At 38.4% G+C, this 1153433-nt stretch overlaps 5 protein-coding genes, 1 long non-coding RNA gene and 1 pseudogene across 19 annotated transcripts; 2 read left to right on the top strand and 5 right to left on the bottom strand.

The window, feature by feature from the left end:
• Window positions 1-529: 529 nt before the first annotated feature.
• INSL5 (insulin like 5) lies at window positions 530-7692 on the top strand. The gene is given in 3 exon segments (XM_027058928.2): window positions 530-1562; window positions 3450-3898; window positions 3900-7692. Coding segments are annotated over 2 exon segments (378 nt in total). The 5' UTR covers window positions 530-1562; window positions 3450-3632; the 3' UTR covers window positions 4012-7692.
• A 7370-nt stretch (window positions 7693-15062) lies between these two features.
• On the bottom strand, window positions 15063-46897 carry DYNLT5 (dynein light chain Tctex-type family member 5). 2 transcript variants are annotated; one of them, XM_015082739.3, is made up of 5 exons: window positions 45581-46897; window positions 43490-43611; window positions 25697-25788; window positions 18165-18289; window positions 15064-17295 (listed from the first exon to the last, which is right to left on the bottom strand). In XM_015082739.3, the coding sequence occupies exons 2-5, from the start codon at window positions 43606-43608 to the stop codon at window positions 17092-17094; spliced, it is 540 nt and encodes a 179-aa protein (XP_014938225.1). In that variant the 5' UTR covers window positions 43609-43611; window positions 45581-46897; the 3' UTR covers window positions 15064-17091. The 2 variants fall into 2 exon arrangements, with proteins under 2 accessions (XP_053070172.1, XP_014938225.1); XM_053214197.1 differs by lacking the exon at window positions 45581-46897 and having other exon boundaries at window positions 15063-17295.
• A 2289-nt stretch (window positions 46898-49186) lies between these two features.
• Window positions 49187-249402, bottom strand: SGIP1 (SH3GL interacting endocytic adaptor 1). Its single transcript, XM_027058950.2, has 25 exons — window positions 249054-249402; window positions 165608-165671; window positions 161088-161112; window positions 154387-154443; window positions 149960-150014; window positions 149054-149229; window positions 135547-135558; window positions 130425-130436; window positions 127122-127146; window positions 126133-126184; window positions 124742-124827; window positions 121354-121446; window positions 118111-118185; window positions 115537-116037; window positions 108776-108903; window positions 107671-107797; window positions 102122-102187; window positions 101143-101202; window positions 73779-73890; window positions 66801-66956; window positions 62367-62499; window positions 57976-58178; window positions 56728-56792; window positions 55986-56150; window positions 49187-54933 (listed from the first exon to the last, which is right to left on the bottom strand). Exons 1-25 carry the CDS (start codon window positions 249061-249063, stop codon window positions 54911-54913), a joined length of 2481 nt encoding a protein of 826 aa, XP_026914751.1. The 5' UTR covers window positions 249064-249402; the 3' UTR covers window positions 49187-54910.
• A 75695-nt stretch (window positions 249403-325097) lies between these two features.
• Window positions 325098-325202, bottom strand: LOC113599707 (uncharacterized; annotated as a pseudogene).
• Window positions 325203-366888: 41686 nt separating this feature from the next.
• Window positions 366889-372944, top strand: LOC128313883 (uncharacterized). The gene is made up of 3 exons (XR_008294931.1): window positions 366889-367517; window positions 370328-370424; window positions 371872-372944. It is a non-coding gene; the product is annotated as an uncharacterized LOC128313883 (long non-coding RNA).
• Window positions 372945-374182: 1238 nt separating this feature from the next.
• On the bottom strand, window positions 374183-896270 carry PDE4B (phosphodiesterase 4B). Of its 5 annotated transcripts, none has more exons than XM_027058961.2 (17): window positions 896119-896270; window positions 800288-800400; window positions 794744-794982; window positions 499815-500009; window positions 490978-491014; window positions 490785-490855; window positions 480388-480440; window positions 415490-415602; window positions 392468-392561; window positions 386452-386630; window positions 385117-385215; window positions 384815-384979; window positions 382877-382976; window positions 380598-380752; window positions 380364-380486; window positions 379476-379658; window positions 374183-376499 (listed from the first exon to the last, which is right to left on the bottom strand). In XM_027058961.2, the coding sequence occupies exons 2-17, from the start codon at window positions 800327-800329 to the stop codon at window positions 376134-376136; spliced, it is 2214 nt and encodes a 737-aa protein (XP_026914762.1). In that variant the 5' UTR covers window positions 800330-800400; window positions 896119-896270; the 3' UTR covers window positions 374183-376133. The 5 variants fall into 5 exon arrangements, with proteins under 5 accessions (XP_026914762.1, XP_026914761.1, XP_026914763.1 ...); XM_027058960.2 differs by lacking the exon at window positions 896119-896270 and adding an exon at window positions 895538-895670; XM_027058962.2 differs by lacking the exons at window positions 794744-794982; window positions 800288-800400; window positions 896119-896270 and adding an exon at window positions 733294-734578.
• A 97082-nt stretch (window positions 896271-993352) lies between these two features.
• Window positions 993353-1128949, bottom strand: LEPR (leptin receptor). 9 transcript variants are annotated; one of them, XM_053214191.1, is made up of 23 exons: window positions 1098103-1101327; window positions 1095923-1097274; window positions 1084468-1084653; window positions 1083331-1083379; window positions 1082224-1082268; window positions 1066620-1066678; window positions 1061832-1062161; window positions 1058691-1058814; window positions 1041556-1041764; window positions 1036691-1036836; window positions 1034534-1034678; window positions 1027564-1027854; window positions 1027289-1027406; window positions 1024173-1024372; window positions 1022213-1022361; window positions 1020815-1020974; window positions 1020613-1020695; window positions 1019236-1019452; window positions 1016909-1017091; window positions 1015390-1015485; window positions 1013638-1013743; window positions 1012380-1012455; window positions 993353-998020 (listed from the first exon to the last, which is right to left on the bottom strand). In XM_053214191.1, the coding sequence occupies exons 6-23, from the start codon at window positions 1066657-1066659 to the stop codon at window positions 997193-997195; spliced, it is 3501 nt and encodes a 1166-aa protein (XP_053070166.1). In that variant the 5' UTR covers window positions 1066660-1066678; window positions 1082224-1082268; window positions 1083331-1083379; window positions 1084468-1084653; window positions 1095923-1097274; window positions 1098103-1101327; the 3' UTR covers window positions 993353-997192. The 9 variants fall into 9 exon arrangements, 8 of the variants coding, with proteins under 8 accessions (XP_053070166.1, XP_053070167.1, XP_026914768.2 ...); XM_053214192.1 differs by lacking the exons at window positions 1095923-1097274; window positions 1098103-1101327 and adding an exon at window positions 1128851-1128949; XM_027058967.2 differs by lacking the exons at window positions 1095923-1097274; window positions 1098103-1101327 and adding an exon at window positions 1091659-1092039.
• Window positions 1128950-1153433: the final 24484 nt, after the last annotated feature.

Genomic DNA, 1153433 nt, shown 5'->3' with positions numbered 1-1153433 from the left:
CCAACCAGAGATCACACAAGAGGAATCAATTTAAAAGACTAGTTTTCAATTTGCTAAAAAGTGAGTCAACAACTCTTTAAGATCTCAAACGCCAGCTTTCCTAGTTTAGGTAAGAGCTTTGCCAGAATGAGCACTTTCAGAAAGTTTACAAGAGAAATTTCATTATTTGGCTCATTGGGAGTTTATGTATTCAGGTTTCTGTTATAAAAAATATGTATTGATTAATGCATGCCTAAGTCGTGGGGTGAAGGATAACAAGGAAGATTCTAGTCAGAGAACTTCCCCTGTATTCTAAAGGAAAGTTATGTTTTCTAGTCCATCCCAACGGTGAGGGAAGAAGATAAATGTTTATATTGTCAAGCAGGACACGCGTTATCTCATTAGTTTTAAGAAGCAGTTATTGGGGCGCCTGGGTGGCTCAGTTGATTAAGCGTCTGACTTCAGCTCAGGTCGTGATCTCACAGTCCATGAGTTCAAGCCCTGCGTTGGGCTCTGTGCTGACAGCTCAGAGCCTAGAGCCTGTTTCAGGGTCTCTCTGTGTCTCAAAAATAAATAAATGTTAAAAAAAGAAATTAAAAAAAAGAAGCAGTTACTATCACAATTTTACAGAGAAGAATTCTTGGAGAGGTTAAATATTTTGGTTAAGATTCTAGATCATCTAAGTGGGATACGAAGATTCAAATTCAAAACACAAGAATGCAAATTTTTAAAAATTTTTTTAAACGTTTATTTTTGAGAGACAGAGTGAGAGCGGAAGAGGGGCAGAGAGAGAGAGGGAGACAGAATCTGAATCAGGCTTCAGGCTCAGAGCTGTCAGCACGGAGCCCAATGCAGGGCTTGAACTCAGGAACTGTGAGATCATGACCTGAGCCAAAGTCAGAAGCTTAACTGGCTGACCCATCCAGGTGCCCCAAACACAAATTCTTAAGTTAGTTTTCTCATGGCTTTGAGAAGGTATTGCTTTCGATACTGAAAAACTCTTACAAGATACGTTTTCGCACTCTAAAGGTATGCTTATCAAAGTTTAAAGGGTTTAAAACTTGCCCCATGTCACTTAGTAAGTGACAAGGCTGACATTGAAAGTCCGACTTGGCTACTTCCAAAGCTTGTGTTTTTCCAGATGTCTTCCAAGAGAGCATCCTGTTTATTATCTCATGGATGCCGCTAATGGTAAGTGATGGTGTTCAGAAGTGACTCAATAACTAGCAATAATCATAAAGGCACATTATCAAAACTTCACAGTGTAACCTATGTGCTTTGCAAATATTGTTAAAATGAGATTCTGACCAATAAAATGTCAGGAAAGCTAGTATAAATTGGGCAAGTGTGAAGGTAAGTTCAAAACTTGATTTGGCAATATTCACCACGTCAGATTCTTATTCAGCAAGACGAAGGGCTCCATTTTGACTTTTGTTTCTATTTTCTGTCCTTCTTGCCATCTCAGAAGTGAGGCTTGAGGAGTCTATAGAAGCTCTGTGGACTAGAGTACATAAAAGCAGTCATCTATACCTGTGCTGGCCCCAGGTAGAGAAGGCACCCGGAAGGAATCCCTCAAAGTCAAGGTAACATTAACTCATGTGACTTCTTCATTTTTTTTTCCCCCAGGCTTGTTTTAGTATGTCTGTAATTACTGCTAAGCCACTTCTACATCAGTTTCAGGGGTTAATTATCAAAATAAATTGAATTTGGCTTGGGAAAGACGTGAGCTTGCTACCTTTCAGACAGTAAAGACCTTGTTTTCTTTAGTCTCCAGCTTGAAGTCATTTAATTGCATAACTACTTTGATGATCTCAACATCTATGGCAGGTGCTATGGGGAATAGAAGCATGTGATGCTAAGGGACATGTCGAAGTAGCATGGATAATTTCATACATGGACAATTACAAAATATACAAATAAGTTGGAATTAAGGCAGGTGCTAAATAAGGATGCAAGGAAGGAATCTGTTATTGAGCACTTACTAAGTGCCAGATAGTTTCATGTACATTTCATTCAGTCTGACGATAAGCATCCTGTGAAGTAATATTGCCACAATTTACCATTTTACTGGGAACAAAGTTGTTCACCCAGCTGGTAGCTAGTGTGGCTAGGGAGCAAACCAAGTCTATCTGGCTTCAAGAGCTGAGGTCTTTGTTTATACTGTGTCTCAGATGGGAAAAAGAAGATGGTGCACTGCTGTAATAAATGATAGAGGCAGTGGTGTTTGATGGAGGCCCTAAAGGACGTATAGGATTTGGGGAGTTATGGCAAGTGGGGTGAAGTGAAATTCTAGTGGGAATTCTAGTAGGAATTGTTTGCTCAGAACGTTGAGGTGGGAATGAACCTAACTAACATATTTCAGGAATACTGAGGGGACTGATTTCACTGCTTTTCTTCATTAAAAAAAAATGTTTATTCATTTACTTTGAGAGAGAGAGCGCGCGCGCATCCATGTGCGCCCATGCGAGTGGGAGAGGGGCTGAGATTGGGAGAGAGAGAATCCCAAGCAGGCTCTGCATTGTCAACACAGAGCCCACGGTGAGGCTTGGTCTCACCAACTGTGAGATTATGACCTGGGCTGAAATCCAGAGTCAGACGCTTAACGGACCAAGCCACCTAGGCACCCCTCTTCATTTTTCAATTCAAGATGTTTAACTGGAATTCTTTCTGCTAATCCCATATTAAAGTATGAGGTAGAATTTATTTAAGGTTCTATTTTAATAATTAACTGTTGGTTATGTCTTACAATAAAAAGTTAAAACAGGAAAATGTGATCACATAATAAATGTCATAACCACATATATGAATGTAAAAGTTTCAATGCAGTTGCAAATGACTTTGGTAAATGAAAATATGTTAGCAAATGACCCACGGTTTTTATATTTTGTTGGGCTAATTTCTTGAAAAATTATGAACTCATCACTCCCACATTGAGTGGGAGTTACATAGTTACTAGATGTTAGCAGATATAATAAGTGCTTTCAATCTCAAGAGAGTAAGCCTAATTTACCAGACTTAGCATAATTTATCCATCTCTGGATTAGCAAGCCAAAATGCACTAGAAAGAATGCATTTGGAATATCTATGAAACACATCGGGCAATTGAACGGATGTTTGTGCGAGGCTCTGTTTTAACACCACTGACATCAGAATACAGTTTATTTAATCTTTCACAGAGTACTTTTCGGAGTATTTTCTCATATATTATTTATTCAATCCATTACTGGCTTATTAATCAGCATTCATTCATGTAAGTTTTCTTGGAGCTTGCCAGTGTGCTAAGGTGCTGATAAATAAATTGGAATGTAGTTAAATTGAGGGAGGACTTTGGGAACAACACCCTAATAGCAGTGGGAACCACTTTTGGTTTTCAGACATAGAGGTTTAAATCTCTCCACTTCCTTCCTTACTGATCAACTTTGCAGGGCATACACAAGGGTTATTTTTGTTTGTGTGTTTTTTATTTATAGCATGTAACGAATACCTTGGAGGCTGCTGGTCATGGAGCAGTGGTAGCCAGTACAACAGAAGGTGAACTTGGACTTGGCTCCTCATTGGCTGCAGGACACAGGTTGTTGTCACTCCTTCTCTCCGCTCTGATGTTTCCTCTCCTGCAGATCCAGGAAGGTGGAGATGACTAAGTTCTCCCCAGAATGTCTAATCTTTCCGAAGCCAGACCAACATTTAAAGAAAATGATGTGCAGGACTCAATTTCCTTTAAAAACACCCAGTGCACGTCCCCAAGTGCAGAACTTGGCTACAACCTTCCTTCTTTGTCGAGACTCTCTTCCGTACAGCTGAGAGAAGAAACTACTTCTAACTTCCAGATGAGCACGAATGAAGTTTTGGAGGAAAGCCTGGTGCAACACTTTCCGCAGGTGGATTCCTCAGGAGAGAAGAGACTTCAGGATGAACAGCTGGCTAAGGGCTTTGGGGCTCAAAGAAGCTTTGGGGCTCTTGTCAGGACAAGACTTACAGACATTGTGCTGCACTGATGGCTTTTCCGTGACTGATTTGCACGCTCTTTGTTAAGACAAGAGTAGATGCGCGATGAAGGTAGAGCTTTGAGCATGCGCTTAATCACGGTGTTTTACTGCTCAGTACAACACTTGCATTGTGTTATGAAAATAATAGCTTTGGGCTAAGCAATCTTTCTTTCCTAAAAGTTGTGGATCAATAGTTAAAACCACAATGAAGTGTATTTTCTCTCTTTGCCAAAGTGAATGCACTGTTCTTTTCAAATTTTAACTAATCTTTTGAAATTTTAAATGCCGTGCAAAATTGCAGTTAAAATGCCATAAACCAAGCTCACTGTGATTTTCTTCTTGTAAAAAATTTTAAAATAACTTTAAAACAGTAAGCAGATTATGCTGATGGTAGGAAAATGTTAAAAAATAGGCATAAAAAGAAAATAAAAATCAACTCTTACCTCATCATCCAGAAATAACTATCCACTCTTAACTTTTGGGTTGCTGTATATTATTAACTGAGAATTTAAACATTGTTTCGTGGTCAAGTATAAGAATCTAAACAAAGTACTTTTTCTCAAAACATCTTTAAGTGCTCAATAAATGTTTCCTAATATGCAGCCCTTCTACTTGAGGATAGCTGGAGACATATGTGTATCAGTTAGATCTCCCTAAAACCCAGAGAATATTTGAGTAATGAGCTCCTTCCTATAGTCTGGGCTGCTTTGGTTTTGCCTTCCTACTGCTGAGATAAAAGGACATTGTGTTGGGGCACCTGGGTGGCTCAGTCGGTTGAACCTGCGACTTCCGCTCAGGTCATCAGGTCATGATCTGACAGTCGGTGAGTTGGAGCCTTGCATCAAGCTCGCTGCTGTCAGCTCAGAGCCTTGAACCTGCTTAGGATTCTGTGTGTCTCTTTCTCTCTCTCTGCCCCCCTCCTTGTGTTCTCTCTCTCTCAAAAGATAAATAAAAATAAACATTTTTTTAAAAAAGGACATTGTATTCTCCTTCTAGAAATTAAGAAACTGAGACCTGTATAGCCAAATCTCGTGACACAATTGGATGTTTTTACAGACAGACAAAGTAAGGAAATCACGAAACTATGTTTTCATTTCTAAGTCTGACATTCAACTCCCCAGTGGTTTGTAACAATACACTCTCTGTTCATCTGTGGTGCTGGTCTTATTACTACTACAGTCTGTATTTGAAATCTATCTACTACATTCTGGGCACTTAAACTGTCAAAGCCTTGTGCATGGCATTTAAACATTTTAACACATTTGTTGCAGGAAACCTATGAGTGTGGACAGTACATTTCATCACCATTTTGCAGATAAAGAAACTAAAGCTCAGTGGAATCAGGTAAACATGTCCTAAGTCACAGGCAGCTAAGGAGGGTGGTGTTACTGGATTCAAACTTAGGCTGCTTAGCACGAAGGCAGTCACATCAAACTGTACTGGTGGTCAATGTATTCTTCACCACCAGGAACTCCCCGGGTGTTTTTGTTCGTTTGGTTTTTGGGTTTGCGATGTGTGTGTGTGTGTGTGTGTGTGTGCGTGTCACTGGAAGAATGTCCATTGATGAAGTGGTGAAAATCATATTAAGTCTCAGTCTTTGAATACATGCCTTTTCAATACGGGTGGGTGTGAAATGGGGAGACTGCATGAAGTGCTTTTGCAGCATACTGGAGTGTGATGGTGATCTCATGGTAAAGCACTTACCTGATTGAATTGTGAACTTAAACTAGCTGCTTTTCCCGTGAAGCATCTTTTTTCTTTTTTTTAAGAAAGACTGAAAAACTGTAGTTATTCAGATATGGTATTTGAAATTAAACAAAAAAATGTGAAAATGAACAAAATGAGCCTCACTTCAAGAAAAACAATTGACAATATTTATTGCTGATGATAAAATTCAAGCTTCCAAGCAATTTTAAAAAACTTTTATCCTCTACCATGGGCACCAGTGGTGATATTAATGAATTTTACTTTTTGATATCGTGTAGTGAAATGCGTTAACATTTGGGAGATCTGCATAACTCAGTGAACCAATATTTTCCAAATGATGGATGCATGATATTACAAAATCATGAGTGGGGAAAAGACCCATTTAATGTGTAAAATAAAGATTTTAATCTAACGGTACAAAAATTCATTGATGTGATTTCAGATTCTACATTGCAACTAACCTTTAGTAAACAGCTACTTGTCAAGTTTTGGTATAATATTAAAAAAGAATATCAAAATGATCTAAAAAGATAATTTCATTAAATAAAATTGAAATCATCTTAAATTAATGAAACAAAATAGTCTTTTAAAATAACCTTCCCTTTTTCAACTAAATATCTGGATTTTCTGTGAGGCTGGACTTTTCTTTTCGTATATTCAATCAACATAACACACAGTAACAGACTGAATGCAGAAGCTGATAAGAGAATTGTGCTGTATTTTATAAAGGCAGTCCTTAGAGACTTGTAAAAATATAAAACAGGGTCACTCTTCAACATATGTATTTTGTTTTGTGAAAATAGATATTTTTCATAAAATGTTACTGTGTTAATATGTGGTAGGTTTATTATTTTTAAATGAGTTAATAAATATTTTTAAGTTTCTGTTTTAAATTCCAGTATGATAAATCTGGATAAATTCAACCCACATAAACAAAAGCCTTTGAAGTTCTTAATAATTTTTAAGAGTATAAAGAGTTCTGAGACCAAAAAGTTTGAGAGTTCCTATTCTAGAACATGTATGTTTTTAGATTTCATCAATAGATATTCAAGTTGTTTGCAGTAGTTGCCATTATAAATAAAGATGAAGTAAACAGCCTTGTTCATGTACCCTTACATACTGACACTTTTACTTTAACGGGATAGCTTATCAAGTTGCTAAGAAAAAAGGCATGTTTATTTTTTCAGGATATTTGTAGTAGTTACTATTTATTTGATATATACTTATAGTTATTTAAAATGTATCTATATAATTTAAGTACATGGAGAAACAAAAAAGAAAAATGAGACCTACTCTCTTCACTTAAATAAATCCCATAGTCAGGATGGGTGAAAAATATATGTATCAAGTTAGGAAATGCAAATAATCCAGAGAAGTGTGAAATAAAACAAAACTTCATTGCCTTCCATTTGGTTCTAAAGTAATAGTATAACCCTTATGAAGAGTTTCTTATAATTTCTGCCAGAAAAGAAATGTTTATATTGACTTTATATAGTATAGCTACAAATACAGTTAGATAGCTTGCTCTATATCTGTGTCTATCTCTCATCTATCTACCTACCTATCTGCCTATCAATCTATCTATAGCAGAGATTTTTAGCTGTCCTCCAAAATTTCTCCTCTTCCTTTTGGTCACACAGCTAGACTACATCTTGGTCTCCTTTGCAGGTATATGTGGTCACGTGACTAATTTTGGCCAATTAAATGTGAGTAGTAGTGATATGTGCCACTCCAAGACTAGCCCTTAAAATCATTCATACTATTCCTCAACTTAGCAAGTAATAGCCTTTGAGTTATTTTATGTATTTACATTTAAAAAATTTTTCGTTTTATTTTTCATTTTTTTTGAGAAAGTGTGCAAGCAGGGGAAAGGGAGAGAGAGAATCCACCCAGCATGGAGCCTCACATGGAGCCCCACCTGAGCTGAAATCAAGAGTCAGGCGCTTAACCAAATGAACCACCCAGGCACCCAGTTGTTTGATGTTTGATTCTTTTTTTTTTTTTTACAGGAATTAACCTACTCTAATACAATACCTACTGGGTTTATCATACTATTTAAAAAAGATTTTTTAATGTTTATTTACTTTTGAGAGAGACACAGAGCACAAGCAGGGGAGGGGCAGAGAGAGAGAGGGAGACACAGAATCTGAAGCAGGCTCCAGGCTCTGGGCTGTCAGCACAGAGCCCGACACAGGGCTAGAACCCACAAACCGTGAGATCATGACCTGACCCTTAACTAAGCCACCCAGGTGCCCCTATCATACTATTTTACACAGAAAGTGACTACCATACTACTTGCATCCTGTTGTTGTATGTAATATATCTTGGAGATATTTCAGTAACATTTTGGTATGTGTATTTTAAATTTAAAAACATATATGAAGAGGGCCACGTGGGTGTTTCAGTCAGTTAAGCGTCCAACTTCGGCTCAGGTCATGATCTCGCAGTTTGTGGGTTCCAGCCCCGCATCAGGCTCTGGGCTGACAGTTCAGAGCCTGGAGCCTGCTTTGGATTCTGTGTCTCCCTCTCTCTCTCTGTTCCTCCCCCCTCACACTCTGTCTCTATCTCTATTTGTCAAAAATAAATAAATATTAAAAAAATTTAAAAAAAACATATACCAAGAGATTACCATTTAAAAAGTTTGTATTAATCCATATTCCTACAAGAAATTCGTGTGAGTACATATTTCTCTATATCCTCACCTATTCACAGTGTTACTGCACTTGCTAAAAATTTGCAATTCTTAAAGGTGAAATACTGAATATAATTTTTTACTTTATTGGCATTATCATGGCTATGGTCACCTTTGGATTTATTGGACATTTGTATTTTCTCTTCTGTAAATTAGTCTGTTTCTGTGCTTTGCCCATTTTTAAATGTATTTATAATAGTTTTCTTGTTACTTTTCAAAGTTCTTTAATATTAAGGATATTTTTTGAATGTCATCTGAGAAAAATACGTTCCCCCTCTTTGGTATGTCTTGACTTCAGTTAGTCTTTTGTCAATATCTGTCTTTTATAGTTTCTGTATTTTCTGCTTTGCTTAGGAATATCCCCCTTAGTGCGAGGTTGTAAAAGAATTCTACTATGTTTTATTCTGATAATTTTGTTTTATATCTTTTGCATTTAAATTTAACCCACATTAGGGGTGCCTGGGTGGCTCAGTTGGTTAGGCGTCCTGCTTGTTATAGGCTCAGGTCATGATCTCATGGTTGGTGAGTTTGAGCCCCTGGTTGGCTCCATGCTAATAGCACAGAGCTTGCTTGGGATTCTCTCTCTCTCTCTCTCTCTCTCTCTGCCCCTCTCTCGCAAACGCACAAGTGCTCTCTCTCTCAAAATAAATAAATACGTTTTAAAAAAGTAAATTTAACCCACATTACACTTATTTTTGTATAGAGTGAAGTGTTTAATTTTCATTTTCTTCCAAAGGGACAGAACATTTTTCCTGCATTATTTATTAAATGAACCACCTTTTGCCCATGGAAATTTCATGTCACTTTAGTCATATGATTTTTCATTACCTTTGGAACTATTATAGGGCCTTTATTGTGTTCACTTCTCTACTATTGTGAACTAGCCACATACTACTTTGATTTCAGTAATTTTATGGGAAATTTTAATATCTTTTAAGAAAAGCTGTCCATCATTATAGATTAGGTTTCTGGGGGGAAACCTATTATGAAACATAGATTCTTCCATATGGATTTTATAATTATGTTATTTTGTTCCCCAAAAACTTTATTGGAATTACAATTTGAATTGCATTGCATTTATACTAATGAAGGAAATATCATATTCTATGATATTAAGAAATATGTTTCTATAATATATAGTTTTATTCCTTTTAATAACTTTTTGTAATGTTGATTATGTACATCTTGCACCTTTTTTATATTACCTTTTTATTTGCCACTTTTATTTGCCACTGTGAATGAGAAATTTCCCCCATGCTCGTTTCTAAATCTTACTGTGGTACAAAGAAAAATCTTGATTTTTGTACATTCATCTTTTCTCCAGAGCCTTGTCCAGTTATTTTATTAAATTTAATGGCTGCTTTGCTAGTTTATCTTGGGCTTTCTAGGCATACAATATTATCATCTGGTAATAAAAAGGTAATTTTATCTCTTCCAATATTTATTGCTTCATATTCTTCATGCAGCAATGCTTTATTGAGATTAATGCCAGGCATTGTTGTCGATTCTATGGATACAACTGTGAATAAAACAGATGAATAAAGTGTATATTCTAGTGGAAGGCAGACGTAAACAATAGAAATATTAAATAATGACTGATGCTGAGGAGAAAAGAAAGTATGGGAGGGGGATAGGAAGGTTTGGTGGTGGAGTGGATTTGAGACAAGGTGGCTAGGGAGAGCCTTACAGGGAGGGGAACCACTCAAGAATTCTCAACAACAGTGATGATAGTAAGCATCTCTTTCATGTTCCTAATTTTAATGGAAATGGCTTTAACATTTCAGTATTTAAACAGTATGATGTTTGCTGTTTAAAAAATTTTTAAAAATAAATAGTAAAGCAATAGTCTTTACATTATATATGTATATATATTATTGGCCATCTTAAGTGTGTTATTCTATTATATATTGCTTAAGAATTTATTTTGTTATAAGCAGCTTCTCGATTTTATCAAATACCTATTTAACTTCATCATATATTTTTCTCTTTTGTTAAAATGAAGAATTACTTTGATAGTCTTCCTTATGTTGAGATTTCTCTGCATCCTCAGAATAAATCTGATTATGGTGTAATATTCTTTACTTTGATATGTTGTATATCAGAAGAACTGAATGTGTTTTTTTAATTTATTTGTGGCTTTTATTTGTTAATTCAATCTGATAAGAAAATGAAGCAAATTCATGTTTAATGAGTGACATGATATACTTGATTATATTCCATATAATCTAGTATTTATTTTAATATTTTTGTTTGCATTTCTCACTTATTAATTTAGAAATGTTATTGTCTTTTTCTGTGTCATTGCTGGTTACTTTCCACTTTCTGCTAGATATATCAAAATCTCAACTTCCTTATTATGATTCTAATTCTCTTCCTCCACTAAGATGAACCCTTTAGAACAAAGGTGGTCAAACTATGGCCCATGGGCCAAATATCCCCTATCATCTGATTTTGTATGGCTTACGTACTAGAAGGGTTTTTACTTTGAAAATAGTTGGAAAAAAGTCAAAAGAAGAGTAACTTCATGATACATGAGAAATATAGAAAATTAAACTTTCAGTTACACAAATAAAGTTTTATTGGAACACAGCACACTTACATGGTTATTTACTGTCCATGGCTGCGTTTGTGTTTCCATGGCAGAGTTAAGTAGTCAAGAGGGAGACCATATGGTCTACAAAGCTGAAAATATTTACTATCTGGCCCCTTATTGTTTTCTGACCTATGCTTAAGGACATTTCCTAAGTGTCTAATTTTCTCAGGTTGACCCAACTCTCTAGAGTGAGTCCTTAGAAGACTTTTATTTATGTTTTTGAACAAGGATGCAAGTAAGCAACTTAGCTGTATTTTTAATTTTTTAGCTCTCCTACCAAAGTAAAGTTCTTGTTATAGAATAAGTTTTCTTTAAAAAATATAAAGATAATGTATTTTTATAATTAACTAACAACATACAGTTTATTTTTCTCTGAAATGAAATAACGGCTAAGCTTAATATTTCTCATATGAACTTTAAAAATGATTTCCAGCACCCCCTGCACAAATCAGGCTGGATATTCTGTTCTTTTGGTATTTAGATGATCCACCCTCATGGTTTGTGGGAAGCAACAATTTTCCTTTTATGACTACAAATGTAAAGTGAAACTTAGTGTTTCCCATACTGGTTATACTGGTTCCTTGCCTTGCTAAGTAGGGAAATAGCCTAGTGGGTGGGTGGAGAACCACAAGTTTCAAGTTGTGTCCTGCACTAGGGGGAAGAAAAAGTTGTGTACTGTAGTTAAACTGTGATGAAAGCTACCGAGGAGAAATTACAGGAAACTTTAATCAGATACTTAACATATTTAAGCCTCAATAAACCTTATAGTCGTGTTCTAGTATGTGTTCACGCATGTGAAGAAGGGAAGAGAACATATGAGATCAAATGGACACTAAGACAGGAAAAAACAAGTAGCAATAAGCAAAAACATTAAAAGAAACCAAGTAAGTACTGAAGTGGAGGCAAGACATCTGATTGGAAGCAGTATAAAAATAGAGATTAGCAAAAAGAGGTTAATTTGGAGATAAATAGGGTTTCATAATAAATGTGGACTTGAGGAAAAATTACTTGTCAAAGATCTAGCAATAGATGATTAAAACTTTGAGCAGAAAGAAAAAACATCAGGTAATCTACGGTATGACATTATGGGGTGAACCGAAATTGCTAAAACATATGCTCAATTCTTTAGGAAAACAGGATCTGTAGGAAGAAATTGGATGTCCACAATAAAGGTCTATGATAGGCCAGACATTTTATGGATACTTTTCTTCTAAGTCTTCAAGGCAAGAACACGAGCAGTGGTCATTGGCCACAAATCAATAAGTAGTGATCATTATTATAATCATTTCTACCTTTGAAAAAACTGAGGCTCAGGGCACTGGCCACTTTGCCCAAAGTCACACAAGCTAAAAAAGGCTGGAAGCAAAAATGACTATTTGTCAAGTCTGTGCTTAAATAACAAAATAACAAAAAAAACCCAAGCCTCCAAACAAAAACAACTATACCACATTGCTGCTGAAAAGAAATGAATTCAGAACAGAGCTGAGGTGGAATGTGGCCAGAGTAATGTGTGGCCAATTTGGCCTGGAGAACCAGTTCCGCTGTTAGTGAAAGCATCATGGCGGTGAGGATGGGAACAGACTGCAGGAGGGAAAAGCGGAGTAGCAGAGAAAATCAGAAGTGGTGGGTGTACGCCACTTCCTTAAGAGCTGAGAGAGCAAAAAAGCATAGTAAGTTATCCGTAACTATTTAATATTGTTTTCTTAATGTGTTTTTTGATAATATCTAGAAAGACAGGGCAATGGTCCCAACAAGGCAAGTGTTCATTTTCTAAAATGCTAGATTTAAAAGTTCTAATTTCTCAACTGTTGTTTTTTAAATAACCCTCTATACTGGATAATTCCCAACAGTTTTAAAAAATCAGTGAGCTGGGTAGCGCTTAATTTCCCAGCGCGTAATCTATTGGACTCTGTTGCAAGGGCCTCCTATTATATTTTCTTTAAAGTCATCCTATTAACAATGACAACAGACAACAGCACTGACACTTCCATTCAATATGCTGATGTGTTTTTGAGAAAACCTTTTATTTTTTATGATGTCTGACAACAGAGATGGATCATTTAGATTTTTTTAAAAGTAGAAAAAGAAAGGCATCATTTAATTTTGGTGTTGGGGGAAATTTTCCCTGCTGATTCTGGGGGGAGGGTTTCCTGCTGACATTCCCAGAGTTAACTGAATTTTCAGTAATTTGCTATTAGTACTCACTATACTTGCTGCTGCTAATGAATATTTCATAAAGCAGGAGGAAGATGTTAGGTTTCAATCTGGATGACTGCCAAGTCTAAACCTCTCACCTTGATGTAGCTCAGCCCCAGTCCCACTTTTTCAGCTGCCTCAGGCTTTTTCCATCCGAACGTCCCATTATTAACTTAAATTCAACAAGTACAAAATCAAGGTTAGCGTTTTAGTTCTCAAATTCTTCCTTGCTGACTTCTTTATTTTTGCTCACAGGACCCTTGGTTTAGTTGCCCAGATTCAAACTTTCAACTCCAATCATCAGAGTTACTATTGATTGAGAACTTCCCATCTGTTAAGCACTTAGCAAACATGTATTTTCGCTCGTTTTTAGCAAGCTAAAACAAGCTCGTTTTAGGCTGCACCTCCAAGCTTTTCCCTTAGAGTCAGTGTTCAGCCTCCTGGGGCCGGCTCTTAGGCTGTCAGCTCCCCACCGCCTGCCTCACTCCAAACTCTGTGAGGCAGATCCGGACTGGTGTTATCATTGTTTTGCTTTGAGGTGGGGAAGTTTCGGCTTAAGTCAGGTTAGTCATTTATTCATGGTTACTTAACTAGTGACTAGAACAGCAGGACTCAGACCTGAGACTGCAAACGGCTAGAGCTGTTTTATTGTGTTGCCTTAGAACCACTTCTGACTCCTCTTTCCCCTTTGCCTGGTCATGAAGACTTTGCCCTCTGCCCCTCTGCCCTTTGTTCTTAAAAGGTTCCGGACAACTGTCCTCTCCTTTCCATTTCACACTGTTCAGCCTCTCACTACCTCTCCCTTCTTCTAAGTAGTCTTCCTGCTCTTTACTGACACATTCGTCTTCCTAAAGAATCACTCCATATACACCATGAGCTGAATGAAAAGCCTTCGATGACTACCCACGGCCTGAGTGTGGCTTTCTTGCCCAGACGTTAATGTTACTATCCATGGACCCTTCCAGTGTTAGTTATAACCACTTATCTTCATCAATACTGTGGGGTTTTTTTTTTGTTTTGTTTTGTTTTGTTTTTATCCAGTCTAGACTTCTTCCTGTATTCTGAACTCCTCTGTCTATTGAACTTCTACTTAGCAACTTCATAATCTAGGTAAGTGCTACTTCCTTTATGAAGCCTTCCCTGATACCCTTAAACAGATAAAGATATTCTGGACTTTTCTTATGAAAACATATTCTAGCCTGTTCTGTGGTCACTTCCCAGTTCCTCTAGAGTCGAATTGTGTGTTACTATTATCTCTGTTGTTGGTGGTTAGGTGGCACAGTGCAATCAGTGCATGTGATTCCTGCTTGAAAAGTTAAGATGTGTTCAATTTTATTGATAGGTGCTGTCAGGATATGTGGTCCATAGACTCAAGATGTTTTCAGTCTAGTAAGGAAAACAAAACTATTATTCACAAATTAGCTAGAGAATAATCAGGAGCCCAACTATGAGAGATAAAAGAAGAGAGAGAACAGGAAGGAAGGAATGGATGGAGAAGGATTTAGAGAAAAGCCAAGACCCAAGTCTCATGCTGAAAAGTAAAGAGAGTTGCTTTAAGTGGGGGATGGGGCATTCTGGGTAGGGAAAAGCAGGAGTGAAGACTCCACGGTAGGGGTGGAGATCTGGGAAGAAGGATGTCACTTTCAGAACACCTATAGGAAAGGCAAAATACTAGGAAAGTTCAGGGTGTTTCAAAGTGAAACAATTTCCTCAAATTTACAGTGTCATTTCTTTAAAATAAAGTTTTAGGGGTGCCTGGGTGGTTCGGTCGGCTGAACATCCCACTCTTGATTCAGCTCAGGCCATGATCCCAGGGTTCTGGGATAAAGCCCCATGTCAGGCTCCATTTTGAGCATGGAGCCTGCTTAAGATTCTCTCTCTCTGCCCCTCTCCCTGGCTCGTGCTGTCTCTCTCTCTCTAAAAAAAAAAAAAGGGTAAGGTATACAATGTGTTGACCTGATACGTTTATATTTCACAATATGATTACCACCACGGTGTTAGCTAATACCTCCCTCAAAACTTTCTATCATAAAGCTTTCTATGATAACCAGTATTCCTCCAAGTTAGTTGCAATTAGCGAGTTTTTACTGTATATTCTTATGCTACCATAAAATTGCTAGAATTCATCATTGACTGTCTGAATTACAGTACATGGCAGTATGCGGGTAAACTGCTTCCTTTTTTGCTTTTTAACTACCATCATGTTTTAAGGTTTTGATTCCTAACACAGCCTAGGACAGATGGTAAGAAATTATCTCATGGATGAGACTTCAGAACTCTAAAAAAAATAAAGCCATTTTTGTAATGGACTTTCTATGTCCTAAAGAATTTTCTTCATTCCAATTTACTCATGCAAAATTGCAGTATGATTGCCCCTGCTATCATTCCAAGAGGGGAGATGTTCACAAATGTGTAAAGAAAATATTCAGTCCATTTACTTACTGTACTTATGATCTAATCCATATTCAAAACTGGCCTAGGGAGGTTGACAAATATTGGTTGTAGTGAATTATTACATAGTCCTATTCCCACTAAGGCCCTAACAGAAAAAATAATGAAAATTCACCAATTCATAATGAAAAGTTACCTTAAAAGCCAGAACAAGCAGAAGGAAAGGGATTTCAAGTTACATTTTTTTCTTTTTTTTTTAGTACAGGTTGTTTTTGAGAAAAATAAGACATCAATACATTTTAAAAGTATAAAGCATTAACTGTTTTCTCATCTATTAAATTCTTTTTGATATGAATTACACATCATTTTTTCCTTAGAACTATAGCGTTGCTAATTTTCTCCACATGTGTACAATTTGTCTTTGACCTTTAACAAATGTCCTCTGGGCAGTTCACTTACCATCCAGGAACAACGCCTCAGCATCATTTCATATGCACACAAAGGGTTGAAAGCTCCGTAAAAATAAATGATCCATGATACAAGCCACATTAACCAGCAGAATAATAAGCTATTTCAGCCCTGTAAATTTTAATACCATCCATTCAAACCTGCACTGGGTCACTTTAGCATTAAATTCATAGGAACAAAATAGTAAACACACATGTTTTATTTGTTAAGCTACCAGCTACATATTTTGTGTAAAAGTTTGTTAGCCCAGGAAAATCAATTCAAAGGCACATCAGGCAGTGTATATTTAAAAGCAGTGTCTCTTTCCAATACATGATTTTAAGTGTTACAGATACATTTACTATTAAACATCATGTATATTTAATACGATGAGGTCTACTTCAGTGCCCTAAAAAGCCTTTGTTCACTTTACAGTTTCCATTATTGAAGAGCCAACATTCAGCTCTCCCACAATTTTGTAAAGTGCAGGCAACCCACAAGAGCTTCCAATTTTAGCGAGCAGCCCTGTGGGACAACAGTAATTGTTATGAAATCACTAATTCTACCTCAGCAGTTTCAACTGTCAGGTACATGTAACAATAATTGCAGTTAATGAATGCTGCTCAATTTATTAAGTACAAAATGAAAACCAGTATTCTTTTACATGCAGCATTGAGACACATTAACATTTATCATTTGTGTATACCATGTTGAATATTCTTCTGTCGTTTATTGGTCAGGGTATACAGCCATATTTTTTAGACTTGTCTTCATTAAAAAACAATGCAGGAAATTTTAACTGTCTATTTAAAGAGTAATTAAAGTAATTAGTACCAAAGTAATATTAAAAAAGAATCCACGTCTATGAAAAATGATCCAGTGGAACCAAAACTTAGTTCTTCTTTTGGATAAACAAGAGTTTTTCTTGCACCACACTTCCCTCCCTCAGTTCTTAGCAGAGCATGAAAAAGTCCAAAAATGCCAGTTGTTTGAAATATTACTGTTGTTTTCTCAAACTTTTGAGCAGGGAAGCTTTTGTGTACATAGATACAGCTTATTTTGTGATTTAAAAAAGTAAGAACTACATTTCTTATTTTCAATCACTCAAAGTAAACAGCATAGACACTTGCAAGAGCAAAGAGAGAAGAATTTCTGAAAACATAAGATGAAAAGGTATCACTTTTAGGATCCCAGAGGCATCTGCTTCCAATAAAAATGTTCTGACTATTCAGTTGTCCAATGTGAACAATCACAATTAGCTTATACCGTGGAATCATCAGGTCCTTGACCTGGGCTTTAATAACCTAGAAATTAAAAGAACAACAAAAAAAAGGTCCTCCCTTAGCCACATTGAAACTTAGAAGTCTTAATCTTTGTCAAAAATCTGGTGGATTTAAGAAAGTCACATGATGTATTGTAGATATTTTCAGTAATTGTTGTGGAAACTTAACTATGATTTTCTTCAAGCACTGTTCTCATGAGATAGGACATTTAGAGACAAAATTATAGCACCAGCAATATAGCTACATTTTCTAAGTCTCATGGAAAAATTGTAATTCAGAGAACAGGATTTAAAGGATTTATTACATTCTTTGAAAATCTATGTTAAGATGGCTTCTTTTCAAAGAATATTGGCATTAGAGTTCTACCACCGTGTTTATGTCCAATTAAGGGATCATACATCTGGAGTCTCCTGTAATATGACTATTCATGGATGTTTATTAAAGAGTTTGTTTTAAAGAAGAAACTAAAGAAAACCTAATGGAGGGCAACCACTTTAGTTGATAAAAACAGAAATGTATTTAAAGGTTGCAGCATCTGTATTTGACGGCACTCAAAACAATTACCTTGAAGAAGAGAAAATGATCATTAAAATATTGTATCTTTGAAAATAAAAATTTTAATAAATGGGGCAGTTGTATCCATTTTTTAAACAAAATACATGCAAAAATGATGCACATAATGGTTGTTTTAAGGCAAAGGCTTTTTACACACACATACACACACACATACACACACATATGCGGAATATAACCTAAGAAATATTTTCATAAGATATACATAAGCATTTTTACTGCTACTGCAAATTAATTGCCTTCATCAAAAAGTAGGGCGTTGTCCTTTTAGCAATATTCTAATTAAAGTTAACACTTCAGGCAAATCACATATATACCTCAGAAATTGTTTTAGTCATCTGTCTACAGAGCTCTGGCTCATACTGTTCTTCTTGTAGATACTTAGTTAACACATCTTTCAAAATGCGATTGACAATGACCACAGGAAAATGTTTGGTAGGACCTGAAAATACAATGAAATTTCTTGAGTAATTTCAAATGACATCGTCCTCCCCCCCCCCCCCCCCCCCCAGTAGGCTAATCAAAAGAGTACTGGATCATGCGGAGACCTTTAATCTTCTGAGTGGCCTCTATTTCAGGAAAAAAGTAGTCCTAATTAGGTTTCCAGTCAGGTTCTCTGGCAGAGGACCAGAAGACAACACACTCCTACCAAAGTGTGTGCCACACATTTACCATACTACCTGAAGAGTGTACTCAATACCACCGAGGTTTGATATTGAAACTATCCTCCTCGCCAGTGCCAGCTCCCACAATTAATGACTTATTTTAAAGTCTCAACATCTTTCTAACTGACCCCCACCCCCCAGCTCTTATATCTCCCCCTCCAATCTATGTATACCACACTACAACTGGAGGGGTCACTCTAAAACCCAGATCTGGCCATGATATTTCCCTTAGCAAAGTCTAAGGTCTAGCACCTACAGCCCCTTCATTCTCCATCACAGCTCTCTATGTCGATGCCTCCAGCCTCATGGACTTCATCTGTCTTGTACGGGATGCTTGTGTACATTCTTAAAAAGAAGAGCATCTTCCTCATCTTGTTCATCTGAGAAATATCCACTCATACTTCAAGGCCAGCTCAAGTGGTTTTCTTCTCCAGAAAGCCTTCCTCCCCTCCTCAGGTAAAAAAAAATCATCCCTTTCTTCTCTGTACTCCCAATGCTCTGGGTCCCCACTGATCCTAATCTACCTGATAATAGCTCAAGCATCTCTGCCTTTCTCGCCAGTGAAACGGTAAGCTAGATCATATGTTATCCCCCTCAGAGTCTAATACAATGCTAAAGGCATACAAAATGTTTAATGTATGGTTTCTGAATTTAACTACAAGTAAACATTGTATAGGTAATAATCATAGTACAGATAATAACTACTTTTATTGAACTTTTTCTACATGTCATGTACTGTAATAGGTATATATTTATTACCTTATATAATCTTCCAATAAATCATTGAGATGACCCCTACTGTTATCTCCATTTCACAGATGGTAATGCAGAGGTTTAAATACAATGAGTAACTTGCCCAGAATCACACAGTGGCAGAGCTGGGATGTACTTATTTTATCTGACTCGAGAGCTTATATTCTTTTGTTTAAGTTTCTTTTATTCATTTTGAGAGAGGGAGGGAATGGAGGAAGGGGAGAGAGAGAGGGAGAGAGAGAGAATCCTAAGCAAGCTCTGCACTGTCAGAGCAGCCTGACGCAGAGCTCAGACTCAGAAACTGCAAGATCGTGACCTGAGCCGAAATAGTCAGACGCTTAACCGACTGAGCCACCCAGCCGCCCCTAGAGAGCTTATATTCTTAATGACATTTAGTCCACATTCACAGCAAAGGCCTCAGACAGACTTTCTTTATCCTGTATCCCAGGAATCTTCCCTGTATGTCCTGGGAATATTAACCTCATCATCCCTCTGTCATTGTACAACATGTACATGTGCCCAGAGCCTGGTGTAGAGTGGCTCAATCATTATCTGCTGTACTGATATGGATAAAGGAATGAGATCAATAATTAAATTCAGTTGTATTTTAATAGTCATCAATATGTCTTAAGTGTATTTATTTATTTATTTGGCTCCCACTTGGGGCCTGAACTCATGACCCTGAGATCAAGACCTGAGCTGAAATCAAGCATTGGATGCTTAACCAACTGAGCCACCGAGGTGCCCTGTAAGTGTTTATTTTTAATGATGGTATCAGGGTCTAAAGAAATATATAGCACACTAAAATAAGGACAATTCCAGGAGTATTTAATGAAGAGACTCCTTAGGAAATTCTGAGCAGGATGTCAGAACAAAGGACAGTGCAGTATCCCTTGCTAGTGAAACTGAGGGTATTATCCTCAACCCACCCCAGTCTTAGGAATCTGAGAAGGGAACTCTTGATCCCAGAAGAGGCACATGGAGAGGGCTCCCTGGAGAGCAGCTATGCCCTTCCATTGGTGGATACAAACAGCCTGAGATGAACTCACAGTAGGCCATGGGGAATTAAACATTCTAGCTCACACTCCTCCCTCCCTCCTACTTCCTGCTGAAGTTTCCCATTGGCCAAACTTAACTGGAAGGTTACAGCCCATGCCTATTGTTGAGTTAGGTCAGCCTCCTGAGGCTCAATAAGTTGTATCTTTATTTTGATGATTATATAGGAATTGTTCAATTAAATCAGCATGGAGAATGGATCTGGATAGGTAAAAGGGAGACACATCTGATACAATGAGTATAATTAACCCCAATATTTAGTCAGCAGGAATCTATCTTCTACAGGACAGAGACAAACAGTTGTAAACACAGAGGCATATAGGTTTGTAACTTCAGGTTGGTCCTGAGTGTTCCTACTTCATGGGGTCAGAGATAGGGCACCAACCCCGGTGGGCAAGTTCCTAAATACCTACAAGCCTCCGGGTTGTCTTCCTATGGATCTCTTATTTTTTTAATTAAAAAAAATTTTAATGTTAATTTACTTTTGAGAGAGAGAGAGAGACAGAGAGAGAGAACATGAGCAGGGGAGGGGCAGAGAGAGAGGGAGACACAGAATCTGAAGCAGGCTCCAGGCTCTGAGCTGTCAGCACAGAGCCCGATGCAGGTCTTGAACTCACGAACGGCAAGATCATGACCTGAGCCGAAGTCAGAGGCTTAACAACTGAGCCATCCAGGTGCCCCCTTCCTGTGGATCTTTTAGATTTCCACTTGCATTCTATAGAGAAATGAGTCTAAATTTGAGGGTGATTTCCCCTTTCTATTTAAGAAATTTTAAAAAATGATACTACTGGCTTGGACTAAATTAAATAGATTATGTACATTCGAGATATACCTTTCTGTTTTTCACTCCCTCCTACCAAGCACACATATTGTATGTACCTTAACCTATATAATTCACACAGAACTTAATTTGGCTGCATATTACAGTAACTTGTACACATTGTTCCCTTCAGCAAATAGTAAATTCCCTCAATGCAGATATTTGTCTGTGTAGTACTCCTCCCTGTCATTTGGGAACAGCATCTCCCCTCCTGGGAAGATGAGAGCTTTCCAATTCTAACCAAGATGTTTCTTTAGGATCTACCATGACCTCCTTTGAGCTGAAGTTCAGGTTATGGTTGATTGGCTCAGGAGTGGCACTTGTCCTAAGCCAGGCCAATTAGAATCCTTTCTCAGAATTTTGATTTTAAACTTGAAATAGAGGGTAAAAAGTCAGCCTCTTTCTGGTGATAAAAGTTATGACATGTGATCCTTAGGTACTGTGGAAGGCCATGATTCTCATCATGGAGAGGAAGCCAGGCCATAGTGAGAGGAGGAGGCGCACACCTAATTAGTTCTGGGAAGACAGAATCCTGGTGGCACTTGAGTCTCTGTTTCCGGCTCTTACTGTCCAACTGTACCAATGTCCCTTCTGCACTTGGCTGTGTTTTCCTTGTTTTAAAATCTCATTAACCAGATTCTATTTTGAAAATATTTGCAGATATCATCATGTACTTTTTTTCTCACTTGTTCTGTGACCTCTTCCTTCCTGTGCAGCCAGAATCATCTTTTGCCTTGCTTAGGCTGGGATGCTGAGATGCAGAGAGAGAAAGAGTGGATGTTTAATTTTTGACTTCCCAAATAAGCTCCTGAATCTACTTTCAGAGTCAACTAATGGGAATGGCAAAGCTTTTATTCTTTTTCTTTACTTTACTTTATTTTTCTTTCTTTTTTTTGAGTGATTATTTTTTTAGGAGGAAAAAGCAAATGTTTTAATGTTTTTAAAAATAAAAAAGCAAAGACCTGAAGAAGGGTTGGGATGAAAAAAAAAGAAAGGAAAGGAAAAGGAAAAGGAAAAAGAAAAGGAAGAAAGGAAAGGAAGGAAAGAAGGAAGGAAGGAAGGAAAGAAGGAAGGAAGGAAGGAAGGAAGGAAGGAAAGAAAGAAAGAAAGAAAGAAAGAAAGAAAGAAAGAAAAAGAAAAAGAAAAAGACTTGTCACAAAAATAGAATTAAGATAGAATAGATACAAATTTGGTTATTTAATATGTGTGTCAGCTTCTCCAAGTTGAGATAATAATAAGAATCACCACATACTGTTTTTTGTTATGATTAAATGAAGTAAAATATTTAAAATGCTTAGAAAAGTGCCTGCCATGCACAACCCCCCCTCCCCACTATGTATTTATTATTGTTAGTGTGGTTGTTATGGTTGCTACCTCATTTTGAGGGAGGAGATGGGGATTGTTCTTGCTGAGAAGGCACCAAGATCAGCGAGGGTGCAAGTAGGGAGGCAGTAAGACCTCCACAGTTAGGAAGGACCCTAAGGGGTGGAGTGAAGTCAGGGTGGAGAGCTTGACAGTTTCTGTCCATGAGAGCATCTGATGACAGGGCCTGATTATCCCATGGATGCTCGGCTCCAGTGATGTCTCCCTCTCTCTCCATCTTCAGGTTCTACTTTTCATTATGTTGACTACCTTCTCAGGCAGGCTGTCTTAGTGTGGCAGCAAAGATAGCCACCCATAGGTCTTGTCTAACCTGCTTACAGTCAGTGTTTTTAATTTCTTTTTTAATGTTTATTTATTTTTGAGAGAGAGAGAGAGCTGGGGAGGGGCAGAGAGAGAGGGAGACACAGAATCCAAAGCAAGGTCCAGGCTCTGAGCTATCAACACAGAGCCCAAATGCGGGGCTCGAATCCATGAGCTGTGAGATCGTGACCTGAGCCGAAGTTGGATGCTCAACTGACTGAGCCACCCAGGCACCCCTACAGTCAGTGTTTTTAAAGAATCAGATACTTCTTTAACCATTGCTCCAGAAAAAAGTCCTGTGAAGAACTCATTCCATAATTAATATGCAATTAGATTACAGGTCACAGAAGGCCTTTCTTCTTAGTGATTTAAGTAAAGCCCTAGGCTCAGTTGCTTTGAGAAACAAGAAGGCAATGAATAAAGAAGCAATTTAAATGCGTTCCTCCACTTAATTCTCACAACATCCCCATAAGGTGTGGACTATTATCTTTTTTTACAGGTAAAGAAACTAAGATTTAGAGGATGGTGAATTCCTTGCTCAAACATCATTTAGGAATTGGCAAGATTAGTATTCAAATTCAGACACAGTGGATCCACATCTTGTATTTTTTTTTCTATACTCATGTTTTATCAATTAATGAGAAAATGTAAATGGTGTTTTATTATAAGAAATATATTTTGATTTTTCCATTCCCTTTTTGCTTTCATTAATTACACTTATGTTTCATCTCATTCTGGCTATAATTACTCCCTCAAGGGAAGATAAACACACTAAACATTTAAAATATGTTTAGATGAGGGGCGCCTGGGTGGCTCAGTCGGTTAAGCCTCTGACTTTACCTCAGGTCATGATCTCACAGTTTGTGAGTTCAAGCCCTACATTGGGCTCTGTGCTGACAGCTCAGAGCTTGGAGTCTGCTTTGGATTCTGTTTCTGTCTCTCTGCCTCTCCCCCACTCACGTGTGTGTGCTCTCTCTTTCTCTCTCAAATATAAATAAATATTTTAAAAAACTTATAAAAAAATAAAATAGATGATACAAATATTGTTGGATGGAATGAGAAAAATTAGACACAACAATGCTGGTGATTGACAGTTCCCCCCCCCCCACTCTTTTGGGAAGTATTGCATTGTAGATATGAGGAAATCTTTACCAGAGGTCCAAAGAGTACCTTTCAGATGCAAAATAAACCCAGAAACAAGTAGAAGTGGAAATACATTTTTGTTTGAATATGAACAAGATGGTTAGTTGAATGCTTAAGAAATAGATTGTCAAACATAAAAGACTTTAATCACAAAGGAATAATTCACATGACTTTTTGTAAGAAAATATGGGAAATACTTTATACTAAGATATTTCTTTTCTTTTTATTTTTTTAAATATACTAAGGTGTTTCTAATATTACTTTTCTAACTTGGTTCAACACTCAGTACATCTAAAATACGTAAAATTATTTACTCTGTTTATTTGAGGATATAAGTTATGAAAACATATCCTTATGAAGAAGAAACAAAGGGCTTCATATTTTAACTCCTTTATCTTGTCAAAATCTGATTCAAAACCCTTTCAACATGCAGAACCCAAAGTGCTAGGCATTGAACAGTTAAGATCTCTTAGTTATAAGTGGAGGAAAGCCTGACCCAAACATAGTTCATTTAATGAAAAGTCTAAAAGCAGATAGCTGGATTTAGGACTCTAGTAATGACATTGGGATTTGATTCTCTCACGCTCTCAGGAGTCATATGTTGGGGACAAGATGGCAAAAGCTGCCATACCCCTACCTCTTTCAGGTTTCAGAATCTAATCTGCTTCTTCAACAGCCCAAACAACACTTTCTGAGCTGAATCCCAAAGGCTTAGATTGGCTTGACCAATCAAAGGGTCATATGCTATCTCAGAATCAGTCACTACTGTATCTCTAAAGCTAGTGTCAGCTTCAGCAGAATGTTACAGACCCAAAGTGTAATGATGGCAGTGGTGAGGCTTCCCCAAAGGAAACTGGGTAAGGTTACCAGAAGGGATGGCAGGAATATTAGTTGTGTACCCCAGGCACTGTGAAAATACCAGTAGACTGACTAATTATGGAGCCTTGTAATCCACGTAGTCTTGGGGATTACCCTAGAAAACTGGCTACAAGGCCTAATGAAATGCACTGACGGTCTGTAATTTTCCTGAAGTTAACTGGCTGCAGATAGAACCACTGTGGCCCAGAGAGTCCTTCTTTTGGTCATTGGTAAGTCTCTATGGAATCTCTATATAGCAGTAATTATATAAAGTGGGCAGATAATAGTGGGCAGGTACACATTTAGAGAAAACAAGCTGGTCTATGAGAAAACATGAATGGGAAAATGTATTCACTGTGGACTGCGTCTGGGAGTATGGGGGCAGGTGCAAAGATCTTTGTTTTCAAAGACCCAAAACCTCAGTGGAAAGGGATAAACACCTCTGTCAATGGGGGACCAGGAATCATTTGCTTCTGCTTTGAAGGCTTTTTTCTCCACTTATCAACAACATTGGTTGGGTTGCTGGGTAAAACTTGAATGCATATCTCTTTCACTTAACTCAAGTATATATAAAATAACTCCACAGGATAACCCAGAAACGCCCAGAAATGAACTTCTTAATTCAGTAATACACAAGACACATCAGCGCTGCCCAGTGAATTGCTTGGTATTTAGGAAACACTGATAAAGAAAATTAAGCAATGGGTGTTGGTCCCATTTTGCAGAGGAAGAAATTACAACACATCAAATCACTTAATTAAGACCCCTTAAATTGTGCTAATAATGAAGATGATGCCATGTTATCAGATATTATTTTAAGTAAATAATGAGATTATAAGTTTAAAATAGGAATGAGTGTAAAATAACACACCTAGTTGATAGGTGTTTTCCATCTGAACTGTAAGGCGAGAAGCATCATCCCGCTGGCTAGGTTCATCCATATAAGACACAGTACTCATGGAGCTAAAAGCAAGGAAGAAAACAAATTTCAATAGTTAATAATAATAATAATAATAATAACAACAAAACACATTGTTGCTTTCAGCAAAAATGTTACCAAGGTAAAGCTTCCCTAAGAACATTTCAAGCAAGTCACAGGCAAATATCCCGGTGACACATTTAAAGTCAAAAACATTTCAGAGATGGAAACATTAACGCATAGAGAAGTTACTTGGAGCAGGTCTCAATATAGCGGTTGAAGCCCAGTGCAGTCCAGTGAAGCCCAAGGCATCTGACTACTCACAAAGTATTCATGGACTGGTCTGTCTGTGTGGTAATGGAGTACCTGTTTCAAAAGCCATTTCAATGGCATGTCTACCACAATGCAGAGACTCTCTCCTCAAAGTGGCCAAAATTAACAAAAGGGACTGAGGAATACAGGAGGAAGCTTAAAATGTTGGGAAACAACTATATATATACATGGGATAATATACTTTATAAAAGTTTAGTAATACGTACCACACAAAATCCCTTTAGTAGAAAAAAGAAAAACAAGAAACTCACCCACATGGTGAGAGAAACCACAATTCACCCAAACTATTGTAAATCATAAGCATCAACCACCCTTTTCAACATTAAGAAAGGGTTTTGGCTTGGTTACCAAGGCAATATAAGCTTATCCAGGTGCTGAACTGGAGACCCAAGCAAAGAGGAGTCCCTAATGTCCCTCCAGCACCACTTAATTTAGCTTAGTTCAGAGAAAATCCAGTTGTCACTAATGGCAGTCTCAGATCTACCCCCAATTCTCTCCACCTGTGAAAATGGAAGTTAAAACAGATGTCTCTTCAAAGGAGATACTACAATAGTGTGTGTGTGTGTGTGTGTGTGTGTGCGCGCGCGCGCGCGTGTGGTTATGTGTGTTTTCAGAGTGACCAGTTTTCTAAGCAGACTATGTTTTTGCCTTAATTAAATGACAGATATTTGTTTTTAATCTTTTGGGTTTTTTTTTCTCTGCAAGAAGACTAAAATACTTAGTTCTCAGCTGTTTGGAATTAGTAAACTCTTTGCAAATGGTATTTAAAAAATGTTTTTAATGTTTTTATTATTTATGTTTGAGACAGAGAGAGACAGAGCATGAGCAGGGGAGGGGCAGAGAGAGAGGGAGACACAGAATCCAAAGTAGGCTCCAGGCTCTGAGCCGTGAGCATGGACTGTGAGATCATGACCTGAGCTGAAGTCGGACACTCAACCGACTGAGCCACCCAGGCGCCCCTTTTTTAAAAAAATTTTTAAAATGTTTTTGTTATTTATTTTTGAGTCAGAGTACAAATGATATTTTAAGAAAATCACAGATAATCTATTTAAAAATCCTTTAATACAATTTATGCAATAAATTAAGGTTTACTCACCCATCCCGAGGAAACAATGCAAGTAATTATGGCTGTGTTTTCATGATAGATTTCTGGATTAGCGATTTAGTTCTCATTCTTGTAACACCTGCTTTCCTCAGTTTTCTGCTGCCCTTTGAAGTAGCAACCAACCTGCTTGGCCACATTGTCTGCAGGTGTTGTGGGCAGTACCCACAGAAGCTGATTGCTTCTGCTCAGAAAACCCCATGTTGCAAAAGCCCCCTGATTCTAAGATAAAGCAGCCTGTCCCATTATTATATGTGCTAGTTTTCACTTTGCAAATCATTTTCCATCAATTATCTTGTTTTACCTTCACAACTGCCTTTAAGTTAGTCAAAGAGCTCTTATTCTACCCATTTCAGAGATAAAGGGAACAAGGCAAAGGGCTTAATGCCATAGATACAGAAAAGGCAGACTTAGGTTTCAAATATCCTATTTGAGTCCCAGTGACGAGTCTCACATATGACCATATCAGACAGAATGAAAATAGGGGGAGGGACTACTTGAAATAATTAATGACTGCATTTGAAACTTGCATAAATATACAGCAAGTGTTAATAAAAACCCAATTTCTTTTCTCCTAACACCATATTAAAAACTCATAGAAAGAGAGGTAGTGTTGGTTCAAAATTTAAATTCACGTGTTAGAAGTCTCAGACAAAAAAAAGCAAATAAGGATTTTTACAAAGAGTCTTCACTATTGCTTTGTTCCTAGTTATGGAAAAATTGACAATCAGTGCAATACTATTTATCAGTATGAAATTGGAAAGTGTCGTAAGGGCAGTTTAAAAAACCCACTGGCTGAAGATAGGTGTGCAAGCAGAAGGTTTTGGAGACTGGCTTTTTAAATCTTACCAAAGGTGATTTCATTTCGTGCCTTCTTCATCTCCACAGTAATCATGTAAATGGTAAAAAGTTCAAAACATAAAAAAGTATAAAGATTAAAGTAAAATTACACAAAAAATTACTAACCCCAGTGGTTCTCTAACAACCGTTAACATTACAAAAATATCTTCCGACATGACTTTGCATATGGGAGCATATGATAGATGCTTGGCTTTTTTTTTTTTTCCGCTCAAAATGTATCATGGATAACTTTCTATGCTGACAAATAGTAATATACATCAATATTTTAAATATCATGACAGTACTTAATATATGAACATGTTGCATTTTATTTACCCATTTGTTCTCCTGGCCATCTAGGCTGTTTCTACAAATATATTTGTTTTCTTTAAACCACTATTTTTTTGAAAAATTATTATTATAAGAAGCATTAGATATACTGATACAAATTGTTAAAAAAATTTTTAATGTTTATTCATTTTTGAGAGAGAGAGAGAGAGAGTATAAGTGGGGGAGAGGTAGAGAGAGAGGGAGACACAGAATCGGAAGCAGGCTCCAGGCTCCGAGCTGTCAGCACAGAACCCAACACACAGCTCGAACCCATGAACCGTGAGATCATGGCCAGAGCCAAAGTCTGATGCTTAATCAACTGAGCCACCCAGGAGCCCCTATACTGACATAAATTCTAACTGATATAGAGTTTGCTCCTTAAAAGTAGGATGTTGCAAGTACTGGAGGACCAAACTTGGAGTTAGTTTTGGGGAGGAGATAGGACTTTGGGGAGTGAGGTTTCAAATGTTTTATTGTAACCTGGCATTCTTTCTCATGCAGAAGGAAAAGATTTGGTTTGTTGGTTGCTTTTTGTACCTTGGAAGGTTGACCATGTATCCACTAAAATTGTAACTTCATGGAAAATTACAGAAAAATTTTACTTGTTACTTAAAAAAAGCCTCTGTATGGTATTTTTTGAAACTGAGATCTGCTTGTTCCTACATTAAAATGAGATGAGTTGGAAAAAGGGAGAGAGAAAAGAAAAGAATGAGCTGAACAGAAAAAAAACATTTATTCCTTGAAAAAAAGACAGAAGGAAGAGATAAAATATATAAAATTCTTGCAATAGGGGTAACTAACACTAAACCAGAATGTGGGTTTAATAAGTTTTTGGAAATAAAAGAGATTCTATATTTGAGAATGGCAAATGACCAGTATCAGTTCAGAATACTGACTTGGAAAATATGTAGTACATATTTTCCATTGATAAACAGCTTTACTCAAGCCCTTTGAAATTTTTAAAGACAAAAATGTGAGGTGCTAAAAAATTTTTTATAATTTTAATTGCCAGTGCTGTATACACAGCACAAGACATTTATTGGGTATATGTCACAATATCACAATCAGATGTGTTTCTGTTGTCCATGACCAGACTTTCCCTACTTTGTAATAATAATCCTTCTAGATAGATACATGATCTCATTGCAAAGGGAAGACTATAGTTGATTTTATTTTGTGAATGTGAAAAATGCTTTTGCTGTCTATGTGTTTCATCAGTTTGTTGCCATTTATGGAGGAAAAGGACTCAATTGGCAAAATGTATCCAATAAAGTAGTCAAGTTATAGGAAGGAAGGTAGATTAAAAGTAAATGCAGGAAAACTGAAAGTCTGGCAGAAACTACTGGTGAAAACATGGAACAAATCAAGTAATGTTATTCTAGGAGAAGAGTAACAATTTGTAAAGTTTCAGTAATACTTGGAATCATATATATTACTGCTGAGGACAGATGTGGCATTAACTTGGATGCAGAAATAGCTGCATGAAATTGGTCCACAAAAACAAAAGGAGCCCTCCTGTATTGTACTTGATTGACATTGGAAACATCCATGCCAAGCCAACAGTCTGTGTTCTGATTATGCAGAAAAGAGGCAAAAAGAAAATTAGCTAAGAAGTTGGAATATATTTACTGTTTCATGAAATTCAGTTTTCCTGAAAACATCTTACAAAGGTACTTGCTACTCACTCCTTGAATTACACAGAATAAATACAAAGCATGTATTGAAGAGACTGAAGTAATTTCAATTAAGTCTCATCAAAATCAATACTATGTAATTATTATTAAGAATTCATTTCCAGACATTTTCACTGCCATTATTACTTAGATGTTTTGAAGCTGCAGGAAGAGATAATATGTGAATGTATAACTGGTCTTGGAGCCATTAATTTAGTAGATTAAAAATGTCAGAATATCATCTCTCTCTTCTATTTGTAACCGTGAAATAGCTGGAACTACCATATTTTGAACGGTATTGTTGAGGCATGATTTTGTTTTTGTTGTTTTTCTCCCCCTAAACCTGTTATTAAAGTTATGTGCTGCCTCCCAGTGGAGATATTTCAGAACGCACAGAGAAAAAGAAGGCTTCCGGTATACATTATTTCAGGGTATACAATTTGGACATTTGTTCTTTTGTTTGTTTTTTTTTTTCCTCATTCTTTCAACAAATATTTATTGCTCACAGTGGGCAGGCTGGCAACACAAAGAAAAATCCTATTCCCTGTGCTCAAGAAACAAGATATTGAAAACAAGATGAAATATGTATAAAGGCTGACTTGGTTGGGAACTTTCTGCCTCAAAATGTCTAAAGGATGTTTTTATGAATGTTATGTTTAAGAGAAAAAGCATACCAACTCTTCCCCTATCAGTAGAAGGTGGAAGTTGTCTGGTAAGGTAATTTAATTCTGTGGTCAGTTTATAGCAAGTTTGCTGGATTTTTATGTACCTTTGAGATATTTTATTCACATTATTGGCCCCATCTTACTAGCCAAAGGAAGGTTACAATAGAAAGAAAGGTCAAGATTTTCATAATTTTGAAATTTTGAAATTTCATAATTTTCATACATTTTAATAAGTGAAAGAGGAGAGAAATGGTATGTGTTCTTGTAGGATACATTTTTTTAAGAGTAGGAATGATCCTGAAGGACAAAAAATAAACCACACAACCTGTGAAACGTCAAGCTCTGATGTGTTTGAAGATAATCCGGAAAAGGTGTCTGACAAAATAGAATAATTTTGAGTGTGTGGACAGAAAATCAGAGTGTCTGAGGCCCACTAAACTAATGCTTACTCAAGAGAAGGTGAGGTTAAAGTCAAAGACAGCTGATGAAAATTCTGTTGCAGCTCCTGGATGAATGGATAGATTCAAAGTCACATTACCCTTGGCAATCATCACTCAGGTGAGGCTGAGGGTTTGGGTGCCATGGTTACTGCTACAGTACTATGGAGATCATGAAGGAGGACTGTGGTCTATCTCAACAGATTTTCAACACAAATTAAAGTATTATTTCTTTATTTTTCTCTTAAGGTTTGTTTGATTATTTATTTAGAGAGCATGAGTGGGAGTGGCAGAGAGCGAGGCAGACAGAGGATCTGAAGCGGGCTCCACACTGACAGCGGTGAGCACCATGTGGGGCTTGAACTCATGAACCTGTGAAATCATGACCTGAGCCGAAGTCAGCTGCTCAATCGACTAAGCCAACTAGGCACCCCTTTTCCTTCCTTCCTTCCTTCCTTCCTTCCTTCCTTCCTTCCTTCCTTCCTTCCTTCCTTCCTTCCTTCCTTCCTTCTCTTTCTTTCTTTCTTTCTTTCTTTCTTTCTTTCTTTCTTTCTTTCTTTCTTTCTTTCTTTCTTTCTACAAATGCACAATGGAATGTTTCAGTAAGGAGGTAAACGCATGACTTGTTTTAAAAATTTGAAAATTTAAGAATTTTTATTTGCTGTAAATGTATCTTATGTCTACAAGATGAAAGTCCTTAGTCACCTAAACACATATGTGGATCTGTGAGCCTAACCTATCTGTGAGCAAAAGAACCTGTTTGTTCAGGAATTAGTATACTGCAACAATTGTTCATTCAAATGTTAAAAAAAATATTTATTGAGTTGGTGTTATGTTCCAGGCACTATTCTAGGTTCTTAGGATACAAAAATGAAACACATGAACAAGATCTCTGCCCTCATGGAACTTAGTGAGAAGGGACAGAGAGTAGACAATAAAATACAAAACTAGTAAATGATGTACTATGTTAGAAAGTGATAAAAGCTACAGGGGAACGAAAAAAAATGCTTAGTTAAGGGGCCTTGAAAGTAGACGGAAGAGAGGGTGCTGTTTGCAATTTTAAATAGAACAGTCAAGATAGGCTTCCATTAGCAAAGGATTGAAGGAGGTGAGGAAAGGAGCCGGGTGGATATCTGGGGGAAGTGTGTCAGGGAGAGAGAAAAGTATATGCACAGGGTTTGAGACAGGAGGCTGCCTGGTATTTCTGAAGAAGTGCATAAAGGTCAGAGTAGCTGAAGTGGAGGGAGCAAGCAGGAGGGTGGAAAACGAGGTTACAAAGGTTTAGGCAGCTAGATCATGTAGAGCTTTGTGCACCATTGTAAAACCATGGCTTTTACTCTGATCAAGCGGGAGCCTATAGAGAGTTTTGAGCAGAGGAACAGCAAGATCCACTTTATGTTTTACAATGATCACTCCAACTGCTATTTTGAGAATAGGCTGTAGGCTGGCATGTGTAAAAACAGGGAGGCCAGTCAGGAAGCTTGTATAGTAATCCAAGTGAGAGATGACTGTAACTTCTATGGACTAAACTGTGTCTCTCCAAAATTCATATGTGGAAGACTTAATAGCCCCCCGCCTCCCCATGTGCCTGTATTGGAGATACTGCCTTTAAGGAGGTTATTAAGGTTAAGTGAGGTCATAAGGGCTCTGGGTCAAAAATATTGGAGTTCTTACATAAGAGGAAGAGACACTAGGGTTCTCTCTCCACCATGTGAAGAAGCAGAGAAAAGGTATCCCTCTACAAGCCAGGAAGAGGTCAGTCACAAGAACCTGACCATGCTAGCATCCCAAGTTCAGACTTGCAGGCTCCAGAACTGTGAAAAAAAATCCTATTGTTTAAGCTGCCTGATCCATGGTATTTTGTTATGGCAGCTTAAGCCGACTAACACAGTGACTCAGACTGAGATGGTAGTGGTGGGGGGTAGTGGTCAGTAGTTGGGTTCTGGATATATCTTCAAAGTTGATTCAACAGAATTTCCTGTGAATGGGAAGGGGGACATTTAGATAAAGAATTAAGTTGTGAGGATGCTGAGTTTGAGGCGGTTACCATGTACTAACGTGAAAGGTCAATAGGCAGTTAGATATATGAGCCTGGGGTTTGGGAGACACGTATAGGGCTGGAGATATAAATTTGGGCATATAGCACCATGTCTCAGTGACTATCCTGGAGGAGATTCCTGGGGGGATAACTGCAGAATAAGAGAAGAGGGCAAAGGACTGCTCTCTGAGGCATCCAACATTAAGAAACTTAAAAGTGCAGGGAGCAGGAAGACTGACAAGGTGGCCCCATCAGTTAGAAAGAAAACAGGAGAGTGTGTGTTCTGAAGCCAAGTGAAGAAATCTTTCCAGGGGAAAGGAATGATCAGTGGACAGCCTCAAATATTGAGAGGTCAAGTAAGATGAGGACTGACCACTGACTGGATCAGTAGCGTGAGAGTCATTATGATCTTGACAAAAGCACTACCACAAGCCCAGGGACAGCCTGTTTTGTTCACCGTGGTATCTTTAGCACCTAGCACAATGCCATGACCCAGGTACCAAGAATGTGTTTAATGAATACACGAAATGACTCTGTGGTCATTATTATTCTCATTTTATAGGTGATATATTAAGACTCAAAGAATATTAAATAGTAGCTGGTTAAGCAGATCTGGGACTCAAACACAGGCCTCATTTGATTCCAAAGTTCTATGTGATAATAATAGTTAATACTCGTTCTGTTTTTAGATGTGCCAAGAACCATTCTAGGTGTTTCCATATATTGTTTTAAATTCTCACCACACCCCAAAGCAACAATTACCATTTTTAACCCATTTTATAGAAGAAGCAGCTGAGGAAAAGAGGGTTTAATAACTTATGCAAGACCAGCACCTTAAGTGTTCAAGCTGGAACTTGACCCCAGCCAGTCTGTGTAGAACAGATCTCTGAGCCACTCCATTTTCCTCCGTGGTTATGCTGCTACTATTCCATTCACTCCTTTAGAAATACTGCACTAGTTAGCCAGGGATGCCATGACAAAGCCTCACAGACTAGGTGCTTGAACCACAGGAATTTATCATCTCAGTTCTGGAGACTGGAGGTCTGAGAACAAGGCGTTAGCTGGACTGGTTCCTTCTAAAGGCCATGGAAGGAAGGGTCTGTTCCAGGCTTCTGTCCTTGGCTTGTAGATAGCCGTCTTCACATCCTCTCCCCCTACATGTATCTGTGTCCAAATTTTCTTTTCGTAGAAGGATACCAGTCATATTGGATTACAACATGTCCTAATGAACACATTTAAATTTAACTACCTCTTTTGGGGCGTCTGGGTGGCTCAGTTAAGCGTCCAACTTTGGTTCAGGTCATGATCTTGTGATTCATGAGTTTGAGCCCCGCATTGGGTTCTGTGCTGACAGCTCGGAGCCTGGAGCCTGCTTCAGATTCTGTGTCTCCCTCTCTCTCTGCCCCTCCCCTGTTTGTGCTCCATCTCTCTCTCTCTCTCTCTCTCTCTCTCTCTCTCTCTCAAAAATAAACATTAAAAAAATAAATTTAACTACTTCTTTAAAGACGCAGTTACCAAATAAGGTCACATTTGAAGCACTGGAGATGAGGACTTCAACATATGTGTTCGGCAGGGATCAGGCAGTTGGTGTGGGGAGCACACAATTCAGCCCATATAACAAATACAAACACTGTCATGTTGTCTCTAAATTCTAAGGTCACAGAACTACAGATTCTTTGCCCTGTCATCTGGGAGTTGTGATAATTTGGCAAGTCACTTTACCATGCCAAGTGTTGGTCTCCTCAAAGTATGGGAGAATAAGGTATGCACATACTTATTTTTTCTCAATACTGTTAGTTTTATTTGCTGAACGGATATTTGTTTTTATTCTTATTTGCCCAGCAAATACCAACATTTGGCTATCAGTCTCCCGTCTTATATTTTGTGATTCAGATGGATGCAAATGGTATCTTGTTTTAATTTGCATTTTTCTCATGCTAAGGGAGTTCGAGCATCTCTTTATATTCTGTTTTTTGAGTGTCTCTTCATATTCTGCTTAGCCATTTGGGCTTAGCTTCTGCAGACTGCTATTTATCTCCTCTATTTTTTTATTGTCAATGTGCATGATTTAAAAAAAAACACGTATCTTCTGCTGGCCTATTAACTATGTCTATTATATTTTTTATTGAACAGATATACTAAGTTTTATTGTAGTTATGTTTATCAAGTTGTTTTTTTATAGTTTTGTTTTTTCATTTTGGAATCTTATTTAAGAAATCTTTTCCTACCCACAGAACACAAAGATATTCTCCTATACTTTCTTCTTTTCACTTTCTAGATTTCCACATTTCAGTCTTCCATGTAGAATCCACTATGTAAATGGTATAAGGGAAGAATCCACCTCATTTTCCTTCCTCTACTGAGCCAGTTTTCTCCCAACACAATCTATCAAAAAATCCATAATTTCCTCACTGCTCATACATGATGCTTCCATATATTCATGGGTCTATTTCTGAATTCTTTATGTGTTCCATTGGTCTGTTTCTCTGTTCATGCACCTATCTCTCTATTCCTGCATTTATTATCATTTTTACTTACTACAACTTTGTGGTGTATCTTAATACTGGATCACATTCCCAGGGCAGTTTTGACAAAGGTGCCAGTGAAGGATTATGTACAAAGATGTTCCACATGGCATGTGAAAGCCAACCTGGACGCTCATCCATAGAGGAATGGGTACAAACATATGTGATGGATACATATTAAGAACTACTATGCTGCAGTAAGAAGCAAAGAGCTACCACAGTTACATGAGTAAATTTAAAAAATAAAATGTTGAATGACATGTATGAAATTTAGAAAACAAAATGAGGTTTATAGCGCAACACCATTTATGTAAGTCAAAATCTTTGGTAAGTGCTTGTTTTGTATTCTTTTATAAGGTGGTCAGTCAGGTGTGGCACAAAAGGAGACAGAGGAAAACACAGTTTGCTATACTCACAGGTCCTAGAGACCAGAGACATGCCGTGCCGTGCCACCAGAGTGTCAAGATGCAAAGGACAGAAGCAGGGAAGAGACAGGGCTAGACCCTTATTGGGGTTTCAGAGGGAAAGGCAAAACTGGGCATGGAAAGCAGTTCAAGACTGGCTAGTCTGAATAATTTCAATGGGCTCTAAGCTATAGAAGGATCCCTAGTTGCCTGGTACTTGGCTCTAGGCTGATTAAGGCAGAGCAATACTGAATGCTGGATGTCAGGGGTCAGATAGAGGGGAGCTGGCTCTGGGTTGAATAGTTCGCATGTATGTCTAAGGCATGTTCCCTGCTGAGACCTTGGCTATCTTTAAGAATTGGTTAGACCTGAGAAGGGCAGTGTCTCCCCAGTCAGAAAGGTTTTTTAAAATGTCAAAACATCATGGGGTGCCTGGGTGGCTCAGTCTGTTAAGCGTCCAACTCTTGATTTCTGCTCAGGTCATGATCTCACGGTTCGTGGGTTCAAGCCACTTGTTGGGCTCTAAACTGACAGTGCAAGCCTTCTTGGAGTTCTCTCTGTCTCTTTTCTCTCTCTCTCTGCCCTTTCCCTGCTCTCTCTTTCTCTCTCTCAAAATAAATATTTAAATGTCAAAACATCATAATACACAGAAATTAAATACATATATATATATATATATATATATATAATACAATACTTAGATATGTATATTTTTGTAGCATATGTAGTGATGTGTGTACTATGGGTGCCTTTTTAGAGTTGAGAATGAAGTGTGGATGGGGAAGAAGGGGGACAATCAGGTAAACACCAGGGGTCTCGCCCACATTGGTGATGACAATGTGCTATGGAATGAGGAATATTTTCAACTCAACTCTGCTCTGGAGAGAAATAAGATAATAAATGAGATAACTGGAGATCATAAAAGTATCTTCTCTAGTTAACCCACAGGATTTTCATGAGAATCATATGGGTATTGTATGTGAAGCAGTTTAATAATCTATCAAGTACAATGTAATATTAGTTTTTATTGTGGTTTAATTTAGGAATATGAACACTTCTGTTTTCTCAAGCTTCTGTCTCTTTGGAGGGGGAGAGCTATATCTCATTCAGGTCTTTTGGGGGGCTTTAACTTTATTTAGATGGCAACAGCACTTACCAAAATCAGGAAACCGGTCGGGCAACATCATTTTTAACTGCACATAAGCAACTCACAGTAGTGTAGGTGGAAATTGTAGAATAAATTCATCACACTTAAAATTACTTGTTCACCACCTATCCCACCAGATTGTAAACTCCACGAGAGCCAGGATTATTGCTGGCTCCAGGATTATTGGGCTCACTATGCTGGGTTCACCACCCAGCATAGTGCCTAGAATGTACTCATTTGTCAATAAATATTCATTTCCAGTGAAGTAATCAATGCAGCATTTTCCATTTTTTCAGAAAAACAAATTACCTGGTGGCCTTTCAGTTTACTTGAAAAATGACCTTCTCCAGAGTAGAACCCTACAGTTGGTTACCGTTATATGCCTAACATGTGGCACAATAATTGGCACGGAGTAGAAGCCCAGTAAACCTTGAATAAATGAATAAGTGGAAGGACATAGTGTGGCCTAACCAGGGTGTTAGATGCCACCAGTGGGTTTAATCAGAGAGCCATACTCAAAGTCCTTGTAACATGACATCACTGTAATTTTGGTTTGAGACAAAAGAAAGACTTTTTAGTCCCGAGCTTTAGGCTGACCTACTAGTCCAACTACCGGCCTCAGAGAAAATAATTCTGGCTATCATGTCACATTATCCTGGGAAAGTAACTTAACCTCAGGCTTCTGTTTCCATTTTAAGAACACGAGAGTTGCCCATCTGTTCAAATACTGTTTGAAGACTGCCAAAGGCTGAACTTCTAACAAGAAAGATGTCATTGTCAATACCTGCTCTTAACCACGGATGGGAAACAGAAGGTTCAGGTGAATGAATAGAAGAGTTTCATTAATGTAAGTTACACATAGATAGCCAATTTTCAGAGAATGAGAATACTTGCCTGTACACAAAAGCCCATTTTGCCACTTGCTAATTCCGTAGCTTTGGAACCTCAACATTTCTAAGCACCTGTTGCTTCATTTGTAAAATGGGGATGATAATAACATTTATCTTATGAAGCAGGGTTGGCTAACAGTCCTGTAAAATGCCATTTAACAAATATTTTGGCTCCGTGGGTCTGATGTATCTATCACAACTACTCCACTCTATAGTGTGAAAGCAGCCAGAGACAACACCTACATGGAGAGGCGTGGCTGTGTTCCAATAAAAGTTTATTTGTGGATACTGAAATTTGCACTTTTAATAATTTTCACATGATAAAAAATATTATTAATTTTTTTCAATCATATATAAACCATACTTCACTGGGGAACCATACAAAACCAAGTGGTAGGTTGGACCTGGTGCTTGGGCCATAGTTTGTCACCTACTGCTGCAGAGATTCTGTGAGACTTAAACGTTAGCTATTTATCAGCCTCATTACTATTTACTATTTAAATGAAAAAACAAACAAGATTCAAAATTACAGGTGCAGTATGATGTCAACTATATAGGTATACAAAGAAGTTGTGCCAACATGCTAGCAGTTATGATGTTGGGAGAGTAAGAGTCAGCTTAAGATGTTTCTTCTTTTAAAAATAAAACAGGGATGTTTGTGTGGCTCAGTTAGCTAAGCATCTGACTATTGATTTAGGCTCAGGTCATGGTCTCGTGGTTCATGGGATTGAGGCCTGCACTGGGCTCTGTGCTGACAGTGCGAGGTCTGCTTGGAATTCTCTCCCTCTCTCTCTCTCTCTTTGCCCCTCCCCTGCTCTCTCTCTCTCTCTCTCAAAAATAAATAAATATTAGAAGAATAAAAATAAAACATAAAAATTGCATTACAAAGAAACATAATTTAAGTAAAAAGATCCAGCCCTAAAAACAGTTAACAATCCCCAAAGGCAAGGGAAGTAAAAGCAAAAATGAACTACTGGGACCTTATGAAGATAAAAAGCTTCTGCACAGCAAAGGAAACAACCAACAAAACTAAAAGGCAACCAACGGAATGGGAAAAGATATTTGTAAATGACGTGTCAGACAAAGGGCTAGTATCCAAAATCTATAAAGAGCTCACCAAACTCCACACCCAAAAAACAAATAACCCAGTGAAGAAATGGGCAGAAAACATGAATAGACACTTCTCTAAAGAAGACATCCGGATGGCCAACAGGCACATGAAAAGATGCTCAACGTCGCTCCTCATCAGGGAAATACAAATCAAAACCACACTCAGATATCACCTCATGCTGGTCAGAGTGGCCAAAATCAACAAATCAGGAGACTATAGATGCTGCAGAGGATGTGGAGAAACAGGAACCCTCTTGCACTGTTGGTGGGAATGCAAATTGGTGCAGCCACTCTGGAAAACAGTGTGGAGAGTCTAAAAATAGACCTACCCTATGACCCAGCAATAGCACTGCTAGGAATTTACCCAAGGGATACAGGAGTACTGATGCATAGGGGCACTTGTACCCCAATGTTTATAGCAGCACTTTCAACAATAGCCAAATTATGGGAAGAGCCTAAATGTCCATCAACCGATGAATGGATAAAGAAATTGTGGTTTATATACACAATGGAGTACTACGTGGTAATGAGAAAGAACAAAATATGGCCCTTTGTAGCAATGTGGATGGAACTGGAGAGTGTTATGCTAAGTGAAATAAGCCATACAGAGAAAGACAGATACCATATGTTTTCACTCTTATGTGGATCCTGAGAAACTTAACAGAAACCCATGGGGGAGGGGAAGGAAAAAAAAAAGAGGTTAGAGTGGGAGAGAGCCAAAACATAAGAGACTCTTAAAGCTGAGAACAAACTGAGGGTTGATGGGGGGTGGGAGGGAGGGGAGGGTGGGTGATGGGTATTGAGGAGGGCACCTTTTGGGATGAGCACTGGGTGTTGTATGGAAACCAATTTGGCAATAAATTTCATATATTGAAAAAAAAAATGAATGGATTAAAAAAAACAAAAAACAATAATTACAGTGAACATAAATTCAATCTTCCTTTCACAATTCAGAAGGCACTTCAGATATCCATTATGCCCAAAGATCAATGGTAAGAATTAGTTACTACTGTAAAAGACTGTAGACAGAGAAACCAAGAATGGGAGGCTGAATCTATACTGATCTTACATCACACCCAAGAAGCAGCTTTCCAAGTAGGTCTACTTCCTACTCTTCTTTGCCCTCCTTATCGGTGTGTTTACTGCTATAAAGGCAAATAAGTCCATAATCTAACAAGAGCAACAGACAAGAAAACAGCCAAATCCAGTAGCATGTAGAAGAGAAAAGCAACAGGAGCAGAAAGGAAGAACATCCAACTCAACCCAATCACTGGAAGTGGAAGTGGTTGTAGTTGAGTAGTTAGAGAGAGCTTCCTGGAAAGATGAAGGTGGAGCTAACTTCTCGAGGAGGAGGAGAAGGAAGCCAGAGTGTAAGAAGAGCATTTCAGACAAGGGCACCCCATGGGAAAGCAACATGTGACAATGGCTGGAGGCAAGACAGAGCACTGAAGGATTATAAATGTGGAAGTTGAGTATGACTGGAGAGTAGGATGCAAGCAGGATAGTGGAGAACACAGTGCTAGACAAGCAGGCAAGGCTCTGTGGATCTTATATACCTTACTCATGATTTAGGACTGTACCCTAGTCATTAAATCATTTCTTGACCTGTAAGCCTCAGTTATTTGATGGTAAAATGGTGAGAATAAGATCTACCTGGTGGGATTAATGCTGGGGAGATTAAATGAGGTAATGTACATAAAAAATGAGCATATTTCAGGGTAGGCTTTATACTATTGAAATCAGTTTAATCAAAAATTGTTTTTAAATAACTTTCAAATGAAAGGTATGTGCTTTCCCATAAAACTGCAAATTCAAAACAATGTCTTCATTTGATAGCCACTGAGCTTTCGAATTTTTCTAGTACATGAAGACTCATTTTGTAAAGGAAAATCACTTGCAGTCTGGTCTCAGTGAGTACATAGGAGTTAGAGCACAGGATGCAGCCTCCCAAATGGCCTCTGCATTTGCAAAGGTATTTGGAAGCTGGTCATTTGACTTTTAAGGAAAAAGTATTAAAGTAGAGGATCCTTCCTGAATGTTTTGAGAGTTCAAATTTCTAACTTTGAAATACATCAATAAAATTATCAATTAAATGATAGCTAGTGAAAAATCTACCCTAATGTGTTGGTAATATGATTTCTGTATTTTTGTTACTTTTGATTTGTATTTATATTTCATCAATTAAAAAAGAATGCTCTCTCTCTAGGGGTACCTGGATGGCTTGGTCAGTTAAGCAACGGGCTCTTGATTTTGACTCAGGTCATGATCTCAGTGTTTGTGAGCTCCAGTCCTTTGTGGGGCTCTGTGCTGACAGCTCGGAGTCTGGAGCCTGCTTGGAATTCTCTCACCTTCTCTCTCTCCCCCTCCCCCACTCACGTGCAGGGTTCCCCCCGCCCCGCAAATAAATAAATAAATAAACTTAGAAAAGAGTGCTCCCTAATTATTTAAATTTGGCCATGTTCTGATTCTATATGACTTTCTAATTTTCCTTGAAAGGGAAGATGTAAATGAAAAAGATGCAAATAGGAATGACAGTTTAGTCTTCAGATAAGAGCAGGTTTTTTTTTTTAATTGCAGAAACGTGATTTATGTTAGACTATTATAAATATTTTCTTTTTTTTTAAAGGCTTATTTATTTTTGAGAGTGAGAGAGTGGGGTTGGAGCAGAGAGAGAGGGGGAGACACAGAATCCGAAGCAGGCTCCAGACTCCGAGCTGTCAGCACAGAGCCCGACGCAGGGCTTGAACTCACAAGCCGTGAGATCATGACCTGAGCCAAAGTTGAATGTTCAACTGACTGAGCCACCCAGGTGCCCTATATTATAAATATTTTCTTGAAAAAAGTTGAATTTAAGCTAACAGTTATTTTAAAATAATTTTATAAAGAACTCTTACACTAACCATAAGAGATTCTTAAAGATAGAGAACAAACTGAGGGCTATGAAGGGAAGCGGGTGGGGGATGGGCTAGATGGGTGATGGCTAGATGGCATTAAGGAGGGCACTTGTTTATGATGAGCCCTGGGTGTTGTATGTAAGTGATCAATCACTGAATTCTATTTCTCAAACCAATATTGCACTCTATAGTAACTAACTAGAACGTAAATACAAATTTGAAAAGAACAAAAACCTCTTACACTTAAATTGGGACTAGCAGCCAAAAGGGCTTAGGGTCAGAAGCAAAAGTTGTTGAAGTTAATTTTTCCCCTAGCTTTACTTCTGACATTAGGTGAGATTGCTACTCCATTACATCTCCTATCTGTGAAAAAGGCTGTATTTGTAATCCACAAACATCAGGGTTGGAAAGCGGACTTTTAAATAAGTACATTAATACACTCTGAAAGTGGAAAGATTTGATTTCAGAATTATAATGCAAATCTATTCCAGGTTTTCTGGTTTCTGCTCCACAGAACACACCAGCTCTTGCTGCCCAAACCATGGGGATTTCTATACCACATCCTCCAATCCCACAGAAATCGTTAAGAAAGAAAGTCTATTATATAAATTCATTGACCTCTGCGTCAGATAACTTGCTTTGTTTTCTTCCCAATGGCAGTCAAAAAGAAATGCCATGCTAGTATTAAAAATTAATTAATCTTTTTAAGAGAGCAAATGCAATATGCATCAAGAGCCAAAAAAATGTACTTATTACCCTTTGACCCACTAATCATACTTCTGGAAAGAAAACAAGCAGAAACTTATTATATAGTGAAAAAGAAAAAAAAAGTGGAAACAGACTTAAAATGCCCAAGAATTGGGGTATGGCTAACTAGCCCAGAATTATAAACAGACAAAGTATTATGCAGCCATTTAAAGGGAAACTATTGAAAATACATCAAGAAATTTGTATAAAACAATGATAAATGCATCATATATATGTATATATACCCTATATATAGAGAGATTGTAAAATGCAAAATCTATTCATTGATATGATATTGAGGAGAAGAATTTAAGAGACATGTAAGATGCAGCTTATCCACATCGCATATGGCATTTCTTTTGAGTAGATGATTTTTTTGGGGTGCTCCTTGAAATAGTAAAAAGATGCTGCCGGAATCAACATATCACTTAGATTTTCTCACTCTCGTTTTCTTTCTTTTGTAAAATATAGCCCCAAAAGGTGACCCGAATGTTGTACTTGCCCATTTTCTCCCTTTTTATGTCCCAGAGGAATTTGTTTCTTCTGATAAGCATTATGAATCGGTTTACTCAATAATCAAACTTAGGTTATTAGACATTCAGTTACTCACTTTTTGGTGCACCTGTGAAGTTCTTTCTGCCAGAATTCTCGACCACTTAGAGAAGACATACTTCCCCTTTTCTTCACAGAATGAGCCATTCTGTCTTTAGCAATGTCTGACATCATCATAGCCTATGGAAAGCAACTTTGTAAAATAACAGATGGAAGATCTGAAAACATTTTAGTTAGTACAACACAGAGACTCATTCTAGATTAAAAAAACACAGAATAGGGGCGCCTGGGTGGCTCAGTCAGTTAAGCATCCGACTTTGGCTCAGGTCATGATCTTGTGGTCCGTGAGTTCGAGCCCCGCATCAGGCTCTGTGCTGACAGCTCAGAGCCTGGAACCTGTTTCAGATTCTGTGTCTCCTTCTCTCTCTGACCCTCCTCCATTCATGCTGTCTCTCCCTGTCTCAAAAATAAATAAACATTAAAAAAAATTTTAAAAACTACAAAAAACACAAAATAGTCTTCTACAATTTTTGAATGGCGATGTGCACTTTCCTTGAGAGTAATGAGTACATGTTGTTATTCTGATCAGTATAATTGGAAATATGATAACTCCTCTAACTTTTATCTATGCAATAGTATAATTCACATAAGCAGATATTAAGCTTCAGCTAAATGCTTAATAGCAGAAGAGGTTAAGTCACTGAGAAATGATAGCCTTGTGTGGAAGAAAGATATTCCACATCAGAAAGCAATATTTTTTATTGCCTCCCCCCCAAATTAATCCTGATAAAAGTTGGCTAATTAATAGGTGTTGCTGTTGCTAGTACTTTAAAAATTAAAATTGTCTTCCCCAAAGGGTATTTTTTTTCAAGCCAAAGAGATTCACTTTGTATACAGCACACAGAACTTAACCTTAAGCAAAGTATTTTATTAGAAAACCTACTTCCTTTTCTCAAATGCTTGTCAAAAAGCTGCCAGTAGGAATGGATTCCCAGAATTTAGACTGTAGGTCTACTGCTCTATTGCCTACATAGAAATTTATAGTCATTTTAAATTATTTTATAATCTGTAAATCTGAGAGCCCGAATAAGGAGACACTGTCCTAGACACTAAAAAGAACTAAAACAGAGTCCCTGCTTTCAAGGAGCTGGCAGTTGAATGGGTAGGGCAGACAAGTATACAATCTAAAAACCTCAGCGTGATCAGCGGCAGAGTAGAGAGGCAAAGGGCACACAGATTTGGCAGAGGTATTGTGTGCTGGAAGGGAGGCAGTGAGGGGTGTGTGTGTGATTGTGTGCCTGTGTGAGTGTGTGCATGAGCGTGAGCATCTCTCTGTGAGTGTGTGCCTGTGCATGTGTCTGTGGGTGTGTGCCTGTGTGGGCATGAGTGTGTGAGGCTGTGTGTATGAGTATCGGCGTACATGGGTGTAAGTGTGTGCCTTTGTGTACCCGTGTGTGCCCCTGTGTGTATGAGCTATTATCTGTGCACCCAAGTGAGTGTGTGCCTGTGTGCCTGTGTGTGAGCCTTTGTGTGCTCTGTGTCTGTGTACTGACTGTGGGTGTGCGTCTTGTGTGTATGTGGTGTGTGAGTGTGGGCATCTGTGTATGCTTGTGTGTATAAGTGTCTGTGTGTATGTCGGTGTATGACTGTGAGTGCCTACATGTGTCTATGCGTGTGGTAGGGCACACTGAACCTCATTAAGCGGGTCATTCAGGTTCTGATCCAAAGTGACACAGATAGACCTTGGTCTGCTCACTCGTTTCCAGAGTTGGGATCTAGAGGTCCCCAGGGGTGTGGCCGCCCAGTGTTGCCGGGCCTCAGGAAGACTGCAGAGGACTCATCGCTCTCAAGGAGCAGACCAAGCTGGCCAGCTCTGTACTAGGCATCACCCTAAAGCTCAGACATGCAGGAGGTCCGAAGGGGGAGGGGGGTGGATGGGGTGGGGATGAAAGGCCAAGACTTACTTCCAGTGATTTGGGGCCACTTTCTCCCATTTGTCGTGGGGAGGAGGAGGGGTAGGCTTCAGGGAGGCCAAGGCCAGCGCAGACAGGCCATTTCTTACCACAGGGCCCTCCCTCCTCGGCAACCCTCCCACCTGCTGTATCTTCTCCGCTCCCACCCCCAGGCGCCACGGAGAGTGAGCGCTTACCCACCGCAGCGCTGGAGCCGCGGCTCCGCCAGGGGCCTCCTGGACCTCCCTCTCCTCCACTGCGGGAGCCTGCGGCGCAAGGCGAGGCCGCCGCCGCCCGCGTCTCCCTCCGCCTGCGGCCGCTTGCGGCCGCCCGCGCACTCCCCGTGTGCTCCGCGCCGGGTCTCCAGGGTGACTTCCTCAAACAGACTCCTCTGCCCGCCCGGGGAGGGGCATAGTAGCTGCGTGGTCCTCTGAGCTGCCCTAAGGATTAAGAATCTCATCGTCTCTGCCCAGCGGAGGACGCCCTGAGCCCGTTTGTGCCCCGGGGTGGCTGTGAGCTGGAGGGAACCGGTTCATCCTACGGCGAGGTCCTCTGGGACCCAAGCAGCAGCCCACGGAGCCCTCATCCAGGTCCCTTTTCCCTGAACGCCAGGGGCAGGAGTGCGGTTTCCTGGGGCAGGAAATCTGAGGCACAGAGAGAAAGTAGAGCCCCCCCCTTCGCTTTCCCAGATCCCTGAGGCTGCAAGGTACAGATACGCCATCAGAGGGATAATTTGTTGAGAGCTAATATTTACCAGATACTTGGAAAACAACTTCCTTTTTATTTAGTTGTCCCAACAACTCTGTCAAGGGAAGGTTGTTAACCTTTGACAGATAGAGAAAATTGAGATTCTGAGATCTTAAATAACATGCGCAGGGCCGTGCAGCGTATGGATTTATCTGCTGTGCCTTGCAAATACGGCTCCTTCACTTTCCTTAACAATTCTCTTCCCAACCTCTTAAAGTTTAAGAAGCTTTGAAATGGAGGCTGTTTGGGCTTGAGGACCCACCTGCCGTATCTAATAGGCCCTTCGTCCTTAATTTCCTTAATAATGAACTCCAGGCTCCTTCCCTCAACCCAAAGCAAACAAACCAAACCCTTGAAAGAACCTTACATAGTGCACAATCACTGGAGATAGAAATAAAATAATGCCTCTAAGTCACTAGCTTGGCACATGTCCCTTGATTGAGTGCTCAGTGCAGTCAGCATTAGCTTACAATAGCAATACACTGGGATAACCGTAGAGCCAGAGAAAGATCAGTAAAGTGTTCTGGTTCCATCCCAATCCCTATTCATAGACAAATAAGAACAGGAAAGGATTGTTTATTGAGTGTCTACTATACAGTAGGCAGGAACTATTAGGTGACTGATAAAGATTATCTCATTTAAACTGTTCGTTGGCCCCATGATAAAGGGACATTAACTCCATTTTTTTTTTTTTTAAGATAAGAATGAAGAATCATTGAGTAGCATGCTCAAGGCTGTAGTTAAATCACGGAGCTGGATTTGTCCAACTCTAAAATTTTTGCACTGTGCCAAACCTTTCGCCCGCTTTGCCCACCCTAAACATGCGACAGCACTTTCCAGAAATATGATAAAATTTTAAGCGGCTGCTGATAAAAGAGGTTCACAACTCAATTTATTTTTAGAGTTTTCATTTATTTTTCAGAAAAAAAAATCACATGTAAATAACAACTTACTCAGATATTTCATCTTGATCTCATGTATAATTAAACTTTGTTCTGAAACGGGAACCCTTGTTGCAGTAATGTGTCATGATAAATAATTGCATATTCAGGATTTGTGAAATGGGTGATCGGGAAAATTATGACAGAAAAAACATTTGTAAAAATCATTATTTACCAAAAAAATGATATCCACACCTTTTCTAACTCATAAGGCAAGTAACGTTAAAATGTTCTCATGATTATCTTCAAGAAATCAGTACTACACATTCACGTCACCATTGCTCAACAGCGAGCTTTGCTGCAGCCAGCCCTTGCTTCTTTTGCTGTTTCTCTTCTTGAGCACAGCGCAGAAGCAGTAAAGCTTTCATCATAGACAAAGCAGTAACGGCTATCGGAATAAAAGTACTCTCTGTTGAATTACAACATGTAGGAAAAAGAGCCAGGCATCAACTTTTTAACAAGATTTAAAAAATATACTTGAGTATTTTAATCCACAATGTCTTTTTATAAATATTTTATGCTCAAGGAATTTTGTGAAATTATATACTCCGTACAGGTCATAAAGAAATTCAGCTTGCTGTTGCTATAAAGATCATGGGGGGAATTCTAAATAAAGGCTACCACCAACTGAAATTCAAGTATATACGAACAGCGTTTTCCTTGAGAAAGACAACTGACTGAATTTTATTACATTTAGAAACACAGGAAAATTTCTCTGACATTCTTTTCCTAATCTCTCTTATTGTTAAAGTAAAAAAAAAATGGATGACACTTAGTAGGCATGAACATTAAAATCTGATCATTTCATTCATAGATTTTTTTTCCTACGGAAAGTGAAAAATTAAAAAAAAATTGTATATTGAAACCCAACAATATTCAAACAGTTAAAAAAAAAGCCAGCTCTATAAATGACTGCTTAGTCTGTAGTGAAGCTCTACTCATAGATAAGATTAGCATATCATCATACCAACACTTGGCTTTTTCCAGAAAATGTATTCAACAGCAATTTTCCAACTCTCTTAAATTGAGAGAGAAACAGACAGATCAGACAGGAGCCAATCTCTTTCATGCACATCCATTTAACAAAGCAAGAATTCAATACTGACCTGCAAAACCAACACAGCTATAAGAATTATCATCCTATCACCTCTCACAAGGAAAAGAAAACAATCTGGCTTTGGACCTTGGGACAGTGATCCCAGCGATAGTTATTTGGTGTATTATTTAAAATAGTTTAAAGTAATCATGTATGTATGAATAACACTAAACATTAGTTTTGCCAAAAAAAGACAAAAGGTGGAGAAAATGTCAATGAAGTAATATACAGCTGAACAAATGAGATGGAATTAACATTCACATGATACACTCATTCGATGGAATATTTTAAAATGATAAATGGCTTGTCATCTATCAAGCTGATTCACAAACTCTGAATGAATTAAAAATTGAGCTATATTTAGAGAAGTGTAAAGTGATTTCAGCTTTATTCTGAATCGGTTTGTCCAGGAATTTTTTTAAAGGAATTTTGCTGATTTTGAGTAAAAACAATTGATTTGCAAAATAAAGCATAGCAAAAAAAAGAACTGTAAAATGCTTATTAATAGGGTGTCCAGTTCTGCAAAATCCTTGCTAAATAATGTATCCCTCTCATTTAAAAAAATGTTTTTACATAGTTTCTAACAAGATTATGTAAAAATGCTGTCAGTGTTGAGATACCATGATTCAATTTCTTAAAGCTGTTTAATAAAATATTATCAAAGTTTGTCCATTAGCAGTAATTCCACTCTGTAAGGAATTTGGATTGTTTTCAACAGATGGCAGCCTGATGTGCTGGTCATTAGTACAGACCTTAAACATGATACTTAAAAAATTAATATACTAAAACAACTTCATTGTTTTATTTTGAATATTTTAGGGGATAAAGTTAAATTCACTAAGATATACTAATGAAACTTAAAATAAATACTAATTGATTTGAAATGGTAGGGATTTTTCAAAGACCCAGAAGCATCCTTTCAAAACATTCCTGGTTGTATTATTTGCAGTCCTTGAAGGATATGTTAGCTGGTGTTAAAAAGAAAACTTTTCTCAAGTTTCTTCAAGGTGTGTTTGGGAAAAGAAAAGTGTTTTTGTGATTTAATAACTTTCTTAAGCTTCATTAAAACACTGACCTTTATTATCAATGTCCGAGGGGTGGGGACTATGGCATAGGATCATGTATTCGCAGGCCACTGTGAACATTTGTCAGAACCAGTAGACCGGGACACAATTTGGAAAATACTGGAATATAGGTGAATGCAGTAGAAGTTTCCATTACTTATTTTTCTTTCAGTTTCAAGTGACACATAAAAATATATTTGCTTCTCATTGAAACATCTGTTCTTATAAGCTTAAAGATGTATTTAGAACAAGCAATCTACTATCCTAGGGATAGAAGGAGACAATCAAAAATACTATAAGTCAAAGGAAAAATAACTTTAGAAGTTATACGTGGAGAATAAATTATTATACTTATGGTGAATGTCAATAAGGAGGTGCCTTTCTCTCACAAGAATACTCGTTGAAGACAGAAATCAGATATTAAACATGAGGGATAATGAAGAGGTATGACCATGATCACTTTAATAGACCCGAAAATTTGACATTCCTTCAAGAAGAATATTTCAGTTTGAATTAGATATTAAAATTGCAACTCTAGCCTACAGAAGACGACAGAACATCAAAGCAATGACATAAAGAAAAGCTAGTGGGTTTTCGTTTGTTGTTGTTTGTTTTTTAATATTTGGAGATTTAAATATAGGACTCCTACCTCATTTTTCCTCCATACACTCCATGCACAAAATATAATGTAATGGCGTCCATGTTTAATTCATGAGTGAGGGAATGGCATTTAGATGCTGTTTGCTAAATGGGAAAAAAAACCCACAAAAGAAGCAGGAAAATCCAATAAAGCCTCAAGACAGAAGTGCACATAGTAAAAAGTAGTGGGGAGGGGGGGATCATCGGAACACTCTTTAATCAATGTAACATAGATTAATTTGTCCATTTGTATCAACAATTTAATTTGACTTATTTCAAGGAAACATCATTTTTACTTATATTAACTTTTGAAGCAATATTTAGAGATCACCCACCTTTTGATATCATAACAAAATTATACTTGCATTGAAAAAAATTGCTGGTCAAAAAACCATGTAGCAAAATGAATATATTTAAACTGAATGGGATTTTGCTGAAAGCACAATCTAAGGAAAAAGAAGGCTTAAAAAAATAGCAAACTCCACAACTCATCTTCTTAGTAGATATCTGCACATTTTACTGTGTCATTCAAATTTAATTGACAGTGTGGTTATTTCGGAAAAAAAAATAAAGGAAAAATAAAAATGATTGGTGCAACTCCTATAGAATGACACCAGTCCATGCTTATACAGCATCCAGTTCAAAGACCTACAAAATAAATAGGGTCAACTCACAAGTTACATATCTGTCTGAGTGTCTCTTGAAAGGAGGAAGACATTTATTAGGACTTTGTATTTGCAATGAGTGAGAACTTGCAGTCTCCCTACAGTTTCTCTTACTCTTTTAAGACATTGATGAAAAGGACAGAAATATGAAAATGAGAGAATGAATTTCAAGCCACTTTGACACAGAGATAGCATAACAGGAGAACTCTAAGCAACTCTAGAAAAAGCCCTGAATCTTTTTTTTTTTTTTTAAGATTGGAGAAAGTTAAATGGACTGAGTGAAAAAATAAGCTCACTAGAAAAGTGGTATTTGACTTACAGTTAATGCCTAAAATCTGATAAAATGTCATAACTAAGAAGGACCTCAGAGACCTATTAGGGCAGTGATTCTCAAAATTTGGGTGCTTGTCAAAATACATATTACTAAATAGTATCCCTAGAGATTTATTCATTCAATGTAAACTTATTGATGTGCTACTATCTTCTAAGCTCTGGGGATGTGGTGGTGACTGAGCCAAAATCATTGTCCTTTAAATGAATGTTAATGCAAACAGTCCAAAAGTCATAATTTGAGAAACATACTCTTTTCCAACAATTTTGCTATTAGAATTACCCATATTTTGATACTAATTTTTCATAGCACCTTTTAACCTTACAATTCAAATGGAATATCTAGAATTTATTTCCCAGAATGAACAAGCAAAACTGGCCAGCGGCTCCCTCTGCAGTCAAGATAACTGGGTTACTTCCAGCTTCTGTGTCACTTTGGGCAAATTAATTAATCTAAGCCTCAATGTCATCATTTGTAAAATAGGAATTAAAAAGAGTACCTACAACATTTGGGTTGATATAAGGATTAAATGAGCTAATATCTATATTGACTGGTATATGGTAAGCACTCCAGTAAGTATAAATTTTTATTATACATCAGTCAATCACTGTGATTGTACAAGTTTTCTTATGAACCCCCCCAAGTGGATCCATCTGAGTCTAGTAGAATCATGGAACTTCAGAGGCGGGAAAAATTTTATAGATTGTTGATACGTTATGATGGTGTTGAAATAGTGTTGGTTGGGGGGGGGGCACAGATTTAAACTGCTGAAGGAACTCATTCATGGCTTTGAACTGTTTTGTCTAACAGAATTCCATGTGCAACTTTAGTAGAAAAAAGTCCTGCTGTTAAGAAAAGCTTGAAAATCACTGGCAATCCCAATCCTTCATTCTAAGGATGAGAAACCGAGAAGGGTAGTGATTTGTCCAACATCACACAGCAGGAGTTAGTGGTAGAGTTAATGTAGTTACCAGGCTTCTTTAAAGAAGATTTAGAAATGACAATGTGTAAAATTATTGCCTCAAACACTTTGCAGATTAAGATTGAGTAAAAATACATAAAAACAAAAATAAAGCATCTCTATTTACTGAAAACCATTTGAAATGTCGACATTCTTTCTCTATAGGTTAAATATGTTCCCAAATACCATACCGTGACTTTTCAGTTTGGCTGTAAGTGTAGAGAAGAACAGAGCTCTAAAAATAATTAAAAATTTAATTCTTAGGAATTATAAATTCCAACTATGGTAAAATTCAGACTAATTCTTAATAAGAATTTATTTTAAAAATATCAAGAAAATATGGAATTTATTTTAAAAAGAAAAACATACTTTCCATGTTGTCAAAATAAAGCAATATCATTCATACTTTCTATCTTGTTAGAACAGAAACTTTTAAAATCATAAATCTCAGGAAATGGTGTTCTGGTTAATGAGAACTCTTGCTTTTTATTTTAACCCCTGGTATTGAAAATATTACTATATACTTGCCCATTTTGTTTAATTTTAGGAACTGATAATGAACCTGACTTAATGTTGTTGTTGTTGTTTTTTTCAATGGCAGAGACTCTTGCATTGTCTAGGATTATTTTTCCTAATGTGAATTCCTATTGTACAGTACTATAGATACAGGTATAACAGGTATAAACTATAAGTTTGAAAAAAAGCCCACCAGAATCTAAATCCCTGATATGAGTTTATTGTGTTATTCTTTGACCTATTTTCTGAAAGGAGAAAGGATGTATTCTCTAATGAGGTTCTGGTTATTGAAAGTTTAATGATTATGAAGCCAATGACTTCCATCCTGTTTCACAAAGCCTAATTAAGGGATCATAAGAGATCTACATAGTTTCAAATTTAGTTCCTGGAAACATTTGAATATTGTTAGAAATTATTGGAATCTATGTTTTAAATTATATTTTTTACAATATCAACAAAATTACTCTGAAAAAAAAACCCTTGTGCTTAATTACTAATTCACGCTAGAACTATATAAAATAAAATATAAAGAGCAAGACATAAGAACCAGTAATATTTACACATTTTTAATATGCTTTGTACTAATAATATTCAATATGTTTTCTCATGAATTCCTTAAAAACGCATTTTTATATTTGTATGTTGGACAATTCTCAATTATCTTACCTACAACTATCTGCTTATTCTCCATTGGTTTCAGTGTTTGAAGTTTTCCCTATGTTTTATGGGAGTGAAAAGTTTGCATTTTCTATTTTGGTTTCAAAATCAAATTGAGTATCTTTACTTAAAATGAGTATATTAATAATTTGTTCAAAAAACTTCAATACCAGACTATTTGGGGAGCCAACTGAGAGTGTTTGGATAGTAGGAATTCTTCTGAGGTGAAACAGACCTTTTTGAACATTCTCTTGGTAGCAAGTACTGATTGAGAAGTACAAATATTAATTTAAAAAGTTCCACTATAAACAATTGCCAGTCACAATCTCTTTTTAAAAGTAAGACTTACAAAATTTAATTTGATTCTAAAATTTAAAGGGCTAACGATTCTTTGTCAAATATAAGTGAATGTAAAACTTAACAACTAATGATAAATATAACAGCTTAATAATTACAGTTATTTAACAGTGTAACTTAGAATAAGAATTGGTTCATGTTTAAAGAAAGCTCTATGACTTAAAGGGAGTTTTATATTTTCAGATGGTAGAGGAGGGAGGTTTTACAACTGTGACCCACCCCCGAAGAAGTGCTTCTCCATTCTGAATCCCCCCAGTGTGAGGCCAGACTGAGTAATTACAGTTTTAATCACACCTTGCAACAATGAAATCATGACATAAATTTTTGATAACTCTCTTCCTGGTTCCCTAAGAGTGGCAACGATTTATAGTTAGTTACATATGATGAATCTTAGCCAAAAGGAAATTTATTGTACAATAATGTGGATAGAATCTCATAATCTCATTTATAAAGCTTTTTTTTTTTCCTTCCCAAATGATATAAATGATGATGATTAAAATTTTCCTTCTGGACTTAAATAGGGAACTAAATTTTTTTTTTATGGATTTCAATCTTAGTGTTTTGATTCCTGTAGGTAAAGAGAAATATATGTGACCATTCTCCATGCTAGATGGGAGAGACTCTGTTCAGAGTAATTGTGCAAAAGCTGTTAACCAGTTCACCTATGGAAAGTTTTGAAATTTTAAAATCACAATTTTGGCTTTAGTCTGATATTATTCAGCAAATCTCCACATTTGCTAAACTGTAGAGAGAGGGGGGCAAGTTTAAGACTTGAACATCTTCTCTACTCTTGGTTAGAATTTCATATACTTAAACTTTAAATATGAATTGCTTTCCCTTTTTACACAAGTTATAAAAATAAGAGGTCCTGTTTACACAGTTTGCATTTTTATGAAACTTGCAGTTTGAAAAAAAAGCTTTTTAAAAAGTGGTAATTAATGCTTTTCTTGACTATGCTGTAACTTTAGAATTTTTTTTTCTGAAATAGTTTCTGAATTTAACCCACTAAATATTTGAAGATAGAATTTTTATTTAGCACTAGAGTAAAACATACTAAGGATTGAAGAAAAGGAAGTTTTTTTTTTCCTGGTTCCACTTAATTTTCTTTGTATGTGGCACCCCCTTTATGACAGCTATCAATATTATATTTAAATTTTATATATTGACAAAATGCAATCTACCTCTGTAAGCATTGTGCCATTCAACAGTATTACTATTAAATTTACATACCACAGTTGAAATTACATCCATTTCAGGAATGGTAAAATGCTAAAACTCAAGTGTCTAACTGCCTTACTGGAATGAGTACAATTTACAAATACAATAATTACATTTTAAAACCATTAACAATATTACACCTAGAAGTAAATACTGTAAGACTGGTCACCATGGTATTGTGTGAGGGAAATCATTGCTGAAAATCACTGACATTTCCAGCAGATATATCCCGAGTGCAGATTTTGGTTTGTTTTCATCAAACCAAAATTAAAACCTGTTTCTCATACAACAGTTCTCCATTATATGAATCCTCCAAATCCTTGCATATGATTTTATTAGTTATCTGCCAAGTATTTTCCTGCAAAACAAAACAACATATCAACAGGTTACCTTCCATAACGTGATTATTATATGGGGGCAACATTTTTATTCTTCCTGCCCTACCACTAGAAGCTAATCGCTGCATCTTGAGGAGAGCAATACTAGTATCAAATATGTGCAATTTTTTAAGTTTTCAATTTCCCAGCCCAGCAAGTTGTCTTTTCACATTTCCGTGAATGAATCCTTTGCAGAGGTTTAGGTTTTAGGATAGGGTGGAGGATTTGTTCCCGGATGTGGGAACCCAACTTGTTACAGGAATAGTAACCATATAACCTGGGTCATTTTTGACAGTGAAAGGGCCATAACTGATAATTACACGAGTATAGCAGGCATAAAAACCAGCAAGTCATTGATATCTTGTTATCCCAGCAAGTCATTGATAAGTATAATCATCCTAGTATTGGGGACTCCTTTGCCAACCAACTATTATATATGCCAAAAACCTGTCTCACGGCCATTGTAGCTCATGGGCAACCATTGCTGATACCTGGCCTAGATTCTTTAAGGGTACTTATATTAAAGTGAAAGATAGATCTTCTCAGATCTCAGCTATGCCTAACAAGTCTAAAACCCATGAAGTCCTGTTGGAGAAAAAGTTTTCAGTTAAGAGGTAAATTCAAAGGCAAATAGCATTTATTTTGTTTGCCCATATATATATATTTTTTTGTTTGCCCATATATATATATATATATGTATATGTATATATATATATGTAAAAGTAGGATTTACTCCATTAACCGTAGTGTATACATGTATATAATGGGAATGACTGGTCATCCCTGCATAAGAAACAGAACCAAAGGCATGATAAATAGTCAGGGCCTTTCTAATTTCTGATTTCCAGTTTATTATCCCATTTTTACCTCATTCTATAATTGGTTTGCTTTCTAACTGGGATGAGAAATGGGGATTGGGAGTGGGGAAGAGGAAAAGAAAGAAGATGAGCAAATCAGACACTATTCCTTCTTAAGAAAGAGTAGCTACAGCAACACTATTTTTGCAAATGAAACTCACAGGATACCCACTTACCTGCAGCAAATCTTTTCTTGATAAGTGAAAACCGATACCCTGCTCCAACAAGTTCAATGTCACAACCAGAAAGGGTGCTTCCTTCACTTGTGAACTGCACAACCAATGGGGAAGGTTTGCTTGGGCCTTCAGATAACTGAAATCTTGCCAATAAAGAACCCACCCCTAAGAAAAGAGTATCATTACAAGATAACAGTCAACACAACATGATGGATATAGTTTGGGAAATTGTATTCAAAAGTTAACATACACAATCAAACTTACTAGACAATAGTATATGTTTCAGTGACAAAATGGTAATGAATGAAATTAATCATGAAATATTATAAGGAACTCCTTTTTGCACATTGATGAAAGTGTAACTCAGCCAAATGGTACTCCAAAATTTGGGAGCATGATACTTGGAAGGCAATGTATTTTCCAAGCTATGATTAATATCACAAGAAAGTAAGAAATACCTAAACTAGCAGAGAGTTGAGATCTGATACAAAATGAAAACATGTCTCATGAAAAGCTCTTCTCTGAAGAATAGTCTGTTTGATGTGGGGGTGGACAGAAAAGGGGAAGTAGAGGATTCATGCAGGAATTATTTGCTTTTATTGGTTGAAATAAGTATATATCAAAGTGAAGTGAAATATTTTGCTTGTTTTCAATCTAAGTATATTTTTGCTAATAGTTTTCTAATACCTGAAAGTTATTTCAGCCTTAAATATTAATTAAAATAAGCCTACAATGACATTACCTCCATTTTCTGACTTCTGAGAAATATCAGGAATCTTCCACAATATTCTCTGTTGTTCAGCATTCCTAAAAATAAAATAGGTAAAAGGCTTTTGCATAGGCAAAGGTTTTTGTCTAATGGATGCCATATTTTTTCTAGATAGTGCTAACTTAAAAAAATGAATCTTGAAAATGTTAACTACAATTTATGCTTTATCTATCTACCTACGTACCTATCTATGCATCCATCCATCCATCCATGCATCCATCTATCCATCCATCTATAATTCTCTCTTTTTTCTGTTCCTTATTGTAACTAGCCACAACACTGTCAGATAGGAAAACATGTAGAAGACAGGCAGTTATTTGACACAGCTACTGAAAACACAGATGAGAAATGTTAACCAATTAATTCAGGTAACTTAAGTTGGAGCTATCATATGGCTGACTTTCTTTTTAATGTTCTCCTTTTTGCTTCTAAGAATCACATGGAAAAACTAGAGTAATTTTTTCTAAGAGAACAAGTTCTTTTTAACAACTGCTATCGGTACGCAGTGTCTATTCAGTATCTGTTCCCATACCTTCTCTAGTGGTGTCTTTTTATAGCTCAGAAGGCTATAAAACAAAACCCTACATTTCTTAGACACCCCTGTAGTTAGGGTCCTAGATGCATGTTAGGGTCTACCAATTACATGCACTGCTTGAGATTTGGAGGATAGAAGGGAGGCAGAGGCCATTCTCCTGCCACTTTCGTGGCTGTTTTCTGCTGGCCAGTAACCCAACTGAGATGTGGGGGTCTTCTAACAAAGTGCTCCATACAGCCCAGGCTCCAGTTCTGTGAGTGTTGAGAAGTAGTTAAGGCAGTGCCGGTAGGAACTTTCTTATCCTTGGATCAACATGGCAGCAGTGAGTTCTTGAATTCAATGGCTCCATGAGCAGCTTCCTGGTATCTATGCTTCTTGGTTGTGGCTGAGGTAGCAGCTTCCCTGGCAGGCCAGTTCTGCAGTGTTCTGGGAAACATTCTTGGAGATCCAGCCTAAAGCTTATTCCTCTAGCACTTCCACCATCGTGTGAGCATCTGAATCCCTGTGTTAAATCATTTTCTGCTTAAAATAACAGAACAGAATGGTTGCTGTTTCCTGCTCTGAACCCTGACACATAAGCCTGCTGTGATCTCCTCCTGTAGGAAACACAAATGCTAAGAAGTCTGTGATCCCTTTGCCCAGAAAGAGCCCATTGATAAAGAGGAAGGGGACTGGGGTCTCCTTACCAGACTGCTGGTGGGAGAACGGCCTGGAGCTTGGTTACCCCTCCATCTATGGGGACCAGGAACTGCACGTTGTTGAGGGCCACCGCAGTTGTCATTGCATCCGTATTGTATTTGTAATCTATGCGCAGGTCAGTGCTTGCTGGCTCACACCGCCAGTTCACTGCCAGGTTCAGGGGTGTGGACTGAATGCCCTGGGCAGACACCTTGCCAAACGATAGCAAAGAGAATATTTAAGACTCGACCACTAATCTGAGACAAAGCTAGAAGCTCTGACTATCTCCCATGGGAATACTCTTAGCTATAAAATGTCACAATGTTGTCAGTGCTGTTTACAAATGAGCCCTCAATAAATTATCACTGTGAAGGGTGCCCTGTGAAAGAGAGATGGGTGCTACAGGTAAATTGTTATAGGTTAAAAACATAAAATCTCCATAGCACTTTAGAGTTTACAATGAACTTTAGGTCAGTTAGGGAGGTGTTTAGGAGCTGGTTAGGAGCTGAGGCCAAGGAGTTAGTCTTGGATCTGAGTTCTGACTGTTACTTACAAGCAGATCTTGGACCAGTCACTAAACCTCTCTGAGCCTTAGTTATTTCTTCATCTGCCAAAGGGGAATTATAATAATATCCACCCCTAGAGTTGTCAGGAAAATCGAAGATATTTTATGTGAAACAGTCAGCATAGTGCCTAGCACTTAGTAAAAGCATTAGTGTTTTCACACAGATTACCTGCTGATACTCTCGTACTTTCTCTTCACAACATACCAGCCAGTTAGACAAAGCAGATTAGTATTATTCCTTTGGGATCTGCCAGAGTGAGGACTTGAACCCAGGTCCTCTAATTAGAATGGGTACATTCTACCGTCTCCTGCCAATTCTAGCTAGAATCAACGATGAATTTGACCAAGGAAAAGCCACATTTGCAGAATCAACAATATTGTCTTATCTAAAGACAAAAATACCAACTTGATTTCTGGGTCCACAGTGAGTTCACAATGTTATTATGTCTCGATTGTTCACTGTGATGGTACTCTAGGAGACTTCTTTAACCAGCACACATACATATACTGCAGGGTCTGTGTGGGTGATGTCTATGCCCTTGCAGTCGTTTTTGTTTTTAAGTTTATTTAGAGAGAGAGAGAGTGTGCGTGTGTGAGCTGGTGTGGGGCAGAGAGAGGGAGGCAGAGAATCCCAAGCAGAGCCCAACATGGGGCTGTCTCACTAACAGTGAGATCATGACCTGAACCTAAATCAAAAATCGGACGCTAAACCAACTGAGCCACCCAGGCGTTCCATGCCCTTCCAGTTTTTTTGTGTGGAGTCTGAGTTTTGCCAATTTTAAAGACTATAAACAGCTGGCTATTGGCCTAGCATTGCTCACACATAGGGACACCATGGGGAAGGGGCCTGAGTGCAGGTTGAGCTCAGAAGGCAGCAGTGGTTGCTACAGAAACAAGCCCAGATATGGGTTCTTTTATAAAATGACAGACATGGCTTTCAATGACAACTTTAGTTAGATAACTATTATAAGTTTTTATACTTGAAATATTTTTAGCGGCACAAGCCTCTGCAAATGAACTATGCTTTGAAAATGTGTTATATAAGGTAAATCAAAAGCACAGCAGACTGACCCTTCCCTGCCTGCTTCTGCCCTCTATCTCAGTGGTAGTTCTTGACTTCACAGTGGCTCCTCTACCCAGTGACAAGTGCTTTTTGAATTTGTACAGGTGTGTTTTTGATTGGATGCTCCTGGTGGCCAAACAATAAACATGCTGAGATTTTAAGGCAATCCCACAACATGCTTGCTGTGATTCCCACCCAATTCCTTGGATGGTTGGAAAACAGTATGACCACAACTAAACAACAAATGGGATTCCTCAGAGCTCACTTTAAAACAAAACGGCAGGCCTAGGGCTACTTATATTTTACAAATACTTTGAAATATATTAGGCTATTAATCCCTCACAACAACCTATAAAACATCTAGGTAGGACTGTTATTCAGCATAGTGTCGGAAGTCCTCAGAAATCAGACGACACAAAGAAATAAAAGGCATCCAAATCAGCAAGGAGGAAGTCAAACTCTCACTCTTCACAGATGACATGATACTCTACGTGGAAAACTCAAAGACTCCATGAATAGCCTGTTAGAACTGATCCACGAATTCAGCAAAGTCGCAGAATATAAAATCAACATACAGAAACTGCATTTCTATATGCCAGTAATGAAGCAGCAGAAAGAAATCAATTTACAATTGCACCAAAAACAATAAAATACCTAGGAATACACCTAACCAAAGAGGTGAAAAATCTATACACTGAAAACTATAGAAAGCTTATGAAAGAAAATGAAGAAGATGCACAAAAAAAGTGGAAAAACATTCCATGCTCGTGGATCGGAAAACAAATATTGTTAAAATGTCTACACCACTCAAAGCAATCTACATATTCAGTGCAATTCCTATCAAAATAACACCAGCATTCTTCACAGAAAAAACAACCCTAAAATTTGTATGGCACCAGAAAAGACCCCAAACAGCCAAAGCAATCCTGAAAAAGAAAACCAAAGTTGGAAGCATCACAGTTTTGGACCTCAAGCTGTATTACAAAGCTGTAATCATCAAGACAGTATGGTACTGGCACAAAAAACAGACACTCAGATCAATGGATCAGAACAGAGAACCCAGAAATGGACCCACAAACATATGGCCAACTAATCTTTGACAAATCAGGAAAGAATATCCAATGGAATAAAGACAGTCCTCAGACTGGGACCTCATCAAAATAAAAAGCTTCTGCATAGCAAAGGAAACAATCAGCAAAACTAAAAGGCAACCGAGAGAATGGGAGAAGATATTTGCAAATGACATATCAGATAAAGGGTTAGTATCCAAAATCTTTAAAGAACTTACCAAACTCAATACCCAAAAAACAAATAATCCAGTGAAGAAATAGGCAAAAGACATGAATAGACACTTTTCCAAAGAAGACATCCAGATGACTAACCAACACATGAAAAGATGCTCAACATCACTCATCAGGGAAATACAAATCAAAACCACAATGAGATACCCCCTCACACCTGTCAAAATGACTAAAAGTAACAACTCAGGCAACAACAGATGTTGGCAAGGATGCAGAGAAAGAGGAACCCTTTTGCATTGCTGGTGGGAATGCAAACTGGTACAGCCACTCTGGAAAACAGTATGGAGGTTCCTCAAAAAATTAAAAATAGAACTACCCTATGACCCAGCAATTGCACTACTAGGTATTACCCAAAAGATATAAGAGTGCTGTTTCAAAGGGGCACATGCACCCAGTGTTTATAACAGCGCTATCGACAATAGCCAAATTATGGAAAGAGCCCAAATGTCCATCGATGGATGAATGGGTAAAGAAGATGTGGTATATATATACACACACACACACACACACACACATATATATATATATATATATATATATATATATATATATACATAAAATGGAATATTACTTGGTGATCAAAAAGAATGAAATCTTACCATTTGCAACGTGGATGGAACTAGAGGGTATTATGCTAAGCGAAATTAGTCAGTCAGAGAAAGACAAATATCATATGACTTCATTCATACGTGAAATTTAAGATACGAAACAGAGGAACATAAGGGAAGGGAAGGAAAAAGAATATAAAAACAGGAAGGGAGATTAACCATAAGAGACTCTTAAATACAGAGAACAAACTGAGGTTTGCTGGAGGGGTTTTGGGTGGGGGGGATGGGCTAAATGGGTAAAGGGCATTAAGGACGACACTTGTTGGGATGAGCACTGGGTGGTAAGTGTAAGTGATGAATCACTAAATTCTCCTCTTGAAATCATTATTGCACCATATTTTAGCTAACTTAGATGTAAATAAAAATAAATAAATTAATTAATTAATAAATTAATTAATTAAAAAAAACATCTAGGTAGGAATCACTATTATCCTTATTTGCAGATGAGGAAACAGGGGTTCAGGGAGATTAAGTGTCTAAAGTCAGTGGCCAGTAGGAAGCTGACTTAATTCCAGAATTCAGTTTCTTGCCTACACTTTAATACTTTATACCCACCTCATGTTGCAGTAGGTGAGTTCTGTCTGCTTTCTAGGTTCACTTAATGACAAATAGGATGGAGACTTAAAAGAAAAATCCCTCAGGCTTTAAAATTCATAGGATTCAATCTCAATTATTGAAATTTCTTGCAACTTCATTTTTATAATCTCCAAGTAGCCTTTTAAGCTTCTATTTTCTTATAAATTATAGCTTTTAAGTTAGATTAAAAGGAATGTTATTTTATTTTCTTTTATTTAATGTTAGGCCTATTAGAATACAAAATTATAATGTGGAAGAGACACCCTGACTGTATGAATAGGCTTACCTGATACTTGAGCATGTCCACGTTATAATATGTAGCCTGGGGTTTTTGTTCCGACACTTTCTTTAAGTGAGTCATCAAATTTGGCATGTTTACCCAGAATTCCTTGGTATTGGCATCATTTTGAGTGTTATCACTATTCAGTTGGGAAAAAAAAATTGTTGAGTCGCATCTTGTGACAAATATTATCCACTCAAAGAAGCATCTTAGCAAAGTGTCATCTGATTTCTATATCCATCTATGACAATCTATAGAGATCATATTACTAACAGTACTATAGCTTTAGTACAACTGCAGTTCTGAATGGTATTATGTTAAGAGATTAATACACATAAGGAAGTATGATTGTATTGCTATGAATTTCAGTGAGTGCCCAATAATATCAACCAATCCTGATGATAACTGGTTGCTTTAAAGAGTGAATTATTTATTAACCCAAACTTAATAGCTCTTTCTACATGACCACAGTTTCCTCTGAATTAGTCAGTTAATGCAATCAAGGAGCTGGGTACATTGATTTTTTTTTTAATTGACGTGAACAGTAGTTTCTCAGAAATTACTGAGTTAAATATTTGGCCAAATGTAAACACAGTCTTTATCTCCAGCTGAGGAGAAAAGGGTGATCCTAAAACTACCATGGTATTTTATCTGAGAGCATCCAGATCAGAAAATAGTCACTGCACTTACAAGATGGTCTTGGAATTTAAATGATAATAATCATGGTAGTTACAATAAAGAAATGTAGTCGTGATGAATTCAGGAATTTGGTATTCTTTTTTTTTTTTTAATGTTTATTCAGTTTTGAGAGACAGAGAGCAAGAAAGGGTGGGGCAGAGAGAGAGGGAGACACAGAATCCGAAGCAGGCTCCAGGCTCCAGGCTCCGAGTTGTCAGCACAGAGCCCGACGCGGGGCCTGAACTCACAAGCTGTGAGATCATGACCTGAGCCAAAGTCAGTTGCCCAACTGACTGAGCCACCCAGGTGCCCCAGGAATTTGGTATTCTTAAAGATTTGTTAGCTTTGCTCAGGTGTCTCTCTATACGTCAGTCACCCAATGTATCTTGAAAATGCTTGTCTCAATGACAAATGGAATCAGTCAAGAGTGTGAGCAGCCTCTGTTCACTTTCACATAATAAGGAAACTGAGGGCCCAAGTAATTCAGTAACCTGACATACAACTCACTTACTGAATGGAAATTAGAGGTTAAGAAGACAGAAGGATGACAGTAATAAAGTGATGAAGGCAGGCCAGAAGTAAGTTGGTATGATCCAGCCTCCAAAAGTCAAACAAATTAAGAGAATGAGTCAAAAAAACATCAGGGCTTTAAAACTGCTACTGATCTGTTAGGAGGGAGTGGCTGTGGGGGGCTCAGTCTCAGCATGACCCATGTGAATTCTGCTGGGCCCTGGTATAGGTTGTTGAGGACAAAACAAATCTCTACAACTGTGGGCATGTAGGATGTGGATGGAAAAGATTCCCGGCGCCTGAGACACTGCCCCTGGGTAAGCTGAGCTAAGGATGCTGATGAGGGCTGTCTAAACTTGTATTACCTAAGAGCATCCAAGTTACCCAGAGGCTGGAGATAAGAGTGATAGAGAGTCAGTGAAATTAAGTGATTTGCTTATGGGAAACAGCTAATAAGAACAGTCAGGATTCCAGCCCAGGTCAGTATACTGTAGGTCATACTTTCCCACTGTACCAAAATAGAGGTACAGAATGAATATCCAGTAACATGTCATTAATTTGTACTAAGCAGATCTGAATAGTTGGGAAAATTTCAATGACACTATTTTTTACAGAAATGTATTTTCTAAGTTTAATAACAAATTAAGCTAAGTCATATATCTACGATAATTCCTCAGAGAACTTGCTTTAAAAAATATTCAAGAAAGCTTTGTCAATCAGATAGAGATGCCAGTTACTTGGAGAGGCGATTCTTGAATGCTCAAGAAGTCTTGAGAATTCTTTAGTCTTATGATTGGCTTCACGATTGTTCCCGAATATTCTTTATAAGCAAACCTCTTTCATAATGGGAAAGTAGAAGTAAACTTCAATTTGGTCCCTGTCAATGGGTTGCAAACCCAAAGGTGTTCAGGTGCCGAGCTGCGAACCTAAATGAAGTCTTTCAGAACACATAAATGAGAGAATTGGCTGGTCTAAGGCAATAGATATTAAAAGGCTTGTACTGTGATCGAGAAAAATGCTCGCTTATGCTGCCTTTTAAAAACTAGGGCTGGTAGTAGTGATGTTAGAGCAGTCTCGCATAACAAACCCACATAAGCTACATGGCCATGAGTTACCAATCACAGCCCTGACACAATAATCAAATATTTAGAATTTGTAAGGTCCAAATGAGTATTTTTTATTCTTGTTTTAGCAGATAATAATAGTAAGGTAAGGGTCTATATAATATTGTGTCAGGCAAAAACATACTCAGGGTGTTATTTAATTCAATTACTAGGACTGATATATTAATATAAGTATAAAACTCTTGCATATATGATTAAAAACCTGGCCACATAATGGCCTAAAAATGCAACAAAAACTATAACACCCACACTCGTCTTATTAACAAACAAACCAGTGAGATGATGGCACCTAACTCCTAATTTCAGATGGAGGAACCTTGACAAATAAAATTAACTGGCTCAATGTGAACGTCAAAAACAGAGAGGGAGAGTGAAATAACAAGCTTCTGATTTCCAGTCTTGATTGCTTTACGTTTATTTTTCATTTAATGCGTGACCATATATTTCCACACTTTTAAACCTGGAATCAAGTTTACCAGTTAAACCATCACAAGGACCAAAGAGGAAGAGGTGATCTTGGTAGTCACCTGACAGATCTGTGACTGTTTTGTCACCACTGAGTGAACAAGTCTCAGTGAAGAAAGCAACGATGTTGGTCCTTAAATTCCAAATACCGACAACCTTTAGCTATTTCTACATAAATACCCAGCTTGACTAAATTCTTTAAATGATAGTTGAGTTGTTCATTCATCGAACAAATGTTAGTTAAGTCCTTACTAGATGCCAGGTGTAGTGGAAGGTACTGACGATGTGGTGGTGAACTAAGAGATGTGTTCCGTTCTCTCATGGATTTTACAGTCTAGTGGGGGAGATGGATGAATGAAGAAACACAAACAGATATATAATTATTAATTCTAGCAAGAGCAACAAGGGAAAGAAAAGGATACCTTGAGAGGGAATAACAAGAGGGCATATTTGGTTTAAGAATGGGGGTTGGGGGTGGAAGAGGAGTGGAATGGTCCAGGGAGACAAGGCAGAGCTGAAATCTGAAGAGTGAGTCAGGGTCAGGTGAAGAGGGACAGAAATAGTGTCAGAGGCGGAGGAAACAAGCACACAAATCCCAGCCTGTTCTTAAGCCTGGCAAGCCTGGCTGGAGCTACCAGGATTCTGAGGCAGGACGGTGGGAAATGGTAACAGAGAGGCAGGCAAGGGTAGATGACTCTAGGTCTCAAAGGCAGTGGTAACAAGTTTGCATTCAGGTACAGACGCAATGCAAAGCCACTTGAGGATTATACGTGAGGATGGCCTGATTCACCTCACAGAAAGTGACTCAGCTGTTGTGTAAAAAATGCAGTAAGGGGGCAAGCTTGGATGCAGGAAGAGAAGAAGGAAAGCATATTCAGTGGTCCAGGAAAATGACAGTGGTCACTTGGACAGGGAGGTCACAGTAAAGAGAAAAAAATGGCCACTTTAGAGAGAGATTTTTGAGTAAAATATGGACTTAATGATAAGAAGCTGTCAAGAATGACAGTTTTTTGTCTCATTCATTGCCGGTAATTAACTTGTATAGTTGATCATTTTTAATAGCTCCATACACATGTATGTTTGTGTGAACCCACATGCATGTAGGTATGATAGGTCCATGTTCAGATTTAACAGTTAGAAAATGTGAATAGTATATTTATATAAACAAATTCACATTAGCTTCTTTGAATACATGTACAGTTCCATTAAAACAATCACCATTACTGCAAAATTATGTATTTCACGAAAAAGACTTTCAAGCTCATGTGAAGACGAGCTCACAGTTCAAATATCATTTGACTTTAAAAGATGCTAAGACAACAAATGGATTTTATTCCTTTTATTGGGCTCATTTCCCACTCTCTTCATCCATTGTTTACTGATGGCAATGAATAAACAAACTGTCACTGATACAGCTTTTATTACTCTAAATGTCTCTTCAGCCCCTTGAGATGGTTGGCCGTTAGAATACATATAAGCATCTACACACGATTATATACAAAAGATTTTTACAGGTAGCAAACTTCTGGGTTGAATCTACAAACATATCTGAGTAGCAGTAATTTCTCTACCATGCTATTTTCTTGCTAAGGTATATCCTTCATCTAAGTATCCAGTGCTAAGCGACACACATCTCTAAAAAATTTGTGCAAAATATATTTACCAGCAGAGAAGTTGGGGATTTGGCAGGACGTGTTCTAACCTGCTGAAATTTATCACCCGAAAAGTCAGAGCAGCTGGCGATGGATTGTTGGCAAAGTGTCTGGTGATGCCGGCAGGAAAAGACAACACCATCTCTCCAGTAATCTTCACGATACATCTGGCATATCAAAACACATGAGAGGAAAGAGAGAGAGGAAGCCCAGGTCAATAAGCTGTGAATCAAAACAGTTGGGAAAAAGAAATGATTTATGTAACAATAGTACAATAGCAGGAGAGACACAAGGTAAGCTCTTAAACAATTCCGCTGTCAACTACTAAATCATTTCCAAGACCTGAGAATGCAAGGTTTGTGTTAACACTTATCCCAAAAAGTCGCCATCTGTTGGATGTGCTTTTGAACTGTAAGAAAAATGCAGCCTTTCTCTTTCTGTAGAAATGTCTATCTGTTCACCTCACAATAGAACCACCTATTTTGGTGGTTATTTTGGTCTCTGATTTCTGAATCTTTGGCAACATATTTGAAGATAATAAAATCAAACGCACAACATTATCACACTATTGACTGGGTCTTATTTTAGTTCTCAGTAACATGATTGATGTCTTGAATATGTTCTTTTCTGTACTGAAGAGGTAAACTCCTTGCTTCCATTTAACTATATATTTATTCCATGTCTATTCGGTTGAAACTGTAAAAATCAGTCATACAAGTTAGCACAATAAGATAATAATTTGAAAGGAAGAATAACGTTTTTTAAAAGTGTTTTGTTGAGGCACAATTGACATACAATAAATGGCACTCATTTATAGTGTAAACTTCCATAATTTTTTATATATTTTATACCTGTGAAGCCCTCATGCAATCAAGTTAAGGAAAATACCCAGTACCCCTAAGAGTTGCCTCACACATTTCTGTGATCCCTCTCTGCTGCTTTTCTCCTTATCCCTAAGCAATTGCTAACATAGCTTTCTGACACTGCTATTAGTTTGCACATTCTAGAATTTCATGTAAACAGAATCATAAAGTATGTAATTTTTTCATCTGGCTTCTTCCACTCTGTAATTAGAGATTCATCTATGTAGTGTATGCATCAATAGTTCATGACTTTTTATTGCTGTGTAGCATATGGCTAGCCCACAGGGGTTTTGTTTTTTTTTTAATCCATTAATTTGTTGAAAAACATTTGGACTCTTTCCAGTTTTTAAGTATTACAAATAAAGCTGTGGTGAATATGTTTGTACAAGTCTTTGTATGGACATATGCTCTCATATCTCTTGGCAAATAAATGTAGGAGGAGAATCACTGGATCACACTGAAATCAAATAGCATTAATCCACCAACTTTGTTCTTTTTCAAAATTGTTTTTCTTCTGTAGCCCCTTTGCACTTCAATATGAAATTTAAAATCATGGTGTCAATTTCTATATAAAATCAATGTAGTTCCAATTCACCCTTTATTGCCTGCACTGAGAAAATTATTGAGCCCTTTGTATATACTTTTTCTTTGCCAGCAGGCACTATGTTAAATTTTGTCAGTAGAGGGCGCTAAAAAGACATTGCAGGAAAAAGAGATTTTTCCTTCCCCTTTCCCGGGTACTTGCTAGGCTGGCTTCCACAGTACTTAGGGCATACCTGGTGCTAGGCTCTTGCGGTGCCAGAAGCTTGTGTGTGGGACCTCTGCAGAGCATGTGGCATCCCCAGTGTGTGGGTACTGCAGCCCGTGTGGCTTTGATAGTGCCTGGTGGTACAGGCAGCTTCCCCAGCATCTGGCCCCTGTAGTGCATGTGTCTGGGCTGCCCCAGTGCCCAGATCCTGCAATGTAGGTGGGTTCTCTGGCTCCAGTCTCCTGTCACGTGCACACCTTCTTTCTCCACAGCCAGCTTCTGCAGTGCATGGTGACCTGCAGTACCCACCACGTGGCCATTAGCTTCCTCTGCCACCCCCAAGTCAGTTTGCTGTGGAGTATGCCTCGGTGAGACACCTCCTCGTAAACAGCTGGGAGTGTGCTGGGCTTCCCCCGTATCATGTCTGAAAACACTTAAGGAAGAAAGCTAGGCATTCATATGGCACACCTCACCTCTCAGGGGTCACTGTCCTTTACCTGAGATCCAGGGTCTGGCAAATCATTGTTCACATGTTTTGTCCACTTTCAAGGCATTTTCAGGTAAAGAGATAAATCAGTCCCTGTTATGACACTTTGGCCAGAAGCAGAAACCTCAAAAGGATTATTCTTCTTTAGGAAACAGTAAATATTTAAAATGAGTGAACTTCTTTACGACTTCCCTTTACATCTGGATAACTTACCCTTGTACTAGTTCTATAACTTTAAGTTCAGGACTGTACTTTCTAGGGAAATTGAGATTAATAGATGGAAACTCTGCTCAACATCTGAGCACAGGGAGCGCCATTTGCCCCGTAGTCATTTCGTATGCTGTGTAACTGTGATTGTTGAGACACACGTGTCTCAGGGGAGATGGCCTTTGGTGCATAGTTAAAATAGCTTATGGGAAGAATTGCTACAGCCTCTTATGTATAAGGCCAGGTTGAGGTCAAGGGTGGAGGGCAGGAAAGCTTCCTAAGGTAGCCATGTTCCCCTTCTCTCCCCTCATTCAGATATGGTCATCCATAACCCTGCGTTGCTCTGGATGAAAATTTTGGTTTCTGGCAGTTTGCACATCCATCTCTTCTGGAGAGTACTGTCGATTCCCCACTTGGGATACCTGTTCTGCTGTCTTCCTTTTCTTCATTTCAGCTACATAAACCTTGCATTAATTACTGGGGCTGAGCCCAGACTTCCCCTTAAGCTGAGTCTATTCTCAATGCTTTTCAACATGTGGATGTGCAGAATACTATTTCACGACTTCAGAAGAAAACAATAATTAGTCAGAGCATTTGTTAAATCAGAGTTCAGTACCTACCGTCCCTCAGTACATTGTTGTCAGCAGCAGTGGCTGAAATGTTTTTCAATTGGTAAGGGATCTGCTCAGTGACTTTTCCAGGTTGCTCAAAATGAGGTGTAAGTGGTGTCTTGGTGAGGGATAAAGTTTCTCTTTTGAAAGCCAGTCAGCGAGGGGAGGCAGTGGCATTATTTAGTCAATAAACATTTATTGACTCCTAATCATGTAATGTTTGTTTGTTTGTTTTGAGTGGGGAGGCCATTTAAAAATCAGCAAAACAGCCCCGTCTTCAAAGGGCTCATGGTGTTGCGTGGCTGATGAAAGAAGTAGCGAATATAAACCAGTGTAAGAAGCACCAAGCTTCAAGGGGCGCCTGGGTGGCTCAGTCGGTTGAGACCGACTTTGGCTCTTGTCATCATCTCGCAGTTCCTGAGCTTGAGCCCAGTGTTGGGTTCTGTGCTGACAGCTCGGAGCCTGGAGCCTGCTTGGGATTCTGTGTCTCCCTCTCTCTCTGACCCTTCCCCACTCATGCTCTGTCTCTCTCTCTCTGTCAAAAATAAATAAACATTAAAAAAAAATTTTAAAAAAAGAAGCACCAAGCTTCTTCATGTATATTACATTTCTGTACTGCATGTCAACTGTCACAGATTTATAATTTATTTGCTGATTTAGTGATTCATCCATTCAGAACTTTACTGACTTATTAATTCATCCAGTATCTATTTCCAGATCTGAAATTTTCTACACAAAATGAATATTTTCAACCCATACTCACTAAAGGAAAATATTTGTTTAACTTTAACGACTGTTCTTATCAGTATGCAATGTGGCGACATTACACGTGAGCTTGAATTATGGAAATCGAAAATACTGCAATATGGAAATATTAACAAACTCATGTTATGAACAAAGTTCGAAATCATGAGAATCCCCACAAATGAAACATTTGTCAAGAATGGCAAAATTTCAAGGTCACCTGGCTAAGTGACTTCTAAACTGGGTTCTCCCTATTGCCACAGGCAGTACCATGTTAGCCATCCAACAGAAATGCTGGCCGATTTTGGTTAGGAAGTGTGTGAGTTTGACATATGTGAGGTCATAAGAAGTACAAGGCTCACATAAACATGACTTTCATGCACTGCTTTGATAACCAAGCCCACAGTCTCCTCTGTGCATGTGCAGCTGTCCGCCCTTTCATTGGTTTGGGTACTAGGCAAACTCCTTTCCATGTTTCAAGACTCGGTTCAAAGGCAGACCTTTCTGAAGCCTTCCTTCATAGTTTGTTTATTCGGCCTTCCTTAGTTTTTCCTGTATAGGTTCCTTGGATAGATGTACGGATTTTTTTTAAAACAGTTTTGTAGGTTTTTTTGCACATATCTTACCCATGATTATAAAGCGAGCGCTATGTCTTGGGGGCAAATTACACAGAATCTAGTGCACAGTAGGAACTCAATAAAATGTTAAAATAAATTCATACACTTAACATTATCCATATAGAGAGTGTCTATGCAGTGTACCAGCTATTATGTAGTGCCCTAGAATGGGCAGGGAGAAACAGGACAGACATGGTCTTCACCCAAACTTCCAGTTTAAGTGGGGAGGCAGACACTTAGATAAATAATTGAAATATGATGATAAGAGAAGGAGAGCACATAACACAGAAATGTTGCTATTTGCATAGAGTGGACAGAGAAGGGCTCTGATAAATCTGCTGAAGAATCCTGAAAGAGGTGTGGGGGCAATCACCCAGGTAGCTGGAGAAGATTTCACCCAGGCTGAAAGGGCAACAAATGCTGAGACCCTTAGATGCAGACGAGGTTGGCCAAATGGCAGAGAACAGCCATAAACCCAGTGTGGGGAGAGTGGAGTGAGTAAGAATGCCAGTGATGGAGACAAGATCAAAGAGGTGGTAGCTGAAATGGGGGAAGGGTCCCAAAGGACAGATAATGTAGAGCCTCATAGACTATTCTAAAGCATTAGGGTTTTGCTTTGAACAAGACAGGAGGGGTTTGAGCAGAGGAGTGATATTTCGACAACAGATTTTAGGGGGCAAAAATGGAAGTTCTCCTACCACCAATTAGGTCTCTCTGAATAAATTAATGAATGAAAGCCAATGAGTAAGCAGACAAAAGAGAATTCATTCTTGGGTGATTCCCAGTGTTTTTCATGCTGGTATAGACATCTCTCCTGACTACTTTTTACTCTTTCTTATTCTTTTAAAGGTGTGTTTTTCCCACTTTTCTCAAGTCTGATGAGCCTGAGCTTTCTAAGGTATAGGTAGGTCAGTCAATAATAAGTATAATCCTTAGAACTGGTATTACAGAAAGTTATACAAATTGTTCAAAGAAGAGTCTACAGAAATACAAGTATGTGTATATGAAGTATGTATACAACTTAAGCACATGGTGCTTAAGTGCTCTAACAGTTCAAATGCATACTCTGTAAGAGTAGTTTTTAATTCCTATTGATATGTGGATGTGGCAAATTACCATCCTGCTTTGAAGATGAAGGAGAGAAGACATGGGGGAAACCAGAGTGCTACAGGCTGAATATTTGTGTTCTTCCAAAATGTATATACTGAAATCTGATCTCCAATATGACGGTGCTTGTTGGGAGGTGATTAGGTCACGAGGGTAGAGCCCTCATAAATGAGATCAGTGCCTTTATAAAAGCGACCCCGAAGAGCTCCCTAGCTTCCCTCCCCCACCCCCATTTAAGGTTACTATGAACCAGGACGCCGCTGGCTCTGGTCAGATACTGAAACTGTTAGAGCTTTGATCTTGGGAAGTCTTGGGGACTTCCCAGCCCCAAGAACTATGAGAAATAGGCTTCTGTGGTTCAGAAGCCGCTCAGTCCATGGTATTCTGTTATAGCATCCCAAATGGACTAAAACACCAGAGTCCATAGTGTTTGTTTTTCTACAATAGTCTGGGCCTAGAAGAAAATCTAAATGTTGTTGAAAAGGACATAACATTTAGGGAAGTTGATAGATCCCGCTGGCTAGATAGAACACCTAAGGTAGAGTTACTAATCATGTTGCCCAGCATAATATTGTTAGATTTAGACTTAAAAAAAACTAGTGTTTCTGAAGTGTAAAGAGGAATCACAACTACTCATATAAATTCCCACTTAAAATATATGTGGAGATCCAAGTTTTCATTATAGTTAATTATCGCTGTTTCAAAATTTTTCATAAATAGTCTAGGGTCCTGTGTTAACATTTATTATTTTTCTAATTCTTATTTCCATGGATACTAAGATTTTGTAAGTCCTGGTCCTTATAAGTAAAAAATAAAAAGCAATTCTTTCCTCCCTTAGGTTTGTCCTTTGTTTACCCATCACATTCAGACCTGGAATTGTGAACAAACGCACTATGCACACACATAAGATAAATGCTATAATTTTCAGGGAATCCATAAACTTCCTGAACTCTATCTATGGAACTCCTTATAGAAAGGCAAACTATTTAATCATATTATATATGCATTCGGGTCAAGTCTACCTTCAGTATGTACTGAAATAAGTGAAATCAGGCTCATGGAATTACAGAGTAGAGTGGTGCATTTTTCTCAAGAGTTTACTTTGCCGTGATTATAATTTTTTTGGCCAATTTCTCCTTACTTCATATAGATAACATATAACCTGTCTTCTTACTAATCTCTGTGTTATGAACACAGCCATGTGTTTTGTTCCAATGCACCATGTTTCAGCTTATATGTGAATGATTCAGATCCATTACAAACTAAGACAATAAAGACATGATCTAGACATTTACTTTTGTGAGATAACAAGTGTTTTCACTGTCTACGTGGTTGGGTTAGGATTGTCTATAACTTGCATTCACAACTGAACCAGAGATTTCTGGATAGTAAGATAATAGATTATTGGTCCTTTGGCACGTTTTTAAAAAAGCAATGAATTAATATTTCTAATTAAATTTTCTCCTCCATTCTAGGTATGCTGTTATTGTTAACCAATTTTTTTTTCTTGGTTTTAGGATAAGGAATGAAATAGTTATAACTAGGGTGTCCCCCACTGAATGGGATAGAGTTTGGAGAATCCAGTGGACCAAGCCCCAGGCTTACTTGCTTGGATCTGCTCCTTTGAAGTAGGCATTGACTGTTTCTGTAAATGCCGCTGCAACAGGGAGGGTGTCCTGGGCTCCCATGGTCAGGGGGCTGGGTCCCCTGGAAGAACCTGCATGAAATGGAAAACTTTCATTTATTATGGACATAGGAGACATATTAATATGTGTGGAACTAAAAGTCCATTGAAGGATAAAAGGATGAAATCTATTACTGAAAACACATAATGTGCTAAGAACCATGTGTGTATATTTAACATAGAGCTCAAGTATTTAAAAGGAAATATTTGGCTGGTTTACAAACAAACACACTTGAAATTAATTCAATTGTGTATTTTTCTACAGAAAAAAATCCAAGCAGAAAATAAAGTCAGAGGGGGTTTTCAGTGTTTTAAATAAAGCGTAAGGCAGTATTTGAATGACAGTTTGTACAGCAGGTTAGTTACTAAAGAAAAGTTACTAGCTTCTTATTTCAGCATTTACCCTACACAAATGCCCACACACTCAAAACTTCTTGCGTTTCTTTATTTTAAAGAGACAAATGGCCATGGATTATCATGTTACACACTGTCCTTTCCTGGGTTATTTCTGTTTTGAAATGCCCAATTAACTTCAGATCAAGTAGGCTCAAGTTTACATGTCCAAAAACATACATGCCATAAGGTACACCTTGACTTAACACAGACACACAAATGCATCAATTTGCACTATAAACAGTCACAGTGCTGCTCATGTTTACTGAGGACCTGCTATATACCATGTGCTGTGCTAGATACCTTACAAGAATCCCACAAAAGCCCTTTAGGATAACCATTATGATTTCCATTGTATAGAAGAGAAAACTAAAGCTCAAAGCGATAAGGGACTTGCCCAAAGTAACAGTTAAGTGGCAAAACTAAAATTCAAACCTAGATTTGCTGTCCTATAAAGCTCATGTTTTCCCCCATTATACCATATAGTTTGTCTAAAGGAAGCATTTTCTTTTATGGTTTTGATAGAACTTGAGGTTTCTGAAAAGAGCAAAATTTAACGTTGTTTTTGCTGTTTGCTGTCTAGGCATGGTACTGAACAGTAAAGTTTTCATAATGACAAAGTATTTGTGTTGGCGATCATTGCTTCTCCTTCTTATCAAACAAAACACATTTATTCTTCCCCACCCTAAAGCAGATTACATATTCTGCTTTTTTTCTTTTACCTTCAGTAACTTCTGTAATCTTCTCTGGCTATTAAAAAATCTACCCTTTGGGGCGCCTGGTTGAGCATCGGACTTCAGCTCAGGTCATGATCTCACAGTTCTTGAGTTCAAGCTCCACATCGGGCTGGCTGCTGTCCGTGCAGAGGCCACTTTGGATCCTCTGTCCCCCCCTCTCTCTCTCCCCACCCCCTCTCATGCTGTCTCTAAAAAATAAATAAACGTTAAAAAAAAACCCTACCCTTTGTGTATCTTCCCCCTCAATAAAGTTTTCTCTGGCAATTCTCATTCATGCAAGTCTCTTCTTGTGCTATCTTCCCTTAGCTTTCAGTATCTTGGACTTGGTAATCGATCAACAAACATGTGCTTACTATTTACTATGTATAAGACACTATGGTAGGTTCTGGGGATTCAAAGTCAAATTACATATTATCTTTGTCCTCAAGGAGTTACAGTTCAGTGGGCTAATATTATCATCAACAACATTCACTACCAGCATTACCTCCATCACCATTATTTGTTGCATACTTACTATGTGTTTTACATATATTCTCTAGGTAAATGTTCAAAGCAAGTGGAAAGGTCAGGGAGGGTTTCATTGAAAAAGTGATGTTGGAACTGAAGTTTGACAGTGAATACGATCTCACGAGGGTGAGAAGGAAGAAGGCCCAGCATATACATATGTGTGGAACTGAGCAAACATATGGCATTTTGAGAAACCACAGGAAGTATGGCACTGTTTGCATGTGAGTGGGTGTGAATGCAGTGGGTATTGAAAGGGGAGACAAGGGAGGAAATGAGGTTTGGGCAGAGGTTAGAAATTAGGTCATGAAAAGCTTTGTTTATTTAGGAAAATTTGTTGATTTTATAGGTGATTTATAGGCATTGAAATCATAATCACTTTTTGAGAATTTAATACAAAACTATGGATGCTTCTCAAAGCAGAGTGCACCCATACACAGCATTTATATAATTTGAAATAGTCCTTAGGAGTCCTGAAACAGACGTTAAGAACACTGTCTCTAAAAGATGGGAGGCCTCTGAAGTATTTGAACTAGGAAAAAAAAAGAAATAGGGGGGCTATGATGGGGCTTGAGTGTCCATTGCTTTAGTGATAGAGAGGCAGATAATTCAGGGACAGAAGCAAAAATGTAGGTGAAGAGACCTCTTAGAAAGAAAACGATAAAATTGGCAAGCAGTGCAGATGTTAGCAGATAAAGGGAATGTCATAGACATAATGTTTTTCAGTTTTGCAAGGCATTTAATAGTTTTCCATGCTATTCTTGTGAATAAAATTGTGAAAGTTGGGTGGATAATACTCTTGCCGAGTGAACTGGTTAGTAGATGAATCACAATATTCAGTGAGCATGAATCAGTGGTTTTATACCTGTTGCAAAGGAAATCTCTAGTGGAATATCCCAGAGTTCTCTCCTTAGTCTGGGCTCTTCAGTGCCTCTGATAAAACTGGGAGATGCTCAGAAATGACACAGTATAGTGCCTAAGAGCATGAGATTTGGCAATAGACATACTTGGGATTGAGTCTTATTTCTCATACTTGTTATTTATATGACCTTTGACAGGGATAATATAATGACACCCACTTTGTAAGCCCATCAGAGGATAAAATGAGGTAAAACATTTAACACAGTGCTTGGTACATAGTAAGCCCTCAATAATGATTAGCAATTTTTATGATTATTAAAATTTAAGATAATACAGAGGTTGTCTTGAATAATGACAGTCATTGAAGGTGCTAAAAATGATCTTTTGGAATATTGGGCTGAAACTGAGAAGAAAACTATCAGCAAAAACAAATGTGGAATTCTTATATATCAAGGTTAAAATTAATCAAACAATTATGGTTTGTGGAAAGACGATGTGAAAAAAATATTTGGGGGATGGAGTTGATCATCAATTGTCTATTGCTGGCTGGGCTCTAAACAGGTCACCGACTGGACTACATCAGTGGGTGGGTTACAAATGGATCCCTAGAAAGGATGGCTTTACTGCTTTTTGTTTGAGTGCCTAGTTTTAAAGCTCACCAGATGGGGGCGCCTGGGTGGCGCAGTCGGTTAAGCTTCCGACTTCAGCCAGGTCACGATCTCGCGGTCCGGGAGTTCGAGCCCCGCGTCAGGCTCTGGGCTGATGGTTCAGAGCCTGGAGCCTGTTTCCGATTCTGTGTCTCCCTCTCTCTCTGCCCCTCCCCCGTTCATGCTCTGTCTCTCTCTGTCCCGAAAATAAATAAACGTTGAAAAAAAAATTAAAATTAAAGCTCACCAGATGGTAATCAGGTCACTTATCCACAAGCTGAAGACCAAGCTCTTCAGCATAATGGTGTACAATGCCATCTGGGGTACTATGGTCTGAATGTTTGCGTCCCGTCCCCCCCCCCCCCCCCAAATTCATAAGTTGAAAATCTAATGCCCAACGTGATGGTATTAGGAGGTGGGGCCTTTGGCAGGTGCTACAGTCATGAGGGCGGAGCACTAGTGATTGGGATTCAGGCCCTTATAAAAGAGGCCCCAGAGTGCTAGCTTCTCCCTTCCACCACATGAGGACACAGTGAGACTGGAAATCTGCAACCCGGAAGAGGGCTCTCTAGAGGACCCAGCCACTGACACCCTGATCTTGAACTTATGAACTTCCAGAACGCTGTGAAATAAATATATATTGTTTATAAGCCACCTGGTCTGTGATAATTTGTTACAGCAGTCAAAATATACTAAGACATGCAGTCTGACCCATGCCTATCCTTCATGACCCACCTACCCCCATTCCCTCTGGAAATCCTATATTCAAGCTATGTTTCCTATGGGCACTATAGCCCCTATTTATATTTAATCTATAAGGACAGAAGAAAACATCAAAACTTTACAAAGAACCCTTTTACCTCAAAGGATCCAAAGTTTACAATTCTAGGTTTTTCGCATCCTGATACATTGCAATTAATGCCATTTTTTGTTACTTTTTCCATTTATTTCATAATTTTCCTTATTTCTATCTGTTCTCCACACCATTTTTGACAAGTTTGTATTATTCTATGGTCTCCAAATGTTGGGCCATTTCTAGGTAGCAGTTATTCTAAATCCATCTTTGTATAAATTGGTCTTCTTTTCCTTTTTAATTATTTCCATAAGATATATAAGTTTTATTACCACAAGGTGGATGACCAAAACATAAGGCAGATAAATTTTTTATTCCTAACAATGTCAGATTATTGCACATAAAGTTTATACTCAATGAAAATGCTATTAATAAAGAACAAAAGCTTCTGTTCCCCTTCAGTAACTGTGACAGTATCTGTTAACATGATTATTGGAAAACTGGACTAAAACAAGGAGAGTCTAAGATGGTGAGAAATTTAAGCCTCATGGCTTAAGAGGACTAAGACGGCCTAGAAACTATTTTCAAAGATCTCACATAATATAATCAGACAGTGACTCAAGGGACCAGCATTCATGGCCATGGTTCTACAACTTAACAGCTTTGTGGTCTTGGGAAAATCAATTTACTTTTGGTTTTCTCAATCATAAAATGAAGGCAATAAACCAAAGAGTCTCTGTTTCAGGATTCTGTGATTTTAGGTTCTTTATAGGCACTTAATTTTCTTTAACTGTAGGAACAATTTTCTAACACAAAGATAAGCTTCTTTGAAAACAATATACCTTCATTGAAGGTTTGAGCGTATCTGTGAAACATTTACCGACCCTCCACTACGTGCAAAATAGTGGTGGGAACACAAATACGGAAACTTTCAGGAAATAAGATAAACATTTGGAAAATCGAATAACAGTAACATATGCAAGTGAGAGCTTAATAGTTCAGGTGATGGTACTATGAGATTACTTCACTGTGAAATTAATTGCTAAGTGAGCAGTACAGGGAGGCTGTTCTGCGATTTAACAAGAGGAAACTTTAGCTCTGGAGTCATGTACACTTGGGTATGAATTCTGGCTGCTTCACTTACAATCTGTATGACTGGGGGCAAGCTATTTAATCTGTAACTCTGTTTCTCCTCTTTAAAATAGAACAGATAATAGTAGTATCTATGTTGAAGGCTCATGGTGAACATCAAATGGAATAATATTTGTGGAGTCCTTAGCATAGCGTGCACTTGAAAAACATGCTATTGTTGTTGTTTTTGTTGTTATTTTGTCTGGGTGAACTTTCCAAGGTTGTTGAATTAGAGTTGGTTCTTTGAAGCTGAGTAGTTATTTAGGCAGAAAACAGAGAAAGATCATATCACAAATGGTATTCTTCACTGAGCATGGAGATAGACTAGTAATTTTAGGTTTCTTCTATCACTAAGATTCTGTTATCATAAGAACAATGAATTCTGGGCATGCATACTTAGTTTTCTTGCAGATCACACAGGTGACTATTATATATGTGAAAGTTGCTTGATATGATGCTTGGACCATTAGGACATAAAAGCTGGTTGAATGCATGTTTTCCTTTATTCGTTCAAATGTGAATCCCTGTAATAATTAAGCACCCTGCTAAGTGCTGAGTGTTATGACCCTCCCTTCATGGAGCTTATAGTATGGACATAAGTGAAAGATAAAAGGCACTATATGAAGTTAGAGAACAGTTTAATATTATAATTATTATGTTACTGTTAATGATTATTTTTAAAGAATTCAAGGTAAAAACAGTATTTATTATGTATATCTTTCAACATAATAAAATATCAAACACTAAGATGGCTTTTTTTCTTCATACACTGAAGAGATGAACAAGTTCCATATAATTATCTCTGTTTCACTAGCTCAAGTCACCCTGCTAGAAAGCAGTACAGCTAAAATTCGATTCTAGGTCCTGACTCTAACAAAACCAGTCGTAGTAACAAAGAAAACATCTGTACTTATTGCATACCAAGAACTATTCAAGGAGCTTTACTTATATTAACTCTTTATTTTGATAACATCCCCATAAGGCAACCATCATTATTGTCCTCGTTTTACAGATGAGAATTTTGAGATTCTAAGCCACGCAGTAGCCTTGTCCACAGTTACCCAGTTAGTAAGCAGTATGAACAAAAGAGATGCAAACCTAGGATTGACTGACTCTGGATCCCACACTCTTACCTACTCTGTTCTGACAGCACAGAAGTCAGAACAAAATTATGTTAGGCACTTGATGGTGAATCTGTGGTTGTCCCCACTAGCTGTCCCACTAGCTGTGGACTTCTGACAAAATAGAAATTCTAGAGTCTCGGAAAGCAATTGGCATGCACACTTGAGGAGTTATGAGAACTGGAAAAAGACACATAAGGGTCAGTATGTGGTAATATTTTCTCAAAGGCAGTCTTCTATGACTCTTATTACCAAGCAACATTACACACACACACACACACACACACACACACACACAAAACCTAAGGCTAAAAAAGAATTAAATCCTCACAACGATATGATATCTTTAAAAGGTCATTAATTTGGTGAAGCATTTCCTGAACAGTCAATTGCAATATGAGTGTAAGTGTGGAGTATAGATTGTATATGTAAACATATGAAAGGAGGAAGGGGGAGAGAGAGAGACAGATTTTTAAGAAAGATACAAAAAAAAAAAAGGCGAGGAAAAGAGGAAGCAAACTACTCGGGTATAGAAATTGAGCACAAGAAGGTAAACTTTACAAATAAATGAATGCTTGCGTGCCGGGTTGACAGCTGTCTGGTCCCACACTGCCACCAGTCAGTTGTTGGCGTGGAGGTGAGGCATGTAATCAAGGTATGCCCAAAGCAAACCTGAGCAGGGGCTCACCTCCCTTTTCTGTACCCGCTTCTTCATTTTGTGTACAGTGTTTTCCACTTTGCAATATTGAAAGAAGTTTTTTTCACATCAAAACCTGCTCATGAAGAGGACTTTATTTTCAGTTGTTTTAAATGTAATATGAATTTATGTCAAAGTAGTGCTTCCCTGAGTGGTGTTTGTAGCATTTGTCTCTATGTGCTCAATAAATGGTAGTAACTACTGTTTACTGTGTCCTCACTTTGTGCCAAACTCGTGTGCTGCTTCACTTGGACTATCTCCTTTCATTCACACAACTGCCTCAGCAGGTAGGGGCTATCTTTAACAACCCTTTCTTACCAAGGAAGAGTTGGGAGCTTAAGTAACTAGCTCAAATTCAGAGAGCAGGTAACCTATATTTTCAGTCCTGCTGCTTTGCTGTTACAGTGAACAATCTAGGACTGTCAGAGGGTGTGGCATTCAGTCCTGACTGTGCTGCTTAGTTCATATCTGACCTTGGGCAGGTCAGTTATTCCAGCTGAATATCCATTAAACCAGGACACTGATATCCTGACTGTAGCAACCTCATCCGACTGTAGAGAGGGCTTGCACTCGTAAAAGCCCAGGCGTCAGAAGAACAACAAGCTTTACCTTCTGTTCATCGGGGTAGGAAACAGTCGCTCTGAAGGCACAACTTGAAGCATCAATAGCAGGAGAGGGCGGTCTTGTTTGTTTGAAGACCCTTCTACCCTTGCAGTCTAGCAACCCAAATAACTGCTCATTCCTCCAGGCCTGCTGTAGGCAGGAGGGAAATGAGCCTTATGTATGTCTACCAGCAGGAATGTTGGAGATGGAACCAACAGATGGAAGGAACAGAAAGTCTCAGAATGCATAAATGAAGATAGAAGAAATTCCAAGAGTTCTATAAAGTACTGGGAGCTGGGTTAGCTTTTTTTTTTTTTAGGTGGTTCATATTAGTTAGCATTAATAAAAAGATAATTATATTTAATTCTATGATAATTTAATAAAAAGACAATTATATTCAATTCTATGATAATTTGCAGATGATATCCGATGTGGTGTAGTCATAGAGACAAAGAATGTTGGAATCAGATTGAAATACATTTGAATCCTGACTTTACTGTGTGACCTTGAGCAAATTCCTTAACCTTTCTGACATCCAGCTTCATCATTTTGTGAAATGGAGATGGTACCTCCTACAGGTGTTGCGATAATTTAATATGATGATATAGAATGTCCTTGTTATCTAAGGATACTCAGTATCAGAAAAAAATCACTTAAAAATGAATGTATTTATGCGGTTCCTAAAATTTTATAGTGTGTAGTGATAAAAGGCTTGATTGGGACTCAAACTGTCATAGACTAAATTTGTGAAAAAAATCTCTTAACACAGTACAATCAAATAATTACTGAGTTCTTAAAATGAACAAAAATTATTTGTGTTGGTATTTTAAGAAAACGGTTCACTTTTCTGATAAAATTGCATGAGAGATTTACATACCAATCTAGGTTCAGATTCAGCTTTGATTCACGATCATAAAGCGAGCTATTATTGCAGAGGTAATTGAGAGTTTTATAAAATTTCTAAGGGCCTCTCAATGTCTTGATTTTTTTTGAAGTGCGTATGATGTAAGCTTCCTTTTCTTCTTTACTTATTAATAGTTTTATTTTTGCTAAACCCTCAACTGACAATGACTTTGACTATAACCTAAAGATCTTTACACCATTGCTTTCATTGACTTTATAGAATCCTGTATTTACCCTACAATCGGCAATCCCACTTTTCAATAAATGTGCACTGTATTTGCACTGGATGTCTACTGTTTGTAAGATCAGACATTTATGGAGAAACTGATTGACTGCATTTATGTAGTGAATAGGGATACATGCTATAGATGCTAGTGTTCATTTATGAAAAGTGATGTTAGAATTTGGACTAATGTTATAAATAAATACTTTCATGTCATCTTGGTCTTCACTTTCCTACAAAATCCAATAACTGCAAAGATGCCAATAATCACACTTTGGTGAAGAGTTTTCTGCACATAATGAATGCTCAGTAAATGATAGCCATTACCATGAACAACAAGGAAAAATCTGCCTGGCAGTCACAATATATAATACATTGTTTCAGGCTCTCCTCAACACTGCATGCATGTAACACACCAGAGGTGATAAAGAGATTACAACTTCTTAGTCAGTAGAAAGAATTGTATCCAGAGAGCTTAACTTGAGAAGGTAACTTGTGCTCTTGTGACCTTGTGAATCTTAGCTGAAGTGATGATTAACAAAGCAATGTTACTTTTTCCAAAAAATTTAGGGTGGGTTTGTAAGAAAAGGAGTCAAAAGAAAGTTATTACATAAAAAATGTTCTATTTTTTTCTTCTGTACATCTTTGAGTGTTACAATTTTACATAAAGTAGTTGGTTTAAATTATATGAAATAAATATGTGTATATTGTACATATGCATATATACATATACAAATATGCAAGTATATGCAAATAAATATTTGTATGTTGGTTTAAATTATATGAACTATATGTATGTTGTATATATGTTTGTGTGTATGCTGCACTCTATACATTAATTATTTTGTGTATTTTTGGTATATTTGTATGTTTTTGTCTATTTTAGAATTTTTGGTAGCCTAATAAATGCTCTAGCCTAATCTAATAAATAATAATGCTGGCATGAGAGCTAAAATGAGCATACACTTTTGTTCTAGGGACTTCGCTAAATGTTTTACATGTATTACCTTACATGAATCCTCACACTTTTAAGGGAAAAAAACACAGATTATTATCACTATTTTATAGATGATAAAACCAGAGGCTTCTAAAAGGTGTTTCCCCAGTTGCTACTCGGGTTTCTCATATCCCGAGATAAATAGCATCAACTTACTTGCTGCGTGCCAATAAAAAGGAAAAAGGGCAAACCTTATAAAAAAAGGCATCAGTATTACTGAGTACCTGCCCTGAGCTAAACACTGTCTTTTATGCTTTACACATAGCACATCATTTAATTACCACCAGAATCCTGTGCCAAATAGACATTACCACCTATTACAGATCAAGAAAGCGAGTCTGAAAAAAGAGTCATTTGCCCATATTCTCAGACAGTAGATGGGGGAGTCAGGATACAAGTGTAAGTCCACTTAACTTCATGCTTCTTCCATAGAAGGAGCCTCAGAGGCCTAGTCTTGCCTCACAGTGGCATTGTGTGAATTGTATCTGTTACATGCTTTTCAGTGTGCAAGACATTTCCTTTATGAAAATGAGGAACACACTTAAGAAAGTCAGCTTGCACAGAGAAGTATTAAGGATACTGAATTCTGGGTGTGTAAATGGGATTAGAATTATTTTCAGTCTTTCCCCTTGTAAGTCCCTGTTCACCTGCCCAGATATATAAATCAATGCTGAGGTGTATTTCCTACTTTTCAAATTCCACTCAGTCCAGAAACATGATCAGTTGACATTTTTGTCATGTTTTATAGAGAATGTTCTTCAAATTGGGTCTTTGCTTACAGTTCCTAAACCATCATCCAACATTAATGCCATCTTTCATTAACTTCCTAAAATAATATTTTTTACTCAGAAAATAAAAATATTATACTTTGTATTCATCATCAAAGTTACATCAACCATATCCAACACAAGGACTATTGTTAAATATGGACACAAGGTGGGAGACAAAGCCATAATGAAAATGTTTTCAGTATGAGGACTCGCCTGACCAAATCCTAGACAATTTCATACAGACATTACTAAGATTTTGTTTGACCCCACATCTAAGGCTGAGCCAGCTACAGCATGGTATACAAAGAACATGAATAATGATATCAAGAGCTAATTTATATAGAGCACTTAAGTGTGATGGCCACTGTGCTGGGTACTTTATATGCATTTTGTCTTCTAGTCTCAAACAGTTTTTTGAGGTACAATCCATCATTATGTACATTTTACCATTGAAGGAATCGAATCTTAGTAAAATTACATAATCTGCTCAAGGAACTTGCTCTACAGTAAGTAGAAGTGCTGGGACTGAAAATCAGATCTAACTTCAACTGCATTCTTTTTTTCCCTAATTTTATTTTAGAGAGAGAGAGAAAGAGACAGAGAAAGAGAGCAGGGGAGAGGGGCAGAGGGAAAGAAAGAGAGAGAGAATCCTAAGCAGACTCTACGCTCAGCATGGTGCCTGATGTGGAGCTCAATCCCGCAACCTTGAGATCATGACCTGAGCCAAAATCAAGAGTCCGATGCTTAACCGATTGAGCCACCCAGATGCACCCAATTGCATTCTTAAACCCTACCTTATATTATCAATGTTTGCCCATTCGTGTTAGTGAACTTTGCTCCAAGATCCAGCTGGGTGCACAGCATGCATCCTCAGTGGGGTAGTACCACCCCAAAGGGTATGGAAATTGGCTTTTAGGGGAAGACAAAAAAATCTTAACTTTTTATGTATAAAGCACATGGATACACATAGAGTACACATCCAGATGTATAGTACATCTGTGATATTAAAATTCTACTGAGGAGCAATTAGGGGAAAACAAAAATCTAACATGACTCCCTGGGTAAGAGGAGGGGATAATGAAAAGAAGCTTGAGCTCCACTAGTTTCCAGTTTTAAAAGAGCCATGGACGTGAATGTCCTTGTACACCTCATCATCTCTCTTGGGAAAAACTTAAAGCACCAGTTTTGCTAAACGATAACAGTTTTTTTCTTCAAACTTATGCTGAGTAAATAATATCTGCAGTGCCAGAATGATCGTGATTTAGTCAAGATACTTGGAAAAATATCTAGAAAGAACCATACATACAAAGGAAGAGTATACAGGAAAGAAAGGCTGGAGAGCTCGGTCAAGCCCGGAGAGGTATTCTTCCATGAACAACATGAGCAGTCCCTGAGCTGAGGCAGGGAGGAGGTGAATATAGTCGGCGGATTTGATATAGTCAGAGAAGCTGAAGTGAGCCTGGCTCAGGCTTCAAACCAAACAGGAGCAAGGCGAGAATACGATGGTAGGGGATGGCGACACAGGTCCAAGACACCAAGAGAATGAGCAAGGAGTCTATTAAGGAATGGGAAGAGTTAGAGGTTCCAAAAAAGACATTCGAGCACGTTTGGGTAGAGGGAGTACATTTTCCTGTGCAAAGTCCGGTGTGTCTTTTTAGAGAAGTGGTGGCTAGTGTATGGCCTGGGAGTTGACAACATGAGCATTTAGCCTGCAAGAGTCTTTCTCAAGTACAAGCGGGAAACATGAAGATTTTTAAACAGGAACAGGACATTCACCAAAAAACCATAAGTGGCTACAAAAAATACGAAAAGCTCAGCCTCACTAGTTACCAAAGAAATGCAACAGGAAGAGAGAAATTTTTACCCTTTCAGATTAGAAAAGATCTAAACCAACACTTGGTGAGATAGGCACTGCAAAATCATGTTAATGGAAGTAAAAATTGGCATAACCTTTCTAGAAAGCCACTTGACAATGTGTACCACGAGCTTTTAAAAGCTGCACAATTTTGGGGTGCCTGGGTGGCTCAGTCAGTTAAGTGTCCAATTTCAGCTCAGGTCATGATCTCATGGCTCATGAGTTTGGGCCCTGCGTCGGGCTCTGTGCTGACAGCTCAAAGCCTGGAGCCTGCTCGGGATTCTGCGTTGTGTGTCTCTCTCTCTGCCCTTTCCCTGCTCGTGCTCTGTCTCTCTCTGTGTCTCAAAAATAAATAAACATTTAAAAAAAAAGTTTAAAAGCTGAACAATTTTAGCCCATAATTCCAATTTTAAGAATCTATTCTAGAGGCGCCTGGGTAGCTCAGTTAGTTGGGCATCTGACTTCAACTCAGCTCATGATCTCACAGTTGGTGAGTTTGAGCCCCGTGTCGGGCTCTGTGCTGACAGCTCGGAGCCTGGAGCCTGCTTCGGATTCTGTGTCTCCTCTCTCTGCCCCTCTCCTGTTCATGCTCTGTATCTCCCTGTCTCTCAATAATATATAAACGTTACAAAAAAAAAATCTATTCTAAGAAAATATCTTCAGGCCAAAGAATTATATGCAAAGATGTCATTGCATATGGGAAAACTTGGAGCAATTTAAATGCCTAATAACTGAAGTGTAAAAAATCGTGATTCATGACAATGAAATGTTACGCAGATGTTAACAAGTTTTCAGTAATTAAAAATGGAGCGGAAAACAGTCACATATCACATTTTCCCAATTAGGCTGGAAAAAGGGAAAATATTGATATAACAGTGTTGATAAGGGCATGGAAAAATTGTTAATCATAATGGTGGTATGAATTTTTGGAGACACATTTGGCAGTAATGTAGTAAATATATTTAAAATATGCATACCCTTTAATATAGCAATTCCATTTTTAGCAATTTATCTTTAGGATAAATTAAGACAAGTAATGAGGATATAGGTTTACGGCTGCTCATTGCACCATTTTACATAATAGCAATAAAAAGGTAAAAATCTAAATATCCCTTCACAGAAGATAAGTACATGTATATAATAGTATGGAACCATTAGCATGGTTATACAGATGTATATGTACATATACATGTATATATATGCGCACATACATGTATAGATACACACACACTCTGCATATGGTAAAATGCAACTGAAATGGCTACCATTGGGGCACCTGGGTGGCTTGGTCGGTTAAGTGTCTTGACTTGACTTTGGCTCAGGTCACCATCTTGCGGTCCATGATTTTTATAGTTTTAGGATCTTTTTTCCCCTTCAGCTTTATTGAAGTATAATTGAGAAATAAAATTATAATAAATTTAAAGTGTACATCATGATGATTTGATACACATATATATTGTGAAGGGATTCCTTCCATCTGGTTAATTAACACATCCATTGCCTTACATTTTTGTGTGTGTGAGAACATTTAAGTTCTTTTATAAAAAAATTTTTTTAAATATTTATTTTTGAGAGAGAGAGAGAGAGAGACAGATAGAGAGAGAGAGAGAGAGAACGAGCAGGGGAGGGGCAGAGAGAGAGGGAGACACAGAATCCGAAGCAGGCTCCAGGCTCTGAGCTGTCAGCAGGGAACCTAATGCAGGGCTCAAACCCACCTGCTGCGAGATCAGGACCCGAGCCAAAGTCAGACATGTAACTGAGTGGCCCAGCTGCCCCACTATGAGCTGTTTTAAAATACATATTAAGAGGAGCTCCTGGGTGGGTCAGTCAGTTAAATGTCTGACTTTGGCTCTCTCGGGTCATGATCTCATGGTTCGTGAGTTCAAACTCCACATCAGATTCTTTGCTGTCAGAGCAGAGTCTGCTTTGGATCCTCTGCTTGCTCTCTCTCAAAAATAAACATTAAAATAATAAAATACATTTTAATAGCATGGTGGACATTATCATATACTAAAATAAAAGGATGCATAATTATGAAAATATACACTCTACATGCAGACACACACACACACACACACAGTCACATCACATGAAAAACTTTGGAAATGAAATACACCAATGGTAACAAGGGTTACCTATGATTATTAGACTTATTTTCTTTATATTTTTCTGATTTTCTAAATTTTCTAAAAAGAGGCTGCATTACTTTGACATTGTGGCAAAAAATATGAACAGAAATTGGAAGTTAGATCTCAAATATCACTGGGGTTTCTACATTTCTCCGTTATTTATTTCTTGAATAGTTCTTGTTCTTACACTCTGAAAATGGATGCTGGTAATTTTGAACACTACTAAAAGTTATTCCCCTAGAAGGCTGATATTTATGAATGGAGAGGCATGAAAAATATTATTGTAATCTGACTGTCTGAAAGCCTGTAATTTGAACTGCCAGTATCATGGGGAATGGGCCGTGAGCAGAGTCCAAAAAAGGCAAAATCTAAGGAAAGGAGTAATCAACATTAAATAACTCATGATTCCTCTTCCCAGGCTCATGCTTAACAATGACAATGGCAGCTCTTGAAAGTCACCAACACATCCTTGAAAAATTAATGTCACCCTTGCTCCTTTGTGACACTTCTCCAGAATAACCTTTTGTGTTCTCAGAGGCGTATTTCAAGCCTCTAAATCAGATTGTACGAGAAGGCATGCAGTAATTATTTTGAATATGAAACCAAGAAACACAATTGTAAATAGCACACACTGTGTGAATGTGTGCCAGTAGGAAAAGAAACCCAAGGCCAAATTTACTCATGTCCTGGTGACTTAATACAGCATAGCCAGAAGAAGGGGAACAAGTCCATGAAAACTCCTGTCTGCTAACAGTCCGTGCTCTAGCAGAAATTATTACCACATGCATGTTGCAAAATAGCTGAAGACAAAAAAGGGTGGAAATCTTAAGGGCAACAGCTTCTCTTAAAGCTTTGCCTTAAATGCCTTATCTTGATGAGTCCAAATCAATCTCTGAGTTAATAAATGCAGTAATGAGTGCAAAATGCTTAGCACATATTAAATATCCATTAATGCCAATTATTATTTTAGGAAATGATTACATATGTATAGTACTTTATAGTTTACAAAGGCCTTTCACAAATAACTAAAATCTCTTATGGCTATTTGTGGTGCTTATTAAATATATTCATTCCACACACATGAAATAGCTTAGAAATAGGAGATTCTCTTGGGGCACCTGGGTGACTCATTTAGTTGGGTGTCCGACTCTTGATCTGGGCTCAGGTCATGATCCCAGGAAAGTGGGATTGAGCCCCGCGTTGGGCTCCATGCTAAGCATGGGGCCTGCTTGAGATTCTTTCTCTCTCTCTCTCTCTCCATCGCCCCCCACCCCGCCGCCTTTTGCCCCTCTCCCGCATGTACTTGCTCTCTCGTGCTCTCCTAAAAAAAAAAAAAGAAAAAGAAGAAATGGGAGATTCTCTGGAGTCTTGACATGACCTCTTTGAACCACTTCTTCATTCAATATGCCAGCTTTCCTCTCTGAAGGGGTGGTCAGGGGTTATCCTCTGTCTGGGGTAGCCAGAGTCCAGAGTACAATGGTATGGGCAGCCTTAATTTATGGATAGCTCTTCTTATAGGACACATAGTAATAATGAAAAGAAAGCTCTGCAACTCTGCAAAGGTAAAGCAGTCCCCCTGGTGATTCTTAGCTTCTCCATTCTCTTCTCAGGGAATTTGAAATTCCTTGTCAAATATGCTGAAATGCCATGATTTACAAATCCTTTAATAAAAGAGACGGTAACAGATTTTCTTCCCGCATCTCCCATCAGCATTAACATAGCACCCTGAGGAGTGTATCACCAGGCAGATCATTAGTCTCAACAAGTCAGCTTTAATGATAGGCTCTGGACGAAGTAGGGGGTGTATAGCAGGGAGGATGATGCATTCTGCTTCCAAATCATTCTCTTCCTCCATAAGCAGTGGGGGAAAGATTGCTCCTTGTCCCTGCTGACAAGGAGGGAGGCCATGTCAAGTTGCCACATGTTTTGTGTGGAAGAAGACTAGAGTGCTACAACCCAATCTTCTCCAAAGCAGACAAAAACTAAACAAAACACAGCCATGTTACAAGCAAGGGAAGTATGAAGTTGGAGAATAGTGCTAATAGCTAATGGTTATTGAGTGCTTCGCATGCACTGACCTCAGTACTTGACAATTTAATCTTGACAACAACCTTATGCACTAGGTGCCATCGTTACTCCAATTTCCATAGGAGGAAACTTGAAACTTAGAGGGGTTGAGTAAGTTACCTATAGCTGAGCTAATGCCAGAGCCAATATGGGGATTTGCATATGTGCACACACACATTTGCCTCTCTCTCCATATATATGTGTATATACATTCTCTCTCTCTCTCTTTATATATATATATATGTGTGTGTGTGTGTGTGTGTGTATACATATATATATAACATATATTTTCTTTGTGTGTGTGTGTGTGTGTGTGTGTACATGTGTATGTACTGAAAGCAAACGGATATAAGTTAATTGGAAACTTTTTTACTATTCTCAATATCTAGGATAATACCCAATATACCTTTAGGTTAACATTGTTACATTACATAAGATTTTATATCAGAACTCTAACTCAGCAACATTTTATATCTCTTCAAAGCAGACTCTATGTAGACTTTCATCTTTTCTTTTGGAAGCTCTCCCTAACTTCTAGGCCAGGTTAGGTCTCCATCGGGTGCCTCCAAAATACCTATCTCCCAGATATAACAATCTCTGCACATTATTGTAGCTACTTGTTTAATGTCTGACTTCCACGCTCCATGAAGATAGAAACCTGTCTTTCTTGTTCACTACTGTAAACCTAATGCCTTTCATGGTACCATGTACATAGTAGGGACTCAGTAAACACTTGCTGATTGAATAAACATAGTCATAACAATATCTGTTCCTCTAGCAATATTATCAAGGCCTTATTCCACAAATCTGTTCACTCTTTTCCCTATCACATACCTACCTATTGCAGAATTAGTACATAGAGAAAACCATAGCATTTTGCTATCCATCCATCATGATCGATTTTGTATATATATATGTATATAAACATCTGAAGACAGTCCTGACTCCTGCTAAAGAGTATTAACTATGAGCACATCTAGGCATGTACATATTGGAGCTACCATGAAGAGTATTTTGAGTCAAACTCACATGACAGATATGTCTATATGTGTATTATGGGCATAGGTAGGGAACATTACACTATTTTGCAAGAGTTCCTACTATATGGAAGAAGAAAAATGAAGTATCCTACAAAAAAAAATTCTCTTTCTATTCAAAAACAAAGAAATTCAAAATTTATTATTCAATTATTTTTAAGGCTTATACAAGTCATTACATTGTTTTTGATGTATACAACAAATACTGAAAGTATCCTTCATCTCATATTATGTTCACTTTTGAGTGTTCACATCTGTGTGTCAGAAGGAAGAAAAAGGATGTAAAGATAAAAGATTGTAAGACAGATGAGAAGGACACACACCCAAAGAGGACAAAGGCTTTGAAGGGAAGCAGTTAGGGAAAGGAGGCAGTACATCAGCTCTATGTTGACTTGTATTTGCAACAACAGCTATCTGAAAGTTGGTATTTTCCCTCTAGGCTTGAAGTCTGCAATTTTCCTATCTGATACTTAGGTTAACAGTCATGTGCAACTGGGTCAGCCAGTTAGGCATTCTCTTGAGTGTGAACAACTGAGAGACAAAAAAGCAAAAGATCTAGGCATGTAATATATTCTACAAAAACATATCCACTGAATACCATGCATTAAAAATTAATGGAGCACCTGGGTGGCTCAGTCATCTAACCATATGACTTCAGCTCAGGTCGTGATCTTGCAGTCTGTGAGTTCGAGCCCCATGTTGGGCTCTGTGCTGACAGCTTGGAGCCTGGAGCCTGCTTTGGATTCTGTGTCTCCCTCTCTCTCTGCCCCTCCCCCGCTCATACTCCTTCTCTCTCTCTCTCTCTCTCTCAAAAATAGATATTAAAAAAATTAAAATATAGTGTTTGTGTGGCTATTTAAAGAAAGGATACAACAGAGAAAGTTCTAAATCACTATGCATTCTTTTTCCAATATGGCTTCTGAATGCAGGCGTGCCCCAAGGTTAAACCCTTACCTCCATGGATTCAGCCCTTATCTCTAAGCAAATGACTCCCAACGTTCCACAGTCTGTTTACTCCTTAACTCATCTACATGGAACGTGTGGGCCTTAAAGTTGAGAAGTCCCAAAAGCAACTCATTTTTTTCTAACCAAATCCTAGTACTCTTGGAGACCCCTTTCTCCTGGCTTACAATAGCACCCCTCTCTCCGTGTCTCAGGATGGAAGTTTTCACTCCTTTCCACAACCTAGTAGATTTCAAATGATTTACTTTAATTGAAGTAATTCAATTGACAGACAGTTCTGTCTGTCCCTACTACTTCTCTTGAACTGCTTCAGTAAATCCCCAAATTTCTCCCTGCCTCTAATCCTAAAAGTCAAAGATGATCATACCATGTCCTCTCCCATAAAATTCTCAAAAGTTTCACCTTGCATAAGGATTGTATTCAAATTTTTCTCAGTATATAAAGTCTTTTAGAATATGATCTCTACCTATTTTTCAAGATATTTTTAAAAACATTCCTCTCCTCTCCCAGTGTTTACCAGTTCTGAATATAATCTAGACATCACTCACCCAAATGTCTTTGCTCAAGTCACTTCTTCAAGTTGGGACACTCTTAGCTGTCTGAAGCTCTTTCCCTTAACATCAGCCAGCTCAAGTCTCTCTGCTTCCAGAAGTTATCCCAGATTCTTCCTGATTAGAAGTCTATCCGTTATTCATACATTTCCAGCACTTTTTTTACATACTATTACAGCATTTGCTGTAGTTTGCCTTTTATAAGGAAGTGCCTTGTTCCTCTATTTCTTGTGAATTTCTAGAAGGCAGAAACCATATAGCTTTACCTCCATCACTCCTGCATAGGGGCTTGGAGTTATGAAGAACTCATGGAAAGCTCATTAACCACTGAAGGAGGAATGCATGAGTGAATATTCTTTACCTTTTCTATTCTATTCATCGTTGACCTTAGTTCCTTTTTCGTGCTCAAGGGAACAATTTAACTTATGCTTTAGGTTTGAAAATTGTCTACATAGGGCAACTCTTCTTTCTGCAGCTTTGTGCTGACCTCATTAGTTCTCTATTTGGTAACCCCAGTCAGATGGGAAATGCCATCATACAATCTACTTCTGTGCCCAGGCATGTGTAATTCAAACTCTGGGTTCATCTCCTTTGCTGGGGAGTAAAAAATATTCAGTCTTGAGCAAATCAAGGCAATCTAACATTTATGCATTTTAAAGTTATTGAATTATCCATTTTCTTTTGGGTGAGGGACATTTTCAGAAACATCTATGTATTTAGGACTGTTATGGCCATAAGAGAAGAAAATACACCATCAGTGAGTCTGATGGAGATACAAGAGAAACCTCCCAGACTTGGTCACACCACACGCCCACAGGGTTACTTTGGAGAGCGGGAGAATAGTAGACACAAGAAACGAAGTCATCTTGGGTACAGAACTTTTTTGGCCACTTTCCTTAATTCTCCTCATTCAGTTTGAATGCAAACTCAAAGTATGAATAATAAGAACTTTACAGAGCTGTCAAACCATAAGAAGATATGGAGGAACCTTACATACATACTACTAAGTGAAAGAAGTCAATCTGAAAAGGCTACATATCATATAATTCCAATTATATAACATTCTGGAAAAGCAAAAACTGTAGAGACAGCAAAAAGATCAGTGGTTGCCAGGGGTTGAGGGCCAGGGGAGAGATGAACAGAGGATTTTTAGGGTAGTGAAAATACTCTGAATATTATAATGGTGAATATACATCATTATACAATTGTCCAAATCCATAGGATATAAAACACCAAGAATGAATCCTAATGTAAACTATGGTCTTTGAATGATTATGATGTATGATGTATGGAATGTAGGTTCATCAGGTGTAAAAAATGAACCACTTTGGTGGAGGATGTTGATAACGGGAAGCTGTGCATGATGGGGGCAGGGTGCATATGGAAAATTTCTATACTTTCCTCTAAATTTTACTGTGAATCTAAAACTGCTCTAAAACATAAACTCTTAATAAAAACAAAATAAACCAAAAACCTTTCACGTTATATAGTACATTCAAACAAAAAAAATCTATCTTACTTGATTTTCCTGTCTTGCAAAGTGGTTATTATAAAACAGAGGCTCAGAGGCATTAAATTCTCAAGGTTACATGGTTATTGGTCAGTCAAGATTTGAAAATTATAGTAGTTGGGAACATTGGTTTTGTAACTCAACACTTAACTCGCTCTGAACCAATTCACTCACTTACTAGCTGTGTTATCTTGTGAAAGTGACCTAAAATCTTAGAGGCTCTGTTTACTCATCTGTAAAGTGTGAGTAACAATGGTGCCCACATCATACAGTTACTGTGTGGGTTTACATGAGCGTATGGATACTGAGTAATTAGCACAAGATGTGGCCCATGATAAGGCCTTATCAGTGATACAGCATCAGAAGTATTGGCATCAGCAACAGCACCCTGGATATGCTGAATACAAATAAAATGATCTTTTCACTAGCTAGGTATCCCTTGCTTGGTGACTCAAAATAGAAGATACCACCTACTCTTATGCTGTCTCACAACTATTTAAATGGATAGAATTCTGATATAATTCTGTACATTCATGTCCTCCCTAACAACCTGTTCAATTTGGCCTAGACATCAGGGCAAAAACAGGGAACATTTCGCTGACCACGATATTAAGAAATACATATTTGATCTTTTGTTCCAGTTCCTGGCAATAGAGCTCCTAAACTCCCCGTAATTTCTTGAGTAATAAGGGTGAGAGGGGAGTCTTTTGTTATTCCAAATAAGCCTCCTTCAGCCATACTTGAGTTTATACTAATGAGGAGACTCTTGGAGGATGGGGCTCCTTGCCAGAGAGGAACAATCATGTAATTAGATGATTGGAACTTTCTGTCCCATCCCCCAACCTCTGGAGAGAGGAGAGAGCCTAGAGATAGACTTACTCACCAATGATCAATCATGCCTATGCAAACAGCCTCCATCAAACTCCTGAACAATGAGGTTTGGAGATCTTCCAGTTGGATAAACACATCAAGGTACTAGAAGGGTGGCATACTCAGAGAGGGCCTGGAAGCTCCATGCCCCTTCCCAAACCTTGCCCTATCTATGTCTTTCATCTGGCTGTTCCTGAGTCGTATCCTTTATAATAAACTGGTAATAGGATGTAAAGCTCATCTCTGTGAGCTGTTCTGACAAATTACTAAACCCAAGTTGGGGGTTTGTAAGAACCTTCAATTTATAGCTGGGCAGTCAGAAGCACAGGTGACAACCTGGGACTTGAGATTGGCATCTGAAGTCAGAAGCAGGCAACTCATTTTTTATGAAGAAGCAATGTGAATTCTGAAACCCTCAGCAGATCTGCCGGGTGGAACATTTTTATGGTTCAGCTTCACTTGGATGTTAACAAGTTAAGCTATTTAAAAAAGCTCTCTGTGTCCTTCAGTTATTAATTGAAAGGATTTCACATTTTTTATTTACCACAGAGTTTACATACAGACATTAAGAATAGCTAGGGAGTATTATTGTAATATTTTTCAGGAAGATGGTCTTGCATCACTGCTTCTCATGTTTCTATGTATTTTCTCTTTTTAAAAAAATTTTTTTTAACATTTATTTATTTTTGAGACAGACAGAGAGAAAGCATGAACAAGGAAGGGTCAGAGAAAGAGGGAGACACAGAATCGGAAACAGGCTCCAGGCTCTGAGCTATCAGCACAGAGCCCGGCGCGGGGCTCGAACCCACGGACCGCGAGATCATGACCTGAGCCGAAGTCAGACACTCAACCAACAGAGCCACCAGGCGCCCCTCTATGTATTTTCTCTTAACCTGGTTGTACTTAACACTGTACTTAACTCTGTGGTTTGCAGAGTTGGGTGCTCAATAACTTCACCACGTTGTTGACTGAAAAGGGCCTACAGTGAGGTAGGGACAATTAGTGGCCACTTCCCACTTGGAGAATATTGTGAATTTAGCAAAACATTTGCTTTCCAGAAAACTGGTCACGCCTTCCGATTTTCCTTTCCCTAGTGACTCTCAGATGAATAAATTAATATCCTTCCGGCCACACGTAAAACATGTGGCCTGTTTGCTTCTTGCAGGATATTTCCTTACCTAGGTCAGGGTAAGGAAAGTTGAGTGGTCCATCTCTATGACTGCATCATAGCAATGATCAAGTAGGGATATCTAAGACCCTACCGAAGGAAGTCAGAAGTTTAAAATGTCCAAAAGTTCATTCTTTTCACATAGACAACGTAATTCCAAAGAGGGAGGTGTAGCTGCTGTTGGATTATTGGAACCATTCCAGAAACTTATTTTTCCTCCATGGGGTCTAGAAAAGAACTTGAATGTAGGCTAGTGCTAGTGCACTATGAACGGGGTGGACACGAGACCAGGAGTCTCAGTGAAGTCAAAGATAAGGTATAGTCAGGAGACTGGAGAGCTGGAAGGTTAGGAGATTTGGGGAAACCCACCAGAACCACTGACCTCAAGGGACTGTTGTTTATAAGACTGAATGAAGTCATGTGTGCAGAGCATCATCCTAGGTCTCCAGCTAGGCCACCTGGGTTTAAATTCCTACTGTGCCTCTTTCTGGCTGAGTGATCCTGTGAAAGTTATTTATATTCTCTGAATCTTAATTTCTTCATCAGTGAAGGGTACAGATGAAGTCACATAATAGTGGGACATACTTCACACATGGTGAACACTGAGATATTATTTATTATTACTCATGACTTTTATTACTTCAGGTTCCCCTATTTTATTTTTCTCCGTAGAACTTACTACCATCTCCGTGGTACATATTTTCCTTATTTATCTTTTTATTTTGGACTCTCCACATCAGAATGTAAGCTCCATGGTGACAGGGATATTTTTCTGTTTTGCTTCCTACTGGGGAGTGCTTACACAGTACTAGCACATAGCACTACTCGATACATATTTGTCAAATGAAAAAAAAATCACTGCCTCAATGCAGCACTTGGTGTACAGAAAGGGTGACTAACTGTTGGTAATTATGAGGTATACAACGTGATACTTGCCAGTGGGGACCATTGACAAGATGTAGCCAGAGGTGTGGATTACTGAGTGGTGTGAAGAGAAAGTCTGTTGGAGCTGCAGAAGTCAAAGAGACCCTAAAGCCAGGGTCTTGGATGGGTCACACACATCAATCTTTGTCACAGGATAAAGTTAGTGAGCAAGGTGAAGAAGAGGGTGAAAAGGAGCTCCAGCATCTTTAAGCCTGCAGTTAAGGAATATTCTGCAGCTAGTGGACAGCAGTAAGGGGCAGTAGGAGGCGGAATTATCAGGTGGCTCTGGAAGTGGCAAGAAGGTATTGGGACAATTGAAACACCGCCTCTAGTCCCATGACATATGGCCCACAGAAGACTGGAGTACTTTCTGTGAAGAGTGCTACAGAAGTGATGGTCCCTGGAGAGAGCTTGGATTCAGTTAAGGAAACAGGTGGGCGAAGTTGGCAGACAGCCTGCGAATGTAGAGGAGGGTGTTGCTAAGGATGTGACATTCCCGAAGGCGTGATAGGGGTAAGAGCAATCATGGGAGCACAGAACTTTCTAGAGATGAGTGTGCAAGAGCCTCTATGCACAGAGGATGGAGATGATATTCAGACACAAGGACACTTGAGAATGGTTGCAAGGGTTTTTTTTGTTTCTTTGTTTTTCATGACCAGATACAAGATGATTTTGTAGTTAAGTAAGCTAATCAAGGAAAGGGACAGCACATTTCTGGAAACATCTTGATGTTAAAATGCTCTAGGGAATTGTTCAAATACCTAATAGTCCCATCTTCTACTTGTCATGGAAATATCTTTCCCTTCCTTCCGTCTCAGAAGAATACTTGAAAACTTCAATAGGATATACTCTTGGATGAATTAATTTAAAAAGTCACTACCTTTTGTACACTTTACTTTTTTTTTTAAAGCCCAACTTTAATAGGTTAAGATTTTAGTGAAATTGTTTGTAAAAGTGAAACACTAAGAAAAGCTTTGGAACTCTTGTGAGTTAGAACCATTGTTTTAACACTTTTCTATATTTCTTGTTAAATCAAATTTGGAAGTATGAAGCATAGCATGTTTACCTCCAAATAAATTCATAAGCCAATGCTCATTAGTTGGTTGGTTGGTCAGTGGCTCAAACACTTACTGAGTAAGTAAAATGCCTAGAGCACTATAAGAACAAATTAATGAATGAGACCAGCTAAGGTTTTGAACACTATTTAGATGCCAATAAATAATAATTTGAAAGCTATTTAGAACAGATGGATATTTTGAGCTGGGAATCTTTTTTCTTCTTCTGTATTCCCTGAATGAAGAATTGAAGAAAATGATAATATGAATAAACAAATATGGGTAAAAATCAGGGTGCCCTAGAAGAATATGTTAGAAGTGCTACTCAATAAAACATGAATGACAGTCCGTTGGGGTAGGGGCACTATTCTCAATGCAATTTAACATGTCATCATTTCTGTGTTATTTATCATCACAGCGGAAAATTAAAAAAAATCCTTCCACGTTGCACTAGCTAAAAATACCTGAGACTACTGTGCATGAATGGTGAAAACAAACCTTCTCCATTCTTAAGACATGGCCATTCTTGCTCAGGTGGTCAAGTGTCATGTTTAGTTTCTCCTAAGTCCTGAAGTTCATTTTAATGTACTTTGTCTGCATGAACATTTCTTAATGAGATAAGTAGGGACATATATTTGTGATAAGGCTGCTCCTATAGTCCCTGGGGAAGCCTTTTCTATACTTCCTTGACTTGAGCAAAGTCCAGCATGAAGGTAACACAGCACTAGAGATTCTGATTTATTTCTATTTAAACTCCTTGTGGAGCACCTGGGTGGCTCAGTTGGTTAAGTGTCTGACTTTGGTTCAGGTCATGAGCTCACTGTTCATGGATTCAAACCCTGCATCAGGCTCTGTGCTGACACACAGAGTCTGGAGCCTGCTTTGGATCATCTCCCACTCTTTCTGTCCCCCCAGTCATGCTGTTCTCCCTTTGTCTCTGAAAAATGAATAAACGTTTAAGAAAAAAAAAAAAAACTTCTTGCATGACTCTCTTGGTCCAAATTAAGATGCTTAAGAAATTCAGATCTTACTAATTAGAATGGCAATGTTACCAACTTTAGATACCTAATATTATATTTTATCTTATACTACATATTATTATTATATTTTCCTGAAATGGAAAAAAGATGTAGTTCACATTATGTTAGTCTACACAGTTATTAATACTTATATTTATTTGATATACATATTTTAAAAACAAACCAACAGCCTAAAATTGTCTTTAGATGGGTATCTCCAAAGAAGTCTCTTTCTCTTTCTATTTAAAGAAACCCAAACTTAAACACAAACAAATGAGCCAATAGATACTTTAAAACCAAAATAAATGGAAACAACAAACACAGTCCACATTGTTTTTTACTGAGCCCCAAATACTTGAGGGTAGGCAGTAGTGTATTGTTTAGTTTCTTGGTTAAAACAGGGTAAACTACAGTTTCTGCTGTGGCCAAACTGAACCAGAGATAGGCCTTTTACATATGCAGGTATTTGCTGTACTTTGGGATTACCAACCTATTCAACTGTAGCTTTTCCTTTTGAGATGTGTTGATCAGTAAAAAGACACCTGGGCACGTTTTAGTTCCATCTAACGCAAAGAGAAAGTTTAGAAGGTCCTAAGTTGTGGATTTTGCATTATTACAAAAGTAATACCTGCGGAGATGAAGGCTTCTGACATCATGTGGGAAACATGAATCATCCCCGAAAACAACCTTTGCTTGACAATAGCTAGGCCTCTGGTATCTTCTGAGTCCTCTTTAGCATATGAAAGTCCTTTGGGAAGCCTCCATTTTGTCTTTACCTCCCTTAACTCACTCATCACAGCCCCAGTACAGCTCTTTCCGGCCACAGGTCCTGTCCCTGTGCTTTAATAAAATCACCTTTTGCAATCAATCAATCAATCAATCAAATGGTAGAAAGTAGGGGTTTAAGTGATAAATATTTATGGGTAAGAGGGCCCACAAATTAAATTACTTAAACTTTCCCCACAATTAGCTTAAGTAGGACTTTTTATCAAATGCTTGGCCTGTTAAAGTGATTCAGAATTTAAATATAAAACAGAAGATTGCTCATCCTTAATTCACAATATAAAAGTATCCAACACGGAGGTTAAATATCTGACATTATATTTATATATATTCTCCTTAAACTTCTAAAATGGCGGGTCCAGCGACAGTTATCCATCCACCTTACTGCAGCCATGTCCGGTGCAATTTCAGAAGATGCAAACAGAACTTACGAAGACACCCCTTTTTGTTCTTTTCCTCACTTTTCTGATCTCCCATGCAGCATTCCTTGTCATAAGAACATGTATACGTACTTATGTTTTACATTAATGGATATTGCATCAGAAACGTTAATTGTCCAAAACAAAATTAAAAGTCAGTTCCAACCCAAAATATCCTTACATTTGTTGTATTGCATTTGCAAAAGAGTAAGGAAAGGGCCCTGGTTGACAGAGTTAAGTTCCTTGTCCAAAAAAGGTGTTGTTTTTTGTTTTGTTTTGTTTTGTTTTTTAATTTAACACAAGTAACCAATATTAACTGCAAATCAGCTTGGTTTTTTTAATGTGTTTTTTTTTTTAGTATGAAAAATGGAAGATCCCATACAAACCAAATTCATGTTGTATTTTCTTTAGTGTTTAATAGTTTCCAAGTAGCCATAGCATTTGTACACAGAAAGTGGGACCAGGTCTTTTGAAGAGAACTGGGATTTGGAAATGCAGGTGGGAAAAAAGGATGAGGGGTATAAATTAGAATCTGGTATGCTATGTACTACTTACCTTCAAAAGTCAAATAAAACTTTCCTCTGTCAAACCAAACGAGGGAAGGCTGTTCATTCTCTGTATGGCCAGGAGTTGAAGCGGGATGGGAAAGGTTAAGGAGAGGGAGAGAGAAGGACACAGTATGAGTTACAGGTCATTAATCTCACTATGGGGGAGGGCAGAGGCACTGCATGCCATTAGCGTGCAGGAAAAAGGGAAGGCTGGCAATCTATGTTTCGTTTTGTTTTTAGTTCAGGAAACAGAAAGCAAAAGCAAAGCTATGGAGGCCTAAAGGGATGGGCATGTGTTGTTGGTAGCTTGATACTTGGTGCTTGAGCGCATGGAGCAGAAGTCTTCCTGGCCATGCAGGGGCGTCAGCATATTTTAACTGCACTAGTTTGGGCAAACTGTCATTCAGCAATTGCTGTATCCATTTCATCTTCAATGTCATCCCCTGCTATATTTGCAAAAAGATAAACTCGGAGTTATGGGTTATATCAAACTTAGCTTAGGTTTTAAATGACAACAGCATTGCATATCAATTTAAAGTTCGTGGAAGAAGTCACATATCTTCCGTCCCCTCCCCTGGAATCACCTTAGGCATCCAGACACAAAACACCCTTTACCTATGTACCAAAGAGAAAACAGGATTACTAACGGTGCTCTATTATATTTTAAATTAAATAGCAGTCACTGGACATGTAATTCTGAGCAGTTAAATTATTCCTTCCTTTGTAAATTCACAAAGCAATAGCATCTCACCTTTTTCAAACCTTTTGAGAAACTGTCATGCAACCTGCTGCTTTTTAATACGTTCACTCAAAAAAAAATTTCGGTGGCATGATTTCCATGATGAACAATAAATAGGGTGCATCTGAGAGGCACCAGACACTCATGAGGTGAGTAGCATGTCCATGAAGTTTATAGCAGTCAGATGGTATAATGGCTTGGATTTTTAAAGTCTAGATATCTAGAGATCACTTGGCTAGCACCATACCTGCCAGCGTTTCACAGCGCCTTTCAAACGAGGGCAGTTTGTCATAAAAAACATCATCTTCTGACACTACGAACCAAAGAAATATAAAGGAATGGAAAACAAAAACACAAATACAAATCCCAAATGAAATCAAGCAGTACACTTCACGGATTGAAACAAGAATGATATTAATGGAAAAAGGAAACAAAACCTAATATACTGGGATAATGATAGGGTATAAAAAGGTGATGTGTTTATTTCATGAGGGCTCTATGAGAAAAAATTAAAATTTTGAAAATGCCAGATTTCAGCATCTGTGAGTTTGGCTGAAGTCAGCTCTGTGGAAGAAATCACGTCCCCACCTTTTCAGGGAGTTGTTAAAGGCACTATCATTAATAATTGACTCATGTAAGTGTATTTCACTCAGGCACAGTTCTCAAGTGGCCAGACATATGTCCATCAACAGAACCGCTTGGCAGAGTGCGGACAGCTCAACAAGATCACTCGGGATATGCCTTCCCCCTGCCCCAGTGGGAAAGAGTAAGCTTTCAATGAGACCATAAAAAAGGCAACAGTATAAATCTGAGGTTGCTGAATGAAGTATCCCATTTCAAACTCATTGGTATCCAAATTCAGTTTGCCTTGCACCTGTCTTTAGTAGTTATGGCCTGTTAATTTTGGACAACATTACTGTAATTCCGTCTTTGGCTATGGTATCCCGTTATGGCCAAATGTCTTTGTGAATTGATCACAACAGTTGCTCTGAACCCCAAATCGTTCCAGATCTTTGCACATAATCTCCTTTCTCCCCAACTAACAAATGCAGGTAATTGGAGTTCTATGCTATGTGATCAAAAAAAGCACTCAGTTCCATAGTTCTTAAGAGTATTATTACAATTTCAATAAAAAATTGAATAAAATCTGTACAAAGACCAATTAAGGGAGAATCCCCCCTATAATGTAGAGAAGATAAGGTCTATAAACAATGTTTCTTGGAAAAATATTCTACTGGCTTGCCTTCCAGACTTAGGAAGTAAAGTGGGGAAAATACTTCTTTGGCATTTTTTAAGGTTCTAGGATATCACCTGCCAATCAGTTTTTAATTATAGAGGTGGCTTCCTTGGTGGGTAGAACAAGTTAATGCAATGTCTGTAACATCTGTAGGAGAGGAGGAGAGGAACAGGACAAATGGAACTGGCACTAAGAAGGACCCTCCATAATCTGTCCAGAAACTAGGAAGCAAAACAGTTACGCTGGCAGTAACTGAACGTTACAATACTCTTTCATAGCTGTTAGTGCGAAATGATGGAGGATATTGCTTTCTTTTGAAGAACTAATTTCGTATTTACAATCTCCTCAAAATGAGGAACGTGCATCATGATGAGCACGGAGCAATGTATAGAATTGTTGAATCAGTATATTATACACCTGCCATTAATGTAACACTGTATGTTAACTAGACTAGAATTAAAATAAAAAACTTAAAAAAAAATAGAAGGCAAACTTCACACACTGAAACAAACAAACAAGCAAACAAACAAAAAACCAAAAAACACCACTGCAAACACCAAAATGAGGAGCCTCAAATACTGCCATTTGTTTTTTCAGCTGAAGTTACGAAACAGCGTTGAATAACACGTTCACAATTTTTTTTTATGGCGGTTGGACATTGAAGGCTTAGAAGAAAACTTCATAACTAAATTGGGGAACTTAAAAGATGGGTTATTGGATAGTTCTGTGCTTGCCTTAAATACTTCAAGTGAAGTATAGAAGGAAAAATTTCCTTAAGAACTAGCCATGGAAATTGCCTCAAATTGATCTGGGATGGGGAAGCCAGATGTACAGGTTTTTCCAAAACAAATAGTAGAAAGAAAAAAAAAGACTAAAATTAAATGTGGAAATTTTTAATTGAGATCAGGAATATCCATCTCCAAAGGATTTTCTGTGCAATACAAGCATTTTTAGAAGAATGTTTATCCAATTCAGAATTGCCACCCAGCTTGGAGACAAAGGCTTACAGGAAATACTGTATGATTTAGATGCTATGACTAATATTTCAGTACTGAATACAAATCACTTTTGCTCAAAGTTCTTCACCAAATGAGATATCAAAATTTACCTGATATTTCCTTTGGTGCCTGTAAATGGTTACTTTTTATTCATTCAGATGTGGGGGGTGGGGTTAGAGATGCACTTGAAAATGCATAATTAACAGCGAAGGAATATAATTAAGAGTGAATTTAACAATGAAAAATTTGTCTTTATGGTAGTCTTATTGTACTGGGGTACCAAAGAAATATTTTGCAAACATATAAACAAACAAACAAACAAACCCTTATCACCCATAGAAAAAAGAAAAAAGTAATAAAAATCGATATTTAAATTAGAGATAGCTCTGTTTATCTTTAAATGTCTAGGAGTTTGTTTCTTAGAACAATTTTAAACATTTTCTCTATTCCCAGAATATTAGCAGGATTTTTCCCCAAACTCAAATAGTGAAGGGGTATGAGTTTTCCTTGTGCAAAAGGGGTTTCTTATATATTTCATTGATTCTGATATGTGCACTTTTCACATTTTAACATTTCTGAAATTGGGATGGGTCTTAAAATTAACGTGGTAAGAAGGCATTGCATCTTAGCTCACTTGACAGTTTTCCCTTCCTTTTTAGTCATATATAAAATAACAGTGCATCTTCTGATAGAAAGTGTCTTAAAGTCAGTGATATACAGTTCCAGAGGGGTTCTTCGTTATTTGAGTGTGGCAGTGCACACAAAGTCCTATTTTCAGGTGTGGCATCAGATTTACGACTTTGTAATCACAGCTTTCATGAAAGATTTTATGTCTAAAGTCTTTGGGGGCTGCATTTGTACAGGAATTGTGTGGGAAAATTAGGTTGGTCTTAAAAATTTAGTCCTTGAATTACGTTAAACTTTGCCATAAGCCACTACAAATAAATATGCACAAAGTTTCCACCACACTTACCCCAGTTTGGGCTCAAATGTCATAGGAAATGTCAAAAAAGTATTATGTGGTAGGAGGGAAATGTTGAGCCACCAATCTCAAAAATTTGCTGCTGAAATTCTTTATTCCCCCCAATGCCATTTGACTACCTAAAGTTGACATTCCAAGTCAGTCATGAATAGTCGGCCCTTCTGTGCTGAACGACCAAAGCACATTCTCTCCAGAAAGAGATAAACAGCAATACACAGAAGCTGTCGGTTAGTCATTTGACAACGTATTTACTTCAGAGAGAAGTGGCTGTCAGGTGACCCACAGCAACAGGAAGTAAAGAATAGGAGAGTGAGGAAGACGGAAACCAAATAAAAATAACAGAACCAAATGACTTAAGTCAGAATGCTCCTCAGCAATGAAGCAATATGAGTATCCTCTCAGGTGGCTTAATTTTTTTTTTTTAACCCCTGTGTCATTCATCTTGAAAGAATGCATACTGGATGTGCTAAGAATCATGGGGCGCCTGGGTGGCACAGTTGGTTAAGCGTCCGACTTCAGCCAGGTCACGATCTCGTGGTCCGTGAGTTCAAGCCCCGCGTCAGGCTCTGGGCTGATGGCTCAGAGCCTGGAGCCTGTTTCCGATTCTGTGTCTCCCTCTCTCTCTGCCCCTCCCCTGTTCATGCTCTGTCTCTCTCTGTCCCAAAAATAAATAAACGTTGAAAAAAAAATTTTTTAAAAAGAATCAAAGTCACTGGCCAGGATTTGAGATTTCCACAGCAGGGTGTATAAAAAACACATGGTGTAAAACATGGGCACAGTTCAAATTCTCTGTGTGTAATTTTCTCTATGAATCTCAGTGAGTTTAAAGAGTATGTTAATCGGCCATCTGAGGTCACTTCAGGTCAGCTTTCTGAGTGACGGTTTCTTCTTCTTACTTTCTTCTCTGACCAACCAGGAAAATCACATGGGGTAGGTGGAAGAAATGATCTTGAGAAAAAACCAAAACAACGCCCCAAATAAAACAAAAACAAAAACAAAAACCAGAGGAGTGGTGAAATGGCTGTAGCAATCAAGAATATTAGAGAGTGTTCAAAAACACGGGGTGTGCCTGGGTGGCTCAGTAGATTAAACGTTGGGCTCTTGATTTCTGCTCAGGTCATGATCTCAGGGTCTGTGAGACTGAGCCCCATGTCAGGCTCCTCACTGACAGGGTGGAGCCTGCTTGGGATTCTCTCTCTCTCTATCTCTCTCTGCCCCTCCCTCTCTAGTGCTCATGCTCTCTCTCTCTCTCTCTCTCTCTCAAAATAAGTAAATAAACGTTAAAAAAAAATAAGATTGAGACATTACAGAAAAAACGAACAAAAGCCCTAGAGAGAACTGACCTACTGGGCATCTTAAAATAGGAAGCCCCAAATTACCTCATTTGATGATGCAGAGAAAGAATAGACTAGGCTATGTAAATAATGTTAAATATCGGTCTATTAATGAATCTTACAAAATTGGATAGCTAGCTATATTTTTACCAAATTTGAAGGCTTCTTTTGGGGTGGCATGATTGAAAATATAGAACAAATGATACAGTTGAAATTCTCTTTGGAGACCCTACAAGGCACACCCTGCGAAAACAGGTTCTCCAGAAGAGCTTCAGGCTTTGATCCAACTACTTCTCACATGGGCAGGTCTGTAGTGTGTTCCTCTTTGGTAAATAATAGCAGGAATTCATTTAGCTTTGGATTAATGATTCTCCCAAGCAATGCAGGATGGGCTGGCTGGTTTATGATATGGAAGGCTTGGAGGGGAGTTCAGACAATAAAGGAAGACAATGGGAAAAAATGGAACGGGAGAGCCCCAGGTCGAGACACCATGCGAAATGAGACAGCAGCAGCTTATGGAAGATGGGTAATGAGGTATAGAAAGAGATCAGCATTGGGATGAGGGAAGATGCTCCAGGCAAAATGAGGCATTTAAACCTGGGAAAACCATCCAGCTGAGCAGCCATTCTCAACTCTTGACTTTCATCACACCATAAGGAAAGAGGCACAAAGGCATTTACTGAAAATGCCAGCAATGACTTATTTCTCGGGGAAAATTGACCACACATCACTGAAAAGCACTAGAAAAAAATGTCAAAAAGTCTGTTCAAGTCCCACAATGCCAACACTTAAACCATCTGTCAACAAAAGGACAACCAAAAATGATCAAGAAATGAAAGTTTCAAGAAAATAGAAGATCTAAATTTTTGTGATTTCTGATGTGGTACACAATTGGCACTTAAATATTCCTCCTCAAAGGAGAATGTTTTCATTATAAGAAATAATATATCAATTACAGGACCTTATTTGACGATTTCTTCTTTATTTTTATGAATAACTCTGTATGGAATAGCATAAGAGAATTCCGGCAAAATATAGGTGTTAATGTTCTTTTATTTGTTTATCTGCTTAAAGCATTTTGCCTCCTTTGCTGAGAAGGTGCTTTTAAAAGAAGAGTCAGCTGATAGTAGCGGAACACAGAGCAAAATAATTTCAACCAGAAATATAGGGCCTTGAGGTTTTCAGATCATAAAAAAGAGCCAGTCAAAACAACAAACAGATTAAAAGAGAGGAGATAATTTTTACCAACTGTGGGAGTGGTGGCTGCACTCAGGGAATTGGTGGACGATATTGAAGAAGTACTTTCAGCTCGGGCAAGGGGTGCTATCGGAGGAGGACTGGAAGAATGTATGGGAGGGCTAAAAGGTCTGGGCTGCGGGAAAAAGAAAAGATATGGAAAATTAGATACACAGGTGGTAGCACTTTTGTTCCATGTTTTTGACATCTCCCAGCACCAGATACGATAACTCAGGTTCTTACAAGAGTACAGGTGACACCATTTTTGTCTTGAAATTGATTATATCCATACAAGAGCTTATGGATGGAGCTGGAGGAACCGTGAGACATGGTGTGCTACACTCAGCAGCTATATCAGGCTTAGAGAAGCTGCAAACTGTGATGTGGTCAGTGATGTTTCAGGACTGTGAACATACATGCCCTCAAGGACTAAGCAGGTAACCTCATGTGAGAGCTTATACCCATTTAAGGATATTTACATACAATGTACTGAACTATGCTAGCTAAGCCAAATATTGTGGACATCACCAGTTTGTGACTCCTGTGTGTGTGGCTATCAAAGAAATTGACCTCTTCTAGAAGTCTCTTAATCATTCACACAGAATGTTTTCTACCTCTTCAGCCTTAAAACACAATGCAAGAAACACCTGGAACAAATTTATCAGGCTACCGCCCTCCTATGTATTCACATGGTGTGCCTAACACCAGTAAGTTCTCTTAGTCTAGGGATGGAAACCAGGACCTACCTACCCTACCCTCTCTTAGAGTCTTCTGAAAACAGATAAGTAGGATGAAAGGAAACACCTCCCTTTTTAAAGGATTTAGCACAATTGAGCATTCCTATCTTAATTTCCATCAAACCCACTGTAGCAGAACTGACAGCCCCAGCTTCCAATTCCTACCGTTTTAGACCTTGACGTGAAAGATGGTAGTGATTTGGGGAGGGTTGAAATGTACACCCATCCTACAGTGACTGCCTTTCAGACGCCATCTGTCAGGGCCATTTGTACCAGTGATCTGCGGCCGTTGAGATGGCCTGTGTTAAGGTATTTTGGCTTCTGTTTGTCATTCTCACCCTGAGTCTCTGAGCAAGCCAGGGCAGAAGGGAACATACCACATCTCCAACTCCAGGTTTTCCTGGAGGTAGCTTTGGCCGAGATGGAGGCCGGGGAGGAGGCGGTGGAGGGGTGGTGCTACTGCAAGGAACCAAGGGAGTGGCTGGTCGAGCAGGGGATGATGCACCTGAAAGACAAACGGGTATTACAAATGGCTGGAAACGCACATGGCCAAGAGCTGTCATCATGTGACTCCCCTTCCCCATCCCCACAATGCCAGTCCCAGATACTTTTCTTCACCTTACCAGTTAGTACACCCAACACTCTAGCATCTAGTGGTGTTTTTTTTTTAACAAAGAAAAAAAAATCACTCAGAACTATAATTGATGGTAGAAGCTGAAGCTTATTGCCTTTTGTTGTCATGTGACACCCAGTGAAAGGTAAATCCTTTTATTACTCTCTGTGATGGAAAATATGCTTTAAGACCCTTTTAGCTGGGTGGTGAGTACCTTTTATTTTGACCACATGCACACTGAACTTAGAATAAATTCTCTTGTTTTTGCATATTCAGGATTTATGTCCAAGGTGAAAATGGAGGTTAGACCTTGAAGGAAGGTGAACGATTTTTTCTACATTATATATATATATATATATATATATATGCATATATATTTTTTAAAAACATGTATAAGAGAATTCTCCTTTTTACTGTGCATCAAAATATGAGTGCGAGCTTTAATAAATGTAAGTAAACCCTTGATGGCGAGCAAAGGACAGCATAGAAGAAAGTAAATGAGATGTGGCACAAGTATGTTGCATTTAGCATCTTAATAACAGAAACACATTGAATTTAGAGGATTGCGTTTTTTGAAGGAGGCTATTTTGGAATCTGTTCTATGTAGAGTTTGCCCGTGATGATTTTTGTGGTGATTTTTAAAAGGGCCTCTTGGATTTACTTTTCTGGCTGTCAATGACAAGCAGGAGAAACGCAGAAGACACACAGAGGCATGCACACTAATCAGCACACCGGTAGGGTCTCTAGATTCAGGGCTCTGTCTATCTTTAGCCAGATGTCTGGGATATGTGGATAGACTATTTGGCTAAACACCTTAAGAAATTCAGATCAATATTCCAAATAGTTCTTGTTCAGAAAAGTTCCAACTACTCTAGAGGGTTGTCACTTTGGTTGGAAGCACAGATATCAGCTGGTTCCAATAAACTTCTAAGAAACCCTGCCTCGGGAAAATAACCGCACAGGGGTGCCTGGGTGTCTCAATCAGTTAAGCATCAGACCGGCTCAGATCATGATTTCATGAGTTCGAGCCCCATGTCGTGCTCTGCGCTGACAGCTCGGAGGCTGAAGCCTGCTTCCAATTCTGTGTCTCCATCTCTCTCTGCTCCTCCTCTGCTCACACACACACACACACACTCTCTCTCTCTCAAAAATAAGTAAACATTTTTTTAAAAAGGAAAATAGCGGCTTACTCCTATCCTCCTGTCCTACATGCCACAACACGATGCTCTCTGGAGAATCCTAGATCAGCAAGATGCTGATCTCCATCTACAGATTTTGAGATTGTCAGAGAACTTTGACATTGAACAGCAGAGTGTGTTGTGTTTCTTTCTATTTTATAACGTTCTTATTCTTAGTGTGAAACCCTACTAAAATGATTGCCACCTCCATCCCTACTTCTACTGACTCTCCACCTTTACCACTTTTTACTGTATTCTTACTTCTTATTTTATGAGGCCAAGATCTATGCTAGATACTTTACATGCATTGTCTTATCCCCATACTAAGTTTTTCAGGAAGGTATTGTAGTTATCCTAATCAGAGCTAAAGCTCAGAGATATTCAGTAACTTGCTCAGTCACACAGCTCAGATGGTCTACTTAACTCCAAAGCCCAAGCTCTTAAATGCAATGTCTTGTAGCTTGAGGTGGATTGTGGAATCCCATATTTTGCATAAAGCCCACTCTTATGTTTGCATCGACAGATTGCACACATCTCTCTCAACATAAATATTTTTACTCTTTGGCTAATCTGTTTTTGAATAAAAAAAATAAGATGTGCTCTGACAGGTTCCACTACAAACTTTTCTTTTAACTTAATAGATTCACACCCAGGATGTTTTCAGGAAACAGAAGTGACAGCAAAGAGATGAAAAGTAAACCATTAAACAACAAAGTCTTTGTGAGGAAGTTTCATGGGGCTTTTTCTAGGCTCTGTTTCACTGGAAAACCATGCCATAGGAATGGTTGAAAATATCTATCCATGGTCTATCTATTCTGTTTCCAAGTAATAGTCTTCTGAATCCAGCTCAGGAAAAAGTCAGCTGCTTATCCTTCTTCTACATGTTCCAGGAGGGAAAGTTTTAAAAACCACTATCACTACTGCTTGGGAAAGTAATATGGGTGCTGTCATCAAGGCAGTGTGGAATAATGAAAAAAAAAAAAACAACTGGACAAACGCAGTTGCTCCGAGTTCTGACCCTGTCTGCCTCTTATCAGCTGTGGGATATTAACTTCTCTGACCCTCAGCTTCCTATTTAAAAAAAATTATATGCCTCTACCTTACAAGGTAATTGTAACAAACAAAATGGAAAACGCATGTAAGTGTTTAGTAAACTGTAAAATGCTACACAAATAAATGGGACTAGATCATACAGATACAACTAAAAGCCAAGAAAAAAGTGGCTAGTAGTTGACTGGTATCCTTTTCCTTTCACTTTTTCCTAACTGAATTGACTTGATTGGCTTGTTATGCAGTTGGATAGACACTGAGGCAGTGTTTATGAAGCAAAATCCTCTGTACAGAACCCTGAGGTTCAGCACAGGGTATTCAGCACTTGAGGGGTATTTCATAAGTGAACTAAGGCTTCCCATGCTTTTGTGAGGTTGCACAACTGTTCATATTCTAAGAATGTAGAAGGCTGTACATCTCTATCCTTATCCTTTGATCTGGAATTATATTTTCATTCATTCTTCAAGCAGTTATTCATTCCCAACAGTAGCACTGGAAAAAACTGGGTATCACGATTTTAAGTTTAACTTTAAAAATCACGTGTATGTTATTTGACTTTTGTGAGTTCAAAAAAGTTAGCAACCAATGACATGCTCTGAATCCATTTCTGCGTCAACTTGAAGTTCTAGCATAGTGTCTTTGTCAGTCCCTTGGAAACCACATAACTATTGATTCAACTTTCATCTCTCTTTGTTGGCTAGCGGCTTCCCTATTTAGACTCTGCTACTCTAAAAAGACGTGTAGTTAGGAAATATATTTGTTCAATTCAACCTCAGTTAGTTCACACTCATTTGTTTATGTGTGTGTGTGTGTGTGTGTGTGTGTAACATCTTTTAATATTGTCTTCGTTTCTCAAGTTGGAGAATGTTGCACTGAACATTCTATCTTTACTAACATCTCTCTTTCCCTAGTCTTTAAACTTGCTGCAGGCCAGTAAAACTCTTTCTCCCTCCTATCTCCTGGCACATAACCCACAAGAAACCAGAAATGGCCTTTGCCAAGAGAATCATCATCTCCATTCCAATAAAGCAAAGTTCTGGCCAAACTAGGTATTTATAACTTTGCCATAAGGAAATTGGACTTCTTAAAGCAAATTCTTAACTTCAAACAGTTTTTCAACATCAGGTAAAGCAACTGATTGACAAGGCTGTGAGTACTGTCTAACTTGGTCAGTGACCAAGTGAATAAAATTTCAAAAGTGAGCATAATGACACCCAGTTAAATATAGTTTGAAACATACAGGAAAAGCTAGTCTCATCAGGCTAAGTATTATAAAAAGGAGGTCTTGAGAAGCATTGCTAATCTTTAAAACATGTGGCCCTCTCTCATTGTGTTCATCTCTCATTGTGTTCGTCGTAAAATTACATTTCTGCTAGTCTGTGTATATTCCATCAATAAAACATTACATGGCAAATAAACTAGGAATTAATTATGGAGATAATGGTGCAAAGTTTTATTTATTCATGAGCTTCATTGATCGAGTTCAATCTTCCACTTAAAAATTCAATCTTTTAATACCAGCAAAGTATAGTTTTTTTCCAGTTCAATCATTAAGAATCAATAGTCATTGGGGCACCTGGGTGGCTCAGTCAGTTAAGGGTCTGACTCTTGATTTTGGCTCAGGTCATGAACTCATGGTTTGTGAATCTGAGCCTCATGTCGGGCTCTACATTAACAGCGCAGAGCCTGCTTGGGATTCTCTCCCCCTCTCCCCCGCCATGGGCTCTCTCTCTCTCTCTCTCTCTGTCTCTGTCTCAAAATAAATAAATAAACATTTAAAAAAAGAATCAATAGTCTTTACTGGTAACACCTGAAAATAATTTCAAATAAGGGTATGGCAGCTAAACATAAAGATGACAACCAAATTCTCAAAGATTTCAGAAAGAAAGCTAAGGCTCCCTTCTGCAGTCATTAGGTCAGTGGTCAGTTCAATTAAACATCTTCCAGAGTCTTGTGGAAGGGGATGGAAGAAGCGGATGAACAACAAAACTGCCTTGACCTCCCTTTCCCCAACTAAACATGACCATTTTGAGGACAGCACAGTGGCCTACTACTGGAATGAGGGGGTTATTCCTCTAGAAGTCTTTTCAGAAGACTGAGAGCCTCACCCTGGAAAGAGAGTACCATAGAAGACCCTGGAAACACACCCCTCTTTGACATTAGGCAGCCAGCTTCTTTGGGTTTGAAATCTGAACTGAAGGCTTTACCTAGGGTCTCTTTATTACCTTTACAGATAAGCAAGGAGGCTTATATCCCAAAAATGGTCTAAAAAAGCATCAGAGGATGGAAGCGGGTACTCTAACAATCTAGAAATGTAGAGGGGAGAACAGAGAAGTGGGTTTTGGAAGAAAACTTTTGGTAATCTTGTTGATGACACAGTGCAGTATAGGTGGGTGTCAGTGGTCAAGTAAGTTTGGGATATTTTGTAACTAAACCCTAAAAGAGTGCCTGGAGAGCACAGTGATTAAGAACACAGGTTCAGAATCAGACAGACCTGAGCATGACTGAATATCCCAAGTCTATCACCTGTAGCTGTGTAAACCTGGGAAAACTACTTGACATCTCTGAGCCTCAGTTTTCCCATCTGTAAAATAGGGGAAATAAGAGCATTTATCACATGGGGTTGTATGGATGAAATGATGTGCATAAAGCATTAAGATGATACCCAGAAGAAGAAACTATAGCTGTTATTATTGGCAAAATAAAGGCTATCAGAAGTCCTATAGTAAATAAAACCCTGCTGATTTTGTTTTAACATAATGTTCCTGAAACTTGTTTGTGTACCGGATCGTTTTCCTTTTTTATTGGAGGAAGGCACAATGGCACACGTAATGATATAAAACATCGATATAAAACCTGTACTACCTGTGTGTGGTACAGGTGAATCTCCAGCCCTCTCCTTGATCAGCTTGGATGCTTAAAGCACAGGAATTTTCACACATAAAGCAAGCACTGAACTACTCCATTAAAAGAGGCAGCAGTGACTACTGATTTTTAGAATAGAGACAAATGCCTCTCCTTCCTGTCTCTTACTAGATCTAAATAGCATAAACTTGGTCACCTCTTCCAAAGCAAATGTAAAACAAAAAGCACACGGCACCCCCGAGAAGGTGCCCAAACTGAACCCACAAGCACAGAAGGGAAGCACCAAAGGGTCTTGCCAGACAAATGTGAGCACCAGTAGAATAAAAACTATGGAAAAAGATACGTTAGAAAATCTTGATCTTTCTTCGGTTTGCATGGCAGGTGTTCCCATCCTATGAAGCTTCAAATAAAGAAATCCAAAATATCAGATTCAATATCAACATTCGCATATAGAGTCCCAAGTGTACATTTCTGATAGACTTTTCCATCACCTGTCATGATACTTAAAGTTGACTTCATAGGCTGATGAGCTTCTCAAAATCAAATCAGAGAATAGTTTGTCTTCAGTGGCAGCTTGATTAACTTGTGGATGCAGTAAGGTATATTCTTTTTGCTGTCCCCTAAAATCTCCTTTTCAAACCCTACTTCTTTTTTTCTGAAGTAATTAGAAGGATTACTCTAATTGCTAATGGCTCTCCCCTACAAAAAAAGAAAGAAAGGAAAAAGAAAAAAAGTAGAAGAAGAAAGAATACATTCACCTACCAAAATTAGGACCCTTGGGGGAAAAAGTATAAATTTTCAGTTATAAGATGAATAAAGTCTGAAGATCTAATGTATACCCACCTAACCCCTAAAAAGGTAAATATGTGACATGTGATGTGTTAGTTAACTTGATGGGAGGAAGCCTTTCTCTCTCTCTCTCTCTCTCTCTCTCTCTCTCTCTCTATATATATATATATAGTCACATTGTACACTTTAAGATCTTACAATTTTGTCAATTATACTCAATAAAGCTGAAAACAAAGCAAAACAAACTAAAAAATGAAACCCTTCATACAGGCATCTGACAGGGAAATTATACACTTAACATGAAACACACTGGCTATGAAATCTGTCTTTCTAGAACTTTCCCAAATCCCAAATGATGGCACAGCAGCTTCCCTTACAAAACATACACTTTCTATCTGCAGGGTGGAAAGCAGGACACTCCTGAGGGCTAGGAGCACAGGGCAGAACACATCCACAGACTCGTACTATGACAGTTAGCATTCAATGCACTAGGACATGCCATGGGGCCACAGAACACCCACACCAAAGGAGGGATGGCTGAAGCTCTAAAGCCAACTGCCAGGCAGGAGGAGGGTGTTGCTCACACTGCAGCAGCCATGGCCATTCCCGGTCACATGAAGCACACTCAAACAGTAAGACATACCACTGGTGGTCCCCGTACCACTGCCCGAGCCAGGTCCAGGGGATGAAACCACAGTCCTGTAGGTGGGTGGTGGTGGGGGAGGTGGGGTTGCTCTCTGTCCCAACCCAAAATCTTTGGGAGATGAGATTGTTTCTAAGTAATCATCTTTAATGAAGGTCTGCTCAGCGATTTTCTTCTGGACTTCTTCTAAATTGAGCGGCGATGGTACATTGCGAGGAGGACCAGGGGGTCCTGAGGGGCCTGGGGGGCCCGGAGGGCCCGGGGGGCCTGGAGCTGGGGAGTCAGATGGGTTGTCTGATGCAGCTGGTGGGGACACCACCTTTTCCCTTGGAGTCAACTCTGGAGTAACATGTTCCGGGGACGTATCAGAAAAATGGACCCACTTTTCTTCAGCATTAACAGCAACAGACTTGGGGGACAACACTGGGCCAAAAATGCTGTCCAAGTCATTGATTGATGGTAGTTTTTCAATTTTGACCTCTGTGGCTGACTGGTCATTTCCTGTGGTTAAAGTAGTTGATTTTTAACTTTAATTAACTTTGTGAATATTATTTGTATGGGGTGGGGGTGGGAGGGGTGAGGCAAAGAATAGTAAATAGATTGCCTTGTGAGGTTAAAAATAACTAGACCAGAGCTGAAGGGGAGGAGAGAGTTCCCTGTCTCCATAATGTGAGAATTATCATTTTATGTTGTTATTTTACCCTTTTTGCTGGGTGACCCCAGTTAGCTATTTTTACCACCATTGAAAGCGTTGAGCATGCTCCCGCTCTCAAAGGCTGCTCACAAGAGTGCAAAGTGTGATCATTTTGAAAAGGCTGCACTTTGAGAAGGTTCACAGAGTACAGCCTCTGAAACTGCATTCCAAAAGGGAGGTCCCTTCTGAAAGTCTGGCCTACTGAAATATAGACAACACAGTAGAAAAATAATTGATAGCTGAAAATCACCTTCATATTTGACAAAGACTGTCTACTTGAGCATATTAAAATGTTTAGTGAAACTAATAATATCTGTTAGTTTAAAAAATATCATAATTGGCTAAATACACCAGAAACAGTACTACGATTATTTAAAGGACTATCCCCACATATATATTTACAAACACACACATATACACCCCACATACAACACACACAGGTTATTGAGAAGACATTTACTACTTATTAGAACTATCACATATATACTTATTTAATAGGGAGGAAAATTGCAAAAACATCTTTATAATTTCTTTTCTCATCAAGTTCAACCTGTTAACTTCGTAGGCATAACTGTGAAGTACATGAACCAGAAAAGTCTCTGGCCTAAACATTAGCATCAGCTATTCTTTTTAATCCTTACCAGTAATAAAAGGAAAAAAAATGAAAACTATCTTCTGCAGCCTGACAAGGAATGCTTGGTCAAAACAGCAATGTGAGGAAGTGCACTTTTTAAAAACTATTGAAATTAGAAACCATTCCCTGAATAATTGTGGGGCATGAGCAGAAGCAACTTAACCTTTAAAGAACACTTTGGCTCTACGAACTGGCTTAGTACTTCCATATTTCGTGTTTGAAAAGAATTAACCTTCAAGATTCCCAGGCCACAGATAAATGGGGTAGCAGTTTGCATATCCCACAATATTTATAATTTTGTCGCTGGTAGAGTTATTTGTCTCTAATATATTTATGGTAATACAAGGAATCAAAATGATTTGAACTTGGAAACACCCTTACCTATGATACTCTGGATGACTTTTTGTTGGATTTTAATCAGTATAAATTTCAAAAATGACTATGCCTTGCACTTGGTCTTATTGATGAATACCTACTCTGTAGCTCTCAAGCTCACCAGGCTGCATATATAGCGAAGGATGAAACTTCAATAGAATTCCAAAGGTGATAAAAACCATATTCTAAGGGTCCAGACACATAAAATAGCAATGACTGCTTTGCACTTGCTAGTCCAATAATAGATTATAAATTGCATGAATATGTAGTATTGATTTTAATAGAAGGTAAAATGTGCCTTAGAAATATCTGTCTAAAGGCATGTGGCAATTCCTTGCCATATTTCATTATCTTTACACATCTCTTTGCCATGGGATAATATGGATTACTGGGAAAAAAAATTCCCCACCTCCCAAGCTTACCCATATGCTGCACATCCTGGGAGCCATCCTATGTCTTTGTAGACTAGACATAGTTTTAATTTGTAGTTTTAATTCTAGGAAAAAAAATTATCAGTTCTTGGGACAATGAGAATTGTGCCTTGAGATTTTGAATCTGTAAATCATTAAAATGAGATCCAATGAAGTGAAATGCCAATTAAACAAGGACCTTTGCTATTGAGATTGTTTTCTTTCACTTCACACGTAAACGTGGCTCTCATTCAACAAAATGACACAGAGGGAAAATCAGTTGAGAAAGAGAACCGTTTTGTGAAACCTGAGAGTGATACTTTAAGTAAGTGGGAATGGAAGGAACACTGAATGCGAACATTTTCACGCTTTGTGTCTACAGCTTCTGACACATCCATGTTGAGGTCCGGGGCCACCACTGGTGGCCATATCACCCCAGAACAGGAAAAACGGAAGCTCACCTGGTGCAACTGTTAGCGGGGAACCTGTTCGGGGCGGGGTGGCCGGTACATTTTTGGGAGGCAGTGGTGGAGGTGCTGCAAAGACACAGGAAGTCAGGCGTTATTGATGATTTTCTCCCTAAATTACACAGTATTCTGCAGGTCAGCAGGATGTGCGCTTTCATTCACATTCCTGCTGTTGGAAGTTACTGCCATTAATGGTCTACAGATTTCTAAGTTCAGAGCTAAGAAACTGAAGCAGGACCCCTTCAGATTCTTCCATTTTATGCTAATAAGAATTCGTCAAAAGAATGTCAGATAATGATAATGTCTTCATTTTATTTATTCATTCCTTTCTTGGACGAACTTCATGCACCAACAAAGTTCTATATCCTGTACTAGGAACTAGGGGCAAAGGGCTAAATAAAAGAAGCCTCTGTCCTCAAGGAATTTATGAATGAATGGATGAATATCATGTTAACAGATGATTACAATCCAGGGGTGGTCGAGGAAATGAGAATTATCTTGGTGGAAGCTCAGATGAGGGGGTTTTTAATGTAGTCAAGATAGTATTGCCTAGGTTGAGTCTGGAAAGATTTCTCAAAGTCATATATCTTAGGGGCGCCTCGGTGGCTCAGTTGGTTAAGTGTCCAACTCTTGATTTTGGCTCAGGTCATGATCTCACAGTTGTGAGATCAGACTCTACTGTTTAACATTCTCTCTCTTCTCCCTCTTCCTCTGTCCCTCTCTCCCCTCAAAAAAAAGTCACACATCTTAAATTTTAGTATATTTTTGAATGTCTGAAGCAATATGATTTGGAGCAAGGAAGAATACGTAGATTCCCTTGGTAAAAATTATGGCTAAACAAAACCCTTCAGATAGAAAAAGTATTATATTACTGCCCCAACCCAGAGATTCAACCTTCTGAACTAGACTTGTCAATTTGCGGTCAAAGTTAGGGATTACTATTTCAACAGGTACATTTTTTTGTCTTATTCTTTCTTTCTTTTTTAAAAATGTTTATTTTTGGAAGAAAGAGAATGGGAGCAGGGGAGGGGCAAAGATCAGGGGCGGTGCGGGGCGGGGGGGGCGGTTATAGAGGATCGCTGACAGCTTTGGCGCTGAAAAAGCACACCCGAACTCACAAGTCCTGAGATCACGACCTGAGTCAAAGTCTGACGCTCAACCGACTGAGCCACCCAGGAGCTCCTTATTCTTTCTTTAAATGTATGTTTTCCTGTCACCTGCTACATTTAGTAGATTCAAAGAGTTCACACTAATCTCATAAACCAGTGAATCTGAATGTGGCCCAATCTTTCATAACCTAAAAGCAGAGTGGGTCAGCTGGGCCCTGGCTGGAGAGCTCTTACAGTATCCTCTCCCTGCCTGCATTAAAAAGAGCCCCTTTGTGTCACTCCACCCTCACTTGACTTCATTTAATTTCAGAAAGCATACCATCTTTCTATACACCAGGCCTGGCTGACAGCTACCATCCTAAAGCCCAGAAATACCTGGTTCCTAATCTTAGTTATGAGCTTCTGAAAACTACACCTCAAACGGATCGTGTTTTTCTACAGAAGCTGAGAGTCCATCAGGGGCTCTGTTTTTGATTAAGGTTCTCCGCAAAAATTGAGATCATCATCAATAAAAATACACAAAATACCATAAGAGCCTAATAATGTAAAATAGCAAATTTATGCTGCAACCATGAAATGAGCAAACTTATGCAATACATCTCGATCATACAATAGCCTTTGCTGTGCTAAGTGTAACCACAGCACATAAAACTCATAAAACTCTAAAATGTCAATAGTTGGTCTTAAAATCAATATATTATCTACATAAACATTTCATTTATGGACTTTCTTGGCATCTAGGAAAGGTTTTCTAGGAATAATCTGGATGGCTCAGTTTCTAAAGAAAGCTTTTCAAGGAAGTTAGAGCTTTTTCACTGGCTTTGTTTCCCAGTAGCAGACAGAAACATTCAAAATCACACCACTGGGGTTCAAATTCTCTCAAAAACACATCTTTGAAAGTTTAGACATTTAAAATAGTTATTGGTGATGCTGTTTTTCCTATCCTGTTTTATGAGGGAAATACCTTTGGAAGGACTGGATCACCTGGTTTCATAGCACTAATCCCAGTAAACAACCTCTGGGACTTTGATCAGGAATCTCCTCGGTTAATTCCTACGATTATTTTTAAGACCCATAATGCAGAGCCCTGGGAAGGCTGAACTGGTAAAGTATTAATTGGTGTGTATATATAGTATTAATTTCCCACAAAGGAAAAATATTCTCTGCATCCCATCTCACCACCAAACATCTTTTTCTGAGACCCAGTTTTCTTCCTACAGTCATTTTAAGGAGTACTTTCCACAAGCACATGTGCTATGGGAAGTTTACTGAAATGAGAACTCAAGAAATCCATCAAGTGGGTGGCTTGACCGAATGAACAATCCATTCAGGCCAAATAGCTCAACCCACCACAGGTGAAGGGCTATCAGCATCTTCAGGAGAGGGTGGGGGGTAGGGGGCATGCTGAGATAGCATCGCTGATAGCCCTGCTTTAAGACAAGTTTGCCCTGACCTCCTATCTCAGCTTCCCACCAAATAGCATCATTTCTCTTGCTCTCCATTATCCCTCTTTCTTCTCAATGTGTCCTTTCTGTTCTATGCATCCTCCTTGTCCTGTAGGACTAGCAGAGACTATCTGACTTGTTCACTTCTGTGTTGTGTGATAGTCCAGTACCTGGAGCATGGTAGATTCTCTAGCTTACTTGCTTCTCTCTCTTCCGTATGCATGGTGAATGAATGAATGAACAAGCCTATAGGATGTCAGAAGAAGCTGTGATTCAAAGTTAATAATTTTATTATATTATTCCTGCCTTGACAAACTGCCCTAGACCCCTTTACCTCTAAAGCCTATTAGAATAACCTCTTTTCTAGGGTGCCTGGGTGGCTCAGTTAAGCATCTGACTCTTGATATTGGCTCAGGTCATGATCTCAGAGTCATGGAATTGAGCCCCATGTCAGTTTGCACTGAGCATGGAGCCTGCTTGGGATTCTTCCCCATTCCCCCCCTCCCCAACTCATTCTCTCTCTCTCTCTCTCTCTCAAAATAAACTTAAAAAAAGAATAACATCTTTTCTTAATATTATACAATCCAAGTGTTGCTTATGTACTTTCTAAGAGTTGCTTAATTTCACTATGCAGACAGTAAAATGAGTCACTTATTTTTCCAGACAGAGCAGACACAACTTACTTCCAGTGGGAAAAGGCCTTGTTAACTTTGGCGACTCGATGCTTGGATTAATTGGTTGGCCTGAACCCCATATCTCAGGCTGATCTAAAAGAACTGGAAACATAAAAAGAAAATTTCCCAGGGTGAGTCCAAAAAAGAAACATTCCTGGATTTTAGAACTTAAAATGTCAGTTTAAAGATGAGCTTCACAAAATTATCTCCCTCTTGTCTTAGTCCTAGCAAAGTAATTTAGAAGTGTGCTGGTTCTCATTCTTTTCAAGCAAAGAATGGAAATGGCAGTGGTGTGTGTGTGTGTGTGTGTGTGTGTGGGTGTGTGTCTGTGTGTGTGTGTCTGTATCTGTGTGTGGTGAGGGTGAGGGTGTCTGTGTGTGCACACATAGCTAAATAAAATCTTTCAAAATACAGTATCTGCATTTTCTTCCTGGTTGGTCACTTAAGGACATTCTGAATGTTAATACATGTACTGGCTCTGTTTTGGGCACCCATTTGAAGATCCAGGCATTAATCCCATCCATGCATGTTCATTTCAAGTTGGTTTATTTAAAGTTTGGTAGGAATATGCTTCAAAAATAAAAATGCCTGGGTTCTGTGGAGTGGTTCATATCTTTAAAGGATAGTACAGGGTCTTTAAATAAACCTTTTATGGCATCCTAAAGAGAAATGAAATTACCCTAAAAATGTTTGGTAAATATCTTAAGAGAACCAACAAAATAAAGAGGGGCTTCAACACCTAAAGTAAACCAGGGAAATTAGGTATTGGGCCTAACAACACTGAACCTAACATAGCTTCCATTTCTTCTATCTTCTTGTTTTGATTTTTTTTATTGCTATGGTAACAATGTAAACAACTAGGTTTTCTCCATACATATCATTTGCCAGGATCTATGGAAGTACTGCTTGTAATTCATTATGTGGTAAAACACAGGCTGGGTGGTTAGTGGGCTATGAATTTGAATCCAGCCTCTAAGACTGTAGGAACGTGGGCCAGTCATTTCACCTCTGAGCTTCCCTTCCTTCTGTGTAGAGATAGTAAGAGGAATCCAAGAGTTACTAAAAGGATCACAAGAGATAATGCATACAAATAAAACGTACACAAAATGCATGTAGCACACTTATCCCAAGGCCAGAATATTATTAAATATTCTAATCCTTACAACACCAGCCTGTGGTTGATTAGTGCCATTTTCAGTAGAAGAAGTAAAGACTAAAGGGATTAAATAGTGTGCCCAAGAGCTACCTATTGGTAGCTGAGAGGGGCTGAGATCTGATCCTGGGCATGCATACATGACTCCAAAATACAAATTTCGACCCCAGGCCTTATAAGTTAGTGACGGAAGAATCAAGGAAATGCAGTGAGAGTGCGTAGATATGAAAGGTTAAATGCAAATATTGGAAGAGCAAGTGTGCGTGGGCAAATGCTGGAATTTTATAGAACTTTGGGGGATGAAACCACCTCAAGAAAAAGCAAGCCAGGCTCATGGACAAGGTCAGGTGTGTCTCTCCTCTCCACCACAAACACAAAGATGGTCTTGGTTATATTTTGCTTTAATATGAAAGCAAAGATTCCCCAAAGATGTGGAGTAGCATTTTTTCCCCATGGATGTGATGGGGGACACCACCTCAATTTTCAAAGAACTGTTTTCTAGGGGCGCCTGGGAGGCTCAGTCAGTTCAGTATCAGACTCTTGATTTCAGCTCGGGTCATGATCTCACGGTTCATGAGATCAAGCTCTATGCTGGGCTCTGCACTGACAGCACAGAGTCTGCTTGGGATTTTCTCTTTCCCTCTCTCTCTACTCCTTCCCCACACTCTCTCTCTCTCTCAAAATAAATAAACTTTTTTAAAAAAAGAACTGCTTTCTATTTTGTAAATCAGGTTTCCATACAGTTAGGGGATTCCTTTGATAGGTAGATTCAGATGCAACAAATCAAATCCCACCTTTAGTCACTATACAGTTATGTCATTAAAAGGAAAAGTGATCATAGCTGAGTTAATAAGACAACTGATAACCCATCGCAAGGCCACCTTTATTTAGGGATTTTAAGTTGTAGACATTTAAATCCCTAAAGGCGTATTTAGGGATGTTCCTTATACATTTTCCTAACTGTATCATTGAAAAATATTTTGATGTGGTTGACTGCTAACGGTCTTCCAGTATCTATTCTCCGTTTCTTCTATAGTTAAGAAGTTCTAGCTGGCCGTATGGCACTAAATTCTTTCTGATTGGCTCTAGTTAAAGTGATGCCTGTCTCTTCCAGATTTTGCTTTCACGAGAATTGGCAGCGAATTCCACTGGTCCTCCCTATCCCCCACCCCCTCTCCACTTTACTCTCACTGGGGGATGATGAGAGCTGGAGCAGCTCCCGTGGACCCAGACATGAAGACCATGTACTGAGAACAGCAGAACCACCCTACCATCCCTGTATTGTTTACTTTGAGATTGTTAACATAAGACAGAAATAAAATTCTATGTTGTTTAGCTCCCTGCAATTTGGAGTCTCTTTGTTACTACTATAGTTTAGTTTACTCAATATGCTTTCAAGTCCTGTTGTCCTCAACAGTTAAATTTTATTTCTTTGCCCAACGGTATAAAAAATAACATTTTATTGTACATATACAACAGTGCTTTTAAATCAAATGATGTTTTTTAATAAAAACATCCCATATTACCAAACACAGACACTGGAGATGCATGCATTGTATGTAAATACATTTCAGGAATAGATTAGGTCCCTTTAATAAAGAGTTTCATTTAGGTCAGCAAGGTATACATTATTTACAGCCATCCAAAAAAGATGGTTAATTTTAAAAAGTTAAATATCTAATTCTAGGAATAAATGTTTAATGGGTAAACCCAATAAAAATGGCTGAGTTGATAATTTTTTCCACAACATTTTGCTTGTAAGTTGCTCAATGAATCAAGGTCATTCCTGGGTCTTGAGCCTGCAAACAAGTCTGGTGAGCAGTCCAACTGACACCTCCAGTGACAAGGTGGAGAAGAGAGTAAATGTGGTCAGAGAGGCTAGATCACAGTGACAGTGACTGTGACAGGGAATTTAAGGTCTTGGTCCACAACGATAACTGTTTGGACCCCAGGGCACTTATTCCCTGACTTATTCCCAGTGATTTGTATAGATTTGCAGTAATTCTTACTGACCACTTTTGAGGAGTGAACTTGTTAACTATTTGATATTTCTGGAAGCAAGGTTTCAAATCCTAAAATACTAGAGGTTTGCAAATGAAACTCTTATCCCCATAGCACACCTGGATCAGAAATTCTCTTTCACATGAGGATCTGATGGTACATGGCTCAAGACACATGCCTTTCCTCTAGGTAACTTATACTTCAATGAAAAGAAAAATCTATAAAGATACACGTTTTGCCTACCTTCTGTCTTCTGTTCATCAAAAGCTGATTCTAATGGAGGACCAAAGAGGGGAGCAAGGGCCGTAGTGTCATCTGGAGGCTTTTTGCTAAATTACACCCATTAAAACAAAACATAGAGAAAGGGGATATTAATGCTAAAAATATATACAAGCTTTCAAATATTTTTCATGTCAAGGCAGATATATGTGTGCGTATTTGGATACATACATATGCATGTACGCAAGCTCCCATGGGGCCAGAAAGTATGTGTAAGAATGTCAGATGTACTATGGACGAGAGGATTGGTAGGAGATAAGATCCCTAGTTCTCACTGAGGGACCAGCATAATGGTCCATTAGGAATAAGTTGAGAAACTCTTTCAAGTCATCAAGATTCTCTATACTTAGAAGAGATAGTACGAGAGATAACAGTTTATTGCAAAGCATTTAGTTTCTTCAGATCTCAAATATCATTTATATTTGTCTGCATCACATCCCTGTATTGTAGCTAATGCAGTTTGTGATTAGTGAAAGTCAGTCATAGGTAGGTTAAACGAAAGGCACCCAGGAAGTTTGTGTTTAAAGAAGAAACTAGGTCTACTATTTTCTAATTTCCATACTCTCTCTCCAATCAACACTCACAAAGACTAGTTATAACCTCCTAATAACCTTAAATAGAGCACATCTCAGAAAAAGAAGGACATTGAGAACTCAAGGGGAAGGGTGGAAATACGTTACATTGTTATCCTTTCTCCTAATTATTACTTAAAATGATTATTAACAAAAGGCTGCAAAATCTTCATTTCTTCCCAGACTCTATTTCCCTCACTGATCCTGATGAGTTCTGTGTGTGCAATGGGAGTGAGAGGGGACGGGGTAGGGGGCCAGGAGGAGGGAAAATGAAAAGAATCCAGCTTTTAATAGAAATAGTAGTCTTTTTGGAAAACAATGCCCATTTGTACAATACTTAACTCAAAGAATAGACAATGCAAAATACAGCATTTTGCCAAAAACAAAAAAGCAGAATAGATTCTTTTGGTATATGACAGGTGGAATGTATCATGAAATTGAAGCCAACTAAACAGGCTATTCTTCATAGGGAGATATAATCATATGTCAGATCAGTATTCCAAACATCAAAAGATCTGTTCATACAGACTTTCACTTTTGCATTAGTGAGGGGTCTGCACATTCTGATAGTCACTTTGGATGACTATACAGTTCTTCTGTAAGTGTCTGCCTCAGGCTGCACTTGTGAGAAACGATAATACCCTTGAATCATGCTATGGACTCACACATAAAAGCAGTCCCTTTATTAATACAAGTTGAAAGCTGAGCCTAAAGGAGATCTGCTTGATTGTTAACAATGTGTGATACCTTATATAAAACACAACTAATGTCTTCCATGCTCACCTCGTAAGTTCTGGAGTTGGTGTGGAACGCCTGGGTCTTGCCACTTCTTCACCTGATGTACAGGACAAAGAAACTTGGTAGGCATATTTTTACTATTCCTTTCTTATACATCTTATGAGCTATGTTTGGAAACACTTAGAGATTTACGTCCCACCAATAAGCAACTCAATATGAAATTTTTGCAAAACAAACCCTCTACCCAGGCAATGCAACAGCCACATATCAGACATATGTAGTAGCATTTTATCTGGCATTTGCAAAACCTAATTAACCAAGGAATTACCATGATAAGCTGTCAAACAGAAGAGCTGTATACTGCAGAGTTTAGCTGAGTAGCCTACCATTCTTCAAATGTCTGCCGCCTTGAGCAGTCCTGCTTCCCAATTACCGTAAGAGAATACTAAGCCAGGCCATATGTACGTAGTACAGGAATCCAGCATTCTTTGCCTGTTCTTTTCTTGAAATGCCAAGAAAATGTTGTATCTTTAACTAGCAGCCCTGAATTTAGAATTCCCTAGAATATGCTATATGCCACAGAGGAAAATCATGCCCTGCATATATTATAACCTGTATCATATCACTTTGAGTGACTAAAATTCTTATATCAGATAACATTATGAATGGGTAAGTTGCATCTGCCTTCGATTCCTTCCATCCCTCTCCTCTCCCCACCCCCATCAACAAACACTTAATTAAATCCATTTCTAAAGTCAGATGATACAGCAAGAGTTGACAAATATCGGAAGAAGGTAGCAATGCTTTTCCCAAACCATATTCATTTTCAGAATTTAAATATTAATTATTCAGGACCCACCAGGCCCCTTTATCATTACAAGATTTCTTTGCTGCAAAAGTAAAACATTTGTACACCTTAAAAATCAAGCCCAAGAGTGTATAATTGAAATGTATACATATTTATGCTTCAAGATCCAAGGAACTATTTCTTCTTTTAAATTTTACTCTATTTCTGGTAGCTAGGATATACTTACTGGATAAGTTCCTTTTAATTGCACCCTAGAATTAGAAATAGACACTATAAGGTTTAAGACCACATATATGTTATGTACAATATGTATATTTCTGTCATTGCAATTAAACTGAATTCAGAAATGCAGATGGGGAAAAATGAAATTTTTCTCAGAATTGCATTCAAGTTGGAATTTGTAGACACACACATATAAATCAGTTTTTAATTTTACTCAAGGTTTATAGAGAGAAAGGAAGGGTAAATCATAAGTCTTCTGAACCAGAAAAACCCCTTACCTGGGTAGACTTGGTAAATTAAGCAAATATTGAATAGCTCAATTAAAAAAACAACCTTGAAGCCTATCAGACAAATAAATCCAAGTTTCGCATATGTTTGGTGTTTGAAAATTATAGAATGTATTGGGAGTATTGTCTGCTTTTATTAAGGTGGGGGAGGTCCATAAGTTGTTGGTAAAAAGTCATTAGTTTACTAATGTAATTTTTAAAGATATAAGTGGCAAATGTTATAGGGAAGGAAAACTTGGAGGCATTGCCACTGAATGGGCTGTTTTAATCAGGGAGCCAAGGAATTTCATTCTCCTCAACCACCCTTCCCACCTCAATTTCTTTCACTTGTGTGCCATAGGGCTCACCAATCCACCAACTGAAAGTCATTCCTTTAGCTCCAGGCATTGTGGTACAATAGGAATGCAAACAGCCCTGGTAAGAATTATTGGAGAAGGTATGGTCTAGTTTTTATAATACCCTCGCAGAAACTTATAACAGAAACATTGATTACATAAAAAGTTTTGATTCAAAACTGCTGTGAAAGATTCTTAGCCTGGGGTGCTACCAGAAAAGTAGAGCCCTAGAAGGGTGGTATCATGGGCTTGGAAGGGCCTGCCTTAGGAGAATGAGGGCGACAGAGTGGGGCTGGGAAAGTGCAAGTATAGGAAAGTATTCCAAAGGGTATGACCATGTGTTTGGTGGCTGGTCACAGATACGTTCTCTTCTCTCAAATGGTAACATGAACAACTCAGGATCAGATGTAGGGCCTTTATAACAGATCCAGAAGAAACTTCTTACCTTCTTTCCTAAGGATTTCTCAGAATTTTCTGTCTCATTTTGAACTCATTTATGATACAGGAGCAGTTTCAATCTGAGCAAGATTTTACTAGATGTTTTCTAACGAATGGCTCAATCTTTCACTCTGCATTTCCTGGCTTGTCTTGCCTAATAATACAATCTGTGTGTATGTGCCATTATAGAGAATTATTCCATTGTTAGTAAAGATTTTTGAAATAGAGATTAACTTTATTTACTTTAGTAAATGAGCATTTTAAGTTAATATGTCTGATTAAGTTAATGTTTTTTTTTAATTAATAAACATTTAAATTAAATACGGTCATTTAAATCAGCTACAGTCATTATGGGAGTTTGGATACAAATTGGTTTTCGGAAAATAAGACTCTGTAGACAAAAACAATAAGAGAACAAATTGTTTAAATGGAATTAAAATGTTGTTCTAGGTTTTGGAGCCTCAGAGAGTCAGGTTTTTATGGGTCTGAAGTAAAGATACCCAGGCTCTACTTCCTAGTAGTCGATCACGAGGTTGGCATTGAAGGAACGGAATTCTCCTAGAATTGTGAGAACTGAAACCCAAGAGACAGGGGACTCCTGAGGCTGTATCGAGGACCTTTTGGTCTCTCTATCCTACCTCTTCCATTAAAAATGTAATACTCATGAAACCAAACAAGGTACAAAGCTTCTTTTGTATTCGTTGGTTCTCGGTATATCAACTCGTTACTAGACGTTCATTGTTGAGAGGCAGTAAACAAGAAGCCCCTTTAACATTTTTATTAAATACTCCTCATAAGTGAACCATCACCAGTTAAGTGCAAGCAAGATACGGCAGAGATGGGCAAGAAGACTCTGTTGTATAGAAATTAGGAAGAATAATATCAATTTAGAAAGGAACAGATATTCGAATGATCAGCAGCAACAGAAAAGAAAGTCCCATTGTCAGCTGGATCCCGTATACAGCTCTTTGATGGTCTTGAAGTTGCAGCATGGCAATCTAGAGCAAGGTTAAGGCTATGTCGATCACACAAACCACATTCAGGAGAAAGCCCATTGAGTTAAAAACTCTTCTCCTTCCCAAGTGACCACATTTTCCTCTTTTTAATGATTGTCCTTACATGTAGGCTGTGAATAAATCGCCTTCACTTTTAATTAGTTAATTCCCTCTTTTTCCTTAAAAAATAAAGAGTAACTTGTCATAATCTCAGATGTCACCTAACTGCTGGGTAGGAATCAGCCACACCTGAATAGCAGTCCCTGGAGGTGTTATCTTTGATCATCGGCTATGTGATTTAAACAGAGAACCACCAGCTTGTCAGCTGGGCCAGAGGATTGGCCCCAAATAATAACCAATTGATCAAATTGGCATGTGCTCACAGAGGGGATTTCAGAGGGCACTGTTTTCAGTTCCATTTCCTCTCTCAAGGCAGATGGGAGTCATTTCAAACAAAACAAGGACCCTACTTTTTGTTACTTTAAATTCATCGTATATTTCAATCTGAGAAAAATGATGATTTTTCACTTTGAACAACGCAAACTAATACTGATTTGTCTTCAGTGATGAAATACAGACTTATGTGATAACCTAGGAGCATTGACCTGAAAACATGTCTCTTCCTCCCACGATGGAAATTATGATTATATATTATAATTATATATATATAATTATATATATATAATATTAATATTAATATATATATAATTATATATATATAATATATATAATATATATATTATAATATAATTAATATTATATATTATTAGGTATCAGTGTATACTGACCAACATAGATTATAGACCAGGACTTACTTCAAATTCAGGGTTAAAAACAATGTGGCTTAAAAATTGTTTCCTTACTTTCTTCATAGCTTTCTTATTCTTTATTATCACTTTGCTGTAAACTTCTATGGTGCTTTTTGGCCAGTCTCCAGGCCTTGCATACACACACATCCATACTCATGCCTGCACACACACACACACACACGCACGTACACACACATTTTTCAAATTTAGCACTAGGGTTGGGATACTTATGTATTAATTTAGTTTGTTATGGAAAAGTGCTCTGATAATCTTAAAATATCTTGACACTTATATGATCAGTGGCTTCCAACCAATAAATATGATTCATCTGCTTCATTCGTTTTGGGTCATCATAAATTTAATGGGAAGCCAAACCTGGCCACCTCGCCTTGGCAACAATTTTCTCTATACATGTTTAAGGTAAAAATGTTGAGAGTTCTTACCGGGCTGCGCCTCTGTGATCAGCAAAAAGGAAGAGAGAACAGATACCTAGTCAGAGAATGATGGATCAGTCAACAGGCTTGGGTAACAGAAGATTTCATAAACAGCCAACCAAACATACACTCCAAGTAATCAGGCCAAAGAAAGACAGGCAGTCATCATGCCTGTGGCTTATTTAAACCATGAAGAGGTTTTGGAGAACCTTACAGAGAAGCTATCTGTGATATATCATAGCTTTGTTAATGGGGTGTACTATTTCAGTGAAGTGTACAAAAGAAAAAAGACAGAAACATACAAGACAATTTCACTGACAGCTTTTAATGTTTTGTCATAAGGAGTTTCTCTCCAGATTATTTGGGGAGGAGGTTTTAGAGACTAGGTACTATAGAGAAAAGTGTTTCCCACACAACAGGGTGTTAGCAAACACCATAGATGTAATATATTTCCCATGTGATTTGCACTAAATTGGAGCCTCCCCACATCAGACAGTAGGATTAGAAAGACCTCTTGTTTGCCTGGCTCTTCTCTTTGATATCCTATGGAATGAGTGTTGGTGAGGACTTTTTTTTTTGAAGTGTCTGTTCTTGGCCTGGTGATTTGGGCAGTCTCTACCAAAGGGTAGGAATGTGACGGAAAAGACGAGGAGCCCCTGACAAGCACAGATGGCAGTAAGAAAACTGTCCAGCATCAGTAGAACAATGGTGGACCAGATGTTGTCTGTAAGAACACAACCAGCAGACATACGTCTTCTCTCCTTCACTTCTCAAACCTGGTTTAGGGCTGCTATCAATTTACCCCAACAAACTCTGATTACTCTCCCTCTTTAGGGTTTTTCCACAGTAACAATAGTGACTGTGATGTGAGTAGGGAAAGAAGTTTTTCTCAGAGTTTTGGTTTCAAAATATGGGCTACCCCATGAAGTTACTAGAGGTTATCTGTGACCTCTAGTATTGCCCAAATCCCCAAATCCAGGCCGGAAGTGCAAATACGTAAGTATCCAGAAGGTTGCTCAGATGAAGAGGATGGTTCTACTCTCTGGAGGGTGGACAGGAAACAAGCCTCTAGCGTTTTATACCTGGGAGGCCTCCATGGATATCTGGTCCAACTGCCTTTTTAAAAAAGAGGGGAAAGTGAGGCTCTGAGACACACAGCTAGTAAATGGGTAGAGCCGGAGACAGAGTTTAGGTCTCTGGTCTCATTCTTACTTTACATCGTCGGAGGGCTCCTAAAGCAGAGGACGATGAATGCTTACTTCCTGTCTTGAATGTTTTGTGACAAAACTCATCACTTTGAACATGGTTACTCTAGTCATTTTTACTTATAATATTTGAGACTTTCTCATATGCCTTACGTTCCAGGTTCTGCTCCATATTTTTCTCACCTTTCTGATAAATTTGTCTATATGCGTGTACATAATTTACATAAAATCAAAAAGTCCCCTTATGAATATGTATTTCTAGGCTTAAATTCTTTTATTGACTAATTCATACTGTGTTTTGAGAGGAATTCACTAATGAAAATTTAGATTTTATAATTCTTTTAATGACCAGACTAAAACTCTTCTCTAAGAAAAAATGTGGGAATATATGATTTTAGCTTCAATTTCATGGCAAACAATTCACTTTTAAAGGTAGCATAAACTACAGCAAGAGGAGATTAAAAGTGACACAAATTTCCCTAAGATGAAATTATGAAAAAAAATGTAAAAATAAAATGCAGATTGTACCCATACAGAAGCAGAGCCTTACATACAAAGAAACTTTATTCATTTAAGATTATAGAGAACACTTTTCAAAATAATTTCAATTACATTAATCTCCCCAAATTAAGTCATATCTTAATTTCCAATGAGTGAAAAACCTGTATTTTTAATCAACAGTTCCTGCTCGTATTTTTTTTTTCTAGCGAAAGACAACATCATAAGATAGCATTTAAGAAAGTCTGCTTGCAAAATGCCTTCATCTGGGAAAAGCTGTTCAAGTTCATGCAGTCACAAGCTTATCCAGAATCGAGAAGACCCAGCTAGAAGCTGTGGAGAGGTCAGACCCAGAAAGCCTCACAGTCCATACTTAAGAGCTATTTGAAACCTTCAAAAGAAAAATATTCTACACGTCAGATTGAAGGGCTTCATATATGTTAATTGTCACCATTAAGGTGCATAACGCAGCTGTATACTGGTTCTGCTGAACAACAATTCTGACAGCAAAATGTGTATGAGCCAGGAGAGAAGGGCCTCTGTTAAAAGTTTTATTTTACTCTTCCTCATTTCCCAAGAACGTTGAAGCCTTTAGCCTTCTACCTTTGCTCTACCAATATATGGAATTAGCTTCAAAGGTGGAAGGAAACTCATTCGTGTCTGGTCTCAATAGATTCTATAAGCTGAACACTATGCGTTGAGCAGCAAACTCAGATGGGTGCAGGGCAAGGAGCGGGGTGCTGTCTGTAAGGGCACGTGTCTTTCACAAAGCTTTGGTGAACTCGCCACCAATCGGGTGCACCCACGCCTGCCCTGCAAAATGTGGGCCTACTGCTGCCAGATCTTCAGAGAAGCGGCACATCCGGATGTTTTTTTTTTTTTAATTTCAAACATCCTGGCTTTTAAATGTGAGCTAAAGTTGTTTTTAACTACACAAGCAAACAAAACACTTATTCCGTTGTTCAGAACCTGCAGGTGGCCAATTTGTCACTGATTGCAGGCTTCGGGGTCTCAAATAATAAGCTCTCAGTAGATTTTATCTACTGTTCTTATTACTTCACCTGATAACTCAAACAGGGACTTTGCAATTGGCCTATTCATTTTCTGAACAGTTTTCCTTTGTTCCTATTTAAATATTAATTACTCAATTCCTAGATTTCTCTTGATCTTCTGACACATTCTGGAGAAGGTTTTGGAAACATTTTATTATTCCCTCTACTTTTCTGAAAAGAGATAGTTCTGACTTTGTACTTGAGGCTATTTTCGAAGTGGGCATACACTAATAATTTGTGATTTGGTCACTAGAATGAAGACTTTGGTTAGAACATGTTGTATTTCTAAAATGCATATAGTTTGCAACATGAATATGTGTTCCTAAAATAATGTTTCAGCCTGTGTCCTCACAGTTTCCACAGTGTCCTTATTCCACACTAGCTTTGCTTTGTTATTTTTTGCACAAAAGGATTAATTTAAATTCAGCCTACTAGGATACCTTAGTCGTAGCCAATGCGAGTGTTTTAAGATATTTATAAAAAGAAGTAACCAAACACAATATGTCTTGCTCATCAAAATCACTAAATCAGCCTCAGTTTTTGAAGCTTTACAACGTCCTCATTTGCTAAATTCAGGGCTCTGTGGAACCAGAGGAAAATGCGTGAAAAGCTACAAAGCACCAAACAAATATTTTTATACGGGCTAGTCACAGCAAATTCAGTGATTCATGTTAGAGCATTTTCTAGGAACGAATTAGAATATGTGATCATTATGCTTATTATTTTGATTCCAGCCAATATTCTTACTTGCTTTTAAATGCTTATGGTGAAGGCCAGCTATCGGGCAAACACTTCTCCCCCACCCCCACCCCTTGTAGGTGTTTGTGTATATTTAAATTTGTTCCACTGAATACCTATCATATCCAATAGGACTTGGTTGAGATGATCTTCTGAATCTCCATTGGGAAGAGAAACAAACAGCCTGCTGGATGTCATTAAGACTGGACCAGATTGAGCAATCCATAAGATGGGCATTTCCAAAGGAAAATGAGGCAAGGAAATGGGAGGGGGATTCACCCTTAGAAACAAACAGCTCACAATGAAAAGGGTTACTTGGCTATGAGGGTTAATGGCTATGAGGACAATAGGATGGAACCCAATGAGGAACAGGGCATTTTTAAGGCACCCCAGGTCAACTTCAGGCCACATGATTCAGTAACATTTGAAGTGGCCAAATTTGGACAATTCAGAGAAAGACTCAAGGTCAAGAATAAGCACAACCAGCAAAATGTAAAGAAAGGCTACTAAAGCATACCAACACAATTGTATGCCACAAAGGATGTGATACATACTTGACTCTCAATTACTCAGAGGTGGGCCATTCATCTTAGTATGAGCCATAGTGATAATAACAAATGCTTATTTTATTTTTAGAAACGAGAAGACATTGGGTTCGTATTTTGATAAATTGTAATATTTTGATCTCCTTTTTTGTTCTTCTGTATCTTCCACTTCTCCTCCCTCCTATCACCCAGACTTCCCACAAGTGTGGTACCCTGCAGGTGGTACGGAGACTGCCAGGATGGGGGCAAAGGACAGGATGACATGTTACAGCACTTATTGCAGTGTCCACTTAGGTGAGGTAAGTACAACCAACCACCAGCCCCTTCTCGGTGCTCATTAACATGGAAACAGCATTTCCATATTTTCTAGTCAGCCATGTATCAGCATCCTGAGAACGTGTTCCCAATACACCAGGCAACAGAGACGAGAAAGGTGAATTTTTTTTTCTTTAGTGGCTCTGTTTCATTGTTGTCCTAAAATAAACAATGATGTAGGTACATCATAGCAGATTTTTGCTGCCACTAAAAATCACCCACTGATACTAAAACGGACTGTGGAAGAGTTGTTTTGCACTTTATAAAGATCCTCTTTTTTCGTTTCTGACAACTCCAGAAGGGGACATTTTTCTGATGAGATGAAAAATAAAATAAAAAAGACCCTTTCCTAGGCCAGCTTCAGAAGCCTTCATTCACAGATGCTATCATGTTGTGCATTAAACAAGAAATTAACTTAACAAAGTGTTTGCCTAGCTTATGGTATGTATGTGTAGCCTGACTAATCCAAGCAGAAGCTGCAATAAATAACACTTAATACCTAAAATATTTGATCACATGCCTGTTTTTGAGGCAGACATAGATCTTTACAAAATTACCCTGTGGCCCTTAATAACAGGCTTGTAAAATCACTTAGCAACCAACTTCCTTTATTCTGCACGGGGCATAATTAAGCCTTGTCCTCGTTCACAAAGGTTTGTTTTTAAAATTCAAAATCTTGTTTAGGTGTTAAACACAGTCAATCATTGGATATGCAGATGATGAAAGTGAACAGAATAAATAACATTTGGCCAAAATCTGGAAAGGACTTATTCCTTACCGGACTTTTCCTCTAAAAAGCATAGCATGAGGAGGAAAAAGAAGAGAAAAATGAGAGAAGTGAAAAGTATTTTCAAGAAGAAGCAGGTCAAGCCTCAGAACAACCTCACTTAAAGCAGCTCTCAAGGAATTGCTCTTCTAATGGTTTCCCCTGGGTGTGTGACACAGTCATTCCTATGCCACTGGCTCTGGCTTGAAGAACGGCAGAATGTGGCACCCCAAAATATGCTACTTTGGTATATTGATCACTGTGAACTGCAAGCATTTGAAAACGGTAAATGCAGGGAGATGCTTTCTCTGAACAACCCTCATCTGTCTAAAGATAAAGCCTCCAAAAGAATTGTCATCAGTCCCCTTCCCAGGGGTGTTATCAATCAGGAAGGATTGACTCATACCATGGAGAGGAAACCAGAGGTGGATCCCACGCCCTGACAACTTTGTCACAAACTATTCTTTCCATCTATTCTTGTAAGAGCTCTTTTACCTTTCCTAAAGATCAGACACTCTCCCTTCAGAGGCCTACATCCCCTCCCCTAATTCAGAATTCTAAAGCCACCTCTTTGACTTACTTATTTTTCCTGGGTGTCTCCCATGTATACAGGAAGTCTCCCATGTATACACTTGTTAATAGACTTTGTTTTTCTCTTATTAACCTGTCTTTTTGTTAGAGTCCCAGCTGAAAGCCTATGTGGGTAGAGATAAAGTTTTGCCTTCCCTGTAAGTTCCAGCTGTAGAGGGCATTGGTGTGGCCTTCATTTGAGCACATTGTAACCTCTCTTTTGAATGCTTTTATCAAATAGCTTTTATCAAATAGATGTGTGCCTTGAAGATAGAAAATTATGCTTTGTGATTTGGAAGATGACATAATTGCAATGCAGCTGAGCATGGTCATAAAACTAATACATGAGATTATCCAGAAACTCCAGTGTTGCCAGGGAACCCGGTACCCATCATCTTCTCTCAAGATACCCTGGCTAGAATCACCAATTCTTTCATCCCATATTTTATGTCTCCCCACTCCCCACGGACATTAGCAAATTACTTTCCTGGTGAGTGGTTGCTAGCCCCTCAGAATGCTCTTTTATTTCCTGGGCAACTGTCTTGGTGAGGGCCTCATGTCTGACTGATGGTAGAGCTCCACTGGCCTTGTATACGCACTTCCTGGCTGATGGTCCTATTGCCAGTTTTATCTCCTAAATTCATCCTCTGCTCTACCTCCAGAATTATTTTTCAAAATAGTGAAGTGAATATATTACTCTGCCCTTCAAAAACCTCCCAATCATACAAAAATTAGAACGCATGCTCCATTCTATGTCAGTTAGGCCTTCACGATGGGCTCCAATTTACCCTCACGTCTTCACCTTCCACCGCTGTTCTGCATGAAGCTCACACTTAACCTTGGAGGCTCCTGGTCATCTGAATGTTCGCTCCACTCACACACTTCCCTGCCTTCTGCTCAGGCTGCCTCTGTAGACTTCGAGGCCTTCTCCTTCTCCCTCAATTACAATTTTACTTATTCTTTAAGGTCAGGACCTTTTCTTCCATTGAGGCCTTCTCCAATGTTCCCTGTCAAAATCAGTTGTTCCCTTCTCTGGTTTGATCACAACACATTCCTTTTGTTCAAAAGAACAAACTCATGTTGAAGGTTTTTCTGCTTGCCTGGCATTTATTAGCCTCAGAAAAACCAAGGTACGCATTGCTAGCATATTTTTTGCAGTTCTTATTTTGTCCTGTTTTATTTAGGTGTCTCCACTCGATTATTAACTCACAGTAATGGTCATGAGTGGACTCTCTCTGGTCCCAAACATAGTGCTAGGCACACAGGAAGCATTCACACATGTTTAGGAATTCCCTTTCTAGGGGCCATTAAAACACTATAAAATGCATAGTATCTTTTAAAATACGGAAAGATGAACTGGTCTCTGAAATAAAGCTGAATTGTATATGCCCCAAGGGATGTGACCCTCTTTGTAATGGTTCTTTCACCAGCTCCTATAAATGTTTCACTTAACTCCTACTTAACTCTTGGTCTCTCTGCTATTAGTGACCCCAGGGTTGAATACATATTACAAAGGCTCCCAGGAAGTAGCACAGCTTTGTACAAACATTAGTATAGAGCTGTGTGATCAGATCTTGGGGCAGGGGTGGAGAATGTTCTCTCATAGCCAAAAACTAATGCTGCAGAATAACTGAGGGTCAAGATAGGTGCTGACATTCTTGGTGCTTTTGGTCCCAGACCCTTGGTAAGTAGCACAAAGAAATGAAAGTTATTAAGGTCCATGTTCTCAACCTACAGATAAAAAGAAATTCTTGGGTTAAAATCAAATAGCTTTAAAGGAGTTGTCATGGAAGGAGGAGAAGGAGCTTTTGTATATTTAAATCAGCTTAACCCCTTATTCTCTGGATGCTTTTGAGCAGGCTGTACTGCATCTCAATTCCGTAAGGCAGGGATGTAGATTTGTTGCGGAATTGTAGGAATTTGTTGTGGAATAGTTGTAGGAATGTTATGAGAATTAAATGATGTGGATGATATTGAGCTAATGTTTACTGAGCACCTTTACCTTTACCTTGGTGTCCTTGTTATTTCTAATTTAGCAGTGAGGACAAGGAGGCTTAGATAAATTCCAAGGCCACACAGTTACTAAGGAGCAGAGCTGGGTCTGGTTCCCAGCTTACCTACCTCCCCAGACCCTGGTCGAGGTGGGTCTATGGCACAGACCAAGTCCCCTAAACTGATTAACCCATTCTCAGGGCCTTATCAGCATTGGGATCTAGAAACAATACAGGTAAAGGCTCACAGATCGAACATCCTGGAAAATAATCTTGGGTCTTTCCAAAGAAAACAGTTAAATAATATACCAGGGCTATCTATCAGAGCAGGTCTCAGGGAATGAGCTTTTCAGAACGTGAACTTATGTTTCTAGGTATGGTTTCAGATCTTGGAATTAAACTGATTGTAAGGTAAATTTCTCAGCCTTTTCCTAGAATTAAATGTATTGAATTAGAATCACAAATGATAAGGACTCCTCCCCCACCCCCGCCCCACCACCGCACACCTTCCCAATCCAGACTTCATGATGATTAAACCATTTTTATTCAATATGTTGTTTGTTTTAATTGTTAGCAGTTCCAACACCTAGGCTATGAGCTCTGGCTTAAGGACTTCTTCAGAATGTCACACGAATGAACAAAGGGAAAAAAACCCTCTAAGACAATTCTCCTTTGGGGAAAACAAAGATATTAATGAACTCACAGCATCAGAGTTGATTTTTCATTGTAGAAAAGCTACTAAGATAACTGGAAAAGAGATGTATACCCCTGGGTGCACTTGTACAGAGAAACTGAATGAGTGAATTTTTGGACTGGACAAAACATATACCTAAAATACAATCAATGAATCATCTCTCATGCAGGGATTGTCCTGTGCTGTGGCTTGAGAAAGCATAATTCTCTGATTTGCAAGCCTTGTTGAAAGGCAGCTCACCCTTACCCTAAACCACTTTCTAGTGCAAGGAGTCATTCAAGTTAGGTCTTGTTGAGGCCTACATTCTGTGCAAGGGGCTCAAAAGCAACAACATTTACAACTGAACTTAGTTTAAGACCCAGAGCTGAAGCGAACAGAGGTGAATGAAGAAAGTACACAGCAGAGTTTAGTGATCCTCACACAGAGGTTTTGTGCTCTAAATACATCCTTGCACTCTTAACAAGGAACCAGCTGCCATGGGAATTTGGGGCACCAAGTTTCATAAGAGTGGAACCAAGACACGAAAAAACCAAGTCTGACCTATAAGCTTCTTCAGTCTGTAGCCGTTTAACCTTAAAAATAAGATGGCTGTATTTTGGATCTTTATATTTAACAAATGAGATTTGATTATAAATATAACCAGTTCTTATCAGTTATGTATGACAGAAATTGAAAAAAGATAATTCATTTAGATATTTATTGGGTATCTAATAAAGACAAGACACTACTCTAGGTATATTGCTGAACAAAACAATAGGAACAATAGACAAAATGCTCCAATAAGCTTATTCTGGGGGCCAGAGGAAGGAGATAGGCAATAAATAATAAACATAATAAAGAAGCAAACTATCTTGGACTTCAGGAGATGCTAAATGCAATTTTTAAAAGTAGAGCAAATAAAGAGGTTTGGGAATGCCAGGGTAGAGAGTTTTATAATTTTTCAATAAGGTAGTCAGGGTAGGCCATTGAGAATGTGACTCTAACAAACTCCTGAGCCTGAGAGGGACGCCACACTGTGGCCATTTGGAGGAAGGAGGCTCAGCCAGGGAGCCAGGTTAGAGTGGAATGAAAAGGAAGAGTGGCAGGTGGTACCCTGCAGGTTGGGGGTGTCCCCACCATGATGGTCTTGAAGGCCACTGCAGAGATTTTGGATTTGTTCTGTTCCAATGCAGCGTATGGCCGTTACTTAGCAGGAATTCTCTGGTGTGGGGGTTTAGTAACTGTTGGTTGCCGAGAAGAGCCATAGCTGAGACAGATGAAGCAATCTCAGAAAATGCCTGGATGTGACATATGCTGTCATTTTCATTACTCTTTGGAAGCTGATTTTGATTCCCTAAGTATCAAGTTAAAAAAATAAAACAGAGATGGGTTTCAAATAGGTTAGGAAGTGGAAAGGAGTTTGTACTGGGCAAAACAGAGTGAGGCCAGTGCATCTTGCCTTCCATGTCTGTTGGATGCTTCAGGATAAGAGTTCAGATGGGCTCACTGGCCCTGTACCACTGCTATGCTGGTAGCCGATTCCAGTGATGGTTCCTACCTTCCATGGGCAGTGAGGGGCTGTGTGTTAGACAGAAAGAAATCTCACCTATACTATATTCTGTTCATTATGAAATTTCCCCCAGTCGCCGAAGAAACATTTTCTGACATAATGAATTTGAGTGATTCATACTCTAAGAGTTTTTTTTTTCCTAAAACAATTAAAAAGTACATCTATTGCTGTAGATTATTTCAGGCACTAAAAAAAAATTCTCCCTCAAGGGACTTTTTTCTTATATTGTTATACTTATTTTTATACTGTGATTCGTACACTTACAGAAACTTCTTAGTACAAAAATAAATATAATAGTATAAAAAAGATAAGACGGTATGTACCACTAGGTGACTGAAACCTGAGGCTTTAGTTTGGAGAACAGGGGCGCCTGGGTGGCTCAGTTGGTTAAGGGTCCAACTTCGGCTCAGGTCCTGATTTCAAAGTTCATGAGTTCGAGCCCTGTGTCAGGCTCTGTGCTGACGGCTCCAAGTCTCAGAATCTGTGTCTCCCTCTCTTTCCCTGCCCCTCCCCCCTCACACTCTGTCCCTCTCTCAAAAATAAATAAACATTAAAAAAATAGGTAAGAGACAGACATCTCACTGGATATGCGGGTTCAGGGGAAGAGAATTATGACAAAATACTGGCACTCAGAAAAGAAGAACATGTTAAGTTAAACTTTAAAAAAAGAACTTGCACACTGTAAGAGAAGAAAGAGAGTTATTGTTCGTATTATTCATCCATCCAATATTGCAGGAAAATGGGTGAACTGCAAGGGGAAAGATCAAAGAAATGGAGAGCCATAAATCTGCTCTCCTTCTAAAATGTGAGGGATGTACATTGCATTTTGTCATAGCAAAATACCAAGCTCCATTTCATTTCCCACAGTGAAGAACATCCATCCATCCACCCAAGTATTTTCTAAGTACCTCCTACGTGTCACTCAATGTTGTAGGTCTTGAGGGAAAATGTTGTAGGTCTTGAGGGAAGGCTCCACCCATGGGCTAAAAACCTGAGGGTCTGGGTTCTTACTGAATCAATCATAAAATATACTGTTACAAACTTATTTTCCAAATCGATTGCTTCATTACAGAGCCCGATCTACTCCTTTTAGGTCCATCAGGTAATAAAAATAGTTTTACATTCAAACTGTATACCAGAAGGACCAACACAACCAAGGCAGAAGAACATAATGATATAAAAATTAGCCTTTTTGATGATAATTAGCACTGTAATTAAAAGCATGCAATTCAGGAATTTCCTGCCTGTGGTTGAGGACATATTAATATTTTTATGTGTCAAAATTGTGGCTATATTGTCTCACTTAGATTTTAAGCTGGTAACAGAAATTGAGGATGTTAGGCCTCTAATCCTGGTGATCATGTTTCTGAAACCGCCCTCCCCAATCAGATCTAGTTGTCTGAGATAGAACAAGATGGAAGAATCTGGAGTTATGCAAGGAAATTCTAATTCTTACCCTCACAACATGGAACAAAAGACCATGTGGTCAGAGGGCCCAACCAACATTAATTGGCAAAATAATGACGAAGGCAATCCAGATTGAATTCACATTCTGCCCATTTTCTAGAAGATAAAAATATCCAACACACAGATTTCTTCTTACCAGCACAGGATGGGCATGAAAAGTATGGAAAAATGATATTTTTTTTCCTAAAAAAAATTAGTAATAAAGAACAATAAATCTCAGGTATGAAACTAATTCTTCTGCAGTCCATGGCTTATTAGAGTGTAGGAAAGAGAACAGTATGTTTTGAAAAGGGAAGGTCCTACCCATTTCATCATCTATCCTTCTCTGTAAGGCCAGAAAAAAAAAAAAAAAAAGAGTGACATCCTATGTGTCAACTGGATGATTTTTGGTCAGGGTGCCCACAGCTCTGTCTGGAGGGGGCTTCTCAGAATGCATCAGGGATATGGGATCTGGTCACAGTGTTTGCTCAGTATTTGCAGTGGGGTGTGGCAGCTTATATATCTGGTCTAGATCCAACTGATCATGTGTGCCCTGTGAAGCTCTCCTTAAAGAGTAGAATCCAAGCTCACCCTCTTCCCTTCTACCAGCTGCACTTGAGGTCTGTGCTGAGCACTTAGCATCAGAATGCACTCCTTAGCCTCCCCTTGCACCCTGCAGCAATCTTACTGGGAGCGAATGACAGTGTGTAGGAGACTGGAGCTCTCCTCCCCCACTGATGACTCTTTGTTTTTACTGAACTCGATGGGGTGCTGAACCTTCTGCCAAAGTGAGGACAGGAAAGGGGGTGGTGTTACCAAGCAGCGGCAAATTCATGGATTTCACTCACTGGCAGGCTAATTTGGGGGTGGCAGGGTGGGTGGGCCACCTGGAATAGGCAAACAGCACCAGACTTTCTCCAGTTCAAAGCTATCGCCCTCTCCCCATATTTTTTGAATAAATAACTCTGTTATGGATTGCAAAGCACCAGGAATAAGCTTAAACTAATAACTCCTTCTGAATGCCATGCCATATTCTTTAATTCCTTATAGCACTCAATCTTATAGGGGAAGGGGAGAAGGCACCAACATATATGCCAGGTGAGGTCAACACCTGCTCCTACATCATTTTGCATGCCTGTGCTGGGTTAACAATTGGTTTGATATTTGGATATCAGCCCTCTTCTCCTTGACTTTGCTCAAGTCCTCCCTCTCTATTTTTATATTCTTTCTCACTCTTGCAAATGTCTTAAAGAAAAGTGGAGATGAAAGGGGAACTGATACTTATAGACCCCCTCCTGGGAGACAGGCACCTAACTGGGCATAATCTCTTGTTCTCTTCACATTAGTCCTGCAAGAGGATGGATATTCTTGTTCCCATCTTACAGATTTGGGATCTGAAGCTCCACGTTAAGCAATTTGCCCATGGACACAGATAACAAGATATAGACTCAAAAGCCTGTGTTCTTCCTACTCAACCAATGTGCTTTAAGGAAATGTTCTCTTTCTTGGTCTTCTTGCTATAACCCCAAACTGCCCCTAAAACAGAAAGCTTTCCACAGAAGCTCTTGAGTCAGAATACACAGTAGAGTATTCACCCTTAGAGGGATTTAAAGATAATGAAATTATAGACTCTTACTCTGTAGATGAAAATAACCTACTGTGTTTTTAACTCGGCAGAAAGGAGGCAGACGCTGAAGGTCAAGTTCTGGTCCTCAGACTTTCAGCAGCGTCTCTATCTTTCTGAGTTAATTTCTTCTGTAAAATGTGATGATCACCACCTCTCTGCCTGCTTAGTAGTGTGGCTGCTCATTCCATCTTTCTGATTATGACAGCATATATAAACTGTAAACTATTATTATAATAAAACTTCAACATAAAAAATGCTGACTGATTAGGAGAACTGAAAAATGTGAGCCATATAAAAACGAGGTGTCATTCCTTAACATTTAAAACAAAGGTGCCTGAAGTCTTCATATAAAATGAGAGACTTTTAATAAACTAGAAATCACACATGACACAGCAGTAAGGCTGCCTGAATTGTCAGCTCAGCCTTGCTCTCTTGTCACACGGAATGGCCAGGAGGTACTGTAGAAGGTATGTCCGTGGATCGAGGGGGAAGAAAGCTTGGGAGGTGGGCTTCTGAGTTGGGATCAAGAGCCCTGAAGGGCTCATCAAAGTGATAGCCTTCAGAGTGATGGTTTGTGGGTACTCAGAAGTTGTATGCAAAATGTTTTTGATGAGCTAATGAACTTTGAATTTTTCCCCTGGAAAGAGAGCCAATAGCTTTCATCAAAAGTAGTATAACATAGTGGGTAAGAGTTCTGAATCAGAATCAGATCTTCTGGGTTTAAATCCCAGGAACTTTGCTTATTAGCTGTGACATCGTGGGTGAACTTAATTAATACTTCCATGCCTCAATTTTCTCATCTGTAAAATGTGGGTAGTAATAGTACTTAGTTCATAGAGTTGCTATGAGGATAAATGAATTAATATGTGTGAAGCATCTGACACACAGCACTCAAATTTTCACAGCTGCCGCCACCACCACCACCATCAGCATCATGACTTTTCAAAGTGGTCTTAGAGGATGTTGACAGGTATTCGCCATGAATACTCTTGTTGTTCTGATTAATAATAGGTATGATTTACTAAGGTTCTTAGCTTGCCCCTATCAGAGAACTAACTGATGTAGCAGTATAAAGATTATTCACCTCAGTCAAACTCAGGACAACTCTGAAGGGACAGCCTAACTGTAGAGTTCCCATAGGGTCAGCTCAGGGTGCTGTTGGGCATGCAATACAGCTTAACTTCCCCTTCTATCCACCTTACCCCATAGGAGTTGAGCCCAAGGTCACTCCTTCATAAATAAGTTGCACAGTAAACTTGGAGTTGGAAAAGGAGATGGTTTGTCCTTTGTTAATCCTCTAAACAGCACAGCTACAATCAAGGACAAAAGTTACACAGAGATAGCATTCGGGCTTACTAATTTCTTTCAATAATGAAACAGCCTGCCTCAAAAAAGCAGTGTACTTTGCAAGACAGAAGAAGCACTATTACTACTGAAAGGGTCAGTATCAACCAAACAAGTTGGTATTTTAGTGAAATTTGTTTCTGTTTATCTGCTCCTGGCTAGCATGTTGCATAGCATCACTCATATTTAGAATTTAGCGATTAGAAATTTTTACAAGGAAACTTCCTGGGTTCAGTAGAATCTGGGAATAATTTGAAGGTAAATGGGGAAAAAATCCATTTCCTAATGAACTCTCAGAAGTAATCTGAGATTATTTAAGATACAATGGCAGAAATTGTCAATGCCCACCACTGTCCATTTACTCCTTTGTCTTTACCTAACAGAACCCTGCCAAAGACTACATTTCCCAGACTCCCTTTTAGCTAATGTGGCCATGGGACTAAATTATGGCTAGTGGTAGTGATGTTTGCAGACTCTGAGTGAAATCTTTAAAGGAAACCACGTGCCTTTTACTTTCTCTTTCCTTCATCCCAAGGTTGGAACATGGAGACGATTGATGGTAGGTGGTAAGGCAGCAGTAGCCTCAGAAAGGTGAACAATAGTTTCTGGGTTCTTGAATAACCTCTGGACTCGGACTCAATTACCCATCTGAGGTGCCTACCAGTTTTGACTTTTACATGGGAGAAAAGTAAACCACTTATTTTGTTTAAGCCATTACTATTTTGGTCTGTGTTAAAGCAGCTGTACCAATATTCTAACTTGTACAGATACCAAATCAACAACTAAAATCTAAGTGCTGTTCATTCTTTGCCCAATCAGCATAGTATCAGGAGACTACACTATGAAAAGAATAGAAATGAACATACTTGCCTGTGAGTTAACACTTACATCACCCCCCTCCTTTTTTGGTTCTCTGCCTTATCCTGGCCCACATTATATTTTACTTCTGTATAAAAATCAAGGGCCAAGGCAAGATCTGGACTGAAATTATGTTTATTTGTCTATATAGTAGGATTTTTGCCAGCAATTAATAACCCCAATTTTCTATGCTGCTGATGCTTTGTTTTGGGAATGAGAAATTTTCAGATAGGTTTATATTATATATATACATAGATGTATGCATTCATTCATTCAACCATCCATCCATCCATTCATTCATTTATTGAGTAATTTGACCATGTAGTGTGTACAGGGAGCTATTCAAATAAAATGAGAAGCAATTCATGATAAGAGATATCAAATGGGTTAAAATTCATTGATACATATTCATAGATGGCTGAGCAGAACAAGCGAAACATAACTTAATCTTAAAATTCTTTAAAAGAAATAGAAATGAGAAATCCAACATAAGCCATTGTTAGGAATCACTTGCCATTTAGAATTTCCTCTATTTCTATTAGAGTAATGATTGACGCTTCTGTAGCATAAGAACCATAACCAATGTGAAATATACCGATATATTATTAACTAGTGTAGACTCTATTTCTCTTTTTGCACCTGAATTAAGTGTAGACATGTAAATGTCTGATTGCTTGGTTGGAAACATCTAAAGTTGCAAAAGGATCTGCCATTTTTATCATGGCACTAACTGGATTTCAGAAGTTTTTTCTAGTGATCTTGTACTGGAGATAACATACTGCATATGTCATTTATGAAATAAATGGGGTACACGTGGGTTATCTAGAAGAGGTTACGGATTCTAAAACCAAGAATATATTCTCAGTTACAATCTCTCTTTTTACTTATGTATGTCCAGAAACACTCTTACCTTTCCCTAAAGTAGCAACAACAGCTCATTCCCCTACATTAAATACCAAAAATCACAAATATTGGGGAATCCTCATAATGGGCAGAGCCAAGTTCCCACATCAGAAGGAACCTGGGGGTCCGGGGGATGGTGGTGGTAGGGGGATCTGAGAGACCCTTAATTCATGGTGTTGCTGGTATGCAGAAACAGCCTAACCTTGTAATTACTTTCTCTGAGTGCTCCCATCTACATTTCCCACTACCTTCCCTAACCAGAGTTTTAACCACATCATGTCAAGATACTACCATGAAAATAGGTGCTGAGAAGAGCTCAGAATAAACCACTCTTCTTGCTGCACCATCAATAACACAGCTAGTTGGAGGAATATCTGCTAGATGACCCGGCAAACATATTCTTTTTGATAGAGGGGATTTCATCTTTCCTAAATGCAACTAGCTTTTGGCCAAATATATGCTGTATGTCTGCAACAGTTTCAGTAAGTTCTCTTTTCTTTCTTTTTCCTTTTTTTTTTTTTAAGTTTCTTTCACACAAATCTGTTCATTTAATCCCATGATCTTGTCTTCTTACACTTACCCCTAGGTAGCTTCCAAATGCCCACTAAATGTGTTAGACCCTATGGAAAGGTGGATATAAACTGGTTTCAGGAGCTTAGGTAAATTTTAAGTTAATTTAAAACAACAGTTCAGTAAGTGAAAAATGATTTGAAAGATGTCAGCTGAAAAGTCAAAATGTATGCATTTAAAATGCCCCTCTTACTAGAAATCACTGATATTGCAGCCCTAATTGTGGGTTTTAAATCCGTACTTTCCATTGCAGAGGGAAAGAAAGCACATATATTTCATGGCTCCTGTTTTCAGGGAGACATCTTAAAATAGCAAGTGCGTATATGATTAAAAATCACCTGAAATATCATTTCCTGTGGTTGATTATTATTAACAATCATTTTATTCATCACTAACAGCAGTGATAAAGGCCATTATAAGCACTAAGCACTAAGGAAGGCATCATTATAGATTTTATTCATCCCAGGCAGGCAAATACTTATTCTCAGAAGATAGATGATTACAACTTCTTTAGAAATTTTTGTTGAGTTTTTAAAAGCACCTCAAAAATGGTTCAGAATTTATTATCTACCTCTGTCAGGGGGTTGCTGTAGGAAGATCAGATCTTTCTGAAGAAGATGCCAAGAACATATTAGCTGCTAGTTTGAGAACCTTCATCTGTTCCTTACATCTATTTTTAGAAAACAGTTGTAGCATTTAGCAAACACCACTGAGAAAATACTGTACATGTTGGAACCCAGAATTCAGCAACTATAGAAATCTAGTAGGTGGGAACTGGGGGAAAGGAGAACAAATTGTAGAAAAATACCAATTTGAATAATGTAAGTAAGGTCTGCCTATATTTTAGGTGCCTGAAAGATGAGAGTATTTAAAACATTTTGATAATAAAATATAAGGAAGATTATGGGCTTTAATATCTTTATTTTTTTATTTTATTTTTTTTTCAATATATGAAATTTACTGTCAAATTGGATTCCATACAACACCCCAGTGCTCATCCCAAAAGGGGTTTTAATATCTTTAGATTATGATCTGTGACATTAGATTAATGTTTCTTTTGGGAGCAGAGCAATGGAAATGTTGTTGTTGTTGTTTTTAAAGAAAAATAATTTCCTTAGTTTTCTTCCCATGAGTTTCTCGGTGTTATATCACACACAAAAAAAAGACACTATGATGTGTTTTTAAAAATCACTGTTAGGGGGCGCCTGGGTGGCTCAGTCGGTTAAGCGTCCGACTTCGGCTCAGGTCATGATCTCACGGTCCGTGAGTTCGAGCCCCGTGTCGGGCTCTGTGCTGACAGGTCAGAGCCTGGAGCCTGCTTGGGATTCTGTGTCTCCCTCTCTCCCTGACCCTCCCCCGTTCATGCTCTGTTTCTCTCGGTCTCAAAAATAAATAAACATTAAAAAAAATTAAAAAAAAAATCACTGTTAGTAGGGGCACCTGGGTGGCTCAGTCGTTTAAGCATCTGACTCTAGATTTCCGTTCAGGTCATGATCTCACAGTTTGTGAGTTTGAGTCCTGCATCTGGCTCCAAACTGGCAGTGTGGAGGCTGCTTGGGATTCTCTCTCTTCCTCTTTCTGCCCCTCCCCAGCTCTCTAAGTAAATAAACTTAAAAAAAAATCACTGTTAGTAAATATGTAAACCTCATATTATTCTTAATTGCTTCAGAAGTAACTCTGAATAATCTTTTTGTTATTTTTCCTTCTTTTTCAAATGCTTGCAGGAATGTAAGCCAAAAAGAAATGTGGTCCCATGTATTTTTGCCATTTTGCAAAGCACAAAAACAATTACAAAATGAGCATAGTTTTCTAAAACAGAAGGAGCTGTTTAAGGTTTACATAAAATTCATAAAAGGGTGACCACATGCCAGCCTCCGGTTTAAGGGGTTTCTGATCTATTTAGCACGTATGGGCGGAACACAGCTCTCTGTCCAACCTCATCAAAACTTGGCATAAACACCACTCACCACTGGTGATGGGGAAAGTGCAATGTTGCCTATCGATGCCTTCAGCTCATCCACGGTCACAGCACTCTTAAGAATGTCTTTAGATTGTAATGGCTTAATCTTGATATTAAATTTCTTGTGTGATTCTTCTTCCTCTTCCGATTCACTCGAAGAATAAAAGTGCTTTCCTTTGGTAGGTAGAACACAGTTAAAGATACAGAACTCTTTTTTCTACTGGGAAGCAATGATAAGTATAAGACAAGAGTGACTGCATATAGAGGCAGCAAAGGTATCCTTAGATGGCAGGAAATCAAAGCAAAATACACAGACAAATAAAAGAGCAGATTAGGAAAGGGTTCAAATTTATTTACCTTTCCTTGGAACATGATTAAGAATGGTGAATTTCTAGGAGCAGTAGTATAAGGTGCTACATTTTTGCTGCAGGTGGCCATTTGTTATGTCCCACTCAGTACAAACACGGACAGGCCCACGGGAGCTTTCCTGTCTAAGGAGAAAGGAAGGCCACTCTTGGGATGATTTGTGATGAGTTTCCAGTACTTTAGGGATGCTCTGCCCAGAGATGGTTTGTGAGGAGAGCACAGGTAAGAGCTATTTTCTAGTCACGATAAATGACATGGTCATATCAGGTTTTAGCAGACAACCTGGTACCCAGAATTTACACAATCTTTCCTCAGCACATTTTTCTCTTTCTCCTCTCTCTCTTTTCTATGAATAGATCAAGGCAAAATGCCTGCTTGTTAGTGATCAGGCTGTTCTCTGCTGTTTATTCATTTCTAATATTAGGGACAACAGGACTCAGGAAGTTTGGACTATTTCTTATTTCAGCACCTTTTCAAAAATCTGAATTTATATAGTCTTCTTACAGAAAATAAAGATTAAAATAAAAATAAAATAAAGAAAGGATATAGCCGGGTTCCTCGGGTCTGATGCTATAGCCTTCTTCATCCAGCTCAGGGGAGTTCTATAAAATAGAAGTGCACATTAAGCATTTATTATCCTGACAAAAATCAAGGAATTATTAATTTTCCTTCTAGAGCTTTCTACTTAAAGATATAGACAGATCTTTTATTTTAACCTTTGGAAGTGAATGCCAAGCAGTGTATGCTTAGATATTTATTCAAGGATACTTGGAGAGTCTTTCTATCAGAAAAATAAACTAGGAATCAACTGTCAATGAAAGGAAACATTCAAAGAGCATTTATCATGCATTTCTTATAGGCTAAGGACTGTGCTAAGCAATATAGGGGAATACAAAATGCAAATTATTTTTCCTCTGGAAAATTGAAAAGTATTTTGGTAGGCAAAACATTTTAAAAAGATATAAAATACAAAACATCAGGCGCCTGGGAGGCTCAGTTGGTTGAGTGTCCGACTTTAGCTCAGGTCATGATCTCACGGTTCGTGGGTTCAAGCCCCACATTGCGCTCTGTGCTGATAGTCTGGAGCCTTCTTTGGATTCTGTGTCTCCCTCTCTTTCTGCCCCTCCCCCACTCATGCTCTGTCTCTCTCTCTCTCTCTCTCTCTCTTAAAAATTTTAAAAAATAAAAAAAAATCATTGATAGGGGTTTGAAGGAAAAGGAAATTAGTGAAGTCCTGCCTTTCAGGAGAGATGGAGAGGGTGAAGGGGCGGGGGGTGGCGGTGGTAAGGGAGAGGCTGTAAGGAAGAGACACTAAGGCAGGAATGGATAGCATGGTTCAGATGGGGAAAGAGAGAGGCAACAACAAAGATGACTGACTGCAAGGGAAGCTGCACAGTGGGAGAACATAGGAAATAAGACCATGGATGGCCAAAGTTCTGGAGGAAGAGTTCAAACTTCATATGGTTGCTGCAGCTTCTCAGGGTAGAAAGTAGCATCTTAAGGTGTTTTGGAAGCATGCTTCAGGAATAGACTGTGGGCAGAAGAGACTGGAGAAAGGAAAGCTCATTCAAAAACTTGTATCAATCAGGGAAGATGTGCTAAGAATATGGACCAAGTTGTTGTTGGTGGGAAGTGATTAATCTTAGTTCTTTGTAACATCTGGCATAGGAAAAAAAAGGAGAGGGAAGGTTCAAGGAGACTCCAAGATTTCTACTGTCAAATCCTCAGGGACTGCTGGTATTTCTGACTGAACTAATTGTAACAGCAGGCAACTAACATTTTTAAAGAAAGGAAAGATAAAAGAGAATTTGCATGATTGGAATTAGTATTATTATCTTTGGGTTCCTATTATATGATAAGTACTGTGACTCCCACTTTATTTCATTAAACCTTCATTAACAATCCTATGTGGAAAGAATTATCCCATTCACTGAGGAGGAAACCAAGAGAAATGAGATGCCATTTTGCAGGAAAACACACCCCAGCGAATGGCAGACCTGTGCCTGGACTCCAGATATGTGAGACTATACCCTTATGCCCTAGTGATGAGGGTGAAGCCATTCAAGGGTGCCTCTTTTAAAGTTGTGGTTAGAGGCCTGGGTGTGAGAAAGGGACAGAGTTGGAGAGAGAGATTTTGGAGTCACTGAAATGATAAAAGCGCTATGACCATAGAGAGAAAGAAAGCCTGAATGCTATGGAAAAAAGCCACCATTTTAAAAAAAAAAATTTTTTAACGTTTATTTATTTTTGAGACAGAGAGAGACAGAGCATGAACGGGGGAGGGTCAGAGAGAGGGAGACACAGAATCCGAAACAGACTCCAGGCTCTGAGCTGTCAGCACAGAGGCCGACGCGGGCTCGAACTCACGGACCGTGAGATCATGACCTGAGCCGAAGTCGGCCGCTTAACCGACTGAGGCACCCAGGCGCCCCAAAAAGCCACCATTTATTGAGCATTTATTGTTTGTCTCTTGCCCTTCTTCAGTACCTGAGGTTATTTATTTTTTTTTAATTCAAGTGTATTGAGGTCACTTCCCTGATAAAAACCTGACCCTGGCTTCTCACTGCACTTGGAATGAAAGCCCAGGGCCACTGTGCAGCTCACAGCCCTGTCTGACCTGGCTCCAGGTCTGAGATTCCCTTCCCGGATCCTCCTCAGCTGCAAGGCCTTCATTCTATTGTTGACTTTTATGGTTTGAATACGTAAGCTCTTTCCCATTTCAGGGTCTTCATAAGTGCCATTCTCTCTGCTTGGAATTCTCTTCTCTTCAATGTTCAGTCAGTTAACCCCTACTATACTTAAGGGCTTTGCTTAAGGGTCACATCCTCCATGGGGCCTTCCTCACTTTCCCCTCTCTCTGCCCAAAGCAAGATGACATAATCTCTTAAGAATAAAACCTTTCTTATTACTTCGAGAAAGTGATGTCTAATGTATAATCACAACGACAATTCCTATGTGACCTGATTAGTTTTCAGGACTAAACAAATTTGAGGGAAATTATGCTCCATTTAAGCATTCACAATGTTGACCAGGGATAGCGCTAGAGTGTAGGGTTTAGAGGGGGTAATATTACTTTGATGAGTAATTTGGTATTTTTACTGTCATACTTCTTGTTTGCTTACAACATCCCATTTTTGTGTATTAAAGAATCCTACAAAATATAATAGAGGTCTTTCTTGGTAAAGAAGAATTAACTCTGGGAAAAGAAAGCATATTTTCTTAATATTTACTAGCTTCCTTTATAACATTATTTGTGAACAATTTGGATTTAGGGTAACAGAGGGATCGGCATAGATTTTAGGGACTTGAACTGCTAAAAATATCTAAAAGATCCCAATCCCAGGAAACAGATATGAGAGAACCAGGTGATGAGGTTGACAGAGTGACACGTTTTAGAGTGGAGGAGTGGGAAACATCAAGAATGTAACCTGCTGGGGCAGCTGGGTGGCTCAGTCGGTTGGGCATCTGAATCTTGATTTTGGCTCAGGTCATGATCTCACAGTTCCTGAGATCGAGCCCTGATTTGATTCTCTCTCTCCCCCTCTCTCTTTGCCCCTCTCCCACTCTCTCTCTCTCTCTTTCTCTCTCTCTCAAGATAAAGTAATAAACCTGAAAAAATAATTTAACCTGCTGAGCTTTAGTTTTCTTTTCTATAAAAGGCAAATAATATAATGCAAAAAGCATTTGCTTTTTAAGGCTGTGAGGATTCCACGGCATTTAATATTATGACTGACAAATAGGGAATATTCAACAAGTGGTGGTATTATTTACTGTACAAATAAAGTTATTATCAACAAATATGCAAAAGCTTTAACATTAAAATTAGCTTTTATGCAAGGGAGGTTTGGTCAAGACAGTCATCTAAAGAACATACATGCAAAAGCATTTTGTAGGGACTGTGAATTTAGGTACCTACTGTATAATAGAAATGATCTTTGATGTGCATATGATTTACATGTTTTATATGATTAGAAATCCAAGAATCACTGTGGCTGTCCTGTTGTAGTTGGTGAAGTGGGTGTTGATGTAAATCAGTTTCCAGGGGAATCAGGTGGAGAGTTTAGGTGTCAGCTGAGAGTCACCCTCACTCATTGAAAAGCAACAAGTGATTGTCACTTGACCTGGGAAAAGTCTGTACCACGAGGTTCTGTGAATTGTTTTGTGCTATGGTCTGAATGTTTGTGCTCCCCTCAAATTTATACGTTGAAATCTTAACCCCAAAATGATGGTGTTAGGAAGCGGGGCTTTTTAGAGGTGATTGGGTCCTGAGGGAGGAGCCATCATCATTGGGATTAGTGCCCTTACAAAGGAGATCCCAGGAGGTTACAGCTAGAAGGTGCCATGTACAAACCAGAAAATGGGCCCTCAACCAGACACACCAGACACCGAATCTGCCGGCACTATGACCGTGAACTTCTCAGCCTACACAACTGTTAGAAATAAATTTTTGTTGTTTAGAAGTCACTAAGTTTATGGTATTTTTGTTATAGCAGACTGAATGGACTAAGACACTATGAGACCAAACCCCAGAGGTTAACTGATTGACTTGTTTCTCAAAGCTGCTTAGAAATAGAACCAGGACTGCAACATTTGGACTTAATATTTAAAAAGGCATTTTTTTAAAACATGTATCATAGGCTAGGCAGGAACTAAAATAATCTGCAAATAATGAGCTCATTGAATCCTTTCAACGATGTTATAACGTAACTACTGACTTCATTTCTGTTGGTCAGGAAATAACCATCCCAAAGCCACACACAGAGGATCAATCTGTGGAGGGGCTAGGTCATGAACCCAGTCTAACAGACCCTAGGGCTCTGAAACTCTGTAACCACCCTAAGCATGCCAGGCACTGCCTAATGAGATGGAGAATGTTTCACTTATTTCTATGTCTTATTATAAACATAAGAATGCTTCAATTCATTTTCAAATTGTGAAATACTTAATAAATAAAAACAATGTTCTGATACTCACGTATCTTTCCCAATCAATTTCTGCATAAAATCCATTTGGTGCCCCGTTACTTTTCTTCTGCAATAAATTTGAAAATAAATTTAGAAGAGAAACATTTGAATAAGAGACAAGGAACAAAGAACACTTAACTCTTATCTGTATTTAGCAAGAGCTATCAAAATCCAGCACTGGAAAGACAAATTAGAGCAGCCTATTAAGCAACCACACTGGTGTAACTGAATGGTAAATTGAGCTGCCATGAGACTGCATAAAAGAGCTTACATACTTATTTCACAAAAGACTGTAAGATACCTAAGCATAGGAATGGTAACAGCTAGCTGTTCAAATTTTATTGGTTACTAAAAAATTAGAAGCACCTACAGTATAATTTAATCCTCTATACCTTCAGGGGATATAATCAGATATATATATGGAAACATTTTGACTGCCATGTTGTTCTCATATACAATTAGTTCCAACATACCTAAAGAGTATCTCTCCAAGTCATTAACTAATCTTCCTTTAGCTTTTCTAACACTGACTCAACTTTTCCCTAACCACCCCCTTGATAGAATGTAAGGGGAATCAACTCCAAGTTAATTCAGTTCCTAGGTATTAAAAATAGTTTTGTTATTCTTTCCAAGTGGCTTTTCTTATCAAATTATTAAAATAGAATCCAAGGATTGATTGTGGATTTCTGTCATCCGTGTGTTCTACGGCTTCATGAGCATACGTCATTGCAAGATGACTGGATTATCAGCCATTACTCTTTGGATTCTTTTCAAGTTCTATTTTAGCACCTAAACAATCATGATATATGGCCACAAGCATTTGAGTAAGGCTGTGGCATCATACAAACAGAAATTTCTAAGATTCCCTACTTTCTGGGAGCAAAGGACAAAAACACAAATCAGGTTGGTAAGGGAGGGTCCATTCAACAACATTCCTGTGTTTAGCACATAAAACAATGGTATGTTACCGAGAACTAGCAGAACTCAGAACAGCACATATCAAATAGTGAAGCATGCGGCTTGAGGACAGGACTTCTAATTTTACAATCACAGATAAAATCCACTTGAACTATAACATTGAACAGCTAACATCTAATTTGGCAAATAGGTAGGAGAAGGAAGTTTTCATGTATGCATATCACTAGAAAAGCAAATTAGAGGTAACCTAGTAACCATTGTCATTGATTACTGAATGCTGCACTGGGCATTCTAAGAACTAGCCTAGTTTATAGCTAGAGTGAATAGCGGGTAAGGCATAGATATTGTGTCCATGCCCTCTTTCTTCCTCTTCTTATACACCACCACTGCACTAGAATGCACAAATACAAGAACTCTGCCATGCTTCTAGTACCCAGGAACATTGACTCCGTGACCCTCTTTTTCTTTGTTTTGCTCCTGACAAAGATTATATACTTTGTCAGACTACACCATTTTAACCTTTTCACAGAATTGCCTTCATTGAATTAGTGCTTCAGCAATACTCTCCCTACTTTGAACAAAGGGCATTTTTAAAACCTGCCACATCATCCTTGTACCTGTATGAGTTATGGAGTTAAGGACAAGGTCCATTACATAATGTGCCATCTAATAAAAAAAAAAAAAAAAAAACCTCTCCCATGGAGAATGGATATGGTTCCTATTTTCTTTTTGTCATATTTACTCTCTTTTGTAATTCATACTTTACCAATCTATTTCCATATGAATTCTTTGCAAAATTCTCCAAATTCCTTTTAACAAACATCGTAATAAATTCAATATACAGATTTAGTTTATAATAATGAGAAATCAAATGAACTATGTTGTTCCAAAGAATTAAACTCATGAATTTTGTGATCACTATAGTATTACTATTAATATAAAGTTTGCTTCTGAAACAATTCTTAAATACAAAAGATTGTTATCTAAAAATCAAAAAGGTTAGGTAAATTACTGAGTTCAAACTTCTAGCTTGCTTCCATAGTAGTCTCATCTCCATACTCAAAGCCCTTTACAACCAAGATAGCTTATGTGTTCAGCTAAATAAATAAATATGTGTGTGTGTGTGTGTGCGTGTGTGTGTGTGTGTGTGTCTTTCTTGAGAACATATATTCAACATAATGGATAAAAAGTTCCTGATTTTTCGGGATCTGGGCTGAGTGAAAAAATTCCCAGTTTCCATGGAAACCAATGTAGAAGACTAAAAGGAGAGAAAGCAAAATCTATAAAAAGAAAATGTCTTTTAAACTAGGAATCTTTTTAACACAAATACCAAACACAAACAACAAATCATAAACAATACACTTAGAGGCAGCTCTTCAGCACACAAGCACACACAAACATGGCTTTATCAGAGGAATTGGCAATTTGGCCTCACTCATGCTAGCAGATTATTATGAACATATTTGGCTTCACAAGTGGAAATGATCGAGTTTAAGTTTGGCTGGAGCCTGGCTGAATTGTTTTTGGCCAAACCCCAAGAAAAAAGCAATTCTCCTGGTTATACCACCAAAGCAAGGTACAGCTCATAGTAGTAATAGGGAAGGTAATGGCTCTTTTGATTTTTGATCGGAAAACGCTGAAGAAGCAAGAAAGAATATAAGTAGGAAGATATCATTTAAAAACTAGGCCTCATAGTAAAAGCAATATCAGATATTGGCTAACATATAAATAGTGATTTTTCTCTTGGAGTTGGAGTTATGTATTCTTTTACTTCTTTCTTTTTTAAAATTCTATAATTAGCATAAGTCAACTTTTCTCACTTGAATATATGACTGTTACTTAAAGATAATTGAGGCTCATATTAATATTAGTCATGCTTTAATAGGTATTTTACTTTGGTCAGGCTTATTATCTGCTCTCAGATACTATGATGGGCTAAATCAATAAATGCAGTAACAGTTGTGTTCAATTATACATTCATCAAATTTCTCAATTTCTACTGTGAATGCTTCTCTTTTCCAAGGTCAGCTCATGGCCATGTAGTGTTCCTTAGACATGAAGTATTAAAGATACATGGTATTCTACTTAAAAATTATCTTCTTGCCACCGAGGCAAGACTTGACTCACTTTGTAAATAATCCCATAGAACAGTACTGTTCAATAGAATTATCGGTGAAGATGAAAATATTCTATATGTGGACTGTCCAATACGGTAGCCACCAGCCACAATTAGCTATGGAGTACCTGAAATGTGGCAGGTGCTACTGAGGAACTGAATTTTGAATAAGCATATGTAGCTACTGTACTGGACAAGACGGTAATAGTTGCTGTATAGTCTGGGCCTGGATCAGCATCCCTGACTCACCATCGTTTGGCCGAGTATATTCGTTGCCACAAGCCAAGGCCCTGCTGACTTCATGATGTTACTAAGATAGTGTTTACCCTAACAAATGACTACTCAAGTTGTATGGTGACGTTTATATTATAGCCAAAGCTTTCTTATAGACAGCATATTATTTTACAAGTTTGAATCCCTGTCCTTTGTCTAAGACAAAGGAAACACATGTCCTTTAAACCCAATTACTCTTTAAAAAGTATATTCAGACATCAGTATATCAGGTCTATGTGGTTGATTTAAAAATTGGTCTTGGATATTCAAGAATAATTTAGAAATAGCTAAGAAAGTTTTTCTTAGATTGGTTAAATAAATGCCACTGTTTTTTCCAAATTTCAAATTGGGATTTTACTCACTGTTTCTACAACCCCTTGGAAATTTTAAACTAAAATCTGTTTCCTTACCGAAACTTTTTTTCCTCCTTCACGCGCACACTCTGCTTTGTTATTGTAGGGTGGTTCATGTGGGCTGGGCTGCTGGAATTGATTGTTTTCATGTAGAAAAAAGTTGTTAAAGGATCTGTTTGTTCTTTAAGACACATATAAAGAATCACATGGAGTCAGCAAACATACCATAGAAGAAACAATTTCTAGGCCAAATCGTAGGGCCTACCAATCTCGGCAGGGTTCCTTAAGCAAGGAGTGGACTTTGGGGCCCATAATGAGGCTCTATTCAGCAGGCCAGTGTAGCTAGGCCAGGAGAAGAAGGGGGAAGGAGGAAAACGCATCCCAGGCACTAGGGATTACGTGGATCTGGGCCTCATTCATCCAGAACTTAATTTACAGGTAGAGAACAGACACCGGGACACACCAAAGAGACTAAATAAAAATGGTTATATTTCCAATAGGAGTCCAGGAGGTTGAGCTCTACCGTATATCCCTCCTTTTCAAAGCTTTCCTGAAGGTTGTCAATACGTACAGCATGAACTGCTGACAGCTTCAAATCTGGGCCCTTTCCTGCTCACGCGTTCAGGATGAGCAGAGATCTCCTCACAGCAATGGCTGTGATTCCCTGTGCCCCCGGCCTGTGTGGATGGAAATCTAAACTGCTCAGGAAAATGTTTTGAGCGCACCCTGCACACAGGTGAGTTGGTCTCTGGGTTAGAATGCATTGTCACTCGCAGCTGCCTGAAGTCTCAGACATCATGCCAGACAGCTCTGCTGGAGGGACATTCACCAGTGGGGAGTGAGGCAAGCCCACCTTCACACCTGCAGCCTTGCCATGAAGCCTCTGTAGACTAACCCTCAAAAGTGCGGTCACCAGAGATGGGCCTCATTAACTTTTGAGAAAATGAAATTAAATAGGCATCAGTACATCGAACTTATCGCATAGCCATTTATAAGCATTAAGGGGGTGCACCACCACCTGTGGTTTGCAGAACCACATTAGTGAAACCATGCAGTTCAACTTCAGATACCCAGGAGACAATAATTTGGAAGCTAAATCAGCCAGGTAAAAGATAAAAGTGCGCCTGGGTCCACGGACACAAGGGATTAAAGAAATCAGCTTGGGTTTGAAAGAAAATTGAGATCGCTAAGGACTGAATGCAAGCAGAAACTTGACTTCCTACAGCATTGATATGATAAGGAGTTCTCAAAATTTGGTGACCACAGTGAGTAGGAATATCTGGGGAGTCCTTCCAAACGGTAAAACTAGCAGCTGGCTAATAAATGCCAATTACCTAGGAAGCTGCATTTACTTAGAATGTGGCCTTTTTCAAACAGGTCTGTCTGCCTTACTTCCTGAGAAGTCAAAATTAAACAATTCCTCTTTCCTAAAATCACGACCAGTGATATTTATGGCATTTCCAATTAGGGAACAAGGAGGGTGCCACTGCCGATAGATAAATATATGACTTGGATTGGTGGCAGAGAGAGAGATCTCAGGGAGCTCAGCTATGAAGCCCTGACTTAGGGTACACGAATCCACAGAATCACGGCTGGGCTCTTTAATGCAGCACATGCTCGTCATTGCCAGCTGCATGCCAGGGCTGCACCGACATGCCAGGGCTGCGGTTCTACCAGAGATTTAAACTGGTGGTCCCTAGAAGAGCAGAGAACACTGAAGTAGCAATGGGGTAGGGAGTGAGGAGGTGGCGGAGGGCAGGAGGAACAGGGCGTTAGAGAAAAAGGGACAAGACTGAGGTGGTAGAGGGAGAGAAGCAGGAAACAGCAGTCTAGCCTAAGAGCAGCAGGGACAGAAAGCAGAGAATAGCTAACAGAGCCTTGCCGAGGTCAGAATGAAGGAGACAAGAGAACCCAGGGAGGGGACCAAGACAGAAGCAGAGAGAAGACACAGAAGCAGAGAGTACCTGAGACAGAGTTAACGAGAGGGCTCTGAGCCAGAAGCAAGAGGTGAGGAGAAGCTGAGTCTTCTGGGTCTTTTTTTTCCCCTGCTGAATAGAGCCTTGATTATAGTGTTACCCAATGTCTGGTCAATTTATGTCTATTTTCTTAACATTTCATGGCGAGAACTACATGAATGCAAAAGGGACCCCAAAGCTAAGAACCTTGAGTCAAGTATGGAAGAAAAAACTTCTGCTATAGCTGCAATTAACACCTCAATTTGAGTATAATATTATGAAGGGTGATTTTTTAAAAAATATTTTTAACCACCAGATTTATTTTAGTTCCCACTCCAGCCCAATGAGCCTAATGTGAGTCCATTTTTTTTTCAGTAACAGCTGTTCTTTTGAACCTTCTGAATAGGCGTCTGATTTAGATTCAAAGGAAGTCATTTTAGAAGTTGGTACAGACTCCCATAAGCTCAACTCAGATAAATCCAAGCCCATGTGCCATAGACTTCTTTAAAAAAGCAAGAAACCTGGTGGCCAGCAAGAAGTCAGAGTTACTGTTAAACCTAAACCCAGTGGACACATTTTCCTCCTTCAGGCTGTAAATTCAGGCATAAGTGGTTTCAAGACCATTCCCTACTTAGGAATTTAATATAGAAAATGTATCTGCAACTCAACTAAAGGGGAAAACCTTCTTTCAATTTTATTGGATCTGAGCTCCATTATGACTTTGTGGCCTCTGTTGGAGAAAAACATTCTCACATAATGAGCCATTATATCATTAAATTGGAAATGAAATAACAGTTAATGGTAGCAGTCCCTGCAGGAACTGTCTGGCTTTTGACCCACCATATTGTTGAGGTTTGCTCGCCTACTCTGGGGCAGGATTTTAGGTGAATGCAATAAATAAGTTTAACTTGACCAAGACTGCATTTATATGTCCCATGCAATTACTACAGAAAATTACAACAGTGAGAGGTCTGAAAAGTCATTTAAGTTATTTTTTCCCTACAGGAAAAAAAAAAGAAATGGGGCTTCAAGAAATTCAAACATAGTATATATATTGAAATGCAAACCTACTGAAAATGGTCATTTAAATACTTACAATTCCATCTCTATCTGGTGAACCTCTGTAACAAAAAGAAATGGGTAGCTATTAGGAAAATGAATCATTCTTGCTACATAGACTAACATACAACAATAAGAATTGCAGACCACCTCTCTCCCCCTTTCCTGTGTTCCCACCCCAGTGAACCTGGCTAATGAAAACGAAATCAAAACAAATTAGTCGAATGATATTTGAGCGTGGGATGTGTGCCTGTGTGTGGGGGAGGAGGCAGATTCTCGTTAAAAGCTGTTGTCCAAAAGGTACATGTTGCTATCGCGGTGTCTTGGTTCACTTTTGAGAGGGGAGTTTATTAAGAGTCTGTCCCACTCAGCTGGCTCTATTTAAACTACCACAAGGAATGTAAACTGACTTGCCCTCTCTCATCTTCTCCCCTGTGACTGGTCTTGAATCTCTCCCTATAGAAAGGAACTCCTATGGTATTTCTCTCTTTACTTTGAGAATCTGTATTTTCTTCTATATTTATATACCTACTGCTCCTTTGATTTCAGGAGAGCAGGAAATGGAGGACAATGTTTGCTAAATGGCCCCCTTGATGACCTAAGGCCAAGAGAGTTCATCATCCAGGGTGACACTGTGTTGCAGTGCCTAGCAGTAAAGGTTCCAGAGTAGGATGAACCTGGGTGTCCAGACTCCACCACTCATTAGTTCTGTGACCTTGAATACATTACTTAATCTCTCAAAGTCTGTTTAAATAAAATAAAGTATATAAAGAACTTGTAATTAGTTCCTGGCCCATACTAACTAGTCAAAACTGTTCATTTGTTATGTTTTTTTTTTTTCTCTTTCATGGTGTCTCATCACTGAGAACACAAAACTGACCATTTGCAGCCATGTTAGACTTCAAAGCAAGTAATATTATTGTTCCTTTGGGAAACTGAACTGGAGGAGCCAGAGGAAGGTAGAAATAAAAGGGTAGTCACTGTGACTTTATAACTTCCTATTTTAGTTCACTCTGTAAAGAGCTAGAAAAATGTTATTCTGTTAACACAGAGGCCAGAGTTATGCTTAGATGAGGACCTGCATTGTTTGGAAGGTAAACTTAATAAGTGCTTGAGGTGGACTCTGAAGTCTTACGGAGTTTGGTGTGGTTGGAACTGTTCTTTAGGAGGTGGGACCAAGTAACAACATTCCTTATTGATTCATGGGGTGGGGAGGAGGAGAGAGGAGAGGAAGGGAGGGAGAGAGGGGGAGAGAAATGCAGAGAGTTAGGAGCACATCTTCTGGGCTCCATGATGGGATTTCCTTTTCCTACTAACACCCCCTTCAAATTCAGCAAGATATTCCATTTGGATTATAAAACACTTGATGGGAGCACATCATTTTTCGTAAGCAGTTCTGTGTCTGTGGGGATGCAGAGGTAAATCAGCGATACATGGACTAGATGCAGAAAGGACCCAGATATTGAAAGACCCATGGGAGTTGACAGAAATCTTGGGGTCTTTGAACCTGGCTATGGGAATTAGTTGGTTCAAAGAAATTTCATGTAAAACAAAGTGTAGGAAGATAAAAGTTGATAAAAGTTATAATTCACTGAATGAATACTGAGTGTTTATAGCCAGGCACTAGGCTAGAATCAGAGGATAGAAATAATGAAGAAGTCATGCTCATGGTAAAAAGAACGAGACAGGCGAGTAAATCCAGGGGGTTACCAAGGTTACCAATAAGCCAAGGTTGGACAGAAAGCATAGAGGAAAGGTACTGCCCTACATTCATCAAAGCAAACTTCCTTTTTCAGATTTATATACCGCAAAAAATAAGCATTTCTTACCAGGATAGCAAACCTGTACTGAAGGAACTGAGAGAGAGATGATTGTGTCACCTTTAGGGTAGGATATATCCAAAGGTACTGATCCTCACGGGGATGTCTTTGGGGGCAGCACATTATAGATATGAAGACAAGGCTCTGCAGATAGGCCTGGCTGTGGCGTTGCCCACTATTGGTCCAGGTACAAGGGTATATCAATAGGCGATCTAAACGAGAGGCTGCTTGATCTCATGCATATTGCAGCTATAGGGGTGGCATTTCCCTGTAATTGGACATAGCGGCATAGTGTCCTATCCTGCCTCTGTCTTAACCATTGACAGAATGGAGCCTGTGTCTCCTAGTCTGGTGGCTGTAAGCATGGCAGTGAAGACCACTGGCTGTAGTGCCAGACTGCCTGGATTCAGTCAACATAGATTCCTAACTGCATAACCTTGGGCAAGTTCTTTGGGCCTTTTGTGTCTCAGTTTCCTCATTTACTAAATAGCTATGAAAATGGCATATACCTCATAGGCCTATTAAAGGATTCAATGAAGTGAAGAAAGTGAAGAGCCTGGAATAGTGTCTCGAATATAGTAAACACTCATGAAATGTTATCTAGAATAAAGTTTTTATACAATCTGACCTAGGATGGTGAGTGGAGAGATGTTTGCTAACATCTCAGTCTCAGATGCTAGAGCATGTGTTATCAATGCATTTTCTAACCCCCTCTTGTGAAGTTTTATACATATATTTTTAGTAATTTTATTTTCTTTTTAGCAGAGAACCCATTATATTTACTGACTTCTATTTGAAAACTAATCATCTACCATGGGCCTTTGTCGCTATTTTAAGAAGTGTCAGTTCCCTTTTGCAGCTACTGCCTTTTCTCTTACTCCGCTACAGGTCTTGATTAAAATTTTGCCCACCTAGTCTTTTCCTTCTGGGTGACAGAGGATGGGCACTTGATTTGGACTAGAATTCTGGCTCCAACTCTTATCTCCAGATAGCCTTCAGAGAGTTACTTAATCCCTTTTGGCACTGATTTCTCATTTCTAAAATTGAGATATTATTTCTAACCTTATTGAATCGCCGTGAGGATTAAAAAGGATATCAGTGCATACAAAAATACCCTGCACAGGGCCTGCCACTTAGCACAGGCTCTCTCTTTTCCTCTATCAGCCACTGTAATGATGATCAAATCAGGAAGCTCTGGTCCCGACCCCACTCTCTGTCTAAGGAGGTTCAATCAGCTATAGTTGGAGCTGGTCGGCTACTGGAGCAGGTTGCTTGGCAACACTCACAGAGTTGTGACAGTCCTGAAAACAGTTTGCATCAACAAGGTTTCAATGATTGCAGACGAACATAAGCATTACCTAACACTGAAGGGACAGTAAATTGCCAGAACAACTTCCCAGCCTTTTGCAAGAATGGTGCATGACCCAATTCGAGAGCAGGGGTTCATGAAAGGCAAAGGTTTATACTAAACAGCATGTCCTTCAACTATCACTGCTGGTAGAATAAGTTTATGGCTGGGGTGCCTGGGTGGCTCAGTCGGTTAAGCCTCCGACTTTGGCTCAGGTCATGATCTCACGGTTCGTGGGTTCAAGCCCTGTGTCGGGTTCTGTGCAACAGCTCAGAGCCTGGAGCCTGCTTCGGATTCTGTGTCTCCCTCTCTGTCTCTGCCCCTCCCCTACTCATGCTCTGTCTCTCTCTCTCTCAAAAATAAATAAAACATTAAAAAATTAAAAAAAAGAAAAACTTGCAAGACTAGAGTGAATGTCATTTCCCTGAAATAATTATTTACCAAAAGAAAAAGCATACAGAAAAGGTAAGAACCAGAGATTTTAACAAGCGATATCTACACACACACACACACACACACACAAATTGCTTCCTCCCCTTAGAAAACTTTTTACACTATCTGGTTTAAAAGGCTTCAAGGCTTCAAGGTTGCCCATTCCTAAGGAAGGAAGCCCAGACACCTCACCCTAGCCCTTAAAGCCCTTCCTATCTGGGCCTGGTCTCCTTTCCAGCCTTGCCTCCCATTACCACCTTTACCTGCAGCCGTCACGTAGACAAACTGTCCTAGCTATCTTGTCCTGAATGCCTACTGGACTTTTCCATCTCTCTCCCTTGGCTGTCATTGTTTCCTTGGCATGAGATGCATGTCCTCACCTACTTGAAGTCCAAACTCAAGGTTCCTCCCTCTCTGAGGCTTCACTGATCATCTGTCCAAACATGAGTTTTCCCACCCTCAAATTTCCATGAAATTTCATTTTTAACTGCTCATAAGGAACTGACCACATATTAATTTGTATTAGTAAGAGTAAGAGTAGCATCTACTGCCATTTACTGAGCATTTACTAAGCACTAGCTACCATAGGAGGCATTTCAACTATGTTATCTCATTTTATTATATGGAAGATATTTCTTTGGTATGGTAGATATTTTATCCCATGATTTATACGTTCTTGGAGGACAAGGACACAGTGCAGCACTCATACTGTGCTAAAATTTATGCATGATAAAAATATATGGGATGAAAAGCTAAAGGTGAGTAGTAAATGTAGCCCTCTTTGGTTTCACCTGTATCCAAACAACTGTTGATTTTCCCATTTTGTAACTTTCGGGGATTCTAGCCAAATAAAGGGTTTAACGGGTGCTTCATTCTGCCGTGCAGCTGACCACACCACATGGCCACATGTGGTCCCTCAGCTGCAGCTGAGCCGCTGTGCTGTCCCAAAGTACATACGTCGAATCAGTGTCCTTTTCTTTCTTCCGTATTCCAAAGGCCTTCCTTGTACGTTTTTTCAATCCTGTGGAAAAAACAACAAAGGGTCAAGGAGATCAAATTCCTCTTTGAACACTCCTAGCAACATTCAAGTACACGGTATCAGGGCTCCAACTCACGAACTGTGAGATCATTACCTGAGCCAAAGTCAGAAGCTTAACCGACTGAGCTACCTGGGTGCCCCCAAGTGAACGAAATTTTTGAAGTTGCAACACACCAGTTAACTTCGAACATTTAAAAAGCAGTGAAAGTTTATGTAAGTATCTGTGTGTGCTCGTGGACATGATTCATTATTATTTTCAACAGATGTTTATCAAAGACCCAGCACTGTAAGTTCTTAGCTCTCTGAACAATCTAAGAATATAAAGAATGCAAGGGAGATCCGGGCTAGATATAGAAAAGATTGCAAGGTTCTCTTAGATTATTGTTATTCATCACTAAATAGGTCCTTGGTCAAGAAACCATATCACAGATTTATATAAACAGCAATTTTTGGGTGAGACATATCCTGAGAGTAGGACCATTCCAAGGCACAGATTACATGAACAAGAGAGCTACATTGACAGAACACATCTTTGTCTCCCATAGTCCCATCTCATCTTTTTCTAATTCTTCAATTCTGTGGATTATTAACCATTCTCTGAACATACCCCAACATCTGTACTCCAGTATCTCTTTCTTCTATAAGTGGTTCTTACCTCTGGTTGAGGTGCTTTTCCTATTCGGATATTTAGAATTTCAACCATCTATCAAGGCCCAGACAAATGCCCCTTCTGTGAGGGCTTCTCAGCCCTAGAGGTATAAGAAGCTGACTATTCTGTGCCCCCCCCAACCCCTAATGTTGCTCTTAGGTATATTTTTATTTATCAAATTGTTTCACTTAGTTCCTATGTCAGTTTCCCTCACAGGCTGTGAGCTTTTCTACGACACAGACCAAGGATTCCTTCTGTATGTTCCCTACACCTGGTATAGGTACCAGATAACATTTGTTGATTTAAAATATCTTCCAGGAAGCATCATTCAGGAAGTATTGGGGTAAGAAGGCTCCTTTCTTCCATCCTGGAGAAACCAAGCCCAATCTTGGTTCTTCCATTCCTATCCTGTCAAGGCTCTGTCTGGGATTCCTATCTCCTACGTGTTCCATAGTTACATATATGGCTCATGTTTCTCAGTGAGTATTATTAAGATATACTAGATGCCTATATATTTCAAAGACTTAGACTTGTTATTGGTGGTTTGGAAAGTCTTCTTGACAAATTGGAGCTGGAAAAGTCACTGAATTTCAGGATTTGTTTGGCACTAACAGGTGGAACAAAGGGAAAAACATTGACAGAATCAGAGATTTGATGACACCTTCTTCCAAAACATGTGAGTCAGCCCAAACCTCTCAGCTTACGTGAGTCATTCATTATCTGGCTCTTAGGATTCTACTCATATGTGATCCCCAAAATGTCTCTGTTCAGTCTAATTTTGCATTTTAATAGTCATTCCATTTAAGGTGTTTAGGTCTTTAAAATGTCAATGTTTGTTTCAAAAAAAAAATCTCTTCCCACATTAAGCTCTTCATTACTCTTCACATGAGTTTATAGGAAAACTCACTGACATTTAAAACTACCCACCCATAATATTTAGGAACACCTTCCCCCATTAATTTTTATTTATTAATTTTTTTAATTTTAAAGAGAGAGAGAGAGAGTGCGTGTCAGTAGGGAGAGGGGAAGAGGGTGAGAGAGATTCTCCACACTTTGTATGGAGCCTGACATGGGGCTCCATCCCATGACGCTGAAATCATGACCCGAGCTGAAATCAACAGTGGGATGCTCAACTGACTGAGCCACCCAGGCACCCTCATTTTTAATTTTAATCGTTAAAAACTTTCTTGCTTCTTACCTCTAATTGCCTTATCCTCTTATAGGGAAAAAATATCATAATGACAATCATCATTTTCTTCTTGGGTCCAGACCTCTTAATTGGCTTTTCCATGCTTCTAATTCAGGTTTGGGGTCACAGTAAATGCTATATTTTACCAATCACTGCTGGTTTTTATAGGACTTTAAAATAAATGCTATTATTATTTTATGTTTTCAAATCATTTTATTTTCTATAAATTGACTATAAGAGACAGCATGTTCCACCAAACAGATCAGAAAATACACATAAATTCCAGTAATTCTTGTATTAAATTGGTAAGAGAACAGGCAATAGTAGTTTTCCATAGATTCTGTCCTGTTATGACCACCAAATTTGGACAATAGCCAATATGAACTAAATCACAAACACCATGAATTGTCCATCTTCCAGTGAAAAGTGCAAAGGATCAGGATTCAGGGGACAGAGTTCATTTCCAGCATCATTTTAAATTGTGTAGCTTAATACAAGTTCTATCTCTTTGTGTCTCAATCTCTGTCTATAACAAATAAGCCAATAATAAGGGAAGAAAGAATTTGCACACATTCACAAAATGCTATGCCAATCTGTAATTTTAATTTCACTGAAAGTTGCATTTCCCATATCTAGAATACTTTTCTATATACGGAACACATACGGGAATACACCAAATATGTGACATTCCAGAAAAACAGAACTAACCAAATTGTCAAATAAGAGAAAGCATTGGAAACATTTTTCCCCCTCGAGAAAGGTTGGAGAAATTTAGGAAAGTAGGAAGACAACTCTGAAAGACTAAAGCAAACAGTTATGAAACGTAGAAGTTATTTGTATCTTAACAGCTCTTTGAGAAGATCCAGGAAGAAACAATCATACCAACTGTGTTAAAAGTGAATGTACAGGTGTGGTCATACGTTTCAGAGTTCATTAAAAAAAATATTCAAATAAGTTTTTTGAAAGGGAGTAATGATTTTCCACTTCTGACTCCAGAACTTCACGACAATTTTAAAGTCAATTTCTGTAATTGTTTTTAGGTTGGGTCATGAATATTTGTCAACTATTCTTTACCAGAAATGGGAGGGAAAAACATCACTTGTTTTTTAAGAAATGAAGTAACTATTCCTTTGTCAATATCAAAACAAAGAGATATTAAGGGAAAGAATTTTGTTGTCTTGATGATCTTGGGCTAGAACGATTCTCCTCCAAGCTGTGGAGGTGAGAACATCCTCCAGTGTGCATCCAGAACTGCAGCCTTGGGTCAGCCACACAGGAAGTCTGGCCTGTGCCTCTAGCTCCTCTCTACTTAATTTAGATTCTTTTAGTTTCCTTTGGTACTATGAGAGGAGCTAGTCAAGTCTGGGAATAAAAATGAAATTAAAAATAGACTGATTTTTTAAGAGGGTGGGAAAGCTCATTTCAAAATAGGTGATCCTGGATATGATGTTACAAGGTAATAACATAAAGCAAAGAGTACAGAAATTGACAACAGTGATAACATAAGAAAAATATAGAATAAGAAGTTTCATCAGTGTAATATTATTAGTTATTGTTACTGAGGCCTTACCTATAAGCCAGGCACCAGTTGCTTTACATCTGTTGTCTCATGTATGTGCAAAAGTAGGAGGCGTTTTCTTCTCAAATAACTGCCTAAGTTAGGTTTCATTATCATCATTTCTAGGGAGGAAATTGGAGGCTCCCTTACCTCTATTGCTCCCCAAACGTTGAAGTTCTTCAGGATTTTGTCCTAGGGTCCTCTATACCCTCTCCCTGGGGCAAACCCACATGGTTTCACTTGCCATCTGTACATAGATGAACCCTGAATCTATAGGTCAGGCCCAGAAATATCTCATGAGCTTCTAAATATACAGTACTTCTCACAGTCAGGCTTTTCTAAATTGACAAGAGATTTCTTCAAAAGCCTCTAAGCTCCACTTATTTTTTAATTTTTTTTAACGTTTATTTATTTTTGAGACAGAGAGAGAGCATGAATGGGGGAGGGTCAGAGAGAGAGGGAGACACAGAATCTGAAACAGGCCCCAGCCTCTGAGCGGTCAGCACAGAGCCCGACGCGGGGCTCGAACTAACAGACCGCGAGATCATGACCTGAGCCGAAGTCGGACACTTAACCGTCTGAGCCATCCAGGCGCCCCTAAGCTCCACTTATTATATATATGCAATTAAACCTATAAAGGTACGCCTGATCATTTAGTTACAATTATTTTCTGAATAAAATTCTCCTCAAAATGAAATAGTCCTCACGGTGACAGATGGTAACTATACTTATTGAGGTAAACGTTGCATAATACATAGAATTGTCAAATCATTATGTTTGTACCTGAAACTAACTTAACACTTTATATCAACTATACTTCAATAATAAAAATTTTTATAATGAAATTGTTCTCTATCAATAGATAAATGGATAAACAACATTTAGTATACTCATATGTAAAATATATTTCTTGTGAAAGGTCCAAAAAGTTGGAGAGTCTTTTTTTTTAACTTAAAATATCTTTTAAGTTTAAAACACAAATTGTGTTTACTAGTGTTGTTCTCTGAAACTTCCCTGAGATAATTTTAAAAAAAAGTCAAATTACCTTGGAACTTCCTGGTTTTAAGAGTATACAACTCTGCAGGTGAAGAAGAAATAGTAGAGCAGAACATAATGACCTTTACCCATTTTTTTTCTCCTGAGTACAACTGTTCTATAAAAACTCATTAAGCAAATGCTAAATTCTGAATATGAGCCTTTAAATGTTACACTGAAAACAGAATTGTTCGGAGGGAAATTCCAAAAAGAAACATTTGGACTCTATATTAATTTTAGATCAAACATAAAATCTGATAGTCAAAAGAACCTACAGGGTTTTTGCTTGGTTTTATGTCTTCTGTTTTATTTTTAAAAATCCCATTTGAAATTTTGTTCTCCTTAGAAATGAAGACTGATTCTGTAGATGGACAAGTTGAGGTAATCGTCCTGGAATTGAGTCCAGAAAGAGAAACTGAGGTGTGAACATCCTCTAGACAGGAGCTGAGACCCAGACACGCAGAAGACACTGTTGGCCTTAACCAGAGATGCCATCCTCCCATAGAGGAGTCTAAGTGGAGAGTCCTGCCAGTTACATCCTCCTTTCTATCCTTGTCCAGAATTCCTGCCATTCCACTGCTAGCTGTGGGACAACAAGGAGAATCCACATGTAAAATGGTCACAGTCCTATTAGCACATTGGCAGCAACTGGTTTATCACATGAGCTAATGTAAAGGGGCTGAGATGGGGAGAGATGTAGGGATGCAGTAGAGAGGAGAAGAGCCAAAGACAAAGCCAGGTTCTAATGCTGGGGGAGAGAGGGCCCTGCTGGGGTTGGGGGGGGCATATTCTGTGTATTTGATTGTTGAGAGACAGAGCTCCTTTGAAGGTATTGTTTTTTGATTACTTTCTTTACTCATTTCACCATCTTGCTTACACATTGCTTTCACTAATAGCTCTTCATTGTGGTGTTAAAGCCTTCATATAAGCGTATTGCCTATGAAATTGTTGAAAAGGCAGTACTTTTGGAGATCATCTTCCTGGGGTATATTTGGTTCTTCCACTTCCTATCTTTCCCAAAACAGTGCTTTGGAGCAGAGCTTGGATAATGCAAGGCCAGGGCACAAAGCTGGGTCTAGAGTGACCTACTGGTGTGGAAAAGAAAAAAAAAAAGGAGCACGAGGAGGAGGGATGGCAGTGAGCTGTTTAGGGTCAGTCAGTATGCAAAATACAGTTCTTAGAGGGACACAAATCATTCCCTCATGTATCTCGCCCAAAGCATGAAGATTCCAGTTCCCAGAAACACAAGCAGGAGACCTGGTGGGAAGAAGCAGAATGCATGGCCCTCTTTGGAATCCAAAGATTTGGGATCAAATCCCAATTTGACCCATTGGTGGCTGTCATTTGCAGCAAAGAGAATCTAAGAGGCATTATGTTACTTTTAATATAAGATTAATGTCCTCACAGGGCATGAGGTTTGGAGGGATAATCCCAGTTTTTCTCTTTGCAATCACTAAGAGCAAAGGGAGGTACCTCTTATTCACTGAGTACCTCGTATGTGCCAGGCACTGTGCTAAGCACTTCACACAGACTAACCCTTTCAATGAGCTCAGAAGGTATCACCAACCCCCTATCTTATGAATTAAGAAACAGACTCCAAGGGATTAAGTTCTTCTAAGATCACTAAACAAACAAGCGATAAGACCAAGATTTGAGCCAGTTCTGTCTGACTCCAAAACCAAGCAACTTTTTACGGGGTGGTCACGATGCTTCTTGTAGTACGCAGAGCAATGCATGGGACATGGTGAACACACCATCCATATCTGTTTAACATGTAAAAAAAAAAAAAAAAAAAAAAAAGGCCAAAGTTTTTATAATGGTTAATACAAAAACTAATGACTTTTTCTGATCTTTGCAACCTACAATTCCATGGATGTTCAGGTTTTTGATATGCATTTGTGCAAACGGAAGTGTTAGGGAAGAAGGAGCCCCAAACAGCACAGGATGGAACTATCTGAATGAATGCATAAGCATTAGAGCAGAGAATGGAAATGCAGGGTGAGTGGTGTGCTAAGGCCTCACCACATTTTTAGGTGAAAAATGTGCATAAGAGCACATCAAAAGCTCAATTTAGCCCAAAACACATATCATAGTGAAAAATGAATGGAAGTAAATTATTAAGTACTTACGATGGTTTAGGGAATGTATCAGGAAGTTCTTGATCTTACCCCAGTACAACCTCATATGATGGGAGCTATTATCGTATTGATTCTATACCGTGGAGTATGAGGAGTAACTGGTACCAGAACACACAGCTAGTAGCTGACAGACCACATTTCAGAGTCCCTTCTGCCTGACTCCAGAGTCCATGTTCCTCACGTGTCTGTATATCTCTTTGTCAGTCATCACAATTCATTTTGCTCTCTTATTAAAAAACAAACAAAAACCAACTAGATTTTTTTTTAATTGAAAAACCTTTTTAGGAAAATTAAGATGCACATTTCTTACATATGAAGACTGTATTTTGCATGTTTAAATCTTTGTATGCTGCCCAGGGAACACAAGGACACCTAATAAATGTTTGCAAAATCTATTCTTTGTGTGATAACGTAAATTTTCAGCTTGAGCCTTCAGCTTGGAGGGTTACTCAAAGGTGAATCACATGTAATGGAATTATTTATTTTCTGCAGGAACCCAGGCCAAGCACTTGGTCTCAGTAATATAAAACAGACAAATTTAATTGTCCTGGGCATAATGCCGCATATTGACAGTAACTCTAGACTGTCAATATCTATTCATTATGATGGTCGCTGTATTTCTGTCAGGAAAGATTAAGATTCTTTGCATATCAGCTCTTCCTCTAAGTTTTAAATATAGGTACTATAATCCAATTCAGATTCTTTGTCAGAGGGTCTTACAGAACAATGTAAGATAGGTGAAGACAGAGTTCAGCCCTTCCCATGGTTTTTTATGTTTATGATTTTCAGTACTTAGACTACTGCATAAGATACAGGAACTGCTTAATAAAGGAAAGTTCAGTGTCAGGCAGTACTTGGTACATGGTAGTCACTCAGCAAATGTTTGCTGGTTGCTCTATATATTTGCAATTCTCATCAAAATTGTCCAAAATTGATGGGCATGTGCCCTTTGGTCTGAATGTTTTACCTTCATTCTTATGTGACTCAAAGGAAATTCAGTTGTTCTTTGTACTTAATAGGCACAAAGATGGTACCCGATCATTCTGAGGGGAGCCTACGGGGAGAAATGTGCATCCTGATGATGTCCTCCATTAGTATTGGACTGCGAAAGGATGAGAGATGGATGGCACCTTAACATTCAGATTTGATACGTGAGAGTTCATGTTCATGCACTAAAATGGAGATTGCTAGACGGCAATTCAGAACTTCAAGGAGTTAAAAACAGTGATGACTTTTTTTTTTTTTTAAAGAAATATTGGACATTTGGTGACACGGAAGAAAATGTTAAAGAGAAGATGGTCATGGAACGGATTTGCCACAAAAAGACTTAGTGTCTGCTATGCTATTATTAATGTAATGCAGGATCTGAGTAGAATTAGGAGGAATTTTAAGCAGATGAACAACTTCTATTAAGATTTAAGCAGAAAGATCCTTGGGAAGAGTATGCAGTTGTAATGAAAGTTAGGAGGGTTGAGCTCTGAAAGACTTGGATTCGAATGTCGTCTATTCTATGTCCTGGGGCAAGTAACTTAACCTCTGAGTCTCAGTTTTCTCAGCTGTTCATCATAAAAGCTTTGGGTAAAGTTTAAATGAGTATAAAAGTCCTGTATAACACCTACATTATATTGTGCACCACTACATGCAGATTTCTCTTGCTTTTCTTGCAGTTTTGATAGTTACAAAGCATTTGGGAACCAGTTATTTCAGCTGATTACATAAAAGCAACTAAATGCCTGATTTGTAGATCTATTCTTCTAGAAATAAAAATACATCAAAAATCGGTAATAATCAAAATTTCAAAATCTTGAGCTTTCTTGGATTACAGTTTTAGTAGAGAAACCAAACTTGGTCTCAATAAATTTAATCTGGTAACATCTATCACAACAGATAAGTGGGGATTAGAAGACTCACAGTCTTTTCAGGAAATATAACCATCTCCTGTAGCATAAAAATACAGCATTGATGAAGCCTTTACTATGTGCAAGTCTATTACGAACTTAATCAGCTGGTCTTCCCAGTGTGATTTGAGAATAAGCCAATGTCACCTCTACTTGGATTAGTGGTATATTGAATTTGGAGTTTCTTGCTTCCATTGTGATGAGGAGACACACATGCTTTGCTTGGAAAATAACACTTCAAACACAAAATTAATTTGACCTGTTCAATGAGAACCTTGTTCTATAAAATGGCTTCCCTCTTATTCCCCCTTCCTCCCTCTCATTCTCTCTTCCCACATACACTGACTCTCTTCTCTCCCCTCCATCTCCAGTCCCTCCCCTGCCTGACACTGACATGTAAGATTAAATTAAAGTTAATGATCCTGTTCAGATGGACTCTGGTTTTGAGGCATAAACAGAAAAATTCACTGAATCACAATTCACCAAATTTCATTTCCAAAACATTCCATTTTCAACAAGGGAATACATCCCAAAGAAAGCAAACTGGACAGTAACAAAAATCCTTTTCATGTGCCCTTGTCTTTTTATATTTCATCCAGGGAGGAAAAGAGCAAGTACTTTGGTAAAACCTCTAACTTGTTACTACATGTGCCATTTAGTGCTCTGAGTTAAATTTGTCAAAGGTGAATTGAAAAAGAAAGCTGGAACACATTCTGCATAGAATTCTCGTGGTTTAATACTAACCTACTAGGGAGAGGCACAGAGGTGGACAAGGGGAAAGGAGATTTACATGGCACTGCAGAGCCAACCCACCACAGGCCATTAGCCAACTTCACTTACTAAGAGCCCATGAAGCCTACTTCCAAAATAGAATAGAAATGGTCTAAAAGTTAAAAATATATAAAGAAGGAGATATTTAAAAAAATTTTTTTTTCAACATTTATTTATTTTTGGGACAGAGAGAGACAGAGCATGAACGGGGGAGGGGCAGAGAGAGAGGGAGACACAGAATCGGAAACAGGCTCCAGGCTCTGAGCCATCAGCCCAGAGCCCGACGCGGGGCTCGAACTCACGGACTGCGAGATCGTGACCTGGCTGAAGTCGGACGCTTAACCGACTGCGCCACCCAGGCGCCCCGAGAAGGAGATATTTTTAAAAAATAAGATCAGTCATCAGATACACATGCACAAAAAATACAAGTCTCAAAAGGGAACTAAATAGAGAATTTAGCTCTAAGTTCTTTTGAGAGGTCTCAAAGGCCTCTGGGATGTATGTAGATGGATCCCACTTACAAGGGTCATAAAGATCATGATTATCCATGTATTTATTCACCTGCCCTCCATCCATCCATCCTTCTGTCATCCCACCATCCATGCTTTGGCTATAAATCCTAACAGATAACAAAATTCATTGACATGAAATTATTCCTGTGGGATAATATAAATCTATCAAATTGCAATGAAAACCTGATCCCCTTTTGTCTATTCTCATTGGAGGCAGAACATATCAAGTTAAGGCTCTTGGGAAATTAACCCTTGATAGGCTTGCAGAATTATCAAGCAATCCCCTCCGCATGGCTAAATGGTCATACTTATAAATCTTATATGCTAACATTCAAATTGAAGTTTGTTATTCTACTAATGATTCTTTGGTTCTAGATCCTCATTCTTACCTAGCAAGGTCAGAATGGCAATTTTTCCATATTGGTCAGTATTCTCTTCACCAATATCCCAGTAATGGCCAGGGATACAACCCTAGCCTTTTATTCAGTGCTTAGAGTCGTGCAAGTTCCAGACTATTTGTGATCACTATCAGAAGACCTCCTCATCTTCTCACTCAGTGGTTGATAGAATAGGAACCTGCTGAATATCTGTCATGTGCCAGAGATTCTTCTGGTCTAGGGATACTGTATCTAATATTACCCTTGAATAATGTGAGATCACAGATCAGTTACTAAGTAACCCTAAAACACCCACCTTCAATTAAGTAGCTGCCACCCACTTTAACTGTTTATCTCTTCATCAGTATGACATGTATGCATAATTTTGTGGTGTTTGGAGTGAAGAGTGACATAAGATGAGGAAGTGCAAGGCCATGTCATTCAAGTTCTTGAAGGTCAAGTTAGAGACTTTAGATTTTAAGAGCAACAGGCAGTCATTGAAAGTGTTTGAGGGGCGCCTGGGTGGCTCAGTCGGTGAAGCGTCTGACTTCGGCTCAGGTCATGATCTCACAGCTCATGAGCTTGAGCCCTGCGTCTGACTCTGTGCTGATGGCTCCGAGTCTGGAGCCTGTTTTGAATTCTGTGCCCCCCTCTCTCTCTGCCCCTCCCCACTCTCACTCTATCTCGCTCTCAAAAATAATATTTAAAAAATTTGAAAAAAGAAAGTATTCAAGAAGGAAAGTAACATCATCTATTACCTTGTTCCAGAAAGCTCCAAAAGTAATTAAATTGTTTAATGTCACTATGATATGCTAAATAAATGAAATGAGTCTCTTCTAGATCATCAAGAGATAAAATTACACTGTTCTTTTGCCAAAAGTACTATGCTACACTAGTTATTTGAAAACTAACATTTGAGTTAGGTTCTGTATAGAAACTCTAACCAAAGTATTTAAATTTCCTGAATTCCTGAACATTTCTTACCACTTAAGAGTTTACCATTTGTGACAGTATATAAATATATCACTTTTGATAATCCTAATTGAGATTCAACCTAATTAAGAGCCTTCTGTTGAAACCTCCATACTTCCTGAACTCAAACCCCTAACAGAGTTGTGCTACATTTGCAGTCAGTCCCGAAACCAGACTGTAGATTTACCACTAACCAGATATGTGTTGTTGAAAAAAAGATCAATCTCTCCAGAATTCAGCTTCCTGACCTGTAAACTACCTGCTTCCCATGATTATTGTCTTAAACGAGAAAATGGATTTGGATATGTAAATTAAATGCTACCCAAGCAGAAAGCAATATCATTATTTATTTGTGTGATTATTTTTATCATCTTAATTGGGGTTGAAAAACAGTAAACTGTGGTAGTATATATCATCTAAAAGTAAAGTATCCAATCCAGTGAAAATAGTAAGGTTCTTCTCTTTCCTTGTTAATATGAAAAGGGAAGGAAAATGCATTTCCCCTCACAAACCTTCTAGTATATTTTCTGGTTTCTTCTGTTGGATATGTTAACTGTAAGATTCTATAAAATCTTGCCTACTTTTCACCAGTCTAACAAGATAAGGACAAATGTTCACATGAAGCATGGGTAATCGAAAGCTGATCTTCCTCCCAAGCCAGTTTCTTTTTCAGGGGGTTTCTCTCCAAGTAAAATGGTACCATCATCCCCCAAGATGCTTCATCTAGAAACCTAAGAAGCACCTTGCACTCCTCCTTTCCCTTGTTCTCCATAGCCAATCCATCAGGGAGTGCTGTTAGCTCAATTTCATATATATGAATCCTTCTTGATATATATCAAATATGTGTCTATATATCTATATCTATATCTATATCTATATCTATATCTATATCTATATCTATATCTATATCTATATCTATATCTATATCTGTATCTATATATCTCCAATCTGTTCACCTAGGCTCCTTCCATCTCATAAAGCTGTCACCTCTAAGACATGGTCTCTAAGATTGCGGTGGAAGAGTATGAGAAAGGTATCTCAGATATTTTACCACCTCAGCCAGGAAAGAGATAGTCCTGCTTATATGCCACTGGCCAGAACAGCATGGCTTGTATACCAAATAGTCCCACCTAGATGTAAGAGATGCTGAAAAACAGTCCGAGTCTGTGAAACCACGCCCCAGCAAAAGTTTTGCACTCTCACAAAGGAACTTGGTTCTTTGGAAGTCAGCTGTCTCTTTCAATCCCTGCATGGATGTAAGATGCTATCACTTCTCTGCAGCTCTAGTCTCGCATAACTAACCGGTTCTGCCACTAGCTACTTGTGCTAATTTGAATAAATTTACACCTCTCTTAACCTCAATATGCTCATCCATAAAATGGATCTTATGTCATAGGATTGCTATGAAACCTAAATAAATCATGCTTAACAAATAATGTTCTTAGAAAAATCAATGGCTTGTCACATCATTATTTTCTAAAAATTGAGTCTGAATATAAAACTGATCCCAGGTTAAATTCTTAAAATTTTTTGGATGGATAAAAATCTATGGTATGGTTTGCTGAATTACTTTTTCCCCCCTAAAGGTAATGGTTGAAGAAGGCTTTGAGGTTTTTAACCAACTTCCAAATCATAATTTAAGCCAATTTTTATTTTTGTTTGTTCTTGGAAGGGGGTTTTAATAAGCTTCCGTTAAAGGACAAAAAAGAGGAAATAACACAGCACAACTGACAGGTAATTAAGTCACAGAATAGCAGAGTGGACATCAACATTTGGTTTGGGACTAGATCAGCAAAACTAAAGCCCTGAGAGTTGAAAGCAATAGGCCCACAGCCACACAGAGAATTATAGAGGGGACTGGACTCCAACTTTCATGCTTTACTTCAGCTCAAATATGTGTGTATGATATATAGACCAATATAAAAATATAAATATGTGTACCTATATATGTAGAGAGAGAGAACACAAAACTACATATACATCTTCTCTAGTACTCTAAATTACCACATAGCTTTATGTTTGAATATGTTTTTGTTTCCACTTCTATGATAAATATAACTCATTACTTTCTAAATGTCTAGAATAGTGTCATGAACCCCTATTTGGCTGAACGGCACTGCCCTAGCAATCTGAATCACACTTCCAATGACGCCAATACTTTTTTAGCTGAGATCTGGCTTAGCATTTTGATTAAATTTTCTGTTAAGTACTCTAAAAAGACTTTTCACTTTATGAGACTATAACCTCAAAGACAAGGAAAGCAAAAGGTGACTTTAATAATAGAAAACAAAACAAAACAGAAAAAAAAGTCATTAGAAATGGTATCTGTAGAAATGCCAAGATACAAATGCTGAATCTGAATTAAGCTAATTATGTGGTACCTTTCACAAATGTATTTTGTTCTTCCTGGAACAGTCACATTTATAACAGAATCTACACGCTTAATTTAAAATTTTGCCAGCACACTAGTCAGGCTGCCCCAGATATTTCTCCTTTGAAACTCCCTTGAAAACCAAGGCTAGGGGCGCCTGGGTGGCTCAGTCGGTTAAGCGTCCGACTTCAGCTCAGGTTATGATCTCACGGTCCGTGAGTTCAAGCCCCGCATCGGGCTCTGTGCTGACCGCTCAGAGCCTGGAGCCTGTTTCGGATTCTGTGTCTCCCTCTCTCTCTCTGCCCCTCCCCCACTCATGCTCTGTCTCTCTCTGTCTCAAGAATAAATAAGTGTTAAAAAAAAATTTTTTTTAAAAAGAAAACCAAGGCTAGCTCTCGTTTTTTTTCTTTCTTTTTTATGGCCACATAAACACATGCACACACCTTCTCGCCTCAGCCACTTGGTCTAAGTACAGCCCACCTCAGTGATTTCAGTGGAATTCAATCTGCTCTGAAGTCATCAGAAGACAGAACTCCCTACTTCGTGTGGAGGGAGGACCAGGTCTTTCATAGTTCTCCAGTTTTATCTGTCATCATTACTCTTTGAACACTGTGCTCTGCAACCAAACATTCTCCTCATTCCCTAAACAAGTATATTCATGACCTACGTGTTAGCCTCTGTTTGGAGGTCTATCTCTTTGGACGACCGTTTCTTCAAACTATACCCACAGAAACCCCCCCTTCCTCAGGCTGGCTCAGAAGTGCCCACCTATGTCTGTACCAAGTTTTCCTACAGAACTGAACTTTTCCCCCCTTGGGTTCTTCCAAACTTCACTTACGACTTCATTATAGAACTTACCAAATTTTTGCCTCCTATTACAGTTTACATTATCTTTGTTCTCTTAGACTTTAAACTGCTTGAGAACGGGACCGACTTCTTATTCATCTTGTGCCCCATCTGTGAACCTAATTCAGTGCCACATACACAGCAGATAGTCAGTGAACATTCACTGAATTGAAAAAAAAGGTTTCAAGCCAGGCAAAGACTTGAGTGCCAAAAATGACCTTCTCCATCATTATTTGGTATAAGCAACTGAACAAGGAGTTTTCAGGTTAAGACTTTTTCCATCACTGAGAAAAGAACCTCCACTAAATACTCACTTGCAAATCTTTACTTATCTAAGGGCATGAATCATAGATACAGCCAAAGTCCTAAAAATGCAGCAAAGTAAATGAAAAGTAGAAGGAAAGGTGAAAGAAGGTGTCACACTTGGATATGTACGCACAAATAAAGTGTACTCACACTTGTGTATATAACACAGAAGAGACCCTCAGACTCTCCCTCAGTGCCTGTTCCCTCTTGTTTTAAGGACAGATAGAACATCCTTCTTGATCTCCTTTTCCAGACCAGAAGGGCAGCAGTGAACAGATGAGTCAAAGAGGCAAAGTTAAAGACAGGTAGGGCGACTGCCAAAGACGAAACGATGCATCACACTGTCTGGAGAAGGAAAGGGCTTTTATCTTGGGGCCACCGGCCCAATGAACAGTGCCTGATGGCTTTGTTGAAGTAGAGCATGGGGCATTAATCGGGATTCTAAAAATGATACATATAAAAAGCACTTTTATTTTATTTATTTTTTTTAATTTTTTTTTCAACGTTTATTTATTTTTGGGACAGAGAGAGACAGAGCATGAACGGGGGAGGGGCAGAGAGAGAGAGAGACACAGAATCGGAAACAGGCTCCAGGATCTGAGCCATCAGCCCAGAGCCCGACGCGGGGCTCGAACTCACGGACCGCGAGATCGTGACCTGGCTGAAGTCGGACGCTTAACCGACTGCGCCACCCAGGCACCCCTAAAAAGCACTTTTAAAGTTGTCTCAAGTCGATGCAAGAATGTTACCTTCACCATCAAAAAATAGATTCAGTTATGTTTGGTCTTTGCATAAGAAACAGAAGCAATGTAAGAATATTGATTTTTAAGAATATATTTTACATATATATTAAAGACATATATTAAATATATTAATATATGTCTATAATCTACATTAACAGAATAGATTAAAACCTAACTTTTTATATTTCCAAAATGTAATATACATTACATTTTACATATATTATACATAAAAATACATTGTTTTTTTAGAAAATTAAGTTCTGTGGAAGAAGGCTAGCTAGAATTTGTTAAATGCCATCATGTAATTTTCATGGATTATCTCATTAGAACTCACAGCCCCACACTGTTATGTGGGTATAACCATCCCCGCTTTGCAGATGAGGCACACCTCTCAGAGAAGCACCACAGATTTCCAACATGGTAGAAATAGTAAATGATGGGTCAGGGGTCAAATTCAGGCTTGTCGGAACCCAAGGCCCAGGCTCTCGACCCATGTACACATGTCTGCTGGGAGGCTGAGTGGAGAGCAGTTGGTGCACACTGTGCCCCGACCATGCACTTGCTAAACTAGCTCATGAGACCCAGTGATCTTGTGCTTCCCTAGTCTCCTCTCCCAGCGCTCCTGGGAGTATCTGTTCTATATGGTCTGCTCCATTCTATCGCTATCAGTATTACAGAAAAATAAGTTTGTAGTCAGGAAAGCAAAGAGCAATATACAACTAAGTCAGTGGTTTGCATGTGGGATGAAATACTCCCTTTGCCAAACAAGTCCTAACCTTTTGAGTTGGCCTCACCTCTGAAGAAATTAAAGAGGTGGATTAGGCATCTTTGTGACAGAGTGTCCCCTGGTTAGGAGGGGGTGGGGTGCTGGTGGCTTCACTCTAGGTCTTTTAGGGCTCCCCTGTGATAGAATAGAGTCAGCCACACAATCAAAAGGCAAGGGGGGAATGAATACCATTTCTATCTCTGAATTACTGGTTTTCATTTTAGCACTAGAGACAGTGACTTCAGCTTCTTTGCTTCAAATACTCTCAACCATCAGTCGCTAGCAAACTCCCTCCCTCCCACCACTACCACTATGGTGCATCGTCTATCACTCAGCTATGCCCAATGGTAGGTCATGCCTGAAACAGCTTGCTGCTTCACAGCTGCCTAAGGGTGTTCTCCATTATAGAGCAGGTTTTATTTATAAGTAATGCATTCAGATTGCTGGGCTACCTGGCCTTTGGGTGTGATAAAACTCCAAGCCTTGGTTCCTTATCCTCAAGGAACTCATTGTTTGAGATGACCAGTTGATATTTTGTCTTTTGAAATACGAGAGAATGATGGAGAAAGTTCGTGATTAGGAGAAGAGTGTTATAAATTCAAGCATGTTTTATCATCAATTGAAACTCTGGAATATGTTTGAGTTCTGTTGAGAAACTGATGTAGTAAAAGTCCCATTACAAGATAGTATAGGTCATGGAAATAATGCATAGAAACAATGCGTGAAAAACAATCTTGTTTTCATCAGGGTGAATGTTTTAGGATTCCAGGAAAAACATACTCATGAAAATGTCCTAACTATAACAAGAAACGTCTGTTAGTATGTAGCAGTAGCTCTTAACTTCTTTTTGATCACAGACTTCATTGAGAATCTAATCATAGCTATGGATCCTGTCTCCATAAAATACTGGCATGCACATATATCTACCAACCTGTGTGTAGGGAATTTATAGACTGCCTAAATGTATCACAGACCCAAGTTAAGTCCCTTACTATGTAGGAACTCAATTATTTTTTTGCATTAATGTGTAACGATAGTGTATAATAAATGATCTTGGCTGAGACAACCCAGCTATGCCAAGCATTGTGGTGAATCTTCGTCAGATGTTAAATGAGTTATTTAACACTTTAGAAGGAATCAGAGCCTGAGTCAGGCTTAGAATTCATAGTGTTTGTCCTTGGACCCCTGATGATGGATGTCCTAAATTACAGTCAATCAGCCGAGCCCTCTGTTATGTCTCCCTGATGGAGCCTTCCTATTTTTCTTCTGGCTGCTCTAGTCATCCATCTGTTTCTGTTACAAACAGCTCCAGTGCTTTTTTAGACCCACAGCTTTTAAAACTGGGTAGAGGAGGAAAATAAAAACCCATTTACTTCAGGAGCAGAAATAGAAACTAAAGAACTTGGTCATTAGCAGTAATAAGCAAAGAAAAAATAGAGTTCCTACTGTGTGCTAATTACAATGGTAAGCCCTCTCACATGTCTCATGTCACTGAATCCATAAATTCATCCTGCTGGGTAGATGTCATTCATCCATTATTTTACGGGTAGCCAGAGGCTCGAAGAGATTGTATGACTTGTGTAGGACCCCCTGGTTAATAAATTACACTAATATTTAAATATATTTGTGTCTGGGGTGCCTGGGTGGCTCAGTTGGTTAAGCGTCCGACTACAGCTCAGGTCATGATCTCACAGCTCGTGAGTTCAAGCCCCGCGTCGGGCTCTGTGCTGACAGCTCAGAGCCTGGAGCCTGTTTCAGATTCTGTGTCTCCCTCTGTCTCTCTGACCCTCCCCTGTTCATGCTCTGTCTTTCTCTGTCTCAAAAGTAAATAAACGTTAAAAAAACTTTTTTTTTTAATTAAAATAAATAAATAAATAAATACATACATACATACATTTGTGTCTGACTCCAAGTCTAGTATTTTTTTCCTACTGTATAATGCTTTTAAAAGTACTTATTTAAAAATGAGATCTAACTCCACGCTTCCAGTCTCTTAAAATTCCCTATGTCTGAGAGACTTCAAAGCTTCCCCAGATGAAAAGATATGCATGGAGGAGAAAAGATGCCCTGCACCTCCTAGAATACTCAGGTGGATTCCAACACTAAGGTCACATGGTCTTGGCTGAGCCACAAAGCAATTGAAACCTTACCTGGAGAACTGGGCTTCCTTCCAGGAGCATTCAGACTCATGCTGCCTTTTCTTTCAAGATGTGGCTAATTGAGCCACAGAGACAATCAGTGGTATCAGGCAGTAACGAGGAAACTTCATATCCTGTTTCCATTCACCCTTAGACACCAAATTAGCTTTCACCTATATTTTCTTCTAGATCAAAAATAAAAGCCCTAACGAACTATCATGGCAAGAATATCAGCTTGTGTTGGCCCATACAGGGGTCATGAGTTATTGCTTGGCTGTATTTGTTAAGAGCTCTGCGACACACTGACATAGTAATTTTGTGGTCTCTAGACTGACTGCCTCCCCACACATCTCAATAAGACACAGTCTGTTATAACGACCACGGTACCAGTCTCCTGAAATGAATTTCAAGCATCCAGGTTGAAAACAAAGCCACATGACAATCCGTTAGGGACATTTTTAGAAGCGTCACATCTCTTCAGCCTTCTTTGACTTTCCATTTCCCTTCTTTGCGTCTTCAGCTTCCCATTTCTGTGTCTTCTTTCATTTCTCTACCTCTTGGGCAAGGTAACTGAGCAGCCAGTCCAAGGACCTGTGTATACAGAAAACCCTGCCCACGGGGCTCTCTCCACCTGGGGATCCACTGCCATAGAGCAATTGCCTAGTCAGGTAAGAAAGCCTTTAATATCTGCCCATATGACGAATTCCAAAGTCATGCTCAGAACTGACCCTGGCTTCTCCCTTAGTAACTGCCTCCAGCAACCTGAAAACTTTTGGCAGATGTTTACTGGTCACCTGCTACATGCTGTAAATTTTTCTATGTATTGGGGTACAGAATTAATAAGATAGAGCTTCTGCCTTTGAGGAGCACTGCTGAGTGGTATGAGAGATTCACAAATATATGATTTCAGCATAGCATGATATTAGGGTCCACTTATGTGCAGCAGTTAGAGTCCACTAGAGCACAGAGGAAAGGCACCCACCCTAACCTGGGGATTCGGAGAGGAGTCTCATCTGACATGCATAATCTGAGTCCCAAAAGATAAGTAAGAGTCTGGTGAGAGCCAAAAAAGTGAGATTAACATTCCAGACCAAGGAAATCACACAAACATGGCCACAAAAGCATGAAATGGATGATATGTATGGAGAAATAAAAGCTACTTGCTATTTGTTAGTCACACTAAGTAAGAAGGAGACGATGATAGGAGATGGGGCTAAAAAGGTAGGTAAGGATCAGGTCATAGGGTGCCCACATGTTACACTAAGTGACTTGGACTTTGTTCTGTAGGTTATTAGGAAGCAAATGTAGGCTTCTAGCAAAGTATTTACATGGTTAGATTTGCACGCAGTGGGGAAGATGGGTTAAGTGGCGAAGACTAGAAGCAGGAGACCAGTTTAGAGACCATCATAACAATCTAGCCCAGCCAGATAATGGGGGCCTAAAACTGGCAATAGAAACAGAGAGTGGACCAAAAGTTATTTAGGAGACAGAGTAGGGAAAGTTTAGTGAATGATAGATGTTGGATTGAGGAGTGGGAAGAACTCAAGATGACTCATTGTTAGAAGTAAGGGGCTACAGGTTGACCAGGGAAGACTCGACTGTCTCAGATTACACAAACCAGCTAACCCTTTGCTAATCCAATGCAATAATTCACATCTTTTATAGTTACAGAGTAGGGACAGTTTTATGAATTAGATTTTCATCACAATACATATTTTGCCAAGTGTCCTATGAAGAAAATATTTTGTCACAGCTGAGGAGATGGGTCTAGGGAAAGTTAAATGGACTTGGTCAGAATCACATAACAAAGCAGACTCAGGTTTACATCAAAAACCTAGAAAATGATCTTTCTTTTTAAGGCATACTGTATAAAATTATCCATATTTCACGCTTTTGACTGTTTTGGAAATTTCACATGGTTCTTCCATGGAGAAATCTCATTGTCTGAGACCTCCATGACGGAAATGCAGCCTTCCACTTCACTCTTCATGTCAGAATCTTTGTTTCTGTATTCTAGTGGTTTTCCTACACAGACCTTTCTGCCATATTATGAGCTAAAATTCAGATCTGGCTAATTAATTCAAGGAGTAAGCTTTATAGTCTTGGTAACTTTGATGTGTGGAAAAGCAGCTTCTTTTTTTTCTAGAACTTTTTCTTCTCAGACATTTCATTGTACTTAGCTAACCTTAGAGATATTTTCCCAGGGACAGATTCTAGCTATCTCACTAGGTTCCTATGAAGGTCAGATAAGATAATACATGTAAAGGGGACTCATAAACTATAGACTGCTGTCTGACACATATTACTGCATTGTTATTTTCTGGTCAGTAATGTAATAAAAAGGAGGAGGATGAAAAACTTTAATTTCCTTCAGACTCCTTTCTGATTCTTAGTATATTCCCCACATCAGCACATTCCAGCATTCATCTGTGGTTCACGCAGCTCAGTGTTAATTACATCTAGTTACAGAAAAGTTTTAAAAAATACTCCAGAACGACTTTTCTTATCAGGTATTGGGGGACAGCTGGGAAGCAACGGCTCAGATATAGGTCTATCAGAAGTAATGTCAGCCATCCTGAGTACTGTTCTCTATTTCATTTTTCTGTCCTTCCTCGATCGTACCTTAAATATTTCACTTCAAAAGATTAGGCTTTCCTACCCTGAAAATCTATATCAAGCATTTAATAAAGGGTCTCTCAATGTGTTCTGCATGCAGCCCAATTGGTGTGGCCTGTGTGATTAGTTCTTCTCATTCTTTTTCCAGCACAGCTTTACACTTCAGATGCTCTGTCAGAAGCCAGACAAGCAAATATTCTAATTCTAGTCCTTTAGTTTCAGTTCTAAAGTTGTCCTAATGGTATCTCAAACCACTGAGAAAGCATTGATTGCTTATTTTTAAAATGGAAATTTAACTCTTCTGGGCCTCTAACCAAGACAGTCTCTGAATTCACTGACCCATAAAAGTGTGGGGTTTGATATATAAATGCTACACGAATGCAATTTAAAAGAATTTTCTTAATGTTTGTTTATTTTTGAGACAGAGAGAGACAGAGCATGAGGGGGGAGGGGCAGAGAGAGAGGGAGACACAGAATCCAAAGCAGGCTCCAGGCTCTCAGCTGGCAGCACAGAGCCCGACGCGGGGCTCGAACTCACGGACCGTGAGATCATGACCTGAGCTGAAGTCAGACGCTTAACCGACTGAGCCCTCGAATGCAATTTTATATATAAATCCCACTATATGTCCTATATTAGGAAATAAAGATCTATACTTGAGAAACATCATGAAAGAACTAAAAGAAAGCAGTTTGTTGTTGTTGTTGTTCACAAATAGACTGCATAACCTTTAATATCCTCTTCTCAAAGACTGAACACTTCCAGTCCCTTCTAGAAAATTTCTGCTGTTATCACAAACAAAATATTTAAAGTTAGTTTTTTAATGTTTATTTATTTTTGAAAGAGAGAGAGAGACAGAGTGTGAGTGGGAGAGAGGTAGAGAGAGAGGGAGACACAGAATCCAAAGCAGGCTCCAGGCTCCGAGCTGTCAGCACAGAGCCTCATGCAGGACTCGAACTCACAAACCATGAGATTGTGACCTGAGACGAAGTCGGACCCTTCACTAACTGAGCTACCCAGGTGCCCCTAAAATTATTTTAAAAATAAGAATCTTTTTACATACTCAGTTATAATTAATAATTTTCAAGGTAAGCATAGAAAAACATGCAATTAGGAAAATAATTTTAAGCTACTTGCTTTCTGTTGTTCTACACTTGGAAATTTGGGTATATCTATTATTCTCAGCCTAAACATTGCAATTGAATCTGGAATTTCAAAATTCATAAAAGCATTGCTAATTTGCCCAGACTGGTAGGAAAAGCTAGAAGACCTTCATATTGGTACCATGCACCTGTAAGGCTTTGACTGTTTTGGGGGCTTTTACACACACTATTTTATTTATTCCCCATAACAACCATTGCAGAAAGACAGACTATGTGATTGTTCTCTGGAGGAAGAATCCAGGGTTCATAAAGCCCAAATCAGAGGTTTCCTGTCATGGTCACACATGTGGATCATGCAGGGAGCTTTTAAAATGTTCACATTCCCACGCTTCACTCATGACAGTGCTCATAACTCTGGGGTTGAGACCCAAGAATTTATACAAACGTTTCCTAGGTGGTTCTGATGCAGCCAGTATCTTACTCGGGCACTGAGTAGCTTGGGTCACATGAACAAAAAATCTAGGGGTGCTGAAATCCTATGGCAAGTTTCTTTCTACTACCCCAATCTTACACCCTTCCTATTTATTCGGACTCATAAGTGTACCCTCTAGTAGAAAATCCATGCAGTCTAGGATGCTAAGAGTCTGGCTTCTCCAGACCATGGGTTCTCAGCTCAATCATCTCCTCTCTGTTCCCCTGACACCAGGAGTGTCTGTGCGTAGTAAAGGAATTATACAGAGGCGCTTGAGACACTGCATTTCTACAGAGAAAGGGTCTATGCACTGATTAAATACAATGCTTTATTATCTAACTATTATAAAGAAAGGATTTCTACCTCAGAATGGAAGCTGAACTAGATCAGGATTTTTCAAACTGCACGCAATCACTCATTAGTGGGTCAGGAAATCAATTTATTGGGTTTTGACAAGTATTTTAAAAATGAAATGGAATAGAAAATAGGGTGCTACTCCTGTAGGAAGGATAGGTTATTATTTTTTTTGTAAAATACTTTCCTCTAAACTGTGTATGTATGTGTGTATGCCCAGATCCAATGTAACATTTTTTGCTAACTAGGGGGTCAGCATAAAAAAATTTTTTAAAACACTGGATTAGATCATTTAGTTTCCTTTCAATTATAGACTTTAGATGTCTATTTTCATACATACATACATGATCAAAAAATAATCCCCGCCAAAAACTGGCAAAAGCAGTGGAAAGAAAAATACATATGAGTTTTATTAAAGAAGTAAAAAGTTGCTTTTAATAGAATCTTTATATTTCTTTTGAGCAGGACCAACATTTGTATTTGTGAAAGTCAAGCATTCCCTTTATGTTCATACTGAGGAGACTTGCACTGGTAGGCAAAGGTTGGAGCCCTAAATCATCACAAATTGTCAATGATGAGAGTCTAAGTGAATAAGCTTTTACCATGCAAATAGTGTTTGCTATATTCTCTCCCAGGAGGTCAGGTACTAAAGAGGAGGTTTAGAAAGTCATACCACGTAAATAATTCCTGCTTAGAAGAAGAAGGAGGAAGAGGAGGAGGAGGAGAGGAAGGAGAGGAGGAAGGGGGAGGTGAGTTGAGGAGGAGAAGGAGAAGAAAGAGAAGAAGGAGGAGGAGGAAGGGGGAGGAGGAGGAGGAGGAGAAGAAGAAGAAAGAAAAGAAATGGAAAAGGAAAAGAAATGAAAACAAAAAATGCCAGAAAATGTCAGTGGCATTAACAATTAATATGACAGTTCAGTTCAGTTCAGTTCAGGAAGCATTTAGTGAGGACCAGTCCTTATTTCCTGGGCTTGGCAAGGCAAAGAGAGATGTGCAAGGACATACTGACATTTCTCCCACTGAACTGTATTTAGAGGTGTCCCTCCAGCATCTCCCCTCATACCCAGGTTTTCCAGGGTAGGGGTGGTGGTAGTGGTAGATTCAGTACAAGTTACTGAGGGGAAAAACAGGCGGGAAGGGGGGTACATACAGGCAGAGTTGGACAGCGTGAAGACGGCAGTGAGAAATGGCATGGTGCATGTGGGAGCCTAAAAGCAATGCGGAGCAACTGGAATACCAAATAAATCAGGAAAATGAAGCTGAAAGAAATGGCTAAGGTTATGACAAGTTTTATATCATTTATTAAATAGTTCAGACTTCATACAGGAGGCAATGGGAAACCACCAAAGGGTTTTAAGCAGGTATTGACATCATCAGGTGTGTTGCTTGGTAGAAAACTCTAGTGACCGTGTAGGCAAGACTAAAGGCCTGACAACTAAATGGAAAGGACTTTACAGTGATCCAAGCGAGAGAGGATGATGCCCATGATAGTTGAAATGGAGAAGAAGGGATAAAATAAAAATGAAAAATTAGGAGCTAAAATTAGCAGGACCTTGTCATTGAACAGAGGCAGAGGATGGACTTATATTCTATTTTAACTAATTAGGATACATAATGATGCCATGTATTGTGCTGTGGATACAGATAAACAGAAGAATAAGTAAGCGTAATGGGGAGTTCATAAACACGTTAACTTTAAGATGCCAGAGACCAATGCAAATGGGAACATCCAGTTGGCATTTGGGTAAACTGCTCTGAAATTCAGGGATACGAAGTGCTCCAACCCTCAGGGTGGATCAGAGCTCATCCTTAAATGAGTGGCTGTTAGTCCTGTTAGTAGCTGTTAGTCCTGAGCTGTTAGTCTCATAACAACCCTATGAGATAAACAATATAGCCCTTATTTAAGAAGGGGAAAAGCTGAGACCCAGAGAGGTTAAAAAAACCTGTACAAGTTCTCACAGTAAGTGGCAGAGCAGAGTTCCAACCGAAGTCTGACTTCCAAACCTATACTCTTTCCTCTATGCTATGATGCTTCTTGAGAATGGAGTCAACGTAAAATCTGAACCCTGGGGGGAAATTGATATTCGGAATGTTGGAAATGTGGCAGTGGCCAGCTGGATTTCTTAATATAACACGTGAAACATTTTCTGCAATAAGGTGCAAGAAGGGAGCTAGCTCTTAGAGACCACATACTCTATGTCGGGTATTGTACTCTATGTAAGATTAAATAATCTCAGATAATCCTGACCACTACCAAATAGCTAATTATTATCAGCCTTTTACAGACGAGAAAATTTAGAGGAATTAAAAAGCTCAATGAAAGAAGAAAGACATGGATAGGTGATACTTGCACTTTCCACTTTCTGCCTTACCTTGTGGCCTTCTAGCAGAGACATCAGTGAAGGTACCAGAACCAGTCATGTAGAGTGGTCACTATGTCTAACAAGACATAGCCTTGAGCAAGTTCACGGTGAATTTGATTCATATGGCTTTTTAAAAAATACTTTCAATAACATTTAAATTTTCTCACAGATTTACTCTAAAATGCAACTTCCGGTAAGACCCTGGTATAAATCCAGTCCAGTTATTCCTGTTCTTTTCAGTGACAGGAGGACTTCATAGTTATCTCCATAAGGGGCAGCAGGATCCTGGAGTAGGTCTTCCTGTTTTGGGTTTCTTACCTATTCCAAGCTATTCTCCACACTTTTGGCAGAGTGGTTCTTCATATCTGCGAATCTGATCATGCCATGCCCCTGCCTACACCCTGTCATGTTCTTTTCCTCATAAACCCATATTCCTGAATGGTGTACACGACTATTCATCATGACAATCTCCTCTACTCACTAGCTCTACCTCCTGATGCCCTCCTGTGACATTCCACAGCCCACTTATACTCAAGTACTCACACCTCCTAATGACATGCCATTTCAGCTTCTGGTTGCTGAGCACACTCTTCTTTCTGCTTTGACTTCCTTTTCTCAACATGCTCATCCAGCAAAACGCCTCCTCCAGCTTCTGCATAAAACTCAGCCATCACCTTCTCTGTAAAGGTTGCCTTGCAAGCATCACCTAGACAGAACTGGTTGCTCTTCTCCTTGCCACAGCCATCAGAACTTGTGAATGCCTTATTATTACAACTGTCTTATCAATAAAGCTTTATCATTACAACTACTTCATGACTATGACTGCATTTTCATGACTTCCATTTATAAGGGGGGGGTGCTCTGTGCTTGCTCCCCCTTTGCATCTCCAGTTTCTAGCAGAATGATTGGCAAATAATATACATTCAAGAAATATCTGAACAAATGAAGAAGATTCAAATCAAAAAAAAGATGAAGTCTTAGATGCAAAGTTTTGTCTGGATGTGAGTCATAATCACACATCTTTGTAATAAATCTTTTTAGACAATTAAATTTCTAAAAGTTTATTGAAATAAACCCAAAGGTAGAAAGAACTGAATGTGTATCATGCTGTTCATAAAGCTGCATGTTAAATGCCACTGAACAAAAACAAAGCAAAAGCTCACCAAAGCTCTGGGAAGCTGTGTTTTAAAATACCCATTACATGGGCGCCTGGGTGTTTCAGTTGGTTAAGCGTCTGACTCGATTTTGACTCAGATCATGATCTCATGGTTTGTGGGATCAGCTCCATGTGGGTTGGGATTCTCTCTCTCCCCTTCTCTCTGCCTCTCCCCTGCACATGCACATGTGCTCCCCCTCTCTCTCAAAATAAATAAATAAATAAATAGTAAAATACCCACAATAATAGAGGCCAATGTGTCACGTCTTATAAAGGTTCTATCAGCATTCATTGGGGCTTGGATTTTAATATTGGCTGCCCCTCTGGCTTAACAAGATGGTATCAGGGATTGTTTCTGTGAGGACTGATGGGAAAATCCAGACTCTCTTCAGTGTTAAATTGGAGCTCACCAGTCTGAAAATAGATCCCAAGTGTCCAATTCCCTGAAACACAGGATCAGCCATTTAGCTACAGGAAACCCGAGGAGAGGACAATGCTTTCTGAAAGACCTCAAGGTCTCCTTGGTTACAGGAGCCGAAAGTTGTTTTAATATTATTTTAGCATTTATTCAAACTGAACAAAAATCCTCACCCCACAATACGTACATTTTGCTCACAAACTCAAAAATCAAGAGGGGGTAGCAATTAAAACAGCACAAATACTCTTGTAATTAAAAGATACGTAGAATGGAAGCCCACCTCTTTATATAGTAAATTTAAACGTGGAAGAAAGAAGACAAACGAGGATTTGGAAAGAAAGCATGGCTTTGTAAAAAATGTCCCAGGAGGGGAATCAGGACACCAGGATTTTTTTTCAGGTCTGCCTCCAATTTGCTACGCATTTTTAGGCAGGTCACTAAGACCCTGCAGCCCCAGTCACTTACCAGCGGTTTAGACTCGGACAGGTCACCAAAACTCTGTACGTCTCAATTTCTTCTGGCTTAAAATTAAGCTGACTATACCTACCTTATGGGATTTCATGAGGAATAAATGAGGTAGCATGGATGAAACATGGTCCTCAGTGCCCCAAAGCAGAGGTTCCCAAACTCAACTTGATGTCTAAGTAATATTTGCACACAATGGAAATATCTAACAGCTCCATTCATTAAGTTGTTAGGTACAAATAACTTAATGAGTATTTTCTTGTCCTTAACAATTGAGTAATTTTATGAAAAAAAAACACATAAATTGAAATTAAAAAATAACAATTTTATTGTATTTGTGAATAACTACAATTACTTCCTAATGAGATGCGTGTGTTGGGATCTGCACAGAATACTGCCTCCTTCATTTCCTCTTCCACAATGATTTACATGCTATACTTGCTTACCATCTAAAACCAGGTCTGCAAAGATAGTCATCCAAAGGAACATAGCATGGTATAAGGTTAAAAGTGTGAGATACGTTAAGTTCGTTCAGTGTCTGACATATATTACTGTCTTTCCCATGAAAATTTAAAGTGTATCTAGTACCCTGGGGCATCTTGGCACACAGTTTGGAAACTACGACCCTAGCACATAGTAGGTGCTCAGGAGGGATCTCAACTAGATAAATTATCTCTTTCTAAGCAGTTCTACAAATAGGTTTTTTTCAATTGCTTTTCTTATACTAGTCTGGACATAGTTTATGTAAATAAAATAAATTTAAATCACCTATTTTCTCCTTTCTTCTGAAATGAAAGGCATCTTTATTATCAAAAGTCACTGGTGTCAGTATCTAGATACTAATAATCTTTGGCACTGAAGGTTGCCAATATGTATTAATCATTGCAAAAAGGGGCAAATGTATTTAAAAATATGTACATGTCCAAGAGAATTTACTTTCCCCTACACTGGCCAGTTGTGATATTTTTCTGCTTGAACTGTAAAGGAATTAAAATCTGTTCACAATTTGCCAGCTGCATATGGCACTACTTTTTAAGGAATGTTGTATTTAAATACAAAAACACTCAATTGGGGGAATTTTTATTTATGAAAGATAAAAGGCATTTGAGCAAGTATGTGAATCACATTGAGAGGAGGTGACGCTAGGGGAGGAAAAAATGTTAATGTGTATATATATATACATATATATATACATATATACATACACATATATATACACACACACATATGTATATACATACATATATATACATACATATATACATATATTTGGCATGGACAGGGAATAGAGTACACTAGAAAAATCCCATATGCCAGAAAAATCCCATATTCTGGAAAGGAGAATTAGGACCTAAATGTTGACTCTGGGGCTCCATCTTGTGTCACTGGCAACTTACTGTTAATGGCTGTCTGAAGTGTTGTGTTAAGAAGGATTCTGAGGAAAAATTCAAGCTCTTCAAAAAGCAAAGTGCCACGATCCACTAGTGACGCATGCCATCGCCTTAGGAGCAGAGACTGTCAGTCTACATGCTGCATGTTTGTCACTTGTGGCCAAAATATACAGAACTCCAGAACATTCTCCCTCTCCCATTTTTATGGAAAAAGAGCCAGATTGCATTTTTGCTTATTTATTTTACTGTTTTGTATTAAAAATAGAAAATAAAATAAATAACTATAAACTAATATCCTCAAGTTTTAAATAAAGTTCTCAGGCTAACAGAATGTTAGACTAACAACTTTCTGCTATAGTATCAGTGATTCAGGTCAAGTAAGGGAACAAATACATCTTTGAGAATAGTTCCCAAAGTAGCAATATTAGGAAATAGTAAGAACACAGACACGTTAGGTGGCTGAAACACCTGAGCATCATTCTCTCCTACTATTTTAAAGAAATAATTCTTGGGGCACCTGGGTGGCTCAGTTAGTTGAGCATCTGACTCTTGATTTCCGCTCAGGTCATGATCCTGGAGTTGTGGGATCAAGTCCTGTGTCTGCTTCTGGGCTGAGCATGGAGCCTGCTTAAGATTCTCTCTCTCTCCCTCTCCCCTGCCCGATCTCTCTCTCTCTCTCTCTCTCTCTCTCTCTCTCTCTCTCTGTCTCTCAAATAAAAAAAGAAAAGAAACAATTCTCTTTATCTAATACCTAATTTCTATAAGATGCAGTTGCAATTCCCAAAATCTCATTTCAGATCTTTAAAAAAATCTTTTGAGATAATTGAAGATTCACATGTAGTTGTAAGAAATAATAAAGAACCATTTCTCATTCCAATGGCAAATCTTGTATGACTATAGTCCAAGATCACAACCAGGAAATTGGCATGGATATAATTCACCCAACCATTCAGATTTCACCAGACTTACATGCATTGTGTATGTGTGTGTGTGTGTTGTGTATGTACGTATTTTTAAATACAGTTTTATAACGCATGTAGCTTCTTGTGACTGCCAAAACAGTTAAACTACAGAACAGTTCTATTACAAGGACTCCTTGTACTACTTTTTTTTTTTTTTGGCTTAAATAACAGAAATTTATTTTCTCACAGTTCTGGAAGCTAGAAGTCCAAGATTAAGGCTTAGGCAGGGTTGATTTCTTCTGAAACCTCCCTTCTTGTACTATTCTTTAGCAGACACAACCACCTCCTTCTCTGTCCTCTTCCTAACTTCTGGTAACCATCGATCTCTTTTCCACTCTATAATTTTTTTCATTTTAAAAATGTGATATAAATGCAACTGTACAGTATGTAACCTTTTGAGACTGGCTTTTGCAATATAATATAATTCCTCTGAGACCCATCCTGTTTGTTGTATGTATCACTAGTTCATTCTTTTTTTAATGTTTATTTATTTATTTTGAGAGAGAGAGGGAGGGATAGAAAGAGAAAAAGAGAAGGAGAGAGAGAATCCCAAGCAGGTTTCACACTGCCATCACAGAGCCCGACGTGGGGCTTGAACTCACGAAACCATGAGATCATGACCTGAGCCAAAACCGAGAGTTCACACTTAACCGACCAGGTCACCCAGGTGCCCCTCTAGTTCATTCTTTTTTTATTGAGTCATAATATGGATTCCATGGAATGGTTTAACCATTCACCCCTATAGTAAATTTCATGACTAGTTCAAGAAATCCAATGACTGAAAATGCCAATGTACAAACCCTGACATGCATAATACCTGACAGTGGAACTCAGGAGCTCACCAAACTTTTATCTTTATCCTCTCATGTTTTTTGAGATTATGGAAGGTATCTGGGAAGCACCATAAGATGTCTTAGCAAGGTGAAGATCTGATTAATGGAAACAGCACACAGTGATGAGAAATAATGTGTTTTAAGCTAAAAGTGGGGTCAGGTGACTTCATTGTAGTTTATTCCCAGGATGGCATTTCACTTCCAGTAAAAATTATGAGCTATCAGAAGTGGCTGCCTGGAGGGCTGTGACGATGATTCAGAGGATGAGTCCAGGCTCAGGAGAAGCAGAAACCCACTGGTTCCTGCCGTCTGCCCCAGATATTGGTGGTGGTATTGCCACACCTGTGCCAGTTGTTTGTCCGTAGTGGTGTTAGAGTTTAAAGAAAGATCAACAACCCGCATGAAATAAGTAAAACCAATGTTTAGAAAATCAAATCTGGTTAGCATGTCTCTGGCATTGTTCAGGGAAGAAGGTCCCAGCAAACAGGGCGTCACTGGAAAATTTATCTCTGTAGTTGGAAAGGATGGCTCAAGCCAGGAATCCCTTCATTACAGTCTCCTGCCTCCTTTTTATTCCAACTCTACCCACATCAATAAAGTAGTTCATTCTGAGAGAGAAAACAGTGACCAAAGGAGCTAAAAGTGCTCTGTTCCCCTACTATTTGAGTGTTTGGTAAGTGACAAGCAGGGTGCTAATACATTTTATATACACTATCTCATTAATTCTCACCCAATCTTATGAAGTTCTGAGGTTAAAGGCTAGGAAAAGGAAGCCCTTGGTGTCTGCCTCCACTGCCTTTCCTTCCCTTTAGCCTTTGTTTCTCATTATAAATTAATAAATTGGAGTTACGTTTAATACACAAATCTCTTGTGAGTCTGGGCTGCATGATCATTCCCACATTCCTGGGGCTTGCTCACCTGTGGGCACTGGCAAAATCAAGCGCCTATATCCCCAAAGGTTAAAGACTAGATCTGGGAAATGGAGACAGACTTGTGTTTTTTGAAGCCACTTTGTTTAGTCTTGAGCAAGCCTTCCTAAGCCACATCCTTCTTTATCATGCTAACAAACCACAAGACAGATCTCATCATAAATGATAGGAATCTGAAAAAAAAAATGGCTGTGATTATATTTCAGCACCTGCAAGGTGAGAAATTATGTTAATAATAACAGGTCTGGGGCGCCTGGCTGACTCAATTAATTAAGCATCTGACTCTTGGTTTTGGCTCAGGTTTTGACCTCACACGGTTCGTGAGTTCAAGCCCCATATTGGGCTCCACATTGATAGTGGGGAGCCTGCTTGGGATTCTCTCTCCCTGTGTCTCTGCCCCGTCCCCACTCGCACTCTCTCTCAAAATAAATAAATAAACTTAAAAAATAATAATAATAACAGGTCTAATAGATTGGGACACATTTCCCCATGAAACTTACAAGGAAGTAGAAGGAAATAATTTTTAGGACTAAATAAGTATTAGGAATTTAACGGGTAAAACCGTTACATTTAAAAAAACAAAAAGTATTTCTATTTTTTTCTTTCACATATGTTATTTATTCCCACTAGAGCATCCCATGAATACCCTTCATTCTCACTTCTACATTTGGTAGATATCGCAGTATTTTAAATTTCTAAATTTATACTCACATTGCACTTTATAATGTTAAGTTGTGAAGAAGAAAAACACATTCTTGTTATTAGGTAATCATGAATGCAATTCTTTTATTTCCCCTCCCATGATACCATTCATGAGGAAACTTATAAAGCTTATCAGAATATTTGTTTTATTCTCTAATTTTAGAATATTATTAGTGGGACACCTGGGTGGCTCAGTCAGTTGAGCGTCCAACTTTGGCTCAGGTCATGATCTCACGACTTGTGAATTCAAGCCCCACATCGGGCTCTGTGCTGACAACTCAGAGCCTGGAGCTTGCTTCGGATTCTGTGTCTCCCTCTCTCTCTGCCCTTCCCCTCACTCATGCGCTGTCTCTCGGAAATAAATAAACACTAAAAAAACTTTAAGAACATTATTAGATACTCTTTAAATTATGTGGGTATCTCTTAACTTTATTTAGAAGACAAGGAAACAAAAGCATATGAGATTTAAAAAATAATTGGCAAGTTATATGGCAAATGAGGAGCAGAACTGAGTCCTATTTGTGATCTCAAGTGAAATTAACTGAGTCTTATAACTCACACCAATATTCTGCTTTCCTAAATAACTAGAAGACAATCTTATAAGGGAACCATGGACCTAATCAGTCACACATAGTAGTAAGTGCTGTGAGCCAATAGACTCCTCCAACCCATGTTAAAAATGAACAGGACTGTGGAACAAGAGAAACTCTCATCCAGTGCTGGTGGCAATGCAAAATGGTACAGCCAATAGAGCAGTTTCCTACAAAGACACTCTTACCTAGCAACTGAGCTCGTTGGTATTTGCCCAAAGGAGGTGAAAACTTAATATTCACACAAAAACCTATACGTGGATGTTTATAGCAGCTTTACTCATAATTGCCAAAACCTGGAGACAACCAAGATGTCTTCAGTAGGTGAATGGAAAAATAAACCAGGACACCTCCAGATAATGGAATATTACTCAGTGCTAAAAATAAATGAGCTATCCAACTATGAAGATACGGAGGAAATTCAAATGCATATTACTAAATGAAAGAAGACAACCTGAAAAGGCTGCACACTGTATGATCCCAAATACATGACATTTTGGAAAAGGCAAAACTATGGAGACAGTTCAAAGATCATTGGTTGCCAGGGTTAAGCGCAAAGGGACAGATGAATAGGTGGAACACAAAAGATTTTTAGGGCAATGGAACTATTCTGTATGATACCACAATGGTGGATACATGTCGTTAAGTATTTGTCCAAACCCATAGAATGTACAACACAAAGAGTGAACCCCAGTGTCAAGTACGGAATTTGGCTGATAATGATGTGTCAGTGTAGGTTCATCAATTGTAACAAATGTACCACTAGATAATGGAGGTCGTTGATAGTGGAAGAGGCTATCTGTGTGGGGGGGCAGGGAGGATACAAGACTCTCTGTGCTTTCCACTCAATTTTGGGGCAAACCTAAAATATGCCCTATTAAGAGAAAAAAAAGTAAACAGACTGGCAAAAGAGGCTTTATCAAAATGGGGGTCAAGAAGAATGTGTCCATCACCTAGACGTGATCATTCTTACAGACTTATGCTGAGCCTAAGAATCATATTCTTGGCCAAAATGAGGTACAATTATCGAGACAATTGTATTGTTTAGCAATTGGGTGAAGATTTCTGGTAAGAGGAATCTGGCATTGTTTGGAAATGGCTTGATAATATGCTTTAGGATTTTAGTACCAAATCCAAAAGGTAGAGAGGGACTGTAGGATAGACAGAAGTGTCAAAGGCTCCTTTCCCCTGCCTCTGAAATGGTACGGTCCATGCTCAACTTTAGACAAAAACCAACAAACACAGAAGACTTCAAGTTTAGTGTGAGTGCATCATATTAAAATATCTCCATGTCCCCTAAAAAAATATTTAGGGGAGGGAAATGCTTCACTAACGCAGAAGCATTGATGAGAGTGGACTTTCTGTTGGGGCAGACCAAAAAGGAGGACAAGGGGGGGGGGGGCACTGACAGAAAGAGAATGTCTTTCTTATTTTAAAAAACTCAGATATACAGAAAACATACATAAAACCCAGTAATTCAGAAGAAAATTACTTTCTAATGTGTCTTCCCACTTCACAGAGATTTACTCCAGGACACTGTTAATCCAACAGATGTTGACAGAGTCCTATTATTCCTGGGAACACACAAGGAGGATAATATTTGTTTTTATCTTCAGACAGATCAGGATTACCCAAAAGTCCACCTATATATTTGCTTAGGGCACCAAAATGAGAAAAAAAATTTAAAGAATGACATTTCCCAGAATGAGTACAGAGATTTTTGAAATTTTCTAGACTTTCCTATGCTTATTTGACAAATAAGGTCATTTTTATTTTGAGTTAGACGTGCTTGTGGAGAGGATGCCAAAATCTTTTAGTACCTAGGGTCTCTTGAAACTTAATCTAATTTCTGTTCTCAAGGAATTAAAAAACTTGATGGGGAGGTAAAAACACACCCATAATAAAAAGAGAATACACAGCATTCTATCATCATGTGGCAAACTGTATGTTTCTGTCTACAAACAGAATCCAAATTTTATGAGACCTTAGACAATAATTTTATAGAAATTATTGTCTTAAGCAAGACTTAAGCAAGGCCAATAGAACTGGGTAGGACCTTGATATTCAGAAGGAGGTGTGCAATTTTATAGCCATGGCAAGTTTAAACATCCAGCCATTCCCATGATTTCTGAAGATGATTCCTTTTAAAAGTCTTTACTAAAAGATAATGTTTTCAAAATATGTGGTCAAACACCTCACTTGTTGAGTCTTCAGGGCTTAGGAGCATTAGACATAAAGGGATGGAGCATGAGGAGAGTGTTTTTTGGGTTTTCACCACAGGTACCCTTTGGAAGCTCAATGATGGGGAGGCAAAAGGTCCCATCATAAGCTCAGAGGTCCTGGGAAAACCCGTCTTCATGGAATTCATGGACTGGAAAGGCTGACAGTTTGAATTTGCTTTTAGGACTCTTGACCTTCTAGTCCAGTGTTTAGGGAATTTGTTTTGTTTTGTTTTAAAAAAAGAAGAGACATGGGGGTTGATGACTGGGGAAATTTTTGTGCCCAGATGATTTAAGGAAACAAAGTCTAAAATAGGCAGGTCTTAGCTCCTTCAGCAAACATTAAATTAATTCATTCCATTTCCTTCCAGTCATGAGAAATCCCTGAGCCTTTCACCTTTTCTTTATTCTCACTCCCATAAAAAAAAAGTTACTGTGTACATATTAGGAAACTAAGTGAAGAAAATTAATGATAACATATTTAGATGCTAAACAGAACATAAGGTGTGATTTCATATTGATTAAAGCAGGCCTGTGTTTTATTGTTGGGGAAAAAATTAATAAGGTAAGGGTTCTGCTGCTGTTTCTTGTGTTAGGTGGAAGGATTTTTCTTTTCTTACCACATTTTTATCAAATTTTACTCTTTTAAGGGCCAGAATCAGAGAGGTAGTATATTCCTCTTATTTTAAAAACTCAGAGGACACTTAATAATAAAGGTGTTTTGGTTAGTTTTAAGAAAATGTTCAACTCAATCTATTGTTAATGGTCTACAAAGACTAAAACACAAATTAAATGTGAAATCAAAAGGGAGGTAAGAATGAAAAATGAGAATGGGACATTGTGAATGTTAACTGCACCGTCAACTTCATGCAGAGCTTTCTAGAGATCATAGGCTTAAAATGAAATGTGAAATACAGGAAGGAAGATCCACTAGAAACGGTGAAAAATTAACTCTCTTCAATTAATTCTTATTTCTTTTCTATTACAGTAAAAATCAAATTACCATATATTATTAGGCTGAATATATCTCTGCCTTGGATCCCTTGGCCTCAGATATTGAGAAATCCTGCATATTAATGAATCTGTCCTTCACAGTACATCAAAACACCATTGCCTCACTTCCTCTCCAACAGTTCAGTGAAGGAGGGGAGGTTCTAAAATTTTCACCTTTTACAGTTGAAGACATTGAGGGTGAGAGAGGGCAAGTATCTTCTAAGAGACCAACAGTGAGTCAGGGGCAACTTGGGGTATAAATAAACAACAGTCTTTGCCTATTATTTATTTATTTTTATTTATTTTGAGAGAGCGAGCGAGCACAGGGGAAGGGTAGCAAGAGAGGAAGAAAGAGAATCCCAAGCAGACTCCATGCTGACAGTGCAGAGCCTGATGTGGGGCTTGAACCCACAAACTGCAAGATCATGACCGGAGCTGATACCAAGAGTCAAACGCTTAACCAACTGAGCCACCCAAGTGCGCCTCCTTGGCTATTATTTTAATATTGCTCTCTAATGCTTCAAGGGGAAGACACCACTAATCTCTGCTTAGTGGGAAATAAAAGGCCTTAACCAAGATGTAAACAAAATGCAGTGAGACAGTATAAGGGTGCACCTAATAAATGGGTATTTAGGCTCAGAGAATTATGATTATATGTGTTTTTTTTAAATTTGTATTTACATTGAGAGAGATATAGAGAGCAAGTGGGGAGAGGTAGAGAGAAAGACGGAATACCAAGCAGACTCCGTGCTATCAGAGTAGAGCTTGATGTGGAGCTTGAACTCATGAACTGTGAGATCATGATCTGAGCCAAAATCAAGAGTTGGATGCTTAACTGACTGAGCCACCCTGGCGCCCTGCTTCACAAACTCAGGAACTCGGATTTTTATTTATTAAAATAGAAGCACCATCAACTTTTGCAAAGGTGAAACTCAGCCTCTAGGCAAATAGACAGTCCTAATGGTTGACAAACTGTAGGATGCATATGAACAAACAAAGGAGCTTACTCAATACGGTTACTGGGACCCATTCCACGACATGCAGCAGAAGGGGTTTAATCAGAATTTATAATTCCCACTTCAGGGGATTCCAGTGCAAGTAATTCAGGGACCACACTTTGAGAATATTCCCAACTTTCCTACTGCTGTCTGGAGCTGGTGGCTCATTTCCTGTTCAAATCCAGCTTTGTCAGAACTGCTCGGACTTTTCTGACATACCATTATAGCTGGGTGTCTTATTTGAGAAGTCATGTATAATTTGAGGTGCTTATGGGCATATCTGTGTCACCTTCTTCTTGATACATAATTTTAAGGCAAAATGTAAAAAGCCATGTGTAATTCACATATTTACAACTCAATTGATGTGAAACACATAACAGACTTAATGTGTTATTTTATAAATATGTATAAGATAAAATCACTCCTTAATCTATGTATTTTTCACAAATCTGAATTTAAATTTCCTTTGGTTTAAAGTAACATGTACTCATAGGTTAATAGTCTTTCTAGCATAGTACAACTGATTGTCACTTTGTTAAAGTAAACAAAGTCCCAAGGATTTAAGAATGAAATGTGGGGGTTAACTTATCTTACCATAATCTTAGATTATTCAACGTGGGTCATCTTTTTGGCTTATTTTATGTATGGATAGCTCTATTGCTTCCTATGTCTTTGGCTAGAAAGAGTTAACTGCTTTTCCACTGACATAAATTAGCAAAGCCCTTTACAAAAAAGAAAAAAATCATGTTCAGTCTGTGAAGTGTGTTTTCTCCTCGTTTAATCAAAACCAGAGGTAAATGTCTTTCCCCAGATCTTCCAGAGAACAATGACTCTCCATTCATATTTGTAGTCATGGGACCTGACCCGTTTTCATACAGAGTATCCCTAGAAGGGATGCTGAACAGTAAAGTCCTTCTATCTTCACTTGCCAGTTCATTTGACCACTTCCCCTGAGAAAAAATACCTCAGAGCAAAGCCATTCGTTTTCAAAGGCAACATTACACAATAAGTGATGTTTTATATTATCCATCCTGTTACTATTTTAGTCCACTTATTCTCATTCAGAATTTATGAGCCTTTTTAAAATCAAGATGACTTTCCCCAGATTTCTAGATGACCCACAACCTCCTTTACCAGCCCCATGAACAGGCAGTGTGGAAGGAGAGCTGAGCAGACTTGGGGAGACACAGATCCCAATCCTGTCTTCACTACTAACATGACAGGCTCTTTCCTTTCTGGGAAGTGAGAGATTCAGAAGTCATCATTTTCCTCTCTGAACCATGGTTCAATGTTTCTCCTTTTCTTTTTGTATAATTCTGATGCTATAGTAGTTAGTGACCTAATCTTATTTCTAATAAGATACCCATTAGTGGAAATTAGTGGAAATGCCGCAGCTCTTTAAGGTACACATTGGTCACCAGGTCCCACATCAACTGTTACAGGTATGCCACACACAGAATGAGAGGTTGTCCCTTGTGAGCTCATGCAGACCCTCAAGTGGGATGTGGGCAGCGGACGCTTTGTAAGGTAAATTAGATGACGGTACAGAAGCATTGGCCGGATTATAATCTACTTGCTTATTTCTAATTAATGTCCTGGGCGTCTCTTCATTTGCTGAAGTAAGATTTGATAAAAGTCTCCAGTCTTCTTTTTTAAATAATAAAATGTTAATTGTGTCAGTACCAAACTTATATTTGATGCCATGTATTATTCTTTAGTTTTCAGCAGGGAACACAAAACTCCACTATTATACATTTTAAATTTAAAAGAATTCATGGACCCTAACACATGAATTATTTTTATAGAAATCAATGTTAATCATAGTTTTTAATCTATTCTTTGAATCAAGAACAGCAGGACTTACTGGAAAATACCTTGTTGAAAGCTATTATGTGCAACTAAAAAGCAATAAAAACTATACATATATATTTTAATGTTTATTTATTTTTGAGCGAGAGAGAGAGAGAGAGAGAGAGAGACAGAGTGTGAGCGGAAGAGGGGTAGAGAGAGACGGAGACACAGAATCCGAAGCAGGCTCCAGGCTCTGAGCTGTCAGCACAGGGCCTGACGTGGGATTCAAACCCAGGAACTGCGAGATCATGACCTGGGCCAAAGTCCTACACTTAACCAACTGAGCCACCCAGGCTCCCCTAAAAACTGTATTTTATAATAATAACCATAACAATAGCTAACATTAAGCTTTTACTATTTACAAGGCAGTATTTTAAGTGTTTTATGGATATATATAATTAAAGCCTCGCATTGACATGAGGAAGTAGCATATTATCATCCTCATTTATAAACAAGAAATAGAAATGTTAAGAACTTTTCCAAGGACACACAACTAGTGACTGTTGAAGCTAGAATTGAAAAATACAGTCTGATTCTAGAGCCTTGACCATTATATTACCTTGCCTTAAATGAATGAATTGGTAATTTAAACAGAGTGGGCTTTATTAGTCTAAAATAGTGAGCCTTTATCATTTACTCTCATATCTCAGAGTATTTCAGTACAGTGAGAAGGTCTCAAGTTTTGCCATCAATAGAACAAGTAACTATGGCAAGAAAGCCTTAAAGAATAAAATTCCTCCATTTTTCATATTTATATAATATTTCATATATATAATATAAAATATAATATATACCTTATATATTTTTCATATATATATATATTTTAAGACTTTGGTATCTAGGCTAGCTTTTTTATAGGTCACAGCCGGAAGATCACAAAAAATGTACCAAGTACTATACTGGTATTGAAGACATAGTAAAAAAAAAAATTCTTGCTGTATATGGAGAGATAGATGATGGACAAATAAATAATACATCTTGTGCCCAGTGGAGAGAAGTATTCTTGATAGGAAAAAGCAGATTCAGGTGGTAGGTATTTGAGACAGTGTTTGCAACCTCAAATGTGGTATGCTCAAATTATGCGGTATGCTCAAGAAAGGCATCTCTGGTTAGGCGATATCTGAGCAGAGACCTAAAGGAAGTAAGGGAATGTACCGTGTGGTTATCAGAGAAGGAGGGTTCCAGACTGGAGAAAAGCAAGGGCAAAGATCCAGGGGCAGCTAAAGACTTGAAGGTACAGGAAACAGTAAGGATCTTAATGTGGAAGAGAAGGGCAGAAGAGGAAGTGAGGGAGATAGTGGGACTCTAGGTTACATAGGGGCTCAGGAACAATTGTTCAAGTTTGGGTCTTTTGTTGAGCGAGATGGAGAGCCATTTAATTGTCCTAAAGAACTGTGGCATGATCTGCTTTACATTGTAAAGAGATTGCCCTCACTGTCATGTAGATAATAGATAGAAATGGGGCTAAGATGAAAATGGAGAAGATAATTAAGAGGCTATTAAAATAAGCCATCTGAAAGTAGACCAGGGCTTACACCAGGGTAAAAGGTTTGGAAATGGTAAGAAGTGATTGTATTGGGGATATATTCTGACAGGAGAAACAGGATAGTTGGTTGATTGGATGCGGTGTGTGAGAAACAAAGAAGAATCAGGAGGACTCAAACTTTTTGGTTAAAGCAACTTCAAGAACAAGATTGGTATTTATTTACTAAGGTATCTATTTACTAAGATTGGTATTGGATAGAAGGGAGAATGGTGGGTTGTATTTTGGTGGGGCTGTCACCAAGAAAGAAAAAAAAAGGTTTTGAAGGAAAATATAACTTGAACAGAATCTTGAGTAGATCTTATAAAATTAGGGGAGGTCCTCCAGGGATCATGGACAAGGATGATTCTTATTTTCATCAAAATGGATAACATGAGGGGCGCCTGGGTGGCTCAGTTGGTTTAGCGTCCGACTTCGGCTCAGGTCATGTTCTCGCAGTGTGTGAGTTCGAGCCCCGCGTTGGGCTCTGTGCTGACAGCTCAGAGCCTGGAGCCTGCTTCAGATTCTGTGTCTCCCTCTCTCTCTGCCCCTTCTCTGCTCATGCTCTGTCTCTCTCTGTCTCAAAAATAAATAAAAACATTTAAAAAAATGGATAACATGAGCCAAGGCAAAAGTAGATAAGAAAGTTAGAATGTTGTGAGAACCACAAGTGATCTGTTTGGACCAGAACGGGGAGCGTACGACTAGAGAAGCCGGCAGGGCCCAAATAATAAAGAGCTTTCCACATGTGCTCTTTGTTCTACAGCTACTTTGCTACATGGGCAGAATCGAAAACCATAGTCTCAGTGGATATCTTTAAATTTCTTGCCCTATGAAGTCAGCCTTCTTCCATAATTCCAAATAGAAATCATTTTCTAATCCTATATAGCTGCCCTAATCCCATATATGTCTTTCTCTGTTCTGTGAAATGTCTACACCTGTCCCTATCGTTTTACAGAACCTTACACAGACGTGTGATATTGGGCACCCCTATGTCCACCATCTTATGCCAATTATCTTCCTGGGTGTCTTCAGAGACACTAACATAAAGGGCTGGGCTAAGTGAAAAATGGCTAAAGCTGAGTACATCTAGCCTTGACAAAGAGGATGTTGGGTACTGACATAGTGGGAAAACAGGACAGAAATGGTTTCTCCTCACTTTAATTTCTTGAAAGAGAGTAAAAACAAATGACAAAAATTAAACTCGGTTCATCCTGACAGTAAGGATGGAACCCCGAGATGGACAAAAGTGAGACCACACTCTGGAATACTTAAACAGGAAGGGAAAAAAGTTTGCTCTTTTTCTTTCAGCAGATTTTTATCCAGATAACCTGAAAAACAAATGGTTACCGATGTGTCCTTGGAATATCAGTGGTATTTTACTTGTAGATGACCTTAAAATCCTCTCCTCTTGCTCTTCTAGATATTTGTTTCACCATGATCAGATTCCTCGGACCACTGAGTAAGTTTGTGGAGTAAAGGGAAGGGGAAATTTGAATCTGGGCTTGGTCAGGACTTTGGGTTTCTAAGCAATTGAGTTAATGTCTTTGCCTCAGTACCCATTAAAAAATAGAATAAAAATAATGGCTTTACCTACTTTATAGAAAGAATAGGGTATATGAGAGCACTTTATAAAATGCTTCACCAATGGTAAAGTACTTTAAACATGTAAATTACATATTTCATAACATAATTAAAGTTTCTGAGTTATTTTTTCCTATGTCTAATTTTCCTGAGCAGCTTACAAACTCACAATGGGCAGGACCCAATCTTTTCACCCCAGTGGTTCCCATGTCAGTTGTTCATTAGTCCCATTTGGGAAACTTTTTTTTTTCTTTTTTAGAGAGAGAATGAGAGAGAGAGAGAGAGCATGTGAAAGTGGGGAGAGGGCCAGAGGGAGGGATGGAGAGAATCCCAAGTAGTCTCCAAGCTCAGCGTGGAGAACAACACAGGATTCAATCCTACAACTCTGGGATCATGACCTGAGCTGAAATCAAGAGTTGAACGCTCAACTGACTGAGTCACTCACACAGGTGCCTTTTGGGAGCTTTTTAAAGGTATACATTTCCAGCACCTGACCCACCCCAGATATCCTGACTCAGAATCTCCAGGGTTGAGTTCAGGCATAAAAGCTTCCATGTGACTCAGGCTAGGTGCCAGACTGGGGAACTATTCTTACATGGCACTGGATATTCCCCATCCCCAGTAATGCCCAGTTTCAAGACATAGTAGGAACTTATATTTGATAATAGAGAAAGATTAAAATAAAATGTCTCTGCAAGAGGTAAGGTTTTGAAAATGTCACACTAATTTATAAATGACAATGTGGTATTTTGATTAGAACATGTGTTAATAGGAGAATGATTCCAAGAAACCAATCTTGAAGCTAAAAATGATCATCTGGTTTTGAATCTTGACTTCACATAAGAAGGAAAAATGCAAAAGTTATAAAGAAAATAAAAATGTAACCTAGGATCGAGCTTCCTGCCATGGTGTCCTTCTTATTCCTCTTTTTCTCTCTGGGTATACAACATGCACACACACACACACACACACACACACACACACACACACACACGGCTGGATTAGTATCACTTTTCTAGGCTGCTAAGTAAATTAGCTTATCAGATTCAAATTATTCATCATTTGAGTACTTGCTATGTTCAAAGCCTCATTTTATGTAGAAAAACAAGTCTCTGGAATCTTGCTTTGAGACAGAAATAAGACAAGTACACCTGTCACTGTAATACAAATAAATGAAGGTAACACCTCCAGTTAAGATAGCCCATGACCTCTCTCTGTGTACTTCACTTGTGACCATTGTCCCATGTAGTCAGAATCAGAAGCCAGGAGGGATAAAGTTAATTAATTGATTTAAGCATCAGAGTTAGAATGGATTAAAAGTAGAGAATGTTATCAAATCAAAAAACAAGTATATTAGAAGAAATTCTTCAGGGTTAGTCTATGAATGGCAAACGTTCTTCAAGGGGTCCCTTTACATGAAGAGGCCCTTCAATACTTCACTAGATTACTCAAGGAGACTTATAGGTATGATTCTCTGCTATAAGCACATGCTATGCGCTGAGAGGAGAAGGAAGTCCAGAAGAGAGACCAAGAAGGGCCTTCATGGAGGAATTCATATTTGGAATGGACTTTGAAAAATGGCAAAACACATTTGATTAGCAGAGATGGGAGAAGGGCAGTTCCAGTGACAGCTTGGGCTTTCTGTGGGAGAAAACCCCTAGAGTATAGCAGTTTGGTAGTTATTTAAGACACTCGAGTGTGACCCAAGTAACTGGCAGTTGCCCTTCTCAAAAAAGAAAATGGAGCTCTCTCAGCTCTGACGGCTGCAGCTGCACTCCAAGCACCAGGCAGAACCCAGCTGATGCTGCAGCCTGAGCAGGCAGTAGCTCGGCCTGGGGAGGTGGTGGGAGGGAAAATAAAACAATCACTCTTTCTGTCTAGTTTGCAATCGCTGAAGAATAATTCCCAGATCCTGAACTTCAGATGACACAAGGCTAATGTGAAGGCATATTCTTTCAAGAACAGTTTGGCATATGGCCACTACCCATGCCTACCTACTCTGAGAAGAGGGCTGAGAAAAAAGGAAAGGACAGGAAGAGGGGAAGAAAAGAAAACCACAAATAGTTTCAAAAAATTTGAATAGATGGATTTTTTGGAGCAAAACTGGTGAAGACAGAAGAGGCTAGTCCAGGAGATCTCAGGGTGTATAATAGAGGTTGGTGTGGAAATAGAAATAGCTCTCAATTCCTGAGTGCTTACCATTCTATTGGGTTCACGATCCCTTCAGATCCTTTCCACTACCTATACTCTCATCTCCATCTTGTAGATGAAGACACAGACTTGCGAAAGTAAATAACTTGCACAGATTCATAAAGCCTTTTAGTGGCTGAATCTAAAAAAAGCAGGAACCCAGGTTACTGACTCCAGAAACCCAGGCTCCGAACCCCACATTGTAATGAGATTAACCACCTCGGTTCAGCAACAGGAAGCTACTTGGTTACAATTATTTCAGTTTGCCTAACTTACACATGTTTTCTCATTCTTCCTCATTTTTAGTGATTTGAAAATTGATACATACTTCATCAGCACCTTCTTTTCAAGAAAATGCTAATGCTAACACAGTAACTCTTTCCTTGTTAACAACAACTTAAAATATATTCATCTTTATGACTCCAGAAGGACCCAATCCCCAGTCCTATTCTCCATATTGTTACTATCAATTCTCTTATTATTTATTTATTTATTTATTTATTTATTTCCAGTATAATTAACGCACAGTGTTATATTAGTTTCAAGTGTATGTCAGTTCTCATTTTTTGACCACTTGCAGTAATATAAAAATAAATATTGGCCCACTTTGGATCTCTGCACCTTCATTTCGGCTCCAGTGCCCACATGTTCCTAGGAAGAAAAGTCCTAGAAACAAAACGAATTGCACATTGCTCCTGGTGTGATGCTAAAACTGTCACTGGCAAGGGAAGCGTGGATCTGTTTGGAGCATGAGTAACCGATAACAAAGGCAAACTCTGTCTCTAGTTGTCTTTCCAAGACGCCCAGCTGACGAGTGGTTTCTATTTAAGCTTTAAATATACAAAATGTATTTTATTTACTTTGAAGTTTATCCGAATCTAACCATGGATAGAACATAAAGCCCCTGATGCGATTGTACCATGGAGTACATATGCACGGGCATGAAGAATCCCATTTATACAGTGTCAGAAATGAAGAGACACTGGCCCAGTCTTCCATTTTTAATTGCTGAAAACTGAAGCCTGAAGTGTTGGCATGAGTTACGTAACGACCCACATTGAGACAAGTGCAGGATGTCGACACACATGGGTTTGATAGAATAGACATTTACTAAATTTGTGCTATTGCTACTTGGGTCCAGTTTTGAGGCTTTTTGACTGTTATTTTTAAGTGGCTCTATTCTAAAACCACAGCAAGTAGAGAAAATTTTGAGGCGTGTCTACAAGTAAATGTAAGACCAACTTGAATACAGGAATGAGAAAGTTGGCCAAATGACATAGGATGTTTTTTTTTAATTCTTAAAAAATAACTTTGTTTTTTTAATTTTACTTATTTATTTTCTTAAGCAGGCTCTATGCCCAATGTGGGGCTTGAACTCATGACCCTGAGATCAAGAGTCACATGCTCTACTGACTGAGCCTGCCAGGTGCCCGAAAGAACATGCCACCCCAAAATATTTGGCATATTGATTGGGTTAAACTGAAGGTACTTGAGGAACAGTAGATGCGAGAAGGGCTCTCTGAACTCTCCCTTTCTACCTAAAAGTAAGTCATAAAATTTCCCATGAGAAAGGGGCCCTCCCTTTATTAGGAAGAGAAGAATGTTCTTATCACCAGAGAATGACAGTCAATGCCAAAATGGACCTATGCAAACAAACCTACTCAGATAACCCTGATCCTCCATTAGTTGCCCCATATATTTCCTAGTCACTGTCCCACAATTTACTGCCCCAGCTCAAGCTGCTTTGTCTGGTCACATGCCCACAGTCTATTCACCTTTTTGTGTAAAAAGACATATAAGCTATTGGGCCTAACAGCTTCTTCGGGTCTTCATTTTCCTTCTGAAGACTCCTGTGTGCAGATAAAAATATTAAACAAATTTGCTTGCTGTTTTCCTATTAATCTCTCTGATGTCAGTTTAATTCTTAGGCCAACCACAGAACCTAGGGGATAGAAAGAAGTTTTTCCTCCTCTACAGACTATAGTTAGGACCGTAGGCTGTTGTATCACTATCAATCTTATGGGAAACTCACACATGAACTAGTATAAGCCCTCCCATCTTCTTTACAAGATTACCTAAATTTCTGGAATATCCTTCAATTTTATCACCATGAATCCCAGATAGACACAAGCTTTCTAAGCAGAAGGTGAAAAAATCACACATCATGTGGTCAGTGTGTCTCATCCATATTTTGACAAAGTGTAAGGTTAAATGTATTTTAGAATGGAAGGGCATTTAAAAATAATCAAGTAGCACCATAGCTTCATGAAAGAAAATAATATTTTAATACCCAAAAGATCAGAATGACATAATCTTCAGCTAAACTTATTGAACAAGAAGGTTGGCAACCTTAAATAAAACACACACACAACATTGCTTAATTTTTTTTTTTTTAGTTTTTTTAATGTTTATTTATTTTTGAGACAGAGAGAGAGAGACAGATCATGAGTGGGGGAGGGGCAGAGATAGAGAAGGAGACACAGAATCTGAAATAGGCCCAGGCTCTGAGCTGTGAGCACAGAGCCTGATGCAGGGCTCAAACTTGGGAACCAGGAATGGTGAGAACATGACTTGAGCTGAAGTCAGACACTTAACTGACTGAGCTACCCAGGTGCCCCACCACATTGCTTAATTTTGATCACTCCATTACGGACCAAGAGCAGTCAACATACTGGCATTTGAAAACCATAGCTATATGCAATGGAGAGTCACTTCATGTTCTAAAAAGGGGAGTAACAAGAATAGATTTGATAAAGACTATGGATTAAGGAGCAACGGGACAGATTGAAAACTCTCCATGTGCTGCATATAGAGCAAACCACATTCTCCTTCGCTTTAAGCGATTAAAAACAATCTAATTATTCTCATAGATATATACTATATGTGCCTAGTTAAGGATTGACAATGTATAGGATAGCAAATTATATTAGGTGATGAGTAAAACGTGATGAACAAGGAGAAAGAAGAGGATGGATAGGACTGTGAAGGGTGGGGAAACCACAGCAGAAACTGGATAGACATTTGCCAAACCAGTTTCCTCTTCTTCCTGGACATATAACTATGGTACATTTTCAAGAATACATTTACAGTTAGGTGTGCCATTCAATACAATGGAACTTAAGTGCAAGTGATACTGGCACTCACAAGCTGAGAGAGCAAAGAAATGGATGTGCTTCTTTCCATTCCCTTTCCCTATTGAATGCAGAGGACTCTGAGGCATAGCGATGGGCAGAGATAGAAGGTGGAAAAAACCCGGGTCTCTGAGTGAATGCATGGGAAGCTCCTCACCTATCAGGATACTTGAATTGGACTGTTACGTAAATGAGAAGGCAAACAAATTTGCTGGTGTGAAACCACAATAATGCTTGAGTTTATTTGTTACATCAGTCAGCATTACCCTAAACATATGACACCCAATTCTCATGCCTAAGCTTTAAAGAAAAGTAACAGCTTTATTGAGATTCATTTTATATACCCTACCTTTACAAGTCAATGGTTTTTAGTATGTTCACTGAGTTGCAGCCATCACTGGCATTGAATTCTGGAACATTCTGATCATTCCACAAAGAAACCCATTTGCAGCCTCTCCCCATTTCTTAACACCCCCCCCCCACCCCATCCCGGCCACCAGCCATAGACAACTACTCATCCTTTTTTACATTTTTATAGATTTGCCTATTCTGGATATTTCCTATTAATGGAATAACATATGATCTTTTGTGACTAGCTCCTTTCACATGGCACATCATTTTTAAGGTTCATTCATGTAGTATGTACCAGTACTCCATTCCTTTTTGTCACCGAATAGCATTCTATTGTATGGATATACCATATTGTACTTGTCAATGACTCATGACCAATCTTTTATTATCTCTGCTGTAGGCTCTTTAAACCCTATCACACCATAATAAGGAGGAGATTCAGGGGTGCCTGGGTGGCTAAGTTGGTTGAGCATCCTTTGACTCTTGACTTTCGGCTCAGGTCATGATCCCTGGGTTGTAGGATTGAGCCATGTGTAGGGCTTTGTGGTGAGTGTGGAGCCTGCTTGGAATTCTCTATCTCTCTCTCTCTCTCTCTCTCTCTCTCTCTCTTTCTCTCTCTCTCTCTGTGCCTCATTCCCTTGCTCATGCTCTCTCTCTCTCTTTCTAAAATAAAAAAATTAATTTAAAAAAAGTGGAGATTCATTTATCTAGAGAATGCACACACACATTCAAACTCTGGTAGGTAGATTACAACTATCAACATTTTACCAAAAAAATGATTATTTGATTTAAAATCACTCAGAAAATTGGAAACTCCTTTCAGAGTAATAATATACCAAGTCCTCAAGAGTAAGAAAAAAAAAAAAAAGAAAGAAAAGAAAAACAAGAGAAAAGCACATAGTTTCTCAAGAGTTTTAAGGAAACTCTTTGTAACTCAAGAGTTTTAAGGAAAAAATAATGCACTGTAACCAAACAGCCTGGCAGCAGCCTCCATCAGGATATATCTTGAGGAGGAACCCAAAGAACTAAACCTAATGTCAACACAAAGCAATTAAGTAGAAATGAAGTATTGCTGGGTCAGGGGAAAAAGTTCATTAAAGGAATCAAGTCTCAGTGTTTTTCTAAAGATAAATCCCAGCTAGTCTAAAAATCATTAAATCTTAATGACAGAATCAATTTGTTGGTGGTGTTTACAAATGAAATATTAACATATTTCTGTAGCCTGGAAATTGAGAACTGTGATTGCCTTTCCATATTAGAGAAGTTAAATTTCTGAGGAGATTTACAAGGCTGCAAGAAAGAAAAGTGCTCTTTCTATATTTGCTCTCTTCAGGCCACCAGGAGGACATTCACAAAGAAAGGACTGACTTTTCGTGAGTTGCATTTGTTTGATAGACACTTGTCAAGCATCCCTTGTTTCCTGGACACAGTGGTGGAACCAAGGATATAGAGATACAGAGACACTGGTTTGGTGATTACAACAGAACATAGTAAGACCTGTAAGAGAGCCATGGGTAAAGGGGAAGCTTGGAGAGAATGGCTAATTCTAACTAAACTCCTTGTCTCAATGGAAAATATATTGTGATGGGTCTTGAGGGATGAGCACATTTGCTCTGTGAGAAGGAGAGCAAGGAAATTCTGGACAGTGGTAATGGGAGGCACAAAGATTTGGGAGTCATGAAAGGGCATGGCAGATTTAGGAAAAAGGGATTTATTCAAGGTAGAATTATGGATAATGGAAAAGTAGCTTAGAAACTAGTTTAGGGTCAGTCTATAAAGGGACATATATGGCAAGCTCACGTGTTTAGGTTTTGTTCTTTAGCCAGCAGGGGATTAGCTTTTTTTTTTTTTAATAAAGAGGTACATGTTTGGGCTAGTTTAAAATTTTTACTGTAAAAACAAATATACACAAAAGAATAATATAAAAATAACCATATATATATATCAGCCACTCAACAATTATCAACATTTTACCACTTCTTCCTCATTTTATTTAAATGAAGAATTTTAAAGCAAACCTCTCACCTGATTTCATTCTACCCCTGAAACTCTACATATGGATATGTTCTTATCTAACCATGATGCATTTCACATCTAACTAAATTAATAACATTGTATTGACATCACTTAACCACTTGTGGACTGAAATGTCCTCAATTATTTCATAAATACCTTTTTTACTATAAGTTTGCTCAAATGAAGATCCCAATTAATTTCCCATGTTGCACTGAGTTGTAATGATTCTTAAAAATCTTAACTTACAGCTCTTCCTATTCATCCCACCCTCTTATTATTCCTATCCTATTGACTTACTAAAGAAACTTGGTATAATGTCCTCGAGTCCAATCCACATATTTCATTTATTATTTGCTTCTTTGTTGGTATAATTTAACTTTTATTTTTTACTTTTTTTAATGTTTATTTTATTTTGGAGAAGGACAGAGTATGAGCAGGGGAGGGGCAGAGAGAGAGGGAGGCACAGAAGCAGGCTCCAGGCCCTGAGCTGTCAGCACAGAGCCCGACATGGGGCTCGAACTCACGAACTGTGAGATCACGCATGACCTGAGCTGAAGTTGGATGCTCCACCAGCTGAGCCACCTGGCTGCCCCTAATTTAACTTTTTCTTATATTTTTCCCACTTCATACAACTGGTAGTTTAAAAAGCCTAAAGATTCAGCTTCAATTTTTCTAAGGCAAGACTACTTCACAGGTTGTATTGTACACTTTACATTGCATCCCATTGAGAGGCACTTAATATCTGGTTGCTGCACTCACAGGGATGCTAGGAAAATCAGGCATTACAGCACTACAGGAACAATGAAGTGGGTGTGACCTAAGTCAGGAACAATAGATAAACAGAGACAATATCACATTCAAGAAATAATTCTGGAGTGGAATTATTGGAAGATTGGAAATTTACTCCAAGTTTAAATGGGGGTAAGAGATGGAGCAGGTGAGCAAATGGTGGGGACAAAAGAACGTAAGTTCCATGACAGCAAACAATTACGTATGTTGCCTAATTCTTAGCACCATGCTTGAATAGTTATTTGAAAAATATTTGTTAAATGCAAGTATGAATGGATGGGTGGATAGATGGGTACAGAGATAGTGTGGAAACTTCTAAAATAGAAGCTAATTAGATGTTCACACTATTACTGATAGCTGAGAGAAAATTTGAAACATCCTTCAAATTTGACTTTACTTCAAGATATTTCTCTATTGATCATTAATAACCTCTGGAAAATGCTTAACATTGTCAAGTATATTTCAAATTATATAGCCCAGGGATGTAAAGAAATACCTAAATAAATATAAATATATTTCTCAGAATATATATAGGGATTATAGAAATATAGGGACGAATTTTGGGTTTTTTTTAGCCTCAAATTACATAGAAGTTTCAGAAAGTTTCTAGGATGCTGATAATGTAAGAATTCGGCCATATCCACTGAGCAGCATTTCACATGGTAAAGTCAGGAGCATTAAAAGTAATAACAAATTATCAAAGCCAAAATATTTTTTTTTTAAAGATCAATAAAATCAATAAGCCTCTAGCCAGGCTAACTAAGAAAAAAAAAAGAGATGATACAAAATTATATACATCAAAAATGAAAGAGGGGATGTTATCACAGATCCCATTGACATTAAAAGGGTAATAAAGAAACATTAGGCCAACAAATTTGATAATATATATGAAATGTACCAATTCTTTAAAAGGCATAATCTACCTAACTTCATACCAAAATGAATAGGAAATCTGAAAAGACCTATATCTATTAAAGAACTTGAATAAATAATTAGTAACCTCTCAAAACAGCATCAGGCTCAGATGTGTATACTGGCAAATTCCACTAAACCTTCAAGGAAGAAATTATACCAATTCTGTAAAATTCTTCCAGAAGAAAGACGTAGAGGGAATACTTCCTAACTCAGTCTATAAGGCCAGCATTACCCTACTGCCAAAACCAGACAAAGATATTACATGGAAAGAAAACTAAAGATCAGTATCTCTTATGAACACAGACACAACAATCCTTAACAAAATACTAACAAACTGAGCCGCACAATATATACAAAGGATTAAACACCACAACCAAGTAGTGTTTAATGCCAGGATTTATCCCAGGCATGCGAGGCTGGTTCAACGCTCAAAAACCAATTAACGTAATCACACCAACGGGTAAAGAAGAAATATCCCATGATCATATAAGCAGATGAAGAAAAGTATTTGACAAAAGTCAATACCCATTGATGATAAAACTTAGCAAACTGAGACTAGAGGGGAAATTCCTCAACTTGATAAGGCACATCACGAAAATCCTACAACTCATTGTACATTTACAATGTACAATGTACATTGTACAATGTACAATGATGAGAAACTCAAAGCTTTCCCACTAAGATCAGGAACAAGAAAAGAGTGCCTTCTGCCACTACTGCTTTTGCATCCTGATTCGGCCAATTTGGATAATTTGTCCATCCCTGATGCAATCGCTGTAGTTATTTTATCTTCTGATTTGCTAGGTCTGTGCCACATGCACTCATCCATATAGAGGGGTGGCTGGATCCCAAAGGAAATTTTGGATACCGCTACCATAAAAAGAGGAAATGCATTCTAGGAAGGTAAAAACAATAAAATATTCTCTGGTTTGTACTACGCTTTCATAGTCATCCTGATTTCATTACTATCCCCGCTTCATAGATAAAAAAACTAAAACCCACTGAGGGGCACCTGTGTGGCTCAGTTGGTTGAGCGTCCACTTTGGCTCAGGTAGTGATCTCACGGTTTGTGGGTTCGAATCCCGCATGTGGCTCTGTGTTGACAGTTCAGAGCCTGGAGGTATTTTGGATTCTGCATGTCCCTATCTCTCTGCCCCTCTCCAGCTCTCTCTCTCTCTCTCTCTCAATCTCTCTCTCAAAAATATAAAAACATTAAAAGAAAATTTTTTTAAGCCCACTGAGTAGTGGTCAGGACTAAAACTTGGTTCTCCTCTTTCTCAGCCTGGTGTTATTCCACTGGACTAGACTGCTCTGCATAGTAGGAAATCCATTATTCCAAAAATGAATAAAAGAACACTTCCCCAGAAACAGTGTGTTTTTTTTTTCCTTGCTGGCTAAACTAAAAGATTTTGGAATAAAATATAAAAGTTACTCTTTGCAAATTATCAGTTGTTAGTCCAAATGTCTCTGAAATCAAAGTGATGAATGGAATAAGAGTCAGCTCCTAGGAAAGTTGATGGCTCAAAAGGACAAAACTTGCTTATTAGTCATATTGATCTTAAAAAGATTCCACGATTCAAATAGCAAAGTAGCTGGCAGAGTGTGCTGAGGTGCGTTGCTTACCATAAGGAAAATCATCCTAGTGCCCTTCCCATTATAAGATTTACATAGTTACTGGTTTAAATTTCAATATATTCTAGCTGAATGGTTAATTTCCCCCAATAAAAGGAAGACATTAAAATGAATACATCTTTCACTCGGTGTAATGAGTGGTCTGTGTTGAACTTAACTGAAACCATAACAACCTAGAAAAATTTACTTGAATAAAATTTGCTTTTTAAGAAAGTCAGCTGGCAAATGGGAATGAGATGAATATTTAAAATTCAGGCTAGACGGTTCCATTTTGGTACCTCTTGCTCTTTGCCTTCTCTTAGAAGCACCACACGGTATAACTAACAACATTTTTCTTAACGGACTAGATTTTATAATCTACAGGGGGGAAGACCATTCCTGTTGTGCTCACGGGCTGGCATGCACACAAAGGTTAGCAGAGGGGAGGTAAATAAAGTGTGTTGAATAAATGAGTAAGCAAATGATTTATGTAGCTTTCTTAGAGGAATGAGTCTTCCAGTTTTTGGATTCCACCATGACATACTTTGTTTTGTAGAACTCTAAGCCCAAATTTCAGAGAGTCCTTTCTACTGTAACCCCTATTTCAGAAAGATCTCCCTTTCTTCAGAGCTGTCGTATATTTTCTGCTCATGCCCCCTCACTTGGAATTTATTTACTGCCTTGTCATTTTCATGTATATATTTTATTTTCCTCAGACTGCAAGTTTCTTAATGTCAGAAACCTAGGTTTATCCTCTTTAAATCCCTCACAACCTAATACAGCCCTTAAATTCCTAAGTTTGAATTTCCACTTGTTTCTGATAACCTAAACAGTTTTTGGAAAGATATACCCAAGGGAAATATAGTCCAATGTTTAAACATAAAATAAATAAAAACCAGGCCACTGAAAATAAGTCCATGTAAATAGAAGGAAAGGATAAATTCTTTTGGAGTTAATGAGATAATTACACTTGGGCAAGAAATTTGGTTCCAGTGTTCTAGCACAAAAGAAAAAGGGAAACACTCTAATTACATGCCAATGGCTATGCAGTGGCAGAAAGCTTTCCCCCTTGAAATTAAATGACTATAGAAATTTGTCAGGGGCCATTGCAAAAGAAAGCAAATGTGCATTGGAGTCAGGTGGTCCTGGTTTTATACCTCATTTTCTGCCCTTTCCTAATTGTGTGGCTTGGGGCAAGGCGTTTCACCTCTCCAGCTCTGTTTCTTCATTTTGGAAAATGAGGACTTTGGTAACTACAAACCCCACAGAACTATTGTAAGGAGTATTGCAATTAAGCCAGTTTCTTCTTCTCCTCCCTCTCCCTCCCCCTCTCCTCCTCCCTCTTTCTTCCTCCTCCCCTTCTTCTCCTTGTTCTTGTTCTTCTCCTTGTCTCCCTCTCCTCCTCCTCCTCCTCCTCCTCCTCCTTCTTCTTCTCCTCCTCCTTCTCCTTCTTCTTCTCCTCCTCCTCCTCCTTCTTCTTCTCCTCCTCCTCTCTTTCTTCTCCTCCTCCTCCTTCATCATCATCATCATCATCATCATCATCATCATCATTATCATCATCATCATCATAGCAGTAGTAGTAATAGTCAACACTATTGCATGCTTACTGTACCAGGCCCTACGCCAAGGGCTCCATGTGTCACATCTCATTTCCCTTTCATTCTCTCCTTCTGAGGGAGGTGACTAAAGTATCAGGATGAAGTAACTGACCCGAGGTCCCACAGCTAGCAGACTGTGTGACTCTCCTGTGGGCCTTCAATCAAAGTTAATCCCCTTTTCCTTGCCTGGCCTGGTGAATATCTCCCACCATCAACACTTTTACAAAAAGAATAACTGGTGGCATGATTTCTTACATATCATTTCCTCAAGACTACAGGGCATCTTTGGACCATGTTTGGACCAATATAAAGAGGAAATGGCGGATGACATAGAAATCTCAAATCTCTCAAGAATTCCACTGAATAATCTTTTGTGTGTTTCTGTGCATTATTTCATATCAGTCAAGTCAAACCACAGCTTCCTCTGTCTCACTGAATTTTCCCTGGTTATTGCACACAGTGACATATTGCCCATCCAGCCTCATCCCTTTACTCTCCAGCAGAAGTCGAGAGCATTTACCATGCAAGTGAGATACAGGGAGTCAATGAACTGAGATTGAAGAGGCCTGAGTTCAAGTTCAGACATATCACTCACTAGCCACAGGACCTTGGGAGGATTACTCTAACACCTGACTTGTCACTGGACAAGCTTAGTAGTTACCTAATTGCTTCTTTGGAGACCTGTCTCGGGGAATGTGACTCCAGGGTAAGGAGGAGATTAGAATGTTCTCAGCCCCTAACTTAAATTTGGGTGGCTCCAGTTTTGTTGAGTTTTATTTACTGGGTGTTCACTTTAATTTGGTTTTAAAAAGAGCTTCTGACCAATTGAAGTAGATGATTGTTAATGGTCCTGGCTTAACAATCTGTGAATGCACGTCCATCCCAGGATGTACTGACTGCCTTAGGTGGGAGCTTTGTTTTACAGTTTATTTCTAGTCAGAGGTATAGCAGGTTTACTAAGAGAAGTTAATGGAGAGACTTTCCTCCTTCTCTTGGCTAACTTCTGAGAACTAAAATATTTCAAATGATATTCATTCTCTGAAACCAGCCAATAAATGGCCACAGGAAGGCCCTGGTTGCAAGTGAGACCAGATGAACTGGGAAATTATTTACTGTTTCCAGCAAATTAGCTGGAGGAAAAAAAAGAACCCTTTTTCCCCTTTAGCACTGTGGGGAGGAAGTAAACAAAACATTCCATCCGATGTGATTCAGAATTTCCCAGATGCTAAGCCAGTCGGCCCACTGGAGAGTTCTAAATCACTAGGACTTTCCCAAAGCATCCTCAAAGTACAGAATCATCTCGTGTGAAAGAGACAGGGACAGAGTGAACTGCCCTCCAGGCTTGCAGTCAGAGGATCTGGTTGTAGTCTTTTCTATGCCCCTCTTTGTTTAGAACTGAGCACGTCACTTTCCTAGCTGGACTTGGGGTTCCAAATCTGTTAAAGGAAGATTCTAGACTAGATATGTGTTACTAAAGTCCATTCTTGCTACATCATACAGTGTTCCTTCAAATAACCTAGGAGTCAGCAAAACGAACAACCGTGAGTCCTCTGGCCTATGTAACACCTCTCAGGATTGAACAGAAATGCCTCAAGCCCTAACTCCGTAGACCATGATATAACCACTTACCCCCTATCAGTACCTCCAAGGTTTACTGAGTGGGTCACATTCCTCTCAGGCATATCTTGTTCTGGATGGTCTTTTTACACTGAATTCTTGATGTTGTATTTTTCCTTTCATGGCTGATTTTTATATTTCTCTGTACTTTATACTGATATCTCAGGACAATGCCTCCCCCCAACTTTTTTTTTTTCCAATTTCCTCTAAGTATCACATATTAGAGAGGAGTGGGTAATAGACTTTAACAACAACAACAATGAATAGGGAATAACAAAGAAAGGGTTACAGAAAGCAGGTCACTTAAAACTGAATTTTAAATATTTCTATTCTTAAAAGTCACACGTCATGACTGTCACAGAGAACCCTACACCTGCCAAATCTCCTTATCTCCCTCAGCCCCTCACTCCTTGTTCCTTTCCATGTCCCCTCCAGGGAAATTCCTAGATACTTCAGATTTGTCCAACTTCATTTTGTAGAGCAGTTCACTTCTCTCTCTTTTCTATTGATGCTCCTCTGCCATGCCCTGGGACTAGTCTTGCACATCTACAAAGAGGAAACATATATTTTTCTAATTGATCTCTGTACTTCAAGTTTCCTCATCTGGAAAACGAGAAAAATCATATTTATATGGGTTACTGTGAGGCTTTAATGAGATGATGCCTACTTGGTACCCAAAATAGTGCCTGGTACATGGTAGGTCCTCAATTAATGCTAACTATTATTAGTTATTGGTGTTTACAGTATTACATAATCTTGTAGGTCTGTTTTGAGGATTAGAGACAAAGCGTGGAATACAGGGCCTGTCTCATGGAAGGCATGTAAAAACACCAAAATGTGTTAATACTTACAGAGCGCTTACTCTATGCCAAGCACTCTTCTATTTATGCACATTTAATAATCACGACAACCAAGAGAGAGAGCTGCTTTTCTTATCCTCACTTCACAGATGAGGAACCTAAAGCATAAAGAGGTTAAGTAACTTGTCTCAGGTCACACAGTTACTTAGTGACTCAAGCAATTGGGTTTCAGAGTCTGTGTTTTTACCCAGCACGTTGCTCTGCCCTTTTTTTTTTTTTATTAGCAGCATTCATTAATAAATGAGGACCCAAGGTTCACTCAATGCATTCTCTAACCATAGCAATTCATATCAAGAAAAAAATTCTTCTAACATACTTTTAAAAGTAGTTTTTGAGGGTGCCTGGGTGGCTCAGTCGTTAAACGTCTGACACTTGGTTTTGGCTCAGGTCATGATCTCACAATTTGTGAGATTGAGCCCCACGTCAGGCTCTGTGCTGACAGTTCAGAGCCTGCTTGGGATTCTCTCTCACCCTCTCTCTCTGCCCCTCCCCAGCTCCTGTTCTCTCTCTCAAAATAAATAAACTTTTTTAAAAAGTAGTTTTTGGTAGTTCACTACATCTTCCAGGAATGTTTTCAAGAAGCGTGGTTGCTTTTTAATTGCTCACTGTAAAATTCATAGTGTCTGGATGGAGTAACTATGCTGCACAATGCTGGTAAAACCATGAGCTTATTTGAAATGCAGAATCTCAAGCCCCCACCCTGACCTACTGCATCAGAACATGCATTTTTGACAAGATTAGTAGGTGTTTCCTGTCCACATTAAAGTTGGAGAAGCATTATCCCATGATACTTGAGTTCTGGAAGAGAAGCAGGACAAAAGAGCCCATAAATATGGTTCCCCAGGCATTTCTTGAGCTTTCCAAGGTCAGCTTGCCTCCCCTTTCCCCTGTTTCTAGCTGGAGGGAAGGGTCCGAAAGTCATTTACATGTGCCAGCCCCTCTCCCAGTTGCCTTCTCTAAAGATTCTTTTCTTTGACTCTTTGAAACTAAACCGCGATGCTTACATCGAGGATTCTAGGACTATTCCCCTGAAGCCCAGGTGACACGGGATGCTTCTCCCTGATACTGTCTGCCCTAGAGGGCTTTGTATTAAACAACTGGAGCCACACTTCACAAACAACCATTGCTTGTGACTTCCACTTGGGGCAAGGAAAGCTGAATTGGAAGGGTAGACCAACCCGTAGCTGCCATGATAAAACACTGTGTATACTAGGTATTCAGGCAGAACCTGGGACTCGATGTGTGGGGCCTGGTGCAAAATGAGAATGCAAGGTCCCTAACTCAAGAATTATTAAGAATTATAAGAATTACATTAAGAATGTTTTTCATTTGTGAGAGAGAAAGAGAGAAAGAGAGGCACAGAGAGAGGGAGACAGAGGATCCAAAGCTCGCTCTGAGCTGATGGTAGCAAGCCTGATGCGGGGCTCGAACTCACGAACCGTGCGATCATGACCTGAGCTGAAGTCAGATGCTTAACTGACTGACCCACCCAGGTGCCCCAAGAATTTTTTTTTAAATGATTAATGTTTATTTACTTTTGAGAGAGACACAGATCATGAGCAGGGGAGGGGCAGAGAGAGAAGGGGAGACACAGAATCTGAAACAGGGTCTAGGCTCTGAGCTGACAGCAGAGAGCCCAATGTGGGGCTCGAACTCATGAGCTGTGAGTTCATGACCTAAGCCAAAGTCAGATGCTCAACCGACTGAGCCACCCAGGCACCCCAATGGCGTCCCAAGAATTATTCAGAATTTTAAGAAAGTAATAGTAGCGCGCTACACCAAGGGCAGGGCCCTTTTAAGCCTTATGCAACCATACACATGAAGCCAGCCCTGCTCTCAGGATAAAAATGAACAGAAGAGAAATGGATGCAATTGTCTCTACTTTCAGAAAACTTTTTCCATTGAAGAGAAATTGTCATTGCAACAGGTCCAAGATTCGTTCATGGTGAATAAGACTTGAGAAAACTATTCCGACTAAATATCATTTATTCATTTCTTAATTCAAATTAAGACACATTGCTAGTTTCCTTGGATACAAATTTAAAAAAGAAAAGACATCCTCCCTTCCTAATGGGTCTCACACTTTCGTGGGAAAACTAACATGAAAATGGGCCTATAATCTGGTTGTTAGAATAGAATACTCCAAAAATATTAAGTATTTGAAACTGAATGACAAGTCCATAAAATCTGGTTTTTACAGACCAGTGAAGTTCTCCTCTTAGCAAAAGTTATTTTTGTGTGTGGCAAACTTTTTAGATGAAGTCAAGAAGAAGCAGGTTGTTCTAAGGTATAACAGGTAGAGGTCGCTTCTGGTTGAGGGATGAGGCACATCATTGTGCCTGCATGGGAATGTTGTCTATTGTGTACGTACCTATTTTCCTCATGCATGAAATCTGGCCCCGGTTCGTTTTTTCTTCTCTATATCCTCCCAAAATATCTGTTCCAGTCTCATTGCCAGAAGTGGGGAGACCAAATAAAGTGACCCATTTTCCTGATGTGTTTGGAGAATGCTTGGCAATGTCTAAGAGACTCAAACTTGTGCATAGCAGGGAATGGAGAAATCTGTATTTAAAATCAAGCTCAAATGAAAGACAGAAAAAAGACAGAGGCAACTTATTTTAGACCTTTCAAATCCCAGTAAGTGAGCAATTTTCGCATCTTTGAATACCAAATCCAATTAACCTTTTGGAGATAATTCTCATGCAGGCTGAATTTGGCCAGGGCAGTTGATTGATTAGCAATGTTGGCCACGAGTTTTGAGTGGGAAAATTCCAAAATCCTTATGTTACAACCATTTTTACAAAAAATTAAAGCTTTTTCACTGATTCAGATGTAGAGTTTACCCTTGACACTTGGAAGAGAATTGCCAAATTATAATTCTTACCTGAGAGAATAACAAATCACACTGAGATGTCAATGTTGGACCCACAATTAGGTCTACTCTCTAATTGACCCCCACCTAAACCCCTGCATCTCTAAGTAGGTGATTCATATTCACACCTTAGGAAACCTACAAATTACTCCTTATTATGAACCTAAAATGCTTTATATGAATAATGGAAACCTGAATGTTAAACTTGTAAATATCAAGATACTACTCTAATATTTTGTCAAGCATGGACCCAGAAAACATAATTTAACCAAGTTGACATTCTCTTAAATAACTGGAATTCACATGATCAAGATTAGGCTTTTCTGAGAAAAGGCTTTCAAGTATAGCACAAATACTAAGCTTGAAAGACGAATGGGGAACAGTTTGAGACATCTTGTGTTGCAGATCATTTTATCCATGATGGATGCACTCACCCTCTAAAAACACTTTCTGATCTGCACGCTCATTTGAACAGGGTCCAGTTGGCATCAGAAGTAGGGCATCTTGAACAAATCATCCCATGACTTCTGGGTGGGTGAGGGGGAGTTCTGGAGCCTTGGTTTCAAAGGGTACCAGTGACACATATCCAATGCCATGCTTTGCAAGGAAGCTGGGCACACAGCCTGCCTTCCTCCATCTCCATTGCAAGCCTGGAAGCAAGCCTGTCTATGCTTTTGTGAATTTGAACCTACATCAGGTTGAGCCAACTCAATCAGTGGGGAAATACAAATGCCCACTTCATTTTTATTCAGCTGATTAGAGGCTTGCAGCGCAGAGCTTCCTAGGACAGCATGCCAGAGAAGCTCCAGGAAGTAGAGCTTCCTTAAAGAAGGCATATTCTGTCGTTAGCCATGTGGCATTTCAGAGGGCCCAAGAAGACCCCTCAGAGGAAAAAGAGGACCTCCAGCTAGGACAAGGTTGTTATCATTTATATTTAATGCCAAAATACTAGAATATATCTATTTATAAACAGCTAGGAGAGCATCTTACTGGGGATTATGAATAAATGAGAGCTAAATCTAAAGGGCTACCCATTCCTAGTAAAGTAACACCCACTGTGTTCCATTGACTATAAAGTCTGATTTAAGAGGTTTTTTTTTCATTCTTGAGGTTAGCCTAATAATATGTTCAATATTTTCCTATGATTTGCAGTGGTGTGAGAGGTAGCACATGGTATAATGCTGACAATTATACACCCTGTAGCCAGAATCCTTGAATCTGAAACCTGATTTAACCATGTTCTAGCTTTATCTTAGGTAAGTTACTTAACCTCTCTGGACGTCAGTTTTCTTATCAGTAAAATAGGGATAATGTAGCACCTACCTCACAATGCTGTTGTAATGGTTCAGTGAGTAAAGCACCGACAGATAGATAGATTGATAGACAGATAGACAGGACAGGGCCTGACAGTGACACATAGGAAGAACTTCCTACTCCTCCAGTCCATAAGAGAAATGGCTAAGGCCAGGATTTGGTCAATTCAAAAATCTTCTTTGATTTCTTCATTTTATTCTTCCTTTAGTATGAAACAATGCAACTCTGAAACTATAACACTCCAGAGATGCTAAATTAGTATCACTGGGTCTTTAAAAATCCTGACATAAATGTAAGAAGAAGCAATCAAGGATACCTTTATGAAAGGGAATCATACATTAATTCAGCAAATAATTTACTACTTGCTCATTATGTGCCTGGCATCAAGCTTATGCTCAGAATATGTTCTTGATGAACAAGAGTGACAGGGCCCTTTTTTGTACTTGGGCTGGACCTTGAAGGACTTCAAAGAATTCAGTGAAGAGAGTTGCAGAAAACAGCCTTGGCAAAGGTTCAGAGATAAGATAAAGATGGTGGACACGGAAGAACAGAAAGTTGATTTTGTGCAGTTTCTGCTTACGGAGGCCTAGAGAACTTGATGCTGCAAACAACAGAGAAGGAACAATTGAGGTTTTGGACAAGAGCAAACAGTGAACAAGCATATATACATAAGGAGGACATAAATGAAGGACTGGGAGAGAAATTGGGTACAGCCTGGGAATGTGGACAACTTGAAATCTATATCAGGATTCCAGAAGTGAAATAAGTTCCAGATTCACCATAGCGGATGGTGGAAATAGGAAAGACGAACACAGAGAGTCATTTTAGAATCAGAACTGACACTGGGGTGCCTGGATGGCTCAGTTAGCTAAGCATCCAACTTCAGCTCAGGTCACAATCTCACAGTTAGTGGGTTTCAGCCCCACATCAGGCTCTGGGCTGACAGTGCAGAGCCTGCTTTGGATCCTCTCTCTCCCAATCTCTCTGCCCCTCCTGCACTCGCTCACTCTCTCTCTCTCCAAAAATAAATAAGCATTAAAAAATAAAATCAGAACTGCTAGGACTTGATGACTGAAAATAGGAGATAAAGCACAAAAAGGAATAAAGAGTGATCTCATGTCCTCCCAAGCAGCTGAGATAATTAAACCATTAACACAGCTCAAGACATAGAGTCCCTAAGATTACTTGGTTTAAAGATAATCAATTTTATAGACTGATTTGATCAATGAAGAGTATCTTAATCAAAATAGCACATTAAAAGTTAGTAGCAAAACTGGAATGAAATTTCTACTCTAGTGCCTCTTTCTACCATACACCAAGGTAAAGGTCACAGCCTTGTATATGAAATATAGGCAGACTCAAATTTGAATTCTCTGCACAAGTTATAGGGCCTTCTTCTGTATGAGCGCTGAAGAAAGTATCTAATCTCACAAGATTGTAAAAAGCAAAGCAAAAGATATTTAACTCAGTGGAGCTCAATTGCTGTTGGGTTCCCTCTCCTCTCCCCTCAACTCCAACCTGTTAAGATTCTGCAGAGCATTTTTCCTTCTGAAATTGCATAAACTTATGGATCAAGGCAACACCCATTCAACAACCACCAGAAGGGAATTCCTGAAGTTCTCGGATTCTGTAGAGGATTTGCTCAGGAGTAATAGAACAAAGTGTGTTTGGTCAATATGGGAGACACAGTAATGGGAGCTGGAATGCAGTAATAGACAGAGTCTCAGACAGTTGCAGCCTAAACCAAGCAGCAGTGAGCAAATGAGGCCAGTTCACACACCTCTGGATGGACACTCAGAGGGTGTCTAAGCTCAGAGGTTGATCCAGAGTGTCAGAATGTCAGAGCTGAAAGGGAACTCCAAATCATCCTGCAGAATCCTCTTGGTTTACAGATAAGGACACTGAGGTCAGAAGAAGGTAGTACAGGAAAGAAGGTCTACAACAAAGTGAAGGGAGCAGGATGGTGGGTGGTGAAAAGCACATACAGTAGAACCAGGTAGATCTCAGTCAAATTACTTAACTTCCCTCAGCCTCATTGTTGATGACCTTATTTTTAAAATGGAAAAAAATAATACCATCTAAGAGGAGCCAGTAATTATCAAATGAAACGCTTTATGAAAAGCACTGGGCACAGCTGGCTCTGAGGGTCATTTGGAATTCATCTTTACAGGCACTCCTCCCCACCTGCACACGAAGTTGTCATATGTGCTCTGATGCACATCTGTTGTGGGGCAAGTGATCAGAAAGCCATTATCCCCCAGCTTTCTGCCCAACCCCTAAGACCACAAGGCCAGGTCAACCGTGCCCCAAACCCCAAATGTGAAGCTATTGCCCACACCCTCCTGCGTTGTAAATACGGGTGGCAGGGACCTGGAGAGACAGGAATTGCAAGAGTTAAAAGTAAAACAAAACTTGGCTGATGTTTTGGTCTCTGAGGCCCCAGTGGCAGTTGGCCAACTTGTGTTGTGGCCAAAGAGAACTTGAAAATGAAGGAATGGGAAGCATCTTAAAGGGAGAACTCATTTTGTTTTCTTCCTGGGGGAAGGGTTTTCCTTGTGTGGTTGAAGGCACTTCTCCCTCAAACAAATGGCGGGATTTCCTCACATAAAGTACCTGTCAGCATGCAAATGTAAAAACAACCCCCACCCCCCCAAAAAAGGTTAGATGAGCAATTGCTATGTGCCAGGCAATAAGCTAAGCACTTCATATGTGACCGCTTATTCATTCCTCATAATAAATCTGAGATAGGTATTATTATTAGAATATTGATTTTAAAACTGAGAAGGACCTGAGCCAAGACTGCACAGCTAGTAAGTGAGGGGGTCAGGACTTGACCCAAGTGGTCTGGGGCTCAAGAGGCTGCCTGCCACCTCATTGATGGCTACTCTACTGCTACCTAATCTGACTGAATGAGGGGAGCATGGGGAGCAGAGACCACAGAACAGGAACACAGAAAGCGGCGGCACAGCGCAAACCACACGAGAGAACACAAGAAGAAACGAGGAAAGAGAGAAGAGGAGGCAGTGTCACGGTGCAAAATCGCACGCCGCGCAGAAAAGGACACAGCAGAGGCTCCCAGAGTAGGACAGCCCTGAAGGCTATGTTGCTAAGTGAGTTCACAGAAGTCAGTAAAGGCTCTTAACAAGACAGAGCCAGTCAAAAAGGCGTACTCGAGAGCTCAGACGGGGTGAGGAGTGGTGATAAAGAGGTCCCATGTGAAGTCTCTGGCTTCTCCTGACAATGGACAAGAGCCTCACCAGCCCAGCTGCCCCGGAGAGGCCCACAATGGTGACTGGCAGTCACTAAACACAGTGGTTCAGAGATTATAGGATCGGGGCTCGGTGGTTCCACCCTGTTCTGTCACTTCCTCCTTGTGCACGTAACCTTGGGCCTCATTTTCCTTATTTATCAAATGGGACCAAGAATAACCTTCACAGGGTTATGGTGAGACATAAGTGGTATGCCATTCTATACAGCCCCTCACTCAGAGCCTGGCATACTCTTCTGTTATACATAGTAATAATAATGACTACGATTACTACCCCCTCGGGTGACCGTGGCCCACTTTTCTATGAGCCCGTTTTGCCCTCAGAGAATCTACAGAGTTGTGGACTTTTGTACACTTTGGATACATGTGCCTCATATAGAGAGTTCATCTGTACTGTTGGTTTGCCTGCTTTGACGAAAGAACTTGGGATGAAAACAAGGAACACAAGGTGCAGGTAAAAAGGCAATACCTAAGGGCTGTACTTGTATTTACTGCAAAATAAACAGTATAAAGGCTGTATTTCGAGTTTATAAATAAACTTGGAGAGGATCTGCGTATTTTCACACGTTTCTAAAATATGCATTTTCTTATAGTTATTGAGGCCTGAGCAGCTGTTAGTAATATTACAATCAAAAGCAGTGTTATGTCTGAACTACAACGAAGCCATTAATATGGAACCACACAGTCAAAATGACTTTATTTCTCATATGAAACAAAGGTCAGCTGATGACTGAATTGCCTCTGAAATGCTATAAAATAAAAATTCTGTGATAACTGAAACTAGGAGGTGTGCTCAATAGATTGTTAAGCAAGAAAAGGAAATAGATTTCTCAGTCTAGCATGGGAGAAGTGCATTAAGTGCTGAAGAGAGCTTTGCAAGTTTCTCCGAAATATACGACACAGTTTATTAAAGTTTGCTTTAACATACAACGCCATAGAAACCTATAAAGAGTGAGAAACTGTAAGCCAATTGGATTACAAAATAATCCAAACAAAGGCATTCTGGATAATAGTTTTGTTACTTCCATAATTATCTACTCATGTTCTTTATTAGCTGGAACTTTGTATATGAGGTATTACAGATGTTTGATAGTATTACAAGAACTGGACAGGCATCTCCTCAAATTTAGTATTTGTATGGTGAGAAGAGATAGGTGAGCATGCCATCACAGTATTACTTATTGCAAACTTTCAATTGTTGTGGTGCAGGTGATGTCACTGTTTTGCCCCTACCTGGGAATATCTTCAATCTAATTTCTCAAAGGTAAAATGTGAGACAGTATTATTTAGTGGTTCACAACATAAGTTTGAGAGAGAGATCAGTGCACAAGTCCTAAATATTTGGGCAAGTCATAAACTCTCCGATTCTCCGTTCTCTCATTGACATAATGGAGATAATGACCATGCTAGTAACCTCATAGAATAATTGTAAATGAGACAAACGCCTATGGAGAATTTAAGAACAGTTTCCAGCACCTAGCAGGAGTTCAAGAAATGGTAGCTGTTTTTACGTTAATAAATCTGAGCCCTCCTTGAACATTTCTTCCTCCTGGGGAGGGAAGTAGTTACACCTACTTGTTAAGTGAAATTATTTTGGCGTGGGGCATCTGACTTGCTCAGTTGAGTGTCTGACTTCGGCTCAGGTGATGATCTCATGGTTCGTGAATTCAAACCCCGCACTGGGCTCACTGCTGTCAGAGCAGAGGCTGCTTTATATTCTCTAGCCCCCCCCTCCTTCTGTCCCTCCCCGACTCATGCTCTCTCTCTCTCTCTCTCAAAATAAATAAACCTTTAAATAAATAAATAAATAAACAAATAAATAAATAAATAAACCTTTTAAAAAAGAGAGAAATGATGGCACATTTCAGGGAGAATGTTATTCTCACTATTTCTTATTATACAACATCCAGAGACCTAGGGTTGATCTGGGGCAGCCATCTTTTGGTAAGTTCTAGGGCAGCTACCTGGAGAACAGGAAGAACTAAACTCAGTTATGAGAAACTCCAGTTGAAGAGGCGATTTACAGGTAATGACCCTGAAGAGCTATTCCTCTCACCAATCAGCTGGGAAAATCAAGAGTTTACCATGAACAGATGTTTGTATCACATATGCACCCACAACATCAAAATTTAAAAAGCATATTTTCACAAGCTTTGGTATGGAGAAATGGAAAAGTCTGAAGATTATTATGGTCTTGCCTCTAGGTCAATGATGAATAAAAAAGACTGGAAAACTGGGGTGTCTGGATGGCTCAGTCAGTTAAGCGTCTGACTTCGGCTCAGGTCATGATCTTGCAGTTTGTGGGTTCGAGCCCCACTTTGGGCTCTGTGTTGACAGCCTCCCTCTCTCTGCCCCTCCCCCACTCATGCACACTTTCTCTCTCTCTCTCTCAAAAATAAACATTAAAAATAAAAAAAAAAAGACTGTAGGGGTGGCTGGGTGGCTCGGTTGCTTACACATCCGACTTCCATTCAGGTCATGATCTCATGGTTCATGGGTTCGAGCCCCATGTCGGGCTCTGTGCTGACAGCTCACAGCCTGGAGCCTGCTTTGAATTCTGCGTATGTGTGTCTCTCTCTCTGCCCCTCTCTCTCTCTCTCTCTCTCAAAAATAAATAAGCATTAAAAAAAAATTTTTTTAAAAAGACTGTAAAACTAACAGGAAGAAAAATCCTTCAGGGTCATAATTCAACCAGAACAGGTGCTTATACTGCAGAGTGGTTGTAGCAATGGGCTCTTTAAAGGGCTTCAAGAGAAAGGGAGGCACTCTCTTTTCTTTCAGAAAGTTTTCTTAAAGAGTCCTCCTTCAGAAGCATAACATAACAACATAGCAGTTGCCACATTGGGATTTGGTTGGCATTCATGTAGGAGATAGAGCATCAAGATTAGGAGCTTTCTAAGGAATCTGGGAGAGTCAAAGATGGATGGTATCCAAGATATGAGTGGCCAGCCCCAGAAACTACTCAGATACCAGGTCAAAAACGAAGTAAGCTGGCAGGAGTCAGGGAGCACAGATGTAGAACAGTTCTAGGCAACTAATCAAGAACACAGTCAACAGACATTTTTGGAGCACCATGTAACAAGTTCTGGGAAAGCTCACTGCATCCAATATATACAAGCATGGGGTGTGTGTAATATCAACAGTGGCCACAGCAATAATAACAATAACGATAACAATAGCTATGATCAACTGAACACAAAGGACATACAGTAGTCCGCTCTCATCCATGGGGCATACCTTCCCAAACCCCCAAGTGGATGCCTGAAACTACAGATAGTACCGAAGAAACCTGTAATTACTGTTTTCCATACATATACATACCTATGATAAATTTTAATTTATAAAGTAGGCACAGTAAGAGATTGGCAACAATAAAAATAGAGCAATTGTAAGAACATGCTATAATAAAAGCCACGTGAATGTGGTCTCTCTTTCAAAATATCTTACTGCACAATACTCACTCTTCTTGTGATGATGTGAGATGATAAAACGTCTACGTGATGATGAAGCGAGGTGAGTGACGTAAGCTCTGTAGGCTCTGTAACGTAGTGTTAGGCTACTACTGACATTCTGAAGGTCAGAAGGCAGATCATCTGTTGACTGTTTGACCGTGGGTAACTAAAACCACCAAAAGCAAACCCACAGCAAAGGGGGAACTACCATATGTTAAAAGCAAAGTGTCGTATGATGCTTACAACAATTCTAACTTACCCTCACCTTATCAGGTTAGGTCCCATATTTAAAAAGCTCTTTGAGAATCTGATTCAGTGCTTCCTTTATAGCATTTTGTTCATTTATAATAATTTATTTATCTGTATTAATTTAGTGTCTTTGTCACTATTCTGTAGGGTCCACAAGACCTGTGTTCATGTTTACTTACCATATGCACTGAACACCTAACACCTAGCACAATGTTTGGAGCCTTAATAAATACTTGCTGAAAATCTTGTAAATTCATGATAGATTAAAAAGCTAAGAAAGAAAGAAACAATCAACAAACACAACCTGAAACTCAGGTTTGCCCAAATGCAAACAGCCAGTAAGTTGCTGAGGCAGGACTTGAACCCAGGTCTGTTTTGACTTCTAAGCCTGAACACTTATCTCCTATATCGTAGAGGTAATTAGAAAAGAAAAACAGAGTCTTTGGTATAAAGAAGAATGGAACAGGAACAAGTCCCACCTACAGGAAGCTTCATATATTTTCCTCTGGGTTACGAATACATTTCAGAGAATAGATTGAGCCCCTGGAGGTAGGAGGAGGGGAGCTTCGTTATGAGAGACAGTAGGGGTCTCTTTGAATGGAATTTAGCGAAGACACAGGTTTTAATCGAAAAATTTGTGGAGAAAAATGGAACACGGAGAGGTCAACCTCTGTCAACAGCAAGATCTCTTACGTACTTCTATCTTTTCCATCTGGCTTAGAGGGAAAGAGCTTCAGTGATGAAAGCCAGCCTAATAAACTGGCTGATTCAGTATCAAAATGACTATCAAATAATTGAAGTGCTTCAAAGCCATTTAAAAACAAGTACATGAGAAAAAAAGCACATGATATATTCTAAGATTTTCATCGTTTTTACCTGTCATCATGCCTCTGAAAAAATCTAACATCAGAACCATTTGGGTTAGAAACAGAGTTCATTCAATAGCTCAATTAAACCATCCCCTGAGCCCTCAGACCTCAGCAGTGACAGTGCTGAGTGGCTTAGGGGAAGGGCACCACAATCCCTTTCAATCTCTCTTAGCTTTCCAGAAAATTAACATAACAATTAAATAAAGTCAGAGTAGTTATTACTCAAACACAGATTCAAGACAACCTCCTCTCAAAACAACATTAAAAAAAAAAAACAAAAAAAACCAGAAGGCCATCTGTAGCTATTCAAGTCCATCCAACATCCCAAGTAATTGTTTAAAGATGCAAATGGAAATACGACTTCTCCTTAAACCCCTCCAGTGACTTTCCATTGCCTCCCAACCAATTCCAGATCCATCTCCATTGCCCACACAGCCCTGCTTGATCTGAATCTTGCCCTCCTTCTCTCCTGCTTCCCTCCCCTCCCTTCACTGGTCTCCAGCCACATTAGCTTTTCTTTTGTTCCTTGAGCTTTACCAAGTTCCAGGCAGTTTTTTGGCCCCAGCAGTTCTCACTCCTGAAATACTCTGCTCCCAGATCTTCTCACGTCACCTCGTGAAGAAGGGTTAGCTTACATGCCTTCCCTGACCACCTAAAACAGCTTTCACCACGACTCCCACTCTTTTCATGATTCTGTCTTTTTTTTTTTCATTGATTTTACCACCATCTGAAATTATCTTGTTTATTCATTTGGTTTGTGAGTCTTGTTTCCTCAGAGTCGGATGCAATCTCCAGGAGAGCAAGGGTTCTAGGTGTTTTGCTCACTTGTATCTCACATCTAGAACCATGGCTAGCTCACAGCATTTCACTGCCACTGAAAAACTTCCTCTGTATCTTAGCCAAAATTCATCAAGGCAGCAAAAATCTCTACTCTTCAATCTGCCAGCGTGAAGTGGGTTGCCACAAAGATAGAAGATGGCGGAAAACACAAGAAATCCAGATTACGTAATTTGATCTGGCAATTAGATTGCACGGATTAGACCTTGCTGAGATTATATACGGAACTATATTTGGTTTTGCAACTAGGCCAAGATAGATTTCATTCAAACACACTTTAAAATGCATTTTAAATTGTTCCACTGCATATTCATTATTAGAAACATTATTTTTACCCGGTTTCACAAAATTCTATGTAGCTTTTCCCATTCAAATAAATAATTCATCAAATGAGGAAAGGTGTGCATTCCTAGTATCCAGGAATGAAGAAAATCATTTGTATGCGTGAAGGGTGGAAGTTACTGAGAGAACAGTTAACTGTAGTGGGGATACATCCAGAAAGCCTTGTAATAAGAGCTGGGCATTTGAAAACTGGTTAGCACCTTCCAACTTATTTAACCTAATGTGAATTTGAAAACAGTTTCCAAGATACTCAACATAACAACAGCCCTAATATTACTTTATATTTACATGTAAATTTACTGCTTTTAAAAGTACTTTCACATATATTTTGTGCTTTGATATTTACAACCAAGTGACAAAGGCAGGGAAACTCATTTGCGATCCCACAGATGGGAAAATAGAAGAGATGGGGACTTGCCTGAAATATACAGCCAGGACTTTCAAAGAGGACATAAAAAATCAATTCCTACCCACCTGGTAAATTTTTGGCCTCATCCTCATAGCTAATAAAGAGCGGTGCCAGGAGATGGTAGAATTTTTTGAATTAAAATCAATTTCTCTTTCTACTACTTTGCTTTCTCTCCCCAGTGTTAAATGACTTGTCCAAAGTCACGCAGTTGGCTGGAGCAGTGTCAGGACTGGAACCTAATGCAGAGCTCCTACCACCTCACAGGGCTCTCTTATCAAATGAAAATGAAGAATTCACGACACACCACATGACTCATTAATATGAGCCATTCTAGCTCAACATACACATCAAGCTCCAGCTAACAGTCTACATGTCTGACAACAGGGAAATCATAACATAAATTGTGATGCAACGGCACATTCCACAACCGGTAAAAATAATGCTTTTGGAGACTACTTCAGGGGGATGATAATGATAGCTAACGTTTCTTGACTGAGCGTTTACTCCGTGCCAAATACTGTTCTTTATGTATATTATATACCACATATATATTATATGTTATAAAAATAATAATAACTATGTACAATATATTAAGTTCATCTAATCCTATCACAGCCTTTCCAGATAGGGATTATGTCATACAGGAGAAGAAACTGAAGCACAAAGCGCGTAAATGAGATGCCTAAACTGACACAGTTGGCAAGCGTACAGAGGTCAAGGGTTGCAGCCGGGAAGTTTGCTTCCAGATCCTACACTCTTAACAAATATACACACTGCCTAGGACAGTGGTTATAATCTAATGTCAATTGTGAAAGCTGTGTCTGTCTGTGTGTGTACATATACACATGTATGCGTATACATGTACAGGTCAAATTGGGTTCTATGACATAAATATTGGTTTTGCATGTAAAGCTATTAAGAGCTAGCATTCATTGAGTGCTTACTTAATAAGCCAGGTAAATGCCAAGTGAAGTCCATATGTTACCTTATTTAATTTCCCCACGTCTTATGAGGAAGGTGTTATTTCACCCTCTTGACCGCTAATATCGCTGAGGCTTGAAGAGCCTCAGATTGTCCCCAAAGTCCATGTTCTACACTCGCCAAACTGCGGTTCATTATTCCATAATAATGCGATAATCGGTCATTTCAATTTCTTCTTTGTTATCTTCCTATTTTCTGAGTTTTCTACAATGAAACCTGGTCTCTCTCAAAACGAAAGCAAAACAATTAAAGCAGTCAGGCAGATTGTGTGAGATACTAGATCAACTGCATGCTCCTGAACCAGAATGTGGCTCTCCGCCAGAGTGACCCTACACAGCAGATGGGTGCTCTGGGGAGAGGTGGGGGCTCACAGTCCTGGGGACTGCCTGGCATCCAGGAACCATACTGGTGCCTTCAATGTTCCCAACCGAGTAACATTTCATACATCTTTACTATGGGCCAAATATTGCATATTTCCCCCCAAATGTGATCCCTCAATAGCATTCATGCATTCACTGGATTTTTATTGAGCACTTACACATGCCACACATTAAGAATACAAAATTGAATGAGACACAGTCCTTGCTCTGGAGGAGTCCTTGGTTCTTGGGGGAGGAACAAACAAGGTAGGTATATAACAGAAAATAGCAGCTACGATTTATTGAGAGCTTAACACTTTACCTCAAGACTGCAGCATCAACCCCTACCTGCCAGTCTGATCTATGGATTCTAGACTTGCAATGCCAGGCCCCACAATCAAGTGAACCAGTTCCTTAAAAATATCTTTCTCCCTCTGTCTCTGTCTCTCTCTTTCCTTCTCCCTGTCCCTCTCCCTCACCCTTTCCGTTTCTCCTTCTGACTCTCTCTTTCTTGCTCTCCCTCTCCCTCTTAACCTATTGGTCCTGTATCTCTGGAGAACTCACTGGCTATAAGTGCCCTTTCTGGTTTAATCCTTATGACCTCATGTGCTCAAATTACCCGTCAGAAAGTTAACTGTTATTATCACTTCCATTTTCTAGATGAGGAAGCAGGTGCATTAGCTTCCCAAGGTCACATACATGAGGTTTCACTTAGGTCATTCTGACTCCAAAGCCAGTGCTCTTAAACCTTCTGATATGTGGCTTTGAGGGGCAAGAACCAAGAGCTAACTGAGCTCAGGGAGCACCTCACTCTCAAAGTGGGGGAATGTGTGAGGCTTCATTGAAGAGGGGCACTTCTGTCTGACCTTGAGTGATCAGAACAGACCGCGACCTTGCAGAAAAGGGAAAGAAGAGCATATACAAGGGAAAGAGAAGGACAAGGAGCTCCCCGTCTGGCTGGCACAGTGGGATATGAGCAGATAAGGCAGCCTGTGTATGAAAGTGTTATGCCGCACACCAGGGCATTTGCACTTCGTCTTAGAAGCATGGGAATAATCAAAGGCAAGTGGGGGAAAGTGATGTCTTTGATGGCTGTGAGAAGCATGGATTGGAAGCACCAAAGTCTGATCAGGGGTGGTAGCAGAGGATGAAAGGGAGAGAGCCAAGATCTTTTAGGAATGATAATCCACAGCTCTAAAGGGCCTACTGTTGTGAGGCAAGCAGGAAGGAGAAATCAGGAGTGAATCCAAACACTGACTGTGGCTTAGCTACCTGGTAGTCACAGTTCTTTGAATTGGAGAAACAAAGACGCTAAGAAAAACTTGCTGATTAGAGTCTATAGAACAGGAGTAGGGTCCTACCTGTTATAGGGCTTGCAGACCATTTTCTACCACTGCTACCATACCTAGTGCTATGAGCAATTTTTCACATGTCATTTTTCAGTGATACACTAAGGGCATCTGTAAAGGCTGACTGCACAGCGAGACCACCTACATTCCTGTTTTAGTCATTGTTTTTCGACTTTGGGAAACTGCCCGTGGTAGGGAAAGCAGTGTGATATCATCTCATGTGCCAATTCCAAACAACTGGCAGGGGCAGCCCAGTATATGATGTTGAGATAGACACTGAGATAGATGTTGAGATAGAAAAAAATGGATGAGGGGCTCAGGTCATGATCTCGCGGTTTGTGAGTTCAAGCCCCGCGTCAGGCTCTGTGCTGATGGCTCAGAGCCTGGAGCCTGTTTCAGAGTCTGTGTCTCCCTCTCTCTCTGACCCTCCCCCGTTCATGCTCTGTCTCTCTCTGTCTCAAAAATAAATAAACGTTAAAAAAAATTTTTTTTAAAAAGAAAAAAATGGATGAGATTGGTTGTGATGTCTTCCATGGTCAAGAAAGGGGTAGCGTAGCCCGTGGACATCGAGAATCGAGGGTGATATAGAATATGCTAGTAATTAACAGTATGGTGAAGAGAGGAGAGAAATCTGTAGGCCTATCTGCAAAAGAGGGTGCAGCGATAATCTACTTGAGAAGTAAAACAGCAAGCAGGAATACCTAGCCCCTGAATGCTAAGAAACCACATGTAATAATCAATCTGAGAGAGAATGATCTGAGAAACTAACTGGCATACGCACCACACTTCTGCAGATGTTTTCATATTTATTATCTCATTTGATCTTCACAATGACCCTACGAGGTAGGGAGCCGGCATTATTCCCACCTTACAAATGGGGATGCAGAGGCCAAAGCAGTTCCAGAACTCACTCAAGGTCACAGAACTAGTCAGGAGATCCAGCCCCTTCAAGTCCTGGTTCTTCCCTCGACACAGCGCTGACTCATTGACATCAGATGCATGAGACATGGAAGCACAGGAGAAGAGCTATAAATGGCCACATTGTGTGTGTACCCTGGGGACACATTCATTTGTGTGTCTTTGGGCAGTCACCCAACCAGTCTCAGCACCTTTGAATGTGAAAGACACCATGGGTTCCAAGTCTTTGTCTATTCACATTTTTGGAATCATTACTAAAAAAAAAAAAAAATCAACTTTGACATGTCCTCTTACGGAGAGAATAAAAATCCTTGGGTAAGTTATTTCATTTGGTTTTGGTTTCCTCAGCTGTAAAATGAGGTTGGACTAGATTGGTTAATCTTCAATGGCAGCACACACCATCATGTTTTCCTGATAATGGTCAAGGCTTTCACAGAATGTCAGTGAACACCGAACTGTCCTTCTCAGGGAGAAAGGGCTTTTGTTCATAGCGGGAGCCAAGCTTTTTGATAAAACGTTGTGTAGAAGGTAAGCTGTGAAAGTTTAGAGTCTGCTGGCTGGTTGATATCACATTTCCCTCCTCATCATAAAATTTTGGAAAACCAGTGAGGGTCACTGAAAGGAGCCCACTGGGATGAAACACTTCTGGGTTAGGTGACCTTCTTCAAGCTGATGGCTGATCTGAATGATCATAACCTGCTGATAAAATTACTCTGCTTAGTACTGAAGAAGGCTTTTGAAATACTGTGTCCAATCTAGTCAATCTGTTGTTTGCTTGTCAGCCAGAGACCCAGGCCAAACAATTTCAGGTGTGAGCAGGTAAGAGTCAAGCATAGTAAATAAATGCTGGTTCTGCCACTTGGTAAGATGGTCACCTTAAGCAAGTCACTTAATATCATTGGGCTCTACTTTCTTTCTATTTGAAATAAGGGTGGTAATACCTATTCTTCCTACCACACAGGGATGATGTAAGAATAAAAAGCATATGTACAACAGTGTGTGACAACATTGTACTGGACCCTAAGCTTCTGAGGACAGAGACGACAGCTGCCTTTTTTCGCCTGTCATATTCATAGTGCCTAGAATACCTGAAACTAAGAAAAAAGCTCCTGATTTATCTGCCGAATAAATGAAGCATTTTGGAAAGTTTGAAGTGTATGCAAATGTCATATAATCTTATGACAATGTCCTAAGTGAGCACAATATTTTACTCATTATACTGTTTGTTAAAGATATGTACCATGAGTCACTCTGCATGGTTCTTTTTAAAAATCCTAAAATACTAGTCTCGATTAAAAGAAGGAGTTGATATGAACAAAAAATACAAATGATGGTCTTTTGTATATAGTCAAACATTTCTGAACTGATATGTGATTTTGATTCCGTGGTCACCCTTGTCATGGGACCATTTCTCTTGTGTGGAAACGTTCAAGCCTAAAGTTGGAGCTGAACACTCAGCTCTAACTCTGGGCTTGGAACCATGAGCTAAGGTAAGAGCATGATATTCACCCATTTACTTTAATATGTGGAAAGAATGAGTCCAAGAAGCACCACAAAACCAGTGTCAGAATGCCAGGCTTCTGAATTCCTACCTGTCACTAGACACATGGATAACACAGGCTCATGGTGACTAATGCAGAAGGAAGCAGGCCTTACTACCACTGAAGATTCACGAGTGTCTACTTATATATATTACCCCTAAGTCCCTCTCTTGAACATCTCCCTCCCTATCCTTGCTGGTCTGCCCATATTCTGAGGCCTTTGCACATGCTCTTCCTCCTTCCACATTGGATTGTTCCTCCAAATAATTAAATGGCTGCTCACTGCCTCTGCTCCTTCAAGTCTGTGCTTATATGGCTTCTCAGTGAGGCCATCCATTACCACCTTATTTACGATAGCAACCCTCTCCACCCCACTCCTTCCACTACTTCCTCCATCCCCTTTCTCCACTCCATTCTTCTCCAAAGTTCTTATCCCCATCAAATGTACTCTGTGTTTCATTTTATTTCCTATCTCTCCCGCACTAAAAGGAAGGTCCACATAGGCAGGACTTTGTATCTATTGTTCACTATTGAACCTCTAGCATGTGGAACAGGGCCGAACACCTAGTATGCATTCATATAATTCATGCGATTTCTGATGAGTACACGGCAAGTAGTTCTATGCTAGGGGCTATAGAAAAGGGTTGCATAACTGCACTTTTGTCTTCCGGTACCTTAAAGGTGCAAGACCAACTTGTGGCATACGTGCGAGGAGCAGCATCCAACAAAGGAGGAGGAGTATCCAACAAAAGGAAGATAGTAATACATTTCAATTACGTTTGTGTTAGGGACAAGTATATTTTGAGATGGGAGGAAAAGGGGTCAATCATTCAGTGTAAACCTTGGAGACAGTAAGAATGGAGACTCCAAACCATTCAATGAATGCCAGAAACTCTTAGAGCTAGAAGTTCTAGAGGTAGGCAGATCAATTCTCTTATTTTGTTTGCAAGCAAACAGAACCCCAGGAAGTTACAGTAACCTTTTCAAGGCACACAGCCAACCAGTCACAACACTTAAGACTCAAACCCATGTCTGACTTCTGGGTCCATGCTCTTTCTACAAAAACAATCCACTGCACAAATTCAACGACCATACTGAGTTTCCAAGAGTAATGAATTCTCTGATCAGGAATAATTTGGCATTTGAAAAACCTCATATACCATAAGACACTGCCACTGCTTGCACAAATATATCATACAACATTACACTCATTTATATTCATTTATTTATTTAAAAATACTTTGCCAAATTCCAAGTCAAACTCTAGCTCCAGGAGCCAGGATTTTCAGATTTGGTCATAAACCAGAGAAAAGCAAAGACTGCCCAGGAAGAGAAAGATGGGGTGGAAGAATGAAAGAGGAGAGCGAAAGGCAGAAATAAAGGAGAGCAGAAGGGAGAGAGAGAAGGAAAAATATGTACAGCATATTGACAACAGTGATCCTGGGAACTTCTTTGAATGGCTGTGCTATAACTTGCCTCTTTGTATTATAAAATCATTTCTTTGGAGCTAATCACCAAAATAATTCAAGCTCATGCATATATTGTCAAATGGACTATTTCTTTTCTTTTGCTTCTCAAAATGTATTATCTGTATCTCACAATATCCTACTTCATAATACATTGCTTTTTCTCATTTCATGTTGCTTCTCCAGCAAGAAAACAAGTTTGAGTATTTATTTTTCTTACATCCACTATAATGCACCAAATAATACCTTACAATGTACCATATGAAGTCACTGGAGTCATTTATATCTGGTTTTACTCATTTATCCAATAAATAAACACACCAAGTGTCCACTGTGTGTGTCAAGAACCAAAGATAAGGAGGTGAATATGATAGACCAGATTCCTGCCCTTGCGGAGCTTAGCTCTGAGAAATTCAGCCCATACACCATTAAATAATGATGAATCATAAATACATCTCTGAGGAGAGAGGGTAGACTAGGATGCACTCAGTGGCCCAGGTTGTGTGTTTGAGAGCTTCGGATGACAAGATGGTAGGGAAGCCCTCCTGAGAAGGTGGCAGTTTTGCTAGGACCACAAGAAAATCGGTCACTCCATGAACTGGCAAAATAGTGTCCTAGGCAGAGCAAAAGCCCTGAGGCAGGAAAGCATTTTTTCTAAACACTCCGAGAGTGGCGGTAAGGCATGCAATGAGCTTGGAGAGGCACAGTGGGCCAGAGTGTGTAGTCTCCAGTATGCAATGAATTTTAACAGAAATGAGAAGATAGAGGAGTTTTTCTCAACAAGGAAGTGACATGATATACGATATTTAAATAAAGATTCTAAGTATCTTTGTGACATTCTGTGGATACACTTAAATGGCATATATGTTCCGAGAAAGGGGACTGACCCCTCTCCAAGCCTAAAGCTCCATCCCCAGGAGCCCTGTCCCTCTAAGCAAACCATTCTGTGCCCGCAGAAATATTTGGTAGTCAGCAGAGAAATCGGTTAGACCCAGCCCCTCTGCCACACACCCACTTTCTCCTTAAGGGGATCCTGCCCCCTGTTCCTGTCTATCTCCTTATTCAGTTCATTATCCTCAGGGACTTTTTCAGACACGTGAGCCCAAATCCGTTATAATCCCTTAAGCGTTTTCTCCCTTTCAACTCCTGTACCATCATCTCAGTAAATTCTCTCTCCCTTTATTAACTCCATTTGTGAGTTTCCATAATGAAATTAATCACAGTTCAACAGCAGTATATATGATAAAGTTGAATTGAGAAAAAGTAAACCACAAGTATGGAAGTAAAATTGAACATAATTGAAAATCCAGTTTCATAAGTCTCTAAAACTTCTGAAAATATACCTAAAAACTACCTTCAAATTCTCTCTCCATCTCTTTGTCCTCTAATTAGACCTTCCTTTTTACAAATAGCAACATTTAAAATTGAAAACACATTTAATTCCATGGTTCTCTTCTGGCTACTTACTGCAGTATCAGTACTCTTCTTCACACATTTCATTGCAAATATTTAGTATTTCAACTAGCTAATGGGTCAATAGCCTTTGAAGGACCAGTGTGGGAATCTCATCATCATATATATCATTATCCCTATGGGAAAATTTGTTTCAAGTAAGCAATTCATAAACAAACTTTCAGGAACATAAAAGCTGTGAGCTGGTGACTTCCTGCAATTTGTTTATTTGAAACATGGATAACGTATGGGTCAAATCCAACAGAAAGATTTACCCAGTCTTCTAGAATGGTTTAGCTAAGATAATTGTTTTAAAGCTGCATATTCTTTGTAGAGATTTAAAGTTGATCCCTGGAGTTGTATGGGAACTTATGCATATAAGAAGGCCCTTTCTAACACCGAACCTTGAGGAAGGAGAGAAATTACATGAACGATAGTCCATGTATTAGAATCTCATATGCATGCTTAAGATTTTCCAAAATAACTTCACTATTTCTGGGAAATTAAGAGAATTCCCTTTAAAACTTCTTAGCTAACTAGAAAATGAATAGTTCCAGCTTGAAAATGTTTTGTTCCTTTTTGATCACATCAGAGAATTTTCCAAATAAATAAAACTCTATTTCTAGACGGAGAAAAAAAAAATCTTTACTATTATAAGGTTCATTGCAACAACAGAAGCTCAATTAATCTACAATTGTTCAAAATTGTCTAAAGAATAATTTTGGAGATAAAAGGCAATAATGAGGAATTAAAAGGCATGGTCCTGTGAGTATTCATATTTAAAAAAAAGAGAGACAGAATATACCACAAAAGAAATCAAGTCCTAGTTTTCAATTAGGTTACGATGCCCATCTTGATACAAATTTTAAAATGGTTCCTATTGAAATGTTATGAGGGGTCAAAAATATGAGCTTTGTTGTTAAATGAACTTGGGCCCAGAAAACTCTCATCTCTATTTATGAGAATTCAGGAAAAATGTGTATTATGTTTTCTGAGGTAAACACGCTGGGGGCAAAACAGCCAGGTGATGATGCTGGTTCATTGTTTTTCCTCTACAATTCAAGGAGGCAAGATAGATAGATAGATAGATAGATAGATAGATAGATAGATAGATATAGATAGATAGATATAGATAGATAGATATAGATAGATATTTGACATAATAAAGGAATCTCATTCATTTTATACCATCTATTAGGCCTTGAATTGATTTAAAAAACACAAAGTTGGGTTCAAATTCCATTCTGCCATTTTTCTGCCTCAAAGTATTATTTTTTATTTTTCCAATTTAGAAAAAGAACACCAAAACTACTGCATGCAGAATACACTTATTCACAGGTTATTGTGAATAGTAAATATAATAAAATTTATTAAATCAATTATATCCAGTAAGCCATTAACAATATGCTTGTTAATCTCAAAAATTGTTATACAGGATGAAACCACTGGTGCCCAAACATTTATCCTTCCAGTACAGTACCTAAGAACCTGACCATGGAACTAAAAACAAGTACTTTTGGTGCAGTTCTTCAAGACAAGGGACAACTTCCCAGGCTGCCCTACAAGTAAACAGACTTCCTAAGAAACCCTGACTTAGCTTCACTTATCTTGGAAGGGGTAGCTAAAATGGTATTTTCAAACTTTAATAATAATATGTGAAAACAACAGAATCCTTGATGAGCTGCCCAAACCACATAGACCGCATTGTAAGCTTAACCCATGCATGTGCCTTTAAGCAAATAACTCCCTTTGCTCACCCTCCTTCCCTTCACATTCATACCATGGAAGGCTCCATATCACGTGGCATACTTTAGGAAAGACACAACTCAATACCAACCACTGCCGAAAAATAAAGACTGCAGGAATCAATGAATCAAATATAAAATTAAAATGCATGTTTTTAAATAAAAATATTTGAAAGGAATCATGGGGCCACAAACTACTGGTAACATGTTGGAGGCCCCTGCAGAATTACTTCACTACCTTATATGACATTAGTATCACTGTGGAGGTAGTAATGTTCCTCATCTATGACCAGAATTTCTAATAGGCATTGGATGAATGGAGCTCATATCTTGTTCCCTCAAAACAAGAACACAAACCTAAACTATGAGCCATTCTGAAGACTATTTGTTTACTCCTGTTTTACACAAAGTAGAGAAGTGGCTTTGAAAAGTTGCCATGGCCATGCTTTCCTGAGCAGCAGACTAACAGACTCTGGTGAATATAGAAATATATATACATACACAATGTAAATGTAGGGTCTCTCCCTTTCTTAATAATTAGTGTTGATAATGTAGTGTTAATAATGTAGTGTTGACGACTACATGTGTGTAACTCTGTGTGTGTGTGTGTGTGTGTGTGTGTGTGTGTGTGTGTGTGTGACAGGTACTAGTTGAGGAGAGACACAATTTTAACTATCTTAATGTTGGGTGACACATTCTCAGAGCCCACTGATGTTTCAGCAGAGGGCTTCCATGACAGGATTTAGGGTGACTTTTAGGGGGTTCCTTATCTTTCCAAGGTTATTGTGATAGATGGAACAACCTAACTTCCTCTAGGGGTGAATTAATGGATATGATAACTGCTATGCCACATCTTCAGAATAAGAGCTATTTGGAGGTGAAATTCTGGGATGCAGTATCAGAAACATGCATATATTGCCAAAAAGACTGGCAACTAAGTGGAAATGCTATTGCCGGGCAAATTGATTTCTGGTTAAGATTCCTACCTGCCTTTCTAAGGTCAGGAACCATTAAGATAATAAGTCTTGAAAAGCATTTAGGTAGGAAACGTGGGTAGATACAAATTATTAGTTTCATGTAAATTTTGAAGCCAATGGGAACATTTGTCCATTTCCTTTTGCAGGGATCTGATGGAAGGGATCCATAGTGTCACCTCTAATTCACAACAGTGCTAAGATAACATCCTTCATTAGATCAATCTGGCAAACCCAGAGCAATAGCGCTAATTCAGCTCCTACACACATCTTTGTTACAGTTCTCATTTCAGTTTAGGCAGCTCAGATAAGCTTATCATAGGGCTTTGAACGGACATTCTGGGATGGCAAAATAGACAATATTTCCAGGAGAGTCATTAACGAGCATCAATAAATACGACTTCCTTCAAAAAGGACGCTTGAACTCCATAGTTTGCAAAGCAAGAAGTAAAAATGAATGATCTTCCACTCTCATGTGTAAGATTCAAACCTAATCAGAAGGTATGCAGATTTCTTTTTAAGAGATACTGCAACTGAAATTTAGCTGGAGAAATACAGTACCTCTGTAGACAAGATTTGTTTTTGTTTTTGTTTTTGTTTCTGAAGAGGGTAATCCACCTGAGTTTAAATTGAAAAGTGTATCAGTAATACACTTTCTGTTCGTCTTGTCTTGTTATTCAAAGATTAAATTCATTTTGAATTAATGAAAATGATTTAATCTTAGAGCATTAGTAATCTCAGTTTATTTAGACCAGTATTTTAAAGAACTAGCTTGAGACCAGGCTCCATAATAAAACGATACCCAATCTCTCTTTTAAAGCTATTTTCTAAAATCTGTGGGCCATGACTGTAGAATTCTTCACTCCCCAAAATTACATTAACAGTTTTTGACGTGATAACAGAGAGAGCAAAAAGAATTCATTTCTGCCAAATTAGTGCAGGCTACACGACTGCTTTTTGAAACCATCCTCCTCTTATTCCATTTTGGTAAATTTCTAAGGAATGTTTAAAATCTGTAGGACAGACCTTGGCTTTAAGAGGTGGCCTCTCTGCCATTTTCATGGCTGATTTGAGACCCATTATGCACTCGATTCTGCATTGTGAAATCCAGGCTGGGGACAAATTTCTGCCTGTCATCTTAGGAAAGGCCAGGAGTTTTGCACCATCCTGTAGTGTGAAAACAAAATCAAAGCCGGGGTAGGGCTGCCTGCTTCTTTCTTAATCAGCTTGGTGCTTTTTTGAGGCAACCTTGGCTGTCACTATCTCAGGCTTGGAAGGGTAATTTAGCAGAACAAAATATAGTTTAAACAACATCTCCCCAGGGAAAGTTCCTTCTTATACTCAATATTGAATGCAGAAAGGTAATCAGTAAGTAATCATTTGGAGCTTGGCTAAGAATCATTGCATGGAATGCATTTAGGAAGCACAAAATTCTTTTTTTTAACCTGATAACACCCTGGACCCAGGGCTAAGAGGTGCAGATACTTTCCTCATATTGCTCATTCTGTTGCAATGGCATCCCCATATAACTATAGTTTATGGACCAAATTTGCTGCACCTCTCACCCCAACAATAAGATGTAAATTGCAGAGATAAAAATATCTTACAAAAATTAAGAAAAAATTTTTTAAACAGTTCACTGAAAATGACAGCATGGATAACTCAGTCAATGACCTCTCCTATCTAATGTCAATTTCAGAAAACAAGTTTCCATTGTAAATGTTTAATCAGTGTAGTCCCAGGAACCCAGAGCAGAAAACCTTATCTTCTCTCCCAACTTATTTGCTCTGCAAGCTTTCTTAGCTCTATCTCAGCTCCCTGGATGCACTTTAGTTTTTTTGTTTTGTTTTGTTTTGTTTTGTTTTGTTTTGTTTCCTCTCAAAAGAGCTGGGAGCTCTGTAGGTTCTGAGCTAAACAGAAGCCTTGTGGTTTGATTCCATTAGTCTGAGCCCTGGTCCCCTGCAAGCAAACTGCAGCATTTCTGCTTGCAAATCCTGGCAACCAGGTTCTAGACCAGCCACCGACACAGGCTGCACGCATTCTTCAACGCTGTTCTGCCCAAACCTTGCCTGAAGCCAGTCAACCACAGCAGAAAGCATCCTACCTTCCATCATGGTGGCAGAATTGCATTCCTTAATTTCCAAGGAGTCTGAAAAACACAGGAGGATACGATTCCAGGTCCCAGCTAAGTCCTCACGACGCTGCTGCCGAGAGGTCTGCTCCGTCCACTGCTGAAGCCAAATGAGACAAATGTTAACCCCAAAGATAGGCCATGGATGCTGCTGGTGCTGCTTCACCTACAGGCTCCCAGGAAGATGCTGCGAGAGAAAGGGAGAGGAACAGCAAGCCGGCCGAGCTGCACCGCCTGCGCTGCCTCGGCCAATCCCTTCAGCTCTGGACCGCGTCACATGGTAGCCAGCCTGCATCTCCTGACACAATACCCCGGGAGAGCACACAGAACCTATTTTCCGTCCCTATTCCCCTCCACCCCCACCCCTCCCGCTTGGCACCCAACGCACAGCCCCTTCCCCACCTGGTGACGCACTTCCCCGCCCCTCCTCTTCGTCTTCTTAAGCCTATTGCAGCGGCTGGGTACCCGAGATTAATTATCAGACGCTGGCACCTTAACGGGGACTCGGGCATGAAAGGAGCACCTAAGTGGCTCTCTGCGGAGGGGATTTTTTTTTTTTTTAAGAAAAACTTAATTCCCTGCAGTCTGATGTCTTAGCTGCACACTTCTAAGCTTCCATCCCCGTCTCCTTTTGCCCTGAAGGAATTCCACATTTTCAAATGTTACTGTCTGTGGCCTCCGCACACGTCCGTGAGTCAGTCAGTCTCTCTCTCTCTCTCTCTCTCTCTCTCTCTCTCTCTCTCTCTCTCTCCAACCTCCCGCCTCTCTCTGTCTCTTTCAAGAGAGAAAAATCAATCCGGCTGACGTCACATTATAAGCAATTATCCCCAAAAGGATGATGCAGAAGAAATTTCATCCCAGCTGCCTTCAACAGAGCCAGGGAATTAATCGCGCATGACATGCCCAAGGGCTGGGAACTGTCATTAAAACAAAGAAACAAAAGAACCCACCCGAGTGGGGCTCTGGAATCAAACTGGCAACGCTTGAGATAATTTCTGGGGCGGGAGGCGGGAGAGAGGGCAGCAGGCCGGGCGGCCGGGCCCGCGCCCGACGGAAGACAGCTGTGCACGCCGCTTGTTCCAGAGGCAACCGGGGCGCGCCGCCGGCCGGGACCCGACCCCGCGGCGCCGCCGCTCGGCTTTCCAGTCCCCGCTCCCGGCCCGCCGCGCGCCTCCCCGAGGCCCCGGGCGCGGGCGCCGCCTCCTTCCCCAGGTGGAGCGGGGCCGTGCCGCCAACTGCAGGCCCAGTAATAAGCCAACTTTCTTCTACAGGACACCGTTTTTCGCCCCGCGCCTCCGGCATCTGTAACCGCCTTCAAGCCCATTCGTTCGCCCCGGTGGAAATCCGGAGGGAAGCAGTGGTTGCCGGCTTCTGGCCGGATGGGTGGGTGGAGCCCAGGGTTTTGCAGCTTCCAGGGATGGGATCTGGGTGCCTGCGGGCTGCTGCCTAAGTGGGAAGGGTTACGGCACCCGGGCTGCTTTGGCTGAGAATCTGTCACCTGACTAGTCCCCAGGGACCCCGGGAGCCTTTCCGAAGGCCTCGGGCCCTGGGGGCCGGCGATCTTCGGTTCCCTTCTAGTAGGTTCTGACAGCTAAGGAAGAAGCAGGCAGCGGCAGGTGGGAGGGAGGAGTAGGAGGAGGGGAGTTCAGAAGAAAGGGAAAATCGTCTGTAGAACTCTAGGGGACAACAGCAGAAGTGGTCATTTCTCCAATCTAGCACCAGGATTGGGAGAAAAGCCATAACATCACAGAGCAATGTGCATCAGATGAAATAACTTTAAGAAGTAAGATCACCACATGATCAATGTTGAGTCTCTGATGCTACTGTTAATCATTTATGTCATAAACATACCCACGAACTTTTAATATTGCTTAGCCCTTGACATAGTCTAGTTCTTTCTACAAGAGCAAATACGAGGTATTGCTGGCTAAGAACTACAAAAAGAAATATAACTCAAAAAGCTGAGTGGAAGGCATATGAACAGTTAAAACAAACAAACAAAAAACCAAAAACTCAATTCCATAGCAACTTAGAAGTTTTTAAAAACTCATTATTCTCCCTAAGAACAAATATTTCAATGGCCTTGAAATTTCAGAATGACACTCTCCAGGGAGGTACAAATACTTGTACCCTTTTCATTATATCTATGCAGCCATCGAATTTTGAAAGGGAAAAGAATTACGCAGTAAAACCTGTATTGAGGAAAACTTACACTGTTCTGAAAACTACAGGAAAAAGATTCATTGGTGTATGTGCATTTAGCCAACTTTTTTGTGGTGGTTAAGAACATGGATAAATACTGCCATCAAACAGACTAGGATCAAGTTCTGTCTCAGCCACTCAATGAGCTCTGTGACCCTGTACAAGTTATGTAACTCTCTGTGCCTCACAGTTTCCTTATCTGTGAAGTGGAGATAAAAATAACACCAAGTTCATAGGGTTATAAATAGCAGTAATAACAAACCTTTATTAATTGCTTACTATGTGCAAACACTATTCTAAATACCTTGCCAGTAAATTACTTAGCATTGTGTCTGGAGTATAATAAACCCCTCATGTTAGCGTTTTGATATTTAGTGTTACTACCACCAAAGGGCTGCCAGAGGCATCAGAGAAGTTTGTAGCTGAGAGTTACAGTACATGCACAGAGAACAACTTAGTGGTAGACCGGGTGACGCATCCAGGGGTGTAACATGTTGGAGCATTCTGAGGTTCCGAGGGACAGGTGAGTAGAAGAGAGATTTAAATCAAAGGAGGTTAGGGAAGGTCCACTTACAGAGGTGGAAGTTTAGAGTTCAGAAAAAAAATGGACTGGACTTGGCGTGGCAATTCTAAATAAAATAGGGAGTTTTAAATAAAAATGGCTCAGATAAAATCTGGAGGTAAGTGCAAGTACTGAGGTGTGCAGATTATTGTCAGAGAAATAAGGGACCAAGAGAACCAGAGAAACCCAGGCTGCCTGCTTCCTCTCACCCAGTGTACATTTTGCCGTGTATTAGAGCAAACTTCTCAGCTACACTTGGTATGGACACATATCAGTTTTGTTTTAGGCATAGAAAGCAGCTAGGTAGAGACAGAAAGACAGTTCAAAGATTTTTTTAGTCAGTGGGGTGTTTACAGGAAAAAGAAGTGTCCAGATAGGATTGTCAGAGAAGGACCAAGAAGGGGATGTGTAGTTAAAGGTGGTAAGACTAGTCACAATCTTGGTTAAATTTTGTGTGAGTTTATTACCAACTGTAAGTACCAATTGCTAATTACCAACTATAAGAACACCTGATGAACAAAGTTCTGCTTCAAATAAAAAATTGCTCAAGTATGTTATATTATATTAAACGCACATCTTCACAGCCTGACGATTCAAGACCTAATTCAAAAAACTTCTGGAGAAGCGCTCTAATTGACCTGGCTTGGCTCATTGTTTACCCTTTGGACCAATCAATGGGACCAGGTTGGTGACTTATGCTGGACCCATTCAAATCAAAATGGGTTTACATTGAAATTCATCACATGTCCACCACACCATGACTAAATATGGGGAGGAGGTAGACAAATTTCTATGACAAACAACTTAATAGTATGAACCCTCTATATAATTGGAGGGGTAGAAAAGACATTGTCAGAGAAAGAAGGAGCACCATTACCAGAATCACTGTGGGGAGAGCAACTGAAACAAAAGCCGTCCACAATAGGCTTACTCAGTTCACCTAAGATAAAACTTACAAAAGGATTCATGATCCAGAGGGACTCAGAATGCCACACTAATCCCATCCAGCATACTTGAGAGGTTCTTCGTATATCCTCACTCACTGCATCCTGAGAAAACCTGCAGACCCCATAGTCATTCTCCTCTCTGTGGGAGAAACGGGGAAGGGGGAAGCGGACCTTACTTCTTGGCCCTCCAAATACTAGACATGCCCTGGTATGCTAGCCACTCACCGGTCTATCCCTGCCCAGACCTCCTGGAGTACGGAAGGAATGTGCATCAGCTAGGAGTGCTGCTTAATTTGGACCTACATGGATAAAGACAAGCGATAAAGGCTGAGTGCATGAGAAGTCAGCGGCTTCAAAAGAGAAAGAAAGTAAACAATTACAACACACTAAAGCAGCGGAAGCACCCCGAGGAAATGTAGAAAACGGGAAAAAGCATTTAAAAACCCTATTTTTTTTTTTTTTTGCTTTTGCTATAATTTTCAGGATGTAGTAACAATAAATAAGATCAGAGTGCTATGGTAAAAGAGTAGACTGAGGGCCAGAAAGAGTGCATGAAAGTAGTAAAAACATTCTCATTAAAAATGTTTGAATGCTACAGCTATAATCAGTGATAAAATGGATACTGCCCAGCAACAATATGCTTGAAGCACAGACCCACGGCAACAATAACTGGCCCAGGCACAGAGGAATTCTTTTCCTCTTTGAAGAATCAGTTAACCCACATGCAACTTGAATAGCACAAGAAACTAGAGAAAGAGAAAACGCTCCAAAATTCACTTTATGAATTATAAAACCTGGTAAGACTATAGTCCAATCTGATTCCTGAATATCATGCAAAGATTTTAAATAAAATAGCACACAACATCCAGCTTGTCAAAAAAAATTATATATATATATATATATATATATATATATATATATACACACACACGTACATGTATATCATAAGTTAGACTATTCTAGGAGTAAAAAAAATAGTTCAACATTTTAAAAATCTATAAATAACATTCACAATATTAAGTTACTAAAAAGAAAATTGTATCATCTCCACAGTTGCTGAAGAGATAGCTGATAAATTTTAATTTATATCATTCATTAAATAAATAAAAACCTTGGGGCACCTGGATGACTAAGTTGGTTAAGCATCTGGCTCTTGATTTCAGCTCAGGTCATGATCTCATGGTTTGTGGGTTTGAGCCCCCTGTCTAGCTCTGCACTGCCAGTGCAGAAACTGCTTAGATGCCTGTCTCCCTCTCTCTCTGCCCCTCCTCTGCTCATTCTCTCTCTCTCTTTCTTTCTCTCTCTCTCCTTCTCTCTCAAAATAAATAAACATTTTAAAAATAAATAAAATAAAACAAAATAAAAACCTTATTAACAACAAAAGAAATAAAAACTTCTTTAGGATGATAAAATACACAAATCTCTTCCCCAGATCTTTCCTCTTGTTAAATGGAGACACAATGAAAAAAAACTATTGAAACTAGGAATAAGACTTAAGTGTTTTTTACCATCGTTATGTAATATTGAGTCCTGTTATTTGGATGCTGGCTAAAAAAATTAGGAAGAAAAATATATAAAATTGTGTCAGAAACAGTGATATGCATTTATCATACCATTTTCTCTATCTGGATACAGATATCTTCTATCTGAAGACTGTATCTGTTGGCTTTTCCTGCACCTGGGTGAAGGTATATGACTAAATTAAGGCAATGGAATTTTCCAGCCCTAGTCTTTGCAAACATCCTACACATACTCCTTACCTCTTTATGCCTTCCAAATGATAGACAGCTACTTGATCTATATTGGACTTTGAATGTGCAAGAAATAAACCTTCATTTTGTCAATCTTTATAAAATTTATATACAATGTGTACATTAATATTTGCATATGTTTACATGTTGCGTCTATAGCCTTAATGAACGATATAATAAAAATGCATATTGTTTAGAAGAGCTAGAGGAAGAGTAATCTAAACAGAGGAAAGTGTAGAGGCCATCCAAAGGGAAAGCACTATGTATGTTCTAGAATCTAGAATTGCATTATCTAGTCACTAGCCACATGTGGTTATTTAGCACTTAAAATCTGCCTAGTCTGAATTGAGATGTGATGTAAGTGTCAAAATGCACACCAGACTTCAAAGAGAGTACAAAACAAAGAGAATATAAAATATCTCATTAATAATTTTTATATTGATTTTATGTTGAAATAATATTTTATATGTATATTTGATTAAATAAAATGTGCTCTTGAAAAGTTTAAATTATATATGTAGTTCGCATTTAGAGCTCACATATTTCCATTGGACAGTGCTGTTCTAGAGACTGACAGGAAACCAACCAAATAAACACCGTGGGCAAGGGGCATGGGTTACCATTGAGGGTTATGTGCTAATGGTATTTATCACCACCACATTTCACATTCATTCATTTCTTCATCCAACAAACATATGTTAAGAATTGTCTCTGCTCAGGGACTTTTAGGCTTTGGGACATAAAGATGAAAAAGTCACAATCCTTTCAAGAAGCTTATTGCACAGGGGAGGAAGCAGATGAGAAAACCAAGAATTAAACACAGATTTATAAATGTTCTGAGGTAAGACAACACAAAAGAGGAACAGCTAGGGTAGAGAGGAGGCAAAGCTTGTGAGAAGGGATATTGTTTGAGTTGCTCTTTCAAGGGAAAGTAAGATGCTCTGACAGACCCAACCTTATCCAGCCCTACCTCCATCCTTATCTCTCCCCAACCTCAATTCCCCCTCCAGTGGCCCTTTCAGCATTCTGGATTTCCTCTTGTATGGTCAATAAAAATGCCTATAGTCAAACTTTACCATCTGCTTGCCTAACCCCAATCCTGGTTTTCCTTTAATGGCTTATTTTGTCTTTCCTCTGTATCTACTCTACAGGAGGCCATCTCCCTCTCCCATATCCTACCCTTCATCCCCAACTCACTAGGTGAAGAGCATTTTCTTAGTTCCCCATTTCAGCCTCTGTGTCAATCATTTGCTGCCATTACCACAATATCTTTTAGAATCCATCCTGCTTACTTTTTTCCATTTTAGTTGTTTCTCTTTTGACCAACCCTAAACCAACTCCAGGTTAAACTTTTCTCTATGACTTCAGCAACTGTATCATAGTCCTCTTTACCTCACCACCTGTCCTCATTATCCATGACTTCAGCATCCCTGCCATGATCCAACATACCTACTTCACAGTTACTTGACTTTCTTAATGCCAATGACCTTCATTTCCATTAAGTCTTAGGCACTAAAAGTATAGCCACATTTTGGACTTCATCTTTGTTTATCTCCAGTGTTTCACACTGTATATTTCTTTGGCTTCTGAACTATTTATCTGCCCTTCACCACCCTCCCCATATCATACATATGCCTTATCACATCCCGAATCTACATTTGCTTCTTATTGTGATTCCTAGGGCTGAGACCTTCCTTATTCATTTCTCATAGCCTTGGGAGTAAAATCTGTGTTTATGTGTGGTAAAGTGGGTGGGGGGATCCTTGAAAGCAATCCCTCCTTCACAACATAATACTGCCTCATTTTGCTCTAGCCATTCTCTTCTTGCACTTACCTAATCTGAAATGCCTACTTTTATTTCTATAAATGCCATGCTTTTTTCAAGGTCAAACTCAAATCCTCTCCAGGAAATCAAGCACATGGATCTTTCATTCTCTTAACTCCTACTGCATGTGGCATATCAGCTTCTGACTATATAGCTTACCATCTCCTAATTATTTTGTGTCTATTAATTATTACCCAAAGAAAGTCTATGAGGAAGAAAGTATACATTCTATTTCTTTGATTTTCCCTGCAACGGATAACACAATGCTGGATGCATATTTGGTGTTCAAAAATTATTTGATAAACAAATATATCATTTTTTATGAGAGAGGTCTGGGAATATCCCAGTAGGACCATAAGCCCAGAAAATTACCTCTCAGATGGGGTCCAAAAGCCAAACCTGGTTAGTGGGGTTGTTATTAGAGCAACCAGAAACAAAAACCACAGGGCACTGTGATAATAGCTGAGTTTATTAGGCATTTCATAGTATTCTATATTTGATTGAGAATTCTATAGGTAGTCCATTAGGTAATTTGTGGCCATTATTTCAAGTAATTCCCCCAAACCTGATTTAGGTATTCTAGTCCTAATTTACAGATGAGAAAATAGAGCTCAGAAGTAGTCAATAACTTGTCCAAGAAAACAGGAAGTATCAGAACTGGGATTTGAACTCACATCTATCTGACTCTAAAGCTCATGACTTAACCTTGGAATTACAGGATTGTAAATTTGCTTGAGAACATTAATTGTTATTTTGGGGATTCAATATTCCTCCTTTGTTATGGTAACACCACTCCCCTTTTTGGGGGAGAAAGTCCCTTCCTCTCCCTACTACACTCTGTCATGAAGAAGAAATGGTTTCTGTCATCTCCTGGCATGGCTATACCTCCTCATACACAATGTTTGGTCAAGGGAGACATACCTGGCCAAAGCTGAGCCAATAATGCCTTAGAATTAGGCATTATTACCCAATTAGAATTCTTTCCTTAGGGTCAAGAGACCCAACGTGTCAGTGAGGAGCCTTTTCCTGTTAGGTACACAAGCTGTAAGAATGTAAACCTGGAGCCATGGTAGCCATGTCCTTCACCTGGACAAAGCATGTATGTAGGAGGGAATGCAACTGACAAGGAGAGAGAGGGAGAAAGAGCCAGCCCTCTGGGCTTGGGAGCACCTCCACCTTTTTTTTCTGTCTGCTGTTGCTTCTGACCTTCCTACAGTTGGATAACTTCCCCATTTTGCTTAAGCAAAGTCAGGTTGGCTATTTGTCACTTGCAAAGAAGTCTAAATGAAGCTTTTTTCTTTTTAAAGATCATTGGCCAAAATAAGAATCAGTATGTCAACTTTGTTCAAAGACATGGATGGAATAAAACCAATGAATCTTTTAAGAATCAAGCCCAAATGAAGCCTCTGCATCTTATGGAGTTTTTCACTGGTATTCATCACCTCCTACAAACTAAATAAATCATGTGCTAGACCAAAGGAAGGAATCAAAAGGAAATAAAGACATTTGAATATGTAATATGTCATATTAGCCAAGGACCTAAAGTCATATAGAATCTATTCACAGAACACCCAAAACCATAAAATATCTATGAATAAATCTAACCAAAGAGGTGAAAAATCTATACACTGAAAACTACAGAAAGCTTATGAAAGAAATTGAAGAAGACACAAAAAAAAAAAAAATGGAAAAAGATTCCACGCTCCTGGATAGGAAGAACAAATATTGTTAAAATGTTGATACTACCCAAAGCAATCTATATATTCAATGCAATCCCTATCAAAATAACATCAGCATTCTTCACGCAGTTAGAACAAATAATCCTAAAATTGGTATGGAACCAGAAAAGGCCCCAAATACCCAAAGCAATCTTGAAAAAGAAAACCAAAGCAGGAGGCATCACAATCCCAAACTTCAAGCTATACTACAAAGCAGTAATCATCAAGGCAATATGGTTGCACAAAAACAGAAACTCAGATCAATGGAACAGAATAGAGAACCCAGAAATGGACCACAACCATATGGCCAACTAATCTTTGACAAAGCAGGAAAGAATATCAATGGAATAAGGACAGTCTCTTCAGCAAGCAGTGCTGGGAAAACTGGACAGCGACATGCAGAATGAACCTGGACCACTTTCTTACACCATACACAAAAATAAACTCAAAATGGATAAAAGACCTAAACATAAGACAGGAAGCCACAAAAATCCTAGAAGAGAAAACAGGCAACAACCTCTTTGACCTCAGCCACAGCAACTTCTTACGTGACATGTCTCTGGAGGCAAGGGAAACAAAAGCAAAAATGAACTACTGGGACCTCATCAAAATAAAAAGCTTCTGCACAGCGAAGGAAACAATCAACAAAACTAAAAGGCCACTGGCAGAACGGGAGAAGATATTTGCAAACGACATATCAGATAAAGGGTTAGTATCCAAAATCTATAAAGAACTTATCAAACTCAACACCCCAAAACCAAATAATCCAGTGAAGAATTGGGCAAAAGACATGAATAGACACTTTTCCAAAGAAGACATCCAGATGGCCAACTGACACATGAAAGAAATGCTCAACATCACTCATCAGGGAAATACAAATCAAAACCACAATGAGATACCACCTTACACCTGTCAGAATGGCTAACATTAACAACTCAGGCAACAAAAGATGTTGGCAAGGATGCGGAAAAAGAGGATCTCTGTTGCATTGCTGGTGGGAATGCAAGCTGGTGCAGCTGCTCTGGAAAACAGTATGGAGTTTCCTCAAAAAACTAAAAATAGAACTACCCTACGACCCAGCAATTGCACTACCCGGTATTTATCCACGGGATACAGGTATGCTGTTTCGAAGGGACACACGCACCCTCATATTTATAGCAGCACTATCAACAATAGCCAAAGTATGGAAAGAGCCCAAATGTCCATCGATGGATGAATGGATAAAGAAGATGTGGTATATATATATGTGTGTGTATATATATATATATATATATATATATATACATATATATATACATATATATATATACATATATATATATACATATATATATATACATATATATATACATATATATATATACACACACACACACACACAATGGAGTATTACTCTGCAATAAAAAAGAATGAAATCTTGTCATTTGAAACTACATGGATGGAACTAGAGGGCATTATGCTAAGCAAAATTAGTCAGTCAGAGGAAGACAAATATCATATGAATTCACTCATATGAAGACTTTAAGACAGAGAACAGATGAATATAAGGGAAGGGAAGCAAAAATAATATAAAAACAGGGAGGGGGACGAAACATAAGAGACTCTTAAATATGGAGAACAAACAAAGGGTTACTGGAGGGGTGGTGGGAGGAGGGATGGACTAAATGGGTAAGGGGCATTAAAGAAACTACTCCTGAAAAAAAAAAAGGAATCTATTCACAGAAGAAGAGCCTTGACTCTTGGTAGACTTAATTTCACCAGGATGATGTGTTGAGGTTTAGATTAGGCCAGAATTGGTCTTTAAGAGTAAATCAGAGAGGCACACCCCCCACTAATTATTTGACTATAAAAAAAAAAGAAGCTTTCTCACTCTGCATTTTCCTTTCGAAAATATAATTGCATGAGCTTAATTTCCTAACTGGGTTTAACTGGGGATCAATGTCAAGCAGCAAGCTCTAAAATGTAAATAATTCATTGGTTCACCTTGTGATTTCCATAGCTACCAAGGACTTTAGCACCCTGACCTCTAGGAGAGAGGGGTGAAGGCTTCGACTGAAGCTTTATTTAGCAAATCCTTTTCACTTAAAACCCATAAGCTACTTGTCCCTGTCAGCAAGTGTCCAGAAGGTGTCTTGTCAACAGAAGCCATCTGAGGGGAGCACAGCTAGGAGCCAGCAGAAGTGGGAGGATCCTGGGGAGCTTCTGCTGCAATTAAGCCTATCCCATGAAGTGAATTGAAAACTGCTCTTATTTTCCAGCTGGAAGTAAATAACATGTGTATGACTCACCTTCTATTTTATGATGTGCATGTATGAGTGTGTGGTATGCATCATATATATATATATATATATATATATATATATATACACACACGTGCATGCATACATGCACATGTGTTTATCAGTTGAAATTGGGCAGTGTTTTCACACAGTCCATAATCCAATAAAAAGTGTTGCATTTCCAATTGCTTCCTGTGGGTTCTGTGATTATTGTTCAATCCAATTCATCGCAGAATCTACCATCAGTATACTCAAGTAGTAAGACCAAATATTTTTGAAGGCTGCTAATTTAAATGGATCAATGCGTGCCCAAGCTGTAATATTAACCATTCATATTTAAAGTTTGGGAGTTGCTTATGCAATTTTTTTTAAAATCATTGTTCCCCTATTCAGTCACTTCACTGGAAATAGGTCATGCTGTAATGTTTTTACCATTAAAAAGGACAAATTACAAAGTTCTCTAAATCTTAATTGCTTTTATAGTTGACAGTTTAGCCAAATTATTATACCCATAAAATGGAATAAGAAAAGGGTCTTGCAAAATAAATCATTTCAGTTTCAGTGTTGCTTGATAAATAGTAATAGGAATATAAATTCTATTAAATGAGAAACTCTGCACTATAAATTAGATACACAGGGTGGACCTGACCAATGGATTTGAGATGGGGAATATATTTGCTTTGTGAAAGACAAGTAATATAGTGGTTATTAATTTCATTATGGTATTAGCTGGTTATAATCTAGCACATTAATTAAATATTGTGGATTATACGCTTTGCCCTAGTTTTAGTTCTGATCTATAACAACCTAGGTTCATTATATCCCTATTTTAGGCCACGCCTTTTTCAATTCCTCTGAAACAGCATCATTGATACCTTTTGTCTGTACCTGCAACTGCACTTCTTGTGAATCTTCTCTGACAAAAGCTCGAGAGAATGTTATTAATTGCACTCATTCCTACCAGCAGGGGAAGCCTACAATTACTTATATTTTCAGCGTGGTATCAGTGTGCTTTGGGTGAGTTCTGGATGCCTGAATGCTCTCTACCATTTTATTGTGGTCCATATCCCTGATCTTCCTTTACTTTTCCTGCTTATTCTTCACAAGACCTGCTTGTCAGGGATTCTGATGCTTTTTCTAGTTTTACCAAACAGAATTGGTATCCAATTGCCACTTGCCATTTTACATCACTGAACATCACTGTTACAGAGGCCACAAGCTGAATATAAAACAACAATAGATGATCACTCCCTGCATGTCTGAGTTTGTTCAAGACAGTTGTGATACTTTGAATATTAATGGGTATAATTGGGTTTAATAATGAAGACAGGGTTTACACAAATGTAGAAAGAGCTGGGGAAGCATCAGTCTTGATGATCAAGGCTGGAGAATCAAGAAATAGGCATAAATGTCAGACTGAAGCAAAGGAGCAGGGAAGGGAAGTTTTCACACTTCTGCTTTGCTGGCTGAGGAAGACACCTGGAATCACACCACAAGGGATTGCAAGGACTTTCTCAAAACTCATTTGCTTTGCATCTACCTTCTAAATCGCAAGAAAGTTGCTGTCACTGGAAAGTTATAATCCAGAACCATATAGGGAAGGAGATTTTAGGAAACATATTTTCCAGGCTCAAAAGGGGGGATGTCAAGATGCTACTACATTGACAACAATCTAGCAGTGTCAACTCCTTCGGAAATTTGACATCTAGGCCCATGTCTTTTTATCACATTTAACCCCCAATTATAGAATAAGATAACATCATGCTTGTAATTAGAACTATGCAAACATCGGGGCATTTGGGTGGCTCAGTCGGTTGAGCATCCGACTTCGGCTCATGTCATGATCTCGGGTCTGTGGGTTCAAACCCCACATCAAGCTGTGTGCGGAGAGCTCAGAGCCTGGAGCTTGCTTCCAATTCTGTGTCTCCCTCTCTTTCTGCCCCTCCCTGCTCATGCTCTGTCTCTCTCTCTGTCTCTGAAAAATGAATAAACCTTAAAAAAAATTAAAAAAACAAACTATGCAACCATCTTTTAACAACCAAAGACCAACTAGCAATCTTCCCAAAAAGGAGACTTAAGTCCCATATGTCATTTTGACTATCCCGAGATTATGTCTAATCATCTTAAACCGAGTTATATTTATCTCTTTGAAATCCTATAATTTAATATTGAAATAGACAGGTAACTATGATTAAAATAACTAATATTAGATGATATGACAACGAAGAAAGGAAAAAGAAACAAATCACTCATTTATGTAAATATAAATAAGTCAAGGCAATAAAGAAAATGAGCATAATCACTACAATGATTATTTCTACAAGTAGTAATTTGGCCATAATTGCTATTTATATGTTTCTTATCCTACTAAACTTCCCTTAGTCTATTTGTCTACAGTAAGTGGCTCAGTTCGTTGTGGTTCTTTGCCCAGTGGAGTAAATCCTCTTGGAGGATCTCTGTCATTAGCACTCCTATCTGTATTGGCTTTCTATAGATCCCCATTATCTTTTGCTGCAGAACATAGGAGGACTAAGAGACACCCTGTAGGATATTCTGGGTTCTAGTCATACCAGCTTTACTCCCATTTTGTAGTGGCAGCCCAATTTCCCCTTTATAACTGGAATGAATTACCCCAACAATTATAGTAACACCCTACTTTGTTGTTGGTTCAGCGGTATAAGGTGCTTATAATGGCCAGATGGCAGTTACAGCTTCTAATTAATAATAATTACTGTGTGTCCCCTGATTCTAAGAATTAAGATCTTAAAAGCAGCAAGCCCAAGTGGTAATAATGGAAATGGAAACCTGCTAGTGGATCATTAAAAGTAGTGATGAGAGGAGCCAGTTCCTTCTTGTGGTTCTTAAGTCCATGCATTCTGGCTATGGGTGAAATAACATTATATACTGGTTGCTGATTCAGAGCATATACAGTATCCCGAGGACATTTCCCCAGCCTTGCAAAGTTTGTCAAGCAGCTACAGGCCTATATCTTAAAATGGCAATGCCACTGTTACATTAGATCAGCTGCTTCAGGGTAACAGGAGACATGACGAGACAAGTGGATTCTGAATTCTGAGGGCATGAGCCTATAGCCATATTGCATTCACTGCAAAATTGTTTCCTTGGCTAAGAGCAATGCCTGTGTGGAATTACCTGATGGTGAATGAAGCATTCTATAAGTCCACAGGTAGTGGGGCTAGTAGAAGCATTGCAGACAGGGAAGGCAAATCTACATCCAGAATAAATGTTTGTTTTGGTAAGAACAAATCGCTGCCGCTAGGCAGCTGGGTGGCCCTCCCAGGAAATGGCTCTATAGGGAGGGAATCAGTACTGATCTTTGCTTTGGCAGATTGGTCACTCAGTACAAGCAATAGCCAACAGCCTTGAAGAGTGCACACGGTCTTCATCCCTGTTGCTATAGACATTTTGATCATAAGCACATTGGGCAAGAAAAGATGTGGCTGGAGAGAGACTGACTGACATTCACACATGGAGTTATATTGTCCATCTGATTATTGAAAGTCCCCTCTACTATGGTAGCCCTCCAGTGGCCATTTACTTAAGGGTACAAATATCCTTATATTCAATGTCAATTTGGAGAATTCAAACCACTTACCTCTTCTCCAGACCTCCTTGTAAACAATTTTATGTTTTTCAATTCTATCACCATCTAACGAAACCTTTAGCCACTGCCCATAAAACAGTAAAGATCTATGTCTCTGCCTATAGTTCTAAGAAAAAATGGATAGTAAAGCACAGTGCTCAACATTCTTTGTACTGGGAAGATTTCTCTTCACTATCATTCTTTAAGGTCACTCCTGAGTGATGAGCAATGTTGCAGCTACCCACTTAATATGTAGATCATCTGTGAACAAGCTTTGTTTTTGTCAATGAACTGGTCATAGGGGACTCACCATGAAGCTAAAGGTGCTGACTGAGGACAAGAAGTCTGGCAATAGGAGTAAGACTGGTAGAAGTCTCAGTAATTACTATGCAAATTGCTTCTGCTTTCAAGACCTGCTTGAGCTCTATCTTGTTTATGCCACTTCTGCTTGATGATGAAGCACTGTTGGACTTACCCAGATTTATAACTTGGTGAGCAAGGAGACACACATTTTATGAGAAAAGCTTCTCTCTTTATGAGAGGGTGTATTTTGTTTGGTGGCCCGTATCAAACAATCACTCTCAAAGATTTCTCTCAATATATCTGTGTCTTTCACTTACATCTCTTCCCCTTCTCTGTTAACTGGATGAAATGTACAAATATCTGAATAAAGCTACGGGATATATCTTATTAGGAAAGAACTTGGAATGGTCCAATACATGGATGTTGTTGATCATTTTTTTGTGTGTGTGAGTTCCCGGCCTGGCTTGCCCCTGCTTGCTGGGCACAGGTCCTTCTGGAGAAGGCAGGTGTGGATGCCAGACACACATCCGTCGCTCAGGAATAGCCCGAGGGCCTGGTCTTATCATCAGACTTCTCAGACAGCTGCTTCTGAAAGGTGGGACTCAATGGGGCTGGGACTCTGTGGATTCTGTGAATCCAGAGCCAGTGGGTCCAGTCTAATTCCCTAGGAAAAAAAAAAGTCTCTTCCAGGACCCAGGAGCAAGCCAAAAGCTATTTCTCAAAAGGAAAATAGTGATCTTCAGAAGACAACATAACTTTACTCCAAAATTCAAAAGGCCTGTACTGTTATTTATCTCTAGGGAACTGCCAATGAGTCTATATAGCATTCATATCTGTTACAGACACCTCCCCACCATTGAACTTGCAGGGTTATGTGGCCCAAGTGGAAGAGCAGCTTGAACAGCAAGCAGCGTGGACCTGTCGCATAGCTTTCGCTTGCTCTGTTTCCTACTAAAAACTGTCATTATTAAGAGATTACTCAGTAAATGCATGGATCAAAGCAGAATTCCTAAATGAAGTACCAATTGCCTCAAAATCCAAAGAGGCACCCTAGGTGTTGTATCTTGTTCTTAGTGATTGGAGCCACTTACTTTTCACTTTATAGGTACTATCTCAATATATCCCAGACAACAGAATTCCTAGAAATTTCACTGAGGTTTCAGGCTCTGAATTTTGTGGACCCACCTTCTGACACGTATAGATTTTATTAAGGTATTCAAGGATATTAGCTACTTCCTGCTTAGCAGTTCCAGTGAGCCTTATATCATCAGAGCAGTAGACCAGAATAGCGTTCTACAGAATAGCTAGACAATCAAGGTCCTTGAGGCCTGAAGTATTACAGAGGTGTGAGGTAAGGCAACCTAGTGAAAGTGTATTGCTACTCGCTCTATAGGAAAGAAAACTTCTGGTTGTGTTTACCGACAAGTGTAGAAAAAAAGCATCTATCAGATCAATGGCTGTATACCAGGTATCAGGAGCTGTGTCGATTTGTTCCAGTAAAAACCCACATGTGGTCAATAGCTTCAACTAAAGTCACACTCTAAGTTTTTTCGTCTGCACCAGCCAAGTAGTAAGTAGAATGGGTAGATTGGTAGGAACCAATATGCTTCCATGCTTCAAGTCTTGAATGCAACATTACTTTGGATTTATTATTTTTGTAGAGAGAGGCCTTTCCTACCATAATAGCCGTCAGTCCACAGATCAAGGAACTAATATGAGAAGTCTGTATGTGCCTAGTTGAGCTGTGCATTCAGAATTAGGTAAACAGTGAGAGGCTTGGAGACCTAATGGCCTTATAAAAACAATGAGCTGAAACTCCATTAACCAACCACCCAGGCTCCATACGTCGTACTTAGACCATTGGAGCACAGTGCCATATGAGTCTACAGGAATGAACGTCAGTTCAAAGTAATTTCTATTAATTCCTGGAAAGTGTGTCTATTTCCATTTCTTTCAGTATGTAGTCACTCTGATAAATGGACACAAGTTCCTTTGGGAAAGGTTGGGAGGCAGATTTATAGACAATATTCATAAGCATAGCAGATCCTTTACTTAAAGTGACCTAATGTATTACTAGTTTCCTATGGCTGCTGTAATAAATTACCACAAATGTAGTGGTTTAAAACAACAGAAATACAAATTTATTACCTTAACAGTTTTGGAGATTAGAAGTCTGAATGTGGGTCTCACTGGACTAACATTAAGGTTTTTGTAGGGTTGTATTCCTTTTGAGAGGCTCTAGGGGACAATATATTTTCTTATCTTTTCCAGATTCGACTTGCTTTTTCCAGAAGCTACCGGCACTGCTCATTATCCCCTCATATCTTCAAAATCAGCAGTGATCAGTAGACTCTTTCTCACAATGCCGTCTCTTCAGTTCTGACTCTTCTGCTTCAAGTCTGGGAATTTTCTGAAGACACATGACCATCTATTGTATTGATTCACGTCAGGTCTCTGTCACCAATGAAGTTTGGTTTTTTTCACTTCGCTTATATGAATGAAGAAGGTGGTTCATTGTGGTGCAAGGGACCCCATGATAAATTAGCCACCACCGAAGGTTTCTACAGGCCAAATCATTCTGGTTACTTCTTGGATCCCATAACTCAGGGATTTCAATACCCGTTGAATTCAGATCCTATTTGCATGGCAGCCTTTCATACTTCATTTGCAGACAATTGCCACTACAGAGCCTTTTAAGGATGCTGATAGTGCCTTAATCAATGTATTTCTCAAAACCTTGTTGAAGATGTGTACTCTAAACCCTCCAGGTGACATAGCTAGCAGGTTGGTAAGCAGGCCATTCATTATAAATCTACTCCAGCATTCTTATCTCTATAAACCTTTGGATACCTTCCTCTGTAGCAATGGCTCTCAACTGGAGCCAATTTTGCTCCCTCAGGGTACATTTGACAGTATCTAGAGATGTTTTTAATTGACATAAATTGGGAGAGGTACTAACAAGCATCTAGTAGGTAATGTCTAGAGATACTGCTAAGCATTCTATAATCTGCAGGCTCCTTCAACCCCCAACAAAGAATTATCTGACTCCAAATGTCAGTAGGGCCAAAATTGAAAAACCCTGCTCTAGAGTATACCGAGGGAGTTCTGAAATCTTAGCTTCATTATAATTATAGACCACTAACGGGTCTAGATTTCAGACAACCCATCTAGAAACTGTTAGAGTCATTCTCAGCTGGTTGAGCTAGTACATTGAATTCAAAATCTCTAGTTGACGCAACCATATTAATAAATTCAGTCCAATTCAATATTATATTCTTTCCCACCCTGGTCTAATGACCTTGAAATTCCTTCTTTAAAAAATCATTATTTGTATCCTTTTACCAACCTCTCCCTATTCCCCCCACCTCCTAGTCCTTTTCAATATCCAAGTGAGAATATTGGATCATACGGTAGTTCTATTTTTAATTTTTTGAGGAAACTCCATATTGTTTTCCATAGGTGCCGCCCAATTTACATTCTCACTAACAGTGCACAAGGGTTTCCTTCTTCCACATCCTCAATAACGCTTGCTATTTTTTGTATTTTTGATAATAGCTATTCTAAAGTGTGAAGTGATAGCTCACTGTGACTTTGCATTTTCCTGACGATTAGTGACATTGAGCATCTTTTTATGTGCCTGTTGGCCATAATTTGTATGGCTTTTTAGGAAAAGCGTATTTTTATTTATTTAAAAAAATTTTTTAATGTTTATTTATTTTTGAGACAGAGAGAGACAGAGCATGAACGGGGGAGGGTCAGAGAGAGAGGGAGACAGAATCTGGAACAGGCTCCAGGCTCTGAGCAGTCAGCACAGAGCCGGACGTGGGGCTCGAACTCACGGACGGCGAGATCATGACCTGAGCCGAAGTCGGACGCTTAACCGACTGAGCCACCCAGGCGCCCTGGAAAAGTGTATTTTTAAATTGGATTTGTTTTTGTTTTTGTTTGTTTGTTTGTTTTGTCCTTGAGCTGTATGAATTCTTTATATTTTTTGGATATTAACCCTTTATCAGATCTATAATTTGAAAATATTTTCTCCCATTCCATAGGTTATATTTTCTTTTTGTTGATGCCTTCCTTTGCTGTGTAGAAACTTTTTAGTTTGATGTGATCCCAATTATTTTTACTTTTGTTGCCTCTCTTAAGATCTCTTCTCATCCATATTTTTCAAGTTTCTGCTGATATAATTGGTAGGAGTTTATACTCAATGCCTGTCCATCTGGATTATACTGTGTATTGAGCCATGTAACAGGTCTAGTATCAATAAAGGTGATGGGGGTTGCTCTTAAGGATCAGCATTTACCTACAAGAAATCTGTCTCTGGAGTGGTCCTTACAGGTTCCGTAGGCAAGAAGAGTCTAACCCTCTTACACAGGGAAGGAAGGGCTGCTTTTATTGGCAAGAGAGGCTCAGGGGAATTTGGAAGTTCTAGGTCCTTAGCTTGATTAAAATCTACCAGATATTCTCAGCCCAATTTTTAGGGTCCTGTTCTTTCCCAATCAATGCCTTAACTTTAACATGAGAAAGAAAAAAGAAAAAACTCTTGGATTTTGTTGTCAGAAACTTCAACTGTGAGGCTACAGGAGACGAGTTCCCTTCGGGGTAGTCATAGAAGTTTTCTTATTATTTATCTAGCCTCAAGCAGTCATTTTAGAGGCCTAAATATATCTCTCCCATCCTAAATTCTCCATTACATTGAGAAGCAACCAGCCCATCTAACAGTTACAATGCACTTATTTCCATTATAATGTTGTACTGCAGAAGCTCACAGCCTTGACTTCTATCAGTATTTGACTCCAGGTAACTACAGTGATAATTTAAGTAACTTGTTTTGCTACTGCTTGCCATTAACTGCCATTGACTCACTGCCACTAAAAATGAAGGTTATTAATATGTTTTAATCTAATCAGGTCAGAGAATCAATGCAACACTCCCATTCACAAGTTTCTGTGACCCTAAGACTACATTTAATAACAAAAGTTGCATTCGTTTTGGCTTGGTCAGGAAAACAGAGCTTTAACAAGTATAATGAGACGAATTACTTGAATATAGAAATTAGAGCTTACAAATAAGAAGGATCTGGGGGAGCTGGGATATCTGCTAGTCTGAGGCTGGATGATGGGAGAAAGTTTCACTGTGACATCAACAAAAGCCCTAGACTAGAGAACAGAAGCTGCCATTTTGGAGAAGTCTGCAACCACTGCAACTTAAAAGTAAGAGCTTTGGAAGATGGTTTGGAAGGCTGCCACTTATGACTGCCATGATATTGCAATTATAATAGCTTATCCTTCACTTCTGCTTTTCAAATCTCATGCAAGTTCTTCCATTGACAAATCCTAACCCAGAAATTTACAGATGAGGGAATTCTGGGTAATGTAGTCCTTAGCCTTAAAAGGGACTAGAGGTGATGCTAACAAGTGGACAACAAACAGCATACTTGCCAGTTTTACAACTACTCGTGAATCTCCCACTTTGCCACCTATAATAAGCCCAGTGTTTCAGTTCTGTTTGTTTTACCTCAGTCTGCTTTTGAATACCCTCCCTAGCATTGATGAATCAACTTCCAAAAGTAACAGCTCAGCATTCGATTCAAAGATCCGTTTTAACTTTGCTTTTCAGAACATTACACTGGGTTGGGGGAACCATGTTTCTGGACTGAACCAGGTGGTTTATGTGTTCGAACTTGAGTTTGGCTTTGTTAATCCTTTGGGATTTTGGAAACCAAGTCTCTATGGCAGCTGTTGGTAGAAGCCATTCTAAACCTCCTGAGGTCTGTGATACCATCACCTTAATTTTAGTTCAAACATCATATCCTTAGCAAAATTTAGCCTGACTTCCCATCCACCTAAACCACCCTGTCAGATCAGATCGACTTCATTCGCATAGCAGCACTTTGTACTTCTCTATAGCACTTACCATAGAATGTACTTACACATTTGTGCAATTATTTAATAATTCTAACTCCCCCTAAACTGTAAGTCTCAGGAGGACAGAGACTATGACTGTTTTGTTTACCACTACACCCTTTTGCTTACCATTATATCACAGTGCCTGATACATAATAGGTGCTCAGTAAATATTTGATGAATGTATCAACTGATAGCACCATGCCATCCTTTGCAAAGGTGACAACAAGATGTAAAGAAAAGAGTGCTAATAGACCATCAAGAGAGCTCCATTCTAGCTCTTCCTCACTTGCTGCCTTGTCAGATGACCTTGGGCAGGTGAATTAAACTTGCTGAATTTCAGTTTACTCATCTGAGGAGTGAAGCAGTTGATCTGGAGGGGAAGTCCACTTCAGTTCTGAGTCTATTACTTACCTGTATGAACAAACCTCGTACACGGAATTTTCTTAAAATAGGAACTGCTGTTACCCACCTACAATGAATATGAGGGGTGTGGAAGATGGGGGATACTGAGATGACTCCCAAATTTTTAGCTTGGGTGACTGGTATTATTTCTATAAACAATAACAATCAAAGTCTATAACATGAGACAGGGATCTTTCTTTGGAGTCAGGATTCACAATATCTTCCTTATTTTTATGCATTTTCATTAATTTTGGTCATTCTTATTGGACTGTACTCAAACTACCATTTTTCTTGGAAGGTAGCAGCATGTCTTAGTGGCAAATGCATGGGCTTCATAATGCATCATATAGATCTAATTTTTAATCCTCATTTATTTGCTTGTCATTTGATCTTGATGAAATAACTTTACCTCTGTGAGCCACAGATTTCTCTTCTATAAAATGAACCTAAGAAGAACCACCCTATAAAATTCTTTTAAGGATGAAATCAGATAATCTTTGTGAACATCCAAGCCCAGTTACTAGAATAAAGGAGGCATTCAAGAAACTGAATTGAGATTAAAAATGAGGAAATTGAGGCACCAGGGAAATTTAGTGTGCATGTATGTTGCCTAAGCTCCCACAACTGAATCACCTATTTCTCATATCTGCCTGGACTTCGTATATGTCACCATCCTGTGAAATAGTAAGATAATAAATGATGAAGGAGGCTAATTCAGAAATGAATCCATGTGAATAAAAAGAGTAGGCACAGGCTTGGCATAAACAGTTCTCAGTATCTGAAAGGACATTGAGCTCTTTGATTTTTATTCCTTTAATCTTTAATGTTAATTTTGGAACTGCACTGAGCACAATAAACACAGGTTTTCACTATCAGACTTCCAAAAGTTAATTCAAAATACAATACAATTTTTAATTAACCGAAATGCTCAGAGAAGAGAAGAATTTTAGTTAACTGAGAAAGAACTTCAAAACGATTTTTCCACCCACCCTTGTACTTGAACACTTTTCAAGGAGAAAGTTTTAAAATTTTCTAGCCATAGTCTATAAAATATGTACATTCTTGGGAATTTTTTTTTGTTGTCTTAGAATCTAATGATACCTGTGTTATCATTGATTATCAATGATTCATTTAACCTACATACGTTTTTCTAAGTGCTCACTTTAACAGAAATTGCTAGATGCTAGGAATACAAACACAAAAGATATAATTTCTTTCCTCAACATTCTTAGTCTAGTGTCATAAAAAGACTTGTAACTAAACATAACTCAAAAGTGAATGTTTCTGTCATTATTGTAGTTATTTAATTATAAAATCTTTCCTTTTAAAAATATAAAGCAAGTTAGGTTTCAAGGGTTATTTCTGAATCTGTTTGTTCCTAATTGTAAAATGTTGAAAGAGGTTTTCACCTGTATTTCCTTGATGCAGTTCTAACCAAATTGAAGTGTGATTTGTTCATCCACAGATGGAAACCAAGTTCAAATTTTTCCAGGTTTGAATTGGTGGATGTTGTCTCAGAGAACTTTTTCCAAAAAAGGTCAGTTTCATTAACATTAAAAATTAGCACAGGTTGTTGAGCACCACCCCACCCCAAAGCCCACGTGCACATGCGGAGGTGCGCGCGCACGCACACACACACACACACACACACACACACACACACACACACTGATGGTCTTCAGGGCAGCCATAGAACATCCCAGTGCTTGCTTGTTTCCTCATCACTGCTTTGATGGTTATAGAGTCCAATAAGCATTGAACCATTGCATGCTCAAGAGCTGCACTAAGACTTTCAACAGCATTTTCACCTTGCTTAGTCTTTAGTCATTTAACCGATCTTGAACCTCTTCCTGAATGAATATTAGACTAGTGGGTTTCCAGCATGAATGCTAATTCCCTAGCCATGCCCTCAGAAGGTTATCCATTTTCCTCATAACCTTTCATTGTATCTTATCACATACTGCCTGTGACAACTACAGGAAGATAGGACAATGATTTGGTAGCATTAAGGACATATTTGAGGTTCCTGGTCAGCATTTTAAGATGACCTCTGTCAACATGGTTGAATGTTTTCCCTTAGGCACCTCCAGCTGAGATGCAGATGTGAAATAGTGGAGAAATACTGGATTGCCAGCACTGTGGTTTTGCCTGCAGGTAAGATGAAGTGAGCAATGGGCAAGGGACTTGACAGATGCAAGCGACTATAAATATTCACCCTGGAACTTTAAGCCACAAAGAAAGAAAAGAAGAGAATGAAGTATAAGGTATAGTGGAAAGGTAGAATGATCAATTGATTAGAGAAGTGAAGCAATGGATCTGGGGGGGAAGTCCACTTCAGTTCTGAGTCTATAACTTATTTGTATGAACAAACCTTGTACGTTAGAGGTGCCTTGAAGAGCCAAAAGATCATTGGAACCAGTAGTCAGGTAAAGAGAATAAGCTGGAAAGAAGAGAGGTGATGATCAGAGGAGATTAAGGCTTGGTTGCAGATAACAATCTTGATAAGGTCTACAGTTTGACTTGGGGAGTGTGGAGGCAGAGGTAGGGTGGATGTAAGATCACAGAGAAAGACATTAAGCATATGATCAGCCCTGCTGTGAAAGCATCATACATGCATAATATGGAAATTACTAAGAGTTAAGATTTAAGTGTATGGACAGCATGAGAGTGAGCCAGGAACTGAAATCACCAAAAAATGTAAAGGTGGGCGATAACGTGGGAGCCAATAGATAACAGCCCCAATTCCACTTGCTCGAGTAGTATTACAAAAAAACCTCAAAACTGAGCACAGAGACCAATAAACACACTTCAGTTCTGAAGTCTTAGGCCAGTGAAGCATTAGAACCATGTATTAAATCAAGTCCTTTGATATTTTTTACCTGATATACAATTCACTTTTTAATTTTTTTATTTTATTATTATTTTTTGATGTTTTTATTTATTTTTGAGACAGAGGGAAACAGAGCATGAGCAGGGGAGGGGCAGAGAGAGAGGGAGACACAGAATCTGAAACAGACTCCAGGCTCTGAGCTGTCAGCACAGAGCCCGACGTGGGGCTCGAACTCACAGACTATGAGATCATGACCTGAGCCGATGTCGGACGCTTAACCGACTGAGCCACCCAGGCGCCCCAACAATTCACTTTTTTAAAAAAGATTTGGATTAGCTATAAAAACCAGAATTCATCTCATAAAAGTCCAGGTTTCCATTTTCTCCTGATGAATGGAAAGTTTTATCAATATTGGGCTCACTGACACACAGTAATAATAAACTGGAGCTGACTGATGACTGCCTAGTTAGACAGGACACACCTTCTCCAATTTGCCATGGTCCCCACCACTCCCTTGTGCCACACCTGACATCTTTTATCTATCTATCTATCTATCTATCTATCTATCTATCTATCTATCCAGCATCTATCTATCTAGAAAGAGTGCTTGTGAATGGGGGAGGGGCGGAGAGAGGGGGAGAGAGAGAATTCCAAGCAGTCTTTGTGCTGTCAGTACAGAGCATGATGCAGGGCTCTATCCCACAAACTGCAAGATCATAACCTGAACTGAAATCAAGAGTCAGATGCTCAACCTACTTAGCCACTCAGGCACCCGTCCTGTTATTTATATGTCTCACCTACTGGCATTTGAGTTTTCAGTTCTGTGTTAAATTACTAGACAATATTTTGACCAAATGACTGCACAAGATTGCTAAGGCTACTTTGAAAAGTGAAGATCAGAGAAGGAAATATATCTATTTCCTTCCAAGATCTGAGAGATCTTGACATTAAGTCAGTTTGACATTAAGTCAGTTTGACATTAAGATTTTTTTTTATCATGTTGTCCCATCAGTTAATACTCAATCAATTATACTCATTGAACACAAAATAGAATTCATTTCCTAAAGCATAAGTCATTTCAAATTATATTCTAAATATATTTTTTGTTTCACAGAAATAAAAATTAATAGCTCAAAAATTGCATTGAGGCTTATACATTCAACCTTCTTGATTCATCAGAAGGGAAAGGAAGCACAAGGTGTTAACACATTCAAGGTTAAGCAACCATATTGAGTGACATAACTGGAATTTAAATTGTTGTCTTTACTCCCCAAAATTAAATTTAAAGATTATAATTTCTTTGGTTTGGGTTCTTTGGAAATAGTTTTATTGTAAAATATGGCAAACACAGAAGCTTACAGAATTTAATATATTAGTATATATGTACTTATTACCCACCTATATTGAAATGCAAATGTCTTTATATCTGGCAATGAAATATAGAGTTGAAGCTCTTCCCTCACATTCTCCAAAATTCTCATCACTTCCCTCCTTCCTCAGAGATAACCATTATAACAAATTTGGTATTTTTCATTTAGGATCGTCTTCAAAAGTAGTTACATTAAGGGTGCCTGGGTGGCTCAGTCGGTTAAGTGTCCAACTTCAGCTCAGGTCATGATCTCACGGTTCATGAGTTTGAGCCCGTGTCAGGCTCTGTGCTGACAGCTCGGAGTCTGGAGCCTGCTTTGGATTCTGTGTCTCCTTCTCTCTGCCCATCTCCCACTTGTGCTCTGTCTCTCTCTGTCTCTCAAAAATAAACAAATAAATGTAAGAAAATGTTTTTTAAGTAATTACATTTATGGAGAGTTTTATTCTTATTAAGATGTGTGAACCTACAATGGCTAAACGGAGAGTGCAAATAGATTGATTTACACACCAAAATCACCTTAGGAAAGGAAACAGAGCTATCTTACATCCTCTCAGGGAATTCTGAATTGAAACTCAAGGTCATCCATAAGAGACTCAATGGTTTCATATTAAGAACTAAATCCTGTTTTTCCAAGAGTAAAACTAGAGAGAGCTGTTTCTAGGCAGAGCCAGCTTCACGAACAGGCAACATGTGCAATCACACAGAGCCTCCATAGCTCAAAGGGTCCCATGCTTGGTTTACTGTTCTACTATTGCTGTCTTGAAATTCTGGTTAATTTTAAACAAGAGGTCCCACATTTTCATTCTGCACTAGGTTCTGCCAATTATGTAGCTGGAGTTAGTTCCAAGACCAAGTGGCAGCTGAACTGAAACTTCCATCCCAGCAAATGCAGTGATCTTGGAGAGACTGGAGGTGACAACGACTGCCAAATTCACTTTGACCTCAGGGGGGCGCTGTTCCACTTTTAATATTCAGTCTTAGTCTTGGATGTAGACTACTTACTTTCATTCCCTAATGGGCAACAAAATATAAAACCAGGGATGTTTAAGTAGGATTTTAAAGGATGAGTTACTTCAAAAGGGAAATGGACATGGAAATACAAAGATAAGAATTACAACCATTTGTTGAGCTTACATTGAGCCAAATGCTATGCTAAGCACAGGAAATGCCGTATTTCTTTTATCCGTACGCTATGATACAGATGTTATTATCTCCACTTTACAGGTGAAAAAAATGAAGACCAGACTGTTTACGTACCTTCTCAAGGGCAAATAGCTAGTAAGAAGAAGAATTCGAGTCGGAACCCCGTTCTGTCTGCCTCTAGAGAGCTCTGTTTGTTATAATCTAGGAGTAAAAATTCCAGAAAAAACAAAAACAAGTAACACAGTTGTTTCTAAAGGATTTTTAAAGGACTCTCCATGCTTTAAATAATGTCATTCTAATAACTCAAGAAGGATTTGCCATAGTGCATTATGTACTTTCTGAGTTCATTCCACTAATCAGATGCAAAACTCTGTATTATTGTCCAATTCCAATAATTACACATTTCAAAATTTGTAGAATGCAGTCCTCTGAATATTTGTGCCCCCCATTCATATGTTAAAATATAACCCCCAAATTGATGGTATTAGGAGGTGGGATCTTCGAGGGGATCCACTTCATGAGTGGGATTAGTGCTCCTCATAGAGCTGCGCAGGAAACTTCTCTTGTACCTTCTGTTATGGGAGGACACTGTGAGAAGATAGCTGTCAGTGAGGAAGCACTCTCCCCAGACATGGAAACACCTAGTGCTGTTTGATCTTGGGCATTTGTCCCAGACTCAGAACTGTGAGAAAGAAGTTTGCTGTTTATAAGCTACCCAGTTTCAGGCATTTTTGTTATAGCAGCCTGAATGGACTAAGCCACAGAAGAGTCCAGATTTCAAATATACTGTTCCATTTTCTTCTGAAGTTTTCTTATGCTTCCCAGGCAATGAGTTTTGATTTGGGGCTCTGAAAACACTGTCACTGAAATTGAGACATAGCTATAAACTAGTACCTTTTAACCCAAATCACCACCAACTCACTTCTATAAACAGAACTTTGGGGTACTACAAGCCATATATTCCTCTCGGCTACCTATAAATACCTAACTGTAGGGTGGGGAAATTACTTATGGTAATTAAAAAATGCAACTCAATAAAACTAACACCTGTACAGAAGACACATACACATTTCCTAGCAGCGGGTTATATATTTTTTTTAATTTTTTTTTTTAACATTTATTTATTTTTGAGACAGAGAGAGACAGAGCATGAATGGGGGAGGGTCAGAGAGAGGGAGACACAGAATCTGAAACAGGCTCCAGGCTCTGAGCTGTCAGCACAGAGCCCGACGCGGGGCTCGAACTCATGGACCGCGAGATCATGACCTGAGCCGAAGTCGGCTGCTTAACTGACTGAGCCACCCAGGCGCCCCTACAGTGGGTTATATTTTTATAGTATAAGCTGGCCCTTGCTATAAAATGAAGGAATTATAGGTGTCATATTAAAATGATATTTTCTCTTAAAGTTTAAAGATATAATGTATACCAGATGAAGGAAATTTCCTTTGTTTCCTAGTTTACAAAGAAGAATTATTATGAACGGGTGCTGAATTTTATTGAATGTACTTCCTATGTCTCTTGAGATTTTCATACCATTTTTACTTCTTTTATAAAGAACATAATGTGTCCAGTTATATTAACTGGTTTTCTTTTTTTTTTTTTAAAGGAAGGTTTTCTTTAATGTTTATTTATTTTTGAGAGACAGAGAGACAGAATGCAAATGGGAGAAGGGCAGAGAGAGGGGACACAGAATTCGAAGCAGGCTCCAGGCTCTGAGCTATCCGTCCAGAGCCTAACCTGGGACTCAAACTCACAAACTGTGAGATCATGACCTGAGACAAGACCGGATGCTTAATCAACTGAGCCACCCAGATGCCCCTATTAATTGGTTTTCTAACATTTTAAACTCTGAATAGCTGGGATAAATATAATACAGATATCACATATTCATTTTGTTATATATTACTGGATGTGGTTTGTTGAATCTGTCTATTGTATCCTCGTTGTTTATTTAATCTGTTGCTCTCTTGCTTTAGAATCTCTCTGATTCTACTTTCTCAGGGCTTATTCTCTTCTAGTAATTCTAATTTCTTAAGTACAATGCTTGGCTTAGAGAATGTTAAGCCTTCCCTCTTTTTCTTTTCTTTTTTTTTTAAATTTTCTTTTAATGTTTATTTTTGAGAGAGACAGAGCAGGAATGGTGGTGGGGGTTGGAGGGCAGAGAGAGAGGGAGACACAGAATCCAAAGCAGGCTCCACGCTCTGAGCTGTCAGCACAGAGCCTGATTCAGGGCTTGAACTCACCAACCACAAGATCATGACCTAAGCTGTAGTCAGACGCTTAGCCAACTGAGCCACCCAGGGGCCCCTGTCTTTTTATTTTCTAATATTACCATTTATGGTATAAAATTCCTTCAAATACTGCTTTAGCTGGACATCCCAAGTTTCATTATCTTTTATTTTTTTACATGCAGTTTTATATATTTTCTATTTTCCATAATAAACTCTCTTTTGATCCATGAGTTATTTACAAATGTTCAAAATCAATAGCAAAAAGATGACTAAAAATGAACTCATCTTCTGTGATGCAATCTATGAAATTTCTTCTAAATCTTCTAAATTTCTTCTAAAATCTCTGAATATCTTTACCTCTGTCTTAATCTTCTTTTCAGCCGATGTACTGAGTTCTCATTTCAATTATTATATTTTTCACTTCTAAAAGTTTTGTTTTCTTTTCCACATCTTTCTGGTCTAACTTTGATACTCTTATTGGTTCTTTAAGCATATTAAGCCTGTTTTTAAAATATCTATTTGTTAATTTTTATATGTAAATCTTACTGGGTCTAGGACGCCTAAGTGGTTCAGGCAGTTAAGTGTCCCACTCTTGGTCTCAGCTCAGGTCTTGATCTCAGAGTTGTGAGTTCAAGCCCTGCATTGGGCTCCACACTGGCATTTTTTTTTTTAAGAATCATTTAATTTTCTATTTTTTTTTAAATCTCGGGGGACTCAGTCGGTTAAGCTTCCGACTTCGGCTCAGGTCATGATCTCAGTCTGTGAGTTTGAGCCCTGCGTCGGGTTCTGTGCTGACAGCTCAGAGCCTGGAGCCTGCTTCAGATTCTGTGTCTCCCTCTCTCTGCTCCTCCCCTGTTGCTCTCTCTCTCTCTCTCTCAAAAATAAATAAACATTAAAAAAAAATTAAAAAAAAATCTTACTGGTTCTAATTCTACCGGTTGTTTCTGTTGCATTTTGCTTCACACGTTTTTGGTTTCTGACTGTGAACTCATGTGACTGAAAATATAATATATATATATGTATATGTATTATATATATATATTTTAATTTTTTTATGCTTATTTCTGAGACAGAGAGAGACAGAGCACGAGAGGGGGAGGGGCAGAGAGAGAGAGGGAGACACAGAATCAGAAGCAGGCTCCAGGCTCTGAGCTGTCAGCACAGAGCCCGACGCGGGGCTAGAACTCACAAACCGTGAGATCATGACCTGAGCCAAAATCTGTCACTCAACCGACTGAGCCATCCAGGTGCCCCTATTTTTTTTTTTAAGACTGAATTTAATGTGATCTCCCCTAAAAGAAGATCCACTTATGCTCTGTCAGGTATCTGTCAGACATTACCAACATAGGATTACTTTCAACTAAATTTTAAATCGAGTTTAAATTTTATTTCAAGTTGTCAGGCTTTGTCAAGTTGTCACTTCACAAAGAAGTGTGAGTTTCATGCCCAAAGTTATGGCGACTGTGGGCCTGTGTTGAGAATTCTCTGGGGAGATTTATTTTCTTTTTACCTTTTCACTCACAGTCAATGCTGAGAAGGCAAGTATTTTCACTGTCTCCCTTTACAGGGTATTTCACCCTCCTCACCTAATCATCCCGGGAGGATATCAGTTTCTAGGCTCCTGCTTGAAAACATGATTCTGGACCACCTTCCCATTTACTCAGCTCCCGGGAATGGTCTTTGTGGCCCAGTTGAAGCATTAATGCCCAAACTCTTGGCCACCAGAATCAAATGCTTTCAAGACACTGCTACTCCAGAGGTACCTGACCTTGCTGATTTCCCTCTTCCTTATCATTTCTGGGCTGCAGTTCTAGACCTTATTTTGCTCTAGCGCAACGACACCTATAAAATACTTCCATCAAGTGCTTTTTTGATGTGATATACCAGAAACTTTTCTCCAGACTGCTTAACAATTTGTCAGAAGTGGAAATCTGGGAATCAGCTTTAATAGGGAGGAAACTCTGGCAAGGACACAAACTACTTCATTTATGCATGTACCTTTGTGGTGTTAATAAAGAAACCTCAGTGTAATAATTGGCGAAGGAAACAAAGAGCATTGGTCAGTGAAGTCAACAACTGAGGATAGATTGTCCAGGACAGTCCCTCTTTATACTTCATGGTCCAGGTTTATTATTTCTCCATTTACTTTAATTGAATACGTCTCCATTTCACTGTCAAAAGAGTTCCTGTTTGGATGACAAGCTGTGGTCATCCTTACTAAGGAAAAGTTTTTTTGTGGTCTTTCATGTGAGAGATTTATCTGTTGCATTTTCTTGTCATTCAGTGTCAAGAGAGACAAACAGTCTTTCAGTCAAATTTTTCTACAACATAGTCAACCTTTACCGTTTGAAATGTAAGCGTCTACATTTTTATGGAAGTTGTCCCTCTGAGAAAAAAATAAAAGTAATTATGGGAAATGATATATTATAGCTAGAGAAGGAGATAATTATTGCTAATAAAGTGACTTGTTTTTTTAATAATTTGGATGTAACAGAAATTACAGTGAAATTGCTGTTTTACTTACTGTATTGTAAAGTATTTAAGATATATAGAAAGTATAAATTTAAGATATATAAAAGATATAAATCTAGTACAAAAAGCTTAATTTTATTTATTTATTATTACTCAAAGCATTGGGATTTCTGTGTTACCTATCCGCCAAGCCATACTCAGAAATACTGTTCCAAATTTCATCTTGATAATTCTGATTTCTTTAAAAAAAATTTTTTTTTAACCTCACATGTGTGTTACCATTAGCAATCGTTTTCATTTTAATTTGATATCAGGGGGATCTCATTACATTTTTTTTTTTGCAACTTAATTTTTTAATCTAATTTTTGTGGTTGTAAGAAGAATCATGTTTACTTGTAGTGCTTTAATTCATTTATTGTCACTAGTAAATAGAATCTACTGTGGTTAAATCATGTAATCATTTTCCTGGAGGTGGATATTTGGGCTTTTTTCAATTATTTATTATTACAAAAAAGTGCTTCTCTGAACATTCTTCTACATGTTTCTGTGTGCCCATTAAAATGCATTCAAGGTATATACAACAAAGAGTTGAAATACTGGATTATGGGTATGCTTCTTTTCTTCTTCTTCTTTTTTTTTAACTTTTAAGTTTATGTATTTATTTTGAGAGAGAGAGGGAGAATCCCAGCACAGAGCCTGACGCGGGTTCGATCTCACGAACCGTGAGATCATGACCTGAGCCAAATCAAAAGTCAAATGCCTAACAGATGGAGCCACCCAGGCACCCCGGGGTATGCTTACTTTCAACTTTACCCTAATAACCTCAATTTTTACTTAATTACCCTTTAAAAGCCCTGTCTTCACATACAGTCACAATCTGAGGTACTGGGGGTTAAGACTTCACTACATGAATTCTGAGGAGACATGAGCCTGTAACATCAAATTCCGTGGAAAACCTTTTAGGATTTTATGTTTTATTTCTTCATAGAACAATTTGTATATGTGCTGCTGAAGCGAGCACTTCATAGAACAATTTGGAGGAGAATTGACATCTTAAAAGTTTTCCAATTCAGGAGCATTTATTTCTGTCTTTAGAGTCTTTCAATAAAATTTTATAATTTTCTGCATAAAAATCTTACATGTATTTGTTAAATTCATGTAGTGTTCTCATATTTTTACTGGCTATTATGAAATATGCCTTTTAAAAATGTTTATTTCCTGGATTTTTTCTGGTCTTCAAATTGTGTGTGCGTGTGTGTGTGTGTGTGTGTGTGTGTGTGTGTGTTTATATTCTTTCCCCACCTAGATCTAAGCTCCTTCTGAAAGGGCGGGCCTACACTGGCCGACTCCATCTTGTTCTGTGTCCTTCACCTAGACCACGCCTCTTGAGTAACCTCCTGCTCACCCTTCAAACTTCCTGATCAAAACACGCCCAGCGACCTGCGTAACAGGACTCCGACCCTTCCCCAGCCAATCAGCTGAGGCCACAGCCATTACCTCACCAACTGCCCCTAGACCCCTATAAAACCTTTGTGCTTTTGAAATTCGCTGTCTCTCCCCGGTATCTCACCGCTGCCTCGGTGCAGGTAGGGGACTGAGCTCGAGCTAGCTGGAATAAAGGCTCTTTTGCTTTTGCATCAGACTCGGCTCCCTGGTGGTCTTTGGGGATCACGAATTCTGGGCATAACACTTCTTCTGTGAAATTATAAAAATCTCACAGTGATTTCTGGTAGTCGATCCAATGATCAAATGATCTAAGTCATGAATAATCTGTGAGTGCTATGGCACTATTTTGATAGTAAATGTTGACATTTAGTGAGTGTTTAATATATTCTAGATATTGTTTTAAGTATTTGCACACATTATTTCTAACACCTGCAAACAGTCCTATGAAAGAGGTACAATTACTATTATCCCCATTTTGCAGATGAAGAAACTGAGGCCTACAAAGATTTTTTTTATATATATAAGATATATATACGTATATCTTAGGAAAAAGATGAAGGTTGCATTAATAAGTTAATTTGTCCTGAATTGCCTAATATTTCCTCTACTCTCACTTTACCCCATTATATAATGGGTGTGATTTTATAAGAAGGAACTGAAATGTGAAGACTGTGTTATTCTGTGATGTGAACAGGATGTTCGGTAAAATCTGATTAAAAGAATATTTTTCTTGACTAGGCTTGGGCTGCTGTATTGCTCTTTGGTGATCAACCAGATTAGTCTTTTGCATATTTTTAATTATTCCAGCATCTTAAAAGGTTATAAACTCTACAAGAGCAAAGGGCTGTTAATGAAGTACCACACAAAGAGCAATGTTTGCTTGCTACAAAGTAGCTACCCCTATAGCTCATAGGCACAGACCCGAATCCAGGCTCTCTTTTCAGGTTTCCTCCTGGGTCGAGGCCTGCTTCCTTCTGGCAGGAGTCACTTTCCTCTGCAAACTTCACGGCTACTGGGAAAACCCTAATTATCCTCAACATTTACATGTCTCAGAGTACACACAGTTACCAACCAGAGATAAGATCTCCACCAGAAAGAGAAAGATGTTTTTCAAACAATTTAAAAGATGACCATTTGAACGCTACTGGAATTGACATCTTTCTAAGATAGTTAACCAGGGGAATAATTATTTCATTTGTGTGAAACTCTACTCTTCTACATAAATGTGGTTCTGTTCAGAATTCTATCTTAATTACTTTTATTCCTGAAAACAGTTCATTGATCACTTCATGTTTCCCTAAAAGAAAAATATTTTAACACTTCAAAAATTTTCTGTAACCATAGATCTTTATTATATTTTTTCTTGATCAAGTTATCATTATAATTGTTAGCATAAGAACAATTTCTTAACCCCTTACCTCAAATCCTGAAATTCAAAAAATAATTTGAAACTTGGAAAAGTGAAAACACTTTTCTAAATTAGTAACAAACATATTTGGTTAGTAAAACTGTCTAAAATTGATATAGTACAGGTATAGTCTGACAAACATCCAAAAATGTATTATACGTTTTGATAAGTATGAAACATTAGAATTCCATTGGCACTGAATTTCTTAGTAAGAAGGATAGTGACTTTTTAAAAAGTTAGCTTTAAAAATCCATGAGTAAATATTAATTTTTGCTAGAATGAGTCAAGGGTAAGCATCAACTCTATTGCTTTTGTGGTTGTTTTTAAACACTTAGGTTCTAAGTCTTTCATATAAATTTAAGTAGATGGAAGTGGAAGATGTTTTGTTACAGAAATGTTACCAAGTTCATGGAATTTTTTATGTGCCCATGTTAGTAGTCAGCTTACAATTTAAGTTCTCTTTCAATGTCTTCTACTAGCTGTGCAAACAAGGAATATGGGACCCATCGAACTTGCAATAGAGTTTTTCTACCCACTCATGAGAGATATTCACATTCTGCATATCAACACTAATATTTCAAATTGTTCCCTTTTGTGGTACCTTGAAGTTGTTTACAACCTAAGGAATTTCCCATAGCAATTTAGAATGAGTGTGTTGTTTGGCTATTTTCTGGAAAGTAGAGAAAGGGATTTTCTAGCCAAAGGTGCTTTTTCAGGGACATCAACTTTAGGAGAGAGTATGAATGGAAGTTAGGTATCTGGAAATGGATTCTCTAAAAACTATGCTTGGCATGTTTTGATTATCCACAGGAGTACATCAACCCTGCAGAACATTGCTACAAGCAACAAGGAACCACCGATTACACTGATCAGAGTAGTGTTATGTTCAGGTTTGAGTTTTCGAAAGATCACTCTGGCTTTGGAGAAGAGAGATCAATAGGCAGGTGGTGAAATGCAGTGGCTAAAGGAGTAAAGCTGAGGCCACTCAGACCATGTCAGCCACAGAAGGAAATGGGAGTTAGGGAACGTGCTGTCAAATTCTACAAGGGGTGGCTCAGAACTACAGACTGGTATTATTGACTCATGATTTCCTTGATGTGTTATATTTACCCACACCCTGGGAACTGTGTAAGAACTCCAGGGAACAATGGAACAAATTTCATATATATTTGAAATTACCTTGAGAGTTTGGTTTTTTTTAGAGTAGAGTTTTCAGTAATCTCAATTTAAAAACAAAATACCAAGAAATGATGAATCATTTCCTGGAGTTGTGTATGTTTTAGAAACTAGTAAACCAGATCAACTACTACTCCTGTAAAGAAATTATTTTGGATAAACTGGCCTGGGCAATATGCTTTGAACTTATTCTACCGAAATACTTTGCATTCTTTAAAGATGATCTCATATCTGATCTGATTTCTGAAAATTTCTCAAATGGAGCCAACTTAAAGCAATTTCCATTTTGTACTGAATTGTTTACAATTAATTTCTAATACCCTATGTTTGCCCATTTTTTCCCCACATTGTCTTGAGACTTCTGTTCGGAGGTTATAATAAATCATTGTTAATTATAGACACTAAGTAGTCAGTTCTACCAAGTTTATATCTTGTACAACCCATGAGATTTTAAGTTAGAAGTAATATGAGCTTCTGCAGATGGGACCTGAGTCTAAAGCTTCTCTGAGCCTTCCAGAGGGTCCAGTGCAATGTTATACAGAGCAGGCTCAGTAAATATTTGTCACCTGATGAAATTATTCCTCTTGGGTAGTAGCATCCTTGTCTTCGTGACCATTTAGAGAGGCTATCTTCTTACTCCAAGTTTTTTTTTTTAAATCATTAGTTTCCGTGTTTCAGTAAAATAGTTGAGCGATCAAGTAAACAAGAAGAGAAATGAAGGTGACAGCAAGGTCATCTTTACTTATAAGGCTCATTTTTTAGGCACTTCCCTTCAATCCCATTATTACAGGGTTTCAGTACCACGTCAACTTTACTCTTTGGTTTAAGATTGATCTGAGACTTAAATGTCCAGGGATGAAAAGAGATATAGGAAGAGAGTATGTATTTAACTCCTATTATGCAAGACATGACTTATACGTGCTGTCCTATCACACCAGTAATCTCTTGGGCAAGGTTGGAGGGACAAAAAGCTAAGAATAAGGTATCCGCTCTCAGCAACCCTTGAAGGTCCTTCCTACTCCTCAGGAATTTTCAAATCCCAGATACCTTCAAGAAACCCAGGCCATGGACACTCATCTAAGCTTCCATATGGAGATGTTTTATAAAAACATCCAGAATCAGATCGAGGGAGTGAACAACTTGCCCTGCTTTCCTGTAGATCACTCAAACTATCAAATTCTTTCCAGTATCAGAGAGAAGGAAACAGCAATAACAGGATCACTGAAAACATCCAGCTCACGTCTTCGGTTAGTTGAGATCTCAGGCCTGCTTCACAGAAAAAAAACTACAGTAACATCCCAGTCTCTGGGGCCAGGGGGAATGGCTTCCCATATAGGTAGACTCCAATAATGAATTGCAAAATAAGTGTGGGCCTGTATCTAGAGAAAGATTGTGTAAGGCCGAGGCAATCTAGCTTTGGGAACTGATGATCTCTGTCTGTCCACTTGAGTCATGGCTTCTTGAAATCTAGGTGAGCATAGTTTTAGACCAAGATCTATACTGGCAGAGAAGCATGAGGAAGGGGGAAGAATACTATTAGACATTTTTGAAAGGTCAAATTTGAATCTTGATTTTGTGACATTGACTTTGAGCTAGGCACTTAAGCTCTCTGGAGCTAAACATCCTTTTCTGCAAAAAAAAAAAAAAAAAAAAAAAAGGAATAATGATACCCACCCTGATTACACCACAGAACCATCATGAGGATCAAATTTATTCCATCAATTTTAAGCAAATATTTACCACATACTTTCTATGTGTCAGGCACTCTGCTACATGCTGGGATAAACTGGTGAGCACAGATGTGTTTCGTGGCCTTGTGTAGCTTCAGTCTAACACAAGGTTCTTCAACCTCAACACCATTGATCTTTTGTACCAAATAATGTTTTGTTTTGGGAGGCTATCCTGCACATATCCTGTAGCAGCATCTCTACCCTCTAGATGCTGGTAATGTCGCTGCTCCCTCTCATGACAACCAAAAAATGTTTCCTGACATTGCCAAATCTCCCTGGGGAGGCATAATTATCCTCAGTTGAGGACCACTGATCTGATGGAAAACAGGTGGCTTCTGAGAAAGGGAAAACGGTTTTATTTTCCTTCTCCTACTGGATGTTAATTGGGAAGCATCTCCTGGTGGCAGCCATCTTATTACCAAAAGGAGAACAGACTGATGCTTTAAGCGGCAGAATGGAAGGATGGGAATAGCTTGGCACCCTGGAAACATAGTATAGACTTAATCCCTGGAGTTGGCCCTAGCTCTGATCCTCTGGACTTGCTGTTAAGTGAGACAGCGCATTTCCAAATCATTTAAGCAACGGTTTCTGTTGCTTATAGCTAAAAGAATCCTAGCTCATATGACCTTACTTCATCTCTTCTCATGTATCATATATAAAATCAGTATCCTTATTCATTCTTTGTTTTGTAATAAGGATAAAAAATTCATATAATATCTTGCCCATTGTTGGACATACTGAGTGTATTTAATCAAGTCACCAGTATCATTACAATGCTTATCACTTATCACTTAGCCACCTAAGACACTCAGCGTCATTTATGTATGTTTCTGTTTCATGCTGCTCCTTAATATGTGCTTCAAATGCTAATTTTTATCAGAGATTTCCTTGGAGAATGTTCCTTTAAACATACTCTGCAACTTGCCAGTCACTATTATATGTTAACCCAATAACCATTTAAACCTATAGCATTTTTGGTAACCTCGCTATTCTCACCTCTCTCCATGTCTCACTTCTCTTCAGATTGCGTGCCTCGCCTATAGCGGAAGGGAGGATTATTGTGCTCCTCTCCCTTTGGTGCAAAGAGTTACATGCTAGGAGAGACATGAGATTAAAACTGGATCTCCAGTTAGGAAGGAACATGAACGTTATGACCCTCCCAGTGATGCAGTGTTAAATGTCCTTCTTACCTACACTGTAGTAGCCAGTCAGGAGGTTTGTGGTCCCTACACAAACGAACTGGTGCCCACCTCATCCAGCTTTCCTTTCCTTCCTGATCACAAAGGAACACACTCTGTGCCCTTCCAGTCAGGGGGAGCTGTGTGACTAATCTGGACAGTTGTCTGAACAAAAGTGACATGGGTTATTCCTGCACAGCAACATCTGAGAGTGGGCATGAGCTCTGCAAGTTCTCTCTTTTGTAACTTTGGAAGCTATTTTTTCCAGATGGTGTAGCCACAAAATGGAAGGAGTCTGGACCCTGTTCGGAAGGGAACAGCCACAGAGAGCTGTCTGATCTGAAGGAGACTTTGTGAGTGACAATAAACTAGTATGTGTAAGACCACTAGGGTCTGGGCTTATTTGTTACCAAAACATAGCCAATCCTATTCAAATACGAGGTATTCCTAATTGTCTGTTTCTTGTCACATGTCCTGTGGTTATACTAAATCACTTTTTATTTCAGATAAAAATCTCTTTTATCTCGAATCATCTGGGAAGGAGGTGTTCCACATTAGTAAATTTTCCAAATACCCAAGTGGAACCAGTATGTTGAACAAACTACTTGTGATCATCTTCCCCCCTTGCCTGAATGAAAATTGGGAAGGTCTCACACATATTTTTTGTTCAATCTTAGAAAACACACAGTGTTACAGTTATTTTAAGTTTCAAGCACATTTTCAATTCAGTATTTGGGATACTTTGTGTATGATTTTAATCAAAACTTTAAACCCACATTTTGTTCTCTCCCCCAGTTGGGTCTGCTTTGAACTGGAGCTCACAGCAGGAATGGGACATTTGGATTTCTCCTTCTCCTGTCCCTTCCCATCTGGTCTTCACATGCTACCTTCCCATATGGCAAAGGGTGGTGAGGCGAGATAAAGTGATGGGAAAGTTTTTACTTGGCTATAGAGCTTTATGTGCTAATGACCCTGGAAGACGATTAAATTGGTAGCTCGGGATGGGCCTAAAAGATAATTAAGGGTGACTTTCTCTTAAAGTGCTTTTGTGAGCTCTATGAAGGTGCTATGCTAATTCTACTCTTTTCCATTACCTTTGACCTAGGCAGATGCATCATTATTCTCAAAGGCAAGACTTGTGATTACTTTCTCGGTTCCCAGGTATCTTCTTGCTCATCTGGGTCACTCTATTGAATAGGACCCAAGAAGCCTCCACACTGATATGGTCTGTGTGACTCACACATGGTCCACAGGAAACATGCCTATATTGTTTGCCCTGTCAGACTCTGGAATAAAGGCTGATCTCCCTGTGACCGCGACCCTGGCTCTGGGTCCCTAAACTAATCAGTCAACCTCTTCCTTGCTTTCTACATAGCCTACAGTCTGCTTCTGCTTTCTTAGACACCAGTCTTCTCCCTGGTACCTCCCAACTGCAGACGACACACAGAATCTCTCCAAGTGGTCCTCTTGAAGCTCACTTCACTAGGACAGGAGTTGAGAAGATTTTAACTTCACTTCTCCAAAGCGGGTCAAGTAGACACACACAGCAAAGCAAATGCACTCCTCAAAGGCATCTTCTTTCCCCTTTTTTTTTCTTAATCCAGCGCCACTTTTATTTTTGATCTGACTGAGGAGTTTAAGAGACGTGGACTATTTTCTCAGGGTTATTTTCTTTATAAATCTGATTTGTGAGTATATGAACAAGGGGAGGAGTTATGTCTCCGGCTCATTTTGATATCCCGACGGGTACAGTATGAGCGCCTCAACTGATACTAAGACAACACCTTGTCACATGAAACTTAACTTTTTAAAACAATGGATTCCTTTTTATTCTAATGATTTCTCAGTGACATATATTTTAAATGTGCTACATACTTTGCCTGTAGGCTTAATTATTTGTAGATAACTGAAGAGTTGTATTATGTATATTAGTTATTATATTCATGCCTAAAAATCCATGCTTTTGGGGTATACTGCTGTATATAAATGTGCTTATTTCTGTATCAAATGGTCCCAAATGACTATGCTTTAATAGTAATGTCACATGAAGAAGTTAAAGGAATTGGAGTATTTAGATTGAAGAAAATAAGACATATGAGATATATGAAATTATTCTTTAAACATGTGAAGGGCTATCTTGTGAATGAGGGATTTTAATTATTTTATATTGCCGGGGGAAGAACTAGAAACAATCTATGTGGAATTTTGGCTCAAGATGAGAATGAACTTTCTGATGAATAAAACTGTGGCTTCCAAGGGTTAGTCATTTACAAAACCCTATTTCTCCTTGTCCTGGGCACAAAGTTAGATGCATTTCCCAAGCTTGTTTGCAGTTAGTATGTCCATGTGATTGAATTCTGACCAATGGAATGTGACATTTGCTGCTTTCAGGCCTGCTCCATAAATAACTTCCTTGCACAATCCTCCATGCTCTTTCTCCTTCCACTGGTTTTATGTGGATGCTACTGGAAGCCTCAGAAGCTACATGCCAGAGATGAAAGGAGATGGTGCCCTGAATCAGTGCCTGGAGGGAGCCTGCTACCAATCAGGTAACCTGGTTTGGACTTGACTTGGCTAGATTTATTTGACTTGTTATTTATCTGTTACAGATACTAGCCCTGCCCTAACTAGTATAAGAACCATTCTGGAAATGGAAAGGACTCCATTGGGAAGCACCTCATTCTTTGTAACTAAGGTATTTCCTTCTGCAAAGATGCCTTAGAAGGAATTAACATTTGCACAACAGTTGAATTACATATTCCCCGAGTTTCTCTCTAATCCTGAGCTTTTCATTATTTTATTCGCTCAAAGATTTTTCTAACTTACTACACTCTCAGACATTCATTTGAGAGTTGAAAGCATATTTTCCTTTAACAGTCCCTGAATGTCTCTTCTAATTTGCTGTTTTGAAAATGCTCTGAATATTTTAGACAACCAAACTTGGTAGCTCTGGGCTTAAAATAATGATCACTATGAAAAAAGCAGGGTATGAATTGTATAGAGAGAATGATTTTCATTTTTCAATATATTCCTATTCATATGCAAGGAAAAAAAGATTAGAATGAAATACACAAAATAGCAAAAGTGGTTATTTTGTGTGTGGAGAGAACCAGGGAAGTGGAATGTAATGAATCAGCCCTAGCTTCTGCCTTCAAAGGACTACCCATAGTTTAGTTGAAAGACAATCTACTTTAATAGTTGGGTTTTAGGTTGGATGTGTTATGAGGAGGGAGAAGGTAAGAATGCCCATCTTCCTGGAGGAAGTGATGTCTGATCTCTGTCATGAAAAATGAGCAGAAGTGGTAATGGGACAGCTGGGGAGAGGAAGCCACCAGCCCCAAAGGCACAGAGTCATGGGAAGGCTGGATCTAATAGAAGAAGAGCTGTCCAGGTAGAGAAACTGGGATTGTGAAGGCAATAATTTGGAGCCAGTTCAGGAAGGGTCCTGGAGATAAGGGACAGGGAGTTTGGGTTTTGCCCTGGGGACAATTAGAAGTCCTCAGAAGTTTTAAAGCTGCTGCCTTCAAGTGACTAACTGAGCTACTGCATATCTAGGAAAGACAGCTTTATCATAATTGACACACTTTGTTAAGAAACAGTTATGATTGTTGTGTCTTTATTCATGTCTTTTTTTTGGATTATTCTCTTCTGGTTAGTCTACCAGAAGATAGTTATCAATCCTGGCAGGTGCTTTCAAGTTGATTCATCCATCTGACAGCCAAAGTTGCCCCCAGAGTACCTCCAACTTATCTGAGTTCTGGGTCCTTCTCAGATTTTGGCCCACTTAGAAATTTGGGCATCCTTATCTCTGATCTTGAGCTCTTCTGAGACTGTTGGTCTCTAAACGTGGCAGGGGAATTGGAGAGAAAAGCTGAGCAGCAAGGTCCACAAATGCCACCTGAACCAAAGTCACCAAGTGAGTGAATCCTGGCCTCAGCTGCATTCACGTGGCCATTAGAGTGTCCATGTTTAGAAGTCAGAAAAGACTTGAGACGTGATGTTTTTTATTGCAATTGTTACCTCATTTTGTCTTCATATTATCTGCGAAATATAATTATTACTATTCTCACAATAAAAATGAATAAAACTGAGATTCAGAGAAAGCCCCTGGTGACCAGCTCAGCTCATATATGGCCAAGTTGGCTCTGCTAGCTTGTTTCCTTGTTGTGCCTGCTCCAGATTCCTGAGAATCCTGAAGAACAAACATAGTCTGAATGACATTTCACTGCCCTGATCTTTCTCTTCCTCTTCTCACTGTGGTGCAGTAGTTAATGGGATTCAGGCCAAAAGGAAGTGGGAGGAAAGGAAGGAGTCACAATGGGATCCACGCCTAAGCGTTAACTGTGGTATTCTGAGAGCAAAACAGAGGGTATGTTGAAAACCTTAGACTACGAGCCTGATTCTTATGGGAATTTTGATGTCTCCAAATATATTAGTGATTCATCACTGAAATATTACAAAAGAGAACAGAAATGTCCCTTGTGACTACGAAGTTTGAGATGCCCTCATCTCTGCTTCCCTAAAGTCAAGTATTTCATAAGCATGATCTAAGTCAATCAGCACAATTTTATTCATTCTACCTTGAAGAGGAAAAAAAAAATCAAAAACTCAAAAAGGCTGCAAAATCAGGTCAAGTTCATATTAGAGCAAGACTAAGGTGGAGGCAGACATAATTTAGTTAAGTTTCAATTCACCTGGGCATAAACTCTTATACAATAGTATTCCCTGTGTTCTGTTTCCCCCTCCCACCCATCCTTCCTAACTCCCTGCAGCATAAACCTCTATGTCTAAAGAATTTTTAAAAATGCATTTTAGCCAGGTATTCCATGTTTTGCCCCTAATTTAGCTTTTCAACTTTTATTAAATTCTCACTTTTATTCCACACTGCACCAGTCAAACTGATTACTTTTTGAGCCCTGGACATCATGGACATCATCTCCACACCTTTCCAAGCAATGTTCCTTCCCCCCTTGAAGCCCTTTCCAGGCTCCTCCAGTTTCCAAAGGCCCTTTGATTCAACAACTCACCTCTATGCCCAGCCACTTGAGAAGCATTCCCCCATCTCTGCTTCTCCCACTCCATAACATTTTTTTTCTGTTTTGGGTCCTTTGCTACCATTGTGGAGGCTATCTTTTGTTTTGTCCATCCAGGATGCCTATCCTGAGACTGGCTGCACCCACTTCTTGGTTCCTTCTCCAACACCTACTCTGTTTCTTTTTCTGTGGCAATTCCTATGTTCCTGGTCATAGTTGGCTGGTTCTAGATGGAGCTCCTATTTCCAGCTGGAAGTTTAAAATTAGAGTCTTGCTTAAGAATTTTTCAACTATAATTGAGAAAAAAAGAAAACTAAGCTTTCTCTTTCAGTGGCCAAAATTATAAGGTATCACTGTTGGTGGGCTATGGCTTATGTCCATAGAGAACAGGACTACCTAAGTTGATGAGTGAGAAACACAGGTTTGAGAAGAGAGAGTATGTCCAGACAGCATCCATGTCCTGGTTCCTGTGGTTTCTGAGTTAAACATTCCTTGCATTCCATGACCAATTTGCCAGTTATTTACCTGTTGTCTCTCAGCTCCATCCTGCCTTTCTGTATTCCGCAAACTGCGTTTCCCATAACCCTTTCCCAGCTGGCTTCTTTTTCACTTACAGACAACAATAGAGGGAGAGAAGGAGACCCAAAGAGAAGGGCAGGGGGTTCCTTTCTGTTTTCTGGCTGTTATTATCAGTGTCTTCCCAGCAGTGGCAGTTGGCTATCAGTTGCCGACTCATCACCACCGCTCAGAGGAACCAATAGTAGCTTGGGTGCAAACAGCTCCTTCCTCAAAAGTCTGAGCATTAGGTTCACAGAGCCACTTCTCTGAGATCCACGGTTCTGGAAGCTTACCCCTTTTGTTTTGTGCCCCAGCCAAGGGAGGTCTCCTTCCTGCAGTTACCATCTATGTGTTAGCTCAGGGTTCCTTTTTTGTCCTTTCAGCCTTCCAGCATCCATGAAACTATTTCCTATAGATGATTCTCTCTGATAACTCATTGGGATATCTGTTTTTTTTCTGGATGATACATTAAAAAACTCCTTTTTTGTCTAAGGTAGTTTAACTGTTTATTTATTTTGAGATAGAGAGAGAGAAAGCAGGGGGGTGGCAATAAGAGAGGGGTATGGAGGATCTGAAGCAAAAGATCATGACCTGAGCCAAAGTCACACGCTTGACCGACTGAGCCACCCAGGTGCCCCTCTCTAAGGTAGTTCAACCTGGGGTTCTGTTTCTTGCTATCAGGTTACTCCTGACCAAGGCAAGCATGCTTCATGGTTATTAATTAGAAGAGCAGCCACCACGTACTGAATGTTTACTGTATGCAAGGTGCTGTGTCACTACTTTATATGGATACTTTTATTTAATACATTCATCATTATCAAATAAGCATATTGACAAGAAGCATGTTTCAGTGTTCATCTCTTACCCCTAACTACTCCCTGCACACACACACACACACACACACACACACACACATGCCTACATGCTGTGTCCCCAAGGCCCCCACAGGCCTATAAGCCCTTTTTTCTCTTCCTGTATCAGCACCAGATAGGCAGACTTCATGCCGGTTGTCAAGGAGCTAGTTTATTCCTGATACCGAAGGGAAAAGGGCCTCTGCATGCCTGCCAGAATGAAGTCCATCTGATACATGAGTGATGTTGCCAAAAGTGCAGGACCAGCCATGCAAGTACTCTCTGTGGTCCCTCCAATAGCCTGGGAACTGTGGAAGGCAAATTTGGCACAAGGGGCATTGGACTTTGAATATATTGAGTTCATTGTTTTCCAGAAACTTATTTTTAAAGCCAAGCCTTACAAAGAAACTTAAGTCAGGGACAGCAGCCTTGACCTCATCTAACATGTTAAAGGCCCAACTCTTTCATTTGGAGAACTTCTTAGAGACAGGAGACAACTAGGGTCCAGGAATGACAACAGAATAGGTCCAGCATGGGATCATGCTCTGGGCACCAGAACATTCTGCCTTCATTCCTGATTCTAATAAAGTGAACTCACTGTGTTATTTCCTTATTATTCAATTAAGTGAAGCTTAGCTAGGGGAAGGGTGTGATTTAACTATTAAGTTTGGAGATAATCTGGCAGGGACCAATAATAATATGATGAAGGGCCAAGTCAATAGGTTTCGTTGCACATCTGGGGAAATTGTAGCAGAGTTAAGATTGGTTAATTTATTTAAGACTACACAATTAAGAACTGAGCTTTGAAATTATTTCACTCAAACCTCATACTTTCAACCATAATATCTTACTGTCGTGTCTCTTTCAGAATATGAACAATACAAAGAGAGACAGGGAGAGAGATAGAATCCCAAGCAGCCTCCACACTGTCGGTGTAGAACCTGATGCAGGGTTCAAACCCATGAACCATGATATGACATGAGCTGAAACCACGAGTTGGGCACTTAACTGATTGAGCCACCCAAGTGCCCCTCTATACTCCATTTTTGGCAAGAAACTTTAAAAGAAATTAACTAAATAGATGCATTCAAAGATGGTCCCATTGGAGCACCTGGGTAGCTCAGTAAGTTGAGCATCTGACTCTTGATTTTGGCTTGGGTCATGATCCCAAAGTCATGGGATCAAGCCCTGTGTTGGGGTGCATGCTAAGTGTGGAGCCTGCTTAAGATTCTCTCTCTCTCTCTCTCTCTCTCTCTCTCTCTCTCTTTCTCTCTGTCTCTCTCTGTCTGCCTCTCACCCTTGCTCACATGTTTTCTCTCTCTAAAAAATAAAAAATAAAATAAAGAAACAAAGATAGACCCCTTGACAGTTGAGATGCAGTTCGCACCTCTGAATTCCTCAGTTTCCTTGACTTGCTCAACTAGATCTCATGCCACCACTGTTAGGCAAGTTTGCCTAGTTCCTGTCAGTCCTGGTTAGGGCCACAGGCATGTTAACAATTTTTGCTCCCATCCATAAAAATTAATTAAAATAATATATTGACCATTTGTTGACTACATGCCACATATTGAACTATGAACTAAAATAGTATTTCCTGTAATCTTCTTGATAAGGTCCACAAGTTAGGCATTATCTCATTATACAAATGGGGAAACTGAGGTTCAAATAGGTGAATTAATTTATGTGCCAAAGCCCCATAGCTGGGCAGCTGCAAAGCCAGGATTTAGAGATAATGCTTTTAATCTCCAAATCACTGTCCTTATCTAGTGCACCAAAGGTAGATGGACTTTGGTGCCACAGACTCAGCCTTGGTGCACTGAATAAACCCTGAGTGCCTGATATATTCCAAGTATTTCCCTTCAACACTCCCGTGGCTGCCCTAGTCCATAGAGCTCCAAGGTTCGTTGCCTTGCTTCTCTGCGTAGCCCTCTCGTTATATCCAGGGACAGCTTACTAGCTAGGTCCAATATGCAACTCCGATTTGGCATGTTCCCCGATAGCAACTCCCAGGGACATACTCAATCCCTCTGATGAGAATTCTGATTCTTGTACTTGTCAAAATCACATCCAAACTTGCTCAGTCTGTTGACATTGCACATGATAACCTTCTCCAGGCTCCATAGATGACCTGGTTTTCCCTCGTCCTGTCCTAATGACCATGCCTGCCATCTTTTCTACAAAGGTTTTATCATGTGGTGTGGTCTAATTCCCTTGAAAATTGATAACATTTTTCCAGAGTTTAGCTCAAAAGCTGCTTTGGCAGAAGTTGCCTACATCATTATTTTCATTTCTCTCTTCCAGTGTTATGATTGAACTTTTTTGTTAACAGTTGTTCATGTAAGAACTTAGCAAAGTAGCCATTTCTGACTGCAGTGCACTTGGAGATATAGCTTTGTGTGATGGTGCAATATCTGATTCCAGGTGGATAATCTAATAGAGGTCAGTTGGCTACCTGAAAGAATTGGAAAGCTTCTAGGCAGACATTCTAGGTAAATAAACTACCTCACTTCCCTTATCTCCATTTCTTCTGCACATTCTCATGCTCCACTCAGGCAAATTTACTCAACATTCCCTTTGTATCATCATCTTAATCAGCCTTGAAGACTTCTTCTATCACACTCTTGGCCCAGAACAATTCAATTCATTCATTTCTTATGTGATAATCTCCTGAATGTGATTGTCTCCTGAATTATCCACAAAACTCCATCAGACAAATTGAAAGCGAAGTTACAATTATCTCTGAACTCTATCATTTTCTAAACCAGCAACTACCTTTTCTCTCTCCTGTCTTACTACCTTACAAACACTTTTATCAGCAAACAGCAGCTATCAAGATTTCTTTAATGCATCAGGTTACATCTTCAGTTACAAACTAATAAGAAGTTAAAAAAGATAATGTGCATTTTAATAAAAATATCACAAGCAGAATTAATTTGATTTATAATCTATTTTAGATTTCAGTGATTATGGCCCACAGGGACCTTAAGAATTAAGCAGTTGGTAATTAACATTAAGCTGAGTGACCAAAGAACTGGATTGGATATCAAAAGGACTGAGTTTCAGTTCTGTCTCTTCCACTAGTCCTCTATAATGGCTGACAATTCTTTTCATATTTTTGGATTCCCTGAAAATACAAAAATTTGGACCACATGGTATTCTAGGTTCTGAAATCTTTCATGGTTACAGCATTTACAAACCCACTTTAATATTTTATTAAGAAACAAATGTTAACTTATTTAGGTTAGATGAATCACTGGGACAGATTTGGGCTGATTTACCAGCCACCCTTCACCACTGAAAGATTCTCCTTCTGGTTCCAACCTGGAAGACTATGGGTTTTATTTTTACTAAGAAAGGAAAGTTTTCATTTATGTATTTGACCTTCATTCATTTAAATAGAGTACTACATGCTAGGCATCAGGGTAGGAACCAGAGATGCAAGAGGGAGTAGTACAGAGGAGCTCAGAATATAGAAACAAACATTAGCCAAATAGTCAAACAATAAATACAATTACACAATGCAGTAAGTGCTATTGTAGCTCTGCTGTAACAGGTTCCCTCACCCACCTACTTTATCTGCTGTGATGCTCCTTACTCTACTATGTGGTAGAGGACAAATGTGTCTGTGCGTGCGTGCGTGCGTGTGTGTGTGTGTGTATGAAGAGGCCCCAGTCTTTATCTTAGCTAATATCTTTGCCTGGACATGAAAGGGTTTTCGTAGCCCGGGTTTTGATATCTTACATAAAATGGCAAGGTACAAGTTGTCACTCTGTGAGTGAGATGGATTGCATTTTCTGCTTTCAAATTACTCTCTATATCAATACATTACAAATTACCTAAGAGCAAGCACTCCTCATCAAAGTAAATATTTTCTTCTAAGATAACTGATATCCTTATGAGTTATGAGAATAACACATTTATCCCATTAACATAACTTTTTACCTTACTCCTTACAAAATAATAATTCTGTCAGGATACTGTCAAAACGTCTGACCTCTTCCTAAACCAATTTATACGATAAGGCCGATTTTATTAGCTTGGAAAGTCTGTGTCTGGACCAGATGGGCCTGATATAAAATATTCTTTTTGATCATATCATCTCTCCCAAGCTAGAAGAATAAAACCAGATGTGTGGAGAAGTTCAGTCCAGTCATTCATTCAATTAAACTATGAAAGAATATAAAACTGAGGTATCCAACTTTATCCAGAGGCCCTGATTATAGGCATTATTAATAAGGAATGACATCAAAAATCTAAAGGTCATCTCACTGAAAGAGGATCTAAAGGCCCCACCAGGAAACACTCAAACCTAATGATTCAAGTCAATGTCGACCATTAGTTGGTTTGATTCTATTGGTTCATTCAGTTATTCATGCAAATGTACACAGCTTTATTTACCGTGTATACAATACGATGCCAAAGACAGAAATGCTCTTTATCTAATTTATAATCTAGTTGAGCCTTTTATCTACCACAAGCGTACAAACAATATTTACTAGCTACGATAGCCAAAAGGTATATTTTTCTTCTTATAACCTAATGCTTCTGCACTAACAGTGTAAAAGATTTGTGTTATTCAGTGTTGGTTGAACATTTCTTTGACTACCCCTTTTCTTTCTTGATTATTGAGAACTTGGAGAAAAATGATTTTCTAGGTTGTTGCTGTCTCTCTCTTGTGTGGGAGAAAAGGATTCAACAGGTACCCTGGGAACCCATTAAAGTAAAAAGCATTCTTGAAAAGTGCAGTCAGAGGAATAAATTAAATATCTTAGCATATGATGATCCATTCTGGAATTTGTGGTTCTATTATTCTTATGGCCTGGTTTTAATAACTGGGGTGTTCATGGAAATGGCATCAGATAAAGGCCACTGTACATCTCAGCACAGATGCTGGCAAAATTTCTACCAAGCATAATTCAGCTCTATAACTAATTGAACAAAAGTAACACAGGGTTGAGTAGCTTGTAATTTCCTGTAGAAGTCTGTAATGTTGAGACTTGAGATCTAACTCAGTGGCATTTGACTTCGTGTTAATAGTGTTTCCTTTTAATGGGATAAATCTTAAGTGTTGTTGGCTTAGTTTTTGAGGGATTCTTGAGTGTTCTCAAGCCTTGCAGAGTGGTGCTCAGAAAATCTGTCCTTAGTGTCCTGGGATCCTGATGAAAAGTTAATAAACTTCGACTACATTCATTGAAACTTAATACCTTCTGTATCAAGTTGAAAACAGACTACAAGTGGAGTATTGTGTCCTGTTCTGAGTGCTGCACTACAACAGTGACACTGGCAACTATAAAATATAAGGTGCAAGAAGTGCCACCTGGGAAGTAGCCCAGGAGGAAAGTTTTACAAGGACTAGTTAGAAAGAATACTGGATGTTTTCTCTGAAGAAATGAAGACTCACGGTTGGGGAAGATAGGGAAAAGTTAAGGAATTAGCTTGTTTAGCTTTGTTCCAAAAGACCCCATAAAGACTCGGTGGAAATTTCTGGTAGGCAAATTGGCAGGTCAAAAATTAGGAAGAAAATACAAAGCTACTCACATATAGAAAGAGCTATTCTGTCTCAAAACAGAATCCACCCCAGACGATGGTATTCCAGATGACTATAGGGACCTGACTCCCTGGAGTGTGTAAGGGAGAATCCTGTGATTGAAGGAAGTAAATCTGATTTAGGTACAAAAGGCTAAGGTCTTGGAGTTGGGCACACCTGTGTTTGTAGATCAGCTCCATAATTTCTTGGCTATAAATTTGAGTAAAGAATTACCTTATCTGAACCCAAATCCTGCCATCTTAAAAACAGAGGTTAACACCTTCCTCAACATTATTTGTTTTGTTTTGAATAAATAAGACTCTGTTTGTCAATGGCCTATTGAAATGCTTGACACATAGGAGGCAGTTCTCTGAGTAACTTGTAGGGGTTCCTTCTAGTTTTCAGAATCCCAAATTCTAAGAATGATTCTGGGAGTGTATCACATTTTTTGCTAGTTACCTTGTCCTGTGCTAACTCTATCTTTTCTGACACATATTGTGATCCTGCCTAAATATGTTATTTATTGGCTTGGGGTAAGTACCCTGTGGTCAAACCTGTGACCAGAGGTTCTGAAATGAATGTGAGATTACTCAGGTGATAGTTAGTATTTTTATCATAAAATCATGAGTTAGGTGAATTTGAGATGGTATGTTTTACACTGCCTTTAGAACTTGGGGAAAAAATTCACCACACTTTACTGTGTATTGGGATATCAATCAGGGTTTGTGCTTTGGCTTTAGTATACAGTAGCTCTATAAACTCTGTTGACCTCAGACTCCTACTCATTGAAACAAGGATATTGATTAGATAATCTTTAAAGAACCCCCTTATCTATAGAAATCACAGGATTTTACCATCTAGGCAGCTCTGTCAATATTTTTCTAGAATGGGAAGTGAGGATAACACCTTAGAGAATGCAATTTGAATTCCAAACAACTCTATTATGGCAAAGAAGTAGGAAGAAAGCAGTGGAAAAATGTTCATTGCAAACTAATATGGAGGAAAGTAAACGGTACTAATTCAAGGTAAGAAAAATACCAAATTTAGATTATACAAGAGGCCTCAAGTATACATGAGTCAGGAAGTTAATAAAGATTAATGAAAAGAGATACACAAGGTATCATGGAAGATCCAAATCTTGTAAGAAACAGTCAAGAAAGCTTTTCAAGATCTCTTCTTAATAGAGGAGGAGTTTGTCAGGCTGGGAGAGAAGGAGTTAGGGCTCAGGCCCAAGTGAGTGTGGGGGGACACTTGGTACTTGGGGAGCAGCAAGTGGGTCCATTATACCAAGAGTTCCAGGCATGTATTAAAGAGTAGCAAGCTGGGGCGCCTTGGGTGGCTCAGTCGGTTGAGCGTCTGACTTCGGGTCAGGTCATGATCTTGCGGTCCATGAGTTCGAGCCCCACATGGTGCTCTGTGCTGACAGCTCAGAGCCTGGAGCCTACTTCAGATTCTGTGTCTCCCTCTCTCTGCCCCTCCCCCACTCATGCTCTGTCTTTCTCTCTCTCTGTCAAAAATAAATAAACTTTAAAAAAAAAAAGAGTAGTAAGACATGAAGACATGAAGTCAAAGAAAGTGAGCCTTTCTGAGCTAGTGTTGTGAATAGGAGCTTGGGCATATCACCTTTATCGCCCTCATTTTTCTCAAAAAAAATGTTCATGGGTGTGTAATTATGTAGGCGGCATACTACAGCACAAGAAGAACTAACCAGCTCCCGTATTTGTTTCCTACCATACTTCCACGAACATCTATTGTGCATTTGCATCAGGGTAGCCCTTGCAGGACATGCAACAGATGCTCAGGTCCTCACTCTAGACAGCAGAACATCTCTTGTCTATGCAACTCCATGATTTGAGAAACCCAAACTTTGTTCCATTTCCCCATTCTCCCAGGCCTCCCCCTGCTCGGGCTCCCTGATTCAGCAGGCAGCCCAGGTTACATCCAAAAACCTTTGTTGGTGCCATCCACAGGGATCTCGGGTATCTGCAGGGCAGGCTGCTTCACTCTGGTACCTTTCTCAGCCCTGCTATGTTCCAGTTCTCCATTCCTCTGTGTTCATGGTGATAAAGGGACAGATTCATAAACTGCCAGCCAAGCAGATTTCTAAATGGGGATTAAATTCAGGTCTCCCCTCATTGCAGGCACCCCTAATCTTTAGGAACTAGTTTACCAGGGTCTCCTGAGCTCTGAAGCAACTGGCCACTCCTCCTGCACAGGCGACAGTGAGGAAGGAAACAGGCACTCTTTGCAAACTGTACTTTCCGAAAGGTTCACTCCCTCCTCCCCTTCTTGGTTCTTCTTGTAACAACTAGAGTTTGGGCAGTTTTGGTGCCTCCCACTGAGTCCCTCACATAAACTTCTGAAGGCTCATTGTTTTTAAAATGTGTCATACTTTATAGTGTCTTGTCCTAAAGTTTGGACCTTAAGTGCCCACTTCTTACATTGTTTAAAAAATGACCTAGTGCCCAGAACTGTGGTTTACCTTTTAGGCACTGAAGTTTAGAAAATTAGGACACAGGTCAGAGGATTCCTATCTAAAACCTTAATTGTTTAATGAAAGACCTAAGTACCAAAGACATGAAGGGGCTGGTCCAAGATCACATATTTGCTACTAGATACTAAAACTGTATGAGTTAAGATGCTTCTGGTTACAAGAGGGGCGCCTGGTTGAACGTCCAGCTTTGGCTTAGGTCATGATCTTGCAGTTTGTGGGTTGGAGCCCCGTGTCGGGCTCTGTGCTGACAGCTCAGAGCCTGGAGCCTGCTTTGGATTCTGTGTCTCCTTCTCTCTGTTCCTCTCCTGTTCATGCTCTGTCTGTCTCTCTCTCTCAAAAATAAATAAAGATTTTAAAAAATAATAAAAAAAAGAGATGCTTCTGGTTACAAGAAACTCTGACTCTGAGTTGTGTTAAACAATAACAGGATGTGTTATATTATATATTATATAACAAAAAGTCCAGAAGTGGAATAGCCTGAAAGCAGAGCAGAGTCAAGAGCTCTTGACTCTTACTCTGCTCCTCTCTCTGCTTTCCCCTTGTCCCAGGTGTCAGCCTTGGGTTGGGCTTGCATCCCATGTGCTCCCAACATGTAACTGTGGCAAAAAGAATTCTTTGTTCTTGTCTAACCAGCAAAAGAGATTCTTTCCTCCAAATGTAAAATGGACATTCTTCTCTGTAATCTGACTGAGCCAAATTGATCATATGCTCAATCCTGTACCAATATAGTCACAAAGAAATGCCTGTGCACTGATTTGCTTAAACCTGGGTCCCTGAATAAACCACTGGTTCGGGGTAGAATTACTATGCTTGGTTTAGTTATTAGGATCCATTTATGGAGTGCGGTAAGTTAAGCTATTTCTCTCTCTTTCTCTCTCTCTTTCTCTCGGGGCTGGATCCCACAACCTTGGAATCATGACCTGAACTGAAATCAAGAGTTGGATGCTCAACCCACTGAGCCACCCAGGTGCCCCAAGTTAAACTATTTTAAAGTCACAAATATGACTGTCAGGGAGTGGTGAGGGGTGGTTATCTAAACAAAATTAGGAAGGAGGAAGGAAGGAATGGATACTGCCTAAGCAGCAAACAGTATAAACTGCAGGAACCTAGGGACCCCCTTATGTTCCAGTCCTGCTTTGATTGACTGACATAGAGGAAGAAAGATAAAGAACTCTAGAACAATCTAATACTTAAAAGAGTACCACATTCAGAATAGACATTGTGTGATCCTTCCTATGAATAATGATGCTGAGATAGTCCAAACAGAAAAAATAGCTAAGGAGAGGGTAACAATTTTATTCTGCCAAGACAAGGCCATCTGCTATGACATCACAGGTAGACACAGCAGCACATTTTATCTTGTGAGGTTGCCAAGGCAACATAGTCTGACTGTGACAGCAGGTTAAGGTGGCAGCACAGAAACTGACATTTTCTAAGATTTATTTTTTATTGTGAAAAACAATTTAGACTAAAACACAACATACTATTGGAGAATATTTTAGATTCTCAGGGGTAGGTTAGCCAGACAAAAGGTAATTAATTGCTGTTGATCGATATGTTTTGGATATTCTTTGATGACTTAAAATGATCAATAAATCCCAATGGTTGGAGTCTGAGAAGGCTCATAGATGATGGGTCTCATTGCTTTGTTTAACTGCTTCTTTTTCTAATTCTTTTTGAATTTTTAAGTATTTTTATCAATAAGGTACGTTTGTGCAGATAAAGCTTTTTTCCCTCTTAATTTATTTCTCAACCAACTTTTGTTCTATTGCAGCTATCTGATGAGACTCTTTTCAATACTTTTTTGCACCTGCATTCCACAGTGTCTATCACAAAGCTAAACAAATAGATGGCATTGAATCATACCTATTGGTGAATTACTCTTTCTTCATGCTTAGTTTTCTTTAAAATTTGTATTCCACCACCAATTTTCTAAGTTAATTTCCCTTATTTGCTTCTTTTTGGTTGAGATTTGTCTAAAATGAATAATGGGTCGAAAATGAAGTTTATAGGGGCTCCTGGGTGGCTCAGTCAGTTAAGCATCTGACTTCGGCTCAGGTTATGATCTCACGGTTCACAGGTTCAAACCCTGCACCGAGCTCTGTGCTGACCGCTCAGAGCCTGGAACCTGCTCTGGATTCTGTGTTGCCCTCCCTCTCTGCCCCTCCTCAGCTCATACTCTGTCTCTCTCTCTCTCAAAAATAAATAAGACATTAAAAAAATAAAATGAAGTTTACAAAACAGCATGAATCTCATTAAAGAAACACAACTACATTATCTGTTTACCAGCCTGAGATATAATTTGTATACCTCTTTTATCTTTTCAATTAATGACTGAAACTCTCAAATACTCTTACAAGTGGCAGAGTCCAGTGTCTCCTTGAGGCTTCAAAATTGATGGTGCAAGAAACACGGGACTTTCTCATTCATTAATTAATGAATTAATTAATTAATTCATAGAAAAAAATGTTATGGAGTGACCATTATATGCCAGGTACAGGTGCTAGAGACACAACAGTGGACGAATTCTATTTTCAGATACTCTTAGAGAGAACTAGGAAACTTACGTCCACAAGAATTGATGCTCTGATCATTTCCATATGGTTTACTGCTGAACATTCATTCCATACCATTGGATTGAAACTTGTCCACCATGGAGTGATACTTTCTCATGTCCAGATTCTTACTCAGTGTTGAATTAGCACCTTACCCTGAAGTTCAGAGTTATTATACCTTAGTTCAAATTTATAGCCATTTTCTCCAAAGCTTATAATTGAGGCAGGAGAAAATAAGTCTTGAATGAGTTGTTTTTGTGTGAAATGATTTCTTTTTTTTTTAAGTGGTCAAACTTTTAAATTTTTTTTTTTCAACGTTTATTTATTTTTGGGACAGAGAGAGACAGAGCATGAACAGGGGAGGGGCAGAGAGAGGGAGACATAGAATCGGAAACAGGCTCCAGGCTCTGAGCCATCAGCCCAGAGCCTGACGCGGGGCTCGAACTCACGGACCGCAAGATCGTGACCTGGCTGAAGCCGGGAGCTTAACCGACTGCGCCACCCAGGCTCCCCAAAGTGGTCAAACTTTTCATATGTTGCTCTTACACCGCACAACAGAAGATTCCAGGAAACCCAACAAAATACTAACTTTTCTTGCCTTTTCTTTTTTTTTTAAGTTTATTTTTTATTTTGAGAAGAGAGCACAAGTGGGGTAGGGATGGAGAGAGAGAATCCCAAATGGGCTCTGTGCTGTCACCGCAGAGCCTGATGTGGGGCTAGAACCCACAAACCATGAGCTCATAACCGAAGCTGAGATCAAGAGTTGGACGTTTAACCAACTGAGCCACCCAGGTGCCCCAATCCTAACTTTCCTTGAGAGCCTGAACAGGGGAGAAGGCGCTACTATGGAAAAAAGCACAAAATTCCTTCCTGACCCTTCTCCTTTATCCTTAAAGTATTTAAGCTGTCAGCGGAAGTGCAGCAAACCCTCTTGCCCCTCCCCACCCCAGGGCATAGGTTAAGTTTCATTTCAGCTGGGAAAAAGGAAAAAGAAAAAAAAAAGCCATATGACTAGACGAGGGTCAGAAAACTGTATGAGACCATTTGAGGTCTCCTACTTTGGTGGAAGGGCAAGATCACCAAGCAAGCTCCAACTGAGACCCTTGGATGTAGGGCCTGCCTAAGAATGAAGCAAAAGAAGGGTAAAAAAGAGTATCCCTATTACCCCACTACCACTACCGTGCCAGCAACCACCAAGGAACAAGCAATGGCAGTCTACTGCTGAGTGAAAGGCACAAGTATTAGAGAGACAACTTCTCTGATATGTAGGTACACAGCGAAGGCCTAAAGCTGAGGGTAGAGCAGCAGCGTTGATAAAACTATCTGGTAAGCCAACTCTTACCATAAGCACAAGGTAATATCAGAAGGATTAAACTGGTGAGGCCCTGAAGCAAGAACAAAACTGAAACCAGCTGGATTTCTGACCTTATTTACTTAAACACCAGCAGAAGATGCAGTATTCCTGTTTGCAGGCATAAAAAATATTGACCTCACTCTCTACTATTCTACATACCACATCAAGCATGCAAAAAAAATACAACTACTGTCAGGAGAGAAAGCAATTAATAGAACCAGACCCAGAGACTGCCCAGTTATTGAAATTATTAGACATCAATTTAACAATTAATCTATGAAAAAAGAAAAGATGGACAACATACACAAACAGTTGAGGAATATCACCAACCCAGAGAATTGAAACTGAAAAGGGATGCCAAATAGAAATGCTTGAAAAAAAAAAAGGGTAACAGAGATGAAAAACAGCTTTAGTGAACCCATCAAGAGAATCAGGACAGCTGAGGAAAGAATCAGTAAACAAAAGCCAAGAGAATTCTTTTTAGCAGACTTGTACCATAAGAAATGCTAAAGACAACTCTTCAGGCAAAAGGAAGATGCTATCTGGGAGAAACTTTGATGCACACAGAAATGAAGATCTTTGGGAATGGTGAAAATAAACACAAATATAAAAGTTTTCTTTTTATTTCTAATCACTCTAAAAAATAATTGGCTGCCCAAAGTAAAATTAATAGTGATGTCTCACGGCACATGTAAAAGGAAAATGTATGGCAGCAACAATATCAAATATGGGAGGGAAGAATAGAGCATGTGCCATGAGGTTCTTAAATAATATTGAAGTAGTATAATATTCTTTTAGGGAAACATGCCTTATTAATGATAAATATTGTAAATCTTGGAACAACCACCAAAAATAAAATTGTTTAAAAAGATTTGTGAATAATGGGCCACATGTGGAGATAATATTTAGTATTGAAATATACTCAATCCAAAACAAGTGGGAAAAATAGGAGCAAAGAATGCATGGAACCAGTCGAAATCAGTAAATAAAATCTTAGGTTTTAACCAAACACATATCAATAGTCTAAACATATGAGCTAAAAGAGATGATCAGATTGGATGAGAGAGCAACTCAACTGTATGCTATCTGTAAAAACTAATTTTAAATACAGGTTAAAAGTAAAAAAATGAAAAATAGATTTACTATAAAAACACTAGTCAAAAGAAAGCTAGAGAAGATAAATAGCAGATAAAGTGAACTTTAGAACAAGAAATATTACCAGGGATGATGACAGACATTATTACATAATGATAAAGAGGTCAATTTATCAAGAAGACATAGCAATCCTAAATGCATACGAATGTAACAATGGGGCTTTCAAAATGCCTGAAGCAAAAACTCATAACAAATGAAGAAATTGACAAATCCACAATTGCAGTTGGTGACTTCAATATTTCTATCCCAGTAATTGATGAAACAAATAGACTTTAAATATCAGGGAGGATAGAGAAGATACAAACAACACTATCAACAAGCCTGACCTAACTGACATTAACAGAACTCTCCTTCCAACAAGAGTAGAATGCACATTATTTTCAAGTGCATTTGGAAGTGTACCACAGTAGAGCACTTTCTATAAAATTGTGTATCCTTAAAACAAACTTGAATTTTAATGAATTTAAAATAATTGAAATCATGCAAAACATGTTATCATTCAGAAATTGAACTAGTAATGAACAGAAAAATACCTAGAAAATCTTGAAAAATTTGGAAATTAAACAACACAGTTCTAAGTAACCCGTGGCTCAAAGATGAAGACCCAGTGAAAATTAGAAAATATTTTTAGGGGTGCCTGGGTGGCTCAGGTGGTTAAGCATCTGACACATGAGTTGGCTCAGGTCATGATCTCAAGGTTCATGAGTTTGCGCCCCACATCAGGCTCTGCGCTGACAGTGTGGAGCCTGCTTGGGATGCTCTCTCTCTTTGCCCCTCCTCTGCTCTCTCTCTCTCTCTCAAGATAAATAAATAAGCTTTAAAAAATGTTTTTAAAAAAGAAAATATTTTTAAACAAATGAAAATAAAACACAATGTATACAATGTGTTCAATGTAGCTAAGCAGTAATTGAAAGGAAACTGCTAGAAATAAATGTTTTGTAGACAAGAATTATCTCTAATCAACAAGCTAAGTTCTATCTTAAGAAACTAGAAAAAGAGCATATTAAACCAAAAAGGAAAGAAGGAATTAATCATGATCTGTATAAATGGAATATAAAATAGAATAACAGCAGAGAAAAATTAATAAAATCAAAAGCTGTTTGTCTAAAAGTCAGTAAAACTGATGCATATCCAGTAAATCTGATCAGAAAGGGAAGTCATAAGTTACCAGTATTGGAAGTGAGAACAGTGATGTCACTACACATCCTACAGATTGTGTAGATATTGAAAATTATCAATTTTAGATACAGATACTGAAAATTATTAAGGGAATATGTGAGTAACTTTATGTCAATAAAGTAGTTGCCATGGGCTGAGTATTTTAGGGGAGAGTTTGTCTGGGTGTTTTCAGGGCCTGACTATGAAATGGTGAGATGAAGAAATTCTTATGATTGATGGAGCCCTTCTATACCTTGGTTGCTGTGGTTGAGCAACTGGATGTGTTTGTCAAAACTCACAGGGCTGTACATTACAAGAGTTCGATTTTATTCAGTGTAAAGTCATTAGTTTCTTCAGTTTAAATTACTTCATCATCATGAGGCGCCTGGGTGACTCAACTGATTAAGCATCCAACTCTTGATCCCAGTTCAGGTCTTGATCTCAGGGTCGTGAGTTCAAGCCCCGCACTAGACTCTATACTGAGCTCTGTGCTGGACATGAAGTCTACTTAAAAAAAAAAAAAAAAAAAAAAAGATTCATCATCATTTTTTCTCAATCATTCTCTACATGTGTAATAGCCGTATCTAACTTTTGGGCTTCTTATCCTCTTGTTTTTAATTCGCATAGATTAGAAAACTTATTAGATGTCGAAACTTTTAGTTATTAAAAATTCTTGCCATGGAGATTGGAGAGGACTACATAGAAATGACAACTATATGCAGTGTATAACCTTGAATTGGATCTGGAACAGAAAAGGACATTATTGGGAACTGGTAAAAATTACAAAATGGAAAAATAGTCTTAAACATAGGATTTTTCATTTAAATATGTTTCTTAAACTAACAAATATATGTAATCCAAATGAGAACAAGATGAAAAATAAAAAAATAAAAAGACTTTGCATCAATGCAGCTGAAGAAAATCCCAGCAACACCCACCATTGGCCATCTCCCAAGTGGACTTGTTTATTGAAGCAAAGGACGTAAGACAGGAGTGATGTGCTGCTCATGAGTGTTTGCAGCTGCCCTTGTCTCTCCCAGCTTTTGACTCTGGGGTGTGTGAAATTTACTGTTCAATAAGAGGGGAAGCTCGGATCTACTCCATGCAATGATAGAAGATGACAGGCCCATGCCTCATCTAAACCTTGTCACAGACATCTTTTTTTAAAATGTTTATTGGTTTTGAGAGAGAGAGAGGAAGCATGAGCTGGGCAGAGAGGGAGAGAGAGTATCCTAAGCAGGCTCCATGCTGTCATCACAGAGCCCAACAGGGGACTCAATCCCTGAAATATGACCTGAGCTGAAATCGAGAGTCAGACACCTAACCGACAGAGCCACCCAGGCACCCCCAACTTTGTCACAGACATCTTAATGAAGCCTTTTGTGCGCCAATGGCAAAGAATCCAAAATTAAGAAATCCATGATTTATAACATTTTACTTTTAAGTTTTGTTTATGATAACTCTTTATTGTGAATGAAATGTTTTCTCTCTTTCTTTTATTAATTTATTTATTGTTTAATTTACATCCAAGCTAGTTAGCATATGGTGCAACAATGATTTCAGGTGAAATGTTTTCTGGTGACATAACTGTCGGTGACTTCCTGGGCATGTCCAGACTTGCTCATGAATTTCTAGGATTAACTCCCACATTCCATTTGCAATCCTCTTGTGTTCGTCACACAATTTGGCATTCACCTCCTTTTTTACATACAACATTTGAGGCTTCTTTTTGGAGATTATCGCACAAAATTTTCTCGAATCTCTTTGTGTTCTTGGTGTCCCTCAGTCTTCTGCTGGAATTTCTATATAGTTAGGAGGAGTTCATACTTTTTTGTTGTCGTTGTTTTTAAGGAAAACAAGCTTCCCTGAGTGTTTCTTTAGTATGTCAATTAATCCACGGTGGAAAGAAGTAGCTGGCATCCCCTCCCCTCCTAATGAATACAATAAAAAGTACGTGTATCACTGAATTGCAAAAATTTAATCTAGAATTCTTCATTTGGAAACAAAGTGAACGTTCAAAAGAACCTAATATTGTTCTTTTATGATTTTGATAAATTGTCTATATTCCTGTAAGAAAGTGACTACAAAATAAGGGAAACTCCTTGGTAGTTGAAATTTTTCTTCACATTGTGGGTTTAGAGGACACTACTCCCCACTCATAATTTGTCCAAATTAATGGCTTTTCTAAGGCTATGTGCATATATCAGGTAAGAATTTTCAAGTCATATCCTTAGAACTGTCCTTTTTCCCCTTAGAACTAAACATGGTTTCTTTCTTCAGAACAACTACTCCATCAGTAATGAAATACAATGTTGCCAATTCAGAGTAAAATTTGACATCTTAGATGTTCTTAGGGGAAATGCTATCCCTTTAAAATTTTTCCTCAATCTTTTTTACTCTAACATGGCATCTAGGTTTCCAGGGGCCCTCAGAGCCATACATAATAGGGGAATTGTCCTGGTCCCCAGGTACTCCGAGCTTGTCTATCTTCCAGTGTCACATCCACAATCCTCTTGGCTATACCAGAAACATCTTTTGCTCTCAGTGCTCCATTGGTGAGTGAAGGAGCTGAGTTCACCTCTGGCCCATCAGCCTGGGAGCCTCACACACCATGATCATGGTGTTGTGACAACTCCACATGTGCTCCCTATCTCCCAGGGCAGAGGGGAAACAGAGCATACACTTCCCCTCGTCAAAAACCTTCTGATTTCTCTGAATGCACTATCATCCCCTACATCCGTCATCTTGAAGTTAAAGGGAAAAGGGCTATCAGTGCTACTTTTCAAATCTCCTCACTGGTTTGTCTCTTGAATTCCTTAGAACACTCTCTTCTCAACTTGGAGGTATTTGGTATCTCCTCAGGCTCTGTGCTTACTTATTTTGTGTATGTGACAGGAGATGGGGAACACAATAAGACCGAGAAAAATGACTAGAAAAATATTTGCAGAAATCTGTAGTTTCTTCCAGGACCTCAGCTTTTCTTAAAAAAAAAAAAATCTTAATTTTTAGAAGAGTTTTAGGTTCACAGCTGAATTAAGCAAAAGGTATGCGGGTTACCCATAGACAGCATGGGTATGCCTCCCCATTATCATCACCCAACAGAGGGCACATTTTTTATGATTGATGAACCTCCATTGACTATAAGTATTTAAATAAATTGAACTGAAGTCCATACCTCACATTAGGCCTCATTGTTGGTGTACTTTCTATGGGTTGACCTAATGCACATGTATCCAGCATTATAGTACCACACAGAGTGGTTTCACTGTCCTAAAGGTCCTTTGTGCTCCTCCTTTTTATCTCTTTTTTTTCCCAACCCCTGGCAACCCCTGATCTTTTTACCATCTCCATAGTCTCACCTTGTAGTTGGAATCATACAGCATATAACCTTCTATGACTTTTTTACTTAGTAACAAACACTATTCTAAAAGATTCACCTACGTTTCACTGATGCTAAGATGCTTTGTTTATAAAACACATTATTATTTTATGAACCACTATGAAAAAGTATGCTAATTAAATATGAACATGGCTTTCTTTCACTTTGAGTTTTCATTTTATACTTAGCAAAGATGGCACTTATGTTAATGCATTTAAAAAATCAGAGATCACAAACATTCACATATAAAAAGGAAACTATAAGAAAAAGAAGTTATTTAACATATTTCTAAAACTTATTTACATTTGGAGACTGTCTATTCTCAATAAGTTTTGGGAGTGCTTCACTTTAGGATTCTAGTTCCAAGCTTTTCTTTCAAGCCACTGACACCCATTCTCCAGTTTTGATACTGGAGTTTCTTGGAATCTGACTATAAAGTGCCACCTGGAACGTTTTCCAATAGGTAGGATTCAGGTTGCATCCTAAAATGGTCCTTAATGGGGGTGCCTGGGTGGCTCGGTCGGTTAGGCATCCGACTTCAGCTCCGGTCATGATCCCATCATGGTACGTGAGTTCAAGACCCATGTCAGGCTCTGTGCTGACAGCTCAGAGCCAGGAGCCTGCTTTGGATTCTGTGTATCCCTCTCTTTCTGCCTTCCCCTGCTCACACTTTGTCTCTCTCTCAAAAATGAACATTAAAAAAAATTTTTTTTAATCGTCTTTAATGACTTGTGTCCTGAAACATGGAGCAATTGCAAGTATCCTGTTGTGTCACCTGGAACAGTGATAGTCCTAACTGGGGAGCAATTACTTTATCAGGACTGCTGCGTGGACATCGGCAGGGGGAAGCCCCATTCTTCGTAAGAACATCCTGATTCTGAGATGCTAAACTGAGAAAAAGAAGGTCTTAGAATCAGTGACATACAGGTAAACCACTTAATCCTCGTGACACTCTGAGGCAACTACTGTTAGTATCTCTGTTTCACGGATAAAGGAACCTATCTCAGTCAGCTCAGGATGCTATGACAGATTACTAAAGACTGGGTGGCCAATGAACAAGTTGACTCTTTATAGTTCTGGAGGCTGAAAATCTGAGTTTGGGGGTCAGCAGGGTAAGGTTCTTATGAGAACTGTTGGCAGTTGCAGACTGCCAACATCTCCTTGTGTCATCACATGGTGGTAAAACAGCTAGAAAGCTGCCTGTGATCTTCTTTTTTTTTTTTTTTTTCTAATGTTTATTTATTTTTGAGAGAGGGAGAGACAGTATGTGAGCGGGAGGGGGGCAGAGAGAGAGGGAGACACAGAATCCATAGCAGGTTCCAGGCTCTGAGCTGTCAGCACAGAGCCCAATGCGGGTGGAACTCACAAACCCTGAGATCACAACCTGAGCTGAAGTCAAAGCTCAACTGACTGAGCCACCCAGGCACCTCCCTGTGGTCTCCTTTATAAGAACACTAATCCCATGTAGGAGGTCTTCACCCTTATGACCTAATTACCTCTCAAAGATTTTATCTCCTAATACCATCATACTGATGGTAAGGATTCCAACGTAGGAATTTTGGATGGACACAAACATTCAGTCCATATGAAAATCCAAGATACAAAAATTTCCAGAAACGTTTTCAAGGTCACACAGTACCAAGCAGTCTGGCTCTGTTGTGCCTCACTACACGGTTCCCCTCCTTACTTCCTCATGGCTGTGATCCAGGGTCTCCGCCCCAGAGAGGTCTTTCCTGACCACCTGAACTAAAGTAAAGTAGCCTTCCTCATCATCTTGTGTGTTCTCAGTCTACTTTGTCCACAGCACATACCGTGACCAGACATTACAGTAGATGGTCCTCAGCTTGTTTATCGTCAACCTTCCTGTCGAGATTGTAAATTCCATCTGAGCAGGAAACCTGATTGTTGTATCCCAAGTATCTATAACAGTGCCTGGCACATAGTAGACATTTAGTAATTATGTGTTGAATAAATTGAAAATGTAGATGCAAAGATGTCAACCATGCATCTTTCTTTTCTACGAGACACAGTGGGACCTTTTCAACATTGGAATGTGTCATTGTAAACAGGGCTTTGTTTCGTGATCGGTGGTGTCCCCTCTGATGACTCATCGTGTAGAGGTAGTGTAAATGAAGTGGCAAAGACTAGAGATTGTAACAGCCTCCTGCCTGGACTTGAATCCTGGCTCTAGTCCTTACTAGCTATGTGATCTTGAGCAAGTTCCTGAATGCTTTTATACTTCAATTTCATAGCCTTTAACTTGGCAATAATAACAGTAAGGATTAAGTGAGTTAACACATTTAAAATACTTTTAACAAAAAAATAAATAAAAATTAAAACACAAATAAAATGCTTTTAACAGTGTCTAGCACATATTAAATGTGATGTAGATGTTACCTATTATTACTATTACCACTTAGCCACGCAGTGCTCTTTTAAGAGAAAATTAGACTAGGTTTTTAAAGTTCTTTTAAAATATTTTAGTGTCGGTAATTATTTATTCATGTATTTATTTTGGGAGTGATTTGTCTGCTAAGAGCCAGAGTATCCCATTGTCTATTTCTACATATTTTAGAGGAAGGACACGACTGGTAACAGTGCTCAGTGCCCAGGGCAGTATAGACTCAGATGACCGCACACCGCACACGGGGATTTACATTATTTGTTGTTATCATTATGCTAATGATTCACTTTGTAAAAACAAAAAGAAAAACAATAGCCTAGCCCTTCTAGGGAAAATCAGGCCATTCAAAATGCACTTAATTTTACAATGGATTTGAGACAGAGTTCTTGGATATGACTCCGAAAGCACAGGCCATAAAAAAGAATAGATAAATTGCTCTCTGTTAAAATTCAAAACTATTGTGTGTCAAAAGATACCATTAACAGTGAAGGCAACATACAGAATTGTGAGAAAACACTTGTAAGTCATATATTTGATAAAGGGTTACTGTCCAGAATATAGAAGGAACTCCTACAGCTCGGTGACAACAAAAACAAACAGCCCAATTAAAAAATGGGCAAAAGACTTGAACAGACATCTCTCCAAAGAAGATATGCAAATAGCCAATAGACACATAAAAAAGATGCCTAGCATCGTTAATCACTAGGGAAATGCAAATTATAACTGCAATGAAACACCACTTCACACCCCTTAGGATGGCTATTCTGAAAACAAAACAATAATAAACAAAAACAGAACATAACCAAGGTTGGAAAGAATGTGGAGAAATTGAATTGAAACCTTCCGCGCATTGGCATTGCTGGCGGGAACGTAAAATCGTGCAGCTGCTACAGAAGATGGTGTGGTGGTTCCTCAAAAAAATCAAACCTAGAATCGTGGTATGATCCAGCAATGCCACTTGTAGGTTTATGCTCAAAAGGACTGAAAGCAGGGCCTCAAGCAGATATTTGCACAGTAATATTCAGAGCAACATGATTCACAGTGGCCAAAACATAGAAATAACCTGTAGAGGAAAACTATTTTTCTTCTCTACTTTAAAAACCTCTGACACCAGATGGATGGGAGGATGGACAGATTTTCCCACATCAAAGACTTCTCCAATACTCAGAAGACACTGACTGGGTGTCCTACAAATGTGATGAGGGAGCATAAGGCAAGTTTAGGGCAAAGCACCAGCTAACAACAGTCCCCCACCCACAGGTGGGGTATGTGTGACCTTCCTCAGACACTCCTGGCTGCCCAAGAACAAAGGAAAGGGAAAAACAAATGGTTAACTGATAGAGATCACAGCCATTCAGGACCTGAGTCTCCATCAGTTTACAAATGTCTAAGTAAATTACAAGAAAAAGGCAATCTTATCAACAGCTTAATCTCCAGAAACCTATAGACTCAGTTTCCTGGAGCCCCAACATTACCCTCCCCTCCATAGTGATGTGGGAAACAAAGACAAGAAGGAAACGGTAGGTATAGTTAAATTTCTTTATAATCTGCAGCCCATTTATGATAGGAAATGATAGGATTCAGTAGGCAGAGAGGGAAATATTAGGACCTGAGTTCCCTGGGTGGGGAAAAACACATATTTTGGAACAATGCTGGGAGTGTCTGACCACAGCAAACCCCCTCAGGCGTAAGGTCCCTCTTAAGCATGTAATAGACACCACCTACTCCCCTTCAGGTTTCCCTCAGGAATTTGACAAAAGATCTAACTAAAAATAAGTAGTAGACCATAAAACGTATGACCCACAAGGATGATATGGCCATAGATCACCCCTCATATGATGGAATCTAGCCAATCAGGAATGGACAACCCAGCACCTAGAGTATCCAGCCAGTAAGGGTAGAGCCTGAGAAGGAAGGAGGGGGAAAGGAAGGGAGGGCTGACCAGAACCTTATAAAACAAGGACCCTTGCCTACTGTTGCAGTCATTCACTTTTGAATGCTCCCACTCTGTAAAGAGAGCTTTCCTACTATTCTTCCTTTCTAATCTTTAAAAAAAATTTTTTTAAACATTTATTTATTTTTGAGAGACAGAGAGAGATAGAGCACAAGCAGGGGAGGAGCAGAGAGAGAGGGAGACACAGAAGCCAAAGCAGGCTCCAGACTGCGCTGTGAGCACAGAGCTCGACGCGGGGCCCAAACTCACGGACCACGAGAGCATGACCTGAGCCAAAGTCAGCCGTTTAAACAACTGTGCCAGCCAGGCACCCCCCCCTTCTAATCTTATACTCTACTAAACTCCTGCCTGCTGCTCATTTTGTGCCCACCTCTTCATTCTTCGAAGCGGTGAGATAATGAATCCCGGTTATTGAGGTAAAAAAAAATCCTGCAACACGTTGACAAATACTTGTAGCAAATACAAAGTATAACAGTTCTCCAGGAACTCCAGAGTCTGATGAGTCCTTTTTAGCATATGAAAGTCCTTCTGGAGGACTCCCTTTTGCCTTTACCTTCCCCAACTCCAACTCCAACTCTGTGGCATAGAATCAGTCAGTGCAGCTCTTTCCGCCCACAGGTCCCTATCCCCCTGCTTTAATAAAATAACCTTTTTGCACCAAAGAGTCTCAAGGATTCTTTCTTGTCTGTCAGTTCCGTCCCCTACCCCCCCGCCCCCCACGCCCAAACCCCAACAAATTCAACTTAGCTCTGACACTATCTACCTGAAGACAGCATCAGATCCCACAGTTTAAGGGCTCAGTCCCATAAGACAACCCTTACTTCAGACATCAGTCACAAGCCTAGGCTGTCATCTGCATATCTGACCTACCAGCTCTAAATTGGGGTTCCCATCACGCCCTCCTTGGGTTCAGTAATTTGGTAGAATGGCTCACGGAACTTAGGGGAACATTTACTTACGTTTGCTGACCTACTAAAAAGGCGTACAACCCAGAAACGGCCAGATGGAGGAGATGCATAGGACAAGTATAGAGCGAGGGGTGCAGGGCTTCTATGCCCTCTCTGGGCTCACCCCTCAACCCAGCACCTTGATGTATTCACTAACCTAGCAGCTCTTCAAATTTCAATGTTCAAGAGTTACTCTAGGGTTTTAACCTCCACGCCGCTTTACCTGCGGTGGACAGGTGGGGCTGAAAGTTTCAATCTTCTAATCACCTGTTTTTCTGGTCACCGGGCCCATCCTGATGCTCTCTAGGGTCTCCACCTGAAATCATCTTATTAGCATCAACTTGCTGGGACTTTGGAGTGGTGGTGGTTTGGAGCTGACAGCTTGAGACATCTTTGGTGCAAAAAGCTGATTTTATTAAAGCACAGATGGGGGGCAGGGACCTGTGGGCTGAAAGAGCTGTAGTGGGGTTGGGAAGACTGATTATTTACTATGGAGTTGGGGGAGGTAAAGGAAAAAAGGAGGCCTCCAAAAGGACTTTGAGTCTCTGCTAAAGAGAACTCATAAGATGCCTGGGGCCTTGCTATTGTCAAGCTAAGGTTGTTTTCCTCTAGTAAGGTATTAACATTAAGACAGTGGGGAGTTCCCTGAGAAATGTTATACTTTGTATTTGCCTCAAGTATTTGTCAATGGTCTGCAGGGTATAAAGAAATTTAACTATACCTAACATTTCCTTTTTGTCTTTGTTCCCCACATCACTATGGATGGACGGTGATGTTGGAGCTCCGGGTAACTGAATCTGTAGGTTTCTGGAGATTAAGCTGTTGATAAGATTGCCTTTTTCTTGTAATTTACTAAGACATTTATAACCTGATGGAGACTCAGGTCCTGCATGGCTGTGATCTCTATCAGTTAACCATTTGTTTTCTTTCCTTTCCTTTGTTCTTGGGCAGCTAGGAGTGCCTGAGGAATATCACACTTACCCCACCTGGACGGGTGGGGGTTGTTAGCTGGTGCTTTGCCCTAAACTTGCCTTATGCTCCCTCATCAGTATCTTCAGTTCTGTTCCACTTAGCCACTGAGATGTGTGTGTGTACTTGAAATCTACAAATTTTATTTAGTTCTTTCTAAAACTTGCCTTATTATTTTTTTTATATCCTTGTTTTCTTTTCCTATTTTTATTTCCTCTGTTATTTCCTTTAGCCTTTACATGTGACTATCGTATATTTCAATCAGCTCATGCCAATATATGAAGTCTTTGGGGAGGGAGTCTAAGTCTTTCATTATTGTTTCTGCTGTCTGTTGCTTTTTCCTTGTGCGTTTTGTGGACTTTTTAAACTTGTGGACTATATTTCCTTCAATGACATCTGGGAGAATCCCAGACACCTATGATGGGCACGTTGATTGCAACAACATGAATATTGACTTCCAGGCAACCTCATTTATAGCTCCTTCCTCTGCTCATTTACTTCCTACTCCTTGCTCAGGCTTTAGTTGTTACTATTACTATTTAATTCTTAGACCCTCAGAAAATTCCTCACTCTAGTAAGTACAATAATGCATTAAAACTGTGTCTACTGTGTTGGTCTGACTCTCCATCTAATTATATTTTATACGGAGGGCCCTTTAGAGTAACTAGTGGGCCCTATTGGCAGAAATTAAAATCCAAGTCTTTCTTTGGTTAGTGAACTTTTCAGGTTTTTAAGAGTTTGGGTTGTCTGAAGCTCTAAAATATTTTTCATACATCCTCCAGCAGGATAACACAACTGATTACCCACGTCCAATCATTCCAGACTTTATTTTTCTACTGAAAGAAATGGAGGTCAGAGGAAGCAAATGCCTTGTCCAAGCTACTTCTGCAACTGAGAGACAAACAAACAAAAAGGTTTAATACTGATCACTGGAACCAAAAAACTTTTCAGCTTTACCCAATGGTCTGTGGATGAGACTCAGAAAAAAATGAAAATGGCAAAGTAAGAGCTCAGCTAGCAACAGACTGCTTGGCCTGTATACAAGTAATCCAGGATGTCCAGCAAAGACGCCTTCCCTCATTGGAAGTATAAACCATAGTTATTTCCAACTGGGGTCTGATCAGCACTCACAAGGTGGAGTCATGAGAAACCGGAAGGAAGAAAATTTTGCCGATTGATCAGATCCTTTTTGAGTCCTAGTCATATTATAGTCTGTGGGGAGGAAGTCATGGAGATTTTTCAAGATTTCATGGGAATGACCCAAATCTAAATGCCTTACTCAAGACTCAAGAAAGTATATACATTTGCATTCCCGGATTAACAACAACGGAGTAGTAGTATTCTAGGGGAGACTTTGCAAAAAGTCTTGCTTCCCCCAAAATGCCCACATCAGGAGCTTGGGGTTCAAAAGATCTGTGTTTTCTAGGCTCTGAGCCAGCTGACATCACTTTGGACCCTAGACTAAGAAGTAAGGAAGATCTATCCTAAACTCCTGTCCTAGAGGCCTGACTCACCTTTTTGGTGGTGACGACAGCAAATTAGGGATACCTATAAGAGCAACATGTACAAATCTTTCTGAAATCAGTGTACAGATTTTTGTAAATAACAGTTGCTATGTTCCCAGTGTCTAATATAAAGCTTGACATATCAGAGGCTCTCAAATTAAAACTTGTTGACTTTTTTTTTTTAAATGATTGGACCCTGTTTTTGAGTTTTAGTGGCAATATTGCTTTGTGCCACTGGATGGTGCTATTAAACCACTCTCACATGCACACTCTCAAACCGATTTTGATGTTTTCCAGCCTTCAAGCAGAAAGTATCTTTCATTTCTCCGCTTTCAAACCATCTCAGTTTGGACATCACGTGGCCTTTTTCCCCCTTGAAAAGAGCTGGACACATTTCTGACTCATTCTTTTTTTTAAAGACTTTATTTTTTAGAGCAGCTTTAGCTTCACAGCAAAATTAAGAGGAAGATACAGATTTCCCATATACTGCCTGCTGTCATACATGCGCATCCTCCCACCCCATTATCGACATCACCCACCAGAATGGCATGTTTGCTATAATAGATGAATCCGCACATCCTTATCATGCAAAGTCCACAGTTTACACGAGGATTCATTCTTGGTATTGTGCATTCTATGGGTTTGGTCAAAGGTACAGGGATATGTATCCATTCTTAGAGTATCATACACAGTATTTTCACTGCCCCCAAATCCTCTGCATTCTGCCTATTCATCTCTCCCTCTGATTCTTTCTTGAAAACAGTGATTGTTCCAGTAGCACTTCTACTAAAATTGGATCCCACAGCTCAGACATCCAGGAGACAGACACATCTGTGGAACATTTTGTTGTTTTTGTCAGGAGTGGCATTGTCGACTAGTTAATAGAAAGAAAGGAAACCAGGAATTCAAGTACCCACTGTCCTCTTGTTTATCAATGACCTAAGGATTCTTCAGAGATGCCTCCAGCTGCAAAGAAGGGGTGTGTGTGTGTGTGTGTGTGTGTGTGTGTGTGTGCACCTATGCGCTTGTGCACACATTTGGTGGTTGGAGGATGTGCAAAAGAGGTATGAGAGCAGGACTATCTCCTCCCACATTATTGACCAGACTAGCTCCATGTCGGGGATAGAGGTAGGAAATATATGCTTTTGTTTTGTTTTGTTTTGTTTTGTTTTGTTTGTTTGTTTCTAAGAATATTACCCTCTGTTAAAAGAAGGCTCAATTATCTCAATGGCCCTTCTAGTCCTAACATGCTATGTTCTAAGTTCTTCAGTTTTCTTGACTGAATATTTCACCTTGGTCTATCCAAGAAGACCAAGAGGATGTGGAGGATTAGCTTGAAGCGGTGCCATGCAGGTCTGAATTTATCCTTAGAGACCTCCTTTCATTGTTACCTCCTTACTGTCACCTGAGCTCTGGCTGCCTGGCTCAAACAAGCCACAACCAGGACGTGTTTGGAAAAGGTGTGGAGAGGCACAGAGCTTTTCCCAACTTCTTATAGTGAGCTTGAGGAAGTACATAGGTAGAAACTGAAGGCCAACGCTCTCAAACAAGAACACATCAACCCATGGCAGACTGAGCAAGAGGTGGGAACAAAGTGTGCAGAAAGAAGAGGGTCACAGAGGTGGGCAGGTGAGATGGCAATGTGAACCAGTTCCACAAGTGAGTTTTGAGTGTCTACTCTGTGCTGGGCTCTAAGGATACAGAAATGAATGCAAGGAGATGTCAGGAGATTGGAGGCAGATACATAAATGTAGAGCTATCAGGCCATATTTAAGTGCTTTGAGAGTGGATGGAACAGGGGACTAGGGCAATTCAGAGAAAGAACAAATCTAGAGGAGTTGATGCCCAAACTGAATCTCCTTTGCCCCAGGCATCATTGCTACAATTATTCTTGATTAAAAGATTTTCATTGGAGGTTGTTTTTTTTTAATCAGACTTCTGTATATCTTTGATGGTTGACTTGATACAAGTATATAGTATTAATAGCTACTCTTCATTAAGTTCTAAGCATAGTTCTAAAGCCCTTTACGTATAATTCCACATTTAATCTTCACAGCAATCCTGTAAGATAGGCAGGTATTAAGACCCTTATGGTGAAAAGTTTTTGTGGAAAATTTCAAGCCCATACAAAAGTTTTCTGACATCAGGAGTATACTGAAGCAAATTTCAGATATCATGTCATTTCTGAACATAGTTCAGTATGTTAATCTAGAAGATAAAGATACTTCAAAAAACGTAACCACAAGTCTGCTTCTAGTTAAGATGGAGGAACAGGAACTCGATTTACCCTCCTGCCTGACATAACATGAAGGAAGGAAGGAAGGAAGGGAGAGAGAGAGAAAAAGACAAAATATATGAAATGATATTTTTCAAGACATGGACATCAGGCAGTGAAGGACAATCAGATGATTTGCCCCTTCCTCTCCCCTCCTCTCCCCTTCCCTCAGCATATTGCCTCCAGAGAGAGTTCAGGTGAAGCACAGAGAAGGAGGAACACAAAGAAACACTGAGCAGACTTTTTGCAGAAGTAATTTGACTGTAAAGTTCAAATGGAAATGCAAATGACTTAGAACAGTCAAAACAACTTTGAAAAAGAAGAGCTAGTTTGAAGGAGCAGTACCATGTGATTTCAACACTTATGACAAAGTAACAGTAATGAAAAAAGTATCATATTGGCATCAGGATATGCAAATAGATCATTGGATCGGAATGGAGCGTCCAGAAACAGACCACATGTTTATGACAACTGTTTTCTGATGAAGGTACAAATGAAATCAATAGAGACCGGACAATCTTTTCAACAAATAGCACTGGAACAATTAAATATCTATATGTAAAAAAATGAAGTTGTACAATATACAAAAAATAACTCAAAATGGATCGCAGATCTAAATTTAAAATCTAAAACTACACTACTCCTAAACCTCTAAAATGTAGGAAACTTATAAGACCTCGAATTAGCCAAAAATTTCATAGACGTGACATCAAAAACACAATCCACAAAATTAAAAATGGACAATTTGGACTTCATCAAATTTTAAAACATGCACTCTTTTAAAATTTCTGTTAAGAAAGTGAAAAGACAAACTGCAGCCTAACAGAAAATGCTTGCAGATCATATATCTGATAGATGTGAGTTTATTTATATATAATGATTGATTATATATATACACACACTTATACGTATTTGAGACACTTGACTGTATGTATGTATGTATGTATGGAAGATAATAACCATTAGGTAATGCAAATTAAAACCACAGTGTGTTTGGGCGGCTGGGTGGCTCAGTTGGCTGAGTGGCCGACTCTTGATCTTGACTCAGGTTATGGTCTCCTGCTTTGTGAGCTTGAATCTTGCATGGGACTTTGCACTGATGGTGTGGAGCCTGCTTGGGATTCTCTCCCTCTCTGCCCCTCCTGCATGTATTATCTCTCTCTCTTTGAAAGTAAATAAACTTAAGAAAGAAATAAAACCACAGTGTGATATCACTTCCAATATTTATGTATTTATTTAGAGAGTGAGAAAGAGAATCTTAAGTAGGCTCCACACCCAGCACAGAGCCTGACATGGGGCTCCATCACTCGACCTGACTATGAGATCATGACCTGAGCCGAAATCAAGAGTTGGAGGTTTATGCTTAACCGACTGAGCCACCCAGGTGCCCCTACCTCTTCCAATCCATTATACTGGCTAAAAGTAGAAAAACTAGACAACACTAAATGTTGGTGATGATATATAGCTTTAACTAGTGTGAAACCAGGAGGAAGTTCTCTAAACACATTTCCAGTTGCCTTGCTTTGCCAATACTACCCAAGCATTTTGGCTAAAGACACGTACTTAATTAAGGAAACAAAGTGTGAGGCAAATGCAATAAAATGAGGCCTAAGAATGTAGTCATTTGCCTTCTGAGTTGAGGACATTGAACACTTAGGGACCTTAAAAGATTTGAGAGCCTTGAGGATCATAATGCACACTGCGGTCCCGTGGTCTCCAAAATACGGACAACAAATTAGGGGTTTACTAATTAAGTCACCCTGAGATGCCTCGTGAAAGAAGGTAGAAAGGGAGGTCTCTAAACTGGAATATGCATCAGTAGGACACATTTTCTTTGCTGGACTGACAGTCTCCCATCATGAGTTGAAATATGTTGTTGCAACTCAACTACCTACTGAGAATAGGAGGGAAATTACAGTAGGAGTGTTAGTTGTTGCATTGTGGTGAAATACGTTGTCCATCTAGTGAGCATGACCTAGCAGTGTGAGAAAAAAACTCAAGCAGTTTTTCTAAACAAGCAGGACAATAAGTGAAGTATTAAAAAAAATAACAACCAAAAAACACATTAAATTATGCTCCTGCTTTTGATCGATAACATAACACTACAAACTAGGGTGGTAAACAACGAGTATTTTAAGTTGCAATTTTAAGTCAGAGAAACAAATATTTGAGATTCAAATTATGGAACAGAGAATGGGAAATTTTTAATCATTTTGGACCTAGCCCCTGTGCCCTGGTGCCCTTCCGCTTCCTCCTTGGTCAAAACTGTGGGGTTGTCTTTAACAGTCTCTTTAGCCATCTGGTGCCTTAACTTTCTCATCTGCAAAATAAAGGCAAATATTATTGTACTCAAAGAGCATAATAGGGGCCTAATATATGTTCCTTAAGTGAATGAAAGGATTGGTTTCTCCAACTCTTAAGTGCTATCATGGGTCACACCAGTGACCTTAATCTTCCAGGGACTCTAAACCCTAGAGAAGGATGTAAACTATTTCCTGACTCCAACTGTAAAAACCAACTTCCTCATTTCAGTAGAAATGACACCCTTAGCAACAAGCCAATACCATAAAGTGTGCATGTCCTAATACCAATATATTTTTCAAAATTTCAGTGCTTTTTCTTTTGTTTTAAGGTGGAAAGAATCTCAGCAGCCTTTGGGCTGCTACCGCTCTTTTTACATATAAGCTCAGTGAAGCCCCAGAGAACGGAATGACTTACTTACATTTACCTAGCAGAGACAGTGGGCCTGTTGAGCTTTCTTCCAGCCAAGAGCAAGAATGAATACGATTGCCCACATTCAATTAAATCCCAGTATAAATAAAAGAATCCAATGCTACACTAAATCTACTCTTGGTACCAGGTGGCAGATGTGAATGTGTTGTAAAAATTGACTGAACGGGTGGCAGGGGCCGTTTTGATCAAGAAGTACGACTGTCCCGACAGTTTTAATCCTTCATCTCTTGAATCACCCTAAAGTGCTAAAAATTCAACAGGGAGGGTGCATCAAAGAGGGAAGATGTGGAAGGTTTTAGTCCTGGAGGTAGGCCATTCGTAATAAAACACAGGATGACTTCAACTTCCAAAGAAATTACAAGTGGGAGCAATGAGGATTGGGGTGGCTTAAAAAACTGCTCAGTGCAAACCTCTGCCTATCAGATGACCCATCCCAACAGAGCCAGTCCCAGGGAGGCCTAGAGTAGGGAGGGGAGAGTTGCTGACAAAGAAGATAGGTCATAGTCCAGTGGAACAAAAAAGTTGATTTCAGAATATGGAACTTGAAAACAAGTAAAGAGGGAAAGAAAGGAAGATACTCACCTAGGGGTGCTGATGTTGTCATAGAAGTAATACACCTACTGCTTGGAAATATATACCATCTCAAGCAACTATCTGGAGCTTGATTTCCTGTAAGCATACAGGAAGTCTTGCCCCACGTTTTACCTGCCTACTGGGTCTACCATTATATTAAACTGATAAGAACAGATACTACACTTGATCTTAGCCAAAAGGCCGAGAAGCGATGGGTCTACTATTATAAATGTGCTTAGGAGGTTAGAGCTGGCCATTCCTAGCCATACCCAATATTGCCACATACTATCCTCAAGAACAGTCATAATTCAGACTCACAGAACTTTAGAGTGAGAGGGACCCTAGAATAGGACTTCTATCCTTGGCACTATTGACATGTTGGGTCCAATAACGCTATGGGGGACTATCCTGTGCGCGAGAGGATGTTTTAGCGGCTTCCTCAGCCGCTAATCACTAGTTGCCGGTAAGCAGCTACCCAGTGGCGAGAAACGAATATGTTCGCCAGACATTGTCAGATGTTCCCTGGGTGGCAGAATCACCTCAGCTGAGAACTACTACCCTAGACAACTGTATCCAGCTTTCTCACATCTCACACCCATAGAAAATGAAAATATTTGAGTAGGACAATGAGTAAATGAGATGGGATCTGGAAATAGCTAAATAAACCTTGGTGAAAAAAATGTATTATGCTTTATAAATTTACAGGAAACATAAAATACAAAATATTTAGGGAATGTTAAATATTAAATGTATAGAAGATTCTGAATAAAATTCAAAAATTTAAATGAGAAATTTGAACATACTTTTACTGACATAGCTTTTTACCAACAAATTATGCTCAATGTGGCTATTATATGCAGCTCTGTTCAAGCCATTTTAATGATGACCACTTCAAATCCTTGGCAACCTCTATCGGTAAGAAACTTCATTTGTGCAAGTAGATGATAAAAATGTTAAAACCATTGTTTATCGTCACTTGAAGATTTGTGGTTTCTGGAATTAAAGACACCTACTAGCCTTTTTTCTTTTCTTATGCTGACAAATCAGCGTTTAAATCTCTTTATGAGAAAGCAAAAATATTTCAGATTCACACTTCTACATATCTTGTGTTGCAAAATAGTAATGAGAGGCTAATTAAATGCATTGCACATGTACTGGAAGAGTGGTTGCCCTGCAACTAACACGGAAACCCCTAAATGGGCTTCTTGTCTGTCAGCAACAGAAGGACAAGAGAATCTGATGAATGTAAAGACAGAGATTCTGGGCTATCATTTATTGCTGGGCAGACCAGAAAGCCCCACTGTATACTCCCCACCAATCCGTCCCCAACTGGCTGCATCTTGGGCTGGGCGGGCTCCAATCCCTGGGCACTTGGCAATAAACTCCTTAGTGGTCCTCAGATTCTATCTAGGATGGTTAGTGGTTTGCTCTGAAGCTGGCTGCTGAGATGCCCAGGCCATCAAACACTTTTTTGGCTGCACACAGGGCATCATAGAACAACACATGGTACATTTGGCTCACCGTGTCTCCTCTGGGAACCATGGGGGTGGCCTTTGAAATCTGGCTCAGATAACTCCCCCAAGGAACCTGTGATAGACTTCTCTTGGTTAGAGGCACCTGGTCCCAGAACCTCAGTAACTCCAAATCCCACACAGAGCATTCCGAGTGTTGAGAGACTCCATAATTTAGAGAATACTTAGAACCTATTGGTGGCGCACTGTTGTAATATGGCACATAGGTTGGAAAACTCTGTCTTAGAGAATTCTTCCTTGTCCTAGTTTGAGGACGTGGTGGCCCAGAGAGCGGTATGACTCGTCCCACATCCCACACTAAGTTAATGACAGAGCTGGAACCGGAACTTAATTCTACTGGCTCCTGGCACCACAACCACGCAGATCCTTCATTTCTTTTCCTTATTTTTTCTCCCCCTCTCTTCCTTCCTCCCACTGACTCATTCACCACAAATTCTTCATGTGCCTAGCCTACCAGTCATAAACATTGGCTTGTACCATAGGGAAGACAGCATTTCTTAAACTTTGGTCTAAGGATTTAAGAGTTTCTTAAACTTTGCTGTGTATAAGAATAAAATTGTAACAATAAGTGTATTTTACTACTGTATCTTTGTGAAGAAAGTTGAAACCAGGAGAGGAAAGGGTGAAGATTTGCAGTAGGAAGCATGAGGCAGTATTTCCACTATACTTCATCTAATTTCTTTGGCTGAGTCTAATGCTGAACACTAGAGCTTGGTGACTTCTAAGAAGACATAGTGACCCAAAGGCTACAAATATTTATGAGTTAAAAATAACAGATTAGTTTATCTGATGCAAGTCCAAATATCTGCTGAGGCTTCCCTTGTTTTGGGCAACCTGATTAGACATACTTGTGTTAGATCCCCTACCCTCTGTCCCCAGAAAAAATGAGGTGGGTTGTGGACGAACAAGACAGAGAGAATGTGGTAATGGCCGCCTTTCTGAATGTAGGGTGTGGAGGGGTTGGAGCACCTCTTAACAGTTATGGCCCTAGGAAGCCAATGAGAGAGTACATAATGTCAGCCCAGAAATGGGCTCATAAACATATTTGCACCCTGAATTAATCCTTTTCTTCTCAAAATCCTTTTACATAATTCTTATGCGTGTATGTGTGTGTCATTTTACATTGTTATACACCTGTTGTATGTATGGTGGATGGGAATGATGGCTACCATTTTACTACATGAAAAGAGTAGATGAAGAATCCCTGGCACCCACAACAAATACTGTGATATAAATATAAATACTTAATTATTTAATAAATATTTAATTAATTATTTGTAATAATTTATATAAATATAAATACATATATACACACATATATATTTGAGCTTCATAAAAGCATTAATAGAAAGGTACAGTTGATATTTTTTAATATTTATTTGTTTCTTTGATTTGAGTACAGCTGATACACAATCTTACATTAATTTTAGGTGTGCCATGTAGTGATGTAACAAGTTTATGCTGTATGCTATTTTTGCCACAAATGTAGCTGCCGTCTGTCTTGATACATCATTATTACAATATCATTGACCATATTTCCTATGCTATGCGTTTTATTCTGTGACTTATTCAATCCATAACTGGAAACCTGTATCTCCCACTCCTGTTCATCCATTTTGCCCATCACTGCAAGCACCCCTCTCCTCTTTGGAAACCATTAGTTTGTTCTCTGTCTTTATAGGTCTAATTCTGCTTTTTGTTTGTTCTTGTTTTTATATTCCACTTCGGAGTGGAATAGTACAGTATTTGTCTTTCTCAGTCTTACTTATTTCACTTAGCATAATATTCTCTAAACCCATCCATGTTGTCTCAAATGGTGGGAGCCCATCCTTTTTTATGGCTGCATAATATTCCTGTGTGTGTGTGTGTGTGTGTGTGTGTGTGCACATACATACCACATCTTCCTTATCCATTCATCTTTTGATGGACATTTTGAGGAAATGAATATGCTGTGTAGCTTTGAACAGATTGTTTTTCTCTCTGAGTTTCTGGGTTTAACAATTTTTTTTAATGTTTATGTATTTACTTTTGAGAGAGAACCAGTTGGGGAGAGACACAGAGAGAGAGGGAGACACAGAATCTGAAGCAGGCTCCAGGCTCTGGGCTGTCAGCACCAAGCCTGGCACAGGGATTGAACTCATCAACCGTGAGATCTAACCTGAGCCGAAGACACATGCCTAACCGACTGAGCCACCCAGGTGACCCTCTGGTTTTTTTTCCTATAAAATAGGGGGATTGGCATAGTCAATCTCATGATAACAATATATCATAATTGACCCAAATTCTACAGCTAGAAAAGGACTTTAACCCAGATCCTCTTTCTCCAAATTCAGTGTAAGTCTTCTAAATCACATGTCTTATCAAAGAAGCTGACACTCAGAACAGCTAAGTAAAGTCCTCCCAGTCTTGCTCTATCTAGGGTAATAAGTCAAGAAACACTCACTGCACTGCTGTCCCTCCGAGAGCCAGGATCAGCTGTGTGGATGAACATCCCCCATCTGTGTGTTAGGGCTGCTCTGAGGAGGTCATCTGGCCCTGGCTATTCCCATGAACCTGCATGCTCAGAGTCTGAGAGTCAGGCCCTGGTGAGAGCACAGACAGCAGCAGTAGCCTGCCTGCAGGATGGCCCTCTGGGCCACAGCAGGCAGACATCAGCTTGCTGGAACTTTAAGCCAATCACATCTGCATCCATTAGATTTTAGTTCCAGTTTTTTCTGCCTCGCTGCTTTGAAAGTGAGGAAGCAGTGCCTTCCTTGCAACACCCAGCCGTCAGATATCAATCTTGGGTGGCATGGCGGAACAAGTCAAGCCTGTGAGTTAGGAGCCCTCATCCTAGTTCCAGATAGCTATGTAGCCTTAGGGAAGTTATGTGACCTCTTTGAACCCCAGTTTCCCCCTCTTGAAAGCAAATACAGTTGGTCAAATAATCTCTAAGGCAGGTATTTTCAAACTTGTAACAGGCATGAAGAATCACTTGGGAAGCTTATTGAAATGCATAATGGTAGGGCTCCTGATCCCAGTGATTCTGATCCAGCAAGTTGAAATAGGACCCAGGGATCTGAATTATGTCTTAGAGAGAGAGAGAGGGAGAGAGAGAGAGAGAGCTTGAGTGGGGGAGAGAGGCAGAGGAAGAGAGAGAGAAAGAGAGAGAGAGAGAGAGAGAGAGAGAGAGAGAGAGAATCTCAAGCAGGCTCCATGCTCAGGGCAGAGACCAGTGTAGGGCTCCATCCCACAACCTTGGCATCATGACCTGAGCTGAGATCAAGAGTGGGACACTCAACAAACTGAGCCACCCAAGTGCCCCAGGAATCCAAATTTTTAATAACCTAAGTGATTCTGCTAGAGGTAGTCTGTCAGCACTTTCAGAAATAATGCAGGGCTGAAGGAACTTCCAACTCATGCTGTGTGGATTATCCGTCTCCCACCATAGTTAGCGAATAACTAAGTGCTGGTAATTACTCAGGCAAAATGTCTGCTTCATTCACCTCTTCCTTTCAATCCCACCATAATGCCAATTTTATGTCAGGATGATGGCAATCACTTCTGATTTGAATTCTTGCCTCCATTATTCTACCCTTTATGCTCTCCCATTAAGGTCTGCTTATATGCCTAAAATCTTCTCCTCAGAGCCCTGCAGTAGCTGCTAGTTGTCTATAGAATGAAAAATCCAAACTCCTTGATCTAGCAATGATCTCCAAATTCTTATCTTCTATGCATCCTTCATAAGAACTTCCTGCAGGCAGAGTTTGGCTGTTTGAGGTCTCCTGAATGAGCATGTGTCTTTACCACCATGCTCTTTGTTCATATCTGGTCTGCTTTATGACACTCTCCCTATGACATGTCTGTACCCACTGCCTAAATTCTATTCATATTTTGAAGCTGAGCTTTAATTATTTTTTAACGTTTATTTATTATTGAGAGACAGAGAGAGACAGAGCATGAGCATGGGAGGGGCAGAGAGAGGGGGAGACACAGAATCCGAAGCAGGCTCCAGGTTCTGAGCCGTCAGCACAGGGCTTGACACAGGGCTTGAACCCACAAACCGCAAGATCATGACCTGCGCGGAAATCAGGCACTCAACCGACTGAGCCACCCAGGCGCCCTGAAGCCGAGCTTTAAAGTTTACCTTCTTTATGATGTCTTTTCTGACCAGCCCTCTTTGTGAGCTCTTCCTTATTCTTGTAACTCTAGCCCAATACCACAAAATGACCACTCTAACTTTTCTGTCTACACTATGTGTTTATCTCCGTATCTTCACCTCGAGCACAGTGGTGTCTGTTAGTGGTTATGCATTTCTGTGTTCTCCAAAAGCTTTGCACAGAGAAGTATCAGATTTACTGCACAATCTTTTCTCACAGAAAGCCTTAACTAGTTAAGCAACAAAACTAGTATGTACTTGAATGAGGTAATCAGCTTCTGACATTTTTCTCTGTTTGCAAAATAGAAGAACCAAAACAGGATACTCCTCATCCCAGGATGTTACAAGAAACCGTTTTTAAAAATGAAAAATTGTTGACTAAAAAGCTGAATGAATAGGTGCACCTGCCTGCTTAGATTAAGAATACTTCCTCTAAGTAATAAGCCTTTTTCCCTCTGTGAAGGATTTCCTGACATCCCCAGACATGCTTGCTGTTGTTGATAATAATGGCACGTATTGAAGGTTGCAAAGAATCAGACACTCTTAAATACTTCTTATGTGATGTTATGTGAATTTCACAACCACTCTATTAGTGATTATTGACTATTTTATAGGCGAGACAATTGAAGCATAAGAGATTAAATAATTTAGCAAAATTCACCAGCTATGTCAGAACCGGAACTTGCACCTAGGTCAGTCTCATCCCCAAGCTTAGGCATGTAGTCATTACATTATCCTGCCAACCTAACATCCCGCTGACCTTACATCACAAAGCCTGTCAGTTGTTGCTTACAGGCTAGTCATCTGGGGAGACTGTAAATTCCTTGAAGGGAGCTGCGTCCTTAATATCTGACACATTATAGGTGCTCAGTGAAAGCTGAATGAATGCAGACTTGAAGAGAATTTAAGAATGAGACAGAGCCTACAATATGTCCCAGGCAAGGTGACCATGGCAAGTGTTAATAAGCAGCATCGACAGTGCGAGAGGCAGAAGAGACCCTCTAGCTGCTGTCGGGAAAGGCTGTGTGGAGAGGGTTACCTTTGAGATAATAATGGTCCCTTACCTGAGGGCCCCTTCCTTGATACCTTTGACCTGGACAAGACCTTGATCAATAATCAATATGGTATACACAACATAGGGTCCTAAGCCACTTAATAATTCAGATGATCTGTGTGTCACTTGGGTCCTTCATTGCAAACACAGAGCTTACCTTAACCAGTTTAAGCAGAAAAGAAATTTACTAAGGACATTAAGTAACTCAGAGAATCTCCGGGAGAGCCAGAGACTCAAGGTTAGGGGCTATTCAACTAGAAACAGCACCTCAAACCTCTTGTGGACAAAGTGTTCACACCACTGCCACTAATGGAAGCAACTACCGTGGCTTACAGTACCCCAGACTGAGAATGTCTGAATCTCAGCCAGTGCTGTAGCCCAGAGCTGGAGACTCCAGCCACTCTTTTTGTTAATAAGATGGTGTTCATCAGATGCCTGAATCAGCCCATTGGTCTCTTCCCAAAGAGAATGAAGTTGCTGGGGAAGCACAGTTCTAAGGACTGACATCTGGGCTTCGCGAAAGGCTGGGAAAGAAGGCTTCGGGCTTCTAACTTGGCACAGTGGAATTCAAAATGTAAGCCATTCTAAATGTAGTAAGCTAGTTTAAAAGATGCTGAGGGGTTCCATGAAGTAGAACAGGTGTTAATATATTATAACAGCAATGGTAGCGGAAACTTACTGAGCATTTACTAGGTGCCAGACATTTTACGTACATCCCGTTTCTTCCCTGCAAAAGTTGCACAACTGATGATACTCAGACTGAGGATACTTTTGCGCACAGGTGGCTACTTGGCCCAGGAGAGGTTACTTTTTAAGGCCATACATGAAAGGTGTTGAATTCTATACCAGATTAGATTAGTGGCACCTGCTACTCGGAACTTCCTCTATCATAAAACTCTTTGTTTTATTGTTCTTAAATATTCAATGCCTGCCTTTCTGGCTAAGTGCCATGAGCGTAACAGGCCTGCCTCTCTTGTTCACTGTTGTATCCCCAGCACCTGTTATATTTATTCATTCAGTTAGCAGGCATTCAAGGTCCACTGTGTGTCGGGCACATTCAAATGTTCACTCAACAAAACTGTTTTGAAAAAAAGAATTAATGTTTATTGTTTTTTTGAGAGACAGAGAGACAGAATGAGAGCAGGGGAGAGAAGAGACAGAGGGAGATGCAGAATCTGAAGCAGGCTCCAGGCTCTGAGCTGTGAGCACAAAGCCTGAGATGGGGCTTGAACCCATGAACCGTGAGATCATGATCTCAGCCAAAGTTGGACGCTTAACCGACTGAACTACCCAGGCAACCCTCAACAACAATGTTTTGAATTTGTCTAATGTGCCAAGCACTGTTCACTAGGTGCTGGGAGTGTTGTGAGAACAAGGCAGGCAAGACCCTGTCTCAGGGAATTTATATTCTGCCTGAGGGAGATAGACAATCAAAAAATAAACAAGTATATAAAACAACTCAACATAATAAATGCTATGAGGGAAAATAAAGCAAAAGAGGGGATAAAGAGTAATGGGATGGGATGATGAGGAAGGCCTCTTTGAGGAAAAGGCATTTGATACTCCAGAATGAAGGAGAGAATGACCCTCATGAAGATCTGGAGAACCATACTCAGGTGGTGGGAATAGAGAGTGCGGAGGCCCTAGGTGGTAATGAACTTGGCCTGTTCTGGGAACAAGGTTCTATATAGTAAGGCTCTACAGAGCACAATGAATAAAGGGGAGAGTCAATGATGAGTTCGGATAGTCAGGGCCAGGTCGCATACAGCCTTGCAGGCACTGCCTGATAGGAAATTTTGGTTTTATTCAATACAAGAGCAGCACTGGAGGGTTACGAGCAAGAAAGTACCATGATCTGACTTGGTTTTAACTAGATTACTGCAGAGAATGTGTGGGAATCAGCCTGGGAGTGGGGCTAGATTCAAAACAGGGAGATAGGGAGAAAAACCCAGACTTCATGGTACTTTGGATTTGGACACTGAAAGGCTTATCAGACATCTGAGTGGGAATGGATATTCAGAGGCATTGGATATATAAGTTGGGATTCCGGGGGAGAGGTCGGAAAAAGATGCACAAGCTTGGAAGATGTGAGTCTACAGGCGATGTTTCTTTTCTTTTTTTTCTTTTTTTTTAATTTTTTTTAATGTTTATTTCTTTTTGAGAGAGAGAGAATGAGTGGGGCAGGGGTAGAGAGAGAGGGAGACACAGAATCCAAAGCAGGCTCCAGGCTCTGAGCTGTCAGCACGCAGCCCGACGCAGGGCTCAAACCCGCAAACTCAAAACCCTCATGACCTGAGCCTAAGTTGGAAGCTTAACCCACTGAGTCACCCAGGAGCCCCACAGATGATGTTTTAAGTCTTGAGACTAGATAGGATTACCTAAATTAAAGCTCAAGTAACACTTGCTAAGTATTAAATCGATATTTAGGGATAGAGATCAGGCAGAAACATAGGTCTAACTCAAAGCCCTTGGGCAATGCTTTTTCTGAAATTCAGGACAGGGGAGGGGAAACAACTTTACTGAAGGAGAGAGAGAGAGAGAGAGGGAGGGAGGGAGACGGATAGAGGGATAGAGAGACTGAGGGAAAGGGAGTAGAAAGAGCAGTGCCAGATGGAGCAAAACACGTAGAAGGGAGAGGCCGGCAGGGGAGTGGGGAAAAGAGGGCAAGAGCCTACAGTTCTGCCTGGGACTCCTTTAATCTTCCATTTCTGCACTTACAATCACCCTCTTTGCTCATTGAATGCTTGCTTTAGTCTTGTTGACTACATTTTCTAAAATTATTCATGGCACTCACTTTATAAATACTCTTGGGAGCAATTTATTTTTATTTGGTATCAGAAATAGCTATCTTTTCTTGAGAAATTTAAAACAAATCCTGAGAAATCTAGGAACCCCATAACTAACTGGGCTTCTTTTCATGTGTTGATACTGGGAAGCTCAGAGCCTCGTGAGTGGTATTTTTGTATGACCCTCATTCCAGCTCTATTTTGTGCCCCAATCATGTCTGTCTTTTTTATTTATATGTTCTTCTTGTCTAAATTTCTTTGCTGTCTTTAAATATCCCTGACAGCTATACGAACTGCTATATGGAGCAAATCAAGAAATAATGGACACATTTGGCATCTTAAAGAACCTTCGTTTCAAATCGTCTGTTCCATTGCCATGATAGTGAGTTCACCTGTCAGACATGTGTCTCAACTTCTGGTAGAGAAATTATGTCGCTCAGATCCATCAAGAGACTGTGCCCCAAGTTTCTGCTTTTTTTTCTTTCTTCCAGAGGAGGGAGAAAATGAACTCGTTTTTCCCTCCAAGCACCCTATGAATGAGGAGTAGTAACTATTTATACCTGAAACAAAAGAAACCCAGATGTTGCCAACACACTTATCACCTACTCAGCCAGATCTAGGCTAATTCAACTTTATCTGGAAAAAAGCCAATGCAGTTGCTTGCTTTTAGCTTTGCAACAGGGATCCCAGCTTGATAGTTTAAGCTGTACTTGTCCTAAGATACAGTTCCAAACACACATGGAGGGCAGGTGTTTGGGGCCTCCAGTGGTCTGTTCACATGAAGGAACACTGCCTGAGCCAGAGTCAGCTCCAATCTGGAATGGAGAGGTCACCATGCTCCAGAAGCAAAGTGATACCATGGAGTCTTTGGCACCGGTCATGACAGAAGACATCACTGCTACAAGGATGGAAAACAGGACAAAGGGGACGCCTGAGCGGCACAGTCAGTTAAGCATCGGACTCCTCATTTCGGCTCAGGTCATGATCTCATGGTTTGTGAGATTGAGCCCTGCTTTGGGCCCTGTGCTGAGTGTGGAGCCTGCTTGGGATTCTCTCTCCCTCTCTCTCTATCTCTCCCCAGCTCACTCTCTTTCTCTCGCTCTCAAAATAAATGTAAACACATTTAAAAAAATCTTTTTTTTTTTTTTAAGGAGGACAATGGCAGCCAAGAGTGCTACATAAGATCGCCACTTCCTGGGGTCTCCCAGAATGAGCAGAGAGGAGTATGAGATGGCCAGAATTATTGCAACAGCAGGTAGGAGAAGAGCCCAAGAAATACTGTTTTGATACAGGATTACTGAGCCCCAAGCTGATTTGGCCCAGAGAAATTCTAGTTAAAGGCTATTTTTAGAAAGGGTTGAACTATTAATGGCTTGGAGAATGTTTATCTAAATCTACTTGTGTTAGCTTCCATAAACACTAAAGTAAATTTCCTTATAATGCAAAGGAAGACTTTATGAACTCATTGTTGCGAACGATTAAGTGTATATGGGAGAAGGGAGATGTATTTCCAGTCATTGGTCAATCATCTGTGAACACTTATTAAGAACTGATTACCAACTTCCTCTGTGTTTGGGGTAGATTTACTTACAGAGAAAAAGGCCGTTGTCACAGAAACTGCAGGCAGCTACAATCCCCTTTGAACACAAATGAAGAGTGAAAGCCCTGTGACCAAACTGTTGTCCCTAGACAAGAAGCCTAGAGGCTTCAAGACTATTCTAATACTAGGATTTGGTTTTGTGCATGACTCTCCCACTCTAGTTCTGAAATGTGCTGTGAAATCAGGGCCCTTCTGATAAAGGAGAAGATAATGGCTCAGGCAGGTGACACACCCTTCAAGGTCTACTGCCTTTTTGGAGCATACAAATCTGCTCTTGTCTTACATTTGCCTTGGCCTGATGTCTATAATAGAGAGAGCAAAGGCATAAGGGGAGAGGACATCTGATACATCAGAGGGACCAGGGTGAGTTGATTGCATAATACTTCTCTGTTTGGTTTGCACTCATAATATAAACAGGTCCAGAATCTTAAAGATGGGTGGCAGAGACTAAGGACAACAGGCTTGCCTTTCCCTTAAAGTACCTGCCCTCTCAAATTCCAGGGCCACTATTTACTGATTCTTTGACATTAGACAAATCCCTCAAGACTTCAGAGCCTCAGATGCCTCCTGTGTTAAACGGGGATATCAGTTATTAGATCACACAGTTATTTGAAGAACAAATGAGAAACTACACGTGAAAAGTTTTTGTTTTTGTTTTTGTTTTTCTTTCAAATATTAGGAATTCATTGTACCTTTATGTAGTTTCATGGCAAGAGGTTAGTGTCCAATTCAGGGCTATACTGCATTTATTGAGCTCCGTGGGCTCAGATTCTGGCATAGCGCCTGGTTTACTGTAGGGTTTAGTAAATGTTTGTTGTTGAAGAAATGAGACAAGGTTGCAATTGCTTTGCCTGGAATCTCTTTGATATTTGATTCCAAGAATTGGAAAGGAAGTCTTGAGGTCACCTGGTCTACGCCTCTGTCTCTGGTCACACAAGAGAGGCAGTTTGGTATAGAATGAAAGCTGTTCCAAGGACATGAGTGTCCGTGCACCATACAGATGTTTAATGGGGTTTGTGGTAGAAGCTCCAATAGGATACAAATTTGGCTCACCTATAGATAAAGCAGGCTTTAAAATTTTTTTTAATGTTTATTTAGTTTTGAGAGAGAGAGACAGAGCATGAGTGGGGGAGGGGCAGGGAACGAGGGAGACACAGAATCTGAAGCAAGTTCCAGTCTCTGAGCGGTCAGCCCACGAACCACGAGATCATGACCTCAATGAAACTGGACGCTTAACTGACTGAGCCACCCAGGCACCCCCAAAGCAGACTTTTTAAAATTGCGCAAACACCGTAATGTCCATCTTGATGGAGTTTGAAGTCGGGTTTGTGAGCAAACGGTTAAGAAATAATTCTTGGCTGTGGTGCAAAAAAGGTGATTTTATGAAAGCACGGGGACAGGACCCCGGGGGCAGAAAGAGCTACACTGGGGTTGTGTGGAGCAACTGATTATATACTTTTAAGTTTGTGGAGGTATAGATGGTGTAGGTCTCCAAGGAATTTCTGGATGCTGAAAGCAGGGTCTCACAGGACCCTGAAGATTTAGCTATTGTCAAGATAAGGTTGCTTTTAGTTTTTAAGGAAGTGTAAACATTAAGGCATTAAGGCAGCCATAAACGTCTTGGGGAGTGTTATACATTGCAGGTCCCTGACATCTGTCATTGGGCTACAGGCTGTAAGGGAACTGAATTTAAATTACATTCTTCTTGCCTTTGTTTCCCTCACCGCATGTCCTCTAAAATAATTCCACTATCCTTATCTTACTGTTGGTTTATGGGACAATGTCTCTAGAAGACTTCTACTGAAAATACAAATATACTTTCAAAGAATGGTAGCTTACAAAATTATGCATAAATTCTTAAACAGCAGACAGCAGAGACTTTCAGGACAGGAGTCTTTCGGGTGGGAGGGAGTGGGATTGAGGGTGGAGTAGATTTGGGGTTATTTCTCTTGGAGCATGAATCAGCTGGCGTGCTTTGGTGAGTCCCACACAAACTGAGGGCAGTGCAAAAGCACTGGGGAGAGGAGGACTCAGAAAGTGAAGGGTGGGGAAAGGGCAAAACAGATAAAGGGAATTAAGAGATCCAAGTTTCCAGTTATAAAATGAATAAAGTCATGGAGATGAAAAGTACAGCATAAAGAATATGGTCAATGATATTGTAAGAACATTGTATGGTGACAGATGGTGACTATACTTATCATAGTGAGCACTGAATAATGCATAGAATTGTCAAAACTAAACGTTGTAAACCGAAAACTAATATAATATCATATGTTGACTGTACTTCAATTTACAAAAAAGATCAAAAGGAGGTGTAGGATGGGCACCTGTAAGGCACATGTGGCAAATACCTCCATTCTGACTGATTTTTAAGGTAATTAAAAATTTCAAAGCACGGTTACCCTAAATTTCTTATGTAGCTCTCATGACAACTGAAGTGGTCAGAGAGCATCATCACCATCATTTCACAGTTTCAGGTGAGGACAGTGAGGCCCAGGGAGGTCAGCTGGTCCCTTTAACATCACTCAGATACTACGTACAAAGAGCGGTGCTGGAGTTTATTTCCTTTCACTCCTGATTGGGTATTCTTTATTAAATTCTGCTGCCTCTGAAATGAAGATAAGACTAGCAGTCCTCTCGCATGACGGTGTCACTGTGAAGTAACAGAACTGTAGTAACAGAACTGTGGCAGCATGCTAAATAACAGAAATATTTTGTCCTTTAGTATTGCTGGCACCTTACAGATGTGGGACCGGGGAGGTGGCGGTGGAGGGCGCAAGTAATGTGCCGGCCCTCCTGCAGCCTCATGGGAGATGGAACATGGACTCCATCAGTCTGGGTGCGCTCAGAACTCTTGCACTAAAGACTCTCTGGGTTGGAAGGATCTTAAAGGTAGTTTGGCATAACCATCCATTTAATCCTTCTCCACTGTCCCCCTAAATGGTTCTTTATGGGTTTGCCTTCCAGAAAAATCAGTCTCCGTATCTCTATGGGCAGTCTCCTCCATATTAGGGCAGTTCTCATCGTTGTAGTACCAAAGGGAGAGATTTTATTCTTTCAGCAGCAGCAGATATAAGAACATTTCATAGGAAAACACTTTGCTAGCCTCAACTGAGGCCACTCTAAGCCTCTCAAGTTGTGGGAGTTGGCTGGTGCCACTTTAGTGAAAAGGACCGGGGGATTGCATAAGAGAGGATGAGTTGTTACTCTCTGCTTGGAGAATGAGAATGATAATAGGGGGGAAAGGAGGGAGGAAAATTGAGTAAAATGGTGGCATGCTGTGTGCTTGAGTATCTCCTCCTTATCCCCCCCGCCCCCACACACACACACACATTCTGCAAAGTCGATAAAACCCTAAAATATGTGTTTGGATTTGTATGGAAATCTTTAAAAAAGGTTGCCCTGGGGATACTCCCAAAGGAATAGAGACAGTTCTCCTATTCAGGGGAGCTGCCCATATGACCCCAATGCCCAGAGAACTGGTAAATGACTCTGGGAGTAAGGCTCTCCTAGATGACCAATGGGAGGTTGTGCGAGCTCTCGTTAGCTCTCAAAATCCAGGAAGGCCTCAGCTGATGCTTGTGTCACAGTTAGAAGGAGACTTTCTCCAAATCCTTGCACCCATGATTTTCCTTTCAGCTGGATTGTTCCAAGTAGAGAAGAGGCAAATTAGTTCAGTTGACTCCTGACATGCAAAGGAGATACTTGTTGAGACTTTCTCAAGTCCTCACTTTCATGAATATACCACAGCTCATGATCTCCTATACAATGATCTGTAAAATGAGCATAATAATATCTCAACAGGGCTCTTCATGAGGATTATGTGAAATCATGTATTAAATGGAGATAAAACTCCATAGAGAATCTGATGTCTTGCTTTTCACAGTGTTATCCAAATTTGTGACCAGTGAAATTTAAATATGGTGGCATAACATGGTCTTTGGAGGGTAGCTTCAAAATAACTGAACCTTCACGTATAAACATCTCCAGTGCCAAGATTCATGTATGTCAAGCAACGTATTCAAAGTATCTTCCATATTCCCTGGGTTTTAAACCCTCAGGTCTTGGCATGTCAGCCATCAGTTTCACACTTAAAAAGATGAATGATCCAGGGGCATCTGCGTGGCTCAGTTGGTTCAGCATCCAACTTCAGCTCAGGTTATGATCTCACGGTTCATGAGTTCGAGCCCCACATCGGGCTATGTGCTGACAGTGTGGAGACTGGAGCCTGCTTCAGATTCTGTGTCTACCTCTCTCTCTGCCCCTCCCCAGTCATGTTCTGTCTCTGTCTCTATCTCTCTCTCTCTTAAATAAATAAACATTAAAAAAATTTAAAAACAACAGGATGAATGATTCAGAATAATGGTGCTACTTTTTTTTTTCTGCCAGCTTTTTCTTCCAGCTAATAATGACCTCATCTCTGAAGTCTAATTCCCCCTTCCTACTAATTACTATTCAGGAGCAGGTGGTAACCACAATTACATCCCCACACCTTGCGTCTGATGTCATCTGCAGAGCTAAAATGGAATGTCTAACGGTAGCTGCAGTCATGTTGAGGAGCAAGGGAAGGGCTGGGATAAGAGATCAGAGCTTGGCTGGATGCCAGGTGTGTGAGCAAAGATCATCTTGTTTTTGTCTTCTGGGAGATTTGTGAGAGGTAAGAACTTCTTTGAATAGAGAACATGAATTTTAACAGTAGAGAGAATGAGTGAGATTGGGATCACAAATAATTTGGGGACTGACAGGATGGTCACAATCACATTGTAAGCATCCATGGGTGAGCCAGAACTTTGTGTCTGCACGTTTATACCATCTACGTGAGCCCCTGACCTCCCAGCAAGGGATGATTGACTCTCCTTGGAAAGTGACCAGCTTGGGACCCCCAGCCTGTGAAGATAAGACAGGGGAAGTGGTGACAAGAGGGGAGAGGCTGACAAATTGCATTCCCAGGATGATCAGAGAGGATTACGGCTCAGGAATGTTATTTCTTGCAGGAAAGACGTGGCATTATCTCAGAACCATCTGGTGGCAGCGGGAACAAGAAGGGGGAAGGAGGCTATGAGCAGTCGTCACGTAGCCATGTCTTACTGTTTGCAGACGCCCACGATCAAACTACTTCCTGACAGAAGTGGGTCAACTAACAGCCTGGGCTCAGGAAAGAATAGAGCTTCAAGGAATAAGAGAGCGGCCCTGCAGAGGCTGTGGGATTCCTCCAGCAGGACAACTTAGAGACACTACCCAAAGCTTCCTGTAGTGTGGGCAAAGTCTCCAGGCCCAGGGAGAGAGGGCAGGGTGCCCTTGGTCTTCCAGGGTGAGACTGATCTGAACTCAGGTGGGCTGATCCTCTAGGAACCTCAGTGTAAGGTGACATTTGTGGTCACCCAGGTGACCCAGGTTGTGGTCAACCAGGCTTCAGTCCGGCCTGCATATGCCTTTTGTTTGCCCCACGTTCGTGATTACAAAATGGTTGGATTAGTTCCCGACTCTAAAGTAACAAGGTATTTCATATAAAATGCAGGTTTCTCGCTGCTCTTGGAGAATGAGAAATCTGGCAGCCCAGGCCCCAAGTTTTCACATAGCAACATTTGGCTGGAGTTGAGTAGCCGCTGGCCACAGAAGCCAGGGAGTAACTCTCCACTCCCGCATGTTCCCCACCCATTCACTTCATTCCAAACTCCTGTAGGCGTTTGTATTTGTGACTCCTGCTCTAAAATGCAACATCAGTGAAGGCAAGGGATGGGAGCATTCGTCCCTAATGGAGCTTTGTCCCCAGCACGCGTCTGCACAGTGCTGGGCAATGCACAGGTATTTGATGTGTATTTATGTAATAACAGATAGTGAATTAAGACATCCCTGTTAAAATAAGCATATCTGCATTTAAATCCAGGCTATGTGGTCTTGGGTGAGAAACTGAACTTTCTAAGCCTCTGTTTTCCTCATTTATAAATTAGGGACATAAATACCGACCTCCTTGGCCAGTCCAAGAAAAAATGTGAAATGCTTAGCGTGAGGCTATCACATGGTCAGCACCCAATAAATATTGCTAAATGGCTGAAACAATGTTTAGTCACATGACTTGACCCATGGGCCTCCTTCGTTGGATAACGTAGAAATTCGTTTCATTAAGAATGCATGGGAATTTCAATGGGCAAGAATCTCAAATGATGACCAAAATAGCAGTTCCTGTGAGGGTGAGGGATTGCTGGGCAGGAAAGATAACTTGTCCCTCAATTTCATTGTTGATGATTACTGCAGCAACACGATTTGCAGCAAAAGGGGGAAGCTGCTGGGTGAATTATAGGGGTGGGGTGGGGGTCGCGAACACAGGCTTCGAATATCGACAGGTCTGTCATACGCGCCAGGAGCTTTGCTAGGCAACTATATACGTGTGAGACCTTGGTTTCCTCCATTAGAAAACGAAGACAATAATACCCATTATATAGGGTTTCACCTGATTAGTTCACGTAAGAATCCATGTAACATGCTAAACACATCGGCTGGCACATGGGAGATGCTCAGCAAATGATTTATTTATTGGTATGAAAGAGAGACACTGTGACATTTACAGTCCTGAGTGCTGTATTTATTCCACCACCTTGCTGTGTGACCCAGGGTCATCTACCTCCCTTCCCTTGGACTCTGTTTCCTGTAGTGTGAGAGAGTTAGGCTTGTGTGGTGGATGCTGTGGAGTGCCACCCAAATCCCCCTCCAGAACAAAGGCACTCAGTAACCCCAGTGGCTGGGAGTATTGGCCACAGACAGCTCATGGCTGACTTCCTTTTGGAGAATTACTCTCAGCCAAAGGTAACTGCCTTATCCAAGGTTACACACTCTTTCCCGGGGGCAGGCAGGGTTGCTCAAAGGTACAAAATACAGAGAGGCTAATTTAGGACATCTCTGAAAGGCTTTCCAGCTTCAGAGTGTTCACGTGGGATCAGCTAAAGCCTCTGTTCCACTGTGAATCCACCTCTCCCTCTGTCCAGTCCTGTTTCTCTCATTCCCTTAAAGAGGCTGTTCCCAGAACACTCTCCAAGAAACATCTGGGTACAAATCTGCCTCACAGAGCCTGTTTCCAGGTAACCTGATCAATGGCCGATTGAGTGATTTCACTTAGTTTCTCTGAGCTCAACATTTTTTGACTTGCTCTGTCTGAATTAGGTTACAAGAGACTGGGATATGTTGCAGAAGAAGATCAAGGTTATATCTGCCTATGAAACCCTCAACATAGAGTCTAGAGAATTCCTTATGAGGTTCTTAAGAATAATGTGGGAGTAAGGCAAGTATTTCCCGGAAGGGCATGAGGTTTCAAGTAACTGGCTGACCTCATCTTGTGCAGCCCATGTGGGGTTTTGGAACTGAAGGCACACCTAGTGCTTCTCTGTCAGAGAGATCAGATAGACCTCTCAAGGGTCTACAGAGAAACATGAAAGGAAATTCCTGCTTCAAGCCTAGAGGATTGATCATGGTTTCTTCCACAAAATGCCACGTGTAGGTTCTTCTAGGACTGCACCAGACGGGTCTTGCTGGCAGGAGGTACAGATTTTGGTGGATGCCGCCTCCCTTCCAGAGAGAGGAGGTTGTGAAAATCAGCTGGGGTGGGAGAGCCAGGACAGTCCAGCAGGACTACCAGTCGCTGTCAGTTGTCTCCCTAACGGCAGGCATTTCTATGCCAGGAGTGGTGAAGGGAGCCTGTTATTTTTTCTGCAGAAGAGCAGGCACCTTGGCCAATGCAGGATGACCCCAGCTGTCCTTTCAGTACCCAAAACAGGAGAGTGTGCTCAGCCCCTCCAAGAAAAGTGTATGCAAAAGGAGCCCCAGCTGCATCTGGTGTTTGCACATAGTGTCCCTAGAGACCCAGTGCTCAGCGTCACATGAGTCCTCTGTGTGCTTCGGAAGCAAAGGTGCGGAGCCAGGATGCTAAATTTGTCCTTCGCAAAGTCTCCCACAAGAAGGAAAACTCCCTGAGTCAAGTCCTGGGAGGCCAGGGGATGGGGATGGTTTTAGGGTCAGAGCAAATGAGTGGAGGAGAGAAGGAGGCTGTTCCTGTAAGGCCGGATACAGAATATCTGCCAGAGATTCCTGGGGTGTCGAAAGGAGTTAAGGACATGTCATTGCATCAGAAAACGGACTCTTCCTTGGGCATGCTCTGTAACTCCTTAGAACGTTTATTTCCCCTTCTGTAAAACAGGGAAGATAGTAAGAGTTTTGGCTTCACGGGTTGCTGTGTAGTCTCAGCAAGGTCACATATCTAGAGGACTTAGCTCGGGCCCTGACCCTCAGCATGCACTCACTCCCTAAGCAACTGCAGTCTTTAACCCCTATTCTCCAAGGTGGCTAGAGCTCAGAGGGGCAGGTAGAGGAGTCTGGGCTCTGAGTACTTATATGTCAAGTGTCCACCAGGAGTCAGCTAAGGAGACCCTGTAACTCAGACGTGGGATTGCTTTGGCATCCTGACTGGGTCATCCTCTTGCATTTAAAATCTGAATTACTATCATCAATAGAAACGTGTTATCTTTCCCTTTCAATATTCCAATTTCTACTGGCTCCTCTTGATTCCTGTGGGCATCTAGTTTAAGTGGGCAGAAGGAACCAGAAGCATTGCTTTTCTCCATTGTTGATACTATTATTACAACTAACTTGATTTGTTGAGTGCCTACTACGTATCATCTCATTTTTTGTGTCTTTTTTTTAAAAAAATGTTTTTAGCATTTATCTTTGAGAGAGAGAGAGACAGAGTGTGAGTGGAGGAGGGGAAGGGAGAGAGGGAGACACACAGTCCAAAGCAGATTCCAGGCTCTGAGCTGTCAGCACAGAGCTCAACGTGGGGCTCGAACCCACACACTGTGAGATCATGACCTGAGCCCAAGTCGGCTGTTTAACTGACTGAGCCACCCAGGTGCCCCTGTGTGTCTTTTTTAAAAAGTGAGCTCTATGCCCAATGTGGGGCTTGACTCATGACCCTGAGATCAAGAGTCATGCTCTACTGACCAAGCCAGCCAGATGCTCCTCATCTCACTTTTTAATTACAATCTTGATATATTCCTAACATGCTGTAACATATACTTCTTATCATAATACACTCATTTTATGGGTAAGAAGTGAAGGGGGAAAAGAGAAACAACACCACAAACTCTTAGGTCATTACTGTGTGAGGTGGTGTTCCATCTCATTTGATCCCCAGGCTCACTAGTGAGTGAGGCAAATTCCTCACACGGATTGAAATTCCCATGGAAAGGGGATGCTGGAACAGAAGAAGAAAAATGGGGTAGAAACAATGTGGGAGCAAATAAAACTTGTTCATGAGTACACGTGGGACCCTATCTGGGGATTCCCAATCACTGGAGCACACTCTCCAGGACCTAGAGGTACTTTATTGACAAGTGGAGGCAAGAGCTAGTCATGACATATATTAGAGAGTCCTTCTGAATTGTCTTCTTGTCAACGGTTTTGTGTTTTGTTATAAAACACCTTCAATGTCCTTCTCCATATCTCTGGGCCAGGATTTTCCTATGCCAATCCAAACAAACTTCCATTCCTGTCACTTAACGATCTCCTTGACGTAGGAGCTCACCTCTTTAATTAAATCTTTCGGTCCACGTACAGGGCTGTGAAAGGAAATCTGATCCTTAGTGTGATCTCAGGGATGACAGCAGGTAATCCGGCATTGCCTGTGAGAATCCAGAAGGACCTCTTTGTGAACATTTCTCAGTTGCATCCTTGGGGCTTTCCAGAGCCAGAACTCCCTACTAATGCGTTCCATTTCTGTGGGATAAGCCAGGACCTTCTCAGATTTCTCTTGCCCTGGAGAGGGCCCTACATACAGGAATTACCTGCCTGCCTGTCATTTCCTTTTTTCCTTTCTCCCTCCCTCTCCTCCCCTTCCCCTTCCTCCCCCTCCCCTTCTCCTTCTCCTTCTTATTCCCCTCCTTCTCCCCCTCCCCCCTCCTCCTCCTCTCCTCCTCCTCCTTCTCCTCTTCCTTCTTCTCCTTCTAACAAACTTCTCTCCAAGTCCTGCCTTTACCACTTTCTAAGTGCCCTTGGGCAAATTAACCTCTCTTAACCTCAGTTTCTAAAATGCGTGGAGTGATTTCTAGCACCACTTTAAATTTAACACTAATACCTAGGGTAGTAACTAAGAGCTTGAGCACTGGAGTTAGTAAGACTGGGTTTGAATCTCCTTTGCCATGAGCTAGAAAGGTGCACTTTCCTTGGGGCTCAGTTTTTCCAACATGGAGATAGTATTGAACTCATAGGGGAAGAGGACTGCATGCGCTAACTGCACTGAGCACACATACCTTGTGCTGATTCTGCTCCAAGCTCTTCATGTCTGTGAACTCACTGAACTCACATAATATCTCCGTAACAAGACTTTTTTTGTCTGCTCATTTTTCTGACTTACTGAAGGTTTTGATTTGCTTATTTTAAACTTAATTCTGTCACTTCCTATTTTTGATTTATCAACAACTGCAATGCAGGCAGTTTCTCTATGTTCATTCAATATATGCCTCAAAAATATATTGTAAAGTCTGTGATCAAAAACAGAACAGTAAGAAAATAGTGCTAAATCTTTGTACATTAGAACATGAGGAGGCCTCTGAAATACACAAATGACTGATGTCCACACCAGACAAATGAAATCTGAATCTCTGAGGGTAGGGCCAGATACTCATGTGTTTTAAAAGTTCCCCTGTTTATTCTAACAGTTGGCCAACACTGAGAACCACAGCCCTACGTCATGAGTTTAAGGATACTTGTATAGACTGATAAGCCCTGAATGACTGTGGGTAAGGAGGTTATCAACCACGACTCTGTCTTATCATTGTACCCACCCTTGTGCAATTAACCTAGATGTCAAATTTCCCTCTGAATTTGGAAAACATTTTTAGCATGTTCCTGATCAGGCTGCTCCAATAACCCTATCAGACAAGTGCTGGTTGCCATTGAGAACTATTTTCATGCCTAAATGTTTAGAAAAAAGTGCTCTGGGGCTTTCCCCAAATTAACAGCATGGGTTTATCTTTTCTGAAATTCAGCTTTTTGAAAATGAGGAAGTTTTGCCTGCTGTCAGTTTCCTCGAACTTTACTCCATCCTTGTCAGAGATTATTTTTAAAAAAGCAGCTCCCTCGTCATACCTGTGAGCTTTCTCAACTCTGTGGGTTATAGTTAATACTGTATTTGGAGACTCGAGGTTCATTAAAAAATCTTTATGCTCCTTTTCTAGTCCTCATCTATTTTAGGTTCTATTCATGTGTCAGACGTTATTCATCCCATAGATGCTTGTTGAATATCAATTCTGTGCCTGGCACCGTGCCAGAAGCACTATCACATGTATGAACCCCGAGAGGTTCGTGAAGCTGGCACCCGAGAGGTGCTAGAAGCTCGCTCAGACCCTCTCTTCATGTTCAACATCCCAACCCTCTGACCCTCTCAGTGTATTTGAGTCACCCCATGAGTTCCATCCTGCCTTTTTGCAGGCCTCCTGGGGGGACAGTCTCAAAATTCAGTGCAGTGTCTAATGTCTGGTCCATCTTGGTGCCTCAGCTTACGTCCTCTTACACTATTGAGGTGAACGGGCTGGGAGCCCACGTATCAAACCTGGTGAATGAATGCTGAACACAAACCAGCCCGCTTGGCCATTTCCATAAATGTCTACTGCACAGTTTTCATTCCGGAAGCCATTGTGTCTTCTCCAGAACCTTGTTCTGTGCCCTGGAAGCATGATTCAACATAGCCTGCATCTGGGCCACCACGTAGGGCCCACGTGGGGGCCTCCCTGGGCTAAGTCTTAACAGTATACAAAAAACAGGTCACAAATCCGTTGTGAAAAGGTGAAGGAAATTGGCCTATTTTTTCCTTTGTATTCACTCTAAGGTCATTGCAGTTTTTATTCTTCCACGACTATACTTCCAAATTCCCTTTACATACAAAGACAGTTTATTATCATGGAGTCCATACTGTGCTGGATTCTTTACCATTTTAATTCCTAGAATGCTCACAAACCCCTTGAAGGCAGATACTGTTAGGTCGGTTGTACCACCTAGGAAGCTGAGATTCTGAGTTATTAAATAAACTAAGTTCCAACAGAAAGCAAGTTGTGATCCAAACCCGGGTGAATCTGGTGCCTGAGCCAGTGTGTTTCATGCGGTCTCAGTGAGAACAGCCAGCTCCAGCCCATCCCAGGCCTACATCACTAATGGATAATGGTACTTATTCCCACTGGATCTAGATACACCCACAAAGTCCTCAGCACATTATTCCCATGGCCACTAATTACCCTTCAGAATTGGCAGGCAAGTCGCAGACTATTTGTCATCCCCTCATGATATGATGGATACTGTTGTATTAAAGCCATATCTTAATTTTTACAGCATTTATCAAAAATCTTACTTTTTCAACTAAATCCCTTTCCGTTCTCTTAGAACAAAGACAGATTCTCTATACTCACCAATGTTCTATAGACTCTGGTTCCTTCCTATTTTAAAACTTCAATTTGAATCTCGTTCTCCCCTCTTTTTCTGTCCCCTAGACACAGTGGGAACTTTTTGTTCCTTAGATAGTTGATGCTCCCTTCTCCCTGAGGGCCTTTGCACATGATGTTTCTTCTCTCTGTAATATTTATCCTCTCCTTCCTTACCTGGGTAACTTCTCTTCTTCCTTTATACCTTTGCATGTTGTGTCTTGAGCTCCAGTTAGATCACATCAGACGCCCATCATTACCTTTTGACATTACAGAACTTTCTTTCATGGAACTTATCATGGTTTGTGAATGTGCATTCTTGTGTCAACATTGAATCAATTCTATCAGGTCTCCCTTTATCTTCATAGCCCTAGTGACTGGCACAAAGTGGACAGACAAAAACCAACCAAATAAATACAGACCAATGTCTTGAAATTTCAAACCAGTACAGAAGTCCCCTGAATTGCCAGTTTCCTTTGTGCTTTGTGTATTTAAAATAAGCAATCCTAATAAATGTGCAGAGGACCTATCAGGAAATACTGCATTTGTAAAATGAGGCAACACCAGTCTGGTGGCAACTCCCGTTCCCTGACTGGCCCCAGGTCTCATGCATGCACCCACATGCTCCTCACTGGGTTGCTCTGTCTCCACCCTGAGGCAGTGGGCAGAGTGATCAAGGAGAAAGTGGAAGTGTTGGAGTCAGGCCGGGATTGAGTCCCAGCTCCAATAATCTGTAGCTGTGCAACCTCTGTCATGTGGCTTAACTTCTCTGTTCCTCAATGTTCACATCTGTAAAATCCCTCACTCACAGGATTGCTGTGTAGTTATAAATGGATAAATGAATCAGAAGCACCTACCTAGCAAGGAGACTGGCTTATTGTAGAGGAATTCTTCTTTCCCCCAGGGTACAGTACATACCTGGTAAAAAAACAACAGTGTATTTCTTCGATTAAATTATGTGATTAGTGTAGCTGACATTATGTCATGGCACATGGTTCTAAACATCCTGCCCCCTGACTTAACCCATTTAAACTCACAAGAGCCCTTAAAAGCAAGTACTGGTGTTATTAACCTCATTTTTTATATGAGGAAACTGAGGTTCCAAGAGATCAAGTAACTTTCCAGGGTCACACAGCTAATCATTATTAGGCCGGGATTTAAACCCAAACAGTTGGTTCAGGATACCAACTCTTGGCTGGAGAATTAATGAGAAGTCATAGGCAGTGGAAAGATCTTTGGCTTTGGAAAGAAAAAATCGCCCAGTTTCACTATTTGCTGGACAAGTCAGTTCTTTCTTTTCTGAAATGGGGATAACTCCCCCTGCCTCCAGGGTGAGAGCCAAAACAGATAACAAATGTAAAACCCCTGTACATTCTGAGCATAAGACAAATGTTGGCTCTTTCCTCTCATGACAGGCTGGGCAATTTCTCTTTCTTTTATAAAAGTGAAACCTTTGAGTTATCTTGCCAATAACCTGGGCACAGTCAAGAGAACTTTGGCACTGGAGTTCTAGAGTTTCTCGGATAAAACTTGTTGACAATGAACCCACACAAAGCTGGAAACTCCCAGAGGGATAACTGCACAGGTTCTGACCAGGCACAGATTTCCCCTGAATTCTACAGCGTTTCAACACAGCTGAGGCTCTTCGAGAGCAAAGCTCAAGGTTCCGGAAAAGCAGAGCCCAGCATGGGGGAGGAGAACTCTTCCTTTGAATGGGAAGGAGTCTTGGTGATTGAGTTAGCAAATTGGGCTCCAGCCACGCTACCCCTGCCCTTCCAAAGAACCATCATGAATGTCTCTCTAGGAACCTCCTCCATACAGCATCAGCCAGAATGGTGGTTTTCAAAAGAAAAAACAATTTCTGACATTGGTCCTTTGTCAGAGATGCCTTGCTCTGTAAAGGCGAAGGATCTGCCCAAGGTGGCCTCAGGACAGACGCTGAGCACTCTGAGCCCTACTGAAGGGGTTTGAGTCTGCAGAGTGCCTCAGTCTCATCCATGAAAGAAACAAAATAATGGCTTGATCTCCCGTGGAATGTTGCAGCGGAATAATAAATGTTCAGAGCTTAGGAAGGGACCCAGTCCTTTGTAAGCACTTAGTAAATGTGAGTTGTAGTTGTGATATTACAGCAGTTAAAGCATTTCCCCTAGATCATTCAGCAAAATAAGTAAATAAACTGGAATTGGAACTAAAATCTCAGAGAATCAATCGCAAGCCCAGCCCTTTCTATCATATCTGGCTTGTGTGAGCCTCAGTTTCCTACTTTGTATAGGAAAAAGGTTGAGGGGCGCCTGGGTGGCTCAGTCGGTTAAGCATCTGAGTTCGGCTCAGGTCATATCTCACGATTCTGGAGTTCGAGCCCTGCCTCAGGCTCTGTGCTGACAGTTCCGAGCCTGGAGCCTCCTTCAGATTCTGTGTCTCCTTCTTGTTCTGCCCCTCCCCTTCTCATGCTCTCTCTCTCTCTCTCTCTCTCTCTTTCGCAGAAATAAATAAACATCAAAACAATTTTAATAATAATAAAAAAAGGTTGAGCCATTTCAGAGTGTTGTAGGATTGTAGTCTGAAAAAGACTCCCCCAACTCCACCCCACCACCCACTCTGTGATCTGACCTCATTAAAATTGTCCCCAGCCCTTCATCCCCTTGGGCTCTTTGTACCCTGACAAGCTTCCTCCAGCCCCAGAAAATCCCCATGGGATAGACACACACACACACACACACACACACACACACGTACACACACGAGCGCGCGTGCGTGCTTTTCTAAAAATCAGTGTTTTCCCCTGAGTTCCCATGTCTTGCCGGGCAGCGGGCAGTGGACTCTGGGAGAGGTGTCTGTCTAAAGGGTGCCCGTGACCCGCCGCAGCCCTGATTCCAGGGATGGCACATCTGGCTGTGTGTGTCCTGGCCTGGGTCAGCACGGCCAGTCAAATGAGGGCCGTGTTCCAGGTCTGCGTGACTGAGGGGAGAAGAGCCCCGTTTCCATGGCAGCAGGTGTGTAGGGGCGGGCCGCGCGAGGCTTGCGCCGATTTGGGTTGGGGAAGACAGCACAGGCTGGTGGGACAGACAGGAATTCTGGAGGTAAACAGAATTCTTTTTCTGCAAGTCAGTTTAGCATCTTACACAAGCGGCATAACTTCTCTGAGTTACAACTTATCTGCCGGTGAGAGATCTTAATGCCCTCCTGGGGGCCTTGGGGAAGACTAAGAGGGTGATTAGAGTAAAGCATGAAGCAGAGACTCAATAAGTAGCTGTTTACTTACCCTTTTCCTCACTCTTTTAATATAAATGCAAATAATGGATTTGGGTTCCAGGTAGATGAAAAGAGGAAGAAAAGTTAACAGTGATACTTCAGTGCTATTTATGCTGTATGCAATACATCAGTTTTTCTTCTTATAATCCTGTGAGGTAGGGACTGCTATTATCCCCATTTTACAGGTGAGAAAACAGAGTCTTGGCAAGGCTAAGGAGCTTGCCCATCACCACTAGGATGTGGTGGAGTGGGATGTGGATGAATGGGCTCATCTCCTAAGCTCAGCTACCGCCACCCACGAACTGAGCTGGTGGTTCTCGGTCCAGCAGCTGGGGACCAGGCCTCCTTTCATCGTTTCTGGGAGCTTTTTGGTCACAACCGAAGTCTCATCTCAGCAACGTTCTGCCGCTTCCTTTCTGGGGTTAGCTTCAGTTCAGCCTCAGCCTCACCCTTTCTTCTGAAACCGTAGATCTCCTGTCAGCAGTCCACTCTCAGTCACATGAGAGGAAATGTGCAGTGAGGGCAGGAAGTGTGGTCCTGGCGATCCAGATGCTCCTACTGAGGTCTGGGCCTGGGCCTGGGGACATCTGAGGAATCTGGCTATCGTTCCATTGAGGGCACGCTTCCAATTCTCTGCTGGGCCGGTTTGCCCCCATCTTGTCAGTCATTGCTCATCCTCTGTTAGGGTCTGAGCCTTGCTTTGCTCATTTCCTACTCCTTTTCCATGGCCCACCCTGCTCTTGACTTCCCACAAACCTCCTCCACACAGCCTTCAAGGCTTTTCGCAGTCCAGTCACATTGGATGCCATTGCTTCCGGCCCCCAGGCATCCCATGCTGCTGAACTTCTCGTCATGCACGTCAAAGCTTTAGGCCTTCCTCCATGCACTTCTCTGTTTGTTAAGCCTTCACATTTCTGCCCTCTGTAGGCAAACTCCACGTCCATCAAGACCACAGCCACCACACGGTATGACTCTGCCATGCACATTGTAGTTTACAGAAATGACACCACCACCTCTGCTCACAGCATAAACTTTTGTATGAAAGGCACCTATATTAGGGCAGGAGTGGAGGGCCGTAGTATATTTGGATGTGAGATGGGTAGAATTCCCAGGTTCCCTTAGTCCCTTCAATCCTTAAATATGTATGGAGCCTTCCAGGTTCTGGGCAGAGGAATTCAGAATCTACTCAAGGACCTGGGCAGCTGAGGGTTGCTGACTTGGGCAGCATATCCTCCATTCTCTGGTCTTAAGCAGAAATGGCCAGAGCTTAAGACGAGTGGGAGAGTTGCCACTGGCTCTCCATGTCCCCAAGAGTACCACGGGCTGGTAGCTCCTTTTGCATGACAGCAGAGGGATCCTCTGAAATACTCCGGGGTTTGGAGACACATCTATTGTGTGTCTAATTTACTACTTACAAATTAACACTTGGCCTTTCTAATCAGCTAGCTTTCCGGGTCCTTGGTTTCTTTTTCTGAAACACAAAGGAATTGGCTCAGTTTCTTGCTAGTGCTCTTTCAAATGTTGACGTCCTATGAGCTGGGGATCACATCTCTTAAGCATATTCTTTTTTTTCCTTTTTACTGATTAAAAAAATCGTGTATTCTAATGGTGGAATACATGGGAAAGTGTAATACAGAAGCCAGTCAAAAGTGTTTATGCCTCAGAAAAACCTCATATTAATGTTTTGGTGTTATTCTTTTTTTTTTTTTATAGTGTGCGTTTGTGTGTTTATGTGTTTGTTTTTAGATATTTATTACATAGTTTTCAATAAATATAAATATACAAAATATAGTAGCATACATAATTAAATATTATTCAAAAACATTATTTTAATGGCATCATAAAATCCCACCATTTGTTTTTATGTTATTGGACGTTGAGACTGTTTTAAGCTTTTTTGCCAATCTAAATAGTATTATAATGAATATCCTATCTATAAATCTATGCGAATAGTTAAATCATTTCCTTCCTCAATTTCACTTAACTATAAGGTTACTAAATTAAAGAATTATGGGCACCTGGGTGGCTCAGTTGCTTGAGCGTCTGACTCTTGATTTCCGCTCAGGTCATGATCTCACAGTCTTGGGATGGAGGGTTGCATCAGGCTCTGCACTGAGTGTAGAACCTGCTTGGGATTCTCTCTTCCTCTCTCTCTCTCTCTCTCTCTGCCCCTCCCCTGATCATGCTCTCTCTTTTTCTCAAAATAAAAAAAATAAAATGAAAAGAATTGGAATTATGGTTAGGCTGTTGCTACATAGTACCCAAATCCCTTTCAGAAGCGCTGTATTCGCTGGTGCTTCTCCCAGAAGGGAGTATGAGACAATGCGACTATGAATTTCACTGGAGACTCGGTATTAGGTCGGATCATTTATTTATTATTTTTTTTTAAGTTTATTTATTTTGAGAGAGAGAGACAGAGAGAGTGAGCAGGAAGGGCAGAGAAAGAGAGGGAGAGAATCTCAAGGAGGCTCCCCACTGCTAGTGGGAACTCAATCCCATGAACCATGAGACCATGACCTGAGCCAAAATTGAGAGTCAGGTGCTTAACCAACTGAGCCATCCAGGAGTCCCTAGGTTTGACCTTTGAAAATAATTTTGTCAACTTAAGAAATGGTGTCTCTATGTTAATTTTATCTGCACATCTTTCATTACTTGTAAGGCTAATATTTTTCACATAATGATTGGCCATTTTGATTTCTTTTCAGAATAAGCTCTCTATTATGAGCTTCACTCATTGTTTTGGAGTATCTGTCTCCTCTTTCTCATACTGATTTTTGAGGATGCTTTATTTATTTGTAGAATCAAAATCAACCCTTATTGATCTTTGGGAAGCCTATCATTATATTCTTTGCTTTTCATATATGTGGCATATATTTTCTACATTTATTGTTTCCTTTACCTTGGTTTATGGTGAGCTTTAACATGTGTTTTAATATTTACAAAGAAAAATGGATCAATCTTTTCTTTGAAGTTTTTCTTTGTTTTATGCTTAGAAAACTTATTTCCACCTAGAGATAAGATAGTCTCCCATAATTTTTTATAATTCATTTCTACCTTTAACTCTATAACCCAGTTACATTTAATTCATATATAATAAAAATGGGAATCTATTTTTGTCTAATAACAAATACCTCTAGGTTTGAACAATATTAGTTAAGACTGCTTTTTAATAACTATTTGATATGATATATATGATACATACATTAAAGATCTTTATATAGGGAGTTCAGTTTCTAGGCTTTCTGTTATATCTGTCCATCTTCCTAACCTGTAACACTGTCCTGTGTCTTATAGTTTTACAATAATTTTAATTACCTGGAAGTTCACATTATCCATAATTTGTTCTTTAGCTTTGACTGTTTTTAGATGAATTTTACAATCAGTTTGTTAAATTCCCCCACAAAACTACCATTAATTCATTTTTGAAATTACATTAAGTTCATATGTGAATTCAAGGTTAATTTATATTATTATGATACTGAGTCTTTCCACCCAGGAATACAGCGTGTATTGCCACCTCATAAAGTCTACCTCTATGCCCTTGACTCCTTTTTTCTTACAGTTCTTGCCTATTTTTGCTTGTTTGTTTCTATGTAATTAAAATATTTTTGCTACGTATTTTAAATTATTTTGTGATGTGATATTTCTCATTACACTTTCTCACCAGTTATTATTTCATGCTATTTAGCATTAAATAATCAGTTAATACTATTGATTTAGTGTTTGGTGAGAGCATACAAATCAAATGTATGTAGCATTTCTTTCTTTAGTGGTGCTAGCAGGAAGGAAATACGCTTTCATTCTTGTTCCGAAGCTCCATCCACCCACCATGCAGGACATCTTCATTCCTACACTTACTGAGTACCTCCATTCGCTCCGTGCTGTGCTTGGCAGTGGGGCCCAGCAACTTTCACCTCATACTCACCTTCCAGAGTTTGCCCTTCCCAGTCCTCTGCCCCCCTTCAGCCACAGTGAGAGGTTGGTGCGTGTATTAATAACACTTTCTGGCAGCCTCATGATGCTTACTTGGAGGCTTCCCAGAACTGGCAGCATGGGCTTCCATTTTAATTAGCTTCTCAGGAGGTGTTTGCACAATTCATAAGACAAATAAACCTGCTTTGGAAGCGGGAAGCCCAGTGCATAGAGGGCCTGGTCTCCTGAGTAAAGCTCCCTGGAGCAATGTTTCTGGGAAGGGTGATTGAAATTGTGACAGGGAATATGGTGGATTTGGCTCAATTCATCCTTACTATGGATCAGAGGCTAGGGCTATTGCTGGAAATGAGTGGCATGCTAAGTCATATCGGAGACCTAAAAGGAAACAAAATTAAGAGTACTGATCTTGCTTTTATTGAAAAAGTATTTTTAAAGTATTCGCTTTGAAGTATTTTTAAAGTATTCACTTCCTGCATTAATTTTGACTTTTTGAAATATTTCATTAAAATATTACTTACTTTTATTATTTATTTAGTATCATTAATTCATTATTTATTTACATGACTGGGTTTTTTTTGTTTTTTGTTTTTGACATCCCCTTAAACTTTGCACCTGAGCCGATTGCCTAATTCTTCTCACCCTAGTCCTGACCCTGTTGCAAATGCCTCTGTCATGAGTTGAATTGTGGCCCCAAAAAGATAGGCCTACCTTCTAGCACTCAGAATCTGTGAATGTGACCTTATGTGAATAAAGCGTTCTTGCAGATATAATTAAGGATCTCGAGATGAGAGTTTGTCAGGGTGGGCTCGAAATCAACTGACAGATGTCCTTGGAAAAGGAGACAACACAGACACACAGAAGAGACGGCCGTGTGAAAACGGAGGCAGAGACACAACCAGCAGCCAAGTAATGACCAGAAGCTGGAGGAACCACCAGAAAGCAAGGAGGAGTCTTCCTTAGAGCCTTTGGGAGGAGCACAGCCTTGCCCAACACTTGACTTCAGAACTGACATCCAGAAGGTGAAAGAATCCGTTTCTGTTGTTACAAGCCACCTCGTTTGTGATCCTTGCTCTGGCAGCCCTTGGACACTGTTAAGCCTCAAAGGCACGTGTGTTGGTAAGAAGTTTGTAAGCCAGACTGAAGACAGACCTCAACCCCCAGGTCCCAGCTGGAGAAGCTGCAGGTGTTCCAAAGTGTGTAGAGAGAAATACAGGCACAACATAAAAAGCTAAAGACAGTTGCTGGTGGGTTAAATGTATACCTGTGTGTGTGTGTGTGTGTGTGTGTGTGTGTGTGTAAATTTTTATTGATTTATCAAATATTTGAGTACTTTCTATTTGCCAACCCCAGTGTGTGGTTCGCAAACACACAGGCCCATGCTTGCCAAGCACAGACGTGATGACTTAAATTAAATCTTAAAAGACAGAACTACATTGTGAAGCAACTGTAGAATTCGAATCAGCTTTTCCCAGAATGCTTGCCATGTTTCTCCCATCTCTCAAGGAAACCTAGCAAGAGCTCTCTGTGATTTCATAACACCCTCTGTTTTCTGCTAGCGTGGGACTTTCCGCACTGTGTAGTAATGGTGCATTCTTACCTGCCCCCCCCATTAACTGTGGGCTCCATAAAGTCAAAGATTGTCTTTTCAAATCTCTATTTCTCTCTCTCTCTCTTTCTATATACCTGCTTTTTAGAATAGACCATGAATGAGATTTTGAGGAAAACAATCAAGGCACCCATTATTGGATATGTCCAGTAAGACCACAAAAATTTTAACTTAGAAGATTTTTTAAAAAGTTGATACAATATCAACTTAATTTTTTTTATTTTGGCGAGAAGGGGAAGAGAGAGAGAGAGAGAGAGAATTTCAAGCAGGTTTGCACGCTCAGCACAGAGCCTGATATGGGGCTAGATCCCACGACCCTGGGATCACGACCTGAGCAGAAATCAAGAGTCAGATGTTCAACCAACTGAGCCACCCAAGCACCCCACTTAGAAGACTGTAACAATCAGAAGTACCCAGAAAACAACAACAACAACAAAGCCAAATAAACAAAAAAGGGAGGGTAGTGCGTGTAGTGGCTAAGTTTGCAGACACTAGGTTGAACTCCTGGGTGTGTTTCCCATCTCTATTCTGTATTAGCTTGTCCACTAGTTCTTCTAGAATATCAGACTCAAAGTATCTGCCTCAATGGGCTATAGTATGGCTTCATGGATTATTTTATGTAAAGCTTCAATACATTTTAGTTATTATTATTATTACTATTAATTGAATATAAAAGTTTAAGCAGGGTATTATCTTTATGCATTCTCTGAAATACATTGGTAACAAAATGTACTTCTGAAGAAAGGAAGGAGTTGTTGATATAAAAGGAATTGTCACTTTTAAGCTGAATAAGTGTTAAAGGTTTGCTGCCCAAAATGATGACGTTGGTTTTATACTGATTCATCTGAAGATGTTCTTTTTTATACACATGTATGACAAAAGGTCTTCTAATAACATGCTTCTATTTCTTCACTTTCAATATTCAACAATTTCTATAGTTGTCATTCATTTTACTTTCTCATGTCCTATAAGCTCCATGCTACATTATTTTCATTTTTGCTTAAAGAGTCAGTTATCTTTTAAAGAGATTTTTTAATAAGAAAAAAGTATACATTTAATGGTATAGTTACCATTTCTTGGGTTCTTTATTTCTTGGAATAGATCCAAGTTTCCTTTTGGTTTCCTTTCTCTTTTGCTGGAGGGTTTCCTTTTACATTTCTTGTAATGGGAGGCCATTGGCCATGCATTCTGTCACTTTTTGTATGTTCAGAAAAACCCTTGTTTCTCCATTTTTGAAAGGTATTTTCATTTGGTATACAATTCTTGGTTAACAGTTTTTTCTTTTAGTATTTTAAAGATGTTGTTCCATTGCCTTCTTGCTTCCATTATTTCTGACAAGAAATCTGTTCCCATATTTAATCTTTATTCTTCTGTACATTACCTGATTCCCTGCTTCACCCTTACCACTCCCTTGGCTGCTTTCAAGATTATTTATTTATTTATTTATTTATTTTATTTGAGAGAGAGTGAGGAGGGAGAGGGGCAGAGGGAGAGAGAGAGAATCTCAAGCAGGCTCCATGCTCAACACGGAGCCCAACATGGGGCTCAATACCACAACCCTGGTATGACCTGAGCTAAAGTCAAGAGTCAGCCACTCAACTGGCTGAACCACCCAGGAGCCTCTTAAGATTTTTTTTTTTTTATCACTGGCTTTAAGCAATTTGATTATGATGTCCTTTGTATAGTTTTCTTCAAGTTTCTTGTTCTTGGACTTCATTGAGCTTCTTAAAATTTAGAAGGTTTTTTGGAGAGTTTACAGCTATCATCAAATTTGAAAATTTCCCAGCATTTATCTTTAAAAATATTTTAATAAACCCCTCTCCCTCCCTCAAGGGCTCTAATTACACATTATTAGCTCCCTTGAGTTTGCTCCAAAAGACAACGATGACTGGTTCATTTTCTCTTGTTTTTTAAAATTGTTCGTTTTTTCCTGTTTTTTTTTTTATTCTTCTTTCTTTATGTTTCATTTTGAATACTTTCCATCACTATATCTTTAAGTTCACTAATATTTTCTTTTGTAATGTCTAACCTGTTATTAATCCCACTTACTGTATTTTTATATCTTTCTTATCTTTATTTAACAGTTCAAACATTTAGGATACAGCTCCAACTGTATTCCTACCTCCTAATTCCAACATTTCTATCAGTTTGAAGTCAGTTTTATTCGACTGATTTTTCTCTTAATTATGGGTCATATTCTCTTATTTCCATGCCTGGTAAATTAGATGTCATACATTTTAAATCTTGCCTTGTTTGGTGCTAAATGAAATGTACTCCTAGAAATATTCCCAAGATTTATTCTGTGATATACTTGAGTTACTTGGAAACAGTTCAATCCGTTTGGTCTTGCTTTTAAGATTTATTAGGTGAGGCTATAGCAGTGCTTAGTCTGGGCTAATGATTCCTTACCTAAGGCAGTGTTTCCTGAGTTCTCTAATACCCCATGAATCATAAGGATGGTAGATACAGGCACTTTTTCTAGATCTATAAGAGCACAAGACACTGTTATCTCATCTGTTCTAGTAATTATTACCCTTGTCTTGGGTTGTTTTCTCATAGGTATGGGCTGATCAGTACTCTGCCACATCCTTGAGGGGTGCTTTCTGCCTATTTTGTCAGGTTTTATTTTTTCTTTTGGTTATTTTAGACAGGATGGTAAACCCAGTTCCTATTACTTCTTATTAACTGGAAGTCTGAGACTGTCTTTTCAATTTTCATATGTCCCAGCCCCTGCTAAAATCTGATTCAGAATCTGTATTTTAGAAAAGCAAGGTATTCTGATGGATACTCCCAGTTATAAATCAGAGGACTACATCTTTGTTAAAGTATAGTCCATATACTAGCAGCATCAACACCAACTGCTTGCTAAAACTGCAGAATTTCAGGTTTCACTTAAGACCTACTAATTCAGAAGCTACATTTTAATAAACTCAACTATTGATTTGCATGTACATTAAAGTTTGAGAAGTGCCCAACTGGCTAATTTTATTTTTTATTTATTTATTTATTTTCATGTTTATTTATTTTTGAAAGAGAGAGAGAGAGGCAGAGAGAGAGGGAGGTAGAGGATCCCAAGTGAATAGAGGATCTTGCTGTGCTGACAGCAGTGAGCCCAATGCGGGGCTTGAACTCATGAACCATGAGATCTGATTATTTATGATCTCTCTATATAGTTTATATATATATATATATATATATATATTTTTTTTTTTTTTTTTTTTTTTTTTACCAATCTATACTAAGAGCCTAGACAGTGCTTGGCATATGTCAAGCACTCAGTAAATAGCTTTTGATTGACTAACAGACTGAAAATTTAGATGCACTGTCAAAGCGGGTATTTATATGTCTCCGAGAAGGACAATTTAGACACAGAGAGCTCAAAAGGGGAAGAATAATTTGACTCAGATGAGATGGCTCAGACTACCTAAGAAACATTAGTATTCACAAGAATTTGATAAAGGGGGGGGGTCTCAGAGAGTTGTCTCAAGTGAACATTATTTATAATTGAGGAAGCCACTAAGGGAACTGCAATTCCATGTAATTACAACCAGAGGAAGAACATGTTGAGGAAACAACAGGTGATTTTGGAGAAAGTGATCATGACAAACCCAAATTTAAAACTGCTGAGGAAAAAAGTCTTAGGGCAGAGGCTTTACATATAAAAAGCATTTAACAGGGGTTTGCAGACCTCAGTTTGAGTCTCTGGTTCTCTGCTGTGGAATGACTCGAGGCAATTTTCTAGTCTTCTCCAGACCTCTATATTTAATTTTTTAAGGTTTATTTATTTATTTTGAGGAAGAGAGAGAAAGACAGGAGAGGGAAGAGAGAGAGGGAGAGAGAGAGAGAATCCCATGCTGAGCATGGAGCCTGACATGGGGCTCAATCTCACGACCACGAGATCATGACCTAAGCTGAAATCAAGAGCTGGATGCTTAACCCACTGAGCCACCCAGGCTCCCCTAGAACTCTATCTTTAACATAGAATTGGTGGAGATGATTATGATGGTGATTATGGGCAGTGGTGTTGCTGTTGGAGCTGGTGGCACCTAATTTGCATCCCGAGGAGTCTTTGTGGTAATCAAATGCAGTGATGCCTTTGAATGGATACATAACGTCTATAAAGTCCTACACAAATGACCGTTAGTCCTGGATCTTAGGGAGGAAATGAGAAAAACTTGTGTGGCTGCACAAAGATATGCTCTGAAGAGCTCAGGTTGTAAAATAATAGGTGTAAAAACAGTAGGAAGAGGAATGACTTTCCCAGAAAGAATACAAAAGTTTGTGACCATAAGAAAAGAGTCAGGAAGGCCACTTGATGAATGTGAGTATATGCTTAGTACAAAAAACAATAAAAATAAGCTAGGTGAAAAATTGCTGAGGACAATAGAGGGAGTATTCAAAGCTCTGATGAAAATCAAGCCAAACAAAACACACACACACACACACACACACACACGAAGAAAAAAAGAAAAAAGAAAAAAAATCAAGGAAGTACAGGAAAGTCTTCTGGCCGATAGTGTAGAGCCAATAGTGTAGAAGTAACAATTTACAGGGAAAGTGTAGCCTGATAATTGTCACTTCCTATAATCTCTTTCTTTCCTATCTTCCCATCTTTCTATCTTCTCAGGGAGAATAAATTTCAGGCCAAGGAGAAGAGAGGGAGGACAAATAGCTTTCACATTATAAAAGGGAGAAAAACAGTCAAATAGAAACTCCCAACATCCAGCCTCCCATCTCATGCTTGAATTTCGCCCTTGGCATCAAGCCCCAACAAGTAAAAGTTTTAAGCAACCAACTCTACTATCTGAGGATTTACTGTATCTTTAATCAGATTATTTAATCTTTGCACGAGAACAGTTAGGAAATCTAGTTTGTCTAAATGCTGAATCCAAGCAAATCTTCCCATACCTTCCATTTCCTTGGGCCCCACCCTTAGTTTAATTAAGAACAAACTAATTTTCTTTTCACATAAAAATTATTTACACATTCAAAGATTGCTACCATTTCCCTTCTCCAAGTTGAGTTCTCACTTCTTCAGGCTTAGCACTCTTATTTTCCTATAACAGTTGAATGGTTGAATTTCTTTAGTATCATCTGAAAGTGTTTTAACTTGATTTTAACCAAATGTTCTTTCTGGTTAAAAGAAATGGTGAGTGAGAAAGGGCCAGTGTTGTTTTGTTAAAAGAAAATCAGAGAGATCAGGAGAAATTCTTTGAACTTCCCTTTACTGAACTCACAAATCTACTTAGACCTGTTCCTCCCCTTTTCTGGTATATTGGAGAATGTGACCTTCCTTAACACTAATTCCCCTGTTGGTTCTGTGGACCACACCACTTCTGCCTTCCCAGGAAGACATTATCAGTGATCCCCCAATCTTGCTTCCCTCAGTTTCTCTCAACTTTCCTCTTCATAACTGAGCTTCTTTTCTGCTCTTACTGCCTCGATTTTTCACCTCCCCTTTATTCACTGAGAATAGACTATTGGGCCATCACTTCACTGGAAATGATCTCAGTTCACCAGTAATATCCATATTTCTAACTAAAATAAATATTTTTCACTTTTAATTTTACTTCTCTCAGCAGGATTCAATGTCATGGAACACTTCTTTCTTAAAACGTTTTCCTCCTTTAGCCCTCTTAGGCACCAGATTCTCTTGGTACACTCCTAGTTCCTTCAGTTGTCTTTCTCAATCTCCTTTATAGGCCTATCCTTTCTATATTCTTTCATTAGATAACAGAGACCCTCAAGGGTTAATCCTACCCCCAACCCTCTTTTCTCACTACATAGTGTCTGCTTAGGACATCCCTTGGCTTTAAGTACCATGCATATGATCTATGGATACCTCCCAGTCCAGGTTTCTTTGCCTTCGAGACTGTCATATTCAACCATCTCCTTCACATCTGCTTGAATGTCACAAAGACATCTAAAAATCAATGTACTCCAAATTGGAATCATGTTCTCTCCCCCCCCCCCCCCCCCCCCCCCCCGCCGACCAGATAGTACTTCCCTGGTGTCCCTTTTTTTTTTCTCCAAAATTGACTTCACTACTTTCCACTTATATAAGCCAAACACTTGGGATTTATTCGTTAGTCTTTTTTCCTTCTCTAAATCATCCATCACCAAGATCTATAAATGTAACACCTAAATAACTCCACGTTCCATGCATTTCTCTCCATCTTCACAGTCCCATCTTAGTTCTTATCATTTTGGCCAGACTACTGCAACCACCTGCTAACCTGTCTTCCACATTTTTATCATCCTCTCGAGATCTGCCCTCCACACCATAATTAGAATCATCTTTCCAAATTCCAAGTCTGAACATACCACTTTCCTGCTTAAAATGTTTTGTGGATTCGCATTGTGTAAGAGCAAAATCCTTAAAATCCCCAGTGAGATATGGCCTGTGCCTGCCTCAGCAGCTTTGTTTCTTATTACTTCACTATATCCAGCCAAACCGGCCTCCTTTCAGAAGCCCCCTAGACTCTCTGCCCCCTCCTGCTGCAGGACTTGGGCATAAGTTGTTTTTGTAGTCATAAAATGCTTCCCTCTCTCTATCCTCATAAATTGTCGGAAGCAATTTATTCTAATTATTCTCATGTAACTCTATTTACATCCTTTGGAAAACTTCTATCAGTTCCTAAGAAAACATTCGCTTTTTAAAAGTTGAATTAACATCTGTCTCTAGCTGCAATTTTATTTAAAGAGTAGGGCTTTTCTCTGTTTGCCTATCTCTGTATCCCCAATGTCTAGTAGAGTACCTGGCCCACAGTATGTACTCAGTAAATGCTTGTGGAATACATGAATAAATGGATGGGCTTCAACAATGCCCTTTCATAGCTCTATGTGTTCTTTTTGTGTGTTCTTCCTTCCTCCTGGAATATAGCCGTCCCTACTTTTCCTCCCCTGATCCTTTTGGTCTGTTGACTGCTCTTACATCCTTGAAGACTCAACCTTGAATACTCATCCTTGTCTCTCTAAGAGAAATGGCCCCTATTATTCTCCTCCAAAAAAGAGTTGGCTGCTCCCATTTTTGTGTTCTTCATGCATATCTCTACTTTAGCACTTCTTACAATGTTTGAATATTTTATTGCACATCTGTTTTCCTATATCCTCCAGTACATAAGGAGCAAGAACAGTGTCTGAAAAATATTAGGGAGTCAATGCATGTTTGCTGAATTAATCAGTGGTAGGTGCTGATGAACCATTATTTGAAATAGTAGATAATTTCCCCTGTCCTCCTTAACTGTTCTATTGACTTCCTTTCTGAAACTGTAAATTTGGTAGAAGAGGACAGTTTTCTTCAGCTAGAATGAGATGAGCCCTTACCCAAGAGTACACAAGTACCATGTTTTTCTGCCAGACTTGCCAAACAAAGCAAAGACGTGTTAGGAGAGCATCTCTGTTCTTTAAGTGGCTTCATGTTTCCAGGTGCATTGTATTGAAAGGACATACCAATGTGTTTTTGACTCATAATTGGTGATCTTTGGGAAATCAGAGAGAACATAAAATATGTTATAAATCTGGGGGTGTGTGATAGACAAATATTATCCCAATCATTAGAAATAATGATAGAATCCAGTAGTACAGATGGTCAAGCATGACATCAATTGCACGAGAAATTCTAGAACAGATTATTAAGGTATGGTTTATAGGTCATTTGAAAGAGAAATTCTCCAAGATCTAGTCATGCTAAATAGTTTCTCTCAGTTAGGGTTAGTAGATCCTACCAAAGAAGCAAGTGCTGTATACATGAAATGTCTCAATTTCAGAAAAGCTTTTGATCACATTTTCTTAATATGTTTGCGCATGTAGGTGAATTTATAGTTGGTGAGCAAAGGTGAATTTTTACTTGACTCATTGCCATTGCCCATGGAAAACTGACAATTGGATTAATGCTGATCTGGAAGGCTGCTGGTGACTGAATGCATTTCTATTTCTTGTCCTGTCCTATTTAATATTTTGCTGACAATGTAAGTGAAAATATAGAATACATGATAATTAAAGATTTTGATCACAAATCCTGAGAGTGTCAAAACTAATGAATTATCAGAATCGTAATTTAAAATTGTTTTTCAGCTAAAAACAATGTTAGTTTTAGAATTGAAATGAACAGTATAAAGATTTTTTCCCACACATATATTATCTCATTTTATCATTATATATAATAAGATGTTAATATTACTCTCTTATTGCCTGCCTGAATGTACCAGACTCTTTGCATAAGTTATGCCACTTAGTCTTTCTAAATAATCAGTTGACATGGGTATCATTCCTCCATTTTACAGAAGAGAAAACTAAAAAGCCAACAAGTATCTTCTCTAAGGTCTTAAAGGTAGTGTTGCAGCTGAGATTTACACACAGATCAGTCTGACACCCAAACTAAAAATGTTCTTCCCTATACTCCACTGTTTTTTCAGATGAAATGTATTAGTAAAGTGTAAATGCTGCACTTAGTTGAAGAAACTCAATTCTATAAGCACAGAATGGGGGAGAAGTGGTTTCACAGTGGCTTGTGTGAAAAGGTGTGAAGGGTTTGTTTGCCTGTAAGCACCTTATGAATCATCAGGGTGAGTCACTGACTTCTCCCCAAATGAACACAATCTTGGGCTATGGAACAGTGCTCAGAACAAAGAAAGGCCAGAGTCATACTGTGCTCTACCATGACTGAAATATGGTTCTTGCTTCTGGAACACTCATCCTAAGAAAACACTGTCAATGTGAGTGAGCTCAGAATAATTTGACAAGAATGATAAATTTAAGTCATATGAAATATGGTTGAAGGAACTACAATGTAGAAAGCATGCTACCTCTAGCTGTATAGAGTTAATATCTGTTCATATGTACTGCAGGCCAGGCACTAATCTGAAAGTTTTCAGCCACAATCCATTTAATCCTCACAAGAAGTGTTGACATAGGTATTATTATCATTTCTGTTTTACAGATAAGGAAATGGAGGCACAGAGGTTATATTATCTTTCCCAGGGCCATGTAGTCACAAACTCTGAGTGTTTGGCTCTTATTTTCAATTGAAACAAGAAATTAGAAGAGGAATTATATACAAAAGTACACCAGAGAGACTGCTCTAGAAGACACAATTGGATACCGTCTCACAAACCTAACAGTTTACAACATCTCAAAAGAATATGCTGAGTTCTCTATCAGTAGAAGCTTTCAGTCACGCATATTTTTGAAGAATCTGCTGCATTGGAGGAGGATGGGCTGTTATGACTTAACGTGTTTCCTTCCATTTCCATGAGCACATCAATGTCAGCATTACCCCATATTGGTGGGGTGGAGTGAGAGCCTTTATCCCCTGAAATCTTGAGGTGTGTGTAAAAAATCTAGATTAATTGGAACTTAATTTACAGAACCCTAAATTAATCAAAAGGAATTGCTGCGTTATGCTTTTCAAAGACAGAAGGTGACTTTTTGAAATATTTATTTATTTATTTATTTTGAGAGAGAGAAAGCTAGGGAGAAAGAGTGTGCATGTGAGCTGGGGAGGGAGAGAGAGAGAGAGAGAAAGAGAGAAAGAGAATCCCAAGCAGGCTTTGTGATCCCAGCACAGAGCCCAGTGTGGGACTGGACCTCAAGAACCATGAGATCATGACCTGAGCCAACAACAAGATTCAGGTGCTTAACTGACTGAGCTACCCAGGCACCCCAGAAAGGACTTTATAAAAGTATTTTAACTTTCAATTATTCTTCCGTCCATAAGAACATACATGCTGACAATAAAGATTTACAGAGTAGCTACTATATGTAATGCTATATCTGATTCCAACTTTAGCTGTCTATTGCTCATTCCATCTAATTATGACAAAATTTAGACTCAAAAAATTTAAGGGACTTGCCCAAATTCCCACAATTAGGCAGGGGCAGAACAAGGTCCATAACACAAAATTATCAAATCTTGCTTTCCCCAGCATACTCTGTTCCTTTCCCAAGAGAATAAAGTAGACAGATACAGTTCACAGGTAATTTCAATAACAAGGTTTTCTTTCTTGTTTCTTAGGTCATTTCATCAGTGGACACTCCTTTCACGTAGGGCAAGCACAGTGCTGTTGGTGTTGAGGAACACAAAGATTGAAAAAGAAACAAAATGGGGTGCCTGGGTGCCTCAGTCAGTTAAGCTTCCGACTTAGGCTCAGGTCGCGACCTCATAGCTTGTGAGTTAGAGCTGAGCTGTCAGCACAGAGCCTGGAGCCTCCTTCAGATTCTGTGTCTCCCTCTCTCTCTGCTCCTTCCCCACTTACACTCTGTCTGTGTCTCTCTTGAAATAAATAAGCATTAAAAAAAAAAAGAAGAAGAAAAGAAAAGAAACAAAATGAAAAACATTGTCCTAGCTTGGAGGGGCTCAGTGTTGAGTAGGGAGACAGATCTGGAAACAGTGAGAATGGATCTGGAATCCAGTGAGAGAAACTAAGAGTCAGTTTTCCTGGAATGTACATTTTTCTCATCTTCTTCTTATTAACTGGGGTCTTGGTGTAATCAATATCTAGATTTATTCAACAGATCTTTGAGCGTCAACTCTGTGCCAGGCCTGGTGCTAGGCACTGTGGAAACAGAGAACAAAGCACTGACATGGCCCCTGCCCTCACATCGGTTACAGTTGCTTAGTCTTGGGCACTCTGGCCTGGTTCTTCTTGAGATCTACACGTAAGAAGCTAGAGACATGTGGAACCACATCTTACTTGGGAGTTAGGTTAAAAGTCAATGGAAAAGATAAAAATGGAATATAAACAAAATAGCTATTGAAAACAGCTATACCGGACATGACATACTGTATCTCAAAGCATCCAAAAAGGACACTTTTCTTCTTCCCCCTGTGTTGTAATAGACCACTTTTTATTTGCTTTTATTTGTGGTTTCCACTCATACTCATTCCAGAGCCTGCATTCAGGGCACTGAACTACAAAGACGTGTGAGAGCTGCTTAGGGTAAAGCAGGAGATGCAAAGAGCGTTCTGAGCAACAAAAGGGCCTGGTAGAATTGTCCTACCAAAGACATGAGAGGAGTTCATAAAGAGATGGGGTAAAATTTGAGGGAAGGAAAGAAAACAGGACTTAAGATCACTACCCAAGAGCCCAAGTCCTAGCCACTCACTTGAGCCAGAGGGCAATGCTCAAGCATCAGTGCAAATCAGGCACAAGGACAAGGTTGGGGCCATAAGGAAACACCTGAGCTTTGCCTTATCCTCACTTACTCTCAGAAAGTTTGTGAGACCTACCATTTTGGGGGGTGAAGAGATATGAGATGGAGAAAGATTCTTACATCTGAATTTCTCTTGGGAGAGCAATGTATATAATGCACAAAGAACATATTGAGAAGCTCTTTGGTTTTGAAGGGAGATTCTTCCAAATCATGCCCCATCAACAAAAGATGAATGGTAACAGTGGTGCAACAGCCAGGAAAAATAACTGCTTTTGCTCCTGAGAGGGAGTTTCAGTGGGTTAAAGGACAGAGTGGAAGGAGAAGAGGGAATCAGGCAGCTGGACAGTCCAGAAAGCAGTGTGTTGTTGAGCGTGCCCTCCCCAGACCCAACTGCTGTTTCTATAAAATTCTGTAAAATCACAAAATTCTTGGTATGGGCATACTTCTCGAGGAACCTTGTGAAGTGGCCATATTTTGGGTCAGGATTGATTTGGGGTGAAACAGTCCACATGGATAAGTTAAATAGGGAGCCTATTCACTGATAACTTTAGGACTTTAATGACCTCTTCCCTGAACTTCAGACTCATACACCTAATTGCCTCCACAGCATCTCCACGTGGATAACCAAAAACACCTCCAACCCACCAAAATCTGTTCCCCTTCTAATGTTCCTTATTGCAGGAAATGTTCCCACCATTCACTGGATTGCCCAGGCTACACCTTTGGGATCTTTCTCACTCCTTTTCCTGGACTTCCATTTTCAAATCCATCAGCAAGTCCTGTTGTCTCTGCCTTGAAAATATATCCCGTCTTCCAAGTCTCAACCACTCCTACCATGGCTAATCTTATCAAGTTCCTGACACTTCAGAGGATGATAGCAGTAGCCCTCTAATGGGTCTCAGTAAGTTTTTAGAAATACAGATCTGATCCTATCAATCCCATGCTCAAAACCTTCCGAGGACTTTGAGAGGTCCTTATAAGAGCCTAACACTTCTCTGTGACCTGGCTGCCAATTTTATTTCCTACTCTTCTCCCTTTCCTGGCCTTCTAGCTGTTCTTTGAAGTTGACAGGCACACTTTGTATTTGCTGTACCCTGGTCTGTGCCATTAACAAGGCGTGAGGCTGGGATTCCAACCTGGGCTGTGGAACTCCAGAGCCATTGTTCTGAAACCACTGTCACTTACCCACCCTGTGGCAACATATCACACAACCTGATACTGTAGTATTTCTCTTCTTGTTTCTTTGGGTTTTCCTGCCTCACTAAAAAATACAAACTTTCTAAGGGCAGGGATTTTGTGTATTTTGCTCATCACACAGTATCTGGCACATCATTTGCACTTTATCAATATTTGTGGAAAGAATGAAGCCTTAGCTGATATCTGAGTATAACGGCTGACACCGCTTTATGCATCGTTCACTAGTCTTTACAGAAACCTCACAAAAGGGTTATTATTATTTTCCTCATTTTAATGAGGAAGGAACTATGGCTTAAAGAGGTTAAGAGTTTGTCCCAGGTTACACAGCTAGGAAGGGGAAGAGCAGGGATTTGAACTGGGATCTGTTCACCTTCAGAGCCTAAGCTTTTAACCCCTGGGCTACGTTTTTCCTACTACCCCAAGGTCCTGCTTTCTCTTCTCCATGTGGCATCTAGCTACACCAAGGAAATAATTAATAATTAAGTAATTAATATGTTTGAAGAACTCAAAAAGACCTTAAGAAAACAAAAATGCCTTGGTATAAAGCATTAAACAGTTTTTTTAGCATTAAACCTTTTATAGCTGGGTAGTACCTGTTCAGACATGTAGTCTCTTCCTCTGATTTTAGAGAGAAGTTTGAGGTGCAGAGAAGTTGAATGGGTGTCTAAGGCTCCCAAACCCCATGATGTTGCCAAAAGACAACTAAGAAATTAGGAAAACTTCTGGTGAGTGACTGTGTGTTATGGGCTGAATTATATCCCCCCCTCAGATTTACATGTTGGAGTCCTAACCCCCAGTACCTCAGAATGTGACTCTATTTGGAAACAGGGTCGTTCTAGATATAATGAGTTAAAATGAAGTCATATCAGAGTAGGGTGGGCCCTTAACCCAATATGACTGGTGTCCTTATAAAAAGGGGGAATTTGGGTGCAGGCACATAAACACAGAGAACGCCATGTAAACATGAAGGCCGAGATTAGGGTGCAGCATCTACAAGCCAAGAATGTCAGATTCCCCCAGTTACTAGGAGTGAGGGGAGAGGCATACACAGATTGTCTTTCATAGCTCTCAGAATGAATTGACCCTGACACCACCATAACCTTGGACTTCTAGCCTGCAGAACTGTGAGACAACAAATTTCCATTGTTTAAGACCCCTGGTTTGCAGTACTTGTTTACTGAGGCTCTACAACATTAATACACTGATCTCAGGTGGGTCACTGGCCATCTCTAAGCCTCAGTTTCTTTATTTATAAAAGTAAAGGGGTAGACCAGATGATCTCTGAGGAAATTATATGGCTTTATCATTCCAGGACTCAGAGACCAACACCTTATTTTTTGGTTTGAAAAGCATGAGGTTGCATTTTACCCTTGCATAAAACCATTTGATTCAGTACAGTTTGACAAAAGCATATTTGTTTCAGATATTGGATTGGACGCTGGAAATTTAATAGGGAATAAGCTCCAGCTTTTGACTTCATTGAGTTACAGTCTTTTGGGAAAGAGAAAAACTTGACTTTAGTAGCGTTAGGTTTTCATAATTATAATATTTCAGACTTTTATGTATATCAACTCATGTAATTCTTGCATAACCCACTATAATCTAGGTATTATTCTTATCTTTATTTTATAGATGATAAAGCTAAGGCACGGGAGGGTTAAGTGACTTGCTCAATGTTACACAGCTAATTACACAGGTAAAGCACAGGATGTTCTAGGAGCTTCTGCATCCCAAGAGTCCTTATTCCAACCTTAGGGATCAAAGAAGCTTCCTATAGGAGGGCACCTGATGTGAATCTTGAAGAATGTGGGAGATAACCGGCTTGATGAATCCTTTTTAAGGGGTACAGGATGCATTAATGTTGGGTTTATAAAGGGAATTTGCCAGCCTTCCTGCCTTACCTTGATTTCACAGGTTTTAAGGCTCATGATCATTGATTTGATCAATAACTAAGACATGCACTCAGAGAAGTAGCAATGGAATGGTGGGAAAGTCCTGGAATTATTACCCCCCACCTGACAAATGAATAATCCCCATTTTACTGAAACCCAGAGAGTAGGTGACTTGTCTATGATTGTGTGGCTAGTAAATGGAGGAGTTAGGATTTAAACCCAGGCCACTTGGTCCAGAATCCATGAAATAAACCACCCTTTTTCACTTGAACTCCATTAGGCTTCCTTCAGTGGACTGAGAATTTCCATGACTTCCAACACATGTCACAATAAGCCTGTGGGAAAATACCAAGGGAAGGCCACGCTGTGGAACTCTGACAGTTCCTGACTCTATAAATTGGCCTACACATTTTGGTAAGTACTAAGGTATCACCCTCAGCCTTGGCAAAGATGCCATAGTAATTTCTGCTTCGCAGTTGCTCCCTGCAATCAGGAACACTGATATGCCATCATAGATAAGAGAATGGTTACATTTATTATCTATGTTCTAGAACCAGATGATTAACTTTCTTTTAGATTTATCTTCATTGTGGTTTTCCTGAGAACATAATTATGATTTTGTGTTCCGCACGGCAGATGGTGAGCAACATAGCCGACTGCAAGCTCCTGGAATGTAGAGCTCTGTGTAACTCATCTCTGATGCCTGGTCTCATCTATGTACCTGACCTGGCATCTGGCCATGGTGGATGCACAGTATCTGAAGATAGTTGCAGTCAAAGAAAGTTGCTATGGCCTGGATGTTTGTGTCTGCCCCTCCCCCCAAATTTATCTGTTGAAATCCTAACTCCCAAAGATGATGGTATTAGGAGGTGAGGACTTTGGGAGGTGCTTAAGTCATGAGGGTGGGGCCCGTGATGGGATTAGTGCCCTTATAATAATAAAAGGGTCCAGAGAGATCTGTAGCCCTCTCTATCAAGTGAGGACACAGCAAGAAGGTAGCAGCTATGATGCAGGAAGGGGGCCCTTACCAGAACCTAACTATGCTGGCACCTTAATCTTGGACCAGCCTCCAGAACTGTGAGAAATAAACTTCTGTTGTTCATCCACCCAGTCTGTGGTGCTTTATTATAGCACCTTGAACAGACTGACAAAAAGCTTTAGACACAAGCGTGGCCCTCTCTTCAGGAGCAGTGGCTCTCTACTTAGATTGCATATTATGATTACCTGGGAGAATCAGAAAAATCTGGTGCCCAGGCTGTACTCAAGACCAGTTCAAACAGAATCTGGGAGTGTGGGTGAGGCCCAAACATTAATAGTAAAAAAAAAAAAAAAAAAAAAAAAGTATTCCCCAAGTGATTCTCATTTACGGCAAGGATTAAAACCCATTTCTCTGTAGAAAACATGCCTGTGCATATTTATAAATATTTATAGCTATAAACATTATAGAAGTCACACCTGTGACTATGCTAACCTATTCACTTTGTCACTTAATCTGTAAGAGCTCAGAGATGATGGCGATGGAATCAGAAATCAGGGATGGTAGCTAAGTGCTATGCACATTAGCTCTGCAACCTGGCAGACTGGTTCTGCAATGTTGGCGTGTCTTGTCTTTGTAAAGAAATTCACTAATTTCAGGTTATTGAGTGGAATGCTTCTAGACAGATCCATTTACTTGTTCACAAGCCAGTTCCCTGTGGTTAAAATATTATGCGTTATCCACTGATTCCTATTTGTGGCCTTCCTTACCATACACACACACACACACACACACACACACACTTCTTAGGATAAATTTTTTTAATGTTTATTTATTTTTGAAAGACGGGGGGGGGGGGGGGCATGACCAGGGGAGGGGCAGAGAGAGAAGGAGACACAGAATCCGAAGCAGGCTCCAGGCTCTGAGCTGTTAGCACAGAGCTGGACACAGGGCTTAACCCACAAGCCATGAGATCTTGACCTAAGCCGAAGTCAGACGCTTAACCAACTGAGCCACCCAGGCATCCCAGGGTAAAATTTTTTTAAAGCTGATTTTAAAATTTCAACAAAGTGTTTATGTATTTTTGCCTATGCTATTTATATAGCTCTTTCCATAAAGAAAAACATAACCATATGACCAATAGGAGACTCCATGAATGGTCAAAAAGACCACTGAGAGTCAACCAGTACTCTGTCAATGGTGCTTGAAGATGACTCTTTGGACCTCAGATTCTTCGTCAAATGAATCAGTGGGACCATCTGATGACATGAAGCTAATGTTCTCTGGTTCCATGATTCACTTTTCTGGAGGACCCAGCCAAGCTGGAGAGTCCCTTTATTCATCTAGTGGATTAAACTCTTCAGATTCTTAAAGTGGTTTTGTTTGTTTTCTTTACCACCTCCCTTCCCGCATCATTGAGCTGCATGGATATTTGCTAAGAAAACGTGAAACGTTCCAAGCTAGGGGACTTTTTGGACACAGATTCTGAAACTGCAGTTGCGGGGTTGGCCAGGCAAAGTAGTTGGTTTTCTTCGTGGGGTATGGTAGGAGAGAAGAGAAAAAAAGATCTGCTTTTAATAGGTCAGAACTAACCACAAAATAATTGGGCCTATAGTCTAATCTAATCATGCTTTTGTTTATTCACTTTCATATAAAAGTCTCTTACGAATGCATTTGAGCACAATATATAATAATAATAATAATACTATTATAACATACATTGTGAGAAACTTTTGAAAACAATAAAATGTCCACCTGAAATAATGCAGTGTTCATAGACATACAAACCCATCGGTCATGCACGTTTGTGCCATTTCTTTAACTAGTGAGTTACAATGCTGAACTGAAAGCATGAAATATATTTTACACACGGAGACTGAAGTCAGTATGAGGCCTAACAAGTGTTATCGGAAGCTTCACATTTGCATAATTTACTACATCAGTTCACATTTTATTATAAAATTCACATTGTTTTATTGTGTTTTTTTGTAATTAATGGGAACATGACATTCCTGCTTAATGGCAGGCAAGAGGCTTTCAAAGTCAGTAGTTTGGGAACACTCAGAAGAACCACCTGCGAGCAAATGTAGTGTTACTGTTTAAACCAAAGCCACAATTATAGTAGAACCCAGTTATAACCCAATTCATGCATACACAGATTTGGATAGAACATGGGTGAAAACTACATCCCATTGCCCCCTACCCCTATCAAACTATACAAAAGTAAAAGCTCAGTATAAACCATTTAGTATCTAATGTGAGAATCCTGTTTCCAAAACTGGTTCACAAAGGGGTTGTGCAGTATTAGCAACTCAGATGGGGAAGAGGGCAGACCTTCTGAATAAAAGCCCACGAATGTCCTCACTGGGGAAGGGGTCGTATGTCTCTCTTAAGCGATGTCCAGGTTATATAATACACAATACAAAAACGTGACAAGAAAAGTCGCAACTCTTAGGCAGAGTTTTCTACACAAATGTAACACCACCATTGGCAGGCAATGTTAGATATATAAATTAATAACTTACAAAACATTACATTATATACATTAAGTAATAAATATACTGTTATAAACAGAAATGGAGGTGTTAGCACAGAAGGCAGTGCAAGAGAAAGACGGCAGCATCCAATTGAAAACAGGGTAACTGGGTGGAGACTGATGGGGGAGGGGATAGGATGGGGACCGTGCAGCACCCAGCGGCCCAGGGGTTCAGGACATAACATGGTGCGCTGCCTAATGGAGCTGAATTTTACACAGACTGTTACTGTGAACAACACAATTACCCTTTCCTACCTCTTAGTTTGCTCACTTTATTCTGTTTGCAGCACAAGAAGTGAAGTTCTAAGAGGAGAAAAAATACTGCTGTAAGCAGGCAAACAGAGATAAGTTATACGGGCAACCGTCAAGCTGGATGGGACAATAAGGGAAGGAAGTAGAATGTGGTTAGAAGCGTGTCCTTTCTATTTGCAAAAGTAACTGTAGGAAAGTGAAAGATATTGCCCAAGAAAGAAGGAAGACCATTTGCTTTCCTTTTTTTTTTTTTCCCAGAAAGAGTCAAAAAAGTTTATGTCCACTTTGAATGCTTATCTGTGTAGAAGTTGATACTAAACCCTAGGTATTCAACAGGCATTTTAAAGACGTGAAAATGTTTTACAAAAAAGGCACACAGGTTGGCAGACAAGGGGACAGGTGAGCAGATTTATAAATGAAGTTATTAATCAGTCAGTTCAGTCACTAGAGGGGACAGATTCCCAAAACTTAGTGCAGAAAAATCTCTCAGTTTTGTGTCTTCTATTTTCAAGCCATTTACTCAGGATCTGATCTTGGCCTCCAGTACCAGATAAAGCTTCAGCTCTCCACTAAGCTTGCAGGCAAGGCAAGTCAGCCGTGGAATTTTCTGAACTGCTATCTGCTTCATGGTCTCGCATTCTGGCTCCAAACTCAAGTAACTGGAAAGGCCACATGGCCCTGTCCCGTGCAGGCCCAGGCCCCCGTGATGGGCTGGCCCTACCATACAGCTGGCATGCTTGTCAAAGGTGGAATGTTCATCTCCACACGGAGAAGGCAATTATGTGTCGATAGGGGACTTGTCTTCTGTCACAATGTCTACATCAGTCCCTCCTAGTGAATCCCTATGTTCAGGATCAATCACGCAAAGTGTCTTTGTGCTGCTGAAATAGTCGTGACCCTCTCCCTCTTTTTCAGGGCCTTCGGAATCCTCCTCTTCAAGGGTCAGTTCAAATTGAAACTTCTCCATCAGACCCTGACAGTCTCTGTTCTGCTCGTCCAGTGGTGGGGAGGGACTCTGCGGTATCATGCTCTGATACCAGTTTCTATTATCTTCTAACGTGTCCAGAATGTCCTGGGCATCAGGCTGCACCAGATCTGCCCAGGTCTCCCAGAGTGGATGGACAATGTAGTCAATGAAACCAACCTGGAAGAAAATAAAGTTACACCCCAGTTATTGTGATGGACTCTTGAAAACCTAACAAACTATCCTGGTTTCTAGGTAAATAACGAGCCACAACAACCGAAGGGGGATCAATAATAATGGATTCTGTATTTCAGTATATACTACATGATACACCCTCCCCGGGATCTAATATCCAAGTTATTGCTCTTAAGTCCACAGAGGAAGTACTGTTACCCGCAGTTTACAAAGGAGGAAACTAACACTCATTGAGATGAAATATCTTGTCAGAGATCACAGAGCCTGGAGGAGCTGGAACTTAGCTTAAGCAGTGGAGCTGGAACTTAGGCCCAGTTTTGTCTGATCCCAGAGCCTGTGTTTGTCTCACTATAACTGACTACTTTTCCTTTCACGTGTGCCAGATAAGAAGTCTGGATGTAACCCTGACTGGGAATGACTTTGTCACTACTTGGATTCTGTGAGTCATTCCACAAAGAAGGAAGCTCCAGGTCTAATGAGTTCTGACTCGACATTCTTTTCCTGATAAATTTAAAATATGCCGCTATTCCAAAAGGAAGGGGAGACAGCCCCTGACTACTCTGAAATTTCTCAGAGTGGAAGGCTCTTGTTTGTAGATGAGTATGGTAAAACATCTGAAGATACTTCAAGACCCTAAACAAACAAAGATCCCCTCTGTGGACATGTCTGCAATTGTCTTAGATCCCACAGGGTATAGTCACTTCCATCAGGAGAAAGGAGGGAAAATAAAAACAATTAAGCAGTTCCTTTGCTAGTGTTCCTGTGAATAAATATGAGGCTATGGCTCTGTTATGGTTTACACAGGGGCTATGCATCCTGCATGAGCTGGCTCAGTGGCCTTATGCTGACCTCTCCATTGTCGGACAAACAGGAAACACTGGGGGTGGGGGCAGGTTGTGAGAAAGAATAGGCACAAGTTGAATGAGGGAATGGAATTCCCCTGTCCTGGTCTGGGGAACTGGAGAGATGCTGGGTCCAGATTCCGAGGTAAATGAGCAAGAGCAACTTCTACGTGCCCATGGGACATGATATAGCTATCTTTCCACACTACTGGAAACCTTTCCTTTAACAGCATTCTGTTTTTTGGCAAATCATCTCATAGATCACAGTTCCTATGTGACTCTTTTGTATCTATATGTACCTATTATTTATATCTATCAACTTTTATCTATCTATCTATCTATCTATCTACCTATCTATCTATCATTATCTATCATCTATCTATCGACCTATCTATCTCCTCCTCCTCCCTGGTGCTTCCCTAATCTTAACATAACTCACACCAAAGCTGGGACATCTCTGATCTGCATTAGTTATGTGAACTTGTGTGCAGATGATTCAGTTATTTCTCTTGCTTCCACTCACTCCCTTTTCCTCCCTTTTACTTCATTATTTGTATTTAATGAATTTTAGAGACTATTTTCAAGGTGTTTTCCAGGGACCTGAAAAAATAAGCTCAAGGCAATGGAGAAAATGGAATCAGCTAAATGCAGTGCGGTCATTTCCTTTCTTCATTTGTTTTGCTTCTGCTAAATGATTGGCACTTTTTTTGAAAGCTAGCTTCTAGCCACTTATTTCCTAGGCCCTGGGTCAGAGAGAGCTCTACAAATCCTAAGAGCACATAGTCAAGGGCTTTATTGCCAGACTACTCAGACAATGCTTGCTAGAGCTCATCTGCGGGAAACACCAGAGTGGGCCTTGATGTCATGGCAACAGGGAGACTTGTCTACAGTGATGGAGAGTAAAGAGCTCTGGGTGGAGGGTAGCTGGGTCACTAAAGAGCTGGTGAAATGAGCCAGGGGATAGCTTCTCCACCTGACACACTGGGAAAATAGCTGCTCTATCTCACAAAGCTATTTGGAGGTTCAAATAGGACCACGTAGGGGGAAATGTGTAGAAAATCACATGGAACACTACAAAAATATAAAATACCACTGTTGATAATAAACAGGCATTATTCTAGTTAATTAATTCATTATTCTAATTAAGGCTTTAGGGGATTTGAATTGGCCCTGATAAGTTAATATTACCGTGCATTTTTAGAGTATATTAGCCTTTTAGAGCACGTTCACAGATATTAAACTCATTTGACTGGGTTTCTTTAAGAAACAGCAAAATAATAATTACAAGGGAACTCTGCATCGATATTACAAGTATGTGTAAATTGGGGGGTGGCAGATAGTGGAGAAAGAGGATACACACTAACAAAAAGCCCTCCTAATGTTTTTGTGATAAAGACCTTGAATAGCCTATAGACCTATTCTCAATCATGACTACCTTGCTCAGGTCATTTGTTGCTCTGAAAAACACAACATTTCAGCAGGTCCTGAAGCCTTTGTGGGGATATCGATACTTCTAGTGCTATATACTCTGCAGCTAGAGGTATCTGAGGCATTTCTGCATCCTCTAGACTCCAGCATATTGTCCCTAGTCCTCAGCACATAGGGAATCTGTACCTCTAGACATGATCAGAAGATGTCAACATGTTCTCAGATGTGGAGAAGCAACCTTGGAAGGGGACACAGGACAGGGCATCGACTGTGAGGTGGAAGAGGTGTGTGGAATGAAATCCACACTTGGCAGTGCACTTGATTATGGAGGGGCAGCAGACCCAGGGTGGGGGAAGCAAGGATGAAGGGTAGAGCTCTTGGATAAGGATAGGGGTAAGAGAAATCTGGAGAGATGGGTGTGGGGAGGTAGTAGCTCTGAGTAGCTCTGAGTTCAGGTCATAGACAACTCCCTAAACTGCTTGAGGATACACAGACCACACTTTGACGGGTTTCTGAGGACTGCTTTGTTTCCACCCTGTGAAACTGAGTAAAATGGAGAAGGCAAATGAGTCACGAGTAAAATGGAACTAAATGGGTAGTTCCTCCCTTATAGCTTCAGGAATTTGATAGAACCTTCCAGTTCTACAATCTGCAGAGCTCACAGAAACTTCGAAAATTGCATATTAGATACCTGGGATTTTTCCACAGAAGCTGTGTGCTTATCACACATTGGGCTAATCTCCATTCCCCTCTCCCGCTCTTTGTCTCCCTGCTGGAAGAACTCCTCCATGATGCGGTCTGTCCACTGCCGATATAATTCCAAGGACTTGGTGGGGTTGCTTAGGTCTGCACAGTGTACCATGTTGCGAAGGACCTGAAATCATCAAGTTTTAGAAATCCCAGAAAATCAGGTGTAAATACTACCAGAACATCTCGTTCCTCTTGTACTAGTACACTTGGTACCCAACCCAAGAACACTGTAGTTGCCTTATAATTGTGGTGAGTACACCAAAAAAGCAGTCCTACAATGGTGCTGGCCAGACTTGGTTATTTACCATCACAGGAGTCCTGAAAGGGAAAATGTGTGTCTTCTCAGACTGATAGTCATTGAATGTAAAAACTGGAAGGGACATTAGAGGTCAAATGCTGCCATCATTTCCCTTCCCCAGTTTGGAAAAAATGCGAAGAATTACTCAAAAGTAGATGTCTTCATATTTTCCACTTGTGGAAAGAGACCAGCTGATGGCAGTTTGTATAATCAAAACAGACCTAACAATCTTCAAGTCAATGGGATTTATATCCAAACACGAGCTTTTGGGCCCAGCAGTCACGTATCCCCTATTACAAATGAATTTTGCCATTTATTTTTAGAACTAAGAAATTCAATAAATAGCGTTATGTTTTTCTTCATAAATTAGAGGATACGCTTGAATGTCCATTTTCCTTGTTCTTAAAGTAAGTCCAAGTTGCAATAATAACCAGATATGCGACTAACTGAACTGACGTTTGGTTTCATTTTTTAATTGTTTAATTTAGTTTGGTTTGGCTTTGTGTTAAATCAAAGGCTTTCATCAAATACCTGTATACGATCCGTGTAGTTGTCCAGGAGAAGAACACCTGAACTTGTAACTTTCTTTGTTTCCACCATTGTTTTCAGGTCTGCCAGCAGGCTCATATGTTTGGACATATCAGTTGCTAACACCTAGGGTAGAAATAAAATGAAACTCTCAATAAACTCAGTTCATTGAAGAGAATGGAGTTTCTTGTCCTTGGCAGGGAAAAGTAAGTGAGGGATGTAGAAAGGAAGTCTTACCATGTCGATAACCATTTTCCTGAGTGTCTGGCGTTGCTTCTTGGTGAGATTCTGGAAGATATCACAGTGTTCTTCTTGCAGCAGTTTGAAACCCACGGCAAGGTGATGGTTTTCCAACACAGATTCATCATTATACATCAAAGCAAGTTCTGAATCTAATAAACAAGGAAAAAGGATGACTTAAGAACAAAGGGGTATAATTCCAATGTTGGCATTACTTCAGTGTGAAATCAGATTTAGTTCTCTCCAGATGTTAGGAACCAAGATTCACATATCATTTCTCATCAGAGACACAGTTTCCTCCTCCAAAAGGTAGTAGCCCATTCCCAAGCAAATCATGCTTGTCATCGATACTGGTGCGTAAGCTTTCTCTTTGACTAAAATTCATGGTATTTTAAATTCTTTTTCTCCTTCTTCACTCCAGATGAAGAATTCAACATTAGGTAAGGGCATATTTTTATCTCAGTTTGTAGTTTCCTTTATGTCTTCACACACTTTTTTGCTTTGGAAAAGAATAAACTGAAAATGCTACTAAACTTTATCAAATGCATTAGGATTTTCAAACTATCTCACTTTCTTGTAGGTTCCCCAGTTCTGTCAATTGTGAGTTTCTGATTTTCAAAGATGTTAATAGTGTGAGTGTGGAATTTTGTTTTATCCAAATAATTTAGCTTTTTTGGAACTTTCTACAAACATGGTAACAAAACATTAATAATTTTTAAGAACAATTTTGATGTCAGATTTTCTGTCCTCTGGCCCTATATCTCAGAAATGGCAAGATCTGCATACCTAAACTATAGCTTCCAGACTGCCTTTCATGCAGAAGAGTCATAGACATCTTTCATTAGGCAGAGACCTGGTCTGCACTGGAGAATATGGTCAACAAATTCTGAAAGGAACATTTTCTCTTAATAAAGAATAATAGCCAAGTGATGGCAATAGGTTCCTAATTGCAGATGTGGTCACTCATATACCATTGCTTTAACTGTGTGCTTTGCCTTACAGTCTCAGAATGGACTGTAGGATATATGAGGTCATTTTAGCATTTCTGCCCTGTTCACCCTGTGATCAATCCCAGATCTGCAAACTGGCTTTGTGGGCTCTAGTGTTGTAGGTGGCTGTAACAGAAAGACCACTTTTCTGTGTGAAGCTAACTGGCCCGTATACAGTTTGATTTGTGACACCACATTATGCCAGCTGATACAATCCAGCAGCCAAGTAGTTGCCCAAAGTTTATATTCTTTCAGTAGAAGAACAAGGTTAAATAAGGAATCTACCCTACACCTAGATCATCCAGATATTCTGATAAAGTAGGACAGAGACTCTTACATAGTAAGTAGCTCAAACATTCCTATAAAACCATCAACACTTGATGTTAATTATGACCACAACTAGATAACCGATATTCTCAGAAGAAAAAGTACTTGCATTTTTAGCATTTAGAAACAGTGCGCTAGCTGAGAAAATTCATGGATTTTACTTTATTTTTTAGGATTTATTTATTTTGAGAGAGGGTTCAAGCATGAGCAGGGGAGGGGCAGAGAGAGAGGGAGAGAGAATCCCAAGCAGGCACTGCACTGCCAGCACAGAGCCCTACGTGGGGCTCGATCTCATGAACCGTGAGATCATGACCTGAGCTGAAATCAAGAGTTGGACACTTAACCAACCAATCCACCCAAGTGCCCCAAATTCATGGATTTTCACTGCCATGGATACTAAGTATTTTCAGCATGACAAAAGCACTGAGTACAGCTTGAGGTCTTAAGGCTGGACCAGCCTTAAATGTCACTGGGGTCATCTTTACTACTACAAACCAAGCATTCCAGTGCTTCCTTTTAGTTTTATTTCTGTTTAGAGGTTCCCATGCTCAGACACAATATTTGGGCCTGCTTCCTCAGTAGAGAGGGACGCTAGTGGGTCACCATATTCTATGTGAGAGCCCTGCATAACACTGAAAATCATTATCACATTATCCCCAAGCCTTTCCTTGTCCTTACTGAATAATTCCACATCTGTTACTCTTTCCTCACGTATTGTATTTTCCAAATGTTGAGTACTTTTTATGGCTCCCCTCTGACCCTTTCCAAGTTCTCCACGCAGCTCAAAAATTGTGTTGCCGGACTGGACACAGTACCCAGGAAAGGTCTGACTGGCTTGAGTGGAATGGAGGATTACCTCATTATTACCCTTATTGTCATCCATAATGAAAACATTAGGGGGAAAAATGAAGCAATGAATCATACAATCATCTCAAGTGACTGTTCTAGTAGTGAACTCACTTGTGTTGATGAGAAACTGGTTGGAGACTCCAGGGTGATCAACATCATGGATAGCAGCTGCAAAAATGGCGGCCAGAATTTCCAAATCTGTGAAGACAGCCTGCAGAGCGAAACGAGCACATTTAACTCCGTATCCCATTGGCCTGTATCCTGCTTATTCAGCTTCATATTAAAGTATGCATTTCACTCTTGCTGGGAGAAGGACTGTCTGCTGATTTATGTAATGTCTCAATACATTAAATAAATGTAGATTCTATTCATCATCATGTGAAAGGAAAAATGGCTGAAGCCCATACCCACATCAAGCCTGTAGGAAGGCCTTAGCACCATGCTTCATATGGGGTCTGATGTTTGTTTCTTGGATAAGTGGTAGGGCAGAATGGTGCTTATGTAACACAAGCACACAGAAGTCAAAGAAGCAAGTCAGACTGGCTCTGCTCTGACATATAACAACCTTCATGTTTTCAGGCTCAGTAACTTACAGAAGAAAGGCTAAATTCTAAACTCATAAGATTGGCAATAAGTTATTTCCCAAAGCTAAATTTGTAGTGAGATCAGATGCTTTCATATATTCACTCATTCTTCCATCCGTTCCTTCAATTCTTATCCAGTAATTGTTTACTACAGGCAAGATCTGAGAACATTTTAAGAAGTAAAACTGAATGCCCCACTGCTCTACTCCTTCATGCCATGTTTTGAAGCCTCCTCCGCCCGGACTTGTACACAATAATTTAAACCTACTATTTGTGCAGGTATATATTCCTTCTGACTAAATGGTCTTGCTCTGGCTGAAATATCTTTCCTCATCCTCTGTGATTACTTAAATCTTCTGATCCTGCAAATGCCAGCTCAGCTTCCACCTCTTCCATGAAGACTAATTGCTCAAAGACCCACTGAGCTCTTCCTTCTCTAAGCATGTGTGGTCCCTGTGGTCAATTTCTGGCTACACAATAGGTATCCTATCAATAACAGTGGGTAGTTGATAAACCGTGTTGGCCCACTCTATAATCCTATAATTTATATAGAACATAAAAATAATACTGTTTCTCTCCTTTAGGGGATAAAACAATCTTCGCTCTATGTCACTTCCCCAAGTTTTCTTGGATTTCTTTTCTCAGGAAATATGGAACCCAAGCAATAGACTTGTAGTCAGTTTAATCTTTCTTCACCTTCCAAACCGAATCTGTCAAGGTAGGTAGGGCTGGACAGGAGTTGGCAAGTCCCCTCCTGCAGTGAGCCTGCACGGTTTAGAGGTATCTGACTACCATTGCTGTTTGTCAAGGAAGATCATGGCCTGCTGGGCACATTGCTGCTAATGTTGGGGTATGAAAATGCATTAATCTACGAAGAAAGGAGCCACAGCCACGGTCTAGCAAGATGTCTAGCAAAAGGGAACACTGGTACTCTTTGCTTCAGCATTATTAAATCCTCACTTCTAGATATTCAGTTACTTTTTCTTCAAAAAGCTCATAGAATCGACTTTATGAATTCTTAGGAGGATAAGTCTGTGGATGCTTATACCTAACAGGAACAATGTAGGACATTTTATATTATATTTCTGTGTTATCTCTCACAGTGCTTGGGATGGTGTGGGCAATTCAGATCAGTACATGCATATTGGGGATATACTACATACTAGATGATGAACTGGACACTTATCAGATACTGGAAATACAATAAAAAATAAAGCACCCTGTTAATTGCTTAACAACTAAATAATTTTTCAGTTGTGAGAGATGTAAAGAGAGGGTTACGCTGATATTGGGAAGCAGAGTAGAAATGCCTTTTGTTGTTATTAGTAACCCAATTAATAGATGTTATACATAATAAAGAACCAGTTCAAGCAGGTGCAACTATTTCTGTAAATATATTACATGTTGGATAGCTTGTATTTTAAAGAGGATGGGCAGTTATGCAAAACAGATCACAACTACTCACATCTAATGCTGGCGTAGAAAGAAGAACATGGGTTGACTGGGCTACATCAGCAGCATGTAGGCTGTTATGATACGCCACATCAGAATGGTAATGGTCTTCTAAAGTCATCATGTAGGTTACAAATGTATCAGATGAGATTTTGAATGTCTTTAGGAGGTCTCTTTCCTATGTAGTAAAATGGATTAGAAAATAAATAAGTGGATGTCCAAAAATGAAGAAAAGTCAAAGTAAACTGGGGTGGAAAAAAAAAATCATTAAGAGCCATCTAATTGAATGAGCAATACTCTCTCCTTTTTACTTACCTGGAATATGGCATACATGATGCATGTGAGGGGCCTATTGTGTGAATATCCAGCCACATTGAAGATGTTAAGGCCCCATTTGTTCAGATCTTCCAGCTCCTATAATCAAAATTAGAGGAATTTAGGAATAAGTACAGTTTTATCAGCATATGTCATTATTTTTATTTAGTTTTTGGACAATGGTTGGCTAAGTCTTTAGAGTGTCTATTTAGAGTATTCTAGTTGCATGAAGATTTGAAGATGGAATGGCCTAAGAGGTTGGGTGCCCTCTACATTTTAGTTACATGTTTCTGTATATTTTTTCAGAAAAAGAAGAGTGTGTGTCTAATTTACAGATTAGTTGTTGACCTGTATTTGCCACATCAGTCCTCAACCAAGCTGTATTCAGAGGTAGCTGCAAGTGGCTAGAAGTCCCTCTGGCTCCATTTCCCTGTCTCTCCTCTTCACTGATCACTGGCCCATTAGTAACAGCTAAAAAACGATCTCAGGGGAACTGCTTTGCCAGGTACGGGAGAGTCAGCTGCTAGAATGTGCAGAAGTTAACCCGACTTTAATGTAAAAGGTCATGAAAAACGCCAACCGCGGATTATTCCATCTTAGAGCTCTTGGGCTACACATAGACCTGGGAGAAACATTATTCAGTCCTGTGTTGTGGGATTATCCCAAGATTATGATTAAAGGAGTAATTTATTCCATTCTGAATTCTTGCCCAGAATAAGGGATCCAGGCTCTCCCCAGGGGCTTGCCCCAATGTGAGATCAACCTTGCTGTAATGGTATCTCTCAGAAAGTCTCACTGAATGTTTGTTTGCTCACAGCAAGGTCATCGCCTAGTGTCACAAGGCCAAGATGAGCTTGGGGTCACCTTAGGCGCCCCACTGGGGGACGGGTGAATTCTTTCTGTGCCTTCCTCCACAGTGGGGTTTGGGCTCTGAGTCAGTGCTATCAATCTTTCTCATTTCTTCTCTGGCCCTGCCAATCAGTGCAGATTCTTCAACTAGTCCTTGGCATATAGTCCTAGATCGGTCCTCTAGGACAATTCAATCCTGTCTGCGGCCTCCCTATGGATTCTCCCTGTGTGTCTTGTAGGATTCTCATTCATGAGGAACTTCCATTTACAAATCTAGCTCAGAATTAAAAAAAATAAAAGGTCCTTTGTTGTAGAAAAAGGGTCTTGAATTAGGTGCCCAGCAATGGACAAAGAGGCCACACCAGCCTTCTTATCATCCAATTTAATAACAAAGCCAACATGATCACTGCTATTTTCTAGTAGATAGTTTTGGGCAGCCGCCTGCTGGAGAGCAGAGAACTACATACACCCCCAGCTCATGCATACCTTGGCCAGATGATCTTCATTTTCTGTGTTGACTCCAAAGCGTGAGATGCTTGTATTGTTTAAGCTTGAACTGTGCATCAGTTTTTTCACTCCGCTTATCTGCGTCATGAGCTGTTGCTTTTTCTTTTTTTCTCTGTCCTTCTGGGTGGGTGATGGAATCTCCACATCATTCTGCTTGTCTGCAACAAAGGGAAACAGTTTTCTGCCCACGTGTGCCAATGAGAACCCACTGCCATATGCAAAATAACTTCTAATGTCCTATAATGGATTTTACATCTTATAAAGGACTGCCATACATTATCTCACTTGATCTCCAGGACAATCCATCAGCTGGATGGGGAAAATAGGAGAATTTTTTCCTCCATTTTATTGCTAAGAAAACTGAGGCCTAGAGGAGCTAAATAAATTGAGCAGTGGCGGAGGCAGGACTCAATCCCATACCTTCTATTTGTAGTGTAATTTAGAATTATACTTGTATATTTTCAAGGGAGGTCATCAATATTTATATGTCAATTTTTTAAGTAAATAACTTACATGTTTGTATAACAGAAAAGGTTCATGCAGCCAAACTCAGGTGCATAAAAACTTTATGTTCTGCTCATTTGATCATATTTGTATTAATTTTTTTAATTTAAAAAACCCACACAACTTTAACTGGATATGACATCATTTCAGCGTAGATGAGCAGTATATAAGTGTATATAAGAGCAGTATATAAGTGAGGTAAACAAATGGTTTATAATCTTCAAATAAGTACGTTAAACATTGGCTTATTACACCACCATTTGAGGTTTAGAGGAAAACTATATCAGTTTTACTTCATGCTTTATTTGTATTCATTCTACTAATTAATAATAAACAATGCCTCTCGTTTATAACAGACATTAGATTTATTAAAATATTTATGCTTGTTAAATATTTATGCTGACTTCATTTAATCATTAAAAAAAAAATTCTGCTACAACAAGGTAATAGCAGAGGAAGGATTAGCGACGAAAACATCTACCTTCCTATAGAGGTTCTTTCCTCTATTTCATGCTATTAAAAGTATCATCAACCGAATATTCCATTTCACTTCACAGGGGCCTTTATCCTGAGTACTCCCAAAAAATGCACAAATTCTTTCAGGCCACAGGGATGCTTGTGTGTGCACTGAGGCAGTAATTTATTAAATTGCTTCAACAGCTACTTCATTGAACTAAATGACACCCTGTGGCTGAAAGAGTTAATGCAGCTTTCCCAAGGTCCTGCATCCATCTCTGCTTGTTACAGTAAAAATGAGGACAAAGACAACTTCTCTATTTGAAAATGACATGGTTCCAGATGGCATGCTGGGACCCAGACTATTTGCTTTCAACTCTTGCAAGATGATGGCATAGTCACATGTTTTCCCCAGAGACCTCTGTCTGCTTCCAGGGCCCCATGGACAACTCATCAAAGCAAAGCAAGCACAGGGAGACAGAAGCAGTGCCATGGACGCATCAACACCGGGAGCAGAGGTATTCTCTGTCCCTAGTGTCCCCTTATTATCTTCAGGTGCCAGAAGCTCCTAGACTCATCTGTCTATGACTTTTGCCTAGGCAAGAATTTTAGTGGTCATTTCAGTTGGTTTAGGGGTTTCCAACCTGGTTCAGCATCAGAAGCACCCAGGGAACTTTAGAAAAATATGAGCCCCACCCAGTCCTACTGAATTAGTATTTTTAAAAAGGCTTCCTAAGTGACACTGACGATCAGAGCCAGGTTTGGGAACCAATAATAATCCCACACCCTCACTTTTCAGATGAAGTCAGCAATCTGCCCAAGCTCAAAGGGCAATTTATTCAACAGATATTTATTTTGCAATTACTCAGTTCCAGACACAGTGACTTAATAGCATACATGGAACCCAGGCCCTAAGGTTCCTGTTACAAATTTCTTTCTGGTCTCACAATCTCTGGCAAAAAACCCACTATATATCATATTATTCTTGACATTACTTTTCTCTCTGTCACTTCACTCCTAATAATTACTACTTCTTGCTAGAACGAAAGGCCACAATAGCCTGTGCCTTTCCCGACGACAGTGCTTTGCCATTCCTCATGTCTGATTAAAGAGACTGTTAGATTCCCCTATGCTGCTGCAGATGTAAAAAGCTCTAGTGGGACCAGCAGCTTTCCCCTGTGTTAACTAAAGATTCCTTGCAGCAGCCAGTAATTGAGCTGAACCACTACTGTGTCTGGAACATTACAATAAAGAAGAAAGTCATTATTCACAGATAGCACCAACTTGACACTAATGGGTGTTTCCCTGTACAGGCACTGGGACAACTGACAGGCTTCCCTATTCCTATTCTGAATTCCTCTGTTAAAAGCTTAGCCGGTGTAATGTAGAAATAACCTGAAACACAGACTTAAAGAATCGCCATAAACACAGTGAATTTACACTTACAGGAACAGTTAGGATACAGTGGAGAAATAGCGGATAAGCATAAAACAAATAAAAAAAAAACAACAGATGCAAAAAATGGTCATGTCAAAACTCTGCTAATGGCATAACTAGAGGTGTTTTTCTTATTAGAGCACAGCATTTAATCATGCAAAATTTCTAAATTCTTTTCCTTGCATCGTTGAAATTCCATGTTCTACTCTTTGAGACACAGTAGGGGATTTAAAAGAATGACTTTTCTCAGTTTGTAAAAATATTTACTAAATTATAATATCGTATCTAGATATCTTGCTTTACCTATGCTTCCTCCCTGTAGGTCCTGCTTCACTTCCTCTCACTTCTCCAAGCATCCTGGAGCTGGCATCAGTAAGTGCCTGGTTGGTAAATGGACTTTTGCTGCCTTCCAACTCCTCCATCTAGACACCATCCTTTAGATGGAAACAGCACAAGTTTCACAGATCACTGGAGTAAGGGATCCCCTCCTTCCCAGATGATGCATTTTAACATTCAATGACTCTTACTGTAATAATGCTCTTTAATTTTAACTTAAAGCGCTAAGGTCTTCTCATATTTTCCTAAGATGGTTGCCGTGCTCTGATAAGACCCTCTTATATTACTGGGAACTGTTAATAAACATATTTTATTTTTTAGGTCCAACAATCTTGATTCCTACAGACTTTTCTCCAAAAGAATATACTTATTATGTAAATGCCCTTAAACGTGATGGTCTGAGTTCCTAACAGCCTTCTTTCCTAGTTAAAGAAGTGACAGGGTATTTAGGTCTGGGAGTCAAGAGGGCAAAGCCTTAGCTCTGGCTCAGGAACAGAATAGCCAGGTAATCTTGACTAGGTTCCTTTGCCCTTCTGAGCCCGCTTTCTCTCTAGTAAAATGGGGGAATTGGACAACACGGCCATGAGGGTCCTTTGCGGATCTGACAGTTTACAAAGAAAGATGCATTCATGCTTCTTCTCCAGGGACATTCACCCACAAGACAGGATTCAGAGTTCCATGTCTTGCATTTACAGTTTGGAAGCAAGTCTGGTTTGTTTGTTTGCTTTTCGGGATTGTCAAATTGCAAGCCTACAGTCTATTACAGAGAATCCAGACTGCCAGGTATGTCTTAACAAAACTGAAAGACTCAGTCTGTAGCACAGTCCTGGGATGGTAGAGTTGGAAGGGATCTGGATGCCATCTATTCCAGTGCTCCCATTGTAAGATGAGGCAAATAATGTATCTTTGTTTATATGACTGATTTTTTTCTCCCTATATTTTCCCAAGAATATTTAAAATTTTAATCTGTCTGGTGTGTTTGATCAGGTCTACTTTGCGTGCACACACACACACACACACACCTTCCTAAGGCTGAGTCTATAAGAATTGAGATTCTAACACCTTCCCCAACAACTTGTTCTTGATAATTTAATTTTTTGGACTAATGAGAAGCCAAAAATTGGTTTTCCTCAACAGATGTGCCAAATGGCAAATGAAATATTCAACAGAGAGTTGACCTTTGCCTGTTCTTGAGACACACAATGTTGATCCTGAGAGCTCATCTTTAATATCTTATCAGCTTTCTCACTTAATAGCCTACAATGATAAGAAAGATTAGTATGCTAAACAATTCTTGCCTTCCTTGGCAAGCTGATGGTGAAAGGGACTACAAGTGTAAGACAGCTGCTTCTGCACAGTCTCGGATGACAAAGGGCTCATGCCGCCGTATTCCAGTCCTGAGAGTCTCTTCTGAGAAGACAGATAAGCCCTGGTATTCTATTTTTCTTTTAAGTTTTTTAATGTTTATTTATTTTTGAGAGAGAGGGAGACAGAGACAGAGCGTGAGCGGGGGAGGGACAGAGAGAGAGGGAGACACACAGAATCCAAAGCAGGCTGCAGCCTCTGAGCTGTCAGCACAGAGACAGACCGACACAGGGCTCGAACTCAAAATCATGAGATCATGACTTGAGCCGAAGTCGGAGGCTTAACCAACTGAGCCACCCAGGCACCCCAGCTTTGGCATTTTAAAATGCAATGTTTATGAGCACAAAAATGAGTTCTTGCACTAATCAAGATTTTCTTCTTCTCTCCCATAGTCATTAACCTGGAGAATTGGTTTTCCTCAACGTACAGTCCCTGTACGACTGTAATTGGGTGTTGCACAGAGCAGAGCACATTTGAAATGGACAGTGGAGGATGACTGTCTTCAAAGGAATGAAGGGGGTTAATGCATAAGAAAAGGATCAGTATATAGCACTTTGTGTTCAGTTAGATGCTAGGTCTCCTTGGAGCTAGGATATATGAAAATTCTTCTCCTTTGTTCCTTGACCAAAGTGCTGTAACCGCAGCTGGAGAGAACCAGGTGCCGAAGGCACCCACATACTGGAAACAGTTGGAAAAGCACTTGTTAATCGTGCCTCTGCCCGTCCGCTGCAGAGCACTGCCTTGAGCTCTGCACTGGGCTGATCAGAGATTGATTGGCTGACAGCAGAAACTGCTCTGGCATTAGAGAAACAGGACTGGGTTGGGTTTTTTTTTTTTTTTTTTTTTTAAATAAAACCAGAAGAGGTGTGTGTTTCCATAAGGCCCCAAAGCAAATGTTCATGGATTTAATGATGTGTAGCTATGCCAAAAAGAAGGGAGGTGTGATGTTCAGCTGTAAGAATGGGTCATTTCCCTGCATAGTGGAGTTCAGTAAAGGAGCATAATTCAGCAGTATTTGAAAGTCAACAGAATCAGAATCTAGATGCTACCCATTTACCTTGAAGGACAGATTCGCCTATCCCACATATCTTTATTAAAGAAAAAAATAATCCAAATACGGTCACTATATCACTATACAATAGAATGGCTTTAAACATGAGCTCAGAAATCCCTAGTATCACACAGGATGCCTGACAGTAGTTGAGGATCTTTGATGCAAATCTTTTCTGTCAGTGTCATGAGTTAAATACCAGCAATGTGACAACAGAGCACAATAGATCAAAACATCAGATTGGGAAGATAAGGATGCAGCTTGCAGAAAGCCAAATCTTTCAGAGATGTGAACATTCTTTTCTTCCCATTTATCTTTATGAAATAACTCAGCAAAGCAACAGTCAAATTATTTCCAAAGCTTATTCCTCTGGGCCAAATCACCACACAGTTATTCTCAACCACATCTCTTACAAACCACCTAAGAGGAAATCTTTTGCTCAAAGCCCACTTATAGGCAGAATTTAAAGAATACCATGTCAAAAGAGCCAATAGGGTGGCCCCTCAGATTTAGATGACTGAACACCCGCCCCCACCCCACCTTTCAGATGTCTTGGCCATGATGGAAGGGGGTGGGTGGATAAGGGGTGACCTGAGGTTCACAGAAATACAATTAGCCTATAATAACCTTCTGTCTTTGATGGGTATTTTCAATCTTTTCTTCTCTTTGTAACATCTTTCTGCTAGTTTTTTTTAACCTTAAATGTTGTCCTTAGTTCTTACTGAAAATGGCTTTTTCTGTAACTTCACCCCATTCCAGACTCACACAGGGATGTCACTGATGGGTTGCAGAGATTAATACTGAAAAATCTCAATTACGAAACAGGTTTCCCAGTTAATATCTTACCTAAGAAAGTATTTGAAATGTATTCAGAAACCTGGTTCCCTGATCGGCTCATCTCTGAGAGGTGTGTCAGCTCCCGGTTCAGCATTCTCTTGAACTGTGTGTGAAGAAGAAAAATGTGTTAACCACCTAAAAAAATAGCAAATGATCACTTCAGATATTTTCAACTTTACTAAGAACCAAGAGATTGGAGGAGCAGGTATTATTAAATAAATGATACTGTTTCTACAAAGTACAAAGCCTCCTTAATGTGAAATCATTCCAACGTCACCTTAGGGAAAAGAGGTTTTCTTAAGATTTGTTAGAATTAACATCTGATTTCTTTTGAAGACGCAAACGTAGGAAAAGGGATTTTAATAGAAGTCATGATAATTTCACTTGAAAATGTAACAACTTTTAAAATATATTTATTGGAAATTAACTGAAAAATACCATGTGAGAGGAGATATATGTAAAAAGTTTAGGAGAAAACTGAGGAAAAAAAGGTGCATCCTTTACAAATAGAGCTGCATAAAGAGAATAGAATTAAAATACAGCACAGTCTATTTACATACAATGTAATATAACATGCTGTTATTTTACACTAAGCAGCCTCAGTGGGCTCAGTGACAACACAAATGAAATCATTACAGATGTTTGCTACTTCACAGAAAGCGTACAGATGTAAATGTTTCACATTCTATCAAAGACACATAACAGAATCAAATTAACCCACCTTGATGTAACCCCAAGATACAGATAACAAATAGTTTGCCTCAGGCATTTTGGAAAGCTCTCCTCGCCACAATCCACAAATCCCTTGGAAAGAATTCACTGTTCTGAGAGAGCAGTCCCGAGAAAGGATGGGGAAAGCCTTGCAGGTTCAGTGGTAAAATAATCAAAGCTTATAAAAGACAAAGTCTCCAAAATTTAGGGCATTTCCTAATCCAAACAAAGCCCATCTTCACACTCCATTCTTACAAGAAGCCTACGCTCCCTGCTTCTTTCCTGGCAGAGAGAGTAATGAAATCAGGAATTGCACGAAGGAGCAAGAGCCTGTCTAAATGTATTCAGCTGGCTGGTTTGCAGCCCTTATGAATTATGAATAGTCCTGGTGGCCGAAGGGGTTTCCACTCTAGATTAGTCCTGCTCAGCTGAACTCTGCAAGGAAGGAGCAATTCTTCTTTCCTGTGGGGTTGCCAGACTGGGAAACACAGCCATCTTTTAAAAAGGAGAAGATTAAAATGGAGGAAGCCCCATGAATATTTAAGTAAATCCGAAGTCCCTACCCTCCCCCATTTCAACTAGGTGTTCTTAACCCTCTCTCCACTGCAGAGACCGCCCTCTCTGCACTCAGCCACTCTAACGTTTTCAAAGTGATGGTGCATTGGATTCATTTACTTCCTGAACATTTTTTTAAAACTGAGAACAGGTTAGAACTGTGGCTGTCTTCAGACTAGGCTTTCAGAACACAAGTACTTTTTTAAAAGCTAGCTTTTTGGAGGATTTTTTGCACACCAACAGTGTGTGCCAATGCATTCAGCCTTCTTTCACAATCAAACAAATAGGAATAGAATTAACGCATTTCATTTAAAAAATCATTTGCAGAATGCCATTTTCTCCACTGCATCAGCTCACTAATATGCATATTAGATTGCATTCGACAAATGAATTAAACACATTTCACCTTTTCAATCTAGGATCTGGAATGTGTTAGGAAACGTAAGCTATCATTTGCTGCAGGCATGGTGAATTTTTTTGGGTTATGAATGACTATGCTGTTTTGATATTTTAGTGTTAAACATCTTTTAATTCATGTTAGAAATATCTAGGAGTTAAATTAATTTTCATTTCATTCTAGCAATCTAGGACATGTTGAGAAAGTCATTCCCTTCCTGTAGACTCTCTCAATCTCTCTCTCTCCCTCCCTCCCTCCCTTCCTCCTCCGCTCCCTTTCCCGTGTCAGCATTAGATAGCACAGGCTAGAGGAAAGTCTAAGACCAGAGCCCTAATGCAGTGAGCTTCCCAGGCCCATCCCACCCCCCTTCTTCTCCCTCCTCTCTGTTACCCCACCCTTGGACTCCCAGAAGTTCAAGTACAGCATGTTAAAGCAATAGCAAAGCACCATGGCAACAGCCCCCACACGCAATTGGCTCTCTTTCCTGTGAGGCATTCTCCTTTCAAATGAGCATCCTGCACCAACAATGGCTTCACTTCAAGCATCCAAGCCCCTGTCATGCCACTGCCTGTGCCCAGGAGACCCAGCCTTTCTAGCTGAAGGCAACGCAGCTTAGCATTGTTGCCTCCCGGCCCACCGCACTCCACTTTGTCCTCAAAGAGGTTCTGGGGAGCCCTGCTTGCGTATGTGTGTTTTCCCACGATACAATATGTTAGTAACAATAACCAGGGATCCCTGGGTCAATGGTCTCAGCCAGTGTATTTTAGCTACTGAACCTCTATGCAATTTTGAACGCCAGGTGAATTGTGTAAGTTCTAAGCTATTTATTTTTTTTAAGACATACCTGCTTGGTCATCATGGCCTCTCATTTTTACTTCTCAAAAGTCAGGCACTTACACTAAAGACTTAGAAGCTGGAAAAGGCAGGATTCTATGCTCTGATTAAGCAGCTAAGTTCTGGCAAAGTTAACTTGAAGCACTGTAAAAATATCTTGAAAAAAAAGCACATAGACAGATGATTCCTTTAACTATATCTCTGCATAAGACTTAGCCAAATGTAACATTCAAACACCCCATCCTCAGTTTGGTTCCTTTGGCCTGTGAAATACTTAGGAAGATTTTAGAGTCAATCACATTTGTACTAGATCAAACAAAACCATTTTATCATGTATTAGATAAATATTTATTGAACATCTAAAACATACCAGGCAAAGCATTAAAGATAGAGCAGTAAAAAAAAAAAGGGGGGGGGGAGGGGGAAACCCCTTTTAATGCTTTTAATGAACTTCTATCCTAGTAGAAATAGTCAGATGAAGTAAGGCATGTGAGTTAACCACAACAGTTAACAGTCTGGACAGAGAGGGGCTGGCTCTTTATTAGTCATATTGGCTCCTTAGCTCAGAATATAGAAGCAGGTAGAAATTCAATAATAAAAGTCTCAGAAGGGAAAAACTTTTCTCCTTCTTCTCTTTCTTTGACCTTCCATTGCCACAAAATCCTGTTGGGATATACTGTCATTCAGGCTCAGTGTGGGGGCAGGCAAGTGCCTCTCAGCTACAGGGCTGAGAATAAGCCAAACTCCTCACCTTTCCTGTATTGCTTAGGGAAGGAGTAAGCTACAGAAGAAGTGAGAGATGAATATCACCTCCCTCCTTCTCATGCTTACAGATGGCCAATGCCACCAAAAACAAAGTCGTCCTGAGGTAACCATAAAACACATTAACTCGATGAAGTACGCAAATGGAGGTCACACCGGGTCAGAAGCTGACCCAGTCCTAAAATGTTGCTTAGCAACAACCTGTGGTTTTCCTCCTCCATAAGGGAGGGCCCAACCACACTGACTAAGGCGATCATCGCTCTCATCAAACAGCATTTATGACGAGCCCACTTATGTTGGGCTCTGTATAAACTAAGAAAGGCAGACCTGGCCTTCAAGGAGCAGACAGGGCTATCTTTTACATTCTAATAAGGTAGAGGACAATTAGAATGGTTTATGCTGGCCTGTGTGATGAAACACACCGAGGAGTGGAGCGGGATATGAACTGTGCTTGAGATACGCAGGCCGAGGAGACAGTTGGAGAATTTGGCTTAGTTGGGTTTTCAGGGTCAGACTCCCATATGAAGGCTATTTCTGTTGAGCCAGAGACAGCCACAATGTAGTACACAAATCCTTTCATTCTTAGCTCTCTTAACAGTCCTGTGAAGTCACTTCACCTCTCATACATAAAATGAAAATGATGCATGGTTTTCGGCCCTCAGCCTTTCAATCTGAACCTGTCATGATTCTACGATAAGTTCTGTGGCAGCCTCCCACAGTCTGGACACGATACTTACCAGCAACTGATATTTCCCAGAAAATAAAACTCTCTCAACACTACTGAGAAAAACAACCCAAATTGGAAATGCTTCAGTCTGTCAGAATAAGTCACCAGCAACAGAAAAGAAGCATTTCTCATGCCTCCAGAGTTTGATACTCTAAGACTCTTGGAATCTCCCTGTCTACTTAGCAAGTTGTGTGTTCCGCCCAGAGAGAAAGGTAAAACAGCTATACTGAGTGAAACTGTGTCCCAAGCAGTTACAGGATTGAAAGGGAATGGACATTATTTACTTTGTCAAATGCAGTAGAGAAATCCACAAACAGGAGTGCACTATGTCAAAGATAAATGTGTCTTTACTACCTAATGTACACAGATCCTATTTTTCTGTTAAGAATCTGCCTTCATAAGAAAACCCTGTTAAAGCCTACCTAGAAATAATGTCCCCAGAGGAAATGGCCAGAGCCCCTTTTGAGCACAGACAAGCAGTTTGTGAATGGACCCTTAGTAACACAAATTCCTCCAAGGCCTCCTAAAGCTTACGCCCAACACTAGATTTGCGAACACCGCTAGAAATTGCAATTATTTTTTGAAAATGGAAAAAGATATTATTCTCTGTAAGTGATTTAATCTTGCTTGCCTAGGATATATCTTCTTTATAAAATCATAGGTGAATGCTTTCAAATAGGCTACCTTTCAGAGTGGGAAGTTATTTAAAATACATAATAGCAAAGGCTGAAATTCAATTACACTTGATAGGAACATTTTGTTTTATGAGTTTAATTTTTGATTTCACTTCAATGCTACATACGGAGGTTATTTTCCTCTGAGCCATTTTTTTTTTTTGTGGAATGATGGAACACTTGATCACTTTTCTATATTTTTCACGAGTGTTCTGGTTTGAGCTTTGTGCAGAGATCCACAGGCAACCTAGGAGCTCTCTTGGTAAAGAGTTTTTAGTTACACTAATTGCACAGGAGGCTTAATGTAGAAGGATCTCAGAGATTCACCCCAGTTCTAAAACTTGGTGGTTTTATGTTTGTAAGACATAAATTCGGAAGAGTAAGAACACCAGGGGCTAGTATCAAGCACATGGAGGAGCTACTTTTAAGACTAATCTGGGCTTGTGAGGGGGGGGTGGGGGTGACCTGAGTTTCACTGAAGAGTGAATCTTTAGTGATCCAATCTATCTTCAGCCTATCAAAAACTAGGTAAACAGGCACCTTCCTCTTATTGATAACCTCACGCTGAAGTCTGAAGGTGAAAACTGTGTGGATTAAAAAAAAAAAAAGAAAAAAAGAAAAAAAAAGAGCCAAAGAGAGGAAGACTGCTCCAGCAGTTCCCCTGTGGGTGGCCGTCTACGCAGGAGCCCATCTGTGAGACAGGCGCCTTATTGTGTGGGACCTTCCTGTTTTTGCAGTATGAAACAACTACCAAAGTCATTAAAGTCACAATGACTTTATTAGGGACTAAATTTTGACTCACATTTTACACTCTGTTAGTCACAACTTAATCAGAATTCCCGGGCATCAGGAAAGCAAGGGGGCTGAAAATTCCTCCTCAGAATGCTAGCGGTGGTAGAGGAAGTTGCAACCGCAGCACACAGTTCAGTGAAATGTGCAAGTAAGGAGGGCTCCGGTCTCTGTGCAAGATAAACTGAGTTTGGGGGGGGCTCAGGTTGTTTCCAGTGATGGACACAGTTTCTTTAGTTATAAAATGGCTACCTTCTAGGAGCCATTTTATTTCAACATTGTTTTTTTCATACCCCTAATTTTACATGCAAAGAAGACCCAAAGAAGTGAGGAATTCTAATTTCTAAGCACCTATACTTTCCTTTACCACATCTGATGTAAACAAAAGGCAGGGATATAGCGTACTTTCTGTGGAACCCTTTATCAAACTCACAATTTCCACAGTTCTTAACATTTCAGATTATCTGACAGTAAGCATCTCATCTCCTGTCTCCTTTTTTATCTTTCCCTATCATCCGTTTGAAATGTGATGTCACAGTTTCTTTAATGACCTGTCTGTCTTATTTGAGAGGCAAATGGAATTGAACTGAGTGAATAGGTAATAGGGTTCGGGATGGAAGAACATGCCATTCATTGTCCACTAACATCTACTAAAATAGAAACTACAGTTCCATGGTGGGCCATCCCAGAAGACAAGCACTGTCGTGCCAATATTCTGGAGCAAACCCTCAGTACACCAGGGGATAACGTTAGGTTATTCTAACTGTCCCTGTGCCACATCAGAAAGAAATTCATCTAAACATACTAGAATTGAGTGATTCTCTTCTTCACTGCCCAGGGGTGTAGTAAACCATACAAATATGTAATGAAAAACAAGCATGAACATCTCTAGGATATTCTGCAACAAAACATTGGCATTTATCATGAAGCTAAAATTGAATAAATTCTACTTGCTGGTTAAAGGACAAGTATCTGCTCCAGTGACATTTAAAATTAAAAAAAAATTTTTTTTAAGTTTCTTTATTTTTGACAGAGACAGAGTGTGAGCATGAGTTGGGGAGGGGCAGAGAGAGAGAGAGGGAGACAGAGAATCCAAAGCAGGCTCCAGGCTCCAAGCTGTCAGCACAGAGGCCAACGCGGGGCTCAAACTCACCAGCTGTGAGATCATGACCTGGGCCGAAGTCGGACGCTTAACCGACTGAGCCACCCAGACACCCCTGCTCCAGTGACATTTTAAAAGAAGGACAAACCATTAGTGCTTTCATACATTGAATTGACAAAAACTTAGTGAGAATTTAAATACAACTTTACAACTTGACAGCAGGTCTTGAACGGCCCTCAAAATTATTAAGTGTTTCTTCCTACCTATTTATCCTCTTTGCTGCTGTCCGTTTTTCCTGGAATTTCTGAAAACATTTTAAGAGGAGATATGGTATACACTATTGGGACACTAAAAAATGGACCTCTTCTAACCCAAAGTAATTCCCATAAGAATGTTTAGAGAAATTTCTCATGACTTAACGTTCTCTTAATTCTTAAAGCTGCTGCAGTGACACAATTAAATAGACAAAAGACACTATTAAAGACATATTTAAATTTTAGGTAAACATTTTTTTTTTTTTACCTAAGTGTGTTCTAGATATTGCAGGTCCCAAATATCCCATAAAGAGACTGGATTTCAAAATCATATACTCTGTCAGGTGTAGAGGTATTGTATATTTTTAGATAATTTAAAATGTTCAAACTTGTTCTTTTTGACAGAGGTCTTTCCTTCTGGTAAGAAACACAGCAACACTGCATCTGTTATTGGAGCTTCACAATTGCATTTTATATATTTGACCCTTAGCTTTTAATCTGGCTAATGGAAATAGACCAAAAAAAAAGAGGTACTTTGGCAAATTTGGGCGTTGGCCTGACAAAAGATAGCAAAGGCCTTTCTTTAACAGATGACAAAAATCCTTGCAGCAACTAAGAAAAATCAAGGAATCAAAGTACACTATTTAGTTACCCTTTTGTTTTTGCATTTAAGCTGTCTACAATTTTTTTTCTCTGCCTAATGGCTAATATTTAACCTCAAGCTTCTAAAGCAAGTTCTAAGGCCATGGGAGCGTTAATGTGATTCCAAAGCAGATGACTAAGGTTTCTGTTGAACCATTTCACAGCAAGAAGTTCTATAATTTACTATACTTTTAAAATTAGAAAACTTACCATAGGTCACCATCCAGTCTAGTGTCCTCTACTGACTAGCAGAAAACAGGACCTTCATATCTGACTTGAAAGCCAGTGACACAGAACAGGAAAATTGCCCCCCAAACATGTGCTTTCTTTTTATAACTCCATAAGTATTGGTCATGATTCTCTTTAAGAATTGATACCCAATTTTACTGGACCATCTCCTGGCTTGTTTAAAATTCTGCACTATGTATAACCTTATTAGAATTCCCAATATTTTTGCAGCCACAAAAATCTACCCTAGCTGGTTTTTGAGATTACTCCTCTAATCCTTTAAATACATCATGTGGCATATATTGTGTTTTAAATTAATTATATTGATTTCAGCTAACTATGGTCACATACCCTTTGACATAAAAGACAATGTGATGCTTCAAAGCCTGCTGTGGAAATCATTACTTCTGGGTTAACAACTTCCCAGGGCTGGGATAGGCCTCCAGTCTGGAAATTTCCAGGATCACCTCTAGGGACCATCAAATAAATAAAGGAAATCCATGGGCTACACAGACACATCATTTTATTCCCTGAATAAATTATCAGTTTTGGCATTTTGGTAATCCCTACGAAAGACTCTGCATTTGCAAACTGAGAAGAATGTGCCACAGGTGGGAGACTTGCACATAGTTTTGAACTACATAAAGGATAAAAACGGTGGTCGTAAACTAATTTTATTCTATAAAAATTTTTATCACACATTTCATTTTCTTATTATTAGCTACCACAATTTAAAAGTGATGGATGAGTGCTTTGCACAACAGTGCACCCCCAAAGATATAGTTTGCCACTTCATGGAAGGCTTATAAAAGTAGTCTCAGAGTTGGATGTGTAGGTCATACACACGATGTAGAGGGGGTTCTGATTACAGCTGGCCTTACCGGGGGTGGGGGGGTCTAACAGCATAAACAGGCCTCTAACAGCAAACTCAACATCTTACCAGCATGCCATACAATCAGCTGAGCATCCAGCTGAGTCTGGAAATAAAATCCCAGTCTGAGAAACGTGGCAAGTCACTGAGTCAGAGACTAAGTTTTTCCAACTTAAAAATGGAAGGTTAGAAATTAAACATGTAAAGCGATTGGCAAAGTGTCTGCAGCACTTGTACTTGATTCCACAGGGTTTATACTTGAAGTTGATGTTTTGTTTCTCAGTTTTGTCTCTGAATTTTAAAAGAATCTGAGCTTATGGGACGTTCTTCGCATGGGTTTGCATTTGGGCGGAGCTTTCAGCCGGCTCTGCGGCATCTCAACCCTTCTCTTGTTGTTGACAGAGGCTGGTGTAATTAACTACACAATTCCCACAACACGCTACTGCAGGTGTGATGCAGTGCTATGTCATATTGATTACATGACACACGAGTTACTCATAGAAGTTCTGGCTCTCTGGGTGACACTTCGATTATTCACCAGTCTAAGGAGTGTAAACCAGAATTGCCAGAAAGATGAAGCCTGTCAAATGAAACTAACTCAAAATGGCCTTGTGTTAAAACCGTAGCTTTAAAAAATACATATATATTCTGAGATGTCCTGCTGTGGCCAGCTCTATCCATTCATGATTCCATGACGTAGCCAATTTCCTCAAATTAAGTTTGGAACTGTTCAAATACTGACAAAAACCATGAATGGCCACAAGTTGCCTCGCGTAATGATAACGGCACCAAATATTCATTTTGCTCAGATTGCCACAGTGGAGGTCAGTCTAGTAACATATCTGAATTAATTGAATATGTGGCTGGGATAGCAGTGAGAGCAGTATCAGCAATATGTCAGAAAACACAACCAGACGATGACAGAATGACTAAGCTGCTATACTCCAGACACAACAGATATGCGGAGAGGCTGAGTTTCAGACACAACACGTGTTCATAGATATGTTCAGAGCTGCACATGCATTGCCTGTCTCCAAAGGGCTTAGATTCTTGGCCACAGGATGTAGCCTTTTCAAGAGAAAGGTAGACCAAATACCCCAACACCGAGCCAAATAACAGCCAAGGTGTGCGTCATATTTCTGTTCACAAAGAAACAGCATTTGGCCCTGATGACTTTGTTCTCTGTTGTCTGACTTTGAGTTTGGGAGAAGACTTGGGGGCAAGAGTTTGCTGCGTCTGAGGGTACTTTGAAGAGTGACTGTAAACCAGATTGGGTGGGGGGGGGTGTTCTCATTCAGCTGAACAATTAGCAAAATGCATTGGGCATGGCAAGCAACACCGTGTTTGTGCAACAGGAAACAGGATGGCTGGGTTCTAATGGATTTGCTGCTAACAACATACGTGCTTCTGGACAAATTAGATTAAGTTTCTGAGCCTCATGCAAACGATATTTGTTTGAATGCCTACCATGTGCCTAGAGCCATTTTAAATCCTGGAACTACAATAGTGAACAAGGTAGACACAATTCATGTCACCAAAAACCTTATAGTCTAAGGGAGGAGAGGAGTAAAAGCTAAGTTCCACAACAAAAACTAAAAATCATAAACTGTGATAGCAAATTGTAAAACCAAGAAGGTACCAAGTTCAGATAATTAGAGAAGTTCTCTCCAAAGAAATTATATCTACATCTATGCTGAGGTCTAAAAAACAAGAAGGGACCTTGACTGAGTTCTAGCTTTAAAAGTCTATGACTACATAGACTTGGTTTTGTTATCAAGCCATATAAGAATATAATAAATTACCCTGTGGATTTCCCTTTAATTTTTATTTTGTAATTTATTTTTTTTAATGTTTATTTATTTTTGAAAGAGAGAGAGACAGAGTGTGAGTATGGGAGGAGCAGAGAGAGAGGGAGACACAGAATCTGAAGCAGGCTCCAGGCTCTGAGCTGTCAGCACAGAGCCCGATGCGGGGCTCTAACCCACGATCCATGAGATCATGACCTGACCTGAAGTTGGACTCTTAACTGACGGAGCCACCCAGGCGCCCCTCCTTTAATTTGTATTTTTAAATCATCTGGCTTTGGAGCAAAAAGAAAAAGATTTGATTCTAGGCATCACCGGTTAGTAGCTGAAGGGCTTGGACAAATCAGTGACAAATCAGTCTTGCATCCTGCTTTCACACCGAAGTGGGGATATATGAATGCTTTCCTCCTGGTGAGCATCAGAATACGATAACATGGAGAGCTCTGTGTAAGCGGGAAAGCACTCTTTGGGTATGTCTCCTTACCTTGCTACCTTGGATCTGGCAACACAAAAATAACAAAGAGCTGTACACTTGGAGAAAGTGGCCCTTTATTTAATGCTCTATCCTGGTACCATAGGGAACTTTGAGAGCAAATATGCTTTTAAGTGAAGGAATGGACCTAAAAAATCCCCACAAAATGCCACTTAACTAATGTTTCCTCAGGCAGAATCAGAGTTCTCTGGGCAAGCAGTCCTGGATCTCAGGGCTAGATCTGAAAAGCAGTGATCAAAACAGAAAAATCTTTCCTGACTTCTTCTTGACTAATATGTCCTCTTCCTTTTTTTTTTTTTTCTTTTTTTTATGAGGAAGGTAGTCAGTCCCCTATCCCCATCGGAAAGATGAGGAATGGAAGGCTGAGGCAGTGGCCCAGGTCACGCATCTAGCTGAGGTTAAATTGGAGCTCTAAGAGTGGGAGGTATGCAAGCAGTAGGGAGCAGGATGGAGATCTTCCAGAGAGGGGCAGGGGCCTGTGCTGCCCTTTTTTTTTCTGGGCACTGGAGAGCAAACCATTCTCCCAAACCCTGCCTTTCAACAGTCTGCCAGAGTTCAGCATCAGATGACTTTCTTGTTTGCTTGACTTTGGCTAACATTGAAATCAACCTCCATCCTCGTGAGTGGGGTAGGGGGATGGGAGCACTGGGAATATGCCAGGGTGGGGGGCAGGGAGGGAAGAGTTGGCCAGAGAGCCAACAGTGTGCTTGGTACAATCTAGTGCTGTTGAACCTCAAAGGCACCTCCTGCTGTGAGTGTCCCTGAGCAGCCCCTCTTCTCTTCGGCCCTGGTCCTCACCCGCCATCCACAATCTCGTCCAGCACCAGGAAGGCTCTGTCCACGTTCTCCAGCATGTATGAGAAAGAGTTCCTATTTTACTTATTTTAACCCAATATATTATCTTACTTTAAAGAAAAAGAACCCATTCCTACCCAGGGGCTCATGTTTTTATTTATTTTTGGCAAGACTCTCTTATTTTAGGATTTACTAAAGGCTCTACAAGCTCTTTTTTGAAAAGCAATATATAGTTTTCTAAGTTTGAAAATTTTTCTATGCCCTAATGCAGCATTAGACAATGACCTTATTTTAATACCTTAAACATATAGGAGAGAGAATTAACAAAACAGTGTTTTCAATTATTGTAATCAAAATTAGATAAATTTTTGAAATTAAATCATACTGATTTAGAAATATTTAAAAAGTGTTACAATACAGCAAGGGAAAATTCAATGGCACCTCACCCTGTCGCAAACATAAATAGCATATTGGACCTGTCCAAGAAAAACATACCCATCAGTAAATGCAGATATATTTAAGTCATTCTGACTCAATTACAGAAGGTAGCCGGCAGTAGCAGTCAAATGATTAGGGGTCGTGGCAGGACAGGCACTATGCCCTTTCACCTGGCTACATGGGCAGGTTCTGGCTGATTTAACTGACCTGTCTGGGCGGTGAGTGGCACATCTAGAGTAGGAGCTGGAGGACAATCATTCGTGATCTAGCTGCGTCCCTAGCTTCTCACAATCAAATGGGCCTGTAGGAGTATACTGGAAATTCATATTACCAGTAGATAGTCTAAGTATGTTCCATGAATTTAAATTTTTTGAAAATATGAAAAAAAAAATTTCATTTTGAATATACTGTGCCCACTAGTGACGTCATTACCTGTCCTCGTATCTATTAAAAGTCCTCATGTCAACAAATTTCTTAAATGACCAAATCAAGAAGAATTTTGGGGAGAGCTTTTTAAAACAAGATAAACCCTAAATCGACTACCACCAATGAACAAAAGTCTTCATTAGTTTTTCCTCTTTTCTCCTAACCATTAAACAGAAATAGAGCTATGTCTCTGTAATATGTTTTAGTCCTACTACCATAAGCATAGATGGAGTCTCAAAAAATTCAAAACATGATTGTAGGCCTCAAGAGCCTGAAATCTGGAGTAAACATAAATAAAGCCTCAGAGAACTAAAATATTAACTACGATATTAACCAATAAGTTAGGTAAGAGAATGATTTAAAAAAAATCTGATCAAAACGATTTTGGCCAGGTTTCAAAAAAGAAAGCCACAAAGTGTGGCATGTCAGGAGTAGGCTCTTAGTATAGGCCTGATGATGTATTTGAGCCAAAGGGAAGTCTTCAAAGAAATAGAATACCAAGAGAAGGATAAAGGTACGTATCTCTTCATTCTCAAGTTCTCATAAAACTCTTATTTGTATTCTTTTTTTTTTTAATTTTTTTTTAACGTTTATTTATTTTTGAGACAGAGAGAGACAGAGCATGAACAGGGGAGGGTCAGAGAGAGAGGGAGGCACAGAATCCGAAACAGGTTCCAGGCTCTGAGCGGTCACCACAGAGCCCGACCTGGGGCTCGAACTCACGGACCGCAAGATCATGGCCTGAGCTGAAGTTGGACGCTTAGCCCACTGAGCCACCCAGGCGCCTCCTTTTTTTTTTTTTTTAATTTTTTTTAACGTTTATTTTTATTTGTATTCTTAAGCCAGGTTTTCAATAGATGTTCTGATATCAAATGTAGAGAGGAAGTTGTCAGTCCAGTTTCGATCAATAGGACTTACTTAAAACTTGAGTATCATTTCAATTATGTGAGGATAAAAATGGTAGTCCTGCCCGCCTTTGTAAAATGAGATATTTTTCTGATAGTAAATAAATACATACATATACATATACACACACATATATACACACAAACATATATAGGTATATACATTGATAATATATACATACATTTTTTAAAGTTTAGTTATTTATTTTGAGAGAGAAGGAGAGAGAGAACAAAAGGGGGAGGGGCAGAGAGAAAGGCAGAGAGAGAGAGAAAAAATCCCAAGCAGGTTCTTCATTGTCAGTGCAGAGCCTGATGCAGGGCTCGAACTCACAAACTGAGATCGTGACCAGAGCCGAAGTCGGACACGCAACCTACAGAGCCACCCAGGCACCCCATACATATATATATATTTTTTTAATTCAGAAACTAAAACAGCAAAAAGTGAAAAAAAAATGCCAAGGGGACTTAAAGTAACTCATTTCAAATACTTCCTGCTAGACTTTGAGCACACAATTTTCAGGAATACTAATTTAGTTCTCTTTACTTGAAGTGATTAAGACATGTATAGCTTTTACTCAAGAAAGGTAATGAGAAGGGCAATGAGAAGGTTAAAGATCAGTGGAAATGATAGAGGGAATGTCCCCCGTCTTAACTGCAATTAGCCTTTTGCTGAAGATGAACAGCAAACTGGATTTGTAATCAGACCTGTATTTTACTACCTTAATCTTCCATTAATTAACCCTACGACTCTGGAGAAGTCATGTCATAATGAAATTACCTTTCATTTAGATTGTGTTTTATATTTGCAAAGATCTGGAGTATATTAGATTATTTAGTCCTCATCTCTAAAATGAAGTCTTCAAAATCAATGATACTTTAGGTTCTCTTTTAGGCTTAAAGTTCTGGGATTTTGTTCAATGCAACCATGTGTGACTATAACTGGAAAGAATATATTTCAATGTTTTTTTGGCTTGATTTATCAACTTTCACCATCCATACTGATCAAAGTCATTAAATAGTTGCCAAATTACCACTTCACCTTGCCCTGTCTAATCAGCTTTGGCACACAGCCTATTTGGTTGAGTTGGAAAGATATTTTTATTCGATGATGACTTCTCTTCTACTGTTTTCTTTCCAAAACAACTCATTAAAATTTACCTCTTCAGATACCAAATGACAAAACTCTCATCCTAAATCTAAATTTTTTTAATTCATTTAATCACTTTTACGACCTGGTATCTGTACTCAAAGTTCATCTTTACAACTGCTGAAGGTTATAGCATTATGCACTATGCTGTTAGCAAAGAGTGAAGGAAACTTGGCCATTTAAAGTTTTAAAGGTATACTTTCAAGGTTGCCATACATTGAACCACTAAAAAATATAAAACGGTAAAATTGAGCCACGAAGATGAAATTTATTTTCAATACGTTCACTAAACTTCAGTCTCTGAAGGCTTTAGGTTTCAGAAGTGGTATATTTTTAAGTTGCAAGTAATTAGCAGAAGGAAACACAGGACTGATGAGCAGAAACGCATGATTTATAGACTTTAAACTCTGCTCCATAAAAAGAAAAAGACTATCGGGCATTTCTTAAAGAGAAAAAGATTATCAGGTACTTCCCAAAACAGAAACAAAAGAAACAGAAGTTTTACTGTCTTCTTCATTTCTAAATAACTTAACAGTCTTTTCTTTGTGGAAACACTTGGCTACTTTAAAGTAAATCAAACAAAGGAAGTTACAGTAAAATATCCAGGAGACTAAACAGTTTGGCACCAGTTGAGGGAAACATCACGTACAAATGGGCAAGTCAGAGAGGGGCTGACAGGTTCCTGAAAAATGCTAAGTGGAGAGATGTGCTGGGATGCACATCCACTATTGGCATAGTGCCTTCAAGAGCGTGAAATCTATTGACTGTGGCACAAGTCTGCCCGAGTATCTTTGGTTTGGCAAGTCCTGGCTTCCAGAATGCTGATGGATCTCCATTTGCTGAGCACACTCTTAGACGTAAAGTGTTTTGGAAAAATAGCACAAGAGTAAGCTCCACCCCTGGCTTTTCTTTCATAGATAATAATAGCACTGATTTTGGAAGTTTTTCAGATTGGAACACATTCTATCTAAAAGAAAAAAAAAGACACGGAAGAAGTATAAAAAGTGTGAAATAGACATTTATTCCATTAATATATGTAATTCTATTTTTCAAAACTAGTGTTCTGGATTTATATGTGATACTCTAAATATAGTTATCTGATTTGTTTTTCATATGGAATGAAAGGCTCCCCTAAAATGATGTATTTATCAGATATTGATAATATAGTGCTGTCTTATCAGCTAGCCTGAGGTGCAACAGGCAAAGGTAATGTGCCCTCACTTCATTTCTGCTTTATTTTTAAGGATTTGATCATGTGGGGACTTTCAAATGAATTAGCAGAAAGACTGGGGTACATGGATTGGAACTCAATGAAGGAAATGGTTCTGTAAATATCAGTGCAGAAATATTTAAGTTAAGCAAAATAGATTAAAAATCAAACTTATTTCAAAGCACTACACTTTCAAAATCTTTGATTTGTTAAGTTTTCAAAGAGTAAAACTTAGAACACGCAATACACTCTCAATAATGATATGGTTGATAATGGTGTTTGGAGCTGACAGCCAAGAAAGAATTCTTGAGATGTCTTCAGCGCAGAAAGGTGGTTTTATTAAAGCATGGGGACAGGACCCGTGGGCAGAAAGAGCTGCACTGGGGTTGTGAAGAGTGACGGATTGTATACTTTTAGGCTGGAAGGCGGGAAGCGATAGTTAAGTCTCTTAAGGTATTTTGGAAGCAAGGTTTCCAGGACCTTGAGGGGCTAGCTGCTGTTAGGGAAAGGTCATTTATCACTATAGAGTAAAAACTCAGTCATGAGACCCTTCGATGTATATCAATGGGCCATAAGCTTGAAGTATGATAGCCAACATATATTCTGGGGGATAGAGATAAAGGAAGTTTCCAAAGGAATTTTTATATGTTTAAGTAGACTTACAGGATACTGGGGATTGGGCTAAGACTGCCTTTGCCCTTAGCAAAGTGTCATCATTGAGGCAGCTGAACTCCTCCTAGAGGATGCCACTCTGCCTGTCTCAAGGACTTGTCAACGGGCTGTAAGTTGTGAGGAAACTTAATTTTTTTTCCTTCTGCCTTAGTTTCACACATCAAATAATACGGCTTAGAAATTTCCCTATATTAATTATTGCTACTGAAGCCATTAATGCTCTTCTGTTTCATGGGCTTAGGGCATATACTAGAAAAGATGTAATATATGATGAAATTGCCCCAATTAAATTTGAATGATGTTTTTTTAAAAAAAGAATAGCTTCTCTCCATTTTCTTTTTATGTTGTGGGGTGAATAAAAAGGGAATTTGGGGGTAGGTTGTCTTTTAAACAAAATTTCACTGTCTTCTCTTAGGCCATGATGGAGAATTTTGGAAACAAATAGATCCTGAATTTAGTAAACTGGTCCACAATAGGCATCAGATTAGTTTAATACCGTTATTCACATTTTTGATGAGTGCTTTACAACCATTTTCTATAACTATGGTTATTCTCCTCCCTCTTCTATGTTAAAAGACACTATTTCCCAGCCAGGAAGATTGAGTTTAAGATTATTAAGGGCTGGTCTGGAGGCCTAGAGGATGGAACCTGCAGACTAGGATTTTGACCTAGACCTAAACAAGCAATGATGTCCAGAGTTAGAAGAATACGACATCCCAGAAATGACAAAATTTCCTTGTGAGGGTTATTAAATACTTCTATATGTCTATATTTATCTGTCCCATTGGGATCAATGACGGTGAGTCAGATGGCCCTGAGTGTGAATCCTGCTCTCTTCTTTACCCTAGGCAATTTAATTCAACTCTTTAAATCTCACTTTACTGTAAAATCAAGATAATAATATATCTATTCCAAAGGGCTGCTGAGAGTATTAATGACAGAATGTCAGTAAGGAGCTTAGCACATGTCTGCACACATACACTTGTAAAAGGAGTTTGGTTGTCTATTACTGCCCCAACAACAAACACAAAAGCTGCAGGAGACCATGGAAATAGCCTTCTCCAACTGTTTTGTTTTGTAGATAAAGAAAGGCAAGGTTTCAAAATGATTTGACTGTTTGAGATAATGTCCCTCAATGGAGGCATAGCTAGAACTCAAACTCATGGCTTGTACCTGTAGGCTCTCTTCCCTTTGCTGCCTCCAGTTCTATATACATCTGGGAGGAAAGTGAGAAAAGTTGGATGGAAAATATTCGAGTGCCCCACTTGGCCGTCAGAACTGATTTTCATTCTAGTCTGCCCTCTAATCCGGGTCAACTCCGGCATTCATGAGGCCACATATGTAAGTTTAAATAGATAAAGATACAATTCAAGCTACCTCCAATACTCCCACCTCGACAGACACCCCTTCCTAGCAGCTTGGAAGGCCAGCATGAAATGTGCATTCCTGGTTATAGCAGTGCAGGGGGGACCTAGCTCCTGGCCCACGCCCTGTCCCATTTCTTCTCCACGGAACCCATGTGCAAGCTTTTGTGCATCCTCTGCCACAGCCTGCATGTTCAAGTTCCTCCCACACACCTCTTCCAAGCCGGACTGCTGCCTCTTGGCTACTCCTTGGGCCTAAGGGTGTGAATTCCTGCAACATATCCAGGAAAGAGGCCTGTACAGGCCCTGGAAGTGGGTTCAGAGCCATTGGGTAGAGAACATACGGGGCCCATTGGATGCAGTGTAGTCTGGAGCAGGGAGCACAGCTGCCCGTTAGCCCACCTGCCTTCTCACCTCCTGGAGCAGAGCGTAGCGGGAGGAAGACCAGGCTAGGGCCCTCTTAAAGCAAAGGGTCCTGGGAAAGGACCCCTCTTGCCCTAAGCGTGGCAATACTGTAGTCCTATCATTTAACTTTGGGCAAAAGTGGAATTAATCCCCTTCAGTAATTGGTCACCTGCCTATCACCTTCCTGACCGAGCTCTAAGGTGAACCTGTTGACCAACACAATCTAATTGCTTTATGGTTCTTCTGGATCCAACATGTCTCATATTTATCAATTTTTCAGTTAAATAGAAAAAAGGACTCACCCAATTACAGGGCAACCAGCCTATCATGATCACATTCCAGTAGCATGCAGCTTGGATCCCAGGTGGCTCCAAGCTGGTGGAATCAATATGAGTTTATTCTCTCCCACCCAAGAGCACAGGCAATTATTTGCCTTTACAAAGGTTCAGTAGTTCAGTACTCTGGTATGGACACACCTGAAGAACCGGAAAAATAAACCTGCATAGCCAGAAGGACTCACTTCCCCTGTGATGCTATCTGCAGCTATCTCCATGAGGCCTTCAGAGAAAAAAGACCTTCTATCTCCCATTCCTATCTTACAGATTTCCTTAGCAAACACTGACTGAAGTGCTGGGTCCTGCTCCTTCATTCTAAAGAGACTACTAGTATTAAGGAGGACGGCTCTTTTCAACAATGAAACATCTATTTTCACCTTTGTCCTACACATAAAACAGCCCTGGGGGGCCAAGCTAGCCAAGAAAGAAAAGGATAATGGAAATGTTTGTGGGGAAGTTAGGAGAGCAATAAGTTGCTTGAACATAGCTCCTTGCTAAATACCACAGCATGTTCATCTTTTGAAAAACATTCAACATGCTGGGTATAAATGACCCCTTTAAAAACTTTCACCCGAAAAGTTTAGGCGAGAGACTCCACTTCTCAGTCAAAGCTCCCTTTCCTTGTCATTCACAGCTACGCCTGACTGGGATTGTTTTGTGCAGGTCCTTCCTCAGCTACTGTTGTTGCAACTCTGTACTTTTCTGACTGAGTCTGTCAGGAAGGAGACAGGAAATTCTAGTCACCCGCACAGCAGCTGTGCCATTCCTCCTATCCTCCTCCAATGACGTCGGTTGGCTTTGGTGACACGAGGTCAGGAACTGAGCCACAGTGAAGGTCAGGAAGATAGGTCAGTGTTTATGCCATTGTTGGGCCGGGGATCCTGCTGAGGCTATTTGCTTTCTTCCTTGCTATACTGTTTCTCTTTCCGTTCCTCTTTTTACACGGCACAGCCAAAGCATCCTGTTTTCAAAACATCTGACTGTTTTGCCACTGAGGAACTCATGCTCTGATGCATTTCGCTGAAGTGTATGACAATTCTTCTAATTCAAGAGGTGATAAGAGTTGAAACAAAAATTAATGAACAAGTCTAAGAAGCCAATCTGTTGTTAGAGAAAACAGCTCTAACATGTCTAACTGAACCTGGGCTGCTGGCAGAAGGCTCCCTTGACATTCTTTTCATCTTGAAAAACAATGTCATTGCCTCATAAAACTGCTTCATTTATTTCATCTTGTCATTTTTGGGAAAAATAACCTACCGTATTATCCCACCTGGCTGCATCTTTCTCTGTAATTCTGGAATTCCATTTGGCCTGGGGCCAGTATTAAGGGATGAGGGAAATTGGGGCCAAGGAGAAGTCTATGTTTCTAGAAGTCACAGAAACAGTTCCTTGTCTAACTCTCAGGCTCTGAAGCACACTTGGGAAAGCCAGTTATAATCTTTGATGTCCCAATTTTCTTCAAAATATAAAAGGGTGAAGAAAAAACAATAAACACACAACCCTACCCAGATGGGTAAATATGAAAGACTGCTTCCTTTTTGTCTACTAGACACAGTCAATGCTCAACCATTTGCATGTTCCCAGACACCCTCAACATAAAACACTGGTTTTCCCATCACCACTGTTGAGTCGGTAAAAACTCAGTAATCGCTTAACTGATCAGAACTAAGGACCCATAATTTTTGCAAAGATGTAGTAAATGGTATCAACAAGTTATCATTTATTAATTATTACTACACATCAGGTGCCTTGCTGAAGGTTTCAGATGCATTATCTCATTAAATCTTTGCAGTAACCCAGTAAGGTAGGGTACCACTTTTACACTTTGTACCTGTTTTACAGATGAGAAAATTCAGTCTTAGAACAGTTAAGTAAGTTAGCCAAGGTCAAGTAGCTAGTCAATGATAGAGACAGGATTTGAACTATGATCTTTTGACTCCAAAACCTATGCTTTTCACATACTTCCCTGTATAGAACATCTTCAGACTCACTTCCAAGTCTATCAACTCAGAGATTTGCCAAGACTGCCAAAAATGACCAGATACAACTACATAGGCGTGATAATGATAATGATGATGATGACTGTATTTTTAAACAGTGACTTGGATGGAATGTTCAAATAATTTCAACCACATTTAAAAATAAATGTGGAATTTTATTTTTACCACAAATAATTCAATTCCCAGAAAATGGATACAGATCAATTTCTTTTTCGTGGCCACAAAATATTATTATTATATTATATTATATTATATTATATTATATTATATGTGCCACAGATTAAGCCTTACCTGAAACAATTATCTGGCTAATCAAGATTCTGGGGGGAAAAAGGTCACTGAGTGAATAGAAAGAGAAGGAGATCCCCTTTTTTACAAATGAAATTGACTTTGGCTGTCAGCTGAGCATTATTCATCTACTGGATAATTGCTTTGCCCTACAACCTCTCCACTGCACATATCAAAAATAGGTGAAACTGCATGCCTTGTCCTTAAGCTAACTGTGTCAGCATTAAGGTTTAGCCCTTTCTTTAGGGTTAGCTCTATTCAGCTTTCATTGCTTCCTGCACAGGATACCATAAAGGAGGAGCGGAAGCCTTAAACGATTGGAATTCTCACCGGGACCCACACAGTCTTTGGTCTTAGAGCCTTATTGACCATTACACTGATTAGGAACAATTTGTAAATACATTTGTAAAATAATGTGTCATTTCAGCACTCCAGACACAGACCTGGTTAGAATTTATAAGGCATCAACACTCCAAATGAAAAATAAGGACAATTTGCATTTTCTCAATGTATACTCTTTCTGTTCCCTGGAGTTAGTTGTCTACTTTATCTTAGTAACTCAAGAAGAAAGTTCAGCATGTTTTTTATGGTGAAAGCTGCTAAAAAACTACTCCTAAATATTGGACCTACATCTTGTATGGGCATCAATGCTCACAACATGCAGTGAACAAAGGATCTGTTAATGCTCCGAAGCAGGCTAAAGCATGTGTGAAAATCTTTCTACTTGGAGTCCAGTGTGCTTTAGAGAAGTTACACAGTTAAGCCCTCCTCGTGGGGAAGCAGTTGGTCAAGCTTACAACAGCCTGGAAAATCCCAGAATTTAGTTTTCAGTTGAGAACTTCAGAAAAAAGTCAGTAAATAGTTAAATCTCAAAACTTTTCTTTTGTTTTTCCAACTTGAATCTGAACTACAATTTGAGAAAGAGACTTATTTTATTTTTTTGCCCTTTCATTAACCAAGAAACAAGAGTTAAGAAGAGTCTATCCCCACACTCCCAGGCCCCTTGAAGACCTCCTAAGGACACAGGGCTCCCAGCACTCAGCTCCCTTGAGCAGGAGTCAGTAAGCCTTGATAGGAAGGTGATACTTTTCACGTCAGAAAGAGGGAGGAGGGACACACATTCACCAGGGAACCTCAGGGCTGGAAAGGGCATGTTGGCAGGTGTGGAGCAAAATCTCTTCCCAGCACCAGAACCATAAGATAGGAAGACAATTCTTCAGGCTAAGATGATTGGGGATTCTTAAGATATACACTTATAAAGGTGTAGTGTTAAAGCTTTCCACAAAAACCAACAACAATAAATATATACATACATACACATACATCATACATATTTATAAAGTTAACATTCTCCAAGGGGGGGAACAAACAAACAAAAAGCAACAACTCTCACTACATAAATTAGCACTCTAAATCCAGGTGTTAATTAAACAAACGATACAATGACAGATAATTAAAACTCTTCAACACTAAGTTTTGTCTGGGGATTGTAAGTAAAACTATTTCTTCGCAGTATGGGTGGAAGTTAATCTCAAATAAGTCCACTTTGAAAAGCAGCAAACTTTTAAAAAATAACTTTCTTTTTTGGGACACAGAGTATATTTTCTTTCTTTCTTTCTTTCTTTCTTTCTTTCTTTCTTTCTTTCTTTCTTTCTCTCTTCTTTTTAATCTTAGGTCATGCCAGCATCACAAAAGAAATGTTAGAGAATCCCAGAATGTCCTTCTGAGAAGAATTTCAGAATTAATAGAACTTCAGGGAGAACCATTCTCTCCATTGATACATGGAGATCACATTATTTTCTTGTTCAAAAAAATATGTCTAACACCTGGTTGCAATGCAGCGTGTTACCATTTTACCCTATGAATTCATTCAGATTTTATCTTCCTGACAGCGGTTTTTCTTTTTTAAAGGATTTTCATTTGTACAGTTAATAAGCACCTCTCCCCTTAAACAAATTCCAAACTACATCACTAACAAAGAAGTTTGGTTTCTGGGCATGAAAGCGGATGGAGGATTTTTAACTTTTGCTGCAGCATCAAGACACCAGAAAAGTGTGGCACTTGGGGACAGAACCCTCCGAGGCAGGCTCAGCAAACTCGTTCTCACGCCGGGTCCTCGGATGCACCCCAGGCTGCAGGCAGAGGCCGGGGGGAGCCCAGGGGCCGCCGGGGAGCTTAAGTGAATAAACGGTCACCCCTTACCTTGTTAGAAGCCATCTCACTGACAGAGCGGTAGGTCTGGATGGTCTCTAGCTGGTCTAAGCACCAGTCCAATTCCTCCAGCGTTTCCATTGCTAATTTTTGATAAGATTCTTCTGCAAACAAACACACAGGCATGTAGTTAGGCTGGAGCGGCTGCAGGCTGTCCATAGCCGAGTCCCCGCCGCTGCCGCTGATTCCGGAGCTACTGAAGGTGGCCCCGTGCTCCTTCATTATTTGCGCGCTGACTCCTTCCTTCCAGCTCTCTCCACCAGGACAACAAATCACCGCGGTGCTCTGCCTGGGGTGGCTGGTGCCAAGTTTTCACCACCATCCCCCCCCCCCACCCCCCGCTTGGATGAGGTGTCCCTGATCTACCAAGAAACTTCCTCCGAGGAAGAAGGCGGGGAAACATCTCTTAGAGGCTCATCTGCATACATGTGTCCTAAAACTAAAGGCAGAAGCAGTGAGTTTTCTCAGGCTCTCTCTGCCTTAGTCATCCCGGGGCTCTTCAGGGTGCGTGATGTCATTTCTGAGGGTTTGCAGTCTGGAGGAGAAATGAGGAAAGCATTTTCTCATTTGCTTTTCTTCTAAATGAAACATTTGGGCGCGGGGCTGGGGGAGGGGGTGCCGCTGACAGTGACTTTGGAAGTCTAGGCAGTCATTCATTCAGGGGGATGTGTACATGTTGGAGACTTGTAATTCAGCACACATTGACCCGCACTAGCAAGAGGTGTAGGCTAGTCTCCCCTCTTCTGAATCTCTCCTTTAAGATGAGGTTTCCCTGATAAGACTTCTGTCTAAGAGAAACTGGAGTTTTACGGGAACACGTTTATTGGCCTGGAGTCTCAGCTCTTGTTATACTAAACAAAGCTAAAACTTCTCTTCTGCCACTGCCAGGGTCACAGGGAAATTCTGAACCGGACTTTCAGGTGGAGCCAGATGTGAACACTGCAGATTTTCACTTTGATTAAAGCCAGGGGCTGTGCTTTGTGGTGGTGGGACTCTAGACTTTCTGGAAATATTTCTCAGTAGTCCATTAAAAAATGTTGTCTTCAAGATCATACTTTTGTTGGATAATAAAGATCTTTCTGAATGTTCAAAACGTGTCCTTCCATACCCAAGAGTCTAATATTCAACATTATTGACTTAAGCACTCTATGTTAATAAACACGGAATTGACTTTATAAATGCTAGATGAATTAATGATGCAACAGTTATAAAAGTCAGCCAGACTCTCCTGCATACATGACTGGTTTTGAGGGGAACAGCATTCATTAATTCTATCAAGCTTTCTGGAAAGCGGGCACACAACAGGTGCTAATAAAATTTAAAAATCTTGTGTGGACTTCTATTACAGAAAAGATTACACACATTCCTGTCAAATTTAGAATATATTTTTCATATGTTCATACAGAAATCCAAGGGAGACCACATAGCCTCTTATTGTTACTTGAATAATTCTGTGTGTGTGAGACATTCATACTAAGTAGGAAGCAGAAAAGAGAATGAGTAAAAGAGTGATTCCAACGGACTAGAATCGCTTGATCGCAGACGCACATTTCAAAGAATAGATCTTTCATTTATCCCTCAAATACACAGACGCTACAATAACGAGGGGTTAAAATTCAATATCCTGTATGTCATACTTAAAAAGCCACAAAACCAATGGAGGTGACTTCCTCTATTTTTTTCACACTCCGCAAAAATGTGCAGACAAGAACTGAGGCGTTTTTAGTAAAACTCATTTCAAGCCAGACTTACACATCCCTTCCCTCCTTTCCCCTTCAATTTTGTTATGCTGCTTCAACAGGCAGAAGCTCCTCACTTACTGTCTAGGGTGTCCAACACACCCCCTTGTCTCCTCTATTTCCTTCCAGAGGATCACTTCTTCCAACGAAGCTTTCCCTGAAGTGCCAGAACACCCCCATCCTCTTTCCCAGCCTCTTATCAGAGACAAGGTCCAACCATTTCCCAGCTACTTGGGCCTTACTACCATCATGTCTTCCATATCGCAACTTGTGGTTCTCAGTAACTAAGATGCTCAGAGCCTTTTGAATTGGCCGATATGCAACATGACCATGAGATAATCTATCACATTTCTCCTTCATGAAGAGGGAAAAAAGGGATCCAATTTCCACTCTGGGCTGACACAGGAAATACAATAATCGTAACAGCAGAAGGACTAGGAAGAAGGAGGACTCTTCAAAGATCCAGCAGTAAAGGGTTACCTCCACAGCTCATTCACTATTACCCAGAACAAGCACATCTGAGCTCCTAGACTTAGTACAGTCGTGAGATCCCAGTGACTGGCCAATGGATATGATAGACCCTTACTCTACTGCCCTTTCTTATTCTGGTCAGCTACAATATTTTTAAGTGAGAACTTTTGTGAAGTTAGTGTTGTAGTTAGTGAGAATTTGCTCCTTTCCAGACTGTTAATCTATAGTTAAAACTCGGTTTGTGTCTCATTCTGGACCCTTTTTATCACAGTAACTAACGCAGGCTGCACAGATGTCAGAGTGGGCTAAGTATATGGGCATCAACCCCCTGCTACTTCTGGGGAAAGCCAAAGGAAAGGACCAGTGATGCTCAGGACTGGCTTCCACACTATAACTTCTGATTCTAGCACTGGATCCAGTGCTTGGTACCTACCGGATACTCAGTAAGTACTCAGAGGAATGCCCAAGCAGCCTGCAACTGTCTAGAGATTTGGATATCTAGAGACTGAATGGTGCATCTGCAGTCCTGTGGGAAGAGCAACAGCTTTGGAGTGAGACTCACACATTTAGAGTTTCTCTTCTGTTTCCTATGTGATCCTGGACCTCAATTTCCTACATCTTAAAATAAAGATGAGAATATTTACCTCTTAGTTCTTAGCAGATTATCAATGCATTGGAACACAACTATTAATGGTAATCAAAGTAACCCAAAGGCCTGGCATTTGGGAGTAGGGAAGAATAGGAAGGGAGAGAGAGGAAGTGTGAACTCCACAAAGGGTTTTATGGTCAGGATCAGCTACATAATTTTCAGGGTCCAGTGCAAAATGAAATTGCAGAGCCCCTTATTCAAACAGCAGGAAAAGTGCTGTTGAAGGTAATAAAATCATGAAGTTTTTTTTTTTCTTTCTTCTGGAGTCTCTCTCTCTGAGCTATCATGGTAGTACTTTGTTTTTTGTCTTCTGTTTAAAAAAACCTTTTATTTTAAAATAACTCTAGATTTAGGGAAAAGTTGCAAAGCTAATGTAGAGAGTTTCCACATACCACACATTTATATTTCTCTATTGTTAGCATCTTATGTTATTATGGCACATTTATCACAATTAATGAATGGCATGGTGTTTTTTATTTACTCTGTAATATTGTGTTTCCTTGGGCATGAGGATACTATGAGGAGAGTGCAGACCCTCACAGGATTCCAGGCCCTACATCCTGTGACTTAGGGCAAGACAGAGCTCACAAGTCGCTGGGATACCCCTATCTGCCAGCTGCCAAACTGATGTGCTGTGCCCCAGACAGGGGCAGGCTCTGGGGAAGTCAGACACTTCCTTTCCCCACAGTACCAATGTCCCACTCCACAGCAGACAGGTGGCCCCTAAGAGCATTACAAGGTCTGCACTGGGGCGTACTAGATACCCAGGGCAGGGGTGGGCAAGAGGCTCACCCCACCAAGACATGGCATCTGTCTACCATGGTATAGCCATGCCAGCCCAGGCCAGGGATGGCTGCTACCATGTCCCATCTGAGATTTTGCAAGGCACACGTGCCCAACTCAGACCCTCTCTGCACATGCACCTAGGCCCCCTCTGGGAATGGGTGGCAAGGGGAGGGATGCTGGATGAGTCCTGGGGTGCCAGGGATCAGGGAAATAGTGGGCTGAGAATAAGTCTAGGGGAGGCAAACAAGTGACAGAAAGAAGGTGGGACAGCATATGAGCCAAGGCTCTAAGTCACTGGAGTATACTCCATTTCCCCATCAGACTTCATTTACAAAACACAAGATCAAAAATAAAATTATCATGCGTTTCCAGGCAGCAACTATGGGGCCCTGCTGGATGTGGGGCTCTACGCCTCTTGCCCAGGTTGCATGCCCACGAAGTTGGTCATTTCCTGTCTTGCAAAAATGGCTCAGAGAAGGAACAATGCTTAATACCACAGAAGCAAGTCTCAAGGGGATAAGAGCAGGTGATGGGACCATGTATGATCATGGGGTTGACACTATTTATCAAAAATTTCCAAAGGGAAGAGGAGCAGGGAGAACCAACCTCCTGTTCTTCCCTTCTTTCCCTCTTTCCCTCTAATAAGAGAGGCAAAGGGAGATTCACTTTCTCTTACAGGTCTGGTAGGTATTACATTCGACCCTGAGAAACAGGAAGAGAGAATGAGTAAATAATTATAGCCAATATTAATCTGGTAATAATATGTGGCATTCATAAAGCCCTCTTCTCAAAAGAGTTCCAAGCACACTACTCATTTATCCTTGCAACATGTCCGTGATAGCCACTGGAGAGGTATGATTATCTCTAAATTACCTTAAGGCACAAGCCAAGAAGTCAGAGGTTAAATTACTAGAGCAAGATTCCTGGCAAGACCATTTCTTGGTCTGTGAAATAGATTCAGCTCCACGCCGAAAATGCATGGATTCCTGGAAATGCTGATTTAAAGTGGAATCTTACCATTGGATATTTTCTATTTAAAATTGTGTAATTGCCTTCTTAAATGTGGTCACTTCTTGAGTCTCCTCTTCCCTTTTCTGATGTACCTAACGCAGTCATTAGCACACAGAGGCTGTGCAACATTTACTCAGGAGACCTGGTATGGTTCTGGTCCTTTATCTTGCTTCAGTGGCTGACATAAGGCAAGTTACACAAGATTGCTGAGACTAAATTTCTTTATCCAGAGAATGAGGGTAAAGATACTTACCCTATTCTCACAGGGGAGGTAGAATAGGAGGATACAGACAAACCAGACTGTAAACCTTTAAGTATGATGCATACTTGATAAATACCACATTTATTATGTGGTATATAGATGGGATATAGGTGCACTAGAGAAAATTAGAAAATTAGGGAGAAACAAAAATTTCAAATGATAAAAATGTCACATTTTTACTAAGCTCACTATTATTAATCCTTTTGTGCATATATGTTCATGCATGTTTGTGGTGATCACACTATACAAACCGTTAACATTCATTTTTTTCAGTAATGATCTTCCCTTTTCTGTTTTAGTAATTTCCCAATTCAGCTAATATCTAGCCTACACTCTAATTTCCCCAGTTTTTTTTCACACAAATCTAGTAGAAATGTGTGTGTGTGTGTGTGTGTGTGTGTGTGTGTGTGTGTATGTGTGTGTGGGGAGAGAGAGAGAGAGAGAGATGGGTGTTGGAAAAGACAGACCCAGAAGTCTGAGAAATCTCAGCGTGGCCACAAAGAGCTGGCTCCTCATAGTTGGAAAATATGGAAATAGATTTTAACGGTAATGAAGTAATGAAGTCAGTGGCCCAGCTGGTAACAAACCTCAGGTGCGCTAAAGGTTAGCTCCACACTCAGTGCAGTAAAGTGTTGTTACCTCACTGGTCTCTGGAAAAAGTAGACAGGGGCCATTTACACAACTATATCATTTAAACTTTGAAACCCTAAGTCCTATCACCCTTAACAGAGATGAGAAGTTGGCAAGTGAAAACATCACATTCCAGCCCAAATATAAATTTTCTATAAACAGCATCTCAATGCAATTTTTTATTGAGGTACAAATGACATACAAAAGAGCTGTGCATATGTAATGTGTACATCTTGATGAGTTTGAAGATAAGCATACACCTGTGAAACTGTCACCATAAACAACATCATTAATTTAACCATCACCTCTCAAAGTTTCCTCCCTCTGTGTGTGTGTGTGACGAGAATATTTAACAGAAGACCTACCTTCTTAACAAATGTTTAAGTATATGATACATTATTAACTATATGCACCATGCTATCCAGTCGTCTTTAGGACTTACTTACTTTGCATATCTTAAACTAAGCACCTTTCTACGAACATCTTCCCAATCCCCTTTTCCTCAGCCCATGGTAACTACCATTCTACTCTCAGCTTTTACGTTTTTTACTATGTTAGATTCCTGATATAAGGGATCATTCTAAATGCAATTTTAAGATAGCTCCGTATGTATCAGAAACATATCCATCAAGGGGCACCTGGGTGGCACAGTGGGTTAAGTGTCCGACTTCGGCTCAGGTCATGATCTCACGGTTCGTGAATCTGAACCCTGCATCGGGCTCTCTGCTGTCAGTATAGAGCCCACTTTGGATCCTCTAGGCCCCTCTCTCTCTCTCTCTGCGCCTCCCCCACTCATTCTCTCTCTCTCTCTCTCTCTCTCTCTCTCTGTACCTCAAAATAAATAAATAAACTTAAAAAAATGCAACATATCCATCAAGTCATTCCACTTTCTACTCAAAGAAAGCACATAGAAAAGAAATGTAAATAATCTTTTATTTAGCAGTGTCACACAATCAAACTCTTCCCAGTAGAGAAGGTGGTAGTTATTCATAAGGCTATGTAGTGGTTAAACCAATTAGAACAACTGCCACATGTAACAACAGGGATGGACCTAATAAACATAAATGTCAAGCAAAAGAAACCAGATATTGCAAAGCACATAAAAATGGGATTCAATCTAAATAATGTTCAAAAGCGGCAAAAGTGAATCTATGATATTAGAAGTCCAGATATTAGTTACTGTGGAGGGCTAGTGACTGGAAGGGACTTAAGGACAGGCTCCTATGGGGCTGTTAATGGTCCATTTCTTGCTTTGACTACTCATTACCTGAGTCTGTTCATTTCATGACAATTCACTGACTCCTATTCTTGTTATTTGTACACTGTTCTCCATCTTTCTGATTTTCTTATGCATGCTTTCTACAGATAATCCCCATCTAGGGAAGCCCATTTACAAAAACAAAGAACAGGATTTCTAAAAAAAAACAAAAGCAAAAACAAAAAACAAAAACCCACCACATTTCCTTTCCTTTTGTTCAACATAACTTGAATATATCTGAAAAACAGCCCCCCAAATAGGTTAGTTTTATATTGCATAGACCAGGATGCTCCTACTACCTCAAAACCCAGTGGAACCCATTGGAGTCTGACTCAGATGTTTATAAATCTTGACTTTGCCACTCATTCACTAGGCGTGTAACCTTAGACAAGGTGAGCAGCCCGTGCCTCTGTTTCTTTACCTGTGAAACAGGAAGACAGCATAAACTAGCTGTGAGAATGAATGGAAGCGACATATGCCAAGTGTTCGGTATAGTGCTTGGCACATGTCAGGAAATTTCTTTTGCCTCCCCACCCCCTCCCAGAGTGTCGCTCCCACTGTATGACCTCAGACAGGAGCTGCCTCTTGGCTAGGTTAGAGTTTAGTGGTGTTCACTTCTAAATGTAGACCTGGCCTGATATATCATTCTGCTTTCACCAAATCTGACACACCAGGTCAGTGGACTTTCAGAAGTAGAGAATTGTACAAGAAAACTGTTTGTTCCTTTATTCATTCCACAGAATTCCACTGAGAGTCTAGTACATGCCCAGCATGATGCTAGGTGCTGGGGTTTGCAACAATGAACAAGACATGGTCCACTGCATTGAATAACTGTGTAAGAAACGCCTTTCCCATTCTCCAAAATGGTTAGTCTGTGCAACCGGGTGCCTTTGCAGCTTCCTCCCCTCCCCTGCCCCCGCCCCAAATTTATACAGTGCCTTGGTGAAAATTAGAAAAATGTGCCCTCTCTTGGCAGACGTAGCCCTAGGACAGAAAGCTTGGGAAGTGACGCATGGGATGAATTGATGAGCTCTCCTCATCACCTGGCTGAGTACCTTTGATCAGTACCCAAACTACACAATGACCTTATGCAATGGCCGGGTGGCACATGGATGTGGGGGCAAGCTAGCATGAAGCTTTCCCCCATATTACTGGGCGTGCTCTGTAAAAGCAGAGCACAGAACTGAGTCACAGCAAAAATCCACACTCTTAACCTCAAAACAAAGCAAACCCTTGACATTGAAAGGAAAGTATCCTCAGACCTTCCCTAGCTCTTAATTTGTGAATACCATAATAACTTAAATAGCATTAAATAGGCCTCTACAAAATAACTTAAAATTTTAACTTGATAGACTAATTATTACCTTTAAATACAGTTTTTGTTTTTGTAGACAAAACTTCTAAAGCAAGGGCTCCACAGGGAAAAAAATATGAAAGAAGTCGTTCATCAGGAAAACTAAGAGACCACTCTTCTGATCCTTGGAAGTGAGAAGTGTGTATTAATTGGATTCTCTGTATTCAGCTTATGACTCTAGCTTTATCCACAAGCTTCTAGCCCTGTAGATGTCCTCTCTAGGTTCTTTGTGCCTTGATGTTAGCAGGCTTATTTCATTCCTTTGTTGCTCCTCACAGTGTAATAAGTGTTTGTTAAAATGCAAAATAGTTTCATACATATGGAAATCAGCCTCTCTTTATTTCAAGGTAGCAGGCTGGGGCTATTGGCCTGTTTATTTAGTGGCCTTGGTTATGATTTTTTTCCTCCTTACATTAGCAATACTTTTCATTGTATGTTTTTATGTCCGAAGGTATTTATTTTCTTTTGATGAATACTTGTAAATGAAATGTACCTGTTAGAGTGCAAGATTTCAAGAAGGCATGTTGCTTTAACCTGGAGTAAAGCATTCTTAGAACAAATCACCAAAACTGGAGGACATTTCTACATTCTGTAACAGAGTGCTTCCAAAGGCAGTTTGTAAGCCCTATGTGGCCTTTCTCTAGGCAGGATTTTGTTAATGTGTCTTTATAAATATGGAACTTTGCAATTGCACATGACAGGGATTTCACTGTGGGTGGATTCATGGAAGAAGAGGTTCACTGCCCTCAAGAGAAACAACAGTGAAAAGTAGGTCATTTTGATGCTGATTTCTTTAGCAAACTCCTCTAAGACTGCAAGTTAAAAAAAAAACCTCCAATCACAACTAGATTTTATACATATACCTTGCATAGTTTACCAAGTGCTTTCATCCCTTGCAAATCATAGTTTTCCTTGAAAAATAAATCCCATGAGATAGAAATTATTATTCTGTATTATAATTATTAAACTTTTTCCATTATGCATGTGAGGATATAGAGGCTTGGAGGTGTCCAATGATTTGCTTAAAGCCATCCTATGACAGAGAGAGAGAGAGGGATGAGAGATTGAGAGGAAGGAAGGAGGGAGAGGGAAGTGGGGCAGCCAGCAGGGAAGGAGAAAACCTAAGTTCTCTGATTCTAAATTCCATGGTATTCTTTTGCTAAGCTATGGGGCCTGTTATAAACAAATGATCCAACTTTTGCTTTCACCCAGGTGGGCTTAGATAAAACTATGTTTCTGAGATGCCAGCCTCAAGCTCCATTCCCTTCTGCCCTACCTCTCACTCTTCCAATGTCCTTCCCCTCACAGAAACCTGTTCTTCAGAAGAACTCTGAGTTTGGCGTTTACTTACTAATGAGAATCTGTACTCGTGTAGACAATAACACCTACCATCAATGTGAGAGTGCTCAAGGAACTCCATTACCCATCTGTGTTAGTGTTAAAGAACAGTGACACAAGGCAGTGATTAGAGACGGAGGTAAGTTGCTATCCTAATAGCAACACTATTTAGTTGCTATTTAGTTGCTACACTAAATATATGCAAGAGATATTTATGAAGGATATACAGTAGTGGTTAAAAGCTTGGTATCTGGAACCAGACCACCTGGGTTCATACAGTAAAGTTAAAGTCTCTTAGCTTCTCCATGCCTTAGTTTCCTCACCATGTAATGAGAATAATATGTATCTGTATAATGGATTATAGTCTTTAATTAGTAAAATAAATGTAAAATGCTTAGGATAGTATGTGGTGTATTATAAGTACAGATGAATATTTAATTAGTAGGTTTTTAAAAAATGTCTTATTTGAGTATAGTTGACAAACAGGGTTACATTAGTTTCAGGTGTACAACATAGTGATTCTACTTCTCTATAGGCTATGTTACATTCATCACAAGGATAGCTACTGGCTATCACCATACCATGCTTTTATAGTATCGTTGACAACATTCCCTATGCTGTGCCTTTTATTCTTGTGACTTATTCATTGTATAACTGGAAGCCTGTATCTCTCACTCCCCTTCACCCATTGTGGCCATTCTCCTCCTGCCCCACCCCACCCCCCACCTCCTACAACCATCAGTTTGTTCTCTGTATTTACAGGTCTGATTCTGCTTTTGTTCATTTGTGTATTCATTTGGTCTTTTAGATCCCACATATGAGTGACATCATACGGTATTTATCTTTCTCAGTCTGACTTATTTCATTTAGCACAATACCTTCTAGATCCATTTATGTTGTTGCAAATGCATGACTGCATCCATTTTTATGGCTACATTTTAAATATATACACACACATACATACACACACACTGATATATATATATATATATATACACACCATATTAATATGTACACATACACATATACTATATGCATACATTATCATATATGTATACCTATATACATACAAATATATATATACATACATACATATACACACATACCTATACACACACCATATTAATGAATAGATTTTCTGCATGCCTATTCTTTCATAGACTCAGCTTGAAACTCTAAGGATATAGTGGTAAATTTTATAGACACTGCTTTCGCTTATTTGAAGACTATATTCTGGCAGAAATAGACAATTATGCAAGAACTTATTTAATTACAATTGGGAGAGAAGCTAGTAAGAAGTGTAGAGCGTCCTAAGAATTTAGTGCAGGGATAACAGGAGACCAGAAAGTCTGAGAAGCAGAGATGTGACAGAGAGAGTTCAGGGAAGGTGTACCTCAAAAAGTTATGATATTCAAAGGAATAAGAATTAGGTACAAAGGAAAGAGAACATTCTAGGCAGGAGGAACATCAGGTTGTGCTCAAAGAACTGAGAGTAGTACATGTGGCAGGCACAGAGAGAAAAAGACTAGTATGTAGTTTAGATTAGGTCAAACAGAACCAAGGAAGGCCACGGAGGGGACTTTGGACTTTGTTCTGGAAGCAGTGGGAAATCCTTCTGGAGCCTTATCAAAGGAGTGACTTTGCCAAATCTGCATTTTAAAAAGATCACTGTACCTACAATTTGAAGAATAAACCTAAAGGCAGGAAGGAGGCCAGTTAAATTGTATTTAAAAGCCCAGGATCTGGAGGAAGACAAATACAAGTTTGACTTCTGGCTCTGCCATTTATTTCATTAGCAATGTGAACCTGGACAAGCTACTTCACTTCTCTGTAAGACTTAATTTCCTCATCTTTCCCACAGGGATGTATATTTTTTCCCACCAGATTGTATGGGGATTAAACAAAATATCCATATCAAAGCACTTACTGCAGTACCCAGCACCTAGTAAAGTATTCATGCCAGTTGCCAGCAGCACTTTTATTGATTTTCTTGCAGTAACCTATGCAGGAGGTGGTGGTGGTTAGAATGACACAGCAGTGGAGATGGGGCCAGGTAAATGGGTTTGAGATGCTCATGAGTTGAAATCAGATAGCCTTTAGGAGGGTGGTATTTGGTTGGTGACCAAAACTCCCGGTCACTTTGGCTTTTCAGGTCCAGAATGTGATTTTTTGTCAGTGTGATTTGACTTCATTCTACTTATACTAGGCCAATGCCCAAGAACATGTTGAGAAGTCAGGGACCAATCAATTTATAGAGAGTAATAACTTATGGGAAGTTTCTCATGTCTTATGGTCATTCCACATTCCTCTACATGGGAGACCAATTTCATAATCATAAGATTCATAATCATAGGAATCATAATCATAAGATTGCTTGGTAAGCATGAAATCAGAGCAGGGGAGTTAGCTGGATGATTAGGCTGCTTCCTCAAGCCTGATATACTCAGCTCCACTACTATGGGAGACTGTAGTTGTTTCTCAAGTATTTCCATTGGTCGGAAGTGCCCTTCTCAACTTTGTTCACCTGGCTAATTTTTACTTATCTTTTAGGATTCAGCCTAGAGTTATCTCCCCTACAAAGCTTTCTAAATATTTTAACATTGGATTAAGTTCCCTTCCCATTATTTCCAACTGACCATATTTCATTTAAATTATTTCTCTTGGTTTATCTCACCCATCGGATAACCTTCTTGAGAGAAGGGAGCCTATCTTCTTGCCTGGTCTCTTATGCAGCACAGCATTTATTATCTAGTAGAAGCCCAAGAAATATTATTTGCACTGCTGACTTGCCCAATATATCAGTAGATGGGATATCAATTAACCAAAAGGAATGGGGCCTTTGCTACTAGACAGTATTGGAGAAACTCTGTCAGGAATTCTTGTTCTTGGTTCTTTTTTTTACTAGTCATCAAACAAACCACCTTATTTTTGCTGATTTATTCAATGTTACCACAATTAATGGGCTCTCCATTTCTTTTGCATTCATATCTTGATTAGATTTCTAGGCTGGCTAGGTTTTTGTTTGTTTTTGTTGTTTGTTTGTTTGTTTGTTTTAAGTAGGCCCCAAGCCCAAAATGGTGCTTGAACTCATGACCCTGAGATCAAGAGTCACATGCTGTATGGGCTGAACCAACCAGGTGCCCCTAGATGGCTAGTTTTAATATTGGGGACATTCAGTCTGTCAAGGGGACTTCTGCAAAAAATCACATGTAGAATTTGTTATTCGACTCTCATTCAAGAACTGTATTCAGGCACCTTACTGTAGGCCTCTGTGCACCAAGCAATACTAGAATCCCAAATATTTTGACAACTGTCATAAGAAAGATACAAGTAAAGTTCAGAGACAGTACAGATAGATCTTAAAGACATGGGGGAAAGGGAGATCAAGAGAGATTTGGAGGCCAGGTAAAGAAGAATGGATGGAATTTTGGGAGATGAAGAAAACAAACAAGGTAAGGCAATAAACAGCATGAACAAAGGTATAAAATTAGATGCATGCCACACCATTTAGTTCTATTTGAGGATATCCAATCTACCAGTCCTATTTGGTTAGAATGCTGGGTTTTAGTAAGGGAGTAGAGTGGAATAAATTTGCAAAAGTAGGGTGGTCAGGGCAATCTTGAAGAAGTTTTTATGCTAGACTAAGGTATCTGATTTTACTCGATAGGCAATGAAGAGTTATTGAAAATTGTTCAACAGAAGAATGGCATACATGAAGTGGTTTTTAAATACCTTAACACTGTTTTACAGTTTTGCAATGCTTTTGCAGTTATAAATTTCTTTCATATATATAATAAGTTATGAGAGAGGTATTATTGTCTCTGTCTTATAGAGGAAGAGACTGATGTCCAGGAAGTTTTAGTGTCTCACTCCAGATCCCATAAGTGGAAAATGCAGAACCTATAGACTTGAATCTAGGCTTTCTGACTCCAAGTTCAGTGTTCTTGCCATGAAAATGATGCTTATAAGAAAATTGATTATTGATCTGATAGCAGTAAATCATAAGAATTATAAGATGAGGTAAAGAATAAGTTCTTGATAAATTATTAGTATTGGGATTATTATTTGCAGGAAAAGTTAGGAGTTAAGAAGAAATGGGGCCCCAAATTCGGGTGTTATTGGAGGGAGTAGGAAGGGTTATTTATACCTAAACTTTACCTTTACTTGTAGAATGGAAGTTGTCAAAGGAATTTCAAGAGTCAATGGAGAGTAGAAGCAAAGGGTCTTGCCATTAGGAGTAAACATGGTAGGTAGATTAGAAATTTCCCTGCCTCTCAAAACATTATTAGCCCAAATCTCTTTCAACTAACGGTTGGAAAGCCCCGTTCACCTGGTGTTCTCTTGGGAGATGTTTCAGATCACACAGGACCTTGGGAACTTCACCATGGGAGAATGCCACTGCATTTGACAGTCAAGTTTTACAGAGAGCAGAAAGCTTACTCCATATAGCCTTTTCCAGCTGACAAAGTACTTTCGAATGAAAAAATTGAGGCTCATCAAGGTAAGGGGCCTTGCTTTAGGATCTGGAATTTCTGCATTGTCTAATATGGTAGTTACTAGCCATTAAGTTACTGAGCATTAAGATTGTGGCTAGTCTGATGTGATACGTTGCGGCTAGTTAGTGTGTATGTGTAACATACAAACTGGATTTTACAGACTTGTCTGGAAAAAAATGATGTAAATAAATTTTCATATTTGGTTACATGTTGAAATTATAATATTTTAGATATTATGTAAGGTACATTATTAAAACTAATTGCATCTTTCTTTTTATGTGTTTGGTAGAAAATTTAAAACTACCTATGGGGCTTGTATTCTATTTCTATTGGACAGCTCTGTTATAGATCATAACCTATAGACAGGGCTTGAACACCCCAACATTCATAATTCCACAGATGCTTGTCTTAAAAGAGATAGTAATAATGATAATGATTGTAGTTAATATTCATTGAGTACCAGTCACATTTTCTAAGCACTTTACATTCATGAACTAATTTTATCTTCATCAAAATTTCATGACCTGAGAATTATTTTATATATAATAGATCATTTTATTTTACAGATGAGAAACACAGAAATTCAGTAACTTTTCCAGGGTCACAGATTTAATAGAGCCAGAATTCAGACTTAGGCAGTTTACCTCTGGTGCCATTAGGAATGCCTCAGTGGCTGCCTTTGTTTGCTAAGTCTCAAGGAGACATTTGGATGGTCTTCATTTTATTTTAATCTACCGTAAATCAGGCAGTGTATGAGAGACTTTGTATATTATCTCACTTAATTTTTGCAACAGTCCCATTCAGTAGTTATTATTTCTATTTTACAGGTGGGTAAACTGAGGCTCAAGAGGTTACACAGTTTGCCCAAAGTCACACTAGATATATACTAGAAATCAGTTTCTAATCCAGCCTGAATTTAAAGCTGATACTTGATCACTATGCCAGTTTCCTGAAGGTGATTCCCAGGCTAAACCTTGAAATACTGACATAGTCTGTCTCCAGAGCGGGCTTTGGGAAATTGTGTTCTTTTTAGAATTGGTCCAGATGACTGGCATCCTCAGCCAGGTTTGGTGCTAACCACTCTATCTGAGCCTTCCATTTTCAATATTTTTTTTTTTCCTATAAGTCGTTCCAGCTCAGACTCTCCTGGGATCTGATGGGAAAAAATTTTTTTTATTTTTTTATTGTATTTTTAAAAATGTTTTTAAATATTTATTTTTGAGAGAGAGAGCATGCAAGAGAGAGAGAGAGAGAGCACAAATGGGGGAGGGGCAGAGAGAGAGGGGGACACAGAATCTGAGGCAGGCTCCAGGCTCTGAGCTGTCAGCACAGAGGCTAACGTGGGGCTCAAACTCACAGTGAGATCATGACCTGAGCTGAAGTTGGACGCTTAAAAAGTTTTAGAGAGAAAGAAAGAGAAAAAAGAAAAGAAAAGGGAAGGGAAGGGAAGGGAAAGGAAAAGAAAAGAAAAAAGAAAAGAAAAGAAAAGAAAAGAAAAGAAAAGAAAAGGAGAGGAAAGGAAAGGAAAGGGGAGAAAGAAAGGGGAGAGGGGAGGGGAGGACAGGAGAGGGGAGGAGACAAGTGAAAACAGTATTTCCCTAAGGCAACCTTCAGTAGGGCTGACCATTCATTTCAGCAGGTCCCTGCTTCTTTCAAATCTGATTATCATCTACCCCCAAATGCGGGCTGCAATGATTTAATTAAGCGGAGATAATCATAGATTTCAGAGATAAAACAGCTGGTCCTCCTGAAGACATTCTTAGAAATATCTAAGCAGCCCAGGGCTATGTCTGAAATGAGATGAACAGGAATGTGAGGAGTGCAAGGGTGGGGGGAGGGGCGGTGGGAGGAAGGACCACAGCCAGAGAGGAGCTCTCCAGGTGATTTATGGAGTTCTGGATGTGAATGAAGGCACACAACGAATGAAGTCAAGCAGCTCTTTTTGGGGTGGATTGTGTGTGTGTGTGTGTGTGTGTGTGTGTGGTAGGAAAGGTTAACAGTATGCTTTTTGCAGGTAGACAAGCTGTTGTTTTATGTGACAGATTCAGAACTTCTAACTAGCATGCATCAAAATATAAAATTAGGTCCCAGGTCTTATGGCAACACAAACTGACACAGTAGTGAACCAGAGTTGGATGAGAATATAGAAGAAAGAAGTCAACACTGTATGTCACAGATAGCTTGGCTTCCTTTGGCCAACTTCTCCTGATTTAGCAGTATTTCCGTTCCTCCCCTAATTTCCTCTGGTTTGTGAACTACGTCACTTCACTGAACTCAACTCCAGACTTTAGAAAAACAAAATTTTGTATTTCAGCAATGGTTGTCTTGGCATTTCTACCTCCGAAGAATTTCACTTAATTCTAACTTTTCCTTTCTACCTTTGAAAGATGGTAGCTAAATGCTCTGCTTACTCTTTCTCTGCTTCTCCTTTTCTAATGCAGTATAATGCAGTGTCTGTTTAACTGTGATTAAAGATGTCAGTGTTTGGTTTAAACCAATATTTACTAGTGAAATCCCGCCAACATAAATGTGCAGGCGAGGTAGAAAATATTGGCTTGAACCAATATCCCCCTGAACACACACATACAGACAAGGACTAGAAATGTTTTGTGTGTTGCTTCTGACATTCTGGCCTTTTCTCTAGCTTCACATGTATATCAACCTAACACTGGTTCAGAGCGATCTTAACACTAGAATAATCTGGATGACAGATTCCAATTGTGATTTTTTTTAAGTTGTTTCTTACTAGCCAAGGTTTGTTGTTTGATTTATTTCTTTTTTTGTGTTTGTATGGTAGTTCTTCTGCACTTATCACACAATGCCATGACATCTAGCTTAAAAAATTTCCTTGAATTATGAGAATTTGTATTATTTGAAATAGTAGTAGAGCAGAGAATAACGATCTTTTAAAAAGTAGATTACACAACAAAGCTTATTGTGGCATCATACAGTAGGTGCTTTGACATTAAGTCAGTCTTGTTGAGTGATGGCTTTAATTTAGCAAATATTTACTGAATTGAATTTATTCACTGACTGAATTTATTGAATGAATGAATTACTGCTACACTTTGAATGAATTTCAAATAGTTGTAGTTTGGATTAGAAATTATTTTTCTGAAACTGAATCACCCAGGCAGCCAGCAGACAGAAGGCCCCAGCTGGCACCTGGCAGCCTCAGGAGAACTGGAGAGGGTGGAGAGTGAGTGAGTTTTACATGGCCCAGGCTCAGGACCAAGCCCTCAGTGAAAACTTTGAATTGCAGTTCCCATACCGCATTTCCTCTTACGAAGGGAGGGCTGGGTCTGAGATGAGGAAGGCGGAATGACTCATTTACAAAAAAGGCCACTGAAATTTGCTAATGGCAAGCCCTGAACACTGCCTGGCAAACAGTGGGGTCTTAATAAATACTTGCCTTATATACAGGCAAAATAAATACAATAGCCTACATAATATATGGGGTTGAGTGTGGAATGTTCCAATTAGGAGTTGGAAGCAAGAGCAATTCTATGTCTAATAGTGACAAAATCTCTTTTGCTACTTTCTCTAACTCCAAATGCTCAAGAGCCTGTGCACCAAAAACTGAAGGACCATGGGAAGGACAGACAAGAAGGATAATGTTAATTACAGCAACAACGAATTGAGAATTACATGAATAAACTGTCTCTAATCTTCAAAACAACCTTATGAGGTAGATTGCATTATCATTAATGTATAGAAGACAGAACAGGTAGGAAAGGAAGTGGGAAATGAGGCTAGAAAGGTGGCCTGGACATCTGGACTTAGTGGTGGGCCTGAGTGGGGAGTACAAAGAAGTAAAAGACACAGTCATTGCCATCCTCAAGGAATGTGTAGTCTGGGAGGGGAGCAGGGAGGCACGGATGAAGAATGAAAACAGCAAGGGGACACTGTGGGCTGTGCTTCGGATCACTGGAAAAGAACTAGGAGCCGTAAAGATGTGCTATGCTATGAACAAAACAGGTGCTTTAATAAATGTTTGTGGAAGTGCACTGAACTTAACTGAATTAAGAGCCAGGTAAAGGTAATCATAGAAGGAAAGACATGGAATCCATAACGAAATACAAAGCAGGGGGAGGTAAGTTTTACTGAGCAGACAGTGTTGAAGAAAAACGGTTCGTCAGAGTGAGACCAATGATGAAGCGAAGCGGAGAAGTCTGAACTGCTGGAGATGCTTGAACAGGGGAGTGGCATGAGAAAAGATGGGATTTAAGACAATTAGGCAAGCAGGAGTATGTCAGATGGTTCTCGATGGAAAGTAGCTAGAGTTAGGGACCCCAGGAAGACCCTAGGGTAGTGATTTAAGTTGAGAACAAAGCAGGCTAGAATAGATGATGACAACAGAATGGAAGAAAAGAGTTAAATTCCAAGTAATTCCTGGAAGAAAAAAAGATGTATCTTCATAAGAGATGGTTTATAGAGGACTAGGGAGAGGAAGGTGTCCAAAATCGTCACCAAGGTTTCTAGCCCTACAGGCGTACATAACATTCAACCACCGACAGATGTGAGGGATTTGGAGGAGGGAGAGGGAGAAACATGTTAATTTGGGCCACATTGAGTTTGGTGTGATTCCCATACGGTTACAAGGATTTGGGGTAAACCTCCAGTAAATGGTCAGAGCTCTAGGCATGGATTGTCGCAAGGATTATAGGCTAGGGATTGTGAGCACATACTACTTGGACATGACTCTTGAGGGCATGTCTGCCTTCTAATTGGTTCCTGGAGGAAGGTCAATGACAAATTCATAATCCCCCCAGATTATCTCACCAACTCCTTATTGTCTTCCACTCCCTCCACCCCCAATTCCTTAGTCCTCAGTTGCCATACAGTCAAAGCAAAGCTATGAGTGATATATGTCTTGGATGATTTCCAGCTCTGCAGGGCGCAAACCTAATGCAGGAGATATCTCTATCTGCAGCATAGCCAAGGAACTAGGCCAAATTCTCTATGGTGGAGAGAACCATTAGGGCTGGAGGGGTCTTAGAGAACCAACTGCTTGGTTCCTAAGCAATGAGACTGAGACCAGAAGAAGAGAAGTGACATCTCCAAGATAACACAGCCTCCATATATAACAGTAGAGGCCAATTCTGAAGTTTTATAGAACCTGTTGTTATTGCCACTGTACCTCATCTCTGGCTGGCATAATTAAAAGTACTATTGAATCAGAGTAATATTTATTGGATACATAATACATGCCAGTCCCTGTGCTAGGCACAGGGGATACTAAGAAAGGTAGATATTGCAGTTATTGCCACCAAGGCACTTATAATCCAGAAAGACTGTTTTGAGAATAGGAGTAATTACTTCTCCTTGGGTAGGGGTGTTGGGGAAGGCTTCCTGGAGAAAGTTATGCCTTGGGAGGGTTTTAAAGGATGAATAGGAGCTTGCCTGACGGGAGACATAAAAAGAAGGTAAATGTATTCTAAGCAAAAGGACCAGCATGTATCAAAGTAAGAAGATAACACACCATAGTGCCTGGAGTTACTACAAGGGTTCAGTAGTTTTATGGCATTGAAGGCAGAGGAGAAGTGGGCAGAGAACTGCTAGGAATTTAAAAAGCATGTGTATGGAGGGTAGGGAAGTAGAAAACATGAAGAAAATATCCAGAAGTTCTCCGAGTGATGTTCTGTAGAGGTATAGGCACAATCAGAGATAGATGGAGTGCTACAGAGAAAGGTCGGTAAACTTTTTTTTTTAATGTTTACTTATTCTGAGAGGGAGAGAGAAAGAGAGCATGAGTGGGGGGGGGATGGGAGGAGAGAGAGAGAGAGAGAGAGAGAGAGAGAGAGAGAGAGAGAGAATACCAACAGGCTCCGAGCTGGCAGCATGTGAGGTTGGGGGTGGGGGGTGTGGTGCTTGATCCCACGAAATGCAAGAACGTGACCTGAGCCAAAATCAGGAGTCAGATTCTTAGCCGATTGAGCCCCCAAGGTGTCCCTCAATAAACTTTCTAAAAAGGCCAGACAGTAACGCTTTTAGGTTTTTCGGCCATATGGTCTCTGTGACAAATAGTCAACTCTGCCATTTAAGCATGAAAGCAGCCACAGTCAACACGTAAACAAATGCACGTGGCTGGGTTCCAATAAAACTTTATTTGCCAAAACAAGTGGCTGGCCGTGGGCCATATTTGTCAAACATTGCTATAGAGATGTCCTGACATCTTAAGTCACCCTCAATACCTGTGGTAAACAGAGTGATGGCCTCTCAACGATGTGTCCATGCTAATCCTTGCAACCTATGAATATATTATGTCACATGACAAAGGAGAATTAATGTAGCAGATGAGAATAAGGTTGCTTATGAGCTAACCTTAAAATAAACAGTGTTTTGGATTATTTCCATAGACCCAATGTATAAAGGTCTTTGTGGAAGACATGTGTCCATGTCAGATTGATGGAATGTAAAAAAGATTCAACCAGCCATTGCTGGCTTTGAGTATGAAATAGGGCCAAGGGCCAAGGAATCCAGGCAGCCTCTAGAAGCTGGAAAAGGCAAGAAAATGGATTTTCCTCTCAAGACTCCAGAAAGGAACTGGCCTTGCCAAAACCTTGATTTGTGTCGTTTTAAGCTACAAAGTTTGTGTCATTTGTTACAACAGCAATAGAAAACTAATACAATACCCACATGAGCTAAACCTTCTAAACGCTGTGGAGACAGTCGAGCCCCCAGAGTTGAGAATGTAGGTTTAATATCCATTTAAACACCTCATATAGATGAAAAGGGTAGGTTAAGGAAATCTGGGTTTGGATGCGGGGAAATGAGGCAATGCTTTCAGGGAGTGTCTATCATAAGAAGCTGCTTTTATACTGGTTCCGCGATGGAGTATAAGAGGCATTGAAACAACATTTCTCCTTATTTGTGTGTCTCTAGGGGCTCCCAGACCTTCACACTCGGGGATTTATATCAAAGGAAAGAGAACTCTGTGCGTGAGGGTGAAGATGAAAGTCCCGGAGCGGGTCCCCATGTGAGGTGCTCAGAGTGGGGAAGTGGCCTGCCAGACATCAGCCCCTGACTTTCTATTCCGCTGGCATCGAGCCACCCTCTGCCCTGCTGCTGTGCCACTGTACCATTTACGTCATGGGGAATACAGCTTGCTGCTTTAAAATGTGTGTTATGAGGGAAATGAGAACATGACGCTGGTGACATTTCACAAAGGGGGCAGCATTCCACAGGCGAGCTTGGGCAAGCCTGGCATGCATGTGCTGCCAGGGGTCACTTCAGAGACCACAGCCGCTGGGCACTCACTGAGCTAGGTGGATTGAGGTCAAGGGCCCCTGCCCAAAAGCTCTCTCCAAATGCCTGCCATGGTTGGGGGCGGAAGCCGCGGGTCTAACCTCCCTTCCATGCTGTAAACATCTTGAAGGCAGAGACCTCCTCACAGCCGCTGACACAGTGCCTTCTACACCACAGACAGGCACCCCTGCACGGTGGCTAACTAATTATTAAGTGACACCAAGAAGACAGAGAAGGCAGATCTGTCATAACAAGGATGGGATTCTTATAACAAATTCAGAAAGTCCGTTTTAATTTACAAAATATTCTGACATACATTGTCTCCAATTATCCTCCTAAGGATGCTATGAAGTGAGTATTAGGCAACCCATTTTGCTGATAAAGAGAATGTGTTTTACACTCATTAAGTGACTCGTTTAACAGTCCACAGCTAGCAACCGGGAAAGCTGGGCCTGAACCCAGGTCTTTGGTTTCTTCGGTTGGAGCTCAGCCACATCCCACAAGGGTTCCTCCCTCCTTCCTTCCCTTCTCTTTCTCCCTCCCTTCTGGAAACACTGAGTATCTATCATGTAGCAGACAACACCGTCCAAGGTCTCACAGAAACAAAACTAACCAAGACAAGGTTCTGTACCTGAAGAGGATTGTAGTTTAGGGGTGGGGGGGGGACAGACACGTCAATGTGCAAATTGAGATACAATCTGAGACATTTATTGAGGGCTCTATGTGCTAGACACTATCCAAAGGACCTCACACAGCTAATGTTTAACATCCTATGAGGCAGGTATCACCTTCCCCATTTTATACAGACGGAGAGTCACTGAGTATCTTGTCAAGTTGCAGCCAGGATCTTCACACTCTGTTGATTCCAGATCTCACTCTTAGCCATTATTCTGTGCTATGCCAACAGAAGCACTGGCACAGAGCTCTGCACTGGGGTAGTGAGAGAGCCTAGGAAAGATGGATTGGCTGCCTGGCAGAATTAGAGAAGGAAGCATTCCACAGGAAGTGGGCATTCACATATACTGTAGCATACAGAAATGAACCAGGTCATTTAAAGATGATCTCTAAGCTGATCCCCAGTTCCAAAAACTGAATATGAGAAATAAGTCCCCCAGAAATGTGGTTGTATTTAAAAATATTTTTCAGGGGCACCTGGGTTGCTCAGTTGGTTAAGTGGCCGTCTTCGGCTCAGGTCATGATCTTGCGGTCCGTGAGTTCGAGCCCTGCGTCGGGCTCTGTGCTGACAGCTCAGAGCCTGGAGCCTGTTTCGGATTCTGTGTCTCCCTCTCTCTGACCCTCCCCCATTCATGCTCTGTCTCTCTCTGTCTCAAAAATAAACGTTAAAAAAAATTAAAAAAAAATTTAAAATATTTTTCACAGTGACTCTTAGCTGCAAAGCATTGTCCAGGGGATTCCATATGGAATCAGATTCAAGCTCAACTCTTAAAGAGATAATCCTGCATTTGCACTGAAAGGGTGAGGTGAAGCCACCTCCCAAGGGCAGTGTGGGACAGAAGCAAGTATTCTGAACCGAGAGTGGGAGATCTGAGTTCTTGCTCCAGGTTTATCACCCATTCCACCCCCACCCAAGACAAGCCCCTCAGCCTCTCTGAGTTCCATTTCTTCAACTGTGAAATGCAAGTGTTGGAAGAGGTGATGTCTAGGGGTCTCTTTTAGCTCTGATGTACTATTATTTAAAGACTCATCAAGGAAGTACAGGGAAAGGGCTTATCTGGGAGAGTGGACTGGGAAGGGAAAGAATAGTTCACCACATTGGAAGCCCTCCTGCCCAAGGTGCCTTTGACACCTGAATCCCACGGGTGCTCAGCAGTCACATGATTCGAGCTGCCAGGATCCCAGGCCTGCTCTCTGCTCTCAGCCTGGCAAGGGTTCTCCTAAACAAAGAAACCATGAAATAGGTACCCAAGAGGTCAATGTTTGTCAGATCTCTTGCATGCCAACAGCACTAAGTGGCTGCTTGAATTTTTGGGATACTATTGTTATTGTTGTTGTTACAGAATTATAGTAACAAACACGCTTTACTGGGAGCATTCCATACAGAAGGGGCCAAGAGGAGTGCTTTCTTACAATGATCTATTCCTCTTGGCAAATGTAAGGTGTGTTCTTATTGCTACTCTACGAATGAATCTGTGGCTCAAGAAGGTTAAATAATTTGCCTGTACTCTCATCCAGGACTGTCTAACTTCAAAGGCACAGTTCTTCTTCCTCCTGCTAAATTTTTACAACCTGTGATGCCTCAAATCTGGGCACTCTACTTCACTTTCACCAGCAACGAGCAACTGGAAAGGATATACACCCACTAAGCATCATATCATACTTACCTTACAATCTGCAAAGTACTTTCTCATATGTCACCTCATCTGATTCTCATAGCAGGTGGAGAGTTAGAGCATTATCTCTATTTTATAGAAGAAACTGAGTCTCAAGGGAGACTGAGTAATTTGGAGCTTTCTTAATAAACCCACTTGCCATACCAATCACATACTTGTCGAAATTTCTGATGACTCTGGTATGTTATTTTTCAGAACATTATGTCTTGTGTTTTCAAGTGTATCTAGTTATTTATATTTGCCTCGCTGAGTGGTTAACATAGGGCCTTCCCAGAGAGATATTATTAAATGGCAGTTAGTTAGTATTTCCTTAAATCTTCTTCCAGAACTAGGTGTACATAATTTCCAAATAACTAAGAATAGTTCAGGGAATCCTAAAGTTTCAAACCCTCATAATGATATAATTTCATTCTTTCAAAATACCAGCACATTCATTAAATCTCATCCTCCTCACTGAGTTGACAATGTATACGTAAATTACATAGAACATCTTGAAGTCTCTTTTCTGATTATAAGAATGTATATAGTGGTATAGAGTAGCTCATGGGGAACGTCCTTAACAAATCTTCTATAAACCAGATCTAAATGCAATTTTAACACCGTTTTGTATATATCAGAACCATAGCGATCAAGTCTCCCCCACTTCCTACCCAAGGAAAGCATATTGAAAAGAAATGTAAATAATCTCTTGTTTATGCGCTTCCCATAAACAGCTTCCCACTAGAGACTCTCTTCCCACTAGAGAAGGGGGTAGCTATGTATTTGCAAGGTTGCGTGCTGGTTAAATCAATCAAAACAATTGCCATAGACAACAACAGGAATGTATCTCATAAATGTAAATATTGAGCAAAAGATACCAGGTATTAGAAAATATATAATAGGATCCAATTTATGTAAAATTCAAAAGAGGCAAAACGAAATCAATATGAGAAATCAAGATAGTGGTTACCTTGGGGGGTGTGGCTGGAAAAGGACTTGAGGGGACCCTCTACCGGGTTGTCAGCGATCTATTTCTTGGTCTCAGTACTGGTTATATGGGTGTGTTCATTTTATGAAAACTCACTGACTGCTACACTTCGGATTTGTGCACTTTCATCTCTGCATGTTGTCCTTCAATAAAACTTTCTGGAAAAATATCAATGAGCTCTAACTTTTCGGGCCTCGATATGTATAACTAGCATCATGATTCTCCTGTCCCTTCTGTTTCACTTCGTTGCTTATCATTGGGAAGTGTTCCACCTCTAATTCTGAAATTCCTCGACTAACTTCAACTGTCCTATTTTCTTCACGGCTCCTGGAGGCAATGGCCAGCATGGTTTGAAGAAGAAAATGTTCTGCCATTTACAATTGTGTGTCTTTGAGCAAGTTGCTTGTCCAGTGTGACTTTGAGAATCTCTTCCTATAAGACTGTGGTAATAATGGGTACTTCATAAGGTTATGATTACTGCCATGAGAATTTAATGAAATAATGTGTGCAAATGCCAGCGGAAAGCCTGGCATAAAGGTACTCTAGGAAACATGACTTTTGCCCTTAATTCCTCCCCACATTGCCCAGTCTGCTTGGCTCTTTATCTAACATGAATTCCATCAACAGCGATATATAAAACAGGGACTCTCACCACTACCTGGGAAATCCCCATTGTCCATATTTCCTCTTCTGCTGCCATAGATGAAAGCATCAGGTTAAGTTAATTACATCCACCCTGTACACAGGACTCTAACCCCAGCAAGGCCCTACGTGCAGTTTTATCATCACAATACTGATACCCCACAGTTGTTACACTGAAAACATTCCCACTTCTGTCCTCTCACTTTTACCCTGCCTGACCGAGACGATAAAGGCCAATTTGAACTCCATCACCCCTCATGCCTCTGAAGGCCTTTCTGTCTATCTTTCTGTCTACCTGTCTGCCTCTCCTTGTTTTATGCTCCCCCCATTCCTCTAGTACTTTTCAGGACCATGCTAACCTCCGTTATACCCGCACTCATTTATACCTTTAACTTCTTGTTCTCCAGGACCTTTACCGCTTCTACCTACATGCATTCATGTTTCACCCAGCCAACGATGTAAAAGATATTCTGTGGGCCCTGTTTCAGCAATATCCCATTTTCTCATACTATCACCATCCAGAGAAACAGTTTTAAATTGTTTTCACTTTCACCACTCCTGCACTCCTTCAGGGATCTTGATTCTGCTCCCTCCATGGCAACTGCTTTTTCTCTCTCTTTCTGTCAAATTCCAAGGGCCTCCTAAATGTAAAATTTAGTGGACACTTCACAGGATCCATTGCCATCTACCACATTTGACTTAGCAACTCTAATTTGGCAATCTTGTTTGTTTTCACATCCTTAAAATCTTTCAATATTAATTTTCATTTTGATGGCTCCCATATTGTTGGCCCTCATCTCTTACTGAAGTGCCCCATCTATATTTCCAACTGACCACTGTGTCTTATCACATGATTGTTCTGCTTCTATAAACCCAGACGCATCATAAGATAGATCATCTAATGGAAGAAACACTGTTCAGGAAAAATAAGGCATCTGATTTCCGAAACTAGCTCTTCTACTAACTTGCTGAGTGATCATGGGCAAGTCATTTATTTACTGTCAGTACATTTTATTCTATGTGAAGTAAAGGGATTGGGCATAGTCACGACTTTTATAGCTATGAAATTCCATAATGCTGTATTTAAAAAGATAAAGCCACTGTCTTCGTCTTTTCACCTACAATCCACCTTTTTCCCTGACCTCCATATTTTTATTGGTGGTACCACCATTCCCCCAGTCATCTAAACTTCAAATCTCAGCTTTATCTTTATGCCTCTATCTTTTCTCCATTTCTACAACCCACCAGTTAGCAGGCCTGGTGGGTTCTTTCTCAGAAATACCTCTAGCATTCAGTCCATCTTTCTGTCACTATACGTTATAGTCCAGCCCTCATTTAACCGACCAGGACATTTGCAGTCACTTTCTTATGGATCTCCATATGTTGTACCACCAAAAGACTGATTTTCTTCACATGTGCCTCTTATTACATTGAGTGCCAACTGAAAAATCTTTAATGAGCCCCATGACTTATCAAATACATCTGAATAGTTGGATTTAACGTCCAGGGTTCTACATAGCTCAGGTCTAACATCACGTACTCTTCTCCTTTACTTATTCTTTGCTGCAAACACAGAGATGGATTTGCTCCCCAAACAAGTCTTGTTATTATCACCACTTTCTCCTCGTGTGTCTGTTTTCTCTGCCTGGACGATGATCCTTATCCCCTTTATTGAAGTCTTTACTATCCATCAAAACCCAAGTCAGATGTTAACTTCCACTTGAAGTCTTCCTTGATTCTCCCACTGTAGGCCATCTCTCCCTACTCCAAATACCAGTGCCACTGCATTCCTCTGCAGTCACCCTTTGTATTCTAAGCTGATTTAAAATGACTTAAATATGCTCATTTTCCCTACTATCTGGATGGCAGAGGCCATGTCCTCTTTGTACCCAGAATACTACTTCTATTACAGGCTTGCAATAGTAACGGAATAAGAATGACTTAAGTATTAATGGACTTAGTGTATAATTACATAAATAAATAGATAAATAAATAAATTAATAAACAAAATTCACATAGAACATACCTTTAATGAGTTGTTGAGGAAACAAAGTGCTACCCGCCAAGACAATTAAAAAGCAATAAATATAAGATTTTCTAAAATATCAACACCAAATTAAATTGCTTCTGCTTTAGATTCAGATTTTATTCTAGTTCAGCTCCAAGTAACTGGATGACATTAGACACAAATCACTCTGGGTCACTTTTTCCTATGAGTAAAATATAGAGTTGTCAGATTTAGCAAAAAATAAAGAATCCAGTTAAATTTAAATTTCAGATAAATTATATATATATAGTTAGTTCTTATACTATGATTAGTCCTTATACTATTTGGTTCTTATGCTATACTTAGTTCTTATACTATATTCTTATTGTATAGTCTTATACTATAATTAGTCCTTATATTAAAAAAGTTATTTACCTGAAATTCAAATTTAATTGAGTATCTTATATTTTATCTGGCAATCCTGAATGAGGGAACTGCTCTTAATCATGCCCTAGGTTTTCTACTACAACTTTCTATGTTCAGTGGCATTGTCAGAGAAAAGAAAGATGAATGTGCTGTTCCCTTGGCTCATAATTATTTTCCCCTAGATTTCTACAGATTTTAGATCAACTATAGGTTCCCTAAACCCTTCCTGACTCTCTTAAATAAAGTAGCACCTTTTAATCCTTCCATCTGCCTTCTCCAGTGACTCCTTTTCCCATTAGCTTGTTTCGTTTTCATTATTTGAAAACATCTTCTTCACTCTTGTGGGCATGTGTTCATTGTCTGTCTCTCTTGTCACTAGAACAAAATCTTCAGAGGGAAGGACCTTTACTGTCTTGTTCATTGCTGTATCCCCAGCACCTACAGCAATGCCTGGCACATGAAACACTTAAATAACCAAAAATACCGTAAGTGTTAAAAATGAATTTTTGACCAATAAGGGCTAAGGGAATCCAAAGAAACAGAGCTGGGTATGGGAAGCTTCTTGAAGGAAATGATATGTTAGTAGTGTCATAAAGCAGTAGTTTGGGAGGAGGATGGGAATTGCCTGAATAAGCTTAGGACCATTTTCAGGTTATACATGTCCCTACTTCCACCTCCCAACCCCCACCATCGGAATTTAGGGTGGGAGATGAATACCGTTAATATCAAATTCTTCCCAGATGATTCTGACATGACCCCTGTATCCACATTTCAGAATATCTGCCATAACGAATGGGTAGGATTTGGTTAAGCAGAAAGCATTAAGAATGGCATTATTGGTACAGAAAATGTGAGTTGAGCACAGAGAAGAAAAAGGATCAGGGGGTAGGAAAGCACTGCCCAGATTAGAACAGAATTGAGGAGTCTGTGCTCCAGACTGCAGGCAATAGAGAACAAAGGAGGGATTTTTCAGAAGGAAACGAAATCATAAAAATGAGAATTTGTAGCTATAATGTACACCTGGGTCAGGAAACTATGGTGTGCCAAACACAACTCACTGCCTATTTTTGTAAATAATGTTTTATTGGGACACAGCCATGCCCATCTGTTTACTATTGCCAATGACCACTTTTGCTAAAAGTTCAGTACAGTACCTGTAATCCTCACCCCTTGTCAAGTTCTGCATGCCCTTTAAGATTTTGCCATTGCAGAAATGGTCTCACTGCCAAGATTCGACTGATTCATTTTTTATGCTGATGGCATTCATTACATTCATTAATTCCTAAATACTTCAGAGGGTTTTGTATATATAGGCACTAGGTTAAGCACTGGGTTTCATATTTAGATGACATGTGAGTCCTAAGCCTTGCTCCTCATCTATCATATTTATCATATTCTACCTATATGCTGTTCTGATAACATATATCAGTGGTATTGTAGGGACTTGTAAGCTGGCACAAAATAGGAAGATTGTTATAAGTGACCACATAGCAAGCTCAAGTCTCTTTCCAGAAACTGCTATCTGACAGTTAGAGGGCTGGCACGAAGCTTGGTTCCCAGCAATAGTACGGGACACATACGCAGGCTGGGTGTCATGAGTAAATCTTCCAGTAACTCCAAAAATACCAGCTCTTACCTCTTTGCCCATATAGCTACACAAACACTAATCTCCAACCTTATCACACCGCTTGTCCTCTTTCAACTCTAAGTCTTCTGGGAATGACCTAACATTTTAGGCAAATGGCTAGAGTTTCATTTCCTAAGAGCCTCCTTCTGGGAACAGCACTATATCCTAGATGGTTTTAAAAGAGCTTCCAATCTTCTCCAAATAGTGTTCAGGGTAATGTGGAAGCAAAATTCCCTTTTGGCTACAGTAGATCATGCAACATTTATTCAAGAAATATTTATCCAGACAGTTTATCACACTAAGAGTTGGGGAAGAAATAGCCGAAACAGCCACTGAATGACTTGTAAATAACTAGTCTCAGTGTCCAGGCAGAATCATATTTCAATATAGGCAATTTAATTACGGTGGTAAGGACTGAGGGGTCATAATTACTGGGAGCCAAGAAAACCTATTGGATGGTCACCTAACAAAGTCTTGGGGACTTCTTGAAGCATGTAGTAAAGCAGTGATAAAAATGGGGGAGGGGAGGCAGAGGCAGAGAAGTTTTAAAGGCCCTGAAGGAGAATAATATTGGAGTCCTGTGTTACCAGTATGTTATAATCCGTTGCTGATTATCTGAGTACAGCTAAAACGCTTTAAGGTAGATTCTAGTCGCTCTCTGGTGTGTTGCAAAAGGAAGCAAGGGCTTGGATTTTATTCTACTTTTTATATTACCATTAACATTTTTTTGTGAATTCTGGCCATCACTTCACCTTTTAGCATATCAATTTTCTGATTTGTCAAATGGGGCTAAAAATACCACCTGCCCTCCTAGGGCTTTGCAGGGATCCAATGACACAATATGTGGGAAAGTGCTCTGCAATCTCTAAAATGCAAGGGATTATTATTCTAATTCCTGCCACCACCCAGGCCACTCCCTGTTTCCACCTTCCACTGCCCATCCAGATTTGCTCAGCAAGTGGAAGCTCATTTTAATGCCATCTTCCTGACAATAAATCAAATAAGATGATCAAGAGCCAGAAACTAGTTTTTAGATTCTCCTACACTACACAATATGATAGCCCATGTCGTGGTCACAGATCACAGTAGGATGACCATTAGGGAAACTTTCCAAACTGAGCAACCTGTAATGCTTTTTGTTTTCCTTGCTCATTTGATAAATGTGGAAACTGGTGCAGGGAAATGTCTCATGCATGCCACCTGACTAGGGAGTGGTACTGAGAAGGTCTGGTTTGTTTGTTTCACCTCCCTTCTGCAAAGCCATTGGGTCCCTTTTTTCCACCTGGGTCAGGCCTTTCTCAAATCCTCCAGAAACCGGTGCAGAAACAACGCAGTACAATCTGCAAACGGTTTAGCTTTCCCCATTTTCATTCAGTGAGGCTGTGTTCTAATCCCTCTCTGCTTCTAGGCTGACTGTAAGTGACTAGTACAATCCTCTGCAGTTTAGGAAGCTAATGGCCACTTTCCAGCAAAGTTAATCAGCTGGATGAGCAAGCTTCAGAAAGAGCTTTCTCTACAGTTATAAAAGCCCAGTGAACATGTTACTTGTATTTCTACCATCACAAAGTCATTCCTTAGGAGAAGTTCAGCAGTAGTCCCTGCAAGAAAAAGGTCCTAGGAACTTACATGGATAGAAAAACCAAACCTGTCATTTGGGAAAGGAACTTACGCCAGGGGGAAGAAAGGGTTATAGAATAGATTTGTGACCTAGTTTCAAGTAGTATTTAAAACGAACTTTAATGTTTTTATTTCATGGTTTTATTCTATCAAGAGGTCACACTTAATGAGTTTGCAAAAATTTCTTTCTCTAATCCCTGCTTTGTTTTTATAAACTATGGGCAGGCAATCTGTTATAGATAAAAATGAAACAAAACAAAACAAAAACCAAAAGAGCACTGTCTTAATAGCAAGAAGAATGGGATTCAGTCCTTGTTTTATCAGTCACTAGTGTTGAGGGTCTTGGCACGTCACTAAACCTCTCTGGGACTGAGGCTCAGCTTCCTCCTCTGTGACACAGAGATAATATTATGAATTCTTTTACCTCAGGATCAACTGAGGCAAGGAATGACAGCCCCAAGAAGAATGTGAAAGTGACTGACTCAGTCCCCCATAGGCCAAAGGTCTTATGGGGCTGGGAATGCAGCAGGCCCTCAGGAAATACTTGCCAGTCAATAGCAGAAGCTGTAGGATGGGTCCTCAAAACAATGGCAAAAGAGTGTTCTTAAATCATTAAAAATTACCAATTGACAAAACTCTGCTTATTCACTACTGGTATTCTGGAGTGTGGCAGTCATGTGAGGCCTAGAATATATTTGTACCTTCTACTGTGGTCCATTCATGAGCAAACACACACTTTTCTGTGTTTCAGAGAATCACACCCCAAGCACACCTATGCACACATAGACACACAAGCATATGTGTCCATATGGACTTCCTTTCACTGAGGAGAAAATGGCGCCTATTAGTAGTATTACTAGATTGATCTTCAGAGCTCACCCATTAAATACTATTTATCAATAACACCATATTTGGTTGAGGCACCCCTGTCAGAAAGCTAGAAGACCAAAGAATAGGCTGTTTATGAAGAACATATTTGGATACTAGAAATGGAGCTGTACATGACCAATTGTGATTGTCCAATCCATCCAGGGTGGAGAGATTGTCCTGGCATAAAGTCACCTTCCAGACAGAATTCAGACCTTCTGGGAAATCAAAAACACAAAGCAGGGTAAAGTGCAGGGTCTGTGTCCTAATTCACCTTTGTAGTCACAGCTACTCACACACTGTAGGCATCCAGTAAATGTTTGATGAAGGTATTAATAAGTGAGTGAGGAATGGAAGGGGTTCTGGACTCAAGTTGGGGGATGTGGATTCCATTCCAGCCCACACTCTATCATCAGCTCTGTGAGCATAAGGAAGTCATTCCAAATCTGCCCCTCACCTGTGAAATGAGAGGGTGAGATAAATATGGCTCATGATCAATAAAGAGCAGTGAATTAGCTGATTTATTAACTAAGAGATGGTGCTACATACTATAGGCTCCTGCTTGGCAAGGAGAAGTGAGTCCAACTGGAAGTGATGTTCCAGGCTGCAGCCAGGAACGCAATCTGAGTGCTGACCGGGCCCCAGAACTAAATTCATAATATTCCTTTGTATGGTCGGTATTTCAGGAAGTCTCATGAAGAGAAGGACTAAAATTACCAGAACATAAATTTACCTAAGAAAAATATTGGCTTTAATCAGCCACTTTTCCTTCAATAGAAGGATAAACTTTTCAACTCTGAGAATGAAACAGGACCCTTGAAAGTCTTCTCACGTGGAGATAGAAGCAAGAACACTGGAGAGAAACAATCTTTCTGGATGCCTGAGTTTGTGCAATAGAACAAATGTCTCCAATATGCATTTAGTTTTAATATTCACGCCTTTATGAGTTTGTATCATAGCATGTTATTTTTCTTGTAATATTATCATTCTGTAATCAAATTTATTATTATTAAAAATATTATAGGAATGGCTACCATGAACATATTACTTTCTTCTTCACTAAATGTTTTCGGATCCATATAAAAGACATTTCAGGCTTTAGTGATGCCCCCACAGGAACCATTTAGGGTAGTAGATGGAGAAGATGATGTCTCAGATACCACTGTGTGGAACCTCTCCTCAATTTGTCAGGGGATGCTTGGAAGGTGGAAATCTATATGATGTCAAGTGCAACATTCACCTGAACAGCCACATACAGGTTTAACTGGGAGTATTCTTGGATTGTATGGTCAGTGGAGACAGCATGAGTTTTAAAGGCATGGGTTCACATCTAAACTCTGCCTCCTAGAGTTGAGTGACTTTGGACAGGTGACTAAAAAAAAAAAATTTTTTTTATGGGCAGGAGTTTACTTATGTTTAAAATGTATTTAATAATCTTCCCCAAGGTTTCAGTGTGAGGATGTAAAAGATTGTGAAGGACCTAGCACATAGTGGGTGTTCTACAAATATTCATCCTTGTTTCTCCAGAAAGCTCTGCTCTTCTGTGGTCTCTGTCCCTCATCGCTGAATCAACTAAGTGAGACATATTAGTCAGTCAGGCAAGGTTCTCCTTTTAATTCCACTTACCAAAACATCTTCTCTTTCCCCCAAAGTATATTCCTCCTCTTATTTTCCAAACTGTTAGTGAAGAGCCTCACCAGCCTGATACGACTATAGTGACTCAAGGGTAATCCTCAGTTTGAGAACAATAGTCTTTTAATATATTGTTCTGTTGAAGAATTTAATAAGAAATTAAATTAGTATAGGATCATAGGATGTACCATTCTTTTTAATATATGCTCTCTTAGTATGTATCTGAGGAATTTATAAGGACTACACTTTGAAATGATACCGTAATTCATTCACAAATGAGTAAGAGCTTCTGGCAGACTTTTACATATAAGAGAGTAGGTAATAATAGGACAACACTGTTCCTACCATGTGAAATATAAAGCAAGCAACCATAATGGCTAATAATCTTGATCACTTAATACTACTATCTAAAAGATTCTGCAGCAAATATTATAATAAAGTGGATTTTGAATAAATGCATAAGGAAGTGAGGCTAGGTGAGTACGTTCTTAATAAGAATTCTCTTTATTTGGACGAATTATAATAAGGAAGCAATGTCATCGTTTTATGTGTCCCGGTTTGTGGAAAAGTTTGAGAATTGCTTTTTAAAATTTGTTTCTTTGTTCTGCTTCCTGGTAGAAACGAGAGAAGTCTGTAAGCTGATGAAATTCGGAAAACCTTAAAACAATACCTTTATTATGTGGCACAAGAAGTTGCTTACAAAAGTACTGAAAATGGGAAAGGCCTACGATGAAACCTTGGAATACAAACATCCATTCATGAAATGGGAAGCAGCGAAGGACATTAGGTAATAATGAATTTTCCATCCTTATGGATCTTACACAAGATCTTTGTAGAGGAAGGGAGAGAAACAACTCTAGGAACACTGAGAAATGCAGTCATTTTCCCCAAGCCCTTGAATCAGAATCTGTGTGAGTCTATCTAACGTGTAGTGAGTGATGATATGGCTCACGGATGTATAACAAGAGAACGAGAAAAGGGAAGAAGCAAGAGTCAAATACCCATATGTGACAACTCAAAAACAGAACTGAGGAACCTCCACAAAATCAACTTGGAAATGGTTAAACTTAATTCTAACCTAACAGCATGAAATACAACATTCTTTAGGAAGAACAATGTTTCAACATGCACTTTGAGTCCTTGAATGTCAGGGTCTGGAAGTATCACCTCACAGTATCACCTAACTTCTGATTAAAGATGTTATAAGAAATTATTATGTAGATCATGCATATTCTAAGAAATCTTATATTAAACTTGATAAGAATTCACATGAAGAAGAGCTGCTATAAATTATTGAGGGCCTATTAGGACAAAATATTCATTGATACAAGTATGTGTCAGCCACTCTTCTAAATCCATGAAAATGAATCAAAGTGACCAATATTCCTGCCCTCCTGGAGCTTATTCCATTATTTAATATCTACACAATCCTAACAACAGCCATAGATGTCAGTACTCCTATTTTATAGTTGAAGAAATTGAGATTTAAAAAAATCAAAGAACTTACCTAAAGTCACAGAGCTAGTAACTCATGTGCCAGCATTCAAATCCAGCTCTGTGAAGCTTCAAAGCCCAATTTTTTAACCTACTTTGCTATATTATCTTCTATAAGCAACAGAAAATGGGTTCTAATGAGGATCAACACATCTACTGCAACCCAGATGTGTATTCTCCATAAAGATATACTTTCTTTTTTTTTTCAATATATGAAATTTATTGTCAAATTGGTTTCCATACAACACCCAGTGCTCATCCCAAAAGGTGCCCTCCTCAATACCTATCACCCACCCTCCCCTCCCTCCCACCCCCCATCAACCCTCAGTTTGTTCTCAGTTTTTAAGAGTCTCTTATGCTTTGGCTCTCTCCCACTCAAACCTCTTTTTTTTTTCTTCCCCTCCCCCATGGGTTTCTGTTAAGTTTCTCAGGATCCACATAAGAGTGAAACCATATGGTATCTGTCTTTCTCTGTATGGCTTATTTCACTTAGCATCACACTCTCCAGTTCCATCCATGTTGCTACAAAGGGCCATATTTCATTCTTTCTCATTGCCACGTAGTACTCCATTGTGTATATAAACCACAATTTCTTTATCCATTCATCAGTTGATGGACATTTAGGCTCTTTACATAATTTGGCTATTGTTGAGAGTGCTGCTATAAACATTGGGGTACAAGTAAAGATATACTTTCTTATTTTCAGTAACCACACTACAACTTACCAAGGAGGCAGCTACTTGGTACCAAGTGCCTACCAATAGGCAGGCTCTCATTCATCCAAAAAGTATTAATCAGATATGTGTCAAACCTTAGAACACTTCCTACGGATATAAATAAGAGAAAACTTTGCTTTCAAAGAGTCCAGAGGGGAAGAAGAATGTATAAATGGATCCTCATAACATAGCATGAAAAGGCAGAGAAAAAGATAAGCCCAGGATGTTCAGGAGAGTACAGAAAAACAGGTCAACGTAGACTGAGGGGAAGGAATGTTGACCTCTTCAGCTGAGTCTTGGGCAGCAGGAGTGAACTTGATGAAGAAAGGGGAGGTGGAGTGAGAAAATGGTAAAGTGCTTGGAGTAGAGAGGGAGAATGACGTGCAGGGATGTGAAAAACAGCATGGTTTTCGAGAAAATGCAAGCATTTCAGCATAAGGTGAAGTGAAAATTGGCTGTACTGTATTTTAGCAATGTATGTGTTTAGGGATGGTTGCACACAGGAACATACCTAGGTTTCCAATAGTGAGTTATGAAATCTATTTTATGGATCTTGGCCAGTATTTACTTAAAACAACAACAGAATAGAATAGAATAGAATAGAATAGAATAGAATAGAATAGAATAGAAAATATCAGGTATAACATATGTAGTAAGGTGTTGTTTTATAAAACACACACACATATTGTGGTGTATAATGTATGTCTTACTATGAGTCATGAACCAAAAAGCTTGAAAAGCACTGCTCTAGTCTGTACCTTCCAATGGGCAGACTGTCCCCTTTGGACTTTCTCAATAGGGCTCCCTTGGGGGACCTACTATCTATCTATTCCTGTCAGGAGACAAAGAGAGGTCGCTTGGAACAAACCTGTCCCAGTTTCTTAAAGATTTTTCCATATTCCAAAGTCCATGATCTAATTCTAAATCTCAAGTGGCTATACAGATAAACTCCAATGACCAGGGCTATTTCTGAAAAGCAATTAAGATTTCCATTTTGCAGAAGTGAGACAAAATATGCACACAAAATGAAGCTTCAAATGACTCCAGGAAAGTTTGGGACCAGTAAAAAGTCCTCTGACCCAGCTATGTTTTCCACCAAATGAATCATACAGGTACAGAGCCAATGCATGTGAGTCACAAAACACACCCTGTGTCGTATCTCTGCCTTCTTTTCCTTGACACAGGGATTTTCCCTAAAAATTCTTTTTGAATTTTTTTTTCCTAAGTCAGTCTATTTCTTGCCAATTTCTCTGTTCTTTGATTTTTTCCTTTATGGTGTTTAATCTTGGTTCTCTTCTCTCTTGTCTGATCATTCCAAATTCATAAAAAAGTTTATATACAAAGAAAATCCATATAAAACATGACTTTAAAATAAAAGAACTTAAGTTACTGTGTCTTTTAAATTTATTACTCATCTGATTGCAAAGCACAAGAGTCAAAGAGTTAACAGAAGTAGTTTAATAAATACCTCTTAACTAAATTATCTGGTTAATTTAGGCTATTAAGATGGTGGAGTTGATACAAACAAGTCAAAAATTCACGTGGGCCTAGTTAATTAGATTATTGGTCAATATCAGGAGACTTAACCAGAAATTGTGTTTTGTGTGTCAGCATACATATTTGTCTATGAATCAACAATCAGAAGTCAATGTTGGATATGACTGATCAACTCTCAAGCCTAATGGTTTATCCTTTTTAAAAAATATATCTCTCTTCTCTCAGCTATAAAAACACTAATTTTTATTGGGAGGAGTGGTTGTAGAATCATAGACTTCTTGAACTTGAAAACAAGCTTAGAGATGATCTGGTCCAGAGTTTCTCAATCAATTTTGTAAGTTTGAGAACATAAAAATATCACATGCTTGGTCCTCATGCAGATTCAAATGGCCCCTTGGTTTTTATATCTCTACTGGCTAAAAAGAATTTTTCAAGCTTTATTTTCTGTGGTTCCTGAAGATATTTTTCTTATATTTTTAAGTGAAAAATATAATGTTGAATATGCATTATTAAACTGTGTATAAGATTTGGGACTTACTGATATAGTCCAACTCTCCATTTTACAGACCAGGATAATGAACCCCAAAGATGGTAAATAATTTTACTCCAGGCTCAGTCTTCCATTGACCTGGTGCAGTACATACAAAGCACAAAACAAGGTCTGGTAAATATCCAATTCAACCATCTTTAAAATGACCATGCAGGAAAAGAGTGAGCAAGGAAGTGAATGACAAGAAATAATTCACTGAGTTATAATCTCATGGCTAACATTTCCTGGGGAGTGTGATTTTCCAGGAGACTTCAGATTTTGTCCTTAATTTCTGTCACATTCTAGTCACTCTGCCAACAGCCTCATAGCAAATAGCTGCTGCACGTGAGGGGACACTTGTCTAAGCAAGTGGTGTAAAAACAAATGCTGCTTTGTTTAGAGCAACTCAATGCTCTTCCCTCCCTCCCTGCTTAACCTCAAGGACCTCAAAAAAGGTCATTTTGTGAAGTTCTGGTGTGTATATGAGTAAACTTGAATCATCATATGTCACAATCAGAACCACTAAGCGAAATGCCATGAACCAGCTTACCATGTCATCCCCAAATAGGTTATTATGGCAGGCATGCTGGGTCACCAGGATACTCTGGCTGGGCTTGTTTTTCATCTTACCCCCCAGGGAGCTCTGGACCATTGCAAACATTTATAGCTAAAGCCATTGGAAAAATATCTTCAATTCATTAGAAAGGACAAAATGATAACTGAAGTATTTATTTCACTTTTTAAATTATGTAGAATTAAAGTATCTGTGAGAGTCTCAGGCACAGATCAGCTCTAAGAAAGCAGAATGAAGGGGGATGTAGAGTTGGTTAGCTGAGTAATTTAGACACTTAATAAGGAGAGAAAAGAGTATTTTATATAGGGGAGATATTTGAATTATAAATGTTCCCTGATTACAGTGATCAAAATGATGGGATACTTGTTAACTTTCCAGCTCATTCCATTTAGTAACCACAGCTACCATTTAATGAGCATCCAATACCTGGCAGGCATGCACTTGGTGCTTAATGTGCATTTTTCTGTCATTCTTGCAATAACCATACAAAGTCAGGTTTATTAACTTCATCTTTCAAACTGGTAAAGAGGGAGGCTATGATTCGTATCCACTGTTATCTGTCTCCAGATGATGATTTGGCTTTCAAAGCCTCTAGTGTCACTCTAAATCCCCATTTTGCCTTTTGGTAGCTATGTGACCTTGGGCTAGTTACTTAACCTCTTTCCATCTCATTTTCTTTACTCAAAATAGGGTTCATGATAGTCTCTGCCTAAGAATTTATTATATGTGAAATAGGCACATAAAGCACTTAGGTGGCACAGATTAAGCATTCAACCTGCTTCTGGCTTTTGTCATTATTGTACCGATAGCTTATTATCAGTAGATCCACAAATAACCTGGACAGTTGAGATGTCCAGATACTGAGACTAAACTTTTCTTACTGACCTCAATGATCTGAGAATTTGTGTGAATTTTTAATTGAGAAATCTCAATTCATAATTACATGGTGGGAAAAGACCAGGTCATTGCCAGGGCTTAGGTCCAAGAAGCTCAGTTTATGCTGTGTCACATGTGGTTCCATGTTTGACTTCAGGGTAAATTGCTTTAACATAGGTCAATGGGCTTCCAAAAACTAACAGCCCTAAACTCTTCTCTTTAACAGGCTGGTTGCTCTGAAGAGAGGGAAATATGAATAAAATCCATAAATTCTGCGGTTACTCCCAGTGGATTTGTCCTTCATTTTGAGAACGTGGGGGAATAGAAACCAGTCTCAATCTAGTTCAAAATTTGTGTTTTCTGAGTAAAACTTTATAGAATGGTAGCAACATACGATAGCATACTGAGATGCACAACAGTTTGATCTGGCATGGATGCTCACTGATTTGTCACTATAATGTACTTGTAAAAAGAGCCTGGATTCCGTGAGTTAGAAATCTGGAATCAACTTTTGGTTTCTCTACTTGTTAGCTTCCTGATCTTAGAAAAATTATTGAATCTCCTTAAAGTTCAGTTTTCCTATCTGTAATATGTACCTTATAAGGCTATCTACCTCACTGTGTTGTTTTAAAGATTAAGGGAGATATTGCATAAGAAAGGCACTTAGCCCAGAGCCTGATCAAAGAATAAGTACTTAATAAATGTTAGCTATCGCTACTTGTCAATCTAAATAAATGTTAGCTACTGCTACTTGTCAACCTAAAGCTTTCTGTGTCAAGTAAAGATTTTGCACCCCCTCTCTATTCATGAGATCTTGGCAATGGGGAGAGCATTGGTGATCTCTCAGACAGAGGAGATGCCCTTGTCTTTGACAGAAACCTGGCAAGCTGTCAGGTATTAGCAAGACAAGAGAATTGAGCTTAGACCTCTTTTAGGTATAAAGCTCAAACTTGGCTAGTCAATTTCTATCATCATCCTTCTTTCATGGAGGCCATGATTTCTCCTTCTGAGCTGGGGCATGAAGGGTAGCAGGGTAGGAGGAGGGCTCCTTGTGGCCACATCTCCAAAGAAGCTTCAAAAACATTTACAAAATGCTAGGATGTTAGTAGGGGATGCTAGTATACTTTATTACTCCTGGCATTGGAAATTACTCCTGCTTCCAAACTAAGTATCAAGTCAGGCTACTAAAGCATGATCACGGAATGCTGTAGAAGACCCATTTGGATTTTGCATTAGATTTACTTTTCATTCATGGTTTCAAATCTCAAATAAACTCTCAATACTGCCTGGAAGTTGCACTGAGAACTTTCTGTGACACTATGTTCTATATTCTCTCTTTTCAAATATCCCATTTGCCTCCCCCTCCACAATTTAAACTATCAGATGAGAAAGAACTCTCAGTTCTTTTAAATGTTTATTTTGAGAGAGAGAGAGAGACAGAGAGAGAAGGAGAGAGCAGGGGTGGGGGTGGGGAGGACAAGTGAGGAAGGGGCAGAGAGAGAGGGAGAGAAAGAATCCCAAGCAGGCTCCACAGGCTCAACACAGAGCCCAATGCAGGGGACGATTTCATGACCATGAGATCATGACCTGAGCCGAAATCAAGAGTCAGATTCATGGGGCATCTGGGTGACTTAGTTGGTTGAGCATCTGATTCTTGATTTTGGCTCAGGTCATGATCTCCCAGTTCATGAGTTTGAGCCCCACATCAGGTTCTGTGCTGGTGGATTCTCTCTCTCTTCTCTCTCTCTCTCTCTCTCTCTCTCTCTCTGTGCCCCTCCCCTGCTCTCCCTCTCTCTATCAAAACAAATTAATTAATTAAAAAAATTTAAAAACTCAGATGCTTAACCTACTGAGCCACCCAGGTGCCCCAGAACTTTCTCAGTTTTGACTGTGTGTACAAACTGATCTCATGAGATTATTATGAGGATGAAATGAGTGAATAAATGAAAATTACTTAGAGCATTATCTCGTACATAGTAAACTCTCAGTAAATATTAGCTGTCTTGATAATTATTATTACCTGTGCCTAAAGTCATCCTCTTGTACCTGAAAAGGTGTCTCTGCTCCTGCCAGAGGCCAAGTCCTCAAACTGATTTCTGAATCCCACTGTCCTTTACTTCCTCTCGGATTATTTCTTTGATTATTTCCCCTCTCCCTCCATCAGTAACTTCTCCTTCTCTCTGGATTGGATTTTTTTTTCATCAACATAAAAATATGCTTTACTATCCTTCAGTGTTCATCCCACTCTGAATCTGGCTGTTATGCTTAAAAGTCCTATAAATCTGTTCTCAAGATCATGAGTGAATTCTGCTCTCAACTTTTTTTACCCTCAACTTACTTCCACACAGCTGATGGCCATCCTTCTCAAAACAGTGCCCTCTCCAAGGTTTTGTAAGACCACACTCCAGGGTTTCCTCTTACCTCTCTGATCATTCCATCTCAGTCTTTTTCCTAATTCCATCCTTCTCTACTCAGTATTTAAATGCTATCTCTTTCCATGGACATGGTCCTGGACTTTCATTCTCCCTCTACTTGCTCACTCATACCCATAGATTTATTCACAAAGCATATGCTCAAACTCCAAGTTTAGATCCCTAGCCTAACCTGTTTTATGCTCTATATCGTATCTTCTCTAGGATTCAGTGCTTAAAACAATGCTAAACATTAATAGCTCAAACCAAATGCTTGATTTCTTTCCCACCCCACCTTCCAAAATTTCCTCTTTTAATCTTATCCATTTTAATCAGTGGCACCAAGATGCATGCAGTGGCTCAAGTCAGAAGCCTGGGTTTCATTCTTGACTCTTTTCTTTCTCTGAATGTTTCTACCTTCACCCCTCCCCATCTAACCCGTTAGCAAGTCCTGTCTATTCCATATCTGAAATATATATCCAATGCCCACTTCTCTCCATCCCTGCTTCTCTACCATCTAAACAAAGCAAGCATCACCTCTTATTTGGTCTGCTTCAATGTTCTCCCTGATTCCACTTTCCAATCCAATTTATCATCCACATTGATGTCTAAGTGAGCCTTAAAATGTTTCATAACATTTTCCCCTCCATTTTCCCATTTTTCAGAGGCTTCCTAATTTGCTTTAATATAGTCCTAACTCTTCACTAGAGCCTACAAGGCCCTGCAGGATCTGGTCCCTGCCCCTTACTAACCCCATTTTGTACTGTTCTCCCCTAGCTCACTTCACTCTATAGCCACACTGCCTTCCTCAACTACATCAAATTCAATACATTCTCCCTTTAAACATTCTGCTTCTCTGTCTGGAATAGCCCCCCTTTTCCTTCTCAGCTTTCTGGCTTCAGGTGAAATGTCACCTCCCTAGAGGGACATTCTCTCATTTTCCCATGTCAACAACTGCCTTTCTCTCCCATTATGCCTTTCCCTCTGTGCCCTCTAAATATCCTTCGAAGCACTTATCAACATTTGATTATTTTGCTTTTGGTTTTTTTCTCCCTCCTGGTCCAAAAGAGAAGAAAGGTCCATTTTTAGTTTATTCACCACTACCTAACAAAATGCCTGATACATAGTGTAATCTATGTAAAACTTCTCAATAAATGGGTGAATAAATAAGAGGTCATTCAAGTATTAATTGAAGCAGTTGAAACCATAGAACTGAAACAGAACTTTGGCCACCTCCGTTAAAGAGCTGGACCATGACAAATTATTCCCTCAGAGAGTGGTGCCAAGTCCTGTTGATAATGGAGCATCTCGTGACTATAACTGGATCTTTCCTTCCCCCAGCTTATGCAAATTATATGCTTCCTCTGTGAACTCCTTACCCCTATTTAATCCCTAACCAAGACCCAACTTTAACTTTCTATCCTTGATGAAACCTCTCCCTATATATCTAGCCCATAGGTCTTCATGATCTTCAGAAGAACCTATAGTTCTCATTAATATTTATATTCCATGTTGTGCATTTTTTATGAGCCAAGCACTGGCTTAGGAAATGAGGATCAAACATAAAGTTCTTTGAACTGACACGGATTCAGCATCTTTTATAGGGTTATGTTAGGCATTTTATAAGATTAGTTAGCACTCATTATAATTATACAATTATTCTTGGCACTCACTAGTTCTCACTACAAACCCATTTTCTATTTATCCTCTATGTATTTTTATTTAACAAATATTTTTAGAGCACACACTGTGTACCAGGCCTCAGTTTAGGGACTATACAAATAAAAATTCATTTAATCCTCATAACAAACCAAACCTAAAGGATAGGTAGTATTATTATCCTTATATGATACTTTGGGAAACTGAGGCAATGACAAGTTATTTGCCTGAAACCACAGAACAAATAAATGGCAGGCCAGAGTTTGGGCCCTGGCAGGAAGCTCCAGGGTCTGCACTCTCCATCATCATTTGAGGCCACCTCTCAACTCCTATCAGTAGGTATGATTACTCCTTTTTCCAGGGAGAACTCTGGACTCTCAGGTTAACTTTGCTAGGGTTACATGGGTAATTCATGTATTCAACATGGAATACTTATAGAGATCCTACTAAGCGTTAGGCACTATGCAAAGTCCTGCAATACACCATGTTTAAATAGACTTGTTCCTCAGGGAGTTTACAATTCAGTTGATACGCAGCCAATGCGGGATCTAGATTTAAGGGTTTCTGCCTCCAAGACCTGTGACCTTTCCATGATCCTATTCTCCTAGTGTTTGATCAAATTGTTTGGGTTCTGAGAGGAACTCTCAAAGAACACGTGTTGGACCTGGGGCAGCTCTGAAAGGCTTACGTGAGGAGGAAACCACCACTCATCACTTACTGCTATTTAAATGGTGAAATGTTTCATGTTTAAATATCATCCCCATCCTCACTCACTGCAATCTCTTTGATGATCGGGACTCTGACTTAACATTGCTCACAGTGTTTGGGACAGTGCTACACACGTAGTACTCAATCAAGGGATCCTGAATGAGTTGTGACTGGTTGAGTTCTTACAACAATGAACAAAGCTGGCAGTCTTACTTTTGCTATGTGTAAGATTTCTTCAAGTTTATTCAAACTTGAACACTTAATTACCATGGCAGACATACACTCGCTTTTCCTGGCTCTCTGGGGACTGTGACTCAAAGAGTGAATGCCATAAAACCAGGAGGTCTTCTGAATATCCTCCTTCCCACATGCCCTAAGTCCTATGTGCTTCCAGATTCAATATTGTCCTCCCCAGGGAACCTCACAGCCCCATCCGCTGCCACCAGGCCCTCTGGAACGGGGAGTCCTGCCTTTGTGACCACAAATTGTCTCATGTTTATGTTGCCAAAATAGGCGAACTGAATTCCCACATTTCTTTCACTATTGCAATGGGAAGTACCAGGGCCCCGGTCCTAGGAAATGATGAAAAACCAACCCAGATGTATACAGAGCAAACACTGCTGTTTGCCACGCTGTCTTGTTTGTTTTGGAGGAAAGTGGATTTATTAATAATAAAATTTCGCCATGTAGCAGGCACATCTGGGTTACAACGTATCAGTCATTGAAAGTAACTCAGGAAAAACCCCATTAAGTCACCTAGTCCTGCCTCTGCCAAGGCTGTAGGCTATGTTTCTGTCTGTTGACTCTTACCAGCTTTTCAAAATAAAGGATGAGAGATGTGAAGAGCGATGTCTCACCTGTGATTCTGAATTCCCATTAACAATGGTGCTCATGATGGCAAAATGGAAAATAAAACATACAAAAAAATCTCAACTCCTCAAAGTTTCAATTCATAAACCTGAGTAGGCTGTTGCCCCAAATTTACACAGTAAGAAAATGGACTAGTCAACTTTGATTCGCAGGAGCACGTGGCATCTTCTGTGGAGACTCATGGGCAGAGGGGGAAAAAATAAAACCCTACACTTATTTATTTAACACTTATTTATTTAACCTTCTGGCTGGGCTGGGTTGTTGGATTTGGTTTTACATCCTGAATTACAAAATTTATGATGGGAACGTGTGTCAGCTGTTTACTGAAGGAAAGAAAGACTTTTGTTCTTTGTCTTCTCTCATAATAGAGCCAAGCGTCCCACTTGGTTGTTTAGAAAAGCTAAGATATGTGAAAAGTAAGAGGACATCCCTAGCTGGGCTTCCTTTTCTACATCATCTGGTCTTTCCTCCTGAGAGTACCCTGCCTGGACAAGATGCTGGAGCCTCCTGCCTGGACCACTGGAATAGCCTTTACTCTGTCTCTCAGACCATCAGACCAACAGTTGCCAAAATCAGAATCAGTTAAGATTTTCTGAGAGCCAATCACATGCATGCTCTGTTAATGATGTGATCAAATATGTATCCCTTGCTTAATTTATTTGTCACAACCACTTTGTAACATAAGGAAGGGGATGGTATGGACCGTAGCCAATGGCATGGGCTCAAAAGCAGGCAGAAAGGGTTTCCAATCCTAGCTCTACTACATCCCCCTACCCATCTTTATTGAGATATAATTGACATATAACATTATGCAAGTTTAAGGTATACAATGTGACGAGTGATACACGTGTATATTGTGAAAGGCTTACCACAGTAAGGTTAGTTAATACATCCATTGCTCTACTACTCTTCCCTGGAGGCTTTGGGAATGTTTTATCTTTGTCTGCAATGTGCTAATAAGAACAGAACCTCCTTTATAGTGTTCTTTCTGTTTTTCAAATAACTTTAGTGAGGCTTATTTTGCATAAATATACTTCACCTTTTCAAGTGTAAAATTCAATGATTTTTTGCAGATTTACTAACTCAGGCAACCGTCACCATAAATCAGCTTAAAAACATTTTCATCACTCCAGTATGATCCTCCATGTACCTTTACTATTAAGCCTGTCTCCAGCCTCTACCCCACTTTTTGTCTTTATATCTCTGCTTTTCCTGGATATTTCATGTAAATAAAATACAACTGATGGTATCATACTCTACATGGTATCTCATGTCTGGCTCCTCTCACTGAGAAGAATAGTTTGACATTCATCCATATCATACGTAGCATGTCTTCTTAGTTTGTTCCTTTTCACTGCTGAATAATATTGCATTGCATGGATATAGCATCTTTTGTCTATCCATTCACCAGGCGATGGACAGCTAGGTTGTTTCCACTTCTTGGCCATTATATGTTGCCAAGAAGACTTCAGTTCAAGACTTGGTGCCAATATACATCTTCAGTTTTCTTGTGTTGACACCTAAGAGTGGAGGTGGTGGTAGGCCATATGGTAAACTTATGTTTAATGTCTTAAGAACTCACAGAATTGCCTGAGGCTTAAACGTTACACAGAAATGGCCTTGCCCAATGCCCTTGGAAAGGATGATCAATGAAAATTGCTGTTGTGGTTGTTGCTGCTACTCTCCTGGGGAAGCTTCTATGTGCTTACTGTGTGGATGAAGAGGCTAAAATAAAGCTCAGAAAGGGTTACCAACTCACTCAAGACCACACAGCGAATTGATGGGCAAACTGGAGTTCTCTTTCATGTTTTCTGACTGCGAGCCTGGAACTGTCTCCTGCCACCATAGCTGATACTATACCAAGTGTCTCTTGAGGAGCACAGCTCTACTGATGCACTCCCCTGCGGAACAAATACCGGTGAGTCCTCACTGCACATGAAATAAAATCTTGATTTGTGTATTAGGTATACACAGCCTCCTATTATTTTCCCACTGATCTTTCCTGCCTAATTTCCCACTACACACCCACTCTATCCTCCCTTCACGAATCCCCCAGGATGACATTCAATCCAAAAACTCAGCCCACACGTGTTGGGCCCCTCTACCTTTGTTGGAGCATGATGCAAGTTCCTGAATAGTATTTCTCACTTTTGCCTTATGAACTCTTACCTATCCTTCATGACAGAGTTCAAGCCATCCCTCCTATACCTTCCTACTTCCTCAACCTACTGACTCTTGTTAAAATTAACCTGTATTTTCCTAGTACACTTAGTTATAATAGGTACTCAACGAACACACTGACTTAAGCTGAAATGACTGAAAAAGAGAGGAACCCCCCCCAAAACCTCAGCTGTGTAATAAATGACCTAGCTATGAGAAGTACTAATTTTTTAAGAATTCAACAAAAGCTCATTTGTAAAATTCCCATGTATAGCAACACAGTGTTATTTGTTACCTAGGGTGGAATCCTGTTCCTCACCACCTGCCCTCCTCTGTGTATCTAGAGCACTTTATCTGTGCTTTAGCACGAACTTCTTATCACACTGTATTGTATATTCACTTATATCTGTCTACCCCAAGACTGTGAGCTCCTCCAGAGAGGAAACTGTGTCTTATCCATTTCTGTATACCCATTGCCCAGCACAGTGCCTGATTCATGCAATGGTGAGTACGCACTCGGTGCTGAATGAATGAATGAGAGGGTTAGTGAATGAGAGAATAAGCTGCCATCTCTGACACAGATAACCCATTAAAAGTAGGTAATACTCTTTTGTCTGACATCAGAGTTCTAAAAGAGGTTTCTTCTTTAAAAAAGATTCTAATCGTCCCATTGGCCTACTATTAATTCCACTTCCTCCAGATGGCTCACCTGAATAAGTCAATTAAGTATATATGTAGAACATTTTCTTCCCAGTTCCTTCCTTTAACTCTTTCTAAGCAAAGGCCACCCACAAAAAAAGAGGAATGAAGAGAAATATTTTGCAAATTATCTAAGCTCTAAAACCTGGTGACTTTTCCTAAGTAAGTTGTCAGACTCTAACAAGGATCCAAAAGAGGGCTTTGCACATAGTACAGGTACTGTAACTACTTGAATAATTGGATCCAATAAACATTTATCACATGTCAGTAAACAAGACCCTGTTGGAACCTTCTAAGACTCCTGGCATAAAGGAGCTAATAAACCTATACAGTTGTAACAATAACAACAACTATGTATTTAGTCGTTCCTCTATGACTGGCACTATTTCAAGTGTTCCATATGAAACAACTCATTTAATTTTCATAATAACTCTAAGAGCAAGGTATTCAAGATGAGACAATGAGGATGAAGAACCTGAGGTTTAGAGAAGGGTTAAAAAATAATTAGCCTAATAAGTAGTAGAACTGGGACCCAGGCAGTCTGGCTCCAGAAAGTCGCCATGAGAATGCTTCTAAGCTGAGATGAGGGGACATAAAGCTATGTCCCCTTTATTTCTGTTTCCCCAGCACTCATAACCACTCAATGACTATGTGCTACTGCACTGTGCCAACCACAATGCTGACAGGGATTAGGACAAACATAAAGGTACGCAGTGTTATGCAAGAATAATATGGCCTAATGTCAGGGCAGGGAGAGGTGGAAGAGGCACAGGTTTGGGTGCCAGACCAGAGAACTGGACTTGAACTCCAGATTCCCCAGTAACTAGCTTAGGGGCTATTTCTTCTCTGACAAAAAATTATCCACCCCAATACCCACACACTACTATTTCTGGGCCAAGGGCCATTTTAGAAATTTGAAGGGTCTGTAAGATTGGACTCTAGACTCAAAGATTCAAAGTAATTCAAAATAAAGATGACTAAGTCTGAGGTTAAAAGATTTACCCCAGGTCACACATCTGGTTGGTACTGGTACTAAAATTTAGTTTCCTGAGTTCCAGCCCAGTGCTCTTTCGTTTAAGTCACAGAGTTTCATTTGAGGTAAGGAAGTTGAACAAAACACCATCAGAAGCAAATTATTCAAAACGGGACTTTCCAGAGCCAGTCTGGAATTGGACAGCTGCCTCCTTGTGTTCAAGAGAGGCACACCCCAGTTTCACCACAGATCTGAAATCTAACTCTCTCTCCTTGTGACGTCAGAGACTAGGGTATCTTTTAAGCAGTGAGTAATGCTCTGGAGATAAGTCTCCCACTGCTCTATGTCCTAAAAATTCTCCCTTGCCTTCTTTCGCTGACCGGATGTCCTACTCAATACCCAAAAGAAATACCTTTCGGTGAAGAGGGCTTATTCCCAGAAGACAAAAATACACTATATCACCTCCCTGTTGGCTCAGTTATTTCCCTGAAGGGAAATAAGGGCTTGAAGCCCCTTTTCTTCTAAATTCTCTATAGTTCTAGGATCTGGAGAAAAAGTAGATTAAATGTAGCACAGGAAAAGGAAGGCGTCATCCAGAGAACACAGAGTATGATTGGAGAAGCAGGTGTAAACATCATTTCCAGGGGGTATGTACCTTGAAGACAGGTACCTGTGTGGGCCTCCCCTATAGCACTAGGACTCACTTGATCCCACAGAGGACTAGTGCCAAGTCTCTTTGGAGCCAAACAAGCCAGGGTTCAAATTGTAGCTCTTTCACTTACCACCTGGTGTCTTTATATTAGTAGCTACCCTCATTGGAGATGGTTTCATTGGTTTAAAAAGTGAGATAATAATGGCTTCATTAAGGGTTGCTGATGAAGAAAAGAGCTCATACTTAGCAGGGGTTTACTATTACATTAACACTTCTCCCTCATGCTTTGGAGATAAAACAAGTGTTTTAGAGTGAATTCTTTGGAAACAAAGAAAAGACTTTGGGGACAGTATAGTGTTGCAACTGATTTGTCAAAGCACTGTTCTATTGTATACACTCATAAAGCAGGGGAAAGCTCAGAATTGGCTGAGTCTGCCCTTCTTCTGAGTAAGAGACTCCCATGTTAAACTTTCTACACCTATCTAGATGTGCTCTTCCAGAAGGGCATGCAGAATAAACCAATTCCTAGGGAAACACATTCCATTTTCTGCCAATTTTCTATTGGGCTAAATGGTTTGCTGAGGCAAAAACTGTCTCTGCTATAAATTCTACCCACTGTAACCTACCTTCGCCCTTTGCCCTAGCAACACAGAATGGTGAAAAGGGAATGTTTCTCCAACAGTGTTCCCTCTAAAAATTGGAGTGACTCCCTCCACAGAAACTTGAGGAGTAGGAGGTAATAAGCAATCACACCAACAAAATTAGAAAATGAAATAGGAGAGCACATTCCATCGCTGCAGAGAAAAGAGGAGGGAGAGATAAGTGTTTCTACAACTTGAGTAAACCAGTGACTCAAGACCAGGAGAAAGGCAAGATTTGCGGGAAAAGAACCAGCTGAGGTGCCAGTTCCTTAAATGCCAGAAAGTATCCACAGTCAGTTCAGGTTAGTTATTTGCTGAGAGCAATTCTTTATCAAAAGGTAAATGGGAGTGAAGAGGAAACTGCACCCTGAAGGCAGGATCACAGGTCTGAGATGTTCCAGACCAGAGGTGGTTACAGGAGCTACGTGGCTTATGGTTGAAGTACCCGGGGATCCCACCAAGATGCAGAAATACAGAGGTGAGAGCAGAAGCTTGGAACTGTGGCAAACACAGGGCTATGTGGTCTGCACAGGGGCTGGAAGCCTCATGCCTGAAGGTGTGCCTTCTCAGTGACAGGGGCACAAGATGCAGAGACAGCAAGGGCAGAAGGAGGTTTTGGAATTCATGTTTGAGAGAGCAGGAGTCTCAAGGGTGACCTGGAGACTAGGGCTGACATTCCAATTTCTTAATTGTGGAAGAGGCTATGAATGTTTCAGGCCCCCTTCTGTGGAAACAAGTACTCTACACAAAGAGGACTCCCACTTCACTCTGAGATATTTCCGGCCAAATTAACCTCTTTTTGAGATATTTCTCCCAATTGGGTTTACCATAACAGGTTGTGGTCTCCAGACATGGGGCACAGAATGACTGGCATTCTTGTGGAGCTGAAGTCCAAGATTTTCTTTTCTCTCACAGCTGCTCAGTAGAGCGAATGGCGAGACATTATGTGGAGCCTCTGCGGTGGCACCAACATTTAGTAGGTGTGTCGTCACTGCTGGGGGCTGTCGGGGTGTTCAAAATACAAACACTGTGCACTTGTGGTCTTTCAAACTGTCACATGGTTTTCGAAACAATTCTGTGAACTGGGAGGAATGGTTACCTTACTGTGTTTTGAAGTGAAGTATCAACTAGTCAGAAGGAATATAAAGATTTTTAGTTTCCTGAATCTTATTTTTTTTTATTTGCATAGAGTTGGGCATGATTCTGGTCTGATACCCAGGATAGGCTTCTTTATTTGCTGGTTGCTCCTTTTTGAGGATTTATGTGTCAGCTTGGCTAGCCAATAGTACCTGGCATTAACACAATACTGATCTAGGTGTTGTGAAGATATTTGGTAGATGTGGGTCTGATATACAATCAATGGATTTTAAGTAAAAGTGGTTACCTTTGGGGCGCCTGGGTGGCTTGGTCAGTTAAGCGTCCGACTTCGGCTCAGGTCATGATCTCACGTTCCGTGAGTTTGAGCCCCGCGTCGGGCTCTGTGCTGACCGCTCAGAGCCTGGAGCCTGTTTCAGATTCTGTGTCTCCCTCTCTCTCTCCCCCTCCCCTGTTTCATGCTCTGTCTCTCTCTGTCTCAAAAATAAATAAACGTTAAAAAAAATTTAAAAAAAAAGAGAAAAAAAAGTGGTTACCTTTGATAATGTTGGTGGGACTCACCCAATCAGTTGAAGTTCTAAGATCAAAACAAGTTTCTCAGAAAAGAACAGATTCTGCCTCAAGACTGCAGAATTAACTCCTGCTTGGGTTTCCATTCTGCTCTATGGAATTCAAATTAGCCAGCCCCCACAATCACAAGAGCCAAACCCTTGGGTGGGTGTGTGTGTGTGTGTGTGTGTGTGTGTGTATTCTCATACCGGTTCTGTTTCTTTGGAGAATCGTGAGTGATATGGTCAATATCCTTAGGTAGCTTTTTCTCTATAATCTTATTTCCATATGGTGCAAACTCAGGATCAGATTCTGAGTTTTAGTCAAGTTAGTACTTCCCTTCCCCTCCTACTTGGTAGCAGGCCACAACACAAATGTTTTCACTTAAGGAATACAAAAAAGCCTAAACAAATGGATGAACATATGCCGATGGCATAAAGAACTGTGACGCCTTTAAAAATCAATGCAGGACATGCATATTCCAATACAGTACATAGAGAGTGGGCAATTACTACAAAAAGGCAAGACTAATTGTAGGAGGCTTTCCATAAGTAAGTTTTTGAGTCAGATTAAGAGGCCTATAGAGAAGGTGGTTTGGAAGTGTGAGGGGCATGGAGCAAACAGCAAATCAGAGGGAAGCCTAGAAATGATCTGCAGGTAAAGAGAGATAGACTGCTTAAATTTGCAATAACAGATGAAGGAATAATGGAAAACACTACATAATGGATAATGGCACACTACAGATCTGAAGGATCACTGTTTGTCAGGACAGGTACTCTCCTTGGAGATGTAGAGCGGTTTTCGCCACTGAATGTCCAAGGCTTCCCAGCTGTGCAAACCCACAAGAAGTCTCTCCCAAGGCTATGCACCACACTGAAGGTGTAGGTTTGCTTCAAGGAACTGAGCCTCTGTTAACAGTGCAGGGACGAAAAGGAAGTCACAGGGTTGTGCTCTTGGTCGGAGGGACTGTCCTCCAAAGCCCACAAATGGAGAACTCTGGAGGTTTCACCTTTGCTTTCCAGAGAGATAGTCATGTAGCTTAAGAGAATGCAACCCAATTTTCTTTGTGTGCAGATGGCAATCCAGATAGGCAGCAGAGATCTTGAAACATAGTTTTGTCCCATGGACGTTGATTCAAGTTCCCCAAAGCTGGACAACTGGGCAGCTGCAGTCATTCAGTTTCTCTAACCCCATAAGCAAATTCCTCCTTATCAGATCTACCCCTGACTCAAGGAAGTCCATTTTTCCATGATTAGGTCAGCAATATTTCTCTTCTTCTTCTTTTTTTTTTATCCACACATTGCTAATATATATTTTTATTCAGTATTTATTTTGTTTAACAAAGTTATTGAAATGAACATCAACCTGTACATTTCATATACCACAGAGGTGTTTCTTTGGGAAATTGCTATAGATATAGTAGTATGATTACTACATTACTGGAGGTTGAATATTATTTTTTTTCTTTTTTTAAGTTTAATTTAATTTAATTTTTTATTTTTTTTTAATTTATATCCAAATTAGTTAGCATATAGTGCAACAATGATTTCAGGAGTAGATTCCTTAATGCCCCTTACCCATTTAGCCCATCCCCCCTCCCACAACCCCTCCCATAACCCTCAGTTTGTTCTCCATATTTATGAGTCTCTTCTGTTTTGTCCCCCTCCCTGTCCCCATATTATTTTTGTTTCCCTTCCCTTATGTTCATCTGTTTTGTCTCTTAAACTATTCATATAAGTGAAGTCATATGATTTGTGTCTTTCTCTGACTAATTTCACTTAGCATAATACCCTCCAGTTCCATCCACATAGTTGCAAATGGCAAGATTTCATTCTTTTGGATTGCCGAGTAATACTCCATTGTGTGTGTGTGTGTGTGTGTGTGTATATATATATATATATATATATATATATATATATATATATTACATCTTCTTTATCCATTCATCCATTGGTGGACATTTGGGCTCTTTCCATACTTTGGCTATTGTTGATAGTGCTGCTATAAGCATGGGGGTGCATGTGTCCCTTCAAAACAGCACACCTGTATCCCTTGGATAAATGCCTAGCAGTGCAATTTCTGGGTCGTAGGGTAGTTCTATTTCTAGTTTTTTGAGGAACCTCCATACTGTTTTCCAGAGTGGCTGCACCAGCTTGCATTCCCATCTCTTCTTTTACTTACAGTTCATTGTACTACCTCTCTTTCATTGTCACTCTTTTCAATGATGTTTTTCAATAAATATTTTTTCAGCACCTGCCCTGTGCCAGGCACTGAGTACACAATCTAAAGGTATAAGTAATCAAGAAAATAGGCAGTTACAATACATTAAAAATATCAATATTTATTTAATACTTTCTGTGTGCCGCATTGTGCTAAATCCTTTACATATGTTAATTTAGCTCCCACAATAATTTTTGCTGAAGGTCCTATTGTTGTCCTCATTGTACACAGGAGGAAATAAAGGCTCAGAGATGTTGAATTACTTGTCTATACTCGTACAGAAAGAAAGGAACAGAACCACAATTAAACTCAGCCAATCTGGATCCGGAGCTTGCCTGCCTAGCCATGAAGATAGATGGAAGGGGCAGGTGCTGAGGAAGGCACCAGAGAAAGCACACGTACCGCGGGGGCACACAGGGGGTACCAGCAACCCAGATTTGCGGCTCAGGGAAAAGTGCTGTGTTTGAATCAGATCATGTCAATCTTTTCAAAATTCCTTAACGGCACCCCATGTAATTTAGTATAAGATCTACACGTTTCACCGTGGCCTACAAATGCTCTGCTCGACTGGCCTCTCTCAGCTTCTTTGGTCTTGACCCTCACTGCCACCCTGTCGATCCAGATCTCAGTCTGTAGCACCTCTGAGGTATTAGTTACTGTCTCTGCCCACCCAGCTCCTGCTCAATGTGTAGGTCTCAAGTTCAAGATTATTCATAAAGGCCTTCTCTGTTTCCTAATTTACATTAATCCCAATAACTAGTGATAATAATAATTAGAGCAAACATTAACTAATACTGGATGCCAGACAGTATTCTAAATGCTTTACACATAATAGCCTATTTAGATATTACAACAATCCTAATGGTAGGTAGTAGTATTATTCCCATTTTTACAGGTGAGACAATATTATAGTATTTTGTACTTTTCTTCACTATAGTGATCAAACATGTAATCATGTGTTTATTTAATTAATATTTCCTGGGCTGTAAGGTCCACAAGGTCAGGCTCTAAATTCATTCTCTTCCCCATTACTATATCTCCAGGGTCTAACACGATGTTTCTTATACGGTAGGCATCTGATAAACATTTACAAAATAAATTAATAAATGAATAATGGACATGTATCAGACATTTCTCTCAAGACTTGCACATTTTTTATTACAATAAAACGGAGAGATAACAAAGGAATTAAAGGAGATTATTTCATAGTAATTATTAAAGCTGTAGATAGTTCAGTATATTTGTTTGCTCTCTTGTTGTGAAATCCTCACCATCCCCCTTTCTGTCAGTTACAACTTCCGAGGTTGACAATGGGGTGGGGGCAGGGACAGCGTGGTCTAGACTAGAGGAAAGAGCATGCGTTTTCAAGAAATACAGATCTAGGTTTCAGTTCCGATTTTGTCACTGACTAACTATGTGGTCTTGAGTAGACCCCATGTATTCCCTGAGCCTCCTTTTCTAAACCTGTAAAATCAGACAATAATCTGCAGAACACTTCACTTCTGAGAATTAGGTAAGATAATGTACGCAGAGGGCCTAGCCCAGTGCCTGGCACATAAGAGGAGTTGAATAACTGCTAGCTCCTTTCCTCTCCTGCCATCAGAGGCAGGCAGGTGGGATTTGCAAATTATACAGTTTGCTAGGCAGGTAGTATTAACCAGACTACACTCTGGAAATTTGAAGTCAAAGCATAGCTGAGGGCATAGGGGCAACACTGCATTATCTGACCTGGCTGCCTCCATGGATAATCGTGATGGCCCCAACTCACACCATGGACACAGCCAAAGAGGAGGTAGGAAAAGTATACAAAACTCCGAGGGGTGACTTTTGGTACTTGTCAACAGCTCCGGTTGGGAGCAAGTCAAGACAATAAACTAAGAAAAAAGATCCAGTGAGTTCTCTCGCCTGTTCTCTGTTTCAGGGGGACAGTCCCTGCTTTTTTTCTCTTCTCTTGGGTGAAAGACTTCCCTGAAATGCTCCTGGATTCCGAGAATAGTGCTAAAGGCAACTCCATAAAGTGCTGGCCAGCGGATGATCAGAAGCAAGCAAGCAGAATTCACCCTGCCCCCAGGATCATGTGGTCTTGAGGATGCAGGCTGGAGAAAACAGAGAAGTTAGAAGATCCTCTTCCTGCCTCCTTTGTTTCCCAACATCCATGTTCATTCTGCTCTAGGCCAACCCTGACCTCCTTCTTACCTACCTCCTCCCACCCCCAATAAAGAGAAGAGAAAGGGGTATAGGGGGTACGAGGGGGTCTTCCCATTCTCAGAAGTAACTGAGACAGGGCAGAAGAGTCTTTCCAAAAATAGTCAAAGCCCTCCCCTAGCTGGACTCTGCCAGGAGGTTTAGTTTTCTCGCCAAAGGGAAGCTCCGGTTGGTGTTCTCTGCTGAACGCCCTGGGCTGAAAAGCCTGTGCCTGTCCAGGTGTGCACTAAGCCCTGAATATTGTATTTAAATACAACTGTAATGAGTGTACAGCTGCAATTAATCGATCTTACAAAGCGAAGTCCTCTCCGGCTTCATTTTAGCAAGAGAAAAGTCTCAGTTAGCTAAGATCCAGTTTATCAGAATCCCAGCTGACCATTCTCTGCAATCTGTTAAGAGAAAGAGCCACTCTCGTATAGTGGCTACCTTCGGCTCCAAATCTATTTCCAGATTAGCAGGCTTTTATGGTTTTAAGGGAAACAAATCTTAAACTTCAAAGAAAGCTTGCTTCTAGACTGTATTCCTATAGGAGGGAAGTAGATTGGAACCTTTGAGACAGATCTGAACAAGGCTTTCTGTTTTGGTTCCCTACTTAGGCCAGCAGGCCTGGCCTCTTAGCTGTGACATGCTGACGGCCTGCTATGTGCTTGGTGCTATGGGAAACATGTTGCATAACATGTTTAATAAAATGATACTACTATTGACACTTGTCAGGAGCTATTCTAAGTGCTTTTTGTATGTTTACACGTTTAATCCTTACAACCAACATACAAGGTATGTAAAATTTCCATCCCAATTTTGGAGACGGGGTGATTGGGACATGGAGAGGTTAAGTAATTGGTCCCAAGGTCACACACTAATGCAGCTGGGATTCGCAAGGGGCAGCTTGGTTCTGGAGTCTTCACTTTTAACCACTACACACATAGCTTTTGTCATTTAGCCCTCCTAGCAATCTTACAAGATAGAATATTAATATACCCACTTTCCAGACAAGAATGCTGAGTCTTAGAGAAATAACTTGTCTAAAGTATTGACCCAGGGATTCCCAGCCCAATTCAATTCAATATACTAATTGAATACCTGCTTTGTGCCAGGCACTGTGCTAGGCACCAAGTGTATACAACACAGAGTCACAGGCCAGTCACATTTAGTTGTTTTTTTTAAATTGTATTTAACCCTGCCACTTCTTCCTGAAGTAATGGATAATAAAGAGCTTACTTTAAGGGGAGAAAAGTCACACGTAGTCAACATTAGTCAGGAATGTCAGCATTGCGTAAATGCCCAAGAGCTAGAAGATATTTAGACAAGCCAAATATGAGATTTCTAGTCCTTTCTGATTCAGGCATGAGCATATACTCATTCGTATTTGTTTATTCCATAAATATTTATTGAGCATTTACTATGCTCTGGGTCACATTTTATAAGTTGGGGATATATAAAAAAAAAGGTTAGTACTTGAACTTGGGACAGTCTTAGTTTAAAAGGGAATCAAATCAAATAAATAAATACAGCAGAATATGACATGAACAGCAAATGAGATTTTGAGATAATAATTAAGATAATAACTGACAGTAATTTTGGATGAGTTGCAGGGAGCACATACAGAAGATGGTACATATGCTGAATCTTGAAGGAAAGAGGATGTACTTTCCAGATGGAAATGTGTAAAAGAATTAGTATTTACTAAGCATGTACTATACATCAGGGTCTGGTTTGAGACTATGTATTTAGTTTAATCCTGACTCCAGAATCCAAGAATCAGCGAGTGGAAAGAAGTTGTTCACCTGACAATGTGAGAGTATCCCTGAGCTGAATATGTGAGTAATATTTTTGGGAAAAGGCAGCCCAGACAGAAGGAGTGTATGTACAAAGGTAGAAAGGCAAGAAGAGCCTGGCATATTTGAGGGATAGTATGTTCAGGGCACCTCAGCCATCAGCTGTGCATGAGGGCAGGGGTTAAAGTAAAAGATGAGGACAGAGAAGGAATTAGGAGCAAATTATGGAGGAATTGGTAAGAAGTGGGGATCCACTTGAAGGCAAAGCATAGCCAACTAAGGAAATAATTTAAGACTGGTTTTAGAAGAATAGTTCTAGTACCAGAATGGAGGGTGGGTTGCAGTGAGGGGAAAGAGTGAGGGGAAGGACTGAGGACAATAAACTAAGTGGGAGGACCGCCGTGGCGGTTTAGGTATGGGAGGATGAAGCACTGAACTAAGGAAGAGGGGGGTGGGGAAGAAAGGAGGGGGCATGATTACAGAAAAGGCTGCAAGCAGTGGCTGTCCGAGGTGAAGACAGAGATAAAGGATAGATGGTGAAGCCACTATTCAAAGCCAGGAATAGAGAATAAGGAGCAATGGTGGAGGGGGGATGGAGCTGGGCCTCCCGATTTACCTCCCAAGTTACCAGGAGTGGTCAGATGTCTGGCATTTAGATGCATACTAACTGATAAGCAAGTAGGGCAGTGCTGGAGTAAGGAAGCATGGGGGGCGGGGGGTTGGGTTGTGAGGGAGACAGGTGCTAAAGCCAACATGGTGGATTCAGAGGACCAGACCCGAAGAAAGCTGTCTGCTCTACGTGGCTCCCTGACTCTGAGCCTATGAGGCAGAAGAGTCCAGGTGTGAGGTGAATCTTTGGCTCTGACAACCGGGACTGTCCAGGTAAATAGAGCTGTCAAAAATACCCAGAAGGAGACAGATGTTTCCTGAAGGGCTCTCTCCCACACGCCTGGGAGCTGCATGACCAGGCTTGAGGTAGGCAGCAGCTGGGGTTTGGGAGGACACAGGCACGTGGGCAGCCTCTTGTCTCCTGCGGCGGCTCTGCAGATGAGGCAGCTGAGAAGTGAATCTTTCTTCCTAGCCTCCTCCTCCACCCTTTGCTTAGGAGCCCCAGCCCGCAGCACAGTGCAGGCTGCATAAAGGTTGATTCATAAATGGACGGCTATAGCTAGAAGCCGCAAAGAAGGGGCAGAGAGGACAAAACTGAGCGTGCGTGTATATGTGTGTGTGTTCAGAAGAAACTGTTTATTCAGGGAACTATATATCAGACCCAGCCTTACTGGCGGACAATAGTGGTTTGCCCGGACAATTTATGCCACCAAATAAACACCAAGATAGGCTGTGTACAGCTAAAGGTGAGACATGTTTGCAAAAGTTGCGTGCCACCCTTTATTTACGGTCTCAATTACAGGAGATGCTTTCGCACACAAAACACGGAGGCCGCAATATCTGGGCATCGCCTGAGCCTACTGTAACCAAAGAGAAAGAAAGGCCGGAACTAAAATGGAAAAGAAAAAAATAAACTGTGTTTGGAGATAGGTCTGCTACAGTATAAACTTCTCCCTTTCTCTGGCTTACTGCTATAGCAAAACCTGATGGTTGTCTTTGTAAAAAACGTGTCTGTATCTAGGTCCCTGGCAGTGATTTGCCTCTGGGAGGGCCAGCAATCTATTTAATGACTCCATTGACGTCAATAGCATAACTGAAATACTTACTAACATGCATGATTCCAACTTTCAGGGGTGGGTGGGTGGATGGTGTTTCTCAGCAGTACAAAAACATGAAGTGGAGTCATCCCGGAACGAACTCAAGTCTTTAGGCCGCAAGTGAGAGATTAGATGTTGCAGGTTTCATTGGTTCCATTTAATATGAAGAAATGGTCACACTAAATTTAGAAATTAATTTTGAACTGGTGAAATAGCCATTAATGGGCAGGGCTTTATTTTTGGCAGTGTTTGCTCAAGGGTAACATTTTAACTCTTCACACTTTAGTTGACTTGTCAATGTTTTTGCAACTACCCACACTTAATTTTAGACGTATATGAAATAATTGCAGATCAATATAAATAGCTCAATGTTGATGCTCTGGGGGTAAATGTTCAGAAGAGGACTATTTTAGACAAAAGGAGTTCTTATAAAACAACCATCTGGGGAATTATTCCCAGAATTACTGGGGTTTTTCTAGTGCATTTGCCCTATCACTTTGTATGCAGGCTGTTTAAACACTCCAGGTGAGTCATTAAGGCAATTATCCCAATAATTCAGGCCACAGGAGAATCAGAACACTAATGAAAAAATTATCTGACATTTCTATTTTTTCTCTTTTTCTTTTCCTTTCTTTTTTCCTCTTCTCCTTCTTCTTTTCTCTCTTTCTCTCTCCCTCCCTCTCTCTCTCTCTCTTTTTTTTTTTTTTTTTTTTTTTTTTTGTTATCCGCCCTCCTCCCCCAATCTCTCCTTTATCTTGTGTGGCCACAGCCTTTGGTAACACAATTGATTTTATTCGTATTTGTCCCTAAGTGTTGTAATCCTGTTCCAGAGTTCTTGCTTAATGTAGAAACCAAGCAAATGTCCTGCTTATGCCAGGCTTCATTTCCAGTCATCTGACACAGGCCGGCTCTCAGGCCACTGCTGTGGTTCTCAGAGAGAGAGCCCTTTACTCAAGCTCACACAGTTGGTCTCTCATCCTAAGCCCTGGCAGCCCTGGCAAAGAATGAGAACTCAATCAATGTCATGACTTTTTGAAATTCTTAGAATCCAAGACAACTCTCTGAGCCCCTTGTCCACTCCTCAAGCAGACCCTGCATCTGGCACACCCCCATGAACCTTCCGGGGGATATTTACAGTCAAGCACAGATATGGGAGGAACTCATACTGAGAAATAGGCTTCTTAGCAGAAATACCCTTCTTCTGTTTTATCAACTAGTAAAGACTCATTTCTTCCCCCAGAATGGCCTGGACACATAATAGAAGAAAGGGGTTCCCATGAGCACTGAAAAAAATTAATTAAGTCTGTTTTTCACTTAGGCCAACCTATTTCAGACATACCAGAAAGTCCTGTAATATCACATCTTATTTCTCCACATACAGGCATTTCTTGAAAAACATCTAATTGGCTGGTGTTGAAAACCACCATCACCCAAGGCTATGGAGACCCAGGCTGGGAAAGGCTCTGGGTCTGCAGCAGTCTGGCTTGAAGTCCTCAGGCAATTTTCTAGTCATGCTGTCATTTCCAAAGACCCATGGGTCTGGGGGGGGGGGGGGAAGTTGTTCTTCATATCATCCGATCTATTATATTGGCAATGCTCTGGCTCAACATGTTTATTGCTAAATTTTAGAAGATTAATATAGAATATCCCACTTTACACATCAATTTGACTGCTAAAATGTTGTATATATGATATATATTAAAGGTCAAGTCACATTTATATGAATCGGAGGTGCTGGCCATTAAAAGGAATACTTGCCTAATCCCTTTATAAAGCAAAGAGTCATTTGGTAAAGGCAGTGAACACTTGATGATTTATCCTTTCAGGGAATTCTTTCCACGACATATCTGTACTCACTATTGAAACGCATGCAAAGCCAAGGGATAGGATGGTTGGAAAAAGTGAGGCAATTATCCTACACACACATGCACACACACAGTCACCCACCCACTAATGCACATGCATACACACACACACACACACACACACACACACACACGCACACACATTGATTTTCCTCAATTATCTGATTTTTTCAGTTGAAATAGTTTTGAGGCCTGAAATCCTGAAAATTACTTCCAGTTTCCATGTTGAATGTGTACAGATGATAGAACCCTGCTTTGTTTTGGAGTGCTCTTTCTTCTAATTTTTCTCCCTTTCTGTTCCAATCCTCATGCATCATGTAGAAAAAGCCTAGAATTCCTACTTGTGAAAAAGCAAAACATGATAAAAATTAAGATGTTTGCCTGACTTTATAGCATTAGCATTTTCTTTTTTTTTTTTTAATTTGTTTTTTCAACTTTTATTTATTTTTGGGACAGAGAGAGACAGAGCACGAACGGGGGAGGGGCAGAGAGAGAGGGAGACACAGAATCGGAAACAGGCTCCAGGCTCTGAGCCATCAGCCCAGAGCCTGACGCAGGGCTCGAACTCACGGACCGCGAGATCGTGACCTGGCTTAAGTCCGACGCTTAACCGACTGCGCCACCCAGGCGCCCCTATAGCATTAGCATTTTCAACACCCCCAGCAGGATTTAGTGCATCTTTCTCCTTAAATCGGGAGTATATCATTTCTATGCTGCTATACTTTCTGGATTTTAAATTCTCAATACTTTACCAAATGCCAACTTTTTGTATTTAACTCTTTTTGTCAAAACCCGTATGACCCCACAAATATATATGTACATATATATACTGTTACAAAGTATGTTTCAAAACCTTTTTAATTCCAGTGGAATAACTGATGTTTTTTAATAGTAAAAAAAACCACAGTTAAATATTTTTCATACTTATAGAGATAAAAATATTGATTCATAACTAAAATTTAATTTATGAACATTTTTCTTAAAGTAAACCCCACATACTTATGCAATACTGACCACATCAAGATTTACTGTCTTCCTAGTAGGCGAAAATAGCTATGTTAATGAGTTTTGAACAATCAGGGGATGAATAAGGCACAGCGCCTGACTTCAAAGTGCTCCATTGCAGGAGATCCATAAGCCATGAATTAGAACACAATCTAGAATGGAATTGTTGCCATAGTGCAAAAAAAAAAAAAAAAAAAAAGAAAGAAAGAAAAAGGAGCAATTACACTGATTTAAAAAAAATATTGGGATGTCTTTGCAGAGGAGGAAAACTCGTGTTGTACCATGAGAACTGAAAAGAATGACCTTGTTTCGACAGTGAAAATAAAGGTACAGAAGACTAAGTGATTTGCTTTTATGTCCCCCATGAATAATTTCAGTCAGTGATCAATTTGTAAGACCCAATGCACCAATTTAGCCACGAGTTCTGACAATTATCTTTTTGAAATGAATTGCATTTCCTTCATTTAGATGCATGAAAAAAAAAACCTCTTAAAAGTATTTGGCTTTTTCTCTTTCTCTCTCTGTCTCTCCCTCTCTCTCTTATACCTTGCTCTTTGTACAAGAATAGTCAGGCTTTCCTAACAAAGTAGATTGCTGCTAAATCTGTTTAAATGATCGTGGGTTTCTTGTATCTGTTATCTTAGATCTCAATTGAAATACATGAGCCCAACTTGAGTTGATGATAAATGAAAACCTGATCTTATTATCATGAAAAATCATCTTTGAAAGCACTGCTTCAGCCTTCAATTCGGTTTGCTCGGAGCCACTTACTTTTCATTCCCTTTTAAACTTTCTATTTAAACACACCTCTTTGTCACACGCTGATAAATATTAAAATACCAGGAAAAATCTGCCTGACTTATTTAAGCTGATAATAAGAACAAAACACAGGATGTGTGTATCCTCCTTCCTCTTCTGACTGGGCTTAAGCGTTAAGGAGATTTTGAAACCTATAATTACGTAATAATTGGTATCGCTACATTCTCTTCCCGACGAAAAGCCAGAATTTTTGTAGTTTGCCACAAAGACAGACAAAAACAAATTGCCTAAGTGGTATTGTTATTTCTTTGCTCCATTGTTTTAAAGAATTTAGCCAAAGAATCTCTAGCTGCCGAGCTGTAGTCACTGTGCCAAAAATCACAAAATGATCTTTCCAGCAACATCTCTAGCTAATGAGCTAATTTATAGAGCCATAAATATCACGGATTCTCTGAATGTGTGTCAGTATTTATTACAAAAAAAAAAAAAGAAAACAGTTTAAATATTCGAATTGCTGTCAAAGGCTTTGGAGCGAATTTGGCGAACAGAAATATGAGCAAAGGTGTCTCACTGGTAGGCTAATATGATGAAATGATAAAGGAGTTTCAAAACCACCTCCTTTGATCGCTGACTACGTAACACCAGTTATATGGTAAAACCCTCTATGGAGTTTCCTTTTATCAAACTTCTAAAGGAAACGGTACATCAGCACAGCAGGTTTTTGAAGCCCCTGGACAGAGCACTATTTTCTTCTCTCCATTTCATACCATGGGGCTCTAGAGGCAAATTTACCTTTACTTAATATCTTCCTTTCACTTTTATTCTTGTTCTCAGTCTTTTTCTAATAAAAATAGGTTTAAAGGTGTGTACTATAAATACTTCAGAAGCCAAGGAGTCAATGGAACCTATGTTTTTGTTCCTTTCTTTAGAAGGTGGGCTTCTGTATTATGTCCGTTATTCACGTGGCTGTGATGCCAGCCAGAGACACTACATGCAAGGAAGGAAGATGGTTAAGTATAAAGCAAAGGGAATACCGAAGCTGGAAACAGAGAAGTGTACCAGGCAGTGCTGTTTGGTGTCAGGCAATCTCAATAGAGCTCAACTTACTCGTTTCTCCTGTGGTTTTACTCAGGCCTACCGCTACACTAGTGGGGGTAGATTCAAGGGGGAAACTCCATTTTGGACTTGGAAACAATGCCACATAACTGGTTGCATCTTTTGTCACATACAGTTTATGTTCAATCCATCTCCCTGGTGTTCCTTCAGGGTAGCCCCTCCCCTACATAGCTTTCAACTCTGCATGGAAAGCATATGCACAGCACTTAAAGATGAGAGGTTAGGTTTCTTAAACACACACACACATACACACACACACACACATCTGAGGAACAAAGTTGGATGACCTCCAAGGGAAATGATTTGTGACCTGGAACAGCCTTTGGTTTCACACCTGGAAAGGATGTAGACTCAAGTGGGACCTATAGTTGACGCTAAGAGGAAAACCACTAATATGCTCTGTGGGGCCAACCAGGGGGCCCCTGACGGTCTTTGAAGTTAGCTCTCCTGAGCACACCGGGGCCAGCAAGCTGAGGTCGCTTTGCAGTGTCAATGCAGCTCTGCCTTCTGTCTCTCTCCTGGGGTGCAGCAATACCACACATCCATCGCACCCTGAAAGCCTAGGCCTGCACATGATGGGACAATTGTTTAATACTGCTTTTCATTTGGTTTTACAGGGAAAGAAGTAAAACTCTACTATATCTTTGAAAAAAGTCACCGAGAGACTTTGGAGGACCCTGATATGCAAGTAAGTGCCATCATTCTAAAACAGCTGCTGAACAAATGACACGTGTTATGATTCTGAAACACGGACTTAGGCCTCATGATGGTGCTTACCTTGCAGGTTTACTCTGGAGACAGGTGGCTGACTAGCAGCAGCTGGGGACCTCCTGTGGAGACAGAAAAGAAGGCCTGAGTCTTTGTATCACTATCACCCCCATGTTCCCCTCCCCCCCACATCCCCACACCTCACCCCAGCCCATGATCACTGAAGAGTTTCCCAGGTCATAATGAGCTATCAAATGACATCATGCTGTCTCCGGAAGGCAGGCTCCTGTAACACTGGTGGATGACTGCAATCCTCTGACATCCAGATGGCCCGGAATTTCCCCACGCACAGCCTCCTGGATGCTCCAACTCTTCGGGAAGGAAGTCGTTTACTCCAGGTCCCTAACCAGCCCCTCTGTTTTAGGTTTCACAGTTCCAAAAGGCCCTCAGACAATAGGCTTGCTCAGGAATAACACCAAATGTCAGAGTGGATCCCAATTCCTTTGGTAGTGTGGTAGAAAGTTATGCCAGACAAAGGGGTCCTGAGAGACCAATCAGTATGGGCCTCCCTTTTGCACTTCAGGAAACTGAGACCCAGAGACGTGAAGTCAGTCGCCAAAAGACACACAACAGGAATCCAGGTTGCTTAACATAAGGTGTGGTCTTTCACAGAGGAACCTGGCATTATTCTACATTGTAACAAGCCTGCTGATGTTAAGAGTCCAATGAAAGGAGCAAACAAACTTGTGCTCCAGGAGTACTGGGGCTCCTCCTTTTCTTTTTTGTTTTTCTTCCTTGTTTATTTCTCAACCCTACCGCCCAATTTTGCTGGTCTTACCAACCTTTTCATGCTTTGCAGAACTTCTACCCAGTGCATTACAGAAGAGCCTGCCCAAATAGTATAGAGCAGTAGCCCTCACACTTTAGGGTCATCAGAAATCACCTAGAGGGCTTACCAAGACCCCCACTGAACCCAACCCCAGGGTCTTTGAGCAACTGGCCTGGGATGAGCTGGAGAGTGTGCATTTCTAAAAGATCACTCATGGCGCTGATGCTGCCAGTCCAGGGGGCCCATTTTCAGAACTGTTAGAATAGAGGGCTGTCTGGCCCACTAAAGAGCAATAGCATATTAGCAACAAGCAAGGGAGTGGGACTCTAGGCCAGTCAGTGGTTCTCAAGCATAGATGAGCAATGTTCTCACTTGGGGAGCTATTAAAAATATGATTCCCTTTCCCATCCCTGGAGAGTCTATTTCAGCATATCTGGGATGAGGCCTGAGAATCTGTATTTTTTACATAAATCTATGAATTCTGATCTACAACCAAGTTTGGGGAGGAAGCCAAATTATAAATGACAGAGAATAGCCTGCAAAGATGTTGTTAAGAAAGGGTCTCCCCACCGGTATGGCCACAAGTTTTCTTTCTAGGTTCTTAAGAGCACCAGATCCATCTGTGATCTATTAGGGGTCATCTAGCTTCCAGGTAGCATACGTGACGTGACAGCTGCAGAGTCTAATGGGAAGGATTCATGTTTACCAAACATTTACTGGCTAGGTCATCCTAGGCAAGGTACTTTTAAACCCTCTGTGTCATTGCCATCCAATGATTAATTTTTTTCTGCTAGACATCATGCTAGGTACTTCTTAGCTTCCACTGAGAATATAATCATCTCATTTTAAGGATAAGAAAACTGAAGCAGAGTAGTTAAGAGGTTAAGAAACATCCTGGAGCATACATAGTTTGTAATTGACATGGTTGAGATGCAATGCTGTCTTTCTGAATCCAAAGTGCATTCTCTTTCCACTATTTCATCTGCTGATAACACCTGCAGTAATACTGAGGGCTGTTTTTCAGGAAAAGTAAGAGATAAAATTCCAAACTCCTTAGCTGAGCATTCAAAGTCCTCTGCTCTTTGGCCTCAACATACTTTCCCCAGCTTATCTGTCAGAATTCCTCCCTGACATTTCATCTCAAACCATTGACTGGCTGTTGGATCTCACGTATCTTGTACTTCTCCTTAGCAGCACTTTAAAATTGTAATTTAAACAGGCAGTAATTAGTTTTCAGTATAGAGCTCCTTAGTTTAAATATAAAATTTATGCAGGCAGGGAACAACTTGTTTACTACAGGATCCCTGGAACCCAGGATGGCCCTTCATATGCTAAGCCCTCAGCAAATACTTATTGAAACGAAGAATAAAAAAAGGAAGGAAGGAAGGAAGGAAGGAAGGAAGGAAGGAAGGAAGGAAAGAAGGGAGGAAGGAAGGGAGGGAGGAAGGGAGGCAGGGAGGGAAGAAGGAAGGAAGGGAGGCAGGGGGAGAGGGAGGGAGGGAAGAAGGAAGGAAGGAAGGAAGGAAGGAAGGAAGGAAGGAAGGAAGGAAGGAAAGAAGGAAAGAAGGAAGGAAGGAAAGAAGGAACTTGTACTTTGACAAGGCCAGACTTGATCGCTTATTTTTCCTTGAACAGGTCCTATTCCTTTCTTGATATTGCTCAGACTATTCCTCTGAAAAGGAAACTCTCCCACACAAATTCACACATGTAAATATCACCTACCTTTCTATGATATTGTAATTTATGATAAGAAATACATATCTATGCTTGCTTGTTTGTTTGTTTGTTTATTTATTTATTTATTTATTTATTTATTTATTTTAGAGAGAGAGTGTGCGTGCAAGTGGGAGAGGAGCAGAGGGAGAATGAGAATCTTAATCAGGGTCCACACTGAGGAGAGAGAATCTTTTTTTTTTTTTTTTTTTGAGGAGAGAGAATCTTAAACATCTTAAGCAGGCTCCACACTCAGCGTGGAGCATGCCTCAGGGCTCAATCCCAGAACTGTGAGATCATGCCCTGAGCTGAAATCAAGAGTCGAACACTCAAGCAACTGAGCTACCTAGGCGCTGCTGCAAGAAATCTGTATTTGATCTTTGTCTTCATTCCTATTACAAGATCCTAAAACTCTAAGAATTTTGTAAGTGAAGAGAGATATAAAAAGTGTCCTGTGTTATGTTAATGAGGAGACTTATGGAAAGTCTCTAGGTAACCTAAGGATGGGGGCTAATTGCCAGGGGAACCAACCACATGATTAGAGGGTTGACACTTTCAGCCCTCCTCAGACCTCTGGGGAGACAAGAGGAGCTGGAGACTGAGTTCAGTCACCAGCGGCCAATGATTTAATCAATCGTGGCTATGTAATGAAGCCTCCATAAAAACCCAAAAGGACTAGGTTTGGAGTGTTTCCTTGCATTCCAGGTTGGTGAATACAAGGAGACTGGGGAAAGGGGCACCTTCCAAGAAATGGAAGACTTGTTGCCCTTTCCCACATACCTTGCCCTATGCCTCTCTTCCATTTGGCTCTTACTGAATTATATATCCTTTTATAATAAACCAGTATTCTAGTAAGTAAAATATCTCTCTGAGTTCTGTGAGCCAGTCTAGCAAACTGGCTAGAGGGGTCATGGGAACCTCTGATCCGTAGTCGGCGGGTCAGAGGTACAGGTAGCAAACTGGACTTGCAACCCGTGTCTGAAGTGGCGAGTCGTCTTACAGGACTGAGCCCTCAACCTGTGGGATCTGATGCTATCTCCAAGTAGACAGGTCAGAATTGAATTGAACTGTAAGGCACTCAGCTGATGTTAAGGAAAACTTGCTTGGATGTGTGGGGAAAAAATCCACACATTGGAATCAGTGTCAGAATCAAAACTTTGAAGGTCAAATGCCATCTTCTGTGAAGGATGTCATCATGTTAGCTAAAATTGACTCCTCTTCTAATATCCCATGGTGCCTTGTTTGTACCTTTAAGGTTATTTCCTCATGTTACGACTCATATGGGCGCATATTATCCCCACCACAAATCTGTGACCCATTGAGGGGAGGATTCAGTGCCGACTCCTTTCCATATAGCCTCTGTAGGACCCACCAACCTGCCACACAAATAGTGGGAACTCCATAAATATTGGTGAAATGTCAATTGAATGAACCGTTGATGTAAAAATCATCTGAGGAGCCAAATACCAAGAGAATGTTTTATCTGGTTTCCTTTTCCTCTACAGTTTTGGTTCTACATACTACCCACAGTTGCACAAACACAGCATACACTTGTGTCACTGGGCCTCTGCATATGTTTTGCTCAGCTTTATATGCTTTTCCTTCTTTTTCAGTGGCAAACTCCTTCCCCTGTACTAGGAATCCCCTCAGGTACCACTTCCTCAGCTAAGCCTTTCCCAGTGGGAGTAGTCACTGTCTATGCTACCTACGGTTTGCTACATTTGCCCCATCATGACGCTGTTCAGACTGTATCTCACTTCCTATTTTCTTGTCTATCTCACCTGCAAGAGATTTAAGCAAAGACTGAATCTCATTCATCTTTGTCACCTTGGAATTGGCAAAATATTTGCTATGATATAGGTATTCAATATGTATTCATTGGATTAATAACATGTCTTTAATGATTTCACTTTGCCTATCTTCCTGAGTTCCAAGGGTGGCTTTTGTGAAAGGAGACATTGAACTAGGAGACCCTAAATGTTTGGGGATCTCTTTCTTTTTTAGTTTTTCTAATGCTTATTCATTTTTGAGAGACAGAGAGAGATAGAGTGTGAGTGGGGGAGAGGCAGAGAGAGGGGGAGACACAGAATCCGAAGCAGGCTCTAGGCTCTGAGCTGTCAGCACAGAGCCCGACACGAGGCTCAAACCCACAGACCATGAGATCATGACCTGAGCTGAAGTCAGATGCTCAACCAACTGAGCCACCCAGTCACCCCAGGAATCTTTGCTTTCTTAACAGTTAGGCTACTCACGGCACCCAATTCTCCCAATGTCTTCTTGAAAATGACATAAATTATATAAATTCCCTTGTCCCAGGAGTTCATTTTGAAAATAAATCTCTTATTTAGAGGTGTTAATCCAGATAAGCATCTGTGTGTGCAAGCTTTGCAAAGGCAAGAACCACGTTTATTTGGTTTACCACTTATTCCCAAGATCCGGTATAATGAAGAGGCTCAACCCAAACTAAACGAGTGAATGACTTCTGGAAGCTGCATTATTACTTACAGGGCATGAGAGTGCCAATTAGAAAACTGTCATGAGTGCCAGAAGAAAATGCCATTGGTCGCCCAGTTTCCAGTGGTTCCTAACTTATAGAAGAATCCTAAGTTATGTGCCTGGATTAAAGATGGTGATATTAATAGGGAGGATAATTTGGCCACAGCAGTTAATAATATTTTACAGCCCTGAATAGTACAGTGGAGAAAGAACTGGACTATGAATCAGAAGACAGGAATCCTAATCCTGGCTCTGGCACCTTCTAAATAAATAGCCCTCGGCAACTCACTGAACCTCTCAGTTTCTTCCTCACTTGGGGAAGGCAGGAGGCAAATAACATTTACTGCTAATTTACAGTGTGCCAGCTCCTGTGTGAGGGTTTTACATATATTTCCTCACTTACTCTGAGGAAATTTGGCTGGGTTCTTTCCCCTCTGAATGCTCAAGATTTTATTATTCTCAGCTAATTTAAATCCCATGCCAAAGGACATAAAGCAATGAAAGATATACAATGAAAACAAAATTAAATGGCTATTAATTCTTTCTCAAAGATTACATACATGTTGATTGAATTATGCCTTGGAAGAATGTTGATACAGAGATGTTACATGATTTCCTGATAGCCACTGGTGATTTCTGTGATGTTAGTGACACAGTTGAATGATGGGGAACACCGTTTTGCTTCTAGCTGCTATATTCCCTGGTTATCAGACTGACGAATGGTGGGCGTTCTCATTCATGTGATTTCTCCATCAGCTGAAGCCAGTAAATGCTTTAGGGATGCTTATCTGAATTAACAGCTCTAAATGAAAGCCATGTTTGCAAAATTAACTCCTGGGACTAAAGAAATAATAGCTTTTAATTTGAAGCCAAGAAATACAGGCCCAATCAAGCATCTCTCAATGGAACATTTCACGGAAGTGCAAGGAAATCACCTCAACAGAAACTGAGATTTTCACCCTTTGGGTGGTAAAGCTCAGGCAGACAATGAACTATTTTTCAGTAGAGCAAAGAGCCAAAAGATAAAGGAAATCTTGACTTAAGAGAAGTATAGTTCTATGTGGGAGTTCCTTTTTATGTAATAAACCACACTATCCAGATGTCTCAAGAAAACCATTCCAAGGACAGAATTCTTGCTTAAATGTTACATTTAAGCCAAGGAGTGGCACCCTGGAACCCAAGGCAAATGTCCCAGAAAGCCACTTATGAGTTCCATGGATCTTGTAGTTTCAGTTGTTAAGATAAGTGACTATGTGGGGGAAATGCTGTCAGTATGGTGGATCCATTCCTGGCAGGTACTGTTGTCCTCAGTTTTCTTTATTTGAGGATACTGACTATCTAGGAATACAATGGGTTCATTAAGTGAACCCCCTAAGCGGCTTCATTTGTAGCTAAAACCCATCATTGAGTTCTCAGCCTCCCAGGGAAGCTCTAATAGAACATATGCCCTGCCTTGAACTTCTGTTACGTGGTGTTGGTTTCAAGAAAATGCTTGGGTGGGGGTGCCTGGGTGGCTCAGTCGGTTGAACATCTGACTCTTGATCTCAGCTCAGGTCTTGATCTCAGGGTCGTGAGCTGGAGCCCTGTGTTGGGCTCTGTGCTGGGTGTGGAGCCTACTTAAAAGAGGAAAGGAAAGGAAAGGAGAGGAAATAAAAGGAAAGGAAAGGAAAGGAGAGGAGAGGAGAGGAGAGGAGAGGAGAGGAGAGGAGAGGACAGGGGAGGGGAGGGGAGAAGAGAGGAGGGGAGGGGAGAAGAGAGGAGGGGAGGGGAGAAGAGAGGAGAAGAGAAGAGAAGAGAAGAGAAGAGAAGAGAAGAGAAGAGAAGAGAAGAGAAGAGAAAACAAAAGAAAATGCTTGGAATCAATGAGGATCAACTCTACAAATGTGGGTGGGGATGGATCTGAGAAAGATCATCAGATACAACTATCCTACTGACAGAGATTTATTCTGTTTGGTGAGTGTGGTTTGGTTTGGACCAAAGGTGATGCAAAGGGCCATGATTTGGAGAGTGGTCCTCAGCCACAGTGTGAGAATGGACTCTGGGTCAGCTCTGTATATAGCACTTATGGTTTTAGGGTCCTTTAGTTCTTGAAGGTTTATGTGGCTCAAAACCCTCAAGGCTGTGGAAAGACCTGATTCCCAAGGAAGTAGCTTCAGCTGACATAGCCTATTAATCAGCACAGTTAGGCTGAATGTTCCCATACTTACAGAAAAAGAATATCCAAGTTTCTTGCTAACAAATGGTAACTGAAAACAACCCCCACTCTCGCCCTGGAGCTATGCAGTGCAGTGACCTTGAGTCCCGCTAAACCACAGAAGCCTTTGAAATGTATCCTTATTAATCTTTCCTCTCCAGTTCCCACCTCCATCATCTCTGTCCAGGGCTTCACTCCTAATATCTTAATTCCTGAAAACACTCCTAGCTCATGTCTCTGCCCTCGGGCTCTCTGACCTTCATCTATTCCCTAAGTTCTGCCTAAATGACTGTTAAAAAAATATTCAGCGATTTCTTCCCATAACCAAGAAAACGTATTTAGTGTAGTGAATGCAAAAATGTGAGGTAACAGAAATAGAATATATTGGTCTCTGCCTCTAATTCCTGGCACAGAGCTGCTAAAACTCTTATAATTTCCTAAGTGATTAGAGCAACAGGAACATCTTGTGTTCCAATGACGCGACTCTAGGTAAGCTCCTGGGAGGGGATGGTCACCAGAAAGACCAAGCCGGGATTAGGGACTTGAAATTTTCAGCCCTACCTCTCACCCTCCAGAGAGGGGAAAAGGGCTAAAACCAGAGTTATCATTGACCATGTGTATGTGATGAAGATTGCATAAAATGTCAGTAGCACAGGGTTCAGAGAGCTTCCAGGCTGGCAAACATATTTACCCTGAGAGGGATGCCCCCCATTTCCACAGAGACAGAAGCTCCTGTGTTTGGGACCCTCTCAGACCTCATGCTATGTTTTTCTTATCTGGCTGTTCATCTGTGTCCTTTATCATGTCTCTTAATCAACTGGTAAAGGTAAGTATTTCTCTGAGTTCTGTGAGCCACTCTGGCAAATTCTTTGAACCTGAGGAGGGACTCCTTGGAACCTCTGATCTGTAGGAAGTAAGTCAGAAGCACCTGAGCTGTGACTGACATCTGAAGTGGGAAGCAGCCTTGTGGGACTGAGCCTTTAATCTGGGATCTGACGGGATCTCCAGGTAGATAGTGTCGAATGGAGTTAAATTGTAGGACACCCAGCTGGTGTTGGAGACTTGCTTGTTGTTGGGGTGGGGTGGGGGTGGAACCTCCACATATTTGGTGACCAGAGTATCAGAAATAAAGTGATTTCTCAGTAGTAAAGAAGACTCACAGGGAAGAAAAACACAGGAAGAACTGGGTTTTTCCCTACACAGGAAAGACAACAACTGTTTTTCCTTATAAAGAATGCTGCAGTGAGAGTCAGGATGCCAGGTTTCAAGTCTGACTCTGTTCTTCACCAGAACTGGTGTCTTCTTGTGCAAGTCATTTAATCTCCCTAAGCTTTGTCTCCTTGTCTACAGAGTCAGAGGCAACAATACCTGTCATAAACAGCATTTATGGTGATTATCACTGAGATAATGGATGCGAAAACTCCGAAGTGTTACACTGCCTGGATTCAGCAAGAGAAATGTAGCTATCAATTATAATAGCTCACATTTATGGAGCACCTATGATGTGCTAGGTGCCATTATAAATGTTCTACAAATGTCACCTCATTTAATTCTCAGAGCAACCTTATTTTATAGATTGGGAAACGGAGATATAGAGAAATTGTGCCCAAGTCACATAGTTGTCAAGTGGTAGGATTGGGTATGAGGACAATATGTATGGCCCCAGAGGTCATATTCTGGAAAGAAAAAAAAATGTGGGGAAAAGGGAGGGATCCCTTCTGAAAATATAATTTTCCAAATAATCTATGGTCTTTTTCCAACAATTATTTATTTGGAAATTTATACGTGGGATGCATATTTATGGAGCAAATACTATGTGTCAGGCATTTTGCTAAATCTTAGAAATTCAAGGAAAAGTAAGTGTAATTCTGGAAGGATCTCAAGGGACACACAATCTAGTGGTGGGCAGAGACCCATGAACAGTGTGATAAGGTTGGGAGAGTGCTCTGGGACCACTGAGGGGCACTCAGCCAGGCTTGGTGGGGTCAGGGGAAGCATACTGGTGACAGTGATAGTAGAGATGAGCTATAAAAGACAAGTAGGATTTAGCTAGGCAATCACTGGCCAGTAGAGAGAGACTTTTGAGGAAGAGAGAACAGTAAATCCACAATTAGGATGGAAAATAGAACATGCGGGGAGCAACCAGACCATAGTCATTGGAATGTGATTCCATGTGGCCAGAAACTTGGTCTGATTGTTCACCACCAGATGCTCTGGCACTTCCTATTTAAATGGCAGCCCTGAAAGGGCAGAAAACTTGTCTGTTTGGGTCACTATTATATCACCAGTTCCTGGTAAAAGGTAGTGCTCAATAAATATTTGTCAAAAACATACATGTATGCATGGAGGCATAGCACGTGCCAATAAATACTTCTTGGGTGAGTTATTTAATAAGTGAACAAACAGGGATACACCTGCAAAAGAGGCTGGGCAAGTCTCTAGCTTTCGTGTCTACTGCATCAAATATAAACCCAATCAACTAGAAATCAAACTAACTTGAGTTGGATCATGAGGTACCTTGGGTGTCGTTCCACAATTGTTGATTCTGGGACCTTCTGAGCCCTGTGATGATCTTTTAAAACGCTGGATAGTGACCTGCATAATACTTAGATTCATAGATTGAAATGGTTTTGGAGGAGAAAGTTATGCAGGAATATCAAGTTCAAACCCTTCATTATAAAGATGAGGAGACCAAGGTTCAGCAATAAACTGACCAAGGTTATATAGCTATTTGGGGGCAGAGGAGAAGACAATCCCACTCTTATTCATCAAGTTGCATGAACCTATTTATATATTATCAAAAACAAAAGGCAACTTGGACTTGAATATTTTGGTACCTTTAATCTTGAATCTGAATTTCTGAATTCATTAATAGATATTCCAAAAGAAATTTAAGAGAATTTACATCTGTTATGAATAAGTATTCATACTTCCCAAAGCAGTAAGTATAAATGTCAAAAAAATCCTCATCTCCACCTTTCATTTGTTGAACTCTTACTGTCTACTAAGTGTGAAGGGCACAAAGATTAAGAAGATCCAGACTAATTCTCACATCTTACCAGTTCTAAAATACTATGATGTTCCATCCTATTTTCAAATTTCATCATGTATCCTAACTTAGTTTGGAGGGCTAATTTCCATGCAATGTTTTTTTTTTCCTTTTTTTTTTTTTTAGTGCTGTTCAATGTTTTTGCCTTTATGGAAGGCATAACTCCACAAAAAGTCCATGCTTACTTGTTGGATGCTCCATGAAGGTTTGTCAGTACAGTAAAATTGTTTCTCACACTTCGCAAGCTGGCAAGGACCTATAAGGACAATGATCAGGATGGTTAGGAACAAAAGGAGATGAATGGGCAGGTTCAGAGGCCACACATAGAAACTACCCAGAGAGACACGGAGAGCAAGCCAGGGCCAGCACGATACATACCTGGGCAAAAGGTGTTACAATCAAGTCATCGCCGTGTCTGGTGAAAAGAGAGAAAAGAAACATTTAAAAGTGCATTTGAATTATAACACATAAGCTGTAATATTAAACTTGATCAGTTTTAGCAACACAAGTGTTACGTAAGTCCATCCACCTGGGTATAAGGCAGGACTTATCTAGGCATAAATGGGGACCTTAGGGACTTGAAAGAAAAAAAAATACCTAGGTTCATGGCTCCTGGGCTTACAGGGACACATGAAAGCACTTGCAAATAAGTATATATCCTCAGGGTACATTCCCATTTAATAGCAGACCCACAGTACTGTAATTCAAAGCGACTTGGTTGCCAGAGGTAGGAAATTCAAAGGGAAGGCTGCTCACCAGCACACACAGAGTTGGAAAAAATGGCACAACAGTCTGGATAAAGGTTAACTTTGGATTTCCTGGCTTTTGCTGATTTGAGCCACAGCCTTAATGCCATTTAAGCACAGATTTCTGTCTGGGAATCCCATTACTTTTTGTTTCTAATATAACTTTTTTTCTTAAAGTACCCAAGGAAAATCTTTTAATGGGAGTGTACAGGATGAACCTACCATTACCATATCATTGTTGCTCACTTTGTCCCAAAGATCTGATTAAGCTCTACCTAGTTATGTAAATCTGTACTTAGGAAGAGTGTAAAGCATGTTCTCAGAAATGCACTCTCTCTTTAGCACAAGCTTTGGTTAATTTGCTTAAGTCCACATTCAGCAAGTTCTCCATAAAATCATTAGAAGACACATTGTCCTTAGTTGTAGACACAAAATCAGGCCAATCTGTTATCACAGTGTGAATCCTAACAGCTGCGCAGAAGTTGGTTGACAATGAGCTTCCTTCAATGTCTGATCTCTGTCCTCATAATCCTCATACAAACATGGCACCTTATTTGTTAATAACGTGAATGCAACCAATGACTATTAAGCACCAGCCACATATCAGGAATTCTATGAGGCCTAAAGATGCAGAGTTGAACAACACATACATCCACGTGGGCCTCTTCTCCAACACAGGCTTTTACTTTGGGGTCTTATTTAACATAATACTTTGCTTTCTACTGTTGTCTTTAGCTAGAAGTCCCCCTTCAAGTCATTCTAGTCAAGTTCTTATGCATCTACTTTGTACAGTGACTACAAAAAGAATACTGACAACAGAGAACATTCTTTGCATGGTTACCATATGTTACACCCTGTGCTAAGCACTTTATGTACATAATCTCATTTAATTCTTATAACAAGGCTTGAGGCAGGTACTCTTTGTTTAATTTAATTTTTTATTTTAGAGAGAGAGAGCTAGTGCATGAGCAGGGGAGTGGGGTAGGGGAAGAGAGACAGAGAAAGAGATTGAGAATCTTAAGCAGGCTCCATGATTAGTGCAGAGCTGTCGTGGGACTCAATCCCATGACCCTGGGATCATGATATGAGCCTAAATCAAGGTTCAGATGCTCAACTAACTATGCCACCCAGGTGCCCTGAGGCAGGTACTCTCAATGTTCCCATTTTGAAGATGATATCAAGGCTTGGAGAGGTTAAGCCACTGCTTAACTAACACATAGTAATTGGAGTAGCTAAGAAAGTTTGATTCCAAAAGATCTGTGCTTTTAACTATTATGTTACCTATTTTATGATGATCCTACATAGTTGACAGATTGAATTAAACAGAATCCATGACCTCTTCAAATTAAAACATAGCAGGGGAGACAGAAATAGATAAATACAGAATGAGAACTATAAACATTTAATGGGGAAACTTAATGGGGTGCAAAGGAGAGGTAATAATTACAGTTCAGAGGAAGTAGGACAGGCTTGATCAAATGAGTGGTTTTGAGACACACTTCGAAGGGCAGGCTTCAAAAAGCATGGATGGTAGATGTCACCAAGGAGGGAAATATCAGGAACAACGGTATTAAAATGGGAAAGTACTGAACACATTTACTGAGATTCTTGGTGACTGTTTAAGCAGAGTTGAGCACATTTACTACAGACATATTTGGAGGATAAGGTTAGAAGATCCCCACCCATCTTATGGATGGTATGGACCATAGTTGTGGAGGCGGTGCTTGACTCACAAGGAAGAAAGGAGCTAGTGAAGGTTTTTAGTGAGATAGGCAAACAGAAAAGTGCTTTAGAAAGTAAAAATGCTGTAGACACCAAGAGATGGATTGGTGAGAGGACCAAGTCAGGAAGAATATCCAGTGGGATATTGCAGTCATTCAAATGAGAAGAAATGGGTGAGGCAGAGGAAGAAACAGGGAAAGACAATCTGAAGAGACCCTAAGTGTCTTGCCAAGGACTCAGTGTTTAATTGGATAAGGGGTCATAAAGAAATACTATTTTCCATTTAAAAAATGGGTACGTGGGAAAATAGTGAAGTCATGAGCAGAAATGGGAAAGTAAGGAGAAGCTGGGGGAAGAGATATGTCACTTTCTCACATGCTGAATTGTAAGATCCTCATTGATATCCCAAGGGAGACATCAAGCAGGAGGATTAAAAGACGGGAATTAGAGCTATACATTTCAGAGTTACCTACAACCGTGGGGGAAGTTACAATGGCAGGGCGGCTTCTGGAGTGGGGAAATATAGGAAGAGGGAGCCCAAGGAAGAACTTCAGGGTTCTTGGAGAGAAGCCAAAGGAAACAGAAGAAAGAGTTAAAAGAGGATCAGTTGTGATAAATGCAGGGTGGTGAACTGTGACAGGAACTGCCCCTTCCCAAGCCATTTTCCTGAGATGAACTTTACGTGGGTGAAATATCTTGCTATTTGTTCAGATTTCTGCTGTGAAGTTCACATTGTTCATAAGGCATTGGGGGTGAGTTGGGAATAAGGTAATGGAGTTAAGAGTTAAGTAGGTCATCCAAAGCTCCTGGATTTCTGGAGTCTAAATACCCAATACAAGCTAAATATATAAACAAATCTCATACATATGAAGCACCTAAAGCTGCTGAATTATTGCATGAATGGGAAGTTACTACAATGGTACAAAGTAATGATTAAAGGGAGGTAAGCATTATGAAACTTTTGTAGTTCAGGAAAGCAGAAAATTCGGAAGCAAGAGATGGACTTCCAGATCCATAGCATTGGTTCTCTGAAAGGATTTGAACAGTAAAAGCTAATGATATACGTCAGATAATAGCTGCTAGAGGAAAGGATCAATTTACAGATCATTTATAGCCAGTATAGGAAAGAAACAAAACAAAATTCCTATCTGAGTACAGCCAGATTATTTATGAAATGATTCCAAAATTTTAAATCATAATCTTACATATTAATAATTAGAATAAGATGGCATGGAGAAAATAAAACACTTGATTAATTATGAAAACTGATGTACTTAGTTTTCCAAACTGCTAGAGAGGGCAATGCCAGATATTCAGAACCATGGCATGAGCAACATCTAGTGACAAACCCAGCACATTACAGTTTTGTAGAATAATCAGTGATGAGAGCTCTGTGGGTCTTTGAATGAGGGTAGGTCTGCATTGAACAATGACATGGTTTTCTAAAAAGCTAAAATGCTACTTTCTTCTGCTATACCCTCTGGACTCTATTAATTTTGTCTTTCTCAGTTTCATACCTACATATAGTATTTTACTTATACTTTTCTTGTAACACTGATTTTAGTCTGTCTTATAGACAGACCTATACTATTGTAGTCAAGAGCACAGATTTGGAAGCGAGACAACATTGGTTTGTTTCTGAGTTTCACAATTACTAACTATGAGGCATTAGGCAACCTCTCTAAGCCCCAGTTTCTTTATCTGTAAAGTGGGGTGTTGTAAGAATTAAGTGAGTTATTATTCATGTACAACTCTTACAACAATGCTTGGCACATAAAAGCATTTACTCATTTATAGTTATTCTTATTAGTAGTAGGTATCATTATTATTTTAAGTAAAGAATTGCATGTCTATCCTCCCAGCTGGTGAGAACGTTTCTGGAAGACTCATCTCTACCCCTACTGCAATCAAGAGAACTAATATCGTGCTTTACAGTTTACAAAGCATTTTCACATACATCATTTCATGTGATAAGAGAATGTTCTTGACTGTAAAAAAAAAATGGTGCAACCACCTATCTTGGTGGTCAAGCCTGAAACCTCCCTCCACAGTCAACCACCAACCCCTGTTGATGCTAACTTACAAATATTTATTATTGCCCACTGGATCCGCTCTAATGTAGATCCTCACCCTCTATTATGTGGATTACCAAAGCAGTCTTCCATTTTGCTCTTAGACACTAGTCTTTAGGTTTGTCTACTGTCCAAACCACTCTTCACTGTAATCAGAGCTATCTTTCAAAAACATTCATTGGATTATGTATTTTCTTGCTTAGAAGCCTTTATTAGTAGCTCCCCACTGATTGTCTTCAGCTTTATAAAGACCAACTCCTTAACACAGGCCGTTCATGATGAGGTTCCTGCTTACTTTTCTAGCCTTGCCTTTCACCACTTCCTCATCTACTCACATTCTCTGCTTCAGCTGTGCTGAGGTGTGCTTCTCCACAATGTTCCTGACAACTAGAGAGTAGTTAGTGCATGGACCTTCTTCCTGCATACCCTTCTGCCTGGCTAACTCTTCTAGCTTCTCTGTAACCAAAGTGGGCTACTCGCCTGCCCAGCCAGACCTTTCAAAGTCCTGTGCATACCTTTCTATGATTGCTTTATTCAAAGATATTAAAACTGCTTATACACTTACAAATCTTTCAGTTCCCTTGAAAACGTAGAAAATGTCTTATTGGTTAGCAAAGTGCCTAAATTGAAAAGTTTTTGTTAAAAGAAAGATTGAATATGATCCTCGTAACAGCAGGAAAGTAGGCAGAGTAGAGTTTAATATCATTATTTTAATTTTGCATCCTCATTTTGAGTCTATGTACTAAATATCCATATGGTTTAATCATCTACACTCCCTGTATTTAAACCTTGGTTCCCCATTGATTAGGTAGGTTACTTAACCTCTCTAAGCATCAATGTCTTCATCTTTAAGACAAGAAAATTATAGTTCCCATAAGTTAAGGTTATGGGAATTCAATGAGTTGAAGTATGTAAAGTACTGTAAATAGTGCATAGCACATAGGAAATGCACTTTAATTTCATGTGCACTTTTATTTACAGATAACTTGGACACTGTAAAAGAGATTCAATGCCAAAGCCATGGTACTAGTAGGTGTGATGGCGGTGTATCTAACTCAAGTCTCAAAGACCACTTACATTGCAACTTTTTTTGGTAGTTCATCAATAAATTGGTCTTAAATTTAAGAGATCTGTTATGAATGCTTTTCTTCTTCAGTCTTAGGTCTCATTTCCCTTGAGAGCTCTCTCTAGAGAACACTTAGTTCTCACACAAATGGCGGCTTTAAAAAGCTCTTTGCCAATATAAGGCTTTGCAAATGGGGTAACCAAATGAAGGAAATAAGGATCTTCCTTCCCTGTGAATTTGCAGGTGGATTATCAAAACTCTGGCCTGTCCAGGGTGGTTCCTGCCATAGTTCTGGATAACATAACTGGCCTCACCAGTTTCCAGTACTTTATGTTCCCATTGGGAAATCAGTACCTTGGCGCACAAAGGCATTGCGTTAGAGATGACTACAACACAGGAGCAAAAGAGAAGCCAGTAGTTATTGCCACATCTAGGGAAACATCTGAAATTTCCTCTTGGGACCCAATGATGGTCTTGTTTTCTTTACTAGAAAGGCTTATTTCAATCTCTCTTTTGTTGCTAAAAGTTAAAGCCACTTGTAATTTTCCACTTACATTTTTACTTTTAATCCTTATCTTCTCACTCACTCTCCCTGCCTATATTTCCTCTTACTCTTCCGAAAGCATTCAGAAGAGAAATTAAAAACAAAACAAAAACAAAAACAGTGTTGCCTCTACTATTAGGGTTTAATACAGAGGAATTATGCAAGTTTTCCAACTCTTACATAAATCCGTGACTGCTGTGTGCTGAATATGAGGAGCTCCTGAGCAGGGGACATTCCAGAGCCCCCACCTAATGGCCTTCACATTAAGACTCTAGACCTGTCTTTGCCCTTCTTTTCCTTGGCTCTACGGGTAGAAGGCAGGAAAAGCAGCGAGAGGCTTGGGGGTTGCTATTCTCTATTTGTTTCAATTCACTCTGAAGAGTAATAATCAGGTAAAATACCTTTGAAGGCATGACTTCAGTTTATCTCAAGCTACATGTGTGAAACTGGATTTTCCAACATGGTCCCAGTAAACTGAAATCCCAGAAAAACCTGGGCATTATTCAAGCTCTACTTCTTGTAATCAGAAATATAAATTCTTAAACTGACAAATATATAAAAGTGTTACTGTAATGTTGAAATATCTCCAAAAAAAAATTGTGCCATTTTATTCACTCAAGACTTTCCTATATTCTATAATCAGTATCTTCAATAGGGTGATATTATGTTGCCAACAGTGTTTTCTTGGGAAGAGCTGTTCTTTATTATGAAAGTGTGTCCTTCCTCCATTTTTTTCTTTTAATTTTAAGAAGTCCTTTTCTTTAAAAAAAATGAGAATGATGGGGCGCCTGGGTGGCTCAGTCAGTTGAGCGACGGACTTCAGCTCAGGTCATGATCGCATGGTTTGTGAGTTCGAGCCCAGCATCCGACTCTGTGCTGACAGCTCAGAGCCTGGAGCCTGCTTCAGATTCTGTCTCCCTCTCTCTCTGCCCCTCCCCACTCATGCTCTGTTTCTCTCTGTCTCAGAAATAAACATTAAAAAAATTTTTTTTAAATGAGAATGATACTAGGTAACTTACACATATAATTCTTATTTTCCTGAATTTAAAGTTGGCAACATTGTGTAGGTTTTGAGTTAGGGGGAAAATTTTGCTGGTTGGTAAAACTGAAAAGAAGGTATACCATGAATATTAGGGACCCTGAATACAGAATCATTTGAAATTATATCTCTCTTTTTACAGCTGAAGACTGAGTTGGACGGTAATCTTTCAGGTCTCTTCAAGTTCAAAATTTTCATAACCTGTGACTCTTAAAACATCATCAGAGTTTAATCTGAAATTTGGTTGGAACCTTCTGAAAAGCCTCTGAATGACCCTGAGACTCATCATGCTGTTTGGCAAGAGTTTGGGGAACTGTTAGCTGCCTTCCAAAGCTAGTCTTTCACCTGTGAAACATCATGTGAATGAAGCTCTATTTAGTTTCAGCTCCCCCCATTTCCTATGTTCTCCCCCTAGGAAGTCTAGATAGGTGTTTCTCTTGGTAAAAGAGACAATGCCAGGTATATTCACCGTCAAGCTCCCATGCAAATCTTGGTCAGAAACACCCTCGGTTCTACATGACCTGCAACAAAGTGGTTACCTCTCCTCTGGCCTCAGGCACCTTGACTCTGCACTCCTCTGTTTTCTACCTGATAGTTGAGATTCTGCTTTGCAGTTTGAAGAACATAGGCAAATAAGTCTAAGAGGTTTGAATATGGTCAGTCTTAGCTACATTGCAGGATAGAGCATGGCATATGGTTAGTCAAGGGATGGGCACACTTTTCTCAGTCTCTCTGAGTCTCAGTTTCATTATCTATAGAGTGGAGATAATAGTGGTACATACCTGACAGAATTGTTGTGAAGATTAAAAGGAGTCACACATGCCAATGCAGCTGGTCCCACGCTAAGTGCTCATTAAATGTTTCCTTCCACTCTGTAGCACAGTTATGTGGGTGTTCCTCTTATCTTTCTTATTAACTGTAACCTCCCTGGGAGCATGCAACCTTTCTGAGAATATCTGTTTTTAATTCATCTGTGATTATTCCACTGTTTTGTTAACCTTGTATCCCCAGAGCCTGGCACACTGCATGGCACATAGGAGAAAATTCAGGAAGTATTTGTCAAATGATTGAAGAAACGAATTTTGGCCCGCCCACTGATTAAGACATTTTAGGGAAGGGGTGCTTATATTAGAATTTACCAGCAGAAATGCCCTGGGGAATCCGTTCTTACTGGTAGCTTTAAGATGTCCCCTGCCCCTTTCATAAGAGAGTGACCCTTTTTAGTTTCTTTTTCAAAAGCAGAAGAGAGCCCAGTGGAAATTTCCAGGCTGGAGACTTTAGGGAGCTACCAATATTTTTATAACATACAATGTTAAAAACAATTGTACGTGTGCCCAGAAACCTTTTAAAGCATGAATACCAGCATCCAACCTTATTTGGTTTCAGAAATTTAATAAACGAGTAATACAACCCAGTCATTGTTCCTTAAAAATTAGAGATCTACAATTAATAGCAGCAAAACAAAAACATCAGCTGTGTCTAATAGAGTGGTGGAGTGTGTCATGTCTCACCGAGGAGCCAGGCAACAAGTGGGCATTGAGTTAAGGTTCCAGAGAAGGGACAAAGACATGTGGCTGGATGACAGCTCATTAAATGTCACCAAGCAGAGACTACTGAGAGAGGAGGCATGTCACCAACTACCGTTTTTCTTTTTGCCGTAGCCTCATGCAAACATGTTGCGGAAAGTTCTAGTATGATTTGCAAAAAAAGTGTTAAGGTTCTCAACTCATAAATGATTCAGCGGTTCAGGAAATGAACGCTGAATGACAATTAAAAAAAGTATCAATAACAGATGAAATCTGCACACTGTGTCTGAGATTTTTAATACCCTTGGAGACCCCAGATACATATTTCTCATGCTGTAGAGCACTAATGTCTTTAAGGGTCATTACTGTCACCTCGGCTCACATTCATTTTTCTCCTCCCTCCTTCCCATGGGTTAAAGGGGAACAGTTGTTGTTGCTGCTGTGACAGGTTAGAGATGAGGTAAGTGTGAGATTAGAAGCCACATAGAGCTCGTACTTACTGCTCGCTTGGAAGTGAAGAGTTTCTTGACATCGCCTTCGGTGACAAATCATAGTCGCTATCTGATCGGTAGAGAAAGGACTCTCTCCGCTGGCTGTGCCCGGGAAAGGTGGCATGGAGCACCAACCCAGAGGAAGAGCTGGCCTGGGGGTCCAGTGGGCTCCGACCTGGGGAAGGGCCATTTTCCACATCAAAGCTTAAGAGAAAACAAAAAACTCTGGTCACATAACCATGGAGGAGGGCATCTGACATACACAGACATGAAGAACTAGTTGTGTGCCAGGCACTTGACATAAAATTCCACACTTTATGCACAATTTTAATCTTCCAAACAGCTCTGAGTTGCAGTCATTATTATTCTCATTTTGTATGAGGGAAACAGTCCCACAGAAGCCCAGTCATCAGTAAATAATAAAGGCAGGATTTGAAGCCTAATGCAAAGCCCCATGGCCTTTCAGCGGCAAGAACAACTTTGACAAATTCAGAATAGGAGCCAACCATGAAATAACTTGGTGATAATAAGCAACTCCAGAAACCTCATCTAACACAGCTCTAGGTGTCAGACACGAAACTATCACTTAAATGAGTCTTCGTAGCTGGGAGACTTCTTTGTGCCATAAATAAACATCATGGTCTATTAAGGATACAATATGCATATTTCTCAATGTTTCAGGAACAAAGTGCTATCCTGAAAACATTCACTGGCTGATTAGACGGGAGGCCCAGTCTGAGACTTAATAGTCACGTGCAAGTTTAACCACAGAAAATGATTTACTTAATCTGATAATGCCAATTACCCTCTGGGGCTGCAGAGCTTTATGTCTTGAGGAGGATATGGCCAGTGGCTCCAGTATAGGAGAGCCCTTAAGGTTTCTGATCAGTCTGCTCCCCCTAGGAAGGTACCCTGAAGCCCAGAATTAGTTGAACAAGCTCTGATCAATGAACATAAAGACAGGAGCAGTAGAGATTACGTCTCTTGTTTTCTCTCCCCCCTCTTGGTATTACCATAGGTACTGTGTCCTTCCCATGCTCTCCATCATCCCCTATTCATTTTCCCTGGAAGCACTACCTTTAGCCTCAAAGTGACAGTAACTCTCTCACCTATCATTTCTCTAGACCACTCACTGGTCTCCAGTTAAAGCTCTGCAGAGAGGTATTGAAGAAGGTGTGAGGCTGAGAATGTTCTTTCTTCCGAGTTAGACTACAATAGTGGGCTTCCTTTATATTCATCCAGCTGCCATAATTTATTTCTACACTCATGGTCCTTTTTTTTTCTTTTTTACTAGTTCTTACAATCTGCTCTCTTGGGGTGAGGTTTATATTTCTTTAGTTTATAAATTGCTTTCTGATCTATTATCCCACTTACCTCTCATAACAACTCTGGGAAGGATATAGTATGACCCCATCCTACATTTGAGGAAAATGAGGCTTAGAGAGATTTTAAATATTTGCTCAAAGTCACATGCTAGTACCTTGTAGAGCAAGTTACTGGAAGACCAAGTCTTCCAACTCTTTCTCTACAACCCCAGACCTCTCTTATCACAGAGTATCAGAATGGCTTGCTGGCTGGCTGAGTGCAATTTTTCTTCTGGATTCAAACAAAATTTGTGTTTGGTATGTAGACAGTCAGATGATGAGCAATCTTAGCTGTTATCTTGAATGGAGACAGGAGAGCAGCAAATTACCCTGAAGCTATAGGTTTCCTTGAAACTGGAAAGAAGAAATAACAGAATGCAGGGTTATAATGCTTCCCTGGAGACCATTCTGAGAAGCTGCTTTTAGCCAACCTACAAACTCCAGGTGTCTGATAAGAAGCAGCAGGTGAGAATCTCTGGTTAAAAGGACAAGAAAGGGCCATAACAACCCAATATGTATTTGGACTTTCAAGGCACCTGTGCGTGGATTTTCACAGCAGGATGATGGTCTGGGATGGGGCTGCCTTTCAAAGACTGCAGGCAAGCAGGCAGGTGGGCAATCACTCACACACGCCAGCTTGTTTCTCTGTCTGCCTATAAGTAGAGCTATGTTGTAAGCCAACTACATCGCAGCGAGTGAAAATCTAATGAAAGCTGACTTGCAAACTTTCCTTGGGTGAGATCTGTACTAGTTGTTGGGCAGAACAACAAGAACAACAACAAACCCAAAAAAAACAAAACCAAAACCAAACCAAAACAAACAAAAAACCACTCCTTTGTGGATAAGGGCTCCTTTGTGCCACCCAGATCCTGTGGAATGGGCAGGTCCTGATGATTCCTCTGAACTGTTCTTAAGGACAAAGAGGGGAGTTATAGATGGGACTACATAAAGCTTAAGAGTGGGCATGAGCTTTGAAGTTTCATGTATATTCACGTTATTCATTTGGGATGTATCTGTTCAGCCTTGATGCATATGAAAACATTAAAATGCTTTTGAAACACTTGGCAGCCAGCCATTGCCCCAGGCCCTCCAGAATTTGTTGGTCTCCCGGGTGATCCAGTAACTAAAAGGTTGGTGTCTGGAACAGCAGAGGTCTCTAGCTTTTAGCACTATGGCCTGCACCCATTTAATTGGTCAGTGTCCATGCAGTACCAGTCATTAAACATTATGACTGTGTGTTCCTGTGCTAAAACATTAGACAGGCACCATGTACATGTGACTACCAAACTCTTAGAACTTTTTCCATTGAGGGTTTCTGCCAGGGCTCACTCTGCCCTATTTTCTGCTGGAGGCATTCCTAGTGGGCAGAAAGTTTAAGTCAAGGCATTACCCTTACAGTGTATGTCACAAGGCATTCTGTCCCCAGTTAGTATCCAAGAAGACTGGTCTTACTAGGTAAGCAGGGACTAGATGCAGATACCCAAACTCTCTCCATGATGCTCTCTTTTGGTTTGGTTTTGTTTCTGTCTTTATTCTTTACCCTGCCCAAACTCTATAAACTCATAGAAGAGCCTGCTGGAATTCAGAAGAAGCCAGGGAAGAATTCTCTGGTGCAAAGAAGCAGTCTCGGGGAGACAAACGGCCTTTCATATTCCCTGAGGCACTGTTTCAAAGCAACCAACACAGATGTACAACTTAGGAACAAACATGAATCACCAACCAGACACCAGTCCCAGTCACAGCAAAATTAGCGGGCAGACATCACAATACATCCCGCAGATCCAGGGTGGGAGGAGGGGTGTGGGCAAGGAGAAGACTGAGGACAGACTTAACAAGCAAAATGAATAGACCACACAAACTGAAACACAATTAGGGAGAAAATGGAATCTAAAATATCAGAAACAAACACATAAATGGAAGAATTAATTTAGGATAATTTATTTAGGATAATTTTTTTTTCTTAAGCCTTAAGCAGGACACACATTTCACTTTTAGGCTTCTTAATATTAAAAAATCATTATAACAGTAGTGTAAGCATATTATATAAAGCATAGACACTAGAGGGAAAAATATGACTTTTATTAGTAGTTTAGTATGTTTCCTTCTGAATATTATTCCTGTAGGCTTGGATGATTTTTTTTACAAGTATTTTTCATGTACTGCACAGTTTCTGGAATTATCATTTTCCATGCCCTGGAACTTGATGGTTCACCCAGAAGCTGTGCCATACTCTCCTATGCATTTTCCCTACTGTTGGCCATCGTACTTAAGATCTCAAATAACATTGTAGTTGATATCTTTGACCTTATAGCTACTTTAGTATTCACATGAGGTCACTCAGAAGTTTCAGACAGATTAAGTGAGTTTCTGAATATTTCACTGAACCTCCCTTGAAGGGGCTGCCCATATCGAGGACATGGACTGAAAGAGTATTGCCTTTTTTCTAGGACCAGAGACAGTCCCAGAACTGCCCTCTCATGTCCAGGATTCTCTGTGTTTCCTCCCTCCTGACCTGCTTGTTTCTCCCTGACTTGGCTGATCACCCTGGACTGAATCAATTGCTTGTTGTCTAAGTCTGAATATTTTAACAACTTTCTCCTCCTTGGTAGTTAGACTTCTCGGCTTCTTGAGCCGGACTGATGGTAGCAGATGACACTGTGGGTATAAAGTGGTGCTCCCTGAAACTGGGGGGCCCTTCTCACCACTGTCTCCGATAAGTCGCTATCTCCCAAATTCAGCTCATGGCACCTCCCCCGGCAAGTTTTCTCTGACAGGGAGGCCCCAGTTTGATGTAAACACCTGTTCCTCCTCTGTGCTCTCCTAGACTCCTTTACTGCAGTACTTGATCACAGCACTTGTAGATCTCTACTTAATTCTTTCGTTATTTAACTGATTCCCAATAGATTCTTATTTCCCAGAAAGAAGGGACCCAATATTACTCACTTTTGTATCCCAGGCTCTGCATCAGAGCCTTGTAAATAATAGATCCTCAAAAGATGTCGGCTGAACCAATTAAAGAACACTGCAATTTACTGTGAAATGTTTCTCCCTTCCCTTCCCGCTTCCTGCCTCCTCACTCTCATCTCCATTCCCACCAACATGGGTTTTTGATGTTTCTTTCCAAAGAGTCTATGCAGATGTGTATAGACTTAATTGATAAGTCTTGTAAGGCAATGATCTAAGAATAAAATTAAATAAAAGGAATAAAATAAAGTAAAATAAAATGAAATAAATAAAATAAAATAAAATAAAATAAAATAAAATAAAATTAAATTAAATTAAATTAAATTAAATTAAATTAAATTAAATACACTTCTATGTTCTCCCGGAACAAAACAATCTTATGTAGAAAAATACCTGCCTTAGATATTTGAGATGGTGACATCTTCACACAAACCCTATAATAGGAAAAGCTCTCCCATGCCAGTTTCTGTTTGCCATCTTCTCATCTCCTTCTTTTTAATAAAAGCAAGACTCTTTTCTCTGCCCTGCACTTTCTCTGCTGGCGGTTTCATTCCCTGGGAATGCATGCAAAGCCAGGCCCGAGCTGGTGCAGAAAGGGAGCCAGCAGATGGCAGAAGACAGCTGCAGCTTCCTCAGGCTGCACCTCCCAGCCTCCAACAGCAGCAGGTGGGGCTGCTTGCCAGTCTCCGAGGGAGAATGTGACTGAGGCCTTATTCATAAGCCTGGGAGGAAAAATCAGGGATAAAGAACAGAACCGCAAGGTCTGAAACCTTCTATTAAACTAAGAGAAGCTCTACTTCCAAGAATTCAAGCTAAGCCAGGTGATTGCAGAATTGCCTGCAATTGTTCCCAGGGTGGTTGTTTCCTGCCCCCCCCCCCAATTACTGCGCATACCCCAATTTCTGTTACAGAAATTCACGAAACAACATCCAACAAATAATTCATTTCGGAATCAGAGGAGACTTTTCTCTTTCCGCTCAGTCCTTCTCGAGTTGAGTCTCTGGCTTATTGTGATAAATATCCCCACTGTAAAGATGGCGAGCTCTCTAAAAAAGGTTTAAATTTACAGATCAGCACAGTAGCTCACCACCATTTGGGGAGAGTGCCCCACTGTCTCAATTTTGTGTTCCTTCCTTCCTTCTTTCCTTCCTTCCCTCCCACCTTCCTTCCTTTCAAGTTTATTTATTTTGAGAGAGAGAGAGGCAGAGAGAGAGAGAGAGAGAGAGAGAGAGAGAGAGCATCCCAAGCAGGCTCTGTGCTGTAAGTGAGGAGCCCAATGTGGGGCTTGAACTTCCAATACACGAGATCATGACTTGAGCTGAAATCAAGAGCCAGACACTTAACCGACTGAGCCACCCGGGTGACCCTTTGCATTTCTTTCTTAAAAATTTACTCACTGAATATCTCATACATCACTGAATTTTTATAACTCCAGAAGGCGAATTCTCTTCTTCTCATTTCAAAGAGGAGAAAATGGAGGCTCCAAAACGTGAAACTTCATTTGAAAAATTCTAAAATGTGATCTCCTTTAATTACACTGTACAGTTTGTGCCCAGGGGTCTCTCTTCCCATGTCCCCATGACCCTTCTTGATCCCAGAATCTACCACACTGGATTGTATTCCTCTGTTTACTTATTTCTTCCACATCACCAGACTGTGACCTTGAAGCAGGGACTAAGCCTCATTTCTTTTGTATTCCTGTTGCCTATAACTGAGTTTCACACCAGAAGGCATATAAACAGTGAATGAATGGGAGGATCTCACTGTTTATGTTTCTCGTCTGACAAAAAGCTTGTTCTATCTGGATTAAAACCTCTGGCAGGTGAAGACTTCTGAGAAATCCCTCAGTGGAGCTAATTGGTTCTTCTTTACCCATACTCGCACCCCCCCTGCCCCCACCTCCCGACATGATCCCTGGAACTCCATCCCAGGAGTTTTGCCTTTTGAAAACTTTTGTGTCTAGGTTTGTGTATGCATAGATGGTGGTAGTTTATCTTTGAGAAAATGCCATGTTTCTTCAAAGTTCTGTTGGAAAATATTTCCATCAATTGTACTCAGAAGTTAGCATCTTCAAATGCTTGCTTATAGTTTCAATAAAAATAAACATACTTAGGTTAGCCATCACCTCAGTGTGATATCTGGTCCCTGTAGATGGGCAAGGTGCATGGGGGCATCCATTCTTACCCACAGTGACAGTGACCCACCTTTATACAATTAATGGTGGCAGGATGCCAGTCCTAGATTTTTAAAAAAAATTTAAAGTTTATTTATTTATTTGGAGAGAGAGAGGCACATGTAGGGGAGAGACAGAGAGAGAGGGAGAGAGAGAGAATCCCAAACAGGTTTCACACTGTCAGTGCAGAGCCCAATATGGGGCTCAAACTCACGAACCGTGAAATTATGACCTGAGCCAAAATTAAGAGTCAGAGGCATAACCAACTGAGTTACCCAGTTGCCCCTGCCATCCTAATTAAAAAAAAATTTTTTAATGTTATTCATTTTTGGAGAGAGAGAGAGAGAGAGAACGCATGCACAAGTCGGGGAGGGGCAGAGAGAGGAGACACAGAATCTGAAGCAGGTTCTAGGTTCCGAGCTGTCAGCACAGAGCCCGATGTGGGACTCAAACTCACGAACTGTCAGATCATGACCTGAACTGAATTAGGACACTTAACCAACTGAGCCACCCAGGTGCCCCATCCAGTCCTAATTTTTAATGAAGGACTTAACTGTGCAAAATCACAGCCAGCGTGATGCAGAGCCCATGTCCTAGCTGCAGGTAGGCAGAACTCCTCTGGCCATAGTTACAGGAGAATATTGCAGCTCTTCCCCAAGAAGCCAGTGCCAAAGTCTGTGACTTCCCTCCCATAGAGTAGGAAGGAGAACTATGATATTCGGCTCATCTGAATTCTAGAAGCGGCTTCCCACTGCCTTCTTTTCTTCCTAGGGGCTTTGAAAATTACATTCATGGCAATAATCCAAAATTGCTTTCCCCACAGAGAGGTTTAACCAGAGGTAGCAGAGTAATGCTGAAGAGCTCTGGGATTCTGGAGATCTGGCTTCCAGTTCCGGCTCTGTGAGGAAACAACTGGAATTAAATGGAGACTCCCCATATCCTGACCTCCACACCGTAGTCTTTCTCCCCTGAGGTGAACGAAGACAAGAATGAGTAGAAGATCTCTGAGGCACGTCTGAGATTAGACATCTTACAGACATTTTGGAGATGGAAGAAAGACTGGTTCTCAAGTGAGGCTTGATGTGATTTTATATTGTTAATGACCATTCATTCATTCATTCAATGCCCACTATAAAATAAGGTACTGTTCCAGGCCTGAGAATGCTGCAATGTACAGGACAGACAAGGTCCTTGTGGGGAGGTAGGGACAATAAATAAACCAAGTAAGGTAATATCAGATAGTGATAACTGCTATGATGAAAATAAAACATAACAGTGTGGGAGACACAGATATGGAGAAGAGTGTTTCTTTAGTTTGGGTGGTCAGCAGACCCACTCTACAAGCCACAAAGGTGGTCTCCTGCTCTACACCAGGGCACGACCCCATCTTTCCCACATGGTGTCACTTGAGTTGAGATCTTATGGAGGTATTGGGAAAGTCTATCCTTGGATTCTTTCTGATCTCCATTTCTGTCCCCTTTTTAGCCAGAGAATTCAGTCAGATGATACTTGTGTTTGAATTTGGTGCCATTTATTAAGCTAGTGAATTAATTTTCTTCATCCCTGCGCCATTTCTGAGCTGAGTTAGTTGCTCCATTATCTCATATGGCTATACTTGTCTTAATATCTATGTATCTTCACCATAGCACTTGTCTGGCCTAATTGTTAGAGTCTGCCTCCAAACTGCTGTGTTCCTCAAAAACACAGAACATATTTTTCCTACTTTTTCACCTCATTGCTAATGGCCATGTCTGTCAGAGTAGGGGTACTTAATAAATTTCTGATGGATATGCCAATGAAGGAATGAATGATTTGGGACCAAGGAAATTTTACCAGCTCTCCTTGATACCCATCATAGATAGCACAGATATACTTCTCCAACAAGAAGTGATGTGCGTGGTGTGGGGACACCAAACTGTCTTCTGCTCTCTTCTGACCCCTAAAGCTAGCTGACCCCTAAAATGTCAGCCTAAGTGACCCCTAAAAGCTAGCTCCATAAAGAAGAAACGGGTTTGCTACCAAATGTCACCTGTAGAGAGGTGTGGAATACCTTACATAGGGTACTGAGCCCAAGAAGAAGGCAAAGGGTCCTATTTGGTAGCAGTCACCTCTATCACTTGGTGTTGACAGTGTCAGAAATAGAAGTGCCAAGAATATTCCTCTTAATGTTTTTTTTTTGTTTTTTGTTTTTTGTTTTTTTTTGTAGAAAGCTTTAATATTGCTGAGGAAAGTTGCAACTTCTTTCTTTTAGTTTTTGTTTGAGATCCTTTCTTGGGTCATAAATGTTTCACCAAAGAAATGCATAAACAAAAAAAGTAATACCAATGCTTCATTTTTCTAATGAGATTATAAGATGGGGTCACTTTAAAAAAAAGCCTTTCTTTTCAAAAGCTAGGGAGAGTATTGTAATGTGATCCTTTAATAACTTCACAGTGGGTTGTTTCTGTGTTATATGATTCAATGCACAAGGAAAACAAGATCAATCCTATCTCATAATTATAAGAACATGATTTCTAACAAGTTTGCAAAGTGTTCTGTCAATATATTTCCAGGTAAAAAAATGATTTTCAGAAACGTTAATGTTATAAGGTAAGTATGTGTTTCTTTCTGTGTCCTAATCATGGCTGAAATTTCACAAACCTACTCTCAGATTTTCATCCACTTAAATCTCATAAGGGTTAAGACAACTCTTAGCAGTAATGGTCACTTTCTATAGGGCAGTGATTCTCAGGAAAGGTAGGGGTCCCCCAAATGAGAACAATTTTGTGCAGGAATGTATTTTGTATGTGGACTATATAAAGGGGGTTGAGGGGTACCAAGATTGAGAACTTACTACTCTGTATTGCTGCTGCTCTAAGTTGCATTTGGGGTATACAAATTTTCTAATAGCTCAGTATTTTCCAGCCTCCATTTTCCATCTTCTCTAAAAGATTATCATAAAAGATATTCACATAGTCTCTTAACTGGATATAAATACTCCCATTTATACATTTGGTAGCCCTACCCAAAATAAAATCTGTTAATTAAATTATTTATTTAAAAATATTATGTCAGCTTCCAGTGGCTCGAAGGCAACTGAAATTCCCTTCAAGAGAAATGATCCTGATCTGGAAAAACCAGTTCTTACCCAACCAGTGATGGCTTCCAGAAATTGTTGCTTTCTTTAATAAGTTCTCAGATACCATCTGGAAATCAGTTCTAGAATTCTGCTTGATATCTAGAGCTAAGATAGTGTAGATAAATGGTCACTTAGCTCATTGATATATACTCCAGTGATGGGGGACATGTTAATCCCATGAAATAGTGAATTTCAGTTTTGGAATGATTTAATCATTTACGGCTTAGGCCAGAAAACTTGAATTAACTTTAATCTTTAGCCCAAACCTCCCCCACCCCCATCCACTTACTCAACCAATCTCCCTCACTGTGCTAAATGGACCTGCCATCTACTCAGATGAATCATCCACAATTTACCTCCTTCTTCAAATCCCTTCGTCTTTTTCAGTTGGCCAAGGAGGTCTACCCATCCTATATCAAAACTATACACTTTAGTTTTGCTGCTACCATGGTTTAAGTGCATTAACATCTCACTTAAACTAGAATAGCCACCCTATGAATCTCCGTGCTTCCACTTTTGCCCAATCCTCCAAATTCTGCTCCATATAACAGGAACGGCAATCTCTTAACATAAAAATCAAATCATGTCATTGCCTTTAGAATAAAATCCAACCTCCTTACGATGGATTCCAAGTCCCTATATAATCTAGTCCCTGCCACCATGCATGTGTGTGTGTTTTGTTCACTGGCATATTTTCTTTGCTTTGAACATTCTCTGGCTCACAGAAAGTACTGAATAAATATTTGTTAAATTGATAAATAAATGCTGGTCTCTCTGCTTGTTCTCTCCTCTCTTCTTTGCATGGTTGTCTTCTCATTCTTTAAGCCTTGGATTAAGTTAGCTACTAAAAAGTTTTCCTTCCCCAGCCCATTATTTGTTAGGGCCCCTTTTCTTCATAGCACCTATCACAACTTTTTGCTCTACCTATTTGTATGCTCATTATTTTTAAATTGTCTTCCTCTCTCATAAAACTTTAAGGTCTAGGAGGGCTGTCTGTTGTATTTACCAATGCATTAACTAGTACCTGGCACTGGGCCTGAGACATACTGCTAGTTCAGAACTAATGTCTGTTCGATAGATTAATGAATGAGTAACTGAGTGTATAGTATATTAAACACTAACAATCATCTCAGTGATTCATAGCAGACTCATCATTTTGTTATTTAAAAATATATATTTCTTTATAAGAAGAAGAGCCCATTTGTTGACTTCCTATCATAAGGACAGTTCCCATACTACTCCTAAGGAAGCTCAAATTTTAAATTTCAATAAAGGTAAAAACTTGTTATGGCATTTCTTGCAATTATTACTCTGGGCTTATTTCAGAAAATTAGACTAGTTTTCAGATCAAGTTTCACAAGTCATTGACCTTTCAGGAAGAACTACAAGGAGTTGTTGAGGTCTGCATGGAGGCTGCATGCCTGGTTCTAGGCATGTGAAATGCCATTACTTAATTCTTCAAGAACTGCATATTTTTAAAAATAATTTATATTCTCTTGAGAACAAGTAGGCTATATATCTCCTTTCTGGTGGAGGTATGGTGGTGGAAGGAATGGCAGATTGGTTTGCTATAAACTCAAATAGTAATCACAAAATTGGAAATCACTGCCTCAGCCTCCAGTCTACTGAGCACTTAATAACATTTACATCAGTTAACATCTGGCCTCTATATGTTATCAGTCTTAAACACTGCATCTGCAGACAGCCTGGCATTTGAATTTTAAAAATGTTCTTTTAGGAAGGAAGGAGGGGTGAGAGAAGGGGGGATAAGAGAAAGGAAAATCAGAAAAATGTGATCCCAGAATGGTTTCTTTTTGACTCGGGCGGTAAAGCTAAGAAAAGTTACACGTTCTTTCCTCATAGGTATTGAGCACTTACAATGTGCCAGGCCACATATTCAGTGTTGGGTATATACTAACTCATTTCATTGCTAGGGTCACTCTGTGGGGAAGTTGTTCCTCTGATTCTACGGATGTGACAACTGAAGTTCAAAGGGTTTAAATAATTTGCTGAGGATCACTGAGCTATTAAATAGTGGATCTTGGATTTAAACTTGGAAACCCGGTTTGATTGTATCCATTAACAGATCAATCGACTCACCCACATCAGTAAACATATGCTCAGTCTTTCCTCTTGTTAACATAGATAAATTTGCATGATTGTATCTGAAGCCAAACCTTCTGTTGTGAGCCCTATTCACAAACTGTGCTACTGCATCATCATTTTCCATTTTGCACATCAGCAAACAATGAAAATGTAAAAAATTTCATATAAAACAAACCAATCCACAAACAAAAAATAACAACCAAAAAGACTTCCACCAGACATATGAAAACAGAAAGAATTCATCACCAGCATACCTGAAGGATAAGAAATGTTAAAGGAAATCCTTCGGGCAGAAGGAAAATGATACCAGATAGAAATCAGTATTTCACAAAGGAATAAAGCGTGGTTTTTTTTGCTTCCTTTAAAAATCTTTTCCAAATACAATTGACTGAAGATAAGAAATAAGAAATAATAACCATGTATTGTGAGGCTTATAATGTACATAGAAGTAAACCATATGACAATGACAAGAGTACAAAGGCAAAGAAGGAAGAATTAAAGTATATTGTGGGAAGGTTCTTATACTATATGTGAAGTGGTATACTATTGCTTGTAGGTAGACTGGGATAAACTAAAGATTTACACTAGAAACACTAACGTAGCCATTAAAATAAAAAAAAAATCATGAAGAACTTTACCTAAGGAAATACAAAAGGAAGCATAAAACACTTACTTATCCAAAACAGCAGAAAAAGAGAAAAAAGCATATAATGAACAGATAGATAAATAGAAAACAAATAGCAACATGGTAAATATAAACCTAACCATGTTAATAATCTCTTTAAATGTAAATAGTCTAAACATCGTAATTAAAAGGCAGATGACCTAACGGTATGCCACCTGTAACAAACCACTGTAAATATAAAAACACAAGTTAAAGAACAGGGAGTGGAAATATGCATACCATATAACACTAATCAAAAGAAATCTAGAATGGCTATGTTAATATAAGAACAAGTAGATTTCAGAACAAAGATTATTATTAGGAATAGAGGGTAATTTCATAATGATAAAGGAGACAATTATAAAGAAGACATAACAATTCTAACAATTTATGAAGCAGAATTTCAAAATACATGAACAAAAAAACAAAAAGAAAAGCAAAAGAGGACAAATAGAATAATCAAGAAGTATAGTCTTGTTAACTGATTGAAACAATAGAAACCCAATAAGGATATAGAAAACTTGAACAACACTATCAGTTTGACATAACTGACATTGATACAACACCACACAGAACAACAGCTGACTACACATTGTTTTCAAGTGTACATAGAACACTTACCAAAACAGACAATATTCTAGGCCATAAAACAAGTATCAGTAAGTTTAAAAAAAATCCAAGCCATAAAAAGTATGTTCTCTGATCAGAGTGGAGTTAAATTAGGAATCAATAACAGAGAGATCTCTAGTAAAGCTCTAAGTATTTGAAACTAAACATTCTAAATAAATCATGGGTCAAAGAAAAAAATCAAAGGAGAAATTCGAATTTTGACTAACTGAAAATATTACATATCAGAATCTGTGGGATATAAGCTAACACAGTACTTAGAGGTAAATCTGTAGCACTAAATGCCTTTATTAGAAAAGAATAAAATAAATAACCTCACTTTCTAGATTCAATTAGAGAAATAAAAGCAAATAAAACCCAAAGTAAGCATAAGGGGAAAAAGGATAAGAATGGAAATATTATAGAGGAAGAGAGAGAGAATCAATGAAGACAAAACAGGTTCTTTGTGTAAATATGACAAACTTCTAGTCAAATTTACCAGGAAAAAAAAGAGAAGATGCAAGTTAAGAATATCAGGCATGAAAAAGGAGACATCAGTACAGATTCTAAAGATATAATAAAAATAATAAGAAACTATTATGAGCAACTTTATGCCCATAAATTCTACAACTTAGATGAAATGGATAAATTCCTTGAAAAACAAAAACTACTAAAACTCACTGAAGAAGAAAGAAATAACATGAAGAGGCCTATACCTATTACAGAAGTTGAATGTTTTTAAAATTTAAACCATTTCACACACACACACACACACACACACACACACACACACACACACACACAAACCCTGCAAGCCCAGATGGCTTTTCTGGTGAATACTGCCAAAAATTTAAAGAAGAAATAATACTAATTCTACACACCCCTTCAGAAAGTTGAAAAGGAAGGAATACTTCCCAACTAATTGTTTCAAGTCAGCATATTTCTGATATCAAAATCAAAGACAACTCAAGAAAAGAAAACATACAGATCACTTCCCCCATAAATACACATGAAAAAGCTCTTAACAGAATTATAGTAAATCTAATCCAATAATATATAAAGTGGTTGACACATGATGATCAAGTGGGGGTTATTTGAGGAATATAAGGCTGTTATAACACTCAAAAGACAATCAAGGCAATTTCCCATATTAATAATAATAATAACCAAGATCATCTCAGTGGGTGCAGAGAAAAACATTTGACAAAATCCAATATCCATTCCTGGTATAAAGTTCTAGAAAACTAGCAATAGTGGGGACATCTCTCAACCAGGTAAAGGGCATCTATGAAAAAGCTAACATCTAACATCACACTTAAGAGTGAAACACTGAGTTATTTCCCCTTAAAAGTAGGAAAAAAGTAAGAATGTCTGTTCTCACCACTTCAAGTGAACATTTTACTGGAAGTTCTTAGTGCAGTAGGCAATACATATATCTATATCTATATCTATATCTATATCTATATCTATATCTATTCTATCTATATCTACATCTACACTAAAAAGGAAAAAGTAAAATTATCTCTATTCATAGGTGATATGCCTGTCTACGTAGATTCACTGCAGCTTTGTTATCCTAAAAAATGGAAACAACCCAAATGTAACAGGTGAATAGGAACACAAGTTGTAGCCCATTCATGCAATGGAATACCACTTAGCAATAAAAAAGAACAAACTATCAATACCTGCAACAATATGGATTAATCTCAAACTAATTATTCTGGGTAAAAGGAGGTAGATCAAAAGAGTACTTATTGTATGGCTCCATTTATCTAAAATACTAGAAAATAAAACTATAGTGACAGCTCATCAGTGATTTTGCGGGGATGAAGGGCGGTACCAGGAGGGCTGGGAGGAACTGCAAAAAGAAACTTTTGGGTTTGATGGATATGAATTATCTTAGAGGTAGCAATGATTTCATGGGTGTATATGTGTCCAATTTTACACTTTAAAAACTAAACTTTTTGCATGCTATTTGTACCTAAATAAAGATTTTTTAAAAAATGGACTTGTGATTACTCCATGCTGTCCTCCACTTATTGCTTAATTTTTCTTTTTCTTTTTCTTTTTTTTTCTTTTGCAGTCTTTTAAAAGCAAAATTCTTCAAGAAGTTGTCTTCACTTGCTGTCTCCACTTCCTTAACATCTATGTTCTTCTCAACACAGTATAATTAGGATTTGGTTTACAGTACTTCATAGGAAATCCCTTTTGTTGAAATCATTAGGATCCTACGTCTTGCCCGAGCTAACAATCAATTCTTACTCACCATCTTTCTCAAAATGTCATGAGCATTTGACATGTTTATCCTTCTCTTATTTTGACTTTTTAAAAAAATTTTCATTCATTTTATTTTTTGTATCAGTTCCAGCACATAATTATAAAATAACCGAGGTTAACACAGGCCCATGTGCGAACAAGTGAGAATGTGGCCCCACCATATTTCAGGCACTGAGCATCGCCACGGTTGTCCACTTTGATCAGTGTTTAATATATGTGGGATGTACAGGCATCCAGAAGTTCAGAGTGTAAACATGGTTTCATGTTAGCAGTAGCCATAAGATACTCTGGTCCTAAGTGTTTTCTGTAAGTTGTTTCATCCTGAAGGTTAGCCAAACATGCAGTGTCATCACTGAAAAGCAGATCCTTGTTTGAGGATTCAAACAACTGGAACATCTTGTATTCAAACCCACTTCTTCCAAAGAGCTCCTGTTGGTTGAAGAGAATTCTGTGAACAAAATCTGCCTTACGTTTCCTTGAGATCACAGCATGATTTACAGGAGTGCTGATGCATAGGGGCACATGTACCCCAATGTTTACAGCGGCACTTTCAACAATAGCCAAATTATGGAAAGAGCCTAAATGTCCGTCAACTGATGAATGGATAAAGAAGATGTGGTTTATATATACAACAGAATACTACTTGGTAATGAGAAAGATGAAATCTGGCCATTTGCAGCAACGTGCATAGAACTGGAGGGTATTGTGCTACGTGAAATAAGCCAGGCAGAGAAAGACAGATACCATATGTTTTCACTCATATGTGGATCTTGAGAAGCTCAACAGAAGATCATGGGGGAGGGGAAGGGGAAAAAAAAAGTTACAGAGAGGGAGGGAGGCAAACCATAAGAGACTCTTGAGGACTGAGAACAAACTAAGGATAGATGGGGGCTGGGGGAGAGGGGAAAGTGGGTGATGGGCAGGGAGGAGGGCATTTGTTGGGATGAGCACTGGGTGTTGTATGGAAACCAATTTGACAATAGATTATATTTTTTTAAAAAAGCTGACTAGATCTCTGGATGTGAAAAGACTCCTTCAAAATCATGTCTTCCATGCTGACTATTTTGACTTTCAGGATATTACCTTCTCCTGGTTTTCTTCCTATTTCATTGGCCCGCCTAGGTCCTTCATCTGTCCCCAAATTCTACATGTTGGAGAATCCTGGGACTCAGCTCTCAACCTTGTTTTCTTTATATTATTCAGGTGATTCTAGGTGATTTTATCATTGCATTTATCATGGTATAAAATACTATCTCTTCACCAATGACTCCCTTGACTCCCTAATGTGTTTAAAATGATGACAACTACAGGAAGAATATGATGAATGGTTAAGAGGCTCATAATCTAGACAAAACTGGAAATCTCAAGAACAGCAAAGGCAGTTTAAAGGGCAAAGGCCTGAAAATGTGGGAGAGATGCCAGGTGCTGCCAGAGAGGCTCTCAGACTGTGTTTTCCAGTGCATTCAAAACACTGTCTGCACTGCTTTTGTACATCATTGCCCTCAGCTCTGGTGGTAATTTTATGTAAAATGCATCCAATTTCTATGAAACTACTTAGCATTGATTTTGCATCTGAAGAGTTTCAGAAACGTCACCATTCCAAAAATAAATGGTATCATGATTCTATTAGAGCTCAAGGAAAGGCTCCAGGCTTTACTATTCTTTGCCATTATTTTTAGAAATTAAATCTTCCTGTAATCTAAGCCCAATGTCTCTGAGCAGGTCACAGCTTGCTCTTCATCAGAGTAGACAGCCCTCCTTTGCATTCCCTAAAGGTGGGGCCAGTCAATCTTGGGGGATGGACTCACCATTACAGAATCCTTAGGGAACTATGAGGTTCTTTTACCTCACACTTGGCCTTCACATGGAGGATGAAAACCCTAAATCACTATGACAGGCTTTAGCTTTTCTTTCCAGAGCAATCTTTACAGAAGAGGTATATATATATATATATATATATATATATATATATATATATATATATGTAGCATTGGTTTTTGAAGTGAACAGAGAAGTCCTTTTTAACCAATGTGAATTCTTTATCTTCTTCAGATATCAATTCTTATTCATGATCTTGTTATTTTGGAAAGAGCATTGTTCCTTTACAAATTCATCTTTTCAATAACAGAAACAATGACTGCCTCCAAATATAAGTAGTCGAGGAAACCCAATTGCAAAGTAGTGTCTTCCTTTCAATTGCTTTTCCTACAACCCTGTCTTTTGACTGACTCACTCACAGTGAAACAAGTCACTTGAAGGGCCAATTTATTTGCTAGAGGTGTTCCGTGAAGATTTCATCTCAGTTCTGTCAATAATCCCATTTCCTCATTTTATCTTTTCACAACCAATTCTTTCAACATGGATTTCCTCTTTAATAATCCAATTATTTTAACTTACTGGTAAATTACCCAGTCTAACCAAAACATCAGATTCAGTAATCAAAAGGACAGAGGGCTCTTCAAACGGTGTTTCTGACTCACATATTTCTGACTCACAGATGGATGTACTATGTTCTGTGCCACCTCAATAATATGGCATTACTTGGACAAATAAAAAACACAACCTTATGCAGCCTGTTCTTACATATTTTCCTCTCAATTTTATAAATGAGTCACTTAACTTCAATATTCTTCAAATATTTTTCTTTATTTTATTTTATTCTGAAATGTGACCATTCTACTCTAAACGAGGAAGCCACAAAACTCATTCCATTTTTCATACAGGTTTTACAATTTTACAAATATACAATTTCCATGCCACTTTGACTATTTTAACAGAAATAACAGATGCTTAAGGTCATTTTTTATTGAATATAAACGGGAGCAACTCTTATTCTATTGGGAAAATTGAGTTTGGGGATAGTTGATATTTTGTTTTGTCTATTTATAGGCTAAAAGTTCTGATGTACCAACTACAAATCTCATTGCTATTTTGAAAAAATATATATAACAGAAAAGGACACAAAACTCTCAAATCTCCCTGAACAACTCCTGCAGTAGGATTATCATGTCTTCTTGGAACTCAAGCACGTTTCAAACTTCTCTCTCTCTCTCTCTTTTTAATTTGCAGCATAAAACACAAAGTGTAATTTTACTCTCGTGTGGCAAAACCTCTAATGCATCACTACTACAGACAGAAAAAAAGTTCATTCTCCTCTGTCTGATAGTCAAGGTCCTAATGGTATGATTTGAGCTTGACTTTCTAAGCATATGCGTTAAGATTCTGATTTATGCTCTAACCAAGCTAAAATATACACTATCCCAGAGCTATACTTCCTTCACTTTTGTTTATGCTAGTCCTATTTCCTATATTATCTTTCCATCTTGAATATCCTTTCTAACATTTCCACTAATCTAAATCCATGTGTGAGCAAGGGATAGGTGAGGGGTGGAAAGCACCAGAATTAGGGAGAACTTGGCAACTCTACTGGGAGAGTGACTGTCCAGACATTGTTAAGCTGCCCTATGTGGTCAGCTCCATTAAGAAATACTTAGAGTGACTCAAGGGTTCCTATAGAGAGAGGGAAAAGGTTGCCCTGGAAAACATCTAGTTAGAAGCAGTTTAATGTAATGGATCAGGCAGAGGCTTTGGAATGAGGCAGACCTGGGTCTGAAGAGAAACTCTGTCATTTGCCAACTAAAGGGCCTTGGATTTAACCTCCTGAAGCCTTAGTTTCCTCGTGTGTAAAATAGTGATAGAGGAGAAAGGTAAAAGCTTGCTATGAAGATGAAATTAAATAATATGTGTAAAGATTTAGTTCAGCCCTACAATTCACTAGTCATGTCAGCACAGGACAAGGGCAATAGAACAGAAATGGCAGTATGGTTTATCCAGACAGCGGGCCAGAGATTTTACCTGCCCTCATTCCTTAAATGTAATTCTCCAAGATCTGTAGATCTCATAGCTGACCCAAAAGTTCTTGTGTGGCCTGGGAAGCTGCTCAAGTATGGAGCAGGAATTCCCCTAGGTCTGTGTAGGAGTGGTGGCCAACCTGTAAGAGAGGCTCTGGGCCCTCTCCTAGGCCCAAAGCCAGGAAGCTGAATGGAGTCTTGGAAGAAAAGCAACTCAGGAAGAGCCAAATTGTGTGTGGCAGGCACTGAACTGGCTGCCCCAGAGGCTCACACAACTTTTGTCTCCTACTCTGTTTTGAAGATAAGAGTGTCCAACTGACACAGTTTGGGCCAATAACATGTAGATGGAAGTCTCTAGGGAAGGTGTTCCTTCCCAAATCTTAGGTCAGACACATGAAATTTCCATTTTTGTAGGTTAAAAATAGTTGAAAGTCAGGTATTTCAACCCATAGAAGACAAGCCTTACTCTCTAAGAGAACTCTTTATCCTTTGCTCCTTTACTGTTTCCTCTTTATTTTACCGCCTGGGGCAGGGGACTCAATGCACAATGAGTAGCAATCTTATGGCTTTGAGGATAAGGACCACAGTGGCAGAAGAAGAAGATAAAAGGATCCTGAATGTCAGGACACCAGTGAGTGACATGAAGCCCTGGACTACCTGCCCTCGAAATTCTTGTTGTACAAGATAAACACAGCCCTAAGGGTTTAGCCACTGTGGTAGGGTATCTCATTTGCAGCTAGAAAAATGCTAAATGATGCCATGTTGCTGAGTTAGCAAGCAGAGGATGGGTGGACCTTTGCTGAGTGAAAGAACTAACTCCAGAGAAATTGGCTTCAGGCTGTATAGCTCCTTTGAGGATGACCAGCACATCTGGAGTAGAAACAAACCTTATGCTGCCTTGGAGGCAACATAGTAGGAAGCCTTTCCAGGAAAAGACAAGAAGGAAAAAGACAGGAAGGGGAGCACAGGGAAGGAAGGGAAAGTTAAAGGGGAAAAGGAACATAGTACTAGGGAAGCTGCAATTTTAAACAGGTGGTCAGGTTAGCACAGTAACTTTCTGAGGGAATTTCTGAGACATTTGAGTGTCACACTAAGGAAACAGGAAGCAAAAAGTTTCTATAGCAATAGGCTAGTATGACTGGACCAAAGTGAGTGAGGGACAGAGGAGGAGAGATGAGGCAGGGGGCCATTTGGTAGGAGGCTTCTGTAAAGCATGTGTGAGAAAGACCTGAACCAATGAGGGCTGTGAGGCTTTCTACATGTGCGGTTAGGATGCCTAAGATGCAATCATCTGAGGTGAGGAAGCCAGTGGAAAGATCGGGTTCTGGGTCTGGGGGTGAAGATTAAATCATGCTAAGTTTGAGATGATAGACATCAAAGAAGAGATGTAACGTGGCAGGCTGGATATAAGAATCTGGATTTCCGGAGAGAGAGACACATTTCACTTCATATGAATGCTTCCTAGATTGATAAGTCAGAGGTGATCTGTGCAGATGTGCACATTTTTAAAAAAGTGAAAAATAAATTTGTTTTCATCCATCTGTTCTCAGTCTTCTTCCTGTACATTGATACTTAGCCGATAGGGTGGATGTGGGGCGTTTGGTGAAGGTTAGGTGAAATAATGTATACAATGGGCATATCTCAGTACAGATACTCAATAAATAATGCCAAATCTATATTGTGTACTTATATTTTTCTAGAGATTTCATTAAGCACTATGCATAAATCAACTTATTTAATTTTTACAATCAATTGATAGAGTATATAATATTGTAACCTCATTTTGTACCCATGATACTATGGTTTAGACAACTTTAGGAATCTTGCTCAAGGTCACAGAGCTGGTAAGCAGAAAAACCTAGCTTCATACAAAGATCTTTTTGCTTGTGAACCACATTCTTAATCTACATACTATAGCAGAGTTGCAAACTCAGAAGGCCTCAGGGGTAATGTAAATTTATGCAGTGACTCCTATATCCAATACCTACTCATAATTTACACATGGAGTCTAATAAACATCTTAGACTCAATGTGACCAAAACCGAATTTTTATTTTTCTATGTTCCTCCTTTAGCCCTTCAGTTTTCCATATCAATTAATGGCATTGTTCATCTGCCTAGTTGCTTAAGCCAAAAACCCAGAAACTGTCCTTTATTTCTCTCTTCTCCTCATCTGATGCATCCAACGTCAGCAAAGCCTGATGGCTCTATTTCCAAAATTTGTCCCATATTTGTATATTCTGTTTATATTTACAGTTCCCACCATCATTTCAAACTACCATTATCTGTTATCTGTATTTTTTCAGTAGTCACTGGTCTTCTTGTTTCCAATCTCGGCTCCTACAATATTTTACCCACAGTAACCAGAATAAACTTAAAAACAAAAACAAAAACAAAAACCAACAGATCATGCTTTAAAATCTTCTATAGGTGTTCATCACATTTAGATAAAATCCAACATCCTTCCTACAGCCTATAAGATTCTCCCCAATCTGCTCTCTGCTACCTCATTTTAAACCAATCTCCCTCTTGCTCATTATATTTTATTTTTTTAATGTTTACTTATTTTGAGGGAGACAGTGCATGCATGCCTGCTGGGGAGGGGCAGAGAGAGAGGGGAACAGAGGATCCAAGGCTCGAACTCACAAACTGTGAGATCATGACCTGAGCCAAAGTCAGATGCTTAACTGACTGCGCCACCCAGGTGCCCCTTGCTCCTTATATTTTAGTGGCACTGACCTTCTTTTTCCTTGAACGAAGCAACTCTTCCTGCCACAGGATCTTGCACTTGGTGCTGACTCTGCTTACCATCCTCTGTCCCTGGTCTTCCTGGTCTATTCAACCTATATTATCACCTCCTACCTCAAACACCACATACCACATCATTTTATTCTATTACTTCATTATTTCCTTATCATTATTTGAAATTTCCTTACTAATTTACTTGTTTGCTCATTTTTACGAGTCTCTCTCCACTAGAAGGCAGGCTTCATGAGGTCTGAGCTCTTGCCATATCTTGTTCCCTGCTGTATCTCCACGGCCTACGGCAGTGTCTGACATGCAGACAAATGTCAGCAAAGATTTGTTAAATAAAATTGGTTGAATATAAGGTAATGGGGAGTAATTGGTGAGGTCTTGGTGAACTAGATGCATCCTCAATTTAAAGAAATTTAAATTTAAAATCCTTTAAAATACCTTGATGGCCAAACCAAAAGGTCTGTTAGAACTTACAATCCCTGCTCTCTACCACTTTACCTGCTGACCCACCCCCACTAATTCCATAAGGTTGAAGATCTGAAAACCCACAAAGAGAATGACACTGAATTTCAGTATGCAAATGAGCAACTTCTTCCCAGGAAAATATTTTTTCCCTAGATCTGTAGCGATTTCCCCAAGAGAAGAAATCATCCAGCCACATAGTTTTTCTTTAAATACGACAATGAATGAGTTACTTTCCCTTAGTGGGGAATTTATTGATGGGAAATGTTACAAATCTATGAAAAAAAATTGTTTTCAAACAAAAATAAGGGACTGAAACCTCTAATCACCAGGAAAATGAAATAAAACTGGAGACTCTGAGTATGAATTTATGTAAGCTAAACAGAGGGTGATTTTTTAAGAGATTTCCTAGCTAGGTTAAGCATCAAATAGACCTTTTCTGGTCGCCAGACCCAAATATTCAGGTTTATAGTTTTTAAAACCTGTGTCAAGGTGAATCCTGTCTGGAGCTGTACATTTCACTCAAGGTCTCCCATTATTAAAAAAAAATTGTTTTTACACTTATTTATTTTTCAGAGACAGAGAGAGACAGAGCATGAGCAGGGGAGAGTCAGAGAGAGAGGGAGACACAGAATCCGAAGCAGGCTCCAGGCTCTGAGCTGTCAGCACAGAGCCCCACGTGGGGTCAAACTCACAGACTGTGACATCATGACCTGAGCTGAAGTCAGACACCCAACTGACTGAGCCACCCAGGCGCCCCTTTAAATTTTTGTTGTTGTTTTTTTAAATCCTTATTTATTTTTGAGAGAGAGACAGAGTGGGAGCAGGGGAGGAGCAGAGAGAGAGGGAGACACAGAATCAGAAGCAGGCTCCAGGCTCCGAGGTGTCAGCACAGAGCCCGATGCGGGGCTCGGACCCACAAACCGCGAGATCATGACCTGAGCCAAAGTCGGACGCTTAACCGACTGAGCCACCTAGGTGCCCCAAGGTCTGCCATTATTAAATGTGAGAGTGGAAAAACATTTATACTAACGTTATGAATGCAGTACTTCTTATGCTATGTACTGAGTAGAGTAAGATGAGGATTGATGATGCACCATAGGTTTGGAAAAAGGGAGAATACCAATGATGTGGTTTCTGTCTGAGTGCAATTGACAAAGCTTGATTGAAGTGGGATGAGGTAAGAATGAGAAGTGAGAAAATAAAGGCAAATTCTAAAGAATTTTGCTGTGAAGGGGAGAGCAGATATGAAACAGTAATTGGAGGGGGCATGTGGAGTCCATTTGGCTTCTTTACTATCATTCTTGAGTGCTTGAGAAAGGGAGAAAATGGTGACCAAGGTGAAGAAGGAGTGATACAGGCACAAAGTCCTGGAGGAAGCAAAACAGGATGGGGCTCAGGGTACAGTGGAGAGGCCAGTGTTTGAGAAGTTAGAGGAATTAGTTCTCCTGTGATTTCTTCCATTTTCTCAGTAAGAGTGAGATACGTGAACATGTGTTTGTAGGTTTCAGGAGAGATGACCTGGCATGAAATAGTTGTTTTAAGAGAACAGGAGAGTGAACCGTCCTGAAACATGCAGTAAAAATTGTGGAGTAATACTGACAACTCATATGAGATTTGCAGTCATTAACTTAGAATGAGCTCAAGGAGCATGGTTGAGTATTTTTCTCCGATCATGTCCAGCTGCTCTTGTGCTGAGGCTGAGCAGATGAAGAGTTGGTCTAACTGGTTCCAAAATACTGCCACTGAGTAGGGCGGACACCTAAGTGTATTTAGAAGGGAGTGGTTTGAGTGTAAACCCTGAAATCTAAGTTGGGTAAGGAAAGAAATGGGGAACATGTGGGAAAGGGGTCAAGGTAGGGAAAGGACAGTAAAAAGGTGGTAGAATCAGTGAATTGGAAGACATATGGGGTACAAATGTAAGCAGCAAGAAACAGAAAAAAGAGCTCAAAAGATGGGTAGCAAGAGCCTGACAGTAGGATACTTAACATCAAGATTTCAGAAATGATTCCATTATTGGTAACTGAAAGGTCTAGGATAAACATGGGAGAGAAGATGCTTAGTAGTTGGCATGGAACAAAAGATCATTCAAAGTGATAGCAAGTAACCATGAGATGGAGTAACTGAATGGATCATCTACATGGATGTGGAAGTGATCCCAAATGATGACACAGTTTTGTAGTGGAGAGAAAGGGTGAGTCAGATGCTGCAGTATTCAGTGAATTAAAGAAAGTGACCCAGAAGTGGGTGGATGACTACACCCAGGGGAGGTAGTGGGTGGTATAGTTTGATTGCACGTACTTCAAAGGAGCCAGGTTTTTGCAAGGAAGGGTAATCAAAATGGTCCCTAAGCAGCAATGAAAAGTAAGGATGACATCTCCTCTATCTCAAGGTCCTACAGTGCATAGAATATGAGAGGGGAAAAAAAGGTTGTTCTCTCTTGAGGCCAATGCAAGGGTAGCTCAGTGAGCCAGGGGCCAGCTACAGCAATGAAAGGGAACAATCAGTTGAGAGACTGGGAATGCAGGAAATCTTGACGATACCTAGGCCAGGAGTTCCAGCAGCATCATGAAAAGGTTAGGGGAGATTAGTTTATATTAAGGATATATCGGGCCATTTGGATATAAATGTCAGGGTGATTATAGGAGGCTTGAACTTCTAGGGGTAACTGAGGGAAACAGGAATGTAAGAAAAATGACAGAAATGGGGATGGAGGGTGGAACGGTCAGAGAGAGGAAAGGAGAAAATATTTTGGACCTTAAGTTCCTGAAGGATCTTATCTGTTTGAATATCAAATCACAGAATAGGAGAGACAAGCAGGAAAGAACATAATATATATAATATGGAGACTTGGTCTTGCATTTGATTCTGTCACTTAATTGCCACATGACTTGAGAGAATTTATATAATACATTTAATCCTAAATTATCTAATCTATAAAATAGTTATATTACTGCATATCTCAGAGTGTTGAGGCAAAGACTAATTGGATAATATGTTTTATATTTTTTAAATCTTTTTTTTTTTAATGTTTATTTATTTTAGAGACGGAGAGATACAGCACAAGCTGGGGAGGGGCAGAGAGAGCAGGAGACAGAATCTGAAGCAGGCTGCAGGCTCTGAGCTGTCAGCACAGGGCCTGACGTGGGGCTCAAATCCATGAACCATGAGATTATGACCTGGGCCGAAGTCAGACACTTAACTGACTGAGCCACCCAGGCGCCCCTACATTTATACATATATAAATCCACACAATGGATTTATTTTTGTTTGTTTGCCAAATACGCATTTCCCACTTTTAAAAATATGTCAGTATGCCCTAACATGATTTTGTCTTCTCCATTAGATAAAGTCAGGTCACATAACAAGCAATAAGAGGTCCTGCATAACCCAAAGAGGAGCCTCATGCAAACCTGGCTGAGCATGCCCCATCCTTGGTTGGAATTTAAATTTCCCCTACAGGGACAAAGAAGTTAAGAATGGCTAGAGTTCCTTTCCTTCCTAGTGGAGTGGTCTTAATCAGATGGTTCTGGTTGGGAGGCCTTTCTGGAGGATCTGGCTCCTTCTCCGAGGCTGCCTTGATTCTTGTCTATTCCTGGGGTGAGGCTTCCAACAATTTAGGGGCTCCTGATATCCTTTTCAATAAATTCCCATTTGCTTACATTGGTCAAAATCAATATCTGTGGTAAGCAACCAAAGACTCTTAATTGATACATAAATGCAGGTTATATAAATGTCATTATTGCTACTGCTACTACTAATAGTGGTGAAAACGATATATCTGTTTTCCACTTCAGACAGAAATAGCCAAGGCTTAACTGGAAAAATAAATGAAGGTACCGACTTCATGTCATTCCCTGGAGCCCTGGCAACATTTTCAACCTATGCTCCTTCAAGGGACTATCAATTCCAATCGATGTTATTACCCATCTCCAGAAAGCTCACGGCAGAAATTTTAAGACACCTTTCTAAAGCTCTAAATTTGCCAAACCAGTCACAGTAAATCCAAGACTATGCCATTAAATAACTGTAGCACAGGGAAAGGCAGTTTAAGAATGTGAGTGGGGAAAAATAAATCACAGATAAAAAGATAAATTAGCAACCTGAAAGAGCAATGACTCAAAAAAAAAGAGCATGCATTCTAATTTATAATGTAAAAGGCTCTGCTGTCATCATCCATCGTAGCCTGCACTCAGCGTACAAGGCTATTTTGCAATTTCAATAATCAGTTTTGATAACTAATATCCACATTAAAAGCCCCTCAACTTCATATTGCATTAAGGGGATGCTAATGTGTCAGGCTCCTGAATGTCTCCCACTTTATCCCTTGGAATTTATGAAGAGACAATTTGGAAACTTTAAATGTTTTTTTCTCTCTAATGGAAGTGAGACGAGGCTAAGAGAAAAGTACCTGAACAAAGATGTACTGAATATTAATCTAGAGCTATAATGCTTTGAAGTAGAAGGGGATCAAAGAACATTCTTATTATCTGCTACTCTGCTCTTTTCTTCCTATGGTAACTAAAACATCCAATCTTGTGAGATTTTTAGCTGCTTAGCCTGAGATCACCTCCAAGTTTCCAGACATTTCCTGATCTACCCACTTTCTTCCTTTTAGTCAAATGGAAATACGACCATTAAGGAGAAGAAACAGCAGTAATCATTGAGTGAGAAGTGTGGCTAGTGAGTTAACTCTGCCTCCTTCCTTTGCGCTTTCCAGACACTTGAGAAAGAGATAGAGACTTTCACAATGGAAGTCCTGGGACAACTCCCAAATTCCATCCATGGAAGCCAGTAAATTCCTGCCCTAATGGCTATGTGGTTGGACTTCGTGAGGATACTTTCTCTCTCATTGCAGTTGAGATCTCAGCTGACCCTGATTGGGAGTACCCTAGTCTCCTCCTTGTCTTCCATCTGGTAGTTAGGAGCTACTGGTTTAGGTGCACACCTACACTTCCCATGCACTAGATAGAATATCATATCTATTTGCACCCAATAGCCTTACAAAGTGTTTGGCAGGTTGTTACCAAGCTAAGGTACTTCCCTTAGTGTTTTCCCTGCCATTAATTTCTCCCCTATCAATCCATCTGATATAATAATGTTGTCAGCGTAATCTTTCTATAATCTATTTCTAAGTCACTCCCTTCCTCAACATCCTTCCCATTGCTGATGTCTTCTCATTGCTGATGTCTTCCCATTGCCTATCGGAATCCTCATTATCCAATAAAAGTTCTCAGTGATCTAGTCTCAAACAACTTTTCCAATAGTAGGTTTTTTGTGCGTGTTTTTTCTTTTTCAACCTTAACCAGCAACTACACAGAACTTCTCCAATCCCATGTGTACAATTCAGTTTCCTGCCTCTGCATTTTGCCAGTTATTCCATTGCTTGGAAAGCACTTTTTCTACCATCCCTCAATCCCAGTCATTATGCAAGGTTTTTTTCAGGTGCTGCCTCCAGAAAGTTTTCTCATAACACTCAAATATATTCTGTGATTTTTATGCATAATACCCTCTGAATTAGTTTAAGACACATTCAATAAACAACCACTAATGTATACAGTATTATTCATAACACTTAGGGTTTAGATAGTTACCATTAAGAAATCCACTGTATAATTGGAGAAGGGAGTATAAAGAGTTAACAATCTAATTTTACTCAGCAAATATGATTGCTGTTCTTATTTGATTTCAGGCACACACAAAGCTGTATTTTCTAGAAGTTCAAATGCAATTTCTCTCTTAATTTTTTTTCTTATCTGGGTCACATTAGAAGCAATACAATCCATTTTCTGTCTAGAGTTGGAAACACACTTTCAATTTTATAGCCTCATCATTGGTTGCATTTTGGGAAAAAATGTTCCACTAAAATTTGAGAATGAGAGTATAATTTAGAAATAGAAGACCAATAAAATAGAATCATACAGAATAGACTCTCATAAAAAATCCAGTGATTTCACAAATTACCTAAAACCCAGTAACTTGAGTAATTATAAACATCCTTTTTTTTGTTATCTTCTAGAAATTATACCTAGTATGTTTCCATTAATTGCTATTGAAAACATGGCCAGAACCCCTCATTCTTTTCTTGTGTTTACATTGTGCAAGGAGATCCAATTGGATTGGTTCTTAGAAATCAGGAGTGACCCAGTAGTTGTCCACCTGTACTCCTTGGAATCTCTGAGGGTGAACCTAGGTGGGGTTGGGATCCAGAAATATACTTAACAGCACTCCAGGGGTCTTCTCTCGAGGCTTCATCCAGGGAATTGCAATTTTACTAACTTTAAGTTTCTAAGCAGAATCTTACTTTTCTAAGGCTGCTATGATTAAAAACAACAAGTTTGAAACGACTAAACTAACCCATTTCTTTTATTGTCCAATGAAAAAACTGAAGCTCAGGTATTTAATGGGTCTTGCTCAAGGTCATGCAAAGAGTGAGTCAGAAATGTACTCAACAACTTAATGTCCATTCCCTCATTTCAAAATACTTTCCAAAGATGTCTACAGAAACAATTAATGGATGGATAGGTGGCTGGATGCATGGATACAGGGATGGATGGATAAATGACTGAGTGAACTGTGTAAATGCATGCATGTTATGACCATTTGGTCCAGTTGCATCCATGCTGAAGCGCATCTACGGTGCATGGTAAGGAAATAGATTGGTCATCAGAGGCCTTAGGTGCAAATCTCAGCTCTGCCATTTATTGGTTATGAGAACGTGGGAATGTGGGAAAATTTAGCCTCTTTCAGCTGTAGTTTTTTAATCTGCAAAATGGAGTTAATAATATATTTCCATTATGGTTATAGTAAGAAGTCAATGATATAGTGTTCAGAAGATCCCAGGTGCAGTTTCAGTACCAGAAATGTTAGTAGATAATAAGTAATAATTGCATGACAAAACCCAGGCCTTGACAGAGAAACAATTTTTTTTAACTAAATAGTATTTTAATAAGAAATGCAAAACTAATAAAAACAATAAATCAAACCATATAAACACCCCAAATAGCAAATAGATTATTCTCCATTTCCTTCCTCTAGTCCATTTGCTAGCCTGTGATCTCTGAGGCTGACCCCTAGTTTCCTTTTTCTTCTGACTTTGGTTGAATGCAGCCAATAGGAGACACCAAAAGGAGACAGGTAGGCAGGAGGAGAAAGATGTCAGTGCATTTCTTCTCTTGCACCTTCCTGTGTGGTACTGCAGTTCTGCTGGTGGCTGCAGATTACACTGGGCCAATCTTGTTTCTTTCTCTTGCTCCTTCAGGGATCTTAGGTTACTAGCACCAGCAACCACTTCCCCCTGTTGCCTGTCCTTGGGCATCTCAACATCCTGTATGTTGGTTCCGTTAACTCTGCCTACACTTCTGGAAATAAACTTTTATCAAACTTCATTCACAGTCCCAGCTGGATGTGCCTTGTATTCCCTACCAAGACCATGACTGCTACACTGTTGGGGCAAGCATTTAATGATGAAATTAAATAGCCTCACAAGGCTGTCAAAAATGAATAAGGTTGAACTGATACAGTGGATTAAATGTGGGCACCAATGACACTCATGGGCAAGCCCCTGGAGAGGGTAAACTGAGATGTTTGCAAACCGTTGCATTCCTCCTGCTCTATGTAATGACCTACCTTATTTTTCATGTGGAAAGCATAAATTTGGAGCAAATGAAGCAGGTGGGATGGTATGGAAAAAAAAAAACAATTTAAGTTCAAGGCCTTATTCAGTCTCAAAAGCAAAGGAATTTGTAGCTGGGGCTGGATGTAAGGCCATGACTTTTCCTCACTTCATCTTTCTGTACAGAGGTAATGAGGCTGAGGTTAAGAACATGCTGTCCAGAGAGTTATACTCAAATCCAGAAAGAACCAGGCAAATTAATGACTTTGCTACCTCTAAGACTTAACTTCTCCTCCACATAGCCTCCTCTTTCCTGTGGCTGAAATGAATTGTTTCAGTATCCCTTTTCCTTTCTTCTCTTGAACACCAAGAACTAACTAGTTGGGAAATGAGCATGTCCCAACTACATAGTTAGTAGTTGACTATGCTTTGAGACAATTTCACAGATATCTTAAGAAAGTAGGTTCATAGCCAAATTGCATTGCTCTCCTTAATAACCCAATACATGCTCTTGTTAAAAATAACATATTGTATTTAAAGACTAATTTGTGAGATGTATGAGAACCGAATCCATGAAATAATGCTGGAGTTTCGGCCATTTCGTTGAATATTCACAGACAAATACTGTGGTACCATTTATAGCACTAGTGTAATGAATTTATTGCAAAATGTCAACTTTATTGGGGATAAACTAAGAATTTTTTTTCTAATTAGTTTCTTCAAGTATACTTTTTGAATTTACCTTTGCTGTGACACTTTAATAACATCCTAGGTAAACCCGATAGGTTTGCAGTTTTAGAAGTATAATCCATGCCACTTTAAAACTCTACTCTCATATCAAATGTCATGTTTTCTACTTGCTCATCACTGGCTTAGACATTTGCCATTTTCTCTTTCACCCCTCCTCTCAGCCCACACCTTATGAGATGGGGTGCAGAGCCTGGTTCTGTGTCTTCACCTCTCTTTTCAAGGCCTAGCTCCTCTGGGGTTAAGGGAGATGCCAGAAAGAATAGGAGAAGCAGAGAGATTCTTAGGAAACTGGTCACTTATTGGGTCAGAGGAGCTCTTCCTGGTCTCCCTGTGGCTCATGCTGATAAGCTGGTCCCCATTTGGATGCACTGCCTGGTTTTCCTGGGATATGTTCAGCTGCAATCCAATCCCCTGTCTCTGAAGACTAATGCAGAGAAAAGCCATTATGTTGCTCTTAGGCCTCAAAGGAATCTATGCCGTTGTGCAGCTTTAGGTAGAACATTTTGTCACCAGCAGTAACCTGGCCAGCTTATTGCTCCTACCACTCTTGGAGCTCCCATGTTAGCCTTCTTCATGTGCTGTCACAGAGCTACTGGGACATTCTTTTTCCTCTTTTTAGTAGAGCTGGATAGAAACAAGGCATTCTAACACTCAGCCCAGGGTTCTTTGCAGTGTGTCATTGCTAGCATTCTCATCTCCTTCTTGGCATTTCCCAGTCTCAGAATTTTGTCCCATGTAGCATCCTAGAAAAATCATGTTCGTCACTGACTGTCAAAACTGTTGCCTCTAGAGTGAAACTATTTGCTGCTACTTGCTCAAACTATAACCTTTCCATGGACAAGGTTTCTATGACTGATATCTGTTGAGAGAGATCTCTGAGGCCTTTTGTCTGCATCTTTATATACTGACTGTGCTGAGCCTTCTACCTCCTGGGCTCTGTCTGCCTATCAAAACACCCCATCATCTCTTACTAAACTTCCTTCACCTGCCATAGCAGGTTTCTGTTGCCTGTCACTGGAGTCTAGACTTCCTGCTTTTATCCTTATCCACTACTGTTCACTTTTTAACCTCTACCCCATGACAGTACTGGTTTTATTCTAGTAGGTGTGCCTATTGTCTCCTCCTGACCTTCCCATAGTTGAGATGATTTTGGATCCTGAATTTGTCATAATGAATCATAGGTATTTATCAAAATTTGAAATAATATCTTCTAATTTGTTAATGGGTTTTGGAACTATCCAGACCTGAGCTAGAATCTTGGTTCTACTTGTGACTTGGAGTGAATAACCTCTCTGATTATAGATTCTGGATCTGCAAAACTTAATGAACATGATGCTCAGATTAAGCAAGGCATATTTCTTTGGATCTAAAACACTGTCGGTTTTAAGACACATTTACAAAATATTAAAATTTAAGAGAAATGAACAAATTAGAATTGATCCAATAACGTATGTTCAATGCATCAGCCCAATACCTGCACAAGAATAAGTGCCCAGTAGATAGGTATTTATTTCCCCTCCCTTGTCTCTGTGACCTCCCTTCACTCTACTGTCCCTTTTCTCTTTGAAAATCACTCAGAATTACAAAACAACACCAGAAGGGAAAGTAGGGAATGAATAAAAAGATCTCAGGATTATTTTGATTTTTCTTTTTGCCAAAACAGAGGCTTTTTCTTCCACTTAAAGTCTAAATATAGTAGTGATCCCAGAAGTACAGTTTTCTGGAGAAAATGGTTATTCTGCTTTTGGAGCTAGGGAACATTTCATAGACCAGGAATAAAAGAAAGTTTTTCACTTAAGACAAAAGGGATGTTGCTTAACTTTCATCATATTATGCCCAAGATCATAGTATGTCTCTTGCCACAGGTATTTTTAGGGTGACATTTCGATTCTTAATACAGAAATACTGTTTTTGAATAGTAGGCATCTGTATGACTGGCAGAAAGGCCTGTGAAAATAATAAGCACTAGATGACAGGGAAACCTTTGGTCATGATAATTAGTTCAAACTTTTCTCTTGAAAGTGATGGGGGGGGGGCATGGAACAATTTTATGTAGATATGAACGAGATAATCATATTTGCATTTCCAAAGAAATCATTCAAGGCAATGTGATGAAGAACTGAATGAATGAATGAATGAATGAATGAATGAAAGTAGAGGTACTCTAAATCTGCACTGGAGCCAAAACTACAAAGGATCTTGGGTTTCCAAGTCACATGGTGGAGGAGAAATGCAGCAGAAGCAAATTAACACAGGGAAGTCCCGCATACATGTTTGCCCCATCAAGCAGGAAGAAGGAAAAAAATTGGTTTTGCTATGTAAAGTTATTTATTGCTTACAAACTCAAGTTCAAAGAATAGACTCTAAAAGGAAAAAAGCATAATCTATGCTAAGTCAGACTGAGATACTCAGTAAACCATATGATCTTGCAATAATAATGTTTACAGTACTTAGTTAAAATTCCTATTAAAACAGAAATGCCACTGGTATGTAGCAAGGACCTAGGGATTAAGATAGCCCATGGAACACCTGGATTTCAGGCCCAGGTACCAAGAATCTTATTTGCAGACTTAATAGGCATCTTAGGGTAAATATCAAAAGAGATTTTAGGACTAATGATTTCTCTGGAAGAAAATACCTAGGAAGACGTTCCCTGGAAGGGAACTCTCTGAATCACTCTGAATAAGAAAAAAAGTCAGGGTATCTTCATCTTCTCTTGCGTTACTTATGTTTGGTGGATAAGATTGTGCCACTGAATATCATCTAGTTCAGCCTCCAAGAGCTTTCTACAGCTTCCTCAGAAAGGAGATTTCCTTTAGAAAGTTAGTGATGTACACTGAAGGAGTGTCCATTGAATAGGGGCTACTTAATTATGGAGTCTCTAGGGCTGAAATAAAGGGGAAGAGCCAATTAAGAACCTTGATGATTTAATTAAACATCCATGTCTGGAAACCAAAGCTTGACTGATGTATCATTGAGAAAGAAGAACAAAGCTTCAGATCCCTCCATAGACTTTGGAGGCAATATACACCATATTATTGTGTTTGCTCTAGACTCACTGACTAGTTAACTTGAAAGCATCTAGCATTAAGTAGGGTCCAGAACAAGAGAAAGCCTTTCTGCTGTGCTGTACCACATGCATACCGCTTTGCTAGTTGCTCCTTATTGAGCTTACCCAATCATGCTCTAAGTGTTGGTGTAGGTTAGGAAGCTATATGGAACCTACAGCATCTCTCAGAAAGCATATCATGATGGAGGTCTCCAGGATTTGGGTCAACTCAACAAGCACTGGGAGCCGAATATGGGCCAGGAACTGTTTTAGGTGCTTGCAGTACATCAGTGAACACAAAAGGATTGACATCAAAGGGTTTCCATTCCAATGGGGAGAGGAGATAATCAAAATAGAAAATAATAAATAAGTAAATTTTATAGTATGTTACAAAGTGGTAAGTGCTAAATAAAGTACTAGCACTAGGAGTAAATCAAGTACTAGTACTAGGAGTAAATAAAATAGAGCAAGATGATGAGGATTAGGAGGTGGGGTGGGGTTTGCTGAGAATTTGAGATTAATGCAAAGGCTTGAGGGAGGTAAGGTAGTTAGCCATGTGGATATGGAGATGAGGAGATTTCAGACAAAGGCAACAGCCAGAAGAGGTTTTGAGACAGGAGTGCGCATAGATGGTATGTTTGAGAACAGCATGAAAACCTATTTGGCTGAGAGAATAGAGTGAGAAGGAAAGTAGAAATTAGAGAAGAAGAATTCAGAGAAGTAATAGAGGGCCAGATCAAATAGGGCTTTTACTTGGGTTATGAGAGAAAGAAGATTCAGTGATGGCTCTGTACAAAGGTTTGGGACCAACTTTAAGCAGATTCTATGACATTAATATTGAGGGAATCCAAGGAATTTTCTGGAATACTTTCTGATACCCATGTCTAGTGGTAGAAGGCAAGAAAATTTCTGTCAGCACTATGCATTCAGTACTTCAAGGATTAGATCGATCAAGAGTAAAGGTTTGAGTCCCCCACTTTGGGTAAAAATACCAACTATCTGAGGTAAAGGCTGAAGGCTTATCAGGTAACTTTGTATGACCTGTGGAACAATACTATCTTTTGCCATGCACTAAGGAACATCATAAAATTGTGATGACATCTTCTGAAGCTGTCTTTTATTTTTTTTTAATTTTTAATGTTTATTTATTTTTGAGACAGAGAGAGACAGAGCATGAACTGGGGGGGGGGGGGCGGGGGGGCAGGCGGGCAGGCAGAGAGAGAGGGAGACACAGAATCCGAAGCAGGCTCCAGGCCCTGACCTTTAGCAAAGAGCCTAATGTGGGGCTTGAACTCACTAGCTGTGAGATCATCACCTGAGCCAAAGTTGGACGCTCAACTGACTGAGCCACCCAGGTGCCCCTGAAGCTGTCTTTTAAGGATAAACAAACCTGGTCTGCTGCTTTGTACTAGTTGTGAAACCCTGGACAAGTTACTTAGCTCTCCTAAACTGTAGTTTATTTCTTTATAAATCAGGGCTCCTTAAAGTACCTACTTGAAAAGGTTGCTGAAAGTATTAACTGAGATGTTGCATGGCATAGCACTTAGTGGAGTCTTATTTTATTATTAATAAACCAGAATCATTTACTCCAAGGTACAGCATTACTATTTCATTGGCCTCAGACAGAAGCATGGATAATTCATCTATGGGCAGGATGGGAGGAGGAATTGAGTACAGATGCTAGTAACAGGGAGTCTTTGGAAGCCTTTTCCTATTGCTTCAGTTCACTCAGTGAATTGAAAGGATCATCAGCTGAGAGCGGGGATGGCTGAAAATGTAATGAGGGTTTGAGGAGAGGTGAAGGTGTGAAATACTCTCCTGCAATTTTTGGAGAGTGAATGGACTTGGAATGTATAGTATGGTTGCCTGGAGAAAAGTTATGCTTTTTATACAAGTAAGAAGTTGCACCTGGCTAGTGTCTGACTATGAGAGGAAACTAAATCTATTAACCATGTAATATCATGTTTACACCACATGGGATTCAGGTGACTATGTGGCCCAGAATGTCCATCATGAATGGTGTATCTCATTTTCCTAGTCTTAACATCAGGGATGCCCTGTCCTGTTGTGCTCTGCCATGAGAAGAAAGTGCTCAAGCAAGTCGTGATGTCTCAATTAGAAGGCAAGAGCTTTTGGCCCAACACTTGTAGGATGCCTGCTCCTACTTTCTACTTCTCCGCAACCCATATCAAGGGCCTCACTGAACATTTCTTAGGAGCAGCCTTCTGATAGTCACCAGGAAATGGAATAACTAAATGCAGTCATATATCAGGAATGAAAACAAAGGGTCTAGGTCAGGAGCTGTGACCTATAGACTGGTTTTGTATGTGACCTTGGTTGTGGTCCTGGCAACTGCCTAGCTTTCCCTGGTCTGCCTATTTGCCAAACTTTGTTCTGTAGGTTCCTGGCGATTGCATGAATTGCCTTATATCATTTCCATAAATTCATCTACCTTTTAAGGGATCTTTTTAAGGGTTTCAGAAGCTTGGAATTAAGAAGACTGATTAATAGATACAGTGATGAATATTGTGTGAAGTGAAATGATCACTGACCCTAAAAGCAACATAATCAATCAGAAAGACGTACTGCAATACAAATGGGAGTTGGTGTAAATGCATCATCAAATACCTCAGAGAAAAATGCTTACACTAAGCATGAGTTTCAGAAATTGGCTGGAGTCCATGTTATGCTCATGAGATCAGGTTTGTATGAAGAACAATTAGAATATCCTTTAGGACAAATGCAAAGTTCAGGAAACGTTTGGGGATAATGTTGCCCCTGAGCCAAAAAAACAAACAAACAAAAAAAACTGGATGTGAACGTTCTTAGCAGCCTGATTCATAATAGCCTCAAACTAGAAACAACCACATATCCATCAGCAGACAAATGGAAAAACAAACACATATAACAATATAATAGAGTACTATTCAGTAATACAAAAGAATGAACTACTGATATTAGCAACCACGGGTGAATCTCAAAAATCATTATGCCAAGTGAAAAAAGCAGATTCAAAAGAGTATATATACCACACAATTCCTTTTACATGAGGTTTTATTTTTTTATTTTTTTCAATATATGAAATTTATTGTCCAATTGGTTTCCATACAACACCCAGTGCTCATCCCAAAAAGTGCCCTCCTCAGTACCCATCACCCACCCTCCCCTCCCTCCCACCCCCCATCAACCCTCAGTTTGTTCTCAGTTTTTAAGAGTCTCTTATGCTTTGGCTCTCTTCCACTCTAACCTCTTTTTTTTTTCTTCCCCTCCCCCATGGGTTTCTGTTAAGTTTCTCAGGATCCACATAAGAGTGAAACCATATGGTATCTGTCTTTCTCTGTATGGCTTATTTCACTTAGCATAACACTCTCCAGTTCCATCCACGTTGCTACAAAGGGCCATATTTCATTCTTTCTCGTTGCCACATGGTATACATGAGGTTTTAGACTTGGCAAAACTAATCTGTACTGACAGCAATCACATCAATGGTAGCCTAGGCAAAGGTGGTGGGGAAGACTACAAAAGGGCACAAAGCAATTTACTAGATGGAAATGTTGTACAGCTTGAGACTGGTGGTGGTCATTTCAAATACCATCCAAAACGTCACACTTAAGAATGTGCATGTCATTGTATGTAAATTATATCTCAATAAAGTTGATTTTAAAGTTACATGTGGCCAGATACAAATGTATGGTAACATGAGGTCTGACTTAATAATCAGTGTAATTAGGAATCAAACACTTTGGAATCAAACAGCTGAATCTGAATCTAAGACATCCCATTCATTTATTACCTATGTCATCTTGAATAAATGACTACAGATTTTAGAAAATTTGTACCCTCATGTATTTTATAGTGAGGACTAAAGGAGAAACTGCCTAGTGTATAGTCAAAACTCAAGAAATAATGGCCTCAATAAGCAACTGATAAGGATTCATGGTGCTTGGAGTAATCTTACACAAAAATTTCTGAGCAGAACAGATATTAGCAACTCTTTTCATGTAGATTACTATGGGACATCATAGATTGCATTTCCATGCCCATAAAACATACATGAAAAGAGGTCTAAAGCTTATGAGGTGGTCTGACCTAAGACTAAGGATTCATATCTGACATACCTATTGAGTATAATTCTAATAGTAGACTCTGAAGGTATATAGGGTTGGGGCATTTCGTTTGGAATCAATACAGTCCTGGTCTGCTGTTATTTACTAGTTAAGGACTTTGGGCATGCAAGTTCCTTTCCAAAGCTTCAGATTTTCATCTGTAAATGGGAGTATATAAAATACCCCAGGGGTCCCTGGGTAGCTCAGTTTGTTAAGCGTCCAACTTCGGCTCAGGTCATGATCTCACGATCTGTGAGTTTGAGTCCTGCATCAGGCTCTGTGCTCACAGATGAGTCTGGATCCTGCTTCAGATTCTGTGTCTCCCTCTCTCTGTTCCTCCCCGAATCATGCTCTGTCTCTCACTTTCAAAAACAAAATAAACAGAAACAATTTTAAAAAATACCTCAAAGCATTGCTATGAGAATTAAATGAAACAATACAAAGAATTTACACAGTATTATTTCTTAATTACTATATCAATATGTTTCCTACATTTATTTAACTGACTCATCCATTATGGTACATTACTTACTTGTAATAGCTTTCCTCTAAACAAAATATAGAGTAAGTCTTGCTTTGTAATGTTTTAATGACTTTGGAGGCACCAGAAAGTATGTTGTAGGAAATTAATAGTTTCATTGTATGGCTCCAGTTATAACAATAAGCTTACTATGTTAAAGCATATTGTGGGTTCACCATACCTACAACCACAAAGAAATGGGAATCCTCTGAAGAGGAAGATTATCAGAGTTTCTCTTTTTAAAAATCTCCTTTAGTGTTTATTTATTTTTGAGACACACACACACACACACACACACACACACACAAACACACACACAGAGGACAAGCAGGGGAGGGGCAGAGAGAGAGGGAGACACAGAATCCAAAGCAGGCTCCAGGCTCTGAGCTGTCAGCACAGAGTCCAATGTGGGGCTCAAACTCATGAACTGTGAGATCATGACCTGAGCCAAAGTCAGACACTTACTGACTGAGCCACCCAGGTGCCCCTATCAGAGCTCCTCCTTACAATTATCTTAGGAATCATCCTAGAAGAATCTTTAAGAGGTTAAGCACTTATTAACAACTTGCATAGATACCTCTATCTCTGGAACTGGCAGGTGCTAGCTAGAATAGCTTTCTAGAAGTAGGTGCTACCTAACCATAAATTATTTCAGGATTAATTCATCTTTCTATCCCTAGCACCTGGCACATGTATACACCCAACAGTTGTTAGTTGGGTGGGATGGGGAGGGGAGAGTAAAAGCAAGCAGTATCAACAACAGATTATATAAGAGAACGTGTGCTTGTCCTGAAGGCTCCTTTCAGAGAAAATTATGGGAATGATTAGTAACCATTTATGAACAATGGCCCAAAAATGACAGGAAATATTGAAAAAGGCACACCTAGAGAGCAAGGAACCTTAGCAACATAGGCTACTTCATTTATAGAGGAAGCAGTTATAAACAGTGGAAAAACACACCATGTGATTGTGAAAATAAGAGGTTTCCCTTAGGATATAGTTAAAATTAGTCTAGGTAATTGAACCATACAAAAGGTAAAGAAGTCACATTTTAACACCCAAGAAGCTACACTACTAATTGGTAAAATCAAATATGAAGAGGATAAATAAACTGAGATCAAAGTTTATCGTTCTTTATGCAATTCTGAAGACTTAATTTCAGGATACAAAAGTACTCAAAGAGTATTTTGTAATTACAAACCAATAAGAAAATCCATCCAGGAGGAATAATTATATAATTTCTGCATGGCTTCATTGTGCTAGGCCTAGAGAACGGGAATAAATAGATTCCTCTATCATTATGACTGCTGTAGGCAGTGACTCACCATTACAAGTGGGACCGCATCCTAGAATAGTTTTTTGTCCCTTTGTGTATCATATAAGAAATTAAGCAGACTATCTTTCCCAGTAACTTAAAAAAATTTTAGAAACCCCAAAATCTGATTTAGTTTTGGAGACTTTTGCCAGTTAACAAGATCAGCAATAGAGTTAAGCCATTATTAAAAATATAAGAATTTTCTGTTTTGAAATGCTTTTTGTTTGCCTTAAATTGTTTATCTTCACTGGTGGAAAATTAATTTATATCTTCAATGACCTGTAGTTTCATAAATATTTATAGTATCAAAATGCCATCTGTGTAAATAATTGGGATTCAGTTTCTAAATTCTTGAGACTAACACTATAAATCTCATTAAGAAACATTTCACTTTCTCTAATCCTGCTGAGTTTTAACCAATGAATATTATAACAACCTCATTATCATCTGCATATTATTAGCAATAAGTGATGGCACTCAAAGGCAAAAAATTTAACAGATAACAAGGAAGCAACATGACTATAAACAAGTTACTCTAAAAACAAAAATAAAAATCCTTAATCTTTTAACCCTCCATCTATCTCAATGTGAATTGAGAATTTGTAAATTTTTGCCTGATAAGTTATGTTTATTTACTCAGTTCCATTACATTTTCCACCCAGGTTTGTAGCTGGAAAAAGAAAAATGTAGGATTTCCTTTCAGTACAAACCTTGGTAACCTTTCACCAAAGAACAGGCTCAGTCTTGAATGTTTTGCCTGAGGAAGACAAATAAGAAATAAGAAGAGTGAAGGGCAGCGGGAAAGGGGTGAGTGGCAATATAACCAGTCCATCTTAAGATGCATACTCTTGCTTGTGTTTTTACTCTACAACCCACCTTCAGCTTAACTTAATGTTCTAAACTCATATGCTAAGCATTCAAAGACAAATGTAACCAGACCCTAGGTTGGAGGACCACATTGTCTCTGCAATTCCACACATGATTATATAAGGTCCATACTCTGCCATGTGGGAAAATGGTGACCTGGGTAGACTCTAGCTATACTTGGTTCTACCTGGGTCAGATCTCACTTCTGTCCCTTTACGAGTGTCTTTATTTGCAGCAGACTCCTAACAAGCATATTCCTGAATCAAGATAACTCCTGGAAAAATGAATGAAGGCCGTTACAATAAGTGATCCACATCTCCTAGTATCATTCATTATTATCCCACCTAAAGGACTTTTTTTAATAGAAAGGATTATAGAATGCTTGGTACACCTACAATGCCAATGCCTATCTCCTCCTTCCTGCTGCTCCCTCCGTCTTCCTTTTCAGGGTTACCAGATCACCTCCATTCTTTCGTTACTGGAGTCTATCTGGGATGGGATGCTGGAGGGTGGAGCTGGGCTGCATCGTCTCCAGAGGTTCTGCCTGTGCTGCAGGCCAAACTGCCTCCTGGCATTGACCACTCAGGGACATGGAAATAGAAGTCCTCTGAGAAATCAATGGAACCTACCCCATACTTGGATTTCATGCCTATAGAGTCTATTACAAGTTTTCTTGAAGGAAACTGGATTGGAAAGAGAAAGAAAAAGAGGCCACTGACAGAACATACCCATGTGTGAGGATGCCTGGTAGTACAGGCCATGGTGAGGAGCAGGAGAGGTTCTAGGGGAAAATGTGCCTAACCATTTGGAAGCCATACTATTGTCCCCACCCCTGACCCCACTAGTGTCCTGGATGAGTTTACAAACTCCTTATTCCTGCCATGTTGCTTCCACTCTCTTCCTCACCTTCTCCCTTTACCCCTATAATCACTGTAAGTGTCTAGAAGGGCCTGGAGCAGGAGGACAGATATTACTGTGTAAAGGACTACCTTGATGAACAATTGAACAGAATCTGAATGCAGAAAAATACCAGCAAAGGCAGCGGGGTATGGACTCAAAGGAATATGGCAAGCAATCTGATGAGAAAGGACCATTTACTAGTCTTATGACTTTTCTGTTTCTTTTTTTATATGTAAAATAGGGAAATTCATAATAATACCATGTTTCAAAGCAGCTGTGATGATCAAATGGAATTTCTATCAAAGTATATTGTAACCAGTGGCACTCTGTAAACAGATTACTAAATATTATTCCACAGCAAGAGTGAACAAGATTATATAAAGATCTTAACAATAACATAGCAGGGGCACCTGGGTGGCTTGTCGGCTAAGCATCTGACTCTTGATTTCGGCTCAAGTCATGATCTCAATGGTTTATAAGTTCAAGCCCCGCATGGGGATCTGCGCTGATAGCGTGGAGCCTGCTTGGGATTCTCCCTCTCTCTACCCTTCTCCCTCTTGCGCTCTCTCTGTCTCTCTCTAAGTAAATAAATTAAACACACACACAAAAGCCCACAACAATATAGAAGTTGATACACGCTACCTATTGTATTTGTTATTTTGTGGTTGTTATTGATAAAATCAAACCAGGAGTGAGTGCTAATGATGAAATATTAATTGGAAAAACCAAGATTAAAAATTGAATAAACAGAACGATCTTAACGTTAAAACAGTATATAAGCTTAAGGGGGAAACCACAAGAAAGTATATCAAGATGTTATCAGTAATTACCTCTAAGTGGAGGAATTATAGGTTTAAAAGGGAGATTTATTGGAATGTTTGCTCAGTATCCTTTATTTGAGGGTTCGCCCCTGCTGCCCAGTCCATTTAAGTGTAGTGAAAGCAACTATGTTCTGTCATCAGACTACCTAAACCTCACCTGGGCTGTATGTGATTGGGCCAAGAATGGGCTATGTAAGTTGGGCCCATGAGTCTCCTTCTAAAGAGTCTGAGTATGAAAGGGAGAGGGAGTATGATGAGGAAGCTCTCTATGAACTGAAGCATTAAATTCTAAAACTTGGGAGCTTTGTGCCCATGTTTTCTGTCACATGGGCTGGAAAAGAATGGATTACCAAAGACTGTTAAGAACACAGCAGAAGTTCAGAGAGGAGCAGAGAGGGGACACAGTAAATCCCAATGATCTTTGGAATTTTGGAAACACCTACATTCCTATCACAGTTTTTCTAAGATACCTGCCTCATTATCTCTCCAATACATGCCCCTTTTGGCTTTACCTAGCTTGACTATAGTTTCTGAGTGTTTTACCAAATACAAAGAGATTTTTAAAACGCTTTTATTACCAGAAAAAAACATATTTAAAAAATAGCTGTGGGTGTGCCTAGGTGGCTCAGTTGGTTAAGCAACTGACTCTTGATTTTGGCTCAGGTCATGATCTCACTGTTTGTGGGTTTGAGCCCCCGTCAGGCTCTGTGCTGACGGTGAAGGACCTGCTTGGGATTCTCTCTCTCCTTCTCTCTTTGCCTCTAAATAAATAAATAAATAAATAAATAAATAAATAAATAAATATTTAAAAAAATAGCTGTGTACAGGGGGCACCTGGGTGGCTCAGTCGGTTGAATGTCTGACTTAGGCTCAGGTCATGATTTCATGGCTCCTGAGTTTGAGCCCCACGTTGGGCTCTATGTTGACAGCTCAGAGCCTGAAGTCTGCTTCGGATTCTGTGTGTGTGTCTCTCTCTGCCCCTCCCTCGCTCATGCTCTCTCTCTCTCTCTCAAGAATAAATAAAATTCTGAGGGTTGATGGGGGGTGGGAGGGAGGGGAGGGTGGGTGATGGGTATTGAGGAGGGCACCTTTTGGGATGAGCACTGGGTGTTGTATGGAAAGCAATCTGACAATACATTTCATATATTAAAAAAAAAAGAATAAATAAAATAAAAAAAATAGCTGTGTACATGATGAATAAACATAAAGGTGAGATGTAGAACTATAACACCAGGTATTTTGCAATCACTCAGAAGAATGGATTTTTATTTGAAAAAAATATTTATTTTTGACAGAGAGAGAGAGAGAGAGAGAGAGACAGACAGAGCATGAGCAGGGGAGGGGCAGAGAGGGAGGGAAACAGAATCAGAAGTAGGCTCCAGGCTCCGAGCTTCTAGCACAGAGCCCGACGCGGGGCTTGAACTCACAGACCGCGGGATCATGACCTGAACCAAAGTCGGACGCTCAACTGACTGGGCCACCCAGGGGCCTCAGAAGAATGGATTTTTAAATCAGGCTTAATAAATGATCTCCACATCCAGGACTCAATAGGAAGGGGATGTGGAACTCACTGGAGAGTATTAGTCACTTGGTTTGCTCTTAACTCTCCAGATTCAAATTAACATTAGTAACATTAATAGCGTATTAATACAAAGCCTCAGCCTACTTGGTCTCCACTGGCATTCTTCTTGCAACTGAGTACTTACTTGTAGCAGTCATGAACTCTGTCCAAAAAAGCTCTTTGCAAAGAAAGTACTAAAAGCAGTGTGATTTCTTTGGCCTGATCTCTTTATTCCATTCAGGCATACTAACTTGCCAACTCAACAGAAATCTGTTCCTTCCTATTGCAGTGAAACAGCTGTAAATTTTGAACAGAAATATATAGCAGTAGGGTCTTCCTTTTCTTTCTCAAATTATAACAAATGCACTTTAAATGCTCTCAGAATAAATCCCATGTTGTTAGGGACTCTACATTTTATAATGTATTTCTTGTTCACCTGACCCTTAAGTTTAAAATTAATTTATTTTTTATTTTGATCTTTTGAGAGAAAAGAATGAACTTATACAAAATATAGATTCTGAGTCCCAGATAGGCGATTTTGAAGAAACCACTGCTCTTTGGGTTTTGTATTTGCCCTCATCAGAAGAGGAAAACATCAAAGGTGGTTCTTTGTTGTAGTTTCAATGGCATATCTGTAGACTATCTCATTTCAGTTTTAACTGAGAAATACCATTCCTGAATATTCTGCTTAATAAAGCAATAACTATGATGTGTGTCTCTGGATGATTTTTTCTTACTTTCTCTAACAATAGAAAAGACTGCCGCTAGCTATGAGATATTAACATCTATAAGTTATTTTGGTTTTTTTTGGTTGGGAGAGTTACTTGATTTATCATCTGTTATGGCCAAGATTACAGCTCTAGGCCAGGCACACAATCAGACACAGTCCCTTTCCAAGTGCAGAGCATGCAGAAAAAAATAAAAATACAAGCTTCTCTAATATATTTATTCCAAATAAAGAGATCTAATTTAGGTCATAAGTGGGAGAATCACAAATATCTATGCTTTTCCAGCTCCATAATAATTAGATTACTAAGAGTGATATTCCTATTTGGTAAATTCAACAGATGCTGCAGTGCCACAAAGAGGTCCAGATGTCACCCTCTGAAATCTGACTTAGCAAAGTAAATTATGCGTATGATTTCAGATTTCTATGGTTTGTATTAGCTTTTTGTTGTTCTCTTTATCTTGAACTCTTGCTTAGTGTTCTTTTGTTGTTGTTCTTTCTACTTTTCCATTTAGTGATGAACTTTGTCACCAATCAAGACAACATGATTTTCATCTAAAAAAGGAATGTAGATGGGGCACCTGGGTGGCTCCGTTGATTAAGCGTCCAACTCTTGATTTGGGCTCAGGTCATGATCTCAGTCTGTGAGTTCAAGCCCTGTGTCAGGCTCTTTGCTGGAAGCATGGAGCCTGCTTGGGATTCTGTCTCCCTCTCCCTCTGCCCCTCCCTTGCTTGCTCTCTACCTGTCTCTCAAAATAAATAAAAATAAACTTTTACAAAATAAAAAAGAAATGTATAGATAAAAACTTAAGAAAAAAATTAAAAATTAAGCACCTGGGTGGCTCAGGTGGTTAAGCGTCCAACTCTTGGGTTTGGCTCAGGTCATGATCTCATGGTTTGTGAGTTCGAGCCCAAAGTCAGGCTCTGTGCTGACAGTGCAGAGCCTGCTTGGGATTCTTTCTCTCTGTCTCTCTCTCTCTCTTTCTCTCTGTCTCTCTCTCTCACACACACACATACATACAAAATAAATAACATTTAAAGAAAACCATTGCCTGTATTATTTAGAATTAGTCCATGTCATATGTTACAAAATTAATTATTTCTTTAAAATATTCTACAGAGTCAAGGCACCTGGGTGGCTCAGTCGGTTGAGTGTCCAACTCTTGATTTCAGCTCAGGTCATAATCTTACGGTTTATAAATTCAAGCCCCGTGTGGGGCTCTGCGCTGACAGCACAAAGCCTGCTTTGGATTCTCTCTCTCCCTCTCTCTCTGCCATTCCTGCTCTCTCTCACTCTCTCAAAAACAAATAAATAAACTTAAAAAAAAATTAAAAAGGAATGTGAGGGGGCAAAGTGCCTCCAGAATCTTCTTGTGTTCATAATGGGGCAGTGGACATTCTCCCTTCAGAGATATGCTGTCCTAAGGTCCATAGCACAATGCAGAAGTCCTTCACATCTGAAGTTCTGAGGGCAAAACAAAACAGGGCCTCAACTCTTTAAGACTCTAGGCAGTATCTCTTTGAGTAACAATGTAACAATGCCTGAATCTCAATGCTGTAGACTTGTTGATGCAGGAAGGCTTTGGATATCATTCTCTCATTTTAAAGATGAAGCAATTAAGGTCCAGAAAAGAAAGGTAACTTACCTGAGGTCACCTAATTTGTAAAAGAGTTGGCTCCAAACCTAGGACTCCTGATTCTTGTTCCAGATTTTTTCCCCATGCTATTTGGCCTTGGCAGGCTGTCATCAGTTTTCACTTTTAAAGATACAATTTTTTTTTAATGTAGTTCCTCAAAGAGAAACACATTCTCAGAGTTTTACAGTTTTGTGTCATTATCAAGTGGTCAATATCACTCTTGGAAAGAAATTCAACAAAATGTTTTATCAAAGAGTTTCAATCACTTCTTGTAAGGGTCTCTTAAGTCCATTGGACATACTAGTTTTGTAAATCATTTTAACTAGCCTATTCTTACTGAAGGTGGAGGAGGTAAGAAGCCAACAGTGCCAGGAGTCTTAGGAGCTGGGTAACACATTTTTCATTTTACAGAAAAGAAAATTAAAGTTAGAGGGGCTGAATGACTTGCCCAAGTATCTACTTGTATGGCAGACCTAAGATCTTTGAATCACTTTGATTTCAAAGCTCATGTTCCTTGAGTCAAATATTTGTAAATCAAGTACAAAGCCAGGGAAGGGTGCTCTTTGGAAAGATCAACTATTACTTACAAACACTCCTTTTTACGTCTCTGACATAAAAATTTTCCCTGTATTACTCCTCTGGCCCTTTGACAATGTTCCCCATGGAAGAAGGTCAAGTACTTAAAAAGACTCCTTTTAGTCATGCTGTTAATAAATAAAGCAATGTTATCTAAATCTTTGGGTGCTTTTATCAGTCAAGGTATCACTGATTTTCTCTCCCACACGGGGAAATGCACACAAGGTCATGGAAGCTCCGGAAAGATGTAAATTTTTCAGAGTAGATCTGCTCTCCTGTTGCCAGGGTGACTTTTGATGGGCTCTGGGAGGTCACCTTAGTCACATTTGAGTTCATTTCTCTTTCTCAGATTGCTCATCAGAAAAGATTAAGCATTAACTCTAAGCAGTTAAGTTCGGTGTTATTAATTATTCATTTTAGGAACCTCAAACTTCCAGAAAATTTTTTTATGATATATTCAACAAAAGGATAACAAAAATGTTGCTGTAAAGATGACTGCAAATCAAAATTTGGTTTATTTTTTTAATCCAGTATTAATACTGACTCTTTAAAAATTAACAGTAGTGACTCATAGTTACATAGAGTTCAGTAGTTGACCAAATATTTTCATATATATAATATCATTTAATTCTTACAAGTAACCCTTCAGTAAAATTCAAACATTAAGTGACTATTAATCTTTGTTATTAATTGGGCTTGACTCTAGAGATACAAAAATAAACAAAAATGGTTCTTTCTTATCCTCAAGGAATCTGTCATTTTTACTATTATCATACGTAACATAGTAGGTAAGTAAAGCTCATATATTAGAATACAGTTGTTCATTGAGTCCAGTTATATCCAGGGTTGAAACTGAAATTGTTTTGATACCAAAACTTATTCTTGTCTTACTACACGGAGCTTCTGTTCAGCCTGAAAGTAGAAATTTAAAGGAAAGTGATCACTTTTTAAAAATTATCTCCCCTAATTTATTAGCTTTTAGTTTATGATTTTTGTTCATTTACAATTTTAAAGGCAATGTGCACGCTTATAATCACTCATGCTGTTAATATAATGCTTTCCATTTATACTGTTCAAAAGAAAAATTTTCACCACATGTTTGCTTAAAGAGAAACAGAATCCAAGTTGTCATGTTCATGTAAGACATTCAACTTTGCGATTCACAAGGTACAATAGCTAACTAACTACGTATGCTATATTTATGAACCTGGGACTCATAACTGAGAAGATGAAGACTTGAGGAGAGTTCTGACATGCAAAAGCAAGGTGATTAAAGGGTTAAGCAAAAAGAAATTATGAAGAAAGATTCGAAGAATTTGGCTTTAGGATGCGAGCTGAATCACATCTTGATAACAATCTTCATGTACATGAGGGGTTATTATACCAGCTGTTTTTTACCTCTGAGGATGGAAGAAAAGGAATTGAAACTGCAGCCCTAGGGATTTAGGATAGGTATGAAAAATGATTTGCCGACAGGTGAGATTGTCAGTTACTAGAATAAGATACCAAGGGAAGTTGTGGAATCTCCCTTAAAAAACAAACAAACAAAAAATATTTCTAATCTCTAGAGTTCAAATATGACATGGCTCCAGGCAGAAAGATGGACTAGATAACTTCCTAAGGTTCCCTTCAGCTCAACAATTCTATCACTGTGATGATCTCAGCTACCAAAAGTATCTTGTCATGGTGAAAGCCAGATTGATGCTAAAATTCATAGTTGTCTTTTAGAAATCATAACCTCAATTTATGGTTTTCCTCCAAATGTCAGCTAGAATCAACTTAAAGGTGACCTGATCAATATCCCTAAAGGTTAAAAGGCCAATTGTAGGATATTGCTAATATTTCAAAAACTGTTGTCCCTCTTACTCATTAAGTTTCATTTTAAAAGTTTATTTATTTATTTTGAGAGAAAGAGTGAGAGAGAGAGAGAGAGAGAGAGAGAGAGAAGGCAGGGGAGGGGCAGAGAGAGGGAAAGACAGAATCATGAACTGTGAGATCATGACCTGAGCTGAGATTAAGAGTCATACATTTAACTGAGCCACTCAGGCACTCCTCATCAAGTTTCATTTTAATCCCAAACCAAGAGAACCCAGTAAAGATTGCCAATATAAAGCTCTGAGATGGTAATATCTCCCTACAATTACCCTGACAAGCTTTCTCTCACCAAATTAAGTTGCTTTAGGATTTCAGAGGTTGCTCAGAAGCAAATCAAGATAGCAGAGGGATAGGAAGGTATGTGATACAATGAACTCAAGATATCATTCCATCCAGCTCATTTACTTGACAACCAAGAAATATGTTCATGATACTTAAGGAATTATGCAAGATCATACAGCTTAGTAAAATACAAAGCTGAGATAAAAATTTGGCTCCCTACACAATAGTGACTATTTTTCATGTCAAAGAACCAAACCAAAAGCAAGTTAAAAAAATGTTTCAAAATATATCCAGATGCTTAAAAGACTAGACAAACAACCTGAAAGTCCTTGCTTGTGGCAATATCTGACTCTTCTGTCCATAGTATAATAAAATCAAGTATTTTATTACATGGACAGACATATATAATAGTCATTTCATTAATATTTGGTTACCATATTCTAATGCTGTAAACAAATAAAATGCATATCTTTTCTAATGGGTTTGTTACATACTAATTGCCAATTTCCTATAATAGTTAAAAGAAGGTTTTAGGGGCAAAAAATTTGTTAGCTTGATTTTACCCACTTTTAATATCTATGTGACTTTGGGAAAGTTACTTAACCTTTTCATTTCCCCACCTGCAAAATGAAAGTAATATTATTTACCTAGATTGACTGAGATATTATTATATGTTAAATACTTCACACAGGCCTGCCAAACATAAGTGCTCAGTAAACTATAAATGCTGCTATTATTATTATTATTATTATTATTATTTATTATTCCCATAAAGTTACCCTAAAAGATGATAAGAAGTAAAGCCTTTCTATTGGGCCTAAAGAATAAAAAAAGCTCTTTCTTAGGAAAATAAAACTTTCTCTCCAAAGCCATGAAATCCTCATTTCCATTGTCAAAAGAAAGTTCAGTTGAACTGACACTTTCTGCATTTCCTGGGGACCTAATATATGCCAGAAGCTCTACTAAGTGTTGTGGGTACAAAGATGGAAGAAAGATTCGTGGCTTCAAGGATTTCAGGGTCCAGAGTTGAAAGAAACATATAAACAAATAAATATAATGTGATGTGGCACAAAAAGCAGTAAAGACAGTACAATGAGAGGAGGGAGGAGAATGAGAAGGGGTGGTAGGTGGAATTTAGAATCGCTGTCAGGAAATCCGATCAGATAAACGGAAGGGGTTTGAAGACGGCAGTGTGGGAAGACAATGAGCTCACCTTCTTCCGTGAGCACAACAGATTTACAGCTATACACGGGACAATTTTCTTCTGAAAAGGCCCTAGAACTAGATAAATTACACAACAAAAGACAAAAGAGATGCAGTGAGAAGGGACAGGAGAAGCAGAGATGTGGCCTTGCCCAGAACCCCGCCCCAAATGTAATGACTGTATAATTGGGAGGGATCCCCCCAAATGTGGAATTCCCCTTAAGAAGTAAAGGCATTGTGTCCCACATCAGGCACCCCGACCCTTCAGGCAGGCACTGGAAAGATGAGCCACCTAAATGTCTTGTTTTGGAAACCAATGGGGATTAAGAGAAGAACAATCATAGAACTACAAGGAAAGGAGGCCCTACTCTTAAAAAACTCATGTGCGAACCCAATTACCCTGAGATCCAGTATAGAAGGAACAGATTGAAAGCATCTAGACCTTAAGTGAGGGAGACACACTAATTTTAAAGCAGTTACCAGAAAGACAGGAACTTGAGGAACTTTATCTGAAAACAGAAGTGCTGGCAGACACCATCTTTGCAATGTCATCAAACTTACTGGTAATGAAATTGATGTATACCGTTTTTGGTACCCTCCCTCTATCTTGCTAACACCAGAGGTTGCTCTGCCTACTTCCCTTAGTGACCCCCCAAACTGGGGTAGGCAAGTGCCCTACACCCTGCCTACCCCACGTAGCACTCACACTGCGAAGGGCCAGATGAGTGCCCTGAGCCTTGCCCAACCTGTGCAATGACTGAACTGCAACTGGCCAGACATGTGCCTTAAATCCCACCCATGGCACTCAGAGACAAAGCTGCAACTGGGAGGGACACACAGCTTGAACTCTGCTCTCCCTGTGCAAGCCAGCCAGGGGAGTGCCCCAAGCTACCCCTCTCCAGTAGTATGCTCAGCCCTATCACACCCTGCAGGCACATGCAGCCCACACAAGGGCTGCCTAGAGAGTGCCTGGCCCTGGTACCAGAGGAGACTGTACTTCTGGGCCACACAAAACAGTTCCTACATAAGACTACTCTTTCAAGACTGAGGGGGGTAGCGTTTTGCATATTACAATAGACAAAATGAGAAGATACAGGAATATGTTCCAAGCCATGGACAAGGCAAATCCTCAGAAAGAGACCTTAATGAAATGGAACTAAGCAACCTACCTGATAAAGAGTTACAAGTAATGGTCCTAAAGATGCTCACCAATCTTGGGAAAAAATGGATGAACACAGCAAGAACTTCAACAAAGAGGCAGAAAATAAAAAGTACCAAACAGAAGTCATAACTGAAGTGAAAAATACAGTAGAGGGGTTCAACAGCAGAATGGATGAAATAGAAGCACAAATCAGTGAGTTGGAAGACAAAGCAATGGAAAACACCCAAACATAAAGCAAAATGAAAAAAAAAAACAATTAAAAGAAGTGAGGATACCTTGAGTGACCTCTGAGACAGTATCAAGTGGAATAACCTTTTCATGATAGGGGTCCCAGAAGGAGGAGAAAGAGAGAGAAAGGGCCAGAAAAATTATTTGAAGAAATAATAGCTGACAACTTCCCTAAACTGGAAAAGGAAACAGGCATCCAGGCCCAGGAAGCACAGTGACAATAAAGTGAACTCAAAGAGAAACACACCTAGACACATTATAATTTAAAGTATAAATATTAAGGTTAAAGAAATAATCTTAAAAGGTACCATGAGAAGAACCTCATATTATGTATAAGGGAAACCCCAAGAGGCTATAATCAGACTTGTTAGCAGATAGGCCAGAAGGGAGTGGCATGACACACACAAAGTGCTGAAGGGGAAAAAGTGCCAACCAAGAATCCTCTACCCAGCAAGGTTATCATTCAGAATTGAAGGAGAGATTAAGAATTTTTCAGGTAAACAGGAGCTAAAGGAATTTATCACCACAAACCAGCATTACAAGAAATGTTAAAGGGACTTTTCTAAGCTAAAAAGAAAAGGTACCAATTAATGATAGGAAAATATACATATGTAAATATCTCACCAAAAAAGGTAGATAAATAATAAAGGTAGCAGATAAACCACTTACAAAGTAAGTACAAAGAACAAAAGACCAAAGGAGTAAAATCAATTTAAAATACTATAATTAGTTAAGGGATACATAAAGTAAAAAGATGTAAAATGTGTCATAAAAATACAAAATATGTATGGGGGTTGAATATAAAGCTTTGGAATGTGTTCAAAATTAAGTGGCTATCAAATTAGGGAGGCTGTTATATACATAAGATGTTATATGTGAACCTCATAGTAATCACAAAGTAAAAAACTTACAGCAAATACACAAAACAAAAAGAGAAAGAAATCTAAATATAACAATAAAGAAAACAATCAAACCACAAGAGAAGAGCAAAACAGAATAAAGGAGCAAAGAGGAACTCCAAAAAATCTAGAAAAGAATAAACAAAATGGCAATAGGTACATACCTATCAAAAATTACTTTAAATGTAAACAGACTACATGCTCCAATCAAAAGATATAGGGTGGCTGAATGGATTAAAAAATAACAAGACCCTTCTATATGCTGCCCACAAACTTCAAACTTAAATACACCCACAGAATGAAAGTGAAAGGATGAAAAAAGACGTACCATACAAATGGAAATGAAAAGACAGCTGGGTTGGCAATACTTAGACAAAATAGACTTTAAAACAAAGACTGAAACAAAAAACAAAGAAAGGCATTATATAATAATAAAGGGGTCAATCCAACAGATGTCACAAATAACATTTGTAAACATCAATACATTCAGCATAGAAGCACCTAAATATAAAAGGAAATATTATCACAAATAAAGGGGAAAATAGACAGCAATACAATGATAGTAGGGAACTTCAATACCCCACTAACTTGAATCTACCTATCTATCTATCTATCCATCTATATTTCTATATCTTAATAGAAATATTCTATTTCTATCTCTATATTAATAGATATATTCTATCCCAAGACAGCAGAATAAACATTCTTTCCAAGTGCACATAGAACACTCTTCAGGATAGATCACATGTTAGGCCACAAAACAAGTCTCCATAAATTTAAGAAGCCTGAAATCACATGAAACATCCTTTCTGACCACAATGGTATGAAAGTAGAAATTAATTATAAATGGAAAAAAATAAAAAACACAAACATGTGGAGACTAAACAATATGTTATTAAATAACCAATGAGTTGATAAAGAAATCAAAGAGGAAATAAAGAAATACCTTTAGACAAATGAAAATGTAAACACAATGAACCAAAATCTCTGAACACAGCAAAAGCAATTTTAAGAGGGTGGTTCATAGCTGTACAGGTTTACTTCAAAAAATAAGAAAAATCTCAAATACAATCTAACTTTACATTTGAAGGACCTAGAAAAGAAGAACAAATTCCAAAGTTAGCAGAAGGAAGGAAATAGAGATCACAGAGGAAATAAATGAAATAAAAACTAAAAAAAAAAAAAAAGAAAGAAAGAATGTAATCCTCAATGTGAAAAAAGAGCAGGGTAAATCATGGATTTTGTTCACATTTGCAAAGACTATATATAAATTATATATTATAGATTTATTATACAAATATTATATATGTTATAAGTAATAATTGCCTTGGAACATCTGCTCTAACTGAAGGAGAACTAGAAATAGAAGAATTGTTTCAAGATATTTCAATACATGGATGAAATTACAGTACAAAAGAAAAAAAAAACAAAATAAAAGAAAATAATCAATGAAACTAAAGGCTGGCTCCTTGAAAATATAAACAAAATCAACAAAATCTTTAACTAGACTTATCTGAAAGAAGAGAGAGACCAAATAAATAAAATCAGAAATGAAAGAGGAGAAATTCCAACTGATACCACAGAAATACAAAGGATCATACAATACATGAACAATTATATGCCATAAAATTAGACAACCTAGAAAAAAAGGATAAATTCCTTGAAACACAATCTTTCAGGATTGAATAAAGAAGACGTAGAAGATCTGAATAGACTGACTACTAATAATTAAAATGAATTAAGAAACAAACAAACACTAACAAACAAAAGTCCAGGTCCAGATGGCTTCACAGGTGAATTCTACCTAACATTTAAAAAGAATGGTTATCCTTCTCCAATTATTCTAAAAACTTGAGGAAGAAGAAATATTTCCAAACTCATTTTATGAGGCCAACACTACTCTGATACCAAAACCAGATGACACTACAAACAATAAAATTATATACCAATATCCCAGATGAACACAGATGCAAAAATCCTCAACAAAATATTAGGAAACCAAGTTCAACAATACATTAAAAGTATCAAATGGACTTGATAGATATACAAAACATAACAAAGTGTGATTCATTCCAGGGATGCAAGGATATTTTATCATCCACAAATCAATCAATGTGATATGCCATTAACAAAATGAAAGATAAAAATCATATGATGATCTCAATACATGCAGAAAAAGCATTTGACAAAATTCAACATATACTAATGATAAAAACTGGGGCGCCTGGGTGGCTCGGTTGGTTGGGTGTCCGACTTTGGCTCAGGTCATGATCTACGGCTTGTGAGTTTGAGCCCCACGTTGGGCTCTGTGCTGACAGCTCAGAGCCCGGAGCTTGCTTCAGATTCTGTGTCTCCCTCTCTGTCTCTGACCCTCCCCTGCTCGTGCTCTGTCTCTCTCTGTCTCAAAAATAAATAAACATTTAAAAAGAAAAAAACTTTAAACAAAAGGGTATGGAGGGAATATACCTCAATATAATAAAAGCCACCTATGACAAATCCACAACTGACATCATACTCAATGGTAAAAAGCTAAAAAATGTTTCTCTAAGATCAGAAACCAGACAAGGATGCCCACTCTCACTACTTTACAAATGAAATAGTATCGGAAATACTAGCCATATAGCAGTTAGGCAAGAAAGAATAAAAGACATCCAGCTTGGAAAGGAAGAAGTAAAACTGTCACTATTGGGGATGACATAATACTATATATAGAAAAACTCCACCAAAAAACTACTAAGTTAATAAAAAAATTCAGGAAAGTTACAGGATACAAAATTACTATACAAAAATCTGTTGCACTTCTGTACACTAATAATGAACTATCAGAAAGAAAAATGAAGAAAACAATCACATAAAAAAGTATGATATACCTAGGAATAAATTTCACGAAGGGGGTGAAAGATGTGTACTCTGTAAACTATACAACATTTATTAAGAAACTGAAGAAGACACAATTGAATGAAAAGATATATAGTGCTCATGGACTGGAAGAATTAATACTTTTTTTTTTGAGAGAAAGAGGGAGTGAGAGAAACTAAATAAGCATGAGTGGGGGAGGGGCAGAGAGAGAGGGAGAGAGAGAATCCAAAGCAGGCTCTGCACTGTCAGCACAGAGCCTGATGTGGGACTCAATCTCATCATGAACCATGAGATCATGATGTAGGCTGAAACTAAGAGTCAGACACTTAACCAACTGAGCCACCCAGGTGCCGTGGAAGAATTAATATTATTAAAATACCCATACTACACAAAGCAATCTACAGATTGAAGGCAACCCCTATCAAAATACCAATGGCATTTTCACATAAATAAAACAAATAATCCTAAAGTTTGTATGGAAGACAAAAGACTCTGCCCAGCCAAAGCAATTTTGAGAAAGTAGAATAGTGCTGAATATATCACTCTCCCTGATTTCAAACTATACTACAAAGCCACAGTAACTAACAGTATGGCATTGGCACAAAAATGGACACATAGATCAATGGAACAGAACAGAGAACCCCAAAATAAACGCACATTTATATGGTCAATTAATCTATGACAAAGCAAGAACACAAAATGGAGAGAAGATAGTCTCTTCAATAAATGTCTCTGGGACAATTGGACAGCTACATGCAAAAGAATGAAATTGGATCACTTTCTTATACCATACACAAAAATAAGCTCAAAAAAGGACTTAAATTTGAGACCTGAAACCATAAAACTCCTAGAAGAAAATAGGCAGTAAGCTCTTTGACATAAGTCTTTGCAATACTGTTTTAGATATGTTTCCTCAGGCAAGGACAACAAAAGCAAAATATACAAATGAAACTGCATAGAACTATAAAACTTTTCTACCATGAAGGAAAGTATCAACAAAACAAAAAGGCAACCCATTGAATGGGAAAAGATACTTGCAAATGACATATCCAATAAGGAGTTGATTTCCAAGATATACAAAAACCTGTACAACTCAATAACGAACAAAATAAAAAACTTTAAACAAATAAACAACCGGAGTAAAAAACAGGCAGAAAACATGAATAGACATTTTTCCCAAGAAGACATACAGACATACAGACAGACACATGACACATGAACAGACACATGAAAAGATGCTCAACATCACTCATCATTAGGGAAATGCAAATCAAAACCACAATAAGATACCATTTCACAAATGTTAGAATGACTTATTAAAAAAGGTAAGAAATGACAAGCGTTAGTGACCATGTGGAGCAAAGGGAATCTTCATGCACTGTTGGTGAGAGGGTAAATTGGTGCAGCCACTATGGAAAACAGTATGGAGGTTCCTCAAAAAATTAAAAATAGAACTACTATATGATACAGCAATTCCACTTCTGAATATTTATTCAAAGAAGACAAAAACACTAATTTAAAAAGATGTATGTACCACTATGTTCACTGTAGCATTACTTACAGTAGCCAAGAGGTAGAAGCAGCCTAAGTGTCCATCAATAGATGAATGGATAAAGAAGATGAGGGGTGTGTGTGTGTGTGTGTGTGTGTGTGTGTGTGTGTGTGTAATATCACTCAGCCATAAAAAAAAAAAAAAAATGAAGTCTTGACATTTGTGACAACATAGATGGACCTAGGGGCTATTGGATTAAGTGACATAAGTCAGACAGAGAAAGACAAATAGTGTATGATTTCATTTATATGTAGAATCCAAAAAATAAAACGAATGATCAAACAAAACAAAATAGATTTTTTTTTCAACGTTTATTTATTTTTGGGACAGAGAGAGACACAGCATGAACGGGGGAGGGGCAGAGAGAGAGGGAGACACAGAATCGGAAACAGGCTCCAGGCTCTGAGCCATCAGCCCAGAGCCCGACGCGGGGCTCGAACCCACGGACCGCGAGATCGTGACCTGGCTGAAGTCAGACGCTTAAACCACTGCGCCACCCATGCGCCCCAAACAAAACAAAATAGAAACAGACTCATAGTTCCAGAGAATAAATTGGTTGTTGCCAAAAGGGAGGGGTTTAGAGGGATGGAAAAAATAGGTAAAGGGGATTAAGAGGTACAAACTTCCAGTTATAAAATAAATAAGTCACAGGGATGTAATGTACAGCATAGGGAATATAGTCAATAATATTGTAATAACTTCGTATGGTGACAGATAGTAATTAGACCTATTGTGGTGAACATTTTTGTAATGTATAAAAATATTGATCACTATGTTGTATACCTGAAACTAAGATAACATTGTGTTCAAATGTAATTCAATAAAAATTTAAAAACATAAAACACTTGATAAACTAAATTAATAAAAAGAAGGAAAATTTGATTACCTCAGCTGAGTCTAAATTCTAAGGAACTAGATGATGGAGGTTCATGATCACTAAACAGTTTTTTTTAACTGAAATCTTATAGGGAAAAAGAGGTTACCGATCAACTTCGTCACTTAACTATCTAACCCTCATTCAGTTACCCAGAAAGGATCACAAAAGAAAAGAAATAGTCTTTGATAGAGAGAGAACCATTTTAGTCACCATACCTGGCACATGCACACACACATCGATAACCATTTGCTGAATAAGCCTTTTTCAGTAAATCTGTATTTTGTTGGGGGTAATTATCAAGGTGAGAAGGAAATTTTAGTACCATCTTATTTTTATTAACACAACTCCTCAAAGGTAAATTATCCGGTGGACGTTCTCAGTTCTCCACTTCAGCTTTCACATGGATTCTCATTCTTAACTTGACAAAAGGCAGACCATTAAAGGGTCGTTATCGTTATCAATATCCTCAGGGTTTCTAATGACTTGATAATAATCTATGTGGCTAACACTGTTTGAATGGGTCATAAGATTCTTAACTTCTGCTAATTTTTAAATATACACGGGAACTTATAATGCTCATTAGCATTATAAATAAGTTCTGAGACTTTTGGAGATATAGGAAAACCTACCTATACTCTGTGTAATAAATCACATATAAATAACCTCAGGGAAGATGATTCGATGTTTAAACTGTTAAATACTTAAGATGACATATGTTCCAAAATGTATTCATACATAAGCCTGCGTTGAATCCTTCCCCAGGAAGAACTTGCACCCTAGACATTAGTTTTAGTAGCTCCTCACACAATACCTAATATCATTTTTCGTAATGTGTACTACATTTGAATATTGGCAGGAATCACAGAAGCAAGAAGATAAAAAGATTACATGGTAAAGTAAGTTCCAAACAACATTCTTTTGAAGTAACTTTCCTGAGATTATTTGAATACACATAATGAATACAAACATATTTTGACTCTTTGCTTTAAAATAAAATAAGGGGCGCCTGGGTGGCTCAGTCGGTTAAGGCGTCTGACTTCGGCTTGGGTCACCATCTCGCGGTTCCTGGGTTTGGGCCCCATGTCAGGCTCTGTGCTGACAACTCAGAGCCTGGAGCCTGTTTTGGATTCTGTCTGCCCCTCCCCCGCGCGCGCGCGCGTGCACGCGCGCGCGCTCTCTCTTTCTCTCTCTCTCTCTCAAAAAAAAAAAAAAAATTAAAAAAAATTTTTTTAAGTAAAATAAAAATACACTAAAAAAGCCATTCACAACCACAAATGGTAATACATATGTAGCACTTGATGCTTTGCCAAACATATTTCCATACCTCATTGTATCTGAGCTAGATGGTATCCCTGTGAAGTGTTATCATAATGCCGGAAGAAGTCTAACTTTGTAGACTAAGTGCACTTTTAGCTGTCAAGCGGAGAAATTTCCAAGTCAGCACCAGCTCTTCTTCCATTCATTCAGCACGACCTGTTACTAAGTGCTGTTAGTTCTGACCCCATAGTACTTGGTGAATTTGTTCCCTCCTTTCTGTTTCCTCCTCTACAGAATGAAAGACCAAGGAAGCAGGGAGTTTATCAATCTGCTATTGGTATATTCGAATACCTAGAATAGTGCCTGACAAGGTAGAGTGTGCTCAGCAAATACTTTGAAACAAATGAATGAATTCCCATAGTCCCACATTATCCTATTTCTTCAAATCTCCTTCCCCCTCGATTTTTAGGGAACCTCCTACTTGGCATTATGAGCCAGATTTTCTATTCTCTCGTGTACCCTACACGTGGCTGCTTAACTGATTACACGCTAAAGCACAGATTTAAAGGTTTTACTCCCTAGATTAAAGCATTTACACTTCTTTTTATTATTACAAACTCCTCACCCTGGCATTTAAAGTCTTCCATGGTGGCCTTCACTGACCTGTCACCAGATCCCAGCCTTCAGTTTCAAAATAAGATTTTTGTATCATTCCTGTCACCCCTCAGACGATTCTTGGCTATTTGGCTCTGTTCGTGCAGGTCCCTTGGCCCACAATGGCCCTAGCCACCATAGTTACCTATTGAAATACCACCCGTCCTTTAGTGTTTATGCGAAATGCTACTTCATTCAAGATGCACTAGTCAGATGCCATCTGATGCAACTCTCTTACTCTGTTTTGTAATACAGTTACATGGAGACCCACGTCTTCTCAGTACCGCAAGCTCCCTAAGGCCAACAACTATGTTTTACATAGCTTTTACTCTAAAGCACCTACCACATGTAATAAATGGTCAATACAAATCTGCTAAGTTGAAATTATTCCAAAAGGTAAGTCATAGGATCAAAAAGTCCTTGAGCATATGGTGAAGAAAACAGAGGATGGCTGCAGAGTTCCAGAATTGGGGTTCGAATCTGACTGAGCTCTGCTTTTGACAAGATGAGTAACTCAGGCAAGGTTTTTATTTTTCCTTTCAGCCTGCCTGAAGCTTGATTTCTTCCTTTATAAAATGATGACACTTGTATTATCTACTGTCCAGGGTTACCGGTCAGTCTTAAATGGAACAATGGAAGCGATGATGTTTGTAAACTTTAAAGTGTTACTCCGTTATTTTCTAATTGTATGCCATGGAACTTGCTGGTTAAATAAGAAATGAAAGCCATCTGGTACCCGTGAGTCCTTTCCTGCCATAACTAGTTGGAGAATGAGGAAGGGGTATGATTAAGAAGGGAAAAGGAGAGCATTCTCCTTCTGCCAGCGGTCCAGTCGCCTAGTATGTGGAAAATCCGCATTTGAACATCTTTTAACATTAATACTCAGCCAAGTCACTAAACTTCTCTGACAGCATTTAGAAAAAAAATTCCTTATGATAAATTATGTTGAGGTTTACAGTTTATCGTATATTTAATGTATTAAGCTGACAAAGCAGCTTTTAAAAAATCGCAAAGGTTTGGTTTTCCTCCTCTGCTTCCTCCTGGGTATTTTCTCTTTGCTAAATTCATTAAAAAACAAAAAACAAAAAACAGAAAACATGAGAAATTACTTCCTTGGAAAAGACTGTAATTCTACTCTGTGATCATATCATTGTCTATGGATGCCTCTCATTTGAAACTCAACACAAAAGGCTGTCTATGAAGAGAGAAAAGGAGGAAATGGTGTCGGGAACTGGCTGGGGTGGTTAGAGTAGTCCTGCCTCCAGAGAAAGCCATTCCCCGCACCACTTTCTGCTTCAGACATCCCTGATCTTAGCGACAAGCTGGATGCAGGTTATGCTATGCGAGAACCCTGGACAAATGTGGTTCATTGTGATATAATCTGATTTTAGAAGGGCTTGTGCAATTCACATTCCTTGTCAGAGGCTTCCCCACATTTCTGGATAGCTGATTCCATTTAAAAAAAAAATTAAGTGCAGGGAAGGAGAAAACATCTGCCCATTATCAGGGAAAATATAACAGCTACCTCTTCGGAGTGAGGGCTGGGTTATGAATCAGTGTTTTTCTGTTTCTTCATTTCATTTATGTGCAGGTTTACTAGACACTCTGGACTGGTTTGAAACCTCCCAATGACGTCAATGGGGCAGAGAAATCCGAGCAGCGGAGACAGCTGCATTGCACCATGTCTACTGAGGTTTTATTCTTTTCTCCCAGGGTGACATCGGAGACAGATATTATCAATCAAGCCCTCCTGGCTCAGCACCAAATCAAAAGCACTTTATCATTCAAAGCAGTAAAAGCTGCAATTAGACGATCTGCTCAGCTTTTTTCCCTAGGAATATCTTGTTCATGGCAATTAATAATGCAATTAAAACTTAACTAAAATACTGCTTACTAAAATATTTAATTTAAATATGGGTGTTATATCCTTTATTGTTGCAATTGCCAAATTATTAAAGTTCACTTTCTATATATATTTTATATTAAAAATTCAAAACCATCAAATTACTGAAACACTAATAAAAACCAAGTGATAAAATTCAACCAGTTTCCAAGAAATGTCCAAATGTCCAGGAAAAAGTATATAGGTACATATGTAGCAAAGCTGTACTATCATTTGGAAAACAACAAACAACAACAACAATAACAAAACTCCTGTGACAACTGACAGGCAGGAAAACAGTTCTCTGTGAATTAACATTTCTTCTAACAACACTGAAAATAAAACCAAAAAGAAGAAAGCAGAGCCAACTGCTTTTTTTTTGTTTGTTAAGCACAACATATTATTTACTGACTTTTCAAGCATCTCTTCTTAGGAATAGTCTTACTTGCCTGAGTATATAATAGCATATTGAAATCTGAAAAAAAATACAGCACTTAATCTAATTATACAGTTTTAAAGAAAAGGTCTCTGCTCTGTCTCTTCTCTTCTCTCTTTCTCTCTCTCTCTTAAGGGGGAGACTTTAAACTTCTAAAAATTCCCAGGGCTAATCACAACAAATCTAATAAACATCCTTGAAACAGGTTTTGTTTTCAAAGTTACCTAGGAGAGCTAGGCATAGAACAATCTCACCAGAGGAAAGAATATGAAGAATACTATCTTCCCTCTCCTTGCCTTCTAGAGTGTTTGTTGGCAAACAATCCCAGTGATAAAATAAGCATAAAGTGGCATAGAGAGAAACTGGGGGTAAAAATAAAGGAGAAAATACCAACATCAATCGCAAGGTTATGTAGCCAAACTGGACAGGATCCAAAGCCATTTAGTCTAGAAAATCAAACTGGCCAAGAACAAGACATGGAGAAAACAATACTCTTTAGCAATTGTCTATTATACATAATAGACATCACCGTCCACTCTATGTTATTACATCAGGTAATATTATATATGATGCATATTGCTGTAACTTGATAACAGACGCCAAAAATAGGAAAAGCCATGATGCAGGAGACTTACTGTTTCAATGAGGAATAAACAAAAGAACCAGAAGTTTAGGTTAGCTAGAATAACAAACATCTTGCCAATCAGCCATGTTTACCCAAGCTTGGGTATTGAACATGCTCTTTATTATTTGAATTTAAACAATAAGCTTTTCTTTTTCCTACCCTCTTCCATTCATTTAGCTGTGAAATAGACAATAAATCATAGCTAAAGCTACCAAATATCTTATACCATTATATGCAAAGCTGCACTTCCTAACTGATCCAGCCCTAAAGTTTCTCCAACCACTGGATCCTTCTTCCCTTTATCCATTCCCTTTGTTCAGCATAATGGTAATAATATGTTGATTTGTATCCCAGCTCCCAGCAAAAACAGGTACATGTCCTTGCATGACTCCAAATCTGCAAAATGATAATGAAATAAAATGACACATGAACAAACACCTTATAGACTTATAGATACTCTAAATGTGATAGGTATTATTTTAGATGCTTGCTTAAAAATACTTTGGTGCCAAGTACTATGCTAGGCAGTGGGAACATGCATACATATGCACACACACATAAATAATATGAAATCCACAGAGTAAACCAAGCCAGCAACTTGAGAATCATTCCTCCCTCCCACATCTAATCATCACTACCAGTACCAGCAAAGTAAGGCCCTGTCAAAGCTGTGGGAAATCTGTCTTACCCTGCCACTCATCTGCCAAACCTTGCCATAAATGTCATAAGCAAGAAAATAACAGCTCAGATAGTTACCCAGCCCAGAGGATGCTACCTCTTTTACTTTTCTTGAGTTGTTTTCCTCTTTATCTGATCAGAGATGACCTAATTCATGTCATCATCACTTCTTTCCTAGATTATTCCAAAAACCTAACCAGTTCCCTTGCTTTGAGCTTTACCTATAAGATCACACTTTTAAATGATAAGTCTGGCCATGCCATTCTCTACTTAAAAGCCTTCATGACTTCTCAAAGCTTTTATGAAAAAAGTCTGTTCCTCAGCAATGTCACAACAGATCCTATACGATAGGTGGTTTGACTACCTTTCTAACTTTATCTTCTTGATGTGACCATAAGTACCCACTCAAATCACTCATTTTCCCAAACTTTCTGTACTGTCTACATTTCATACGTTTTCTGCCCTTTTCCCCCACCTTTACCTTACAATTCCCACTAACCCATGCTTTTATTATTATTGGCAATTATAGTATATGTATCACACTCATGTCTGTCTGCTTCATCCCTAATTGAGTGTGACCTCCTGAAGAGTAATGGCTACGTGTGGTTCACTTCTATTTCAAAATGGCATGCTGTTTTAGAAAATGACAAAGGAATCAGTGAACTGAGTATCTATGATTTCAGTTGATCTACCAAAGAGATTTTAGAATCCTTTTTGTGGGACAAGGATAGATCTTCAGAGGCCCTCTTAGGCAGTTAGGCCCCATTTTCTTCTCCCCTAGACTTGTTTCAATGAGGAAATAGGCGCTGGATTCTGGAGACATGAGAAAGGATACTACAAGTTCCAGAATTGGGGTTAAATAGAAATATTTAAAATCCACCCATTATGAGGGTTCTCAGTTCTTCTAAGGAGTGTACAGCAGACCATTTCAATCCAAAAACTGTAGTGAAGCCAGAGGTAAGAGCCTACATCAACCCATGCAGGAAGTTAATTAATCATTTATTGACAACTACACTTGTCCAAATGACCTGAGCATCCTGGACTGTTTATTCATTCATTCAACAAATATCGATTGACAACTGTGTCATCCTAGACATTGCAAATGTAATGGTGAACAAACAGGTTAGCTTGTACTTAGATTTTTTTTTTCTCTTCTAATACATTTTTGGTAGGTGAGCAGCCCTTTTTGTCAAAGGGTAGATCTCATTCTCCATGCCATACCACTGGATCTTCTTCATGGAATTCCTGTTCCTGTGTGTCATCAATTGTATTCTGTGTTCCAACTCATCTCATGTAGTCCCATTATCTGATGTAACACAGAGGATCAAAGAATCACTGCTCTCTAAGCATGCACAGCATCTAGATAGTGTAGCATTGGCCATTCACAATTTGATGGTGCCGTGATGGTAACAAAGAAGTATCTGAGTGAGTTTCCTGGTAACATTGGCAAACACTAATGAATCAGTGGCTCTGAATTAATCAAGGCAGTGAAAGGTGAAGGTGGATTTTTTCTGACAGATGATTGTTATGCAGAGACCAGATATTCAGCATATATGCTTCATTATCCAAATGTGATTTTAAGGTCTTTAGGAGGTCTTTCCCTTATTTACATCAGTTAAAGCACACAGTACACCTTACATGGTGCCTTCTTGTTCACAGTATGTGTGCCATAAACAATTTGTGGACTATTGCTATTGTAAGCAATCAAAATACTTTTAGTCAAGAGCACCAAATATTTCTAAGTAAGCTAAAAAATTAGTATCATTTTTCCATTTATAAGGCCACAAAAGAATTTCAACATATTCATAAAATAAAATTTAAATATTTTAAAACTTTATTAGTCGTAGCAGTCAAGAAATCAGTATTTACACAATTGGCTTTGTCATGTGGTATGAAGAGCAAGAGTTTAGAACCCTAAAGACCCCAATTTGTATGCAGAAATCTGCTCTGTATTTGTTCCATAAAAATGGGGAAAATGATACCACTTAAGCCTCAGTTTCTAGTCCATAATATAGGGATTGTAGTACTTATCTGATAGGTTGTTATGAAGAATAAATTAGTGTGTACAAAGTACCTAAACTGGCACAGAGTAGATATTTAATATTTTTACATGATATATTTTTATCTATTTTGAGTTTTTTTGATGGGAAGAGGAAAATTGTTACATGGCAATTTCAGAATATGTCACCAGTCATGAGCTTTTTCAAGTAATACATAAGGGAATAAGAGGTACGTATATAATCTCTTCCTTTTCACTGTTTTTCTATTATATATATATATATATATATATATATATATATATATATATATTTAGCAATAGTAGGCATTGTGATGAGACTTCACAGAATTTTTAAGTGTAAACTATAGTTCCAATTCCAGGACTTGTCCTTTTTTTCTTAGAAAGTGATTTTTCACTATGTGACTGAATGTTTTGTATTTTGCAGCAACCCATTACCTTACCAAAGCCTGTGATAAATCTTCCAAATCTTTGTTTATTGAGCCATTATGCACTCCACCTTTAAGAACACCCTTAGGGTATTCCTGTTGCTTACTTGAAATCAACCCCCCCCTCCCCCGAGGGTCTATACTAAATGTCCTTGAATGGAGTTTCTTAAAACATCATAACCTAAATATTTATTATCTTGTTTCAACATGCAATGGAATACAAGCCTAACTTTGATTTATTCCTGCCTGCAGCTTATGACATTTATGCCATTTCTCGATGGCAAAAGACCTTTCAAGGCTTTGAAATTTTGCTGCTGTCAGTTTAAAGTCTACAGATAGACTCTTAGTTTTAAAATAAAATTTCTCCTTTAGGTCAGGTATTCTCAAGGGGGTAAGAGGATCAAAGGCCAATGCTTGTTCAATGTCATTTTTCCAAAATCACTTGAACTAGTGGAGATGCTTAAGTCCCAAGTTACACAACACAAGATTTCAGGCACGCATGTGTGCTTGCACCCACATACACACAGACAAACACACATATTCTTTTAATAAATATTTATTGAACTTTTACTATGTGCCAAACACTCTTCTAACCATTTTGAATTTAACCATTAACCAAACAGACAAAATGTCCAGCCCTCAAGAAGTTCACATTCCAGCTTGGGGTAGGGGATGATATGGAAGGAGTGGGGTCAGCAAAAAAACAATACACACAAGCCATAGGATAGAGTTTATCCTTCCCTCGACCAGCGATGGCCATTTCTGTCTCTATTCCTTTGCATTTGCTTTTGTTTCTATCTGGAATGTTTCCTTTGTTATCCTGACAGATCAAAGTCAAATGTCACCTTCCTCTGTGAAGTCTGTGCTAGCTCTTCTTGGGGACTTAAGGAGTTTTTTGCATAGCTCTTTCATGGTATTTCTCAAATTGTCTTCCAATTGACATGTGTCTGTCTCTCTCACTGGAGGACAAGTTCCTCTTAGGCAGGAACATAGTAAGGACTAATTCTTAGTAAGTATTGTATCACCAGGGCCATCAAATACAGAGCATACTAGAGTAGTACCCTCAATGAATATTCAGTTAAAAATGAAAACAGTTTTTGTCTTTCTCGGTATGACTTATTTCATTTACTGTAATACCCTCGAGATACATTCATGTACCTCAAATGGCACAGTCGTATCCTTTTTATGGTTGTATAATATTCTATTATCTAGCTATCTATCTATAGATATAGATATAGATATATATGCCACTTCTTGTTTATCCATTCATCTGTTGATAGACACATAGGTTGCTTTTATATCTTGGCTATTATAAATAAAAGCTGCAATAAACATAGGAATGTATACATCTTTACAAATTCATGTTTTTGTTTTCTTTGGGTAAATAATCAATAGTGGAATTATTGGATCATATAGTATTTTTACTTTTTTTTTTGAGAAACTTCCATACTATTTTCCACAATGGCTACACCAATTTACATCCCCATTAACAGTGCATGAGGGTTCTTTATTCTCCATATCCCCACCAAAACTTGTTATTTTTTTATCCTTTTGATTTTAACAGGTATAAGGTGATATCTCCCTGTGGTTTTGATTTGCATTTCCCTGATAATGAGTGATGTTAAGCATCTTTTCATGTATCTATTTGGCCACCTGTATGTCTTCTTTGGAAAACATGTCTATTTGGGTGTCCACTATATTCAAAAAAAAGAATGAATGCAGTTTATTTTATCAGAAAGAAAAAAAAGGTTAATTGTGAGGTTAGCTATGATTAGGATGTTTCTTTGCATACCATCCATACCAAAGTTTGGAGAATATATAAATTTAAGAAAAATATTCCTAGAAATAGAACTATTTTATGTGAAATACAATAATAGCATTGTTTTAGTAAAAGCTAATTTAGTAGGCCTGGTAACTCAAAAGCTAACTTTTAATTAATTGATGCAAATATTCTCAGTAAAAATATTAATTTATGACTTGATTATCTTTTAAAATGCTTAAATTAATCTGTGCTATAATCATTTCGATAATTTGACGAGTATAGTTAAGATGTTTATTTTCTTCAATCTTCTAATTAATAGAAGAAAATTAAATTGCTGTGTTACTCTAAGAAGGAAGCCTTAGCCATCAGACTAACTTACTGTGATTGGTACAATAAAGCTTATTTACTACAGGGAGCTGACATTTACAGGAGGTAATATTCCAAGAATGGAAGTTCCTGCAGCTTTTAGACAGTGTCTACACCCCATTGCAGGATGACACCCGTGGTTCTGTGTCTGGGGCACTGTCAGGTCATTATCTATCAGATTAGCTGTCTGCTTCTTTGCCAGTGACCTCCAATCTTCAAATTTTTCTTCCGTCTTCAGATTGGTAAACCTTGCCTTTGTTCATTCAACTATGCAAGGAAAGATAAAGCTGCCTTTTTACAGAGAGGAAAGTCTTAGGAGCAAGCTAACATCCCTCCCTGTGATCAACTCTCAGTAATTTTAGGTCTTCTACTGATCTGATAACTGCACCTGCGTTTAAGAAACTTATACTACTAAGTACTACTATGTAGCTTTTAATATTGAATAAGAATATGTGTTCCTTCTTGGTCTTTTCTTTCCTGGAAACAAAAAACACAAACAAACTAACTGCCTGACTTTTCAAGAAAATAATTTCATGAGAAAAGTTTTATTTTTCTGCTCTAAATTTGGGGCAAGTGCAATCAGACTTTTTTTTGCACACCCCAGACACCTAGCTTCATGCTGAGCACCGCAAATACGTGATGATTGATAGATTACTCTGACTTAGAAGTGTGTGTTGTGCTTGAACAGGCTGTATGCAGTTTCTTCAAATAGCATAGGAAGGAAGAAGTAATACAATTTTTCAAATATTACATACAATTTTCTTCATCAAAGTAGGCTCACAGGCATTCACTCATACTGCTTGTTCCACAGCTAAAGTCTCAAGGGAAGGATAATGTTTACAGCACAGAAAAAACACAAATGCATTTTTGAAAGTTTGAGAGTTTATATTCCAGCTAAATAAAATAGTCATTAAACGAAATGAGCGTGTTTTTCGGGTTTTTTTGTTTTGTTTTGTTTTCTGTACCTATCAGTGACTATCAACAAAAGATGATGTATTTGAATTTTTGTGATATTCAAATTTTACTGGTTTTTATCTTCATCACAGGGACCTGATCTGGGGCATACTTTTTTCTCATGTTGGCTTTGGTAATTAATACAAAAGACCTTCTTTGAGCTAAAAAATTATCCTTTACAACATAATTACACACAGGATTGGAACTTAATGGTTGTCAAAATTAGCTCTTGAACAGTTTGAACATTAGCTTCTATGCAGTGTTTAACAGTGACAAATACTCTCTACAAGTCTCTGTAGATTGTAAATTATTATTTCGAAGAACAAGCAAGTATTTGCTGATTTCTGGAAATATTTACAAATCTGTAACTTAGCTTCTAATACGATTGCCATGGAGGCCAACATGGTTTTAGGTTAAGCCCATAATCCCACCTACTAAACACACTAACTATAGGTATGTCTTGCTTTAGGGAATCGTGTTGCATAAATATATATAAAACAAATACACTGGGAAGTAATTTTAAAAATAATTCTTCTCGGGATGTCTGGGTGTCTCAGTCAGTTAAGCATCAGACTTCAGCTCAGGCCATGATCTTACAGTTCATGAGTTTGAGCCCTGCATCAGGATCTGTGCTGACAGCTCAGAGCCTAGAGCCTGCTTCAGATTCTGTCTCCCTCTCTTTCTGCCCCTTCGCTACTCTTGCTCTGTGTATCTCTCTCTCTTTCTCTCAAAAATAAATAATCATTAAAAAAATTTTTTAAGTAAAAATAACAATTCTTCTTATGGCTAAAGATTTCTCCCAGGGTTCCTTAAAAGTTAGTTTCCCTAATGCACTTAAGGGATTGTTTACATATAATTAACTGACATTGATGTAATTGAAAATGTAGAGCACAATTTTATTTTCTCACCTGAATTTACTGTTAGCTGTAGTTCAATAAGAAAAAAAGATATAGATAAGGTAATTTAAAAAAATGTGTAACTCAGGGGTGCCTCTGTGGCTCAGTTGGTTAAACATTGGACTGCTGATATTGGCTCAGGTCATTATCTCGAAGTTGTGGGATTGAACCCCATGTCTAGCTTGGAGCTCAGTGTGGAGCCTGCTTGGGGTTTCTTTCTCTCTCTCTCTGCCCCTTCCCCACTCATTCTCTCTTTCTCTCTCTCTCTCTCTCTCTCTCTCTCTCTCTCTCTCTCTCAAAATAAATAAATAAACTTAAAGTATGTAAGTCAAGAGGTCAATTGGAAAAAAGATAAGTTTGCACTTAACTCCTAAGAAGTTATATAAAAAGAGATAAATCTTTATCATGTAGAGGGCTTATAAGGATACTCTAGGCATGTTTCTAAGATTTTAGCCTGTTGAACCTTGAAAACATTTTACTACTTAAAATTCAACAGTCTAGTTATGAAGTTCCATCTTAATCATTGCAAATTCCCATTGAAGAGTTGACTGAGCCACAGGAACACCTCAAAGATTAGAGATAAACACAAATAGACTCTTCTAGGTTTAGTAGCACTTGCCTGAATTTTTCCCTCTAGAAATAGTATACAACTCTACCTCTTGGGAAGCCCCCAGTTTCTGCCTCCAGACTGGCCCAACCACACAATGGCTTTTATCTTCCCTATTTTTCAGACTCTTAATGGTCTCTCAATAGTTTTCAGGATAAAGTTACTGCTACTATGAGGCCTTATCCAGCCCTGTCTGTCTTCACTGCTGGTCTCAAGCAATCACTTCCCTTATGATTTGAAACAGCCACAGTTTTCCCCAAAGTGAGTCATGTTAAGCTGTGTCATGCCTGGAAGGTCTTTCTTCTGATTCTCTATCTAGTTATGGCCTACTAATCCATCAGAATTATAGCTATGGGTCTCCTCATTTATGCCCCAGGCTGGTAAAGATGTATCCAAAGCAGGCTGTGTACACATACATTATTGTTTTAACACGGTGATTTTTATAATCCTTGATTTATTTATGGGTTTACTCTGATGGTTACACAACTTTGGATCCCAGAAGTCTAGCACAGTACCTAGTACTAGTAAGTGCTGAATAAATGTATGTTGAATTTCAACAGTTCAGTGGGATTTTTTTAAAGAGTTGATTTGAACAGCATATCATTATTTTTAAAAAAAATCTGGATTTTCAACAAAATAGTAATTGATGTATAAATAACCTAAAGGTGATGAGATGAGGAGTTAAAGAGGCTAATTTTGTTAATTCTTTGGGCCAGACATTGTGCTAAGTACTTTTACATCTCATTTAAATATCACCATCAGACACCTCACATCTATTACTTTTCATATTTCATACTTAATATGAACTTAGTATTTATGGAGTGATTCATATAGGCTAGAAACTATGTAGGGTGATTCACATCACATTAATTTTCATAGTATTTCAAGGGAGGCATTATAACTCCATTTACAAACAAGAAAATTAGCACTCAGACCTGATAAGTTCAGACAGTTGGTAAACAATGAAGCTGGGGTTTTCACCCACACTGATCTGGTCCTCTAGGCAGTGTTTGCTTCATTGAAACATCACATCGCCCAAACTGTTTTCTAGAGGTCCATGAAGATATTAATAGGTATTTCACCCCCCCAAAGGTTTAATGGTTAGATAAGCTTAAATTACTTTTTCCCTTTTAAAATATATCCTCTTTGTAGAAATTCACAATGACATCAGTTGTACATCACAGCTCTGAAACAATCAGGAAATCTGCTAAACTAACCAAGTGTTTTCCAGCTTTAAGAAACCGTCTCCTTTTTATTTCTTCACGAGCCACTAAAGTTCTACCCCATGACTGCCTTCAATTAAAGTTACATTAAAATGTGATAAAAAGGGGTTCTTTTTTTGACCCAATTCTCTCTTGAATTTCATTTTTGACGGAAGAATAAAAATTCTAAGTTCCTTTTCCTTTCATGTCCTTCATATTGTCAACTAATCCTAGAAAAAATGTAATCAGGAAAAACTGTAGTCTGATTATTGAGAACTGATTATGCTCAAAATTAAGAGTAAGAGTACTTTGCTTTTCTGATTTTACTCATCAACATCAAGTGTTTGTTGAATGAACTGTCAGAAGCTTGTGTTAGGCAAAAACAATTATGCCAGCCATAATTTCTGCCTTCTAAAAGCGCTGGCATTCAGAGCAATTATAAAGTTAATTAATCCTCAAACAAACAATGCCTATGTTTAAAATGTATGCTCATATTCCTGTTTTGATGCATATATAAATCTGGGACTATGAGGTGACACAAGGGAAATCAGTGTAAAATCATACAAATCATTGTTTGGCTTTAGTTTATGTCACCCACTGTCTCTCACCTACCCATAATCCCATGTTCCTTACTGTCCTAACTCTCAAAATGAAGACACAGTTCATAGACAATAGAAATATATAAAAAAGTATTTACATGTCTCTCAGAGATCTGAAAAACAAGATTTGAAAAGATACTCAACTATTCACTAAGCACATAAAATATATATTCAAGGGTGGTTAAAAAAATCTTTACAATTTATAGTAACAGCTCATTACCTTATATTCCTTTTTTGTAAGCATCTAATAATAGAAAAACTTTTCAAAAATAATCTTATATGAGTTGAAGAAAAACTTCAAATCAAGGAAAATAAATATTATTCATAAATTTTATCCTGGCCTGAGGAAACAATTTATTCTTACAGAAAGCTCCACTCAATTTATTATTTACTCTTATAATTTAAAAAAAGATAATATAAAGAACTTTTAATATATGGATATATTCAAGTATTTTTCCTAAAATCATATAATTTTACAAAGCATAACATTTTCCCCTTGTCTTTTTACATATTTTTAATTTCTCATTCTTCAGTAATTTAAAATACAAAACCATGTCCCAGCCTTATCCCTGAACCATCAAGTAAAGTTTGTTTTTCAAGGTATTAACAAGACCTACCATATCCACGAATGTCGCCGGGGAAGAAGCAAATCACTAACATGCAACATCCCGGAGAGCTGGTGCACTATCAATATCCCACCACTAGGGAACTTAGTTTATTTTCATTAATTTCCCTGTGTTCTTGCTGCCACATAGTTATTGCTTAGCTCTTTGTCCTTTTATTTTTCTTTCCAAAGGCATGCCACTTCCCATTGCAGAGTAGATATCATTTTCAGTACGAATACAAATGACTTAGCAATCAACATGTAAGCATCCAACTGGAACATCATCAGTAGTTTCCTTTAGCTATCAAATGAGAAAATCGATTTGCAGTCAAATCTGAATGATAACTCCCATGAGGTGTGTAGCATTTCTTCCAATTTACCTCAGAAAAGGAAAGAATTTGAGTTTCCAAAATTATTGAAAAATCTCCCTTTAAACAGTATCCTCTGTTTTCTCTCTCATTTTGCATTTTCTTCTCCATGCCTGGTGATATGACAACATGTTTTCAGGTTTTCTTGTAACTGAAATACTGATAAGATTAATCAAATAAAATTCTCTCTCTTCCTACCTTTTGCATTGCATTTGGAGCTATCAAGCCTCCGGTCTGACTTGTTCTGCATTGTTTAGTCCATTCAGAGCATGATGAAAGAACACCTAACACTCAGGGTCAGATTTCCTGAATGACATATGTTAGACCACAACAAAGGAGAAAACCCTGGAGAGATTATAAGTCCTTTTCATCACATGAGATTACAGAGTACAGAAAATGTCTATGTTACACAAAGAAATAACAGTGTGACTGGAATAATGAATTCAACTTTGCCCAGGTTTGGGACCAACACCCTTGTCTGCTCTAAGCTTGCTGGTTGTGTATTAAACTTCTACCTCTGGCCCAGGAAGACTGGCCTCTAAGCAGATACAATAGCCCCTGAAGGCCACTGGGATCATCATTAACACAGCACAGCAGTAACAGGTTCAAAGATCCTCAGATCCCTGAAGAACTAAAGGCATCTCCCAGCGTGACAAATTATACTCCAAAGACATTCAACAGCGAGGACAAGGGTCTCAGCGTTCTGAATCTCTGAGTAGAATGTGATCATTGCTACAGCTCTCACTGACAAACACTGGTTTGCATCAAATGAGAAGACATGTCTGAATGGCTTCCCTTTATCTCTTGTTTGAGAACTTAGTCTTATTTATCACCCTTTTATAATGATGTATTTTAATTGAATCTGTTCTCCTAGAAGGGATACCTGGTTTCTTTATTTCAGATTTGCCTTCACATTTCAACCTCCAAAACCTCACCATGTTTCAGAGAAGCTGACCTTAGGACAGGACTCATTTTATGCAATGGTAGCAACAGGTATAAACAAATATACAGGTACATAGACAATCAAAACTTAGATATGAAAAACAGTTTTTTAATTGGAATTCCTCTTGTGTCTTTGTCCTTCTACAGTCTATTTTCAAAACAGCAGCCAGAGTAATTCTTTAAAAACCTAACTCAAGCTACATCATTCATTGGGTGAACATCTAGTTGGTCCCCATTTCATTCATAGTAAGAGCCAAAGTCCTTACAATACCCTATGAGGCCTTAGATATAATCTCCATCATCTCCCTGACCCCACTGCTCATTAGGCACCCCCTTCCTCGCTATTTAAGTTGTACTGGCCCTTTGCTCTTTCTAGAACATTCCAGGCATGCTTTTGCCCCTAGTTTGCTCCATGGCTTGCTCCCACATATAAGTCACTACTCAAATGTCACCTTGTTATTGAGGCCTGCCAGGTTCACCCAGACCCTACCCTAGCACTCACTTTTCCTTGCTTTATTATTTTTCTGTACAGCATTTATCTCCTTTTAGCATATATAATTTATTTATTGTGTGTATGAACTATATCCTCCCACTAGCATGTGACTCCAGGAGAAAAAAGATTCCTGTATTTTTCCCACGGCTTTATTATGGCTGTCTACTCTAATACCAAGCATGAAGTAGGTGTTCAATAAATCTTCATTGAAAAATTAATGAATAAAAACACATGCCAGTCCATATGCTTATAGCTAACAAGAAAGAAGATAGTTGGCCTGGTTTATAATTCGATAAGAGTACTTTTCATAAGAATAATATTTTGTGCCAGGGGGAATGTTTAAGTAAGTCTCCCATAGGAAAAGGCTTTATTTCCTCTTGTGGTTTATAGAGCAATGTAATTACTGAGAAGGACTAAACTTCTCAGAGAAGAGAGAGGCATTAGTGAATGTGGTTCATTTAATCCAAGCAGGCAACATGATGACTTTTGGGAATGCTAATAAAGAATCTAAAAGATTATGAAGGAAATATAAAATTAGCAAAGACTATCTGGGAAGACTCGATAAGGAGAATTTCTAAAGACGGCATGTGAGTAACTCACCCACTATGCTTTTAGTCTTGGAAACTGAAAAGGAGGCAGGCACCTTATGTTATTTTTCAATTCCATAGGATTATCAAAAAGTTTAAGTTTATTTTTTGTTATATAACTGCTTTATTGAGATCTAATTCATATGTTGTAAAATTCAGCTTTACAAAGTATCTAATTCAATAGTTTTCACTATACTCCCACTTGTGCAAACTTCACCACTACTTAATTTTTTTTAACATTTTCATCACCCCCAAAAGAAACTCCATCTTCATTTACCCCTCCACTAGCCCATGAAAACCACGAATATACCTTTGTTTCTGTGGATTTGCCTATTCTGAACATTTCATAGAAATGGAATCATATGATACGTGCCTTCTTTCATCTGACATTAAGTTTTCAAGGTTCATTCATGTTGCAGCATGTATCAGTACTCCATTCCTTTCTATTGCCAAATTATATTCCATTTCATGGATCTGTAACATTTTGTTTATGTTGATTGTCATTTGATTTGTTTCCACTTTTTGGCTATTAATATATGAATAATGTTCCTATACAGGTTTTTGTGTGGATGTATGTTTTCAATACACCTAGGAGTGAACTTTCTGGGTTATATGGTAACCCAATGTGTTACCTTTAGAACATTTGTCAAACTGTTTCCAAAGGGGTTGCGCTATTTTACAAAATTATCAACAATGAATGAGCAGGTTCCAATTTGTCTATATCCTATCCAACATTTGTTATTGTCTGCCTTTTACATTATAGTCATCTTAGTGGGTATGAAGTGGTATCTCATTGTGGTTTTGATTTGCATTTCCCAAATGACTAATGATGGGGAGCATATTTTCATGTGGTTATTGGCCATCTGTATGTTTTCTTTGGAGAAATGTCCAGTCAAAATCTTTCCCCATTTTTAATTGGATTCTTTGGCTTTTTATTGTTGTAAGAGTTCTTTACATATACTGAATATAAAGTCCTTTTTCAGATATACGCTTTGCAAATACTTTCTCCCATTCCAATAGCTGCCTTGTCACTTTTTACTGGTGTCTATGGAAGCACAAAATTTTTTGCTCTCAATGAAACCCCAAAATATAGTTAATAAAATATAGTGGTAGTGAAGGGATTCAAATGTAAGTTAAAGAAACTAAGGCTGAGACACAGCTTGCTCAACATCACTAATCTAAAAAATCCCAGAATCAGAGCCCAAACCTATGTCCTCGGACTCTATATTTCATGTGTAGTGTGCCTCACTGCCTATAACAGACACTGTGGGTCTTTTCATGAGAACTGACCTACTGCTAAGAGAAATTCCTCCAGATGGGAAAAAAAGATTATACATACAACATACATCACCTGTAAGATAATGTCTGCAAAATGGTTCTTGTTTGGATTTCTATTAAGGTATGCATGGCTGATGGAGTGAATCCTGGCTTTCAGCTGAGAAGGCTGGGCAACATCAGGAAATAAACGGAAGGAAAACGATGCCAGGGACTTACATACTTATGGACAAATACATCTCAGGATTTGTGCCTAAAGCTCATGAAGAGGAAAAACAACAGGGAATAAATGATACCTGAGAGCACAAAGACGCATAAGCTGTCTATCAACAGCTAACAGCATGAAAGACACCAAACAACTTCCCGTGAGCAGTCTGTTTCATTTAGTAATAAGTCACGCACCAGTGCCAAGTAGAAACTTTCCACGGGCTGGTGCTGAAAATCTGGTGTGATGGGCAGCTAGACAGCCTTAAGTACTTAAACAATGCAGCCCTTATTTTATTTCACTACATTTTAACCTCGCTAGTCTTAAAGACATTTTAAAAATTATTTTGCTCAAACACTAATTCAAAAAGATATATGTACCTCTATGTTAATTTCAGCATTATTTACAATTGCCAAATTATGAAAACAGCCCAAGTGTCTGTTCATCTATTCATCGACAGATGAATAGATAAAGAAGATGAGGTATATATATGTACACACACACACACACACACACACACACACACACACTGCACCGGAATATTATTCAGCTATAAAAAATGAAGTCTTGTCATTTGCAACAACATGGATGGAGCTAGAGAGTCAGTCAGAGAAAGACAAATACTATATGATTTCATTCATATGTAGAATTTAAGAAGCAAAACAAATGATCAAAGGAAAAATAAAAGGAAGAGACAAACCAAGAAACATACTCTTAATTATGGAGAACAAATTGATGGTTACCAGAGGGGAAGTGGGTGGGGAGATGGGTGAAACAGGTGAAGGGGATTAAGGAGTGGCACTTATCAGGATGAGCACTGAGTTAATGTATAGAATTGTTGAAGCAATATATTGTATATGCGAAACCAATATAACACTATATGTTAACTATATTGGAATTAAAATTTTAAAAAACAATACAAAAAATAAAGTAAAAATTATTTTGCTCAAGAAAATTTTTACATGCTAAAATGTGAACTAAGTGGCTAAAGTACTTTATAATACATGTACCTCTGAATAAAATCTTATGGGCTTAAGAATTTGAAAAGTTATTTCCAAATCATCTCCCTACATAAATATTTCTTATATATAAAAAAATCAGAATCTGTACTTTCTGGCTTAGAAATAATAGAAGCAGTAATAATGATTAACAGTAGTATAAAGCAATAATTACTATTACTTATTACTGTTGTTATTGACAATAATGATAATAATAGTAGTAGTATTAAAATAACAGTGATAAGAGATTAATAATAGTACTAATAATTACCTTTATAGTACTTTGGAGTTTCCAAAGTGCTTTCACATATATCATTGCATTTAATCCCCATCACAATCTTCTGGGAAAAGTATCCCTATACCCATTTTATAAATAAAGGAACTGAAGCCCAGATATAGTCTCAACAATTGATTATATATCAGATACTATGCCAGATATTGCTACCCATGCATTATTATCCAACATTCCCAACACTATTTGAGGAAGGTATTGTTAATTCCAGGCTGCAGATGAGTTTCTAGGAGAATTGCCCAATCCTATAGCTAGTAGGAAGCGGTGAAGGAATTTGAGCATAGTTCTTTGCAGTCTAAGATAATGCTCTTCTAGTAAGAAACCATAGTTCCTCAGATAAAGTTTATAAATAAAACTGTGTTTGACCAAAAGTCTTCATAGTGGTTACACAAGTGGGAAGTTGTATTTTGCTTCTGAGCCTCAGAAGGAAAAACAATAATGACAATAGAAATAGTTCTATTGAATACTATTGAATAGTTCTATTGAATACATTCATTGAATATTCACTGTATCTCAAACATTGAGTTAAGTAAGCACTTTTTTTTTAATGTTTATTTATTTTTGACAGACAGAGAGAGAGAGAGAGAGAGAGAGCATGAGCAGGGGAGGGGCAGAGAGAGAGGGAGACTCAGAATCCGAAGCAGGCTCCAGGCTCTGAGCTGTCAGCACAGAGCCTGATGCGGGGCTCAAACTCACAGACTGTGAGATCATGACCTGAGCCAAAGTCAGACGCTCAACCGACTGAGCCACCCAGGTGCCCTGAACTAAGTAAGCACTTTGAATGTATTGTCATTTAATCCTATGACAACCCTATATTATTATCTCAATTCAGGATATTGAAAACTAAAACTAAGAGAAGTTCAGTAAACTATCCATGACCATAATATGGCTAATTAAGTTCAAGTCACACTGAATTGGGTCTTCTGTTTTTTGTAGACAGAAACACAATAGACAATCCATTAATCTGTTATCCTAATGACTGATAATCTTTAATTCATTCTTTCAGTTTATCTAAGGTCTGATACCACTTCATCCACATACTTAACCAGAAACCAGCATAGACTGGGCAACAAGCTGAGTCTGCAATCATGGGACAGAGAGAAGCTAGCTGGTTTACCCAAGATCTGATGCATACTTTAACAAAGTTTACCAGCTCTTTTAGATACTTGTCCCAGATATTAACAGAGTATAAAACAGCCTCTATCCCTTTCCTGGAAACCATAGACCACTAGATTCTATGGGGGATTAAAGGGTCATGAGAATGGCAGAGCAAAATAGGCAAGCCCGTGAACCTTACTGCCAAAGAACCTTGCAAAACCACAGCTTGTCCTGTGTATTAGTTTTCAATTAGGCATTAAGTAAGGAGGCAGAAAATCCCTGGAGCCTCAAGGCACCTCAGAACTGACCCACTTTGTACGATAAAATTTTGGAACTTCTAAAGACCCTCATTACATAAATACTGAATAGAGTACTTTTTTTTTTCAATAGTCAAAAGCTTTTGGGTTAAAACTGGAGCCATTTCTGCACCACAGGCATCCCAAGCCAGCTGGGTGAGCACTCTGCCTAACCCCTACCCTATGCTGCAGCAGCAGCCCTGCCACAACTGGCAGCCACACACAGCCCACACAAGGGACACCCCTTACAAGCCTGGATCTGGTAGCCAGTGGGAATTAAACTTCTGGACCCCATGGGTCATCTCCTACACAAGTCCGCTCCTTCAAGACTGAAAGAGGTAATAGTTTCATCTTCATAAAAACACAGAGAATCAAGAAGAATGAGGAGAAGAGGAATATGTTCTAAACAAAAGAACAAGATAAAACCTCAGGGGGAAATAAAAAACTTAATGAAATAGTCTACCTGATAGAGTTCAAAGTAATGGTCATAGAGATGTTTACCAAACTTGGGAGAAGTATGGATAAATACAGACAAAACTTCAACAAAGAGACAAGAAAGTATCAAACAGAAGTCACAGAGCTGAAGAATACAATAAGTAAACAAACAAACAAACAAACAAGATACACTAGAGGGCTTCAACAGTAGAATGGATGAAGTAGGAGAATGGATCAGTGAGCTGGAAGACAAAGCATTGGAGCTCACCTACAGAAAGAAGCAAAACAAAACGAGAATTTTAAAAAATAAATACACCTCAAGGGATATATAGGACAGCATCAAATAGAATAACATCTGCATTATAGGATTTCCAGAAGGAGAAGAGAGAGAGAAATTTATTTGAAGAAATAATGGTTGATAAATGTAGCATAATCTGGTAAAGAAAATGGACATCCAGGTCCAGTAAGGCCAGAAAGCTCTAAAATAGATGAATTCAAAGAGATCCATACCAATAAACATTATAATTAAAACAACAAAAGTTAAAGATAAAGAGAGAATCTTAAAAGCAGCAAGAGAAAAGCAATGTGTTGTGTACAGAGAAAATGCCATAAGACCATCAAATTTTAAAGAAATTTGGGGCACCTGGCTTAGTCAGTTAAGCATCCAACTCTTAATTTCCGCTTAGGCCATGATCTCCCAGTTCATGAGATTGAGCCCTGCATCCAGCTCTGCACTGATGGCACAGAGCCTGCTTGGGTTTCTCTCTCTTCCTCTCCCTCTGCCCCTCCCCCACTCTCTCTCTGTCTCTCTCATAATAAATAAACCTAAAAAAAGCAGAAACTTTGTAGGCCAGAAGAAAGTGGCATAACATATTCAAAGTCACTCTGAAAGGCAAAAATTTCCAATAAATAATGTTGTGCCCAGCCATGTCATCATTCAGAATGGAAGGAGAGAAAAAGAGTTTCCCAGATAAGTAAAAGCTAAAAGAGTTCATCAGTACTAAATCAGCATTATAGCAAATATTAGAGGGAATTCTTTAAGCTGAAAAGAAATGACAAAAATTAAAAACAAACAAAAAAACGTATGACAGTTAAGATCTTACTAGAAAAGATAATATACAGTAAAGGTAGTGGGTTAATCACTTACAAAGCTAACAAAGACTAAAAGACAAAAGCAGTAAAGTTAACTACTTAACTAAAAGTATAATAATTATTTAATGGATACACAAAATTTTTAAAAAATGTAGATTGTGGCATCAAAACATAAAACATAGGAAGGAGATAAAAATTTAGAGTTTGGGAATGGGTTCAAACTAAAGCTGTTACCAACTTATATACATAGGAAAATATATGTGAACATCACAGTAATCACAAAGCAAAAGCTTATAGCAAATACACAGAAGAAAATGAGAAAAAAATCTAAACATAACATTAAAGAAATTATTAAACCAAAAAGAAAGTGAGAAAAAGATGAAAGAAACAGAGAATAACCACAAAACAGCCAGAAAACAGTAAAAAAAGATGGCAATACATACATACCTATCAATAATTACTTTAAATGTAAATGGACTAAATTCCACAATCAACAGACAGAATGGCTAAAAGGATTTAAAAAACAACAACAGTGACAACAACAACAATAACAACAAGACTCATCTGTATGCTGCCTACAAGAGAGTCACTTCAGAAGTAAGGACACACAGACTGAAAGTGAAGAGGCAGAAAAAAATATTCCATGCAAATGGAAACAAAAAGAAAGCTGGTTAGCTATACTCATATCAAACAAAATAGACCTTAAAACAAAAACTGTAATAAAAGACAAAGAAAGGCATTATATATTGATAAAAGAGTCAAGCCAGCAAAAAGACATAACATTTGTAAATATCTATGTACCCAATACAGAAACACCTAAATATACAAAGCAAATATTAACATACCTAAAGGGAGAAATTGACAGCAATACAACAATAGTAGGGGACTGTATTATCTTACTTACTTCAATGGATAGATCATCCAGACAGAAAATCAATAAGGAAATCTTGGCTTTAAATGACACATTATACCAGATGGACTTCACAGATACATACAGCACCTTCCATCCAAAAGCAGAAGAATATACATTTTTCTCAGGTACACATAGAACATTCTCCAGGATAAATTACACAGTTGGCCATAAAACAAGTCTCAATAAATTCAAGAAGAATGGAATGATATTAAGTATCTTTTCCAACCACAATGGTATGAAACTAGAAATCAATAACAAGAAAACTGGAAAAAACTAAAAAATGTGAAATTAAACAACATGCTACTGAACAACCAATGGTGATCAATTAAATGAGAAATCACAAAAAAATCAAATGATAAATTAAAAAGTACCTAGAGACAAATAAAAACAAAAATATGACATACCAAAATCTATGGAATTACAGCAAAAGCAGTTTTAAGAGTGAAGTTTATAGCAATACAGGCCTACCCCAAGAAATAAGAAAAATCCCAAATAAATAATCTAACTTTATACCTAGAAGAACTAGAAAAAGAAAGCTAACGTTAGTAGAAGGAAGAGAATAATAAATATCAGAGCATAAATACATTAAATACAGACTAAAAAGACAATAGAAAAGATCAGTGAAACTAAAAGCTGGTTCCTTGAAGATAAAAATTAGAAATGCTTAGCAAGAAAAAAAGAGAGGGCTCAAGTAAATAAAATCAGGAACAAAAGAGAAGTTACAACTGAATACAAAATACAGAAATACAAAGGATTAGAAGAGACTGCTATGAATAATATACACCAAAAAATCAGACAACCTAAAGTAAATGGATAAATTCCAAAAAACATATAATATTTCAAGACAGAATTGTGAAGAAATAGAAAATTTGAATAAATCAATTACTAGTAAAGAGATTGACTCAGTAATCAAATACCACCCAACATACAAAATTCCAGGACCAGACAGATTCACTGGTAAATTCTATCAAAATTCAAAGATTTAATATCTATACTTTTCAAATTCTACCAAAAATTTGAAGAGGAGGGAATGCTTTCAAACCCCTTTTACAAGGCCAGTATCACACTGATATCAAAACCAGATAAGGATACCATGCACACAGAGAAAATTAAAACTAGAGTCATTTGATGAATACCTGCTTGACACTGGTAAGTACCCACACTGGAAGTGATGAGTGTCAAGGAATTTATATAGCTTCTTATTTAATACTCATACGAAGCTTGTAATTTTGAAACCCTTAACTCTATTGTAAAAATAATAGAACCAAAGATCCAAGAGATTAAGTTACCTGCTCAAGGTCACAAAACTAGTGGGTGAACTTGGATTCTAGCCCAGATATGTTTGGCTCTGAAGCCCTTGCTCTTTGCACTATCCAAAGCCTGAGTAGAATATCAGTCCCACCACTTATTAGTATTTTCATCTTTACATGCAAGCTATAATAGAGCTGCTATAATCATGAAAGATAAATAGGTAAAATATAAACAACCAAACTACTGATTTCATGTGTTGGTTTGGTAGATAATTTACATAGGTCATTTGCATAAAAACACCAGGCAAACAATAAAACACGATTCAATTTTTTTTTTAAATAATTGAAGCTTCTGGGGAAAGGAAATTCTAAAAATACAAATTGGAAAAAAATAAAAAGATGAATTGATTATCTTGTTCAAATAATTGAGTGTTAAAACAGAAATGCATTCAAAGTAAGATTATCTTGGTACTTTACATTTGGGCAAGTACCAAAAGGCTTCCATAAGGGACAATTTCCCAGCACTCAGTCTAAGAACACATTCCAAAGGAAACAAAGGCCAGTCTGTGTGTATGTATTGCTGTTATGTGTGTTTCTGTTCAGGTTTGCATGCCTGTGCCTGTTTGTACATGTCAGTGTTGAAATGAGCTTCATTGTACTGAGTTTATCTCTCATTGTGATCATCTGTAGAGCTCCAGATGTTCTGTAGGAGTTGTTGAGCACCTAATTTGAATGCCAAAGGAAAGGTGCTTATAGCATATTTCCAAAATAATGTGTTTCCAAAATTTGGAAGTGTAATTTTCAAGGAGAAAAATAAGAAAAATAAGAAAAAATAAGAAAAATAAGAAAAATAAGATTTTTTTTCATCTCTCAGGAGATTGCTTGTTTCTGGATATTTTTTAATTCCTTCCTGACAGTGCACACATGTCCTTCAGGATAGAACCCTGATTTGTAAATAATAACATATTGATGTTCTGACAGAGCCACTCTGGAGTTATTTTCGTGGGGCTGGAAGCCAACTTGGCTCTTGATCATGAAATCTGATGGAGGTGCCTCCTCTTGATGGCTCTTTGTTTTTGTATTTAAATAAATCTTAGAGGCACAGACATATAATTAGATCTTCAGACGCACTAAGAATCAATTTGACTTCAGAAAAATTTCAATGAAAAAAATATATCTTGGAGGTCATTGAGTCCAACTTGGTCATTTTACAAAGAAACTTAAGCAGATGCTTGTGTAGAGTCACTTGAGTAGCTAGAATTTTTTTTTCTATAACTACGTTAGATACTTGTCTCCATTAAAACACAAACAAATACAACAAGAATAACAACAAAAAGCCTGAGCAGGCTGTGTCACATGTTTAACTACTTGCTGAGTGCTAAGTCCTTTAGAGGGGTGGAAGGAAGTGGTAGACAGAGCAGGGGGTGGTAGAAACCCACAGACCTGAATTCAAGTTTCATTTAGCCACCTAACAGGTAACAAGTAATTTAATTTCTCCATACTTTGCAGTTTATATCTATAAAATAGAGATAATAAATATACTGTGCTATTTAAGGTTCCTGTAATTGCAAGGCCCAAATATCCAATTAAAATAGACATAAGTAAAAAAGAGTAAAATACTGGCTCATACAATGAAGCCTTTGAAATGACTGAAAAAGCAGAGATAGTGCCAACTTCAAGGAAGCCTAAACAGACTCAAATGCCTCTGTTTCTGGTGTCACTCTATTCTTCTTTGTATGTCAAGTAACTTCTCTAAGTTCAGCTCCTCCTAGTGGAATATGGTCATAGGCCACAACATACAGGCTTATGATTAGAAGGAAGAACACTTTCCTCTTTAGCATTCACTGTAAAATCCTGGGTACTGTAAAAATCCTGTGTAAGAACTTTAATGGAGTCTTTTTTGGCCACATCGTAACACCTCTGGCCAGCAGGTGGGGAACTATATGCAAGGATCTTATTAAAATATCCAGTGTTTGATGAGAAGAGGTATTTTCCAGAAGAAGGAGGCCACTCTAGATAGACAAAACTACAAATGTCTACTAAAAATGCCTACCTCAGGAATGTAAAAATCACATAACAAAACAGACTTAAAATGTTGCGTGCATAGCGAGTGCACAACAAATGGCAGCTGCCCTATCCTACTGTAAATCTTCTTGAACTAATTTTAAAAGTCTGCCTGGCAAGTGTGGGTGAAACAATGAACTCCTGGGTGACAAAGACAGGGAAAGTGAATGTTTTTAAAGTAATCTCTCCAGGAGAAAAGAGAACATAATCCCAGTGTGCCAGGGCCTGAGACAACCAGGAAGGACCTTCAAGACAATTCAAATCTGTTTCCAAGATTATTTTTTATGTTTATTTATTTATTTTTGAGAAAGAGAGAGAGGGAGAAAGCAGGGGAGGGCATAGAGAGAGAGAGAGACAGGGAATTGAAGCAGGCTCCAGGCTCCTACCTGTCAGTGCAGAGCCCGACGCGGGGCTCTAACTCACAAACTGTGAGATCATGACCTGAGCTGAAGTTGAACACCTAATGGATTGAGCCACCCAGGTGCCCCTGAGTCCAAGATTCTATTATCAATGACACTTTATATGGGGAATAATTGTTTTTCCTCTGCTGCTCTTTTAGTTTCACTGGGTTGAAATGTAAAAACCTATTAGTTCAGATTTTTTAGAGTGGTGTTCCTTTGCCAATCTTGGCTCTGTGCCTAAATCTACACAATGGAGTATTAGTGTGAGATGAGTCTGAGCCAATGGAATGGTGTTCATGTCTGTAGCACAAGCCCATACCCCACCAACCCAAACTGCAATTACCCAATGGCTCTAATATGATGTATCTCCATTTATCTAGAAGAATCTGAAATCAAGATTCTCAAAATGTTTCTTCAGCATATTATGGAGATATCAAAAATATAGAAAGATGATCACTTTTACTTTGCCTTTGGATCATGGAAAAGACCATTCACCCTCTGGTCAAAAGACATATTACATCTCATTCTTTCATTCAACAAACATTTGTTGGGCAATAATAATACAACACTCCTGAACTTATATTCTGGTGAAGAAAAGAGGGACCAAAAAGAAAGAAGCAAATATAATATATGGACAGGTGAAGTGAGTAAAGAAAAAAAAAGTGGGTTAAGGTACAAAAAGATATAGGATGGGTGGGAGAGGTTTTGCCTTTGAGTAGAATCAGAAGGAATTGAGGGAGTGAATCATGGGAAAATGTGGTACAAGAATAACTGAGACAGGACCAGTAAATGCAAATATCCTAAGGTAGAAATAAACTTGGACACATGATCTAGGTCATGTAGACCTTATAGGTTCCAGAAGAGACTTTAAGTTTTAATTAGAATGAGAAAGGAATCCCACGGGACAGTTTTACACTTAAGAGAACTACTTCCCTTGCTCCATGGAAGACAACTACAAAAGGGGAAAGAAAGAAGAGCCCAGATAAAAAGGTATTCCAGAAGTTGAGGCTGGTGATAATGGTGGCTTTGCCTAGATTGGTAAAGGTAAAGGTAGTAATAAGTAGTCATAGTCCAGGTATATTTGGAAGATAGAACTTCCAGATAGAACAGGACTTAATGATGATGAAATGCTGAGCCTGAGGAAAGAGAGGCACTAAGGATGACATCTAGGTTTCTGGTGAGGGCACCTCATTGAGTCTAGCACAATTTCCCAGAAAGGGGAATGCTGGCAATAGAGCAGGATTTCCCAGCATTCTGCTTTAGGAATGTAAGCCTGAGATGCCTATCTGAAGAGAGTTAAGAAGATACCCTAGTTTGGAGCTGAAGGGTGAGAACTGGATTGAAGATACAAATGTGGGAGTCATCGATTTGCAGATAATATTGAAAAAAGCAGGGTCTGGTTGGGAATGAGTACAGAGAAAGATGAGAGGCAAAAACTGAGCAGTGGGACACTTAGAAGTCTGGAGGAGGAGGAGCCAGACTGGAGTGAAGTAGTTGAAAAACTAGTGGAAAGAACTGTGTCTGAAGCCAAATGAAGAAAAATGTTTCAAGGAGAAGGGACTGAATAGACAAGGTTCCTAATTACCTTGATAAAAGCAATTTTCAGTGGAGCTGTGGGGATGAAAACCAGATCCGAGTTAAGGGAGGGAAGGATGTCAGATGAAAAAGTAGAGACAGTGAACATAGTTTTTGGGCTTTGTTGTAAAAGAAAAAAACAAGGTTTGTTTCTGATGGGGAACATGATGTCTAGCGAGAGAATTTTAAGGATGGAGAATTATAGAATGTTTGCACATTGGACAATGTGCAAATGGGGATTGATTGGACAATGGTCCAATGGGGATTGATAATTAAAGTTTAAATAGTATAATGAATGTGTGTTTTGTAAATTAGAAAATGCTATACAAGTTTCAGGTGTTTAATAATTTGATCTAAATGAACATTTACAGTCTAACCTTTCATAACCCATATCTCATGAAACATTGCACTATGTCCCTTTTATAAATATTTATGATGACATCATAAACACTCTCCTGACTACTTCTTGTTTGTGTTCAACTCATAAGAGTTGCTTTGTTTGTAACAATAATAGCTATTGAGTTTGAAAAAGGATGAAATTGTTCATGTACCAATGAACTCACCCTTTTAGTTTCCTTTCACTCACTCATTCCTATTGGATCTGAAGCCAGATTAAAACACAAACGCCATGCTTTAATCTACTCTAACAAGAACATATCAAATGCTTACTACAAAGAGGGCCATCATAGGTTTTGTGAGATTCACATTTTAGTAGATTAATATCATTTAGATATTAAATCTTATCAACTTGTCTCTTAAGTTCATCTTCACTTCATCCCATACTTTGCATTTCTACTGATTCTGCCATGTACAAAGACAAGGACATGAAATAGTATAACGTAGTTCATGAATGATATTGGCTTTATCAAAGCTTAAAGTATAAGAAATTGAGCAGGGGCAGGAAATAAAGCTAAAGTAGGCAATAAATATCCTCATAATAATTTGGAAGATAAATGTTATTAATGATTTTAAGCAGGAAATATGATGGTTTGATTTGTGTCTCAAAAAGATTATTTTTTTGAATTGGATTAAGATTATTTGTAATTGGTGGATTAAGAGTAAGAAGTCGGGCGCCTGGGTGGCTCAGTCGGTTAAGTGACCTGACTTTGGCTCAGGTCATGATCTCACAGTTCATGGGTTCAAGCCCTGCATTGGGCTCTGTGCAGGGAGCCTGGAGCCTGCCTCAGATTCTGTGTCTCCCTCTCTCTGCCCTCCCCCATTCATGTTTGCATGCTCTCTTTCTCTCTCTGAAAAATAAAAAAAAAAAAACATTAAAAAGAAAAGAGTGATAAGAAGTAAAGATATCAGGAGCTTTATTTATCCACTTATTCAACATTTTGAGTCCCTACAGGATGCCAGGAATTGTGCCAGATTCTAGGGATACCATTAGGAGAAGACATAACTTTGCCCTAGTGGTGATAACTATATTACATATGCATTATAATATAAGTGTATAAATATGATATGATATGATATAAATGTATATTATAATATAAATAAATAATAAATAACCTAGTGGTAATAACTGACAGACAGATACCTACAATATATGACCAACTCTTGGTTATATTAGGAAAAATTAACCAATCTGTGGATCAACCCTGCTAAAAATTAATTTGAAAAATACATTTGTAGAAAATTTAAATTACTATGAACCAGAGGATATATATTTGGAGCCATATATTTTGAATCAGAACAGTTATGAGGTAGTGGGGGTCTGGGGCACTCATGATGGGTCATGTGAGAGAGTAGAAATTATAAGTAAGCAGAAGACATGAGAAAAGAAAAGAGACATGTAGGGCAGGAGAAGCAAGAGGAAAATGGAGCAACTGTACAGAAAGGGACATCATCAGAAAGAGAGAGTTAATGAGAAAGAAACAGGTAGTAGTGGACTCAAAGGGCATCTTGTTTTCAGCTCCATCTGAATAAATGATTTCAGCTCCATCTAGATGCATCTTGAAAACTCCAGCACTAGACGAATCTAGAAAACTTGTCTCAGTCTGTATTCATGCAGCCACCGGGACTTGGGAAAACCAATTTTTGGCTATCTCTATTAGCTTATTCTTTGAGCAAATGCAAAGGAAGAGTGGATGAGCCAGACATGAGAAAATGTTTGTGTTCTCAGTTCATGCAGAAATAAAAGATAGTGTGAAAGCATTTTTGCTTTTATAAATTAAGCATGTGTAGCCACCTCTATATCACAGATGCTTCCAGAAAAACTCCTTCCAGCTAACAGTACTTCAGGTTATGTATTGTAGAACAAAAGAAAAGAGTGTGTTTAATTCACAAGGTATTTTATCCATGATTGAAATCAAAAAGTGGACAAGAACAAAGAGCAGGATCAATGATGGCTCCAGGGGCGAATTGGTTTCCCAAAGGCCCCTTTTCTTCCACCTCCCCACTCTCTACCCTTCAATTCTCTTTCATCAAGCCTGCCCCCTAGGTGTGTGCCAGGCTCATTCTATCAAAGAACCACCTAGTCATTACAGGAACCCTATAGGGTATCCCACTATTAGTTTGGCATTGTGCTAGATGTTGGGGCCACAGAAATTAAAAAAAAATCTTTATTCCCTTAAAAGTTCAGTCTAGTAGGAACTCAGGCAAATAAAATAGACAAGTAAACAATAGAGAACAAAAAATTTTATGCTGTAACAGGAACAGAGTGCAGTGGGGACCCAAAGAAAAAAACTCTAACTCCTCTGTGTGGAGCAAGGCTTATAAGGAGGGCAATTTAGTTGTCTTGAGGAGGAGATGATACAGAAGAAAGGGAAAGGCATTGCATATCTCTTTAGCAATTACTTCTAGGTACATTTGCAGATAAGATAATTCTGGACCCAAATGAACGGATTCCCAATGGTGGCATATCAGACATTATGGCATCTTAGTAACAGAGATAATTTTGGATCAGTTGAACTCTCTGATGCCCCTCAAAACTCACCACATACAGCACTCCTTTACAGGTTTTATGAAGACAGAGCTTTCTAGCCCACTACAAGCTGGCTGTCCAATGCCTGTAAGTAGAATTATTAAGGTGAGGACATGCAGAGGGGGAAGTTCTACTTCTATGGCAGAAATTAATTTAGTTTAACAAATAGTTATGGGCATCAAACGTTTACTTATTTGCCTTCCTCACTAGACTATGAACTCTCAGAGTACAGACACGTGTGTAACTAATCTTTATATGCCTAGGCAGCTAGCATAGGACCTGGCACAGGGTAGGTATAAAGATTGGTGCATGAATGAAAGTTCTACACCCTGTGGAACATAAAAATTAAAACAAAAACAAAACAGAAAACAAAAAAGCATAAAGTTCTTGACTCCCTCAAGCACAGAGAAGGGGAGATGGTCACCATGAATACATTTTAGAATAATGCAAAGCACAGCGAGGTGACTATGCTGCCAGGAAATCTGCTGGGGGTTCAAGAGAGGAAGAGATGATATCTAAATAGGAAGGCAGCCAAGATTTAGGAAGGCAAATGGCATTTGCATAGGGTTCAAGGGAGAAGACAAGGAATCTGACAGCTGGGAAAAGGAAGGGGAAAGACTCTAGAGTGGGGATAGGGAACCAGCAAAAGCACAAAAGGCAAGAATGTGCAGGACACTTCCAGAACATGATTAGCAGAATGTGCAGGGCATGAGTAGGTATAGCAAGTTGAAAAGTGGTAGAGAGGGGCAGGTGCTATGTGACAAAGGACCTTGTGATTATTAGTTTTATGTATCAAATTGATTAGGCTACAGTATTTGATATTTAGTCAAATACCAATCTATGTGTCCCCGGGAAGGCATTCTGTTGACTAAAGTCAACAATAAGTTGACTTCAAGTAAGGATTACCCTCAATAATGTGGGTTGGGCCTCATCCATTCAGTTGAAGGCCTTAAGAAACAGGTTTCCCAGAAAAGATGACACCTGCTTGATTTTCCAGTCTGCTGTTTAAGACTTATGACTGCAACATCAATTCCAGCCTTAGTTTCTAGTCTGTTAGCCTGCCCTACAAATTTTAGACTTGCTAATCCCTAAAGTCATGTGAGCCAATTCCTTAAAATCAATCGTGTGTGTGTGTGTGTGTGTGTGTGTGTATTGTTTCTCTGGAGAACCCTGACTGTTGAAAGTCAACATTAAAAAGCACAGATCTTGCTTGGGTGATGGTGACAAATTGCTGTTACAGACAGTGCTGCCACTCTACCTGCTTACCTTTGTCTTGTGACAGAAGGACAGTATAGAAGAACAATATAGAAAATGTGCTCCTCCCTTTGAGGACCCCACAGTGCTACTAACTTTCCCATATGCCAAGGCATTTAAATAAACAGCTCTGGGGATGGCTTCCAGATACAGAAAACAACGTGTCATTGAAAAGCTTCCAAAGTGGATTTCCCCTCCCTAGTATCAAGCAGTGCTGTTATGATCACCAGAATCCCCAAACACAGCTCTGTTACACCAGAAATCTTCAAGTGTAATTATGTTTCAAAACACAACAGAATTGTTTTGTATTTTCAAAAAGAAATGTCATCCAAATAGGTTTTTATCTTTTCTATTTTTTACAGTTACTTTGAGGCTTTTATGGTGCCTTTTACTGAAGGGTTCAAAATGTGCTGCTGATATTATAATATTAATTTGTCATTCAGCTGAGTTAACTTCAATGAGCATTTATCAGTGTCACACCAGGTGTTGTGAGAAGCACAGAGAACTATAAAAACATCTCAATGATACAAAATGCTGGGGGGGGGAACTCATTGAGGATAGCTGGGTTTATCTATTAATTCAACAAATATTTATTGAGTGTCTACTATGTGACAGGCACTTTGCTAGACTTGGGATAAAGAGATGAATCAAATATGGTTTCTGCCATGAAAGCATTTATAGCACACAAGAGAAGCAAATCTTTAAAAAAGTATCCATATTTGTTAGATGTTTATCACTGATATTTTATTTAGGGACATATAAAAGTCTTTATTGTGAACGTGACATTGAATTGAGTTTTTAACAAATAGATGTTTGTCAGTTACACAAAACTGAGGCAGGGAAGGAACAGGGATGAATCAAGACATAGTTAATTCTTGGGAATGGGAGCCTCATGAACAGTTATGAAGTGAGATGGGCTTTGTTTCTGGGAAACTGAACATAATGGTTAATTGAGATTATGGTATACACTTAACATAGCACTTGGGAGAGAATAACTATTATTATCATTAGTTCATCATAAATGAGGCTTATAGTGTGACAGAAGTTATGTCAAGAGATGAATGAAGCTGGAGAGGTTAATCAATTTCCATACTAGGAAGAGTCATGAACTAAGCTAAGATTATTTATTTACTTATTTTTATTTAAGTATAGTTGACACACAATGTTTCATTAATTTCAGATGTACAACATAGTGATTAGAGAGGTTTGTATATTGTGCTATGTTCACCACAGTGTAGCTTACCATCTATCCCTACACATCACTATTAATACAACATCATTGACTGTATTCCCTATGCTGTGTCTTTTGCTGTGACTTATTGTTTTCTTTAAGTTTTTATTTATTTTGAGAGAGAGGGGGAGACACAGTGAGCGAGTATGGGGAGGAGCAGAGAGAGAGGGAGAGAGAGAATCCCATGTAGGCTCTGTGCTGTCAGCACAAAGCCCAATGTAGGTCTCAATCTCACAAACCATGAGATCATGACCCAAGCCAAAACCAAGCATCAGATGCTTAACCAATTGAGCCACCCAGGTGCCCCCCCCACCTTATTCGATTCATTTCATATTCTATTCATTCATTCCATAACTGGAATCCTGTATCTCCCTCTCCCCTTCACCCATTTTTCCTATTCCCCAACCCTCCCCCTCTCTGGTAACCATCAATTTGTACTCTGTATACACAGTTCTGATTCTGCTCTTTGTTTATTCATTTGTTTTTTGTTTCTTAGATTCTATGTATAAGTATATGGTATTTGTCTTTCTCCATCTGACTTATTTTACTTAGCATAATACCCTCTAGGTCCACCCATATTGTCTCAAATGGCACAATATGACCCTTTTTATGGCTGTGTAACATTCCATTGTGTGCATGTTTGTGTATATATAACATCTTCCTTATCCATCCATCTACTGAAGGATACTTAGGTTGCTCCCATCTGGGCTATTGTAAATAATGCTGCAATAAGCATAGGGATGCATACATCTTCTTTAATTAATGTTACTGTTTTCTTTGGGTAAATACCCAATAGTGGAATTATTGGATCATACAGTACTTCTATTTTTTATTTTTTGAGGAAACGTAATACTGTTTTCTACAGTGGCTGTTCCAATTACATTCTCACCAACAGTGGTATTTTCTCTCTCTCTCTCTCTCTCTCTCTCTCTCTCTCTCTCTCTTGCTCTCTGCCCCTCCCCTATGCTTGCTCAGTCTCGTCCCGTCTCTCTCTCAAAATAAATAAAAACTTAAAAAAAGGAATAAGTCACCAGAATAAAAGACAGCATAGGGAATATAGTCAATGATGTTATAATAGTGATGTGTGGGGACAGATAGTAGCTACATTTGTGGTGAACATAGCATAATGTATAAACTTCTCTAATCACTATGTTGATACTAATGCAACATTGTGTGTCAACTATACTAAACCAATGTAACATTGTATGTCAACTATACTCAAATAAAAATAAGTAAATAAATAATTTTAGCTTAGTTCATGACTCTTCCTAGTGTGCAACTCCACATCCTCATCAACACTTGTTATTTCTTATTATTTTGACTTTAGCCATTCTAACAGGTGTAAGGTAATATCTTATTGTAGTTTTGATTTGCATTTCCCCAATGAGCGATGTTAGCATGTTTTCAGGCGTCTGTTGGCCATCTATATATCTTCTTTGGAAAAAATGTCTATTTAGGTTCTCTGCCCATTTTTAAATTAGAGTATTTGTGGCTTTTTGGTGTTGAGTTGTAGAAGTTCTTTATATATTTGGGATATTAACCCTTTATCAGATACATCATTTGTGAATATCTTTTCCAATTCAGTATGTTGCCTTTTTGTTTTATAAATGTTTTCCTTTGCTTTGCAAAAGGTTTTTATTTTGATGTACTTCCAAAAGTTTATTTTTGCTTTAGTTTTCCTTGCCTTAGAAGACATATATAGAAAAATGTTGCTATGGTCGATGTCAGAGAAATTACTGCCTGTGTGTTCTCTTCTAGGATTTTTATGGTTTCAGGTCTCACATTTAGGACTTTAATCCATTTTGACCTTATTTTTATGTATGATGTTAAAAAGTGGTCCAGTTTCATTCTTATACATGTAGTCATCCAGTTTTTCCAGCACCATTTATTTAAGGAGATTAAATTTTAACATGAAGGCAATGGGGAGTCACTTCAGCTCCAGCTTGCTTGGTTTTGTAACTGCATTTGAAAAACCAGTCAAATCCCATTACATCTTACACTTCTGTCTGCCTATAAATCCCTTGATCCCCAAAGCAAAGTCCAGGGACAGTTGGCTTTATTGGTAAATTCCACCAGACATTTAAAGAATTAACACAAATCTTTATCAAACACTTCCAGAGGAAGGAGGAGGAGGAGGAAGGGGAAAAGGAGGAAGAGGAAAAGAAAGGAGAAGGAGGAGAAGGAGAAGGAGAAGAACAAGAAGAAGAAACTGTTTCCAACTCATTCTATGAAGCCAGTACTACCCTGATTCTAAAACCACCTAAAGACATCACAAGAAAAAAATAATAATAAATGCCAATGTCTCTTATGGATATAGATGTAAAAATCCTCAACAAAATACTAGAAAATTGAATCCAGCAACATATAAAAAGCATTAGACATCATGACCAAGTGGAATTTAACCCAGGAATCCAAGATAGGCTTAACATCCAAAAATCCACTAATATAATATGTGTTACTCATAAAACGAAGGTTGAAATCCAAGTGATCACCTCAGTAGACACAGTAAAAGCGTATGACAAATTCTAACACCCTTTCATGATACAAATACTCAGTGAATTAGGAAGAGAAGGAAACTTCATCAATCTTTGAAAAACCCACAGCTACCATCATATTTAACAAATGCTTTCCCATTTATGACCAGGAAAACACAAGGATGTCTACTCTTGCCAGCTCTGTTCAACATTATACTGGAGGTTCTAGCCAGTATACTTACGAAAGAAAAAGAAATAAAAGGCATTTTGATTGGAAAGGAAGAACTATTTCTATTTAGTGATGACATAATCTTGTAAATAGAATATTTTTTTTACGTATGAAACTATTTTTTTTAATGTTCTTATTATTTGTTTGAGAGAGAGACAGAGAGAGAGAGAATGAGTGGGGGAGGAGCAGAGGGAGAGAGAGACAGAGAAATGAAAGCAGGCTCCATGCTCTGAGCTGTCAACATAGAGCCGGACGTGGGGCTTGAATCCACGAACTGCGAGATCATGACCTGAGCCACAGATGGACACTAAACTGACTGTGCTACCCAGGTGCTCCTGTAAATAGAAGTTCTTAAGGAATCCACTAGAAAACTATTAGAACTAATAAATGAATTCAGCAAGATTGCATGATACAAGATCAATATTTAAAAATCAATTGTAATTCTATGCCTTAGCAATGAAATTAAGTAAACAATTACATTTACAATAGCATCAAAAAGAATAGAACATTTAGGAATAAATTTGATCAAGTGCTATGGTCTGAATGTTTGTGTCCTCCCCAAAGTCATATGTTGATAACTCTAATCCCCAAATGTAATGCCTTTTAGTAAATAAACCTTTGGGAGATACGTGATTCATGAGGGTAGATTCCTCATGAATGAAATTAGTGCCTTATGAAAGAAGCTGCAGAGAGACCTGTAGACTTTCCATCACAGGAGGACACAGTGAGCAGGTACATGCTATGAACCAGAAAGTGGGCCTTCACCAGAAGGTGACCATGCTGATGCCTTGAACTTGGACTTCTAAGTCGCCAGAACTGTGAGCAACAAATTCTGTTGTTTATACACTACCCAGTTGGTGGGATTTTGTTATAGCAGCCCAAATTGTCTAAGTTACCAAGGAAGCATAAGATTTCTACACTAAAAATTACAGAATATTGCTGAAATGAAAAATAACTAATTAAATAAAGGGAGATACATCTCATGTTTATTGGTTGGAAGAGCTAATATTGTTAAGATAATGATACTCCCTAATGTGCTCTACAGATCCAATGCAATCCCTTTATAAAAACACCAATGTCCTTCCTCCCCCAACCTGCTGAACAGAAATAGAAAAGCTGATCTTAAAATTCGTACCGGATTACAAGGGATTCCATGGGGAGGGTGATGTAAATTCTTACATGTGTGTGAATGTATTCATTTAATGATACAGATATGATATCCATCCCCAAAAGAGGAGAAAACATGTTTATTCTCATTTCTATTGTCTTTTTGCAAGACTTGGTAGGGTTATGTTGGTACAATGCAAATAATTATAGCCTCAAATGATAGAGTAATACCAAATCATTAGACACCTGTCAGGACAGAGTTCCTACTACAAGTCAGGCTTTCTCATTCTAGTTTCTCTTCCTGAGTGATTTAAAGCATTTCCACATGGAACTTAAGAACCAGAATAAAGTAGGTAAGAAATGCCCTCCTGGAAGCACTCTATTACTGCCATCTATAATTTGCTCATTCATCCTGAAGTCTGACTGAATCCAAACTGACAGAAGATTTACCAGATTTAGAAAATAGTTTTTACTCTGAACAAGGCATTTGAACCAGAAAAGACAATGTTATATGTGTGGATTGTTTTTCCTTTTCCTTGAAACTATTTGGTTATCGAGAGGAAAGTGCCAAAGTGGGCCTGTGGACAATATCTTGTGTCATGGACGGTGCATAAGTTCCCTCTCCAAATTCTGCCATGGGCTAACAGTGTTATCTTAGGCAAGTCAACACGCAACCTCAGTTCCATCTTCCGCAAAATGGCTGGATTTCCCAACTTACAGGACTGTTGGCAGGGCCAAAAATGATAGTTATGGTTGATTAATAACAAATATTTAATGAAGATCTACTTTAGACTGCGACAATGGGAACATGAAGAATATAAAGATGCTCTAACTCAAAGAGGCTCACAGTCTAGTGTGCAAGCAAGCACTTTCTAAAGTATGATATATTGATCAAATATAGATGTTATTATTTCCCTTCTACATGTATTGTTCCTTCCCACACAAATTGGCTCATTTGTGCTTCTTAGGCTGTCCACCTATTTTGAGGCCATTGGCGAGTTCATTAGTGTAGCCATACACAGACCATAAAAAGCATGGACTCACAAATCAAAACAGGTTGAATTTCCAGGTCCTGAAGTTGCACACAGCTCCTCACCAAAGAAGTCACCTTTTGTGTATATCTATCTATTTTAGTGTATACTGGGTGCAAAAAAGTACAGGATTTTAAACACAGTGAATTTTTCAGGAGTATTAATTTTCTGCTATTGCAAGCATTTTATTTATTGTGGGGTGTGGTTTTTTTTGGTATAAAGTCATTCATTTTAAAGTTGCTGGTCCAATAAATAAGCTGAATCAACATGGATGTTGTAAACAATTGAAAACATGATTTCCATATTAGACTTATGCTAGAATAGAGGCAAAATTTACATGAAATTTTAATACATAACCTTGAGTCTCTAGGGAGAGCAAGCAGATTCCCAAAGTGTATAATGCTAAGGTAGGCACATTTCAGGTATGGATTGTGTGTTGGGGGGGGCAGGGGTGTTGTTTATTGCACAATGTCAGGGCCACCATTCACATAGACTGATTTGAACAGTGTCCTGGGAGTTGCACACAGTGGTAATTCTGTTTAGCTGCTCATCCAAGGAAAAAGTCTTGGTACACTAAGTCCATAAAAATCATGCTGCCCAGGATATGGCCCTTTCCTAAATCTCTTTCAGGCTGAGTAGTTTGGGGTTTTTTGTTTTGTTTTGCTTTTTGTTTTTGTTTTTGTGTGTGTGTGTGGCCTAACATATGACCTATCCTAAAGACTGTCCCAGATGCCCTTGGAAATAATGTGTATTCTGCTATTTTTCGATGGAATGTTCTGTATATATCTCTTAGGTGGATCTGGTCTAAGAAGTCATCCCAAGATATTGTTGATTTTCTGTCTGGATGATCTTTCCACTAATTTAAGTGGAGTCTTACCTTCCCCTATTACTATTGTATTACTGTCAATTTCTTCCTTTATATCTGCTAATATTTGTTTTGTGTATTTAGGTGTGTCTGTGTTAGATTCCTAGATATTTACAACTGTTATAATCTCTTATTTGACTGAGCCTTTTATCATTATGTAACGCCCTTTATCTCTTGCTATGTTCTTTGTCTTAACATCTATTTTGTCTGAGAGAAGTATTGCTACCCTGGCCTTTTTTTTTTTTTTTTTGGTGTTTCCATTTGCATGGAATACCTTTTTACACTCTTTCACCTTTAGTTTGTATGTGTCTGTAGGTCTGAAGTGAGTCTCTACAGACAGCATACAGATAGGTCTTATTTATTTATTTATCTAGTTAGTCACCCCATGTCTTTTGATTGGAACAGTTGGTCCATTTACATTTTTTTATTCTCATTTTTTTAATTTGAGTATAGTTGACAAACAATGTTATGTTAGTTTCATTTGTACAACATAGTGAATCAACAGTTTATACATTATGCTATGTTCACTACAAGTGTAGTTACCATCTGTCACCATACAACACTATTATAATATCACTGACTATATTCCTTACGCTATACCTTTATTCCCATGATGTATTCATTGTATAATTGGAAGCACTGCCCTTTACTCATTTTGCCTATCCCCCTACCTCCTCTCTGGCAACCATCAATTTGTTCTCTATATTTAAAAGTCTGATTCTGCCTTTTGTTTAATTTTTTGTTTCTATCTTTTTTTTTTTGCTATTGTTGTTTTTTAGATTCTGCATATGAGTAAAAGCATATGGTATCTGTCTTTCTCCGTCTGACTTATTTCATTTAGCATAGCACCCTCTAGGTCCATCCATGTTGTCATAAACGGCATGATCTCATTCAGAATGAGTAGTTTTAATATATCTGTGTTATTTTGCTGTGAGCAAAAAAGAAGGATAAGAATATCTGATGGCAGGTGTTAGAAGCTACTTCCAGAATTGGGGGCAGGGTGGGGGGCGCAGACTGGTTGACCTGTCAAATGTTTATCTACCCTTGGTGACTTTTGTGAAACAAAACAAATTTTATAGTCACATAGCAGTCACGATTTTCAAAGCATACACACAAAATCTTAATAATAGCAGGGATCATTACTCAACGTCACAGAACTGATACTATCACTCTGTGGAAATAATTAGGAGAAAAACAATTTTCTGTATCTGTCTAGAAAAGCACAACAATCCACTGTGGGAAGCAAAGTAGCAATGAAACAGCTAGAAAGGCACCATCTACATTTTATCTCAGCCCACATTTATTAAAGGGCAAGCAATAATAAGGCATAAAAGCTTTTGTGGAAATCATTTGCCATCATCTGAAGACCACAGGACTGCTACTTAAATAAAAGACTTAGAAACAACTTCCAAAGTTCCCTGAGACTAAAGACCTCAAAAGACACTGCATTCATCCTACAAAGATGATGATGAGGTGCACTTTTTCCCATGAAAGGCCCAACTTTTAACTTTTGTAGTTTATGAGAGCTAACAGCACCTCGGGGTATGGTTATACACCTGGGCTCTCTTATCCTATTGTACTAGGCTTGCTCATTGTACTCCTCCAGTTATACTCTCTACAAGATTCTCATGGAGTCTGATACTGTCAAAACTATTTGGCTTCCTAGTAATTAACCTTCCATGTACTTTCTACAGCTCTCTTAGGTACTAGTTCTGGAAACTGCTACCTGCCTATTTTCCTTTTGTATGCACAGGCTCTGAGGACTTTGAGGGCAAGCAATGTGCTACTCTACTTTGTTTCTTATCACCTGTGGTGTCTGACACATAGTAGGTGATCAAAATGTTTGCTGAATATCTGGAAAGGAATGCATCAATGCTCAAATTAAATGTTTATTTTAGGATCTAGCAGTCAAATTGTAGAGCATTATCAAGGGCTTAAAGAGGTTATATTTCAAATACCGGTCCATTCTACTACCTTAAAAGTTAGATATTTGTTGGAGTGCAGTGGTTTTGAAAAGTAGAGATGGGAGCCTCTGGAACTCCACCAAAGCAGAGTAGCCATCCATAACTATCCTGGAATAACTAGTGGCATTTATATGTTTTCCAAGAAGGTCTATCTTCAGCTTCCTAATTTATTTTCCTTTAGAAAGACACTGTGTGTTACCTTAACTCAAAATCACCAGTGATAAAGCACCATGGCCCCTCTTCTTATATCACTAATATATCGGTAGCAAATTCAAACTCCAAATTGTTGGTGTAACTGAAAGATAGTAATTTATTCTATATTTGAATTTCAGAAATTTTTAAAACAATCACGTTTTCGAATTCAGACTATTTATGACTAACTTTGACACCATCATTTTCATTATAAGGTGCTTCCTGAGAGGCCATATCATATGCTTCTTTTTGTATTCCTGGAACCAACACAATGCCAGACTCATAGCAGATACACAATAAGTATTTATTTGATTGAAGTATGGATGGATGTTCTAAGAAAGCACAATGGTTCTACAGAAAAAAAGGGGAGAGACAGAGAGGGAGGGAGGAAGGAGGGGAGAGAAAACCAGAACCCTTTGCAAAGTATTGACTTAAAAAGATCAGAGAAGTTTCCTTGTCTCCATCCTCAGGATTCTTAGGGCTTCTAAGTCCTGTCAGAATCACTCTTGCTTATTTGGTCAACTATTTTCGCTTTTCCCCACAAGCCATCTTTGCCAGTTAGGACTGAATTTAGCTGCATTAGTAGAAGCCTGGCCGTAGTGGCTTACACAAATAAGTTTATTTTTCTCCAATAACAAAGACACTGGGGTAGGCAGCCCAGAGCTACTGTTTGAGAACCAGGCTCTTCTTCCTGCTCTATCATCTTCAGTGCAAGACTTCTGTCATCCTGATGATGAGATGGTTTTGCATCAATATGAGTTGAGTAAAAGAAGGGCACAAATAAATATGAAAAAGACAGATTTCTGGTGTGTCTATCCCTGTCCAAGGAGCCTTCTAGAATACCATCTGAGCTGCTTATGCTTATATCTCAATGGTCCAAACCAAGTTACGTTGATATCCCTGGCTACAAAGGAATTCTAGGAAGGTCATGATTTTATGTAGATATTTTGCCTTCCAAATTAGGATTAGGGCCCTGTTCCTAGGGAGAAAGAGGAGCATGGATACCAGTTGGACACCTAGCAGTGTCTGGTATACTACCACCCATCCTAAAAGTACCCTGGCTAGCAATGTTGAGGGTCTTCTGATTGCACTGCCCCACTCCATTCTACCAGTCCCATTAGTCTCACCTCCCTTCTTTGCTCCTCAATGCCTTGATCATAGTCAGATTGTTGCCCTGGATTCCAATCTAATAATGTCTGATCTTAACCTACTATTCTCATTTCCCCCTTCTCTGCCTGTTGATATCTTTCCTATTTGTTGAAGCTCCCCTCAAAAGTTAGCTACTCGGTGAAACCTCTCTAATTCGCCTGATCAAAATAAATCAGCATTTTGGTGTACTAACAGCTTAAGATATATTAGGATATAGTTAATTATCAATAGATATGTTGCCCTCTTTAGAAGGCAAACTCTTGAGGATAAGGGCTATGTCTTATCTTTTACTGTATAGGACCTCAGTAAATATCTTTTGTACTGATGAGATGTTCTTGATTTTTCAAGCATTCTCTATGCTATTTATTCTAATCCACTATATTATTCCTGTATTCATATTCTCACACTATATCTTCTGCCTTTTATCAATGCCTATTGTAGCACAGACTCAAAGCAGGACGTGAACTGAACTGTTCTCTGCCCAAGCTTATTCTCCAACTAATCCACCCATTCCTTGAGGCTGGGAAGAGAGATTTCTTTAGAGATCCTTCCCAGTGGCCAGTGTATTGAAGGCAGTCTTCAAATGTTCTTTCCTTCTAGCCCCTCTCTGGACTGAAGGCTATATACGTATATATACACACACATACACACACACATTACCAGATGTGGACAGATGTCAACAGGGGACTGAAACACAGACATTACAATATCATTAAATCAGAATATGGTACTGGCACTTCAGATGGAATATAAAGCTTGGCCTACAATGCAAATATTGTGTGTATAAAACTAGCAGTAACTACAGTGACTTCATTATATTTCCTATTTGTTTGTGGAGTTTTCCACTCACACATACAAAAATTAGTCCAGAGATTGTTTTCCTCCTAACAGTAGGGTTATTTTTAAAGCAGGTGTTCTTGTAAATGAACTCTATTGTGCTTGCTTTCTAAGCCTATTTCCTGTTAAAAAAAAAAAAAAAACTGCATGCGCGCACATGTGCGTGCGTGCACGCGCACGCGCGCACACACACACACACACACACACACACACACACACTGTCAGCGTGTTGGCATACTGCAACGAAATTCTAGTTCTCCTATGGTTTTCTTTATTAGAAAACATTTTCATAGTGAACTCTTGGCAAAGGACTGTAGCTTTTCTAATTTTGGAGAGAGCCCAGTGAAGCACCTGTAAACTGGCTGAGGCACCACCCTTTACAGACTTTCTTAGAGGTTACATAGAATTGTTTCTACTCCCCTGCTGTTTTCATGATGCCTCAGGTACAGAATACATGGTGCTGCTTTCCTAGTTCAAGCAAGAACTGACCAGGGAGGAAAGTCCACTGGCCACATGTGGCACTAGTACCTAAGATTGGTTGGGGAAGTGTTGCCCTAAACACAAGTGCTCTAAGAGTTCTTCAAGCCTTGCCTCTCAGAGGCCAGAAAGGATTATACACCCTACCATGGCTTCTCCCAGAAGAAGGGAGATGATCCCCACTCCTTGCTCCTAAGAGACCCAGAGCTGGAAAACAGAAACCAGTGGTGAAAAGTTATATATATCCAGGGCAAATCACAGAGACATTCTGAGATGCTTCCTCAATCTCTCTTCTTTTTTTTTTTTTTTGTTTTTTGTTTTTTGGGTTGTTTTTTTTTTTTTTTGCTAACTTATTCTCCTTTCCTTTACAACCTATCCTTCACCAAAGTGGAGGATTCATCTAATCTGAAAAGACACCAAAAATACCAAAACCTGAATAAACAAATTACTTCTAAAGACTCGTTCACTAAAATAAAGTCATCTCCAGGAATCCTTGCTCAATTCTTTCTGCCCTAGTTTAGAGTAGGTTTCTTTCCTATGTATTCCCAAAGTTTCTTCACAAGCTGGCTGCTAGCGCAGCATTGACCACAATATGCTGTTCCACGTTTCTCTCAACCAGAATTCTGAGAGCTCTTGAGACCAGATCCTGTGTCTTAAGAACCTTAGCATTCTCAGTGTTCAGGTCACTGCAGGAAACACAGTAGGAGCTCAATAAACATTTAATGAATAAGTGAAGAGTAAATTTCCTAAGCTACAGCTCATACATACACACATATATTTACATAGATACACATAAATGCATATGTATATACATACTTACATACATACTTACATATATATTTAGCTCTGATTAGACTGACATACTAGACAACCAAACACTAGTAAAATTCTGCATCTGCCAAAGAACAGCATATGTGAAACCACTGTATCCAGACAGAGACCTAAATCGTTAATACGATGTTTTTAAATATATCTCACAAGCTTCAAAACAGAGCTCTGAAATGTAAGTGGGTGGAAGAAGTGGGGAAACCAACTGCCACCAAGTTAATTTTCAAGAGAGCAAAATGTATGTGGAATTATATTTGAAATAGTAGAGCAAGAGCAACCTGTGATCCGCCTACTCCTCCCAAAGAAAATGTATCCTTCATATATAGCAGACTTAACTACAACTTTAACAAGCACACATATCACAGCTAAGCACTGCCATAAATTAAATACCCTCTTGTACTCAAATATATCCACAGTCCCTGAAAGTCATGAGAACTTTTCAAGACGGATATTTTTAAAGTTGGACAAAATAAACATAAGGATTCCTATAAACACAACAAAAACATGACTGATTTCTGCATTTCTGTATGATAAAACAATGCCATTTTTACTTTCTACTTCTTTGTATAGTACAACTTGAGATGTTTGAAAGTTTTTGCAATTTTTTTCTTATATGATTAAAGAATCTTCAGCTCTTTTGACATTTAAATTATATCTGATGCTGCTTATGCAATGATGTGTCATTCTTTGCATTTAATTTGTAGTTGTAAAAGTTGCATTGAGACCTGTGTTTCTTAGTTCTCTATTTTTAAATCTGAGAATCTCTGCTGACCTTCCCCCCCCCCCCCCCCCATCTCTGGACCTCTTTGAGGCAATTTCATCAAGTGGATGGATGGCCTTTCTGGGTTTGCAAGATAGGTACTGCATAGGAGGTGATGCCAGTTGGGGCAAATTACATGTTAACAAACTGCTTTTCATCTTTCACATCATTTTTGTCTGATTGAGGACAGTTTAAAATGAGTATTAAGAACAGATATAAAGAGGAAAAAGAAGTACCTCTTTTCAAGGTGTTTACCACTCCATCTGTTGCATATATTTATCTGTGCACCTATCAATTTTCCTAGGAGAGGCTATGTTTTATTTGCTTTGATCTGCTTCAGTCACTAGTTTGGTGTCTTCTGTCAAATGTAGTAAGATCGCTGCTGTGATCACTATCACGACAGCTATCCTTTACTAAGCACATTATACCGGCCAAGACTGGTCCTGTGCTTAGTATATATACAATGGGATGCCTGATGAAAAATTTCTTCCACAGATCATATATACCTCTTCTCTAACTAGAACTGGACAGACAGCAGCTAGCTAGCCCTGTAGCAGATATGTATTCTTGCAGAAAGAGTCACTTCAGTGACTGTTCTGAATAAAGCCCCATTATCCCAGGAGGGAAAGAATAGTAGGCATAAGGACCTCCAAAGATGTCCACATCCTAATCCTCCAAAATCCATGAATATGTTACATTAAAAGGTAAAAGGGACTTTGTAGATATAGTTAAGATTTTAGGACTTAAGATAGGAAGATGATCTTGGATTATCCTAGTGGACCCAATCTAATCATGAGTCATTAAAAGTAGAGAACATTTCTTCTATTGGAGGCAGAAGAGAGATGAAGCAGAAGTCAGGAAGATCTGCAGTGTGAAAAAGATGAGCCTTTTCTGGTTTAAGGATGAAGGGGAACAATGTGACAAGCATTCGGGCAGCCTCAAGTGGCTGACAGGGACTCCTAGCCGGCTTCCAGCAAAAAAACAAGGACCATGGTCCCACAGTCACAAGGAACTGAATTATGTCAAGAATGTGAATGAACTTGGAAGCCATTTGATCCCCAGAGCCCTCGGGAAGGAAGACGGCCATGCTGACACACTGACTTTGACTTGTGAAGTTCTGAGTGGCAGACCCACTAGGGCCATGCTGCCCACAGACTTCTGATTTACAGAACTCAGCAATAACAAATAGTTGTTGTTCTAAGCCACCTGCAGTAATCTGTTATGCTAGCAATAAAAAACTAATACAGATGTTGTACTCAGATCTTTGGGATCCAATACAAGCTGTCCCTCCCAATACACCTTTCATATTTGGATAAATTAGGGATAAAGCCAGTAAATTTTTAAAGAGCTTCCTTAGAAGTAAAAAGAAGCAAGGCCCTTATCCACTTACTTTTTTGCAGTGCAATGCTATTATAATTTATCACAGTGGGTTGAGAAGGTAAGTTAGAACACCTAAGCTAGGTTTGTTAACAATAAAGTTCCCAAAGGGAAATTCACCTGAAAAAAGAGAGGCTAGCCTGATGATTTGGGTTTAATATAAGAATCTAAGGGTTTATATAAATGCGCATTAAAAATAGTCTACTTGGATTGACTATTCCTCTTTGATCAATTAAATTCAACAAACACCTGTTAATTCCTAAATTTTAGTAAAATGTGTGCCAATGTAGATATAGAGGTGAGTAAGCTATGGTCTGTGATTCAAGAATTCTGGCAACACCAGCATGGAACATAATGAGCAAAGATACAATGAGTATTTGCTGGCTGGCTGGCTGGGTGTGAATCCTCTGCTTTGTCTAAAACCCAGCTCTTGCTTTCTTCATTTCTTTATGAAATATAGTATGGATATAATTTTGATGGAACCTCAGAGAGTTGCTGCCTGTTCTGAAGCTCTGTCTATTCTTCTCTTTTTTTCAAGATTTTATTTTTTAAGTAATCTCTACACCCAGTGTGGGGTTTGAACTCACAACCCTAAGATCAAGAGTTGCTTGTCCTACCAAACTTACTTCTGTCTGATTTGTGAGTCAAACCATTCTAATCCTACCTGCCAGGTAACTGAGTTCATGCTGAGCTCTTAGATTTCTGATTGCCTAGGCCAGTCATTTTGCAAGTCATCATACCCTGTATTGTTGCTTGTTTTATTACATCTTCCTGTTATTGATTGCTTTATTCGCTAAAGCCCACTTTGTTTTCCTTTTGTTTTCCCAAAAGACAATAAGTCCCTTAAGAGCAGTATCTATGTACACTGTAATGGATAAAACTGGGTGCTGGATCTAGACTAGTCTGGCTTTGTCACTTAATATCTGTGTGACCCAATGTAAGTTAGTTAACCTCACTGGTTTCATTGGCTATAATATGGAAATAATAAGAGTTCTCCACTTTCACTGGGTTTTTCTGAGGACTATAGTCATTTACACATGTAAAATACTTAGAATAGTTCCTGGAACATAGTAAGTACTCTTAAATATTAGCTGAATACCTGGTTTCCTAGCATAGCACCTATCACAAGTTATTATAGAAGATATAAGATACTCAGTAAATAATTGTTAAAGTTTAGCCATCAAAAGGAGACAGAAAAGGTGGTAAAAGGTGAAAAAGTTTACCCCTTGTACTTTGGTAAACATAAAATATACAAATCTCTTAAGACTCTCAAGTGCCTAACAACCTGGAGACTCCTGACAGAGTCCACACTCTGACATTAGCCACCTGCGTGACCTCAAGACAAGTCACTGAAGTGCTCTGAATCACTGTTTCCACTTCTCTATGTTAGGCATAATAATACCCTCCATTCAACTGAATCTTTCTAATTTCTAAATGAGTGGATTAGAATAAGTGACTCAGATCCTGATTCATCACATTCAGAAAAATAGCCTAACCCCCTACCATCAGTGAGAATACTAAAGCCATCATGTATGATCTCCTTCAACTTTCTGCCACCATGAACAAAAAACATCCAAATGTAAGCTTATGTAACTCCCCTCCTTTCTCAGAGAACTAGATACTCCTCCTTCTAATCAGCCTTAACGTCTTAGCTATGATCTTGAGCTCCTTCTTTCCCATACCCCATGAGGTTATGAAAATGCCTACAAGAGGAATAATCAGCTTTAAACATCTGCCATCAGTTATCCTCTCTCTTTCCTGTGTCTTCAAATCATCCTTCACTAATGCCTGCATTCCCTCAGCCTGTGACTGTGTGTATGCTTTTCCCATTCCAAAAACTTTACCTTGACCCTGTATCTAACATCCGCACTGTCCTCTTTCATCTGGACTTCTCAAAGCCTTCAATGTTTGCTTTCTTTAACTGGATTTACTTGCTGAGGTAATGATTGATCTTCTAATTACTAAATCTGATATTTTCTTATGCTAGTCCTTATCTAATTGCATGTATCCAATATGGTGATTGTGCCCTCCTTCTTATAACTCCCTACTCTGTAATTTCTGTGACGCCTACTCTTGTAGTTCTTTTTTGACTTCGTACCCTTGCTTTTGTCTCTCTACTTCTCTGACTCTGTTCACTTTCTGAATGATTTTTTCCCTCAGAAATCTGTCCCGATTCCATTTATCTTCTCTTGCGACCATTCTGGCTTGGGGGGAGAGGTCTCATCATTTCCATTAAAACTTCTAATGAAATGATTCATACATTTTTGAAGGAGGATCTAAAAATGGGGTTCATTCTATCTTGGTTTTCATTGAGACCCCAAGATAACAGATATCAAGTAGTCCATGCACCAGAATAAGGTGCTATAGTACCAGAGCAGATCTGAAAGTGCAAAGCGTATGTTAGATTAGAATTATATTAATATATTTCCATAAAGAGGTGCTATAGAGGTAAGGGTGGGGAGAGGACAGAAGCAATCAACCAAAGGAGACACATTATTAACATGGAGGGAGCTGTGGTTAATATAGCTCAGTATATAATTCTTCAATGAGCCCACAAAACTGCCCAAAGGAGAAAGAACCACCTTGAAACATCTGAAACAACCAGAACTCGATACCATATTACATTGGTACCAGAAGAGAGACCTTTCCTGACCCTTACTTTTCTCCCTCATCCCATGTGTTGCATGCCCAAAGCGTGGGAGGGCAGAAGCTTTAACTTAAAATGGCAATTTGAAATTTCAACTGCTATATTTTAATTACTAAAATGAGACTCTTTGGGGAACTAAAAGAGACCAAAAGGCTCTATTATTGCTGTATTTCAAGTTGTATTTATTAAGTATAACGAATACAACTATATTTCTTGCTCAGATTCCTCTTTGAGCTTCATGTTCTTGATCCTAATATCCAACCTATACATCTTCACCTGGAAGATGCCTTAAATTATACCTGTCCCAAACTAAACTCATCCTTGCCTAAACTTGCTTCTATCTTTGTATTTTTTCTTAATCATTGGCATCAACAATCATTGATTTCCATATTTAAGTCAATATCCCCCACAGCAAAATCAATCTCCAAGTATTGGTCTTTTCTTTACACTCTATTCTTAATGCCATTGAGTTAATTCAGGTCTTTGTCATTTCTCCCCCTGGACTACTGGACTACCTTGTCTCTCTGACTGTTGTCTTTTTTTTTTCTTTGAGAGAGAGAGAGAAAGAAGGAGCAGAGGGAAAGGGAGAGAGAATCTTAAGCAGTCTTCACACCAAGTGCAGAGCCCAATATGGGGCTTGATCTCATGATTGTGAGATCATGACCTGAGCTAAACCAAGAGTCAGACACTTAACTGATTGAGCCACCCAGGTACCCCGTCACTGCGGTCTTGCTATCTCAAATCTACTACTGACCCAGTAAAAACCCTTCATTGGGGTTATTTAAAATTAAAATCTGATGGCAAGAGATCTTTCAGTAATTTCCCCCCAACCAAAGAATTAAGCCTGAACCCCTTATCAGAGTAATCTGGACTTTAACTCCATCCCCATTTTCATCTCTAGCTATAAGTTGCTTCAAACTGTATTAATAATTGTAATTGTATTAATACTGTTTCAGCACTATTAATATGTATGGATCCTCTGCTTCCATCACCATACACCAATGTCTGGGTGTTTGCTGCTTCATTGTCAATTATAATTCTATTATTGGTACCTTGGAATATCTTTCTTACCTCTCTCCTCCTCATACCATCAAATTCTTCTTGATCCTATATGAAGTTCAGTTAAGATATCAACTCATTCATTAGGACAATTCTAGCACTACTCCCCTATGTACACACTATGTAGTTATGCATGAGATGACATAGTTCTATCTCTACAGAGAGTGCTTTCCACTGTGCCTTTATGTCTCTCTTTCTTCTTGATTAGTCTATATTGCTGAATGGAAGTGATTATATTTTACTTATCTATATAGCTCCAAAGCAAAGTTTTTGGCACATGGCAAACATGTAACAAACATTTTTGGAAGAAAGCATGAGCTTGTATAAAGCTGGTATTTTACAAACCTCTTTTCATCATATTATTTCATATGAACCTCAGAAGAAAATTATGAAATAGCTTTTTTAATTTCTATTTTGCAAATAGGAAAACTGAGCCTTAGATGGCATAAGCAACCTGCTAACCACCACCAAGTAAATTATGTGTAGCAAGGGATATGCATCTGTTGTCTCCTGGGTCCAGCATCCATGTTTAGCCTACTGAACCACATAGTCACCTTTAATTGCTGAAACCTAAATGTATATGTGAAATAAGGCATGCGGTTCTGATAATGTTAACAGGAGTTTCCTCTAGCCCTGAAGCACCAAACAGAGAAGAATCAAACTGCAGTAAAAACTAAAAAGGGCCAGCGCTGTTTGAGTGTGGAAAGAAGAGGTAAAGGGCCGTGGTACCTTTAAGAGCTATGCTATTTTATATACCACTTGCATCTTAGTGCATCCTATTATTAAATAGAGAAGTTTTTAAACTACCACATATTTGCATTGGCTTATCCAAACCAACTCCACAGTGCCAACTCTGTAACTCTCTGCATAAAACACAATGTTTCTCAGGCTGAATCAGATTATATTTTCTCAGGAAGCCAGCATGGTTCTGGCAGGACAAGAAAACTGTTCTTTTGGTTTCGACATATTCATTTGGATCTCTATCTCAACTTTGAAAAGATTTCCACTCTCTAGTGGCAGATTTAGATTTAGGAGTCTTTTCTCCCCCCAGTTTTGTTTATATGATATTTGAGATAACCTAAGCTTTTCTCTCCCTGCCTTTTCCCATTCCCTTATCTTCCATTAATGTAAGAGGTAGGCTTTGAGCTCATTGCCCCAATGAAGAAACGGGGAAAAGCAGAAAGCTTTTAGTACACTAGATAATGGGAACATAGAGAGAGGCCTCAATACCAGCTACCAACTTGCTTCAACACTTCCTCCCCCTGAGCTAGGTTCTGGAGAATAGAGAGGTCCTGGGCTCTGATCACCAATAACACCATCAGGAAGGTGGCAAAGCCCCAGGAGAGATAGGGCTCCTCAGGGCTTCTAGGCAGACAGAATCAGAGGAAGCCTTGGTTAAGATTCCTGAGTCCCAAGTATGGCAAGGAAGCACTAGAATGCTGCCATACCTAAGTAAACTATGAGAATAGGAACAGCAGGCTTCTTCTCATGGTTGTCAGCCTACAGGTCCAATAACCAGCAACAAGGTTGCCCCATAGTCATACTTGGCAGTATGGCCAGGAGTTGTGACTCATCCTTGAGGGTGAGAACCTCAGGAAGACCTGAGCTTGAGCTTTCAACCAGGTAAGTAGAGTAGGTCTCAGAGACAGAAGTTAAGATGTGTAAAAAGTAAAAGTTAAGAGTGAGTAAAAGTGAAGGAAGTAGTATTTATTGCATTTCAAAGCTTATGAACTGAGATTCATAAATAAACAATAATAAGAATATACAGTGGGATTTCTTCAGATACCTGATAGCGAAATCCAAAGCTGCCTCTATTGTATGGGAGGTTGGTAGGATCATCCGGGCCTTACACTGTTGTGGGGCATTGCATTGTGAAGAAAATGTGAACAGCACCACAGGAGAACAGAGGAAACCTCCCCACTTCTGTGTCTGAGTCCTTATTGCCAAGTTTCCTCCTGCTCCCACCAAGTTCTTCTTATTCACATTAAACAAAATCACAAGACTGCAATATCAGACGAGATTGTTGGGACCCCTTGCCTTTAATGCCTACACTCTAAGCAAGTAACTTGGAGGCTAGCTGTATCAACTCTGGTATCCAGTGGCCACCTCAGTGGAACAGATTTTCTGAACAAAGTATTTTCCATGATATGCTGCTGTTGCCTCTGAGCTGTATCTGAATCTCACTAGTCCTCAAAAAGCCTGTTAAATGAGTTGGATAACATTGGTCTTCTCCAGTGCTTTGGTCCTGAATCATTGCTAAAGCAAAGAAGAGCATGAAATGCAAATACATACACTCCATAAATATACCGTATCATCCAAGGTTGCTCTCTAAGGTTGCCCTATGTGATCTGGAGACAACACAGTCTGCCTGTGGTATAGGATTTCAAGGCAATGGGAAAAATAGGGAAGAAATAAGAATGAAACATTCTAGTCTTACAGACTCAGCAGCTTTCCACTTCCAACTCCCTTTGAAGCTAAATGGACAATAAAACAATTCTTTTTCTTGTTAAGAAAGGTTAGAGTTTATTTCTAGGCCTTTCTAGCACCAAAAAAAGCAACATCAGAGAAACGCCAGTATATTTGCGTCCCTTTTTCATTCAGCCCTATACTCTACATCTGTCTCTATCACAAATATGGAGCACCCACCCTGTGTCAGGCACTGCACGTGAGCCAACCAATCCTAAATATAGCCGTTCAAACTAAGTCATATCTCTTTTACAAAAGAGGGTAACTGGGACTCAGAGGATAACCTTTGGATAGAAAGAAACAGCTGGAATTTGAACTGAGACCTGTCTGAAACATGGTACCTTTAGCACATGATACTAACACATGGGTGGCTATTGAACATACTCACATTTTTCAGGGACATGCTGAGTCAGAACAATCTTACAAAAATACAGGTAAGGTCAGGCCATTCCATTGCTTAAGACCTGCTAATGAATTCTCATCATACTCAGAATAAAATGGAAATTCTTTCATGATTTACAAGTGATCTGGCCCTTGGCCAACTTTAAAGCCACTTCTACACTCTCCCCGTCATTTCCTGTACTCCAGCCATCCTGTCCTCTTTTCTTGTTTTTCAAAGTTCTCCTCCTTCCCCCTCATAGGGTTCTGTGTTGGTCTGTTGCCTGAATGTTTTTTTCACAGATTCTGAATTGGCTAATGCCTCACTGTTCAGCTGTCAGCTCACAGAGTGGTGTTTACATACCTGTTTACCTACGTGTTGACTGTTTGCATACCTCTGGTGTAAGGTAAGGGAATGTGACGGGTACCATATCTTTCATTCATTGTTCTAGCTCCATTGCTTAGAACAATGTCTGGTACACAGTAGGTGCTTAATAGTTATTTATTAACTGAATTAAATTTGTTATTACTAGAAAAATTAGCAATGTTAAATCACCATCCTTTCACTGCTTATCTATATATATTTGGCATTCACAAAATATCGAAGGTTAACATTGGCATGAAGTGACTGTCATTTTCATTGGCAACAAAAATATCGTTTAATATGAACGCTAACTTTCTCTCATATCCACAGCTATTCTAGATTCAGACTCTGTTTTCTATCACTAATAGGCATTTTTCTTTTAACATGATTTCCCATAAATATGTTAGGCTGTTTATATATAGTTCTTTATTTTGATTATTTAATTTTTTATTACATACTGAAAATAATAAGGTTAAATAAGTATCTGCTAAGTGGAATTGACTTCTTAACAAGATCCCAATAAAACAAATGGTGTAAATGTATGTTTCCAGTCGGCAATACTTGTATCAACTTTCATCCATCCACTAGCTCCTACTTGTTCATGCTAATGGTGACATTTTGACATATCTATCCTGCCCTTAGAATTAGCTATGTACAACCCTTTTGATTAATTCTGAGAGCATCGGACCACCAATCTAGGGCTGAGAAATTAAAGTGACCTGGCAGGGGCTTATTTCCAACCTTAAGTCCCATTTCTAATTGCTGCCTTTTATGACATCATGACATTTGGACATGGCATCCTGACTCCACCACATATTGGCTGTGTGGCCTTCTGTGATGTAATTAAAAACAACAACAACAACAAAAACGTTTCCATGACCCCAGACTCCTTATTTATAAAATGGATATCCAGGAAATAGACTCTGAGTCTTCAAGGCTTGGTTCAGGAGGTTTGTCAGCCAATGTTTTTGCAAACATCACATCTCTGAGGGGTGAGGGAAATGGGAACGGGCAGAGCAGATGAACTGTGATGCTGTCCTAACAGAGGTCTCAGCCAAACCTACTGATGCTCTGGAGCTATGGTGGCCCTTCAGTGATGTCCCCAATCTCCACTGAGCCTTTATAACCCATGTATATCAGTTACTGGATGCAAGGGGGTGTAGGACCCTACGCTAGGTGGCTGTCTTTTGTTGAGAGTGATTCTTGATAGGGAGTTGGGCAAGAGTCTTCCATTGCTAACATTTGCGGGCAGCTTAAGAATGAATGCTCAGTCCTTAAGAGGCGTCTGGGTGGTGCCCCTCAGCATCCATCACATGGACTTAATCATATTTCTTTGCCAAATGTCACGTGTTATCAAAGGAGATCAAGTGTGTTGAAAGCATCTAGCCTAGTCCCTGGCACTTAGCACTCCATAAAAATTTTCTTCACATGAACGAATGAAAGAAAAAAGAACAAATGTTTTATTGATGCCACATTTTGGTGTTGGTATCTGCTATTTCCTGTATGTCACTGTCTGTCACATGAGTCTCTCTTTCACAAAATATATGACTATACTGACTAAACTTTTTAGAGAGACTCTACTGGGTCTACATTTCACAAACTAATCAATTTTCCCATCTTCTTTGATTGACCAGCTATACTTTAGAGTTATGGAAAGGACCAGACTAAATGGGTTGACTTAGAAGTCACATGTTGGACCTCTGAAGACAAATTTTGGGAGATTAGACTGACTGGAATCTGATCTTTCACTGAATTAAAAAAAAAAACACTTCCAATTTTTAGACTCTAGGGTTACCCTAGAAAGGTGATATTTTCTAATTATGTCATATTAGCTGGCCTATGCATGAGATTCACTGGAAACAAGGCAAATGTAATACATCTCCCAAATCAAGAGAAAGACATACAATATGGTTACTGCTTTTACAATGTGAGAATTCATACTCTTTATGGAATAGTTTCATACTTTAAAGAAATTCTTTCAACAAATATACTTTTTACATATATTAATTAACAACCTTATTAGATAAACAGTTCCTTCCCCATTTATAGAGAGGTTTAAGTGACCTGTTTAGTTGCAGATTTAGTAAGGGATAGAGCTATGCCTTCTCATTTTGATTGTTATGCCATCGGCACCCACTGTATTACCACAATGATTTTGTTTTCCACTTCAAAATTTTATCTTCTCACTGTACAATTATTTCATTCCATTATCACAAATTTTATGTTTATTATATACCAGGTCCACACAGTGGACCCAAAGGCAAGCACTCACATGGATAAAGACCAACTATTAAAAGAGATGCAAGAGATACATCAGAACGAAAAAAGCCTCAGACTTTTGTGAGCTGAGTCTACTTCCTGCGGTTTCCTTATTTGTTAGTTATTCAATCACTAGAATATGCAAAGCCAGGCTATTTATATGGTTTTCAGATTTCTTAAAAAGAAGCAGTCACTTCCAACTTCAAATAAATGCCAATAAAGAGTGAAGTTCTTTTTCAGCCCTCAGGGTGACAAATATCATCCTTAGAACAGGCTGTTTCTTCTCCAGTGAACATCCTGAATACATGCTACTTAGACTCCAATATAAACATAATCTAATGGCCAGGGGAAAATCACGTTCTCCTGGAATTGTACATTTTATGACCCTAATAAGGTGATGACAATGGTTCTGTTGTTAATTTTTTTTTGAAATCCAATCCAATCACAATTAGACTAATGCAGGACAATTTTAGAGGGAACAAAAATAAAATAATGTGCTCCTTTGGAAAAAAATCTCCAATGAGAGCTATCTCATGACACAGTATCTCCCTGGAGACTGGTTGTGGAATTTTCTTGCAGAAAACATTTTATATGATGAAAATGGAGTACATTTGTTTCCTTGGAAACAAACCCTTTCACCTTTGTTGCACTGAATTTTGAGCAAAGAAAATTTAGTAATTAGACCCAGAATCTACCCATTTTAAGCTAGTGGAATTTTCAAACACATGATATTATTAGAAATAATGTGCAGTAAAACCCACTTAGCTCAGTTGTGGTCAAACAAATAAACCTTTATATGACTTAGAAGTACAGACATCTGGCATTCTAAACTCTGAAGTAGAATTACCTAAGAACTCTTACACTTGAATGGCTTAGAAAATCCCCCAATTAAAATCACCATCTGACTAAAATAATCTCAGTCACAAAAAAGCAAGAAAGGCATAAACTGAGTAATAAAAATATTAGTTATTAGAAAGTTTCATGATGTGAAAGTCAATACTGTGACTATTGGCCAGTAGTTTCAAATCAGTAACATCTGGGATAGAAAATATTTTCTTTTCTCTTCTTTTCTTTTCCTTTTTATTAAACAAGCCAATATTTACTGTTAATGATCGTGTTGAGTGTTTATAGGAGTCAGGGGGTCAGGGGGCAAAGTGAAGTTGGCTCTCTCCTGTACTGTTGAAGGACATGTTAAGCCGCACAGCCATTCCAAAAAGTAATGTGGGAAATAAGAAAATATTCTCTATAGGAAAACAAATTCTTTCCTAAAGAGGAGTCTTACAGCCCTATGTTTTTTTACATCCCAGAATCAACCTCTAGAATATTCTTGAGAAGTCACATGCCTTCTTCTTTTGTATTATGCATGGTAGCCCCCTTTTATCCCTGCTTTCTCTTTCCACACTCAGCTTCAGTTACCCAAGATCAACTGTCCTCCAGAAATGATGTCAGAAGGTCAATAGTAGCCTTGAATAGCTATGTCACCATGCCTATGTCATAACCTCATTTAATCTCATCATATGGGCATTTTATCGTCTCACATCATCACAAGAGAAAGGTCAGTACAATACAAGATAATTTGACAGGAGAGAGAGACTGCATTCGTATAGCTTTTATTACAGTATATTGTTATAAGTGTCCCATTCTATTATTAGTTATTAATGTTAATTTCTTACTGGGCTTAATCTGTACATTAAACTTCATCATAGGTGTGTGGGTAGAGGAAAAAATAGTATATAAGGTTTGGTATTATCTGTGGTTTCACGCATCCACTGGGGTTCTTGGTACTATCTTCAATGTATAAAGCGGGGGCTACTGTGCTCTTTGCAGAGTAACGATCAAAACATTGGTGAAGCAGGTTAAGACAGGTGAGGGCTAATTCTGACATTCTACAGGCTCAAAATTACTTTGGTAAAAACAATCATATACTTCAATTAAATTCTATATTTTAACTCCTATACTTCCTTCAAATGCTAGAATAAAAATGTTACAGAAATGCATCCATTTTTTTTTCTGTTTCATATTTTTCCTTAATAAATACTGTGGATAAGCTTTGAATATTTCATTCTGTCTTTGAAGTTCAAATCACTTGTAAGTGTCCCTAATGCATAAAGATAATTGCCTTTTTAAGCTTTTATTTTGAAATAAGTTTAAACTTAACAGCAAAATGGAAGAAGTAGTAGTTGAGTATACCCTTCATTCCTCACCTAGTTTCCCTAAAGTTAATGTCTTGCATAGCCATACTACACTTACCTAAACAAGACATGAACATGGGATAATATTATTAATTAAACTGGAGTCTTTACTTAAGCTTTACCAGTTTTTCCACCGATGCTCATTTTTCTATTCCACGATGCAGCCCAGTATTTCACATAACATTTAGTTTTAAAATGTCTTTACGCATCTTCAACCTATGATGGTTCCTCCTTCTTTCTTTATCTTCCACAACCTTGATACATTGAAAGAGTACTAATTAGCTATGTTGTAAAATGTCCCTCAGAAGTGATGTACCTTTTGAGCATATAAGAGGGTTCATGATTTCCATGTAACTTATTACCAATCATATTCAACTTAGTCATTGGTTGACATTGAATTTGCTGGGTTTCTCCACTATAAAATTACTATTTTTGTCTGTGTAATAAGGATCTTGGCGGTAGGTACTTTAGCACTATAGAAATACCTGTTCTTTTTCAAACCCAGTAGTTTTAGCATTCAATGGTGGATCTTGCCTGCAATTCTTACTGCTACATTCTAAAGGTAACTTTCTGTTTCTCTCACTGCTTCTACAATTATTAATTGGAATTCCTCTGTAAGAAGGAGTTGTAAGGACATTTTTGTTTTTGTTTCCTCAGTTTGAAAATAATGATCATTTCACTGTTTTGTCCTAGATCTTCTAAAACATTTGTAACTTTTAGAAAATCAAAGCTGTTATATTAATAAGGCAGGGTAGGGATAGAGAATGTCCTCATAGGCCAAGAAAGTTAAAATTTAACCAGAAAAAAGGAAAGAAGAAAGCAAGAAAGCAAGAAAGAAAGAAAGAAGAGAAAGAGAAGAAAAGAAAAGAAAACAAAAGAAAAGAAAAGAAATTCCATAAAGCAAATACTATAGGGCAAACTACCACTGAAACAATTTATTTGTATTTGTTATTAGTAAGAACACAGGCATATTAGAAATGTACCAAGTCTTGATTATTCAATTATGTATTCAATGAATGGCTGACATTTTGCTAGGTGAGGAAGTGACCTTTATTCATGATCCAACTCAAATATCTCATGTCAAAACACTTTCTGACTTACTCTCTAGAGTTATTATTCACCCCTTTTTATTGTCTGTTAATGGGTACCTCTGATATTTGCTACTCTGTTACTTTTAGACATCCTCTCCCTCTCCCTCTCCTTCTCCCTCTCCTCTTCCCCCTCCCCTCCAAGATTGCAAGCTCCATGAAATCAGCCATCTCATCCCAGTTACCCTCGCATCTCCATCACTTAACACAGTGTTAACACACTACATATGAGTCTTTAAATTAATGTTTAATAAATTATTAACAGGAATGGATGGATGAATAGAGAGGTGGATAGATGGATGGGTAAGTCAAAGTACCTACCTTCAGGGAGCACAATCCAGTAAAGATTGGAATTCTTATAGTCAAAATATGGGGGACAAGATATAGAAAGAGTTTGGCTCAGTTATTAAAAAGTCACGCAGCTATAGCAAAATCATTTGCCTTTCTGGGTTTCAGTTTCTCCATCAAATTATTTCTGAAGTCACTTTCAACAATTATATATTCCATCACTTTAACATCTATTTGGATATTGCTAAATATGAGCATCCTTTCAAAGTGTCCAACTGAATAAAATTTGATAAGCAAGTACATGTATTCTAACACCAGAACTTTTCTATTTTACCCAAATTGCATCAGTGCAAAATGAGATCCTTTTTCATATTACTGTCAATCTGCTAGCTCTTCAGAACTAACCAAAGAGAATGATCATTTTCCATTTCAAGCTATGGCAAAAGCAAGCACATTTTTTGGTGTCTTCCCAGCACCCCTGGAATTACATTTATGCATTATGCTAGTCTTGCTTCACACATGCTGATGTTGTTAAGTACATCACCTCTCATGGGACAAATCCATAATCTGAAAAATAAAATTAAATGCTTAATGGCACCACACAGATTTCTTTCTGTGTACAACAGTTTTCTTTAAACTTGCTAATGAAAACAATACCTTGCATGTGCTTTGTATTTTATATTTCAAAGGGCTTTCACATTCCTCAGCTTGTATAAGGGAACATTTTTAAACTTTCATGAGCTGAATAGAAGTTATATGTTATCATTATTGTAATATCATTGTCATTATTTACATGTTTTAATGGATGAATAGGCTCAAGAACCCCATCAGGTGAGGTAAACAAGAAGGGCAAGAATCATTATCCAAGTGTACCAGTTACGTAACAAAGCCACAGACAGGACAAAGGATCTCTCATAATCATAAGCACTGTGACTTCTGGGTATTTTAAAAGGTATTTTGCTCTTGGCCTAAAGGCATTCACAATTTAAGAGACTGTACATAAAGACAACTAATTATTTTCATTTGATAAATTAACAGTGAGAGGAGGGCGCAAATGTCTGTGGTGATTACTTAATTGCAACATTTACCAGTTAAAAGAATGAGAATGACATAAAGACTTTGAAAAAAAGAAGAAGGGGTAGGGAGAGAAGAAAGGAGTAAGAGGTAGGGAGCGAGGAAGGGAGGGAGGGTCCCTTCCCATTCATATCCCATCTCTATAGACACTTGAAAAGTCAAATTGAGAAATTATAATTCTAATATCCTAAAATGCTGACGAACATAAATGTTACATAGCAAGTTACACAGATATACACAGATATACAAAGGTGCTGTGGAGGAAGAGCCTTCAAAATGGTGTCGAGAATATTACATTTGTACACTTTCTGATCAAACATATTAGGATCTCAGTTATCATACATGTTGAAATCATGGTTATCTGAGGCTTAAATTGTATTATTTTCTCTTGTTAAAGTCATTATCCTAACAAAAATTATCAGAGATCCATTGTTTGACCTATCAAGGAGAATGTGCTTACTTGTATGTGGAAATATATTGACCTTTTCAAATGTCAAGGTATGATAGGCTGGATGTTCCCAGTAAAGGGAAAAAGGAAAAGAAAAATAGGTAAATGGTCAAACCATGGAAAAATCTCTTGATTTAAAAAAATCCCCCCAAAAGAAGACCCCTTCAGCTCTTACATTTAAAACAAGTCATATCCCAGATAACTTTCTCTATTTCAATAAAAGAATATAAGAATGTATCTATAATATGCCTACTTTCTTCTAAAAGTGATTTAAGGGCTATGTTTGTAAAATTAACCCACTTATCAGTTCGCTTCCCAAGTGTCTTCATTATATGGAATGAGGTTGTAGATTCTACATGTTATTTCATAATAGCATTTGATTTTAATGAAAAGAAATCTCTTAGGTCTGAAATGAAACAAGAAACAGTAAGATTTATTTCTCTCCATATTTTTTTTGAGAGAGAGAGAGAGAGTAGGGGAGGGATAGAGAGGGACAGAAACAGAGAGAGAGAGAGAGAGAGAGAGAGAGAGAGAGAGAGAGAGAATCTTAAGCAGCCTCCATGCCCAGCACAGAGCCCTATACAGGGTTTCATCTCATGATTGTGAGATCATGACCTGAGCCATAGTTAAGAGTCATATGCTTAATCAACTGAGCCACTCAGGTGTCCCTTCTCCATATTTTTAAAAGAACCCATCTTCAATGAGGACAATAACAGTAGTGATAATAGCTAATATTTTCTGAGTACTTAACATGTTCCAGCCACTGTTCTAAGTGTTTTGCATGTATTACCAAAACCCTATCAAGTGAATATTATTATTACTACCTCATTTTGTAGATGAGAACACTGAGGATCAAAGAAGTTAGATAGATATCTCAAGGTTTCACAACCAGTCAGTAGTACTACTAAGATTATAATACAGGTCATGTGACTCCAAAGGCATTGCTCTTCACCTCTACATTACCTTACAAAGGTAGGAAGAAAGCAGGGAGGGAGAAAGGAGGAAGAAGGGAGGGAAAGAAGAAAGGAGAAAAAAAAGGAGGGCTGGGAGCACGAAAGGGAAATAGAAAAGGAATGTGAAAGGAAATAATTATCTAACTCACGTTTCAAAATGGCAGATTAGCTCTCTCAATGGACAGCTGTGACACCCAGCTTATAGGACACTGAGAATACTTTTGTGAAAGTGAAGAATGCTAACTAATATGCTCATGTTAGAAAGTTGGGGGAGGGGAAGCGGTAGCAGAAATAAGAATGCTGGATTGCTTCTTTAGAACTGCCTACCAAGAAATGGCTTGGACTACTTCCCCTGAAAACTGCTACTAATTAGGGAATGAAAAACATAAATGGGAATTTTCCACTATGAAACTTAATTAGATGCAAACGTTAAGTGGACGGTTTTTCCCTTTTGAGCAACAAAAGTTAAGGCACGGCCTTCTTGTCTAATTCTTAGTTATAGTCAAAGAATCAATGTAGCTCCTTTAAGAGACTCACTGCTGCCTAATCTCCATAGGCCTGCTGTTGATGTTACATTACATGGTTTCAAATTCTCCTCTCTAGTTTATTCCTCGTAACTTCCCTTAGTTCCATCAAACTGAACTACTTGTTATTTCTTAAATGACCAGATGTTTACCTACCCAAATGCCCAGTTTTTTTCTTCATGTTTGACCAAATCCTACATTCTTCCAAGTCCCAGCTAAAATGCCTCCCCTCACTACAAAATTTCCCTCCTGTGGTCCCAGTTAGAAGTGCTCTTTCCTTCCTCTGAATTCTTGTCTAACTTTGCATTTGTCTTTAAACTTTTCAGTTTATTTTTTAATGTCTTACATGCACGATGCAATATCTTACTTCCTCGGGGTAGACCGTAACTCCCCTGAGGCAGCACCACTATCTGGTCTATCTATTGACCTCATAGTACTTGAAAGACTGATTTTTAGATAATGAACAAAGAGATTATTAAATGAATATTTGTTTAATTGCCACAATACACATAGCACCATCAGGGCATATACAAAATAATTACAGGGCATATACACATGTAGATACATAATGTATAACATATGGGGCATCTACAATGACTTAAACTAAACTCTATACTTCCAGAGAAAATAGAAAGAAAATGGAGTTCTCGTAATAATGTCCACAGAAGCCCCAAAGTCAAATACCTGTAGGGGCCATGGAGGCAGCATTTAGGACAGAAGCCAGAACTGGGCCTGGTTTAGGAACAGTAGGAAGGATGGAGAAAGGCAAATGGAAAGTGTATACCCCTTCCCTTGCACTGGAAGTGAGATGGAAATACCTTATTACTGTATGGGAATGCTGGCCTACTGTGCCAGAAATTCTGATTTTGATGTGAAATCCGACAGTGTTTATATCCTTGTAACGAGTCATTATGATTATTTTGTGTTTTTAATTTTAATAAAACATTGTGCAGTCAATAAAACCATTTGTGGGCTGAATCCAGGCTGTGATCACCAGCTTAGGATATTAGACCTGAAATTTTCAGGCAGGTGTGATGGAAATAATGGAGGTCAGAGATCTACGACTTCTTTCTGAGACACACTTTTCTCTAATTCTTGTCATCACTACTAGGGTTAAGGGAAGAGGTACTTAAAGTTAACTTCCCCAAGAGATTAAAGAAGAGTGAGATGCCCCCCGGCCATGGCATTCTGGGTGATTTAAACTGAAAAATTTATTGTCTCAGGTCTGGAGACTAGAAGTCCAAAATCAAGGTGGGTTCTTTCTGAGGGCTATGTGAGAGCATCTGTTCTATGCCCTTCTCCCAGCTTCTGGTAGCCTCAGATGTTCCTTGGTTTATAGATGGCATCCTCAATGGGTCTTCATGTTGTCTCCCTTCTATGCATCTGTCCCTGTGCTCAAATTTCTCTTTTTGCAGAGATACAGTTATACGGGATTAGGAGCCACTCTAATGACTGTATCTTAACTTAATCATTTGCAAAGACCCTATTTCCAAATTCATAGGTCCTGGGGATTAGAACATCAACATCTTCTGGGGGAACACAGTTCAACCCGTAACGGCGATACTGTGCACAACCCAGGGCTTCCTGCAGAGCTTTATCCGCTCCTTGGAAATTCCCGCAGAAAATTACGCCAGGAAGAGAGAAATGAGAGTTGTGGCAGTAGCATCAGTTAAACAGCAGCACCCAGGAACACAGAACAGCTTTTCTATGCTGGTTGATGGGGAATGCCAGAAACAATATTATTTCTCCTGAGAAATAAGTAAATCTATTTCCTTACTCTCTATAATCTAAGGACACAGTCAGCTACCTTTACATGCTGCCACATGCACAAGCAGCTGATCTATGTGTCCTGCTCCAGACGAATGGTTTTAAGGGCAAGATCCTCCCTGCTGTTATAGGACTAAATGCACCAATGCCCTCTGTGTACAGTGGCGCACTAGCCAAAACCACACTGAGTTTCCGCAAATACATGAGCTACATGGTGAAAAGATCTTGTACAATCATCTCTTACAATGAACTCCTGATCTTTCCACTCCCCTATTTTCTTCTCAAACACCTTTAGAATGAGACCAAAATAGAAATTGTCCAGAACCCAGCTAGGCTGCCCAGCTGAGCACACCGAGACAACATGCATCTTAAATGAGACTCCACTGTTTCTCTGAGGCCCTTAAGGATGTGAACCCTTGAAAAGCCCAATTCATCTCTCTGGATGAACCATGCTACTTGTAAAATGATGGAAGTGAAGAAGGTTATGTATATAAAGATGAAGAAGGTGGGGCTTCTGGGTGGCTCAATTGGTTAAGCATCTGAATTTTGATTTCAGCTCAGGTTATGATCCGCTCAGGTCATGATCTCACAGTTCTGGGTCTGAGCCCTGAGTCAGCTCTGGGATATCAGCTTGGGACTCTCTCTCCCTCTCTCTCTCTGCCCTTCCCAGCTCACATCTCTCTCTGTCTAAAAATAAATAAATAAACATTTAAAAAAAGATGAAGAAGGTTATACACGAAAAGGAAACAGCATTAGCTGTTCTTATGAGAATCCAGGAAGGCTTTACCAAAAAGGTGACATTTGCACAGGTTTTGAAAAAATTGGTGAGGAATTCGCCAAGAAACAAAGAGAGAATGAACATCCCAGGCACACAAAAAAAAGTGTGCAGAAGTAGAAAGAAAAAATATGGCACATTAGAAACAAGTGAGGAATGTATCCACTCAATTCTTAAATGCCACAAACTCTAAGACAATTCATCAGTGTAATAGATGTAACAACAGTTTTGTTGCATTTTTGTTAGAGCACTAACACATCATCTGCACATATAAATTTTCATACATATCCTCTTTTCAGTGATGATTGTATATGAAGAAGAAAAATGTCCCAGAATCATGGAAAAACTAGATGATGTGACAATTCCTTCCAGTTCTCACATTTTATAAACCACTGGGCTGCCAGGGTCCCAGAAACTAACTCAGTTTATCAGATGAAAATGGAACACATACTCACAAATGGATTAAGCTCTATGCTGAGGACTATGGGGGAACAGAGCAATAATTTAGAAGTAGTTGCAGCCTTGGAAACTTTTTTAAAAGCTTGGTAAATTTCACATGCGTTAATATCACACATCTTCAAATATGTATACTTAATCTGCTAATTTTTCTTCATTCAAGTACAATCTTATATCTGCCAGTATTAAATGCTGCCTTGCCAGATATTCCATAATTATAGTCTGTGCAGATCTTCTGTGCTCTTGAGTTTTCTAATGAAATTGCTTTAAATCAGCATTACAATAGAGTCATTATTCATAAACAGTTGTAAAAAGGGTCAGGAGGAATTTCTCATTAACACTCAAGTACTGGGGTCCATGAATTTGATTTCAGAAGTTAAGAAAATCTCTACACTATCATCAGTTTTTGTTTGTTTGTAATTAATAAGAGCTTTCTTGTGAAGACAAAGAGATTGAATGCAGCTATGTGCATAATTACATCTACTTATCTAAGCTGCAGCTTGCATTTAAACAATTTTACTGAATGTCTGTTTTACTTTATCCACAAGTGTTTATCTTCTTTTCCTCCTTATACAGTTTTAAAATAAAAATCGAATTTTTAAAATTCTGGTAAGTACACAATGATGAAGGGGGGAGGGGTCTGTCATCAGCACCTGAGAAAGACTAAAGCTGGATTAAAAGGGGTAAATGATGAGGTAGGGCAGAGAAAGACAGACTTAGGCTAGTGACATCCTGGAGGCTTCAGGTGAAAAGGGAATCAGAATGAGCCCTCAGTTGGAAAACTGGAAAAATAGTCTGAAGTCTTTATATAGACTTCCAGATATTTACACCCCCATCCCAGTCCTCAGGCAAAAAAAAAAAAAAAAAAAAAAGAGGAAGAGGAAGAGCTCCTCTAAAGAACCTACTAAATTGTATGGTAAAACTTCCAAGATATGCGTGTAGTGGGGGGGACTGAAAACAAGTCCAGCACAAAATGCCCGGTTCAGTGTCCTGTCCGCTTACAATGTCTGAATATCCTAAAACTAGACCTACCCTCGCAGACAGAGCTCCAAACCAACTTTTTCCTGGACTCATCGTTGAATCTGAATGGACAATCAGGAATCATTAGACATTTGAGGTAAGCCTAAAATATGAGAAAGATCCAGAAAAAGAAACAAAATAGAGATAATTTGACAAAGCTTTCAATATCTGAGTATGCCCATGTAAGTGAACATAAACCTTAATGAATTCCTTCAGTGGAAAAGGAGGTATAAAGGAACTGCTCTTCTAATGTTTGTTTTCTCTCTCCAAATTTCCTATCTTTTGTACAATTGATGAGCATTCTATAGGCTATGCTTCAGGAGCCCTAGAACTCTTGTCTAATGCAAACAAGGAAATGTAACAGACACAGAATGTTGCCAATGCTAGCGACTATAAAGTAAGGCATTATATCTAAAGAAAGGAGAGTTTGGCATAAAATCATAGAAACACAGGAGTCAGAGAAGTAGTTTGGCATCCTTAATTTAGGATATCCAGGGGACATTTTCAAGAAGTGCTAAAATACAACCTTGAATCTGTAAGACCCCACAATTTGAGCAAAAGAGTGTTGTCATTAGTTGTCATGCCTGGGACATTTCAGCAGGATTCTCTACACCTTAAGCAAAATATGCCAACATTCAACTCTGCTCAGATCAGCCTTCTAGAGCAATGATTTGATAAATAAGTCTGCCCAGCTAATTAAAAAGGAGGAAGAGATATTCATCTAGTGGATTTGCCCAATGGAAACTCCCCATAGTTCCAGCATGCTATGTTCTATAATCAGAAAATTTTATGTTTGCCTAAGGTGTTATCAATTTCCTAGGGTCTGATTAACTCCTAGGCAGGGTTAGAATCAAATTTTTGACCTCAACGCTTGATGAATTCATAAGAACAATGTCATTCTGCATTAGTCTAGCTGGGTAGCTCCTTGCCTGGCAATAATACTCTATATTTAATATACATTTCTCTAAATCAGTGTTTTCCAATTTTGACTTCACATCATTAGGATTATCTGGGGAGCTATTAAAAAAACTGTGATGTCTGGGCCAATTCCAGATATTCAGATTTGTCTGATCTGTAGTGGGACCTGGGCATTCATATGTTTTAAGCATTTCCCACATGATCCAAAAGTAGGCAAGGGAAGGAAGGGAACTACTGCTCTGAACTAAATTACTGTAGGTCAGGAGTTCAAAACAATACTGGGCACCAACAACTCGGTATGAATCACATCATCTTTTCCGAGTGTCAATACTATCTTACTGATGTTTCTATATACCCATTTTTGCTCCATGATCAGATGATTTCAACAAGGGGAGATTATGGGAGAAAGACTGTTACTTAACAGATAAAATACTTTCTCGATGCCTGAAACATCTCAAGAATAAATGCAACCACAAACTCCCTAACCTTGGAAGGCTTTGAGATTAAACAAGATTCAGTATTTTCTGTGGGCTATTGTATGCAAGGACATTAAAAAATGAGTTAGACGTAGTTTCTGTAGGCAGGGATTTTTTAATCTAAACTTCTCATTCTCTAATCTAAGAATCTAAGCTTCTCATTCTCATCTATACATCATCTACACATCTCATTTATACATCAATTATTTTATTTTTATTGGACTAATAAAATTCAGAACCAGGTATTAGTAGTTCTGCCTTTTCCTGGCTTTCATTTTTATTAACAAATCTATCTTATTATCTTATTTTATATCTACATTTTATTGGCTTTAAAACCTTAGGCAACTTAAATACTATAAACCTTAGTTTTCTCATCTTTAAGAAACGTTTTTTAGAAGTGCTTACCCTCGAAAGATTCTTGTAAGCATTAAATAAAGTTGGCATATGATGCACTTAGCACAGCGCCTGACACAAAGTGCCCAATAAATGTTTATTATGTATCGACTCTCAAAACAATGTATTCAATGCATAATTTACTCTTTTCTTCCCACTATTATTAGAGTTTAAAGAAACTAAGGTATTTATAAGAATTGCTCTAATGCACTGACAAGAATTCTATTGATAGTGCATGAAGTGAATACATTTTTGTATTTTTAAAAAGAGATATGAAGAAGAAACACTTAACAAATGGAATTTAAACTCACTGTTAATTTAGTTACAAGTGCTGCCTAGATAGACATCCAACATACATTTTACAATCAGCTGTTTCATTTTCTTCTTCACATGTGGGCTCTTCATTCTCTTAGAGCAGCTGTGTAATTCAATGATTAGAATTATCTTATTATGGACTAGCACAGTGAATATAAAACACATATATGAAAATAACAGGATCTTGTATTAGGAAATGATTATAACATAGAGCAGCAATAGCAATTTTGTATTCCCTTGTCCTGATGAAACCCATTTTTGTTTTATAAATCATTAGATATTTTCCAACTCTGCAAAATAATGTAAATTGATGTTTTCCCTCACAAAATGCTAGTTAAAGTAAAATTTTGATGGCAATTATAATTGTAAATTGATCACAAGCTTTGAAATATCATATGCAAATAAAGCAGCTCAAAGCATAGGACATCTGGAACACCACGGCAATGCAACTCCAAGGTTTTTTTCTCCAGTGCAAAATGTTCTAGTTGGGTAAACAGATTAACCTTTTTGCATGCTATTCGCACATCTGATTCAAATCCATGGGGGAAAGCACCTTTCAGTGCTTGAGAATTCTAAATGAGAATCCCAATTTTGTCTCAAAAACAAACAAAAAAGAAACCTGACCACTTCAGACACTAACACCAATCACTGAAGACAAACCCCAATACCGCTTGGGGCAGCACCAGATTTGGAAGACCCAGTTTTCAGCTCTGTTCTGCTATGTACTTGCTGTGTTATGTTGGGAAACTCACCACATTTCTCTGAGTCTCTGCTCCTTTCTAAAGTGAGGAGGACACCACCTCCCTCATGGGGTACTAGGGAGGTACTATTCACTGTCATGAAGCTCTTGGTAAGCTAAAAAAAAACCACTCCAGAATGGTTGAATATGAAAAAGTATGGATGCATTGATGATAGAAGTATGGGAGGAAAACACACAACAGCAGAGACAAAGGGAAACTGAATCTGTACAATAATCAGGCAGTATACATGGCAGGGGGATGGCCCAGTTAGGGGTTGTCCTCTCCTCTTCATTTACAACTGTCATCTTGGCCATGGTGATCATGAGACATGTATGAGAATGTATGTAAACCATCTGGCTCATGGTAGACATCCAGTAGGTCTTTGCTTACCCACTTGCAAGTACTAACCCATGACTCATTTTTTTTTTTTTTTTTTTTTTTTTGCTATCTGTACTTATATGGTTACTTAATTAGCTCAATATACATTCACCAAATGCTCCATTTTCAGGAAAAGATATAATTCTGCCCTCCTTAAGGTTTGGGGTGAGAGAGATAGACACTCAATAAATAATGTCTCCAAATATATCATTATTAATTGTAATAAATGCTCTGAATAAAAAGTACTAAAAGAAAACAACACAAGAACATCCAACTTTGAGAAGTTTGGGATGATTTCTACCTCTTTATTACTACTTTGATTTTTCAATTATGTCTCCCTTTTCTCTACAAGTAAACTTAAGGTCCTAAGTATGTATATGTATATGTGAGTCACACACACACACACACACACACACACACACACAGTAAGTATGGATCTTAATGACCACATGGCTTGTGGATCCACTGCTGGTGAGAAAGCTGAAATCAAGCAGGGGACAGTGCCCTTCGTCTCTAAGCCTCATTCTGCATGCAATCATACCTGCAAACATTTCTGTGACATAAACAAGGCCCCAGACTATAATGAGTGTGACTAATCAACATCTGTCAGACACCAACAATTATACTCACTTGGGACTGAAAAGGCAAAGAAACATGATTTAAGATCATGTTTTGAAAACCCTTCATGGCAACAGAAAAAAAATAGCTATAATTAAAAAGAAAAAAGCAGCTCACTAGCATAGATGTTCCAGCAGCTGCTTATATTTGCTGGTTCCAGGGTGCTGGCTCTCCTCTGCTTGCTCCCTCCACAGGCACTCTCCACCTTACCCGCCCCCCCGCCCCCCCACCCCTGTTCTCCTTCATGCTGCAAAAGGCTGCCCTGATGAATTAAGTCACTTGGCTCTGTTGCCCCAACTTCTCTTTGTGTTCAGCCAATGGAGAGTAGAAGCAGGTCAGGAGAGGCATTTATTCCCTAGGCCTCCATCCTGAGAGGTCACCATGGACCAACTGAGAGGTTCATCTCTTTAGGTGGCTGTCTCTGCTCATCCTCACATGTAACCGGCTCCCTCGCCTCTCTCTCAAGGCTTAGGGACATTAAAAGTAACACTGTCTCTAACATGGGCAACTGAACTACCCTTGGTGGCTTCCTTTATATATGTTTATAAATAAAGCTTTTTATAAATCCTCTCAAATTATCTTAATTTGAGAGCACTATCTCTTTCCTACATTCCTAAATTCCTATGAATATCTATATCTATCTATATACCGATATAGATATAGATATAGATATAGATATAGATATAGATATAGAAATATATCTCCATGGAATTTTACATTAGAGAATAATTCACACATATTAATGTACCACTTCAGGTTTTAGATGAGGACAGGGGAAGTTGTTTGCTGAGAGTGAAAAAACTAGTGGCAAAACCAGTATCTGAGGGTGTTTTTATCAACTTAGACTATGCTCGAAGGCAAGTGGTTCTCAGAGTGTGTTCCCTAGACCAGCTGCTACAGCATCACGAGGCACTCAGGCAATGTATTAGAAAGCAAACCTACCGAATCAGAAACTCTAGGGTAGGACCCAGCAATCTGTATTTAATAATCCCTCTAGGTAGGTGATTCTGATGCATATTAAAGTTTGAAAATCACTGTTTTATGGTGCCACTTTAATATCAAACGTATGAGATAAGGGAAATCTCATTCATTTAGACTACTATGGAAGAAATTTCATTTGAATGCAAAGCCTAAGCTAAATAATAGTCTTTTTAAAAAACCAGATACACCAATGTACATAGCAGCATGATTTATAATAGCCAAAAGGGAGAAAGAACTTGAGTGTCCATCAACAGATGGATGGATAAACAATATGTGATATATACATACAACAAAATATTATGCCTTAAAAAAGAGTAAAATTCTAACACATACTACACTGTGGATGAAACGTGAAGACATTATGCTAAGTGAACTAAACCAGGCACAAAAGGATAAATATTGCATGATTCCATTTTTTTTAATTTTTATTTATTTATTTTTTAAATATGAAATTTATTGTCAAATTGGTTTCCATACAACACCCAGTGCTCATCCCAAAAGGTGCCCTCCTCAATACCCAGCACCCACCCTCCCTTCCCTCCCACCCCCCATCAACCCTCAGTTTGTTCTCAGTTTTTAAGAGTCTCTTATGCTTTGGCTCCCTCCCTCTCTAACCTTTTTTTTTCCTTCCCCTCCCCCATGGACTTCTGTTAAGTTTCTCAGGATCCACATAAGAGTGAAACCATATGGTATCTGTCTTTCTCTGTATGACTTATTTCATTTAGCATAACACTCTCCAGTTCCATCCACGTTGCTACAAAAGGCCAGATTTCATTCTTTCTCATTGCCATGTAGTATTCTATTGTGTATATAAACCACAATTTCTTTATCCATTCATCAGTTGATGGACATTTAGGCTCTTTCCATAATTTGGATATTGTTGAAAGTGCTGCTATAAACATTGGGGTACAACATTGGGAAATGCATGATTCCATTTATAAGACATACCTAGAGTAGTCATATGCATAGAGACAGAAAGAAGGATGGTGGTTGCCAGGGGATGGAGGGAGGGGAGAAGGTGTGCCGAGTTTCAGTTTGTGAAGATGAAAATGTTCTAGAGAATGATGGGGGTGGTTGCACCACAGTGTAAATATACTGAATGCCACTGAATTAACTGTACACTTAAAAATGGTTAAAATGGTAACTTTTATGTTACGTATATTTTGCCATAATAAAAACAGAAACAATTCTTTTAAAACACATAAAATAAGTGCTGAAAAACTATTTCAAACTTTATATCATTACCATATATGGTTTTTCTTAGTGAATGTTGGTGCTCTGGTTTTCTCATGTTGATGAGAATGTGAAATGCCTTAAATCTGAGCAAAGAAGTATTATTTCATCATTTATTTATAAATACTTTGCTAAAGTTGATAAAAGCACTTTATCAGATAGGTTAATCCTCATGATAACTTGTGTTTTTTTTTCTCTTGTTCCATAGGTGTTATAAGTTAAGCTTCAGCCCTGCCCAACTTGGTCATATTAACTAGCTCATAACCTATCTAACTCCGCTTATCCCAAACCTCCAAATTTCCTAGCTAGTTACTAAAAAGATAGGATAACAGTAGGTGCAAGTGTTAGTGGTAGTAGTAGTAGTTATCATCACAGTGGTAGTTGTAGTAAAAATAGCTGATATTTAAACTGAGTGCTTCAGACCAGAACAGGCACATTCAGGGTGGTATGGCCGGAGACTTACTGAGTGCTTACTACATATTAGAACATTGTTTTGATTGCTTTGTGTGTATTCACTTACTTATTTCTCCAACAACTAACTAAATGAGGTAGATACTATTATTACCTTATAAGCCGCTGAGAGCTTAAGTAATATTCCCACGTTTACCCAACTGGTTATTGTGGAAGCAAGATAAGAATACAGATGGTTTGACTTCAGAGTCTACACTTTTAGCCGTTAGGCATTACTACTCACCCAAGCCCCTAATTAATTTCTGCCATATGTTTGGCACTCACTATAGGCCACGAATTATGCTGCGTGTTTAATCAAACTTTATATCAGAAAGTCATACTGAAGAGTTGGAGACACAATTTGTGAAATCTGTTCATGCACTGCCCTTGCTCACTTTTTCTCAGGGTGGGTGCTGCAGTCAGGTATACACACTGGAAGTGTGTTTTAGTTTAGTTAAAGCTGCTTAAGTTAGGGGCAGGGAGTCTCCCCAAGGTCCTCCAAACACCTCCCTTCACACTTTTCCATACTTAAAATTTGACAGAAGTTACTCTTTTGACTGTGTCCATTGGTTACTATTATCTCACACTCTCATCAATTTCTGCTCTTTATTGAAAATGTAGGTTTAAATAACGATTTGAAAAATCAGAATCGTCTTCATCAGCATTGATCTGCATTTATGAGCACTTTCAAACGTTTTGCTAGAACAGTCAAGTTTTTAAGTGACCCAGACCCAGCAGTAGTCCTGAAAACTTAGAGTAAGGATAACTTTGCAGTTGAAAAGTGTTGACAATGAGTGACTTGATCTTTCTGCCATCAGACAATCAGAAAATCTCTTGTCTAAGAGTACTCCGCAGAAATTAAGTGACTTGTGCATCCTTTTAGAAAGAGTCCCACAGATTTGATCCTTGATACTAATACAAATACCTATTGCAAAGATCTTAGCAATATCAATATAGCCATCTAACTTCACTACAGAACTATTGTTATGCCTAAGGAATCATCCCATCATCACCAATTACCTGTGTATTCTTACATACAATTTGCAAAGAAATTATGAAACAAAAAGAATTTCAAGAAGTTGGTCTATTTTAGATGTATCTCCACCAGGATTGTCTAAAACAGAGTTTCACTAACTCTATGTCCTAATTACAATGCATTAATTACCTTATCTGTTAATGCCAGGTACAATGAACTAGTGAGGGATATTGAAATAAGCTGATTATTTTAGTCAACACAGATTTCATTTCTCCATCCACCATCTGCACATCGGACAAAACACTGGTGGGAGGGGGGATAACTGATGAGAAGATTAATGCAATGGAACCAAGGGTGTGGGAAGAGTCTTTCTATATGACCAATGGTTTGACTTAAATTTGGTCAAATTCAGACAAGCTATGTTCATCGGAAGATGATATGAAACCATTTGTTTGTTTTGTCTATTGAATCAAATAATTTAAAACAACTCCATGAGTAGAACTGAATATTTTGGATACTATGCTCAATAAATACAAACATATATCAACACCATAATATCATTAATAGAAGGCATTAAAATGAATGTGTATATTTTTTAAAAAATTCAAATGAAAGGTCTGAACTTTATTTTCACCATAAGGGTTGAGATTTGTTGCTGCTGTTGTTGTTTTATTGACATTTATTTCATAGCAACAAGAGATGCAAAACAGCTTTTCTTGTCTTGGGTTGACGCTTTTACAACTGAGATTGATCATATTCACCTGGAAGCTTAGAATGGATTTTGTATTCTACAGTATCCAATTTGTCTTCAGAAAGACTTGCTTTACCTATCTCATTAAAGGTTTAGAATCATGAAAGCTCCTAAAGGGAAAAACACTAGCAAATAACTTGGTGTTCTGCCTGGAAAAGAATACATGTGCATGATAGTATACCATCTTCAGAGACAAAGACTATAACAAATAAAAAGTCTTTTTGGTATCACTCTGGACTTACCAGGAAAAGTCTCATGGGAAGGCAGGTATTTTTTGCTGTTTTCTAAATGACTCAAACAGCTGAAAACTTTAAGTGCTATATGTGTGTGTGTGTATGAACTTAAATCCAACTTGGTTAACATATAGTGTAATAATGATTTCAGGAGTAGAATTTAGTGAAACATCACTTACATGTAACACCCAGTGCTCATCCCAACAAGTGTCCTCCTTAATGCCCATCACCCATTTAGCCCATCCCCCTACCCAACAGGCCTCCAGCAACCCTCATTTTGTTCTCTGTATTTAAGAGTTTCTTATGGTTTGCCTTTCTCTCTGTTTTTATCTTATTTTTCCTTCCCTTCCCCTATGTTCATCTGTTTTGTTTCTTAAATTCCACATATGAATGAAATCATATTTGTCTTCCTTTGACTTATTCTGCTTAGCATAATACATTCTAGTTCTATCCACGTTGTTGCAAATGGCAATATTTCATTGCTTTTTGATTGCTGTATCTATATATAGATATATAGATATACACCAAATCTTTTTTATCCATTTATCAGTTGATGGACAGTATTTGGGCTCTTTCCATAAATTTGGCTATAGTTGATAATACTGCTATAAACATTGGGGTGCATGTGCCCCTTCAAATTTTAATATCACTGTAAACCATAATCTCAAATAGAGGGAAATGGGTGTTAATAACCCAAGTTTATTACTGTGATGTTCTCATTTCAAGTATACATTAAAAGTAATGAATGACAGCTATTGGTCTTAATTTAATTTAAGATCAATGTTGGTATGTAATGTGTTGGTATGTTTTTATGCATTCAGAGTGAGACAGGACTTCCCATTTCCTGGAAAGTAATGGAACATATGCTTTAGTATACGCAGATTTTATAATGAAAAGTGAATTTCACTCAGAGGCCACATGGAAACCTAAAATGTTCTCATAGATTGCACAGGAGAAAAATATCTATATAGCTGATTCATTGTGTTTAATGGCAACAATACCAACTCAATGTTAGGGAATTATATTGTTTATTTCTGTGTATTTATAGGCTTGTTTTTCAACTTTAGTTTTAGCGTCATAATGAAAACTACAAGTATAGAGTAGAACCTTAACTAGATTTTACCATGATCTTCACTAGAAAAGCCAAGCCTCCTTTCACAGCTTAATTAGCTTAAATTGATGTCTATAGTCTATCACTATCAATATGTATGGAAAAATACTTCACCAACAGAAGAACTTTAAGGACATTTTCCCAGACACATGCTGGCCTCATTTCAGGAGCTTAAGACACAAAATAGGAATCAGGACAAGACCAGGAAATCTAATGAAAGAAGAAAAAAAACAAAATCTTTTATTAAAGCTCCAGCCTTTTGGAGAAATACATCCAGCATCAGCTCTGTCTTGGGTCCTTGAGCTTCCTGAGGGTCTCAAGAAGGAGGAAGTGACACGAAGGAGTCTGCCTAAAGTAGGATCTCTCTTACTCCATGACGCTCAGTGGTATCAACAACTTACCTTAACCTTTCTATGAAGAGTCATGGTGATGCTTTAGTGGCAGGTGCCAATTTTTAACAAAATCAACAACTTGCAAATATGTGTACAATGCACTCCAACAACGAAACTGAATAACCTGAGGGAAGCAAAGTGATTTTATTCTATTGCTAATAACAAACCTACATGTATCAGCTTTAGAAAATATTTTCATAAAGAACCATAAAGATCCTTCCTTTTATATAATTAATTTCCTGAAAGGTAAACTGTGGTGTATTTTCTGGCAAATATACCTCTAAAAGTATTGAAACAATACTTAAGGCATGATCTCTAAAGAATGTGGATCCAGTAAATTTGGTGTGCTGTCAACTGGACAGAGGTTTCTGATTTCCACTCCTGGCCACATTAACTCTGTGACTTGCAGAAAGTCATTTTCTGACTCAGGAAAGTAAAGGGAAGATGTGATCTAAATGATCTTACAGATCCCTTCTGTTTTTGTTTTGTTTTGATTATAAAAGATATCTGTTTGCTTTATTTTATTGAACCATATTAAATAAGTATGCAAGCCAAATCAAATTTTAGAAAAGAGATCTACTTTGCAGGAATTCTAGCAAAAGTCCTTTATAAGTCCTTATAAGTCCTTTATAAGGATGTGACAATAACCTCAGGTATTTTTCTCATAAGTTGAAAATGTCTGATTAAAAGGCCCTAATGTAAGCTTCTAAAACATCAAAGACTTAATACAACAATACTGCTCACTTCACCAGCAATACTCACAGCAAAATTAATCCCATTATTTCCCATGTGCTGCTAGGATGATAATTTCTAATATACAGAATTTAGCCTCTTTGGGAGTAGTTACATTTTCATAAAATTCAAAATAAATAACAGTTAGACCATTTATTCCTCTGAAAGTATGACATAATTCCATATTCAAAACAGAGTAATAGCACAATGCAGAAAACTTTCTAATAAACAAAAAACCTTAAAAGATCTTAGTATGTAACACTACTGGGGTCTATCTCAATTAACTGTTAGAATCAAAGTATTAAAAATTCAAAAGCTTAGAGTTTAGTCACAGAAAGGTGACAGCAAAGGTTTCTGGCATCTTGTTTCAGCAATAATGCCTATTTGGGATGTACAATTAAAACCTATACCTATAATATCCTTTATACAAACAACAGGAAGTTTGGAAACTGTATTCTGAATGAGTTCTAATACAGCTGACCAGCAGTGGGAAATTCTAGCTACAAATAGTTCAGGCTAAACTTAAAATAGCCATTATCAGATTAATAGAGAATTCATTTTTTATTCATTTACTGGTTGATTAAACAAATATCTATTTAACAAATTGATTAAGCAAATATTTATTAAACTTGTACTAAGCACAGTTTTAGGACCTATAAATACTGCGGTGAATACACCAAAGTTCTCATAGAACTTACTTTGAAGTGAGGAAGAGAGGGAAATAAACGTATAAATACATAACATCAGGTGGTAACAAGAGCAAAGAAGAATCAGAAAGCCAGGTAAGAAAATAAAGAGTAAAGAGGTAGTTCCGTTTTCGAAATATGAGCAGCAAAGACTTCATCTTTGATGAAGTGACATTTAAGCAAGGACTTAAATGAAACAAAGAGCAAGACAGGAGATTATCTGGGTGAGGTGTGTTGCAAGCAGAAGGAACACTCCAAGTGCAGAAAGCACTCTGTTCCGATAACATCAACACAGAACAGAGTTCTAGAGTGATTGTTTCATAAAAACAGAGACCACATCCCTTAATTTATTTTCCATAACCCACCACCTTTTGTGCATTGTAGGTACCAATATGTGCTTGGCACTGAGATAAGTTGACTTTAATAAATCCCTGCCTCCTAGTTTACCTATTCAAGAAAGGAAGAAAATATATGTTTCACTAGCTTCTGTCTATCAGCAACAGACTTCTATTTTATCAGGGTTTACTGAATGCTGTGTCCAGCATCATAAAGATAGAAAAATATTTTATTCTTTCATTATTTTAAAATGTATATTATGCTATTAAAATTGTAATAACATAAAGGAACAACAAATTTGAAATGAGTTAAAACTACAAAAGTACATTAAATCACATACTTTAATTTATTTTCATCTTGTTCAAGACTTTCACCAGGCCAAATACAAAAGACCTGAAAATCAGATTTAGTTCAGAACTTTTGGGCAACCAAGGAGGTAAAAAAGTAATGGAAGGTGTACTACGGTACTTCAAGTTTCACTGTGTGTGTGTGTGTGTGTGTGTGTGTGTGTGTTTCAAATGAAGGTACAACATGTTTTTGTACAACCTTAATGAAAACTATAAGCACAATATCAAAATACAGCCGAGTGAAGCCATTTATGGGAGAGTTCAAGGAAAATACTTTTAATGTTCTAACTTGATATAAAAATGGAGCCTTAAAATTTAGACACAAGCATGTTCATTATCATCTGTAGACTGCCTTTCTTGACTGTTCATACGTTACTATCCATAATTGTGTTCTTCTTGGAACCTAGAGAGCAAAAATTCAAATAACCTCTTGAAGAATCACTAGGAGGGCTGACATTTTGAACTGGTGATGGAAAGGAAGAACTCAGGCTACATATGCAGCATGTGCAGGTTTAAAATCTATTTGATTTCAAGGCTAAAGTGTTTGGACTTCTGCTTCTAACCATGACAGAATAATGAATGAATCCTTCCACCTCAAACCACTAGAAAACTGGACAAAATATGAAACAATGGACTGTGTTCTTAGAGAAGATAAAATAAATGGAGCAAGTCCAATGAAAGTGAAGCGTACAGCCTGAGAATAGCTGCCAGGCTGCAGCCCAGAGAGGGGAACCCAGATAAAAGCCCAAGACTCCCAATGAGTTGAGAAGAAAGAGAACAGAGTTTAGGGAGGCCAAAGGGGTAAAAAATACAAAATAGAGCACCAGAGATAAGTGAGCTGCACAGAGAGAGTACTCCTGGCTCTGCTGAGGGATCCCCTTGAGTCTGGCTGAATATAAATACACAATTGTATGAGAAGAAACTACCCAAGCCTGAAAAGAAGTCTCAATCTGAACAATTCCCAGAGCTTACAAAGAACTAACCACAGTGCATGTTTCCACCAGCCAGTGTGATTATATGGATAATCAATAAGAGGTATCATACAGTTATCACAATAGCAATGAAGACTGCGAGACTAAGGGCTACTCTGAACTCACCGTAGCAAAGTTTAAAAGCAAGCTTCAAAAAACTCAAACTGATTCCACGAAGCCTGTGCCAGAACAAAGTGCATCACTACTTAAGGTATACGAAAATCCAGCAGTAGAGGAGCTTGGGTGGCTCAGTCGGTTGAGCATCTGACTCTTTATTTCAGCTTATATCATGATTCCAAGGTTGTGGGATCAAGCCCCACAGGGCCTTGTGCTAAGCATGGAGGCTGCTTAAGATTCTCTCTCTCTCTCTCTCTCTCTCTCTCTGTCTCTCTCTGTCTCTCTCTCTCTCTCTCTCCCCCTCTGCCTCTCTCCCCTGCTCACGCACTCTCTCTCTCTCTCAAAATAAATAGATAAATGTATAAAATTGAAAATAAATAACAATAAAAATAAATAAATAAATAATCAATCCAGCAGTAAACAACATAAAATCCAAAATGTCCAGCATCAATAAAAAAATAAAAAAATAAAAGAAAATAAAATCAATAAATGGGAAAAATCAATCAATAAAAACAGACCCAGAAATGACAGGGATAATGGCATTTGCAGAGAAGGATCCTTTTTTAAAAACTACTATAAAAATGCTCCATTTTTTCAAGAATATAAGGAAAACATGAATATAAAGAAGAAAATATGTCAGCTAAATCCAAGAGCCAATTAAAAATTTAAAGATGGAAACTACAGTACCTGAAATGAAAGAAATATAATGCATTATATTGTCAGCAGATTAAACACTGCAAAAGAAAAATATAACTGAACTTGAAGGCATAAAAGTAGAAACTACCATATCCAATATATTTAAATGACTCTTTACTCTTTCAACCCAATTAGAAGACAGAGAACATTCAAAAATGGGCAAAACGGGCCACCTAAGAGGCTCAGTAAGTTAAGGGTCCTACTTCAGCTCAGGTCATGATCTTGTGATTCATGAATTCAAGCCCCACATGAGACACTCTGCTGTCAGCACAGAACCAGCTTTGGATCCTCTCTCCTCCTCTCTCTCTGTCCCTACCCTTCTCACATGCTTACTCTCCCTCTCTCTCTCTCTCTCTCTCAAAATAAATAAATAAACTTTTTAAAAATGGTCAAAATATTTAGATGATACATTTCATCAAAGAAGAAATATGAATGGCCAATAAGCACATGAAAAGATCCTCAACATCATTAGTCATAAGGAAAATACAAATTAAAATCACAATGAGATACCACAGACATTTACTTGAATGGCTAAAATTTAAAGAGTGACAAGTTGATGAAAATGTGGAATATCTGGTACTATCACAGTGCTAGCAGGAATATAAAGTGTTACCACCACTTTGCCAAACAGCTTAGCAGTTTCTTCTAGAGTCGAATGTATACTTATCATACACTCTGCAGTAATCTCATCCTACAGTATTTACCCAATAAAAAGAAAAACGTGTATATGTAAAGACTTGTACTCATATGTTCATAGCAGCCTTATTATAATAGTAAAACCACAGAAACAACCAAAATGTCCATCAGCTGAGAAGTAGATAAAAACTTGTGGAATACCCACTCATAATACAATCCTACAATTAAAAAGAAAACCACTGATTCATAACCAACATGGATATATTTCAAAAGCATTATGTTAAATAAAAGAAACCAGATACAAAAGACTATCCACTGCATAATTTCATTTATTTGATGTTCTAGAAAAGGCAAAATTACAGTGACAGAAAGAATATGAGTGATTGCCAATCAATGGGGGAAGGAGATTAACTGTAAGGGGCAGGAGGAAAGATTTTAGGGGTGATGGTAATGTTCTGTATAAGCAATGTCCAACAGAAGTATAGTGCCAGGTACATGTGCAATTTAAATATTTTACTACCCAAATTCAAAAAGTAAAAGGAAATGAGTAAAATTAATTTTAATAATGTGTTCTCTTTAATACGATAAATCTAAACATTTCACAATATATAATAAACACATTTTGTTTTTGAGATACTTAAGTTTTTTTCATACAAAACCTTTGAAATCCAGTGTGTATTTTACTTAAGCCATGACTTAATTAGGACTAGTCACATTCCAAGTGATCAGTCACCACAGGTGGCTTGTGGCTACCATTTTGGACAAAGTAGTTCCATATCATGATTGTGGTGATTACACAACTCTGTTCACTTGTCAGAACTCATTGAATCATACACTTAAATTTGGTACAGCTTATTGTATGTAAAACAAAAGTTGAAGTAGTTGATTTGTGGGTTTGCTCACATCAGAGATCTTTCTTCCCACACTGGAAGGTGAAGCTCCAAAATACAGAATACAGAAACAACCAACAAGAAACAGATCTCTGCATGAGGATTTTATAATCTAATAGGGAGAGCAAGAGTAATATATATTATATTACACAGATTTCCATGACATTATATGTAATGTACAAGTAGCATGGTTCAAACTTCATGTTCAGTAAATTAGTTTGAGGAAGTAATACCACAGATTCTGAAGTGGAATAACAAGAAATATAAAGGTTATTTTTTATGAATCTTGTCACTACTGATCCTTTGCGTGATTCAGTGCCAGAAATACAGTAATCAGGAAACCTAATTTGTATCTTGGATATTCCATTACTAGTGCTGTAATATAATTTCTCTGACCTTAGTCACCTCTTTGGAATAATAATAATTGCTCCATTTTTAATTACTTCACATATACTCGGTACTGTGTCAGGCACTTTACATCATTCCTTTCTCTGTACAACATAATTTAGCAAGTATGATTAACCACGTTTTATAGATAAGCAAACTAAGACTTAGAGAAGTTAATTAACTTGCTCAAGATTTCAAGCTAGTAAGTACAAAACTGAATTTAAATAAAGGTTCTTCTACCTAAAAAGGACTATGTGCATTCTACTGGACAGCATTCTCTCCCAAGGTGAAGTTTAAATGGAGATAGTCACGCAATATTCTTCAAGGATTGATAATGCTCTGTAACAGGATAATGATTAAGAACTCAAATGCTAGGGTTATAGGTGATAAGGCTGAAATTCTACCTGTGCTTCCTGAGGGTGTGATCTCAGAAAACTTACTAAAACACCAGTCTCCATTTCTTCATACTGTCTAGTATTCAATGGTTAAATGCAGATTCTGGAGTCAGACTGCCTAGGTTGAATGCTTAGTAGCTGTGTAATCTTGGTGATATTCCTGAACTCCTATGTTCCCCCGTATTCCCCATCTTAAAACAGAGATGATAATAACTTTGGCAAAAGTTGTGAAGACAAAATATGTTCACATAATTAAAGCATTCAGAACTGTGACTGGTTCTACAAGTATTGTTAGCTATTCTCATTGTGTTTTCAGCAGACTTTAGAGATCACTTTCAATCACAACATTCTGGAGTTTTCACAATTTATAAAATATTGTATGCCAATAGAGAGCCATCTTCCCTCTGAGTCCATTCTTTGCCTTAATAATTCTAAAATGATTCTCAAAGTTTATAAGCTAAGAGGGGTTTTAGTTTTTAGAAGATTAAACCCTGATGCTGAAAATAAATTGCTTTCAATACAATTGTTAAAACTAAAAGAAGCCAGATTTGGATTTAGATGGTTTCTGGGTAGAGACTCCGTAGTCACTGGGTAAGTGATAAATCTTTGAAAGTCTCTTCTGTTACATAAGGACTATAAACTCAGTTTATTAGCTTAAAAAGTCATTAACCATTAAGTTCTTATAAAATCTTATTTGCAGCCCTTCTTCCAACCTGTCAAGCATGCTGTTTCTCTCAGAGTCTTTGTGTTTTCTGTTCTCTTTGCCTTGAATTGTCTTCCTCCATAAAGCACTCCTTAGCTTTCCGTGGGTTTCTATCAGAGGTCACTTCCTCAGAAACTCCTTCCTTGACCACCTTTTACTGCTCTCATACATTTGTTTTACTTCATGTCATTTCCTACTCTCTATGAATTATAATTCATTAGATTATGGGTTTCCCATGATGTCAAGGATGTTATTCAATGGAGTATTCACAATACCTGGAACCACACCTAGCATATAGTACAAATTCAATTTAAAAAATCATTGAATGTATGAATGAGGGTCAGGGGTTCAGATGACCTTGGTCCCTTCTAGTTCTGAATGTTTGACTCTATGATATGAAGGGCCTAAAGGTAAACTGCGTTGTTACTCTTCCTCTTAGTATCAAACTAAATACAACAAATTACAAATACATCAATTTCAAAATGATTGCTCAACATGCAATTTTAAGGATAATTCAGTAAAGTTGCTTGAAAAATAAATATAGAAATAAATGGTTGTATTAAAAAATAGTTAAAGAAGGAATTGAGTTCTGCTAAATTAGGCTTAGTGTTGCCTGTTTTCTAGAGGCCTCAGTTAAGCAAGATTGGGGTATGTCTTTGCTTCCCTAATTGTTGTCAGCCACTATATACAGGGCATCTTGATATCAAGACTCTGACCCAAACGACAGCACAGAAGAGTGGAAAAATGAATTATTATACTGGAAAAAAAAAAGCACAGCTTTTAGAACCCAAGAAAGTTCTCAATTCTAATCCCTGCCTCACTATTATCATGTTGTCCAGGGTATGTAATTTACAGTCCCTACTCCTTGATTTCTTATTAAGGAGGGAAAGAGGGAAAATATTACCCACTTTGATATGCAGTTATTAGAACTAAATGAAATTATGTACATAAAGCATCTGCTATAAAAATCATCTTCAGTACATGCTGTTTTCTATCCCCTCCTCTATTGCTCTATTCTTTGACTGGCTCTGAGCCTCTGGCCTCCAGTCTTCCTGCCTGGATTATTGAAGCTGCTGTTTCCAATTTTCTCTAAATTGGACCCCTAGTCCACTAGCACAGTCTGTCCAAATGCCATCACACCACTAGCCATATCTTGTAGCTACTCAACTGTCTTATAACCTCAAAATTCACCTTCAAACCAAGGTCTTAAGTGAGTTTTAAAATACATTTATTGGGGCACCTGAGTAGCTGAGTCAGTTGAGTGTCCAACTTTGGCTCAGGTCATGATCTCGCAGTTCAGGGGTTCGAGGCCCACATTGGGCTCTGCGCTGACCGCTCAGAGCCTGGAGTCTGCTTCGGATTCTGTGTCTCCCTCTCTCTCTTTGCCAGTCCCCTGCTTGTGCTCTCCATCTCTCTCTCAAAAATAAATAAATAAATAAACATTAAAAAATAAAATAAAATACATTTATTAGTATAAATATTAAAGTGCAACTATGTGCAATGGTTCCAAACTTCTAGATTGCTGCTCCTACCTGCTGAACATGCAAGGGACCCTTCTGAACCCTCTGATACATCTTCTGGTTCTGTGCTCACTTCTGCTTCCTGAAATTCAGTCTCACTGGACTCCCTCGGGCTTCTCTTGTCACAGGTCCTATGCACATGCTCTTTTGTCTATGCTATTCCCCACCCACACTTATCTTTTCTTTTGTCATGCCTACTCCACCCCTACCTCAAATGTAACTTCCTCTAAGAAACTGTCCCTGATCACCACATCCCCACATCAGAACAGGTTTCCTTGTTAAACTCATGGCATTATGCACCTTGTCTTTACAACAATTACAATTATATTACAGTTATAATTCTACTTTTGTTTGGACTATCAGTTAATTTATAATTCCCAATAATTTTATTTGTCTAGTTCTTTGGTGCAGAAATCATGTTTAATTTTATTCACCATTTTACTCTGAGCATTTAGCACATGGCCTGGGATATAGTAGGTCCATAATGAATATTTGAAGATATAAATGAATAGCATGAAAAGAAATATACTCTGACTCAAATTTTAAAATTCTTATGCACAGAATTCATTATATTCTTCTTTTTTTAAATTTTTTAAATGTTTATTTATTTTTGAGAGAGAGAGAGAACAGAATGTCAGTGGGGGAGGGGCAGAGAGAAGGAGACACAGAATCTGAAGCAGGCTCCAGGCTCTGAGCTGTCAGCACAGAGCCCAACGCAGGGCTCAAACCCACAAACTGTGAGATCATGACCTGAGCGAAGTTGGGTGCTAACCAACTGAGCCACCCAGGTGCCCCTTCTTTTTCAATGTTCATTATTCTAGCCTGGTGATCCACACACAAAATCTTGATTTCCACCAGAAAAATGACTCTCCTCACATATCTGCATTGACTCTGGTCATTCATTAATTCAAGTTTTCCTATTTACTACAAGTTGTGTTCTAGAATAGGCATTGAAGATGCACAGATAAATAATCTATGTGACACAAATTCGAATCGTGCATGCTTCTATTTCCTTCTTCTCTTGACATATTATGGATTTTAATTTTTTTCAATGGTTATTTATTTTTGAGACAGAAAGTGTGAGCAGAGGAGGGGCAGAGGGAGAGGGACACACAGAATCCAAAGCAGGCTCCAGGCCCTGAACTGTCAGCACAGAGCCCAAGATGGGGCTTGAACTCACAAACCATGAGATCATAACCTGAGCCAAGTCAGATGCTTAACCAACTGAGCCACCCAGGTGCCTCAGCATATTATGGATTTTAGATATATCACCAGAGAATACAGCTACTCAATGGAGTTCTTCTTTGGAAATGAATATAGAAGGGAAAAAACAATTCAATAGGTAAAAGTAGTGAATGCTAATCATGTTGCACTGGAAATTTACTGGTCAGTATAAGTTTCCAGATTTTTAATGGACTCCCACCAGCATCCCTTCATATTGCCATCCATCTAAGCCTCTAAAATACACTGAATTAGTAAAAACAAGATCGTATTTTTGGGTCTTACTCCTGAGCAACCACAACTCTACTGATTCCATAAATGACCCCTCATGCAATTATAAAAACATGACTAAGTTTCATGAGCTCCATATGTCTACAGACAACAGTCAGAAGAGATACGAAGAGTACCCCAATTTCAAGGAAAAAAATTAGGATCAGGCATAGTACAAAAACAATGAAAAAGAATATGTAACCTAACATGTGATTTTACTTTGCAATCTCCACATAATTATCTATTAGAGTTATTAATGCCCACAGAGAGAGAGTTCATTATAAACAGAGACATTCAGCAAGCAGTAACCTGAATTTTTTGGAAACTCATTCTTTAGAAGGAGGGTTTTCTTCTGCGCTTTTGAAGTTGCCCACAAGAGTTATGTCGTTGCTTATAACCAAGGAAACCACAGGAAACTTGGTTGCTAGGAAACCACTGAATTGTCTCCATGAAGATCACCACAGTAGGCTTGGCTTGAATAGAACAGATGCTAGGAAAATAAAATTAGGAAGTTACAGTTACTTTTTTTTAAACCTAGGATGCCTCTTTAATTGCCAGTTAAATCCTTCCACCTAAGAGAAACTATTTGTCATTTCTGAAAGGCCATTACACAGGTAGAACAGGGGGCCACGACAGGGTGCTGCCTGAGGCGGCAGGAAAGGGGCACTGGAGAGTGTATAAGTCTGAGCCTCCAATGCACACATTCTTCTTTTTCCCAATTAACTTAGCTACCTAGGGAAGGGGTGTGGTGACAGCTACTGAGAGATAGAATATTTTTAAAAACATATACTTGTAATTATTTTCAGGCCTATGACTTCCAACATTCTCTAATATGCTTTATGCTGAATAGAAGTCTGTGCCTCCTTCCTGAATTTTAACTTTTTTTCAATTATTAATTCATCATATCAGTGTATATAAATTTCATAATGTCAGTCAGATTTTGTCCTCAAAGGCATTGGTAAAGTTGTGGCAATATGTTCCTCTGGTAATTGAACTGTGATGATACCGAATACGAGAACAAAGAAATGTCTAAACTTGGTCTAGCTTCTGAATCATCCAACGTAAGTTCCTTCTTTTAAAATAGGATGATCCAAAGTTCTCTTCAAATATCATACTTATTTTCTTATGACCTGTCCTGCTCTCCATAGTACATTACGTATTTATGAATCTATCTAAACCTGTTTAGACACTAAGTGCATTTCCAGCCTCGACCATTCCTGGAAGAAAAAGGCTTTATAGCCTGATCACACCATCATAGGAAATGATAACTTCCTTTTATAGGTCTCAAATGTAATTCTCAGGGTAATTCTTCTCTCTTTTATTCTAGAACTACATTTCCCTTATTTACATTCTTGTCTTTCTCCAGTTCTGCTATGTCTGTTTGTCAAGGTCACTTTGTCTCAAAGTTCCCATCTCTTCCACAATACCTATTTTTGTTTTCCAAAAGGAAGTTATGAGATAATTCCTATCATCCCTTATTCCATTTTCTAAGAGCTAAATTTATTAGCCGCATAAATCAAGGTTGTATTATATGCTTCTCCAAACAGATTTAGAATTTTCAGTTGATACTCAAATGGATAAAAATCGTCTATAAACTTTATCATGTGAGCAATAGTCTTGTGGGACCAATGGAGAGTTTTAAATAAATGGTACAGTATAAGCTGATAATCAGATCATGATAGATAACTCTATGATGTCAGAGTGATATAAGTTTTGGTGTATGATTACACAGGAAGTAAACAGAATAGTTAAGAAACTATTTGTGTGTTTCAGAACACACACAACAATAATCTTGTCAGAGTTGGGGTGGAATCCTAAATTACCAAATCGTTTACAAATATTCAAGAGACCTAAGTGATTATCGCAGATGCAGTCTTAGCCAGGTGACTGGCATAGTGCAACCCCGTTTATAATGGCACTTGTGAGAAGAGCTCTGTATCTTCATGGACAAGATGAAAAATTGGGGGCTACTGCAAGGTGAATCGTTGGTTCAACACTATCTAAAGACAGTCCATTAATAAATAGCGTATCTGTGAGATCTATTTTGGCATGACTACCTAGTTATGTGCTTGGCCTTATCCTATTTCCCTTTTGTAGCAACTGCTCAGATAAACATATAGATAACATGTTCAAGAAACCCGAGTACTACACAAATCTGAAAGGGTATTATAAAGTCAATATACTAAAAATGAGTAACTGTCCACAAATATAATCATAACTGCAAATTTGTGAACGGCTACTACTTATAAGGTACTCTGTACCCTTTGTCTCTAATCCTCACAGAGCTCTAGCAAACCAGTATCATTATTCCTATTCCAAACAAGAAGAAGTTGGTACTCAGAGATGTTGTGCAACTTGCCTAGAATTAGTTAATTTGTGACAGAGCCCAGGCTTGAGCCCATGTCTGGTTAGCTCTTTGCCAGTCAGACTGGCTGGTTTATGCTTTGAGAATAACAAGCTCAGTGGCTTACTGCAGGAAATTTTATTACTCACTCACACTCCATAAGTGGGTCATATGGGGGACTCTACTTATTACAGTCACTCAGGAACCTTGGCTCATGAGGGCTTCTGTCTCCTATCTGCAGAGGCAGAAGAGGGGTGGGGTGTGGTGATTCACAAACTCACTCTTAAAGCTTCTGCATAGGAATGATATTGTCCGTCTATCTACTTACATTTCAACAGCTAGAAACTAGTGACATAGCTAAATCTCCAGGGAGCCAAAGGACACAATTCCACTGCTCCAGGCAGAAGAGGGGACCAGAAGCATCTGCGAAAAGCCCCAAGTGATTACCAGGCCCCCTCAGTCCAAGTTGTTTCCACTTCACCTTGTTGAATACTCAATAGGATGACACTGAAAAATGATAAATGGATGGGCCTCTACTTCATTTGGTAGGAAAGAATGCCAGAATACAAGTACAACATAGAGTAGATCTCGCACAGCAACAGAAAATGTAAAAATACTCAATTAGAGCGGAACCTCTAAAGGATCCATCTATGTAATGAAGCAGCATGAATAGGTTTATTACTAGCATTAAGAGTCATGATTCAGACATACCAATAAGTCCCCGCACTTCCAGATCCATGTCTCCTGTCAAAATTTCCTTCCTGGGCTCCAGGCCTCTTCATCTAACTAAACACTAGACATCTCCACTTGGGTATCCAGAGGTACACAGAACTCCTCATGCCAAAACTGAACTTCTTGTCCTTAAAATATAGCTAAGGAACCTTCTGCTCACATATCTGCATTGACACAGCACCAGCCACAGTACCTCAAGTTAGAAACCTCAGATTTACATTCTCTCCCTCTCCTCTGCTTCAAACAGCCATCTACCAAGTTCATCTGATCTCTAGGCAGCAAAGTCTCTCCATCCCAAGGGCCTCAGCCCAAGTCGTAGATCCCTTCAGCTACCTTCAAACTGTTGCCACAACCTCTTAACTGATCTCCCTGCTTCCAGTCTAGCCCACTCCATACCCTTCGGCATCTTTTCCTCAGATGACTCTTTCTAAGATGCTGCTTAAAATACACTCTCCCTACTAAAAAGCCATTGACTGCCCTTCCAGTACTAGAAAGGGAAAGTTCAAGCCCAACTGTGTGGAACATAAGACCCTTTGCAATTTGCATTCTACATCTCTGGTTTCATCTCTTGCCCTCTTATTCCCACTGTCATGGGCACAGACCAACCAGCTCTTCCCTTACCACACCAAACACTGCTCTTCACAGTTCTTTGCCCTTGAACGTGCATGTCTCTTTCCCTGGCATGAGCACCTTTCTTCACAGTCTGGTGAATTTCCATTCAAGTTTTTATGATCCAACTCAAATATCACTTTTCCCAATTACACTTCTCTCTTCAAATACCTCTATTATTATCCTTATCACACTGTGTTGAATTTATTTTTTTTACAAGTCTATCTCCTCTATAGACTACATGCTGTGGTAGGAATTAATTGTCCTTACTTATCATGGGCCCTCAAGTTTTGGAAGAATTAGGATGGAGATAAGCTGGAGAATAAAATGCTAATTGGATGGAACTAACGGTACAGTTTGCAAAAAGCAAACTTGGGTTTAAATGTGCAGAAAATAAGTAAATTTGTGAAAATTCACTGACAAAATAAAAAATTAAGACATAAAAACTAAAGTGTGATTATTAGCAGTATTAATAAGTAGAATGTTATTGGCTTGTTCACTCATCAGAATTCTCTAATGATTAATAATATAATAAAATAAACTTGAGAGTTTGGGATTATCAGGAAGGACAAGAATGGTTCTGAAGGCAGATCAGAATGAACTACTAACCTTGGTTAGGTGACTCCAAAACTGTGGACAGTTTGCTATACTGCACCTACCAAATCCTTTATGAAAATCTCAGCAAAGAGACAAAATATTAACATCACACCTGACTGCATGCACTTTGAAGAATTTTAAATTAGCACAAAGGAAAGTGTTTTCCTTGAGAGCTATTTTGGCATTTTTTACCTACTCACAGCAACTGGTATATGAGACCAAAGCAACATGCTTTTAATAAAACACTCCATAAATGCGGGAGGGGTGTGTTTCATTACCCTGGTGATAATTCCGCTTCCCCACCCCCATCAGAGAAGAGAGGCATTGAACCCCACTGAGCTGTGAAAATAGGCTCAATGAATCCCTATAGTGAGAACAGCATTAGCTGTGGGATTGCAGAGATTCCCTATTGCCAAAGTCTGGGTAGCATTTCATTATGGAAGTTGCCTGATTGCTTTGGTTCAAGTCTTTTCCCGAATTCCTTTCATCCTCTATTTAAAATCACTACAACAAGCAAATGAAACAATAACACAACAAGCAGCAGTGTGGGTTGAGCTCCATTACCAACGACAGCTGCACAAAATTGTAGTCAAAACACCTTTTTTTAGGCTAACACAAACAAAGCTTGTCATGATTCCCCATAACCTATGAAGACTGTGGGGAAAGTGCACAGCATGACCTGAATCTTTGTGCTCATGCCATCCAGAATCCAGGAGAAGTCTCCAGAATCAGAGTGCCCAGCCATTGCGCTAATTATGGCAACCTATCGTTCTATTTTCATCTGCTGCCAAGTTATTATTTCCCTAGCTGCATTTAGAGCCACTCTAGATTTCCCTTCTCCCAAAATAAAACTTCTTAGATGCTCTTAGAGCTGCTTCATATGAAGGTAAATGGCAGGATATGCTGCTAGCTCATATTAAAATTTCCCCATTCATTAAATCTGTACCTTCTCCTGTTATTAACAGGGCTTCTAAATTTCCCTGTCTGTACTTCTCTCATAAAAATCTTTTTAAATTCAGTGACTTGCTCCAAACCAGTTAATCATTCTATGTTTCATAAAAAATTTAATGGTATCTAATCCTCTAAGTCCTACTCAAATTCTTCCAGCTAATGTCACCTCCAAATCAGCCTAAGAGCAGATACTTATACCTGAAACCCACAGGTTCTGACCCACTTTGTCCCTAATTCAGTGGTCCCCAAATTTTAGTCTACATGACAATCACTTGAGTTTATAAAACATGCAGGTGCCCAAGATCTATCCCAAATAAATGACTCAGTAGGTCCTGGATGGATCTGGATGGGTCACAGGAATGTGCATGCTCACAAGCACCTCCAGGTGATTATGTTCCACATACTGAGAATGACTGATGATGCCATGAGAACAAAGCCTCGGCACAGGTATACTGTCAGCCTCATCCTCACATCTGGTGTGTCCTGCCTAAACAAATCAGCACAACCTTAAATCCATCAAGATAATCCCACATCCTCCACCATTCCTGCCCTAACTCTCTGCACATGGTGGTGTTAGCCCTGGTTTCTTGATTTGTACATCTGCTTCCAGCCAAAACAAAAACTGTACCTAGAATCTCAGCCCAATTTGCTGGGACTTTGACATTCCACCAAGGGAGCGTCAGGGAGAATCCCCTCCACTCAATTCCCAATCACAACCTGAGTTTCTACCAAAACCCAGACAAAGCCCCCGGAATAACGAAGAGACTGGCACCTATCTAAAAGAAAAAGACTACAAGCAGATGAAGTCTACCATATCTTATCCCTCTGGATGCATGCTATCCCTCAACTTCTGTATCTGAGCCTCCAGACATCTGGAATACTCATCTGGACCAGTGCCTTCTCTGAGTACTCATCTGGTCCAATAATTCATCTGAGGAATCAAGGTCCTCAGCCCCTGTACTAGATGAGTTTGTGAAGTCAAAACCACATTTGCTCTGCTCCTTACCTGAGAAATTGTTCTTACTGTATCTCACTTTGTTGCTATGATGTCATTGGATAGACTCAGGGTCATTATAAAGAAAGATTCCTATGCAACCCTATTGTAATTATCATAATGATGCTGGAAAGGATGTTGTTCACTAATTTACCCAATTTCCTCTTAAGAACCCTTGGGGGGAAATTCCTGTCTGGTCTTGATACCAAAAATAGATTTACTGCTCATGAGCAATTGATTTGTTCCTTAACTCATGGACACTGAATTTTACAAGAGGGAAGGCTTCTATTCTTGCTTTTGACTGCTAATAAGCAGAGTCTACCTCTAGTATTATGTTTCAAGTCACATTCCCAGCAACAACATCCCCCATGTTTATTTTTCTATTTCCTTTAATTCCAATCCTCTCTTGTTATATTTCTCATATCTCTCATAAACTATCTTAACTTTTTTAAAGAGCTGAATCAAGGTTTACTTGTGACTCCATCCTATCTTGCCTATCTGTACCTAAGATAATAAGATAACTCCAAAGCTGAGGATGGGAAGTGATCCTATCAAATAGCAAGTATTACACACCCACTGGTGCTTAGAAAAACTGAAACTCTTATGAAGTAATACAGAGTGCTTGCCCATGAGGTGCCTACAATATCACTGGGGAAAAAAGACTCATACAAAGAGAAAAATAAAACACACTACAAGGGTAAAGGTTAAAAACAAGGTGGCAGAGATTGTTAATACTGCAAGAGTTCAAAGATGAAGGGAATCAATGAAGGCAAGAAGAATTAGATGTTTTCCAAAAGAGATAGGACTTGAACTAGCACGTAGATCACGGAGAGAATTTAAGGTTTTAGACTGACAAAATGAGGATAAAGATACTCTGGACCAAATCATATATGGAATATGGCATACAGCATGCACAGTGTGGCACACAGTACTGTGTGGTGCAGAGGCCCAGTGAAAAGAGAAGAAAGTTGAGGTGAGAGAGACAGGAGTTCGAATCCTGTCTTGACACAGGCAAATTCTTTAAGTTGATTCCTTAACCTCCCAGAATGCTTTTCCTCATTGGTAAATCAGAAGAATGATGTCTACAGAGTCTCACTTGTATAAACATTAGAGATAAACTGTGTAAAACAGCTATACAAAACCTATTACATCTTCAGCACTCAAAAGTTAGCCATCCTTATGGCAATGGTGACAAGTCTGGAGGCGGGGGGCGGGGGTGGGAAGGAGGGGTTAATACCTCCAGGATGCAGAGTCCATCATTCTACAGCAGCTGCTACATCCTGAGAAGTGGAAGCATGATTACAGAGAGTTGGGGACAAATGGTGGGTGGTCCTGTAAGTTAGCAAATAACTTTGGACTTTATAGAGGAACGAATGAGCTATTTAGAGTTACTGAACAGGGCAGTGACATGATGAAAGCAGTGTTTAAAGAAGATTAATGTGGTCATGGAGGAAGAGAATGAACAAGAAAATACTACAGGCGTGGACACTAACTAGAAGGTTGTTGTGGTGATAGGCACAAAGTGACAAAGTACAGGATGCAGAGGACTGCAAAAGGGAGGCTTGGAAACACTTTAAAGAAAATGTTTTGTTGCTTTCTTTGGAGAGGATTTTGTGACTGTACAGGGGAAACGAATGAGTCAAAGGTCAGGTCTAATCACAGTAATTCTTCTACTAATTGCCTGTTGTTTGTCTTTATTTCCCACTAGATTTTGAACTCCATAAGGGGAAACAACATTTCTATCTTGCTCACCCATGTCTAGCATAGTATTTAAAACATAGAAGATATTCATAATATTTTAAAATGTTTTTCATTAGTGAATAATGAATTCATGAGTGAAATTTATTCATGGAAAATAAATGGAATGAATGAATAAATAAATAACATTACTGACTGCCACCAGTAAAAAGTAGTGAAGATTCACTGAGCCCCCTTTTTATTCCTTTAACTAGGCTCTATGACCAGAGTGGAGCCTAACATGGAGCTTGAACTCATGACATTGAGATAAAGACCTGACTGAGTCACCCAGGAGCCCCCATTGAGCACTTTCTCCTGAGCATTTTGTAAGGCTTTACATGAATTCTCTTATTTCAATTCCAATAAAATCCCTATACAGCAGGTACTGTTGTTATCTCCATTTAAAATGAGACACAGCAAGTTTAGGCAATTTACCCAAGGTTACTTAACCAGAAAATGACAGAGCCAGGATTCAAAGTTATGTCTTCCAGGGGTGCCTGGGTGGCTCAGTCAGTTAAGCCCACGATTCTTGATTTCAGCTCAGCATCTCATGGTTTGTGGAATCAAGCCCCACATCAGGCTCTCGGGCTCCAGCATGGAGCCAGCAGGGAGCCAGCAGAAAAGACAGTGCAGATCCTGCTTGGGATTCTTTGTCTCCCTCCCCCACCCCAACCCCCCATACATGTGTATGTGCAGTCTCTCAAAATAAGTGAACATAAAAATAAATAACATAAACAAACTTATGCCTTCTGATGCCAAAGCCTGTGCACCTTCTCCAGAAGGTGGGAATGGGCCTTGGAAAAAGAGAAAGTCCTATCAAAAGAAAAACAGAAGTAATGGAAGCCAGTTCACTTTTATCTACATTGCACTTCATAAACATCTACTCTTCATATCAGTTCCACAGGAGATATTTACTCGGGTTTAAATTGACCACCTACAGTGCATAAGCAAGGTCCCTAAAAAGAAAAAAAGGAGGCTCTTTGTTCTCAAGGACAGGAACATTGAGTAGGGGAGAATAGATGTGAAGTAAAATAAGCCAGAAGATAACAAAGTCAGACTGCAAGGCTGCACTGCAGTGTGCAAGGAAGATAAGACACACGTTACTAAGTGGTAGGACTTGGGGAGTGGGAGTGGGAGTGGATGCCATCGTGTTCCTCTGCTCCAATGCTTCTCTAATTTTATTTTCTCACTTCTTTCCACATAGACACTTTCACTCCTACTTCTGTTATAAGTCTGTATCAAATACATTAACCCATTGCAAGATTTTTTGACAAAAATCCCCCTTTCCAGGCATCTGATGACACCTGCGAATAAACGACTTATGAAGTGAGCACATTTTAGCAGGCAACTCCAGAGTATTTGCAGACACACACACACACTGCCTATTTCAATCCCATGTACAATGTTTCTGTAGTAAACAATTGCAACTGAATTAAGAATTTCTCAGTTACTACATTAGAACTAGTTCTATGAAGTATTTTAGGTATCTCTACACTGTAAGAAGAACCATCGTAGACCAAATGTACACAGAGGCAACATTTATAGAGATGAATCTAAGGCAATAAACATTACCCAGTTTCTCAGAAAGATAGAGCAAAGTCCTCAATCCCCCAAATAAAGACATTTACAATGGGAATACTTAAAAATATGTACTATATGGTTTTCTGTCACCTTAATGACAGTATGCTAAATACGTAATTTATCTTTAGAGTACAGATTTAGTTGCACATTAGAATCAACTGGAGAGCTTTTAAAAATACCAATTCCCTGGGCCCCACCCTACCTGAATTAAATTAGAATCTCTGAAGGTTGGGCCAAGAACATCAGACTCTTTGCTAAATGACTCAGATGATTATAATGTATAACCAGGATTGAGAACCACTACTTTAGATTATGACTCAGAGACACCTTTATGAATCTCAGTTATTTCTGCATTCACTGCCCAGAGCTGTAGGAACTGATAGAGAAGAAGAATCAATGGCATTCTAGGCTGATTTAGCTTGCCCAAACTCTTGTTCTCTGACAGTGAACAGGTCGATATCCCAGTATTACAGAGTCCTCACTGTGTGACAGGTGCATTCCCCCTGTGTATACTTCTCCATACTCAGTGCTTGGTTTCTGCTGAAAAGAACAGACTTTTTATCCAACGCTAATCACCGAGGGCAAACTTTTGCAACATCGACCGACCAGTGGCAGTATATTTGACCCTCAAGTCTTTTTCTGTTCACCATCTTAGTGTTCATTCTGGTTACTCAGCAGCTGACTCCACATTGTTAAAGTATGAAGGGTTGTGGCTCACACTGTTTACAGGGCCTGAGCCAATCTACAAACAGGAAAGTTCCAGAAGCTGGTCCCTAGATAATGCCAGAGACTATTATTTCTTAAACACTTGCTAAATGCTAGGCTAGAGAAAGGGCTTTTCACAACATTATTGAATAGGATGGTCACCAGAACCCTAGGAGTATTTTCTTCAGGGTCCTGTCATTAAACCAAAACCAAGCTAGATATGTCAAATCAAGGGGGTTTACTTACAGGGAATTTGTTACACAGATATTAGATGATTAAAAGAGAAATAAGGATGCTGAGGTAACCCAGGTCTTAATAACTGCAAGAAGCAGCTAACAGTCCTCAGGCTGGAAGAAAAGGGAAGATACAGGGGTTAACAGAACTTACAAACTCAGAGGAAGAGCCCTCACGCAGTTGGTGCTCAGTGAGCTGAAGGGGGATGACTGGTACCAGTATAATAGGAGCAAAAATCTGGAGACACCCCTGAGATGCGCTGTTGAAAAGATGCTGACAGGATCTGAAAACAGAAAGGTGGTCTTTTCTTCCCACCTCCCACCTTTCAGTCTCCTACCAGCGTCTCCCATTGGCAGAGCTAAGTGGGAGCCAGCTAATAAATAAGTTTGAGAAGTGTGGTCCACAGAGTTCTATCTCAGCATTGCAGAATGGTATAAAAGGGGAAAGACTTTGAGATGAAGGATTTTGAGATTCCCTGATTTATAGAGGCATGGGAAAAGACTAAGTAACTTGCCCAAGGTTACACACCTAGCAAGTAAATATCAGACTCCAGCCTGTTACCACATCTATGCTTCTAACTCCTGAGCAACTTCCATTGGGTACAGACTTAAGACTTTCAAACCATAAAATAACCCCATTCCTTAATGAGAGTTAACATTCACTGAGCATTTTCCATACATGGACTAAACCTTTTACACGGATTACTTTATGCAATTATCACAATAGTATTATGAGGTGGCTATTATATTATTATTATCGTCGATGGCATTATAACATGGTGATCGGTATCATGGGCTGTGGGCTCTGGACTTTCAAGTACCTGGATTCAAATCCCATCATTACCCCTATTAGTCTAATATACCCTGGGTAGTGACTTAACTTTTTTTTAATGCTTCAGTTCTCTCACATATAAAATGAGTTTATCAATAATACTTAGCTAAAACAGTTGTAGAAATCATTAAATCACAGAATTATATAAATGAGATATTATATTACATACTGAGCAAGCATTCAGTATATACCAGCTACAGTTGTTATCCTCATTTTGCAGGTGAGAAAGGTTAAGCTTTAAAAGGTAAAATAATTCTCCTAAAAGTGAGACAGCAAGTTTGTAAGTGACACAAGCACCATATTTGGACCCCAGATCCCATTTCCTTAGTTGCTATAGTTTAATCTATCCTGTAAAATCCACAGGGATAATTTCTAATCCTCGTACAAGGATGCAGTAATAATTATAAACACTTTCATAATATTTGGTTTGTGCTGGACATTATTTAAGCACTTTACATATCTTAGCTCATTCAATCCTCACAGCTCCACAAGGTAGGTATATTGTTATTGCCAGTTTACAGATTAGGAGATGAAGACAGTACGATGTTAAGTAATTTACTGGAGGATGTATTAATAGTAAATGGTATGACTAAACTTCTAATACTCTACAGAAAGATAGGTGCCATTAACCCCCATCTATCAATGAAGAAACTGATGCTCCAAGAGCTGACCAGTTCAAGATCAAGCAGCCAGTGAACTGAACAGAAATGCAACAAATCCTTGGAAGGCTACCACCATAGCCCCACACTTTCCACTAGTTCATGTTGCTACCAAGTCCTCTACCAAAAAGTGACGTTTCCTTTAGAGTCATCAATGAGATTTAATGAGTCTAATGTTTACCAAACTGAATTTTGTTGCAATTTTATGAGGGAAGTGTAGCTTACAGCATATAGTTGGGATATAGAAGATTAGCTTTGTATGATTCTCAGGCCAAGGCTAGTGGGACTTAACATCCAAGTGAAGGGCATCTAATCCTGAAGTTTTTCAATGAAATTGAGAATGTTGATAATAAAAAAGGCATATTGTATACAAATTAATCTCGATCTATGCCAGTATTGGAAGTTTTCCCCCTTAAAGACTAAACAGTGACTGTCATGAAGAAAAACAAGAAATAACAGATTGAAACTGAGTTTCCTCATATGGAAGGGAAAGACCATGGAGGAAACCCTTCAGGACATTCAAAAGCAATGAGTCAGAAAGACCATGATGAAAAAGGGAAGATTCAGAAGGTCTGCGCTAAGACTAAAGGTAATATAGGAGATCTCTTTCTCCTGATACATTCTGATAAGTAGTAAGAAATCCCAACAGACGTGCCTGTAACACACACAGTGACTTTCTCAATGCTACCTGTAAGATAGGGCTTCTCTGTTAGCTCCTAGGGGTACTTAGGTAAAGACATGCCCCCCACCCCTGCCCATGCACGCACGCGCGCGCGCGCGCGCGCACACACACACACGCACGCACGCACGCACGCACGCACTTTGTTTTATGTATTTCCCATTATAGGTTAGATTTCCTATAATTTTTATTACAAATTCAGGCTATTTCAACAATATCTACACACCAAAACTTTTGTCAATGTTTTTAAGGATTACACAGGTTTCTCCACTATCTGAAACAAGAGCATTCCCATGAAACCTTTTAGAAGCCGAAATGGTATGAAGTGAAGCAGCAAATTAATTCATGTGGAAAAATTTTTTGGCATTCCCAGAACCATAAAATAAGTTCTATTAGGCTTTCCTGATACCTTCAGACACACCTTGCTAATGGACTCACAAAATAAATTAAGATAAAGCACAGATACAAAGCTGTAGCGGCTTGATGCTGAGATGCTGAGGGTAGTTCCAGGGACGGAAGTTGGTGGGGCCACTTTGGCTGCTCTGAGTACTCATTGCCTCTATACCAGCTTGCTGCAAAACATACCCAGAATGCTATGACTCTGAGGATTTGGTTAGTAACACTGACACAATTTTCCTGTGTGAGCTGGAATAACTTTTTCACTTGGGAAAGGAAAACACAATGGCAAAGAAACATGCAAATGTCACAGGCTGGGCAACAGCTCTCATTACTCTCAGAGATGTGCCAATGAAACAAAATCCTAAAGAGCAATTTGTTTAATATTGCCACCTGGGCCTCTCTTACACAGTTGCAGACCTAGGATTTTGCAGGACTACATATTATAGGAGCATCTGGGGACAGAATGGGCCCTTGCTGAAACAAAAAGCATTGCTCAAACTGGAGATTAATAAACACAAAAAAAATAGCACATCATCTAAACTGTCCAACAGGTATTAAAATTATTTTCTTTAAAAACTTGTTAGTCCCTTTTTCTATGCTTATTTCTTCGAAAAAGGGCTTCCACCTTATAATTGGAAAGACTTCTTCATAATATAATAAATTTTGTTTTTAATAGTGTTCACACATACTTCACTTAATATTCTCATTCTCAATCCTGTCTCATTGCTCATAACAGCACTTCATTATATTATACAAAATATTGTTTCCTCCTCACCATTTAGCATCTTCAAATAATATCAAAGAACCATTAACTCTCCCTTTAGTTTCTGCTCAGTCAAGCTGTGTGTAATTAGCTCCTTTAATCTTTTCTCTAAATAACTCTAACTTTCTCCACTCTCTTAAACAGTTTGTGGTACATTCTCTGAAGTTTCTTTAATTTGCTGGCTTTTGATGAGCTGCATTACATGTGGCTTTGCAGGTACACCACACAAACTATGTGCAATACACTTGATTACTCACCCTGCAGAAATCCATGGGAATTTAGAGCACCATTGGTCTAGAAGATATATATCACATGTAACCTGCAGGCCACCAGGTATATAAAGCAACAGAGATAAAAGGTCATAATCCCCAAGCTCCCTCAAGTCACCAACAAGGGCAACTGTATAACTGTGACTCAATCAGCAGGAGTTTTTACCCAAAACGGTTATATTTTAACCATGCCCCAGAGTCCTCTAGGAAAGCTTCATATGGAATTGACAGTGAGCAAGGGAAAAGGTAAGGTGACAGATACAGAAAGGTACAGACAATTCTGAGACAATGAAAGAGACTGCTCCAAGAACACGTTTTAATTTTTAATTCCATTTAAAGCAAATCAACACTCACTAAATGAGAAAGATGCATAGGCTATCTAATTGCAAAATTCATCATATTTTTTTAATCACCAGATCTATCTGATCTAAATGTATCTGAGGTCAAGCTCCTAGGAGACAGAAATGGTAAGTACCTAGTAGAGGCTCTAAAACTGAAACACTTCTGGAATGAACAGGTGAATTCATGGGTGGGTGGGTTGATTCTTTTTCCTTCCCTTACTGCCCACTCCCCTCCCCAAAGCTACAAATGACCCGCACTTTAAGAGAATATAAATGTTTTTTTTTTATCAAAGTTATAAAACGATTCTACGCCTGACAGAACCCCCATTACATGGTTTTCATAAGAGCTCTTATGTGCGGCTGGGGTACAAAAAATAAGGACTAAAATCTAAGACAAAATGTAAAGTACACTTTAATGATGGGGGGGATGCCACAGTTTTGTACAAAATAAATAACAAAGTAGGTTAGAAAAGGAAGAAAGAACTGATTTTGAGTGGATTCCAGGGAAGAAGTCGATGCTGCCTCGGTGGAGAGGGGTAAGGGGAAGGAACATACAGGGGATGGGAGCACAGGCTGGTGGTTAAGGAAACAAATTGGCAGCAGTCTGAATCCCAATTCTGCAGCTTGCTAGCCAGGTGACCTTACACAATTTACTAATCTACTACTCAGTTTCCTCTTTGCCAAAATGGGCTTAATAATAATAGTCAACTGTGCTGAAAGCTCATTGTGTGTCAAACAAAACATAAATGCTTTAAATGAATTAACGCATTTAGTCTTCACAAAATCCAGGAGCTAGATATCACGAAGAGAGAGAATTCGTATAAATTGCTTAGCACAGTACAGAGCACATGGTGAAATTAGCACAAGTCAGTCATGACTATCATTTCATCAGTATCACCATTTTGAAGGTAATTAAAATAGGGACATGGAGGTATGTTATTTGACTATGATAACACAAATCGTAACGGGCAGAGGCAGGATTTGAATCAGAAAGTCTATCTCTAGAGAGCAAGCAACTAACTTCTTCATAGTGTGGCCCTTATTAATAAACTAATAGCTATGGCATGTGCCTGATACTGTCCCAAGCACATTGAAAGCCTTAAGTATTCGTGATTGTTCTTACTATTACAGAGTATATCCAAGGATTATATCCAAGTATATAATACATCCAAGCATATCCAAGAATTACAGTCTGAGACAGGTACAACTCATTCATTCACTTAACTGAAATTTAGAGAATATCTACATATGCTTGACACTGGACACAGTCCTGGGGTCATAAATGTAAACAAAACACAGTTCCTTCCCATAAGTTGTTTGTAATATATATAAAAGAGGTCAAATTCATAAATAAATAACTGAAGTACTCTGAGAAAGGCTCTAGGGAAATGAGGATAAGGAAATCGCACCTATCTCATTGAATTATCCAGAGAATTAAGCTGACATATGTTAAGTGTTTCGACTAGTTTCTGGAACACAGTATAAATGCACTAGTTACTGTTGACTTTATTGTTATTATGCTGTAAGGGGTGGCAGACTCATAAAGAGAAAAAAAGAGCAGAAGTAGTAAATTGACAGCCTATGAGCCAAATCCAACTGCCAGTTTTGTTTTGCTTGGCCCACACAGTGTGTATTTTTGTTATTTCTGGTTGCTTTTTCTTTAATGTGAATGAATTGGCAACATTTACAAATTAGAAAATCAGATAAAAATCTAGATTTCTGGTGTCTCTTGAAAAATCAAACTCTGGAAGCACATTTCTGCCTGGCAAACGTTAGCAAAAGCCAGGGTTTAACCAGTTCAAAATCCTGGATGTTCCCATTCCTTTGTAGAGCGTAGAGACCAACTTGGAAGCAGCAGACACAGGGCCCCCATTGCACAACATTCTTGTAAAAAGGGAATGATATGGGCTGTTGGCCTGAGGACATGTAGAAATTCTCCTCTAGGTCAATACATTTCCTACTCATTTATTTACAGAATTTTGGTCACGATTATGAATGGATATTTTTCTCATTTTTGTGTCTAAGTGGATATTGCTAAATCTCTAAAGAGATGAAAATAAAGGCATTAACAACCTTTCCTGATTTCACAAACTCTAGGCAAGCCAGAGAATGTAAAACCTGAAGTTTCACGTAAAAAAGAAAAAGTGGCTCCCAAATCAGTTAAGGAATTGTCAAACGACCCAGAAATTCCACTCCTAGGTAAATACACAAACAATTGTAAACAGCTTTTTAAACAAAAAACTTGTACAAAAATGTTCATAGCATCACTATTCACAATAACCCAAAGGTGGACACAACCCAAATGTCCATCAGCCAATGGATAGACAAAATGTGGTATATCCATGTAATGCAATATTCAGCCATAAAAAGAAATAAAGTACTGATACATACTACAAAATAGATGAACCTTCAAAAATTATGCAGAGTAAAGAAGCCAGACAGAAAAGGCCACTTACTGGGATTCCATTTAAATGAAAAACCCTGAACAGTCACATTCATACAGAAGACAGAAATAGAAAGCAGGTTAGTGCACATAGGGGATAGAGGAGGTGGGATATAAGGAGTGACTACTTTAATGAATATAGTTTCCTCTTAGGGTGATGAAAAGGTTCTGGAACCAGATGACATGATAGTTGCAAAACACTGGGAATGTACTAAATGCCTCTTGCATTTTACACTTTAAAGTGGTTAAAATGGTAAATATTACATGTATTTTACCACAATTTTTAAGAAGGCATCGTTCACAGGACTTAGGTTCTCAAAGTGCAGGGGATTTGTTCTCTTTTGTCAACATACCTTTGTTTAGTAAGCTTCTTTTAAGTAAGTGGATGGCTTTAATCAACACTATACGAATAAATATCAGATGATTATCAAGTGAAAGAAAGCATGCCCTGATTGCTCCTTACTAAAGACAGGTGCCGTTGACACTAACAATATTTTCTGACAAAGAAAACATGTGGGTATGTTTGCCATTATAAATGTACAAATTAATTCATTAAACCAAGGAACTTTCAACTCCTCTTCAGAGAACATAAAATTGAGCAATTGCACCTCCAGAACCTTTCCTGACACAGGCAGTGAGTCTGAAATAGGCACTTATGTCTGCCTAAAAACCAGGTACTGTTGGTCTAGCCTCACACTTACAGGGCCCACCACATAAAAGCAATGCTGAGAGGCTCTGCTCCCAGCCTTGACTTTTCCCAAAGGCCACTCCACTCAGCATTCAAGCCCTCTCTGTATTTCAAGATAGCTCTCCTATACCTTGTGTCTACTTTTTCCCATACTAATGATCTCTATGTCTTTCAATTCTTTCCTTCTATGCTATGGTTTCTATATGATTGAGCAACCTCTACACCCTTCCTGGAATGCTCTCTGGTTTGTTAACGTCCTCACAGACAACATCAAAAACAAGGCTCAATGTTCCAAATGTGGTCCACAAGGGTGCCCAGAGAAGGATTTCCAGAGTTCTGAACCTATATGTCTATTAATAATATTGATTATTAATATTTAATTTGGGGAAATGCATGTTATTCGGTCTCCTATCGGGTTTGTTGCCAACTAAAACATAGAGTTGGCTATAATTTTTTTTTCTCAAACAGCATGAAGGAGACACGGTCACATCATTACATGCCACAGAAAGGACAGGAGGTAAGAATGGCGAGAGTGGGTCTGGAGAGGCCGGAGAAGGAGAGCGTTATGAGCTGGTTATATGGACCAGGTTTCCTAAGTCTCCTACCACTGGGCTTTCCATCTCTTCAGTAATCATGCGTGTCAACATAAAGCATTGGATATAGTATTGAGGCTTTACTGTCCAGGCACTGTTCTAAAACCCTAGCCAGCACCACCTCATTGAATTTTTGCCATAATGCCATGAAATAGGTTTCAAGAAATAAAGTCATTGCCCAAGATGGTGTGGACAGTTTGTGGCAAAGCCCTTATTCAAACACCCTGACTCCACAGGCCTTGCTCTAACTATTGTAAATAAAGACACAAAGAGATGCCATAAATGAGTTCAATGTGCTGGGCATACTAATTCTTCCTGTCAGGGTTGGTCCTGTCATACCTGACACAGACAATCATTAGATGTGGAGGACCCACCCATCAAACCATAGCAGGACTAGCCTCAAATCATTGGATAGCGGCAAATATTTTCTTACAAGGAAATGGCTATGTTGTCTGAAAAAGTCTAAGCAGTAGGAATCATTTATGTCAGAGAAGTAGGATTTTGTTTATTTGTTTGACAATCCATTTTATTTCACCTTCATCTCTATCAGTCCTACCCTGGTTCTACAAATGTACATTAAATGTCCTTGCTCTGTGCTCTCATTTTATGATATCAATTTGTTATATTCCATTTGTTTGTCTTTCTTCTCTGCAAAATTGCAGAATTTCAAGTAGAGGGACCATATATGATGTGTCTTGGCTTTCCTAGAACCTACCAGGGTACCTAGACTAGAACAGATACTCAGGAGATACATATTCTGTTTAGTTCATCTATTGAACTTCAGCCTGTTCTTTTCTTTCTAAGTAGAAGAACAAAACATTCTAGTGAGTTGACCGTTTGGGGGCCATTTTGAAAGGTGACATTACATAAGCATAACATCCTCAAAACTGCCATGTTCCCTCTCTAAAAAAGGAAAGCTTCAGTACTAGCCACTTAACAGTCTGGAGAGTTACTTGGTTGTTCTCTCCAAAGAAATGTTAAATCTATAATGAAAATTAGTAAAACCATTTCAGTGGTAATTTTTTTTAAAGAAATCCCAATGAAGTGTCCATGCAATGAAATTAAAAAAGTGTTAGCATTGAGTAGAGATAATAAAAGTCTTAATAAAGTAATTAGAGAAGAAGCCATGTCTGGCCCCTTCACTTGGCAGTGGTGTGGATATATATAACTTTTTGGAGGAAGGTTAATCCTATTTAGATATGTATACACCACTCTCATATTTCATTGTTCTCTCATTGATTCTTAAGCATTCTCCACAATATTCATCAACCTCCAGAATTTTTATTATAGGAGAAGCACCCAGTGATGGATTTGTCTTGAAGCTTCATTTACATGAGCAGTCTATTTGTGTATGTTTTTTTGTGGTGACTTTGAGGTAGCTTAATAGAGATGAGGGTATAGACTAAAGTCTACACAAGCCATGTCTTGAAGATGTACTGGTGCTAGGGAGGGAACACTAACTGACAAAGAGGAGACACAGCCTTATATACATCAGTGTTCTTTCTTTATCCCTCAGTGTTTTCCCTTTTAAAATGAGAGAGATGGATAAGTTCACCTCTAAGTCTCTCCTAACTATAAAGTTGTATGATCTTAAGAAAAGAATAGGGCTTTTTATCTTTTTTTTTTTTTTTAACGTTTATTTATTTTTGAGACAGAGAGAGACAGAGCATGAACAGGGGAGGAGCAGAGAGAGAGGGAGACACAGAATCTGAAACAGGCTCCAGGCTCTGAGCTGTCAGCACAGAGCCCGACGCGGGGCTTGAACTCACGGACCGTGAGATCATGACCTGAGCCGAAGTCGGATGCTTAACCGACCAAGCCACCCAGGCGCCCCAAGAATAGGGCTTTTTAAATGCTCATGGTGTCTGAAAAATCAGCATGCCATCTTTTCCTGAGGCTACAGATAACACATAACCTTATAGTATCTAAAGATGATTTTCTGTAACGTATTTTTTGAGATACAAAAGATCAGTAATGATAGAGGGCCATCCATAAGAGGTCTAACTGCTCTCCTTTTGGCATACTAAACTCTGAATGCCAAAGAAGATGACAAGAGGTGGCAGTCAGGAAAAAGCAATTCTCAAAAACCAAATTTAATCTAAGTGTGACATTTAAGATATATCAGTATCTGTTAGGAAATCATGTATTCTCTGGAAGCTCTTTACGTTTCAGTTTTATAGGACTGAAAAGGTGAGGGATCACCTTAGAATATATTATCTAAAGTGCTCAGCAAAGGGAACCTTAAAATTGAATCCTACAACTATACAGGTAACAGTGAAGTTTAATATCCTGCTTTATTAATCCAAATCTCTACAAGTTGCACTTTTACAAACATGCATATTTTTCAATCATCTCATTTCTATATATTCCTCAACCACAAACATATTGTCCAAAATAGAAACTTCCTCATGTTTTCATAGCAATTTGACAGCTAAAATAATCAAAGTAAACTAAACCTAAAATGGATCTCAAAACTCAGGTTGTAAAAATTTGTTTTGAGAAAAAGTAAGCCTGTTTTAATTGCATCACAATATTTGAAGTAGTCTTCTCTTGATATTCGCAGGGTATTTTATGCTACTATTCAATGAAAATTAAAAGCAACAACTTAAATTTCATTGACTAAATTGTCATTATTAACATCACTTTATACCTTAAAGAAAATAGTAAATTAGGGGCACCTGGGTGGCTCAGTGGGTTAAGCATCCGACTTCACCTCAGGTTATGATCTTGCCGTGAGTTCAAGCCCCACGTGGAGCTCTGTGCTGACAGCTCAGAGCCTGAAGCTTGTTTCCGATTCTGTGTCTCCCTTTCTCTGACCCTCCCCCGTTCATGCTCTGTCTCTCTCTGTCTCAAAAATAAATAAACGTTAAAAATAAATAAATAAATAAATAAATAAATAAATAAAATAGTAAATTAAAAAGACGTTCATAAAATGCTTCTAAAACTTTAACATAAAAAATATGTCATATTTTTAAGTTCATTTATTATTTTGAGAGAGAGAGAGAGAGAGAGAAACAGAAGGGGAGGGGCAGAGGGGGGAGGGGGACAGAGGATCCCAAACAGGCTCTGTACTGACAGCAGAGTCAGATGTGAACTTGAACTCATGAACTGTGGTAGCATGACCTGGGCCAAAGTCAGACGCTTAACTGCCTGAACCACCCAGGCACCCCAATATGTCATATTTTTAAAAGGAATTTATAATCACTAAAGAAATTATGTCTTATAGAATTAAAATGTAAGAATATTCCTTATATTTCTGTGAATATAACTAAGATAGAAAAAATGTTAAATCTTAAGGAATATTAAAAATAAATTAGAAACCAAGATGTAGCAATTTTAAATTAATCAAATATTTAGTTAAAAGAAATAAGGAACTCTTCAAGTGCATTTCTCCGAATGTACATGTTTCCATGGCAACTATCTCTTTCCTTCTCTGCTTCCAAATATCCTCATCAATCAATATTTTATGATAATTGTTTCCATGGAAATTCGAACTTGTCTACTTTTTCCCTAGCCTAAATCGCTACCTTCCCAAAAGGTGAGCCAAAAATACCTAATTTTTCAGCAAAGATAAATTTAGAACAGCCAGCACTTTGGGGACAAATTATTTTTAAACGGTTTATTGTCATTTTGTGTTTTTCTTTACCACCTTTCATTGCCCCCAGCCTCCTACTCCATCTACTCTCACTGTCACCTTTCCATATATTGACACATTCTTTTTCTCCAGCTTGTAAATCTGCTCCTTCCACCCTCAAAGCCTTTCTTCCCTGAAGTTATAGACTATTTATAGTAACAAGAATACTCATCTATTCCAACTACAAACTACAACAAACCTCTTCCTCCTAAAAAACGTATATAGACATATTAATAAATCTAGTTAACACATTTATTGAGTGCTTGCCCTGTTATGGTATAGGCATTGAACAGTTCAATTCACCTGTCCCCAAAGAGCTCGCAATCTTGTAAAGATATATGGACATGAAATGGATACCTTCAGATAACAAGTGTACAGAAACACTGTATACCCTAATCAAGATTTTGCAGTTTGGCTAAATAAATACAGAAATATCACACACACACACACACACACACACACACACACACACACAAATACAAGCATAAAGAAGGATGGAATAAATATTATAACATAGATTTGAACAAAGAATTAAAGAGAAAGTAACACTAATTTTTAATAATGATAAATATACAGACAGAATTCTACCCAAAATGGTTTAAATGAGAGAATATAATGAAGAGGCTATTTACAAAGTTAATATTTAGCTTTCTCCTGTAAGTTTTTTTCTGGTTTGTCTGCTAAAATGAGTATTAACTTAGGTGTTACTCTTTATAACCCATGACACTCTGTTATATATCTATGATGGTATTTATCATACTCAATTTTAGAGATTTTTTTTTCTGGGTCCTTACTAAACTTGTGATCTGGGAGACCAGGGAATATGGCCATCTCATCTCCATATTGCTAGTATCCAAATGTAGTATGTATTCAATAAATACATGGCCTCTACTAAAATGACAGAATCATAAATTATTAGGGATATAATGTTTAGGAATTAGTATAATGCAAAGCTAACTGTAGCAAATGTTAAAAGTAGAAGTACAAAAATGTGCTATGGGAGAGCTGAGAGTAGGAATTAATCCTATGATAATCAAGAAAGTTGTCTTAGTGGATGATGACAATTTGAGTGGTCCTTTGAAGTTTGGTTAGGATTTCATCATACAAAGGATGATATTTCAGATCATCCTGGATACCCAGAAGGATATTTCAGACTGGAGGGAACATAATGAGTAAAGCAGCATGGAAGCAGGAAAGAAATAGAGCATGCTTGGAAAAAGATATGCTTTGACTAGATGTCAAAGACATAATAATAGGAATAAGGTTGGAAAAGTCGATTGGAACTCTGGCTCAGAGTTTGTTGATAAACTTCAATATCCAAATTAAAATAGACAAAAGGGAACCTTGTAAGGACAGAGCAGGGAGTTACCACAGCCACCAAACAGAAAGAGCCCTTCTCCTGAAATCATTCTTAGAAAGCCTCCTGTATGATCTACCCACTGTTTGTCAAACAATTCTTACTTCATTTGTCAGTTAGATATCCATTTGGTCCTGGCACCCATCTATACAATCAAAAGCTTTATTCATTACTTATGTCATATAAAATAATGGAATTCTTCCAATCCAAGACTTTATGAAGATAACACAAAATTTAATTCAAAGTGATTTAGTCCCACTGTGAGGTGAAATCTATCCACAGTTAACCTGACAGTGCATTGGGTGTATACCTACCTACTACAAACAGTAAGTAATGTACTTGTAATTCTGGTATTAAAAAATTGGTCAAACAATGGGAGATAGTTATGTCATGATGTCATTCTGGATTTTCCTTTTCTGTGATCCTGTATTGGTCTTCTTGAGTGTCCCCTCATATGCTACATCCTATTTCAGTCTATATTATAATGGTTTTATATAAAAGTATGGGTTGTATTAAGGATTATGTTTAAATAGGAATTTTTCCATATTTCTATCTGCAATTTTTTACTCTATTAATTAAAGAGCAAAGCACTTTATTATACTATTATATTATATTATTACTTCAATCCAGAGATGTAACTTATTATAAGACACAGAATTAATTTAATAACCACCCCCCCACCACCGGGGGGAATAGGACATTAATCTCAATTGTAAGATCAATTGCAAATTCAGAAATGTTAAAACATAAATTTTGAAAGGTTGAGTTGAATGTGCTTTGAATTTAAAAAATATGATAAGTCACTGCTTTCAAAATCTTCACCAACTCTGCTTTAATAGTTCTAACGTTAGTCAAATCTAATAGCTGGTACACAAATCTTCAAAGAGGTCTCTTCTCTTTAAATGCTTTCTCTGCAAAATGCTTGCTGACTCTTACCCTGTTTCTCTGGGAATAGCTTCACTGGTTTTGAGTTGTATTTCTGCTCTGTGCTATTCTTTCAGTGAGAATTCTCTGAGGTGTGTTGTACTCCTGACTTTTTAGAGGGACAAGAACAATTATAGGACAACCAAAAGGCACTAACTTTTGGTTGTTGACTCTTATATGTTCCCTAGCTTTAGCAATTTAATTTTTTTTGTATAAATATTACAAAATAAAAACAACAGCTAAAATGTATCAAACTTTATACACTGAAAAAAAACTATACATATATTTGTTTTCCTGCTAAATCTCTACAATAATCTTATAAAGTTCTATTATATTCTGTAAGAGTATACTTGATACTTAGATCAAGTAGCATGCCTAAAATCATTCATCTAGTTAAGTCTGAACCAGAATTCATGGGGCACCTGGGTGGCTCAGTCAGTTAAATGTCCATCTCTTCGTTTCAGCTCCTGTCATAATCTCACAGTTTCAGGAGTTCAAGTCCTGCATCGGGCTCAGAGCTGGCAGTGTGGTACCTGCTTGGGATTCTATATCTCCCTCTCCCTCTGCCCCTCCCCTACTTGCACTGTCTCTGTCTCTCTCAAAATAAATAAATAAACTTAAAAAAAAGTCTGAGCCAAAATTCATATTTAAGCCCACAGAACTCCAAAACCAACATTCTTAAATACTGGGCTTCAAGCGCTATGTCCTAAGAAGATTAGTTGGCTAGGGGAGTGAATAAGATGTAAGATATAGGCATTGAAAAGCAGAAATGGAAATGAAGCTATAACTTTGTAGTCAGAATGAAGAAAGGCAAATGGTATTTATGTACATAATTATATTCTGCAGCTTTTAAGGAATGTATATACCCACCTGGAGTTTTCTAATTTTATTTACATTTTTCTGAGTGTTGACACATCACATCTACATTAACATTTCAACAAAGTTAGTGCCAAAACCTGTGGTAGTTAAATTTAAAGGCAAAATCAGTTTTGTTTACTGATCAGAAATACTACCTACCAATCATTCCTTACTTAATCTGGAAATAATTTATCTTTGAACACTGAGGAACTTTGTATAAAAATATTACTCACCATTCTACAAGGCTTGAAGGCAAGCTTTTTCTTTTCATGTAATTAATGATACAAAAGTAAATATAGATGATACATGCTTGAAAACAGTAGATTAAAAGCATGTTACAGCAGAATAGTTCTTATGACAAAAGTTAATTCAATGTGTTCAGTACATATCTCTTTCTAATTTCCGCTATATCTACATGACTCCAAGGTGGATAGTTAACTTAGGAAATGAAAGAGGGGTGATCTCATTACTAAGTTCAACAAAATTAATTAAGAATATGGGAACAACCATCAGAGAAATTGAAAATTAAGTTTTTGATGAGGATTATATGAGTAAATAAATGATCAAATTACTTATGCATATTCTATTTTTTATACACGAATTACTTACACATTTTGATTTCTTTCATTCTCATTTTGTTGCTAGAAGGAAGAACAAGGCACCCAAAAGAAGACAGGATGAGCCATTCAGTATAATAATAACTAGATGAAATGTTCCCAAGGTAAAAGCTATTATTAACATGCATATACACCTGAAGGTGACACCAAAAAATCACTAAAGTTTTTTGTACTAAGGTTAAATGATAGTAAAACTCTAACACCAAAGTAGAATATTAGTACTGGGGTTAGTTCTCATTAATCCCCCAAACTAATTAATTATCAACCTGATAAACATATAAAAGGCACATGTGTTATCATTCACAGAGAATGTACCTCTTAAAAACTATATTGTACAATATACATAACCCTGGGCCAGGACTGTGAGAATTGGATTTTAGTCTCTACTCTGCTTCTGACTAGCTGAGTGACCAGGGAAAGTTCATACTTCTGATTCTTTCTTCTGTACAGGAGGAGGTTGGACTAGATCACTCGATGACCTCTAAAGTCTCCTCCATCACTAACATTCTGTATTATATTGTGTAATCACACCACAGAGAAGGTTGAAGAAATACAACACAGCTCCTACATTCAAATCTCAAAACAGACTTCCTGAAAAAGGAAGAGCCACATACAAAAATGACACCCAGTACTCAGATAATGTTTGTTTAATTGTTTTATTTTGCTTTCCTTTGATTACAAATCCTAGATCATAAGCTATTTCCCAACCCAAGTTACTCTAAATTGAAATTACACCCATCATGTAGATTATTCACCAACTCTAAAGCATACATATTTTTTTCACATTTTAATACTTCTGAAATCAGATGTTACTTAAAATTGATGACAGCTTGTATTCAATGTCATATGGTAATAGTCACTCAATAAATATTTTGCTCCATGAATGAATGAATGAATGAATGAAATAATAAGATTCATGTAAACTAAGAAATTGATTTTAGTCTTTAATTTCAAGAAATCATTAAGACATAAGGCAACTATAGAGTTCCATACAGGCAGTAGCAAAAACAGACTTCAGAGTCTGAAAAAAATGACCATGAGAACAGAATCAATGAGATCACTATTGGTAAGTGGTCTAGGGAGGAAGCTCTACTTGACTTCCATTTGGATTTAACCAATGGTAACACCAGCAAGAAATTGGAGGTCAGAAGAGACACACGTCATGGACATTTCTTTTGTGCTGCTCTTCTCTTCTCTTCTCTTCTCTTCTCTTCTCTTCTCTTCTCTTCTCTTCTCTTCTCTTCTCTTCCTCTTCTCTTCTCTCTCTCTCTCTTCTTTTTTTTTTCCATGACCTTCCATTCACAGCATTAATGAGTGGCTGTTCCCTTCAGCTTCAACTCATAGCCCCATTAACAGTATTTTACATCTCGCCCCTTCAGACCTAGGCTTCTCACTATTGTTAATCTCTTGGTGAGACACCAAGAGCACACTAGTGGGCACCTGGACGACAACCCCTTATCCTCCTTATGTTGTAGGCTTAGCAACTGATTGGATCTATTACCAAGGGAGTGAATTTTTCTCAGGACTCAAGGTTTTCAGAGTTGGGAAAGCAACCACAAGAATAAGGGGCATGAAGACAGCTTGGTGTCTCAGGGAGTGCAACGTCATAGCCAGTGTATAGGAACCAGGCTCCAGATACTCCTAGATTCATACACCTAAGAAACCAGCCAGATGGTTGTAGGTCAGATGCTCCTGGCTCCCAGACTTTTATAACTCAAGGTACATCACTGGGACACCTCAAAAAATAAGATCTTTTTCTCCCAGTCATCAGAATGCAAAACTGCTAGAAAACTGGCTGGCATCACCAGTTCCTGAAGGTCCACCACCTTGCTTTCCTAGAGGCTTTGTTATTAGAACCTAAGATATTAGATGTTGGTACTCCACTCAACGCAAGATTCCTGTGATGTTCTTTGCATACTTAACATTTAAATGTTGAAGGCAGAAACCCATGGTCTTAATATTTGTTTAATTTGTTGCAATTTCTGTGTGAGAACAAGACCCTTTTCCTCATTCACACTCATTCAGACAACTACCCAATTGTTTCTTTTATTTTAATAAACATTTCTTGAGTATGTAATACGCACTGAAACTATACTAGAAGGTACATCAGTAGATTCGGTGTAGGTTGGGTGCCTAGCTTTAAGGAATTCAGGTTTTTGTGTGAAGGTACACAAACTGTACAACTGAGGATATGTCACATAGGAGAGATGTGAATTGGATATGCAGATAATGGGAGTAGCTAATACCTCCTGGAAGATATTAAGGACAACTTCAAGAAGCTCAGTTAGATTTCAAATATGAATAGGCTCTCTCTGGTGTAAAGTGGAGAAGAGCATGTCACTCTGTTGGCACAGCAGTTGGAAAGGCTTAAAGGCAGAAAAGAATATCTTTTGCTTGTATCTTCAGTCTCTAACTCCTTACTTCAAGACAACACTCATCACCTCTGAGAATCATGTTAGTTCAGAGAGATGGATGAGCACTCTTCAGGGAAGGCTGTCTCCCTTTCTCTACTAAAAAAAACATAACTGAAGATTTCTCTATACAAATGAATACCAGCTGCATGACCCAATTGTTAGAATAAAGAATCTCTCCTCAATATTTCTAAGATGATTGAATTTAATTTAAAAAAATTAGGGGCACCTGGGTGGCTCAGTTGGTTAAGCGGCCGACTTTGGCTCAGGTCATGATCTCGTAGTTTGTGAGTTCGAGCCCAGCATCGGGCTCTGTGCTGACAGCTCAGAGCCTGGAGCCTGCTTCAGATTCTGTGTCTCCCTCTCTCTCTGACCCTCCCCCATTCATGCTCTGTCTCTCTCTGTCTCAAAAATAAATAAACATTAAAAAAATTAAATAAAATAAAATAGTTCCTTAATTTTTAAAAATAGAGGATTGAAATGGATAAATGGTGAGCTATGATCAGTTATGAAATGAATCAAACATAAGTACAGAAGTTTGAAACATAGGTGCCTATTTTAATTCAAGCTTCAAGAATACTTCTATAATACTCTTCTCACTTATATGCATTCTTACACTTTTTTCATGAGTGGAAGAAGCAGAGGTGGACAAAAAACTACTGGAGCAAGAACCTGTACCCAGAGAACTATGCCATCCATTATGTGGTCTCAGTAGAAGAGTCTAAAATTGTTAATTCATCTATTATTCTCAGCCCTTCCTTAAAGTTATTGGAGAGCTTGGCATATTGTCTAAGGACATTTTAGCAGGTCTATATTCTTATAAATAATTTTAAGCACATTGGGAGAAACGGAATTTTTCTATTTGAGATATTAGAAAGGAATAAGAGAACATGCAAGGGACTTGATCTGGGGAAAAGAAAACATGTATTTTTAAAATCATCTTTAGCACCACACTTTGTAACTCCATAGCAAGTCAGGTTAACTTTTTTAACTGCTCCTATCAAAAATTCTAGAAGCCATTTATGTAAACAGAGCTATTAATGAATATTATATCATCCCCAATTCCAAGACCATTTATAAAAACACCATCCTTAACCATTTGTGCAGGTTAAAGGGTTTAACAATATCAATAACCAATTTTCACTGACCTAATCATTTCCAAGTTTTGCAAGGGGTTACTTCAACTCATTATATTTGTTAGATTACAAATTTAAATCCTTTGTGCACAAACTGTTATTGTATATTCAGCTGAATTTTGATCACTCTATAAAATTATATTTTGTTACAACTGTGTGGCAAATTTTTATACTAAAATATTTCGTATCTTCCATCAGGAATGATCTTCCCTTTCACTCTTTGCTTGGTTAGGTCTTATTCATCATCCTCATGATCAGGGAAGCCTTGCCCAGATTTCTCTGATTTGGTCTGATCCCCAGCTTACACGTTCTCACAGCACTGCACATCTTCTTGGTACTTGCCATAGATGCAATTTTACATCAGTTTAAAATATGATTTGATTGATGTCTGTCAGCTCTGGTAAGATAAAGACTATTTTTTCTCACTACCACATATCCAGTGATGAATGCATAAATGAAACATCTGTTAGATAAAATGTTAAGCAGGGTAGATCATGCAATTGGGTTTCAAGGAGGATACAGGGTTTTGTTATTAGGAGTTAGTAATAAGCTGGCAACAACAACAAAAATCACAAATTTGGAGAACCTGCCAGAGTTTTGATTGCTCATATATAACAGAACATGGTCAGGACAGTACAGGGTTGTTCACAAAGTTGACCAGGGCACTGTAACTGGGGATATTCTTGCAGACACTGTAAGCTATCATCCTACTGTGATGCTCAGTGGTTTAGAGTGGTTTTTAGTTTTCTGGTGTCCCAACTGTGTTGCCCAAACTTATAGCTCTGGAGAGTATACTAGAAACATTAAAAAAGACTTGACAACTACTTCTCTAAGTCCTAATATCCCCACTAAGAAAAATGAAGAGATTAGAAAAGACTACCGCTTCCCAGTGTTGGCAACATATTGCAATTACCTGGGGAGTTGTCAAAAAATAACTAGAGCCTAGGAACCACTTCAGTCTAATTTTAAAAATCCTTGAGTATGGGGCTTAGATCCTGATTTTTTAAAAAATTTCCAGCAGTTCCAAAGGATAACCAGAGTTGAGAACCACTGAGATCAATAATTTTCACCTTCTCTTGTTACTCTAACATTCTCCATCTTTACAGTTTTGTGAGGGTTTTAAGCTTGATGTCTTTCAAATCCTCACTGTGCAAAACCACTAGGACACAAAATAAATGCTGTATACTATGAGGCAGCTGTGTGCAAATACACTTCATGAGGTCTTAGCTGATCAACATTTTAATAAGGTCAGAGTACAGACTAGCTGTGCATACAAAACTACCATCTACCAGGCTATGCTATACGTGGCACGGCTGCAGAAAACACCTACACTCTTCCGTCATCTCTTATCGAAAGGGCTCCTGCCTGGAATATGAAGATCCATACTAATAAACATATTCTTTATTGCACCGAAGTGGGTAATACAAATAGTCAACAGCTTTAAGTACACAAGTGAACTTCATTTGGGTTTGCAATGAATGATGGCAGTCCAGATACTGAATTTTTTTCCCCAGAAATCTATTAACATAAACCAATCACTGCTTTTCATAGAATCTTAATATTGAAAGGTCTTTGAGAGTTAGCTTATCTACTACCCTACCTAATTGCTAGCTAAGGTTGAAATTCCATTCTAGCATACCGCACAGACAGTTTTCTATACTCTACTTAAATATGTCATCATGGTGAACCTGACCTCCAAGTGCCACCAATTTGACTGTTATCTCTATTTCTTAGGAGGCTCCTTTGTAAACTTAAAAGAAATCCCCCTCATCTTTAACATCATCTGTTTTTCCTAGTGCACCTGAAGTCACACAAAACAAGTCTAATTTCCTACAGTGTCTGAAAACACTTTAAATTCTTGGAGAGCTATACAGAATCTCTAAGTTGTCTCCCCCAATAAGTCTCCCAAAGCTGCCTTCTGTAAACTCTCCATGATACTGATACATAGGATGCCTTCATTATTTCAGTGCTGTAGTTATCACAGTTCCCATGATTAGCACCGAATAGTTTATCTATAGAGTAGAAAATTGCATTTTGTAAAGAAACCCAGAGCATCTCCTGCTTCTCATTTTTTACCAAGATATTATAGTGTTTGCGTTTGCTTGCTTAGACAAAATTATCCCCTTTGCATGGCTCAGAAACTAGAACATTAGCAATTTTTAAGTGCTAAAATGGCTAAAGTATTCAACATTTTGCAAACAATATGAATAAGCAACCCCCTACCCACTACCACCATCTCTGCTCCTAAAAAAAGCAAAGACCCATTTGGAGAACTAAGTATGACCATTTTTAAATTGCTTCTGTATAAACATCACTGTTATGTCCCTCTCCCTGGAGATAATTAAGAATCTCTAAAACAGATGTTCATAAGCAGTAAGAGGATATTGAAAATCTCTTCCCCTCTTGCTGATACAGAACTCATAGTTTCCTCTTGTGTAATAGCTTAAATAAAATAATAAGATTCAGATTACATGGTAATAATGTTATCTTTTATCAATTCCCCACAATGAGTATAGCTTACAGCACTGCAACAAAACCTTGAAAAAAAAAAAGAAAAATCTTAGAGGCTTAGAGGCTTAGAAACTTTATGATTCAACCTCCTCTCACTGCACCCACTTTACAGATGATTCTGCTATCTCCATCCTTTTATTCGTGAAACTAAGTCTTTACACTTAGTGGGAGTAAGTCTGAACTCAATCCAGGAGACATCAGGTTTGTCCTTTAGAAAGCATAAGCCTTGGATAACCACTTTCCAAAGCTCTAATAACAGAATCTCAATGCAATATTGCAAATCAATTTCAGTCACTATCATCTCTAAAATGATGTGAAATCAGAGTATTTACTCCAGCCCACCCAGTTCTCTCCTCTCCACTTAAATACGGTTAAAATCTGTCACTCTCACATTTTCCTAGGTTCACATTTCTGACTATAAATCCCACCTAATTTCTATCTGGTGAATAAATTTGTTCCTTCTCATTTTCAAGGTATGGGTTCCAGAATTTCCTGAAAAAAGACAAAGAATCTAGTATAGCTGTTAGAATATGCTACCTACTTCTCTATCTCCCACTTTGTTCACCAATTTGATGGCACATCAGTTATGTTCTAATCTTTCTCTGATGTCTATTGTATCTATTAATCTCTCCCTTAATAAGAAAGCTACCCCTCTTACAAGCCAAAAGAAGGAAAAGGTCAAGCAGAAGCAGCTTCACAATGCAAAAGACACTGACCTCACACTTGGTATTTAAGAATCCAAACATAGCTTCCTATATTTTCCTACAAGTGGAAAAATGGATTTAATCATCTAAAGCAGCATTGTCCAATACAACACATTGTTGTATTGTGAGGCACAAAAGCAAAACACATATGTACTTGTAAATTTTCTAGCAGCCACATTTAAACAAGTTTTAAAAAAGGTAAAATTAACTTCAATATTTTACTTAGCCGAATATATCCAAAACAATATCATTTCAATATATCAATATAAAATTTATTATGAGATTTTTTACATTCTATTTTCTTTTGAACTAAGTCTTCAAAATCTAGTATATATTTTATATTTATATCACATCTCAATTTAGAATAGCCATATTCTGGGGTGCCTGGGTAGCTCAGTCAGTTGAGCATCTGACTTTGGCTCAGGTAATGATCTCATGGTTCATGGATTTGAGCCCAGCATCAGGCTCTGTGCTGACAGCTCAGAGCCTGGAGTTTGCTTCACTTTCTGTGTGTGTGTGTGTGTCTCTCTCTGCCCCTCCCCCACTTGCGCGCGCGCGCGCGCGCGTGTGTGTGTGTGTGTGTGTGTGTGTGTGCGCTCTCTCTCTCTCTCTCTCAAAAATAAATTAACAGTAAAATTTTTTTTTGTAATTTAGAAGAGCCATATCCTAAGTATTCACTAGTCACATAGATGGTTAGTGACTACCATATTGGAAAGCACAGAGTGCCACATCATTTTGAATGTTCATTCAGGGGGAAAAAGGTTACTATATCATATATTTTAAAAATAGGGAGAATTTTTATAGCATATGGAAATATTTGGAATATTTTCAGGTCCTATGTATTTTTCTTCTAATATTTTTGCATAACACCTAAAAAATTAGAAATAGTAGGCAAGAACATTGGAAAAAGTCTTATGTCCAGGAGTCCTACAAAATTTAGTCCTGAAGCTTCAGAACACAGTGATAAATGAAGCTATATTGAGAACCACAAGACATAATTTATTGGATACAGTCTCTCCTGAACTGTTGGAATTTATGAAGCATGCTATGCCATGGTAGTAAAGAGTTAATTTTGGCAGATCTGTCATTCATAATTTAGTTTTCACAGACCAACTTACTTAAAAACTGTTTCTGAAGCCTGAGTTGGATTCCAAATGTGTGTCTAGACTTGGAATTCTCTTTGGGCTTTTTCCTTGCTCATTGCCACTTTGGCAAAAAAATATTTCAGATTCTCAGGGGTTCCACTGTAAGAGGTTATCTTAAAAACAATGTGATAAAGCCAAAGAAAATGAGCTGTCTCCTAATTCCACCTTATATTGAGAAACCTTAAAATACATGAGTATATAGACATTAGCTTCCAAAAACCTTCTGTCCTGCTTATGTCATCATAGTGCCAAGACAATCCTGAGCAGAAACCAAGGAAAAAAGGGTCCTCATCCTCAAGAAAAGTGCAATCTAAAAGGGCGAACTATCTGGCAGAATCTGTCATGACTAATGTGATAATGCAGGAAGAATAGGGAACGTGGCTATTATTCTTACAGCATCTCCAGCACTTAGCAAAGTTCCCACTATATATCAAGTCTCCTGTAAATATTTGTCGCATGGGAGAAATAGCCCCTCTATGTATGTTCATGGTGCAGCAAACTGAAGATTCCTATAATCAAATTTGCCTTGGGTAGGGGATGGTAGTTTAAGCAGATATACTAAAAGATCATGGTAGAGGTGAATACATATAAATTTAAAACTACAAAAACATATTTATTTCCCTCAATGTAATATGAAATGTGTACACAGTTGTATTTACCTTTCATTGCTGCCATAACAAATTGACACAAATTTACCGGCTTAAACTAACACAAATTTATGATCTTAAAGTTCTGGAGATCAGAAGTCTGACACAGGTCTCATTGGGTTAAAATCAGAGGTGTTGGCAGGGATGTGTTCCTTTCTGGGGGCTCTAAGTTAGAACCCATTTGCTAATCTTTTCCATCTTCTAGATGCTTCCTGTATTCCTCAATTCAAGATCACCTTCTTCCTGTGGTAGAGCTCCTCCCTAAGGAATGTGGTGGAGGCCTCTTCAGAACAAAGGAAGGCAACTTGGCCCAATCAACTCCTATACATGTATGAGTAGCTCTGACATGACTCTGTAACTTGGACTGTGTCCAATTAGACTATATGACACCATATATGAGAGACGAAGCAGAAATTGCATAAAAGGCCATACCCCACTATGTTCAGGGCTCAGTTTTTTTGGGTAGGAACCCACTGAACCCATGCCAGCATGACAAATAAAGTTGCTTCCTAGACAGAAAAGCCTCGGTGTCCCATCTCCCTGTGCGAGAATCCTGCTACACTCCATCTTCAAAGCTAACACTATTGTTTCATTCCGACTATTCTTCTGTAGTCACATCTCTGACCACAACCAGGAAAGGCAGGAAAGGTTCTCTAATTTTAAAGGTCATGTGATTAGATCAGGCCCACTTGGATGGATAATCCAGGATAAGCTCTCCATCTCAAGATCCATATCCTTAATCATTTCTACAAAGTCCCTCTAACCATGTGAAGTAACATAGTCACAGGTTCCACAGAATACAGCATAGACATCCATGGACATCTTTGTAGAGGTCATTACTTCACCTACCACAATGACAAAGGTGAATGGCAAAACTATATATATAGTCAATCCCCTTGCTTTTCCTGTGTCTAGATGTTTCCTGAACTCTTTGGCTTATAGTCATCTTCCTCTATCTTCAAAGCCATCAACACTGCATCTCTCTGACCTTTGATCTATGGCCACATGCCTTTCTGACCACAGCCACAGAGACTATATTTACACCTCTCTCACATTCATTCTCTCTCTCTCTAATAGATCAAGGATCTAAAAAGAAAAAAAAAAAGAAAGAAATTGCACTCAAATAGCAATTTAAATTAAAATGGAAAGTTCCACTTAATTCCCCCTCGCTGCTTCTTACTGCCTTCAGAGGTCCCATCACCTGAAACATACAATATTACAGAAGATCCCAGGGGGCTCCTGGGACTTCAACTCAGGTCATGATCTCCCAGTCCATGAGTTGGAGCCCTGCCTTGGGCTCTGTGCTGACAGCTTCCAGCCCAGAGCCTGCTTCAGATTTTGTGTCTCCCTCTCTCTCTGCCCCTCCCCTGCTCACTCTCTTCCTCTTTCTCTCTCTCTCTCAAAAGTAAATAAACATTAAAAAATAATTTAAAAAAAAGACGTTCCCAGAAAAAATATTCAATAGCAGAGATAAAGTATCATATACACACTTGATTATAAGATACACCTAAATAATCAACTTGTAATCATCATGTGCAAAATATAGTTAGAATCATTTTTGCCCTTATTACTGTATCTTAGAGGAAGTATAGACAAAAAAAGATACATATATTTGTTTACAAAAAGCAGTAGCTAGCTCTGTTGAAATATAAATGAGCTATATTGAACAATTAAACATTTTTGATATTTACCTTTTTGTGAACAAAATATTCAACCACAAATTTCCTGTCAACCTGTCAATAATCTAACATATTTAAATGGAAATTCTTTCAGAGTTTGCTGTAACCATGTATTTTATATCTCAAAATTTCATCTACTGTCCATTTTCAGATTTCTAACACATCATTTTACATAAAAAGTATGCTTTAAAAAGTAAAGATACCTGTTTTTCTCAAATATTTACTACAGAGGCTTGGGGGAGAGCAATTACCAATGTGGGAAACAAAGGCAGAAGGAAATGGCAGATAGAACAAAATTTCCTTCTAACCTGCAGCCCATTGACAAATACTTGAGGCCAGGAGAGTAAAATATTTCTCCAGGAACTTCTTACAGTCTTAATGCTAATGCTTTGCTAGAGGGTAAAACAACCTTAGCTTGACAATAGCTAGGCCTCCACTCTCCAGGGAGTCTTCTTTAACATATGAAAGTCCCTTTGGAAATTTCACTTGACTTTACCTCCCCCAACTCCCAAGTATATAATCAGTCTCTCTTCAAGGATCCAGGACAGCTCTTTCTGCCAGGGGTCCTGTCCTGTGCTTTAATAAAATCACCTTTTTGTACCAAAGATGTCTTCAAGAATTCTTTCTTGGCCGTCAGTTCCGTATCCCCATCACTCCAAAACCTCATCACCTACATAAACCTCAATCTGGCAAAAAAAAAAAAAAAAAAAAAAAAAAAAGGCATACCTGTAGAGGGAAAGAATGCAATGTGTTTAAAAATAGTTTCTTATCACTAACCTAGAGTAGTAACCGCAGCCATCCCTTCTATCTACTTGTTTTCTCATCAGGGTATTAAAAGAAGAATAAAATCAGTTGTTTCTAATGCACTTTTATCCATGAACAGAATGATAATTCTTTAAAGCTAATAACAGCTATTATGTGCCAGGTACCAAACCGGCTACATTATTAATAAATACTTCATCTATTTTTATCCTCACAATGACTCTATGAAATAGATACTGAAAGCCCGAAGAGACCTGAAACTCAGAGAAGGTAAGTGCTAGCCCTAAGTTACTCTTTGGTAAGTGTTCACAATGTGTGCTCTTTACAGTACTAAACCAACCTCCAAGATAATTAATCACTGTGAGCCTCCAGGCATTTATGAAACCCTACCTTCCAACACAGAGACTATAAAAAACAGTTAATTAAGACAGTTAGTGGTTAAGCTACTTATGGTTAAGGTCATGCAATTAGAAAAACTAATTTAATATTCCTTAGTTTCTAGACAGTAACCTCGCCTCAAAATTAAAATTGTTCTAAGCAAAATCAAAAATCACGTCCATCTAAATTGTCTGCACTACTCAAAACTCAGCTCAATTAATATCTTTCCTACAAAGGTGTCCATGACAACACCAGTCTAAATCGATTTCTCTCTTCTCTCAAATTCTAAGGTAGTTTTATTGGTACTATATTATAGAGAGATGCCACAAAACTGACTAAGGAGGTAGAGGGGTGAAAGAGGAGGAACAGGGAAATAATAACACTTAAAGAAGAAGGAACCTGAGGAGGAAGCATGACCGAAGAGAAAGCTGAGAGGCACCTGTAGCTATTGAACATACACATTACACATTCCAGAACTGTGCGGGAAGGTAGAGTAGAAGTAGGGTACATATGAAAAAAGTGTCATTCAGCAGTGACCCATGAGGGAGGGTCAAATAAGGCATAAATTTATATTACAAGTCCTAGTGACGTATGGGAAATAAGGAATAGGCTTGGGAGAAGCCAAAGTATAAGAAAAATAAATGGCCAGCTGTCACATGACATGAAGCCAATTAAGAATCAGAACATAAGGGGCGCCTGGGTGGCGCAGTCGGTTAAGCATCCGACTTCAGCCAGGTCACGATCTCACCGTCCGGGAGTTCGAGCCCCGCGTCAGGCTCTGGGCTGATGGCTCAGAGCCTGGATCCTGTTTCCGATTCTGTGTCTCCCTCTCTCTCTGCCCCTCCCCCATTCATGTTCTGTCTCTTTCTGTCCCAAAAATAAATAAACGTTGAAAAAAAAATTAAAAAAAAAAAAGAATCAGAACATAAGATCTACTCTCTTGACAACTTTTTTATTGTATAATACAATACTGTTAACTATAGATACTATGTTGTACAGCAGATATCTGGTACTTCTTATAAAATGAAGATACAAGGAAACTTTAGGAGGTGGTGGACTGCCTTGACTGTAGTGATGGTTTCACAAGTGTACGCATATGTCCAGACTCATCAAAATATGTACATTAAATATGTGCTGTTTTTATATATTAATTATATCTCAATAAAGCTGTTAAAATAAAAGAATAATAACAAGTATGAGGCCTTAGCATATAATTACCTTTCCAAACATATTACAAGTTAGCAAATCATGATCACTTTGGTGATTTACCTTGTACCAAAACACAAACCATGGCCATGTGATGGAAACACAAAAGTCAGGCTTCAGAGTCACAAAGAGGAGGGTTCAAATGCTGAATTCACCACGTTCTACCTGAGGGACCGTAGAGTTAAGTGCTTAAGAGTGCAGGCAATTGAGTAGACAGCCTGGATCTAGTGGGACCAATTGTTCCAGTTTGCCTGGAACTATTGTGCTTTTAACACTGAAAGTCTCCTGTCCTGGGAAACCCCCCAGTCCTGGGGAGCTCACCCTACCTAGGTTGAATCCGCTCCCACCCTTCACCCACCAGGGGACACTGGCCATGTTACCTCATCTCTTCTGTGTCTTAACTTTTCTCACACATAAAATGCCAGTGATAATAATGGGGCTTACTTTAAGGGAGTCATTCTAAGAAATAAGTAATTAGTATACATAAAGCTCTTAGAGCATGTCTGAGACATAATAAACAGCAAGTACAAGTAGTCATCATAATTTAAATTTGATGAACCTTAGATTTCTTACCCAAAAATAAAGATGATAATATCTATTTCATAGTGTTACTGTGAGGTTTTAAATGAGATTATTATATAATTCCCTTCTCTAGTGTCTGAATATAATAATATGCATATGCTATTTATTCAACAAACATCTAACTATATAAGTGAAAGCATTCCATAGAATGCTAAATAGTTATGAAAATATTATGAAAGCCTTAGAGGAAAGATAAACTGATCTCAACTAGTTAGATATAAATAGATATAAATACAGAACAAATCCAGGTCATACCTTCTGGCACATATTTAGCAGTAAGTGCAATGTCTTTCCATATTGCAAAGCCTAAAATGCTCTCTGAAATAATACATTTTTCTAGATTGCAATAACCTGAATGGTATTTTGTTGATCCTAATTCCTAAGAAATACTGACTGCAATTCTCATGGGTTCATTGGAGGAAGGTATAAATGTACAGTCCTGGGGGCACCTGGGTGGCTCAGTCGGTTAAGAGTCTGACTTCGGCTCAGGTCATGATCTCGCGGTTCGTGAGTTTGAGCCCCGCGTCAGGCTCTGTGCTGACAGCTCGGAGGCTGGAGCCTGCTTCGGATTCTGTGTCTCCCTCTCTCTCTGCCCCTCCCCTGCTCATGCTCTGTCTCTCTCTGGCTCAAAAATAAATAAAACGTTAAATGTGCAGTCCTGATGTGAAATAAACTAGCTGTCCCTCAGCCTGCCTCCAGCATTCTCAGAGGAAGAAGGACTGGCTAATATCCGTTTCATCTTGGAGAACTGCTTAGTGCCATGGGGTTCATAAAGCACCCACCATATTGATCAATTTTAAGCACGATCACAAGTTGACAGAATTACAAGAGCTGTATGTGCCCTTTGTATACTTCCCTACACACACCACAGTCCTAATTAATACTCTAAAAGGATTTACAGTTGTGGAAAACAGCTGTGGCTTAGGGATGTGAAGAAAGAAACTGGTTTGAAGAAACAAAAGAGAAAAGAAAGGTGAAAAAGTTGTCTCTGAACATGAGGAGCTAAGGAATTAGTAAACCTGACTTGCGTTCTAACCTCTAGTATGACAGCATGACCTCAAGTAAGTCCTTTCACCCCTGGACTCCAGCTTTCTCATCTATGTGAGTGGGCTTAATGAGATCTGTAGGTCTCCTTAAACCCTATAAATATAATTAGGCATTTCCTCAAAATTCTTAGATTCTGCATATAAAACCAGAGCAAATTGAAATTTTGCAAGTATTTCTTCTTTGTAAATTGTTAAAGACTATAAAATAGATAACTTGATGGTATTTATGCATTTGAAAACTGACTTTTTAACTTTATGCACATAAATTTATCCATGTGGGAATTTGCATGCAATGGAGAGAAATTTTTGATGCCAGTTGGGTTCTCCAGAAATCAGGCTCTAAAATGGAGTTCGGTACATATGATGTTGAGTTTGGGGTTCAACACCTGTGGAGGGAGGGGAAAGAAGGAGAATTGGCAGAAGAATCTGAGCTATAATGCAGGGTACCTCCACTGCTTTGGCCAACCCCCCAGGACATCAGAGTTATTCCACATTGGGCCCAAATGGCAGGACCTTTATATCTCCAGCCTCCATCAGCCATCAAAGTGGGCTGCTGTGGGAATAGCATGATTTGGGATGAGGAGGAAGGAGCCGAGACAGGTCTTTCTTGGAAGGGTATCTGGATGACATATCACCATGTCCACTGCTGTACATGAATGATATTAATCTATAGGTGAACACATCTAGAAAACATACCAAATTTTATAAAAATATCAACTTTGTATTCTATTCATGACATGAAGAGATAAGTAAAATACTATTGTACTTTGGCAATTTGTCTGAATTAACAAATGAATGAAACTATTAAAGCTAATAAGATCTTTCTGAAGGTCAAAAGTAACATGTTAATAGCATTTTTTCATACTCTTGGCTAATTAACATCCAGTTACATATTTTCTATGTGTATAATAAATGTTTTCTATCTCTACCCACAGACTTCAAACATGAACAAGTCGTCTGTCTTTTGTAGAGAGAGGGATGAGGGAAAAAAAGATCTTTTACTCTTCATTCTCAAATGCTCAAATGAATGATTTATATCCCAAGTTGCATTTCCTCATCTTTTCACTAATTAGAAATGTTCAGAACATGGACTGGAATTTGAATTTGGCTCTTTCATGTACTAACCCAGTGTACGTTTTCTTGGCCCTATTAAGTCCATATGCTATATAATTTAAGGATATGGCTTTTCAAATAGTAAGGCTTTACAATACAAGAACAACACTATTCCCAGGGTCTATAGAATGTTGTGAATCTCACGCATTCACAAGGAAAGAAGGAAAAGTTAAATAAAATATCATTATGTATATATGTATGCACTTACATAAAATTGCTACATATATGTAGAAAAATCAATTTTATTATTGATTTTACATTACCCATTACATTCTCTTAGTATTCATTAAATTCTCAGAGTCAAGTAAAGAAGCCACTGCTTTGTTTCCCAAACGTTCCAAATTCTATTTTCACTAAATGATGTCATTAATGTCATGGTTACAACAATACTGCCCAGAGCCTCGTTCCTGCTGGCCACTGACACAATAGATTATTTGAGCAGCTGAGTCGTTAGTAACAAACAATACACTTTCTACTGATCTTGAATTAAATGTATATTTCCAATTAAGCATAAGATTTATGCAAACAAATCTTGAAGTTGCTCAGTGTTCTATTAAGTGACAATGAATATCCTGTGTTTTTTAATTTGTTGAGGACACATCTGTCACCACAAGGCTGTATGACAAAGCAGTGAATAAAAATAAAAAATAAAAATAAATTAAAAAAAATCATAGGCAAATGTCTTTTGTTGCCTGTTCTTGAAAACTGCCTCCTTTTCAAGTTCTACTACTAGGAGTATTTTAAATTATAGTTTTATTTGTTTATGCATATTTTTCACATTGCTTTTCTGTAACTCTCAGCATCAGAATGGAAACCTTAAATATGTTTTTCCCTCCGTAAGGCAGAAAGTAACTCAGGGTTCAATTTGTATTTTCCGCAAAAGAGACATGAAGGGAATGTCAAGGAGACACACAACAATGAAATGGGAAGAGCTAAGAAACGCTCAAGTTAAACTCTTGACATCACTGGTATCCAGACCCACCCCAATGCCTCCCTTGTTTTATACTTACAGGGAGACCCATACCACATCGCAAATGAGCATGAGTCAAGTCCTGTAACTCTAATTTCCTTCAATATGCCCTTGGAGGATTATTTAGAAACTCCATGCTTATGTGATCCAGTTTTAGAACACAGGCTAACACACTAATGTTAATACAAATCAGCTACATTTTAATTACATGCATTTTTATTTTTTTAAATATGAAATGGAGGACTCCTTGGAAAAACCTCCAAAAATATTTCAGTGTTCTTACTCAGAAATTCTCTTCAGCATCTTCTCATTATTTAGTGAGAAATCCCGAGATGGTCTTTTTGCTACTCAAACATAGTACTCCTATTTTAAAGCCTGTCAGCTGACAACACAAACACAGATGCCAAACTCCCACCCCTGTCCCTCTTCCAACAACCAGGCACTGGAAATGTATAAAACTCATGAGGTTGACTAACATGACAGTTGTAAATTCTGGGACTTGTAGATTTTCCCATTCATATTAACTGCAAGGGATTTCAGACATCCTTTAGAGAAACGCCCCAATTTTACATTTGAGGAAACTGAGGCAAAGAGTGGTTAAGTGACTTGTTCATGATCAGGCTTCAGGTTCACAGCAAAACTCAGAATAGAACCTAATCTCCTTATCCTAAGTTTATGCTCTTTCCTCTCTCAGAATAACAAGTAACTGATTTTTGAAAAATTAATTTGAACAAGAAATGAATCTAGTAAAAGCTCCACTGTTCAGGAGGCAAATCAATTATTGTGGCAACTATAGTGGACAGATTGAAGAAGGATCTAGAGCTAATTAGGTGGGACATTTTCTCCCTTCCCCCCAAACTCAGTAACTTAAAAATTAAGGAGTCTACACTTACTCCATCACTGATTTACTGGTATGTGAAAAGTGGATTTCCTGAGGGTCTTCTCACATATCAAGTGAAGAGGAAGCTACCTCAAAAACCTCAGCCAAAAAATGTTTAGACATTTTCAAACATGTTATCAGGTTTAAAATGTTTGAGAATGAAGAGCCCTGGGCTGTGAATCAGAAAACTACCCCAGTGTCACTGCAGCTCTTTGACTCCTTGTGCTCTTGAGCAAGTTAACTCTACTTGGCTTCACCTTCCGCAACTACAAAATAAAGGAGCCAGACTAGACAATCATACCATTCCTTTTATCACCAAACATTCATGAATCATGATTTATTTCTCCCTGACTCTTTTATTTGATAAGTCATACTGAACATGATGGTTACACCCTCCAGGTAATTATTAAAAAACATACTGAATACCATATTCATATTGTTCTACTCTCCCAAATTGGATAATGTCTGGTCAAGATTGTTCACCACCATCCCCAAATCATTAAGAGGGTACACTCATGGGAACTTGCATTATTGACTACAGAAAAGATTGTTCTTTGTTATGTGGGAGGATGGAGGTGCTGATTATTCCTGAGCTGTCAGGAAACAGCTCGTCTAGAAAGAAGCCTTGGAGTCTGGGGGTGGCTCAAAAGGAAAAGTTTACTCATAAATACAAATGATGCCTGGGTAAGGAATTTTAGTGATCAAAAGCCAAGGCAAGTGATAATGGAAGTCACCTAAACTTTTTGTCCAGAAAATGGTGCTAGAGGAACAGTAATGAGGGAACCATGAGCTGCCTGGGTTAATGGGCAAGTTGCGGGGATGTAATGAATAAAAGAAGAAACTGGAAGCAAGTCTGAAAATGGCAATGGTCTGCCAAGGACATCTCCAGTCACGATCCAAAGAACAGAACTGATGTGTAGATCTTATGGAAATGATTCATCTGTCACTTAGCCCGTTAGTCCTACTTACACCCAAAGGTGGCCATCGCCAGTATTAACAAGATCACAAATGCTAAATAAACAAGCAACACTTCCCTTGGCAGGGCAGGGCAGGGCAACTGATGTTGGGAGTGGAATTTATTTAATTGGCATTTACAATCTGCCTCTTCAAAGGACCTGAACTTATACCACCCAAAGTAAGTGAGGCCAAAGTCTTAGTATAGTAGATTACAGCCCTAGTCAATGAAAGCCCACAGTAATAACAGCATTTCCCTGATCTCAAACAGAAAAGTTATTGTTCAATCATCTTCAGAATCCATCCCTATACCACTTGAGGTTATAGGTTTAGGGCATGAAAATCTACTTGGAAGTTTCTGCTACCTCTAAAATATTTAATTCAGTACAACATTTATTGGGTACCACAAATTTTCTCAAAACACCCACATGGAACAGTTTAGGAAAATGCTGGGCTGGAGTTCAGCTTACCTGGCACAGTGGCTAGAAATAAAGTTTGGAAATCAAACTACTCAGTTGTACAGGGACTTCTAGGCCATTCTAAGGAAAACTATGGTTCCTTCTCTTTGGAAAATAAAAATAGCAAATACCTATATAATGCCTTTTCATTATGTGCCAGGCATTGCTTCTAAAATCTTTACATCTATTGACATCTATAATCTACTCAACAGTAAGATAGGTATTGTTATCCCCATTTAACAGATGATGAAACCAAGACATGGAGAGGTTAAGTACAACCAATAAGCAATGAAGCTAGTGGTCCAACGAATTCAGTCTGGCTCCAGGGCCCTTACATTTAATCTGTCTCAAAGTAGAGACAGAAAGCTTCATAAATTCCACATTTCACCAAATCTTGCCACATTTATCATTGGAATGATCAATTGTCTCATAAATATAAACAAGGAGTTAATGCTGTAAGGTTAAAAAACTGCTATTCGCCAAATAAAGCAACTGACAAAATTCTCTTCTTACTTTTGCCATCTTGTTTCTGCTTATAGATCTCAAGTTGGCTTTAAAAAAAGAACCCTAAAATTCAGATAAATTTATCTGCATTGACTCATTATAGGTTTCAAGCTTTTTGGTTCTTAAAGACCCACCCCAGTCCACTCTATGCGAACATTGCAGGTTGTTTTATTCAGCAAGGTACAAAAAGAATAAAGACTGGGATTGTATTCCTTTCTGAAGCAATGTTACAAAATATTTTCTTATTGCCTATCCTTCCTCACCCCTCACTATTAATAATTATAAACATTATTATATTCTTAAGACCCAAAACATAATTCCTCAGAATTCAGAATCTTGATTTAGAAATTGAAAATATTTTGTGCAGATAAGAAAAAAAAAAGAATGGTTTATATCTATGCTGATTATTCACCAGTCATGATTTCTCTGCCACCAAGAACAAAAGGTTCTGGGATGTATCCTACCTCTATTGATTCTCTTAACATGCTGGTTTCACCTGTCATTTCTTTGTGTAGGGAGATATTTAAAATGGGTACAGACAGTTTGGGGACATGGCTAAAGGGAAGCTTAGGTGGTGATACATTTTGTTTGTGCTTCATGAGATATATTTCTCTGTGAATTTGGTGAGGTTTTTGCCATTTTCTTAAAATGTGTTACTATGGGCTTTCTTTTCTAATTTTAAGTAAATATTTACTTTCATACCTCATTTTGCATTCATAATATTGCATATTAATTTCAAAAATTGTGTAAGTTTCAGACCCCACAAAACTTGGATTTGTCCTGGCTTCTCCATGTAAACATTTAGAACTTATCAGACTTGATCAGATATTTCTCTAAGTTGTCCCCTTCCCCACTGCTATCATCATAGACTTAGTCCCAGTCTTCATTATATCTAGGTTTGATTATATGTTATCACTTCATAATCATTTTTCTAGCCTTCAGTTTTGCCCATTTCAAGTGTCTCTTCACACTGCTGCTAGTGAATAACTTAGCTAAAATTAAAACATGCCAGAAGCACCCCTATCATGTACAAAATCAAGTCTGGTTCTGCAACATGGCTCTCAGCAGTAGTGACCTGTTCTCACTCTAACCCTGCCCTCCTTCTACTCACCATTTCTCTCACCTCTATGCTCACCTCAATGCTCTCTCACTTCTATGCTCAATTTCATGGCATGGACTTCCTTCAGCACAGTATCTATCTCCATGTCTCTTGTCCCACTGTCTGTCATGCCCATTCCTGTTTTCTTAGACTCCCATCCATTCACTTTTCAAGACTCATTTTACAAGAACATCTTTTCTTTGAGTCTTGTATCTCCCTACTATAGTCCACACATATTATATCTTTCTGCCTCTGGCCTTACCTTAACATAAGCATCTTGGGTGTTGAGCCTGTGTCTTAGCTCCTTTGTGTGTGCAGCACCTAAAAGAGTACCTCCCACGTGGTAGGACCTTTATCCATGCTTACTGGAATTCTGGCTACATACTTGAATACAATTAGGAGGCATGTGTTAGGAAAATATTTTGGTGGGAAAAATCTGTGATAGGAATCATTTCAGTAAAACATGCTAGGAGGAGTTATTTGAGGGATCTTAGGAATTTGATCACACCTCTATCTTTGAGTTAACAGTGCCTTCTTTTTGGGAAACAGTGTCATCTCTGGGAAACTGGAAGAGTTAGATTAGGCTTCAAAACAGAAGAAACAAAAATTTAGCAACCAAGTACTATTTTGAAATTCTGAATTGAAGGGAGCAAATTAAAGGAGATGAAATATTGGTCTGGAAAGAGTCTTAAGTCCTTTGTTAAAAGTCTACCTTCCGACATACATCATACACTGGGCAGGATGCTTCACGCATACCATGTGGTTGGAATCAGAATGCAAATACACATATGCAAATACACAATATGTCAAATACACATATTGGTTGATTATTCCAGGTGTAGGGCACTTAAAAATACATCCTTATTACAAGGAAATGGATAACTTAGTGTTTTTGTGTTTGTTTGGTTTTTTTTTTTTTATGGATTTAGAGTGTGAGTAGGGGAGAGAGGCAGAGGGAAAGAGAATTTTAAGCAGGATCCACCCTCAGCGAGGAGCCATATACGGAGCTCAATCCCACGACCCTAAAATCATGACCTGAGCCGAAATCAAAAGTTGAACATTTAACCAACCAAGCTACCCAAGCACCCCCATGTTTTTATTTTCTAAAGTGAAGAAAGTTGCCCAAGTTTATATTTCATAAAAGTTACATGAGTGGCAGTTAACAGAATAATTCAATAGCTGATATATATAATGATGACTAAGATTCAAACAAAGGTAAAATTTCACTCAGAACATAATAAGGCAGGGTAATTTGGAATTTTTTAAATAGAGGTCTTTATTCAAAAATCTAAAAATAATGTCTTTCCCTCATAGAGTTAATATTCAATTTCAGTTATATGGTACATTTCATATACATCTCACAACTATAAAAGAAACAATGTAATTTTGCTGAATGTGAGTTTTGACTTCAATAAAACACTATAAATTATAAAATATAGTCAAATATAATTGGTATAACACACCAATTTTCTTCAGATTCCTTTCTTTGCGCACTGTGAGTCCACATATTTTTATCTAATTGAAAATACAGCCAACCTTTCAAACGTGTACTGAAAAAATATTGAACTTATAATCTCTCTTAGGCAATCCAAACAATCTATAGGATCCCTAAAGAAGACAGAAACACTGCTGAGTCATCACATAGGTCCTTATTTTTTTATCTTTTAAAACAAGTCTTTTCATTTCACAACAGATATTCATCTTTGTGAAAACTTGTTCAAAGGAGTAATCAAAATTTTTTAGTCGTGCAAGACTTTTACAATATTTTCTTAAAAGTTTTATTGTCAATATTTTAAGAATAGATCAACCCACTTTAACCATTTTAAAATCCATACTAACAAGAGATAAATTATAAACTTCTCAAAATGAAGTATGGTATGTTGGAAAGAGGTTGAAATGCACCTAAGAATCAACCCTGGATCTGCCCCCCTTCTCAGCTGTGTTACGTTTGAAAACACACTACATCTCTGCCAGTTTCTTCAGAAGCTAAAATGGGGTTAAAACAATTCCTAACCCACAGAGTTGGTGAGAAAATTAGATGAGAAAACACAAGTAAGAAGCTTAGCATGATGTTTAGCTGACCCTCAATGATTCTCAATGCCTTCCTAGAACCCAGTGAAAGAGAGATTTTTTTTCAATTTTGAGACTACATCCTTAGTCCCTGACAATTATCATCCCTAGCTGCCTGTAATTTACAAGGCTCAACCACATTTTCTCATTTGCCTCTAGACTATTGCAAAACTATTGCGTGATCCATGTTTCACTATAGAACACAATTTTGTTCCCTGTTTGGTTTGGGTTGTATTTGGCCTCTTTCCTGATTTTTTGGTGAACCAGTTCCAATTGCTCCTGAACTTTGAAAAGGAGATTAAGCTGGATTTCCTCCTTTTACTGACATTAGAAATCAGTTTTCATAAGTCTGATTGGTCCTGTTGGTCTTTAGGAAAGAAATCTAGTTACTCAGGGGAAAAGAAATCCTCAGGGTCCATGGCTACTGGAACAGAGACCCCTGAAATAGAAGCTGCTCACAGGTGATACAATAGGACAGTTTAGTTCCTATGTTTCCCTTAAGCTTCCATATGGAAGTTATATAAGTTGAAACCACTAAACGAGTTCAATGAAACCCAAACTGCTGAGTTTTGCACTGTTTGAAAGAGGCTTTCTGTTTCCTAACCAGCATGAGCTTGGGAAATTTTCCATTTACTTGGAGGGCTGTCATGTAAGCCGTTCAACCAGTTTTGCTCAAAGATCAACACAGGCTAACTGAAAAATAGTGGAACAGATCCAATTAGTTGACTTCTCCTTTTCAACTTATTTTACAACTGCTTTCTATGGTCAAATTCAAAGGAATTTTCTTTAGTTTCCTTCCTTTATTCTAAAAGTTCTAAAGAGCTATTGTAAAAGACTGTGGGCTCAGAATTATTTTGATTCTAGAAGCACTAACACATGTAGATACTCCGTAGGCATTAAAACACACAGTAGGCACACAGACCCATCTGCCCCCCTCTTCCTTTGTGAGGCCTCTTCAAGCTCAATGCATAGCCCTAAACTCAAAAGTACATCAGACTTTTTGCAATCCCATGTTCATGAAAAGCACACATGAATTTCTCACACTAAGAAAATAGTTGACATAAAAGATTACATCGTAAAGAACTGTATCACTGGTAGAGTACAGTTTCGATTTGATCCACTATTTACTGGGCTCACACTACTGATGCTGCTTGGAAATTTCATTGGCATAGGACAGTCCAATATTAAAAAAATTTTTTTTAATGTTTACTTACTTTTTAGGAGAGAGACAGAGTGCTTGGCTATTGTAAATAATGCTGCAATAAACATAGGGGTGCATATACCACTTCAATTTAGCGTTTTCGTATTCTTTGGGTAAATACCCAGTAGTGTGATTACTTGATAGTAGGGAAGTTCTATTTTTAATTTTTTGAAGAACTCTATACTATCTTCCACAGTGACTCCACCAGTCTGCATTCCCAGCAGCACATGAGAGTTCCTTTTTCTCCATATCCTCTTCAACACATATTTCTTGAGGTTTTGATTTTAGCCCTTCTGTTAGGTATGAGGTGATATCTCACTGTGGATTTGACTTGCATTTCTCTGATGAGTGAGGTTGAACATTTTTTCATGTGTCTGTTGGCCATCTGTATGTCTTCTTTGGAGAAATGTCTGTCTTTGTCTTCTGTCCATTGTTAATTGGATTATTTTTGTAAGACACTGTTAATAACTATAATCACCATCCAAGCTATTTTTATATTAACAATTATATCTACTTTTGATAATACAAATAAGTCTTTTCAATACAAATAATCTTTCTCTAACAGATCAAAAATTGTTCAATGCCAGTGAAGTATCTTATTAAATATGCATTGACTCAAAAACCCCTGCAACATACTGCCTGAATAACACTGAGGAAATAAAGAAAAGAGAAATGGTACTTTACTGAGCACTTGCTATGTCCTGGGTACTGGGCTGATTGCTTTCCTTTCATTACCTCTTTCAAATCTATTAACAACAATTCAGACTACCTGACATTACCAGCCTGTTACAGATGAGGAAAAGGGGGCTCAAGAAGATGAAGTGACTTCACAAGCTCTCAGGGCTATTAAGTGAAGGATTTAGAATTTGAATTCAAGTTTGTTGTATTATACAATTTTGTTTAGTTTTCTTTTGTTTTTCAGCTCTGGTTGTGCCTTCTACTCCATTCTAACTTATTCTGGTCCTCAAATTCAGTAAGTAAATCTCTCATTCAAAATGTATTTCAGGGGTACCTGGGTGGCTCAATGGGTTAAGCATCAGACTTGACTCAAGTCATGATCTCACAGTTCGTGGGTTCGAGCCCCACATCTGGCTCTCTGCTCTCAGCATGGAGCCTGCTTTAGATCCTCTGCCCCACCCCATCTCTGCCCCTCCCCTGCTCACACTCTCTCTCTCTCTCAAAAATAAACATTAAAAAATGTATTTGAGACACATGAGAAGGATTACTGCCATTATATATATAGTAATGAACTGGCACACTAAGATATACTCAATATACACTTTCTTCAGATAAACAAACATTTTTATCTATTAATGTTAAAATATATTATGACTTAAGTACCAGTGGTCTTCCTTTCTTTGGAAAATGTGAAGAAAACACACCTTATGTAGTTTTTGGAATTTTAGCTATTTAAATTTAGAGTTAGGGGCACCTGGGTGGTTCAGTCGGCTAAGCATCCAACTTGGGCTCAAGTCATGATCTCACGGTCTGTGAGTTTGAGCCCCGCATCTGGCTCTGTGCTGACAGCTCAGAGCCTGGAGCCTGCTTCAGATTCTGTGTTTCCCTCTCTCTCTGCCCCTCCCCCACTCATGCTCTGTCTCTCTCTCTGTCTCTCAAAAATAGATAAACGTCAAAAAAAATTTTTTTTAATTTAGAGTTATATGACTCACTCTAATATCTACACAAATAATTTTAATATTTATTTGAGTTGCAGGTTATCTGGGGAAAAAAATCACCAGAAGTTGGTTGAAAAGGAATTAGTACATGAGTAGTGACTTGCATGTATGACATTTCCTTTGAAAATGGCTAATCATGGGCACCTGGGCAGGTTGGTTGAGCGTCTGACTTCCGCTCAGGTCATGATCTTGTGGTTTGTGAGTTCAAACCCCAGGTCAGGCTCTGTGCTGACAGCTCAGAGCCTGCATCCTGCTTCAGATTCTGTGTCCCCCTTTCTCTCTGCTGCTCCCCCTCTCACATTGTCTCCGTCTCTGTCTCTCTCTCAAAAATAAAAATAAACATTAAAAAAAAAGAAAATGGCTAATCAAACTTATACATCTTTCTAAACTTTTGTAATAAAAATAAAATTCATGACTTTGTTTTCTTCAAGGTAAGTAACTCCTTTAAAAACATTTATTTGACATTTACATATTATATATCCATTATGCAAAACTCTTGAAATTCATATATTCATTTATTCTTTCAACCTACTGGTTACCTACTGAGTCAGACACTATGTTGAATCATATGTTAGGTGCTATATATATGCAAAAACATGATTTCTCCCCTCAAGTTACTCATGACCCAGGAAGAGGAGGGCAGGAAAAAGACACGTTTTATGTTGTGATAAATGCTATTATAAAGTACAGAAATCTAGCTGAAGTGCATAAGAGAGACAGCTAACTAACTTCACCTTGCAGTTAGCCATGGTTCTTATAGGATACTGAGCCCTGGGTCTTGAGATTTCCATAGGATAAAACAAATGTAGAAGTATCTTAAAATGTTCAAAACATTGGGTACAGCATAGGCGAAGACAACATACTGTAGAAGCTGTAAGTAGTTGTATATAGCTGGGTCTCAAGTTTTGAAAAAAAGAAAGAAGGAAAGAAAGACTGGTAAGGTGTAAAGACAAAAATGCACCTTTATGTTTACTGTAGCATTATTTATAATAGCCAAAACATAGAAGCAAACTAAGTCCATCAGTAGATGAGTGAATAAAGAAAAAATATATATATGTGATGGAATATTACACAGCCATAAAAAAGATGAGGCCATGCCATTTGAGGCAACATGGAAGGACCTAGTGGGTATTATGCTATCATTAAGTCAGATTGTGAAAGATAAATACCATATAACTGTACTCATAAATAGAATCTTTAAAAAAATGTATACACAAACAAAAAGCAAAATCAGAACTATAAATACAGAAAACAAACTGACGGTTGTCAGAAGGGAGTAGAGCGTGGGGTGGACAAAATGGATGAAGGGGAGACAGAATAACAGGCCTCCAGTTACGGAATAAGTAAGTCACAGGAATAAAAAGCAGAGTGTAAAGAATATAGTCAATGGTATTGTAATAGGGATGTAATGGAACCAGATGGTAGGTATACTTAATGGTGGGCATAGCATTATGTATAAACTTGTCAAATCACCAAGTTGTACACTTGAAACTAATGTAACATTGTGTGTCAACTACACACAAATAAAAAGAAAAAAAGAGAAAAAAAAGAAAGACAAAAAGCTCCAGACACTACACTAACAATTGTTGGTTTTGCATGATGATGTGCAACAAACCAATATTAAGGGGCAGTGTCAGTGCAAAGATAGTGCTCATTTGATTACCAGGGACATGTGGGAACACTTTTGTACATCTGTAAGTACTGGGTGGTAAAAAATTTGAGAAGGCCAACTACTAAAATTGCATCATTTTAAACAATATTCACTAAATCAGAGGTAAGCCAGCTGGTTATCTTTGGGACATCATGCTCTCTAAGTTACTTTGCTTAGCACATTTGTCCAAGAAATAAGTAGCTACCACCACCCCCAGTCCTTCTGTTTACAACACAGTGTTAATATGGGTCAGTTTTAGAGAAGGAATTATTCTATTCAACGAAAAATCATTTGAGGATACTCTCAGCTCTCACCCACTTCCAATTTTACCAATTCCAGAAAAGATGGGCTGAAAGATTTCAAAGAAGATGGAGCCATTACATCAAGAAGATCAGGCACATAAGATTTTAAGCAAAATTATCCAGTAGATGAGGTATGGTTTTGTCTTCCCTACTTCCTTTTATAGCCTTCTTCTCCTTCCTCTTTCCCAATGCTCTCATCTCAGGGTTGACTCCCAAATGGCTCCTACATGACAACACCCAAGATTCTCCCTAAAAATGGGCCCAAACTGCAAATCCCTTCTTAACCTTTATTCTGTGTCATCAAAAATTTTATTTCCTGAATAAAGGTACTGATTTAAAACTGCATCCATAAGGGGCACCTGGGTGGCTCAGTCAGTTAAGCAACTGACTTTGGCTCAAGCCATGATCTCACGGTTCCTGGGTTTGAGCCCCACGCATCAGGCTCTGTACTGACAGCTCAGAGCCTGGAGCCTGCTTCAGATTCTGTGTCTCCCTCTCTCTCTGTTCCTCCCCTGCTTGTTCTCTGTCTGTCTCTGTCTCTCAAAAAGAAATAAACATTAAAAATTTTTTTAAACTGCATCCATAAAAGTCTCAGACATTACAGAATTACATTTCTGTGCTATACTAGAAAATCCACCTGTTTTTATTCACAGCCGTTCATCAAACCCTTACTTACACGTTCTTTCTTTTCCAACACCCTGTACCTGATCACATTCTTCTTATTGAAAATACAACCCAAAACAAAAAACTTTTTCCCTCTCGGTGCCTGGTTTATCAAGAGAAGTGTCACCTGTCATTTTAATCTCCTAATGCAGCAAAGAATTGTAACATCCAGCCTACTCCCTCTACATAGTCTTTCTCCCTGGGAGTGGGAAGAAACATGCCTTTGTGTCTCCAGCTCCCTTCATCCTGCTGGCTAAGGAAGGCGAGAGAATTAGGCATCACTTCAGAAACTCTGAAGTTCCTCTACAGAGAACAGAGTTTTTGTTTCTCCATTCCATGACAGTGAGGGCCTGGGTGTTCTGGGTAACTTCTGGTAAAAGGTTTGAGTGTTAAGAGTTAGGTATAGACAAAACCAATGCCAAAGAGTACCCTTCCTGACAATACAAAAGTCATCCTGATTGAAAATTCAGGCGGAAAGGTAGACAGAGTCCTAGGAACATCCAGTATTCAAAGGGTGCAACTATCTTTCCTAATAGGAGGACCCACCCTATCCTCCATCCCAAAAGGCTCCTTTGTTTACTGACAAAAGGAGGGGAATGCAGAATCCCAGCTTCATCCTGCTAACCCCCATTCTTAAAGGGGCAGCATCTAAAATCAGTCTTTCCTCTCAAATGCTCACCAAAATTAACTGAAAAGCATGAATTAAGTCATTTATGGAAAGCAATAGCTATTTATGCCTATTTAAAACTGTAGAACTATAATATCATTAAAAATATATCAAAACAGTAGCCACTATGTATTATGTACCAATTATGAAATGCTTCATAGATATAATTTCTAATCCTGCTATAAACTCCTGAGGACATGAGAAATTATTCACCATTTTCAGATTCAGAGGCTGAGACTCTGTAACTAAATGACTTCCTGGGGTTATACCTAGGTGAAGCCAACAAGATTAAAATCCATATTTATTTGGCTTCAGAGTATATTTTGTGATGATAGATAGATACAGGGAAAGGGAGGGGGGGGGAAAGAAGAGGAAGGGGAGAGAGTGAGAGAAAGAGAGACAAAGAGAGGCAGAGAAACAGAGACAGAAAAGAGTGAACAATGTCTTTGGGGACCTCTGAAACCAGCCACTAAAAATGGAAAAACAAAACATGTTTTGATGTATGTCACACAGAAATAAATATACTGTTAGATAATTCAATTACCACTCATCCTCTGTGAGTTGCAAAGTAACAAATCTTTCTGCTTTGGACATGAAACTGATTTCAACAAGAAAACTATTGGCTCTTTCCAAATTCCAAAGTATTCTACTTAAAGACATACTAAGAAGATAGGTAGTAAGACAGGCTACACGTGGAAAATATAGAAAATGCTTCATTATTTAGTTACTGAGGTAATCAATACCAGTATCCACTGTGTGTCCACCATGCTCCAAACTCGGCCATAGATGCCCATGTAAAATAAGTAACAACACCCCCAGCCCATGGGAAGTTAACAGTCTTATTCAGGGAACAAAACATAAATAATTAATTGTTTCATAGAGTGTATGCTAACAGAGGTAGAAATAGAATTCTGTGGGGTTCTGGGGGAGTAGCTATAACTCCTCCTGAGGGAAGAGGGGGAGATTTCACTGAATATATGATTTTAGAGATACACACACTCAACTTCATTTTTTAAAAACACAGGAGTGAAAAAGTTGTCACAAAACTGAAAACACATACAGGATATTTTTCACATGGACATTAAGCTGTCTTGACTCATGACCTTATTACTCCATGCTTGCTTATATAAGCTATCTTCCATGTGGCCTTATTTATATTTAGTTTGTTCCTACTCCAATCATTCAACATTCTGTCACCATCAGATTGTTAAAGCAATGCGTTCACCAGTTTACCCCCTGCTCAAGAGTTGCTAAACAATCTCAACTATTTCCTGTCTCCAAAACACCAATAAAATACGAGATTCCACCTAAAATTCCACAACTTCACTTCCTATTTCCAATGCTTATGACCACCTCAGATGTCTTGCAGACATCTTCCTTTCTTCCATATTTTCAACCACTCCTTATGTACTGAGTTGACAATCTTAAAGCAAAATGAAAAGAATTTTCCCTTCACTCTGCTTTTGATTTTAGGGTCAACATCACTTCATTCTGGAAATTTCTGATCCCATACTCTACATTTCAATACCCCCAGCTATACGCTTTTATGACTTCAGGTTAGTTCCCTATAAAAACATACGACATGGCTTCTTACTAAATTCTTGTGTAAGTGTTCAGTTAATGCCTGTATGAGAATATGCTTTATGTTGTATGTTTTTATTTCCCACTGAAATTGTGACGCTTTGTACAATAACTGGCACAGGGAAGAGCAACAAGATGATTTTTTTAAAGATGCAACTGACTGAGTAAATGAATCCTGCCCACTGCACACATCTTGCTCTAGCTGTGTATCATACCAACATGTACCAATTTTACTCCACCACCTAAAGCTCCCTCACTCCTGCAGATCTGAGCTCCTGGAAGAATCTCCCCAATTCTTCTGTAACCAAACCGTGCAAATCCTTCAAAGTTCTAGAAAAGTTGTATAAAGTCCCTTATTTCATTAATCTCTTCTTTCTGATTTACCATATAATTGGCACTTAGGTTGAATAACAATAAAAGAGGAGCTTCTGTATGTTTTATTTCCTTTTCAGCAACATTTTTCTAATTCATAATTGTTTACCCAATGATGAAAATATCCCCTATAAACAATGTTTACTGCAACCCAAAGTTTAAAAGTATTTTTTAACAATCTTTAATTACACTAAAATTTCTGGGACGCCTGGGTGGCTCAGTCAGTTGAGTGTCCAACTTCAGCTCAGGTCATGATCTCATGGTCTGTGAGTTCGAGCTCCTCATTGGGCTCTGTCCTGACAGCTCGGGGCCTGGAGCCTGCTTCGGATTCTGTGTCTCCTCTGTCTCTGCCCCTCCCTCATTCACCCTCTGTCTCCCTCTGTCTCTCAAAAATGAATAAAGGTTAAAAAAATTTACAAACTAAAATTTCTATTTTAGTTTAGCACACTTTTCAATTGACACCAGGCATGATCCAAACTACATATATTAAAAGTATAATGGAAGGAAGTAGGAAGACTAAGAGGCAAAGAGGGCCTCAAAAGACTCTGATAGACTGATAAGCTCCTCTCTACCGGAGATAAGATACCAGAGAGGAAGAGGGAGATAGGATGGTGACCTGAAAGTGGAAAGGTTTAAGTAATCTCCCCTCCTCAATTCTATCAAGTGGAGGGGGAGTGGATGCTGTATAGCAGATGGAAATGACAACACCAGTCCAGATGAGGGGCTTCCTGAGACACAGTGAATGGTAACATGAAAACTTTAGGATGAGACAGGAAAAGCTAGAGTAGACCATGCTGACCAGAGGTAGACATGAAAAGGAAATATTGTCACTTCCAAGACTCAGAACTTGCAACATGAATTCCTAGAAAGACTAAGGATCTGGACAGAAAAGCAAGGGTCTTCCAAAGCATAGAGGGACAAAGAACAAAGGTTGTGAATTCAATGTGTTTACAGGCTGAGGTTTGTACAGAATTGTTCAGTTGTCCAATTGTCCAGACACAATTCTCCCCTTTGCTACCGTTTTTCATGTTTGGTATATGTTACAGAGAATAGTTTCTGTAGTTAAGCCAACTTATGAAATTTTGTGGCATAAAACCAGAGGAATAGGCAACCCAGGAATAACACCCATGACACCATGTATAAATTATATTTATTGTCTAATAAATTAAAATAACAGCTTAAATTAGAGTAGATTATTCTTTTTCTACTGAAAAACTTTGACCTAGAATCCAAAGGAGGAGTTGATTACACAGCAAAAAAAAAGTCCTTCTCTCTCATTTGACGCACGAAATTTAAAGTTTTCAACCGACTTGCTATTTAAGGGAAAACTAGAGGTTGTAAGTCTTTATGGAGTAATTACAGTTAATATTTTCAACATATAATTCCACATCCATGGGATGAACAGATCAGAGTTACATGCATGCAAAATACTTTGAGAAAAAAAGGAGGAGAAAAGGCTCACTCATAAAGCAGTCGGAAGAAATACAGAAACAGTAAAAGAGAGGGAAAGATCAGGAAAACAGAGGACTCAGTGGGACATGAAAAAGAAAGTCATAAAATGGGATGACAGAGGAGCACAGAAAGATGAAGATTAGGAGAGAATTCTGAGAAGCTGAGGGCAGGGTGGGGATAGTACTGGGACCTGTGTCACTGGGTTAGTCAGGCTGACATTCATTGGAGCAGGTGATATACAAAATCATCCCCCATTGTTTCTATCTCTTTGAAATGTTAATTAGGCAAAAGTCTAATACAAATAGCTAGTTCAAAAAGCACAAGATGATTTGAATGGAAAGCTTAAGGCAAAATTTAAAAAAAACTACCTTCAGCCTCTTTCTTGTTCCTCTTACTTTTTCAGCTTTGGTGCTTTTGTCTTCTCTTGTTTGGCACAACCACCTGCTCTCTGGCATCTTTCCTAAGCTACTCTTGCTTTCAGCTAGCTGGTAACATATCCCAGCTAAGGTTCTAACTAAAAGTATACTCTCCAAAATACTACTTTCCAGAGGTGTGTATATTTTTATGAAGAGACCTCTAGGGCACCTGGGTGGCTCAGTCAGTTAAGCGTCCAACTCAGGTTCAGGTCAAGATTTCACGGTTCGTGGGTTCGAGCCCCACATCAGGCTCTGTGCTGACAGCTCAGAGCCTAGAGCCTACTTTGGATTCCATCTTCCTCTTTCTCTGCCCCTCCCCTGCTCACGCTCTGTCTCTCTCTCTCTCTCTCTCTCTCAAAAATAAATAAACATTAAAAAATCTCATTAAAAATAAAATAGAAAAGACCTCTAATACATTCAATAAATTGAAGAATAGTGTGTAGTATGCCTGGGAGTTAGTGGTGAATAGGCACTACCCTTCTGAAGCTCAGTGCAGCTCTCAAAGAAGCCAGTTAGTAGCATGGCAGGATGAACAAGGAGAGCCTGAGTCAGGTACCAGGTGTGAGGGACCATGAGAAGCAAGATGTTTTGGAGCATGCAAAAAGAGTGGGGGTAAGGTGTTCACTGCTCCACACTATCCATGTTGTCTTATAGGATGCCTTCTCCCAGACAGTTCTCATCCGATGCTTCTGCTGAAAAGTTTAGTTGCATAGTAGTGAGATTAAAGTGACATCTAGGGATAGAATGCACAGTACCTTGCAGATAGCCACCACCTCTTAGGCTGTGGTACCCATTTTATGTTTTACTTTATAGGGAAAACAACAGTGTTTGACAGAGAGCAGAATCAAGGGAAGAAGAGAAGGAAGGGAAGGAGGGAAAGCAGAAAGGAAAATGAAAGTTTTATTAAGAATTAAATAAATGATACTATGGCATATAAACCTCTACTTTAGGGACTCTACCCCAAATGGGATAGTCTATTTGCACATGGAAAAATTAAGTTTGCCATCTTGCCCTCATGAAATTATGTTAACTTTGTATGTACCATCCAAGAAAATTAGATAGTATCCTAAGAATTTTCACCAGTTCAGTACCTTAAAGGATACTTTACAATTTATTATTCCAGGTGGGATATATGTCTTTACCCAAATCTTAGAGTTGAAAAAAAAGCATAAACTATAGTGTCTCAGGATTATAATTTGAAACATTCAAGCCTCTCATCAAGAAAGCCATAATTACTGTGAGTAGCATTATCTCCACCACTTCATTATACTGCCAACACGGTATCACTGTCTTAGAGAGATTATTAAACATCGACACCAGTAATATGTGCCTAACACTTTATAGGTATTACTTTAATTCTCAGAACACTTTTATGAGGTGGGCACCATTTTATTCCCATTTTTACTAGGAAGGAAATGTCTTTAGAGAAATTGTACTACTTGCTCAGGGTAACAAGGCTGATATGGTCATGGTTTAAATCCAGATCTGGTTTGTCTAAGCCCTGGGGCAGAGCTACATTCTGAGTATTTTAGCATCTATGTCAATATATTTCAAATTCTGTTCAATGAAAGCCCCAGGTGTTTCAGGAGCTACCTCTGGGGCCAACACAGAGGGATGAATGGTTTAAGGGAACCATGGAGTAAAAGTCCTTCTTAAATGCAAACCAAGCAGCTCTGCTTAAATGTATTTTACAAGTGTAAGTCCAGATTATAATGTACCTTGAAGAAGTAGTTCTATGGCTAACAGAAAGAAAAAAAAAACTTTAAGAACTACTGATCCAGATTTTCAAAACTTGCCTTTTTTCCATGATACACTTGAATTATTAAAGAGCTGTGAGCACCAGAACCATATGGGGTTCATCAAGAACTAAAGAGGAAGGAAAAACACCATTCCACCTCCACATTAATAGAAAATGAACCTTACAGGCAGCTGATCAATAATTAAAAATGAAAACAAGTGCTCTCTAACTTACTTGCAGGCTACAGCCCAATTCTGAAATAATACATGCACACGCATACACACACATAAATATATGGGTCACTGAAGTATTTCATTTTTATTTTATATTATCAATTCCAAAAATTTGTAAATTTAAAAAACGAATTTGATTTTATATTTTGGATGAACTCCACCAAATTTTCACCAATGGCAAAGAGCTTTACTACTGGCTAAATCATGTTTATTGACTATGTATCAATTTCCATCCTTGACCGTGTCTCTCTTTGCCCCCTCTTGCTCTCAGGGAACGTCAGGGAAGAGTAAAGAAGAAGGGATATTGACTCTTATTTCATTACTCCCTGGGGAAAAAGTGTTACACCATCACCTACAGCCCTCTAATCAACTATGTTAATCTACTTATTTTAAATTCCTGGAAATGCAATATTTGACATCAGAGGCTGAGATTTAAAGACCAATTTTGTCACTACACTTGACTACGTCACTTAACCCCTTTGAGTTCCCTGAAATTAGGGTTAATAATTTCTATGGGGCAACAAAAAGGATGTTAGTTGAAAGTACTTTTGTATATCAAGCAAATATCATTTATCCTTGTGATCACAGATGAGAAATTAGAAACTAGTTGTTTCAAAGTTAACATCATAAAATCAAAATATCCTAAATTTAACACTTAAAATATTCCATGATTTTATGTCTAGGTGCTGGAGAACTGATTTCATTACGTTGTGATGATTATAATTAAGAAGAAATTTTGTCCATAGTGATGATTATAGTAACATGACTTGTAATCAATGTTATAAAAAGTAAAAGTATCATTCATAAATACTTTTTATGGATCAATACTGGGGTTGTCTTAGGTTAAGAAAGAAGAGTCAATACATTCTTCATCTTTTATCTTCAACTCTAAAATATTTTTAACAACGATAGGTTGAAGAAATGTTTGCTCTAAAATAATTGTAATATGGGGCACTTGGGCCGTTCAGTTGGCTCAGCATCTGACTTGACTTTGGCTCCAGTCATGATCTCATGGTCATGAGATCAAGCCCTGCATTAGGCTCTGCACTGAGCATGAAGCCTGATTACGATTCTCTCTCTCCCTCTCTCTCTCTGCCCCTCTCCTCTGCTTGCACGTGCATTCTCTCTGTCTCAAAAAAATTTTTTAAGAAATAAAATACTTGTAATATAAGTGGTATTTATCTCAAAATGTTTCTACTCAAACTCTATTGTATTAAATTACATTCTACCAGCCTAAAGCAATCTTCTTATCTAATCCTGTATTGTTAAACTCTACTGGGTTATAACACTAAAAAGGAAAGTGCATAAAGCTTGCAGGGAAAATAAAGACCACAAATTTGAATGTACATTTTCACAGTAACACTAGTGCACAAACTGATAGTATAACTCAAAGCAAATCTTGGTTTGTAGTTGGGAAAAGGAAAAAGCAATTTACTCGCCATATATCGTGTAATAGTCCTTTACAGGCATATGTCATGACATTATAGGGTGAAGTGTACATCCATCTTCAGAAGCCCATTTGCCCAACCCCCTTAGCTGTTTTCCTTGTTGAAGTGAAGAACATGGATTTATGTTAAGAGGATATACTCTCATCTGTTTTTCTTTGTGGCCTAAGTCTGAAATGCTGCTTATGGAAATTGGAATGGAGTTTCTGGCAATAAAAGTAACAGCTAATATTTTATTGAGTACATACTATATGCCCAGGCACTATGCTGAGTGCTTTATGTGGGTATCAATAATAGCAAACAAGGAGTAGTTATTAAGTGCGGGTCAGGGTTCTAAGCACTTTTTTATATATTAATTGTAAAATTCTACAACAACCTTATGAATTAAGTGCTATTATTAATCCCATTTTACAGATCAGGAAATACTTCTTCCCTGGTATCACAGCTAGCAGAACCAGGATGTGTACCCAAACTGCCTGATTCCAAAGCCTGAGAGCTTAATCTCAAAGGCTATGCTGCCATTCTATGGACCCCTCCTAAGTAGGGGTACATGGGGATAATAGAGGACATGAAACACAATGTTAGCGAGATCTAGAAAGGAACCATCAACAGTATCAAGTCTAAGCTCTATTCTGAGTGAGACTGATATTTATTCAGAGTCCAAAGCCAGATTGGGCCAAAGCAGAAAGTATAGAGGGATGGCCATGAGTCCTAATCATATGCATGGCATGTATATGTTAAACTCTTGAGAAAAAAACTGTCTGATATTTCAAAGGCATTTCCTAGGTTTATTAAAAACCAAACTTGCATTTACAATTTCATCTATCAGGCAATATTTACCAAGTGTCATTGATACTTAAAATTATTTTTCAGAGTTTTAACCTTAACTAAGAAGGACAGTGAAAACACATGTTTCATTGACCAGAAAAAAAATGTATATTATTAAATGTTTATATTCTGAGACATATATATGCCTCAAAAATGCTTCTTCAAAATTGAAGCCAAAAGTAAAATTACTAAAATCCATTTACCATCCTAAGGTTGACACTTAATACTATAAAACTTTCCAGAATTCATGGTGAAACTAAAAGCATCAAACCTCTGTGGTTGGTAGAAGACCTAAGTGTTTACAGTACCTAAGTAGATAGGACAATTTGCTTGGTGGATATTGCAAACAGAGAATCAATAAGAGTGTGGTAGCCAATTCATTGTAAAATGGGGAAGAGAGGTCAAGTTTAAAGTTTGCAGCCTGGGAGATTTATAGGATACGGAATCAATGAACAGAATTAGGAAACTCATGGGAGCAAGCGTCTATCTGGGGAGAAATGAGTACAGTTTCAAGCTTGTTAAATTTGTAGTGTGGTAAACCAAACTGGCATATCAGATAGTAGGGAAAAAAGAGTAGAAAGGTATTATTTTCTTTTTTCTTCATTCTACTTAAATTTGTTTCTATACAATTGTGCTCTTCTAAAATATCTATCTTTAATAAGGTCCCAGATTTCTACTATATGTGGTACACCAAATGGGTTATTAGCCCTCTAAGAAATCCAGATTTTAGCTTATTTGGCAATGTCAAATACCTATTCCTCTTTATGTACTGCTATAGTGGTTTTTCACCCCACCTCCCACGGTACTTCTATATGAAAAGTAAAGCTTTCTCATAAATTATTTGTTTTTCAGACATTACTTCTTTCATAACCCTCCTTGAAGTACCCTACCTCCCTTAATATTATCTCAAAGCCTATTTTTTTAATTTAGTGAGCTCTAATACGTTTTTGAGCCAAATTCTAAATGTTGCCATATTGCAATCACTTGAGTCCAATTAAAAAGAATAAAGATGTAATAGACAATTAAAATGCTGGTTTTCTCCGGAGGCTATATATTTGAATAGGTAATAAAGCTATAAATCTTTACCCTCTATCACATGGTCTTCAAAGTGGGGTGTATATGGCACTGTTTTGAGATATAAGGATAAACATGCATGTTTGCATAAAATATTCTAAAATATGCCTGCATGATATTTAGTATACATGCATGATACTTCAGTTCAGTATTTCATATTTGTAATTTTAATATGTATTTAAAATAAATATGTACCTGTTAGATTTGCCTGAATGTTTTATACTGATAGGGTATACAATAAAAAATATTACATCACCACTCTAGAGGATATTAGGATATCAGTATGCTATTCTCTTATAAAGGAATACACCAAATTTACTTATACAGTTAACACTTGAACAACACAGGTTTGAACTGTGCCAGTCAAGTTATACGTGGATGTTTTACAGTACAGTACTATAAATGTATTTTCTTTTCCTTACAATTTTCTTAACAATATTTTCTTTTCTCTGGATTACTCTATTGTAAGAATACAGTATATAATGCATATAGCATGCAAAATATGTGTAATCCATTGTTTATGTTATCAGTAAGGTTGTTGTTCAACAGTAGGTTATTAGTATTTAAGTTTGGGGGGAGTCAAAAGTTATATGCAGGTTTTCAACCACATGAGGTGTTGGCACCCCTAAACCCCACATTGTTCAAGGGTCAACTATACACCCAAGAGTTTATCCACTATTTAACAGTGAAAGAGAGAAAACATTAGCATTTATTCATCTACCCATTCATCTACTGATACAAGAAACATTTCTTAAAAATCTGTCTTCTTACTGAGGGTAAACATCATATCCTTATTCGTAACTTTATCATTTGTAAGTCAAAAAAAATTCCTTGCACGTATTATGTGCCTAGTTGATTTTGTTGAATAAATGTAGGAACTGATCTCATTGGTATAGCTTCCCTAGCAAGAAACTGGAACAATAGATTTAAAGCCATGTAATCAGATACTAGCTTAAATGCAAGACCTTTTTAAGTGTTAAAACTAGTCAACAGTGGAATGAATAAGTGCCTTGGGTAGGAAGCTTCTCATCTTTTAAACTGTTCACACAGAGCCTGATGACCAGGTACCAGAGATGTGACACAGTGCAAGTGGCTACCTGATTGGGTAAGGAGTAAATGAGTCAGCCTCTGAAGTATTTCCAAGTCCAATATATTGTGACACTGGATTTATATTCTTTAGAGACATTTTGAAAATGCTGGGGAAAGACCTGGTTGAATACTATTAACAATGATATATTATTTGTACCCATTATTGATTATTTTTATACCTTCTAAAGCTCTGTAAATACAAGCAATTTTACTCCACATTAATGGAGAATACTTGTATGGAGAGTCTCTCAGAGTAAAGAATCCAAAAGTCAAGAGGCTGGCAAAAGTATGAGCAGTAGTGAGTAGGCAGCACAAGAGCAAAAATAAATAAATAAATAAATAATAAATTCAGGCTGAAATAATCTACAGAAGTAATGATCAAAATATGTATAAGTGAGATCTTTCTGCATACAGAGTTTTTTTTTTCCTTTACTTTATAGGTATTTCTTTCTGAGGTCAATTTTCCAGTTAAGCAAACGCAAAATATACACTTAGGAAGCACTAATATAAGAAACAGAAAATAGGAACTCAGATCAGGAGACAAATCTCTACAATACTGCCCTCATTAGCCCTACCCAACACTGTTCCTTTATTCCAAAGACTTTATCTCCAAAGCGTCATTATTAAGTTTATACTCTACCTCTTTGTTCTTTCACTACATAACTGGTAATTATTCCAATGTTGGTTCATGCTTGCAGGTTTCTTTTCTCCCTCAGGTGGATTATAGGCTATTTAAAGAAAGACTTTGTCTTCTAATTAACTTCCCCCAAAATCAATGGAATGTTAAAAATGGTTAACATTTTCTCCACTTGAAATTCCGTCTCCCTTCTCCCAAATTGTCTGAACCCTTTCATTACTACAGAGCCAGCTATTGTGTGGAGTCTTTCATAGGTTGTATAGTCCTTAGTAACAACTTCTTTTCTGCACTCTTCTAGTGTTTATTGTGCCTACCACTAATGGGAGCAAAACACATGCCACCATGCTCTTAGCGACACTTCTTCAGTTTGAGCCAAAAAGACGATCCTTCTCCTGGAGAGAAAGCGTGATAACACTTTGAACCCCTGATAAGTTTATTTGTCTTACGCAGTACATAAGTAACTTTGAGGAACCAAAATGTATTGCCCAAGATCTAGTGTGAGGGCCAAAAGGTTTTAGTCAGAAAATGATATCCTGACCACTCTGTCTAATCATATCAAATTGGAGTAAAGCTGCATTAGCTATATTTTAGTCTTACCATAATGACAGAACTAATCAGGTAGGCCTTCAGCTAGGAAGACAAAAGGCCTCAGTAAAATCTTACACAAAATCAAAGCTAGAGGTTATTGAGAGCTCTCCAAGGTACAGAAGGAATATAACCACTTGGCATACCCACTCAATGGCAAGAATTCTGTTTCTCAGTGTTCTTTAAGAGATACTTATTTACTTATTTCTATACTTTTTTATTTACTTGTTTATTTATTACTTCCACAATTATCATTTCAGACACCTACTTTAATTTGAATCCTACCGTTCCTAACTAACAGCATCTATTATTCTGACCTAATTATGATATGTCCTTGAAACTAGCCTAGCTAGCTACACTGTTGACCAGCAACAAAATTTCTGGGCCAAATTTAAAATAGGAATTTTTTTAAAAGTTGAATTTCTCCAACATTAATGAAAACTCTTGAAAGAGATATTGTGCCACTGTGTATCAATAAATGCTTATTGATAATGACCAATTTTTCTTTGACTTCTATGTACACAGTTTAGTGCAGGCCTTGTCATGAGTGACCACTCAGGGAAGTCTTGTTGGCTGACTGACCTACAGTGAAGAATACAAACCTGGAGCTTGAGTGATGCCTGCAAATGAACCAGAGAAGCGCACTTAGATCCTATATCTTTCTGTGTATATTGTCTACTTAACTAGCCCTCCAAACCAGATCTGGACAGACTTCCAGCTTAGATTTAGGTTAGTGCTATACAGTAGAATAAAAATAAAAAAAAAAAAAAGAGTATGGCTATATGTGTAAATATCTAATTGTCTGTGTTTCTGGATACAAAAGAACTCCCATAGAAAACTGGTTTGCAAAGGATTGAACAAAGGTTGTGATATATTAAACATAATTTTCTAAAAAGTATTTGCTGGACCATCCCATAAATTTATGAGACATTTAAATAACTCTAGGTGAACTATAAACTTATCCTAAAATTTTCTTTTTAAATAAATTGCTTCAGTTCCTTAATTAATTATTTCTAGGCTAAGAAAAGCACTAATACATTAACTTGTTATTGCAACAATATCAAAATAAAATATTCAGCAGACTACTAGCCCCAGGCAATGCCACTGAAAGCTTGCATCAGTATAACCAGGTCATCAAAACTATATGTCATTGTATCAGAATGCATTTGAATATAAAAATAGTCAGAACTCCTACCATTAATTTAAGAATTACTCAAAAAAACAGCAAAAAGATTTTTAAATGGTGTTTTAATTTATAGATATTTTCATTGTTATAAAATATGAAATTATCTAATTGTTACATCCTATAACATTTTATTCTTAGATCATAGTCTATGTCACAAAACCTTTTAATTATTACTATATAAATTTGTATTTTCCTTAGCATATAGTTATATATATATATATATATGTGTATATAATTTTCCACCAACTTAAAATTATGTTCCACTGACATTTTTATAAAACAGTATCATTTGAGTCTGATAATGCTACTTATTTCCAAATCCTACCCTTAAGTTGAATTATTTGGAAGACTCTCTAAGATGTTGATTGTTACTGTAAAACAGTTTCTAGGTGCTCAAATATTTTTGATAAGGGGTATTAGAATATTAACCTCATTTTGGAAATGTCTTCTGAGATTTCTGTGTCTATACAAGCAAAGTAAAGCACAAAACTGACATATTCAATCTTAAAACCTATTCAGTCAGAGTCTACTGTATTATAAAAGTCAAAACCACATACTCTTTAGGCAAAAATCTTTGTCTTACTTTCACTAAAACAGCTAAATATATCCTGTTACAAGAGTATCAGTAAAACAAGAAGCAACTTTCACCTTGAAGATTCTATGATCTGTGGAGAGCTATATAAAAAATAGCCAGCTACCCAGATGCCAGTCTGAAGTGGTTTTAAAATACAACTGGAATAAATTGGTTAACTCTGATTTCCACATGCAACTTGATATATAACTGGTGAAATATAAATGGCTCTTAGAAAGCACTCTTGGATAGAAATTTTCTTAAATCGCACTAATAGTGGGTTATCTCCATTAAGCATTTCTGAACTTCACAAGCAGTAAGAGGGAATAATCAGTATTTGCTCTCCTCTGAGCTTCTAAACTCAAGAAATGGATAGTATAGACAGAACTTTACCAGGAAAAAATGACTTCTTTTATAATTTCCTAAAGAGTTCTCTGGTTCTTAAAGTCATAAGTGAAACTTTAAATTAAACAAGAAAATCTACAGAAATACTGGAGACATTTTGCTATTTCCACAATACTGACTATGCGTGAAGAGATTAATTGAATTAGCAAGACCATATGATCCCATATGCAATTTTTGGCCACAGAAAATCAGTTGTCTATTACCAACACTGAATATATGTAGAATAAATTCAAATACTATTAGTTTACAGAAATGCTAAATTACTATCCTGATTATGGTAATCACATATTACATGTTGACCTTTTTTTAGGTAGTTTTTATTCTTAGACACATCAATATTGAACAAATTGTAGGCTAAGTCTAGTGAATATGATCCTTTTTTCTAGACTTATTTTAATACTTCATTAATTGATATGTAAATTGATAAATTAATTCAGTATATAAAGCCTTTTATATGGCCAGCACAATGAAAGATGTTGATTCTCCAAAGATGATACATTTCCTGCTCTCAAATCTTTGCTCTCATATTCAACAGTCTGAGAGAAGATGCCAAGTCTCTAAACCCCCAAATAGCAAAGCAGTGTTTGTATAGGTACAATCTAAATTCCTGAGAACCACCCTCCAGCCTTCTTACTTGAAGCCAATGCTCCTTACTCTAGCTAGTCCTGTTCCCCATCCCATCCTCACCCCATTTGCATTTTTTTCTTGCCAGAAGACCCAACAGAGTTTACACTCCTCTCCTTCAATAGCTGTCCTATGTATTTTGCCCCTTGGAATATCTCAACACCTCCTTCTGCTCAAGCTTGGCTTGGCATTGAAAGCAAGCTGCATTACTGTGCTCCTTAGCCATTTATTTCTGACCCAAAAGCAATCACCAAAGTCCTTTTGGTTGTGTTTTACCACTAGAAAATTAGAAGAAATATGAAAATATGAAATATGGGAAGTTCAGAGAATATACAAAATTATTATTTCATTACTTCTTATGATACTCTGTGTTTCCAATTTCTCGTGTATGGCATCTCTTGGCTAAAACATTTCATCATGTTTCTTTTTAGATGCTCTTTGCCTTTTTCCTCTCAGTGACTGGATTATACTTCACAATTGTGCCTAAAAAATTATTTGTGCAATTTAATCTCTAATATCTGTACTTTTCCCTCCTCTAAAGGAAGTTACATTGGAGAGGCATTACAGTGTGAATGTACTGAACACTATTGAACTGTATACTTAGAAATACTTAACATGGTAAATTTTATGTTATGCATATCTTACTACAATCAAATAAAAAAAAACTGTATCACTATAGAGCAATGAGTGAGATGAAGATAATTCTCTTAGATTTGAAAATCCAAAACCCTGAGCATCATCTTAGGAGGAGCAGGGTCTTCCATATGTGTTATCCTTAAACACTAGGACCTACTGGCATTTCTGAATGAAGAGCACCCTCTCCACTGGCTATCACTGCGATTTGCCTTTGCTTCGACCTATTTCAAGTATTTCATTATTAATTAAACAGTTAGGTAAACAAACATTTATTGACTGTCAACTGTAAGTCAAGCATAGTGCTGGGGAAGTTACAGAGAGTGTGCAATTCAATTTTGGCAAAGTAATAAGATTTTTGGAAATTGGCAGCTGAACATAACCAATCATAACATAGTTTAGTAGTTGAAGAACATGGACTTGGGCCTGACCACCAAAGTTTCAATTCTGGTTCTGTCACCTGTTAGCTGTGATCCTTTTGCTTTTTTTTTTTTTTTTTTTTTTGCCTCATTTTCCTCATCCTTAAAGTAGGGATACCAACAGTACTTTATTCATAAAGTTGCTTTGAGGATTAATTGATTTAATATTTATGAAGATGTTAGAGCATTACATGGCATATAGTATATGCTAAACATGTACTGAGCACCTAACTAAATGGAAAAGACCCTGCTAGAAGTTATGGACATTTGGTTGAATTGTGTCTTAGAACCTACTATTTAACATGGCTTGTTTGGCTATTTCAAGAAAACATTCAAGTCCTTGAAAATATACCCTCCATCTGTGATGACTGAGAACAGATTGTTTAATGAAGAGGAAATATGATGACTGAGAAGTTTCCTTGTACCAGACTCACAGTGTGGTAACTTCTCCTACCCTAGCAGCTTCAAACTGTGCAGAAGGAAGTGAGGAGCATGCTTGTTGTCATGGTACACACACTACAATTGTTTCCAGAGAGAAATGCACCATTAAAATCAAGTGTTATTCTTAGGTTTTAAAAAAGGCAAAAAAAGCTCAAAAAAAATCCAAAGTTAAAAAAGTATCTGCTCTATCAAACTGGAGTCATGGATAGAATTATAATGATGCTCGCTGAGCAGGAACCTGAGCTGCATTACAAATGTGAAATCTTTTATGAGGACCAGATGGAAACATTAAATGTCTAAAGAATTTGAGAACATGTTAAAAATGAAAATCCCAATCCAAACACAATAACTATGTCTGCTGTGTGCTACTGCAAAACCAGAAAATATTTAGGACATAAACTCCTTAAAAGATTGTCTTTCATTGAAAGCTAAACAACACTTAAGAGATCCCAAATGGTGAAAACTGTGATAAAAAATCTTGCATGGAAGTTCAAAACACAGGACTTGGACCAGAGCAAACAGTGATGATAGAACCGCTGATATTTGTCATTATTACAATATGAAAAAGAAAACAATTATAAATTCTAGATCTCAATCAACAATGAGTTCCTTAACTGAGTCCCTAGAAGGAAGAGGTTGTAATTATTATAACCTAGAAAACCATATGTAAATTCTGTGTTTATATCAAAAACCAAGAGTTGGGTTGTCTTTCATTTCACTAATTTCTGTTGTATATCTTTTCACATTTTAGAAATATCCTAATTGTTTGACAAATGGTATGTGTGCAGATTTCCTCATACACTGTAATTTCAGATGCAGTATTATTATATCACCTCCTGACTGTATATATCCCAATGGTAAACAGGGACACAAATAAGTTTGTCTCATGTGCAATAAAAATACAGATACCTTAGAGAAAAAAATTAAGAAATTCAGTTCAATAGCCACTTATCAGTTACCATGCAATGTGAGTAAGATTAAACTTACTGTGGTGATTATTTCACAGTATATACACATATAAAATCATTATGTTGTACACCTTAAACTTATACAATGTTACATGTCAATTACATAACAATAAAACTGGAAATAAAATCATTTCCCCAAAAAATAAAAGAAATAGCACTTGGCTTCAAAGAGATTAGTCTAATATAATGACTCCAAATATTTTTCCTTCCACATAATGCCCTATCAGTAACATTAATAATTGCCATACTCTCTCCTGAAAATACTCATGTTGCTGTTGCTAATTGCCTGGTTATAGCAAAGGGGGAAATATAGTCATGGTTTATACTCTTGTAAAATTCCCATTGCACTTACTCTATGAACATCATTCCCACTCCCATTCATGATATATTTGTGACATAGTAAGAACCACTGTTGTAGTGTGAGTCAAATAAACTTACTTCCAATTTAAAAATAAATTTTCACTTATTACTATCCTATAATGCTGAAGATTGATCCAGCTTTCTGGTCTTAGAAATATAGCTAAAGCACTCACCAGTTTATACATATAATTTTATATATGTATATGTATATAATCTTTCATGGAATGGTGAGGCTGATTATAGCATTACATGATGTCAAAGTCTTGTAGGAAGAAAACAGAAGAAAGTCAAAGAGGTGGAAATTTAGGAAGTCATTGAGATATGATGGAGGGTTAAGGTACATTATAGAGGGTTAACATGAGGATGTAAAATGAAGTATTAAATGTGAAAGGAAAGAAAAATAATATCTACTTAATGCCTATTATGTATCATATTATCTGACAACCTTCAGAAAAATAAAATAAAATTGATGGCATAGTGGGTATAATGGGAAGAACAGACTTGATTTAGTTCTTTCCCTAAGATCACACAACTAGTTAACAATGCAATCAGATTTTATATTAATCTATTGTTAAATTTTAAAAATATTTGGGGGGATTTTATTATGTTTATGTTTTTATTTGAGAGAGAGAGAGAGAGTGGAAGAGGGGGCAGAGGGAGAAAGAGACAGAATCCCAAGCAGGGTGCATGTTCTCAGCGCGGAGCCTGACATAGGACTCGAACCCACAACCCCAGGATGATGACCTGAGCTGAAATCAACAGTCCAACGCTCAACTGACTGAGCTACTAGGGGCTCCAAATTTTAATAGTATTTTTAAAATTTACTTTTGCAGATAAAATTGCTTCTTTGGTGGGAGATATTGACTTTTACTCTTTTATCTATCACCTCATATTTTAAATTATCTGTCCACATTTCTCACATTCAACTTGGAGGCGCAATGCTTAAAACTGAAATACTCAGAGTCTGCTCCATTCGTTCATTCCTTCATTCATTTATTCATTCAACAAATACATATTAATTGCTTATCATGTGCTCATTTGGTTTATAGGTTTAGGAGATTTAGCAAGATAGATGGATAGATAGATAGATAGATAGATAGATACGACATGGGCATGAACATAGATATGGATGTGTACATCAGGTGTGGATAAGAACCACACAGATATCAAAGCAGAAAAAAGCCAAAATATGGAGTGTTATTTTATATAAATGGTCAGTGAAGTCCTCTCCAATTAGATGAATTTAAGCAATGACCTGAAAGAAGGAAGAAAGTGGGCCATACAGATATCTTGGGGGAAATTCTTTTTTGATAATATAAAAAGGCACAGACCTTGATGGGGATATTGCTTATATTTTTGTTTGAGGCCCAGAAAATAGACAAGTGTGGCTGGAATGGTGTGAGGGGAAGGAACAGAGTTTGAGAAACAATAGTTTGAAAACAATAGGGCCTTACAGATACGGTACAAACAAGTCAACCCATACTCTGGAGGACTCTGAATAGATACATGGCACAAATCCTCACTTGTTATAAAGAATCACAATGGCAACTGTGTGGGGAATACACTGCAAAGATGGAAGGGTGAAGATCAGGTAAGAGGTTAATTTAACAACCCAATGAGATCATCAGAACAGTGGCAGTGGTGGTAAAGAGAAGGGGTCAGATTCTGGATACATTGCGAAAGCAGAGCTGATAGAATTTGCTGAAGCAGTGGAATATTAAATGACCAAGAAAAGCAGGAGTCATGGAAGACTTCAAGGTTTCTGACCTGAGCAATTAGACTGATGGAATTGAATTTTACCAAGATAGAGAATAAATTACAACAAAGTGAGAAGGGGGTGACGAAAATCATGTCAGTTTTAGATGTGCCAAGATATAGCAGTCAAGATGGCTTGTTGGATAGGTATATAGATCTGGACTTCAGAGAAGTCTGGCTAGAGATATAAATTTGGGAATCATCAGAATAGAGATATTATGAATAGAGCTATGGCATGTTCATAGACAGGTAGATATAATCTAATAGGATGGAAAATTGGTGACAGAGCAGGGGCAGGTGCAAGAACAAAGCCATTGATGGTAAGGGAGATACAGTGCACAGTGGAGGGGTTGGCTTCAACCAAGTACACAGAGAATGGATCCATAGGAACAGGAAGAAGGCAGGAAACATGGGCACATAACAGATGGGAGCTAAATGTGGTGAATAAACGAAAGGTTTGCAAATACAACTACATGCCTGGGACATTCAGCTCATCATCTATGTCTCATGACTTGTGGGGGGATTAGAAATGCCCTTTCGTCCCCCAAAATACTTCCCTTTGCTTCTGCTCTCTAATGTGTAAAATTCTCCAAGCAGAAATTAATTCTTCTGGTTTAATGTTTATTTCCATAACATGAAATAACACAAAAACCCCATGAGTCAATCATGCTTAAATGAGAATGGATGTGTCAAGTCCTCACTGTAAGAAAGCTTTTAATGAGGAGACATGAGGGTATGAGAACTCTGAGTGTTTTCCCATAGGTGTTTGCAGTTGGAAGTTGAGAAGGAGGTGGAATGGAGGAATGCCACTGAATCTATGGAACTTTTCCATATAAACACTGTGTAACTCCAAATCAGAACAAAAGGGGTACTTGGCTCACTCCTTTATAGCCAGGTTACCTAGCAGTGGTCAGTTGATCTCTGAGTCTGTTTTCTCATCGGTAAATGGAGATAAGGATTAGATGATATAATATGTATGTTGTATAATTTTTTATGTAAAAAATTTTTTTAAATCCTGCTACCTTATTTCCTTCTCTCTTGGAGCATATTTCCTGCTTGTTCACACTAGCAGACTACTTGCTGGTATACCACTTCCCAAGTATACCTCACTACTGATTAATGGCTGAAAAAAAATAAGTCATCATAACAGGGGAAAATTCAAGGCTCACAGACATTTGGAAAGAAGACAGCACCATTGCTCTGTCAACCTTGAGTTTCAAAATCAGATTGGTAACACTTGGTAGCAGTGAGAGAGCATTATATTTTATTCTTATATCCTTTCAACATTTATATCTATCAAATAAAGTTATTGTACATGCCAATTGATTACGTACTCTCTTGGTTAGATTAAAGCTCCTTAATGGTAAAGTGTTATCATGTTTACTTTATCCAACAATAAACATTTGTTGATAAGAATGGATACAAAAATGAAATGCAAGGCACACATCAGAATTAATTCCGTAAGTGATGTCTATTTGGTTTTTAGCCATTGAAAAAGCACTGACCTATATAAATACAACAATGCTTTAAGAAACTCTAAACACAAACATCTAAATTGTCAGAGTACCAAGTACTTGGCAAAAACATTTTTAGGGTTCACCTAAAATACACAATTCATTAATGCATCTTAAAGCTGAGTCACATTTTAAAAAAATCTTTTATGCATAGAACTTCTTAGAAGCTTTTTTTTTCCTTCTGGATGTCTCTGCCAAGTCACTTTGCAGAAAACCAAAGCACTCTGTAGCCACTTGTATTCAATATTGATACTGGGATGCATAAGGTAAGGATGGTAGAGCAGGTAATTATTAATTCCATTTGACAAAAAAGCTACCAGCAGCAAATATACAGTGTATGTGCTCATAGGTCATCTGGAATACAGTTGGCATTAAAACTCAAATCCTCTGAATCCCAAGCAAGTACTGTGTTGATAAAGATAGCTCTTTCGTAATATTAGGCTCTGCAAACCTTTATTCAGATGAAGCAGTTGCTTAATTTAGTCTACAATTGCCAGATAGGGTCCCAAAAATCTTATTTTATCAATTTAGACACAACCAGAACCTTGGCATGATTCTTGTGAAGCCCCAAATTATTTTACTTTATTTTGCATTATCACAAAGCTTTGAGTTTATTTGGGTAGCTGATTTTTCAGCTACATACGAATTCACTCGAATAGAAACACGTGTCTTAAAGATATAACCTTTTACTGCCTTTCAATTGCTAGGAGACAGAACCAACCCGATCAATGATCATGTGAGAAGGAAGTCTGTGTCAAAGGGAAAACAGTAACCTTTATTTCTGTTTTCAGCCCTAAATATTCTTAGAAATGACCAAGATATAATGAGCAATTTGATTTAAATGCTGCATAGTCATCTGGATAAAGACTAAACACAACTTTCACTGAATATTGGTTATAAGAGCTTTCTACTATCTTTCTGCAGGAAGCATGAAGGTGATGTAACGACCCATGGGGGCAGATAAGATCCAAAGTTACCATTTAGTCCAGCCCCTGTCTCCATTACAGTCTTTCACATAAGTGGTCCCACTGAGCAGAAACTCCTCTCCTTTTCATGAAATAAAATGTCTGTGGAACAATGTTTGTGGTATTTAATAATGTTTACTAACAGTATGCTCTTTACATACAACCCAAATGCAACTGCAGCATGTGAGCCACTCACTTTATTTTGCACTCAGAAATAGTTTATCATTACTTTCTGTCCTATAATCTTATCTTTGATCTTCTTCCAGCAAATAGGTTCCAGTTTGTTGCATTTTTCAACAATTCTAGTTAATTTTATAAATATCATACATGAATAGGGAAAGAATTGTTTTATTTCTACTTTACTGATGAGGAATTTGAGGTTCCAAAGGTTAAATGGCTACCTCTGCCCCACTCACAAAACAAAACAAAACAAAACAAAACAAAAAAACAGTTTGTAAGTGGTGGCGCCAGGATGCATGTCTAGATTCTTTGACTCTAGATCCTAAACTCTTTTCCCAATGCTTCTCATGAATAAACTTTCTTATATAAACAAATAACTAGGAGGTTAGATTCTACTGACTGGGGAAAACAACTTCACTGACATTCTGGTCCTTTGAAAAGAACATGTTTTCTATTTAGTAGAAATATATTTAAATTAACTTAGAGAAATAGTATTTCACTGGCAGCCAGTTTCACTAATGGAGACAAGCATGGAATTCAAGAAGGTAACTGAAATCCTAAAGAATACAGATCATTTTATGGACAAAGCCCTTTGCAGTTGTCTTTGTGAAGAATGAAAGCAATTAGACCCCATAACACATGGTGATTTCTTTTTCATTTTAAATTTTACCTTACTATGGAAAGAATAGTTAATATTAGCTTTAAGATAAGGAACAATCCTAGGAAACGAAGTATCCCATGAAACTAAATGGTGTGAAAAGAATGAATATGCACAGCAGTTGCTTAATAAAAACTTATTTAATTAAACCATGTCATATAAAATATGTAAGTAATTTACATTATTATCTATAGGGTATAGTTTTTATATGGAATCTTAAGCTATGGATGCATTAGTGAATTGATGTCTGCTGATTACCTGTCATTGGCTAGGGATTGTGCTAAGCACTGTGCACACATTGATTTAATTTTCATAGGGGCCTCATGAGATGCAAGTAGCATTTTTCTAATTTTGCAGATGCAGAAAGAGGAAGCAAGCTAAGTTCAATGGTTTGTCCAAAACCTAGTGTCTGGCAGAAGTTGGGAGTTGGGATTCAAATGCTGTGCTCTGCACCAGACCACCCAGCTTCCTATAGTCCCTGTGTTGTTTTGGTAAACATTAGCATGTTAGAGACACAACTCTAACTCCTGAGCGAGTGCAGATCTGGCAGAGCAAGCTGATAGGTGAAGAGAAAGGCCATAGTTATCCCCATGAAATTAAAATTTGCATCTGGATTTCAAGGGTAAAATCTCTGGAGGAAGTCATGAGCAACTGAGATACCAACAAGAGAGATTGGATCCCTTATCTTTTTTTTTTTTTTTTTTTTTTTTTTTTTTTTTTTTTGTCAACCTCTCATTGGGAAACAAATAGTCCTGATGGTGAGAGAGAGGTTTCCTGTATAAACTGCAGAGGTAATTGCGGCCCAAATAAGCCAAATAAGCACTCTCAGGCCTTCTGTACTGTAAGAAACAGACTGAGCTTATAATTTGTAGAGGAATAGAAAGGGTAGCAGGGAGACATTTTGAGATAAGTGAGGTTTTGATGACACTGGAATTTTTCCAAGACATTTGTTCACTGAATCCTATATTGGCTTTTTATATGTGGGATCTTGAAACAAACAAAGCATCTTCTCATGCTTGTTTTTTTGTTTTGTTTTGTTTTGCCTTTGCTTTTGAGCTAATTGGTGCAAGTAGATGGAATTACTTCAATTTTTTTTTCAACGTTTTTTATTTATTTTTGGGACAGAGAGAGACAGAGCATGAACGGGGGAGGGGCAGAGAGAGAGGGAGACACAGAATCGGAAACAGGCTCCAGGCTCCGAGCCATCAGTCCAGAGCCTGACGCGGGGCTCGAACTCACGGACCGCGAGATCATGACCTGGCTGAAGTCAGACGCTTAACCGACTGCGCCACCCAGGCGCCCCAATGGAATTACTTCAATATGGTTCTCTTCCTCTCTCCTTCACACAGTGGACGGTAACAAATAGCTTTTCAAAATATACTGGTGATAGCAGCCAAACAAGGCCATAAAGTTTCTTAGAGGGTGTAAGCTGTTCACACTGGGTCTTCTGATATGCATATCGGTATAATTACGCACGGTTCACTAGAATGTGATTATCACATGATAATAAATAAATGATATTTTGTTTCTTCAGTATATGGAATGGTCACACTGTGGATATTGTAAAATTATTTCTTTATAAATTCACATTCATTTTGATTCTCAAATTGGCACAGTCCATACCCAGTGATGCTTTTCAAACAATGAAAAATAATTTCTGCCTTACCAACCAAGGCTGACAATAATGTGAATGTTTGTGTATGCTTAGAGATTTAAAAAGATATTTAATTAAACAGTAGTATCTATTATGTCATTTATAATGCATGAAATACTGTGTTAAGTATTTTAATACATTATCTTAGAAGATAAATAGCTAGTGGACCAGATAGATATGTTTGTTTTTGTTTTTATTTTGTTTTGAGAGAGAGACAGAGACAGAGAGACAGAGAGACACAGAGAGAGCTTAAGCAGGAAAGGGGCAGAGAGAGAGGGGGACAGAGAGACAGAGAGAGAGAGACAGAGAGAGACAGAGAGAGAGAGAATCCCAAGCAGGCTCCTCACTGTCAGCACAGAGCCCAACACGGGGCTGAATCCCATGAAACATGAGATCATTACCTAAGCCAGGATCAAGAGTTGGATGCTTAACCAACTGAGCCACCCAGGCACTCCCAGATAGATATCTTTTTAAATTAAATTAACATTCGAAAATATTTAAACATAAGGCTATTGTCTCCATTTTGCAAATGAAGGAACTGGAGTCCAAGACAATTAATGATCTAAAATTTCAATAGCCAGTCAAGAAAAAATACTGAAACCAAGTGGCTTTCTCAACTCCAGACAATGTAATATAAAGTGAGGATTATTAGTAAAAAATAAAATTCAAGATAACATCAAGACTATACAATGACAGAACCTCTGGTGCAGTATATAATGACATTATATACCATTCTAATATTACAAGTTTTATAGTTTTAGAAAAGAAATAACATCTCTTCTTAGGGAAAGAAGATTTAAATGTTATAGACATCCATTCTCTTAGAAACTGTTTTAAGCACCTACAACCAACAATTTATCATTAGGAAAAGTCATAACTATTACAGATGCCTCTAACCCTCCACCATAACTGTTTCAATAGTTTAGTTTTAAAAATGCAGACACAAATTTATTTACAACTTGTCAATATGCTGTACACTATTAAGAATTACTCAGGGGCACCTGGGTGGCTCAGTTGGTTGAGCATCTGACTTCGGCTCAGGTTATGATCTCACAGTTTGTGAGTTCAAGCCCCATGTCCAGCTCTGTGCTGACAGCTCAGGGCCTGGAGCCTGCTTTGGATTCTGTGTCTCCCTCTCTCTCTGTTCCTCCCCTGCTCACACTCTGTCTCTCTCCCAAAAATAAATAAAGATTAAAAAAAATAAAAAGAATTAAACTCAAATTGTGATATGGGAACATGCTCATGGAATAGAAATATAATCCCATACTTTAAAAATAAATATGAGTCTCTTTTTGATCCCCAAACTACTGTTCTCCATGTAAATGTGCTCTCTTCAAACTAAAGGAAACACACACATTGTGTTAGATATGAAGAAAGAAACAGAGACAGAGCAAATGTAGACAAACATTACTAATTAGTAAGTCCAGGTAAAGGATGTTCATTGTGCTACTTTTTCAACTTTTTGAAATTTTAAGTCTTCACTCTCACTGAACTCTCTTTGTCCCAGATACTTCCAACCTCTTCATTTGTCGTGCTGCCATTCCTGCACATTTTAGATGAATATAATTTTAATGTTATAAATTGTCTGCAGAGGGGCGACTGAATGGCTCAGTCAGCTGAGCATCCAACTTTGGCTCAGGTCATGATCTCGTGATTTGTGAGTTCAAGCCCCACATCAGTCTTTGTGCTGACAGCTCAGAACCTAGAGCCTGTGTCTCCTTCTCTCTCTGTCCCTCCCCCGTTTGCACTCTGTCTCTCCCTCAAAAATAAACATTAAAAAAATTTAGGGGTTCCTGGGTGTCTCAGTTGGTTGAGCATCTGACTCTTGATTTCAGCTCAGGTCATGAACTCATGATTCATAAGTTCAAGCCTCGCATCGGGCTCTGCACTGACAATGCAGAGCCTGCTTGGGATTCTCTTCTCCCCTCTCTCTCTGCCTCTCTGTCTCTCTCTCAAAAGTAAGTAAATAAACATTAAATTTTTTTTAATAAATAAATAATAAATTGCAGAATTCTACAACTTTATCAAGCACAGATACATAGAAACTTTTTCTCTCTCCACTCGTTTATCTCTTAAACTGGGGGTTTTCAAGTACTTGGATATTATGGAATCTATGCGAGACTCCTCCAAAGTTCTCTAAGCTTACAGTCATCCATACTGTTTTGTTCACCCGGGACTAAGAAAAAGATCATCAGTGCCCCTATTTTTCAAGGAATACCCAAAATGGTGCCTAGAACACTGATGTTCCAGAATGTGCAGTTTGAAAACAGTTTTCTTGAAGCCATACTACCCCTCACCCTTTATTTCTAATTTGTGTAACTCCCAGTAAGCCTGAGCTGTGCAGGGTAAAGGTAAGGAAGAGGAGGACAAGTGGGTCTGTCAGGGGTGCACGTCATGTTACAGATGTTCTGTTTCGCGAAAGATCTAGAGCCGCAGTCATTTTAATTTTTTTAATGTTTATTTATTTTTAAGAGAGAGAGAGATACAGAGCATGAGCGGGGGACAGGCAGAGAGAGAGGGAGACACAGAATCCAAAACAGGCTCCAGCCTCTGAGCTATCAGCACAAAGCCTGACACGTGGCTCGAACTCACAAGCCATGAGATCATGACCTCAGCTGAAGTCAGAAGCTCAACCGACTAAGCCACCCAGGCACCAAGGCAGTCATTCTTCTCCCTCACAGAAAAAATGCGTAAGTTCTAGCAAGAAGCAATCTGAGATGGTCAACAAATTACTTTCTTTTTTTAAGCTTAAAGTACACAATGAGATTGAAACATATCTGTGTCAGACAAATTACTAGGAGAGACAGAGGTCTCAACCTCGAAGTACAGAAACATTGAGACAGCACCAAGTGAAAATTTTCACTCCTGCTGATGTCTTTTCTAAAGTACAAGGGTTGTTAATTCACAATTTCCTCACTCTGCAAGTCATGGACTCTTACTTCCAAATTCCCTGTGGGGAAATCCTATAAAGAACTCAAATTGCCGTAGCTCTCGCTGGTGTCAATATTTTAAATGTTGCATCAGTGGAAAGACATAGATAATTAAACATTCTAAGATATAACATGCAAACATTTTAAAGACCAAATAACAAGTAGATTCCTCTGTGTGACACTTCTACCCAGTTAACAAGAGATATGTAGAGCTTTCCTGAGCTGGAGCACCAACTGTGCTAGTTGATGCATGAAGAATAACCAAATAAATAATTGTACAGTGCTGCGGACAAATATTGACTTTACAGCACTACAGGCTAGGTGGTATGATTTGTACAAAGTGGTTTAATTAAATAGGCTACCATGTAAAACACTTAGCCTCTAGTGAGATGTTGTAATTAAACCAGTATCTGCAATATCATAGAGAAAAGAAAGAAAGAAAGAAAGAAAGAAAGAAAGAAAGAAAGAAAGAAAAGAAAGAAAAGAAAAGAAAAGAAAAGAAAAGAAAAGAAAAGAAAAGAAAAAGAAAAGAAAAGAAAAGAAAAGAAAAGAAAAAAAGAAAAAAGAAAAGAGCCAGTTAAAGTAGCTGTACTGGCAGAAAAGAAACACAACTATTTGGAGATGGATGGAGTAGGAATAAGGGTGCTTGTAGAATAAGTATGAACTAAGCTTCCTTTTCTCTTCCCTCATATCAGGCCGGAAGGAAAGATCCTCTAAGAATAAAGAGCAAGAAACAGGAACCATAGTCATTCTTTCTTTTATTTTTCCAACAAATATTAAGTGCCGGCCTTTCTTGTAGGTGCCTGGGTTGTAGTAAATAAGACAAAATCCCTGCCCTCATGTAATTTAGAAAGGTTGGCAGATAACAGAAGGAAAAAAAACCAATATAACAAACAAGCATGTCTTTTCAGTTGAGTATTTTCAGGTAATGATAACTACACCAAGAAGAAAAATAAAGCAGAGTAAGGGACTAGAACGTAAAGGGTGCTGTTTTTTAGATAGAGGGGTCAGAGAAGCCTTCTTTAGCAAGTGATAAGAAGCCTGCATGGAAGTAAGAGAGTGGCTCAAGTCAACATCTAAGGTACTAGTCTTGCAGGCAGAAAGAACACCAAGTGCAAAGGCCCAGGAGTGCAAACATGCGAGGTTTGTTGAAGAACAAACAGGAGACAAGCATGGTGGGAGAGAATAGGAGATGAGGTCACAGGTAGCCTGGAGCCAGATAAGGCAGGGCCTTGTAAACTATGGTAAGCATGTTGGATTCTTTCCTGAGAATCATTTAAATGCCTCAATCATAATGTTACTGGTGTCTTCACAGCGATGTTAGAGAAGAAAGCATCTATAAACAACAGCCAAGGAGAAAAACTGGGAGACCACAAAGAGGGAAGAATGGGAAAAGAAAGTAAATGGGATTTCACAAAGGGGGATAAACTTTAGCAGTTGGGCAGCAGACATGTTTGCCAAACCACCTTCCAGCATGTGTCTTAGGGGCCGTCATCATTACTTTACAAAGCCTGTTTACAGGAAGTATTTTAAAAATCCAATATATTGAAGACTGGCAGACACTAAAAGGCCAGGAAAACACCATTTATAGACTTGCATTACCGAGAAAATGCTTGCTCTGATTAAAGCAATAGACTCAGGCTATGAGGCATAGATTTCCACTGGCGTTCAGTTCAGTCTGTAAACTAAGATAATTTCTGTCAAAAAAAAAAAATCCTCCAGGACTATACACAAAACACAACACAAAGCACCTCTAGCAAATGAGGAATGAGCACTAGGGTTTTCCCCAGAGGCACCCCAAGCACGTTTGCAGTGATTGTTTGATGCATTTGGGGACAGTGCACATCAGCTAATACTATGCATAGCATAATGGTATAGGTGATAAATGTAAGGGGAGACCAAATTTACATATGTTAACCCCATGTTCCATAAACAGTAATTTGTTAAGCCATAAAGAATGTCATAAGCACAGTTTTCAATGTTATGGGATATATACAATAATTAGAAGTCATTAGTCTCAAATGTACATTCTCCTTTTTCCCTTTGCTTCTAATCTCCTCATCTGCCAAGCCATTCTCCACAATGCCTGCCAATCTCTTACCAAAGTAAAAAGCTATTTATGGCAATCCCCTCCTCACCACCTTGCAGTGGCTCCCCACTGATGCTGCAATAAAGCCCCAAGTCTTGTTCATGATACTGGAATCTCTAAAGTATGCCTCCAATCTACAGGCACAGTCTTACTTCCGATCTTTGCCATCTTGCATCTTATGCTTTCACTTCAGTGAACTTTGCTCACTTTCCCCCATGCTCTGCGTCAAATCCCAGCTCAGCTCCTTATTTGCTGTGTAACCCTTGGAAAATTGCTTATCCTGTGCATCACTTCTTTTCCTATAAAATGGAAACAATAATACTGTATAATTCATAACTAATGGGCTCTTCATGGGACTAAATAAATAAATATATATATAGAATAATGTCAGATACAGTGCAGGTGCTTAATAAATGTGAGCTTTTATTACTGTTAAGGGTTAATGGAATTTCCTTATTATTACTATTTCTCTGACCAACAGAATGGCCTTCCTGGCCACTCTTCTGCTGGAAAACCGCTACTCACTTTTCAAGACCCCATGCAAATGTCATCTCTTCTCTAAACCTTTCCTAACACACTGATTCACTTTCTAGAGGTCTTTATTTCTTCTGTGCTCTCATGACAAATTGGGGCATCGTTGTTCAATAGCATTATTTACACACCACTGATTAATTAATAATGCGTAAGTTTGTTTCCCAGACAGTATACGAGTTCTTTGAAGGCAAGGGCTATCTTTCTCATTTTGTATCTCCTAAACCCAGAGTAGGGCCTGGAGCACAGTAGTCTCTCAACAAATGTTTTGTTCAATCAGTAAATATATAAAGACATAGCTATTTCTCAAAATTTATCCAATATAGCTAGCAAATAGTTCAAGTAAATTGAAGAATAATATAAGACAAAGATATAGTAAGTTTAGCTAAGAAACTAGGCCTAAATTGCATAAATTGTGTCTACAATTTAGAGGAAGGTCAGCCATATACTATATTCATTGTTCTATTTTTACTCTTCCCCAGTCATTTCAGCTTTGTTTTATCAGGTATAAGTTCCTTTAGAGCATGAGCTATGTTTTTTAGTACATTTGCACAACTATTAGGCACAAAAGTATACATTTCATGAACCTTTGTTAAAATGAGGAAAGATTTCCCAGTTATAGGTAGAACTAAATGGGGGAAAGGGAGAAAAACACAAGTCTTTTTTTCGGATACTAACTCTAATGGAAAGAATATTGCTCCCTGGGCAGGCACATTCCACAGGCAAGCAAGGATAGATAGACAGAATGCAGTGCTCACCAATACACTTGTTCTTCAAGAAGAGAGTGTAGGGATAGGTGTGTGGTGAGCACAGGGTGTAGTGAAGGCCATCACCAGTAACCTTATTTAGAGGATCACTCTGCTGATGATGATGGAGGAGAACCAGTGACTGAGGTTAGAACATCAGCAAAGGAATGAAGGTTGAAGAAGCTGGATACTATGGCAAGGGCCAGTCAGGAAAAAGCACTGCAGGAGCCAAGTAGAAGAAGATTATGCCTCAGAAGCTGTCACTCTTTGTGGTTAGGGATAAATAATATGCTTACCGGGGCGCCTGGGTGGCTCAGTCACTTAAGCGTCTGACTTTGGCTCAGCTCAGGTCATGATCTCACAGCTTGTGACTTCCAGCCTCACATTGGGCTCTGTGCTGACAGCTCGGAGCCTGGAGCCTGCTTCGGATTCTGTCTGTCTCTCTCTCTCTCTCTCTCTCTCTCTCTCTCTCTGCCCCTCCCCCACTCACACTCTGTCTCTCTCTCTCAAAAAATAAATCAACATTTAAAAAAATTAAAAAAAAATAATATGCTGACCTAAGGACTCTGGCATTAATTTTCCAACTCCTTACACATTTTGTTGACACTCTGCAACGTCAGATATGTTTTTTATCCATATTTTCTCATATCATCTAACAGTGAGTATAGTATCTATTACTGGGTTTCAAAATTCTAAGGAGAATTTGGAAATTTGGGATGGTGATTCAGAGTTAAATTAATGGCTGATGGAGTAAAAATACATGGAATAAGCTAAAGCAATTCAGAACATTTTTAAAAAATATTTGCAACATGTAATCTTGAAAAGAACATGAATTTAGAGTATTCTTATACTCCAAATGAAACTTAAGTGAGATACTATATATGAACATTCTAGTAAAGAATTTAAAATATAGCAGGTGTTGGAATCCACATAGATTGAACCAAAAGTTTTTCTCACTCACAGCAGTACTCAATTCTATATGTTGAGAGTATAAAAAAAAGAAAAAGAAAAACTTGGGACCAGTTAATAATGATTTTTGGATTCATGTGGTTCTTATAAGCCTTTTCTTAGTATTCACTGAGGACCAAAAACCAGATTACAAATATTATATGTTATATACAGATTGATCATCCAGAAGAATTTTCTAGTACCTGGACTATGAAACAGTGAGATTGTGTACTAAATGAGGTTATAGAACTATCTCTCCGAAGTCATAAAAAATAGGAAGATTTCCAAATGTCAAAGATGGAGTAATTGTGGTCTGCCCAACGGTAAAAGGAAGCAATGAGATAATCACTCAAATTCCTTCCAGATTTAGGATTGTTTGAATATTCTGATTAGTGACAACACACTGAATATCTACTTTTGTCTTCAGATATTTTAAAAATAAGCCCAGAGTCAGTATTTCACAAGTGCTTCTTAAATCTTCTGCCATTAGCCCACACTTCAGAATTTGGGTTTTCAAAACCAGAGCTACATGTTCATCTGAGTGAAATATGAAATATACAAATAACTAAAGATAAAAAAAATTGTTCAGTGAGTTTAGACGTAAACTGTATCTTCTGCATTGTTTAGCTTCATCATGAAAATTACTTTAATTTCAATGCTGGAATCAAAACAATCCAGTCTTCTTAAAAGAAGCCTACTGTCTACTGTAAAGTAATAACATGTTTTTAGAGACTTCTAAGTGCATATCTTGGAATTTCTAACTTAAATGCATGGCTTGGAAAATACCAATTGTTGATCGTGAAAGGATAGTTACATTTCATCATGACAAAGGGGCAAAAATAAAGTACTTGTGCTCTAATTTACTCATGTTCCTATTATATATGATGCTAGAAAAACACATAATTTTTAAGATGAGTGAAAAAGTCATTCAAATACATAAGATATGTGTATATTTTATAAAAAGACATTTTCATGGAATGTTTCATGCAAATAAATTTGAAAAATATTAAACATACACTCAAATTAAACAATAGAAATAAATGCATTTATGGCTTAATCAGGACCTGAAAACAAACTGATATAACTTTACTAAGAATGGTAAGAAGGGGAGTATGTGAGTTGAGGGAGAAAAAGGGTAAAAATGAATCACGGTCATAACTCAAGTCATTTTATAAGTTTGGTGACTAATGGATTCTTTAAACCTATATTATGGTACATTATAACCAATTCATGTGTTTTGTGGGGTTTTTTTTTTGACAATCTGTAGAAATTTTTGCTTTACCTCAGCTAGAAGAAGATCACTCTAATAGCATAAGTTACCTTAGATATCATTTAATTATTCTTTTTGTAGCTCATTGCAAGAAAATTTGTATAATGCATGAGTGAAACTGGCTTTTTAATCACTTTAAAATTTGGATTCTTTTGAAAAGAAAAAAATCCAATATTTATAGCTCATGTTCCTAGCACATCAAAAATCTATTCTAAGTAAAAAGAAAGGTCACATTATTATATTCAGAAACTCTACAGTAAGGAAAATATTACCAAAGTCTTATGAAGATTTACCATTATCTGAAAATTAGCTTACTAAAATTAAATGTCCTTCTTCTCAAAATACTGGTTTAATATTAACACAAGTAGTAAAACAGATAAGCCTATTGGTTAATTGTACATTTTCCATCTCTGTTCTTTTTATGAGAACTAATTATACCCACATCCCTTCTCCTATCCAGTTATACTACTTAGCAAACTATATGAAAATACATACACATTAGGAGTGGAGTAAACCACGAGAGGAAGGCGTTCTTCAGTATACACATATATAAATCTTCTCTTTATACAAATGCTACCATTGGTAGGTTTTTAAAAACTAATCACGTGCATTCTACGTATGAGACTATAATTAAGATTTAATTCATCAAAAAGATGACCAGGAAAATTCTTCAATAGAACAATTATATGAACAACAGTCCATTCTCAGAAAACAAAAACAGCCATACCATTTTAACTAGGTAAAGTATCTTTTGGCTAACCATGTGGTACCTATCAAAGGCAAGCTACATATTTCTAGGGGTAAGTTGAATTTGCCAATGCACTGTGCAGTAGATGAGACAAACATTTCAGATGAGTGGAAACCAGAATTTAAGTAAATACTAATGTGCAAACCCAGATATCCAGATATCCTCAGTTTATAATGTTGGTTGGCAACCTAATATGCAGTCACACAATCACTGTGTTAGAATTGTCTTTAAGAGGTACCAGCTCCCTTTATTGCTATGGTCCCTATTAAATAAAAACTATCCAGATACCCAATTTTGAAGGGTCTCTTAATCTGAAAGAAAATACGTCCTCTAGAGAAATCAGAAATGCCCCAGTTTTGATGCTTAAAGTTTATTTAATTTCTATTGTGCTTTTTTAACATTTCATTATCATACTGGTTTAAGGAAGCTACCCCATTGTATGTAACACATACATTAAAGGTGGCAGACTCAGTGCAATTTTTACAGAAAGTTCTTGAATGTACTTACTTGGCATTCCTAAGTAAACTGGGGATTTATTTATTATTGCCTATAATTCTGAAGTTACTACTTTTTTTTACAAGAGGCTCTTCAAGATAATAGTAATTTGAATCTAAATAAGACTAATTAACCATGTAATTTCAGAAGTGGGAATTTAGTTCTCCTTTTCTTTAAGCCAATAAATCAAAATCGCACTAGTTTCTACACAACATACATGGCAATGCAATAATTAAGTTTGACTTTATATTACACATTGCCATAAGAAATAAATCAGAACTAAAATTCAACCATTTGTCTCATACCAAAAATACGCAATTAAAACATATCAACAACAGCCACCAAACACACCGAAAGAAGTCAGCTATCACCTCAACAGAGATTAAACAAAACACTGAATGTTAAAAACTCCTTCAGTATTTAATTTACCTAGAATCGGCTAGGTATACTTTGGTGAGCAGTAACTTTAAAGACTCCCTACTGTTAAAGGCTTATTTTATCTGGAAACAGCTTGGCAGCACAACGATAATTTAATATACAGTGCACTATGTATTCTTCAGCAGACCCGCTCTCCATTCGTTTCACACTTGTGGTATGCATTATGAACAAAATTCAAATGTTCGTTTTCTACATTTCTGAATCACTGCCGCTACTGAAAAGCACCACAGACACCTCCAAGTCCCGTCTTACCATGTATGAGCCACAGTAAAACGCCGACGTTGCCGGATGCTTTTATTCACCAGCAACTTTCGGAAAAAGCATGGTGAGTTCCTTGGTGAACTGCGTGGAGAAATTTTAGGAGATGTAGGTCTGTTTCCCGGTAATCTTGGAAGCTCCAGTTCTAAGTGCATTTGCTCCTTGAAAGTCTTTATGCAAACCTCAGATTCGGAAGCAGTAAGTTCTTTTGAAGACTCTCTTGCTGTCATGTCTTATATGGAGTGCTGGCTTTCACCACCCAAAACAAAAACCTCAAACATAGCAGAGACACAGCTGCAGGTTAGGAGGCTGATGAGTCTGCAAACTGTTTTCCAGTTTAATTTCGGAAGCTGCGGCTCCAGTGTTTGAGCTGCTTAGAGCAAGAGCAGCATACTCGAAGAATGGTAACTCAGGCTGTCACAAGGAGCTTTATCAGCCTGGCTTCGCCTCTGAAAATGCGCCAAAGTGCTTCCTATGTCAGTAGCCTCCTTGTGGATGAGGCTTGTCTGCCAGCGACACACTGACACTCACTGAATTCATTCAGCTGAATATATCAACTCATGAAATATTCATAAGGGTTTCTGATAAATCCTTTACATGTATTTTTTAATCTTATCAAAGGAGCTGCACTCACTAATGGATAGTCGGCAAAACCTTGTCACTTGTTTTGTTTGCACAAAAAGCAGAACTAGAGCCTGTCCAGCACATGTGATGTTTCAAGTCTTCATTCAGAATTATCTTGCCCTATAATGCACACAACACTAACTCCACCCACCAGATGCTTATTGGCCTAGGATTATTTAAATAATCGCACTCTGTTTCCCCCTCAACAACACCCTCCATCACTCAGATTTTCATCAGATTTGTACAGCTACTGTTCTCATCACAGTGAAAACATTAAATCAGGGACTGTCAAAAGCCTTGCTAAGACAGCCCCCCAAATTCCATTTCTGAATGAAAAAGCTGATTTGCTGAAGTTTTTTTCCCCCTTCCCTTCTCCAGAAGATCCAAAACAGCATCTATATAAAAAATGTCAGCTCACAGGAAAACATTGGATTTGGTTCATTCCCCTGAGGAATTTAAAGGCTAATCTTTATTCCAATAAACATTACCCTCATTCTTCTGTTTAAGCTCTTTGTTCACGGGCTAGCCACAGCAGCCACTCTGTTAGTTAGATGCAAAGTCACTTCTGAAAGCCAAAACTTCACAGAACAGAAGGGGAGGTAACAACAGGGAAGAATGAAAGCTGCTGGGAAAAGTGCAGAGTCCAAAGCCAAGCATTGCATATGTGTGCGTGTGTGTGTGTGTGTGTGTGTGTGTGTGTGTGTGTGTATGCGCACGCACACGCACACGCAGGTGGCTATGTAAGACAGTGTATGTGTGTGTGTGTGTGTGTGTGTGTGTGTGTGTGTGTGTGTGTGTGCTTTGTTCACAAGGGCATACAAATGAGATATATGGACAGGGGAATCCAAACAAGTGCCTCAAGTACCAAAGCAGATCATTGTAACCTGAAATTTCATTTAGAAATACACTGGAAAGCAGGTTTGATACTTTAAAAGGCACATGGAAGGGAAAAGAATATGGTGGTGCTTGAAGTGTACAGATGTTATGAGAAGTCTGTACCAGCCATGACTGCCACCAGGGCCAGCCTGAGCTCATAAAAATTTGACAAAGCAAAACTAAGGCTAGTCAGTGAGAGTGACAGCTAAGGAATGATTCACAGGAAGACTTCAGTGAATAAAGGAGAATAGTTTTCCTCTAAGGTGTGAGGACTTCCACCTTTAAAAAATCACTCACATACGTCATATACTCTGACTGAACACCTAAAGGACTGAAAAAGAGCAGATGATGACCTAGGGAAAAGTAAACCCCATGCCAGCCTTTGGGGGAAGTGGGTCAAACCTAATAGAAAGGACTTAAACTCCTAGTTTACAGGTACTATTTTGGAAAGATATTGATATTGCAGTAACACCCTAAAAATACATCATGAACACAAGCAAAGTTAGGGAATTTCAGAGTTGGAAAAAATCTCAGTGATCACCTTATTCAGCTTCTCATTTCAAAGACAGAGAAACAGTCCCAGAAAACTTCAGTAACTTGTCCCAAGTCACATTGATAGTTGACATTAGAGCTAAAAATAAAACCCAAGCATTCTGATTCCCAGTTGACACTCTTTAACTGTATGAAACCAAGAAGTCAAAAGAGTCATTTTGTCCAGCCAGGTCCTCATACATCTTCTTTATATATTTGAGTATGTCTTAATATCATGTGAGGAAATATGGTCACTGGTACCTATTATTTACCACATTATGAAAACAAAGCTAGGACTTTCCTCCAACAATAATATGATTTAAAACTGAAACATGAGAATATGTGATCCTGCCAATATTCAGAGTGTTTCATTTGCAAAAAAAAAAAAAAAAAGCACTTTGAAGTTACCAAGGTCTTTCTCATAATCACTTTTTAAGGTTGCCAAAATATAGTAAGCATTTCAGGGAATTTTTTTCTCCTAAATTATGGTAAATTTCTTAACTTAGATTTAGCTGTAGGTAAACTGGGGTTCAGATAAGGAAATGTTGACATATGCTTACCTAAAGCAACATAATGATGCAACTGTAATTATTTTCCAATTCTTATCGGCAATTTATGTGACATTATGTGACATTTCACATTACTCTTCATTTTGCCTACTATGACAAGCCAATGTCCCAGTTAAAGAAATTTTGAGAATCATCCTAAGAAATAAAATTCTCAAAGATAAAGTCTGTTAACTCTACCTACTCTAGATAACATTTAGTAATACTAAAGACAGTTAATTGAGATACAAAACTTAAAAGATAACGAGACTATTTTAAAGTCTGAATTAGTTACCCTAGAGGAAAGGAAATGTATATGTACAGGTAAATTCATGAAAGTTTGTTTCTAGAGTCAAAATGCCAAAGAAAATCTCAACACCGTGTTAAATATTGAAGTCAAAGATGAATCTAGAGTGTAGGAAACGGGAGGTGTTATCTAAGAAAAAGTACACAAAAGCACAGTAAAAGCAGATAACACCCTGCTATATTTTAGCAAAGAATATACTGTTCTGAGAGAGACAGTCAAAAGAACTGGAGGAAAAAAACAAGAATAAAGCAAACAGTTATGTGCCCTTCTAAGAGGAGGAGGAAGGAGCCAAAGTCAAAACCTTCCTATCTACATGCCATGCTTAGCTAACCCTTGGCACCCCAAAAAGAGAGATGAGTAATTCTGAATCAATTTATTAGCGTACAGATAGTTGCCCTTGGGAATTACTTGAGAATTCCAATTAGAGCTATGTCTCAATTTGAAATAATGAAATTCCTAGTGTCCACATACTGTTAAAGTGATATGAATCAAGAATCTATCATAATAAAATATCATTAAAGGATCTGAATTGAGTTATATGGTCAAAAATAATAATGTATTATATGTATTATTTACAAATATTATGGACAAATAAACAATACTTTGAGTTTTTATCAAATTAAAATGGAAAGCAAATTAATTACAACCAAACAAAATTATAAACTTGTAGTACAAGTATTATAACATTGTTAAAATGTATTTTAAAAGTTATACTTTGTAATCAAATTATTTTAAATGAAAATAATTACCTTCTTTTCGTATCCAACACCTTTCAGACTTTAAAAGTTTACTTAGAATAAATTTTCTCTGACCTGAGTGACCAATTTTTAACTAACTGCTATTATAAAACTAAAGTATTTTAAAGGCATAAAACCAGATTCTATGCAGTAACATTATGTATAACAATGTTGAAAACAAAACAAAACAAATATGGCTAAACATTTACCATGAATACAAAGCTGGATATTTGAGAAGACAGAATGTATCTGGAAGTTTCTTTATGAAGAGGAATAGATTTAAGACCATCAATATTAACAGAGTTAAATTGCTGTTGATTATATCTCTAGATTATTACCCAGTGCTCTTTTTCTAAAACAACATACAATCTGAGCACAGCCATGAGGCTCTACTCAATTAAATATGGACAAGCTCTTCTTTCAGCCAGACAAGGTAAGACGTGAATACAGAACACCAAGAAACACCAAGAGCCTCTTTCAACAGAATGCCCTACTCACCACAGATGGCAATTTGTCCCAATTTCTCCATTTCAGAAATTTCTCTATTTGAAGAAATAGAACTAGACTTATTCCAACATGACTGAGGAAAATATGCCATTCAGTTGAATGGAAATAGTTGTCTGGCCATCTAAAAGAGGAACAGTTAACTGACCATTCTTTAAGAATTAAGGGATGATAGGGAAGTAGCTCACATTTATTGCATACCTGTGGTATCAGACATTGTTGTAAGCATTTCAATAAATTATTTCAATGTTTCCTCATTATAAACTTATCAAACAAGTAGTATTGAGATCTCTGTTGGACTTCCTGATGGTATTAACCTCTGAGGTACTTAAGGGCTGAGCTGAGCCTTGTTCATTTCTAGAATATGGAAGAGTCTGGTACAGAATTGATACCCAATAAACATTTCTAGACTGAATGCACATTATTTTGCTCATTTTCAGATGAGATCATCAAGACACAAAATTGCATACTTTTTAAGGAGTTGACCCTACACCACACTTTTTATAACAGAGGAACCTAATGAGACAGAAGAGGGAATGCAAGCTCCCACGGTAGTCTCGTCTTGTCACTAAAGTACTAAATGTCCTTGAGTCTGAAATCATCTAGCATGTTATCTTTTTAAATTTTTTTTCAACGTTTTATTTATTTTTGGGACAGAGAGAGACAGAGCATGAACGGGGTAGGGGCAGAGAGAGAGGGAGACACGGAATCGGAAACAGGCTCCAGGCTCTGAGCCATCAGCCCAGAGCCTGACGCGGGGCTCGAACTCACGGACCGCAAGATCGTGACCTGACTGAAGTCGGACGCTTAACCGACTGTGCCATCCAGGCGCCCCTAGCATGTTATCTTTATAAGATGATATGAATGCTTCACTTTTACCCATATGACACTATTTAATTCCTCAACATTACTAAAATAGTGCTCCCAAAAGATCAGCTTTAACCTGTACCACCTCCAATGTCACCTAAATCCTAGAGAGGGAAGCTTATACCCTAATTACTTGAGCATGGTATCACATGGTTCATATAGATGGTCCCATTCAAGAAAGAAAAGCCCTCCAATGACTCCTCATTACACTCAGTAAAAGTGAAGGTCCACACAATGGCCTAGAAGACCTTAAGTGTCCCCATGCTCATCTCAGTACCTCTCTGATTTCATGTTCTTATGCATTCCCTCTGGCTCTCTCTGCTCCAGCTTCACTGGCCTCATTTCCGTTCACTGAACCTGTTGTGGAAGTTTCCTCTTCCCCAGGATATCTGCATGATTTGTTCCCTTATCTCCTTCTAGGGTTTGCCCAAATAACACTTTCTTGATGAAGTAAGTCTTCCTTCATCATCCTGTTTAAAACTGCAATCTCTCCCATTCTGCATCACTTTCCTTCATGTATCTGTCAGCATATAATATAGTATATATTTCTTATTTACGTGTTCATCATTATTTGCTCCCCCTAGAATTTATGTTTCATGAAAGCAAGAGCTTTGTTTTGTTCACCAGTGTAACCCTGGAACAGTACTGGCTATGTAGTAGATATTTAAATAAATATGTTTGATGAATAGATGAATGATCTCCTCGGTGCAGAATAAGATAAGGGAGGGGGGTAGCAGGCAAAACTGGGATAAATGACCTCTCTCAAAGGAGAGCAAGAGCTATAGTGGTATTAAGCCATAACCCTTCCACAATTTTGTGTATTATTTTATGTCATTTTCCCAGCCTAAACGTGTTCAATGTCTCTACTTTCTTTGCCAAGAATACTGTCTCATCCATTAAGGGTAAATTCACATGAAAACTCTTCACTGAAATCCTTCTCAGCTTCCACAGGCAGAGTCCACCATTTCATCCCATCTGCCTGCCACCAGCACTGGATTCATCTTCAGAATGTCTCAGAGGATATCGTAGTACATATTATTGTCTGTCTCCTGGAGTAACCTATGAGCACTCCAAGGACATAAACCATTTTGCTCATTTCTTTATGTCCACAGTCTGACATTGCTCTGATTAATATTTGTTGATCGAAACTATGAATAGAAAATGAATATGGTGCCCCAAATCATGCCCTCCTGTCATGCTCAGATTATTCTTACTGTTTTGACAGCTAGTCCAGGCAATATCCTAACTTCCTGAGCTTACGAAGGTTTCCAGAATGAGCTGCTTAAATCATAGCAGTTTGGCTGTGTTTCCCATTTTAAGTAGCATTTCTTCATTCTTTAAAAAAATTATTACAATTATCGTTATTACTATTATTAGCGTTCACATTCTTACTGCAGTGCAAAAGCAGAAAAGCCATGTGTTACACTGCCTTTTCATTAGGTGGTATACAGGCAGGACAGACTTGTAGGCCCTCTCCTCATGGTGCTTTCTGGGTTGGGCAGACTAATTAGGTGCTTCTTTCACAAAGCACATCCAGTGAAGGCAGACTGCATAGGCAAAAATACTAAGGAAGCTCCTCGCTTTGTTTCGTAGGTCATTGTTAACATCAAGATATATTAGCAAAGATGAGTCAGATACCTAAATGCAAGGAGAGAAACTATTCCCATGGTAGGTGTTTTAAAATCTGCATTAAATGAAGGTATTCCAGTTCCCAAAGATAATACTAACCTGTCAGCAAATTACCTAAAAGGGTGACTTCAAATGAATAGGATATTAGGGACATATATGTTTAAAACAAAGGCATGTTTGGGAAAACCTCTTTCTCTAAATGATCTTGTATATTTTTATTATTTCTACTCTGTCAGCAGTCTTCTGTAAAATATGTTTTAAAACGGTATGGTATTAATCTACAGCTAAAAATTTTAAATGTAAATAATTATCTGTGTAAGACCAATTAACTATGATACCACAGAGATCATAGAAAGTGTATAGCAGACATGAAAACTAAGTCAAATTCACTCCATTGCTCTTAAAAAGAGACTAATATTCAGGGATCCATTTCATGCTTACATATATATTTGCAAGGATTTAACAGAAACAATATTTTCCTAAATTAGTGATATAACAGGATGAGTCTAAAAAGGGTACTGAGTACATATGAACATGGAAAATTCTGAAATAGTGAATAGTGAATAGTGAATTAGTGAATTAGATCATCATGATTGGCTCATTTAATTTCAAGTTTGTTTATTCACAACATATTCTGTTAATTCAAAATCTGTTCATATTAGAAATTTTTTTAAATTCAGTAACATTAATAATGATAATGATTTTGATTTATAATGAAGAAAATGGAATTTTATCTATCAAGACTGCATGTGAAGTTCTATTATTAAGAGGTAACTCAAATTTAATTTCCTATAAATATTTCATAGCATTGAAGCACTGCAATATTAGCATATGTAAAATCCAAGAGTGGAGACATTTTTTATGCATGCATGCCAAACTCTGTAGCAAAGACTTTTAAATAGAATGTATATTTTTATAAAGCTCCCTTGGTTACTTTTTGTCTCTCTTGTTTTCTTTTTAAATTTATCATACAATAAGATTGACCTTTTTGGAGATGGTGTTCTATGAAATGTAATGCATGTCTGGATTCATGTAACTCTACCATAATCAGGTTAGAGAACAGTTCTATCAACCCAAAAACTCTCTTGTGCTGTGCCTTTATAGTCACATCTTCTTTCCACTCCTGATTCCTGGTGATCCCTAATCTATCCTCCATCACTGTAATTTTGTGTTTTCAGTAATCTTATAGATATGGGATCACAAAGTACTTCACATCTTGAGACTAGCTTCTTTCACTCAGTGCAATGTCTTTGACATTTAGACAATGTTACATTTATTAACAGTTCATTCCATTTTACTGCCATATAGTTTTCTGTTGTATGGATGTACAACAGTTTCTTTTTTATCCATTCACCGCTGAAGGAACATTTGGGCCACTTCTGGTTCAAGACAATTATGAATAGAAATGTAATAAACACCATGCACAGGTTTTTCTGTAAATATATATAGGTCATTCCTCTAAGGTAAGTACCAAGGATTGGCATTGCTGGGCCATATGCTAAGTGTATGTTCATCTTTATAACAAAAGGTCAAACTGTTTTCCAGAATGGTCGAAATCATTGTGCATTTCTATCAGCACTATGTGAGAGTTCCCTGTTGCTCCACAGACTTGTCATCACTTTGTCTTTTGTGTATTTCAGCCCTCCTAATAAATGTGTAGTATGTATCTCATACTGCTTGGTTTACAGTTCCCTATTGGCTAATGTTGATCATGTTTCCATGTGCTTATCTGCCATCAGTAGCTTCTTAAGTACAGTGTCTGTTCAGGATTCTCACCCATTTTCAATTTAGATTGTTTCTTTTCTAACAATTGAGACTTCTTCCCCAATCTTCCCACTAATGTTTACTTTTCAGAGTTCTCAAACAGCTGATCTATGCATTCTGTCCAGGACTTAAAATTATATTTAGAGGTAGAAACAGAATGGAGCATGATGACTCCCATCTTACCTGGAAACAGAACCTTTAACAGAATAGTATCAGTTACAAAATCTGAAAGTTTCAAATTGGTTTTACAGTTTATAACACTTTTACATTATCAACACTCTTCTTGAAGCCTTTAATGTTTCCATTCTTGCCTGAGCCATTCCTTTACATCTGTGGGACTTACATATGGGCCATCAGAGTGACTTCCTAAAACTCACTCTTGCTGTAATTAGTCCTCAATGCCACTACTGAGGGCAGGCGTGCTATCACTGAGGAACAGCAGAAGATTTGATGCATTTTGTGGCAAGTTAAAAAGAAGCCCTTCTAGAAATGGATTCTAGGTGACTTCCAATCTCTCTTATCCTGACCATTTTCCCAAACAAGTTTCCTTTTTCCACTGTGGCATCATGAATACTTCTGAAAGAAATCTCATCTTTTCACTCCTTCTTCCTTATTTCTTTCTATATAATTCACACATGCCTCAAAGATATACTTACTGGGGCGCCTGGGTGGCTCAATTGGTTAGGCATCTGACTTTGGTTCAGGTCATGATCTCACGGTTTGTGAGTTTGAGCCTCATACTGAGCTCTGTGCTGTCACCGAGATCCTCTTTGTCCCTCTCTCTGTCCCTCTCCTGTTTATTCTCTCCTTCTCTCAAAATAAATAAATAAACTTAAAAAAATTTTTTAAGATATACTTATTGAGTAGGTACTATGTGCCAAAAATTTGATTTCCTATTAATCTTTGGTAAGCCTGTATTATTGCTTGAAGTTTTGATATTTGTTATTCAACATAAAATTATAATTCTAAAAGCTTTATGTAATGTTTATTTTATCTGTGACTTGATAAATTTTTCAATCACTTTCAATTAACTTTTGTTTATTTTGCATTTAGCAAATCTTTATTCTGTACATACATAATAAGTCTTCACTGGCATGATGATGTATTATCTGAAAAAGTTTCAGCATCAGTCTTATAACTGCTTTCGTATATGTACACACCTTACAAAAAACTCTATGCTCTTAGAGAGTAAAAATCATAATATATTTTCTTTATTGAGTGGTTAATATTTTTATTTCAAAAAATCAGGATATTGTATATAACGCTTTCTGAAAAGTAAGACATTACAATTGAATGAACTACTCTATGGGTGTTTTTTAAATTAAAATGTATTTATTTGACACTAAATTTTGGGTGAAGTCAAAACTAAAAAATTCATAAATATTCAAATTGTTTATGTATTAACTACTTTATCCCAAACTCTTGCACACAATATGCAAAATGCTTTGTGCATGATAAGTGAATGTGTAAAAACCCAAGAATATGAATCAACAGTATGCACTTAATTACTGGTATTAGTTCAGTGTCAACTATGAGTCAGGCACTGTGCTAGTCTAAGGAAAACTGCAATGAGTAAGCGAGATTCCCATCCATCCTCATGGTAATTATATGCTACTTATAGTCTAATGGTACAATTATCACAGGTCAATTCTAATCATAATTCTAAACTTATCTGCCTCCTTATTCACTTGCTCTCCTTTGAAAGGAGGTCAAAACCAGGTTTTCTTCTATTTTCCTCAGTATTTGGGTTCCTCTCCATTTCATAGATTATCCTCATCCAGGCTGTCATACAAGATAAATATGGAGACATTCTTTGTCCAGAGTTTCCATAGTCTTTTTTTCCATAGTATATCCTGTTAGTCCCTATTCCTTGCTCATAGCTCAACTTATGATTTTTTTAAATACCAGAGGAATGTAGATGCCCATCCAGTAATACATACCAACCAATGCAAACAAACAAACAACAAACAGAACCTCTTGCTTCATTTCTCTGAATTCTAACTGGGACATAGGGGATTTCTGTCATTTTTTTTAAATTGATTTTTTAATGCTTTTTATTTTTGAGAGAGAGAGTATGAGTAGGGGAGGGGCAGAGAGAGAGGGAGACATAGAATCTGAAGCTGATTCCAGGTTCTGAGCTGTCAGCACAGAGCCCGATGCAGGGCTTGAACTCATGAACCATGAGATCATGACCTGAGCCAAAGTTGGCCACTTAACCAACTGAGCTACCCAGGCACCCTTGTCCAGTTTTTAAACTAAATGGTAAGTGGTTTTTCTTCCTTTGGTTCACCAAAGTCTGACTCCCAATAATGTCCTCCAATTGGTTCTAGTTCTGGGACCTGGGATTACAATGAGTAAGTCACATGATAGACTTTCAAAGATCTATCCTCTAATACTTTTATATCTTAAATAACTACAGCTCTTTCAAGTACCCTTTATCAAACACAGATTAGATAGTTTTTGTAATAATTAGGCTGAACCACTGACATACATAGTAGTAATGGGAGAGAGTGTACTGGTTTGCTGTAACTGCCATAACAAATATCACAAATCAGGGGGATTAAACAACAGATACTTATTATATCACAGTACGGGCAATCAGAAGTCCCAAGCAAGCTGTCAGCAGAGCTGACTCCTTCTGAGGGTGGTGAAAGAAGGATCTGTTCTAGGCCATTCTCCTTGGCTCATAGATGGCCATCTTCTCCCTATATCTCATCACATCATCTTCCCTCTATGCATGACTGTGTCCACTTTTCTTCCCCTTTTATAAGAACACCAATCCTATTAGATTAGGGTCCATTTTAATGACCTCATTTTAACTTGATTACTTCTGTAAAGATCCTATCTCCAAATAAGGTCACATTCTAAAGTTATGGAGGTTAGGACTTCAACATATTAATATAGGAGGGCCCAATTCAACCATAACATTCTACCTTCTGACTGCTCAAAATTTATGTCCTTCTCACATGCAAAATACATTTTAATTGTACCCAAAATTTCTTATCATTCAAACATCAACTCTGAGTCCAAACCTCATTTAAATCATCCAAGTCAGTTATGGATGAAACTGAGGGCAAGATTCATCATGGGACAAAGTTCCTCTCCATCTGTGAAACTATGAAACCAGAAAACAACAGAGGTAGAACAGATATAAGATAGACATTTCCATTCCAAAAGGGATAAATTGAATGGAAGAAAGGGTCATGGGTCTCAAGTAAGTCTGAAACCTACTAGGACAAATTCCATTAGAATTTGAAACTTGAAAATGATCATCTTTGGCTCAGTGCCTGGTCCTCTGGGCCCTCAGCCCTGAGCAGTGGGGGCCCTGCCCTCCAGGACTGAGGAAGTGGTTCACCTTCCGAAACTAAAGAAGAGGCCCCCTTCTGACACCAACATGGAAATGGTCCCACTTTCCTGGGCTTATGCCTTCTGGGCTTATAGTGCCAGTAGTAGCCACTGGCCTCTGAATTGCCTTTAAGGTTGTTCTTCACTTTTCTTAAAGGATTACACATGTTTGCAACTGGATAGATCTATCAGCCCATTTCCTACCTGTGGAATCTCAGAAGTCTGATAGCCTTCCTTCATCTTATTCACTCCACCTTTGTCTCCCTTCAATTCCAACTGGCAGTGTTTCTGTTATTACAGATTTTTTCAAAAAGCTGGGGGGGGGGGCGGTCTCCCATGCAATTCACAGGGGTCTAAGCCATCAGACAAGAGAGTCCACCACAGTTCTTTCCCAGATAACCACATCTCTATTCCTGACTTTTGCTAAATGATTCATTGGATCCATGAGTAACATGGTTGGTTGTCCAGCAAGCCCTTGATGTTCTCTCTAGAACATATTTTTTTTCCTTTCTTGTTTTTTTTTGTTTGTTTGTTTTTGTTTGTTTGGTTGTTTCAATATGAATAGGCTGAGAATTGTCCAAGTCTTCAAGTCCTGGTTCCTTTTTACTTAACAATTCCTCCTTTAATTTATCTTTCTCCTCTTGTATTTTACTATAAGCAGAAAGGAGAAACCAAGCCGTGCCTTCAACACTTTGTTTAGAAATCTAAGTCCAAGTGTGTCATTTACAATTTCTACTTTCTACCCACAAAAAACTAGAACATAATTCAGCCAAGTTCTTTGTCACTTTATAACAAGGATCACCTTTCCTCCAGGGTCCACTAATGTGTTCTTCATTTCCACCTGAGACCTCAACAGAGGCCCCGTTAACATTCACATTTTTACCAAGTATCCTCAAAGCAATCTAATCCCTACCTACAACTCTTCCAGTCCTCACCCACAACTCAATTCCAAAGCCACTTCCACATTTTTAAGTGTTTGTTACAATAGCACTCCATTTCCTGGTACCAAAACCTGTATTAATCTGATAGGGCTGCTGTAAGGAAGGACCACAGACTGGATGGTTAAACATAAATTCACTGCCTCACAGTTTTGGAGGCTAGAAGTACAAAACCAAGGTGTTGGCAAACTTGGTTCCTTCTGAGGGTTGTTAAGGAAGGATGTTTTACAGGCATCTCTTGAGGGAGTGAAAGGCAGAAGGAGAAAGAAAGAGCAACTTGGGAGGTAAGATAAAATAACTGATATTTATTGAGAATTTACTATGTACTAAACATCTTTGCACATATTATCATTACTTATAAAACTCATAATAGCCCTCTGAAGTATATTCTACCCTTTACAGATACACAAACTGAATTACAAAAAGGTGAGATGAATTACCCAACATTATCCAGTTAGTAAGGATTTGAACCCAAAGTCACTGACTTCAGAACTCCTGCTCTTGTCTGTTATACTGCAATGCAAAAGGAAAAAAAGAAGGAAACACATGGATATTCCCTAAATATAAAAAAATCCACTGTATAAAAACCTATTAACTTGAATTATGTTGTATCCTGAAACTAGAACTGCTTCTCTAAAAACGTCGTATTTCAAGACAATAGAAAATCATTTGAATATGCAATAAAAATTATTAGTTTCCCCTAGGCTAACTTCACTAATGAGCTATTTTTAAAATAGTTTTGTCTGAATGTGCTCTTATTAGTTTTAAGTCAATTTTGAAAGGAAAAATATTGGCTGGATGGGCCTTGGCTTGTTCATTCATTTGCCACTCAAAATTAGAATTTATTTGACTTTCACATGCTGTTAAAAACTAGAATTTTTCTTATTTACCTCCTTTTGTTTCTGATAAGTATTAAAGACAGAAATATTCTCCTATGATTCTATTTATAACCTGTTTCAGCTTCTAGTAGACAATCCTGAAACTTAACCTTTTGGGACTCCAGGGTTAACAGCTTCATTCTCTTGGATTTCATGACTATGAACAATGTTTTACTATGAAATCCATACTGAGTTTCAAGTTCTGGGTTTGGATTTTAAGCTATTTCATTTGTGCTACATTAGCTACAACCAATATTTTAATTTTATTTTGGCAATTTAGAAATTTTAGAAGTGAGAGATCAAATTCTTAATGATACCACTTTTGTTTAATCTCTTCAAATTTTTCTCTTCTTTGGAATGCAGGTCCACTTTTAACAGATACTCTAAGATGCCACTTCACACCAGCCCCCAAAGTAAAATGTAGGGACTCTTTCATTCCATTTTCCAATCTGTGCTAACAGCACTTCTTGGTTCAGTTTTCTGGATTTCCAGACACAGTTTGGGTTACAGTAGCCACTAAAATTCATGGACACTGCTTGCCGTACATAGAAGCCAAAGAAAATTTCATCTTCAGAAAAATATAAATTCAAAGTGAAGCATATTGAGAACATAAATGAGATTCAAATAAAAAGAAAAGGAACACCCTTCCCCCTTTGTAGCAGGTGACTTATACTCTAAAATCACAGCCTATGGTTATGGCTGTAGATTCCATTGGATTATTTTTTACAGCTAAGGCAATGTGCCTCTTAAGGCAGAGATCCAAATTTCTGAATCGTGACGGCAACAGCTGAAGACTAAAGATAGACGGTCAAAATAGCATTTTCTGTACATTTTCAGTTGTTAAAAAACCAGTTACAGTACATTATGTATGAAGTACATTGTTTTAATCCTGTGATGGCTCCACTGGAGCCATAAATCTGTCAAGACTTATGACAGAAAATATTATTTCCTGCCTTCATTATATATACATCTTTAAAATGGTGATGGCTCCTTTTCTTAATATAATATTTTCAAATGTATTTTATATAGGTGCCTACAATCCTTATGAACAAACCATTCCTGTTTCAAATAAATGGCCCATTACATGGCTAAGCACACTCACCTCAGGAGCTATTTGCTTCTACCTCTGCCTGAAAAGCCTCTGCTCTAGATCTTTCTATGGTCCCCTCCATATCTCCTAAGACATACGCTCATACATCTTCTCCTCAGAGAGGCTTTTCCTACTCAGCCTCCGTAACACAGTACCCCCATCCTCCCTCTCCCTGGCTGCTTTGTTCTGACATCTTCCATTGCTCTCTGACGTTGTTGATTGTCTGTCCCTACCACTAGAACTAAAGTCCGATGAGGACAGAGACGTTCAGTTTTATTTACCACATGACACCAACACCTAAAACAGTGTCTTGTATGTCGTAGGTGTTTAATACATGTCTGCTTAATAAATAAAGGCCACTTAATTAAACAGTAAGAGCATTTATCGGTGCTCTCATCAATTTCTATCTGTCCCCTTGTCAGTCACCTCATCCAGGTCCTTAAGCCAATTCAGTCTTACAGCCCTGAAAAGAGATGCTGAAAGACATGTGCAGAATGACCGACCAAAGGCAAGGATGAGACTTGTCTTGAATTCTCCACTATTAACGGCCTTTGAGTCCTACTACTGCTGGGGCACCAATGAAAGTCTAACCTTCCATATTCAGAGAAATATCTCAATTATCTATTGCTTAGCCCAAACACTTCTTTCTAGACAGAAGGCAAAGCAGAAGTGAACTTGCGACCTTCCCAGTGGAGTTACTGCACCACTGCCCAGCAGGATTCGTTCTTTCAGACAGCACAATGGTAACACTGTGTACAGAGGCACCATTCACAGGAGACACAGGAGCTCAGCCAAAGGCAGGAAGGCAATCTGTATTGAATACTATATGCCGAGAGGGCTTTCTTTTCACTTCAAAATGAGAAGCAAGCAATTTGGGGGATGGTAACTGTCCAAGTAGCTTTACATGTCCGCTAGGTAGAAAGACCCAGGATGTGAATCACTTCTTTTCTGGAGCATGGTTCCAATAAGGAGTTTTGTTTTGGTAAAGTAATAGAAATGTTCTTTGAACTTGATATTCAAGTTTGTCACAGCTCAATAAACATTGGAGGAAGATGATGATGATGACGATGATGATAAAAAGCAGCAAAATGTTTCAAATACAACTGAGTTAGACGACCAAAATATTTACTAAAGGCATAATGGTTAATGGGACTTTGATGGATATCTATTAAAAATCCAGATGTTGGGCACATGGGTGGCTCAGTCAGTTAAGCGTCCAACTCTAGATCTTGGCTCAGGTCACGATCACATCGTTTGTGAGACTGGGATTCACTCTCTCCTTCTCTTTGCCTCTCTCTGCCTCTCTCTGTCTCTCAAAATAAACAAACTTTAAAAAAATCCAGAAGTTTATAAAGGAATGAGATGCCAAGGTGAGAGACCCTTAAATCTGTATAAAATTCTAAATAACTCAGTATTCAAAACACTGAGCTTTTTTCCAAGGAGATTTTTGGTAAGCATAGTAATTCTCCTTTCAATTCTAAGCTATCATTTATATTGTCCAGAAATGCTGCATTATAATTAAGAACTATTTTGCCATAGATAACATTACATTTCCTAAACAGTACTCTTGGTGTTTTTTCATTAAGATTACTAAGCACAAAAATACAGCAATCCACAAAAAAATCTGTATATGAAAATACTTATGTGGAAACAAATTAAACTGCTGGTAAATTGAAGAGCAATCAAGTAGGAGAATGACCTAAGAGAATGAATTATTTATCAGGAGTCTGTGTCTTGAGATCTAACATAAGCCAGCTTCTTCATCATCATAGGGCAATTCATTTAAGCCTTCTGTTTCCCAGTTCCTCGCCTATAAGATGCAAATGTTCATACCTAGTATTTTGCAAGGTAATTCATGTAAATTAGCAAAGTACAATTTAAAATTTAAACAGCATTGCATGTGCAATGCAATCTGGTAGGTACATACATTTGGATAGTATACTCCCTGGTAGGATTTAAAAAGTGTTATAGACATTATCATATTCATCTTTAAGTATTCCCTGTAAGGAGGGAAATTCCAACCTCAGTGTGGCTCCTCAGCTTTTGTGCACAGTTCCCTGCTAGGTTACCTTTTGTCCACTTTCCCAAATTTAAATAAAGTAAAACTTCCTCCTGGAGGCCTATGGCAAGATTTTCAAAGCAAAGCGCAAACATAGTAAGAATAACATGAACTTAGTTTCTGTTGATTAGTATATGTAACATTTCTTGGAAGAAAGACCAAGAACAATATATCACTGTCTCTATTTCCCTCTAGTAACCAGAATAAGGCTAGATCTAATTGGTTGGTTGGGTTTTTTTTTCCCATTACAAAGTACAAAAACACACATAAAGAGAATAAACATTTGTTAAGGGATTATTTGTACTAAATGCTTGAGATATTATCTCATGTAATGCTTAAAATAATTCCATGATGTAGGTTTTCATATACAGAAAATTTCATAGAGAAAAATTTGAGTCTTGGATAGCTTAAGAAATTTACTCAGGGGCACCTGGGTGGCTCAGTCGGTTAAGCGCCCAACTTTGGCTCAGGTCATGATCTCGCAGTTCATGAGTTTGAGCCCCGCGTCAGGCTCTGTGCTGACAGCTCAGAGCTTGAAGCCTGCTCCGGATTCTGTGCCTCCCTCTCTCTGCCCCTTTCCAGCTCATGCTGTCTATCCATCTCTCTGTGTCAAAAATAAATAAACATTTAAAAAACCTTTTTTTAAAAAAAAAAAAAAAGAAATTTACTCAAAGTCAGAGCACTAACAATGATGCCCCTGAGGCTTTTCTGTCAATTATTCTTTGTTCTTTTCATTATACTACTCTTCTCCAAGTGTGTCATTCCATAATTGGCACCACCAGCATCACTTTGGGTTATTTCCGAAAGTGTATTCTGGACCTGTTTTTAAAGACTGCTACCTACTGAATCAGAAATCCTTAGGGTGGGACCCAGCAATGTGCCTTCATAAGTTTTCAACTGCTTGTGATGCACACTGAAGTTTGTAAACCATTGCATTCCACCATGTTTTTAGAGTTGACCTCATGGAATTCTAGCATATAATGAAACCAAAAGTAAAAAAGGGGCAGAATTATATAGTTAGTAGGTCAAATTTCCTAAATATACATTTACTGAGTTAGGTAAATCTGCCTTCAGCTAAGATAGTGAGTGTGGCATTCTCAAATCCAGAAATGCTTAGGTCAGAATGACAAACAGGTGTCATTATCTCAGGTGTCAAGTCAAATCGATTTGGTTGTAACTGCTTGAAACACCAAGATGAGATAAGGAGGTTTATGAGGCTGCATTCAGTGAGAAAGAAGGCCACAATCAATTAGTAATATCTGCCATGGGTTGGGGAAAAGGGAATGGCAGCACTCAACCAGTGTAGAGTGATCAACTGTGAGCTCCTCTAATTATGCTAATGACTGAATACAGTACTTCCTGTAGAAGGAGCCAGCTTAAAGACAGAATTTTAGAGATTGGGGGCCCACTGGAAAGAATAGTGAGAACTTAATATAGAATTGAAGCAATTAATGATAATTACAAGCACAGTCTTGTTTTTTAATTTTTTTTTCATTTTATTTATTTTTAGAGACAGCACAGCGGGAGAGAGGTGCAGAGAGAGAGAAAAAGAATCTCAAGCAGGCTACATGCTTAGCACAGAGCCCAATACAGGGCTCAACCCCACGACACCAGGATCATGACCTGAGCCAAAATCAAGAGTCAGATGCTTAACCGACTGAGCCACCCAGGTGCCCCAAGCACAGTCTTATTTTTTGTAGTTGGACACACTACTCACTGATAATAGTTCTCAAGAACATCTTTGAGCTTATTAAAAGTATTCTACTGGAACATTAAATGCATATTGCTGAATGAAAGAAGCCAGTCTGAAAAAGCCACATACAATACGATTCCAACTTTAGAAAAGGCAAAACTATGGAGAAAATAAAAAGATCAGTGTGGGGAGAGATGGACAGGCAGAAGATCAAAGATATTTAGGGCAGTGAAAATACTCTAATAGTATAATTATGGATATATGGCACATTACATTTGTCCAAACCCACAGAATGTACCAAGACTACAGACTTTTGGGAGGGCAATTAGTATACATCAATGCAAGTTCGTCCTTGGTAAAAATGTACTTCTCTGGTAAGTAATATTAATGATGGGGAAGGCTATGCATGTGTGAGGGCAGGGGCATATGGGAAATCTCTCTACTTCCCTTTCAATTTTATTGTAAACCTAAAATTATTCTTTAAAACTTAAGTCTTTGAATAACATAAAAGTATTCTCTTGCATCTATCTCTAAGTAGAGATTGGGATGGAGGGCAATGATGATATAGACTTTCCATCTTTGTGACATAAAGATTATCCCAGCATTACATTTCTGCCCCATCCAGGTTTTGCATTGTTCTGTGTGTTCTATGGATTGTTTCAGATTTGTCTGATGTGTGAATGTATCTGCCTCCCCATCTAAATGACATCTAAACTGTGACAAGCTACTTCAGACAGAGATCTTATTTTGTTTCTTTGTGTCCCTCCCACAATATCTTCCTGCAATCTTATGTTCATAATAGAACTTCAATATTCATTACAAAATAAGCCAACAATAAAAAGAAAATAGCTACTAATTTCTAAGTGTCTACTGTATTCTAGTAGCTTTGCAGATATTACAGTAATTTTACAATATATATTTTTATCTCCTGTTGTACGCTAACAGAAACTCATGTTCTAAGAAATAAGACTCAAAACTGGAAAACCAGTAATTCTTGAAGGCTTTATTCAGACCCAGTGCTGTCTCACACCAAAATTTTTTCTCCAACTACAATATCTTCACTAAAATCCAATTATTCTATAAAATAGAGTATGTATTTATTATTTGATACATAAATATACATATATAAATATAAAAATAGTCACTGCATTTGAAGACCTACTTTAGTAAACATAGATTCATTCATAATTACCTACGAATTGAAGCATTTCCCTGTCACCCATACACTTTCAGCTTACTTCTGTGGAAATGGACTATATTAAGGAATAATTCTGTGCGGCTTTCCAGTTAATGACAAAAGGGGCTTGGTTCTGGAGATGACATTTTTTCCAATATTGTCATTAGCTAATACTCAACGTTAGCTAGCCCTGGGTTTTACTGGAAAAATAAGAGGGATAGATTTTTCAGCCAAAGGGACACTTTGCTCCTAGAACTTTACCTAAATGCAATCAAAATAACGTACAAGACAAAATATTCGCTAGAGTAGAAATTCTCTAGGGCAACAATCTGTCACATTCAACTTGATGCATGACACAAAGTAGGCATTCAATAAATGTTTGATCCTAAAGAAGTTAAAGAGAGTGTGTTATTTTCTCCTCTCGTTACTTAAAAGGTAAGAGGACTAATAAGTTATGATTCATATAAATAAGGGGGGAAAAAATGAAAATACTGTCCAGAAATGGCTGTGTAAATAACAGATAGTAAATCAGAGCTTATCAGGTAGGATGTGATCCCTTATGCCTTTCCCTTTACCTCTACTACTTTTGGTAAATAAAAGACCTTCAGGTGATTCTGTCTCCTCCAATTCCACAGAATACCAGTGGAAGAATATCATCATTCTTTGGCCAGAGCCAGTTTTGATCCCAGACAGACTGATCTCAAAAATGACCATTCATCCCTTCTTCAGGGAAATATTTAGGCTTGCCACAGCTCTTCTTAAGTACATTCTAGATCTACAAAACATTGTAGAAAAAAATAACCCGAAGGCCCAAAAAGCAGAGATACGTGGATTTCATGAGAACTCAAGATCTGTAATAACCGCATAATCACAATGACAAAAAAACTCTGTGTGTAACTTAGCGAGATATGGTACTGTGGAGAACAATACAAACGTACCCAGCAGGCCATTTGAAGGAATCATCTCTGGCCTTTGGGGAGACTGGCCATCTAAACAGCAAAATGATTTGTAAGACAACTGGAATCTGACTTATAATGTATGTGTCAAAACAGACCTGTATGTGAACGTGTAAGTGCATAAGTGCTTGGAAACTTAAAAATCAAACAAATCAGGTTAAAGGCAACAGAAAATCCAACAAATGTGTACTAATAACATTTTTTAAAGTTTTATTGTTTGTTTTGTTTTATTTTGTTTTGTTTTGTTTTGTTTTGTTTTGTGTACCAGAGTGTCTCCCTAGCCTGGCTAGAAAGAATAGCGTGATTTTTTAACAGGAGAAGCAACGGTGGTGGATATTTCTTAGTAACACAGATAATGGCTTTTATATTCACAAGATATGAGACAAGGCATTTAAAAGTCCAGAGGAAGAAGGGATTGTAATCTACTTTGTTTCATTATTGATTGTGATGCTCATTTCCAAAATCTCTCAAATTATGTGTTGTTATAGCTACAGGAATTTAGCAAAACACCTGCTCAGGCATTTCTAGAGATGATTATTTAGAGTTAGTCAATTCTGGCACTAATCATTCTCCCTCGTTTTTCTATTGGTTTGCCAAAAACAGCTGCTAACCGCATCCTCTCTGAACACTGTCAGGGCCTATCATATTCCACTTTTAAAATAATTGGAATAAATGTCATTCCCAACACTTTCATTTCACTTCAACTACATATCATTCTCCCAACTCTGCCAATGGCTACACGTGTGCCATCAACCCTCTCCTTTATTTGCTGATGGGTTCTTCCATGTAAGTCAGTCACATAAGGCTCTGCATGACATGACTCCCTTAGAAATCTCCCCGGGATACCTACTACTATCTATTAATAGAAATGCCTAAATAAGTACCCAGCACCACATAGATTTTTATAGCTGAGGAAGGCAATGACTGCTATTAACATGTCCGCTACTTTCTAACAAATGCATTGGTACTTGAAAGAAAATTTAATGGAGATGTTTTATGTAGAAAAAGCACTCAAATTATTAAAGGACCAGCTGCCATTTCCTATGCACATAGTCATAATATTATAAATTAAAGTACAAGAATTAGTCACCTATCTCAATTGCCAAGAATCTCGTCACTGGAGAATTAAGCAGATGAAGCCAAGATTTAGGTTCTGTGTGCCTATAGGTCTCACTATTTCTAGTTTCTTCCCCTCCATCTCCCACTACAATACCTTATCTTCCTGAACATATCGACCTGGCCATGACATACTCTTGCTTTATCAGTCTCAAGATCCCGGGCACATGAGAGATAAATTCCAATCCCTTTAGCTAATGCTTCCCTTTTCTTATCCTAAAAAAGTAATATATTCTTCTGTGGCAAACCCAAGCCAAGACCCTGTTCTGCCTGGCCCAGGGCTTTCTTTCAGCCTCATTTCCTGCCAACGCTCCTCAAACACTCCTCGTAGCCATGTACTCAGTCCTCCAGCTGCACGTTTTCACACTTCCATGCATTTAATCACTCCTGCTGCTTGTTATGCTTGTAATGTTCTTCTCCCTCCTCTCCCCCAAGAAAATTCCACTCAGAACCCCAGTAATCACTTGATTACCCTACTCTTGTAAGATTTCACTGACACCTCCGGGTTGATTTCCCACAACCTCTGGGTACTTCCATTGTCCTCAATAGGTAACTTTACCATAACATTTATTATGTTATGTACTTGTTAATTATATATTAACATATCTATTTTTCTTAGTTGGCTTTGAACTCCATGAGAATATGGTCAGTGTCTCAACGATCTTTATACTCGAAATCTCTACCAAGGCGTAAGGCCCACATTCGACAGTAACTTCGGGCTGGTTAAGTGAATAAAGTATGGATCCCAGAATATTTAACAGCAACATATCATACCAGTATCTCCAGTCAATAATCCTCTAAATGCATATATTGCTCTTCTGCAAAGCCTCACAGGAAAGAGCAGAGTCCAGCCCCTACCACTGAAAATATATTCCCAAGTGCATGTCCCATTGTTAAATTTGTATTGCCAGCTTCATATAAAAGAACAGAACCTTTATGACCCTTAGAGCACAGCTAACTTACATAAAAGTTATTTGTTACTCCTCACAAATTTTTAGTGATATCCATACAGTTAAATCAGTTTGAATGCCTGCTACAGTGAAGAGTACAATAAAGATTTGTTGAATAAGTAAATAAATAAATAAACAAAATTGTTAATGCATATAAAAATAATGCCTTAGGGGCACCTTGGTGTCTCAGTCAGTTGAGCATCTGACTCTTGATTTCAGCTCAGGTCATGATCCCAGGGTCATGGGATCAAGCCTGCATCCATCAGGCTCCATGCTGACCATGTTTAAGATTCTCTTTCTCACCCTGTCCCCCTCTCCCCTACTGATGCTCTGTGTCTCTTAAAAAAAAAGGATGCTTTAGTTTGAAGATGTAAAGTAAAAGGCATTCATACACTGTTTACTTTACCTAAGAAAGTTAAATAATGAAATGAACCTTCAAGATTAATATTTCAAAGTCTTGTGAGTCTAAAATGGTTTCTGACAAAGTCCTATCTGTTCTGGCTCAGACGTGCATTAAGATGAAAAATTAGTATGCACTAGAAGAGTACTATCAAACAATAATACTGAAATAGCAATTCAAAGCAAACTATAAAAGGATCTAATGAAAACAAAGGAGAAAAGGAGAATTAAATAAAAAAATCTCTACTATAACCTAAACTTATTTCTTTTTTAATGTTTTTGAAAATCACAGTAATAAAGTGATTGATAATTATGGGCAAAAGTGTAGAAATATATCACTGCAAATGTCATAAATCTAAATTTTGAAGATGTTGATAAAATTTCAGTAATGTATAATATAATGCAGTAGATCTTTTCAAGAAAGATGGTGTTTATATATATATTATATATATTTACAATATATATATATATATATATATATATATATATATATATATATATATATATATATATATTTGAGAGAGAGAGAGAATAGGGGAGGGGAAGAGAGAGATTCCCAAGCAGGCTCTGCATTGTCGGGGCTCTGATGTGGGGCTCAAACTCACGAACTATAAGATCATGACCTCAGCCGAAATTGGACACTTAACCGACTGAGCCACCCAGGCACCCCTTGATATACTTTAAAAATGGTTTCTCAACTAAACAAGTGGCTAGGATAGCCAACAGTTAATTGATTCCCTAGCAAATTAAGAGAGCTAATGCCTGAAAACAGGCCTTTCATGCTGTGTATGGCAGCAATTAGTGTTACTCATCAAGCATCCCAGGTGTCTTCCTCTTAGGCAGATGGTAAGATAGCAATTTCTGGCCCACTTGTGAGACTATGCAGCATGTGATTAATTATGACCAATGGGTTTGTAACTGGATGTAACTAAACTAGTTATTGCCAGGGTGAGACCTTCCAGAGCTTAGTCCTCCTGCACTTCTCATGAAGGTGTCTGAGATGGTGGCTGCTCTCAGCCTTCTGAGTCCCAGAAGGATTACGATCTAATTACATCTAGTTCATCAGTTTCTAAGACGAATGTGTAGTGTGAGCAAGAAAAAAATCTATAGTGTTTTAGCCCCTGAGAGTTTGGAGTTTCCTGTTATAACAGCATAACCAGCCTATCCTGACTTACTCTGAGAAAGTAAGGTATTTCCTGGTGGAAAACCAGGTGGAAAACCAGGTGGAATATTTTAGTACATCCACAATTAGGTCAAAGTAATAAAGATGTGTATGCTGTGCCCAAATGTGACTATGATTATTTTAGTATACTTGCTCCCATTTTATTCAAGTGTAGAGATGATCTGCATCAAGAAAAATTTTACAGTAAAAGAAAAATGTAGGTTGGGTCATAATTACATGACAATATGCCTTCACTGTAAGTCACTAAAACATTCTTTCTAATCGTTAGTTTACTCTAATACACTGAAAATATGACCACTTATAAAATACAATTTATAAACTGCATTTTAAACATACATCTACATTGTAACATGAAGTATATTCTTTATGTCACTAAAAAGCTAAAAACACTAAATTTGTCACTGTTCTGGTCTGTTCAAACAATTAACAAGGCAATCTTTCTAAATTTGTCTCATCAAAGAGATCCCTCTGATAATAAACAATTTCCCAATAAGAATAACTTATTACTACAAGATCATATTCTAAACAATGAGGAAAAAATTTTTAAATGTACTCGGTCACGTAGGAGGACACACAACTCTCTCACTGGAAGGAAGGACCCCAAGGCCAGGGACTGTGTGTGTGCTGTTTGCAGACCTACCCTGTATGACATAGCACAATGCCTGACACACAGAGAAGACATTCAATAAGGATCTGTGGAAAACATTAATAAATACATGAGCTTTAGCAATGGGGAGAGAAAGGGGGGAAAAAGTGTTAAAATTTTAGGAACTTAAATGTTAAAGAACTTAAATGCTAACTCCCTTTCAAGTTAATCGAGTCCAAGCCCCTTTAATAAACAGGTACATGGAGCCACAAAGAGAAGTCATACATTGACCTAATAAAAGAACTGGGATTATAAGCCAAGTGACTGGTCTTTCACAAATATGTTGCCCTTCACACTATTCTATTCAACAGTACAGATTGGAGACTTCTAGATAAGCACATTTTCAAGCTTTACAAAGTATGCATACTTTGGGGGAGTGCCTATTATGTGTCAGGCAGTATGTTGACTACTTGAATAAGATATGATGTTTGCTTTATAGAAATGTATGCATGGTTACCTTCATCCAATAATTGGGAACTGTCATGGTTGACAATGTTTATATTCCAACTGAATTTTTCCCCCATCAGATAAACTGTTAAAGAATGTTGTCTTGGATTTATGGGAAATAAAGATAGCCATTTCTAAGTAAAAAAAAGCTGACAAGATTCCTGGAAATGATCCTCACTGTTTAACATTTAAATCTATAAAAGTATCTAATGTGGTTTGCTCCATATAAAATATATTTAATTTTTATTTCAAGGATGCCATCTTTCTGTACTGGATTTACTTTGACAACAATATGTGCTTTGTAACCCTTTGAGAATAGGATCCTGCACCAATTTCACTGAAGTTTGTAACCACAGACTAGGCAAAGCTGAATTCTAATTAATAGTACAGTAAAAGCTTTGTTCTCCTTGCTCAGTGGGGGAATGAGATGCCTTAACTCTTTAAGTAGGAATCATTTCATGTTATCCAAGGTGTTCTCATTCTTCTAGATTACTTTTGCTCCCTTTTCTAAAACCTAACCCTAAACAAAAGGGCAGGAATTTAGTGAATTATTCAGATGTCTCTGCTCCATAAGTTCAGCTCATACGGATGCCCCTTTTATAGTTAATTGTGTATTACTATCCCCATCAAAATCCAGAAAACTTACTGAGAATAACTTCTCTTTTTACTAACATAGTCAAGTATGTTCAAGGGAGTAAAACAGAACACAATGAACAATGTAAATAGGAAATGAAGCGATATTACTTGAATCATTCAATCCAGGTATAAGCACCTGCTAATAGGTCATGTTGGTATATATATTTTTCTAATCACACAACACACAACACACACACACACACACACACACACACACACCACTCACACACACACATATGTAAATGTTACAAAGTTTTGTAGCTGTTTTTCACTACTTACTAATATATTCTGAAAATCTTTCCACAGCAGCAAATATTGTCTAAAACATGGTTTTAAATGGTCTGATAGCAAACAGAAATTAAATCAAGATCATTGATTAGATATGTAGAATTTTTACTCCTTTTTAGAATTTTAAGCAATGCTTTCACAAACACCTTTATATATACTACTCTATGAATATCTATTTAGATTCGTGTCATTTTGCGTCAGCAAGGACATTAATGGACACATGGTGGGCACATAGAATTTTGTGGTGAATTGGTTGTCACACTATGATTTATAAGGGTTAATTTCTCTTGTCATAACTAAAAGTACCAAGAGTGGTCAATCTTGATCATCTTGATTCTAATGCATGTCTACTGAAAGCTGACACTTAGCATCTTTAGTTACAAGTGTGACTTCGTACCTTAATTTTTATAGTACTTTGGAATAATTTCCCTTGGAAAAACTGTTATTATTTAACCATTTTATTGGTCAGCACATAAACTGGGAAGCCTTTTTAAAATAAACAACTATTTAAGCAATTCACTTAAAAAGGACACTGGTTGTACAAGGTATAGGCATTTTGCTTGATTCACTTTAGCTGGGAACTGCTGGAAAAGACTGTGTATGTGTGTCTTTATGAGCACACATGTGTCTGACGTGGAAGAAATTCTGGCCCAGTAAACGTGCAATATCAATCACTTAACATTAATACATTTAGGATTTTCAGAAGAAATGTCTTCCAGTCTTATCTCTGTTCAAAAACAAGGAAATATGCTTACAGAAAACTGGTAGAAACTGAATTCTTCTATTTCACCAATCTCTAAGAATGTATAAAAGACCTTTACATGTAAGTAAAAATAGGGCTAAAAGGAAGGAAAAAAGCAAAGAAAAATCTAGATTCCAGGTGAGAATGTATTTTGCGCAATTCAGGCTTAACTAATAGGTTCAGGTGATCAGTTTATTTCTACGACAGGTTGGAAGATTCCGGTTTGGGGGAAGGTAAAGATTGTGTTATTTGAAGAATAAGAATCAGTATGGCAGCACTTGCCTCAGGGCCATGTGAACAAGCCAAGGAGAAGCATTGATCAGGCAGTACCCATGTGGCCACAGGGTAAGACCATCCCATAACTGAATTCATAAACTTCATTTTCTGCTTATGGCTACAATTTGACAGGGAATGGTGTGTTCACAACAATCAGATCTCTGTGAGAATGTCAGTGCCCGGGTCTCAAAATCCCCTGAGAGGCTGTGTTTGCTGTCACAAAGGTGCTTTCCCGCTGCTGGCAGGCAAACTATAAACCACAGCTGGGTAACCTTCCTGCGGGGGAGCCAATGAGTGACACCCGAAGCACTAATTAAGCAGTTGTTTACTGACTATGGTACATCCCTCACTGTGCTGGGCACACGGGAAAGGAACAGGGAAGCTTCAGACAAGGAGCTCGAATGGACGGCAGAGTTCCACTGCCTACAGTTGGGAGTCCAAATGCACTACTGTTCTAATCAGCACTTTGGGGGTTGCAAAGATCACTTATGCTCAAAACCCTAAGTACAAACAGAAGGGTCGGGACCTGGGGGCAAGAGTATTTTAGGGAGGGCAGAATGCATTGAGGGTGTGCTGGAGTTGGAGAAAGTGGACTGCTAAATATTCAGGATTTTTTCAAACTGGTTGATAACACATTGGGAGTTTAGAGTCAGCCATGGTGGGAGTATTTACACCACAGATACTGGAAAACTTCACAAATCAAATCTTGGTCTATCATTGTTGTTGTCATTGTTATCTTCCGGAGAGCAAGTTGTCAAACATGTCCTACCACAACTGCACACATCCTAGTTTATGCCTGTAATTTTCCTTTCTATGCCTGCAATTATTTACAGAGCCCACTTTTACTCTCTAAAGTATGCCAGTTTGAATAATAAACTATATGATCCCGGGGCGCCTGGGTGGCTCAGTAGGTTAAGCGTCTGACTTCGGCCCAGGTCATGAATCTCACGGTTCGTGGGTTCGAGCCCTGTGTTGGGCTCTGTGCTGACTGATCGGAGCCTGGAGCCTGCTTCAGATTCTGTGTCTCCCTCTCTCTCTGCCCCTCCCCTGCTCACACTTGCTCTCTCTCTGTCAAAAATAAATATAAAAAATAAAACTTAAAAAAACTTATGATCCCCCTAATTTTAGGATACAGAGAGAGATCTCTGGGATTCAGGACAGGAAACAGACCTACCACAGGAGGCCTGAAGAACTGGGGACTGTAAATGCAGCTGAAACGGAGGGGCAATGGTTTCTGGTTCTTTTTCTCAGAGACCACATGATGTTCCATCTTTGCTCATCTCTACACTTCATTTTTCTCCTTTTAAAGACACTCCCTACACAGTTTTGACATGGCCTCAAATAACTTCCCGAGCCTTTCAGTTTGGATAACCTCCCTATTTCAGGGCCATCTATGGAGTAGCAATAGTCTTGGTATCCATGCCTCAAAGTCTTAAAGGAGAGAATCAGATTCAGCCAACTCATCTGTTTGGGGCAAGTCACACAACTCGTATGTCCCTAGTAAGAGAGATCCTGCTGCATTGAGTTGGGGCTCCCTCTAATTAATTCTAATTAATAGTACAGTAAACCAGCCATACTAACCAGCCATGGCTAAGAGGTGTCCTATGTCACAGCAGCAGACCCTCTCTAGCACTTGTGGGCACAAGAACATATCTATTACACTTAGTGTTACAGATTCTGCAGCCTCATTTAACTGTTTGCCATTTCCTGCAGAGACCATGCCCTTCCAACCCTTCATACCTTTGTTTCTGCCAGAAGATTCTCCACTCTCCCCCCAACTCCTGCTCCCTTAAGGAACTCATCCTCATCCTCCACTGCACATGTCACATGGCATCCCCTCTTGTTTTGTAGCTTTCCACAACCCCTCCTACATCATTATGTATTTTCCTCTCATTCATTTTCCCATTGAATTACCCTGCAGCCTGCACTTTCAAACACAACAAAGTCTCACCAACTTACTAGATATGTTACCTCAGGAACGCTATTTAGAATCGTTGACTAATAGGAGATTATATTTATTCGGTAGGGTTGTAAGGTCTAAGACACAGCAAATGGAAAGAATTAATTGTTACCATTATCCTTAGTATGGACACCTTTAAGAGAGGAGTCATAAGGCCCTAATATTATAATAGATATTATCTCCCAAAAAGATAATGAATTATGGAGGAAAACCATTGGTTTGCATGGTTTGCCTGGTCTCCTTGCTGTGTCTCAAACATAAGCATACTTCTACCTTTCAAGGCATTTCACTTTATGTCTTCTCTGCCAAGAACTCACTTTTCCTAGATGGATTTATTGCTCATTCCTTTATTTAATTCTGGTTTTTGCTCAGTTTTCACCCTCTCAAAGAATGCTTTTAAGCCAATTCCACCTAAAATGGCAACCACCATTATCCTCTAAGCCTTTACCAAGCTTTATTTTCTTCTTTATCCTTCTTCTCTTTATTGTATTATTAGCAAACATTCCGTGTGTGTGTGTTTACTGTCACCCTTACAAATATAAATTCCAGGGGTAAATAAGTTCATTTTGTTCACTGCTGAATATCTAGTGCCTAGAACACAGTGTACATTTCAAAATGAATGAATGTTTTCCTAGTATGTATTAGGTGCTCAATAAATGTTTATTGATCTGAACTAAGATAAGTACAAAAGTATAGGCATGCATCAAGTGGAAGCTGAGTTCAGAGAAGGGAGCCATGAGCACATATTTTTACAGAGCTTCATGGTTTATACAGCATGATCACAGGCATCTTTTTTCTTACTCTTAAACTTCAAGCTTTCTAGAGACACCCAGTGGCCTCAATGGGCACTGCTTAGAATTGCAGATGGCTCTGAGTCAGAGCCTGGCCGTCTTGCCACAAAGCAGTGTGAATTTTAAAAATATGGCCATTATTTATTGAGTGTGTGTGTGTGTGTGTGTGTACGTGTGTGTGTTTTCAGAAGGAGGAGAAGGGGAAGGAGAGGAAGAAGAAAATATATATTTCCAATTATGTACGTCTCAGTCTGAGTCCAAAGGCACAAAACCAGCAGCACTGATATCCAAGGGCAGGAAGAGATGTCACAGCTCAGAGAAGAAATTCACCCTTCTTCTGCCTTTTGTTCTATTCAGGCCTTCAAAAAATTGAATGATGGACGCTACACTGGGAACGGTGATCTTCTTTCCTCAGTCTACTGGTCCAAATGATAATCTCTCCCAGAAATACCTTACAGACTCACAAAAAATAGTATGTTACCAGCTATCTGAACATCCCTTAGCCCAGTCAAGTTGACACATGAAATTAACCATCACAGTGGATGAGACTAAATCAAACATATGAAGTGGATGGGGAAGGGAATAAAGAAGTTTGAACATCAAGTCAAATTCCTTTTTTTTTTTTTTTTTTGGTTGCATCACTGAATTCACTCTTTCACTGTTGACAGCAGGGCAATGTGAAGTAGCGGGAAAAGCCTGCGTTCAGCAGTCAGCACTGCCATGTATGACCTTCATGAGCTCAGGGGTGAATCACTTAACTCAATAAAGCTTCTACTTCCCGTTAGAACAATGAGAGTTAAAAAAACTCTACTTTATTTAAGTAGATTAAGTATTAAGAATAATAAGCTAAGCAAATAAAGAATCTAAGCAATAATAGGCAACCAAAAACGATACTTTTTCTTATTATTACTGCTACTACCACTATTAATATTGCCCTCCCACTCCCCAACTTCAAGGGCACTCATTTGTATGGACTTGCCTAGAGAACTTGGCATCAATTCTACTCTCTTGCAGACATGTTGTGTCAAATCTGACAGGAAGTTCACCTGCTCTGTAGGTTACTCATTCTTTATGTCAAACAGGCCTATCTCCTGTTATATTCTATCTACCTTCCAGAAAGATGATTGAAAATTCCATTTAAGTGAATTCAGATTTCTAGAAAATTACCACAGGTAAGCACTACAAAACACAATAGTACCTAACCTTCTTTTCAGAAATGGGTGATTGGGGGTTTTTTGTTGATTTTTTTAAACTTTATTTATTTTGAGAGGGAGAGAGAGTGTGCGAGTGCAAGCAGAGGAGGGGCAGAGAGTGAGGGAGAAACAGAATCCCAAGCAGGCTCCGTGCTGACAGCACGGAGCCCTATATGAGTCTCAATCTAACCAACCAAGAGATCATGACCTAAGCACATATCAAGAGTCAGGTGCTTAACCCTGGCAGCCCCTGAATTGGGTGATTGTTATGGAATCAGAAACAATGAAGCAAATATAAAATGTACAAAATTTACATCAATGCTCATCAAAGGGGATTGATTTCAAAACTAGCATTAAAATGAATGTGATGTGATGATAAATAGCCTGGGTCTACCTTTATGCAGTTCTCAAATGATTCTCTATTTGAAAGAGGTGCACTGTGTATTCAGACCTACATAAAGTGTAGCAGTATTAGGCCTACAGGAAATGAACGGTGCAGCAATGCTGCCCCCTTGTGTTGGAAAATAAAACATATAAAAATATTTTACCTCTGCTTGCCTCGAGGGACAGAATGGACTCAAATTTTAGGGGATTATTTACATATACTCCATAATTCTTTGCTCATACATAGTTATAAAATTAAATATTTCAATAAAAATTTATACAAGAGCATGGTTGCAACTGAGGGTAAGACTCCATAAATAAAAGGCATTTGGTATATAAATTGCCACTTGAGTCTACCTTCCTCTCCAGTTTATACATCTTCCTCTACACCTGAGACAAACATACTGTGGCCTTTTATCAGTCACACATTTGGCAAGAAAGAGACTGAAACCACCTCCCATACACCATCAAATATACAGGTACATTTTGTTCCTTAGTGGTTGCTTGGGATAACTCAACAAGGGATAGAATGTGTGGGGCCTGGGGCACTAGGTGGCATTGTGGCACGAATTCCAACCCCATCACAACTCTTTTCTCCAGGTGATCTTTTATTCCACAAAACTAAATGCCTAGAATTTAACAAGTTCACGCCTATGTATCTTATTCATTTGCTTTGAAAAAATAATTTTTTTGAGAGAGAGCAAGTGTGCATGCATGTGAACAGAGGAGGGACAGAGGGAGAGGGAGAGAATCTTAACCAGGTTCCACAGTCAGCACAGAGCCCAACACAGGGCTCAATCTCACAACCATGAGATCATGACTTGAGCCCAGACCAAGAGTCAGACACTTAACCAACTGAGCCACCCAGGCACCCTTCATTTGTTTTGAAGGCAATTCTACTGATGACAGTTACGGAGAAGAGGCTAAAAGCAAGAATAAAAAGCTGCTTGAGTGAGAGAAGGCAAGTGTAGTCATTTCCTAGTGATGCCATAACAAAGTACCACAAGCCAGGTAACCCAAATCAGGGATGTATTCTCCACAGTTCTGGAAGCTACAAGTCTGAATCATGATATCTTCAGGGCCATCTCCCTCTCAGATTCTGGGTGAATTACTTCTTTGCTTCTTCCTAGCTTCTGACGGTGGCCATAGATCCGCGGCATTCCTTGGCTTGCAGCTCCCTCATTCCCATATCTGTCTGTCATCACAAGGCATTCCTCCCCTTGTTTGTGTCTTCACGTGGCATTTTCCTCTTCTAAGGACCCAAGTCACCCTACTCCAGTAGGGCAGCATCTTGATTACATCTGCAAAGACCCTATTTCCAAATATAGTCACATTCATGGATACGGGGAGTTGGGATTTCAACATATCTTTTGTGACACACAATTCAACCCACAACAGCAAGGAAAACACTCTCTTGATACTCTTGTGAGGGAGGATTCATTCCATTTTTTTCCTGACTCTTTCTGGTAATTAATCTTAGTGTTCACAGAGCAGCAATCCAAATGATGATAGGGAAATAAAAACACATGATGGAAGAAAACTGTCAAAGGGGACACCCTAGTTAACTCAGGCTGCCATAACAAAATACCACAGACTGTGTGGCTTAAACACATTTTTTTTCTCACAGTACTGGAGACTGGAAGCCCAAGATGAGAGTGCCAGCACAGCTGGGTTCTGGTGATGGTTCTCTTCTTGGCTTAGAGAAGGCCACCTTCTTGCTGTGTCCTCACGTAGCCTTACCTCAGTGTGGGCATCTGGACAGAAAAATCTCTCTCTCTTCCTCTTCTTGTAAGGTTACTAATCCCATCATGAGGGCCTCACCCTCATAATCTAATCTAACCCTGATTACCTCCTAGAGACCCTTTCTCTAAATACAGCCACACTGGGCATTGGGGCTCCAACACATGGATTTTAGGGTGTACAGCTCAGTCCACAGCAAGAAAAGAGTAATCTAGAGGAAGGACAAGTCTGCTTTAAAACAAAACAAACAAAACAAAACAAAGAGTCTTATTTTCCTTCCGTCTGGTTATTCACTACACTATACCTTAGGACAATCCTGAAAATTTTTGCAAGAATTTGGACTTCCTTGTCAGAGTTTATCCTGGACCCTTGCTCACTTTGAGATGACTAATGAGGTAAATTATGACTGAAGGAATCTGGGTCCTCCACCAAGGTGCCAAGAAAATAAAACTAAAGACGATGAGCATACAGACATCACTGGGAAGCTGACTTCTCAGGTTTTCTATTTCAAAGGCAAAACTATGTAAAACCAGAATTAACTATTCAGAACATATTGACAAGAGATCATCCGATCTCCTCAAGGACACATTGACCAGCCCAGAGATGGATGCTATGTAAAATTGATACTGACAAGACCACACATTCTACTCCATGGTTTAGAGCTCTCATGTACCTTCACTATGCTGTTGTTCACATGTGCTCCTAACCTTTTCTCTGCAAAAGGTATTTTTGATGACTTTCTTTCATAGCATGCATGTTTTAAGAGAGTTTGGGTATCATTCTTAAAAATAGTAACAGTTAACATCTGAATGAATACTATATACCAAGTATGAAGCTGAGAAATCATAATTCACTCATTTAGCATTCACAGAGCTCCTATGATTTTCAGATGGGACACAAAGGATGTTTAAGGAACTTATCCAAGGCATCACCATTGGTAAATCACAGAGCTCAGATATGAACCCAGCAAATCTGATTCCAGAACCCACTGGCTTAACCTCACTAATTCTATTTTTTCACATTGTAGCTACTGTAGTGATATTTATTAATTACTTTTTAAAGCAAATTTCCAGTATACATAATCCCTGTCATCAATATTTTCTCAATGAGGAAAGAAGTCCAGATGATTTAAGAACCCTGCCTAAGGCCATACAACATAGGAAACAAAGGCTGGATTCCATCCCACATCTTACAGATTTCTAAGGGCCATGTTCATCTTTTTATACCAAACTTTGTACCAGGGCCAGCTACATTATTTTTTTTAATTTTTTAAATTTTTTAAATCTTTTTTTATTAACATTTATTTATTTTTTGAGAGTCAGAGAGACAGAGCATGAGCAGGGGAGGTACAAAGAGAGGGAGACACAGAATCAGAAGCAGGCTCCAGGCGCTGAGCTGTCAGCACAGAGCCCGATGTGGGGCTCGAACCCACAAACCGTGAGATTATGACCCAAGCCGAAGTTGGTTGCTTAACCAACTGAGCCACCCAGGTGCCCCCAGCTACATTATTTTTGAGGCCCATTGAAAAATGAAAATATGGGATTCCTTGTTCAAAAATGATTATGGGTTTCAAGGCAGCACTGCATTAAAGCATGAGTTGGGCCCTTCCAAATGTGGGACTCTATACCAATCCCATGCTCATGAAGCTGGCTCTGAATGTACCTCCATGTCAACTAGTAATGAGGGTGTTACAGAAAACAAACAAGCAGAATATACTAAATTTCTTTGTTATAATGCATTTGGCTATCTTCTCCATACTCTTCATTTTATGGGCACAGCTCCCAACTATCTGAAGAAACTTGCTTGGAGTATTCAAAGAAAGAACAACAACAACAAATACAGCAAAGAAGCAAAAAGGGAACAAAGAACTAAAGGCTGGTAAGTGCATTAGTCTTGAAGGCACAGAACCATAGATTACTTGAGTAACAGAACTTACAGAAGCATTAAAGATCAGAGTTCAATTCCCTTCAGTTGGAGGTAAGAAGAGGCCACAAAGTGAGTTGGTGATGTCTGGTGAGTTATTTCAACCCCAGGGTCTTGATTTTTCATTGTAGAAAGATATAAATTTAGATTATTTCTAAATGGCTCCCAGGACATAAATTCATGACATGTTTAAGTATGTACTCTTTGGAGGGGAAAAAAGCCATCTAAATTCTTTTGTTTTAAACAAGACTGTTTTGCATCAATTTTCCCCAAGAAAACATGTAACAAATGATGCTGATACAACTGAACATCTATATACAAAAAAAAATGAATCTTAGACTTTACACCCTTCACAAAAATTAACTCAAAATGGATTAAAGACCTAGATGTAAAATGCAAAACTATATAACTCTTAGAAATAACATAGGAGAATATGTGCATGACTGAGTGGGGTGATGGCTTTTTAGACAGAACACCAAAGACAAAATCCATGAAAAAAAATTGTTGAGCCAAACCTCATTAAAATTAAAATTTCCTGCTCTGAAAAAGACGATGTCAAGAGAACTAGACAAGAAGCCATGGACTGGTAGAAAATATTTGCAACAAATACCTGGTAAAGGACTATTATCCAAAATATACAAAGAATTCTTAATACTCAACAATAAGAAAATAACCCAATTTAAAAATGGGCCTGGACTTCAAGCTGTATTACAAAGCTTATAATCATCAAGACAGTATGGTACTGGCACAAAACACAGACACTCAGATCAATGGAACAGAATAGAGAACCCAGAAATTGACCCACTAATGTACGGCTGACTAATATTTGACAAAGCAGGAAAAAATATCCAATGGAATAAAGAGAGTCTCTTCAGCAAATGGTGCTGGGAAAACTGGACAGTGACATGCAGAACAATGAACCTGGACCTCGTACACCATACACAAAAACTCAAAATGGATGAAAGACCTAAATGTAAGACAGGAAGCCATCAAAATCCTTGAGGAGAAAGCAGGCAAAAACCTCTTTGATTTTGGCCACAACAACTTCTTACTCAACACATCTCCAGAGGCAATCGAAACAAAAGAGGCAGAAATTAACTATTGGGACCTCATCAAAATAAAAAGCTTCTGCACAGTGAAGGAAACAATCAGCAAAACTAAAAGGCCACCAACAGATTGGGAGAAGATATTTGCAAATGACATATCAGATAAAGGGTTAGTATCCAAAATCTATAAAGAACTTATCAAACTCAACACCCCCCCCCCAAAATAATCCAGCGAGGAAATGTGCAAAAGACAGGAATAAACACTTCTCCAAAGAAGACATCCAGATGGCCAGCCGACACATGAAAAAATGCTCAACTTCACTCATCATCAGGGAAATACAATTCAAAACCACAATGAGATTCTGACTCATACCTGTCAGAATGGCTAACATTAACAACTCAGGCAACAACAGATGTTGGTGAGGATGTGGAGAAAGAGGATCTTTTTTGCATTGTTGGTGGGAATGCAAGCTGGTGCAGCCACTCTGGAAAAGTATGGAGGTTCATCAAAAAACTAAAAATAGAACTACCCTACGACCCAGCAATTGCACTACTAGGCATTTATCCATGGGATATAGGTGTGCTGTTTCAAAGGGACACATGCACCCCCATGTTTATAGCAGCACTATCAACAATAGCCAAAGTATGGAAAGAGCCCAAATGTCCATCGATGGATGAATGGATAAAGAAGATGTGGTATATATATGCAGTGGAGTATTACTCGGCAATCAAAAAGAATGAAGTCTTGCCATTTGCAACTATGTGGATGGAACTAGAGGGTATTATGCTAAGAGAAATTAGTCAGCCAGAGAAAGACAAATATCATATAATTTCACTCATATGTGGAATTTAAGAAACACAACAGATGAACATAGGGAAGGGAAGGAAAAATAAGATAAAAACAGGGAAGCAAACCGTAAGAGACTCTTAATTCAGAGAACAAACTGAGGGTTGCTAGACGGGAGGTGGTGGGGAGAGGGGAAAATGGGTGATGGGCATTAAGTAGGGCACTTGTTGGGGTGAGCACTGGGTGTTATATGTAAGTGATGAATCACTGGGTTTTACTCCTGAAACCAATACTACACTGCATGTTAATTAACTTGAATTTAAATAAATAAATTTTAAATTTTAAAAAGGTGCTATTCTGATGAGTGACATTGAAAATGGGCAGGCTATGCATGTGGGGGGCACAGGGTATATGGGAAATCTCTATACCTCCATCTCAATTCGGTTATAAACCTAAAACTGCTCTGAAAATAGTCCTAAATGGCAAATTTCAAAAATTTTGAAAAATTGCTCAAAATTAGTAGTTATGTAAATTCATTTGTAGTTATGTAAACGCAAATTAAACCCACAATGTGATACCATTACATACCAACTAGATGGGCAAAGATAAAGAAGTCTGACACTATCAAGGGTCAGATAGTGTACAAATAGGAACTTCTTTACACCGCTGGTAGGTGTGTACCTTTTCAGCCACTTTGAAAAATTATTTGGTGTTTCCTATTCCTAGTAAGTTGGATGTGTGCATACCCTCTAAGCCAGTACTGCCACCAATGCATTTCTCCTAGAGAAAATCTTCCACAAATGCACCAGGGAGACATTACCATAGCATTCACAGCAACAGAAACAAAAGTAGCAAGTTTAATCCAAGCTCCATCCATTTTATCTAATTTATTGTTCAGGTAATCACAAACATTTTACTGAAGTCTCTATGTCACTGTTAAGTCACCAGAGAATCACACAGGAGGAAATCTGCAGAAACTCAAGAACTACAATCTATATCTCTTTCTACATCTACATCTAAAGGAGCATTTCTATGTGATGTGATACTCTGTGTGTATATGTGTGTCTCTGCAGACACATATGTGTGTGTTTTAAGTAAAATGGCTCTGAGAATATGGAGGAAGGAAGGACGGAGTGACCAGTGAACGATTCTGCTTGAAAAGGAGGAGGGTTGGTGGAAAATCTTGAGAGAGAAAACAAACAGTAAGGTGCTATCGCTGCTAGTTAAACCTACACCTTTTGTTTCCTGAATTAAAACCATTTGCCCAAGAAACTAAAAATACTGCTCTTTAAAATGTGCTGAGTTAAATATTCTCAGGCCTTAAAATATACCCTGGTAGTCAGAATGAAACTTTGGCAATTACAGCTGCTCTCTCAGACCCGCTACACATCGTTTAGAAGTACTGCTTCAGGTTAAATATCAGGAAGAAATTGCTGACAGTACGAAACAGCCCATATCTGAATCAACTGTTGAAGAAAACTGTGGAATCATCTCAGGATTCCTCTTAAAATATCCCAGCAGCTAATCAGTCTGGAACCTAAAGACATATGAGTGACTTCTGAATGTCATGCCCATAACTTATGATTCTATATTTGCTGAATTCAAATGGTGGTAGATTACTTTTTTAAAATCAAAAACTTTCTTATTGTTCCATTTAATTTAGTTAAAAATTATTTGTTTTTTAACTAAAAAATTATTAACTAAATAATTTAACTAAAATTATTTGTTTTTTAACAGGAGTAAGATACTCCCTGTCCTCAAAGGCCAATAGGAAACTAGCATATAATCCAATAGATGACTAAACCATGTGCTATTTGTAACAGGACAATTATGTTTATAAAGTTCAAAGGATATGGAGAGGCCTCCCCTAAAGAAGCAAAATATGAACTGGTTTTGAGTGACAAAAGGTATGTTAGTTAAGATACTACACAATTAAATAAGAGAAGGAAGTACAAATACTACTCTTAAGGAAACAGCCTGGAGTACCAGAATGAGCTTTGTGAGAAGCCCACCTGGACTTGAATCCTCAGTCTCACTGTTATTAATACAAGCTTGAGCAGCTTACTTAATTTCTTCAATACGTGTGTGCGTGTGCGTGTGTGTGTGTGTGTTTGCGTCAGCCTGCATAGAAGCACCATGTGGCTCATTACGTCATTCTGCAGTAATGGATTCTGAGTTTGTTGCTATCATCAATTTTTGCAGGCAATAGGAAGAAGGCTCATTTTTGTGGGTAGAGAATAGAATATCCCCTAAAAGGGTGGATGTTCCCCCACCAAGTACCATGCTTCACTTTAAAGGGTATTTCATAAACACTATGGCCCAGAGAAGCACTTCCCTACATTTCTTGTCCTAGTCCTCAAGATAAAAGGTCATCGTGTCTTTGGGCAACTGGGTGGCTCAGTCGGTTAAGCATCCGACTTCAGCTCAGGTCATGTTCTTGCAGTTCGTGAGGTCGAGCCCTGCGTTGGGCTCTGTGCTGTCAGCTCAGAGCCTGGAACTTGCTTTGGATTCTGTGTCTCCTTCTCTCTCTACCCCTTGTCCTCTCTCTCTCTCTCTCTCACACACACTCTCTCTCTCTCTCTCTCAAAAGTAAATAAACATTAAAAAAAGTCATTGTGTCTTAATACTTAAAGGTTTACAGGCTGTGACTGACATTGAGACAGACATAGCTTCAGAGTATGGGGAAGGATTTAGGTTAAAAATAAAAAAGACAAATTACTTAAATATATCCTCTCATACAGAATGAATGCATAGAGTCTCTTATAATAGATCATTTTCCAGCCCCGCCAAACATCCATTTTCTTATATCCCTCTGTGTTGCGGCTCATGATTCTCAGGGTACTCACAACTGGTACAATATTTTCAATAGCTGCACATGGAAACTATGGAATATTTTGCAATATTAAACAATCTGTATTAACAGTAAGTCTGTATATATGGAAACCTAGATATAAAAGCATTAAGTGTGATACAGATTTTTTTTTACATGGCAACTAGATAGACACTGAACTCTAAGATTTTTAACTTTTGTTTCCATAAAATATTTAATAAAATTCTCGAAAATATTAAATATATTTTCACGTTATTTAAGTAATTTGAAATATTACTGAAGATAGGTCTATGCTACCAGTACTAAATAATTGACAAGACAGAAGTTTTCAAATCAGAATTTTGGTCAGAATTCCAGAAGCATTCTTTGTGCCCCAGACAGCTAGCACATGGTTTGAATCTGTTACTAGAAGACACAGTCACACTGGGCTGTTAATGACGACTGTCTATAAACAATTCAAATATTCAAATAACACACAAAACTGTACAGGTTGGCTCAAAATAAAATATCTTAATAAGACATATCAAATTTATCCTGAAAACCACTCTTGGCACATGTTGGGAATTCCAATTAAATGCTATTTTAAAAAGAAAACTTTATTTAAACATGATAAAGGATGCATACGAAGAAATCAGCAAAACAACAGAATACCCTCAAATAGGAACACATCATGATATTTGGTGAAATTGTAGTTAACTTTAAGTTTAGAATAATCCATCTTTATTTAGTATGAATTGTTGCTTGTTAGCAACAATCTAGCAAGAGCTTTAACCAGAACACAAACACAGATATAGGTTTGGCCATTTCGTCTTTAAAAGAATAAAAAGCATTTTTAAATTTCTTAAAAAAAATTTTTCCAAATTAAAATAAACTGTATGTGAAACATCCAACAAAGTAGTATGCCAATAAAATACTAAAATATTAGAAAAAGAAAATAAAAATACAACAAATATATAACATACATAACATATAACAATGAAGGAGAAGATCTGTGTACAAATAAGCCTAAGACTATATTCTGGCCACACTAGGTATTCCCATCATTTTAATTGGAGTGAAAGGTTTGAACAAGTTATGCATCATACTTCTGTTTTTTACAATTTCTTTTAATATCCCAGGATTGAAAAGATTAGAAAGAAAAGAATTTAAGTAAAACTCTATGCATCTAGAAATTGCTTTATCAATGTCAGAAACCACATCCATATAAGAAAGCACATCCATTAAATTAAATATCTGGATTTTTTTTTCACAAGATGATAATAGTTTATCATATGTTATCTCCTTAAAAATGTATAAACATAATACATAGTTAATAGTTTTTTTTCTAAATCTAAGTATTCTTTAAGAGTTTTAATGACAATTCAGTTGCTATTGCCCCATAGAGACAAATTCCTCCAAATTGTAAGATAACTTACAAGAACTCAAGAAAGGTGGCCTAAGTTAGCAATCCTGTCTATGAAAAACAAGTTCTCTGAACAATGTTATACATAATTATACTGAAACAAGAAAAATAAATGAAATGGAATAAAAATAATTAAGGAAGGATATCTCCATTTTATCATTCATTTAAATATCACTGGATCATTCACAGAACATTCACTGTGAAAATAATCATTAAATTCAATCATCATTGATATTTTGCCAATCTGCAGTCTTATAAATGCATACGTGCATATTTTTTTTTTATTTCACAGTTACAAAGGCAGAAGGGTTATTGTTTCCTTAATGCTGTTATAAAAATTATCACAAACTTATGGGCTTAAAACAACACAAATGTATTACCTGAACAATTCAGAAGTTCAGAAGTCCAAAATGGGTCAGCCAGGCTGCATTCTATCTGAAGATTCCAGAAGAGAATCTATATCCTTGCTTTTTCTCTCATCTACTGGCTGCCTGCATGCCTCGCTCCTGGTACTGAACCACTCCAACTTCTTCTGCTTGTTGTCACATCTCCTCGGACTCTACTGCCTCCCTCTCACAAGGACCCTAGGACCCTTGTGATTACATTTGACCAGATTATCCAGGATAATCTCCCTATCTCAAGGTCTTTAACTTAATCACATCTGCAAAGTCCCTTTACCATGTAAGGTAACATATTCACAGGTTCCAGGGATTGTGGGGGCTGTCTCCTGCCTATACAGAGGATAAAACATTTTTTAGCTTGCTCTGTAAATTATAACTATAAATATATGTTGTGTGGGCCTTTTAATTTGTACTCTTGCTCCAAGCCCTGTAAATGGTGGGGATGGGCCTGATGTTTCCCAAAAGCAATAGCCTGGATAATAGGAGGGTGCTGAGACCGTGAAATCAAATTTGGACTATAGGACTCAGACCAGGAAGATAGAATCTCTGCATTTCTTTTGGCCTAGACTCCAAGGACCCTAGACAGGCTTAGGGGTGCTTCTGAATTCCAAGGGTAAAAACGTTCCATGCCCTGTGGAAGTGGGCTGAGAGCTCATTGCTGAGATCCATTGCAAATGGGGCCGGGGTACTGATGATGAGTAAGCAAAATATAATTTATTACCATTTATTGAATGCCTTGTATGGGTCTTTGGGTTAGCAAAGCAGGTGCTTTGCTAACTGCTTTCCCTTCATCATCTCACTTAATTTTTACAACAGCTTTAAAAGGTAGGTATTATTATTATCATTTAACAGATGTAGAGCCTTAATACCAACATGATTAAGTAACAAGCTGGATTCAAAGTCTAGTTTGACTATAAAACTAGTGTTTTTAACCACTATAACACATTTCCATATTTTATGAATCATTGTATCTAATTATATTTTACTCTAGAAATTCATTTTCCTTTTATCATGGACAAACCATTCGGAAAGTTAGTTTAAGTGTTCCAAATGTGCCATGGCAATTAAGGATTTATTAGGCTTGAGTGTTAAATGGGGGACCACTCTCTGAGGCCAGAAAAAGGGTATCAAAGGTGATTAGTAAGAGACTCCCTCAGAGAGTGAGACTCTCCAACTTCAGCAGGCCTCAGAATTACCAGAAAGGTTTATCAAAACATAGATTGTGGGCCTCATACCCAGAGTTGCTAATTTAACAGGACTGAGTTGGAGCCAATAATTTTCATTTTAACAAACTCTTTAGGGACACTAATACCCTAGCTTGGCAACCACACTTTGAGGACGGTATCCTAAGGAAAGGAGTTCCCCTGAGGAAGGAGAATCCCAGTAGACAAGAGGGGAGCCCACAGGTTTCTGTCATAGTTTTCCCCACAGGGAGATGCACCCTCTGTTGCCAAATCTTGGAATATCAGAATTTGTTTCCTACAGAGGGGATTCAAAGAATTATGGGTAAGATTTTGATACCTAAGGAGGAGAAAATAAAAAGGGAATTGCAACAAGTGGGAGGAAGGATCTCAGACTAGAACATGGGATTTACGTATGGGGTGAAATACGATACAACATGAAGGAAACTTTAGTGCAGACTTTGGAGGGGCTAATTTAAAGCAACCATAATACCTGATTTTTATGTGGATTTTCAGTGTTCAAAGGACTATAGACTGCATCACCATTTTTCTGGTGTTTATGAAGCACAGGCTACTTATTCCAGTGTTCTCAGAGCTTTGGGGGAATAAAGAAGAACAGGATGGTCCTAATCATATCTTGCTTTTTGTCAACTGGGAAGACAATGACTTATTTCCAGACCCTTCAAGAACACTGAAGCCCTGAGCTCAAATTATACTTTTCTTTTCTTTTTTCTTTTCTTTTATATTTTCTTTTCTCTTTTCTTTCTTTTCTTCCTTCCTTCCTTCCTTTCTTTCTTTCTTTCTTTCTTTCTTTCTTTCTTTCTTTCTTTCTTTCTTTTCCTGCAAAAAAACATAAATTCCCAAACTCATACTAAAAAAATAGGAAATTAAAATATCATTCTCAGTCATTGGTACCCGACTTTTGGATTATCCTTTTCCTCTTTTCCTTCTTAACTTTTTGTCCCCTTTTCAGAAATAGTGTATACTATAGGCACATTTTCACTTGCACATGGAAAGCAAAAAGGCCATTCCAAATGGGAAAATGTATCTGAAAGAACTTATTCTCATAATCTCTCACTCCAATCATTATATAGTAAAAATAAAGGTAAAAAGGGGAGAGAAAAATTGATGAAATAAACCAAGGTCACAGTGGGAAATAACATTCCCAATTTCAGTTCTGTTTCTAAGAGTTGACAGCAGACCAGGAAGGGAGCTCTCATTTGCAAGAGGGTCCCTAGTCAAAGCTGGTGAATTAAAACACTTGGGTTTTATAATCAGTGGGGGTTGAGTATAATTCCACTTAAAAGAAGGGAAAATAAATACAACCTTCCTACCCAAGCCTACAGCAGATTTCCAGACAGTTTAAAGAAATACATTTTTGACCTTGGATGTAGAATAACTCAACAAATTTGCTGATCATTGCAGTTTATGATAGCTCTACATTGTTGTGGTGGATGCTCTTGATGTCTGCCCATATCCTCTCCTTTGGCTGGTATATCCCTGTCCCATTTGTCATGATTGTTGGAGATTACAATACAGAGTATTGCCCTGGATCAAGTGCAAGCACCTTGCTTGAGAGGCTACACCTCTTCCCACCCCCAACTGGGGTTTAGTTGGCTAATGATCTGCTGGCATGGAATACAAAGGGCCACCTGCTTGACCCAATGTGAGACTAGCTTTGTCACATCATTTGTGCCCTAGAGTATCTTGTGGGATCAGACTGCAGCTAGTCTCTACTGAGATCACATTCATGCTTGCCATTTTCTCCCTGTCCTATTCTGTTTCCCTCACTTCCCTTCTCCTGAGAGCACATTCCCAATAAGTCACTTAAACAAGAATCCTTATCTCAGACTTGTTCCAAGGAACCCAATCTAAGACAGTGACACCAGAAGTGTTCCCAGGGACAGGACTTAATTGTTAGCAGAGCCTCAGGAAAGGTTGAATCCCAGCCTAGGCAAGTCTCTTGCACAAACTCAGGGTCTTAAAAGGAAAGGAATGGGACCCTAACACTTGGAAGGAGTTATCTGTATAGACACAGTTAAACTTCTCAAATCTTGAGTCCTCAAATTCTGAGTTCTATGGGTCTGACGAAATGGCCAGCCCCCCTTCCCCTTATCAGAAGATAGAACTAGATACACACACACATGCTTGAAATTCTACAAAGGCCTCAAGTGCCCTAGAAGGTATTCCTTGTCCTTTTCATGATTTATACTACCACCTCTCTTGGCTCATAATTAGAGTCAAATCTCAGCATAACCTGATTCAGAAAGTGCTGAGCCAGCTGAAGCAAAAGAAACAGACTATGCCTAAAAAGATCCCAAGCTGGATATGCTACCATCAGGAAACAGGAATAGTTCCTGGTTGCTAGGTCAAGAGGAAACAGGATATAAAGCTGGATTAGGGAGAGTTGTCAATATGGTGGTGATACAAGATTTCATACCCTAGAAAATGTCCTGGTGCCAGTTGTAATAGGCTGTTGGAATGGCCCTGAATACTTGAAAAAAGCAAAGGCCTATATTAAACAAAATAGAGAAGCCACAATTGCTGTATCAAGGTATGGAGGAAGGGTTTCAAAGCTCAGAGAAGCATGCATAAGGTCCACTCTAGAAGATAAAGAACCATGTGGCTGACCATGTTCCTTGGGGAGGAACAGAAGACACTCCCTATATCAAGGCAGAGAGGTTTGAGACACATCACATCATTCAATAGACTGGGAATAGTGACAGGAGATACAAGTTAGTACTGCATTCCCTAATAGCACTGGGGATGACAGAATCCAAGAATAGCAGAGGTCAGCTGGCAGCATATACCCCTTAGAAAGAAGGTGGACAGAATTACTAGAAACTGTTACAAGTTCAGAATGAGTCAGCAACACCTAACCCACAGAAATTTATGGAAATGGCTCATAAAACATTTCATCCCTAGCAGCAAGACAGATAGGCAGCCAAAAAAGGTGTGTACATATACATGCACATATACATACATATACACACACATACTGCAATGGGGATCAAGAATGCATGAGCAAAAGTTTGAGGTCAGCCACCCCCAATGAAGAGCTATGTTCATATGCCCAGTTCTCTGACCCAGAACATACCAGCTAAAGAAAAAAAAAATCCCATAACACCACAGATAGCTCTGTGGATTACTCAGGTCTTTCAAAACTATTGAATACAGATCGAACTGAGAGCCAAAGACCCCAAATACCATCATGATCTTCCCATTAAGAGTAGAGGTATGTGGAAGTCAGCAAAGAAACTGAGTCCCAACCATGTCTTACAGTGGGTACTGATGGTCATTAGCCTGGTTTCCAAACATGGAATTGGAATGAATATACTTAGCAATTGGCAGAAATCTAACTTCATTCCCTGAATGTTGTTGTAGGAAGGCCATGAGGAAGATCCTGAAAGTATTCCTACCCTCCCTCCAGGAGGATAATATTTTTTAAAAAATATTTATATCTGTATAATAATCTGTATTAGTTTCCTATGTCTGCTATAATAAAGTACCACAAACTGAGTGGTTTTAAACAGCAGAAATTTATTCTCTCAGATTTCTGAAGGCTAGAAGTCTGAAACCAAGATGTCAGTAGGGCTATTCTCCCTCCAAAGCCTCTAAGGGCTTCCAGGTACCCCAGCTCTGGCAGCCCCCAGGCATTCCTTGGCTTGTGGCAAAATAACTCCAATCTCTGCCTTCTTCCATCTTCTCTCTACGTATCTTCCCTGTGTATCTGTATCTGTGTCTAAATTTCCCTCTTCCTATAAAGATACCTGTCATATTAAATTAAGGGCCCACCCTCCTCAAGTATAACCTCATCTTAACTAATTACATGTGCAATGACCCTATTTCAAAATAAGGTCACATTCACAGGTGCAAGAGATTAGGATTCAATACATCTTTTGGAGGATACAATTCAATCAATAACACCATCTCAAAGGCATGGCAAAAACCAGTGCCACCCTCAAAATCTTAAAGGATATAGGAGTGGTGGTGGTCCCAAATAGGGCCCTATTAAGATACTAGTCTTGTCCCTGTGGAAACTAAATAATCTACAGAAGATTATAATAGACTACCACAAGTTAACCAAGCGTTCACCTCAATTGCAGCTGCTTTACCAGATGTGGTATATTTACCAGAGCAGATTAATAATCTTGACTACTCGATATGTCACTATTTAACTGACAAATGTTTTCTTTTTCATTCTTATGAAGGAAGAAGAATGAGAAGAAGCTCACATTCACATGGACAGACAACAGTGCATTTACAGTCTTGCCCCAGGGCTATGTCAATTCTCTTGCTCTCTGTTATCATATTGTCAGAAAAACCTTCAGTCATCTGAACATTCTACAGATCATCACACTGGCCAACTATATTGATGATGTCATGTCAGTCATACCGAATGAGCAGGAAGTAGCAAGTGTGCTGGACATTCATGTTCCAGATGGAGACAAAACCCAGAAAGATTTAGGACCCTGCCACACAGGTAAAGTTTATAGGGGTCCAGTGTTCTAAGCATCCTAGAATATTCAAAAGTAAGACATAAGTTATTATTTTGCAACTCCTGACACTAAAAAAGAATCAGAACGCTTGACAGTCTTCTTTAGGTCTGAGAGGCAGCATATAACAAACACACTTGAAAATACTGCTATAACCTATTTGTCAGATGATTTAGAAAGCTGTTAGCCTTGAGTGGAGCCCAGAGCAAGGAAAGGTTCTGCATAAGGTCCAGGATTATTGCTTGGTCCACATCATTCATAGTACTAGACTTACTTGTGTTGGCAAAATATATTATGTATAGTACATATTGGTAGGATTCTAGAGAAAGGCTATGACATCTGTGGTGGAAAAGTAAAAACTACTGACAAACAATTCCTAGCATGACATTTGGCCTCAGTAAAAACAGGATCAAAACATTGGACCCCAAGTGATATTCAGTGGCCAGAGCCTCTATCACTGGTTGGATATGGTGATGTGCTAGAGACGGTTTATACCAGCACAGCTCTCCCCAAGTCCACATTCTGTGACATCATTTTGGCAGCTTGAAATCAGCCATGGTGGGAATATTTATACCACAAAACAGCAAATGCTACAAACCAGGGTGGTATTTTTCAGAGATGATTATTTTGAACATTTCCCAGCATACCAGTGATGCTAACAGACCCAATAAATCATAAGGTCAGGTGACCCCAGCAGCAATCCACCATAATATGGATGTGACACAACTGGGATCAAATTTGAGTAGGTTCAGAGAGTATAAGAGAACTGGACAAATATATGTCCCTAGTTCTCATGTCATCTGCCACTGCTGCAGCAATGCTTCTCCCTTATTTCATACCTATGTACTCATGGAGGGTTTTCTGTGACCTGTTGATGAGGAAGGGAAAAGTCTAATATTTATAGATGACTGGGGTCCAGTATGTGGGTGTAAGCGAAAATAAATTGCTTTTGCACTGCAGAGTAGTCCTGAAAAATAGCAATTAGGGAAAAAAAAAGAGAAGTGGCCTGGCATTGGGATATATGGTCTAATGACTTGGCTGACTGGTCAGGACCCTGGAACAAGCATGATTTGAAAACTAGGTATAAGAAGGTCTGAGTAAGATGCATGTGATGGGCTTATGGGAGTGGGCACCAAGCATGGAGACTGTCCTGTGGCATGTTCATGCCAAGCAGAGAATCCACTGCAGAATAAACTTTACGAACATCAAGGATGACTTGGCCAGTAAATGTCAGCCAGTCTCTGTGCTTGGCCGCCCTGAAGACTCATCAGTGGTACAGAGTAGCTAGAGTGGTAGAGATGGAGAATATGAATGGACCTAACAGCATAATGGACTCCACTTCTTGAAAGCTTATCTAGCAACTACTGCTCCTTAATATTGGGCCTGCCAGCAACAGAGAGCAATGCAGAGGTCATCCCTCAAGGAGACCAATCTGCCACCTGGTAGCAAATTGATTACATAGGAAACTCTTCACTCAGGAAAAAGCTGTATTTAATCTAGTCATGTCAAACATACATCCTTGGTCTGGGCTTACCTTTCTCACCCACAAGATCTCAGCTAGCCCACTACCCAAGGATTCAAAGTGTATGAGGACCAAACTGGAATCACATATAATATCAACTTGGACTAAGGGATCACTTTACAGCAAAGGAGAAATGGTGGAGGGGAAATAACCGAGGGGTACACTGATCCTACTACCACCATAGCATCTAAGAGTTCCATTATAAAGGAATGTAATGGACTCAAAGTTGCAACTGAAGTGACACTGTGGAGAGACACCACTGTAAGATGAGACATTATCCTTTAGGATGAGGTATACACTTTAAACTAATCACGGTTACATGGTTATATAGCCTCAGGTAGGAGAATATATCTGTCAGGGAACCAAGTGTAGAAGTAGAAGTGGCCTTGTTCACCATCACTCTGTGACTTGTTCGGGGTATTTGTGCTTCCTATCTCCATTAGTTAACAATAGCTTTACATTCTCTTGATGATTAGAGTCCATTAACCCTGTCAATACTTCTTTTTTTTGCTTACTGGTCTACTGGCAAAAGGAAACCAAAGTGACCAGATAGCAGCTATAGCTTTAAGTATAGTAGTACTCTTAATGTGTTTCCTCGTAGGAGTGTCCCCCATTTTGGAACCTTGACCACTATATTCATAGAGCCGAAAGTAGAGTAATGGGAAATCATCAATTCAAAACTTAGTTCACACTCCTTGCCCTTATTTTATTTGACTTATCTGCAGCATGAAAACCTTAACTGCTCCACTTTTCCTATGTCAGGTCTCCTTATTCCTGTATTGTGAGGGCTGCTCATGTTCCATTGTCTTCATTCATTCTTTGTCTTCCCCCTCCTTTCAGATATGGTCCTTTTCTCATTCTAGAAACTCCTTTGGGGATTCCATTTCCCTATCTATAAAAAATTCAACTATCATTTTATCTCTCAAGACTTACAAATCTATATTTCTACACCTAATCTTGCTCTTGAGCTAGACTAATATTTTCCATTGCTTGACAATGCCCCAAAGGCATCATTTTTAAAAATAAATGTATTCCTCCTATACTCTCAATCTTGGAAAATAATATGGAAACAAATATTTCAGAAATGAGTGATCCAATGAGTGACTGGAAGAGCATCAATAAAGGTAATAAAAAGTTATCCTAGAACCACAATTCTTGACATCTGAAAAATCTTAGAACTTATTGGACCTTCACCTAAAAATGCACATACTCAAACAAAATATATCTGGAGGTTACCACTACCTAAATGGGGAACTCAAATTCCCCACATATTTTGGTTCCAAAATATATATTCAACCTGTAGTTAAGCAATACACATTCCATGATAATAACATGTTTGTTAAAGGAACTAGTCCTGGCCAAAATGCTCTAAATAAATACTGGGAAAGCTGACACACATCTAGAAGCTACAGGACAAGCCAAATTTGACCCTAATACAAAGAGTCATACTAAGGAAAAAGATGTATTGGCCTGTACTTGCTGCTTAAAAGGAATGCTGTTTCAGGATCAAGGAAAAAAGTGGCAAGTGGCCTGGACAAATAGCACAGCTTTATAAAAATGGATAAAAATTTATTAGATAGTTAACCTACTAGAGTACAAATATGGGAAGCAGCATGCATTCTGACCAAAGAGAGACTGTTAAGTATGTTCCTCTAAATGGAATCAGAAGTATCTAAAGGACTATGGCCTAGGGTATTGGTAGCAAAAGTACAAGGAATACAATTCTTAAATGGAGAACATAGTTTGCTTAGGTGCTTACTAACTGCCAACTCCCTATGCATAACAAAAAGCAAACATATCCAAATAGTACAGTTAGTCAGAATTGGAAATGTATAACAATTAACTAGAATTTTACAGATTAAGGGAAATAAGTATCACTTAAACACAAGGTCTACTGGCAACCTTAATCAGTGCAATCTTATAGTATGAAACAGGCATATGATTATGCTGATAAGAGACTTGAAATCAGAACTTACTGAGATCTAACCCTTAAATTAATACTCCATTCCAGGACAATTTGTTATATAGGCAAGGGATACTTCTGCTGGGAAGTTAATTCTAACTGACATTCTGTAATGATCTTAGCTTAATTCATAATGTAAATACTATTTGGTATAATAATGAAGTCATTAGTAAAAATAATTTGATTTTTTTAAAAGTATCATAACAAAAGATAGTCTCTTCGGCAAATGGTGTTGGGAAAACTGGACAGTGACATAGAAAAAAAAATGTACCTGGACCACTTTCTTACACCATACACAAAAATAAACTCAAAATGGATGAAAGACCTAAACGTAAGACAGGAAGACATCAAAATCGTTGAGGAGAAAGCAGGCTAAAACCTCTTTGACCTCAGCTGTAGCAACTTCTTACTCAACATGTTTCTGGAGGCAAGGGAAACAAAACCAAAAATGAACTATTGGGACCTCATCAAGATTTAAAAAAACCTTCACAGTGAAGGAAACAATCAGCAAAACTAAAAGGCAACTGACAGATTGGGAGAAGATATTTGCAAATAACATATCAGATAAAGGGTTAGTATCCAAAATCTATAAAGAACTTATCAAACTCAACACCCCCCAAAAAAATAATCCAGCGAGGAAATGGGCAAAAGACAGAATAGACACTTCTCCAAAGAAGACACCCAGATGGCTAACAAACACATGAAAAAATGCTCAACTTCGCTCATCATCAGGGAAATACAAATTAAAACCACAAAGAGATACCACCTCAAACCAGTCAAAATGGTTAAAATTAACAACTCAGGCAACAACAGATGTTGGTGAGGATGCAGAGAAAGAGGATCTCTTTTGCACTTCTGCTGGGAATGCAAACTGGTACAGCTACTCTGGAAAACAGTATGGAGGTTCCTCAAAAAATTAAAAATAGAACTACCCTGCAGCCCAGCACTTACTAGGTATATACCCAAGGGATACAGTTGTGCTGTTTTGAAGGGGCACATACACCTTAATGTTTATAGCAGCACTATCAACAATAGTCAAAATATGGAAAGAGCTCAAATGTCCATCGACAGATGAATGGATAAAGGTGTGGTATATATATAAATGGAGTATTACTCAGCAACCAAAAAGAATGACATCTTGCCATTTGCAACAACGTGGATGGACCTAGAGGGTATTATGCTAAGCAAAATTAGTCAGAGAAAGACAAATATCATATGACTTCATTCATATGTGGAATTTAAGATACAAAACAGATGAACATAAGGAAAGGGAAACAAAAATAATACAAAAACAGTGAGGGGGACTAAATAGAAGAGACTCTCAAATACAGACAACAAACTGAGGGTTGCTGTAGGGGCTGTTGTGGGGGGGATAGGCTAAATGGGTAAGGAGCATTAAGGAAGATGCTTGTTGAGGTGAGCACTGGGTTATATATAGGGGATGAATCACTGGAAACTACTGAAATCATTATTGCACTATATGCTAACTAACTTGGATATAAATTAAAAATAAACAAATAAGTAAGTAAATAAATAAATAAAAACTATCATAACATTGATATCAATGATCAAGTATATTGGGAAATTAAATTAAAACTCCCAAATGTTGTTCTTCCAATGGAAACTGATTGGCCAGAGGAGGAACTAGATTTACCTGACAACCAATTAATCTTTATATTAAATTAACCTATTGACACCTTACATGAAATTCATATTTTGGTGATGAAAAAAAGGAAAAGTGTTGATGAACATGCGCATGATTCCAAACATATCTGTGCTGGATATTTGGAAAACTGAACTATTTAAAGCAATATCTAGACCCTGTTGGATGAAACAAATAATTAATATCCTAGTATTTGTATTTTTTTAACATTTAGTTATTTTTGAGAGACAGCATGTGAGCAGGGGAGAGGCGGAGGGGGGTGGACAGAGGATCTGAAGCAGGCTCGGTCCTGTCAGCACAGAGCCTTATGAGGAGCTTGAACTCTGAACTGTGAGATCATGACCTGAGCTGAAGTAGGATACTTAACCAACTGAGCCACCCAGGAGCCCCTAGTATTTGTATTTTTGCTTTTGTTGTTGTTCTGTAAATGGTGCAAAAGATTCAGGAAAAGGAATGATGATGAGCAGTGTATAATTAAGAAGGGGTGCGTGTGTAACACGAAGTTATATTACAGCTGAACTGGAAGAGTTCCTTGCTCATCCCAGGGACAACTGGAAGCCAGGTACTGATTCTCGGTCAAAATAACAATGACTAGGTTAATGATATATAATGTATTATTTAGAGTGTAACACTCCCCTGATGGCACCCAGGGCCAGCCTCTTTGATGGCTCACCATTGCTGTAATCAATTAAAGAGCCTGGTTCGGCTATGGGACCAATGGCCCATAAGAGATCCCTTGGAAATTTTTGCCAGAATTCTCCTGAAATAAAACAGGTGGTTTGATTTACCCCCTAAAAATCATTCCCCAGGTGTTTCCAGCTTCAACAAATGGGGCACCACTGTTGACCCAGCTGCTCAAGCAAAAAGGACAGCATTGGGGCTTGACTCCTCCCTTTCCCAGACTTCGACATGCATTCCATAGCAAGCCCTCTCAGTCTCCTAAAGAACACAAATTCTTTCACTTCTCTCCATCTACTCTGGCATCACCCTGTTCTGGATCACCTTTCTGCAATATTCTCTGCTTCCACTACAATTCATTATTGTACCCATTACCTATATACCCATTTCCAAAACACCACATTTGGAAAGTCAGTTCATGTCACGTTTTTGTTTAAAACATTGTAATAGCTTCCCATTGCTCTCAAAATACGATAAAGTTCCTTACTATTGCCCATAAATGTCCAGGCGATCTAGCTGCTCCCTGTCTCCCAAATCCCAGTCTTACTCTTCTTCCACACTGGCCTCCTTTCTCCTATTCAAACACACTGGGCCCTTTCCCACCTCAGGGAATTTATATTTTTAGTCCTTCTGCCTATAAAGCACACACACACCCACACACACACACCCACATACTTTTCGCAAATCGCCTGGTTTTTATCATCTGGGTATCAATCAAACATTGTCTCTTCTTAGTGGTCTTCCTAACTACCTCATCTAAAGTATCATTCCTTTGCTCAGCAGCTCACAGTTACTCTATCACATCACCCTGTTTGCTTCCTTCATCACGTGTTTTCAGTCTATAGTCTTCTGTTATTACAATCACTACTGTAATCAGCTTGTACTTCGACAGACTCATGTCTTTATCTGTTAATTAACCAATTTATTTGAGATAGGATTAATAAGTATGACATAATGAAGTACATCAGATGAGAAGAAGACATAGTAAAGAGATATTCAGCTGCCAGTCTCCCGTTCATCACACTGGCTGGCACACCCAAGTGTAAATTCCTTGCACAGGTGGGTCTCTCTTATCTGAGGAGCAAGCGAATGCCTAGCTTGGGCATTCTGTAAACCTCTTCCTTACATGCAAAGTATTTTGAATAATACTATTATTCAAATAATAGTATTTGGATAATACTATTATTAGAATAATAGTAGATACTAATAGAATAGTAATATTTTGAATAATAATAAAGTATGTTAAGCTTAACAGATTCAGCTACATATAACTTACTTATCTATTTTATTTATATTTTTAGATGACTGCTTTGTGGATTCATGATCTGGGCATCCCCTTTATGCTTAACCTCAACTATAATCATCTGTCTCTCCCAGTATTACTTACAAAACAGGTTCAGCTACTATAACAGACAGAAACCCAAAACCACAACAGAATTTTATTCTGCTTCACATTAGTCTGGTGTGGAAGCTTCCAGGAAGTTGTCACATGCTCAGGGCCCTTTTGTTTTGCTGCTCCATCAGCCCTGTGGTTTTACCTGGGCCACGCAGTACAAGAAATCCCACCACTGCATACCCATTCTGACCTAGTAGCAAAGGGGACAGTGGAAGGAGAAGGATGCCTCTTTATTTTAAGGGCATGTTCTGGCCAGAGCCTAGGTTCTACCTAGACTAAGAGAAACCTGCAAGAAAGTCTGAAAGGTACAGTCTATTTCCTGGGTAGCCATGTGCTCGGTTATAATTCTGGACTTTTCTTACAGTTGGAGAGAAGGAAAAATGGATATTAGGGAGTTCTCTGTCACACACCCATTAGAATTCAAACTTCATAAAAATAGAATTTCTCTGCCCTTTTTCACCTTATATCCCACCTCCTAGAACAGTACCTAGTACATTTTGTCCTCCTCTTGTGGTAAGGTCCCCTCCCTAAGAAATGAAAAAAACAAAACAAAACAAAAAAAACCCTCAAGGAAACCAGGCTATACGCATACATGACAACATCCCTCATGACCTTGTAACATGAGACCACTTAATCAGACTGCATGTTTGTGTGTTACCATATACGGGACACAAAGAAAGAGGAAATGTAAAAAAAAACTATGCCATGTGGCATTTGGGGCTCAGTTTCGTATGAACCCAACTGAGCTGTGCCGGCATGAATAAAGTTGCTTCCTGGAAGGAAAAGTCTCGATGTCATGACTTTCTGAGCGAGAATCCTGCTACACTCTGACCATTTTCCTTGCCTTTGTTCTGACTCAGCCATCATCACCATTCACTTGGACATAAGCAGTGTCCTTCTAAATTACTTTTCTGTCTCCATTCCAATCTATCTTCCACACCGCCATTGAAGTTAACTGTTGAAAATAGAAACATTATTCTTTTATTTCATTTCTGAAAGCCATTCAATAGCTTGCCAATATCCTTAGGATAATGGACCAGCAGAGCCTTCAAGGGCCTTGACAACCGCATCTCAGCACACTCACCCTGTTCTCCAGCCAAATAAAGCTGAATATAGTTCCTTCAACATCCCATCCTCTTTTGCACTTTTATGTCTCTACACACATACTGTTCAAACCAGAAAAAACAGCCATTCACTCTTCTCCATTCCCACAGTAAGTTGTACATACTACCTCTGACATTATTTTGTGATTTTTAAATTTACATCTTCCTCTATTTTGTTTCTGTCTGAAATGACAACAAGTTTGAAGGAATAAAACACCATTACCTTGTATAAAACTAAGAAACCTGTTTTATCTGGGTACCTAGTATCCCCTCCTGGAAGCTGGGCTCCTTCTGCCCAGGAGTTTATGAATATCAGGCTGAATAACACATAGGAATAACATCTAAGAAATAAAGTTTACTATTCACATAGTAAACAGTGAAAGAATTCCCCAAGGAGAAGACCTCAGGTTCTATCTAAAGAGAAACAAAGTTTAGAAGGAGGTGAAAAGTGATATAGCGTTTTATTATGGTTAAGGGGGTGGTTCCATATTTTCTTCTCTTTCCTAGATGTGAGGCAAAGGGGAGAGGTAGGGAATTGAAAGCTGTCAGCCATCAAACTTCAAAATCAATTCTTTCTGTATTATGAAACCTTTTATTCCAATGATTATACTTTATTTGAAATCATTTTTGTTTTTGCTTTACCTTAAGAAATAATGCCCACCTCACAGGGTTGTTGTGGAATTAAATTTAAATAAAAGAGGAGACGGAAAGGACATTGTATACTATGGTGCATCATAGTGAGAATACTATCTATTCTGTAAAGCCATACACCAATTATCATAATCCTAGAGACTAGATCCAAGTACTTTCTACATAAAGTCTGCACTTCCTATATTCCAACATAATTTTGACCTGACTGATAAAATATATATGCAATGAAGTGTGGAGGGATGATGCTTGATTTTGTATATCTTTGTCCATTATCTCACATACCTGCCATGGGGACCCAAGGGAAGGGGGCTTTGTGTATTGCTGACATGTAGATTGCAGTGCTCAATGCACAAGTCACAAACACAGTTTCTGTAGTCAAAGTATTTGAGTGGGTGGTAAAACCTAGCGGGAGCTAAACAGATGTGTGTGTTGTCAATTTCCCATCCTCATACCACCTTTTGTTGAACCTATGGCATTTGCATGCAGCATCTGTGGGCATTTTGATCTCTAAAATGGGGCTTTAGGATCTATACTGGAGAAGCAGCTCAAAAATATAAAATATTTTTATTGAAAACCTCATCAGACGGTAAACTTGTGGCACAGAGTAGGAACAATAAAGCACATCCTGTGTTTCTGAGTCACCACCTCAGCAGACTGACCACTTTCCCCCTCTGTGATAACGAGAACACTTGAAATGGCTTCCAGCCCTCCACACAGCAACAGGGAAATGGCACCACTCTCCCCAGTGGAGGTAAAAGTTGGGACAGTGAACATTAAGGATATTACACCTAAGTTAATAGATTCCCAATAGAATCATCCTGTTTACAACTGAAACATTTAGAGAAGCAAAGCACAGCCCTCAGGCAGACAGAGATGGGAGACAAGCAAACTGATATTTATAATCTTCTTTGAGAGCATGACAAAGGAGAAGCCAGGCCTTCTTAAGAAAAAGTGCGCCATGAGGAAAACCCTCAAACAAGAATCCTTGACTTTTTCATCTCGCAGCTTCTTCCTATCCAACTGAAAATTCACTTGACAATATTTCCACTGCATCATTGAGATATGAGCATTCTTTTTTCTTTTCTTTCTTTCTTTCTTTTTTTTTTTGACAGAGAGAGAGAACACAAGAACATGCTAGCAAGGGGAGGGACAGACGAAGAGAAAGAGAGAGAGAATCTTAATCAGTCTCCATGCCCAAGGTGGGGCTCAACGCAGCGCTTGATGTAGGGCTTGATCTCACAACTGTGAGATCATGACCTGAGCCAAAATCAAGAGTCAGACACTTAACTGACTGAGCCACCCAGGCACTCCAAGATGTGAGCATTCTTAAAGCAGTACTATTATCTAATACCTGGGAATTCAATTGCTCCACAGGTCAGTTGGCGTGGCACAGAAAAAAGAAATACCACCAAATAAAAATTCATGCTTGGTGATCTGGAACTATGTATACCTTTGGTTGAAAGGAAAGTGGAAGGACCACTGCCCTTATATACAGCAAATGACCTAACCTCCTACTTCATTGAGAAAATCTAGGCCAGAATTCTCAAAATGTGGACCCCAGGTCAGTTCCAGAAGTTTCATCTGGGAACTTGTTAGAACTATGTATTCTAAGCCCTATCCCAGACTCTCAGCTCTAGGTTGGGGTCCAGCAATCTGTTTTTCAATAAGCCTTCAAGGGGTTTCTGATGCACTCTAATATTTGATAAACATTGATGGTAGAGATCTTTGGAAAAGAAGTTCTCCTAATTCTCTTCTTGTAATTTCCAATATATTCATTCTTTTCTGCCTTGGATTTACACATTTCAAAAGAAGAGATTTCTAATCTTGTCTGAAACTCATCGTTCCCCCTGTACCTTCCTTAGTATATTCAATACCAACTTTGCCCATCTCTCTTATCTTCAATATCTCCCCATCTACTGGTTCCTTCCATTCAGCATAGATAAGTCTCCACATGACAGCACTTTTCCTTCATTGAATCTTCTCCAATCAGCTTCCATTCTCTCCTTCCTCACTAATGAAAATATTGAGAGTAATATTTTATTGCTATCCTTTCTTCCTCGGCTCTAATTTATGATTTTTTAAAGTGTAAATCACACATGTTATCTTTAATTTTCATCACAACTCTGAAAACTAGGTATTATCTTTCCATTGTGTGTCCATTTGGGTTTCTGTGGGATGAAGAACCTTATCCAAAAGGTAATAGGATGCAAGTTAACTCAGTTGGACACAGGTCATTTATAATTTGTTCTTTCTCTATGGTAAATCAAACCACTGTCTTTATATTCCAGACCTTTTGCCTGCAATGTCAGCCAAGTTCTGTCATCAATGTGCTCTCTCCAAACAACAGCTAAATTTATATCAGGGTTTTTCTTTTTAACCTTATATACACTTGGCACTACCTTTCATTTGCATCACTCAAATTCCTTCACTGGCTTTAAAAATCTAATCTCTAGCACATGGCCCCTTATCTATGGCACATTTAGCACAACAACCAGGAGCTCAAGAGAAGTTTCACCCAGTTGTAACTGTCAAAGCAATACCAGAGTAGGAGTCATGTCCTAGAGATCTTTTTTAAGTCTAGGTCAGGAGTCATCAAACTGACTGGCAAGCCAAATCTAGCCTGCTACCTGTTTGTATACATTAAGTGTTACTGGAACACGGCTACATTTATTCATCATGCATTATCTATGGCTACTTTCACACTATAACAGTAGTGTTGAATAGTCATGAAAAAGACTGCAAGGCCCACAAAGCCAAAAATATTAGCTGACCTTTCACCAAAAGTTTTCTCACCCCTGGTTTAGACATGGAGATTGATTCCATATTCTCAGTGCTCTAAGTGGTAAGTATAATTCTTTCCCACACATGGTCAGAGGCTGCATCCCTGACATCTGTGAACTTGCATCAAGTTGATGACAGTGATAGTTGGAGCTCGACTTCCTCACTTCTAATCAAATGTCTTTCAATCAGATTCCTCAGCCAGCAATTCTACCAGTGTGCAACTATGCATGTTCCAGTGAAAGCATTTTTAAGGAATATATAGCAATGCTTTTATACCCACAGTTAAAAATAAATGTAGAGTCAATGACTGATACTCTCTCATATATTAAAAAGTATCCAGGTAATTGAAATGAAAGACATGTTATGAATGAATTACTTAATATGTAGTGTTACTGATTGCACAACACAAACTCCCTGGATAATGGCTAAATCTTCCACTTCACTTTAAATTACTGGGACCCTGCATGAGCTGCTGATAACTTAAGACATGGTTTCTAGTTTTCAAAAGGGTTTACTGGATAATATTCAAGGGGACAGAAACTAACATTTGTTGATAACCTAACATGTGCTTTTTACTAAGGTAGGTATCTTACAGAGGTTACTATATTTAATCCTCACAATAGCCTATGAGGTGAGTATTATTACTGTCGCTGTACAAACTAATACACTCAACTGACAGAGATAGACAATCATGTCCCAAATGTCAGGCAGGATTTGATACTTCTATGGGAAGGACAATTCCACAACTTTCAAGGTGTCCTTGAGTTAGATAAACTCAAAATTTACAAGGTACATTTTATCCAGATTGTTATCCTATAAAGTATGTCATCAACACCTGCCCAAACCAGATCCGTGCTGTGCCAGTCATCACCCCCTTAGGTGCTGGACTGTGAGGAATTTACTTCTGGGAAAGAGTCTGGGATGCTAGAAGGGGCAATCAGAGAACTCAGGAAAGCATACATTTACCAACTGGTATGAAAGCATTTCAAAATTGTAACAACTGGTACAACTGTACCAGTGCCAACTTGCTGAAAAATAAATCTGTGGAATTCTTTACAACTCCAAATCTGCAATTCTGCAGAAGCATAACCAAGACTAATTACATGAGCTATGCGATTGAGTAAGCGATCCGGGAGTGATATGCCCATTTTAGTTCTCAATGATTGGCTATGACAATTCTAATGTTAATTCAGCTCAACAGAAGATGGTAAGTCAGTGCTTCACAAATTTTTAACCCGTTCTCCCTATGGTATGTTACCATGCTTCTCTATCTATCACATACAGACTGTCTGACGAACCATTTCATGCCAGTAACTATAATGGCTGGAGTCCCAGTGATCTAATTCTTAGTGTATTTGAGAACCAGCAACTAAAAAATGCCCTGCATTAGTCAATGGGTACATACTGGGCTACGCATCAGCACTATGGAAGCTCACCAAGTAGCAAGGGTATATGGCACAGCATAAAAACCAGATTTTAATGATGCAATATTAGTCCTTCTCCTTGATAAATGATTTAAACAAAACGTACACCCTATTTTTAAAATTTAAAATTACATAAAATATAGAGAAAACACTTTTCATTGTAATGATAAAACCCCATGTTATGTAAGCAGGCCATGCTTGGAAAATATTTGAAAATTATGTAGAGGAAAAAATGAAAAAAAACAAAATGCTAATTATTAAATGTATGATGAAACACACATCTGAAGCAGCATCACCGTGCAATTTTAACCACAATTATAAGATTATATGTACTTGATTAACTTTTCAGCCCTAGATTCAGATAGCCTCATTTACAAATAGAGACTCTGCAAAATAGCCCAAGCATCTATCTCTCAGAGTATAATTTTCATTCCTCTTTTGATTTATAATGAAGTGTTCTATTTCATACATAATCACAAACTGAGGTTAGTAAAATGGTATAATAATAAAAAGAAACTAGGAATAATTATATGTAGAGCAGAGCATAAAAATATCTCCTGTCATATATACATACATAATTCCCTTAGGTACTCTGATATGATTTTGCTTTTCTAAATGGAAACATATTGATGTTCACTGAATAGTTATTTAAAAAAAACTGATCATAGGCAGTAATTTTGTTTTCCCTTGACATTAATAAAAATGTATCTCATTCCTCCCTCGATAGGCTCCTTCTAATCTTAACAGGTTGAAAATCTCTCCACTGTTTAAAAGGCCTCATCTTGCTACCCAAAGGAAAACAAATTCTCAAAACGTCAACAGCCTCAGTTACTTCACAAATACCCAACATTTTAATAGCAGGAGATTATGTTGGAATAATCAGAAAATAAAACTTAGAACTGACATTTAATTTTGAGACTACTCACCCCTCCTGGCTTACAGTTGTAATAGCGATGCTTGGGAGTGTCGTCAAAGGTAGCGTGGTAGGTCTGGAAATGCCATCTCCCTCGGGAGTCCTTGCCCTCTCACTCTGTCTTTGGGACAGGGGCGGTAACTGTAAGTTTCCTGAGCAACACCTTCTCCCTCTCCAGAGGTCGATCCCAAGTGTGTTACTGGAAGAACTGTAGGATTTACTCAAGCTACATTCAAGATAATCTTTCACATTCTGAAGGAACCACAGGGAGAGAAAAAAGAAGAAAAAGAGAATGAAATTCAAATGTCTAAAATGATGCACAGTGGAGTGAAATAACAACCTAAATGATCCAGCTGTCACTCATAAAGTCCTGATTCGTGATCTCACAATCAGAATCTAACACTCACATTAAAAGCTTAAGAGAAAACAAGAAGTGGGCAGGCTGGCTAACTTTCAAACTTTTGGAATAAACTATCAGTTGCACATTCTTGGTGATTTTTAGGACAGTAGGTAATATTTACCAGTTATAGCATGTGGATCAGAGGGCTTTCTATCTACTTTCTCTCTCTTAAATTTTTATTTCTTTTTTCCTTTCTTTCTCATTTTATTTTAACTTGTTAAAATGAAAACCTATCATTGAATATATATTGGAAATCAATGTTATCATTCTGCAACTCAGGAGAAAACCACGTTAGCTAAGGCATACCCTTTCTTGCTTAGGGTTTTAAAGTAAAAATATTTTCTATCCCAGGACAGAAAGATCTTGATAATTATGGAGAACTGACTTATTCCTGTTCCCATAAAAGGTTTTCTCAGAGTTGAGATTTCTTTTTCTTTCTTTCCTTTTGTCTTTCTTTCCTTTCTTTCTTGCTTTCTTTCTTTCTTTCTTTTTTTTTTTTAGTAAAATTATGTAAGAGCTCAGAGAAAGAAGAGTATACTTTATCCAGCCCTGAACTGAACTGCATGTGTTCAGTACATGCCCTAATGCTGACATAAATGAAGTACTTGTGAGAAGATAAAGACATTGTGCTATAACCACTGATAAGAGTCACTCGTCCTCCCTACATCTCTTGGTGACTGTAGGTCCTGGCACTGTTGGGAGTAGGAGCCCCAAATGAGCTACTCCCTGATGTATCATTCATACCAGCTCAAAGACAGAAAATGTCATAGCAATGCAAATACCCATGGATAGCAACTTGGAGCTCAGAAGCTGCAACCATCACTCTCTTATCTTAACATGGAATAATGGAGTCCTATCACCAGACCAAGGTGTCTCACCTGAACATCATTCTGTGGCCCTAAAAAGGCAGGTTCTTCCCTGCTAGCCTTTCAGAATAGAGTTAGGAAAACCCAGGAATATATCTCCAAAGGCTTAAACAAACAAAAGTTCTTTATCTCCCATTCCACTCATCCCTATCATAGTTCATACAACAACTAACTCGAGTTTCAAGGTCTATCTTGATTGGTGCAACAAATATTTGTTGCATACCCATTATAGTTTTACACTGAGCTACTTAAGAAGGATACAACAGCAAATGGAAGCATAGTATCTATGCTCACAGAAACCTATATTCTAGTGATTTATGCTTATCTGATCCACACAAAACCACCTTTTGATGAAGGAAATTTGGGTATGAATAGGTCTGACAGTTTTCAGGGGCCCGACCCTCTACTTGAAATGGGATACCACCCCCATTTTCTTGTGCTTGACAGGAATACCATTTATTTAAAATTTAGTAGGACCACAATTCAACAAGAAGACAAAATATAATTTTCCAGAGTTTAAAATATTCTGGGATGTGGTCAGCATTTCACTATTTACTAACCAGTTATGTTAAATTCATTGTAGGCCTAGCACTTAGTGTAGTTACTGTGTGTGTATGTGTGTGTGTGTGTGTGTGTATGTTTTACAAATTAGAGGCTGAGGGGAAAGCTTGGTTTATATAAGGTTTTGTTTGGTTGTTTTTTTTTTTTTTCCTGAAAAGGCATAAAGAGAAGTTCCTGAAACAGAATACACAAAGTCTTCCTGAAAAGACTCAAGAACAAACTAAAAGCCAGAACTCCTGACTATAAATCAGTCTTATTCCAAATATTCATGTAAAGAAAGTACTGGTTATCTGGAAGCAATTCATAAGTATATACATTACCTGCTATGCAAGGGCATTTGTACCAGAGAACAGAAATAAGGACATTATTTAGTTAAACCACCAACCACTAGAGTCTCCTAATAAAGTTATTGGATAGTTTTCCCTTTTAGAAAAGGAAAAGTATTTTCAACTAGGTTTAATTGTAGTAAATGAACTAAATGGGTGCTTGTTTTATACTTGTTATTTGAAAGGTAACAAAGTCATACCTACCACAAAATGTATCCCACACTGACTTGCTAACAGGCTCAAATTTATGAATTTGAAGTCATTCCTTGAGTTAAAATAATTTGTTTTAAAAGACCCCAGTTAATGTTCCTGTGTCATTCATCATATAAAGTCTCCTATTAAAGTTATTTGTGTACTGTAATTATACAAACACAATAGTCATGGTTATGCATTTGCTTATTCTGACAGAGACAAACATAGTATTTTACATGCAGTAAAGACCTTTGCACATGTTGTTCCCTTTACCAGAAATGTTCTTCCCTCTGATCTTCAGAGGGCTCACACCTTCACAGCCCACATGGCCTCTCTGTCCGTACATCATCTTCTCCCGTTATTCCTCCATAAACATTCTATTCTCACCATCCAAGCATTCTTTGCCTGCTGACCAACTTCACTTTCCTGTATAGCTCTTATCATAGCTGAGATTATGTTATAATCTATCCATTGATTTCTCCACGCCTCTCTGGAATATAAGCTTCAAAGGGACATTAACACTATGCTCTTGAACCTAACAAGTGTTTGGCAGATAACAGGTGCTAAATTAAATGACTATTTAAATCACTAAATAAATGTTTGCTGAATTAAAATAAATACAAATATGATAAAATATTTTTGACTTAAGGGTGAAAACTTATTTCAAGAGTGTGGTATATAAAATGTAAAACTGCGAAGTTGCTCTTGTTGTGAGGGAAGAAATAGTGTGTGTTAACATTCAGGATAAGCTTTGTACTCGAAGAGTTGAGGCGCATAGTGAAAAGTGCCAGGTCATCATTGTCCACTAGAAATAAGGTGTAAGCCACAAATGGGAGCCAAGTGTATAATTTTAAATTTTCTAGTAGCCACATTAAAAAAATAAAAAAGAAATAGCCGCAATCACTTTTTTTTAGTATAGTTGACATATAATGTTACGTTATTTTCAGATGCAGGTGAAATTACTTTTAATAGTATACTTTACTTAAACTAGTATACCCTGAATATCATCATTTCAAAATGTAATCTATATAAAAAATTATTAATGAATTAATGAATTTTTTTACATTCTTTTATATTTATACTATTATATATTCAAAATCCAAGATCTATTGTTACACTTACAGCACATTGCCATTCAGACTGGTGGTTAAGAGTCATATGTGGCTAGTGCATGTTGGACACTGCAAATTAGGTAATAATTATCCACTCTGGTAGGTTTAATATTCTTTGAATGTGCTTTTCTTTTTTGCACGTTCTTGTATGCAACAATCTCCATCTTTTGTCTTTTGACTGTGGCAACTGACTGCCTCAAGGGAGGATTGGGATTATTACTGTAAGGAAAGAATCATTGTCCATCTTTTATAGACAGAATGCATTGCTTTGTTTTATTCTTCCAAAAAATAGAATCTTGGAGCACACAGTATACAAATAGTATTAAAAGACAATCCCAAGGTGGGTTTTTTTGTGTGTTTTTATTTGTTTTTAAGGAAAATGATTTCTGAACTCCCAAAGTGTCCCTTTAGATGTCCAGAGTAGAGCATGGAAGTCTGAACATCACTTTTTACCATGGGTACTGAGAACTTAGAATATGAGTTAAGGGAAGTTCCCTTGTAGTCAAGGAGCAGAGAAGGGGGAAATAAAGAAAGGAAATATTATCACAGGTGATGAAACTAGAACACTAACCAAGAGTAGAAATTGCAATGGTGAAAAGGTATGTTTTGGTGGGCAAGAGCCTTACAGCGCAGCTAAGTCTCCTTCTGCACCTGTGGGTCCAAGAAGTTCCCACAAGCACCTATAGGGACACAGAAAGAAGCTGAGAATTAGCTTCTGCTTGCCTGCTATGGGATTTGCTTCAACATGTGGCAAAGGGACCAGAAGTCCATGGGGTAAGCAGCCCCAAGGTAAGTGTAGGACAGAAAGCAAAGCTTTTAAACAAACAGAGTCCCCGCTGAGAGGAGTTCACACAGTGGGGGAGAAGGTCAAACTCACAGTGCACTAAGAAGGTATACTGCTCACGCTGAAAGCAGTCATCACTTCATACACCTGTCACATGCTTAATCAGCAATGGACCAAGGACAGAGACTTGACACCCAAGACCTGGGAAAATGAGCTGTTCCTCAACTGAACAATAGTGGATGTTAGTGGAAAGGGGACCATACAAGACAAGGACAATACCGCACATCTTTTACCATAATGTTAATTAATGCTAAGTCCCTTTGCCCAATGCCATGGGCAAGGGAAGAAGTAAGAACGGGGAGAAATCCTGAAAGACAGGGCATTTACCCAAAAGACAGACTTTTACAGTAATTGGCAGATTCAAGTTCCTTCCAGCCCGTCCCCCATCTGTTGAAACAGGAGCTTAACCACAAGACGAGGTATTACAGAAAGCAAGGAAAAATACTTTTTTTCCTACCTCCCTCGTTTCCTTCTGCACATCATATTAGTCGGCATATGAATTTTAACTCAATTACAATCAGAAACTGAGTAAAACCTGGACAATTAAAGTCACACTAACAGGAGACTGGGCAATTGAAAGCAAAGGAGATAATTAATCTCAGCCGCCCATGATGCAAAGTTATGAAATGGTAAGTTTACAGACTTCTTCAGATAACCTGGAGCAGGGTTTCTGAAAGAATGAATGTATCTAGTCACCCTGGGATCTTGTTAAAATACAGTCTGATTTGTTGGTCTAAGATGTGGCTTAAGACTCTGCATTTCTAATAAACACCCAGGCAATGCTAATGCCACTGCTCTGAGGATCACATTTGAGTAGCCAAGATCTACAGGATGCATACATCACAGGCTTCTTACAAGCAGTTGTCAAAGACCCCACCATAAGAGGTGACTCTCAAAGATTAGCTGTGCCTGAGTAATGATGGGTAAGAAAGTCATCAGGAAACTGATCATGCAAGCAGTGTAGAAAGAGGAGTTTGCAAGAGTTGGAATGTAGGCATCCATCAGAGATTGGGGGTTTTGTGAATTCAACCATGAAGCTGAGCCCATCTCCAAGCTGCAGAGAGGGCAGTGTTCCTGTTGTCTACTTTGCAGAATTCTGGGACCAGGTGCTGGCAATGCCTGGGTCACAGGAATAATTAGTGACAAATTGGTGCTGTTAAACAGCCTAGCCTGCCCTTTGAATAAAATTATAGACTGACTTCATTGAGCAGACAAAAAGTGGATAGAATCGAGCAACTCTGACTTTTAGAACTTACATCATCAGCCGTCACTGCCATCACACTCCTGCTTTTCTTCATTATAGAGGTGAAAAATATCCCCTCTTAGAATGTCTCTTATTCGGCACAGTTTTGCTGACAATTTTTAAGACCTACAGGGAAAAAAAAAAGAGATACACACACACAAAAAGAGCTCAGTACCCTTAGTTGAAGACAAATAACGTGGCTTATTTGTATTCTCCAAACTAACTTTTGAGTACATATAATGTATGTGTGTAAGTAAATATCATAATTTTCCAAGCCAATTAATCTGAAATGTGGAAAAAGAGGTTCACAAAATACAAAAATCCAAGAAATCAGTGCAAAGCTTCTCAGAAGGAGAGAAAAGAATAGAGGGTAACACTTAGGCTACCAAATAATCCATGATCATTAAGAATATAGAAATAATATGTGTTTGTGAAGGGCTTTATACTTTCTCATACAATGTTTCATTTAACCTCCATAACAATCTGTGGGATTATTTTCATTTTTTTCCTAATGAGGGAACAAATGATCAGAAAAATAATTGAGCCAAGGTAACACAGCTTAAAATGTGGCAGATTTAGAATTTAAGGAACATAAGGCTTTGATATTACGGTCAAAAAAAGAAAAGGAAAGAAAAACAAACCAATACAGAAAATATACATGACAAAAAAATATCTTAATTTCAATTTTACCATCAGTTTAAACCTCTCATATTTATAAACACATAAGCAAGTATTTACCACAGAAAATTTTAGCAATGGATAGTTAGAGCTACAAGTCCCTGGTTTAAATCACACAAACCTGGCCATTTGGAAGAAACACTGTAGTTTATGATATTTGTTTTGTGTAGATCATTAAGCCACTTCAGAAACAAAGAACCTCAATAACATTATCAAAATTTAAGGGTACACCCTGGTTTTGCAACTCCAAAGAAAAACTAACCTCTCATTTTGAAAACCCAGTCTTTCAAAAAAGGCCCCAATTTAAAGTTCAGGCATTCAAAAGTCTATAAGAGAATATAAAGAATTCTGTTTGCAGAATTGAACTGGAAAAGATACACTATAGAAATCACTGAATCCAAGAAGCGTTAGTCCATATGGTGGTCTTTCAAAATCTTGGTAAAAAAAAATGTCCCGCATCATTGCTGACTTCAAGAAGCTCCTACATTTTTTCACTCTGTACATTTAAACTCTTAATACATGCCTGATTGAAAAGTCTGCTTCTCGAACATGAAGATATATATAGATTAAGAGCGTGATGGAATTGTAGCTATGTGACTAGGAATACTAAGTAGTGGCATTGTACCATCACCCAGGAAACCAGGGTTGAATTTCTAACACATAATTTGACTATATTATGCAGAAGTCGGCAGCAGAAGTGACAGAGTGGATAAGAGAGTGGGGGAAGGAGAAACTTTGCCTTTGTAAGTGTTCTGGGAGAGAATCCCATAGGTTTTTCAGGGGGTTGATTCAATATGCCAAGGAAAAGTATTTCCTCACATACACCAAGGAATTATTGCAGTTATTGAACTTATAGAATGCTGGCCAAACAGGAGTAGCCAGAATTTAGAGCTTTTACTCAAAGGTTCCTTGACACATAACAAAAGTAGACAAATAACAAACATACTTTATCACAGAGTGATCTTTAATCTCAAGTGCTTCTATAAGGTAGAATCCAGAAAAAATAAAAGCTTATACTCCTAAGTTTAAAAAAAAAGCAAGATTCAAGATTTAAGTTTTATATTCAGGATACAGAATTAGATGTACCCAATTATTATAATTCTGTAAAAATAAAAGCATAGAAAAATACTAAAGTAAAGCTGTGTAAAATGGTGACAGTAGACATCATGGAAGGGTTATAAGGTTTTTCTTTCCTTTCCATATTTCCCAAATTTTTTGTGATGTATTATTTTATGATCCAAAAATTGATTTTATACATACTTTATATATTATATATAGTATATATTATAATATGCACTATATAATAATATATGTCATATATATTAACATGTATTTTATATATACACATAAAATAAGAACCCACAAAATACATAAGAATATTAACTTATTTTTAAAGTTATTTTATTTCTACAAAACTTACTGTGCCATATATTTGGGGGGACACCTTATGGGGAGGTAAAGGATATCTACTTATCTGGGATGAAGAAACTAAGAAACAGTGATAGGCTAGGATCTGGTAAGTCTTAGGCTGTAGGTAGTTGATAAATTACGTGGTCTCTTAAATATCTATTTGGAAAGTGTCAACTGAATTTTCACAGTTAACAAAATACATGCAGTATCATGTCATACCATGGTGCAAAATGAAACACACATGACTGTAAGTTTAGCATCTGGACTGTCAAGATGCAAATGTTATTTGCAGTCAATTTCAAAACAAAATCATAATTAGTAGAGTGTGGGTCTGGAAAGAAAATAAGAATACCAAAGTGATCTCTAACAAGTTGCTTCACATACTAAATCAGTAGGAAAAATCTATGAAGCAAAATTTACTTTCTATCCTACATCCATTTTGCTTGATAGGAATTGCACTTAAAAATAGGTGCAACTGGAGTAGAAATCTCCAGGCTATCTTCAGCAGGCAGGGACAATGAACAAGTTTCCCCAGCAGAAATGAAGACCTTAACTATACCTTCTCAGACTTGTGCAAAGTATGACAGAATCCAAATGAAGCTAAGTGTGTACTTAGGTTGCTTCCATATCTTGGCTATTGTAAATAAAGCTGCAATAGGGGCACCTGGGTGACTCAGTTGGTTAAGTGTCTAACTCGATTTCATCTCAGCTCAAGATTTTGTGGTTCGTTGAGTTTGAGCCCCGCATTGGGCTCTATGCCTGCTTGGGATTCTGTCTCTCCCACTCTCTTTGCCCCTTCCCTGCTTGCTCTCTCTCTCTCTCAAAATAAATAAATAAACATTTAAAAAAATAATAATGCTGTAATAAACATAGGGTCCACTGATAGACAAATGAATAAGGAAGATGTGGTGTATATAGATGATAGAATATTATGCAGCCATTTAAAAAAGGGTTAGATCTTGCCATTCGCAACAACATGGACGGACCTGGAGGGTATTACGCTAAGTGAGATAAGTCACACTGAGAAAGACAAAGCCATATGATTTCACTCTTGTGTGGAATCTAAAAAACAAAACAAATGAATAAAAAAACAAGTAGAATTAGATCTATAAGTACAGAGAACAAACCAACGGTTGCCCAAGAGAAGAAGGGTGCAGGAATGGGTACAACGGGTGAAGGGGAGTGGGAGATATAGGATTTCAGGTATGAAATGAATAAGTCATGGGAACAAAGACACAGCATAGAATATATAGTCAATGATATTGTAATAGCATTGTATGTGTGACAGCTACACTTAAAGTGAGATAGCATAACATATAGAGAAGTTGAATCACTATGTTGTACACATGAAGCTAATGTAACATCGTGTATCAACTATACTCAAATAAAATAATGATTTTTAAAAAATGAAGCTCAGGGATACCTGGGTGGTTCAGTCAGTTGAGCATCCAACTCTTGATTTCGGCTCAGGTCATGATCCCAGCGTCATGGGATCAAACCCACTCTGGGCTCTGCACTGAGGATGGAGCCTGCTTAAGATTCTCTCTCTCTCCCTCTGCTCCTCTCCCCCACTGGCTCTCTCTCTCTAAAATAAATCTAATAAAGAAATGGAAAGGAAGGAAGGAAGGAAGGAAGGAAGGAAGGAAGGAAGGAAGCTCAAAGCAAATATGGCCCTCAAAAATTCTACTTTGAAAGGAAAAATTTACACATATTAAATGTGTACTTAGTACATAGTAGTTGTTCAAAAATATTTGTAAAGCTAATAAATCAAAGAATATAATTGAACGCTAAAGTCATACGTGTAAATAAAACTCTTCTTTGAAATAAAGAAATAGTTGGTGTTGGGTTTCAGGGAAGGCTTTGGGAAGGAAATGAGGATTCTTTTTAGCCCTAAATAACAAGTAGAATTTGTCAATTCTGGGGATAATTAAGAACAACATGGTGTGCAAAAATATGGAAAGGAATTTAGTATACTAAGGGTGTGAAAGATGCCATGCTAAGGAAATTTATGACAGGAAGAAAAACAAAATGTTCCAGGGTAACATCAGTAGATCATCTGGCAAGCAAGAGTACTTTTAAGAGGTCTAAGCCATGGAAATAAATTTATATTTTATGACACTTTGAGTGTGAGAGCTTATTGGATACATTTATGTGCCTCTAACTGAGAGGATGACCTGGTTAGGAAAAAGCAGGATCTCAAGTTACAAGGCAGTTTTCCAAATGTTATATATTAAAAATATTTTACTTTTATATTCAGAAATAAAATACAATATCTGTTATATAAAACAAGAAAAACTAGAAGAGAGATGTTTTCTGGATACTCTTCATTTTCCAATCGAGATTCACCCCTCCACCTTTTCCATCCTGTGCTCTTGGAGGCTGGTGCTCTGGGACTATTGTCCATGGGCTCTCTAGCCCTCTGGCTCCCAGGTGTGTTCAGCCAATGGGAAGCAGAGGCAGTAGATGGGAGGCAAGAAGAAAGAGGGATTTCTCCTGCTGGCTATGGCGTAGCACTGGCTACAGTCTTCTACCCTACATCACAGCTCTGTAGGCACCTGTCTTCTAAGTTCCCTTGGTTCCATTAACTACTATTTCCACTTGACCTTCAGATGTAGGACTGTGGCTAGCCTTGTGGTGCTTCATCCTTGCCTGTCTGCTTATTCTCAGCCCTGACCACATAGTAAATAGTATGTAAATAGTACCTCCATTAAATAGATCTCTCTTTCATCCCATTGAAAGTGCAATCTATTTCCTGCTAGGACCCTGACAACAGATTTAATCCAAAAACTTTACAAAGCTAGAGGGCAATTTTAAAATATGCCTCCTCAGTGCCTAGTACAGTGATGAACACAAAGCAAGTTCTCAATAAATAATTGCTCAAAGAATGAATGAGTAAATGGGAGTTCTAAAATGGCTTTCTGGGGGCGCCTGGGTGGCTCGGTCGGTTAAGCGGCCGACTTCAGCTCAGGTCATGATCTCGCGGTCCGTGAGTTTGAGCCCTGCATCGGGCTCTGTGCTGACAGCTCAGAGCCTGGAGCCTGTTTCAGATTCTGTGTCTCCCTCTCTCTGACCCTCCCCTATTCATGCTCTGTCCCTCCCTGTCTCAAAAATAAATAAAACATTAAAAAAAATAAAAATAATAATAAAATGGCTTTATGGCTTTTAGAAAGGTCAGCAGGCATTATCTCAAGTGGCTTTTGTGGGGCAGAAATACTTTTATGTCATTACTCTTTTTTTTTAAGTTTATGTTTATTTATTTTGAGAGAGAGGGAGAGAGAACAAGCAGGGGAGGGGCAGAGAGAGAGGGAAACCGAATCCAAGCAGGCTCCACACTGTCAGCACAGAGCCCGATGTGGGGCTTGAACACATGAACTGTGAAATCATGACCTGAGCCGAAACCAAGAGTCAGATGTTTAACAGACTGAGTCACCCAGGCACTCCTGGCATCACTCTTTGATGGTAATAGTGATTCTATTTGGGAGATCTGAGAAATGTTGTAATATGTTAATATTATACTATTTTATAGTATTATAGTATTATTATATAATAGCACATAATATAATTTAACACATTATATATAATATATATTTTATACCCGGGCGCCTGGGTGGCTCAGGTCATGATCTCACAGCTCCTGGGTTCAAGCCCCATGTCAGGCTCTGTGCTGACAGCTCGGAGCCTGGATCCTGCTTCGGATCTGTGTCTCCCTCTCTCTCTGCCCCTAACCCACTTGCATTCTGTCTCTGTCTTTCTCAAATGTAAATAAACATTTTTTCTAATTTTAAAAATAATATTTATTTTATACAATTATATGTAATATATATAATAAATTTTATACATTATATATTATATAATACAAATTACATATTATACACACACACACACACACACACAATACATATACATAGGAGAATAGGGGTTGTACAAACCATTTTATTGCTGATTGTTAGTGTCAGTTGCCTTTCATTTAGGCTCACATAGATTGAGAAGCTATGCCAGTTTAAGCAAATACATGATTTCAAATATGTCTCATAAGAGCAGCCAACCAAATGAAATGGGCACAAGAATAATGACAGGTGAGGAAATCAAGTCTTGGAACAGCAATGAAGTAGGCCCAAAGTCACACTCATGTTGGTTCAGACCAGAAAATTTTGCTTCTAAAACCAAGCCTTAACCTATCCCTATGCAGCTGATTGGGTCTTATTCACATCTTTTCAAGGTAGACGTGAATGAAATGATTTTTATTTCATTTCTGATGATGGAAATACAAGTTAAGTTGATCAGTTTTCTGGAACCATGCTCCCTGATCATGTAAGGACAAAAAGAAATACTTTTTAAAAGATACTGAAGTTTTTAACTGCCTCCAATTTAAGGCAAATGTAGATAAGAAGTCAAGTTCTCTTAATTTGAGATTATTCTTCCATTACCCATTATTCTTCCTACCAATGAGTAGGAAAGGTCCTACTCATTGAGTTTGTTCTCAATACATAGAATACCATATGTTTTATTAAAACAAAATATTTCTAAGAATTTCTAAGGTGATGAGTAAGTATGATGACTATAAATTCCACTTCTGGCACATTTTAATAGATTTCCTATGGTTTTTGTATTTTACCACCTAAAAGATGCTTTTAAACATATACTATTCTTTCATAACATTCTCTTATGTTCAAGATTACAGTGTTCATATAATTTCACCTTTCCTTCTTTCTCCTTTCTCCACAGAGATTTGAAAGCTAAAATGAGGAGAAGGACGCTGGCCGCTATAGCACTAGTGTGAATTTCTCTTTTCATAGGTTATAGCTATTGATACTAGTAATCCCTTGCTGATAAAAATTTCAATGAATAATGGTAATCACTCTAAAAGCCTACATCATGGATACATGCTAGGCCAAACCATGAAGAAATGAGAAAAATAAGAGTAATATTTAGACTTTTTAAGCAAGCTTTTTTTTCCAATTTAAAGATTGCCCTTTATGCTGAGATGTTGTTCAAAAAGTTTGGTTTTGATTTCTGTGTAACTGATTCATTGAACATTCTGAACTCAGTAGAGCCCAGATACATCATGGCTTTAATTTTTCTCTAACCACTGCTTTCCATCTGCAATGTCACATCCATTTCCTCTTCCTTAACATCAGTTCAGACTGAGTCCATTATTGCAACTCATAACTGCTTTAAATCACATCTCCTTCTCCTTTCCTTGCTCAATGGCCAGGCCCTGTGGAGCCACTTCAGTGGCCAGTGTTTAGGAATTGGAGTGTGAAGATGGAATGGTCTACTCTTTTATTCCTCTTCCCTCCCCACTCTTGAGGTTCCAATTTCTTTCACATTGCAGCAGAGAAGAATTAATTAAAAGGAGAAAAAGTCTTTTTACTTAGCAGAGCATTTAGTTATAGTCTGTCATTGCACTCAAGTGCTGAATGAAGTACTGACAAGATGGCTAAGGCCACAGTGCACTTGATCCAGAATAAGCTCCAGCATCCTTGTGGCACCAAATGGTGAGGGCATAGGGTGCTCTGCTGCGATCTCTTCCTCCTGCCCAGCTGTCTCTCCCCATTTCTCTTTCTCTCTTGCTCAAGAAGTCACATAGAGCAGATCAGAATGTATTCTGCATAAGTGACCAATGGAGAAATGAGATACTACGTCAGTCACTTATTAATGTCTTTCAGCCCCAAGCCAATCATTCTAAAAATCTGTTCTGTAATGCTGGGGCTGAGACTTTGCAAACTACATTTATACATTCTCTTCACAGCTGGCTTCCTTTAAGTGCTGACAATGGGAGTCACTAGTAGGAGGATGGAAGAAAATTGGAGAAAAGAGACTTTCTTCCTCATTCCAAGAGTAGAGACTACTTTGGCACTCCCTTCTGGCAGACCCAGAACCACTGGCACAATACCCCCCATCAAATATCTACTCACTCTTCAGAGTGACCCCTTGGTGGTTCTAGCTCCTATGGGAGTGAACCCTCTTTTGCATGCCTAGATCTCATAACACCATTTCCCCCCTTGACTAGGAATGGAGGCTGCTTCACTATTCTTTGGGTTACCTGGCTGACCCCTTTTGTTCATCATCCAATACTGTGTAATCAGTTTCTTGTATTAAATCCCTTTTGTTTTGTTTTTCTAATTAGAATCTAAGGGATACAGAAGCTAAGCTTCCTTTTATGGAAGATATCCCTGATTTCTACAAGTAGGTTTTCATCTTCAGTAGGCCAATAACACTTCTCCAAAACTTCTCCACATCCATCCTTTCCCCACCCAGACTGGTTATATGAGCACTGGGAGGTTGTTGGAGTAATGGTAGGTATCAGAACCCATCTGCTACCTGTCTCAAGGAGTTGACTGACCACTTTTGTATATAGTTCTCCATAGAGAATGTCAAATATTTTGATGGCTTTAGTCCTCTATTTTGGATTATAGTTGCCATTTGTAGATTAACAGTAAAAGCACTACTCATCATTCTTTCAGATGTTAAAATTTCTTTCCATGAAATGACGATAATGTAATAGGGCAAAAGCATTTCTTTCTTTTGTTTCTCAATGGCCTCACCTAAGAAAAATTAAACTTTGGCAACTCTATCAGTCTCCTAATTCTTTGAAATTTTTACTGACTCATAAAGTACAAATATCTAAGATCCTTTGTACTAAACCAATTAGTGTTTGAATTTTTGAAAATAACCAGCATAAAGTCTAGCATCTAATGTAGTATGCATTTGGGGAAGAAATGCTGGACAAAGAGGAGTCTGAATTTTTATCTCCTTCCAGACACCCATAACCACCTCACTATAGTAATCCACTGTGAAAATTAATAAAGGGAAACCTCAGTAAAAAGGAGCTAGGAGGCCAAAGTGGAAACATATCACTCAAATGTCAATTATAGGAAGATTGTCAATTATAGACTCCAACAGAAGAATTATTACCAAGAAAGAATCATTAATTACAAGTTCCCATAGGGAAAGATGTGCATTTCATCTCCTATAAGAAACTGGCTACCCCTGCAACTCATCCAGTGAGAAACAGCCTTAACTCCTGCTTTTCTCCAATGGACTTGCATTTAAAACAACCCCTCCCAACTTCCTCCTTTGTCTCCATAAAATAACATTCCTCTCCCTTGTTTGACTTGCTTATGGTTTTGCCATAGCTTGCATGTCCTGAATTGCAGCTCTGCCTAGCTCTGGGCCTTTGATGTCTTCAATCATCAAGAGGTTGCATTATAATTATCCATAAACTTTATGAATCTAATGAAATTCTAGGAAACTAGTGGAAGAAAACAAAACCTATAAAAATAAATTCTCTAGAGTCAACAAATAGATTAAAATTTCCAGAATTCATACATAAAGAATAAAGTATACATACATACATAAAGTATAAAACTAATCTCTTGAGTCTGTATCTACTGGTCTCATCACACTTTCAGAAACTTAGGACTACTGCACTCAATTACAATTGCTTTTGGATTTGACTATAGGGAAGATAAACAGAGGAGACAATGTGCCTCCTCTTAAAAATTGTTGTAGTGGGATGAAAATAATGGAGAGCAGACAAATTTGAGAAAAAAAAATGTGTATGTAATAAGAAAAGACATTTTCCATGTAAAACTTCTTAAGACATAAGCACCCAACAGTTAGACATAAGCATTTCTGGGAGAGAAGATCAGTTTGTTTAAATAGGCAGAAAGCATCAAGGACTTTTGAGATAGAAAGTATTAAGAATTAATATGAACTTAAATCATTAGCTTAACCTGAGAGAATAATAAGTAACAAAGAGATAATGGAATTCTTTTAATAGTCATCAGACTGCAAAGTAGCTAGGCTAAATGCTGCCCTGAGTAAAATGTGTCTCCTGAACAACCATTTAAAATCAACTTCTACTATAAAATGTGTTCTCGGTAAATTACTAATAGGATACAAACTTGAAATCAGTACACATGTTGACAGAAAAGAAAAAAATCTTAGTGTACAATTTGTTTGGATGAATGTTATTAATTTCCCACACTAACAGAACAGAGAGAAAGTGACAAACTATGCCCATGTTTCTACTTATATAAATAATGCCTTAATGGTCTTCCACAAGATGACGGCGTAGGAAGATCCTGAACTCCTCCTCGCCCAGGCACACATAAATCAACAACTACATACGGATCATATGCTTCTGAAAAATACCTAAAATCTAGATGCACCGTTTCTTCACAACAAAGGATAAAAAGACCATCCCCACAGCGTGAGGGTCTAGCTTCCAAACAGCCTGAAACTAGGAGCTACATGACTTCCTTGACTTTAAAGGGCCCACGGTCTTGTCTTCAGAAGGATGAATAAATGATTCCGCATTCTACAATACCTACGGTGTCCTTGGTATGTGTTAGGTTCACAGCACAGTGGGTTCATTAGGTGAACAAATGAGTGAAGGTCACCTCTACAGGCAAAAATTATAAGGAGAGCTTCACAGAGGAGGTAACAGTTCTTTTATAAGTACTATAACTAAAGAACAAAGAAAGAAGCCTTACTCCTCTCCCTCTATCTATTCTCCAAACTGATCTTCTAAAAATCCAGAATTCCTTATATTACTTTCCTGATCTACATTCTTCATGGCTTCTTGTTACATTTAGGATAATCCAAAACCCTAATATTACATACAAGTCCCTACAGATCTGGTCTTTTCTTTGCCTTTTCAGCCTCACCTTCTTATGTTGGCTTCCACTGGCTTCCCTACGTAATCCCGTATCACTGTGCCCTTGATCTCATTTTTCTTTAGCCAAATTGCATTTGGGGTTTATCCAACACGCCTCCCTTGCCTCAGGACTTTTTCTGCACTGTAACACTTCTTCAGTTTTGCCTGGCTAACTCATTCCTCAGACTTCAGCTTAAATATTTTTTTCCCAGAAAAGCTTTTACTGACTTACCCCGCTTGTCACAAGGTCTTGCCATGTCATTACTTTTTTCTTATTCACGGTATTTATCGTAATTATATATTTATTTTTAAGGATGCACAGTTTTGTACCACTCAGAAGCTCACAGTGAATATTGTTAGTCATTACATTCCCTGTGTCGAACGATACTTACTAAAAAATGTTTGAATAAAATATATATGCCCTATGCTTCTCCCTAAAACACTAGAAGTATGACAATCCAAAAGCAGAAGATAGGAGGCAGCAAGAGATAGAACCAGAATGCCTGGCAAACTACCAATATCACCTAACAAATAACTAATACTGATAGAATATATATTCTTACTCAGAGGTCAGGGATCCAGATCTTGGTGGGCATATGTGTAAGAATACTAATAGCTTTGTGGTAAGCACTATTCTATAGTCCCTGAATATATTACCGCATATAATCCTCACAACTAGTTTTGTCTCCATTGCACAGGTTAAGAATTCTGAAGCATTGAAAGGGTAAATGACTCGTCCAAGCACACTCATGTAGGAAAGGACAGAGACAAGATTCACACGCAGCACTGTGCCTGCAGAGTTCATGCAATTAACCATTATCCTCCACTGTCTCTTGAAAGAGGCAAACAAGCATTGTTTCTCAAAGAACAAGAGCAAATGAAGATGAGTCAGGACCATGATACAGAGGATAAGTAGGAATAAAAGTAGAATTTCAGGACAAGAAAGGAACCAGATAATTTTTTAAATAATGAAGAAAAAAAAAGATTCTATTGTTTTCAGAACATATGGAGCCTATGAAAAGCTACTCTTTTATGTAATCTCATACAGATTTAAAATAAATTGGAAAACTTAGACTATGTGTATAAAACATAACTAAAAAGGCATACTAATTTGCGTCTGTTTTCTCTTACACTTGAACAAGAATTCACAAGTATTTTCTTTTTCTGAGTTGTCTTTGCTTCAATATCTAAAATTATTTTAAGTTAATACAGAAGACTCTTGATTTTCATTCACAAGGGCTACATCCCCAGGCTTTTAAAACTTGTCCAGCAATATAATGCTTTTCAAACATGTCTCATGGGACATGTGGGAGATAGACAGGATTTTGATCAATGTCTTCTTTTTAGGCCCAAAGATCCCAGACACCAATCATCAATTTACTTGTTTTCTTTACTTGGGGAGAAGACTTAAATCATAAAGTGCAACAGTTCATTATTATTTTGAGCAAAAAAGCACACAGAACTTCTGTGTGCTCCTTTCTCAGAAATATAAATACTACATCATTATAGACTTCCTATGAGGAAAGTCCAAAAAATGAGGAATCTTACCAGTACCTCAAATGAATTAATGATATTACACTTGCTGATTTTACTGAATTAATTGGGTATTAATTCTGCCAACAATTACTGCCCACTTAGAAGCAGACACCCAATTCAGAGCCAATCTGTCCCGAACCCCCTAAGAGGTCAGGGATCCAGATCTCGGTGGGCATATGAAAAAAAAATCTCACAAGCAGAAGGCTGAAACTAATTTGGTGACACCAGAGTGCTGTGTAATATTGTTTTGATATAGCAGAAAAGAACATAAGGAAACATGTGTTATTGGTCTCCAAGTATCTTTATATTCAGAAACTGTAATTTCCTTGTTTATATTTAAATTCTTTTTTTAATTTTTATTTATTTATTTTGGGAGAGAAAGAGAGAGCATGAGCAGGGAAGGGGCAGAGAGAGGGAGAGAGAGAGAATCCCAAGCAGGCTTCGTGCTGTCAGCACAGAGCCTGACATGGGGCTCAATCCCACTAACCCTGAGATCATGACCTGAGCCAAATCAAGAGTTGGACACTCAACCAACTGAGCCACCCAGATGCCCATCTTGTTTATTTTTAAAGATGTAGAATTAGGCCTCACCCTAAGAATGGACTCACTCATGAATTTGAAAAACATTTGGCACATCTGACATATAAGAGGTCAGAGAACAGAAGAAGCAGGAATTAGAAGACAAAGACGCTTTACAGCCACAAAATCTCAATTTTTATCTATTTCACATTCTGAGGCTCTTTGAAGATTTTATTTGACAAGATGTTCTACCCCTTAAAAAGAAAAGCTTGAAAACCACTACAGTATTCCCTATGATACTCCCATAAAATGCCTTAGAACAGTGTTTTCCAAACTTTATTCAAGTACCATCTTTGTAACTTTTGCCATGTGTGATTCTCTAAACTTGCAGATGAAATAAAGAGCCCTATAAATACTGACTTGGCATTCACTTAGTGAGTAGCATAACTCATATTAAAATTCCAGTAATCTAGATTTGGTCCACAGTCTGTTTTACTATGATGCCTTCTTGTGTTGCCTCTAAATTGAAGGCTTTTGTTTTGTTTTGTTTTGTTTTTGTACTGTTTTTGGCAAAAACTTATTCATACATTAGAGAGCATGCTAACACACACACACACACACACACACACACACACACACACACACACAATGCTTCAGCACCAAGCAACTTATTTATGAATTCATATATTCATGTACTCAGGCATTCATATATGCATTCATTAATACAACAGTCATTCACTGAGCACTGCTAAGGGTACTGAGAATACACAGATGAAAAGGCAAGACCTCTGTCCTCAAAGATTGCAGAGCCTAAGTAGAGTAGAGTGAGAATGGACAGTTCATATAACTAATTATATTACAGAGGTACTTACAATGCACAGCAGCAGCACACAGGAAGGTTACAGAATTCTGTCTAGAAAGACAAGAAAAGACTTCACAGAGAAGGTAAACTTGAACCACACTCTAACACAGTAAGTAAAATTTTACCATAAGGGTAAAGGAAAACATAATTCCAAACAAAACAAGATGTTCTCTCACTGATCTTTAGCCACCAATAAGATTAGCCACCAATAAGAGCCCTATTAGTGGCTATGAGATCCTTAATAAGTCATTTGGTCCTTCCAATCTTACGCTTCTATTGATGAAAAACAATTATTTGCTATATATATTCCTATATGGCTGCAATCATATATGATCAATATTTAAATTTTTTTAACGTTTATCCATTTTTGAGAGACAGAGAGAGACAGAGCGTGAGTGGGAGATGGGCAAAGAGAAGGAGACACAGAATTTGAAGCAGATTCCAGGCTTCGAGCTATCAGCACAGAGCCCAACACGGGCCTCAAACTCACGAACCACGAGATCATAACCTGAGCTGAAGTCAAACACTTAACCAACTGAGCCACTCAGGTGCCCCTCAATCTTTTAAAAGGTTAAAATGTTGCATCCTTTTGGATGACATAAGCAGTATATTTCTGGTATTAGTGACAGGCATTTGCAGATTCTCCAGTATAAACTATATCTAATGCATCCCAGTTGTTATATAAAGGAAAGCTCTCTGAAAGTGAATTAAAAAACCTCTAGGTTGAGATTCCAACTCTGTGGTATATTTATAAAAACAGGCACAATACTTCCCATCTCACAGGGCTATTGTGAGGACTAAATGAAATAGTGAGTGGTGCCTGGAAGGGTCTTGTACATAGCAGGTCTTCATTAAATGATTTGTTGAATCACAATCCCATCAAAATACTTCCATTAAGTCTCTCTCCACCTTACCACAAAGATGCCCACTTTTAACCTCCTTCCTTTAAAAAAACATAACTAAAATAACACGACCTTATATAATTCTGCTTTAGAGCTATTTATGTCTGAATTTTCTTATTACCAAGAGAACATAACAACTGCTTCACTGGGCAAAGACAGTCTCCAGGGATCTGAGCATGGGGTCAAGATGATTCTGACAAGGTAAACATAATCATCACAAAACGATAATCTTAACATGAAGAAACAATATAATGTCTGAAATGCCATTAATCCCAAATCCTCTATAATCCATTTATGTATGATTAGAATAACAAATTCTGATTAATTATTATCTAACTGTTAATATAATATAGAACGCTTTCCCTCTATAATTAGTGAAAAAGAAGCAATATTTATTTCTCTCTTTTATCTTAAAGCTAAATAACATCTGGGTCACAAAAAGTCTTTTGGCCTTATCTGTACTTTACAGATTGTCACTATAAATGTGTCATTGTCCTAACAACAGCCAATCCAGATTAAAAAGTTTCATGGTTGTTCTATTAACTGTGTTGTAGAAATTATCCATATACAAGGGGCGCCTGGCTGGCTCAGTCAGTTGGGCGTCTGACTTCGGCTCAGGTCATGATCTCACAGCTCGTGAGTTCAAGCCCCGCATCAGGCTCTGTGCTGACAGCTCAGAGCCTGGAGCCTGCCTTGGATTCTGTGTCTCCCTCTCTCTCTCTACCCCTCCTCTGCTGATGCTCTGTCTCTGTCTCAAAAATAAATAAACATTTAAAAAATTAGAAATGATACTTATATAAAACACACACATATCATGGGAATGTAGATCCAATTTTTATAAAAACGTGAACAGACTTCAAACACAATGCAAAGTTTACACAGGTCTTCCCATTTACTTCTTAGCGAAATATTATTGATGATTTGAGGTAGTATTATTATTTTATTTTTTATCCTTGCCTGGATGATAATAAAACAAAAACCATTATCATTGTTAAGCTTATTAAATCTAAGACTATACTAAGTAAGACTGAATAGAGAGAAAAGTAGAGAAAAGTACCTCAGAGTCCATAATTTCTATCTGCAAGTTTTCCTGTTCCATTAGTTTTTAAGTGTCTTATAGGAAATGAGACAATGGTCTCAAGCCTAGATCTTATGAGACAACCATTCATTTATTTAGAGAAAAGAAAATTTTTTAAAGAAAAGAAGAGGTTAATTCTAGTATTTGACAGGCACTGCTAACAACAGAAGGCACCCAATACGGCTGCCAAAGCGCTCACCTTCTAGGGCACTGCACTGCTGAGTGGGCAGTTAATGAGCATTATGCATTATGTACAGAAGAAACTCCTGGAAGGAACTGAATAGCACAAATAAGAGGGCCTTGGTTTTATACCAGTGCATGGTTTGGAAGAATGAATAGACTTCACCAAAGAAAAACAGTTGGAAAATTAATCCAGCTAGAAGAAACATCACAGAGACATTCGGCATTACGGTATATTTGGTGAACTATATCTAGTCGGTATGGCTCCAAAGAATAGGATCTATAGGATGAAGAGTAGTAGAAAATACAACTGGGAAGATGTGTAAGATGCAGAACACGTTGGCATTTTAATGTAATGCTAAATGGTATGGACTTTATTCCACACAGAATGAAAGTAGATGTTTTTGAAGAATTATAAGCAGGGGATCAAAATGTTCAACTCTGCACTCTAGAAAATGTCTTCTTGACCCAATAAGAAAGTAATTTGAAGGGAATAGGATCTTGAAAGAAGGAGAGTAACAAGACCAAAGGATTTCTCAAAAATATTAGGAAGAAACTAAGAGACAACAGGGACAGAAACCAAGGGTGTAAGAAGCTTTAAAGAGGAGGCACAATAGACATGGTCTTATGACACAGAGAGGTCAAGAAAAATAAGGACTGAGCAGTGATTATTAAGCAGAAAAATTAGGTGGTCATTAGCGAGCTTTGAAAAGAAGAGTCTCCAGAAAGTTACAGAGGTACAAGCTTGGTTTGAGGAGGCTACAGGATGAAATTAATATCTTTAGAGACCCTAAGTACTAAAAAGATTAGAGTATATTCCCATGTACAATTCAAAATAAAAACAGCAATGCAGAGATTGCTCAGCTAGATTAGCTGAGAAGAAATAAAGTCTAAAAGAAATCATTCAAATACCAAACCCTATGACAAAAGGAAAATTTCTTTTATTCCTAAAACAAAGTCCTGACTCCATCCTCATATAAACCTCCAACAAATAACCAGCCAGGAAGAACTCACTTCACTCAGAGATGAATATGAATCACAAAAAAAAGAACACAAGATCTATGCAAGGAAGGAAGGAAGGAAGGAAGCAAGGAAGCAAGGCAGGGAGGGAGGAGAGAGGGAGGATGGAAGAAAGGAAGGTCAAGGAACACCACTAGAGAAATACTATCATGAGACTAGATAAAAATTTTAATCAAGTACATTGCTATTAAATTGTGTGTGTGTGTGTGTGTGTGTGTGTGTGTGTGTGTGTGTTTAGAGAGAGAGAAAGATGACTTCTATAAAATAAGATTATCTAGAAAAGACACAGTTGAGAGAACAGTACTTAATACATGGCAGTAGATACTCAATAAATATCTGTCAAATGAATGACTATTATAAAACGACAAAAGAAGATAAAGCATGAATGTGTCAATTGGCCAAGTTTAGTAAAGAAATGGAATCACAAAGTAAAAACATAGAAGTAAAAGCCAAACTGCAAGCAGCAAAAGGGAAAACTGATGATGCTAGAAACATATTAGGATACAGACTTACATAAAGCAAGCATTTGGTAATGAACAGTTTAAAGGGATTATAGAAACGATAAATAAGGAAAATGGGCAACACAGAACTACTATCTTTGAAAAAGAAAGGAAAAATGGAAAAGCATTAATATAAAGGGCAAATATCTAAAGGTATAATTTAAGTCAATTTTCCAGAAATAAAAGAATACTGATAAGGAATGAAAACACATAGTCTGGTCCAGCAAAGAGTAATCCATAATGACCATATCTTAGTGAAGTCAATAGATTCAAAAATGAAAAATTATAGGGCACCTGGGTGGCTCAGTTGGTTGGGTGTCCAACTCTTGATTTCGGCTCAAGTCATGATCCCAGCGTCATGAGATCAAGCCCTGCGTCAGGCTCCACACTGAGCATGGAACCTGCTTAAGATTCTCTCTCTCCCTCCCCCCAGATTCCAGTAAAGAAATTAAGTCACCAATAAAATTTTTAAACAATAATTTCTATCACTAAATGTATTTATGAGTTTCATATATGTGCAATTACATAGTATGTTCTCTTGTGTCTAGCTTCTTTTGTACAGCTTAATGTCACTGAGTTCCATCTGTTTTGTCACATCTATGAACAGTTTTTTCTTTTTAGTGTGAGAAATATCCCATTTATAAATATATCAAAACTCATTTATCCTTTCTCCTACTGATAGACAATTGAGTTAACATTTGGGGGCATTATAAATATCATTGCTAGAAATATTTTGTACAAGTTTTTGTGACTTCAAATGTGTTTACTTCTTGGGGCACCTGGGTGGCTCAGTCAGTTAAGCATCCAATTTCAGCTCAGGTCATGATCTCACAGTTAATGAGTTCAAACCCCAAGTAAGGCTAATAAGCACACAGCCTGCTTCGGATCCTCTGTCTCCCTCTCTCTCTCTCTCTGCCCCTCCCCTGCTTTCTCTCTCTCTATCTCTCAAAAGTAAACTTAATATATATATATGTTTATTTATATATAAATTTATAAATATATATATTTATAATGACTTTATATATATATATAAATTTACATTTATATATGTCTGTGTGTGTGTGTGTTTATTTCTCTGAGGAATTACTTAAGAGTGAAATTTCTGAATATAATCACAGTACATTTAAATTTAAAAGAAACCACCAAGCAGTTTTCCATAGTGATTTTACTATGTTATATGCCAACCAGCAATATATGAGAATTCCAGTAGCAAATTCTCACCAGCATTTGGTATTGTCAGGTTTTTTTTAACTTTTGACATTTTATAAAGTATAAAATGGTATCAAATTGTGGTTTCAGTTTACATTTCCCTGACAATAGTAATGTTGAGAACCTTGTCATGTATTATTTTGTCTTTGATGTTCTATGAACTGTCTCATCAAGCATATTAAACATTTTTAATCAAGGTGTTTGTATTTTCATTACTAATTTTTGTAAGCATTTCCTAATATTGATACAAGTTCTTTGCTAGATACAGTTCCTCCAGTTTGTGACTTGCCTATTCAGTTTATTCAAAGTGTTTTTGTGAGAAGTTTTTAATACTGATAAAGTCAAATTATCAATTTTCCCCATTTACATTCAATCTTTACCTACCTAAAAAGCACAAAGGGCTTTCTCTATTCTATTGTACTATTTTCCTATTCTTCTAGAAGTTTTATAATCTTATCCTTTTGTTGAGTACTCTGGTCTATATGAAATTAATGCTTGTGTTCTAGCGCCATTGTAAAAATCAGCATACCTGAAGTAAAGAAGAGCATATTAAAAGTCACAAACTTTAAGCTGACTAGTGTAAAGTTCTATAACATCACCACAATCAAGATATAAGATATTTCCATCACCCCAAAGAGTTCTCTCTTGTCTTTCTGCAATAAATCCTTTCTCCCTCAACTAGTTCCTGGCCACCACTGACCTGCTTCTTGTCATTATAATTTTGTCTTTTCTAAAACTTACTATGAATAAAATAATATAGCATGCAGTCTTTCACATATGGAGTCTTTTACTCAGCATAATGCTTTTGAGAATAATGCCATGTTACCATGTGTATGAACAGTTTTATTGTTATCTCCGAGTGGTGTTCCATGGAATGAATCCACCACAATTTATCCATTAACTAGCTGATAAACATTTGGGTTGTTTGGGGGTTTGGTGACTATGAATGAAACTAAAACAAACATCCAAGTATAAAACAATATTTGTAAGAACACATGTTTTCCTTTGTCTTGGGGTTAATACCTAGGACTGGGATAACTGAGTCATTTGGTAAGTGTATAACTACATAAGAAATTCCCAAGTTGTTTACCAAAATGGCTGACATATTTTGTATTCTCCATAGCAGTGTATAAGAGTTCCAGATGCTCTGTATTCTTGCCAAAACTTCCTATTGTCAGGATTTTGTTTTTGGTTTTCTTATTCTAGCCATTTTAGTGGGAGTGTCATGGTATTTTATTACAGTTTTGATTTACATTTCCCTAATAACTGATAAAGTGGAGGATCTTTTCATGTGTTTATTTTCCATTCATATAACTTTTTTTTGTGATTTGGTCAAATCTTATAACTTTATCTGGTTGTTTTCCCCCTTACTGGTGTGTAGGAGTTATTTATATATTCTAAAAACAAATTCTACACATGATACATGCTTTGCAAATATTTCCTCCAAGGCTGAGGCATGTAGTTGTATTTTCTGAATAGTGTCTTTTAAAGAGCAAAGCTTTTTAAGTTTGATGCTCTTGAATTTATTTATTTTATGGTGTGGGTTTTTGTGTGTGTTCTAAGAAATCTTTGCTTAGCCTCTGGTCACACAGATTATTCTCTTATCATTTCTCCTAAAAACTGTATATATTTAAATTTTATATGTAGCTCCAAGTTCCAATATGAGGTTTTTTAAATATATGGCAGGAGTTAGGGTCCAGATTATTTTTCCCACATGTATGTTAAAATATTCAGCATTAATTGTTAAAAATATTATATTTTCCCTCACTGAGTTAATAAGGCACTGTAATCTAAAAATTGCTTGAGCATATATATATTGCATGGAATATTTCTGGACTATTACATTCCATTGGTCTTTAGTATTTATCCCTATACCACGCTGTCTTAAAATCACTTAAATTCTCTATTTTTCTTTATCAAAATTGTTTAGCTCTTCAAAGAACTTTCTCAATATAAATTTCAATATATATCAGGAAATACCTATAGCTCTATTTTTAAGTGAAAATTTTGAATGAAAGATAGCCATGAATTTCTAAAAGTTCCAAAGACTGATGAAAAGAATGGTGCAGAAAGGAGATTCCTTCCAAAGAATGATTCCCACACACCTTCCTTCCACAACCATTGTCCACCATTAATTCATCCCTTCCTCCTTGAGGAATTATAGTAAACCTTCATTACATTGCATTGTACATACAGACTATTTTTATCATGTTATTATTGTGAGCTTGTTTTCAATGGATACTTTCTTAATTTCGGAAAATTGTTGAATACCATGGGATAGGATGAAACTAATCATATTCTCTCCATGAAAATTAATGAAAATATTTTCTCACTAAGGCCTCTTCACTAATCAGAAGGACTGTAAAGAGCAAATTAATTAAGCAAGGGAGTAGTGTATTATTCTGTATCTTGCCATAATGATATTGAGTAGCTTATTCACAACATGGTTCCCCTGTAAGAGTCTATTTTAAATACAATATTTAATTATTGTATGATACTTAACTCCTACTCTATGCTACTAACTTTATTCATATATTTATTATAGGGAGTTGTTTTTAATTCATTGTTTTTTATTAGAGTAAATAGTTTACTTTTCAACACTATATTATTCATTCCACTAACTACAATTTTACCCCTCAGTACTGTCTGAGGGATGCATTTGAACTACTGAAATGGAGGTAGCATATGGAGGCAATGTCTTCATGAAATTTAGTTCTACAGAAAAAGAGGCAAGAGAATAAAATCTATAGAGAGAAAAAGCAACAGATGATGAATAAAGATATCTGTTGTTGTTCCAAATAGGAATAGACTTGAATAAGTCTGTGAAAAGGGGAGAGCAGGTACAAAGGGAGAGGTTGAAGGCAAAAGGATAATGATGAAGTAGAAAGGCACTGAGATCTATGGCACAGGTAGACGATTAGCCGTAGACAGAGGCGTGGGCCACGGTTAGGATGGGTGCAGGTGCAGACACTTTTCTAACTGGTGACAAGGTTAAGCAAAGAGGGTTTATATATAATATTGGCAATTTTCTTTTAAAAATTCCTGTCTGAGGGTACCTGGGTGGCTCAGTCGGTTAAGTGTCCAACTTCGGCTCAGATCATGATCTCAAGGCTTGTGAGTTCGAGCCCCATGTAGGGCTCAGTGCAGAAAGCTCAGAGTCTGGAGCATGCTTCAGATTCTGTGTCTCCCTCTCTCTCTGCCCCTCCCCTGCTTGGGTGCGTGCTTTCTCTCTCTCTCTCTCTCTCTCTCTCTCTCAAATAAAAAATAAACATTAAAAAAATATTTTTAACTACTGTCTGATATTACAGAGCTGGAGGCATCATGACTTGCCAGAGTCAAGTAAATATTGAGTGAAAGGCATAAATAGGCTTTGAGGCATGTTTTATTTGGTGTTTCCCTTTAATAGTAAAACAAGATCCTAGCCTATTTAAATAAGGTCACTCAACCTAAAATAGTTACTTATTTATGGTGGTCTCTGTCAAGATGTTTAAGTCATGTGCTCTTAATTTATACACTATCACTATTACAAGCATCTCTAATTTGTAGAAAGTTGTGAAACAGAAAACCTCAGTTCCAGTCTGTTTTAATTATGATGGTCTTAAGCAAGTAAGATATTTCCACAGGCTTCAGTTTCTTCACAAACAAAATGAAGAGATTATGGAAGATAATTGCTGCCCTTCCAGCTCTAGAATTCTATGATTTTATGGCTTTGTTAGGTTTTAAAAGGGAATTGCTGTTATAAGAGTTTCCCTTATATCAAAGCACAAGTAGATAAATGGATATTAAATATAAAGCACCTGCAGACAAGATTTAACAATGGGCTTTTACTTCTGAAAAGGGCAGTTATAAGGAAGATTATCAGACCACAGATGATATCATGGGCCATCTGAAGCTGTATCCAATCCATTAATAACTCCTAAAATACACTTATTTCATTTTCTACAGTGAGAAGTAAAATACACTTATTTGACCTCTAAAATACACTTACAGTGTATTTATATACAGTTTGACCTCTAAAATACACTTATTTCATTTTCTACAGTGAGAAGTAAAAATAATAAGTTCTTCTTTTTTTAAGTTTATTTATTTATTTTGGGGGAGAAGAGCAGACAAAGATGGGGACAGAGAGAATCCCAAGCGGGTTCCACAATGTCAGTGCAGAGTTCAGTGCAGGGCTAGAACTCACAAACTGTGAGATCATGACCTGAGCCAAAATCAAAAGTCAGAGGCTTAACCAACTGAGCCACCTAGGTGCCCCCCAAAATAATATGTTCTTTTTTAATATTTATCATGCAATCCATCAAAACAATTTAAACAGATGCCAACTATTTGTACATGCCACTCTGGAAATTCTGCCATGACCTTCACTAAATGAAAAAGTATTTCAAAAAGAAAAAACATTTCAGCCTTAAATCCACTAAAATACCAAAATATTAAACAAATGAAATAACTAAGATTAATTGCATTGATGCACACCCACTCAACATTGCTTATGTAATTCAGACTTTTGTTACTGAACCAAGAAAGGGGTGTTTTCTAAAATGAGCTCAACCAGATAGGATTGGCCAGTTCCTTTACTGGGACACACAAAAGATGATACACCAAAGAAGCATAATTATACTATATCCTTATGACAGCTGTAATAACTACTAAGGAAGGAAAAGTGACTAACCGTTACTGTATTTCAATCAGCTGATAATTATTTACTTTAATATAATAAATAAACAAATCAACAAATAAATGACATAGGTTCTTTTCTCAGGGAACATTTAGCAATACTCAACAGTAACAAACTTAAGAACATCTTTCACACAAAGCACTTACTGATGTCTTATTATATGCCAGATACCATTCTAAGTACTTGATCTCCTTTAATTTACTTGAAAAACAGATGCATATACTCCATGCTATGTTCCTTAAAGATGTTTGCATACACTTCTTTCTTTTGCTTGTCCATTCTCCTCCATAAATCCAAAGTCTTTAAAATCAGTTTAAAGTCTTTCTCTCTCTATGCCTCTCTCATCTCTGACTATAGCATATTCCAATTATTCTTTAACTGGTCAACATTACTTTGTCTCCAAAACTAGAGTACATTGAGACTGAAAATATTTTATTTCAATCTGTCATAATGTTTAGTTTGTTAACTGATTAAGTTGGCTTGGATGCTCAAGTGACCCCAGTAAGAAAAGTAGTACTAAGTATATTTGCATCTGCCATGGTGTCTAATTTACCAACTGATCTAATTTGAGAATTCTCAAGTTTCCAGGGTAAGAAAAGTTTAGGTTTTAACTATATTAAAATAAACATACAACTTGATGTACTCAAACACATATATTCACACATTCAATCATATATAAATAGACATAGAAATAGTCTTTCCATGCATATGCAAAGCAAGATAAGGTAAATGAATTATCTTTACATTTTTGGGTTTCATTTAAGTAGAGAAGTTGAACCTAAATTTGAAAAATAAGCAAAAATGATGTTGGATTTTGCCAGTCAGGAGGAAAATAAATTCATGAAGATTTAAATTACAGAATTCCCCAAGTCATTAATAAGACTTACAGTTCCAGCAATTCTAAATTCCTCATATTCTTAATGGCACAAGTAGGATTTTTTAAGTTTATAGATTAGTTGTTTAAGTTGGAGAAAGCTGAACTTTAAAACTGTTGGGTTTGCCAAATGAATAACTATTCAACTTTGGCATGATTCAGTTTAGGGATATGTTTGCACTTTGGTAGGATTATAAATCCACTGGAGGCTCTGCAATAGGAAGGAATATGCTCATAGCAGTAGTCATATACTCTGTAGCACATAATTGTAGGTTTTTCATGAAGATGTCTGCTAAACACAATGACTCCAAATGAAATGGAACTTCTGAGTAAAGGCACATTGTAGCCCATATGCTAATGCAATGTGTCTGTTCTCAAGTGCCCCCACTAAATCAGCAACCACACAATAGGAAGCTGCTGGAGTGTTCTAGGAAGACTGTCCCCATCTCTCCCCCCAGCCAACTCTCAGTCAGATGCTGAGTTATCTGGCACCTCATTAAAAGGACAAATATTTTCCAGCAGCAGCATGTGCCTTCCTTGGCTTCAATTCCAAACATGCTTGTTATTATGGAGCATTTTATTTTTCAAAAAAGATTTATGATTTTATTCATATTTTTTCATAGCACTTGGCTTTGAGTTACCCACAGTATAGATACTGAAGCGTGAAAAGCAGAGAATTAATAATATAGTTTGGATAACATTTTACAGTTTACAAAGCACATTCACACAGGAGTCTCAGCTAACTCTCTTAACCCCGTAAAGTACATAATTTCTAGTTCCATTTTACCCATGAGCAAATGAGGCTCAGAAAGGACAAATGGTTTGTCCAAGGTCAGAAAATTAACAATGTGATGCAAAACAAAGTTTCAAGTTAAGACCTTAATTACAAGTTCAGTGCTCTTTCCATTCTTATGGTCTAAATTAGTCAATTTGTATCTTAGAGGAATTTTGATCTTCAATGTTCTCTTTTAAAATTCAAACACTCCTATAATCTGTTGCATTATTGGATTACTTGTACAACTTTTTTGAAAAACATTGCATGTATGTATGTATATACCATAGAGCATATAGAAACATTAAAAATGTCATCATTCATCCATGAGGTGATCCTTTCATATATTCATTTTTTCAAATAATTATCAATCAACAAGAAAACATAATTTAATATCCCTTGTTTACCCTACCTTATGTTATAAACCCTTCACTATGTGGCTATTCAATTTTAATAGTGGTTATTGACAGCATAACATGCCATTATATCTTCATCATAATTTATTTAATATTTACATATTATTAAACATTGAGATTATATCCAAGTTTCTGTTAGAGACTATGCTATTGACCAGAAAATCCTACCCTTCTAGGGAAAGACTGATCATTCAGTAGCCATGGTAATAAGTAGTTACCCAGATAAATTTAAACTTATTTAATTGGTCAATGACAACTCACCTCAATAACCAAGTTTCTGAAAGTCAGCCAATTAAAGACACCTCAGGATTCTGAAATTCACCCAAGTCGAAACGGCTTCACTTCAGTGATCACACTTTTGAAAGTCAGCCCATCAGCTGACTGATTGGTAACCATGCTTCTATAACAAAGGGTCAACCAATCATTAAACAGTGTTTTAGGCACCCAAATCCTTAAACTCCATGCTTCCCCAAATCTTACAAAATCAGATTCATGCTTTGCTCAGGAAGGTCTATGCCTAAAAAGCAAAACTCTCCCTTGCTTAAAAAAGTAAGAAATTCACAGCACCTGGGAGGCTCAGTCGGTTCAACATTGGACTCTTGGTTTCAGCTCAGGGTTCAAGGGGTCGACCCCTACATCTGGCTCTGCCCTGGTGGTGTGGAGCCTGCTCAGGATTCTCTCTCTCTGCCCCTCCCACTCTCCCTCCCTCTCTCTCTCAAAAATAAATAAACTTTTAAAAAAAGTAAGAAGTTCAATATTTTGTTTCAGATATTGAGTGATAGTCTCTTCTGTAAACAAAGATGATAATTTGTGCATATGGCTTTGTTCTTCTTTTTAATTGTGTAAGAATCTGTTCTCGGGAAAGTGATTGTTAGGCCAAGTAGCATAATGCTGTATAATGTCATGCTATTTTTCTCAAGAGTTATTTTTATTAACAATGCCGTCAGCGGTGTATAAATATATCTGTGCCACAACTTCAACAATGCTGGATGATATTATATTTTTAAATGTTTGCTGACTTAGGTAGGCATAAATTGGTAGTTTAGGTAGCTTTAATTAGTATTTTTAGATCATTTTTATTCAAGAGCTCACACTGACATAAGAGTATGAGAAGACCATAACGGATCCCAAGAAGATGAACTGGGAAGGTGCAAAAACAAAGCTATGTCCACTGTGGGTCCTGTTGGTAACTACAGGCCAGAGAAGTCAATCTTTAACAAGGACTGGCAGCACACATGCTTTTTCAAGAATGAGTGCGGTAAATTGGACTCTGTGAAGCAAATGCTGAGGCTGACATCAGCATCCCAGATAATTATTAGGGAGCACTCTCAGCATCCATATATGTGCAAGTGAGGACAAAGAAACAGGTGTGGCAGGGGAAGAGCTGAGCTTCAGTGCAGTCCCAAAAGAGGTCTCAAATAATCCTATGGCTATCTCATGCTGGGTCCCAAGGACCAAACTCTTCATTCCCTGCACATTGATCTGTCACTGGGCACACACTGCTCCAAGAAGGAGACAGGACCTTTGTGAGGGCAACTGACTGAGGGCAATTCCTGAGAACATAGAAAGCCATTCATCAGTCCTGAAGGAGGGGTCTGCAGGGTATAGCCCAGCATCCACAACACAGACAATGTACCCAAAGGGTTTAATTTAAGAGCATTTAACGAAGGGACATTTTACAGAGCTATAGACAGGGTTAATAAAACTGGTAAGGAATGGTGAAGCATCCAAGGACTAGCAACAGTGGGCGTTGCTATACCCCTAGGCTCAGTGAGGCACAGGAAGGGTACAGTGCTACTGAAACCTGAAAGAGCTGCAGTCAAGATTGAGGCAAAGGGACACAACCTCTGCCAAAACTGTGATCTGGGAGGAAGGAAGAGGGGTGATAAATACATCAACCGCAACCACTCTCTTCACCTTCCCTCTCCTCTTCTACTACTACCTCCAATAGACCAAAATCAATGGGAATCCAAAGGGCAAGAGAGGACCAATAATGGGTGCTCAGCCTCTCCAGGAGGTCAGCCTCCTGGAGCACAGAGAAGAGCAGAGAATAGATCTGGAGGAGCGTAGCAGAACCTGAATAGGCAAAGAAATATTTTTTTCTACTCAAAAGATTTACATTGTATCGATGGCCACCTAGTCAGGCCTGGCCTGACTTACTTTGGCACTAATCTTGAATGGTCACTAGTCAAAAGTCAGCAGAGGTATTCACAGTAGCTGACATCGCTGCAGGGAGACTCCTGTCCAGGAATTAAAGGGAAACTCAAGCAGCATAGCTCAAGCAATTGTCCAGATTATTTTTTCCGCAGCCAGGCCTAAAATCTAGTCAGCAAATGTACGGAAGAGTAAAGAGCCAGGCACGTCTGCATCACATTCTTCTGTCTTGTAGCAATCATGATGCATATGAATATTCAGGAAAGCAGCAATACTAACGCTTTGGGAGAGCAAGCGAACTGCATTTTTTCCTTCTGTAATTCCATTTCAGAGTGCTTATATCAGACCAGGAATAGCATTAACCCTATGCTGATGTGTGCAAGCAATGAGAAGAAGATGGATGCTACTCGCTTTCAATAATCCAGGGAGTAAATAGTCCTTAATCCTGGTTAGGCATGGATCATCTTCAAATATGTAAGTGACATTGGGCTAAAGGGCAATCGATCATTCTCTTTGCATTTTCTTTCATATCCCTTATACTCCAGCTAGAAGGGCCCAGTCACTGTACCTGATAAACAAGTCCCTTTAAATCTTTCAGTACTTCTATTCACACTTTCCCTGTGCCTGAATACCTACCTAACTGGGTTCCAGACAATCTCCTTTCAACACCCAGCTCAAATCACATTTTTCTCTATAACTTTTCACCTTCCTGCTTACTGTAGTCCCAATTAAATCTTTTCTCATCTGTTTTTCTATAACACTCTTTTTTTTTTAAGTTTTTAATCTTTATTTATTTTTGAGAGAGAGACAGAGCATGAGCAGTAGAGGGGCAGAGAGAGAGAGGGAGACAGAGAATCTGAAGCAGGCTCCAGGCTCTGAGCTGTCAGCACAGAGCCTAACGTAGGGCTTGAACTCACAAACTGCGTGATCATGACCCGAGCCCAAGTCTGACACTTAACCAACTGAACCACCGAGGCACCCCTCTATAACACTCTTTATACATACTTTATATTATTTATGTTTTGTATATGTTATTTATTTGTGAATTTGTCTCTTCCCCTACTAAGTTGTTGTTTTTATTTATCTTTGAATCACATTCATCTAGCAGTTACTTAACGTTTGCAAACAAATGAATGACCAAGTACAATTTCATGATACTTTGGAAATATCGGCGGGGGGGGGGGGGGGGAGCAGCATATACTTGTGCCTGCTACACAGTAGGTATGTGTTAGTTCTGGACCTGTTTGTCCTGAGATCTACTCCTCACCATTCTTCTGGTCTGGGCTGTTTCTGGGGTATTGAACTTGGAATATTGCATTCCCAGGAACCCCTGACAGATGGCTTCTGGCTGGGTTCAGCCTATGGCAACACTCATGGGAGACTGCTGGGCAAGAGGAAGGGAAAAACAATGGTATCATCTATGTGAGCCTCAGTTTCTCTTCACTTCTAAAATGAGAATACATGAAGATAAGTATATAAAGAGTTCACATAATACCCAGCACATAATAACCCATCAATAAATTATTCTCATTATTTATTTTCTAAATATTTTTCATATTGACTTCATAATTTTTGAAAACTCTGCTAATTGCATTAATTTGAAAATGTCACACAGGAACAGACTTTCAGGCTATCATTCATTCCCAACCATCAAAATATTTACAATTGTATGAATACAGATAACAATGATTAATAATTCTATATATGTACACTGTTATAAACTATAAAAATTTATTAATGAACCGCTTTAAGATCATATATTTTGTGAATCCTGATCACCCATAATTGAAATAATTTACTGTGGAGAACCCTGAAGAATTTGGCCTATGCACTGACACTAATATAAAAAGATTTAAAGAAAAGAATATATCCATTTTATTTTTCTAGTTTACTTTTTTAAGCTTTTGTATTTATTTTGAGAGAGAGGGAGAGAACAGGGAAGGGGGAGAGCGAGAGAATCCCAAACAAGCTCTGCACTGAAAACACAGAGCTTGACGTGGGGCTCAAATTCACGAACCCCTAGATCCTGACCTGAGCTGAGACCAAGAGTCAGACGCTTAACCGACTGAGCCACCGAGGCACCCCTTATTTTTCTAATTTAATAAATCTCAATCTAAGAAAAAATTTTTGTGTACATGTAATATATATGTGTATGTATATGCAATATATATGTGATTATTAATATTTGTCTTAATCATTTGGCAAAACACGAAGTATTTTTCCATTGTGTGCTGTGATATTCATAAGAAATTTACTATCCTAAACAACAAACACTAACAACTTCTTAGAGACCATGTTTTAGTTAACCAGATTTTTGTAAGGATTGATGGCATTAATTAAAGAAATGTTTATGATTAAAAAAACTTATACTGTGTATGTACTGGCTAATGGAGGAGAGATCTAGGGGAAAAAACAATAATGAAATAATTATTAAGTGATTTAAGTTAAAGATGGAGGTTTAGGGTATATAACAAAACTTTTCATCTATATTATTCTCTAAATCCTAAGACATTCGTCCTGCACCTCCACTTTATATAATTTTTGAACTACTTTGACTATATATGAAAATAAATAAACCGCAGTAGAATGAAGGTCAAAATATAGGAGCGCCTGGGTAGCTCAGCCGGTTAAGTGTCCTACTCTTGATTTTGGCTCAGGTCATGATCTTGTGGTTGTGAAATCAAGCCCCACATCAGACTCCATGCTGAGTATGCAACCTGCTTGGGATTCTCTCCCTCCCTCTTTCTGCCCCTCCTCTGCTCATACTCTCTCTTTCTCTCTCTCTCTCAAAAATTAAAAATAAAAATAAAATATAATAAAATATAAAGAAAAAAATTAATTTACATAGAATATTCTTAAATAAAATATGGAGAAGAAAAATAATCAGAATTTGGCAAAAATCCCTAGCTCTGTAATGAAGTATCATGTCAAGCCCCAGCACATATATATAGAACTCAATACTTCTACAAAATACAGGTCTTGGATATTAATCTGAAAAGAAATCCCAATAACAAAAGAGAATTATTCATTTTCATATATTCAGTTAAAAGAGTTCTTTTATATTAAATTCATAATTAATTCCCAAAATATTTTCAATGTCTTTTACATTTTTCAGAAGAACAATTAAGGAAAGTTTTGTGATGACCTTCATGCTAATTGCTTCATACAACATAATTCATTTTAGAAGAGAAATGCTTTAAACTGATCGTTAAAAAACTGGTTTCTCATCTCTCATCTCACCCCTTATAATATACACATCACACTCTACCCTATTAATCTTCATTTTCTTTTTTAGATCATTCTAATGCTTAAAAACCCTCAATGACCCCTTACCTCATAAAGCTCAAACTTTGTGCCTGGCTTTCTGGGACGTAATTCCCAACCTTTCTTTCCAGTCATCTTTGCTGCCTCCAGCCAACTGATCTACCTATCTTATAGTCCTAGTTTCTATCTTAATGCCCCTGCCATCCCCCTTCCCTTGAAGGGGAGCACCCCGTGCTCCCCTGCCCACCCACCCACACACACACTCACATGCAATTTCAAAAACCCAGCAGAACCTCCTCTCTTCCCTGCCAGCATGAAAAGGACTTCCCTCTCAGAATTTTCGGTGTATTTTCACCTGCATCTTATACCATCTACCCAGAGCCCCGCATTTTCTACTTGGAATTTTTATTTTCCCATCTCCCCTTTTTAAATGTGAGCTCCAGGAAAGCAGAGGATTTTTACCAGCACCAGTACTTGGCACATAGTAGGCCCTCAATAAAGATTTTTGAATGAATGCATATTTGTACATGAAGATGTGAATCCAGATGCCAGGTTTGCAGATGTTTGAGCAAATCATTTAATTTCAAAAAAAAAAAAACTTTCAAGATATCTTATCTAAAAAGTGGGGAAAACTAACATCTGTATTCCTTCCTCACGGGATGGTGTCAAGATCACATGAGATGCTATATGTGAAAAGAATTTTCTTTACTTGACATGCAATACAAATACTTATATTGTACTTTCTTATATCCTTCCACAATGCTTAATATACAGTGCTTTGCCCACAGTGCTTTGCATACAGTAAGTATTCAATGAAACATGTTGATTGAAGGTGGAGAAAAGTTCCACATCCATTAACACTGCCATTCTGTCTTCCTTTGAAAACATTGATAGCTAAATAGCTGCTTTTTTCTCTTCTCTAGATACACAGCGAACTGAGATTTACTTCCTCAATCTATTGAGTGCAAAGGATTACAAAGCTGCTGTGGTTCAGAATTGTTAATAACTCTTTGATCTAAGTACTAAGTAAGGTACAGTTAAACACCACTGTTCTTTGTTTATTTCCCATTGCTGCAGTGAACCAAGCATCAGCTAAAGCACGGACCTTACTGAGAGGTATCATCTGCTCAAGATTACATTTTAAGACCATACATTATTTGAGGCCAGAATCTCTTTACTGTTTTTCATTACTTGTCATTAATTATTAACAATTATTCAATAAACTGTACATTCAATTTCATTACTCAGACACATAACCATTTTTCTGAAAATAATTTCAAAGTCCTAAATAATTTGGTGCGTAAGCAGCAATTACTTTTTAAATTTACATTTTCTGAAATAACGCTAAATTTGGCACATATGAATTTGAAAAAAATGGATTTGATAAGCAATAAGGAAGTGACTGGATAATAACTTATAAATTACCTATGTAGGTTTTTCTCATAAAATTACCCATGAAGCCAAAACAGTAACCATTAAGAGAACATTTTTTAACTTCATCTATTCTTTTTTAAAAAGCATATTTGTATCCTATTCTTAGCACAATACTCAGGTTTGCACACGCACACACACACACACACACACACACACACACACACACACACAAACCTCTCCATCTTAAATTGTATTCAAGAATGGAAAGTCATATTCAGAGCTCAGGCAAAATTGATTAATAGATTAAACAGACCTCTAGAGATAGGATTTCAGATGTTATATTTCTTGGTAAGGTTTATTACAGGGTTTTTATTGTACTTATTATGGAACTGTCACACAATTCAGCCAGGCTGACTGTCACAAGGAAGGAGGCAAAAGAGTAGCCCACAGAATGTCTGGTCAGATGATGAAAGACTGTTAACTGGTGCCTTAGTATCAACCCTTCAGCCAAACTTAAAGTCCTCCCTTTATATGTGGTATCTAGTTAGAATTAAAAATAAAGCCCAAATACTAATGAGCTATGTGCCAGGAATTATGCCTACTATTCTACATCAATTCTAATAAGGCTGTGAAATAATTTTATTTCTATTTTACAGATTAGAAAACAGAGACTTTGAGAAGTTAAAAAACCTGACCTGGGTCCCCAAGCTAGTAAAGGGATCTAATACTAGAACTTCTATGTTTAACCACCATGCTGTGAATTAGTTAGCAGTTAAACTAACAGACCAGTTCATATTAGAACAAAGAGGAACTGTGTTTCACCAGAGGATGAATCATCAATGCGAAAACTTTATATTCTAATTTTCACCAGCAGGCTGTGGTCCAGCACCCCCAGACTAGGACCAAGTCTGACCTTAGTTATGGGGAGATTTAAAGTATACTCAAAAGAGATCAAATTAGCCTGCCATGTGAAGAGTACTGACTCTAGGTCTACCCTTTTTGCCAAGCTTCTGTCTTCTCCTTTGCAGCAAATTTCGACCTTGAACCCAATGCTGGCAGCTAGGTCCCTGCCATTGCCCCCTGTTCCTAGGTCTAAATATTCTGCCCAGGATCTCAATGTTGAGCACATCCTAGGGCTGCAGGGCTGTCATTGCACATCAGGCTCATAGCATGTTTCTTCCTCTAATTTGGGATCTCCTGACCCACATATTCTCTTTCTTACCCACCTGACTATACCTGGACCTACCCAGGTCACAATACATTGCCATCTATCACCATGCTCTCTGATAGTCTTTCATGGGTCTAAATTAAGCAAGGATTGGCTTAGCCACACTCATATGGTGACAATAAGATACTCACCTTACTGCTGATAATTTACTTAGTCTGATCTACATGGGAAAATGAAAATGTAGTCCCTCTCCTCTCACTAAGGACTTTAGCTATTGATGATTTGATAAATGAACTAGTGTATTATAACTTTTTTGGTGATTTTCTTTTTAGTCTCAGAGTTTTACAGAGGGATGCCATCCATGAACCCAGATGAAAATTTATTAATTTTTTTCAAATTAACTGAGTTAATGAGTTTGCTGTGTTCTAAGTAGAAAGGAATATTTCACCCCTCTAATCTTTAAAATTTTTGTCTTTTCTTTCTTTCTTTCTTTCTTTCTTTTTTTTTTTTTTTTTGACTAGTGGTCAAGGAAGTGAAGGGCTTAGTAAAGGACTATTGAGAAATTATATCCTTTGATAAAATAACTTTGTGCTCAATAAACAGTAGAATGTGCTATTATGAGCATTCCAGAACATAATTTGAAGACAAAATAATATCTAAGAGCATGAATATTTTGGTTCTGGAGACATGACTAGGATACGTAAACATTTTATATATTTCTGGGCCTACCTCTGAAATTTATTCAGCTTGGAGAAGAAATATTAATGCATAAGGAATCAATCCTCTTGGGAAATAATTCTATTTCAGTGGTCAAAAACTTCTTGGATATTTTAAATCTTAGCATAATACTGCATAAATGGAGAAAGTGAGCATTGAATGAAAAAAACATCTAGTCTAAAATTAATCTTATGACATATGTGAGCTGTCTTAGTTCTCAAATCCTTCCCACAACCATACTCACATTACACCATCTCTAATGAAAGCAGTCAAAGCTATGGAGATAATGCCTAACGCTCTAATTGCCTTTATGGGAGCATTTCCCTGAGATGATGAAAAAAATCACTAGGTATAAGTACGTTAAAATAAGCTAGAACTTTGTCTTTCAGATTAAGAGACACAGAAATCCACATTTTTTTAAATATGTGATAAAGGCAGGTAATTGGTGGGGCTCTATTCCAGCACTCTTGTGACTAAAACTTAAAACAAATAAATTAATAGACATACCATCTCAGAAATTATAAGAAATAAATTTCAGTCAGCTATTGGCAAATGTACAGAAACCATGCAGCTTCCCTCTCAGAAATAAAGTTCCAACATTTTTTAATGTACTTCCTATTGTTGGAAACGGACAACTGATACTTCAGGATAACATTATGTTTGTTACTCTCAGTGGTTCACAAATTAATTCTATAACATTCTGTAAGCGCCTGAACGCTTTGTACTTACAATGTTCATGCACACTCAATGGTTCACAAATTAATTCTATGACATTCTATAAACTCCTGAACTCTCTGTACTTACAATGCGCATGCGTGCTCTGTAGTTCACAAATTAATTCTATGACATTCTGTAAGATCCCGAACTCTTTGCCCTCACAAGGCACATGAGCGCGCAAACACCCGCTCCCCGCCGGCCGACACACACCCTTGCTGTTTCATTCTCAGAAATGCTGCAACTAACATTAGTTCAAAATCCCAAACTTTAAACAGTACATTTATTGAGTCCCTTCCCTGTGACAAAAGTTCTTGAGTTACATAAGTTATATTTAATACTCCCAAGCATGTGTAGGGTGGCTACCATTATCTTCATTTTACAAATATGAAAACAAGGGCACAGAAAAGTTAGCTTTGCACAAGATAACACTTTTGGGATTTGAATCCATGTAAATGGCACATATTGTACCAAAATATGAAGAGATTTAACTGCATTATCTACCTATACTTCCAAAGCTATCTCATTATACTCTTATCTAAAATTTATGAGGGCTGGACATCTGCCAAGATTCAGACTGAATTTCCCATTTGGACTTGATCTGTGAATGTCTGATCCTATTCCACTCCTCATCCCTGACACAGATTATCTGTATTCACCATGTTTCTTCTTTGTTGGACTAGTGCCTGTTCACCTGCTGAATCCCTATCACATAGTATGTGCTTAATATTTGTTCAATGAATGAATAAGTAAATTAGAATTCTATTGCTGACCCCAGCTACCTGCAAAAGGAAGGATCATTATGTTAACCCAACTTTGTATGTCATCCTTCAAAACTCAGCCTAATTTTCACATTCTGTGAAGTCTTCTCTTGCAGTGTTGTCCAAAATTCCCTCTGTTCCTTGTGCATTCTTATACTAACATAGTGTTTAACAATCTCCTACTGGAAAACAGGATTCCCAGAACCTGGAACACAGTAGGATACTCAACTATGGGTAAATTAATGGGAGGTAATAATGATAAAAATGCCTATATTTCATCACAGGCCACAGAAGTTGGTGAATTATATGAGAGACAGAATAAGGTTGGGCCAGGGGGAGTCCAAGGAGCCATCTGGAACCTTAAAAATTAGAAAAGTTTCCATAAAGCAGAGGTCATAGATGTCAAATTTAGCACTGAGGACAAACAGACTGAGCATTAAGAAAAGAATAGAAGAATAAGAACCATGTTTCACATATTTGCCTCTTTACCTCCAGGACCTAGCCCTGAGTCAGACATTTGTTAGCCACTCATTAAATGTTTATTAAATGACCACTGAGTGAGTTCACTGGTGACTTCTGTAATATCAGTGTCAGTGGAATTTGCAAGGTAAGATTCAGTGGAGAAATAAAGGGATTTTTTATAAAGAACAGATGGTGAGGCAAAGTAAGTATTTCCCCACTAGGAAATCAAGTATGTGCTGGTTGACAGACTGGCACCTGCTCCTTTCTGAAGTGTGGGTCTCAGAAAAAAAGACACTGACCACTCCGAACAGTGGTACAGGCCACAGAAAAGAGTTCCTAAGAAGAGAAGAGAAGAAGTCAGACCTATGGCTTTCCAAGAATCTTTAGGGCATGACACATATAACAAAGTATAATACCTGCCTAATAGATTTCAGCTAATGCTGGAAGTCCTAGTCTAGGAGGTTAGATGGTCTAGCCACTCCAAGAGCTAAAGCAAACCTATAATCCATTCTCGTCTCGCATGGTGGGAAGCTCTGGTTTGGTAAAACATCAAGAGAGTGGCCAATCTGTCAGACAGAGCTTTTTAAGTGCAAGACACAAATATATTACAAAGTTAAAAAGAAAAGACTTTTGAAATTATCTGCTATAGTATATTGCTAAGGAGCCACAATATTTGAACAGAACTGCAATGATTTATACTAGATGTCTAAGATTTTAAAATCTCTTTTGGCCTTCCTTCATCTTGTACTAGGAAAAACACTTTCTCTAGAGTTTATAGCCCATTCTCTGGCCCTTATAGTCTCATTGAAACATCTTTCTGCTCTCTCAGTGGATTTAAAAAAAATTATTAGAAATTCCAATATTTCACAGTAGAGAAAGAATACTATAATGAACCTCGGTCATCCAGCTTCAAAAATTATTAACTCATGACCAACCTATGCTTCCATCTATACTTCATTTTATTTCCTCACCCCAGACGTCATATTATTTTACCTGTAAATATTCCATTATGCATCATCAAAATTCAGATTCTTTTTTTAATGACCACAATACAATTGTCACATCTAACAATTTGTAATTAATAACAATTGCTTAATATAATCGCTGTTATGTTCATATTTTCTAAAATTCTTATAATTTTTATAGTTTGACTGAAGATCCTAATATAACCCATATATTGTAATCAGCTAAAGGGTTAATATGTCTCTGAAAATCTTTAATCTATTTTTTTTATTCTGTTCTTTGTTAAAGGCATTTCTTCAGTAGGATTTCTTCCCACAGACCAGAATACGCTGATTGTATTCCTGTAGTGGCATTTAACATGTTCCTGTGCTGTACTGAAAGGAAGTAGGTAGTCACACCTAGAGGTTGTTATGATGGAGGTCTTATTGTTATTGGTGGTTTTTACTTGATTTGACCATATTTGGAGAGTCACTCCTTGTCAGCTAGTTTTGTTACAGAATGTCTGTAGGTTTGAAACCTTGCTATCCAGTTGCTTTTTTGGTATTTTTAACGGTGAATTCAGGAAAAAAAATTTTAATGTTTATTTATTTTTGACAGAGAGACAGAGCACAAGTAGGGGAGGGGCAGAGAGAGAATGAGACACAGATTCCGAAACAGGCTCCAGGCTCTGAGCTGTCAGCACAGAACACAACGCATGGCTCGGACTCACAGACTGTGAGATCATGACCTGAGCTCAAGTAGGATGCTTAACCAATTGAGCCACCCAGGTGCCCCAGGAAAAATTTAAAACTACCCATCATCACTATCATGTTCTAAAAATACTTCTTCATATTGACTTTTTTTTTATTTAAAATTTCAAGAGAAATTACTTTAGTCCTTTTTTTTTTTTGAGTTTGAGTATGCTACTGATGATTCTCTTATCTCAGATTTGCTCTAACTTACATGATATATGAAATATGAATGCGCCGCATAGGAAGAGCATGCTCAGGGATTCTTGGTGTTGGCTTAACTTATTTTCATTGTAATTTTACTTATATTTGTGTAACATTAAAAAGGAATGAAATCCTTTGCATATTGCTCCCACATAACCATAAAAAATAAAGCAAATTTACAAAATAAATGAATGAAAAAAACTGTTGGGGTTTGAGAAGCTCAGTAATGATTAATTCCTCTCCCTCTCAGGATGAGAACTAATCAAGAAAAAAGACAGACAGCTGGAGACCAAAATATTATCTTTCATACTGATAAGGCTATTCCCTGCCCTAACCCTTCAAGTTCAACACTTGTCCAAACTTTCCAACTGATTCATAGAAAATCTGGGTCTCCAGAACAGCCACAATCTATGGTGGATCAATGGTTATCATCCTCCAACCAGGTAACTCACTTCTCTTCCGTGGACAAGAATGATGTTTGGAGCAAGATGTCAGGAGTGTTTCTCTAATGGGTATCTATCTACACAGAACAGAAATAAGAAGAGTGGAGAAATTTCCTCTAACCAAAATTACAAAACTATTACCAATTTAACTACATAAATTTAATGTGACATGTAATGTTTTCCCAAAACTGAGCTGCCAACAGTGAGCAAACTAGTGGAAAGCTGTATTTATCTACAGTATATATGTGTTTTATGTCAGTTACTACTGGTTTGAGTACTATTGTTTTGAGCATATTTTGACAACTGATTTTTATTATTTTCCCTTTTTATTTTTTTAAAGTTTATTTATTTACTTTGAGAGTGACAGGGAGAATGCAAGCAGGAGAGGAGCAGAGAGACAGAGAGAGAGAATCCCAAGCAGGCTCCACTCTGTCAGCACAGAGCCCACACGGCTCCATCCTAGGAACCATGAGATCATGACCTGCACTGAAGTCAAGAGTTGGATGTTTATCTGACTGAGCCATCCAAGTGCCCCTATTTTCTCTTTTTAATAAAAAACTCATTTTGACAACCAATTGGTATTTTTTGTGATAACATATTAGTACACCAAAATGCAATACCAATGTTGTTAAAATACTGCTTGTGAATATATCTTAATTGAAATGCAAAACAAAAATAAATAAATAAATACTGCAATTTGGACAAAGATAGAATCTACTCAATCACCCAGTATATTCACAAGCAAGATAAACATGGTTTGGTACATATTCTTTGTATTTAAGATCCCTGTACCAGCAATCTGTGATGATTAAATCTTCCCAACTCTTCTCAATTCAAACTAAAGCAAAAATTTTGCATTAATCATTGTGATGTCAAATGACTCAGTGTGTTCCAATGTAAATGTAAACTCAACAGAAATTGGGCATCCAGATGATCTAGAACTTTTTATGTCAATTACTTCATATCATCAAATAGAAATCTAAACATTCTCCCTTATACTTATGGAGAGCCAAAAATAAATTCTCAAAGATTTAGGTATCTATAGATGAGAAATATTGTACAGAGAAGGGCAATACACAAATATCTGAGGTAGAATACATGGATGCCAAAATATGACAGTATAGTAAATAATCAAATCCTGAAACAGCTCCAGAAAAAAACTAAGAATTCACATACCACCAAACATATATCTCTGAAACAGGAGCAAAAGCTTCCTTCTTCCTGTCTTTCTTGATAATGGTCTACTACAGAATGGGGATTAAGTTATAGGAAGGAGGCTGAAGAAAACAAAGATAGGGACATTTACAAAATCCTTTGTAAAGTCACTGAATCCCTCCAGGGACATCACAGAGTCTAATGGCATACTGTTCATGGGCCATCATGATATCTAGAAGTTTGTTCCCTTTTCTAGAGGATGAACTGGTCTCTTTTTCCTAGAGGTCACTCTGTGACTCTAAAGGACCACAGTTACAACACTGTGATGATAAGAATATAAATTATCTTCGTAAATGTTCCAGACCAGAAATCAGAGCTTAACTGTAAATCCTGTCTTTCACTTACCCTGTTAAGAGGCTGCTTAGCAAACAAAATCAGGGCCACAAGAATAGCCCTTTACCATTCTGTGATAAATTCTCTTTCCTTCTCTTAACAAATTGCTAAGTTTTTAAATGTTAAAATGACCAACCCTAGTATGTGATTTGCTAACCAGGTGATGCAGGCACCAAAAAAAAGAGAATGCTATATACATACTGGGGGAAAAAGAAGAATGAAAAAACCATGAAATGAAGCTTAAATGTTACACCTTAAGGCTATTAAACTTTTAATTTCTGTATACAACATTTAATCAACATTGTCACATTTTATCCAATATAATGAAATGTTTTTAAGTAAATGTAATCCCCAACATGTCATCAAGCTATATTTCAAAAATGTTTGCAAATCAATTACTTGGAACTTGCAGCCAGATAGCCTCACAGCTGCTTTGAACTTGGATACACTTTCTCATACAAAAAAGATTATAAATCATGTAGTTACAATGATATTATTAGAATTACTGTTCAGCTACATACGAGTAAAATAGGTTTTTGTGGGTTAGCCTGTACACCTAACCACCATTTATTACAAGAAGGTGGCAAGGAATAAACACTGATTATATGAATTCAAACACTCACAACTGAACTGAACTCATTTTTAACACTTTCAAAGAGGTTATCGGTGGCTACAATGAGCTACCCTGGAACTTAAATTAATGTTGCCAGCTGAGAATGAAATCTTTGGAAAGAAATCACAAACAACAAAATTAGTTCTCAGTAGGAGTAACCAGTACAAAAGATATACACCTGAGTCTATTTGGGAACCTCTCAGTCCAAGCAAAATAACTGGTTTGCAAAACCAGGAAAATACATCTAAATACAAAAGAAAGCTCTATGTTAGTCATACATATTATGTAACCTGCCTGCAAAAAGAGGATATGGCAACAGGGGGGTCTGTGTGACGTCTAAAAAATGGAGTGGGGGATCATAGATCAAGAACCTTCAAGTTTTTATACAACATTTTCATGGGCAAAGAAATACCGAGTCTGGAAGGCACAAGTATCTGGTCACTAAAATAACTGACTTCAAATATTTATTTATTTCACAAATATCTCTGAGTGTGTACAATGTTCCCAATGATCTTTAGGCAACAGAGATAGTCTAGCGATTAAAACAGACAAAAGCTATATTCTAGGTGGACAGGAAGAAAACAAAAAAACTGATAAAATATTTGGCTATGTTGTATGATAACCAATCACACTGAAAAAAAATAGTAAAAATGGGAAGAATAATGAAGAGGGAAAGGGGTATAATTTTCAGTAGTTTGATCAGGGAAGACATAACAAGAAGGTGACTGCTCAAGGTGAGCAAAGCAATGCAAATAGCTGATGCAAAAAACAAAAACAAAAAACAAAGAGAACAGAAATGCTAAGGCCCTGAGGTGGAAACATGCCTGGTGCATTTGAGACACAGCATTCTGTGTTTGGAACTCATTGCAGGATGAGAAAAGATAAGCAAGTGAGGCTAGTCTGTGTAGGGCCTTGCAGGCTATTCTAAGGAAATTGTTTTTACCTTAGGTGAGATGGGAAATCATTACGGAGGATTACTATGATCTGACTTACATTTTAACAGCATTACTTTAGGTACTATGTCAACATTAAACTGGGGGCAGTGGTGTGTGCAGGCTGTAACAGACAAAGCATAGAAAACAGGTAGGAAGCTACAATATTCCAGGCACAAAATAATGGTGCCACACATCCTTTGGTGACAAGCATGGTGGCAATGAAAATGGTGACAAGATGTTGGACTATTCTGATGGTAGAACTGACAGAAGTTCCTGAAAGACTGAGTGGTACGGAAGAAAAGACGACAAACCCAGAATGACCCCAAGATGTGTGGCATGACCCACTGGCAAGGCAGGGGTGCATTTAACTGAGGTGGGGCAACTTGGGAGGAGTATATCTGTGGTACTGACAGCGTTATCGAGACTTTTCTGTGGCTGAGGTGAACCCCTTAAGAAATCTCGATCTCCCTGTACATTGATTCTATGCTCACCAGGTCAGCTCTCAACAAATACTGAAATCTACCCAATGGTTTCAGGGAAAGAGTACCCAGGATAACAAATAGGAGCATTTGAGTCATGGGAAGGTTTCTCTTCTGTCACTTTAAAGAGGTTGTTCCATTTACTGCTGGCTTAAGAAGACTAATTATACCACCTTTGTTTCTCTATAATGTAATGTAAAGTCTTGTTGTCTCTGGCTACTTTTAAGTAATTATCCTCACCACTAGTTTTTGGTAATTTAATTATTATATAAGTGATTGTTCTTGGGTCTATCCTTGTATATATCTTTTAACTAAGCTGAATTCATTATTAAAATCATAACAACAAAAATTCCAAACCCAGATGGCTTCTCTGAGGAATTCTGTCAAATATTTAAGTAAAATACTGTACCAATGCTACCTAAACTTCTTTAGACATTTGAACATGAAGGAACTCTTCCCAATGTATTTTATGAGGTCAACATAACCCTCATACCTTAGCCAGACAAAGTAAAGATAAGAAAACTACAAATCAATATCCTTCATGAATATAGATACCAAAAACTCAAGAAATTTTTGGAAATAGAATCCAGCACTGTATAAAAAGGTACTACACCAAAACCAAGAAGATTTATCTCAAGAAGAAGAATAAGTTGGTTTCACATTCAAAAATCAATGTAATTTACCACATTAATATAATAAAATACACATTATGTTTTTAATAGATGCCAAAAAAGATTTCCTAATTTAAAAAGTTCTAAAACTCTCATAAAACTAGCAATAGAAGACATGTCTATCAAAAACTCCTTCTAACATCATACTTAATGATGAAAGAATGAATGTTTTTCTCCTAGTATTGGGTAAAAAGGATAAGGATTCCAATCTCACCAGTTATATTCAACAATATAGTAGTAATCCTAGCCATTGAAGGCAAGAAAAGGAAATGAAGGCAAACAGACAAGAAAGAAAGAACAAAATTCCTAAATAATTTAGAAAAGCAGCTTCTAGAGCTTCTAGAGTTACTTTAATAAGGTTTCAAGACTTAATGCCAATACGAAAAATTCAAGTTTATTTCTACACACTAGCAACAAATAGTTCCTGGAAAATAAATGTTCCAATACAACTTAAAATGACATCTAAAACCATGAATTATGTATAAATAAACTTAACAATTTATGTGTAGATGTGTACTATGAAAACTACAAAGCATTGTGGACAGAAATTAAAGACCTAACTATATGGAGAAATATACCATTTTAATGGATCCTAAGATCAAAATTGTTCAGATATAAGTTCTTCCCAAATTGATCTACAGAATCAACACATTCCCAATTAAAATCTCAGCAAACTCCTTTGTAGACTCTGACAATATAATTCTAAAACATATACGGGAATACAAAAAAAAAAAAAAAAAAAAAAACGCTAGAATAGCAAAAACAATTTTGAAAAAAAATACAAGTAGGGAACTTACACTGTTGGACTGCAAATTTTAACATAAAGCTACTGTACTCAAGACACAAAGAGGGGCACCTGAGTGGCTCAGTTAGTTAAGCATCCTATTCTTGATTTCAGTTAAGGTCATGATCTCACCAACTGTGAGATCGAGCCTACATAGGACTCTGCACTGAGAGCATGGAGGCTGCTTGGGATTCTCTCTCTCTCTCCCTCTCTCTCTCTCTGTCCCTCCCTCATGCTCATTCTCTCTCTCTCTCAAAATAAATAAACAAACTTAAAAAAAAGACACAAGGATAAAACACGTATTAATGGAACAGATCAGACAAGCTAGAAACAGACCAGGCATATGTGATCTATTGATTTTTGACAAAGTGCTCAAGGTAATTCAATGCAAGAAAGAAAGTCCTTTCAACTAATGGTGCCAGAACAACTGAGTGTTCATACAGATTCAGATTCATATCCATATAAGCCTCAATCCTTATCTTACCCTATACAGAAAAATTAATGTGAAATGGATCATATACTTAAATGTAAAAACTATCTAAAACTTATAGAATAAAACAGAGGAAAAAATATTTGCTACCTAGGCAAAGATTCAGTAGATTGCACAGAAAATTACTAACTGCAAAGAAAAACTGTTGATTTAGACTTCATCAAATTTTAAAAGTTCTGCTCTTTGAAACATATCATTAACAAAATGCCAAACAAGACACATACTGGGATAAAATGTTCATAACATATATATCTGACAATGGATAATCCAGAATATATTTATTTACATACATCTATGTATATGCCATGTGTGTATGTGTGTGCATATATATACAAGGATACCTACACACACTCTTTTAACTTGGTTATGAAAAGACAATCTAATTTTTTTAATGAACAAAATATTTCAAAGACACTTATCAACAAAAGATATTCAAATGGCCAAAAAGAAAACAAAAAGGCTATCACATCATTCACCATCAGAGAAATGTTAATTAAAACCAAAAAAGTATACCATATCAAATTCACTGCAATAGCTAAAAGTGAAAGGACCAAGTGTTAGTGATGGTGTGGAACATCTGAAAAACTCATACATTGCTGACCATGGGAATGTAAATGGCACAACCACGCTGGAAAAGTTAGCAGTTTCTTATACAGTTAAACATACATTAGTAACATGTGATTCAATAAGTCCACATATATGTATTTACCAAGTGTACCCGTTATCAGCTTATTGACTCTCAGTTCCATATCTACATTTCACTGCCTGCTATATTATAATGGAACTAAATCCTATAAATATTTCTCTTTTGCCAGATGGTACAATGGTAAGTTTCAGAAAGAAAGAAAGGCTTTCTCTTTCTGGTTCTGGTGTCCATCTCCCATCAGGCTCTTCGGTGCACACAGTTTTTTCTTGCAGTACCCAGTGGTCAAAGCATATGGCACCTTCCCGTGGGCAGCTTCACTTAGATTCCATCTGGTGGCTTTGTAATAGAATGTCCCTGTCAGGGCACCTCACTTGAATAGCTTCTCTCCCAGACTCACAGAGTAATGTCCCCACCAGTGCCACCTGCTAAGCACCTTCCCTTAAACAGCTTTCCCTGGAACCCAGGAAGAAGTATCACTGATAAGGCAACTCCACTTAACTAGCTTCTCTCGGCACTCCCTATGGAGAGCCACTGTGTGCCTCTTCTCCTCTGGGTAAATAATTTCTTCCCTCGGTACCCTGGACAGTAATTTCCCAGTGAGTACGGCCAGCTAGGCACCAGCCCTTGGACAGCTTCCCTGCCCCACTCCAGGTATCTTTGCAGTGAGTTCCAGAGTATATCACCCCATCTGTGGACACTTCTCTCCCTCTCCAGCACTTGTGAAGGCAGATATCCAGTGAGTCCTGTTGGTTAGGCACCTCATGGAAATTCTCCACTATCCACTGAGGCATGGCCATACCCTTTCAACTGAGTCCTGAACCTCAGCTCAGGAAAGGGAATGGCCTCCTCCTTGGGTATTCTATCTCAGTTCTAGGGGCAGTGGCTCTTCCATATTGTGCCAATCTTGTATTCTTTAGAATTCTCTCTACCTCTTAATAGCCAGTTCCCCATTACCCTATTAATCCTCTAACAGTAATCTCCTATTAATAATTACCTTCTATTTAATTGTATTATTAAACTTTTCAGCTAAACTTACTCTGTTCAAATTATTGTGTGGTTTCTCTCTCTTGACTGAGCCCTGACTAATATGCCAAGAGAAATAAAACCTTACATCCCTAAATATTCAGAATAATTTCACTCATAATACCTAAAAGATGGAACCAACTCAAATATTTATCAACAGGTAAGTGGTTGAATGATTTGTAGTATGTCAGTAAAATAAAATCTTGTCAACAACAAAAATGAACGAACTACTGATAGGTGAAACAACATAAATGAATCTCGGAAACATTTTGTTGAACAACAGAAGCCACCTACACAAGAGTATATACTATGATTCCATTTATATGAAGCTTTGAAAGAAAATTTAATCTCTAGTGAGAGAAAGAATATCAGTGGTTGCCTGAGGCTGACAGTAAGGCATGAGAAGTGACTACAACTTTGTACAAGGAACTCTTAGGGAGAATGGAAAGCTCTACATGGTAATTGTGGCTGACGGCTGACAGTTGTACACATTTTTCAAAATTCACCACTCTGTACATTTCAAATGAGTCCATTTTCTTGTTTAAAAGCTAGATCTCAGTTGATTTAAAACTTAATGAATTCATAAAATTGATTAATACATTAGTCCTGGTTCATTAAATTCGGTGAAGTTGTTCCCCTGAACTTACTCAACTCTCATTATATTGACAAAACTGTGTTTCCAGGTATTCAAAGCCAATGACTTGACACTGAATGATGATGTCATACCGAAGAGGTTCCACCTTTTAAACTTTCCTTTGATACTACCTCTTTCTGAGTTCTCAATATGCTACAACCACATGAAGATGGGAATGACTATAAAGAAGGGACAGTGAATGTAGTTATGTCACACACCAGCTATTGAGAAGTGCAGAAAAGCATGGCAACTCACTACATCCCCACACTTTCGAGATGCCCATTCTGCTATAGTCAGACAGCGATCGAGAGACATCCAGGAAGGAGGGAGGCTAAGAGAAGAACCCATGGTTGACAAAATACGTTTTTTTTTTTTTAACAAAATCATAAGTTTCTTCCTCTCCTAGTTAAAAACATTCAGTAGCATCATAACCCTTCCTAAATTAAAATAATCTGAAGCTCTTCAACCTAGCATTCAAGGCCGTCCACAAATGTGCCAACTTTTTCTCCTTTCTGCAACTTGGTCATTATCTCCCTATGTTACAACCATACTAGACTATTTCTTTGTGTCAAACATGTCCTACAATTTTTCACCATCATGCTCAGTTTAGCCCTACAAAATCCCAGTCTTTCCCTATATCCATGTGTTGAAATATGGAATATTTCATATTGCAATGTGAAACCAGTTACTCTACAAAATATCTTTTTCCTTATTCTTTCATTTTGCCCACCGTTCCCCAAACCCAAAGAGCTTAACCTCAAAAGAATAAAGTGGAAATGGTATCTCTGAGGCAGCCCATGCCTTGCCCCTATAATAAAGTCAGGGATATGCCTCTAGCCCATTCTGTAGGGGGAGGAAGCTTTGATTCACATATGACAGTAAAGTTCTAAACTAGACTAAACTAAGTTTTAATAACTGAAAATGGCAAGAAAGCTATAGAATCTATCCAAGGTGTTGCTAAAGGATACTAACAGGGGATTCACACAGCAGGGTTAAAATTTTGTACTTGAAAAAACAAAAGCATTTCATATTTATGCTGCAATGAATGTATATCCCTCAACAAACCATTCTGGCAAGCTGTCTTTACAATGTGGAAATAAAGTGTGTCATGTTAGTTCACTTCTGAAAACTGCCAAAGCTGTTTTGCTGGATGTTATGTTGGATGCTGGTATATTATCCAGAGGAGAAATTGTCTGAAATAGCAATTAAAAGCAATTTGTCATGACATAGAAACCCAGAGCACACAAATGCTAGGTAGAGAGTCCGCCCCCTTAGACAGCTGGGGGTGAGTGACTCCACTGTGGTTACAACTCAACAGCTGGGGACTGTCCAGTATTATGGTTATCACTTCATGTGTCAAACTACACCCCACCGAAGTGATACAAACTTCAATAAAATTACTCCTACACAGAACTGCTTTACAAATCACTTTCACCTAAGAATTGCTTAATAATTTTTTAATGAAAACAACTGGACCATTCATCTGCTTATGATTTCTGGAAAGCTGCCCAATGGGTCACAACATCTTACTCATGAGCCAAAAAGCAAAATAAAATTCCTGTGTTTTCCCCCTGCTACTTTTTATCTCCCTCTTGTAGTTACATCTCTTTCAACTACTCATTAAAGAAAGCAGCCCGGGGGAAACCTGGATGGCTCAATCAGTTAAGCATCTGACTTTGCCTCAGGTCATGATCTCCTGGTTTGTGAGTTTGAGCCCTGACTCCAGCTCTGCTGACAGTTCAGAGCCTGGACCCTGCTTCCGATTCTGCGTCTCCCACTCTCTCTGCCTCACCCCTGCTCATGCTTTGTCTCTCTCTCTCTCTCTCTCACTCAAACGTAAACATTAAAAAAAATTTTTTTTTAATTTAAGTAGTCTTGGGACAACACTCTTGTAGTAAAAGAGATTACAAGAAACCCAATTTACTTTTTCTTTTGTTTTGTTTCAATTTTTTTTGAATTTCAAATCCAACACAAAATAAGCTCATCAACCATTTTAGGCTGCCAAGTTAATAGTAATGAGTAAACTGGTTTTACTGGAAAGCTTCCACTTGCCTAAGAGGATGCAATGGTCTTAAAGATTCCAGCTCTGAGAACATTTCTTCTACGTTTAGACCTCTCATCAAGGCAATGCCATACATACACTCCCGTGTGTGCTACCTTTATTTCTCTTCAAAAAAGAAAAAAAAAGTATTTATATTTGGATCACTTGGCTAAATTGTAGACTACCTGAAAGCAGAGAAAATATTTTCTTTCTCAATTTTGTCATTCCCAACAGCACGCCTACAGCACCAACACAATCATTAGTATCCAATAAACGCTCTCATACTATTGACTGCTTTTGCTGTCTTGCCCACAGGGCTAAGTCCACATGTATAAAGCAATTTATGAATGCCAGATGTCAGGTACTGCAGATGAACTAAGTATTATGATTATATAGTGAAGCCATGTGGATAAGAAATGTTTGAGATAAAAGCAATCAGAAGGCACTTTTTTTTCCCCTCAAGATCAAACAGAAGGTAAAAAGCAGGAAAAAATAACCTCAACTACCTGAAACTTAAAAGAATCTAACTAACCATCTACTCCTATAAGCCTTGTATGGCAACTTGGTTACCAGAATTGTCTATAATTGTCTTATTCCCACTTATGTCACATTCTAGAAACCAGCAAGTCATATTCAATTTCACCAAGCAAGCATATGTAGAGATATGCTATTTTTAGAATAATTATATTTAACTGAAAGAAAATTTTAAGTTACATTTTCAAAAAATATGTATCTTTATCCTTTAAAAAAATTGGAAGAATAATGTGTTTGGGTACAAAAGTTCTTATTTGCAAATATAAGGGAAAAAGCAGACTTTGAAAAAATATACCCTTTCAATATCTATGGATTTAAAAATAATCCAATAAAGTGATTAAATGCACGGATCTTCTTATAAACTTTTACTCTTATTTTTCGGGTGAAGAAACTCAGGTTTAGACATACTACCAAACATGCCCCAAGTCAGAGTGTTAGGAAGTGGAAAAGCTGAGAGCCCAAAACATATCTCATGCTTAGCAGTTAACATGGGTGCCTCTCTTGGTCACAAATGGCTTTAGTTGTGGGAAATTTTTACAGGCCCTCTTAATAGCTATACCTTGGGAAGGAAAGGCAAAATTTCCCATATAGGGATTAGAGTATCTAGCCTCCAAAGAGTAAAACCAAATGATAGAGGAGAAATCAGCAAATGAATCTTGAAATCTTCCCTTGAAAATCCCCTCAAGGGATTTTCTTGAGATCTTCCTAAGGGGTCTGAGTATGTTGCTAGTGTGTAGGAAGCTGGGATTTCTCGTTCTTGCTGGTGACTATACCTGGCGTCTAAGTCTCATATCGCCTCTTCTCTTCATAATCAATCAGTGTATCTCAGGGACTTCAGAATAAATTCACAGGTCCATAGCACGACAGATAAGGTCCTTTAACAAATGGCCGGATCTAAATCTCCAGTCTCATCTTTCCCTTCTCCCTTAACCACATGCATACTAGAGACCTAATAATTTCCCCAACAATCATGCACTTTCAAATATCCATGCCTATACACATATAATGCTCTCTGTCTGGAACCCCTACTCCATTTCCTTATCTGTCTGGCATAAGTTGCCAAGAAAATTTTGACTGTGACCTCTTTGAGGGCACATATTTATTCTTCTCTGCTTCTATTCTCAGTATTTTTCACAATGCTTGGCATGGAGTATTCATTATTTATTCAGCAGATATTTACTGAGCACATACCAAGTGCCAGGCACCACACTAAGCTTAGAATAACATGTCACATAAACTTGACTCCTGACTTTAAGGAATTTACAATCCAGTAAAACTCAATATTTGCTAGATTAAATCATATTCTTTATTATAGTTTGCTTAAAGAGTCCCACTTATAAGCCTCGATGCATGGTGGTCCCTATGCCTGGAATGTCCAACCCCTTCCTTCACATTTACCCAAATTCAATTTGTCCTTCAAAGTCCAGCCCATATTCCATGCTCCAAGCTTTACAAGGCTGGTCCCATCCACACTGACCTCAATAAGAATTAAACTCACTACCATCTTTCCTTCCTCAAACAATTTATCCTTCTAAGTTTCTTATCTCTGCCAACGGCAACAGCCTCCTCCCAATGACCCAGGAGCAAAAACGCTGACTCATTTCTGCCTTCACTCATTCCCACATCTCATCAGCTGTCAAAGTCTGACCCTTCTGCATTTGCAATGCCACAGAAATTTGTTCCCTCCTTTTTGTTCCCAATGCGTTTACCTCTGTCTAGCCTCTTATTAATTCTTGCCAGTTTATTGCTATAGCAGGTGCCTTTCTTTGGCCTTCTCCACACTTCAATTCATTCCAGGTTAAGCTTCAGAGAGTATAGTTCCATATATTTTCCCCCTATTCACAAATCCATAATACTTCCCTCACTCCTTCAAGGATAAGGTTCAGACTCTTCCCTTGACCCTGGTTTACATTTCCAACCTTTGTTCTTGCTGCTCCTTTATATATACCCTGTGCTCCAGTAAACTCAAAGATGTGCTATGCTGCAAATATGCCCTTAGCCAATGTCTTTACTTCTGCCACTGCCTCTCTGCTCACCTCCTCTATATTAATTCTACGACAATCAGATTTCTACAAAGCCTTTTTTCTACTGTTCCCCATACTCCCCTCGTTTTACATAACAGAACTATCCTTCAGAAGCTGCATGGCACTTCATAACAAATTATGATGCAATATGTTTCATCCTATGTTTTAGCTATTTGTACAGTTATTGTACCACTCAATTAGACTTGAAATCACTGAGAGTGACCTTATGAGTCAGCTTAGCATGACTGTTCTGTTTTCCCATGCACCATTTTCATATCTGAATGAAAAAAACTGGATCACAACACTATAATTATTTGTTTCTATATCTATTTCCTACACTACAATAATCCTTAATGTTGAATGACCATACATTATTTATTAGTGTGTTTTTTTGCTGGCACATGGTCAGTGCTCAATAAATGTGTCTTGCATAAATGAATTAACACAACACGTTGAGAATGTGTCCTTAACATATCAGTTAGAATTAGTAATCTATTTTACTTATAGCCAGGGTCATCTTAAATATAGCTTCCCTCTAATTTTCCATGGTGTAAGATTCATCTCCATGACTACACTGAAATGAAAGATTAGGTTGATTTAGTTTTCCTAATTAGATAATGGGTTCTTTGGAGAAAGATATTGCTATACCCTTCATTATTCCCCTTTGTTACAACAGTTCACAATATATAATGGTTCTCTATAAATGTTCATTAGCTGCTTGATGGATTAATGATTTGGTAAGGGTACGAACATAAGAGGGTTTCTCTTATGTAGCAACGAGCTGAAAGGTTTATTTCCTAACTTCAATATACTGAATAAAAATTTTTACATGATACACTAGACACTATTGTTAAAAGTAAAGCAAACTCTAGAGATAATTTAGACCAGAAATTAAACTCAGTGGGTGAGGGAATTTAGATTCCTGAGAATCTATTGAAGTTTGGATCCTCTGCAAGTAAATGTATATTCTCAACATCTACATATCATTTTGCATACCATAGAAAGTCATTCCAGGCTTCCCTTAAGGTCATCTGTGACTTCAAGTTAAAAATCTTTCTTTGGCATTCCTGTTAAAAGATGAAAAATCTCAGGTTCAAAGATGGTAGGCTACATGCCCAACGTCACACAGTTACCCTACCTGCAGACTCCTATTCTCTCCACTATACTAAGTGTTAAAATAAATACAAAATGTCTAGCACCATAAACTCTAAGTGCAATGTTATTATTTAAATACTGTTAAATAATTTACATCCTAGCAAATCCAAGAGACCCTACACCTGTGTTTTCTTCCAGTGACAAAATTTTGAGAAGCCCAAACATAAGTCAACTTAATGATTCCAAGATTTTTAGTTTTTCACTCTTGCCACAAATATTCAGTTCAGATATTGACTACTTTTTATGTGTTGAGCTCTGTGCTAGGTGCTAAAAGTACACAGATAAATAATATGCATACAAGGAACAAAGCTAGCCACGTCAACTGTCCTTGGAAACAAGAAGTTTGTCTAATTCATCCAGTGCCCAGCACTGGAACTGATAACTAATAAGTACTCTTAAGGTATTTGTTTAAAAACAATATAGGAGGTAATGCATGCCCTTAAAATGTTCATGTTCTCTGGAAATTATTTTTTACTCTTTCTATTTTCCCAGACTGAATCATCAATCTGTTGCTTTGTTTAGTTTTTTTTAACATTGCTAATGCTTACAATATCAAAATATTCTGAACACAAAACAACTGAACTTTTAAGAGGTTATAATAAAAGTGTAACTATTCATTAAAAAATCAGGGCACTGTTTTAATGTCCTAAGAAAATCAGTCTTTTTAAATCGAATTAATTGGTATTTTTTGCATCAAGTTTAAAAAGTATAACTATGTGTCTTTCTTTCTAAACATATATTCTTTTAAATCAATTATTTTAAAGTGTGCTACACTGAATATAGATTCTTGGTCTAATCTACATTTATTTTGAGGAATTTACATTTACTTACTTATACTACAAATTTTCCATCATTCCCATAGTTTCAAATACATATAAATACATATTTATGTGTATTTAAATATATACTTACCTGCAAATATATAAATATATTTATATATATCAAATATATATTTATATATATTTAATATATATATAAAGTATATATATTAAATATATATTTATATATTAAGTATATATTTATACATTAAATATATATTTATATATATTAAGTATATATTTATATATTAAATATATATGTATATATATTAAATACATTTATATATATTTAATATGTATTTATATATATTTAAACCAAAACCTGACCATATTTGCTGGGAATAATATAACTAATAATTCTTTTTTATTGAAAATAGGGTTGTTTTTCAGATAATTCATTGTTAGTATATAGAAACTCTACTGGTAGGGGTGCCTGGGAGGCTCAGTCAGTTGAGCATCAGACTTCGGCCAGGGTCACGATTTCACAGTTTGTGAGTTTGAGCCCCTATGGGGCTCTGTGCTGACAGCTCAGAGCCTGGAGCCTGCTTCAGATTCTGTGTCTCCCTCTCTCTCTGCTCCTCCCCCACTCACACACTCTCTCTCTCAAAAATAAATAAACATTTAAAAAAAATTATTAGAAACTACTGCTAATTTTGTATCCTGAAACTTCACTGAATTTGTCAGTTAGATCTAACAATTTTTTGGTAGAATATTTAGGACTTTCTATGTATGAAGTCACGTCATCTGCAAACAGAGACAATGTTACTTCTTTCTTTTTCAATTCTGACATCTTTTATTTCTTTTTCTTTCCTGATTATTAGACTTTATTCACGGAGTTTTAAGGACATGGATGGATTTCATAGTTTAGCTTTCTATTAACTTCAATAATCATCTCTTTTTTCATTTATTATAATATACACATATACTACCTTCATTTTGCTTAACTGGTTTATTTTTTAGATATAAATCACAGGAAAAAATGCATCCAAAAAAGAACTCGGACCTAATCTTGGAGAAATTGAAGGCTAAAAGTATAGAGATTTTAGTGTAGGGACTTTAACTTCAGCTGTTATTTCCAAATCCTAGAGAATAGAGCACAATTCCATATTCTACATATGCAGACTACACAAGCTTCCAGTTACAACTAGTGTTCAGAAATAAATCATTGCCCCTCATGCAACCTTTTTAAGTTCTTCATCCAATACAATGAAATTATACAAAGTATCTGTTAGCTTCAAGGTCTTTTTTGGGTTCCACAAAAACCAGTGCTTGTCCTTGTCATTTTTAAGCAACAGAAAACCAAAAGCTTATCAATCAGTACAGATGATTTAACATTAGAGGAGCTTTTCCAAACACATAAGAAAAATGGGAATTTTTTCCTGCCTTTCTTATTCAAGGAAAAACAAGGAAAAGAAATACAATCAGAGTAAACTCTTTGCTAGATCAATCACTAGCACACTCTGTTCCTGCAAACAAAGAAATGGAAAAGAAAATAATGTGCAATAATCTAGGGGAAGAAGAAAAGAATCTGTGGGACCAAAATGTAAAATGTACGAGCAAAATTATTTCTAAGTGGGACACCTTATTAAATCTTGGAAGTGTATGTTTCTGTTATAGCTTTTATTTCTATATGATCTCGAATGTGATCCTCCACAGCCAGGAGAAGTCAGTAACATCTCCTGTCATTACGCACACTTTTTATGATCTAGAACACAAAATGCAAAAATGTCAGTGAAATACCTTGCCTCTTTTGAAATAACAATGTCAATTCGTAGGCACTTTAAATACAAATTACGTACAGAGGCTTTACTGGCTAGAGATGCATTTCTATTTTGAACAGAAAAATCAAGAGGAAAAATACTCAACTAACTATGCATATCTCATGTAGCAATGAAAAAAAAAGGTATTTTATTTTTATGATAATATTTTATTTCCAAAGGGGAGAAAAGACAGCACAAAAACAAACTACATTAGATGCTTCAAACAAAATCATATCTCAGCAAGGTTGCCCATCAGCTTTCCCTTATGGTCTGGGCCCAAGGCTATTGCAACAGCTGGCACATCAGAGATAGCATCTTTATCCCTAGGAACCACATTTGAGAAACACTTGTTCAGAAGCTGCCCATTTGGATGTGATAAGCACTTTGTCCTTTACGTGAATGAGTCTTTTATGCAGTCTACAAAGAAAAATGCTAATTGTTTTATTCTTTATGTATTTATATCTAGGATACCTATCATCGGGGCAGCTTAATGACAAAGATCTGGTGCTGGCTGATATATTCATCTTACAAAAGTATACAATGAACATTTTCAGCAATTGACCTCTACTATTATGATCAAATTATACTAAGAAAACATGGTGGGAAAATAAGAGGAAGTACTTTCCCTGAGTTCTGGAATCTTCATGTAGTATCAGCAGGTTTTGTTTGTTTGTTTGTTTACTGCTTTGGGCCCCACAAAGATTGTAACCAAAGCAAACGGTCTCTCTTATAAAAAGAGAGAACAGAGAAAGGATGGTCAAGCATGCTCCTTCACTTCCAGCAAGGCCCACAATCTTTCTCTCTACCACAGACAACCCTTTAGGCATCATGGTTTAAAATATACAGTAAGAGAAAAATAATCTTTTGGATAACCATGGAGATGGAAATGGAGAAAGAGAGCAATAGAGATAGAATATAAAAGAGATGAAAACAAAAATTTGAAGAGAACAGTGGAAGTATTTAGATTATCCAGTGTAAGCATAGAATGGGAGAGCAATAAGAAGCTTTAGTGATCATCTGGCCCAACCACTTCCCTTACATGAGACCCAAGAAGGTTAACTGTCTAGTGGAAGGATTATTGGCTACTAAACAACAGAACGTAGCCCCTGTTAGTGACCCAACCGTCAAGTGTTACATATCTTACATGGGGAAAATGTTCAGCAATATCAAAGGAATATAAGAATGAGGCAAATAACCTGACAGATTTGAGCTGAGTCTAAGACATCAGGATGTGATGGGGATGGTGGGGAGCTGGAGAGCATATGACCCACCTAAAGAGGTTAGGACTACTTAACTCAAGAAGATTTCTGCCTTATGGCAATACAGGTCTGGTGTTACTGGATATACTGAAATTTTCAAAAGAAGTCAGAAATCCAGATTTTTAGTGGAAATCCCTTGATATTGTTGGAAACTACTTCAAGTTCTGTAACTCCCACACCAACCTAATATATCTGCAGCCCAGGCACTGCCTACAATTGTTAGCTCATGAACCCTGGTCAATAGCAGTCCAAATATGACTTCATTAAGATAACCAATAGATTTCGGTCTGGGGAACTTCTCACTGACACCTCTTTAAGATGGCAGGTGTGATTTGCCTTCATTTTCTCTTGCTCAGCCTTCCCTGAGGGCCACCTAACTGGGCAGCCTTCTCTGGACTGACAGACAATTCACTGCACAGTCTTATCTTCTTTGGGTTTGCTGAAATTGAGTTTTGGGGATTAATGTTCTTCTGAATTACAATCTTATATCTTATCTCTTTGCCCCATAACTCAGCACTCTTGCTTGCAAAAGCACTTGCATCAAACATATCAAGGGAAGAAAACATGTCAGATTTTCTTCAGGAGCTTGTAAATGGCGCAGGGATTGCTTTGGGAAGCTCTCTTTGGAGAACAGGGAGAAATAATTCCTGTTTGCAAACTGAATGCTATTAAATGCTTTCTCCCATGTACTGCCCATATAAAATAGCCAACGCAGGTACAGCAAAAAAAAAAAAAAAAAAAAAAAACCAAAAACAAAAACAGAAAGCAATTTCACTCATGGTTCCCAGTTTCTCTCATCTTGCTTAATTCCTGCTGGCCCTGACATTAGTCAGTCATTAATTAACTCAATAAATAAATATTTATTGAGCACTGACTGACAACACTGAACATAACAATGTGTGTATCCTGATGGAGCTTAAATTCTAGAGACAGAGAAAGATACAGGTGCACACAGTGGCATGCTGGTAAATGTAATAAGCAGCTCTCCAGAGAAAAGAGTCTGACTTGTAATGTTTAATGATTTCTGTGGTATAAATACTCCCACCAAGGATAATTTCAAGCTTCCAACATGACATCAGTGAATAGAAAGCTAGGAAAGATGTTCATTAGCACATCATTGCATGTTTCCACCATACAGATATGATAGATGTAAATAACCTAAAGAGCATAGACAGCAGAAAAATGTAGCAAAGTAATCAGGAAGAGATGAATTTGTAATATTATTTCCTTGTCTTTTAATATTTTTAATATTATTTCATTGTAAGTTTATATAATTTAACTTTTAATGTCTATTTAACAAGTGTCTCCAAAACTTCCAGAAAATTTAACATTTGGTTCTCTTCACCTAGTAGAAGCTGATTCCAGCACACTACTGGGTATAGATAGATTGATAGGGAGACACATTTTTAATATAATGCCAACAAGTGATGAACTAAATAAAAATAAGGGAGAGAAAGAGATAAAGAATAATAGAAGAGGTTATCCACTGGAAAAAGCCTAAGAATCAAAAACCCGGAGGCTAGAAATGGCCAGCCAATGACAGAATGCCTTCTACCACACACCTGTCTCGTATAATAATCAATCAGTGCTTTAACACTTGCTATGAAGGGAGTGCTCTACTTTGGTATCCCATTCCATCTTTAGATATGTCTGACTGAGAGAAAATACTTCCTTTAATCAAGTTAAAATCTATCTTCCTGTAGTTGTGGTTTTTAAATTGAGCTTTGTCAAAAGTTAGGAGTTCTACAAATGGGCCCCAAGGATCTCAAAAGCCTCACAGTCTAGTGAGAAGAGAGATGGGAAACTGGCTAAAGGGGGCCATTCCAGTTTCTGCTTCTAACAAAGTGGCTGCATAATTTATCTCTTCATACAATGGGACTCACTGTATGTTTGTATTGAGAAAATATTTTTTATAGTTAAAACCTGGTTGAAACCCGCTTCTATATGTACAGATACTTATTACTTACATATTACTTATTATATATACTTATATATTATATACTTCCACCAATGTATACATTTTCACAATAATGTGTATCTTGGTATCAGTTAACAGCAGGCTAGATCATGTAGTAGAAACAAGTGATCCCCAAAGTCTAAGTCATTTGATATGACAAAAGTTTCTCACTTATGCAAATGTACTCCAAGTCTAGCTGACACTGCACATTTTTGCTTGCTTTCATTCAACATAGAAAATCACAAGGCTACATGTAGCTTCAAGGAAGAATCAGAAAGGAACATACTTCCTGTGCTAGGAAGGAGTGGAATTGAAAATATTATTAAGTAGCACTAATGTCTACCCTAATCTTCTATTCATCTGGCTATGTACTATTTATACCCACTTAGTAACTTCAACCAGGAATATACACAACTAGATCTTTAAAAGCACCACATACAATGAGAAAGAATGAAATCTGGCCTTTTGTAGCAATGTGGATGGAACTGGTGAGTGTTATGCTAAGTGAAATAAGTCATAAAGAGAAAGACAGATACCATATGTTTTCACTCTTATGTGGATCCTGAGAAACTTAACAGAAGACCATGGGGGAGGGGAAGAAAAAAAAAAGAGGTTAGAGAGGGAGGGAGCCAAAACATAAGAGACTCTTAAATACTGAGAACAAACTGAGGGTTGATGGGGGGGTGGGGGAGAGGGGAAAGTGGGTGATGGGCATTGAGGAGGGCACCTGTTGGGATGAGCACTGGGTGTTGTATGGAAACCAATTTGACAATAAATTTCATATTTAAAAATAAATAAATGGAAAAAATAAATAAATAAAAGCGCCACATAAAATTCTGATATTTATCACTACCTTCACTTTTATTCCCTATTGAAAACCACTAATTGAAGAAGAAGAAGAAGAAATAATACCTTCCCACCACTTCTAATTTTGACTTTTAACATTTCCAAAGAGGTTGTCAGTGACTACAGTGAGTGGAAGTTAATGTTGCCATCTAAGAATGAAACTTTCAGAAAGGAAACCACAAATGGCAAAATTAGTTCTCAGTGGAAATAGCCCACTCCAAAATATGTATACCTGAGTCTATTTGTGAACTTCCAACTCCAAGCAAAATAACTAGTGTGCAAAGCCAGGAAAATATGTCTGAATACAAAAGAAAGAAAAAAGCAGTAATGTACACTTCTTCAGCTTTATTCTTGTTGTAAGGGTGAGAATGATGCTCTTTCTAGGTCTCTGCATTTCCAACCTGAAACCAAAAGTCACCCTCACACTTACTACACAGAGAAAATGCTAGAATGCTAGAATATTTTCATCTTCTTTCTCTCTCTCCCTCTTGATATTTATGTTAAGTACTCTCAGCTGTTTACCTCTATTTTGGGGGTAGCAGAAGCTTCTTAACCTTATGTTCCAGAATAACGCTATAGAAAAAGGGTTGGTAAACTATAGTCCATGGACAGAATCAACCTACAACTTGTTTTTGTATGACCCATGAGCTAAGAATGGCTTTTACACTTTATTGAAAGGGGTTATAAAAACAAAGAAAAATATGCAACAGTGACCACATGTGGCTTGCAAAACCTAAATTATTTACTATCTTGACCTGAATTTTCAGAAATAGTCTGCCTATGCCTGCTCTAGAATTAAAAGCCCCATATTTTCTGGATATCTATGGCTGAAGTTCAATGATTCCATTAAACTTCATCAGGAAGTTAGAAAACATGAACAAAAAAATAACAACTTATACTACCAAGGTTATTTTTCAAGGAAGTATCACAAAAATTTACGGGTAAACCTAACTCATATAAGGAAATTTTCCAAAGTAAGAATTCTCATGAATTTCTAGGATTTGTAGACTTGGAAGAAAAGTTGTCCTAAAAGTGAAGAATTTGTTAAAACTCCCTAAAGGGGCAAAATTAGCAATTCCTCTGTAACTCAGGCATTCATCCACATAGATGAGAACAGAATATTTTATGGCAGCCCAGATGTAAAATATGATGAAATTTTCATATGAGTCATATTTCCATGAAGATAATAATATCATCACCATAAAAGTATTCACAATCAGAGCCAGAAAGATGTAATGTATAAAAAGAATGAGTAAGAAGTTGTTATCTCAGGGAAAGAAAAGTAAGGGAGAGTCTCTTGAAGCTCATTTCAGGACAGACACCAGAAAAGTCACCAACAGGTTGTTGAAATTATAGACAGAAAGATGGATGGATGGATGGATGGATGGATGGATGGATAGATGATGGATGGATGGATGATAGATAGATAGATAGATGCTTTCAAGAAGATCATACAGAGAATTACACAGGGATGACTCTTTCAATGTGTGATTCTATCAGTTAGGATACATTCAGCTTCAAATTATAGAAAATCCAATCAGTAAATGCAACAAATTATTTACTTATGCCTATGTGTGGAGGTGGCGTTTCCAGAGTTCATTTTATTGCTCAACAGGATCATGGGCCAGCAGCCTCCTTCCATCCTTATGCTCCTCTACTTCAGTGTGTTGGCTTTTTTTCCTTGTAGCCACAGATGACTACTACAGTTTCATAGATATATAATATCACCTCAGCAATATCCCGAGAGAGAGAGAGAGAGAGAGAGGGAGAGAGAAAGAAAGAAAGGGAAGGGACGATGCCAATAACCTGTCTTCATATGCACATCCTTTTCATTGGTAAACAAATTATCTTTCTCAGAAGGTCCTCAACAGTCTTTCTCTTAAGTCTCTTTGGCCAGAACAGAGTCACATGCAGGTATCTGGCTTTTCAACTTCTAACATAAGCAGACAGGAGATAAAAGGAGAAAGGGGTAAGAAATCTTTTGCAGTCACCAGCCAATCACATCTGCTACAGGTTTAAATAATATTGGGGGATTCCATTAAAGAAAACAGCCACATTCTTCCATTGTCACTATGAAAGATAGGCTGGGTTTAATGGGCCCGTGGTAACAAAGTACCTATCTTGATGATATGAGGTATAACTAAGGAATCTTATTCAACTGGGCTTCCAAAAACTGATCCTTCTTATTGCTTGCATACCAGCCCAACCCAGAGACCTGAGGAAACAGCAACAAAGTCAACATTCAAGATCACTAGAAGGACAATCTACCAAGAAGCATTTACTGTAAAGTAAGACTATAAAAATGACAAACGACAAGAATGGGTTTACACAAGAGGATCTATTGGTGTGTGAAATAAATATATATGCAATATTCTTGTTTTATATATACATAGAGATGGAGATGGAGATGGAGATGGAGATAGAGAGAGAGAGAGAGAGAGAGAGAAAGATTTCAGTGATGATATCATCTCTAAAAATATTTTTGGAACATTCAGGTGGAAATGACTTTAGGGACAATTTATAAATCACCTAAGACATTTAGTCTTATTATTTATATTTCTACATCATTAATCTTTCAATCATTTTTGCATACAGAGCCCTGTCAGTATCTTTTGTAAGTAACACTGACCATTTATTTAAAAAGTTTAATCACCAGATTTAATTCCTAGTAAACTTTAACTGCTCTCTTAAGGTAAACTCTCATTAAAGTATTCACTGTTTCTCATCACTAAGAATTTTTTTCAAAGTATCTTTGGTCTTAGAGCTACAGTTTATTGTGTAATCTTAAATACGTCTGCTTAAACAATATCAACAATTAAGCCCATGGTCTTCTTTTATCTCCACATGAAGCACGTGAAAGATACTCTCATTAGGAAAAAGTACACACATAACTCAGAAGACAGTTCACGGCCATGAGGAGTTGACTGGCTTAACAGAAAGAGAAATTAAATTTTGAGACTTGGATTCTATCTTCACACCATGGTTTCATTTATTCACAAAATATCACTGTCTTCTCGTATATAAAAGACACTGAGATGGAAATGGAAAAGTGAAGGATTGTACCTTCATGGTTCACTGCCTGGTAAAGACAACTATAACACCAGGTAGAAAGTGGTAAGTAGGGGTGCCGGAGTGGCTCAGTCAGTTAAGTGTCCAACTTCAGCTGAGGTCATGATCTCACAGTTCATGAGTTTGAGCCCCACATCAGGCTCTGTGCAGACAGCTCAGAGCCTGGAGCATACTTCAGATTCTGTGTCTCCCTCTCTCTCTGCCCTTCCCTGCTCGCTCTCTCTCTCTCTTTCTCTCTCTCTCTCAAAAATAAATAAATATTTTTAAAAATTTTTTTAAGAAAGTGGTAAGTAGAAGGGTGCCTGGGTGGCTCAATTAGTTGAGCATCCAACTCTTGATTTCAGGTCAGGTCATGATTTCACGGTTGTGGGATCAAGCCCCACATGGGGCTCTGCACCGAGGATGGAGCCTGCTTAAGATTCTTTCCCTCCCTCTCTCTCTCTCTGCCCTTCCCCCTACTTACTCACCATCTCTCTCTCTCTCTCTCTCTCTCTCTCTCTCTCTTTCAAAGAAAAGAAAAGAAAAGAGGTAAGTAGAATAATGGAAATATAAACAATTACCAAAGGTTACAACAGTAGAGTGCATGGGTCATCGGACATGGAAGGAAGAAACTGTGGTATTCATATTGAGATTAACAAGATACGAGGATGCACAGAAGTAAAAGGTATGTGATAAAACTAGAAGGACTCAACATTAGAGATGTAGGAAGATATTAATCAAAATGGTGTCAAGAGTTTAGACTTTATTTATAGGAATGAGAAGTCAGCCACATTTTTCCCAAGGGAGTTAGATTCTCAGTCAGAACTGGGTTCCAGGAGAAGAACCTGGTCAGATAAATGGACAGTGGAGAGACTGGAGGCTCAGAGACCAGTGAAAAGAGTACTGCAAACAGACGAGCTGTGCCAAAGTGATGGGAGCCTGAACAAGTACAGACACAGTAGGAACAATGAGCAAGAGTCAGCAGGGTGAGACATAAAGACAGTTACTCTTACCCGTGGCTTCTTTCAGAATTACCTGTGGAATTTTAAAAATTCCAGCAAAAGACAGGAATAAATTATGCAGAAGAGAAAGCAAAAATGGTAAATATACATAAGAAAAGATGCTCGCCCTCATTAGTTGTCAGGAAAATGCAAATTAAAATCGTTGTGAGATGCCACTTTACATCCTTCAGTATGAAAACAAAACACAAAAACAAAAACTTGGACATTAATAAGTGAAGAGAGAGACACAGAACCACACAAATTCTCAAGCACAACTGGGAGTGAATGGATACAACCACCATGGGGAAAAAAACATGGCATTATTTTGAAAAGCTGGAAATGTAAATGTGAAGATAGAATCCAGCAATTCCATTCCTAGGTATATGCCCTAAAGATGTTTAATGTGGACGAGCCACAGCAGTAGGCTAGTAGGTACCAGCATGGATGAATCTCAAATCCATAAAGGAGAATAAAAAAGGCAAGTCACAGAATACATGCAGTATGACAATATTTTCATAAAGTTTAAACAAAATCTGACCATTTACTGTTTAGGATGACACATATCTGTAAGAAAACTATAATGAAATCTAAGAGAAAGAGAAATATAATATTCATAATAGAAAGGAAGAATAAGGAAACACTACTGACAATGTTTTTTTTTAACTGGTTGTTAACTAAAAGTCATTTTATTATATCTATGCCTTGTTTTTATATCTTATATTGTATTTATTCTTCAAAATCTATGAAACTTACACAGTACAAAATATGGGTACTGATAGCCTAACATATCCAGGAACAGGTTTCAGGAGTGGTATTTTTCAAAGGTTCACAGGCGACTCTCATGCATGCCAGGAATGAAAACCATTGTGTTAGGATGGAAAAACTAGCAGAAGATCCACAATTTTACGTTATGAGATAGGATTATAAAATGACATTCAATATTGAGCTTCTGTTCCCAGAAAGAGGAACAGGTACCATTAACCAATATAGAGACTTTCAGAACCAAAATAGAGACTGGATTAGGGAGAAGAACTATGGACAAGATAAATTTAAGGTTCAAGAAGGACCAAGACCTCTTGTTGAGGGTAACTGGATAAAGCAGTTAATCATTCAGTTAATTTTCATTGCATGGAGAACTTTTATCTGTTTGAAGACTAGGACTGGGGAAAGTAGATTTCTTTAGAAGGTAGCTTCTAGCCCCATGAACTATTATATAGAATTTTTGCTACCTTCCAGGAAAATCTGGCAAAACAACTTGCTAAATTGCTTTAAAATTAAATAATTTGTTAATAAATTATAACAGGATCAGACCCTCCCAAACCTCCAACCTTTCTACCAAGGGGATCCTTGTGCTTCTCTGCATTGGAAGGGACAGCTCTTGCTATGGCAATTACTCTCCTGCTTCCTTAGGAATAAAAGAGCTGCTGTTCATTGCTATGTTTGATGCTACCCTTACTCTTTTCCTTCTGAATTTTTTTTAAGAGAGAAAGAGAGTACAAGCAGGGGAGAGGAGCAGAGGGAGGGAGAGAGAGAATCTTAAGCAGGCTCCACACTCAGTGCAGAGCCCAACATGGGGTTCATTCCCACAACCCTGGGATCATGACCTGAGCCAAAATTGAGAGTCGGACGTTTAAATGACTGAGCTGCCCCGTGAATTTTTTTTCTTAACTTGATTTCTCAGAAACTATTCATTTCTGGCCTTGTTCTACTTCTGGGGTCATTCTTTCTCTAACTTCTTTAATTGTGACTGCAAATATACTATTTACAGAATAGTGAAAAAACAAAGCAAATGCAAGACAAAGTGAGCAGAGAGATATTAGAGAAAGGGATATTAGTAAGCACCTGGGACTGAGTAATAAAAACGGCAGACTCATTCAGAATGGGCTCTCACGTTACACTAATCAGATCACAGGCCTGGCATACCTACTGGCTTTCTGACATTCAATCATTCAGTCACCACATACTGAACTCTATAATGTACCAGCCACAGCAACAGGTGCTGAATAGGTAAACAAAACATTTTTTGGCAGATTATGTTCTCATTTGCCAAATATTTCATTTTTTCTATGTGAGGAGCCATCCTTAGGGGGGTTAGGTATACCCATCCTGTTGTACTTAGAGGAGTGGTCACATGATTTGCTTTGGCAATGAAACATAGATAGAAGTTCAAAACCCATCACTTGTGGTTCCCTGTCCCTGTTCCTCCTGGTGTGACAAACGGCAGTGTTCCAGATAAAGGCTGTTCTGTCAGCAAATAACAACACAATAAATATCCATCTCTAAGCTTCAATTTCTTTACCTGTATAATAACATCCACCTCATATGAGTGCTACAGAGAACTTAAAAAGACAATGTATATAAAGTTCCTAGCTTTATCCATGTAAATATTAAAACATCTGTTATATAACAAGGTCTTAGCTAGCTGAGGAAAACATTGTTCTGGCCTTTGAGTATTTCCCAATATTTACAGGTAAGACACTCAAATAGCCAAAAACCATTACAGTTCTTTACTGTGGTGCTGGGAACACAGAAAAAAAACTGATTGCTCTGCCAGGTTAAACTGAGCTCATTAAAGGAAAAACAGACGTTTTCTCCAAAGAAAGGGACAGTAGCAAGAATCAAAGAGGGAAGAGGAAAAAGCATAAGAAACAAAGCAAAAGCATGAAAAAATGATCATAGTACCCCAAGAAAATTATAAGTAATTTAAGAAAGGTAAAGAACAGGATACAAACCAGGAAAGAAGCAAGACACCAGGGAAGGCATTTAGACAGAGTCCTGAAGGGGAACCCCCAAGTGTGCCAGGCCTGGAGCTTGGTTCTATGACACAGGAAGCTACTGAAGAATTTTAAACAGGGAAATAATTATAGCCAGATCTGCATTCTAGAAACATCTCCCAGAGGCAGTGTTGAGGGTGGAAGAGGCTAGAGCACAGAATAGTTAGAAGGCTGCTGAGGCATTCTCAAAGGGATATGATGGGAGCAAAATCCATGGCAGTGACAGTTAAGCAATGAATTCAGCTTTAATTTTCGGTAAATAAAGAAGAAGAGGCTCTATATTTTTACTTAACAAGAGAAATCTTACAAGCTTACCTGGAGAAATATCTTCCTAAAGTATTAATCTTTAAAAACAATAGTGGATCCGGGACGCCTGGGTGGCTCAGTCAGTTAAGTGTCTGATTTCAGCTCAGGTCATGATCTCATGGTTTGTGGGCCCAAGCCCCACATCCGGCTCTGTGATGACAGCTCAGAGCCTGGAGCCTGCTTCGGATTCTGTCTCCCTCTCTCTACCCCTCCCCAACTCATGCTGTCTCACTCTATCAAAAATAAATAAGTGTTAAAAAAAATTTTTTTTAAAAAACAACAGTGGATCCTTATAAACTGTAAATTAAGTAACACAAGGAATATCATTTTCAATTATGATTTTGCAAAACTCACATTTTGGGGCTCCTGGGTGGCTCAACTAGTTAAGTGTCTAACTCTTGGTTTCAGCTCAGGCCATGATCTCACAGTTCATGAGCTCAAGCTCTGCATCAGGTTCTGTGCTGACAGTAGGGAGCCTGCTTGGGATTCTCTCTCTCTCTCTCTCTCTCTCTCTCTCTCTGTCTGTCCCTCCTGCTCTCTCCCTCTCTCTCAAAAAAAAAAATCTTTGCAAAAGCCATATTTTTATAATATATATTATGTGCGATTATAAATTATACTTGTTGAAAATACAAGCAAGACTAAATATGTCACTCTCATATATCACCAATCCCACTACCAAATGATCGTTTTTAGTGTATATTAATTTTTAGTGTATATTCTTTTAGCTCTTTCTGCTTGTTCATATATGTATAAAATACAAACACATTTCTATTTTTTAAGCAAAAGTTTATATAGAATCTGGCCACCATGTCAGTAAGAGTTGCAATAATGAAGTGGGGGGGCCTCGGGTTTAACATATCACAATTGGAAAACAATAAAACCAATTCATATGTACACTCCAGTGAGTTAGTAAATCTCAGTAAACTAAACACCCACTGATACACACACATAAACTTTCAATTATTAGAACAGTCTCACTTTGATATTTAAGGCTCAGTCCTTTCATGTTAAAATTTCAACCTTAATCTGAACTCAAATCTCTTCTATTCCCCTACCACCAGTGAAAGCTAGATTCATGTTGACTCTTGAAAACTGTGATAATAAGGTGAGGCTTTCTGACACAGCAATCCCCTCCTCTAGAGGCTAATTCCTCTGAAGGAGGGGAGAGAACAGAGATAAACCTCTCCTAATTTAACCAGGAGAGACTGGAATCCTTCTCATGATTGTTCTCCTAGTTATCGTTTCTCTGATTACTAACGACACAGGGCCATAGATGCCTTCCATGTGGCAGGAATCTCAACAACACCCATTTCATTGGGCTTCTCTTCCCAAACACTGCACTCCCCAAAAGACAACCATCTCTGCAGGATATGTAGTAACTTTGGTTCTCAGCTTTGGACCTTAGCTGCACGTCCAGAAAACAAGAATGATCTCACTTGATATCCTGTTTTATGAAAATGTTTGTGAATATGCTTGTATTTGTTTTGCTACAACAGTATTTTGCCAATTATAATTTATAAAGGTCTTATATAAAACATTTCATAAAAAAAGGCTGCTTACAAAACCAGGATCATACACCCAGTATTATATCTCACTTTTATCTAATTAACACTATATCATATGCATTTTTCTAATTCATTAAATACTCTTCAGAAAATACTTTTTATGGCTTTACTCATAAGTAGTACAATATTCTCATATTAGACAGTTATGTTGCCTCTCATTTATGTCCCTTATAAATATTGTTGTGATTAACATTTTTGCTTATTAATCATTGAGAAAATCTTTATTACTGCTTTAGTTTTTATCCTAACTATGAAATCAAGTATAAACCTTTATGGTTATTGACACAACTTGATGATTTTGGAAAACTGTACCAATTTATTTTTTTGTCCACTATTTAAAACATCCTTTCACTATAAATTTTTTAGTACTACCTATCTTTCCTTCTGAAACCTTTTCGGAATTATCAATTAGTAACAGAAAACAACAGTACCTTCTTGTTTTAAATTGCATTGGTTTGATTACTATGGACAATTGATATATTTCCAAGTGTTTGTTAACTATCAAGATTTTGGATAATTAATTACACCCTCATCCTCCCCATCTACACACACTCACACACTACACACATGGTCTTTGTGTCTCTCTTTCATACACAGACACACACATTATATTAAAAATCACTAAAAATTGAAGCAGGAGGCACACTCACAAAAACAAAACTCTTAATGTTCAGGCTGATCAGATAAGAACACTTAATTTTCAGTAACAATTAGATGTCCCAAGATTCTTCTAAAATTAAAACATAAGCAGCACAGGTGCATCCATAGAAAAGAGAAAATAGAAAAAGAGCTGAGCCATGCGTGTGTGATATTTTTCCCCCAAATTCTTAAAATTAGGTAAGTCAATGCTCCCTCAGAGTGAGAAATGGGGAAATTAGCCAAGGTGATTCTCTAGCTGAAGTCCTCCTAGGTGGAAACATGAGGCAGGAGAACAGAAAGTCTGTTTCTTACATAAGCCATGTATACAAATTATTTTACTGATTGCCTTTATGTTCTTGACTCATTTCAGGGGATTAGTATCTTTACTAATGCTAATGCATTTTATTGACTGACATACAATGCATTTTATTTAATAAGGACATGTCTTTGTCATATACACATATGTTTTTCTCACTTTAATGTAATTTTTAGCTTATAATTTTAGTAAACAGAAACTCTTAATTAAATACTTGGTATCTCAATGAACCAAAACTTATTTTCACATAAATTTAGATTTATGGAAAATCTGCAAAGATTATACGGAGTTCCCATATACACTCCACTCATTTTCCCACTAATATCCTTTCACTGTTCCAGGATCCAATCCAGGATGCCATATTGCATTTAATCTCAGTTTGACTTTTAATTTTGGTTGCACTTATTTTTTATTTAATTTATGGAGCCAAGAATATTCAATTTCTTCTCCCAAACTGACCAATCATTTGAGAAATAATCATTGTGTTCTCAAGTGACTTGAAACACCAACTTGATGGTATAAATTACTTTCAAATTGATAGTTTCTTAAATTAAATTCCTACAAAAGCAGAGATGCAATATTTAATTTTGGCTTTCAAAGCATAAAATGTGTTTGCTCAAGAATGTGTGTTGAATGAAGAATGAATGAATACATATATTCTGGGAAATGTGACAATTTCAACATAGCCATGCACTTTCTGATAACATAGAACAGCCAAACTATTCCAAAACTAGGTATTTACCCATAACAAATGAAAACATATGTCCACACAAAGACTTTCTTAAAAATATTTGTAGCTGGTGTATTTGTAATAGCCCCTAGCAGGAACAACCTAAACACCAACAGATAAATGGATAAATAAATTGTGGTATATCCATACAACAGTAAAAAGGAAAGGCATTAGGTTGAGTGGGGGAGGGAGGAGACAAAAAAGTGAATACTGTATGATTTCATTTGTATAAAATTCTAAACATATAAACTAAGCTATAGTGAAAGAAAGGAAATGGGTGGTTACCATGGGTTGAAGTAGAGGGAAGAATGACCTGCAAAGCAGTATGAGGAAAATATCTTGATTGTTGTGGTGGTTTCACAACTGAATACATTTGTCAAAAATCACCAAATATTAGACTTTAAATGAATGTAACTTATTGTACCTAAGTAATACCTCAATGAAGTTGTTTTAAAAATGCAAAAGCTGCACAAAACAATCCATCTGTTACAGGAATACATATTACAATTAATATTTTTTTCAATTGATTGCATCTCTATAAATTTCAGTTTGCACGCATTCTCCACATCATATACACACATACATATATATTTACACACACAAATATACATAAGATATGATAGTGTGCTTTAAATAAATTTAGTTGTAGAGATAAGGGATATTTAAAGACTACCCATCTAGCAAACTAGGAAAAAAGAGTGATTTGTCTCTTGAGCTGTTTCTGTCAACCAGCAGCTGTCTCAAGCAAGGTTTTGGCAAGCAATGTGCTTTAGCCAATTCACAACTGAATTTTCTGTTAAGTGCCCAGAGTGCCCTAGTCCTTCTGTTCACCTGGCTCTCTACTCTGGGTATTGCCCAGAGCTCAAAACTTGGCCTTCTGCATTGTTCTATCTTTATTCTAAACCTTTGCTTAGAGCTCAAATACACCCAGGCTTCTAATATCATTGGGATGCTGAAAAACAACAAATCCATACTCTGATCTCTCATCTGTCTCCCTTTGCCACACCCTGCCACTTGTTGGAAACAGTTTTCCGAAGTCCTTTTCCAACTCATATTCAATATTTCTAATCACATATTTTCCCAAACTAATTCCCTTTCATGGTCTTGTACTGCCAAGTAATGTGTGTGTGTGTGTGTGTATATATATATATATATATACACACACACATATATGTATGTATATGTATACATATACATATATACATACATATGCACATATATACATATACATACATGTATATACAAATATGTGTACATTATACATACATACACATACATAGACACATGCATATATACATATATATGTGTGTGTGTGTGTATATATATATATATATATATACACACTGTGAAGTTATCTTCAATTCATTTTCCTCTTTTACTTTAAGAATGACCATTCCTGCCAATTTGCCTCTCAAGTCTTAAATTACTGTCTGCAGCAATGATTCCTTGAAACTCCAGAGGACCCTCTCCTTAAAAAAAAAATTCAGTACACGACATTTTTCATACAGTTTTGCATATGACTTTCAGGGAGCACCACAACCCCTGCCAACCAAAAACACACAGATCTCTACATTGTTCACTTCTAAAATCTGGTTTCTCTGATGAGGCTCTTTCTTGAGAGTTCTGGGACCACTTTCCAAGTACTTTCCAGATAGCTATTATTTGATGTTGCACAAATATCTCAAACCCTGGATGTTCAAAACCCAATGTGCCATCTCCCCATCCCCAAAGGCAACTTTTTCTTGTTCCTTTTATTAATGACTGGCAATACCATCCCCCAATTAATCAAAACACTCATCTGAATATTATTAACTTCTTTCTCCCCACACCCCACACTTCTATATGGTAATCACAGTGGCCCTAAATAACTGCTTAAGGGTGTGAACATTGTTTCATTTGCCAAGGTGGTAAGTGTATTTCTAACAGCTGGCCCACATATATACTCAAGTCATTTCTGTATGAATATAAAACAAGTGATTCATTCCTTTTCACTTTGGTAGCCAATACTCCCAATGATCAGTACCTCGTTGTTGGCTTCCTTCAGGAACCTTAAAACTCTCTCCTTGTTCCCGGTCCCTTTCCAGTGCTACCACCTCCCACCATGTCTTAAAATGGATTTGACTCTTCCCTCACCAGCCCCCTACAGAAACTTCAGTGGCCTTATCTTCACTCTTAAGAGTTTCTACTCCAGGGGCAGCTTTTCCAGGGTCAGTGGGGTCTTTAGAAAGCATTTGATAGTGACACAGAAAATGAAAAGACTGGAGAATACTGTTAAAGATTTTACACTCGCCCACCCCACCCTCAGTCCTGTTATTTGCTTCTCAACCTGTATGCCACTGTAAATAATTTTGTAAGGACGCTGCATTACTCATCCCCTGAATCCCCCCCATGAGAGCCATGCAGGTCCTGGAACCAAGAATAGCATTATCTATGTATCTCAATGTACCCTACAAATATTAACATTCCCAAAGTATGCCAAAATATGAAGAAAAAAAACCATTTGAAAGACCCTCAAGAGTCTAAAAACAATGACTTTGCATCATGACATTCTCCTGCTGATGGAATTCATTGCCACCAATCAACAGTTGAAGCCTAAATGATTATGGCCTATTACATTTGGAAGGGAAAGTTGACTTAGGGCCAGGGGGAGCAGCAGAAGGTGAGAAATGCTACCTCTGAGCAGTCAAAGGGCACAGAGTGTCATCACCTGAGGAAGAGGTCCAATGGGGAAACTAAATTAAGTCAGTAACTCAGTTGAAAGAAGACCCCGGGGAACCTAGGAAAGGAAACCTCCAAGCAGAAGCTGAAAGCCAGGAGCAGAACCCAAATATGAGTCAGAGGAAATGTGGCAAAAGGTCAGACCTTAGGGAAGGAAACAGAAGATGCCAAACCAGCAGAAGGCCAAGGGCTGAGATCAGGAATGAGTCAATTCAGCTGTTGTTGAGGCCAAAAGAAGGCTCTCCTTTGAGCTACCAAGAGGGTTAATAATTCTTTACTGAAGTGAAACAAGCTAGACTTAATTCTTCATTGAAACCAAAATAATTAGTACATTATTTTAGTCCGTGTAGTAGTCCTGTTTTTTGATTAGCCTTATATTTTCCTTCTACTATCCCCATTTCTTTTCTGAATTTTTTTATTTTATGTAATTTTTTTTTATTTAATGTGAATGCAACAGCAGCTTTCAAGTTGTTCCAGGTAGACAAAACATTTTTTTCTAACTTGACTGAGATGTAAGTACACGTGATGGTCTCATTATAAAGGGAAAAGTGATACCATTTTATTACCATAAATATGATGATTATTTGTATTACTAACAGCTACCATTTACTAAATTTCTTAACCTTATGTCATGTCCTCTGGCGGGTGACAGTTATTCCTCACAATATCTACAGGAGGAAATGTTAGTTCCAAACAATGAGGAAACCAAACCTAAAAGAGGTCAAAATTTTTCTCAGGCGCCTAGAACTAATAAATGGCAAGGATAAGATTTAAACCTGTGATACATCTGACTCCAAACTCTGTTATTAATTACCACACTAAGCTAAATTTTATTTAAAAGATCCTTATTTAAATATGACTCACATAAAATGGGTCATTTGTTAAATGAACATCTGTCAAAGCACTACGATATTAAGTACTCTTCTCAGTGCCCCTGAGCAAAAGAAAATTAACCATCTGACATAGCCCAAGCCTTCCAGAACTTTCAAGTTAAGGTTGAAGACACAGTCCATGAACTAAAACTAAAATTAGTCCAAAGATATATGTAAGCCTTGAATTTGAGTCCTGGAGAGGCCATTGCCCAGAAATGTGACTCTGAGTGAGTTACTCTTCCTGTGTGAAATGGAGGTCATAAGGGCATGAGCCTTACACGGGGCTCTGTAACAGACCAGCGTTGTCAACCTTAGGTGATTTCTTCCCCACCAAAGGATATTTGGCAATGCCTAGAGGCATTTTTAGTGGTCACAACTGGGGAGAGGGGGAAGAGTGCCATTGGAAGAAGGCAAGGATGCTGCTACACATCCTATAATGCATAGGACAAGGTCCCTTCCCAACAACAAGGAATTGTCTGGCCTAAAATGTTAATAATATTGAGGTTGAGAAACCCTAATGAAATAAGAACATGTCATAGGCCCTTGATATTTAGCCGTTATTACATTTACATGGAAAGGTGGTACTGAAACCGAGGGTTGATGGAGGGAGGTGGGTGGGAGATGAGCTAGATGGGTGATGGGGATTAAGGAGGGTGCTTGTGATGAGCACTGGGTGTTGTATGTAACTGACGAATCACTGGATTCTGCCTCTGAAACCAGTATTGCACTGTATATCGACTAATTTTAAATTTAAAAAAAGGTGGTACTGTATGTACTTAAGTTGCAAAGTGATTAATTAAAAAATAATTGTAAAAAAGTAAGAATTTGAAAACATAACCCTTAAAGACAAAGACTTTCAAGGCCAGGCAGTAGGTAAGAGCATAGGCTTTTAGTGTCAGATGGGCATGGTTTGAATCCCAGCTTTATGTGATGTCGAACAAATTACTCAGACTATGAACCTCTTGGTTTTCTCATCTTGAAAATAAAAATAAATGTACCTACTTCTCATTTATTTTTGAAGAAGATTAAATGAGATAATTTATGCACTTGGAGTACAATAAAACTCTCAATAAGTATTTTTAAAATTCTGGCATATCAAGTCTTATTGCAGGACCCAGAAAAAGTATAGACTTTGGACTGGTGAAAAGAAAAAAAAAAATCACCTCTTGTTATACAAACCTTAGTAATTACTTAAATCTGGTTGAGACTTACTGGTTTCATCTTCAAATTAAGTATAATAATGCCTTTATCACAAGTTTATAGTAAGAATTAAATGGGAGAGCATTTTAAAGCATTGAGTAAGGTGCCTGACACATGGGGAGTACTCAATAAATATTAGTCACGGGCCCTCACAAAGAGAAAATACAAGGTTTTTATAAAGGTGCCAGGGTTGAAATAAATAGTAAAAATTGCCTTTGTTACAGCAGAAAATCCAGACTGAGGAGGATGGGAATACTCCGTAATTTATAAACACTCCACCTTGGAGCAGCCCTCTAACTGTATCTGAAAGGGAAGTTATATATGCATCTCTCTCTCACCACCCACCAGCTTTCAACAAGCATCCTTCTTTGGGCCTAGGAATGTCACTATGACTTATCGAGGCTGAAAGAGAGTACAGCTCTTGGCTGCAGTTACTGGAAGAATAAAAATTGAATTCTTCAATGACAAATTTAACTGCATTTTCTGAGCTCCAAAAAGATCCACAGGGGTAACTATTCATAAACGAGCTAAGCGCAAGGCATGATGTATTAGGAGATATTTGCCATTCTGCCTCTAAAATATGATCACTAATGGGGTTTATGACCATCCCTGAAAATGTCTGCCAGGCAGTAGTAACACCTGAAATGAAATTACTTATTCAGTTATTGACTACCAAGCCAAGGCAGATTATCTAAAAATGTAAGAATGCTATTTCAGAAAACAGTTTAAATTTCAATGAAAATAAGAAAATAACTATAAACCATCCAATTCCAAGGTATTAATGTTAAGGCCTTTTTAAAATATCTTGTACTATGTGCTTAAGATTATTTCACAATCAAATGAAGGCAGCGTTTAGGTATCATTTACTCCAATATTTCAAGCATGAAAGACATGTCCATATAGAAATTAAATAAAAATATAACACATACAACTTAGCTAGTCTAAAGGGCTTAATGAGTGCATTTTCCATTTGAAATTACACATTTGCTGCCATTTGGCAAAGTTGATTATCTTACGGCAAGTCTACAGGGTGTCTTTGATGCAGTTTCTGAATTCATTTTCCATTTTTATATGCCAAATATCTACCCACATACCACACAACATGTTCGAAAACAATTTTACTTTCTGTTATAACCCATACATTTTCCAATGGCCTGACCTGTCCGAAATTGAGCTACTTCCTCCTTCCCTTTCCAGGAAAAAGCGAGTAACAACAGAATACTGGAAGCATTCACCTGGTTCTGTGTCCTTTTAAACACAAACCAGCCACAACTAAAAAGGTTCTCACTAATATCAACTACAGGACACGTTATACACACCAGAAATACAAACTTGTATATTGCTTGCATACATTTCCAATGTCATTCAATGCTATTCCCTTTCCTAAAATATGACATTGGTCAGGTCTCCCCATACCGGTACTCCAAAAATGTCAAGAGGTCCTCCACTGCCCTTAAGATAAAGGATATCCTCCTTAAACTCGCATTCCAGACACACTCAAAGTTCACAGCGTGTCCTCAGCCCACTTTGCAAACATGTCCTCCCCTCCTCTACTATGTAGACAATTGTCCAGAATTCAACCATTGCCTCACTTTACCGTATTCTGTTTGCCTTCAAATGTTTGTGTTCTTCCACCTCCTTGATGAACCCTCTCTTTGCCCTCCATGGACTCAAAGCCCACACTTACACCTGCCCTATTTATTGGCCCAAGGCCACCCAGGACTTGGGATCCCAGATGAGGATCATACAGTCTGGAGGGCTGGATGCGCACAGACACCATGATCAAAGTACCAAAACTGTATACTACCTAGAAGGCATCCAGACACTTATGGAAGGCAATGAAAAGGATCTCTGTGAAGGTCAAAGAGTTGAAGACAGAGTTATCTAGACCTTCTGAGAATCAAGAGCAGTAACTACTCATTCCCTGCCAGAAACCTTCTACTGATGTCAATCAAAAAACTGCCCAGCTGCCCTTCTCACACTCACCCTACTTGGGCAGCTTCTTTCTGTCTCACAGGAAACCACACCACATTAAAATGTTCTTCAGGCTCCCTAGTAATCAAAGAAAACGAATCAAAAACAACAAAGAAATCATTTTCCCCTCCTCACATTCACAAAAGACCGACAAAACCCAGAATCAGAGGGATGTGAGGAAATGATCACTCTGATACATAGTTGTGGAAGTGTAAATTGGGGTATAACCTTTCTGAAAGGCAATTTGATGGCATAAAGCCTTCAAAATGTGTATATTCCCTAACTCAACAAATTACAGACATTTATATTTAGATGTTTATTAAAGCATTGTTTAAATGCAAGAATCAAAATGGAAGCAATTTAATGTTCAACATTGGAGAAAGGATTAAATATAGTACAGTGTTATTTATTATGAATGCAGCCATTCATAAAGATACTAGAAACCTACAGTCTTACTCAATTTTGGCCAAATATATTCAGTTATAGAATAGCACTTACAATATGATTGTGAATCTATACAAAGGGACCGATGGAAAAATATTTCCCACTGCTTTTAGGCATGGTTCCCTGATGCACCTGCAAAAGGGTGCCTGAGCATAAACGTGATACTTCTTATGTTTTGATCACCACCCAGTTCAGGTGAGTCTTCTGGCACATGTGCTACTGTTAGAGGTAAAAGATCTCCAGGGATTCTTACCATTTCCTGTTGAGAAAATTCCAGTCCTTCCTTACTTTACAATTAGGCACACAGGAGAAGAGCCAGACTGTATCTCTCTATCTGTACTAAAATAAATTTTATAACAATATGTAAGACGTGAAAACTGGATTTAAAAAGATAAGAAATTTTTACAGGATTGATTCAGATGGTTCCGTATCTAAATACCATGCACATTTCCACACTCTTATAGTTCTGAAGTCAGATACATCTTACAACTGATAATATCCTAGCCTTGTTCTCAGTGAGGCAGTTGTTGTCGTGACCTGAACATTCATGAAAACTTGCAGAATGAGTACTGGTTTGGTTGGAAGAAAACCCAAGAAACAATAATGGAAAACTGTTGTAACATCTAGAAATCATATGCTTGTGAGGAAGCGATAAGAACGATGGAGAATCCAGCAATGTTAACCTTCCTCTAGCAGGAATCACAAAGCAGGCTCACTCTACATGATTGCTAAGCATCTTTTCAGGGTCGGCACTATTGCTGGTACACAAAGTGGATGAATACAGACGGTAATGACTTGGAGTTCAAAAGGGATTCAGAAGAGATGAGTAAGTTTTCTGAATAACTTACCCAATTTATTTTAGTGCATATTCTTTTCTTACTTTTTTTAAAATTTTATTGATATTTGAGAGACAGAGACAGAGCGTGAATGTGGGAGGGGCAAAGAGAGAGGGAGACACAGAATCGGAAGCAGGCTCCAGGCTCTGAGCTGTCAGCACAGAGCTACACACAGGGCTCGAACTCGTGAACTGCAAAAATCATGATCTGAGCTGAAGTCAGACACTTAACTGCCTGAGCCACCCAGGCGCCCAGTAGGTATTCTTTTTTATGCATTCACAGAATGCCCCATGTCAGGCTCTGTGCTTACAGCTCAGAGCCAGGAGACTGCTTCGGATTCTGTGTCTCCCTCTCTCTCTTTGCCCCTCCCCAGCTCACTTTCTCTCTGTCCCTCTCAAAAATAAATAAACATGAAATTTTTTTTTAAAAATTGATAAAATTAATAATACAAGAATAATTTCTAGAAAGTGCCCAGAAAGAAAAATCCATTGAGTTCCCACACACAATTAATTAGATATAACGTACACCATGGCACATCATCTTGAAATTTTAAAGTTCCCAGGATAATAAGATGATGCTAAAATCTTCAAATTAGAAAAAAAAAATCACTGGGGCGTGGGTGGCGCAGTCGGTTAAGTGTCCGACTTCAGCCAGGTCATGATCTCGCGGTCCGTGAGTTCGAGCCCCGCGTCAGGCTCTGGGCTGATGGCTCGGAGCCTAGAGCCTGTTTCCGATTCTGTGTCTCCCTCTCTCTCTGCCCTTCCCCCATTCATGCTCTGTCTCTCTCTGTCCCAAAAATAAGTAAAAAACGTTGAAAAAAAAAAAGAAAAGAAAAAAAATCACATTTGAAGGATAAAGATCAGAATAGCAGCAGACTTCTCAATGGCTAAAACTATAGCAAAACAATGAAACATGCCATTAAAATGCTGAAGGCTAATGACTACCAACAAGAATTCTACATCCAGAAAAACTATCTACCAGGTGTAAAACAGAATAAAAACTTTCTCAGATATAAAACATCTCAAAGTTTTTACCTTCAACACACTCTACCTTAGGAAGATATTGGAGGACGTGCTCCACCCATCAAAACAAAAGACTAAATCAAGAAAGAGCAAGAGCTATAGAAATCAGGAAACAAGGGATCCAACATAGGAAAGAGGTAAAAAAAAAAAATCTGCAGAATGATGGCACCGCAGATACGATTAATTGCCCACCAAAGCCCACTTCTCTGGACACACAGGAAAAGCATGATTTCAGCCTCTCCTGCCACTAGGTTTGGCCACAAGACAGAGTTCTCAACTAAGATATGTAAGTGGGAGGGATGTAAGCCGTGCCCAGCGGTCCCTCTGTGCTCTGACTGAATGTAGTGGACCATGATAACTTTGGAACTCATGTACTGAAAACAGTACTGCGTCTAACCAGGGTGTATGAGTGACTTCAGGAAGCAGAGCAGCACCCTAACCCACTCACCCAAAACAGCAGGTCAAAACTCCCACCAACACCCAACCCAGCTCACCCAGAACAGCTCAGTAGTCTGACACGAAGGAGACATATACTTCTGTTGTGTTTGAAAGGTTATAGCCTTGGGGGCCACTTGTTACCTCAGCCTACCGTGACCCTAATTTAAATGGGAAAGGAAGATTCCAAAATTACAACAGTGAGCAAATGCATGCACAGCTTGAGGCTGCATGCGGCTAGTAAAAGGATGAGATGTATAGGCTGTCTGATTAAATATATTTAGAAAATATTTACAATTTAGATGCAGTGTTTGAGGGTGAAATAGTGACAGACACTTTAAAAACTCTGAAAAATAAAATAATTGAAACAGTTATGAAACAGGAAGAAAATAAAAACATTCATAAGGAAATATAATCATAGGATGCCAAAGGATTCAGCTGTGAGTGATAGTTACTGTCTCAGCAATTTGAAAATAAACTGAGGAAGCAAAGTAGGTGAGTGTGTGTGTGTGTGTGTGTGCGCGCGCGCGCGCGTGTGTCTGTCAAAATGCATAGCAGGAAACAATTATGCAAAGAATCAAACTAGAAAGCAAGAAATAGCAGCATAGGCATCTTGTTTTCACAAAATGGAGGCAAACATGAAGAAACAGTGAACTATTTCAAAGTAATGCCTCTAGAAAGTAGGAACCAGAGATGAGGAAGGGCACAACAGACGACCACTGCTTTTAAATGACATATCAAACTGTAAATTTGCAGTTTGATAAATTTGTCAACATGTGTTGCATTCTTGAATGGACAAAAATATCAAATTTGTTTGCTTTGGGCTAAATTGTAACTTCTCAGAATGGTTAACACTTGTTATCTCACATTTAGTTGGAAGCTCTAATTGGCTGTCTTATATGTTTCTGGTTACTTCAAAAAGACATCATTATAGAAATAGTTTGGTAGACAAAATATTTCAAAACAAAGGAGTCAGAGGGGAGAAAATAAAAATGGCTGTGAAACTATGACTTAGTCTGATCTCCTCGCTTTCCAGATAAGGAAACTGCAAGTCTTCTAGGAACCTGCCATCTTCTTCAACAAAAGTAAACCCCAAGCTTTTAAGGTGTGCAGTGAGGAAGAGCCTCCATCTCAAAAATGGCAGCTGGACCTCTAGCAGTACTTGGAAGCCACATCTCCTCAGTCCCCACCATGATCTGCATCTTATCTCTAAGGAATTTCCTACTCTCCAGTAATTGTTCTCATTATTACTACAGCACAGGTTTGGGCTAGAGGGAACTCTTCCCACCTACAGTTCTTGCTGAAATTTGACCTTCCTCTTTGTTTTCAGAAGACAGCTAAGACACTAAGACTTTCAAAAGACTTGAAGGGAGAGAAATCTGATAATCAGATTTACAAAGTATGGTATGCTTTCCCTAACTGGTCAACTCAGTTCCATTTTAGCTACTGTCTCAGCATAAACCACCAGTGAGCTCACACCTAAGCCTTATTTTCAACAAATCACCCAAGAGAATAAGGTGCAAAAAGAAACAAAGCTTCCCTCTTTGTACCCACTTCCAGACCAGCTTTCATATGCCAGATTCATGGCTGAACACCCATCACCATAGGACTGATGTGAAGGAAAGGCAGGACTCTTTCCACAGAGATGTGACTTTTCCCCATAACCTCAACTGGCCAACTTAAGCACCATAAGTCTAGAATGCCTGAAGAGGAGAAAGAAATAGCTCCAAGGATGTTGTTTTGCACAAAGCAACTGAATAACTCTCCCAGTTATACAGATAAATTAGTGGCAAACCTGAGACATGAACCTTGCCCCCTGGCTCAAAGTTAAGGGTTCTTATCACCATATAATGCGATTCGCTTTTATGGTGACTAGCACATAGAAAGCATGTCAGTGAAGTTAGAAAATAAGGAACAACTTTCTGTCTCATATTATCTTTAAAGGAATAAAAACCTGTGGCCAAAGGGATAACAAAAAACCTTTACTGAAGACATCACAAAATTCTTTTTGGAAGATTTATATGAGTCAAGCAGAACCTCATTATTTTCAAGATATAGCCATTGGAAGCTCAATTCTAGGTTTTAATCAGAGCTCACATTTTAATCAGAGCTTTCTCATTTCCCTAACACTTAAGAGACCCAAAGGACTTTTTGTATTCATGTAAAATCTATGACTGTATTGCATTACTCAATAAATCGCCTCTCTTTGAAACTCTATACATTCTCTCCTCACATTGAAGTTTACCTTTGATATTTTAATGCAAGAACGTAAGAATGTGTTGCTGTATTTCTCTCCTTTGGAAAAAACTGACATTGAGGATCATACTAAAAATGCCTAGTTATGATACTCACTTTTGGAAATGCTCACCCATCATCTTATTTACACATTAACAATACTATTTATAGAATTTATATAACACCTTCTTTCAGAGCAAAAAAAAAATGCACTTCACATCCATTATTTCATTTATCTTTGTACTATCCCTCTGAAATGTGGTGAGAACAGTTGCCTCACCTTATTTTAATGGAAAAAATTTAACAGAAAAGATCCATTATCCTTCTTGATGTGGATAAACAGCTTCTAAGTAGAGTGCCTACACCAACTGGAGAATAAACCTTCAATTACAGGATATTTCTGTCAATATCCGAATAAGAACAACAAAGCAGAATTTCTGGAATTCGGCCAATTTTGTCCTTTTTACGATAAATATCTGCTCTTGGTATTATTCATTTATGTCATTAAAATTTTCGGACAAAAAACCCCGAAAATATATAAATGCAAATTTAAACAAAAAATAAACCATAGTATTTCATGAATGACTGCAGTAGTATATAATATTGTCACTAATTTCTTAGAATTTCACACTTATAGATGTCATTATTCATTATAGAAAAAAATTAAAACTTTTTGCCCATGGTTAGCTTAATACCAATGACCATTAAGATATACTTTGAATTTAGGATACCTGGGTGGCTCAGTCGGTTAAGCGTCCAACTTCAGCTCAGGTCATGATCTCCCGGTTTGTGATCTCCACATTGGGCTTTGTGCTGACAGCTCAGCCTGGAGCCTACTTCAGATCCTATGTCTCCCTCTTTCTCTGCCCCTCCCCCACTCATGCTTTGTCTTTCTCTCTCTCAAAAATAAATAAACTTTAAAAAAGAAAAGATATACTTTGAGTTTTACATGTCAGTCAGCTATCTTGACACAAAGTGGCAACTGATACAAAACTTTAAATGACTGTACCTCCTAGATATGTGAGGCAAATAATAATTAATAACTGTTTTTAAACTGTTACAATTCAATAGATTTCCAGATTGTACTTATTATGATATTATTATATGATTGTACTTATTATGATATAATACTACAAACAGAACTTTTAAAGCCGAGAAATATTCTTCATGTAATGACAATGTTGGTTGCCTACCCAACATCCATTCTCCCCGTCTTCCTTACTATAATAGAATCCTGATGTTTGGAGAGAGGTACCAAGTTTCTCTTATTTCTTTTTAGCAAGATTTAACGTACATTTATTCTTAACATGTGGAACATATAAAGATTTTTTTACTGAGTAAATGATATTCATTAAGCCAGAGGAAAAGGAGGAATTCACATCATTTTTAAAACTACATTATTTTGAAATACAAATGTGGATTTTCATCACCGAAAAACCTTTGAAATTGTGTTTCTTCCTTTTAGTTGTATTTTTCTCCTTTTTTTAATCAGTACTGGTAACCATTTTCTAAATCAATCCATACACAACCATTTCCACACCTTGAGTCATGAAGCAAATTGTGATCTCCCAAAATAGAGCATGACTTTATACATACAGAAACTTGTACATTACCTTCTTTTTTTGTTTATTTTTGTTTTTATTTTTTGTATTTTTTTCTTTTTTTATGAAAAAAGCCCACCTCTATTTCTTACACTTCCCTATAGTTGGCGGGGTGAGGGGGGCGGCATTGACACAATTCTGGCCAATAAGATATTAGTAGAAGTCTACCAGATGCATCTTCCTGGGAGCTATCACTTTCCTTATAAAAAAGGACTGATAGCTGGTGTATGCCTTGCCTTTTTTCTAGCCCCTTCTTCCTGCCTACGATCCAGATGCTGTTCCTGGATGTTCACTAACTGGCTTTCCACCAAGAAAAGGAAAGCTATACACTATTGATAGTAGAGCCAAAAGCAAAAAGGAGCCAAAACCCTTGATAACCCTCTTGTACAGTTGCCCCAGTCTTAGACTGTCTCCTTCCAGATATCTTATTTCATGTAAAACAAACAAAAAACAAAAAACAAAAAAAAAAACATCTACACAAAACAAACAACAACAACAAAAACTCCTTACTTGTACTATTACATGTCAAATTTTCAGTTGCTCTCAAATGAATGCAATTCTAACTGAAAAAACAACACAAATATATTCTAACTGGATCCTCCTTTTTCTCTCATTATATGGCTTATATGCAAAAATTAATTCTCTGCACTCAAAGCAGGTAAATCCAAACGGACAGTGTGCAAATGCTATGTCAGACCAAAAAAAAAAAAAATCCTCCATTTTCTACTTCCACATACTGCAAATGGCCATTCTCCTTTAATCTTTAAAGTCCTTCTTTTAAGGTATTTTTCAGTCATGTGAAAGTGTGAGGTCAGAAGGAATCTGCTAGAAACAACCTTAGACTAAACAGTAAAGGAGGCAACCCACTCTGCTATACATTTTCGTCTATAAACCAAATGAGGAAAACATTTTTTCAAGACTCATTGGTATTCTTCAGCTGTATCCCCATCTTACCAAAGATTACAGCAAAGTGGGAGGTGTGACTCACAGAAATAGTTTTTCTGATATAAACTTCACCCATTGAATAAAATTTGAAATATTCTCTAAGCATACAAGAGACAGAGTCCTATGCTATTCTTCGTGCTATGAACAATAAAATAAAACTTTACGAATTATCCAAAATTTTCACACCCAAGCTTCCTCGGAATGAGAATATTTGTACAAACTAGCTTAAATGTTGCAGTCCGACATTAGTAATTACAAAGAGCTATAAACACTAATTTTATCCTTCAAAAAATGCAAAATGCAAAGTCATAATAATTACATATTCAGTTGGGAATGTGTTTGGCTCAGAGTAACAGAAAACCTAATAAATATTAGAAGACACGAAGGTTTTATTTTTTCTCATGGAATAATAAGGCTGGAGGTAGGCAGTGCGGACCTGATAGATCTACTCTAACATATCACCAAGGATCCAAGCTACATCTATTTTTCTGCTTCATCATCCTAAGTGTCTGGTTTTATTCCTCATGTTTGTAAGAGGGTGCTCACCTCAGAGTGTCCATGCTCTTCCAAGAAAGAAGGGATAAGGGTCAAGGGCAAGAACCTTCCCCTTGAGCAGCTTTCCCAAGAAGGGAAGCATTCCCCAGAAATCTCCATCTAATCTTTGTAATATGGGCCACTCCTAGCTTCAAGGGAGGCTGACAAGTTGAATGATTTGCCTTCCAACTTGTATAGCATAGGAAGAGAAAAGAGAAAAGGGGTAAGTGATGCTGAAGGAGCAAACCACAGTATCACTGCACCTCTAGACCAACTAAATCTAACGTCATCCACACTGGCATCATCACTACTGCCATTGTTACTATCAGCATTAAAGTGTTTATTCCCCCAAATTGCGCTGCAGTGTACCCATATAGTTAGGTAGCCCTAACCCAACCATGACCTCCCTAATACAAATTTCTGATTATATCAAGGTATTATAATAATTTCAAACTTAAAAATTAGTTCCCTGGAAAGCTTTCTTATGACTAATACTTAATTACATAGGCCTATCAAAAAATTCCCCTAATGTGTCAAATAATAACTACTAAAGTTTCACTAAATCATAATGCTACAAAGACTCTTAGAGATTATTCGATGGCTTATTTTATACCGTAAGGCTCACACAGGGGATGTCATCCACCCACTTAGTGGCACAGCAGAAACGGAACTTAGGACTTGGGGTTCTCAGTCTTCAATTATTCAATTAGTAAAGAGCAACCCTGAAAACAAAATTCCTTTCAAATTTTTAAAATATATAAAAGCACAAAAAAATAAAAACTGTCGTATTATTTCTTTTTGTACAATCTCCCCATTTTTATGCACTGAAATTTTTCACTCTAGTTATACATCATGACACTTCAAATCATTTCAGAATCTTATTTCTTATCTAGGTAGTTGCACTAGTCACAGAGAAGTATATAGGAGCTTCTTTTAAGTATACACATAAACAGTTTCCTTAAAAATAATTTCAGCTTAACAATTTAACAAATGCTGGCCTTACTCGCTCACTGAATGCAGAGACATTTCTCATTCTATGTTCTTAAATTATTTTGATCCATTCTGTAAGAAAAACATGGATGTGGTTTTCTTCTCACCCCCAAAAAGTCCCCCATAAATACATCAAATGGCACTATAAGCTTTCTTCTTTCAATCCCTAAGATTTGATGTGGGTGAAATTTAGTATACATGACCACTAGAGCAGACTTAGTAGAGAAAAGGAGAAATATCTCCAAAGGGCAATGTTTGTCCATACAGTAAGAGGGTGACAGCAGACAGGAGCAGAGGATGGATCTCTCCCAGAAACCTTGAGGTAAGTGTATGTACGTGTAGCAGGGAGGAGAAGGCAAGTATTGTGGACTGGGTTGACTGTATTTCCCACTGTCTGTTTTAACACCTGCTGGTCCTGTTATATCCTTCTCACCTACTGGCTCTCTAGAACCTGCAGGAAAACAAATTCCTCAGCACTGTGCCTAGGACAACTGCTAGGATACACAAGCTTTTAAGGGTGAGTCTGACTATAAAATAAGGCATTATCCCTATGTCATTTTCCCCAGCAAAGACCATCCACAGATATCACATGGTACAAACAAGACAAAAAACATAGTATCTAGTGTCTTCCATAGGAGTTCACAAACCTTCAATATTGCATGCAAATTTTTGAGTTTGTGTTCATTTTTCTGGATAGTTGGTCCGTATGTTCATCACATTTTCAAACATGCCTATTTTTTAAAGAGAGTATCATCATGCCATCACAACTTATTTGAGAGATCTTTATCCTTATTAGAAAAGGGAATGAGAAATCATGTTTCAATATAGAATTTTAATTTTCTTCTTAAGTCTTCTAAAAAGAAAGTGATTCAAATTTCTTAAAGAAAACAAAATTAGGAAAGGCTAAGAATTCAGAATAAATAAGCCCCGCCATTATGGAATTGAAGGAACATAGGTTCCCTTATGGCTTTTGAAGGTATTGGTTTTCTTAAATATAAAACAATATGGTTGGAATAGGTTATCTCTAAGTTCACTTTCAGTTCTGAAAATGACAGTATTCTATGAGTCAGCACTGTGGCATAAAGCAGGACAGCCAAAGACAGAATCCTGGTATCTTGTCCTTAATCCACTCTAAATATCACCCAGTTGCTTGTGCAAATAATGTCATTTATTTTCTCTACGGTTTAAAGCATCCACCTGATAAAGGATCTTTTTAGTATTTCTCAGAGATGGCAAGAGATAAAAGGTGCTAATTTTTTTTCAAATGCGATAAAACTTGGAGAAAAATGTTCAATACAGAAAATATCACATATATAGATTTTTGTCTTAGATCCCACTAACAGCATTGAGTTAACATTTAATTATCCTATTACAGTAACATTAATTAACCTAATGTGACTTTAATTTAAGAAAATTTAAGGGGAGGCTTAGACTATGTCTCCCTCACAAATACATATTACAGGAAAACACAGTCAAATGAGTATTTTCAACTATATTAGCAGATAACATGGCTGATGAGTCAACCCGGTATTTTTAAAAGGCATATACGCCTGATCCACACAAGATGGCAGGTACCTACTTCTCCTGGCCTCTTCCCCCTTAGCACAACTATAAACACTGAAAAATAACACAAAAAGCAATCAAAGAAGGACTCAAAACAGTGAAAAGAGGAGGTGGGCTGGTTAGTGACCCCCGAGCCACGGAACAGCAGAGCAGTAGGATGCCTTAGGACTCACGACCCCACAGAAGGTACTCGGGCCCGAAGTCTCCCAACCCCAACCTGGCAATGGATGATATATAGGTGGGCTCTTTCCTCCCTTGTATGTAACCGGGGTCCAGCCAACAGCACCAGATGGCCTCACAGCACTGGCAGGGGGAATCCCGCGGCAACAAGCTCCAGACACAAGTGTGTTTTTTATCCCTGCAGGCCGAAAAATCCCTTCCTTTACCTAGAGGCACCACCAGCAGGCCTGGCCTGGGAGGTTCCTTCCACCACCCTCTGGTGGTATTAGCAGGGTTCAGTAGGAGCCCAGAAGCACCTGACAAATCAAACAGACTAAAACAGCCAACAAAGCCCCTAGAAAGCAAATGGTCATTGAAACCACAGCCCACAAAAGTAATCCAGGACCTGTGTGCTAAATCTAAACAGGGTGACTATTAAAATGTAAAATTTAAATAAGACCCAAGCTTCCTAATATGGTAGCCAAAATGTCCAGGATATAATCATAACTTGAATGAGAAAAGTCAATCAACGGACACTAACACTAAAGTGAATCAGCTGTTATAAGTATCTGGTAAGAATTTTAAACTATCAATTATAAAAATACTCCAAGACATAAATTCAGATCCTCTGGAAATAAATGAAAAAGAAAACGGAAAATTTCAGCAAAAGTGTTATGAGTTCTTAGAAGAACTGGCCATTATAGAACAAAAATACAATAACCAAAATAAGACATTCACTGGCTCAATGGTAGAGGTGACAGAGGATAGAATCGGTGAACTCGAGAACAGCTCAATAGAATTTATCCAATCTGAAGAACAGAGAGAAAGAAAAAAGAGAAGCGAAAGGGGAAAGGGGAAGAGGAGGGAGGAGGAGGGGGAGAAGAGGGAAGAGGGGGAGGAGAGGGAGGAAAGGGAGAAGGAGGAGAAGGTGGAGAAGGAGGAGAAGAAGGAAGAGGAGGAGGAGGAGAAAGATAGATGAACAGGGTCTCAGAGCCCTATGGGACAATAAGAAAAGCTACAGCATTCCTAGAGGACGAGAAGGAAATGAGAAAGACATTGGGACTGAAAGAATATTGGGGGTGGGGGGTGCTAGAAAACTTCCCAAATTTGGTGAAAGAAAAAAGCAGATCAATTTAAGAGGCTGATCAAATCCTGAACAGAACAAACCCAAAGAAATCCATGCCAAGACACATCACAACTAAACTTCTAAAAACTAAACATAAAGAAAAAAATCATAAAACCAGCCAGAGAAAAATAGCTTATTGCCTTTAGTGGGGCATCAATCCAAATGACAATGATTTTCTTTTTTTTTTTTTTAATTTTTTTTTTAACGTTTATTTATTTTTGGGACAGAGAGAGACAGAGCATGAATGGGGGAGGGGCAGAGAGAGAGGGAGACACAGAATCGGAAACAGGCTCCAGGCTCTGAGCCATCAGCCCAGAGCCCGACGCGGGGCTCGAACTCACGGACCGCGAGATCGTGACCTGGCTGAAGTCGGACGCTTAACCGACTGCACCACCCAGGCGCCCCGACAATGATTTTCTTATCAGAAACCAGAGAGGCCTAAAGGAGGGGAACATTTTTCAAGGGCTGAAAGAAAAGAACTGTCAACCACAAATTCTTCCCTAGCATGAGTTGTCTAAATTATTCCATATTCAATGATTGAAACAAAACATATAACACTACCTTATATTCAAAACAACAGCATTTAAAAAGAAGAGTGAGGGGCGCCTGGGTGGCGCAGTCGGTTAAGCGTCCGACTTCAGCCAGGTCACGATCTCGCGGTCCGTGGGTTCGTGCCCCGCGTCGGGCTCTGGGCTGATGGCTCAGAGCCTGGAGCCTGTTTCCGATTCTGTGTCTCCCTCTCTCTCTGCCCCTCCCTCGTTCATGCTCTGTCTCTCTCTGTCCCCCCCCCCAAAAAAAAAGTTGAAAAATAAAAAGAAGAGTGAGTAAAGAGACATAAATATATATATAGGAATAGCCAATGCCACCAGTGGGAAAACTATACAGAGATACATTCAAAAACATTATAAATAAATTAGATTCCTATAAAAAGTTCAAGTAACCACAGGAAGGCAAGAAAAGAGAAATAAAGGAATAAGAAGCAGAAGAAACAAATAGAAAACATAATAAAATGGCATACAAACTCTAACACAATGCCGGAAACTGGATCACTCATACATTGCTGGTAGGAAGGTAAAACAGTACATCCACTCTGGAAAATAGTTTGGCAATTTCTTATCAAAATGAACATGCAAGTATCATAAGGCTCAACATTCACACCCTCGGGCATTTATCCCAGAGAAATGAAAACTTATATTCACACAGAACCCATACACAAACATTCATAGCGGCTTTAGTCATGATAGCCCCAAACTGCAAACAGTGCAAATGTCCTTCCATGGATGAACGAATAAACAGCTGTGGTATATCCATAGCATAGAATATTGCTCAGCAATAAAAAGAAATGAATTATTCATAACACAACAACTCAGATGAATCTCTGGGGAATTGTAGTGAGAAAAGAAACAATCTTTAAGGCCATATTATCTATGATTCCATTTATGTACCATTTTTGAAAGGATAAAATTATAGAGATGGAGAACAGATTGGTGGTTGATAGGGGTTAGAAATGGGGCCAGGGAGTGAGAGGGAGGCATGTGTAATTCTTTTTATTTTAAAGTTTTTTTTAAGTTTATTTATTTATTTTGTGAGGGAATACAAGCAAGGTCAAGGCAGAGAGAGAGGGGAAAGAGAGAATCCCAAGCAGGCTCTGCACTGTCAGCACAAAGCCTAGGGCAGAGCTCAAACTCACGAACCCTGGGATCATGACCTGAGCCAAAATCAAGAGATCGACACTTAACCAACTGAGCCACCCAGGTGCCCTACAGGCATAGTTCTAAAAAGGGCAGCATAAAGGATTTGGTGGTGATGAAAATGTTCTGTGTCTTGACTGTGGTGGTGGATTCATGAACCTCCACACATGATAAAACTGCATAGAACACACACACACACACACAAGTATAACACTGGTGAAATCTGAGTAAGATCTGTAGGTTCCATGAATGCCAATTTCTTGGTTGTGTTATTATATCATAGTTTTTCAAAATGCTACTACTGGGAAAAACCTAGTGAAGGACACACAGGATCTCCCTATATTATTTCCTATAACTACATGTAAATCTATAACTACCTCCAAATTTAAAACTAAATTTTAAAAACAGGGTGGAAGTTGCAGAGAAGCAGGTTTTTCATGTAGTCTCAAAGTAAGAAAAACAAAACAGGAGAAATCTAGTAGATATCTCCTTTCAAGTAATCTTAGTAATGGGACAAACGGGTGATGCAACAGGAAGAACACAGCACCCAAGTAGGAATATTCTTAACAAAAACCTTTAACCTGAATCTAATCAAGTGTGTAAACTGGTAGGCAAATCCAGATTGTGGGACAATCTGTAAGACATCTTTTTTGGACAGGGGGGCATCTGGCTGGCTCAGTCAGCTAAGCATCCTACTCTTGATGTTGGCTCAAGTCATGACGTCAACATTCATGGATTAAGTCCTGTATTAGGCTCTGCACTGACAGTGCAGAGCCTGCTTGGGATTCTCTCTCCCTCTCCCTCTCCCTATGCCCCTCCCCCTGTCTCTTTCAAACTGAATAAATAAGCATTAAAAAAAGACCTCTTCCTTGGGCTCAACACAAATGTTAATGTAGGAAGGAAGGAAGGAAGGAAGGAAGGAAGGAAGGAAGGAAGGAAGGGACTAGTATAATTAAGTTTTTAAAAATAGTGTCAAGAGATCGTGGGGAAAAAAGAAAAGAGTTGAAGAGTCCATTCTCAAAGTGGATACAGTCACAAACAGATGTCTTATTCCACTAGCATGGCTGGTTGCGTTAATGGAGACCAATTTCCTTTCTGCTACAAACATAGATACTTAGATTTTTTAAAAGACCAGGATAACTTAAATAGGTTAAATAGTTAGACTTGAAGAGACAAAAAAAAAAAAGGTATTCTTTAGATATCAGAACAGAAACAAATAGCAGAATAGTGAGGTGGCACTACAGCAACCCAAACTGATACAGAACTTAGACACAGGCATTAATGCCAAGAGGCTAGAGATTTCATATGTGTCTAAGGACAGGTAACTTGGTTTGGGGCCCATGAGAGGAAAGTAACTGGAGCAAGACCTTTGCATAAAGAACTCTAAAGACATTGAGTCCTTAGTTTGAGGACTAGAAGCCTGCCCTGGGAAGTACGAAGAAAATCTCTCTTTCTGGGACTCTGGATAGAAGGGAAAAAAGTATTTTTGGATTAAATCCCTAAACCCACACATACACAGTTTGAATTTACATTACCTGCATGGCACAGGAATCTCAAGCCAGGAAATTAACATAAAAGCTGATGCTATGGATGTTAACTAGACTTAACATGATAATCATTTTGCAATACATACAAATATCGAATCATTATGTTGTACACCTGAAAATATAATGTTATATGTCAATTATACTTCAATAATTTTTTTTTAAAGTTAACCCTAGGGATGCCTGAGTGGCTCAGTCAGTTAAGCATCCAACTTTGATTTTCGCTCAGGTCATGATCTCACGGTTTATGAGTTGGAGCCCCTCAACAGCCTCTCTGCTGTCAGTGTAGAGTCCACTTAGGATCCTCTGTCCCCCTCTCTCTCTGCCCCGCCTCCATTCACACACAGGTGCACTCCCCCGCTCTCTCAAAAATAAACACTAAAAAAATTTTAATAAAAAAGTTAAAAAAATTAAAACCTGACCCTAGACCAGGAAAACCCCGGGGCTATTCTCTAGAAACAAACACAGTATCACTCTACATGAAAACATTCAAAAACTGGGAAAAATAAAACTACTATGGAAACAACCAAAAGTAAAAACCTTTACTTATAATAATCCCAATAACAAACCATACAAGGAAAAGATCTATTTATAGTAGATATATAGTTTTGGAAGAACCAGCAGAAGAATTTCAAGTAAGAGAACAATTTGAGACTACAAAATAGTACAGCTATGACTACTAAACGGATAAAATAAGGACAAAATTCATAATAAAATGATAGAAACCCTAGGGGAAAAATCAGGTGGATATAAAAAAGCATCAATTAGCACTTCTAGAAAAGAAACAATAATCATAGCTCAATGGAGTTACAACTTAAAAGATAAGGCACTAGTGAAGAACTGGTTGGCTGGAAAACAGTCCTGAACGATTCCCCAAATGCCTCTTAAAAATAGTTCCTAAGTGGAAAAAAAAAATACCAAGGTAATAGACATGAGGAATAAACCAAGAAGGTCCAAGATATGTGTAATAAGAATTCCAGAGGAAAGAATAGAGAGAATAGAGGCAAGATACATGATGAGATATGCCACAAATTTATAATAATCTGAGAAATATAAGAATTGTCTGATTAAATAATAAGAAAACCCAAGGAGAAAGAGTAAAACAAACCCACACCTGGGCACATCATGATGAAACTGCAGAACACCAAAGACAAAAAGGAATCTTAAAAGCAACCAAGAAACAATCTCTCATCATTAACAACAGAGGCTGGAAGACGGTATCTTCAAAGTGGTAAGAAAAAGAATTGTCAACCTTGAATTCTGCTCCCAGATAATCTATTATTCAAGTGTTAGGATAAAACACAGTTTCAAACAAACAAAATACATGAAGAGATATTTATCACTTGCAGATACTTGCCAAAGAACTACTTCCGTAAGAGGACTTTGAATCCAGAAAGAAGGGATGCAAGAAACAACAGTAAGCACAGAAAATGTGGGTAAATTCAAATAAACAGGGACTATGAAAACAATCCCACAAAAGAAGAACTAATTACATAAAATGACACAGTGCATGTGAAAAAAATGTGGTGGAAATATGTGCTACAAAATATTATGAAATACAGGGCATGATCAGAATTATAACATTGTAAGGCCCTTATATTACTCATGAAAAGAGTACATATTTTAATTAATTTCATCTGCTAACACACAATCTGAATGTTAAAAACAAAACATACCTACTAAAGGAATAGAAATGAGATATATAATGTTGAAATCAATAGATGGAAAAGAGAATAAAGAAACTGTAAATCCAATAAAAGGAAAGAATGATAAAACAAGGAGGAACAAAAGGGTGACAGGGTCAGAGAAATGTCCTATAATGAGAAGTGGCAGTACCTTTTAAAAGAGAAAAGATTAAAACTGGCAAAATGAATGTGCACACAGACGTTATTACAGGTTGGCTTCCCCAAGGAAGCCCACTCAGCGATACAGTTGAGCATGAAATCTTATTAAGGACTGCCTTGCTCTCCACAACTGAGAATGGGGAAGGAAGCAGAAATGGGAAATGTCAACCTGCAAGGCAAGTCCCGTAGGGAGTTCCAGAGCTGGAATGTTCAGAGTTATCTGGAGTAGGGCTGAGATGGCCAGGCCTTCTCCCACATGGATCAGCCACTGGGTGTCAGCTGCCCTGGAAAGGGGAGTGAGACGGGACAAAGACACTTTCTACACCACAGGCTATCTCCTTCAAGGGCCCTTGAAGGCCATCTGCTGACAGGAGTCTCAGAAGCTGGGGAAACAAGCTCTTCACTGAAGGAAGATTTGACACATCATATTATCTGCCATATTACCATAAGGTGACTGCAACAACCAGTGCTCAAAGGAACCCATTTGTCACGTAATCAACAACATCTTCACACCTTCTACAAACTCTGTTCCTCAGATTTTTATGTCATAATAGTAATGAAAGATAAGTCCAAATTACTAACCCCTAAATCTGTCTAACTCAAGACTGCATCCTGTACCTCTTGCTCCCTAACCAAAGTGAGCCACATAAGATATTAAGAGCAACACGGGACTCTTTATTCCTTCATAATTTTAAATCTTCAGCTTATCAACCAAAATGAAAATATCACTTCTGTGTCTAATATTTTTATGGAACATGCATCCTTACTTGTGCCTACCACTATGATTAAATACCTATCCCTAGACAGTCAAAGGACTCCAAGATCAGAAAACCATATATGATTGATTTCTTATTCTTCAAACCAAAACCAACTCTATTCAAAAGAAATTAGCAGTCCCAGGTGGGTACCCTCTAGAGAAATTTAAGACAATTCATCTTTGTCAAATACGTCAAATCAGATATTAAAGCAGATCAGCTGAGAAAAAAAACTAAAAGAAGACAAAACACAAAATTGCTTAGTTAACAATTGCGATAAGGAATATAGAGAGATGATACATATATAGATAGCCTCAATGTGTCAATCGTGCCATCTCAACAATTCCAATCTTTAACAATTTTACTTATTTTTTTTTTGTAATTGACATTCTGTTGTTTAAAAAGAAAAAGAACAGGAACAGCCAGCAAGTACGTTATCAGCCAAGTCCTACAATATTGATTTGAAGACTTGATCAGACCACTGTGACGCCAAAGGCACATGTTGACATTAAGGGGGTTTCTCAGTTGGGATATCAGAGGATAGATGAGGTACCCTCAGAGGGAAGTGTGGCTAAATGTTCTTTTACCTGAAGTGAAATCATTTGCCCTATCTACCTTCTTGTCAATTCATGGCCAGATATATTCCAGACTTCTCCCTATACCTCAGGTCTAGGTAAAAACACTTTGAAGTCCCCCATTTGTTTTTGTTTTTATAAAAATTATTGGCATAACTACCCCCTTTTAGTGAAAGGAAAGAGGGCTAAGTGGATGATCTACTAAAAAAAAAAATCAGTACTTTTTCTTTTAATTTAATGTGCCTTTGACTCTTGCAGTGTAGCCCAGGGTTTTCAAGTAGCTGGAAATCTCTGAATTTAAAAGATGGATGTGACTCAAAGAACAGTTATAGCTCATACAGATCTAAGACACAGAATGCATAGATTTACCATTTCTGTTTAATAGCACCAAATACATGTGATGTAAACATAATGTAAATGTAATTTTAGGTGAAAGTCTCAAAGTATTTCTTAAAAATTACCCCAGATATGTGTATATCATATATGTATATTATACTATATAGAATACATTATATGTTATTTATATACAAATATTTTCATCTTGAAAATGAACCACAATGTAATTAAGAGCTATTCCTCTGTGCTCTCTTCTTTATACTTGCTTCAAAGCTGTTGGCTACAGTGGGTTTGTATTTTGTTTGAAGTATGGCACATGGAAGCGGGGGTGGTCTGTGAAAAGGGGAAGGAAGGAAGCAAAAGAGGAACATGGAAGAGGAGGGATGGCAGGAAGGAAGGGGAGGAGAACCCTACACACACACACACACACACACACACACACACACACACACACACACACACACTTGTAGCTCAGAAAGGGCCAGGCCCTGAACACATCCCAGCACCCCTCCCCAGACAAGAGATAGGGCTTCCCAAAAGTTGCTGACAGAGCCTTCGTTATGCTGTGCCTTAGGTGCGCCCCACCTGGCTCCCCAGCCACCAGGACGCACAGGACCATCCTGGGGCCGCAACCCAGCAAACTCTTGGGTACTTCGGTCTCCCTCCCGCGCCCGCCACCCGCAATCACTGGGCATCGCGCGCCAATCCACCCACTCCTGGGCAAATCCTTCTGCCTTTCTCCTTCCTCTCTTAGCCGCCTCTCCTGCCTAAGGGTTTGCCAAGAGGTTCAAGGGCGGAGGCAGAGGCAGAGAAGGAGGGAGCGAAGAAGAAGGGCCGGTTGGCGGATTTCCTACTAGGGGCACCAAGGACGCCGTCAAGGCGACCACGCTGGTGCGGCCCCATACTCCCTCGCCCCCCATCAACCCACAGCACCCCACACTCTCCATTTCGGCTCCTCTGTGTGAGGAAGTAAGAGAAGGAGGAAAATAAACCCGCAGCCTCCTGGGCAGCCCTTACCTCAGGCTGCCCTCTCGGAAGCCGCCCTCCTGCTGGCTGAGGCGCCGCTGGTGCACCGCCGCGGCTCCGCCCGGCTCAGCTCTTGCGTGCAGTGCGCTCCCCGGGGCACGAGAGGCGGCGGGAGACGCTCGCGCGCGGCTCGCGTGCAACGCGGCTGGCGGTGTGGAGCCCGCAGCTGCCGTGGCGAGTCCGGGAGCCCTGGAAAGGGGCGCACCAGCCGAGGACAGCTGCGGAACGCACGCGCGGAGCCGCCGGGCATGAAGACCCCGGCCGGGGCGGTGCAGACTGCCGCGACGCGCCCGAGCTCCGGTCTCCTCCGCTGGCCCCCCCAAACCCCCTCTCTGTACCCCCACTACCCCCCACCGGGAGACAGCTCGCCGGTGGCACTTGTTCTGCCGCGCTGCGCTCTTCCGCCCGGTGCGGGGAATAACAATGTGATCTTACTGCACAGACTAGATGCTATGTAGTAGGTTGTAACTGCTGCGGCCACCACCTGTCAATTCCAAGGTGCAAGGCACACTGTCCCCAGAGGGCTGGCCTCTCCCTGATTCCCTACCCGCTTCTTTTCCTCCTCCACCTACCTCGCCGACCTCCCGCAGTACTCTGCCGCACGATACTAAGGGAGTTTTGCAAAATAACCCTCACTCCCAGCCAGGAGCTCACGGCATCTCTCTTTCCACCAGAGCTGAAGGATTACGCACAGCCCTGCGTGCCTAACCAAAGCCGGATGCCGAAAATCCTGGTTTGAACCCCACACTAGCCACCCCCCCCCCCGCCCCCATTCATAATCCCAGCGGCCGTCTGCCACTACACACCCTCCCCCTGCCGCCCGCGCTCGCTGCGATTCGCCGTCCCTGGAACGTGTCAGTCATTCGCTCTTCATCTGCCATGAATACAGTACTAGAAGCTCCGCAGCCACGGGTTGCACAAAAGGGGATGGAGAGAAGAGCACTCAGCTGGAGGGGCCGGGGGGAAGCCAGGGACGAATTACGCGGAAGGAGCCGGTGTGAAGGTGAGAACCCGCTGCTCTCCTGTTGCACAAAGGAGCTCCAGAGTGGATAAGCACAGTGCCACTGAACCAGTGGGTCAGCTCACCTCCAAGGAGGTGCTCTGCAAAGACCCCTGGGAGTGGGTCCCACAACTTGGCCATTTGTAATGGCCAATCAGCAGGCCCACACTTGGAAACCTGACTTCCCCAGCTTGAAAGAGTGCAGATGGGTAGAGGCCTGCGAGTTGGGGTGGGGGTGGGGGGGGGGGAAGACAGGGGGTAGGGAGAGCCAGGTGTGAGAAAACATAGATTTGCTTTTCTCCAGTTGTCCAGCTCTTTCAGTCGGAGAAAGAGAGAAGAAAGCTGGTGAGAGAAAGAGAAGGCAGACAGGGATATGGTAACTTTGCACATTGAACTATTATAACTAGCCAGAAACCAGAAAACACTTTAATGGATAAAATTGGCCTATTTCACAATTTATTCCAAAGAACATTGTGGCACACCCATTTTGCACTAAGCACAATACACTGTGCCAGATGCTGGAGTACAGACATGATCAGGGCCACAGTCCCTGCACCCAGGGTGCTCACTGCCTAGTGGGAGAAGCTACTAGGAAAGCCCAAAATGGACAAGTACTACACATGGAAGCACACACCAATTACACCAGGGGAAGGAATTTTCTCTAGTTGGAGGGGAAATGGGTCAGGGAATTTGATCCCTTCTGAACTGTATAATAAAAGGCAAATAGGAGTTTGCCAAAGAAGTAACAGTAACCTTCTGTTATTCATACATTAACCCAACCAGCTTCACATACCTACACAAGGAAAGTCATACCTGAGAGCTTGTCAATATAGGAACTTAATGGACTCCTGCCCTGCACTGTTATCCCTGGGTGGTTTTTGGAGGAAACATTTTCAAATACTAGCCCTTGGAGTGTAGAACACCCAGTGCTCACAGCTGAAATGCTGCCTTCTTGGACCTGTTGGTTTATGTTCTATACCATCCACTCATCTGTTAGCTTGAAATTAAGCCCAAAGCCAAAATTAATAATAGTGAGGCAATGAGCATCTGGAGGGAAGCCAATAAATCTTGCAATGCAGTCATGGTTCTTGTCACAGTCTTTGTCTCTAAAACGATGACAATATAATCTCTTTTTCCTGAACTACAGTGAGGATTAATTAGTCAGACAAATTAAATAGAAAGAGACCATTGCCCGAATAGAGTGTGGGATGGGAAACTAAATTGTGATTCAATCTGGGAAAAAAAGAACCAGTTTGAGTGACATGCTCCCCCTGCGAATATTAGAACTTTGAAAGGTATTAATGATTACTAAAGCACCCAATGTTGTTACCTCATCTTCAGAAAAACATGTCCAAAGGGTCCTCATTGCAAATAAGAATTAAACGGACTCCCGTATGAAGATGATGTCATCAATTTAAACATCCTTCCCACTTCTCCCTAGAAATCATGTATAAACTAACAAAGAGAATGGAAAAATTGTTAAATGCCATTTTCAGCAGCCCTATACAGATTTTACTCACAAACTCCAAAGTCCTTGTAGAGGGTGCTAAAAGTAGCTACATTTGAGCAGAAGTCATATGGAAAAGGCCTAGGGAGAGTAAAGGGAACCAAAAGTAAGAACATCAGAAAGTACCAGTAAAAACACGTTTCCTGAAAGTAACGGGCTCACCATAAAATGCAAAAACAGCCACGTCTCTTAAACAAGAAAGCAAGAGCAGAACAGGTAAGGCAGAAGAGGCACAAAGAGATGGGGAGAAGAAGCACAAAGGCACCTCCCTGCTATAGATTCCAGGGAACCCACCAGCATCAAGTCTCAGGGGCAGCAAAACTATAATCCTTGAGGATGACGTAATCACTGTGAGATACAGAAGACCTATTCCTTGCCTGTAAGGACTGGGGAGCACAGAGCTGTTGGCACTCTCCTGAACCAAATTTACTTCAGAGACTTAGAACGGGTGAGTCTACAGAAAAGCCATAATTACTGGAAGCAGACTGCTTTTGAGTAAGCAATAAAAGTGAATCTGTAATCTATTGTTGCATGACAAATCACCCAAAACAATGGTTTAAGAGTTACCAATTATTTGCCTACAATTGAGTAAAGTGACAAATGGGGATGGGTTGAACTGGATTGGCTTATTTCTGCTTTATTTCCGTCTCACTCAACAGGTCTCACTCACATATTTGGGCCTCACACGGGATAGACTGGGCACCTGGGGCATCTTTCCAGGGGGCTAGCTCAGGCTTTTTCATGTGGAGTTGGAATAGTTCTCAGCAGTAAGAGAGAGGGCACATTCCAATATTCACACTCCTTTTAAGTTTCTGCCTGTGTCATGTTTGCTAATGTCCCATTGGCTATAAAGTAAGTCATCTGGCTGAGTCTAGAGTCAACGTAAGGGGGATTGAAAGGGCGGACCTATGCCAGCCGACTCCATCTTGTTCTGTGTCCTCCACCTTGAGTGACTATGTGCCCCACATGGCCCCTTTCTGGGAAAATCGCAGAAACCTCAGACCACGCCTCCTCCCCTTGAGTAACCTCCCACTTACCCATTCAAACTTCCCGATCAAAACACACCCCACGACCTACTTAAGGGGACCCCGACCCTTCCCCAGCCAATCGGCCAAGGCCACGACCCTTCCCCAGCCAATCGGCTGAGGCCACAGCCATTACTCACCAACTGCCCCTAGACCCCTATAAAACCTTTGTGCTTTTGAAACTCGCTGGCTCTCTCCGGCATCTCACTGCTGCCTCGGTGCAGGTAGGGGATTGAGCTCGAGCTAGCTCAAATAAAGGCTCTTTGCTTTTGCATCGGACTCGGCTCCCTGGTGGTCTTTGGGGATCGCGAATTCTGGGCATAACAGAATTTCATAAGGGCATGTGTGTGGGGAGGTGTCAGACCGTCATTCATATGACAATCTGCCACAGAAAGTAAGCTTTTTGATTGAGAGAACAGGAAAACTACCTTGAACCCACCATGTCCGGGGCTTTCTACAAAGACTGGCCAGAAAAATATAATTGATTCCGGAGTGAGTAGTGATAAAGAAGAAACTGGCACAAAGAGAATACAAAGATCCTATAAGAAAGATCCTGAAAAGGAGCATCAAAATTACCAAAAAATGTGGGGAAAAGTTGCCACAGAGCCATTGAAAATTGTGACTTTTCAATGTATTTTTCATGTATTTTGCAATGAATAAACACAACTCCATTAAAAATAGATACTTGCATAGTATTTGCTATTGCCAGGCACTATTCTAACTTCATTGCAGATTTGAATTGAATAGATTCTCAAAACAACTCCATGAATGACTCATCATTATTATTCCCATTATCTATATATGAAAAGAACTAAAGTACATAAAAGTTAAATAATTTGTTTAAGTGCCTTGGGTGGTTCAGTTGGTTAAGCATCTTACTCTTGATTTCAGCTCAGGTCATGATCTCATGGTTACTGAGATCAAGCCCCATGTGGGGCTCTGAGCTGCTTGGGATTCTCTCTCTTCCTCTCTCTCTCTGCCCTTCCCCTGCTTGCATGTGCATGCTTTCTCTCTCCAAATAAATAAATAAACTTTATTTTTTTAATTTTTTAGTGTTTATTTTTGAGAGAGAAAGAGAGACAGAGCATGAGCAGGGAAGGGGCAGAGAGAGAGGGAAACACAGAATCTGAAGGAGGCTCCAGGTTCCACCAAGCTGTCAGCACAGAGCCTGACACGGGGCTCAAACTCACAAACTGAGATCATGACCTGAGCCGAGTCGGTTGCTTAACCGACTGAGCCACCCAGGTGCCCCTCCAAATAAACAAATAAACTTAAAAAAAAAAATCACACAGCTACTCAGAGAGGAGCCAGTATTTAAACCCATTCAGTGTTTCTCCAGTGTCTGTCTCTTATTCATGAAGCTATACTGAATCCCTAAATGAAATATATTTACCATTAGGTTAATGAGGCAATGTATTCTATTAGCAATGTGACAAAGCACAAATGAAGAAACTCAAGAAAGGAATGGGGATGAAGTGAGCTGATATACATCAGATATGAAAGAGAGAAACGAACCAACCATGACAGAAACGAAGACAATATTGGAAGAAACACAGAGGGGAATAAGCACTGTGGATGAGTAAGAGACAGCAAAGACCCATATAAGAATAATGGCCAGGGGCGCCTGGGTGGCGCAGTCGGTTAAGCGTCCAACTTCAGCCAGGTCACGATCTCGCCCTCCGGGAGTTTGAGCCCCGCGTCAGGCTCTGGGCTGATGGCTCAGAGCCTAGAGCCTGTTTCTGATTCTGTGTCTCCCTCTCTCTCTGCCCCTCCCCCGTTCATGCTCTGTCTCTCTCTGTCCCAAAAATAAATAAACGTTGAAAAAAAATTAAAAAAAAAAAAGAATAATGGCCAAAATAAAATGAAAACAAAGAGAAATATACTTTTAAGCATTGTGTGAAAATGATAATGATAGATGAAATACAACGCACAGCCAGCATACCTATAGTTGGAGTCTCTGAAGAAGAAAACCTTAGCAATGGGACAGAGCAAATACTTGCAAACAAAATTAAGAAAGAACTTCTCTGAAATTAAAACAAAAGTCTTGAATCTCCATACGGAAAGTAAATGCCATGTACTACAGAAAGCTGATTCATAATGTTCAAGCAAAAACATATGCAAATTATTGAAATTTGAATATAAAGAAAATCTTTGAAGCCAAAAAGCAAGAAGATCAAGATTTGTGTAAAGAAAAATAAGTTCAGCTTCACTTCAGTCTTCTCCAAAGCAAAGTCAATGGAAAAAAACACGACATTCTCAAGGAAATAAAATATGATCTAAGTATTTTATATCAACCAAGTCATCCGTCAAGTATAAAGACCATTTAAAGACACTTAAAACTTTAAAAATCAAAGACTATTCTTTCTTTCTGAGGAATCTACTAGAATAAATGTGGGGAAACTTTCTCATGATGAACAATGAATATACTTATGTTCTAAAATTAGACCATTAAAATATGCGTGAATGCTATAGACTTTGAAAATGTAGGGATGATGTAAAAAACAAGTATTCAGAAGAGAAAGGAAAAAGTTGGTGGTGATTAGAGCAAGTTCACTGACTGACTCATCTATAACTGCTGAGGTTGAAAATGTAATTTAAAGCTGACATAGTAGTACACTAAATGTGTATAACAATGCAAAGATAAACACTAGGAAATTTAAATTTTTAAACAAAATATAATAATGCAGAGTCAAAAGAATAAGATACATGCCATGTTATCATTGCTTGTAACTAATAATGTCTAAAATAATAGAAAATTATGAATATAATATGAAGACTTAATTATGAAGGTAGCCACTAGAAAGTGCTACCTTAATGCACACCTTTGTAAAAAGAGGAAGCATAAACACATGCATACACACACACACACACACACACATGTATCTAAGAATCGACATAAATATTTCCAAATCAATACATACTTCAAGTCATTTTTTAAAAGGATCTTCAAATTGGGACACCTGGTGACTCCGCTGGTTAAGCAACCAACTTTTAATTTTGGTTCATGATCTTACGGTTCAGAGATTGAGTCCTGGATTTGGCTCTGCACTGACAGGGTAGAGCCTGCTTGGGATTCTCTCCCCCCTCTCTCTCTCTGCCCTCCCCCTGCTCACACACGAATGTGTGCACACACTATCACTCAAAATAAGTAAATAAACATTTAAAAAATAAATAAAATGAATAAAAGGATCTTCAAATTGCATTAAAAGCAAACCTGATACTGTAGACAGATATGTCAAAAAGAAAGATTCAGAATGGTTCATAACAAAAAGAAAATCAAAGTTTTACCTGAAATAATGCCCCATCCTCCCACACAAACACATAAAGGAATAATAATAAAAAAGCAATAAAGTCTGACCTTAATTTTAGGCAAGTTGGATTCAGGACAAATAAGTATTGTATGAAACAAGAGTGTCACTTTATAACACAAAAAGTAAAATTCACAATGAAGATGTGGAAGTTCTGAATATCTATGATCTAAATGCCTCATAGCAACAACTTATATAAGCAGACTTTGCAGGAGATAGAAAAACATATAGAAAGGAGATCATAATATAGAAGAAGTTTACTCATCTCTCTTGATCTAAATATGGATATATCAGGTGTTGTGCCTCAAAAGTAGAGATTGTATGTCATTCAAAGGTTAAGAGCATATTCACGAAATATGAAATATCAAGCCATGAAGAAAACTTCAATAAAATCTAAAAACAAGGAATCATGGACAACATTCTGTAATCACAACATAATAAAACTAGAAATTAATAGACAAATCAGAAAAACAAACATCTCTGAACCTGGAAATAAACATAAAACCTCTCTTAAGTACTCTTATGAACAAAAATTGTAGAATTTCTGGAAAATAATGATAAATGAAAACACTACTTATCAGAATTCTGTAACACAGCATTAGCTGAAATAATTAAATAAGCACCAACTCAAAAAGATAGAAAAACACTATTAAATAGAGGGAAAACAAGGGCACCTGGGTGGTTCAGTCAGTTGAGCATCTACCTTTGGCTCAAGTCATGATCTTTTGGTTTGTGAGTTTGAGCCCCACGTCGGACTCTGCCCTGATAGTGCAGAGCTTGGAGCCTGCTTCACATTCTGTGTCTCTCTCTGCCCCTCCTCTACTTGTGCTCTCTGTCTCTTTCAAAAATAAATAAATAAATAAAATATTTTAAAAAATTGTAAATAGAGGGAAAACAGAAGAAAAAAACCTGTAGTCTAGAAGAAATAAATAAGCTAAGAAAGGAAAGTGAGGAGAATTAATATATAACTCCAAAAGCAGGTTTTTTTGAAATTATGAAAATAAGATATTTAAAATAATCATTAAATTTATCAAGAAAAAATATATAAATCCAAAAAATAAGAAAGGATAAAGGGTTAAAACATAGAAATAGAGAATTTTGAAATAATCCTAAAAACTACTTTAACATACTATAATATGCCTCCATCATACTTTCATTTTTGTTCCCCTTAAGAATAAAATTAAATTTTTCCCTGGTAAGAGAAATTAAATTTTAAGGAATAAGATCTGTGGAGAGGGTGGAGATTTGGTATTTGTAATATCAAAGATAAACTGCTCCATTGTGAATGCATGTTACACATAGAAAAATACATTTGAAAACCTGGGTAAAACGAATACTTTTAGTGGAAAATATAATTAACCTAAACTGTCCCTAGAGGACATAGAAAATCTAAACAGAAGCAATTGTGAAAATTGTCAGTCCCCCATCTTCCTTTAATGAATTACCAAGACAATATGATCTTCACAGGGAAATTTTACCAGATATGTGAAGAGTAGATAACCACCATGAGGTTATCACCACATACCAGTGAGAATGGCTAGTATCAAAAAGACAGGAAATAACAAGAATTGGTGAGGATGTGGCAAAAAGGGAAGCCTTGTGCACTGTTAGTAGGAATGTAAATTGATATAACCATGATGAAAAATGGTGTACAAATTCCTCAGAAAATTAAAAATAGAAATCACATAAAACTCAGTAATTCCACTTCTGGATATTTCCCAAAAGAAAACAAAAACACTAATTCAAAAAGATAGATGTATGCCTATATACACACACATATATGTATTTATATGTATATACATACATACACACAATAAAATATCACTCACCTATAGGAATAAAATCTTACCATTTATAACAACATAGATGGACCTAGAGGATATTAAGCTAAGTGAAATAAATCAGACAATAAAAACAAATACCATATGGTTTCATTTACACGTAGAATCTAAAAACAAAAAACAAACGAAAAACAACAACAAAAATATAGAAGTGGACTCATAAATACAGAGAACAAACTGGTGGTTGCCAGAAGGAAGGTCGGTTGGGGAATGGACAAAACAGGGAAGAGGATTGAGAGCTACATTAACTTCCACTTCTAAAATAAACAAGTCACAAGAATAAAAAGTATAGCATAAGGGATATAGTCAAGTTAAAAAGGAGATAATCATTATGATATCTAAGTTATAAAAAGCATAAAAAGAATGAATATTTCCCATTAAATTTTATAAAGAAAATGACACAAATTAAAATCTAACAAAGTTTGAATATAAAGGAAACATAAAAGTCCATCTTATAAATTCAGAATCCAAGAATGTAAGAATAATTCAACATTAGTAAAATTATTCAGATAAATAATTATATGGAGCAAAAACATAGGGTTATTTCTAGAGACATTGAAAAGGTATTTGAAAAATTCAATAGCCATTCTTGATTTTTTTTTAAATTCTCAGTTATCTAGGAATATATGAATACTTCTTTAATAGGACAATACATCTATGTCAGCCTGAAAGCCATGTTTAAAGATCAGACATTAAAGGAATTCCTACTAAAGTAAGGGAAAAGATCATGATGCACTACAATCATTTTTAAACATTATTCTAGTGTTATAAGTCAGTGAAAAAAGAAAGAAATTAAAGATATAAACATTGGAATTTAAATAAAACTTTAAAAAAGGTAGAAATAGATTTTTAAAAAATAACCTTGGGATGCAGGACAAAAAAATATATATACATTGGAATTCGGCTGTAAAATTGTCACTATTTGTAGAAAATCTAAGAGTATATCTGGAAATACTATACAAACTTATTTGTTGCAACACTGTCTGAAATAATAAGATTGGAAACAACTCAAATGCTTTTTAACATACATACAGCTATACAATGGGATCCTACTATGCAGATATAAAAAATAAGAGAAAGTGTACTACTATGAAAATTTTCCAAGATGTATCATTAGGTTAAAAAAAATAGTAGGTTACGTATAAGTAACAAAAGGTTAAAAGTAGGTATATATATTTAAGTAACAAAGGGATAAAAGTGAGAATATATATTTGTCTTAATTGAATATGCATCTTAAAAATCTCTGAAAGGATACTCAACAAACAAATAAAAGTGGTTACCTCTGGGAGTGGGAAGGGATCTGAGACATGGGTAACCAGCTTTTCACTTTAATACTATTTGATTTGAAAATCATAATTATTAGCTATTTAAGTATTAAATTAATTTAAAAGTCATTAGGCATAATGTGAATGATGTGTTTTTATCTGCCATCCTTTCTTTAACGTTGGGAAAAAATGTGCCATGCCACAGAACAAGAATAGTACTGCACGTACTTTCTTTTTATGAAAAGGTCAAACTAATTTCCACGTGCACGGTATAATCATGTTAGCAGGCATGATTCATGTGGTTATTTCAGGTACATAATCTTCCTTTTTTTATTAATTAATCATATATTCAAGTGTCAAAAGGAATGGCAACTTCTAAGGAAATGTATTTACCCACAGCCCTGTGTAAATACTCTTTTATATTAGACTTTAGGCCAAGCCTGGCTGACTTCGAAAGCATGAAGTTGAACCTAGCTATTTAATGAACCTGCAGCATCTACAAATTCAACCCTGCTGTTTTCTAACCTCAGTCCTTAGGTGGAAACCGAGAATCATCCACTGATCATGTCAGCCTAAGGAAGACATCAACTCATCTCACAGAAGGTCATCTGGCAAAAATTTAAAGTCAGGGTCCTTGTCAGTACTTGAAGAAAAGGGTCATGTGTGGTCGGGGAAATTGCAGACTTGCCCTGGTTTCACCTCTGTGACCCATTGTTTGGAAGAGTGGGTGTAAACAGTGACCTATTTCGAAGTGAATACACAGCTTGAAGGCAATTCAAATCTTCATGTTTCCCTCTACAACCTACCTCATAAATAAACTTCAGTTCTTGTTAGTATTCTAAGGCACTAATGTAGATTATGACCTATAAAGTTTGAAAGTCCACTAATTTCATCTACAAGACCCAGAACAGTAGGTGTGTTACTAAAGTTGACAGTTTTTACTACACTGGGATATATAGTAGTTTCCTGGCAGTAGAAGTTGCCAAGTTTTTATACAGCCTTGAATATGTGGTTATTCATAATATGTACAATAATATGTACTCCAGAGAAATGTTGGAAGATTGAATGGGAAAATACACATAAAGCACTTGGCATAAATTGGAGTCATTCACTTATTTCCAAACTAGTGAACAGAATCAATTTGCTTTGCCATAATGAAACCAACTCAATCCTCCTATCTTTAACATAGCAATTAAGCCATTATTTAAGAATTTGGAGAATTCTGAATATGATTTTAAACCACCAGTCCGACATTGACTTGAAACCTGCATTTTCTTACCATTTTCATGAGAATTATAGTAATGAAGGTTTACCGAATGATTTGGGGTAGTAACTTCTAGTCTGGACACAAGCACTATTAATCCTACAAATGACAAACAGTGGTGTGGACAAGTATCAATCTGAATGTAGCATAGTTAGCTCCAGTGAACTCATTTATACATCATTGTGTTAACTCTGCAGGCACGAAAGGACAGAAAACATCCTCATTTCTAATGGTAGTATTGAAAAGTAAGCCATAAAAAAAAAGAAAAGCTTATTTAATGATCAACATTATAAAAGAAGACTTTGCTCCATGTTCACTCATTCAATCAACATTCCTCAAGCATAAAATGACTAGTCCCATGTCCCATGAACAATGCTGAGTACCCAGAATCTAGTGTTGAATAGGATCAGCACCAAGACTGCCAGTGACTATCAAGTGTCACAGTTGGCTTCTGACTAGCTCAAAACAGAATCTACCCAGGGACCTTCAGCTGAGCATCTGGATTTTGCTGACGTTTCTAGAGAAAGCAAGCTATAATCTGGCTGTCGTGGCTTAGAGTTAAGATGCCGATGTTCACGTTCAATTGTGAATTAAGACACGGCAAAAAAAAGAGTCCGTCTTTCCGGTTATTGGGCCCTGGTTTTCTGAAGCTACATGGTGACTTTCTCAGTTTGCTTGAGCTGCCATAACAAAATAGTATAGACTGAGTGACCTCAATAACAGGTGTTTATTTGTCACAGTTCTAGAGACTTGAAAGTCCAAGATCAAGATGCCTGCAGGGTTGGTATGTGGTGAGAGCTCTCTCTTGAGTTGTAGGTGGCTGCTTCTGGGTGTGTCATCACTGGGTCCTGAGTGCGTGGGGAGTGGGGATGGAGAGAGAGAGAGAGAGAGAGAGAGGGAAGAAGGCTCTCTAGCCTCTTCTGATCAGAGTATTAATCCCTTCATGAAGGCCCCACCCTCATGACCTCATCTAACCTAATTAGTTCTCAAAGCCCTCATCTCAAATACCATCACACTGGGGTCCTATGGCTTCAATACATGAATTTGGGGTAGAGGGCATCACAGTCCAGTCCATAGCAGTGACCTAGGACAAGAAGCAGTGGAGTAGCTTCCACCAGGCAGAAAGATTAGGCCCATGATACTCCCCAACATATTAACCCATATGCTCAACACACTAACTGCTGCTTCAGGAATTTGTAACTCATCAATATATAGCTGATATATAAAGCCATAATTCTAGATAAATTCACCTATGCAATGAATTTAGATAGCAAAAAGAAAAGGTTTAAGTTCTATGTCCCAGAGAACACCAATACCTAAAATTCATGGAGATGACCAGCAATAAAGCCTGAAAATTGGTGTCCAGAGAGCTAGAGAGAGAACCAAGAGAGGAAGTGATAGTCCTAAAGCAAGGGAATAAAGTGTTCAAAGAAAGTGAGCACTCCCAATCAGGTCAAATGCTGGTTTCATTCAAATAATATACGAACTGAAAACTGAACAGTTTTTGTCAATGTGGAGATCACTAATGCCTTTTAGAATAGTCAGAGCTGGGGAGACGAACTTGAATAAGATGGATTCAAGAAAGGATAGAAGAGGGCAGAAGAAGCGATACAATGATTTTAGGCAGGTCTTCCGAGGACATTTCTGTACACAGGAACTAAAGAATGAGGCAGTAGCCAGAGAGGCAATTTTATTACAACATTTTTGTGTGCTCTCTGGTAATAATCCACTAGCCTGTAAAAACTGATGAAGCACCAGGGGGACACTTGTAGGAGCAATATCATGGAGGAGAAAACCAGGAATGAGACACTTTGTATCAGTGGAGGGAGACTTAGCTGGGAGTAAGGACAATTCATCCATTCAACTGGGAGTGAAGTTATAGTCTATGGATAGAGTTACAAGTAGCTAGGAAGATGTAGTGATGGCATCATGTGGAAGTATTATAAATACGCCCATTTTCTCAATAAAAACAGGGGATCCAGAGGCACCTGGGTAGCTCAGTTGGTTAAATGTCTGATATCAGCTCATGGCTTGTGAGTTTGAGCCCCACATCAGGCTCTCTTCTCTCAGCACAGAGGCCATCTCAGATCCTCTGTCTCCCTCTTTCTCTGTCCCATCCCCACTCTCAAAAATAAATAAACATTAAAAACAAAATAAATAAATAAATAACTCTAAAAACAAACAAACAAAACAGGGGATTCAGGGTCATCAGCACATGGTGAAAAGAAGGCCTAAGTATTGGAGGTTTGGAGCAAGAGAGAGAAAGAAATAGTTATCTAAAAGACTGGAGAGTGAATTAACTAGGAGTAAAAATATAATGGGTCTGTCTCCACAAGGACTGCCTTGACATTAACAGTCATCTATGTAAAGTGAGAACAGTCAGGATCATTGTGCATTTTTCTTCAGGCACATTTCAGCTGCCCAGATGCAGGCACAAAGAGCTGATGTGGGACTAAATCAAAATTCAGTTTTACCAAGTCAATAGAAAGATCGATAGTGTAAATCAGGGAGTAATTCCAACAATTAACAATGGAATCCAAGCTGGCAAAGAGGGAAGGAATAACATAAAGTGTAAAAGATAGCAAATGGTGTGAAATTAAAAAACAAAAAAAACCATGTATTGGAGATGAAACATTTCGGAAAAGGAGAAACTGAATCCTAGAAAGGAAACATAACTTGCCAAAATCAATCTGAAATAGAGATTAGGCAAAATATACAACTGGCTCTTGAACAGCATTGTTTGAACTGTGCAGGTCCCACTTACATGTGGATTTTTTTCAGAAACTATTGCCAACATTTTTGCACATTGAAAGAAAAAACGTCCTTTTAGTTTGGTGAACACCTTGAAGATAGGAACTGTGTTTATTGGAGGCTGATTAGCATAGTAGAAAACTATTGAAGAGGAAAAGCTTTAAAGTCAGACAGATTTGGGATGAAAACTGTTTTGCCATTTACTAGCTGTGTGAATTTGGAGATTCAATTTCCTTACCTATAAAAGAATGAAAACACTTCCCACATAGACTATGGTGAGAATAATGGGTAATAGAAGCAGAGTCTCTAGGGTATTAAATAGCACACTTTTAACAATTTTACTATTATTGCTATTCTTGCTAGTTGTATCCTTAAAACAATTAGCCAAGTGCCTTAAAAGACCACAGTCAGGGCCCATTCCACTTAGCAGTATGACATATTGCTCTACCAGATATCTGTCCATAACTTCTATTATCATTACCAGTGTGAATGTACAGTTTTCAAAAGATTAGAAAAAATTTGTATTCTCATACAAATATAAAATAAGCACGTGTCAAATATTTTTATTTAATTCCATTAATAAGGGAACTGGTCAAAACAATCTATAAATTAATCTCTGTTCCTACCAAGTTGCAAAATAGTCTGGTCAAGATAAGGTTGAGCCCAACACTATACGGAACATACACCAAGACATCTCTTCTAGCAGTTTCCAAATCGGGGGTAATTTTTCTTAAAAATTTTTTTTAACGTTTATTTATTTTTGAGACAGACAGAGAGCATGAACGGGTGAGGGTCAGAGAGAGGGAGACACAGAATCTGAAACAGGCTCCAGGCTCTGAGCTGGCAGCCCAGAGCCCGACGCGGGGCTCGAACTCACAGGGCTCGAACTCACAGACCGCGAGATCATGACCTGAGCTGAAGTCAGACCCTCAACTGACTGAGCCACCCAGGCGGCCCAAATCGGGGATAATTTTTCTAACAGTCTCTCCCCTTTGGGGATTTTAAATAATCTGCAAATAACATCCATGATCACAAAATAGCTGGGCTCATTAACTTTGGTCTGATCACTTACATAGGTACAACGAGCACGTCCATAACTGCGTAGCCTCCTCAAGTTTACCCTGCCAACCCAGAGCTGCACAGCACTGAACAGCTGCTCATACAAGATACTTGACTTCTGTCTAGGATTTTGATAAGGAATCTTGGATTGAATTTTTTCAAGTCTTCTATTATTGGCCCTTCTATCCTGAGACTAGGAAACCAAGACCAAGATAATCTCTCTCTCCAAATTTTCTCTGCCATACCTCTAAATTGGGGATAATACATCTTTGTTGGAGGTCTTCAAAATTTGCTAAGAAGTAGCCTGCCTCAGAGTATCCTTTTTTATCACCTATGGGACTGCAATCCTTTCGTCCAAATACCAACCCGGTTTTCTTAAGAGGCCTATCTACACACTGGATGCACACATAAAATTGATCCTTGTTCCTTATTAGTGGGATTATCATACCTGATAAAATGAGATTTGTCAAGCATGGCATTGCATGCATGGCCTTGGTTGCATAATTGATTTGTTCAACCATATGCTGATAGAAAAGAGCACAGGTTATTATTGAATATATAAATAGTACAAAGTAAGAAGACTTAGTAAAAGATTTGTTTCTGAATTCCAAGGGGTTAGTGAGAATCAAATGCTATTTTTAAAAGTTTCATTTCTGGGGCATCTGGGTGGCTCAGTCAGTTGGGCATCCAACTCTTGATTTAGGCTTAGGTCATGATCCCAGGGTGGTGGGATTGAGCCCCACATTGGGTTCCATGCTCAGCATGGAGCCTGCTTAAGATTTTCTCTCTCTCTCTCTCTCTCTCTCTCTCTCTCTCTCTCTCTCCATCTGCTCCTCTCCCCACTTGTGCTCTTTCTCTAAAATTAAAAAAAAAATTAAGAATAAATGTTTCATTTCTGTTTATAAAAGCATAGTCAACCTAATGGGTTAGAAACAGACTACAAGGAGAGAAAAAGGACTTCCTCATATATATACATTAAAAGAATAGAAAGTTAAAGGTAATATCAACAATAATCAAAACGAACACCAATTTCATTTCCCTCTTCAGACCTATAGTATTAATCTAGATGTTGTGTCAGCAGTCAGCTTTGGGAAGTAGATCAACTTCACACTGGAAAAAGTCCTGAAGATGTTGACTCAGTCTGAGAATTATCAAACTAAAATAAGCTTGGGGGCCCACACCCAAGAGCTTATTTTTTGACACACCAATTATTCAGAGTACCTAACACAATCCTTTCTGCAAGACTCTCAGTCTGTCTATACATATTGAAGATACATTCTGTAGCCTGATGTTTACATAGTAGAATCTTTAAGCAAGTATCAAAAGAAAGCAAAAACCTATTTGAGAAGGAGACTGAGTAATTGTAGTTATTTTAATCCAATGACCAATAATATCAGAATGGAGGAGAGGAAAATTTTCTATTGATGTGCAGTACATTACTATTTCCTAAGAGGCTATCAATACTTCCCTTAAAAGTAAGAACATATCATGGATCACAAAAGCAATCAAAAATCTTCAGGGCCTTCCCATAAAGTATACAATTTGTGAAATATCTCTATGGATATCATGTTTTCTGTACAAACAACCTAAGAAAGACTGGGCATGTTTTCTGATTTGACAGTTCTTCCCAGGCAACTCTTACAAAAGCATTAAACTAATTAAGAAATATGGAGCATATCAAACAAACAATTATTTTAGCACTCTTATTTTTATAAGACACAATAAGAAACTTTTAAAAATTTCCAGGGGCTTTATGAGAAAACCCAAAACTAATTTCAGGTGTAAAAAATATCCTAAAACTTTTCTTATTTTTTTTTTCTGAACTTAGAATCCAATGTTGAGAAGGAAAAAGCAACAAAACAAAACAGTAGAAAGATGTGGTTGTTTGGTTAAGATTGAATCATGAGTGACCGAAATGAGTAAAGGTGGTCAAAAGGTACAAACTTCCAGTTACAAAATAAATAACTCACTCTGGTTTTGTCATTTACTCTGCCTTTCCATGTTCTAAAACAGGATGAACTTTTACGATAGACAAAAGTACTCTCATTAAGCCTTAAAAAACAAAATCATATGCCCAGTTGTATTTCTCCTAAGATACCCTCGACCACCCAAAATTAAGTAAGATAGCCCCAACCACTTAAAAATTAAGTAACTTTTAATTAAAGTAGCAGCTTCTGTTTTACAGAGCCAACCAAAAGGTAGGAATTGGTAACAGTCTATCATTCACAAGGCTCTTAGGTAACAAGCAAATCCCATGAATACACATAGTTCAATAATTACAGACACACACATCTGTTTTTTGATCCCTTTCATGTCTTCTTAAAGAAACTAAAATGATCATGTTCATTAACATAACTCAAAGATATATCCACTCTATGGAGTATATAAAAATAAGAAGCAAAAGTTTATCAACTTAAAATTATGCTCAGTAATCAATGTTTTAGCATTCCACCTTAATTATGAATTATCCAACTATTCAAAGATTGTTCAAAAATAACTCCGTTTGACATTAATGCAAGTATTTAAGTTCCTAAAGATCTCGGACATTGCAAGTAAGCTGACGTACTGTAAAACATGATTATTGCTATAAGAATGTTGGAATTATGATTCAATTCGGCTAGAAAAATGTGCATTATTAACAATAGTAAATAAAATGTAGGACTGATGTTAACTTATTTGATCAGAAAACCAATAAATGAAGTTTTAAAAATTTAGTTTGACTAGTCTTTTCATGAGAAAACAAACCCAAACCTTTCTTTTATTTTAAGCTGTGCTTACTTCATACTCATAATGATTCATTCAAGGAAAAGACAAAAAGTTATTGCTTTTTAAGTGAAAATCACTAAATCAGTCTCATTTGTCTAAATAGTCATTATAATTATATAAACTAAGATTCCTATCCAAAAGTTATTCTAAGCTAGCAGCTTATGTAAGAAGGATTCTTTTTTTCCTTAAGGGTCTAGCATATTTATAATTGTTTAAGTTTGGTTTCTTTTTATTTGCAAATTTGGCAACTGTTCTATTTTATAAGCACTTATCTCATCAAATGAATCAGAACAAAGTTCCTGTAATTTAGGAGACAATAATCTATTAACACTTTTCACAGTTAGGAAAGTACTTTCCTGCTCACAGGCATACAGAAACATGGAATTTTTGGCTTATTTTACAACTCAGTCACAGGTCAGATGTAAACATAAAAATCCAAAAGTTCACTGTTTAGATCTCATGCAACTATTTTTCTTCCTGGTGGGCATGAAATTCTTACCTGATTTGAGCTCACAAAAAGATGCAAACAAAAAAGGCTAACAAACTAGATTCTGGTTTCTCTTCCAACAGACAATAGATCTCCATCAGTCCCTTGCAGCAATCACCAAACAGTCAGATCATAAAGCTAAACACACAGTTTGAAGTGATACCCGCAGGGAATAATTTACCAGCAATGACAGAACTGAAGCGGGGGTAGAGGGGAATGAGAAATGAAACCAGATGGAAAAAAACTAGAGAGTAAGAAAAGCTCAAGTTGTCTTATTACTTGGAATTCACTGAGGGAGCCAAGAAACAAATGTATGTGGGCTTAGTAGCCCATGAGGTATACCCCTCTGGCAACACAATTTACTCCTTTCTGTCAGGTGAGTTTTATTGGACACTTTGGTAGATGAACTGCCAAATTGTTAAAGTCTAATTCTCAAAAGATTAAAAATCATGACATCATACAAGTACACAACACATATGTCAAAGATTTTATTTAACTCATTAAATAATGAGAAAGATATTGAAGATATTAAAACAGACCCAAGAACGTTTTAGGAGCAAGATATAAATGGGGAGTTTAATCAAAGAATGTCAGGATAAGATAGCTGGCTAACATACAAAAGTGTTTAATGTCTTCCAAGGCAAAAAGTTGTAAGCTTTGCTGTATCTGTTTTACCAAACTCAATAACTTAACTTCTGCCCCCACTGAGTTGTTCAGTACCTAGACAATATTAAAAAAACAACCATTTCTACCCTGAAGGAACACCCAGTAAGGTCTTTTGCCTATTTCCAAGTTTTAGGTAATTTATAATCCATTTTCTATTTTGATAGTTTCCCCTTTTCCCTTGCCTAAAATTAATAAGCATACTAATTTTTTCTTGATCTAGACTCAGACTTTGAGTTTTGTGATTTTTCATCTTGGCTCTCTCTCCAGGAACTGGATTTCCATCCCCCAATCCCAGGCCCATACCTTCATGTGAGGTCAGAGGTTTGGGCCAAGCTGGATGAGATCTTTCAGCCCCATTTTTTTTTCCTCTTGGTCTTAGCTCCAACTAGGGGGCAGCAATGGCAGTAAATGGAGACTCTTATTTAAGTAAGGAGCTAAAAGTGGGGCAGCGTCCAATATGCACACTAATAATACATCAAGAAGAAAATGAACTGCGTATGAGAGGAAGAACGCAGAGAGGGCAGGACTTTTCAATTATTGACAATTTCAGGACTTAGAAACAGGACACCCCATGAGAAAAGTCAGGGTTATCTAACATGAAGCACAAGGCATTTCTATTCTCATGTATCCGGAACCTGTCTCCTCAACTTTTTCTCTGGCCCACACACCAACTTATGGCCTTTCTTCTGGGAAATATCTAAGCTGTCTCTAATGTACTTATGCTTATTTTTTTTACCCAGTTAATTTTTAAGTATAGTGATTGACTATGCTCAATTCTCCAGGTGTAGGTATTCAGAACTTAATGATGAACACCCTAGAGTATGCCGGGTAGGCACTTGCCCATCTTTTAGTTATTCTGCAAAGTAATGACATCTTGGAGAAATGAGCTGGAACAACTCTGTAAGATTAAAATCTTATTATAATAAACCATTGGGAGCATGAATGTACGGAGGTAATACATTTTCAAATTCCTTGTAACTATTGTCAGAAACAGTTTAGAGATTATTAACATGGAAAGAATATTAAAAATATAATTTGTTTCTCATATCTTATTGCCCTAGTTTATATTCTGTGTTTTGCTAAGCTTGGGTGATCTGTGACTTTTGTTTGCAGTCAGTAAAATACTTCCCTCTCTTGGCGATTAACGCAAAAAGGCTTTGGAGAAAATGATCTTACCAGTGTTTCCATGAATTTGTTTCAAGGACCTTTATGAGGAGTTATTTAAGAAATGGTCTTGTAAGGTTAGGGTCAGAGCATGATAGGGAAGAGAAAAAAGAAAAGAGAGGTATATTTTTTAATATTTCCTAGGTGATTCCAATATTTTTATATGGTTTCCTGCTGAGAACAGCCACTGGTAAGTGTTTGAAATGATGACTGTGGAACAGATGAAATAGGTGTGGAATTTAAGGAGTAGATCTACAAAAACCAATGTAAAAAAAACCCCTGGAAACACAGATAGCCAATGGGACAATTGAAGACAGGTAAAACGATGATTGGTGGGTTCAGAAATCAAGACTCCTAGTCTCGTCTCTGCTCTCAGGAGAAGATATTGGTAAGGTTTTTTTCTTCCTTTATGATGTATCAGGTTTTTCGGTGGGAAAAGCAAGATCATTTTATGATGCCTTTCAGAATTTATTTGTAAGAATTCCTGTTTTAAAAGGAAGTTGAAGCCTCTGATTCCCTTGTGGTTGGGTTTTACAAAGAAGTACACTGCTTTGGTAACAGATGCATTCACACAGTTAAGATCCCCATCTTCAGATAATGAGCCACTGCTAAGATACCTTTTAACTTTTCATCAGCTGTTTATCGAGCATTCTTGGTATTTGAAAGTAATTAATTCCCAATGAATGCCTAGATGATTTATACGTATGCTACCCAACCTTTTTCAGAGTTTCTAAATAGTAATATAGTAATGTCTCCATTTCTGTTTAAAAAGGGTAAGCTTTCACAGCATGATGGCAAGATGATTTTGAGTATGTGGTACTGAATGTTATTGCATGAAATGAAAAAGAAAAAAAGTGGCTGAGTGCAAAATGAATGAGACAGAAAGCTACACAGAATGTAGCTCATAACATGTGTAGCACACGAGCAGATCGCAGTCTGAGTACAAATAACAAGCAAATCAAAAAGGGAAACACTTTGTAAATCCATAGAGCTTTCTTCAGATTTTTTGAGGTTAGAGAGTATATATATATATATATATATATATATATATATATTCCTCTATAATAATAATAAATCCTTTTCTGAAGGATGACTTGAGTGGGTTTCCCACTCTGGGAAGAAAGAAAAACCAGGCTGATGCCAAGGTGGTGGTGTTTGGGAGGCAGTGTGATGTCATGGAGAGAGTTCAGGGTAGAAATGTAAAGACATAGGCACTGTCATCACTGGGTGTCTTTGGCCCAAATATGGAATTTCTCTTCAGCTTAGTTTCCTCTTCTCTCTGAGGAATAAAATGGTTTCTTGTGTATTTCACATCATTTTTCAGGGCTCAAGAGAGAAAATCCACATGATAACAAGTAAACTGTAAAGCACCACGTTCTAATTTGCTATATAAATATGAGGGACACAAGGAATTGCAAGAAGAAGGGATCAAAAGATTCTCTGATCAAAACACGTCTCTCAAAGAGCCCAATTACAACTTTTCAGTGTTATTTTCTTTCCTGAATTGCTTTGAAACTTTGGAACACAACCTATTAGCTCCTGGGATTATCAGTAGTCCTTTCAGGGCATTGTTAAGTGCTTTTGTCAGTTGCCTATTTGGGAACCATGCTCCACTCAAGATTAATGTTGTTTCCTTTGTGGCAGTCTCTGCTTTAAGGAGCTGGACCACGTGAGAGTCAAGTGTTTCTCTGGCCAGGCTACACGGACAGATCCAGCCGCTGGAAGAGCAGCAAGGTCATGCTCTGGGTGTATTAACACTTAAAGCAGTGTTCCCAATTGGACAATGAAACAAGATAGTCATTTTCTTGCCAAGATTTAACTGCTCCTTCTAAAATGGACACAGTGATTCACTCAAGTGACTTATGCATAGGGTTTACAATCTCACCAGTGTTCAAGTCCCAGCCTCATCAAACTTATTACCATGTTTACCTCTGTCTGTAAAATGGGGGTGGCAGTCAGGCCACCTTGAAGAGACCTGACTGAAGAAAGAGAGCCGGTAGACTCAATGTAAGTGTTGTATAGGGCAGGCTCAGGAGCAAATCACATCACTTCTACCAAGACTTCTGCCACTGCCTCCTGGACTAAGCCACCATCATTCAAGTTCACTTGAACTATTATAAATAGCCTCCTACATGATCTCCGGGCTTTCAGTCTACTTCTCTGTCTATATTCTTTTCTTCATACAAGTATCTGAATGAGCAGTAAAATATGTCAGATAATATTGTAGCAGGTAATGTCTTACTGCCAACTATCCATTTAAGAACCTAGTCATTGAAGGCTGTGTAATCAATTAAAGATTGTTGCTCCAGGTGACTCAAACACTCCAATGGCTTCCTCCTCATTCAGAATTAAATCCAGTTTCTTACCTTACTCCTTACCTTACCCCTCCTGGCCATCTCACTCCTTCAAGGAAAACTACCACCTAACTTCTAGCGTCAGAGATTCAACCCTGTTATTTTTTTTTCCCACTGAGTTTCTGATATTTACAAATCAGGAACCCTGCATTTCTTCATCCTTTGAGAAATCAGATTTGGCAACCCTGGGTGAGCGCTCCAGTGACCTGCTGAAACAGGAGTAGCCGTCCCGTCCCGTAGGGAGAACTGCCTCAGGCTCCCCTTGTTTTGTCACCTGCCTGCTCCACCTGCTTGCAACGCTTACCTTTTGCCATCTCTTGATTTCAGTTTCAACGTCTTGTACTTTCGTCCACCCCAAGCCTTTGCATAACAAGGTGATAGTAGATAAACAAGTAAATAAAGAGGAAATAGAAAGTATAAAAAATAGTATTTAAAAAATAATACATATGATACATATATGCTTGGATAACAAGTAATTCAATGCATGCGTGTTAACAATGTTAACTGTAACAGACACCATTTGAAAATTAAAAGGAACCTTTTTTAAGGATTTCAAACAAATTTGACTTTCAGTATAACTGCACCTAATCTAAAGTATTTAAACACAGCTTATCAGAGCCTCTATTTGTCATAAACTTTTGAGTTTATTGTTGGGACCACATAAATCAATAAAGCCCGGATAACCTGTTAGAGATCCCTTAAACATGGCCACAGTTGCATTTAAGCAACCAGAGCTAAAGAAAAATGTCATTAATTCTTTTAAAACAGAAATAAAATGAAATTATCAACTCAGAGGCCATTGCAGACCCTTGTCTCACTATTTATACAGAAAGGAATTTACTACATTTGAGAATCATATCTGTTTATTATGTCTGAGTCTTAGATATAAACACAAAATAGCCCTGAAGTTTATAAAAGTAACCATAATCTGTATGTAGTAAGATAAACAAGACTTGTTTGTGTATTTCCCCAAAATATTCATGTATATTAGCTTGTAAGGAGTAAATAAATTGCAATAATCAATGGGTTTCTACCTTAGTTGATTGGAAGATCCAGACCTATTAAAGACCAAGAATTAACAAGTCAGGTGTGAATGCTTGAATTCTAGGTTAATGCGTGGGGTGGGAAGAGTTCCCATTTCCTTTCTTTAAGTTTTTACTGTCCTTTTAGACCAGCCTTTTGTCTAAGAAGGGTTCAGTCAAAAGACAAAAGCCACACAGTAATTTAAACAGAGAAATCTTAGCATGAAGAATGATTATGCACATGAGAGTAATTAGAATGGTAGAAGGAGAACTCTAAAGGACATTAAATCTGAGAGAGTATACTCAAGGAAGGACAATCTTGGAAGTGTGGCTGAAGAAAATGATGGATGGTGGAGAAGTTCACTGGGTTGCACAGTTCAGTCTCCAGGAAAGCAGAAACAACCTGTTAAAGACTAATAACCAACTAGGATGGGAGGGAGGCAAGCTGAGGTTGGAAGCGGATATGCAGAGGGAGTGAGATCACAGAGGGAAACACTGTGCATGTGAGACACATAGCACATGATGTCTGCTACTGAAGGCCATGGAAAGCAAACCTCCAGTAACAGTCAATCCAAGGCTGATGGACAGGCACACAGAGAAGAGAGGTGCCAATGTGGATGCTTCTGGAACTGGGAGCTGGAAAGGCCTACATCTTTGGGAGCCTAGTGCAGTTTTATGCATGGTTTGGGCTGCAGCAGCTCCAGGCAGCTGCACAGGACAAAAGTCAAGGACGGTCAGCTTGATGGAGCCTTCAGTATACGTTCCCATGAGGTTGAGGAGAAGATACAGTGATCTGGGATGTGTGAGGCTCCTGGCCTTGCCACTGCTGCCCATCCAGTGCTGTGAGAACAGAAACAACTTACTTGACCATTCTAAGCCTCTACTTCCCTATTTGTCAATCAGCATAATGGTGTCCACCTCATGAGATTATAGTGAGGATTAAATCATTTATCACATGTAACAGGCTTAGTATGATAATAACACATAATCAGTGATCATTATATATTTTCCCATTTCTACCCTTGATTTACCATCAGTATGATATTGAGAAGTTATTCATTCAGTAAATACCATTGTTTCTAAGTACTGTCAGTGGTGTTGAATCCCTCCCCTAGTGACTTCCTCCTTCAAGCCCCAGGTTATCATCCATAAAAGTGATGTGCTATTAAAATAATAATTCCAACTTCAAAGGGTTGTTCTGACTATTTAAATGAATTAATGGGCGGGAAATATCTTTATTCCTGGATTACCGATGAAGCCATAAGCACGTACAAGGAAAATATGTTTTCTTTAGCTTTAGAATAGGAGATTGGTGAAGGCTTTACTTAAGTCCCATTTTCAGCAAAAGAGGTTAAAAATTGGCAGTGAAGGGGCACCTGGTGGCTCAGTGGGTTAAGTGTCTGACTTCAGCTCAGGTCATCCTCACAGTTCGTGGGTTCAACCCCGGCAATGGGCTCTGTGCTGACAGCACAGAGCCTGGAGCCTGTTTTGGTTTCTGCTCTGCCGCTCCCCCATTCATGCGCTATCTTTCTCTCTTTCTCTCTCTCTCTCTCTCCCTCTCTCTCTCTCTCTCTAAGGTGAATAAATGTTTTAAAAATTTTTCAAAAATTGGCAGTGAAAACATACTAACATGGAATTCTACACTTTTTAAATTTTTCTGAAGTGAACCTGATTCAACTTATATAGAACAATTGCATGTTCTTTTACTGTAAAGGACAGTAAGATTCACATCACTTTATCACAGAGAAAATAGATTTATCTCATTATCTGGCAGTGGCTTTTACATCAAGTACTCCTGTTACCTGATTGCAAGGGAGTATAGTTACAGATTAACAATTCTCAAAATGAAAATTAATTTAATTTTCATTGTTTGGTCTCTGTTTCCTAAAGTTCTATTGAACAGACTCCCCTACTCATTTAACACATTTGCACATTTTATAAAGGTTTGTCCGAAGGATGTAAGGATGTAGGGTTATGCATATTCCAAAATATTTAAAAGAAAAAAATGGAATAGAACTCATTATTTTTAAAATTCTGACATATACAAAGAAACAAAAATAAAAGACTATCGTCCCCTATCGAACTGTTGTATTCATCTCATTTCAGTAGATTAAATTAACATCTACTGAGTGCTTACTATGTATGTGTCAGGCATTATGTGAGATTCTGGATTTGTCTCAGGTCTCATGGAGGCTACAATTCCACCAGAGAAAGACTTTAAACAAATAATTAACTAATTGTCCTTATGTTAACTGTGAGAAAAGAGAAATGCCAGTACTGCAAATATGTATAATAGGGAGATCCTAACCAGTCTTGGGGGTCAAGTAAATACTTAAGGTATTAGCTGAGTCTTGGGGACCAATGAAAGCTGGTTAAACACTTGAAAATTTGTTTGGGCTATTTTATCTCTTCATTTTTAAATTGCCCATATTCTTTATACTTTTAACTGAAATTGCATCTGCTTTTAAACAGATATGTATTCATTTTAGATTTTTTTTTCCCTCATGGCATGTCTCAGCACACTAGTGAAATGCTGTCTTTGCAATGGTTATTTTTACATAGCGTTGTACCCTTTTCCTCTTCTCCCCACCTCATATTCTAGTAACAGATCCTACCTCCCTGACCCCAGGGATGGACAGATACCATGAAAAAGGTAATACTGTATCCAACAACCTGGTCCAAAGTTAGGCACATCCTCAGCACAGGTAGAATCCTTGCAATTAACTGAAGCTGTATGGGAAAAGTTTGCTTTCTACTCTAGAAATAAATCTGTAAGGATTCTAGCCCAGAGATCCTTATGGCTGTCATTGTATGCTTGTAGGAATAGGTAGCTTGGGGGAACAAAATTAATATGCAGAGTGAAATAGAGAAAAGATATTAAGATGGAAATGGAGAAAAGAGTGCAAGAGTGAGGGCAAAGAAAAGGAAGAGACAAAGAAGATGGCAATCAAGTCCCTGCATGCAGTTACCCCTGAGGCCAGGCCAAAGGTCCAGCCAGCCTGGCCCTGTTTTTAAGTGAGCCAGGGGGGTCCAGACAAATCAATCTTATGAGGATTTGAACACCCATTAGCGACTAGCAGAGTGCCTTGTTGAATATATTAACAGCATTTTCTTATTTTAGAACCTAACACATAGTAGGAACGAAATAGCTATTTGTTGAATGAATGATTCAAGGAACAAAATTGTTAAAATGGTATTCAGAAAACACAGAGTTTAATTGTTGTTGATGTTGTTTTGGTTTGGTTTGAGTTTTGCAACACTGAAAGATCCTAAACCGGCGTCTGGATAGCTTCAGAAAAGCTAGACAAGAACTGGCTCAGAAACTGCAAGTGCATCAAAGCTGTGACTTAATTTGATTTTCAAAGATGAGATATGTTTGAACTTACATTTATTTAATAAGTGTCCTATCATAATGTTTCTTCTGGAAGCCTTCTTCCTGGTAGTTTCTTTTTTTTTCCATTCCAGGTATTGATGTATTAGTAAATTCCATTAGCCCCTCTTCCTGTTGGGTGAGCCGGCTACTAAGGGGCGCCATGAGAAGAAGAAACAGAAGAAGCCGTCATTCCCCTCATGCCTGGGAATGAATTTTTGCTGCTCTCTGTGATCAGTCATCATTATAAATGAAGAATATCCATATAAATGTAAAAGAGGAGGAAGACAATAGGGTGTCCTCTACTACATGGTTAAAAACTGAGGTATAAGGAGTAAGTGGAGTCAATAGAAATGAGTAGGCAGAAATAAAATTTTACCACTTTTAAATTAGAAGGAGTCAACTTTCACCTGTATTTCTTATTAATGTTCAGCCTGCCAAATTCTATTAGGACATAAAACACTATAAAACAGATGGGAAAACATACCTTTTCACATTGAAATACAAACTTGCACTTAGCTTTACTTCAATGTTAAAATGATAATAAACCAGAGGAAAAAAATGTGAAGTTACTCCCTAAGTCTTACAGTCTATGATGCCACCACAAAACGGGTAGTGCAAAGGCAGTTTCCTTTGAGAAACACTTTCCTATCTATTAGCTTACTTTATCTCCATATATAGTTTGATGGGAAAGTCATAACGCCTTGAATCCAAAAGTTTACTGTGCATTTGGACAAGTCACTCAACTTGAAACATGTTTCTTCTCTAAAATGAGGGGAGTAAGGGGCGCCTGGGTGGCTCAGTCGGTTCAGTGTCCCACTTCGGCTCAGGTCATGACCTCACTGTTAGTGATTTTATACAGGCTCTGTGCTGACAGCTCAGAGCCTGGAGCCTGCTTGGGACTCTGTGTCTCCCTCTCTCTCTGCCCCTCCCCGCTCATGCTCTGTCTCTGTCTCTCAAAAATAATAAAAACGTTAAAATGAGGGGAGTAATGCCTGCACATTGGACATGTTAAGAAAATGAGGAGCAATGGGTAACTTGCCTAAAGTAATACCAAATGACTGGCAGATGTAGAAGCTAGAACTCAGTTCTTTTGTCTTTTTAGGATTCCTTGAAGGATATGGTAAAACACTGCTACTATTATATATGTATATAAACAATTTGGGGGAAATTGTTTATATATTCTGTAGAATTTTTTTATAAAGTTCATTGATGTATTTTGAGAGAGAGAGTGAAAGCGAGTGGGGGAGGGGCAGAGAGACGCAAAGAGAGAATCCCAAGCCGGCTCCACACTGTCAGCCTGAGGAGCCAATGCAGGGTTCAATCTCATGAATGGTGAGATCATGACCCGAGCTGCAATCAAGAGTTGGACACTCAACTGACTGAGTCACCCAGGCACCCCTATTCTGTAGAATTTTTTAAAGAAATAATTATTTTTGTAACAATTTTGTTTGGGCTAATTATAAATAATACAGGCAATTTTTTAATGTTTATTCTTTTATTTTTGAGAGAGAGAGAGGCAGAGAGAGAGGGAGACAGAGAATCCCAAGCAGGCTCTGCACTGTCAGCACAGAGCTCGAAGTGGGGCTTGAACTCAGGAACTATGAGATCATGACCTGAGCTGAAACCAAGAGTCAGACGCTTAACCAACTGAGCCACCCAGGCACCCCAGGCAATGTTTTAAAGTGCATAATAACATATCCAGGCCACATGGACCTACTCACTGGGAAGAACATAACAGCCAACATCTTAAAGAGAAGAACATTTGCTTTGTCTATAAGCATGTCGGCCAAAAGCCCAAAGTTGAAAACAGTAGACAATGAGTACACCTATATTCTGTAGAAGGAGGGAAACACTGCCAGATACTCCTGAAGGTGTCTAGCTTCAACAATCTTTGAGAGATCTTTTAAAACAGTGTCATTCATTCTAGATTGATTTCCCTCATTTATCAATATTCAGATTAAATTCTTTAATTTATTTCAGATTTTTTTTCTATTAACTTTTAAGATCTTTCCTGCCTCTTGGAATTTCTACTTCAAAAATGCCAAGTATAATTATGTTTTATCATCTTTTTTAATCTATAATTATCTCTAAAATTGCTTTATACTCATCATCTTTTTTCTCTTCATTCAATATGATCATTTCAACCCTTTCCTCCACATCAGTGATTTGAATATGAGTCATGTATATTCTGTTCTTAGTGTTTCCCATTTATTCATTACATGATGATGTCATTTTGGTGGCATATTTTTTTCTCCTCTCTGCAATTTCCTATGATGTCTTATCCTATTGACTTATCAGAACTCTCATTTTACCAAATTTGTACTTGTATTAATCTTTATATAGCAAGAAATGACCACAAGCATTTGCCTTCTGACCCTTGAGTAATTATTTTTTACACTGTCCATTTCCCATTTTTCTTTTTCACATTATGTTTCATTCTTTCACACTTTTATAGGTTGTTTGCATAGTTGCCATGCAATTTTTTCATATATATCCAATGTTAATATTGCCTACTCTGAATATCTGTTTTATTTCCTCTGATATCCTATTGAGAAATTCCCTAAAATGGGGAATGGGTTTGGGAAGATACCAACCTAGGTGTAGTGCAGTTTCTGTAAGAGGAACTTAGCTATGTTTTCTCTTATGACATTTTGTTAATTCTCTCTTATTATTTACTTGACTGGAAGGGGTGTACTCTATGCGGTGGGTGTATCTTCAGGCCTTTCATTGTTACCACCATTTAACACAGAGCACCTGTCAGAGTCAGTCCATGCTGGTAGTAAACTTTGCCCATTTACCCTCTCCTCAAAGCTCCTTCTATTCCATCTATTCTACGTACACACACCAAAAAAAGGAAAATAAAAGACCAGAATTTGATTGACTCATTTTCTTTCTCTAGAACTGATGTTGTGGAGTTAAGCCCGTATCAGGAGCCAACAAAACAAGGTTGGGGCTTCTTTCTTTCCATGACTACATAAAGTTTAAAATTTTGTCATATAGCATTGCCCCCTTTCCCCTGTTAGATTTCTTACGATTATTTTGTTGTTGTTGTTTTTGCTTGTTTTTGTTTGACTACTTTTCTTCTCATTTAGTTAGGTAACAGAGAGGGAAATTATGTGATCCATCTGCACTCCATCATTTTTACACAGATGTTATTAGTGAAAACTGAAACTATCCTACACTCATGTTTTTATATTTCATTCATTCAAAATCTATTCGTGCAAAATCTATTTATGCAACATCTACTTTGTGCTGAGCATTGCAGCTATCCTCCCACAAGCCAGAGGAGAGAAAGGGTTCCAGGATGCAAAAATTGCTTGCTCTCTTTCTCCAACCTGTCTAAGCAATTTTAGCCAGTACTTTTTCATTTTATCACTTTGGCAACTCATAAACTTTTCAAGCTCCCTAATTATACCTACCCCCAACCTTGCATACACTACCAACCATGAGTGTTTCTCTCTCGCTCTCTCTCTCTCCATCTCTCTCTCTCTCTCTCTCTTTCTCTCTCTCTCTCCCTCTGAAAGCTCTGACAAAAGTGGAAAGATTTCTGTACCAGAAACCAAGGCTGTTGCTACTCAAACAACTGTATGACCAAAATCGTAAATAACAACAAAAGTAACTGGTATAAGCCTCAGAGATACAGACTAATGTCCACATGTGGGTTCTAAGAAAACAGGCCACAAAGAGACCCTACTTTACTAACTTAGCAGGTGTAAGGGAACAAAATTTTCCAAATTTTTCTTTTCCAAAATGCATCTTTTTGGTATGTGGATTATTTTAGGCTGATTATTTTTAAGAAACAGAAGGCTCAGGAAGAACTTTTGACCTTCTCCCTCAACTGCCTAAAAGAACTTAGATAGAGGATCTGCTCTGGAAAGGGAGCTATCACCAAAAATAACTACACTAATATGCACTAGTTGTAATATGCACTAGTCATGGTAGACAAGGAGGAACTTAGCAAGGTCTGTTTTTGAAAATTTCTCCCTATGCCCTGTTGTTTCCTTATGGCCCAGCAAACATTTGCTTAACAAATATTTCCTTTTTTTCATCTCCATGTGAATTGTCTTCCTTCCCTTTGAAGTCCCAGACCCCTACCTCCTTCTTCTTAGTTCTGGATGGCATATAAGCTTCAATTGCCTGACTGCCTGTGGGCCTCAGATTCTTTTAGAGCACCTGCACATACATAAATTTTATTTTCTTTTGTTAATCAGTCTCATGCCAATTTAATTCTTAGACCAGCCAAAATAATCTTGAAGAGTAGAGAAAAGTTTTTCCTCCCTAAAATAGGTATCTGAAATATATTTATCCCCAGGATCTTCAGCTTTGAGAGCAGCCCCTTCAGCCTTTGCAAACATCCAGGGAGAGAAACCAGGAGTGGCTGAGATCATGGACTTTGTTATCCCATAAAGGCCTAGTCTACCCTGAGTATTTAGTCGGGGAGGGATATATAAGACCATTAGTTTTTTTTTTCTGCTTCGGCAAAGGGGATTGTCAAGACTGAGTGTGATTGGCAATTTCTTCAATTCTTACTGAGCAGATCTGGGGATCTTATCAGAGATACAAATATCTGCACAATAATACCCCACTGTTACTAAAGTGTTCCTTTGCAGAAAGTATAGCCTGTTATAGTCTGATGCCTAAATCACATGTTACGATGAGCCCCACACCCCACATCAAAAGATTGCTTTATAGGTTAAACTTTAGATTGCTTTATATGTGTGTGTTATAGTTTAAATGTATATTAAACTTCTTGGTTTGACACTTTTGATGGTGTCTTACATTTTATGGGATTATAACTAAGCAAGTACGGAAACTGATGTGTTTATATATCTAATAATGTGCTACAGCAGAGACTCTCCTAGATGCTATAATTTAGGAATAAGTTAATATTATCTTAAGGAATGGGACATGATTTTTTTGTTTTTTAAATGTAAGTCAGCCAACTATAATGCCTTTCTTAGATACATTATTAAAATAACCAAGAGAAGATTGTGTAAAGGATCTAGGGTTTCTCAGACTCCATGATCTGAAATTTAGTTCAAGATTCAAAAACTTAATTACAGGTTGGAAATATAAAACTTTGGGCTGTTGACACACTAAATTACTAAAACTTCTATGTATATGATTATGGTAATTATCTATTGTTGCCCAGTATCTATGCTTTCTTCTCCCGGTAAATAAAAATCTTGATTTTCCAAAGGAAAAAAAAAATCTCTTTCCCTGCTTTCTACCCAAGCTCATGGATGAAACATTTAAATACATCCTAAATACAATCAGCATAACACATCTGTTGGACACATTCAGTGCTTGGTTCTTGAAAGATGAAGAGATATTCCCAACTAAGAACATTTATACCAGCTATCTGATCCTTCTTCTACAAGGTCTAGATCTAGGGCCAGCACAGTCAGGGATGTTACAGGAAATTTCTTTTATAGAAATCCATAGGAGTTTGAAGTAGAGGAAAACTTGAGTGGAAAGCTGAGAAAAAGACCAAGACATTAAACTAACGTGTGGAAACTGAAGAGGTTACAAAACATGAAACCCTCCCAGACTATTGCAGTTGAAATATATATGTAAGAATCAAAGAGCCAAAAAAATAATAGGTTAAACAAGTACCAGAAAGAGGGCTGTTTTTTAGGCTAGCTTTTGGATCCTTTTGCAGCATTATGGTTAGACAAGTCAGGTACATTTAAATGCAAACACCAGGTATCCATTGTTATACAATAATACCCTGACCATAAAATATCTGTAGGTCTGAAATGTGCATTCACAGATCGTTGTATATCCGATCACAATGCTGTCAGATACTATGATCTTAAGCTTTTTACACAATATAACAGGAATCACAGGAAATGAAGGTCTGGGAATTTGAAAGTTCCTGGAAAGCATCTGTACAATGATTCCCAGAAAGCATTGCAGAGGAAAACTGCAGTGGTTTATGATTTAGTAACATAGACATTCTGTAAAAAATCTGGGAGAAACTAAAATGCTGTTAATTGTAATATTGAGCCCCTATCCCTAATACGACAGCTTCAAACTCAGCCAGGAGCAAAAGAGAAGAATGGGAAACTTCTTTACCAAAAACAAGGCAACAGCTTCAGAATCACAGCTCTGCTGAATTCCCTCATTTTTAAATTGTATTTTTAATGGCCACAGGCACAAGGAACATCAGCTGCTTAAGAGCCACTCCTTCTCTTCAGAACTCAGCTGCCAGGGACTGTAATTCCCAGCAGTACCTGAACAGGTATCCCAGCAACGGTACCTCCCCTTGACTAATTACAGGCCAGTAGGGTTTCTCCTCCCTTTATTTCCTTCCTTCTTCTCATCAGTTACCTTATTTCTTTTCTCTCTTTAGATGCTCCTCCAACTGGGCCCCCAATTATCTCTCTAAATCTTGAATTTTCTGCATCTTGATTCCTCTTCAGAGGGCTTTCTCACATCCTCTTATATCAGAGTTCATCTTCTTGTACTTCTAATGTACCGATTGTTGTACAGTGAGTTCCATTCTTATCTGTCTTTTGGAATAATCCATGTTTTCTCTTATTCTTTTATCTTTTTGGGGTTTTTTTTTCAGTTTTATTGAGAAATAATGTACATATATCACTGTATAGATTTTAAAAGTACAACATGGTGGTTTGATTTTATATATATATATATAGTGTGTGTGTGTGTGTGTGTGTGTGTGTGAAATGATTACCTCAATAGGTTCAGCTAACATCCATCTTCTCATATAAATACAATTTTAAAAAGGAGAAAGAAAGAAAAAGTAAAGAAAAAAAATTCTCTTTGCAATGAGAACACTTAGGATTAACTCTCTTAATAATGTTCCTATATATCATACAACAGTATTAGCTATAGTCATCATGTTGCACATTACATTCCTAGTGCTTAATTATCTTATAACTGGAATTTGTACCTTTTTTTTAATTTTAAAGAGAGAGAATGTGACAGGGAGAGGGGAAGAGGGGAATACAGAGAGAGAGAGAGAGAGAGAGAGAGAGAGAGTCTTAAGCAGGCTCCACGCTAAGCTTGGAGCCTGACACAGGGCTCAGTCCCATGACCCTGGGATCATGACCCAAACAGAAATCAAGAGCCAGTTGCTCAACCAACAGAGTCACCCAGACACCCCAGGAATTTGTACCTTTTGACCACATTCCTCCAATTTCCCCTCCCCCCACCACCCTGTACCTCTGGTATCCACAGTCTGATCTCTTTGAGTTTAGTGGTGGACTTGGGGTTGTTTTTAGATTCCATATATAAGTGAGATCTTGTCTTTCTCTGACTTATTTCACTTAGCAAAATGACTTCAAGTTCCATCCATGTTGTCTTATAGCTGAATAATATTCCGTTGCAATGGAATATATATGTACCACAATGTTTTTATCCGTTCATCCATCAGCACTTTGGTTATTTCTATGTCTTGGCTATTGTAAGTAATGCTGCTATGAGCATGGGGGTGCAGATATTTCTCAGGTTAGTTTTTTCATTTCCTTTGGCTATATTCCCAGAAGTGGAATTGCTGGATCATATGGTCATTCTATTTTTAATTTTTTGAGGATCCTCCACACTGTTTTCAATAGTAACTGTACCAATTTACAATCTAACCAGCAGTGCACACAGGTCCACTTTTCTCCGCAATCACACCAGCATGTGCTATCTAAGGTGATATCTCATTTTGCTTTTTTTATTTCCCTAATGACTAGTGATGTTGAGCATCTTTTCATGTACGTGTTGTTCTTTCATATGTTTTTTCTGAAAAAAAGGTCCTTTATTCTTTATTCAGGTCTTTTGCCCATTTTTAAATTAGCTCATTTTTTTGCTATTGAGTTTATGAGTTTTTAATATATTTTGGATATTAACCACTGACCAGATATATGGTTTGCAAATATTATTTCTGTTCCACAGATTATCTTTTCACTTTGTTGATGATATCTTTCATTGTGCAAAAGCTTTTTAGTTTGATGTGATCCCACTTATTATTTTATTGCTTGTGCTTTAGGTATCATATCCAAAAAATCATTGTCAATTCCATGTCAAGGAGCCTTATTCCTATGTGTCCTTCTAGGATTTTCATAGTTTTAGGTCTTACATTTAAGTCTTTCCTCTAATTTTTGTGAATTGTGTAAGATATGGGTCCAGCTTCATTCTTTTACATGTGAATATCCAATTATTCCAGCACCATTTTTTCAAGGGACTGTCTTTTCTCCATTGAGTATTCTTGGTTTCCTTGTCAAATATTAGTTGACTGTATATGCTTGGGTTTATTTCTGGGCTCTTGATTCTGTTCCATCGGTCTATGTGTCTGTTTTTATGCCCGTACTATACTGTTTTGATGACTACAGGTTTATAGTGTAGAAATTAGGACGTATAATGCGTGCTCCTGTTTCATTTTTCTTTCTCAAGATTTCTTTGGCTATTCTGAGTCTTTTGTGGTTCTATTTAAACTCTAGGAGTGCTTTTTCTACTTCTGTAAAACATGCCATTGGAATCTTGTTAGGAATTGCACTGAATCCATGGCTTTTGGTAGTACTGATATTTCAACAATATTAATTCTTCCAACCCCTGAACACAGGGTACCTTTTTATTTCTTTGAGTCTTCTTCAATTTCCTTCATCAAAGTCAGTCATTTGAAGAGCTATGAGGAAAACATTATAAACAAAGTATAGCAAGTGCAAAGATCACAATGCAGGAATGTTGGGTTCTTGAAGAAAAATAAAGGAGGTCAATGTGGCTGGAGCACAGTGATCTAATGGGAGAGTGGGAGAGATGGGATCATATGAGGAGGCCAGGTGGAAACTTTTAGGGCAAGGTAAGAAACCAAAAGGACCTTGCTTTCATATTCTTTTCCATCTTCAGATCCTATGTGGTTCTCAGACTGTGGAATACCATGGTATTAAAATGCACATAAAGTCAGAGTGTAGTAGAAGGCCCACATAAGAATGCCAACTTTTTCTTTCTTTTTATCAAGTAAGCACTTTAAGAAAAAAGAACTACCACCATTCACTATCATTATCATCTTATTTATTTAAAAGTGTGTTTTAATACTAATGAAGTAAAAACTAGGAAAAACATCATGTCAGAATTTCTTATCAGATTTTTTTTAATGAGTATGACTTAAAAACCCACTGGATTATCCTTTTTCTTATTTCTTAGACCAGTAAATGACACATGCCCTTGGGCCAGAGTTTTGGAAATACGCTTGTACTTCTGTTTATGTTTCTATTTCATTTTCCTCTATAATTATTTTCCATTTTAAATTCTGAAACGTCTTCATTTTCTTTTAAATCCATTTTTTCAATGTACTCATCAAAGAATAGTCTCCCATTTAAACCCCAAGCTTAAGAAAATAATTCTTAAAGTGAAAGAAATCTAACTCTTAGATTATTGGATGAATGTTTCTAATTTAGACAACCATATCTTTGGGAATGGGCTCTGATTTCTTACACATTATACTTTCCTATAATGTTTTATTAGTCAGCATTCTCCCCCAAAAAAACAGAACCAATAAAATATTAAGATTTATTATAAGGTGTTTGCATGACTACATGGAGGCAAAGAAGTTCTACAAACAGCCATCTGCCCTTGAAACTGAGGAAAACCAAAGATAGGGTTTGAAGGTCTGAGAGTCAGAGAGCCAAAAGAATAGATTCTGGTCTGAGGCCTGAGAACCAGGAGCACCAAGGGCAGGAAAAGATCAATGTGCCAACTCAACAGGCAGAAAGAGAATTTAACCTTCCTCTGCCTTTTTCTTCTATTCAGGCCTTCAAAGGATGGGAGGGTGCCTACCCACATTGGGGAGGGCAGTCTGCTTTACTCATCCCATGGATTCAAATGCTAATTTCTCACACCCAGATATAATGTTTAACCAGCTACTTGTGCATCTCAAAGCCCAGTCAAGTTGACTTCTAAAATTAACCATCATGAATGCATATGCAGTGGTATGGTAAACATCCCCTACTTTTCCTTCCTTAACCCTACTACTGGCTTTTGTGGAAACAAGCTTTAATCCCTTTGTCAGTTAGGTGTGATGGGATACAATCAGTTATGCCTGACCCCAAAAGGGGTCTTCCATGGGATATAGGATGTACCTTGGAGCTTCTCTCAGGTAGAAGATACATTAAATACCAGAAAACATTCCTTAAAACCTCTATTTTATAAAATGAAACTGTGTTTGGCAAAATGCTTGGATTTTTTTTTTAATGTATGTTTATTTTTGAGAGAGAGTGTATGAGAGAGCAGCATAGGGGCAGAGAGAGAGGGAGACAGACGATACAAAACGGGCTCTGCACTGACAGCAGAGAGCCTGATGCAGAGATCGCACTCACAAACCATGAAAGCAGGACCTGATTTCATTAAGTCAGACACTTAATCAATTGAGCCACCCAGGAGCCCCAAAATACTTGGATTTTTAACACACTTTAGTCTCACAATTTTCTGATTATCTCCTCTTAAACAATAATTTAAATCCCTAATTAGCAATTGACAAATAATCTCATTCTTTTTAATGAGAAAAAATCCGTAAAATAAAAATATCTTAATAATATTTTGAAAATAATATATAAGCTTTAATTCCTAATTAACTGAAAGTACTAGTATTCAGTGAAGTGTCATAAACTTCATATTTCTTCATTAATGCTTCAGATCCCAAACTAAAATACTGAATATTTATATGAAAAGAAAAACTCATGGCCATTGAAACTGTTGTGATGTCATTCTTGATTGCAAGTCATTATGTGTACTGGGTCATGCTCTACAAACACTGATTTAAAAACTAAACAGCAAAAGAATTTTTAGCTCAATGATTCAAAGAAAACTTGGTAAGAAAATAAATCCATGTATTCCACATACTCCTTTACTGAAATACTTGAGAATACTATTTTAAGAAAGTTTTAACAAAAGTAATCTTTGAAAAAAGAATGTAGTCATTTTAAATGGTTCCAGATTTAATATAGCATAGGTAATAATTATTATCTAGTACACCCAGAAGACTGGGTTTATGTCTGATTCTGCCACTTCATTTATGTGACCTTAGACAAGCCACTTAAATTCTCGAATCCTCTTTTTAAAGAAATGATCCTAACCAAACTTCTTCACAGTGTTGTTGTAAGGACCCAATGAGATCATTTATAATACACTTTGTAAACTTAATCAAATGTTGTTTTAATTACTATATGAATTATTCTTATCTCTTTTTTTCCATGTTAATTAATTAATTAATTTATTTATTTAGAGAGAGAGAGAGAGAGCATGAGCAGGGGAGGGGCAGAGAGAGAAGGAGAGGATTCCAAGCAGGCTCTGCACTGTCAGCACAGAGCTTGATCCCATGAACCACGAATCATGACCTGAGCTGAAATCAAGAGTTGGACACTCAACTGACTGAGCCACTCAGACGCCTCTATTCTTATCTCTTTTATATATCTATAATACAAATTTTCTTTCTTCCTTTTTGTTCCTTCGAAAGATTTAATGCTGGGCAAAGCCATCCATCCCATTCTCCTAGATTGGTCTTCAAACTGGAATGCACATTTCTCTGAGAGCACAGGAACATTCCAAATGTGCATGGTTATTCATGGCTGCAAAGGCATCAGCTTCCAGCTCCTCTCTTTCTATTCGTGCCCTATCCTGGCATCATAGAGTTCTTATTTCCCATGTCCTTTTTCACAATAGCCTTTCTCTTATTAAAAAAAAAAAAAATTAAGTCTATGCCCCTCATCCATCCAGAATCTTACCATAATATACTGCATCAGAGTGTAAACACTTGGGGGAAATAAATAAAGGAATATTTGAAAATATTACTTTAGGGAAAGATTTCCTTAATGCTTAATCAAGTCACCATAGGTTTATAAGATGAGATGACATACGTAAGCTGTCTAGCACTAGATTTGGCTCTTTCAGTGTTAATTCTTTTTTCTTAATTCATGTTTCAAAACCCTCCCCACTTAATCGAAACATTGAACAAATGCTTTAGAGGAGTAGGGATTTGGTGGATGACCACACTTAACCATTTGAAAATAAATACATATTACTTATAATAAAGTTACCATTCATTGAGAGCATATTTTGCCTCAGGCTCGCTAGTTTTTGTAAATGATCTTTCATCCTGCACAGTTCTGCAAGGTAGGTATTATAATCGCTGGAATTTTAGAAGATACAAGTTCATATAAATAATAAAAGCAGGATATGAATGCAGTTCTTTTTGACCCATGGTACATTCATTCATTTTAATTAGAATTTTTTCTTTCTTACATTTAAAAACTCTTTTAAACATGAACATAATTATTAACTAGTATTCTATGAAAAGAAAGGTTTTTATAATCTAATTATAAATTTGGGTTATTAATTGCTACATCTAATGTCTATATTTTATTTTATTTTTTTATTTAAAAAAAATTTTTAATGTTTACTTATTTTTGAGAGACAGAGATAGAACACAAGCAGAGGAGGAGCAGAGAGAGAGGGAGACACAGAATCTGAAGCAGGCTCCAAGCTCTGATCTGTCAGCACAGAGCCCAACGCGGGGCTCAAACTCACAAACCGCGAGATCATGACCCAAGCTGAAGTCCGACGCTTAACTGACTGAGCCACTCTGATGCCCCTAATGTCTATATTTTAATAACATTTTTAAACTTATCTTAATAATACATAATGTAGACAACTTGGAAAACCAGAAGCAAAAAAGGAACAATAAGTCCTATCACCCAAAATAACTACTGTCAATATTTTCATACGTGTTCTACCAATACTTTTTTACTCAAGCTTATGAGATTTATAAGTGCATTGCAAAGTTGGTATCATATTGCATATACTATTCTGTAGCACATTTAAAAAATTTATCAATATATAGCAAACAATTTCTCATGCCACTAATACTGTATGATTTTTAATATCTTTGTATCATACACAAATATATTTTTCTTAATTATCCTACCTAGTTGGACATTTGTTTTTCCAGTTTTGCTATCATAAATAATACTATGCTAAACATTCATATGTACATATTTTGTCTATTTCTCTGACTGTTTTCTAAGTATGAATGCTTAGAGACGCGTGCCAGCAAAAGGCAAAAGCCTTTGTTAACAAGTTGTGAAAGTGCCCATCAGAAAGATGATTAGCTTTATACTGTCCCTAGCAGTGTATGTGAGTTCTCCTTTCCCTTTACCCTTGCTTCTGGAATTTTTGAGACATGCAAGATTCAGAAAAAATGAAGAAGAAAACATCAGTTTAATTACTGATAAAAAATGAATTTGAAGACAATGCTTTATATTTGCTGTCAAACTGGCTTGTGACCTCTAAGCCAGTCCAACTTATGGGTTCCATCCCTGGCCTAGGTGTATTTCACACACTTCCCCCTGGGGTCCACCTGCCCAGTAAACAGATCACATGGAAGATTACAGGCAGGCAGATCATGGCAGCCAGGCCTTCTAAGAATTGGAATTGAGAAAGAATTTTGACAAGCATGTTTAGTTTCTTCTCCAGAGCTCTCAACTGACTCTATCTCCCAGAAGAAGCAATGGAGGGTGAGAGACGGCTGAGAAGAGAGAGGCCAGAGGTATTAGTCTAGTTGCAATCCCTCCATGTGTAAACAGGAGTCAAAACAAATGGAGGCTCTTCCCAAATGTTTGCCAATACTCTGCACTGAACTGTTTAGCCTTAAAAAATAATTTTCTCTTTTGATAGGGAAAATAAGAGTCTCATTTTAATGCACAACTTTGATGACTAGAAGACTGAATTTGTTTATTCTTTTGTGAATTTCCTCTTCATGAGTTTTGAATATGCCTATATTGGAGAGTCATCTTCTGATGTTGATTTATAATACCTAATATGGTATTATATATATATGTATATGTATATATATATAAATGGTATTTGTTATATCCATTACCAAAAATTTAATTTGCCTTTTGCCTCTTATTTTTTTATAGAGGGTTTTATTCCTTTAAATATATATTTTTAAATATATATTAATATATTTAATATATATTAATATATATAATAAATATGTGTGTATTATGGATATGTATATAAACGTGTGTGTGTGTGTGTACACACACACACACACCATTTTTTAACTTACGAAGTAAAATCTCAGTAACTTCCCAACTTAGAGATAACAACTGGTAAGATGTTGTTGTATATCCTTCCAGTCTTGATAGATGGATAGATAGATGACTGGGTAGAACCGGTTACATAGAAACAAGCATACACATCTCATTTTATGAAAGTTGGATCACATTTGCCATTTTGTAGCCTACACCACGTGCCTTACTATTCTTACAGATTCATCCTTATGCATGTGTCCAGTTTCTTTGGTAGGATGCATTTATAGAATGTTTATCTTTTTGATGTAAAGTAGTGAACTCATGCTTATTATAATTTTGAACACAGTAAACTGTTAATTACATGCATAACCACAATAAGGTAAAGTTGAAAGATATTTTCTACAGATGTTAAATTTATACAAGTATAGGCAGCAATAACTGTGGTGCATTTACTCTGTCTGGTACATGATAGGTCTGCTTTGATATCTATCATGATATTCACATTAATTTCAAGACATGAAAAAATGAGAAAATATGTATTTTGGAAACAAAGAACTTTGCATATTAAGGCTGTTTATTGTGAATTAAAACGTGGAAAGGCATGTACTTTCTCATTGTTCATTTCAATGCATTCTTATATATTCTTGCCTTTTTTTCTTTCTAGATCAGTGACTAGCAATCATCTTCTGTACATGGTGAATATTTTAGGATTTACAGGCCTTACCATTTCTGTCGTATTACTCAACTCTGCCATTGTAGAATAAAAGGCACTCTAGACCATATGTAAACAAATGGATATGGCTGTGTTCCAATAAAACTTTATTTACAAACACAGTATCAGGCTAAATTTGGCCCATGGTCCCCAGCATAGAGACCCTGTTCTTTTGTTTGTTTGTTTATTTGTTTTAATATAATTTATTGTCAAGTTAGCTAACATACAGTGTATACAGTGTGCTCTTGCTTCAGCAGAGTCCCATGATTCATCGCTTACATACAACACCCAGTGCTCATCCCAACAAGTGCCCTCTTCAATGACCATCACCCAACTTCCCCTCTCCCCCAGCCCCTCCCCCATCAACCTTTAGTTTGTTCCCTTTAAGAGTCTCGTATGGTTTGCCTCCCTCTCTGTTTGAAACTATTTTTCCCCTTCCCTTCCACCGTAGTCTTCTGTTAAGTTTCTCAAATTCCACATGAGTGAAAACATGATATCTGTCTTTCTCTGACTGACTTATTTCACTTAGCATAATACCCCCCAGTTCCAACCATGTTATTGCAAATGGCAAGATTTCATTCTTTCTCATTGCCAAGTAGTATTCCATTGTATATATATATAAACCACATCTTCTTTATTCATTCATCAGTCAATGGACATTTGGACTCTTTCCATAATTTGGCTGTTGTTGATAGCACTGCTATAAACATTGGAGTACATGTGCCCCTGTGGATCAGCACTCCTATATCCTTTGGATAAATTCCTAGTAGTGCTATTACGGGGCCATAGGGTAATCCTATTTTTAATTTTTTGAGGAACCTTCACACTGTTTTCCAGAGTGGCTGCACCAGTTTGCATTCCCACCGGCACTGCAAGAGGGTTATCGTTTTTCTATGTCCTCGCCAGCATCTGTAGTTTCCTGATTTGTTCATTGTAGCGACTCTGACCAGTGTGAGGTGGTATCTCAATGAGGCTTTGATTTGTATTTCTCTGATGATGAGTGACATTGAGCATATTTTCATGTGTCTGTTGGCCATTTGGATGTCTTCTTTGGAAAAGTGTCTATTCATGTCTTCTGCCCATTTCTTCATTGGATTATTTGCTTTCGGGTATTGAGTTTGGTAAGTTCTTTATAGATTTTGGATACTAACTCTTTATCCAATATGTCATTTGCAAATATCTTCTCCCATTCCATTGGTTGCATTTAGTTTTATTGATTGTTTCCTTTGCAGTGCAGAAACTTTTTATCTTGATGAGGTCCCAATAGTTCATTTTTGCTTTTATTTCCCTTGCCTTCAGAGACATGTCGAGCAAGAAACTGAAGCAGCTGAGGTCAAAGAGGTGGTTGCCTGTATTTTCCTCTAGGGTTTTGATGCTTTCCTGTCTCACATTTAGGTCTTTCATCCATTTGGGGTTTATTTTAGTGTATGGTGTAAGAAAAGTGGTCCAGTTTCATTCTTCTGCATGTTGGTGTCCAGTTCCCCCAGCACCATTTGCTAAAGAGACTTTTTTCCATTGAATACTCTTTCCCGCTTTGTCGAAGATTAGTTGGCCATACATTTGTGGGTCCAATTCTGGGTTCTCTACTCTATTCCATTGGTCTATGTGTCTGTTTTTGTGCCAATACCATACTGTCTTGATGATTACAGCTTTGTAGTAGAGGCTAAAGTCCAGGATTGTGATGCCTCCAGTTTAGTTTTCTTTTTCAGCATTACTTTGGCTATTTGGGGTCTTTTGTGGTTCCATGAAAATTTTAGGATTGTTCGTTCTAGCTCTGAGAAGAATGCCAGTGCAATTTTGATTAGGATTGCATTGAATGTGTAGATTCCTTTGGGGAATATTGACATTTTAACAATATCTGTTCTTCCAATCCATGAGCATGGAATCCATTTCTTTGTGTCTTCTTCAATTTCCTTCATAAGTTTTCTACAGTTTTCAGCATACAGATCTTTTACCTCTTTGGTTAAGTTTATTCCTAGGTATTGTATGGATCTCGGTGCAATTGTAAATGGGATCCATTTCTTGATGTCTCTTTGTATTGCTTCACTATTGGTATATAGAAATGCACTTATTTCTGTACATTGATTTTATATCCTGCAACTTTGCTGAATTCATGTATTGGTTCTAGCAGCTTTTTGGTGCAGTCTTTTGGGTTTTCCCATGTCATCAAAAAGTGAAAGTTTTACAAACTGAGCGTTGATGGGGGGTGGGAGGGAGGGGAGGGTAGGTGATGGGTATTGAAGAGGGCATCTTTTGGGATGAGCACTGGGTGTTGTATGGAAACCAATTTGACAAATTTCATATATTAAAAAAAAGTGAAAGTTTTATTTCTTCTTTGCCACTTTGGATACTTTTTATTTCATTTTGTTGTCTTATAGCCGAGGCTAGGACTTGCAACACTATGTTAAACAACAGCGGTGAGAGTGGATATCCCTGTCATGTTCCTGGTCTAAGGGGAAAGCTCTCAGTTTTTCTCCATTAAGGATGATATTAGCTGTGGGTTTTTCATATATGGCTTTTATGATGTTAGGCTATGTTCTTTCTACTCCAACTTTCTTCAGGGTTTTTATTAAGAAAGGATGCTATATTTTGTCAAATGCTTTTTCTGTATCTATTGACAGGATCATATAGTTCTTGTCCTTTCTTCTGTTAACGTGTTGTATCGTGTGGATTGATTTGTGAATATTGAACCAGCCCTGCAACTCAGGAATGAGTCCCACTTGATCATGGTGAATAATTCTTTCAATATATTGTTGAATTTGATTTGCTAGTGTCTTATTTGAGAATTTTTGCATCCGGAATGTTCATCAGGAATATTGGCCTATATTTCTCCTTTTTAGTGGGGGCAGACCTCTGTTCTAGATGAACATTGGAATCATTTTGTTTTGGGGAAATTTTATTGGAATTCCATCAACTGTTAAATTAATCTAAGGTTGACATTTTTATAATAATGCCACTTCCCATCTTGAAGCAAAATATGTCACTAAATTGATTTAAATTTCTTTTATGTCCCTTAGCAAATTTATATATATATATATATATATATATATATATATATATATATATGTATGTATTTTTTACTACGCAAATTGTTTCTTGAATACTTCATTATAGTGCACATTTCAGGGATCAGGATCTCCATTCTTTAATCTCAGAATACAGCTACAGTTTATTTATCCATTCACCTACTGAAGGACATCTTGGTTACTTCCAAGTTTTAGCAATTATGAATAAAGTAGCCATAAACATCCTTGTGCAGATTTTTGTGTGACATAAGCTTTTAACCATTTGGGCTTATCCTGTCCTTTGGGCTAACCCTTTGGAGCATGATTATTGGATTGTATAGTAAGTAGTGTAGTAAGAAAATGCCAAACTGTCATCCAAAGTGGCTGTACCATTTTGTATTCCCACCAGCAATGTATGAGAGTTCCTGTTGCTCCACATCCTCCCCAGCATTTGGTGTTTTCAGTGTTCCAGATTTTGACCAGTCTAATAGATATGTACTGGTGTCTCATGTTTAATTTGCATTTCCTGATGATATATGATATGGAGCATCTTTTCAGATACTTATTTGCCTTCTGTATACCTTCCTTGGTAAGTTGTCTATTAAGGTCTTTGACCCATTTCTTAATCTAGTTGTTTTCTCATTGTTGTGTTTTAGGAGTTCTTTGTGTGCTTGGATAACTATCCTTTATTAGATACTTGCTTCCAACATTTTTTCCCAGTCTGTGGCCTGGGACATTCTCATTCTCTTGACACTGTGGATGGTGTCTTTGGCACAATATATAAAAAGGCCTCACCATATCCAAAGTCATCTGGTTTTTCTCCAATGTTATCTTCTAGGAATTTTATAGTTTGTGTTTTACATTTAAGTCTGTGATCCATTTTGAGTTAATTTTCGTGAAAGATGTAAAGTCTGTGTCTAGATTCATTTTTTTTTTTTGCATGTGGATGTCCTACTGTTCCAGCACCATTTGTTGAAGAGACTATCTTTGCTCCATTGTGTTACCTTTGCTCCTTTCTCAAAGATCAGTTGACTATTGTTTGTGAGGATCTATTTCTGAGCTCTCTATTCTTTTCCATTGACCTACTTGTCTCTTCTTTTGCCAATACTGCATTGTTTTGACTACTATAGCTTTATAGTGAGTCTGGAAGAAGTAGAGTAACGTCAGTTTTCCAACTTTGTTCTTCTGCTTTAATATTATGCTGGTTATTCTGGGTTAGTTCAAGTATTTTACACACAGAATTTAGGTATTAATAACTGCTCTCTCTTACTGGCTGAGGGTTCAGATCAACTGGAAAAAGAAAGCAAAGAGAGTGAGAGCATAGAGGGAAGAGGGTGACAGATTTGATAAACATATTCTGAGAAGCCAGTTTGGCCTTAATGCATTAGCTCTCTCCCTTGCCCTCTTAACAGAGACTTGCTAATGATTTTCCATTTATTCCTACAAATACTTTCTCCCTTTCATGGTTTATAGCTAAGTGATAATGTGAGCACATTTCTCTTTTTGGCATGCAGAACATAGTTAGGGCATCCCTTTTTATTACTGGTCTCCATCTTGAACTGCAAAGACCAACACATTTCACTGAGCCTGAGACAATCACATTAGTTACTAACATTGTGTCATTTTCTCCTTTAGATAAAAGATGGTATGTTTGGAGCTTTTCCATTTCCATAAAGTTTCCTTGGAAACATTTGCCTTGCAGAAGAATACATTTGCATTGCAGATGAAAGAGTTTGGCATCGGGGTCATTCTGGAGGGTTTGGCTGAAATTAAATGAAATGAACCTACCATGTGCCCATGTTAATTACACATAACCAATATTTTCTATTGTAGGAGGGAAAGATACAGAAATAAAAGACCAACTTTCTCTAATTCAATTAAAAGAACGTATGATAGAATTCAAAATCTATGGGTAGTAGATGAATTATTGGGGACAGATATTTATTCACAGCCTAGGAAACTTAATTGTACTCTTTCACACAAAATATATACTCTGCTGTGTCCTTTTACCTAACCCTCTTGCCTTAAGTATTTTAGGAATTCTCTGCTGCACACACAGAACCATACAATCAACAGGTGATCAATATTCATTGAAAAGAAGATTCTAGTTTTGTTTTTCCATTAGCAGTAAGCTATATTTCTCTCTTATACCCATCTGTATTCAATATCGGGTGGATATATTTTCTCCTTCTTTTAATATTTCTTGCTTCTGGATTATAGAAAACCTCTTCTAATGGCTGTCTTCTTTTTAAATGTTCATATTTATTATGGAAAAATTAGAAAATACATGTAAAAAAAAGGGATGAGTCATTCAAAACTCCACTGCTCAGTGATAACCACTTTTAAAATGGTGGTTCTTGGGGCACTTAGGTGGTTCAGTGGGTTAAGCGTCAGACTTTGGCTTAGGTCATGATCTTGCTGTTCTGGAGTTCGAGCCCCATGTTAGGCTCTGTGTTGACAGCTCAGAACCTGGAGCCTGTTTTGGATTCTGTGTCTCCCTCTCTCTCTCTGCCTCTCCCCCCTCACACTCTCTCTCTCTCTCTCTCTCTCTCAAAAATAAACATTAAAACAAATTTTGTAATGGTGGTTCTTCCTGACCTATATATCTTATACATAAATATATAAAATGTAAAACAAACATGGAATTTGATCCTATATATTTCTCTGTATCTGCTTTTCTTTGAACATTTTCTGTATTAATAAATACAAACTCATATCCTAATTTTAAAGGATTCCATAAAATTCCATATGTATACACGATAATTTAGTAAAAGCTTTATTGTTGAACATTAAGATTGCTTAACATATAAAAATGCTTTTGAAAAAAATATTCTTGCATGTTGTTTTTCGATTAGAATAGAGTTCTAGAAAAAATTACTGGATTTAAGAGTATGTAATTTTTAAGGCTGTTAATGCATTTTGTCAGGTTATCCTTCAGAAAGGTTGTAAGGATTAAATTTCCACCTGAATTATGTTAAAGCACCTACTTTACCACACCTCATCAAAACCAAGTATTTAAATACTTCTGCTAATTTCCTTTTAAAGGGCATCTTTTTATTTTTGAGTGGTTGATATGGCTTTTAAAAAAGACTAAGGAAAGATCATTATCACTTTGAGAATCCCAAAAGGATTATTGGTTATTCCCCAGTTACTAAGGCATCATGGAGCTCCACCTTAAATCTATACCCTTATTAATATAAATCCATATTCCTAATTATTCTTGTAGTTAAATGTACTTCGTACAAATCGCCTGTTTTCAGCAAAGCCACTATTAAACCTCAGAATGTTATTCATTTCGAATCTTGTAGCTATCAATCTAAAAAGCTTTTAAGTAAGTCCCTAAGGCTGAATATTGGCATCTTTTCCCAGTGGCTTAATAAAATACGCAACAGAGAAAATAGGCTTAAATTGAGCTGCCAGTTTAAGACTTGGGACTTCTGCCATTTTCTGACTGAGATTTGACCCAGCTATTTTTTTACTTCTAATTGCTTCTATCTAGGTGATTCTTCAAAATAAAGAGATTGCAGGACATTTTTCTTTAGCTGAATACCCAGCTCCTTGATATGGTGGTGGTGGTGGTGATAATAATAATAATAATAGTAATAATAATAATAATAATAATTTAAAATGAGATCCTTTTTATCTGTTTTGACTAATGTAGCATATAACAAATATCTAACTGCACATACAGCCTATAACAGGGTTGAGAGAGGGGATATAGAGATGGAATGATTTATAAAGAGATTTCTTTGAAAATAGCTTTGCTGTGATACCCCAATCTATACTCCCAAAATGAGAGGATTTACTTCAGTAACTTTAGCTTATGGAGGGAGCATGCACTGGCTTCTCTGAGAGCTTTAGATTGCTCTCTAAGGCTGGATCACACTAAGGAATGTTGCCTTGACCCTCATGAGAGAAAGCTAAAGCAGTCTGCAGATAAAGGTTAAAAGTTGCTGCGTTGCAATGGGTCAGCATTTCCAGATTGTCAGAGCAAGGGATGAGTATCTACTCCCTGTGGTCTCTATATGAGCCAGACAGGAAAGGTGGCCATATTAAGTCCTGGATCCCTGTTAAGTCCTGTCTAGAGGAGTATCTAGGAGGGTGAAGAACTCCTATGAGAAAAATCTGCTGGAGAAATAGCTGGAAAACTAGGGGCTGGGGGTGGCATGGTAGGTTACCGGGTGACAAGACAAAGGCAAAGCATAGCCTGCATCAAGGTTGCTATGCTGAAAGGCCACAGAAGCCCCCACAAAAGTGAGTCCACTTGAAATACCAAGCTCTTGAAACCATCTGTTCAAGGTCAGAAATAGAAGCTAGCTCACTGGGGAGGAAATAAACAGAAAGCAGCTTCCCTGGGAGCTGGTGGCTCATCAACTAAGGGAAGTCCAACCTTTCAATTAATATGTAAGGAGAAATTGATGTTTGGGGCTGGACATTTTAAACTTATGAATCCAGATTGATTTGAAACAAAGAGAATTGTCTATTGTGGCCTGACAGAGACAGTTTTATCCAGGAGAAGAACAATATTTCCTCCCTGAAAAAAATATTTAAGGGAACAACAGCAGACAACGATAGCTAGCTAACACACATATATATAGGGCTTTGTACAATGGCAGGCACTATTCCAAACACTTTACCACTATTAACTCTTGTGATCCTCACAATATCCCAGGAATCAAGCATTATTTTCATCTTTATTTTACATTTTAGGAGCCTGAAGCACAAAGAGTTTAATTTGACAAAAGTCACACAGCTAGTAAGCAGCAGAGACAGGATCAGATAGTTATCAATCTGATTACAGAGTCCAAGCTCCAAAGTTGGATGTATCCATTAAAAATTATAAAGCATAAATATCTGAAAATCTCCATGGATGGATGTGGTAGGGAAAAAATAACTCTGGGCACTTTAGGAATAATAACCAATCTATCCACTTCTATAGCACGTAGCATAACAAGATATCACCAGTTGCCTGGGGGCTCTTACCTTCTAGTAATAATTTGGGTAGCAAAGATCACCTTTCCCAGATGAGGCTGAAGTTTTTTTAAGGGTAGAGAAAATGTTGTGATATTTTTTTCCAAAATGTTACATATGCTGGACCATAATAAACATCTGTGAATGATATTACATGAATTTAAGGGGAAAAGACAATCCTTACTTAAATTATTTTGGATATGTACCAGGAGTGGAATTACTAGATCACACGGTAGTTCTATTTTTAATTTTTTGAGGAACCTCCATACTGTTTTGCACAGCAACTGCACCATTTTACATTCCCACCAATAGTGCACAAAGGTTCTAATTCTCTACATCCTTGCCAACACTCACCTTAAAAAAAATAGCCATCCTAACAGGTGTGAGATGATACCTCATTGTGGCTTTGATTTGCATTTCTGTGATGATTAGTGATGGTGAGTACCCTTTCTTATGCTTGTTGGCCACCTGTATGTCTTCTTTGATATCTGCACTCCCACATTCATTACAGCATTATTCACAGTAGTCAAGATATGGAGAAAACCTAAATGCCTATCAATGGATGAATGAATAAAGAAAATGTATATATACAGATATAGATGTATGGATATCATATCCATACATCCAAAGATATTAACAAATATATATGGATACAGATATAGATGTATGTATATATGTATATATATTATTCAGCCTTAAAAAAAAAGAAATCCTGCCATATGCAATTCCTGTTCAAATGGATAAACCTGGAAGACATTATGCTAAGTGAAATAAGCCAGTCACAGAAAGGCAAATACTGCATGATTCCATTTATACAGGTACTTCTAATAGTCAAACTCATAGAAATAGAGAGTACATGGTGGTTGTCAAAGGCCAGGAGCATGGAGAAATGGGGATTTGTTGTTCAATAGATATAAAGTTTTAGTTACACAAGGTAAGTAAGTTCTAGATATCTGCTATACAACATAGTGCCTAGAGTTGACAATAATGTATTGTTCATTTACAATTTTTATTAAGAGGGTAGATCTTAGGAGTGTCTGGGGTGACTGGGTAGCTCAGTCAGTTTCACGCCCACTCTTGGTTGCAGCTCATGTCATGGTCTCACAGTTTGTGGATTTGAGCCCCGCATTGGGCTTTTGCACTGCTTGGGATTCTCTCTCTCTCCCTCTCTCTCTGTCCCTCCCCTGCTCATGCTTTTTCTCCCTCTCTCTCTCAAAATAAATAAATAAACATTTGTTTAAAAAAGGGGGGGTAGATCTTACATGTTAAGCATATCTACCACCAGGAAAAAAGGGGAAGAGGAGTGCAAGAGGAATGTTTTGGAGGAGATGGAATGTTTGTTACCTTGACTGTGGCGATGGTTTCACAGGTACGTGCAATGTCCAAACTATCAAATTGTATACATTAAATATGTACAAGTTTTTTTGTATATAAATTATACTTTAAGAAAGCTTTTAAGGGGCATCTGGCTAGCTCAGTCGGTAGAGCATGTGACTCTTGGTCCCGGGGTTGTAAGTTCAAGGCCCATGTTGGGTAAGGAGATTACTTAAAAATAAAATCTTTAAAAAAAAAGAAAGCTGTTAAAAAATTAAAATTAAAACTAAAATAATAAAAATTAACAAGGGGGCACCTGGGAGCTCAGTCAGTTAGGCATCTGACTTCAGCTCAGGTCACAATCTTGCAGTTGTGAGTTTGAGCCCCGTGTCAGGCTCTGTGCTGACAACACAGAACCTGGAGTCTGCTTTGGATTCTGAGTCTCCCTCCCTCTTCACCCCCTCCCTCACTCATGCTCTATCTCTCAAAAATAAACATTACAATTTTTTTGAATAAATAAAATAATAAAAATTTAAAAAAACAACAACAAAAACGGCAATCCTTTTCCTGCCACTGATTCAAGCTTGTTTCAAGATAGGTTTCCAATGAAGTATGAACGTAGGCTGGATCTGATGCTACTGAAATGTGCCTTGCTTTTTCCATATTTGCTATTGCTACCTGGGAGTTAATATTGACCAGGGTAATGAGAAGGAGTCAACAATTACTAGTATCTATTCTACACCAGATAATTTCATTGTAGGTTATCTTATGGAATTCTCATGAGAAAGATATGGAATTCTCATGAGAAAGAGGTAATTGCCATTACCTCCATTTGGCATCTTTAATAATAACTCTCATTTGTTAAGCACTTCCCCTATACTAGGCACCATTTTAATTCTTAAATTAATTCAGTGATTCCTGCAATAACTTTATAAATTAGTATTTATCCCATTTTACAGATGGGAAACTGGAACAGTAAGAAGTTAAAAAAGTTTTCCCCCCAATTTCGCCACTAAGGCATGGCAGAATGAACATTTGAACCCAAGCAGTCTACAGCAAAACCCATTCAAGTGTTCAGCCACTCACTTCCTCATAGTGAAGTGAACTGGGAGTCTGGGTGCAATGGACTGAATGTTTATATCCTTCCCCCCATTCATATGTTGAAATCTTATGTCCAAAGTGATGGTGTTAGGTGGAGGGGGCTCCGGGAGGGGCTTAGGTCATGAAAGTGGAGCCCTCAGGAGTGGGATTAGTGTTGTTATCAAACAGACCCACAGAGCTCCCCAGCCCCTTCTGACACATGAGGGTACAACAGAAAGACAAGCCATCTAGGAAGTAGGTTCCCACCAGACACCAAATCTGCCAGCACCTTGCTCTTGGACTTCTTAGCCTCCAAAACTGTGAGAAATAAATTTCTGTTCTTTATAAGCCACCCAATTTATGGTATTTTGCTGTATCAGCCCTAACAGACTAAGACACAGTGTTAAAGTGACATCTAAAAATCCCAATAAAGGACAAAGACTAGATTCAAAATCTAGGCTCTTGGACTTGCATGCTTTCCTGCACACTCTCTTCCTGATCTAAAGGAGTCACCCTACTCTCCCCTCCCCCAAAAGGACATATGGCTTTACCCCTAGGTGTCATATTTGGGACTTTCAAAATCTTGGGTATTATAAGCACTCACTCATCTGGTTATCTTCTCCCTGTGCATGTATGACTCAGAGATACTAGAACTTAATTAAAAAAATCTCTACTGTTCCTAATTTTAACTATAAGAGAGAGCTTATTAGTGTTCTGGCAAAGGATATTCAGAAGCAAAATTTCACTTCTAGTTTTAATCACCATCTGCCTAGCAGACTTTTAGAATGTGAACTTTGACCCCTTCTGCTGATTAGCAGTTGTTTCTGCTGATTGCCATGTTAGATTGGGTTGGTCGTTGGACATATAGTGTTTCCAGTCTCTCTTCATTATATTATTGGCTCGACTTTTCCTTCAAGGCTCATTTCAAGTCCTGCCTCCTTTGTGAGAAGTCTCAGTGATTTCTCCTTCTCTGAATTTCTATATGGCTTTGTCTATTCCTCTTAGCTGGTGTCTTGTGTATAAGCTACCTTGAATCAGACCTATCATTTCCTACTTGAGCCTTGCCTTAACAATATCCTCTTCATATCTCCTGAGGCCATGTACCCTTACCTGTGGGACTAGTCCAGAGGGAAAAGAATCTAGCACTGGGTGGAGTGGCATCATGGAACTCAACTACATAGCAGGTTCTGAGAGATGGCCAAGACTCTCCCTCACAATGCCCAAAGGGAAGAGTTGATATCCAAAATATTTAGTCGGCAGAATAGGCTTCCAACCAATCAGAATGGATACCAGCTGCTAAAACTTATCAGTGTGTAATGACTGAATATTCTCCTTGCCTAAACGGATACTAGTTATGGCATAGTACTTAGGAATATGAGATCCAGAATTAGATGGACTGAATTGAATCATGCTGCTGTTTAATTTTAGGAAAATTTTCTTTGTCTATATATACTCCATCTTCCCATCTTTAAAAAGAATATGATAGTACTTTCTTCATAGGGTTGTTACGAAGATTAACTATGCTAGAATACGTATCTAGAATATTTAGAATTATAACAAGCACATAAAAGCTCAGTAACTATTGATTATTAATGTCAATTTCTCTCAGCTACAGGGTGCAATCTATGCAGTCTATTAGGAGGCACCAAGCAGAGGTGAAACTTTCAGTCAGACTGTCTGCCCATCACTATCCATTGGTTGACCACTGTTGAAGCAAAACCCCCACTGGTCAGTAATAGAGGGGCATACTCTCAGGCACAAGAATAAGACTGGGAGATCTAAGCATGAAAGCATCTTGTTCTGAAGTTTCTTTCAAGTACAACAGATGCTGGGGTTACAGCAACAAGATTTATTCCAGGATCCACCCACTGGTGAGGATATGACATGTGGCAAAGCCATCTAACACAAGCTAAGGGACTGGGTAGGGTGCTGATCTACAGGCTGATGGTCATTGGTGTCAATAGCTAGGCAGAGCTAGAGAAACAAGAACCTTCCTGAATCCTCTACAAAACTGGGGCACTCACAAGGATAGTGTTAATGATAATAATATTGTTGAAAAAGTCATTTAGCTACTCATCCCATTGAAACATTTTCTGAGACCTTACTCTGACTGAGGTACTCTGCTTTACAATGGGAATTCAACAGCAAACAAGAGAGACATGGTCTAGCAGGCCCAGATGAATTCCATGCCATATTCCGAATTTATCAACGTTAAAAATTTGTACTGACAATGCAGAAAGGCAAATAGTCTTTACTTCGGTAGGGAGCTTCTAGCTTCCACAGATTTGTTTGGCTGGTATCCTAGAAATCAGGGTGAGAAACATTTCCATCATAAATTTCACAATCTGACCCCAAAGCTCTCAACCCAAAGCAGTACCTAATATTCTAGCACTTCTAAATTCAAATCATAAGACAGCTTGTTTAAAAAAATAAAAATGAAAAAGTTCTTACTCCTTGAGAATGCTAGTAATGTGGGGCCGATGTGATGTGCAAAGTTTGAACAGAAATACCCATCTTAGCACATTTCATTTTTTCTCTTAGAAGGATAACTGTGTACTGAAACCATTCTTTTCTCTGGGGTGAATGCTTAGAAAATCAACATGCTATGCCCCTAGAAAGAAAAGCTTCATCCTTTTCTTTGGCTTTTCTTGTCCTTTTTGGTGAGAAAACATGCTTTTTAATAAGGTGGTCGAGGAAGAAGCATATAATCTGCCTCTCTAGATTCTAGTTTTACAAATGGAGCCAGAGGGCTCGGACACAAAGCAGATGAAGGACCCCAGGGCTCCAAGCCAGTGGTAATTTCAAGAGGCAGCACAGCACCCACCATTTCAATTTCATGAAATTGAATTTGCCCACAGTGATAGAGGCTTTGGAAATAGAGAACCCCAGATCCACACTGCTCAACACACACACACACACACACACACACACGCGCGCGCGCGCGCTTTTGCTCTTAACCCTTTGATCAGTGGGTGAAAGACTCACACCTAATTGAAAATTTTTTTCCTCATCTAGGATCCTAATGAGCTGATCATCTTTCTCACTCGAAGGAGTAAATGTCATCGTTTTCATAGCATTGGGTAGAAAATGGCTTCCCAGCAGGTGTGTGGTAGCTCAGCTTAAAACACAGCTGGTATTACATTCAAGAAGATGAAACTGAGAAAAAGAGTTTCATTTCCAGCCTTAATCAGTGGCTCTCTGCAGCACCCAGGTCAGCAGGCAGTCTGTGTTCTGCACTTGTCTTCTCTCCCACTTGAAGGAAAATGGAAGGTGGTAATGAGAAGAGAAGGAAGGCAGCCTGCAGGTGATCAGTGACCCAGGCATTCTGGGACCATCTTTTCCCTTTATCACCTGCCCAACACACATGTGCTTTGCTTTTTCTAATCCTAACTCTGTGAGCTTCCCTTGAGTTGAACCCTGGCAACAGATGTGCTGAAAGTTTAAAAATCCATTCTAAAAGTCATGGTGCCCCAAGCAAAATAGTTGTTCTAGAAACATTAGGTGATGATCATAAGGATGGAAATGGGAACATGAGAAAAATCCAAGCTCACAATATCCCAATTGTATTTACATTTGAATATTAAATATCTATTGAGTGACTATAGGACAGACACAGAAGGTCTTCACAAAAGTGAGTAAAGAACAGTCAGAGTCTCTGCCCTGTGGAGCTTACATTTGAATGGAAGAGACAGAAAATAAATCAAATAAACATAATCTTGCAGCAGTAATCAATGCTAACAAGGGGAAGTTCAAGGTGCCATCAGACCGAATTTTGGAAGAATCTGATCTAGACTAATGGGTCTGGGGGATCATTTCTAAGGACAATTGACCTGAGATCTAAGGGATAAAGAGGAATTATTGGGGGTATAGGATGGAGGGAAGAAGAAAGTGAATTTCCAACAAAGGAAACAGCATGAGCAGATTCCTGTGGAGGGAAGGGGCAGGTGAGAACTAAGGAAGCCAGCACAGCTAGAGTGGCTGGACGGCTGGGGGCCAGGTGGCCATGGTGGGAGGTGAGGCGGAAAGGGCTTTTGTATCCTATGTTAAGGATTTGGACTCCATCCTAGAAGCAACAAAAAAAGATTAAAGATTGTTTTAGGAGGATGAAGGGGGAAATGTTTTGCATTTTGAAGTGTTTTCTCTAGTTGCTGCAATTAAAAAGGATTAGAAAGGGCCAACTTATTGAAAGAGGCCAGGCAAAATAGATGGTGGCTTGAATGAGTGCTGGCAATGAAGACGGAGAAAACCAAATAGTGCTTGATGTATTTAAGAAGTAATTGGTACATTGTTTTGGTTATTCACAACTCAAATCAGATTATCATTTTTCATTCATTAATTAATTACACAAACATATCTGAAATGCCTTCTATGTGCTAGACTGTGGAAGTACAATGAATAAAGATACAGTTCTAACTGGAAAGCATTGCAAGGGTTGATTTAGCAGAGCAGTCATGAGAGTGGGCATTGGGGTCAGATGCAATAGTTTGAATGCTGACCATGCTTCTAACCAGATCTGTCACCTTGGGCAACTCAAAGACTTTGAGCCACTTTTTTTTTCTGAGCCACTTTTATAAATGGATGTAGATCCTTTACAGGATCATCTTGAGGATGAAAAGAGATGATGCATGTCTAATACAATGATTGCATTAGAAAGTTTTTAATAAATGGCAGCTATTTTCCTAGTTCACCAAACAACAGAGATATCAAAGATTCATCAAAGTTGGTTTATTTGCAAATGCAACCCTCATTTAAAGGAAATGTGATCAGAGGGACTTAAGATGGAGGAGGAGCATGGAGACCCTGAGCTTGTCTCATCCCTGAAATGCAGCTAGATCAGCACCAAACCATTTTGAACACCTAGGAAATTGATCTGAGGATTAAGACAACAAACTGCGTAACTGGAGCCACAGAACTCTGCAGGTATGCAGTGCAGAGAAGTAAACTGGGGAAGACAAAAGCCACAGAGGGTATGGAGCTATTTTTGTAAAAATAGGACAGAGAAAGAGAAAGGGGGAGAGTGGGGTGCATCAGGAGTGCAAGAAAAGCACTCTCCCAAAAGTAGCTGGAGAGAAAGAGTGAAAACACTGGCAGGGTATTGAACAAGAAATTTGTCCCCTAAAACCACTGATGGGAAGAAAGAGGATGGTTTCAATACCACCAGGATTCTTTAAACAAAGGAATAACAACTCTGAAGTTTTGGAGCCCTGTGCCTGGAAGTGCTCTGGTGAGGAAGCAGAGCAAATCCCCAGGAGCAGGCAGCGGGGTCTGAGGAGTCCATGTGCCACATGGGAAGAAGTGGTTCTCCTGCTTGGAGTGCACTGGGTAGAGGCCAGATGGTCTCCCCATGAGCAAAGCTCCCAGCGGACCCCAGAGAGCAGCCACGTTTGCTGGTATTGGGACAAAGATACCAGAATGCTATAAAACCTGGTACTGGCTGTGTGTGTCTTGTGGTTTGCCATAATCTCTGAACCTCTGCCACTGCATGATCACAGAACGTTTTCTGGGGCAAGCTGGCACCTTGCCATTGCTCAGTGAGACCCTCCTCCAGAGAGGCAGCATGGGTCCAAGCCACAGGGGTCTCTGAAGGGTGGGGTTTTGAAACACAACCCAAGTGAGATAAAACTGTGGAGGGAGGTGCCACCTGGCAGGTGGACAGCTTGGACATGGACAGGGTAGAGGCGGGAGTGGATGGAGGCCTGAGTCAAAGGAGAGGTGTTTGATCGCAGATTAGTGTGAGTGCAAAGTTCCTGTGCCAGAGACTAGGGAACTGGATGAAGCCACTTCCATCACTCCTGCACACGTGCATGCATGCCACACTGATCCACCACAGTAAGCTAAGTAGTGCTACCTAGTGAAGAATGGAGCCGTCATTACACCAAGCCCCGCCCAACTGTGTCTTCCAAGCACATCTCACTCAACCTGCTTAGTGTATGGACTATAGAAGGCTTCATAGTTTCAGTTCTAGGGGAAACTAGATGTAACTTCATTCAGGTTTCATTCTGTTTGCTGGTTCATTTGTTTGTTTTCCTTGCTTCTGTTTTTGCTTAATAGTTTTTTTCTTTTATTTTCTTCCTCATTCTTGGATACAGAAAGAGAAATTTTTACTTTTATTTTTACATATCTTTTCTTTATTTTTTATTTTTAAAAAAATTTTAGTGTATTTTATTTTATTCTACTTTATTATATGATTTTTTTAATTTTTAAATTTTATTCTTACCTTTTTTTTTCCTTCTTTCCCTTTTTTCTCTATTCTGTCAAGCTTTTTTAACAAGCAGACCAAAACACACCTAGGGTCTAGATTTCTTTATTTGAGTTTGTTTTGTTTTTAATTTTTTAATTTTAATTTTATTAATTTTTTTCTTCCTCCAAAATGACAAAACAAAGGAATTCACCCCAAAAGAAAGACAGGAAGAAATGACAGCCAGGGTCTCAAGCAAGATATCTGAACTAAAGCATATGATGAAAAAAGCATAGAGTCCCTTTCTGTGTAGATAAAAGAAATAGATCTAGTCAGGATGAAATTAAAAATGCTATAACTAAGATGCAATCTCAAATGGCTGCTACAACAGCAAGGATGGGTGAAGCAGAACAGTGAATCAGCAATTTAGAAGATAAAATTATGGAGAATGATAAAGCAGAAAAGAGAAGGAAACTAAGGCAAAAGATCACCACACAAGACTTAGAGAACTCAGTGACTTATTAAAAAGGAATAACATCCAAATCATAGGAGTCCCAGAAGATGAAGAGAGGAAAAAAAGGGGCAGAAGGTTTATGTGAGCAAATTATAGCAGAAAACTTTCTTAACGTCGGGAAAGACACAGATATCAAAATCCAAGAAACACAGAGGAGTCCCATTAGATTCAACAAAAACTGACCATCACCAAGGTATATCACAGACAAATTCACAAAATAGACAAGGAAAGAATTATGAAAGCAGGAAGGGGGAAAAAAAAGTCCTTAACCTATAAGGGAAGACAGATCAGGTTCACAGCAGACCTATCCAGAGAAACTTGGCAGGCCAGAAAGGAGTGGCAAGATATATTCAATGTGCTGAGTCAGAAAAATATGCAGCCAAGAATACTTTATCCAGCAAGGCTGGAGAGAGAGTTTCCTAGACAAAACAACAACAACAACAAACTAAAGGAGTTCGTGACCACTAAACCAGCCCTGCAAGAAATTTTAAGGGGACACTTTGTGTGGAGAAAAGACAAAACAAAACAAAAAAAGACCATAAGTAACAAAGACTAGAAAGGACCAGAGAACATCATGAGAAACACCAACAGACAATACAACGGTACTAAATTCATATCTTTCAGTACTCACTATAAATGTCAATGGACTAAATGCTCCAATCTAAAGACATAGGGTATCAGAATGGATGAGAAAACAAGAGCCATCTATATGCTGCATACAAGAGACTCATTTTAGACCTTGAGATGCCTTGATATTGAAAGTAAGGGGATGGAGAACAATCTATCATGCTAATGGTTGTCAAAAGAAAGTTGGTGTAGCCATATTTATATCAGACAAACTAGATTTTAAAATAAAGACTGTAATAAGAGATGAATAAGGGCATTATATCATAATTGAGGGGTCTATCCACCAAGAAGATCTAACAATTGTAAACATTTTTGCTCCCAGTGTGGAAGAACCCAAATATATAAATCAAATAATCACAAACATAAAGAAACTCATTGAAAATAATACCATAATAGTAAGTGACTTCAACACCCCACTTACAACAATGGACAGATCATCTAAGCAGAAAATCAACAAGGAAACAATGGCTTTGAATGAAACACTGGACCGGATGGACTTAACATATATTCAAAACATTTCATCCTAAAGCAGCAGAATACACATTCATCTCAAGTGCACATGGACATTCTCCAGAATAGATAACATACTGGGTCATAAATCAGCCCTTAACAAGTACAAAAAGACTGAGATCATACATTGCATATTTTCAGACCACAAAACTATGGTCTGAAAATAAACCACAATAAAATTTGGAAAGACCATGAATACTTGGAGATTAAAGAACATCCTACTAAAGAATGAATGGGTTAACCAAGAAATTAAAGATGAAATTAAAAAGTACATGAAAGCCAAAGAAAATGAAAACATGACAGTCCAAAACCTCTGGAATGCAACAAAGGAGGTGGTCATAGGAGGGAAGTATATAGCAATCCAGGCCTTCCTATAGAAGTAAGAAAGATCTCAAATACACAACCTAACCTTCAGAATAACAAACAAAGCCCCAAACCAGCAGAAGGTAGGAAATAATAAAGATTGGAGCAGAAATCAATGATTTCAAACAAAAAAAACAAAAACAAAAAAACTGAACAGTAGAACAGATCAATGAAATCAGGGGCTGGTTCCTTGAAAGAATTAGCAAAACTGATAACCCCCCAGCCAGAATAATCAAACAGAAAAAGGAAAGGACCCAAATAAATAAAATCAAGAATGAAAGAGGAGAGATCACAACCTACACCACGGAAATACAAACAATATTAAGAGAATACTATGACCAATTATATGCCAACAAATTGGGCAACCTGGAAGAAATGGACACATTCCTAGAAACATATAAACTACCAAAACTGAAATAGGAAGAAATAGAAAATTTCAACAGACCCATAACCAGTAACAAAATTGAATCAGTAATCAAAAATCACAACAAACAAGTGTCTAGGACCAGATGGCTTTCCAGGAGAATTCTACCAAACATTTAAAGAAGAGTTAACACTTATTCTTTTGAAGCTGTTCCAAAAAAAATAGAAATGGAAGGAAAACTTCCAAACTCATTCTCTGAAGCCAGCATTACCTTGATTCCAAAACCAGACAAAGACTCCACTAAAAAGGAGAACTACAGACCAATTTCCCTGATGAGCATGGATGCAAAAATTCTCAACAAGATACTAGCGAACCAGAGCCAACAATACATTAAAAGAATTATTCACCACAATCAGGTGGGATTTATTCCTGGGACACAGCGCTGGTTCAATATCTGCAAATCAATCAATGTGATACATCACGTTAATAAAAGAAAGGATAAGAACCACATGATCCTCTCAATAGATGCAGAAAAAGCATTTGACAAAATACAGCATCTTGTCTTTATAAAAACTCTCAAGAAAGTAGGGATAGAAGGATCATACCTCAAGATCATAAAGGCCATATGTGAAAGACCTACCACTAATATCATCCTCAATGGGGAAAAACCGAGAGCTTTCCCCCTAAGGTCAGGAACACAACAAGGATATCCACTCTTACCACTGTTATTCAACATAGTGTTGAAGTCCTAGCCTCAGCAATCAGACAACACAAAGAAATAAAAGGCATCCAATCAGCAAGGAGAAAGTCAAATTTTCACTCTTCGCAGATGAAATGATACTCTACGTGTCATACCCAATGATGGGTAAAATCATACCCATATGATGGGTACCCAACATACCCAAAAGACTCCACCAAAAAACTGCTAGAACTGATCCATGAATTCAGCAAAGTTGAAAGATATAAAATCAATGCACAGAAATTGATTGCATTTCTATATACCAATAATGAAGCAGCGGAAAGAGAAATCAAAGAATCGATCCCATTTACAATTGCACCAAAACCCATAAAATACCTAGGAATAAACCTAACCAAAGAGGTGAAAAATATATACGCTGAAAACTACAGAAAGCTTATGAAAGAAATTGAAGAAGATACAAACAAACAAACAAACAAAAATGGAAAATCATTCCACGCTCCTGGATTGGAAGAACAAATATGGTTAAAATGTCTATACTACCGAAAGCAATCTACATATTCAATGCAATCCCCATCAAAATAACACCAGCATTCTTCACAGAGCTAGAACAAACAATCCTAAAATCTGTATGGAACCACAAAAGACCCCAAATAGCCAAAGCAATCCTGAAAAAGAAAACCAAACCTGGAGGCATCACAATCCTGGACTTCAAGTTGTGTTACAAACCTGTAATCATCAAGACAGTATGGTACTGGCACAAACACAGATACTCAGATCAATGGAACAGAATAGAGAACCCAGAAATGGACCCAGAAATGTATGGTCAACTAATCTTTGACAAAGCAAGAAAGAATATCCAAGTTTCTCTTTCAGCAAAACTCGACAGTGACATGCAGAAGAATGGACCTGGACCACTTTCTTATACCATACACAAAAATAAACTCAAAATGGATGAAAGACCTAAATGTAAGACAGGAAGCCATTAAAATGCTAGAGGAGAAAAAGGCAACAACCCCTTTGACCTCAGCCACAACAACTTCTTACTTGACATGTCTCTGGAGGCAATGGAAATAAAAGAAAAATGAACTATTGGGACCTCATCAAGATAAAAAGCTTCTGAATGGCAAAGGAAACAATCAGCAAAACTAAAAGGCAACCAACAGAATAGGAGAAGATATTTGCAAATGACATATCAGATAAAAGGTCAGTATCCAAAATCTATAAAGAACTTACCAAACTTAACACCTGAAAAATAATCCAGTGAAGACATGATAGACACTTTTCCAAGGAAGACATCCACATGGCTAACAAACACATGAAAAAATGCTGAACATCAATCATCATCCGCGAACTCCAAATGAGATACCACCTCACAGCTGTCAGAATGGCTAAAATTAACAACTCAGGTAACAACAGATGTTGGCAAGGATGTGGAGAAAGAGGAACCCTTTTGCACTGCCGGTGGGAATGCAAACTTGTGCAGCCACTCTAGAAAACAGTATGAAGATTCCTCAAAAAATTAAAAATAGAACTACCCTACAACCCAGCAATTATACTACTAGGTACTTACTCAAAGGATACAAAACTGCTGATTCAAAGGAGCACATGCACCCCAATGTTTAGAGCGGCACTATAGACAATAGCCAAAGTATGGAAAGAGTCTTAATGTCCATCAACTGATGAGTGGATAAAGAAAGTGTGGTATATATATACAATAGAATATTACTCAGCAATCAAAAAGAATGAAATCTTGCCATTTGCAACAATGTGGATGGAACTAGAGTGTCTTATCCTAAGAGAAATAAGTCAGTCAGAGAAAGAAAAATATATGATTTCATTCACATGTGGAATTTAAGATACAAAACAGATGAATATAGGGGAAGAGAAGCAAAAATAATATAAAAACAAGGAGGGGGACAAAACATAAGAGACACTTAAATCCAGAGAATAAACTGAGGGTTGCTGGTGGGGTGCTGGGTGGGGGGTAAGAGCTAAAAGGGTGAGGGACAATAAGGAGGACACTTGTGGGGATGAGCACATAGTGTTATATGTAAGTGATAAATCACTAAATTCTATCCTAAAATTATTATTACACTGTATGTTAACTTATGTGGACTTAAATTTTTAAAAATTAAAAATTAATTAATTAAAATAAATTAAAATGTTAAAAAATGCAGTTGGGATTTTAATAGGGATCATGTAGAATCTGAAGATTAATTTGGGAAATACTGTGATCTTAACAATATTAAACCTTCTAACCCATGGACATGGGTTGACTTTCTACAAATAGAGATCTTTCTTATCTTTCAATAAGGATTTGTAATTTTCAGTGTACAAGTGTTGCATTTCTTTTATTACATTTGTAACTATTTTAGGGGCTCATGGGTGGCTCAGTCAGTTAAGCATCCAACTTTGGCTTAGGTCATTATCTCGCAGTTCGTGGGTTTAAGCACCGCATCAGGCTCTGTGCTGACAGCATGGAGCCTGGAGCCTTCTTCAGATTCCGTCTCTCTCTCTCTCTCTCTCTCTCTCTCTCTCTCTCTCTCTCTGCCCCTCCCCTGCTCGTGTCCTGTCTCTGTCTCTCAAAAATAAATAGACATTAAAAAATTATAACTATTTCAATTTTTAGGCTATTGTAAATAGAACTGCTTTACATTCATTTTGAGAATGTCATAGTTGGTGTGTAGAACTCAAAATGATTTTTGTACATTGCATTTATGTCTTATGATCTTTTAGAAGTGTTTTATTAGGTTTTTTAGTGGATTTACCCTGGGATTTTCTTTATACATGATCACACCATCTGCAAATAGACACAGGTTTGCTTCTTGCTTTTTAGTTTATATGCCTTATATTTCTTTACCTTGCCTAATAAATCTGGTTAAAATGTACAGTCCAAAAGTGAAAATAAAATAAAATACAAAAAAAAAATAAAGGCTATGATGGGATGTCTAGGTGGCTCAGTCAACTGAGTGTCTGACTCTTGATTTCAGCTCAGGTATGATCCCAGGATTGTGAGATCAAGCCCCACGTTGGGCTCTGCATAGGGTATTGGCCTGTTTATGATTCTCTCTCTCTCCCTCTGCCCCTCCCTCCTACTCTCTCTAAAAGAAAAAATATATATATTAAATTTCAGAATAAATAATACTAATTTTGAAAACAGTTTAAAAATTCTTGGAGCAGCGCAACTGCCTATATTTGCTGTAAGAATATTTATCAGGCAAAGAAGTTCTTTGAAGTCTAAAGTTAAAAAAAAAACTCTTTAGCCAGAAACAAAAGCAAAAATAAACTATTGGGACTACACCAAAATAAAAAAGCTTTTGCACAGCAAAGAATACCACCAACAAAACAAGAAAGGCAACCTACTGAATTGGAGAAGATATTTGCAAATGATATATCCAATAAGGGACCGATATCCAAAATACATAAAGAACTTCTAAACTCAACACCAAAATATATAAGAATACGAATAACAGTAATGTGATTTAAAAATGGGCAGAGGCCATTTTTGACATTCTTCCAAAGAAGACATATAGATGGCCAACAGACACATGAAAAATGCTCAACATCACCCATCATCAGGGAAATGCAAATCAAAACCACAATTAGATACCACCTTACACATGTCAGAATGGATAAAATCAAACATACAAGAAATAACAAATGTTGGCCAAAATGTGGAGAAAAAGGAACCCTGTGCACTGTTGATAGGAATGCAAATGGGTGAAACCACTGTGGAAAACAGTACGGAGATTCTCAAAAACTAAAACATAGAATTACCTTACGATCAGTAATTCCATTTTTAGATATCTGCCCAAAGAAAACAAAAACAGTAATTTGAGAAGATATATGCACCCTTACGTTTACTGCAGTATTATTTACAATAGCCAAGATACGGACACAGACCATTGTGACTATTGGTATAGACCACAGACTATTGACAGATGAATAAAGAAGATGTGGTGGGGCACCTGGATGGCTCAGTTGGTTAAGCGTCTGACTTTGCTCAGGTCATGATCACAGTTTGTGGGTTCAAGCCTTGTGTCGGGCTCTGTGCTGACAGCTCAGCCTGGAGCCTGCTTTGGATTCTGTGTCTCCCTCTCTCTGCCCCTCCCCTACTCATGCTCTGTCTCTCTCAAAAATAAATAAGCATTAAAAAAAAATTTTTTTAAAAAGGTGATATACATAGACAACGAATGAGATCTTGTCATTTGCAGCAACATGGCTGGATTAGAGGGTATATGCTAAGTGAAATAAGTCAGCCAGAGAAAGATACTCATATCATTTCACTCATATGTGGAAGTCAAGAAGCAAAACAAATGAACAAAGGAAAAAAGAGACAAACCAAAAAAAGAGATTCTTCAATACAGAGAATAATTGGTGGTTGTCAGAGGGGAGGTGGGTCGGGGAATGGGTGAAGTTGATAAAGGGGATTAATAGTACACGTACCATAATAGCACTGAGTAACATAGAAAATCATTGTATCATTATTTGAAAATAAAACAAAAACCTCTTCAGCCAATAAAACCCATATAGAAGAAAGTCTTCCAAAGGGAACATTTATTATGTAAATTCCATATTATGTAACTTTCGTTTTCCCTTCCCTCATTTTAATGACTGATTTTGGAGTTAGTATGGTATGAAATGGTATCTCAGAAACAGATTGGAAATGTTAACATTGATCCTGTAGGAGATAAGGGCTCTACTCACAGAGGCACACTTGTGCCACCATCCAGAAGTGAATTCAGTCAGTGGGTTTCAAACCGTTCTCAGATCCTAATATTTCTTCAGAGGTGTCTCGGGGCTGCTGCCAGGCTGGAAGAAGCCAGGAATTCCGTGAATGAATACAACAAGCTCGCTTCCATGCCCAGCTGCATCTGTTTTACATGTTAGCCTTCGGTACAAATTTCACTTGATTAAAAAAAAACAGCCTGCCACATTTTAAAAAATATGGAGAACAAACTGAGGGCTACTGGAGAGGTTGTGGGAGGGTGGATGGGCTAAATGGATAAGGGGCATTAAGGAATGTATCTACTCCTGAAATCATTGTTTCACTGTATGCTAACTAATTTGGGTGTAAATTTTAAAAAATAAAAAATAAAATTAAAAAAAAAAAGTTTGAAACTCACCAAACTAGGATTTCTGCCAAACAGCAGAGAGTAGGCTATCATTTGTATGGCCCCAGAGTCTAGACACAGGTATTTTTCCTCTCTAAATCCATTCTCTATTCTTTTCATTATTATTCCTCTGTTTCTTCCCCTTCTTTTTCCTTTCTCCTTCTTCCCCTCCCCTTCCTTCCATTTCTCCTTTATTACAATAAAACATTTAGTTCAACACTTGGTAAGTCTCACTGGTGATTTTATATATGCAATAAACATTTACCTCTGAAGGTGTTGGATTTTGTTGCTGGTGTTCTCGAGACGCTCACGGTGCAGGACAGCACAGAGTACACAGAAGCAAACCAGCAATGCAACCCGTTGTGGTAAGAGACGCGTGCAGGCAGAGGGCAGGTGAGCTGGGACTTTTACAGCATGAGTTCTAGAGTCAGACTGCTTCGTTCCTAACATTCTTATTCAACCATTTGCAGCTGTGTGATATTGGCAAGCTGCTTCATCCCTTGGCTTCTACTGAGGTTTAAGACAGAAAGAGAACAGGCCTCAAATGGAATCACTTGTGCTAAGCCCACATCACCAAACTGAGATTTTATATCTACCTTAATTACACTTTCAACCTCTCCCAGGAGGGGCATCTTATACCAATCAATCTTGAATTACCTGGTCTGTACTAGTGAGGTCATCTGTGTGCTCCAAAGCAAGGCTGTGGTGGAAAGTAAATGAGTCAATACACACAAAAATCTTCAAATAGTGCTTATTAGCCTGTGGTAAGCGCTAAACGAGTATGCATTTGTGTCTTTTTAGTCCAAGATATTTTAAATGCAGAGGGGTCTGAGCAAAGAATTTGGGAATCAGTGATATTTAAGCCGAGTTTTTGTTCATTTGTTTGTTTTGTTTTTTATTTTAGAGGGGCAGGGGGCGAGGCAGAGGCAGAGGAAGAGGGAGAGAGAATCTGAAGCAGGCTCCATGCTCAGCCCAGAGCCCAACCCCAAGACCCTGAGATCACCACCTGAACCAAAATCAAGAGTTGGAAGCTGACTGAGCCCCCACAGGCGCCCCAAGCTGAGTTTTAAATAATAACAAAATGTTCCAAAATGGAACGTGCAAGCCTAAGAGAGTCTCTTTTAAAGTAGGGCTGGGAAACCATTAAGGCAGGAGCGGTTTCTGAACTTTTGCCAAATGCAAGCCCTCAGCCTAGACTCAACTCCCTTGTCACCAGGACACCTGAATCACTCCCATTGTTCACTTTTTTTTAAAGGAGGGAAAACACAGATGGTAGCTACACTTGTGGTGAGCATAGCGTAATATATAGGCTTTCAACTCTTCTGTTGTACACCTGAAACTGAAGTAACATTGTGGGTCAACTACAGTTTGTTTGTTTTTTAAATGGAGCCAACCCTATTTGACAAGTTTCAATCCCTCATTTGCCTCTTAACCCAGTAAACCCCAGTTAACCTAGTCTCAATCCGTGTTTTGCGTAGAGGACCTAAATGAGAACTGCTCTTTATAACTCTGCTCCCTGTCTGACTTCCTCGGAAGACAATTCACATATCTACCTGAATCTGTGTCTCCCAAATTGCAATTCTAATTGTCCAAATAAATGCCTGTTTGCTTAATTTTTCAGTAAATTCCTTCTAGGTCAATATAGTGACCAGAATTATCTCAGAAAATTAACTGACTGCCCCGGTGGCTCAGTTAAGTGTCCAGCTTCGGCTCAGGTCATGATCTCGAGGCTCATGGGTTCAAGACCTGCATGCGGCTCTGTGCTGACAGCTCAGAGCCCGAAGCCTCCTTCAGATTCTGTGTCTCCCCCTTTCTCTGCCCTTCTCCCACTCGGTCTCTCTCTCTCTCTCTCTCTCTCAAAAATAAATAAACATTAAAAAAATAAACTCATTATGGGGTGCCTGGGTGGCTCAGTCGGTTAAGCGTCTGACTTCAGCTCGGGTCACGATCTCGCGGTCCGTGAGTTCGAGCCCTACATCTGGGCTGACGGCTCAGAGACTGGAGCCTGCTTCCAATTCTGTGTCTCCCTCTCTCTCTGCCCCTCCCCCGTTCATGCTCTGTCTCTCTCTGTCTCAAAAATAAAAATAAAAAAACGTTAAAAAATTAAAAAAAAATAAATAAACTCATTATGAACATTTCTCCATGTCATTATTCTTCTACAACACATTTGTAATAGCTACATAACATTCCATTTCAAATTGTAAATAGCATGTTTTTTAATCCATTTTTAGCACATTTTAATTATTTCCTTTGAATAATTTCCCAGAATCGGAGTTCTCAAGTTAAAGAGTATGGCCATTTTAAGGCTGTTGATATGTATGCACAGTCAAGATACCTCTAGGAAAGATAATGTTATAAATAGGGAACTTGCTGAGTGTCCTTTTTCATTATGATAACGCAGGCACTTGCTGGGGGATATGCATCTATCTGACAGGAAGGAAATCTTATGGCTGAGGCCTAAATGCATACCTACCTGTGGACACAGCAATTCATCCCATGTCCAGAGGAAAAGATAAGACAAAAGCCAGGAGGCAAAGAAAATGACACAAATGTTTTGTGTCATTTCTGCTCATAGAATTTTTTAGAAAAGGATATTCCTTCTATTTAGCAAATTAACCCCCCCAGCCCATCCCCATTAATAAGTACAATACTGTCTGCCTTATTCCTGTCCATTTTTCACTCCCATTGAGATTGTATGTATGAGAGTGAACTTCCACCTTTGCCATCAGGTATGTCTCAGAACTAAACTTAGCTTTTTCGATACAGACCACTTTAGCAGCATAGGGTGAATATTCAGTGAAGACCCACTGAAGGTTAAAGGGATGGAGAAGATCTAATATGCGTTAAGAATCCACTATGGGCCAGAGATTTCCTGCATAGATCAGTTAATCTCCCAGTTACTATCTAGATCATTATCATAATTATCACCAATTTAAAATAAGGATTAAGTGACTTAAATGATCCTGCTGCAAATAACTGCAGAGCAGAGCTCATCCCACACTCTGCTAGACCCCAAGGCCCATCCTGTTAACCTGCCTGGAGACGAGGCTGGGGGTGGGGGGGGATACCCCAAAGGTGAATTCCACACAAGCTTCTAGCACATACTTCAGGGAAATTCAGTCTTTTTCCATTGTTCTTTGGGATAGATAGTCTGAATTGAATGCATCTTCATGGTATCATTTGACATCTTCCTCTATGCTCTGTAATTCTTGGTTACCTGATGTTAAATCTAGAGCAGAAGTCAGCAAAATGTAGCCTTTGGGCCAGCTGCCTATTTTTGTAAATTATCTTTTTTTTTTTTTTTTTTTTGGAATACAGCCAGTCTCATTTGTTTATGTATTACTGTGACTGCTACAACAGCAGAATTGAGTAGTTATGACAAAGATCATATTGCCTCTAAAGCTGAAAATATTTACTCTCTGACTCTTCAAGAAAAAATTATCAACCCCTGATCTTAAGGCTTGAACAAATTCAATGAGTTCTCTGAGTTCCAAACATACTCCTTCATATTGCCCATTATTGCATTGCAGCAATACTACCACCTCACAGTCATCAGGGCCCAATATATCAAACAATAAAGTAATTCCTTTATTTGCTGAATAGGTTATATGCATGAGGAGCCCCAAGTGGCCAGGTGGTAGTTTCCAACTCAGAAAACTATGCGGAGGCATGCCTAGGGAGAGGCAATCCCATTCGCATGGGAACCAGGATCCCTAACATAACAGAACTCAAGGCTGTGAGGACAGAAAGCATAGACACCCCACCTAAGTCACTGGAAGTGATGAGGTCAAACGTCCTTCTGTCTATTGCTTCCTGGATCCACCTATCATAGCTATTGAGGACAAAGAACTATATTGGTCATTGATTTGCTTAGCACATCCTGAGTGACAATGCACCACTGGTGAATGGTGCTCTCCCAGGACTAGTGCTTTTGCTAAGCCTTCAAAAGCCCATTCCAGTACTACACCTGCTTGTCCAGGGACACCTGCTTTCAGTGGTAGGGCAACAGTATGAATCTTGTGGTCATGTGCCCACTGTTGCATTTTCTTTGCAGCAATTTGGTTCCTTCGTCTGAAGCAATATCAAATCAGATATTATATCAGCTGTTGTATCAATAGGTCATAAACCCTAAGATGGTGATGCTGACAGAGATATCACAGAGACACAAATCTCTACTTGGATCAGGTATCAATTCTCATAAGGACAAATTGCTCCCCACTCCATGTTAGAAGGTGTCCAATGTAAACACTTCACAAGGTAGATGCCTGGTAAAGGTCACTGAGGCGACACAGAGCCCCATGGTCAGAAGCACCCACGCTCCATTTGATGCTCTGCTGTCTTAGAATTCTTAATAATTTCTGAACATGGGGTCCTACATTTCCATTTTGCACTGGGCCTTACAAACTATGTAGCCACTTCTATGGAGAGAAGAAGTCCATGCCATTGGCTTCAAAAATATCAGCTATTCTTGTAAAAATGACCCAAATGTTCATGGTCCCACTGCATAAGCACTGATATGGTTGAGCATAGATGCTGGCTTGACACCCATGAGATGAGTCATTCCATCCTCCTGCTAATTCCAGACCTCTTCTGATAGGTATTAAAACTGGACAGGAACCGGATATCCTTCCACAGAAAGCCCTCTAGAATTCAAAGTCACCTTTCATCAAAGAGTTTCTAATAGCTTTGAAATTCAACAGGGAAGAGGTCAACTTCCGTCCTTTTGTTTCCAGGCTATTCAGTGACACCTATTGACCTCCACCCTAGAGACCAGTCATGTGCCTTCTGAGAGGCAGCCATGGCCAAGTTTCAAAACTCCTATTATGCCTTCCCTCAAGGCCATGGGCACAAGATTACTTACCATTTATGTTAGTAAAAGAGACTACCCAACCCCCCAAGTGACTCTTCCCAAAGCAATATCTGCTCCTAATGATGCCTTCCATTTACACCTCCAGACATTAAACCTGGAAGCTTTTCAATGGCAACTTTTCTTGCTTTAAAAAAACACAGACAGAAACAAGGAAGTGCCCTCACCTGGAGGCATTCCACTTTATCACCTTTACAAGATTGTAAAGGGTATGATAAGCTACTTTAGGCAGTTTGTATTTTATTCTAAAGGTGGAATGGTACGGGTGGGAGGGGGGGCTGCGTGGCTCAGTAAGTTGAGTGTCCAACTTTTGATTTTGGCTCAGATCATGACCTCAGAGTTTGTGGGTTCATGGGTTTTCAGCCCGATGTCTGGCTCTGTGCTGACAACATGGAGCCTGCTTGGGATTCATTCTCTCCCTGTTTTTCTGCCCCTACCCTGTGCCCTCTCTCTCTCTCTCTCAATAAATAAATAAACTTAAAAAACATAAAAAATAAAGGTAGGATTGAAATTTGAGAATTTTAATTAGAAGAAAGACTGCTTAGATTTTTTATGTGGGGGAAAATTATTCTAACTGCTGTGTGGAAATAGGATTTTAAAATAGCATAATTGGAAGCTAAGATGTCTGTAAGAAGGTTGTTGGATTTATGGTAGGTAGGACACATAAGAGTAGAGACCAAGATGAGAGAAGTAAGTGAATTGAGGAAAGAGATTTAATCTACAGGACTTATTTGTATATGGGACATGAAAGAGAAGCAGGCACCAGAATAGAAATAGACACCCAGGTTTTTGATTTGGATAACTGGACAAACTCAAATTGGCCACTCACGCTAGGAACATGGGGGAGAGAAGGGCTAGTAGGAGAAACAGATAATGATCAATTTAGTTGGGTTTGGGGGATGCAGGAGGGCTTTCTAGCCATGCTCTAGATTGAAACCAGAACCCCACCATCATAATACAGGCTATCTATCGCTAACTGGAGGGACATCCAACTAGACATTCCAGAGAGCAGTTGAATAAATGGGTCTGGAACCCAAGAGCAATGTCTAGGCTGAAGATAGGAATGTGTAAGTTATCAGAAGATAGATACTAACTGAGGCTGTGGCAGATGGATAAGCTATTCCGGGGAAAATGTGTAGACTGAAGAAATAAAATGGCCACTATCAAGGCCTTAGCAAACATCAGGATAAAGGAAGAAGTCTTCATAAAAGGCTGAGAAAGAGTGGCTACACAGGTGGGAGGTGAATGTATAACATTACAAAAGACAAGAGGGTATAATGTTTAAAGGAAGGAGAAGTTGTCAACAGAGTTAAATATTACCAACCAATGAAATAAAGTCCGATCTGCAGCAAGGAGTCAGTTTCCTGCCTAAAGGCCTTCGAAGACTTACCTCTCCCAACAGAGAAATATTCATAAGCACGGGTAACAGTCGGTATCTGCTCAGGGACACAGAGGACACATTAAATATTTTAAAGAGAAGGCATTTGATGCTGGGGATTGGCGACGTAAGTGTGGGAAGGCTTCAGGAGCAAAAAGGGAATGTGGCCACCTCTAGAGAATAAGAACTGCAGGGAGCAAACCTTACTGCCAGGAAGGAGGAACCTGAAGGAAAAAGATGGTATTTCCAGAACTAAAGAGCTGGGAATTCAGGCTTCTTGAAGGAAGCTCTGGAACGCTGGCACTCAGATCACTGAGGGAGAAGGGTCCAGCAGAGGTTTGGATTATCAAGGGATTTTCAGGCGCATCTGGTGAAGGATCGTGGGGTGGCTGGTTCCCTGATTGCCAGCAGAGTTGCCAGCCAGCTGCTGCCGGCAACCAAGGAGCATTGAAAGTGGAGCCAACTACAGAAACATGGACCCGCATAAGGAAACAGGGAGGAAATCCACTTTCTCCTTCTCCCACCTCTCCAGCCTCTTTCTAGTGCCTCCCAATGGCAAAACCTAACAGAAAAGCAGCTGGCAAAGGAGTCCAGGAAATGCAATTTGCAAAGTCCCAGGCCCAGCACCACAGATCATGTAGAAGAGGCTAGATTTGTTGCGGACAGATAACAGATATTTAAAAAACAGCCCTCATGGCATACAAGACCCTGTATAATCTGCATCCACAAAACAATGTAGCTCAAGCTGGAAAATGCAGATGTACCATTTACCAGCTATGCAAACAAGAGCCAGTTACATGCATCTAAGCTTCTATTTGCTCTTCCACAAAGTGGAAATACAATAGTTCATCTCTCCTGTGACACTACATAGATGATCCTGAGAAACCTCATGTTCTACCAAAGTCACACACTAAAGATAAAAGGACTGAAGGGAAATTTAAAATTGGGCAGGTCTCTCCAAAGCTGTGAAGCATGGCAACCAGAGAACGAACAAAAACAAATAATTGGAATCTCAGGAGGTAAGTCAGACGCTCAAGGCAGGTCATTCAGTACACGTGAAGGCTGCTTCCGGGGATGTTTTTAAAACATAAAACAACAGAGCGGAGATACTATCCTATAAGAGCGAAGAAAATGGAGACAAAAGTGGAGCTCTGAGCCAGAGGAACTCAGAATGTAGACCGAGAGGGACATGTACCTGTCATGAACCAGGAGCCTGTGCAAGCTGGGCTCTCTGGAGAGGGAGCCCAGGGGCAGGCTCTCAGTTTTAATTTTCTTAAAATAGAATAGTAGGGGACCCAGCCTAAGCGATAGTTGAGCTGAAGGCTTTCTCATCTCCTGCTGGAAATTCTAATTTTACTCCTACTCTTCCAATTCCCTTTTCCTGGCATGGAAATCGTGTTTCAACCAACCCAACTTCATTATACTGAAATCATTTCCCTATTTTTCCAATCATGCGTGGGTTAATTGGTGTTACAGTAACCCATATTAAAAAAAAACTATACCAACATTCAGGGTTTTGTAAGAAAGTAAATAGGACAGCCTGCGGAAAGTGTTGAGCAGAATACAGAGCCCCTAGGATGATGGTAGCATTGGTGCTGTTGTTCTTATGCCCCCAGCATCTCCTTCAACTGCTTTCTCTCAGGCAAACTAAGCTCCAGCCAGCCTAGACTACTTGTAGTAGCACCTGCCAGTTCTGCACATCTGCGTGGCTAAATGTCCACCCATCCCCCACTGGCCATCCACAGCCCAAGTGGGCTGGCTGACTCCCATTTGCTGATGCTCTCTAGCCTGGACTCCTACAGAGCTTTGGGCATGGCTCTCTTGCGCACTTACTACACTGCAGGCTGCCTCTTGAACAAGATCTGGAGTGGCTGGAGAACAGGCACCGTGTCTCACACAGCTCTCTAGCCCCAAGAAAACAAGAGGCAAACTTGCTGATGGCAAATTTTGGCTAGGTTACCAGGAGGGGAGGAGCAGGTGATAAGCCGGGATGAGATTGTGGGGGGCCTTACATGCCCACCTCTGGAATTCAGATTTTATTTGGTCAATGCTGGATTACTTGTGAATGCTTTTAGCAGGAAGAGCCGAAACTAGCCCTCAGATTGATGAAAAAGGTATCTCTGAGCCAGATGGATGAGCCAAGGGAAGACTAAGGGGGTCAAAACAGCTTAGGAGCCTAGTGCTGTGGGATGAGCAGAGGCAACAGACAGAGCAGGGAAGCCACAGGGGGAAGGAGAGAAGGTAGACCCAGAGATAGAATCTTCAGGACTGGACACTTATTTAGAGGGGAAGAAGAGTCAAAAGTAACTCCCAGGGGGTGCCTGCGTGGCTCACTTGTTAAGCGTCAGACTCTTGGTTTCAGCTCAGGTCATGATCTTGTGGTTTCATGCGGTCAAGCCCCATGTCAGACTCTGTGCTAGCAGCAGGGAGCCTGCTTGGGATTCTCTGTCTCCCTCTCTCTTTGTCCCTTCCCCACTTGCTTGCTGTCTCTCTCTCTCTCTCTCTCTCTCTCTCTCTCTCAAAATAAATAAATAAACTTAAAAAAAGGGGAACTCCCAGATTTTATGCTTAAGTTTCTAGGATGATGTCCCTGTTTTCAAAAAGGGTAGCAGAGAAGTATCCGCTGGGAGTGGGGAGAAGTTGAGTTTGATTTCACTTAGGTGGTGTTTCAGTTGCTAATGGGGAGAGCCTAGATTTTAGCTCCTCTCAGCTCAAGTTAAACTGTACAGGTTAATAAGTCTTAAATGTTGACATCCAGGGGCACCTGGGTGGCTCAGTCAGTGAAGTGTAGGACTCTTGGTTTCTGCACAGGTCATGATCACATGGTAGGTGAGATTCAGCCTTGAGTGGGGCTCTGTGCTGACAGTGTGGAGCCTGCTTGGGATTCTGTTTCTCTCTCTCTCTCTCTGCCCCTCCCCTGCTTGTGCACTCTCTCTCTCAAAATAAATAAACTTTAAAAAATGTTGATATACACAAGCCTCTCCAGTGGTAAAAAAAAAAAAAAAAGTCCTTGTCCCCCCCCCCCCCTTAATACTTGAACAGGCACAGGTTTTCCCCACTATCTGAAAGTAGAGAGTTCCTATGAAAACCTTTCTATGGCATAAAGCAAAGAAGCAATTACCATTAATTTTTATGAAAGCAGTTTTGAGCTCTCCCAGACCCGAAAAATAACCTCTCATAGGCTTTTCGGATACATCAGGAAACATCTTGCCAAGAAACGCACAGAATCAATGGAGATAAAGCACAGATGCTCACAGACACAGTTCAAAGCTATGGCGGCTTGACATGGAGATTCCAAGTGTAGTTCTGAGGGAAGGCGCTGGGTGGCGCCACTCTCCCCGCTGTGCACACTGCCTCCATTCAGGCTGGCTGCCAAATACACCCTGAAGGCTATTTTCATTTTTCACTTTTTTTTTGTTTTTCATAGAAGCAAAAATCCTCTTTGGATTTCCCTCGGCTTTCAAAAACAGATACTAACACTGGTCTTTCATAAAAGTGAAGTGGCATAACGCAGACTTTTGAAAAGTGGGCGACACCTGTAACGTCTGTTTCTAGCCACTTACTTGAGATCATTTCTCATGGCAATGGAAAAAGAGGTTGGAGTGAGGGCGGGGCAATTACGACGAGGGAGGAGGACTAGGGAGAGAGGTAGTGGCAGGAGATCGTGGGTGAGGCCTGAATGAAAACAGGTAGGGACATGAGGACAGTGCCAGATCTCTAGACTCCAGAGCCAGCAACATGCCAGCCCAGCCAAGCTAGCGATGGCATTAGGGAGGCCAAAGAGCTCTGCCCCTGTCTCCAGACTGCTGATGTCGGTTGCGTTACTGAAACACAGCTGCCCTTTTCTGCCCTCCCATCTCCTGCCTGGGACACCCACGTCCATCCTACCCACAGCAAAAAAGTCCCAGGAATGTAGGTCTCTGCTTAGGGAACTTTTTTTAGTTAAAAAATATTACACCAGTAATAAATATTCCCTATAGAAAAATATTCTCATCACCCTCAGACAAATATTGTTTGATATTTGGTCTTTTACCAGAAATTTTATATTCTTGGCCTATGTGTGAATATATGTATTCCCCAGATTCCGGGTGAAAAGACGATGGGCAGTGCTCTAAAGTCGTTAATGGATAGTTTCCATTAACCATTTCCCTAACTGTTCCTTGAACAATATGGAGTCTAAGTCTGAGAACCCTGCTGACTTCGACGACCCACCTAGCTGAGGCCCTGGTATAACCAGGTCAGCTGCTTGTAGACTCTCTAGTGGTACACACACCCCAAATGAGGGGGCTTTCTCTTGAGTAAGTCCATGGGCAGAGTTTTAGCCAATGGAGTCCTAGTTTTAGCCAGTAAGAAGGCCCCAAATCCTTGGGACGATTTCAGGCTCTCAGTGTGTTCCAAATGGGTGGACTGCAGGGAACAAGCATTTTGCAGGGGACTGGGGTGGCTGGGGGTGGTAAGACGTGGGGGTGGGGGGGGGGGAGGTTTGGTGAAGGAGAAGAAGGAAAAAAAGTTAAAAAGTCTCATTTGAAAAATCCCCACGGGCGACAGTCAGGCACAGCTGCGCCCCCCATTGAACCATTCACTTCCTTTATTGTTTTTAAAGTTTATTTATTTGGGTGAGAGAGAGAGAGAGAGAGCCCACTGTGAGCAAGGGAGGAGCGGAGAGAGAGAGGAGACAGAGAATTCCAAGCAATCTCTGCCTGCTGTCAGCACAAAGCCAGATGTGGGGCTCGAATCCACTAACCGTGAGATCATGACCTGAGCTGAAATTAAGAGCGGGACTCTCAGCCGACTGAGCCACCCAGGCGCCTCATCCATCTCCCTTATATCAGAGGTTTCAAGGACCCAGGGGAGAGGCCTCCCTGCCTGCATCCTGTTGGTGGGCTGGAACTTGAGACTCTGAGGCAGAGGTCCTTTACTCAGAACTTTTCTGAAACACCTGAAGAAACGGACAAGCCAAGGGTCTAAAACAAGCTCCTTCAGAAGAACTGCAGGGGACGCTGTAGTCACCCTGCTGGCCTGAGCTGTCAGAGTGAGCTGAGCAACGACAGTGTGAAGCTACTTTTTGCCTTCCCACAGACGACCAGCAGGGGGCAGCAGAGCACAACGCAAATCGGGACCAGCCCAGGACTGTTTCCTAAACCCTTGGAGATTTGGAATCCAAGGATCCTCTGTCCTCACCCACAGCCATTCCAGTTTTCACATCCCAGTTAGGAGAGCTTTCCTATGAGAAGCACACTATTTGATAAGCTGCTTTCGATATTTATATGCCTTTAGGCCCGATTCCTTTCCTTACTCAGCCACTTACTAGTCCTGACTTGTTGGAAAATTTACTAAGCCCCCATTTCCTCGCTGGGGTTATTAACCATTATGAGGATTAAAATAAGAGGACGGTGTTAAGTCACCAGCACAACACTGGCCATAGGAAAGTCCTCAGTAAATGCCAGTGATCTTGCCCCATCCAAGACAACATAAAGTGGGATGAATAAAGAGGTCATCTATTATAAGAAGGTGTGTCATTTCAAATGTTTAAAAGAGAGAATGACTCTCAAGCCAAAGTTTTTTTGTTGTTAATTTATTTTTAACTCCCAAAGCAGTGTCAACACTTTTTTGTCCTAAACATTTCACTCAAAAATTTTGTTCAGTGTCATTAAGTGAAAATTTACCGAAGACTTACTAGGTACCAGGCACTATCATAGATACTGGAGGTACAAATATAAGTAAAACACTTGATTTGTTAATATTTCCTTGAAGATTTTGTGTCTCTACTTATGTTTGTGGTTTTCTTTCCTGTAATAGCTTTGTCTGGTTTTGATATTAGGGCGTTTTAGCCTTTTAATATGAGTTAGGAAGTATTTTCTCCTCTCTTTATTCTGGAAGAGATTGTGCAGAATTGGTACTATCTCTTCCTTTAAGCATTGTAGAATTCACCAATGAAAACCCCTGGGCCTAGAGGGGTTTTTTTTGTGGGAAGATTTTTAAGAACAAATTCAATTTATTTAATAGATATAGAACTAGTCAGTTAAGTATTTCTTTCTTACTAAACTTTAGCTATTTGTGTCTTTCAAAGAATTGATCAAGTTTATGAAGTCTCCAAATTTTGACTGTGTGCTACTCTGAGCTTTTGAACAGACAGCACAGTGGGCAGAAAATAATACCTAGAAATTGGCTGCCTTTGAAATGCACCTGGCTTCAGATGTGGTAAGGAGAATTGTGATTCTGAGATTTTTTTTCCTTGATAATACTGTTCATTGTCCATTGACCAAGTCATCACTCAAGAATGATACAAAGCATGGGAGACATACACAGTTGCTTGTCAACATTCAACAGCTCTTACGTGTTTGCAGCACAGGAAAGTCACAGACTTCATATTCCAGCAAAAACACATTGCCCAAAAATTAAAAACAAAACAAAACAACAACAAAACAAAAACAAAAACAAGCAAAAACAAACACAATCAAACAAAGCTTTAAATTATGGCAACAAGTCTGTTATTTCTTAGTACTTATCAAGCAAAGATTTGGAAATAACTACAATGTAAACTTCATTTTCAATATGTTGAGTTGCATGCATGAAGACAAGAATGGCTTCTGGCAATTCCATATGTATTTGTTTCGGGAGGGAAATGATGGATTTACTTTGTTTCAGGCACTGTCCTAGGCATCAAGGATATATAATTGAGAGAACAATACCATGCCCTCCTAAAGCTTAAAAGCTTATATGGTAGTGAAATATACAAACAAGAAAGTAAGCAAAATAAACATTAATATAACTTTAGTTAGAAAATAGTTTTTTTTTAATGAAAAGAAAGAAAATGACCTGAAAAGTCACAACTTTGGAATAGTTTGGTCTTGAACGGTCTCTGAGGTGAGGAAATTAATTCAAGCAGAGCCCTGCCTGAAGTGAGTCCGGGACCCATGCAAACATGGGGAGAACAACATTTATAGTTGACAGGTACTAAGTGAAAACCAGACTGCCATGTTCTGAGAATCTGACTTTACCATGTTCTTATCCTGGTTAATGTTTTTGACCTCTTGACAAGGATTTTGGTGTGTACTTCTTTGTATATGGGTTTTCTTTAGCTTTGTTCTCTTTTTAGTGCAGCTCATTTTTATATCTACACATTCCTGCCAAGTTGGAAGAAATGTAGTTTTATTTCTACAAAAACACCAAACATGAATCTCTACTTTTTTCAGCTGAGAGGAAACTAAAAAAATCTCTCTATGCTTCCTTATCTATTCCTTCCCTCTTTTCCCACACTTCTCTTTGCAGAAAGCTAACCTGTATGGACTGTTTCAACAGGGTTCCATGCCTTCTTTCCCTGGTTGGGTTTGACTAATTGAACCTCTGGGAGGAAAGTGGAGGGAGGGGAGGGGAACAACATAGAGGTAGTTTTTCCTTTGGTTCTCTCCCTCCCTGTCTAGAGCTGAAAGGCCTCCAGCTTTCTGTGTCCCTCAACTTCAGTTGAGCTCACTGCTTCTCTCAGAGTGGCTCTTTCTTTTATTATGTTCTCTGGCGGGAGCTCAGTGCACTCATCTTTTGGGGCCCAGGGGTGGTAGCAGTTTGGCTGTTACTTCATTGACATCCTTCTGAAAAAAGAGAGTCCAAAGTCTTAGACAAATAGGTAAGCTGGAATGGATCTATTATGTGCAACCTGCTCAACCATCTTTGTCATACCTTCCTCTAAAGACCGGAGGATACTCCTTCACCAGTTAAAAAATGTCTACCTGAGGCGGAGGAGCCAAGATGGAGGAACAGCATGGAAGTTTTTTGTGTGTCTCGCATCCATGAAATACAGTGAGACCAACACTAAACCATCCTGCACACCTAGAAAACTGATTTGAGGATGAACACGACAATCTGCACAACCTGAACCACAGAATTCAGCAGGTTAGTGGCACGGAGAGGTGGACTTGGGGAGTGAGAAGCCACAGCAGGTAGGAGCCGCTTTTGCTGGTAGAGAGAGGACAGAGACGGCGGGGTGGGGAGGGAGGATATGGGAAAAGCACCCCTCCCAAAAAGCAGCTGGAGAGAAAGTGGAAAATTGGAAACAGCCACAGGGACTAAACTAAAAAAGGAGAAAGAAGAAAGGAGAAAGGAGAGGGTTTGAATTCCATTAAGACTGTAAACAGGGGGAGCACAGAGTCTGAAACTCTGCAGCTCAGCTCGATACCTGGTGGTGCTCTGGTGGGAAGGGCGAATCCCCAGGAGCAGAGTGGGGTCCTGGAGGTTCTCGGGACACATGGGGAAAAGTGGTTCCACTGGTGGAAGTACATTTGGTACAGACTGTTGAAGCCACCTGGTCCCAGCAGACCCCAGAAAATGGCCACATTCACTGGTGCTGGAACAAGGTTGTTAATGGTGAAGCCTGGTGCCAGATGTGTGTTGTGATCTTCCATAATCCCTGAAACACTGTTGCTACAGTATCTCGCGAACTTTTTCTGGGACGGGCTGGCACCTGGTCACAGTCTTGGGACACCAGCAGCAGCAGGGCCCTGTAAACTTTCCTGGGTGCGGCCAGCATTCAGCCATTGCTCAGTGAGACCCTCCGCAGAGGGGCAGAATGGGTCAAAGCCACATTCCTTCAGAAGTAAGGGGCCAGAGAAAACAGCCACATCTGAGACAAAACTTGGGAGAGAGGTACTACCTGGGACTTGGTCACAGACAGTGAAAAAGCGGGGAGTGGACAAAAGCTGAAGACAGAGGACGGATGCACGATTGCTAATTGGGGAGAACAGAGTTCCAATACTAGAGACTGGGTAGCTGGGTGATGCCATTTTCACCGCTCCTGCGCATGTGCATACGCACCTACCAGTGCTGCAACAATCCACCTCAGTAGGCTAGCAGCGCCATCTAGTGGAGAGCAGAGCCACTACATGGAGTCCCGCCCAACTGGGCCAACCTCGCTCTTCAAGAACACAAGTCTCGCCGCCTGCTTAGTTTATGGACTATAAAGCACTTCATAGTCTGATTTCTAGGGGAAAACAAAGTAATTTCAGTCATATTTGAATCTGTTACCAGGTCCATCTATTGAGTTTTCTTTTCTTTTTTTTTCTCCTCTTTTTCACTTCTTTTTCTTGAATACAGAAAGGGAAAAATTCAGTTTTATTTTCAATTTTTTTTAAAAATATTTTTCTTTAATTTTTGACTATATTTTTTACTTTTGTGTAAATTTTTTCAAATTCTATTTTACTTCCATCATTTTATTTTAGTCTACTACAGTGTATTCACTTTTTCAAATTTTCAAATGATTCCCTTCTTTTTTCTCTTTTTTCTCTTTTCATTTCTTTTTTCTTGAATACAGTAAGAGAAAAAATTCATTTTCATTTTTAATTTTTATTAAAAATATTTTTAATTTTTTTCTACTATATTCTTTACTTTTGTGTAAATTTTTCAAATTCTATTTTACTTCCATCATTTCACTTTAGTCTACTTCAGTGGAGTAAATTCTCAACTAATTTGAGAATTACTAAATTACTAAATTCTCAAACAATTTCCTTTTTTTTCCCCACCTTTTTTCTCTAATCTGTCAAACCACTTTCAACACCCAGACCAAAACACACCTAGGATCTAGCATCATTTATTCGATTTTGTGTGTGTGTGTTTTTAATTTTCTAATTTTAATATTTTTTTAATTTTAATTTTTCTACCTCATTAATTCCTTTTCTCCCTTCAAAATGACAAAATGAAGGAATTCACCCCAAAAGAAAGAGCAGGAAGAAACGACAGCCAGGGGTTTAACCAACACAGATACAAGCAAGATGTCTGAACCAGAATTTAGAATCACGATAATAAGAATACTAGCTGGAGTCAAAAACAGACTAAAATCCCTTTCTGTGGAGATAAAAGAAGTAAAAACTAGTCAGTATGAAATAAAAAAATACTATAACTGACCTGCAATCATGGATGGATGCTGTGGCAGCAAGGATGGATGAGGCAGAACAGAGAATCAGCAATATGGAGAATATTGAAGAAACTTATGGAGAATAATGAAGCAGAAAAAAAGAGGGAGATTAAGGCAAAAGAGCATGATTTAAGAATTAGAGAAATCAGTGACTCATTAAAAAGGAACATCAGAATCATAGGGGTCCCAGAAGAGGAAGAGAGAGAAATAGGGGTAGAAGGGTTATGTGAGCAAATCATAGCAGAAAACTTTCCTAACCTGGGGAAAGACACAGACATCAAAATCCAGAAAGCACAAAGGACTCCCATTAGATTCAACAAAAACCGACCATCAACAGGGCACATTATAGTCAAATTCACAAAATACTCAGGCAAGGAGAGAACCATGAAAGCAGCAAGGGAAAAAAGGTCCCTAACCTACAAGGGAAGACAGATCAGGTTTGCAGCAGACCTATCCACAGAAACTTGGCAGGCCAGAAAGGAATGGCAGGATATATTCAGTGTGCTGAATCAGAAAAATATGCAGCCAAGAATTCTTCATCCAGCAAGGCTGTCATTCAAAATGGAAGGAGAGATAAAAAGTTTCCCAGACAAACAAAAATTAAAGGAGTTTGTGACCACTAAACTAGCCCTGCAAGAAATTTTAAGGGGGACTCTCTGAGGGGAGAAAAGATGAAAATATAAACACATACATACATACATACATACCAAAAGAAACAAAGATTAGAAAGGACCAGAGAACACCACCAGAAACGCCAACTCTACAAGCATCATAATGGCAATAAATTCATATCTTTCAGTATTCACTCTAAACGTCAATGGAATCAATGCTCCAATTAAAAGACACAGGGTAACAGAATGGATAAGAAAACAAGATCTATCTATATGCTGTTTACAAGAGACTCACTTTAGACCTAAAGACACCTTCAGATAGAAAGTAAGGGGATGGAGAACCATCTATCATGCTAATGGTCAACAAAAGAAAGCCAGAGTAGCCATACTTATATCAGTCAAACTAGACTTTAAAATAAAGACTGTATCAGGAGATGCAGAAGGGCATTATATCATAATCAAGGGGTCTATCCACCAAGAAGACCTAACAGTTGTAAACATTGATGCACCAAATGTGAAAGCACCCAAATATATAAATAAATTAATCACAAAGAAACTCTTCATTAATAATACCATAATAGTAGGAGACTTCAACACCCCACTCACAACAATGGACAGATCATCTAATCAAAAAATCAACAAGGAAACATGGATTTGAATGACACACTGGACCAGATGGACTTAACAGATATATTCAGAACATTTCATTCTAAAGCAGCAGAAAATACATTCTTCTCCAGTGCACATGGAACGTTCTCCAGAATAGACCATATACTGGGACACTAATCAGCCTTGAGCAAGTACAAAAAGATCAAGATCATACTGTGCATATTTTCAGACCACAACGCTATGAAACTCGAAATCAACCACAAGAAAAAATTTGGAAATGTAACAAATACTTGGAGACTGAAGAACATCCTACTAAAGAATGAATGGGCTAACCAAGCAGTTAAAGAGGAAATTAAAAAGTATATGGAAGTCAATGAAAATGATAACACCACAACCCAAAACCTCTAGGATGCAGCAAAGGCAGTCCTAAGAGGAAAGTATATAGCAATCCAGGCCTTCCTAAAGAAGAAAGAAAGATCTCAATTACACAACCTAACCTTATGCCTTAAAGAGCTGGAAAAAGAACAGCAAATAAAAGCCAAACCAGCAGAAGACAGGAAATAATAAAGATTAGAGCAGAAATTAGTGCTATTGAAACAAACAAACAAACAAACAAACAAAAAACAGTAGAACAGATCAATGAAACCAGAAGCTGGTTCTTTGAAAGAACTAACAAAATTGATAAGCCACTAGCCAGTTTGATCAAAAAGAAAAAGGAAAGGACCCAAACAAATAAAGTCAAGAATGAAAGAGGAGAGATCATAACAAACACAGCAGAAATAAAAATAATAAGAGAATAGTATGAGCAATTATATGCCAATAAAATGGGCAATCTGGAAGAAATTGACAAATTCCTAGAAACATACACTACCAAAACTGAAACAGGAAGAAGTAGAAAATTTGAACAGACCCATAACCAGTAAGGAAATCGAATTAGTAATCAAAAACCTCCCAAAAACCAAGAGTCCAGGGCCAGATGACTTTCCAGGGGAATTCTACCAAACATTTAAGGAAGAGTTAACACCTATTCTCTTGAAAGTGTTCCAAAAAATAGATATGGAAGGAAAACTTCCAAACTCTTTCTATGAAGCCATGGTTTTGATTCCAAAACCAGACAGAGACCCCACTAAAAAGGAGAACTATGGACCAACTTCCCTGATGACCATGGATGCAACAATCTTCAACAAGATATTAGCCAACCGGATCCAACAATACATTAAAAAAATTATTTACCACGACCAAGTGGGATTTGTTCCTGGGATGCAGGACTGGTTCAGTATCCACAAAACAATTGACATGATTCATCACATCAATAAAAGAAAAGACAAGAACCATATGATCCTCTCAATAGATGCAGAGAAAGCATTTGACAAAATACAGCATGCTTTCTTGATAAAAACACTCAAGAAAGTAGTGATAGAAGGATCATATCATCTTCAATGGGGAAAAACTGAGAGCTTTCCCCCTAAGGTCAGGAACAAGACAGGGATGTCCACTCTCACCACTGTTATTCAACATAGTATTGGAAGTCTTAGCCTCTGCAATCAGACAACACAAAGAAATAAAAGGCATCCAAATCCACAAGGAGGAGGTCAAACTTTCACTCTTCACAGATGACATGATACTCTGTATGGAAAACCCAAAAGATTCCACCAAAAAACTGCTAGAATTGATTCATGAATTCACCAAAGTTGCAGAATATAAAATCAACGCACAGAAATCAGTTGCATTCCAACAATGAAGCAACAGAAAGAGAAATCAAGGAATCGATCCCATTTAGAGTTGCACCAAAAACCATAAGACACCTAGAAATAAATATAACCAAAGAGGTGAAAAATCTATACACTAAAAACTATAGAAAGCTTATGAAAGAAACTGAAGAAGACACAAAAAAATGGAAAAAGATTCCATGCTCCTGGATAGGAAGAACAAATATTGTTAAAATGTCAATACTACCCAAAGGAATCTACGTATTCAGTGCAATCTCTATCAAGATAACACCAGCATTCTTCACAGAGCCAGAACAAATAATCCTAAAATTTTTGTGGAACCAGAAAAGACCTCGAATAGCCAAAGCAATCTTGAAAAAGAAAACCTAAGCAGAAGGCATTACAATCCCGGACTTCAAGCTGTATGACAAGGCTGTAATCATCAGGACGGTATGGTACTGGCACAAGAACAGACACTCAGATCAATGGAACAGAATAGAGAACCCAGAAATGGACCCACAAACATATGGCCAACTAATCTTTGACAAAGCAGGAAAGAATATCCAATGCAATAAAGACAGTCTCCTCAGCAAGTGATGCTGGGAAAACTGGACAGCGACATGCAGAACAATGAACCTGGACCACTTTCTTACACCATACACAAAAATAAACTCAAAATGGATGAAAGACCTAAATGTAAGACAGGAAGCCACCAAAATCCTCGAGGAGAAAGCGAGCAAAAACCTCTTTGGTCTTAGCCGCAGCAACTTCTTACTCAACACGTCTCCAGAGGCAAGGGAACAAAAGCAAAAATGAACTATTGGGACCTCATCAAAATAAAAAGCTTCTACACAGTGAAGGAAACAATCAGCAAAACTAAAAGGCAAGCAACAGAATGGGAGAAGATTTTACAAACGACGTATCAGATAAAGGGTTAGTATCCAAAATCTATAAAGAACTTATCAAACACAACACCCAAAAACAAATAATTCAGTGAAGAAATGGGTAAAAGACATGAATAGACACTTGTCCAAAGAAGACAGCCAGATGGCCAACCGACACATGAAAAAATGCTCAACATCATTCATCATCAGGGAAATACAAATCAAAACCACAATGAGATTCTGACTCACACCTGTCAGAATGGCTAATATTCACAACTCAGGCAACAACCTCATGGAGGTTCCTCAAAAAACTAAAAATAGAACTACCCTACAACCCAGCAATTGCACGACTAGGCATTTACCCTTGGGATACAGGTGTGCTGTTTTGAAGGGGCACATGCACCCCCATGTTTATAGCAGCACTATCAACAATAGCCAAAGTATGGAAAGAGCCCAAGTGTCCATTGATGGATGAGTGGATAAAGAAGTTGTGGTATATATATATATATATATATATATATATATATATATATATATATATATAATGGAGTATTACTCGGCAATCAAAAAGAAGGAAACCTTGTCATTTGCAACTAGATGGATGGAATTGGAGGGTATTATGCTAAGTGAAATTAGTCAGAGAAAGACAAAAATCATATGACTTCACTCATATGAGGACTTAAAGAGCCAAAACAGATGAACATAAGGGAAAGGAAACAAAAAGAATATAAAAACAGGGAGGGGGACAAAAGAGAAGAGACTCATAAATATGGAGAACAAACTGAGGGTTACTGGAAGGGGTGTGGGAGGGGGGATGGGCTAAATGGGTAAGAGGCACTAAGGAATCTACTCCTGAAATCATTGTTGCACTATATGCTAACTAATTTGGATGTAAGTTATAAAACAAAAACAAAAACAAAAAAAACACTGTCTTCCTGAAGGGGCACCTGCATCTGGAAGAGCTCTGTGGTGACTGTTTTCTGAGGCTGAGGCTGGAAATGACCTTACAGTATGATGCAATGGAATTGGGTTCCTGATTTACCCACATGCTTACTAATTTATTCAATGAAGGATACTGGCGTGGGAGGGGCCAGATGATGGCACTTAAGAATCAGTGATAAGGTGGCACAAATAAGGAAGGTAGGAAAGACAGGGAGTTAATCAGAGTGTTTAAAAGTAGCCTTAAACTAGCAAAAGAAAGAAGATAGGAAAATAAAGAACAAAAGAATAAAGATTAAAGCATGAGAATAAATATCTTTTATCATTGAATTTGGGAGGAAAGCTGTCTACATTTTGTGCAGTCATCTACTTGGTTTGAAGGACTTGGGTGGGAGCTATCACCCTTCTGGGAGACCATCAGTTTCTAGAGGATAAGAACCCTCAGCTTGAGATCTGGTAGGAGTACCCACTGCAGCTCCCAGGTAGTTAATGGTGGCATTTATCTTTGCAATTGCCCTTAGATGGTGGAGGAGATCCAAGGGCTTCCCCTTGGCCTTTCCAACCATAATGGCCCCCACTCCTTGGGACAGAAAACAAACATGGTGATTCTGACAGTTACAAACAAAGTATATTTTCACTATATAATCTGGGACTGGGTAAAGAAGCACAAGATAAATCTGAGGCTCAGGCCAAGACTCCACCTCTCAGTGATCTCCATAAACTCTATCCTGTGAAACACAGGGGTGTTTCTGATCTCTGGGAATCAGTGTAAATTCAGACCCAGTATATAATCATCTCTGGAAGAACTGGGGATTTCCCTGTCCCCATTGCACCATTAATTTGATAAATGGTTACAGCTGTTCTCAGTTGGGAGTCTGGTTCTGCAAACTGACTTAGTTCTAGGAACTTGGTAAGAAGCTGTGAATCTCTACAGTGGGTCCTCATGTCTTCTCAGCAAACCCCCAATTTTCTTCCTATATATGTCCAGCAACACCTTACGAGGTTGTCCATCTACTTCATTTTTAGAGGCCCTGGGATCAGTTAGCCACGACTGCAGAACACTGTGGTTAGAACAATCTGGCAATTCTATATTCCCTATCAAGTTAGCAGGTATGATACCACAGAAGAGGAAAGAATATTTTTGGTTAAAGATCTGAGGATGAGCTCATTCTTAGGCTAGAACATAAGAAATGCCTGAGGATTATTAGAGGTCCCACTATTTGGGTTTTTTGATTTCTAGGGAGAGGTTATGAATTTGTGATAAGGATTAAGGTTTACATTGTAGTGTCTATATCAACAAAATATTTGCAAAGTTATCCTTTCACAGAGAAATTTCTCCTTGTGAGTTAGTCAACATCTTTATTATTGTTTGATACAGTCAGTTTACCCACATGCTTACTAATTTATTTGATGAATCTCACTCTGTCCTGGTTCCATTTCTTTCTTATCAGTATCATACGGTGGTTCCTCCAGTGAAGGTCTATGCATGGTAAACGCTAAGTACATTGTTATTTTCTCTCATGACATTACAGATATTATTCTATTCTGGTTTCCACTCTAGTTTGTCTCTGTCATTCTTTTATAGATTGTTATTTTTTCTCTGGTTTCTTTTAATATCTTTTCTTTGTGTTCATAGTTTGGAAGCTTCATCAGATGTCTGGGTAAGGATTTAGTTTTATTAACAATTAGGGCCTGTGGTTCCTGCATCTTAAAATTCATGTTTTGCATTTCCCAACCATGATGCATGAGCACCTACCTTAGCCAAGTCCTAGGGAATCGACACCGTGTACAGGCGAGTTCGTCTGGAGAGCTGATGCATATCCTAGCTATGATAAAGCAGACAACACAAACCTATAAAAACACCGTCCTGACCTGATTCAAACCAGGTCATCCAAAGCTAAATTTCAGCTTCCACTAACATCTTGCCATTACTACAGAGCCAAAGGCTACATTTTGCAATGTGTACATTCCTTGGCATATGCCTCCCAAAAGATGTAACTCCTTAAGTACATTTCATAGGTAATGATCCTAATTTGTTAGCTATTTTAAACAGGATTAACATTACATATTTATAAGGGATTTTTACTTTAGAAAACTAATTTTCTCATGTGTAATGCATTAGAGTCATATATTTTTCTGGCTTTAGGTGTATATATTTCTGACCACGTTAAGGGTGACACAGCTGACCCACATCTCTTATACCCCCAGGTACCCTCTGGCATGAATCTCTTCCTTCTAGGCCTGATATTTCTCCCTGAAACTTTTCTCTCTCTTCTGCTGCGCTGTAGCCCCCACAGCCATAGCACCTCTGTTAATCTCCTTATTCTCCAGCACTTTTGGCCTATACATCTGGCTGAGCTATTGACTCCAGCTGTAAATCTCAACTGGGAGCAGTTTGTTTGCCAAGACTTTATGACCAGAGAATGCAGCACAGACAGTGTTGTACCAGGCAGTGCTGGGCACATTTTGCTGACTTTGCTGCAAGGAAAAACGAGGGAACTGGAAGCTGTTGATTTGCTACAAGAACTCCAGTGGGTCAGTTGCCCTGGAGAAAATAATTAACATTTTTCACCTTGGGTGCCCTCACTGCAGATGTATCACATCCCAGTTCAGGAAGAATAACCACCTCCCATGAACCTCTCATCCACTCATCCACTTCACCAAGATTTCATTTCCTTACAGCATTTTTCTACTTGAAGGGCCTCATTTATGAAATAGGAATCATCCCTTCCTCAGATGTTTTGACAACACTGGGAAGTTTGAAGGCTGTAATGATGTTGTATGTCAGGGGTCTGGGGATGCTGTAGAACACACGGCACTCAGGAGGACCTTCTACCTTAAGTTCCCTCCCACTCCCATCCCAGGGAAGAGGCAACAGGTAATTGTTTCCATGGTGAGAGACAGTGACAAGAACCACAGGCATCTAAGCATAAAGACCGTACAATAGTAATGCTGGAAAATACTGAAACTAATTACTCTCTTCTTCTGTTGTCTAGACTGGGGAATGCAGAGAAGCGCTTGAATCTACACCTATTCAGAAACAGAGATGCCACAAGAGGCAGCCTGAGTGGGGTTGGGACAGAAATAATGAAGTTACCATCATCTGGCACTGCCTCAGGCTCCGACTGACACCCAGCTCCAGCTCCAATCTCGAGTGGAAGTACTTATCCAGATAGGTAGGTGCTTGTGGATCATGGAATATGGACTACGAAGAGGGGCTGGAATATGAAGAGGGGCCGACCTGGAGCCCAGGCCCTCAGTCTAAGGCAATTAAGAGTGATTTTTTTTTAAGTAAACCTAAAGTATTCTCATTTGTTCTGTGAAATAACATCAGTTCTGCAGAGGTGAAAAATTTCACACTCAGTTGCAACCAACTCAAAGTGGTTGAGTAGGAAAGATTCTAGCACATAAAAATTTCTTGAGTTTGGGAGATTTGTGGTAGGTTTGGAATAGTAAGGTTGATAAAGTGTCTCTATTGCAGCTTCATTGTTCCCAGAATATTGGGAAACACACCACAGGAAATCTAGCTGGGTAAGGTTATTTTCTGAAAATAAATACTTACTTCCTTAAAATGGCATAAATATTCTTTGAAATCAAAAGAACTTCTCTTACTCAGAAATATGCAACATATTAAGGTATAAGACAGGGTCTAAGACTGAATAAAGTACAACCCGAAGGTATCTGTATACTTAAAGCAGAAAGTGGGTAGACTAGATATTCTCAGACAGATATCCCACTGCAAAACAGCTACTGTCCGATAAAAAGTTAATGAAATCTTCAAGGCCAAAAGTCTTGGACATAGATTGAAAAATTCTTGAAACCAGAAAGACATGAAAACCAAAATTTGGATAATAAATTCATAAAATAAAAATACAGAACACCCAGGTAAATTTGAGTTTCAAGGGAAAAAAAATACATATTTGGAGGGGACATGCTCATACTAAAAAAAAACTTTCATTATTTATCTGAAAATTGAATATAACTAAGTGGTCTGAATTTTATCTGACAACCCTATCCCAGGGCCAAATGGTTAATGCTTATACGGCACTGGGAAATGAGGCTCTGTCATTGCAAACAATGGGAGCTAATCTGAGAGCTTCAGGAAAAAACTAGGACCCTCTTTCTATCCAAGGAAACCAACATAAAAATTTGCCTGTCTTTCTTACATCTCTAGGTAAAGGAAAAAAATATGTAGCTCTAATAAGTCTCTTCATGAGAGATATGGAACTAGAATTTGAATTTGTATTTACAGTGTGGTGGATGAAACTGTAAGCTGAGAAACTGAAGTTCTAAAAGATTGGTAGTACCCTGATGCCAGGCAGAAGAATATGCAACCCACTCTAAGGAAAGGATCCTTAACTCAGATCTCTTAAAGATTCCAAAAATGAACTACAGCCAACTGATTCCATAATTAAAAACCCACAATTTAAAAAATATATATACAAGAGTAAACAAGTCACTATGAGTTAGAGCTAGCAGAGATAATCAATTTAGAAGAACTAGGACTTCATTTTTTTTTTCAACTAGGACTTCAAATGTTGGCATTATCAGTTACAGAATATAAGACAATTACTAGTAAGTTACATTAAAAATAGATGTTGAGATTTTTAAAATTTTTTTAATGTTTATTCATTTTTGAGAGAGAGAGACAGACAGAGAGAGAGAGAGAGAGAGGGAGAGAGAGAGAATGAACAGGGGAGGGGCAGAGAGAGAGGGAGACACAGAATCTGAAGCAGGCTCCAGGCTCTGAGCTGTCAGCACAGAGCCCAAAGCGGGGCTCAACCCCACGAACTGTGAAATCATGACCTGAGTCAAAGTCAGCCACTTAACCAATTGAACCACCCAGGCACCACAATAAAACTAACTCACTAACTAACTAACTAACATTGACAAAATATAATGAAAATGACTAAAAACTAATAACTCAGGCAACAACAGATGTTGGCAAGGATGTGGAGAAAGAGGAACCCTTTGGCACTGCTGGTGGGAATGCAAACTGGTGCAGCCACTCTGGAAAACAGTATGGAAGTTCCTCAAAAAATTAAAAATATAACTACCCTAGGACACAGCAATTGTATTAATATGTATTTACCCAAAGGATACAAAAATGCTGATTTGAAGGGGCACATGCACCCCAGTGTTTATAACAGAACTACTACTAATAGCCAAAGTATGAGAGGAGCCCAAATGTCCATCAACTGATGAATGGATAAGGAAGATGTGGTATGTATATACAATGGAATATTACTCAGCAATCAAAAAGAATGAAATATTGCCATTTGCAACAACATGGATGGAACTAGAGTGTATTATGTTAAGCAAAATAAGTCAGAGAAAGACAAATATATGATTTCACTCATATGTGGAATTTAAGAACAAAACAGATGAACATAGGGGAAGGGAAGCAAAAATAAGATAAAAGCAGAGAGGGAGACAAACCACAAGAGACTCTTGAATACAGAGAACAAACTGAGGGATGCTGCTGGGGTGTTGGGGGGGGGGGATGGCCTAAATGGGTGATGGCTGATAGGCATTAAGGATGGTACCTGCTGGGATGAGCACTGGGTGTAATACATAGGTGATGAATCACTAAATTATATTCCTGAAATCATTATTTCACTCTATGTTAACTAACTTGGATTTCAATTTTTAAAAATGACCAGAAGACTTGAAGAAGAATTCCTCAAATTAAAAAATAATGTCATTGAAATTTGCAACTCAATAACCATTTGGTAAGGCTAGGCTGCTCTAACAAAAACACCCAACAATAACTCAGTGTCTTAAAGGAGACACGCTGATTTTCTTCTCACATAATAGTCTAGGGGAACATTTGAGGGACACATTAAACTCCACTTCATTTGGCCATTCAGGGACACAGTTTCCTGCTTCATTATCCTCTACATCCTTATTTTCATCTACATTTTGGGGAGTGGGTGATTATGGGTTCCAGCTAGTCAGAAGGGAGAAGAGAGAACAGAGGAGGTATGACTAGATCTTACATTTCCATCCTGGAAGTGGTATACATCTTATCCAATCATGTTACATGGACCAGAACTTTGACTTAAGTATGCCCCTTTGTAATCTACCCTCTCACCTCTCCCAACCCACCCACTCCAGGCAAACACTGATCTACTTTCTCTAACATTACTTTGAATTTCCCCGAATTTTAAATACATAAAATCATTTGGTAAGTACTCTTTTCCTTTTTTGGTCTGGCTTTTTTCATTCAGTAAAATTATGCTGAGATTCACCCATGTTACTGTGTATATTACAGATGAAGTACTTTAACTGTATTTCACAAATTCTGATAGGCAGCTCAATGCTGCTTTAAGAACCAAACCTTTTCCATTTTCCCCTCTGTCCTCCCCAGCATATTGGCTTGGTTTTCTCATCTCTGTGGTTCTGATACTGTCATCTGCTGTTCCAGCTGACTTTCGCTAATGGGGTCTGTGTCCTTCTGTAAGTGACTTTGTCAATAGCCATATGTTCCCTGGAATTTTGATGTCCTCTGGGTCTAGGTTGAAGGTGGATTTACCCAGAGACTATTCATAGTTGCTTCCGTGATGTACCTTAAAGCCTCAACCAATCTGGGGCTCTTGAAAGTAAATATTCTGTTTCTTTTTCTGGACCACAGAAGTGGTATAGATTCCATCCCAAAATCCATGTGAATGAAAATCTGAGGATAAAAATCTGAGTGGATACAAACTTGAGAGTATGTAGCTTTTTTTTTTCCTTTTTATCTTTTCAATTTGGTCAGAATCAATGGCTGAGATAGGAATATAAGCCCTACCATCCTTCTCTGCAGGGCATGGTTTTACTTCTGAGGTCTTCTATTTATGAAAGGTCTCCTCACTCTTTTTCTTCTGACATGTTTCCCTCTCAAAACTAGGCTAGAGGTCATGGAGACCAGTTGACTCCAATGTTAGCATACTCCTCTGTACTTTACCTATTATTCCTTCAATGCAACCATACATTAAAATGATTTTTTTAATCTAGTGATTTTTTTTGGATATGCTATAATAGGGTAGATTTCTCATCTAGTATACTGTATTGCTGGATAAAGAAAGCTTTTAGGTTACTTTTGAGGAATAGATACATATATGCAAATAATAGCTATTTGCTAATAGATAGTTGTTTTCAGATGTTACAGTGGGAGAATTAAAGCAGTATCTTCATGTTCTTTAAAGTGCACCATCATTTCCAGATGTTCTATACCTGAACAAATTTGATAACCACTGGTACATTAAAGACATAAAAGCAACAGTGACAAATATTGTCGGAGGGCTAGTCCTTTATATGATAACCATATATTTTGTTTGTCAAAACTAGGACACTTATAAGAGTGAAAGGGGTCATTATATATATGTGTGTGTATGTGTGTGTGTAAAGGAAGACTTGGACAGGTACAGTGGGATGCATAATCACCCTACTTATAACCCCACATCTAAAGCATGAAGTTTAGAGCACCTACACATTACTATTCCACAGTATCAAAGGCGGATTCTTGGAAGAATTTAATACTGCAGGTATGATATGAATTATTTCTATTATTTAGGAAGATACAAGTAACAGTTTCCTCCCAACGTTTTTATTTTTTTTATTTATTTTTATTTTTTTTAATGTTTATTTATTTTTGAGACAGAGAGAGACAGAGCATGAATGGGGGAGGGGCAGAGAGAGAGGGAGACACAGAATCGGAAGCAGGCTCCAGGCTCTGAGCCGTCAGCCCAGAGCCTGATGCGGGGCTCGAACTCACGAACCGTGAGATCGTGACCTGAGCTGAAGTCGGACGCTCAACCGACTGAGCCACCCAGGCGCCCCATCCTCCCAACGTTTTTAAATTGAGAGGCAATGTTGGGCATCTAAATACCATTGTAATAATACTTTTCAATACTTTTAACTACAGTTGAAATGCCAACAGGATTATTTTTTTACAAAAGCTTAATGACACAAAAATTGCTCAGGAAAGAATATCAATGAAATATAATGAGCAGGGCTGAGGAATCCAGCCCTCCAGATATTAAAACATATTGAGTAGCTGATGGTAATTAATAAACTTGGTACCAGATGAAAACAGATTGAATAGTCAATGAAAAAGAATAGGAAGCCCAGAAATAAACACAAATATACTTGAGAATTAATAAATGATAAATGTGATGGGGCACCTGGGTGGCTCAGTTGGTTAAGCATCCAACTTCGGCTTAGGTTAATATCTTGCAGTTCATAAGTTTGAGCCCCATGTCGGGCTCTGTGCTGACAGTTCAGAGCCTGGATCCTGCTTTGCATTCTGTGTCTCCCTGTGTCTCTGCCCCTCCCCCACTCGTATCAAATAAACGTTGAAAAAAATTTTTAAATAATGAATGATAAATGTGACATTTTATGTGTGCGGGGGGGGGGGGGGGAGGGCGGGGGGGGGGAAGGTTGTTCTCCCAGAACCAAATTGTGTTGTGACAACTGAGTAGCCCCTTGGGAAAAATAAAAGCTAGATAATCATTCCATTCCTTATACCAGAATTAATTCCAAATAAGTTAAAAACATTCATCCCCAAATAACAGCACAGAATACCAGAAAAAGTAGTTATTAAGCAGTCAGAGTTGATCCACAGGACAAGAAACTTCTTTAGGATGAAGGGAAATTATCCCAGATGGAAGCACAGAGATGCAAGAAGGAATAGACTGCACTACAAAGGGCAAATTTGAAAGACTATTTACTGCTATAAGCAACAATACAACAACACTTTAGATGTTTATGAAATACATGGAAATAAGATATATGACAAAAATAGCAAAAATGGCGAGAGGGATTAGTTAAATATTACTTAAAACCGTCACATATTACAGAAGCACAAACTGAAACCACGAGAAACCGTTACACAACCATCAGAATGGCTAACATTCAAAGGCTGACACTATCAGTGTTGAAACAGCAGGACCCTTCTACATTACCGATGGCAGTGTAAGTTAGTTCAACCATTACTTTACAGTATCTATTAAAGATAAATTAGGACCTAGCCTGCATTCACCAATTTTACTCCTGGGTAAATACTCAAGGGGAAATGTGTAAAAAGTCACCAAAGGCTTGTGTACTTTACAGTATATAAGCTGTATCTCAATTAAGAAAAACTAAGATCACATATGTAAAAAATAATTACAAGAAATCAACAAAATGATAATAATTCAATAAGGAATAGGCAAAGAATATGAAAGTAGAGAAAACTGAATGGCTTATAATGTGAAAATATGCTCAACTTCATTCAAGATGAAATTAACACATCAAAAAGATACTCAGACAATTTGAGTTGATTTCTTACACTTGCAACCAATAGTCCTGACAAGTAGATTTGCAAAACTATGCCAAGGCAATTGTATACACAAATGTTCACTTCAGCATTGCACATAAAAAAAAAATAGTAAAACAAAACAAAACAAAACACAAATGTTTGCCAATCGCACACTGTTTACATAAATCATTGTACTTCGATACAGAGGGACAGTATTAAACCACTACAAATAATGAAGTAGGTATATGTGGGTTTATATGGAAATATCACCAAGATATATTAAGGGAAAGGGGTAATTTTATGACAGCAAGCGAAATACAATTGCAACTCTATAAATTTTTCAAAAGATATGTGACTAATAATAACGGGATATTTGGGGGAATAGGAACTGTGGGTTGGGAGGGGAGAGACACTTATACTTTTTATCTTATAGTTCTCTGTACTGTTTGAAATTTTTCCAGTGTGTATTTTGTTCTATTCACATTTTAAAATCAGAAAGCAGGAAATAGAATGTATCTGAATACTAGCCCTCAAAGTGGTTAAAAATTCAAATTGCTTGAAGTCTAAATGACAAATATTCACAGATCACTAAATCAAGATTTCTTAAGGAAATAAAGAATCGAACCAAAGAGCTCTTTATGTTTAAAATGAGTAATTTGTTATCACAAGTGGCTATGATGCCAGGAAAAATCTGGTGTGGGGTGATATATTGAGTAGATACCAGAGACGGTAACAATAAAGGGAAATACTTGCATCTAAGATGTTTTCAAACCCCTTTCAAAGCCAAGGCATTATATGAGTATTTTGAAGATATAAAGGCTAACAGTGTATAAAAATTTTATATTAACTATTGATATAAACTACAAAGATTACTTCTTTATATTTTCAAATCTTTACTAAAAGCAATCATACAATAGATGAAGTAATTCTAAAATAACTTAAATTCATAATAACTCTATTTGGACTTTCCATTTCTTAAAATTCTGACATCATTCATGACTTATAATGATAAAAAAATGAAAATATTCACAGTGGTAAATTATCTTCCTTCTTTATGACTTTAGGAACATAAAGGAGAATTAGACTAATTACATTTTATAAAATGATTCTCAACACTTACAACATGTATTAAAGTACCAATGGTGACTAAAAGAAAGTAGTAACTGATACCAACTTTAATGACACGTTTTTAAAGTACAATATCTGCAATCTAGGTATTTCACTACAAAATTAGATATTTTCCAAATTCTTTCTCAGTTCCAGGGAATGACCATTATTTAAAATATCCTGTCAAGGGCCTCACAAAATTGAATTTAATGCCAAACATCTGAAGTGTAGTTAATTTTGAAAAATAGACATCTTCAGCAGCTTTCCAAAATAAACACTGATTGATAAACTTTGTATAAAAATAATTTGTGCAATATAAACACCCATGGAAACCATTTTTGATGCTCATACAAGTAACAAGTAACATGACTCAGTTCTAATGAAGACCTTTGTATTCTAAATTGCCCCCCCCAACATTGTGACTGCGTGCAGGCGTGCTTTACTGTTTTAATTTAGTTGTGCGAGATAAGGCAAAACTACTGACTTCTCTAGTTTCCTTTTGTAAATGCTTCTTCACATTTTCTTTGGTGACTATGTTTGCATTTTTTTCCTCAAACGCAGTTTTTCATAATAGAGTGGACAATTTTGTGTTTTACATATGACAGTATGGTTTCTCAATAATAATCACTTTAGAAGAGTCCTTAACTATCAAGATGACCCTCAAAAGATGAACAGTGGAGCACATTTCTTTTTAAAACTACAGGAAGGAATTTGGAAAGAGGTCTTTTTCCATCCATGTCTAGGTGACATATGGTTGCAGCATGTCTTGATCCATTTAGCACGTTGTCCAACCCCACGTGGTCCCCATGGGCACAGCTCTGATGGCCTACCCTGTATCCCGTGCCAACCAAAGTAGTTTTGGAATCTGGCATCAGTTTGTGAAGGAAGTTTCTCTTCTCTCAGCATTTGTGTAGTCAAAGTGAATATTCCTAAGGGAATGTGACCATATGTTTGATATTTGGAAAGAGGGAGTTGGTTTTATTGGAAAGGGAAGAGAGAAGATAAACGCAGCTCATGCTCGGTGCCATAAAACCTTATTATAGGTCCAGAATCACCCACTGGTTTGCAAATTTCATCCAAGTCCTCTTACCACTTGAGATGAGGCTTAAACATGAAAGAATATCTGTTCCTATTCCTCTTGTCCATATGTAGCCCATCTCCAAATGGGAACACAGGGCTCCGTGGGAGGCCCCTGCTGTTACTGATAACCACACCTTGATTTTTCTTCTTTGTTTTAGGGGGTTTAACATAGGAAACGTATAATCTCATTAGCCCTGACAAGTGATTTGTCTTATGTTGAACCTTGAGGCCATATCCCAAATTATTAACTTCTGAATTTCTTTTCATCAAGTTCAGATTTAGAGAGACTGGTAACTTGTGTTGCAATTCAAGGCCTTAAGAGAAATACTCCAAATTCCAGATTTATCCTAAGTTTAAAAGTGCAAATCCATATTTCAGCTCTTCTCTCCTTAAAAACATTTTTTAAGGAATCTTTGGAAAGAAATGGAAAATATCAGACCATCCTGAAGTACAAAATGTTCTAAATTTACCTATATTTTTATTAAAACCCACTACTTAATGACAGATAATTTTCATAAAGACCCAATAATGTATAGTGATATATGCAGTGAAACAAACTTTCAAAAGTGAAAATCAGAGCCCTAACACACTGACAACAGATAGGATCTAAATCTATATATACCAATAGGCCAAACTCTACCATTCAGCCCTCTCCATGAAAACAACTCCCTTGGCATTTCACTACTTGAGATGTTTTCATTTGTTTTTGGAACTGTGCACCGGGATATCAATGATCTCGTTAATATATCGTTACTAAATTCCTTTAACTCAGACCTGCAGCACTACACTGTTGCTGGGACTTCTGAATTCACTGCCACATACACATAGCATGGTGAAATCATAGGCTGTTTGGAACATCTGTCACTTTCTCTTCCCCATAGTCATATAGTCATGGGTCCCAGGCCACAAGAGAATGTTGTGTCTCAGTGGACATGCTCATTGTTTAATCTCTAACTTTATGCAGAATGGAGCAAAATGTAATTCTTCTATACTGCATCCTCAATACAACTTCTATATTCTATGAGCAGCATTAAAAATAATGGTCAATTTTGCCAGAACTTCCATACATGCAATAATTTCTTTCTGTTTCTGAATCTGTAAACCACTTAAAACATCAGTGAAAAAAAATGTATTCTCTCAATTTATCTTTGTATAGAACTAAGGCTTTCATACCACACTCAAAATTCAGTGAGTTGATGTGAGCCCTCTACCATTCTCTTGTGAGTCACCTATCTGTTGATGAGTATGTGAGATCCTGAGATATCTCAACAATCCTTATGGCATGAAACAACTTTATTGATTTCTAATTGGCAAATGATCATGAAGTGTGAAAAAAAATACCTGTTGTTTGGGCCCTGAGATCTTTGTCACTGTCTAGAACTTCTCATTTCATATGGCCACAACTAGAATAGAGATGGAGTGTAGGATTTTATCTAGGGTAACAGTAAAATCAGCAGGATCCTCTCTCAGGCCAAGTATGAAACTGGTGATGCTTAGCAATCTAATAGGCATATTTCTGAGTACTAAGGTATGTATTTTGATTATACTGATCATCTTGAAATTCTGATTTATTGACACTCAACATCTATCTCTGCAGGTTTCTTGATTAGTTTGTTGCTCAAAATGCTGTCTCGGAGTTTTCTTGCCATACCAAAAACTGAAACAAACAAGAAATATTAAAGTCTTTAAAGGCAAAAACAACATCTGTGTAATTCTCACTTCATTTTCACCCAGGATTATATATCCACTTAACAAATTTTATCTGCTTGTGAGTCATTTTTTTAATGGACAGCAACGTAAGGTATAGGTTTAAAACATAATCACTAGCATTAAAAGATCTGGGTTTAAATCTGGATTCTGGTTCCATTATACACTAACTCTGTGTTCTTGGGAAAATTACTTAATCTTCTAATCTTTAATAAGGGTGTTATAGTAGTACATGTCTCATACAATTATTTTAATAATTGATTGAGATAAAATATGGAAAGCTTTAACACAGTGGGTGGTTATATGAAAGAGAAGTGAGAAAAAAAAAAACAGCGTACAAGCAAGTTGGAATCAGGGAAGACAATAATTCCAGAGTGATATACAGTAGCATTTAGTCATCTAACTGTATCAGAAAGCAACCATTGCAACATCTTTTATAGGGAAGCGTTAAGACACACATTATGTTTTCAAAATGCTTTTGTTGTCATCAAAATATTGTTTGTATTCTAGTATTGCCATTCTGATAGGTAGTATCATTGCATGGTTATATTCGATACATAAAGATCAGCTTACTTGTCAGTCTTCAGAAGTATATCCCCCAGGCCAGATCTAAATCTGCAACATTTAGCGGACTGCCTACCACAGAGTAAGTGCTCAAGGCAAGTTTGTTAAATTGCAAAATCTTAAAATCACACAGTCAAGTGGCACAAATACAAATATATCACATACTTCAAAAATGTACGAGGATGCCTCTTATGTATAGACCGTGTGTGTGTGCGCGCGCGCGCGCGTGTGAATCAGTTGAAAACAAAGACAACTCAAGATAAAACAACCATACCTTTGAAACAAGTTACATCCCACAGTGTCTTTTAAACTTAGGTATAATCGAGAAGATTAGCTCTTTCTACACAGGTCTAATGTTTGCCAAGATGGTATATGTTGGGTTCATTTCTAGCTAGAAACAAGCCATTGGAGATCTTCCTAGTGTAGCTTGTTAATGAAATCATTAGAAGAGTCAGTCTACATTGCAAGGCTCTTGAAGACTTTCTCTCATTTTTTGTCAATATTACTGAGCAATGACAGATACCTTTAATTTGGAAACACTCACTTTCAAGTTTGACTCTAACAGTTTTCCTTCCTCTCCCATATCCACAACCATGGTGGACTGTATTACATACACTTCATATGATTCACTGTAACATACATCTGAGATGTTTCTTGAATGAAATTAGACAGTTAGATCACACATTGTGTTTTCCATTATCTTCCGAGTCTGAGTAGAACAAGTCTGAAACTGAGGCATGTAAGATACAAAAGTCTTCTGACCATTAGTTCCTAAACTGAAATGATTTTCTACAAGTTGTGAGCAAGTGTCCTGGAGGATTCTGATGTCAGTAAGTAAACAATGGGCTGGGAACGGACACAACACTTGTGACTCGTCAGTCAAAAACACACCACTCTCTCTTTTTTTGATTGAGGTGACCCCTAAATAATAGACAGACCTCTCACCATTATTTTCTTCAGGGAAATTTCCCTCAGGTTTCAAAAATTCATCCAATCCTTCTGAGAACGGAAGGTGTGGTGAAATTATATTGGGATGCTGATCTGATAATATAAAAAATGCCTGGGTTTCTATCTCCCATGAGCTGTTAGAGAAAGAATCCTTGGACAGAATATTTTTGCTAGAGAAGCATTTGCTGACTGAACTATTTATAAGCCCTTGCTCTTCATCAATGTCACTTGATTTAGAGCTGCTGAGTAGGGTAGCATATCTAACAGAGGGCTGTCTCCTGTTTTCATCCTCATAGGTTACCACACTGCTCTCAAGCTCAGAGAAGTCAGCACTGCTGTGCTGGTCACTGATACAAATAGAACCCTTTTCAAGATCCGGAGTTGCCAAAAGTAGAGACACCATAGCTGTTGGCACCATGTCATCTTTATTTTTCCATGTTGTGTCAACACTGACATCTTCTGAAATGGCTTCAGGCTCCAAAAGAAGAGGACCAAATATCACTGATTCTGTATGCTTGACAAAAAGATGCTCAAACGTTTCTGGCTAAAAGAAAAGACACATTTTAACGCTCAATTGTATTATTATTATTATTATTTTTCTTCACTACGACATCATTGCAGAAACGAAAGTGTAAAAGGTTTACTACCAAAGGACATAAGTCAAGCACACATTAACTAGTTTTGGACTGAAACGGATATGTCAAAAATCATAAGGGAGAGACATATAAATTAGTGTTTAAAGTGGGATGAGATAGACTTTGGTTTGAGTCCTTCCCCTTCTATGACCATGGACAAGTACATTAACTTCTTTGTCTTTTGGTTTCTTCATCTGTAAAAATGTGTTCTATCAATATTTACTTCCTGGCATTGCGGTGGGGAATAAATTAGAGAGGGTCTGAAAGTGCTTAGGTCTCAATAAAGATTGGTTGCTGCATATCTTCTGAAGAATTCCTCATGTTTTACAGCAAATTAGGCTTCCACAAACTGAAAAATTTAAACCTCAAATGAAAAAGTAATTGAAATAAAATCAAATGAACAAACCCTCTAGTCCAAAGGTAATTAGAGTATCTACGTCATGACATAAGATATGATGTAAAGGCGAACTATTTGTGACTGTTGAGACTAATCTGCCTTACACGATACTGAAAATCTACCTAAGATCACCAGAAGACAGGAACTAACACCAATTTGTTGAAAACAATGATGGTAAAAGAGATGATCACAGACTCTTAAGTCACCATTCCTTATAGATAACTTCACATAAAAATACACACGGAACATGTGGAATGAAGACAAAGACACAAAACAAATGCACATCGTATCTTTTATAAGAATGCTGGTTACATCACAACAAAAAAATCCTGCCAAGCAGCTACAAATCAAGAATCTGTGTGTAAAAAGCTCAACTTATACAATGTAAACATATTGAAAAATAAGTGCAAAATGAAGAACACTGTGGACACATCACATTGAAAAATTAACGCAACTAAAGGACGTGCTACTGAAAATGTGTTCAATTTGTGAAACATACATATGATTGACCTTTTGAATTTTACAATTATTTTTTATTTTTTTTTATTTAAAAAAATTTTTTTAATGTTTATTTATTTTTGAGGGAGACAGACAGAGTGTGAGCGGGGGAGGGGCAGAGAGCGAGGGAGACACAGAATCCAAAACAGGCTGCAGGCTCTGAGCTGTCAGCGCAAGCCCGATGTGGGGCTTGAACTCACGAACTGTGAGATCATGACCCGAGCTGAAGTCGGACACCCAACCGACTAAGCCACCCACATGCCCCTGAATTTTACAATTTTTAAACTACCAGAATGAATTCAAACTTATTCCCTGAAATAACAGTATCCCCAACTATTCTTCATAATGGCAAATATATTTCATATAAAAACATAATTCATTAGCACAGTTCTAAATTCTTAAATGAAATATATTTGTGATTATAACCATAAAGAATAAATATACCAAATGCTAAATATGATAAAAAATGGAATACATTTATATAGATATTAAAATCCTACATAATGACAAATATCATGTTAACACAACCTTCTCTGTTATTTATGAACATAATATATGAAAACTGTTCCTATGCCTTTTTTTCTGACAGAAATTTATCATTAGTTTTATGATTTGCTTCAAATATTTATTTTCTCATATTATTTTTTCTTAAACTTGCTACTCTGTGTGTCTTGAATTTCTTAAAATTTAAATGAACCTAGAAAATAAGATCACCAAATAAAGGAATTACATGCTATCAACATGAAAACAAAAAATACACACAAATAGCCAATAGCACGCAGACTCATATATGTTCTTCAGATGATGGCTCTGGCATATTTCATGTCCTCTAAAACCTTATAACTGGTAACTAATTATTGGTACCAAATAATTTACATGTCTTCGAATGCATCCAGATGGAAGATAATTAATAAGAAATCACATACCCATATATTATTGAGGTATATTTCATCAATGGGTCACAAACATTTATTAAAAGTATGTTCATTACAAAATCTTAATCATTATATGCACCTAATTTTTAAAGATTTTAGAACAGTCTGGGAACATATTAAGTATGTATTCAGCTGGTAGGAATTAAAAAATATTCTTTCATAATTTCACACTTTGATTTTACATTCCAATGATACCTATTCAAAGTCAATGAAGGGGAAAAGGACACATTGCTTCTCATTTTTAGTGTCTTTTTTGGTAATCAAACAAAACTCTGAGTGAAATCTAAATGTTAGTGATCTGTCTTTACCTAAATCTGAATATTATTTAGGTTCATCAAACAGAGGCTTTGGTTTATTTTGAATGTGAGCAACATAACACACTTAGTATGCTAGCATCATAGAAACAGCAAGGGTCTTTTTTCCAGGGAGAAATGTCCTACCCTTGCCATGAACTTGTTGGAAAAGCTCCCTTTTTGCATCACTGTGTACTTCTATGCCTGCCAGAGGCTTTGGGTGGTTCAGTGTAAATAAATTTAAGAAGGAATTTCCAAAGAGGCTGAATTGGAGACTGATGTGTTTTCTGATCTGGTCAGTCTGACCTGGATATGTCAGGTCATCCTGATACGAACTGTAACTTCCATTGGCCTGTGACCAGCACAAGCCCTAACTTCTGGCTTTCTTTGAACTGAAGCAGAAGTTAGCACATAAGCCATTTGCAAGGATACCAACGATAGAAATCCCCAGACTGACCAAAGTTAGATAGACATAAAAGCTATAAGACATTCAAAACAACACCCAAGTGGGTCAGTTTATAAGCTCAGATGTCTAGAGAAGAATATAAAATGGAAAATTTGGGATGTGAAAATATTAGCTAAATAGTTTTACTGTATTTTATAATTAGATTCATTGTGTTTGCAAAGTTATGTGTCAAGTTGTAGCTTTCATCTAGTTACAGCACTGTCTACTACAAAGCTGATAATATCTAATAGACCCATGGGAAGAGCAACAGTCATAGTTTTTAACGTTTTATGACCACCATACAAATGATAAATCAAAAGCCAGACACCATGAATATTACTTGTTAAACTTCATGTGACCTGAAAAGTAAGCATATATTCAAAATGCAGTGGACTGAGACCTACATCTTGACCCCAAATTTACCCTTCTATTTAAGTTCTAAATCAGCATCATCCACTATATGTTAGTTCTCAATAGTTCAACCAAATATTTTTTTAGATTTGTCTCCCCTTCTTCAAAATGTAAAAATCTTCTAATACTCTACAGAATGTTGGGAAGAATTGGGTTCATCAGTTGTGATCATGATTAAGCTTCAAAGAATATCCATTCTCTGTTTAGATAAAATAAAATAAGAAAGCAAAACAAAAAATCAGAAAGCAAAAGATAAAATATTTCAAAAACATTTTCTCTCAGGCATGGCTTCTGGACTATCAATTCTTCTGTGATACTACAGTAATGTACCTTTTTAGGAAAGAGTAAAATTTTGAACTAAGGTAGCCTTTTCTATTTCCGTAAAGCATGCCTTAATATCACACTCAAAGAACAGTCTTGGTGACCTCAGAAAAGGAAAAACTATACAATAATAACAGAATAAGGAGAAAGAACAAAGAGCTGGAAAGATAAATAGGCGGGGGAGAGTGAGGAGCAGGAGAAGTATTAGAGAGCTTGAAACAGGAAAGAGTAAAAGAGTAGAGGAGTAAAAACAAAAGTTCAAAAATTAAGAGAAAGAAGAGCTGAAATAATGGACCATTATCATGATTTTTCTAATCTAGGAAATCTAATCTAATCTAGGGGGGGAAAAAATCTAAGAAACCATCTGGTCCATGAGTCTCCCCTTTTTTTTTTTTATAAACAAATTGACTAGGGCTTAAAGTTACAGAGCTAATTAGAGCAGAGTGAGGACCCCAACTTAGTTCTTTATTTTCTTCCAGTCTAACAAACTTTCTATAAAACAATGGAAAAATGAAAAGAGATGCTAACTGCAAACATGCAGGAAAACATGTTATTTGTTTTGCTTTTTCTACTTGCTGTGTTAGATTTCAGCCGATTAATTCAGTCTCTCCTCTGGCTACTTATAATTCATGGACATATAACAAATATGAAGAACAGGAAAGTAAACAAAACTGAAATCATATTTTAGGGGAGTGAAATAGGTATTTCTAAGCCCAGTAACGTGTACTCCTAAATAGAACTTCCAACTCAAAACCACACCAGCTCTACCCACTTCTGCAAGACCAATTTCAGAGTTGCTCTGCCTCAGATCTGTGAGGCTGGTATTCTGGGAAGCTGCAGGTCTTTGAGCTTCTTCTTTGGAGGCCTAGAGCAGACTGAGGAATCTTGGATAGTCTTTGAATCACAAGGGAAAATCTATTTGGCTTTAGCTTTCTCACTTCTAAAGTAAGTTGTTAACTGGAGTGCACTCTTGTGAAGAAGACAACAAAGAAGCGGGGTTAGATCTCCCTCCACCCAAAAAAATTACAGATGATTTAGATTTAGAGGAAGAAAATGATAGATTAGGCAACACTGCTAAAGAGAAAGGTAAATAACCAAATTGGTTACAGTCTTTTAAACACTATGAAATTTGCATTAGAAGAAAAAGCAAGTCTATTGCGTCACTGTATTTTCCTACAAGAATTCAACTTTTGTTTAAGATTCTGATTTATATATTTATTTTTATTTTATTTTTAATTTATTTTTAAGATTCTGACTTTTAAAGTATGAAAAGAAATGGTGTAGCACAGTATTCTGGTTCAAGATGGCAGTTTGAACACATTTCTCTCTCATCTTTGTAGAACTCTGTCACAATAAAAGTACACAAACAACAAATATATACCCACAACACAAAAGATAACCTGAGAAGGCAAGAGGGAATAAGATTTTGAATTCACTTCTAAAAGATGGAAAACAACCAGAAGAGTATAGACCAATGAGGATGAGCAAAGAAAGCTACAAACCAAAGTATCTCCAGAGCAGGCTGTGGCTGAAGAGAAAGCCAGTTTGCCCAGTTGAATCCAGTTGAGATGGTGAGTGACGAAATGGCAGGTAAAAGCAGGTAAATGGGTGAGTTGAGTGAAGAAATGAGTGAAGAAATGGCAGGTAAAACAAGATATGAAGGAATGGGGCTCTTCCAGTTCTCTGTTGTATATGGAAGAGCCTTTATATTAGAACTACCTTCCACACCCAAATTGAGGTTTTGTTTTCAAAAGCAACTAAGGAGCTCTCCTGGGAGTTACTAAGCAGCTGTGGGGTAGTAGCGACTATGAGTACATTTTTTCCTCAGCTAGCCAGAGCCCTATCTACTCACCCAGAGCAACAATCCCTGCCTATACACATTGGGCTCCCAATCAGCTCATCTACAGTTTCATTCTAAAACATTAAAGGAAACCAAATAATTACTAGATATTTAGGGAAAGTCTGAGATTAAAAAAAAGAAAAGCCAATATAAACAAGAAGAAAATAGGATCCTGGCAGAAAGGGAATTCAGGGAAAAGGGAAAAAAGAGAATTTTTCAAACAAACAATGATCCTTAAAATGGTCTTTCTAGTAAGATTTAAGAAAATATCATATATAAAACCAGAAAAAAATACTCTGAAAAAAAAAGCTTGCAAATTTACAAATGTGATAGTAAATAAAAGTTCAACAGAAACACTAGAAGAATAGGATATGGCAAGGTCTCAATGTAAAACAAAACACAACAAAAGAACATAATAAAGTGATAAGAAATATAGAAGATCTATGCAAAGGGCTCAACATCTAACAAATACATATTCTAGAAAGAGAAAACAAAAGAAACAGGAAGAGAGGAAATCACAAAGAAATAATATAATTTCTTAGATAAGACAGAAGGCATGGAATTGAAAGTGTCTTCAAATGGTGACCAAGTTAAATGAAACAGAACCTCCCAAGATCCATCGCTGAAATTTTAGAACACACAAATGGAGAGAATTTTTAAGTGCAAGAAAACTGCAAGTAACCAGTGAGGAGTAAAGATTAGAATGGCATCTGAGTTCTCAGAAGCAATACTGAGTGCTAGATGATGAGACAGGAATTGCTTCAAAGTTGAATTGGAAAGTTTGTCCAATCTGGAAATGGCGACTCCACCAAACTAACGATCAATGAAGGCACAATGAAAAGAATTTCAGGCATGAAGAGACTCTGACTTAGCACATAACATTTCTTAGGAGGTTACTTAAGGATGTAGTTAATCAAGAAAGAGGAAGGAAACGAACTTAGGAAGCAGCAATCACTAGAAACCAGTTAAGGAAAAATTCTGGGTGATGGCTCATAGAAATTATAGAAAACACCTTATCCAGATTGAAGTAGGAGGATATAGGGTTTCCTGGGCAGAGTACACTGGGAAAAGGTGTCCAGTGAAGAAGTTTGTATAATAGCAGCACACAGACATTCAAAAACACTTTGAAAGAAGCTATTAGCAGGCACCTGGGTGGCTCAGTCGGTTAAGCATCTGACTTTGGCTCAAGTCATGATCTCACCATTCATGAGTTCAAGCCCCATGCTGGGCTCTGTGCTGACAGCTCAGAGCCTGGAGCCTGCTTCAGATTCTGTGTCTCCCTCTCTGTCCCTCCCCTGCTCACCCTCTGTCTCTCTCTCAAAAATAAACATTACATTTTTATAAAGGCAATTAGAAACACTAGAAAAAGCAACAACAACCCCATAAAAACTAAAAACGAAGTCAACTAAAATTTGGCACAATTCTGACCAACAGGTGAAATATTTCTAATATCTTTTAAAAAAACATTCTCCTGTGACATTGGAACTACCAAGAAATGTCATCACGTATATTACTTGTTCTTCAAGGAACAGTGTTTACATACCCATAGCCACTTAAATGCACTTTACTGACTTTGTGTTTTTTACAATGATTATAGGACAAAACATGCTATCAATCCTGACTTAAAGCGAAGAGCTCTATTTACATAGACTGGGAGGTGGAGAGAGAAGGTAAGAGTGCTAATGTCTTTATTTAACAATAAAGCTCCCTAGAAGGGGAGCTCCTACAAGTGGCCTCTATTGATGGAAATAAATGGAATTTAAAAAGATTCTTCTGAGGTTGCAGAGTAATTACTGACAAAAATGGGGAAAAGGCAACAACACAGTATGTCGTAGGAGCATGGGGAAAGGAGAACGGAAGGAAAAGTATGTGTATCAATAAATATTCATTATAGCCAGAAACCAATTGATCATGTCTACATTCCGTACTGGTGTAAGCATATTATTTTTAGAAATATAAAGATGACTTGCCAGAAAAGTTAAAAGCAAACCAGTTTAAAGTAATGGCATTTGGAAAGCAAGACTAAGGGTAGGTAGGGATGGAGGAGGACACTCTACTTTGCAACAAATGCTCTTCCATACTATTTCACTATTAAACCATGCACACTGATCACATGCTCATGCAAAAACTTATCTTTTTAAATAATGGGACATATACATCCCCAGAGAACAAAGAGATATTAACAACCATGTTTACAGCAGCACTGTTTGTAATGAATAGAAAAAGTTTGCAAACAACTTAAATATCCATAGGGGGAATGGACATATGAATTATGATATATTTATAGGATGGAATACAATCAGCCAGTCCACATAGCTGAACTCCGTTAATGGCATCAACATGGAAAGATCTCAAAAAACAATGCTTAGAACAAAAATAATTTTTTAATGACATGGAAGGCATGATAACATTAATTAATTAATGCCAAAAGTATTATTGTTCATTGGTCATGGATACACATATATAGATACAGTAAAGTACAAAAGCACAAACTAGACAAATACATACTATATTCTTGAAAGTCGGTGCCCCTAAAAAGGGAAGGAGGGACCAAAACGAATGAGAGGAATAAGCAGGACAAACTTTATCTTAACTTTTATCAATAAAAAAATATGAGGCAAATATGGATTTTTGATTAATTATAAACAAAAGGGAATGAGAATGATAGCTTAAAAAATGGAAGAGATTACTTTTAGGGAATATTTTAGAAACCAGGTTGGATATCTAAAGAATTACAAGTATAGATTGCTTTCATAAAAACCAATGCTCAAAGTAACCTGAATGTGAAGAACAAATTAAGGAAAATATTTCACGTAAAAAATTATCTCCTTAAAAAATACTGTCATTGTTTTTAACAACAATGGACTACCGCAGTATGTTTGCTTTGCAACACGTTGTGGGATTTTTGTTTGTTGTTTCCTTTTGTTTTAGAATTGGATATATCACCCTTTGCTTATCCATTCAGCATTTGATGGATATTAAAAAATATGGCTTGTTGCCACATTTTGGCCATTATAAACAATGTTGTTATGAACATTCATGTATAAATCTCCATGTAAATACATGATTTCATTTCTATTGGATACATACCTAGCAGTGGAATTATTGGGTCATATGGTAACTCTATGTTGAACCGTTAAGACCATTTTCCAAAAGGGCTGCATCATTTTTTTTAAGTGTATTTATTTACTTCAAGAAAAAGAGAGCATGAGCAGGGGGAGGGGCAGACAGAGAGAGAAAGAGAGAATCCCAAGCAGGCTCTGTGCTGTTAGCACAGAAAGGGCTGCATCAGTTTACTTTCCCACTGGCAGTGTATGAGTTCTAATTTCTCCATGTTCTCACCAACACTTATCATCTTTTTGATTATAGCCATTCTAGCCAGTGTAAAGTGGTATCTTGTGTTTTTGGCTTGTATTTCCCCAATAGTTAATAATGTTGAACATATATGCATTAGCGCTTATTTTTCACTTATATGTCTTCTTTGCAAAAATGTGTATTCAGGGGCTCCTGGGTGGCTCAGTCAGTTAAGCGTCCGACTGTGGCTCAGGTCATGATCTCACAGTTCGTGAGTTCGAGCCCTGCATCAGGCTCTGTGCTGACAGCTCAGAGTCTGGAGCCTACTTTGGATTCTGTGTCTACCTCTCTCTCTACCCCTTGCCCACTCACATCTGTCTCAAAAATAAACATTTAAAAATATTTTTAAATGTCTATTCAGATTTTTACCCATTTTTAGAATTTTGTTAAAATATATATAAGATTTACCATTTCAATTATTTTTAGGTGTACAATTAATGGCACTAGTTAAATTAAGTAATACATTTGTTAATATGGAACTGATGGCAAGGGTAGCAGTTTGAGTCCAATGGACTGGGGTTTAACAAAGGTTTATACAACTACAGGATAGATGATCAAGACAAGCCACTGAACCACTCTGAGACTCAGTATGGTCATCATAAAATTTAAGACGGTTAGGCCTATGAGAATTAAATAAAATAAAATATGAAAGTGAAGAGCCAATAGTAAATTTGCCGTACCGTTTTTAGAAATTAGTATGAATTACACTATATTATTTTTCTCTATTAGACTAAAAACTATTATTTTTAGTTATTTAGGAGATAAAGTAGAAAATGAGATTTTTCTTAAGTTATTGAATTTTAGAAGATTAAATGTTTACCATTAGTAAAATCCTTTGAAATTATATTCTTCACTCTTCAAATATCGCCATTATGTTCCAAAAATTCCTTTATTCCTGATTATGTTTTCTGTGTACCTATTAATCCCTAGAAATAAATTATGCATCTTAAGGACTAGTTGTGCTCAAATAATATCTTATAAGATTATATAAAGTCAAATACCTGCAGAGGGGGGAAAATCGGTCTTACAAATAAGGATATTCACACCCACTTTAAGTATCCTAAAAATTCTTCACATTTCTTTATTTTACCAGAACATAGGAAATTTTAGTGGTATTTCAGTCTCCTTGTATATAATGTCTGTCAGATGATCTGCTGCAGCTTTGTGCTCATTTTCATCATGTCCATGTGAGACAGGGGAGCACATAGTCTACAAATATTTACTGACCCTACCTCTACCCATCAAGTGGTTCCTTTGCACACACCATTTTCTGGAAAGGAAAAGACATTTGCTGCAGGCTCAAACTGCATTTGCTGAGATGGGCCTGATCATTTCCCTGCCCTGGTAAACACTTAGAAACCATTTTCATGATGGTGCATAGGGAAGATTTCAGAGCTTCACATGTTGAAGACAGAATATTTTAGCTTCCCTTAAAGAGACAGTGAGATGGTTATTCTCTGCATTCATATATACTTGTATAGTGAAGCTTTAAAATTTTTGCTTATATAGGTATTTAGTTTTTCTGACCAAAAAAAAAGCTCATATTAAAAGAAAGAACCCTTCATATTTAAGAAAATTAAATATTACACTGTAATTAAAAACTACACTGTCTTTTAATCTCCCTATTTTAAGTTTGTGAATGTGCTATGATCCTTTCTACCTCAGGGCTTTATATTTGCAGGTGGCTTTGCCTGGGCTCTACCCCTCCACCACAAAATCTATTTAATGACTACGCATCTTCCAGAGCTTAGCTCAATTGTCGCTTTCCTATCTTCACCCTCTCGTCCCCATCCATCCCACACACTAAGTTCAGCACAATGGATCCTTTTCTTTAACAACATGTTGTTTATAATTATCAGTATATCATATAGATCATATATATATTATTATTATTTTCATTATCATTGATTGATGCTTATCTTCCCCACTAGACCATTCGCTCCAGGAGTTTCTGTTTTCTGGTCATTACAACCTGAAGATATTGCATAGTGACTAACACAGAATAGGTATTCAATAAATAGCCCATGAGTGAATGAGTGAAATTAATGAATTTTAAAATGAATCAACTATTTTGGAGATGGTAAAGAAGACAAGTTCTTTCTATTCTGCTTTCCACCCAGCCACTCCTTTATGATCTGTCTTATTTCCCAGATACTAAGGAAAATCTCTTAAAAATTTGTTTTCCAAGATCCAAGCAATATCCTAGACTTACATATAAATACTCACTATGTGCTTATTGAATGAATGAATGAACGACAAATAAATATATATGGCTGAAATATCACTATAGCTACAAAAATGTTACTATATGAATTTACAATGGAAGACAGAGGAGAGGAATAAATATTTTACAAATTAAAAAAATATCATGACTTCTGTTTAATGAAAGGGGAGTAAGGGCTTACAGCAAGTAAGTGCATAGCTGAGAGAGGTATGGGGCTAGATGGACTCAAAACAAAGTGAAGTTTCTATAAAGAGAATGATCATCTTTAAAACTAGTGCTACCTGGTCTGAAGATAAGACAGTGTCATAGACCAATGGAATAGAATAGAGACTCCAGAACTGGACCCACAAATGTATGGCCAACTAATCTTTGACAAAGCAGGAAAGAGTATCCAATGGGAAAAAGACGGTCTCTTTAACAAATGGTGCTGGGAGAACTGGACACCAACATGTAGAAGAATGAAACTAGACCACTTTCTTACACCATTCACAAAAATAAACTCAAAATGGATGAAGGACCTGAATGTGAGACAGGAAGCCATCACAACCCTAGAGGAGAAAGCAGGAAAAAACCTCTCTGACCTCAGCCGCAGCGATTTCTTTCTCAACACATCTCCAAAGGCAAGGGAATTAAAAACAAAAATGAACTACTGGGACCTCATCAAGATAAAAGCTTCTACACTGCAAAGGAAACAATCAACAAAACTAAAAGGCAACCAATGGAATGGGAAAAGATATTTGCAAATGACATATCGGACAAAGGGCTAGAACCCAAAATCTATAAAGAACTCACCAAACTCCACACCCAAAAAACAAATAATCCAGTGAAGAAATGGGCAAAAGACATGAATAGACACTTTTCTAAAGAAAACATCCAGATGGCCAACAGGCACATGAAAAGATGTTCAATGTCACTCCTCATCAAGGAAATACAAATCAAAACCACACTGAGATACCACCTCATGCCAGAGAGACTAAAATGAACAAATCAGGAGACTATAGATGCTGGCAAGGATGTGGAGAAACAGGAACCCTCTTGCACTGCTGGTGGGAATGCAAACTGGTGCAGCTGCTCTGGAAAACAGTGTGGAGGTTCCTCAAAAAATTAAAAACAGACCTACCCTATGACCCAGCAATAGCACTGCTAGGAATTTATCCAAGGGACACAGGAGTGCTGATGCACAGGGGCACTTGTACCCCAATATTTATAGCAGCACTTTCAACAATAGCCAAATTATGGGAAGAGCCTAAATGTCCATCAACTGAAAAATGGATAAAGAAGATGTGGTTTATATATACAATGGAATACTACTTAGCAATGAGAAAGAATGAAATCTGGCCATTTGCAGCAATGTGAACAGAACTAGAGGGTATTATACTAAGTGAAATAAGTCAGGCAGAGAAAGACAAATACCATATGTTTTCACTCATATGTGGATCCTGGGAAACTTAACAGAAGACCATGGGGGAGGGGAAGGGGAAAAAAATCACAGAGAGGGAGGGAGGCAAAACAAGAGACTCTTAAATACTGAGAACAAACTGAGGGTTGATGGCGGGTGGGGGAGAGGGGAAAGTGGGTGATGGGCATTGAGGAGGGCATTTGTTGGGATGAGCACTGAGTGTTGTATGGAAACCAATTTGACAATAAATTATATTTAATATAAAAAAGACTGTAATTTCTGCTGAAAGATTACAATTTAATTGTTTGCACTGTTATATCTACAATATTACAAATTTGTCCATTTGTTCATCGATAAGCTGTAGAGCAGTGTTTTTCTAACCTCAAGTCATAGGCCATTAGTATGTGAAATCAACGTACTGGGTTGCAATCAGTATTTTTAAAACAAAATAGAATTTTGAAAATAGCACTGCATATAATAAAATCACTTTGACATCTTTTTTCAGTTTTGCATATCTACGTCTATGCATGTACTGGGCTGCAAGGTAAGGCATATTTCTTACTGTGGGTCATGGTCAAAAAAAAAAAAAAAAATTGAAAGCCACCGCTAGAGAGAAAAAGAACTAATGGAGCAGGCTCCACTGTGAGACAAATAGGCAAGCCAAGCCAGGTTCTAAAATAAATCACCTAATCACTATGCGCTTCAGGTTTTTTCTTCTATAAAATGGAGATAATGATACTTACCCCACAGTGTAACTGAAAGAATAATAATTTAAAACATCTAAATATGTAAAATAATGATAACTAATAGTTATTGAAACTTAACTATGTTACAAGTACCATCTTCTTCAATCCCCAAAACAATCTTATGATGTAAATTCTATTAAACTTCATTTTACAGGAAACGAAACTGAGATGCTGCAGATTGAAGCATATACGACTATGTCTCAGTGATTTGCACATATATAAGCAGACACTCTTATGAATTACCAGCAATGCTTTACTGAATCTTCACTTTCATACTTCACATGCAGCAGGAAGTCAGTCAATATTTGTGAGGGGTAAAATACTCCCCAGGAATTCAGAGAACTTTTCACAAAAATTAAACAGTAAAATGCTCTGGGAACTTAGAGGGGGAGAAATTCTGAACTACTTTTGTTAAAGGAAGGTTTGGGGAAAGGGGCCTAGAAGGGCAAGGTCTCCACTGACATGGTGGGGCTGTAGAGGTAAAGGGAACAGTACAGGCATGACCAAGGCCCAGGGACAGAAGAGATAGGTTATGTAACTTGATAACAGATTGTAGACAGAAGTCATTGAGTGCTAGCTTAAAGGGACTGTACTTTATCTTGTAGCTAAAAGGAAACCAGTGAAGACTTTTCAACAGTGACTAATAATAAAGATGCAATCATTGAGACTGCTTAATAACCTCCATATGACTGATATTTAAAACAGCATGTTGATATTTGGACATGAAAACTGAATTCTATTTTCTCAATTTTATGGGTGGAAAACCAACCTGGCTTCAAGGGAAACTACAAGAACTAATGAAATATTAGTTAAACACTAGAGGTTTCTAAGAAATTCTATCATAGATGTAAGTACAAATTATTTTATTGTAGCTAATTCATAAAGTACTTTAGCTTGAAAAAAAACCAATGTACTTAAATGTAAGTTTTATTATGGTAATTATATTTTTCAGGTTGTGGTGTTTGAGGCCATAATTATTTTTATAGTTTTTAATTGATTTAAATAATTATGGAAATAATTACAGGGATTAAAAATATTGATTCCAGCTTTTACCTAAAGACAATCAATTTATACCAAAAAAGTATATCCAAATATCTGTTCTTCATCAGATTTAACTCTTAATATTCTAATATTTATTTTATTATATACTGTGATACAGATATATATTTAATGCCCACATGATAAACTACCTACTGAATTTTGTTTCATGCTGGTTTTAAATCTCTGCATCTTGCTATTCTTAAAAATATGTAATTAAAGAGAACCCATATTTAAATGAATACAATAAGACTTAAACCGTACCCTTAAAATATTTTAAACCTTAATAATGTTTGAAGCTATATAAGGCATATAGCATTTAAATGCAATCTTATATATTTTGGGTTAAAAAAATTAAAAAAGGGACCTTCTGAAAATTAAGTCCTTGTGCCCAGGAACAGTTCTTGGGGTTTGGAACATCTTCCCAAAACATCTTTTTCATTCTGCAAAGGATAAATAACAAAACATTCATACTGAAAATGTTCACAGTTAATGAGTGCACAAACTAGAAATTAATCAGCTATGTCTCAGTAGGGCTTGATTCATTTCAGATACTATCCCATGAAGATTTCCACAACGTTCTGTCTAGATCAAATCTAATAACCAGTATAATAATAAAAATAGCCAACACTATTTGACAGCTCTATGCCAGGCACTGTGCTGAACACTTGCCATGGATTTTTTTGGAGAAAATAATATATTAAAAGTGGCCATCGGTTGAATTTCAGAAACAATTCCACTTGATATGGCCTCATCAGCTCACTTGACTGAAAGATATATTCAGATTCTAAAAACCTCCTGTCCCTCTTTTCTGCTATAAGACAAAAGTTTCTGTAGAGATTTGGCATGTGTGAAATAATATCATTGGTCTGGACCTCTCAGCACACAGTGATGGGGCACCCACAGAACCACAAGAAATTCAAGGTTATTTGCCAAACAAGGCTATTTGCCAAACTGGGGAGCCGTGCAGTGCTGATTTTTAAAAATGAACTGTCCACCCCAGGTAAATCTTCATCACTAAAAGTCCTCAACCCAAAATCTACAACTCTAAAAGTCATTTTTGCCGTATCTGAGAACATACTGCTTAGGATATCCTGTTATAAGCCTGTTATTTCCTGAATGTATTTACATTTTAAAAATGAATTTCTGGGGTGCCTGGGTGGCTCAGTCATTTAAGCGTCCAAATTCAGCTCAGGTCATGATCTCACAGTTTGTAAGTTTGAGCCCTGCATTGGGCTCTCTACTCTCAATGTAGAACCTGCTTCAGATCTTTGATCCTCTACTTCCCTCTCTCTCTGCCCATCTCCTGCTCGTGTACACTCTCCCTCTCTGTCTCTCAAAAATAAAGATTTAAAAATAGTAATAAATAAATAAATAGATAGATAGATAGATAGATAAATAAATAAATAAATAAAGAATTTCTTCCATGATGTTTATGTGGTACTAGCAAAACAGAATGTGGTTTCCTGAAAACAGGCCTTTTCTTTTTAGGCTATCTTAATTGTATACTGAATACACATAAACATATCTAGCATACTTTAATGTTTCTGATTTGGGGTTTAAATTAAGGTTTAAATATTCTCAAGGGCTTTTTTCATAAAGATTTTTCACATCAAACACATTACCTTTGGTGTGATATTAATAATGTTCCAAGCAATAAGATTGAAGAGGAAATAATTATTGGCACAATTACATATAGACCTGCATCATTCTGGCGTTTTTCAATATCATCTGAAAAAGACATACAATTCACACGATTCGGAAGCTTGAGAAAATAATGACATCTTTCTGTATCAATAATTACAATAGACTTTTTTTCTGATTTTATCATAAATCTGTATTACTTTAAAGATATAAAAATAAGAAAAAGATAAACTATAATTATGGTCACATTAATAAAATTATTATTTTGTTCAGAATTATGTTTACTGTAATTTAGCAAAACATTTTTTCAAAATTATTTCTTTGCCAATTCCATTTGATCAACTTAGGTTATATAAGTCAAAGTACCAATTAAAGTTCTGATGACTCTGTCTCAGCATCTGCTTCTAGAGAAGCCTACTTACAACACCTGCCAATGTCTACCTTGTTCACTACGCACATTGACCTTGCTTTTCTTGAGCTACCAAATATACTTGCTCTTCAGAAACTTTTCACTTGCTAACCTTTGCCTGAAATGTCTTCTTTTGTACTTGTAGGTCTTGACTTAAATGTCATCTGTGCAGAGAAAAAGACCAATTCTGGGCATCCTAACTAAAGCAGCACTTTTTTTTAAATGTTTATTTATTTTTGAGAAAGAGAGAGAGAATGTGTGAGCAGGGAAGGGACAGAGAGACAGGGAGACAGAGGATCCGAATTGGGCTCTGCGCTGACAGCAGAGAACCCTACACAGAGCGCACACTCACAAGCCATGAGAACACGACCTCAGCTGAAGCCAGACGTTTACCCTACTGAGACCCCCCCCCCCGCAACAAGGAGCCCCTAAAGAACCACACTTTAACTCATCTTACTTTTATTTTGCTTCATGGCACTTACTTCTATCTGCTGTTATATTATACATGATTTGTTTACTGTCATTCCCATTAGAGCACTGGGGTTTAAGCTCCATGAGTACAGAGACTGATGTTTACTGTTCAATCCCCAGTTCTTGTGCCCAACATGTATTTGTCAAATAATGAATGAATTTTTATAATTATTTTAATTCTGAAACCAGGCAAAATATTTCTCTCTTCAACTTCATCATTAGGTTGCTTCGATTTGAAGACAATGTGAACAGTAATAGCAAAATCAAAATGTTAATACTCCAACCATGGTAAGATGAATCAGAAATTTAAGAGGAACAGTGAATTTATTTCTATAACTACCTTTCTAGTTTTATTTTTAGGGAACAAAATGTTTCCTTTAAAAGACTGATTAAAATTTAAAGGCTCATAAGTATATACCCCCAAACATATTACTTGGGGTAGATACATTTATATGAATTGTACAGAAAAGTCCTATTTTTCCAAGTAGTCTTTCTGATGATGTATTTTATTGTACAGCTGCATATCTCCCTTTATTTTGTGTCCATTAACTTTTTATCCAATTTGAGACTGAAAAATTTAATTTCCAATACGAGAATACAATACCATGCTTGGCTGTTCTCCTTCTTACTACCACCAGGGAACCATACACTCCTACTGCAATCACTCCCTGACACATCTATGTAAGACTCTGGACTCTTCCATGACTTCATCAAAAAGAATATAATCAGATGGCAATATAACTGCTAACTGAGTAGGAAACCACACATCTGTGTAAAAAGATGGCAATATAACTGCTAACCGAGCAGGAAACCACACATCTGTGTGAAAAGAAACCAAAAGGAAAAAATTTACCTGGGGTAAAACTATTAATTATCTTCGGTTTCCCCACTCCTTCCATAAATACTGGGTAAAGACTGAATTGATACTTCTCGATGGGGATAAAATGATCTGAGGAGAAAAATTTATTGAAGGGTCATTCCTACTGAATTAATATTAATGACTAAAACTTATATAAAAAAATTTTAGGTGACTCTCCTATATTTCCACACCTAGAAATTTAGTTATTTATGGATCGAAACTGATGACTAAGCAAGTTTCGAAAATAGCCTAAGCATTCCAAATTCTCCTAGTAATGACAATACTTTGTAACTAATTTTTGAAAATATTACCCAGAGACAGAAGATTGCAATTTTCAAAAGCACGTTCCAATGATTACCAATTTGTTCAAGCTCATAGGATATGAGCTTCCAGTTTCCCTTTCTAGGACAATATGCCCTACCTCCTCTCCCATATCCCCAAAGCTAGCAACATTCCTCTTTAATATGCATTTAGTTTACTTAGTTTCCCTATTCAAGGCAGCTGTGAGACTAAAGTCTTATGAAATGCAAAGTAGGGGCAGGGACCAGGATTCCCCTTGCTTATCCAGCCCCCCGCCCCGCCCCCCATCAAGGGAACAACGATCTGTATAACAAAGCTCAAAACAAATCTATCAGTGATGTATCATTTTTACAAATGTTGATAATGTATAAATATTCCACAAGGGATCAATCTCTTTGAAGCCTAAATTATATATTCCCATAATTTAAATAAAAGCACAGAAAATAATCATCTGGACCACAGTGGTAATGAACTGAATTTAGTTCTCTATCAATCGTTTCTATGTGCCCTGATGCTAGGGTCTTTGGAATGCAACTGAAGTATAAGTCTCTGGAGTGATACTGTATTGTCGGATCATGGTAATCATTAGCTTCCCTACTTCAACCTTACTCAGACTTGGAGATACTGTATTATGCAGTTTAATCACCTCCTGGGGCAACTGGTCTACTCTGGGGAGTTTATATTGCCTACATCACCAAGTCCTACATTTTTAGACCTTCAGTCTGGCATTCCCATTCTCCACTAGTGGTATTATATGTTGGTACACATATTTGAGAAAACAATTTGGTGGTAGATAGTAAAAGCCATTAAAAAATAGTCTAGAAAAAAAAAGGCAAAGCTAGAAGCAACATAAATGTTCTCAAAAAAATAAATGGTTTAAGTAGACTTTAGAATAAGATGCTATATGATCATTAAAAATATGGTTAAAAGGATTGGGGAGAAAAGAGAAACATGCTTGTGATATATCAAAGGAATAAATCAGAAAAAAAGTTGATAGATGATATGATTACAACTGTGTAAAATATTTTAAAAGGATCAAATGAAATAGAATTGAATGTTTATGATAAAGGGATAGAATTATATGTAGTAAGATGGCAGTATCATCTATATTTTTTAAGTTTTCATTAACTGGCTATGTTATTTGAATTAATAATCACTCTGGAGTAGTAATACTACTCCATAAGAGAAACTTATTAAAGTACAGCAAACTTACCATGAATATAATACTTCTTAACGGATGAAGGGATTCTAAGCCATTTAATTTCACTGTCTTCATTAAGAATTTTCCACTCAGTAATAAAATACATCAGAGAGTAATCACTGGGTGATAATTTCCAGGAAAGAAACACACAACTGCTGTTTAAAGGATAAGCACTGAGTGACTGCACGGTGTTTACTGAGGGGAAAAGAAGGAAATTTGTTTTTAAATTCAAAATTAATGTAAAAAATCAAATACCCTCAAGGCACATATAACCTATTAGACAAAAGGAGAAGGAAGAGAAGGCTGACATTTATATAAATAAATATAATACAATTATTTTTGTACCACAGAGTCATGTATGCAGAAAGATGTGGGAATATATGCTATTGAGGAGAAACCAAAAACGGGATTTTGGATAGAGTCAAGGAAGTTGCTCGCCACTGGAATACTGCCCAAGCTTATTAATCATCCCCTCTACTTCTCTCCAAACTCTTCTCTCCTGCTGATGGAGTTGTGCTTTCAAAGAACAAATCTGATCATTTAACACCCTCCTCACAGAGTCTCACTTAAAAGCCTCCACTGGAGGGGAGTGAGTTCCACTGGAACAGTGAGTTGAGCATCCGACTCTTGATCTCAGCTCAGGTCTTGATCTCAGGGTTGTGAGTTCAAGCCCCACAATGGACTCTGTGCTGGGCATGAAGCCTACTTAAAAAAAAAAAAAGCCTCCACTGTATTTCCATATGTGAGGATAAAATTCCTTCATGTCCTCTCCTATGCCACAAGGACTTTCGGTCAGACTCTTCCTCTCTCAAGAGCCAATGCTCTTTTGGGGAAGTTTCATTCCTATACTGCTTGCTTAAGAAAGCCTCTCTAAACCTCAATACCAAGTCAGGTTCCTATTTTATTTTCTTTTATAAAATTATATTCCTCTCCTGGGAACATTTATCTCAGTTTGTAAATAAGCATCAACTTGTATGATTATTTGATTATTTGTTAATTAAATAATCAAAAAGTTGATTTGGCTCTGTGGATACTGAGACCATTTATAGTTTTTCTCACATTGGAGTTCCCACCACTTAACACAGTGCAGCATTCAATAAATATTTCTAGAACATCTTGATGGAAAATATTTTTAGTGTAAAACATTGTGTAGATGCTATGGAACTTACAAGAAGCTTACACTATACGTACAAAACTAATCATTAATATAAGGCAAGATATAAAATACCTTAAGAAAGGTAGGAAGCACCCCAATTTAGGACATACCTAATCAAAGCAATAAGCAAAGACTTCATGGAAGAGATTAGTAGAGATACAAGAGATTTGAATTTTCCATTAAAAAGTTACACTTTGAATATGTAATGCAGATTGGAAACTCCTATTAAAGGCAGTTCTCAATTCTCTAATCAAATATATCAAAATTAATTAAAGAAGGTTCATCACTTTTTTAAAAAGTTATTTATTTATTTTGAGAGAGAGAGCATGGAAGAGGAGCATAGAGAGAGGAAGAGAGAGAGAATCCCAGGCCCCATGCTGTCAGAGTGGAGCCTGATGCAGGGCTTGAACTCATGAACTGTGAGCCAAAACAAAGAGTTGGATGCTTAACTGACTGAGCCACCACAGAGCCCCAGTTCATCACTTGTATTAAATGAAGAACAGGGGTGCCTGGGTGGCTCAGTCGGTTAAGCGGCTGACTTTGGCTCAGGTCATGATCTCGCGGTCCGTGAGTTCGAGCCCCGCGTTGGGCTCTGTGCTGACAGCTCAGAGCCTGGAGCCTGTTTCAGATTCTGTGTCTCCCTCTCTCTGACCCTCCCCCATTCATGCTTTGTCTCTCTCTGTCTCAAAAATAAATAAAAATGTTAAAAAAAATTTTTTTAATGAAGAACAGATTAATTTTCCAGTCTGAACAATTACTTGCATCCATGTCATACTATTACATATGTATGTAATAAATATAATACACACATGTACCTGTACTTACTTTTACACACACACACACACACACACACACACACACACAGAGGCAGGGAGAGAGAGATTAATTCACGTACAACTTGCATTGATCCAAAAGGTTTAGGTATTAGATTTACTAGAATATTCTCATTTATCATAATATTATTTCAACATGGTTCTACCACATGAAAACCCAAGGACCATATTATATAACCAGGGTACAACCTGCTTTGCTGTTTTTCAGAAAAGAAGAAATTAAAGACAGGAGACAGACTTACAGATTCAGGGAACTGAAGGCTTCTTGGAAGATCATTTAGAATGGGAGGAGTTTGTAAAAATTAGATATTGAAAGGGGCACAGGTTTACCACCCTGTACCCTTTCTTACCTTTGCTCATAGGCCATGAGAATGTTAAATTAAAATTCACAAAAGAAGCACCAATTGAATTGACGGCCAGAACTGTAACAGAATGTGCTTGCTCTGTCCACAGGAAAGTGAATTGAGTGTGATTTCCCACATCTTCTGACCATGTTCCATTGCGGGAAGTATGATGTTTTACCACATATTTTCTTACACTACACAATGAGTCATTTTTCATCAGAGGCTGTAGTAAACATGAAAATTGATTAGTTTAAGGGCTCCCGTGCTTTTTATATCAACCAAGCTCATGAACTCTTCTTATACGTTTCCCACTGGGAGGCAGGGGCAGACCAGGGCAAGCCCTGTCTAGTTCAAGGCTGAAGTATGGGGAGGTGAGGTAGGAGAGGGCTGGTGTCTGACAGAGACACAATGAAGTCATCGGGATGGGTATACAGCACAGGAAACTTATTTTTTTCCTTAAGACTCAGGGAATAAATCATTTAAGTATAATTAATTATGATACAATTAGGACACTTTTCTACTGAGAAGTTTCACACTAATTTTAGAGAAAAGAAAGACTGGCAGAGAGTCAAGAGTTTCCTCATCTGAAAAACCAACAACGAATAACCACCTGGTTCTGCAAAGCAACAACAAGAAAGAGCTGAAAAGATATTAATCATCATTTATGTTAACCCCAGTGTCATTTGTTATCTCTTCTTCTCATAATTGTTGCTACTTCAAGTAACAGAGGCTATCAGAACCATGTATACAGCATCCCAGAATTTCTGCCCGATCACTTAAAAAAAATCATACCAGATCACTGATGATTCCATGTAAAATACATATCTAGTCCAATTATGTTCTTCCATTCTACAGAGCATTAACAATACACCCCACTTCCTCCATTACTGCCACCTGTTTCAAATAAGATTCAGTGCTGCCAATGCCTTACAACCCATTGAAAACGACTCCATACAGTCGACTGGAAGTGTTTCTCCATATATATTTTTTTGTCATCGAGATTCCTCAAAATCAGAAATAACAGAAAAAAAAAACACAAACACATACACATGTATGCCTGCGGGGTGTGGAACAATCTGGGTAGGTGGGAAGTAGAATTTTATCAGATATCATCTAGTCCAGCTCTACATTTATACAGATGAGAAAACTGAGGCTGAAGCATCTAAGCAACTTTGCCAAAATAATGCTGACCTAGCTGTAATATACTCAGCTGAGAATAGAATGAAGTTCCCTAACTCCATGCCAGCGCATTGTAGCTCTCTGCAATCACATCTCAAAACTGAAATGAAATATTGGACGGCAGAGCCTAAAAAATGACAGGATTATGAAGTCTTTCATAAGTATAAAAATAAAACTTAAGAGTAATATAAAAAGCAGGAATACCTTCCAAAGTAAAGTAACATTTCTCTCTTTTTTAGTGGTGTCTTCATTAATTAGTCTCCAAACTTCAGGTCCTCTGGTAGGAACTGCAGAAGGACAAGGAGCCCAAGTTCTACATGTGCTCTCAGAAGGAATAGTTTTTAGTCCTATTGGAAACGCACATCCTCGTGCATTTTTAAGACACATTTACAAGATATCTACAGACCTTTTATATCTGTGACAACTGTGTAGGCTGGACTACTCCAATTGCTCCAATATCCCAGCCCATCCAGCCTCTTGCAGCGCACCTGAACAGCATAGACAGCACACAGATCTGGCACCAGGACGCTGGCAGAATTGGATTTTGCATCATGTACCTCATACATCTGTAAAATAAACTCAAGCATTAGAGTAATCATTACCAACACCTATGTAGCTAAAGGGCCCTGAAGTGCATTCTATTTAAAACCTTAATACTATTCCAAAATTAACAGAGGGCTGACTTTGTGTTTTCTGGCTACAGAAATATGTGACTTGGATCTTGAGCTCCTTCAAGTGAAGGATTATCTTAGTCATCTGTGGTCTCCTTCTCAGGCCAAGATTTGGACTGACCTACTTGCAACCTCACTCTCAGCTGTTCTCAACTCTATTACTAATTTCTGTCCACTAATCCTCTACCCACAGAAATTCTTAATAATTTTAACTGAGTGGTTACATAGTGATATCTCTGATAGTCTCTTCAATAAGATGGTAAACTGTCACATTCCTTTCTGCTAAAATCATGATGATCTAAAGGCATAATTAGGGTTCCTAATATTCCTGGGTCTTTGCCGGCTGCCATCTGAAAACTGACGTGGCCTGTCACCATATGCACACTTGCCACTATGGGTGTGGTTTTAGTTGTTTGGTAAAAGCAGCTTCTTCGAAAATGTGTCCCTTTGAACATAAGTGTACTAAAGAATATTAGATGTTAAAGGAAAAAGAGTTCCTTGGTAAATTGAGTTTGAGAAACACAGAATAAAATAAAGTCACAAATATTACTTTGATACAGAACCTATCTAAACCTTTAATATGTAACCCAGTGCAGTTCTGTACTAGGCACACACAGTGATACAGGGGTTCCTACATTTATTCATCCATGCAATCTTTTTTCAAGGAATATTTCAATATTCTGTCAAACTCATTTTGGGAAATGATGGGTTACAGGAAATGTCATAACTTTAAAGGGTTAGACCTAGGGGTGCCTGGGTGGCTCAGTCAGTTAAGTGCCCAACTTCAGCTCAGGTCATGATCACATGGTTCATGAGTTTGAGCCCCACATTGGGCTCTCTGCTGCCAGTGCAGAGCCTGCTTCAGATCCTCTGCCCCTTCTCTCTCTCTCTGCCCTTCCCCCACTCATTCTCTCTCTGTCTCTATCTCTATCTCTCTCAAAAATAAACATGAAAACAATTCTTTTAAAAAGGGTTAAACCTATAGAAATATCTACTTAACAAAAACAGCTACAGAATACAGGAAGATGTACATTTGTGCCAATAAAATAAATCTTACGCAATAAAATTCTTAAACACATATAAGAAATAACATTTAGTGAGGCAAGCTGAAGACATTTCTATGTAAACTGTACCTTCCACTGTACTTCTTTTCCACTTAAGCCGTAGCGAATCTGGAATTTAAGATTATTCTCTGGAAAGACTGGCTTTTCCCAAGATATTTTCAATAATCCAATTTTTACAGTAATTTCCACTTTCACACTGGATGGAGGCAGTGGTTTCACTAGAAAATTTAAAAATAGTACTGTATAACAGTAATTTAAACAGTGAGAATATTTTTTAAACATTATCATGATGTTATAATCTTTTATACTCTATAAAGCAGTATCTCCTTCTCAAAGGAGATTAAAAAAAAATAGTACAAGTCAATGTGCAAACTCAGCATATTTGGGAACTAAAAGTCCCAACATCCCAGCACAGTAGTATGAACTCTGAAGCTCTGCATTTATAATACCTTAAGACTGTTGATGGCCAAAACCTCTAAACCTTTTCATTTCTAATGTTTCTCATGCTTATCCAATTCTTCATATATGAAGAAGACATTCTTGACCAACAGTAAGATGACATACATTTCAACTCCTGAAAAGTTAATTCCTCCTCAGAAAAGGAAGTATGAATATGTGAGAGATGCTAAGACGTTCAATCTGTGATCTTACTTGACTGAATCATATGGATATCATATGGATATATTCCATGAATATCTAGTTTGCAGAAAGGATACTTTAAAGTACAAGAGTTTGCATGATCCCTACAACATGCACAGTGAGGAGGAAGGAGAAGCTTTCCACATTTTATGGGTGATAAACTAGTCACAGGGCACTTACATGTCTAGCCCATGTTTACAAAGCTAGTAACACATGGAACTGGCATTTGGATCCTAAAGTTGAATCTCCACCTTGTTTTCTAGTACTAAGTAGGCAGTATAAGCCTAACTTAAACTCCTAATTTTAGTACTGAAAAGAATAACATCAAAGGTTGTTCTGATAACATATAGAACTGAATTCATAGTGTCATATATTACATGTGAAGTTATTAATGTGTGTGTTTGTGGGGTAGAGAGTGGTAGGAGGGTTCCATGCTATTCCAAGATACTTAGTACCAGAGAAGTACTCCTTATAGTAAAATCCCTTTAAGTGGAACCAAACTAAATAGTTTGTGTGTATGCATGTGCGTGTGTGTGCACATGCGCGCACGTGGGGGAGGAAATCAATTAATTGGGACTCTATGGTAATAAAAAAAACCCCAAGTATTATGATTTTATCATACATTTAACAAAATATAGGTTTTAATTCAGATGTGTACTAATTATTTGAAAATATAACGAATCAAATACTGATTTTTGGCATAATTTCCCAACAAAATCGTATATAGGACCAAAGATATTCTTTTACCTCTATTGCATAATCATAAATAGGTCATTTTGCAAAGATTTTGCAGCAATATTGGAGGGATATATTATACTTTTCAATATATTCTTTCAATATATTCTTAATCCTTTGAAATCAGTGGATCTTTTTTAAGCGTATTTAAAAATATCATGATGGATATCATCTTTATCTATTTTTTTCTTGTTCAGTGTAGTCATTTTGAATCTTTCGGTAGCCTACACAGCCTCACAAATTAAACTCTCTGGTTATGACTACTCAGATTACAAAATCCATCACAATACCCAAATTAAATTTCTAAATTAAAAACACCAAATGTTTTCATAAGTACATTGGGAGAAAAACAAAGCAGTGCATTATTTACAATAATATTACTGCTACATTTTATTACCAATGACTAATATAACTTATCAAATTACATGCTGAAAGTATTCCTATTACAAAAACATTGTGCTATAAGTAACTTAAAAAAATAAAAACAGTAAAACTTTCTAAGGTTGATTGTCTTTTCAATTCCACTATAAACACACACAAAATTTTGTTTAAAAATAGTGTTATCTGAAAATGGTAAAACACAACAATTACCATGAATCAACCTGAATCCAAATCTGCTAATAAAAATGAAGACACACAACACAGTTTGACATACCCACAGAATCAGGAACAACACACGTTGGTGGAGAGTCAAGTGAACCCAAAGAGTGATTGATTCTAATCCACATTGTATAGCCGGACAATAGAAAGATTGGCTGAAATACGCATTCATAAAAACCATCTCTCTGCAAATGGCAATCTTTAGATTCAGATATGGGATGAATAGATGGAACATCAGAGCAGTAAAGGCTGCTCCTTAAAAGATACGAGAACACTCAGTTAATATACAACATTGATGAAAACGGTAAGATATATGAGAGAACGCCATAGATTTTATTCCACTTAAAATAGATGTTCTTATTGGAAATGCATTTTTGATTTCCCCACTGTATCACAATTTTATGTATTTCCATAAAAATGACAACAAACCTTATTAAATATTTTATTAGATACTAAGTGGAAATGCAAATAAAATAATTGGTATTCCTTCTCTACGGATCCAAGTAGAGGTAGAACCTATGACACTGAAAGTTAATATTATATTTAAGTGATTATCATTTTAAAAGTATGGATCACAAGTAGTATTGGAGCATTCCTGAGATGGGAAGGAAGATAAATCCCTTACACTTTAAATATGGATTAAATTCCACCAGAAACTGAAGACATAACTGATGACAGTAAATTATAGCTTAATTGACAATGTCCTAGTATTTTCCAGTTCGGAGCATTACAATGAAAACAATACCAATCTTTGATTTATATGTGAATCATATAGTTAAATATATAACGCATTTTCTCGGAGAAGAAAATTAAGAAAGCAATTTTTATAACTGTGTCCCGATCAACACTCTACCTCAGAACATACGAAGCATTTTTCCTTTTCTTTGAAATAGCCCTTCTGCCACTATTTGCTCTGAACATGGTATTTAAGTGGTTAAATTAGCATTTTCTGTTTCCATAAAAATGGAGTAAGGAGATTACAAGAAAATGAAAAACCTACATTCTTATGTTTCTTGTTCTATTTTTTGTGACATTTTCCTGCCTATCTCCTCAAAATTACAGTCATTGGGGTGTCTGTGTGTGAATGAGTGCTAGTGGGGAGAGGGGAGAGATGAGAACAAGGCATGGGGAGTCATCTGCGGTAAAAAGAACCGTGACCATGTACAGAAACACAGTAATGCTCCATTTGGAATGCAAAGGTTGTATCTTTGTCATCATGACAGCAATAGCCATTTACTGAATATTTACCAGGAGAAATTCTATCACTTAACTATAATTAAATGGAATTTATCATTAATTCTCACAGAAACCTTGTAAGTCCTATTATTCACTCCATTTTACAGACAAGGAAGTCGAGGCTTAGAGAGGTTTAAAAAACTCGCCACAGTACATGAAGGAGTTTCATACTCTTCTGTAAATATTAGCGATTTAATTGAGGTACAGAGCTTATGTGATGATCATCCACAAACACCTTTTTTAATGTGAAAATGTTATGGAAGGAACGTAAAGACGGATTATAGAAGTAAAATGGCATCCCATGAACATTCTATTGATTTTAAAATGCTACTATCAAGTAAGATGAAGCCAGCTATTATTCCCATGTAAGAAATGTAGAAATTGCCCCATTTTTCTACCACTACATAAGAATAGAATAGACTGGTCATGGGGTGCCTGGGTGGCTCAGTCGGTTGAGCGCCCGACTTTGGCTCAGGTCATGATCTCCCGGTACATGAGTTTGAGCCCCATGTCCGTCTCTGTGCTGACAGCTCAGAGCCTGGAGCCTGTTTCAGACTCCTTGTCTCCCTGTCTCTCTGCTCCTCCCCTGCTCACACTCTGTCTCTCTCTCCCAAAAATATAAAACATTAAAAAAAAATTTTTTTTAAAGAATAGACTAGTCACTTTAGGGACAGAATTCAGATCACAGTATTTGAGGACAGGGATTTGTTTTTCACGTAGAAAATTTAGATTTTTTTAATTTTTTTTTTCAACGTTTTTATTTATTTTTGGGACAGAGAGAGACAGAGCATGAACGGGGGAGGGGCAGAGAGAGAGGGAGACACAGAATCGGAAACAGGCTCCAGGCTCTGAGCCATCCGCCCAGAGCCCGACTCGGGGCTCGAACTCACGGACCGCGAGATCGTGACCTGGCTGAAGTCGGACGCTTAACCGACTGCACCACCCAGGCGCCCTGAAAATTTAGATTTTAAGAATAAATGAGTAGGGGCGACTGGGTGGCTCAGTTGGCTATGCGTCTGACTTCAGCTCAGGTCATGATCTCACAGTTCGTGAGTTCAAGCCCCGTGTCAAGCTCTGTGCTGACAGCTCAGAGCCTGGAGCCTGCTTCGGATTCTGTCTCTCACTCACTCTCTCTCTCTCTCTCTGCCCCTCCCCGGCTCATGCTCTGTCTCTCTCTGTCTCAAAAATAAAAATAAAAACATTAAAAAAAAAAAGAAGAAGAAATGAGGACAAGGGATACAAACTGGAAGGCCCCAGTATGAACACAAATTGAGACAGCGTGTTTGAGAGCAGTATATATCACTGAAAACTACTAAGAGAGATTATAAAAATAAAAATGTATCTACCTCCTCCTAATCAAGAGTTCTATTACTTCAAATGATACTACAGGAAGATGATGTCTTGGAATCATTTCAAAACAGGGAAGCACAAAAATAAACAAGCATAAATTACTCTTTATCATAACACTTCACTCCTTATTAAGCATTTCTTTCCTAATCTTTCCTACTTCTGAAAGCATTCATATTATCTCTTAGAATCTTTGTGCAACAACCTCTGACTTTTTTCCAAGATATTTATCTTTAGCAAATGATACTGGACCTCTATAATCATGGATATTCTCCTCTGGCCAATTCTCTAAGTCAAACTAAAATGTACAGAAGCCAATTCTTCCTGGATTTCATTCAATAATTAAAAGGCAATTATGGAAAATTAACTGATTATCAGAAAAATAATTTGAGGTAAAAACAAGTTATATTTTTTCTATCAATGTAAATTTTTTCAAAAATCACCTAATCCCTCAACAATTTCCTAAGTATATAGTACCTTCCTCTATTAGGAAGAACGTCTACTAGACTACTGTTCTGATGATATTTCTATAAAAAGTTTTATCTCACCATATCCACAGAATAATAACACAGCAAAAATAATACATACCTATGATACCTCAACTGCAAAGTACTTCCCACGAGTGATTGGATTGTATTGGTTGACCATCTGCAAGTCATTTGAGTTAAGTACCCATCAGTTTCACATGATATATTGATATCGACATCTATTTAAAACACATTAAAATATTAATACAAAGCAAAATCACCACAAATTTTTTAATGAAAATAAAATTTCCTTACATTATCAATGGGACTCTAATATAGGGTCCATAATAAAAATCTGTCTGTGGAAGGAAATGAAGGGAAGTTCAGTATTCTTACCAATCACATATAATTCAGCATAGCGATGGTGGCATTCATGCTCGTTGCAGCAGTATATTGCATCGTAGGTAAACTTCCCTCGAGGTTTGGTTGCCTTCAAACTGCGAAAAGTAACTTTGCTAACATGGTCACCCACGACATGATACTGGCTTTGAGGAATTTTCTCAGCTAAATTCATCCACCAAATAATCTTTTTTGAGGAAACAATCTTGTTTTCATTTTTATAAATGCAGTGAAAAGAAACGTTAGACCCGACACTTGTCAGAATTTTAGGTGGAAAGTATATGACATCTGCAATAAGAGAAGAAAGGGAGGATATCAGATGAAGAACAAAAACATCCTGTATGGAATTTATGCTACATAGAGAAGATTCACAATGCAATCAGGATCACACTGCCAAAAATAAAATGAGTGCACTAAGTTATACAAGTATAACTTGTACTGCCTGCTTACGTACAATTCTGTAGTATCCAGGCATTCCCATTTCCAAATCACTTGAACTTCCAAAAATGTCTCAGTATTTTCTTTTAAAACTTTTTTTTAATGTTTTATTTATTTTTGACAGAGAGAGAGAGAGACAGAGAGAGAGAGAGACAGAGCATGAGTGGGGGAGAGCCAGAGAGACAGGGAAACACAGAATCTGAAGCAGGTTCCAGGCTCTGAGCTGTCAGCACAGAGCCCAACGTGGGGCTTGAACTTATGGACTGTGAGATCTTGACTTGAGCCAAAGTCGGACACTCAACCAACTGAGCCACCCAGGCGCCCCTGTCTCAGTATTTTCTAAACATAGAAACTTATTACAAAGTGTATTTAGTAATTGTCACTTGCTAATTGACAGGCAGAAAATCAATTTAAATGAAATATAACCTAATTCCACAATGACATGTTTTCATCAGACTGTGCCTTATGAATCAGTGAAACCTAGGCTGAGTTCTTGAATCAAATCACTGTAAAGGCAAAATTCTGAAGAATAAATGGTGGTTGCTATTGTCTCATTTGGATATATGAAAATTTCAGTCAGCAGGTAAAGCTGAAAAATAAGCTTTAAATAAGAGAACTGGTTAGGGACAGGGCACCTGGATGGCTAAGTTGGTTAAGCATCCAACTTTGGCTCAGGTCATGATCTCATGGTTTGTGAGTTCGGGCCCCACATCTGACTCTATGCTGACAGCTCAGAGCCTGGAGCCTGCTTCAGATTCTGTGTCTCCGTCTTTCTTTCTCTCTCTCTCTCTCTCTCTCTCTCTCTCTGTACCTCCCCTGCTCGCTCTCTCTCTGTCTCTCACTCTTAAAAATAAATAAACATTAAAAAAAATAATTAAATAAATAAATAAATAAATAAATAAATAAATAAATAAAGAGAACTAGTTAGGGAATGTAAAATCAACAATGCCCCAATGCACCAAAACAGGTAAACCTTAAATACTGGTCTGTAATGTTTTAAAGTTATTTAATGCCAGTATGCTGTGGTTAAGGATAAGAGGAACCAATATTTTTCTAAAATATTATTATTTTTTAATGCCTCTACACTATTCCATACTACTTTTTTGGTCCCCTATTGTTGGAAACAATATATTTTTATTTTTAATAAAATAATCTATTGTTTACATATTTATATATTTTTATTTTTAATAAAAGAATTTATTATTTAATAAAACAATCTATATTTTTAATTAGAAACAATAAAAGTGATTGTTTACATAAGAAGAAATCATTTCTGCCACAGTGCATTACAAAAACAGTGTATTTCAGTTGTACAATTCACAATAAGACATTTTCTTCTGAGAGAATATGAATATGTTTCTATTCATATCATCTGGATTACCCCCCAAAACAAAAACGAAAACCTTCATTGATTTTTATTATTTTATATCATCTGGATTACCCCCCAAAAACAAAAGTGAAAAACTTCATTGATTTTTATATTTAAGTTTTTTCTTTTTTGCAATAGCGGGCTAAACTCCATGGCCTTTGTATTTAGAATCCATACAAAACATTTGTATTTTGTACATTTGCAGTCAAGCATAAACAAGAAAAAAATTAGTAGCATGAAATCACTAGACAGAAGACAGTCCATTAGATTTTTAACCCTAGCCTAGGATGGCACTCAAGCTTCGTTAGTACATTACTTACTGCACGCAAGTACCTAGCACAGATCTGAAAAATCATTAACCTATTTTCAATATGCTCCACATGTCATTACTGAATGGCTTCAAAACTTTAAGAGTAATTTATTTTTTTAAAGAGTACACATTAGATTTCAAAAGCTAAGCTGAATCTTTTATGTTTAAAGATAATGAAAAACTCAAACCATTTCACTTCAAAATTGAATGCCTCAGTAAGGCTTAATCAAGAAATGCAGTTAAAGTCATAGTATTTTGGCATGATTAAATACTAAGATATTAGCTTACAAAAAAGAAAAGCAGGTTATTAAAAACCTGATGATGTGTAAAGTTTACATTGAATATACAGAAATTGATATGAAGTAAATGAATATTTAATTTTTAAAATAATATAAATATATATTTTATTCTCATGTAAGATACTCCACAACATTTAATTTGTAAAACGAGAAAATAATTTTCTTCTGATGACCAGGTACCAATACTTTTGTAAGGTCTAAAATAATGAATTTCATTAAAAGAGGAAAATCTTTTGATAAATATTAGTGAATTACCTACATGAACATAAATCATGAATCAAAACATTATAGTTAAAGTTATTTTACAATGTGTTTATTATAGCTCCAGAAAATAGATTTTTACATTTTCAAAGCAGACTTCCTATTTTCCTTTGAGGGGAAAATATTTTCTCTAGCACATTATAAGCACTGCCAAGTATGAAATGAAGAAATTATCTGTTTCTCCTCTTCTTCGGCAGCACAAGAATGTAATTAAGAAAGGTACTACAAGAAGTGAGCACTTCTAAACTTGTTTTAAGCGTGTGGCGTTGTAACTCAACTGCAACATTGTTAGCCTTCCTAAGTTCTGCGAGGGTCCTGGGCTTTCTTCTCAAAGTCCAAGGTCTCCCAATAGCTACAAAGAAAGAACCTAGCCAATTCATTTTCAAAAAATCTGTAAGAATTCCTTGATTAGAAATGGTCAATGCTTCATTAACTGTGTACTTGGTAGGTACAGCTTTAATAAATCAATGACTACAAAATAGTAACTATAAAGGTACTGATAATGAGCATTCTGTTTGCTCCAGCAACAATACATCAGACAACCTCTGTTAAAAAAAGAAAAATCAATAAAATCCAAAGTGTTTGGAAATGATAAAGCACGTGTGCTAATTCACTCATGCTAAATAAGTTAATGCCTCAAACTTACAGAATGCTTCTGTTTGGTGGATGTCATTGTAGCACCTAGCAGTGAGCAACAGAAGATAATCTAATAATATTAAATACCTCGATTTAAGGGAGAAGGATCCAAATCCTTTTACATAAGAATAGGAAGCTCCCGAGTTTGGAGAAACATACTTCACTGATGCACAGCACTCAAGAACAAGCCTCAAGTGCAGTAAGCACCGTGAGGTGTGGAAAGTGCTGTGAAGGTAAACTCAGCAAAACTAAAACTTGAACAACCTAAGCAACACTGAAACTTCATTTATCAGGAACCATGAAGGAAATGAGAGGTCCCACTAAAATGCTCGATGTAAGTTTACTGCTTATTAGTTCCCAGTATCAATTTTTAGTGACACCAGAAATCTTGCATAAATATACATCATGCACTTAATCACTGTATTAGTGTGTACACACATGAGCGCTGGGATTGGCCTGCCAGCTCTAGATTGTGCCAACTTTTACAAGTTACTTAACCTCTCTAAATCTCGACTGCTCTGTTTGTAAAAAGGGAGTATCAGGGAGACATAGGTGAATACCCTATCTCACAGGGCATCAAAAGGATAAAATGATAATACATGTAAAGCACTTACAGCAGTGCTTGAAACACAGGAAGTACCCTGTAACTGTCATTACTATTATTATTATTATTCAGTAGGGAAGTATGAACCTAATTGTACCTTTGATTTATGATTTAGCACCCATCATTACATCATTACAGAAGATGATACTGTAACACAGAAATGTGCTTGGGAGCTACTGAAGTGTGTAGGCTTTTCTCCCCACTCTTGGTGACCCTAGTCTACTTTCTATTTGGCAAGTTTCTATCTTTCCCTTAATATTTACCTGGTACCACTCACTGGCAACTAAGCCATCCAAGTCTGTTAAACTAGTAAGCTACTTTTACACTTATTGCTAAATCAACAAATTCTGCCCATTGGGGCAGCTGTTTACTCACTGTCTGGCTTTATTTTTAACTTATTTTCAGACATTTCTGTTTGGGATGTCTAAAGTCACTAGAGGGATACACCTGTGGTGAATAAGTAAAAGGATAGGTGTTAATTGTAATACTGTTAGAGACTGTACAAGCAAATAAATTGGTAAAGTTTCTTCTCAACAAAACATATCTTTATTACTGTCAGGTACACAAAACACTAAATATATGCAGAGGGAAGGGCATATATATGCCTATGTGTGTGTTTTATGATACATATTAATAAATCTTATAGTATGCACAAAAGCATAAGAATATGGTCCAACATATTCAGAAACCAAACAAATTTAATCCTGCACATAATGACCGTGAACTAAGAAAGTAATAGTAGTATGAAAGGATTTTGCACAATGTAAAGCAGAACTAAGCCTATGTCCATCCAAAGGTCTAAAAAACCTGAACAATCTAAAACAAAATCTTACATGAAATATAACACAAATAACTATCACATCATAATCGATCAAAATGTTCATCTTAGGGACACCTAGGCGGCTCAGTTGGTTAAGCATCTGACTTAGGCTCAGGTCATGATCTGACGGTTCATGGGTTTGACATGAACTGTGCTGACAGTGGGGAGCCTGGAACCTGCTTCAGACTCTGCGCCTCCCTCCCTCTGCCCCTCCCCTGCTCTCACTCTGTCTCTCTTTCTCTCTCATAAATAAATAAATAAATACATACATAAAATTTTATTTTAAAAAATATATTTAAAAAAATAAATATTAAAAAAATTTCATTTTAGTCCCACTAAAAACATAACATTGCTAAGAGCCATTATTCTAAAAAGGCATAAATGTATGAATATTCAAAATGTTGAATATTAGCAAGCTTTAAAAATAACAATGATTCTTTTAGAATTTCCCTCTTCTTCAGAAAGGGTACATTTTCAGATCTAATTAAGAAGTAAAATCATAAAGAAGAAAGCCATTTTTTTCTCAAAGAGAAACGTTTCACCAGAAGGTAGTTAAAGGGGCCACAGGGTCACTCAGAGTAGGTTTCCAGACCACTTCTCTCCTCTTCTACCCACTTCACCCCATCCCACTGTTGTAAAAACTTCCATGGGATAGTCTTTAAAATTTGATTTATAATTCATTCCTTGCTACATAACTCACAGCTGGTCATTAAGTCCTATTAATCAACAATAAATAATTGAAGGTAGAAAAGTTGACCTTCCTTGGAAATAATCCCAAAGCTGAGTTGTCAGCACCATATTACACACATTGCTCAATAATTATTTGAGGAAAAGTGATGAGAAATTCATATTTTCTAAATCTGTTCCCACAAGGTTCCTGACTTTCCTAGAGAGAACCAATCCTTCCTGTTGCCTAGCACTTGGTCAGCTCTTCTGACAACCTTGCTCATGCAATTAGTTATGTATCATGTCAACCTCTCACCTTTATCAGATGCTGAGATTTTGAATATCGAGTTGTGGTTTATAAACTATGGTTGCATCTACTATTTACTGAGTGCTTACTAAGGGTCAGGACAAGAAAATATTAAGGGCAGCTTTCCAAATCCGTAACAGTGACCTCACTTATTTGAACTATGCTCAGTAATACAATGAACGTCAATAGAAGTAATACATTGTGAAGCAGGGGGCTTTTTTTGTTTGATTTTGTTTTTTGTGGTTTGTTTTTTTTTTGCAACTTTGCTGTGTGAGAATCCTCTAATTCAGTGCAGACATTAGGCGAATTGTGCCATTCTATCATATAAAGACATCTCTATTTTGCAGATGAGGAAAGGAGGCATAGACTTTCCAAATAAGTGGTGGGGCCGGGACTTCTATAAACTTGTCAGACTCCAAAGTCAGTGCTCTTAAACCACTAATGCTACAGACTTTTTGACTAAGCAATGCTTTTTAAATAGTAAGCAATCAATACATGAACTTATTTAGTTAAATGTGTTGACTATCTTCTCAGTGATTTACACAGCACTTGTCTCTATATATCCATAATCAACCTGCATGAGTTTCAGTAGGAATAATTTTGGTCTTTTGATGGATCAGACAACTAGGCAAAGGTCCACAAAGTGTCTTCCTATGGTCACAAGTTAGCATGTGACAGGGTTGCACTATTCTAAGGCTCCCGGGCCTCTTTGTAAAACACCACCCCAACTTCACTAGGTAGTTCTGAATAAATCACAGTTTTTCTGATGTTAAGCTTCACTTTCAAAATATGCAAATTAACAGTGAAAACTCTCAAAAGCAAGTATCTAGAGTGGAAAAAATGATTTTATTATGTTATTATTATGTAAAATATAATAATTAAATAAAATTTGAATATTTGAAATTTATGTCAAATAAACATATCTGACATAAATAAACATATACCTAAATGTAAATTCAAAAAACATCAATAGAGGTAAGGTTCTGAATTTGTATATTTGGAACCTTTCTATCTTTTCTATCTTTCTATCTTTTGAGTAAGAAAGAATAATTCAGCAAGACACTACTATGGATGAATGTAAACTTGGGAACCTTTACACAAGTTTTCATTAACAAATTAACCTGTCAAAATTTAAATAAAACATTAATATTGCATTCCTCCTTGACTGCCACAAAGTTTAAGATGCTTATAACAGGCCAAAGAAAAAATCAGGAAGCATATTCTCCTCTCAGTAGGAGCCACTATTAGCAATCCTACCTGGTGTGGTAAAGATCAGAGGGGCGCTCCAGTCACTCCAGAGTCCTGGGCCATCCAGTCTCCTGCCCCTCACTTGAACTTCATATGAAGACCCAGGAAGCACACTGTCTACCAGCAGAGATGTAGCTGAGACAAGCTCATCAGCCTATTAAATATTATTTGAAAACATCAGAGCATCAAGTTGATGTGGAACCTTTATCAAAATTGATGACAAGCAGTCTTAGCAAATTTCAAAGAATTAAAATCTTACAGAATAGTTAGCAGGCCCCAGTGGAATTCATTTGCACATTTGTCAATAAAAGTTTAAAGAGCCCATGAGTCCAAGAAGAAAATCACAGTGACAGGAAATATTTTAACCTGAATAATAATGAATATTGACCTTTCGAAATTTGAGAGACACAGCTGAAGTCAGTGGAGAGCTTTAAGCCACCACTGACATCTCTAATAAACACACATGGTAGGAAACAATGAGCAGGGGTGGACAGAGAATAACAAACATTCCTAGAATAAAACTTCACAGAGAAGGGCACGAATAATTTAAAAACCTGAACTTGATGATAAGCTACAGTGAATCAAAATATAGTTTATACACTAGAGAGCAGAGATCCAAGAGACTTAATTCTGCATAAGACAACCACTACTAAGAACTGCTTAGCAAATGAATTCAGTTTTCCAATGATGTACTCCAAAGCTACTGAACTCCCTGGCCTCTTAAACTGGGAAAGGGTGAAAAGTGCTAGGAATGTATTACACAATAGCAGATCACTTATATTTCAAATTCTATTATCTCCGTTTTATAGATGAGGAAGCTGAAGCCCAGAGAAGCCTTAACTCTGCTTTTCCCACACGTGGCACTAAGGATTCCTTTTCTGCTCTTCATGAAAATAAAGTCTTTAAAAAACTGGCCCAGAGTTAAAAAGACAGTTTTTATATCTAAATTATATAACAATTCATTTCATAAGGGAAAATGCCAAACTCCATGCACAGTCCACGCTCCTTATGACCTCCTTCTTCTCCTCTCCTACTCCTCTCTGATTCATCCACTGCTACTCTTGCTCTCACTCACTCCCCTGGCCTCTAGCTTCTCATCCAGCTTATGGCCTCTGAATTGCTGTTTCCTCTATTTGGAAACGAATTCCCCCATATATCTCCATCACGAACCTCCTTCAAATCCTTGCCCAAATGTCACCTTCTCAATGAGGTCTTCCCTACCTCCACTTAATGCTACAACCTACCATCTCCACCAGCACCCTCAAGCTCCCCTCTCCAGTTTGTTCTACCACCAAGTGCATCCTGATGCCCGTAGAACAGTTCCTAGCACCTATTAGGTACTCAATAAACACTGAAACGATGCAAAAGGGATTTGACACACTTTACACTACAAATGTATGCACTGCATGTAAACAAATATCTTGAGCAATAAAAAAAGTAAGTTTGAATTGTAAAATCAGAAAGGATTATGATCATGAATCCAAGTTTCTGTAACTGGACTTCCTATAGCCCTTTAGCCATGTGTGAGTGCGTGCATGGAGGGAGAGGGAAGAGACGGAGAAAGATGGTAATCTATACATAAACTCTTTTTGGAAGTGGAACTTTCTCTGGGACTAAATTCTGGGAATAATTTGTCATACCCCTCAATATATAACATGGATCCATACATAAGAGATACTGTGCAACATCAAACAACTTTTCTAAAAGCATTTTACCAAAGATGCAGACATGCTGTTCATATGGTCATTTCCTAGGCTGATCTTAAATGAAAGCAAATATAATATTAAATTACAGCTGGTTCTGCTCCAGAAGAGCCATGTACATTTGGCAAGCAAAGGGCATTTGAGATGGGACTTGGAAAGCGCCATATCTTCAGTTGCTCCTCGATGTTCCATTTTGTTTACTAAAATATACTTACTGGGGCACCTGAGTGGCTGCCTCCATTAAGTATCAGACTCTTGATCTCGATTCAGGGCATCTTGGCTCAGGGCATGATCTCATGATTTCATGAGTTCGAGCTCTACATCAGGCTCTGTGCTGACAGCACAGGGCCTGCTTGGGACTCTTTCTCTCCTTCTCTCTCTCCCCTTCCCACATTAGAGTTGTCTCACTCTCAAAATAAATAAATAAACATTAATTTTTTTTTCCAATTTAAACTATACTTACTTTTCTCATATTTGTTGAAGAATTCTCTGAATATTTCACTTGATATTGAAGTTGAAATAGTACCAATGTTGGGCTGGACCAAGAAATTTTTAAATTGCCAGTGTCTGTGATTTCCATATGTAAACCTAATGGTGGATCAGGCTTCACTTAAGGAAAAGAGAATATTTTGAAGTCAAGCAATTTTCATGATAATCATAAAATAAAGTCAAAATGAATTTTTAGCAGATCCTAATCTTTTAACTACTTAAAAGGTAACCTTAAGCAAAGGCTAATTACAGAACCAAAATATTAGGTCTCCTCCTTGTATCTTTCCATAACAATCCACACATCTTCCTTTCCTTCTCCCTAAATGGTAAAAACTGTAAATCAGTAAATGAGGTTGTTTTGATAAACGTGAATTCCTGCTGTAAAAAAGTCTGTTAACTTTATTTAAACTGGCATTCCCCAAACTTCTTTGAAGCTTCTCCCTACCACACTCACCCACTGTTTTAGTGGGTGACAAAGAAAAACAGCATTTTGCAGAGCACTACTTGGAAAATGCATACAGAGTTTTCAGGTAAAACTTCACACAAATATGCATGCAAACTTCAGCAAACCTATTAACTTTGAAATACAGTAATCTAGATGCACCAATTCAAATAACCCACAGCATGCATACTTCACATGCAATAAACATAGCATTAGCAGGCCCTGGCTTGTCACCAGAAATGGGCATAGAGTTTCATAGTCTAACAATGTGTTTAGCTTAGTAAATGATTTGAGTTTGTATGTATACGCATGTGTTTATGTATGAATATGCATTTGTGTATAGATTTTGTGTGTGTGTGTGTGTGTGTGTGTGTGTGTGTGTAGTTTTAAGCACACATAACCTTGGGACACCTGGGTGGCTCACTCAGTTAAGCATCTGACTTCAGTTCAGGTCATGATCTCACAGTTTATGAGTTCTAGTCCTGCATCAGGCTCTGTGCTAACAGCTCAGAACCCATCTCCCCTGTCTCTGCTCCTTGCTTGTGTGCTCTCTCTCTCTCCCAAAAACAAATAAACATTAAAAAGAAAAATTAAAAACACATAACCTTTAAATTATTTGTAGAAACAATATAAACATCTTACAATAAAAGACTGGCTAAAGAAATAATGGCTCATCCCTATAAGGCGCTCTATATAGCCATTAAAAATGATAATGGAGAAGAATATTGAACATGTTTAATATTGTTAGTATTGTAAGTTTATTGGGGGTGCCTAGGTGGCTCGGTCAGTCAAGCGTCTGACTCCTGACTTCAGCTCAGGTCATAATCTCACGGTTTGTGAGTTCGAGCCCTACATCAGGCTCTATACTGACAGCGCAGAGCCTGCTTGTGATTCTTTCTCCCTCTCTCCATCCCTCCCCTATTTGCTCTCTATCTCTCTCTCAAAATAAATAAAAATAAATTTTAAAAAAAGTTTATCAAAAACAACTATACTTGGATTCCTGATTTTTTTTAAATTAACAAAAGAATATTCATAAGTATGCATTAAAATTAGAAAAAATGACAAAATGATGGAAAACAGATAATGAATTTGTCCTTTTTGCACATCTCTTGTGTTTTTAAGATTTTAACTAGCAGAACTTACATACATAGAAATAGTCATTACATTGAAACACTGATTTGCATTTCATTTTCAAGAACTAAAATGGCACATTACTGTTTTTTAACACACTGTATTTTCTTTTCATTTTTTTAAAATGTTTTTATTTATTTTTGAAGGAGAGAGAGAGACAGAGCATGAGCAGGGGAGGACCAGAGAGAGACGGAGACACAGAATCCAAAGCAGGCTCCAGGCTCTGAGCTGTCAGCACAGAGCCCGACACGGGGCTTGAACTCACAAACCATGAGATCATGACCTGAGCCAAAGTCAGACACTCAACCAACTGAGCCACCCAGGCATCCCTTAACACACTGTATTTTCAAGAATTTAGACATAGTTTTTCTCTTTTCCTTGAATCAAAATTAATAAAGTTTTTACTTTATGTGACGTATTACAAATTTTAATTATTTTAAAGCAGGGACAGATAAACACTAAAGTCTAGAAACAATAGGTGAAACTCACTGAGTTCTCATGACCAAAAAGAAAACAAAACAAAGCCATCAAACAGAAAAGAAATCATAAAATTATAAACTATTGTACACTTCCTGCCTGTATAGATATATTCCTTAATATTAGAAATCTAAAAATAAATCTTTCCTCTTGGAAGCATTGGCACTACTCATTCCGCCCACTTTGTGTCCCATCTTCCTAACCAACCTACTCTGATCAGGTCTACCCCCTCACCAATCCACTGAAAGCGCTCTCTCTTATCAAGATCACCACCCTTTTCCAAATCCAGTATCAGCTGTCTGATCCATTTTACTCCACCTCTCAGTGGCATTCCACATATCTGCTCACTGTTCCTGCATGGTTCCAGGCCACCATGTTCTTTTACTCCTCTTTTCCCTCTGACTGCCTCAGTCTTTCCCTCGCTGAACTCTTAAGTGGCTGATCTTATTCAATCCCAAAAACATCTATACAACAAATACTCCTGTATATATCTCCCTCGAACTCTAGGATCATATGTCCAAATGCCTACTCAGCATCTCTTGGGTATCTATAAGCATCTCAAAATTAATGTGTCACACCTGATCCTCCCCAAATCTCCCCATCCCAGTACATGGTACCACTATTCACTGGCATGCTCTGGTCCTAGCCTGAGTGTTATCCTTGGCTCTTCTCTTTCCTTCGTACCAAATCCACTAGAAATCTCAGATAGCACCATCTCCCAAATAAATTCCAACTATGACCATTTCTTTCTTCTCCATTGCTACATCCCTAAGCCAACTAGATCATTCCAATAACCTCCTATCTGAGCCCTCTGATTCCACTCTTGCAACTATCCTTCCTCTTTTCCCCATCAACTTTCTTCTCCACATGCAGAGCAAATTTGAAACATGCACACAGACACACATACCTGACCATATCACTCTCCTGGTTCAAAAGCTTCCAGTGCAATTAGGATAAAATCCAACTCTGTAACTCTGGCCTATGATATGAACCCAATAACTCTCCGACCACATCTCCAGATATTCCCTTACCTCATTCAGTCCAAACATAGAGGCCTTTTCTTTGGTTCCTCCAACTGCCAAGCTCTTTCCATCTCAGAGGTTTCATGGGTGCTATTTTTCCTGCATGGAGCACCTTTCGCTCTGGAGTTTTACACAGTTTTTTCTCTTTCATTTAGCCCAACTGCTATCTCCCAAAACAGGTCCTCTTTGACCTCCATAGCTAAAATAATAGTCACTACACCTGACACTCTCCATCTCTTACTTCTTTTATGGAACTTAAAATTTTGGGACATTATCATATATGCCCAAGCATATGGAAAGATTTTTTTTCCTCAAAAATCATTACTGAAAAAAAACAAAACTCTTTTTAAGTTTCTTATAAAGTCTATCATAGAACTTCATCTTAACTTTTATTTTTTTTAATATACAATTAAATTCTGACTCCAGGTGCTTCTAAAAATCACCTGAGAGAATTAGTTTTAAAAAGAGAACATAACAGTATTTTATAAATATTATGTATATTTTTTCCTATGGTATAATTTTATGATGGAATTGTTCAGGCGTCATCATAATTATGTTGTAGAGACCAAAAATATATCCCTAGAAGACAAATTATTTGAAAGTCCTAATGTTGGGGCACCTGGGTGGCTCAGTCGGTTAAGCACCCAACTTCAGCTCAGGTCATGATCTCACGGTCCGTGAGTTCGAGCCCCGCGTCAGGCTCTGGGCTGATGGCTCAGAGCCTGGAGCCTGCTTCCGATTCTGTGTCTCCCTCTCTCTCTGCCCCTCCCCCGTTCACGCTCTGTCTCTCTCTGTCCCAAAAATAAATAAACGTTAAAAAAATTTTTTTTTGAAAAAAAAAAGTCCTAATGTTAAAATATGATGTCAATGCATTCATATGTCATATGTCATATGCAAATCTGCATATGCAGATGTCATGCTCAGTAACTTAGAAAGAAATGAAGGTGAGGCTATGTGAAAAACCGTGTGAGATGCCTGGAAAAGTGGCTCTTGTGATGTCAAAAACAATGATGCAATGATGCATGTAAGAAGTTTATATACAATGCTTTCAAGAAATACAAGTGGAAAATAGTAACACTGTTACATTACATGTTATATATAATATACATACATACACAAAACTGAGTTAATAAACACATTCATTAAGTGAACACTTGCCTATCTTATTCACATTTGTAATTATATGTTCAGGTGGATCAAAAGAAACTTTGGGAATCTTTGCACTAAAAATCTGGGCCATAACCTATTACTTGAGTTTTTCTTATAATCAGATTTGTACAGCAAATTATTTAGTTGTTTACTTTTTTACTATCCCTGTCTGCTTAATATTGTCTCTGGTCTATGAGGCAGAAACTTTGTCTCATTCACCATTGTTTCCCCAGCTCCTAGGTCAGTGGCTGACACATATGAGCCTCTGAGAAATATTTATTGAAGGAAGAAATCCAGGTAAAAAACAAGCTTCTCATTATTTTTGGAAATTATTATCTGATAAGTGAAAACAGGAATAACCAAACGACACGTATCCATTGCACAGATCCAGAATTTAAGAAAAAAATGTTTTTAAGAAAGAATTTAACAACTGCAGAGATATCTATATTGCGCTTAAAACATTCTAGAAGCTACTCTTAATAGTTCCTCATACCACATTTACCATCCTTACAGCTCGAAAGCAAGATAAACTATTGAAAAAAAACATTTTGTGAGCAATTTTTAACCTGCTTGTGTGACTGATGTTTAGATCTATTATCTCTTTTATACACAACTTACCAACATTTATGGGCTGAACTGACATCATAGGTGACTGAAAAACTACTCCACCAGACGTGATTTTGAAATACATAAGAAGAGTGTGGTTGAGTTTGGCTGTGGGCACAGGCACATGGCATTCACAGCTGTCACGAACACTGCAGTTACACTGAACAGTCAGAAAACTGCCCTTCTGGGGGACCGGAAGTGACTCTTCTAACACTTCAGGCCTATGTGAAAAAAGAAGAGATAAATATTAGTGTAGATGTGGCATGTACTGGATTTACTTAAAATGTATGACAAAAATTTCTGCGCATCCAGCTTAAAAGGCATCTAGGGAAAAACAAAGGATGCATTATATCAGAGATACAAACATAAGAGTTAAAGCAGGTTAGCCATTAGAAAGAATATCAGCACAGGGGCACTTGGCTGGCTCCATCGGTAGGGCATGTGACTCTGGATCTTGGAATTGTAAGTTCGCGCCCCATGTTGGGTATAGAGATGACTTAAAAATAATAAAAAATCTTAAAAGAAATAATACCAGCAACAAGGTACTGAAGCAATAGTGAAGTACCAAAAAGGAAAGAGATACTGTGATCCTAAAACTCTATATCCAGAGAAAATATCTTTCAAAATAAACATGAAATAAAGGTTTTTTTCAAGCATACCAAAACTGAAAGAATTCGTCACCCATCAGGTGTGTATTATAAAAGCTGCCAAAGAAAATCCATCAGGCAAAAGAAAATGATAGCAGATGGAAGACAGGTTCCACACAAAGAAATGAAAATAACTTTAAAAGGGTATTTACTTGGGAATGCAAGCTGGTGCAGTCGCTCTGGAAAACAGTAGGGAGGTTCCTCAAAAACCTAAAAATAGAACTACCCTATGACCCAGCAATTGCACTACTAGGCATCTATCCATGGGATACAGGTGTGCTGTTTCGAAGGGACACATGCACCCCATGTTTATAGCAGCACTATCAACAATAGCCAAAGTACGGAAAGAGCCCAAATGTCCATCAATGGATGAATGGATAAAGAAGATGTGGTATATACATACAATGGAGTATTACTCGGCAATCAAAAAGAATGAAATCTTGCCATTTGCAACTACATGGATCGAACTAGAGGGTATTGTGCTAAGCGAAATTAATCAGAGAAAGACAAGTATCATATGACTTCACTCATATGAGTACTTTAAGAGACAAAACAGATGAACATAAGGGAAGGGAAACAAAAAAAATATAAAAACAGGGAGGGGGACAAAGCAGGACACTCATGAATATGGAGAACAAACTGAGGGTTACTGGAGGGATTGTGGGAGGGGGGGTGAGCTAAATGGGTAAGGGACACTAAGGTAATCTACTCCTGAAATCATTGTTGCACTATATGCTAACTAATTTGGATGTAAATTTTAAAAAATTAAAATTAAAATAAAAAAAAATAAATAATAAATATGGAGAACTGAGGGTTACTGGAGGGGTTGTCGGAGGGGGGATGGGCTAAATGGGTAAGGGGCACTAAGGAATCTACTCCTGAAATCATTGTTGCACTATATGCTAACTAATTTGGATGTAAATTTAAAAAAATAAAAAAATAAAATTAAAAAAATAATGTGGAGAAAGTTAAAATGGGATATTTTAAAAGCCTATACACATTTATTTTTGTTCTGTACTGAAGATAAAGACAAGGAGAATCCTTTCAAGATCAAGTAATGAAAATTCTCTAGTTTTTAGAGCCTCTACTCCTTTACCATAGGTTTCTAAAAAGTTTAATACCTATTTTAGGATCAATACTTTGTGCAAATTAATATAAGGAGGATTCTGGGGGATGAAGTTTAGAATTAGCAAAAATAAGAAGGGTTTATATTTTTCCAAGAAAATAGAAAAAAAATCACTGGAAAACAGATTCTTGAATTTTTTCAGTTATTCTAAAATGTCTTGTCTGTGGAAACTATCCAGTTTTCAAAACAACATTATCCTCAGATCTTTGTAACTAGAGCGTATTTATTAAATCATGATTTTTTTAAAAAAGGGTATTTACTGACTGCTTAAAGCAAAAATAATAACCATGTAGTGTAAGGTTTATAACAGATAGAAGTAAAACATATGACATTGGCTCCAAGCTTGGGAGTGCAGGACATAATGTAAGTATGCAGTTGTAATGTTCTCATGCTACACATGAAGTGGTATAATATTCCTCGGAGGTACATAAGTTAGACCGTGATGAGTTAAAAACCTGTATTACAAATCCTAAAGCAACGACTAAAATAACAAAACAAGAAGTTACAGCTTTGGAATCACAATGGTCAAGTCAATAGAGTATTAGTATAGAGAAAAATAGATGAATGGAACAGAATAGAGACGAAGACCTATATGGACAACCAGCTTTCTAGAGAGGTACAAAAGCAGGTCTGTGGGGAAGGGTGGTGAGCAATGGGATGTCTATACGCAAAACAAAACAGATTTCAACCCCTACTCACACCAGATTCAAAAATTAATTCAAAATGGGTCATCAATTCAAATATAAAATTTAAAGCTATAAAACGTCTAGAAGAGAACACGGGAAAAAAAATTTGTGACCTTGGGTAAGGTAACATGTCCTTAGATGCAACACCAAAAACATGATCCATAAAAGAACAAATTCATAGATTGGACTCTTCTCAAGATTGAAAACTCCTCTGAAAGAAAGACACTATGAAACAACAAAAAGACAAGCCACAGACTGAGAGAATACATCTTCCAATCATCTATCTAATAAAGCACTTGTCTCCAAAAGATAAAAAGATCTCTCAAAACTCAATAACAATAGAGGCTCCTGGGTGGCTCAGTTGGTTAAGTGTCAAACTCTTGGTGTCTGTTCAGGTTATGATCTCACCGTTCGTGGGTTCAAGCCCCATGATGGGCTCCACCTGCTGGGGATTCTCTCTCTCTGTCTCTCTCTCTCTCCTTCTTTCTCTTCCCCTCCCCTGCTCTCACTCTCTGTGCGTCTCTCTGAAAATAAACTTTTTTAAAAAGGTTAAAAAAAACCTTGCAAATGGGGAGAGAATATTAATATTTAGACATGACCACTGGCTTCAGAAATCTTGCAGCCCTTTTGGAGGGAAAAACTGTAAGTGATAAATATACAAATTTAGTGCAGGGAAAGCAATGCTTTAGAAACTCTGCTAACTAGCACATACCTGAAAATTCAGATATAAACACAACATGAAAGAAATGGGCCCGAATCATTCATACATATACCCCTAGTATTAAATGTTGTGAATTATGATAGATTTTCATGTTTCCTGAGATAGACTTTAGTATTACTTTAGACCTAAAAGAAATCAATCAAGAAACAACATTTCCAGGCCTTTTAAGGTGCAAATCAGTCTATTGGGTGCTGTGTAAGGGATAATCCTATTGTGGGAAGCACACTAAACTAAACTGAGACCTAAAATTAAGTCCTGTTTGCTTATGAGCCATAGTCAGAGAGTTCCTTTTGTGAGCTTTGGTTTCGACAATCAGTAAAACAGAGAAAAATGCCTGCACTACTCACCTTTACAAGGCTATTGTAAGTATTAAAGAGGATAACATAAAAGGATTTTTGAAAACTTTAAAGTGCTATATACTCATAAGATACCATTTTGGGGTTTTTTAAATATGAAATTTACTGTCAAATTGGTTTCCATACAACACCCAGTGCTCATCCCAACAGGTGCCCTCCTCAATGCCCATCACCCACTTTCCCCTCCCTCCCACCCCCCATCAACCCTCAGTTTATTCTCAGTTTTTAAGAGACTCTTATTGTTTCCCTCCTTCCCTCTCTGTCCCCCATGGTCTTCTGTCAAGTTTCCCAGGATCCACGTAAGAGTAAAAACATATGGTATCTGTCTTTCTCTGTATGACTAATTTCACTTAGCATAACACTCTCCAGTTCCATCTACGTTGCTACATAAGGCCATAATTCATTCTTTCTCATTGCCAAGTAGTATTCCATTGTATATATAAACCACATCTTCTTTCTCCATTCATCCATTGATGGACATTTAGGCTCTTTCCATTATTTGGTTATTGTTGCAGGTGCTACTATAAACATTGGGTTGCAAGTGCTCCTATGCATCAGCACTCCTGTATCCCTTGGGTAAATTCCTAGCAGTGCTATTGCTGAGTCATAGGGTAGATCTATTTTTAATTTTTTGAGAAACCTCTACACTGTTTTCTAGGGTGGCTGTACCAGTTTGCATTCCCACAAGCAGTGCAAGAGGGTTCCCGTTTCTCCACATCCTCGCCAGCATCTATAGTCTCCTGAATTGTTCATTTTAGCCACTCTGACTGACGTGAGGTGATATCTGAGTGTGGTTTTGATTTGTATTTCCCTGATGAGGAGTGACATTGAACATCTTTTCATGTGCCTATTGGCCATCTGGATGTCTTCTTTAGAGAAGTGTCTATTCATGTCTTCTGCCCATTTCTTCACTGGATTATTTGTTTTTTGGGTGTGGAGTTTGGTGAGTTCTTTATAGACTTTGGATACTAGCCCTTTGTCCAATATGCCATTTGCAAATATCTTTCCCATTCCATCGGCTGCCTTTTAGTTTTGTTGATTGTTTCCTTCGCAGTGCAGAAGCTTTTTAATTCATGAGGTCCCAAAAGTTCATTTTTGCTTTTAATTCCCTTGCCTTTGGAGATGTGTCAAGTAAGAAATTGCTATGGCTGAGGTCAGAGAGATTTTTTCCTGCTTTCTCCTCTAGGGTTTTGATGGTTTCCTGCCTCACATTCAGGTCCTTTATCCACTTTGAATTTATTTTTGTGAATGGTGTAAGAGAGTGGTCTAGTTTCATTCTTCTGCATGTTGCTGTCTAGTTCTCCCAGCACCATTGGTTAAAGAGACTGTCTTTTTCCATTGGATATTCTTTCCTGCTTTGTCAAAGATTAGTTGGCCATGCTTTTGTGGGTCCAATTCTGGAGTCTCTATTCTATTCCATCGGTCTATGTGTCTGTTTTTGTGCCAATGCCATGCTGTCTTGATGACTACAGCTTTGTAGTAGAGGCTCAAGTCTGGGATTGTGATGCCTCCTGCTTTGGTTTTCTTCTTCAATATTACTTTGGCTATTCGGGTCTTCTGTGGTTCCATACAAATTTTAAGATTGCTTGTTCTAGCTTCAAGAATGCTGGTGCAATTTTGATTGGGATTGCATTGAATGTGTAGATAGCTTTGGGTAGTATTGACATTTTAACAATATTTATTCTTCCAATTCATGAGCACGGAATGTTTTTCCATTTCTTTGTATCTTCTTCAATTTCTTCATAAGCTTTCTATAGTTTTCAGCATACAGATCTTTTACATCTTTGGTTAGGTTTATTCCTAGGTATTTTATGCTTCTTGGTGCAATTGTGAATGGGATCGGTTTCTTTATTTTCTTTCTGTTGTTTCATTATTAGTGTATAAGAATGCAACTGATTTCTATACATTGATTTTGTATCCTGCAACTTTGCTGAATTCATGTATCAGTTCTAGCTGATTTTTGGTGGAGTCTATTCGGTTTTCCATAGAGTATCATGTCATCTGCAAAAGTGAAAGCTTGACTTCATCTTTGCCAATTTTGATGCCTTTCATTTCCTTTTGTTGTCTGATTGCTGATGCTAAAACTTCCAACCCTATGTTAAACAACAGCTGTGAGAGTGGACATCCCTGTTGTGTTCCTGATCTCAGGGGGAAAGCTTTCAGTTTTTCCCCATTGAGGATGATGTTAGCTGTGGGCTTTTCATAAATGGCTTTTATGATCTTTAAGTATGTTCCTTCTATCCCGACTTTCTCAAGGGTTTTTATTAAGAAAAGATGCTGAATTTTGTCAAATGCTTTTTCTGCATCGATTGACAGGACATATGGTTCTTATCTTTTCTTTTTTTAATGTGATGTATCACATTGATTGATTTGCAAATATTGAACCAGCCCTGCATCCCAGGAATGAATCCCACTTGATCATGGTGAATAATTCTTTTTATATGCTGTTGAATTTGATTTGCTAGTATCTTGTCGAGACTTTTTGCCTCCATATTCATCAGGGACATTGGCTTGTGGTTCTCTTTTTTTGCTGGGTCTCTGGTTTGGGAATCAAAGTAATGCAGCTTCATAGAATGAGTCTAGAAGTTTTCCTTCCCTTTCTATTTTTTGGAACAGCTTGAGACAGATAGGTATTCTATGTCTCATAGAATTCCCCAGGGAAGCCATCTGGTCCTGGATTCTTATTTGTTGGGAGATTTTTGATAACTGATTCAACTTCTTCACTGGTTATGGGTCTGTTCAAATTTTCTCTTTCTTCCTGTTTGAGTTTTGGAAGTGTGTGCGTGCTTAGGAATTTGTCCATTTCTTCCAGGTTGTCCAGTTTGTTGGCATATAATTTTTCATAGTATTTCCTGATAATTGCTTGTACTTCTGAGGGATTAGTTATAATAATTCCATTTTCATTCATGATTTTATCTATTTGGGTCCTCTCCCCTTTCTTTTTGAGAAGCCTGGCTACAGGTTTATCAATTTTGTTTATTTTTTCAAAAAACCAACTCTTGCTTTCATTGACCTGCTCTACTGTTTTTTTTAGATTCTAGATTGTTTATTTCTGCTCTGATCTTTATTATTTCTCTTCTTCTGCTGGGTTTGGGGTGTCTTTGCTGCTCTGCTTCTATTTCCTTTAGGTGTGCTGTTAGATTTTGTATTTGGGATTTTTCTTGTTTCTTGAGATAGGCCTGGATTGCAATGTATTTTCCTCTCAGGACTGCCTTCGCTGCATCCCAAAGCGTTTGGATTGCTGTATTTTCATTTTCGTTTGTTTCCATATATTTTTTAATTTCTTCTCTAATTGCCTGGCTGACCCATTCATTCTTTAGTAGGGTGTTCTTTAACCTCCATGCTTTTGGAGATTTTCCAGACTTTTTCCTGTGGTTGATTTCAAGCTTCATAGCATTGTGGTCTGAAAGTATGCATGGTATGATTTCAATTCTTGTATACTTATGAAGGGCTGTTTTGTGACCCAGAATGTGATCTATCTTGGAGAATGTTCCATGTGCACTTGAGAAGAAAGTATATTCTGTTGCTTTGGGATGCAGAGTTCTAAATATATCTGTCAAGTCCATCTGTTCCAATGTATCATTCAGAGCCCTTGTTTCTTTATTGACCGTGTGTCTATATGATCTATCCATTTCTGTAAGTGGGGTGTTAAAGTCCCCTGCAATTACCACATTCTTATCAATAAGGTTGCTTATGTTTGTAATTGTTTTAAATATTTGGGGGCTCCCGTATTTGGCACATAGACATTTATAATTGTTAGCTCTTCCTGATGGATAGACCCTGTAATTATTATATAATGCCCTTCTTCATCTGTTGTTTCAGCCTTTAAAGTCTAGTTTGTCTGATATAAGTATGGCACTCCAGCTCTCTTTTGACTTCCAGTGGCAGGATAAATAGTTCTCCATCCCCTCACTCTCAATCTGAAGGTGTCCTCAGGTCTAAAATGAGTCTCTTCTAGACAGCAAATAGATGGGTCTTGTTTTTTTATCCATTCTGATACCCTATGTCTTTTGGTTGGCGCATTTAGTCCATTTACGTTCAGTGTTATTATAGAAAGATATGAGTTTAGAGTCATTGGGATGTCTGTATGTTTCATGCTTATAGCGATGTCTCTGGTACTTTGTCTCACAGGATCCCCCTTAGGATCTCTTGTAGGGCTGGTTTAGTGGTGATGAATTCCTTCAGTTTTTGTTTGTTTGGGAAGACCTTTATCTCTCCTTCTATTCTAAATGACAGATTTGCTGCGTAAAGGATTCTTGGCTGCACATTTTTTCTGTTCATCACATTGAAGATTTCCTGCCATTCCTTTTTGGCCTGCCAAGTTTCAGTAGAGAGATCCGTCACGAGTCTTATCGGTCTCCCTTTATATGTTAGAGCACGTTTATCCCTAGCTGCTTTCAGAATTTTCTCTTTATCCTTGTATGTTGCCAGTTTCATTATATGTCGTGCAGAAGATCGATTCAAGTTACGTCTGAAGGGAGTTCTCTGTGCCTCTTGGATTTCAATGCCTTTTTCCTTCCCTGGATCAGGGAAGTTCTCAGCTATTATTTCTTCAAGTATACCTTCAACACCTTTCTCTCTCTCTTCCTCCTCTGGAATACCAATTATGCGTAGATTATTTCTCTTTAGTGCATCATTTAGTTCTCTAATTTTCCGCTCATACTCCTGGATTTTTTTATCTCTCTTTTTCTCAGCATCCTCTTTTTCTCAGCTTCCTCTTTTTCCATAATTTTATCTTCTAGTTCACCTATTCTCTCCTCTGCCTCTTCAATCCGAGCTGTGGTTGTCTCCATTTTATTTTGCAGCTCATGTATAGCATCTTTTAGCTCCTCCTGGCTGTTCCTTAGTCCCTTGATCTCTGTAGCAATAGATTCTCTGCTGTCCTCTATACTGTTTTCAAGCCCAGCGATTAATTTTATGACTATTATTCTAAATTCACTTTGTTATATTGTTTAAATCCTTTCTGATCAGTTCGTTAGCTGTTGTTATTTTCTGGAGATTCTTTTGAGGAGAATTCTTCCATTTCGTCATTTTGGATAGTCCCTGGAGTGGTGCGGGACTGCGGGGCACTTCCCCTGTGCTGTCTTGAATAACTTGCGTTGGTGGGTGGGGCCGCAGTCAGACCTGATGTCTGCCCCCAGCCCACTGCTGGGGCCACAGTCAGACTGGTGTGTGTGCCTTCTCTTCCCCTCTCCTAGGGGCGGGATTCACTGTGGGGTGCCGTGGCCTGTCTGGGCTACTTGCACACTGCTAGGCTTGTGGTGCTGGGGACCTGGAGTATTAGCTGGGGTGGATTGGCAAGGTGCACAGCGGCAGGAGGGGCAGGCTCAGCTCACTTTTCCTTCGGTGATCCGCTTCAGGAGGGGCTCTGCGGCACCGGGATTGAGTCAGACCCTCCGCTGGAGGGATGGATCCGCAGAAGCACAGCGTTGGGTGTTTGTGGGTGTTTGCGTGGTGCAAGCAAGTTCCCTGGCAGGAACTGGTTCCCTTTGGGATTTTGGCTGGGGGATGGGCGAGGGAGATGGTGCTAGCGAGCGCCTTTGTTCCCCGCCAAGCTGAGCTCTGTCATCCGGGGCTCAACAACTCTCCCTCCCGTTGTCCTCCAGCCCTCCCGATCTCCGAGCAGAGCTGTTAGCTTATAACCTTCCAGATGTTAAGTCCCACTTGCTTCCGAACACACTCCGTCCGGCCCCTCCACTTTTGCAAGCCAGACTCGGGGGCTCTGCTTGGCCAGCAGGCTGCCCCTCCGCCCCGGCTCCTTCCCGCCAGTCCATGGAGCGCGCACCGCCTCTCCACCCTTCCTACCCTCTTCTGTGGGCCTCTCGTCTATGCTTGGCTCCAGAGAATCTGTTCTGCTAGCCTTCTGGTGGTTTTCTGGGTTATTTAGGCAGGTATGGGTGGAATCTAAGTGATCAGCAGGACGCGGTGAGCCCAGCATCCTCCTACGCCGCCATCTTCCTCCGGCACCTGCTCGCAACAAACTCATTATTTTTTTAAAAAAGCATTTCCATTCAGAAATTTCCCAAACTACCACAACAGATAACCCCATCATGAAACTCTAAAAATCAATCTAAAACTAATTATCAAAGTGTTCTATACAGGGGTGAGAAAACTACAGCCCACAGGCCAAATAAGCTTGTTTTTTGTACAGCTTGTGAACTAAGAATGGTTTCTTACATTTTCAGAAGGTAAAAAAAAAAAAAAAAAAAAAAAGGAAGAATGTCCTGTGATACAAGGAAATTGCATAAAATTCAAATTTCAATGTCCATTAACATTCTCAAGTTTATTCATTTATATATTTGCATATGGCTACAAGGTTGTGATAGGGACAGTATGGACCACAAAGTCTAAAATATTTGCTATCTGGGGGTGCTTGGGTGGCTCAGTTGGTTAAGTGTCCAACTTCGGTTCAGGTCATGATCTCACGGTTTGTGAGTTCCAGCCCCACGTTGGGCTCTGTGCTGACAGCTCAGAGCCTGGAGTCTGTTTCAGATTCTGTGTCTCCCTCTCTCCCTGTCCTTCCCCCATTCATGCTCTGTCTGTCTCTGTCTCTCTCTCTCTCTCAAAAATAAATAAATATTAAAAAAAAAAGTTTTTTAAATATTTGCTATCTGGCCCTTAAAGAAAACATTTTTCAATCCCAGCTATTGGCCAAAAACATTTTGTACTCCTTATTGCTGGGTACTTGAAAGGCAAAGGACACAAAAATAAAGAATCCACATTAAATATATCATCAAATTTCATTATATAGCATATTTACAACTGACATAAAAACAGCTGGAGGATCACGATCTAATTCAACTTTTCAAAGAAAAAGTAAGTAAGAAACTGAATAAGAAACTGAGGCTTGGAGACCATACAGACCTGAAACTCATTTGAAGCCTATGCTTACATGCTCACTGCTCACTTCATTATGCCCAACATATCTTATTATTACAGGAGACATTTCACTGCTACTGTTGCCATTTTATTTAGGGGATTCACAGAGACATCGGTAGCCACAACTAAAAACTTATTATAATCTGAATCATCTCAATATTTCTATAGATCAGAACTTTAAAGAATTAGAGAATTATTTCAAATTACTTTTTCCATGAGGAAAACATTAGATATTTCTCATATGTGTGAGAGCATAAGCTTTTCAAAGTTTGTGTGAAACCTGGAATACATGAGCCTTGTTATTGTCAAAGCCTTTGTTATTTGTCAAAGTCAGCATAAGAACTTCTTTTACCTTCCAAAAGAAGTTTGAAGTTATTTGTGAACATCAAACAACACTCTAAATTTTGATTATTTTAATGTATAAGGATTAAAATGATGATCAAATTTTTAAAGTAAGAAAGAGATACTTTGGCTTAAAATATCCAAAACTTAATAATTTCTGAAATCCTTGAAAACTTTTTATGCAGCAAAATATCTTATATCTTGCCAGTACACACATAAATTCAGTGCCACTATTTATTTAATCTCTATATGTGAGTAAACTTTACTTAGAAGTGAAAATAGTAAAAAAAAAATTTTTTTTCTCAAATTTTACATTTGGCTACTTTGCAAATTTCATCACTTGGGCAATTTTTCTACTCAGAAGTTAATATACAAATATTTATTACTGAAATTTCATTTCTGGTAGCCACAGTGGTTTACAGAGAACACATTCTGTCCTCTGACCTTCTGTCAAATTATTCATTCCCAGAATTACTTTTCCATGAATATATTAAAACTTCTCTAAGCAATGATCTACACTAAGTTACTACAGAAATAGCATCAAATGGTGCCATCCAAGTTCCTGACTGTGACATAAACTGAGAGCAAACTACAGTAGACAAACCAATACATAGAAATTGTTTAAAACAGTATTACTTTTATATATCATTTGAACAGGTCACTTTAAATCTGTACAAATTTTACCAAATCTATACAAATGTTACCCAAAAAATCTACTTTGCCAATCCCCAAAATTTCAAAGACCAGGTTAGTGTTCCAGACTGGTCTCGTCATCATAATCACCTGGAGACTTGTTAAAACTAGATTCCTAGACCCTCCATGAAGAAGTCAGTAGGTCTGGTGCTAAAGAATCTGTTTTCAAGAAGTCTTAGATGAGTGGTTCTCAAAGTTTAGTCCCAAACCAGTAGCATCAGTATCACCTGGAACTTGATTGAAATGCAAATAACTGGCTCCACTTTATATCTTGTGAATCAGCTCCAAGTGAGAAGTAATGGCCTACATAAATCTCATCAAGGAGACAAGTTTAAGAAGCATTTTGTAAAACATGAAGTATTCTTCAAATGTAAGATAGTGCCAAACAAATGGAAAATCAACAAGGATAAAAGAGACGAAGAAAAAAGAAAAAGAAAGACTGAAAACAAAAACAAATGAACCTTAATGTATATCGAATTAACAATACAACCACGTGGGTAGAGGGGGAGGGATATCCTAATTAACTTTGGAACACAGTATTTTGACCTTGTAACCCTTAGCCTTAGCACAGGCAAAATGAGTGTAAACAAATACTAGCAACTCTAGTTAGCATGCTTGTTTTTCACAGTGGTATAGGTTACCAATTCCAAAACTACTTTACATGTATTCTACGACTGAGCAAATGGGTTATATATCGTGGGAAATGGAAGCCAGGTTTCTTACTGGTGGAAGAAAGAGAAGAAAGAAGGGCAAGGAAGGGAGAGGGAAGGGAAGAGAAGGAGTGAAGAAAGGAAAAAAGGAAAAGGGAAGACTAGAATGTATCCTATGGTTTGGGGCTAAAATGGGAGATATTAGGGGCACCTGGATGGCTCAGTTAAGCATCCAACTCTTAGTTTCGGCTCAGGTCATGATCTCAAGGTTCATGAGTTCAAGCCCCACATCTGGCTCTATGCTGAAGGTGAAAAGTCTGCTTCAGATTCTCTCTCTCTCCCTCTCTCTCTCCCCCTCCCCTGCTGATACACTCCCACTCTCTAAATAAATAAATAAACAAGCTTTAAAAAGTAATAAAATGGGAAATGTTAGTATGAATACCTACTCTTAATATATGTATATACAGATACAGAAATATAGATTTGTGTATATTATATATAAACCTTGCATATATTGTGTACGTACATACATGTATCTAGTGCATACATACACATATCTGAGAAGGCCCAGATGTTTCAACAATGCCACTCAAGTAACAATGAGCATCTAGCTCCCAGGTACTGCTTTGTAAATACCATTTTCCAATAAAAAGGAAGCAGGGCTCCTTGGAGAAATGGCTGACTCCAGTATTACGGCAAGGAAAGTATAAAATCAACCTGAAACATCCTGTAGCACTAAAGAGTAAGGAAGTCCTCAAAAAAAAAAAAAAAAAGGTGGGACAGATCAAAATGACACAGGAGCCAGCTTCAATAAGTTCCCAGTGGTCAAATATGGGGCAATTTGACCAATAATATAAAAAATGAAAATAACTGATTATAGCTTATAAAATAAAATGAGAATCCATGAGGGGTGCTGGGATGGTTCAATAGGCTGAGCATCTAACTCTTGATTTTCACTCAGGTCATGATCTCATAGTTCATGAGTTCAAGTCCTATGTTGGGCTCTGTACTGACAGGGCAGAACTTGCTTGGGATTCTCTCTCTCCCTCTCTCTCTGTCCCACCCCACTCATGCTTCTCTCTCTCTCTCTTTCTCTCTCTCTCTCTCTCTCTCTCAGAATACATAACAAACTTTTTTAAAAATGTGGGAGTGGCTTTAGAACCAGGTGATGGACAGGGGTTAGAAAAATTTGGAGATGTGTGATAAAGAAAGCCTAAATTGTCTTGAATAGACTGTGAGTGGAAATGTGGAGTTTGGTGACAGTTCCAGTGAGGGCACAAGAGGAAGTGCGTAACACAGACTGGAAACTGGAGGAAAGAGAATGTAATGTAAAGGCAGACAGCTAAGTCACACATCCACAGTTACATGGGAAGCACAGTCTACCTACTGAACTGGGTGATCTGCTGCAGGAAATTTCCAAGCAGGTGTTGAAGGTGCCTCTTGGTTTCCTCTTGCCACAAGAGGAGAGGTACACATTGAGTAAAGGGTAGTTAAACAAAAGAAACCAAGACTTGAGAGCTATGAGATGCCTGGCCTCCCCAGAGGGTAAAGATGTTAACACTAGGAAATGGCTTCTAAGCAAAGACCAGGGCTTAGAGATCTATGGGCTTTTGTCTAATGGGGTGAACCCCAGTGGGAGCCACAGAAGGCTGTATGGTCTTGTGAGAGAACACAGTAGCAGACACACTGCTAGCTTAGACTGAAAGGATACAAAATGAAATGGAGCCATTGGACATCCAAACTTGTGCTGACAGGAAGCATATGAGAAAACTCCCTGGCTGCAGAGATATGCAGCCTTTCATGAAAAACAACCTCAGAGGACAGAGCCAAGAAACATGGAGAATTAATTATTCCTGAGGTTGAGGTAATAGAGGGAATAAGCCTAAGGTGAGGAGGAGGGGGGATGGTCAAAGAGTGGGATCCTTGAAACTGAACTTATAGACAGAGCATGCTTACCAGTAATGACAAGGTCTACAGTAGGTCCACGAGAATGGGTGAACCAGGTCAGGTGAAAAAACAAGAATAGTGAAAGAAAAGCCTTTAAGAAATTGATGATCATCCATATAGAAGTGGAAATCACCAAGAATGGTGACAGAGTAACAGTAAAGAGACAAGGTAAACTAGGTATTAGCAGTTACAAAAGTCTAAACACCTTGGATGACCCTTACTTATTCTTCCACTTCAATTTCTCACCATCCCCCAGCTTTACAACCCAACCACACTTAAATTTTCTTGTCTACAATGTCCAGATGTGACTGTGGGACTTTGCAAATGCTCTTCATTCTACCTGGTTCATTCTCTGCCCCCTTGTAACCCAGGCAGATAACTTCTAGTACCTGTATATGTTTTCACAAGTCCCTATGTTTATTACATCACAACACTTTCAAATTATTATGTTCTCTGTCTTTACTGTTAGCTCCAGAAGGGTGAGGGCTGTGTCTGAGTTGTTCAACATGGTTCCTCACACTGAACTCAGTGGCTGGTGCACACAGTAGGATTTTTCTCCCAGGTCAAAGGTAAAGCGTCTAAAGAAGTAGCCTATTTCTATGGTATCTCTCCTTTGGATTCTTTGACAAACATTAATATCTGAGCTCAAACAATGCTTTCCCTTAAGGGACATATTTATAGGGCTTTAAATCCCTTATAAATGTTAGGTTTTGGTTCCTTTTAAAAACCATTCTTATTTACACATGGAAGCATTTGAAAGATTTCTCTCATGAACTCTAATGTCTGCAGAAGGGCATTTTGATTAAAAACTCTTCTTACAGTAACCACCTTTATGGGTTTTCTCTTCCATGGAAGTCTTATTCATTAAACTGACCATCTCTTCCTCATGATTTGAGGAGTCTTATTTAAATTATTTAGAGATACAGTGCCCAGAGATGCAGACAACACAGAATTTAAGGCAGAAACAGCATTGACAATTGGTAAAGTGTATATATTAACCCAATCATACAAAGGAGAAAACAATATGGCAAAAAGGAGTAAGAAAAAAACCCACAATGTTCCTCCAACTGCATGCAATTATGACAAGTTTTCCTGTACTGATATTTTTAGAAAATTGAGTTCAAAATAAAAGCAGGTCAAAAGAATCTGCTAAATTCATCACGTAAATTGAAAAATCTAGTTAATTTATCATAATTTTCTCATTTTCTGAGTCTGACCCAGAAAAACCATCATGTAATGAATAGACCAATGGTTACCTGGCTGACTGAAGTGAAGTGAAAATTCTCAACTGTAGCTAAGTTACTATGCAATTTTGTAATGTTCCGATATATTCATGTATATTTTTTTCTAAAAATGCAGACCTCAAGACTTAACTATAGTCTATACATAATAGTAAGATTTTGATAATAACAAAATGTAAATACTTGCACATGGTCACAGAGCTCCTAAACCAAGCATGCTGCCCTAGCTTGCTGACAATATCTGAAATTCTCTTGAATGGGCACCCAGTGAGTTTTTGATCACCATCCAAAATAGTTAGGTCATCGTAGGAATGTGCTACATTGCAAAGTAATTCTTTTCTGTGAGCTAAAACCTATTTTGCTCAATAAAACAGGAAATTTTCTGTTCCAAACTTCAAATATATCTTTATCTACCACAGTGCTTCCTTTCTTTCCTCAGTACTCAAGGTTGAGGTGAGCTTCCTTCATTTCAAGACCAACCTTTCACCTGTGCTTTTTTCCTGGAACTTGTTTATTTAAATATTCACACTCTGTTATAGATCTTCAATAGTCCCCCTTCTACTATATCTTCAAACTTTCCCTCCCTGCTGGGTCATTATCTAGAAGCAAGCTCACTCTCTCCTGTCCTTTAAATGCCCACCCTTGGCTGTGCGTTACCCATTATTTCTCTGTCCTTCCCACTTTACAACCTCCACTACTTTGGGGGACTCTAGAGGTTTATAGTTCAGTCATTTCTATTTTGCACATTTTTCTAGGTTTCCTGGCTGTCCAGAATTTTGTGCCACTGAAACACTGGCAGCTAGGGCACCTTTTCACCAATCAGATAGTCCCCTTCAGGATCCTCGCCTTAATGTGAATTGCACAAAGAAGCAAAGGCTAGCAGGGCCTTCTACAGTCATCTAGAATTAGAATTCAGCTGCACAAGTTATCCCCACCTAAGGCTTCCACAACAATCTTGTGTTCCCATGGCTTCATGTGCCTCCCAAACAGACAACAGTAACCACTAAAACTGAAGCCCTATACCTATCTGCCCCAACCACCAGCCTGTGATGCCTCAAAGGCAGAAATCATTACTATCTTTTTTTCTCAGCATCTTTAAGTTTCTTTCTTTACAAATTATTTTTATTGGGGTAAAATATACATAAAATTTATCATTTTGAGTATACAGTTCAGTGACAGCAGTACATTTACACTGTTGGGTAATATAAATCCAATTCCAGAACTTTTCTCATCTTCCTCAACTGAAACTCTATACTTATTTAAAGAGGACCTCCCATTGCCCCTACCCCTAGTCCCTGGTAACTACTATTCTATTTGACTCATGTTTATATGGACAGTTTCTAGCATGTCGCCCCTCAGTGGTATGATCCCAATAACTGCAGAACTGAAGGAAATGAGTCTCTTTCTCCTTGAGCATCCCACAAAAGGACAAATTAGAAAAAAAAAATTTAAAGAGCTAAAATTTACAGAGGAATGATATGTATTATCACTGGAATTATTAGAACACTTGAATGATGTGTTAGCTAGAATTCTAAGTGTATGGCTATCTCAAACCACCATCTTGGCTCTCTAGCTAGCACAAATAAATATTGAGCACTTCTATTTTTAAGCGAATAAAATGACAAATATGAAGGAAAAAATCTACCTGAAAAAGAAACGTGTAACAAGTTTTTCCCCTCCACTCAAATATCTAAGACACCTGAATTGAGTTCATACTTCTTTCAGAATATATTCCCGTAGATACAAAAGGAAATGTAGGGATAGGAGAGTTTTCATAATCCACTTCTGTGTATGGAAGCTCTTGCATTTAAAAGAAATTATGTCCTAGAAATTTCCAAATTAATTTATTTGGTACTTACAGAACATATAAAAGATGGACCTTAAGGTCATAAGCCTTGAAAGGATTCTTAAATAGTGACTCCATATAGCAGATGAATAATTCCAAGTCCTCTTTCGTCCAGCACTGTATGTTCCAGTTTGCACCTGAATTAAAAATAAACTACATTAAATCTGAAAAACATTCTGAACAACTCAGTGAAAGAGAAGAACTAAATTAAATTTACCAGTGTTCTGATACAACTTCCACTGCCTATTCTGAGAGAAAAAGAACTGGCTCTAACCAGTGGTATGTATCTGCCCAAGTGATCTAGTCCCTTAGGCCTTCAGTTTCTTTTCTGGTAAAGTAAGAGACTTAAATTCAATTACTGCTTCTCAAACTCTTCTTATTTTTTTAATCTTGAACTACTTAAGTAGGACAAAAGACCTCAAAAGTCACCTAGTTCCGTTCATGCTTGCTTTCTAAGAGAAAAGAAAATATTCAATATCAAGATACGAGCACATGTGGAGCAGTATTTATGTGTCTGCTTTAGCAATAAAAGCAAAGTGATTCACATGTGAACAGTGATTCATGTCTTAAATTCTTGTTATTGTAAATTACAGGCCCCAGATATAACTGATGCAGGCATACTTTCACTGTGCACTGAAAAACTCACCTGGCAGTAAATTATTGGCGGGTTGTAATTTAAAAAGCAAGAATAGCAACAATCATAAATAATGGCTCACTTAAGACAACACTAACATATTCCCCAAACTTGAAGGATTTCTAGCTGGTAGGGATTTTACAACAGTGTTGAACCATTATGAAGTAAACAGCATGCGTGGCAGAATAATCAGCTGAAATCCTCGGTAACCACCACTTAACCTACCAATTTCAGTTACAAAAATTTAAAGTGAGAAGTGACTAGTTATGCAAGCTTTATTTATGTGTAAAACTGAAATCTACGGCATCATAGGGACACCTGGGTGGCTCAATCTGTTTGGCTCAGGTCACAATCTCACGGCTTGTGGGCTAGAGGCCCTTGTTGACAGCGAGAAGCCTACTTGGGATTCTCTCTCCCTCCCTCTCTCTCTCTACCCCTCCCTCCCTTGCTTCAACACACACCTGCACGTGCTCCCTCTCTCTCTCTCTCAAAAATAAATAAAACTTAAAAAAAAATCTATAACATCATAATCATTTCTCTTCAAAAGTGAAGAAAGTACTAACATTTTTTTGACCATTTCAAAGCTCATCACAAAGACCCTGCCTTAATAAGTTCATTCTTGGTATATCCATTGAATTGCTGGAATGGCTAGTTAATTTCCCCTACAAATTAAAAAAAAATGCTTCAATTAAAATTAAGTGAATGTTATGTGGCGCCTGGCTGGTTCAGCCAATTAAGCATCTGACGTTGGCTCAGGTCATGATCTCACGGCTTGTGGGTTTGAGCCCTGCATTGGGCTCTATGCTGACAGCTCAGGTCTGGAGCCTGCTTCGGATTCTGTGTCTCCCCCTCTCTTCCCCTCCCCCACTCGCATTCTGTCTCTCTCTCCCTCAAAAATAAATGAACATTAAAAAAATGTTTGATATTAATAAAAAATTAAGTGAATTTTATTAATCAATGGTTATGGACTCCATTGGAGACACTGGGAATTATTACTACTAACTTGTTTTAAAACTCTGATTTTATTGCATATTTATACTTTGTTCTTAAGCTGATTTCAATAAACCAGAGTGTTTCTTCCATCTAATCAGTGATGCTCAACCAGTGGCAATTTGGCCCTCAGGGACATCTGGCAATGTTTGGAGACATGTTTTGATTGTCACAACTGGGGAAGGAGCTACTTGTATCTAGGTAGAAGCCAGGGATGTTGCTAAACGTCCTACAATGCACAGAACAGCCCCCCCCCATACCCAAGAATTGTCAGGCCCAAAATGTTAATAAGGTTGAGGTTGAGAAATTCTGATTAACCTTTAACAGAAGTGCTATATTTATGCTTGCCTTTACTTTCATACTGTAGGTCTCTTTGTATTACTGAGTCAATGGATGCTGTTCTGTTAGCTTTTCCAGAAGGCTTGGAAATAATTTTGTTGTTTAGATTTCCAGATGTAGAATTATTAATTATGCTAACTACATTCAGTGTGCATTATACTTCAACAACAAAACCCCCTTGATTTAAAACATGGATTGGCTGGGGCACCTGGGTGGCTCAGTCGGTGAAGCCGCCGACTTCAGCTCAGGTCATGATCTCGCGGTCCGTGAGTTCGAGCCCTGCGTCGGGCTCTGTGCTGACAGCTCAGAGCCTGGAGCCTGTTTCAGATTCTGTGTCTCCCTCTCTCTGACCCTCCCCCACTCATGCTCTGTCTCTCTCTCAAAAAATAAATAAATGTTAAAAAAAAATTTTTAAAAATAAAAAAAAAAAACATGGATTGGCTGCAGAGAGATTCTTTGCTTGAACAAATATTATTCATAAATGCTTTAAAATTTAACTACTTCTGATGTGCCTGGCTAGCTAAGTCTGTAGCGCATGCAACGCTTGATCTCAGGGTTGTGAGTTCAAGCCCCATGGTGGGTGTAGAGATTACTTTAAAAACTTTTTTTAATCTTAAAAAATTTTTTAACTAATTCAACAGTTGAATGTTTTGAATATTTAATATATTTAACAAAATAAGGGGTGATTTTTCTATTTTAAAGCAAATTTAGTGGTGCCTGGGTGGCTTGGTCAGTTGAGAATCCAACTCTTGGTTTTGGCTTAGGTCATGATCCCAGGGTCATGGGATTGCACCCACATTGGACCCTGGGCTGAGTATGGAGCCTGTTTAAGATTCTCTCTCCCTCTTTCTCTCTCTACCCCTTTCCTCTACACATGCTCTCTCTCTAAAATAAAAAATAATAATAATAAAATAAGGCAAACTTAGAAGATTACAAAAAAACTGACTTACAGGGTATAGGTAAGAGTTCCCTCATTACATTTTTCTTTTATTTTTATAACATATCAAATAATTTGGGGCTCATTAATTTGGTCACATAACAAATCATAATTTTATTACTAATATAAAATGATGATATGTGTTAAGAATCCCATCCATAAGACATCTATTTTACACAAGTTTCAGAAAACGAAAACATTTTGTTTAAAACAGTTAAAATAACATCTAATGCTCACAACATTAAAATACTTACCTATTTGTTGGAAAACTAAAGAATTCACTGTTGCAACAAATGCCTTCCCTTCCACGTCATCTGCATGTACAGAACAGTTTTTATCTTCCTCGCTCCAAAGACAACAGTGAAAAGTTGTTTTGGAAGATAAATTAGAAAAGTAGGTACTACTTGAATTAAATTTAGCTTCAACAACTGCCTCATAATGTTCATTCACATTTGAAGTGTTCTTTGACATTCCAGTAGGCAAGAGAAAGTCATAGGTTGTATTTGGTGGCATGCACGACAACTTAAATCTCCAGGGAGTAATTGGGTATGCCAAGTTAAATGCAGTTATCAAATAAATAAATTCTGTCAGGTATTAAAAAAGACACATAGAAAAATAATTAATCACTTTGACTAAGACATAAATAGGAAGTATCTAAGATTAAACCATGTAGTGCTCAGTAGTATTTAACTTAGTGCCCAATCCGTGCCTAATGCACAGCTCTGGGTTTCCATTACACAACGTATTATACATTAGTTCATAGAGATAACTTCACTCTTAGCACCTCTTTTTGGAAATTCATGCTTCATTTTCCTCATGAATCTAGCATTCTATATTTATATTTTAATGAAAAAACTATAGCTTAATATTTCAATTACCTTTTCTAAAAAAATATTCTAATGAACTTCCAGTATAAGAGAGAAATAGCTGAATATGCAATTATATAAGCAAGTATTAAAGTTCTGTTTTAATATTTTTTTATTTTTTTTAATGTGTATTTATCCATTTTTGAGAGAGACAGAGAGCATGAATGGGGGAGGGACAGAGAGAGGGAGACACAGAATCTGAAGCAAGCTCCAGGCTCTGAGCTGTCAGCACAGAGCCCGACGCGGGGCTTGAACTCGCGAATCACAAGATCATGACCTGAGCTGAAATCAGACGTTTAATGGACTGGACCACCTAGGCACCCCTATTTTAATATTTCTTAAAGAGAATAATACCAAAATGTTAGCACTATGAGTGCTTTTCAAAGAGTTTGCTTTCAACATCAGGACAGCTGGATGATCTCTTCTGCCCATGATCCTCAAATATATGACATCATTGAAGGCATGTCCTTAATGTACTCTCCAAGAATCAATGTACAAAGACAAGAAAATTCCATTGCTGATTAAAGACAATTCTCACCTTTTTAGACATAAAAAAAAATTAAGAATAATCATATAATCCCATACTCAAAAACTCTCAAAAGTGGTAATTTTTTAGGAATTGTCTGAAAATTATAATAATAAATTCTCAATAATTCTTTCTTTTACAAGCTACTCAAATAATCCAACAGCTGTGTTGCCTCATATACAAACTAATGCAGAATGAGAATTCTGAGAATTTAGCATAGATTTGCATGGAATGAGAAGTTTGAAGAATTAGGGTAAATGTAAAAATATAAGAAAATACCAATTTTTAAAAACCGAATTCACAAAAATGATGTTTCAAACTATAAAAGTAAAACATGTAAAAATATTTAAGCAATATGTAGGTAACAACTGTTAAAGTTTGGTTTCTAAACTTTTCCATAAAAATAAATTAACATAAAAATGTATCAGATGCAGGGGCACCTGGGTGGCTCTTCAGTTAAGCATCCAACTCTTGATTTCAGCTCAGGTCACAATCTCATGAGATCCAGCCCCACTAGTCAAGATTCTCATTCTCTCTCTCTCTCTCTCTCTCTCTCACTCTCTCTCTCTCTCTCTCTTCCTCTGCTCCTCCTCCACACTCGTACACTCATTCTCTCTCTCTCTCTCAAAATAAAAAAAATTAAAATGTATCAGATGCAAAAAAATAAGATAAAATAAGAATATATCAGATGCCTAAATTAAGCCAAATATGACTAACATGACTAATATTATTTTGCCCACACTGACAACAATTAGGTATCATACATTATCAAAAGTGACCCCTCATTACAATTGTGTTCCTTTGGACTTCAATCTTTCTAATATATGTTTCTGAAATCAGAACATGTCAATAAAAAATAAAATAGATTATTTCTTTGGTTTTACAAAACCATCAATATTTGTTGGTATTAATTAAAAGCATTATTTTCTAGCTGCATATGGAAGATTCAGTTGGCTGAACTGAAATGAGGCTAAAATCCTCAAAGAAGTCTTTGAAATTTAAAATGTAATAATGAATGTCATAGACATAATGACTATTGAATCAGCTTAATTAAAAGATGATTCTATTTTTGCATGTTTGTTTTGCAAATAATATTTCTTTCCCTCCAGATGAACCCTAAACAACAGAAACCAGAATTTATTTCTGGAGGCATATGTTATCATGGTAACAACATCCCAAGAACTCTTCTGATTCACAAGACTTCATCAAACAACAAATCTTTTGGAAAGCCAATGTGAAACACGTTGAATGGAGTCTAATAAAAGCTAGAGAATATAAGAGAGAATGAGTATGTTGCTACTTTTAGATAGTCCCTTGTGGCATAGTTGTTTTGTTTTTTGTTTTGTTTTGTTTTGTTTTGAAATCTGTCAACAGTGGGGTTATCCTGGGTATTTGCTGTAAATATACAGATGGCAACAATGAGAAAGAACAGTATGCACAACAAGGAAAACTAGTAGAGAAGCTCATAAGAGCGCCTTCAGTTTGGATTAGCCAAGGAGAGGCTCAGAACTCACTGACACATAGCTGGACAGCTTGAGGAGCTCCCAATATGGTTGCCAGATAAAATGTTGTGTTTTTTTTTTAAATAGCCTGACTTTAATTTTAAAAATGGAACATAACCTAAATTAGATGATTTGAGGTTTTTTTAAGTCAGAATATCTCTAGAGTGCGGTCAGAAACAAGTGAGAATAGTATGCTCAAAATTGGCAATATGAGTGACTAATTTCAAACAGAAGCATGCTATTAGTTAAAATCAAGACATTTAAAAAAATCTATAAGCTTTCTCTTGAGGATATTCCTGCAATGGATAGGAGGGAGACTAGTATACATTTAAACTCTGAAAGCATTCTTCTGGTGGTATTCAGGATGGAAATTTTAAAGATATACACCATCCCTTGGTAATATCCCTTTATAACATTATACTTGACATTGTCTACTGGAGTTCTAATGTGAAATAACATTTAAAATGGCATGTCCCTTCCATTTGAGAATAAATCCATTATTTTGTCATAGTCATATATTTTAAATATTATCACCAAGTTAAACAGCTCCTTGATAGAGAACTAAAGTTTTGGCTATAACATGATATATATACATTTATAATTTAATAATACTACATTTACTAAATTAAAATTAAAACATTTAAGTGTCACTGTATCTTGTTTCTACACATGCATAAGGGTGTTAGTATGCATACATAAATTTCTGTACCATAAAAAAAAAACAAAGTTAAAAAGCAAACAATGGGCAGGAAGAAAAATTTGCATAATATTAAATAGTTACAGGCTTGTGATGATTAAGGTTATGTGTCAACTTGTCTAGGTTCATGGGGTGCTCAGTCATTTGGTCAAACATTATTCTGGGTGTATCTGTGAGGATGTCTGGATGAACTTAACAACTGAATCAGTAAAATGAGTAAAGCAGATTGCCCTCCGTAAGGTAGACAGGCCTCATGATCGATTGGAGACCTGAATAGAGCAAAAAGGCTGAGTTAAAGGGAACTCCTACTGCCTGACTGACATCAGTCTTTTCCTTCCTTTGGACCCAAACTGAAACATCAGCTCTTCTTGCATCTGAAGCCTTCCAGTGTCCAGACTGGAACTTGTATCATCAGTTCTCCTGGGTTTCCAGCCTGGCAACTACAGGTCACGGGACTTCTCAACCTCCACAATCTTGTGAGTCAATCCTTATAATAAATCTCTTTCTCTCTATATATAAATCCTACCGGTTCTGTTTCTCTGGAAAACCCTGACTAATACAGTACTAAATATCAATTACATTTTAGAAAATCCTAAAAATCACTAAGACAGAATCCAACCACAAAATGGCCAAAGTGTATGATTTAGAAAATCACATAAGAAATATAAATGGTCCATAAACAGTGCTCAACCTTGCAAACAGCCAAATAAATAAAACTGAAATGGGTTGCTATGTTTTGCTTATATGACAGAGCAGAAAGACAAAAGAATGATAGTATACATCTTTGACAGAAATGCAATGGGCTGGCATTCATATATCTGTGGTGGTACCACAAATGCTACAAAGCTTTGTGGAGATTTCACAGTATTCATCAAATTTTAAAATGTGGATACTATGTAATAGAGAATTCCTCCTTAACAACTAATCAGCAGGAATATTCTTCCAAATATACAAAGATATAGATACAGATATATGGATTTCAATACAGCATTATTTGCTACAGTAAGAGAAATGTCTATCAATGGGGAATTGGTGAAATAAATTAATAATTTAAAGTATATTCATACAGATCATTGTTGTGCAACCATTAAATGAATAAGCATATCAGTAAATACTCAGTAAAAAAAATGTTATCATAATAAATTGAAAAACTATTAAGTAGAAAAAAACAAAAAACGATATGTATAGACCAATTCTATTTTTGTAACCATAGATATGGATTGTGTGTGTTTGTATGTGTTATGGTTCTGGAAAGCTACACATCAGGTTATTCCCAGGAGATTGGGAAGTGTTTTTATTTTCACACTTATGCTTTTGTTTGGTTTGTATTTTTAATCATAAGCATGAGAATTCCGAACTGTGGACAGGAAATTCTGCTAGCCAATAAAAGAAACAACATCTCCAACAGCAAAATCTCTTATATACGGACATTTAAAAAGCAGATAACTTACCCCAATGTAACAAAGCCACACAGAATTTTTGACAAATCATCTTACTTCAGAGAGTAGACCTGAAAAACAGCACATCGAAAACAAATACATACACACACACATGCACAAAAACACCTGACATCTATATAAGCTGTCTGGGAAAATATAAAAGGAAAAGGATTATGAACGAGTCTTTAAATTTAATCCTCTATAATACTCTGCATCAATATCAGAGAAGTGTCTCGCATTAAAGTATAGCTACACATTAAAGGTTTACTCCTGTGTACCTATCTTACACAATTAAAATATAAGCTACATATTCATATACAGCATAATCAAACATTTTTCAATGTTCCTTTATGCCATGACAAACGAGGACAGGCATCAAAGGATAAGACTATATTTTTAACTGAACAAAAGTGTTCATAATGTTAATGAAATATGTACTACCATTAATAGCACAGTCTTTTTTTTTATAGCTCAGTTCTTAAATTTCTCTTATTTTCTAAAGCCTTTATCTTTATTATGATACTACAAAGTCAAACAGTTATAGCATAGGTAATCACTGTACATTTGTTTCCAAAAAAAGAGGAGGAAATTTTCCAGTATGTTTTTAGAAACTCCCACCATTTATTTGCAGATAAAGCAATATTCACATTGGAGAGTTATTAGAGTAATTCAAGGAAAGGCTGACGGCTTAATATATCCAAATGATAGGGTGACTTCAAGAGATAAGCTTTCCCATGAAGTCTCCTCATTTTTAAATACATCATGAATGAGATTATTCTTACCAGTATATCATGAATGGTAGCATAATTTTAATATATTGGGATTCAATTTGTAATGAAACCATAAAGGCTTTTGTTGTTCCAGGGTTTTTTGTTATCTCAAACTGGGGATTCAGTTCACTACACAAAAGTTAATCTGAGTTAAAAAGTTCTGAATTAGGTGTCAGGAGTCTTGAATGTCAATCTGGAGTCTTTGACCAGCTGTAGGACTTGGCACTTCAACACTCTAGACCTCACGTTCCTCATCTACAAATCCTCCTGATGGATGAGCTCAACAATCCCTTTCAGAGATGCTCATGATTCTGAGAGATTTTATTTTAAAATAGAAATCACAGCTTTACACAAAGATATTTTCAAATATCAAGTAAGAAAGATGTCTCATAAGTCATTACTGACAATTGGTACCATGTGATGAGTAAACAGAAAAACGTACTTGTTTAGTTCACAACTTAATAACTCTCAGGAGGAAAATGGATGAGTATAAACATTTTGTAGTCTGGTCAATTTGTTTTTCAGCCTCTTGCTTTTTCATCAGAAGTTTGGTTCTTTATATACTGACATCACAGTGTGTCTTCAGGATTTCTAAAAATCAGTTTAGTGTTTGGAATCCTCATTATCTAATCATATGATTTTTTTTTTTTGCTACCTGTTTCTGGTACAACATTTTCTCATAAAATAAACCCAAGAGCAAGTTTCATAATCAGGATGTGTCATAGATACAACATATCATTTAACTAAGTGTTTTGAATGAACTGTCTGGTGACAAGTAATTCAGTCCAACAACAGATTTGACTCACTTTTAACTCAACTGATCTGCTGAGTCAAGTGACCAAACAGACCAGGGTTTTTTTGCTTATATAAGACAAGCATTATTTTCTTTAATGTTCCATGCAAAACACAAACTATTCTGATGGTTTGAATTCTGGTAGTCAGGTTTCACTCTTACATAACAGAGAAATAATCACAGATATGAAAAAGGCATAGATGAAACCTTGAAGAGAGTGTGAAAGGTGGTACCTTACACAGACCCAATGAGACAAATATTTAAATGACCGACACTGTACCAGAAATGAATAATAAGGAGATTTGCAAAAATACAAATAATACAGAAAAAAGGAACAGAAGTTTCTAAACTGTGAGAAAAAAAAATCAAGTAAAGGGAAAACTAATGGTAAGGTGGCCAAAATAAGTATAATACACAAAATGCCATTAATTTGAATTCGGTTTTTAAAGATGAGCTATTGGGGCACTTGGGTGGCTCAGCTGGTTAAGTTTTGGACTTCAGCTCAGGTCATGATCTCACTGCTCATGGGTTCAAGCCCCACATCAGGCCCTGTGCTGACAGCTCACAGCCTGGAGCCTGCTTGATTCTGTCTCTCTCTCTCTCTCTCTTTCTCTGCCCCTTCCCTGCTTGTGCTCTCTCAAAAATTAAAAAAAAGTTAAAAAAAATTTAAAGATAAGCTACTGATTTCCCTTATGCTTTCTTATGGTCAAATTGGTCAATTACAAATTCAGAGTACTCAAAATAAAACGTAACCAACAGCTTAGGGGAAATGTTCAAATAATCCTAACAGTAAGAACAGAAAGAAATTTTGCCTGAGTAACTTCAAAACAGGTAACATCCTCATGAACACTCTCACAATACCAGAGTTTCATGTGAACCTCAAAATCCAATAATTTCTCAGCCCCTCCATTGCCAATACCCTATTCTAAGTCACCATTATCTCTCCCTGGACAGTCGGAAGGGCCTCCTAACTGGTCTCCCTGCTGTTGCCCTTACTCTCCAGTTCAGTCTATTCTCAATGCTGCAGCCAGAGTGGTCTTGTTAACACATAGGTCAGATCATGCCTGTCTTACCCCAAACACGGTCGTACTCTCCTTTTCACTCTGCGTAAAAGTCCGAGCCCTGCATAGAACTACAAGGTCCTGGATCTCTACTGCCTCTCTGACCTCATCAACCACTGCTCTTCTCTTTGTTCAAGTCACCTTCTCAGAGGAGCCTTTCCTGACTAGCCCATCTACAATTTCAACCCAGCATGTCATATCTGCTGAATTTTCTTATTATTACTTCACACTGTCTAATGTGAATATGACTTGTTTTTCTTGTTTATTGTTTAACTCTCCCCACTAGAATATAAACTCCACTAGACCAAGGGATTTTTTTTACTATCCTTTCACCATTATATCCTTCTCACATAGAAGCCTGCCTCTCACATAGTAGGGGCTCTCTATACACTCACTGAATGCGTGAGTGAATGAATGCATGATATGACTCTTTCTTGATATATTCTTAAAAATAGGCTGGTAGCATCATACCAAGAAAATAACAGCAATCTTTAAAAGAGGTGTTCTGTGGAGAGCAAAGATGTGATACACACACACACACACACACGAATATTATACAACCATAAAAAAGGATGAGATCCTGCATTTGTTACAACATGGATGCTACGTGTAGTAAGTTAAACTGGGAGAGACAAATACCATATGATTTCACTCATGTGGAATCTAAAAAACAAAACAAAGGAATACACAAACCAAAAGTAGAATAAGACCTCTAAATACAGAGAACTGATGTTTGCCAGGGGGGAGCTGGGGGGATGGGCAAAATGGGTGAAGGAGAGTGGGAGATATAGGCTTCCAGTTATGGAATGAATATGTCACAGGAATAAAAGTCATAGCATAAGGAATATAGTCAAGGATATTGTAATAATGTTATATGGTGACAGATGGTAGTTACAGTTGTGGTGAACATAGCATAATGTATAAACTTATTGAATCACTATGTTGTACATCTAAAACTAATGTAATTTTATGTGTCAACTATATTCAAATTAAAAAAAAATTAAAGAGGCATTCTAATAAAAACCCATCTTTGAGAACCAGATTTAATTCCAGAGAAAATTTCAGAATGGTGATTCTTAACCATTTTTAAATATGCATCTTGTTGAGAAGTTGGTGAGAGCAAGGTACCAACTGCCAGGAAGAGACACATATACACAAAATTACACCTATAATATCAGAGGGTTAACAAATTCTCTGAAATTTATTCAAAGCTCCCATATTAAGTCCTGATGTAGCTAAATGAACAGAGTTCACACTCCTCCATCAATCCTCCATAAGTATAGCTCCTATGAATCGAGCCATTGATAGACACCGAATTGTGAGGAGTTTGAGATAATATTGCCTAACATTCCCCCTGGAATGTAGTCATTCTATGTTGACAGTTAAAACACTTAAGTGTTTTATTTGAAATCTCCATAAAGTATACAAAGATTCATCCACAGTCTGATCTAAATGATCCCTCCATAATACCTGGACGTGCAGTCAGTAATTCAAATTTCATCTTTTTCTATAATTTTTTTAATGTTTATTTTTGAGAGAGAGAGAGAAATAGAGACAGTGTGAGTGGGGGAGGGGCAGAGAGAGAGAAGAAGACAGAATCTGAAGCAGGCTCCAGGCTCTGAGCTGTCAGCAAAAAGCCTGATGCAGAGCTACAATTCATGAACCACAAGATCATGACCTGAGCCAAAGTTGTACACTTAACTGACTCATAATACAACAGAGTAAGCATATTATATCACTAACTCTTCAGCTATTACTATCATGGAAAATTCTTTGTGTATTTTTATGTATAAAATTCTACTTAAATATAAAGCAGAATAGTCTCAATTAATGTTTGAATGAGTGGGAAGAAAAAGAAATTATTTACAACTTGCTCTAATGATCTCACCAAGTCTCTAGTTTGTAGAAAAGTTTATGAGTAAGAAAAGCAATTCTGACAATTCTGTTGTCTTGATGAGTAAACTCAATGAGTTCCATCTGCCACTAATTCTTGCTTTTACTTTCTGCTAGAGAGGCACCCATCTTTCACTTAAAAAACAACATTTAAGTATTTTGTTTAAATATAAATGAAAAACACTATTTCTTCAAGTGTCAAAATAAATATAGCTTGGTCTAGCTCTACTAACCTTGTTATCTTAGTTCTGTTTACTTTTATTTCTTCACTTAGGACAGAAATTGGTCATGTTATTCCTTCCCATTATGTAGTTGTCAAAGACTTAAATTTTTCTTTAATTTTTATTTATTTATTTGTTCTTATTTTAGAGGGAGAAAGAGAGTATGTGCATGGGGGTAGAGGAACAGAGGGGAAGAGAGAGATAGAATCCCAAGCAGGCTCCACACTTAGCATGGAGCTCGATGTGGGGCCCGATCCCACGACCCTAGGATCATGACCTGAGCCAAAACCAAGAGTGAGTCACTGAACCAACTGAGCCACCAGGTGCCCCTGCTCAACTTTTAAAATCAAGCTTAGAAGATCAAAACATAATATAGGAGTGCCTGGGTGGCTCAGTCAGTTAAGCAACCCACTCTTAATTTCAGCTCAGGTCATGACCCCAGGGTCATGGAATTGAGCCCCATGTTGGACTCCTGAGTGTGGAGCCTGCTTGGGATTTTCTCTCTCCTCCTCTGCCCCTCTATCCCCAGCATGCACACGCATGCTCTCTCTCTCTCTCCACCTCTAAAATTAAAAAATAAAAAAAAAACTTTCATCATCTTGGCATAAGCATTTGTCACTTTGAAAACTTAATTTCAAGTGTTTTAATTTCTAATGACTCTGTGTGATCTTGTTGCAAATTAATTCCTTGAAAATGAAGAGGGATGAGCTATGATTCGCAGACTTAAGTGCCATAAAGTCAACAAAGTTCAGTCAGAATAGGCATCTTACCTACAAAGTAATTTAAAAATCTCTATATAAATTAACTCATTTAAATATTAACTAAATATTTGGTAAAATATGTTACCACACAGGGTACTAGAAATATAAAAATAAATAAGAAATCATCATATACTTTAATAAGTAACATTGTTTTATGACCTTTTTACATGTCAAATTTTATAATACCAGTATGAATAAAGTACCATGGGACTTCAGATTCAAGACGATAAACTGAATAAACTGATTTTCTTATTCCTGAGATGCCTTTAGAATTACAGAAAGTAAATCATTATCAACCCACTAGAACAGAGAAAATGAGAGGGGACCAGCAGCAAAAAAGAGATTTAAACACATTTCTGGAAGACAAAGAAAAAGTAGAATGATGGAAGTGACTACCTAGGATATTTGGGGAAAGAGCTGTCATCAATGAAAAAACAAATTTATTTAGAAAACTCTGGAGGTGTTCTGAATTGTAAAGGGCAGGGTGACGTGGGGCTGAAAGAAGAGAAGGCTTTGGTTTGTAGATGTAATATCTGACTTCTTTATCTCCTTATAAACAATTCACAGCAGCCAAATCTAACTCCCTATAATTGTCAGAGGAGTGGTTTATAAACAAGCAGGGTAGTTTAAATAGAATAAAAAATTATTAAAGATTATTGGGTACCTCACTGAGCCTCAGTGAGATCCAGTAAACCTAATAAAGCATTCAGCCAAGAACCACACCCAAAATCCCACGTAAATTGCTCTAGAAAAGACAGCTCTGCCACCACGCCAAGGCATTGCACGTTATGACTGAAATCTCGATGCCTACTACCTCTGAGTTCCTCTGAGGCCATCTGCTCCTCCATATCCCACACTTCTGATCTAAGATCTGGCATGAACACCTCTTATTGATAAAGAATAGTTCACAGTCTGTGTGTAGGCAGCCAGGAAATTTGGGAAAATATGGATTTATAAAGTGAGGAATTCCCCAAACATAGACAAAATACTCAAAGATGACAAATAGCCAAAGGACAAAAACTTGTTCCGTATACTTATATATGTTAAAGAGCTAAAACGTATAAGTTATTTGAGGATAACTTGGGCTTTTAGTACAGACTTCAAACCACACACACAAACTTACATGTTGTGACATTTAGGGGGACAGGCCTTCAGCACAAAAGGTAGCTCCCCACTCAAGTGCTTAAAAGAAAGCCTAACAGTTGACAAACACTGCCCATATGCACAGAATTCACATTCTTCCTACTTCTCTCCTTAACAGCCATGCTGAATGGAGACAGGAAGACATCAGCATCATGGAAAAATTGTGTAAAAAGAAGGAAAGAAAAAAGAAAACCTACCACAGGGACCTAGATAAATCAGAACAGAAAAAATAGCTTTAACAAATGTTCATGAGTGTCTTCAAGGACATCTCAGAAGACCTTGCATCCACAATTTCAAAGATTGTTCTGACAAAGGAATCATCAGAGGAAGAAAGAGCTTAGCTGTGAAAACATTTTTCAATAGAAATCTTAGAAAACACATTTGCATAATTAACTCTTCCCCCAAAAGAAATAAAGAGAAAAAAATGTTTTAAAAAAAGAAAAGTTCAAATGATCCATATCCAGTCAGCAGTATTTCTAGAAAAAGAGAATAAAGAGAAAATGATCAATGAAATAACATGAAAAACTTTTCCAGAGCTGACAAGAGACACAAGTCTTCAAACTGAAGGCAGTGGGGGGGGGAGGGGGGAGGAGGAAAAAAAAAGAAAAGTCCACCAAGTCCAAAGAGAAGGAATAGAAAAATACCCATTGCTAAATATATCACTAAGAAATTGCAAGAGCAAAGAAGATAAGATAGGAAACGTTTCCAGAAAAGAAAAAACCTCTAAAGGTATGAGAAACAGAATGGAAGCAAATGTTTCATACCAAAACAATGAACAGTAGAAGATAATCCAGTAACACCTGATGTAAAATGATTTACAGTGGAAAATGCTATCAGCCCGTCAAGCAAGTATCAGAGCACAGCAAATCTATTTTCAATAACACAATGACTTAGAAAATTTATATCCTATAAATCTCTTTCTCAGAAATAATTTTATAACATAGTCCAGCAAAATGAGAAGTAACCAAGAAAAAGGGATTCAGGGACTAAAGATTCAGGAAATCATGAGTACAGACTGGACAATGACCAGTACAGATAGCAGATGACTCTCGAAAGTAAACAGCCAGAAGGAAGGCGGGAATTGAGACAACTCAACACATCATATGATTCTGAAGCGGCAAAATTTGATTTAAAAAACAAAACAAAACAAAACAGGGACGCCTGGGTGGCTCTGTCAGTTAAGAATCCAGCTCTTGATTTTGGCTCGGGTCATGATCTGAAAGTTCGGGAGTTCAAGCTCCACATCAGGCTCCACGCTACCGGTGTGGAGCCTGCTTGGGGTTTTTTCTTTCTCTCTCTCTCTCCCCCTGCCCCTCCCCTGCTCTCTCTCAAAAAATAAATAAGCTTTAAAAAAAAAACAGAAACACAGAATAGCACAAGGGGAAAAAAGGAAGTCCTATTTCAAAATTGTAGCCACTAGGCCAAATAAGAATATGAGTTCATGGACTTCAAAAAGAAGAACGAAATGGATTCCAAAAAAATAAAGAGAATGAATAAAAAACTGAAAAATTAAGGATATAATAAAGTAGGCCCACCTACCTTGTCCCAATAAGAAAAAAGTTTATTGGAAAAGGCTTACAAAAAGTCCTGATCTAAATATGAACCAAAATAAAATATGGCATAATTTTCCGTTTTAAAGTAAGCTCTACACCCAATGTGGGGCTTGAACTCACGAATATGAGGTCAAGAGTTGCATGCTCTACCTACTGAGCCAGCTAGGTGTCTCCAAATGGCATAATTTTGACTAAGCGCTGGAATTAAAGAGTCCATTTGAAAGAAGGAAGAATGGCTTCAACCTTGATTCTAGGAATATTTGCCTTTGGGTAGCTAAGCAGTGATATTAAAATGAAATGAATCCTGGAACGCTTCTTGATTCTGTAGTGAGTAATATTTACGAGGTCATAATAACATTAATGGTATTTATCAATTTTTCAACTGTTTGGCTCAGCCAATACACAAAAACAAAAGATTTAATTAATTACAATACTAAACATGAAATATTAACAATATTCTCACTATACAGTTCCAAAACTTGGGTGGCTTATTTATATAAGGAGAGATAGTGGGAAGGCTTATGAAATATGAAATATCCCAACCTCATACTGTAGGAAGTCAACAGAAAATATCTGTAGTGAATAGAACAGAAATAGTGGAGGGAATTACAAATGTAACCAATTAAAACACTCAGAAAATTAATATAATTATATGTAGGAATGAAGAAAGAAAGAAGGCAAAATTAGTAGGCTAAATTCTCTTCCATGATGGTGTCTGTTTAAAGTTGATAAATGAAAAGAAGTCCCTAAAAGAATATTATTTAGCCCAGCATAGGTAGTCAGAGGTCTAAGAACCAAAACCAGAAATGGATAAAGTTCGTTGTTCTCAAGGTCAGCGCTGGCACAGTGAGGGTAGAGGGGCAGGGGGACTAGAACTTTTTTTTTTATTGCAGTAGGTTTTTGTCACCATGCGCATGGATTATTTTCATGTATAATTATTATTTAGTCCTTTCAATTAAATAGAGGGCTATGAGATTTCAGAGAAAATAGCTACTAACAAAGTCCTAGGGGCCAACAAAAGGTTCACAGAAGTAAATTTTAGTTGAACTCCAACAAATACAAAAGAAGACAGGAGTGTTGTATTTCTTCTTATTTTAAGGTTCACAATATTTTAAAACCTCCGACATCAAAATCTTTGTTAAAATCAATGTCATCTCACAACTACCGATAGCCTAGTAGCAGCTGTGATCTAGTTGTCATTGATTGCCTACAAACTGGGGCGCTTTCCTCCTGACAGACTTGACAATTTTAACCCATCAATATTTTGATCAACAAACTATTTAAAGGCCATTTGAGGAAGGAATAGGAGCCCTGAGCATTGTCTTGAAAACCTTATGTTAACATCTTATGGGAAGATCATATAAAGAGCCAGCATAAAATCTGCAAAATGGACCACACTGGTAGAAAATCTAAGAAACAACAGTGAAGCATTGTTTTATAAAGTGCTATATCACAAATACTCTTGATAACCCAGAATATGCTACCGTTTAGAAAAATATTGACATCAACAGCACTGAGTTGAAAAGCAATTTTTAAAAAAACCCACCAGATTCTGAATATGAAAAAGAATTCCTTAACCAATTTCTTTGATCTGTACTTTTCTTATGAGAGTGATATGAGTTAAACAAAAATCTTTATTTAAATAATTCTAAAAGAGCTCTTCCAGTAGACATAAGACAAAATTCTAAAGAAAGAGAAAGCATTATCAAATATATAGGCAGAGTCTTTTCTTTCTTGGACATACAAAAATGGTAGTATATCTTAAAAATCCATGATGTCTAGATTTACAGAATTACAACTATCTAGACAGAGTGGTAATTAGGAGAAATCAGATTACTTCTTGTATGGAGAAATCATAACCAGTGCCACAGAAGAGGGTCAAGTTGACTGCCCCCTTGAAGAACAGGAAGGCATATGAAACATATTTTAAGTATTAGAAGAAAGATACCCACAGGACCTTTGGTCCATAAAATCAAATAAGCCAAAGAATATCAATCACAGACAGTAGGAACTCCTATGTGAGAAGTGATTTGCACATTGAGAATCAAAAGACCAAGAAACTGCCTGCCCAGATGACTGTTTCACACAGAAAGAACATTTTTTACATCCTGCTTGTTCCGTGCAAAAACCTTCTCTCCCCGCAAATCAAATCTGTGACTAACAGTGCTGTTATTAGACACTCAGCTCACTAGAGATACAGCCAGCTACCTCCTGCATATGTCTAACATGATAGGTATATGTCATAATTCCAAAAGATAGCATCTTAATAATATAGCAACTACAATTACTGGGTGTGTATTATGTATACGTCAGTATGTTTTCTCTCTCTGCTTAGACAGTGTGTGTGTGTGTGTGTGTGTGTGTGTGTGTATCTATGTGTGCTTATAATTTATTTTCTCTCTCATCTCCTGACCACTGACCAGACTGGTTCAGAAATTTTGTTGGTGCATACAAAAATCTAATTGTTCAATGATCTCATGTTCATAGTTTCTCAATTTTCATAGGTTTAGACACCCAAATAACAGCTGCTAGTTAAAGTAAAATGAGAAAATATAATTCTGAGAAAAACTAAGTTGTCCTATGCCTTCACAAAACAAATATTTGGTAGCAGCTGTTCTTAAACATGAGTTCACATTTTTAAAGCCTATTATAATACCAATATAGAAGCTCCTGAAGCTCTATTTATCTCAAATCTTTAGCCACTATCTAGTAAAAACAGATAAAAATGTTTATGTTCCCATAAACCTTAAAGAAATTATTGGCCCAGGAGTAAAGCCTCTCTCTCTCTACCCCCTACTCCTTCTCTTTCTCTTTCTCATTCACTATTATACCCATATGAGTACACATTTATAAGTCTATATTGTTTCTGGATTTCTTCCCATTAATTGGCAAAGACTTTAAGATGAGTAACACAATGCCCCTTAAGAGAGTCTCTAGTTAGGTCATCTTCTTTTGCTAGTCCATAGTACTCTAGTGTGATTCAAATACATGACTCTCATCTTCAGGATCATCCACTCGCCCACCAGGCAGGGGCTTCCCAAGCTCTGTGCTCTCCTCGGCAAGTCTCCATGCTGTGCTAGCCAGGGCCACAGCTCACACCCAGTGGAGCAGATCACTGAGAGACTGCACTAACTGAAAGCAGACTATATTGACTTTGGGGAAGACTTTACTTGGTACCCATAAGCCTACTAAGTTAATAGAAGAATGTGTGACTTGCTGACTTTCATTCAATGAGAATCAATATCCACAAAAATTTCTTATAGTCTACCTTGAACATATTAAGTGTTCACAGTTCTGAAAAAGATTTTAAACTTCCAAGCCCATGAAACTTAAATTTGACAGTAATTTTCACTACGTATCCACTATTGCTATGTCTAATGAGCTTGGCATGTTGGAAATGTAGATTCAAGGGTCACACTGCTGGCGGAATATAAAAGGATGAAAGCTGCTCTGGCATACAGTTTGGCAGATCTTTAAGTGTTAAACATAGTGTTGCCATATGACTCAGCAATTCCACTCATAGGTATATACCCAAAAGAGATAAAAACATATATTCACATAACAATGTGCACACATATGTTAATAGCAGCATTATTCATAATAGCCAAAAAGTGGAAACTACCCAAATGTCCACCAACTGATGAATAAACAAAAAGTAGTATACCAATATAATGGAATATTATCTGGCCATAAAAAAGGAATGAAGTACTGACCCATGCTACAGCACAGATGAACACCGGAAACATGCTCAGTGAAAGAATTTGGTCACTAAAGGCCCCATGATTTTATTTACATGAAATATCGAGAGTAGACAAATCAGTAAACACGGAAAGTAAATCAGTGATTTTGAGGGATGGGAGGAGGTGGGGTTGGACAGTAAGTGCTAATGGGTACAGAGTTTCTGCGGGGAGTGATAAAAATGTTCCGAAATTAGATAGTGGTGATGGTTGCATAAATCATTTAATGTATTAAAAACCAGTGAATAGTATCCATAAAAAGATGAACATTATGAATGTGAATTACAGTCCAATGGAAATATTATTTTGAAAATCTGTTTCAAGGACAAGTTTATGTCTATATGGCATCAATAAACAGACAATGAATGTTTTAAAGATGTGGTTTAAAGTAATTTTTTAAATATGTGGTTCCTGTAATAAAGAAGATGTTCAAGAACTCCTAAGAAAAACATCAGACAAAATTTACATTTCTTATATCAGAGAAGACCTATTATACTAGGAGACAGTCATGGATTCTAGGACCAAATATTTAAGAGACATCAGTTTTGGAGCACCTGGGTGGCTCAGTTGGTTAAGCCATCCAACTCTTGATTTCGGCTCAGGTCATGATCTCATGGTTCTTTAGAGGAAGCTCTGGGTTGGGCTCCACACTGTCGGCAAGAAGGCTGCTGGGATTCTCTCTCTCTCTGCTCCCCCCCAAAAGAAATAAATAAACTTAAAAAAGTTTTTGCTTTAAAGGGGAATGAAGAAATGGCTTAATCTCACAAAGACATAATGCAAGAGAATCCATGAAAGAATGCCTCTTAAGTGAATACAACATTTTTTTAAGGTAAAACTACATTTGTGATCAGAAAGGAACAAGCAAGAAGTTTCTAGATGTTGGCATGTTCTCTCACTCATGATAAAGTATTTGCCTTATCATCGTCTGTTGGAATGATGTGCTATATTATTTGTCAACCAGCACATTTTTTATGTACCCCTTCTCTCTCTATATGTCATATATATATAGTCAAATGGTTAAAAAATTAAAGATGAATAAGATCACGTGTGTGAAAAGACAACAGATAATATCACCATTGCGTCACAAAAGGTTTAATAAAAAGTATGTGAGAGGAGATATTCCAAATTATAACCAGGCCAAATTTGAATTGAACCTCCAAAAGGTTACATGTACTAGGTCTGTCCAATAGGTAAACATTTGTGCCTTTCTGTTTTAATTAAAAGTGGAATTTGTAAATCACATAAAATCTTAAGAATTAGAGGAGACCATAAGCCCTTTTCTTCATTTTCAACTCCACAGGATACGGTTTTGGTTTTTTTTTTTTCTTTTTCATATGTGTGTTTGGTTCTCAGTATGAAAAATGCAATAAGTACCTGCCAAGACAAGTCTTCTTTTTTTTTTTCTGGATATTTTAGAGTTTTATTTCCAAGGCCCCCAGAGAGATTGCTTTTCACAAACAAAAACCATTTGATTATATAATAGTGATCTAAGTGTAAAGACATGACTGGTTTTTTTCTTGGTAAATTCATCACAAAAGATGAACAGTGCTTCGGCCAACCATGGGGACGCTCCCAAGCCGTGAATGAATTGGCTGTAGACCTTAAGCAGTCAGATCCATCTACTGTTTTCCAATAAGCGCCTAGAAGGCAGGGTATTTGAGTTCAACTACGCTCTATTCATTCAACAACCAATTCACGTAACTCTTTGAGCATCTCTCTTAAAGGAGATGATCATCTACTTCACCAGAGAATATGAGGGAAGACAAATGCCAGATTGACTGACGATACTTCCAGCCCACAGGGGAAAAAGCAATGAAAATAAGTGGCTGTGTTCATAGAAGAACAGTGTACTTCAAATCCATTCCACTCTCCCAAACTACATGCGCAGCAAGGCTGGGTGGGAACACATTATTTTATTTTACATCAAAGCCGCCAAAAAGAGGCTGAAACACTTTTGAGAGACAGAGTGAGACAGAGCACAAGCAGGGGACGGGCAGAGAGAGAAGGAGACACAGAATCTGAAGCAGGCTCCAGGCTCCCAGCTATCAGCATAGAGCCTGACGCAGGGCTCGAACTCACAAACCGTGAGATCATGACCTGAGCCCAAGTCGGATGCACAACCAACTGAGCCACCCAGGCACCCCCACTTTTAAATCTAACTACTGATGACTGCATCTCCAATAATTTGATATTACAAGTAACAACAAAAGCCCCTCTTTCTCACAGCCTTTGTGCGCTTAAACAGACCAATGGCTGTCTGCTGTTTGTTTTTATCAAAAGTAAACAAAAGGCTCACTGACATTGTAGCACACACTTCTCTGACAACTGTATGTGTGTGTGTGCGCATGCGTGTGTGTGTGTCAATTCCTAATTTCTGGTTTATCTATTTAGTTAACCTTTGCTATTTTCTGGGCTTCATTCCAAGACAACTAAAGTGCATTACTAAAATTGGCATCTCTGCTATTGAGTTTAATTTCAGAGAGGTTCTGAAATGGTCTGAAACCATTTTTTTAATATTCTGCACACAACTTTATGCTAAAAAGTAACAAATGTTGGTCAAGACAAGTAATTGATAGGAAAGGTGCAATTTTGTTTTCCTCCAAAACAATTTTTACTTCCTCCAAATATACTGAAAAGAGAGTAAGTGCAGTGCTAAGGCCACATGTTTCGGTTGCAGTGTCATAAATATTGCCTTCAAGTTGAACATAATTCCTTAGAGTGAGAGATGATCTAAATATTTACATATAAACCATACATTTCTGAACTCTTTTATAAGCCTTTTTCTCTTTTTTTCAAGTTTATTTATTTTGAGAGAGACAGTGAGAGCTCTCTCTCTGAGAGAGGGAGAATCCCACGCAGGCTTGCAGGCAGATCAGTGGGCAGAGCCTGAGGTGGGGCTTGAAACTCATCAAACTGTGACATCATGACCTGAGCTGAAATTAAGTCAGGCGCTTAACCAGTTGAGCCACCCAGGCGCCCCAAGCGTTTTTCTCTTGATTTGGGGTGGGAAAACCCTAAAAGCACAAGTCATAAATGCATATAAACAAATGCTCATGAAATTATGAATCTACTAATGTTTGTGACATGTTAAAGAGTCACAGAATTATACATTTTTAAGTTGGAAAATACCTGAAGTATTTTAAAAGGCCCCTAGAATATTAACTCAACCCTCTAATTCTACAGATGAGGAAAATGAGGCCCAGAGAGGTGAAGCTAACCACAGCTGTCACGGATAATAAATGGCAAATCATGTCAAAATGCAGATATTCTGACTCTGAAAGAGTATTTGTTTCAATATACCTTAATACGTACAGAAATTCGTGTTAACAGAGGGCATTCCAGGCAGCCCCTCAACAGAAGGAACTCTCAGGCTTAACAGAGCCAGCCTGTTTGCAAACACAAGTTCCAGACATAGCACCAGCAACAACCGATTTCTTAGACGGCCTCACCGTACCTGGGGTTCCCAATGATTCCTCAGTTAGGTCTATTTTTCTCACCTCTACGAATCCCTTTAAATAAGTGCTTTGGTCGGGATTGGGTTTATTTTGTTTCGCTTTTTACATTTGCTTGCGGAGAACGGGAGAGGGGGAAAAAGAGAAGCTGGCATTTAAACCACCCCTGAAGCACAAGTTTGTTCTTTGGGCAGCCAAACCAACAAACCCTTCCCCGAGCCCCAGGGCTTACTGGTTTACGTCGCAGTCCTTTCAGTTTCCAAAGTAGGAAGGAGACCTGGAAAAGAAGTTGGCTGGGTGGCGCAGCCTTTCGGTGGCGCCTGGCAGGTGCGCGCCCACGTGCGGCCGGCGACCGACAGCCGCGCGTCCCTGTCTTCCGCCCGCCCCGGGAGCCTCCCGCTCCCCGGTCGGGGGGGGGGGGGGGCCAGAGCCCCTGCCGCCCCTTCTGGCGCCGCCGGGCTGTCCCCTGACTCCCGGCCCCCAAGTGGCCCGCGGGCTCCCCGCCGGCCACGCGGGCCCCAGCGTCCCGCTCCTCCAGTGTCCGAGAGCGGGAAAGGTGGCAGTAAGGGGTGCAGGAGAGAGAAGCGGGTCCCACCTCGTTGCCGGGGTCCAACCCACACAGAAGGCAGAGATGGCGGCGGCGGGGCTCCGGCCCCTGCGTCGCTCGCGTTCTGCGGGCCGCGCGGGCTCTGCGGCGGGGCAGCTCCGAACTCCTCGCCCAAGGTGCCGGACAACTCTCCGGAGGGCGCAGGGCAGCGGAGTGTGGGGAGGAGGGGCCGAGGGGGAGCGCGTGGGGTGGGGAGAAGGGAGGAAAGAGCCCGCGGCCGCCCGCGCGCGCCCCGCGCCCTGGTCCCCAGCTCCGGGTCGGGGACAGCGGACCCCAGCGCCGAGGGCGGCCGTGCAGGTGACCGGAGCTGCGAAGAGGAACGTTGCTGCGCGTGGCCGTGGGCCTGGGGCTGGAGCAGCGACGAGCTTGAGAAGGAGGACCCCCTGCCTGAGGGAGGCGGAGAGGCGAGGCGATCCCAGCAGGAAGGCGGCGCCGCTGCTACATTCAGCAGTTAGCTGCTGCGCGCCCACCGCAGCCCCAGCTGGGGCTTCTCAGACTCCCGGCTGGGCCTAGGGGTTCCAGCGGGGTTCCTCCCACTCCCAGACTTGCGGGCCTCTGCTGCATCAGGGGCGCAAAATGCTACAGCAAAGATTGCAATAACTGAGAGGGGTAGGAGAGGAAAGCAAATTGGCAAAGGGCGGAGGTAGTGAGTTTCCTGTCACCAAGTCACCAAGGATGTTCCCGCCAAGCATGTTGGTCATGCCTGTCAGGAAGGCTGAAGAGGGTACTTACGCGTCTGTGCGAGGCTGGACTAAATGACCACTTTACTTCTCTTGCAGTCCTGAAATTTAATGGCGTTCGATGTAGCAAGCAAAAAAACCAAGCAAACAAAATCCGTCCTTGAACGGAATACAGCCCCTAAGTAATAGACATTTCATAAGTCTCCACTCAAAACGTTTACTCCCTAATCTGTCTATTTATTAATACACTTTTATTGAAGGCCTACTATGGGTCAGACAACATGCTACATACAATTATGATGTTCCTTCAACTTGGACTAATGACAGACTAGCAAGTGTTCATAACATTACCAGTTATGAGGGGTGATATGAAGGAACCCAACGGGGAGAGAAAGAATAAAGGGAAGTGGACATACTCTGGATTGGGTGGATGGTTAATTTTCAAAGGTCTCTAGAAATGAACTTGCCTAATACCCTCATAGGAAGATGCATCAGAGACACAGCGAGAAAGTAGCCCAGAGATGGGTAGGGCCAGAAGCAACGTGTCTTGGCTCCTGGCCCAGCCGCTTTATCAACTTGTGAGCTCTGTTAAATGAAACTTGACCCATAGGAATATCCTCTCAGAATCAGTGACACTTTTATGAAGAGCATTTAGATCTCTAGACCACTTGTTGAAGCCACTTCATTCAGAAATTTCCTATTTGTGGGGTGCCTGGGTGGCTCAGTCGGTTGGCTCAGGTCATGATCTCACTGTTGGTGAGTTGGAGCCCCACACTGGGCTCTGTGCTGACAGCTCAGAGCCTGGAGCCTGCTTCGGATTCTCTGTCTCCCTGTCTCTGCACCTCTCCTGCTCACGTGCTCCCTCTCTCTCTCAAAAGTAAACACTAAAAAATTTTTTTAAAGAAAAGAAATTTCCTATTTGCGCCCTGAATGGACTTTCTGGGGCACTGTGGTTAGAAGCATTAACCTTTGGGTTTTATCAAACCACAAAAAAGAGACAAATGTCTCCATTAGATAGAGACAATAATTGGAGTAGAGATACTGACTTCCCCAAATTATTGTGAAATGAAACAACACAACAGAATCCTTAATTAGATAATCCCCTATGAACTAGCATATTCGTTTCCTAGGGCTGCCTTAACGAACGACCAGACTTAATGCTTAAAACAAAGGAAATTTATTCTCTCACTCTTCTGAAGGCCAGAACTCCAAAATCAGGTCCACACTCCTTCCCAAAAGTCTAGGAGGGAAACTTCCCTTGCCTAGTCCAGCTTCTGGTGGCTCCAGGAATTCATTGGCTTATGGCTGCATCACTCCAATCTCTGCCTCCATCTGTGTATGGCCTTCTCCTCCATGTCTTCTTCTCTTCTGTCTCCTACAAGGACACTTGTCATCAGATTTAGGGACCATTCACATAATCCAGGATGATCTCAGCTCAAGATCCTTATTTAATTACAACTGCAAAGACCCTTTTTCTAAATAAGGTCACATTCACAGGTTCTGAGATTTAGACTGTGGACATACTTTGGGGGGGAAGCCACCATTCAACACACTAAGAGGGACCACATTCATTGTCTGCTGTGGTATCAGGGTGTCATTTCAACACCATTATACAAAATCATATTTATACTAAGTATAATCTATCCTTTCATTGCAAGCTACTGAAAATAAGTATCATCAAACCCGAGCATTACGTGGAATAACTACCATCAGGAAAAGAAGTACAGATGCCCAAGCCCGAAATTCATGTTTGAGTCACAGGTGATACTTAAAGGCCAACCGTGGCTCTCAGCAGCTACCATTGTTAAATTACTACAGAAATACACCCCACATCTGTAGGTATGGATTTCTGATAACGTGATCCAATACTGAATGTCTACTAGGCCGCAAGCTCTCCATCAGGGGCTCCTATGGAGCTTATATTCTAGGTTAGGGGGCAACTTTGAGTCTCATTTCCTCTGGCACAAAGCCTGCTGCATATCTGAAGCCTGATAAAGAGCTGTTGAATGAGTAGATGGGTATAAATAAATCACTACCAATCTTTTAGGCAATTATTACCACACTGAAAAACATGTCTATAATAAGATAGGATTTACTAGAGAAAACAGATTAACACTCTGACTCATTCAGCATTTTCTTGAGTGAAGGAAAAGTCCTTAAAGGAAAAATTTTGATTTGAAAAAGAAAATAATGAGATATCTATTTTCTCTTTTTTAATCAATAATATGCCTATTTACACAGAAACAGATCCTGCTGGGAACAGTCAATCATGACTGAAGTAATAGTTACTTAAAATGAATAAAATATTTTGTCTAAGTATTTGGTTGATAGTTTCAAAAACAAACATTATTCAACTAGTAATTTCATAATATTGATGCATTACTTCTTAAAACTCTTGCAATGATTTCAGTGACTCCACTCTCTCCTGGTTCACCTCTTCCCTTTTTGACTTCCCTTCTCACTTTTCCCCTCTTATAATTTTAGACAATCAACCAGCACATTAATAGGTACCAAATTGAGTCTTATTCTTGGGCTTCCTTGGGTCATAGGCCCATCCCTGCACCAGTCACAGTGGCTAATGATTTGGAATACGATGGCCATCCAGGTATGAGCCACCTGTGCACTCCTGGAAAACAGGGATTGGGAGGAGAGTTGATCTCACTCACCCTAACCAAATAACTTAGAATGGGGAAAAGTGGTATCCCAAAATAAAACTAGGGTGCCCTTACTGAAGAGGAAGCAGGCAAAAAAGCACAGATACTCAATACAATAGACATTCAAAAAGTTTTGCTGTTAACTGAATGTAGTTTTAATTAAAACAGTACTTCACCCTTTCTACGGTGTGCTAAAGGTTTCTATAAAGTTTTTAAAACTGAAGTGACAATCATAACTATTGATTATATGTGTAATTACCACACAAATCTTTAACACTTACATTTATAAAAGACTGTGAAAAATATTTTTGTATGCATCGAAGGCCATATAGCAAGTACATAGACTCTGGAATCTAATTGCCTGAGTTGGTTTTATTTTTTATGCACATTAATTATGAGAATTTGAGTAAGTTCTCTACCCTCTTTCTGTCTCAGTTTCCTTTTTTGTAAAATGGAGTCGATCATAATTACCCCCTCTGAAATCTCATGAAATGCAATGAGACAATAACTATGCCTTTATAACGGGACTTGTTACCTAGTACTCTATTATGTTTATTTATTGTTAACCACATTTATCTTTCACAGCATCGCTGGAAACTATTTTGGGTAGTCATACTCTGAGCATTTATTTTTCTCTTAACAAATAATCAGTATCTATTATGTTATCAGGTACAATTACCCAGATAAACATCATGGGTCCTTTATACCCTCAAGGAGTCAAGGGAGGATTCCCATGGTTCAGCCAGGTTGGTGTAGGGCACTCCATTCAGTGGAACATAGAATGGAAAGAAAGGCACAGAGAAGAAAAGGCATAGCACCTTACACATCACAAGGTATTACAATCACACCCAGTAGTGTAGCCCTGGGTGTGTTCAGAAAAGTGTACCTGGAAAAGTACACAGAAGTCTAATAGGAAGAACTTTGAAGGCCATGTGGATTTTGAAGGTCATTTGGACTTTAACCTCTATGTATGATGAAATATTGAAAACTTTTAGACTCCAGAATTATTTTCAAATTTGTAGAAGGAAAGCACATCCTGGGTATGTGAGGTGTGACAGAAAAAGGCAAATGTCAGGGGTAACAGTTAAGAAACTAGGCAATTGCAGCAGACCAGTGTTTCTCAAATTTTAACGTGCACCTGAATCAGATGAGAGCTATTTAAAACATATATTCCGATTCAGTAGTGCTGGGGTGGGGCCCTAGAGTCTGCATGTTTAATAAGCTCCCAGGTGATGTCAGTGCTGCTGGTCTCCAGCAAGGCAAGAGACTATTAAAACACTGCCAATGCTGTTTCCAACAAAAAGAAATTTATATCTAATGTACATTGAACTTTTAAGTCCTCATGGAGAAATAATTTGCAGCTCATAAAGCTGTCACCACTAATTGAAGAACTATTGTGTGCCACAAGCCAATAAAATAGAAATATTTTATCTTGATTCTTAAGATATCTCTGAGAAGAAATCCCTTTAAAGCCTGAACGCCCAAGTGAAAATTACTTTGTTGTGTGTATGAGGAGGCAATTGTGGTGAGTGAAAGAAGTATAATATAGGATACTGTGACGGTATTTTTTTTTAATTTTTTAAAAATGTTTATTTATTTTTAAGAGAGAGAGAAACAGAGCACAGGCAGGGGAGGGAGAGACAGACAGACAGACAGACATGGAGACCCAGAATCCGAAGCAGGCTCCAGGTTCTGAGCTGTCAGCACAGAGCCAGATGTGGGGCTCAAACTCACAGACAAGGAGATCATGACCTGAGCCGAAGTCAGATGCTTAACCAACTGAGCCACCCAGGTGCCCCTGTGATAGTCTTTTTGATGTTGTTAACTTGACTCAGCTACAGCGTCCAGTTATACAATCAAACACTAATCTAAGTGTTGCTATGAAGATATCTTGTAGATGTGATTAAAGTCCATAATCAACTGACTTTAAGCAAGAGAGATTATCCTAAATAATCATGGAGGGCCTGGTTTAGTCCATTGGAAGGCTGAAAAAGCAGAGCTGAGGATTCCCTGAAGAAGATATTCCACCTGTGGACAGAAGCCTCAGACCATGACTAGTCCAGCTTGCCTTTCCTGACAGTCTGCTTTCTGGATTTTGGACCTGCCTAGCTAGTCCCTACAACCACATATGCCCTGCAATAAATATCTTACTATGTATCTCCTACTGGTTCTGCTTCTCTAGTTGAACTCCAAAAGATTTTAGTGACTAAAAACAGAGTGCTGCTATAACAAAAACTCAAAAAATGTGGTAATGGTGTTAGAATTAGTCAGTGGGCAGAAACTGGAAGAATTTTGAGACACATGATGGAAAAAGCCTACCCTGTCTTAGACTATTAGTAGAAAGACAGTTGTTAACAACTCTGCTAGTGAGGACTTAAAGGAAGCAGGGAGTGTGTTATTGGAAATTTGAGGAAAGGAGATCCTTGTTATGTAGTGGCAGAAAGCTTAGCAGGATTGTGTCCTGCAGTTTTGTAGAAAGCATAACTTGGATACAATTTAATTGGACATAGAGCAGAGGGGATGTCCAAGTAAAGTGTTGAAGATGTGTCCCGGCTTCTTCCTGCTACCTACAGTAAAATTTAAGAAGAAAAAATAAATTGAAAAAAGAATTCTTAAACAAAAAGGAACCAGGATTTGATGATTGAGAAATTCTTGGCTCAGCCAGTCTCTGAAAGGTACAAACATTGAGAGATTTGTGGCCAGGAAGGCCAAAAATATGGCTGGTCAACCTTTTGCTAATACTTCAGAAGGAATAAAAAAATCAGAGTATTCAGTCACACAGTGGCTCTTTGAAGAGATTAAGTATGTGACTCATAAATTCCCTCATATCCCCCAAATAGAAATGGTATTATCTAGGGAAGATCTATGGATAAGCCTCTTCTTTTCTGGAGTGAATTCCTTGTAACATACATAGGACACCTATAAGGTTCTTGAGAATTTTATACAGTAGAAATTCTGCCAGCTTGTATTTAAAGAGATAGAAAAAGCTGCTGGACCCCCAAATTCTAGGTACAGGAAACAGGCTGATAAAACTACACAGCTTGTACTACAAAACAGACAAAAATCCTGGGGCCCATCATAGACCTAATGAACAAAAGTCTCTGGGGTAGGGAAAGAGAACTCTGTGCTTTAACGGGCATGCCAAATGAAATCAGAGATAATTAGCTTTTGGAGAAAGGCAAGAATGATAGTTTACTTCCAACACTGAACAGACAATGATGAAGACGTGATAGATTTTTCTATATAGACCCTGTAAGCCAACTAAAATCAGCAAGTGGAAAGCACAGGTAGCCAGATTTAAACCAAATCAAAGGAATCACTTCCAGCTATCATAGCCATTACAAGCAGAGTAGGCTACCAGTGAGACAATGAGCTCTTCATCAGTAGGTATTTTTAAATAGAGACTAAAGGATTGTCCATCAGAAATACTGCAGGACGACACTGGGTAGGAAAGACCTTAGATCAGAACGACGGTAATTAGGGCTGCACATATCAAAGAATCTAAGGCTTGGAGCTGCAACTTCAGAGTATTTACGTGAAGAAGTTTTGGGCTGTAAAAAACAAGTTATGTAGTAAAAATGTTACCTACTATCCAGGGAGTTGATTCACCATTCACAGAGCATGAACAATCCCTCCAAAAATGAGGATTGCTTTACCTATTGCATCTGCTATTTTTTTAAAATTTTAAAGTTTATTTCTTTATTTTGAGAGAGAGAGAGAGGAATTGCATGGAGGGGAGGGGCAGAAAGAGAGAGAGAGAGAGAGAAGAGAGAGAATCCCAAGCAGGCTCCATGCTGTCGGCACAGAGCCTGACATGGGGCTTGATCCCGCAAACCATGAGATCATGACCTGAGCCTAAATCAAGAGTCAGACACTTAATCGACTGAGCCAACCAGGCACCCATGCCTGCATCTGTTTTGTATTGCAATAAACAAGTAAATAGAAAGTGTGTGTGTGTGTGGTGTGGTGTGTGTGTGTGTGTGTGTGTGTGTGTGTGTGTGTGTGTCTTATTTTCAAGATAATTGGGGTGAATCAGTAAATCTGAAACAGAAAAATTAATTGATGTGGAGTATTATTTAAACATACATATGCATGTTTGACTTTAATGAGTTCAGTTAAGCAGCCAAAGAACTACTAAGTAATTTGACAGCTTATAATGTATATGCTCTGCTGTAACTTTCACATTAATTGTACATAAATCCTTTAAGTTTGGGGCACCAGTACTCTACAGGAACCATTAGTATCTATGGGTATAGGGGTATTTAGCAAATTTACCTTGATATTGATCAGTTATATATTCCATATCCCATTAGTAATGTCAAAGAGATATGGAATACTCTAGTAGTAAAAAGCAAAAAAGAAAAACACTTTAAACATTTAGAAAGGAGACTGAAGAACAAATAAAGAAAATCTGAGTTTCCAAATATTAATAAACAGGACAATGAGTATCAACTAGTGAAGTTTAGCTATTAGAAATGCTAGTAATTTTATCTTGAAAGGAATGATATTCAAAGTTCCTCCTACTAAAATGCTATCTCCGGGCCCAGAATTTAGTCCAAATTATCCAGAAGACAGTTTCTACAATCCTCATTATATAATACAATATTCTACTCATAAAGTTGCTCCATAAATGTTTTTTGAGTGAATAAATGATTTTATGAAAGACAAAGGGAACATATACAGAACAAATGAACATTATGTTGTCAAGTTATAAATGATAAGAAAACAAATACTCCTAATAAGGAAGTTTAGACATTAAAATACTTCAGTAAATTCTTATGCTCTTCTTTTTTTTTTTTACTTCTTTAACAAACTTTTTATTTTAGAATGATTTTAATTTTATAAAAAAAAGTTAGAGACAGCACAGAGAGTTCCCATATACACCATAACCAGTCTCCCCTATTGTTGACATCTTGTGTTAGTATGGTACATTTGTCACAACCAAGAAACCCAATATGATGGATTACTTATTCACTAGTCATTACATTATTTAGATTTTTAACATTTTTTACTTAATGTCCCTTTTCTATTCAGGATTCTATCCAGGATACCATGTTAATATAGTCATCTTGTCTCCTTAGCTTTCTTTTAGCTGTGAAAGTTTCTTAGGCTTTTCTTGCTTTTAATGACCTTGACAGTTTTGAAGAGCACTTTTTTAGTCATATGTTTTTTGGTCACGTACTTTGTGGAATGTGTCTCACTTTGGATTGGCTGATATTTTTCTCATGATTAAACTGGAGTTGTGGACTTGAGGTTTAGGAAAAACCACAGAGTTAAAGTGTCATTTTCATCACATCATATGAAAGGTATATGCTATGAACATGATTTTCCACTGTTGGTTTTAACCTTGATCATCTGGCTGTAGGTGTTTTTCAGCTTTCTCCACTGCTAAGTTACTCTTTTCCCCATTTCCATACTGTACTCTTTTTAAGGAAGTCAGTATATTTAGTCCATAGTTACAAACTGAAAAGTTATTCTCCACCTTCCTGAGAGGGGTGTGTCTATGTAAATTATTCGGAATTCCACACAAGAGATTTTTCTATTCTCTCCCATTTTAAAATTTATTCAGTCAGTTATTTACATAAGTATCAGTTCATGGTATATATTTTATACTTTCAGTTATAATACAATATACTACATTATTTAATATTTTATTCAAATTGTTCTAGTTTGGGCCATTGGGGGCTCTTTCACTTGGCTCCTGTGCCTCTTCCAAGTACACTTACCATTGTGCTTTTGTTACTTTTTCTTGTTTTTCTCTTTTTTTAAATATAATTTGGGGCGCCTGGGTGGCTCAGTCGGTTGAGCGTCCGACTTCAGCCCAGGTCATGATCTCGCAATCCGTGAGTTCGAGCCCCATGTCGGGCTCTGTGCTGACAGCTCGGAGCTCGGAGCCTGTTTCAGGTTCTGTGTCTCCCTCTCTCTCTGACCCTCCCCTGTTCATGCTCTGTCTCTCTCTGTCTCAAAAATAAATATACATTAAAAAATAATAATAAATAAATAAATATATTTATTTATATAGAAATATTATATTAAATATATAAATATATTTATTGACAAATTGGTTTCTATACAATACCCAGTGCTCATCCCAACAAGTGCCCTCTTTAATGCCCACCACCCACTTTCCCCTCTCCCCCACCCCCCATCAACCCTCAGTTTGTTCTCAGTATCCAAGAGTCTCTTATGGTTTGCCTCCCTCCCTGTAACTTTTTTTCCCTCTTCTCCTCCCCAATGGTCTTCTGTTAATTTTCTCAAGATTCACCTATGAGTGAAAACATATGATATCTGTCTTTCTCTGACTGACTTATTTCACTTAATATAATACCTTCCAGTTCCATCCATGTGGCTGCAAATGGCCAGATTTTATTCTTTCTCATTGCCGAGTAGTATTCCATTGCATATATAAACCACATCTTCTTTATCCATTCGTCAGTTGATTGACATTTAGGCTCTTTCCATAATTTGGCTGTTGTTGAAAGTGCTTCCATAAACATTGGGGTACATGTGCCCCTATGCATCAGCACTCTTGTATCCCTTGGGTCAATTCCTAGCACTGCTCTAGGGCATGTCATTTCCTTTGAGTCTCCCTGCCCCCATACACTTGGACTTCCAAATGTTCCCCTCTGGCAAGTGAGAGCAGGAAGAAAGATGGATTAATAGTTCCCAGCACACATGACCCTGACCAGCCTGAAGGAAGTACTGGATAGGCTGTCTTTCCACATATACAGTATAGTCCACCTGTGGCCTGCCATTTGATAGCTGTGTGGACATTGTCCCAGGCCTCTCGAGAGAAGTTAGGCAGGGGGTGGGGATCTGGCTCAAGATGCTCTGGGGACCCCCACCATTGGGTTTCCCAGGTGGTTGAGTTATAAAATCTTCGCTCTAGGCATGTCAAGTTCCTAACAGAGATGGTAGACTTTCTGCCCCACTGGGCAAGACAGTTTTTCCCAATAATTGAGCTTTTGTGGAGCCAAACCCCAGTAGTAGGACTGGGGTATTCTGTTCCACTATAAGGTTTGCAGGGAACTAATTCTCTAGCCTCCCAGGGCCATTGATTCTTCATGTTGGTACCAATGAAGCATCCTATCCACAAAGGGAAGGTGAGTGCTATCAGAAACCTCTCATCACACTCCCAACTGGCCAGGGTGGCCTCTGCCAATTCTGTGGTGAAAAGTAGAGCAAGAATCACAATAACAGTGAGAGACAAAGGGTGACAGTGCATCACAGTAAGGAAACAGATATAGAAAATATGGACAGTCTATTTGTTCCACCAGACCATCGACTCCTCAGGCTTTTGCCATGCGTGGATTAGTCAGCTTCCGGAGTGACTAAAACAGGGCTGCAGTCTCCCAGAGCCTCTGGAGTTGCAGATTGCTTCTTCTGTATAGTCAGCTTGCACAGCCTTGATGGACCAGGAATGAACTCCCAGTTTTGAGATGCTGGCTTCACTCTGCTGTGGTGAATCCAGGGACCCACCTCGGCCACCTTTACTGCCATTAGGGAACAGGGATGATGACCTTACTGGCTTCTTCAAGCTGATAAGGGATGGTGTGGGGGTACAGCAGTTAGAGTTTACCCAAGGGTCGGTTGAGTGGCCCACGGTATGGTTCTACAGGAAGGCTTTCTGGTTCAAACAGTGCTTCCAAGGTAACACGTCTGCAAACCACCTTCCATTCCTGGGGTGTCCATTGATTTTTTTCACACTTTCGATGGGAAATACACTCCAGAATTCTGGCAGCTTCCAGGATAGTGGTAGGAGCTAAGATGGGAAGCCGTGCTCATTCTTTTCCGAGGCCCATCCGTCATTTCCACCTGTGCAGCGCCCAGCTCTTCCCTGCCCGCTAACGCTACTTATCCCGGGAAAGCTCGCGCGGGGCGGTGGAGCAAACCCACAGACTAAAAGTGAAACTTGAGCAGCGCTGGCCCGGCTGCTGGCTGGTGCCTTTCCCCCTCCTGCCTCCCCGCCGTCGCCACCCTTTTGCTCTTCTAAGAGTTCTAAACAAGTATTCTTGGGGTGCAGTGAGAAAAAAACATAACTACAATTTACATTTTTAAAAAAAGATATTTTTCTAAATATCTAAACAGTTTCTAAATTTTCCAAACAGTTACCTGAACACCTACCTACACCCAAATGACCATATATCATTCCGTGTAGGAATTTTAGGTCTTACATAATATTCTTAAGATACAGACTTCATCATTTTATGGACTGCACAGAAGTATCTGTGGTTCTCCTCTGCCTACAGTTTAAAGATTAAACTCACTCTGGTATTCAAATTCATTCTGAGATTTAATTGACCAATATTTTCTCCCACTATTGAAGACAACTCCTAGTTACCTAAACACACTTTTGCTTTTTTTTTTTCCACTTCTTGCTTTTGTTCATGCTGTTCCATCCTAAATGTTCTTACTCCATTCTGCAACACCCCTCTTTCAACCATCACCCATTACCATCATCCATCTGCTGGGCGAAATCTTAGCCAATATTCCAAGATCCAACTAAATTGACTCTTCCCTATAAGCTCTCCAATTGGAGCTATGGTAGCTATGGTCCATGATCACTTAGAAATTTATTTTGTGTCCATTTTATCATCACCCAGTTAGTTGTGTATATACCTACATAAATGCCTTTGAGGGCAAATGATGTATTATTATTAATGTTTGGTTTTCTATCCCCTAAAAGTTTATCACAGTATCTTGGGTTTCTCAATGAATATGCATTGGACTAAAACAGAAGAGGCTTGGGGCTCCACAGTGGCTCAGTTGGTTACATGTCCAACTCTCAATTTTGGCTCAGGTCATGATCTCATGGTTGTGAGATGGAGCCCCACAGTGGGCTCTGGGCCGACCAGTGGAGACTGCATAAGAATCCTCTCCCTCTGCCCCTCTCCAGCTAATGGGTGCATGTGCACTCTGTCAAAATAAATAAATAAACTTAAAAACTAAAATGAAATAAATAAATAAAATAAAATAAAATAAAATAGACAAATTGTATATTTTCAATTTGTTTCATTAAAAAGAACAAAAGCAAAAAATGTTTTATTTTATGGATAATTACTGTACAATGAGTATTTACCTATAGTACTATTTAAAATTTGCATACCAGAAAGAAATTTTATTCTAAATTTCTGTAGAATATATATCATAGAAATTATATATGTAATATAATTTCAATGAATTTTAAAATATAAATTCACACGAAAAATGAGGAGAAATATGACAAAATGTTACCAGGAGGTATCTTTCGATTGAGAAATTGATGAGTTAGTTTAGTCATTAACTTTTACCTTTCCAAGTGATCCAGAATAATCATATGTTACTTTATAGCCCCCCCCCCCAAAAGAAAGCTACTTGAAAATATCTGTGTGAGATTACATGTTCTTTGGAAATGACTCCCAAGATCTAGATCCTTTCAGATACACCTTAAAGCCCAGGGCAGCCCAGTTACGGTTGGCTGTTGCTCACTGGGCAGTTGCCCCAGTTTGTAACTCATTTAGGCTCCTAATCTGTTGGAACACTTTTTCTTGTCCTTGGATGCTACTGGCTCCAATGTGGAGGAAATGTTATTATCCTGAATGCCTAAAAAGCTACATAACAGCAAGGAAATTCATAGTAGCTATTTCAGCTGTGATCGAAAAACTGTTTCGAGTTGAAAGGCAAGTTAATTGGATTGTTTGCTTACAATTTAGTACCAAGGATACAAATTACTTAACTCCAAGGTTAAAATTAGTACCAGAGCTTGGACTAAAATAGGACTTTTCTTCAAGGAATTTATTTTTTTGCATTGTCAGTATTTTTGTCAGGATACACAGTGTTATATTCATATATTTATCATCTATTTACCTCCTTATCAGAAATGGTACCAGGGTGTAAAAGAGATTACAAAATTCTTCAGACTTTATACTTAAGCCAAAGTAATTATTATTTCCTTGCATTTGAAAGAATATAATAAGAACTCAAGTTAAGAAAATAAATGTTGTGGCGCACCTGGCTAGCTCAGTCAGTGAAGCATCTGACTCTTGATCTCAGCTCAGGTCTTGACCTTAGGTTTGTGAATTCAAGCCCCATGTTGGGCTCTGCACTGGGTGTTGGAGCCTATTTAGAAAAAAGAAGAAGGACAAGGAGAAGAAGACATGCAGAGAAATTACTCCTAGACTATTGCCTGAAAAGGCTGCTATGAATAAACAGTTGGCTAGAATCATTTCAGAATTATGCAGCGAAATGAAGTTTTCATAGAAATGCATTTCAGATTTAAGTCCCTACGGACCTTAAAGAAAAGTGGCCAGTATTTCTGATAATCCTGATGATTGGTACACACATACTATAAACTAATTTTCACATAGCACAAAGCACTTTGTTCTCTGCAGGCATATAATGAGATTTGAGCGCAAAAACCACCAGGCCCATTCATGGCCTATAAGCCACATCTCATCGTTGAACTGCTACAGAGTTTACACACGTTTACAATGAAAAGGCTAAGTGCTTTTGTTGTCACTGTTGTTTTGTTGTATTCTGTTTCAGAGCCCAGTTTCTAGTTCTGAACCAATGGGTCATAAAAGACACAGTATCTTATTAATTATTTTATTTACCTTCATCATATCGATGTGATATTAAGAAACCTTAATTTTTTTCTTTTTTAAATTTTAGAGAAGGGGGGGAGCAGGGCAGAGAGAGGGAGAGTGAGAATCACAAGCAGGCTCCAAGCTCAGTGCAGAGCCCAGTGCAGGACTCAATCCCATGGCCGAGGATCATGACCTGAGCCAAAATCAACAGTCGGACACTCAACTGACTAAGCCACCCAGGCATCCCCAGGAAGCCTTTATTAGTGTGGTCCTACTAGATACCCAGCCAGTACAGACTGTGGGGGAGACTTACTATTTTCCCAGCCAGCTCCCCCTTTTCTCTTCCTCTGGTCACAGTATTTCCTTTGGTGGCAAACTGCTGCCCCTCGGATTCCAAGCACATGGATCTGCTACAGCATCCTGGCTTCAGAGGCCACCTGGCACATGGCTTTGTGCTATGTGAAAATTCATTTATAGTATGTGTGTGCCAATCACCGAGGCTATCAGAAATACTGGCCACTTTCCCTTAAGGCCCATAGGGACTTAAACCCAAGGAGGATTTGTCATAGTATATCACAGTTCTATGGGGTGGGAACACCAATAGAAGGGTAGTGAACATTGATCTCTGAAGCTTTTCAAACAGAAGCTGGGTCGGGAGGATCAAGGGGTGGGCGTCAAAGGGTTCAGCAGCATTTCCCCTCCTATGGTGGTGAATAAGTGTGGCTGTGAGCGGCAGCTTCCAGCAGCCAGGTTCTCTGCCACATGGAAGATCTCAGCCTGGGGGAGAAGACATAATTTGAAAATCAGGCCACGCAAGCAGGTGTTCAGCAAATGTGACAATTTTTGTATGCAACTGAACTCCATTTCTCCAGTGATATCCTGTTGTACCAGTGGATAGAAACCAAACCTCAATGAGTTCAGGTTCCTCTTTTTTCCCTTAACTTCTCTTCTAACTTCTAAGCAGGAGACAGTAAGAGAAACATCAGCTGGGCCCAATATAAGCAAAAGCTCTGATCCTTGGTCAGGTATTGAATTTCACATGGGACTCCTCATCCTGTCTGTTTTTCAGATGTTGATCTACATGGGTCCATGCCAAAGGTCACTTCAAGATCAATGACTCTCCCTGCTTTCCCCTAGTGCCTTTCTGAAGTGAATCGAGAAATATTCTCCAACCACTACCTGGGCTATGGCCACCTTGGCAAGGCTTTCTAACCCACAAGCACGCCCATGCTATTCTCAGGAATGATGCTACTGTCCCCACACCTCAGTGAGTCAAGTCGGAACTCTGCAAGGCTACTTCAGATTTGACTGCCTTCATTGCACAGACATGCTGCCCCATGCTATCCCAAGTTGCCAAGCCATTAGGGTCTTCTCTCCATCCCTACTTCTATTTAGGATAAAGGGCAACCACTCTTTCTACTCTGGATCCTCTCCACTCTTAGGTTTCCCCCACACATTGAGAGTGTCTGTTGCTCCCCCATCAAGCTCAGCCCTCAGATATAAACTTCATAGGATACTTCAAAAATTTGTTTCAACTATAGATTGGCTGTAATTGATATTATAAAACACATTCAGTTTAAGACACCAAACAACATAGACACTCACAGGGTGTTGATTAGTGAAGGATTCATTAACAGTATGCAGGGCCTCTTTCTCAACGGTGTACCAACTTAGCTCTCTTTGTTTCACCCTTGGCTTTCTTCTTTTCCCCTAATTTAGGATACTTCTCTTAGTCTTCAGAGTCTGAATTCACTCCCAGTCTGTGTTTCTGAGACTCAAGACACAGTCTATTATCACATCTCCTGTGGCAATGGACACAAAAAAATGCCCATGATGAAAGAGTGTTATAGGGAAAATAAACGAAGAGTACTGGGGAAAAACATAGCAAGTAATATATCAAAACATTCCTCCACAGAGAGCATGATGTCCAGGAAGAAGAGGGGCAGGGGTCACATGAGGGAAAAGTGAATCCTGATGGTACCCACCTCTTGGACCACGGCTCTGAGTCCCTCCCAGAGAGCTTTCTTCCGCCTTCATGAAGCTTAGTTGATCAACTCTGCCTCAAGATCTTTCCTTAATTCCCTCCTTTTGCCTAAGCTAATTCAAGTTATGCATGGCTGACTCAATATAATAGCTTAGCCAAGAATGGGCATTTTTATTTCATAGAATCAGGAAGAGTTGAGCAACTAAACAACCAGAAGAGCAGACACGTAGCTGGTCTTCATGAACTCTAACACTACCATTAGCCTTCTCCATCTCTTCTCTCTGCTGCTCAGTATGAGTGGGTTTCATTCCTTTTTACTATGTCTCTCCCCGAGGTGGGAAACATGGCTACTGATCGTTCCCCAGTTTTTCATCAGTGGGTTCTACTATCAGATAAAAGAAGAAATAAGTCAGTGTTTAAAGTCTCTATTAATTTGTTTCAGTAGTAGAAATGTAAAGAGAAAGAAAATTATTGGGTTCGCCAATTCTTCTTCCATGAAATATGGACAGTAGCTTCTGTTTGGATTATAACTGCATAAAAAAAATTCTCTCTATGACTAAGCTATCTGGCCCTTTTAAATTCCTTCTTAAAAGTGCATAAAGGAAAGGATGAATTTCAAAAGACTACTTTGTGTCTTTTTCTCAAGCTAAACACAGAGAAAAGAAGTAATGAGAACATAAACAAAAAATATATTTTTAAACAGACGAAAGCTAAAAAAGTCATGTGTTAATGTCTCTGCAGTCAAAATTAAATGTGATATGACACAACAAAAGAGGATATTACATTCCCAACAAAGAAGAATTTTAAAGTCAAGGAGACTGAACTACGATAAATAATGCCCTATGTTCTTCTACCCTGCCCAAACGTTGGGTACTTTGGAAATTTTGTTTCGATTACAAATTGGCTGTACTTGACATTATGAAACACATTGAATTTAAAACACCAACAAATACAAACATCCAAAGCCCGTTGCTTAGTGATGGAGTCATCTATAAATGAGCTTCTGCAATTATTTATAATAAAAAAGGACTTGGATTAGTGCAAATACAAACGTTTCTGGATCTGTGAACATAAAAGTTCTTAGTCACTCAAACTTCATGGAAAAGTCCTGTAAACGTCTTGTTGAAACTTCCAGGTGCGCTCTTACCCTCTCCTCTCTTGCTTCCCCCGTTGGAGGGACAGTGAAATGCAATACCGAAACATGCAGAAAACAACCATTTTGGCTTTTAAACCTCCTTCTATTTTCCCCTGATACTATTTCCCTCTTTACCAGGATTGAGACCCTGTTATGTAAACAACTAAACTTGAGTGCCTGCCTTGACATCGTTCACATTGGCCACTTGCCCCAGATTTGTAAGATTCTTGTGGTAAGATGAAATACAGCTGAATTCCCTTCATGTTTCAAAGTCAAACACTCACTTAGATCAATGGTTCCCAGGCTCTGGATTTCAAAAATGAAATTTCACAAATGAAATTTCAAAAATGTGTGGTGAACCAGCACAGGCTTGCCAACTTCTTCTTTTGCCAAGAAAGGATTTAGGGAAAATAATGCTCTCTACTATCAGTATCATTTTACAAAATAAAGAGCATTTTTAAGGCCAAAGAAGTAAGCAGTATATTATGTCAAGTTAAAAAAGTGGGGGGAGGCGGTCATCATTCCCAAGAAGAAAGAGTAGACAACAATACACTGATTGTATCACTCAGAATTCTGACAAGAAGCACATGGCACCCTTAGAGGGGTTTAATGAAAAGTACTTCAGTCAAGTGACTATTTACAGAGGTGTGGGCAAAATTTTAAAAATTCCAACAGGGGATATGAGTTACCCAGAAATAGCCACAGCAGGAAGCCATTACTTCTCTGGGGCCTGAAGGGGTGGGGAAAGGGAACAGTGTTTCTGGAGCCAAGTGAGAGCGGGAGACAACAGGAGCTGGATCTGGGACAAAGGCAGCCATGGCCTGCCATGATGAAGAATGGAGAGAGTGAAGCTAAAAAGACCACATCTATCTCCTCCATCCTGCCTGAACTCAACTGGAAATCAAGGGCAAGGGGCCCTGGGTGTTGCAGTCCACAGACAGCCTCTAGGGGCACGGAACAGATCAAAAAGGGTGAAATATGGATGGGGCTGTGGGTCCACTAGAGCATATAGACATTCTCTGGTGGAGGGGCCAGGGACCAGGCAGAGCAAAGTGTGTACATGTGAATGTCATTTTTCATTTCAATTGCAGGAAAATTACAAGAGAAATTTTATTTTAAGATATAATATTACTTGTAATTATATGCTTGATACACTGGTCATTTAGTGGCTCAGTATCTAATAGTGTAACGTCAAGTGGTGTTCAAATGGGCAACTTGTTCTAGTACTTTATTTTTATCACACTCATTAAAAATTCAACTTCACAAAGCTATAAAATAGAAGCAACACTCAACATTTTTATTTAGTTCAGAACATTTTGAGTGAATTAATGCCAAAATATAATAGCCTCCGGCCTCAGAGACTTCTCCTACCAGAGAGTTTCCCAAACTTTTGCCACACGTTGATATCATCTGGGATCTTAAAAAAAAAAAAAAATACTGATGCCTGGCTTACACCCCAGAAATACTGATTTAATTGGTAGAGGTAAAACTTTGCAAAGGATATTTTTTAAAAGTTTTTATTTTAGGAATTTTAGATTTAAAGAAAAGCCGTAAAGATAGAGTTCCTAGGGCATCTGGGTGGCTCATTAGGTTAAGCGTCCAACTTTGGCTCAGTTCATAATCTCAGGGTTCATGAGTCTGAGCCCCACATTAGGCTCCCTGCTGACATTGAGTCTCCCTCTCTCTCTGCCCCTCCCCTGCTCATGTTCTGTCTCTCTCCTCTCTCTCTCTCTCTCTTTCTCTCCTTCTCTCAAAAATAAACATTAAAAATTTTTTAAAAATAAAAAGATAGTAGAGTTTCCATATATGTCATACTTGATCTCCCCTATAATTAACATCTTACTTTAGTATGGTGTATTGATCACAGTCAATGACTCAATCTTGAAACACTGATACATAATTTTAAACTAACATCTATACTTTATTCAGATTTCCATTAGTCACCTTATGCTCTTTTTCTGTTCCTGGATCCCATCCAGGATAGCACAATACATTTTAGCATGTCTCCTTGGGCTCTTGGCTGGGATCATTTCCCAGAATTTTCCTGTTTTGGATGGCCTTATAGTACTGAGGAGTACTGGTCAGGTATATTGTACGACATCTCTCAGTTTGGGTCTGTCTAATGTTTTTCTGATGATGAGACTATGCTTCTATGTTATATAGGGAGGAAGACCACAGAGGGAAAGTGTTACTCTCATCACATCATGTCAAGAGTACATACTATCAATATGATTTATCACTGTTAATGTTGACCTTGATCACCTGAGAGACACAGTGTTTATTTACCAGGCTTCTCTGCTGTAAAAGTACTTGTTTGTTTTCCTTTCCACCCTGTATTCTGGGAGAAAATCACATGCACAGCCCACACTTCAGAAGTGGGAAGTAGGCTCCTCCTCCTTGAAAAAAAATTTTTAATGTTTATTTATTTTTGAGAGACAGAGAATGAGCAGGGAAGGAGCAAAGAGGGAGGGAGACACAGAATCCGAAGCAGGCTCAAGGCTCTGAGCTGTTAGCACAGAGCCCAACACAGGGCTCATACTCACGAACCACAAGATCATGACCTGAACCACTTAACCGACTGAGTCACCCAGGCACCCCAGGCTCCTCCTCCTTGAGGACAAAGGATTTACATAAATTATTTGGAGTTCTGCATGGGAAATTGATCTATTTCTGCCACGATTATTTATTGATTTAAGCATTTATTTGTATCAATATAGATTCATAGATATTTATTTATATTCTGGATTAGAATCCAGTGCCATTTTATTTATTTTGTTTGTTCACATTGCTCCATTTTTGGTCATTAGGAACTCCTTTCACTGGCTCTTGTTTCCCTTTGGTACACCCCATCACTGGGAACTGTTGTGTGTGTGGTTGTTTTCCTTTGTTTGGTTTTCTTTCTTTTTTTTTTTTTTTGGAACTTCCATACTTTCTGGCACCATAAGATGCTCCAGGCTCATCTTGTGTATTTCCTCTATAGTCAGCCGTTTATCCAAGGATTCCTGGTTCCTTTCATTGGACAATAGTATTAGAAATAAACATATGGGTATGTATGTGTCCTTGTTTCTAAGCCCTTTCATCTGACAGACCAAAAAGATATGCATGCATATAGCTAATCCCCATATAGATACATATCTATAAATATTTCTATATATAAACACCTATACCATAGAATTCATACTAATATCTCTAACTCTTATCAAGAACCAAGAGGATCATTCCTGCCTCTCCTCTTGCCTACCTGTAGGCTCCTAATATCCATTTACTTAATTGTTTAATTCTGGTATACGTGTATATTGGTTTCAGAACTGCTAGTCCATTCCCCCATGGGAAACTTCATCAACCAGACTAGAGTGCTTATGTACAATTCCTTTTTCCTCTGAGCTTCTAGTTGCTGCTACTCATTTCCAAGGCTATTTAGGTCAATGTACTTGTCCTCTAATCCTGGCAGTGAGGTTTTGTTCATACATTTGTAACATATTTAGATTGTTTTGTCATATTCTATATTCCGTCCTGGGGTCCCTTGACCTCCCAAATGATTTTTTTTTAATTTACATACATTAAGGTTCACTCTTTGTGTTGCAGAGATCTATGGGTTTTGACAAATGCATAGTATCAGGTACCCAACATTACGGTATCACACAGAAAGTTATCACCACCATTATGCTCATGGATACTTCACCTATTCAACCTTCCCCCTCCCTAAACTTCAATAATGACTAATCCATTCATTGTCTTTATAGTTTTGCCTTTCAAGAATGTGCTATAAACTCATACAGTATATAGCCTTTTTAGACTGCCTACTTTCACATGTGCATTTATCACTCATCTGTATCTTGAATGGCTTGATAACTTATTCTTTTTTATTACTAAATAGTATTTCACTATATGTATGTGCCACAATTTGTTTATCCATTCACCTACTGGAGGATATCTGGTTGTTTCCAGATTGTGTTGATTATGAGTAAAGCTGCTATAAATTTTACATGGAGGCTTTTTGTGGATATAAGTTTTCAAATCAACAGGGTAAACACTTAGGAATTTCTGGATCATATGATAGATTATATTTAGCTTTATAAGAAACTGCCAAACTTTCTTGCAAAGCAGATGTCTGACTTAGGGATTTTTAAGAGCTTCCCAGATGATTTCAATGTGCAATAAAGTTTAGGGGCTGATGCTCTATTCCGAAAGGTTTGAGAAAAGCGTCAGTTAGGGATAGGATGAGTGTCTACCCATGAGGGCTGCAAAAAGAGAGTTTCAGGGCATTCTCCTCCTCAAGGCTACTCATAACTCAAGATACTGATCACACAAAGAGCAGTCAGTAATTTTTGTGGTGGATAAATCACAGGTAAATCTGGTGATAAATCTTGGAACTATACCTTTCCACCTACTTACCTTTGTGAGAGGTCAGATAAATGTCCATACTGCTAAAGATGTCCTCTGAAATGCCACCTCAATAGAAGATGTAAACAAAAGAACCAAAACGGGTAAGAAGGATGGGTTAGTCAGATGCTTTGCATTCAAGTTAACAGAATCCCAAATCAGCATAAGGAGAAAAAGGGTATGGGGAGAAGGGGTGGTATCTATTCGCTTATGTAGTTGAAATGTGCAGGGGTAGTCGAATCTCAGCATGACACAAATGATACCAACAAATTGGTCTTTCTTCCATTCTTCTTTCTTCTTTTCCTCTTCTCTCCTTCTCTCCCTCCCCTCCTTATCAAACCCCGCCTTCATCTCTCTAATCTTTTCTGTATTAACATTCTGGGTGGTGTCTCTGAATGTGTACAAATTTCTTCTTATAAGGACACCAGTCAGATTAGATTATGGTCCACCCTAATGGTCTCATTTCAACTTAATCACCTCTTTGAAGGCCCTATCTCCAAACACAATAAAATTCTGAGGTATTGGAGGTTAGGACTTCAACATACAAATGTTGGAGGAGAAAAAAAATTCAGTAGTCCATAACAACTATGCTCCCAGTGGGGAATCATTTCTTGTTTTCTACGTGAAGGAAAAAAAGGTGAGGACCAGTGCATATCTATCTCATATAACTTTCACATTTTCAATGTTGACTTATTAAATTCTCTTCTTCTCTTTTTTAAAAATAAGGCTCATTGAATTTTTTTAAAGAATCCATCATAAATGTGCTTTGAAAGGAAACGCTAAGGGAAAGTAGCTGTAGTCTAGGAAAATACATCAGAAGACTATATCTTGAGCATCCTACTTGGATTCTTGGGTTTTGAGAGTCACCATATTGGGTGCTAAAAACTTCTTTTAGTTTTTGTCATTATTTAAATTACTGCTGAGAGAAGCCTAGGAAATCACTCTGAAGAGCCCTAATACTTTAAAAAGAGGTAAAAGATGGGAACCCCATTGTTATCAGTAAAATTGTTTTTCCCAGAAAGCTATGTCTTAACACCTAATACTTGTACATGTGACCTTATTTGAAAATAGAGTATTTGCAGATATAATCAAATTAATATGTGGTCATTCTCAACTAGGATAGGCCTTAATCCAGTATGACTGGGGCCCTTATAAGAAGAGAAAGTAGAGACACAGGAAAAGAATGTTGCAGACAGAGAAGATGTGAAGATTCAGTCCGAGACTGGAGCTATGTTGGTATAAGCCAAGGAAAGCCTGGGGCTCCCAGAAGCTGGAAGAGTCAAGAAAGATCCTCCCCTAGAGACTTCAGATGGAACATGGACCTGCCAACATCTTGATTTTGACTTCTAGAAGCCAGAACTGGGAAATAATAAATGTAAGTTGTTTTAAGCCATCCAGTTTGTGGTACATTTTCACGGCAACTTCTAGGAAACTAATACACCCACCGAGAAGACTGAGAAGGGGAAGCCAGAGAGGAAGTAAGAAACCCAGCTTTTGGAAGTCAAAAGAAGAAAATGGATGGGGAGTTGTTTGTATTGTCAACTACTCTAGACAGGTTAAATAATATCCAAATTGTAAGTATCTGTTGAGCTTAGCATTATGCAAGTGCATAAGCATTTACTATTAATATAAAGAATTGTTAAGCAGTTTCAGTAGAGAGATCACTTCTGGCTAAAGGATTAAGGAAAATTTCATGGATGGTATGGCATTGAAGCTGGAATTTAAAGCATAAATAGGATTCCAATATGTAAAAATGGAAAGTGTTGTAGTTAGAGGGGGGAAGTGAGTAAAATTATGGAGAGAAAAAATTCAAGACATGAAGAGGAAATGGACAATAGTACACAAGGTCTTTATAAAGGAGATGTTATTTGGAGTCAGATCACAGATGTCCTTAAATGCTATGCTAAGAAGTATGAACTCTACTCTGGAAATTGGGACATGGTACAATATTAAGTATAAGTTAAAGAAGATTGTATGGAAAATGGTATATAAATACTAATGAGTAAGCAAAATGGACAAATGAGAGGACTATAGACAAGGAAAACTGGAAGCTACTAGAATGCCCGGAAGAGACATTCCCAAGATCTAAACTAAAGTGACAATAAGAATGGAAATATAGTTCCTATTTTTGAAGCCCTATCATATACCAGGTGCTCAGCTGGCTGCATTATATAGGTTAATTGCTACATCTGATAATTCCTCTCTCTGGTAGGACTTACTGTCCTGATTGTACATTTGTGGAAACTATGACTCAGAGACATTAGGTATCTTATCCGAAGTCACACAAAACTAATAAATACTGGGGCTAATATTTGTACCCAGAAATCTGGTTTATTTTTAGGACTCTTGCCTCATCAACTTACCTATCCTACAGTTCATGTTGCAAATTCTAGATACTATTTGGAAAGTACATTAAATGAAACTCTGCACACTTCAATTTGGCAACACCTCCTTCAAAAAGGAAAGAATAGGGGCGCCTGGGTGGCTCAGTCGGTTAAGCGGCCGACTTCGGCTCAGGTCATGATCTCACGGTCCGTTAGTTCGAGCCCCACGTCGGGCTCTGTGCTGACAGCTCAGAGCCTGGAGCCTGTTTCAGATTCTGTGTCTCCCTCTCTCTGACCCTCCCCCATTCATGCTCTGTCTCTCTCTGTCTCAAAAATAAATAAACGTTAAAAAAAAAAAAGGGAAGAATATTGTGAAAACACAGCCACTCTCTTTGGGAAACTCACTGTGTGGATTGTATATCATTTGCCATCTATTTTCCCATATATCCTAGCTCCTAAAACACACTGTTTCACTATCATAAGCATTTAATAACTTTCCTTTTCCCACCAGTACCTGGGACGCCAGGTGCATTTTGACATAGTACCTTTGAAAAGTACCTTTTTGAACTATCTTTGAAGCACTGCTACTCAGTGCACATTGATTTTCCTTTTAAACTAGAATCACTTAGTGTTTCCCTGTCAGACACTGACTGATGACCATTTATCCCTGAGACATACATGAATGAATCAGACAATGTTCTAATGATACTGAATTGGAAAGAAAATGGTACCTTGATTCCTGTTTATAAGTTTATTGTATCAAAATAAAGATACAAACTTTTAAAGAGGGCATGCTTCAATGCTTGATGAAACAGAACACAGGCTATCCTTTGATGAGCTTTTAAAGAAATCCTTGATGTATTTATTTTTAATAATAAAATATTGGGAAGTCAAGTGTATTCCTGCACATCTCAGGCATTGAAGGAAATGATCAATGTCATTGCAAGATAACTGGCTACCATCTTTTGAGGATCTAAACTAAAAACAGGAGAACTGGAGGATTAGGAGAGAAAAGCACAGGGACCGAATAATTGCCTTTCCTCCTTCTGTTTATATAATAAATGCACTCATCGTTGCCATGGCAAAGGAGCCAGTCTGTTTTTCCCATTCCTCTGTTTCTACCGGTTATTATATCCAACACCAGCAAATGTCATATTTCACTATCATCTTTCTTCGATCATTATGTTTATCCATCTACTCTGCATTTACTACTCTATTCATAGTCTTTTTCATAGTGATACTGAGACAAAAAGTGATTTCAGATGAGGGAAGTAGCTTCAGATACAGTTAGAGGAACGAGGAAGCAAAGAGTGATGGAAGGGAGAAGGAGAAAAAGACCTCTGCAGTTAGCCTTCCTAACGTTGGAAAGCCCCGCGGGTCCAAAAGGAAAGAACTCTAAAAATGTCATATAAAGCAAATTCCATCTTGTTGACAAGTTGAATCAACTTTGTAGATGTATATTTTGGCTTTCTAAACCCAAACCACCATAATGATGGCAGTCATAGTCTCTTTTGTCATGATCAGGCTGAGCTCATCTCAGCATCAATTCTAAATTAGGGGAATTAATAATACCACTGTTCTCAGATAGTCGTGCAACATGTGGAGTATTCTTTCCAATCCATGATGCCACATCTTGTCAGAGAAAGTGACACATTAATGTGTTTTGTAAAGATGACAACCAAGGTCTTGCAACCACATTCCCCCACTCATTAATTCGTTTGTGTATCCAAAGATTACTTATTAAAAGCATATTATGTGCTAAGCAGTGATTTAACCTGAAATTAAAAACAAACAAACAAACAAAACACGAGTAAGCCTTCATCCCCTTCTCTCAAAAAGTTTACATTTCAACCCAGCCATGCAAGAGGCAGTTGAACGAACAGGGTGTTTTTAGTTTAGAAAAAAAGAACACTGAGTTTGAAGAACTATCCCTAAGAAGATACAAAATTTAGGAAAATGCCACAATCTATAGGAAACAATCAATAAGGGCGAGATAAGTGGTTGCATCCTGTTTATATGCCCTAAGGATTGAATGTATAAACAATCAGCTCAATTGTTCTTTCTTGTTCATTTCCATTCCACAGGCAAAAGGATGAGGTAGCCTGCCTTTGCTTTCATAAATCCTTCAGTTGCAGGCTCTGATATTCTTGTTGAAACAATTCTACAGAACAAAGGGACCATGGGAAAGCTCAGGACAGGCAAGTTTCCAGCCTTGCACAATTTAGAAAGAGTCCAGCCAACAAACAACCTGGATTCTGCCTCAAAGATTTGAACAGTTCCCATGTGGAATAACTTAGAGACTAGACTCACGTAAAGTTGCAAGAAACTAAATTGAGACTAATAAGTGGATAGTATAAAACTAAGCTTTCAAATCAATACTAAAAACAAAGAAACAAAAAAACTCTAGAGCAATACTTCTCAAACTATAATATGCATATAAATTATTGGGAAAGCCTGTTAAATGTAGATTCTGATTCAGGTCTGGCATACAGCTTGGGATTTTTAATTTCTAACAAAATCCCAGTTTGGGCTGATGCTACTGATCCTAGGATTAAATTTCATGTATTGCTGCTCTACAGACCTCTAACATTAGGGCTCACGAGGATGTACTGGGTTACAGGCACTAGAACTACTTAAGCAGAAGCTTATTTGTCAGGCATACAACAGAAAGGAAATCTATGCTGCATGAGAGAGTGGGCTAGATGTTCCTTTTTAAATCTAAATCATTCGATTCAGGGCTTTTTATAATGGACTTAATTTTACATGTGATTGCTTCTTTTTAAGTATTAAAACATTTTCGCATAGATAATGAAAGTAAAGTGAGACTTTTCTTACTACTTCAATAGATGTGGAAACAGAAGATCTTAGACACTGAGTGATTTGCTCAAAATTCACTCTGTCATACAATGAATTTATTAAGCACGTACTCTTAGCCAAGATCTAGCAGAGGGCTGGACAACCAGCAATGAACATGTAGAACCCTGCCTCCCAAAGATCACAGACTAGCTGAATAGCACATAACACATCTATGTGATCAATTTCATTTGCTATTAGCACACTGAGTTGCCAGACAAAGACTCTCAGATCAGGAAAACTGATCACTATGACAGTGAGACCAAGGGGAAAAGAATCCATCATTTGAAGTGCCATCATTCAAGTGACAGAGAAGAGCTCCACTGAATTTTCCAGCAGTTTGGGATCTATTAGGAGGGACAGCATGACTCTGGCACTTTGACAGGACAGCATTTCACTTAACTTGAAGAAAGTGTGATATAAGCAACAGTTAAGTCATCCTAACCTCTAGCAACAAAACAGAAACTAAAAATCCCATCTACTCACTTCTCCACCAGCTGACCTACCTCCCCACCCCCACTTTGTAGGATGGGACCGAAATCCTCCCATTAAGACCATCTAGAATCTTTCACACTGCAAAAATAGGCAGACTGAAACCTCACAGGAAATAAAAACCCACCAAGACGTTGTGTGCTGATTAGCATTTACACATTTAGTTTAGTGTAAAGTGAACCTGATAATTCCTTTCTTCATCAAGCTCGTCCATACAGCACCTCAGTATTACTCTCTTCCAATCCCCTCACTAATTTCCAGGATGACTTCCATCATACTTTATCTCTTTCTAAGACTCGGAGTACTGCTCAGTCCATTATGAATTATGCCTTCTGACTTCTGTTTCACTCTTACTACAAGGCTCCAATCCTTTCATCTTTTCTCTATGCCATCTTTATTTTCTTTTCTTCAGCCCACTATTCCTACCATTTAAGGTTTAAGGTAATACAGTAGAGAGAATGTTGAGACATGCTAAAATAATTTTGTATATCCTCAGGTCTCTTCATTGTGTGTCAGAGGTTGGGTTTCCCAGGAAACAGACTTCCAGATAGAGATTTGCATGCAGGTGGCTTATTGGGAAGTGCTCCACAGAACACCATCTCCAAGGGAGTAAGAGAAGCAGGACTGGACAGCTGGGAAAGAAGAAAAACAATACAGCTGCCACAGGTGCCTAAGACAATTTCACAAGGAATACTGAAGCTGGGATGACCCTTCTGAGATATCCCTAATTGAGGCCAGGGGAGAGGGCTTTATATCATCTACATTGATTAGTCAACAGTCCGAATAGCAAAACACAGCATCCACTATAATCCACTTCTCACGCTGCCTGAATCCATTTGCTTCACATAATGAATTTACCTCATCTGGGAAGAACTCTTCCAGAATTCTAACTGGTCTTTCCTCCTTGGAAAAACTTACAAGATGAAGAAAGTTGGTGGAACAAACTATAGCTTCTGCCACTGCAGCTGGTCCTTGAAACATAGCTGACTCTTTTTTTTCTTTTTTAATGTTTATTTATGTATGAGGAGAGAGACAGAGCACAAGCAGGAGAGGAGCAGAGAGAGAGAAGGAGACACAGAATCCGAAGCAGGCTCCAGGCTCCAAGCTGGCAGCACAGAGTCCAATGCGGGGCTCCAACCCATGACCTGCAAGAGCATGACCTGAGCCGAAGTTGGACACTTAACCGACTGAGCCACCCAGGCGCCCTGAAACACAATTGATTCTTATCACCTTCCTCTACTTCCTATTCTCTTATTTATTTGTTTGTTTCTTATTTTAATTCCAGTGTAGTTAACATACAGTGTTATATTAGTTTCAGGTGTACAGTAGAGTGATTCAAAAATTCTATAAGTTGCTCGGTGCTCATCAAGATAACTAACTGTACTCTTGATCCCTTGACCTATTTCACCCATCCCCACCCACCTCTCTTCTGATAACCATCTGTTTGTTCTCTATAGCTAAGTGCCTGTTCTTCTGTTAGTCTCTTTTTTTTTCTTGGTTCATTTGTTTTGTTTCTTAAACTCCACATTAGTGAAATCGTATGGTATTTGTGTTTCTCTGACTTATTTCACTTAGCATTATACTTTCTAGATCCTTCCATGCCACTGCAAATGGCAAGATCTCATTCTTTTTTATGGCTCAGAAATACTTTATTGGGTATATCTACACCACATCTTCTTTATCCACTCATCTATTGATTGACCCTTGGACTCCTTCCATATCTTGGCTATTGTATATAATGCTATTATAAACATAGGGGTGCATATATCCTTTTGAATTAGTGTTTTCGTATTCATTTACCCAGCAGTAGAATTACTGGACCATACAGCAATTCTATTTTTTACTTTTTGAGAAACCTCCATACTGTTTTCCACAGTGGCTGCACCAGTCTGCATTCCTACCAACAGTGCAAGAGGGCTCCTTTTTTTCCACATCCTCACCAAGACTTGCTGTTCTTTATTTTTCATTTTAGTCATTCTGACAGTTGTGAGATCATATCTCACTGTGGTTTTGATTTGCATTTCTCTGACAGTAAGTGATAACGAACATCTTTTCATGTGTCTATAGGCTATCTGGATGTCTCCTTTGGAGAAACGTCTGTTCATGTCTCCTGCCCATTTTTAATTGAATTATTTTTCTTTTGGGTGTTGAATTGTGCAAGTTCTTTATATATTTTGGATACCAATCCTTTATTGGATACATCACTTGCAAATATCTTCCCCTGTTCAGTAAGTTATTTTTCAGTTTTGTTGATTGTTTCCTTTGCTATGCAGAAGCTTTTTATTTTGATTTAGTCCCAGGAGTTTATTTTTGCTTTTATTTCCTTGTCTCAGGAGACATATCTAGAAAAATGAAATATGGCCAACGTCAGAGAAATAACTGGCTGTGCTCTCTTTTAGGGTTTTTATGGTTTTAGGTCTCACATTTAGGTCCTTAATCCATTTTGAGTTTATTTTTCTGTACGGTGTAAGAAGGTTATCCAGGTTCATTCTTTTGGATGTAGCTGTCTAGTTTCCCCAACACTGTTTGATGAAGAGACTGTCTTTTTCCCACTGCATATTCTTACCTCCTTTCTCAAAGATTAGTTGACCATATAATCATGGGTTTATTTCTGAGCCCTCTATTCTGTTCCACTGACCTATGTCTCTATTTTTGTACCAGTGCCATACTATTTTGGTTACTACAGCTTTGTACTATAACTTGAAATCTGGAATTATGATACCTCCATTTTTCCCCTTCATTTTCAAGATTGCTTTGGCTATTTGGGATCTTTTGTAGTTCCATACAAATTTTAGGATTGTTTGTTCTGGTTCTGTGAAAAATTCTACTTCTTATTCTTAATCCCCTTTATTCAGCTAGCATCTCTACTAGTCTAGGTAGCTTAAATGGTGGGTGATTAGGACTCACTTTCTCGAAATATATGACCCCTGATTACCATGCTGTTCTTCTCATGCCATTGCTACTTCACTTGTACATTTATTAGCGATAAGTAGTGATCAAGGTCAACATCAACACTGATAAGCCATATTAATAAAAAATCACTCTTTACTTACATCCGGGGTCTTCCTCCAAAAAATATATAACTCTAGTCTACTGAGGAGAAAAACATCAGACAAATCTCAGCTGAGGGACATTCTACAAAATACTCAACCATTACTCGTGAAAACTGTCAAGGTCATCAAAAACAAAGAAAGTCTTAGAAATGGTCACAGCTACGAAGAGTCTAAGGAGACAAGACATTGAAATGTAAAGTGGTATCCTGAATGTCATCCTGGCATTTAGGGGGAAAAAGGACATTAGGAAAATATTAAGGAAATATTAATAAAGTATAGACTTGAGTTAATAGTCATATGTCAATATTGGTTCATTGATTATGATAAATGAACCAAACTGATGTGAGATGCTAATAAGAAAACTAGGGGCAAGGTACATGGAAACTCTGTTTTTGCAATTTTTGCAATTATTCTTCAGATATAAAACGGTTCTAAAATAAAAGTTTTTGAAAAACTAAATTACTTTTAAGGAGATAAATATCTTTTTTAGTAAAAACGAACAAAAAATGTTTGTCATTATAATTATGGAATGACAGTCCTAGGGCATGATAGAAATTTGGACAAGATAAACAGTGGACTAAATTTGGAGGGAATGTGATATTCTAAGAACTGGCTAGCAGAAGGAGACTGAGGAGGAAATGGGAAGTAATCAGTGGTATAGCAGGAGACCATGGATACTGAAGAGTGAAGTCAGTCCCCAAAATACTTCCAGTGGTAGGAATGGCTAATGAAGTTTAAGAACAGTGTTCCGAATATCTAATTTAAAATTTTCTCCACCATTATGATGTAAGTAAGCTCCACCTTTGTGCTACTTCCTTTTTTCCACTTAAGTATTTCTTCTAGACAACACCAGTGCTATTTTTGAGAAATCAAGGAAAATGGGATGCTTTGGGGCACATGTTGGCTAGATAGAGAACAGCCACAAGAGGCAATAATGCAAAGCAAAAAGAAGAATTTCAGAAGTGGAAAATCAGAACAAGAGTGACCAGAAAAGACATAAGCTGGGGCATATGGGTGGCGCAGTCAGTTGAGCGTCTGACTTCGGCTAAGGTCATGATCTCACGGTTTGTGGGTTCGAGTCCCAGGTCAGGCTCTGTGCTGACAGCGCAAAGCCTAGAGCCTGCTTTGGATTCTCTAATTCTCTATGTCTCCCTCTCTTTCTGCCCCCCCCCCCCAAAAATAAATAAATGTATAAAAACAGTTAAAAGACATAAGCCCTCTGAGAGTCTTCAGAGGTATGAAGGGGAGCAGGAACACAATGGATCTCCCCTAAACCTGGAGACATTAGTCACATGCACAGTATAATTCTGTGAGGCAATTATGTAATGAAACATATGCCTAGAAGAGTGCTAATTTATAGGCCTTTTTTCAAAAAAGGAATTGTGAAAGTAGCTGTCACTTGGCAATTTCATGAGTGTAAAATGTTCAACTCCAGTTCCTGCCCACCACTTCAAACAAAAGGAAGTTGCAATTTATTTGTTACCATCTTAGTTAGAATAATAATATGCCAGCACAGAAACTTCCTTTCAATTATGTGGTCCTGGCTTTCTGCCTTCTTAAAATAAATAAAACGGCTTCATCCTACCTCTCAGAACAAAGACAACAGCACCCTGTAGCAGTTAAAGCAAAACCTCCTTAGGCCAACTTCTAACTGTGGACGTTCACCTCCCTTGCTCATGTAAGTGGAAATGTTTTCAAGTTGTTGTTTCATTGATGGCAGGATCCAGGTCTGTTAGCAGAGTAGGGCTCTTGTGGAAGGCACGTTAGGTGAGAACCTAGGGGAAACAGATCAATTCAACTTCATGAAGCAATTATTAATTGATCATACCAGGCAGTTTGATAAGGGATACAAAACTCAGTAACACTGCCCTATCCTCAAGAAACTTTCAGTCTAATAGGCAAGGTAAATAAAGCAAACAAGTAAATAGCTATTTAAAAATATAAAGAAGGACTGCAAGATGAAGAGTTCTGGAGATTGGTTGTACAACAATGTGAATATACTTAGTACTACTTAACTATATACTTGAAAATGGTTACAATGGTAAATTTTATGTTACATGTATTTTCACACAACTGAAACTTTTTTTTTATTTTAAAAAGGAAAAAAAAAGTGTAAATAAAGATAATTGATTGACCACCTCCCTCTGGCTTGGCCCCGGGCAAGACTGGATTCTGCCTAAGAAAATCCACTTTAGGGGGGCGCCTGGGTGGCGCAGTCGGTTGAGCGTCCGACTTCAGCCAGGTCACGATCTCGCGGTCCGTGAGTTCGAGCCCCGCGTCAGGCTCTGGGCTGATGGCTCAGAGCCTGGAGCCTGTTTCCGATTCTGTGTCTCCCTCTCTCTCTGCCCCTCCCCCGTTCATGCTCTGTCTCTCTCTGTCCCAAAAATAAATAAACGTTGAAAAAAAAAAATTAAAAAAAAAAAGAAAAAGAAAATCCACTTTAGGAAAAAAGGAAAGCACCATTTAGCAAAAAACTATGATGGAGAATCAATCATCAAATGCTAAGAGAACAAGTAGAAATACCAAAGAGCCAGAATTGGTGTGGAGATGGACAGAAAAGAGGACAGAGATGGGCAGAAAACTCACAGGGTCCAAGAAGTGGCAGAGTACCAGAGTGTATGCTGGCCCAATTCCTGATGACTGCTTTGGGCACCTCTGGCTCCCTTTTTAAGTTGTTAGGCAAGCAATTCAGAATGTGTAGGGGCAGAGACTGGATAGCTATATAGTAAGGGCTAATGCTGGAGAACAAATTCCAAGGACCAGACAAAGAGGAAGGAGGATTAAAATGAGCTTTACCCAAATAAGTCAATCAGAGAAGACAAATACCACATGATTTCACTCATATGTGGAATTTAAGAAACAAAACAGATGAACATATGAAAAGGTGGGGGGAAAAGAGAAGAGAGGAAAACAGACCGTAAGAGACTTGTAACGATAGAGAACAAATTGAGAGTTGATGGAGGGAGGTGAGTGGGGGATGGGCTAGATGGGTGATGGGTATAAGGAGGGAGCTTGCAATGAGCACCGGGTGTTGTATGTAAGTGATGAATCACTGAATTATACTCCTGAAACCAATATTGCACTGTATGTCAACTAACTAAAATTTAAATTAAAAAATAATAATAAAGTGAGCTTTACAAGATGAAGACATTTTGTCATATGGGACGAGGGGGGAAAAAAGCATTTCTGTATGAAATGAACAACATAACCACTGAAGCTGGGAAAGGCCAGGGATTGTGGTCACATATCTAATAGATGAATGTATCCAAAATTTAGAGAATTAAGAAAATTAAGAGAGTGGAGTGCCTGGCTGGCTCAGTCAATAAATAGAACATGCAACTTGTGATCTCAGGGTTGTGAGTTCAAGCCCCATGTTGGAGATAGAGTTTACCTGAAAGGAAAGGAAAGGAAAGGAAAGGAAAGGAAAGGAAAGGAAAAAGAAAGAAAGAAAGAAAGAAAGAAAGAAAGAAAGAAAGAAAGAAAGAAGAGAAAATTAAGAGAATTAATGTGAGATAACCCTGGGGGGGGGGGGGTTGGCAGGGAACTAAGGCCACACTATTAAGGTCTTTCAAACCAGAATGAAGCATTAAACAAAATTAAACTGGCAATAGTGTTTTTAATATAATTTAGAAAGAGAATACATAAAAGACCTACTTAAGGCTTTTGCAGTGACTCAGGCAGTAAGAAGATTGCACCCAATATGAAGTTTCATCTTGATTATGGCTGGTATTCCCAGAAGCTAAGGCCTAGTACACACCTGAGCTAAGATCATGACAATGGTGACAGGAAATGGGGAATAAACAGAAAAAATATGAAGACAAAATCAATAGGATTTAATATTAGATTAGAAGTGGGGAAAGAATATATGATCTTGAAATTTGGAGCTTGGGTGCTTTGGGAAAGGAGGGAGAAGAAAATGTATCTTCTACCCCTACCTGTGCATAGAAAAGATTTTTTCATGCAAATCTTTCTCATTAGAAGTATAAACTATGGTTGAGCTTGGTAAATACAGTACAGAAAGGAGCACCAATAAGTAGATTATAACGGACATGAAACTGAGTTTATAAATTATCTAGCTATACACGTTGAAACAGCCATGAACAGTATTCTCAGCTAAACTAAAAAGGATTCTAAGCAAACTATATGCTTTAATGAATGAACAGCTTAGATCCTACTCCGTTTTTCTCAACAGCAAATACAAAAAGAAAAAAAAAAGCTAAGTAAATAGAAATGCTGCCCTATAGCTCAGCTCACAGTTTTAGAAGCAATCCATTTACCTTAACGACTCCTAACAGATACCTTCTAAAAGGCAAAGATACAGGTAAAAGGAAACTCAATGTTCCCAGCTCACAATGTTTCCATCTCTGCCCGGATGGACGGTAAAATAAGCAAGATGATTTACATACTTCCTGCCATAATATCTAGCTATTTGCTAAAAAGGATGTTTGCTTTTTACACCAGAGATATCCTGAGGTTCCCCTGACAGTCAATCAGAGAAGAGAGTGGCTCTCTCCTAGCAGACAGTGTTAGAGAGTGAATTACATTAATATACCTGACTACATTTCTCTTTGAAATCTTAAACTACAGCATAAAGATGATGCTTGGTTACTTAATAGTCAGTTACTTAGTGGGATATTCACTAAGAAATCTCATCTTTCTTCAGAGAAACATGAGCATTTGAGATTTTTCTGAAGTTTTACAATCTAACAACAAATAGACACATGAACCTGTTAGCTAGAAATGGAGCCTCTTCTTAAGACTCCCTTAACCCACTTGATATAGTATGTATATATGGGAAAATAAATATATTGTAAATAATATTTACAATAAAGGTATTTTAAGTGGGGCACCTGGGTTGCTCAGTTGTGTCTCACTCTTGATTTTGGCTCAGGTCATGATCTCACAGTTTGTGAGTTGGGATTCTCTCTCTCCCTCTGTCTCTGCCCCTCCTCGGTTCTCTCTCTCTCAAAATAAATAAACATCCAAAAAAAGAGAGAGATTTTAAGTATATCACAAACACCAGCCACTTCACACCTGAACAAGCAACAGCAAATTTCTAAGGCCAACGACAGCACTTATTTTAGGTAAGGATATGGAAACACTTTGCACAACCATATGCACAACCGTATATTGCTTAGCCAACAGTGTTGTGTGTGTGTTTTTTTAAGATTTTTATTTACTTATTTTTAGAGAGAGGGAAAGCACAACCAGGGAAGGGGCAGAGAGAAAGGCGAGAGCAAGAATCCCAAGCAGGCTCCGACTGTCAGCATGGAGCCTGAAGCGGGGCTCGAAGTCACGAGCCATGAGATCATGACCTGAGCTGAAGTTGAATGTTTAACCGACTGAGCCACCCAGGTGCCCCCAGTTTTTATCTTAGAGTCATCACTTGGTGGGTGGTCACTTGGTCTACCTAACCCCCTGCTCCCCCAATAGTGTTGTACCTATTATTGAAAATCAATGGGCATCTGATTCCTCAGGCACCCTGCAAGTTTGGCCCAGTGTTCCACAAACCTGATCAATTATTTACACTTTTGGAATCAACTCTCTGCTCACAGTCCTTTCTACTTCTTAGTTGAAGTCTAAGGAAACTCACTCAGAAAGGAGGTTGGAAGGTACTTCCAAGTCATCCAAGAGGGCTGAGGGCAAAATACAAGCACTTCGGCCATGAAGGGCCTGGCAGATGGCTAGTAAGAACTTTTTCCTAGATTCTAGCATTAAACACACACAGGATAGGCCATTTCCCACAAAATGTCTAAGAAGGATGAACAGTTATTCTGGGTCTTAAAACACAGTGTTCACTCTGAAGAACTGTCATTTCTCATGTGCCTTTCCCCGAAATACCATTCTCACCACAGCCCAGATCGAAATTCCCAGGATTGGAAGGGGGAAAGTTGAGAAAACCCATGGTGCATTAGGGAAAACAGAATTTCTCGACCAAGAAAACAGAAATTTAAGAAGCACGAGGGAGTTTGTGCTCACAGAGAAAGAAATCTGGGATAGGACTCATAGGAACACTCATCCTCAGGACAGGCCTTTAAAGAAGTTGTGTTACCACTGACAAATTTTTAAGATTTTTCAAACTAACATCTGAATTCCCAGAAAATGTACTATGCTCTTAGGAAATGTTTCTCTCGGTCCTCTGCCTTGCACATTGTTTTCTGTATCTCTCTCTGGGGTCATGGACAGCAGAATCTCACAGTTAATACAAACAACAATAAAAGCTACCATCTATTGAACACTTACTGCGTGCCAGGCGCTACATGAGTATTTCATAGACATTGATTGTTTTAACCCTCACGGCAATTCCTGTAAGTTGGTAGTATTAACCTCATTTTAGATATATAGAAACTGAAGTGCAAAGAAATTAAAAGAGCTGTGGGAAAGTATGGCGTGAGGTAGCAGAGCCAGGATTCAAATCCCTTAGTTTGGCGCCATACTGTTTTTATTCCTCATGAAAACAGAGGATGGACCAAGTATAAACTTGGCTACCACACTGGCATTTGGACTACAGCAAAAAAAATGTGCCTTCTTCCTCATGTCCCTTCTCACCCCTAAAACTGAACCCACAAGGGACGAGGACTAAGGGAAGGCATACACACGTTGGAATTGGAGAAAGGCAGCTTAAAAGCACGTGTTTAAAGGTTGGTTAATTTGATTGAAGTAAGAGTGGAATGGAAGGGATGAATTAAGAGCGCCATGAATGGCCACGTCTAATCTCTGGTTTCATTCAAGATGCATAATTAGAGAGACAAAGTCCCAAGTACATCTGCCAGTCTAGAAATCTAACCAATTTTATTTATTTAAATGTCATCGAATCTTCTTCACTGTTGGATTCTGGTAGAAACCTTATTTCATTTTCCCTAGCTATGTACATATATTTAGATAGAAACTTACGTGAAATGTGTGTGTGTATACATATATATATACACACATAACACTCGACTTACCCAATATTTATTTACTACACCTTCAACAACCCAGAATCTAAAAGGAAAACAAAAAGCAGGCAAAATGTTCTCTTTGCAGGCAAAATAGATATAGTAAACATCATGTACTTTGAGCACTGCATCATCCCTGCACGTGCCCACACTAAGAGCTTAAGAACCTTTATTTTGCTGTTACTGTTCACAGCTTGGTATTTGGCAACCTGTTTGTTTTTTCATTTCACTGTTGATAAGAGGTAAATATAAAGGGATGATTATTAGAGGCAACAGTCCTTGTCAGCAGCAAAAAGTGACAACTGACAGGCCAATAGCTAAATGATAGAAAGTATATTCACATATAGTAGTTACTTAATATACTGTGGTAGAATGAATGGGTGAATGAATAAACGTTCTAAAAACCCTATTACACAACAAGTTTGACAGCAGTTCATGGGAAAAGATCTAGGTATTTTAGTTGTCCAAAGGCAGAATGTGAGTCAAAAATTAGTGTTACATTAGGTCAAATAAACTGTTCTATGCAATGTGTGTGCATATGTGTGTGTGTCCATCTGTAAAGGTGGAACAGGGATTATGCTAAGGATTCAGAGATCTCACAGAATGAAGGCAGCTGACCCTAGTGGAAAGTGGAGCCAGGCACTGGGAAACCATGTGGTTCACAGGCAGCCAAGGAATGTGTCTCTCCCTCTGTGTTTCTCTCCATGGACCTGCACTATTTCTCTTGCTTCTACTCCATGAGGCTGTGCCTACACATGCCTCTACCTTTAGCCTCAATGCTGGGCCTTTCAACTTCTCTCCCTAGAGACAGAACTTCCAAATTCCCAGGAGAGGAATCTAATTGGCCCAAATAAAATCGTATTATGTACCCTAATCCCAACCAGTTGTGGTCAAGCATGGCAGGGTCAGTGTAACACCATAACCACCTGGAGTAGCCTTTAAGCATTTATTCATTCAACCACTCATTTATTTCTTTACATATGACATGTGGTCCCCAACCACATGAGCTCACATTTGAAAAGAGTCACATTTCATGTTTCATATTCAAAGAAACAGAATCTTCTGTTGCAGTCGCTTTATGAAAGATATTAAGAAACTAGACCATGTTCATGGATGGATCACTAAGTCTATGAGAAATTTGGAAGCCCTGCCTCAAGAAGAATTGTTCAGGACTCTGAGGCTGCTAGTGTAGAAAAGAGAAAACTCATTCAGTCATTCATCAAGACATTTCAGGAGTACCTACTTTATTTCCCACACTGTTCTACACGCTATAGTTGTAATGGAGCACAAAATATGACCCGATTTTCTCACATAGGAAACCTGTCTCACAAAGGAAACTTGATTGTTGTCTTCAAATTTTAACAATTTGTCATGAATAAAATATAGACTTATCCTATGCTGCTTTCAAAGGCAGAACTCATCAGAGAATGAAAGTTATAGAACTGAAGACAGAAGAATGTGCTATCTAACCATTGGTGAGGTCCAGAAATTAAAACTCCGAGGAGATTATGTCTCCATCCCCAACTATGGTACATGGGAGAACTATCAGGAATATTGTCAGTGATTCTGGCAAAAAAGAAAAGATGGAACCAAGGTATTTGCTAAAGTCCCTTGTAAGTCTAAGACTCCAAAATGGAGCTTCAGAGAACAGAGTTCGGAAACATAATACCACATCTGAACCTCCAGTTTAGCTCAGAGAAAGGGCTTCCCACTAGACTTCATTATGTTATTTTCCACCCTCATTCTTCTCAGATACACTCTGTACAGATGGCATTGCAGGAATGTTCAGAGACACACAGTGGCTCCAAAAGAACATTTTTATAAGTAATGTTGTAGGCTGACTGTATAAATTGGCAATAGAAGCACTATAGGATCTATTGTTACTGATCTGTTTTTATAACAATACTGAAAAATGACACAACTTCTAACCAGAAAGGGAACTAAATAGTCTAGCTTGTGTGTGTGTGTGTGTGTGTGTGTGCGCGTGTGTGTGTGCGCGCCTGCATATGATGGAGATGAAGGATTTACGTAAGTGACCTTGAAGCTCATCTATATCTACCTAAGATGCTTTCTGTGGTAACAGTGGGAGACAATGAAGCTGAATTTTACATGTAAACTTCAGAGCCCACGAGATGTGGGTTTGAGTCCTGGCTCTCTCATCTCTACTTATGTCTGTTTCCTCATTTGTAGAATGAATATAATGACAATGTGTATGATTAAAAGAGATAATAGTACACACAAAGCACTTAGCCCAATGCAGTGCCCCACCCACAGTGACCAAACAACAAACACTAGATATAATATTTACATAACAATGAACATGCAGTGACTATCCTTCTATATGCCAGACAATGTGCTGACTGCTTTACATGTGTTTTCTCATTACTCTCTCTGTTTTATAGTTCAGGAAAGTAAGACTTAGAGGAGTTAAGCAAATCACTCAAAGTCAAACAGTGCGTGAAGGGGCTGGAATTTCAGCCTAAGTTTTAAATAAAGAGTTTAAACCCCAGTGGTTTCTAACTAGTGAATATAGCTCCACTTCAAGTTCATTCTCTCTGCCAGCATCTTGAATATCTGGCTTCTGCCTGAAATGGTATCTCATCGTGGTTTTAATCTGCATTTCCAAGATTGTTCATGAGTCTATGTTCATGGTTTTGTCTTTCTCTTATTGATTTGTATAAATACTGTATATTGTGAATACTAATTATGGAGTTTATTTGCCAGATACACACTCACACAGATATGTGAAACCTTCTCCACTTCTTTTCCTTTCTGCTGTCTTTATGGTGTCTCCTGATGAATGGAAATTCTTAATTAGGGCAATTACATTCATCAATCTTTATGGTTTGTACTCTTTAGATTTTGTTCAAATGGTATCTTCCTATTTCAAGTCATAGACATTTTCTTATACTTTCTTCTAAAAGTTTTATTTAGCTTTGACTTCCACATTTACATTTTTACTAGCTATGGAATCAGTATTTGTTTACTGTGAAGTAGAGGTCCAATTCCATTTTTTCTAATAATTTCAATCCATTTGTTGACCATTCCATTTTTCCACTAGTTTCTGTTATATATCAAATTTGTTCTGTTCCATTGGTATCTCGGTCCCTTAGTTCTTGCACCAATCACATTTCTTATTTAATATAACATCATAATAAGATTTGCTTCTTCTTTTTCAGAACTATTTTGGCCATTCTTGGGCCCTCAGTGTTCCACATAAATTTTAAAACCAGCTTTCAAACTTTGCTCTCTCAAGCCTTCAAGGACAGCACAAATAATTTTTCGATTTTTACTTTTATTTTTAATTTTTTAAAATGTTTATTCATTTTTGAGAGAGAGAGAGAAACAGAGAGCAAGCAGAGGAAGAGCAGAGAGAGAGAGGGACACCGAATCCAAAGCAGGCTCCAGGCTCTGAGCTGTCAGCACAGAGCCCAATGCAGGGCCCAAACCCATGAATGCGAGATCATGACCTAAGCGAAGTCAGACGCTTAACTGACTGAGCCACCCAGGTGCCCCTAGATTTTTACTTTAATATCATTGAATATGTCGTTTCATTTGAGTAGATGTTACATCTTCAAGATAGTCTATTTAATTCACATATATGGTTTACCTTCTATTAATGAATTTTAAAATTTTCTCCACAAAGATGTGGTTTTTTTAGGTTATTCCAGGAGTATGTTTGTGCGTGCCTGTGTATGTGTATAAAATTTCTAATGTAAATCAAATTGTATCTTTTTATTTCAACTATTTTCTAAGTTTTTGTTGCTGTTGCATAGACATACAATAGATTTTTGCGTATTACATTTTACCAACAACATATCTAAACTTTTTTTATCAATTTCAGTAATGTATCTCTAGATTGTACAGGTATTCTATGTAAATGATCATATAAATTTCTCATAGCTGTAATTTCCTCTCTGTAATACTTAATACTTTCTGTTTTCTTGTTAGTTTTGTTTTGTTTGTAGCATTAACTAATACCAGGGGAGCCTGGGTGGCTCAGTCAGTTAAGCATCTGGCTCTTGGTTTCCACTCAGGTCATAATCTCAGTTTCTTGAATTTAATACCCCCCCCCCCACCCGCCATCAGGCTCCATGCTGACAGGGCAGAGTCTGCTTAAGATCCTCTGTCTTCCTCTCTCTCTGCTCTCCCCCACTTGCACTGTCTCTCTCTCTCTCTCTCTCAAAAATAAATAAACTTAAAAAAACTTTTTTTAAAAATTAAGAAAAACACACACACAAATACCTGAAAGATCATGTGTTAAAGTTGTACCATTAAGTATGGTTTGCTGTAAGTTTGGGGGAGATACCTTTTCTCAGGTTATGGAAATTCCCTTTATTTCTAATTTTATATGAGGTTTTCTCCTCAATCATGAACAGATACTGAGGGGGTGCCTGGCCAACTCAGTCAATAAAGCATACAATTCTTGATCTTGGGGTCATCAGTTCAAGCCCACATTGGGTGTAGAGATTACTTAAAAAAATAAAAAATAATGATAGCATATGAACAGACACTGAATTTTATCAAATGCTTTTCCTACATACATTGAGATGATAAAATCATTTTTATATTCTAATTGGTTGCTGTGAATGTTATTAACAGACTGTTCCAAAGTCAAAGCATGTTTATATTCTGAAATAAATTGAACTTGATTGAGATGTATTAATGTCTTGGGGTGCCTGGGTGGTTCAGTCGGTTAAACACCTGACTTTTGATTTCATCTCAGGTCATGATCTCACCATTCATGAGATTGAGCCCCAAGTCAGGCTCTGCACTGACACCACAGAACCTGCTTGGGATTCTCTCCTCCACACCCCCCAGATCCCCCTCTCTCTTCGCTCTCAAAAATAAATAATATTTTTTTTTAAGATGTAATAATGTCTTATTGACATTGCTGGGTTTTTTTTCAAGTATACTGTTTGGGTTTTTTGTAGCTATGTTTTGAACATGAAGCCTATAATTTTTTTATACTTATTTTATCTACATTTAGAATGAAATAAGTTGGTCAACTGCTTCTTATCTTTTTTTTTTTTCTGGGAAAACTACATAATACCAGGATTTTCTGTCTCTTGGTTAATGTGTTTGAGCTCACCTGCAAAACCAACAAGGTTTCAATTCATTGATGAGTGCGGGAGTAAAAGAGGGAGGTTGATAACCATACTGCTATTAATGTATTTAATTTTCTGCTTTACCTTAGGCTAGTAGTCCCCCACCCCACCCAGAAATGGACTTTTCTAGGCTACTATGGGCTGAATCGTGTTCCCAGAAAATTCATACGTTGACGCTCTAACACCCAGTACCTCAGGATGTGACTCTGTTGGGAGAACAGGGCCTTCAAAGAGGTGATTAAGTCAAAATGAGGCCATTAGGGTAGGTCCTAATCCAATCTGACTGCTGTCCTTATATAAAGAAGAAATTTGGATCCACAGAGAAATATGACAGCACGTATGCTCTCACACAGAGAAAACAACACATGAGGATACAGCAAGAAGGCGGACATCTGCAAGCTGAGGACAGAAGCCAAGGGAAACCAAACTCAGAAAGACCTTGACTTTAGACTTCTATTTATTGTCCACAATACAACGGTGAGAAAATTAATGTCTGTCCTTTAAGTCACCCAGACTGTGGTATTTTGTTAGAGCAGCCCTGGAAAATAAATACAAATCTACTGAATTATAAGCTAGCTGTTGAAACTATTTTTTTTCTCACCCTTTTTATTGTGTATTTTGCCTCTTCATCTCTTTGCTTTTCTCCTCATCAGGCTTGCTAGAAGTTTTTCTGTCTTCTGAAGAGTAAACCAGACCCTCTGGTTTGGATCCTGGCTCTGCCATTAACTAGTTGTGGAATGTTTGACAAGCCACTCACGGGGCTGTTGTGGCGATTAGGAGCTAACATGAATAAACCACTTAAAACAGTACCAGTCAGTGCTAAGTATTAGCTCTTTTTGTTAGTATTGTGATGGTTATTATTCAAAGTATCATATTTCGGTATTGTTCATTTTCTCTATTGCTTTTCTGTTTTGTGTTATCTTTATTATTTGTTCTTGTTTTTTGTTGCATGGTGGTGTTTTTTCTTTTAGCTTACTCTTCTTTTTCTAGGTTAAGTTAAAAACCTTTGCTAACTTATTTTTCAGTATTTCTATTTTTTGTTCAGAAAATCTACTCAAACCTATAAATTTCCTCTGCTTTTAGCTACTTTCAGCAAATTTTGATACAAAATGCTTTCGTTATCATTTACCTGTAGGCATTTTGTAATTTCCTCTTAATTTTTTTAATGTTTATTTATTATTTTTGAGAGAGAGACACACACACACAGAGTGGGGGGAAAGGCAGAGAGAGGGAGACACAGAATCTGAAGCAGGCTCTGAGCTGTCAGCACAAAGTCCAACATGGGGCTTGAACTCACAGTCCAAGAGATCATGACCTGAGCCGAAGTCAGACGCTTAACCAACTGAGCCACCCAGGCGCCACTGTAATTTCCTTTATTTTTTTAAATTTCTTTTTAATTTTTTAAAATTTACATCCAAATTAGTTAGCATATAGTGCAACAATGATTTCAGAACTAGATTCCTTAGTGCCCCTTACCCATTTAGCCCATCCCCCCTCCCACATCCCCTCCAGTAACCCTCAGTTTGTTCTCCATATTTATGAGTCTCTTATGCTTTGTCCCCCTCCCTGTTTTTATGTTCTTTTTGTTTCCCTTCCCTTATGTTCATCCGTTTTGTCTCTTAAAGTCCTCATATGAGTGAAGTCATATGATTTTTGTCTTTGACTGACTAATTTCACTTAGCATAGTACCCTCCACTTCCATGCACATAGTTGCAAATGGCAAGATATCATTCTTTTTGATTGCCAAGTAATACTCCATTGTATATACATCCACGTCTTCTTTATCCATTCATCCATCGATGGACATTTGGGCTCTTTCCATACTTTGGCTATTGTTGATAGTGCTGCTATAAACATGGGGGTGCATGTGCCCCTTCGAAACAGCACACCTGTATCCCACGGGTAAATGCCTAGTAGTGCAATTGCTGGGTTGTAGGGTAGTTCTATTTTTAGTTTTTTGAGGAACCTCCATGAGGTTGTTGCCTGAGTTGTGAATATTAGCCATTCTGACAGGTGTGAGTCAGAATCTCATTGTGGTTTTGATTTGTATTTCCCTGATGATGAGTGATGTTGAGCATGTTTTCATGTGTCGGTTGGCCATCTGGATGTCTTCTTTGGAGAAGCACTGTAATTTCCTTTTAAACTACCATTTATTGCAAGGCTTCCTCAGAGCCCACTATTCTTTTTTAGTTTGTTTCTAGAAATTTTGAATGTTTTATCCTATTTCCATTATATTTAGCTTTATTGCAGTCCCTCCTTAATACATTCATCTCCATCCAGCTCACTGTCCGAAGTGCTTCTGTTCCTGGCACACAGATACCATATCTCCCTGTATTTTTCTGAGGATGACAAACTATCTCTTAAATAGTCCTCTGGATCCTAGAGTAGCTTGTTTTGAGATGTGTACTCTTTCCTCCAAATCTTCCTGATACTGCTTTTTTTTCTTCGTTTGCACAGTTTTTTTCCACCCAAGAAACCATTCTAACTGATTTTCTTTCTCTACTTCTTGAACAAGGCAAGACCTATTCAAGCTCCAGGTTCCAATAGCATAGGCTGGGTGGATCTCCCCTGGGTCCTACTTGTCATCTCTTGGTATGGATGTTGGCTACCTTTCTTACATCTGCAACCGAAGGGCAGATTCACTGCCACTGCTCTCATTCCAAAGTCTAGTTCCTAATCCTAGTCAACTTCCCTCTTTCTGGACTGCCTGTGCTCTACATGGTGAACATAGCCCGCTCACACAATTCCACAATCCCACTCTCCTGAGCTTTTATTTTTTTTTTATTTTTATTTTTTTATCTTTAAGCCATCTGAACTGATTAAGTACCCATCCACTAAGAGTGAGTTTCTTCTTTTCAACTCAAATCTTCAGGACAATATTCCTGGGAGTTAGCTGTTTAGACTACAGTAGCGGCTACTAATTTTCTTTTACTCTCTCCCCAGTTGTTTCAGGGGATTTGTAGTTTCATGTCCATCTGGCATGAAGAGGATGGTTGAGTTTGATGGTGGACACAAGGAAGATCAAGAAACATGTCCTTTAAGCCCATTTTCTGTTTGTCTGAGTGAATGAAGAGGTATGCAATATTGCCCTTTCATCAGGTGGATGTTTCTGGAAAAAGACCTGGTGTATGCCAGATGTTGCTTTGAAAATTACTTTCTGATGTGTCCTATCTCTGTCACTTACTTACAGGTAACCCTGGGTGCAAATTTATTAGCCCCTCTGTGCTCTGTTCTCCTCTTATTTTAAAAAATGTTTTAATTTTATTTGAGAGAGACAGCATGCATGGGGGAGGGGCAGAAAGAAAGGGAGAGAGAGAATCCCAAGCAGGCTCCATGCTGCCAGCACAGAGCCCAACGTGGGGCTTGAACTCACAAAACTGTGAGATCATGACCTGAGCCGAAACCAAGAGTCAGACACTTAACCAACTGGGTCACCCAGGCGCCCCTCCTATTATATAAAGGAGATACCTACCTCATTGGGTTATTATGAGGCATAAAAGAAACCATGCACATAAAGTACTTAGAATTATGCCTGGCTGTAATGAATGCTTCATCAATGGTAGGCATTATCATTATCACTCTTATTATTTAATAATGCAGTTGTTATTAAATGTGTCTTGAACTGTGAGCTCTGAGAGGTAGGTCCATTTCTATCTCTTCCAGCTGAATAATTCTGAGCTTTACTTTCCTTACTGTGCCTTAATTTTCTCGTTTGTAAAATTGTAGTGTTCAGATACATAATCATCAAAATCCTGCCTGCTCTGACATACTGAGATTCTGTGGAAACTATAGCAACGCTGCTTCGCACATCCTCTGGGGAAAGAGATCCTTTGTAAGAAGTCTGTATTAAATAAACACAGGTCTTTAAACCTCACCAAGTAGAACGGGGCCTGGGACAAGGACCTTAATACAAAGTTCTACTTGTCCTCAAGTGGCTCTGACCAAATATGTCTTTGCAGTGCGTCCTTCTTTTTTTCCTTCTTACTGACTCTCTGGGGTTCTTTCCCTCTGTCTTAGCTCAGGGCGCTAAAACAAAATACCATAGACTGGGTGGCTTATGAACAACAGGAATTTATATCTCACAGTTCTGGAGGCTGGGGGTATGAGATCAGGTGCCAGCATAGTCAGGTTCGGCTGAGGGCCTTCATCTGGGTTACAAACTGGCCACTTCTACTTGTGACTTTATGTGGGAGAGGGAGAAAACAGACCTTCTTGTGACACTTATAAGGACACAATCCTATTCATGAGAGTCCCACCCTCATGATCCCATCTAATCCTCATCCCCTCTGAAAGGCCCCACCTCCCAATACCATCACATTGGGGTAACATAGACATTCAACATATAAATTTGGGGGGCACATAAACACTCAGACCCTAACACTCTCCTTTCAAATTACTGGGTCCTTTTCTTTACCAACATTCTGTTCCTCTTCTCCAAATTGAGCTGGAACCTAAATCAGTTGGCTAATTCATTGGCTAATTATACTTTACGACATAATACGATACTTCATTATTAAATCAAAATCTTCTCCTTCGCTCTATAATGTAGAACGTTGCTTCAACCAGAATTCTAGGCATCATCAAATAGGTGTGAAAGATATTTGGGAATGAAAAGAGGTAAAAATAATCTTACAAATCGCATATTTATCATTTCTTCTACCGGGATGTGGCTTTATCTTCTCTATTACCTAGTCAGGACCATAATGGCAGAGTATTTTTTTTATTTTTACCAGGTTTGTGAACCTATCATGAGAATTCTCAACCAGACCCTACCTGGCCTAATCTGCCAGAGCTCACCTCTTTCCTTTCGCTACTTTACCACAGGTGGTACCACCATCCACTTCTCAGCAGCATAACTCAACTTTACAGCAAACTACTGTCTACCACAAGAATTCCAGACACTTAAAAATAGTTCCAGAGCCAAGAGTCAAAGGAAGGTCTATCTGATCCAGAGCTGGTACGCTTGACAATCATTCAAATGCAAACTTGAGAACAGCATTTACCAAAGTGTATTTGGCACAAATCCAGTGTCATGAAACATGAATGGGTTTTGTGAAGTATAGGCAAAAGTTACTAAGGTCACATAAATTTGGTTATCACTATGCTAAGCAAAATCAAATGATTTTATTTAGAACAAGAGTCCTCACAACCTTTAATACGGCATTGTATTTTGGAAACGTCTAAGATATTTCTAAGCTCTTTTAAGCATGTTCCTATTTTTTAAAGACATTTGTGAAAGCTTCGATTAATATTTAGCAAGCAGTCATTCCCTCTGCCCCCACTGTAGGTAAAGTATCCTTCCCAACCCCATTGACATTGGACTTGGACATGTGACTTGCTTTGGTCAATGGAATATTAGAGGCCTTAGATGTTCTGGCACCGATTAGTTTCTCTGTTACACTTCTGCCTCAGCCTGGAGAATCTGTCTTGGTTAGCCACTTGTACTAGAATAATGATAGACATATAGAGAAGATCTGAACCCAACCAGTAGCTTGGAATCAAGACATGGTGACCACAACCTTGATGCCTAATATGCAGTGGAGCCCAGCCTAGACCAGCTTCACTGTGGTTGAACTGCAGACAGTGAGCATGAAAATAAATGTGTATGGGAGATAAGCCACTGAGGTACTGAGGTTAGCAGTCATCAAAAGCTGACTAAACACGTCACTGAAGTGATGTTCCATACGAAACAGTTTGGGAAAAAAAACTCCAGAATTCTTCAGAATCCCTCTTTCTACTAAACTACCATCATTCTTCGGTATTTAAGATTAGCATGGCCTTTTCAATTGAATAAACATTTACAGTTTTCACTGTGATTCACATATCTATAGTTTCCATAACAGAGTTTGGAAATTAGGATGAGCAGCCTCATTTCCCAACTAAGTAGGGCACTAGCAGGGCTAATGATAGGCAGAGAAGCCCATGGGACCCAGATTTCCTGGGCCTTGGCCCTGGTGCCTTGCCACTACACTTCATTGCCCCTCTTAATTTTTATAAAAAGCCCTTCATGCTGTTCTTTGTATTTAGTTCTAAATTTCTGTTTTCAAATATACTTTCTGATTTAGAAATTCAGTGATTAAAAAATGACTTAAAAACAATCTCCAGTTGAAGAATATGAGTGTGGGTTGCATATTTTTGAACATTAATAATACCAAGAAGTCTTCCATTTATTCAGGTGCACAAAACCAGTCATCCAATGTCCTGTACCCAAAATGGCCCAAGTAACTTTAAAAGCTGTTCTAAAGGAGAGAGAGCTGTGAGAAATGACTAAATAGCACTGAAAGCAGTACTCTGCTCATAAAAAGTTTAAGAATTAGGCCATCTGGATGGTAGAAAGATGTGAACCAAAGGAACCAGGACAAAGTCCTGAACAAGTTCCCAAATTTGTTATGTAGACAAGTTAGGTGCTCAAGTACTGAAACCAATAGCTGCACATGTTTTTAAAAATATTCCTGTTGAGCCTGTTCGAGGGCAGGTGGGATCTTCAACATGGCATTTCCCTTGTGTATGGCATCTGCTGTTGGCCCAGTGGCCCCAGACATCACGCTTTGTTTTTGTGTTGTAAGCTCCTGATTCCCAATACCCTCCACAGATCCTAGGAAACATTTAAGTGGTGCCTCTAAGTCCTACCCATCAAAAATATTTCTCTGACACAGACACTGCCTTACATTTCTTGTAGGAGTGGAAATAGTATAGCATTATTGAAGGGCACTTTGTCAATTTCATTCATTCATTTTCCACATCCTCTCTGTGCCAGGCACACTTCTAGGGCTGTAGATACTGCAATGAACAAAGCAGACAAAACTCTCTGTCCTCTTGAAACTGATATTCTAGAGGGTTGGGGATAGGATAAGAAGATAGTTTCCTCTGGTGGAGAAAAATAAATGAATTAAGATGTCATGAACAAGTAGAAGGTCAGAAATTCTAGAGAAAACTTAAGCATAATGGGGAAAAGAATGGAGGTAGGTTATAGTTTTAAATAAGGTGGAAAGAGAAGATCTCAATGATGAGGCTATGTCTACCCCAATATTTTGTTTAAAAGTTTAGAGCCGCAAAATAGAAAGACCCAATGGAAACACACAAAGTGCTATTTGTGATTATCTTAAGAAGGTAGGATTTGGGGTCATTTTTTGTGCTGTGTTTTATATGTGCATGCTTGTGTATTTTTAATTAATTGTAATTTTTGAGAATGATGTACTTAGGCATTTCTGTCTTTCAAAAACTCCCCCAGGGGCACCTGGGTGGCTCAGTTGGTTAAGCATCCGACTCTTGATTTTGGCTTAGGTCATGATCCCAGGGTCATGGGATCAAGACCCGGGTTGGTTTTGGCTCTAAGCATGGATTCTCTCTCTCTCTACTGGCACAAAAACAGACACTCAGATCAATGGAAAAGAATAGAGAACCCAGAAATGGACCCACAAACGTATGGCTAACTAATCTTTGACAAAGCAGGAAAGAATATCCAATGCAATAAAGACAGTCTCTTCAGCAAATGATGCTGGGGAAACTGGACAGCGACATGCAGAACAATGAACCTGGACCACTTTCTTACACCATACAAAAATAAACTCAAAATGGATGAAAGACCTAAACGTAAGACAGGAAGCCATCAAAATCTTAGAGGAGAAAGCAGGTAACAACCTCTTTGACCTCAGCCGCAGCAACTTCTTGCTCAACACATCTCCAGAGGCAAGGGAAACAAAAGCAAAAATGAACTATTGATACCACATCAAAATAAAAAGCTTCTTCACAGCAAAGGAAACAACCAGCAAAACTAAAAGGCAACCAACAGAATGGGAGAAGATAATTTGCAAACGACATATCAGATAAATGGTTAGTATCCAAAATCTATAAAGAACTTATCAAATTCAACACCCAAAAAACAAACAATCCAGTGAAGAAGGCAAAAGATGTGAATAGACACTTCTCCAAAGAAGACATCCAGATGGCCAACCGACACATGAAAAAATGCTCATAACCATCACTCATCAACAGGGAAATACAAATCAAAACCACCTCACACCTCTCAGAATGGCTAACATTAACAACTCAGGCAACAACAGATGTTGGCAGGATGTGGAGAAAGAGGATCTCTTATGCACTGCTGGTGGGAATGCAAACTGGTGCAGACACTCTGGAAAACAGTATGGAGGTTACTCAAAATACTAAAAATAGAACTAGAACTACCCTACAGCCCAGCAATTGCACTACTAGGTATTTATCCAAGGGATACAGGTATGCTGTTTCAAAGGAACACATGCACCCCAATGTTTATAGCAGCACTATCAACAATAGCCAAAATACGGAAAGAGCCCAAATGTCCATCAATGGATGAATGGATAAAGAAGATGTGGTATACACACACACACACACACACACACACATATACAGTGGAGTATTACTCGGCAATCAAAAAGAATGAAATCTTGCCATTTGCAACTACGTAGATGGAACTAGAGGGTATTGTGCTAAGGGAAATTAGTCAGTCATAGAAAGACAAATATCATATGACGTCACTCATATAAGGACTTTAAGAGACAAAACAGATGAACATAAGGGAAGCAAAAAGAATATAAAAACAGGGAGGGGGACAAAACATAAGAAACTCTTAAATATGGAAAACAAACTGAGGGTTACTAGAGGGGTTGTGGGAGGGGGGATTCCTTAAGGAATCTACTCCTGAAATCATTGTTGCCCTATATGCTAACTTGGATGTAAATCATAAAAAATAAATAAATTATAGAAAGAAAAAATAAGATTCTCTCTCTCTCTCTCTCCCTCTGCCCCTCCCCTGCTTGCCTACATGTGTGCTCTTTCGCTCTCTCTCTCTTTCTCTCTCTCAAGAAAACCAAACCAAACCAAAACAAAAAAAAACCTTCCCCAGGCAATTCTGATGCACAGCAGATATCAAATTGTTTCCTTCCCACCTAATATTTCAGGTTCTATGGTCAAAAGAATCCCAGTAAACTGAGCATAATTAATTCAATATTTTAATTAATTAATTTGTGTGTATATATATATATGTATACACACATATATAATATTAAAATATAATATATACTATAATCATATAATATATATTAAATTTAAATATATGTATATACACATACATATACATATATATATATGTCTTCCTAAAATCCCATCAATTAGATTACTGCGGAGTCATACATAAATATCTCATAGTGCACCATGAGAAATAATGTAGTACAAATAAAGAGGTTAGCATCCTGCGCAATAAATGTTTAGCTACCATCACTGTTATTGTGAGAGGCTTAACCTTGAAAAAGGAATGGGATGTATGGGGAGAAGATAGGTAAAGGATGTGGATAAAGGTCAGCTATTAGATTTTCTAGGCAGGAGAAATACATGGCCAGAGCCCTGGGCAATGAGCTTGTTTGGAGCAAAGGCCACTCTTCCTCTCATTCTGAATACATTTACTGGGCTATTTGACCACAAGCTCCATGAGCGCTGGGCCTGTGTCCACCTTGCTCACTGCTGTACCCCAGAACATAGCTGTAGATACTTGTTGAACGTTCAAAGTATTTGAACCACAACTGAAAGTTTTCCATTTAAAATGTACCCTCAGGCTGTTTTTATGACATCAGTCATCATTTTAATGAGGAGCTAACCAGAGCCATGCTGAGACAAAGAGTTAAGTGAGACATACTCAAACTTAACAATAAAATGCAGTCTTTTCTTGGATTTGTATGCCATCACAACTCATTTATCTGGTGTGGTTAGGAAATGAGAAAATTCTTTAGAATGAAAATGGCCATTTAATGCTAAATAACTTAAAATTTATTTTAACAGAGTCAGATGGAAATATTTTAAATTTTTTTTACAAATACCTGGGGCTTTTTAAACACTGCATATGGAACAAAATTGAGCCTTTCCTTTAATGAATCTGTGTCGATTAGAGATCACAAACTGTGAGCAGCGTAAAAGTACCTTTAAGCTAAATATTTTATCAGAATGTTTCAGAGTAGTCCCCAAATTAAAGGAAAATTAGATAACCAATCTTGAAAAGGTCAGGAACCATTGCAGTTCCCAGGGTCTGTGTGGAAGGAAAAATAAAGTATCTATTCAGGGTCCCAGGATGAAGCACCCCCAAAAGCTATGAATTACCCTGCTTGACATGCAAATTCCTGTCCGAAAGCTACTGATCTGCTTAGACCAGACACTCAGCCTTGTCCAGAAGAGGAGAGGACACTTTAGGTGATGGGTCTTCTGAGACAGAGTACAACATGAGAAAGGAGTTTTCCAAAGGCCACAGTGCTGCTTCCAAAAGAGAGTAGAATGAAAGCTGGGCACGTGAAAACACAGAGGTCCAACACCGAAATCAGTGATCATGTTGAACACCACGGACAGTACTAGATTATAATCCAGTGATGTTCTTGGAATCTACTCAGCAGCTCAAGGCTGGTTTCCCCCTTTACTTAATGGTCTTGGATTTCTGTACTTCCGAGTTTCTAATTTGTGTAGCTCTTTTGCCTCTCTTTTTCTTTAAAAATGATTATCTGTTTCTTGCTACCTTCAACGTGCCTCCCTTTGAGACTTTCAATTTATCTCCCCAGCTATTTTCAATTTACCTACCTCTACTTGACTATGGACTAGGAAATGAAGGAGCCAAGCCTGTCAAACGTATGTGTGTAATGAAGCTTTAAATGAGTCCGGGTCCCCGAGTGAAACGCAGATGACAATCCCGTAGGCTTGGTGTCATCCACACTAGGTTGCTGTTCAGGGGCTTCTCCTGCCCACAGTTAGTGGTTTAGCTATTTTGATAGTGACTAGATGAGGAATTTATCTGTAAATGGTATGCCACTGCTTTTTGAAGAACGCAATGTTCTTTTACAACTATTTATTTCATGTTCACCATGGCACTGAAAGGAAGGAAAGGGCAAATATTTGCTCAGGTTTGTAAGTATAAAAATGGAGCCACAGAGAGCTTAAAGTGCGTAGATGGAAAGGCTAGTACGAACCCCAGGTGTCTGGTTTCCACTCTAGAAGTTAGTTAATAGATTCAGCTATGTCAATATCGGGAGACCTACAGCATCATAGGTCGGAGGCGGCTTAAAACTCAGGGGATCACGAGGGGATATAACAAGTGTATGATTTTTAAAAGGCACAGGGAAAATCCTACATGTAGCTGTTGAACATGTATTAAATCCTGAGAACAGTGGAAGCAAGTAAGTGGGAACAAACATAGAACAGTATAAGTTAACTAAATGGGAACATAAATTTCACTGTGTAATCACTTCTAGCAACAACTTTAATGAAATGCTGAAAATAGGTTTACCAATTTTCAGGCAACACAAAACTGGAAAGGATTACTAATATATCAAATGACAGAAACAAGATTCAAGCTGGAAATATTGGCCAGAATTTAACCATGATGAAATTCAACATAGATTTATATATATATATATATGTATATATGTATATATATATACATATATATATATATGATTCAACTTTACAAACATGGTATAGGGAAAGCCTAGCTTGATAACAGTCACAGGGATTTTGGTTTACTGCAAAGCAAGAAATAATAATAATAATGTTTCTCATTTATTGAATATATATAGTGCTGTGAGCCTCAGACTAAGTTTTTTAGCTGCATTATGTCAATTCTCACAACAATTATAAAAAGTAAGCATCATTATCATCATCATCCTCATGATATAGTTGAGAAAACTAATAATCAGGGAAGTAAAATGCCCAGAGTTTAACAGCTTGTCAGTATTAAAGCCAGGGGTTAAACCTACCTCCATCTCTATCTTAACTAATACGCCACTGTTAGTTTTTAAAAACAAATTTAATGTTTATTTATTTTTGAGAGAGAGAGAGAGAGGGAGGGGCAGAGAGAGAGGAAGACAGAATCTGAAGCAGGCTTCAGGCTCTGAGCTGTCAGCACAGAGCCCGATGCAGGGCTCAAACTCTTGAGCCATGAGATCATGACCTGAGCCAAAGTCGGATGCTTAACCAACTGAGCCACCCAGGAGCCCCTACTGTTACTTTTAAAAATAAATGCCATTCTCTGCACTGAGTACGGAGCCTGCTAAAGATTCTCTCTCTCTCCCTCTGCGCTTCTCCCCCACTTGCACTCTCTCTAAAAATATACATACATACATACATACATATAAATGCCATTAATAAAAGACTCAATAAAGGAAGTCTCTTTGCAAAACTCACATGTCAACTGTGTGCAGTTTTCTGGGCATGTATAACTTTTAGATTCATCCATATATACTTTTTATAAAGATCTAGTCATGTTTTATCCTGAGAGCAATGGAAAGCAGCACATGAAGTATGAATAAGGAAGCCAAAAAGAGTTTATGAGATGCCTTCAAATACACTATTCTGAAATCAGAACTACCATGGTGTTGAGGAAGGGGCCTAGGCACTGGATTTAGCCCGACTGGATCCACCTGTCTTGCCCATGTGACCATATGTTTCCCCATCTGTAAAATGCTCAGGAGGATCCTTCCGGCCACTACTGCTGGGAGCACTAGAAACAAGGCATGGGAAGCCTCTTGGCCCAGCTCTGCTATCTAGAAGTGTTCATGAGATAGTATTTTTTACTGCTCCTCATGGAAGTATGGAAAATGGACTTTACCTTGATATTAGGGAGAAACTTTTAAAATGGCAGCTGCTGGAAAGAGAATTAGCTGCCTCGTGAAATAGTGAACTGAGGGCAGTTAGTCAAATTTATACATGCACTTTAGGAAAATACTGCACTACATTAGATGAGTTTTAACATTAAATGCTCTCTGAGGTCCCTTTAAAAGTTGAGATACTACATACGAACTTATGTGCTTCCCTTCATCTACAAAATGTGCTGACCAACCAGCCATGGGAGCCATGTGTTGAAATGCAACAGTGGGTGAGTGTGCATGGAGACACCTCAGCATCTTACCCACTCCTCAACAGGTTCAAGGACATGCCCTTTACAAAAGCCTATCAAAGCAAAGGACAATTTGTAATCCCAGGTTGGCAGGCCCTTCATATTGCTAAGCAGGTGACTTTGGCATCAGTAATCATATATGTTTTATTTTTTTAATGTTTACTTATTTTGAGAGAGAGAGAGAGAGAGAGAGACAGCAGGGGAGGAGCAGAGAAAGAATCCCAAGCAGGCTCCACGCTGTCAGCGCAGAGCCCAATGCAGGGCTTGAACTCACAAACCATGAGATCATGACCTGAGCCGAAATCAAGAGTTGGACACTTAACCAACTGAGCCACCCAGGTGCCCCATACGTGTTTTATTTATAGTCATCACAAAAAGATCCAGAAGAGTAGAGTTCATTGAACAGGGGACAATAGAAATGGAAAGAATGAGTGACTGACTCTCAATAGATGCAGAGAAAGCATTTTACAAAATACAGCATCCTTTCTTGATAAAAAACCTCAAGAAAGTAGGGATAGAAGGATCATACCTGGAGATCATAAAAGCCATATATGAATGACCCAACACTAATATCATCCTCAACGGGGAAAAACTGAGAGCCTTCCCCCTAAGATCAGGAACGAGACAGAGATGTCCACTCTCACCACTGTTATTCAACATAGTATTTGAAGTTTTAGCCTCTGCAATCAGACAACACAAAGAAATAAAAGGCATCCAAATCGGCCAGGAGGAGGTCAGACTTTCACTCTTGGCATATGACATGGTACTCTATATGGAAAACTCTAAAGATTCCACCAAAAAACTGCTAGAACTGATTCATGAATTCAGCAAAGTTGCAGGATATAAAATCAACACACAGAAATCGGTTGCATTCCTATACACCAACAATGAAGCGACAGAAAGAGAAATCAAGGAATCGATGCCATTTACAGTTGCACGAAAAACCATAAAATACCTAGGAATAAATCTAACCAAAGAGGTGAAAAATCTATATACTGAAAACTATAGAAAGCTTATGAAAGAAATTGAAGAAGACACAAAAAATGGAAAAAGATTCCATGCTCCTGGATAGGAAGAACAAATATTGTTAAAATGTCAATACTACCCAAAGCAATCTACATATTCAGTGCAATCCCTATCAAAATAACACCAGCACTCTTCACAGAGCTAGAACAAACAATCCTAAAATTTGTATGGAACCAGAAAAGACCCTGAATAGCCAAAGCAATCTTGAAAAAGAAAACCAAAGCAGGAGGCATCACAATCCCAGACTTCAAGCTATACTACACAGCTGTAATCATCAAGATAGCATGGTACTGGCACAGGAACAGACACTTAGATCAATGGAACAGAATAGAGAACCCAGAAATGGACCTACAAACGTATGGCCAACTAATCTTTGACAAAGCAGGAAAGAATATCCAATGCAATAAAGACAGTCTCTTCAGCAAGTGGTGCTAGGAAAACTGGACAGCGACATGCAGAACAATGAACCCAGACCACTTTCTTACACCACACACAAAAATAGACTCAAAATGGATGAAAGACCTAAATATAAGATAGGAAGCCATCAAAATCCTCTAGGAGAAAGCAGGCAAAAGCCTCTTTGATCTTGGCCGCAGAAACTTCTTACTCAATATGTCTCCGGAGGCAAGGGAAACAAAAGCAAAAATGAACTACTGGGACATCATCAAAATAAAAAGTTTCTGCACAGAGAAGGAAACAATCAGCAAAACTAAAAGGCAACCGACAGAATGGGAGAAGATATTTGCAAATGACATATCAGATAAAGCATTAGTATCCAAAATCTATAAAGAACTTATCAAACTCAACACCCCCCAAAAAAATAATAATCCAGTGAAGAAATGGGCAAAAGACATGAATAGACACTTCTCCAAAGAAGACAGCCAGATGGCCAACCGACACATGAAAAAATGCTCATCAACATCACTCATCATCAGGGAAATACAAATCAAAACCACAATGAGATTCTGACTCACACCTGTCAGAATGGCTAATATTCACAACTCAGGCAACAACCTCATGGAGGTTCCTCAAAAAACTAAAAATAGAACTACCCTACAACCCAGCAATTGCACTACTAGGCATTTACCCGTGGGATACAGGTGTGCTGTTTCGAAGGGGCACATGCACCCCCATGTTTATAGCAGCACTATCAACAATAGCCAAAGTATGGAAAGAGCCCAAATGTCCATCGATGGATGAATGGATAAAGAAGATGTGGTATATATATAAATGGAGTATTACTCGGCAATCAAAAAGAATGAAATCTTGCCATTTGCAACTACATGGATGGACCTGGAGGGTATTATGTTAAGTGAAATTAGTCAGAAAAAGACAAAAATCATATGACTTCACTCATGTGAGTACTTTAAGAGACAAAACAGATGAACATAAGGGAAGGGAAACAAAAAATATAAAATCAGGGAGGGGGACAAAACAGAAGAGACTCAAAAATATGCAGAACAAACTGAGGGTTATTGGAGGGGGTGTGGGAGGGGGGATGGGCTAAATGGGTAAGGGAAATTAAGGAATCTACTCCTGAAATCATTGTTGCACTATATGCTAACTAATTTGGATGTAAATTTAAAAAAATAAAATTAACTTAAAAAAAAAGAATAATGAGTGACTGATTGTTAATTTCTTTGGCCACGTTGCACCCTTCACCCCTTTTCCCAAATGACAGCCCTGTTAATGAATCACAGTGTCTGGTCTGAGTTGCTTCCTTTTACTTCCTCACAATAGCATGCCATTGGTGAACTGATTTTCTTCTTTTTTTTTTAATGAATGTCTGATAGTAGCTCAAATTTACATGATGTTTGGAAGACCTGGGATGCTCTTTGCTTTACCTTTTGAACCAGATTTCACTGTAGCTTATTTATTTACAAAGGCAGGGGAAAAAAAGGTTTTATTATGTTACTAAAGTCTGGAAATTTATCCGGGGTGATGAAAAAGGGTAATTATAAACTAACCTCAAGTGTTGGGAAAGTGTTTTTTAAGCATTTTGTTTACAAGCCAGAAAAATGAAATCCACCTCTTTGAAGTTTTCTTCCTGACATATTTCTGGCCAGTCTAAAGTAAAGTGATGAGATTTGCTAATATCATGGGATGCTGAATTTCTATTTTGAACTTTGGAAAATTTTCACAATATGAAATGTATTAAAGTCACAATATACTCTGTTCTACATGCAGCTCCTCTTGCTTGGAAATCTCTTCCCCTCACCCTTGACCAGATTATTTTCTACTCATCCAAGGTCTCTGCTTAAAGGCATCACTTCCTCAGAGAGCCTTCCCTGTCTACCCTGCATTAGGTCTCTGTGTTCTCTCCCAGTTTTCTTCTGTATCTCCTCAAAATTTGTAGTTATGTATTAAACTGTAACATACCAGTTCTATCTTCTTTTCTATTGTGTCTCAATATTTAGGATAGTGTTTGGCATACATTAGGTGCTCAATAAATATTTGGTGAGTGAATGAGTGTATTCTAACTCTTTTTTTTTTTAATTTTTTAATGTCTATATATTTTTGAGAGAGAGAGAGAGAGAGAGAGAGAGCAGGGAAGGGCAGAGAGAGAGAGAGAGAGAGAGACAGAATCCAAAGCAGGCTCCAGGCTCTGGCCTGTCCACACAGAGCCTGATGTGGGGCTTGAACTTACAAACCATGAGATCATGACATGAGCCAAGGTCAGACACTTAATCACGTGAGCCACCCAGGCGCCCCTAGTGTATGCTAACTTTTTATGACATTAAATCAAAGAAAGATAACTCAATGTTAAATTTTTACTCTGGTAAGTCTCCTCTGAAAGTTAAAAGTTTAACTCAGTCCCTTACTACTGCTTTTTTTTCAACTTTAGTCCACATTTCGTACTTAAAAATTATGACACTATAGAACTTTGTAGGTAGGTCCTTTTTGAAAACATGATTCTCTGTTTGTTCATCAAAGGTTTGATCAAAGGTCTTTTGGAAAAACAGGTCAACCAGATCATTTTTTGACTGGTCACGTGGGCAAAAACATTCGTGCACAAAGGTCACAAGAAATGTAAACATTATAAAGGCATAAGACCTACCACAGTCTCATTACTGCACTCCCTAATACTTCCTAGGACTATAATGTTGTCAAGATAATGTTTTGGAGAAAAAGTAAAAATTTAACTCAAAATGTGGGCATGTTTAACTGATAGCAGTGGTTTCCAGTTGGTTTGCCTTGAAGATTTGTTTTTTGTTTTTCCATTCCCTGATCTTAAACCCCATTCTTACCATAGATCCATGAAAGCAGGCACCAAACCCACAGTGTTGTTCATCTTACCCTTAGTGCCTGGCATAAAAAAGGTGCTCAATAAGCAGTCACTGAATAAATGAATGGATCCTACCTTAATCATGGTTCTCCTCACACAGAGGCAAATCAAGGGTGAGCAAAACAATAAATAAATAGAAACTTTTATATGAGCAAAGGAAGTTTGATATAAAATAAATAGTTCATTAATCCAGCATTACTTGATTACCAGTCATCATGAGTATTGTCTTTCTTTACTGCCATTTACAAGAACACCTTTGGAGCTCCCCTGTGTGAATCACCTTCAGAAGTTGTTTTTGAAGTTCATTAAGGAAGACTGTCCTGATTGCTACTCGGGCCTGTTTACGGCCCCCTCCCCAAATGATTATCACGTGTCCCAAACATCCACTTTATTCACCACGCTTGACTTCAAATAGTCCTTGATTGGGACACCTGGTTGGCTCAGTTGCGAGTCCAACTCTTGGTTTCAGCTTGGGTCATCATCTCAAAGTTTGGGCCCCACATTGGGCTCTGTGCTGACAGTGTGAAGCCTGCTTGGGATTCTCTCTCTCCCTCTCTCTCTCTGCCCTTCCCCCATTCATGCTATATGCCTCTCTCAAAATAAATAGAGAAACATTAAAAATTTTCAAATAGTCCTCGATAAATGTTGAAAATTACTTATTATAAAACAATTTTGGACATTTTTGAAATAAGAGTAGGACCTTTCCCCATGCTATTGTTTGGATAGAAAAAACACACATTTGGATATCAAAAATGGTCATTGTTTAAGCTTTCACATAAAGTTTCATTCCTACAATATACACATAAAAAAAGTTTTCATTATAAATCTTAATGGCAAAGTCATAAGCAAATTTCCCTCTGTTTGCTTTGTTGGGAAGGGACCAGGGATTGGACAGGGTCCCAGTAGGGATTTACACTATATAACAACTTTTTCAATGTCACTGATAGTTTCTGTTATTAAGAAATGCTCTTTAATATAATTATGATTATATTAGAGCTACTCTGATTTGTGTCGTTGTACAGAACTAGAACCAATGGATAGAAGTAACAAAAACACCAACTTTAACTCATTGTTAAAAGGACCAGCCAACCATTAGCAACATCCTACTTAAAATAAGTAACTGGCAGTTTCTTGAAATCTGATTCCTGCTTTCACCACAGGGGGTTTACAATAAATCCTAGAAATGATATTTGATCTCCTTGGTGATGGTGGTAAGGTGAGGGTAGTTACTGCAGCCTCTTGTGGGCTATTAAAATGCCAGGATTAGAACAAAAGGAGTTTGAAATATAATGCTATTGTTTAGGGAGGAATGTGTTCATCTAGTGGCCTAGTGGAATTTGAAGCAATTCAAACAGACATTATGGACTATGTTTTTGGGGGGAAAGGATGCCTAAAGGAGAGTGAGAAAGAAGGGTGAGAAAGGACAGCCAGGCAGAGAGGGAAAAACTGCCCCCTAGATAAACCTTTTTCATTTTGCTGGCTGTGTCCCATACGTAAGAAAGCTTCCTGGCTGACTCTGATCTAATCTCACATTAAATATCACTGCTGTGTGCTGTGTGCACAGGTCAGGCATAGGTTTCTCCATTTCAAAAGCTCTGGATCAGTGTAATAATCCTTGGGGGTGGGGGTGGGGGGGTAAAGAGGCACTAAGACAGGAAAGAGAATGAGGATGAATCTAACCCTCCTTATTGGTACAAAGCTGGGGTGCCCATGGGAGCTGTTCTGATGAGCCCAAACAGGCCCACCTAGCTCAGTTAGAAAGGTTGTGTATGTATCAAACAACTACACAAGGGTATATGCATAAACACTCTCTGGCTGCTTGTTAGGAATGGTCTCTTTCACCTGAATCCAATTTTTCTAACTAGACTCAGTACACTCATTTACTCTGCCTTTCTCCTTCTGGCTGGGAAGTCGAGGTGTGGATGGCCAATTTCTCATTCTAGTTTCTGATTTCCACCTTGGGCTCTTTCAAGAGAAGCCAGAGATTAGTCACATGTTGCCAATAGCATAGTGTCCAAATGCCCAGGACCACCATAATCTAGCTCCAACCCAATTTTCTAGGCCAACAATTTCCCCTCTTCATGAATCTTCAATCATCCGATCTCCTAGACATACCCTGTGATGTTCTAAGCCTTGACTTTTTGCTCATGCCACTTGCCAGGGATGCCATACAGCTATTCTCTATATTATCAAAACTGCGAAGAAGGAGAGCAGAGCTCTTGTGAGAGCCCAGGACCCAGACTGTCTTCGCACTTTACACAAAGCTCTGGCTCCCCTAGATTGGTCCACCTGGCTCATCAGAGCTCAGGTTATAGACCATGTCCACAGAAATATTTCTTTCAGTATAGTTGGGGTATGCATAATGCTTTACAAAAAAAAATTTCTGAAAAAGTCACCAATGTTTTAAAAGTAGACTATTACATGTAATGTTTTTTCACCTGGATTCCCAGCTTCATTTGAAATATCAGTAAATAAGGCATCTGAACTGGCCTTGCTGCAGAGCAAAAGTTGGCCAGCACTGAGCAGCAGCTGCTCTTTCGTGTAAGGCTTGTCTCTCCTATTTGCTGCATTTCCGGGCCCTCCTACAGTTCTTATACCCAGCTTCCTTTAGTCATTTAAACCACCTAACTGGATGCTATGGGCATTTGAGTTTGCACACCACCACCCCCTGCACCAAGAAACTGTCAAATCTAATCTTCTGGTACACATGGCTCTGTGAAGCCATTTTTCTTCCCAGGAAGAGCCATGAGACAGCAGAGCAGAAACAAGCTGGATATCCCAATTTGGCTTAGCCCTTCTCTCAAACAAATGTCATCTCTTTCCTCCCATAGCAGAGAGGAATACAGGTCCTAGTACTTTGTGAATTTGCTCCAACTCTCTTTTCTCCTGGTTTGCAAGACGAAACTATTACTCTTCCTATGCCATCCACTATTTTAGCAAGCTTTTTACTTTAGAATAATTTTAGATCCACAGAAAGTTTGTTAAGATAATACAGATTGTTTTCATATACCCCAGACCAAATTTTCTGTTATTAACATCTTACATTATTAGTATGGTTCATTTGTGACAATTTTAATGTTTGTGACAATTAGTATGGTTCATTTGTGACAATTTGTAACAATGTTAATACATGATTTAAAAAAAATTTTTTTTAATGTTTGAGAGACAGAGCACCGGTGGGGGAGGGGAAGAGAGAGAGGGAGACACAGAATCAGAAGCAGGCTTCAGGCTCCAGGCTTCAGGCTCCAAGCTGTCAGCACAGAGCCTTATGCAGGGCTTGAACCCACAAAATGCGAGATCATGACCTGAGCCGAAGTCGGACACTTAACTGACTGAGCCACCCAGGCGCCCCTATTCATACTTGAATATTAACTAAAGTCCATGCTTTATTCATATTCCTTTTTTGCCTAATACCTTTTTTCTGTTCTCAAGATCCTAACCAGAATATTATGTTAAATTTAGTCATCATGTCTTCTTAACCTCTTCTTGATTATGAGATCAAAGATTCAGGGAGCTCAGAGAATACCAAGCATGATAAATACCAAAAAAATCTACACACAGGCATATCATATCCAAACTGCAGAAAATCAAAGACAAAGAGTAAATCTTGGAAGAAGATAGAATGGGTGGGGGAACACTTTACCTTTAGAAGAACAAGGATAAGAATTACATTGACTTCATTTAAAATCACATAAACAAGATGAAAGTGTGGTGATACATTTAATTGAAGTGTTGAGCGAAAAACAATCACCATCCTAGAATTCTGTATCTAGCAAAACAGATATATTTTTATCCTTCAAAAGTGAAGGACATAAAGACTTACCTGATCAACAAAAACTGAGGGATTTTGTCGGCAGAAGATCTGCTTTGAAAGAAATGTTTCTTCAGAGAGAAGAAAAATGACAGTGTAGGCCAGAAACTTGGATCTACATAAAGAAAGGAAGAACATTCAAGAAGGAATAAATGAAGGTACAGTTTGCCCTTGAAACATGGTTTTGAACTACAAAAGTCCACTTATATGTGGATTATTTTCAAAAAATACCATACAGTACTGTAAATGTATTTTTTCTTCCTTATGATTTTCTCAACAACATTCTCCTTTCTCTAGCTTAAACCACAGGCCCAAATTGATGCCACTTAAGTTAAGGCTTCAAGTCCATAAACCAAGACTAGCCTGGTCCCTACCCTAACTGTAATTTTAACCCCTCAGAAATGTAACCTTTAACCAGTCAACATGGGAATTTCCTGGTTAGCACTAGGAAATTTACTGATATGCCATTCCCCTTGAGAGGGCAACTTTGCCAAATAAAAAACAATAGATCCATTGCAAATAATTTCCTCTTTTCCACTCCTCTATCTTTAAAAACTTCTCCTTTTCTATAACCCTTTGGAGCTCCCCTCTACTTGCTAGATGGGATGATGCCTGATTCATGAATTGATTAATTTGATCTTTAAAATTTATTCAGCAGAATTTTTGTTATTTAGCATTACCTTATTATAATAATACAGTATATAATATATATGACATAAAAAATAAGTGTTCATTGGCTGTTTATGTTATTTCTGGTCAAGATCAGGCTACTTAACTACTTAATTGGTAGTTAATTTGGGGGGAAGTCAAAGTTATAAGCAGATTTCCAACTACATGGGGGTCAATGCCCTTAACCCCTGCATTGTTTAAGGGTCAACTCTACTACTATGGTGACTCTGGGAGGTAAGAGAGCTAAAGCACCCTCCAGAAGCTCACAGAAAGACTTTCCCTCCAGTATCATCCTAATGTGTCCCTCAGTGTGGATTATTTTCTTAAATTTTTTCATCTAAATTTGAGATTTAGGGATTATGTACAGTTATCAAAGTTGTTCTCTGCACTGTGCTTTCTTGGATGAAAGAATGTTGTTACTACCACAGTTCCAATCTCATGGATCAGAGCGATCACCATGAAGAATATGTTTGCAGTTATACCTGGCCCTATGCAGGCAAGCAGTATCACACTGTTGTCCCATTTCAGTTTGTTTGCCATACAAGTTTTATAAGCCCGAATTCTACAGGCATTCATATAATATAGGCTGTATAATACTATACAGCTCTACCCAATGCTGTATCTGTTCTAACCTGTTGATGGTGATGCTCTAGGCTAGGAATGCCTGAGGCACTCGCCTGGACCTGTATTACTCCTCGTGAGCCCCACAGACATTTTCCCCAGTGGAGCCAATGTTGTGGCTGGACCAACCCTTGAGATTCTTATGATTGAAAGACACACATCAGCAAAAGCCTTCACGGAACTTTGAGGAAGATTTTGTAGCTACAAGTCCTGGAGGGTACAGCACACCCAAAGGCCAAACCAAGATCATGGGTAGAGAAAGAGAGCATGGATCTGAGGCCTTTATTAGAGTCTGAGTGTAGAATGTCTAGGGTGTCATGGGTTCATTGGCTAATTTAAAGCATTAAGAGCATAAGAGCAGGAATTAGGATGTTGGACAGGAGACTCACAAAGTCAGTTATCTAGGTGAGCCAGGACTTTCTGTAACAGGGAACTTCATGGGTGTGTGGGGCGGGGAGCCCACTCCCTTGTCTGGTTGTTTTGCTGGTAACTGTGTCATACAGCTGACAACATGTTTATTCAAGACAGATATCCTTTGATGCCTCAGCAAACAAAAGCTTAATGTCAGGCATTTACACCAGATACTAGCATTTGAGATCTAAAAACTCAAGCTGTGGAGAGTTACTCAGATTGGATACAAATGTACTATCAACTTCAGTTTTGAAACTATATGAGTAGTTCTTTAACTCTTAATTTGGATCTGTTCTGCTATTCAATATCAAAAAAAAAAAGAAAAAGAAAAAAAGAAAAACAAAACCTGATTATCTCAAAAAGACCAAGCTAAATTTATATGGAAGCAAAGGGAAACTCTCTATTAGTTTTATGGCAAAAAAAAATAGATAGATAGATAGATAGATAGATAGATAGATAGATAGATAAACCTTAAACAGACTGAACAAAAAGAAAGGGGGAGAAAAGAGGGTATCACTCTATACCCTACAGGCATTAAGCAAATAATAAGGAAATCCAACAAACAATTCTAGATTCATAAATTTTATAATTTAGATGAAACAAAAAAATTCCTTGAAAAACACAAACTGACAAAGCTCATTCAAGATGAGATTACTCAAAGAGTCCTCTACCTATTAAAGAAATGATATTTAAATTTTTTTATATACAAAAAATAAAAGAAAACATAATTTGACTTCACCAAAATTAAACACTTTCATGTTTTCAAGGGCATCACCAAGAAAGTAAAAAGACAACACCAGCACACAGAATGCCAACCATTTATCTGAGAGAAGACCTGTATCTAGAATGTATTAAATTCCTACAACTCAATGATAAAATGATAAATAACCCAATTATAAGTGGACAAAGGATCTCAACAGACATTTCTCCAAAGAAAACATATAAATGTCTAATAAACATATGAAAAGATGCTCAACATCATTAGCCAGTCAAGAATTAACTTTGCCTAAAGAAAAATTTGGCTGACCCCTAGGAGGTAACCTCTAAACCTCTGGAATGTTCTGCCTGATAGAAGGGTCTTTGATTACTTGGGGTCATAGGTCAAGCCAGATAGTCTAGGCTAACTCTATGACTTACGGTGAGGGCCTTCTACTACATCAGGTGGTCTGGGCTAACAATGTGATTTTTGGTGGGAGTCTTGAGTCACATGGAATCATCCCCAACTCTAGAAGGGCTGGAGACGACATTAGTCCCACAGGGTTAAGCTGTGTCTACCCGGTCAATCTCCACTAAGAATTCTGGCTTGCTTAAGCATATTATAACATACTGTGGCTGGAAAAAATAAATGTTGTCCACACAACTCCACTGGGAGGGGATAGCTTGAAACTCTGCACGTCATCTCTCCTGACCCCTGCCCTATAAGCCTTTTCCACTGCTGAATTTAATCTATATCCTTTTGCTGTAATAAACCATAACTGTGACAATATTGCTGAGTTCTGTGAGTCCTTCTAGTGAACTATTAAATTTGAGTGTGGTCTGGAAGACATCTCAAACTCACAAAAGTCAGATTTTAAAAAATCCTATTTCTATATACTAGCAATGAAACATGGGAAATGGAAATTTTAAAAAATTAAAAGCATAAAAAACATAAAATACTTAGGGATAAATATAATATGTACTAGCTTTATACACTGAAAACAAAATACTAGTGAAAGAGATCAAAGAGGACCTAAATAAATGGAGAGACAAACCATGTTCATAGATCAGAAGGCTCCATATTGTTAAGATGTCAATTCTACACAAACCAATCTACAGATTCACTGCAATTCCAATAAAAATTCCAGCATGGGGGCACGTGGGTGGCTCAGCTGGCTCAACATCCTGCTTTTGATTTTGGCTCAGGTTCTGATCTTACAGTTCCTGAGTTCAGCCTCTGCACTGACAGCATGGAGCCTGCTTGGGATTCTCTCTCCCACTCTCAAAAATAAATAAACATTTTTTTTAAATCCCAGCATGACTTTTTGTGAAACCTAACATACTATCTGATTTTCAGATATATACATAGAAATATATTACATTATACATTTATCATACATAGAAATACATTAGTCAAGACAGTGTGGTATTGGTGAAATGGTAGTCATAAAAAAATCAATGGAACAGATTGTAGAGTCCAGAAACAGACTCGCACATATGTTGATTTATTCTTTATAAATACACAAAGGCAATTCAAGGAGAAAGATAGCCTTTTCAACAGATGGTGCTGGAACAATTGGATATCTATATACAAAAAATAAAAATAAAAAAAGAACCTCGATTCATAAGTCATTCCCTATGCAAAAAATTAATTCATATAGACCATATACCTAAATCTAAGACTTAAAAGTATAAAACTTCTAAAACATAGGAGAAAATCTCACAGCTTTAGTTTTGGCAAAGCCTTCTGAGATGATACCAAAAACATGATCAATCAAAAAAATTGATTAATTAAACTTCATCAAAATCTAAAATTTCTGTTCTTCCAAAGATGCTCTTAAGAAAATGAAAAGACAAGTCCAGGACAAAATTATTTTCAAAATTCAATATTAATGAGTCAAACAACCCAATAAAGAAATGAGTCAAAGGTTTGCTAAACACCTAACTGAAGACACAGATATGATAAGTAAGTCTATAAAAATATTCTCAACATCATTATTCATTAGGGTAAATGCATATTAAATCTACAATGAGATATCACTACATACCTATTAAAAAGGCTAAACTTTAAAAACTAACAATTTCTTGTACTATTAAGCATGCTGAACTGGGACTGTCTTACATTGCTGGTGGGAATGCAAAATGGTATAGCCACTTTGGAAAATAAAATGAGTTTATTAGAAAGTTAAATGCACATTTACCATTCAACCCAGAAAATCTGCTTCTAAGTATTTAACCAAGTGAAATTACTCATTGGTACTTCAGACAAGAATATAGTCAGCACTTCAGCTAATATCTCTGGTCATTATATATAATCTCATTTGACTAAATAGTATCTTCCCAAATTACTTGAGGTGACGTAATTTTTTTCTTAGTTGGAAATAAATGTTACCCTCAGAAAGATTTAAAATTAAGCATAGAAATGTTGAAGAGAATCAACCACATAATATTAATGTTTTTGTATTAAATCTGCATATTTGATGCTTTATATACTTACAATGTTAAGAGTTTCACCTGTTAGAGGGCTAGCGGGTTACTTTAAAACATGTAATTGAGCAATTGATTCAGCCTTCTATTTTAAGTTGAAATTTTCTTGTTTATTTGCAGAAATGGAACGTGGTTTTAAAAAAAAACTAAGTTCAACATCTTTACAAGTTAGTGACCTCTAACTTAAAATTGCTAATACTATGTATTGAAAGATTCGCAGTTAAAGAAAACCCTCTATTCAGTTAATGCAATCACCAAAAGCTTCACAGGAAAACAAGTATTGACTGTTCCTAGTAATGAGTTTACTCACAGATCCATTCATTATCTTCACATTATTAAAGACTTCAAGAAGAAAGATAAAATTACAGTCAGCTCCCAATGTTAGCTTACTCACACTGTGTTGGACATATGAACAAGAAATGTCATTTGGGGTTAGAAGGCCAAAAGGAAGAATGACACTTAACTTTGCCCCACATGCGGCATATTAACCTCTCCAAGCAGGTGGCATTCCTCTTACAAAAAGCAAACTTTAATTCTAAGCTGCTCTTTATTAAGTTATTTACTATTGACTTGGATCAAAACTCATTAAACGTAGCCAGGGGCAGCATTTACAATCTCCATAACTTGGTAAAGATCTTTTGACCTGTGCTGCCCAGAAGGAGGATTAACTTACACCCAGTTTTCATCCAGTTAGGGTGACTTCCTCTCAAATGTGCCCAGACCATCCTAATTTACACTTGTTGCGCCAGGGCAATGAATGGTGCCTACTTCCACTCTCAAAAGTGCCTCAGTTACGGCAACAATCCATAACCCACACATCTAACTCACTGTCCATTGAGGCTGGCATTTGTATAGTACTAAGTCACGGCCCCTGAAGTCAGAAAACTTGGATCTAAGTAATAGCCAGGTTATTTCTGATCTAAGACTTAGAGAACCTCCAGATTTCCCAGTGATGATGCTGGTTTTTCACAGTTGCTTTGTGAACTACATGAAAACATGAACTGAAACAGCTTTGTAAACTACAGATGACTGTACAAACACACATTATCACAGTGAAGCAAGTGGATGTTTGCAAATGTAAAATTGTAATAGAATACAAAGAATCCAAAATGTTTAACTTTTTTGACCCAATTCCACCCTTTCATTTAAAGTTATTCATCCTGGGGCACCTGAGTGGCTCAGTCAGTCAAGCGTCAGACTTCGGCTTAGGTCATGATCTCACGGTTCGTGAGTTCGAGCCCTGCATCAGGCTCTGGGCTGACAGCTCAGAGCCTGGAACCCGCTTCAGATTCAGTGTCTCCTTCTGTCTGCCCCTTCGCTGCTTGCACTCTGTCTCTCTCATTGTCTCAAAAATAAATAAGCATTAAAAAAATTTTTTAATTCATTCATCCTTTCCTCCTTGCCTCTCCTTCCTTTGTTTTCTTCCTTTCAATAATCTTGAGTCCCTACTGTGTGCCAGGTACTATTCCAGTGCTATGTGAAGAAAAGATACCGAAACAAAGGACTAAGATATGGTCCTTTCCAACATTAATGAACTCATTCAACCACATATCAATATTTACTAAGTGCTTACTCTTTAATCCCTTAATATTTAAACATAGTATATCTTTTTATTCATGTCATGCTTATATGTCCTGCCCAAAATTTTTGACATTTTTCTCTAAGGAGGCATTGCACATTTTTTGGAAAGATTTCTTTTCCTATTAGAAAATTGGGGATGCCTGGGTGGCTCAGTCAGGTAAGCACCTGACTTCAGCTCAGGCCATGATCTCACGGCTTGTGAGTTCGAGCCCCATGCAGGGCTCTGTGCTGACAGCTCAGAGCCTAAGAGTCAGCTTTGGATTCTGTGTCTCCCTCTCTCTCTGCCCCTTCCCTGCTCATGCTCTCTCTCTCTCTCAAAAATAAACATTAAAAAAATTTTTTTAATAAAAATATTTTAGAAACTTGTATTCTAATTAGTTGTAACTGGTACATAGGAAAGAAATAGCTTTTTCCTCTGTTTGTTTATTTAGAGAAAGAAAGGGAGACAGAGAATCCCAAACAGACTGCACACTATCAGCACAGAGCTGACATGGGGCTCAATCCCATGAACTGTGAGATCACAACCGGGGCGAAAATCAAGAGTCAGACATTTAACTGACTGAGCCACCCAGGCACCCAGCAATTGCTTTTTATGTTGATCTGTATAAAATAAGCTTGATAAATATTTTTTCTAATAATCTATAGATTTTCTTGGATTTTCTAAGCACATAATAGTACAACCTGCAAATAATGAGTTGTTCATTCTTTTTCACTCTCTCTAGCCCTTCTGTGTCTAGCAAAATGTGGAACAAGTGATAGAAGTTAGCATAATTAACCATGCTGCCAGAATCGGACTATTGCTATTAATGTTTACATGTCTATCCATCTTATAGTGTGAGGGCCTCAGGATCATGGCTGATGCCTCCTCCCTGTAAGTCAGCGATTCAGAGAGTCCTTGTACATCCATACATCACAGTCTCTAGTACATGGTCTCCTGTGCACGATAATCCCTCAATAGTGTGTGTTGAACTGAGTAGAATGTCCCTTCCATGAAATTTTTCTCAGCTTCCTTGGGCACACTTACTTGATCTTTGCATTCCCAAGGTGTTTGTTTGTTATTTGTTTTGCTTTTTATTGAGGTATATCATTTGGTGAGATAAAAGGAAAAAATAGTATCTTGGTCTCTGTCCCTGGTTCCTAGCACTGAGCTCCTAACACCTTGAAATGTCCT

Source organism: Acinonyx jubatus, chromosome C1, assembly GCF_027475565.1.
Source record: "Acinonyx jubatus isolate Ajub_Pintada_27869175 chromosome C1, VMU_Ajub_asm_v1.0, whole genome shotgun sequence".
Taxonomy (NCBI): domain Eukaryota; kingdom Metazoa; phylum Chordata; class Mammalia; order Carnivora; family Felidae; genus Acinonyx; species Acinonyx jubatus.
This window is presented reverse-complemented; position numbering and strand designations above follow the sequence as displayed.

Bases quoted from the DNA above. Each gene is read 5' to 3' on its own strand.
- LEPR (XM_053214192.1), bottom strand. From the start codon at position 1,066,659: ATGATTTGTCAAAAATTCTGTGTGGCTTTGTTACATTGGG. The intron at 1,036,837-1,041,555 runs GTAAGTTGTGTA...CTTTTCCTTAAG, and splicing joins AGTTCAGCCCATAAATGTTG to TGAAGCCTGATCCACCATTA. The intron at 1,022,362-1,024,172 runs GTATGTCAAACT...TAAATTTTCTAG, and splicing joins TGTTGTTCCTGATTCTGTGG to TGAAACCACTGCCTCCATCC.
- PDE4B (XM_027058961.2), bottom strand. From the start codon at position 800,329: ATGAAGAAAAGCAGGAGTGTGATGGCAGTGACGGCTGATGAT. The intron at 491,015-499,814 runs GTAAGTACGAGC...TCTTTTCACCAG, and splicing joins TCTTCACTTCCAAGCGAGCA to ACACGGCGATGACTTGATTG. The intron at 379,659-380,363 runs GTATTTGATGAA...TGATGATTTCAG, and splicing joins ACTACACGGATCGTATACAG to GTCCTTCGCAACATGGTACA.
- SGIP1 (XM_027058950.2), bottom strand. The intron at 126,185-127,121 runs GTAAGTATATCC...CCTGTACATCAG, and splicing joins AATTAAAAGGAACTTATCCA to GTGAAGAAGTGGCAAGACCC. The intron at 124,828-126,132 runs GTGAGCATGGAA...GGTGTAATTTAG, and splicing joins CCAACTCCAGAACTTACGAG to CAAAAAGCCTCCAGATGACA.
- DYNLT5 (XM_015082739.3), bottom strand. From the start codon at position 43,608: ATGATGATGTCAGACATTGCTAAAGACAGAATGGCTCATTCTGTGAAG. The intron at 25,789-43,489 runs GTGAGTAACTGA...CCTTGCTTTTAG, and splicing joins CTTCACAGGTGCACCAAAAA to CTCCATGAGTACTGTGTCTT. The intron at 17,296-18,164 runs GTATATATGTGA...TTTAATTTCTAG, and splicing joins TGACTAAAACAATTTCTGAG to GTTATTAAAGCCCAGGTCAA.